Source organism: Ambystoma mexicanum, chromosome 1q (genome assembly GCF_040938575.1).
Source record: "Ambystoma mexicanum isolate Mex_15411 chromosome 1q, UKY_AmexF1_1, whole genome shotgun sequence".
NCBI lineage: Eukaryota > Metazoa > Chordata > Amphibia > Caudata > Ambystomatidae > Ambystoma > Ambystoma mexicanum.
The window spans coordinates 594,036,049-595,145,783 of record NC_090922.1 but is presented as its reverse complement, the minus strand read 5'-3'; the positions used below and the strand labels follow the sequence as shown (position 1 = coordinate 595,145,783).

Genomic DNA, 1,109,735 nt, shown 5'->3' with positions numbered 1-1,109,735 from the left:
TCCTGCGTCGATACGCCGCCCTCGAGGACCTCCTCCGACGGCCGACGTCACTGGATGTTATAAGTAGGACGCACGACACCTGTAGCCTCATTTCCGTTTTTTCCGTGAACATGTTCGCTTCAGGAATCTCGGCGCGTCTCGACTCTCTGGAGTTTCTGTTGCTTTCTCGGTTCTTCGAACCTGTTTGTGAAATATTTCTTTGTGAAGATGTCTACCTCGTCTTCCACACCGCGTCCGGACTTTAAGAAGTGCGGGGACTGTGGGTCCAAGATGTCGGTCACGGACTCGCACAACGCCTGCCTCTGGTGCCTCGGGGAGGCCCATGACATGGATGACTGTGCCGACTGCCAGTCGCTCACGTCGAAAGCCTTGCGGGAGCGCAACAAGAAGTTATCGGTAGGTAAGGTGTTCAAGCCCCGGAAGTCGAGGTCTGCGGGGCTTTCGACGGATGACTCGAGGGGCAACTCTCTGCGTCGGAAGTCCAGTGGGTCTCGGTCCCGGAGTCGGTCTCGCCACTCCTCTGCCTCTTCGAGGCACTCCCGGAAGCGCCGTCATTGGTTGCCTTCCCCGTCCTCATCCGAGGACTCCGCCCGTCGGCGGGTCGCTTACCCCACCAAGCATGCGACACCGGAGGAATGGGCTTCCTTCGGGAAGAAAATGTTGGCGATTCTCGAATCACCGGGCACTGGTCCGTCCGCGCCTCCGAGTGGGGTCGGTCGTGATCAGCCGAGAGACACAGCTCGCACGCCTTCGGGCTCGGGTGGTCATCACGATTCGCGGGAAAGGTCCCGCTCGGACAAGGGGAATCGTACTCGGCATGCTCGGTCCAGGTCCCGGTCCTCGACGCGCTCGAGACCGAGTGAGCCTGTGAAGTCTTCGAGGAAGACATCGGACGCCTGTGGCGCCGAGGTCGTCGACGGACTCTCTCGAGGCTCCACCTCCGAGGAAGTCGTCGACGTCGTCGGCGCCCAGGATGTCGAGGGACACGCTCAGGGCTCCGCCCTCGAGGACTGTGTCGACGCCGTCGATGCTGTCGGCGCCGCATCTGTCGTCGGCGCCGATTCTCTCGACGCCTTTCGGGGCTGTGTCGACGGGGGTACCCCGTGGCTCAGGGGAACCACCTAGAAAGGCTCTGGCCAAGGTAAGCATGGCTTTGGTTCCAGTTCTGTGCCTTCTTACCGCCATCTGGAATTCATTTCAGAGGTGGATGAAGGCTCTGATGATGGCATGGTGCCAGACACGGTGCCTGACGAGATTCTCTCGGGCCATAGCCAGTTTGAGGACCTGAGGCAGTCCCTGCATGGTGCTAGTGGGCTGGAGACCTCTCCGGAGGTGGAGTTTTGTAGGCCTGAGCCTGGCTCTCATGCTGATTCTTCGTACCGGCGCCTTATGTCACGGGTCACCGAGTACTTGGGATGGTCTGCTCCCCCAGGGGAGTTTGTTCAGGATGACCTTACGGATATCCTCGACATTGGTCCACCAACTGACCCTGTACTGCCATTTCATATGGCTCTACAGAGAAGGAGGGCGGCGGCGGCGGCTTGGACTACTCCGGAAAGTCTCCTGGCAGTGATCAAGTCTTTGCTGCGAAAATACCGCCCAGCCAGTAGTGACCCCTGCTACTTGTCCAAGCACCCTACTCCGGAGAGTTTGGTGGTGCAGGCGGCTACGGCCCCGGCAAAGCAGGCGTTGTACCCTACCATCCCTCCTGATGGGGACGACAAGCGTTTTGACGGCTGGGCGAAGTGTTTTCTGCAGGGGGTATGACGCTTCAGGCAGCCAACTCCATTTGTGCCTTGTGTCGTTTCACGCGCACTCTGTGGAACTGTGTTTCCTTGGTGGCTGAACATATTCCCGAAGGGGATGAACGGGATGGTTTCCTTGCCATGGTTCAGGATGGCAAGGATGCTATGTGCGAGGCCATTCAGGCGGGTTTGGACATGGCAGATTGCGTCAGCCGGTCCATGGCGGCGAGCACCGTGATACGCAGGTTTGCGTGGTTGCGGAAGTCGGGGTTTGCTCCTGATGTGCAGGCCCGGCTCCTCAACATGCCCTTTGACGGGGAACATCTTTTTGGCAGCAAGGCTGACTAGAGCCTTGAGAGGTTGCAGAACTCAAAAGCTGCAGCGAAGTCGTTGGGCGCTGCAGTTCGACAACCTCCGCCTTTTCGTCCTAGGGGACAGCAACGGAGGGGAGGTTCCTTTCGTTATTACTCATCCTTTGGTAAAGCGAAAGGAGCTGCCAGTCAAGGGGGCCACCGTAGGAGTGCCAGAGGTGGAAAACAAGGTACTCGAGGTGCCAAGGCTGCTCGGGCTGTTGCCTCTCTGCCCTCAGGCAACGCCGCAGCCGCTTCAGCTCAGTCATGAGGCCATATGTCCCATGGTTCGCCGGTTGGGGGAAGGCTGGCGCAGCATCTTGCAGAGTGGCGCACCATTACTTCAGATGTGTGGGTTCTGGAGATCATAACCCACGGCTACTGTCTTCCTTTCCGGCAGAGGCCTCAAGACAGTCCACTGGGGAATCTCTCTTTCAAGAGTCCGGATCCGCTCCTTGCGCAGGAAATTCAATCCCTGCTGGAGAAAGGCACCATAGAACTGGTGCCTGTAGCGGAGAGGAACAAGGGATGGTATTCCCCTTATTTTTTGATTTCCAAAAAAGACGGGGGATTGAGACCCATCATGGACTTGCGCGGTTTGAACAAGCTCCTCAGGAAGGACCAGTTCAAGATGGTTACTCTTTCTCAAGTCCTCCAGGCCCTTCAACTTCAGGACTGGTTGGTGTCTCTCGACCTCAAGGACGCTTATTTTCATGTGCCGATCCATCCGAAGCACAAGAAGTACCTGAGGTTTGCGGTTGACAACTTGCACTTTCAGTTTCGAGTCCTGACGTTCGGATTGACCTCCGCCTGAGGGTCTTCACCAAGCTCATGGTAGTGGTGGCAGCGCACCTCAGGAAAGGGGGGATTCACGTCTACCCCTACCTGGACGATTGGTTGATCAGGGCGCATTCTCCCGAGCAGGTCCTGGATCATCCGTCAGTCAACTGCCTCTCCCTCCACAAGCTGGGCTTCTCCCTCAACATAAAGAAGTCCCATTTGACACCTACTCGGAGGCTCCAGTACATCAGAGCAGTGCTCGACACATCCCTGGGGCAGTGTTTTCTTCACCAGGTGAGGGCTCATCACATTCAGCAGATGGTGCACAAGTTTCAACTTGCCCAGACTCTCCCAGCGGTCGAGTTCTTGAGACTGCTCAGCCTCATGGCATCCTGCATTCTTCTGGTGCCAGAGGCCAGGTTGCGGATGAGATCTATGCAATGGGCACTCAAGCTCCAGTGGTCTCAGTCCTCCGCAGGATGTCGGACCCTGTTCAGGTGCCGTCTTCGGTCGCCTGGGACCTTCTGTGGTATGCCGACGAAGGCAATCTGATGAGGGGGGCTCCATTTTGGCTGCCCTGGCCGGAGGTGACGATCGTGACGGACGCATCCCTCATGGGTTGGGGAGCTCACGCCAACGAGTTGACAGTCAGCGGTCGTTGGTCTCTCTCGGAGTCCAGACTCCATATCAATCTTTTGGAGCTGAGGGCCGTCAGGCTAGCCCTGAAGGCTTTTCTGCCGACTGTGCAAGCAAAGAATGTCCTGATCCTGACGGACAACACGGTGGCCATGCACTACCTCAACAAAAAGGGGGGGGGGGGGCAGGGTCACTTCCTCTGTGTAGGGAGGCGATGCAGCTCTGGTTCTGGGCAATCCAGCAGGAAGTTTCGATCTCGGCAGTTCATCTGGCAGGAGACGAAAACGAGATGGCGGGCGCTCTGAGCAGGTAGAGAGCGATCTCTCACGAGTGGGAGTTGGCTCAGGGGATTCTCCTGGAGATCTTTGCCCTTTGGGGGACCCCTCAAGTGGATCTCTTCGCCTCCAGTGTCAACCGGAAGTGCGAGAGGTTCTGCTCGCGGGAATTTCCTCCAAACGGAGGAGACGCGTTCATGGTGGAGTGGTCATTCCCACTGCTGTATGCGTTTCATCCAGTCCCTGTTATCCCGCAAGTACTGTGGAGGTTACGGAGGTTCGGTTCCCGGATGATCCTCATTGCTCTGGCGTGGGCCCAGAGGACGTGGTACCTGGACCTTCTTGACTTGTCCATCTGCCCTCCACGTTGTCTTCCCTACCGAGACGATCTGCTCTCACGGGAGGGGGGGGTCAGGTTCTCCATCCAGAGGTCAAGTCCCTCAACCTTCACGCTTGGTTTCTGAAAGGTTGAGGTACAAGGATTGGGACCTCCCTGAAGACATGATGGAGGTGTTGCTTTCGGCCAGAAGGCCCGCAACTAAGTCTCTGTAGCGTTGCTGTTGGGGGAAGTTCTGCGACTGGTGCAGGGTTAAGAATGTGGATCCTTTTGCATGTGAAATTCCCATGGTTCTTTCTTTTTTGCTTTCTTTGGCCCACAGGGGCCTTCACGTGGGTACCATTAAAGGTTACTTGGCGGCGCTGTCCATCTTTAAGCGCTCGTCTGAAGAGTGTTCCTATTTTAAAATTCCTTTAATTTCTCAGTTTCTGAAAGGGCTCATTAATGTGTTCCCTCCGTCACCTTTCCAGGTGCCCGGTTGGGATTTGAATCTTGTTCTCAAGTTTCTGATGGGTGCTCCATTTGAGCCTTTGCATTCATGCCCTTTGAGACTGTTGACTCTGAAAACTGTATTTGCGGTCACTTCCGCTCGCAGAGTGAGTGAGTTACAGGCACTTTCAGTTAAGCCACCCTTCACTGTGTTTCTTAAGGACAGGATTGTCCTTAGAGTTCGTCCTTCTTTTCTTCCGAAGGTGGTGTCGGAATTTCATTTAGGCCAGAAGGTTGTTCTTCCGGCATTTTATCCTCCTCCACATCCTGGTAAGGAAGAGGAGAGGTTCCATAGGCTTGATCCTAGGACAGCGTTAAGCTTTTATATTTCACGCATGTCCCGGGTCAGAGTGGACCATCAGCTCTTTATTGGTTACGCTGGAAAGCGTTTGGGACAGGCTGTGACGAAACAAACTTTGTCTCGCTGGATTATTTTGGCTATCTCTGAGTGTTACCCCTTGGCGGGTAAGGACCCACCGGTCGGCTTATGAGCCTATTCTACCAGGGGTATGGCTGCCTCTACTGCCCTGCAGAGGGGTGTTCCTATTCACAACATCTGTGATGCAGCCACCTGGGCTTTGGTACATATTTTTGTACGTCACTATTCCCTCGATTCCATCCGGGGGCAGGATCTGGCCTTTGGCAAAGGGGTCCTTTACTCTGCAATTTGATTGGGCATGCTAAATTTCTGTTTTCTAAAATTCTTTTTCCCACCTCCTTGGATTGGTACTACTTTGGGAGTCTGTCGTAGATATGGAATACGTCGGAGGACCCAATCCCTTCGAAAAACAAGTTACTCTCTTACCTGTTAAAGTTCTTTCGATGGGATGGTCCGACGAAGTCTTCCATATCGCTCCCTCCCTGCCTTCCCCGCTACAGGATTACTTATGCGATTGCAGCTTACGTTTCCGCAAGACTTTGTGTGTCAGACTGGCAGAAGAGTGGTGGCACACGTTCTGGGGAAAGAACTACAACTGAGGCTACGGGGCTACGGGCGTCCTACTTATAACATCCAGTGACGTTGGCCGTCGGAGGAGGTCCTCGAGGGCGGCGTATCGACGCAGGACACCGAAGACTTTCCGAAGCAGCACAGCTGTGGTGATTACTGTCATAGATATGGAATACATCGTTGGACCATCCCATCGAAAGAACGTTACCAGGTAAGAGAGTAACTTCTTCTTCTTCCTCAATGGGTCTGTTTCCTACTCTGTTCTCTTTTTCTGTCGTCCCTCTTCTCCTTCAATGATACAATGCTTCCTAAGAGAAGGCTGACATCCTAAAACCCAAATCGATGACTTCTCAAAGCCTACCCAGAAGGTATTTGAAGATGGACAGAGACTAATCTTTTAGGTCTTTTGGGGGTTTCAGCAGTTACACCGGGATCCTAAGACTACTCGGGACTGTACATAGAACTGCCCCTCTGGATCACAGTGCAGAAAGGCTCTCTACATCAGCATGGCTGGAGGGAGATTTCGTCCTGGATGGTGGTTGCCAAGTGGTACCAACCTTTTTTTCATCCTTCTCCCCTCTACCCAGAATCTCCTTTCCACAATTAGGGATGAAATATAGAAACTGCTTCACCAAACGCAAACAAGAGGGTTCCTGTCAGGAAATGCTCTACCAGGAATCGTGATAGTGTTTCCAATACATCACCCAAGGCTCTAAAGCACTCCACATACATAGCTCCACACACCTGATCACCCAGACTGTCAGCATTACGGAAAAGGACACCGTTCCTTAATCGCCATGGCGACAAGTGAAGCCTTTCGTTGCATGCAACCAGGCGAGAGCGACGCGCACGTTGCCGAGTCATGTGACACTTGGGTGCGTCACTCAGGGAAATAAAGTCTGCCCTCTGTGAATACTCGGTGCTTCTAGTTGAAGTTCTTGGACCTTCGTGCTCTTGCTTACGTCTGTGGTAACCAGTACTCTTTGACCTCTGCTTCGTTTTCTCGACCTGCCTTGCTCTACGTTTTGTCTAGTTTTATGTCTGATTGTTACCGACCCTTCCTGCTTTACGGACTTCTTTGCTCAAAGCTTTGTCAATTTCACTGCCCGCAAGTTACCGAACTCTGCTGCATAACGGATTCCTTTGCTCTGTGGCAGGATTTTTCTCCTGCCATTGACCATCCGTGTTCCTGCTTACCCTCTCCAGGAAACCTGTGATTTCCTTACGGGGGATTCTGCTCTGCACTGGGACATCACTTGCTGGGATTCCAATCATCAGTACAATACACGGACTAGAGACGCCGACTGTTTGTGCTGCTACTATCTAGGCGTCCTCTTGCTGTTGGGGTAGGCTCATTGGCCTGGATCTGAATTCCGAACTTCTGTCTTCCCAGGATTACTTGGGCGTCCTTGTGACGTCGGGGTAATCTTTGGTGCCTTACTGGATTTCTGGACCTTCATCTGCGAGGATCATACTTTGGTAAAACTGGTCTTGCGTGGGGTTTATTTTTTTGTTCTGTCATTGCCTTAGTCTACTCCTCTTAATGTGGATTTATTTATTCCAGGTCCCCTCCAATTCGTGGGAAGATACCTGGGACGCTTGTCACCCGATCCATTTCATTGCCGGGCCTCTGGCAGCAATTCTCACTTATAAGTGAGGTTGGTTACATCCCTCTCCCTGGATCTGTTGGGACTTTTCACTGAATACCAAGCTGTAACTAATTACCTGTTTTTGCCTCCACAGCCGGCGTGTCATGGGTCTGTGTCCCATCTTCCAACTACTAGATCCTTCTGGTTGTTTTATCGACACAACAGAGGTTTACAATAGTGGGAAGAATTCTTCAGCAACTTAGTGTTCCATCCCTTTGCCTAGTGCTCCTTCTGCACTACATGACCGCATTGGCCGTGATTCTTGACAGTTCCCCCAGGGGATAAAAGCCTGGGATTCTTTCTTCGATTCTTAGTAGCGAAGAGGGGAGGGCTGTGGCCTCTGTAACATCCTGTATTTTTCACTTTACAACTTTGCGTTTCTGCCGAGACACATTCAATCAGATAAACTCAGTATAGCAGGGGGGGACTGGTACTGCACAATGGGTTTACAGGATAGCTACATGCACATTCCTATAGGGGCCCCCATGCTTGTTTTGACATTGCTAAATGGAGAACCTTAATTTTCTGTACAGATTCCTCTCATTTGGGGTCAGCACACTTCAGAGTTTTTTTCTCAATAACTACAAGGACCACACTAGCGTCCGTCAAGCCGAGCAGACAACACGGATGGGAGGATTTTGTCTTCAGGATTAGTTTAAATGAGTGTATTTCCCTAACTGATCTCCTAGGCCCATCAAAAGATTTGATTTGTAATGATCTTTCTAGGCATGTCGTTCAAATGGAAGAAATCGCACACAATCCCTTGTAGGAGGCTCATCTTCATTCGCTTCATGTTAGACACTCAGTGGGGGCAAAGCGTTCCTGCCCCCTTGGAGGATTCAAGCCATTGGTGCCATTTCTTATTAAAGGCTCCTGGAGCTCATGTCATAGAGCATGCTAATAGTGCTTTTGGCACAGCTTCACTTCCGAGATGTACATCTCTATACTGGGTCCATGAAACTCTGCCCCAGTCAGCCTCAGTTCAAGTGTGCTTTTGTTTTCAAAAGAACTCAACTGATGGGCTCAACATCCAGACTTTACTGTGTGGGTTCCCTTTCATACTCCAGATCCTTCGATCTCTCTAACAAGGTGATTTTCTCTTTGAGTGGGGAGAAACACTTGGTCATCTCTGGAGATGTCTTGGACCCGAATGCCATCTTTGTAGCCTAGCCCTTGTGATGTTTGATATATATTCACTGAAAAATACCTTAGTTAAGGTACAGTTAAGTTTGCAGATTTAACGCATCAAAACCCTTGAAAGTCAGCAGTAGTGGGAAGTGTGATGAATACAGTGGAGTCATCACGGATTCCCTGAACAGGGGACAGCAGCCGCTACCTGATCCTGACCCTTGTGGCAGCTAAATGAGGGAGGATCACATGGGAAGAGACGGCCTTTGGGTAGATGCCATGACTTCACTGGATGAGGCATGGTATCCACCATTTGACCATGAAGAAGACCCCCTGATGCCCAATACCCTAATGGCCTATTGCCATGCATCTATACCTCCTTTTAGGGAAAATGGAGAAACTTTTTCCCAAAACCCTTTAGGCCAAACTTCCATATCTGCACTAAAGGGTAAAAGCTACAAGACTGTATTTTCCAGTTCTAATAGTCATCCATGTAGAACTGGCTAATCGTTTGAAATCATTGCAAGTAATTCCCAAAGTAATTTTATCAGTTTACATCAGTGTACTCCATCTCCCACAATTACTGAAGTACTGGGACGAGGCAGGAAAAGGGAATGGTGCAGAGCAGACAGAACCTCAAGCGCAGTGAATGTGCTAGTTTTGAAAATTCACCTGCGCGTGTGACATTTTAAAGATCGAAAAGTAATTGTAAAGAGAGACTGCTACGTCTGCTGCTGCTTGGGCGAAGTTGTTGCGCCTCTCTGAGACTTGGAAGCATGAACTGGTGTGGCAGAGCTGAGGGGCTTGCTGACGGAGGCAAAGGAAAGCTGCGCAAGCAGGAAGTGTGACACACATGCCAGGAGCCAAGGAAAACCTCCTGGGCATTCGGCAACAGGAAAAGGCAGCGTTTCACCTACCGGGACCTGAAGCAAGACAGGCGTGTTGGAGCGGAGCCGCGACAGAAGCCAGAAAGACATGAAAGCAGTCCAGAGTGGGAACAGGGCAGCAAAGCTTGGCCGCGTAAGCGCGAGGGGGACCGAAGACACCACACAGAGCCGGTGAGTTGACCCGAGCAAAGTAGGCACCCTGGGACATTTAGGCAACCATGCCAAATACAAACTGTGAACATTGGAGCTACAGAGAAAGGCTTTAAAGAGACGGATTGTAAATTAAGGAAACGGACTACGAATACAGTCCCCAGCCATATATGAATGTATGGGATACAAATATGGGGAGAACCCAGAACAAGTATTGAATCACTCAGATTTGCAATATCCAAGAAGATATATGTAATTGTGGAAGTGAAAGAGGAACTGTTATCTGTGAATATATGAAGTCCTGGCAGGGGAGCATACCAGGCAGTTGCAAACCTATAGGCAGTCCCAAGAAATAATTTGAACTGTTTGCTGAATGAGAAGGAACTTTTGAAAGAAGGAAATACAAAATTGAGTATCTTTTCAACTAACAGGATTGTTGTGAAAACGACAAAACACAAAGAACTGTTGGCTCTAGAATTATTGGCAATTAGGGAGGAATCCAGGGGAAGGGAATAAACCTCTGGGACCAAGGCTTGCTAATCTTGGTATATTTTGTTTTGTTAGAGTTAATGGCTGTGATTTCAAATCAAGAACTGAACCCCTCCCACACCCCCTGCCCCTGGTAAAAAATACTTTTTTGTTTTGACTGGAAAACTGTGTATTGAAGAGTCGTATATATCAAAAAAGAATCCAAGACAATGGAATCCTCCCTTTTGGAGTTAAAGGTGTTTACTTTGAAAACATGTGTGTGAAATAAACCATCCTGGAAAAGAATCTGATGAAAAAAGCAGCCTCTGGAACCAAGGTTCTTTTACTTTGGTGAACTGTTATGTTGGAGCAGTCTATTTTTTCTTTATGAACTTTTTGCAATCGTCAGCTTAAAGACATTCCCCTTTTCGCTTTATAGTTTGATTTGTAGTGTGAGGGTCAGGATAGATCATTTGAATACAAGGACGGTTTATAATTTTGACATCCTGACGCAGACAGATCATTTGTTTTTGGTTTTAGGTAGGGAAATACTCTTGGAGCAGGGACAGGGAAGCCTTTTGCCAACCTTCTTTGCGTTAGTCTTTAACCCCAAACATGATAACCTTGTGTCTGACTCTCATTTCTGACCCCTCACAGAAGTCATGACCAGCTTAACTTGGAGCGCTCCCATTGATAATCCCATGTGCTCATGGGCTTTACAACAGAAACGCGCAAGAGTTAATGTTAATGTTAAAGGATATTTGTACCGCGCACTATCACCACCGGAGTGGTCCCCTGGCGCTCCGGCGGCTCTGAAAAAAGGAGGGGAGATTGAGTTAGTGGGAGGAAGCAGGAGAAGTGCAAGAGAGCAGTGATGTGCTGTTGGCGGCCTCAGCCCGGTGGGTCCGTTGGCTGGGCCTGGGGTGTTTGCGGCCATTAGTCATGTACTGTTGTGCGAGTCTGTGAATTTTGTTTTGTTATTGCAATGTAGGGAAGTTTGTGCGTTTTGTTTTGCTGTAGGTTTTTGGTTGCGTTTGGTTTGGAGTTTGAGAGGTGTATGCAGAGGGTGAAATTGTTAGTGGAGTTGGTTAGTTGGCATTCCTATCCTGATTTGAGGCGCTGGGCTTGCGTGGTCTCCCCTGATGAGCCTCTGTCCTGATCTGGGTCAGTTTGGCATTCAAGGTCCCTTTCTCATCTGGCCCCCACCTCTATCAGGCTCTCTCATAGCCCCACCTATCCTCCCATCATACTCCTGTCGCCAGTGCACCTGCCAATGTCAACAACTCAGTGTTGTGGTTGTCAATTTCTCGACAGTTTCCACAACACTGTTGTACCTAGTGGTAACTAAGGGGCGGGTAAAGGTGTTGAGTGGGGTTGGCTGGGGTAGTTGACTTGGTCTCCATGCGTGTCCCCTGCGTTACAGTCTGTCCGGAGTCTCCCGTCTGGGTGCCTTGGGGGCTTCACTGTCAGTTGTGGGGTTGTCCGTGTCCTTTCCCATTAAGTCATCCTTCTTCTTTGTTTTGGTTTTCAGTTTGAATCTGGTGTTGAAGAGCCAGATTTTTAGTGATTTTCTGAATTTTAGGTGATCTTCTGTGTTTCTTATTTCTTTTGAGATGTTGTTCCAGGTTTTTGCGGCTAAGTGGTAGAAGGAGGTGCCTCCAAGACTTTTTTTTAAGATATGGTTTATGTTCCAGGCGGATTTCGTTGCTTGATCTGACGGGTATCGTTGGTTTGTAGATTTTCTTTTGTAGGAATTGTGCTCCTTGTCCGCTGATTGCCCTGTGCGTTATGCACATTGTTTTGAAGGTGATGCAATGTTTTACTGGGAGCCAGTGTAGTGTTTTTAGGGCAGGAGTGATGTGGTCTCTTCTGGAAAGTTTGAGGAGTAGTCTTGCTGCTGTATTTTGGATCCGTTGTAGTTTCTTCAGGAGGTATTCTGGTATTCCGAAGTGTGTATGTGTGTGTGTGTGTGTGTATGTATGTATATATATATAAAATTGGGCTATTTCTAGTTTGAGCTTGCTACCACAAGTATTTGGTAAGCATTTAGAAATCTTTATAGTTCTTTTAGAGTTATCGGGGTGGGCCTGCACTGTCCTAGGTGAGTTTGTGACCTCAGACCTAAATCACAGGATTCATTCAATTCCAGATGTCTTGTGTGGAGACTCTAATTGTAAAGAAACAGCCAAAATAACATGCCCTAAGGTCTTTTAACATTGAACACTCCACAATTATATGTCTTAAAGTTTGGCACGTGCCTGGCTCCATACAATAGTGACAAACGAAGTTACGATCTCTATATCGAATAGATAGAATTTTACCTGTGGGCAGGAGTTTTAATCAAAAACGCAAGAATTTGTTTCTGGCTATTGGGCAAGGGAAATGCTCTAGCTAATTTGGGAGAGTCCCAAGTGGTTTATAGCAGAAAACGTAGAAAAAAAAACCTTGAAACCTGTGAGACAGACATAGTATCAAGAGAGATGCAGACTCAAAGATGTTAGTTTCAACACCTTTATTTACTAAGGTTGCTGGGTTGTTGTAATGCCTAACTGGCCCTAACTCTAAAGGGATGGTTCCTCTAACCGATGTTTATAAGGTCCGTCGATGTCTGAAAGTCCAAAACAATGATCCGTTTGTGTCTAAACCTATGCTTGCCCTCGCTCTTTACAAAAAATGTCTTTAAAAAAAAAGAAGAAAAAGGAAAAATAGTGGTTGAACAGAAAATAGAAAACCAAGGTTAGTTTCAGGTGGTCTTCTCGCCAGGTGTAGTTTGGTCAATGTCACAAAAATGAGTTCAATCAAAAAGGGCTGTTCATAAGACCTTCTCCACAGAGAACTTGCAATATTCTCAAATACCTTCAGTGTCTTTGGTTCCTTGGGCTTCCCTTCCCCAAGCTTTACCTTGTCCAAGTTCCAAACACCACGAAACAAATCTAGCACAGTTCCCTTTGAAGCTTCTCAAGGTTCCCTTCCCCAAGCTTCAATCCTTTCAATACTACAAAACAATAAGTCTCCAACTTGGTTAGCCTCTCAGCGTTGCCTTCGTCAAGCTCAGGCCCCTTTCAGTTTTCAACACAATTTCAGTTTTGTCTGGATGTACTTTACTTTTCCTTCAATATAATGAAATAATATGTCTTCCACTTTGTTAGGCCTCTCAGGTTTCCCTTCCCCAAGCTTGGGCTTCTTTTTGCTTTCAAACACAAGTTCAACTTGTCCCCTTCTTGTGTTCCTTAGCTTCTTCCTCGTGCACACTTGCACCTTCCCTTTGCTGTTCCTTTTGTTTCACTGTGCACTCCTGCACTTTCCTTTGCTTTCTTATCGTGCCTCTTGTGCACCTCGCATGCTTTCTCTTCCCTTAAGGTGCATCCTTGCACTTCTCAGTTTCTTTCCCGGGCACGCTTTGCGTCCCTTAAATGCCTTTCTTTCACTTTACTTTTCTTCTGTGCTGCTGGTGCAACTTCCTACTTTCTATTTCTCTTTTTCTGCTCATTTCTCACACTTTCTGACCTTCGTACACTTATCTTTCTGCTGTGTGCTGCTTTAAAACTGTCTTTCTACCGCACAGCTTCAGTCAAAACGCAGGGACCGGGTAGCGTCGCGTCGCCAAGCGGTTCCTCTTGATACACATGGTTGAGGTCAGTGTCTTACCACCTGCCCCACGGAAACCCTTGGGACCGGCACACGTCCCAAGGGAACAAGGCGTTTACTGAACGTCACCAGCAGGATACAGGTTGCCTTACTCCGGCTCCTTGGAGGCACGGCTACCTAGCCACGCTGTAGCCCCTCACAAACACCGGGCCAGTGCCTCGGCACACCATTCTCCTCCAGGCTTTAACCCATGCTCCTCTCTGCTCCTTGGCTTCTCTGGTCCGGACAGCCTCCCCAGTTCGCTCTCCTTGTGAAAAAGCACACCTTTTTATAGTTGAAAAAATAGTCAAGTGGAGTCTGGTGTGAGTGGTCATTGTTCAATGCCTGTCCCTGCCTGACTTTTATTAGTCGGACAACTTGAATTCTTTCTATAGTAGGATTCCCTTACTTTCCCCATTTTGTTTCTATGGGTAATCTTCTCTGCTCTTGGTTGCCTCCGCCTCATTTCAGTATTTGTTGTAAATGGGGGGTGGGGAGAAATGAGGTGAGATTGAAAATACCCCATTAAGGCTGAGGGAGAGTAGGTTGGGTTATTATTGAACCTGGGGGAATACCATGTCTCTCCATTGGGTATCCTCTGCCCAATCCCTTGTGACCCTCCAGTCAGGTGAACCTCCCACGCTTGTTCAGCCCCAGGGTCGGGATCCAAAAGTGATGGCCACCTGAATGGAAGATCCTGAGGTAATAGGTGGGAGAATACAGTCGGGGTTTCTCACAAGCCTCTCAGCCTTTTTATAGTATTAATCCAGTTAATTTCCTTTAACCTTTTGTTGTCCCCCAATGGATTAGAACTCAAATCATCTTGCTGTTTCCCACAAAGGACCAAAGGGTTATCAGTAAACAATTTGAGATCTGCCAAGATACTAGATGCCTTGGCAAGCATTTCTGTAGAAATATCTTTATACGTGGAGTTCTTAAGAGGAAGAAATATCTTGCCCATCGATGAGATTACACTCCATTGGAACCAAACATTGAGTGATGACAACCCAAGTTCGTAATGGATTGAAAACGTTGGAGCAGAAAGAGGGAGATTATGGACCTTTTTTCAAATACTGCTCTCTATTTTGGCCCAAGAAAGTGTTATTGTCAAAGGATCAATTTCTAAGCCATACAAAATCTTGGGAATAACTTTTCCAACATAACATTTCAATAATGGTTTAATGTAGAATTTACAATATTTGACATGCACTTTTTTCATTTGAAAAATCAGTTGGTTGCTTTGAGATGGCAGACGCTTAATGGTGACGTCCCTATTTGATTGTAAAGAACAATAAAAACCCAAATAAATGTTCTCGTAGGGAGCTTCAATCTCATCAATGGCCCATTTGAAATCGACTCTTTTGATCTTCGATTTTATGAATCGGATGACTTGACATTTCGTTTGATTTATGACCAAATTATTCAGCTTTACATAATTGCTTAAAGATGATAGCAGTCGTTGGAGACTGATTGGGGTATTATCAGTTAGGGTGACGTCATCAGCGTAAACTAAAATATGTATCGATTGTCCCATTTTTTGGATTGCATAGCCCCAACTCTTTCATAGCCTCCTTAAGATTAGCTAAGTAAAGATTGAAGATGCAGAGCGCCAAAATACAGCCCTGCCCCAGAACTCTTGTAATTGATATTGGGTTTCGACAAAGTGCCTTTGATATAGAGTCTAATTCTTATTAAGGTTTCATGGTAAATGAGTTCCAATATGGCCTAAAGGGAAGAACGAATTTCCCAATTTCTTAGTTTGCACCATAAGAGTGTGATCCACCATGTTGACCGCTTTTGAAAAATCAATCAGTGCTATGTATAATGAAGCATGAGGTCAATTCTTACTTGCCATTATTTTACCCTTCAGGACCGAAATAATTAAACCACTTAATGTTGTTTCAATATTGTACTTGAAACCAGTTTGGAATTTTGATAATGAACCTCTCTCCAGAGCCCATTTTTCCAGATGTTCTAGTACCATAGATGCAAATATTTTACTATCTTGGTCTAAAAGTGCTATTGGTCTATAGGTCATGGGGTCTGCCTGGTCTCCTTTTTTATAAATGGGGATGTTAATGGATTCCTTCCATGTTTGTGGAATATCATTTTTACTGATAATGTCTTTGAACAAAGAGTGTAATAAAATGGACCATAAGCCTTTATTTGATTGTAATATGGCATTAGAAAGGCCATTGGGACCAGAAGCACTAGAATCAGAAGCTTTAGAGATTAATCGTAAGTTATGCGTATCCTTTTCTATCAATGTTTTTAACATGGACTTGCCATCCTTATGAACCATCCTGTACCTAAGGGATCGGATCCAATGTTTGTAAGCTTCAGTGAGAGTTTGTTTCTTTCTTGCATGTTTCACAACTGATACAATTCCGCCTTAATAATCGAAGTTGCTGGTGCAGTGTTTTCTTTTTCAACCAAACCTCTTTATCAAACCCATGGACGTGAGCTGATTTTAGAAAGCTGAGCGTCTTGGGCATTTCCTTTTCCCAAATGAACTAAGTAAAATTCTCAATTGAACGTGCCAATTTTAAACTAAGTTAGAGGTGGAAACAAATTGCTCTAATTTAGCAACCTTTGAATTGCCTTTTTTTTTAGTAAACTTTTGAATCTGATTGCTGGTAGAATTTGTCAGTAAGTCTATTTGGTCAGAATGTGGACATTTGGGCACATTAAAACCAAACACAGTCACCAACATATTGTGGTCACTCAAACTAGAGTGTTTTACCTGGAAATGATTATAGATATCCAACATGAATTTGGGTAGTATAATGTACATAATAGAGGATTGGAACCCCTTTTTCCAAGTAATAGCATTATGTGGATCCCTATCCAAAGAGCTGTTTACAATATGCAGGTCCCAAACTTGAAACCATTATCTCAATTTCTTTCCATTGCTTTGTAAATTGGGGTTAGATATCTTATGGGTATTCAAACAGTGCATAGTCAATTGCTTGCAAGAAGCATGTAGGGATCAGCATTTAGCAACCCCGTGCCTAGCAAGTCTGATTTATAAAAAAATCTAGGTTGCCCGTGGCCTGGTTCCAATAAAAGTCAACCACCAGTGCTCTCCGAATTTTATCCACACAGGCAATTTCTACTATTACATCTAAGCTACCCGTAATGGTGTTTGGAGAAAAACGTCCAGTTTTATTTTGGAATTTCTTGTCGCTATTAATAGGCCCCCTGATGGCCTTCCACCATTAGATTTATTTGCTAGTTGTTGAGTTACTGTGAAACCATCCAGCCATATGTTAGCCAGGTTTCTTGAAAAAGAATAATATCATAGGTATCAAAGATCTGGTTTTCCCCTTCATTTTGCAGAAAACTGTTGAAACCCTGTGCATTCCAATCCAAACAGCATGTCGTCTATTATCAAAGCCTTTTAGTAAGCTCGTTGTAACCGGCTAGCGCTTTCTTGAAAAAGTTCAAGAACCTGACCCATGAGCAATTATCAGCTGGATTAATTAAGTTATCAGTGGTACCCCAAAAAGGCCCAGCTAACTCCATTTCATCTTTGTTGTTATCAAACTGCCCGCTCCTTCCAACAAAATTGTTTTGATAGTTTTCACTTGCATGCAATATAGATTTAACTTCTTGCCTCTCCGAATACACCAAACAACCACATTTCAGAATTTGTTCCTTTTATACAATATCATTCTTTTAATAAAGGACCATCTCCAATGAACTTCAAATAAATCGGAACATTCTTCAAAGGGAAAGCTAACATAGTCAATGTCACGCGTAGAGATTTTCTCTAAGACCGGTATTTGTCGCAATAACTTCAAAATATTGGTACAATTCAAAGTTACTTTTAAATTAATGACATATTTCAAAATGTTTTGTTCTCAATATTTTTTGTAGTATGTGATCCTTTACCTGCAGTTATAGATGTGTGCCCATGACCACTGTAACTAGTATGTACTGGAGTGTCAGATTCTCTGCCTAAAGAAGTTCCCCCCTTGTGGACCAAACAGCTTTGATCTCGGCCTCCTGGGATGCCATCCATCTGTTTGCTGGTTGGATGCAGCCCCGGGACATATCGAGATCACCAACTGTGTATTGGGAGTCTAAAGAAGTAAACCAGGACCAGAAATGTCTACCTTTTTTTTTAGCATCTGAGTTTGGATACTTGGAAGTATGGATTTCTGCTGGGATCGATTGGGCATATTAATGATAGTAGCCCATCTATTCCTAGCCAGTGTTGGGGGTGATTTTTGTATTGTGCTATCTTGAATTACTATTGCTGGGTTGTGTATACTATTAAAAGCCCCCAAAGTCACAGAAGAAATACCCATATTCAGGTGATTATCCAAAGGTAGACTGATATTTGTCGCAATAACTTCAAAATATTGGTACAATTCAAAGTTACTTTTAAATTAATGACATATTTCAAAATATGTTTTGTTCTCAATATTTTTTGTAGTATGTGATCCTTTACCAGAAGAAATACCCATATTCAGGTGATTATCCAAAGGTAGATCGCCGCTGCTCGCAACAATGATTCTATATTTGCTTGCATTTGAGACAGTTTTGAGTTGAGGCACTATGTGATCGACTAGCCACCTGGGTACAGCTAAGAATCGGGTGGGTGATCGTGCCGTGGACCGCGTGACCGTTTCTACTATAGATGTTCTGCTAATTTTGGTTATCTCACCCTGCCGACATTCATTGTAGAGGAGGGTTGATTACCAGCTTCTGTCTTTGTTAAATCGTGGATACCCCGCGCATACCCCGGGTGCACCCCAGCCAAATCGTGTGGAAACGCAGCACATACCACGGACGCACCCCAGCAAAATTGCGAGACATGCACAAATAGACTGGACGCTGACTCCTCCTGACGGGACAACCACACACCAGCCCACATCACCTGTGAACACACCCCACAGGGAAACCACACCACATGGGATCCCCCATCACCCGTGACCACACCCTGCAGGCAGCCCACACCAAATGGGACCCCCCCACCTGTGACCACACCCCGCAGGCAGCCCACACCACATGGGACGCCCCGCCTCATGTTCCACCCAACACCCGTGATGGCAACCTGCAGGCAGACCTTGTGTCATGGGACAGTCCCCACCCCACTCAGCCTCCACCCATACTGGACACCACCTGCATGCCAGATGATGACATAGTGACACATGTTCACTCCATCGATAGCGTGATCGGGACCTTGCATGCAGTGTAGTGACCCCACCCTTAACGCCCCTACACACAGACCACACAGCAAACAACTAATGTCTGAGAGGGCAACTAGTGGGAAGGGAGGCAAAGGTGGACGAGGTGACCAGGGTGCCTTCCATGCCCTCCACCCAACAGGGTCAGGGAGATGCAATTGCTGCTGACGTCCCCAGCACCCGTGGTCCTTGGGCAGCATTGCCATCAGCTGTCCACACTAGCAAGGGTGAGGAAGGTGCAGGGGCAGCTGCACCAACCACCACCCAGGCTCAGGGTCACCCAGCCAGCCCTGTAGTGGTCCTGGGCCAGACCCGCAGAGACCCAGGGGCGTATGTCCGTGTCTCCAAGGCCAAGAGACGTGTGGACAAAGGTCCAGTCACCAGCACCCAGGTACAGATGCCTGCAAGGCTACCTACAGTCACAGCATCAGTGGGTGATGCCACAGCCCAGTCCACCAGTGTTCCAGCACCTACTGACCGAGTGGTCCCATTCTCTCAGGGTCTGCACAACCTTGCAAGAGGGCAAAGCTTGCAGTAGGCAAACAGGCTTACTCCCAGGCACGGCACAGGTGTCCCGCACGTCGAGGAAGAGGAGCTTTAGTAATGACGAACTCCTGATCCTCGTGGACTACGTGCAGGAACATGAAGACGACATGCTTGTGCGGCCAGGGAACACATGTACGCCTGCCCAGCATATGTCCCACTGGCAGTGTGTTGCCAATCTTATTAATGCCTTGGCCCATGAGAGGTGCTCGGCTTCTGACGCAATGAAGCGTTGGTATGACCTCTGGCACCGAGACAAAGATAAGATGGGTGCCAACTACACCTCTACTCGGTGACTGGAGGTGGGCCATCACAAGAGGACGTAGAACTCGCTCCTCAAGAGGAGATCATAGGTGCTATGATTGATGTGGAGCAGATCCGAGCCGTAGGAGACCTACCAATTTACGAGGAAATGTCTGGTGAGTGGTGATGCGTGTATGTTGCTTGGATGAAGTGAAATGATTGTCTGGCATTTCTGTCTGCATTTACATGACTGCTATGGGTGAACCATGTCATGGTGGACCGATATGTGCTTGTTGTCCTGCACACTGAATGCGCACAATGTATCCATCACTACACCTGCTCACTCCTTCCATGTCACTCTTGGCCCTCTTCCTGCTACAACCTGTGATGGCGGATAGCCTGTGACAATCTTGCACTCCACACTCGCCTTCTCTCCGCACATCTGTGACGTCGCTGAGCGGTCACCCTGCCATCTGCACCTCCTCAGGGGGATTCCTCCTTTCCTCTCATTCCTCCAGTAGCTCACTGTCTCCAGAGGACTGGTCATACCTATAGTGGGGTACTGCAACGGCCTATACCAAGATTTCTGTGCCTCTACTCTCTTCCCTCTGCAAATCATCCTGACCTGGACAATGGGGATTGGCCTTTTGTCTTGGTGCCAGGAATGTTGTCTCCCTACGACTGTGATGATGGCACTGGCTCCCAGTGGCTATGAGTGTTCATTTCCAATCGCTCTGCATTGTCCACAGGGCTTTATGGATCCTGGTGCCGCAGCTCCTTCAACTCCATCTTCCCAATTTGCTTCCTTCTCATGGTATTTGATCATCCCTTTTCTACTCCCTCAGGGTCAGTTACTTCCCATAGCATAGTTGGTGGTTGTCTATTTTCGGCTGGGGCCTCCCTCTGCTACAGCCTCCCTGCCTCAATGGAGGTGAACCTTCTCTGGGTCTGGGGGCACTTATGATGCTTCCTCATGTGTTGTGCTTTCTCTACCTTCTCTCCCCTGCTGGAGTCCTGAATGACTGAGAGAATGCACTAGTCACCTGCCCACACTCTGATCTCCGACGGGCCTCTGAGCCAACAGTTGTACCCATGCAATGCCTCCCTGCCATCCCCCACACTTGGTAGCTGTTTACTGTATCCCTACAACCCTCTAGCAGCAATTGACACCTGATGTCTGCACATACACTTCCACCAGCCTGCCGCATTTTAATTGCTGATTATGTAGTTGTATTAAATTGGTATGCTATTCCCATGTACTGCCCACTCCCACTTCCAACCCCAGGTCTTACCTTCACCATGCCTATTCACTCGCGTGATGTCAATGTGCCTTGCTTGACTCTATTTCACCACCCTTGCATCGTAGCACCGTGTGACACTTGTGTGTATTGAGTTTGTGATTTACATGTCATGTCGCATACATTGTACATGGCTCTGGGACAGTAGTCAGCAAGTTCCATCTCATGCAGTATTACAGATCAGGCATGGCTATGCTGCGTGGCATGTGTTTTCGCATCTGTGATGTTGGTGGATGAACTATGCCAGTCAGGTGCTCATGTGTGTAGCAGGTGCTTTGCACCATGCACTACATGTTATATTTAGCCCTTCCACACACATCCATGGCTGCTTTCATGCTACCCTTCACTTGCATTGACACTGCATAGGTGCGGGAGTTTGTGACATGGCAGGTTGATGTGTTACATGACAACATTGTGATGCCTATGTATGTGGGCTATGGTATTTACATGGTTCTTCTTTTATTTTTGGTCCATGTGCAGGTGATGAGGCACTGGATGCAGAGGAGGAGGACGAGGTGGTGGAGGAGGAACAGGATACTTAGCCGCGACCAACCACCAGTGGAGGATGTGGTGTGGAAGCCCATGAAGATCCACTGGTGCTACAGGCCATTCTGGACCTGACTCAGTGTGGGTCCGCCTCTGAGGAAACCTTTGGCTCTGGTGGTGAATCATATATGGATACCTCTGTGCTGTCGCAGGTTTGTGCATCGACTGTGGGTGCTGGTGCATCCTAAATGCCTGGAGGGGGTGGGACCCCTCACAGGGCGAGTCAGTGTCAGTACGTCCGTCTGTGGTGGTTACGGTTGCAGGTTCACGCTTCACAGTATTGACTCCTGGTCCTGGGGCAGCAGATCAAGGGGGGGTTGCAGCCACAGATGGCGTCATCACATCAAGGGCCGGGTACACTTGGCCTAGGCAGGCGTGGGGTCCGCCAACGCAATGGCCGTGTTTTAGCTGGCGATACTGTGTGGGAGCAGTCCATGTATGCTGTTGCACAACAGCAGCAGGCTTCATACGAGATGTTGGCTCAGGGCATGGATAGGGTGGCCAATTCCATGATACCCCATGCAATACATGTGGAGCACCAGCAGCAGGCATTGCGGTCCACATGTCGCTCACACAGGCTGAACATGGTGGCCAGCAACAGGATCCGACGGGCAGAACTGAGGGCTCTGCACGCATCCTTGGCTGCAGAGGGCTGGGCCAACAGGGAAGACCTGAGGTCAGAGTATAGGTCCCTCAGGATTACACTGACTGCACTCGAGGCATCCAGCATTAGACGGTCAGAACAGCAGATGCAAATGATGACTCGAACCATCACGGAGGAACTGCGTGCATCCCGTGAGGTGTTGCATGGAGACCTCTGGGCCATCATGTTGCAGATGCAAGCATCTCAGTTCCACATGGCCACGGCCATGGAGGACCAGACCAGGGGTATATGTGGTGATCCTCCCTTTCCACTACCACATTCTGATGTAAGACCACAGGGTGGCGACAGCAGCGACAGGTCTCCCACTCCATCAAAGCCGTGTGGCTTATTAACCCATGGAGTATTTTTTTTTATTTTATTTTTTTAACATGCACGCATGGGTGTTGACGTGCACCCTGCATCTATTCCCTCCTGGGTGGGCCCCACCCACCATGGCCTTTTTTTGTTTTGTTTTTTGTCTATTGTGCATTTATGTGACAGTGTGTTGCTTTGTGTGGCATCCGAGGGCATCCACTTTAGGTTCCAGCTGGACCCATAGAGACTTGTCTCGTGTTGGTGTTTGTGTCTTGGGCCCAGACACATATGCCACTCCTGCTTCCCCTTTCCATGGGCTTGCAAGGAGGGCAGCGTGTGAAAGTAACTTACACAGACACATTGGGCTTCCTTTCTATCTGTGGACAGTCTCAAGTCCGGCCTTTGTATACACCCCTAGTGGGATTCATGATTGTATGTCCAGTGCATGGTTGCCATCCCTTTTTGTTTGTACATTGGGATCCATCCTTTGATCATTGTCCATCTTCATGTATTGGCTTGCCTATCTGTATTATTGTTGGCCTTTGGTCTTTATGTGCTTCCCTGCCCACTTTAGTTATCAGGGCCACCCAAAATGATGTAAGGGTGGGATGTGCAAGTTACGACATGTTGAGGCACTTCTGCAATTATGATTGGTCACTGTCACACATATATTCACTATTCTGGCCTGTGTATCTGGTATGTTGTACTGCACAATTAGTGTCACTGTGTACATTGATAGTTTGATGTGTGAGTGTGACTTGTTAATGAACTGGTTCTGATTATTGTTGACCACTTTGTGACAGTGGAGTTGAGTGATGGCCTTTGATATACACTTTTGACATTGCATGCCATGGCCAGGTGTGGCGACCAGGTGACTTGGAGTGTGGGATGGTTTAGGTGACATACCGGCATTTAGAGGTGTACTTTGCCATGGTGTTGGTGACATGCTACATCTTCCATGTGCTACTTTTGTGCACACCAGATTGAGATACTTTTAGTACTAAGGGATGCACACAATGTAGCACTTCCAAAGACACATTCTCCGGGTGTTAAGGTTGGGAACAGATGATTGTTCCTTTGTCATCATTGATTGTCACCTGGAATGTGCCAGGCCTGTATGCACTCTGCAGGGGTTGGTTCTTAGGTGAAAAATTGTGCCACAAGCTGGGTATGGGCAGCCTCGCCACGTGCCCTTTCCCCCTCCCATGTGCAACCGCCGTGCATGTGGTTGGGGATGTGGGGGCACCACCATGTCCACCGGTATGCCACGCTGTGTTGCAACGTTGTGCAGGACACATACTGCCGCAGTGATCCTGTACACTACTGGTGGCGCATATAGTAGCTCACCACCAGAGTGGTCAAGGGAGCGGAAGCGTGACTTTAGCACTCCAAATGTGCACTCCACTATGCCCCTAGTTGCAATTTGGGCTGTGTTGTATCTTACCTGGGGTGGGGTGGTGGGGTTATGTACTGGCGTCATCATGTAGGTGCTCAGAGGGTAGGCACTGTCCCCTGTAGAGGTGAGATGGGTTGTCAGTGTTGCGGTTTTGTCTGTGTGAGACATGCATGCATTTGCAGGACAATTTATACTCCCCAATGAGCCATGTGTTGCCATGCCTCCCAGCTTCCAGGGCCCCGTGCAGGGGTGACATTCTGTATATGAAACTATCATGGGTGGACCCTGGATAGTTGACCTATACAGAGGTAATGATTCCCTTGGTATCACATGCAACCTGCACGTTGATGGAATGCCAGTGCTTGCGATTGCAATAGATGTGCTCTGTGGCCCTAGGTGGACGTATGGACGCATGGGTGCAATCGATGGCACCAAGCACTTTAGGGAAGTGCGCCACTCCGTAAAAGTCCTGGACCAGGGCCTGACTTTCTGCGGTGTTCTGGGCATGTATATGTGCCTGCAGACTGAGGGGCGTGCAGTCATGATTGCCAACACCTGGTGTGGGCAGCATGACTGCGTGGCCTGTGAAATGCCCCAGACTATGGCAGTTGTCCGCTGAAATGACCCAGTGGCCAAAAAATGCAGTACATTGAGCACCTTTTCCAAGGGGCTCAGTGCTTGCGAGCACAGGGTGGGTGATGTGAGGTCATCTTCCTACTGCGTGACCAGGTCTAACATGATATGAGGTGGAAACCTATACCTGCCATAGACCTGGTCATCAGGCATCCCAAAAAGGCTGGTCCTGGTTAAAAAAATGTGTACCCTGGCTATACTCCTCCTCCTGCGATATCCCGTGATCACGGCTGCGAAAAATGGGACATTCGTCGTAGCTGTATACGCGCATTGGTTTTTAGCGTGCACTTTTTATGCATTGTTTTTAATGCGCGGTGACGCTTACGCCTGCTTTCGCTTTTCGACGTGTTTCCGGTTTAGCGCATCTTTTTCTGCGCGACGGTTAGCCCTGTTTGATTCCATGAATACATGTTGTTAGCGCACGTGTGGGCGTTGCAAGTATTTTGCTATGGTACTTTCCACGTAAAGCCCACATTTACACTTGTTCCCCATTTCACGTGTCCTGCCCCCTTTTTAGGTGACTGTGCAAGACGGTATCCGCCTTCACTGGGCATCTCGTGCAAGGCGTTCGTGGTGTTGCAGTGACGTGTTGGACCCATGCAGATTCAGCGCAAGTCTCCGGTAAGCCCCACGCATTGTGTTACATGAATCGACAAACCCCCCACAGAAGCCTCCCTTTTTCTGCGCAAATTAATTCCATGATTCGGGCCCAATGTCTTTACCCTCATGAATGTGCTATTAAAGAGGGAATCCCAAACTCTTGGAAATGTTATGGATCTGCTCAGCAGATCCAAAGATCAGCATTGCATTTCTTTTCTTGCAACACTACACTCATGTAATGTTCAAACATCATCTTTATTATACCTCCAACAGTAATTTTTCAACATGCAACTTAGACTGTGGTCTCTAACACTTTCATGAGATTTTTGGACAAAATAATTATAATCACTAGAGTCAAATGCAAGGTTTGGTTTGACAAACTCCTCTAAAACACTTCAGCATTTTTGTTTTACCAATTGTCTCTTGCTACCGTTACAGGAAAATGTTTCATCTGTTTTTACCTAAAGCTATCCTATCAAAGAAACACACCCATCTCAGGTTCTGTGTTGAGACCCTTCTGGGTCGTGCAATATTGGCAGATGATCCGTGCTTCCAACTGGCGCTGACTCTGTTCTGTCACCTCTCCTTGGTGTGGTTCCTGCTCGTTTTAGTCAAACATATTGGATGTTCTTATCACCTAATTTGTGGTGTTCCTGTCAGTAAACTGATAACTGGAATCTGGGATCATCAGTCCCTAAAGCACTAAGAGGCTCACAAATTCTTACTCTTAGCGCTCGGGTGGTACTCCCTATGAAAATGAGTCTGCATATACATACAATTGCATACACTATGTATTTTGGTCTGCAATTTAGTAAATCTCTGATCTCAAAAGGTTTCTGAACATTGATAACAATAGATTATTTCCCTTACGTGCTTGCATATACTGCACGTTCCACATTTAAAAAAGCCAGACAAATTCCTATGTAACCAAGTCTTCTCTGTCCTAACTGGGCTCAGAAATCAGGGACTAGGTATGGATATTAATGTTGGTGCCAGAGTGTGTACAAAGGTTGGTCCTTTCCTAATGTATTGTTCCATATCTGGGTCTAATTCCAAAATGTGCCAGTGTTTGTGAATATTTTGTACAGAGTGTGACAGTCTTTCAAGTATTTAGTGTTCATCCTCCATTACTCCTTTCCTGGGCATACTCTTGGAAAAGCTGACCATCTCCCAGCTTAATCTACATACTGAATCTGTTGGTTGCCTCTATGAACACCAGTCTGCTTCAGAACTGCCAGAAGCATGGAAACTGCTCTCCTGAACACCCATGAAGACTTGCTCTCTAATCTTGACTCTAATCTTCCTTCTGTCCTCATTCTCCTCAATCTATCCTCTGCTTTTGACACGGTCAACCATGCCATCCTGCTCAATCGCTCTGCGACAACCTTGGTATTACTGATCAGGCCCTGGCCTGGTTGACCTCCTTTCTCACTGACCGACCCTCTAAAGTTCAACTGGGGTCTTCCCTCTCTTCTATCTCTTTCTACTTGTGGTGTTCCTCAGGGGTCTAACCTCTCTCCCTGACTCTTCAACCACTACCTGACACCTCTATTTTCAATGTTATGTGGAGTACTCTCAGCTCTTCTTCAGGCTCCCCTCAGCCACCTCTGCTTCTTCTCTCATACCAGACTGTCTGGCCGCAATTCAGAAATGGTGTGCCGCCAATGATCTCTACCTTATTGCCAGTAAGACACCCACTCCCTCCTTTCCCCTCCCCTCTCTCTCTCTCTCTCTCTCTCTCTCTCTCTCTCTCTCTCTCTCTCTCTCTCTCTCTCTCTCTCTCTCTCTCTCTCTCTCTCTCTCTCTCTCTCTCTCTCTCTCTCTCTCTCTCTCCCCCAACTCTGGGCCCTCTTCATGCTCCTTCCTGTGAGGCTAAGAACCTTGGTGTCATCTGCGACTCCACCCCCTCCTCACATCTCTGACGTCGCTAATAAGTCAAACTATCAGCATGTGCTCTGAGGTATTCTTCCTTTTCTCACTTTCACCCAGAAGCTCACTGTCTCCAGAGCTCTGGTCCTCTCTAGACTGAACTGTTGCAACAGCCTCTTTCTAAATCCTCCTGCCTCTACTCATCGACCTTTACAACTTATTCAGAACAGGACTGTGATAGTTGTCCTTTGCCTCAAGCCCAGGGATCGTATCTCTCCAGCTCTGAAATCTCTTCACTGGTTCCCTGTGGCTGCAAGGATCAAGTTCAAGACCCTCTGCATCGTCCACAAGGCTTTCTGGAGCCTGGGACCGGTCTACCTCCAACTTTCTTTTCCAAAACATCTTCCTTCTCGAGCTCTCTGCCTATCCACCTCCAACTCTGAGGGGCAGACGCTTCTGCAAGCAGAGAGTTGGGGGCAGATCTATCTCCTCGGCTGTGGCCTCCCTCTGGAACAGCCTCCCTGCCTCTCTCAAACTTGAGCAGAACCACCTCTGGTTCAGGAAGCACCTCAAGACCTTCCTTTTGGCTTCCGCTTTCTCTCTTCCGCTCCCCTGCGGATGAACCTGACTTCTCTGTGCACTAGTCATCTGGTAACCCTCTGAACTCTGGCCCAGGCTCCTGCATGTCCAGTTGCCTTTGCACTGCCTCCGGGCTCCCCAGCACTTAAGGGTCTGTATCTGCAACCCTACATTCCCTTCTCTCTGCACTTATGAGACACCCGCTGGCTGCCCTTGGGAGTTAACTGCACTTCCTCTTTCTGCTCCCCCCTGGCACTTCTCCCCTTCTCTCTTCCCTGAACTTGCACGATCTGAATGACACAAGGCCTAGTAAGATCATTATTTTGTCCTCCCTTTGTGTCCCCCTCCTTGTCTTGTCGCGCCTAGAAACACTTGTGTACAGGCGCGTTATAAATGCCACATTATATCATATCATACTACATTGTCAGGTGTACTTCTCTTGGTCTTTGGCTTTAGTAATTCACCCCTCTGGAGTCCCATCCCTTTTCTTTTAGCAACAAACAAATTTTGTTCCTTGTACCCTCTGCAAAAACCTCCTGGTCAAGATGTCGCATTCCTCTTGATAGTCTACCATCTCACTACAATTTCTCCTTTGGTCTTATGAACTCCCCAGTAGAGATGTTTTTGATAATGCTCATCTTGTGACAGCTAGTAGCAGCCAACATGGAATTGACTTCTGTAGGTTTTTTTAAAAATGTTTTTGTTCTTATTCTAGATTCTTTTATGTACAAATGTATATCCAAAAAATGAATTTCTTTAGGATTAGTCTTACAAGTAAATGATACCAAACCCATTCAGATGGCATACACAGTGCGTTTTAATCGCTCTGCCAGATCATAAACACATCATCAATAAAACATGTCTGCAGTTTAATACATGCTGAGAATACCTTATCAACATTTACATGTTTGTCTTCATTATAACTCATAAAGCGATTGGCCAAGGAGGGCGCATATTTTGCCCCCATGGTCAGTCCTCTGGTCTGCCTGTACAAATTGTTAAACATGAATGCATTGTTTTTCAAAGTGAAATGTAACATTTCCTACAACAATACTGAATGCATCAAATAGAATGATGATCTGTTTCCATAGGTAGAATCAATGGTCTTCACAGCTAATTCATGCCTGACAGACGTGTACAGCTCCTTTACATCTAGGTTTACAAAACACAATTCATCAGTCCATTCAAAGTGTTCCAATTTCTCTAACAAATGCATAGTATCCTTCAAATAGGAAGGAACTTTCAACACCTCTATCCCTAGAATGAAATCCATGTATTTCAAAACATTTTCAGTTATCCAAACCATTCCACTCACTATGGGTCTCCCTTCAGGTATTTGATCCAAGTGTTTGTGAACGTTTGGCAGAAAGTAAATGATTGGCAACTTGGGAAATGTAATCGTCCAGAAGTAGTGTTTTTCCTCTTCCGTTAGTAAGCCGGTCCTACCCCATTTGGTAATTGGCTCTACAGCCTCAGTGGTAATTTCTTTACATGGATTGCATGCGAGTTTCTCGTAGCAACCAGGTTCATTAAGATGCGACTCTGCCATCTGTATATAGTCAACCCTATTCATAATAACGATGATCTGCTTGTTTGATAACAATTGATGCATCCCTACTGAGGGTGTTCAATGCTAGTTTCTCAGCAACTGTTAAGTTACTAGATCCTTTGTTATTAGATGTTTTATCCATAAAATCATGAACATCTCTAGTGACTGCTTTCTGAAATTGATCTATTATGTTATCAGATCCACAGACAGGTGTGAACTTTGATTTATCTTCCAATTCATCATCACTTGTTTGGGTTAAATATTGAATTCTTTTTGAATGTCTAGCTCCTCGAAATTCTCACGGTCTTCCAATGACATTAATAGTTTAGTGTTACTGATGTCAAGTATATTTAATTCACTCTCTACCACTTGCTCATGAGGGTCGAGATCCCTGAAAAATGTTTTGTGTGGTGTATTTGCAAGTTCTCGCCCATCTCAGAACACATAAAATCTTGAATGGTTGTAATCTGGGTTTAGAGAGAAACATGGAATGGAGTCAACGTTCCTGGATCTCAAGTCAAGGCTGCTCCGTCACATGGATCATGGAGAATCAACTATGCTGATGCTTCTTAACCTGCCTGCTGCCTTCAACCTGGTTGACCATGCTTTATTGGTCACCAGTTTGGAGGAGGTAGCAGGCTTCGCAACTTCAGCAGCGAAATGGGTGAAATATTTCCTTTATGAACGCCAGTACAGGGTGAGCAGTGCTTTGGCGGATGCCAGATCCAACAAGTTGATTCAGGTAGTACCACAGGGGACCTGCCTATCTCCTATGTTTTATAACATCTTTACAGTCCCCTGCCTTGATTTTTCTTTTTTGTTGTAGAAAATAACATTGAGTGTCATCAGCATAATTAGTAAACTCAATGTGCCATCCCCTTGGCTGGCAACTTTGAGGAAGATGAACTTAACATCAATAGGATTTATGGCCTTATGCAAAGGTGGATGTGCATTAACGGCTTCTCTCTAAACACTAGTAAGATAGAGATGATGTTGGTTGGGACGGAATCCAAAACCTGCAAGATGGAGGTGGATTATGCCCAACTCTGGATCGATGGCTGTGTAATCAAGACAATAAATAAGGTAAAAACCCTTGGGGTTTATCTTGACAGCAACTTGAATATGAAAACTCAAGTAAGCAGCCTGGTCTCCACTGCTTCCTATTATATCAAGTTACTGTCCCATGCGCGTCCCTTTCTCTCTAGAGAGAGTCGAGAATTGCTAGCAAGAACCTTGATGGGATAAAAAATTGAATATTGCGGCAGTCTTCTGACTGGGCTGCCAAAAAGGGAGATCAGTAGACTGCAAGCGGTGCAAAATAATGCGGTCAGAGTCCTCATGGATCGTAAGAAAAATTACCACCAATCGGGTGCCAGGAGAGGCTTACACTGGCTTCCGATCAAAGATAGAATTTGTTTTCGCCTATTGATGATTACTCATAAATGCTTGAAAATCACAGCCCCAATCGATCTTTATCTTAAGGACGAACTGGTGGTCAAATCCAATGCACATAATCTGAGATCCAACAACTCCATTCAATTAAAAATTCCTCCCTGCAGATTTGCACAGTTTAAGAAAGGAGCCTTTTATACAGCAGCCCCTGCAATTTGGAATAGCCTGCCGTTGAGTATCGGAGAGGAGCCTTCAATCTCGCTCTTTAGGAAAAGATTGAAGACTTTCCTTTTTAATTTATATGTCTCCTGCCTCAATAAAACTATGTCAGCAGACTGGGTCTCTCCTGTATTTGTTTCTAGGTCTACCTGTTTGTCTTTGTATTCTAGCGCCCTTAAGCCTCCAGGTCAGTGGCTGCGCTATATAAATCTAATAACATAACATACTAGTATTCTGCACACGTATGGTCTTTTTGCTTGCAAACATTTTCTAGACTCTATGTCGATAAATGATATCCAACAAAAATGAGATGCTAATAATGCTGGAATTTTGTTTTAAACATATTTTTTGTTTGATGGAGAATACTTTAGGAAAACAGTTGGTACGGCTCTGGGTTCTTGCATGGCTTCTACTTATGCAAATCTGTATATGGGATTGTGGGAGGAAACCGCGTGGTTGGAAACATTTTATATATGTCAACCATGTGAGACATTGGTATCGTTTCAATGATGATCTTTTTATCATTGGGCTGGACCTATGAGATTGATATGTGAATATGTTGAATGCCTGAATGACAAGGTGCTGAATCCGAAATTGACTACTAATTCTAAGGAACTGATCTTTTTGGATGTGGAATTTCCTGTAGTTGGAAACAAATTGGTACCTTGTTTAACTTCTTGCTCCATGCCCGTTGTGATCATCCTAAGTTGTTAAAAACAGCATTCCTTTTGGTGAATTTTTGTGGGCCAAGAGAAACTGCTCTAGAGAAGATGATTTTAAAACAGAGGCTAAAAAAATTGAGATTGTTTTATAAAAAAGAGTCTATTCTCGGGATACAGTCGAAAGAGCCTATTAGAAAGCTAGATCTAGGAAGAGATTGGATGTACATAATGTGCAATCTAAGATGGATGAACCTAATACCATTAGATACATTACTAGATATAATGTGCAATCAGGTGCTATGGCTGCGAGAGAATTTTTGACCAAAAACTGGCTGATTGTGTTAAGTGATGATGACTTGAGTAAAGTACTAGCCAGTTCACCCCAAATAATATTTTCCAAAGCCCTGAATCTGAAGGATAAAATCACACTGAGTACGCCCAGAGGACGGGACCATGGCAATTGGCTTTGCAATGTCAAGAAACCTAATGGTTTCTGTAAGTGTAATAAATGCAAGTTGTTCACCCATGCAAAAACCTATGATCAGGGACAATGTTACAAACAAAAGGTATGTAAGATTTAACATGTCATTACTTGCATCACAAAATGTGTGGTATATTTAATAGAATGTCCTTGTGACCTCAAGTGTATACGTTTGACTATAGGACCTTTTGAAAGAAAGAATTTAGCAGCATTACAGAGTGATTAAGAATGATGATGCGAGTTATCCCTTAGCCTTGCATTTTAAAGAATTCCATAATGGTGATGTTTCAATAATGTCCTGCACTGCCTTGGCACATATTAAAGAACATAACGGAAGGGTAAAAGGAACTCAGGGCCAATTAGAAGTGAAATTGATAATACATTTTGGCACAATGAAACCAAAAGGACATAATGCAAACGAGGAGCTACATGTTTTTTTTTTTTTTTTTAAATTAACCTTTTTCTATGTCCTTTGAATAATTGTATATTATAGCGCTTGCCTGATGTCTTTAATGGATGTCTGGCAGACTTGTGGAGTGCTCCAATCCTCCTACACAAGGATCGCATGCAGCACTCTAAATACACACTGCTGAGTTCCCAATGGAAGGGGAGGGATATTTTGTGGTGTTGGGGATGTTGTACCAGGGCGATATGCTGTCCGTAGATATTCACAGCCTCACCTGAAACGAGAATGTGTAAGGAGTTATTTCAGATAGTAGTGTCCCACCCAATCCTGACCATACCTAGTGGAGCTAGACTGATCTTGAAGGTGTGATAGTGATGTATAAAATGAGCAGCCTTCTGGTAACCAGTTACTCCACTGGTATTGTATACTGATTTAAGTCTTAGGGGGTTTGCACTGCTTTGAGTCGATCATGCTTTCTTATTGCTTTAAAATGCTTGCTTGAACGGCTTGCAAGCCGGTCTTTGCTTTCTTCATGCTTTTACTTTAAATTGCTTTCTTGTATTGCTTGAATTCTATCTTTGCTTTTTTGCTGCCTTACATGCTTCGTCGTACCGCTTGTCTGAAATGTTGTCTTGTGCTGCTTGCAGTCTTATCCTTGCTTTCGCTTTAGAATGAGTTCTTGAATTGCTTTCAGTCTTTGTAATGTATATTGTGCTTTCCTTACAGGGGTTTAGATCCACCTGGTGTGCGATCAGATCTGTGAGGTGCTAGCGGCAACCCAGAGTTTACTATCTGCTTGTAGGCTGTAATGCTACTATACGTGCTGTATTCACTGCATTCTTTGCTTTGGTTTTGTCTTTGGATACGATAATGGAGTGCTGGAGCGTGGGCGGCAGACAGCTGTTCACTGGCGTGGTAGGTTCAAGCTTGTAGCGACCACTGTCCAACGGAAGCAGGTGCAGAAATGTTAATATGCACGCAGACACTATGAGGAGCGCAGTGTGTCCCGCTGTATCTGGACGTGGACATAATTGATCGGAGAGATGAACAGGCGCTTGTTGTTCTTGCCAGTTCCCATAATGCAAAGCACGGGCATGGCACAGGGCGGGATTTAAATAGCCCTGGGTCCATGCCTTATAATAATACAATGCTGCATGAGCTTTCCCAGGGTGTCCTAAGTGGTGGCCATCTTTTTTTATTTTATTTATTTGTAATTCACCCAAAAGCTCACAGGCATCAGGGCGCCCATACACACAACACATTGGGTAAGAGACGAGACCACAGAGGAGCGGTCGGTAAAAACATTACTCAAATAAGTAGGTCTTGTTAATAAGTAGGTGTGCGCTGTGTGTTCCTGTGCTCTGCCTCTGCTTTATTGGAGCCAGTGAATTTTTACAGAGTGTCTTTCATTCCCATTGCCAGAAGGCAGCCAGAAGGCAGTGCTTAAAACCTCATTTCCTCATGGAGTGCACGCTGTGTGATCCATGTTCCTGTGGGCACCGAGGCAGGAGGTGGCCTGGAGGTGTTGAGGATCCGCTGAAGTTCATCTTTCTCCAGCGCAGAGGCAAGTTCACCAACGTAGCTGTCCTCCAAAATCACAAGAAGGAATGCTCTATTTTGCTGCTGTTTTGGGCTGTTAATCCCCCCATGTTATGCGTGGCCTGTGCAGTGGTAAATGCTTAGGGTCGACATGGGACCTTATGGGATTGCCCGGCAAAGAATCTAATTCAGCTACTGCTACCCCAATAACCACGGGTGTACAGGAAGCTGCATCTGTCCCCATAAATTCAGAACAGTGCAGTGGAGTTCTACAGGCAATTCAAACTCATTATAATGGCTGTGGTGGTTCACGCTCCTCTGCACCTCTAGGGAAATCTGGTGCAAGGATTAATAATGAAGGTTCTGGTTCCCTTCATCATGCAGACCCGGATGATCTGCGGGACTGCATAGATTCCAATTTAATCTCTGATGTCTCTATTTTAGAACCTGCAATCTCTTCAGAATTGGCAAGAAGGGTCTGCTTTGCTCTTGGGGTCTCTACCCAGCCCCCACAAGGATACTTCAGATGCCCCAATCGTAATTTGGAGGAGGTTCAGTTGTTCTGGTCTGCTCATACTTTTACGCCATTTCCTTTCCATCGGGAGTCTAACTCCCTCCTACATTCTCTTAGCTTCATGAACCACGCTGATGCGCAATGCTTTTCTGACCAACCGGGCCCTGACTTTTCAAACTGTTCTTCACCCATGTCTCGAAGAGCTTCTGCACATCTTCATGATCAGCGAACGTCATTCCTATCGCAAGCTCCTGCCCCCCCAGGGTGACCAGGACGTACCAGCTATTGATGCTTTCTCCTTTCCGGTATTATCTCGGATCCTGGACTCTATGGACAGAGGCCATTATGTAACTCAATTTGAGCTATGGAAGGTTCGCTCTGTAATAAAGGGCCTGGCTGAGAAAGTACATTTTATTAAAGGTTTTGTGACCATGTTGGGTATGTCAGATTCGATCCGAGCAAAATACAGTGTATGCTCTGATCAGAAATGAGTAACCTCTATTTCCTGTCAAACATCTTTCACTGGCCCTGATGATGTGAATGTAATAGGATGTGCCTCGGGCTCCTCATTGGATAACTGCCCTTAGGGTAGTCAGTGGGTGGGATTCTACCGAGCTTGAAAGAGGGGGGCAAGTATCCCCTTGCTCTGTTCAGTTGTGTTGCACCTACTTCCGGTAATAACTCTTCTGAGTTGGCTACTAGTCTTACTTTCAATTGTGATGCCCCTATTTCTGGTATTGACTCCTCTGAGGGGGCTGTAAGTGCCAGTTTGGCCTCTCCAGCATGCTTATCGTCCTCAAGAACAGGGGGTTAAAAAGAAAAAAAAAAGACAAAACATTTTAAAAAGCAAATGCTTGCTCAATACAAATAAAGTTCCATGACATTCTTGCGTTCGATCAAAGCACATACAGAAGTCTTCTCTGAAGACTGCAATGCTTCAGGGTTATGGTATTAAGAAAAAGGTTTTTGCTGGTTCTCTAAATAGTTGTAACCCATTACTAACGTAATTTCTAAAACCTAAAAACATCACTGAACCCTTTAACCTGAGTTTGATCTCTACCTATTCAGCTGGTTAAGAGGGTGATGTAATTGAAGCCGCTGATCAAGTAAATGCTGCCCCCTTGGAGGCGACGTTAGCTATGGTTGGGGGTCTTGAGGAGAGTGGGGTAAAGGTAGCCTCATCTTTCAGCCTTCAGCCTCCATACCTTTATCCCAGCTCACTTAAAACCTTCAGCCTTAGAGGAGAAATTCCCACTTTTTTGTACCATAGAAGATAGGAGATTAGTACTTCAGCCCCCCCACACCCCCAGTCTGGAGTTGCTGAATCTACCCAACATCATGGCCCTGAAGGCCTGATAAAGGCTCCTACTTTTAAACTACCACAGAAGGAAGAGGTAATTGATAGTGAGCTATTGCATGTTATGCCTGAATCTGGGGCGCACTCTGGGGATGATTTGTTTTATCTATACTTGAAACTCACTTTTAGTGTAAAGGACATTTATCCACTTAATCAGCAATGTAGTCTGGCTTTGTTTCAAGATATTCCCACCCTTCATCCATTACATCTAAGGATATTGCCAGAATATTTTTTCTTGACTTCAGACGGGTAGATATAGTAAAAGTGGGCTTTTATTCCAGGTTGATTAAAAATCTAGTGGTATCTCAGTCATTGAATTTGCTAAACTTGGGTTACCAATTGTCTGAAGACTGGGTAGATATATCGCCTCTAACAACTGTAGGCAGAGGTGGTGGGGCCGATAACAAATAGGGGTTCTCGAGGATTGCAAATGTAAAATTGGATGCACCTAGTTTAGCTGGCCCAAATTATTCACATTCTCAGAAACGATTAGTGGCCTATGACTGGTCTCGTATCATAACCTCGCTTCATGAACAAAATTGTGTCCCTATGGGTTCAAATTGAACTAACTTCATCAGGTTCTTATCGTGGAATACACGCAGCTTCAACCGCCTCTGTATTAATGACGTAATTTGGGAAAAATGCGGATTTGGTTTGCCTGCAGGAAACATTTATGTTATTCCATTTGTGGACTGTTTCTTGATTATCCATGAAACCTGCAAGGAAAGGCACAAGTGGTTGACCCTTTGGGGGTCTTATTAGTGCCTGACTGGTTGCACCAGGGTACAATGTTGAAAACTTGTCTCTGGGACGTGCTGATATGTTGGCCATTAAAATCTCCTGGTGGAACCTGGGCAAAAGCTCATGGAAGTTCTTAATAGTGTTGAACATTTATTTTAACCCTGCCGTGACAACTTTGGAGGATATCTTGCTTGCTATTACTAATATTATTGATTCCCATAGCGTTTTTGACAATCGTTGTATGATTATTATGGGTGACTTTAATTCAGAGTGCCTAAATTGTCATTGGTACGAATTGGGCTCTACTCGTCTTCACTCTAGCTTAGCAAGAGCCAGAAGGCTACATTTCCGGTCCCTAGTGGATGCTTGCGATTTGAACATTCTGAATGGCAATGTCAAAGGTGATATGGCACGAAATTATACATGGACAAATGGCCTTAATAGTTCCACTCTGGATTATGTATTTTGTTCTAGCGCCTTATTCTGTTGCTTTGATCATTCTGAGTCTGTTGCCAACAAGTCTAGTGATCACTCCCAATTGTTGTTTTGTTTGAGTGGGGTTTCTGTCTCTGCTCTTGGGACTCATGTAGCAGCCCCAATCGAGGTAAGACCTAGAGATCATGTTATTATTTGGCGTCTTAATATAGCCATGCGCTTTAATAATAGGATCAACCTGGAATTCTGCGATGGTACATTCTCTTTAATTTCGCCTCAGTGGTTTGGTTCTTATCTACAGGTCAAGCTCAGAGTTCTCGCTTCCTTAAAAAGCCTAAATGTGTCTCTGAAAGGTGTTTCCCTTACCCATAAATACAATATAATGGTCAATGTAAGGATGAAACAGCTAAGAAGTTATATTAGGAAGGCTAGGTCATTGGGTGATGTGGGAATACCCACCATCAGAAGATTAAAGCTAGTCTATAGAAATTGGGTGAGGGGTTAGACATGTACTGTTTCAAAGGGATGCTGAACTCATGTTGTCTGCACTTGTTAAGACTCCTTGTTTTTGGAAATTACTAACAGGGGTCCATGTTCAAACCTCCTTTCGGTTACAGCCCATCTCCGGTTCCCGATGGGAGGCCTATTTTAGAGACTTGTATGCAGCTCCACACTTGGCACCTATTAACCCATTGCAAAGCAGCACTATCCCTATTGGGATTCAATCTTGGGAGATTTTGGAAATTGATATCAAGGGTATCCTGCTGGCTATCAAAAAAGCAGAATCCATTAATGCACCTGGGGCGGATGGCCTCTCTAAACTTATCTTAAAGTTTGCTCCACAACTTTGGGCAGCGGTTCTCTGAGTTTTTTCAGAAAATCCTCGCAACTCACCAGTTCCCCCAGACAGGGAGGATGCAATAGTGGTTGTGATTTTCAAGGAGGGAGATGGGTCTGAACCTGTGAACTATCGCCCTATCTCCTTCCTTGATGCCTCCTATAAGATCTTCTTAGGCTTCATACTGCGTGCTATTGAACGATGGGCTGAGGAGTCTGGTAGATATGATCTTAATCAGGCAGGCTTCCGCAAGGAAGTAGGTGCATCTTTGATCTGCTGGCTGATTAGACTTCTGTCTAACCAAGCAGCACGGAATAAATGTACTTTACCTCTGCCCTTCCTGGATATCACAAAGGCCTTTGATGGTGTTGATCGCTCTAGGTTGTGGGCAATGTTGCAGGATTGGGACTGTCCTGAACCTTAGGTTAAAATCTTGGAACTGCTCCATACTGACATCAGACCAAAAGTCAAGCTGGATCAGTGTGGTTCATTTTCAGGTTGGATTCTAGTCGAGCGGGATTTAAGGCAGGCATGTGTGTTGGCACTGTTTTTCTTTAATCTCTACATTTTGGGTATTGGGGCTGCGTTTGCATGCATTGTGTTCAATCCCCCTAGATTGGGTGCCCTAAAGCTGTAATAACTTTTATATGCGGGTGATCTTGTACTGATGGACTGCACCCCAATTTGTCTACAAAGGTATTTAAAAACTGTTGCTGATTATTTTGGGGACCTGAGCTTGGATATTAACGTGCCCAAGTCAAAGATCCTAGTCATGAATCGGCGCAGGTGTCCTGTAGGCAGGCCTAATTTTGTTTGGTACATAAATGATTCCAGAATGGAGGAGGTCACCGAATTTAAATATCTTGGTGTTGTGCTAAGAGCCACAAGGTCTTTGGGTTTAGCGAATCAGGCTCTTAAACTAGAAGCAATTGCAGCAGTGACCAAACTGCAACTATTGAATAGTGTGCAATTTCCGTGAGGAGAGGACACTTTTTTGCCGCTTGCTGCATTTTGATAACGTGCGCTGGGAGTTCTAAGAACTCGCGCATTTCGTTTTTCCCAACTCGCCAGCTCGCTCGCTTCCAGGAGGAGGCGGAGCTCTGTGCCTGTCACGTGACTGCTCACGTGACCTACCCAGGCCCACAAAACAGAGCTCAGCACTGCCGAGCGGCGTGTGCAATTTCCGTGAGGAGAGGACACTTTTTTGCCGCTTGCTGCATTTTGATAACGTGCGCTGGGAGTTCTAAGAACTCGCGCATTTCGTTTTTCCCAACTCGCCAGCTCGCTCGCTTCCAGGAGGAGGCGGAGCTCTGTGCCTGTCACGTGACTGCTCACGTGACCTACCCAGGCCCACAAAACAGAGCTCAGCACACCCTTGCGGCGTTAAGCCCGGCCGCGTAAAGGGCGTCTGCTGTGATTCCTGCTGTTTGGCTGTTTGCTGCTTTACTGCTGTCTGCAACTGTGGGATAAACAATGACCTTGCTATCAGACGGCCCCCAAACCCGGAAAAAATCATCACAGCAACGTTGCGTGACTAACCCTTGGGCCAGGATGAAAGCCATTGTTGGGGCTAAGGTAAGCAAAACCACTGGCCGTGCGCTAATGGCTGCAAATAACTCATCAACACTAAAAAGCCCAATAATTACTGGGGAAATTAAACCTTTAACATCTCCCCCATCATCGACTCTTGATGAACGATGCACCCCTGATGACGGCTTCAACGTATTGCTCCAGCCTTGCGTTCTTTTAGAAGCGCCAGCATTCCAACCTGACAACCAATATTCATCAGGCACTTGTGTTACCAATCTCGAATGCAATCCAACTCCCAATGGTGATCCCTGTGCAAGAGCGTTAGCCAGCAAATCTGACTCAGCTGCATTTCAAGCAGCTAGCACCGACCGGCCGAATTTACCTAGCCTCTCCGCTGCCATTTGGGTGTCTCAGCCTGATGCGAGAGCTCCTCCAACTGAGCGATCAATGAATTCAGTCTTGTTGGCTCCTGTGCCTTTCAGGACTGATAACTTCACAAATGATGTTGACCTCTGGAAAGAAAAAGGTCTTCTTTCAAATGTAGTGACTGATGAAGAACTGCTTAAAATTTCTAATTTAGACCTGGGAAATCCTCTGTTGAATAATTCGAATACCAAACATACTTTGCACATTAATCGACCACTAATGCCCACAAAGGTGCCAACTTTACTTCTTAATGCCAGAAACACTCTGTCACAGGAGAATTTCTCTAGTTACTCTCTGGCCAAGTCAAGTGGCCTACAGACTGGCACGATCAACGCCAAACATGTCTTGAAGCCCCCTGTTCATACTCCATGTCCATCATCTACAACAAATTTAAGTGGCTCTCTAATCAACCCTATTACACTAAAACCAGCAGGTCGAGCTACTTCAGAAGTCGTACTTGAATGCACCGAACCTGAGAACGACAGTGCCTTAGCTTGCTAAGCACCTGATGTTAGGCATCCTTCCATGTCAAGCATAAACGATAAATCCATCGATCTTAATATTCCAAGTACTTCCCAACTCCCAGTACAAAATCTCAATCTATTGCCTATACTTCTTGATCGGAGTGCGATCGCTCGTGCTAGTCGCCTGCAAAGAGTCGCTGAGCTTAAAAGAAAAAGCATATCCACCATACCTCCTCGACATGGAAATCCAACACTGAATGCGAGTACTCCGCATCATATGCAATCTCAATCAAGCGACGAGGTTCATTCAACGAACTTTGTAAAGAAATGTTCCACATTTAATCCGCAGTACAATCTGGATAATTCAACTTGCTCCTCATCACTTCAGGAACTTGAGCCACAACTGCTCGCTATTTCATCTGAAACACTTTCGCAGATCCATAACAATGTGTTGGCCGCCTCGGCGGTTGCTCTAGCACCATTTACAAAAATCTTTGAGTCTCTGATTGGCAAGATAAGTGATCAAGGTGCTGCAATATCCAATCTAACGACAAAAATTGACAAGTTAGAACATTTCTCGAGCTTTCTACAGGATCAAATGACAACTAATGCAGAAATTGCAACGAGATGGCAGGACAGGCTGAGTGATCTAGCTGCTCGGCATCATTGCCAAAATGATGCTTTAATGGAAGGCGTCTTGGACTCTGTAAAATGGATGCGAAAGAATACATCCATTCAAGTATGTGGAGCCCCGGTGTCTCGCGACACATCTTCTGGTTCTAGTCATTCTCCATCGAGAAGCGATTTGGTGACAGTCCTAATGAATCTTCACAGCCTGGTTTACCAACGAGCTTGTTGGCTTCCATGCAGGACGCTCAAGATCCAACTCAGACTGCACAAGGCTCTGTTCCGCAAGTGAGCACCCTTGTACCACACACGATTCAGCTAAAAGGAACTGTATCATTGCAAACCTTAACAACAGTAAATTCTTTCAATATTTTTAAAGGCTCTGCAAAAACAATTGCTACAACGACAGAAAGCAATCAAAAAAATATATCTCCGAAACAAGCCCAGCAATCCAAAAAAAAAAGTATTCCACCGAAACAAATACAACAAAAGGACAAAAAATTCCTAAGAAATATAACAACTCCGAAGAAGACAAGTCTGTTCACCAGACCAGCTCACACAATAACTACTAAGAGAACTGTTGGAAATCCTCCAACAAGTTCAACAGGCACTGTCTTGAGCTTTTCAAAGATTTCGGCGAAACGACGGCGCTTAGCATCTAGCGCTCCTTCTTCTGAACACGGCTCCTTAGACTCTTCAATTGATTTATGCAATTTATCCACCTATTCAGCTGATCCTGAGAATTCCACCATTGTCTCTGTCGAATGTCGAAGAACAAGTCGTTAGAACTATCGAACCCCCTTTGAGGAAAATCCAAGAGGCAAACAATCTTTCGAGGTTACCGCAGGCTAGACCAATCAGTAGTCAACTCTCCTTCGTGACAAAAAAGGCTCCACAGAAAGCACTAAGTTCGAGGTTAAATCCAAAACAAACATTGAATCAGCTGAAAACGCGTTTGCCTCCAACTCAGCGAGCCCCCAGATTCGGAAACACAAAAATACAAGTGGAAACTTCGCCTCCAAAATATTCACTCAGATGGCAACGAAGTTAATTTAAACAGAGGAAATATTCTAAAATTGCTTGCCTGCATTCCACCTTTGCGAGCGATCACATCAGATGACATCAAAATTGTGGAATATGTCTCTGAAATGTCCTCTGATCATGTTTTTCTTCATATAGCTTCTGCAGCAGTAAAGAATATGCTACTTCAAGCAAACAAAGAACTTTTGGTATATGGCTTTGACCTCACCCTCGAGCCATTGGCCTCGAATTCCATTTCATCGACTAAAACAAATTTTGATCACGAGGCAAACCTTGGAGCTGCCAAGCGATCAGCCCTGCGTCAGTCTATGGTCTCATCCCCTGACAACTTAGATGCTGCCACGCATCAGTCTTTCGAAAGAAGAGCTAATAACCTGAAAAGATTTCCACATGGGCCACGCAAATAACAACGATCACAAACTAAACAACAAGAGCTCATTCTATTGTCATGGAATACAAGGGGTTTCACACATTTATTCAACACATTCCAGGAATCTCTGGAGAATGTATTCATATGTTTACAAGAAACGTGGCTACGAGATCCTCCCACAGGTGATGGTTTTTCCATATTAATAAATCCAGCTGGAAAGAACCCCAAAAGCCGGCCTTTTGCAGGATTAATAACTATCTTGAAAATCTGGAATTGGTGGACGTTGGTGACGTCTACGAACCCTAATCCATTCGTGCAAAGCACTTTGATTAGACTATCATTGAGAGCTACGGTTTCTAATCTCTTAATTATCAATGGATATTGGAATCCCGCCATGATTTCATCCTCATCTTTCATTCAGTCAGTATTGAATGAAATTGATCTTACCTTTCTAAAATACGAAAACGTCTCTGTACTCATCTGTGGAGACTTAAACTGCAGCTGGTTTAAGTTTGATCTACTCTCCAAATCAAATGTCCGGCTGCCGGATTCTGAGGTTACTCAGAGAGGCCAACTTTGGGCCAAAGATCTTCTAGATCGCAACTGTCACATGCTGAATGGAGCAATTCAGGGCGACTCTCCCGCAAATCCAACATGGCATAGCATGACTCGGACGAATACACTTGATTATATTTGGGCCTCGTCTGACTTTTTTGAAAAATCCATCTCTCTAAACGTGCAGCCGATGACATCTAGTGATCATGACTTATTGCGATTTGTTTGGTGCAAAGAACATTGGGGCATGCCAGAAAAACACTTAGATCGACTTCAAATAAATGCTGCAGGAAATCGACTGAGAACCAACGGCTCTACGATCGCCCATTTAAGTCATAGCTTAAATGTACTTCAGACAGTAGAGTACACACCGCTTCTGACAGACCAAACTCAGATAACCCTTAATTCAAGAGTCCTTGGGATAATCCCGAAACACTTATATAGTTTAGAAATAGCAGAGGAAAAAAAATCATTAAGGAGGGACCTCAGACAAATCAAAAGAACACAGTGTGATCAGAATTGTAAGGCTTTGGAAGTGAAGAAGCGGTGGCAATCATATAGAAACTGGTTAAGATCACTTCTTGTCATAATCGATCAAGGACGAGCAGAATCCATGTTAAAACTTCTGGTACAGAAAAACACATGTGAAATCTGGGCCATTTTAAATGGAGGTCGCTTGAAATCCTATCCTTCAATTTCTAATGAAATTCCGAGCGGGAAATGGCGTGAATATTTCACTTTATTATATAAAAACTCTGCATTGGAAGTTTCTCTCCCACCGAGTGTGTCAACTTCCAGTTGGGACCTTATACCTTCGTGCGAAGAGATTGAATTTGCAATCGCTAAGCTAAAAAATTCAAGAGCTGCCGGCCCCGATCAAATATCAAATCTGATGCTTAAAAAGCATAAATCACATTGGGCCAAATTCATCCACAAACTATTTCTTCAGATTGCTACTAGCAAGAAGCTGCCCTCTTCCTGGTCCAAGGCAATAGTGGTCCCGATATATAAGAAGGGTTGTCAGGGTGACCCTGCGAACTATCGCCCGATCACCCTTCTCGACACTATTGGCAAGATTTTTGGATCCTTCTTGCGCCAACAGCTGGTTAATTGGGCCATCTCATCTGGTAAATTTGACTCCAGACAATCAGGCTTCACAAAAAATGTCGGCACCGATATGAACCTTATACTCTTGTCATTTCTAAAATTGTCAGCACTGGAAGCGAAAAAAAAAATCTTTTTTGCATTCGTCGACCTTCGACAAGCTTTTGACGCCATCAATCGGACCAAATTATGGGCAAAATTACGCTTGTGGGAGTGCCCAGATCATCTGTTAGATCCCATCATCGCCCTGCACTCTGACACCTCGATCCAAATCAGAGTCAATTCACAAGGCGACCTCACAGATCCAATAAGAACGTTCAAAGGCGTCAAACAAGGCTGTCCACTCGCAGCAGACCTCTTTAAACTCTTTATAGCCGACCTACCAGAGTGGCTAAAGTCTGTCCATTGCTTTCCTCCCAAGCTCAATGGTCACACTGTAAATCATCTGGTCTACGCTGACGACATAGTGCTGGTCGACCAGACTCAAATTGGCCTCCAACATCTTCTCTCCCGCTTGCAAGAGTTTCTATCCGCCAATGAGCTCTGTTTGAATGCAGAGAAAACAAAAATTATCTGCATTGGCCGATCCATGTCAAAGAAAGATAAATCTTTCCGTTGGCATATAGAGCAAAAAGCCCTAGATGTCGTTAAGTCGATCCGCTATCTAGGTGCAATGGTCAATGACTCGCTATGTGAAGCTGCCTGGATAGATGACTTGATAGCTAAAACAAAGATCTTGAGTCTTCAAGCGGCCAAAATCAACTTTGACTATGGGAAATTTTCCATCACGCCTGGTATCATGTTCTACCTCCAAAAAGTAATACCAACAATAACCTTTGGCGGTGAAGCTGCCTTGAACATCGATCATAATGTCTGGAGCCGTTTGGAAGGAAAATTTTGGAGACGTGTCTTGAATCTTCCGAATTACACCTCAATATCAGCACTGAGATATGAGTTAGCTCTGAACTCAATCTACATGACAATCGTCTGGAAATCTTTATCAACTCTACGTAAGATACTACTTGGTTCCTCTATACCCGCATATAACATTCTCAAGCCAAGTAAAGATTCCACGGATAACGTACTGATTCATGCATGGAAGCTTAAGCTAAACTTGATTATGGCTGAAGCAGGCATACTTGAAGAAGAGTTAATCCAGCGCCCACAACACGCGAAGAAGAAGCTAGCAACATGGGATTGGATTACAACGTACAACAGCCGCTCAGCCCTCAAGTCCACCCTTCCTTCCTCCAGAAGCATGGTTAAATTACACTCTCAACCAAAATTTCTCACAGACTGCCCTTCGCGCCATCATAGGGCACAATTTTTGAGGTTACGATTGAATGCTCTAAACACTAATGAGATGCTCTGGATGCGTAAGAACAAAGATACAGTCAACAACAAATGCCGCTTCTGCAAAACATCAGCAGTCGAGTCTCTAAAACATCTGGCAGCAGCATGTCCCATGTTGACTAAACTACGTGAAGTACATTTAAAAGAATTCAAACCATTATCCAATGAGTCAGGCGATTGGTGGGACTATGCTGTGGCAGGGCATAACATCAAGCTGTCCTGTCACTTAATTAACTTTTTTGATGAAGCTTTAAAGTCAGTTCCTATCTGAATGGCATAACTGCGCAATCGGAAACAACCCATTTATATCGGATAGTACTCCGTGAGACCGACTCTCCCAATAGTCTAGCTTGAACTGTAAAATAAGATCTGAGTAATACGAAGGAAGAGTTGGAAAGAAGGAAAGGAAGAAATACTTAACTTTTTTTTTCTCTCTTTTAGATGAAATGTAACAAAAACATGATATAATTTTATCAAGTTGAAGTTTTACAATAAAATTAAAAAAAAATAGGAAATCTGAGCGCTTCTACCTCCTACCAGTGTTGAAAATGTATAACCAAATGTTGGTTCCTAAATTGATATACTGGGCGGAGGAGCAAGAAGATGGGCTACTCTGGTCAAAGCTTGAATCGTTCATCTGGAAACGAGAACTGGCACTTCCCTTAAGCACTCCAATGGCAGCCATATGTCACATTCTGGGTCTTTTTCCACTTGAGCCACTTATTACTTGGTGTAAAATCTTATTAGTGAGAGAAGTATTGTTTCCTCCAGCCATCTCTTTGTATGTGCACCTTTATGCTCTTTGAAAAGTGAGAGAAGTATTGTTTCCTCCAGCCATCTCTTTGTATGTGCACCTTTATGCTCTTTTTAATGCAGGCGATTGTAGCCCCTTGAATTCGTGGATGACAGGTGTCCTATCTACCCTGGAAGTAAATGGCATACCGTTGGAGGATTTGGAATATAGACCTTCCTGTGCTAAGAAGAAACTATTGAAAATGCTTGCATTGAAAATAGATGCTGTCTCGAGATGTATAAAATCTCTTCTCATTTTTATTGGGATATTAAACCATTTAAACAAATACAGAAATGTATGGGATGCTACCTGTCCAAACATTCAAGGGAATTTTGGCTACGTGTAAAGCTTAATCTTCTGTCTACTAATGATGTCTTGGGTGCAAGAAACAGGTTTCCGAAGGAGCAGCGGGTGTGCCGCCTATGTAAGAAGTGCATTGAAACTATAAAGAATATAACCATTGAATGCCCTTTACTCGCTAGCCAGAGGAGCAAAATGTTTGATTTGTATTTTAAAAATAGACCATTGTTTACATGTGAAATGCTATGGTGGAGTTTTCTCTTAGAGCCAAACGATGATGAATTTTGTAAAATGTATAGTGATAGATTATGTGAGATTCTTTTAATATAACAGATTAGGAATTTTATATCCGGCCTTTTCTTCTTTGTTCTGCTCGTTTTTTAATGATTTGTATACTATTTCATATGAATTTGATTGTATGTTTTCTTGGTTGTTTTATGTGTGTAATGTGTGTAAAGTTTCACTTGTTGAAGCTAGGTCACACAATAAATAAATAAAATAAGTAGGTCTTTATTTGTCTCTTGGGATAACTGTTGTGCCTACATAGCGGCTGACCTCTTTACAGGGGATTTCTTTACTGGGAAAGACATGTGTGAAGTCTTGGTCTAGCCTCTCACTACTTGTTGTGCCATAAGGGTCTTTATACCTGTGATCATAACAGCACTCCCCCCTTAAGACACCTCCCAAGGTGTTAGGTCAGGGTTTTCTTTGATTGTCTCTATGGAAACGGGCCACTAGGCGTGGAGCATGCATGTTGTTAGCTCGTTCCCAAGACCTGTATACAACCCCATACCCTTTCCAGTCTATCAAATAGTATAATGTGTTTCTCACACGTTTGGAATCTAAAATGTCCTGTACCTCGTATTCGGGTTCCGTGTTCATGACATGCATTGGTGGTGGATTGGGCCTAGAGTTTCGTCTTCCAGGTTCAACTGGTTTTAGTGGTGATACATGGAAAACAGGATGAATGTGTAGGTTGTAGGCACAGTTTAACTGCTAATGGACTGATTAGGGCTTTGGTGCTATAAGGCCTTATATAACACAGACTAAATGTCTTTGGCCTTTAAACTGAATGTACCTGGTTGCCAACCAAACCTGCTCTCCGATTTGGTATTTGGGGGCTGGGCCTTTTTGGTCTGCAGACTTCTTTTATGTGTTTTTTGCATGTTGCAGGTGGATAGAAGGTTGCTTTATTGTATGATGAATATTGTCTTATAGTGTTGAGACATCTGGCATTTCTAATGTTTTTAATGGATTGTACAACAAAGTTCCAGGGTGTATGCCGTGGAGGAAATGGAAGGGAGTAAAACCAGTAACACTATGTAATGTGTTATTGTAAGTGTATTCGTCTACCCAAAGGAGGTCCACCCAATCCAGATCTGTGTGGGGGAAAAGTGCAATAGAGGAACTGTTCTAATATCTGATTGGTGCTCTCTGTCGGTCAGTTTGTTGGTCATGACTGGGTGACAGCCAGACATCGATTTGAGCCAGGGTACAGCATGTTTTCCAAAAGCATGAACAAATTGACTCCCTCGATCACTACTGTTGGGAATCCATGGAGTCTGACCACTTGCTGTGGGAAGGTTTGAGCTAAAATGGTGGCATTAGGAATCCCTTTCAGAGCCACAAAATGTGCCATCTTTGATAGCCGGTAGCCAACCAGAATGGTGTTAAACCCTCGACACGTTGTTAAATCGGTAATGAAGACTAATGACACTGTATGCCATGAAGCAGTAGGTATCGGCAGCGGCTGGAGTAGCCCTTGGGGAGGGGGGGGTGGTTCTTTCTTGTTTTATGCTGGGCACAAACGTTGCAGGTGTTTACATACAAGGTCACATCTTCTCAAAGTGTAGTCCACCAGAAGTACTGCTGAAGTTTAAGTGTTTTGGTAATTCCAGGGTGTCCTCCCGGAAGAGAATTGTGGTAACTCTTGAGCATTGTGTGAGACACCTGAAGGTGTCTCACACGCTGTCCCCGGAGATCTGTGGTCCAGGTGGCCAGGACACGGCCATCGCTATTGGATCCAGTTCCTGGGGGTGGACCAGTGGGGGAGGACCACCTGAGCGAGGGGTCTTTGGGGAGTGGAAGTGGAACACTGAGGGTTAAGATGCAGTATCCCCTTTCCTGTAACACCTTTTCCCCATCCTACCCTGTAGGATATTTAGAAGCTCTACCCTCCCCTTTTCCAACACAAACACTTTCTTACACGGTAACAGACAACGGACTAACACCAGAGCTGTTTATCTGACCTGTCCCAATAAACGGGTCAGGCAGAGTCCGAAAATTGACAATAATTGCGCACACCTGACGGCCCTTTACCTTCCCCACAGGGATAAAAGGCAGAGCACGAAAGCACACTTAGAGCAAGGCGAACGCACAAGGAGACAGCTACACCAAACAGGCAGTTCAGACGGAGAAGGAAAGCGGTGAGACCTGGAAGGACGACGCAGGGGGAGTTGCCCTTTTCACCTCAGACCTGCAAAGCCTCTGAAAGAGAAATTATAAGGCTGGCAGGTACAGCTGGCGTCTGAAGCAACAGATGTCAATGGTACACAGCGGCCTCCCGCTTTGATAATGCAGGAAAAGAGGCAAGCAGGCTACTGTGGCACTATCCTTTACTCCAGAGAACAAAGAAGCCAGCAAGTTCAGCACAGCTGGTGAGTCAGAGGAAGCTGATAGTAAACCGAACTGTGTTGAGCCCAAGGTTGCAAGTGGCAACATTTTTGATCGCAACGAATCCGAAATACAATGAACTGTGATTGAACTTTAAAGAAAGCCCTGTTGTGGTCCAGGTGTAGAGGGGTCCAGCGCCACGTGGGCACTCATTTGAAAGACTCTGACAGGACCTATTCTTTGAAACTACAAGAACCAGAAGCCCTAGGAAGGGGTGACATGATGCATCAGAGTGGTCCTATAAGGCTTAGGTCAAATCCCTTAAAAAATTGAAAGTAGCCAGAGGAAAGCTTGGGGAAGGGAACCCAACTTTCCGAGAAGATTGTGAACTGTGCAATAAGGCATGTGCAAACTCGACAGAGGGATGCCTGTGAGAAAGCTAGGAGAAGGAAAACCCTGCTTTCTGATGAAAATGAGCAATACATGAACTGTGTTAAAGAAAGGCTGTAGTGACCCCGACAGAGGGAGGCCCAAGTTGCAAGAAAGATCCGAGCCTGGCAGAGGGAGATCCAAGGGGCGAGGCGCAATCGCCCAAGGTACAAGAGTACCAAAGTAACTTTTTGTTTATCTGTTTGTTTCTTTGAATCAGCCAGCCTTCTAAGGCAAGAGACTTTTTGCAAGGGAGACCCAGCCTTACCATCCTGACTTTCATTTTGTGAACACTTCTTTGTTTTCTGGTGAACATTATCCTACACTCTTTGTAATTTCTTAGTAGGGATTGGCAATAGTTGATTTTTTTCTGTTATAGTAAAGGCCCTTTTTATTTGACAAGATTCCCCCAGGACTGCCTTAGTATTATTTGATGGTCGTAGCTTGCTCCCATCTTAGATTTAGGTTTAGATTAGGCATTTATCTCGGCCATTGTAAAGTTCAATAAACACCCTTGAGCTGTGATCACTTGTCTGTCTTTACTGTTGCCACCATGAGTTCCTTACAATTGGGAGTCACATCTGAACTTCAGGAAGGTACATTAGTTCACCGTAGTAGAGTATTCCATCTCTGCTTTATTGCTTTGGATCTTGTGATACCCATTCGTGCAATTGCTCCTGGGTAAAGGCTTGTCGACTTGAGTCTTGTAACTTGGTTTGTTCATCAGGCATGGACTCTACAGCGCCTATGATTTTGTGAGCTTGAATGATTGCCATGGTTCCGGAACTGCAAAGGCCTCTTCTTCCTCCCCTTTGTTGCAACTGACTGGACAACGCGTCCACTTTCCTGTTGCACACTCCTGGCTGGCACATGACCACAAAGTCTAATTCAGCGGGGGAAAAAGCACCCAGCGTAGTTGTCTGATAGACTGGGCCCGAGCCGTCTTGAGGTATTGCACATTTCTGTGCGCTGTGAGTACTGTGATAGGATGTCGGCTCCCAGTAGATGATGCCGCCATTCTTTAAATGCAGCCTTGATAGTCAGAAGTCCTTTTTCAGTAATGACATAATTTCTTTCTGCCGGTGTGAATATTTTCAATTAAAACGTGACTGGATGAAGCTGCCCTGTTTTTGGATTACGTTGAGACAGAACAGGTCCCATGGCAACATTGGTAGTCTATTTTGACCACGCAAGGGAGTTCCGGCTTTAGATGTTGCAGTATAGGGGCTGCAGTGAATCGAGTTTTCAGAATGGAGAATGCTTGCACCGCATCTGTATTCGAGCAAAAGGTCTTGTTCTTACGAAGCAGGGTTGTGATAGGATGGACGATGTTGGAGAAGTCTGGAATATAGCATTGATAAAGGTTTGCAAAACCCAAGAAGCACTGGACTGCTTAACAGGAGTGGGCGACGGCCATTGGAGGATTGCCTCAACATTGTGATTATCCATCCGAATACTTTGTGGTGACAGCATGAAGCCCAGGAACTCCACTTCCGTAACATGGAAAGCACATTTTTGTAGCGTTGCAAATAAAGTATTGGAAAGCAGTGGGGGCGTTGCACAGCCCAAACGGCATCACTTGGTATTCGTACAGACCATATTTAGTGTGCAATGCTGTTTTCCACTCATCTCTTTTTTTTGGCTCGCATTAAATGATATGCCCCACTGAGATATAATTTTGTGTAGATGTTAGCATTCTTTACTTGGTCCAGAAGCACTGGGTATCTGTTCTTCACAGTGATCCGGTTTAGACCCCTGTAGTCTATGCAAGTTTGAAAACATCCCTCCTTCTTAGGCACGAAGAAGAGGGGCGAGGCTGCTGGTGATTTTGATGGCCGTACCAAACAGTTTGTCAAGTACTGGTCCAGGTAAGTACGAAGATGTTTGTTTTCCTGTTCTGTTAAGGCCTCAATAAGGCTGCAAGGAACTTGTGATCCTGGGACCAGATCAATTTGGCAATTTTGGGGTCTGTGCGGAGGTATAATATTCACCTGTTCTTTCTGAAAGATGTCTTGATAATCCACGTACTCGGAGGGCAGCAGAACCCCTATGATGCCCAGAAAAGGACCGGATGGTTTAGCTGGAGCGGTTAGGACGAATCTGCACTGGAACATTCGGATAACATGTCTTTGCACATTCACTAGGAAAGGGTGATGTTCATGCTCTCCAATGTATGCCAGGGTTATGGGTTTCCAGCCAAGGCATGGCTAACATCACCTGGAATTGCGCAGCACTCATAAGGTTGAAGGATACGTTCTTGGTGCCCAGCTTGGCATGTCAGCAAGTCAACGGGCCAGAGCTATGCTGTGTGTCATCGACCGCTACCACATTGTCAGCTACATTCTTTGTATGCACCAGCACACCCATTCTATGAGCCATCACAAGGTCCATATAATTACCCACAGTCCACATAGGCTTCTAAGGTATGCATCCTTTGTGACTGTTTGGGACACATAATCACTACAGGAATAGTGAGATTCAAGACTTGTGCAAACTTTTCTTTGCTTGACAAGTGGGCCTTTACACTTACCGGGCTGTACTGTTTCCTGCCACATCTGCTGGGTTGGTGTCCACTGACCAAACTGTTTTCTGGGGCTGTTTGGCAGTACTATCCCGCAGGATATGGCAAGACCTGCCGCAATACAAACACGGCTGTTGGTGCCTACGCTGTTCTTTCTTCTCAGGTTATTGGCCCTCTCACGCTGCCTAGCTGCATAGTTTCTGGTGCGGAATGTTTGGCGAGGATGGTTCTCTTTTGGTCATATGTATAGAGGACGTGTTTCTGAATGAGACCGATCTGATCTCCTCTCTTGTAAACAGTGGTCCAGTTGAATGACCAAGTCGATATCTGCACAACGGTCTGGTGTGTTCACCACTTGAGCTAACACATCCTTGAGTTCCCCTCCACAAGGAGTACCCTGTCAAGAGCGTGGTCCGCTTGTTCTCAGGCCATTTGGTCTCAGCCACGAGTCTGTTGAAGGTTGAAATAAAGGCTAATCAGTCCTGCGATCCTGGCGGGAGAGACAAATGCTTGTTATAAAGGGGCGTGTCCCGGTCTTTCGAGCAAATAGCTTTTTGAGCTCCCTTTGACACTCTTGGAAGTTGTGCAAACAGAGGGTCATCTCAGTCTACAAATGGGAATGACCAATTAGCCGCATGGCCCCCCAAGTAGAACAGGACGAATGCCACTTTTGTTTGGTCATCCAGAAAGGCTCCCGGTCTACAGAGGAAATGAAGTCTTCATTGATTCATGAAAACTGCATATTTATGGGGATCATCTGTGAATCTTTCTTGCGAGCCAATAGGATGGGGGTGATCACCTGAATAGGTACTGGTGGTGCTATGGGGTGGCATTTGGGGTCCAGGCAATGGTACCTGACCGACGTGTGCCTCCTGTATATCGTCTAGCTAACTCATCAGTTCTATTCCTATTAACCACCAGCTCCCTCCGAAGGGTGTTTATTTCTGTACGGGCCATGTGTACTTCTGCTCCAAGTTCCCCCCAATTTTTTTTGCTGACTGATCCACTTCTTTTTGCTTTTTGTTTAAAATTTCAATTTTATTGGTTTTACAAAAAAGAATTTCAACAGTGTCGTATAAACATTACTTTCAAAGCAAATTGTGAAAAAGGAACCATGTCGTCACATTGACATTATATAACTAGAAATAGGTCAAACTTGGCATATCACTTCTGCAATTCCCCTTGCATGTCCGTAAGCGGGACGAAAAGTGTCCAATTACTCCACATTACAGTCTTTGGTGAAACCTTGGCATAAACATTAAACACAGCATTTTTCGAAAAGCAAAAATCTTTAAGCAGGCACAATCAGCTAATTCAGTGAGTCTCATTAGACATTCATGCACAGTTTGCACACGTGTGATCATGTGATGTATTTAGCACAAAACTCGGACCATTCATTTTCAATGGAGGTACGGTCTCCGTGAAGGGCGGCGGTTAGACTGTCCATTCTGAAAATATTGCGGGCAACATTTATCCATTCTGATTTGGTCAGGAGGGTCGGCCTCTTCCATGTCATCGTGATGCAGGCCCTTGCGGCCAGCAGTAGCCCTAGAACCATTTTGGGAACTTTCATGATTGTCTCATCATCTTCCACTAGACCAAACAAGACCAGCAAAGGGTGTTTTTGTCTCCCCTCTTCTTCCAATTCCTTGATCCAGCTGAGAATTTCATACCAATATTTTTGTACCGCTCCACATCCCCACCACATGTGCCAATAATCTGCCTTCTGCCCGCAGCCCCTCCAACAGTTTGGGCTCACATCCTGGTACATTTTTGCAAGTTTGAGTGGGTCGTATTGCCACCTGTATAAGAGTTTGATTGCATGCAACTTGTATTGGCACGATATGGAGGATTCTGCCGTCTGTCTGCATATTCACAGCCGTGGTTCTTGTGATGGATGTCTTCCCGGGTCGGTTTCCCATCTGGATTTCAAGTTGGTCGAGGCGGCTGTGTTCACCCCTAGCAGTGCAGTATACATAGAGTTTATTAGGCCTCTGGAAATCGTATATGTGTCCAGAATGTTTTCGAAGGGTGTAAGGTCCCTCTGTAATTGTTCCTTCCATATGCGGGTCATAACGCCTTTTAATTTGAGGTACTGAAACACTGACAGCGGGCCTATGGCAAGTGCCTTCTCAAGGTCTTGTATTTTTATGAAGGTTTTGTCCTTCCATAATTGCCCGGCTCTTTCTAGCCCTGCCTCATACCACGACTGGTAGCTCAATAGTTCGGGTATGTCATTGCGGATTCCCGGTACCCTGAGATGTCCCAGCGGGGACGGCCATGATGTAACCCCTTTCTTGCCCTTGTGAGGTTTCCAAATCGCCCAGATGCTCCCTAGGATGGGATGATTTTTAATGCTATTTCGCAATTGAGGGGGTGGAACCCAGAGCCACTCTCCTACAGTGTATGGGCGGAGGTAAAAGTTGTCCAGAGCTATCCACTGGAGGTCTGTCCGCTGTCTCAAATGTGGAATTAGTATTCGTAATTGGGCTGCCTTATAATATAGCTCTAGATCCGGGAGGCCGACTCCCGCATCATCTTTTCTGAGATGCAGGAGGGTTCTGGGGACTCTGGGTTTTTTGTTCTGCCATAGGAATGCCATCAGCGATTTCTTAGTAGCAGTCAAGTAGTTAGTAGGCATTTTGATTGGGAGCATCTGGAAAAGATATACGATTTTGGGGAGTATTACCATTTTGATGGCGTTTAGGCGGCCTAACCATGAGATCGTGAGTTTAGACCATCTCTCCATGTCACTCTGCAGTATCAATAACAAAGGGGTAAGTTAGCCTGATACAGTGTATCGGATTCCCGGGTGACGTTGATGCCCAAATATTTGAGTGTAGTGAGGCTCACCTTCATTCCCAGGGGGGCAAACCTCTCTATTTCGCTGTCTTTGTTTTTTGTCAATTGGGAACAATATTGATTTCTCAGTATTCATTTTGAGACCCGCTAACTGCCCATACTCATTTATTATGTCTAGCGCTGCAGGGACAGAATCAAGGGGATCAGTAAGGTGTAGGAGTATATCATCGGCGTATAGGCCTAATTAATATTCTTTGTCTCCCACTTTGATACCTTTTACCCTATCGTCAAGTCTCAATTTTTGTGCTAAAGGTTCCAGGGATAGGGCAAATAGAATGGCAGATAGCGGACACCCCTGTCTTGTCCCCCTTTCTAATGGGAACCACCTAGAATAGCCGCCATTCATGGACACTGATGTTTGTGGGCATGTGTATAAGGCTTTTATAGCGAGACGTAGTTTTGGTCCTAATCCTATTTCAGCGAGGACCTCTTCTAGGAAGTCCCAGGCGACCCTGACAAATGCCTTTTCGGCATCAAGTGACAGTAGGGTTGGGTCACCTGGGATAGCCTGTGCATCATGTATCAGATCCCTGCCTTCCCATCACAAAGCCAACCTGGTCTGGGTGTATTAATCGAGGTAGGTGGGTTTCCAATCGGGCTGCTATGAGACTTGCATATATTTTAGCATCTATGTTGAGGAGTGATATTGGTCGATAGGAGCTACAGTGTTTCAGATCTCTGCCTTCCTTCGGTATGACAGTGAGTAGGGCCTGAGAAAAGGACGGGGGTGCTCGTCCTGTTTCAAATATGTCGTTAAATAGGGTCGCTAAAAAGGGGGCAAGGAACGTAGAAAATGAGTTATAGAAGCCGGGGGTGAATCCATCCTCTCCCGGGGCCTTTCCTGTTTTTAAGCATTTGATGGCATCCATTACTTCCTCTTCACTGACTGGTATGTCTAGGGATTCAGCTTCTATGGGTGTCAGCGTCAGGAGTTTTACCTTCTTGAGGTAATTTGTGATGGTGCCTGATGGGGGAGGTGGATCATTAGTGTATAAATCTTCATAAAAGAAGGCAAACGCCTCAGGGGAGGTCTCTGTTGTGTTTGCCAATGTGCCGTCTAACCTCTCTATCACATCTATCCATCTCTATGCACTTTGTGTGCGTAGTCTGGCCGCTAGGAGGGCGTCTGCTTTGTCACCCTTCTCATAACATTTTTGTTTTAAGTATTGCAGGGTCTGAGTTACTTTGCCCACTTCCATAATGTTTAGCTCCTCCCTTAGCTCTTTAGCCTCATTAATATACTTTGCCCTTTCAAGTGGGGATGATTGTGCCTGCTTTTCTGCCTCATTCAGCCTCACCCTGATGTTTTTTTCTAGTAGAGTGTGTTCTCTTTTTTTTTGGGCTCCCTCCCTGATGAGGATACCCCTCCACGTGGCTTTCGCTGCCCCCCATATCGAGGTCTTTGCAATCTCACCTGTATCGTTAGCAACAAAGAATTGTTTGATTTCGTTTTCCAGGTCATCCCTGAAAATTGTGTCCAACCATAGTGTTTCATTACATCTCCACTTTGTGGTGCGGGAAGTGAACCCCTCCCATTGAGTCTCTAACATGACCATATTGTGGTCTGACCAGGCGATGGGGCGTATGTTCGCAGTCTGTGTTGTGCGGAGGAGGCCATCGGAAAGAAATAAGTAGTCAATCCGTGTAAGAGTCTCATGTGGGATGGAGCGAAAGGTGAAACCGCTCTCTGTTGGGTGAAGGTGGCACCAGCTGTCGGTGAGGCCATACAGGGAGAGGGTCTGTGTAATGTCAGCTTCTTCTTGTGATTGTGGGGGGTTGAGTACACCAGCTTTGCTTTGCCTATCTAGGGAAGAGTTCATCCAAGTGTTGAAGTCACCCCCAAGGACTATATGACCATGTGCCCTAGTGAATACTTTCTCAGTGATTTTGTGGAGGAATCTTTTCTGTCCCTGGTTGGGGGCGCAGATTGTGGCAAGGGTACTGGGTGTGTTAATAGTTCCTACGACCAGTGCGGCCCTACCTTCATTGTCAACCCATGTGTTCAGGACAGTCATTCGCAGGTTCCTACGGACCAGGATCCCCACACCAGCCTTTTTCACTATTCCAGAGCTCCATAAGGAGAGACCTACACCGCTACATGGGATTGTCCTTTCTTCTACCTTCGTATAACGTGTTTCTTGGAGGAATAGTATGTCAATGTTAGAGCGTTTGAATTCCCTGGCCACCAAGGAGCGTTTCGTGGGGGAGTTTAGGCCCTTCACATTTAGTGTACATATGCGCAATAAGTTCTCAGATTTGGTCGACATTAGAAATGCTCAATGTCTGTTTCGATTAAAAGATGTGCCTGTTTCGATGCTTCTGTTGTTTCGTGAAAGTTTCCGTTAGCCATTGGTTCTCTGATAGCAGGAGGCAATATGGTAAGCTTAACAGTTTCCAGTGAACTTGTCACGTGCATTACGGACATTGCAAGTGAAGGTCTCGCTAGTTTCCCCTGTCCCCTACCCTCCTCCCTCCCCCCAACGTCACTGGGTCGGCCCAGTGATGAGTCTATCCCTCCCACCACCCTTCGCGGCCTCCGATTCGGCTGGGTTGATATCACCCAGTCGCTGTCGGACCACCAGTGGAGACCGCACAACAAGCGGCCTTCTTCATATAACAATAAAACTTAACTCTGAGCCCCCAAATGTAATCACTTATGGTAGGAGGTAAAACACCTCCTGTAGCCCTTATGCAGCATAGCGTCTATTGGGATATCGTGTTCCGGGCATATTTTAGATCTAGTCCATTACCCCCCCTCTTCCCGTTGGTACCTTTATTCACCAGGATCACCTGCCTGTCTTCAGCAGGTAGGTGTTGCTTAGGATTCACGTCTGCCACCGGCCAAACTCCTTTTACATCCGTTTTCAGGTAGTACATCCTAAGGTAGACAACCGGATCTAAGGGAGGGTCAATGTTCCATGTCTGAGGAGGCGTTCATTCTCCTGTATTTTCTGGATCCTTGCACTTTCCTACGGCGAGGGCCTCTGGTACGCCATTCTCCATTTTCGTCCCTCTGTTCGCCCGCGGCTGATCCCTCTGCTTGGGCGCCCAATAGGTCCGTGATACAGTTAGCGATATTTCTTTCAGAAATCAATTTCATCTTTGTGCCATCCCATTCGAACATGAGGGAAAATGGATATCCCCATCAATATCATATCCCCTTGTCTTTAAGGAGTTTGGTGATCGGCAGGCACTTTCTCCTCAAGGCCAATGTGAGGGAAGATATGTCTTGAAAAATGGTGATGTTTGCTTCTCCCATTGCGATCTGTGGCATCAGTCTGGCTTTTTCCAGGATTCTGGCTCTGTCTGCGTAGTTATAGAATCGAGCTAATACTGATCTCGGGCCACCTGGCTTGCCTCCAGCTCTATGAATCCAGTCAATTTTTGGCTCATCCTCCGTGTCGTCTTTAAATAGTTGTTTCAGAATGTCATGTAGAGTTTTTTTTTAGATGGGACTCCGTTTCCCCTTCTGTCTCGGGAACGCCAAAAACTCGAACATTGTTGCAGCATTCTCTATTTTTCAAATCATCAATCTTCAGGCGGATCTCCTCTTGCTTGTTTTCAACCTCTGCGAGGCGCTGGTCTATTTGCATCTCAAGCGTACTCAATGAGGTCTGATTATGCTCGACTTCCTCAAGCCTGTCTTCCATTTTGTCCATTCTATTCGTGATCTTATCAATCTTGTTTCCAATATCCGCTCTCATACTTCTCATCTCGGTGAGCAGGTCAGCGATGTCCGCTTTGGTCGAGGCTGCCTCGGAACCTTTTGAGGCCATGTTCATGCACGCAGGTGACAGGGATGTATCTGGGGCCTGGGAGAACTGGTATTTCGCTAGTTTCTTTTTAACGTTCATAGTGAATGTGACAGTAGAAGTGGGCCTGACTGCCGTTGGTTAGGGCTGCAGCATGTAGATGGGAGGGATAAGCGACGACCGGTGTTACTGTAGGCACTCTCTTTGGCGGAGCTTGTTTTGAGGTCAATGTCAGCTCAGACTAGCATACCTTGACTTCTGGTTTCAAGGATACGTTCCGTGAGTTCAGGCCTTGTGGACAGGGTGACTTCAGATTGATTCCAGAAGGCCGCTGGGGGATTTCGTGAGCCTTTGCCGTGCCCCTTCTGATTGTGTATGTAGTTCCTATGGTGCGGACTGAGTGCCACCGTTACTATGAAAGTTCGTAACTGTAGGTGATTGGAACGGTGAGGAGCAAACCACGTCCGAAGAGGGCACATGCCACAGGATCTGGGGGCCCAAACCTCGGACCTCCAGTTAGTCTATGGGTTCTTGCTGTCTTGTCGGTGATCAGTTCGGTGTGTGCTCCGAAACCTTATCCTCTATGGCATGCATAGTGAGCTTCTTCCTTAGCAGCCCAACCGACCTTATCAGGGGCCTACCAGCGTAGTTCGTGGTCAATCAGCCGGGTGGGCAGGTAGACGCGGGTGAATGTAGCTTTTGACAGGAGGATTTACGATAATAGGCTATTGGGATTTAGCCGTGTGCAAACAGTGAGTCCAGAGCTGATCAGGCCTTTACGCGCATTCAGGGCAGGTTAGGCGCTTGGGTTGGCTGTGTCGGGCTCCTGTGTGTGTTCCTCCGTCGGGAGCAGGGCCCATACGACGCATGAGTACAGATCCGTGCCTCGAAGCGCGGGGCAGTCCAGGTGGCCCAGCGGAGAGTTGATGGGGTCTCACTCTGAGGGAGGCAGTGAACCTGACTGGGGTGCCGAGACGCGGCCTTGTCTGATCGGTCAGCAGACGCTGAAAAAAGTAGTGCCGGATGGCAGCTAATGTGGGTGCTCCTGCCCCGCACCCTCCGGGATGTGGCCGGTCCGGGCACCCGATTCACAGCACTCGGGGAGCTGCGGCTGGGGCTCCGTAGCAGAGCGACGGGGAGTCCATCCTCCGCGGTGGCAGGGCCCTCGAATCAATCTCTGTATCCTTGGCAGTATTGCCTGGGCGGAGAATGTCCCCAGGACAGCAGGCACCTTACCTGCGAGGCTCCAATGGATTACGGGGTCTCCGGAGGCCCATGTGGAGCATTGCGGCAGCCAGCCGTAATCGAGCGGGTATTAACATGCGGCCGTCCAGTCCTCAGGATTGGGTTTGCAGTGGTCCTTTCAAGGGTTGTTCAGCCGTTTCTTTCAGAGGGCTTCAGGAAACTCCTACGGTGTGTGTTCCGAGGCAGGCTGCTCTCGTCACAGTGAGGTGGGGGGTTTTACTGTTAGGCCACGCCGTAGAGGCGTATATGGCTATAGCAGGCCTGCTGCGCGGATTTCCCGCAGGACGTCTTGCGGCGGTATCTCGATCAGGTCTTTTCCCAGGGTGTGCGTATTGGCTTCCAACACCCGAAACTGACGAATTTCCATACAGGGGGAAGGGGGGGGGTCCCGTGGTGGGTGCTCAGTCCACTATGCGGGGCCTTGATGCAGAGCTCACACGGAGAGGCTTGCCATCCGTGCACCCCCTGGTGGCCAGTCCTCGCTGATCCACTTCTTAAGTCTCCATGACGTCAGGGCAAGACTGTTTATGTGGGCTTTGCATTGTGTAACGCTTACCCAATGTCTTTTGGGGATGTCCGGCAGACTTGTGGAATGCTCCAATCCTCCTGCACCGGGATCACGTGCAGTGTTCTCAAGGCACACTGCTGTGTTCCCAATGGAAGGGGTTGGATATTTTGTGGGGTTGGGGGATGTTGCATCAGGGCGATATGCCATCCGTAGATATTCACAGCCTCCCCATAAACGAGAATGTGTAAGGAGTTATTTCGGCTATTAGTGTCCCACCCAACCCTGACACTATCTAGTGGAGCTGGACTCGCCTTGTAGTTGTGATAATGATGTATAGGATGAGCAGCATTCTAGTAACCAGTTACTTCAATGGTAGTGTATACGGCCTTCACTCTTTGGGTGCTCCTTGTATTGCTTGCAGTCTATCTTTGCTTACTTGCTGCCTTAATTGCTTCCTTGTGGTGCTTGCCTTAAATGCTGTCTTGTGCTACTTGCAGTCTTATCCTTGCTTTCTTACTGCTCTAGCTTTAGAATGCTTTCCTGTATTGCTTTCGGTCTTTGTAATGTATGTTGTGCTTTTCTTACAGGATTCTAAAGCCACCTGGTGTGCGATCGGGGCTGTGAGGTCCTAGCAGCAACCCAGATGATTTACCTATAGGCTGTAATGCTACTAAGTGCTGTATTAACACCGTTCTTTGCTTTTGTTTTGTCTTTGGATATGGTAACAGAGTAGCAGAGTATAGGTGGCGAGCAGCTGTTCACAGACCTGGAAAGTTTGGGCTTGGTGCGACCACTGTCCAACTGAGGCGGGGGTGAAATGTTAATATGCGCGCGGTCACTTTGTGAAGAGCACGGTGTGTCCCTCTGATCGTTGGACGTTGGTAGCAGCGTGGACTCCTGCTGGATGGAGCGACTCCCGATGTGACACTGGTGGGGATCAAGTATCTGGACGTGGACAGACTTGATTGGAGAGATGATCAGGTGAGCGTTGTTCCTGCCAGTTCTCTTAACGCAAACCACAGACATGGGCCCAGGGCAGGGTTCAAATAGCCCTGGGTCCATGCCTTATAATCATACAATGCTGCATGAGCTTTCACAGGGTGTCTTAAGTGGCAGCCATCCATCTTGGGAAAACTGCTGTGCTTACACAGCAGTGGCCATTCTTACAGGTGGTTACTTTACTGGGAAAGACATGTGTGAATGCCTTTTCTGCACCATGGTGGTCTAGCCTCTTGCTAATTATTTTTGAGAATTGTTGATACATATCTGAATGCGATATTGTATTGTATTTTGTTATTTATATAGCGCTCTTTCCCCACATGTGTGGCCTCAATGCACTTTTTCTTTGGTTGAACGCCCTTGGTGACCATAGTCAAAGTAGTTAGATATTCTAGGGGATTATTTTAGATGCGTGTGTGCATGTTTGCCATTCTAAAACTTGGGTGGCTGGCAAGGCTTGACTAAGCAGCCCGGTAGAGGTCAGAAACGTGGGTGTGTTCACTTGAGGTTGGAGATAGATTGCTGGTGTTGAGCGAGTCTGTGAGGCCAGTTATACCAGGTTCTTACGGGTGGTGGTTACTGTATGCTAGTGGCAGAGGTGTTGTGGTACGTCCGTTGTTTCAGTCTGGACGTCTGTGTGAAACTAGGCCGGCTGTGCTTAGCCGTAGACATGTTCTGTCGTGCATGAATGTTTGGCCGTGCCTGCGGCATGTGTCCACGCTAGAGGTGTGAGCAATACATACCGTAGGCTGTGAGATTGCTTTTATGTCTGGATCTAGAATTGGAATTCCTGTTGCGATGGGCCTTGGCTTCCTACTGTAGCTGATATCGGCGCTGGAGCCTAGCTTAGAGGATCCTGTATAGTGGGAGAGGCCTATCTACGTACACACAGCCAAAGATTTAAGTATATGGCGAACATAGATCGAGGCTACACCTAGAATTGAGGATTCTGTATAGGGTAAAGAGGCATGGGTGATGCGGGTTAACCGTGGCGGTCAATAGTTAACGAAGTGCGTGTGCTACCAAGGGCCACTTATCTCATTGTTAGATGACTCGTGGGATGGTGGGCCGGGGTGTGGTGAGTGAGGTACGAGTATAACCACAGCAAAGGCTGCTGGCTTAGCTCGGTTTGCTTGTTGGATTGGAATGATGTTGTGGGTGGGTTGTTGGTGGATCGGGTCTGCCACAACGAAAGCTGCTGTCTTATCTGGAGATCTAGTCGGCGTGAAGTGTTGTGCAATATGTGGTGGTGTCAGTTGAAACCGCTGCGACAGCTGCCGGCACCTGAGTTGTGGACAAAAGTGGTAGAGTTTGATAGTGGTGTATTCACAGGGTGCAGTGGCTTAGGAGAGTATTGGGAAGAGCCAGGTTTTAAGGGCCTTGCTGAATTTCAGGTGGTTTTCGATGTTGCAAATGTGTAGGGGGATGGAATTCCAGATGATTGGAGCTTGAACGGAGAAGGAGGAGCCACCAAGTCTTATGGAGCTATGCAGTGGGATCACTAGGCGAAAAAGCTTTGCAATATCTGAGGTACCTGGACGGTTGGTAAGGGATAATTTTCTCTCTAAGGAATTCAGGGCCAGTGTCGTAGATTGAGCGATGGGTGATGCACATGGCTTTGAAGGTGGTGCGTCGAGCAATGGGGAGCCAGTGTGGGACTCTCAGGTAAACAACCCTTCAGAGATAACTCCTAGTAATGCCCAAGGACCTGTACCTCACTCCTGTATGACTTATTGTAATGTAGATACTGAATTCCTAGGCTTTTCTAGCCATCAACATTATGCACCCCCCCCCTTTTCGAGTACTAAGACTAGACGAGGAAGAGGGATGGAGTAATGAGGATGACTATACATGGCAAACCAGCGCTGTGTTCTAGTTGTTAAAACGGAAACAGTTGAGCAAGCCGTGAGAGAGGAATGGAACCTGCAATGGCATGTGACTTGTTCTGGTGCTGTTTGGGACACTGAGGGAAGCAGAGTGCAGAATGCAGTACAGAGGCTGGCGGATATGGCGTGCAGCGAAGACCAACCGGCAGAAGTTTGCTGCTTCCCTATTGTGGGCAGCTGGAGCTGCCGGACACCATAGGAGCCCAAGCGGAAACGAAGCGGGCCAGAAGCGTAGAGAAAGGAGGCGCAATGAGCACTGAAGAAACTGAGAAACACTGGTAAACCCAGGGAGAATGCATGGGTTACCGGGTCACCACCTAGGCCTTTCTTCCTCTATTCAGGATTCTCAAACTTAGGTGTGTTTTTGTCTGGTTTCAAAAATGTGCACTGTATCACTATTTATAATTGCATTGTGAAACCTAGGCCTTTCTTCCTCTATTCAGGATTCTCAAACTTAGGTGTTGTCTCGTCTGCTTGCTCCCTACCCTGTGTCCTTCCCTAGTGTTCTTCCCCTTTCCTCTCCCTCCCACCTTTCTCCTCACCCCTCCTACTCTATGGTGCTCTCTGTCTCTCCTATCTTTTCTAACTGCTTCTCTATCAACTATCCTGTCCTCCTCACTAAATCTGGTAGGAAGAAGATTAAAAAGGATAGCCTGGTCTCCAACCCAGGCCTCCCTATCGCTGACACCTATACCAGTGCCTCCTCTAGGGAAACTCTCACCGACATCCTCTTTGTCGTTCCCTCGCCAGACCTATGGACCCTGCATATGGTCTCTGTCCTGTCTCTCTTCTCTTCCTCGCCTATGAATAGTGGCACCCGGTGGGATGCCCGCCTGGCCTCCTTCCACTCCTCCAAGGTCATCGTTAATGTTTATGGGACTGGCACCGTCCTGGTCCAAGGCCCTCAGGCCAACCTTCTCCTCTTCGATAGACGTTTCCCATGCCTCATCAATTTCCTTTCTTCTACTGCTGTCCCCTCCCCCCACCCTTCCACTGCTTCATCGCCTCCCCCCTGCTACCTCCTCCTTGGCTACCTTGCCCTCTCCTTCCCTTTCTGCCCCCCCCAGGCTCCTTCTACACCTCCGCAGGGTGTACCTCTGATCTGTACCCCCCCGGGAAGTCTTTCAAGGATGCCAACCTTCTCCACATTGCCACTGTTAACTCTCGTCCAGCTGTCAAACACTCCTCTGACATCTGCCGCCTTCTTGAGGAACTTGACCTCGATGTCCTTGGTCTCACCGAGACATGGTTCACGGCCAGCTCTGTCACAAGCTTTGACATGCTCTGCCCTGACAGCTACAAGATCCTCTCCGCACCCAGGTCCAATCGCTTCGGAGGGGGTGTAGCCTTGATTTTCCCCCGAGTGGATTCCTGCCTCCGTCATTCCTACGCAGACCTACTCCTTTTTTGAATGCCTCGTCTGCAGGCTCTCCCTCTCTCCTAGCCATTCCCTTACAGTGGCTACTATCGGCCACCCAGTCAGATCTCCCCCTTCCTCTCTGAGTGGGCGGACCTCTCCTCATCACGACCACTGAACTATTCCTTCTTGGAGACTTCAACATCCACCTGGATGCCTCCTGTCCTCCCTCTGGACTCTTTTGCGATCTCTGCGACTCTCTCTCACTCTCTATTCTCCCCTCTGGCCCGACTCACTCTGCAGGGCACACTCTGGATGTTCTCACCTCATCAGACCTTCCCCTTTCTGCCCCTCTCACCACTCCTCTCTCCTGGAGTGATCACTTTCTCCTTTCCTTCCATCTCTCCCTCTCTACCCCTCAGGCCAAGCCACTTTCATCACTGCCACCCACCTTCTCGGTCATCCGACCCATGAAGTGCGTGTCAATTGAGGCTTTCGCAGCCACTTTCTCACTCCTCCCTCCCCCTTTGGCTGACTCTCACCCTGACTTCGCCCTTTCCATGCTCCACTCTGCTATATCTGATACTCTAGATATTCTTGCCGCTGTCCTGAGAATACGCCAGAAGCCCAAAGCCAAGTGCAACTCCTGGTACGACTCAGACCGTGCCACCCTTAAACACAAGTGCAGGGTGGCCGAGAGGAAATGGCGTGCTTCATGTACATCCTCTGACAAACTGGCCTGCTGCCTCCTCCAAAGGCATTACTGGTTCTCTGTCCTCACCAAGAAGAGAGATCATATCCAAGCCTGCGTCTCTGCGGCATCTAACAACTCGGCTGAACTCAAGTCCAATCTATGAAAGTCTTGTTAAAACAGATCCACGCCTGTTTCTCCAAAACCATCAAGGACCACATTAACTCCCTGGCCGACATCTGCAACCACTCCTTCGCCACTGGAGTCTTCCCATCCCCCCAGAAGCACTCCCTTGTGCACCCTCTTAAGAAACCCACTGCTGACCCCTCCTGCCTGGCCAACTATCGCCGAATCTCCATCACTCCCTTGCTGGGCAAACTCCTAGAAAAGCTGGCCATCTCCCAGCTGAATCTCCACACTGAAACTGTTGGTTGTCTTCATGACCATCAGTATGGCTTTGGAGCTGCCAGAAGCACAGAAACTGCTCTCCTGAGCATCCGTGAAGACCTGCTCTCCAACCTCGATTCTAACACCCCTTGTCTCCTCATCTTGCTTGATCTCTCCTCTGCCTTTGACACCGTCAACCACGCCAGCCTGCTCAAATGCCTCTGTGATAACTTGGGTATCACCGGTCAGGCCCTGGCTTGGCTGACCTCTTTCCTCTCTGACCGACCCTCCCAGGTCCAACTGGGGTCCTTCCTCTCTGGTACCTTTTTCTCTACCTATGGTGTCCCCCAGGGGTCTACCCTCTCTCCCTGGCTCTTCAACCTCTACCTGGCACTTCTTGCCCACCGCATTGCCGCTCTCTGCCCCAACTTTCAGTGCTATGCGGATGACACGCTCCACCTCCTCAGAGGTATTCTTCCTTTCCTCTCCCTCCCACAGAAGCTCACTGTCTCTAGAGTTCTGTTTCTCTCTAGGTTGGACTATTGCAACAGCCTCTTTCTAAATCTGACTGCCTCTACTCTCCGCCCTCTGCAACTCATCCAAAACAGGACTGCAAGACTTGTCCTTGGCCTCAAGCCCAGGGATTGTATCTCCCAGGACTGAAAACTCTGCACTGGCTCCCAGGGGCTGCGAGGATTAAGTTCAACACCCTTTGCATTGTCCACAAGGCCGTCTGGGGCCTCAATATCTTCAACTCTCTCTTCCTAAATATCTTCCTTCTCGAGCTCTTTGCTCATACGCCTCCAACTCCCTCAGGGTCAGTCGCTTCTCCAAGAAACAAGTTGGTGGTAGATCTCTTTCTTCAGCTGGGGCCTCCCTCTGGAACAGCCTCCCTGCCTCCCTAAAACTTGAGGAGAACCATCTCTGGTTCCAGAAGCAACTCAAAACCTTTCTCTTTGCTTCTGCTTTTTCTCCTTCTCTCCCCTGCTGACCTCCTGGTTGAAACAGCAACTGCAGGGCGTGGCCAGCCGAGGACCCTGTCCGATGCCTCCTCAGTAAGCTCTGGGACTCCTTCCCCGTCCCGAGGCCCCTATACCCCCTATAATCCCTTAAATCACCCCCAAATCGGCACCGTAGATGTCGGATAAGTAGAGGAACCTGCTGTGCTCGCGGGAAGGCATGTCGAACCTTACCGGTTGAGCTGTGAGTGGAGAAATGAAAAGCAATGCGGCCAAAAACAAAATGGCGGGTGGGAGTTAGTGGCGGCTCCTGCGGATATGCAATGCAGTCCCCCGCCGTGGACATGGCTACAAGAGAAGCGGGCCAACTGAAGTCTGAGCAGATGAGAGGCAGCGGCTAGTGACAGTGAGCGGGGGACCCCCGATCCATGCTGAAGCGCCCCGCTGAGAGGCCCCTCCCTCCAAGCCTGCGGCCGTCTCCTCTGCAGCACCTCCCACTGAAATACACCTACAGCGGGTAAGGAGACATTGGAGGGCGGCGGGAACACACAAACATGGAAGAAGAGGGAGAAGAAGAGATCCACACTGCTGGGTGGGAACAGAGGCTGGCCCATATCAGTGGGGACCCCAGACACCTGAATGAAGTGCACACGGTGGGGCAGAGGCACCTGCAAGGTGCAAGGCGAGCACTGAGGCCATTCTGGGCTTCTTACTGGGCCCAAAACCACAATCACAACCCAGAGGCACCCTCCCAACACTGTACAGCATTTGGCATGAGCGTGTCGGAGGGGCTATGACACACAGAAGGAACATCCTGCAGGGGCTACCACATGCAAGCTAGCTAAACAATATTGCCCCAGATCCCCAAGCAAATACACCTGATCAGAGTCTGAGACACTGGTGTGGGACCCTGCGGCTGGCAGCAGAAGCAGCAGTAAGGCGAGGAGACACAAAATGTGAAAGCACGGAGTGGGGCTCCAGCGGTTAAAAAAAAAAGGGATTCCCCGTGGGGGAAGAGCAAAGACCCCTCAAAGGAAAAGCAACAGCCTACTTGGCACATCAGGACAAGTAGCCACAAGGGTTGGCAGCGGCAAGGGCTCCCCGGGCACCTGAGGAAGAGGGGATGCCAACCAAGGGTTCCCCTGAGAGTTACATCCCTGGGCGTCAGGACGTGAGGAACTTGAATGACCCTGCAGGCTCCAGGGACCTTAGCGCAACGACACCAGAGGGGCATTATAGACCAGAGGCAGAGACCCAAGGAAAGTCAAAGTATAACCGGCCGCAGACAGCAGAAGGGCCTGGACAGGGGCACCTAATCTTGGGGCAACCAACGAGAATAGTCATCCCCACCTAGTTCAGAAACATGTCCAAGCAAGTCACAAAGTCGAAAAGTCAAGGCTCTGGAGTCATCAAGACCATGATGCAGTCCACAGAGACCCAGAAACGTAACCAACTGCAGGCAACGGTCCAGAGATATTCCCCTCCTCCGGAGGGCTCAAGAGAGCTTGAAGATCCACCGATACGTAGATCAGACCTATTAGCGATGCTGCAAGAGCTCAAAAAGGACATTAAGGATAGTGCCGCTGATTTAGCCAAAACAATTGCAGACCTTAACAAAGGGGTTTTAGCGGTAGAGAAAAGAATTGATGAGGTGGAAACCGTGATGACTGAGCATGGTCATGAACAAGAGGTACTATCCAACAGGGTGTATGAGCTTGAGCAACCAGAGGAACCGGTGTATGAGCAACCTGAGGAACAGGGTGTATGAGCTGGAGCGGGTCCAGAATAAACAAGAGGATACTGAAAACAGGTCCAGGCAAAATAATATTCGGATCTGAGCGATCCCAACATCAGTGATGGACTCCGACCTGCAACAATACGTGACAGACCTGTTTCAGCAAATTCTGGGCGAGAGTAGAGAGATCATGCTAGACCGGACGCATATGGTCTACTTCACATTTCAACTGAACCAAAAGCTGACTCCGGATGTGCTGACTCGTATACACCTATTTCAAATGAAGGAGTACATAATGGGAGCTGCCCGGAAAAAAGAACTGCAAAGCTTCCGAACCACGCCTATCCAGCTATTCCAAGACTTGGCACAAGCAACGCTCGCTAAGAGGAAACGGCTGAGGGTTTTCACAGACTGGCTGAGACCTAGGGATGTGCGATATCGCTGGGGATACCCGACGAGCCTCCGCTTTGAATGGAAGGGCCAAATGTTTACAGCCACGAAAGAGAAGGACATGGAGGAACTCATGAGGGGGGAAGAGGGCAGAGAAAGTAATGACAGAGGAGGAATCTCGCCCCGAAACAGGGGGAAGGAAGGCGGATCTGAGAGGGAGCAATGGAAACCGTCCCGTCCCCGTGAATAAAGAGCCCAAGTCCGCTGATCCCACGAGAATAACAGCATGGAAAGGGGAAAAGAGATACTCTGAGTAATAGGAGGATCTGAAATCGGCGAAGGGGAGCTCAAAACTGGTGCACAAATTGCCGTAGTAGGGGGCAAACATGAAACAATTCAACAATGATAAACCAATGGGGGGGCAGCAGGGGGTGGGGGGGGGTTACCAGATCCCAAATTTTCCAGGTGGATGTTGGTCCCGGTGAGACACTAGCAATACCACTGTGAAAGTTCAATGGAGAGGTTCAAGTTTGGGGGTTAGGGGGGAGGGGAAAGGACATGTAACTTGGAGGGTGACTACAGACGATATATATGTGATAATCAGAAGGGTGGAGGGTCTCGAGCGTATTGAGAAAGGAATGGGGTCAAGGTGTGATAATGGATGATTTAACATTCGTTACATTAAATGTTCAAGGGCTTAATTCCCAAATTAAACGGAAATCCATGTTGAACAGGCTGGGGGATATGCGGGCCTCAGTGATATGGGTGCAGGAAACACACCTGCTTCCAGTAGATGAACATAGGCTAAGGCACAGGGCCTTCCCCATACAATACTTTGCCTCTAGTGGCACAAAAAAGCGGGGAGTAGGCATCCTGCTGGCGAAGGGTATCAACTTCGAGAAACACTTCATAAAAAGAGACCCGGAAGGCCGCTACTTGATACTGGGAGGGAAAATGATGGGTCAGCAAGTTACACTGGTGACGATCTACGCCCCCAATGAAAAACAGGATCGATTATTGTTGGGACTGTTACCCAAAATCGCGCAGTGGGGAGTGGGCAGATCTTGATTAAGGCGACTTTAATAGGGTGATGGATGCTGCAATGGACAAGACCCTTCCGGCCACTCCCAGTGACCACACTTTTAGGCAGGCCTTAGCAAAATTCATTAGGGATCTACATTTAATAGAAACATGGCAATTTCTCCACCCACAAGAGAAAACATACACTCACTATTCAGCGGTACATAGGGGCCACTCCCGGATCGATATGGTTCTCATCTCAGACACACTGGTCCCACAAATCACAGGGCTGGAAATAGGAGTGAGGTGTCCATCAGACCACGCTCCAGTCCTATTGAAGATGGAACCGATTGACCCACAACAACTATCCCGCAAACCATGGAGACTAAATGAGGTGATTTTGAGAGACTTAGCCCTCAGAACGGACATAGAACAGGTCTTGAAGAATTACTTCCAAGAAAATGCTACACCAGAAGTCAACTGGGCCACGATATGGGACATGAGCAAGGCAGTGGTAAGGGGAGAATTCATTGCACACACAACAAACTACATTAAAAGTCAGGAGAGGGTGAGGCGGGACATGGAAGCCAAAGTAGCAAAGGCAGAGGCGAAGTATAAGGACAAAGGCTCACAAAAAGCATGGCGAGAATTGAAAAAAATAAGAGCGGACCTGGAAACCCACCTGGCCGATGACGCTGCACGACTACTGGTGCAAACCAAACAGTTTTATTATATACATGGGGATAAAGCCAACCGGCTCCTCGCAGCCAAACCGAGACAACAGAAACTCAATCAATCGCATAGTCCAACTTAAAAATCAGGAAGGGGACCTGGTGAGGGGAGAGAAGGAAATAGAGGGGGTCATGTATTCATACTATACAGAGAACCTGAAAGGGGAAGACCTAGATATGGAGGCGCAGGTAGTAGTCTAAATCAGATAATCCTGCCGCAAATTAGTGAATCAAACAGGCAAATGCTATAAGCACCCATAAAGGAGGAAGAGGTGGGGGAGGTCACAGGGGCACTGAAGGGACACAAATCCCCGGGTCCAGATGTTCTTAGTAACACATATTACAAAACTTTCAGGGCTCTCCTAGTAGGCCCCTTAACAAAATTGTTCAACTTCATCCGGGACACGGGACGGACCTCTGGGGATATGAACACGGCGACCATAGTGTTACTCCTAAAACCAGATAGGGACCCATTAGAATGTGCGAGCTACCGCCCCATCTCCTTATTAAACGGGGATGCGAAAATCTATTCCTTGGTCTTAGCCCGTAGGTTAGCGAAGGTTCTCCCGGGGATAATCCACCCTGATCAGGCAGGCTTTATAAAGGGGCGGCACACCTATGATAATATCCGCCGAGCCATAGACATGATAGGCTGGGGACGAAGAACAGGGCAGAGGTTCTCGGTACTGGCGCTGGACGCCTCCAGAGCCTTTGATAGCCTGCACTGGGGATTTTTTACAACTGACCCTCGAGAAGTTTGGGTGTGGGCCTGCCTCTACCCGCGTTTTTTTTTTAAAGTTTTTATTACATTTTTCAACAAACAATAAAACCAAACAAACAGTGCATGTTCAACAGTTTCATTACACTTTTTAAATTTCATAACCACTACTCCCACTACCCCACCCCCCCTTGCGAGTCATCACATTGAGTCATCAGATTCCACACCCTTTGGTTCGGTCTCCTCCTCAACAGGTTCAGTCAGGTCATCTAATGACCCAAACAGTCCGGCTATCAGTGATTTCCAGGCCATCATGGACTCATTCTCCTCCTCCCCGCTTGTTGCTGCACGCCTCTTGCCATGCTATGGTTTCGGCTTCTGCCCATTTTTGCAAGTCTTTCCACCACACCTCTATCCTCGGCACATGGCATGACTTCCATCCCATGGCAATCCTTCTCTTAGCAAGCACATAAGCCAGATCCCTTAGTTTGCTTACATGCCTGAGTTTCCGTGGTCTGGGGAACCCCCCCAGCAGGCAGGCCCACACCGTATCCACTACTATCTTGACCCCTCTTCCTTCTAGTTTCTCTTTTACACCCCTCCAGAACCTCTCTATGATCGGGCATGACCAAAACATATGCACCATGCCTGCGTTCTCTTCGTCGCACTTGTGGCATGCTTGCCGACCTGCATTCTCGAACCTCGATATCCTCCAAGGCGTCATATAAGCCCTGTGTGTTATGTAAAGCTGTATCTGTTTCAGCCACGCGTTTCTGGACACCCTCTTATGATACCTTTGCACCCGTTCCCACATCCCATCTCCCATTTGGGCCCCAACCTCCGTTTTCCAGTCCAATCTCAGCTACGTGACCTCCTTCCCCAGTTTAGACATCAACATATCGTACAGCCTGGAGACCTCATGGCCCTCCTCAGCTATATCATATATAACGTTGATGGTGGCGTCCAGTTTTTCCTCCAACACAGTTTCGGGCCACATTCTCTTAATCCTCTGTACCAATCTGTGATACGTAATGTACTGGCCTTCGTGCAACCCAGCCTCCTCCCGCAGCCCCTCAAAGGTAACACAAGAGCCCCCCTGCCAAATATCCCCCATCGCTGCCACCCCAGCCGGCTCCCAGTGGGTCCGGAGTATCAGTCGCAGCTGAGCGTCTGCCCCTGTCAATACAACCAATGGCATCTGTGGCGAGCATGGCGACGGGTTCCCCATCAATTGGGGTGCCCTGCGCCACACCTTCCACCCCAACAGCATCATTTTAGGGCGTCCCGCCATCTCCGCCCTGGGTGCCCACATAACTTCTTTCAAATAAAAGGGTGCACAATCCCACCCAAACAGCCTAAATTCGGAGGTCTCTTCATCAGATAGCCATTTGGCAACATATTGCAACTGGATCGCCACATAGTACGCCTCGTAATTGGGTAGCTTTATTCCCCCTTTGTCATGGAAGTTCTGAAGCTTCCATAACGCCACTCTGTTTCGCGTGCCATGCCACAGAAAGTCCCTACACATGCTATTTAGTTTGGTAAAAAACCCTTTAGGAATCAGATACGGAATATTCCTGAAGTAATGTAGGAGCCTTGGCAGGACCACCATCTTTAGCATTGCTCCCCGCCCCATGATCGCCAAAGGCAGTTTCGCCCAAAACCGCATGCATTTCTCAATTTTTTGGATTGCCACCTCTGTATTACACCTATGCTCCTCCCCCATGGTGTGATATACATCTATCCCCAGGTACCGAAAAGTACTAACCGCCCACGGTACCTGTAAGACCGGTAACCTCTCCGCTGGAACCCCTATACACCCCCCCAACGGGAACAGACTAGACTTCTGGGGGTTCACCGCTATGCCTGATAGCACAGCGTATCTCCCAAGCACTTCCAAAATGTACTGGAGGTACATTTTGGAAGTGCTTGGGAGATACCTCCGGATACCGCACATACAGCAACATGTAGGGAGACCAAATGCTGCTTCCCATTCACCTCAATGCCTAGGGTTTCATATTACTGCCTCAAATAGATCGCGAGAGGCTCCAGGGCCAATATGTAGAGCATAGGGGACCACGGGCATCCTTGTCTAGTACCCCTACTAAGCTGCCACCTCTCTGATATCACAGATCCCGTCTTTACTCTGGCCAGCGGTTCACTATACAAAATCTTCGCCCACCTTACATAGCCAGGCCCTAGCCCATAGTGTTTCAGGGCCACCAGCAGCCACGGCCACTTGACGGAGTCGAAGGCCTTGATCGCATTAAAGGACACGATTGCCATTTCCTCCTCACTTCCGCTGCCAAACTCAATGATCCTCTGAAGTCGCCTATGATTGTTGGTGATGTTTCTATGGGGGATTTACCCCTTTTGATCCGGATGTATTAGCTTACCAATGACCTTTTTCAGTTTATTCGCCAAGACCGCAGTTAATATCTTGCCGTCTTGGTTCAACATTGACACAGGTCTGAAGGAACCACAGCTGCGCCCTGGTTTATTTGGTTTAGGGAGAGGTACTATAACAGCCTCTCTCAGTGAGCAGCGGGCAGGCGGCCCGTCTCGAACGCCCCATTTATCATCTCTAGCAGCGGGGGGGGAGGACCTCTTCTATATATACCTTGTAAAATTCGCTTGGGAGCCCGTCTGTCCCCGGGGTCTTACTAGTAGGCAACTGCCTCACCACCTCCCCCAGTTCTTCCAGGGTAATCAGAGAGTCCAATTCCTCTCTTTCCTCCTCACTTATCTTGGGCAGTCCCATATCCTCAAGCGTTTCTTCTATCATTGCCCGGCTACTTTCCCCGTCTTCCCCTTATAACACTTTATAATAATCCACAAACGCTTGATTAAACCCCTCCTGGGTGTCCTCTACGCTACCATCTTCCCTCTCTATAGTTCTGATTGAGGCTCTGGGGGTCTCGCTCTTATATAACCACGCCAAAAGTCTCCCCGGTTTGTCACCTCCCGCATGCTGTCTCTCTATGTACCTTTTATAATTAAGGTTGCACAACCTCTCCCAGTAATCCGCACATTTTTGCTGCAGCTTAAGTATCAAATCTAGTTTCTCCACTGTATCGTCACTGGCTTTTAAGGCCTCTTCCAATTTTGCTTCCGTCTCCCTCAGTTCAGTTGAAACCCCACCCTGTAGGCCCTTGGATTTCGCCATGGCCGCCCCCCCCCATAACAACTTTAAAGGCCTCCCATAGTGTCCCTGCCGAGTCCACACTCCGAGTATTGGTTTCAAAATAATTTACTATCTCCTCCCGTAAATCTTCTCTAAAGAAGGGGTCTCTCAACACCTCTGCTCGTAGGCGCCATGTCGGGATCCTCACCCTCGGGGGGCAGTATTGCCACACCAGAATCAGGGGCGAGTGGTCCGAGAGGACCCTGGCCCTGTACTGTATGTGCGCAATCTCCACTATCATTTCAGGTGATGCGAAGACAGTCCACCCTTGTTGATAACTGCTGTGGGGCAGAATAATGCAAATATTGCCTTTCCCCAGGGTGCCACACTCTCCATGCATCTTCCATCCCAAAGTCATCAAGCAGTGTCTGTAGCACCCTGGCTGCAGGGGCCGGTCTATCCAATTTCCCGTCCGATCTATCCACCCTCGGGTTCAATACACAGTTTAAGTCCCCTCCCCAGATCACCGCGCTCCCCACACACACGCTCAGGTTCGCACTCAGTGTCCTAATGTACACCGCCGTGTTCTGGTTCGGGGCGTACGTGTTAACAATACTTATCTCCCTATTCTCTACCAATCCCCTCAGCATAACCATCCTCCCCCTCCCGTCTGTCTCAGCCACCAGTTGCAACCGCTGAAACGGGACATGTGGCGCCACCCATATAAGTACTGAAAGGAAGCGCCCCCAATTTCAGCACGATCCTCCCCGCAATGAGAGACAATAAGGGACTCTCCCGTAGTGGGAATAAGGCCAAGACAGAGTGCGGGTGAGCGTAAGTGGGAGTTTATCCAAAGAATAGGGCATGCAAAGAACTCTGCAACCTCCGAGAGCGCTCTGTCTGACAATAGCAAAGACAGGCGTATTTCTAATACAAAAAACGTCATCAGAACCTACACACTATAGGGGGCACAAGTTAATTGGGATTGGGTGGCGTCGACTAACTATAGGTGTTGCTGCAGCGTGGTTGGTCTTGGCGTGAGGACGTCACTGGTCAGCCTCGTGGGTTGGGTTGGGCCTGGCAGGCCAGCTTGAGGTCATCCGAGCGGTGTTGGTATGCTGGGGCAGCCTGTGACAAAGATGAATACCTCTCCTGACTCGTTTGCCCTAGGCCATGCACACTGCAGTTATTCAAGAAACGACATCTAAGTTCATCAATAAATCGCTCGGCAGTTTGTCTTATACAATAAACGCAACGCATGAGGAATGCACCTCTTGAGAGGTCCGGTGATTGTCGGTTAGGGTGAGATTTACCTGTGTCCTATTGACCGGTATTTTAGGTCGAGGGGCTGAGTTTTGGGGCCTGAGCCGACTGGTACATGCCTGTCTGCCGCGTTAGAAGTTATTATATAAATGGGTCTCTGTGTCTTGTCCCAGTGATGGGGGTCGTTCTTGGGGTGGTCTAGGGGGAGGGTTGTGGACTTTACGAGAGGGTGCTGGTAGATCAGTGGATTCAAAACGTGAGTTTATTACCGTGCTGTAAATAACACAGGTGGTGGGCTGTGGCCTTGGGTGCGGTACCGGGGCCTCTGACTCTCTGAAGCGGCTCCAGCTTGGTTGGGGGAGGTGAGGGAGCGCGGCACAGGCCTTAGCTTCCTTATCTGGCAGGCTTGGCAGGGTGGGAGGGAGAATGGCCTTGCATATACTCACAAAGGTTTTTTCCTCGTGCGTTGCTAACTTTTAAACGCAGAACTTTTATAACGTTCCGCCTTATTTTGATGTTATTTAAACACACATATATATTTCCATTTCGTTACACATTTCTTTAATACAGTCGGTCCGAGTACCTTTTCGTTACCTAACATTATATTTACTACATGATGTGATTATTTCATGTACATTAAACGTTACACGAGGTCGTTCTGGGTTATGGCCTACAGAAATTGATGCTCGCTGCTTTAGGTGATTAAGAAAACATATATGAGTAAGTAAAGGCTATACATTTGGTCGACATCTTTCTCTGTGGTTGTAGCAGCACTAGTCCAGACCTAGGGTGGTATCATGTAACGTTACATCTTTATGGTTAATTCACAGTTTACATGATCTGTTTAAACCGAGGTAGTTCGTTAATACCAATACTTGAATTATTTTCTACTTTCTTCAGATAGTGATGCTTCAGCTTTTTTCCCGTCACCCCGGCCTCGCGGACCAGGTCATGCAGGGTGCGATATTACATTGTGGATGAGAATAATGTTACAGTGTTAGCATCTCGGGTTAGCTCATATCCGACTTTCTCATGGGAACGCGCTCGCAGCGGATCTACCAGGGCTACTGCGGCGGCAGAGATGCATGAAAGGTCCTCCAAAGGTGGGGGCCTCGTTACAGTGTGCTGAACTCACGCCATGTTTGCTAAACAAGATGGCTTCTAGGCCTAACTGAATTTGGGTATATGCAGGGAACGGATATGTGTGGGCAATGTCGTCGGCGGGTGACCCCTCCTCCACCTGGGCCCGGGTGGCATGAGGGGACGGCCACCGAGTCATGGTCCTCACCTGGGGAGAAGGCTGCAGGTGAGGAGGGCCTCGCGGCCAGTCCTCCCCTACATTTCCCCCCTTTCGTTACTAAAGTAACGAATTCTTTAGCTCTTCTAATCTTCTACATTCTTGCTCCTCTATCACTGCGTCATCCCATGCAGGTGTTCCTTTTCTAGGCATCCAGGCTCTGCATACCCCCCTCAAGCTCTCACCTCTTCTAGCATACTCATCTGGGGTACATGTTAAATATATACAGTCACCCGTCTCTTCCAAGTCTACCCAGACCTCCTCATACCATTCCAGTTCCACATCTCGGGGTTCTTTGATAGTGGTGTGCCATAGTTTGTCTACTATGTACTTATCACGGCACATAGGCACTAACTGGTATCTGGGAGTGTTATCCGGTCCTGTCTGTACATGTACTTCTTGTGTCGCCTTAATTGTACCACCAGAGTTGCCCATTGTCACCATCATCATCGCACCGTTAGGGACTGCGTTAGCACAACATCGAAGGCCCACCTGGCACAGGCAGAACACCACGAGGAGGACCACCGCAACCGGTATCAATAATTTCATCGTCATTCCAAGCCAGGAGGGAACCCAGGAGAAGATATTGTCGAACCATGAGCTGTCTTTAGCCCCACCTTCCAGCTTCATTTTCTCTCCCAGGTTATGGACTGCTTCAATGACGTGGGACAGGGACCCATTTTCTGCGTCTTCAGAAGGTACGAACGTGCAGCACGCACTTCCTATTTTTCGGCAAACACCTCCATCGATTGCTGTTAGCAGGTCCAGAACATACCTGTTCTGCATGGTCATTAGTCGCAGAGCTCGTAATTCCACCTTTATTATGTTGAATCCTTCTTCAGTGTCATTGGCCAGCTGAATCAGTTCCCACCGTGTGATCTGAAGCCATTTTGCATTTGCTCTTGCTTGGACACTTGAAACCAGTGAGGCAAAAAACGTTTCCACGGAGCTGAACAGGCGATACCTGTCTGGGATCTGTGCCAATAAATCGGATGACGCTTGTGATATATAGTTTGATGCTCGCTTGTTCCGTGATAGCTCCTCTTCTTTCCCTCCGGAGGACAGGACATAGAGGTGTGCTTCTGCAGTGGGAGACGTCTCGTCCTTGTTCATGTTTCCTTGCGTCTTTTTATTTTTGTCGACGTGGCTTTCTGGAATCACCATTAGGGCCGAATGCAAAGTGGCCATTGAGCAGCTGCCACTCCATGCCTGGGGAAGGTGCAAGTAAGCCTGATTCCCGCACACCCAGTATGTGTCCATTAGTGCTGCTGTTCCTTTTTTCATGTCTGGGATGGTGAGAGTTTTGTTACAGTTTTTGTTCGTTCCCATTGCCACTTTTCCTTCTCCCTTGAAACATAGTTCGTTTTGTATTTCACTTTGTAGCTTGAAGGGTTTCTCCATCGCTGTTACCCATGTTAGTTTAGAGATGTGTTCTTTCCATATTGGTAAGCACGTTTTTTCCATCCATCGCAGCTTGTCTGGTTGGACACCTCTCAGTGCTTCCGCTTTGCACAGTACTTCTTCATCTTTCCATTTGTTTTCTGAAAACAGCGTTCCTTGTATTGCAAAGAAAGGTTCTTTAGGACAAACCACTCCAGACGCTTTTGAATAGCACGTTTTGTTGTCCTGTATTATTTTGAAAGAGACATCGTGTGCTTGAAAGGTGTTCTTTATTCTACACAGTGTGAGATGAAGGAGACATTGGGCATCCACAATGGGCAATTCTCTTGGCAACAACACTTTGGGTGTACCTGATGCATGGGGGATGAGCGAACAGACATAGCAGCTTTCATTAGTTGTCTGTTTAGCTGTTGTACTCATATCTGCATACCATTTATTTGCTTGGTGGGGGTGTCGTGGGTCTTCCATCTTGTCTAATCCTAACCCATAATACTCATCATACCCCCTCCTGCTTGTCTCTCTTCTTCGCCTACTTCTCTCCCCCCTCCTATACCTTATAGTTTCGATAGGTGTAAGAATAGGCCCCCCTTTCTCATTCCCTCCCCCCTTTTCCAATTCTTCATATAGGGACTTGTGTTCTGTCATTGTAATTACTTTTCCATTTTCCTCAATAAACAACAAGTCGCTGTTTTGTATCGGGGCGGGAAGGGTAGTGGGGCTGTTATATATTTCAGGTAGGGACATTGTGTCATTTTCCATATCTTTATCTTTTGATCGTGACGGGGCAGCAGTGGGTGGTGCAGTGTAGTAACCCCATACAAGGCGGGATCCATCCCAGATCAAAAAATCACCTTCTTTAATATTCATATTTGTAATTGAATTCGTGCCAGGGGCAAGGGTGGTGTTACTCCCCCCTCCCCCCTCGTTCATCTCAGTAGAGATGAACGCTATGACCCAATGTGTCATTAGGCAGAATATTGAGATGAAGAACACAATAACACACATTGATAAACCGCATTCGTATGAATATGTCAATCTATCTACTAACATTTCTCTAAATCTAACAAATCTATTAGTTGCAGGCTGCCCATCCGATGCCATAGTAAATCCTGTTTGAGACATAAAAGTGCATTAAGTACACGCATGTAAACATTTAGAACGTTGTGAACTTTTTTCGGCAAAGTATGGGAGTGGGTGAAGGAGGGGGTATGTCCACAGACAAGGTGACTTTACAAATATTACTATCAGTACATTATTTCATACATAAAGAGAAAAAGTCGAGAGAGAGAGAGAGAGAGAGAGAGAGAGAGAGAAAAGAAAACTTCTCCAAAACCCTAAAAGGACCAAAAAAACCTTCAAAAGTTGTAAAAAATTATATATATATATGTATATACACATGTTCATTTCAGTACGCATGTCGTGCGCCATTCGTGTTCAGTGTTCAACACTTAATGCACACAAAATTCCCATCATCCATTCTGCACAACTTCATTGTCCGCAGTTGTCTGTGCCTCGTCCTGTACCTCACCTTCCGCGGCGCTATAAGCTCTGCGTACGTCTGTCAAATGCACCCAGTATCGTAGGCCCTTTACCTTTACTGCTGTGGGTGTGCAAAACACTACCTCATAAGGGCCATGGAAACGTGGTGCATTCCACCTTCGCACAAAACTTCTGACATATATAAGGTCACCAGGCATTAGTTGTAATGGTTTTTCAGGCATTGTCTCTGTCTCTGTTGTGTTCCCCTCCTCTCTTGTAGAGGGGGGGGCTAGTTGCTTTGCAATTACGCGCGCTGCCCGTGTCAGTTTTCTCAAGTACTCTGTGAACTCCTCTCCTAATATCGCTGCGCTTCTGTGTGCATCAGAACGTTCACGGAGAGGTGAATGCGCTGTGTGCATTCTCCTTCCCGTGACGATCTCATGCGGGGACAAGTGGTGGTCTTTACTTGGCTGATTTCGTAACTCGAATAAGGCCAAAGGCAGGCAGTACATCCAGGTCTTTTTAAGGGAATAACACAGTTTTGACAATCTGCTTTTTAACAGACCGTTCATCTTTTCCACTACGCCATTACTTTGAGGATGATAAATTGAACATAATTTGTGCTTTATTCCCAATAGGGTAGTCACTTCCTTGAATAGTTCATTAACAAAATGCGTGCCGTTATCTGAGCGAATAACTTCGCAAATCCCCCAGCGCGGGAACACTTCCCGCACTAGGAACTTCGCGGCGCCCTTCGCATCAGGGCGCGCACAGGGGCCTGCCTCCACCCATCTCGAAAATGGACATACAACCACAATCATGTAGCGAGCCCCGTTACATCTTTCTCCCATGTCTACATAATCAATGTGGAGCTCTCTGAATGGGCCATTTGGTTTGGGTATCGTTCCTCTCAGTGTGCGCAATGTCATACCTGAGTTGTAAATCTGACATGTCGTGCATTCTAAAGCCAGTCTTGTGACATGTTCATGGAGGCAAGGTGCAAACCAATCTTCTTGTATCTCTGCCATTATGTGTTGCTTTGCGTTATGTGCGGGAAAGTGTAGTTGTTGAAATGCTATTTCTAACAATGTGACTGGCATTACCGCTTTTCCTGAACTTTTTTGTCGCCATAACAAATCAGTCGGCGATTTGCTGCATCCCCTTTTAGTCCACAGCAATTTTTCTTCTGCACTAGCTCCCTCTTGCAGCTCTATTATTTCCTGTGTGGGCATCATGTTGTATCCTGTGGGGACCTCTTGGCTTGCTGTGTGGTGCAACATGTATTCTCCTACTGCACCTTTCTGTAAATACGAAGCTTCTTTGGCAGCGGCGTCTGCTGCCGCGTTCCCCAAAGATATAAAATCTGTATTTGTGGTGTGGGCTTGGCATTTTACAATGGCCACTGCCGTGGGGTCTTGCAGAGCCTCAATCAGTTCTTTCAATAGTTCTGCATGCTGAACTGGTGTTCCATCTGCTCGTCGGAACCCTCTCCGCCCCCACCGTGCCAACCCGCCGTGTACTGTCGTTGTCATGTATGCTGAGTCGGTATATATTGTCACTGCGCACCCCTTGGCGGCATGCAATGCTTCTATTAGCGCAATTAGTTCTGCTGCTTGGGCTGAATAGTGGGATGGGAGGCGGTGTTGCACTAGTGTCTCGTATTCATCTTCCTCTAATCGTACAACTGCCATACCCACATGTTTCTCTCCTGTCTCCATATCTATTGATGCTGACCCGTCTACGAAATACACCTCTCCCTCGTTCAGGGCATTCTCAAAAATCACTTGATCCTGACCTTCGTCACCTGTGAACGTAGCGCAGTTGTGGTTTTGCATGTCCTCTACGGTGCACGCCTCTGTGATGAATGTGGCTGGGTTCACTGTTTTACATCTTACTATGTGGATGTTTGCGCTGGACAGTATTATTTCATATGCTGTGGCGCGTTGTGTTGTCAATGTGCTCTTTGATCGCTCTAATATTGCAAAGAGTGAGTGTTCCACAAACAGTGTCACAGGACAGCCCATCACTATCGTGGCACTTTTCTCAATCGCGAACGCGGCTGCAGCTAGAGATTGCTCGCACGCGAAATGACCTTGCATTACTGCGTCTAGGGTGCCACTATAGTAAGCCAGTGGTTTGTGCCCTAACGATGTCTTTTGTGTCAATACTGCTGTCATCAGTGTTCCTTTGCAGTGTGAAAATAAGAAGAATTCGCGCCCATAGTCTGGATTTGCCAGTACTGGAGCGCTTGATATCAGCTCTTTTAGTGAGTCAAATGCTGTGTTCATCTCTTCTGTCCATTCTATGTGTTTGTTTTCCTGCTGTGCCTCTTTTAGTGCCTGTAACAAGGGCCTCGTGTATACTGCATAATCCAATATCCATGCTCGGCAATAGTTGCACATACCCAGAAATTTCTGCATCTCTTTTACTGTTTTGGGCTCCCCAACTGCTCTAATCGCCTGTGCCCTGTCTGGTATGATCCGCTTGCCATCCTTTGATATCAGCTGTCCCAAGTATAGGACCTCGGTCAGACAGTATTGTAACTTCCCCTTGTCCACCTTGTACCCTTTATTGGCCAATAATGTCAGGAGTGTTATTGAGTCCTTTCTACACTCTTCCTCAGTTTGTGCACAGATCAATAAATCATCAACGTACTGAATCACGGTGCTTTCTACACACAAATTCCCCAGATCTTCATGTAGTACTCTGTTGAATATGCTTGGGCTCTCGCAATACCCTTGTGGTAGTCTGCAGTGTTCGAACCTCCGCCCCCCTAGTGTAAACGCTGTTAAGTACCTGCTCTCCTCTGCTAAGGGAATCGAGAAAAATGCATTTTTTAAGTCAATAACTGTGAAGTGGGATGCCGTTTTCGGAATGTTGCACAGTATTGTTGATGGGTTCGGGACTAAAGGGAACTCCTTCTGAATCACATCATTGAGTGGGCGTAAATCCTGTATCATCCTCCATGAACCTCCCTTCGCCTTTTTAATCGGGTAAATGCATGTGTTGCATGGGGAGTTTGAGGGCACTATTATTCCTTGTGCTAGCAGTGCATCTAGTGTCTCTCTGATCCCTTCTTCTGCTTCGCGTGACAATGGATATTGTTTTACCCGGGGTATAATTGCTCCCGGTTTCAGTTTTATTACCACAGGCTGAACCTCATGTAATAACCCCACGTCATGGGGGCCATTTGTCCATATGTTAGTGGGTACTAACCTCATGTCGTCATCAAAAAATGCATGTGGTGCTCCTACCACTGCCATTAATTCAACTTGAGTTTTTCTGGCTGTAACTACAATGTCACACGGCATTGCTAGTTCCATCACTATTTCGCCATCTGTCTCAGTGTCTGAAAATAGCTCCTCGTCCGAGAGCTCCCTCAGTGGGATATTTGCATTTGTACACAGTACTGTCCGCCACTCACATCCTTCCATGTCAACGCCAATCACACATATTCTGTTTGCTGACACGTGTACTGCGTGTAAATCCAACGATACCACTGACCCGAGAGCAGTGTCGGGGCTTGCTATGGGGCGGAAGAGGAATTCGGCTGGAATCCTCCAATCCATTCTTTTTAGTTCTGGTACTATGAGAGCCAATGCTCTCATGCCCTCAACAAACATCTCCTCGTTTCTTGGTAACCCTCTGATCTCTTGCATAATTGTGTGGCCGTGTATTACTGCTAATATGCGGAGGGGGCATATGCCTGGCGTCGAACATACGATACCGCTCCCTGTGAATGATATTGTCATGTTTAGTTTGCTTAAGAGATCTCTCCCCAGCAAATTAATGGGAGAGTGTTCATAGTACAGTAAGGGTGCTTTCACTGTTTTACCCCCCACTGTCACATCCAATGCTTCTGTGTAAGGAACTTCAATTACAGCCCCAGAGAACCCCTGCGTCTCTAACGTTCTATTAGATAACGGGAACCGGCCCTCTCTAATGCATGATTTCTCCGCTCCCGAATCCACCATGAATATGAACTGCTTGTCTCCTATCTGCGCTCCTATCAATGGTTCCTCTGATGCATTGTGGGTCGTAGATAGTACTGGACACGCAAGTGCTCTCTGTGGGCTGTCCTATGCGGGGTGTCTCATTGCCCCCCCTTGATCAAAAATGTTCCCCGAAACTACTGACACCCCGCTGTAAGGTGCAGGAGCAGGTGCTCCGTTAGCTACTGTGGCGAAAGTGTTACCTGGCGTGTATTGCATATTGTCATTATTCTGTGGGTGGTTTTGTGTCCTGTACTGATGTCCGTGTAGTTGTGCGTTACTTCTTTGTCCTACATTTTCTGGTTGTTGGTATTGTCCCATGGGGAGGCCGTAGGGGCTTCCTGGGTGGGGGTGACCGTACTGTCCTGTCTCCTGGAACCCGTTGTTTTGTCTGCTCCTGCACTCTCTTGAGTAGTGCCCCCATCTCCCACAATTCCAGCAGCTCCCCTGTGGACCTCTGGGACCCTGCCACCCATTACCTCCCATTCCTCCATACCCTTGTCCTCCTCTTCGGCCCCGGTACCCACCTCTTCCCCCTCTTGGGGCCCACTCTTGCCACATTGGACCTCCGTTCTGCTCCTGCTCAGTCCACTGTCGTTGTCCTTGTCCTGCCCAATTTGCTGCTATTCTTCCTTGTATTGCTATTTGCCCCTCCTCTCCTTCGTCTCCCTCCCTCATGAGTGGGAGTCCTGCTACCGCTGCTGCAACCTTCACTAGTTTTGATTGTACCAACTTTGCCTCGTCTGCCAACCTTTTCTGTGCTACTTCCCTCTCTCTCTCTTTGATCCTTTTGCAATGGTGCACTATTATACTTTGGATCTCTGGCCACCCCTTCGCCTCAACGCCCGCTATCTTATCGAGTGCCTTCTGCACCTCTTTTGGGAGCCCTCTCTTAATGATAAAATAAAATAGAGATGTGGATTGGTGCCAGGGCGTGCCCGTTTCCGCTCTCCACATCTCCTGCACCCGGAGAATGTAATCCATAGCATCCTCCCCGTCATTCATTGTACATTGCATTACTGACTGCAAATCAGGGGTATCTGGGAATGTCTCCCGCAGCGCGTCCCACACCCTTGCTCGTACTGTATTAAAGGAAGCCCCATCATGACGATCATAATCTAACGTCACGGCCGGGAAACCAGCCTTAGCCCATACTCTGTCCGCTTGATCTCCTACTGCGGTTACTAGTAGGCTTTTCACATCGCCTACTGCCAACGGTATGCCGGCGGTATGTTTCTCAAATGCATATATCCACTTGCTCGCCCCTCCTGACAGCTGGGGCAATAATTTCATTAAATTAGCCTTATCCATCTGAGCCCATGGTATATAGTTTGGTCTCCCCCCCCCTCTGTGTATCAATGGAAGTTGTAACTTCCCTTTTGCAGTTGCACCCTCCCTTTCCTTAGTCGCTGCTGACTCCAATGACGCCATCTTCCCCACCCTATTTCTTAGTCGTCCCATCCATTCGTCGTCTATAGTCCCTAGTGAACATGCACCGTCCACTTCCTCGCTTTCCCCTCCCACTGCCATACTCAACCTATCACTGTCATCCAACCCTCCTCTGACATCACATAACAAGTCCTCTCTGATCCCTCTCTCTCGTGATACATCACCAATGCTCCCTTCTACTGCTCCTACCTCTATTATTCGTGTCGGCTCTTCCTCAATCCTGAACAGTATTTCCCCCTTTTTCCATCCTTCCTCAATCTGTCTACCTTCGCTCGACGCTCTAGACGTGCGTCCTGATTGTGTGGGGGCACACGCTGTGCGCTCACATATGTCTTTTATTCTTGAGAGTTCATCCCTTGCCACAGTAAGCCTCGACTCTAAGTCACTCGTTAGCTTCTCTATATCCACCCTCTGTGTGCTTCCCTGGGCGCGCTCTCTGGTGCTTTCGTATGGCGGGGGGGCTGTTGGTCTTTGTGGTGTACCAGTTGTGGGGGGAGGCACATACGTAGGGTCGCTGTATCCTGCTGCGGGGGCTGGTTTAGGTAATATCGGGTACAAACTAATCACCTCCGCAGGTTGTGCTGTACTTAACTGTTCCTTTTCCTCTCTTGGAATCATCAATGGATTATCTGTGGTGGAAGGTAGATCAATATTTGGTGCCGGAGCTTTGGGTGGGGGTACCTCCTCAAACAATCTCCAGAGGTCTAATATCTCCTTCCTATTTTGCCATTGTTTCCCCTTATACTTGAGGCTAATGCATGTTCGTACCATATCAAGAACGCTTTTGTCAAAAGACCCTCCCTCGGGCCAAATCTGGGGCAGACCCTCCCCCTTCAATTCTGTTACCCATTGATCGTGATATTTATTTATTCGTTCAGCGTATCCCGGTAAGCTCTTACAAATATGTGACAAGGGAGTTTCGGCCCCCATCCTCTAAATCACTCTCACAGCCGTGTCCACCTTCTTTACGTTTAGTTAGGTGTCGATCTATGTATGTATACCTTTATGGCACAGACAAGAGCGGACGTCTCAAATATTATCACCCAAGTTTATTCACTGCGCAAATCCTTTCGCACTCACCATAGCTCATCTCCTTCCCATTCCCATACACTCTCATGTCATTCCGCTTACAACTGATCAAGTACTAGTTATGGTCAACACTCTCTGGCGCCACCTCGCGGTCAACCGATCGTCTCCAACACTCACACGGTGCGCGCACCCATCACAATGCCTTTCCACTCACACCTCGTCTTATTTCCTCCCTTTCCTCCCTGGCCAGCTGTCCCTATTTTTCTGCTAAGGTTGCTATGTTCACGTCTGTACGTGCCACTACTTAGTCCCCACTCCTCAAAATGTGCTCCCTATTTTATAGTCCTTCTACAAGTATATTTATCTTATACCCTTTTCGCTTTCTTCCCCTGCCCCGTGGAATGGAAAAAAGAAATAGAGAGAGTAGCAATCACTAAAAAATATTCCCGGTGTCTCCTTTTGCCAGACACCAATAACTTATTTCTTACTTCTTCATATATTCCCAGTACTAGTTTAGATAGCACTATGCGGCGCCGCCTTCCACCCCCTTTCGGAGCTAGGTTTCCGTCACTTCTACCACTTCACTTATTTCTTACTCCTAATGGCCATATGCAAAGAAAAGATAAAGAAAGTTTCAAGACCCGTCTTTAGTAGACCCCCGTTATTCTTCTCCTCTACCTGTCCCCGTTCTCCTGTTCACCGTTTCCCCTCCCTTCCCCTTTACGATCGCTCGCACTCAGTACTCACGTGCCCGTCTTGAACCGATAGTCTCCGAAACTGGGTCCGTCCAGGCGGTGTCACCGGTAACTCAACGGTCAGCCCCTGGCTCCGGCGAGCGGCACTCAAAGGGGATTTTTTTCCAATCGGGATCCCGTACCCTTTCTCATTGAGTGCGCACTTCTTATTGTGCCGGTCACCGTTGGCGGGCGGCCTTCCGGAGCCGGCTCACCGTGCGTATCCCTTCTCGACCGGAGATTCTCGTGCCACAAGGGGGTCGTTAGAAAGGAGTTAGGAAAAATAATTTGGAGATATCACGCTATCGGGGTCACCACTGAAAGGAAGCGCCCCCAATTTCAGCACGATCCTCCCCGCAATGAGAGACAATAAGGGACTCTCCCGTAGTGGGAATAAGGCCAAGACAGAGTGCGGGTGAGCGTAAGTGGGAGTTTATCCAAAGAATAGGGCATGCAAAGAACTCTGCAACCTCCGAGAGCGCTCTGTCTGACAATAGCAAAGACAGGCGTATTTCTAATACAAAAAACGTCATCAGAACCTACACACTATAGGGGGCACAAGTTAATTGGGATTGGGTGGCGTCGACTAACTATAGGTGTTGCTGCAGCGTGGTTGGTCTTGGCGTGAGGACGTCACTGGTCAGCCTCGTGGGTTGGGTTGGGCCTGGCAGGCCAGCTTGAGGTCATCCGAGCGGTGTTGGTATGCTGGGGCAGCCTGTGACAAAGATGAATACCCCTCCTGACTCGTTTGCCCTAGGCCATGCACACTGCAGTTATTCAAGAAACGACATCTAAGTTCATCAATAAATCGCTCGGCAGTTTGTCTTATACAATAAACGCAACGCATGAGGAATGCACCTCTTGAGAGGTCCGGTGATTGTCGGTTAGGGTGAGATTTACCTGTGTCCTATTGACCGGTATTTTAGGTCGAGGGGCTGAGTTTTGGGGCCTGAGCCGACTGGTACATGCCTGTCTGCCGCGTTAGAAGTTATTATATAAATGGGTCTCTGTGTCTTGTCCCAGTGATGGGGGTCGTTCTTGGGGTGGTCTAGGGGGAGGGTTGTGGACTTTACGAGAGGGTGCTGGTAGATCAGTGGATTCAAAACGTGAGTTTATTACCGTGCTGTAAATAACACAGGTGGTGGGCTGTGGCCTTGGGTGCGGTACCGGGGCCTCTGACTCTCTGAAGCGGCTCCAGCTTGGTTGGGGGAGGTGAGGGAGCGCGGCACAGGCCTTAGCTTCCTTATCTGGCAGGCTTGGCAGGGTGGGAGGGAGAATGGCCTTGCATATACTCACAAAGGTTTTTTCCTCGTGCGTTGCTAACTTTTAAACGCAGAACTTTTATAACGTTCCGCCTTATTTTGATGTTATTTAAACACACATATATATTTCCATTTCGTTACACATTTCTTTAATACAGTCGGTCCGAGTACCTTTTCGTTACCTAACATTATATTTACTACATGATGTGATTATTTTATGTACATTAAACGTTACACGAGGTCGTTCTGGGTTATGGCCTACAGAAATTGATGCTCGCTGCTTTAGGTGATTAAGAAAACATATATGAGTAAGTAAAGGCTATACATTTGGTCGACATCTTTCTCTGTGGTTGTAGCAGCACTAGTCCAGACCTAGGGTGGTATCATGTAACGTTACATCTTTATGGTTAATTCACAGTTTACATGATCTGTTTAAACCGAGGTAGTTCGTTAATACCAATACTTGAATTATTTTCTACTTTCTTCAGATAGTGATGCTTCAGCTTTTTTCCCGTCACCCCGGCCTCGCGGACCAGGTCATGCAGGGTGCGATATTACATTGTGGATGAGAATAATGTTACAGTGTTAGCATCTCGGGTTAGCTCATATCCGACTTTCTCATGGGAACGCGCTCGCAGCGGATCTACCAGGGCTACTGCGGCGGCAGAGATGCATGAAAGGTCCTCCAAAGGTGGGGGCCTCGTTACAGTGTGCTGAACTCACGCCATGTTTGCTAAACAAGATGGCTTCTAGGCCTAACTGAATTTGGGTATATGCAGGGAACGGATATGTGTGGGCAATGTCGTCGGCGGGTGACCCCTCCTCCACCTGGGCCCGGGTGGCATGAGGGGACGGCCACCGAGTCATGGTCCTCACCTGGGGAGAAGGCTGCAGGTGAGGAGGGCCTCGCGGCCAGTCCTCCCCTACAGTACTCCTCTTGCGTAGGCCGAGTACGAAGAGCCCACCAACACCCCCTTCCACTTTCCCGCAATCGTGTCCATCTTCTCACGTGTAAGGTGGGTTTCCTGTAGCAATGCAATATCTATTTTCTGTCTACGCAGATACAGCATAACCTTGTTCCTTTTAAATAGCTATTAAGCCCCCGCACATTCCATGTGAGTATTTTAAGGTCCCCCATTGCCTGGTATGATCCCTTTCCCTCCCCCCCCAGGTGCAGTGTAACCTCGAGTTCCATTCCAATCTATATAGGCTCGCATCCCCTTCTAAAACCCTGTTAACCTAAAACACACCGAACTTCCCACTCCCTCTCCCACACGCCTCCCATCCCTTCCCCAACACTCCCCCCCCCCCCCAACTGTTGCCCAGCTCCCTCCCTGGATCTCAGGCTCCCCCGCATCTAGCTCTTTCCGGCTTTCGCCTGTACTCGAAGCTCCGCAGGGTGAGGCTGCCCTAGTGGCCAACCTACTATAACTGCAACTACAATTTGGGGGGTAGGGTACTACCGCCCTGCCGCTCTAATAGCACATGAAAGTACTACACATTGCTATACATTTTAAATATATATAACCGCCACTATATTCAAGTCCATCAAGTCTCTCACAATCCGCAATATGTTATCAAATATCGGCCTCTTACAGCCAGGCCCATCGTTCTCAGCCTTCGCCTAGGCGCCCTTGGGATGTTCGCTCGGCGCCATAGCAAAATGCATACCGTGTCTGAGTCACTTTTCACGTCAATTTTGTGTCTCCTCCGTGTCCTGATCCGGGCAACCCTGCAGATCCAACCACGTTGTCGCTTCTTCCGGAGTGTCAAAAAAATGCATTTTGCCCTTATACACGACCTTCAATTTCGCAGGGTACAGCAGCATATATTTTATCCTAGCCGCCCGCAGCCTCCTTTTGATGGTTACATAGCTGTACCGCTGCCTCTGGACCAGCATAGTGTAATCCGGGTATGCCGTGATAGTGCTCGAGGCCCTCTCGATTGTTCCGCCTTTCCAAAAATACTCCAATATTTTTTCCCGGTCTTTGTAGTTCAGTATTTTGGCAATTATCGCTTGTGGAGGGACCCCGGTCTCAGCTTCCGCATGAGGGCTCTATGTGCACTCTCGACCACAAATCCCTGCGAGGGTGTATCGGCCCCGATTCCTTGTAGGAGTAAGTGCTCGATATAATCAGTCAGGTCTTGGCCCTCCTCGCCTTCCGGCGGACCCACCATGCGAATGTTGTTTCTCCTCGCTCTCCCTTCTGCTTCTTCTGCTCGAGACTCCAAGTTGGCCACCTGTTGCTTGAGGACATGGATCTCTTTTGTATTGTTGGCGCTGGTGTCCATATTAGATTTCACCGCGCCCTCCAGGCTGCTTGTGCGTTCCGCCAGTCCCCTGACATCTTGTCTCAGCAGGGAGACTTCGATGCCCAATGCTTCAATTTTAGCCTCCAGGGAAGTGCGTAGGTCCATCATCGCAACCCCCCAAGATTCCTTCAGCTCCGTAATGGCTTCCAAAATATGACGATTATCAGCCGCTGTCGCGCCCTCAGCCTGTGCCATCAGGCCTTTGGTTGAGGTGGCCGCAGGAGACAGTTGTGCTTTCGCAAAAATGTCCATCGTGGGTTGTTTGTTCTTATTCTTGCCCACGGCCCCTCGCGCCACCATTTTCTGGTTTTCGTTGGGTCTCCCTATCACGATTCAGCGACCAAGTGTCTTCCCACCTGCAATTTCTGCGCTTTACCGACTGTCGCGGTGGTCTCCAGGCAGTCGCAACCTCCACCTCCTTTCACCGCTACTAGTTCAATGCGGAGCGAGCGCTTCTCGTGCTGGTCGTGGTGAGGCCTGCATTTTCACACCTCTGCTGCCCTCGGGCCCCTGCCGTCTGGGCCAGCACCCAAGCTTTCAAGACTCAAGGCCTATGGCCCCCGGGGTTTTTTTATTCCGCCTTCACCTCACCATTGTCGTTCTTTCCCCGTGGCCGCCGCCTCTATTCGTCCTCTTCGGGTACCCTGGTTTCCTTTCTTTTGTTTTCGGCCATCTTGTGTGACAATGGACCGAGCCGCCGCCATCGTTCGTCGAGCAATTCCTCCAGACTCCCGCTTACGATTTTTCTCGCTCTTTACACAATGAGCGAAGCATCCATTCCCGTGTGTGTGTGATCGACTATGGAACCAGTGGCGCACTTTTAAAGGTAGTTTGTACGGATCATCTGTCGGATCCTCCGGAGCTCCACGGGAAGCACGTCCTACTCCATGGCTGCTCAAGCCACGCCCCTCTACCCGCATGTTAATGGCCAATTTCATGCATCCAACTACAAGCCTGATGATCAATGGGCGGCTCACAGATAACATCCCCATCCGGAAGGGCACAAGGCAAGGGTGCCCACTATCACCACTGATTTTCACTATGGCCATGGAGCCACTGGCACAGAGGGCTCGAGATGACCCGAGAATCCAGGGGGTAGAAGTGGGGGCCAGAGGATCCCAAAAGGTAGCTCTCTATTCGGATAACGTCCTCATGTTTCTGAAACACACGGCGCACTCACTCCCAAGGGCCATAGAATTGTTAGAGGAATTTGCAAGGGTCTCGGGGTTCCATATCAACTACCCTAAATCTAAAGCACTGAGAGGACAGAGCGAGTGACAGAATGGGAAAGCCGGTACCTCGAGATGGGGACAGAAATCGGTAAAATACCTGCCAATACAGCTGACCCCCACATATGATACGTTATACGGGGCTAACATTCTTGGCCTATTGAAAGCATTGGCAGCAGATTTGAAGCGCTGGGACATACAGGAGCCATCATGGCTGGCACGAATAACAGCAGTCAAAATTACTCTGCTCCCTAGGTTTCTGTATGTGGTAGGCGCGCTTCCAATACGCATCCCGGGCCCAGCAATTAAAATACTACAAAGGGCGGTGATGTCCTTCATTTTGGGGAAGAAACCAAGAGTTCCCAGGAAGGTATTATTCAGACCACAAGCGCTAGGTGGGTTAGGGGTCCCAAAACTCTGCAGATACTTATGGGCTACACAGATAGCACCTATGCTACAATGGCTGCTTAGAGAAGGCCAGAATCAATGGGCAACCCTCGAGAGTGCAGCAACTAAGACACCCCTGGGAAGCCTTGCCTTTCTTGCAGCACGACACAGAGGAGAAGGGGGTGCATTACTGGAATTAACCAAAGCCACCCTATGGTATTGGGATAAAGCCTTAAGGGTTAGGAAAGTAAAAGTGGGAGGAGGCCCGCTGACTTCCGGTAGCCCATAATCCGGACTTCACTCCAGGAATGTAGGCCGACTTTTGGACACATTGGGGGGGGGGTTACAAACCCTGCTACTGAGGGATCTATATGCTGAGGGGGCGCCCCTGACATTTGAGGATTGTAAGGCCAAGTTTGATATACCGGAAGGTGAACGGTTCCATTATATCCAACTCAGACACTGGATCTCCAATGCGAGGGTCCGGGAAGGAACGACTCGGGACCCAGTAGGGTTGGAGCTAACGATACAAGCAGGCCAACCTGAGAAAGGGGTGTCAACATTGTACTGGTTGATTGGGGCGGTGGACCCAGAAGAAACCCTTATGTACATGCAGAAATGGGAGGCAGATGTGGGGAGATCAATCTCGGGAGAGACCTGGGGCCGCATATGGCATAAAGCCGCTAAAAGCTCCAAATGCACCACAATCAAAGAGGCGGCATACAAACTCTGTCTGCGATGGTACATGACACCATCACGTATGCACTGCATTAAACCAGGGTATCCCATAGCTTGCTGGAGGGAATGCGGACAACCTGGGGATCTAATCCACATGTGGTGGTCCTGCCCGGTGGTAGAGACCTACTGGAAGGAGATGTTGAGCCATATCAAGGAGATAACGGGGGTACAATTTCCTCACGACCCGGTGGTGGTGTTACTGGGGGAAGCAGTTGAAGGGTGTTACGCAAACTCTGGGGCCAGAGCTAACCTTATCACCCACATGCTAAGCGCAGCTAGAATCACCGTGGCGCAATCATGGAAGAATAAACAGGGGCCGGTAGTAGCCATGTGGTGGGTGAGGCTATGGGGTGTGATGGCCATGGAAAAAGTAACAGCAATAGCTCATGGCTCCTACTCGAAATATCAGAACACCTGGATGCCGCTGCATGAGTTCACAGATGATGAACAGATGTATTTTAAACCTAAGTTACTTCGCAAGGTTTCCGTCATTTGACAGTCAGCATGAACCTTGAGCCGCAAGGCGACCTGACCCATGGAACATTCAAGAAAGCCCGAAAAAGATGTAGTACTCCACCCAAATGTTTGGAGGTTTTGTTGGGGGGAGGGCGGGTGTTCTAATAGTTAAAACTCATTAGCAAATGGACCTTTTTAAAAACTGGTTCGAATAAAAGGGGAAGACATGGGCTATGATAATGTTTGTTACTCTATAATGTATGCATGTCTAAGATTATGCTCCTCAAAACTAAATAAAGTTGGTAAAAAAGAAACAGCAACTTCACTGGTTACCTGGCCACCCTCTGATCTCGGGCCCAGGTCCCTCCCACACCAGTCGCACACGCCTGCACTGCCTGCCTGGCAACCCACGCACTCAGAGACTGTTTCTGTATCCCTACAGTCCCACTAGCAGCACTTGATACCTGACGTCTGCACTTCCATGCACTTGCCACCTGCTGGCCATTATTTTTACTTTTGTTATTATTCTATTCCCATGTATTGCACTGTCCCCTCCCCTCCTCCTCACACTTTTCTCCTTCCCCCATCCCATGCACTTGCGCGATCTGAATGACACCTGGCCTAGTAGGATCGCTGTTTGTCCTCCCTTTGTTCCCCCTCCCTTGCCTCGTCGCGCCTTGATACACTTGTGTATAGGAGGGTTATAAATGCCATATCATACCATATACCATGGGGCAAATACTGAGTACTGCACCCAATGCAACATAGCCCAAATGAAGACGACAGTATAATTGATACAAATAAGAACATTGTGAAACGCAGAAGTGAGGGCAATAGAATTGATAAGACACATTGTGAAATGCGTACGTGAAGGCGGTGTAATTTATACAAATGCAACCCTTGTGAAAAGTCTAAGTAAAGACCAGTAGAACTGAGAAATACATTTAAGAAAGCCCAAGTGAAGGCAGTAGAATTAATATAGAAGCGAGCATTGTTGAAAACCAGAGGAAAGACAGTGCAATTGGTACAAAGTTTGTGAAGAGAGGGTCAGTGACTCAATACTGGGAAGTGGTGTTTGTTGATACAAAAGAGACTGAAAAGGGGGTGAAGAGGCCTAGGAGGATAGTGAACCAGACAAACGAAGTCTAGGACTCGCACCCAAGAAAATTGTAACACTCTGGCAGGAGAGTAAACCAGGGATGAAAGAAGAAATGAGAAGTGAAAGGAGAAGTGAGAAGAGACGAAGGAGTTAAAAAAAACATCTTGGAAGCGTGAAACAGTAAGCCGTAAACAAAGGGAAGAGCCATACCCCTTTTTAGGAAGAAGCTCTACAGTACACTAGCAGGAGAGTATACCGGGGAGAGAAGGAGGGCTAAAGGCTCAGGGGTCAAAACCCTTCTGTGGAATTGTAGAACAGTGATAAAATGGAAAAGGGAGAATCCAGATCCATTTAAGGATAATTGTAAATTAAGAGAACTGTGTTTTGAGAAGACTTAAAGGAAGTGCCTTCCTCCTTGTATAAACTGTGATATCGTATTATTTAAAGCCACTAGAAGAAATCTAGGGGAAGGGAAAAACCCCTTTCCTGGTGCAACATTATTTATTTTTTCCTTTCTACACCTTAGAACTTGTTTGGAACTTTAAGCGGAAGCTATAAGTCTATAGCCCATAGTAATCCCCATTTTCACCTTCTATTCAGTTTAGGGTGTAAGGGTCAGTTTAGGGTTTTGGACACAGGACTGAGGACGCGTTATTTGTTTAACATCCTGACACAGACATTCCTTAGTTTTGTTGAGGCAGGGAAGAACCTCATAGAGATGGAGATAGACAGGATTTTCCCAACCTCTCATTATTATTACAATAAATGTTCATAACCAACGCTTAACATGCAACTCTATCAGAGTCTTACTCTTGATCCCTTACACGCCTACATTGGAACTAGTTTGGTTGAACCACAAGTTCATGTGACGTGTTAAATGCTACAGGAAGTGGGTGTTCTGTTTCGTTGATAGTCCGTGAGCTTTCGGAAAAACACATGTATAATTAATTGCCTGATGAAGTCCTGAATTTCTTTTATTTGGTTAATAGCCTTTTTTTCTCTTGTCGATGGATGCATTTGAGCCCCAAATTATGAATTTTTGGCTGTCTATTCAAAAAATTGCACTTCTAGCACTTTAACAGATCGTGTGCACAGGAGTTTTTTATGGAGTCTAGATTAGTGCTGGGAGATTTTGGTGCTTTTTTATGGACCCATTATTTAATACTTATATTGGGGCCGCTTTCACTCCACCCTGAGGCACCCCCACTGCATTTCAATGAGACAGAATAATTTTTGTCGGAAAGCAAGTTTGTTCTGAATTTTATTTTTATATATATATATATATATATATATATATATATATATATATATCGCAGGGTCGCAGTAGTGACCCTGTAGTTATGGTTAAGTTGCTCAACCTATAAGAAGGCTTATAACGTTGATGCCGTTTGACGAATCCTCGCAAAACTTTACAAAAAAAAGTATACCGCCAACTCTGAATTATTTTGCGAAGATTTGTGCAATTTACTCCAGGGGGGCAAAGTTAGATGGGGGTCCCAAAACATTTGAAATCCGGACAGACAAGAATGGAAAAGAATTTTGCTCATGGCTACAGCACAAAACACTGGACGGGTTTACACCAAACTTGTATGAGGAGTGGCAGCCTGGTCCCGAAAGCATGCTTTTTCAAATTTTGTGTTAATCCGACAAGTAGTCAAAAGAAGAACAAGTTACTTCTTACCTGGTAACGTTCTTTCGATGGGATGTTCCTCCGACGTATTCCTTATCTTTGATAGATCATCTCCCAGCTTGCTGGCCTCGGAAAAAAATTTCAGTAGAGGGCGCTGCGCGTCGATGTCCCTCGAGCCGATGTCCCTCGACAGCCTCCGTATCGGCGCCGACGTCATCACGCGTATAAATAGATTCGCGCAGCGTCCGTTGCTCAGTTCCGTTTTGACGTTAACAGTTGTTTTACATGAATTGGTTATTGACCTTGAAGGAGCGTAAGCTGCAACCACAAGGGAAGTATTACTGCGGGGATGGATGGGATGGGCAATAAGGAATACGTCGGAGGAACATCCCATCGAAAGAACGTTACCAGGTAAGAAGTAACTTGTTCTTCGAAGGGATTGTGTCCTCCGACGTATTCCTTATCTTTGATAGACTCCCATAGAAGTGGTGTGTAATTGGAGGTGGGAGTAAAACTCCATGTTTCCTTTTAGGAATGAACAGAATGTAATACGGCTTTGCCAAACCTAGTCTCTTGACTAGAGAAGGGATCCAGGCTGTAAAATCTTGTGAAGGTATGTGCGGACGACCATGTGGCAGCCGCACATATGTCTCGAACCAGAACCCCTCTTTGGAGGGCCGAGGAAGCTGCGATACCCCTGGTTGAATGAGCCCTAAGATTTTGAGGAGGCTCTTTCCCTGCTAGTTTGTAACATTCCAGAATGGCCAAAATAATCCATCTGGAAATGGTTTGTTTTGTTATCGGTAATCCCAATTTGTGTCCTGAGTAACCTACGAACAGTTGGTCTGCTTGCCTAATCCTAACAAGTTTGCTGATGTAAAAGCTTAAAGCCCGCCTTGGGTCCAGCCTATGTAGCCTTTCTTCCTCTTTTCCCGAATGGGGAGGCGGATAGAATGAAGGTAAGGTAATTTTCTGAGTGATGTGGAATTCAGAAACCACCTTTGGGAGGAAATTAGGCTTCACCTGTAGGACAACTTTGTCTTTATGAAAAATTGTATGAGGGGGTTTACAAGATAAAGCTTGTAATTCGCTCACCCTTCTAGCAGATGTTAAAGCCACTAATAAGACAGTTTTAAGGGTGAGAAATCTTAGCGAACAAGAGTGGAGTGGTTCGAAAGGAGTACCCATCAGGACATTTAAGACTAAATTTAAGTCCCATAAAGGAACCTGGAACGGTCTTGGAGGGTAGACATTAGTTAATCCCTTTACAAATTGTATTACTAAGGGTAATTTGAAATAAGATGGCTCCTCTGCAGTGCGCTTGAAGATCGATAGCGCTGCGAGATAGCCCTTGATAGTGCCAACTTGAAGGCCTGAATTTGCCAAGTAGAGTAGAAAGGATAACACCATTGGTGTACCACATGAAAAGGGGTCGATATTCTCTTCTCTACACCAGCTGCAAAATTTGTTCCAATGGCAGGGGTATAAAGACTTTGTTGCTGGCCTTCTGGCCGAAAGCAACACCTCCATGACGTCATCGGGCGGTCCCAATCCTTGTATCGCAAACTTTCAGAAGCCAGGCGTGAAGGTTGAGGGTTCTGATGTCTGGATGGAGAACCTGACCTCCCTTCTGTGAGAGAAGATTCTCCTTGAGTGGAAGACGAATTGGAGGGCAGATGGACATGTCCAGAAGAATGTACCACGTTCGGAATCTTCTCAACCTCCTGATCATTTGAGGAATGACAGGGACTGGTGGAAACGCGTACAGGAGTTGAAACTCCCAGTTCACTACGAACACATCCCCTAGAGCTCCTCTCGGGGAAATTCCCTTGAACAAAACAGATCGCACTTCCTGTTGGTACTGGTGGCGAACAGATCCACTTGAGGGGTTCCCCAAAGGGCGAAGATCTCTTGAAGGACTTCCTGAGCTAGTTCCCACTCGTGGGAGACTGTGCTCTGTCTGCTCAGAGCGTCTGCCGTCAAGTTCTTCTCTCCGGCTAGGTGAACTGCCGATAGAGAGATTCCTTCTTGAATTGCCCACAACTAGAGCTGCATCGCCTCTCTGCACAGTGGCAGTCATCCTACGCCTCCTCTTTTGTTCAGGTAGTGCATGGCCACTGTGTTGTCCGTCATTATCAGGACATTTTTCCCTTGTACAGATGGCAGAAAAGCTTTCAGTGCTAGTCTGATTGCTCTCAGCTCTAACAGGTTGATATGTAGTCTGGACTCCGATGGAGACCAACGACCGCTGATGGTCAAGTCGTTGGTATGGGCTCACCACCCCGGGAGTGAGGCATCTGTGACTACTGTTATCTCCAGCCATGGTTGCCAAAACAGTTCTCCCTTCAAGATGTTTTTCTGGCGGGCCCACCACTGAAGGTCTCGAGCCACCTTGTCCGGAACCTGAAGGTCTGTCATTCTCCCTGAGTTCTCAGTGCCCACTGAAGAGATCTCATTCTCAGGCGAGCCTCTGGCACAAGGAAGATGCAGGATGCCATGAGGCCTGGCAACCTCAAAAAGTCGAAGGCTGGGAGACGTTGGGCATTTTGAAACTTGGTGACCATCTGCAGAATATCTTGAGCCCTCACCTCTGGTGGCGAGGCATTTCCCAGGGAAGTGTCCAGGACCACTTCAATGAACTGGAGTCTCTGTGATGGTATCATCTGTGACTTCTTTAAATTGAGGGAGAAGCCCAGTTTGTGAAGGAAGTGGCAGACATAATCCAGCAGAATCTGAGCTTGTTCCGGAGATACAGCTCTGATCAGCCAATCGTCCAGGTAGGGGTAGACGTGAATCTCTTCCCTCTTTAGACTTGCAGCCACTACCGACATTAGCTTGGTGAAGACCCTCGGGGCGGAGGTCAGCCCAAATGGCAGAACTCCAAATTGATAATGAGAGCCGCCAATTGCGAACCTCAGGTATTTCCTGTGTTTGAGATGGATTGGCACATGGAAATAAGCATCCTGGAGGTCCAGAGATACCAGCCAGTCCTGGAGCTGGAGGGCCTGAAGGATCTAAGAGAGAGTTACCATCGTGAACTTGTCCTTCCTGAGGAACTTGTTCAATTCTCGTAAATCTAGGATAGGCTCAGTCCTCCGTCTTTCTTCGGTATGAGAAAGTTGGGGGAGGACCAGCCCTTGTTCCTCTCCGCTACAGGTAACGGTTCTATGGCACCTTTCTCTAGCAGGTCTACAATTTCCTGCAAGAGGAGCGGATCTGGAACTTTCAGAGAGCTGTTCCCCGGTGGATGACTCTGAGGGATGCGTAGAAAAGGCAGGCAGTAACCTTGGGCAACTGTCTCCAATGCCCAAGCATCTGACGTAATAGCCTGCCATTCCGTCAGATGTTGAGTTAACCTGCCCCCTACTGGTGTCTTGTGAGGAGAGTCCTCAGAGTGGTTTGGAGGCGGCTGATGCAGATGCCGAGGGTAAAGAGGCACCTGCTGCTGCTGTGGCCTTTGTATTTTTACCCCGTCCACCTCGGGTGAATTTTTTCTGACCCCTTTGAACCGGCTGTCCTCTGCCTCTTCCGAATGTGGAATAGAAGCGAAAGGACTTACCTCTCCAAGAGGTTCCTGAGGGGCGATATGGTGTCTGACGGATTGCAGCTCCCAGGGATTTTGCTGCTGCCTTTGATGTTTGGTAAAAAGGCGGCTGACAGTTTAGAGAAACTACAAACAAAGAAGAGCCGACAAAGGGCATATTCAAAAGTCTGCTTTGCACATCTGGAGCAAAACCAGACTTTCGCAACCAAGCAAATCTCCGGATTGTTGTACTTGCCGCCATGGCCCTGCTGATGCTGTCAGCAGAATCGATGCCAGTTTGAAGGGATTCGCGCATAGCGTCTTTCCCATCCTTGATGATGTTTAGGAACGCTTCCCTTTCTTCTCCCTCCATGAGGCAGTCAGCCGCTGATGAAGCACACTCCCAAAGTGTGTGGCTGAACCTTGTGAGCGTACAAGTAGCATTGATGGATTTCAGCACCATGCTACATGCAGAAAATATTTTTTTGGCCATAGAGTCATATCTCTTATCATCCCTGTCCTGTGGAACAGTAGGGTAAGCCGATTTACTGCCTGATGAAGTAGCTGCCTGAACAACCAGACTCCCCGGAGTTGGGTGTTTGGATAAATATTCAGGGTCAGCAGAAGACACCCTATATTTAGCTGATAATGTTTTGTTAACCACCGGGATTACCTCAGGTGTTTCCCAGTTTGCCAATATTCTCCTTTGTAATGCCGCATGAAATGGCACCACAGGATCCTCCTGTGGACCTTTGACCAAGATGTCTGTGAGGTCGTCTTGCTGAAAAGCAGGTGAGGGTGTGGACCACCCCATAAACTCGATTATCCTTGCCATCAAGGTTCTATAAGGGGTTTCAGCATGTTCCCCTGGGTCTGGTCTGGCAAATTCCACTTCTGGGGAAGTGTCCAACCCACTTGCTTCCTGTAAGGATTCTTGGAGATCGTTCAACCTACCTTCCTCAGAGGTAAATTCCTCTGGTACAGGAGTTGCAGATCCCTGCAACTCAAAAGGTCTTTCCTGATCCGAATCTTCCCCTTCTTCATAAATAGATGATAAGACTCTGGAGTGATCAGGTCTTGAAAATGGTATAAATGCCATTTCCAGAGCAGAAGGGGCCAAATTCGTCATGATTGGCTGAGAAAACGTCGACGTCGTCGAAGCGGACGTTAAAGGCTTCGAAGCCATCGAAAAAGGCGTTGAGAAAGGTGGTAGAGGTCTTGATGAACTCGAGAGAATCGGAATTCTACTCAAGGCTGTCGACGACATTCTCGTGATCGAGGCTCTGGGTATGGCGACTGGCTGTGAGGTGGTCGTGGGTTTGTCCTTTCTCGGCGTCGACGTCGAAGACGTCATCGACTTGACTGACCCGTGCGTCGAAGAACCCTTCGATAACGGCGTTGAAGGGATCTTCGACGATGAAGACGCGACTTTGCCTTTACTCAAGGGTTCGTGACGCTCTCGAGTGGCTTCTTTCGCCGGGTGCTGCGACTCGCTGCGTTTTGATTTTTCGGGTCTTTCACCCAGGGTATCACCCTCAGCAGTCTTCGAGGGGGTCGAGGCCGCTTTCTCAAAGAAGCTCAACATTTTTTTCCTGAATTCCTCCCACTCAGCCTGAGAGCTATGTTTTGTGGGGCAGGAGACCCTTTTTGGGGAAACGGAAGAAGACGAGGAAGGGGATCTACAACGTCTCTTTTTTGAATGCTTAGATCTCGAAGCGTGTTGGGAACAGTGAGGAAGCTATCGAGTACGAGTCGGTATTCATAAGGAATAATGAGTATATTTGACTGAAGAACTGAGCAACGATATTCCGAGGCCCCATGAAGCGCGGAAAAACGGAACTGAGCAACGGATGCTGCGCAAGTCTATTTATACGCGTGATGACATCAGCGCCGATACGGAGGCTGTCGAGGGACATCAGCCCGAGGGACATCGACGCGCAGCGCCCTCTACGGAAAAAGTTTTCCAAGGCCAGCAAGCTGGGAGATGATCTATCAAAAATAAGGAATACGTCGGAGGACACAATCCCTTCGAATTAGCTATATCTATTAGCTATATCTGCGTCCGGACGGCCGACTCACCAGAGGCTTTCAGACAGGTCAGAATGGGGGATAAGTGTCTCGGGCACCAGTGAAAAAGTGGCCCATAGTTGCAAATGGCAATTCATTTCTTTTGTGACAGACTGTTTTAGTAGTACGCAAGGGGCTGGGGAGGTTGATGAAATGTGATGCAAATTGTGCATTTTAAAGAATATTTATACAGTAACGGGTCAAAACTACTAGCTGAATGGTGAAGAATCTTATGAAACTGGCCCACTTTGACCCCAAAAACTGGCCCACACTAGCATTTTGTGTTTTTGGTTCAGGAATTGCCCTATAGGCTAGTCCGAGCCTGAACGTACCAAAATGTGACCACAATTGTGGCAACATTACAAATACTGCACCCTTGCACAGAACAAACATCCTGACTATCATTATGCCGACTAAGGAGAGTGGAGGTTGCAGGGTGTCCCACACTCCCCTTAGTCGGTGTAATAGGGGTTGGGAGTTGTGGGGGTGTCCCCTGATTCCATTAGATGGTCGCAGCGGCACCAGTTCTGACTCACGTTGGAGGGAAAAAAATGATGCTGCAGGGATAGAGGAGAGACAGTGGCACACATAGAAGTGTGCTGCCGAAAAATGTTAAGTGTGTAGGGCAGAGGCGGGTACAGTGATCTATGTGATCACTGCGCCGTGCTGTAATGGTAGTCGGCATTTTGAAAGTCGACATTATTGGCGGTCCGTTGATCACATAGATGCATGAAAAAGCAGGGCAGGGGGGAGCCCTGGGCTGGTGTGGCTTGTCCATAATGGGACAGGGGGCGTGGACCAAATGGCCCCCTCACTCATTATGGAGAAGCTGAGGAGCCAGCTCAGTAAAACACTGAGCGCTACCTCAGCTACTTTTTCCAGCTGAGGTAGTGCTGCTGGACTGGCTGAAATGTCAAAGGGGAAACCCTGTTGCCTTTGGCAGTTCAGTTCCCCTGCTGCACATTGCTCAATCAGCCATTCAAGGTTGCGGGTGCTTTGCCACCCTTGCATAGCTCATTGGAAATGCTATCTGGGAAACTGCATGTACGAATGTGCGAGGGGAGCTCCTACACCTCCGTGCACATACAGACAAAGCAGGCTGGAGCAGGACGTTTCAGCACCCACACTCAGACCACTGCATGCAGGAACCTGGAAGCTCTTGCTTCACGATTCCTGTTCATGATGCAGGAGTATGAGTGCTGGGGGGGGGGGACGTCCGGACTGGGGCAGAAGGTAGGGGGGGGGGTCGGGTGTGTGTGTGTATATATATATATATATATATATATATATGACAAGTAGGAGGGGAAGAGTTGTTCAACAAAGGCATTTTTAAAATGCCTGTGTGGCTGTTGTGCACCGCCGAAAATTGCTGCCTGACTGTTGAACACTGCAATAGATCCTGTTCATTAAATCCTGCTAATAAGAGGACCGTAGAACTACGAGTTTTCTATCGGTGGCTGTTGGAACATCCCTACTTCCCTCACTCCAACTTTGGAAGGGTACGGCTCTCCGGAACACAGTAACTCAGCTGTGTGAGCAGTCACGCGCCTGAGGAAAGCAGCTAACACCGGGCGGCGGAGGGGCTACATGCAATGCCAGGACTGCGAACACAGGGGAAATCTGCAAGTGGCTCCACACAGCACTCTCTGGGGGTTCCCTGGGTCACGGGAGCTGCTGCATCTGCTGCACTAACCATCATTTTCGCCTTCCTTCGGCGAAACACCAGAAGGGAGCAACAACGCCCGCAAGCTGGGGGAAGCTTTACGCAGGTATTTGGACTCAATCCCTTGCCCTAAACCACCAGGAGAGCGAGCTTGCAGCACTCTGAGGCCCATGCCAGGCTGCAGATAGCAGAGGCTGGGAACTAAACCAGCACCAAGAAGGGACACGCATTGAGAACCTACCACAGTGCTACAGCACATGAGGCAGAGCACACAATGGCACCAGGAAGGGAGAACCCTGTATGCTGGTAAAGGCGCCACATACGCAAGGCAGAGATATAGCCCAGAAGTATAAAATGAACAATCTCCACAACTCAAAGGGCGCTAGATACACGAGACAAAGACAGAACCACAGCTCCTGCATTGGAAAAGGGCTACAATACGCCAGAGGTATACCCTATCCCCAAAATATGACCAGCGGAGGCCCCATCAATGCATTCACCAACATGCCATGGCCTGATGAAGACGGCCTCCTCCCAAGACCCCCTGTCCCTCCACGAGTGCACAGACACCCACAAAAAAGACCATGGATCCCTATATGGAGGCAATGCAGCTGGGTTTGCGGCGGTGAACACCAAACTAGACGACATAGTCACTATACTATCCTCACTAAGATCAGATCTCCAGAAGGAAAGCAGCCAGTTCACTGCAGTAGAAAACCGGGAGGGGGAACTTGAGGATACAGTCATCATGTATGGAAAAGACATTGAGAATATTAAGAAGGATCTAAAGGCGGTCCATGTAAAATGTGAAGATTTGGAATCCCGATCCTGCCAAAATAACATTAGGGTGGTGGGCATTGCTGAGAAAACCCTCAATGTCCCTATGGAAACATTTCTGGAAGAGACACAGTGAGATATTTTCCCGGATGCAGTTTTTGGCCCAGATCCTAGTGGTGAGAGCGCACAGATCCCTGGCGCCACCAGGGGCTCCAACGCGCACAATCCTCACCAGGCTACTCAACTAACAGGACCAAATCCTCCGGCTGGCGCGCGAAAAAGGTACTCTGCAATACGATTCAGCCAGAATCCACATATACCCAGACTTTTCCACTGGAGTACAGGCTGCCAGGTGTAATTTTGATCAAGTCAAGAAAGCCCTCAGGGAGAGAAAAACTCCATGTCATGTTGTTTCCGGCCAAGCTGAGGGTGCAACATGCTGGCAGAGCCCACTTTTTTTAATCCCCAGAAGATGCTACTCCCTACATTGAACAGAATATCTCGATTCTACCTGGCAATGTGTCATGCACACACGGTCACAAGCATCCACAGGCATTCACCCCAAACCATACTCACAGATACACATAGGCACTCTCCCTAGGTCTACCGTGTCCCGCAATTCAGTGCACCAACAAAAGGGCTCTGTTCCCTCCATCAGGGGAAGGCAGAATGGCCACTGGAGAAGATATTACAGGAAGAACTATTGTCTCTATCAGAATTGACAACTCCTGTGGCGTGCTTACAAAAACAGTACCTTTATAACACAACGCCAGGTGAAGAAACGCTTGTCTCCATTGCAGAAATGAGACGTGGCATCCCATACTTTGCCACGCCCACAGTCAGGCTCTGTGAACTTCTGCACAGCGGATGACTATCCCCGTCACGTCACGCAGGAAACAGGCTCACGTGACACGGGGCGTCACCGCTCCATAAATCAGCCGCGATGCAGCCGAACAGTGCTTTTCAGCTGTTCGATTACGGCGTTTGGCGTTTACATTAGTTCTTGCTACTTTGTTGATCTGGACCTTTTTGATCTCTTGGACTACCTTGCTTGACCCTGGACTGTTTACGGATTGCTTTGGATTACCCATTCCTTGCTCAGACTCGGAACCTATACTTGCTCCCAACTTCTGGTTTCAGCAATATCAGTTACTCAGAACTTGGATCTAACCCTTCAGTTGCTTCCATTGTGCTAATCCAGCGTCAGCCCTCACTTCTCAGTGCTATCCTGCTAATTACCCCACTGAGATTCTCTGCATGGATTTAAGAAACTTTCCACACCTAAGGGCTGAATGCGGATCACTTTGATAACATAGAGGAGCCTTTGATCATCCCTCATAAATAAGACACTAAGGGGCCAATTCATGAAAGAAATGTGCGCCGAAAATCACGGCGCAAGGTGGCGCAAGCGTGAAAAAGCAAGCACACGCGTGCGATTCATGGAAGGCCCTGTGCGTGTTTCCCCCGGGAAATGCGCCAAATCCGTGCGTGGCGCAAACGGGCGCACACGTCATTGCAACATCTAGAACGCCGTGCGCGAAGCGCACGTTAGCGCACTCACCAAAAAGGGGGCAGAACAAGGGGCGTAACGTACAGAATGGGGAACAATGCGTGAAAATAAGGGCGTAACTGGGGATGTACTGCTGGAAAGTACACAGAATGCCCACACGCACGCAAACCACACATATTTATGGAATCGAATAGGGGAAACCCGCGCACGGCCAAAGACACGCACAGGCCTAAACACGTCCGCCACGCGAAGGCAGGCGGTAGCATCCGTGCGCATTACAAAAGTGTGCACAAACGAAAAACACATATATACAGCTATGATGAATGTCCCATTCTGTGGCCCCCTAGGAGAAATGGCGTGTCACGCAATGCACAGGCATCCCATAAAAGCAAGAAAAAGAGATAAGCAACCCCTGTCGCCCACGTGCGTGTAAAAAAAACACACGCAGTACGCTGTGGCAGCCAGGAGCACACAAAATACATACGCAATCAACACGCAGGCTAGTATGCCCGTAAAAAAAGGGGTACGCGACAAACATGGACACCAGCAGTGGGAAAAATAGCATGTGTGACTCACCGTCTGCCTTGCGTGTAGAAGAAGAACGCGTAGCCAACACCCACCCGCTGTGAAGTAATCGCGTGTGATCCCCAACACCTGGAAAACACACGCACCGCTTCCCACAAAAAGCACGTACAGAGTGATGGAAACCCACGTGGGACCTTCAACCCGTGCCAGGGAAACGCCTGGGCGTGTCACGTCACAGACATGCTTAGGCACTAAGGGTCTTTCCTCGAATTACATGCTGACGTGCAGTTTTTTCACGTACCAAATCACTCCATATCAAGCTGGCCACGCGACAACACACGGAAGACGAAGCTCCTGCCCAGAAGGCCATTTTCCTGCCCCCCAGAGCCCCGAGCCTGCTCCCACCTGCTGCTGCCTGCCTGCTGGCCACGTGCCCTGCTATTTGGTGCCTGCATGTCAGCCATCTGCAGGGGTCCAGTTGCTGTGACCACCCCTGCTGGAACAGAAGACTCCTGACTGAAGTTCCATCGCTCCACAGCCCAGCACCAGGACCCAGTTGCCCACACACACCTGCCTCGAGGGTTGCCATGTCGGGGGAAACACCATTGGAGACCACTGAAAACCCCCAGCCAGAGAGGCAGAGGACTACCAGCTTCAGTGCCGCAGAAGTTGGTATCCTGGTGGAGCAAGTCCTGGTGAATTATGATGCCCTCTTTGGAAGTTCACACGCCGTCAATGGAGGACGGAAGAGGATCTGGAAGGACATCGTGGCTGCCATAAACGTGGAGGGGGTGGCAGCCCACGACATGCAACATGTCTGGAAGCGCTGGGAGGACTTCAGGTCCAGGAACCTCAGCAAGGCCCGGCGCCTCTTGAAGGCAAAGCATGCAGAGGGGTGCCGGGTCCGCCTTACCAACTTCCAGATGAGGGTCCTGGAATGCATACACCCAGCGCTCCACCTCCAGGTCCTTCAGAGGCAGACCCATCCGGAGTCTAGCGGTAAGAGTCCATGCGTACTGATTGGACGCAGTGCATGTTGAGGTGTGCCAGGAGTGTGCAGGTTGGACATATGTCTTGAAAGGCCCATGTATGGATGTGTATGTACAGGGACATGAGCCTGCCGCATGTGAGTCCAGTCATGTGTGAGGCACATCAATGGTGTATGTGTTCAAATGCATGATGGCCAAATGCATGTGTAGGTGCACACATGTATACATTTCTATGTATGTGTCATGTACAGGCGTGCTAGCAGTGCTAAGAAACGGCTGCATAGCCCTTTAAGGACGCTGTAACCAGGTGCCTGGAAGTTGGCATGGCAACGCTGGCGTCCTCTCAGCGTTTCCTACGGCCGGCGCCGGAATCCGCGGAACGCTGCCATGTGACCTTTCATATCGGTGCTTCTGATTGAGAATTGGTGGCGCTTCGTACCTTGCGCTTTTTATCCTGTTCCCTTGAACCCCTATTGCAGTACCCTTCCTCCTCCCCATTCCCTCCTGTGTTCCTGATTGCCTCGTTTCCTCGACCCGGACCGTTACCTGGCTTTGATTCTGGACTGCCTTGTTCTTGTATGCCGCCTGTATCGTGCTTCGACCTCGGACTGCTCACAGACCTCTTTGCCTTCGCCCCATTTGTTCTGGTTGCTCTTCGTTTGTCTTCTGGATCATCACTCACCTGGATTGCGTCTGGGTAAATTTTGGGATTGTTGAACTTTGGAACTTTTCGAACTTTTGGATTGTTGAAACTTGGGAACTTTTCGAACTTTTGGATTGTTCAAACTTGAAACTCAAAACTGCCAGGTGTGTATTAGGCGTCCTCGTGCCGGCGGGATAGGTGGTTGGGCTTTTCTTGGATTCTGGATTGGCTTCCCTGCCTTTTCCCACCTGACTCTCCCCGGCGTTGATCAGGACTAAAACACGGTAAGCCATAGTCTCTCATGGGAAGGGGGGTGTTATTGGAATTTGACAAACACGTATTGCATTCTTAATCTGTTGTGTTCGGGTTTGGTCAGAAGGGCGGTTGGTTATACATTCTGTGTTGTGTTAACCGCTCACCTACAGATCCAACGCTTGTCCTCGGCCACTCGTACCACTCTGGCTTCACCGATAACAACTCCTGCGGCACGTGTCTTCGTCTGGGTCTCATCTGGCATCCTTTCTTTCCTCTGATTGATCGCTCTGGCTGTCTATTTCTGGAGCCAGAGGGTTCCATCAGGAGGAAGAACTCATCGGCTACACTACGTGGGCAACTTGCATCTGACATAATCAGAAGCCCCAATATGGATGCCAATGAGACGTTGACCAATATTTTACAATTGGTGGCCGACTTACGCAATGACATGACTGCGGCTCATTCAGCCACGCAGAGACGCATTGATGAGTTGCAAGCAGGGTTTCAACCTCTCGGGGCAGTTGCGCCTCCTTTGGCTAGTGCCTCTGGGGCAGATGCTGGTCCTCCCCAACAGGGTTCTGGACCAGTTTATATGACTGCCCAGTTCCCTTTGGCTCCGCCGGAACGGTTCAATGGAGACCCCAAGACCTATAGGACCTTTTTGAACCAATGTAGACTGCATTTCCTGTGCCGTCCTGCCTCTTTTCCAGATTCCACTACCAAGGCAGCGTTTCTGTTATCCCATTTAGGGGGTACCGCGGCTGCTTGGGCCAATCCGTTGTTGGAAGATGGCAGCCATCTTCTTTACAATTGTGATGCCCTAATTGAGGCTATGAGTCGTGTGTTCGACACACGTTACGCCATACAAGCTACTGATTTGGAACTGCTCGGTCCCCAAAAAGGCAGTTCACCTCTCTTGTCTTATCTAGCAAAGTTCAATCAGCTGGTGGCGGAAACCAGTTGGCCCGAAAAAAAAGGCCTCTCTCTTCTATAAGGGGCTTTCCGACTCCCTAAAAGATACACTGGCCACCGTCCCGGTAATCCCTACAGCTTTTTCGGAATTATTGGATTTGGTTCTCCAAATCGATTCCCGACAAGCAGCACGGAGGGGTGAAAAGAGAACGGCTCCTCCTATTTCTCTCTCCGTTCCCTTACCTGCCGCTGGGTCCACGGAACCCATGCAGATCGGGGCACTTAGAACTCCGTTGTCGGCAGAAGTTAGGGAACACCGGAAGAAGAACGGCTTATGTTTCTACTGCGGAGGATCAGACCACTTACTCCGAGAATGTACCAAGAAACCCACTAAGAAACAGGGAAACGCCAAAACCCGGTGACTGAAGGGGTCCAGATGCCGGGTGGTTCTTCGATAGATCCCACAGTTTACAGCCCTTTTTGTCTGTCTGTTTCCCTGTCGTTCCCCGGTTCTGAGAAATGGGCCGTGATGATGGTCTTGGACTCAGGAGCCACGGCGAACTACGTGGATGCCGCTTATGCCCGGGATTTGGGTCTGCCGGTTGTGCATAAGACATGTCCTGAAGTGGTGAATTCAGTGGATGGCTCTTCCTTGGTCTCTGGGTTAGTGACGGAGCGGACCACTGATCTCACCATGATCACAGACTGCGGTCATCAAGAGGGCATATATTTTGACCTCATTGCGGCACCGCAGTTCAAATTCATTCTTGGCTTACCATGGTTAAAATTGCATAATCCCTCTGTGGATTGGCATTCTGGGGAGGTATGTTTTCTCTCAGAATACTGTGAAAATAAGTGCCTATCAGTTCAGAGACCACCAGTCCAAGTCATGCTCTCGCGGAAACTACCCGTACTGTGGGTGCAGTAGTCAATACTGTCCTTCCTATGGTGTACAGGGAATATCAGGACGTATTCGACGTACGTGGGGCAGAGGTACTGCCGCCACACAGGCCCTATGACTGCCCCGTTGAACTGATTCCTGGAGCCAAGATCCCGTCTGGGTGTATATATTCACTCACCCCTAAGGAGGACGTGATTTTGAAGGAATATATCGATAAATCCTTGAGTACTGGCTTTATTCGTCCTTCCCGTTCACCTGCTGCCTCCCCCATATTCTTTGTCCCTAAGAAGGAGGGGGACCTGCGTCCCTGCATCGATTACCGTGCATTGAATGCCGTCACGATTAGGAATCAATATCCGATACCTCTGATTTCAATCTTATTGGACCAATTGGGTGCAGCTAAGGTGTTCACTAAACTAGATTTGAGGGGGGCCTACAATCTTGTACGGATTCGCGAAGGCGACGAGTGGAAGACTGCCTTCAAAACCAAATATGGACTCTTCGAATACTGCGTTATGCCCTTTGGCCTGTGTAACACTCCAGCAACCTTCCATTACTTTATCAACGATGTATTTCATGACATGCTAGACCAATATGTAGTCGTTTATCTAGACGACATCTTGATCTACTCTCCTTCAGTTGACACTCACATCGTCCATGTCTCTAACGTTTTGCAACGTTTAAGGGAGAACCACTTGTATGCCAAGTTGGACAAATGCAGGTTCCATGAAACTGAGGTGGAGTTCCTAGGCTATGATATTACTAGCCGGGGAGTGCAGATGAGCCAGTCTAAGGTTACCGCGATATTGGAGTGGCCTTGTCCCAGTACCTTGAAGGCCCTGCAATCCTTTCTAGGTTTTGCAAATTTCTATAGGCGGTTTATCCAAGACTTCTCGGCCATTGCCTCTCCACTTACCAAACTAACCAGCACCAAATGCTTGTTTAGATGGAACAAGGACGCTGAACGGGCTTTTGAGACCTTAAAGTCTGCTTTTACCACTGCTCCCGTCCTTCAACATCCGGATCAGTCTTTGCCTTTCATTGTAGAAGCAGATGCATCAGATGTTGCACTGGGAGCCATCTTGTCCCAACATTGCCCAGAGTCCACGGGATTACATCCTGTTGCGTATCACTCCAGAAACCTCACCCCTTATGAGAGGAACTATACGATCACAGAACGGGAATTGTTAGCAATGAAGGACGCCTTTATGGTATGGAGACATCATCTTTTGGGGTCCTCCGAACCGGTTCAAGTGTTCACTGATCACCGAAATATCCATGGGGTTCCTGAACCATCTGAGCTCAAGGGCGCCCTTCTATTACCTAATCAAGTGGTGTGTGGGTGTACCTTGCGCCCCTCTCTGAAGACAAGGATCCAAGAGTGGGTGAGAACCACTCCCTCCGAGATTTCTAGCCTGGGATTGGAGATCATCCATTCATTGCCTTATAAAAAGGGCTATGCAGCCGTTTCTTAGCACTGCTAGCACGCCTGTACATGACAGGATGTACTGTGGCATGGTTGTGGTGTGACACATGGATGCTGGTTCCACCTTCATGTATGTGCACAATGTACATGTGCGTGTATTTGACATGTGTGCCACTGTGATAGACCATGGATGCATGTGACCCCCACATGTAGGAGGCTGATTGGCAGATGTGACAGGGATGCCGATGATTTCACTATGACAGGTGGTAGAGATGTACAGATGCATGTATGTCTGGTGACGTGTGTGCACGTGTTTGGCACTCCCTGTGTTGCATGTGACGTCAGGCTAACCTTTGGATGCTCATGCTGTTGTATGTGTATGTATGGTGCTGCCTGCAGCAACATTCCTGTTAATTTGAGCATGTGTGTGGGTTCAAGTGATATATGTGTTGGGGAGTGTGATGCCATGTGTGAAGTTTGACACTGCCACTCATGTGCAACTGTCATGTGTGTATCAGACCATTGCACAGTGCCCTAATGTCTGTGTTCTGTCTCTCCCTGTCTGCAGCGTCAACTGAGGGCTGAGACGGTGCTTTGGAGCAAAGCGGCAGGGATCTCACCGCCCGCCGGAGACGCAAGGCCCAGCTCCCCTCCCATGTTGTCATCTCGTCAGGGGGTGAGGAGTCTGGTGCCGCATCCGCGGCCGCAGCTGCCGAGGGTAAGTCCAAGAGGTGGAGGTCGGAGGTGGACTCCTCGGCAGCAGAAGGGGCAGCTGAGACCCCACAGGGGCCTATGGAGGAAGATGGCACGGAGTCATCCAGGTTGTTGGGGGGGTTTGGTTGAGGAGGAGGCCGTTGAAGACCCACACACAGGGTCTGGAGGGGGGAGATTCCACTGGTGCTAGTGGTGCAGTCCAGGGGCAGGGACAGGAGGCAGCACAGGCGGCCGCGGTGGTGCCTGTGTGTAATCCTGTAATCCTGTCCCCGATCCTGTGACTGCATCATCCGGCACCAGCAGGGATGCCTTCGTCGAGGGGATGCACGAACAACAACTGGCCTTCCTCTCCCTGCAGAAGTAGCAATCCAGGACCATGTTGAGCCTGTCCTGGCTGGGGTGGCGATGCGTCAACATGGCATTCGGGAAGACGTGCAGGGTTCCCGTGTGGACAATGCACGTTTTTTCGGATGCCTCCTTGACCTCGTCGACCGGGTCACCAGTGCTGGGTTCCTCCTTATGGTGGACCTTCTACCCTGGATTGGGAGTGTCTTCCGTGTGGCAGTGGTTGGGCCGGCAAATAGATGCGGAGCGGCGGCAGGCAGAAGAGGCACGGCTCACTATGGTCAGGGCTGAGAACTCCATGCACAGGGCGTTGAGGCGGGCTGAGTACCTTGAGGCAATTCGCAGGGAGTTGGAGGTGGACATGGCTTTATCCCTGCGAGACCTCGGGGCCAGGGAATAGGGCCACCCCCAGGACGTTGAAGAGGAGTTCGATGATGCCCCGGCCCGGGGACATCAACAAGTGAGTGGTTGGACTTGCCCGCCGACTTTGTAAATAGTTCTGTAGGTGTAAGTTTCCTTTCTATTTTTTTTTCCTTTGGGGCGCAGCCTTTTTGTACATAGTTATTTATTAGGTAGGCTTTTTGGTAGGTTTCCTTTGGATTGTTGGGCTCATGGACCCTGGAATTTTACATTGTTAATAGTTCTGGACTGGATTTGACTTCATTGATTTTTTTTTTTTTACCATGGAGCAATTGTTTTATTTTTTAAACTTTGGATTTAATTGGATTCAGCATTCACATTTTTTCATTCATTTTGGATATCCAGGCTTTTGTTTATCATTTATTTTCTTGTGTGATTTTCATGAGTCAGGGCCTGCTGGCAGGTGCCCATCAATGGTGGGTGGGGGACATGGGCTGTGGCTCACAAGTGCGCTCACGAGTGCATGGTGCCATGTGGGCTGCCTGCAGGGCATGGTGAGGGTTGTAGGGTAGTCCCCTGTGGTGTGGGCTGCCTGCAGGGCATGGGTAGGGGGGAAACCGCACGCCCGGGAGGGTCCACAATGCCAAATCGCATGGGAAACTTCCCATGCACCCCCGAAATACACGTTCCCCGCTCACGCCAGGCCCATCGCGTGTTAAAACTTCCTGCAAAGCCCCAAAATACACGTTCCCCGCTCACCCAAGGCCTATCATGTGTGAAACTTCCCGTGCATCCCCGAAATACACGCAGGCATCCCACTCACCCTCCCCATGCCCCACAGGCAGGCCATCCACCTTGGGCATGCCCCACAGGCAGCCCACACCACAGGGGGTTGCTTTTTCTACACAATTTACCTGGCACGAGCGGGGTACGTGTATTCCGAGGGGTGCGTGGGGAGTTTTACACGCGATAGGCCTGGCGCGAGCGGGGTACGTGTATTCCAGGGAGTACGCAGGGAGTTTTACATGCGATAGGCCTGGCGCGAGCGGGGTACGTGTATTCCGAGGGGTGCGCAGGGAGTTTTAAAAGCCATAGGCCTGGCGCGAGCAGGGTACGTGTATTCCAGGGGGTGCGGTGGGAGTTTTACATGCGATAGGCCTGGCGCGAGCGGGGTACGTGTATTCCGAGGGGTGCGCGGGGAGTTTTACACACGATGGGCCTGGCGCGAGCAGGGTACGTGTATTCTGGGGCGTGCGCTGGGAGTTTTACACGCATTTTTGCTAGCACGAGTGGGTACATGTATTCCGAGGGGTGCGCGGGGAATTTTACATGCGATGGGCCTGGTGCGAGCAGGGTACGTGTATTCTGGGGCGTGCGCGGGGTGTTTTACATGCGTTTTCGTAGTTGGGGGGCTGTATGCTGGTCCACTGGCCTTTGTGCCAAGTACTGGATTTGTGCAATGTTTTTGGTGCACGGGGCGGGGTTGGGGGCGTAACTGGCGCTGCTGCAGGGTCGCTGCGCCACGGCTTCTTATGGATCTGAAAATCCATCAATATGCTGTGCGCCTAAATGGGTTTTGGCGCACGCAGCTGGTGCAGACTGCCGCACGCGCACTGTGTGCCAGCCGCGTGTGCCACTTGTGCGCCGATTTCTTTGAATTACCCCCTAGGTGTCTCTCCACTCTAGGCACAGCGCAAATAATTGTTTGGTCCTTATTGGTACCACAACCCCCACCCCCCTTTCACTGCATAGGTGCTCTAAGAAGGATACTATAAGTAGATTCCTTTAGTCAAGGTACCAGATTTGATATTAGAGTTAAAAAAAATACACACATAATGTAACAAGCAGGCATTTAGATGCGTGCTACTACAGGGGGTATTCTTATCCTTCTGTTTCTCTACCTTTTTTTTCCTCACAGAAAGCGGAGATGTCACCTGGATCACTACACTGATTCAGAGAGGGAGTTAACCCTATGAAAAGCACAAATGGTCCAGAAGAGGATATCAATCGTTATAATCATCGAAACCGGTCGACCCAACTTGGCAGGAGTGTTCTCATGCAGAAGACGATGCTGAACACAATATATGTGCAATAGTTTTTTAGTGCTAGATAGCTATATCAGCTTCTAGGCTTTGTTGCTCACATTGAGGAGCATATTAATGTGACTATCAGAGCTAGGTTTGAGCTGCCAGGACTACCCCAAAGACTGGTGATTAAAACATAGATTGAAACCCCAGATGTGAGGATAAGTCCATGACACTCGGAAAAAGACATAATCATATGGAGTTTTGTCTTTAAATGACATTTCTGTGACCTTAATGTGATATTTTATTTTATTTTATTGTATGAATGTTGGATAGGGAGATTCCTTTCTGCTGTACCTGCTGATGTGTTGGAACTAAGGACTGGGCGTTTGAGATTTCCAGCTTCTGAACAGGAAGTATCCTCTAAAGCATAGATGGAGTGTACAATCGCCCTCCCCTCCCCATAACCACCTCCTCTTTAATCTTGGTCACCCGGTTCCTTAAGCACTCACCTTGGATCCCCAAGATGTTTAGAAGTTCAGGAGAATGTGTAGGTGACTAAGACAGGTTCAGTGAGATGCCATTCCCAGAGCAAGTGGCTGTATTTTAAATACTGGGCATTGAAGTAAAAAGTTCATGCAAGAAATTAAATTTAAATACATTTTTCCTTTGTGTCTCATCTAAGAGTTCAGATCGAGTCAGGTAAACCTATTATCAGCTATCAGGCATACATAGCGGGGAGATCCCCATTGGCCACCCCCACCTCCTGTGGCCAGTGTGTTACAATCACATCACAAAATAACCACAAACAGCTTTGTAAAGTTATTTGGAGGAAACCATGTCACAGTTATTTTTGGAGCAAACATAAAAATGGGATGGTCCCAGCCACATACTAACACATTACATTTAAAAAAGGGTGAACCATGTCTTCCCTGTTTGCCAAAGGCACAAGTGGACTCTGCTTCTTGTAACTCCCAGTCAGACGCTTTTGGGACACTGACAAGAGGTGCTGTTAGCCTAGAGCCCTGGAAGGTGAGTCAGTTCCCGTCGCTGGATATGGCTCGGGCCCAGCCAATCCTGACCCACTACACCCAAAGCCGCAGCATGAAAATCCCCCAATGGCTAGGACCGCCCGACACTCCGCCTGCGACAGAACGAAAATTAGAAACAAAATACTACAACACAATACCATCATACTATACAATTTACAAAAATGATTACTACATCAAGCCTGCACTCATTAAGCAATGCGAACGCCTCACCATGATTACAACACCTATTCTAACTCCATTTGATCGACTTTATTACTTACTCCTTTCTACTAGCAAATTGACACTTTACTTGAAACCTAGGGTGTGGGTGGGGATCAACACACGGCGGGAGCTGCTGGACAAGAGACTGACTCGCAGCAGCCCCCATCTTATATGCGCCCCCCAGGCACCTGCCACCGGAAGTCAGGCCCTGGGGGACGCCTCTTCCGCCTCCACTGTGGAGGAAGAGTAGAGGCTGATCACCCCGGAAGGTGGCAGACAGAGGGGGCAGCCCGCTACTACCAGTCAGACACTTTCGGGACACTTACGAGAGTTAGCCTAAAGCCCTGGAAGGTGAGTCAGTGCATGTCGCTGGATTTGGCCTGGGCCCGGCCAATCCTGAACCGCTACAGCTGAAGCATAAAAATCCTTCAATGGCTAGGACCGCCCCGACAATTCGCCACATTTTGGGGGTGTCTTACGCTGCCCCCAATGCCCCCACACAACTAGGACATACTCACCATACCAATTATTTGCAGCCAGCCCTTCTTAGTGCTACTTGTATAGCTGTCAAGAACACATCCATACCCTTGTCCGACAGGTGAACACCGTCTGTATCAAAATGTGAAGTTAAGGAATTTAAGCAGCATTGTCTCACATAACCCAAGCCTTCTGCTTTTGTGAATTTCTCCACACTTCTGTTAAGACACCTCCTGGACTTTTCTATCCCCGCTGAGGAAATGGCGTCATGCCAGAGCTGTCTTGGTACAACTTCTGACCAGAGAATGTCAGTGCCCGGTAACTCCTGGGCTGCTATGCGCAGGGCCACCTATATCTGGGCCAGCAAGCGACCCTGACCCAACTTGGCCATGTCGTTGCTGTCCAAATGAATTAACATCATCCTTGGCACCTGCCTCCACCGTAGATGCCAATGGATGGCGGGTAGCAAGGAGTGCCACCTCATCCCTGGTGTACCAAGCCATACCACCTTGGTCCCCCCTATATCCTAGGTTGGGGCCAACCGTCCATTGTAAGGCCTTCTTATCAGCACATGTTGTGAATGACAGGCCGATCATCCACACTGCATCATCTGTTGGAAAAAAAAACGAGTGTCATAAATATGCCATTCTTTCCCCTCCTAGCCCTTTTGCCTTTTACAAGCATGGCACCTTGGACACCCGTGGGGGGAGGGCTAGTCAACATGTTAACAATCGCCAGGCGGTGGGCTCATCTGTGGACGCACATAAAGCCGGTAGCGGCCAGATTCCCATCTGCCTACCTTCATTATAGCACGGGGGGACATGCCTTGCTGGAAGGCTGTGGTAGCCACACCTATCCTGAAACTGTGGGTGGACCACCCCTCACCATGTATGCCCAGAACCCCAGGGAACATGGACAACACCTTCTTGAATTGAAATACTGCGAGGGGTGAAGTGTCAGCATGAATTAACAGGTGGCCAGCACCCAGGGCCCTGATCTCCAGAAAGAGCTTGAGGAGGTGAACAGGGCAGCTGTCTTTGAGAGGAGACCCATGCATCTCTATACTAAAGCCATTAACTTTCTGACCAGTTTTGCTTTTTCTCAGTATGATCCGGACCCCCTCGCCCATGCCCTCACTGAACAGGAAAACATCCAATGCAATGGCCCTATCCGATGTGTCATTCCTGGATGCTAAGACCAACTCACTGATCGGAACGGCCCGAAAAAAGCCCATGCAAATGCAAGCCTGAATAGGGACAATTCATATTTATCAAAACATACGCCTGCCAAGGTGGACAGTAACCTTACCATTAAAACAAAATCAATGGGCGTGCTCCCATCTTTTTTTGCTAGGCTCCGAATGGGGCCAGCCCTTCAGGGCGGTGCGCACCAGGAATCCTTTTGTGGGATCTGCTTTAACTTCCATTTTGAAATGCAAGGCCACCGCTGCCAGTGAGATGTAGCCCAGCTTTTAGATTTACCTTCCCTGTGCGCCCATGCCACAATTGCATGTACCTGTTCATCTGTAGTGCGCTCCATTCAGTTTAATGCCACAGTCACACTCATGAACTTACCAATATCTTTGCTGGTATCTAAATCTGACGCCTGTGTGAGCGAACGCTCACCTAACTCACAGAGCGCCCTGTCCACGCTACCAGCTGCCACCACTCCTTCTGGAACTGCGCTCCTTCCAGCCTGGCGGTCGGATGGACCTTCCGAAACTTGGTCCACTGAAATCGAGAAAGAGCATCAGCAGCAATATTTACAGTGCCCGGCACGTGGCCATAAACTCAATGTTACTGTAAAGGCAAACCTCAACCAATTTCCTGAGCAGACTAAGTACCGCCAGGCATGACGCCAACTGTAAATTCATTGCTTGCACAACAGCCTTGTTGTCAGACCAAAAACGTACTCTCTTGTTGCCCAATTCCTTGGGCCACAAAATCAGTGCCACCATAATGGGAAACATTTCCAAATCATTGTTTTTTGTCCTACCCTTCTTGTGCCACTGTTGTGGCCATCGATGGGCACACCACTCTGGCCCCAGGATCACACCAAATCCCTCACTCCCTGCAGCATTTGAATACAACTGTAGCTCAACACTTGTCTCCGAGGGTGTCCTTCAAATCTGCACCCCATTGAAAGTTTCCAAGAATTTGAGCCACATCCTTAAATCCGCCTTAAGGGCTGCACTGGGTCTGATATGGTGTTGCTTTTGGACAACCCCAGCAGTTGCCCTGGCTAGCCTGCGCGCAAAGACCCTGCTCGCCGGATCACTTTGGCAGCGAAATTCAGTTTGCCCAGGTGTTGTTGCATTTTTTCAAGGGTGGTCCTGTCTTTAGCCAAATTGTTAAAGATCTCTGCCACCAACCCTCTGACCTTATCCTTTGGCAACCTGCAAGTCTCATCCACAGTGTCAATCTCAATTCCCAGGAACATTAGGACCCTACATAGACCCTCAGTCTTCTCAGGAGCCAAAGGTGCGCCCATCTCCTTCATGGAAAACTGGAACAAAGACAGCGCAAGGGCGCAGTCTTCAGAGACATCACTGCCTGAAAACAAAGTCATCTAGGTAGTGGATGATGGCACCCCCATGCTCCAACCTGGGTGCTGCCCCCTCCAAAAAGACGCTGAATGTCTTGAAAAATGCACATGACACCGAGCAACCCATGGGCATACATTTATCCACATAAAAACTACCCTCCCAATGGAATCCTAGCAGATGGAAGCTGTCTGGGTGCACTGGCAATAAGCCGAATGCAGATTCAATATCCACCCTTTCCATTAAAGCCCTCCTGCCCATGCCTGCCACTACTACCATGGCCTGATCAAAAGAGGCATAGTGCACAGAACACTGTTCAGGTTCATTTATAGACTCACCCTTGGGGTAGGATAAATGGTTTATAAGTCGGAACTTGCCCGGATCTTTTTTGGGTACTATGCCCAGCAGGGATACAATGAAGTTTGGGAGGGGGAGCATTGGAAAGGACCAGAAATTCTTCCCAACTCCAGTTCCTTAACTATCTTTTCTTAACCTGACATGGCTGATCCATAGCAGAGGGTTTGTTTTTTGCTAACCGGACGGTCAATGGGCCCTCGTAGGTAATGCAGAATCCCTCCATGAAACCCCCAAAAAGCAAATCCCTCTCATGGTGCTTGGGATATTTGTTCAAATGTTCCACTAAAACAGCCAAAATAACAGGGGAGGGGCCCCTTAACCTGCAAACAATTACTGTGTATGCTTGTGCTGGCTGCAGCGGGGGGAAATTTTACATGAGAACAATTACTGTCCTTCTTTGCGCTGGCTCCTACCCCGTGTAGCCCCTTCTCCTTTGATGCATTTAACGAACGAGTGACCCCTGCCACATTTTGCACATTCATGGGGGTACTTGCACTTGGGGCCCCATGTACAGTTGTCCTTGTGAAAGAAACGGCATGTGTTGCCGCCTGGTTTCTGCCCTTCTTGTGCTCTGTTTGTGTTTGAACTGCCAGCTCCCTGCTCGTGCCCCCCGAGTCCCTGGAGGGCCTTGTGAAAGGGGCGGCCATTCTTTCTCTGGTCCTCCTTACCATACCAAGACCTCTTACCTCCTTTGTAAAATTCAGTCCAAACAACGCTGGTCCTTTGTTTGCATCCCATAAAAGAGACCCACCCCTCCATATCATTTTGGTCCCAGGTCATCTCAGGGACCTGGGCCATCTTTTTCCTAAAACCTCTATAATAATCAATTCATCCATCCCGTTGTCCCATATTGCTTAGCCTCACAAACAATTGTCTCCCTATACTTCCACAATGCTGTCCCGTACTCAGGGAACCTTTCCATCCATATATAATGGCCAAAAAAACAAACACTTTCTCCCAGTTAGAAATGTTCTCCTCAGCCTGATATTTTGTCTGCCTCTTCTCCTCTTCTTCCAGTCTAAGAGTAAAATTAGGGCTGGCGTCCTCAACTGACAACAGGCAAAATATGTCAAAATACGTCAAAATACTCCCTCAACCATATACGCTCTTTCATCTGCAGGGCAATGTGCTAAACTAATGAGGACCTGCCAGGAAGCAAGTGGGAGATGGGTAACTGCAGGCTGAGCCGGTCCTATGGATGTCAGGGGCAAGTTAGGTGTGACCACCAATGCACTGCTGCTCCGGTTCAGCGTGGTGACAGTGGTGCAGAATGTAGAAGCAGGTGACCCATCAATTGCTCAGCTTGGTGGGGGTCCAACTGGACCCTCCCAAACTCTCCTTGCCACCTGAGAAGTGGTCGTCTTTGCAGGCAAGCACCCACCTCCCTTGATCATCAACAACATTTCCTCCAAAGCCATGCTAAACCACTCAGTAGCCAGCATAGTACCGACCAGGGGGGCCTGGCCTGCGCCCCCAGGCAGAACTTGCACTGGTGTGTGTGCTGGTGCCACGTCCAGTACACCTGTACCTTGTAGCGTGCCAGTCTCTGTGGCGGGCTGCGCTGGTATTTTGACCACCAAAGGTTGTGGGGGCTCAACCCCCACCAGTCGTGCCCCGGGCACCTGGGCATTTCAAGCGCTTTCTTACACTTAGGCTGGCGCTTCCTTTTGGCGGGTAAAGGCTTCGGGGGGGGATCTCGATTGGAAGTGGGGTGTCCACCAAAGGAGGTGGACAAATCTGCGCCTGGACAATCAAGGGCTGGGCAGGCGTTAGCTGCTCGTCCCGCAATAGCTTCTTTGCCCAGCCCTTCCCTGCGCATTTTCTCTTGAAACAGGGCCCAAAGTGCTCCTTCGTCCTCATCGCTTGAACCAGGGGTGTTGGGGACCTCCTCAATAGTGTGGAACATGTTCTGTGATCCCTCCACAGACATACTGACCTAAAAAAATGAGGGCACAAAACTTAAAATTAGTACACCAAGAGGGACCCTACGGTGCGATATTGCGGCTGTTGGTCCTACTAACCCTGCCCTGTTTTACATGAACAGCAGCCCTTTGTTGTGAACAAAATTCTAGCCTGCACGCCTTACCACTTTCTTCTGTTCCGCAGGAAAGGCTAGAAAATCTGGGTGTACCGCTTTGCTCACTATGATGACCTGTATTGTAGTACAGAAAAACTCATTAGAAAATTGCACTCCTCTCACCATGTTGCACAATCCTGACAAACAGGTCAATCCATGTACTCCTTCCTTTACCCTGCTTGTAACATCACCACTCGCAACAGAAGGCCCACTGGGACCCTTTGTATCTCTGCCCTAAAATGCTACCTAGTCCCTCCACAGTGCTAAATTAATGGTTCCCCTGCTGGGGATCTGAGCCTTTATTACGTGTTAACAATCCTGAGTTAAACGACATTGTGCTAACTCACCAGTGAAAGGTACGTAGAAGGATATTAATGCAAGGGAAAATACTGTACTTCCGTCCGCTTTGTTACTTACATCATGTAATTATGATGACATTTTTAACTACCAATGCAACTCATAACCATCATGGTACGCAGTAAATAAGCTGCCCCCTTTTCGCTGTGGTTCAAAACTGGGCGGGAGGTTTCATTGACAGTTGTGTAGAAGTGCGTTATAAATGCCATATCATAGCATATATCCTGTGGAGAAGGTGATGCCCTAAAGCAGTAATTCCCCCAAAAGGAGTGTGCGTGCCGTTCCATTGGCCCACATAAAGTATGCTGCATCCGCGCTTCAAAGGCCAAAAGTATAACAGCTGGCACTGTGTCCCCATTCTGCCACGCACAGAAACAGCGGTGCGAACGATTTGGAATCACAGCCACATGTCCCAAAGCGATCGGTCACAGGCAAATTCTATGGAAAGTGCCCAATAAGGGAACGAAATGCATGTTATCCTGAACCCAGGTGTACGACCCGGCTGCCCTGATCCTGCCACCGCATATTCCCATGAAAAGAAAGTGTATTTTCAGAGATTCGTACCAACAGTAACAATTTCCCTTTTCCTGTACATAGGCCAACATGAGCATGCCTCATAGTTAATATAATAATTTTGTGTAAATTAATCCTCAACTCTCAAGATGTGCCAAACCGTGATGAAATGGAACGGGGTATACAAACGAAACAAGTGGAGCAGTCCCTTACCATCACAAAAGACACCTTATTTAATTTCGTCACACCCGACTACTGAACTGCATCGTGTGCAGGCCTGAGGCAAGCAAAGAAAACAATCATAAAAATAGCTGCCGCAACTATCCCGCTCCGGTGAATATGAAAAGTGGGATACAAACGAAACGCGTGGTAATCCACGGTACAATGTTGGGAGACAAGCCAGTCAACCAAATGCCTCCAGCAACCCCCCCCCCCCCACGCCAACACAAGATACACATGATCTAATTCGGCCGCACCCACCCACCAAAATGCATTGTGCGCCTTAATGAGTCAAACAAAGAAAAGACACATGAGGCAGCTGGCGCAACCATCCCGCCCAGGGGCATGTGTTGCACAGATGTGAAACATTTTAAATTGCAGACCGGTCATACCCAAACTTTCGCCGCCTGCGCAGCAGTCAGAGTAACAACACACATTACAGGCGGCGACCATGAAAACAGTTTAAACCTGATTAAAACATTATCAGCCAGCACGGTGGCCAGCGAAACAAAAGTTGGCTTTTCCGAGTAAACTCAGAACCCAGCCACGAGTACCTTAAAAACCGCTCCAACTGCGCCCCCTACCCCCACTGAGCCCCAGGCGCTGATCTGCGCCTGCATACTTACCACTCCGTGCAGAAGGGTACCAATGGGAAGACAACCAGGAACTCAGGAACTCTGGATCAACACACGGCTGGGGCTGCTGGACAAGAGACTGACTCACAGCAGCCCCCACCTTATATGTGTCTCCCAGGCACCAGCCACCGAAGTCACTCCCTGTGGGACACCTCTCCCGCCTCCACTGGGGAGGAAGAGTATATGTAGGCTGTCCCTCTAGCACCCCCTACGGGGGCCGTTCCGCCTTTGGAACTTGATTAAAGCGTGCTGTCATTGAGTAAGCATTCTGAGGTACTTGTACATTTGTTCACAAACGCACACAAACGGCTCCCGTCACTATCAGTACTCCCCTTGTTTTGCTGCCGCAAGCTCGAACAGGATGCCACCTTCAGTCAGCCAGGTGTCTGTGCAACAGAGGCCGGCCCAGGAACGCACCCACAGGTGTTCTCTGTAGTTTAGGGAGTCCTCATGTTTCAGTAGGTCTGCCCTCTAGCTAGTTGATCATTGTTGGCAGGGCACCGCCTTGTCACCTATTACAGAGGAGCCGCAACTGGCTACAAATCCTTCTACAGTGTTTCACGGAGAAATGGTGTTCTCGGGCTATTACCCCTCCTTTGTCCCACACACAGCTTGTCTGTGTTGCGGGGAAAGTTGTGACTTTGCTTGTCCACAACAGCATCAGCTGTGAACAGCCTTCCCAGTGCTCTGAGCTAAGACTGGAAGAGCTCTGTGCTTTTTTTCATAGGGTATTTGAAGCACAGAGCAGCACATCAGCTCCACTTGTGGCTCTGTCAAATAGCCTCTTAACATGTCTCTGATTCAGCAGAGCATAAAAACGTTTGTGATTAGAAGTTTCTTGGTGAAAACAAAGCTGTGTGTGGGCCTCAAGGAGGAGTTTTGGGTGATTGGCAATGAGAGTGGTGCATAACCTCTTATGCTGTTTGAAATAATAACTACAAGCAGATGGCCTTATTGTGAACTTAATTTTCTTTCATTGTATTGAAGTCTCAGTATTACAGTTTTCAAACCCAAAGGAGATTGTTTAGGCTCAGGCTACTTTGCATGCCGCCACTAATCTTCCATTCAGGAAGGGGAACATAAATATCTGAAAACGTACTTTGAGTCTCCCTATAAACATAGCAGTCCTTTGGGTTTTGGCCCCATTGTTTCCCTTGGGCAGTTTTATGAAACAAACTCCTAAGTAACTTGCGAAGGGAATAGTTTCTTACCTGTAACTCCATTTCTCCAGCATTGGTATCTTTCATGGATTCACATGCTTTGAATATTCCCCGTCGTCAGGCTGGGAATCCCCGGTACATTATATAGACCCTTTCCCGTAGGAAAACTTTTTCGACGCTTATGCGTCCTATCCACCTCGTTTTGTATCATGCGTGCCCGTGCCGTCAGGACGTCATGATATAAATACAGGCCCCGCCCCCGCGCTCCCTCAGATTTCGGCCCCCAAAGTAGTGGGGGAACCGGTTTGCATGATCAGGGGAGGCAGGTGGGCGCATGTGAATCCATGAAAGATACCAATGCTGGAGAAATGGAGTTACAGGTAAGAAACTATTCCCTTCTCCAGCATTGGATCTTTCATGGATTCACATGCTTTGAATAGATTACATAGCAGTACTACCCCCAAGAGGAGGTGTGCATGCAAACCCCTATACATTCTTCGCAAAAGGCCGTTCCCTAAGATTATGTATACATCAGTAATAGTTTACATAGGGAAAAAACGGACCACATACAGTCATAAATTCCACAGGATGCCACCCCGCAGCCGGGGCTTACCTTACTGGAATAGGTGTCGAAGCACCGCCTGTCCCATCCGGGTGTCTTCGGCATGTTGCTGCGACAGGCAGTAATGGCGGGTAAAGGTGTGTGTAGTCGCCCAGGTAGCCGCCATGCAGATGTCCCCTAGAGGGACTCCGGCCCACAGTGCCGTCGACGATGCCGCTGCTCTAGTTGAATGAGCTCTTGGCCGTCGTAGAAGAGGCTTCCCTGCCTTGGAATGGCAGTACGAGATGGTAGATGACACCCATCTTGAAAGTCCTTGCTTTGAAATGGCTTTTCCTCTAGCACCCAACCCATAGGCCACAAACAGCTGTCTCGTTTCTCTGAACGGTTGCGTACGATGAAGATAAAACTTGAGAGCCCTTTTTACATCCAATGTGTGTAGCATGCGCTCCGCTCCCGAGCATGGCTCCGGAAAAAACGTAGGCAACACGATAGAAGAGTGTTTATGAAACACCGAAGGAGCTTTTGGTATGAACTGTGGGTTAGTGGCTAGGACTACCTTGGTCTTGAAAAATCGTAAGTATGGTGGGTCCACCATTAGAGCCTGAACTTCTGAGATACGTCGGGCTGAAGTGATGGCCACCAGGAAGGCCAATTTCCACGACAGAAACTTCAGAGACGATGATGACATTGGCTCAAACGGAGGTTTCATAAGAGACGTTAAGATCAGATTGAGGCTCCACTCCGGTGGAAATTTCTTCTCTGGAGGGAAACTCCGAAAGAGGCCTTTAAGGAAGTGCTTAATCAGGCGGTCGCTGAACAATGGTGCCGAGTGCCGTCGACGAGTAAACCTGGAAATGGCTGCTAGGTGTACTTTTATTGACGACACCGACAGGCCCATTTGAGCTAATAACAGCAAGTATGGAAGGAGCTGTTCCGGCCTAATCGATTGCGGGGCCAAACCTGGTTGATCCTCACACCATTGACAGAACCTTTTCCATTTGTACGCGTATGAGGCGTTTGTGGAAGGTGCTCTTGCCGCTTGCAGGATACGTCGACAGTCCTCCGGAATCGTTAGCCGACCAAATTCGGCGAAGTCAGGAGCCAGGCCGTCAACTTGAGGCTGTCCGGGTCGTGATGCCAAACGACACCCTCCTGTCGAGACAGAAGGTCGGGGGTCTTCTGGAATCTCATCGGTTCCGCCGCCGCTAAGTGTAGTAGGTCTGAAAACCACACTTGTCTGGCCCAGTATGGGGCCACCAGAATTACCCGACATGGGTACCTGAGGATCCATTGCAACGTCCTCCTGACAAGGGGAAAAGGAGGAAATGCGTACAGGAATTTGTTCGTCCATGGGAATGAGAACGCATCCCCCAGTGAGCCCTGCTGAGGCCATCTGCTTGCGTACTGATGGCATTTCTTGTTGTTCTTCGTTGCAAACAGGTCTATGGAAGGGTGTCCCCATTCCTTGAATACTTGTTGAAGTTGTTGGTCGTTCAGCACCCATTCGTGAACTTCGTTCATTTCTCTGCTGAGGGCATCGGCTTCCACGTTTTTCACTCCTGGTAGGTGAAATGCTAAGATTTGTATGTTGTGTTGAAGGGCCCAATGCCAGATTTTCTGTGCCTCTGTCGATAGGGACCTGGAACGTGTCCCTCCTTGTTTCCTCAAGTAGAACATCGTAGTGGTGTTGTCCGTCATGACACGCACCACCGAGTCCCTCAGTTGCGGAAGAAAAGACTTCAGAGCCCATCGCACTGCTCTCAGTTCTAGCAGGTTGATATGCAGGGAGGACTCCTGCAAAGACCACTGGCCTTGTACCTGTAACATATCCAGATGAGCTCCCCATCCGCTCAGCGATGCATCCGTCACCACCGTCTTTTGGAACTCTGGTTCCAGTAGAGGCATCCCTCTCGTTAGGTGAGTAGACACTTTCCACCAGCCGAGTGCTTGAACTAGTTGTTCGTCGACGACCAGTCTGTCGGACCAGCGACCTCTGCTCTGTGCCCAACGGTCCGCTAGAAATTCCTGGCAAGGCCTCATAAACAGACGGCAGTTGTTTATTAACGGAATGCAGGACGACATGGTCCCTAGCAGGGACATGTACTTGCGCACAGAGACTCTGGTACCGCCGCTCCATTCCGACGCCTTGTTTTGAAGTTTCTGAATTCTTTCGCTGGATGGTTTCACCAGGCTTGTGTGCGTATGAAACTCCGCTCCTAGAAAGACCAAGGTCCTCGAAGGCTCTACTGAGGACTTGTTGAAGTTTATTGCGAAGCCCAGTTCCTGTAAGATGGACATTGTGGCTCGTAGACTGTCTCGTGTTTGTTCCTTGGATGACCCTCTGATTAGCCAGTCGTCTAGATATGGATAGACATGATGACCATCCTTCCTTAAATGGGCCGCTATAGGGGCCAAGCACTTGGTGAACGTCCTGGGGGAGGACTTGAGCCCGAACGGGAGGACCTTGAACTGAAAATGCTTTCTCCCGACGACGAATCTTAAATATCTCCTGTGTCGTGGGCGTATTGGGATGTGAAAATAAGCATCCTGAAGGTCTAGTGAAGAGAGATAGTCCATGGGTTGCACCGATCTGATAACCTCTTGGAGTTTTAGCATTTTGAATTTTTGGCTCTTTAGCCACTTGTTGAGTACCCTCAGGTCGAGAATGGGCCTCCATTTGCCGTTTGGCTTTTTGACAACAAAGAACCTGGAATAAACTCCTTGGCCTTCCTGTGCCACAGGAACTCTCTCTACCGCCCCTTTTCGCAACATAAGCTCCGCCTCTTGTCGTAGGATTTGGAGGTGGGGCTGTGTCGAGAATAAAGGAGGAAGACGCGGAGGCTTGTCTTTGAATTGCAGCGCATGACCCATGCGAATCGTGTCTAGGACCCATCGATCTTTGGTGATGCATTTCCATCGGTCGAAGTGATGAGAGACTCGACCCCCCAGGACGTTCCGAAGGCCGTCATTGGTTGCTGGTTTGCTTGTTCTTCGTTGACGACGGACCTGAGCCTCGCCGCCTGGAGGCTTGATAGTCCCTGCTTCCACGTGCCGACTGGGACGCTCGTCTGAACCCTTGTGAAGAGTACGAGGGCCTGTTAAATCCACGGTCCCTCGAGGCTCCAAAGCGGGAGTTTCCAGAAGCACCTCTGAAAGGGCGAAAAGAGCGAAAATTTCTACCCGTTTGAAGGGCGCCGAGGGACCTAGCAGTATCCGTGTCTTCTTTCATCCCTTTCAGCGCTTCATCAACCTTTTCGCCAAACAGGTGCTCCCCTTCGCATGGCATGTCCAGGACTTTGTACTGTACTTCAGGACGGAAAGTAGTACATTTGAGCCACGCTTGTCGACGAAGCACTACTCCATGGTTGATTTGTTTGAAACCAGACTCTGCTAGGTCCACTGCGATATTAATAGCGTGGTTCGAGGCCTCCTCGCCGTCCCGCACCAGTAACATAGCTGCTTTTCGGTGTTCGTCTGGCAGGTGTTCTAGGATAGGGGCTAATTTGTGCCACATTTCCCTATCATATCGTGACACGATCGCTAAGGAATTGGCTGCTCTTACTGTCGTCGCTCCGACCGAGAGCACCTTCTTTCCAAATGCGTCCTGCCTCCTAGCCTCGCTTTCCGGTGGCGTTGAACATTTTTGCTGGACCCTGGCCTTCCTAGCTGCTGCCGCCGACACCACCGAGTCAGACAAAGGCTGTGATGTTAGACATTTTGGAGTGGACTCCGGAGCTTTAAACTTTTTCTCGATCCGTCCCTTTATGGCTGGTTCCGAGAACGGATGGCGCATCGTTTTGAGACCTTCTTGCCACACGTGGTCAAGGATTGGGATGGCAAATACCGATTTTCTCCTTTGACCCATATGGTCAAAAAGGAAACAGTCTTTCCTCTGCTCCTCAGGAATCAAGCCGAATTCGGAACACGCTTTCCCCATCATTGCATGGAAGGCTCCCACATCATCAGGGGGAGATGGCTGTGTCTGGCTCCTCGTAGACTCCAATTCTACATCCGAATTCCATGTCGGGTCCCTCGACGGTGACAGGGAGATGTCTGACCCAGAGTCATCATGTATAGAGTCGGACTCCGACAACTCACCCTCCTCCTGAGCTCGAGGACGATCTTTTACCGCCTGGGGAGCCGATGGGTGATTCGTCGACGAGCGAGCCGTACAAGTTTGCTCGTCGACGGAAGGTACAGACAGAAGTGACGATGACGTCCCAGGTTGAGGGAACTGGGTATCCAGCCGCTGTAGTAGCTTCTGAAGAGTATTAAGCACATCCAGAGACAAAACTGTCTGGGGGTTCAGCAACGTGGATGATATAGGTACCCTACCCCCGCTCGCACTCGTCGCCGTCGTCGTCGACGTGGAAGGCCGTAAGCCTAAATCCAATGGCTGCAGAACCATGTCACCTTCCCCTTCCGCCGAGCAGGCCGTGTCTGGCTGCAGTAAGACCTCAGGGGGGATCGGGTCATAGACCTCAGGCAGCCAAGCCATAGACTGAGTTTCCGTCGACGAAGGAATCCCAACCGCTGCTGCTTGAACGGTAATAGGCATCGTCAATGACACCGAGGTCGACGAGGAAGTCGTCGTCGTCGAGCCTTTAGACTTCGTTGTCGATTTTGATGCCGACTTCCCGGCTGAAGCTTCTCGACTCACGGAAGACCTGGGACGGTCCCCTGAGGAGGATTTAGACAGCGCCAGCCTCTCCGTCTTAGATGATGAGGAGGAGGAGGGCTTTTTATGAGATGAGGAGGATCCAGCATGTTTCCCCTTATGCTTGTCCTCAGGGCGAATTTCTGCTGGCCGCACCTTCTTCGATGGAGGCTCCGACTTGCTCCTGGAGGCCGTGGAGCCAACTTCCGAAGCCGGGTAGGCACCCGCTCCGTCATTAAGCCAGTCGACCAGCCTTCTTTTACGGTCCTTAAGGGTTTTTTGGGAGAAACCCTGGCATATCTCACATGTATCCGCCGTGTGGTGCGGGTGGAGACAGTAGATACAGTCCATGTGGCCGTCTCCTTCATAAACCTTTTTGAGGCCACAGGTTGCACATGGGCGAAATAACGCCTTTCCAGACATAATTCTCCAGATTTGAACTTCGCTTACGCGAAACAGACAAAAAAACAATCTAGTTATCACTAGTAGTAACACGAAGATCCCACTGCTTTGAAAGACGGTTGAAATCTGAGGGAGCGCGGGGGCGGGGCCTGTATTTATATCATGACGTCCTGACGGCACGGGCACGCATGATACAAAACGAGGTGGATAGGACGCATAAGCGTCGAAAAAGTTTTCCTACGGGAAAGGGTCTATATAATGTACCGGGGATTCCCAGCCTGACGACGGGGAATATTCAAAGCATGTGAATCCATGAAAGATCCAATGCTGGAGAAGGTATTTAGCTGAACTTAAAAGATTTTTACCGGGTCCCTCATAGGGCCCCGGAGTTTTAGAACTAGAATTTTAGAATGGGTCTTTTTTTTTATAGTTTTTCATGGTGGAACTGTTTGAATCCATTACTATGCATACCATCTTTTCAAATCTCTTAAGCTAATTTTACTTGTGGGTATGTTACCTAAAATGGCCACCAGGTAAGGTGTGTTGCCACAGCACTGCTAAGTCCAGGTAAGAGATCTGCTCAATATCTATTGCATATGGCTGCTAATCATTCACTGTGAATGTACGCTGCATGTAGCACTGAATCCCATGATAAATTCCATCCAGCTTTCACATTCGCTACCATATGCAGAAACGTCATTTTAGGAAGCCAAAAGGAGCACTTGCCCCAGGCCCCCAATTTGGAGGGGGGCCCCAAAGGCTGCCTGATCTAAGGAATTCACTTCCCATTGTTCAGCAAACCTATATAGCACAAGTCAGGATATGCTGTGGCCTGAGACCGAGGGTCCGATTCATCAAATTATTTGCCTGGAAAATAGGGCACTTGCGCACCAAACTGTGTCCAAATCCACGCTTGTCGATTCATGGAATCAAATGCGCTGTACTTTTCCTGGACTTGCGTGGAGTTTGTGCAGGCTTGGTACTTCTCTACGAGCCGTGGAGGGCCTTGCACGAGACTCCACGCAGAGCGTGGGCATGGCTTGTCCAGAGGGCTGGGAAGGGGGCAGAACACCAAAAATGCGGAAGAACTTGCTAAAAAAAAAAAAAGGGCGTTCTGAGGGATGGACTGCAGGCAGTCTCTCGCACGCCGACAATTGCGTAGCACAAGATGTATTCATGGATTCAATCACCCAACCTCTCGGCCCGGAAAATGGCCACGCAAGTCCTTCACACGATCCGCCACCCGAAGGCAGGCATAAGTACACTTGCGCATAGGAATCGCAGCATGGAGGTGAGGTTGCATGTCGGATATAGGGGGTGTGTGTACTCAACTGGGGTTTCAATCTAACTTAGGGGTGCGTGTAGGCAGTTTAGCATGGTGCAGGAACGGTTTACCGGGGTTTGGACGCAGTTGTCAGGGTGCCAGTTACAGGGGACCCCACACCGGGTCCCTGAGATGCAGGCCAGCTTGCAGGGGACGCCACGTACTGTTTGACGGGTGCATGTATTCGCTCCCAGCAGAGTGCGCAAAGGTAGCTGTTCCCGGCTGTGTATGCTCTGCGTGTGGGCATGTTGGAGCGTTCCGTCCGCAACTTGTGATTACGGTTACTTTGAGCTGTAAATATCATGAATACGCAGGTTGAGCATTTTACATTCTGCGCGCAGCACGCAGTCCTTGCAGGATTTCTGCACACATTTCCATGAATCAGGCCATGAGGTTCTAAACCCATTACCTGTCTGTTGTTGATCAATTCAACCTGCAATGGTTTCTGTGTTCACTGTGGTATACATAGTTTGTGTGTTCACAATAGCTGTAACGTTCTCACCTTTATGTGGGAGTTATATTGAGCATGTGAAATAGCAACAGTTGAAATGCACATTCATACATTTTAAGTTTCGTGATAGTTCAAAAGTTAGCACAGTGTGTTAAGCACTCACTGCAGGGATCTGTGTTCATATACAGGATTGCAAAAGCAAATTCCTGCAAGGCTGACTCAGCCTTTCGTATGTCTGAAGTTGATAAACCTGCATGCATATGTACCTTGCTTTGTAGTTCAACAGGTGCGATTATCAGTAAAGTTCCTGCACCAGAAAAAGGTTACTACAAAAACGATGAAGGTCTAGAAATTGGTTCCTTCAGATTGGGCATTGTGAAACCTAGGCAGCCACCCTAATGATGAGCATACAAGTATTAGTCCAGCGAGGTGATAAGGTACCATAATGCAAGACTGGGAAACCAAAGTGCAAAACATTCATGTTCCTATCCTCACTTTACCAGTAGACAATACAGTGATCCTGGACAAATCACATCACTTACATTACTGTCTTCTGTGAATAGGTTTGACTTCTCACAAGCTGGTGACATTTTTTTAGCCCATAACCTGAACTTTCTTTTTATGTTGGCCATTTGAATTGAAGATGTTCTAGATAGACAAATGCAGACCCGATATTGCAGGCCCTTGGCAAGCATATTTTAGGGTCTGCTCATTTGACTAAAAAAGCTTTTTTGTACAATTCAGATTATTCCCTGTACGTTTACAAATAATTTCACAAGCCTGTGTTTTGGATGTATTTAAATATTTAAAATACAAAAGAGAAACCAAGATCTAATTTCTTAAATTACTTCAATTAGTATGCTAGTACTTATATACTTCCCATCATGATGGAGCAAATGAAGGTAGAATCATTGCCATTTTGCATTACACACTTCTGTAACATTTTGTTTTTTAAAATGATCATGTTTGGTTATGTGATTTTTGTATTTTCCAAATCAGTTCTATAAAATTGTATCATTTCAGTTAATGGTAAAAACTGGAAAAGAAAGTGTTATAGTGTAGAAATTGCAAAGTGGGCAAATCCCAGCTTCACCTTTTAACAGATGTATGACCCATGGCATATCATTTCGTTTCTTACTGCCTAACCTGTCAAAATTGCCAGTCCCTAAACCTTTCAGAATTGTCACTCTTCATAGTGATTTCGTTCTGAGGGTATGATCTTCAAAAAAGCCTCAGTCATGGTTTTACTGGCTGTAGTGTTGTTTCCTCTATAATATCAGTGAACATTGATATATTTCACACCACAACCATTGTTTCTTTGCTCTCTAATATCAACACTACTTGAAAACCATGTCTCTCTTCTAATCTCAGTCTGTCTGGATATGGACAACATTTTGGCAGTTTATAATGTTCATTCACTATCTATGCTACGGTATGTGTAGCTTTCTCCTTGATTCCAATTGGTCTCCTGTATCCATGCTTGAGCACTTTTGTATTCAGTGCGTCCGCTAATCTGAGTCCTCTGTCTATTCTGGATTACGTGCAACTTTTTTCATACAAGCTGTGCCCTGCATTTATACTATGGCCAGTATACCTTCCATGTGGCCACTACTGATGACAGGTGCCCTGTACCTATGGCAGAACACACGTACCTTCGTGGACTGCTAATGTTGGCCCTGAAATGTTACTTTTTTATTATTCTGATTACAGCAAGAATGAAGAGGGGAAGGGGACTGAAATGGTGTAGTTGTGCTCATTTTGATCGCTGCGAGACATCAAGCTATGGGCTGTGATGGCAACAAGGGGGGCATGACCAAATGGTCAAGCAACCAGTCAGCAGAAAGGTGCAGGAGCAAGGGAAGGTTAGCAGTGGAGAGGAAGAGAGAAAAGTGTGGAAAAGGAAGGTCTTGCAGAGCTTCTGGAACTTAAGGAGATCTGAATCAAGGCAGAGGCCATACAATCCCTGCTTCGAGAGGCGACTCGCCCACAGAGAATTAGAAGTAGACGAGCTGAGGGCTCTAGTAGGAAGGTACATAGGAAGAGAGCCTTGTGCACGATGCAGAGGGTCTGCCACTGGGAGTCAGTGGAGGGATTTCAGGGCCGAGAGATGCTGTCCCTGGGCTTGAGGCCAAGGATAAGTCTTGTGGTCCTTTTCTGGATGAGTAGTAGAGGACAAAGAGTAAAAATAGTAGAGTTTGATTCAGAAAGAGGCTATTGCAGCAGTCCAACCTAGGGAGAACCAGGGCTCGAGACAGATAGCTTCTGGGGATAGGTGAGAAAAGGGAGAATACCTCTAAAAAGATGCAGCTGGAAATGGGCCTTACTGGCAAGGTCTGTGATGTGTGGAGAGAAGGAGAGAGTGGAGTCGAAGATGACCGCAAGGTTTTTACCTCACAAGAGGGTGAGGGCAGATGGCCCTGGGAGGCCAACCAGAGTGAGAGGGGGGGGGAAGCAGGCGCAGGGATCCCAATGAGAAGGATCTCAGTCTTACTGGCATTAAAGGAATAGTGCGTTCAAATATTATTTGCTAAAATGATGGCCAATAGTCTAAAACATAGTTTACACATATTTTGAATGAAAGTTTCTATGTAAACACTTTGAGCAAATGAGGCTCAAAGCGTTTACATGGGAGCATCCATTTTGCGATTTCAGGCAGCCTCCTCAGCTCTGCCCGGGCGGCACTAAACAATCAGCAAAAGCTCCTGACTGGGAGCTTTTGCTTACTGCAGCCAGAGCAGAGCAGAGGAGTCTGCCTTCACTTTAATTTTACGTTTTCGGTGCTCCCCAAGCCCAGGGAAGCATAGAAAACATAAAATGAATGCAAAAAGCCGAGGCGCGTCAATTAAAAATACAACGTTGCTGTATTTGTGATTGCCGTGGTTGGAAAACCACGGAAATCATAAATACAACAACTCTGTTATTCTGACTGCGGCAGCTTTCGCGTGGAGTCTCCTGGGCTCCCCCAACCCTGAGGGAGTACAGGAGACTCCAAGCGAAAGCTGCCACATTCAGAATAACAACATTGTTGTATTTGTAAATACTGCTGCATTTACAAATACAACAACTTTGTATTTCCCACTGCGGCAGCTTTCGCTTTGAGTCTCCTAGACTCCCTCAGGGTTGGGTGAGCCCACGAGACTCCACGCAAAAGCTGCCGCAGTGAGAAGCACTGCAGCATTTCAAAACACACCCGCGTGAGCCCCAAAGTGAAAGCTGGTGCAGGCAGAAACACTTTGGCATGGAAACACAACCACGTTGTTTCTGCCTGCCTTGGTTTTCACTTTGGGTCTCTGGGCTCCCTCAGGGTTGGGGGAGCCCAAGAGACTCCACGCAAAAGCTGCCGCAGTCAGAGACCCAACGTGAAAGCCAAGGCAGGCAGAAACACAACATGGTTGCGTTTCAAAAACGCTGCAGTTTTTCTTTCTAAGTTTCTCGGGCTCGGAGGAGTGCGAGAAACTTAGAAAGAAACCCGAAGCATTTTAAAATACAACAACGTTGTATTTATGTTTGCGGTAGCTTCAGCTTTCCAAGCTGAAGCTATTGCAAACAAATACGTTTTAAAAGCTGCAGTTTTGAAAAAAAATGCAGCTGGTGCTTATTTAAAAAAAAAAAAAAGAAATTAGCATTTACCGAGATGCAGCTTTTCTGCCTGCAGTCTCTGGTCTCCGTCCTCCGGCACCAATTAAGCAAAAGCCACCCAGTGGTAGCTTTTGTTTACTACAGCTGACTGGCTTTTGCTTCATTAGTGCCGCAAGGGCAAGCACAGACGGCATCCATTTCACAAAATGGATGCCTCCTAGTGCTTGCCATTTTAAAGTTTGGGCTTCGTTTGCTCAATACTTTACATAGGGATATTTAAATAAAAAAAAAATTGATATTTTTTGGATTATTGGCCATCTTTTTTGGCAATAATATTTCTGAGCGCACTCTTCCTTTAAGGCAGAGATCAGAGGGGCACCATGCCTGAATAGCAGATAGACAGTCAGGGATGAGCGAGGAGGAGTCTGAGGGTAGCCTGAAAGAGAGCTGCGTGTCATCCACATAACACTGAAAGTTAGAGGGCAAGGTAGAGATCAGGAGGGCCAAAGGGACCAGGTAGACATTGAAAAGCCAGGGGGGGAAGAGGATACAGCCCTGGGAAAGACCACATATGGAGAGAGGGGTGGTGGAGAGTAAGGACCCAAGTTGTACCTGGGAAGGTCGGTCCAAGATGAAAGAGGACAGCCACACCAGAGCCTGATCCGTGATGCCCAGGGTATCACAGAGACGAGTGATCAGGATGTCATGGTCCACCATGTCAAAAGCAGAGGATAGGTCAAGGAGAATGAAGGGAGAGCTAGAGTCAAGGTTAGAGAGCAGATCTTCACAGGTGTTCAGGAGAGCAGTTCCGTGCCTCTGGCTGCTCTGATGCCAGACTGATGGTCATGGAGACAACCGCCAGCTTAGGTGTGGACGGTTAGTGGGGAGATAGCCAACCTCTTCAGGAGTTTGCCCAGGAAAGGACCGATAGAGATCAGGCGATAGTTTCCCAGAATGGAGGGGTCAGCAGGAGACGTTTTTAGTAGGGGGTGCAAAAGGGAGTGTTTGAGAGAAGAGGTGGTGGCAGTGCGGGGTGGGGTGGGCCTTTGCCAAGGGGACAGGAAGCTTCAAGTGAGAAGGGAGTAGTCTGCCAAGGAGAGAGGAGTAGTGAGGATTTCAGAGGGGGATGTCTGAAGAAATGAGAGCATCCAAGGTGTGCCCGTAGAGTGAGTTGGACCAGAGGGTAGAATGGAAAGGGACAGAATCGCATAGGTTGCGTAAGAGCCCAGATGTGTCTGGAGAGTCCAGGTGGATGTTGAGATCCCCAAGGAGGAGACGCTGGGAGGTAGAGGAAAGGAGAGAAGAAGTGAGGTCAGCCCATTCAGAGAGGAAGAGGGTAACCTGGCCAGGTGGCCTGTAGAATGTGACCACAGTCAGAGAGAAGCCAGGAGAGCTAGAGAGCCTGCAGACCAGGCATTCAAAAGAGGAGTAGGTTTGAGTGGGGCTGATGGTGGCAGGAATCCACTTAGGAAAGATCAGGGCCACTCCGCCTCCAGGCCCGTTTGGCCTGGGCTCGAAGAGGATCTTGTAGCCCTCAGGGAGGAGTGGAACTTGTGACAGAGCTGGCCTTAAACCATGTTGTGGAGTACATCTAGGTCCAGGATTTCAAGGAGGTGGCAGATGTCAGAGACGCGTTTGACAGCAAAGTGCGAGTAGCAATGTGGAGCAGGTTGCCACTTTCGAGAGACTTCCGTGAAGGGGTAAAGGGAAGAGAGGTACCCATCGGAAGTGCCAGAGGAGCCTGAGAGGTAAAGGGAGGAGGAGGCAGAGAAGCCAAAGAGGTAGTGGATGGCAAGGGAGCCACAGAGGTGGAGGCCGAGGGTGGCAAGGGAGCCAGAGAGGGGTAGGGCGGAGGTGACTCAGGGGGGGTGGGGGGGCATAAAGGTGGTAGATAGCAGAGGAGCCAGGATGGTAGAGGAAGGAGGTGGAGCAGAGCCAAAGAGGTGGTAGGTTGCAGAGGAGCCAGAATGGTAGAGGCAGGTGGTGGAGGAGCCAGAGAAGTTGTAGCAGGAGAAGGAAGGACGTTGATGAGGCAAGCGAGACGCCTATCAAATAGTAGGAGGTTGGGCCGAGGCCCCTGGAGCATGATGATACCATTTAGCTGGACATTAATGACTCTGGAGGACTGGAAGGAGGCCAAGAGGACCTCCCATCGGGTGCCACCATTAATGGGTGCAGAGGAAGGCGAGAGAAGAGCGACCATATGAAGGGTCCATAGGTCGGGTGAAGGAACGACAAAGAGGATGTCGTGAGAGTCTGTCTGGAGGAAGCACTGACATAGGTGTCAGCGATGGGAAGGCCTGGGTTGGAGACAAGGGTTTCCTTCTTAAACTTCCTCCTACCAGTCTTATGAGAAGAGTATGATATGATGGAAAAACAGAGATGATGGGGGAAATGCCAGCAAGACTGCGGCCAGTAAGATTGAGATCCTCCTCATTAAGACACCCGCTCCCTCCTTTCCTCTTTTTCTCTGGCCGTCAACTCTGGGCCCTCTTCCTGCTCCTTCCCGTGAGGGTAAGAACCTTGGTTTCATCTTAGACTCCACCCTCTCCTTCTATCCTCACATCTCTGACGTCTCTAAGAAGTCAAATTATCAGCGGCACCACCTCAGAGGTATTCTTGCTTTTCTCACTTACCCCCAGAAGCTCAGTCCCCAGAGCACTGGTCCTCTCTAGGCTTGACTATTACAACAGCCTCTTTCTAAATCTGCCTGCCTCTATTCTTCGACCATTACAATTTACCCAGAACACGACTGCGAGACTTGACCTTGGCCTCAAGCCCAGGGATCGTATCTCTCCAGCTCTGAAATCTCTTCACTGGCTCCCCATGGCTGCAATAATCAAGTTCAAGACCCTCTGCATCACCCACAAGGCTTTCTGGGGCATGGGGCCGCTCTACCTCCACCTTTCTCTTCCAAAACATCTTCCTTCTGGAGCTCTCTGCTCATCCAACTCTGAGGGTCAAACACTTCTCCAAGCAGAGTTGGGGACAGATCTCTCTCCTCGGCTGGGGCCTCCTCTGGAACAACCTCTCACCCTCAAACTTGAGCAGAACCACCTCTGGTTCCGGAAGCAACTCAAGGAATTAGGGGTTCAATTATATCAAGAGGGGATTGGTCTTGAATAAGTCTGCTGCTCTTTCTCTGTTCTCTGAAATTGTCAACCTAGTGTAATATCTACCAGAAACACAGAGTGTAGACTTTGTAGATCAAATACACACAGATAGAGTTGTACTTGGATTTGAGTCTTGAATGGTATTTGACCTTATTTTGAAGGAAGCAGAGACTCAGGGGCAGCTTGGGGTTGCCATTAAAATAATGGACACCCCTATGGCTTCACATTTGACAGAGGGCTGTAGGCAATCACAATGATCAACATAGATGTAACACTCCCTCACAACCTTGGGCAGACAAGATTACACCTTGGTCCCTGACAGAACGATTAGGGAGGTGAAAGAATGTCAAGTGGACTGGTCTAGGTTGGATGCAACTTTAAACAAGTTACGAGCCCCAATAATGTACATGTAGCCTCTAGCACCCACAGCTTTTAAACTTGCCTCCTGGAACACAAGAGGTCACAAGCATTTATTCACAAACCCATCTGCCAGCTGTCTATTAAGAACATTCAACCGGATTTGTCTCCAGGAGACTTGGTTGTTGGAAGTTCTAGCAATGGATGGATATAACGAGACCGCACAATTGGTGTGTAAGGGCTTGAGGGGGAGGCCAAAGGGGACGGGGGCCTCATAACCATGTGTAGAACTGATAGTGACTTGAAGTTCACTAAAAAGTACAACCTCAGACCTGGCCTTATGGCCACTGAATGCGAATTCTCTATTAAAATCAATGCCCTTACAACTGCTAATTTGCATGAAGGCATAGAGCAGTTTGATCCATTCCTAGAAGCCCTGTCCACCTGTTCTGTGGACTGGATGGAGTCCCATAAATATGGGCATGTTCGCATCCTGGGCAACTTCAACTCACCTTGTATTGACATTGAGGTAGATGAATATTCATTATCTAAAAAATTTGAATGGAATAATCCAGTCCTTGTAGTAGATTATCAACCTTTGGTTTGAATGGTAGCAAATAGAAACACTGTCTAAACAATATTGGGCTGTATTTCTTGCATGGCACCACCAATGTGGATACAGGGACATATTTAACCTGGCAAGTGGTAATAAGAGCTCTGCCTAGGATTATATTTTCCTTTACAGCTTTCTGATGGCCAAATGCACCAAATGTAAAATCTCACAAAATTCTTGGAGTGAACACAATATTGTGATCTGCTCACTTGATTGGCAGACAGGAAGAAAGCGAGAGAAATATGACAGACATTGGGGTTAACTCTGCTCTAAACAGAATTACATGGAACCAATATAAGATTAACAAGGTGAATGAGAAATGAAGGACGCAGTCGAGTATACCAACTATGATTGGAAACTGCTGACGTTCAAGCATGTGAACTTGACAATTTTCTGCAGAGCACCATTTACACAGGTGTTGAAAAACAAAACAAGTGCAAAAAAAAACAACCCGCTAACAAAAAACTCAAATATGATGAAGAATTGGCAGGGAAAAAGAAGGACATGTGGTTCTTGATACAACAACTTAACCAACAAAATGGGCACAGACTAGTGTATGGAGCAAATTAAGAAAATCAAGCAAAATACAAAAATTGGGTTAAGAATCATCGTGCAATAATGGTCCAGACAGATGCAGAAGAGATGTTGACTTCTCTCCAGAAGAAAGACTCACAATCATTCTAATGAATAATCAAATTAAGGAATCGGGAGAAAACACCATTAATGCCGTCTTGGAAGCAGACTGGATTCAGCATTTTGGAGCCATATATGGGCAGCTAGAAATAGAAAACGCCACTTATAACGTGCATAATGTGGAAGACAAAGGGCTCACGAGCACCATTACTTGATGTGCTGTAGGCCATAAAGAAAGGCAATAACTCGAGAGCTCCTGGTCCGAACAAAACATCCAACAGCTTATTTAAGGGAGCCATATTGGAGTGGGCAGGGATTCCGAAGTTCCTAATTGACAACATCCTGAGGACAGCTACTTACCCACCCACGTAGAGGACAGCGTAGGTCATTCCGGTTTACAAAAAAAAGGAAGTAGCTCTGACGCCAAAAATGACCATCCTATTAGCATATTAGATGCAGACAGTAACATTTTTGCAAGCATCATCTTGCAACATCTAGAAGCCTGGGTACAAAGTAAAAACCTGCTATCCACTTTTCAGACCGGCTTCCGGATAAACCACTGCACAAATCTGAATGGGCATTTGCTGAGCTGTCTTCAGGATCTGGTTAAAAGAGGAACATATTCAGTAATACACCTGGGCTTTTGATACTGTGTCGAGACCAAACACTTTAAGCAAAGATAATGGAAAGGGGGCATTCCTGAGGGTTTTCTAAAAACGATTATGAAGCTGCATGAGTATACCAATGGAAAACTGCCACTAACAGTTTGAGACAGGAGTGCATTCTTGTCTCCTGCTTTTTTTAAACTATATGTTGCAGATGTGGGCCCTACATTGGACAGAGCATATCTCACATCACCCAAAATGGGAAATATTTCCAAAATCTGGGTAGCATATGCTGACGACTTTGTGGTGTTAGATTGCAGTCAAAATGAGGTGTACCGCCTCTTGGCCACCTTCAAGGGCTTGGCGGGAGAAAGCAACCTCAAGATTAATTCTAAAAAAAAAAAACACAATTCATGTCACTTTTAAAGAGCACAAAAGACCAAGTTAAGCTGCTCTGTTAATGGGGTCACCTTAGAAAGAGTCAAGACAGTAATATATCTTGGCTTCACGATTACACGCTCTCCAGACATTTGAGAGCGAAAGAGCAATATTATATTTTTCAACTGCAAATAATTAAGTTTCGCTATTGTAAAATCTCACTTATACCCCTCAGAAATCTTTGAGGGCAAAATTACTCTATGGAACTGAGCTGCTTAAGGAATGGTTCTTGGAATATATTGCTCGCATTGAGGGCATTTTCTGGTGCAAAGTCTTGGGGGTCCCAAATTCTGTGCCTGTGAGCACCATCAGACATGAATTTGGACAATTCTTTGAAGGCAAAAAGCCACTGCCAACCTTTAACACTGTACTCCAAATTCCTCCGCCCACAGAACAATACTTTATATCAAACTCTTGCTGAGGTCATTACTCTAGGCAAAGTTCACACATTGATGGAATTTGCCGGTCATTGTGCGACCTTATTGCAAACATTGGAACTCGGGGAAGGATGACTTGATTATCAACCCTGGACGGATGAAGAAAAAAAACTGATCTAAACTGGTGACCAAATATGGAAACCTTACATGCATATACCAGTTTATCACACCTGCAACATGAACATAGAAGTAGGGGGACCCCTGTCCCCTAATTGGCTACATTTCCTGATGCCAGGACACGGGATGACTATATGCGTGCAACCTACTTCCCACTAAGGTGGTTTTGATTACACAGACGATTGATGGGCACATAGGCTGAGTGCAGATTGTGTAGGACAAAGTGTAAAATGGAAACTGAAGCATTTACTGACAGTACCTCTTCGTTCGCAATGTAAAACGTTCTGTCATTTCCAAAAATACTTGACTCAGTTATCTGTGCAGCTCAAGACTTATTTTGTGAACAATGCATGGAGGGCACTCACACATCTATGCTAGTCTCAGTGACATTCTTCAAATGTTTGAGACTAAATGAGTAGTCATTTTGGCCATACGAACCGCCACTGAATCTTGTCACACTGATCAGGTCATGTTTTTACTTTCAATGCATTCATTTTCATAGAATGAGTATACGGATTATGTTATTATTGCACATTGACATGTACTATATGAAAATTGGCTCTTCTCGTGTGGCTGTGTTTTGCATTTCTCCCCCCCCGCCCCCCATTACATGAATTTTTATTTATTTTCTTTTTAAACAGTTCTTTTGTTAAGGTTGCGTTTTCTTTAACCAATAAACCAATATGAAAAAAAAGAAATCAGTGTTAGCCTGGACGCTAATGCAGTATGTTAAGATACTTATCCTAGCTAGCTATGTTATGTAACAGGGAGGCCCAGCCACCCAAAATCCGTAATATGTGTCTCACTCAATGAGCAGAACACTTGGGGGTTGTCCCAGACTTTCCTGGTGGATATATGGCAACATTACATAGGGTGGAAAGAATCCTTTCATTTGCCCAAATTTGAGGTGCAATGTGTTGGTCCAATTTTCAGGATTCACTGTATCATCTAATGCACACAATAAAACCCAACTCATCCCTAGGCAATGCATCAGACCTACAACCTAAATGCATAGGTCAAGGTTAGAAGTGAAATATTTGGAGGAATCAACGAGTTATGAACCAAGACTGACAGAAAGGAGAGCTCCAGAGAACGAATTGGTCTAGACTGCGCAAACCCCCACCCCTCACAGTTGTATGCAGACAGAGCCCCTCCAGTTTCCTCTCATCTCCTTAAAGAATACAGGTTACTGCCAAGCCCAAACCTGAAGAAAGAAGAAGGGTGGGAGGAGAAAGAGATGCAGTCAGTTGCATAGCCTCAGTTCAAATCTTTCACAGAAATCCGGGACATTAGCATGGACTAGACTTCAACACACTGTTTAGAACTCTCCCTCACAACCTACTCCCCCAACTCCGGTCTCCAAGCCTGATTCTCTGTACCTATGCATGTAGGTGTTTTACATAGCACTTAGTGCAGCCTTGACATTGTTTCATAGGAGTTTGTGAGAAGAGGAGAGTGGGGCACAGCGAGAAAGCTCAGAACAGGAGGGACGAGAATTCCCGGGAAAGCAGGTGCTCAGATGCCAGCCAGGGACTCTGTTCGCTCTCCCCACTTAACTCAAAACAGAAAGACTTAGGTTAACAAAACCATAACAACCCTTGGCTCCCCAGAGGGCTGCACCATTTGGGTTACATTGGACAGAAGGCTATGCCTGATGCGGGTTGAGGACATGTGGAGGATACAGGGCAATGAACACTGCCCCACCACCAGGAATAGACTGTGGCTCTGCAAGTGGGAGATGGGGGAGTAGAAGCACAAGAGAAAGAGTTACTAAATCTGGCACTTGTAAAAGACAGCAGGACGACACAGTAGGTTTAAACCTACCTGACCATTTCTAATGTGTAAACCTAGCCTTGTATAGCTGTGGATCGCCTGGAATTTCTGCACACCATGTACTGTAGGCTGAATGAGTGGTCCATGGCCTTAATAGGAGGAGGATTTTATGGGTTTTGGGACACAAAGAAATCCTGAAGCAAATGGTCAGAGTTCTGTTCTATATCCACTAGCATGAGAAGCAAAAGAGCCCTGAATGCACATATAAAGTTACTCAGCGTAGTGACTACCTTACTCCTAAGTCCATAGTCCCCTTCCCTCTATACTTTTGGGATATTCAGTCTATCAGGACGGGACCAGAGCACTTTGAAGCATCAAAAATCACTTGTTGCTTCTATTTTTACACAGAGCCACCACACGTGACCGTAGCCCCGCCTTCCTGAGCTCCGCCCCACACATCACCCTTCAGTCCTTTTCCATCGCCAAAGTCGGAGGACCATTAACAATATAGAGGATACGTTTTAGAGGGGACGGCAGAAGGGAGTATGGAGGAATGGAGACTATGGACTAAGAGTAAGGTAGTCACTACGGTGAGCAACTTTGTTATACTCCTACGCCCTATACCCTTTCCTCCATACTTTTGGGAGATTCCCAAGCACTGACCAAAGAAACGGGATGATGCAAATGTCCCTTATTGGAACAAGTTCTTAAGAACTGCTTGGTCGAACTCGGCATCAGCCTGGAAGCTCCGGTCAAGACAATAGTGTCCGCAGAAAGCCAAGGGAGAAGCCCAAATAGCAGCCCTGGCTATGGACTCTCAAGGAACATATTTCTGGAAGACAACAGTAGACGCTTTGCCACAGACCTAATGTGCATGAATGCCTCTTGGGGCTGAAGGCCTTGAATTGCATATGCCTCGGAGGTGCATGAATCGATCCAGCGAGAGAGGCACATTTGAAGCCGGTTTCCCCTTTGGGTCACCAAAAGTGACAAGAGTTGTGAGTAACTTCTAAGTTTTCTTGTTCTGTCAAGGAAACCCTTAGAGCTCTTCTGACATCCAGGTTATGTAGACCCCTTTCGCATCCGAAACCGGGTTCGGAAAAAAATCTGGTAGAGATGTGAACAGATTTCTGTGGAACTCAAGACAATTTTTGGAAGGAAAGAAGTAGTGCGAAGCACAAACTTATTCTTGTGAAAGGATAAGAACGGGTGTTTCGACAGAGCTTGAAACTAGTTTATTCTTACTGCAATCAAGAAGGCCACTTTAGAGGAGAGAAACTTTAGCTCCATAGTGGCCACTGGTTCAAACAGCTTGTGAAACAAAACGGTAAGGACAATGTTTCAATCCCATTTAGGGTGAGGAGGCCTGACCGGCAGAAAACCAGCAAAACGCCTCTTGATTACTGGATTTGTCTGAGAAAATGAGCAATTATCTGTAGAAAGATAAACTGCAATAGCTGACAGATTGCACGATAAGACATGGATGCTAGAGGCTGCAAGGTCAGATAATAAGGCAAGAAACAGTCAACAGAAACCATTTACTTTTTGTGCTGTGCTCTTGTAGAAGGGAGTAGTTTCTTACCTGTAACTCCATTTCTCCAGCATTGGTATCTTTCATGGATTCACATGCTTAGAATATTCCCCGTCGTCAGACTGGGAACCCTCGGTACACATATATATAGTCATTTCCAATAGGAAAAACTTCTGCCCTATCCCCGTCTGCGTCCTCTACGGGGCCGCCCACGTACGCCCCGTTGGACGTGATGGTATATAAGCCCCGCCCCCGCGGGTCCCTTCAGATTTCGACCCCTCCAAGATAACGGGGGGAAAACTTGCTTGCATACCAATCTTCCACATTGCAGTCCGGGGAGGCCGGAGGGCGCATGTGAATCCATGAAAGATACCAATGCTGGAGAAATGGAGTTACAGGTAAGAAACTACTCCCTTCTCCAGCATTGGATCTTTCATGGATTCACATGCTTAGAATAGATTGTAAAGCAGTAACATCAAGAAGGAGGTGAGAGTGCAATGTAACTTACAGTCGTAGAGACACCCCCAAACACTACCGTTTACACCATGTATGTAAGCAACAACTTATTATACTGATACGAAACGGATTTTCGCCATACAATGCTATGTCATATGACTCAGTATGCACCCCTTGCGCACATATCTACCCAACCACTTATGTTTAGGTCAATAAACTATGCACCTCCATGTATACACTCAGAAAAACCAGCTGAGGCCAAATAATAATAATAATAGGCAGCATTTTACTTGAAACTTTGGCTTACCTCATTGAAAAAGGTGGCGAAGCACTGCCCTTCCCATTTGTACCTCATCCGCGTGCTGCTTTTCCAGGCAGTAGTGGCGCGTAAACGTGTGCGGAACAGACCATGCCGCCGCCTGGCAGATGTCCGTCAGCGGAATTCCTGCCCATAGAGCCACGGAGGAAGATGTCGATCTCGTGGAATGGGCTCTGGGACGATGTAGTAGAGGTCTCCCGGCCTTGGAATGACACAGGGTAATCGCCGAGGAGACCCAGCGAGCCAGACCTTGTTTGGAGATAGCCTTACCCCTAGCCGAGGGGCCGTAGGCGACGAATAGCTGTCTGGTGGTTCTGATATCTTGCGTTTTTTGTAGGTAAAATTTTAGTGCCCTTTTGACGTCCAGAGTGTGAAGAGCCTTCTCCGCCGTCGACGAAGGAGATGCAAAGAAAGTAGGGAGTACCAGGGTCGAGTGCTTATGATAGACCGACGGTACTTTTGGGATGAATGAAGGGTTAGTTGATAAAATAACTTTGTCCTTAAAGAACCTCAGATATGGAGGGTCTATGACCAATGCCTGTAGTTCCGACATTCTTCTAGCCGAAGTGATGGCAACTAGGAACGCGAGTTTCCAAGATAGAAATTGTAGAGATGAAGAGGACATTGGCTCAAAGGGAGGCTTCATTAAGGCAGCTAGAACCGTGTTCAGACTCCACGACGGTGGGAACCGTTTTTCCGGAGGGAAGGTTCTAAACAGACCCTTCATGAAATGCTTCACTAGCCTGTCACTGAATAGTGGAGGGGACTGTCTTCTTCTGGTAAATCTTGAAACAGCCGCCAGGTGTACTTTGATTGACGATGATGACAGTCCGCTTTCCGCAAGATGAAGAAGATACGGGAGGATTTGCTCCGGAGTTACTTCCAAAGGTTGTATATTTTGTTGTGTTTGACACCATATACAAAACCTTTTCCATTTGCTTGCATATGATTTGTTAGTGGACGGGGCTCTGGCCGCCTGCAGAATCCTTCGGCAATCAGTCGAGACTTTTAGGTTCCCGAACTCCGAGAAGTCAGGAGCCATGCAGTTAAGTTCAGGCTGTCCGGATTGTGGTGCCACACGGTCCCCTCGTCCCTGGACAGGAGGTTCGGTACTTTCCTGAATGGTATCGGCTGATCCAGCGACAGATGAAGGAGGTCTGAGAACCATGGTTGCCTCGGCCAGCGCGGGGCCACTAGGATGACCCGGCAATTGTACCTGTGGATCCCCTGGATCGTCCTCCGTATGAGGGGAAATGGAGGGAAGGCGTAGAGGAACTTGCCTGTCCACGGAAACGAGAACGCTTCCCCCAGGGAGTCTGTTTGGGGCCATCTGCTCGCGAACTGAGCACATTTTCGGTTTCTTTCCGTGGCGAAGAGATCGATCGACGGGGTCCCCCATCTTTCGAAGATTTCCCCGAGTTGAGTGGAGTCCAGCTCCCACTCGTGTATTTGTGACATCGTCCTGCTCAGGGAATCCGCCTGTAAGTTCTTCGCTCCCGGTAGGTGGTATGCTACTAGGGAGATGTGGTGTTTTAAAGCCCAATGCCAGATCTTTTGAGCTTCCTTCGAGAGGGTCCTGGATCTGGTGCCACCCTGTTTTATCAGGTAGAACATAGCTGTCGTATTGTCCGTGAGCACTCTTACTTTTGACCCCTTGATGTGTGGGAGGAAAGATTTCAGGGCCCATCTCACCGCTCTTAGCTCCAGGACGTTGATATGTAGGCGAGATTCGGTCGACGACCACCTGCCTTGGGTTTGGTGACGTGACATGTGTGCTCCCCAGCCCGACAGAGAGGCATCTGTAATGATGGTGTTCTGAAATTCCGGCTCCTGCAAGGGGACCCCTCTGTCCAGGTTGCGCGCCACTTTCCACCATCGGATGGCTTTGATAACTCGTTCGTCGTCGACTATTATCTTGTCCGACCAGCGGCCTGTGGCCTGCTTCCATCTGTCTGATAGGAACTCCTGTAGAGGTCTCATGAACAACCGGCAGTTCGCGACTAGGTGGATGCACGATGCCATGGAGCCGAGGAGAGCCGCATATTTTCTTGCTGACAACCTTCTCTGTAAACGAAGTTGGCTTGTCAGGTGTTTGATTTTCAACAACCTTTCCCGGGATGGTTTCACTAGTCCCGTGTGGGTGTCGAATTGAGCACCTAGGAACTTCAAGCTCTTCGAGGGCTTTAGTGAAGACTTTTCGTAGTTCACTGCAAATCCCAGACGCTGTAGCAGTCGCAAGGTGGTCCATAGGCTGTCGTTGGTCGACGCTGGGGAGGATCCCCTCACGAGCCAGTCGTCGAGGTACGGGTAAACGTGATGCCCTTCCTTCCGCAGCCAGGCTGCTACGGGTGCTAGGCACTTTGTAAAGGTTCTTGGGGAGGACTTCAGGCCGAAAGGGAGCACAGTAAATTGGTAGTGTGTTTGGCCGACTAGGAACCTCAGGAACCTCCTGTGGTGAGTGCGCACCGGAATGTGAAAATACGCATCTTGGAGGTCCAGAGACGCTAGGAAATCGTTCTTTTGGACCGATCTGATTACCTCCTGTAGAGTAAGCATCTTGAACTTTTGACTCAGCAGGGTTTTGTTGAGGTCCCGTAGGTCGAGGATGGGGCGCCACTTCCCGTTTGGTTTCTTTACTACGAAGCAGCGTGAGTAAACCCGTAAGCCTCTCTGTGAGGCAGGTACTAACTCGATGGCGCCTTTTTTTAGCATGAGCGCAACCTCTCGACGCAAGACGCTTAGGTGTGGTTGAGACAGGCATATCGGTGGACGTTTTGGAGGTCTGGATTTGAATCTTAGGGAATGTCCCAGTCTCACCGTGTCCAGAACCCACCGATCTGTCGTAATAGACTCCCATTCCTCGACGCAACTTGACACTCTCCCTCCTAGAACGTCATTGTTGATCTTTTTGTTTTCCCGTCGACGACGAGTAAGTGGGACGTCTTAGAGGCCTGGAAATTTCTGCGTCGGGTCGAGGACTGTGAGGCGCGTCTATAACCTTGGGACGGATATGAAGACCTCCCGAATGCTCTATCCCTGGATCCCGCAAATCGTGCGTTTCCCGTAGCTCCTCTAAAGGGGCGAAAGGAACGAAAGGGCTTACCGCTTTGGAGGGAGCCCAGCGAGCGCGCCGTCTCAGAGTCCTCCTTCATTCCTTTCAAGGCCTCATCCACCTTTTCGCCAAACAGGTGGTCACCTTCGAAAGGCATGTCGACGACCTTATATTGCACCTCGGGTCTAAAGTTGGTGCATTTGAGCCAGGCCTGGCGTCGTAGAACCACTCCATTGTTAATTTGTTTGAACCCCGAGTCTGCCAGGTCCACCGCTATATTGATAGCATGGTTCGAGGCTTCTTCTCCTTCACGAACCAGGGACATAGCTGATTTTCTGTGTTCTTCGGGGAGGTGGTCCAAAATGGGTGCCAGTCTGTGCCACATCTCCCTGTCATACCTGGCCATGATTGCCAGGGAGTTCGCTGCTTTCACTGTTGACGCTCCCACTGACAGGATCTTCTTACCGAAAGCGTCTTGGCGTCTAGCTTCGGAGTCCGGCGGGGTAGAGCACTTATGCTGGGCCTTTGCCTTTCTCGTCGCCGCCGCCGATACCACCGAGTCAGGCGTGGGTTGCGCAGAGAGGCATTTTGGCGTCGAATCTGGAACTTTAAATTTTTTCTCTACGCGGCCTTTGACCGCAGGTTCCGAGAATGGATGCCGCATGGTTTGGACGCCCTCTTTCCATACGTGGTCCAGTATCGGTATCGAAAAAACGGAACGCCTATTCTTGCCCATGTGGTCAAAGAGGAAGCAGTCCTTCTTTTCTTCTTGTTGGGTCAAACCGAACTCCTTGCAGGCTTTTTCCATCATGGAATGGAAGGCCCCTATGTCGTCCGGTGGAGATGGGTGAATGGGACTTTTCGGAGGATCCACCTCCACATCCGAAACCCATGACGGGTCTCTCGACGGCGAGAGGGAGATATTAGAAGCTGACCCCTGTTCAGAGAGGGAGTCCGAGAGCTCACCTTCTTCCTGGACTGTTGGAGCAGTTGGGCCCACGACCGATCTAGTCGGGCGGTGTGAAGGTCCGGGCTCGTCGACGAGGGGAGTCGTCGGAGCAGGCGGGAGCCTTTCGTCCAGGGACTTCAAGAGCGAGTGTAAGGAGGAAAGTACCTCCATGGAGAGAGTAGCCTGGGCGTTTGGAGGCTGGGTGAAAACTTGAGAGCAGGTTGCACCAGAAGGAAATCTGGGCCGTAGCCCCAGGTCTTCCGGGCTCACTATTCTGAAGCCGTCGTCCTCTTTGGAGGTGATCGAAACTGGCTGTTCTTGTAGCAGTGTGTCGGGTAGCCCCATGTCGAACGTTTCTGGCCTCCAGGCCTGGAACTCCGTCGACGAGGGAATCGTCGTCGACGATGAGCCCGTTTGAAAGGCGGGGGACTGTGACGGAGTGGGCACTTGGATCGTCGCCATCGTCGTCGTCGACGGAAGGCCTGCAGGTGGCTTAGGCGGTCCCGCCTTCGCGGAGCTCTCCCTGTGTTTATCCGCCTCTCTACTCGTAGCTGATCTTTTCTGATCGCTCGAGGAGGATTTTGGCCTGTCCTTGTCTTTCTTCGACGAAGAAGAAGAGGAAGATGATTTCTTCGTCGATTCTTTCGATGAGGCCTTAGAGGAATGACTTCGAGGCACGTCCTTCCCCGTAGGCCGTGATTTTTTGGCCGGAGGTTCCGACGGATGTGAGCGTCGGGAGGCTTCTGATGTTTTCGCTGAGGCGATACTGCGCACCGATCCTACCTCCGATTGAGGGTACGCTCCAGCGCCGTCGTTCAGCCACGAGACCAGTCGCCGATTCCGGTCCTTCAGGGTTTTTTGGGAAAACCCCTTGCAGATATCACATTGGTCCGCCGAGTGGTGGGGGTGAAGGCAGTAGATGCAGTCAAGGTGGCCATCCCCTTCATAAACCTTCTTTAGACCGCACGTGGCACACGGGCGGAAAAGAGGCTTACCCGACATTATTGCCAGATTAACTAACAAAACTCGTAGGAGTTGGAAGCGGACCAAACAGACCAACTCGCAGGAGTAAGAAACAATCGATAAGTATTTGAAGAAAATACACAAGGAGATCCCACTATCTTTGGAGACGGTTGAAATCTGAAGGGACCCGCGGGGGCGGGGCTTATATACCATCACGTCCAACGGGGCGTACGTGGGCGGCCCCGTAGAGGACGCAGACGGGGATAGGGCAGAAGTTTTTCCTATTGGAAATGACTATATATATGTGTACCGAGGGTTCCCAGTCTGACGACGGGGAATATTCTAAGCATGTGAATCCATGAAAGATCCAATGCTGGAGAAGGTTTACGTACCTCCTGCAGTATGACCGCGTGGGTTGAACTGACATTTTGTTACTGCCTGAAGGGATCTGTGTCACCAGAGGGATTGTAGGGGCATTGTAATCCATTTTAGTCCTCTCGGCAAAGCCGGTACTAGCAGACGTGGGGCGCTTTCCGGCCCCTTTAGTTTCTGTGAAGAAATAGCTTTAAATGAGGGAACCTCGGCAGGGCCGGTGCTTGAAGACTTGGGTCCCTTGCCCTCCTTTGCCCCCTTCAGCAGGGACCCGGTACAACCACAAGATTGTTGTGGGAAAGCTTGGGGATCACATTACGGTCCTGCTGGTTTCGATTATAGCCCATTTGGGGATCCTCGGGATTAGCCCCAGTACCTTTAGTCACCTTAAGGTAAAGCTCGAGACTAGTCTCAGTACATTTAGACCCAGGCTGGGAAACCTCAGGAATATCCCCGGTTGAAGCATTGTCAGTGAAAATTCGATCCACTCTGTTGAAAGAAGGCTGGAAAGCTTTCAATGCCAGATAAACGGCCAGGAGTTCTAGGTAGTTGATGAGACATTCTGTCCTGGGGGGCTAAGGGCCTTTACAGACCGTACACCACGAGGTGATCCAACATTGCTACCCAACCTAAGAGGGTGGAGTCTATTGTAACCGTAATCTGTGGGAAGGGATCCTGGAAGGAGGTTACCACTGAAAGGTTGCTGGGGGTTGACCACCATTGAAGATCCGCTGTTATGAAGGAGGGTACCAGAATACATTTGGGATCTGGAGCTTGGCACCAGCAGCTCTGCAGCCCGAACTATGTGCGCCTCATCTTCAGTCCTGCAAGAGATAAGGCTAGGACACATGAAGCTATCAGGATCAGGAGTCCCTGGAACCACCATGCTGACCTGAGAGAGGAGTTCAGGAAAAGCAAGCATGTGGTTGATAAATCTGCAATTCTGTCCTCGGCTAAGAAAACTCTGGCATTGACCCCAAAGGTAAGCCCCCTGTACCAGCCGTTGAGAACATTGGTGTAGAAGAGCGTGTCATAATGGCTGCTTCGGACCGCACAGGTTGAAATGCCATTAGTGAGGCCATTGGTCTCTACAGGGGCTTTTGGATCGGTTTTAACCCTTTGACAGGGAACCTCGGCAGAGCCGGTACTAGCAGACCTGAAACACCTTTCAGTCAGTTTGGTTTCTGCTGAAGAAGTAGCCCTCAGTAAGGGAACCTAGGCAGGCCCGGAAGACTTGGGGCCTCTGCCCCCTCAGCAGGACCGGTACGACCAGATTGTTTGTGGTAAAGCTTAGGGGTATGCCCGCTAGCCAGATTTCCCAAATGGAGCTTCTCGATCCCGCTGGTCTTTGAAAGAACCCATGATTGGGGATCCTCTGGGTTTTACCCCGGTACTTTTAGTTACTCGACAGGAAACCTCGAGTCTAGGCTCGGTACGTTTAGTCCCAGACTGAGAAACATCAGGAATCACCACAGTTGAAGCAGCCACAGAAGCGTTGGGCTCAGACTTCGCCCTCAGATGGGGCACCTCAGAGGAGGCACCTCAAAGGAAAATCCAGTGTTTGTGGTCCCATTTGATCTTCTGTGATGGTCTGCCACGCCTCCAGATGAGACGATATACCTCCTCCCACAGGGGTAAAGTGTGACCGATGGAGAACATAATTTGGATGACTTATCAGGGGCGGGACCACCTGTTGCCAAAGAGGAGGATGACCGAGAGAAAAAACAGCCATTTTGTCTTTGCTGCTTGCGCCGAGGTGTGCTCGACACTCCTGGGACCCTCTGAAACCTGAGCAGGACCTTGTATGCATCCGACCTCTGGGTATAGGCTGCTTTAGCTGGGGGTTTGGCAAGGACAACAAAGATTTAGCCGTTTGCGTGCTTGCTTTTGTTTTATTGAGTTCCTCATCGGGGAGGAATGCAACAGCTCTTTACCTTTCGAAGGGAAGATCAAATACTTTATCCTGAACCTCCTTCAAGAACTTTGTAGCATGCAACCACGCTTGGCGGACGAGGTCTACTCCAACCATAAGGCCCCAGATCTAGGCCTCTGCACCAGCCGTTGAGAACGTTTGTGCGAAAGAGCTCATCAAAATGGCCCCCTCAGACCGCATGGGTTAAACCGCCATTTTGTCACTGCCTGAGGTGAACTGTGCCACAGGTATCAGTGAGGACATTGTCACCACAGGGGTTTCAGGAGCTTTAATACATTTTAGCCTTGTGACGGGGAACCTCAGCAGAGCCAGTACTGGCAGATCTAGAGTGCTTTTGAGCTCCTTTGGATTTTGCAGAAGAATTAGCCCTCACTGAGGGAACCTCGGCAGGGCCGGTACTTGAAGACCTTTATGGCCTTTGCTCTCCTCCCTTGCCCCCTCAACAGGATCGGCTCGACCACAAGACTGTGGGAAGGCTTAGGGTCACCTCCCGTAGCCAGAGGCCTCATAGGAGGCCCCTCGATCTTGCTAGTTTTAAATATAGCCCCTAGTTGGGGATCCTCAGGGATTGCCCCGGTGCCCTTAGTCACTGTGCAGGAAACCAAGGCTAGGCTTGGTACATTTAGTTCCAGACTTGGAAACCTTAGGAATAACCCCGGTCAAAACAGCCCCAGAAATGTTTGGCTTAAGTTTAGCCCTCAGATGGGGAACCTCAGATGAATATCCAGTCTCGACAGCCCCTTGACAGGGGGCCCTCTGAGTGAACTCCGGAATATAGGTTAGATCCCTTTCAGGACACCTTAGAGAGAACCCTGGTACCAGAGCCACTTGGGGCCCCTCCCAGAGCCAGAAGACCCCAGGAAAGTGTCCCCTAGCCAGGGGTACCCTAAAAAGGAAGGAACTTACCGGACACTTTTTTTATATCAATGAACTGCTGTAAATGTGGAGGAGGAATCCATTGGAACACCTCCCCACACCCGACGAGCCCATGCTGGAGTGCCCGGACTGAGAGGGAGTTGCAGTAGGAGCAAGAGTCCCACCGATGTCCCGTGCCCAAGCACTCCAGAGAGAATGGGGATCCACCCTCCTGAAACGACATTCACACTTAGAACGGGACACGAATCCCAGACGCTCTGGCATAGACAGAGTGAAGACGACTGTGGAACCGGAGCAGGAAGATGAAGGACAAGGTAACAAAAGAAAATGTCCCTACGATGCAAGAGCACCAGACCCCGACGAGAAAAGGACTGAAGGGTGATGCGTGGGGCAGAGACCAGGAAGGAGGGGCTAAGGTAACGTGTGGTGGGTCTGCGTAAAAATAAAAGGACAAACCGTTCTTTTTGACGCTTCCAAAGTGCTCCGATCCGTTCCGATGGACATAATATCGCATAAGTATGGAGGAAAGGGGACGGGACATATGAGTATGAAGAATAAGAAACAAGGTTGTAGAACCTGGGTGCAGCCCACCTTGGGATTACTGGGTGTATAGCGGAGCATGGTGGGGTGTAGATAACTGACTGGCTGTGAAGGTTTGGTAAAGAGCGGAGGGTTTTTTTTAATTGTTCCAATATCCATGGGGCCTCCCGTCTTGCAGTTTTCAGGTGGTTACACCCCCAACCCCAATAACAGCAATTAGAAGGTGCCAAGCCTGGAATGTTTATGAAGTTGTGCTTTCCCCAGCTCTGCGAAGGGCCATCTAAAGGAGGGGCAGCATGTTAGAGCTAGCAACAGAGAGACAGATATTGACCCAATCCAGATGGTGTTCAAGAGATCATGCACAACTTTTTACAGAAGGGTTTCCTGAATTTCGGGGTATTCTCAGTCCCCTCTCTACTAGGCAAAGAAGGAATCTGCAGTAGGTTTTCAAAATCAACCTGTCATATTCAGGCAAGGAGGTAATATCTGGAGTTAAAGAGTGCACCCTCAGATCTCTCACAGCACATCACTATTCACACTTACAGCATGTAAATAGTATGCCCCACTAATGTATGCTTAGGGCTCTCACAATGCACCTCTGCCACACTTATATCATTTGCTAGTCGAACCAGACACCATCCGAGTTATTGCAGTACATCTCCTTCTACACTTACATGTATATGCTTATGTTACCAGTACACACACAGAGCTCTCAATGCACATGTAGCTACACTTACAGCGCATAATAGTATGATGCACAATAATGATTCAAAAACAAACCAAAAGCCCAACAATAACAAAAACAGCTTTTGGCTGATCACTCTAAAATGTATCCCTAGTGTTTAACATTTTGATATAGATGCATCTGCAAATACAAGCAACATTTCAGAAGGTTTTTCTTCCAAGAAAATATCAAGGGAACTAATGTTAGAGTTGCTCAATAGAGATTTTAGGTTTCTAATGCACACATTAAAACAAATAGGGGCGATTGCAAGTTACAGCCACAATTGGTCATATAAATGCCAACAAGACAGCGGATGTATGACTCCCACCAACACTTCAAATTCGACTTTTAATTCATACACTGCCAATTAATTATGTTCTAATACATCACACACAACCCTTCTACCAGACATTCACTTCAATAATTTGAAAGCGATACTTGGAAAAACTTTAATAGTTTGGGTACAAAAGCAGCTAGATGCAGTTTAGAGACAAAAAACGTGCCGTGCAAGTACAAATGTGTTAAAGTGCCCCTCGAATGAAACAAACACAAAAGCCTACAAACCTACATGAATTGTACATCTTAAATAGCATTTGATGTGTTAAAGATTTTCTGGACATTTGAAAAGTTACTTTGCCTTAATTACTTGAAGGATAATGCCAGATATAAAATCATGGCAGGCAAAATTCACAAGGCTTGCATGCAAGAATGTACAAAACAGCATATTTAACCACAAACGTGTGCCTCTGTGCAAATAAGCAGAAGAAAAAGGGAGGTTCAGGTCTCCAAATCCTGTACACGAGTTGTAGGACAAACAAGGCAATGCAGAATAATCCAATCCTCATGATGAACAAATCTGAGGGCTATAGAGAAAAGGGGTCAAAATACTGTACTGATTCATATTAGAAGTTTCTCAACAGGTTCTTCTTGCACTTCTGACCGAGATCTTCAATGGAGCAGATTTGGCAACCACAATGTAATCGAGCCCTCAAAAAGCAAATTTGCAACCGGATAATAAACTGGAACCTCTGAACTGAAGGACATTTGGAAGTACCTCCTAAGTTAATTACATGGACTGAAACAACTGGACAAAAAAGTGTGAACAACTGCTCAGATCGTCACTGAAGTATTGTGCAGAAGGTGCCGTTGTGCTGCTGCTGCATACCCTAATACTGTATTTGATTAATGGCCAATTCAGTCAGTAATGCCAGCACCCGGGTGAGATGATCACTGCACAGGAACTGGAAAGAAAAAAAAGAAAAGGGAAAAAAAATAAGAAGCTAACCTTGGTTGGAAATGTTTTCAGAGTTTAGGGATCGACTATGCACAAATGTTTGCACTTTACATTGGCATTGTTTGTTGTACTGTGAGTCTATGTCAAAAGACCTAGAATTCACTTTTACATTCATGTCTAATGCAATTATGCAGGAATCCAGGAGCACGTTATGCATCCATATCAGGTGCCATAGAAAAGGGTATTTATGCAACATATTAGGAGAGTAATGCATGTCACATTCTGGGGAGCTATTCAATACATATCACACTTGGATATTACTACAACATATCAGCATGGTCTGGGTTACACAGAGGTTTGGAAAATGTATTTGTTATCAAGAAAAGCATCAACTAAATGGAGAAGTACATTTTCCTGACATAGATGTGGATGCACATTGGGCCTCATTAGGAGTGTTGCGGTAAGGCAACAACGGCGCCGGTAGTGCTACAGGCGTTGTTACCTCGCCGCAACATTCAGAGTTTGCGCGCGGGTGCTGCTCTGGACGCCTGGTCAGACCAGGCGTGCAGAGCGGCACCCGCGACCCGACTAGGATGGTATTAGCGATTACGTTATTAAATGGTACCGCTACTACCATCCTCCCCATTCCCATTGAGCCCTCTGGGGGCTCAAGTGGGAATGGGACGTACCGGGTCCAGGTCCCGCGAATGGGAATTACCGGGCCCTCCAAGGTCGGAATGGCCCAGTAAGTCCCCTTTTGCGGGACCCGGACCCGAGTTTGGAGGTAGCCATGCCCTTAACTTCCAAACTCGTAATGAGGCCCATTTGCCCCCCCCCCCCCATTTACAAAAACATTAAACCGATATGCTGTGGTCTAAATGGCAAATGAGTTAATCTTCTGAGTCAAGCGTTTTTCACCAGAACTTTAGATGGGATTGTTCAGAAACGTACGAGAACGCAAATAGAGCCTTGGTCCGTCAAACAATATAGTGATATCAATTGTTGGCCAAAAAGGTCAGTTTCAGGTTATATTGCAGGACTTCTGAAAAATGTTTACTTCACTTGCCAAAGTCCTATGTTGCTTTTGCATTTGATAGTGTCAACCGAAAGAAAAGTGTTATTCAAAATTATAGTAATTGTGAAAATTCATTGGGCGAGTCTTTCCAGGAAAGCAACCTATGACTGGACTTTTAAAGTTATATTTAAAGTCCATCCTGACAAACATCATTTTTTTTAAATAAATAGCATAATGAATACCACAAAATTCAGTTTTAGACAAAATGAAGAATTACCTGGAGAAAATATAATATTTTTAGAGAGTTCGAAAAACGAAATCTGTATACGGAATGTAAAGTGCAGATGTAAAAACACCAAATTGTATTGTATTTATTTATAATGCGCACCTAACCCAGGGGTAGCCGGGCGCAAAGGCAGCAAGAGGGTTGCAAAACTTAGTTACATACAGTAGGGAGAGGTCCAGCTGCGGTTACAGTGCCGGACGTATCACGCCAAATAGGAAGGGTAGAACATATACACTATAGGTAATATTATATATATATTTACATTCAATGAGGTAACAAGAATGAATAATTCACTGATGGAAACAAAACAGTTCCTTTTTTCTTTCCACATCTTGTTAATCACTTGCAAGCAGCACAAGTGCACAGCAAGTGTGGTCTAAGCTCTATTAAAATTTTAAAAAAGACTAAAATATAAAGAAATAATTTTTAAAAAAATACGCTAAAAATATTGTGCAACAGTACATTTTGCTAGACGGTAACACTTTGAATGCACGCTGCTTGTACAATACTTTGAGCCAGATTTGGTTTTAAAAAGGAGGTCTGGTTAGTTCTTATCACTGAAATTATGCTGGAATAGTTGATCCACAAACTTTTGTAAAACAAAGTGAAATGGCTCTTATGGATGTAAAGAACCACATTTTCAAAAGCACTTTTCCGATTGAGATTTTACTTGAAAGAAAATACTAAAGTATGCCATTACTACCCTAAACAAAAGCATCAATTGAAGATCATGCATTGGATTATTCTTACCATGCCCAATTGATAACATCAGTCATGCAGAAGCAGCCATTCAATGCGGAGGTTGATGACTTCGTATTCTGATACAGCGAGATACAGTAGTTAACATGCAAAAGGAAGGGTGGCAGCTTCAGATGCTTGTCCTACAGTTGTATTTGAATGTCCTATATATGGTACACTGTAACTTCATAACTGTTTAAGCTAAAAGTAATATTTGCTACAGATGAACAATTTATGTGGCACATGTCAATATCTACACAGAATCTATTACAGAATCTATTAGACAAACTATAGAGATCATAGAGACTTGTTAACCACATTTTCGGATGGAACCTAAAAGAGGAACTCTCCTTTAGGTAAATCATTTGATGATTCAAGTGTGATAATGAAACCGTCTGAGAAGGCCAAGCGCAGAGTTATAGACTATGATGCTTACTGTGAACCAATTATGAGTCATCTAAGAGATACAGCCAAATACATCTTACTCCCATACAATCTCACTATAGGGTGTATGGAATTTACTGATAAGATTTTGGATTAAGTTAAAGACAAGGGCTGGATGGCTCTCAATAGAGATTTATTTTAAAGAACAAACATGCAAAACAGTCTATTGTCCACTAAAGAGCCATTCGCATTTTCAAGTCGCTGCCCTTAAAACCGGTTGATGCTGCGGAAGATTCAATTTTTCAACCTTTGGCTGAATAGGTAGACAACTTACATTTTATGCAACACACCCCTTCTCATTTTCAAGACACTACATAGTTTTCAGTCAAATCAATTTTTATAAAGCTCATCTGTTTGGATGCAACATGTTCTTACTGGAATGTACCACATGCAGAAGTTATGGAAGATGTAATGTGCTAGTAACAGGTTGTGCAACTAGTGCTCCACCCTAGTTGGTTCTGTAACTGATTGACACTATTTTGCACTACTTGTGTCACAATGGTGAAAACTACCTCAAATCTACTGCAACAGTTACGGGTTCAAATATCTCCCCCTATTCTGTTAAGATCTCCCCGAACAATGTTTCAAACTGCCCGATGGGAGGTGTTTTGTGGTGTTGATTTATACCACGCTCCGCTACCACCCAAGGGCATTCTCCAGGCGCTGATGGTACAGATTATGTGCTTCGCATTATAAAGGTATCCACTTTTTGTGAAAGTCAGAAAAATCACACAAATTAATATACTCTAGGATCGGCGAATCATCAGTAAATCCTCTGGACACTGGTGCAGATAGTGGTTTCCTGTGGTTTTGGCAAAACATTCTGCAGTGAGTTTACCAAAAGCATTTATTAGGCCGAGAGCTTTCACTAAAGGGTACGATCAGCCCTTTACAGTTTCAAACTGCTTAGGGTTAAACATACATATCTGATTAAATTTGATAGTTTCCTCCTGTCATATAGCAAAGAAGATATTCAACCACCTATGTAAATAAGTCCTCATTGGGCGGCTTCTTTGTAACCCTTAAGTAAGCCTCCTTAAGCTCTGATTTAGCACCTCGATGCCTGCGGGCTGTAGCGCGCTCTACAAATACAAATAAATAAGTAAATAAAATAATTAAGGGGACTAATCAGACCTGTGCCCCTCCCTAAAGGGCATTACGGCACAGATGTACACATTTTTCAGAAAAAAGGAAACATTGTGGCATATATGCTTGATTAAAATAGTTCAAGTTAGCTACTAATGTCCTTATAATATCTCCCAATTTAAAACTCTCACAAAGGGAAGTCCTTCATATACATGGTGTGTGGCGTTTTGGGCCAGTGGTGCTATTGGCCAAGGATATTCGAAATTGACACAGATTTGTCGATCAGACTAATTACAAGTGGTGTATGGGAAAAATACTGTATTTTTAGCATTTTAGTGGGATATCAAAAGTTATGCAGCACATTTGAAAAGGAAACATTTGCGATTTTCTTCAAGAACACCACTTGCTGTAAGTGATCTTAGTGCTCTAAGGGATGATCTGCCTAATGCTGTTCTAAGAATTAACTCTAAAGGAGTCATGTTATGCGGGCAGGTAGGAAAGCACGTCCAAAACCAGCAAACGCAACCGGATAGACTTTTTTTTAAAAAAATTTTAATCAAAATTTTGTTTTTGATGCATACGCATCTTTACAAAATTATAGCATTGTTCATAAAAGTTACATCTGATAACATCTTTACATCTTTGTAAAATGTAGTACATTCAGTTCATTCCCAAAATTATATAAACAACAATATCATAATTCTTTATCAATTCACAGAATTAAAACAGAATTTAAAAAGGGCCAAAAACAGAACGGCAAATTACAGATATCATATATAAAATCATGTAATACTTTTTTTTTTTTTTTGAATTTTTACAAGACATAATGTAAGGCGAAGAAAGTGAACATATAAAAGAAAACTTAGTGATCACCACAAATAAATATATACATACATATATAGATAGATACACACATATATGCATGTATATAGTCTTGACCTAAACACCAAAAGTTGTGACTCAATGGCGAGCAGTCTCTAAGCTCGATGATAGTGCATCCTCAATGATTTTCAATAAGCGTACTGTCGCTAGGATGATAGCATTTGAAGAACCCCACATACAACGTGACCAAACTAATTCTCTTGCAAAACTCGAGTCTGTCAAGTTGAAAGATTTAATCGTTTTCACTCTTTCGGTTTCAAAGAATGGACATACTAGAAAAAGATGTTTTAAAGTTTCGATTGCTTCCAAATTATTGCAAAATCTGCAGCTGATACTGTAAGTATTATTAGCATTTCTCTCCCAATGTTTCCTTCTTGATTTCGTGTGTAATAGGTCTAGACGGAATCGCATATAGAGGGTTCTAGTTTCAGCACAAGGGCAGAGTATCAAGTATGGTAACTTTGGCGATTGCTTGTGATGGAATTTTGCATATTCGGTGAACGATTTGTAGACCGCAATTTGCGAACAGATAACCGCCCAGTCATTCTCGAACAGTCGTTTATGTGCTTTGAGTAATTTAGATGGAAAAGCTTCAGCAGAAATATTTATGCTCGCTAAAATAGAAAGCATACGCTTGTAGAAAGTTCTAATCGATATGGGATAAGCTTCCTGCAACATGATTTTAAAGTCCTCATAAATAGAATTTTCAATCGGAGTGCACAATTTTGCAAAGTTCTTTAAAGTGCGCCAGTCATGACGCACTGCTAAAGAATTCAGCCCTAATTCATGTAGTAATATTGAATTAGGAAGATAATTCGGAAGACCTAATGTGGCCTTCCACAGTTTTGCTTGAAGTTTATTTAGAAAGACTGATAGATCTAAGAGACAAAGATCTAAACTGTACAACATTATTGCTTCAATCTTCTTAGAATAAAATTCAAACAACGGAAGTAGAGAGAATTTACAATACTTATGGAAGATCATTTTCATTTGATTTTGCAAAGGACGTGTTTTTTCTGCGAGTGTAATTTGCCAAAAAATAGCAGAAGAATTATTTGCAAGGTTGTAGCCCAGATAGATAGTCTAACAATTCGAATATGGCAAGAATTCAAGTGCCATCGAAATTTGCGAGGTTTTGTTTTTGAGGAGAGCACGAGAATATTCGATTTTGTAGAATTTATCGTCAAATTGTTATCGCCACAATAATGCTGAAAAATATTCAGTTTGTTTTGTAAACCTGATTGGGTACTGTCAAAAAGAAGCACATCGTCGGCATACGCTAGCCAAGACAGCTGAAGTCTGCCAAGACGAATTGTGTTAGAAAAAGCCGGGTCCCAAAGCTCTTCAATGTCAGATAGATAAAGGTTGAATAGGACTGCTGCGAGATTGCATCCCTGCTTAACTCCAATTGCAGTGGGAATGGGGGCAGTCAAATTGCCCTGACTCGAGATACGTACTCTAAAAGATGTTTTGTCATGTAACAGTGCAATTAGTGCGACTAAATAGGGGGGGAATTGCAGTTGAAGCATTTTGTGCCAGAGCCTACTGCGAATAACGCAGTCGAATGCAGAAGATAAATCCAGGGATGCTATAAAGATTGGACCATGGTTAGGACGAAGCACTTCAGCTTTTAGATGTGCTAGGATTGTGGCATTTAATTGTGTGCCCATATTCTTTCGAAAACCAGTCTGTACTTTGTTTAAAATATGATTCTCAGAGATGTGGGCTTCAACCTCCTTCAATAGGAGGAGAGAGAAGATTTTAGATGCCACGTCCATAAGTGCAATAGGCCTATAATTGAGGGGGTTATTTGTAGGTCCTTTTTTATGTAATGGGATGATAATAGAGCAAACCCACGAGGTCGGAAGATATTTTTGAATAAAGATAGATCGAAAAATCTTCAAAAAAGTATTGGCCCAGAACAGTGGGTCGTCTTTGATTACACAGGGAGGGAGGCCGTCGGGACCTGCACATTTGGAGGTTTTAAGTTTGGAGATAGCAAACAGAATGTCTTCAATAGTCCATGGGCAAGTCATTGGAATGTGGATAACTAGGTCCATAATATCTACCGAAGAGAATCTTGATGGGAGCAGGTATTTCTGTGCATAAAAATTGGACCAAGCAATGCCATCAATCGAAGAATCAAACGAAGGCCTACTGCTTATGTTCACTGTACGCAGTAGTTTCCAAATGTCTCGCGTATTGCGGTTACAGATTAGGCGTACCATGTTTTGGTTACGAGTTAGGTGAAATGCCGATCTGGCCGCTCTTAAATTGGATCTATATTTGCCTAGTAATAACTTCTTACTTACAAGATAATTGTTACAGTGTGTGGAATGGCAGTTTCTTTTAAGAATTCTTAGCTCGTGATTTCTTTCCGATTTTAATTTAGCGATTTTACATGTCAAAATATAATCAGGAGCATTTGATTGCGGCTGTATCAATGCAAGTTCTGCAAGGGCAATTAAATGGTTATGGATCATTTGCAGATTCCATGCAAGGATAATCTGGCAGGAATGTGCCCCTTGATCATGATCAGGCCACCAGTCCCGGTTTACTAAAAATGTTAGACGTCGACAGGTAGAGATATTCCAACGAATAGACAAAAATTGTCTATTGCTTTGAACTAGAGACAGCGGTTGGAGTCTGCTGAAGGACTGGGTTTTAGCAAGAATGATACACTGTAATATGGCATGATCACCGTATGCGGGAAAGAACGAAGTGATAGGACCAATAATGCCCGCTAAACCCTGGGAGACAACCACATAATCAATAGTCGAGCAAGCCGTTCCCCTATGCCAAGTTAGAAAAGTTTGAGGGAGTAAAGGATCTACAATTATTAGATCCCATGACCAAAAAAATTGGGCCCATTTTAATCCATTTGCATGTGCTGTTTTGAAGTGCTGAGAGGCTATATGAGAAGGATAAACTTGTTTAGATGCGAATAAATAAGCATTAAAGTCGCCACAAATCAGCACTTCTGTCGCTGGATAGTTACAAAAAGTTTTTGTTAGTAATTCATTTAAAATATGAATTGCTTCATCAATGGGAAGCTTAGCGGGGTTCCAATAAATGGAGATCAACATCACCTTTTTTGGCCCAGAAATGTCAATGTCAATATTTCTCATTACAAACAATTGAGAGCACAGCTTAGAGTTTATTACAAAGACAAGATCATTATTGAGAAGAATGGAAATGCCTCCAACTGGCCGACCAGTCGGTGGCTGGTGTGCGGTATTATGAATAGCTGTGAATCCATCAAAGCAAAATTCTTTACAGCACATGGTTTCTTGCAAAAATAAAATAGAGGGAAGAGCGTTCAGTTTTCTATTTGTAAACCATGTGAGAAGATTGTTTAAGCCGCAGCAATTCCAGGATTGAACAATAAGCTTGTTACATTATGATGAGAGTGCCGCAGACGTGCTCATTGTTTGTAAGGGCTGCTGAGGAGCGTCCATTTGTGGTTAACGGACGAGACGGCGCCCGTAAGCTGCCCATTTCCAGTGAGTTCTACATTCTATATGGTTCTATGGCTGTATTTATGAAGAGATTGCCGCTGATTCAGCTATGGTGAGTGGCATTGACTTAATCAACTACTTTTATAAAATTACTCTATTACTGAGAGCCTCTGCTGTTAATAATGAAGGCAAACGGGGTGGTAAACTGGCTTGCGTGTGCAAGCATGTTTGCTGAAAAGAGAATTAGAAATCCTCCTGTGAGTGACATTATGCCCCTTAGGGCCCACTGCCCCAAAAAAGACAAACAAGATGCCAATCCGACGGCACAAAGCAAGATCACAGGGTATTTTGGGGCAACACCATCGGCAGGGACTATGGTCCCTGCTCCTTTGCTTAAAATTTCCATTGCAGCAGCGATTGAGAAATCAGTGGTGCTGTCCCCAGCCACTGATAAACATTCCTTGCTCAATTTGTGTCTGGGTCTACAAAAGAACTCACTGGAGAATACGAACAGAATGCTAAATTCTTTTACCATCTATAAGATTATTGTGACAACTGTGGGCGACCCCTGATCTCAAAAGCTTGATTTCTCCATCCATTGCGTTTATCCTATGTACAAATATGGCCAAGGAACAACGCAAATTGAAAGCTATTCTTACCAAGGTGGTGGACGTCATTTTGTTATCATGCAGTGAGCCGTAGGAGCAACTTGAGCCTGGCCAATCTGACGTAGGAATTGTACCAGCCCTCCTGAGCGACGACCTGGTAACAGGAGCATTAGCTCCTTACTCTTTTACCTCTATTCCTTAGTGCACTGGTCAGGCTTTGGAAACTGCCTGCTCTATTATTGACTTAACCTCACAAGGCCCCTATTGCTGTGCACATTTTGCTGTTCATGGCTGCGCGTTGACGGTAGATGGAAATGGGGAATGTGCCCTGAGGCGTGCTAACAAAAAAAAGTGTTTAAGAAAAGTAAGCAGAGAGGCATCTGTCATACGCCTCCAGGAAAATGTCTTCTTCAGAGCACCCACCCAATCAGGGTGGAACAGCCCTAACAATATACTGGGGAGTGGCACGACTCGTCAAGTTGACCTACGTGGGGCCTGTTATGTCCAATGATTTACTTCACGCAGTATGAATTTGTAAGTTTCCTTTATTTCAGATCTTGTCTTCAGCAGCCCCAGACCCTTGCCCATCTCCACAACAGTTTTTTTAGACAACACCCCCCCCCCCCCCACACCCATGTGCAGTCACTAGCCCAGTTCTAGAGCTTCATAATGCACATAATGAAAGGTTGACTAACACTGAATTGATATCATGAGGCATTGCAAGGTCTTGCTTATATCTAACATGAATATTATAACCAGACCCTCCAGGATATTGCGGCACAAAAAAGCAAATTATAAGGCGTCAGAAATGTTCAGACATGTTAGGCAGAATTATATGCAGTACCCCTTGGGAACACCACACACAATTAAGACTACAAGTGACAGCACAAATTCACCTTTGGTACAAGCCTGTACTAAACAGTAAAAGTGGTAGCGATGGCTGAGCAGCCAGACTTATCTCAAGAGTAAGTGAGCAGTATCAAATAGTTACACGAAGGACAGCAATTACTATGATTCAAACAAACACTGACTCAATGTTTTCAAGTAAAAGAATATACATTTATTTACTCTTCAGTTGTATAACGTTTCACTAAAGTAAAGCAGTTTAAAAACCACACCCTTAATACACCACACCACTCCCAATAAGTTCCAGACAAGTTAAGCTCACAAAATGAAGTGGGAGCAAAATGGCACTCTAGCAATTTAAAAGGGAGGATGTTAGGCAGAATCCTGTGCAGTTCCATTAGGGAGCACTACAGAAGATTAAGACTACAGGTATGAGCAATAAATCCCCTTTGGTATCAGTCTGTACCACAAAGATTTAGTTGATAGATGTGGCTAATCAATCAGACTTGTCTCAAGAGGGAGATGAGCAGTATTCAGGGTTTACACAATAGGGCTTCAGTACTATGGTACTGAAAACACTGACCAAAGCTTTGTATTAAAATGAATATATACATCTATTTTACACGCTTCTAGTTCAACACATAAATCACAGTTATTAAAAAGTTAAACTCAGTCAAGAAAAGCGTACACAGCTCCCTAGTTAAATTGTAGACAAGTGAAAACCGAGCAAAACGGCAAAGTGAAAACCAAACACGAATGGCACTCTAGCAATTTCTCATAAGGGAGGGAAAGAACAAGTTATACAGGAATATACTCTTAGGCACCTTAGCAACACTTCCCAATAAGTTTGTGAACAAGTTTTAGGCAAGGCAGTACTTTAGCATGTATAATACTTAAATGGAAACCGAGCAAAATGGCACTTCACAAGTTTTAAAAGTGGGAAGGAAAAGGTGCTTATAAGAGTTAGGTGCACCAACACATTTCTAGGTGAGACGCAATCTAGAGAAGGCAGTTCTCACAGATTCAGCCAGAGTCAATAGGCTTGTGCCAGAGTCAGTGGTACCGGGCAAAGAGCCCAGGAGCAAAATGTTCTTGTAGCTGCAGTCAAGTCTTTGTTAAACGATTCGAAAAGGTGGATGCAGAAGGTGAAAGACAATGTTAGAGGATAGGGGCGGCCAACCCAGCAGGTAGGTAAACGATTTAAAACACCCATAGCGCTACCAAACGAAAAGGGAGGCCTGGCGGAACAAAGTACCTTAAAATGTAGAAGAGGCTCCTGCAGTGGCGGTTGTTCCTGGCAGTTCCTGCAGTTCAGAAGATCCAGCAGAGGAAGAGAGACTCTCGTCGTGGAGGAAGGTTAGAGTTACTGCACTGCCCAGGGATGAAACCAGCCGCGGTGCTGCCAAACAAATAAAAGGTACGCTCCTTTAAATCGCGGTCCGGGTGGACGGGTGTCTGGCTATCCGGTCTCCGAGTGCAGGGTACTGGCGATTCCACCAAGGCAGGTCCTGGAAGGCGATTGGCAAACTGGTTGGCCCCACCAGCTCAAGAGAAGGCTCTTGCAGACGAAGATCTTCTCTCGTGTGGAAAAAAGTGGCGAGATGCTGCAGCAGGGCTTCACTGGTGGTTCAGTTGGTGCAGATGTCTTTAGCTTCTCCCCTCTTCGGCTTCTTAGTTCCAGTGGCGACGTCTTGCTCTTCCAGTCCTCATGACCCTGCTTCTTTTCAAAAAGATCCCCATTCATACAGCCTCTTACTCACACAGTAGAGTGGTCATCCTGGCGGGAGACCCTCCAGCCTATGAGGGTAGAGTGCGACATGGGTTGCTGAGGCAACCCTGTCCAGGGGTCCTACTCCCCCCCCTCCCACACAGTGGTTCCACCCCAGACTCAGTGGCGCCGAAAGGAGGGCTTCTTGGCAGAAGCCCGCCAAAAGGACGAATAAAGGATCCCAGACCTAGGTTAGGAGTTTAGAGAAAGACACGAGAAAGAATTTATATAAAAGTTCTGGCAAATAAAACCTACCAGAGTAAAGTTAATATAAAAATAAACCGGCAGTATGTTAGAGGCTGTCAGTAAATGTGGTAGCCTCGAACAATGGGAAAATCCGATAGGGAAATATTTGCGGTCGAATATTTTTGGTAGCAACCACTGCCACCAGCCAGAAACTTTGAGAGGGACTGTACGGTAACCTCTCGAAAATGAACATAAGGGAAAAACTATTAACCCTTGCCAGTACCTCCATAGTAAGATGGGTTGTACTGGTTTTGTTCCTAAAGATTGACTAGTAAAGTCAATGGTGACTTTACATGCCCGGGGAGACAGTAGTCAGTCCCAGGGTATGGAGTCTATGTCTGGGGGTCGCTATGACACCCCTGTGTCACTGCACGGAGGGTGCTGTGTAACACATGTGGATAAAGATGGTTCCTATGAGGGTGAGAGAAACCCCCATAGACATTAAACACAGAAAAATTACCTAGAACACACATCAAATATGCTTAAGAGTGGGAAAAAGAGTCACTCTCAGCAGGAGAAAAAAACAAACCCTTCAAATCCAGCAAAGCTGCTGGGGGACTCTATAGGTAAGGGAAATTAGCCATAGAATGAGAATTCTCCCTATCAGAGGGAAAGACAAAGTTAATAGAAATTGAACCTCACCAACAGGTAAGTACCAAGGGCAATTGAGCAAGAGGAACTACAGTGATAGAATCAGGTAAAAAAGGCTTAGGGCCAAAGTCACTAGGTCAAAAGTCTTTTGCTCAAGATCACACGGTTTAGGGTAGTTTACGGTAAAGTTTGTGCCACGAGTTCCGGACGGAGTTGGTCAGCAGAACATTAGTTCAAAGAGAAGAGAAGGGCAAGCCCTCGGATTGGAGAAAGGTTTCACACACTTTCATCGCGGCTGAACGAAACGAACAACCGGATTTGCACAGTACCTTAAAACTGAGAGGGAGCTGTAGCTGAGGCGGACGTTCCTGGTAGTTCCTGCAGGCTCACAGTTCCTGAAGCGACTGTCGGACTGAAGAGAAGTAGGAAGACTGGAGGGTCCTGCACTACCCAGGGAAAAAACCAGCAGCAGATCAAAGCAACAAATAAAAGGTGCTCTTCTTAAAACCCAAGCAGGGTCCGACCTTCCTGGCTATCCGGCCCACTGTAGCTCTGTACAGCAAATTCGACCAGAGGAGGGGTCCTGGCTTGAAGTTTGGGCGAACTGGTTGGTCCCACCAGCTCAAGGGAAGAAGATTCCTGGAGGATCCTCTGTCGTCGGATTCTGAAGATTCAGACCTGCAGCAGGGCTTCACCGGGCGGTTCATTCGTTGTAGGGGTCCTCTTCTGTCAACTCCTCGTCGGTTCTTTCGTTCCAGTGGCAACTCTGCCTTTCCAGTCCCCGAGACCTGATTTTTATGCAGTTTTCCCCCATTCATACAGCCTGGCTGTCAATCACACAGCAGCCAAACAAACAGGAGTACAACTTGGGTTACTAAGGGAACCCATGGCAGGGGTCCTAAGACCCCTCCCTCACATCCTGCCTACCCAGACTTTCAGGCGCCTTAAGGAGGGCTTCTGTGCAGAAGCCCGCGAAAAGGCGGTGAACAAAGGAACCAAACCTGGTTTGGTGCGTAGAGTAAAACACGAGAAAGACCTTTACAAAAAGAAATGGCGAATAAACCCAGCTGGAGCCAAAATAAAATATATTTGGTCAAGCGGGTTTATGTTCGAGGCTAATAAAAAAGCCTAAAACAATACAATGGTTATTTAAGATAAACGCGGTATGAAAAATAGGGTAGTTCCCACTGCCACCAGCTAAGTCTTCATGAAAAGGGAGCAAAACAGTGCTCCAAGAGAAACAGACAAAAAGGGATAAGAATTAACCCTTTCCAAAATTCCATGTAAAATGGGGTGTACTAGGTCTGTGGTTTAAAGAGACTACATAAAGTTAATGGCATATTTACATGTTTCTGGGAGACAGTCAGTCCCAGAAAAATGGAGTCAGTGGGAAGTCTGAAAGACAACCCTGTGTCACTACACTGAATGCTGTGTAACACAAAAAAATGATGCCCATGGAGTAGGTGAGGCTCCAGAGCCCAAGATCACACAGTTGGTAAAAACACACAGAGCAAAACACATTTAAGAGTGGGAAAAGGGCTGACAGTCTTACCGGGTGAAAAAATAAACACTAGAAATCCAGCACAGCTGCTGAGGGACTCAGTAGGTAAGGGAAATTAGCCATTTGGGAGAATTCTCCCCAACAAGACAGACAACTGCATTTATTGCGGCTGTGACTTAACTTCTGGGGCACCAGTGGTCCAGGGATGAATATTGACTTCTAAACCATCAATCGGCCCCACACCTCTAGTACAACAGAAGGGATCCGAACAAATTGGAAACACAAGCAAATTATAAACCGCCTTGTCCAATTTTAGGAACGTGGATGGAACGGCAGGCTTACCTCCTCAAGGTTGTGGATGGGAATAGTTTCTTACCTGTAACTCCATTTCTCCAGCATTGGTATCTTTCATGGATTCACATGCTTAGAATATTCCCCGTCGTCAGACTGGGACCCCTCGGTACACATATATAGCCTTTTCCTATAGGAAAACTTCTGACACTTTTGTGTCCTATCTACGTCCTTTTGGGGCCCGCATACGCATGCCCCGTAGGACGTCACGGTATAAAAGCCCCACCCCCGTGGCTCCCTTCAGATTTTGGCCCCTCCAAAGTAGGAAGGGTTAAACCTATCAAGCATATACATTGCATCCCGGGGAGGCTGGCGGGCGCATGTGAATCCATGTAAGATACCATTGCTGGAGAAATGGAGTTACAGGTAAGAAACTATTCCCTTCTCCAGCATTGGATCTTTCATGGATTCACATGTTTAGAATAGATTGTATAGCAGTAAACTGGAAGACGGTGGTGAGAATGCAATGCAACATACACCCACAAAAAATACATAATGCATAGGTACACAAGAAATAAGTTTACCCATAAATCTGTACCTCCATAAAGCATACGGTCACCAACAGGTAGAAGAAAACTCTCCACAGTGTAGAGCTTACCTTATTGAAACAGATGGCGCAGGACTGCTCTTCCCATCTGCACCTCGTCCGCATACTGCCTCGCAAGGCAGTAGTGGCGGGTAAACGTGTGGGGCACCGACCATGCCGCAGCCTGGCATATGTCCGTTAGCGGAATTCCTGCCCATAATGCTGCTGAAGAGGACGTTGATCTTGTAGAATGGGCTCTAGGATGCCCTTGCAGCGGCCTTCCGGCCATGGAGTGGCAAAACGCAATCGTCGACGAGACCCACCAAGCCAGTCCTTGCTTAGAAATTGCATTTCCTCTCGTCGACGGACCATACACGAACAGTTGTCGGGTAGACCTGAGTTCTTGTGTACGATGTAGGTAAAATTTTAGGGCCCTCTTAACGTCCAAGGTATGAAGAGCTTTTTCCGCTGCCGATGGGGTCGCGAAGAAAGTAGGGAGGACAATGGACGAGTGTTTGTGATACACTGTAGGAACTTTCGGAACGAAAGTAGGATTAGTTGCCAGAACCACCTTGTCTTTAAAGAATCTTAGGTATTGAGTGTCTACGACCAACGCTTGCAGTTCCGAGATTCTCCTAGCTGACGTGATGGCAATTAAGAACGCCAACTTCCACGATATGAATTTCATGGCCGAAGTGGCCATAGGCTCAAAGGGTGGTTTCATTAAGCCTGCCAGCACTATGTTGAGACTCCATGTTGGTGGAAAACGTTTTACTGGGGGAAAAGTTCGAAATAAACCCCTCATGAAGTGTTTCACTAACCTGTCGCTGAATAAAGGAGACGACTGTCTCTTCCTCGTGAACCTAGAGATGGCCGCCAGGTGCACCTTTATCGATGTGAAAGATAAACCCCCCCTCTGCCAAGTGAATCAGATAAGGCAGAACTTGCTCCGGAGTCACCTTTAACGGGTGTAGTCCTTGTTGTCCTCGACACCACTCACAGAACCTTCGCCACTTATTGGTGTAAGATTTGTTGGTAGAAGGGGCCCGAGCGGCTTGGAGAATTTTACTAAAATCCGAAAAGTCAGGAGCCAGGCTGTGAGGTTGAGACTGTCCGGGTCGTGATGCCACACCGTACCTTTGTCCCTGGACAGTAGGTTCGGGACCCTCGGAAACGCTATTGGTTGTTCCAGCGTGGTCGGAAAACCACAGTTGCCTTGGCCAGTACGGTGCCACTAGAATTACCCGGCAACTGTACCTGCGTATCCACTGCACCGTCCTCCGTATGAGGGGGAACAGAGGAAAAGCGTAAAGGAACTTGTCTGTCCATGGGAAGGAGAACGCCTCCCCCATGGAACCCTCCTGAGGCCATCTGCTTGCGAATTGCTCACATTTCTTGTTTTCCTTTGTTGCGAAGACGTCCAGTGGGGGGTGACCCCATTTCTCGTTTCCCATTCGTGTATCTGGGCCATCCTTCTGCTGAGGGAATCCGCTTGCGAGTTCCTCACTTCCGGGAGATGGTGAGCCACAATGGATATCTCGTGCTTTAATGCCCAATGCCACACTTTCTGGGCCTCCATGGAAAGGGTCCTGGATCGCGTCCCCCCTTGTTTTCTCAAATAAAACATGGCCGTCGTATTGTCCGTCAGCACTCGTACTCTCGATCCCTTGATGTGTGGTAGGAACGCCTTCAAGGCCCATCGCACTGATCTGAGCTCTAACACGTTGATGTGTAGGAGTGACTCCGTTTGAGACCAACGACCTTGCGTTTGAAGAGTGCCCATGTGAGCTCCCCAGCCGGTTAGAGACGCATCCGTGACTATGGTTAGCTGGAACTCCGGCTCCTGTAGGAGTACACCACTGTTCAGGTTGTGGAAACTCTGCCACCACTGAAGAGTCCGAAGCAGTTTGTCGTCGATGATTATCTTGTCTGACCACAATCCTTGGGCCTGTGTCCACCGCTCCGCCAGGAACTCCTGAACTGGCCTCATGAATAGGCGACAGTTGGCCACCAGATGGATGCAGGATGCCATGGCCCCTAGGACCGAAACGTATTTTCTCACTGAAAGCTTGGCGTTTCGCCGTAGTCGACCCGCCAGTTGATTGAGTTTTGAGATTCTGTCGAGGGAAGGCTTCACTAGCCCCGACTGGGTTTCGAACTGTGCCCCCAGTAACACCAACGTTCAATGGCATCAGCGAGGATTTTGTGAAGTTTATGGCGAATCCCAGCTGTTGTAGAAGCTGCATGGTGGCTTGCAAACTTGTGTTGGTCGAAGCTGGGGAGGATCCCCTTACCAGCCAGTCGTCGAGATGAACAAGTTACTTCTTACCTTGTAACGTTCTTTCGACGGGATGTTCCTCCGACGTATTCCTCATCTTAGATATCTCCTTCCAGCTCTGCTGGCCTCGGAAAATGTTTCTCTAGAGGGCGCTGTGCGTCGACGTCCTTCGAGTCGATGTCCCTCGACAGCCGCCGTATTGACGCCGACGTCATCCTGGCTATAAAGGCCGCGCGCAGCGCCCGTTGCTCAGTTCTGTTTTGTAGCCCACAAATATGCTTTCTGGACTAATCACCCTGAAGGAGTGTAACCTGCAACAACAAGGGAAGTAGAACTGCAGGGATGGATGGGAGGGTCGATGAGGAATACGTCAGAGGAACATCCCGTCGAAAGAACGTTACAAGGTAAGAAGTAACTTGTTCTTCGAAGGGATTGTGTCCTCCGACGTATTCCTCATCTTAGATATGCTCCCATAGCAGTATTCTATTATTGGAGGAGGGAGTACTAACTTCATGCTGTCTTCTATTGATGAATAGAATGCAGTACAGCCCTTCCAAACCTAGTCTCTTGACTGGAGGAGGAATCCAAATTGTAAAATCGTGTAAAGGTATGGACAGACGACCATGTAGCGGCCACACAGATGTCTGAGCCCTAAGGTTTTGAGGGGGCTCTTTTCCTGCCAATTTATAACATTCCAGAATGGCTAGGATGATCCATCTGGAAATGGTCTGCTTAGTTATTGGTAACCCCAGCTTGTGACCTGTGTAACCTACAAACAGCTGGTCTGCCTGTCTTATCCTGGCTAGTCTACTGATGTAAAAACTTAAAGCCCTTCTAGGGTCTAGCCTGTGTAACCTCTCTTCCTCTTTCCCCGGGTGAGGAGGAGGATAGAAAGATGGTAGGGTAATCTTCTGAGTGATATGGAATTCAGAAACCACCTTTGGGAGGAAATTAGGCTTCACTTGCAGGACAACTTTGTCTTTGTGGAAGATAGTGTGAGGGGGTTTACAAGAAAGAGCTTGTAATTCGCTCACCCTTCTAGCAGATGTAAGTGCTATTAATAAAACAGTTTTGAGGGTAAGGAATCTTAACGAAGAAGAATGGAGTGGTTCGAAAGGTGTGCCCATCAGGAAAGTTAGGACTAAGTTTAAATCCCATAGGGGAACTTGGAATGGTCTTGGGGGATAAACATTGGTTAACCCCTTAAGAAATTGTATTACCAAGGGTAACTTGAAATAGGATGGTTCTTCCGCAGTGCGCTTAAAGATGGATAGCGCTGCGAGATAGCCCTTAATGGTGCCAACTTGAAGGCCTGAATTTGCCAAATATAGTAGGAAGGACAAAACCATTGGTGTACCACATGAAAAAGAGTTGATATTCTGTTCTCTACACCAGCTGCAAAATCTGTTCCAACGGCAGCGGTATAAAAGACTTTGTTGCTGGCCTCCTTGCCGAAAGCAACACCTCCATATCATCATCAGGGAGGTCCCAATCCTTGTACCTCAGCCTTTCAGAAGCCAAGCGTGAAGGTTGAGGGTTTTGATGTCTGGATGGAGAACCTGACCTCCCTTCTGTGAGAGTAGGTTCTCTCTGAGTGGAAGTCGAATTGGAGGGCAGATGGACAAGTCTAGAAGGTCCGGGTACCACGTTCTCCTGGCCCAATCCGGGGCAATTAGGATCATGGTTCTCCGGAATCTTCTCAACCTCCTGATCATTTGAGGAATGACAGGGACCGGTGGGAACGCGTACAGAAGCGGAAACTCCCAGTCCACTATGAACGCGTTTCCCAGAGCTCCTCTCGGGGGAAATTCCCTTGAGCAGAACAGGTCGCATTTCCTGTTGAGGCTGGTGGCGAACAGATCTACCTGAGGGGTTCCCCAAAGGGCGAAGATCTCTTGAAGGACTTCCTGAGCTAGCTCCCACTCGTGGGAGACTGTGCTCTGCCTGCTCAGAGCATCCGCCGTCAAGTTCTTCTCTCCGGCTAGGTGAACTGCCGATAGAGAGATTCCTTCTTGGATTGCCCAAAACCAGAGCTGCATCCCCTCTCTGCACAGGGGTAGTGATCCCATGCCTCCTCTTTTGTTGAGGTAGTGCATGGCCACCATGTTGTCCGTCATTATCAGGACGTTCTTCCCTTGTACAGCTGGCAGGAACGCCTTCAGCGCACGTCTGATGGCTCTCAGCTCTAACAGGTTGATTTGTAGTCTGGACTCCGATGGAGACCAAGGACCGCTGATGGTCAAGTCGTTGGCGTGGGCTCCCCACCCCGTGAGTGAGGCATCCGCGACTACTGTTATCTTCGGCCAGGGTTGCCAAAACTGTTCTCCTTTCAGAATGTTCTCCTGACAGGCCCACCACTGAAGGTCTCGAGCTACTCTGTCGGGAACCTGAAGAAGATCTGTCATTCTCCCTGAGAATTGTGACCACTGAGTCCTCAGTGCCCACTGGAGGGATCTCATTCTCAGGCGAGCCTCTGGCACTAGGAAAATGCAGGATGCCATGAGGCCTAGCAACCTCAAAAAGTCGAAGGCTGGGAGACGTTGGGCATGTTGGAACTTGGTAACCATCTGTAGAATATCTTGAGCCCTCACCTCTGGTGGCGAGGCTTTTCTCAGGGAAGTGTCCAGGATCGCTCCTATGAACTGGAGTCTCTGCGATGGTTTGTGACTTCTTTAAATTGAGGGAGAAGCCCAATCTGTGAAGGAAGTGGCACACGTGATCTAGCTGGATCTGAGCTTGTTCCGAAGAAACAGCCCTGATCAACCAATCGTCCAGGTAGGGGTAGACGTGAATCCCTTCCCTCCTTAGACTTGCCGCCACTACCGACATTAACTTGGTGAAGACCCTCGGGGCGGAGGTCAGCCCAAATGGCAGCACTCGAAATTGATAGTGAGAGTTGCCAATTGCGAACCTCAGGTATTTCCTGTGTTTGAGATGGATAGGCACATGGAAATAAGCGTCCTGAAGGTTCAGCGATACCAACCAGTCCTGGAACTGAAGGGCCTGGAGGATCTGAGAAAGAGTGACCATCTTGAATTTGTCTTTCCTGAGGAATTTGTTCAATTCTCGCAAGTCCAAGATGGGTCTCAGTCCTCCGTCTTTCTTCGGAATGAGAAAGTAAGGGGAGTACCAGCCCTTGTTCCTCTCCGCTACAGGTACCAGTTCTATGGCACCTTTCTCTAGCAGGTCTAAAATTTCCTGCAAGAGGAGCGGATTTGGAGCTTTCTGAGAGCTGATCCCCGGTGGATGACTGAGGTATACGTAGGAAAGGTAGGCAGTAACCTTGGGCAACTGTTTCCAATGCCCAAGCATCTGACGTGATAGCCTGCCATACCGCCAGATGTTGAGTCAACCTGCCTCCTACAGGTGTCCTGTGAGGGAAGTCCTCAGAGTGGTTTTGGGGCGGCTGATGCAGATGCTGATGGTAAAGAGGCACCTGCTGTTGCTGCGGCTTTTGAATATCTACCTCGTCCACCTCGGGTAGTTCTTATTTGTCCCCTTTGAGCCGGTCGTCCTCTACCTCTTCCGAATGCGGAGTAGAAGCTAAAGGACTTGCCCCTCGCAGAGGTTCCTGTGGGACGAAAAGGTGTCTGACGGATTGCAGCTCCTAAGGATTTTGCTGCTGCTTTTGAAGTTTGCAGTTTCTCTAAACTGTCATCCGCCTTTTTCCCGAACAAAGAAGAGCCATCAAATGGCATGTTCAAGAGCCTGGCTTGCACATCTGGGGCAAAACCAGACTTACTCAACCAAGCAAATCTCCTGGTTGATGTACTTGCCGCCATTGCTCTGCTGATACTGTCAGCCGAATCAATGCCCGTCTGGAGGGATTCGCACATAGCGTCTTTACCGTCCTGTATAATATTCAGGAACGCATCCCTTTCTTCTCCCTCCGGGATGCGGTCAGCCGCTGTAGAAGCACACTCCCAAAGTGTATGGCTGAATCTAGCAAGTGTGCAAGTATCATTAACAGATTTTAACGCCATGCTACATGCTGAAAAGACTTTCTTTGCCATAGCATCATATTTTTTATCGTCCCTGTCCTGTGGGACGGTAGGATAAGCTGTCTTGACACCGCTAGAGGATGCTGCCTGTACCACCAGACTTTCTGGGGATAGGTGTTTAGACAAAAACTCTGGGTCTGTAGAGGATACCCTGTACTTTGTAGACAGTTTTTTATTTACTGCTGGTACGACATCTGGGGTTTCCCAGTTTGTCATGATCTTCCTCTGAAGAGCTTTATGAAAAGGCACCTTTGTCAAGAATATCCGTGAGGTCATCTTGTTGGAAAGATTGTGAAGGTGCAGACCACCCCATAAACTCTGTGATCCTGGCCATTCAGGCTCTATAGGGGGTTTCAGCATGTTCCCCCGGGTCTGGCCTAGCAAACTCCACCTCAGGGGAGGTGTCTAACCCACTTGCCTCATGTAAGGAATCATGAAGATCCTTTAACCTGCGTTCTTCAGAGGAAAATTCCTCTCTAATTGGGGTTACAGGTCCCTGCAACTCAAATGTGTCTTCCTGTTCAGACAATTCACCCTCTTCCAATATTGAGGACATAGTTCTCAATTGTTCTGAACTCATAAAGGGTGTAAACCCCATTTCCAAGGCTGAGGGTGCCGAACTTGTCATAATCGGCCTCGAAAACGTCGATGTCGACGTCGAAGGCTTCGAGCGTGGCGTCGAAAACAAAGGCGGAGGCCTCGAAGACTTCGATGGAATTGGGATTCTACTCGACAATCTCGAAGTCATCGACGTCGAGGACCTGGGGATAGACACTGGGTGTGTCGTAACCGTGACTTTTCTTGGCGTCAACACCGGTGTCGACGCTGGCGTCGAGTCGACAGACTCGTGTGTCGAAGGTCCCTTCGACAACGGCGTCGAAGACATCGACCTCGACGGAACTTTCGTCGACGGAACCTTCGAGGTCATAGTCCTGCTCGAGGGTTCGTGATGCGCTCGAGAGGTTTCCTTTGCCGGGTACTGCGACTGGCAGCATTTTTGACCTTCGGGTCTTTCGACCAGAGCATCGCTCTCGGCAGTCTTCGAGGCCGCCTTCTCGAAGACGCTCATCATATTTTTGCGGAATTCCTCCCATTCAGCCCGGGAACTATGTTTCGTGGGGCACGGGATTCTCTTTGGCGAAACAGAGGAAGAGGAAGACGGAGAAGGGGATCTTCGACGTCTCCTCTTCGAGTGCTTCGATCTCGAGGAGTGATGAGACCCACTCCGAGATCTGGAGCACGAATGGTGACGAGGAGACGAATGTCTCGACTTTGTCGACGAAGAAGAAGCTTTAAAAGTCTTACCTTTCTCCCGCTTCCCCCTACACTCCTTCAAGGCCTTAGCTGTCATGGACATACAGTCCTCGCACTCTGAACAATGGTGTTCAGCTCCCAAACACCACAGACAAACTCTGTGAGGGTCAGTCAGCGACATCTTTTTCCCACAATCTTGGCATTTTTTGAAGCCGGATCGAGGAGTTGTCGGTTCCGACGAAGAAGCCATTGAGTACTGTATTGAATATCCCGAGGTAAATAGGTTTAACTTGACAAAACTGAGCAACGGTATTCCGAGGCACTGAGTACGCGCGGAAAAACGGAACTGAGCAACGGGCGCTGCGTGCAGCCTTTATAGCCAGGATGACATCGGCGTCGATACGGCGGCTGTCGAGGGACGTCGACTCGAAGGACGTCGACTCGAAGGACGTCGACGCGCAGCGCCCTCTAGAGAGAAAATTTTTCCGAGGCCAGCAGAGCTGGAAGGAGATATCTAAAATGAGGAATACGTCGGAGGACACAATCCCTTCGAAATGGGTATACATGGTGGCCCTGCCTTCTTAGCCAGGCCGCTACTGGGGCCAGGCATTTCGTGAACGTTCTGGGGGAGGTTTTGAGCCCAAAGGGAAGAACCGTGAACTGGTAGTGAGTCCGCCCTATCACAAACCTCAGGAACTTCCTGTGCTTCCGACACATTGGAATATGGAAGTACGCGTCCTGCAAATCCAGGGACGCCAGAAAATCCCCTTCTTGAACGGCTCGGATCACTTCCTGGAGCGTGAGCATTTTGAATTTTAGGCTCTTTAAGGACTTGTTGAGATCGCGCAAGTCTAGAATGCGACGCCATTTTCTGAAGTATCTAGAGTAAACCCCTTGACCTTTCTGTGATGCTGGAACCAATTCTATCGCACCTTTTGCTAACATGAGTGTTACCTCCTGTTGCAGTACCCTCAGATGGGAATGAGCGACGAACGCAGGTGGAATGTGCGGAGGGCTGTGCTTGAATTGTAGAGAATGCCCGTTCCTTATTGTGTCCAGCACCCATTGATCTGTCGTTATTCGTTCCCATTCGTCGACATTGGCTGATACTCTTCCCCCCAGAACGGTGTGTTGCTCGTCATTGCTGATCTTTGTTTTGCTTCTCTCTCGACGACGATGGATAGGATGGCCTCTTCCTGGAGGTCTGGAAGCTCCGGCGTGGGTTTGCTGCTTGAGAAGCACGCCTGTATCCCTCGGAGGGGTACGCCAACCTACTGAAGGATCTGTCTCCTGACGCAGAGAATCTGGAATTACCTGAAGCCCCTCTAAAGGGACGAAAAGACTTGTAGCTTCGGCCACTCTGGAGGGCACCCAATGAACGTGCCGTGTCAGAGTCCTCTTTCATTCCCTTCAGGGCCTCATCTACTTTCTCTCCGAATAGAAGGTCTCCCTCAAAGGGCATATCTAATACTTTGTATTGTACCTCCGGCCTGAAGTAGGTACACTTAAGCCATGACTGTCGTCGTAACACGACCCCATTATTGACTTGCTTGAAGCCCGATTCAGCCAGGTCCACCGCAATGTTTATTGCGTGATTGGAGGCTTCCTCACCCTCTCGGACGAGTAAAATCGCCACCTTCCTATGCTCTTCCGGAAGATGATCCAGCAACGGAGCCAGCCTGTGCCACATTTCTCTGTCGTATCTGGCTATAATAGCCAGAGAGTTTGCAGCCTTTACTGTAGTTGCTCCCACAGATAGCACTTTTTTGCCGAAGGCATCCTGACGTCTTGCCTCGTTTTCAGGCGGAGTCGTGCACGTGTGCTGGGTCTTAGCTTTCCTCGACGCTGCCGCCGACACCACCGATTCAGGTGTTTGTTGGGAGGATAAACACTTGGGGGTAGACTCTGGAGCCTTACATTTTTTTCTCAAGGCGACCTTTTACCGCCGGTTCCGAAAAGGGGTGACGCATTGTCTGCAAACCCTCCTTTCACACATGATCTAGTATGGGTATTGAAAACACGGACCTTCTCTTACCCATGTGGTCGAAAAGAAAACAGTCCTTTTTCTGTTCTTCCTGGGACAAACCGAATTCCTTACATGCCTTCTCCATCACAGAATGGAATGATGCAATATCATCCGGGGGGACGGCTGAGCCGGGCTCCTTGGGGTTTTTAATTCCACCTCTGACTCGCAGGCTGGATCCCTGGAGGGGGATGAGGAGATATCCGACATGGCTCCTCTGTCAGACTCCGAATCTGGCAGCTCACCTTCCTCTTGGGGTGCCTGTGGTGCTGAAACTGGTGTGCGTAAGTGAGTCGGTGGACGGGACGGGCCCGGCTCGTCCACGGGTGACTGTGGCAGGTTTACCTGAGGTAGTCTCTGGTCCAACGACTGTACTAAAGACTGAAGCATGGACAGAATCTCCAACGACAAAACAGATTGAGGATTGAGAAGAGGGGCAGACAGCAGAACTCCGGATCCCCTCGTCGACGACTTGTCAACCACTCGTAGCCCGAGGTCTGCCGGGCCAGCTATTCCCCCGCTCTCGTCCTCTCCCGAGGACAGCAACGCTGCCTGTTCCTGCAGTAAAGTATCCGGAGGGATCGGATCGAAAACTTCAGGCCTCCAGGCTTCCTGTAGAACCTCCGTCGACGAGGCCACCGTCTCTGTCGGCGGGACGGTAGATACCACGTGCGTCAGTGGTAGGGAGGAGACCGATGACTGGACCGCCGTCGACGACGGTGGCTTAGCAGGTCCCGCCTTTTCTGCACTTGGCCTGGTTTTACCCGACTCTCGACTCGTGGTCGATCTATGGTGATCGCCCAAGGAAGATTTCAGCCTTTCCTTGTCATGCTTTTTTGACGAAGATGACCATTTTCTCGACGAAGATTCTTTAGCTGAATGACTCCGAGAGGACTCTTTCTCCGGTCGAGATTTCTTCGCCGGTGGTTCCGACGATACAGCGCGGTGTGATGTTTTTGCCGATTGTGTGGAGCCTACCTCTGAAGGGGGGGGGTATGCCCCTGCTCTATCATTCAACCATGCCACCAGCCGTCAATTTCGGTCTTTGAGGGTCTTTTGAGAAAACCCTTTGCATATGTCACAATTATCAGCCGAATGATGAGGGTGGAGACAGTATACACAATCCATATGTCCATCCCCCTTGTAAACTTTTTTCAAGCCGCACGTCGCGCACGGACGGAACAGCGCCTTTCCCGACATGAAGGAAAAATTCACCTAACCCACACAAGTACACAACCTTGTACAAAATAGTAAGACGACGCGAGGAGATCCCACTACTTTGGAGACGGTTGAAATCTGAAGGGAGCCGCAGGGCTTTTATACCGCAACGTCCTACGGGGCATGCGTATGCGGGCCCCAAAAGGACGTAGATAGGACACAAAAGTGTCAGAAGTTTTCCTATAGGAAAAGGCTATATATGTGTACCGAGGGGTCCCAGTCTGACGACGGGGAATATTCTAAGCATGTGAATCCATGAAAGATCCAATGCTGGAGAATGTTAGTTGCAACACAGTGGAAATACAATTATTAACCAATGATAAAAGGGACTGTCCAGTCAAGGTTGTATACAAATATCCACTTTATTATTATTCAAAAGACACTTCTAGCACACTACAAAATACAACTCACCTTGCAAGCAAAGGAATGCAGTGGAAAGTTTCAAAATGCAAAAGGGATGCACTCTGGATACTGAAAGGAAGGTAGTCGGTAAAGTAATTAATCACAATAGTTCAAGGATACTTTGTTTCAGCACAAAGGGAGCAATGGGTCACAAAATGTCACTAGAGACCTTCGGAGAAGCACCAGAATTACAATGTACCTTGTCTTTGTAGAAGTTCTTGGTGCACGACAGTGTAGAGTCGCTGTCAAGGCACTTGGCAGCTTGTGCGACAGAGCTCAAGATGGGAGACAGCTGCGGGTATCAGGCGGCAGGCAGTTCAGCGAGCGAGGCTGGATTGACGGCTGCAGGCTGGCCTACACGGCGGCTCGGGGTCAGGAATCGTCTCAGTGCTGGTTGGTGTGTCTGGAGCACGGGTCGAGGAATCTTGGATGGCGTGAGCGACTGTGGCGTAGCAGTTAGCGGTGCAGCTGGTTTCAGCTCGTGGGGCTCCACTCGGTCGAGCATGTCCTTTAAGATGGAAGCTGGTTGATGTGCTAGGTCATAAAGACCGCATATGGAAACTAAGGCACAATAACCATATACTAAAGTGACACGTCAGACGCGAGGTTCGTTTTCCAAACAAGTCTGGTTTATTTCAAAGTATTCTTAGTCGGCCGACTGGGTCTCACCGCCTCTCGACGTGTGTTCCCAAACACAGATGCGAGAGAGCGAACAGTGCTCAAGCAGCAATATATATACATTAGACATATCCTTTGCTAAAGCAATTCAACCCGCCCTCATACATGTCATACAGGCTACGGTTCAGTGATTGACAATTATGACACGTTATGATAAGTCTTCATTCAGCCTAAACATAGTTATTTTAGCAAAGGCAGCAGAGACAGCTTTCTGTTATGAGGAACATGGAGCTCTGGCTCAGTAAGGATATCTTGTTCTTAGCAGGGAAACATTCCTTACTAAGTTATCTGTGTGTTTCGGCTCATGAGCCAAGAGTCAGATAGTTCTGAAGCAGAAAATACCACTCTCCGCGAAGGTGCACAGCTAGGAGAATATAATTAATGTTTAACTGCCTTTTACAACAGCGCTTGCAAGACAAGCCGGCACCTGACCTACTGATTAGATGCGGTTTCTACTCAACTTCAAGGACTTAGTGAGAGAGAAAAAAAATGTATTTCTGCACAATTTAACATTCCTGTCTGTGTAAGTGTTTCAGCGTTCAAGCCGTGGCCTCGCACGGTGTGCGAGTTTTAAAGCATAGAATACATTTGCAAAGCGTTTTGACATAAAAGAAAAAAGCAACTGGCTGACATTTCACAAAATGGACACCCTTTGGTTACATTGACGATTCTAGGATTGCAATGTTTGTCACACAATGCGATTGGCTTCTGGCCAACATAATACACATATCATTCAACTATAGAGTTACTTTTCTGGTCTAACAGATGCGTGTCGATGCACCCCTCTTAGCTTCTTCACTAGGCTGGTTGTCCTTTAATGCGAACAGCCCAAAGCTAAGGAGAGTGTTGCATGCAACAGCCTTGTCCTTGGTTTGGTTCAGAGACTATGGCACTTTCCACCTAGGAAACATGCCTGCAGAGCCTAGCAGGGCATGCTGTGTGCTTGCAGGGTACCAGTTCTGGAGCTGCTGGAGGGTCCTCTGGATTCAGTATCCCTCCCTGTTCCCTGGGAGAGGTTTAGGGGAGGGATTTTGCTTCCCTCTTTGGAAATCATGGTCTTCCTTCACTGGCGGAAGCTGCAAGGCAGACTGTACCTTCTGCCAGGATCCAAATTAGTTCTTCTTGTTACTCCTTGCGAAGTCTTCAGATGATCTGCCCAAAAGAGGGGCTCGACTCTTTTAAAGCCTAATGGGCCCCATTGATTGGTGTAGGCTAAGCCTACCTTAATGAAACAATCATGGGTCCCCCACCAACAATGTCCTGTATTCATGAGGTCATACAGAGTGCTTTGCAACAGAAAAGGTAAAGGGGTGAAAACATGTAATACTAAGTCCCACCCCATCTTCCTGTCTGTTGCGGTTTACTGGGTCTGTCTGGTTAATTGAGCTCTCTGTGGCAGTAAGATCCATGTAGTGAGGATCTAACTTGATGGTAAGCTGCCTTTAAGTCAAGAGTCGAAAAAATTACAGCCCCACCAATTCTGACCAACAAATCATCAATTTTAGGAAGAGGAAATCCATCTGGTTTTACACTTTTATTAAGACCTCTGGAGGTGGATGCAAAGCCTCAAACCGGGTTGGGCTTGTACACTGCCACAATTGGACTTATTCATTCAGCCGCATCCGTCTCCTCAATTATGCCCTCATTCATCATCCTTATGAACTCATTTTCTACATCCTCCTTTAATGGCAGTGGTATAGTACGCGCTCTCGCTCTTATTGGTATAGCTCCAGGTCTCAACTTGATCAAATAGACAAATCACTAAAGGCACCCCCCATTCTTTCCGCAAAGACCTCAGGAAACATGTTAAGTGGAAACACGTCAGTCCCCATCACCTGAACAGATTGCACCAATGCTGGAGCCCTCTGCACAACAATCACTTGCAAGGGATCAAGCCTCGCCCCAAGATCACCCTGGGCATCCCAGGATAATACATTCCCTCCTCTGGACGTCACTCTAACCATACCCTGGAGCACTACCTCCACCATATTTGAATTGGGCCCACAATTCTATTATGTTGATGTGAGCATCCCCGTAAGCGTGAACACTCACGCTGGCCTCTTGTAGTTCACAACAATAACATTTTTCCTTTCACATATTTACAAGGGTATTATCTGCCCCGCTATCTATCAGCAGTTTCACTAGAACCACATTAACTGATAGCTCTGCATGTGGTTTCATTAGTTTAGGGGGGACACACACACACACACACACACACACACACACACACTTCCCCATTATCATTTCCTTCATCCTGCCAATAGGCTGTACAATCCAAGAAAGGTCTTGAGTTGCTTCCGGAACCAGATATGGTTCTGCTCAAGTTTCAGGGAGGCTGTTCCAGAGGGAGGCCCCAGCTGAAGAAAGATCTTCCCACAACTTTGCTTGTAAAAGCGACTGACCCTCAAGAGTTGGAAGAGCGAAGAGCTCGAGAAGGCAGACATTTAGAAAGCGAGTTGAAGGTAGTGTGATCCTAGGCCCCAGAAAGCCTTGTGGACAATGCAAACAAAGAGTATTGCACTTGATCCTTGCTGCCACTGGGAGCCAGTTTAGGAATTTCAGAGCTGGAGAGATACGATCTGGTCCTTGGCTTGAGGCCAAGGACAAGTCTTGCAATCCTGTTCTGGATGAGTTGTAGAGGAAGGAGAGTAGAGGCAGGAATATTTAGAAAGAGGCTGTTACAGTAGTCCAGCCTAGAGAGAACCAGAGCTCTGGAGACAGTGAGTTTCTGGGGGAAGTGAGGAAGGGAAGAATGCCTCTGAGGAGGTGCAGCTGGTAGTTTGACTTCTTAGAGACAGAGATGAGGAGTCTAAGATGACTCCAAGGTCCTTAGCCTCACAGTTAAGAGAAGGAAGAGGGCCCAGGATGGGCGACCAGAGTGACAGTAAATGAGGGAGCTGGTGTTCCGATGAGGAGTATGTCGGTCTTACTGGCATTAAAGCAGAGATCATTGGCGGCACACCACTCTTTAATTGCAGGAATGAGAGAAGGAGAGGCGGCTGAGGGGAGAGCCGAGTGTCATCCGCATAGCACTGGAAGTTGAGGGGCGGCTATGTGGTGGGCAAGAGGTGCCAGGTACTGGTTGAACAGCCGGAGAGAAATATTAGACCCCTGGGGAACCCCACAGGTAGAGAGCTAGAGGAGAGCAAGGACCCAAGTTGGACCGGGGAGGCTCGATCAGTGAGATACCAACACTTCTTTATTCTACCCACCAAGCTGACTGAGGTCCAATTATAATCAATCCTAGATTGTGTACTGTGGACGCCTGAGACAAATGTATACCCTTCCCGTTGCCCCCTCCAGGTGTCCGAGACCCAGGGCCTCAAATTTTCCTTTAAGCTGCGAGGAGGCTATTGCTCCCCATACACTACCCTCCCTCGTCGTCCTTTCAGCCCTCTTATCCCAGGCTAAATTGAAGTCCCCCATCAGAATGATATGGCCCTTCGCCGTGTTCTCCAGCACCATCAGAAGGTCCCTCTCTGCATTCCAAATCATACTATATACGTCGCGTGCTCCAGACCGTTCCATGCATTCCTATTCACTCCATGGATCCCAGTCTGTTCCATATATTTAGGTCACACATTCATGCATTCCGGCTTACCGCGTTCGTTTGAGTTCGAGCCGTGCGCTCCAGTTCGCCATGCTTACTCCAGTCATTGTGAGTTAAATGCTCTTTAAGCGTTCTCTGCGTTCCAAACCATACTTTATATGTTGCGCAATTCTTTGTGCTTCAGTCCGTTCCATGCCTCCCTATCCAGTCTTGTTTGCCCCACGCATGCACTCTTGTCTGCCTCAAGCATGTACCCACTCACCCCCTCTACCCACACAAATCCAGCTGGTGCGATTGTTGCATGATAGATGCTTCTTAGCGGTAGGTCTGATGCTGAGGAAATCAGTTGGAATGTTTCGGTCGGGAGGGTGAGTTCTGGCTGTATTAGGCCTGAGGAATGCCTAAGCTAGCCGGAATGTGCTCAGCTAGCCGTGTTTTATTAGGGTGATGATGTGTTTGTGGGGCCATGTTCGTATGTGAACAGCTAGGCCGAACGATGGAACAAGTTACTTACCTGTAACTGTTCTCCAGCATGGGTCTGGCATGGATTCACATGCTCATGAATATTCCCCGTCGTCAGGCTGGGAATCCTCGGTAAAGAAAAAACCAGTATCAGTTTCGTTTCTGATCTGTCTTTCGTAGTAATAACCAATCACTGATCTCTGCGTCATACTGACCACAGCCAATGACTGCCCTCTACCTAAGCCCCTCCTCTGGCAGCCATCTTCAGATTTGGAAGCACGTGAAGTGGCAGTATGACCAAGTGAAGAGCCGCAGAGGGGTAGGCGGGAGGGTTCGCATGTGAATCCATGCCAGACCCATGCTGGAGAACAACAGTTACAGGTAAGTAACTTGTTCCTTCTCCAGCATGGGGTCTGGCATGGATTCACATGCTCATGAATAAAGAATACATAGCAGTACACACATGCACAACCACGGGAGGTGGCAAAGGCTCAACATTAAGCATTACATCAAACTCAACATTAAGCATCTTACCTCCTCACCAGGCTCACCTCAGGCGAACAGGTTGCGCAGCACTGCTTGGCCGACCCTGGACTCCTCCCTGGAATCCCGGTCGACGCAGTAGAATTTCGTGAAGGTGTGCGTCGACCTCCACGTAGCAGCCCTGCATATGTCCAGCAGGGGCACACCAGATAGGAACGCCGTGGTAGCTGCGATCGCTCTGGTGGAATGGGCTCTCGGACGGCCAGGCAGCGGTCGGTTTGCCAACCGGTGACAGTACATGATACAGCCGGAGAGCCATCTGGAAATGGAAGCCTTCGAGAGAGCCTTCCCCTGATTGACAGGTCCAAAGTTCACAAAGAGTTGTGACGTCTTCCGAAAACACTTTGTGCGGTCTACGTAGAACTTCAGCGCTCTAGCCACATCCAGCGAGTGCAAAGTCCTCTCAGCCGGCGACGAAGGCGACGGGAAGAACACAGGCAACATCAAGGGTTCGTTGAGATGGAAGTCCGACGGCACCTTGGGCATGAAGGAGGGGTGCGTCCTGAGCACTACCCTCGTGTCGTGAAAAGTCAAGTACGGGGCCTTGCAGGAAAGGGCCTGGATCTCTCCCACTCGTCGTGCGGAGGTGATGGCCACAAGAAACGCTGTTTTCCACGACAGAAATTTCAACGGAGCCGAGTGCAGAGGCTCGAACGGAGGTCCCATGAGCTTGGTCAGCACCACGTTGAGCTCCCACGCCGGGGCCGGAGCCTTCACCGGCGGGAACGATCTGAACAGTCCCTTCATGAACTCTTCCACCAGACGATGAGACCACAAGGACGTCCGCCCCGTGGTTCTGGTGTATCGGGAGATCGCAGCAAGATGAATCTTGACGGACGCGTGTGCCAGTCCAGCTTTGGCCAGCGTCAGCAGGTACGGCAGTACTTGGGGAGCCGTAATCCGTAGAGGGTTAATCTTCTGTGCGTGGCACCAGACAGAGAACCTCTTCCATTTGTGTCCGTAGCATTTAAGAGTCGAGGACGCCCTGGCCTTTGCAAGAACCTCTCTGCAGTCGGCCGGTATGTCGTATCCTCCAAACTCTAGCGCTGCAGGAGCCAGGCCTGCAAGTTCAGCGATTTCGGGTCGTGGTGGAGGATGGCGCCTCCTTCCCTGGAGAGTAGATCCGCGTCCACCGGCAGCTTGATTGGCGGGGACGCTGACAAGTCCAGAAGGTCCGGGAACCATATCTGCCTCGGCCACGCAGGTGCGACGAGGATCATCCTGCACCGTGACCTCTTGAGCTGGTTGACGAGCCGGATTAGCAGTGGCAAAGGAGGGAACGCGTAGAGGAACAGGCCCTCCCAGGGGAACGAGAAAGCATCGCCCATGCTCCTCGCCTGGGGAAACCTGCTGGCGAACCTCCGGCACTTGGAGTTCGTCGCCGTCGCGAACAGGTCGATCTGGGGTGTGCCCCACCGTCGGAAGAGGCGATCCACTAGATCCTGCCGTAGCTCCCACTCGTGGCACGAGCGCAGCTCCCTGCTGAGTGAGTCGGCGATGGTGTTTTTTATCCCTGCCAGATGAAACGGCACCAGAAATATCCTTTGGGCGATGGCCCAATGCCACAGGTCCTGCGCCTCCTTGGACAGTGCTGGGGACCTGGTTCCGCCCTGTTTCCTGATGTAAAACATGGTGGTGGTGTTGTCGGTGAAGATCCTCACCACCTTGCCCTTGAGGGACGGAAGGAAGGACCTGAGGGCCCAAAACACTGCACGGAGCTCCAGGACGTTGATATGTAGGGATTTCTCCGTCGGGAGCCAAAGGCCTCTTGCGTGCAGATTTTCGGTGTGCGCTCCCCACCCTTCCAGGGAGGCATCCGTGGTCACTGTCTCCTGGTGGGCTGGGGTCTGGAAGTTCAAGCCCGCCGTCAGATGCGCGCGGGTGCCCCACCACCGGATCGCTCGTCGGAAACTCTCGTCGAGTGTGATCCTTTCCTCGAAGCTGCCCGTAGTGTGGATCCAGCGCGCGTCCAGGAACTCCTGCAACGGGCCATCCGGAGCCTGCACATGGGAATGAGGTAAATGCAGGAAGACATCATTCCGAGGAGGGACTTGATGGACCTCACCTTGGCCGCGTCGGCCACCAACATCCGCTGCACCTTGCCCAGGATGGTCCTGGTCCTCTCCTCCGACGGGGAGGCCAGATGGGACACTGTGTTGAGCCTCGCTCCCAGAAACAGAGCGTCTTGCGCGGGTACCAGGTGGGATTTGGCGTAGTTCACGGAGAATCCCAGGTCCGTGAGAAGTTGGACGGTCCTTGCCGTGTGAACCACAGCGAGCTCCCTCGTCTTGGCTCGGATGAGCCAGTCGTCCAGGTAGGGGTAGACGTGGACCCCCTCGCGGCGCAGCTGCGCCGCCACCGGTGCGAGGCACTTGGTGAATACCCTGGGTGCCGACCGTAGTCCGAAGGGGAGGGCTTTGAACTGGTAGTGACGCCCTTGGACCACAAACCTGAGGAATTTTCAGTGCCCCTTTAGGATGGGAATATGGAAGTAGGCATCCTCCAAATCCAACGACGACAGGAAGTCTCCTTCCTCCAGCTGACCCAGGACGTGCTGGAGGGTGACCACCCGGAACTTCTGCGCCTTGATGAACTTGTTCAGACGTCGCAGGTCCAGGATGGGGCGCCATCCCCCCCGTCTTCTTCTTCACGAGGAAGTATCTCGAGTAAACTCCGGAGCCCCGAAGCCTCTTTGGGACGAGTTCGATGGCGCCCTTCCTGAGCATCGCTTTTACCTCCAGGAGAAGTTGAGGGACGTGAAGTTCTTTCCTGGCCACGGGGGGGGGGGGCGCGCGGGCACCTTCTCTGGAACTCGAGCGCGTGGCCCCGGGCCAAGGCGTCCAGCACCCAACGGTCGGTGGAGATGGACTCCCACACGCTGACGAAGCTCGCCAGCCGGCCTCCCACCGGGGTGCTTCGGTGGGGGCCCGACCCCACGGCCGGTTCAATCCTGCTTCGACGAGGCTTTGCCGCCTTGACCTCCTTGGCGACGACGGCGGGGTCCGCCAGACTTGCCTCGTCCTCTGTAGGCCTCCTGAGACGACGAGCGGGCCGCTTGACGGTAGGTGGAGAAACCGCCGCCGGAACCTTTGGAGGCGCCCTTGCCTCCGCTGCTCCGAAAGGGCGTCCGTCGTTGTTGCAGAACTCCCAGGGCCCGGGCCGTCTCAGTGTCCGCTTTAATGGCCTGAAGGGAATCGTCCACTGTTTTCCCAAACATGTTGTTCCCATCGAAGGGCATGTCCAGGACTCTGGTCTGAACGTCTTGACGGAAGTCCGTAGCCTTGAGCCATCCACGCCGCCTAAGGCAAACGCCGTTGCCCAACTGGCGGAACCCAGTGTCGGCGATGTCCGTCGCAACGGTAATGGCGTGGTCCGAAGCCACCTCACCTTCCTGCAGGATCTCCAGGGCCTCTGTCCTCTTGTCGTCCGGCAGGAAGTCCAGCAGGGGAGCCAGTTTGTACCAGAGCTCCCTGTCGTAGCGGGCCACGATAGCCAAGGCGTTGGCCGCTTTAATCGTCGTCGCTGCCGACGAGATGACTCTGCGTCCCATAGCGTCCAATTTCTTTCCCTCACCGTCCGGTGGGGAAGTCGATGTGGAGGCCGCACCTCCCCCCCGCTTTCTTCCTGGCCGCCGCGGAGACGACGGAGTCCGGGGTAGGCTGCGCCCCGAGGCACAGGGGGGCCGTGTCCGGGACCCGGTACTTCTTCTCGTACCGGTCTCTTCTAGCTGGCGTCGTGGAAGGGTTCTTGAGGAGGGTGAGGCCCTCATCCCAAATGTCGTCCAATAGAGGCACTGAGAGGACCGTCTTCCACTTGGCCTCGCGCCGCTGATAAAGGAAACCTTCCTTCTTCTTCTCCTCAGGGCAGAGTTGGAAAAGCTCGGATGCCCTGGTGATCATGGAGTGGAACGATCCAATCTCGTCGGGCGGAGAGGCCCTGGTGGGAGGCGACGACGGTAAATCCTCGTCGTATACCTCGTCGTCCGTACCTGTCGCTGCCGTGTCAGTCCCCGTATCATCCCCTCGGGTGGACGGGGAGGAGGGCTGGACGGGGCGCGACGGCTGAGAAGGAGGTGGAGGGTGGATCCTTCTTTTCTTAGTAGGGGGAACACCCGACGGTCCCGGTTCTGGGTCCCCCGACGGGAGAGGTTCCTCCGTCGGCAACGGTAGTCTCGTCCTTATCTCTGAGCATAAGGACTGTATGGCCAACAAAATGGCCGCCGAGTTGTCTTGCGGTGCTGGCAGAGGGGAATCCGACGGGCGATCAGGGGCTCCGTCGGTACCCTCGACGATGTCGTCGTCACCTGCGTCGGGATCCATCCCGACGGGCCGGTCTTCTTCCACGCCGAAGCCGTGGCTTAAGACCTCGACCAATTCCTCCTCCGAGGTTGAAGCCGAGTCTACAACGACGCCCTGCCCCTCCTTTCTCTTCCCCTCGGGGGATTTCACGGGGGTCCTATCGATGGGCACAAAAGAGGACTCCCTCCGAGGTGGCAGAGAGACTCTGAGCCCCGAGGTCGCCACCACTGGTGTAGCCTGCACAGGCTGAGCCAGGGCCGCCGCGACAGTTTCGATAGAGGGCTTGGCCGGATGGATTAAGGCCTTCGCCACCTTAGGTGCGCTCACCGCCTTATCCTTGAAGGGGGGGGGGGACACCGCCTCGCTCCCCCTCCGCCTTTGAGCTCGACCGGGGCCTCTCCAGGAGCTTCGCTGGGTGCTCGGCCTTCCTCTTACCCGACCCAGAGCGTTGGCTCGTGGTTGATGGTGCCGGGGAGGGTGCGCCCTGCCTGGCGCCCGTAGAGCCCGACCGTTCGGCGCTCCCGGTGCCAGCGGACTCGCGGTGCTTGGCCTTATGTTGGACCCCCGTTGCCGGGGCGTCCTCAAAGGTCTTAGAAGACCGCTCGGATTTCTTCTTCTTCTCGCCGGACAGGCTCTTCCCTTCTAGCCAGTTGGCGAGACGTTGATGGCGGTCCTTCATGGTCCGCTCCGACATGTTGCTGCAAAACGCACAGTCCTTCTCCACGTGCGTCTTGTCCTCATGTAGGCAGTAGAGACAAAAAGAGTGTTCGTCCTCCTTGAAGACGTTCTGCAGCTGGCATCCAGGGCAGACCCTGAACAGCTTTCCGGGCGTCGAGCTTCCCTTCTCCTGGGCCATGACCGGGCCTGAGAAACTTCTGGAGTCCTCCAAAAGTGTAGCTCGACAAATCTTCACCCTTGAGGGGCGCAGACGAATCCGACACGGGTCCCCGTTGATCGGATAGAGAGTCGGTGGAGCTTGAGGCTCTTTTGACCGAAAAAAATGAAGTTTTTGAGAAAAAACGTGAAAAAATAGCACTAACGCTCGAGAGCAATAGCACAAGGATCCCAACACATGAACGTGCGGTAAAAATCTGAAGATGGCTGCCAGAGGAGGGGCTTAGGTAGAGGGCAGTCATTGGCTGTGGTCAGTATGACGCAGAGATCAGTGATTGGTTATTACTACGAAAGACAGATCAGAAACAAAACCGATACTGGTTTTTTCTTTACCGAGGATTCCCAGCCTGACGACGGGGAATATTCATGAGCATGTGAATCCATGCCAGACCCCATGCTGGAGAACATGGTATAGCTGTGTTCTAGTTCAATGATGGTGTATAGGAGAGAGTAAGCATAGTAGTGTGATATGGTGGTTATCAGTAAAGCGCCCTAGACCGGGCACGTGAGCAAGACAATGGGGGTGTACATGGCGGCATACGCATATAAAGTGACAGGGTGGATAGGGGTAAACATGGGATACAGATAAGTATGGGGATGCAGGTATATAGCATAGGACATGCATTACTTACCGTAATAGCATTTCGGATGATTGTTATTGCTTAGATTCACATGCTGTGCATATGGTCCGACATCCAGTGGTAACCGCGGAGTATTGCATCTGGTCTTTCGTGGACCGAAAGGGGATGTCGGCATAGGTGTGTTTGTAACACTATCCCTATCGTGACGTGTAGTGTACCCAAAATCCCTCACACGCCGAGGTCCCTCGGATTGTATTATTTCTGCCATGAGGGAGCCCAAGGCTATTGTGAGTGAGTACATGAAGAAGAGAGAAAGTCTATGTTCCTTCCACCCCGAGCGGGGAGGTAGGGAGGGTGCATGTGAATCCAAGCAGATACAATCATCAGAAATGCCATTATGGTAAGTAATGCATGTCTTCTGATGCTTGTTAATCTGCTTAGAATCATATGCTGTGCATAGACTAGCGATCAGTAACGCAGAGTTGGAGGTGGGTTGTGAGAAGGAACAGTAGAGAAAAGAGGTCTTAGTACTGCTTGTCTCACCTGAGAATCAGACCTAAAAGGAGTGTCTAGGCAATAGTGCTTTGTAAAGGTGTGTACAGAACTCCAGGTTGCCGCTTTGCAAATGGACTCTAGGGGAACATTTGCAATGAATGCTATGGAAGCCCCAGTGCCCAGAGTAGAGTGTGCTCTAGGCTTGCAGGGCAGTTCTCTCTTAGCAAGACTGTAACATAGTGCGATACATTTGACAATCCACCTTGAGATACCCGATTTAGAGACAGGATCCCCCTTCTCTACCAGCTGCCACTGAAACAAAGAATTGTTTAGTCTTCCTTAGTGGTTTAGTTCTTTCCAGGTAAAACATGACTGCCCTGCACACGTCTAGTGTGTGAAGGCTTCTTTCGGCCATGCTAGTGGTATTCTGGAAAAAGGTAGGAAGTTCAATCAATTGGTTCACATGGAACTTCGAGATGAATTTAGGCGCGAATCTGGGATGCATGCGCAGAACTACCTTGTCCCTGTGGACTTTAATAATGGGGTCTAGAACAGAAAGGGCCTGTAGTTCACTAACCCTTCTGATAAAAGTGATAGCAAATAGGAAGGCCGTCTTATACGCAAGGTCTTTTAGACTTGCTTTATGCATTGGCTCAAAGGGAGACCCCATGAGCCTGGTTCAAACCACATTTAGATCCCATCCAGGAGCTGGGTGAGAAACGTGAGGATAAATTCTTTTAACCTCTTCCATAAAGGCCTTAATCACCGGTATCTTCCACCACGACACCTTTTGTTGTGACGTGGTGTATGCTGAAAGAGCAGCCATATGAACCTTCAGGGAATTGAAGACCAACCCTGTGTCCAACAAATGGGTTAGGTATAGCACAATGTGTGTGGGTGAGCAATTAATGGGATTGACGCCCTTGGTATTACAAAAGATAACAAAATGTTTCCAGTTGCTGGCATAGCAATAACGGGTGTTCGGTTTCCTAGCTTCCCGGAGTATGTCCATGCACCTCTGAGGGAGCTGTAGGTGTCCAAACTCTATGACCTCAGGAGCAGGCTGCCAAGTTCAGAGTTTGTGGGCATGGGTGTAGGGTCTCCCCCCTGACATGAGACAACATGTTGTACGGGCAGGGTAGTTTTACTGATGGGGAGAGGGACATTTCCATCAGATGAGCGAACCAGGGTTGGCGGGCCCACGTGGGGGCCACCAGTATCATGGTAACTGGTTCCTGGTGCATCTTGTGCACTATATTGTTCAGAAGGGGAGTCAGGGGGGGGAAGCGTAGACAAATTTCCCTGACCATGTTATCCAGAGACCGTTCCCCTTGGAGCGGTTCTGGGGTTACCTGGAGGCGTAGTCTTGGCATTGGGCGTTCTCCCGAGTTGCGAACAGGTCGATCTCTCCTCAAGAGCAAGGGCGAGGAGCATCTGTTTGGCTGTGGCAATGAGCAGTGACTGAACTTTTCTCCCTTCAAACTACCCCCGTTTCCTGTGATTTTGCTAATCAGTTTGTGGCACCTGGAGGTGCGTGTGCCTTTAATTCCAGCAGTGGGTCAGCCCACATAAGGCCGCCTCCCACGTCTTTGCGGCGTAAGCCTTCAGGAGCAAGGGCGAGGAGCATCTGTTTGGCGAGTGGCATGAGGGCCCGACAGAAAGATGGAGCCTGCTATTCCAGCTTCAAGGACTAGAGCACAACTAAAACGCATTGCTCTGCAAGATGATTACCCTGCAAAGCAGCCTTGTCAACAAGTGAGCCAGTACTTTTCTTGTGGCTCCATAGCTGACATAACGGAGGAGGCAGAGTCTCATTTGGCTGAAGATGTATTTGAAGTGCTCCCTCTGTCTGCCACCTTAGTGCAGACGGAGTGTAACCTACAAGAGAAGCCCATGTCTGTGCAATCATGCTAGTTATCTGATATTGCTACATCACCGCAGACGGAAGGTGAAGAACACGGAGAAGCTGGTCAACTTAATCCTGTGGATTCAGCTGAACTCACCCGTACCGTTGGGGCTGGCGTGGTTCTCCCGGCGGAGGCTGGGGGTGGCTCGCCGAGCTTGCAGTGGCCTGGGGGGTGTGGTGGGGACCTGCAGTTCCGTGATTTCCCGGCTGTGGGAATCCGCTCGTCGCTGCCTGTGGCCTCTGTTGCAGCTGTGGTCGCCCCTGATGATGTTGAGGGGCGGGGCAGTGACGCGGCTGCTGGGAACTCCTAGGAGGAAGCTTTGGTTCGGCAGCATTGGCGTGATGTAAAGGAGGCGCGCCGGGCCAGCCGACCGAGGGGTTCGGCTGTGGCTGTGCTGTCCGCCTCTGCAGCGAGTCCAGGAGTCAACATGGTCGCAGTTGAGACGATCGGAGCATTGGCAGAAGTGAGCGAGGTAAGCGCGAATGCCTTCCCGCTTGGGATCTCTAATACACTTAACACAACAAACCCGTCTATCCCACATCAGCAGGAGAATGTGCACAAAATGATTTCACCAGAAGGCATTTGTAGCCCTACACTTCCGATGGTCCCCAATTCTGACTATCTAACATTTAAGGAAGCAATAAGGTTGCAAGGCGAATGTGTTAGAGGAAGAGGCGACCATCACGCCCATTACAGGCAGAAGAAACTCTTTAGAAGTAGTTTCAACAGTATTACAAAATCTAATCGACTTGAATAAAGAACGTGCTTACAAACAGATGTCCGTGAGCACTCCTGTATTCAACGGGATGTCAAAAATACCTCCGAAAAGGCAGTGCAGTAATGTGACTAACGTCAATCGGGACATTTGGGGGTCTGGTAATTATAAAAGATTAAGAACTGTAGAGGATGTGCCTTCTGATGATTCCTCCCAATCACCAGGTGGAAAGGTGGCTGATTCTCAGAAACGACAGTGCGCCCACAACAAGGTAATCCACGCCATTAATGGGTGTCAACCATCTCATCTCCTGCAGTCTGTAAACAGTGATGATTCTACGGATGATTCTACGTCCAGAGACTCATCGTTGGTAGAGCGATATTTTCCAAAAGTCAGAAGAGAATGGTCTGCTTTTAATAACACTGTACGTGGCGCGACAAGGAAAGTCAGAGGCGGATTACAGACCGCATGTGTACACGTGCCTTCAAATGATCTATTAATAGCTGTGACTTCTGCCATGGCTATCTCTCTGGTACCCTTCACCAAACTTTACGAATCACTAAATGAAAATGTGAAAGATGTCACAACACTTCTGGCCTTAATGAATTCAAAACTTGTACATCTAGAGAGAATGCATAGCTGCCAAAGTTCCAAACAAGACGATGTAACCCAGAATTTACTGGCAGGTCTTGCATCAGCTAATGATGGCAAACACAACGATATGCTTGATAAACAGCTGCTTGCCGAGGTAGCAAAGGAAGCGTTGTCTCTGTTTCGTAAATTCCATGCCGATTCCAAAGGTGGAGAGCCGCTTGGTGTTTTTACTGGATTGCAATTGCCAACGAACGAGCTTTCGAGCGTTGTTTCGCAGTCGCCTAGGAGAGTCACGGCCTCTGAGATCGATTCCTCACTAAAACAACCGGGGCATCTTGCAAACACTGCCACCCTCACTACTGCAGACTCAGAAATTAAGGAGACATGCTGAGACCTGTGCAAATACTGGCGTTTTATGTTGTGAAGATGTCGAGCGAGGGGATACATTGGATACCTCTTTCCACACGGCATTTTTACAAGCCAGAAGTTCAACTAATCTAGCGTTGTTGGACAGCCAAAGAGCGTCTGACTCAACTCTTCATCTACCAGCTGTCGATCAAACCTCTGTCCCTGAAGCGGTAGCTGGGGTCAGTGCAAAGTCAGCAAGTTTGTTTCCAATTTTTGGAGGGACGGATGTTGATCTACAAAAAAGGGTGGAAATCAAAAAGGGAACTGCACCGCAAACTAAAAAAGCAAGAAAATATGCCAGGACGAAAGAGGAGTTTCCAAAGAGGTGCACGGAAATTTCTACGTGACATCAATATGTTACAATTTGTTGACAAAGCGATCACCACCCGTCTGAAATCGAGTGAAGCAACAAAGGAGCCTATAATGGCGCCAGTTGAAGCAACGGCACTTAATTCAAATTCAGCAAGTGATCGCCTAAGTGCAGCGGCCGAGGCTAACCAAGATGAGCTGTTGGAACTATCGGTGTACGAGGATTTTGTTGAGGTGAATGCAGCATCAATGAACCAACCACTTGATGCTTCCGTCATGATAAGAGTTGTCTTTACCCACTAGACAGGTGGAATTCAGCTCTCCTAAGAATGCTGGAGTAGGCCATCCGAATCCTAAAATAACTGGGCTTCAAGAGCACATAAACAAAATAAAAATCACTGCTTTAGAGAAAGGGGGTAGGACCTGTGCTATCATTCCGACTGAAGTTCGTGCCGCCTATGAAAAATTGACACCAGTAAGTCCTGTGTTTGTGACTCTACAAAAAAAAAAAAAGGGACCGTTTAATATTAATCCCTGAAACAAAACATCTGGTGCCCGAGTGTGGGAGTCAGATCCAGACGACCTGTTCAAATCTTGAAGATGAATGCTGTGAACCCAGGGCTATCTTGAAGAAGGATGTTACTTCTATCCCACGGAAAGCAGAGTACCAACATTCTGGTGGCAGGGCAAACCGACAGAAGAGTCATAATAGGCAGGCAACAGCTCGCACCTCAGACTTTACCATGACGATCAAACTAATGTTGGAGAGGCTTGAGTCAGGTGACAAACTGATTCTGAATCGGGCAAACATCTTAAGATTGCTCCATCATGTACCCCGCCTTTGAGCTTTAGGTTCACAAGACTTAAAAATAGTGGAATACCCTGACGAAACTTGCAATGACAAGGTTATATTACACGTTGATTCCAGCATAATTGCAAATGCAATTTTAGAAGCAGGGGAAGATCTTTTGTCTTTGGAGTTCGATACCTACAAAATAATTGATCATCCACAATGGGAAAAATCGGAAGGTGTGGCGGCAATAGGCATGTCTTAGTTACTCAAAACTCCAAATTCAGGCCCGGCGAGCAGTCATTTAAAAATCAAACTGCAAAAGGTCAGTGGTGTCGGAAAGAGATGGTGCCCAAAGCAGGTGCTGCTGATTTAGTAGGTCATTGAATGACGTCGGTTGATCAAGAAGTGGTGCCTAGCATTAACCCAATTGAGAATATCCAAGTCACTGTAAATAGTGTGAAACCAAGCGTCAACGGTGCCATTAACCTAGCAAGTAGCCCGGTGGGTAAAGAAAACATCCAAGACTGGAACTGGCTGGCTACTGCTTTGAATACTAAAACTTCAAGTTAACGCCCAAAGACCAAGGAATCACAGCTCTGCTCATTTGCGTCGTGGGTTCACCCACTTGCTAAATAATGATTGGCTTCTCAATCTCCAATTGGCGTGTCTCAAGAAACATGGATGTTAGAAGCACCAGTTATCTCAGAGTTCGAATGTGCACTGAATCCAGCCATCAGTGCCGAAAAGGGGAGGCCTATAGCTGGCATTCTAACAATGATTAAACTGTCCTCAGGCTATCAGTTATTAAACTCTGAGAATCACACATCATACATCCAAGTCTCTGAGATAGGCAAAATCAATCATGTAGGAAAAGTGTTAGATAAAATCCAGATAATAAACCTGTACTGGAACCATTGTTGGACAGGCTCTTATCCATTCCTCGATTTAGTCACAAAAATCATTGATAACCTTCTCGAAGCAAATAGAGGGGCTTGGATGATCATATGTGGTGACTTAAATATTGACTTCTTTAAGCCACAGTATTCGGCTAAATCACAACTGGCGAAAGTCTGGTCGGAAGATCTGAATGTAAGAGGCTTAACAATGTTAAACGGTTGCACGCAAGGGGACATTCCGGCAAAGGCCACTTGGCAGCATGATGGTCAGTCGTCAATTATTGATTATATATTTATCTCGGATGCAATACACGCCAGGATAAAGTCTATGAAAATCCGGGCAATGGAACATAGGGACCACGATTTGTTAGAGTTGAATTTTCAAAACTCAACAGCAGATCAACCTCGGCAATGGAGAACAAAAGTTCGGGTTGAATCTAATCGTTTAAGAGTGAGGCTGGATGAACACGAGGTGTCGACTCTATGTAACCAATTTAAGAACAGGCCAGAGGAGGTCGAATATGCCTCGTTACTGTTTCAATTTAAAGTAAAGAATATCAGTTTAAAACACTGGTCATTTCATAATAAACATCGCTTCGACTTAATGGTGATGCAACGAAAAAGACTGATGCGAGCCGAAATCCGGAGGAACAACCAAGAAGCAAAGCACGAAATAGCGTCAAAAAATAGAGTAACAAAACAAGCCTACAAAAACTGGCTAAAAAGCCATAAAATTTTGTTACATCAACAAGACGCAGAAGCCATGCTGAAGACCCTAATAACTAAGAATAGTGGCGAGTTTTGGCATGTTATTAATCGCATGGATGCACCACAGGAAGCCCTGCAAGGGTGTCTGGTAACAAAACTTGAGTGGGTGAAGCACTTCACAACATTATACAACAAGAATTTTTTGACACAACCAGTAACAGTGCTTGATCCTACACCATGGGATTTACAATTTCAGAGAGAAGACATATATGAGGTTATCAAGAAAGCCAAAAACTCAAGGGCTCCTGGTCCCGACGTGTTGTCGAATGTTATGATTAAACAGTATCCTGACCTCTGGGCCGATCTTTGCGAGGACTTATTCGCAAGAATAAATATGCTTCGTCAGTCGCCAAGTTCTTGGAAAACAGGGATAATCGTCCCAATCTTCAAGAAAGGCGACAGAACGTCACCTAAAAACTATCGGCCAGTGGCCTTGTTGGATGTCCTAGGCAAGATCTACGCCAAACTACTACAAAAAAAGTTGATCAATTGGGCCCAGTCAGCAAAAAGGGTTGATGAAAGACAAGCAGGTTTTGTTAAAAACGTTGGGTGCTCTCTGAACTTACTTGTCTTAAACTTATTGAAAATGGAAGCACTGCGTACAAATACTAAAATCTATCTTGCCTTTGTGGACGGCGCTTTTGACATGATCGATCGAGAGCTTCTCTGGCAAAAGTTAGGGCGATGGGGCTGCACGGCTGGTTTGCTAGAGGCTATTAAAGAACTCACCAGAGATACATCGATCACTATTCGTTTAGATCAGTCAGGTTCCTTATCTGCACAGATCAAGACACATAAGGGGGACAAACAAGGTTGCCCATTGGCAGCAGCAATTTTCTGTCTTTTTATCTCTGATATCGGTGATGCAATATCTTCAGTGAGGGCATTTCCACCTAAGCTCAACTCAAGTCCAATAAATTGGATGCTGTATGCCGATGATTTGGTCATCTTGGATGTGACCCCAATTGGTTTACAACGTAAACTAGACGCCGTCCAAAAGTATGTGCTCTTAAACAACCTGAAAATCAATGCTGCAAAGAGTGAAATATTGGTGTTTCAGAACTCAAGCGCAACATTGAGATCAATGGAATCAAAATTTGTGTGGAAACTTGGGCGGTATCTTCCACCACGACACCTTTTGTTGTGACGTGGTGTATGCGGAAAGAGCAGCCATATGAACCTTCAGGGAATTGAAGACCAACCCTGTGTCCAACAAATGGGTTAGGTATAGCACAATGTGTGTGGGTGGCTTATTAAAAAGCGTGAAGTATTTGGGTATGACTAAATTCCAGTATCTGCGACGACCCATGGACACGTGAATCAAAGAGGAAATGTGGCCAGTTAGCATGGCAGGGCCTATTGCTACACAGAAAATTCAGTAGATTCTCGTTGCAACCCTTGAGAAATTTCTATGAACACAAAGTGTCGCCTATCTTAACTTACGGAGCGGAAAATGCCTTTGGTTGTTCATCAAATCATTGGGCTTCACTTGAGCATATGTTCTGGACTAAAGCCCCAAGTCTACCAATTGGAATCTCAACAGCATGTATAAGGTATGAATTGGCGCTAATTTCACTTCATGCTCGGATCATCTGGAACCAATTGGCCTCATTTCGAAAATCCAGAGCGCAGGAAAGAATCCTGCAATTTCGTATACTCCACAATGCGTCTTCGAGTGGAACTGATATTGTCACCTTATGGACAAAACGTTGTGAAGAGCTCCTACCTGCATACAACATCACTTTGGACACCTTAAATGTAAATCCCACTGCAACAAAAGTAAAGATCTGGTGCGCAGATTGGGAAGACACGTGTAGTGAACGCTTGGCCGCCAAAGCGATGATATACTCACCTGCAGATGCAAGAGGCTTCAACGTGCTACAAAAATACCTACACTTATTTCCAAGCCCGAAAGCTCGCAGACTTTTTATGCTGTTTCGCTTAAACGCGTTTAAAACCAAAGAGCGATACAGCCATTGGGTGTGTAATGCAGGAGTGAACCTCTCCTGCCGATTCTCCAATAAAGAAGTGGAATCACTTAACATCTTGCGTTTTTCCGGGAGCTAAAAGACATCCGCTCAATTCATCTGAGCCGTTCGAACGATGAGCATCAGTCTGTGAGTGGAGAAGAATGGTGGATGAGAATGTGGAACAGCACTGACATGAAATTAATCCTACCATTAACATCTATTTTGGCTTGAATTGAAGAGAGACTAAACATGGATGCCCAGATTCAGACTGATCAACCCCAAACAAAGCCATGTGGAGTCATAGTCGCTGATTAGGTTGGATGATTATGACAATGGAGGTTGGGAGGGTGGAGTTGTTTGGGGTTTTGTATGTGGGTTGATGGATTTGATTTGTTTGGTGTAAATATTTTAAAGGTTTGAATTTAAACCAATAAAATAAAAAAAAAAAAGAAAAAAAAAAACAGTTCGATCTCTGGTACGCCCCATTCTGCGAAGACGTTGGACACGATGTCTTCGTGCAGACGCCATTCGTATTCTATGGGCAGAGGGACATCTCTGCTTAAGTCTGCCAGAAAATTGAGTTTCCCTGGAACATGTTGGGACAACAGAAACATCTTGTGTTTGAGAGCCCATATCCAAATGTTTTGGGACAGCTTGGATAGCCCTGGAGAGTGAGTGCCGCCCTGTTTGTTCAGGTAATACATGGCTGTGGTGCTGTCTGTTAGAATCAGCACTATCTTCCCTTGTAGTTGCATCTGAAAAGCCTTTAATGCCTTGAACACTGCTAATAGCTCCAATAAGTTTATATGGTTGGACACTACTTGTGGGGACGACACTCCATGCACTGTCTGCTGAAGCAGGTGAGCACCCCAACCCGTGAGAGATGCGTCTGTCTTGAGAGTGGCTTCCACTGCAGGGGTGCTGAAGGTTTTTCACTTCAGAATGTTTTCCCTTGACCACCACTCCAGAGGGAGAACGAGGGCTGCCGAGACAACTACCAGATCTTACCATTGTCCGCTGGCCTGACACCACTGGCTGTTGAGCCACTCTTGCAACGGACGCATGCACAGCCGTGCGTGGGGATCCTAGTATATGCATGATGCCATCTTCCCTAGAAAACACATGGCTTTGGGCACGTCACCTCCCGACTGGCTACATATTGAGGGATCTGAAAAAACATGTTCTGAACCCTCTCGGAGGGGAAAACGAGGCCGTCTTTCGTCCGGATTAGAGCCCCCAGAAATTGTTTTACTTGACTGGGGACTAGACTGGATTTTTTCTTGATGGATAATCCCAGTCTGAACAGAAGGTCTACGGTCCTTTGGGTGTTAAAAAAAAAAAAAAAACATGCGTCGTACGAGTCCCCTGTTATGAGCCAGTCGTCGAGGTAAGGGTAAACTGGGACCAATAGTCTGCGCAGGTGTGCTGCTGGTACTGCCAGTACCTGGGTAAACACCCTTGGCACCGAGACGATGCCGAAGGGGAGTACTTTAAATTGGTAATGCCAGTCCTCTATCATGAACCGTAGATATTTCCTGTGCGCTGGCAACATTGAAATATGAAAGTATGCATCTTTCATGTCCAATGTTGCCATGTAGTCCCCCTGTTTCAACAGTGGGATCACCTCCTGTAGTGTTACCATGCAAAACTTGAGGTTTTATGAATTTGTTCGCTGGCCGCAGATCTAGCACAGGACGCATGGTGAGATCCTTTTTGGGTACAAGGAAGTACACTGAATAAATACCATTGTTTACCTGAAGAATATGGGCGGCTTCTATGGCGTCCTTTCCCAGCAGCGCTTCTACCTCTTGATTCAGGATCTCCAGATGGTCCGGTGAGAGGCGCCATGATCGTGGTGGTCTGAATTGTGGAGGTCGGGCGAATTCCATGCAGTACCCGTGGGAGACCGTCTTTATGACCCACTGGTCTGAAGATATCCCCTCCCAAGCCATAAGGAAAGATGCTAAGTGCCCCCCGACCGGGGTGACATGGGAGGGGACCTGGATCTGATGGTCATTTCTGACCAGAGGCTGCGGCTCCTCTAGGATTGGGGCCTCTACCTCTGGCTTTGCCGCATCGCTGACCCCTTGGTGGGTAGTATGCGGGGCTTCCTGATGTTTGTCCAGCATTAAAGTTTCCCGTGCCATATTTGTTCTTACTTGCTCGGGACTGCCCTCGAAAGGACCAACGAGAATTACCTCCTCTCTGGGGGGTGGGGGGAGAGGTCTTTGAGTAATTTGTTGCAGGGACTTGCTCTTTTTTGGCTGTTTGTAGGACTTCATCGACCGCCTTTCCGAAGAGGTTAGTTTCTTCAATGAGTTTTACTGATGAGAGCGGCCTGTGTCTCAGGCTTAAACCCTGAGGTATGAAGCCAAGCGTGCTTCTTAAATAAGGTTCCCTGAGCCAGAGACCTGCCTGCTGTTTCAGCCGTGCCCAGAGTGTTCTTTATCACATTCTGGTTCACTTGCCTTCCTTCGGCCACAATAGTGAGAAGCTTGGACCTGATGGGCTCTGGGACCTCCTGGAGACCTTCCTGTACTAGGTTCCATTGAGCGTCAGCATAACTCGCCAGCAGCGCAGTGTAATTCGCTATGCGCGTGGTATATGCAGCAGCCGAGGTAACCCGCTTACCCAAGGCATATAACCTCTTGGATTCTCTATCTGGAGGTGCCTCCCCCATAGCAAAGGCTACTCCTGCCCGTTTCCGGGTAGTAGTCACTACCAGGGAATCAGGGGTGGCATGTTCTTTAATGTATTGAGGGTCCGAAGGAGCTGGGCGAAATAACTTTTCTACTCTTGGGTTCACTGCCCGGGTCTGAGCTGGTGACACCAGGGAGGGGGCCAATATTCTTTTAATAGAATTAAGGAGGGTAATGGCCTGGCTAGAGGGGTGTTTCTCCTTAAGAATGTCTTCTACAAAGTCCTGCTCAGGCACCGCCTCTTGAGTAGTGATTTGAAAGTGATCTGCTGCCTTCCTTAACATGGCAATGAAGGCCATTTGGTCGTCTAGAGGTGAGGCCTGGCGAGCCGGAATGGACGGAGGAGAATCCAGGCACAGAACATCAGTGTCCTGATCTTGTTGGGGGAGCGTTCATGGGTCCACCCCGACTTGGTGCGTTTCTTCCAAATTGTCCGTGGCATCTGCATGTTCCTCATTGTAGCCCTGCAGGAAGGAAGGTTCTTCATCTTCACTGTAAATGTCCTGATAAGTAGCCATTTGAATGATGTCTCCATGATGGACGGGGACTGAGGGCTGATCCTCTTGCAATTGTGAAGCAGATTTAAGATTAGGTTCTCCACGAGATCTTTTCAGAGAAGGCTATTCAGAAAAATAAATAATTTTCTCAAGACGATCCATGCACCCTTCAAATTTCTCCCTTGTCCACTTAGAGTAACTAGAAGGGCCTACAGGTGGAAAAAGGTCATCTTCTGCCCCTTGATGCCGAAATTTGTCACTCAGGGTGTTGGAAAGAGGCTCTTGACTGTCCTCGTAGTTATCGCGAGAATCGGGGCACCATGGCGTATCTATAGATTTGTCTGCGGCCTGCCCCCTGTTTTTAGACGGAATAGGAATAAGCCCAACCCCCAAAGTAATTCTAGCGATACTGTGTTCGATTTCCGCCGAATCGGCATGAGATCATGGTTCCGAAAGTCCATCGGTAGATTTACCGCCTACCGCAGCGTTAGAGGGACTAGCGGTAGGTTTTTCGCCTTGAGGCCTAGTTGTAGTTTTTAGGCCTACCGGGCCTTTCGGGACCGTCTGAGCGTCAAAATTCCACGCTTCGACGTGTAAACTTAATTTATGGGTAGAGCCCTGGTTTGATTTGGGATGCCCAGTCGTCAAACGCTGCTGCGGATGCAGGGAAAGCTTTGGATCCGAACTATCCGAGGAAGCCGCTGAAATCTTAGACGGCCCTGCTGGCGCTTTCACCTTTTTCGACGTACCCGTCGAAATAGGTAGAGGGGTTGAGTGTTTAGTGTAATGTCTTTGTACGCCCCTGTTGCCGGGTGTTGTCCCTGAGGCGAGACAAGAGTCAGGCCTTGAAGGGTCAGGGACAGGTGTGGCGGACCTAGAAGTGTCCCCCTTGAGGTCCATCACATCCACAACGGATGTTTGGTCATCGGAGGTGCCCCTGTCACTTTCGCCGGGTGTGGCGGTGGGGTAAGAAGGTTCCACCCCCGACATGCCGTACGCGGCCCATCGCTTTACACTGTGCTCCTTAAGGGTTTTAGGCCGAAGGAGTTTACAAGCTGCACACTGCTTCTTGTCGTGATCTAAGGGGGAGACAGGAGTTGCACGTCCTGTGTTCGTCCCTCCACGGGTATCTGACCCTACACTTAGGGTAGAACCTAAAAGGAGTCCTTTCCATAGCAAAAGGGAAAGGTGACCAGACCTAGAGGTTTAAGAGAGGGAAAGAGGAAAGCCAACAGAAATATGGCCACCCCAACCCGACTCTCCCTACTGTAAAGGCTGGCCAGAGGGCCCGGCCACGTGGATGCTTCAGCCGCCTGATCCTAGGCGCTGAAATCCACCGCCGTAGACAAGTCCTGAGCACACCGTCTCGCAGCAAGGGGGGGGGGGGTTTGGAATTGGAGGTTCCTGGGAGAGGTACTTGGGGACCCAGTGTCGAGGGAAGAAATTGGGAAAAAGATCAAACTTTTTTTGATGAGAATAACTCGGATACGAGTGAAAACACGAGGTGAGATGCACTTAAATCCACTATCAGAGGTGAGCTTATAGCTCAAAAAGCAGGAGAGTTAAGCAGATGAAGGCCTTAGAGGCACAGCTAATTGGGGAAGTGGAGGAAACCCACTAGCAGGCAGTGACCTCCCCAATTAGGAAGAGGATGAGGGCCTATAGAAGTGCAGTGGGACAACTTCAGATACTGAAAACTAAAAAAGGTGAAAGTGCTGTCCTCTTCATGAGACAGAAATACTACGCTAAGGCCAACAAAGCAGACACCCTTCTTGCGAGATTGCTGAGAGAGTCACAAGGTCAGAAAACTATAGTGACAGTGAATGATGAAAAGGGGCATAGACTGAGGAAGACAGGAAATCCAGGAAAGACTAGCGAAATTCTCTAGTGCATTGTACGCCTCCCAGAATCCACAAGCTCAGAAGTAAAGGGAATTCATAGAAAAGATTCAACTTCCCCAGATTTCTAAAGAGGAGCAAGAGATCCTCAACCAGGAAATTACAGCGAAGGAAGGGAGGTCCACAATAGCGGCACTCCCGCTGAACAAAGCCCCAGAGGGCTTCCCAACCCTCTTCTATAAAACTCACACGAACGTACTGACCCTCCACTTGGCGCACCTGTTAAACACATTTAAGTCCACTGGTTCAATTACAACTACAATGGAGGCGAAAGTGGCCTCATCCCGAAGCCCAAGAAAGACCCAGCAGAGTGCATTTTGTATAGGCCCATTGCGCTTATAAATATAGATGCCAAGATCTATACAAAGATATTGGCGAAAAGACTGGAGGGCTTTTTCACCCGGACCAGGCTGGGTTCGTTCTGGGGGGGCAGCTCGGACAACCTTAGGAGGGTGGCTCACCTGATGAAAAACAGGCAAAAGACAGCCACTCCGGCGGTCCTACTGGCCTTGGAGAAGACGTTCGACCGGGTGGAGTGGTCGTTCCTCTTTAGGGTCATGGAGAGAAAGGGGCTGGGGAGTAACTTTCTTATAATGGTCCAAGCTAATTATAGAAATCCGACAATCCGCCTGGCAGTGAATGGGTCGATGTCCAGGCTGGTGAAGTTGAGCCGAGGGACCAAGCAGGGGTGCCCGCTGTCGCCTCTCTGATATGCGATCTACTTGAAACCCCTGCTGCAGTATATTCGGGACGAGGAGGAAATACGGGGGATTCCCTTTGGCGAGGGAGGGGGTGCGGTTCAGCACAAAGTGGTGGCATTCGCTGACGACACGTTGCTGACCCTCTCGAACCTCAACGTCAGTGGAGGCATGTGTAGGGGTACTGAACAGATTCAGAAAAGTGTCAGGACTAAAAATCAACATAGGAAAGTCAGAGCTAATGAACAGCACTCTCGGGAGGGAAGACACAAAGGATCTGAAGGCATCATCCCCATTTCTGTGGAGTCCAGGGGGTATCGGGGTAGGAGATTAGATATTTGGGGGTTAAGATTACTCAGTTTGTGGCAAGGTGGTATGAGGCTAATTTCCCTCCCGCTTTAAAAGCAATTAGGGGGTGGGGTGGAGTATCAGAAATCGAGGAATTGGAGGGTGTCCTGGATGGGTAGGATGGCGGCAGTAAAGATCATCATGTTGCTGAGACTGCTCCTCCAAGCTATCTCAGCTACAGATACCAGGGGCCTTCAAGGATTTGGGAAAGGTAACGAGGGAGTTTGTGTCGGAGAGCAAAAAGGCGAGGATTAGCCGAAAATTACTAGAGGCATCGAAGAAGAGGGGAGGCTTGGCATTTCCAAACTTCCATTTATATTAGGTCGCAGCGCAAATGAGGGTGATTAGGGAATGGTTCCTCCAAGACCAGGGATGGCAATGGACCCGCATGGACAGAGCAGTGGCTCAGCATGATCTTGGGGAAGTTTTGTGGCTCCCACGAAAGAGTAGACCACAATACCTGTAGAAGAGTGATATTACAAAAACCCTAGCGGACACATGGGACAGGGTTGTAAAAGAGAAGGGGATCACGACATACCTCTCACCGTTGACTCCAATATATGATAAGGAGTTTCAACCGGGGAGGGAGGTGGGGGCCTTCGACATATGGAAGACAGGGGGATGCAGGAAGATAAGGGACATGTTTTTGGGGGACAGGATTAAATCATTTCAAGAAGGCAAAATAGACCACGAAACGGGAAGGAGAAAGGCTGCAATACTTTCAGATCAGGTACTGGGTCATGAGCAAAGTATTGAGGGGAGCTGCAACTAGACAGCTTACACAATTTGAGAGGTTCCTCCTAACTAATGATGGCACCAAGGGCCTGATCGCAAGTCTCTACAAAATACTAGAGGGGCGGCCCCGCAAAAGAGGTTGGCTTACGTGGACAGATGGGACCGGAGACTAAGGAGGGTCATAACAAATTCGGAGTGGGAAAACCTGTGGAGGAAAATACCAAAAGTAGCAAAAGCGGCGCAACTACAAGAGGCGCAGTACAAATATCTATACGGGTGGCACTACATGCCTATTTGCCTGAACAGGATGTACCTGGGAGCAGTGCAACAATGTTGGATGGGGTGTGGAGGCGAAGGAACTGCACAACATATCTGGTAGGACTGTCCCATGATCCACCCGTTCTGGAGGGCTATCGAACAGGCTCAGACAAAGGCGTTTGGAGAGGAGACAGGACTGGACCCCAAATTGGTCTTAATGGGCATGATGGAGGAGGGGGCCGAGGAGAGCCAACCGGGGCGGGACAGGGCCATGGTGTTACTTACACTTGCGGCCATGAATCTCATAGCAGAGAATTGGAAAAGCCCCCTGATACCGACAGAACAAGACTGGATTTGGAAAAAATGGGAACTTGTAGCGTTGGAATGGGCCACGTACACTGCGAATAACAAATTGCAACAGTTTGCTGCAGAATGGGGAGAGACTCGCCTTTCTCAAAGGAGACTATATAGCACAATGGTGCCCGCAAAGACTTAAGCTTCTGGAGCTACACTGAACCGGAAGCCGGGGAACCCACCTGGATGCCGACAACCGATGAACTGCCTGAGGGGAGGGAGGAAGGGTGGATGGGGATGTTAACATAGTTGTAAAATCAATAGAGAGGTTTAAAAAAAAAGCAGAGGAAAGATGGAGGAGAATGAGGACAGAAGGAAGGCAAGAACCTAGGTTTGAGAGCAGATCTTTAGGGATGTTCAGGAGAGCAGTTTCTGTGCTTCTGGTCGCTCTGCAGCCAGGCTGATGGTCACGAAGACAACCAACAGATTTAGTGTGAAGGTTGAGCTGGGAGATGGCGAGCTTTTCGAAGAGTTTGCCCAGGAAAGGATTATTGGAGACTGGGCGGTAATTGGCCGGGGGAATGCTTCAGAGGGGAGGGGAATGTTCCAGTGGCGAAAGAGTGATTGCAGAAATTGGCCAAGGCTGAAACGAGGGTGTCAATGTGGTCCTTGATGGTTTTGGAAGAACCTGTTTTGTTGAGACATTAATAGTTCGGACTGGTCTAGAAATGTTGTCAGGGGTGAACAAGTGAAAGGAGGGGAAGAGGAGAGGTGGCCGGGGGGGCCAGGAGAGGAGGCGGAGGATGGAGTGGATGGAGAGGAGGAGAGGGTAGACAGGATGTTCCCGAGTTTTAGTGATGAAATTAGAAGCCATGGCCGTGCAGAGGGCCTGGGAGGCGACAGGATAAGTAGAGACGGCAGCAGGATTGGCCAGCTCCTTGCAGATTCGGCTGAGTTAGATGCCGCAGAGACGCAGGCTTGGTTGCAAGCTCTCTTCTTAGCAAGGACAGAGTCCCTATTGCCTATGGAGAAGGCTTTTTGTCAGAGGGTGTACCGGTTGCCCTCCACTTCTCAGCCACCCTACACTTGCATTTAAGGGTAATTAGGTCTGAGTCGTACCAGGAGTTGCACTTGGATTTGGGCTTCAGGCAGATACTCACGACAGGGGAAAATACATCAAGAGTGTCGGAGATGGTTGGAAAGGGCTCTGTCAGGGTGCGAGTCAGCCAAAGTTACAGAGGCAGGAGAGACAATGGCGGGGAAAGCATCAACTGACACGCTTCATGGGTCAGATGACCGAGAAGGTAGGTGGCATTGCTGGAGAAGGCTTGGCCTGAGGGGTAGAGAGAAAAGGAGAAAATGATCACTCCAGGAGAGGAGTGGTGAGAGGAGGTCATCTGAGGGGATCAGAACATCCAAGATGTGCCCTGCAGAGTGAGTCGGGCCAGAGGGGTGAATAGTGAGTCAGAGGTTGCGAAAGAGTCCAGAAGAGGGACAGGAAGCATCCAAGGAGACGTTTAGAGGTAGAGGCAAGGAGGGAGGAGGCGAGGTCCACCCACCCCGGAGAGGAAAGAGGTTACCTGGCCAGGCGGCCAGTAGATAGTGGCCACAGTGTGAGAGGCCAGGACAGAGAGAGCCTGCAGACCAGGCATTCAAAGTAGGAGTAGTCCTGCACAGGAATGATAGAGGCAGGGATCCACTCCAGGAAGATCAAGGCTAAACCCCCACCGGGATGGTTGGTTCTGGGCGCTAGAGGATCTTGTAGCCATCAGGGAGGAGAGTGTCAAAACGTGATTTATCTGGCCGCGAACCACGTCTCAGTCAGACCAAGAACATCTAGGTCAAGTTCTTCATGGAGACAGAGGAGTGTGACAGCTGAGCGAGAGTTGAGTGGAAATGTGGAGCAGGTTGCCATCTATAAAAGACTTCCGTGGTGGGGTACAGGTCTGGGGTATGCCCTGAAAAAGTGAAGAAAGACAGGATGGGCAGAAAATGGAGGCGGCCGAGGAGCCAGAGAAGCGAAAGAAGGGACAGCAGGAGAAGAAAGGAAGTTGATAAGGTGCGGGAAGTGTCTATCAAAAAGGAGGAGGTTGGCCTGAGGGCCTTGGACTAAGATATGCCATTTGGATAAACATTTATGATCTTCTTGGAGGAGTGGAAGGGGGCGAGGAGGGCCTCCCACCGGGCGCCACCATTAAGGAGCGAAGAGGAAAGAGAGCAGAGAGACCATATGGAGGGTCCATTGGTCTGGAGGGGGAACGACAAAGGATGTCGGTGGAGGAAGCGCTGTAGTTATCAGCGATAGGGATGCCTGGGTTGGAGACCAGGATATCCCTTTTGAACTTCTTCCTCCCAGACTTTGTGAGAAGGACAGGATAGTCAAAAGTAAGCCCTCAGGCAAAAGGGCGAGGTGATTCTGTTTGGCTGTGGTGAGTGGACCTGCAGAGAGAAGCCTCAGACTGCCATTTTCTACCATTGTTCACTTCAAGGTGCGTGTGCCTTTAAGGATCAGCAGTCAGCGGACTAGAAAAGGCCGCCTTGACCGCCCTTTCGGCGCAAGTCCTCAGACGAAAGGGCGAGGTGATCCTGTTGGCTGTGGCGACTGGCGGGGGCGAGGCAAAGTTTACAACATCTGCTTGACCTGCAAACTTATATGATTACTGCTACTACCACGTTCCCTTCCCCGCGGACTCTGGTGCAAACAAAGCGCTGCGCCAGGAATGAGGACGTCATGGTGGGGAGATCTAGACAATCCCAAGCTAGTCGCTATTATTCCTGTGCTTCAGACTCAGAAGAGCTGATTATACAGGTACACCAGTGCAATATTCCAACTTCTAATTTGAAACATTACTCCTCTTGACACTGACAAATGTTTTTCACGAGATGAATATGGATACTACAGGTATTGAAACTACTCAATTTACCATGGGAACTGATGCAGTGTGTTCCGGCTGCTGTTGGAGCCCAGTTTTGGTTTTCAGGGGGGCCAGGGGGGGTGTTCGGATGTTTCCCAGGTCCCGCTCGATGTCTCCGGCAATGGTGGAGCAGCGCCGGACTGTCCGCGGGTCCTGGCATCACGGGTGGCTGCCTTTGTTGGTGTGCGCGGCGAGTCTGTGGCAGCCAGCCCGGGAGAGGCGAGACCCGCATCGGGCGTGTTTGCTGATTCTAACCGCGGATCGGGTGAGCAGCCAGCAGCGTCTGATGACGTGTGCGAGCTGCGCTGTCCGGCCTCGGTCTGCGATTCGCCGGGGGGGGGGGGGGGGGGGTAGCAAGCAGGGCAGTGTCAAGGCTGTTCTATCAACTGGTAGCACGGTCACGTTCACTGCTTGCGGTGAAGGCGATGCCCCATTTGATTCTGGATGTCGGAATACGGCAGTGAGTTCTGCCTCATCGCCGCGGCTCCAAGTGCTTAATTGTAATGACCAGGAGTCTCAAGAGGAAACCTTTGGTATTGCTTCTATTCAGGATTACCCCAATTCATTTAGTAATAACTCATATAGGACTCCTAATGATCCCTCTGGAGTCGTTCGCTCTGCTTCGCTGCAGGGCACCACATTAACAGTTGAAGCAAGTTCAGATCGGAGAAACTCTCTAGAAGTGGTAAAGTATTACCAAACCTGCTTCTAATAGATAAAGCCTGTACACCGAAACAACTTCACGACCCAATTCCAGAAAATGAGTCCTATGCCAGAACGTCTTTTTATAGAGAAATAGCACCAAACTCTCAAAATTTTAACGAGGATATCTGGGCGAGTGTTACATACAAACGCCTGAGATTAAGTGAAGGGCAGTGTAACTTTGAGTCAGCGCAGACCTCCCCATCGACTGTGCTTGACTCACAAAAAAGAACTGAAAGCAACCTGAGTACTCAAGTACAAAATCAACATCGCGCAAGATATACACCATATTTGAGGTCTAGTGTCGAATTTGATCTCAAATGAAACTTCATCAGATTCTTCATTTGTGGATCGTCCATTTCCAAAAGTAAGGACGTCAAATATAGCCATTTTGCAGCACAAACAGCCCATTAAAGACTCAACTCACGGTTTAGGGGTTCCATTGCCTTCATGCGACCATGTGCCATTTAATGAATTGCAAGCACTGCTACCCTCTTCAATGGCTATTTCACTGGTGCCATTTACCAAATTATACAAGTCCATTAATGACAGCACTAAGGACTTAACGACCTTGGTAGCACTAATGAACTCCAAACTGATACATCTGGAAGAGTTGCAGTCTAGACAAAACAACAAACAGGATGAGGTTACTCACAAGTTGACGACACTACTCATCTGTGAATGACCAAAAACGTAAGGACGCCCTTGATAAAAAGCTACTTGCGGAAGTCGCAAAAGAGGCTTTGGCTTTATTCCGAAATAACCACAGAGATGTACCATCAAGACTACAACCTCTCTGTCCAATTGTTCCAGACATAGACCTTCAAGAACCAACTCAGCCTCTTACTGCATGTTCACAGTCGGTAGTCATCGATCTGGGCTTGGATCCTGATGCCTCAAATCTTAACCCTGTTTTGCTTGCAGCCAGTCAGGTACCAAATGATGTTAATAGACCGGTGCAAACGAGCGAGGAAGTACTAACCCTAACCCTGGGGAGCAATAATGAAAAGAGGAAACCATCTGTTGATTGCTCCCCGCTCATGAGCAATGGCTGTATTGCCCTTGATAGTGCAGGCGGCAATGTCTCGCCGGGAAATGTGGCTGAGACCTCTTTTAATAGTGATTTTCTCCATGCAAAAAGTGTCGCCAACCTGGCAAAACACAATGAGCAAGTGGCGGGATCTTCATTACTTCACAATCCTGTGCCAACGACTATTACTGAGGAAGTGGCTGGTGTGGCCGCCAATCTTAAGACCTCAGGAGTGTTTGCCATCTTTAATGGTGGAACTCAAACTCCTCAGAAACCAACGAAACAGATATGGCAGCCCAAACTCCAAACAAAGAAACCTAAAAATCTTCCAGGGCGGAAGAGGATACAAGCATCTGGGGCTTGAAAATTCCTAAGGAACATTAAAGTGATTCAGATTGTAGAGAAGGTGGACACGAGTCACACACGCCCCTTACTGCAGGCGCTCGAAAACAAGACAACAACTGATGTTCCACCAACTAAATTACCTGAGGAGGTAGTCTGTTACACCTTTTCGCCGCTGGTCATTATGGCAGCGCCGGCGATTGTGCAATACCGTTCTGCTTGACTCACCTAACATGGCCGACGACTCATCTGTACTATGAACTATGGAGCTGCCGACGAACGTCTACTGAGCACGCACGAACAAAGTCACGTGACCCCATATACAGACATCAGGAAGTCAAGCAAATGCGTTGCTACTCTCCTACACGGCGCTTCGTAAATTCGCACCTAGACTTTGTGAATTCTATAGTCTGTTACTCTCTCCTCTCGTCAGGAACTTCAATGTTATCCTCTTCTTTCCAATTCCCTCTTTAGACCTCGTCCACTTATTAAAGCGCCAACCCACTTTCTCATTCCATCTTCACTCCCTCTTGCAGGTTTCCCTTCTACCGCTGAAAAGTGAGTTCCCCGAGATTGTATCCATTCTTACCTCTTTCTTCCCAGTCCATTTCTATTTCTTTACTAGCCTCCTTTCTTGCCATCCTACCAGTGATCTGTTTTCAGCTTCTGAGGCAGAGAACAGATTATTTCTTCTTTAAACCAAGAAACCATTTCCCTCCTTCTTGGCAGTAAGTTAAATCTATCACCACCTTCCATCTACAGTCCATTTGCTCTCCCCGCGGAGTACTCACCTATCCTGTCTCTTACATAGGACGGCTCTCATCATCCAGCAGTCTCAACGAGCCCGATTTCCAGGACACAACCGACTGATCAACACCTCCAACGCTTTCGTTCAGGGTTTTTCTTCCCCGCAGGGTTTTCACTGGGAATTGTGTTTCTTCCTCCACCGAACAGTACACGTTGGTGAGGAGGGAACAGGATTTTCCGGGAGATCTTCCTTATCTGCAGAGTTGCACCTTTGAATCCGGCTGACTGCCCAGGTTAGTGTCAATTCTATTGTGGGATACATTTATTCCTGTTTAAAAGTACGTCTGAGCGTAACAAAGTCATACAGATTGATGACGCTGTGCAGGATAGTTCGGACGCCCTCTTGGACTTGTCTGTTTACAACGATTCAGAATGTGACGACAGTGAGAGGACGAGCGCCATGTCTGTCGAGAATAACAAATCAGACGCGTCTAAATCTCCTGAAATCTTGAGAAAAGTTATTCCTACGACGTCTTCTGACAGTACTGGTGAGCAACCTACAACAAGCATGCTTCCTTCCTCTGAAGGGTTGAGGAAGGACAGAGTTGCATGCAACAGTGACAGAAATTGCTCAATAATTGCTGAGAACACTACCGTCATGGCAATTAACTCGGCGCCTTTGAGCCCTGTGTTCCTCACCTAGCAAGAAAAAAAGAGACTCGTTAGGGGGTAATCTATAAAGAACCTCGTCTACTTTCAAGACTAACCCACTGTTATCTGTTGTTGTACGTGCCGAGCATTAAAAGAACCATGTAAATGATTCAATATCATCACCAAAGAATCCAACACAACGGAATAAGGATAAACACTTCATGAAGTCAGTTGATAATTCTAATGAAACACCAGAGACTTATAAAGACAAACCTCATGAAGATAATTTTGTACCCAGGATCTTGCTAGAGAGAATGGACTCCTGCGATAATTTGATCCTGAATCGCACTAAAGCGATAAAACTATTACATTATAGTCCTCATTTACGAGCGTTGAGTTCTCAGGATGTAAAAATCGTATAGAGTTCCCAGACGAAAAGCAGAATGACAGTGATTCTGCATTTAGCCTCAAACATAATTGCAGGAACGATCTTAGAGGCATCCGACGCCTTACTGTCATTGGGATTTGATACCTACAGGATTAAGGAGACCATTTTCAAAAAGCCGAATGAGACTACGACACCTGATCGATCCGCACATACAAGTGATGGTACGTCTCCTTTTCTGTTCTGGAAAGAGCATTCTGATCGCTCAATTATCATCAAGAAGTCAGCTCACATGCAGAACCCGGACTCTCAAACGACATGGAATCTTAAAATCTGGCTCGCTCAAAGTTTCGTTTGCTGATACTCAACCTGAGGTCATGATCAGCAAGATGGATAACATCAGAATGAACATAAACGGTAGAAATAGCCGTGATACTGCCGTGAACATACCTTCAAGTAGCCCCATCATTAGGGATCAAACGGGTAACTGGAACTGGCTTGCAAAATAGCTGAATAATAACAGACGAAGCGAATGCCAGATTGAGGATAGTAATCTGTAATCTACATTTATATCATGGAATACGAGAGGCTTTGTACATTTGCTTAACTCGAATTGGCTGCATGGAATCCACGTTGCTTGCTTGCAAGAAACCTGGATGAGTAACCTACCGCTGGTCTCAGAATTTGAATGTGCACTTAACCCCGCCATCATATTGGAGAAGGGTCGCCCTATGGCGGGTTTGGTAACGCTTGCTAGGCGATCCTCGGGCTACTGCCTACTAAAGTCCACAAACCCTTCACCCTACATTAAAGTGTCTGAGATTGGGAAACTTGACTCCTCAAAGGATTGTTCAGACCTTACACATATAATAAATCTGTATTGGAATCATGAGAGGGCAGGAACATTTTCCTTCATAGACCAAATAACAGTCATTGATGATTTGATAGAATCTACACGACCTTTAAATATAATAATTTGTGGTGACATCAACAGACTACTTTAATCCCTTAAAATCACAAAAAGCAAAATTTGCAAAAAAATGGCTTGAAGAACTAAAAGCATAGGATCTCCTGATGCTAAATGGATGCACCCAAGGAGATATTCCACCCAGTCCAACATGGCGACCAAACATCCACCATGGATTACATCTTTACATCGGACGCCCTCCACTCACAAGTCAAATCTCTAAAAGGTCAAAATGCACAATAGCGATGCGATGCTAAAAATGGAGCTCCTAACGACTATTTACAAGCCAGGCTTAAAGTGGTGAACGCAGGTCAATGTGGAAGCAAGTAGAATCAGATTGCGGTTGGATACAACCGAGGTAGCGTATCTATCTGCACAATCTCATGTGGGAGGCTCGACAGTAGAATATGCACCACTGTTTTCTGAGTTCAAAGCAAAAAATACAGGGCTCAAAAATCAGTCATTTAAAAAGACCCATTGCTTTGACTTAGAGGTTCTGAAGAGAAAGCGTCTGATGCGATCAAAGATCCGTAAAAACAAAATGCTGCCGAGCCAGTTAAGAACAGCCAAAAACCAGCTGGTGCAACAAAATTACAAAAATTGGCTCAAAGGACAAGCATCTTTTGTTACAGCACGACGCAGGGGAGATGTTAATGTGCTTACAAAATAAAAACAGTGGAGCTTTTTGGCGTATTATTAACAACCTTGAAGCATGGCAAATGTCACTCCAAGCCTGTATGGTGACGGAAGCAGAATGGCAGACACATTTTGAGACCCTGATAGTAAACCTAATGTCACCCCAATTCCATCTGCCTTAACTGAATCATCCTGGGACACATCTTCAAAAGAGGACATCATGGGGGATAATGAAAATAAAAAAAAAAAATCAAACAATTCCAGGGCACCCGGACCAGACGGCCAAACAAACTTTACAATCAAACACCATCCTGATCTCTGGGCCGATGTGTGTCTGGAACTGTTTGAAAGGATAAGGTTACAACATCACACACCTATGCCCTGGAAATCTGCTATAATTGTACCCATTTTCAAGAAAGGGAATAGAGCTTGTCCCAAAAACTATCGTCCAGTGGCACGGCGAAATGTTCTTGGTAAAATGTATGCAACAGTGCTACAAAGAAAACTGATTGAATGGTCCACAAAGGCAAACCGGGTAGACATAAAACAAGCTGGGTTTGTTAAAAATGTTGGATGCACTCTGAATCTCCTTATTCTAAACTTGCTGAATATGGAGGCCACACGTACCAACACAAAAGTTTACCTTGCTTTTATCGACTTCTCCCACGCGTTTGATACTATCAACCGAGAAATCCTTTGGAATAAGCTGCGATTATGGGGCTGCCCAGCCGATCTGCTAATGCTATTAAAGATCTACACACGGAAACCTTGATCCAAATCCGATTAGACCAAGCTGGAACGCTGTCCAAGGAGATTAAGACGCATAAGTGGAGTGAAGCAGGGATGTCCATTGGCCGCGGCAATCTTTAGCCTCTTCATATCAGACATTGGTGATGCCATAAATTCTGTGCGATCATTTCTGCCTAAACTCCATATGTGCCATATTAGTTGGTTGCTATATGCAGATGAATTGATTGTATAAGATGTAACACTTATTGGACTTCAGAGAAAGTTGGACGCAGTGCAAAAATGTGACCATGAACCAATTAGATCAATACCTCCAAACGCGAAATCATGGTGTTTAACAACTTGAGAACAGTGCGAACTAAATATGAACATAAAGCTACATGGAAGTTGGGCCAAGAATCCTTGGGCTTGTCAAGTAGTGTAAAATACCTGGGTATGCAGATAAGTTCTAGCATATACGACGGCCCATGGATCATCGAAATTAAGAGGAAATGGCATCAACTTGCCAATCAAGCACTCCTTTTGAATAAAAGATTTGGAAGGTTCTCTTTAATCCCAGTACAAAATTTCTAGCAAAAAAAAAAAGTGTCTCCAATTCTAACGTATGGAGCCGAAAAGCGCTGGGCTGTCCTTATTCCTTGTGGTCCACACAGGAGAACACGTTCTGGTCCAAAGCGTTGCGCTTACCAAAGGGAGTGTCCACGGCATGTATAAGGTACGAAATGGCTTTAACCTCCTAGCATGCTAGAATTTGTTGGAACCTTCTATCTTCATATCGCAAAACACGAACACGTGAGAAAATTCCGCAATTTCAAATCTTATATGACATATCCTCTGATGAAAACATGGTCTCAATGTGGGTTAAACGCTGTGAAGACCTTCTCTTGGAACTTGACATCAATTTGGAAATGCTGCACGACAATCCTAATGCTGCAAAGCTAAAAATCTGGCGTGCCGATTGGGAGGTGACCTGTGCACAAAGAACTGCCAATACCCTGACGGTTGCTGTACCGAGTGAAACAAGGGGTTTCAATGAACTTCAAAATTACATAGGTCTGTTTCCGAGTGCGAATGTAAGGAGAGTGTTCATGCCGTTTAGATTGAACGCCTTTAAAACTAAAGAGCGTCTTAGAGTATGGAAAAGTAACATCCTTAGATACAGCATGCAGATTCTGTTCACGTGACGTGGAGACCCTCAAACATCTGGTACTGTTTTGTGGAAAATTGAGAGATGTGCGATCAATTCATCTGGACCCATGGACTGAGAAACATCCTTTATTGTGTGCCAACGAATGGTGGGAGAAAATGTTTAATGGGATTGATATGAAGCTGATACTCCCATTAACGTCTTGTTTAATAGAGATTGAAAGCGGACACAACTCAACCTTAACGATTGACTTATGAAAAAGACGTAGGAGTCGACCAGGGACCGGCAGGAATGAGAGGACTTAATGAGTTATAATGTGATGGGATTGATGTTTGTAAAAAATAAAAATATTTAAAGGTTTGATTTTAAACCAATAAAAAAAAATAACTGAAAAATTAAAAGAAAAGCATTTGGAAAAGATGGGCGAGAAGAGAGCACCATAGAGGATGCAAGAGAGGGTGCAGGGAAGGGTGATGAGAAGAGTGGCGAGGGCAGGAACACTAGGGGTGGGATACAAGGAGGGGAGCAAGTAGACAACGAAACAACAGAAGAAAAAATAAACAATTGACAATGAAGTTAATGTGGGACCTAGAAGGAGAAGAGGGCACAGCATTTAGTACAAAACCAAACTAACAGAGCAGACGAACAAGGGAACCTAGAAGAAAGAAGTGCACAGCCAGGATGCAGGCAGTACAATGTGAGGGGACCACAAGAAGTAGACTCCAAGTTACTGTACAACCAAGCGAGAGGACCTAGCAGAAAGAGGGAACAAAGAATGCAGGCAATACGGTGTGAACAGTAATCAGGAGAGCAGTCGACAGAGAAGGAAACCTAGAAGAAGAAAGGAGCACAACAGAGCAATACACAAAAGGAAAGGGAAGCGGCTGGGAGGAGGGACTGGGCAGGTGAAGTCACGGGAAAGGGCTTGCAGGGGAGCAAGGATGCATGGCTGGTGTAGGGCTGCAAGGGAGCGCCCGTGATCAAGGGATGCGCTGGAACACATGCAGCCCAAGGGGTGAGCGCCCGCGATCAAGGAATCGAGTGAACCAAGTAATAGATGATGCGTGGAGCCAAGGAGTGAGCGAGTGCACGTGATCAGGGATAGCACAAAAGCCACGTGATCGAGGAATGAGTGGGCGTGTACACAACAAGGTGCAGTACTTCAAGGAAAACGAGGGAACCACGTGATCAAGGTACGTGGGAGGCACGAAGCCCCGGAGGTGAGAGCACACAAAGCAAGGGAACCACGTGATCGAGGGAAGCGCGGGAGAACACGCAGCATAGGGTTCGGAGCGGGCGCATGCGAACAACGACAGGGAGGAAACTGCACGATCAGGGGATGCACAGGAGAAAACGCAGCCTAGCTGGTGATTGCGCGCGATCAGGGATAGAGAGGAAGCAACGTGATCTAGGGATCTGCGGGCGGGGATGCAACCCAAGGGGCAAGCAAGCCACACAATTTCAAGGAAAACAAGGGGAACTTATGATCGCAGGGTGCAGGGGAGGTCAAGCAGCTAGGACGGGACACGTGCAGCAAGCAACCACGCGAGTGAGGGACGTTCAGAAAAGCATGTGAACTGGGATGCAGGTGAGTGCTGAAACGCACACAGCAAAGGGGGCGGAAGCGCGAGTGGACTAGGGGTGAGGGCAGAGGGCTACGTGGAGTGAAGCAAACCAAATTCTGCCCGCAGCACCTTACCTGGTGGCCGTAGACAGGAGAGTGAGGCTGTCTGCACTCTGTCCACGCTGGAACCCCATCACCGCCAAAAAGCTGTGTCACTCAACACAGGCGCCATGTCCTGTGAGGGATTTGCTGCGGATGGTCCGAACTGCAGATTTTAAAGGCTCGGAAGCATGGATATAGCAAACGTGCTACGTGTCATCGGGCAGAGTCTCCTGCGCACCTTCGTCGTTCAGCGCTGAGGCCTGGTCCTGCTAGGGCTTTACAGGGGAGGGTCCGAACCACAGATTTTGTAGGCCCGGAATCGTGGACGTAGTAAAACGTGCTGTAATGCGTGTGCGAGAATGAGCTAAAAACACGGCGCAGGTGCGTGGCCATTTTGGACAATCACTTCCAAACCGCAATGAAAGTGTACAATTCTGTGGGCTCAGTTAGCAGGCATGAATTCTGCCACGGCTGTGATATATTTTGAAGTAAATGAGCTCACTATGGAGGATAGCTGGTGCATTGTTCAAATCGATAATGAGTGATTAGTGGTACTGGGAACGAGCGCGCGGGAGATAACCTACGTGCCATCGGGCAAAGTCTCCTGCGCTGCTCAACACTGAGGCCTTGCCCTGCCCCAGCTTTTATACACCAGATTGCTGTCAAGTGCCTGACCTCGCCTAACTTAACAGGACAGCCTAATGATGGAATGTAGTAGGCTTCTCCCTGCACAGTGTTGTTACTATGGGTAATACTTATAACTCCCGGTCATCTATTCCTCGTCTTAGTACATGTTGGAAATGGGGAGGGAGAGATGAGAAAAGTGAAAATACCCCATAAAGGCTGAGTGAGAGTTGGCAGTTTTGGGTGATGTTTTCCATCTGTCTTTTTTGGGTTTATAGTATATTCTCTGGGTTTCGAGGAAGGAGAGGCAAGGTTAGTGCCAAGTGATGTGAAAGGTTTTGGTCTCGCCATCTTCCCTTTTCGTGAGGGAAGGTCAAGGGGTAAGACTTGGCTGACAATATCGCATTGACAGAGGGAGGAAAGGATGAATTGGGGCATGGAACATGGAATACCATGTCTCGCCTTCGGACGCTCTCCCCGCAGTCCCTAAGGACCCCCAGCCCAGGTGATCCTCCCTCGCTTGTCCGTCCCCAGGGTTGGGATCCAAGAGCGTTGGCCCTTCCCAGGCAACCCGAACAATGGATCCCCAGGGACTACTTGTGATAATGCCCTCTGGTTTCCCACAGTATGGAAGACATTATTAAGACCATGCTCCAGGGTATCCAAGCAATTAATCCACCTGGCTTGCTTGAAGGCCAGGGTTCACGTAGCATTTCAGGCAGTGTCTAATACCCACCAGTATAGCTCATCCGCAGAATGTCTAACCTCAGTCAAAAGAGCCAACAGGTGGGCTGTGGCATTCCTGCACTGAATACACAACCTGTGTTCAGTGATGCATAGGTGTGCAAGCTTAGTAGTCTGGCCTACATAACTCCACATGGACATTGTATGAAGTACACAGCATTGGGTGTCTTGCAATTGATGTGGTTCCTGAGGTACTATTGCCTGCCAGCCATGTCAAAAGAATGACGTTTTTTTAATTTTTTTATTTGCAGACTGAGCATTTGCCACAGGGGATGTGCCCCATAAGTGGTGCTTGCTGCCTTGTTCTCCTTACACTTGGAGTGGACCAGGTGGTCCCCAATGTTCTTTTGAGGCTTGAGGGCAAACAGCGGGATGGGTTCATCGGGGATGTTCAATTAGACCAACATTTCTTAGGTTTTTTGATAGCAAAGGTGTGGGTGCTATTTGTGAGGTCACACACCAACTTGTCCTGCACCTTTTCCTCCTTGGGCTGAAATAGAGTCCCTTGCGGTGTGAACCTGGCTCTCCTTAATGAGTACAAGGTCATTTTCTGGGGATAGCCCCTCACCTAGAGTCTCTTGACAGGTTATTTGCATGTGTCTGGTAACCAGGTGTAAGGGTGCAGTTCCTCTGTAGCTGCAAGAATTAACCTTACAGTAGATTTTCTTTGTGGCTTCTTGGACGGAAGCTGGAGAAATGCAGTAGCGGATTTCTATCCGTCATGTTCTTATATAGCGAAAATACCAGGGTGTCCTGATGGTTTGAATTATGAGATCCAAAAGGCTGATCTCCTGGTTTAGTAAAATTAATATTGGCATGGCATTGGTCGATCCAAATCAGAAATTCACCTAGTATCTCCACTGACCCTGACCAGATGAAAAGGAGTTGGGCAGTTGTCTGGAGAAAGGAATGGTCTGCTTAATGTGATCAATTTGGCAGTGTAGGATGTGGCTGAAGACAGGGCATTGACATGTCTAGACATGGTGAGTTCCGTTTCAGGGAGGACACCTAGGGTCTTGAGGTGTTTCGTCGCTTTCATGGTGGTCCCGATTATGAGGAAAAAGCAGGGTCTAGGTTAAGGCGGGTGAGGGATACCACAATGAGCAGTACAGTTTTGATGTCGTGGAGGCCAAGGTTGTGGGATGCAACCCAGACTTGAATAATACTGTAGAAGTGATTGATGGTATTCGAGTCAGCAGTGCAATTGCCTGTGATGGAAGGATGATTTGCGTGTCATGATTGAACTTACTCTGCTGCGAGTGTTTACTCAATCCCGTGCCAGGGGTTTTGATTTCTTTGGTCAATTCTGATAGTAGAATTTCTAAAACCTTTGCAGCTCCTTCACCTAATTTTGCAAAAATGCTCCAGAATGGTGTAATGCATCATGTGAATGCTGATCGGGCATGAATTATAAAAAATACATTTTGGTAAAAAATTGCTCCATGAATTGTGATACTTCTCAGAAAGCCCAATACAAATCTTGCAATGCTAATAAAAAAAAGGTTGTGAATGTTATATGATCCAACAAAATTTGGATAGATCTTCATGGAAAGTATGTACTGCACAGTTATTTGGCTATACATCAATTTATCAATAAAATATAGCACCTCTAAACACCTCCACCTGCACGCGAACACACCCTTCCCTCCCACTCGTCTCCATGGTGGTTGATCAGGAGATGGACACAAACTTTTTATTAAGTCAAGTCACCAGAAACGTCGGCTGTTCCCATCACGGAGGTGCTTGGACCTATTCTAAAAAGGGAAAGGGGTGCTGGTCAGGATGTCTGTTACAAATAAGGCAGGCCTCCATCCGGAATGGTATTGCCCCCAAATACATTTTTCTTTTTTAAAAAGCTGAATGTGCGTTGCTTGCGCATTCGGTATAGCAGAAAATGTTCAAGCCCAAAATGCCAAACTAATTGAGCGGGTATCCACCGATCCTCTAGTTCAGCATTATGGGCTTTGGGGAGTGGGGGGTATGTCTCCCACGCATACAAGAAATGTAAAGCAGGGGACAAATGAAGACAATCCCAAAAGCTCTAGTTACGAACATGTCTCTACCACTTAGAGAATCACAAACTCAACAAAAATACAGTTCAGTCTAGGCCCGAAGCAAGCGACTTGTTGCACGCTTCTGACCCCCAGTGTTGTAGGCCCCTCTCAAAAGAGGCTCCTTCTTGCCCTGCATAAGGGCTGTGCCAGGAGCTTGATTGAGTTTCTTAGCCTCTCTCTCCTGTATTATTCAACTCTGTCCGAATAAGTACCTCTTTCGCCCTTTGAGGCCTGGTTTCTCTCACCCTGCCTTGTGGTTTCATTTCTTTTTCAGTTTTGAGTCTCTCCTTCCCCACCCTGGAGTCTTGACTTGGGAGACTTGCATTTCTCACCCCACCTTGGGGTTTTATCTCTCGTTCCCCAAACCCAGAGTCTCTAGTCTCACCCCACCTTGGGGTCTCAGGTACTTGTGGTCGCAGTTAGTGTTGCTCCTTTTCATTGAGCCTCTCCAGATCTTGCCACGCCTGGCGTATGTGCTTTGATGTCTGGCCTCACCTTCCAGGAGGGGGTCCCATCCTTCTTGGGTCCCATGGGATTCTCGGTAGCTTCAATGCTGCTTGCCTCTTCATCTCTCTGTGCAAGGGGGTGGGTCATTCCAGCCTCTTCTCGCTCCCAGCAAATGGCCACAAGATGTTTCAACTCATTACACAAATTCAAATCCATGTAGCCAACAAACGTATATGGACTTTATCAGGTGAATCAGGGATATCCGTATCAGGAAATCTCCCATCCCCAGGGGGAGTCACCACCAATGGGATGCCACTTGCCCTGTCCCCTGGGGGTGTTACTCTTAGTGTGCTCACTTCCCTAGTCCCAAAGTTTGTGGATACCCCTTGGGGAAAGGGGACAAATACCCTGGATTCATCAACACACAGTCAAACCCACACTTTATTAGCTTCCTAGGGAAGCGCACAGGTGGCTTACCATAGAATGGCCAAAAGGTGCGATTGTTCCTCTAGCACACGCCTCACAGGGCAGTTTTCTAGCCAATTTGGTGCCCAGGACCAACACTAGAATGCGACCCTCTATGGGACACCCACTGTGACAGATCACTCCCAATCTACACCTCTGCGTCACAGGACACAAACCCTCTTCAATATCTACAAAATCGCTGCTATACAAATGAAGCTGGTTTTATTTCATTGCAATTCAAGTACTTTACAGAGGTAAACAGACAAAGCAAAGGACACAATATTATAAACCGAGATTTGTTTTCATTGTGGTAGATGGCGGACTGCAGTTGGTTAATAATTTGTTCATGGCGCTAGCTGGCAGATTAGCAATCTACATTGTGGGAATAAGCCTCTGGAAGGCAGGTTTCACAGGGTAATGCTGCTGGCATACACTGCGCACATAGGTATCATGATGAAAATGTGCTGCATATTGTCAAATCCGGCATATGTTGTGGGCACGGACAGAATGAAAATGCGCTTTTGCAGTGGCAATACTGGAATATATTGTTGGAACAGGTCTTTTAAATTCTGTTGGTGACTGGCTGCTTTCCCCTACAGAACATTGCACATTGAATAGCTTTCCCCACCACTTTTCCTGAAATGTGTGCTGTAGAATTCATCAGCTGAACCCATTACTTTAAACATTTTCTCAGGCTTGCAAAGGTGACTGAGGGAGGGAAAGGATGGTGACTGAGGAAGAAGGTGGCAAGGGGAAAATACTGATAGTGTGGTAAGTAGTTGTGGAGAGGAGATTAGTAGTGGTGTTGAGTAGTAGAGAGGGGAGAGTAGCATGAGAACGAGTAGGAGAGTGTAACAGAGGGTGAAGAGACAGCAAATAACAAGAGAGACTTTGAAGTTTCAGACTAGTACTAGGAGAGCAGATGGGGTGGAGTTTGAATCCCTGTCGACGCAGTAAGGTGTGCGTGGACCCACATGTAGCAGCCCCGCAGATGTCCAGCACGAGCAAACCAGCCATGAATGCAGTCATCGCAGCGATCGCTCTGGTGGAATGGGCTCTCGGACGGCCGGGCAGCGGTCAGTTTGCCAACCGATGACAGTGTGATACAGCCAAAGAGCCACCTTGAGATGGAAGCCTTGAACAAAGCCTTCACATGGTTCACAGGACCAAAGTTCACGAACAGTTGAGACGTCTTCTTAAAACTCTTTGTACGTGCCGTGCAGAACTTCAGAGCACAAGCAAAATCCAGCGAGTGCAAAGTCCTCTCTGCCGGTGACAAAGGTTTTGGAAAGAACAGAGGCAACACCAAGGGCTCGATGTGGAACTCCGACAGAACCTTTGGCATGAAGGAACGATGCATCCACAGCACCACCTTCGATTTGTGAAAATCGAGATATGGCGGTTTGCAGAATAGGGCCTGGATCTCTCCCACCCTCCTGGCAGATGTGATGGCCTCGAGGAAAGCCAGTTTCCACGAGAGGGACCCGATGCATAGGCTGCAAGGTGTCTCCCACCCCCATGAGCCTCGTCAGTACCACATTGAGTCCCCACACCGAGGCGGGCGCCTTCACCGGTGGGAAAAATCAAAACAGTCCTTTGAGGAAATCCTTGACGAGACCGTGGGACCAAAGAGATCGTCCTGGAGACCTGGTGTAGCAGGAGATAACTGCCAGATGTGGCTTAACAGAGGCGTGCGCCAGCCCCGCCTTGGCCAAGGACAAGTACGGAAAACTCTGTAGGGCTGTGACCCTCCAAGGATTGATCTTCTGTGCCCGGCACCGCGTAGCAAAACACTTCCACTTGTGCCCGTAGCACTGAAGAGTCGACAACGCTCTGGCCCGAGCAAGGACCTCCCTGCAGTCTGCCGACAACACGTACCCTCCGAACTCTAGGGCTGCAGGAGCCAGGCCCTCAGGTTCAGCGACCCTAGATGGTGATGCAGGATTGCACCTCCTCTGGTGAGCAGATCCGCGATCACTGGCAGCTTGACCAGAGGCAACGTTGACAGGCTGAGAAGGTCCATGTACGAAATCTGCCTCGGCCACACCGAGGCTCATCCTGCATCGGCACCATTTGAGTTGATGACTCGCAGCAGGAGAGGCAACTGAGGGAACGTGTACAGGAACAGGCCTTCCCACAGGAAGGAAAACGCGTCCCCCATAATCCTCGGCTGGTGGAACCTGCTGGAGAATTTCTGGCATTTCTAGAATTCATCGCTGTCACAAACAGATCGATTTGGGGTCTGCCCCACTTGAGGAAGAGGTGGTCCACCTGATCCTGTTGAAGTTCCCACTCGTGGCAGGAGCACAGCTCCCTGCTGAGGGAGTCGGTGATGGTGTTCTTTACTCCCGCCAGGTGAAATGGGATGAGGAACATCTCTTTGGCGACGGCCCAGTGCCACAAGTCCTGCGCCTGCCATAGCACTGGGGCTCTGGTGCCCCTCCCTGCTTCCTGATATAGAACATTGTGGTGGGGTTGTCTGTGAAGACACTCCCACTTTGCCCTTGATGGACAGAAGGAACGACTTGAGTGCCCGGAAAACTGCCTGCAGCTCTAGGATACTGATGTGGAGATCCCTCTCTTCTGGCAGCCACAGGCCTCTGGTGTGGCGACGTCAGGCGTGGGCTCCCCAGCCCTGCAGGAAAATGTCCATGGTGACTGTCTCCCGGTATGGGGAGCTCTGGAATCCTGTGCCACCTAACGGGGGAGAAAACCCTGTGTAGCTTGTGAGCGCTGGGTTGAGAGGTCAGGTATGTAGATGACTTGTGTGCATAGAGTAGAGCTGCCAGGGATGCAGTACGTCTTCAGGATTCACCTCCCTTGGTAGAGCCTACCCGTACTGTAACAAAAGGATTATATTGAGTGTCGGGCTGAATATTAGCTAAACGCTTTCAGAAATGGGATGTGTCTTTACCTAGTATACACAGTACATGGTTACAAGGCTGCTGCGAAAGGGAGAGCGAGCTGTAGACTTCCACCAATCTGGCCTGTTGCAAAATGAGAAGAGGACACAGCTCCTTACAGAATACACCAGTAAAGAGATGGCAGAACGGGGTGAAGAGGAGGCAATAAGAACTACCAGAAACGGGAAGTTGTTCCGACCCTACAAGGTAACGTAGGTGCATTGGAGATGTAGCGAAGCCAGGGGTGATGGGTAATGTAATGCGGATGTATCTGCAGTCCCGTCTACAGTATACACAACAAAGATAATAAACGGAATGCAGAAAGGGTACCGTAAAGGGTATGCCATGTTAAACAAACTAAACACCCTCTCCCCAAAGACAAAAATCACAAAAACAATCACACAAAAGAATACCAACCATTCTCCTTCCGAGAGGTGACTGAATCAGAAGTCATAGCGCTCATGAAAGGCATCAAAACCCTCCTCATACAGGGGAGACACCTGCCCGGCGGCCCTGATCAAAGAATGCACAAAACCTCTAGCCCCATTCCTAATGGCTTTCATCAACGCCTCACCATCATCAGGGGGCGTACCGCCTTCCCTCAAGGAATCCTGGGTACGCCCACTCCTAAAACAAAAACTCACTTGACCCAGACCAACCTAACTACAGACCGATAATGACCGTCCCTTTCCTGCTAAAAATATTAGATAAAGCAGCATATCTACAGATACAACACCTTGAAAACAACAACATCCTTGGCAAAAGGCAATCTGGTTTCCGGCCACGCCATGGGACCGAGACAGCCCTATTAGATCTAAAAAATGCAGCTTCAGCAAACCATGGACCAGGGAAAACCCGCCCTGCTCCTGTTCCTTGACCTCTCCACTGCCTTCCACCTTGTGGATCAGAAGCTCCTATGCAAACACCTCAAAAATGCAGCACAATTCTCCCAACAAGCCACCACCCGGGTCACATCCTTCCTTGAAGGTAGGCTCATGAGAGTCTTCTCCGATCAAGACTGCGCATCCCCCCACTCCCATCCATTGCGGAGATCCATAGGGACCATGCACATCACCCACCCTCTACAATATCTTCACCCTCCCCCTCTTTAATGACCTTGATAATCACAACATAGCCTACACAAACTATGCTGATGACACTCAGGTCCTCCTCCCTCTCACTGGCTCAAATGAACAGGATGCAGCTACCCACAACAAGATCTACGCCATCATCCAGGTCTGGATGGCAGCAAATGGTCTCTGTCTCAATGAAGATAAGACAGAAATACTCCTAGTAGGTCCCAAACAAGTCCTTAAACTGGATAGCAAATACTCTGCCTTTAATATAGACAACACGACCGTTAACACTGCAGCTCCGGCAAAAACCCTAGGAGTCTACCTAGATGCCTCACTCTCTATGTCCCGCCAAGTAAATGCAATCGCATCCTCTGCGGCACTATCTACCAAGATCATTAATGCTGTCAAACCTTACCTCTCCCCCAAAAACTGCCTAGCCATTGCAAGAGCCACAGTAGGAGCTAAGCTTGACTACGGCAACGTCCTATTCCTAGGCACATCCTCCAAAATCTTTTTTAAAACTTCAAAAATGACACAAAACAACGCACTAAGGGCAGCCCTCAGCATCCCTAAAAGGGAACACATAAACCAAGCAAGACCAAACTCTCACTGGCTCCCTGTAAAGAAAGCATCCTTTTCAAATCAGTCTCCATCACGCACGCATGCCTATCCCAAACAACCCCACCCATACCTGTCAGAAGCCATCCACAGAGACAGCTCTACCAGACCCAAACGGATCCAACACTGCAACCAACTCCCTGTCCCAACCTACAAAAGACTAAAAGCTGGTGGGTCCAGCTTCGCAGTACTAGCCCCTAAGAACTGGAACGCACTACCACCCGCTCTCAGAAAAGAACCCTCAATCTCCTCCTTCCGGAAAGCTGTCAAAACACAACTCTTCCAATAATGGTATAAGGATGTCTCACCCTACCACTAGACCTGTCTCTACCACCCTGGTTCTAGGAGAATGCTGTAATCCACATACCACTGTAAACGCAATCTGTACCCCCTGCACTAACTTAGCATCCAAGCTGTAATGTATATTGTATACTAAACCACATATGTAAAATTATCACCGGACAGGGACAACAACCTACGAGTTGATTGTAGGCTGATGAATGTAACTGTATCATAAGCACGTATCCATGTAACAGCGCCACGATGCCCCCGGGCTGATGGCGCTTTATAAATCCAAATAAATAAGAACGTAGATGAGAATTTAGGGGAAATACATACTGTTCAATACGATGACCGCTCCACAGACAGAATTCCAGGGATCGGACTTGTGAACAGGGATTTGGTGAGCGAGGAGAGAGTCGCGCCTGGAGCCAAGGAAAACAGGTAGATGTGAGGAATGCACAGAAGACAGAGTTTCATGAAAGATAGAAAGAGGTTAGTAAGCCTAAAGTATGAGGCGAAACTAACGTAGCGCAGCAACATAAAAAGTAGCAACGCACTGCTGCTCCGGACTAGCTTCCAGAAGTACAGCAACTGCCAGAAGGGGTAGGGCTGCTCCTCCTGGTTCCTTCTGGGTGCATGCACCGCTGCCCCGTGGCTCTGACGCCATCCGGCAAGAACCAAAATGCAAGCCCGATACACGGCGGTCACAATGCCCAAGAGACCATCCATGGCGCCGAACCATCACAGAACCCCACTGCCAGCCGGACTGTCCTCTCTGTGCGTTTGACGGCAGCTTCCCATGACTTGGCCGAGATGAGCCAGTCGAGGTACGGGTAAACGTGTATCCCCATAGACACAGATGGTCCGCCACTGGTGCCAGGCACTTCGTAAACACCCTGGGTGCCTACTTCAGTCCGAAGAAGAGGGTCTTGAATTGGTAGTGCCTTCCCTGGACTGTGAAGCGCAGGAACTTCCAATGATTCGCGTGAATGGGGACGTGGAAGTATGCGCCCTCCAGATCCAACAACGTCAACAAGTCTCCTTCCTCCAGTTGGCCGAGCACGTGCTGCAACATGACCATCCTGAATTTTTGGGACTTTGAGGTTTTTGCTGAGACGCTGCAGGTCTAGAATGGACGCTGCAGGTCTAGAATGGGTCTCCAGCCACCAGACTATTTTTTACCAAGAAGTACCTGGAGTAGACTCCGGAGCCCCCGAGTTGCTTTGGAACCAGCTCCATCGTCCCTTTTCTTCTCATGGCCCTACTTCCTGCAGGACCTGAGGGATGTGCTGCCCCTTCCGGGACACCGGAGGTATCCGCAGACACTTCTGCTGGAACTCGAGTGTCCGTGGTCTGCCACCGGGGTGCATGGGTGGGGGGCCAACATCCTGGCCGGTTCAATCCTGCTTCGGGGCCAGTGCGCCGCCTTGGGAGCGACGTTTGCCATCTCTACCAAAAGCCTTGTAATGGCCTCTGTAGGCCTCCTGGGTCATGTACCGGGAGGGTTGACGAGACAAAGAGAATCATCTTGCGAAACCTGATGGTTGTCGACTTCCCCGCCGGAGGCACGGAAGGGCAGCGGTGTTGAATAGTGCCCAGGGCACGGGCCATCTCCATGTCAGTCTTAATGGCCTGCATCAACTAAATTGCCTTCCCAAAGAGGTTATTCCTGTCAAAGGGCATGTCCAGCACCCTTGTCTGGACCTCCTGACGGAAGAAGTTGGTGGCTTTTAGCAAGCCACGACGATGGAGGCAAACACCATTCCCCATCTGCCGGAACCCTGTGTCCGCGACGTCCAGAGCCACTGTGATGGCATGCTCCGATGCCACCTCCCCCTCCTGGATGAAAGTGCCTCGACCAGGTTGTCATCTGGTAGTAACTCCAGAAGCGGGCCATCTTATATCACAGCTCCCTGACATACCGGCCAGGATTGCAAGTGCATTGACAGCCAGACTGTTGATGCTGCTGAGTAGATTACCTTTCTTCCCATGGCATCTAACTTCTTCCCCGTGCTATCCGCTACAGAGGATGAAGACAAGGGGTTAGACTACTTCTTTCTCGCTGCCGCCGAAACCACTGAGTAACATTTTCTCCAGCCGATCCCTCTTAGCCGTATTCCTCATCAAAGCTAGGCCCTCCTCCCAAACGTCATCCAGGAGAGGCACTGCCAAGATGGTCTCCCTCTTAGCCTTGCGCCGTTGCTATAGGAAACCTACCTCCTTGGTGTCTTCTGGCGTCAGCTGGAAGAGTTTGGACACTCTGGCGACCATGGCATGGAATGACCCCACCTCGTCCGGGGGAGAAGCCCTTGGCTGCGGCAAACTGGCCACCGTGGCCATGTCATCCATATCCTTAGTCGTCGTGTCCCTAGGGAGGGGGCATGTGTGGAGGTTGATGCAGCGGCGTAGGGTGCCGCTTCCTCTTTTTTGCCGAAGGCTGGCCCAGGGCCACTTGGGCCGGGGGTGTCATCGGCATCCTTTTCTGAATCTCTTGACAGCAGGGTGTGTAGGGTCGAAAGGATGTCCAGCGAGACATCCATTTAAGGGGTTGGGTGGTAGGCCTACTGGGCCCTGCACCGCCACCGTCCCCCACGTCTTACTGGATCGTGTGTATGGACACCTGGAAGAAATGTCTGCGCCCTAGAATACGGATCAGGCCTCCCCGCCCTTTTCATCCTGAGGGGTCTGTTTCGGGCTTAGGGATGGCATCCTCCTGTTTGGCGTCCTCGCCATCGGCCTCCTGCCTCTGGGGTAGGTATACTCTGGGCACTGCTGGGGCTACCTTGACTGGGCCAGCCCCCTTGGCCTTAAAGAGGGCGGCCACCACCAACTCGATCGTCAACTTCACCTGGGACTTTTCCTTCGACTTAGTCTTCTCTGGCTTTTCCTGCAGATTCGCCAATTTCCTCTTCAAGGAGGAGCTGGAGCGATGGCAGGAGATGGAGGCAGATTGTGAATATGAGTGCGCCCTGCCCATTTCGGGACCCGCTTGCACAACGACCCCGACGGAAACGCACTTGCGGTGCTTGGCCTGGTCTTGGGGCCCCCATGGATGGAGCACCCTCAAAGGACTGAGAAGCTTGCTCCTGGAATAGGCCTGAATGAGGCATGCCCCTGCCTGCCGCATGGGGCTGAGACCTTGGTTCTGGACCACTCCGCCAGCCTACTGTGACGATCCTTCAAAGTTCGGGGAACCAGAGGCAGATTTCACAATCCACTTCTCTGTGATCTGGATGGAGAAAGTAGAGGCACTGGAGGTGTTTGTCCTCTGCAAACACATTCCACAGCTGGAGCAGAGCTTGAAAAGGGAGCTTCACTCTTTCTCTCTTTCTTCTCTTCTGACATGGTCCGGAGTGCGGAGTAGGCCTGATGACCTTCTGGGATCTTAAAATGAAACTTTGACGATTCTTGCCCTTAAGGGCCGATGAAATTCACTGACAAACTTATCCCTGCTTGTCGGCCGAAGGAGCGAAAGAGCACACAGGCTGTTTGACAAAAATAGAACTTTATCCCCAAAAAAATGCTAAAACAGAACAGCTCACTGAGCAAAATACAAGGACATGCCCCAAACAAATGAGAGCAGAGCACACATAGATTGAACTGCATGCAGATGTATTGACAAAAGCAAAATACACCAAATGACAATCAAACATGAGAACGAAAATGAAATGAATGCAAAGAGAAATCAAATCCAAAACGTGAAAATCCATACAGTGGTCCTTGTCCAAAGTTGTTTTCCGTTCCAAACGTAAACCACAAAAACCATTACTCCATGTGAACAAAAAAAATCCAAAAATCAAACAAAGCCCAACTACATACCATGAAAGGATGAAGGGTCCATAATCCCAAAAGTCTAAATAATGCACGAAAAAACACCACAAAAAACAAACTATACACAAAAAATGGAGCGATGTCCATGGACTCCAGAAAAAAGAAAGGAAACCTAACACTAAAGAACTATTTACAATGGCAACGGGCTGGCCCTACGGCTCACTGTTACCCAGTGTTTCGGCCAGGGCATCATCGAACTCGGACTATAGCCCGGAGGCGGGACTGTGCTCCATCCTCGAGGGCTCGCAGGGACGCCACCATGCTCTCCACCAACTCCCTGCGAGTCTCCTCGAGGAACTCTGCCCGCCTCAATGCCCACCGCATGGAGTTCTCTGCCCCGACCATGGGGAGTCGTGCCCCCTCTGCCCGCTGCCGCTCTGCACCTATTTGCCAGCCCATCCGCGGCCACACAGAAGACACACTTTGTCCAGGGTCCTCCTGCCTTTTGGCTGATGCCTGCCCCTGTGATGTAGTTGGCCCAGAGTCCTGACGCCTCCTACGTCGAGCCTGCTGCTGCCTTGATGCCATCTGCCTGTGCCACCACGATTGCCTCCGGGAAGATGGCAAACCCGTGGCCATTGTGCATGTGCCCTGCTCGAAGGTGCCTGCACAACCTCCATTGCCAGGGGTCCTGTTGCTGGGGTGACCACCTCTGCTAAACCTCCGACTCCCGACTGTGGCAGGGATGGGATCTCCACGAGCCTGGCCGCGGTGGCTGGGGCAGGTCCACAGGGGGCTCTGGCGGCATCTGGGCCGGAAGATTGCATTGACGATAGGCGCATAGTGGGTGAAGAGGAGGAGGGGGGTCGCAAGAGCGCCCAGCACATGGAGGAAACCCCCGACAATGAGCCGACCTAGCCAGTTCAGGATAGCACACACCAGTTCGTGATGACGTGCGTGGTCCTGCCAGGAAGCATGCACATCACCACGAATGACGCATCGTGAAACCGACTAGGACGGTCTCAACCCTGTCACGGATTGCCTCGTCCGCAGGTAGAGGAATGTCAGTTGCCGTGGACTCATCCCCTACCTGCAGACGAGCCTGGACTGAGGCATCCCTGCCGGTGCACAGTGATGCAGTCTCAGTTTCAAGGACAGGATTAGGCATAAGCCCCTGTATGGGAGGATTGGTCCAAGAGACCCCCCCCCCTGCATCCTCTCCCCCTTGTGAAGTCCATGGCTCGTCAGGGGTTCCCCCTGCCACCAGGGCCCAGGTGGCGGGTGGACCACTGGCTGAAGACATTGGACAAACATGCGGTATTTAGCTAGGCCCTGGAAACCATTTTGTGAAATCAAAATGACATGAGCCCTGTGCACCACAGCGCGGCCCCCACCCCTGGAGAGTCTCACTTGTCCCTGCAGCCGCAGCTCCCTGGCAGATCCGCTGAGAGCCTGTTCCCACGAACAGACGGACATGAGCTAGTGCTAGATGCAAACACTAACATTTCACCTTCCGCAGTGTATCACTGTTCCCAGTATGACCTGGCCAGCAGGGCTGGGGTGGAAAAGAACTGTAAAATGGTCCCCTGACAAAAGCAGAGCCCCCAAATACTAATGAGCAAACTACCTGTGATGAAACTCTTCTCTCCATGACCTTTGACTAAAAACATGTAACCTCCATGAAGATGGCAGAATGTGTGTTTATATGGCATTCTGGTTGAAGTACCCACATCCCCGTAGCTATGCGCAAATGGTAAAAGTGTCCCGGGGTTTTCATGTTACATGTTTCGCCGAGAAGACTGCACCCCAAGGTCCCATGCCATAACTGAACTAATGCTGCTAGAGTGCAAAGGAAGACAAATACAACCCCATTGGGAGCTCATGTAAATGGTGCACGAAAATGCACAATATGTATGTCCAAGCTCACCATGTGTCACTGCCATCAGTCTCATTAGCCGGTTGTTCCTGCGTGCTCCACCAACCTTACTACTACCTCGCTTACCGCGCATGTATAGAAATGTAACAAAATGTTGTGGTTGTTAAATACTTAGCATATAGGTAACGCATTTGAAATGTCCATTTAAAAGGCACTAACAATGTAGAAAACATAAGCTTTGAAAAGACTCAATGAGTATTGTATATTATATGAATGTTTATGCCTCTTCCACTTAACCTGCAACACACAAGGAAAACACCATTGTGGGCATATCCAAAGCCATTCCCCCTTCCTCCCCATTGAAGCCTGCCAGACGGAAAGCAGAGGCCTGTGCTGCTCTGCTTCACCCCCCCCAATTCGGCTGGAGCCGCTTCAAACATTCACGTTCCCCCGCAGCTCCCAGGGCCGCGGCCTGCCACCTGAATTATTTACAACCCAGCAGTAAACCCCGGCCATAAACGCAGGCCCGAAGGCGCCCTTTCTTAGGCTCCACGACCCACCGGCTCACCCTAGGTTAATGGCCCCTGTAAAATTAGGACACCCAATATTATAGCAACACTGCAGGAACACATTCATAAGGACTTCTAACGGGACATGATAACTCGGACAGCTCGTCCCTTGCCCTGAGACCCAACCTCGCGACCTATGATACCCGGTCAACAGGACAATGGTAACCATGTATTGATGTATCACCAAAAGACCCCACTCTAGGTGCATTCCTCCTGTGTTGCATTAACCTGTAGAATAACCTAGTGGAAGATTTACCGGGGAAGATAATATTGCAATATTGAATGAATGTGGTGTGCGTGGCCTTAGGGCAGAAAGCCAGGAAAGACGTTCATCACTGACACTGGTCACGGCTGGCACAACACCACCGCCCGGATGAACCCAGCTGACCTGCCCAGCCCACGAGGGTAACCAGTGACGTCCACCAACCATGGCAAACCACATCACAGCGGCACCTATAGTTAGTCGTCGCCACCCAATCCCCACGAACTTGTGCCCCCTATAGTATGTAGGTTTTTATGACGTTTTTTGTAAATATATATGCCTGTCTTTGCTATTGTCAGACAGAGCGCTCTCGGAGTTTGCAGAGTCCTTTGCATGCCCTATTCTGATTGATAAACTCCCATTTAAGCTCACCCGCACTTTGTCTTAGCCTTATTCCCATCTTGGGAGAGTCCATTATTGTCTCTCATTGTGGGGAGGATCTTGCTATCTGGGGGACGCTCGCCTTCACCCCTCTGTGGCGACCTGCGCTGCCTCCTGCCCCTGGCCTGCACCACTTGCACCAGTGGCATCACTCCCTCCAGGCCCCATGTGCGGGTCTGATGCAGCCTCCTCCTCAACCACCACCGACCTGGATGCCTCTGCACCGTCTTCCGCACTGTCCTGCCCCTGTGGGGGCTCACCTGCCCCTTTCCGCTGCCGAGGAGGCCACTTCCAACCTCGCCCTCTTGGGCATCCACTCGGCAGCGGGATCTGCGAACGCGGCACCAGTCCCCTCGAACTGGTCCAGTTCGGAGCAGCTCACCACCGCGGTGCTGTTTTTCGCGTTGTCCTGAGCAGGCGAGGTTCTTATTTTTGAAGCCAACATTCAAGTCAATTGCTGTGGGGAAGTATGTGGGTCTTATTCCGCTAGACACTTATTGAAGGAATTGTATTTAGCGGAAAACTTTCCCCGAGGTGGAGCTATAAATATTTCACTCGCTTACTGAACGTTAGTGATAAGACACAGTGGCAAAGCTGCAAAAAGAAAACTTTTTTCAAAATGGACGTTGAAAGCACTGATAAAGCTTTTGAATAAGTCTACTAATCCTGAAGACGTTGACCAATGGTTCTGTAAAACCTGGCCAATTGATGTCAAGTCGAAACTATACAAAAGGAAATCCAATGATGAGAGGAATACTACTAGAATAATCTTGGATATTTGTAGTTGATACATAATGGTGGACTGTCAAAGTAGGAATATTACTACTGCAAAAGTTATTTAGAATGTCTTTATGCAAACCAGATTTGGCTGTGAAGATGAATGGCAGAATGATGTGTTAGTGATATATACATATGAGAAATGTTTACACAAAAATGCGCTATGTGCAGAAACAAACTTTGGTTTATAAAAAATATATTTATTGGAAATGAATTGTTGTCTTATAATTTTTCAAAAATTATGCATTTTATGTAATTGTAACCTTACATGCATCATGGGACATGCCCATCACATGCGCGCACACACACCATCAGACAGTGATGCATCTGCCATGTCTACCTCCTGTCACAGAGCACTCATAGGCAACTGTGCCGCATCAGTCAATCATGCATAGAGATGGACATGTGTCATGCATCCATGGCGATTCCCAGTCACACACTCACCACTCAGACACACGCACATGAATACTGTGCACGTCCATGAAGGTGACATAAGCATCCATGTATCACACCATAAACATGGCAGAGTACAGACACAGACATGCAAACATGTGTGCGTCATCACATGCTGGTGCACATCATGCATTTCAACACAGATATCATTGATGTGGAACACGCTTGAATGGACTCACATGCAGCACCGTCATGTCCATGCACACAGACATCCATACATGGGGCATGCCAGACATACGGCTGAGGTGCACACTCCTGCCACACCTCAACATGCACTATGCTGGACAAGAACACATGGACACTTACCACTCTACTCCGGATGGGTCTGCAACTCAAGGACCTGGTGGTGAAGGGCTGGGTGTATGCGCTCCAGGACCCTCATCTGGATGTTGCTCAACTGGTCCCAGCGCCCCACGTCTCCACCAGCCGCAACGAGGCGCCGGGCCTTGCTGTGGATCCTGGACCTGAAGTCCTCCAGCGCTTCCGGACGCATTGGTAGTCGCGGGATGCCACCACCTGCGTGTTGATGGCATCCACGATGTCCGACCAGATCCCCCTCCGTCCTTTCTTGTCAAGGCAAGGGAATCATAATGCTCCAGGACCTGTTCCACCAGGATGCCAACTTCATTGGAAGTGAAGCTGGCAGCCCTCTGCCTCTCTGACTGGGGGTTGCCACTAGCCCCAGATGGTGTTTGCTCCGACATGCCAACCCCCGAGGCAGGTGTGGGTGGGCAACTGGGTCCTGGGCTGGGCTGTGGAGCGATGGTACAGCAGTCGGAAGTCTACTGTTTCAGCAGAGGTGGTCGCAGCAACAGGACCTCTGGCAATGTCTTCTGTGCAGGCACCAAATTGCAGGGCACGTTGGCAGTAGGCTGGCTGGCAGCAGCAGATAGCACATAGGAGGCTGCTTGGGGCTTTGGGGGGGGTAGGTAAATTGCCTTCTGGGCAGGAGCTTGGTCCTCCGTGTGTAGTCGCGTGGCCCGCTTGATGCAGAGTGACTCCGCACATGAAAAACCAGCAAGCTAGCGTGAAATTCAAGGAAAGGCCCTTAGCATGTAAGTGACGTGACGCACACGGGAGTTGCCTTTGGCACGGGTTAAAGGTCCGCGCGGGACAGCAGTTTGCTGTATGTGCTTTTCATGGAGACCGACGCTTGCGTTTCTTCTTGTGGAGTCACACGTGATAGCTTCACTACGCTTAGAGTTTGTACTTCTTGTTTTGGCGGGGGAGTTGCCTATGCGCACATGTATGTTTTTCTTTTCTACGCAAGGTAGACGGTGCTTATTTTTCCCACTGTGGTTCCCCCTGTGTGTCGCGTACCCAGTTTGAGGTCAGAATAGCCTGCGTGTTCCATGCGTAAGCATTTTTTGTGTCCCTGGGTGCCATGGGAGGTTTATTCCATGCACATGGGCTACCGGGGGTTGCGTGAACATTTGGTTTGTTTGTTTTGAGGTGCCTGAACATTGCGTAACCAGTCTTTTCACCAGGGGTCACAGACAGCATCGCAGGAGCACAGGGATGCGTCTAGCATCATGTACCCCACCCCCTTGACCCCAATTGCCCAGGACAATTATGTGCACCTCCCACTAGCAATAGTCCATATGTGCCATGGTTGGGAGAACACAAAAAGGTAAGGGCGGGAAAGCTGGGCGACCTCCCAGGGCTGGGTGTGGTGGGGCACGTGGCCGGGGTGGCCAGGGAGGCCAAGGTGGACACGGAGGGGGACGTTGCCAGGGTATTCCACAGGGGCAGGATGTGAAGCCACATGCTGGGACAGCCATGGCACCACCCCCAGTGGCTCCAGGAGATGCTGCTGCAGACAGCCCTGACACACATCTGACCCCACAGCCAGTGTCATCTGCTGGCACGGGCCACCAGGCAGTGGACGCTGCAGGAGCAGCTGCAGCAACCACCACCCATGCTCGTGGGTCAGCCAGCGCAGGCTGCCTTGGCACAGGACGACTCCCAGGCAGAGGCCGAGCCACGTGTGTCTAAGGTTGCTGTGAATAAGGCACATGTATCTCGGGCAGTGGTGACATCTGCTGCCCCGAGCAGCCAGGTGGTGGGAGCTGCAGGGGCAGATGCAGCCAACACCACCCCGGAAGTGAGTCTGCCAGCCAGGACTGTGTTGGTCACAACCCTTGGCACTGAGGCAGTTGTGCCGCTGGGTCCTGGCAACAGCACCCAGCAGCCAATGACTCAATTCAGGCCTTCCGCCCTCTTTGGCCAGTCTACCAGCCCCTACTGACCAGAGCGGCTTTAGCCACTCAGGGTCCGCACAACCGGCCAAGAGGAGGAAGTGTGTTTCTGAGCAAGAGGCTGGGACCCCAGACACGGCTCTGGCCTCCAGCACGTCGAGGAAGAAGTCTTTCAATAAGGAGGAAGGGAATAGTTTCTTACCTGTAACTCCATTTCTCCAGCATTGGTATCTTTCATGGATTCACATGCTTCGAATATTCCCCGTCGTCAGGCTGGGAATCCTCGGTAAGTTATATAGACATTTTCCATAGGAACATTTTTGCGTCCTATCTACGTCGTTTTGGGCCGCGCACGCTGGCGCCACTAGGACGTAGGGGTATATAAAGCTCCGCCCCCGCGGCTCCCTCAGATTTCAGCCCCCAAAGTAGTATTGGGGGAGGGGGGATCTCTGGTTTGCATGCTCAGGGGAGGCCGGAGGGCGCATGTGAATCCATGAAAGCTAGCAATGCTGGAGAAATGGAGTTACAGGTAAAAAACTATTCCCTTCTCCAGCATTGGATCTTTCATGGATTCACATGCTTAGAATAGATTGTATAGCAGTATCCCCCAACATTGGAGGCGTGTATGCAAACCAACATCACAACAAGCACAGTGCCCACTTACTATGGCAACCCATTACATTACAGCAAGTTCACTGTACAAGCCTAGTGCCCACTTACTATGGCAACACATTACATTATAGAATGTTCACTGAAAAGACAACACTTTAAGGCATAGTTGCCGAAGGATGTAACCCCACTTGGGGCTTACCTTATTGGAACAGGTGACGTAGTACTGCCCGCCCCATCTGTGCATCTTCAGCATGTTGCTGTGCAAGACAGTAATGTCGGGTAAACGTATGTGGTACCGACCAGGAAGCCGCTTGGCAGATATCCCCCAGCAGAATTCCGGACCACAAAGCCGTCGACGACGATGTAGATCTTGTCGAATGGGCCCTTGGACGCTTTTCTAGCAGCTTTCCGGCCTTGAATGACAATAAGAAATGGCCGAAGACACCCATCTGGATAGTCCCCGTTTTGAAATCGCTTTTCCCCTAGCCGCAGGACCATAAGCTACGAAGAGTTGTCTCGTGTCTCTGAAGCTTTGAGTGCGATGGAGATAAATTTTCAACGCTCTTTTCACGTCCAAAGTATGGAGGGTCTTCTCTGCCACCGAAGACGGTGTTGGAAAGAATGTAGGCAACACTATAGCAGCGTGTTTATGGAACATGGAAGGCACTTTAGGTATGAAATGCGGGTTAGTGGCCAGCACGACTTTATTACTGAAGAACCTCAAATACGGAGGGTCGATCACTAGAGCTTGTATTTCCGACAGGCGACGAGCAGAAGTAATGGCCACCAGGAAAGCCAATTTCCAAGACAAAAATTTTAATGATGTCGATAACATTGGTTCAAAAGGGGGTTTCATCAGGGCTGCCAGGACCAGGTTCAGACTCCAGATCGGAGGAAACTTCTTCTTGGGAGGGAAAGCTCGAAACAACCCTTTAAGGAAGTTAACTAGGCGGTCACTAAACAGTGGAGTGGAATGTCTCTTCCGAGTAAATCTCGAGATGGCAGCTAGATGCACCTTTATGGATGAGTCAGATAACACGTTATTTGCCAGGAGCAACAAGTATGGTAGGAGTTGTTCCGGTGTGATCGCCCGCGGGACCAGACCTGGTTGACCTGCGCACCATATGCAGAACCTTTTCCATTTGTATGTGTATGAAGTGTTCGTGGAAGGTGCCCTTGCGGCTTGCAAAATACGACGGCAGTCCGCTGGAATCGCTAACGCGCCAAACTCGGCGAAATCAGGAGCCAGGCCGTCAGACTGAGGTTGTCCGGGTTGTGATGCCAAACGGTCCCTTTCTCCTGAGACAGAACGTTGGAGATCTTCTGGAACCTCATTGGTTCTGCCGCTGAGAGGTGAAGTAGATCGGAGAACCACACTTGTCTGGCCCAATACGGGGCCACCAGGATCACCCGACAAGGATATCTGTGGATCCATTGCAGAGTCCGACGGATGAGAGGGAATGGGGGGAATGCATACAGAAACTTGCCCGTCCACGGGAAGGAGAACGCGTCCCCTAGCGAGTCTTGTTGTGGCCACCTGCTCGCGTATTGGGAGCATTTCTTGTTGCCTCTCGTCGCAAAGAGATCGAGGGCCGGATGCCCCCATTCCACGAAGACACGGTGCAGTTGCTGACCGTTCAGTTCCCATTCGTGTAGGCAATTCATCTCTCTGCTGAGAGCGTCTGCTTGCACATTTTTCACTCCTGGTAAGTGGAACGCCAACAGATGTAGGTCGTGTTGTAGGGCCCAATGCCAGATCTCCTGGGCCTCCGTCGACAGGCTCCTGGAGCGAGTTCCTCCCTGCTTCCGTAGATAAAACATGGTTGTCGTGTTGTCTGTCATGATTCTCACCACTGAGCCCTTTACCTGTGGCAGAAAGGATTTTAGGGCCCAACGCACCGCCCTCAACTCTAGCAGGTTGATGTGGAGGGACGGCTCTTCCGATGACCAACATCCCTGAACCTGTAAGGAGTCCAGATGCGCTCCCCACCCAGTTAGAGAAGCATCGGTGACCACTGTCTTCTGGACCGCAGGCTCCAGTAAGGGCATTCCCTTTGTTAGGTGTATGGAGATTCTCCACCATTGAAGCGCCTGCGCGAGCTGGCCGTTGATGGTCAACTTGTCCGACCAGCGTCCTCGACTCTGTGCCCATCGATCCGCCAAGAATTCCTGAAGAGGCCTCATGAAGAGGCGACAGTTGTCTATCAAGGGTATGCAGGACGACATGGTACCCAGCAGGGACATGTACCTTCATGCTGACACTCTGGTGTCGACCGCCCATTCCGATGCTTTTTGTTGCAGTCTGAATCCTTTCGAGGGATGGTTTCACCAGTCCCGACTGTGTGTGGAACTCCGCCCCCAAAAAGACCAAGGTCCTTGAAGGCTTTAACGAGGACTTGTCGAAGTTCACTGCGAAGCCCAAACGTTGCAAGAGGGACAGGGTGGCATCCAGGCTTTGTGCCCTCTCTGGAGACAGCCCCCTCACTAGCCAATCGTCCAAATAAGGGTACACATGGTGACCTTCCTTTCTTAACCAGGCTGCTATTGGAGCCAGACATTTGGTGAACGTCCTGGGGGACGATTTTATGCCGAACGGGAGGACCTTGAACTGATAGTGGGTTCGTCCGACGACGAACCGCAGAAATCTTTTGTGCCGTCGACGCATCGGGATATGGAAGTATGCGTCCTGAAGGTCTAGCGACGACAAATAATCTCCGGGTTGTATCGATCGGATCACCTCCTGAAGCGTTAAATTCTTGAGCAGTTTGTTGAGCGCTCGTAGATCCAGAATGGGACGCCATTTTCCATTTGGTTTCTTGACGACAAAGTACCGGGAGTAAACTCCCTGTCCTTTTTCTGCCACCGGGACCAGTTCTATAGCCCCTTTCTGCAGCATAAGCGCCACCTCCTGTAGTAGTATTTGAAGGTGGGGCTGGGCCGAGAACACTGGTGGAATGTGTGGTGGCTTGCCTTTGAACTGTAGAGAATGTCCCAGATGAATCGTGTCCAAAACCCATTGGTCCGTTATGCGCTCCCACTCGTCGATGCAATGAGACACTCGGCACCCCAGGACGCCCTGAAGCAGGTCATTGTTGGCTCTTGGTTCGTTTATCTTTCGTCGACAAAGGGTAGGCCCCCGCAGTCTGGAGGTTTGGTAATCTCTGCCTCTACGAGAAGATTGGGCCGCACGCCTGTAGCCTTGGGACGAGTAGGAGGGTCTGGTGAAACCTCAGTCTCTAGATGAGCCAAACCGGGAGTTACCAGAGGCCCCTCTGAAGGGACGAAAGGAACGAAAATTCCTACCACTCTGGAGGGCTCCGAGTGACCGTGCCGTGTCAGTATCCTCTTTCATGCCCTTCAAGGCCTCATCAACTTTTTCGCCGAACAGTTGTTCCCCTTCACACGGCATATCCAAGACCTTATATTGTACCTCCGGTCTGAACGTAGTGCACTTGAGCCAGGCTCGTCTACGTAGAACTACGCCATTATTGATTTGCTTAAAACCGGACTCGGCTAGGTCGACGGCATGTTCCTCGGGCAAATGCTCCAAGACAAGAGCCAGTCGGTGCCACATTTCCCTGTCATACCTAGACATAATTGCTAAGGAGTTGGCTGCTTTAACTGTAGTCGCGCCGACGGACAGCACCTGCTTGCCGAAAGCGTCCTGTCTCCTGGCCTCGTTGTCTGGAGGGGTCGTGCATTTATGCTGAGACCTGGCCTTTCTAGCCGCCGCCGCAGATACCGACTCCGGCGAAGGTTGAGACGTCAGGCACTTGGGAGTTGATTCCAGAGCCTTGAACTTCTTCCCCAAACAACCTTTCACTGCCGGTTCAGAGAACGGGTGCCGCATGGTCTTCAGGCCCTCTTGCCAGACATGATCCAAAATCGGGATGGCGAATATGGATTTCCTTCTCTTGCCCATATGATCAAAGAGAAAAAAATCCTTTTTCTCCTCTTCCGGGACTAGGCCAAACTCCGAACATGTCTTACTCATCATGGCATGGAATGCACCCACGTCGTCAGGTGGCGATGGCTGTGCCGGGCTTCTCGGAGTTTCCATCTCCGCTTCAGAGTGCCAAGTTGGGTCCCTTGAGGGGGATAGGGAGATGTCCGAACCTGATTCCTCACGGTCAGAGTCCTGTAGTTCTCCTTCTTGCAGGGTAGGGCAATCTTCCGGCGCGTGGCAAGCGGCCGTAATCCTGGTCGACGAGCGAGGAGCCGGGCCCGGCTCGTCGACGAATGGCGTAGACCGTCTCCGTGTTGGGGCCCCAGGCTGGGGTATTTGCGTGTCCAAACGCTGTAAAAGTTTTTGTAGCGTATTTAGCACCTCCAAGGACAGAACCGCCTGGGGGTTCAGTAATGACGAGGTAGTAAGGATGGAACCCACTCCCAAGAGCGACATTGCGCTGGTCGGCTGCAGACCCAGATCGATTGGGCACGCGACCGTGTCGCATTCGTCGGAGGCTGACGAGATGGAGAAAGTGACCTCTAGTTGAAGCAGGGCCTCCGGCGGGACGGGATCGAAAACCTCTGGTTGCCATCCCATTGACGGGACCACCGTCGACGATATGTTTCCTACCGCCGCAGTTTGACATGTGGGAGGAGCCGCCGATGACGCAGGTGTCAACGAGCGGATCGTCGGCGAAGCCAGTGGCGCAGGGCCTTGAGGTGCTCCCGCCGCTTTTGGGGCCGACTTGCTGGCCGCGGCCTCTCGACTCAAGGTAGACTTATGACGGTCTCCTGAGGAGGATTTAGATGGTTCTTTTCTCACCTTTTTAGATGAGGAGGAAGAAGACGACGCCTTGTGTGAAGAGGAGGAGGCCTATGAATGTTTCTCTGAATTTTTTTCCGAGGGTCGTTTTTCGGCAGCGCGTGCCTTCTTCGTCGGGGGTTCCGACTTACTTTTTGAGGCCGTGGAGCCCACCTCTGATGCCGGGTACGCACCCGCTCCGTCATCGAGCCAATCAACCAAGCGTCTTTTTCGATCTTGGAGGGTTTTTGGGAGAAACCCTGACAGATTTCACAAGTGTCCGCCGGGTGGTGAGAGTGAAGGCAGTAAATGCAGTCCATATGACCACCACCTTAAGGCCGCACGTAGCACACGGACGAAACAACGCCTTTCCAGACATTCTCTTAAGAAGAACAAACAGTCGCAGAAGTAGAAAGAACAACCTAACAAAATAGCAGATACGCAAGGTAATCCCACCACTTTGGAAGACGGTTGAAATCTGAGGGAGCCGCGGGGGCAGAGCTATATATACCCCTACGTCCTAGTGGCGCCGGCGTGCGCGGCCAAAAATGACGTAGATAGGACAAAAAAGTGACGGAATTTTTCCTATGGAAAATGTCTATATAACTTACCGAGGATTCCCAGCCTGACGACGGGGAATATTCTAAGCATGTGAATCCATGAAAGATCCAATGCTGGAGAACTAGACTTCCTTTTGGGCTACGTGTCGGCACACAACCACGATATTCTGGTGGGCCCAGGTTGCCATAATACGCCCGCCCAGCGTCAAGTCCACTGGCAGTGCATTGCAGAAAGTGCCATGGGATTTGAGAGGCGCACAACTCATGATTGCTACAAACGTTGGACTGACCTGACGCTGTGCAAAACAAAAGCGGGCCTCTAATAACGCCTTGACTCTGGCGACTGGCAGTGGGCCACCACCAGAGGAGGATGAACTGCAGAGTTCATCGATGAGGGACTAATCCAGGGAGTGGGAGAAATGCCGGATTATGATGCAACATCCGGTGAGTGTTGATGCGTGTGTGTCCAGCCCAATGTGTGTTTTGCTTGTGTGATGTGTTGTGATTGACTGCCAGTTCAGGCTATGTATTCATGAGTGCTATGTGTGACACATGCAATGCTTGACTGATGCATGCCTGTGATGCAGTCTGCATGCAGGCCATGAGCTGCACACGGGGGCAGTTCTCATCACCACACATGAACCCTACTTCCATGCAAGTCACTCGGCAACCTCTCCTGTCCATGTTCAAGTTCACTGACATGTTTGCATATAGCCTGTGGTGGTGTTCAACTCAACACTCGGCCTATGTTGTCACATGACTGACGGCTATGTGAGATCACCTTGCAAGCTGCTCCTCCTCACAGGCATGCTTCCTTGCCTCTCCACCACCCTGCAGCTCAATGTCTCCATGGTACAGGTGATCTCCGTGTTGGACTACTGCAATGGCCTGTTCCCCTTTCCTGTGTACATGCACACTTCCCTCTGCAACCCTGCCAAACCTGTACTGTGGGGTACATTCTTTGTCCTTGATGCAGGGGGTCTCACTTGGACCGTGCAGATGGCACAGGCTCAGAGTTGACATGAGCATTTATTCATGGACCATTGCATTCCCTGCAACCCCCTATGGGTCCGCGGCAGGCTACTCATTGTACTACAGCTCTGGTATTTTATCCCTCTCATGGTATTTGGTCATCCATTTCATGCTCACTCAGGGTCACTTCCTCATCACGCACGTTTAGGGTGTCCTTGTCTGTGTCGTGCACAGGCCTCCCTCTGTTACAGCCACCCTGCCTCTAGGCAACTCGTGTTATGACTTCTGCGTTTATGGGTGTACTACTGATGGTTCCTCATGTGTCCTGCTTTCTGTCCCCCTCTCATCTGCAGTAGTCTGTTGACTGAGATGATGCAATTGACACCTGCCAACACTGCAACTACAGAGTACTCTGGGCATCCATTCAGAGCCATGCACTGCCTCACTGCCATTCGCTGCAGAGGGGGGGAGAGGGGCTGGGAGGGGGGTTCACTGTATCCCTACAACCCAGTGCCAACACTTTGCACATGATGACTGCATTTGCCCTTACACTGGTGTCATGTCACGAGATTGACATCTCTACGTTTTTATTTATGTTGATAGTTGAGGCCGTACACATGTACTGCACTGCATCCACACACTTCTGAGCCATGTTTCAGCCTTCTACATGCCTATTCACTTGTGTGATGTCAAAGTGACCTTGCATGTATGTATCCATGTGCCTCCATTCACTGTATTTCAATGCACGTGCGTTGTTGCATCCTGTCACATGTGTACTTTAAAATATTTATTTTCTTGTAGTGCACGGTGACATGTATTTTATATGCGTCATGGACAGTTCTATTTAACTTACTGCTGTGGCCATTTGGGAATTCAGCCATGGCTATGCTACGTGCCATCTCTTTGTTGCCATCTGTCATTTTTGGCTAAGATCTATGCCTGCCAGAAGGTTGTGTGTGATGCAGGTGATATGCAACATGCAGTACATGTGTGGGCTTCACATTTGACACGCATCCATGTCTGCTTTCAGGGTCCCCTTCCATTTCATTGCCACTGCATGCATGCCAGAGTTTGTGTCGTGTGTGACAAGGCAGATTCATGTGTTGGCTGTCAATATTGTGATGTCTATGTGTGTGGTATGTGCTGCTGACATGTTTGCTCATGTGTTTTTTTATTTTGTTACAGGTGATGAGGCACCGGAAGCAGAGGAGATGGCAGCCAGGGTGGAGGGTTCAGGTAAACAACCATGCACTAGTGGTGGTCGTGGTGTGGTAGGCTGTGAAAATCCATTGGTGCTCCAGGCCATCCTGTCCAGGGCTGCCTCTGGGTAGGACTCTGAGGCTCTCTGACTCTGATATTGAATCGGATGCTCATCAATCCATGCCTTCGACGGTGAGGGATTCTGCAGTGGACGCTGTTCTGTCTGCCACACCTGCAGTGGGAGTAGACCCCTCAAGGGGCCAGTCAGTGTTGGAATGTCCACCTTTGGTGGTTACGGGTGCAGGGTCACGCTCCACACCAGTTGCTCCTGTTCCTGGAGCAGCAGATCAACAGAGGAATGGAGTCTTGAAGCCACAGGCAGTGCCAGCACAGCAAGGACCACGTCTCATTGGGCCCAACAGGTGTGTCCAGCAACGCAGTGTCCGTGCGCCACCGGAGAACACTGGGTCGGAGAATGCCATATGCCATTGCACAGCAACAGGGAGGAACGATTGAGATGTTGGCTCAAGGCATGGAACGTGTGCCCGATTCCATTCTCCTCCCTGATAGGCAAGTGGAGCTCCAGCAGCAGGCAACACAGTCCACGTGCCGCTCCCTCAGGCTGGGCACAGCGGCCTCCAACAGGGCCAGCCAGGCTGAACTGGTGGCTCTGCGCACAGCTATTGCTGCTGAGGCACAGGCCCACAGGGAAGCGCTGAGGGAAAAGAACACCTCCCGCAGAACTACTCTGGCTGCACTCATGAGCCAGGGGACACGGGCAGAACAGAGGATGGAGCAGCTGGAACGCACCATCTCAGCTGAACTCCATGCAAGCCGGGAGGAAGTCTGTGTCACGTGAAGCCTCGCAGGCAGAACTCAGTGCTACACACGAGTCCTTGCAGGAGGAACTCCATGTTTCACATGAGGTACTGCATGGGGACCTCCGTGCCATATCCCTGCAGAACCAGGTTTACCAGGCCCGCATGCATGCTGCCGTGGAGGGGGTTGCTGGGGCTATGCATGGTCAGGCACATGTACCACGCGCACATCCTGATGTACAACCAGAGGGTGACAACGACGAATCCCTCACTCAGGTCGGGCCGTGCAGACCATGAGCCCATGGAGGAATTCTTTTTAATCTCAACATCAACACGTGTGTGTTGAGGTGCACCCTGCACCTCCCCCCTCCTGGGTGGTTACGTGTGACAGTAACTTACACAGAGGCACTGGGCTTCTGTCATATCTGTGGCCAGTCTGAAGTCCAACTTGTGTATACACCCCTAGTGGGGATTCATGACGGTGTCTCCAGTGCATGGTTGGACTGCATTTTGGTGAGTATATTGTTGACTGTACATTATTTCATGTTGCTTATTCATTTATTGCCTTGACTGCATACATTGTTGATGCACTTCATGCTGTATGCGGTCCCATGCCCCCTTTAGCTGTCGAAGCCACTCTCGTGATGGAAGGGGGACATGTGGTGGCTATGTCACATTGAAGCACTTGTGCTATGGTGGTTCGTCACTGTCAGACATGGTCACTGTTGGGTCCTGTGTTCATGATATGTTATGCTGGTAAATTGATAGTGCTGTGTTGGTTTTGCTTATGATGCGTCACAGGATCGGCAATATGTTTCCGTTGCAGATGTGTCCACAACAGAGTTGTTCACATGGAAAATGTATGAAACACTGAAGGTTCATGCATTTCCCATGCTAACATGCATTGAATGGCCCTGCAAACACACCCCCACAACACAATCCCCAACACCACCCCAACATCCCCCCACGCACACACTACTTGCCTTCTGAGACATGCTGTGTCCCTGCTGCACAAGTTCACTTTGACTTTCGTGATCGTGAACTGGCACTGCTGGCTCATTTTTTTGCTTTGTTTCTTTATCCAGCTGCAGTGATTTCCAGGCTGCTAACACCACTCACTGTACGGTGTTGTGTAGTGAGCGTGGTGTTGCGGGGGACATTTTCTTTTTTGGAATTCCCTGAAAAGCATGCCACAAAAGGTTCGAGCTATTCCTGTTCACACCTTTGGTGGCATGCATTTAACTCCTTTACTATAGGTTGGATATTTTTGCTCACTCTTTTCTTGTATGAGTATGTGTCTGAGGGGATTGTCTGTGGCCGGTTTCCATTTGTGACACGGTGCACTTTGTGACAGTTGTGTCGTGTGTTGATTTTTTATTGAAGTTTTCACATTGCATGCCATGGCATGGTGTGTCGCGTGGGTGACATGGGGTTGAGGGAGGTTTAGGTGACATACCAGCATTTGGATGTGCTGTTTTGCATGGGGGGTGGTATCTAGCTTGCATGTGTGCCCTTTGGTCACACGGGATTGTGTTTAAGTGGCTAGGGATGCATACAATGCTGCTATTCCAAGGACACATTCTCAGGGTGTTAAGGTTGTGACAGTTGTCTGTCCCTTTGTCATCATCGATTGTCACCTGGAATGTGCCAGGCCTGTGTGCACTCCGCAGGGGGATGGGGAGTTTAGGTGATAAATGTAGCCACACGCTGGGTACAGGCAGCCTCGCCACGTGCCCCTTCCCCCTCCCATGCGCAGCAGGCGTGCATGTGGTTGGGGATGTGGGGGCACCACCATGTCCACCGGTACGCCCCGCCGGGTTGCAACGTTGTGCAGGACACATGCTGCCACAATGATCCTGCACACTACTGGGGGTGCGTATAGTAGCTGCCCACCAGAGCGGTCAAGGGAGCAGAAACGTGACTTGAGCACTCCGAATGTGCACTCCACTATGCCCGTGGTTACAATATGGGCTGCGTTGCATCTTACCTGGGGTCGGGTGGTGGGGTCCCGTATTGGCGTCAACATGTAGGTGCTCAGAGGGTAGGCACCGTCACCTGGGGAGGTGATAATGGTTGTCATTAGTTGGGTTTGTATATTTGTCTGTGTGTGACATGCATGCATGTGCACATGCATTTGTACTCACCAATCAGCCATGTGTTGCCATGCCTCCCAGCTTCCAGGTCCCGGTGTAGGGCTGACATTCTGAATATTAAACTGTCATGGGTGGACCCGGGAATATGTTGCATAGACAAAGGTGATGATTCCCTTGGCATCGCATACAACCTGCACATTCATGGAATGCCAGTGCTTGCGGTTGCGAAACATGTGCCCTGTGGCACTAGATGGATGTAGGGCCACATGGGTGCAATCAATGGCACCAAGCACTTTGGGAAAGTCTGCCACCCTGTTAAAGTCCAGGACCACGGCCTGCCTTTCTGCGGGTGTTCTGGGCATGTATATGTGCTTGCAGACTGAGGAGGCGTGTAGTCATGATTGCCAAAACCTGGTGTAGGCCTGTGAGACGCCCCCAACTATGGCAGTTGTCCGCTGAAATGACCCAGTGGCCAAAAAAATGCAGGACATTGAGCAGCTTTTCCAAGGGGTTCAGTGCTTGGGAGCACAATGTGGGTGATGTGAAGTCATCCTCCCACTCAGTTACCAGGTCTACGATGATATGAGGTGGAAACCTATACCTGCCATAGACCTGGTCATCAGGCCTCCCAAAAAGGCTGGTCCTGGGTAAAGAAATGCGGGGCCTGGCTATCCTCCTCCTGCGGTGTCCCACAATCACTGCAGCGAGAAATTGGACGTTCATCGTAGCTGTATATGCTTGTTTGCGTGCAATTTTATGCTGCGCAGGGGCGCTTCCGTCTGCTTTCGCATGGCGGACAGGTTTCCGTCTTTGCACGTCTTTTGGCGTGCACGAGTTTGCCCTGTTCAATTCCATGAATACGTGATGTTCACGTGCGTGTGGGCGTTGAAGATTTCGCTGCTGAACTCCCCCCCCCCCCGTAACGCCCACATTTTCGCGTGTTGTTACCCACTCTGCGTGTTCCGCCCATTTTTTAGGTGTGTGCGATGGACGTTGTGCGCCTTCACTGGGAGACTCGCGCACAGGGTTCGGGATGTCGCAGTGACATGTGCACCATGCGTGGATTTGGCGCAGGTCCCAGGTAAGCCACACGTAGTGCCTTCCATGAATCGGGAAACATGCGCTTGCATGCGTTTCGCACGGGTGCGCTTTTCACGCTTGCGCCACCCATTTCGGTGCACATTGATTCCATGAATCACCCCGTAAAACGTTAAAACGTTAGCGCTCCGGGTCACTCAGGACTCACTCTGCCAAATGTTAAACTATTCGAGAGAAGATTAGCAACGAGACTGGTGGTGTGAAGAGTCCTTGCCTTATCCAGCTCCCAAACAGGAATTAATTCAATATATGAATACTGGCCCCAAGGCCATATTATTCAGCAAAACGCATATTAAAAAACACTGTGTTGAAGACTTTATGCATGTATCGGATGCATGGGTAAGGAGAATTATCATTCCCATATACATAAAGGGATCATGTGTTGGAACTGTTTCAATGCCTTACTGAATGTCACAGAAAAATGTCGAAATATAAAAATAATTAGTTGGGTGGAAAAACAACATTTACCGACTGGCAAATTCTTTGCCGCCGTTTAGGCTACTAAGGTGCTTATACGGAACAGACCACTATGCATGGACTATACCGACTTACAATCGCTTTTAAAAGGGTAGATCTCAACATTCTTTGTAAGACATTGTGTGACTGGGACATTCCGGAAGGTATTCCAAGGACGTTCAACATTTTTGTATAAAAGTACATCTAGAAACGTAAGGTAAAATGCAAACAGAGACACCATAGATCATACTAAAAGCACTACGAGTCTCAAACAAGGGTTATTCTGGTCCCTGAAATACTAAAAACGTTACATCCCATTACATCACGGATGTTAAGGATATTCTGTAAGAGTTGGTAGTTTCCTTTGAAACTGGGAGCGTAGCACGTGCACCGGTTGGGCTACACAGACTATTTCATCGGATTGTATCCTACACCTATAGGATTTCATCAAGCATTTGTTAGGTTATCAAATACGCCATTACCCCTTTAGCTACACATACATTTGAGCATATTTTAAAATCAAATAAAGGTAGAATGGCTACTAAGTTTACCTGGTATATTAACATCAGTTTTATTAGGCATTACAACCATAAAAACCAATATACAAAAATGCATACATAATTACAGTTTTAACCATACAAATCATACCATCATTTAAAATAGCCAAAACACAGTTAATACAACATTCATTAATGTAAAATTCACAGCCTTGTCGCAGGAAAGGGTAATTCTATGACAAGACGGAGGCGAGCATTATGCTTTACTTCTTTAATTACTGCTCCCATAGCAATTCAACAAAATCATTTTTATTTTTGTTTTAAACTAGGTAACACTATTTTACACTTCCAGACTTTCTGGAAGCTTCCCATAAACATAGGGGTATCAGTTTGAAAAAGCAATAAAAAATCATCTGGAACTACAAACACCCACAATCCTTTGCATCCTTGTAGTCCTGTTAACACTCCCTTTGCCCAATCAGGGGTGAACCCTGGTCATAAGAGGGACCTCGACTGCCCCCAACTCCTCTTTCTTTGTTGCTGCTCCCAGAGATAAGTACACCCTCAGCATAATGGAGTGTTTGTTCGGTGAGGGCTGGTTGAATTGATTTGTTAAATCGATTTTTTAAGACTGCGTTAGTATCTTTACATTCAAGTACAGCGCTAGCGTTATATAGCAGCAGCCACGATTTGATTTTTTCTGAGAAACGCCTTGTTAGCTTATTTTATCACCGCCGCGGCCCTACGGGCGCGCGTTCATATTGTCAGCTGGTGGAGTCAGGGCCAGAGCCGCCCGAACTAGGCCACCAGCCCCACCTCCTCATACCAGCATACACGGGTGCTAGTCGAGCAGCCCGCCCGCGGTCTCTAGGATCCTGCGGGATCCTTCAACATGCTGGCACGCCCGTCTGTAAGACCCAGCGGGATTCGCCACTCAGGCAAGCACGCCCCACCAGACAACGCGAAGCGCGGGGCTGCGTAGTAAGAGAGAAAAGCACTGAACGGTCGCGGATTCCTAGAGCTCAAGGAAAGAATGCTAAATAGAGTACCTCGCTCTGTGGAAGTCGTGCGTGCATATTTCATTGACATTGCTGGGCATTTATATACGTAAAAATTTTTAAAAAAAGGGAGCTGACATCAGTATTTGGAGAATCTATACATAGAAGTATAGTAATCTCTGAGGTCCCATTACAATACCATCATGCCACAGTTTAAAGAGCCCAGATCCAGATCTACATCACCTGAATGGTCTTCAGAAGAGTGGGTAGAAGAGCCCATCCAGGAGGACCAGGACCTTAGCTTGAGTTTTAAGAAGGTCCTAGGGGATTCACTATACCAGGCAGTCTCGGACAAAGACTTGATCATCTAGAGGCTATGCTAAACAAACAGAGCCGAACAAGACCAATCCAGGAAGAGAAGGGCGCTTAGCCCCGGCGAGGGGACCTCAAGGAGACACCCCAGTTCTGGGGTTGACCAGAAGGGCTGTAAAAAGGCTCGGCAGAGCAGAGACTCTAGGACGCCCCTGAGCAGACCAGAAGAGGTAGGCTTGGTACCTCAAGAGCCAGTTGACTCAGTCAGCAGACTGAAAGAAGCTTTTCTGAAAAGGGCAATAGTGCCAGGCTCTCGACCCCCTGCCCCAGTGGTGTACAATTTAGGGGAGAAAGAGGATGCCGGGTACATTCCAGACGACGAGAGCGGAGATGAGGAGATCTCCCCTCATCAGCCCGGAAACGCAGGATCATATCCCAGACGATGAACCATTGGGAGATAGGTTTGATCCAGAGGCGATAAGGCATCATAGATCAACAAACTGGGTGCCATCAACCAGTTTCACCCAGTATATGACCCTCCACATCAGGAAGGCTCTAGACTGTGAGATAAGGTCAAAGATGCTAGCACAGTGCCCTAGGCCAGAATTGCTGGGCAAAGTCACCGACACTCCAGACCTTGACCCTAAAATGGTCACATTTGTAACAAAAACCTCCAAGGATGTGAGAAAAGGAGTTGACAGAGCATGGCGATGGTGTCAAGATAAGTTACTGGACCTTTACGTCTCCTCGCAAAGATCATGGACTTGGCCGAAAGAGCCATTGACACAGGTACTCCTGTAGATCCACACGTCCTGGCCAGCTGGGCTCAGCGAGCTGTCTGCTCGCTAGGGAACGCGAACTGCACACTCTTCTGAGAGAGGGCGCGGAGTTCTGTTAAAGATAAACAGTAAGTTGAGCGACCTGTCTTCGTATGAAGCTGGCGAGGGGGCAAAAGATATGCTGTTGGGCGATACTTTCGCAAAAGAAATGAACCAATTTGTAGGAACATACTCAGCTCTGGAGAAGGCACAAAGCTCCATCAGGAGAATTTTTCCCAGTCGTGTTTTTTCCGGGACCAGACGCCAGAGAGGTCGAGCGTCCGGTCGCTTCGCCTCCAATAGAAGACCTCAGAATCAAAGGTCTCAGTACTGGGAAAATCATCAGCAAGACAACTTCTTCCCAGCGTGGAGCCGCTTCCCAAGAAACAGAAGAGGGAGAGGAGTTTATAGACAACAAGGCGCTCCAAGTGGTGAGTACTACACCAGTCCCCTCCAGAATTGGAGGCAGGACAGCAGAGTTTTGGCACGCTTGGCGTCTGCTTTCCAACGATGCATGGATTCTACAGACAGTGTTGGGTATGCACCTAGAGTTTGTAGGTACTCCCTCTCAAGCGCATGCGCCAATTCCCATGTTCAAGTCCCAGGAAGAAAGGGCGCAGCACTTCAGCGAGTTACACATCTTAGCAGCCAAAGGAGCTATAGAAAGAGTTGCAGGAGGGCCCAGGCTTGATCAGCAACATGTTTCTAGTGCGCAGAGGGGAAAAGGTCAGGCCCGTGATAAACTTGAAAAGCCTGAACGAATAGGCGGTATACAGGCATTTCAAGATGGAGGGGATTCATCTCCTTCGAGATCTTCTCAGGACGGGAGATTGACTCGTCCGATTAGATCTCAAAGATGCCTGACAGTCCCAATTGCGGAACAAGATCGCAGATATCTGCATTTTCGGTGGGGCACCGAGGTATGGAAGTTCACCCGCCTATCATTCGGACTAGCATCCGCTCCGTGGGCTTTTACCAAACTCATGCGCCCAGTAGCAGCGGCCATCCGCGAAAGAGGAATAAGAATTATTTACCTAGACGATATTTTGATTCTGGGTCAGAGTGCAGCTCAGTTGCGAGTCCAGGCAGAGTGGATATGCACCCTAGTAACATCCCTCGGCTTCACCATCAATTCGGAGAGGTCAGATCTGCGCCCCTCTCAAAGAATAGAATTCCTAGGTTTCGTGATAGAAACCAAGAAGGCAGTTCTGGAGTTGCCAGCGCAGAAGGTGCGGGCGATCCGGAGGGAGCTGAAAGTGGTCATAGCGAAGAAGGTTATTTCGCTTCGCAATCTACCTCGCATAGTGGGTCTGCTAGCAGCCTCGATACAGGCGATCTTTCCGGGCCCCTTACCTTCCAACGGCTAAAAATAATGCACCTCCAGGGAGGGCTCAGCTACCATCAGTATCCTTAGACCAGGAGGCCATGACAGAGCTTCACTGGTGGTTACAGAACATGAACGGCAGAGCGATTTTTGGAGACACTCCAGATCTAATAGTGGAGTCGGACGCCATCAGAGCTCTGGGGAGCGCGCTGCAGGAACCTCCAGACAGGAGGACAATGGTCCCAAGAAGAGCTCAAGCTCCACATCACCTGTCTGGAGCTTTTAGCAGGTTCCTTTGCAGTCAGAGCGTTTACCAGAGACCGGGTCAACTGCTGTGTCCTTCTCAAGATGGACAACATTTCAGCAGTCCGGTAGATCAACAAGCTGGGCGGCACCTCCTCTAGAATGTTAGCAGAATTAGCGAAGGATTTCTGGCATCATTGCCTGCGCCAGAAAATATCAGTATCAGCAGAATACTTACCAGGAGCTCAGAACGTGATAGTGGACTGGAATTCACAATATCTGGTAGACTCCAGCGATTGGAGACTACTCCCATCCATCTTCGACAGCCTACAGCATCGGTGGGGCCCATTGGACCTAGACCTGTTTGCTTCCAGGCTCAACACGCAATTGCCCAAGTTCTACAGCTGGCGGATAGACCCGGAGGCAGCAGGGGCAGACACTTTCCTCCGGCATTTCCCCCATTCATCATGCTGACGAGAGTACTAGCGAAGGTGAGGAGAGATCACGCAGAGCTAGTGCTCGTGGTTCCGATGTGGAAGTCGCAGCCGTGGTTTCCAGTAGTGATGGAACTTTCTATGGATTTCCCGAGAGTGATTCCTCACACAGCGGACCTCCTAGAGAATCCGGACGGTCAGTGTCACCCACTCATAGCGGAGGGCACGTTGACGTTGCTGGCGTGCAGGGTTTCAGGCGACATTGGGAGTTGCCAGGCATTTCGCAGCAGACTATTAGGAGCTCATGGGCACCTTCCACCATTAGGAGCTATGGTTCCGCTTGGGATCGATAGTAGTCGTACTGCGCTACCATCGGTTTTGATCCCGTTTCAGCCCCTTTAGTACACATGCTGAATTTTCTAGCACAGAAGTTTAACGAGGGCTGTGCTTACAGAACACTAGGAGTGTACAGGTCCGCCATTTCAGCAGGCCATGACAAGGTAGAGGGGCACCCGATTGGAGAACACCCCGTTGTGATTAGGCTCCTGAAAGGAGCGAAGCGAAAGAAACCAACAAAAGTACTCAGTGCTGTGGGATGTACGGTCTGCTTCGTTTATTTATAACCTGGCCAGATAAAGATCTTTCTCGTTCCCAATTGTCAGGAAAACTAGCCATGCTCTTATGTCTCATAGCGTGTAGACGAGTCTCTGATGTGAAAGCCTTGGAGATAGACAGGAAGATTTTCTATCCCAATGGGGTAGCGTTCAACGTAGTGAATAGAACGAAGTCAGACTCTGCCGTTATTTCATATCCCTATTCCCAGATAACGCTAAGCTTTGTGTAGCGCAGTACATCAAGGCCTATGAGGCAGCTACAGCAGCTTTGAGGCCTAGGGGAGTGACGCAGTTACTGATTGCGCGTAGGAAACCTTTTCACGCAGTAACAACAGCCACCATAGCGAGATGGGTTAGAGAAGTTATGCAGTGGGCTGGAATAGATTTGGCAAATTTTGGCACACATTCAGCGAGGGGCGCGATGACATCCAGCGCATTTACAGCAGGCGGGTCCTTGCAGGACATTATGAAGTCAGCTGATTGGTCTAATGAGCGTACCTTTAAAACCTTCCATTTTAAGCCTATATCACAAATTGCTAACAGAGTGATTAATGACTTTGAACAAGCATAATGCTCGCCTCCGTCTTGTCATACAATGAAGATTGTCCAGGCTTAACAGCTCAGGCAGTCTTGATTCTATTAAAGACAAGGAGGCGAGCATTTTATCCCACCCGAGGGAGTCATGACGGAGTATGAATTATATTATAATCTTGTGTTGAGTAAAGACCCACCCTTATGATCTCGTCTCCCAATTGATTTCAGGGGAAGACCAGAAGCAAGCACGATTGCTGTTTGTGCTCTCGAATAATGAAGTTGGTATTGAGAGTGTCGCAGCATCCTATCTACACCTGAGTTCAGAGAAAGGAGCAATTGCAGCCTTATCGTCGTTGGTTCACGTTGACTGTTGAATTTAGTCTAGTTTGGTCGTCAGCCAAAGAAAGATGAGTTGGGGGCAGTCAAGGACCCTCTTATGACCAGGGTCAGCCCTGATTGGGCAAAGAGAGTGTTAACAGGACTACAAGGATGCAAAGGATTGTGGGTGTTTGTAGTTACAGATTTTTTTAATTGCTTTTTCAAACTACGATACCCCTCTGTTTATGGGAAACTTCCAGAAAGTCTGGAAGTGTAAAGTAGGGTTACCTATAATCTTTGAAGGTTGTTAGCTTCACAGACTGTGCTCAATCATATGTTTGCCACAATGATGTGGTGTCAATTGTTGCAATTAGAGAATTTAGGAAATTAGACCATTAGTTTGAGACACACCTTGTGAGTTATAAGTAGGGTTCCTGTATTTTGATATTAACCAAAAAGACACATGTATTACTATCATACATCGTATTGACAAAAAATCAAATGAACAGTTGGAAGGGTCATACTTTTCCATCCAATTAATAAAGTATGAATAGAACCTAGTCACTCTTAATTGGCCTATCCAAACATTAAGTTTGTTCTGAAAAGACAGATTTGGACACGCCACATAAGTTTGGTCACGCCACGCCAACACGTGTTTCAACCTTGCTAGGCCGTCTTCAAGGCGTAAGAAATGCTACCAAATAATCCAATAGTCAAATTAAACATTCAATCCTAATTTGCGGAAAAAGTCCGGGTAGAGGACATACACAGCGGGGAAGGTACATTTCCAAGAAAATACATGTATTTGGATGAAGGGGAAACAAAAAAGTAGAAAAAGAGAAAAAGAAAAAAGGATTTTCTATGAGTCATGTGTGAATAGAATGAAAATTTCCATTTATACGATTTGACTAAATTTTTTGAAGTAGTATCAGCACTAATAATTTGATTATACAGTTATTCCAAGCCCTTGGTTTCGAGATTCTTGTTAATAGGCACTATTCCTCAGTTTGATCTCTGCTATCTGTTTATTCTATATGCAGACAACATTAGTGTTTGGTTTGCTTCGACTAAGACTCATGTAAATAGGTAAACATGTCTGGACAAGAGATAACTTGGAGAGCAATAACATATCACTAATGTCATAGAATAAATATGAAACGGTATGTTACCCAGTCCGTAATCCTCTGGTGTTCTGGGACCATGTATTTTCTAATAACGCCTTTTAAAAAACCTCATTGGCAGTGCATAATAGCTGTTTGGCTGTGGTTCTTATGTTTCATCGTAATTGATATTCAGTTTTTCAGCATTGTATATAGGTGCCGTATTCTATAAGGATAGAAAGTAAATATGTTTGTGTTATACGCGTGCGGGTCGCTCAATGTGATTGTATGTGGTAGCTAATTTTATATTCCTGACGTATCGAAGTTTGGAGGCTTACCTAGTTTAAACAAAAAAAATATTATTTTGAATTGCTGTGGGAGCAGTTATTAAAGAACTAAAGCATAATGCTCGCCTCCTTGTCTTTAATAGAATCAAAACTTCCTGAGCTGTTAAGCCTGGACAATCTTCATTGGTGCTTTTGCCAAAAGTTATGCCTGGCTAGGCAGAGTTTTTTTTTTTTTTTAAATGAATCAGCTTGCTTCTCCTCACCTAGGCCCTATGGATGCACTTAAGTTACATAGTAGACAGGGTTAGAGCATCGTTCAGTCTTCGGATGCCCAACCTTCTGAATAACTGATGCAAATACAGCCATCTCAATGTTCCATATCCCCGGCAAAATAACACAAAGTGTGCAATGGATTCAAACATAGACTTGGCAGCAGGCAGAATTGGCGCGGTTCCTGCATTTGGTAGATGGTGCCACGTGTATTGGGTTCAATTTAAACTCCATATAGAGTGCTCTTGTGAATGGGAGGCCAAGCCAGTCCAGATATGCTTCATAGCACTTAGGTAAGTTGCTCCCATGCTCAGCGGTTTACAATCATCCTCCAATTTCATCCTTGCTCTACCGAGAGACAGATCTTTAATTAGTGCTTTACTTTTGCCGTCTATCCTTGTTGGTTGTTCCCACATATACGAGAGATTCAGCACAGCCAACCCTTGTTTCGCATACTTAAACCATGCAAGTGACCTTCCTCCCTCTAATGTAATGTGTGAAAGAGCTTCCGTGCATTTTTACAGTCCCAGGCTCCCCTCATATACTGGCACAATACATTAGTGGTTTGTTAATCACATGATCCATAATAGATTCCAGATCACACTCCACGTATAAAGTGGCATTTCATTTACTCTTGTGTAACATAAGTAATGACTTGAGAAGCTTTCTCTCCGTCAGCCCCAGTGACTTTGTGCTTACACGTCCCCATATTTCTGCTGCATATAATGTGAAAGCTAGGTCTTGTAAATTTCTAAGGCTGGGGTACTGACCCAACCCAGAGAAGCGCAGCAAATCATCTTGTTCCACCACTGTTTCGGTCTAGCCTTATGCATGCTTTTGTCACTTGGGAGGTCCATAGGCCATTCTCAGAGAACCTAATCCCCTAAATACTCGTATGCATCGACCTGCTCTAGTTAGTAAACGCCTATTAAGATGTTAATTTCCATATACCTAGATGTTTTTGGTCCGAAAACCACCACCTTGGTCCTGGCCTTATTTAATTATAAGTGGAGTTATTTGCTTTCAGTTCAGAAGCAATCCAGGGTATGCTTAAGCCCCATTTCCGTGGTTGATAACAAGACCGCATAATCGGCAACAAAGAAGAGACAGTGTGCTCTTGGATCTCAATCTGGTAGGGGAGGGGGGACTTTGGAATTCGCCACTAGCTCCACAAAAACCTCATTTATGTAAATGCAGAAAAGTAAGAGCGCCAAGACACACCCCAGGCGCACACCCTTCTTCACACTTATTGGGTAAATCGTTTCACCTCTCAAGTTCCATCACAGCCGCAGTGTTGCCAGTATACATATTTTTTTATTAACTCCAATAGGTGAATGGTAATACTTTTCTTTCCAAGTACTTGCCACAGCAGTTCTCTGGTTATGCCATCAAAGGCTGTTTGGAGAATGACGAATACTGCATAGAGTTTTGATTTCCCCAGGCTAATATATTAAGATGAAATAAAATGGGAGGCAGAAACTGATTCAGAGGGCTTCTTCCATCCTGAAACCTGGCTTGGAAGAGCTTTAGGATGTCATTCAAAACTACCCAGCTTTGCAGGCGAGCTAGAATTGCCTTTCCCGCCCCATCTAAACGTGCAATGGGGTGTTAATTAGCGGGGCACCCCCATCAATTTTTTATATAAAGGGACTATTTCAGCGTCCCGCCAGGATGTAGGGACAACTTTATATTCTATTGCATGCAAATCCATCCAGAATCTGGTAGGATGCATTCCCCTCATTGCATATATTCTTGATATTGGAGCTAATGGTCAAGTATATACTCCAATACCATGGCCCATTTCACTCTACAGCGTGCAAATCCACTGACGACAATATGTACATTCGTACTTGCTGAACTAGCCCTCCCTCCCTGTCCCCCACGAGGCGACTCTCCCGAGAAACCTCACAGAGCAAGACAGAGGCCTGAATTACCTTGATAGGGTCTTATTACCTTAAGGCTGAAAGTTCTGTTCCAGTAGCACGCAGAAGTTAAAAAAAACAAAAAAAACGAGGAGACATAATGGCCCCTCAAACATGAACTTTGCTGGCTGATCCAGACTTACACATCCATTGACAGCTCTTAGGTTCAACACATGTAATATCTGGGCCAGATCCATAGCATATTTGGGAACCTTTGGTTAATCCGACAAATCCTGTATCCCCCAAATGCTAGATTCTAATCTTTGCATATATCCTCCAATCTCCGTAATGTTATGGATTGAAGGTTTAGATAGCATGCAACCAGAATATGGTTGTCAGTATTGACTCGTACTTCCATACTGTGGATTATATCTTTCACTCAAGGCGCCCAAAGGTGCATTCCCATATTGCCTATTATAGATGTTAAATATCAAGAACTCCCAATTCCCTGTTAACGTGGCAATTAATAACTGGATATCCAGTCTGGCACTTTCCAATCTCTCATTCTAGGCTGGTTTTAACCCAGAAGAACAAGTTACTTTCTTACCTGGTAACGTTCTTTCGATTGGATGGTCCGACGACGTATTCCATATCTATGACATGTAATCACCACAGCTGTGCTGCTTCGGAAACTTTTTTCGGCGTCTGCGTCCTGCGTCGACGCGCCGTCGTCGAGGACCTCCTCCGACGTCATCCGATGTGATAAGTAGGACGCACGACGCCCGTAGCCTCAGTTGTAGTTTTTTCCCCCCAGAACGTGTGACATTAGTCAACTGCCAGTCAGACACCAAGCCTTGCGGAACGTCAACTGCAATCGCAAAAGAAATTCTGCAGCGGGGAAGGTAGGGCGGGAGCGATATGGAATAAGTCGTCGGACCATCCCATCGAAAGAACGTTACCAGGTAAGAAAGTAACTTGTTCTTCGAGGGGATTGGGTCCTCCGACATATTCCATATCTAGGACAGACTCCCAAAGCAGTACCAGAGCAAGGAGGAGGGAAAGAATTTAGAATCAAAATTTAGAGTAGCCAATCAAATAGCAGAGCAAAGGACCGCCTTGCCAAAGGCCAGATCCTGTCCTCGGATGGAATCGAGGGAATAGTGGCGTACAAATGTATGTACTGAAGCCCAGGTGGCTGCATCACAGATGTTGCGAATAGGAACACCCCTCTGCAGGGCAGTAGATGCAGCCATACCCCTGGTAGAATGGGCCCGCAAGCCAGCCGGTGGGTCCTTACCCGCCAAGCGGTAGCACTCCGAGATGGCCAAAACAATCCAGCGAGACAGTCTGTTTCGTCACAGCTTGTCCCAAACGCTTTCCAGCGTAACCAATAAAGAGTTGATCCTCCACTCTGACCCGGGACATGCGTGAAACATAAAAGCTTAAAGCTCTCCTAGGATCAAGCCTATGGAGCCTCTCCTCTTCCTTACCAGGATGCGGAGGAGGATAGAATGCCGGAAGAACAACCTTCTGGGCCAAATGAAATTCCGTCACTACCTTCGGAAGAAAAGAAGGACGAACTTTAAGGACAACCCTGTCCTTGTGAAATACAGTGAAGGGTGGCTTAACTGAAAGTGCCTGTAACTCACTCACTCTGCGAGCGGAAGTAACCGCAACTAAAAACACAGTTTTCAGAGTTAACAGCCTCAAAGGGCAAGAATGTAAAGGCTCAAACGGAGCCCCCATAAGAAACTTAAGAACAAGGTTTAAATCCCAACCGGGCACCAGGAAAGGTGACGGAGGGAACACATTAGTGAGCCCTTTCAGAAACTGTGAAATTAAAGGGATTTTAAAGTAAGAACACTCTTCTGACGAGCGCTTAAAGATGGATAGCGCCGCCAGGTAACCTTTAATGGTACCCACTTGCAAGCCCCTGTGGGCCAAAGAAAGTAAAAAGGACAGAACCATGGGGATGTCACATGCAAAAGGATCCACATCCTGAACTCGGCACCAGTCGCAGAACTTACGCCAACGGCAACGGTACAGAGACTTTGTTGCTGGCCTTCGGGCCGAAAGCAACACCTCCATCACGTCTTCAGGGAGGTCCCAATCCTTATACCTCAACCTTTCAGAAGCCAAGCGTGAAGGTTGAGGGATCTGACCTCTGGATGGAGAACCTGACCCCCCTCCCGTGAGAGCAGATCGTCTCGGTAGGGAAGACGACGCGGAGGGCAGATGGACAAGTCGAGAAGGTCCGGGTACCACGTCCTCCGAACCCACGCCGGAGCAATGACGATCATCCGGGAACCGAACTTCCGTAACCTCCGCAGCACTTGCGGGATGACGGGGACTGGAGGAAACGCGTACAGCAGCGGGAACGACCACTCCACCACGAACGCGTCTCCTAAGGCTCCTTTTGGAGGAAATTCCCGCGAGCAAAACCTTTCGCACTTCCGGTTGACACTGGAGGCGAAGAGATCCACTTGAGGGGTCCCCCAAAGGGCGAAGATCTCCAGGAGAATCTCCTGAGCCAACTCCCACTCGTGAGAGATCGTGCTCTGCCTGCTCAGAGCGTCCGCCGTCACGTTTTCGACTCCGGCCAGATGAACTGCCGAGATCGAAACTTCCTGCTGGATGGCCCAGAACTCGAGCTGCATCGCCTCCCTGCACAGAGGAAGTGACCCTGGCCCCCCCTTTTTGTTGAGGTAGTGCATGGCCACTGTGTTGTCCGTCAGGATCAGGACACTCTTTCCTTGCACAGTCGGCAGAAAAGCCTTCAGGGCTAGCCTGACGGCCCTCAGCTCCAACAGATTGATATGGAGTCTGGACTCCGACGGAGACCAACGACCGCGGACTGTCAGCCCGTTGGCATGAGCTCCCCAACCCGTGAGGGATGCATCCGTCACGATCGTCACCTCCGGCCAGGGAAGCCAAAATGGAGCCCCCTTCATCAAGTTGCCTACGACGGCCCACCACAGAAGGTCCCGGGCGACCGAGGGCGGCACCTGGACCGGGTCCGACATCCTGCCGGAGGACTGCGACCATTGCGTCTTGAGCGCCCACTGCGAAGATCTCATCCGCAGGCGAGCCTCTGGCACCAGAAGAATGCAGGATGCCATGAGGCCGAGCAACCTCAAGAACTCGAACGCTGGGAGCGTCTGGGCATGCTGAAACTTGTGCACCATCTGATGAATGTGAAGAGCCCTCACCTGGGGAGGAAAACACTGCCCCAGGGAAGTGTCGAGCACTGCTCTGATGTACTGGAGCCGCTGTGTTGGCGTCAAATGGGACTTCTTTAAATTGAGGGAGAAGCCCAGCCTGTGAAGGGAGTGGCAGGTGACGGACAGATGATCCAGGACTTGCTCGGGAGAGCTCCCCCTGATCAACCAATCGTCCAGGTAGGGGTAGACGTGAATCCCCCCTTGCCTGAGATTCGCTGCCACCACCACCATGAGCTTGGTGAAAACCCTCGGGCGGAGGTCAATCCGAACGGCAGGACCCGAAACTGAAAGTGCGAGTCGACAACCGCGAACCTCAGGTACTTCTTGTGCTTGGGATGGATCGGCACATGGAAGTAAGCATCCTTGAGGTCGAGTGACACCAACCAGTCCTGAAGCTGAAGGGCCTGGAGGACTTGAGAGAGAGTAACCATCTTGAACTTGTCCTTCCTGAGGAGTTTGTTCAAACCGCGCAAGTCCATGATGGGTCTCAATCCCCCGTCTTTCTTCGAAATCAAAAAATAAGGGGAATACCATCCCTTGTTCCTCTCCGCTACAGGCACCAGTTCTATGGCGCCTTTCTCCAGCAGGGCTTGAATTTCCTGCGCAAGGAGCGGATCCGGACTCTGCAAAGAGAGGTTCCGCGGTGGATTATCGCGAGGCCTGTGCCGAAAGGGAAGACAGTAGCCGTGGGCTATGATCTCCAGAACCCACACATCTGAAGTAATGGCACGCCACTCTACAAGATGCTGCGCCAGCCTTCCCCCAACCGGCGAACCATGGGACATGGCCTCATGACTGAGAGGGAGCGGCCGCAGCGTTACCTGAGGGCAAAGAGGCAACTGCCCGAGCGGCCTTGGCACCACGGGTACCCTGTCGTCCACCTCTGGTACCCCTGCATTGGCCTCTTTGACTGCCAGCTCCTCTCGCTTTACTGAAGGACGAGTAATAGCGAAAGGAACCACCCCTCCACTGCTGTCCCCTAGGACGAAAAGGCAGAGGTTGGCGAACTGCAGCGCCCAACGACTTCGCTGCAGCTTTCGAGGTCTGCAACCTCTCAAGGCTCTCGTCAGCCTTGCTGCCAAAAAGGTGTTCACCGTCAAAGGGCATGTTGAGGAGCCGAGACTGCACATCAGAAGCAAACCCCGACTTCCGCAACCACGCAAACCTGCGTATGACGGTGCTCGCCGCCATGGACCTACTGAACGGACTCACACATGGCATCCTTACCATCCTGGACCATAGCAAGGAAACCATCCCGTTCGTCCCCTTCGGGAATATGTTCAGCCGCTAACGCAACACAGTTCCACAGAGTGTGTGTGAAACGAGACAAGGCACAAATGGAGTTGGCCGCCTGAAGCGCCATACCACCAGAAGAAAACACTTTCTTCGCCCAGCCATCAAAACATTTGTCGTCCCTATCAGGCGGGATGGTAGGGTACGACGCCTGCTTTGCCAGGGCCGTGGCCGCCTGCACCACCAAACTCTCCGGAGTGGGGTGCCTGGTCAAGTAGCAGGGGTCGCTACTGGCTGGACGGTATTTTCGCGACAAGGATCTGCCCACCGCCGGGAGACTCTCCGGAGCAGTCCAAGCCGCCGCCACCCTTCTCTGTAAAGCTATATGGAACGGCAGTACCGGATCAGTTGGGGGACCAACATCAAGGATGTATGTCAGATCATCCTGCACAAACTCCCCTGGGGGAGCAGACCAACCCAAGAACTCAGAAACCCTAGCCATAAGGCGCCGGTACGAGGAATCGGCATGAGAGCCAGGCTCAGGCCTACAAAACTCCACCTCCGGAGAGGTGTCCAGTCCACTGGCATCATGCAGTGACTGTCTCAAATCGTCAAACTGACTATGGCCAGAGACAATGTCATCTGGAACCCGACTAGGAACCAGGCCATCAGAATCCTCATCCGCCTCTGAAATATAGTCCAGGTGGCGAAAAGAAGGCACCCGAGAGTGCTTGCTCTTAACCAGATCCTTCCTAGGGGGTCCACCCGTGCCACGGGGTACCTCCGACACGAAAGGCGTCGAGCGAATCGGCGCCGAGAGAACCGGCATCGGCGTTGAGGAAATCGGCGTCAGATGCAGCGCCTCCAGTATCAGCGGCGTCGACACAGCCCTCGAGGCTGGAGCCCCGAGCGTGTCCCTCGGCGACCTGAGCGTCGATGTCTTCCTCGAAGACCTCACAGGTGCACACGGTCTCGAACGCGTCGAGGACCGGGACCTGGAACGGGTACGTCGAGAACGAGTCTCCTTGTCCGAACGGGACCTCTCCCGTGACTCGTGCCGACCACTCTTGCGAGTGGCGTCTCTCGACCTCTCACGACTGACCCCACTCGGGGGCGCGGACGGCTTAGTACCCTGCGACTCAAGAATCGCCAGCATTTTCTTCCCGAAGGAAGCCCATTCCTCCGGCGTCGCACGGCTGGTGGGGTAAGCGACGTGCCGGGCAGAGTACTCCGAAGAGGACCTGGAAGACGACCAGGGTCGGCGCTTCCGAGAATGCCTCGAAGAGGCTGAGGAGTGGCGAGACCGACTCCTAGAAGGAGACCCACGAGACTTCCGACGATGACGCGGAGAGTCACCCCTCGAATCATCCGTCGAAAGCCCCGCAGACTTCGACTTCCTGGGCTTGGACACCCGACCTACCGACAACTTCTTCTTACGTTCGCGTAAGGCTTTGGACGTGAGCGACTGGCAGTCGATAGTCATCCGTGTCGTGGGCCTCCCCGAGGCACCAGAGGCAGGCGTCGTGCGAGTCCGTCACCGTCATCTTGGACCCACACTCCTCGCACTTCTTGAAACCCGGACGCGGGGTCGAAGACGAAGTAGAAGACATCTTCACACGAAGGATCTTCACAAAACGAACAGGTTCGAAGAACCGAGAAGAACAGAACTCCAAAGAGCCGAGGCGTGAACCGAGAATCACGAAGCAACACGTTCGCGGAAAAAACGGAACTGAGGCTACGGGCGTCGTGCGACCTACTTATCACATCGGATGACGTCAGAGGAGGTCCTCGACGACGGCGCATCGACGCAGGAAAAAGTTTCCGAAGCAGCACAGCTGTGGTGATTACATGTCATAGATATGGAATACGTCGGAGGACCCAATCCCCTCGAATGGTAGAACTCCCCCCTTGCCCTTCATGGCCTTATTTGTAAAAGCGGTATAACCCTGCAGCCGTTTACTTTCCATGGGTCAAGTCTCCCGTAAACACACTTGATCAAATCGTCCAATAAAGGTACACCAGGCAGGGTAATTTACAAACTTTGCCGCAACTGTTATGTTCCATGATAATATTTTACAATTTACTTTGCAGTTAGAACAGTCTACAACTAAATCCTTTGAGAGTCAATTCACGCCTTCCAATGCAATCATTTCTGGGCTGGCCTTGTCCATAGCTGCAGTCTGGATTAATTCATCCGCTGCCTCGTTAACCCAGTCATTAGCTATTTGCGGTCAGAGTACAATCCTAGTCTTGCTTGGTGGATATGACCTGTATTCTATTGATAAAAGACCATCCACCAGGAATTTGCTCTTCAGGATTATTTTAATGTAATCATCTTTCCCACTTTGCATTTTCTCTTCTCTTGGCTTTCTAATGTCAGGGTCTTTCCTATTCGAAGCTCCTTTGGCACCCAACTTCCCTCCCAGTGTTCTAATTTAGACACTAGATGACACAGGTGTCTACCCAGGCACTGCTGCATGCACAGTGGCAGGGTCGGCCTTGTTATTGCCCTGAAACGTACAACATTCAGAGTCCTCTATATCCTCTACCATTTTCCACAAGTCTAACATCTCTATCCGCTTCTGAAGTGGTTTACCCTTATATTTAGCAGTTATTAACCCACTGTGTTCTAATACTTGTTATTAGTACCCTGCTGCGGCCAGTGGCGAGGTATCCTTACACAATGGCAATGAACTTTACATATACTCCAATGGAGTCATTACCTCCATATTGGCAATCGCCATATTAAAAACACCTTTGTTTTGCGTTGCATGCAATTTTATCATAAATGTCACTACCAGTCCTCCGCCCCCACCTCCCTGTCGCCCCCTATCCACATTTCTGCACCCCTCACCCTCGCACCACTTCCACAGGCCCTCGCTCAGCCTCCACCAAATTCACAATCGATCAACACACGAAAAACTAAAAAATGAAGCCAATCCAACCACTTCTCTGCCTCCTTCCCCCACCCAAAATAGATTGGGCACAGGAATCAGAGCGCTCCAATTATACAGAGCTTCTACTTTTATACCCCCTTATCACAATAAAAAGATGGCGCCACTTCTCGGAAAGTATACCACTCTTGTTTTCCTCCTCGTTATCTCAATAAATCTAATCTAAACAAATAAATAAAACTCCCCACGTGGCCACACACGGCCACACACACACACACCCCCCGTTGTCAGTCGCAAGAAGTCTACTTACATCTGCGGGTTCAACCAATCTCCTCGGTCACGGGGTGCCAATAACGGCCTGCACCCTCCTAGGAGCCGTGCCCGCTCCAAAGAGCATACAGGAATTTGTTAAAACTGATCCTGTACACCACTGCGGGTTGCGCTTGGGATAGGTCACTGCAGGTGGGCGCTGCCCCTCCAGAGATGCGGCCTCTTAGCTGGGATCCAGATATGCAGCCTCTTCGCGGGGGTCAGCGGGATCACGTCAGGGTCACCAAAAATGTAGAGAAACCCCTCCACACACCAGAAAAAAAATGCAACCCACTAATGAAAAGGGCCCAGCACACCTCTTGCAAGGAGAAGACATGCATTACTCACCGTAATAGCATTTCTGATGATTGTATCAGCTTAGATTCACATGCTGTGCATATGGTCTGACATCCAGTGGTAACAGCGGAGTATTGCATCTTGTCTTTCGGGGACCGAACGGGGACGTCAGCATAGGCGTGTCTGTAACACTATCCCTATCGTGACGCGTGTAGTACCCAAAATCCCTCACACGCCAAGGTCCCTCCGATTGTATTTTTTCTGCCATGAGGGAGCCCAGGCTATAGTGAGTGAGTACATAAAGACAGAAAGTAGTAAGACGTTTATGTTCCTTCTATCCCGAGCGTGGAGGTAGGGAGGGCGCATGTGAATCTAAGCTGATACAATTATCAGAAATGCTATTATGGTGAGAAATGCATGTCTTCTGATGCTTGTTAATCTGCTTAGAATCACATGCTGTGCATAGACTAGCGAGTAGTACCCGGAGTTGGAGGTGGGCTGAGAAGGAACAGTAGAGAAAATATGTCTTAGTACTGCTTGTCCCACCTGAGAAGCAGACCTAGAATGAGTGTCTAGGCAATACTGTTTTGTAAAGATGTGTACAGAACTCCAGGTTGCCGCTTTGCAAATGGACTCAAGAGGAACATTTGCAATGAATGCCATGGATGCCCCAGTGCCTCGAGTAGAATGTGCTCTAGGCTTGAAGGGCAGTTCGCTCTTCGCAAGGGTGTAACAGTGCGATGCATTTGACAATCCACCTTGAGATAGCTGATTTAGAGACAGGATCCCCTTCTCTACCAGCTGCCACTGAAACGAAGAATTGTTTAGTCTTCCTTAGTGGTTTAGTTCTTTCCAGGTAAAACATGACTGCCCTGCGCACGTCTAGTGTGTGAAGGCTTCTTTCGGCCATGTTAGTAGGGTTCTGGAACAAAGTGGGTAGTTCGATTGACTGGTTCACATGGAACTTCGAAATTACTTTTGGCACAAACCTGGGATGTGTGCGCAGAACTACCTGATCTTTGTGGACTGTAACAAAGGGGTCTAAAACAGAAAGAGCCTGTAGTTCGCTAACCCTTCTGATAGAAGTGATAGCCACTAGGAAGGCTGTTTTATAGGTTAGATCTTTCAGACTTGCTTTATGCATAGGCTTGAAGGGAGCTCCCATGAGCCTGGTCAAAACCATATTCAGATCCCATCCAGGGGCTGGGTGAGAGATGGGAGGATACATCCTCTTAACCCCTTCCATAAATGCTTTAAATCACTGGTATTTTCCACCACAATACTTTTTGCTGTGATGTGGTGTAGGCTGACAGAGCAGCCAGATGAACCTTTAGGAAATTGAAGACAAACCCAGAGTCCAACAGGTGGGTTAGATACAATGTGTGAGGGTGAACATTCGATGGGATTGACACCCTTGGAATTGCACCAGATGACAAAACGTTTCCATTTGCTGGCATACCAATAACTTGTATTAGGCTTTCTCGCTTCCCCGAGTATGTCCATGCATCTCTGAGGGAGTTGCAGGTGTCCAAACTATAATCTCAGGAGCCAGGCTGCTAGGTTCAGAGTTTGTGGGCATAGGTGTAAGGTCTCCCCCCTGTCCTGAGACAACATGTTGTACGGGCAGGGCAGCTTGACGGGTGGGGAGAGAGACATTTCTATCAGCTGCGCGATCCAGGGTTGGCGGGCCCACATGGGAGCCACCAGTATCATGGTAACTGGTTCCTGGTGCATCTTGTGAAATATCCTGTGAGAAGGGGAGTCAGGGGAAACCCGTAGACAAATTTCCCCTACCAAGTTATCCAGAGACCATTCCCCTTGGATCGGTTCTGGGGGTATCTGGAGGCATAGTCTTGGCATTGGGCGTTCTCCTGAGTAGCGAACAGGTCGATCTCTGGAAAACCCCATTCTGCGAAGACGCTGAACACAATGTCTTCGTGCAGCCGCCATTAGTATTCTCCTGGCAGAGAAAAATCTCTGCTGAGAACGTCTGCCAGAAGATTGAGTTCCCCTGGAACATGTTGGGACAACAAAAACATCTTGCGCTTGCGTTTGAGAGCCCATATCCAAAATGTTTTGGGACAGCTTGGATAGCCCTGGAGAGTGAGTGCCCCCTGTTTGTTCAGGTAATACATTGCTGTTAGTTAGGATCAGCACTGTCTTCCCTTGCAGTTGCACCTGAAAGGCTTTCAATGCTTTGAACACCGCTAGTAGCTCCAGTAAGTTTATATAGTTGGACGCTACTTCAGGGGACCACACTCCGTGTGCTGTCTGCTGAAGCAGGTGAGGGGGCCCCCCCACCCCGCGAGAGATGCGTCTGTTGTGAGAGTGGCTTCCACTGCAGGGGTGGTGAAGGTCTTCCCCTTCAAGAGGTTTTCTCTTGACCACCACTGCAGAGAGAGAACGAGGGCTGGCGAGACAACTAACAGATCTTCCCATTGTCCGCTGGCCTGACACCACTGGCTGTTGAGCCACTCTTGCAAGGGACGCATGCGCAGCCGCGCGTGGGGAACCAAGTATATACATGACACCATCATCCCTAGCAAACGCATCGCTTTGCGTACCGTCACCTCCCGACTGACTGCATATTGAGGAATCTTAGAGAGTGTGTTCTGAACCCTCTCGCTGGAGGGGAAGACAAGGCAGTCTTCTGTCCGAATTAGCGCTCCCAGAAATGGTTTTACTTGACTGGGGACTAAGCTGGATTTCTTTTCATTGATTGAAAAACCCAGGCTGAAGAGGAGATCTACTGTTTTTTGGGTGTTCGAAAAACAAGCGTCGAACAAGTCCCCCGTAATGAGCCAGTCGTCGAGGTAAGGGTAAACTGGGACTGATAGTCTGCGCAGGTGTGCTGCTTCCACTGCCAGGACTTTGGTAAACACCCTTGGCGCCAAGGCGATGCTGAAGGCGAGTACTTTGAACTGGTAGTGTTTGTCCTGGATCATGAACCTTAGGTATTTTCTGTGCGCTGGCAACATTGAAATATGAAAGTATGCATTTTTCATATCCAATGTTGCCATGAAGTCCCCCTGTTTCAGCAATGGGATCACCTCCTGCAGTGTTACCATGCAAAACTTCTGGGGTTTTATAAACTTGTTCGCTGGGTGCAGGTCCAGAACAGGACGCATGGTGAGATCCTTTTTGGGTACAAGGAAGTACACTGAATAAATACCCTTGTTTACCTGAAGAATAGGGACGGCTTCTATGGCGTCCTTTCCCAGCAGTGCTTCCACCTCCTGGATCAGGATCTCCAGATGGTCCGGTGAAAGGTGCCGTGAGCGCGGCGGTCTAAACTGTGGAGGTCAGGCGAATTCCACGCAATAACCGTGGGCGACCGTCTTTAAGACCCACTGGTCGGAAGTTATCCCCTCCCATGCCTTGACGAAAGATGTTAATCGCCCCCCAACCGGGGAGACATGGGAGGGGACCAGAGTCTGTGGCTCCTCTGGGATTGGGGCCTCTGCCTCTACCTTTGCCGCGTTTCTGACCCCTTGGGGGGGGTAGTAAGTAGGGCTTCCGGATGCTTGATTCGTGTTGAAGTTACCCGTGCCGTAGTGGTACTGACTGGCACAGGCTTGTCCTCGAAAGGACCGCCGAGATTTATTACCCCTCTGGGAGGAGGGTTTTTGTGTAATCTGGTGCAAAGACCTAATATTCTCATGCTCCTTCTTGGCCATCTCCAACGCTTAATCCACTGCTTTCCCGAAGAGGTTAGTCTCCTCAATGGGTTTATTAATGAGGGAGGCCTGAGTCTCAGGTCTGAAGCCTGATGTACGCAGCCATGCGTGTCTTTTCAGAAGAGTGCCTTGTGCAAGAGACCTGCCTGTTTCTGCAGTGTCCAGGGTGTTCTTCACCACATTCTGGTGAAACATTTTTCCCTACGAAAAAATGGCGAGAAGGTTTGTTCTGGCGGGTTCAGGAACCTCCCGGAGGCCTTCTTGGAGCATCAGCACAGCTTGCTAATAGCGTAGTATTATTAGCAAACCGAATGGTGTATGCAGCTGCTGATGCGACACGTTTGCCCAGGGCATACAACCTTTTAGACTCCTTGTCCGGTGGTGATACTCCCATGGCAAGGGGTACCCCTGAGCTCTTTCGCGTGGTAGTCACTACCAGTGAGTCTGGAATGGCGTGCCCCTTGATATACAGAGGGTCGGTAGGAGAAGGCAGAAAATAATTTTCCGGCTCTCGGGTTCACTGCCCGTGTCAGAGCAGGTATGACCAAAGAGGGAGCTACCCATCTCTTGACAGAGTTAAGGAGGGGGGATGGATTGACTCTCCGGAGTTTACTTTAATAATATCCTCCACGAAATCCTGCTCCGGTACCGCCTCTTGAGTGGCAATTTTGAAGAATTCTGCTGCTTTTTTCAACATGGAGTTGAAAGCCATTTGGTCATCCACAGGGGAGGCCTGGCGAGCCGGGGTGGACGGAGGAGAATCTAGGCATAATATATCAGAGTCCTGATCTTGTTGTGTCCAAGGTTTTCATCTGCCTGCTGGATTTCCTCCCAGTTGTCTGTTGTATCCTGTTGATCCTCCTCATAGTTTGAAAAAAGGAAGCTTCTTCTTCATTATAGATGTGTCTATAAGTATCCATATGGATCACGTCTTCCTGTTGGAAAACCTGAGACTGATCTACTTGAATTTGGGGGTTAGGGTCTACCCGAGCCCTTTTCGGGGCAGATGATCAGAAGAACTGATAATCCGCTCCAGCCGATCCATACAACCCTCAAATTTTTCTGTAGTCCATTTAGAGGACCCAAACGGGCTGGCGGGAAGAGAAGTGACGTTCTCCGCACTTTGGCACATACGGGAACCTCTAAGGGTGTCGGAGAGAGTCTCCTGACTATCTACGTAGAAATCATCAGAATCGGGAATCCAATCCACCGAAATCTTTTACGCGGATTGACCCATAACCTTCGGCAGAACCAGAATAAGGCCCACCGCCGCTGCGATTCTTCCAATGCTACTTTGGATAGTGGCCGAATTGTCGTGAGACAAAGGCTCTGATGATTTGTCGGCAGTAGAAATACTGTCCGTGCCACCAGGAGGCTTAGCGGACAGGTTTCCGGGTAGAGGCCTAGCTGTAGTTTTCGGGCCTACTGAGGCCTTGGAACTTAAAGCGTCGGGCTCCCGACTTTTTTCGACACGTTTAGGTGTAGCGCCCTTGGTTTGTCTAGATTGCCCAGTCGTCATGCGCTGCTGCGAATGCGGGGGAAGGCCTTGGATCAGAGCGATCCAAGGGAACCGGCGAAGACTTCGGCGGCCCCGTTGTCGCTTTCGCCTTATTCGACAAAGGTGTCGAAATTGGTGTAGGGGTTGTGTGCTTAGTGCGATGCGCTTGTACGCCCGTCGCTGGGTGTGGTCCCGGTAGCAAGACCAGAGTCAAGCCTGGAGGGGTCGGGGACGGGCGTGGTGGATCTAGAAGTGTCCGCCTCAAGGTCTATAACATCCGCGTTGGACATTTGGTCATCCGAAGTACCCCTGTCACTTTTGGCTGGTGTGGCGGTGGGTGAGGGAGGGCTCCACGCGTGGCATACCATACGCGGCCCACCGCTTTACACACCGCTCCTTAAGGGTCTTAGGCCGAAGGAGTTTGCACGCCGCACACCGCTTCTTGTCGTGCTCTAGGGGGAGACAGGCGTTACACGTCCTGTGTTCGTCCTTCCAAGGATATCTGACCCTACACTTAGGGCAGAATCTAAAAGGAATCCTTTCCATAGGGAAAGATGACCAGACCGAAAAGGAAAAGAGGGGAAGGAGGAAAGACATACTAAACAATATGGCCACCCCGAGCCAACTCTCCCTGCTGTATAGGTCGGCCAGAGGGTCCAACCACATGGACAATCCTGCCGCCGGATCTTAGGCGCCAAAATCCACAGCCGTAGACTATTCCCCCGTAGTCTTCATCGAAGAGGTTATTGGCGAAGTGACTTAACTGGGAATAAACCGACAATTCGGTAAAGATAAACAATGTCTCTAGTAAGAGCTCCGCTATAGGGCGACCAGTTATCTGGGTGGAAAAAAACAATCTGAGGGACCTCGGCGCGTGAGGGATTTTTTGGGTACTATACACGTCACGATAGGGATAGTGTTACAGACACGCCTATGCTGACGTCCCCTTTCAGTCCCCGAAAGACAAACTGAAATACTCCACTGTTACCACTGGATGTCAGATGATATGCACAGCATGTGATTCTAAGCAGATTAACAAGCATCAGAACAAGGTTTTATTTCCACAAAAATAAAAGGTGTGCCAGCAAAGTACTCTGCTGCCATGGAACGTTCTGGTCAAAATCAGCATGAGCAACACTTTATGAAGGCACACAGCGTCATCAGTGACGTAACTTACATAATGTACATATCCTAATTGCTGGTTGGTGAGACACTATACATAAGCTACCTACATATGCTACCGGCTCCATACGGGATGCCAGGCCACTGAGCCCCTTCTGTCCTTCACATGGGTTCCTCCTTACGCGCCATCAAGCATGAAGCTACAATTGGTCATTATGCAAAGAAAAACAATACATGAACTCTAACCTAATGGGCACCTGGTACTGCAGACCTAACAGTTTTATGATCGTTGGCCTGGGGCTGACTGGTACCCTGGAATGCTGGCAGGGGGTGCCTTGGGACGGAGTCTTCTGGGTGCTGTTACGTAGTGCTGGGACGGTCAGAGGCTCGTGCCCTCCTTGTGGTATCGCTTCTCCCAGAGGGGCTCTCAGCAACCTCAAGGCCTTGCAGGGCAAATTCCTTCTGGGATACTAATACTGGCAACATGAGACAATGAAGGGTCTATGAATCTCTGCAGCTCTGGCCTTTCTCACCAGTGCCCAAGCTACAACCTATTACCGCATGCACACACCCAGTGTGTTGCTCGGGCCTGCTGTCCCAGCTGCAGAGCAACGCTAGGCCTCGATTTTAATATGGCTGCTACTATCCAAGATGGCATTTCATTCCACATGTACTCTAGAGCCGAAACAAGCACCACCCCCTCCCTGCATTATAACCCTAGTCAACACTCCCCTCCCACTGTACCCTACCCGAGCCCCTACTTCATACTTCTAGGCCTCTGCCTCATCCGAAAGCACTTGGGGGTCTGGGACGATCGTCCCTCCATCCCAACAAGGGTAGCGGTTCCTTTGAAAGCGACTAACACATTTGGATGCATTTCACAATCCATTTTGAAACGGCCGACTTTGAGACAGGATCCCTTTCTCTTCCAGTGGCTATGGAAACAAAGAACTGGTCTGTTTTCCATAGTAATTTAGTTTTATTTAGGCAATACATTACAGCTCTTCAGATAACTACTGTATGGAGGCTTATTTCAGCTGATTGTGTAGGGTTTTGGAAAAAAGGCGGATGTTCTATAGACTAACATGGAACTTGGAGAAGAATTTAGGAGAGAAGCGTGGATGTGTGCGTAACACCACGTTGTCCTTGTGAATGGTGACAAATGGATCTTGAACTGAGAACACCTGCAGTTTACTCGCACTCCTTATAGATGTAAAGGCCACAAGAAAATCAGTCTTATAAGTGAGAGACTAAAGGCTGTTTTTTTGCATTGGCTCAAAAGGAGGGTCGATAGGTTTTGCAAGGACTACATTCAAGTCCCACCCGGGAGTTGGATTTGAAAATGTAGAGAATGATCTTTTAAGCCCTGCCATGAAGTAATTAATGACAGGGCCTGTCCACCAAGAAACCTTCCGAGCGACGATTAGGATTCATGCTACGTGATCTACACCAAATGACAAGTGGCCTCATCACGAGTTCGGTGGTATTCCTGGCGGATTATCCGTCAAGTGCTATTTGCGCCAACGCCACGCTGCCTGGGGAAAAGTAGGCCAGATCACGAGTTTGCGTGCACACGCACATGGATATGGCGTTAACACAAATAGCACTTGGCGTATAAATTGGCCAGGAACCCATAAATCTATCGCACATCGAGGCCATCAGCCGTGCCATATGGAATGCGTCGAATAGAATCGAATAATCTGCTCCGCCAGCAGCTGCAGGTTACCAGAGCCATTTCATCACCTAGGCGCCGAACAATGCACAATATTAGCCGCCGCTCACCAGAGAGTCCTAGACTTGGGAAGTGCCTGCGACCATCGTAGTGTCACGACCCTCACTCAAAACCCCCTCTGGCAAACCCATTGGCCAGGTGGAGTCAGGACTCGGGCCTCTAGAGCCTGGCATCCTCTTCAAAAGCACTCATGGGGCCAGTCCTGGCGCCTATGGCGCCAGGCTCATACACCATGAACAACAATGTGTTTGGGAACTACTTTATTGTATTGTCAGCCAACATGGAGGCATCCACATAGCTTGGTTCCTAAGAACCAAGCCATGCGGTCTAGTGTTTTGGGTGCGGCAGGCCTGGAACTACTTTCTCTTCTACTACTTTACCTGGGGTATATAAACCACACCCTGACTGCAGAACATGCTTCGTGTTACTTTGCAGCTTGCTACCTGACGCTCACCATGTCCAGCTATTCCCTCGAACCTCGGAGAAGCAGAACCTGCAAGGAGACAAAAGGATCATCATTAGCAGCAGCATCATCATCTTACCTGCAGTCTTCATCTTTAAACACTCGCAGCTACTGAGAACAGCTTCCTCGAATCTGCACGCCTCCCGGATAGAACGACCTGAAAGAGGAAGATAGAGGCAACATTAAAGAAAGCTGTAGAGACATTTACAAATTAAACACTGCTCAAAATGCTTACCTGGCTGGTCGCCTCTCGGCTGGCACCACTCCGGACATTCCACTCGCGCTGAAGAACACCGCGACCTACAATGAAGGAAAACACAGGTTAGCAAAGGCAAGACTTCGCAGCGCTGCGGATAGCACTTACTTACCGCATCATAACGCTCTTAATGCGCCATCATTTACCAGCGGGGCTAAACCAAGCCAGTTTGCCGCGCTGAAGCTCTGCATACCTAAGGTAGAAAAAAAAGACATTTTAAATAAAGAAAGGCATGCAGGAAAGCAACAAAACTAAAGAACAGCAATAAGACCTACCTGAACAATATCAAACGGGCCGGCGTCAGTGAAGTAACTGGACCATACTCGCCCATGAAAGACAACTCGCCCCTGCAAAGAAGGCAGGACGGAGAGCACGCCTAATTCTACTACAAGAACCTTCCCCGCAGACCACATCAGGGCAAAGCTGAGAAGCATACCAGCGAGTAACCCAGCTGGGTGGCGTCCCTGTGGATGCCAGGTGAGCGTAACAGAACACGAAGCATGTTCTGCAGTTAGGGTGTGGTTTATATAGCCCAGGTAAATTAGTAGTTCCAGGCCTGCCACACCCAAAACACTAGACAGCATAGCTTGGTTCTTAGGAACCAAGCTATGTGGATGCCTCCATGTTGGCTGACAATACAATAAAGTAGTTCCCAAGCACATTGTTGTTCATGGTGTAGGATGCCAGGCTCTAGAGGCCCGAGTCCTGACTCCACCTGGCCAATGGGTTTGCCAGAGGGGGTTTTGGGCGAGGGTTGTGACACAATAATGGACATGGCACAATAGTGGTGGGCCTCGGCCACATGCATCCAACTGCTCTGTTTTGGGGACTTGACTGGGGGGGAGGGAGGATTGGGTGCTGGGAGTTGACTGGGGGGGAAGAGGGATTGTGTGCTGGGAGTTGACTGGGGGGGTTGTGTGCTGGAGTTGACTGGGGGAGGGGGGATTGTGTGCTGGGAGTTCACTGGGGGATTGTAAACCTATAATAAATCACATTCAAAATTCATACGAAGCATGGACAGTCATGATTCTGGTAAAGAGCTCTTTAATGTTAATGTGATATGTGTCAAATGTACCCACCACCTGTATCAAAAATGATTATCTATCAGGGCCCTGTCTGCTGTCTGGCCAACCTCCCACCACTCACCCATCCCTGTGTACATGTGCACCAGCTTCTGGCACATCATCTTCACTCCCATCCCCAGGTGGCTGCACTTCGCATTGGGGGGCAGTGGCGCATTCCTGCAACAGCAAATGTTAAGCAGCATGGCACATGCAAGTACGATTTTGCCCACTTTTTCAGGTGCATACATCAATGCCCCTCCCGTACGGTCTAGGCACCGGAAGCGTACCTTCAGCAGTCCAAATGCCCTCTCCACGCAGATGCGTGTACGTCCATGGGCAATGTTGTATGCCTGCTGAGCTGGAGTGTGTGGATGACGCACATGGGTCATGCGCCATGTGAACCAGGGACATCCAGATTCACCTGCCGGGGAGAATGCAGGTATGAGGACCAGGTAGGTTCAGTGGCCGCACGAGGCACTCAGTGACATTGGCAGCATTATCAAGTTTGTAGTGAAGAGGTCATGCTATCTTATTGCAATGTTTGCATACACCCTTCGCCTTCCGGGTCATGCATGGTCTGCGGTTGCCATGCAGATGTGCATCAATGTATATGTGAGTGCTTATGTGTATCACACTTATGTACTCGATGTGCACTAATCATCATTTGGTCACTTACATTGTGGTGTGTGCTGTGCTAGGGGCAGTGTTGATTCAATTGACTATTTACTGCTGGCACCACCCCTGTGTCTAAATGGAACAGTACTCTGTCCCTTGTCACTGGATGAGGAGACCCTTGTATCTGCTTGTGCATGCATCATGTTGGCCAATGTGTCATTGACATTCCCTTCGGCTGCTTTTGCGTTTGCCGATTGGCACAATTATGTACAGTTCTCCAGGCATGTGATTGGACAATCCGGGATCGGTGTTTCAGCGATTTACATAGTTGTGTTTCAGACTACTCGTATGTGTAGTGCATTTGTGGACAGTCTGGTGGCCAGGGTGGGATGTCTCTGCTGTGTCAGGGTGAGAAGCAATACTGCTACACACACAGGAGGCTTTGTGGTAGTTGGGCTTATATATGTGACTGTGATCAGACATGTCTTCACTATTCAGACTGGGTGTGTTCTGCTGTGTTGCACATGTCCAAGGGTTCTCGTGCAAGGTACATGCATGGGAATGTTGCAGTGCAAGTGCTGCCTAGGTCTCCTGCTGGCATGCATGGATTTCACTGTGCATGTCCACCCTCATCCGATGTAATTTTACATGCATTTCGGACTACATTTGTATCACCCAGCATCCATGTGTTTTGGCCTCAGTGCCTTTCCATGTACGCTGGCAGGGTACTATTGCGCAGGACCATGGCGCCGTGGGTGGATCCTAGATAATGGGCGCAGCAGTGGTTGAAGGTTAGGTCAGGGCTACATGTCATCTGCACATTCATGGAAGGGAAATTCTTACGTTTTCTGTAGGCTGCCCGGGGTGGTACTAGTGCTACATGTGTGCAGTCCAGGGCTGCTATGACGTTCGGGACTTGGGCAATGGCATGGAACTGGCCCTTCAGCTGGTTGACCAGTGCCTGTGTGGCTGGCAATGCGATCACTTACATGGTGCAGCAGTGCATCCAGCGCCTGTCCCAGCACAGCACTGAAGGTGGACTGGGCCATGCTGTACATCATGCCAACAGTGTGTTGGTAGCTGCCAGTCCCCAGGTACTGCAGTACCGACACAAGCTTGACAAGTGGGGGCACAGCAGTGCTGATGGCTACATCAGCCTCGATTGTGTCCAGCAACTGCGTTATGGTTGCCCTGTCCAGCCTGTACTCGGTCACCAGCTGCCCTTCAGTCAGGGCCCAGGGAGTTGGCCTGAGCCTGGGGATGGTTGGCTGCCTTGCTGGTCTCCTCCTCCTCATTCCCAATTCCTCATTTTCCCATGGCCCTGGGCAGGTTGGCAGGCCACCGCAGCTCCAGGCACAGCATGTAGACGTCATCATCAAGGCTCCCAGCTCCAAATGGCAGCATGCTGTTGGGAAGTGTGTTGTGCATGGGTGGGTCCTTTGTAGGCCTCCGATTTGCACTGGTTTCACCTGCGCACTTTTTGATTACTCATGTGTTCTTTTACCTCCAGCATTTGGCTAGGGGTATTTCTGGCAGATTTTCGGCCAGTTTTCTGGCGCTAATAGCGCCTACGCCGGACTCATGATGCCTCTTGTAATGGCGCAAATGGTTATTGGCGCCATTACAGCTGGTGCTATTACAGCCTGCTGTACTTACGCCGGCTGTAATAGCGCCAGCGGTGTTTGTACTTGTGATCTGGCGGAGTGTTATTGGCAGCGCCAATACTGTTACCGCCGTATTTAAGGGTTACCGCCAAAGTCGTGTTGAGGCTCAAAGTGTTTCCATTTATTGAAATAGCAGCTTCTGGTATTAGGTTTACGTGCCTCTTCAAGAATGTGCATACATTTTGAGGCAGATAATTCCCAAACTATGAATTCAGGAGTCAAGCTGCAAAATTCAGTGTTTCAGGACATGGATGCAGTGTTGATCCCTGGTCTTGGGACAGCATGTTGCATGTGAATGGAAGTTTGACTGGAGGACAAATACATCCTCATTCGGTGCGAAAGCCATGTCTGTTGGGCCCACGTTAGAGCCATAAGGATACGTTTCACTTGTTCATGGTGCATCTTGTGGACTATCCTGTGAGGAGAGAAGGGGGAGCAAAGGCAAATCTCTCTGACCAATTCATCAGCAGGTCATTCCTCTTGGAGCTCGTCTGGTGATACCTAGAGGCAAAGTCTGGGCATTGCGCATTCTCCGGTGTTACAAAGAGATCGATATCTAGATGACTCGGTTCAGTGAAGACGTTGTGTAAAATGTTGCCATGCAACTGCCATTCGTGCTCTATGGTTAGTTGCACGTTTCTGCAAAGGCCATTTGCTAGAAGATTGTGTTCCCCCTGGAACATGTTGGGACAGGAGGAACATGTGTCTCAGTACCCAATTCCATATTTTCTGCGCTAGTTTTCACAGACATGGAGAGGGTGTCCGGCCCGGATTGTTTATATAAAACATGGCTGTAATGCGGTCTGCTAGAATGGTCTTACCTTGTAACTGGTCTTGAAAGGCATTTAGAGCGTTGAACACTGCTCGAAGCTCCAACAGGTTGAAGTGCTCGTTTGCTAGTGTCTGTATGATGAAGATATTGTGCTCCCCACACTGATAGGGAAGCATCTGTGGTAAAAGTGGACTCTACTGCTGGTGTGGTAAATGATTTCCCCTTCAGGTGGTTTTCCCTTGACCACCATCGCAGAGACAGAACTAGAGAATCACTAGAACATCCCACTGACCGCTTGGACGAGATCATGGTCTTGTGAGCCAATCCTGCATGGGACGTATGCGCAGGCGAGCGTGAGGCACTAAGTAGATGCAGGAAGCCATCATTCAGAGCAAGTGCATGGTCTTGCGTACGGTTAACTGACGACCGGCAATATATTGTGGAATTTGGACCAGCACGTTTTGGACCCTCTCTGAGGGTAAGACAAGACTGTCTTCTGTCCTAATCAAAGCTCCAAGAAATGGCTTCACTTGAGTGGGCAAGAAACTTTATCTTTTCTCACTGATTGAGAAGCCTAGCTTAAACAGTAGGTTGATGGTATCTTGGGTGTCCTTGAGACATGCTTGAGATGCGTCTCCTGTAATTAGGATACATTGGAAGGATGTTCTGCGAAGAGGGGCTACGACCACTTCTAGAACCTCGGTAAAAATGTTTGGTGCTGAAGCTATGCCGAAGAGAAGCACTCTGAACTGATATGGTTTTCCACTTTGAACCGTAGAAATTTCCTGTGTGTTGGCAACAGTGAAATATAAAAGCATGCATCTTTCATGTCCAATGTCGCCATGCAAGTCCCCTGTCTGCGAAGAGGGATTACTTCCTGCAGTGTAGTCCTGAATTTTTTTTTGTGGCTGTGTATTGCAGATCTAATACAGGGCGCATGGTTAAGCCCTTTTTGGGTACAAGGAAGTACACCGACTAAAAACCCTTGTTTAACTCTAGAAAAGGAACGAGTTCTATGCCTCCTTTCTGAATTAATGTCCCCACCTCTGATTGTAGGATGAGCTGATGTTATTGCGACATCCTGTTTTTTTTCAGCGGCTGGTAACACGGTTTTAAAAGTAATTCCATTGAGTAGCCGTCTGCAACAGTAGTCAGCACCCACTGGTCTGAAATTCAAATCCCATGCGTGGGTGAATGATTAAATGCAACCTCCCACTGAAGATGCATGGGAGGGATGCTTGATGGAAAAGTCACTTGCTGGCAGGGACAAGGGGGCCTCTAGAGGCTACACCTCTACCTCTACCCATGCCTCGTATTAAACCTCGGTGCTGTGAGGTCTGATAGGTAGATTGTGTACCCTGGGGTGTGTACCAGGAAGAGGACCCGGATGAAAACCCTGAATGTGTGGGTCTGGAGAAGGCTTGGGAACAAAAAGTAACGACGGGTGTTAGTCTGCATTGGACATTCAGCTTGTTAGAAATTTGGCTTAAGGTTTTAAGCGTGTCATGTTCCTTCGTTGCAGTCTCTAGAGCCTCATCCACAGCCTTACCAAACAAGACAGATTCCTCAATAGGCTTGTTAATTAGGGTGGCCCGAGTTTCAGGTTTGAAATCAGAATTATGCAGCCAAGAATGCCTCTTTAATGAGGTTCCCTGTGCAAGGACTCTGCCTGCTGTTTCAGCGGAGTCCAGGGTATTTCAAAATATTATGGGTAATTTGCCTACCCTCGTTAATAATGTTCAGTAGTTGAGACTTGGTTGGCTCAGGGACAACTGTTATTTTGAAGCAACTCTCACTGGACATTGCTGTAGCCTGCCAACGTAGTATTGTTGGCAATGCGTACCAAGTAAGCGGCTGAAGTAGTGACCCTCTTACCTAAAGTGTAAAGCTTTTTGCATTCCTTGTCTGAGGTCCCTCATATTGGATAGTGGCACTCCAATACGTTTCCTGGTGGTAGAGACTACCAGCGAGTTCGCTGTTATATGACGCCGAACATAAAGAGGGTCAGTCGGTGAAGCTTCGAATATCTTCACTCGCGGGTTAATTTCACGTGTGAGAAGGGATGGTGCAATTTTCTTATTAGAGTTCAAGAGGGGGATAAGACTGCCTAACATCCCTATTCTCCTTTAATAGTTCCTCTACAAAGTCAGGGTTAAAAATAGTTTCCCCGAGTCTGGATCAGAAAATGCTCTGCTGCCCTTTTAAGCAGATTACGAAAAAGGAGTCGTCAATGGGAGACAAGTCTCTTGACTGCTCTACAGGGTAGTCATCATCGAACATCTTGCTATCTTGAGTGGGAGTTGTTTGCACCTACCACTAGATGTCGGCCTACGCACAGAATGTGATGCTAAGCAGAACTACAAGCCTCAGAAATAAACATTAGGACACATATATCAAACATTCAAAGCATCTTACGTGGAGTTAGATTTGCAGAACGCCAGCTCGTAGCTCGTTGTTCCTGGGTGGTAACTCCTAGTGATTGGTTAATGTTGGGATATCAAAGAGCTGATTTTAGCCAATTTTTACTAGGGCCCTTAAAATTAGGCCAGGGGTACCGAAACACTGTGGTATCCCCATCTTCTGTAGAATTGACAGCATTGAGGATGGCTTGTGCGTGCTTTCTGCGGGGTCAAGTCAGCTTTAAGGCAAGCAACAAACGGTTTCTACTGGTGGCAGACAGTGAACATCAACAAGCAGCAATATCGCTTTGAGCCAAACATGGGACATGCAGTGAAGTGCATATCCTCACGGTTCAAAAACTCAAATGGACCTCAGTGTTTCAACTTGTGCAGTGAGCCGGCTCAACTGGGTCCAACTGCACAATGGTCTTGTAGCAGCAATTGAGTCGAAGATGCCAAATATGTAGGGTATGACGAATCAGTAGCTCAAAGCAGTTTAACAGAATGTCAAACAGCTAGAGAACAGTCAATTCAGCTCAAAAACAGTTTGAAGCAGCCCATGTCTGCGCCTTTTGATACTGCAGTGCTGAGGCACCCTGTCCAGTTGCAGAGGAAGGAACAAGTTACTTACCTGTAACTGTTGTTCTCCAGCATGGGTCTGGCATGGATTCACATGCTCATGAATATTCCCCGTCTTCAGGCTGGGAATCCTCGGTAAAGAAAAAATCAGTATCAGTTTCGTTTCTGATCTGTCTTTCGTAGTAGTAACCAATCACTGATCTCTGCGTCATACTGACCACAGCCAATGACAGCCATCTCCCTAAGCCCCGCCTTTGGCAGCCATCTTCAGATTTGGTAGCACGTGAAGTGGCAGTATGACCAAGTGAAGAGCCGCAGAGGGGTAGGCGGGAGGGTTCGCATGTGAATCCATGCCAGACCCATGCTGGAGAACAACAGTTACAGGTAAGTAACTTGTTCCTTCTCCAGCATGGGGGTCTGGCATGGATTCACATGCTCATGAATATAAGAATACATAGCAGTACACACATGCACAACCACGGGAGGTGGCAACAGGCTCAACATTAAGCAATACAACAACTGAACATTAAGCGTCTCTTACCTCCTCACCAGGCTCACCTTAAGCGAACAGGTCGCGCAGCACTGCTTGGCCGACCTTGGACTCCTCCCTGGAATGCCGATCGACGCAGTAGAATCTTGTGAAGGTGTGCGTCGACCTCCACGTAGCAGCCCTGCAGATGTCCAGCAGGGGCACACCAGATAGGAACGCCGTAGTAGCAGCGATCGCTCTGGTCGAATGGGCTCTCGGACGGCCTGGCAACGGTCGGTTAGCCAACCGGTGGCAGTGCATGATGCAGCCGGAGAGCCATCTGGAAATAGAAGACTTCGAAGGAGCCTTCCCTTGATTCACAGGTCCAAAGTTCACAAACAGCTGTGATGCCCTCCGAAAACTCTGTGCAGTCCACGTAGAACTTCAGCACTTCAGCCACATCCAGCGAGTGCAAAGTCCTCTCGGCCGGCGACAAAGGAGACGGGAAGAAAACAGGTAACACCATGGGCTCGTTAAGATGGAAGTCCGACGGCACCTTGGGCATAAAGGAGGGGTGCGTCCTAAGCACCACCCTTGAGGCATGGAAATTCAAGTACGGTGCATTGCAGGATAGGGCCTGGATCTCTCCCACTCGTCGTGCGGAGGTAATGGCCACCAGGAATGCAGTCTTCCACGAAACAAACTTCATCGGTGCGGAGTGCATCGGCTCGAATGGGGGCCCCCATGAGCCTAGTCAGCACCACGTTAAGTTCCCACGCTGGGGCAGGGGCCTTCACCGGCAGGAACGACCGGAACAGTCCTTTCATAAACTCTTTCACCAGTCGATGGGACCACAGGGACGTCCGTCCTGTGGTTCTGGTATATCTGGAGATCGCCGCCAGATGAATCTTAATGGAGGCATGGGCTAGCCCAGCCTTTGCCAGCGATAGCAGGTACGGCAGCACCTGAGGGGCCGTAATCCGTAGGGGGTTGATCTTCTGTGCTCTGAACCTCTTCCACTTGTGACCGTAGCATTTGAGAGTCGAGGACGCCCTGGCCTTTGCAAGAACCTCTCTGCAGTCGGCCGGTATATCGTACCTTCCAAACTCTAGCGCTGCAGGAGCCAAGCCTGCAGGTTCAGCGACGCCGGGTCGTGGTGTAAGATGGCGCCTCCTTCTCTGGAGAGGAGATCCGCGTACGCCGACAGCTTGATGGATGGGGACGTTGACAAGTCCAGAAGGTCCAGGAACCAGATCTGCCTCGGCCACGCCGGTGCGACGAGGATCATCCTGCACCGGGACCTCTTGAGCTGGCTGATGAGTCGAAGCAGCAACAGCAACGGAGGGAACGCATACAGGTATAGGCCATCCCAGGGGAACGAGAACGCATCGCCCATGCTTCTCGGCTGGGGAAACCTGCTGGCGAACCTCTGGCACTTCGAGTTCTTCGCTGTTGCGAACAGGTCGATTTGGGGTTTGCCCCATCGTCGGAAGAGTTGATCCACCTGATCCTGGCGCAGCTCCCACTCGTGACACGTGCGCAGCTCCCTGCTGAGCGAGTCGGCAATGGTGTTTCTTTCTCCTGCCAGGTGGAAGGGAACCAGGAACATCCCCTGGGCGACCGCCCAGTGCCACAGATCCTGTGCCTCCTTGGATAGGGCTGAGGAACTGGTACCTCCCTGCTTCCGTGTGTAAAACATTGTCGTGGTGTTGTCCGTGAAGATCCGCACCACCTTGCCCTTGAGCGACGGGAGGAACGATTTGAGAGCCCAGAACACGGCTCGGAGTTCCAGGATGTTGATGTGCAGGAGCTTCTCCTCCGGGAGCCAGAGGCCTCTTGCGTGAAGATTTCCGGTGTGGGCGCCCCAACCTTCCAGGGAAGCGTCCGTCGTCACTGTCTCCTGGTACGCCGGCGTCTGAAAGTCCTTGCCCGCCGTGAGGTGCACTGGAACGCCCCACCACTGAATCGCCCGCCGGAACACCTCGTCGAGGGGGACCCTGTCTTCGAAGGTGCCCGTCGCCTGCATCCAACGGGCGTCGAGAAATTCTTGAAGAGGGCGCATCCGTAGTCTGCATAGGCGCACCAGGTATATGCAAGAGGACATCATCCCCAGGAGGGACTTGATGGACCTCACCCTGGCCACGTCCGTGGCTAGCAGGCGCTGCACTTTGCCCAGAATGGTCTTCGTCCGTTCTTCCAACGGTGCCGCCAGGCGCCTCACTGTATCGAGCTTTGCTCCCAGAAACAGGGCCACCTGCGACGGCACCAGGTGGGACTTTGGGTAGTTTATGGCGAATCCCAGGTCTGTGAGTAGCTGGACGGTCCTCGCAGTGTGTTCGACGGCGAGTTCCCTCGTCCTTGAGCGGATGAGCCAGTCGTCCAGGTAGGGGTAGACGTGAATCCCCTGCAGGCGCAGCCGTGCCGCCACAGGTGCTAGGCACTTGGTAAAGACCCTGAGGGCCGACTTCAATCCGAACAGCAGTGCTCTGAATTGGTAGTGGCGTCCCTGGACGACGAACCTGAGGAACATTCAGTGACTTCTGAGGATGGGAACGTGGAAGTATGCATCCTCCAGGTCCAGCGACAATAGGAAGTCGCCTTCCTCCAGCTGTCCCTTCAAACGACGAAGGTCCAGGATGGGGCGCCAGCCGCCCGTCTTCTTCCTGACGAGGAAGTACCTTGAGTACACCCCGGAGCCTCTTCGGGACGGGCTTAATGGCGCCTTTCCTGAGCATCGCCCGTACTTCTAACAGCAGTTGCGGGACGTGATTTTCCTTCCTGGCCACAGGTGGAATGTGAGGGCACTTCTTCAGGAATTCGATAGAGTGTGCTCTTGCCAGGGTATCCAGCACCCAACGATCGGTGGAGATGGACTTCCACACGCCAACGAACTTAGTCAGCCGGCCTCCCACCGGGGTGCTTCGGTGGGGGCCCCCGAGGCCACGGCCGGTTCAGTCCTGCTTGGAGGTGGTGGCCTTGCCGCCCTGGCCACCTTGCCGACGGCGGCGAGGCGCTCCCTGCTTGCCGCGACCCCTGTAGGCCTCCTGAGACGAGGAGTGTGCCGCCTGGCGGTAGGACGACGAGCCACCGCTGGATCCCTTGGAGGCCCCCCAGGTTGCGGGTCCTCCGGCCTGGGCCGTGGTAATCTCGTCCTTATCTCAGAGCAGAAGGACTGGATCGCAGACAAAATGGCCGCCGAACTATCCTGAGGCCTAGGTTCCAGCTGCGCCAGAAGGGAAGGCTGCTCTTCCTCGCCATCGTCGTCTTCCTCGGTTATCTCCCGAGGATCTTCCTTACGGGATCGAACCTTCTCGAATTGGACTTCGAGATTCCTCATGGCCTCGGTCAGTTCCTCCTCCGAGGCGGACTCCGAGCTCGAGGATACTACCGTGCCCCTTCTCGCTTCTTCCATCATGGTGGCATGACGATGGGCTGAAAAGAGGATTCCCTCCTTGGCGGCAGGGAAACTCTAGTCCCGGAGGCAGTCTCCGCTGGCGGGGTCTCTGCAGGCTTGGCCAGAGTCGCCGCGATCACCTCTATAGAGGCCTTTGCCTGCTGGGTAGGGGCCTCCACCACCTTCGGTGCGTTTCGGGCCTTCTCCTTAGGGGGAGGGGCGACGCCTCACTCCCCCTCTCCTGAGATCGGACGGGGCTTCTCCCGAAGCTTACCCGGGGTCTCGGACGTCCTCTTCCCCGAACCGGAGCGCTGGCTCGTGGTTGACGGTGCCGGGGAAGGCGCGCCCTGCCTGGCGACCGAAGAGCCCGACCTTTCGGCGCTCCCGGAGCCAGCGGACTCGCAGCGCATGGCCTGGTGTTGGGCCCCCATCTCCGGGGCGCCCGCACAGGACTTAGAAGCCCGCTCGGACCCTTTCTTCTTCTTCTCACCCGTTGAGCCCTTCTCCAACCAGCTGGCGAGACGGGATCGACGGTCCCTCATGGTCCGCTCCGACAAGTTCTTGCAGAACTGGCAGTCCTTCTCTACATGAGTCTTGTCCCCATGAAGACAGTAGAGGCATCGCGAATGTTCGTCCTCCTTAAACACATTCTGCAGCCCGCATCCAGGGCAGCTGCGAAACAGCTTGGGTCCAGGTGACGAACTTGCGTCCTGGGCCATCTCGAAGTAGGTCGCAAATCTTCTGGAATCCTCCAAAAGGTTGATTCGACAAAATCTTCACCCTTGAGGGGCGTAGGAAAATCCTGCAACCGGTACCCGTTAACGGGAGTAGAAATGGTGGAGCTTGAGGCTCAATTAACCGAAAAATTTGAAAATTCACCTGAAAAAGCGCGAAAACGCAGCAAAAGCTCGAGAGCTAAGCACAAGGACTCCCAACACTTGAAAGTGCGGTAAAAATCTGAAGATGGCTGCCAGAGGCGGGGCTTAGGGAGATGGCAGTCATTGGCTGTGGTCAGTATGACGCAGAGATCAGTGATTGGTTACTACTACGAAAGACAGATCAGAAACGAAACTGATACTGATTTTTTCTTTACCGAGGATTCCCAGCCTGACGACGGGGAATATTCATGAGCATGTGAATCCATGCCAGACCCCATGCTGGAGAAAGGTAAGTTCTTCCGTCTTTCCCAGCCCAAAAAGAACACTTGCAGGTGTGCCAGCTTCAGTAGGCAGAGTCCAGACTACCAGCTTTATAGAAGCACGCAGGCAGGCTTTCCACTAGTTGTAGCAGCAGTAGGGCATGCCAAATGCTCCCATGAAGTGTGTCGGGGGAAGGTCTTGCACCCTCCTTGGAGATACTCATCTTCACCAGCGTACATATTCAGTTTGACGCAGTAGATCACTCCATTCCAAGCCTTCTGTGCAAAGACAATTCTCATTGCTGTAACAAGGGTTTTGCCTTCTGATGTCAGCAACCAGAGTGTCCTGTCTACAGAAAGTTGATAGGGGTCACATTATAGGGGGAAAATATGTGACCAAGGACTTTTAAAGATGGCAGAACCCTTGTCACAAGCCTCATTTCAAAATTCTTTCTACGTTAATACATAAACACTGGCTAAATATCAACAAAAGATCCATACTTCTCAGGACTAAAATGAACAACTTTTAAAAATGATGATTGACCCTAGAGTCAATGCCATGTTGATCCAGTTTTCAAGTTTGAGTCAGATGCATACCTCTTCAAGCAATTGTTTGAAAAGACCGATTTATATACAGCTTTTACCCCTGTCTGTGCTGATTTTATTCAATTTAACACTTCTGTGTTTAAAAATGTTGTTCCAAGATCTACACTCGTAGATAACAAGTTACTTACCCCAGTTAACTTTCTTTCGACTGGATGTTCCTCCCACATATTCCTCATCTTTTGATAACTCAATATCAAGCTTCAACTGCCTCAGAAATAACATTTGTCCGAGGGCACTGTGCGTCGACGCGGTAGACTACGAGGGCCTTCGTCTCGAGGACATCGGAGGTCTATATAGCACACGCAGCGCCGGTTGGCTTCAGATCTGCTTTTTCGTGTCATTCTCAAGTAGAACGAACTACCTACATTAACGCGGATTAGACCATACTGGACTCTGAAGGATCGTAAGCTGCAATAACATGGAAATTCTATGGCGGGGGTAAGCTGGGGGGCGAGGAGGAAAATGTGGGAGGAACATCCAGTCGAAAGAACGTTACCAGGGGCAAGTAACCTGTTCTTCAAATGGATTGTGTCCACCCATGTATTCTTCATCTTTTGATATACTACCAAAGCAGTGTTTGATTTGGAGGCGAGCGTAAGAACTTTGTAATCAGGGATTGTCATGAACGGAATGAAGGACTGCTTTCCCAAAGCTTCCATCCAAGGTGGAATCAAGGCAATAATGCTTTGTTAAAGTGTGAATTGTAGACCAAGTGGCTGACGCACAAATGTTTTTATAGGAACACCTCTTTGCAGAGCAGAAGTAGCCATGTCCCCAGTGGAATAGGTTCTCAATCCTTCTGGGTGAATCTTCCCCGGCCAGCCTATAGCAGTCGCTAATAGTTCAAATAATCCATCTGGACAGTGTTTGTTTGGTTAAAGCTTGGCCCAACTTCTGACCAGTGCATCCTATAAACTGTCCTCCAGACAAAACTTTCACATCCTTGAAATGTAGAAACTCGGAGCCGTACGTGGCTCGAGTCTGATCTTGAGGTGGAGGGTAGAAAGCAGGTAACACCATCTTTTGTCCCAAATGAAAATCTGATATAGTAATGAAGGTTTGACCCTGTCCTCCTGAAATACCGTAAAAGGTAGTTTTGAATGTTAGTAGTCTTAAGGGACATGAATGGAGCGATCTAAATGGTACACATGAGAAATTTTAAAACGAGATTAAAATCCCAAACAGGAACCTGAAAGGGAGATGGAGGGAACACATTAGTGAGTCCCTTTAGAGATAATTGTATCACCAAAAGTTTTTTTTTTTAAATAGAACACTCCCTCAGACGAGTGGTTGAAGAATGAAAGTGCCACCAAATAACTTTTAATGGTCCCAAACTGGCTGCAGAATTTGTTCCAACAGCAATGGTATAAATACTTTGTTGCTGGCCTTCTGGCCAAAAGCAAAATCTCCATTATGTCATCTGCGAGGGCCAAAGCCGTATACCTCAGCCTCTCAGAAACCACGCATGAAGGGAGTGTGTCTTGACCTCTGGATGGAGAACCCTCCTCTTGCGAGAGACGGTCCTCTTTTTATGGAAGATGTATTGGAAGGCAGATGGACATGTCCAGAAGGTCAGGGTACCATGTCCTCCTGGCCCAATTCAGAGCAATTGTTTCGCAAACACTCAACCTCCAGATTACGTGAGGAATGACAGGGACTGGAAGAAACGCATACAGGAGTAAAAACTCAATCCACTATGAAGGAGTCCCCTAGAGCTCCTCTTGTGGGACATTCCCTGGAGCAGAACAGTTCACACTTCCGGTTGACACTGATTGCAAACAGATCCACTTGAGGGGTTCCCCAAAGGGGGAAAATCTCTTGAAGGACTTCCTGAGGTAGTTCCCACTCGTGGGAGACTGCTCGGAGCATCCGCTGCCATTTTCTCCTCTGCGGCTAGGCTAACTGCTGATAGGGAGATCCGGTCTTCAATTACCAGAACCAGAGTTGCACTGCCTCTCTGCACAGTGGTAGTGACCCTACACCACCCCTCTTCTTGAGATAGTACATGGCCACGGTCATCCGTCATTATCAGGACATTGACATTATTTCCCCGTATAGAGGGTAGAAAAGCCTTTAGCGCAAGTCTGATTGTGCTCGGCTCCAAAGGATTGATGTGTAGTTGGGACTCCAGTGAGACCAATGACTGCCGATTGTCAGATTGTTGGTATGGGCTCCCCACCCCGTGAGTGAGGCTTCCATCACTAGTGTGTTCTCCGGCCATGGCTGCCAAAAAAGGTTCTCCCTTTATATGATATTTTATTTATATGCGCTCGTACACAAGTGTTTCAGAGTGCGACAAGGGAGGGGAACAGGGAGAACAAAACGATGGTCAGAATATTGTCCTTGCAGGCCCACCACAAGACATCCTGTGAGACCCTGTTTAGAACCTGAAGTAGGTCTGACATGTTGCCCAAGAATTGAGACCATTGCGTCCTGAGAGCTCATTGAAGGTATCTCATTCTCCGAAGAGCCTCTGGCACCAGGAAAATGCAGGATGCCATGAGGCCAAGCAACATCGAGAAAAGGCCGGGAGATGCTGGGCACTCCGACATTTGAATATCCCCTCCTGAGACTCGCTGCCACCACTGCTATCCATTTGGTGATAACACTCTGGGCGGAGCTGAGCCTGAATGGCAGAACCCGAAACTGATAATGAGAACCGCCAACGGCGAACCTCAGGTACTTTGTGCTTGAGTTGGCACGTGAAAATAAGCATCCTGAAGGTCCAATGACACCATCCAATCCTGGAGCTGGAGGACCTGAAGGATCTGAGAAAGTGTGACCATCTTGATATTGTCCTTCCTGAGGAACTTGTTAAAGTATCTCAAGTCCAAGATGGGTCTCAGTCCTCCGGCCTTCTGGGAGGTGGGTGGTTGGGGGGGGGATGTTCGGGAGGAGCGACGGAATCAGGAAATATGGAGAATACCATTCTGTGTTCCACAGGTACTGGCTCTATAGCACCTGTCTCTAGTAGGGTAAACATTTCCTGCACAAGGAACAGATCTGGAACCTTTAACGAATGGATCTCCGGTGGATGATTTGAGGTCTCTGAATGAAGGGTAGGCAATAACCTTGGGCTATGGTTTGTAAACCCAAGCATCTAAAGTAATACGATGCCATTCTTTCAGATGCTGAGACAGTCTGCCTCCCATTGGGGTGTCGGGAGTCAAGACCTCAGTTTTTGAAGCAGGGCATGAGGTTAAAGACGCTGCTGCTTGGGCAGGCTTTGCACTTCTCTCTCGTCCACCACAAGGGAATCTTCTTTGGCCGCTTTGACCAGCCATTCCTCTTGTGCTTACAACTGAGTAGTAGCAAAGGATCTACCCCTCCAAGACGGTCCACTGGAGTGAAAAGGCTGAGGCTGGCAGATGGCAGCACCCAGAGACTTGGATGCTGCCTTAGAGGTCTGCAGCTTCTCAAGGCTTTGCTCAGCCTTGCTGCCAAAGAGATGAGACCTGTCAAAAGGCATATCAAGGCATTTACACTGCACGTCAAATGCAAATCAAGACTTCCTTAACCACGCAAACCTGTGTATCACAGTGCTCGACACTATCAGCAGAATCCAAACCCAACTGAAGAGACTCACATGGCCTCCTTGCCATCTTTTACAATGGCCAAGAAGCAGTCTCGTTCCACCCCTTCGGGAATGTGTTGAGCCACCATAGACATGCAGTCCCATAGAGTGCAAGTGAATTTCACAAGGGCACCCGCAGAGTTAGCCGATTTGAGAGTTATGCTCCCAGCAGAAAAGTCTTTCCTTGAACAGGTGTCTATACCTTTGTCATCCCGATCTGGTGGGATGGTCGGACAGACAGCCTGCTTGGAGGTAGCGGTTGCTGCACCACCAGACTTTCTTGGGTAGGATGTTTTGACAAGTAGCTGGGGTCACTGCTTGACAACCGATATATCTTTGTCAAATTTGTATTGACTGCCAGACTTGAATCCGGTGCTTTCCAATTAGCACATACTCCCTTTTGTAGAGCAGCATGAAAGGGTAGGATAGGATCCCTTGGAGGACCGTTGACCAGAATATCTGCCAGGTCATCCTATTCAAATGGGAAGGCAAGCCTTCTCCATCCCAGATAATCAACTACCTTGGTCATTAATTGCCTGTAAGAGGCATCTGTGTGCGCACCTGGCCTACCAAAATCCAACTCTGGTGAAGAACCCACTCCATTGGCGGGTACACTTTCATGCAGGTCCTGTAACCAAGATTCTTCTGATATGTAGCTATCAGGGACATTTGGAGTGCCATACTGCAATCCAAAGGGTGCATCATTGTCAGACGGTTCGTTTTCCTCATAAATGGAAGTGAGTAACTTAAAGAAATCCTTCCTAGGCAAAGGAATTAAGATGTTCTGAATGACAGGCAAAAGTGTTTCGATGAAGACATCTTAGACATCGATGGCATTGATGACTTCGACTGGTCTTTGACGGACTTTGGTGGCTCGAAGGATTCCTCAATTACTTAATTGCGTCGAGGCCTCAACAGCTCTCGATGGGAATCTGGCCTTTGTCCCAGGCTCGAGGGTGTGCAGGATTTTGCCAAGCCCTTGCCTTACTGGCTTCAGAAGGCACGGTAGGTGATCGCCAACTTGCGTCGATGGTTTTTGGCTCTCGAAAATGTTAAGCACTTCCTACCTGAATAAATCCCATTCAGCTGGAGTAGAGGCCTTAGAGTGGGGCAAGATATAGTCCTCTCTGGGGATGAGTCGGACGAAGTAGGCGATCTGTGATGCCTTTTCTCAGATTTCCTTGAGTGGTAGGAGCTGTTAAGATAGATTTCTGAACACGGACCAGGTGGGCAGAGGTTAAGGAGGCCAGCCTAGTTTCTCGCAACAGGGTAACCTTCTGGACAAGCCAGACCAATCAAGGTAGCTTGGCAGCGGTCAAGACTAGGTTTCAGGAGGGGCGAGGGTGACTGAAAGACATCAATGAGCACACAGAGTAAACAACACTTACAAAATCACTCCCAGTCAGGTGTAGATATATTAAAAATACATATACATTTATTTCAAGGCCTTTGAGTTTCAACACACAAATCAAAATCACAGTAATACTTATTAAGCCAACGCAATCCTATATAAATACATGTATACAAGACCAATGCGGTCTAAAGGGTTAATGCACGAAATGGGTCCACAACCTAAAAGGGGAAGGAAACAGGCAGTGCAAATAGTCTTTAATCCCTTCTGCAACCAAGACACCGCTAACTAAAATGCAGTTCAATCCCTAAGAAGAGTGGACCCTAATGCTCAAATGTACATGCAATGCAAGCACACACAGCATTTCAAATGGGCAAAACAGGGTCTCTTCAAGGGTTTGTAGCAACTCAGGAAGGTGGTCGAGGCGATGAAGAATAGGTTCCCACTATTCAAGGAGGGTCTCCACTTGAGGGCAGAGTCGATTTCAAGAGTTGGGAATAGTTTGCACTAGCAGTGGAAAGGAAAGGGGCCCCCCAGGGGTCACTTGTGCGTAAAAATGGATGGAGGCACTAGGGGCCACCGGTTATGGTTGCTGTTACTCACCGACCCACGGCACACTCCGGACCAAGCTTCGGCAGTAGAGTCGACTTGGGTTGCAGGTTCAAGTGCGGCAATTTGACGGCTCTGTGGCTTTCAGCAGCGATTTCCTGCTCCTCGTGGATGGATCAGGCCAGTTTCACTGCAAGAGGGTCACAAATGCAGCGTACCTGCAAATTTCGTCACCAAGACTGGGCGACACGGTAACCGTGTATGCTCTGGTTCTGGTGCTCTCGTCTCACTTCAGACCTGGGAACGCCAAGTGTACGAAATTTGGTGTGAAGGTGCCGTGAACACAGAGGTAGCGATATACCAAGTTTCGAGGGCCTCCTCGAAACAGCGGCAGTATCGGGGGAAAGGGTCTGCGTAAGCGGGTCAGCCCATTGGTTGGCCCAGGGACACTTCCGAGAATGCTTACTTGCAGGTTTTCATGAAGGTGCCGAGAATAGTTGGTCCCACTATTCCAATGGGTCGAAGCGTTTTCGCAGACCTTCTAGGATGACCAGATGCAGAGGTGTCCCACGGGACGACAGCAGGCTCAGGGTGCCAAACTTTCCAGCGCGTCACCAGTGCTTCCTCGACTTGGCTTTGTAGTTTCAGGATACTTGGATCCTATCCTTCGTTCAGTGAGAACTCCAGAGATCGACATGGTATGGGTGTTGGGGCCTTCTCTTATCCAGAATCTCCTTTGCGCCAAAACGAAGAGGACCTAATAGGAGATCTGCTCATATACAGGAATACCATACGTGGACCAATCATGTACCACAGTGGTCCCAGTCATTCACAGCACTCCAGACTCTATGGCACCCAGGATGTGTATTGGAACCAGACGTTCCAGCACACATCCTGGAGGCACACACACAAGGCATGCAGAAGCCTGCGAAAGCTTGGCATTTCATGGGCGAATGCATGCCCAAATAAGGACTGACCCGGGTCGGCTCGACCTGGAGAAGGGACAAGATGGCCAAAGGACAGGACAAAACCTTGTGGCATGCCCATTTTGGAGGCAGGCCACCTATTCGTGCCAAACGAGGTTTACCTGGCAGGAAAGGGTTAAAAATATGCGAAATGATAAGCTGTCACCAGCCCTGTGCAAGGCACACCTGCACTTCTCCTAAAAAATCCTTCGAGTGTATCTAGGGCCTTTAGAAATGACTAATAGACCCAAGTGTATTGTACTGGAAGCTACATTGTACACTTGTTACATGTTGCAGAAAAGTTGCAACATTGGAAAGGACTAAGGGAAACAAAGTCTCCCAGTACTGACTGTCCTAAGGGCATGTCAGTTTCCCCATAAAAAGTGAGCGAAAAGCACAGAGGAGTGCAGCAGGAGGCTGGGCTCCTCAAGTAAAGTCAGACTATGGTGTTAAACATCAGCAAACAGTATTACACATAAATGGGAACTCTTTCCTAACAGGAGCCACTCCGTGATCTGGAGTTTTTAGTCTTCTTCCGTAGAGGAAAGTCGTCCCTCACTTCGTCAGAAGGTATTTGACAGTAGTTTAAGGGGATTTTTTTTGGGGGTGGGAGGAAATGCCTAATGTTGGGTTATATGGCATCGTTCAGTGGGTTTTTGTATATGGTAACAGTTTTTACCCAAGGGAAAATGGAGAATAGATGAATCAGTTTCATGGGCAGGAAGGTTTTACTTTTACAATGCACCTTGAAAATGTACTCGGTAAGTTTAGAAACCTCTCAGCCAGTGATCTGGGCATTGTGTCAGAACACCCAGGGCATGCAGCAAGGGGATTCTTTAATATGTTTTGGTAAAACAAAAACAGAAAGCTCACTTTTTTTACCATGGGGGGCAATTAAAGGTAAAAAATAAGGAAGCGCAAGGAGAGCAGACTTGTTTTCAATCAGATAACTGAAGACATTTAAGTACTTTGTTCACCATACATTTCAGACCAGTGGTGGAGCAGAGCATTTGGTGAGGTCAGATCCTATTCCAGCCTTCCTCTCCCATTGTGTAGGACACAAACCCTTCAAATCTTCATCCACATGAAGACCTACACTGCAGTGTGTTACTGCTCCCTCCTACCAGACCATTACAATAGTATTTTAAAAGAATCAGATTGCTACACAGGACCTTAAGCAGAAGGTATGTCCCTCTTCTCAAATGAGCCTTCAGAGTTGAAAAATAAGGTTTACAGATTTAAGTACTTAGTCTACGTTTTATTTATTTTACGCTTCCGGTATCTTTGGAAGGTCTTTGCTTTGAGTGATTTGTAAACTTGTTCGCCACATATGCATTTTGTAATGTAAAGAGCTATTGCACAGCCTTGCTATGTAGTAGCTTACTCCACTGCAACATTTGAGTTAGGTGGAGTTTGCACAACTTTTGCCTAATCAAGATTCACCAATGGTAAATGAGCAGTTTCCCTAAAATGATTCCCGACTGACAACGGTAATCTGACTGAGCTGTCTGCCTCAAAGGAGAGGACTGGTCAAGTACAGCTTACTACCCATTACTAAAAATATACTCTTATGTTAAGGTGTGCATCAGATAATATCTATAATAACGGTAAGCACTTTAAAATAGAAAAGAACATATGGGATACATTACTCACCGTAATTGTATTTCTGGTGCTTCCAACTGCTTAGATTCACATGCTCTGCTTATTCGACATCTAGTGGAAGTCGCAGAGTATAACAAGATTTGTTCCCAAAAATCGAAAACGGACATCGACAGGGCGGGTTAGTGATACTATCCCTAGTGTGAAGTGTACTGGACCCATGGTCCTTCACGTGGCGAGGTCCCTCAGATTGTTTCTGACATGAGGTTGCATGAAGTGTAGCACAAGTACAGATATGATAACGCAGAGACAGTGATAACCCAGAAAACATCTATACGCCTTCAACTCCAGAAGGGCAGATAGAAGCACCATAAATATGATTACGGTGAGTAAGGAACAAGTTACTTACCTGTAACATGTTCTCCAGCATGGGTCTGGCATGTATTCAAATGCTCATGAATAAATAATACGTAGCAGTACAACATTACACAACCACAGGACTTGGCAAGGCTCAACAGAAGCAGTCACCCGTACCTCTGGAACAGGCTCACCTCAAGCGAACGGGTTGCGCAGCACTGCTTCGCCGACTCTGGACTCCTCCCTGGAATCCCTGTCGACGCAATAGAATCTCGTGAAGGTGTGCGTGGACCTCCATGTAGCAGCCCTGCAGATGTCCAGCAGAGGCACACCAGACATGAACACCGTCGCTGCAGCGGTCGCTCTGGTAGAGTGTACTCTCGGACCGCCAGGCAGCGGTCGGTTCGCCAGCCGATGACAGTGCATGATGCGGCCAAAGAGCCACCTGGAGATGGAAGTCTTGGACAAAGCCTTTCCATGTTTCACAGGGCCAAAGTTCACAAACAGTGGAGATGTTTTCCGAAAACTTAGTGCGTGCCACGTAGAACTTCAGGGCACAAGCAGTGTCCGAGTGCAAGGCCCTGTCAGCCGGCGACTATGGCTTCGGAAAAAACACTGGCAATACCAAGTTAAAGGAATTCTGAGAGAACCTTCGGCATAAACGAGGGGTGCATCTGCAGCAACACCATTGCCTCGTCGAAAGTCAGATCAGGCTGTTTGTAGGATAGGGCGTGGATCTTACCTACCCTTCTGGCAGAGGGGATGGCCACAAGGAAAGCAGTCCTCCACGAGAGGAACTTGAGCGGGGAACGATGCATAGGCTCAAAGGCCCCTCTCCCATGAGCCTCGTCAGCACCATGCTGAGTTCTCATGCTGGAGCAGGAGCTTTCCCTGGCGGGAAAAATCAAAACAGTCAATTGAGGAACTCCTTGACGAGATAGTGGGACCAAAGAGAATATTCTTCCTGGAGACCTGGTGCAGCGGGAGATGGCCGCCAGATGCACCTTGATAGAGGCGTGCGTTAGTCCCGCCTTGGCCATGGACAGCAAGTATGGAAGAATCTGCAGGCGCGTGACCCTCAGAGGGGTGATTTTCTGCAACTGGCATCAAGGTGCCAACACTGACCTTGGCAAGGACCTCTCTGCAGTCGGCAGGCAACTTTTTTCCTCCAGACACTAGGGCTGCAGGAGCCAAGCCCTCAGGTTCAGCAATCCCAGGTTGTGATGCAGGATTGCGCCTCCTTCATTGGGGAGTAGATCCACGACCACCGGCAGCTGGACTGGAGGAGAGGCTGACAGGCTGAGAAGGTCTGGGTAAAAAATCTGCCTCAGCCACTCGGTTTGAGTTGATTGATGACTCGCAGCAGGAGACGCGAGGGACGACTTTGCCGCTGTTGCCTCTCCTCTCTCCTGCTGAGAGTAATCCATAGACTCAAACCGAGTGGCTGAGGCAAGGATAATGTGTCCCCCATGCTCCCCGGTTGATGGAATCTGCTGGCAAATTTGTGGCATTTGGAGTTTGCTGCCATCGCAAACAGATCAATCCGGGGCCTGCCCCACTTGATGAAGATGCAGTCCACCTGGTCCTGCCAAAGTTCCCACTCGTGCCAGGAGCGCAACTCACTGCTGAGGGAGTCGGCGATGGTAATCTGGACTCCCGCCAGATGAAAGGGGACGAGGAACATCTCTGTCTGATGGCCCAGAGCCACAAGTCCTGCGCCTCTTTGGAGAGCGCTGGGGATAGAGTGCCCCCCTGCTTCTGATGTAGAACATCGTGGTGGTGTTGTCTGAAGATCCTCACCACCTTGCCCTTCAGAAACAGAAGGAATGACTTGAGGGCCCAGAGCACTGCGCGCAGCTCCAGGATATTGATGTGAAGATCCTTCTCCCCCTGCCACATTCCTCTTGTTGCAGGCGCCCGGTGTGGGCTCCCCAGCACTCCAGGGAAGCATCCGTGGTGACCATTTCTTGGTATGGGGTGTGGGGGCTATGGAACCCTCTGCCCCAGGCGACCTTCGAGTGGGCGCCCCACCACTGAATCGCTCGTCGGAAACTGCGCCGAGCGGGATCTTGTCCACGAAGCTTCCGGACAACTGAATCCAGCATGCATCCAGGACTCCTGGAGGTCGTACCTGTAAACTGCAGAGCCAGATAAGGTAGCTGCAAGACATCATGCCTAGCAGTGACTTGATGGTCCGCACTGTGGCGGTCTACAGTGACAACAGTCGCTGCACTTTTCCCAGAATGGCCGCTAACCTCTCCTCCGAGGGCGATGCTAGGTAGGAGACTATCGAGTCTGGCTCCTAGGAACAGCGCGTTCTGCAATGGTATCAAGCAGGACTTCGGATAATTGATGGAGAACCCCATATCCGTCAGCAGCTGGACAGTGGTCTGTGTGTCAGACCATCCAGGTACGGGTACACGTGTATTCCCCCCCCCGTAGACGCAGATGGGCCGCCACTGGTGTTCATGAACACCCCGGGGGCTGATTTCAGGCACTACGAAGCGTAGGAGCTTTGTTTCCTGTGAATGGGGACGTGGAAGTAGGCGTCCTCCAGATCCAGCAACGTGACTATCCTGAATTTCTGGGACTTGAGGTACTTGTTGAGACTTTTCACGTCTAAAATGGGCCGCCAGCCCCCATTTATAATTTTTTTTATTAAGAAGTATCTGGAGTAGAGGGATGTGTTGCTCCTGCCGGGCCACCGAAGGGATCCGGACAGTTGTGCTGAACCTCCAGGGTATGTCCGTGGTCAAGAGTGTCCAGCACCCATATGTCAGAGCTTGTCCCACTCGCTAACAAATCCGGTCAGCCGGCCTCCAACTGGGTTGCATGGGTGGCAGCCTGACGTCTTGGCCGGTTGTCCTGCTTCTGCACCAGCCTTGAGGGAGACAATGGCACCGACCACCTCCACCGTAGGCCTTGGAACGGCACCTGCAGGCCTCCTGGGCCGTGGACCTGGAGGGTTGACGGTACGACGAGGAGAACCCTTTCGTCGATCTGTCAGACTTTGCTGTGTAGGGGCTAAACGAACAGCAGTGTTGGAGTGCCAAGGGCACAAGCAACCTCTGCATCCGCCTTGATGGCCTGCAGGGACTCATCGACTGCCTTACCAAAGAGGTTATCCCCATCGACGGGCATGTCCAGCACCCTCATCTGGACCTCCTGGTGGAAATTCATAACCTTCAACCAGCCCAGACTATGGAAGCAGATACCGTTGCCCATCTGCCGGAAACCTGTGTAGTGGCGTCCAGCGCCACTGTGATGGCATAATCCGAAGCCACCTCTCCCTGCTGGAAGATAGCGATTGCCTCCGTCTTCTTCTCGTCTGGGAGGAACTCTCGAATCGGGCCCAGCTTGTACCAAAGCTCCCTGTCGTACCAGGCCGGGATCGCCAGTGCGTTGGCAGCCTTAATGGTGGACACCATGATGTACATAACCTTCCTCCCTGTGGCATCCAATTTCTTCCCTTGGTTGTACGTAGGGACTGAAGATGATGAGGAAGGGTTTGGCGATCTCTTTCTTGCAGTCGCCAAAGCCAGTCCAGCAATGGTTTTGACTGCAGACACCTAGAGCGGACACCAGCACCCCGTACTTTTTTTTTACTCCCGTCTATCCAGTTTGTCCGGGACCGTACAATTATTCTTCAAGAGGGCCAGGCCTTCCTCCCACATGTCATCCAGCAGGGGCACCACACTGCCAGGAAGGTGTTCCTCTTGGCCCCTCGTATAAGAAGCCAACCTTAGTTGACTCAGGCGTAAGCTAGAAAAGTTCAGGAGGCATCGGCGACCCTGGAATTAAACTACCCCACCTCATCCGGCGGGGACGCGCTCTGTTGCGGAGATCCGCCTGCCGTGACAATATCGGTCATCACTGTACCCAACCCTGTGTCCACCGGGGGGAGGGCACCTGGCTAGGGTGCCAATATGGGGGCATCGGATGACTTGTCTTTTTAGCCAGAGGCTGATCCAGGGCCGCTGGGACCGGGATCAGTGGCATCCTTTTCGGGATTTCTGACACCAACGTGTGTAGGGTTGAGAGGATGTCCAGGGATACATCTCTCAGCTGAGCTGGTGTGGTCGGAGCACTTGGCCCTGCACAGTCAGCGTCCTCCACGGCCTTGTGGACTGTGTGCAGGGACCCACGGTCCTCGTCGTCCGAGGACAAAACTTCCATAGCCTGGGGTATGGCCTGTGGGTGGCCCAGGACTCCATAGATGCCCTCCCCACCACCCACAACCACGTTTCTGCATCCCGAGGGGTCAGGCCGGGCTCAGAAACGGCAGCCTCTTCTCTGGTGTGCCAGCAGGCTCCGCCACCGGCCCAGCTGAGGCCTCCCGCCTCGGAGGCAGGGATACTATCGGTGCAGTAGAGGCTACCTTCACGGGCTCAGCCCCCTGGGCCATCGAGAGAGCAGTCGCCACCAGCTCAATCGTCGAAGCCACTTGGGCTTTCTTGGGCAAGTTGGCCGCCTCTTCCGTCCTGAGCTTCTCGGGTTTCTCCCGCCGTGTATACGGGTTGGACAATTTACTCTTTGAGGAGGAGCTTGGTCGCTGGCTGGCGAAGGAGGCAGATGGAGGCGTTGATCGTGCCCTGCTACTTGCGGGACCCGCTTGCGTGGCGACCCCGATGGAACCGGACTCGTGGTGCTTGGCCTCGTCTTGGGCTCCCATGGATGGGGCACCCTCAAAGGACTTAGAAGCCCGCTCCTCGGACCAGCCTATCCTGGGTGAGGCATAACCCTGCTTGGGGCATAGGCCTGAGGCCTTGGCGTTTAGCCACGCCACCAGTCTCCTGTGGCGATCTTTCATCGTTTTCTTGGAGAAGCCGAGGCAGATCTCGCACTGTGCTTTGTGGTCCGGATGAAGGCAGTAGAGGCATTGAAGGAGTTTGTCATCTACAAACACATTGCATAGTTTGCATCTGTCATGGCTGGAGGTGTGGAGTAGGCCCGATGGCCTTCCGGAAACTGCAAAGAAACCGATGATCCATGCTTTGAGGGGCACCGAAATTCACTGACAAACGGATCCCCGCTGTCAGCAGATGGAGAGAATAGCACACAGGCTCTTTAGAGAAAAATAGAAACACTGTTGAAAAACAAAAAAAAAAAAACGGTAGAAGTAGCTCACGGAGCAAAACTCGAGGACTCCCCAACACTTGAACGTGCGGTAAAATTTTGAAGATGGCTGCCAAAGGATTGGGCAGTATGACCAAGAGTACAGTGATTGGTTTAGAGGAGAAATAAGTTTGTAAGTGAAAGTGAAACTTTTCTTTTACCGAGGATTCCCAGCCTGACAGGGAATATTCATGAGCATGTAAATCCATGCCAGACCCCATGCTGGAGAATATATCCCTTCTGGAGCTTGTGGATCTGCTTGGATCACATAGATTAGCGAGCAGTATCTGGAAAAGGAGGTGGAAAGTTAGAAGGTACAGCGGCAACATTGTTTTAGGATCACTTGTGCCACCTGTGAATCTGCTTTAGAGTGGGTCAATGCAATAATGCTGTGTGAACGTATGGATGGAACTCCATGTAGCAGCTTTGCAGATGGCGTCTAGGGGGACGTTTGTAATGAAAGCCACGGTAGCTCCTGTACTTCTGGTAGAGTGTGCCCTGCGGGTGAAAGGCAAGACTTTCTTGGATAACCAACAGTCAAAACCCCCAACTCCTCCATCCACATCAGCAACACAAAGGGAAAACACCATTCCAATCACAAAATAGTGGATGATCAAATATCATGGATGCAGGAACACTTTTAAATGCACCATATGCGGAGGAAAAAAATGTATACTGCCACATTTTCCTGAACCACCCACATCCGCATGTCCAAAAGGTAAAAGTCCCACATGTCCACACATGCCCCTCCTGAAAGGAAAAGTTAATTGCCAAACAATGCTGAGGGTCCAATTCATAGTTACACCAAACACATGGGGGAGTCCAACCACGGAGTGAACTCCACTCCCACATGTCCAAAATGTACCCCATAACAAGAATGACACAATGCCCCCAAAAATAAGAACACCCACACGTCTAAGTTCCCTCCTGGAAAGGAAAACATGAGTTAAAAACATGGCAACACTATAAAAAACAACATCAAGAGCACTCAGGGGCTACCACACAAACACTTGCCCAACACTCACAGGCCTCATACTACATCGACCCATGACCAACCCCACTAACAAATAACCCGGAGGCCACAACACCAGCACCACAAACAAAACATTTTACTGGCCTCCCTAGACACCTAATATGACATCATTCTGCAGATAAATTGAGGGTTTCCAACCAAACATAAATCACCCATAGCTCTGGATCCAATTCTCTTAGATTTTCTATGAAGCCACTACACCTCTCGCAAAAGTACTGTCACCATAGTCTACCCACTGAGCAGATGGGACAGTACGCAAGTACAGAACTTGACAGACTCAAGTTCTCTTTGGCTCTTCACTTGGGTCAAATTTAGATTACCCCCAATGACTGCTCCATGATGGCCACCTGCTGCCTCTTGACCCCCTTCATTACTTCTATTACAGTACAGTCCGCCGACACTACCAACAGCCCTCTAGCCGCAGGCGCAGACAAGACATTGGAGGTCACATTGCATTGCACACACTGTACAGTGCATTCCACTGCAGAGCCAGGTTCCAAATGGCACCGCTGCACAGCACCTCCAAGTGCAGATGATGTTTTCACTTCAGCTACAGCAGCAGACCAGGATGCTTCTCTATCATGACCACGTTAACTGCAAACAGCCTCCAAAACGCTGTCTCATGGCACGCTTCCTCCTCTCCTCCACAAAACTAGGAGCCTGCACAGATCCATAGCGAGCACCAGTCTCTCCATTAAGGGCACCCACACTCCTCCTTGTCTTGGACAGCACCCACCTCACTCTGGCAGGCACTGCACCATGTGCCTGACTGCTTCCCTCAGGCACACTCCTGCGCCAACGTGCCCGCAGGATACCAGAGGCCTTCCACCTTCCTCTAGGCTTCCAAACACCAGCTACCTCTATCCTGACGTCAGCAATGGCCTGCAGCTTTACTGGGACCGCACACATCTCAGATCCTCTGGATGACAGTTGTGCCTGCACTCGGACCCGCAGGTCTTAGGACCGGCACCTTGGTCCTCCTGAATGATGGCTGGACTCACGTGGATGGGAAATGGTCAGGCAGTGTCTTCCACTTGCTGCTCCCCCACAGCAGCTCCTGGTCCTGGCAAAAATCCTTGTAACCAGTAAAGTAACCCAGGTGGGGTTATTATTCGAAGTACCATGCAGGACACCAAAGTTATCTGCAAGTTTTATTGGGCCCAGATGTACATATAAGTCCTCAAGTGCACACCAGACTATCCATCTGGAGATGGTGTTGTTAGGGGTTTTGTTTTGTTCACATAGTACAAGACCACCCTGCGTTTGATGGATTTTGAAAGAAGGTAGGTAGTTCTATAGATTGATTTACATGGAACTTTGAAATGTACTTTGGTGAGAACCTAGGATGTGTTCGAAGTACAACCTTGTGTATAATAAAAAGGGGGTCTTGTACGGACAAAGCCTGTAGCTCACCGACGCATATATGGAGGTGATAGTTACTACTTTCACATTCTTGTAAGTAAGATGTTTTAGGCTGTGCTTGCGCATAGGCTCAAAGGGTGGACGTGAGCTTTGAGAACACCAAATTGAGATCCCAATTAGGAGGAGGGTTGGAAATTGGGGGTATAGCTCCTTTACCACTTCCATGAATGCCTTAATGACAGGGACTTTCCACCAGGACACCTTGTTCTGTGAAGTGGTGTAAGCATTCATGGAATTAAATACTAGGCCGGAGTATAGTAGGTAAAGCATGTAGTGTAGAATGTTAGCTGGAGAACATTCTATTGGGTTTAGTGATTGTGATGTGCACCATATCACAAATCTCTTCCACTTATTAAAATATCAGTGCCTGGTGTTGGGTTTTCGTGCCTCTAAGGATAGACATACACCTTTGTGGAAGATGTAAGTTGCCAAACTATGACTTCAGGAGCCAAGATGCCAAGTTCACAGACTGGGCATGGGTGGAGGGTTGCCCCTCTTGTGCTGTGTCAGCATGTTGTATGGGCACGGGAACTTGATTGTGTCACACATCGCCAGTTTGAGCAGGTGGGGAAACCAAAGCGGTCTTGCCCACATAGGAGCAACCAAGATCAGAGTTACTTGTTCCTGGTGCATCTCGTACATGATCTTGCTGTGGAGTGGTGTTTTGGGGGGGGGGGGGGGCAAGAAGGTGGGAATGATTAAGCACATTTCCCTGACCAATTCATCCACAGAGCGTTACCCCTTCGACCCTGGTTGGGAGAAACCTGGACGCAAAGTCTGGGCATTGTGAGTTTAGGCTTGTGGCGAACAAGTCTAGTGGGGGGTGACCCTGCTGTGAGAATATTCTGTCTAGAATATCTGTTGCGTTGCCACTCCTGTTCTTCTGGTAGAGGGTGTTTGCTTAGAGTGTCTGCAAGAGAATTAAGTTCCCTGGAACATGTTGAGATGTTAGGAACATGTTACGCTTGAGGGCACACTGCCATAATTTTTGGGATAGCTTGGACCGACTTTGAGAGTGTGCCTCCTTGCTTGTTCAGATAGAACATGGCTGTGGTGCTGTCCGCGAGGGCCTGCACCGTTTGACCTTTGAGACATCGCTGAGAGGCCTGAATAGCCCCGAGGACTGCCAAGAGTTCTAGGAGGTTAGGTCTTTGGACAGTAGCGTGTGTCCACTGGCCGTGGGCTGTGTGGTAGAGGAAGTGGGCCCCCACCCAGCAAGTGAGAAGTCTAATTAGGATTGCTTGTGCTGGTGGAGCACGAAAAAGGTTTTCCTTTAAAACAGGTTGTCCATGGACCACCAGCGAAGAGCCTGAACCAGGGTTAGCAAAACAACTGCTAGATCGTCCCACTTTCAGCTTGCCGGAGACCACTGTTTCGCTAACCATTCCTGCATTGGATGCATGCGCAGGCAGAACAAAGTAAATGCATGAGGCCATCATCCCGAGCAAGCGCATTGCTTTGCATAGTTATCTGGTGACCGACTTTGTAGTGGGGTACTTGTAACAGCATATTTTGTACCCTCTCGTTCGAGAGGAAAGCCAGCTCCTCCTTTGTGTTTAGGATAGTCCCTAGTAATTGTTTTATTTGGCCAGAGTATAGCCTGAGGTACGTTGAGCACCCTGGCCCCGAAATCTCCTAGAGTTTGGGTAGCCCCAATGGGAATCGGGTTTGTGAACTGTTCAAGGGATTTAATAATGTCGTATTCCTCCTTGGCACGATTAAGGGCGTCTTCTACGGCCTTCACGAATAACACATTTGGCTCCACTGGCATGTTTAAGAGGGTTGCCTGAGTTTCAAGCTTAAAAACCCCCCTAACTCCCGCTGGCCCCCACCCCCCCCGGCTATCTGAGCCAGGCGTGGCGCTTGATGAGCGTCCCTCTGCTATGAAGCGTCCTGTATTATCTGCTGCATCAAGGTTATTCTTTAGGCTGCAGTTTGAGATCTGCTTGCGTTCCGAGATGGTCTTCAGTAATTGTGCCTTTAGTGGTTCTGGGACGGCTTCAATTTGGTGTTCTAGGTCATCCCATTTGTGGCTGCCGTAACTAGCAAACAGCGTAGTGTTAGCGATTCTGATCTGGTATGCTGCAGAGGAGGCAACATTTCTCCCGAAAGTATATATCTTTTTGCTTTCCTTGCCTATTGGGGCTTCTGCCGATGCCAGGGAGTGCCTGTCCCTTTTCTGGTGGTGGTGATCAATAGGGAATCTGGTTTAAGCGGGCCGCTAATATACAGGGAGTCAGTGGGCGCGGGTCTGAATAGTTTGTCTATTCTGGGGTGGATTACCCTCGTGAGACTAGGCGCCAGTAGGGATGGCTGGATGCGTCTTAGGACAGACTGCAGCAGTGGGATAAACTGGGTGGCAGACTTTGTCCCCAGAATACCTTCCATGAAGTCCATGTCGACCTGTGTCTCCCGAGTGTAGATATTAAAATGTTGTGACGCCTTTAGTAGCAGTTCATTGTACTGAAGTTGTCAACAGGTGAATCTGCTACCGGCGGGTCCGGGTGGTCAGGCGACTGACTCACGTAAATGTCGTCGTCACTGGTCTTGGCTATAGAAGTCCCCCTGAAATTCTGGGTCACCTTCGTCGTCATAATAGAAGCCCTGAAAGGGGTCTTGGTATGTCTGAGAGGGTTCTTGGTATGTCTAGGCCTGAGTGCCTAGAGAAGGGGGTGCTAGGCTGTGGCTCAAGACGAGACTTCATGGCAGGGGACTGCTGTGCTGATGCCCCTGGCTGTGAGGCATCTTTAATAATGATCAATTGGTCAGGGTGTCTGTCCATGAAGTCTACGAAACTAGACATTCTCCCTATAATTTTATTGAACTGTTCAGAAGTATATTCACATGAAGTCGAGAAGCCTGATATGGGTGGCCTGGGAGGGAGTTACTTCCTTGTGGTGCATGGCCCCAGAGAGTCTCTCTAAGGGGGTGGAACGGCATAGAAAAAAATGCCTTTTTCGGTGACCTTGCTTTAAGCAGGTAAGCACTGACGTGTTTAATTAGTTCCTACATTTTCTGCATTTTCTTGGGGGACGCCGAAACGCCTTTCGCCACCTGTTTTTCTGCACGCAAAAGGAGGGCCTTTTTATGTGCGGTGTCTGAAACGACTTTCGCTTTTGGGGAACAGTATTTGAGGCGAAAGCGTACACGATGGCCCAGAGGACAGTGAAGAACCTGAGGCTTTGTCCCTGGAAACGGCATGGGCCTCGATGGTACTGCAGAGAGTCGGCATGGGCTATGTTCTTAGTGTCTTTGTGCTTGTGTGCGCCCTGGCCACCTGGTGTCTTCCCCATCAAAGAGCCGCCGGCCTGCTTCTGGAGTCCGCACATGGGGTTTCCGACGGACTCCGCTCGTCTTCAGCGTCACTCATGAGCCCAATACTGCCCTCACTGGAGTCTTCCGTCACGTCGATAGAGGCCCCAGACTGCATGGCGCAAGCAGCCCTGCTTTTAGTCCGCCGATCCTTTAAGCTCTTTGCTGAACAGTTTACAGGATTTACAATTCTTTTCGGGGGGGAACAGTGATTGCACACTCGGTGCATGTCCTTCCATGGGAATTTCCGGTGGCAGGAGGGGCAACATTTAAAAGAGGTTTTGCCCATTATATTTTAAAAAGGGCAGATTGGTGAGAAAAGAAGAAAGTGGATAATAGAATAAGAATTCTGTAAATAGGTCAGTATGAAGAACCTCTGCCCTCTCTCCCTACTATAACAGGCCGAAGCTCAACAAGGCCTGTGAAGGCCGCGTCTGGTCATCGATCAGTCGTCGATGTAGACTAGGTTGTTGTCGAGAGCAGTCAGGTGGTCGCGCGGCAAAGCAAACAAAGTCTATAATTACAACTTTAGCTAATGAAAGGCATCTGCTCAGAAGAGAACTCTGCATTTGCGACCAACTTCGATTGGCAGAAAAAAAAAGCAGCCGAGGGTCCGCGATGCGTGAAGGACCATGGGTACAGTACACGTCACACTAGGAATAGTATTACTAACATGCTCTGTCGACGTCCGTTGAGTTACGAAAACAAATCTTGTAATACTCACTAGATGTCGGACTATGCAAAGCATGTGATTTAAGCAGATCCACAAGCTCCAGAAATGGAGTTACTTACCTCCAACTACATGTCTCCGGCATGGTTTGTTTTCTATAGATTACCAGTGCTTTCAATATTCCTATTCTTTGATCCTTGGTTATAGTTCACCCATGATTTAATGAAAAAGTTAAAAGTGAAGTTGCTACTGCAGTCTATCCAGGCCCTTTTTGTCCGTTTGCATCCCAGCCAATCGGATGTCAAGAGCCTTAGATGCGGTCCCAAGGGCACTTCCTACTCTAACAAGATCATCCCCGCCTCCATCACCATACAATTGATGGGCCCAGTATTCAACTTACTCGTCCGCATCATTAAGGTCTGCCTCACAGAAGGTGTAATTTCAAACACCCGCAAGAGTCTCATATGACACCCCCCCTAAAAAGTAATTCTTTTTTTTTTTTTTAAACCTAGACCCAGATGATCGAGCCAACAACTGGCCCATTACGAACCCCCAGTTCATTGGCAAAATCTTGGCAAAAGTAGCTGCTACACAAAGCCAGATGACACCTCCTCCACGACTATCAGTCAGGTTTCTGCCTCAAGTGTAGCATCGAGGCATCCACCATCCAGATGATAGATGATGCCCTCCAAATCAAGGATAAGGGCGAAACATGCCTCATCGTGCTCCTTGACTTCCTGGCTGCATTAGACACCATCGACCACTGCATCCTCTCCCTCCTCCCTGACAGAATAGGATTCACTGGCACTGTCTAGAATTGGTTTACCTCCTACCTCTCGGGCAAACACCAGGCCGTTCAAGTTGAACATGTTGCGTTCTAGCCTGCGGAGTCCGCCCATGTCCTCATCCTCTCACTCTCAATGCAACTTGAAAACTTTACCCCAGCAATACACTGTTGCATTTTCCATCAGGATTCTGACCACTTCTCTCCCGACCCCCATGAGGGGAAGAAACGAGAACAGTACACTATGGTTCAAGTGTTGCTCGTCTTCAACCAGTGTCCCTTTGTTGTCAAACTTCCCAGATGGCCACCCACCCTTTCAATACTTACCCAATCTGTCTTGGTAATGTAACTCAGAGAAGTCTTTATCGAGATGTGGCATCTACTCCAAGTGGAAAAACTGAATATTGTCGGTCAAGTGGCACAGTGAGTAGAGGGCTCGCTTTGACACCCATGCAGAGCTTGCTAACACAGGATCGAATCCCGGCAGGGCCAAACTCAGCATTTCATCTTTCCGAGGTAGATAAATGAGCACCACACACCGTGGGTAATAAGCAGCGCTCAGATACCTGAGGGTTCGTAGCGCTATATAAATGCGAAATTATTACTATTATTATTGTCATGAGGCAGCATTTTGTCATTCCAGCTCTCCTGGGTTTGCTACCATCTGCTGTATGGGTATTTGTGGAGGGATTGCATCAATCTGCAGTGCGGAACGCATGACAAAAGACTGCCCAGGAGTAACGGAACCGGACCGACGCTGCCAATCATGTTTGGAAGCATGATTTGTTCAGCAAAATGAGTATGCTTTCCTGCGAAGATCTCTCCAGGAACTGTGGAGTGAGGAAATGAGCTCCCAGAAAAACCATGTGCTGTAAAGAGACACGTTGCGATTTGTCAAAGGTTATCAAGAATCCCAGCGATTGATTGCAGAGCATCGTGGTGTCATTCATGGATATTCTGGCATCGTCATTCATCGTTCCCATAATAGCCTGTCAAAATATGAAAGACGTGATGTCCTTTGTTCCTGAGGTGCGCCGCTACTGGAGCAAGGCATTTTGTAAATATTCTGAGCACTGACCACAGGCCAAATGGCAGGAATTTGAACTGGTAATGGGAATTGTGGAACGTGAAAATGAGGCACTTCTGTGACTTGTCGATTGGAATGTGGAAATACACGTCCCACAGGAGAGAAAAGAAAGCTGCAAAAAGGTAATGATTTGGAGGTCCACACCATTTAAAGTTCATGAATTGGTTGAGCACCCTTACAACAAGAGTCTGTCACCATCTTCGGTCTGGCTTTCTGAACAGGAAGTACCTGGACTAAGGCCCTTAGTTGTGTTCAGGTGGCAGTACACTCGAGGGTGCCTTGTGTTTGAAGGAGGCACCCTTTCTACTGCAGACCCCTCCATTGTTGTAGTCGGATCTTTACAGGTGGATTCCTGGGTGGCTTTTTTTTTTTTTTTTCCCAAGAACTCCAAGGTGTGTTTCTCTTTTGATCTACAATGCTCATTAGTCTGGACGCTTTTTTCGCCCACTGATGAGTTCCTCAATCCTCCCTCCTAATGAGGTGTGATGAGGGGATAGGGGTTCCGAGTCAATCAGGCGGTTTTGAAGGTCAGCCTTTCCCTGGGGCAGCACTTGTCAGCCAATTGCTTGGTAATCGCTCTCACCGTTATCACGGATAGTCTCTGCAATATTCCAGTGTGGTACAGTTGGTGGTAGTAAGGCCGGCCCCTTTTCCCGGTTGAGGAAAATCAACCGGTCGCACCCCAAAGGGGGTGATACGATTACCTTTGCTGCAGTAATCCCAGAGAACTTGTCATGTCTGTTGGCTTTTTTATGACCTTGAGCACCTCACCAAATGTTTTCTGGAATATTTTGTAGTCCGGTTCAAAGCGCATATCCAGCAACTTTACTTAGCCATCCAGACAAATCTGTACATCCCAGCCATCCAGGTCCGCACAGTACAGCCCAATTTGCTTAAATCCCGTTTCTGCCATGTCCACCATGATATTAATGGCATGGTTGGTTGCTTCCTCTCCCTCTTAAAATGCTCTGTGCCTCCTGGCACTTTACTCCTGGGAAATGTTCCAAAATCAGCACCATCGCGTGCCACATTTTCCTGTTTTATATAGAAACTATTGCAAAGGTGTTGCAGCTTTAACTGTGATTGCACCCGTAGCTAACACTTTCTTCCTAAAGGCATCTGCCACCTTGCCCTCTTTGATCAGAGGCAATGGACATTAAACAGAGGGTTTGGCTGAGGGTCTTCTCCTTCCTGCACCAATGGAGCTGAGAGATCCTTCCAAAGTGCCCCCTTTCTCCTTACCGCTGTAAGAGCAGGAGGCGATCCTGGTCACCCCATACCCTGGGGTTCTGTGCCTGAGGTAGTGGTAGTAATCATGGGGTCAGTTGGAAGCAGAAACCTTCTGTTGAGACCCAACAAGGTCTCAAGTGACACGTGGGTGTGCATAGTGTAAGTGATTTCAATCAGGCACACACCCAAGTCTCGCCCAGCATGTGGTGCGCAAATGAAACCCTTATTTTTATCTATAAGTTCAATATTCTGAATGATATACCACTCACATCACACCCTTCTCAAAATACCCCCCAGATTACACTGAGCCAGAAATCAGGCTAGTTGTAAAGGTAAATATTTGTTTATATTGTGATTTTAAATTCTAAATAAATAGTTTTAATAGGTAACAACAATCACCAATGGGGTGACATGAACAATGAATAATATCTTTAATGCACTAGGAATCACATAATGAACACAAAAAGAACGCAGCAAAGAAAAGAATACTTTTGGGTTGGTTTGGAACATATAGCACTATGGTTTGAGGTTCCCCCTGCAACACCCCTCAACCCACCAATGGGCAATTTAAATAGATGTGAGGAGAGAGCAGGTACTCCGGAATAACAGACCAAACCCCAAATATCAATCCGACCTTCCCCCTTTAAACACAAGAGAAATACAGATTTGACTTTTCAACTGTCATAATGGCTTTGAAATTGGCTGAGCAAAAACACAATATATGTTCAAAAATGCTTAAATTATTCTAAATTCCTATGGGAGCCACTTTGCTTTGAACAGATGCAGGCAAGCAAAAGCAATGATTTAATCAAAAGAAAACAATTGGAATCTCAAAATCAAAGCGGGAAATAGTTTAAAGCTATTCACATGCGTAAAACATTTGCTAACGGTAAATTCGCAGCAAACCTTTACGTATGCGATTTTTGATATAACAGATCAACCGCACTGTGTGCGTTGTGAATATAGCTGAGGATGTTAGGTACAAGTGGGAGTTGAAATTTCGCTTCGATCTTAAAAACTGAGGGAGTTATGGAGGTTTTAGAGAGGTGTTCTTCGAAAATAAAGACACAAATTTGGTCAAGGACGTCAGTCTAGCATCAGAAAATATGGCTTATGGTTTTACTCAAGGCTAGAGCGTTCAGGCTAGGCAACCAAGTCAGGACGAAGTAAGCTCTGAGACTGATTCATGAATTAGCTCTCTGCGAGTGTGCTGTCAGTAATAGCACTTGGATCCTATCAGCTGTGCTTACCTTTCAGCAGCACTGCGAGCTGCTTGCTCTTGCTGCTCATTTCGTCTCCGTTCCCAGGAGGGGCAGAGCTTCATTTGGTCACGTGAAGGATCACGTGACCCCTCAAGGAAGACTTTTATTGACGGCATATCCACCCTTGTGGCGCTAAGCCCTGGAGGCAGTAAGGGCTGGAGCCGCTGTTTGGCTGTTCGGCTGTAAGTAATCTGGTCTACTGCTACTAACTTTTGGCCTACGTCCTTCTTAAGCTACCAGGGTACGGGGTGGAGAGTCGGACTCTGGCAGCTCCACTAGCCGCCGGGCGTTCCCAACCCTGCAAATGGATATTTTAAATAATTATGCTTTTCAGCGGACGTAATTATAATTATGAGAGGTTGCGAGTTGTTCTCCCCTCTGGTTTTAATTCAAACACATTCCTTTTGGCACAACTACAGTACAGAATGATTTGGTTTTTATATTAGTCTTGATCCCAGCCAATTAAAAAAAAAAAAAAAAAAAAAAGAAACAAACACAAATTTGTGTCTTTGCACCCTAGAGGTTGCGAGCTGATCTCCCCTCAGGGTGTTCTTTTTTCTAATCTAATATATTTCTTTTCTGGTTTCTTTTTTATAATATGCCCGCATTTAGAAGCGGGTTTGAAACTGCTGTGAGTCAAGCTACTAAGATAGTAGAGGACCAATTAGGCTCTCTGACTCATTGTGAGGCGCTCATTAGTATTGACCACATTGAAAATATGGCTGCCTCGATTTTATTGGTTGAGAATATCAATGAAAATTCTAATACTAGAGCTGAAGGGAGCCCGAAGGGATATCCTACCACAGATCCTGCAATTTTGAATGTTGTAGCTTTGACTGAGGTAAATGTGGACATACCAGACATAGAGGATACGGGGGCTAATAGGGACATACCAGACTCCAGACAGGAATTTACAGATGAGGAATGTCGAATTGATACTAAAAGGGTAGTCCGGTATCATGCGTCCACTCCTCTTCAGAAGAGGAATATTACTGGGAAATTACAGGCAGGAGATAATCAATGCTTGGAGTCCGATATGGAAGGGGAAACAACCGTGTGGAACTTTGCAATTCACGCACATTTCGCCGGCAACATTTATCTTTGGGAAGGATAATAAGGATAAGGTGCAATGTGCCCTCGATTCTCCTCAGTCGGGGAGCTCTAAGCAAGCTGGCGGGAGGGACCAATCTAAAGAGACCCCCATTCGTTCTAAGTACAATCTTAACCAGCCCATTGGGGAGAGTGATTTGGATGATTCCTTCTTTATTACGGCAGATGCTACAGGTCATTTGCTGAAAGAAATTGATCTAGAGATACCAGTAGGTAGATTTTTGTCCAAAGACAAGGGGGTGAGGAGCTTATCAGAGGGTGCGCCAATTGATACACTTCACAAAATAGAAACACTCCTATAATGTGGAAACAACAAGAGGGTAGACACCTATCCCCTATTAGACCGATTATAAAGACACTTATACCACCTATATATAGTAAGACCAGCTATACCCAAACTGATAAGGAAAGGGATTACTTACCCATAACTGTAGATAAAGCTACCGACCCTCAGCGAACCATATTGGAAAATCGTGGGGTAGCCGAAGATAAACAGGAGTCTCCTGGTTTGAGAAGGGAGAAGGGAGGAGATTACCTGATACCACTTCTATCCAATTTACACATTAGTTTGAATTTGGCTTTGAAAACCGTGGTGAATCCCAAGAGACTATTGGTTGCTCTATGGTAGGGCAACAAGCGGCTTTTAACCAATTGGTGACTCGTCTGGCTTTCTTAGAGGGTATAGTGGAGGTTAAGAACATTAATGAACAGATTACTAAAGAAAAGAGTCTATTTGAAAAATATAGAGAGGAACAAGATACTAGGTTAATGACCATGGATGCTAAGATTACTACTCTGTTGGAAGTTATGCTTACAGGAGATCGCCCCACCTCGTCAAATATAGTGGTAGAGGATCTAGTCTCCCTGGGAATGGGAGATAATAAAACCAATAATGAAAACTATGGAAAGGAACTGTGCTGTCCAGATAGTCCTTCAGTCCTTCTGGATGCCATAATTATGGCATCAGAAGGGCCTACTCAGGAAAAGGACACGGAAAAGTCCAGCGCTCAGATGCAGGTGAGAGAAATGATAAAAGAGGGGGAATGTTTAAACATTAGTAGTGAGGGTTCAATAATCTTCCAACATACTTCTTCTAAAAAAAGGGCAAAAATGTAAACAAAAGACAAAATACAGAGAGGAAAAATTAGCAGTCCAGGTATTAGAAATAGGTTCTAACATGAATAATGATGTAACAGCTCCAGTAAATAGCTCGGACTACGATATAAATGAGATGCCCCAATCCCCTGTCGGTAGACGAAAAAAAGACAAAAAAGCAGGTTAGGATGCCCAGAAAAAGCAAAAACATGCCTAACATAAAAATTAAAGGCAGAAATGCGAATCTCAAAGGAATTAGAAATATTCTGCTTCAGTAAGAGCCAGATGATAGGGGGAGCCATAAGGCTTCTAATAAGGAAGAGGGTCAGGTTCGGGGGGAGCCTAGTAATAAAGACTCCCTGACCAGGGGGGAAATTAATACTGACCTAAATACGGAGGACAATAATATACTAAAAGTTGGCCTCGAGCGCATACAAACTAAACAAACAAAGATGACAGCTTTTGGCAAAATAATTAGTACTAAACACGCTAGAACATCTGTAGGCACACAACAAATTGGGCACCCTATTATTTCCCAAGAAATTCCAGTAGTAGCATGTCCCAGTATCACCCCCTTACAAGGGCTGATGGTGTTAGCTGAGAAGGGGACTGAATTTACTAGTAATAATACGGGAGATACCCCCCAAGATATATATTTTTCCAAAACCAAAGAACCTCAAGAAAAGGCTGTGTTCAAATCTAGTGCGGATCACATAAAGAACCAATCTATTCCGGCCCAGCCCCCTATAAAGATCTGTACAGGGAAGATACTGGGTTGGATCAATAATAATAAAACAGACTCGCAGGTTTATTTAAATAGAACTTACCTTTTAAGCCTGTTTAAAAAGATTCCCTTATTACGAGCAATAACAACAGATGATATAGACGCCATCTCTCTGCCTAATCATAATAACCATCGTATGGTAAGTTGTTTTCATTCAGCGATGGTAGCAGATATAGTACGTGCTCAAGAAAAGAATCTTAACTCTTTGGGTTATGATCGAATTACTTTAGTAGATGACAAAGAGGTTGATTAAGTTTCTTCAATATAAGGAAACCGATAACAACCAAACCCAACAAACCCACAATTAGGTAATAATAAACTAGAAAACTTTGGTCCAGGGTTGGCATTCATTTCTAGCCTTCTAAATAGTGTCCAGGATTGGTCATGGTTACAGCCAGCACTTAAAACCTTGGAGACATTCAGACAGGATAGTGGGCGTTCCTAACAGCTCTAATATAGATGTGATTTCCTGGAATTCATGCGGGGGAGCACACCTCAACACATTTTTGAATAAAAGGGATAATTATGTGCACCCCCGTATTTATTTTTTTCAGGAAACCATGATGCTGTCTGATATATATATATATATATATAGAAGGTTTCTATACTTTTTCTTCTTTAGCATCGCGTGGACCCTTGGACAGACCTAGTGGTGGTCTGATTATTGCCATTGATCGTAATTTGGGGTTTCACGGGGAGATGATCTTTAGGAGCGATTGGCTTTTGGGTATTATTCTCACTTCGGAGAATAGGGTAGAGCCGATCTTCATGTTGAATCTCTATTGGAACCCGTTAAAAGTGGCTATTGATGAAGTGGAAGATACTTTCAATATGATTCTGGGAGGATGGTTCGAGAAAGGGTTTGGTAATCGTATTATCTTGGGAGGGGACTTTAATTCGGCCTGTGCTGAGGGTTCCACATTAAATGAAAGGGGGTGATTCCTAGATTGCCCCCTCCACATATTAAAAGAGGCATACGGTGGGATAATTATCTCGATCATTGGGACTTGGGTCTTTTAGATCATGCCTGGGATTGGAATTTACCGAAATTTACTTGGAAAAGAGGAAGTAATAATTCTAGAATCGACTTTTTCTATGTTTCAAATAGCTGGAAGCAAGCCTGTGGAAAATTGATACTTATGGAGGTAGAATTGGGTGATCATATTCCCTTATGTTTTTCTCTTTCCATTCCCAATGTGGGTAATTATATCAATCCCACGCTGTGTGGTCTAAAGGCTGGAAATAATGGGAGAAGGGTTGTATGGAATAAGAAAATAATTACGAAATTCAATAACCTGGTTTTGGGTAACCTATCCAGAAGGTTGTCTCATATTACTAGAGGTGAAGATATCGATTTGGGGGATTCTACTATAATACTATATTGTCATGTGTTTATAAAATTAGTAGCACCAGTGATAGGGAGGTCATAAAACCTAGATGAGGGTGGGCGACTCCAGAATTCAAACCTCCAAGCGTAATAAATACAGTGAAATTAAAGCCTTGAAGAAAATGCCCATTCCCTTTTTCGAATTACAGCTTAGAAAGAAAAAAATTATATTGAAACACAAAAATCTGATCAAATCACTGAGAATGGATCAATATCATGAAGCACATCAATTGATGATGCATAATCTTTGTAAGGGCAGAGATGTTAAATTTTGGGCAACTATTAACTCTATGCTCATGCCTGCAAAAGACAAACTTGACTGCCCGATCCAAGCAGAAGTGTGGAGTGCCTTCTATAAGCAAAAGTTTGCTTTACCTGTTGACCTTACAAGGGAACAGGACTTGGATTTAGGTCCCCCCGTGGTGGAAGACTGTGGGTGGGATTTAGAGGACATTAAATGGGCCATTAACAAACTTAAACCTTCTAGAGCACCAGGCCCGGATGGCATTCCCCCCTTCGTCATAAAGACATCCCCTGGAATATGGGCTGATTTGCTCAAACCTATATTTGATGATATTTTCAAATACCATACTATTCCTAAAACCTGGGCCCAGAGTATTATTGTCCCTATATTTAAAAAAGGGGACGTTCTTAATCCCCAGAATTATAGACCTATAGCCCTTTTAGATGCAGCTAGTAAGGTCTTTGGCATTCTACTTTTAAGGGACATCAATAAATTTACTACAAGGAATGCCTGCTTCAGTAAATTTCAGGTTGGCTTTAGAGAAGGTTTGGGAACAGACCTGAACGGAAATATTTTGGCTCATTTAAGAGATACAGTCCATCAAACTAAAATGGGCGAAGTCTATATGGCTTCCTTGGATCTCTCTAACACTTTTGACGGGGTCATTAGAGATAGACTGTGGACCAAAATGTTAGCAATGAATTTTCCACGTAAGACTGTTCAACTCTTGGCTCTATTACATAGAAATACCTCTGTCAGGGTGCGCTTATCTTACGAAGGTTCCCTTTCTGATCCCATAGAGACTGAGGTGGGGGTTAAGCAGGGCTGTTCACTTGCACCCACGCTCTTCAACCTGTACGTCAGCGATGTGGAGGATATGTGGCGGGGTCCTTCCATCGCTCCAGTTAGGATGGGAAGTTTGGTTATTGAGTGGATGGCCTTTGCGGATGATTTCATTCTTTTCGATCGTACCCCACGGGGTCTTCGTAGAAGGATGGATATTTTCGATCAATATGCTATGATGAATTATCTTTCCCCCAATGCATCGAAATCTCGAACGATTGTAATCTCTAAGAAGAGAGTTGTTAAATCTTATGTCTGGAAGATGGGGGACAATCCGGTGGAACAGGTGCAGGCCATAACATACTTAGGCTATAATTTTTCTAACAATTCTAGCCTAAAGAGGTGGAAATTGAGTCTTGCAGAAAAAGCGTCTAAATTAAAGACTCAAATGAAATTTTTGAGGGTTCGAGTATGTAAATTTTCGCTCCTACTCATTAGACGTTTCTACCTTGCTAAATGTGAGCCGGTTCTCTTATATGGTCTGGATATTTGCACCAAGGATATGAGTTCCTATTTAAATGTGGTTCAGGGAAAACTATGGCAGGAAGTAATGGGCCTTTCCATGGCAATCCCTAATGCCATTATCCGGCACGAACTATGTCTAGTCTCACTCAAAGCCAGATATTTGTGGAGACAGCTTTCCTTTTTTAGAAAAATGAATGATCCTCTTATGAATACCCTGTATGAGTTGTTGAATAGGGTGATTAAATCTGGGTCAGTTCAATCAATTAAGGGATTCAGCGACAGAATGAATTCTCTGCTATATATTTTAGGCTCTAGTTTAGACGACTTGGTGCAACGACCCGGCCTAGTTAAGAAACTGTTATTCAAGGCGGATTGGGTGGATACAGTCAATGAAATAGAGTCCTATGCAACTTATAAAGAATATGCTAAATTTGCACATGCAAGGGAATGTATCCCCGTTTATTTACTTAGATTCCCCTGCTATAGGGCGAGAACCACATTTATGCGTTTTAGACTTAACCAGATGCCGACCCTAGAAAGAATTCATTATTGGATACATAAAGAAAAGGTGCTTAATTATATTTTACCTAGCCTTACATGTTGTTTTTGTGGAGAAACTGACATGTTAGAAACTCTCAAGCACCTCGTCTTAACATGTGTCCATTTTGGGTCGAAACAAGCTCTATACCTCACCGATAGATTTGATGAGGATTTAGAAATGTCGAAAAATCTGTTCTGGAGTCGCTGCATGTGGGGTGCTAATATCTCCCTAACTCTCGCTTTGAATTTATTGCTTCAAAATATAACGGAGGAATTGGAAGCCAAAAATAAAGAATTAATTGCGTAGGTACCTATAGGATATAAACGAGTAATGATATTAACAAGGCATATAACTTCTATGTAATTTAATGTTAGGGCTAGGAAGGAATCTTTTAAGAATTTTGTAAAATGCTGATGTCCTAGATGTTTTAGATGAAATTTCTTTCTCCGTTTCTTTTCTTGTATGGTATGATAACCATCTTATATATCAGTGCATTCTTATATGCTTATGTATTGGTTGTATGAAAGGTATAAATGTGTTTTTCATTTGTGTTATATGTTGTATAAGGTTTTATGCAAACTAATAATACAACAATAAAAAATAAATAAAAACTTCAGTAAGAGATCCCCATCACCTTCCTCAGCGGCACCAGTCCAAAGACTCAAAGTGGGTTTTATGATTCAGAGTTACACAAATAAAGATGACTATGGAAATGGCGCTTTAGCAACTAGACAGAATAAGATAGCACTAAAGATTTTGACACGGTTACTGGTTATGAAAGTAGGATAGTTCAGAGATTAGAGAGGAACAAGATGATGCAAGGTATACAATAGTTCTCTAGCGTCCTATTAGGACTCACAATCCACTGGGATTTAACATTTTTGGACAGTCACGGTTCTGGTCAATGGATTGGTTCCATCAAGGAAAGACAGCACATCAGGCGCAGAACTGGATCAGCTAGACCGGTCACCGGAACTGCACAGGATCTGCCCCTTCTTGTTTCTGGGCATTTCAATTCAGTGGGATTGCGAGTTCATCAGGCAAGCATTATGGTAGCAAGCCAGATAGTTTCAGGATGCTTTCTCACACCACAGCACTTCACTGGGTTGTTTTTAAAAAATTTTTATTTGAAACCTCAGCCTGATGAGACCGAATGTGAACACTGGGACTTCAAGCTTTTGTTACAACTTACAACTCCATTAATTCATTAATCACAAGCGTTCCGTGTACAGTTGGTTATATAAAAAGGGGCTACCAGGCCACATGGGCACAGGTCTTTGGACAGTCAACACTTTTTCGTCAAGCCTAATGAGGCCATGAAGTCTACTACAGCACAGCTCAGTTTGATACAGTGCCCGGCACTAGCATAAGACCACCAGTCTCAATTGGTGGCAGCAGCAGGAATACATTTGCCTAAGTGCTGCATCCGTTTTGATACGATCCGCTTGCACTTGGTGAGAAGATGTTCAGATGTTTCAATTTCGCTGTTACAGAAGCAACACAAATTATCGTTTTCTCTGCTTATGTGTCGGCGCCGTAACATCTTTGTTTTTAAGGCGTTTAGGCGAAATCTCAGAAATTGATCACGATGATGACGGGAAGGGCAGTTTGTTAGGTACAAGCTTGGCACATTTAACTTGTGAGCTCCAATTCCTGAATCAAGAGTGGTCGACATTCGTTGGTGATGGTCGTTGTTCTGGATCCAGCACCAAAGTTCAAACTTTCTTTACGACTTGTGGACGCATAATCAGGTCGTTCAAATTTAGTTCAGCGGTGGCGAGAGTTGAGATCATACTCTGCTTCCACTCTAAGAGCTTCGATGTTCTCGGTCCTGGACTCGGACAAAAGATTTGGAAGGCTGGAGCCGCGGGGGCCAAACTCATCTTGAGCAGTGCCATTAATGATTTCCACATTACACAAGTGTATAGTGGGTTCAATGACAGTTCATATCTTATGTGGGTCATCGATATATGAGAGCAGCCTCAAGACACGCCGCCAAAAAATCTCTTCCAGCTTCTGCCAGAACAAGATGTCGATATTCCACCCAGATTCTGAACCAAAGGTGATTGCTGGGATGACCTTTAGAGCGTTGAAAGTTAGAACAGGTGCAAGAGTACATTTGCCGTAGTTTTTATTCAACAGTTGAGCTTGGATGGTGAATTGAATCATTCGGTTTTCCATTTCTAGTTTCCAGTGGTGTTCATGTAGAGAATTGTTGAACGTGATCCCCAGGTATCTGATTGAGTCGACTACTCCTAGATGTTTCCCGCCAGCTCTCCAAGTAAAGGCTTTCTGTTTTCTGGATTCTCGTTGACCAATGATGACAATCTTTGTCTTTTCGATGTTCAAGGCCAAGTCGTTGATGTTCAAATACTCTTGCAGATTTGCTAACTGCAGTTGGAGTCCTATTTGGATACGATCCAAAAGTACTACATCATCGGCATAAACAATGCATCCGATTTCGTTGCGATTTAGTTTTGGAGGAAAACATTGAATGTTTCTTCGAAACTCTGGTAGATCGGAAATGAACAATGTAAATTCTTCAGCTGCCAACGGACACCCTCGTTTCACTCCTTTAATCGTGGGCATTTGCCTAGATAGGACGCCTCGGTTGTTCAGTCTAATGCGGACAACAGTTTGTGAGTGTAAAGCTATTATGGGTTAAACTAGATTACGAGGACAGTTCCAGTTCAGTTTTTGCCACGATTGATACTGTCAAAGGCTCCCCCCGCAGATCAATAAAAGCTAGGTAAAGATGCCAACACCTCTGGTAAATCGAGTTTGTCTGATATCAAAAATGTTTTCGGACACAGACCATCCTGATAACTTTTGGTGCAGAAAAGAGGCGAACATTTTCTCTATGGTGTCACACAGGGCAATCGGGCGATAGTTTGTTGGATCAGCCAGATTGACATTTTTATATATTGGCACAGTGATGCTTCTCGCCAGGAGTCTGGGATAGACGTTGAAGCAGACAATCGCAAAAACAACGATTCAATAAAGGTTGCCCATTGCACCTCATTTTCCTTTAGCATCACATTTGTTATTAGATCTGGGCCTGCGGCATGCAATCTTTTTAGAGCCCGGATTACTACCTTGATATCTTCTTTGTTGATGTGTAGATCCCATGAAGTCGGCTCTAATTTCGGGACTGTTGATGAATCCAAAAGTGGGTTGCTAAAGATGTTTGCAAAGTGCTGTTCCCATTTTCCAGCATCAATTACATTTGACAACGTGGAAGATTAACACACGTTTCCTGTATTCAGAATTGCCCAGATTTCACAGGAGTTCTTTGTTACCAGTTCCTTCATTAAGATCTCAGCTTTGTCTTGCTCGATTATTGATTTTTTGGATTTTCGCCAGTTTCGTTATGCCTGACGGCGCAGGCAGATTTTATTTTGGACAGCCAAGTTGCTGCTGGCCACGTGTCCTGATTTTTTCAAGGCACGAATATCGCGTCTCATGACCGGTTTTGCTTGCAACAATGTCATAGATGATAAATGTTTGTGCATTGTGCTCATTTTGCGGTCCAAACCTTTTACTGTGACAAAAATCATATAATAAAGGGAGCATAGTTCACCGACAAGGCTGTAACATGAAGGAATTTTTGGCTTATTTTCTCGATCTTGGGACCATCAATCTGGAGACGGTTTCCACCCGCGTTGACAGAAATTGGGAGTTTTGTATAATTTGCATTCAGTGGACCATTCCACTATACAAGTTAGACAAAAAAGGTTATGATCACTGGAAGGCATATCAATCGTTACCAAGGTCATCTCGGCTTCAAATAGATTATGAAATACCCACAAATAGCCAATTATTGAATTAGCTTTATGGTTTGACCAGGTTGAATGAGGCGATTGGTCACCTGGTACTTTTCCATTCACCATGTTGCAATTGCGATTACCCAGAGCGAGACTCCACTGCTGCCCCCGTGTAGATAACCCATCGTCTGGTAGCAATTTATAATTTTCGGAGACAGAGTTGTATTTGAACCAGGTGCAATTTAGGTCACCGGCACATATGATTGATAGGTTCCTGTGATTCAAAAAAGCCCTGTCAATGAGTAGTGCGATCGTATTTATGAAGGTCTTTGTACTTATTTTGTTTGGATTCCAATATCCATTTAAAATAAGCAAAGGTTTCCTTGCGGAGCGACTTCCATCAGCTGTTTGTAGCAAGGTTCCTTGAACAAATGGATTCGGATTAAATGAATCCACAAGGCTCCACCACAGATTTATTTTAATCAACATCAATAAACCAGAAGACTGTTGCCCCATAGCATTTTTAATGGCTGGATTTAATAAGGTTACATAGCCATCTCTGATTGGTGGTTAACTTAACCATGTCTCCTGGAGACAGATGAATACTTTTTTCCAGTAGAAGGACACCGTTGTTAAATAAATGGGTGAATCTCCTGGTATATCACGATATAAATTCACGTTTGCATTCAGATAGAGCCGCTAATGGCCAACGCCAATTCGCTGTAACTTGGCGGTTAGTACTTTTTGGCGCGTGAGAAGAATTTTGTCTTGTATAATTCAGGATTGATAATGCTTTGCGTAGGTCAGCACATCTTTGTTCCCGACTTCCTTGAAAGCTGCTCCTTGGACTTGTTATAGGCGTGTTGGACCCAGAACATAATGGTTCAACAGATATGTCAAACCCGAAGACTTACAAGTCCTCTGCGGCATTCAGAATGGTATTCCTGACTGATGCTGAGATTATATGTAATAGGACTTGATTGCAGAATTTCTCAGTGGTGTACTCCACAATTCGAATGTCTTCGGACCTGATTGTACGGAGCGAAGGAATACAAATAAAGAGTTTGATCACGTTACTGCGATTCAAATTTAGGTCGCAATTTCGTGATGCAGATTTTGTAGTCTCAATTTACAGTTCAAGTTACCCGAACCAGAACTTGAACAAGATTGAACTCGTGAGATGTAACAAGGTTGATTGTGTGACTGAAATCTTGTGTGCTTAGGGTTCAATTGTGCAGGCATTCTTGATCCTTGTTCGGACTCCTTCGTCCTGCAATCCCATTTCTTGTCCCACTGTACTTCTGGTTTGGATTTTAACAGAGGCCCAACAGCAGAAGCTTTAGGAATCACATGAGACTGGACAGATGGTTTATCAGTAAGAGCTTCATCTGAGTATGTCGAAAGATCAGAGATCAATCTCAGATCCTGACAACTTGCTCGCAATACTTTCCTGGTCTGATTCGAGGCGTTGTCTTTTGTTTTGCAGGGACCACAATGTTTGTATACTTCGTTATCAAGTCTTCTTCAATGGAAGCACTTTTTTGATCGTGAGAATTTGGCATCTCCGGTCGGGAGATTAAGACTGGCTTAGACAAAGGCATGACGTTTCTGATGTACTTTATTTGCTTCATTTTCTGTTGATTTTTAAGATCTTTCTTTTTTGCTGATGGTACGTCGTGCGACGCCTTTTTAGGTGACTTTTTTGTGCCAGCTTAGAGGCGACCACTATCGATTTTGCAGGACCCTCGAATATATCAAAGGAAACTGATGGTTTCGAGGAAGTGGCACTTGGACTTGGCATTTTGTTGGTTGCGTCGACGTAGGGTTGATGGTGGCATCCTGAAGATCTGCATCCAAATTTATTGTTCCGACCTGATCAACTGGACCAAGGGTGTCTTTATCTGGGACGTCAATCAGACAAAATAGACGTTGGTTGTGATTTTTTAGTTCGATCGTGTGGTATCTTAGGATCTGCCACAAAATTCATTGATTTAGAAGAAGGCATTTTATTGTTGTCGACTACAGACGTTGGTAAAACCTTTGCGGACTCCAAATTTGAGCCCATCATTAAAGTTGAATGGAGCATCCACTTTACTGCTTCGAACAGTCCAGCTGATAGAGTGTAGTTTTGGCAGTGATGACGTGGGGCAAGATCGCTCAGCCGCTCTTGCCATCGCATTGTTAGTTCAGCCTCTTGAGATAACTGGGTTTGTAAAGAATTGGTCACGGACTCGAATTTGTCCATCTTTCATTTAAGGTGACTATTATGGAAGTCTGATCTTCGAAGTCTTCATGCAGCGATTCATACATCTTTATGAACGGTAGCAATGCTGTTGAAGCGGCCAAAACATTGTTGTAGATCTGCATCGCTGCAGCAGACGAAAGGCGATTCATACATCTTTATGAACGGTAGCAATGCTGTTGAAGCGGCCAAAACATTGTTGTAGATCTGCATCGCTGCAGCAGACGAAAGGCTGAGTTTCGATTTCGAACTAGATTTTTCGGCCAAACTTGACTGTGAGATGTTTGCTGACTCAGAATGGAGGTCACTGAGAGCCGAGGTGTTCACAACTGGCGGAGCTGAGGTATCACGCAATGACTGTGCAGCTTCAGTATGTGAGCTCACATTTCTCGGCGTACTAAAAACATCTTTATGATTAAGTTGCACACGTGAATTCGTGTGGGTTGCATTCATACTCGGGCCGCTAAGCCTCGAGAGTTCTCTCCATCAATCGAGGCCACACCAGTTCGAAATCGGTTCAATTTCAGGTTGCGTGGAATGTCACTTACTCGAGCAGATGAGTTTTCCAAGCCAGCATCATTGTGAATTATCAGGATGATCAAGTTCAGTTAAGAGGTTAGAGTGAGTACATAGCTGGGAAAATTTAGAAATGCACAACGGCTCATGAGCCTCTGTGGATTTTGGCTGTGCTAGGTTTAAGGCGCTTATCAGCTTCTTAGGTGGCCTTTTACTTGCACAGCCCTCTGGAATTGGGGAATTGGTTGGTTTTTTTTCCCGCCAGGTCGGTGTGCATTATGATTCATTATGTCGATTTATGGGGCACCGCCGACCACAACTTCATTGTTTGCACAATTGACAACAGATGTTTTTCCTGCAGGAGCATTCAAGCTCTCATTTACGTCCTCTCCTTGCGAAGCTTCCATTAGCTCTGCGTCCGTGCACTCGAAGGGAGAAAAATTCATCTGCCGTTTCAGAGGTGATCAAGTTCTGGTCTGTTTGTCAGGAGTTGTTTGACGGATACAATCCTGACGGGCACAGGTTACACAAGCTAAGTCAGTTAACGTTAGTAAACGTCGCGGTGGCAAATTTTCAGAGTTCGAGTTAGCGTCTTCAGGCGAAGTAATCACTTTGAGCTCTTCTGACACGCTGGAAACCTCTGCTCGAGCGGATTGATTTGGAACTCCGTTTCGCGCTGGGAGATGAATCTGAACTTCTGGATGCGTTGATGCCTGATCAAGCGAGGTATCCCCACAGCCAGGTCAAGGAGATTTGTTTTTTTCTCCCCTTTCGTCTACTGGCTTGGGTGTGGATGTGGATAAGGTGAGGTTACAAGGCTCGTTCCCACTAATGGAGGGGGCAATGAGTCAGACATAAGTTCGGAAGAAATGATTGATTCTTTTAGCAGGCGAGCACGTTTAGCAACGCTTACCTTGGAGGCTTCGGGAACTGAGTCTGCCCTAAGTGCAGTCCACAGGTTTTGCATCCGACGTTGTTAGATGGTTTTTCGTCGTGTGTGCGCCCCCCCCACCCATTTCCTGTTTGCGCGGTCATTACAACCAGATCGCTGTCTGTCGCGGACTGACTCTGCGCAGGACTCCGAAAATGGTTCAGCTACTGCTTGGCTGGTCCTTGGCATCTGGAAGGATGTTGAAAGCTGGATGCTGAATGCTGGATCAGAGTGCTTCGATGGAATTATAAGAGAGCTTCTATGTGTTGTCAGCTGTCTCTATTTATCCTTTCAAATGACATCACAAAAATGGGTGTATGGGCCGGCTTAACTAAACTAGCCCCTGTGGACTGGGATTGGATCAGAGCCTCATCTCCGCCTTGCATCTGGGCGATTGGCTTAAACCCAAGTGATGTCAAGTTTATGGTTTGGTTTTTACAATCCTTAGAAACCTCCCCTAGACACTAGTATCAAAATCGAATTTTGTCCTAAATACATATTTATACATTTGTAACCTCTATGAAAATTACATACAAGGATTACATATATTATGGAGTATCTGTTCCTCAAATTACCACAGCTGTGAGACCTTGTTTCACCTTTTTGCAGCATTTCGTCCATTTCGCCATGAACACATTTTCCAATTTTTCTCAGAATTTCCACAAATATGCATGTTTACCCTAGGAATGTGTGTGCAAAGTTTAACAATTCTAGCATAAACACAGTTCACATAAAACCACATATATTGCCATTTCTGTTCCGAATATGTTACACAATTCCACTACATCTTTAAATGTAAAGCTAAAATTTATACTAACAAATCTGTCCTTTTTATATTTTTCACCATTTCTGATAGCAAGTTATAAGTCTCTAAAGAAATGGTCATTATATATTCTTAGCAGCAAATGGTCATCCTTTTGTCTGTCTCTGGAGCAAGGAGTAGCCCCCACCTTTGCTGGATTTCCTTCTGCAGGCCAGTTTATGACCCTTTCACACGTCCATTTCCTGGCCTGGAGGATCTGCCATTGTTCAGTCTTTGGCTGCAGACAAAAGTCTGTCCTACCCCGCAATCATCATATGTCGGTGATTATCTGCTGAGAGGAAGGCACTCCTCTTGGGTGGAAAAACCTGTTTTTCAACTTCTGGCAGGCCCAGCCAGGCTAATTCATTTATTCTTAGTTTCTGGACTTAAAATCCAGCAGAAAACAAACTTGTTGCATCAGATGACATAGGTAAATTACATTCTTAGATTTAAACCGGTGGAATCAAAAGTAACTGAGATCTGTGTTTCTTTCATCAACAATCCTTTTATATTTGCTAATCCAGCAGGCTTTTAGTTTAGTTTAGATAACTTCTAAAGTCTAATCAGGAGAGCCCAGTGTGCTGCACACAGATTTTTGACAGGAACTGTCATTCACAGGCAATCCAGTTTTGCTGGAAAATGTTTTGCTTTTAAACTTGCAGGACTTGGTACAGTCACAATGCTTCCTTAGGTTAAATGAATTTTAGCGCCATGTCAGATTTTGAATGTTGAGAAGTGTTATGTACAGGCATTTTTGATTTTTACCAGAAAAGTAAATGTCATTATAGGCACATTTTGGAGTTTCCTTTGCAAAGCGCTGCTGCTCCCTCTGCACTCTAGGTTTGCTTGTCATGGAGCCCACTGGCACTTTTTCTGCAGTGTGTGCTCTATTCCACCACCCATGCACCATGGGTGGCAGGTTGTGCAGCCATCTTTCTGTGTTGACAAACGCGGTTTTGGTGCGCACAAAGGTTTTGCCGCCTTTTCTGCTGTTTCTTGCACCATAGATAGGAGAGTGCTGCCGCATAGTATAGCAGAGTGGGTCAATGCATCCCACAATAGTCGAAAGGAATTGCCTTTTTATCGACAGTTTCACCAGCTCTCCTTAAGGCACTGGGGGGTCCCTCTAGAACCATGAATTGCTAGCTAGATGGAGTTCCTGTTTCCAGGTCCCACTAAAGGGATCCTTAAGTGATCACCTTCACTATCGCCTCATGGAGTCGTTCGGGTGCTCCAATGATGGGCCCGGCAACGTCTGAAATCAGTGTCAATATGGGTATTGCAAAACCTTTTTTGATAACACCCCAGAATTGATATGGGTCAAACTGCTTTAGCAGTTCTTATGCTTTGCAATTTTAAGCGTATTTTTGTGCAAGGCGAGTGACCTGTGTCTTTCAAGGTAGAAAACGTCCCACTGTGGTCAACAACAAGGCTGTCAGCTGAGTGGTCTTCCATGGGGGGGGCGGGGAACAGATTGTTCGCCAACAAGGACTCTGGTGCTCCCATCAAGGTTTCAGTCTATTTTTCACTGTCAACAGGAAATGTTCCATTGAATGTTGCTTTGGCCATCTTTGTCGACAATGTGGAGGATGAGAGGGCTCCCTAGGAGTGTTACGCTCACCTGGCTCCCACAGAGGTGTCAATCTGATCTGGACAGCTGCGGTCTCCACCAACGTGACGCGTAGGGCCGAGATGACGGACTGGACTGGCCCACCTAGCTTTGTTTGCTTGGCCCGTAGGAATATTCTTCTGATGGTTTGAAAAGATGAGCTCTCCATCCTGCATTGAGCACAGGGGCGCATTGATAACTAGTTGCTTCAGTGGCTCGAAGGAATTGGTGAGTTCCAGAACAATATTGACTCCGAGATTCCCGGCAAGATGCCTTAAGTATGTAGTTCGTAAGAGTTCAAATGCCTCACTTTCACTCTTGTCCGATTCCTTGCAGGTTGCAGCTTGACCCTAGTGAAGAGTTCCTCGTGGCAACCGGTAATATTCTGGTAAGCATTTGTATTTTCCAACACAGTTCGATAAAATAATGTCAATATGTAACCTGTTGCTTGCTCCCTTATACAGGCGCTGAGAGAAAGTATGAAGTCTTGGGGAATAATACCTCCGGCGGTAAATCAGGTAAGTCTATTGTGGTGAGGAGGGTTCCCCTTGTTAGTCCCTTTGTTTCACCTTGCTGTCCTTTTGTTTGCCCTTAGGGGCCGGGGTTCGGCGAAGATGCAGTGGAAGCTGCGCCGACCCGTGAAGAGGAATAGTACCCCCGGTGGTAAAATCAGGTAAGTCTATGGGGGGGGGGGGTAACTAATATTCCTCTGTGTATTCCCTTGGCTCATCTTGCTGTTCTTGTCTTCTTCTTAGGTGGCGGAGTGCGGAGGAGCCAAAATTGAAGACCTTTGTTGATCTTGCAATCAAAGATTAGCCGAGAGCGACTGTTGTGACTTTCAATGAGAGCAGCATGAAGCTAGGCTACAAGGTAACCCTTTTAATGGCACCTTTTAGACACCAAGGTATTCCCAGAATGATACAGATGAAAGGCTCCAACAGCATGTGAACCATTGACCCCCCCCCCTATGACAATCTGCTTAATCAAGCAGTGAAGCACCCAGCACAAGAAGACGAAGACCAACACCTTTATGTGGATTATTGACACAGAGCTGGAGATTGTGATTCTAGGTATGGGCACGGAGATGTAAAACAAAATCCTCAAAGGGACTTTTTAACCAAGTGCCCCCAACAGACCGGCTGTACAGAGGAGGGAGGGTAGGAACGAGAGGGAGTGGAAGGAAGTGAATGAGGCTCGAGGCAAGAGTGGCATCAAGTACATCCAAGTACAGAATTAGTCCAGTCTTTTTCACCAGATGTTATGGTCTTCTACACTCCATCTTACGACCCATTCCTATGCTAGCACCAACCCTGGTTCGCCCCCTTCCCTAGACTCCCTGCTGGGAACTGAGTGTTACCTGGTGCATCCATGGAAAGGAAAAAAAAATAAAAAAAAAATATATATATATATATATATATATATATATATATATATATATATATAGCCATGGTTGGTTCTAAGCAGTAGCAAAGAGGAGGGATCATCGTTCTGCTTGGTGGATGGAGCATGGGGATGGAATTGTGTCCAGCTCCATTTGCATTTTGCGGTACCTTCATTAGAAGCAAACAATGTCCTGCAAGTATTGACCGGCTGCGCTTTGACACTAAAGCCCTCCATTTTGTGTGGTTTTGCTCTGCATAGGGACTGTACGCCAGTGGTGCTTCCCAAGCAGGTCAAGCCCAAAGGGGAAATTAGGTCTGGCAATCTCAGCAGGAGAGCAGCTTTGAAGAAGCGTTGCAGCAGGAGTAAGATTACTATACCACTGAGAAATCAGCCAGAGAAAATTCATCAGCACCATCACAAGCTTCAGCGGGAAACCTACAGTCCAAAATGACAATTTAAAAAAAAAAAAAAACTAGCATTAAACCGACTTGTAGAGACCTTTTGCGAAGGGGTTAGATGACTTGTGTGGTCCGAAACAACAAGTTACTTCTTACCTGGTAACATTCTTTCGACGTGATTTTCCTCCGACGTATTCCTTATCTTTGATAGACTCCCATAGTGGTATGTAATTGGAGGAGGGAGTGATAGTGTTATGTATCCCTTTAGGGATGGACCGAGTGTAATACGGCATTGCCAAATCTGGTCTCTTGAGCAGTGGAGGAATCCAGATTGTAAAATGTTGTGAATGTATGTGCGGATGACCATGTAGCAGCCGCACATATGTCCCGGACCGGTACCCCTCTCTGGAGAGCCGAAGAAGCTGCAATACCCCAGGTTGAATGAGCCCTGAGGTTTTGGGGTGGCTCTTTCCCAGCTAGTCTAGAACATTCCAGGATGGCCAAGATAATCCACCTGGAGATGGTTTGTTTTGTTATGGGTAGTCCCAACTTGTGACCTGAGTATCCTACAAACAGCTGGTCTGCTTGCCTGATCCTAGCCATTCTGCTGACGTAAAAGCTGAGAGCTTGCCACGGGTCCAGCCTGTGTAGCCTTTCCTCCTCTTTCCCCGGATGGGGAGGAGGGTAGGATGAAGGCAAGGTAATTTTCTGAGTAATATGGAATTCAGAAACCACCTTTGGGAGAAAATTAGGCTTCACCTGGAGGACAACCTTGTCCTTGTGGAAGATTGTATGTGGGGGTTTACAGGAGAGAGCTTGTAGCTCTATCACCCTCCTAGCAGATGTTAGTGCTACAAGTAGGACAGTTTTAAGTGTGAGAAATCTCAATGCGCAAGAGTGAAGTGGCTCGAATGGAGGGCCGATTAAGAAGTTTAAGACTAAATTTAATTCCCATAATGGAACCTGGAATGGTTTTGGAGGGTAAACATTAATCAGACCCTTGAGAAATTGTACCACTAGAGGAATTTTGAAATACGATGGTTCCTCCGCAGTGCGCTTGAAGATAGAAAGCGCTGCGAGATAGCCTTTTACAGTGCCAACTTGAAGGCCTGAGTTTGCCAAGTAGAGTAGAAACGATAACACCGTTGGTGTACCACATGAAAAAGGGTCGATATTCTCTTCCCTACACCAGCTGCAAACAACGGCAGCGGTATAAAGACTTTGTTGCTGGTCTTCTGGCCGAAAGCAACACCTCCATGACGTCATCAGGGAGATCCCAATCCTTGTACCTCAACCTTTCAGAAGCCAAGCGTGAAGGTTGAGGGTTCCGATGTCTGGTTGGAGAACCTGACCTCCCTTCTGCGAGAGAAGATTCTCTTTGAGTGGAAGACGGATTGGAGGACAGATGGACATATCTAGAAGGTCCGGGTACCACGTTCTCCTGGCCCAGTCCGGGGCAATTAGGATCATGGTTTTCCGGAACCTTCTCAACCTCCTGATCATTTGAGGAATAACAGGGACTGGTGGAAACGCGTAGAGGAGTGGAAACTCCCAGTCCACTACGAACGCGTCTCCTAGAGCTCCTCGCGGGGGAAATTCCCTTGAACAGAACAGATCGCACTTCCTGTTGGTGCTTTTGGCGAACAGATCCACCTGAGGGGTTCCCCAAAGGGCGAAGATCTCTTGCAGGACTTCCTGAGCTAGCTCCCATTCGTGGGAGACTGCTCTGCCTGCTCAGAGCGTCCGCTGTCAAATTCTTCTCTCTGGCTAGGTGGACTGCCGATAGAGAGATTCCTTCCCGAATTGCCCAAAACCAGAGCTGCATTGCCTCTCTGCAGTGGCAGTGATCCTACGCCTCCTCTTTTGTTGAGGTAGTGCATGGCCACGGTGTTGTCCGTCATTATCAGGACATTTCTCCCCTGTACTGATGGCAGGAAAGCTTTCAGCGCTAGTCTGATCGCTCTCAGCTCTAATAGGTTGATATGTAGTCTGGACTCCGATGGAGACCAACGACCGCTGATTGTCAAGTCGTTGGCATGGGCTCCCCACCCTGTGAGCGAGGCGTCTGTGACTACTGTCATCTCCGGCCAGGGTTGCCAAAACAGTTCTCCTTTCAAGATGTTCTCTGAATAGGCCCACCATTGAAGGTCGTGGGCTACCTTGTCTGGAATCCGGAGGAGGTCTGACATTCTCCCTGAGAATTGTGACCACTGACTTCTCAGTGCCCACTGAAGAGATCTCATTCTCAGGCGAGCCTCTGGCACAAGGAAGATGCAGGATGCCTTGAGGCCTAGCAACCTCAAAAAGTCGAAGGCTGGGAGACGCTGGGCATTCTGAAACTTGGTGACCATCTGTAGAATATCTTGAGCCCTCACCTCTGGTGGCGAGGCTTTTCCCAGGGAAGTGTCCAGGACCGCTCCAATGAACTGGAGTCTCTGAGATGGTATCATCTGTGACTTCTTTAAATTGAGGGAGAAGCCCAGTCTGAAGGAAGTGGCAGACATAATCTAGCTGGGTCCGGGCCTGTTCCGAAGATACGGCCCTGATCAACCATTCGTCCAGGTAGGGATAGACGTGGATCCCTTCCCTCCTTAGACTCGCCGCCACTACCGACATCAGCTTGGTGAAGACCCTTGGGGCGGAGGTCAGCCCAAATGGCAGAACTCAAATTGAAATTGAGAGTTGCCAATTGCGAACCTCGGGTATTTCCTGTGCTTGAGATGGATTGGCACATGGAAATAAGCATCCTGAAGGTCCAGAGATACCAGCCACTCCTGGAGCTGGAGGGCCTGAAGGATCTGAGAGAGAGTTACCATCTTGAACTTGTCCTTCCTGAGGAACTTGTTCAATTCTCGTAAGTCCAGGATGGGTCTCAGTCCTCCGTCCTTCTTTGGTATGAGAAAGTAGGGGGGTGTACCAGCCCTTGTTCCTGTCCGCTACAGGTACCGGTTCTATGGCACCTTTCTCTAGCAGGTCCATAATTTCCTGCAAGAGCAGCGGATCTGGAACTTTTAGGGAGCTGTTCCCCGGTGGATGACTCTGAGGGATGTGTAGAAAGGGTAGGCAGTAACCTTGGGCAACTGTCTCCAACGCCCAAGCATCTGACGTTATAGGTAATAGGGTAAAGAGGCACCTGCTGCTGCTGCGGTCTTAGTACCTTTGACCCGTCCACCTCGGGTGGATCTTTGGCCTCTTTGAGCCGGCTGTCCTCTGCCTTTTCCAAATGCGGAATAATAGCGAAAGGACTTTCCTCTCCCAGAGGTTCCTGAGGGGCGAAAAGGAGTTTGGCGGATAGCAGCTCCTAAGGATTTTGCTGCTGCTTTAGGAGTCTGTAACTTTTCCAGACTGTCATCAGCCTTTTTTCCGAATAATGAAGAGCCGTCAAAGGGCATATTCAAAAGTCTGGCCTGTACATCTGGAGCAAAGCCAGACTTTCGCAACCACGCATGCCTGCGGATTGTTGTACTAGCCGCCATGGCCCTGCTGATACTGTCAGTGGAATCGATGCCAGTTTGAAGAGACTCGCACATGGCATCTTTGCCATCTTGAATGATGGCAAGGAAGGCTTCCTTCTCCTCTCCATCGGGTATGCAGTCAGCCGCTGATGAAGCACACTCCCATAATGTGTGACTGAACCTGGAGAGCGTACAGGTGACGTTGATGGACTTCAACGCCATACTACAGGCAGAGAAGACTTTCTTTGCCATAGAGTCGTACCTCTTGTCATCCCTGTCCTGTGGGACAGTAGGGTAAGCAGTCCTACTACTGGATGAAGTTGCCGCTTGAACCACCAGGCTCTCTGGGGTCGGGTGCTTTGACAGGTATTCAGGGTCAGCAGCCGCTACAATATACTTTGTCGACAGTCTTTTATTGACTGCTGGGATGACTTCGGGAGTCTCCCAATTGGATGCAATTTTTCTTTGTAGGGCTGCATGGAAGGGGACCACCGGGTCCTCCTGTGGGCTTTTGTCCAATATATCCGTTAGATCATCCTGTTGGAAAACAGGTGAAGGCGCAGACCAACCCATAAACTCAATTATTCTTGCCATCAGGGTTCTATATGGTGTTTCGGCATGTTCCCCTGGGTCTGGCTTTACAAATTCCACTTCTGGGGAAGTGTCAAGTCCACTGGCCTCATGAAGTGAGTCCTGTAGTTCCTTCAGCCTCCTTTCTTCAGAGGTGAAATCCTCTGCAGCAGGCAGTGAGGATCTCTAAACCGAAAGTTTCTTGGTCAGAGTCTTCTCTTTCTTCATAAACTGAAGAAAGAGCAGGGTATTCTGATCTCTGAAATGGGGTAAAGCCCATCTCTAGGGCCGAAGGAGCCAAACTCGTCGTTATTGGATGAGAAAATTTCGAAGTCGTCGACGCCGATGTAACCGGCCTCGAAGGCGCCGAAAATGGCGCCGAAAAAACTGGAAGGGGCCTCGAAGAATTCGAGAGGATCGGGATCCTACTCGAGGGCATCGACGACGGTCTCGGCGTCGTGCCGGAGGCCCTTGAAAACACCGTTGGCGGTGGAGCCTTGGTCCTCTCTTTCATCGGCGTCGAGTCGATCGACCGATGCGCCGAGGAACCCTTCGACAACGGCGTAAATGGCGCCGACCCGTGCGTCGAAGGAATCTTCGACGACTAAGGAACCCTCGACGACAGGGTCGAAGACGGTGCCTTCTTACCCAATGGCTCATGGCGCTCTCGGGTGGAATGTTTCGCCGGGTGCTGCGACTCGCAGCGTTTTGATTTTTTGGGTTTTTCACCCGGGGTATCACCCTCAGCTGTCTTCGAGGGGGTCAAGGCCGCGTTCTCGAAGACGCTTAACATTTTCTTTCTGAACTCCTCCCACTCAGCTTGAGAACTGTGTTTGGTGGGACAGGAATCTCTTTCTGGGGACACCGAAGACGAGGAATGGGACCTTCGACGTCTCTTTTTTGAGTGTCTAGATCTCGACGAATGGTGGGAGCTGCTTCGAGATCTAGAATGCGAGTGTTTGACGGCGAGGAGACGAATGCCTCGACCCGGCCGACGAAACCTTCGAGGAGGATTTGGCTGACTTGCCTCTCTCGGGCTTCCCCTTTCGCTCCTTCAGGGCTTTCGCCGTCATGGACATGCAGTCCTCACACTCCGAACAATGGTGCTCGGACCCCAAGCACCATAAACAGTCCCTGTGTGGATCCATTATTGACATTTTTTTTACCGCAGTCTCAACATTTTTTGAAGCCGGATCGCAGCGTCGTCGGTTCTGATGAAGAAGCCATCGAGAACGATAAGGAATATTCGTCGAAATAGATAAACCTGACTGAACTGAGCAACGACGTTCCGAGGCCCCACAAAGTGGTGGCCGTCGAAGGACATCGACAGACGTCGACGCGCAGCGCCCTCTACAGAAAACATTTCCAAGGCCAGCAAGCTGGAAACGTATATCAAAGATATACGTCGGAGGACACAATCCCTTCGAAGGGACAGTTACTTGTTCCCCCCCACAATCACTCAGGTGGGGTTAGACGATTTCCCCTTAAGAAGAGACATACAAGACCTCCATGGCCTCGAGACCCCAAAAACTCCTGCACAGAATGGTGGCGAGTAGCAATTATATGAATGATCATTGTGGTGAAGGTATCCCTCATCTAAAGGATACATTTTTTGTGCATGTGTACTAAGGGACACAAAGTAAGCTATGCAGTCTAATTTGGTTACCCAGTGATAACAGCAATCAGCAGTCAACTTTTGGGAACTTAAGTCTGGCACTGACAGAGTGCCTTGCTGTATTGAAGCCTCATGGGAGCAGGAGGGTCAAGGTGTTTAACCCACACCCCACTTGGCACTAACTGCCCTCCCCCCTTAAGGGCACATACACACATACCTGCTGCAGTGGTTCAATTGTCTCACACCAGCAACTGACAATTTGAAGCATTCAAGCTAAACCTACTGCCAGCTTCACCACTTATGTTGAGGGCTTGAAGCAACCTGCCCTAAAGCAGTTTGACTTCTAGCCCCACTGTTTGGGAAGTGTTTGGCCAGACTAAGGTTTGCATTTTCGGTTTGGTACTAAAGTTGAACCCAGGTTAGAAGACGATCATGAAGGGCTAGCAGTAAGCCTGACAAAGCCCTTTGAAAGTCAACATTTTCCATTTTCAATTTACTTAATAGGTAGCAGCATAGGTTGCAGGTGGGTTACCTTCAATCCAAGGTGATTAATGCAGCAAGAATAGCAGTGATGGCGATTCTGAACCCAGAGATTGGAGGAAACCAGTTCTAGGGTTGTAGAGGAAATCTGCATTATTAGTAAACTGCTGGCCAACCAATTTTGAGGATGTGCAGCCATGGGGCACACGTCAAAGGATCAGGAAGACCAGACATGGGTGGCTTAAAGAGTGGTCTAAAACCAAAGTACAAGTTACTTACCCCTGGTAACATTCTTTCAACTGGATGTTCCTCCAACGTATTCCTCATTTTTGACATGCAATGTCCATCTTCTTCAATTTTTCGGCAGAGGGTGCTCTGCGTCGATGGCGAGTCGATGTCCCTCGAAGGCCTCCGTCGAGGATGACGTCAACCGATGTTATAAGTAGCACACACGGCGCCCGTTGGCCTCAGTTCTGTTTTTCCATCAAAGTGCATTAGAAACGCCCAGCAACACGGGCAGGACAGTACTCAGTCTTGCGAGAACGAGAGCTGCAATCGCATGGGAAATTCTACAGAGGGGTAGGTTGGGAGGGCGATGAGGAATACGTTGGCGAAACATCCAGTTGGAAGAACGTTACCAGGGGTAAGTAACTTGTTCTTCGAATGGATTGTGTCCTCCAATGTATTCCTCATCTTTGACAAGACTCCCAAAGCAGTATCCACTATAGGAGGAGGGATAAGAATTTAGACATGCCCTACTTTCAGTGGGCAGAATAAAGGACTTTCTTCCCAAAAGCAACATCCCGAGCGTGGGAAGTATCCACCGAATAATGCTTAGCAAACGTGTGGATAGATGACCACGCTGCAGCATCCCAGATGTTCTTAATAGGAACCCCTCTCTGCAGGGCAATCGTGATGGCCATGCCCCTGGTGGAATGGGTATGCAAACCTTCAGGAGGGTCCTTGCCTGCCAGTCTCTAGTATTCGGAAATCGTGAGGATGATCCACCTGGACAAGTCTGTGTCCGGTGTACCCCACAAAGAGCTGGTCGCGAACTCTCAATTTGGACATCCTGGAAATATAAAAGCTCAGCGCTCTCCTAGGGTCCAACCGATGTAGCCTTTCCTCCTGTTTGCTAGGATGCGGAGGAGGATGGAATGGTGGTAGCACGATTTTCTGCCACAGGTGAAAGTCAGACACCACCTTAGGCAAGAATGAGGGTTTCACCCTCAAAACAACCCTGTCCTTGTAGAATAGGGCAAAGGGTGGCTTGGAAGAAAGCACTTGCAACTCACTCACTCTTGTTGTAGATGTAAAAGCAACCAACAGTATAGTCTTGAAGGTCAACAACCTCGAGTGCAAGGGTTCGAAAGGAGCACCCATTAGATATTTCAAAACCAGGTTAAGGTCCCACACCGGAACCTGAAATGCAGAAGGCGGGAACACATTTGTGAGCCCCTTTAGAACCTGATTCACTAGAGGGATCTTAAAATAGGAACATTCCTTTGAAGAGTGCTTAAAAATGGAACGTGCAGCCAGGTCACCCTTAACTGCCCGGGACCCCCCCAAACTCCCTAATGCCTTTTTTGGCGATTTCGGTATGTCGCCATTCAATGCCTTGTAAGTTTGTTACATGAGATATCTCGGCCAAATATGGCCCCTTTTTCCCTACATGTAAGCAGTCGTAATGCCACCAAGGGATCTCCCTTTTTGGTTATTTTCTCTCACACCCTACAGCAAACTAGGATTCCTTGGTGGCGTTACGACTGCCTACATGTGGGTGAAAAAAGGGGCAAATTTTGGCCGAGATATCTCATGAAAAGTAGGCAAAATTCCAAGTTAGGAAGGGGTGATTTGCACAGGTCAGGCAACAACCATGTAGGGAAAAATTCCATAGTTTGGGGAACAATTGTGAAAATGACAGAAAAAAAAGGTCTGTGGTGGACATGGTTGGGATGGTAAGGCAATGGCTTCTGTGAATTTTGAGAAAAGCAATGCTCCGCTACATTCCCAAGACTCTACCAGTTTAGGAAATCACACATTTTTTTTAATGTTTCACAAAACAAGTAATACCACAAGCCAAAAACGGAGCCATGGTACACAGCTTTTTTATGCTTACGGATTGAACAGATGTACTTAGCATGTGAAAGTAAAGAATACAAATGTGGTGAGGAAAGGCACGCATGCATTTTCTGAAAGAGCACAGGGAGACCTTTTGAAAGGTAGGTGACTTGTGCAGGTAACAAAAGTGTATAGTGCCTAAAGCAGTGACTAAATGTAGGTCACATTTGGGAAATGAAAGGGTTGTGTGACAAAGTTCAACAGCAAATGGTCAAAAACGTTACGAAATCCATGCAAACACAACAAACGTCTTTCCGCATTCCCAGAGGTGTCATGACGAAAACGTACCTCACATGTGTGGGTGCACATACCTGGGTGCAAAGGGACAAGGCTAAACCACTGGTAACCCCAAGTCTTTCAGCAGAGCAGATTGAGGAATTTTGCTCTTCTGGACAACCTACAGATTTGGGCCTGGGATGTCGCCACCAAGGAAAACAGGGAACCACAGGCACAAAAAAACCCTCAATTTTCAGACATTTCACTCTGCCCACCCACCGAAACACGCCGTCAACACCACATGTCCTACCTTCCCGTGTTCCCACAGGTGTCCCGACGAAAGAACGGTACCTCACATGTGTGGGTGCACCTACCTGGGCACAAAGGGAAAAGGCTAACCCATTGGTAACCCCAAGCCTTTCAGCAGAGCCGATTTTGCTCATGTGGACAACCTACAAATTTGGGCATAGGGTGTCGAAGCCACCAAGGAAAACAGGGAACCCCATGCACTTCCGAAAAGACACCCGTGGGCACCCCCCTTTCCCATAAAAACATCCATGGTGGTTTAGTGCCCCCCCCCCCGCCACACCCACCCAAAACAAGTTATAATTTTATTTTACTTGTTTTTGTTTTGCCCCTTTCCTAGGGGCAGATGGGCACATTAGTGTGCCCATTTGCCCCCAGGGTGGGGACAACGTACTACCCCTCTCCCTCCCCCCACCCCAAATGGATGGGTGGGCATCTCATGTAGCCCTCCCTGGGGGCAGAAATGTGCCCCCCCATCCTTTTAGGGTGGGGGGACGGGGAGGACCCTTTTATTTGCCCAAAAATTCCTGGTGTCTAGGGCCCCCACCCAAAACAGTTTTTTTTATATACATTTGATTTGTTTGCCCCCTTCCCTGGGGGCAGATCACCCATCTGACCCCATCTGGCCGAAAGCAACACCTCCATCATGTCATCTGGGAGGTCTCAATCCTTGTACCTCAACCTTTCAGAAACCAAGCGTGAAGGTTGAGGGTGTCGACATCTGGATGGAGAACCCGACCCCCCTCTTGCGAGAGAAGATTCTCCCTTTGCGGAAGATTTATTAGAGGACAGATGGACATATCCAGAAGGTCCGGGTACCACGTTCTCCTGGCAAGGAGGATCATGCGGTTCCTGCACCTCCTGAACCTCCTGATGACTCGAGGAATGACGGGGACTGGAGGAAACTCATACAGCAGTGGGAATTTGCAATCCACCATGAACCGCGTCGACTAGAGTTCGTCGGAGGAAATTCACTTGAACAGTAGAGTTTGCACTTCCGGTTGATTCCGATCACAAACAGATCCACTTGAGGGGTTCCCCAAAGGGTGAAGATCTCTTGGAGGACTTCCTGAGCTAGTTCCCACTCGTGAGAGACTGCTCTGCCTGATCAGAGCGTCCGTCACTGTGTTCTCCTCACCGGCCAGGTGTACCGCAGAGAGGTAGATTCCTTCTTGAATAGCCCAATACCAGAGCTGCATTGCCTCTCTGCACAGTGGTAGTGACCCTACGCCTCCCCGCTTGTTGAGGTAGTGCATGGCCACCGTGTTGTCCGTCATTATCAGGACATTCTTTCCCCATACAGACGGCAGAAAAGTCTTCAGCGCTAGTCAGATTGCTAGCAGCTCCAAAAGGTTTATATGTAGCTTGGACTACACCGGAGACCGGTGACGGCTGACAGTCAACTTGTTGGCGTGAGCCCCCCCTACCCCGTGAGAGAGGCATCATCAGTACAGAAATCTCTGGCCATGGTTTCCAAAAGAGTTTGGCTTTCAAAACGTTCTCCTCGCAGACCCACCACAGAAGATCCTGTGAGACTCTGGGCAGAAAGTGAAGCAGTCCGACAACTGTCCCGAGAACTGGGACCATTGCGGGCAGAGAGTCCACTGAAGGGATCTCATGCGCAATCGGGCCTCCAGCACCAGAAAAATGCAGGATGCCATGAGGCCGATCAACCTCAAGAACTCAAAGGCCGGGAGATTCTGGCCAGTCTGGAATTTTGTTACCATCTGAAGGATGTCTTGAGCCCTCACTTGGGTTGCGAGCACTTTCCTAAGGACGTGTCCAAAACAGCCGTGATGTACTGGAGCTGTTGGGAAAGGGGGACTTCTTGAAATTGAGGGAGAAGCCCAGTCTGTGAAGGGAGTGACGGGTAACGCTGAGATGATCCAAGGCTTTTTTGGGAGAACATGCCCTGATCAGACAATTGTCCAGGTAGGGGTAGATGTGAATCCCCTCCTCTCCTGAGATGCGCTGCCACCACCACCACCACCAGTTTGGTCAATACCCTTGGGGCAGAAATCAACCCGAATGGCAGGACTCGAAACTGATAGTGGGAGCCGTCAACAGTGAACCTCTGGTATTTCCTGTGCTTCAGAAGGATCAGCACATGAAAATAAGCATCCTGGAGGTCGAATGACAGCAACCAATCCTGAAGTTGGAGGGCCTGAAGGATCTGAGAAAGAGTGACCATCTGGTCTTTCCTGAGGAACTTGTTCAAGTATCTCGAGTCCAAGATGGGTCTCATTCTCCCGTCCTTTTTGGGAATAAAAAAATCTGGGAAATACCAACCCTTGTTCCCCTCCGCCACAGGCACTCGTTCTATAGCGCCTTTCTCTAGCAGACTTAAAATCTCCTGCACAAGAAGCGGATCCGGAATCCTCAAAGTGAGTTTCCCTGGTGGAGTGGTCTGAGACTTCCTTAGAAAGGGAAAGCAGCAGCCGTGGGTTGTTTCCAGAGCCCACGCATCTGAAGTAATGGCCTGCCATTCTTCGAGATGCTGAGACAATCTGCCCCCCACTGGAGAACTGAGAATTAAGCTTTCAGAGCTGTTTTGAAGCGGCTGCTGCAGCGGCCGATGGAAAAGAGGCTGCTGCTGAAGCGGACTTGGCACCTCTATCTCATCCACCACGAGGGAACTTTCGCTGGCCTCTGACTGGCCCTTCCTCTAGCCCTTCCAAACGAAAAGCAGTAGCGAAACGATCTACCCCTCCACAGTTGTCGAAACGAAAAAGCTGAGGTTGCCAAACAGCGGCCGCTTAAGATTTGGCATCTGCCTTGGAGGTCTGCAACTGCTCAAGGGTCTCAGCAGCCTTGCTGCCAAAAAGATGAGACCTGTCAAAAGGCATATTATGAAGATGAGCCTGCACATCACGTGCAAACCCGGACTTACGCAACCACGCAAACCTGCGTATCATGGTGCTCGTAGTCATGGATCTGCTGGTAATATCTGCAGAATCCAATCCAGACTGGGACTCACATGGCTTCCTTGCTGTCCTAAACAATAGCCAGAAAGCCGCCCTTCTCATGCCCTTCTGGAATATGCTCTGCCGCCATGGAAATGCACTCCCAAAGAGTGTATGAAAATGTTGCAAGCGCACATGTGGAGTTGGCCGATTTTAACGCCATACTCCCTGCCGAAAATACCTTCCGGGCCCATCCATCTACGCGCTTATCGTCCATATCAGGAGGGATGGTAGGGTACGCGGCCTGCTTCGAGGTAGCCGTAGCTGCCTGGACCACCAGACTCTCGGGAGTGGGGTGTTGAGACAGATAGCCGGGGTCACTACTGGAGGGGCGGTATCTGTGTGTAAGAAACTGGTTCACTGCCGGATTTGTCTCCAGGGTCTCCCAATTTTTGGCCACCCTTTTTTGAAGAGCCACATTGAACGGTAATACAGGATCCATAGGCGGACCCTTGTCCAGAATATCTGTAAAATCACCTAGATCATAATGCGCGGGAGGCCTGGACCAGCCCAAGTACTCCACCACCTTAGACATAAGGTGCATATATGAAGAGTCAGCATGCCGAACTCCAACTACGGAAAGTTATCAATACCACTTGCGTTATGTAAAGTGTCACACAGGTCCTGCATCCTGCTCGCCTCTGAAATGCGGCACACAGGTACATTTGGAGTCCCATACTGGAGCCCAAAGGGGGAATCCTCCCCCTCCGAAAGTTCATCTTCTCCAAAAAGTGAAGTGAGGTTCCTAAAAAAATCCTTTTTAGGAAGGGGGACAAAAGACTTTTCTGGCATAGAGCCCAGCGGCTTAAGATGCAGACTTCGAGCCTTCCTTGGCGGGTCCACTGGACCTGAAGGCAAAGCCGGTAAACTAGGCTCCAGCAGCGTTTATATCTTTGGCGCCGAAGGCACCGATGGTTTGAATGGCGCTGAAGACCCAATGGGCACCAACGACGGCGATGGCTTCGAGGATGTCGAAAGACCTTGACGCCGGAGAGCGTGACCTCTCCATCTCAAGACATCCTTCGACACTTTCTCACGAGGTCTCGAGATGTGGATCGCACAGTGAATCCGGGCTCAAGGGCCCCCCGAGTATCAGGCCGAGACTGCTCCTTTGCCGGCTTCCTCAGAAGTTGTGGACAGAGCCCTGCCCCGCTTTTCAAAAAGCCTAAGCATCTCCATCCGGAAAGCTTCCCACTCTGCCGGTGTCAATGTTTTGGTCGGGCATGTCACCCTCTCGGGAGTACCTCGATGAAGAAGGCGACCGGCTGTGCCTTCATTTCGAACGCCTCGACGAGGAGGAGTGGCGGTAACCACTACAGGACTGTGAGCGCTTGGCTTTCTTCTGACTAGGAGAGTCGCCCCTCGAGTCGTCGGTCGAAAGCCCAGCCGGTCGGGTTTTTCGGGGTTTCGATACCTTGCCTACCTTCATCTTCCCCTGTTGTTCTCGCAAGGCCTTCCCAAGTCATGTACTGACACTTCGAACAGGTATCCGTCTTGTGGCCCTCGACCAGGCACCAAAGACATACCTGATGCAGGTCCGTAAGCAATATCTTGGAGCCGCACTCCTTACATTTCTAAAACCCGGAACGAGGAGTCGTCAGGGTAGAAGCCAAAGACATTGTCGTAACTAGGAGATAACAGCAGTACTTCAGAAGTACGAGGCACCCAAGTTTTACGAAGCAAACACATTTGCGGAAAAACAGAACCGAGGGCAACGGGCCCCACGCGTGCTTCTTATAACATCGGATGACGTCATCCTCGATGGAGGCCTTTGAGGGACATCGACTCAATCGACGCAGGGCGCCCTCTGCAGAAAAATTTCCGAAACAGCCGAAGTTCAACATTACATGTCAAATACGAGAAATACGTTGGGAGGACACATTCCATTTGAAATGCTGATCTATAGTGTGTCAAATGAACTGGGGGACGGTAGGTGGAATATCGCCAAGAGGGTAAGTTAAGTTGTATGACCCCATTCACACTTCCGCGTCATATCAGCATTAACTGCCCCTGAGGGCACTTTGACTGAACAGAATTCCAGTGGACATTTTACAGTGTAGTCTGGAGATTGTGAGACCTCAACACTCCGGTATTAAAGTGCCTGTGTAGCAATCAGACAATCCCTGAGGCCTGGCGAATTGCCAAGATCATACCCAACATTACCCTAGCTTTTACCACCCCCTCTCGGATTTATGCCGTTTGGAAGGTATTCAAGAATCTTCTTGCCAGACTCCATGGCTGGCTCTACCAAGGGGATATAGTTGTTGATATCCAGGGGGTGTTTACTGAAGCTCTCGAACAACTAAACAGTCGACCATTGCTTCAAATGACATGTACCAAGGAAAAAAAAGAGGACTGTATGGGGGTTTGTGTATTTGAAGGCTGCCTTTGTACTAGGTTGATCAAGCAAGACAATGGGTCTCCCTGTGTAAAGGTGGGTCTAGATAAGAGGCAAATCTGTTGAGGCATTGCATGGCAGAACTATGGGAGCCTGGCAGAGTGCGTAGAATTTACCAATCACCAAGGGGATAAGAAAGTGTGGTTTGCAAGATCTGACCGTGTAATCTTGCAATGACTGGACACCAACCTAAATGGGGAGCATTAAATTCCTACTTTTGAATGCAAATTATGCACTTGTTCTACCACTGACTGCAAACAGGCTTAGTCTTTTGAAGGAGTCTAAACCAGAGTGACAGTGGTTACAATCCACTCTCGCAAAATTAAGATCATGGTAACTGGATCACCCAGAAAATGAAAAAAATCAGAATGGGCAAGGATGAATTAACAATTGTCCATGGTGCGATTTCCTGAGAATCTGTTTTTCCAGATCAGGATCATTGTTCCACCATGTCTGCAAAAGTGTCATGCAATTTAACAGGACTTTGAGGGGCAGCTTGGTGCTAGCCTCGTTATAGTCCCTGGTGAAAGCAGCCACCAGCTCTCTCAGTGGGGGTGACTGCTGGTGCAAGGCAAACTTAAACATTCTTGGGATGTGAAAAATGTGTTTCTTAAAACCTTGGTTGTCCCTTCCTAGGAGCACCCACCTACCACATAGTTTAAGGCTGGATTGGGGTTTAGACTAATTGAACGTCACCCTGGCCCTAGAGCATTTTATTAGGCCAGTGGATTTACATACCTTATGGTTTACATTGCTCTACTAAATTTAAATCCTCAAATGTGACAAGTGAGTTATCTTGTTTTCGTCACTTGACCTTTTGTAAAGGAATATACATCTGGCACATGCTTTGGAGCACCAGAGTTGCAAACCTGTGCCACTCACAAGATGCACAAAGAATTATTCAGGTATTATGCCTAGAGAGTTTGGTTAGCTCAAGGGACAACAAAACAGAAGGTGCCACACTATAGGGGCAAAAGATGCCCTTTTGTGGACTTCTAGATTGAGCCCATGCAGGCATATACAAATTATTGAAAATGTCACCTTAGTATCCTCTCTCAACAGCAAGATATCCAACTAGCACAGTATCTAAATCAGATAGTCTTTTGCTGCAGGAAGAACTTCACAGACTTTAGTACAGATTCGTTTGCCCAGTATACCAATGGTGAAGAACAAAAGGCTTAAGCCCCTCCTGAAATCAGCTGGTATTCAGGATTGTGGCTGCACCGTGATTGGCAAATAGTACCTATTGTCCTGTAGTGGCTTTTGCAGTAGTCCTTTGACCAAGGCCCTGCCTTGTTTTTGGGGGTTTCTAGTGTGATGTGTGAGGAGTCAGAAATGAAACTCGGAAACAAGTCATGATTTTGGTTAAATACCTTTATTGAAAATAAAAAAGTGTTGGGAAAATGCCACTGTGACCCTGCTCCAAGATAAGTTTCCCTACTTATACCAGAAACTAAGAATGTCCAAAACAAAACTATCTCATGCCCAAAGATCTATTCAGACCCTAAATTCTAAGGTAAAGATGGTACTGTCTTTAGCCTCTGGTGGTTTAGAAAAGTGTTCAAAAGGAAAGAATAAATAGCGTCAACACAACTGTTCAAGGAAAAAAGATCCATGCTCCAGAGGGTGGCTCCTTTCCCCTGGATTCCTGTTTTCTGTCTGATATTTTGAAAAGTAACAATTCCTTGTACCTTTCTTGACCAGCAATAACACTTACAAAAAACTGTCTGGTTTTCTACTTTGGTTTCTTTCAGAATACCCGGTATATTCGCCTGCCTGGAAACTGTTCCTTCTCTCCTGGTGAAGACAATCCCTTTTCTAGTCCTGATATTTCTTCTCAGGACCTCTAACATTTGTAGGTTTCTTGTAATTGTCTGGTATGCTCTTCTGCTAGGGCTTCTGTTCATATGGACCCTCTGCCCTCTCCCAGACTTGCACCTTTACTATGTTTGGTCATGTAGCCGCTTGATATATCACCCTGTCTGGGTTTCCCATATTCATTTGCATACCACTATCAGAGCCAAGCTGGACTACTGCAATGCCATCCTGGCAGGCACCTCAGCCAAAAATCTCAACAGGCTCTAAATCGTGCAGAACAATGCACTCCGTGCAGCACTCAGCATTCCAAAAAGAGTACACATCACTCAAGCTAGGCGAGCTGCTCACTGGCTACCCATTAAGGAACAAGTCAACTTCAAATTCCTAACCATCATGCACAAATGCCCGAGTCACACAACACCATCCTATCTAACTGAAAGCATCAACAGTCACCTCTACCCTTCCTAAAAGAAGTCACCATGCCAACCAACTGCAAGTCCCACTCATCAAAAGAGTTAATGCCGGAGGTCTAGGCTTCCCCCACATAGCACCCAAACTTTGGAACGCACTCCCCAATGAGCCCAGAGCAGAACCGTCCCTCCTCATCTTTGGCAAAACCCTCAAAACCACTGCTCAACTAACTCCTCAGGCTCACCAAGCAGAATCTGTAACTCTCCCCCTCTGCTTTAGAGGTAACCGCTAAGCATTTAATTAACTTTACTGTATTCAATGTAACCACAATGCATATTATGTCCTGGTAACCACTAAACTAAGCTGCTGCATTGTAACCACTAAGCGAAGCTGCTGCCTGTAACCGCTATGCACACCACTTTCCTGTAACCAGCAGGTCTTTCTGTAACAGTGCCACGATGCCCTAGGGCTGCTGTGCGCTCTATAAATGCTAATAAATACCTTTACGGTTTTCACACAGTTAATTTCACCCTTTTAACAATAAGCTCTCTTGGTTTCTTTATTTACAATTGCTTACATTCAGTGTGACCGCCAATACGCCACAGTTTCCCTGCTGTCTCTGGGTGGATTCACCGTTTGTTGGCATTCCAGGTTTCTCCCGCAGTGAGCCAGTGATGGTCTTTCAGTTGGATCCTTCTCAAGATTGCTTCCTCTTGAATTTCCTAGTCTCTCGCACCTTCCACTGGGTTCTCCCGCATTGTTCCAGGCTCTGGTGAGTTAGACGCTGCTTTCTAACACTCGCAACTGCCCAGGAGTCCCATCATTGGCCCCTGGCATTTCCGCAGCGTGTCTTGTTCACATAGCAGCTCATTTCTTCTTGGCTCTCGAGCCCCTAGCTCCACCACACCGGTCTCAGCCTTCCAGTCTCTTGATCTGCACAGAGGTGCGGATCTCTCCTGCCAGCAGCAGACATTGACTCTGCTATTGCCCTTTAAATTTCCCAGGTCACAGGTGTGTATGTGTAACCACTAGAGCGTACCTTGGGCTTGTGGCTGCATTTGCTATGCATTGCTCGGTTCCTCGTCAGAGTATTTTGGCAATTCTTGGAAAGTAAGTCCATTCTTGACAATTTGCACAATAAACCTGGATAGACATTCTCATTGGGAAAGTCAGTCATGGATTCTTGGCATATGGAAGTGGAGAAGGCGTTTTCATAAGTTTGACAAGGCTGACCAGAGTTGCAAGGTTGGCCTATGGGTCTTGGGAAAAGGATTTTACTACTCTTCATAGGAGAATGAGGAGACGTACGATAATAGGCCATTCGGTATGGGAGGGTTATATGGCAAATGGGGATACCACGTCTCACATAAAAACTCAGGTGGAACTCTATCCCGGTTTTTCTAATTTTTAGGTAGGAGGGTTAGAGACCATACACTGTTGGTACTCATGTGTGGAAAGATTTAGCAATCACCAATTCCTACTAGTGTTGGAGAATAGTAAAAAAACATTTTTTTTTAAAGACAAATATATACATTCAATACATTTCCAAAAATACCTTCAATGTGACGCCAATACATTATACATATAAACAGCCAATTCATACACAATATAAAAACACCTTAAAAAGAAAAGATAGGTCCATGTTCCTTCAACTCCATGAGCGGAGGAAGGGTGGGCGCATGTGAATCTAAGCAGATGGAATCATCAGAAATGCTGTTACAGTGAGTAAGGCATGTCTTCTGATGCTTGTGAATCTGCTTAGAATCACATGCATAGACTAGCGAGCAGTACCCAGAGATGCTGGTGGTATGTGTGGAAAAACAGTAGCAAAGGTATGTCTTAGCACCGCTTGTCCCCACCTGAGAATCAGCCGTACATTGTGTATCTAGGAAGTAGTGTTGTGTAAAGGAGTGTACAGAACTCCATGTTACAGCTTTGCAAACGGAAGAGGAACATTTGCAATGAATGCTATGGTATCCCCTGTGCCCAGAGTAGAGTGTGCTCTAGGCGTGAAGGGTAGATATCTCTTGACAAGATAGAAATGCAGTGTGATGCAGTTTACAATCCACTTGGAAATAGCTGATTTAGAGAACGGTCCCCTTCTCCACCAGCTGCCACTGAAACAAAGAACTACAAAGAACTGGTTTTGTTTACTTAGTGACTTTGTCTTTTACAGATAGTAGATAACCGCTCTCCTTACATCCAGTGGGTGTAGGCTTCTTACCGCCATTAGTGGGGCTCTGGAAAAAGGTGGGTAGTTCTATGGACTGGTTTACATGGAACTTTTGAGATAAATTTGGGCCAAAGCATGGGTGTGTGTGCAAAACCACCTTGTTTTTACGAATCGTGATGAATGGGTCCTGAACTGAAAGGGCCTGCAAATCAATAACTATCCTTATAGAGGTGATCTCCACTAGGAAGGTGGTCTTGTGGGTGAGTGCTTTGAGGCTAGCCTTGTGCATTGGTTCAAAGGGAGGCCCCATTAGTCTGGTAAGAACATTCAGCTCCCACCCGGGAGGTGGGTTGGAAAAAGGTGGAAGACGTCTCTTTACCTCTCCCATAAAGGCTTTAATTACAGGAATTTTCCAGCATGAAACCTTGCTCTGGGGCGTGGGGTATACTGAAAGCACGGCTAAGTGGACTTTAAGAGAATTGAAAACCAGTTCTGAATCTAATAGGTAAGTTAGTTAAGGACGATATCTTTAGTTGAGCATTCAAAAGGATTGATGCCCTTGTCATTACACCAGATGAAAAAGCGCTTCCATTTGCTGGAGTAGCAATGCCTGGTGTTAGGTTTCCGTCCCTCAGAGTATGTCCATGCACCTTGGAGGGAGCTGGAGGTGCCCGAACTCGGACCTCAGTAGCCAGGCTGCTAAACTGAGAGCTTAGGGCATGGATGTAGTGTTTCTCCCTGGTCTTGAGACAGCATGTTGTATGGGCACTGCAGATCTGGGAGGGGAGACTGCAATGTCATGGGATGGGAGAACCAAGGCTGGCGGGTCCACATAGGGGTCACTTAAATAATCCTGACTGGCTCTTGGTGCATCTTGTGCACTATTCTGTTGAGCAGGGGAATCGAGGGGTCGGGACGCGTAGACACATTTCCCAGACCATGTTATCCAAAGACTGTTCCCCTTGGACCAGTTCTGAGGATACCTGGATGTGTAATCTGGCCTTTGAGTGTTCTCCAGAGTGGCGAATAAGTCCATCTCTGGGAAGCCTATTCAGCAAAGAAGTGGAGTACAATGTCCTCCTGTAGCTGCCACTCGTGCTCTATGGGTAGGGTGAAGTCTCAGCTGAGTACGCCCCCTAGAAAATTGAGTTCCCCTGGAACATGTGAAAGGAGGAACATTTTGCGTTTGAGAGCCCACTTCCATATGTTCTGGGACAGTTTGGACAGCTCTAGAGTGCGATTGCCCTCTTGTTCGTTTAAATACTACATGGCCGTAGTACTGTCCGTGAGGACTAGAACTGTGTTCGCCTGGGTGTGTCTGGAAGGCCTTCCGAGCCTTGAACACTGCTAGCCGTTCCAACAGGTTCATGTGATTGGATGCTACTGATGGGGACGACACGCCGTGCACCGTCTGGTGAATTAGGTGAGCCGCCCTATCCCCCATCAGAGAGGAGTCTGGCGAGTGGCTTTTACTACGGGGGTGGTGAAGGTTTTCACTTGACCACCACTGCAGAGACTGAACGAGGGCTGCAGAGACAACCACTAGATTGTCCCACTGGCCTGACACCATTGGCTCGAGCGCCACTTGCATGGGGCGCATGCGCAGACTAGCGTGAGGACCTAGGTAGACGCATGAAGCCATCATCCCCAACAGTCGCATGGCTTTGCGTATGGTCAACTGGGATTTGAAACAGCATGTTTTGTACCCTCTTGGAGGGAAAGACGAGGCCGGATTAGAGCCCCCAGAAACTGTTTGACTTGATTGGGGGGTCTACACTGGATTTCTTTCTCGTTGATAGAGAAACCTAGGTTGAAGCGGAGATCTACCGTCTTCTGGGTATTTGTTTGGCATGTTCCGAACAAATTCCCCGTTATGAGCCAGTCGTCGAGGTAAGGATAGATTGGGATGGACTGCCTGCGCAGGTGAGCAACTACTACCGCCAGTACCTTCATGAATACCCGTGGTGCTGAGGCAATGCCAAAGGGGAGAACCTTGAACTGATAATGAGGGTCCTTTATCATAAACCTTGGGTCCTTTCTGTGCACTGGCAACATTGAAATATGAAAGTATGCATCTTTCATGTCCAACGTGGCCATGTAATCCCCTGCTGCAACAGTGGATTACCTCCTGCAGTGTTGTCATCCTGATTTTGAGGTTTGATATACTTGTTCGCCGGTCTAAAACAGAGCACGTGTGAGATCCTTTTTGGGTACAAGGAAGTACACTGAATAAATATCCTTGTTTACCTGGAGAATGGGGGGCGACTTCGAGCAGGACCTGAACTTCTAGCAGGATGCGCAGATGTTCTGGCGACAGGCATCTGCATCTCGGTGGGTGGCATCGGGGACTGGAAACACTTGATACAGTAGCTGTGGGCAACCGTCTGCAGTACCCACAGGTCTGATGTGATTCCCTCCTAGGCAAAGACAAGGGGGAGGGGACCCAAACCGGCAAGCCACCAGGTGGAGGCCGGGGAGCCCCTAGGAGTAGAGTTCCAGCCTCTACCCTTGCCCCTACGAGGGCCACTTTGTTGGTATTGGTGGCTACCAGATTAGCCTTGGCCGAAGGATCAAATTGTATTCTGAGCCGTATTGTCCTTGGGGAGCGGGAAAACGATTGACCATGAAAGGACCGGCGTGGGTTAGAGCTTTCACGTTGGTTGAAGAGTTTAGCCGTGATCTGGCTAAGTGTTCTTTCCTTGCTGTCTCCAGGGCATAATCAACAGCCTTCCCAAAAAGGTTGGAGTCCTCCACTGACTTGTTGATCAGAGGCGCCCGAGTTTCAGGTTTAAAGCCAGAGGCGTGTCTTTTAAGTAAGGTCCCCTTGGCTAGGGTGCGTCCAGCGGACTCGTCCAGTGTGTTCAATATGTTATGAGCGACTTGTCTGTCTTCAGCCACGACCGCCAGCAGGCGTGATTGGGTGGGCTCTAGAACATCTTGGAGACCATCCTGAACTACGCCCCACTGGACATCACTAACTTGCCAGGAGAGGTATTATTTGCGACCCTTGTGGAGTAGGCCGCAGAGGCAGTGACACGTTTAACCAGGGCATAAAGCTTTTTACAGTCTTTGTCCGGAGGGGCACCCGACTCAGACAGTGGGACCCCCACCCTCTTCTGAGCAGTAGTGACCACCCGTGTGAGACAGGGACAGCAAGTAAGGGGCCAGGCCTCTCTAAAGAGTTAAGTAGGAGGAAGGCGTGACTAGTCGGACTTTCTCCTTGAGAATCTCCATGGAGCGGACTCATGTATTGCAATTTGGAAATGATCAGCTGCTCTTCTTAAAATAGCATTAAACATCTGGTCGTCAACAGGTGACAAATCCCTCTGTGAAGGAGAAGGTGGATCTTGGCAGATGACGGGGCTATGCGCTGGTGATAGTCGTCCACCTGATCCCAATCTGAGTCTTGATCAGCCCTGTCTTGTGCAAAAGTATTAAGGTCTTCCTAAGTATTGTCCTGTGCTGGAACCTCTGGGACATCCAACATATCTTCATGTTGTCTCTGTGCAGAGATGGGTAATTTCTGCAGTTTGTAAGGAATGGGGCAGGAGTCCACTTCCCTGGGTCTTTTTGGTGTAATATAACTGTCTGAAAAGTCAATAAAGGGGCTATTTTGTCCATGTATTGCTCACACCTCTCCCTAGTCCATAGGGAAGAGGAAGAAGGGTCTGGAGGTGGAAAAGGTTGCGCAGGAGGGGGTGATTTTCCCAATAAGATCTTAGAAAGATGGGGGGCTTCGGAATACTCCTTGATGAGAGGGGGTGCCCTTGTGCTCTGTGGCGGCCGAAATGATAGCCGCAAGGCTTTCGCAAATTTTCGGTGGTTGTATCGAAGGTCTAGACGCGCCTGAAGGCACAGCCATGGTCAGTGACTCAACCGAGGCCTTGTGCGCCCTTGGACGGTGTGTCAACGACTATATGCTTTTTAGGGTGAATGCCCGTTACAGCGGGATGCCGCAGCATTTGCATGAAGGGTGCCGAACCGGGAGGTTCAGTAGGTGCCGTTGAAATTTCGGCAGCCCTGTTGCGCTCTTCTTCGCCAATTCTGTTGAAGAGGCCTTAGGGGTTGTGTGCTTTTGTACCCATGGTGGGTGGGTGCCCTTGTCGCCGGGGTGTGATCTCTCCATAACAGAGCCAGTAGCCTGTCTGTTGGGGACGGACATGGGAGCCTGCAGGCTCTGCTGAAAGGCCTATGGCTTCCAATTTGGAGCCATGGCAACCGAAGGATTCTTCGTTGTCCAAATGCGACGGCGCCAACGGGGGAAAAAGGCTTTCGGCCTGCATAGCCTAGGCCTCCCAGGTTTTGTCTGCCCGTCTTTCAACGTTTCCGGTCGAAAGAGCTTACAGGCCTTGCATGAGCGCTCGTCATGGTCTCGAGGAAGACGCAGATTGCTACAGCGATGGGTGTTCTTCCAAGGAAACTTACTGTTACACGACAGACAAAATCTAAAGGGGGTGTCCTCTCCACAGCAGACCAAGAAGAGAAAAAGGGGTAAAGGAAATACATTCTTAGAGATTAATAAAACCCAGGGCCCCACTATCCCTACTGTAAGGGCCTGGCAAGAGGGCTGAGACCACGCGGTCGACAGTCGTCGCGCAGTTGTACAAGTCGTCTGTGGCAGGAAACCCACAAGGCAGTCGTCGAGAAGATTAGCCGGGAGAGTAGACCACCATAGGTTGTGGGGACAAAGTTAGCAATATCAAACTCTTGCGAGCTCCACATAGGCAACCCAACTAGGTTGGCAGAAAATCTGAGGGACCTCGACGCGCGAGGGATTTTGGGTACACTACATGTCACGATAGTGTTATAATCACGCCCTTGTCGACGTCCCCTTTCGATCTTCGAAAGAAAGATGCAATACTCCGCGATTTCCACCAGATGTCGGACTATATGGACAGCATGTGATTCTAAGCAGAATCCTCAGAAATATATATATGATCCATTAATCACCGTAATATTACTTCTGGTGCTTGTATCTGCTTAGATTTCACATGCTCCGCAATCTCCAACATCTAGTGATGGTCACAGAGTATTACAAGATTTGTTTTCGAAACTCAAAAACAGACGTCGACAGGGCGTGTTAGTAATACTATTCCTAGTGTGACGTGTACTGTACCCATGTCCTTCATGCGTCGAGGTCCCTCAGATGGTTTTAGACATGAGGTTGCATGAAGTGTAGAGTGAGTATAGATATGATAAAGCAGAAGCCGTGATAACCCAGAAAACATCTATGCGCCTTCTAGTCCGTAAGAGGAGGAAGGGTGGGCGCATGAGAATTTAAGCAGATACAAGCACCAGAAATACAATTACGGTGAGTAATGTGTCCCTTCTGGAGCTTGTGGATCTGCTTAGCCGACATGCGCTGCATAGATTTGCGAGCAGTATCTGAAGGAGATGTGATAGAAGGTACAGCAGCAAAGATGTTTTTAAAAATGTTTTATTTTTTTATGTATGTATATATGATGTGTGTTAAGTCATAATTGTGTTGTGGCTATGGCACTTGTGTGTGTGCCCTGGGGGTGAAAGTAACACTTTCTTGGACAGGGAATAGCAGAGCTGTATGCACTTTGGAGATGGCGTTTTGATATGTGATCGCCTTCTTTACCAGGCGCTATGGAAAGAGAGTTGGTCTGTTTTCCATAGAGGTTTAGTTTTGTTCAAATAGTACAAGACCACCCTCCTTACATCAATTGTATGGAGGTTTCTTTCTGCAGAGTTTGAGGATTTTGAAAGAAGGTAGTAAGTTCCATGAATTAATTAACATGGAACTTTGAGATGAACTTAGTTAAGAACCTAGGATGCGTTCTGAGGACAACCTTGTCCCTGTGTATAGTGAAAAAGGGGTCTTGTACAGACAAAGCTTGTAGCTCACAGACCCGTCGAATTGAGGTGATGCCTCTTGTAAGTTAGATATTTTAGGCAGGCCTTGTGCATCGGCTCAAAGGGTGGACCCATGAGCTTGGAGAACACAACATTTAGATCCCAACCCGGGGGAGGGATGGAAATTGAGGGTATAGCCTCTTTACCGCTTCCATGAATGCCTTAATGATAGGAACTTTCCACCAGGAAACCTTGTTCTGTCAATTGGTGTAAGCTGACAGGGCTGCCAGATGCACTTTGATGGAATTAAGTACTAGGCATGAGTCTAGTAGGTAAAGCATGTAGTGTACAATGTTAGCTGGAGAACATTCTGTTTTTTTAATTGATTAATTTATTCTGCACACAATGGACCCTTAAGCATAATGGCGCATACAGACAAAACAAAAAACGTAACATAAATAACATGAAGAAAAATAACAGAGAAAAAAATAAAGCTAAATGGCATCAACCCAGGCGCTAGAAATACAGGCCATAGAAACTAGAACTATACAGAAATGTTAAAACATAAAGACCAATTGAGCATAAAATCAAGAACTACACAATGAAAAAGTGGGGCCTAAAGTAGATTTACAATTTGAACAACCCCTAGGGATGTATTTGCATAATCTAAGATATGAGGGGCCATTACTAGACCCACAAGTACACCGTCACTAGATTGATGTGAACACCATTTACTAAGCTCAATACTACAGACAATCTTCAGGTCCAGTGTTCCGACCACTCCAGGCCCAGTTCTTTGCCGTAACCAGGCGATTACTTTGTTACTCAATGCTTCTCTGGATTCTTTCCCCTCCACTTTCCCAAAATTAGTTATAAAGTTCCTTTGATTTAGGACGAAAGATTTAATGTCCTTGTTCTCAATATTGGGCATGAATTGCTTCTTTGATTGCAGACTGCGAAAAAATACCCGTTTAGAGATCGACCGAGCTGATTGAGTAGCGAAAATTTGGCCAGGAATAGGAACAGATGGATCATGAGCCTCCCGTAGGGTTTCAACAACCAAGGGAGCGACTGTCACAACAGACTGCCTGTCAGGACAAGGCAGAGGGCATTACACTTGACAACCTTGGTGGACCCCATGCTGGAGAAGGGAGGTTTACAGTTGGTCAGTTCCTTCTGGTTCTTACTGGAAATGCTCCTGCTGGTGACACGATAGTAGGGTGCGCTTGTTAAAATCAGTGAACATCATCAGCCTCTGAAAATCTTCCATATTGAGGCATGCCGCAATATCCAACAGTATCTGTTCCTTAACCCCTTAAGTGCCAAGGATGAGATATCTCGTCCTTGACATTACCTTCATCGTGACAAGGACAATATAGCGCGTCCTTTTTGGCACCACATGGCCTACCTTCCCGCATCCCCACACGTGTCCCGATGAAAATGGTACCACGTGGGTGCACCTACCTGGGACACAAAAGGAAAAGGGTAACCCACTGGTAACCCCAAGCCTTTCTGCATAGCACATTTTGTTCATGTGGGCAACCTACAGATTTGGTCCTAGGGTGTCGAAGCCACCAAGGAAAACTGGTAACCCCATGCATTTCCCAAAAGAGGACACCCGTGGGAATCCATAGAGCTCTAACTTGCCCAATTTGCCCCAGAATTTATTACCCAGAACCCCTGGCAAAGTCAACATTTCGGGGCAGGGGTCATGGGGGAAAACAATTTCCGCACATTTTACTCCGGTCACCCACCGAAACACGCCGCCAACACCACATGGCCTACTGTCCTGCATTCCCACAGATGTCCTGATGAAAACGGTACCTCACATGTGTGGGTGCACCTACCGGGGCGCAAAGGGCGAAGACAAAAACATGGGTAACCCCAACTCTTTTCACACAGCAGGATTGCAAGATTTTGACTCATGTGCACACCATACAGATTTGGGCCTGGGGTGTCCAAGCCACCATGGAAAACTGGGAACACCATGCATTTCTGAAAAGGGGACACCCGTGGGAATGCACAGAGGTCTGACTTGTGCAAAGCTGCCCAGAATGTATTACCTAGAATCGCTGACAAAGTGTATTATTTGGTTGGGAAAAAAACCATAATGTTCACTTTGCCGGAGTTTCTGGGTAATAAATTCTGGGTGGATTTGCGCAAGTCAGACATCTGCAGATTCCCACGGATGTCCTCTTTTCGGAAATGCGTGGGGTTCCCTGTTTTCCTTGGTGGCTTGGACACCCTAGGCCCATATCTGTATGGTGTGCCCGTCTGGGGGGAAAAAAAAATCACGAAATTCAGCTGTCGGAAAAGACTTGTGGTTAGGGGTGTTTCAGGCTATCCCCTTGGTGCCCAGGTAGGTGCACCCACGGTTTTCATTGGGACACGTGTGGGAACTCGGGAAGGTATGGCATTTGGTGTGTTTGCATGGTTTTCATAACGTTTCGACCCATTTGCTGGTGCCCTTTGTCACACAACCCTTTCATTTCCCAAATGTGCCCTACATTTAGTCGCTGCTTTAGGAACCATACACTTCTGTAACCTGCACTAGTCACATACCCTTGAAAAGGTCTGCCTGTGCTCCTTCAAAAAATGTATGCTTGCCATTCCTCAGCACATTGGTTTTCCTGATTTACACATGTACATATTCCTGATACACATTCCTGATGTACATATGTTCAGGCTGTAGCCATAAAACTCTTGTGTACCATGGCACAGTGTTTGGCTTGTGGCATTGCTTGCTTTGTGAAACACTACAAAAAATGTGTGATTTCCTAACTGCAAGAATCGGGGGAATGTAGCGGAGCATTGTATTCTCAAAATGTATAGAAGCCATTGCTGTACCAAGCCAACCATGTCCACCACATACCTTTTTTTCAGATATTTTCCTGCTTTTTCCCCCAAACTATGGCATTTTCCTCTACCTAGTTGTTGCCCCACCTGCACAAATCATCCCCTCCTAAACTTGGAATTTTGTCTACTTCAGAAATGTATGCCTTTGTCCTCCTTTTCGGATTTCCTACGCTTTTCTTCCATTCCGTCCACGCATGTCCAATTGGCAAAACTTGCCAAAATCTCCCACCTCTCACAAAACGGTTGATAACCACATCAAAACATTTTATTTTCGTTTCCACTCAAAATGTTCTTGAAAGGCAGGGAATTGCAGAATTCAGCACAGCAAACCATTTGTTCCTAGCTCTTACAAGGAAAGAACCACAGGCTTCTTTTGTGCATCATTTTATTGACATTTTTTGAAAAAAACACAACCTTTTCACCCTTTTTGGTTATTTTCTCTCACCCCCCCCTCCCCTACAGCAACCTAGGATTCCTGGGTGGCGTTACGACCGCCTACATGTGGGAAAAAAGGGGCCAAATTTGGCCGAGATATCCCATGTAACAAAAAAGTTACAAGGCATTGAATGGCGACATAACGAAATCACCAAAAAAGGCCTTGGCACTGGGGGGAAAACCCATGACACTTAAAGGGTTAAACAGACAGCAGGCCGCTGATGGCTTGGGGTCAACAGCCCCCATATCCATACTTCTTACTGGGACAACCCCCGTTTGATCTGCATTTAAAGAGTGTTGGGAGTCCCCGCGCCCCCGAATGAGCCTCCATCAGAATGTGACTTTCAACAAGATTGTGTTCCTTGTTCAGTAGAGTAGGTCCATTACACCCTCCTTGCTCAATTAGCTACCTTGGGTGAGGCTAGACATACCAGGCCCCGGGGTGGAAGCAATTCTGGCATCCATAATAGTCAAAAGCGGAGTTTCTGAGCTTCTATGTACGATGGCTAGGGCAACAATTAAACACCGGAGGAAAAATTGCCTACCCTTCAACACTGCTGAAGTCGGATAGAGTCCCGAGAGTGTAGCTGCTGCGTGCAGTAGAAAGGCATGTTCTAATCCGGGTACACCGAACCTCTTCCGCCAATGGCCGCGGCGAGGAGATCGTGATGACAACAGTACTGGTATGCTGAGGGATTAGGATTGCGGCTGGGCCTTGTGGATGCAGAGTTTAAGGGCTGCAAGAAAAACGCCAAGCGTTGGTGTTTGGGGGTTATGGGTGGCGCGGGGTGTTTAAGCTCATCCCTAATTGAAGAGAAGAACAAGTTACTTCTTACCTGGTAACGTTCTTTCGACGGGATGTTCCGACGTATTCCTTATCTTTGATAATACGTTTCCAGCTTGCTGGCCTCGGACATTTTTTCTGTAGAGGGCGCTGCGCGTCAACGTCCACCGAGTCGATGTCCCGCAACGGCCACCGTATCGGCGCCGACGTCATCATGCCCATAAATAGCCACGCGCTGCGTCAGTTGCTCAGTTCCGTTTTGTAGCATAAGAAAAGTCATGCCTGAATTGGTTATTGACCTTGAAGGAGCGTAAGCTGCAACCACAAGGGAAGTATCACTGCGGGGATGGTTGGGAGGGGCGATAAGGAATACGTCAGAGGAACATCCCGTCGAAAGAACGTTACCAGGTAAGCAGTAGACTCCCATAGCAGTGGCATGTAATTGGAGGTGGGAGTGAGAAAGTTATGTATCCCTTTAGGGATGGACCAAATGTAATACGGCCTTGCCAAACCTGGTCTCTTGAGCAGTGGAGGAATCTAGATTGTAAAATTTTGTGAATGTATGTGCGGGCGACCATGTGGCAGCCGCACATATGTCCCGGACCGGTACCCCTCTTTGGAGAGCCGAAGAGGCTGCGATACCCCTGGTTGAATGAGCCCTGAGATTTTGGGGTGGCTCTTTCCCTGCCAGTCTATCATTCCAGGATGGCCAAAATAATCCACCTGGAGATGGTTTGTTTTGTTATGGGTAGTCCCAACTTGTGACCCGAGTATCCTACAAACAGTTGGTCTGCTTGCCTGATCCTAGCCATTCTGCTGATGTAAAAGCTGAGAGCTCGCCTTGGGTCCAGCCTATGTAGCCTTTCCTCCTCTTTCCCCGGATGGGGAGGAGGGTAGAATGAAGGTAAGGTAATTTTCTGAGTAATATGAAATTCAGAAACCACCTTTGGGAGGAAATTAGGCTTCACCTGTAGGACAACTTTGTCCTTGTGGAAGATTGTATGTGGGGGTATACAGGAGAGAGCTTGTAGCTCGCTCACCCTCCTAGCAGATGTTAGTGCTACCAATAGGACAGTTTTAAGCGTGAGAAATCTCAGCGCGCAAAAGTGGTTCGAATGGAGTGCCCATTAGGAAGTTTAAGACTAAATTTAAGTCCCATAAGGGAACCTGGAATGGTTTTGGAGGGTAAACATTAGTTAATCCCTTGAGAAATTGTACCACTAGAGGAAGTTTGAAATACAATGGTTCCTCCGCAGTGCGCTTGAAGATAGAAAGCGCTGCGAGATAGCCTTTTACAGTGCCAACTTGAAGGCCTGAGTTTGCCAAGTAGAGTAGAAACGATAACACCGTTGGTGTACCACATGAAAAAGGGTCGATATTCTCTTCCCTACACCAGCTGCAAAATTTGTTCCAACGGCAGCGGTATAAAGACTTTGTTGCCGGTCTTCTGGCCGAAAGCAACACCTCCACGACGTCATCAGGGAGATCCCAATCCTTGTACCTCACCCTTTCAGAAGCCAAGCGTGAAGGTTGAGGGTTCTGGTGTCTGGATGGAGAACCTGACCTCCCTTCTGCGAGAGAAGATTCTCTTTGAGTGGAAGACGGATTGGAGGACAGATGGACATATCTAGAAGGTCCTGGTACCACATTCTCCTGGCCCAGTCCGTGGCAATTAGGATCATGGTTTTCCGGAATCTTCTCAACCTCCTGATCATTTGAGGAATAACAGGGACTGGTGGGAACGCATAGAGGAGTGGAAACTCCCAGTCCACTACGAACGCATCTCCTAGAGCTCCTCTCGGGGGAAATTCCCTTGAACAGAACAGATCGCACATCCTGTTGGTGCTTGTGGCGAACAGATCCACCTGAGGGGTTCCCCAAAGGGCGAAGATCTCTTGAAGGACTTCCTGAGCTAGCTCCCACTCTTGGGAGACTGCTCTGCCTGCTCAGAGCGTCCGCTGTCAAGTTCTTCTCTCCGGCTAGGTGGACTGCTGATAGAGAGATTCCTTCTTGGATTGCCCAAAACCAGAGCTCCATCGCCTCTCTGCACAGTGGCATTGATCCTACGCCTCTTTTGTTGAGGTAGTGCATGGCCACCGTGTTGTCCGTCATTATCAGGACATTTCTCCCCTGTACTGATGGCAGGAAAGCCTTCAGCGCTAGTCTGACCGATCTCAGCTCTAATAGGTTAATGTGTAGTCTGGACTCCGATGGAGACGAACGACCGCTGATGGTCAAGTCGTTGGCATGGGCTCCCCAACCCGTGAGTGAGGCGTCTGGGACTACTGTTATCTCCGGCCATGGTTGCCAAAACAGTTATCCTTTCAAGATGTTCTCTGGATAGGCCTACCATTGAAGGTCGCGAGCCACCTTGTCCGGAAATCTGTCATTCTCCCTGAGAATTGCGACCACTGACTTCTCAGTGCCCACTGAAGAGATCTCATTCTCAGGCGAGCCTCTGGCACAAGGAAGATGCAGGATGCCATGAGGCCTAGCAACCTCAAAAAGTCGAAGGCTGGGAGACATTGGGCATTTTGAAACTTGGTGACCATCTGTAGAATATCTTGAGCCCTCACCTCTGGTGGCGAGGCTTTTCCCAGGGAAGTGTCCAGGACCACTCCAATGAACTGGAGTCTCTGTGATGGTATCATCTGTGACTTCTTTAAATTGAGGGAGAAGCCCAGTCTGTGAAGGAAGTGGCAGACATAATCTAGCTGGGCCTGGGCCTGTTCCGAAGATACAGCCCTGATCAGCCAATCGTCCAGGTAGGGCTAGACGTGGATCCCTTCCCTCCTTAGACTCGCCGCCACTACCGACATCAGCTTGGTGAAGACCCTCGGGGCGGAGGTCAGCCCAAATGGCAGAACTCGAAATTGATAATGAGAGTCGCCAATTGCAAACCTCTGGCATTTCCTGTGTTTGAGATGGATTGGCACATGGAAATAAGCATCCTGAAGATCCAGAGATACCAGCCAGTCCTGGAGCTGGAGGGCCTGAAGGATCAGAGTTCAATTCTCGTAAGTCCAGGATGGGTCTCAGTCCTCCGCCCTTCTTTGGTATGAGAAAGTAGGGGGAAGGGGTGGGTGGGAGTACCAGCCCTTGCTACAGGTACCGGCTCTATGGCACCTTTCTCTAGCAGGTCCATAATTTCCTGCAAGAGGAGCGGATATGGAACTTTTAGAGAGCTGTTTCCCGGTGGATGACTGAGGAATGTGTAGAAAGGGTAGGCAGTAACCTTGGGCAACTGTCTCCAATGCCCAAGCATCTGACGTTATAGCCTGCCATTCCGTCAGATGGTGAGTTAACCTGCCCCCTACAGGTGTATTGCGTGCGAAGGCCTCAGAGTGGTTTGGGGGCGGCTGATGCAGATGCCGAGGGTAAAGAGGCACCTGCTGCTGCTGCGGTCTTAGTACTTTTGACCAGTCCACCTCGGGTGGATCTCCTTTGGCCTCTTTGAGCCAGCTGTCCTCTGCCTTTCCCGAATGCGGAATAATAGCGAAAGGACTTTCCTCTCCCAGAGGTTCCTGAGGGGCGAAAAGGAGTTTGGTGGATAGCAGCTCCTAAGGATTTTGCTGCTGCTTTAGAAGTCTAACTTTTCCAGACTGTCATCAGCCTTTTTCCCGAATAATGAAGAGCCGTCAAAGGGCACATTCAAAAGTCTGGCCTGTACATCTGGAGCAAAGCCCGACTTTCGCAACCACGCATGCCTGCGGATTGTTGTACTTGCCGCCATGGCCCTGCTGATACCGTCAGCGGAATCGATGCCAGTTTGAAGTGATTCGCACATGCCATCTTTAATAATGTTAAGGAAGGCTTCCTTTTCCTCTCCTTTGGGTATGCAGTCAGCCGCTGATGAAGCACACTCCTATAGTGTGTGACTGAACCTGGCGAGCGTACAGGTGGCGTTGATGGACTTCAACGCCATACTACAGGCAGAGAAGACTTTCTTCGCCATAGTCGTACCTCTTGTCATCTCTATCCTGTGGGACAGTAGGATAAGCGGTCCTACTGCTAGATGAAGTTGCTGCTTGAACCACCAGGCTCTCTGGGGTCGGGTGTTTTGATAAGTATTCAGGGTCAGCAGCCGCTACCCTATACTTGGCTGACAATCTTTTATTGACTGCAGGGATAACTTCAGGAGTTTCCCAATTAGATGCAATTTTCCTTTGTAAGGCTGCATGGAAGGGGACCACCGGGTCCTACTGTGGGCCTTTGTCCAATATATCTGTTCGGTCATCCTGTTGAAAAACAGGTGAAGGCGCAGACCAACCCATAAATTCAATAATTCTTGCCATCAGGGTTCTATAGGGTGTTTCGGCATGTTCCCCTGGGTCTGGCTTAACAAATTCCACTTCTGGGGAAGTGTCCAGCCCACTTGCCTCATGTAGTGACTCCTGTAGGTCCTTCAGCCTTCTTTCCTCAGAGGTGAAATCCTCTGAAATAGGCAGTGTGGTCCTCTGTAACCCGAATGCTTCCTGGTCAGAATCTTCCCCCTCTTCATAAATTGAAGATAGTCCAGGGTACTCTGACCTCTGAAATGGTTTAAAACCCATCTATAAGGCAGAAGGAGCCAAACTCGTTATTGGACGAGAAAACGTCGATGTCGTCGACGCCGATGTAACATGCTTCGAAGGCGCCGAGAGCGGCGTTGAAAAAACTGGAAGGGGTCTCGAAGAACTCGAGAGGATCGGGAACCTACTCGAGGGCATCGACGACTGTCTCAGCATCGTGCCGGAGGCCCTTGGAATCACCGTTGGCTGTGGAATGGCCTTGGTCCTCTTTCATTGGCGTCAGCGTTGAGTCGATCGACCGATGCGTCGAGGAACCCTTCGACAACGGCGTCGATGGTGCCGATCCGTGCGTCGAAGGAATCTTCGACGACGACGAAGATGGTGCCTTCTTACCCGATGGCTCATGGCGCTCGGGTGGAATGCTTCGCCGGGTGCTGCGACTCGCAGCGTTTTGATTTTTTGGGTTTTTCACCCGGGGTATCACCCTCAGCTGTCTTCGAGGGGGTCGAGGCTGCGTTCTCGAAGACGCTTAACATTTTCTTTCTGAATTCCTCCCACTCAGCTTGAGAACTGTGTTTAGTGGGACAGGAGACCCTTTCTTGGGACACAGAAGACGAGGAAGGGGACCTTCAATGTCTCTTTTTTGAGTGTCTTGATCTCGACGAATGGTGGGAGCTACTTTGAGATCTAGAATGGGTATGTTTTTGACGGCGAGGAGACGAATGCCTCGACTCAGCCGACGAAACATTTGAGGAAGTTTTGACTGACGTACCTCGCTCGAGCTTCCCCTTGCGCTCCTTCAAGGCTTTCGCCGTCATGGACATGCAGTCCTCACACTCCGAACAATGGTGCTCGGATCCCAAGCACCACAAGCAGATCCTGTGTGGATCCGTTATCAACATTTTTTTACTGCAGTCTCGACATTTCTTGAAGCCGGATCGCGGCGTCGTCGGTTCCGATGAAGAAGCCATCGAGAACGATGAGGTATATTCGAGTAGATATAGTTAGTTATCCTGACTGAACTGAGCAACGATGTTCCGAGGCCCCACGAAGCACGGAAAAACGGAACTGAGCAACGGACGCAGCGTGTGGCTATTTATTGGCATAATTACGTCAGCGCCGATACGGTGGCCGTTGAGGGACATCGACTCGGCGGATGTCGACGCGCAGCGCCCTCTACAGAAAAAATATCCGAGGCCAGCAAGCTGGAAACGTATTATCAAAGATAAGGAATACGTCGGAGGACACAATCCCTTCGAAGGTTTATTTTATGCGCATTTTGTTTGCAAATTTGAGGAGATTCCCTGGTGATCAGCCAGTCATCCAGATAAGGGTATACTGGGGTGGATTTTCTGTGCAGGTGTGCTGGTACTACTGCAAGCATCTTAGTAAATACTCTTGGTGCGGAGGCAATGCCGAAGGGGAGTACTTTGAACTGGTAATGAACTCCCCGCTATCTTACATTTTATGTTCGCAGGGACCATTGAAATATGAAAGTATGCATCTTTCATATCCAATGTTGCCATATATTTCTGTTCCGCCCCCGCTGACCCAGTTTTAGGAGTGGAATTACCTATTGGAGCGTGGTCATGCAAAGGTTTTGGGGTTTGACATTTGTTCACAGGGAGCAGATCTAGTACTGGGAACATTGAAAGGTGTTTCTTTGGACCAAGGAAGTACATTGAATGAATACCCTTGTTTACCTGGTCTGCTGGGACGATCTCCAAGGCGTCCTTCTGCAGCAGTTCCTTTACTTCTTCCTACAGTAGGTTTTCTTCACATGTTGTCATTTTCCTGTCTTGGCGGGCAGTAGGGGGGCTTTTGTACCACACAATACAATACCCGCCTGCCACGGTTGACAACACCCACTAGTCCGACATTATCCGCTCCCAGGCGTGGGTGAAGTGTGAAATTCCGCCTCCTACTGGAGTGGCCTGGGAGAGGACCTGAAATGGCGTTTCATTGTTTGGGAGGGGTGGAGCCTCTTATTTCCTCTCTGAAAATTGGAAGAGGAACCTTCACCTTGCAACTGGCGCCAAGACGAGGACAGTCTACTCTGTGTGTAAACTGAGGAACGTTGAGCACCCAGACGCCGAAATCTCCTAGAGTTTGAGGAGCCCCGTTGAACATAGGGTTTGTCAACAGTCCAACGGATTAGAGCATCATATTTCTCCTTGGCACTCTTAAGGGATTCTTCTACAGCCTTCCTGAACAACACAATTGGCTTCACTGGCATGTTTAAGAGGGTTACCAGAGTCTCTACCTTAAACCCTGACTGAGCCAGGCGTGGCGCTTCCATGATGCATCCTGCATCATCTGCTGCGTCAAAATCATTCTTTAGGATACAGTTTGATATCTACTTGCCTTCTGAGAAGATGTTCAACAATTGTGCCTTTTGTGGTTCTGGGATGGCTTCAATCTGGTGTTCCTGGTCATCCCATTTGTGGCAACCGTAACTAGCTAAATGTGTAGTGTTGTTGGCGATTCTGGTCTGGTATGCTGCAGAGGGAGGCAACCTTTCTCCCAAAAGTATTCTCTTTTTGCTTTCCTTGTATGGCGGGGCCGCTGCCGACGCTAGGGGAGTGCCAGCCCACTTTATGGTGGTGGTGACCGCTAAGGAATCTGGTTTAAACCGACTCCTAACATATAGGGGGTCAGTGGGCGTGGGTCTGAATAGTTTCTCTATTCTGGGGTTGACCGCCCAAGTGAGACCAGGTGCCAGAAGGGTTGGCTGGATGAGTCTTTGGACAGACTGCATGAGCAGGATAAACTGGGTGGCAGACCTCTTGTCCCCCAGAATGTCTTCCACAAAGTCCTCGTCGACCTGTGCCTCCCGAGTGTCAATATTAAGTGCTGTGCCACATTTAGTAGCAGTTCATTGTAATGTAGTTGATTGTCAATGGGCATGGTGGTCTGGTCGACTGGATCACGTAAAAGTCATCACCGTCATAAATTAGTCTTGGTCATGACTATAAAGGTCTTCTTGAGACCCTGGGTTATGGGACCCTGAGGGGTCATCATAGTATAAGTCCTGATAGTGGTCTTGGTAGGTCGAGGTGCCTGGGATACATCGGAGTAACATCCCATCGAAAGAACGTTACCAGGTAAGAAGTAACTTGTTCTTCGAAAGGATTGTGTCCTCCGACATATTCCTTATCTTGATAGACTCCCATAGCAATGGTGCTTTACTGGAGGTGGGAGTAAAATTGCCACGTTTCCCTTCAAGAATGAACAGAGTGCAACACAGCTTTGCCAAATCTAGTCTTTTGGCTAGAGGAGGAATCCAGGTTGTAAAATTTGTGAAGGTATGTGCAGACGACCATGTGGCAGCCGCACATATGTCTCGAATCGGTACCCCTTTTGGAGGGCCGAAGAGGCTGCGATACCCCTGGTTGAACGAGCCCTAAGATTTTGAGAAGGCTCTTTCCCTGCCAGTTTGTAACATTCCAGAATGGCCAAAATAATCCATCTGGAAATGGTCTGTTTTGTAATCGTGTGAGGATGCGCCTCGGCTAGAGCTGCGGCGTACATCCGACACGCCTCGGCTAGAGCCGCGGCGATCCCAATTACACTGGGATCCTTAGTGCCGGGACCTCCCAGCAGGTCCCGCCCATTAACTTGGTTGCGGTGGCTGGAAGGGGAGCCGCTGCCAATAGTTGCGGTGACACTGCGCATGGCTTACCTGCTTTGCAAGCCGGCCCGGATGGGGGTGTGCCATACTCACTGGAGCTCGTAGATGTAGGCGAGTAGGCGATGTAGGCGAGGGGCGACCAGCCCGTCATTGCCGTGCTCCCCGTGACAAGCCTGGGGCTACCCGTAGCGGGAGGAAGGCTCCCAGCATCCGGCCTTGCCCATATTATGCGCGGCCACGGACACGTGACCGGCACAGGTGTCATGCACTACAGCAAGAACGGGAACGGCAGCACGCCGGGATGGCGCCCTTTCAGGGAGGCAGGGGTAATACCTCGAGAGCCAATGGGAAGGGGGCTGGGCTGGACGCTCAATGATTGGTGGGGGCCTGAACCCATCTGCTCCGTTAAAAGCGCGCCAAGCCGTTCTGATGGTTGGTTCTCTTTCCACATGATATGGAGAAGAGAGACGAGGGAGAATCGGAGTGGTGGGCCTATCCGAACACAGAGATAGAACCAAGATGGGACTGCGGCCAACACACTCTGGGAAGCCAAGACACCGGTGAAGGAAACCGGAAGGACTAGTTATCTTATTTGCCCAACTTACCCTACCAAAAGAAAATAAATATTCTTTCAGCATTCGCCTGATTCCCGAGTGTAATTTCTCACATATCGGTACCCAATTTGTGCCCCGAGTAACCTACGAACAGTTGGTCTGCTTGCCTAATCCTAGCAAGTCTGCTAATGTAAAAGCTCAAAGTCCGCCTTGGGTCCAGCCTATGTAGCCTTTCTTCCTCTTTCCCCAGATGGGGAGGGGGATAGAATGAAGGTAAGGTAATCTTCTGAGTCATGTGGAATTCAGAAACCACCTTTGGGAGGAAATTAGGCTTCACTTGTAGGACAACTTTGTCTTTATGAAAAATTGTATTAGGGGGTTTACAAGATAGAGCTTGTAATTCGGTCACCCTCCTAGCAGATGTCAATGCCACTAATAATACAGTTTTAAGGGTGAGAAATCTTAGCGAACAAGAGTGGAGTGGTTCAAAAGGAGTACCCATCAGGAAATTTAAGACTAAATTTCAGGAAATTTAAGACTAAATTTAAGTCCCATAAGGGAACTTGGAATGGTCTTGGAGGATAGACATTGGTTAATCCCTTCAGAAATTGGATTACTAAGGGTAACTTGAAATACGATGTTCCTCTGCAGTGCACTTTAAGATCGATAGCACCGCGAGATAGCCCTGATAGTGCCCACCTGAAGGCTCGAATTTGCCAAATAGAGTAGAAAAGATAACACCGTTGGTGTACCACATGAAAAGGGATCGTTATTCTTTTCTCTACACCAGCTGCAAAATTTGTTCCAATGGCAGCGGTATAAAGTCTTTGTTGCTAGCCTTCTGCCCGAAAGCAACACCTCCATGACGTCATCTGGGAGGTCCCAATCCTTGTATCTCAACCTTTCAGATACCAAGCGTCAAGGTTGAGGGTTCTGATCTCTGGATGGAGAACCTGACCTCCCTTCTATGAGAGAAGATTCTCCTTGAGTGGAAGACGAATTGGAGGGCAGATGGACATGTCCAGAAGGTCCGGGTACCACGTTCTCCTGCCCCAGTCAGGGGCAATTAGGATCATGGTTTCCCGGAACCTTCTCAACCTCCTGATCATTTGATGAATGACAGGGACTGGTGGAAACGCGTACAAAAGTGGAAACTCCCAGTCCACTACGAACGCGTCCCCTAGAGCTCCTCTCGGGGGAAATTCCCTTGAACAAAACTGATCGCACTTCCTGTTGATGCTGGTGGCGAACAGATCCACTTGAGCGGTTCCCCGAAGGGTGAAGATCTGTTGAAGGACTTCCTGAGCTAGTTCCCACTCGTGGGAGACTGCTCTGCCTGCTCAGAGCGTCCGCCGTCAAGTTTTTCTCTCCGACTAAGTGAACTGCCGATAGAGAGATTCCTTCTTGGATTGCCCAAAACCAGAGCTGCATCGCCTCTCTGCACAGAGGCAGTGATCATACACCTCTTTTGTTGAGGTAGTGCATGGCCACGGTGTTGTCCGTCATTTTTCCCTTGTACAGATGGCAGAAAAGCCTTCAGCGCTAGTCTGATTGCTCTCAGCTCTAACAAGCTGATATGTAGTCTGGACACCGATGGAGATCAACTACCGCTGATGGTCAAGTCGTTGGCATGGGCTCCCCACCCCGTGAGTGAGGCATCTTTGACTACCATTATCTCCGGCCATGGTTGCCAAAACAGTTCTCCTTTCACAATGTTCTCCTGACAGGCCCACCACTGAAGGTCTCGAGCCACCTTGTCCGGAACTTGAAGGAGATCTGTCATTCTCCCTGAGAACTGCGACCACTGAGTTCTTAGTGCCCACTGAAGAGATCTCATTCTCAGGCGAGCCTCTGGCACAAGGAAGATGCAGGATGCCATGAGGCCTAGCAACCTCAAAAAGTCGAAGGCTCTGAGACTTTGGGCATTTTGAAACTTGGTGACCATCTGCAGAATATCTTGAGCCCTCGCTTCTGGTGGCGAGGCTTTTCCCAGGGAAGTGTCCAGGACCGCTCCAATGAATTGGAGTCTGTGATGGTAACATCTGTGACTTGTTTAAATTGAGGGAGAAGCCCAGTTTGTGAAGGAAGTGGCAGACATAATCTAGCTTATCTGAGCTTGTTCCGGAGATACAGCTCTGATCAGCCCATTGTCCAGGTAGGGGTAGACTTGAATCCCTTCCCTCCTTAGACTTGCAGCCACTACCGACATTAGCTTGGTGAAGACCCTCGGGGCGGAGGTCAGCCCAAATGGCAGAACTTGAAATTGATAATGAGAGCCGCCAATTGCGAACCTCAGGTATTTCCTGTGTTTGATATGGATTGGCACATGGAAATAAGCATCCTGAAGGTCCAGAGATACCAGCCAGTCCTGGAGGGCCAGAAGGATCTGAGAGAGAGTTACCATCTTGAACTTGTCCTTCCTGAGGAACTTGTTCAATTCTCTTAAGTCCAAGATAGGTCTCAGTCCTCCGTCCTTCTTTGGTATTAGGAAGCAGGGGGTGGGGGGGTAGGGGGGGGGGGGGGGTTTTACCAGCCCTTGTTCCTCTTTGCTACAGGTACCGGTTCTATGGCACCTTTCTCCAGCAGGTCTACCATTTCCTGCAAGAGAAGCAGATCTGGAACTTTCAGAGAGCTGTTCCCCGGTGGATGACTGAGGAATGCGTAGAAAAGGCAGGCAGTAACCTTGGGCAACTGTCTCCAATGCCCAAGCATCTGACGTAATAGCCTGCCATTCCGTCAGATGTTGAGTTAGCCTGCCCCCTACTGGTGTCCTGTGAGGAGAGTCCTCAGAGTGATTTAGAGGCGGCTGATGCAGATGCCTTGGGTAAAGAGGCACCTGCTGCGGCTTTTGTATTTTTACCCCGTCCACCTCGGGTGAATCTTTGACCTCTTTGACCTGACTGTCCTCTGCCTTTTCCGAATGCGGAATAAAAGAGAAAGGACTTACCTCTCCAAGAGGTTCCTGAGGGGCGATATGGCGTTTGACGGATTGCAGCTCCCAGGGATTTTGCTGCTGCTTTGGATGTCTAACTTTTCTAGGCTGTCATCCGACTTCTTACCAAACAAAGAAGAGCCGTCAAAGGGCATATTTAAAAGTCTGGCTTGTACATCTGAAGCAAACCCAGTCGCAACCACGCAAATCTGCGTGTTGTAGTACTTGCTGCCATGGCCCTACTGATACTGTCAGCAGAATCAATGCCAGTTTGAAGGGATTCACACATTGCGTCTTTACCATCCTTAATGATGTTTAGAAACGTTTCCCCTTTCTTCTCCCTCTGGGAGGCAGTCAGGCGCTGATGAAGCACACTCGCAAAGTGTATGGCTGAACCTTGCATAGATTTCAACGCCATGCTACATGCAGAAAAGTCTTTTAGCCATAGAGTTGTATCTTTTGTCATCCCTGTCCTGTGGAACAGTAGGGTATGCCGATCTACTGCCTGATGCAGTTGCTGCTTGAACAACCAGACTCTCTGGAGTTGGATGTTTAGACAAAAATTCAGGGTCAGTAGCAGATACCCTATATTTGGCTGATAACTTCTTGTTAACCGCCGGGATAACCTCAGGAGTTTCCCAGTTAGCCAATATTTTTCTTTGTAATGCAGCGTGAAATTGAACCACAGGATCCTCCTGTGGGCCTTTAACTAAAATGTCAGTAAGGTCATCCTGTTGGAATGCAGGTGAAGTTATAGACCAACCCATGAATTCTATAATCCTTGCCATTAAAATTCTGTAAGGGGTCTCGGCATGTTCTCTATTTCTGGGGAAGTATCTAACCCACTTGCCTCATGTAAGGATTCTCGAAGGTCCTTTAACCTATTTTCCTCAGATGTTAATTCCTATGGTTCAGGTTTTGTAGTTCTCTGCAACCCAAAAGGTCTTTCTTGATCCGAATCCTCCCCTTCTTCATAAATTGAAGACAAATGTCTGAAATAATCAGACCTTGGAAATGGCTTAAATCCCATTTCCAGAGCAGAAGGGGCCAAATTTGTCGTAATTGGTTGAGAAAACGTTGACGCGGACGTTAAAGGCTTCGAAGACACAGAAAAAGGCGTCGAGAAGATTGGAAGAGGCCTCGAAGAGCTCGAGAGGATCGGAATCCTACTCGAGGTTGTCAGTGACATTCTTGAAGTCGTGATAGAGGCCCTGGGTATGACCACTGGCTGTGAGGTAGTGACGGCCGTGGGTTTTTTCTTTTTAGGCGTCGAAGGCGGTGTCGATTCGATCGACCTATGCGTCGATGAGCCCTTCGATAATGGTGTCGATGACGCAGATTTCTGCGTCGAAGGGACTTTCAACAATGGCGTGGATGGCACGGTGCCTTTGCTCGAGGGTTCGTGACGCTCTCGAGAAGTTTCTTTCGCCGGGTGCAACAACTCGCGGCGTTTCTATTTTTCGGGTCTTTCACCCAGGGTATCACCCCCTCAGCTGTCTTCGAGGGGGTCGAGGCCACTTTCTCGAAGACGCTAAGCATCCTTTTACGGAGTTCCTCCCACTCAGCTTGAGAGCTATGTTTTGTGGGGCAGGTGACTCTTTCCGGGGAAACAGAAGAAGACGAGGAAGGGGATCTTCAACGTCTCTTACTCGAATGCTTGGATCTCGAAGAGTGGTGGGAACTGCTTCGAGACCTAGAACGAGAATGTTTCCTGTGTCGGCGAGGAGACTAATGTCTCGACTCTGCCGAGGAAACTTTCGAAGGAGTTTTAACTGTCTTACCTCTCTCAAGCTTCCCCTTACGCTCCTTCAAGGCTTTCGCCGTCATGGACACGCAGTCCTCGCACTCCGAACATTGGTGCTCTGATCCCAGGCACCACAAACAGATCCTGCGAGGATCTGTCAACGACATTTTCTTTCCACAGTCTCGACATTTTTTTGAAGCCGGACCGTGGAGTCGTCGGTTCGGATGAGGAAGCCATCGAGTAAGAGTTGGTATTCGAGGAATAATGAAGAATATATCTGACTAACGAACTGAGCAGCGCGATTCCGAGGTCCAAGAAGCGGAAGCGCGGAAAAACGGAACTGAGCAACAGACGCTGCGCGGGTCTATTTATACGCATGATGACGTCGGCACCGATACGGAGGCTGTTGAGGGACATTGGCTCGAGGGACGTCGACGCGCAGCGCCCTCTACTGAAAAAGAAATTCCGAGGCCAGCAAGCTGGAGATGATCTATCAAGATAAGGAATATGTCGGAGGACACAATCCCTTCGAAATGTCACTTAAGGCCTATGCATTTCAGGTTGAAAACCCTTCCTCAGGGCCTGTGAACTTATAGGTTTATAAATGCCTACTGATTGAATCTCTTAACAATGATAATTGTAACAGTCAAATTAGAACAACCATGAAATTCACAATTAGACAATAAGAAACCATATGGTAGTTTGAAATGGTCACCAAACGGAAACATCATTCAACAATCAAGTGTAAGTAGAAGATACACAAACATTACCAATATCAGCATATGGTTAATGTTTGGATAGTTCATCATCAAAAGAGTTTCATCGATTAAGTTGGGTCATAGGGAAGTTGCAAAAGAAAATAATAAAAGACATATGAACACACTGTCAAAACATAATAAAAGCCTAGATTCTAGCTGCTGTTATTCTTGGTATGAAGAAATGGTCACTGACCTGCTATTCGCATGAAAAAGAAATTCCATTAGAAAGTATCACAGAGCAAAAGCAATCGTCTGTGTCTGGTCTGAAAGTTTAAAAAGAACGTGTCATATGTAGCTGTTTGAAGGTGATATTCGAGGAAAAAATAACTAAAGAAGAGAAAAAAGAAAACTGGAGAGGTTCATTACCTGAATGAATTCAAACGCTGCTGGCCGCAGTTGCGGGTGGCGAGCAGGTAACGACTCGTTCTCGATCTCCGAATGGCTGCACAGTGTTGGGTTGTCTAGGTAGCTGTGACGCCTTCTGTAAGGTCACTGATATAAAGAGGTAGGTAACAGAGCTGGTGTAAACTTAATGCTCGAACTTAATATTCAAAAAGAAACGCGGTAGAAAACGTGTCAATTACCTGAAATGGTGTAAACAATGCGAGCGACGGGCTGCCGTTGAAGTAGATAAGTGCAACGAAACGCAGCAGGACACGCGTCTGTTGTCTGCCTTGCTAAGCTTGTGAAGGCTGCCTTGGAAACGGTAATGACTTACATGTTTGAGCATGCGTGGTAGTATATGTGTGTGTGTGTGTGTGTGTGTGTGAAACGAGACGGACATGTTTGAATGTGGCTGATGAAATGGGTTGTAAATAAGAGAGTGGGTTAAGAATGTAGGTATATTGTGTACGGCTGAAATGTGATGTTATAAAGAAAGGAAATATGAAAAAAGATGCTTTGAAGAATAAAGGTTTGAAAAAAGCAAAAAATAAAACAGAAGAAAAGTGGCAGTATTAGTAAGCAGAAAGGTAACAAGAATAAATAATGGTGACATGTATTCAATCTAAGAACGGTACAAATGATGGATGCTAGAGAAAATAAATAAATAAAAAGAATAAAAATGCATTTAAAAAATGAACAAACAAGTTTACAAAAAACAATTTAAATCCAATTCTTCGTTCATCCCTTCTGGTGTCAGGGACCCAATTTTCTCGATCCATGTTGCTTCTCTCTGGGCTCTAAACTTCTCCATATACATACTCTGGTCTTTGGTGGAAATAACCTCAAGTACTGTAAATCTTAATTGTGCCACCGTGTGGCCATTTTGATTGAAATGTCTTGCCACAGCTGACGTTTGGTTGTTCACTCTAATGCAAGATTTGTGTTCATTGATACGTACACGTTTTTTACGTACAGTCTCCCCAACGTAATACATAGCACATGGACATTTCATTGCATAAATCACATTTTCTGACAGACATGTAGCATGTTGTTTTAATTTAATTTTTTCTCCTGTTCTTGGATGTGATATGTATGGACCTTTGATGATATTATTGCAGTTGCCCCAACTCATACATGGGTATGTGCCTGGAAATTTGTCCACTGTTTTGTGTTTGGATTTTCTGTTTCGTGTATCAACCAGTAAGTCTCGTGGGGTATTGCTCTTTTGATATGCGCACACAGGTGGTTGCGCAAAAAAGTTCTATAGTTCTTTGGTCGTTCTGTAGGATAGTCCATCTTTTTCGAACGCTGCCTCTGATTTTGCAACTCTGAATTTAATACTTAGTAACAAAAACTAATCCAGGTTGTGGTCGTTCTTGTTTTTGCGTTAGTAGTTGAGTGCAGTCTTGTGCATCTGTTTTGATTCTGGCTGTAATGAGATCTGGATATCCTCTTTCTTTCAGTTTCATCTGTAATTAATCCAATTCGAGATTGCATTCCGTTTGATCACTCACAATTCTTTTAATGCGCAGCATCTGTCCAAATGGCAAGTTGCGTAAAATGTTGAGTGGATGGAAACTCAACCTATGGAAAAGATTGTTTCTATCAGTGGGTTTTGAGTAAAGTTTTGTCAATATTCGAGCCTTCAATTGCTGTTTGCACATCCAAATAATGAATGTTAGGGTTCCCTATCTCCATCGTGAATTGCAACCTGTTGTCGATGTTGTTCAGATATAAAAGAAAATTGTTCAATTGGTCTCGACTGCCTGACCATATTCCGAATATATCGTCAATATATCTATACCATTTTTTCAAATGTGGACTCCATTGTGGATTGTTGATGATATGTCTGGTTTCGAAATCAAACGTGAATGTATTCGCATAGGATGGTGCCATAGTAGCTCCCATAGCAGTACCAGTCAATTGTTTGTAATACGTTTCTTTGTACTTGAAACATGAATTCTCAGAGATGAATTTCAAAAGAATCATCAAAAATTCTTGATTGGCTCCTATGGGTCCTGCATCAATAGTAGCTTCTCAACTGCTCTTTGTCCCAAATCTTGTGGGATACTTGTATAAAGACTTGCCACATCGATGGTGAATAAGATGTCATCTGTCGTAAATTCAATGTTCTCTAGGATTTGTAAAAAATGTGTAGTATCCTTCACATAAGTCGGAGTTTGTTGGATAAAGAGGCTGTAAAAATGAATCAATGTAGGTACCCAAAGGTTGCAAAATGCTGTTGGTTGCGGCTATCGGTCTCCCAGGAGGATTATTGAGTTGCTTGTGAATTTTAGGTAGGATATACAGGTGTGGCATCTTTCAACTAATTACAGGACCTCAATAAGTGAAGGGCCATGGGTAAGGTACACGTCACACTAGAGATAGTATTACCAACATACCCTGTTGACGTCCGTTTGAGTTTCGAAAACAAGTCTTTTAGTAATCTGCGTCTTCCACTAGATGTCGGACTATGCAGAGCATGTGATCCAAGCAGATCCAAAATCTCCAGAAACACACACACACACGTCAACTAGCAACATCAAACATTAATTTAGACAATGTGAATAAAGCAGGTTAGTAATTGGTTATATACCTTTCTTCTAATCCACAGAGTGATTTCAGTTAAGGTCAGACAAATTACTTTACATCAACTCTGCATTTATGTTTAGGTAAGTTCAAGAATGGTTTAAGAACAATCATCACAGGTAAGCAATACAAGTAGCAAGAGTTGACAGTCTTTTCCCTAATAAGAAACGAGGTATTCAGTTCAGGTTTTTGGAGGGAAACAAGCAATGCCGAAGCTGAGAGTTTGCAGATTTACTATAGGGAAACCAGCAATGCCCAAATCAATAGGAATACAACAGTTCAGATGCAAATAGGTGGTCGGTCTGTTCAGGAACTTCGGAAAAGCCTTCCTGGAGGAACACAGGCTGTTAAACCTGGGTGACTGTAAATGGGTGCACATAAACAGTGAAAAACAGTGTGCTCCAAAGCCTTAACACAAACAGCTTCAGTCAAGTTTCCGTTAAGCCCCATAGTAGCTTGAGAGTTTAGAAGCGGAAACTGGACGCATGGCTGTAAATCCGGTCTCCTACTCCTTGGTTGTGGTGACGAAAAGAGGGACCCTGGATGGGCTCCTGCAGCAGTATTCAAGTGAGGGACTGGTCAGCACAGAAATCTTCGTACTTTCTGCGTAGGTTCGTGGTTTTGGCACCTTTTTCTCAACACCAGTAGCCAACGATCACTGACAGTTAGAATCTTCTTGGTTTCTCGGCCTTGCACTCTGGTGAGGGGACTCTGAGGAGAGGATTCATGCTTCTGGAAGTCACACAGATGCCATCGAAGTTCCAGCAAGATTCATCAACGGCAAAGCAGTGCACTTCAAGGTGCTCAAGGTACCCCAGGTATTGGGATGCTGTAGCCCTGGAAGGTTGCAGGATGGCTTAAATTGAAGAGTGTCTTGAGGCTTGTTATGCCCACCAGCCCAGTAGGAGGTGGTAGTCCTTGGCGGAGCTTCCCTGTCGATTCAAAAACTGGGTCAGCACAGCAGTGGTACTTCTGCAGGTAGAGATGCTGCAGGCACGTCTGGTCATCTTCTTCCTCGGAGCTTCAGTCCCAGTTATCGACTCTGCCTTCTGTCCCAAAAGCCTCACCTTTTATGTAGGAACCCATTCATTCAGTCCTATGGACCTTAATCAGATGGGATTGGCTGTCCATTCAGGACCGCCAGCTTCCCAGTTCAAACTGGTTCTACTTAAGCATACCTTAAGACAAAGGCCAGAAACGTTTCAGGCTCCTCCCTCACTTCTTGCCTCAGCAGGCACACTGGAATATAGGCAGGCTTCACAAGGGGAGCCCCCCACCACCAAAGGCAAAACACAAAGAGGACCCACCCAGACCTGGATTGATAGAAGGGCCAACAAAGGACACAAATCAAAAAGACTGGAGCCATTTTGTAAAATTTGCCACCCAGGGGTGCTGTACTGCAGCCGTGGAAACAGCCAGTAACAAACACAAAAATTGTAGAGAGGTATCCACTGCCACCAGCTATTTGGGTGTGTGTCACTATAAAAATCAAGTCACAGGAACAGTGGGCGGGGGGGGGGGACTAGGTAGACCCTCAGCACTCCACATAAGGTGGGGTGTGCTGATCCCATAAAAAGAAAAGATAAATGTCTTACTATCCTTGAGAACAGTAGTCCAAGGAAAAAGGTTATCAAGAATAATAAGGGGGGCCCCCAAGGCACTCCCCCACCTCCCCCCATCACACAGGGTGCTGTGTGTTACAATAATTTATTACGGGTGCCTGGAATGAAATGCATGAGGAAAGCATGGCTCCATTAAAAGTAAAAAATACTATAGTGGAAGAAAACATAGGCTTCCCATTTAAGATAAAGAATGAGTTAGTGGTATAAAAAAAAAGAAATCCCACTCAATGCATTTCTTGTATGCAAACACACCAGACTATTGCTTGGACGCTAACAAGGTAGAGCATTCGTTATTTGCGATACTTTAAAATGATGGGAATCGGCACAAGAAATTAAAATTCTCCCTAACAAGGGGCCAGAGTTGACCATGCCAACAGCCCCAAGAGACGAGCAAAAGGATGATACCTTTTGGATTAGCAAGGCAGAGCCAGTTCCAAGGTAGTTACCCCTAAAAGACTTGACTATAGTGACAGTTTGCTTTTGTTTGAATTACAGATGTCGGGTTCTTTTGGGTTACACAAAGTTTGTTTCACAACACTATGGTGCATATACTCTTTCATGGTTCCTATTCTGCTATATGACAACTTGTATGTCAGTTCTGGAAGAGAAGGAGGGGGGAACTGTGGTTCAGTAAGCAGTATTGTTGGATTAAGGACTGCAAGAAGATAGATGTATTATTCTTCACATACTTATTGTTGGCTGGTTTCATATCAGATTTCAAATACGGAATACGAGTCAAGTTGCAACCTTATCTGAATGTGCGATGGGGTTGTAAATTAAACTTTTACGCGGAGTTACAACTTAAAGATATATTTTGGAAGCTATGCAAACACACCAGACTATTGCTTGGACGCTAACAAGGTAGAGCGTTTGTTATTTGCGATACTTTAAAATGATGAGAAGACTTTGAAGAGCAGGTCCACCAACAGACTATTTAGAAGTTTATGAAATACAATCGCATGCAGCTGGCACGGTTTCACCCTCATGACTCACCTTAACTTTCCCATCACAGTGAACTGAAGCCACAGATGTGGAGACTTTTACCAGCTTTGTAGCAGACAGGTGGATTTTGAAGTGACGGAAGAAGTGTGAATACAGACATTTCAAGAACAACTGAACTTCGTCCTCTGTGACCTCGTCTGCATTCTTGTGAATATCATTCCAAAGGGCTCGGGCGTCCTCTGGATGGATGGCATAGGAAATGTCAAGGCTATGTGGCTGAATAGGTACAGAAAATAGGAGTTCAGTGGCCATCGGGCGGCTGTGCACATCATATCCAGTCCACATGGCAGCCATCCACGAGAGGTCACGTGAGCTGATGGCAAAGTCACTAATACAGCAATCAAAGGTCTTTTGGAACCAGCTCCCAACTATTGCAGTGAAAGTATTAGTGCCATTCACCAAAAACAAAGGCAGACAGGTAAACATCTCTGGTAAGAAGTCCAGTATCTCAGGGTCTCCAAATGTACAGCAGAACCAGCCAGTCCATACAATCTTCTCTTCAGACACTGGTACTCCAAACTGAGGTTTGGACGAAAGCTTAAATAAAAAAAAATTAAAAAAAGGTAAAACATTATGGGAATAGATATTGCAAGCGTACATAATTTAACATTTAACTAAGGTGGTTACATTTTATTACTTTTTTTAATGTATGAAGTACCCACACTCTAAAGTGATCTATCCATGAAAGTCAGGTTGGAAATAAGGCATTAAAACAATACTTTAAATAATTACAAAAACGCCACTTCAATTGAGTTAGCATATGATTTCTGTGAAATTGTACTTAGCCAACAAATTCAGCTCAAACCATAGTGAGTTAAACGCCTCAGACATGATGTAAGAACTGGAGCGGTAGGTCCAAGGACTGGCTTTGCAATCTAGAAATGCATTTGTATTCTTAGAAGATTATAAGCAGCTCATGCAAACGACCCATTTCACATGGTCAATTGTCTGGAATGTAACGCTATTAAAAACATGAAGCACACCTTCCTGTGTTTTACAATTTATTCCAGCAAAATAAGTGTTTGATGACAAATATTTTAAAACTTCATCAAAAACCTTTTTGTGGAATACCTTCCATGCTTCCATCGGTCTCTTAATGCCATTTATAATGGCTTTGCTAACAATTTGCAAATGGTCCATCAAGCATCACTCTGTTGTAAATAGGTTTTATGGTCAATCTGCAATGTAGTATCAATCTGATTCTTTTAGCCTACTGTGGAAGAAAATTGCAAAGTTCAATGATGCTATGTAAATCTGGCAAATGAAGCAATTTATCACTGCGTTTTGAAGAAAACCAATATAGCGCTGCTATCATATGCCAGGTTAATGTAACTGCGCTCTCGTCTATGCAGAGATGGGCCTCCATGTTTTCTGCGAAATGCTCACGGCTTGCATCCATTTCCGTTCGGCACACATACACGCAGATTCTTTTATCACATTACTCCTATTTTTTTAAAATTTTAATAAGTATATATTCGAATTTTTAATATACCAGTAATACAAAACACAATGCAGATAACTATGAGGGCTCAGAACATGAAAGAGAACATCGAGATGTTCTTAATATTCACACTAGATATATAAACTATGTTCGACAAGCAATTTGGTCAAAATTAAAGATTATGGAACCAAATACTGGAGGACAAATTGCAACAGAAAGTTCTGCAGATGCAGTAGGCCGAAAGGGGAAGACCGACAAGGAGACAGACAGAATACAAACATGAAAACGAAAGGGAGAGGAGGGAGGGGAGGCATCTGATGACAATATAACAATTATAGTTTCATGAAAATGTGGCATCAGGCATAACCGATAAGTAAATTTGTTAACAAAACAAATAGGAGAGTTGAATATACAGGTAGATGTTCAAGTACCATGCGTAGTTGCATTAAAACAGTCCAGGTAGCTAATGAAGAAAACCATTTAGCATTATACTTAGAAACAGAATTTAGCTAGTTTTACAGGAGTGATGAACGCTCTGAATAAAGAAGAAAACATGGTGTATGATATTAGCTGACACTGAAATATATTTAATTTTAGAAAAGAATGGACCAAGTGCGGTCATCAAAAGTGCAACCATAATCATTTTCCCATCTGAGCCGTACAAGGCAAACCACTGAGGTTGAGGCAAGAATATCATAACATTTAGAGGCTCTGATATCAGAGATCATGATAAACTGCAACAGTCTAGAAGCGTTCGGTGAGAGAACATAATTTGAAAAGTGATGAGTGCATCAAGGCAAGAATTGACTCGACGGTTATAATAATTAAAGTCTGCATTGGAAATGGAGAATTGGCGTTTTTATTGTTGAAAGGAAAGAATAGAGGAGCCATGAACAATTTGTTGAATACATCTAATGCCTTTTTCAACCAGGATCTCCGATTCAAGGCTCGATTATTCATCACAATATCCTTGTTGTGCCATAGCAAAAGGGAGAGGAACTTTTTAGGAGTTTTAGTATGAGAAAAATTTGTAGGGCAAAAATGAAGGCTTTAATGGGATCAGATATAGCCCTAGAGGAATGATTAAATATGTAGATAAGGTCAGTAATTTCAAAGGAATGAACCACGTTTCTCTAATGTACACCTTTGGGGAACATCCGATATTTCTGGGCATGCAAACCAGCATCGGGATTGCCCAAGGAGAAAAGCAGAGTGATATAATTTAAAATCAGAATCTAACACCACCCATGTCGGCAATGGCGATCCTTTTACTTTTCCCAATACCCCAGAGAAAGTTAATTAGAATAGAGTAGATGGATTTAAAAAGGAATAAGGTAGAGGGACAGAAAGGAGCTGCAAATAATATAAAATAGGGAAGAGCATCATTTTGATTGCGTCAAGCCGTCACCACCATGAGAGATAAAGGGGGGGGGGGGACCATCTGGAAGTAAGGTCCTTGAGTTTGTCCAGCAAATTTTGAGTATTGAGTTTGATGGTATCAAATCTAAGTAGAGGGGAAAAAAGGAGGAAGATTGTCCATTGATACAGATTGAGGATTTGGGGATGGGTAGAGCAGTTTAACAAGGGAAATAAAACTTGTCACCACACCCATGCCATTGTAAGGATTGAAACAAAGTCCCAATTGACACGTTGAAAGCTTTTTCTGCCATCTAAAGCAATGGCCGCATAACCTGGTTTATCTTTTGCTGCTAGATGAATGGCATACAGAAGTAGCCTTGCATTAGAGGAGATGTTGCGACCTTTCACATAGCCAACTTGGTCCGATTTAATCAGGGCAGGGAGAGAGGATTCAAATCTGTTAGCTAGAATCTTTGCAAAGATTTTACTTTCAAGATTAATGAGGGAGATGGGCCGATAATTACTGGGAAGTGTTAGGTCCTTATCTGGTTCAGGTTTAGGGAATAGTATGAGTAGGGCTTCAGAGAATGAACCAGGTGAGGATTTTTGAGATATAAAGTAGGAAAATAGAGTTTTAAGTTTGCGTATAAGGGACTGAGATTGACTATCGTAAAATTCAGTGGAGAGACCATCTGGACCAGGGGCTTTTCCCCTGCCCAAACCCTTGATGGCACGGGTGAAGTGTAATATTGTTATCTAAATGGGAAAGATCAGTTTGAAGGTATGAAGATCTGTTAACATTATTGAGAAATGAAACGATATGAGAGATAGAGTTTGTCAGAAGTATATAAATCTTCATAGAATTGTTTAAAACATTCTAGTATCTCATTGGGTTGATTATGTGAGGTGCCTGATGAATCCTTAATGTGGGATATATAAAGTTTTTCTTTTTTAGTTTTCAAGAGGCTAGCGCCTTGCCGGCTTTATTGGATGTTTGGTACATTTTTGTTTTATATTTGAGAATAGTCCCTGCGGCTAGATTAGTAATCTCATTATTAATTTGGCAGTGTAGGGCCATGACCTGGTGAAGATTATTTGAGTTAGGGTTGTGATAATAATGTTTCTCAGCTAGAGTGAGCTGGGAAAAGATAATCCTGATGATTCCTGCGCAATGCTTCACACCCCCCCCCACACCCAAGTAGGCCATATCCTCTTAGTGCAGCCTTAAACGCATCCCAATTATTCGCAACAGAGGTGTCATGGTCTTGGTTGTCAGCATAGAATTGTTGAGCAAATGATTAAACTGATTGAACTGATTAAAGGAACTGTGGATCTTGTAATTAATCAAGAGATTTTTACAAAAAAGTGGAACGAAGTAAGCGACGTAAGTTGCAAGTGAAGTTGGTTGTTTTTAACATTTGTTACTTATTTGTAAATGTCAAAATCAAAGTCTTTCAGGGCAATTTCCGGTGAAGCAGGTTGTTGACAATGTACTCGAGGATTTTTGCTGTTGCAATCTGCCAGCTGGTTCTCCACCAATTAGCCTGTACCACCAAGTCTCCTTTGGTTGTATGTCGTTTTCAGACAACTTGATTAAGTATCTTAGTCTGATCGGGCAAGTTCCTGAACATGAAAGTAACAAATGCCCTACAGTTTTTTTGTTGGGACGTCCTTTCAAGGCAATATCGGCAGTTGGCTGTCAGTGAAAGACCTCGAATATAAAGAATTTCGTTTGTTTCTAGTAGGTTTAACATGGCTCTTAGGATTAGGTCACGCGAAGCTCGGTTTGGAAATTTAAGTTTTGTGGTTCATTTAGTTATGTTGTGTTATGCGGTAGGTGTAGGGTCAATTTGTTTGTTGCCGCCATTTCTGTCTTTGCCCAGTCTAATTCTTTGATTTTTTGTAGCACCCTCACAGGATTCTGAAAAAGCTCTTGGCAAACAATTGCATCCAGTAACAATTAATTTTCCTTTTTCCAGTTTGTTGGTAGCTCACATCGGTTATCTTGCATTTCTTTGTCGATCATTTAGTAAATAGGGTTACTGTCTGTCATTCTGTATTTCCTGTATAGCATTAGGGATTTGCAGCTTACCCGTACAATGAAGTGACAGAAGACTCAGTTCCCGTACGATAGCTGCTCCCGATGTAGAGTTAGGGAGACCTAAAACAGATCTCCAAAAAGGCAGCTTCTAATTTAGGCCAGAAGTCACTCGGAATAGTGGGCATTGCCTCAGCCCCGTACATCACAGAAGGGACGACCTTAATTTTGTACAAATTGATTGTAGGAATTAATGAATATCGACCAAATGTTTTATCAATCACTTTTGCCTGACCAGCCAGCTTTTTGATTTTGCCTTGAGTCGCTTGCATTGCCGTTTCACGTTTGGAGCTGTCCAGTGTGACTTCTACATATTTAAAACTCTGGACTGTCTCTATTTCGGTTTCTGCCAGGAACCATTTGTTGGTGTTTCTTTTTTTTGACAGATTTCTGGAGGATCATTACCTTTGTTTTTTCTTTATTGATCTCAAGGTGTTTTTCTTGAGTGTATGAAAGTAGAGAATTCAGTTGCCATTGTAAGCCAATAGACGTTCGATCAAATAATGTAAGATCATCGGCATACAGGAGCCGCAAGATCGTTTCACCTCCAATTTTTGGTGGAAATGCTTGTACCGTTGCTTCTGTGTTCTGGAAATCACCTATGTAGGCCAGGAAGAGAGATGCTGCTAGTGGGCACCCTTGCTTAACCCCGCGTGTGGTCGGGATCTTGGCTGATAAGTCCCCTTGTCGATTCAAGCAAACTCATTGTTGTTTTGGGGTGAAGCGCTTGTATGGGTGCCAAGATTTCCTTTGGACAGTTCCAATCTAGACGTTTCTTCCAGAGACACTGTCTTTCCACTCGATCAAACGCGTGTGTGAAGTCGATGAATACAACAAAGACAATGACCATATTGTAGATCCTTGCTCTTCAGGGTGCTGAGCATGAGGATGTTGCCTGCGGTCCCAGCGTTTTTTTTTTTAATACGGCTTGAAAATGATCATTACACTTTGCCGATGCTGCCCATATTTGGAATTTTTTCATCAGTAAGTTTCCAAACACTTTCCCAATGGCATCCAGCAATGCTATAGGATGAAAGTTGGAAGGGTCACTCGTATTCCCTTTTTTGTAAATCGGGATCACAATCGCCGACGTCCAGTATGGTGGGAGTGTCTTCGTGCCTGCACATCTTTGAAAAATTATACCGAGTAGAGCTGCCCATTCTGAATGATGAATTTTTAGCTCAAGTTATTTCCATTACATTTCCAACGAGAAGAGATCTTGTTAACATCTTGAAAGACCTGAAGGAGGTACATATAGGGGCATGACCAGAAATAATGATGCTGGAGATCTTACAGAGTCAGCAATGGAACCTGTGAGGGTTTTGGTAGAAAAATGTAGTCTAGGCGTGAGAGCGTGTTGTGAGGGGGCGAGTGAAAAGTATAGTAGATTTGCGTGGGTTGGGCGAGCCTCCAAGAATCGAAAAGAAGAGTTTCAGCTAGGCACCCCAAAAAGGACTTCTGAGATTTGGTGGTTTTCAACACACAGCTGGATTTCCAATCCAGAAACGGGCCATGGAGCTGATTGACATCACCACACATGATTAAATCAGTGAAGGTGTTTTTAAGTATCATTTGTTTGACAAGAGATCCAGAAATTGGGATCAGGTAGAGTAGGACCATAGATGTTAAGAATTGAAACGTGTAGATTCAATCAAGAGTTTAACCCATGCCCATCTTCCATAAATGTCAGCACCCTGGTCCAGGGTTTTGAAAGCTAGTTTCTTACTTATTAATATGGCGACTCCATTTTGCTTGGCAACAGCCGGGCTAGCAATGACTTCTTTAACCCAAGGGATTTAAGTTTCAATGCCTCTTTGCTCGATAAACGTGTTTCCTGGATACAGGCTACAGATGGATTGAATTGATTATGGTGAGATAAAATCTTACTTCTTTTAATAGGATTATTGCAGCCTTTAATGTTCCACGTAACATACTTAAAAATCATTTAAATATTTTGAAAATTATAGAAGAAAAGCCTGAGACCATGATAAGTACCAGGATTCAATATAGTAGAAATGCAATTATGATCACACATTCCCAAGGGAAGGCACATAAGCAGAACACAGGGGGATCAGGAAAAGGGGTGGGTGGGGAGGGTCCGATAGATATATATACACACACACATTAAATAAGGAAGAATATAGAAATCAGACCTGGACACAGGGAAAAATGCGTCAGGTATAGGTTACGCCTGCTGAGTCGTCAAAAGGAAAAAGAACGACCCACAGTGGAAGAAGGACGCTGCAACAGTGCCAGTCCCACCAAATTATGATAAAAGGCTAACAATGGCATCAAGTAAGTTAAAGCAAGCAGGTAAAAGAAGAAAACACTCATGTTATAAAAGAAGTAGAGGCATTAGCAGGAGAGGATGTGTCCATTCCTTTGGCTTTGATGGAGTGTATGAAAGCCCTTAGGTCAGCGGGCTCATCAAACACAGCGGTACAATCTTTGTGTGCGACTTTAAATGAACATGGATGGTATAGCCCATACCGGATATTAAGCTGTTTTAGGGCTGGACGAAAGGATAGAAATATCTTTCTGCTTTGAGCCGTACTTTTGGCAACATCTTGTGAGATGAATAACTTATTACCATGCCAGATGAAGGATTTGCGTTCCTTGGCGGTAGATAGGATGAGCTGAAGCTGGGAGTATTCAAGAAGGTTGAACATCAGTGTTCTGGAGGATGGACGAGAGGTAGTGGAGACAGTTGGTTGATCAATACAATGAGCACGCTGTATATTTCCAAGGGTAGATGAAGTAAGGCTGGTAGACATTTTTGCAAAAATGCGATGGGGTTAATTCCTTCAGAACCCTCCGACAGACCAGAAATTTGAAGATTGGTTCCTTGGCTATGGTTTTCTAAGTCTTTGTTGTGTTTCTGAAGATCTTTGACCGACTTCTCAAGCTGCGCCACTCTGGGCTATACATCCTTTACTAAACCAACTCTTCTTTCCACCTCCTCCATTCTATTTTCAAAGCCTTTCCATCTGTCATCTAATTGTTGTAATTTTAGATGTGTGGTCTCAATGAAAGGTTTAAGTGCTCTAATTTCAGATAGCATGGCTTCAATAGCTGGATCAGAGATGTAGTGGGGGTGGCAAATCACTTTTAGGCCTTTTAAGGTTTGTTGCAGAGATATTGGATTCTTTTGTAGTGGGTACATTTTTTTTTTTTCAAGTGTTTTGCTAGCAGCCATAGTAGCAGCTGTTAGTGGCAGGGTAATATTCAAAGTGGAGACACTAAAATAAGAGTGCTATAGCTTGAAGGTCAGACTGTGCTTATGAAGAAGAGAACGAAAGGCCGAAGTTCAGCAAAATGATGGTAGCACTTCCAACCACAATTGGAGATAACCTTTAAGATAATATAGAAGAACATTCAATTTGGAGAAGACACTTGGTGGTCATCTGTCGAGGTATTATATCTTATAGTTTGCAATTGTTATGTCCATATTATGCCAACTGCCTACCTCCTGTTAATGGAGATCAAATGAAATAGACAGATAAGGAGCAAACATAAGCTGGCGATGAATAATGCAGCACCACCAATCGAGATGTGTTAAGGCACTGAGCCCCAGCGCTTAAATGACTGAATAAACAGTAGCGCTGGTCTGTGTAGACATCAGCAAGAGAGCGCCACGGTCCAATCAAATTAATTGGTAGCCGATAATAGAAGAAGCCGCTTTTTGGGTTAAGCAATTCCACAGCACATCCAGTTGTATGTATGAATTATTGGCATATTTGCACACTATTACGTAATCAAGCAGAGCTCTTTGTAAGTGGTCAGAAAAAACGAAAATGATCGAAAATAGTCTCTTCCATTGGTTAAAGAAGTGAGAGGTAATAAGACGTAAAAAAGAAAGACAATACCATGGGCAATGCTGCATTCCGTCTTGGCGCACCAAAGGAGCCTGCACTGAAGGCGAGCCGCAAACAGCGCTGCTTTTACATGTGTAAAATAGTAAATTGAGAGTTGCATATAAAAAAAAAAATCTCATTCAGATCATTGGTTGTGTAGTTGGCTTACAGCACCAGAGATGGCGTTGCTGTGAAGGAGGAGCTGCAAAGGCCGAGGCCGGCATGCCACTGTGTAGGACGGCGAACGTCTCCTCATGAAAGGCGGTCACATCAGGGAGCAGCTATCGGAGCGATGATGTCAGAGCGCGGAAAAGGCTCCAGAAGGGCGGAACAGCGCTGGAACTTGGCGGTTGCTCGCGGAACGAGCCTGATGTATCTCAGCAGGAAAAAGGTAAGAATGAATGCAAAATAAATCAGATTTGATGCCTACGTGGGACGGAGCAGCGCGGCTACACGGCCATCTTCCTCGGCATTCGACCACGCCCCAACATTACTCCTATTAAGCATGGTTAGCTTATTGGTTTGAAATTGAGCCATTATGGTCTGGTCTTAAGTAGATGGCTATGCTGTCAACTTTAAATAAAGCTGCCATATTTCAATTCGAACTAGACGCTGCTGCTTATCGGGGCGAGGCCTCCTCACCCAACAGCTGAAGGAATGACAGATGTATGGGTTCTTTGAAGTTTGTAAGATTAGCAGGAAGCTGCAGTTAAGCATCAATATGGTCTTGAGCATTAAGCATGCCCCTCTGATAGGACCCAATGCATTCATAAAATTAAAATACCTTCTGTGTTTTGGAGATAGGGCAAGTTCGTTTCGGATTGTTGTGGCAGCCTGTCTTCTTTGAGCTCAGTGTTGCTTTTTTTGCTGCTATGGCGTTTACCAATCTTCCTTTATTGGGTTATTTGCTCAGGAAATATTTTGTCAATTGGTACCATGGCGCTGTTGGATTCATTGGCCTATGCTGAACCCTTAGAACCACGAGACGCATGTTTTTTTTTCAAATGTGTATGACGGCATAACAGCTAGCCCTGTACCTAATGTAATGGAATGAAAAGTAACTAACACCCAAGCACTTGCACCGATGCATACGCGTAGAAGAAAAAACAAATATATATATTGAGAGGAGCTCGAAATTCTTGCACAATGAGATCAGAATTAACAAGATGAAAAAACTTCAGATGCACGATTTGTTGTCAGTCAACCCTCCCGAAACGGACCTTGAATTAAATGTGCGGTCATAGACATACCGTTTGCGATAGAGGTTTTGGCCGCTAAACCTTCACCTTAATCTCTTATCCTAGAAACACAACTTTCAGTTTTTTTTAATTTCCTCAAGTGTGTGTTCCCCAGAGTCAATTTCCATACCCGAACGTGGTCTGAATTGGGCTGATTAATGGGGGGAAATGCTGTTTCATAGTGCCACAAACAGCATGGATAGTGGGATACAGAAAGTTCCAAAACCAAACCGACTAATGGGCGAGGAACGGCACTTGTGCATCACTGCAGAGAGCTGTATTTTAAAGCAGTCACCTTGAGCCGTGTCGACTCCAGCAGGCTCTGAGCGCTGTAATGCAAGGCGCCGTGGAAGAGCAACACAGACTTACCGCAATAAGACATCCTGTGTGTTCCCCATGAGAATGGGTGCAAGCTGACCCAGACAAGCGCTAGTCCCTCAGGGAGTCCAGCTTACTTCAGGGTTGCACAGTCTCCAAAAACATGCATGTTCCTGAACAAAATGGCACCATTTTACGCTTATGGCCCATCAAACCATTTCCTTCAAACAGGCACTTTTGATCTTGACAGTTATTTATTTGCATTTTTTGGTCCACCAACGAGGGGCACTAGAACTAAAAGGTGCGAGGCCACCAGGGGGCGTGATTATGGAAACATCCTAGGTGCGCTGCTTCCAGATCCCTGGGTCTTAAAAGGAAAGATACTCCCCCTCTACCCCCCCCACCATTTATTGCCCCCCGAGCAGGCAATGGCTGGATTCCCCTTGTATGTGAACACACTGGGAATACGGGTGGAAAATCTGGAGTGAAGCAGTTGAGCCGAGTGGAAATATCCCTCAGAACAAGTCAGCAGGAAAGTGGCCCGTACTCTGTGTGCGAGATCCTTGGAGCGGTGTTCGGCCTGCCCCCCCCCCCCCCCGTTAGATTGAGGACAGGAAAGGCCCCCGAAACCAAGTGCTCTGGCCCCCCTGGTCTACAGGGTCACTGACAAGGGTGAGTTACGGAGGAGCCAGAACAGCTAATAAGCCCAATCCTCCGATTTTTGATCAAACGAATGTCGGTTTGCAAAGACTGTTAAAATTATTTGCAGGGTACGCCAGGGATAATGGCCTTACAATTAACCCCAAGAGAACTAAAATACTTGCATTTAGGAAGAACACTGAAGGGACTCTGGTAAAAAAAAAATATAGTCTTGGGGTTGTGTATCTGGGGTTTTATTTTGGGGCTCATAAGGGTATAAAACTAGACTAGACATTCTGCTCCACAAGGCAGCACAGCTACAGTGCCAGATAACGAAAATAGATTTTTGGCAGATTTTCAATCAAACCTGCCATCATGTTTTTCGAAGGGAAAATAGTCCAAGGTGATCTATGGTTTGGAATTCCAAAAGGAAATGGCGAATTCAATATATCAGTTTGAGGGCAAATTGTGGAGAAAGATCCTCTGCGTTCCGAATGTTGTACCACTAAGTACAAACTTGGGTCCATTTAATTAAAAGCACGGGTCGAGTGGCGCATATTAACATTGTTTTCCCAACTAATGGCTCCGCGACCGGATTCCCCCATGTACCAGACCCCAAAGGTAAACCTGACTACCTAGGGCTTTTCCGGAGTAAATGTGAAGCAATTCTCATGAGAATTGGCTCTGACCTGGAGACCCTAATCAGTAACCCCCGAAAGTAAAACTGTCTTTGTTCGACTATGACTGGATAATGACAACAGATGCCTTTCATTCTTGTACATCTGAGCCATCTTGTTCACGAGCACAAACGCTGCAGGAACTCTCTCAGCAATATTAACACAATTTACTAATCGTTACTTTAGGTGGGCTGTTACTTAGGCTACGATGGAATCTGTTCTTGACTAAAGAAATAATGTTCAGGAGAGGGAATATTACAGCTAACGAGATGGGGTGCAGATTTTGTAGTCTAGCACCGGAAACAAAGAATCTGGCAATAGTCACGTAGGAACAAATATATGTTACCTTTATTAAAATACGAAGCGGAATGCATTACCGATTATCTGGAAACAATGTTTAAATAAACAAAATGTACATGAGGGTTTGGCTTTAGCAGGCTTTTTAAAAAGCCTCAATATTCTGTTAATCTAGTTCTGCATAAATTAATGATTTACATTATTATGTTATGTATGTTAGTCTACAAGTTAAAGTTGTAGGATGAAAGAATTTTTAAAAATTTATTTTCAATTTAACTCTCTCTTTTCCTTTAGTACTATTAATTGCTTGTTTGAGGGGGGCGTGGCCTGAGCTCATGGCGTGAGGCTCTGTGCGCCCTGAGCTCCTGCCGAGAACCTACAAGATCCTAAATAACTACGGGAAATAAGTTAACCTGAGTTAAAACAAGCACACCGGTGGATGCGGTGACCGATTCCCCAACCCCAGAGCTAAGTAGCAGTAAAACTCAGTAAAAGGCAGCGGGCTGAGGCGATGAAGTGAACCCCCTACGATTTCAAGATGGCGGACGTGACGCCCTGGCGATGAGATAGGAGCAGCTGAGGGTAGACGGGGACACTAGGCAGACACAGCGATGCAACTGCGGCTGAAAGCAAGGTCCCACAAACAAGTTGGAAAGCACCGGACCCAGCAGAGCGACTATCGGGTCGTCTTGCACACGAAGGCGGACCCAGAAACCAGGAGGGGGAAGCACACGGAACTGGGACTGAGTGTGACAACGCCAGGAGGGTCAGAAGGAGCGCGACAGGACTGCCGGGGAAGCAATGAGGCGTGACCACCGTAGCAGGGACCTGGACATCAGCCCAGAGCCCGCAAGAGGCACAGCGGGAAGAGAGGAGGGAGCACGAGCCGGTCGGCAGCGGCGCACACAGGCTGCCACAAACTGGGCCAGAGACACAGAAAGGAAGGAGGCTGCCTGCAGAGCTGGGCCACGGCGGCAGAAGGAAGGCAACTCACCCCAGACCTGCGAGACAGCGGAGGACAGATCCAGGTACGGTGGTGGGCTACGAAGCTGGGAAGCAGATCGCAGCGATGAACACCATAGACAGCAGCTGAAACGCACTGGGTCTGGGCCTCCGCTGTGGAGGCACGACCCGGACCGTTGGGGCACCCCAAAAAGACACTGATTGGGTTGGGGAAAAGAACCAAGGCCCCCAACACTGCGGCACGCACAGGCAACAATCACACAGGGCTGAACAGGATACACACAGCACGGACAATGCGCTGTGGCTCTGCATTGAAGGGCTGAGACCACTGGAACACGGGCCCAAGGACGCTCGAGCAAGCGACCTGGCAGCAAGGCGATAGTCAGGCCCAAGGTGCCCACATGCGGGAGGGGCAGCAACGCGGACCAGTGGCGCAACGGAAAGAAATAGCATATAAGGACGGGGAGTTGGGCGCACACAGCGACGCTGACTAGGGAAGGTAATCCAGAACCCACAACGCTGCACTACCTGCAACGCTATAACACGGTACTGCACGGGATACACACAGCACTGGCAGAACCTGCTGGGACCCCAAATAAAAGAGCAGATAGCCCTGTAGCTTGCACCAAGGAAGAAGGGGACACAAACAGAAGCTAAAACAGAAGCTTGGCAGAAGGGGCTCTGAACAGATCTGAGAGACCCCCACACGGGAGGGACAACAGTGCAAATCAATAGCGCATTACCATATAGCTTCAGCGGGCGAGGAACACGGTGCTCACAGTGACAGTGATTAGGGTTGGATGAGGTGAAACTTGTCCCGCCACGGCACCAGCAACGCAACAATAACCCAACGCGGCACGAGACGCACGCAACGCAGATAAGACGTGCAGTGACAACACAAGAACTGAGACCCTGAAGCTCGAGGCCAGAATACGAGGAACATAAACGCAAGTGTGCACAAACAGAACACCTCACAGCAAGGCGCTAAATAGACTTGGGGAATCCCGCAAGGGGGAGACAACAGCATAAATCAGAGGCGCGCCCACCACCCCACATATAACCAGGCGACAGCGAAGATCTGCCTACAACAAAAAATAAGAAAGACTACGATCATCGACTCCTTTAACGCCACCAAACTGAAAGGGCAGCTGCGCAGCAACCCAGAAACACAAACGGCACAGCCAAGCAAGGAAGCTATCACTAATGAGGACCAGGTACTGGAAGCAATTTCAGCGCTACGGGCCTTCATAGACACCAAGATAGAGGAGGTTAAATTCGACATGCAGCTGATAAAAAGATTTCCGCAACCTCACAGAAAGGGTCCCAACGGCTGAAACCGAACTTAAAGACGACAGAAACCACCAGAGAACTGGAAAAGCGGCTGACAGAAACTAGAAAAGAGGAATGCAGCATTAGAAGCCCAGGCGGAGGACGTTTAAAGGCGCGCCCGGCGCACCAACATACGCCTGCTGGGAATCCCGGAAGGGATGGAAGGATCCAACCAGACGGACTTCGTGGAAAACTTGATATTACAGGAAAATCGGGGCAGGAACATTGTCACAGGGGTTCACAGTAGAAAGGGCACACAGATCCCTGCAAAAGAGACCGCCACCGGGCTCACACCCTCGCCCCATGATAGCAAAGATACTGAACTTCCACGACAGAGAGACCATCCTGAAATTCTCCAGAGAAGGTGGGGAGATCCGCCGAGACAATGCCAGCATAGCAATATACCCGGACTACACATCTGCAGTGCAAAGGGCAAGGAACTCATTCGTGCCAATTAAGCTCAAACTCAGGAAACTGAACCTCAAGTATATGCTGATGTACCTGTCCAGACTCAAGGTACTCTACAAAAGGACGAGCTCTCTTCTTGGAAACCCCCACGGCAGCTACAATGTGCTTGGAACATAATAACTTGTATGACGGTCAGGAGACGAAGACATGAAGAATGCCGGCCCAGGGAAAGAATGGGGTGCGTGACTCGTCAACAGCAAACCTGCGGGTGGGCGACACAGAATAATGAAGCATCTTATACTGTCACAACGGCAGGAGCGAGGTGGGAGCCTCGAACAGACACATCCCACAAACTGGTAGGTGTCAGCCAGTTGCTGGTGCACCACAGTCCGCACGCTGAAGCCCGGATGGGCCAAGCAGATGCAGGGGAGCTCGAGCGCCACGGTTGGCAAGTAGCAGCGGCGTGCATTTTTTTAGTTCTGGTTTGGAGTTGGGGACGGTTTGTACCCTACATGGAGCAAGGTATGTGTTAGGAAATGTGTGAATGTGGCATTATATAAAAGGAACGGGCGGGGGCTACCAGGGGAGTGATACAATTAGAAAAGCCTGAAAAGTAACTGGAGAACAGGGGGGGGGTCTAGACAGGGGGGGACCACACATTGAAATGGCCAATGAAATCAAAGTACTGACATGGAATGTCTGAGGCCTGGGAACATGCATGCGCAGGAACCAGGTGAAATCCTTTATTAACAGAACGAGGGTGGCCATTGCATTGCTGCAGGAGACCCATCTGACTAAGAAAACGATGGCCACGGTAACGGAACACTGGGATGGGCAATGCTACGGTGCCCCGCTACTCAAAATATGCCAGGAGGGGTGCTCATCTGGATAAGTCCGGCAATCCCATTCAAACTACTGAGCTGGGAGGCAGACCCAAAAGGCAGGTACCTAATAGTAAAAGGATGCATTGAACTGGTGGAAGTCTGCATAATAAATTCATACTTCCCCAACCACGGGATCCCAAAACACCTAGACCAATGCTGAGCGAGTTTCTTCATATGGGGAGGGGACCTCAATTGTGTTGGGAGCTGGATAGGTCTAAACCGACAGCAACCAGAAACTACGCCGTAACAGGGGCCCTCAACACACTAGTAGAAGCCCTGGACCTGGTAGATGTGTGGAGGGAGTTACATCCCACAGACAGAGGTTATTCATACTTCTCATCGCCACACTCCCTGCACATGAGAATTGACTACCTATTTGTGGCCAAGGGCCATCAAGCACAAATAGAATCAGCACAGTACCTAGGCAGGTCAATATCAGATCACTCACCACTGCTGATTGAACTGGAAGACACAGGGGCCTGGATCGCCCATACCACTGTGGCGTATGACACCAGACGCCCTAACAGATCCGGCCTTCACGGAAGAGCTGCATGACAAAATAGAGGAATATGTGGAAAAGAACGTAGGTAGCGTTGAAAGATGGGACACAGTCGGGGAGACAATGAAAGAAGTGGCGAGGGGCGAAGCCATTGCAGGGGGGCATACGGAAACTAAGAGTTGAACTGGAGGAACTGGAGGAGGCAAAAACACAAAGAATCAGAAACAAGGGGGACAAGGGATGAGGAGGCGGAGCTAGCACAGTTACGAGGGGACTGCCATGAAGCATGGGGACGGCTCTCCAAGTTCGATTACTCAATGAGAACTGCAAAAACACATGCCGAGGGTGACCAGCCAGGCAAACTGTTGGCGTGGCTGTATAGGAGGGAGTATCCACAATCTCCAACCACAGAGATCAAAGATATAACGGGAACAATATGTAAAACACAACAGGAAAGCAACAACAATTTCCGGGACTTCTACTCCCACCTCTACCGTCATGACCATCAAGTACCACAAATTGAAATACTAGATACACTGGACGAAATAGGCCTCCCAAAATAGATTAGTCACAACAGGGATCTGTAGAGGCCGAAATCACGGAGGCAATACGTTCACTTGCCTTTAATAAAACGTTGGGCAGTGACGGGCTCCCCCCAGAGTTCTATAAAACATATGAAGCAACCCTGACACCGATGTTGCTTGAGGTTTTCCGGGAGGCATACACCACAGGGGAACTGCCGGAATCCATGAGGGAGACCCTAATCATACCAATACCTAAACCCGGGAAACCAATGGATGAATGCGACTCGTACCGCCCACTAGCGATGCTGAACTATGACGTCAGGATTCTAACCACCACACTAACCAGGTGCCTAAATTGGATAATGGGGGCTTGATACACAGTGACCAAGATGGCTTCATACCAGGGCGCAGCACAGCGTTGAACTTATGCAGACTACAACACATACTCGAGCTAACAGCTGCATCTCAAGAACAGTATGCTATTCTCTCCCTGGACGCCACAAAAGCATTTGACTCAATATATTGAGAATGGCTGGTTTGGATTTGGGGAGGGGTTCATCCGATGGGTGCGAATACTATACACAAACCCAAAGGCCAGGGTCAAAACTGGGAGGATAGTGTCAGCAATCTAGGAAATTAAGAGCGGGACGAGACAGGGATGCCCATTATCCCCAATGCTGTACGTGCTGGGCCTTGAACCCATAGCAATGTACCTCAGGAAGCAACACCTAGATGCTGGCTGGGTTGGGGGAACAGGACACCTGCTGTCACTCTACGCGGACGACGTGCTAATGTACGTGAGAGATCCGCACCTGAATGTGCTGATATTCCTGGACATACTTGACAACTACGCCAAAGTGTCAGGGATCCACTTCAGCAAAACCAAATCTTGCATATTCCCATTAGCAGGGTTGAGAGCGAGCAATGTCAGCGAGTTACCAGTGGTGGGGCTTAACTGGGAGGTGGACTTGTTCAAGTACTTGGGGTGAACATTAGACATACACCGGAACAAATGCACAAACACCACGGCAAAGGTGGTGCAGGGCTTGAAGAAGTCCATAAAATTCTAGTCGAAGCTGCCACTATCACTGTTAGGCAGGATACCCATCACCAAAATGATCATACTCCCAAGGTTCTTGTACTTCTTCAATAACGTGCACTACTATGTTGGGGCATCTTTTTTCCGCTCCTTGGAGGTGCTGCTCCGAGAATTCTTATGGGGCGCTAACCGCCACAGACTCTCACTAGCAATTTTATATCTACCATACGATAAGGGCAGGGTGAAATTGCCAAACCTAGAGATACTACCTAGCAGCTAAGCTCAGCCACGTAGTTAAATGGCTGGCAGACGAGGCCACCTCAGAGACAAACTTACTACAACACCTAGTAGCTCCCATTAAACTAAAAGAAATACTGTGGGTAACACAGGAGGGCCCGGAACACACTCCACTGATAACACTGGGTAGGAAGGTATGGAGGAGCGCGCAAACCTTACTGAAACTAGTAAACCCCTACTCACCATAGGTGCCAATAATAGCCAACACACACAAAGACAGCACAGATATGGCATTGGTAAGAAAATGGGAAGGGAAGGGGATATACACAATTTGACTCAATGCAAGAAAAAGAGGAGCTGCCGAGTGGGCCATTTCTATGGTACCGTAGGGTCCGGAAAACGGCCAAAGAAAGATGGGAGGGCTGGCCAGAAGAACCACAGGCGAACCCACTGCTGACCCGAATGTACAACTTAAACGGCGGCTGGAGGCAGACTTCTCAGCTGTAGAGCATACTGATAGATATACCCAATCCCAAGGGCACAGCACTGAAAGAACAATGGGAGAAAGACCTAGGTGCAAACATAACGGAGAAAGAATGGGAGAGAATACTGAGCTTCCCTAAGGCTGTATCGATGTAACACTCACCTGGTATCCACGGGGACGTCACTCAGCCTGTTCTGACCTCTTACTACCTTGAACCCTTCCCTGGAGGCTATTCGACTGGAGACTGGGCCTGAAACACCGGATTGGTAGAGTTTAACTCCCTATTGTCTGTGTGCTACAACCCCGTCTTCCCCGGGGTCCAACCCTTCCCTTTGATCCACAGCTCACCTTGTTTTCTTGGATAGTGTGCTCTCCGTCTTGCTTTCAGCGCAGGGGCGCGTTTATTGATGCGAGCTCACTGCCTAGTTACTTTACTGGCAAGAGTTCGACAGATAAGTATAATGAGTCTTTTGAGCACTTCTCTAACTTCGTTCCTTTCCTTCCTTGGATGATGGCCGGCGTCCGGGGATGGCGGCGTGCTGCTGAGATGAGTAGCGCTGAAGGTGAGCGAGAGCGCGATGCACCCCTTTCGTATTTGTATTAAACTGAGTTCTTTTTCTGTGTCTTTTAGGTGCCGCGGCGTTTTCAGCGTGGATGCCGGTTATGAAGAACAAATGCAGTGAGTAAGCGCGGTATGCAGCGCCTCTAAATGTTTCCACGCTAACCTGGAGTTCTTTTCCCTCTTGCAGATGGATGAGAAGTTCCGCAGACAGAGTTCCCCCAGAGCGGCTGGGATTCAGGTAAGCGTTTGAAGCTTGTACAGTATTTAAAAATAAGCAAAGATCTGCAGAATGCTTACTAATGCCTTTTTTCTGTTCTTTTCCCTTAGGAAGCGGCGTGCCGGGGTGGGAATGACACCGCCGAAGATGCCCGCAGAACAGAAGGAGCGATGAATGATGGACAGAAGCACAGCAAGGTAAGGCTATTCCTAACGGTGTTCTTGTTCTTGCAGGAGCAGAGCGCAGAAGAAAGATGCAGGCCTACTGGAGACCGATCCGAACACGTTGAGTGTCACGCTGCAGGTGCAGAAAACGCAAAGCATGTTTCTCAGCCTGGGCGTGGCTTAAATAGTCTCTGGGTATTCCAGGTGTCTCTGGGCTGAACCACACCCAAAAGACTAGACCGCACATGCAGTTCTGGGAACCGAAATATGCGGGGGCATCCATCTTGTCCCCATCAATGCACTACAAGTACAATCCCCAATGTTATCCTATGGGAGTGAGTGAGTCTGGTGCCACAAGCGCCAAGTCTGACTCCAAGTGGGTCTTTGGAGGGATGGAGAGGCCCTTGAGGGCCGTGTAGGTGATCGTGGCCTGACTCCAGCCTGACATCTTGGAGGGCTGGGGACATGAGGGGCAGGAATCATGACAATCCAGGAACCAGCATTTTAAACTAATTTTTTTTTTAATTGTAATTTTTAGTTTGAATCAAACTTTTATCACAAACATTTTTTTTTATCAAACCTTTAAGAAAACAAGCATCTTCCAATTACAGTTCACAAAGCCCAGACTTAAGCTTCAGTGTCCAAACAGGCTTCCACAAAGTTTATTACTGAGCACGTCAGATGAGTTGAACTTCCACCCAAGATTCTTAACCAACATTCATCCATGTTGTCATTTATAGGTTCAAATTGGCTTAGGTGGATTGACCTCAGGGTCTTAAGTTCTGGGCATTCCGTTATTAGATGTTTGAGTGATTCTATGTTGGTCTTACAGAATCTGCAGCCGTTGTCATCTGATTTTTCAATAGGACGTGCCACTAACATTTGTTTTGTCTTTACGGCGTTTAGACGCAGTCTCAGGAATCCATTTCGATGACGTTGTGAAGGAAATTTCTGCAAGTATTGAGGCAAATTATCTAATTTGTTCAATTACTAGACTGTGGTTCAGGGCAGACGCAAGATCTTCATATTTGGACAGATTTTGGATCCAGAAACATTGGTTTATCTTTTTCTTTGCTATTTGAGGCTGGTCTAGCAATGTTTCAAGCTTGATGTCACTCGCTTTTAGAACCTCTTCGAGCTTTTGCGTCCAGCTCTTCAGTAGTCCTGTGTATTCCAAGTTATCTCTAGGCGCTAATAACTTGTATGCATGCAGGTTCTGGATTTGCGATTTGCATTTTTCGTAGCATCGCTAGGGATTTCCAGACGACGCAGCCGTATAGTTCTTCTAACGCCAATTCATACCTTATTGCAATGATTGTGAGATATAGTTTGGTAGTCTTAATACCCGCCGCAAAATTCCCTCTAGTTTGGCCCAGATTTTATGGTCCATATTCCATCCTGTTTCTGAGCCATATGTGATTCCTGGGACTACCTTTTGCACATAAAACTGCCGCACTGGAATTAAGCTGAACTTTCCATACAAGGTATGTATTCGAGCTCCTTGTGGAGCGAACGTCTTCATTCGTTGCAGCAGGTTTAGTGCCCAATTATTTTCTCGAATTGACTTGTTTATTAGAACTCCCAGATAGCGTATTTCAGTGACTACTTCAATTTCTTCGTTATCTATTCTCCAATTAAAGTCTTGGTTTCTTTTTCCTTTTGCCGGTCCAAACTTCATTATTTTGGTCTTTTTTACATTGATTCTTAGATCGTTTTTCTCCATGTATTGTTGCAGGCCTAATATTAGTCGCTGTAGCCCTATTTGGGTTTTGTCAAACAAAACCAGGTCGTCTGCATAGGTTATGCACCAGATTTGATGACCATTTATTTTTGGAGAAAAGCGGTGTATTGTTGTTAATGCATCCGGGATGTCAGCAATGAATAGTTTAAACAATACTGCAGCTAGCGGGCAACCTTGTTTCACCCCTCTGTTCGTAGCTATTGCTTCAGTTAATTCACCCTTTCCATTTATCCTTACTCGAATCGATGTTTTGGAGTGGAAGGCCATTATCGGATGTAAAATATTTTCTGGGCATCCCCAGTTTTTGAGTTTTTTTCCATAAAAGATCACGATTGACGGTATCGAAAACCTGTTGCATATCTACAAAGGCAAGAAATAGGTTTGAGCTTTTTGACAAGGCTTCTAGTTTCAGTAGGTTTACTATGGTTAGATTAATCTCCGTCCCGACTCCTCTAGTAAACCCGGTCTGACGGCAATCCATGATTCCTTTGTTGGTTGCCCATGTTGTTAATTTTTGTTGGAGAAACGTAGCCATTATTTTTCCAATTGCATCTTGAAGGGCGATTGGCCGATAATTGACTGGGTCAGACCGATCCCCCTTCTTGAATACTGGCACGACAATCGCCTCAGTCCAGGATGCTGGCAGTGATTATTGGTATGCGATTCTGTCAAACAGTATAGCGATGAAGATGGACCATTCCGCTTTATGCGCTTTTAACATTACGTTGGCGATGCCGTCAGGCCCTGCTGCTCTTGAGTTTTTTAACTTAGAAATTGCATGTTGTATATCTTCCTCGGTTTCTGCAACTTCCCAACGCGTTAGCTCACTATTCGTGTCCGTTAATGGGCTTTGTTGTGGTTGATTAAAGACTCCTGTAAAATGTTGTTGCCAGGCTCCCTCAGAAACTCCATTGGCAAGCAGGTCTGTTTGATTTGCATTGTTATTGTTTAAAATGCGCCAAATCTCTCACGTTATTCGATTGAATCAAAGATAACATCAACTCGCCACGTTCTTGATCTCTTACATAGGCGAACGATTTTTAAAAAAAACGAATACAACTGAACGTGCTGTACCGCACATACATGACCCCGCACAAAATAGCTAGGTTTAAGAAGCGAGTACACCATGTCCTTGGTACAAAGGCGAGGATGCAGACCTGCTAGACATGTTCTGGGGGTGCGTGCATGTGCAAAGCTTCTGGGCACGCATAGAGCGAGCTTGTAGAGCGGCTCAAGTAATGAGGTATGAGTGGACACTGAAAGAATGCCTACCCCAGAATCAATAAACACAAACATGTGGTTAGGTTTATGGACCTGGCATGCATAATAGCCAAGAGAACCATCGCCATGTCTTGGAAAACAGCTGTGGGGCCACCACATGGCAGGTGGCGCAAGGAATTCGAAAGGTGGGCAGAGGCAGAGACCAAGGTGTGGGTGGAGGGAATGAATAGATCGGAACCCGATGGCACTGATAAGTGTGTGGCATGGAAAGCATTGATATGCGACATGTTTCACCCGTCCAATGACAAGCCCCCATGAGTGCATCACCTAAAGCAAGGATCACCTGCAGTGTGCCTAACCAGTCATCCCATAGCACCCAAGTGACATTGCCCAACTGGAGGCATGAGGAGCGAAATGGTTAGGCCTTAGACACTGGAATGCTTGCCCCAACCAAGGTTATAAATAACACATGGCACGTGTAGGAAGTTGCTTGTTAAAGGTTGATTGTTGTTAACTTAAATGCAGGCATGAGAAATGGAAACTGAAAAGCACCATTGTAACTATATAAATGCCAATAAAAACATTTAAAAATAAATTAATTGCTCGTTTGAACTAAGATTATTTCAGTAACGGAAATTTTGATTGAGATCAAGTGGCTATGAATGTGTACATCGTACGTTAATGTATGTGATGAACTTTGTTCTTTTGAACTGTTCTGTATTACCATTTTATTTTTTCTGCAAAAAAACGTAAGTTTAATTTACACCAAATACAATTAAAATAAAATTAAATAAATAAGTCCCCCGACCCCCCCCCCCCCGCTGAAGGAGGGGATCCATCCGTGGCGCCAGAGAGGAGCGGAGGGCCCCTGGGCAAGCTGCCTGGGGCGTGTACCCACCTCGAGGGTCATTAGTGTGGAGATAGCTTGGCAAGGGCTAGGCTCCTTGTGCATTGAAGGGACTGACTGGCCACATGGGAAAGCTCCCATAGGGATAGAGTGGATGTCCCTGCTGCCCCTAGCCTAGCAGTAGGTCCCCACTGAAGGATTGAAACGGGGGCATATACTTGAGCCTGGCGCTGAGAGAGGAGGTGCCCCCCCCCCTTGCTAAACCCCTGGCCAGAACCAGGCATGTGTGCCCAGAAAATGTAGGAGTGGATTGGCCATACAGGCCCTCATAAGGAGCATTCTCATAAGGTGGGGGGGGGGGGGGGGGAGGGAGTGGGAATGAGTTTCACTTTTTGGCATGGTACGCTCCTAGCCAGGGCCAGCTATGCTTAAAGCCCATGCTGGGAAAAATTTAGAATGAAGGGACGAGATACCTGGTAGTGGGAGGGGACCTAATATGTGGGCAGAAGATGTGCAGCTAGATGGGGGGGGAGGCAGACTTCAGGCTTGCTTGGATTAGTACAGCTTGTGGGATGCTTGGCGTTTTTTCACCCCCAAGAGAGGGGATTTACGTTTTTATTCCACGCCCCATGGGACCTTCTACTCTGATAGACTACATATGTCCCGAGGGAGCTTCTAGATGTGGTACTGGGCTCTGGGATTCATCAGATTGCCGTGTCTGACCAGGATATAGTTTCCATGGATCTGTCCTGAACAAATCTAGGGCCTGGGAAATCGATTTGGCGGTCTGAGTCCCTATGGAAGGACTCTGTTTAGGGAAGAGTTGGAGGCGGCAATTCAAGAATACTTCCTTCTGAATGACCCAGGTGAAGTGGAGCAGGGAACGGTTTGGGATGCGGGTAAGGCAACATGGAGGGGCCTTCTTATTAGAGGGGGCACGCAGGAAAAGGAAGCTGACCCTCCTGGAGATTAGGCTGCTCATGGAGATAGTGACCCTGGAAGGACGGATACAAGAAACAGAGGAGAGACTAGGTGACTGGATAGAAGAGGTGAGGGGTAGGAGGGAGGAACTTTGTATACTGGAGGAAGGAAAGCATTTGGAAGCTCCCGTTTCTGAAGCAGAAGTATTGCATGAAGGGGGACAGGGCAGGCGCTCTGCTGGCAGCATGGTTACGCAGCCAACGTGCTGAGAGATGGATGTCTGGGTTGAAGGGACCCGGATTGGGCGGGGCGGGCATAGTAGAGGGTTTTGAGGACCTTTATGAAGGATTATACAAGGGGGAGGTTCAGCCTTCTGGGGATAGGATGGGAACTTATCTGGAGACCATATCCCTCCCGGCACTGACATCAGAGGACGCTGGGGAAATGAACGCCCCCATTACGGGGGTGGGGGAGGGCGGTGGGATTAGATCTTGCAGGCCATATGGAAATTGCACTTGGGTAAAGCACCAGGGGAAGACGTGTAAACCGCAGCTTTTTATAAGGCATTTGCGGGTGTCCTGGTCCCGCACCTAGTCAATTTATTAACATACTGGAGACAGGCACCGAGATAGTTTGTCCGAGCGCTTATTTCGATAATACCCAAAGAGGGCAGAGACCCACGGACTTGTAGCTCGTATCGCCCAATCTCCCTCGTCAACGTGTATGCAAAGCTGTTTACACGAGTTTTGGTGACCAGATTGGATGTCCATATGGCACAGTTGGTGCACTCCGATCAAATGGGCTTTATAAGGGGACGGCAGGGCACAGATATGATGCGTAAATCCCTGCACCCGATCGAAGGGGCCACAGGCGGAGGAGTTAACCCCACGCTCCCGTCAGTCGATGCAGAGAAGGCATTTGACAGAGTGGATTGGGCTTCCTGAAGGTGGCCCTCTAAATTAGAAATAGGGGCCAAGTTCTTGCCGAGTACCATGGCATTGTACTTGGAACCAAAGGCCTGTGTATCTGCAATTGGGAAGAACAGTGGCTTGGACTAGGTTGGGGTACGAGACAGGGTTGTCCCCTTTTACCGTTACTCTTCTCTCGATCCTTGGAGACCCTAGCTCCGAGGTTACGGAATGAACCTCGATTGGAAGGTATTGTCGTGGGGGAAGTGGAATACAAATTGGGTTTGTATGCAGATGATATTCTGTTCCATCTTCGGAATCAGATATCCTCGGTCCCAAGGGTGGTGGAAATAGTTGGAGTATGGAGAGCTCTCAGGGTTTAAAATAAACAAAGGGACGTCCATTCTATTCCCGTTGGATCCGATACGAGACAATGATAGGGGTGGCCTAGCCACGCTGGGTATGAGGATTGAAGGGGATAAACCACGTTACTTGGAGAAACGGTGCGAATTAACGATTTAGTGGTCGGGGTGGTTGAACGCCAGAAAGATGAACTTTCTCCCTAGAATCATGTACTTATTTCAGATGCTCCAGATTCAAATCCCGGACTCATTGATCCGGGAGGTCAAGAGCAGCCTTCTGAGGTTCCTGGTGCAGGGAAAGCCAGGGTGGCATACCCAAAGGACAGAGGGGGCGTTGGGGGCGAGGGGGGAATTGGGGAAGTGAGGGGGGTCCCTGTACATGTAACTATACTACAAAGCTGCTCAACTTGGGGTCCTGGGTCCACATCTGAGGGACCAATGGGATTTTCAGTGCGTGGAGCTAGACAATTTCCATCTTAGTCCCGGGACAGGGCAAGTGGCTACGAGTGCCGGGAGACGAATCCCAAGAAGGATTATGGAACATCCCATTCTAGGGGTTATCTGGAACATCTGGTGGAAGGGGATGGAGATGAAAGGGGTGACATGGCTCTCGCCTCAGCAATTTGTGGGTCCTGGGGATAAGGGATCCGATGCCAAATCTTGACAGATTCCAGACCGGGTTCAAGGTAGACTTAACATTCATATCATTGTTGGATCTTGGAGGTGCTGGGAATAGGGAAACTCAGTGTTCTCATATCTATAGCTCAAGGTGGGGATTACGGCAGACTCCTGGAAGGATAGCGTACAGAGGGAGCCAACACCCTTGGGGAAAGTCTTGGACTCAAAAAGGGAAATTAGAGGATTGGTCTCATCGCTATATGGGGCATTGTTGGACGTGGGCAAGGGAAGCACAGAGGCTCCGTAGGAAATGGCAGGGTGGATTGGGGTGGAAGTGGATGAGCGGTTGTTGGGCCAGATGTGTTGCAGGGCATGAAGCTACTCCATAGGTGGCAATATGACGCAGTGAGACTCTAGGATGTACCCTGAAACAAGTCCTCTTTGCTGGCATGAATGTGGGGAGCAGGCCGACTATTAGCATATATGGTGGGGTTGCTGGAGGGTTCCGATTTATTGGGATGAGGTTCTCAGATGAATTAAGGAGTTGGAAGGGGATCACCGACCGAAGACACCGTTATAGGGGATATTTGTCTGGAAGGTAGTGAGGGGGATTACAGGGGCCTGCCACATCTACCGCATTTTTGGCTGCTTGTGGCCAGGGCGTGCTTGTTAACGCACTGGAAGAGGCTGTTGCTCCCCAGGAAGATGGAATGGTTAAATACAGGGAAAAGCAAATATGTGATGGAGGATCACAGCAGCCATACATGGCAGGGGAGCAAGTGTTGAGATTGAGTGGTGGGGAATTCCGGATCAGGTATATGCCCCCAGAAGTATGAGCCAGAGTTCGAAGGACCGGTTGGGGGACTGTGGGGAGGGGGCCAGGAGTTGTGTGCGGGCACATTTTTTCACTATGTATGAAAGCGGGAGTGGTCGAGGGTGGAGCAGGATGGTATGATAGATTAACCGGAACACTGGGCAGACCTTAATAAGGGCGGCTTACTTGGGTAAATTGGCAGTGATAGAACGAGCTGGGGGGGAGGGCGGAGTTCATGGAGGGCCATTGTTTCAACATGTTTGATACTTGGCTGTATTGTGCTTTGTAAAACTGGTAAATGTTAATAAAGTTTAATTCATTAAAAAAAATAAGTAAGAGGTGCAATAGTGCACCAGGAACAAGGGCTTTCTTCTTCAACTGCTAAGCTGAAGCAACAAAGTCTAAATCTCATGCATTCAAAGATTTGCCACAGAAACTTCAGGAACAGCTAAAGCAGAGCATTGTAACCTGGGAGTCCCTAAAAATGGAAACTGTTAGAACCACCGGTATTCAGTCCTGCAAGGCATACCCCTACCAAAACAAACTCCTGAAGACATTTTGGACTTTTGCAGTCCTGCTATTTTGAACTTTATACCCAATCAGAGACCAGAACATATTTATGCCTCTGCTTCGGCTCAGACTTTGAATTAAGATGAGCAGAGATAACCCGAAGCCCAGACTCAACCCAGAGTGAACTGTCTGCACACAGTCAAATCTACACATATACGATCACTAGCAAACTCCAGGCAATCGTGAAAAGTAAAGCCAATCTCGCACCAATGGCACAGCCGTGTTTCCCCTTAAGTCAGCTGCCAGGAGGAAGAAACTCACTCATCACTGTGCACTCCATGAATCTCAACCAACTTGTTTAACATGGTCCAAAGATTCCTGTGGCGGGTTGGAAGAATGAGTGACACACTGAAGACCAGGGGTAGACTGACCTATAGGGAACTTTGGAGATTTCCCAGTAGGCCTCTGCACCCTGGGCCTCTTTTGTGGGGCATTTCCAAATTCTCATAGGAAAAGCATTGGGCTTGCTGAAAATGTGTCATACGGAGCCACTTTGAACATTATTTCCAGAGCCTCTTTTGGACCCCAGTCCACCCCTGCTCAGGACATGATTCAAAACTTTTATTTAACTTTTAAGTAAAAAGCCTAACTTTACCCATCAGGGAATACCATACCTATCTAAGGAAACTAAAGGTGCTGGTCAGTTGTCAAGTCCAAAGTAAAAATATCATTTGTCTAAACTAACTCTCACTCTACCACTATCTTTAACTAACTTAAATCGGCCAGAGAACGTCTCGTCTTCGGCCTGGTCTTTCCCCTTATCTTCCAATGGGCTTTTTATTTACAGACTGCCCTGTGGGAGAGATTTTGAACAATCAACTTGGATAGCTTGAGATCAATTCTTGTAGTTCAAGAATAGTTTTGGTAGATCATTGGGGAGTAAAACCGAGCAAGATGGCGGAGGGTTAGAGGAGCTCCACTAACAGTCGGTATGTGAAACCGACTTTCATCCAGTTAACGTGCAGTAATTGCCGAAATAAAGGAGATTACACAGACTGGAATGGAAGAGGCAATGACAGGCGAAATCCATAAAAATAAATAAAAACTCACATTGGATACCTAGATAAATGGCACATGAGCAACGGGCACACCGCGCCATGAAGGACAACGGTGCAGAAAAAGGGCGTGAAGAGCAGTACACAGACATCAAACGGCCAGCCGGGCCCCTACGAACAGCAGCATAACAGAACACCACAGCGGGATACTGCCTGCAACAGGGATTGGAAGATTGAGCCGAATGCCTTGAAGCCGAAGGCGACAGGTCCTGCACAACACTAAAAACCTCTAGAGCGGGAGGGCGACCAGGTAGTATCAATGTGACAGCACCAAAGCGAGTGCAGCTCGCCAACACGACGCTGCCCTGAGTCGAACTGCGTGGCTGGAGAGGCTCACAAAGACTACCACAGGGAGGCAACATCCTGTGGCGCGGACATGGAATAGAAGTGGGGACCCTGCCTTCCAAGTAAGTACAGAGCACAGCGAAGGCCCTCCCCCACCCCCCGGCAGCGCTACGAGCTCACAGCCACCGGCCTGGTATAGTGCTCACTGAGGGACACAACCAGCTGCCTCCAGCCTAGTAACACAAAGAGCGCCCAGATCTTGTCCACAATGGTTGGGTCAAATACGGCTGTGCTTGCCCCCCGGGGGACTGCAGAGCTGCAACACAGTGCTCCGCTGGCCAAAAAACACAGGATCCGACACCCAGAGGGGAAAATAACTATTGCAGACAAGGCGCAAAGAGGAGCCCTCATACAACCACGGCCTCGCCTAGGGGGGAAATGAACTGCAGGAATCACTACACCCTCCGGAGGCCAGGCGCATCCCCCAGGAATATGCTCTAAGATACACCCCTTGCCCACAAACAGCTTGTGGAAATTCGATAAGGATAGGAACCCAGGACCCAAGCAACAGATTAGATTCCGGACCATCGCGAGAAGCGGGGCATGGCGACAAGCGCTCGCAAACTGACGGGGGTTGGGGGGAGAAACACCAAAAACAAACCCCGGCACCCCAACAAATACAGAGGAGCCCGAGGGCGGGAGGTCCCATCAGAACGCTTGCGTGGACAAAAAGTGTTCAGAGGCACTGCGGAGGCAACAAAACCAAGCACAAAACAAAGGGCAGACCATCAGTGAGGAAGTCGCACGCAACCACCCAGCGGCTTCCACATACAACTCCGGGGAGAAAATAGGACAGCCAAGGCCCCCCACCCCAAGTGACGGACCAGGCGCAATAAACCTACAATGCAGCATGAGCGTGGCGCCGAACAACACACGCCCTCCTGAAACCAAAATATCTCAGGCCCGGTCTGTGCTTGACCAGAACCATATGCTACACGTAGGCGAGAGCGCAGGAGCCCTTCGCCCTCCCTTCGACTACATAGTAAGACTTTGCAGCTCCTTTGATCTGCTCGTCACATACGGAGGTCCAGAAACTCCCTCTGTTTGGTTTACTGATGAAATGGTGAGCCGGCATAGCAAGTGAAGGCTGCCGTTCTTTGTTCAACCTGCAACGTTCCACAATTTATGTGAAGAATTGAGTGTAATTTGGCTTGGTTACGATTGTTTGAAACAGGCGCCTGATTTTTAAAATGGCCGGCGGCAGTTGAGATCCAGAACGGGGCCGTTTACAGGTTGCTTGGCAACCAGGCCCCGTTTACAGCCATTCTGCTTCGCTGGCTGGCAAACGCCGGCCACAAATCGAGGCCCCGTCTGCGCTCTGTCCGCACAATGGCTGTGCCGGTGCTGCTGTAACTCATTGCATATGTGCATACCACGCTCATGAGGTCTGACCTATTCCGATCGATTCCCGGTACGCGGAGGTTGCAGGGTAAGATGCTGCCTTAAGCTCATAACTAAAAGCACCTCGGTAGGTCCTGTCACACGACTGCATTCGAAAGTGGTCCATCCCGTCTACCCAAGAGACGGTTATTTTGCATATTGAAACACAGTTAACACTCTTTAGAACTGCATCTATCATAATGAATAATGGCGACTAGCACTGGATTAATGACATTTGAAAGTGAAAATAGTTCGCCAGATTTCTCGCATCATTCAATATTTGTTGCTGAAAAGATATTATAATGCTCATGTTTAGTTTGCTTATGCTTAGCTTTAAGAATCACTATCTACATTTTACCAAATGCAATACTGTTTAGCCTGTCATAACGGAGGGCATCGCCTGGCCACAGATTAGCAAGCCCGCGTCTGTCAACAAAGGAGACGGCTTCAAGGCTCTGCACATGCAATAACACCATCTATCGTTCTCCGCTGGGTGTCCCAACATGAACATTAAGCGTGTAAAGCAGGCCACTGTACTGTAATAACCTATTGGATATGCTCATTCAAATATGTCTGAATACATAACCCCCCCATTTTTATTCAGTGACTACGTTTACAATCAGTATTGTTGCCAAAGTTAAAAATGCAGTAACATATGTGGTCTTAATGAAAATCCTGCTCCTCTGTACATTAGCTTAGGGGGCTTGCTTGTGAATACCCTTAGTTGGACTACTTTTGTCCTTGCAATAGGGGTCTCCTTGTGTCACGACTGTTACACCTCCGGCATAGCTAGCTCTTTGCTCTTAACCATGCATCCCATTGCTTTCTTGACTATAAGTCGTCTGATAACCATCCTGTTTGTTAGCCCCCTTACCCTACTTGCAACTAGCATGCATACAGATAACCAGCGCCCTCCCTGTAAATCTGGATTGCTAATTAAGACTTTGATCCAAACCATGTCTTCTGCTAATACACTAACCCTTTGGGTTAAGCCAACTAGCTTCCTGCAACCCCTTAAGATCTTGCCTACCAATATCAGACCAACTAGGTTTCTACTTCAGACTGACTTGCAAGTCAATCACCTGAATTTAGGATCCCCTTCTGTTGGAGCGTAATGTGCCTTAACACCTTACAAGGGTATTCAAGGCTCAGAGGCCAAACCAACACCCAAATTACCAAGCTCAATTATGAAAAGAAATGAAAGGCTGCGCTCCAGACTCCAATATAACTACCTAACGCACACCAGCCGGCTAAACCAACCTAGCCAAGTCCATTCCCAAAGGACTTCCTCATCCAAGATCTACAAAACAACTAAAACTAAAAATAGCAGGCCCAAACTGAAATCTCCCCATCACATATTTCAGCAGATTAAAGGTGCATTAATTAATGCAAGATCCTTGGCAGCTCATGCAGTCAACAAAGCAGAGCTGATCAGGGATTAACAACTAGACTTCCTAGCAATAACAGAAATGTGGCTCCAATCAGCTGCCGGGTCCTCTCTCTTACTTGCTATCCCCGAGAACTACACTATCTTAAGAGTAAATAGAGAATCATCCAGAGGCGGAGGCATTGCCTTTATTGCCAAAGCTAGTCTAGGACTTCAAACAGTGACACATCTTCTGGTCACATCATGCAAATTGTTGACAGTAAACTACCCCTATCCAAATCTCGCACACTAAACGTGCACTTGATTTACAGTCCTCCCGGCTCCATTGGATCGTTCGAGGAAGACATCACTACTATTCTATCTGCCAACACTTATCCTAGCTCTCAAATATTAGTTCTAGGAGACTTTAACCTTGGTCTCAACGACCCTAATGATCAGCATGCCTTGACTCTGACCAACACTCCTACTGAGCTTGGACTCACCCAAAGGGTCAATCAGCCGACGCACATCAAAGGCAGAACCTTAGACTGGGTGGTGGACCTCAATTGCAATACAGGCATTACATCCATTGAACCTTATGCCTGGACGGATCACCGTTTAGTGAACTTCACCATCCAAGATTCCCCGCCCCACACCAGTACCAATTTGCCAACCCCCCCCCCGCTTCTCTTAAGGAAGACACTTAATATTACAGCGGACACGCTAAGGCCTCTTCTCCGCCCGATCTTTAACCCACTACTAGCTACTTCAGATCTAGCTATGAGAATGTGAGGGCTGTGTGTAAGATTGGTGGGGTAGGTGCACATCATCCTCTTGGATGGGGAAGCGCCTGCATGGGTCCGCCCACGCATTCGATAATTGGAAAGAAATAAATACTACAAATTAAACATGACACCTATAATGATATGATTAGTAAAGCCAGTTCCAGTACAAGGGAACACTATCATCCTATAAGGGAACTGGAATCCCGTTGGACACCTGTAAGAGGGATAAAACATGGAGTACAAATATTGCTTTATCCACCAAGATCTCGCTCCTCCAAAATAAAATAGCAGCAAAAAAACTGACCTTCCCTAACTTGGGCATTACTCGGAGCTCCTGATCTAATGCTATGAAACCCGACCAGCAATTCAAATTTGCCCAAGTCTCTATCCAAGAAGTGGAAGATATCATAGCTACGCTTAAGCCTTCGAGATGCCAGGGTGATACTTGCCAGACTCCATAATTAAAGAAGCAGCCAGAGACCCGGCCCCCTTCAATACCACCTTAATCAACGCATCCTTCCAGTCATGTGCCGTGCCTACTAACCTAAAGGATGCTGGGGTCCTACCTCTCAAAGAAGCCTTCCCTCGACCCAAGCATTCCTACGAACTTCACACCCACCACCACAGTCATGTTCCTATTAAAAATACTTGATAAAGCAGCCTACCTCCAGATACAATCATACCTGGAAATCAACAACTTCCTGGGACTTCAGCAATCTGGATTCAGACCTCAACATGGTACGGAAACCGCCCTAATCGACCTTAAGAATCAAATTGAGGAATTACACGACAATGGGAAAACTTGCCCTCCTACTCCTATTCGATTTATCAGCGGCATTTGATATATGATATATGGCATTTATAATGCGCCTATACACAAGTGTTTCAAGGCGCGACGAGGCAAGGGAAGGAACAAGGGAGGACAGACAACAATCTTATTAGGTGTCATTCAGATGGCGCAAGTGCATGAGAAGAGGGGAGAGGAAAGTGCGTGGGGGGAAGGGAGAGGGGAAAGTGCAGTACATGGGAAAGTGGAAAAAATAAGATAAATAAAAACAAATAAAACAGCCAGCTAGCGGCAAGTGCAAGGAAGTACAATCAAAAGTGCTGGTAGGGGGACTGTAGAGATACAGAAAAACGGTCCCCATGTGCAGGGGTTGCCAGGGAGGCAGTGCAGGTGGGCGATTAACGGGGCCTGGGCCAGAGATCAGAATAGGGTGGCCAGGTAACCAGTGGAATTTCAGTCACGAAATTCAGCAGGGGAGGGGAGGAGAGAAAGCAGAAGCAGAGAGGAAGGTTTTGAGGTGCTTCCGGAACCGGAGGTGGTTCTCCTCGAGAACCATCCGTTTGATTTGATGCTCCCAACTAGCCCAACCTCAAGCATGTTCAAAGAGTTGGACACAGCTATCACTAAATTCATATGGCGAGGGAAGAAAGTCTGAACTCGACTTCCCATATTACAAGCAAGTAAAGGCCATGGAGGGCTTGCAGCCCCCTCACTGAAGGCCTACCATCAGGCAGCTCAAATGAGCTGGATAAAGCGATGGCTAAATACAAGCGATGACGCCAGCTGTTCTAGCATGGAAGTGGCCATCATGTCCCCACTCACACGCATACAGATAATTGCCACACTGCTGCTTAAACTCCAGCTGACATTTATAACGCACCCAATCATAGGTTGAACCATCCTACAATGGCACAGACTACGGGCAGCACAAGGGGGCCCCAACCAAAGTCGCACCACCATGTGCCAGTATTCGATCGGTACTAGCCTACGGGCAACAGCAGACGATCCATAGGAACCAGACAACAGAATGGGCAAAAATACAGGTTATGTAGATCACAGAAGATGGGGCATTTATAGGCTTTCGAAAAGCACAACGCCTATTAGGGCTAGGGGAAGGTGACCTGCTCTGCTATCACACCATCCAAGCTACAATACCTGGACACACAACACCACTGTGTTCCGATTCCCTTTTGTCTAATGTCGACGTGGCCAGATCCGCAATCAACTGTCGCCAGGCCTCCACCCCCCCCCCTCTTGGTCAGAGTTTCTGCTAACTGCATCCACACCACCGTTTCTGCATTCGCCCATTTCAGCAGTTCCTTCCACCATGAATGCACCAGAGGCCTTGTCTATGCTTTCCATCCCATCATATTCTGCGTTTCGCTAATATGTATGCCAGATCCTTCAATTTACTCACATGTTTAGCTCTCTTGGGCCTTGTAAAGCCCCCAATAATCAAGCAAGGGGGATCCTATTTGCAGGTAATATCTACCTTTGCTAGTGTTCGAGTCACCTCCTCCCAGAATCTACTAATCTCCATGCAGGCCCAGAACATATGGACTAGGTCTGCCTCAACCTCCCCACACTTCGGACACAATTGTATCGCTGTTTGGCCAATTGTTGGTATTCTATTCCGGGTCAGATATGCTCTATGGGCATTATATACAATTGAATCTGTTGGAGCCTTGTGTTCCTGGACACCCTTTTGTGGTACGACATAGGTCTATCCCACACCACGTCCGACATTGGTACATTCATGTCCGCCTCCCATTGTCTCGCCTGTCCCAACTCCTTCCTCACCTTGGACATTACCAGCTCATATATCCGCGAGACTTTGTGCCCACCTTCTGATGCATCATTATCTCAATCGTCTCATCTGGCTGCAATCGGTCTCCGGCCATCTGTTCCTTACATTCATCAGCAAGTAGGAATATGCGAGGTGCTGCCCGGTGTGCACCCCGGTTTCTCTCATAAATACCTCAAACCCTTTAGGCAAACCCTCCTCCATCAAATCTCCCATCCTAGCCACCCTTTTAGGTTCCCAGTATTTCCGCACATTCAGCCGCAGTTGGTCACTCATCCATTCTAACGCCACTACCAGGATCTGTGGGGGAATATGGTGTGGTGTTCCCCATCAGTTGGCAGGCTCTGCGCCACATTGCACACCCCAAACTCATCAGCCTGCGCACTCAGGTTAAACGAGAGTCGGTTATCCATATGACTTTGTTCAGAAAGAACTGGGTTCTTGTTCTTTGTAACAATCTCGACTCATGGGATTGTTCGCCCAATAGCCATTTAGCCACAAATTGCAACTGGCTAGCCACGAAATACACCTCAAAGTTGAGTAGTTTTATCCCCCCTCCCATGCCCTCCCGAGTTCATAAGAGTTTTGAAGCTTCCAAAGCACCACTCTGCACCTTGAGTTATGCCATATGAAAGTTTCTGCACATACAATGTAGCTTATTGACGAATGACCTCGGTATTGCAGATGGGATATTTAAAAAATAAATAAAAAATAAATAAAAAAAATAAAAAATAAAAAAAGGTAGGAGTCTCTGGAACACTACCATCTTCAGCACTGCTGCCCATCCCATCATGGACAGCAGTAATGTAGCCCAAAAAGTCATGTAGTTTTCAGGTTTTCTATTCAGTTCAGTTAATTGCTCTCACTGTGTTCCGTGTATGTTCCGTTTGAGTCCTGATAAATGTCCGCCCCCAAGTAGCGGAATGTGTTCAATTCCCATTTATTTGGCAGCACCGACAGCATGCGCTATGTCATTCCAATATATCCCCCTAGGGGAAACAGGCTCGACTTCTGTGGATTAATAGTTATGCCTGACAAAGCAGCGTGTCGCTCCATCACGTCTAGAACATATTGCAGATTTGTCTCAGGATGTTGCAAGTAAAGAAGCATATCTTCGTACAATGAGATGAGATTCCTCCCCCGTGCCTGTATTCCTGCATCACCGTACTCGTCCCTCAGAGAAATCGCCAGTGGCTCGAAAGATAAAGAGCATCGGTGACCACGGGCACCCGTCTTGTACTCTTACTTAGCTGCGATTGTTCTGATAGAACTGCGCCCGTCTTGACCCTAGCCACTGGTTCATTGTACAGCAGTCGCACCCCCTTATATGTCGGTCCCATACCAAATCTTTCAAACACCGACAGTAGCCATGGCCATCTAACCGAATCCAACACCTTAATTGCATCCAATGATGCTACCCTGCATTGTCGTGCGTCTCCTTGGGTACATTGTATCACGTGATGCAATCTACGCAAATTAATGGTAATATTTCTCGTCCAGGTGTATAAGTTTGGCTATGATCGGTCTAAGCTACTGCCGTGAGTATCTTCCCATCTTGATTCAATAATGACAGTGGCCTCATAATACGAGCCACAGTCTGTGTGTGGCTTATTCGTTTTCAGAAGGGGGACAATCAACGACTCCCGCAAGGATCCATCAGTATGCCCGTTTCCAAGGATTCGTTAAGCATTTCTAGCAGTGGGGCCAGGATTTCTGTCTTGTATTCATTATAGAATTCACAAGACCATCCACCCCCTGGGGACTTGCCCGTCGGTGGCTCTTTGATCACATGTTCTAGTTCATCTATTATAATGGGGACTTCCAGCTTACCTCGTTCTATACTTAGTTTGGGCAAGTTAATCTCCGACAGTGCCTCCTGTATCTCTTCCATATCACTCTGAAGTTTCTTCATACAATCGCTATAATATTCATAAAAACATTTATTTACTCCTTGCGTTTCGCACAACTCTCCATCCTTTCCCACCACTGCTCTGTCTCCTGTTTGTTCTTGCTTTTGTACAGCCAGGCCAGCAATCGCCCCGGCTTGTGCCCCTCTGCATGTTGTCTCTTGATGTACTGTCTGTAATTTAAATTGCCTAATCTATCACAATGCTTCTGACAGTCTTGTTGTAGGAGGGCCACCTCTTGTGCTTCTTCTAGGGATCTTCCCCCCAGTCTGTGCTATTTCCTCTAACCTGCTTTCCGCCTCCTGCAAATCTCGTAAAATCACTTCCTGTATGCCCTTTGACTTCCATATGGCTGCTCCTTTTACCACTACTTTAAAGGCCTCCCATAGTGTTCCAGTTGAACTCCACTACCCTCGGTATGCTGAAAATATTCCTTCACCTCCCCTCTTAGATGTTCCCGGAATCCAGTATCTCGGAGAACCTCCACCCCAAGTCTCCATGTTGGGATCCTGGCTCTGGGGGCGGGGGCTGGGGGGGGGTGAGCGGGAGCCTGCCACGTGACCACCAAAGGTGCATGGTCTGAGAGGACCCTTGCTTTATATTCGGCTCTTATAAATTCACCCAGTAGTTCTCCACTCGCAAACACATAATCTAACCTTGTGTAGAGATTTGTGGGAGCAGTATAGTGGGAATATAGCCGTCTTGCATATGCATTGTCCTCTACACATCTTCCAACTTAAATGCATGCAGCAACGTGTTTAAGGCTTTCACTGCAGGGGATGGATGAGTAAATTTACCATCCGACCTATCCATTACCGGGTCTAGCCTGCAATTAAAATCTCCTCTCCATATTAGCACCCCATCTCTGTATGGGCCTATCTTGGTATACAAGGACCGGAAATATGCAGCTGTGTGTTACGCTCACCTGGTATCCACGGGGACGCCACCCAGCCCTGGTTGGATGATTTGCACTCTCGAACCCTCTCCCGGTCCCTTGGTAAGGCCTGTGGTTAAAGATGGATCTGCAATATAGGAGAGCTGGATTCAATACCAGATTGTCTATGTTTTCCCACCTTCCTTGGCCTCAACTCCTGCCTCCACCTTGGGCCCTCGCCTCACCTTAATATTCTAAGAGGTGGATTCTCTGTCCTGCTCCTCGTGGCAGGGCCGCGTAGTGGTGGGGGGCGAGCAGCGACCAAGTTACTTCACTGGTGCAAGCCCCCCTGTGGGAATCTAGGCCTGCTGCGACTCCGTAGGTTTGCTGCTTTACAGTCTTTATATGCAGTTGTAATGTTCCTCTTAGTTCGAATAATAATGTCTTGCTTCTTTCCTTTTAGGTATGGAAAGGTATTTTGGTGTTGTCATGCAGTTTGAAGATGAGCACGGGCCGGTAGGCGAAAGCGCGGTGTGCGCGATGCTGCCCGGTGAGTAATGCGCAATGCGCAGTGCTGTTTCGCCTTTTATAGTGTTAACCTGTGTCTTTTCTCTCCTTGCAGGTTGCGATGTTCCTCGCCGAGCGCCGTAATGTTCCAGCAATGATACTGACCAGGAGATGACTACCCAGGTAAGAATTGTGTGGCTTTAAGGCACCACTCCATGTTCCTTGCCCTCTTTTGTCCGTGGGGTTTCCAGTGGGTGCTACTAGTTTTGGTGATGTGTTCACGGTCTTTGGTGCCTTCCCCGAGTACACCGGCTTCAACACCTCCTCTAGGCACCACTCTGTTGTACTTTGCAATTGCTGTGCACTCTGAACTGCCCGGCCAGGTACTCCCCTCCCGTGATTTACTTGTATGCAATTGGCACTCTGCGTTTAGTTGTGGCTGCATTGCACTCCCAACAGGCCTAATGTGTCCTAACAGGGGGTAGGGGGGTCAGTTCCCAGCAATCACCTCCAGGTTCACACCACCCTTGTTGTGGGCTAGCTCTGCATCTCCAGTATCAAGCACCCAGAATAGTCAACCACTGGAATTTCTATTCCTCCATTGATGTGATTGCTGCGGTTCTATCCGTTTGGCCTGTGCCGTTCCTCTCCTGCTGGCATCCGCTCTACTGGGCCTGTATGTGGTAGTTGTAATTAAATGACTCAGTTCCAGCGTTTCGGTCATCTTAGATCATAGCTTCTTTCGAGCTCCATTTTGCAATAGCTTTGCTTGTCTGCCCTGGGTGCCATCTCTCTGCCCCTCTTGCTCTTCTTATGCAGTTTGTTCTATTCCGGGCCGTCTTGCTTGTCTTGCTTATGCGCCGCGCCTCAAAATCTTAACTGTCCTGTGTGGCTCCTACTTTCACTAGGGCCGGGCCTCTGCATTTCCACCTAATACTCTTTATCACGTATCATTATTCGGCTTTGTATTCTTTGCCCACACCCTATGTAAGGCCTTCGTGGCCGTGCTCCACAGCGGGCATTCAGTATATTCCTTGCTTCAATAATATTTAATTCTCATTGCCAGCCTCCACATGCTGTGCGTCGGCCTTTCATCTGCTATGTGAAAGCACTCAGGACTTCTATGATCATGTCAGTTTCCCCTTTTTGGAAGGACTATCTTCACCCTTCCCTTGACGGCTGATGTATGCATCGCACTGGTTCTGCAACAATGTTTACTTCGTAATTGGAGGGATTCCGTTGTGGGCTGTGCGCTTTTCCCTAAACGAAGGCCGCAACATTAGATTGCTTTGATAATGTCAATTCCTTCCGCTCGCTGAGTTTGCGATTGCTATCAGTGCACTTAGGGGCTATACCCGTAATTCCGGAATATTGTATCCGCTCTCGGTGGATCTGCGAAGTTGCGAGCCCTCGGAATTCCTCCACTGCGTTTCTGTTTAACACACTGTTCTCTCCGGTGCGCTCGAATTAATATTGCAGACCTCCCGTTGAAACTTCACCACTGTGCAGTCTGTAATTAGCTTTCCTCTCCGCTACTGCAGCGACCACCGTGGTGGCGGATGCACTGCCGTTGTGGACTCTCCTCTCTGGCTGAACCTTCTTTCGCCAGTCAGGGTCCACCTTTGTTTGGCTGTGGCGCGACTCTTCCTTCTTCGGTGCAGCTGTCGCTCGGCTAATTCCTTTGTTCCCCACCAGCCGCCATCTTGTTTTTTTCAATCGATCCAATACCACAAACTTCTACAGCTCATAGTTCATGTCTGGTGCTGCGATTTTCACCAGAGTTGCGAACATTATATGCAACAAACCTTCATACTTCTGTAGTTTAAAGTTTCCCCGTCACAGCTGCCTCAAGGCAAGATTAAACATCAGGATCTGCAGTAGCACCTCGGGACGACATCCAATTCCATGGCCATGTAGCCACACACCCCCCTCATTACATATACTTAGGTTCGACCTGCTCTAGTCTTCAATTCTTAGGAAATGGGGTTTCTCCCTTCCACCCAGAGAACTAGTTTCCATTCTCTGCTTGTTCCCCATATCTGGGTTGCCTAAACCCTTCTTACAGGTTTCTCAGATCTGCTCTTAACTTGTATCTCTTGGTGTATTGTCTTTAGGACTGGGACAAGTTCCCCTCGTTGTAGAATAACCCTCTCCCCTGGTCAGGTAGTTACTTCCGTACAACCGCAATTACAGTTTGTCTTATTTTCTTTTCCCTAAAAGTGACGAGTTTCTTTGGATGTATAGCAATGTCCTGGTGGCCTCCCGGTACACCTCTGTTGGGGATGGTGGCGGAGCTTGGCTCACTGTGTTGTACTTTCTCATTCCTCTTGCTCGTCTGATTCCTGTTTCTGCATCAGGTTACTGCTGTGCACTTGCGCTGGTGATCGGAAGCTTTCCATGCTTCCCCCAATGGTGGTCAATGTGTCCTTCAGGTGTCTTACACCACGCTGTGTTTGTGGTCACGTAACCACTGGATAGCTCATTCCTCTCCTTCCTCACGATGCCTCTTGCATTTACATACAACAGAACTACAGGGTCTTGTACTGGCCTTCTCTGCCTCAGTGACAATAGCGGTCTCTGCGACTTGCCTCCATCTCTACAAGGCATGATGTCAGAGGGCTTACCCCTGCACACCAGGTTCACCTCCTCCGACTCATCCCTGTTAAATATGTATCTCTTGTTAAAGAGACATCTTCCTTTTCTTTCACAATTGTTTTGCATTGCCTTCCGCCAACAGTAAAAATGCTGCATTATTTGTTCCAACAAGTAGTCCCATCGTTACGGATATGATAGAAGTACAGGGAGTTCCACACAGGACCCGAGTCCAGTCTCTCCTGTTGAGTTCCCACTTGCCTCAACTCCTAGGGAGGGTCTTGCAGAGCAGGCTCACCTCGCTAGATTCATCACATTTCCCAAGATCATGCTAATTTTCAAGAGGAACCCCAGGTCATGGTTATAAACCGACCTTTACTTACCTGAACCAGTGGGTGACATGAATTAGTGGTTGAGAGCTGTAAACCCCGCCCGATACTTTGATGCTATTAAAAATAAAAGGTAACTGGGCAGCGCAAGAACCCCTGCCCCAAGATATAAAAAACGTTTACTGATATAGCGCACTCAATCCTGGATACCTGCCAGAAAAAGATAGATTGGTCAAAGAAATGTCAACAGTCAAAGGTCGAGAATCCTGCAGACTATCTTGAGAAGTAGAAGAAATACTTTAATCAATACTTGGGATCACAAATGAACACTCAATGCCCTGCAAGGGGTTGTCAGTTTGTGATGGGGCTCCAGCCTAATGGAGCAGAATGTATTAAATGAATCCTCATTGGTTGGGAAGTGAAAGCACGCCTCTGGACACTCACCAGAAAATACAGCCCGCTAGGGACAAGGCTCAAGACACACTTGCAAGGATAACAAGTATTTATTTCTACAAAATAGAAGTGCATCAGCTATCATTTTGATGGCACCCTGCTGAAAAAAAAAAATATGACCCCATTTCTGAAAGCGCAATAGCCTTGCCTTTTTGTGATCGATCGAGGGGTGTAAAAATGTTATGGCCGGTGGTCTAGGTGGTGCTGTGGCATGCGGGTCAAGGGTGGTCATAGGATGAAAGCATGGTGAAGCTGTATTTCTTATGTGGGGATCGTTGGGGGTAGGAGGGCCTTGCCATCTGTTCCGTGGGATGGTACTGCAAATAGTCACTCTGTTCCCTTCTCATGACCTTGCAGGGCACATTCTTCCCAGGGCGCGAGAGGCTGTAACTTTTTTGGAGGATTTTCTGGATCTCTGAAACCTGACCTGGGTGGGGGTGGTGTTAGTGCTCATGCAAGGGGTCTAATACTATAACAAAATACTGTGCGCCGCGCTTGGGCCTAAATTCTATGATGGCTGCAGTTTGTCAAGCTGGTGTCCACACCCGCATCTACCATATATCATAGAATTTCCTACTACTCCTCGGAAAAGTTGGCCTTTATGCCCATGATAGTGTGCAGAGGACACAAGTTCCCCAACTAGGAACTTTTTTGTATTGTATTAGTTTTTTCAACCCATATGCCAAGGTTGACCTTTCCTCCTCTGCACCTGAAGTAAAAACACCACAAAATACTAACTTACTAGAAATCAGTACTAATCTATCCTCACAATAGGAGCGCAGAGAAGATCGTTTTAGATGTATGGGTTTCAATTGGGCCATTCCCCCGTACATATCTTTGAACTTCTAAACACCATTTGGAAGCACCATGCGGCAGAGGCGAGTCAAACTCAAGGCCCGAGCCTGTCCAAATAACTTGTCCTCAATTTTTGAAAATGCACTTCCAGCACGCTCGGCGCTTCAGTTGCCCACTTCATGCTTCCTTCCTCTTTCAAGCCCCAATCCTGCCTCCCAGACCACCCACACTCCCTTATGCCACCCCCCCACATATATCATGAACCCTTCCGCCTCCCAGCACACCCACGCTCTCTGATGGCCTCCCCTGCCCATATCATGAACCCTTCCGGGGCAGCCCCTGCGGCTAAGGGCCCCACGGCAAATGGCGGCTCCAACAATGGGAGCTCCAAATAGTGTCAGCAGGGGAAACCAGTGACCAGCCGTCAGCCACAGTCAATGTAGGAGTGGTCAGGGTGAAGGATGGAGCGTTCACTCTGCCCTGGAACCCCTACCATTTGGCAAGCTAAACTACATTGTGTTAACACCGATTGCTAGCCTGCCCGTACCCCCAGAGAATTGCTCAGACTGACCAGACTCATCTAGGAGCCTCCACTCTGTGATGGTACTGTGAATTTTGGCCTGCACCACACTGTTATAGCATTGTTATTGCCAGACTACATCGCACCGCAGACAACTGTTCAATTGCCTGCATCCCTGTGCATTATATTGTGAAACCTACTGCATTGTAAATCTAGGCCTCTCTCCCACTACACACGATTCTCAAATCTAGGGGCAGCCTCCATCCATGTTTAGTATATGGTGAAACCTACTGTATTCGGAAACCTAGGCCTCAATGGTATTGGACTCTCAAATCTAAGCCTCTTTCCTCCGTTACACTGGACAAAGATCGTCATCCCCCCCCTAACCGAACAAATTCACAGCTTACAGTATGTACATCTCACACCACCAGGTGGACCCAGGCCACAGGCACAGCATCCATGCACAATAGAATGCTGCTGTGGCTAAGCACATCCGGTCTAGCATCACATATAGCCGTCCAGACAAACTCCTGACGTACCTCAACACCTCTGCCACTAGCATACAGCAACTACCATCCAAAAGGAACTCTTACAGCTGGCCACACATCTACTCTCAACAATAGCAATCTATCGCAAACCTCAACAGCGCCCACACACGTGCCTGACCTCTCTTCGGGCTGCTTAGTCGAGCCTTGCCAGCCACCCAAGTCCTACACCGGCAACATGCACGCATGCAGCTCCTAAGCTAAAATCCTTCGAATTTTCCATCACACTGGCTACGGCCACCAAGGGTGTTCCAACCAGGAAAAAGTGCATTGAGGCCACACAAGTGGGGAAAGAGCGCTATACAAATAACCAAATACAATACAATTTAGCTTGCAATGCATGCACTAAGGCGTTCGCGAACCCTCTTCTACGTGCACGCCCCCCGTGCTCCCTGGATGTGCTCTCTTATCGTTTCTCATTCAGTATCACCTAGAGGGGTGGGAATACCCCCTCTCCTTCGCAACAGAAGGCAAGAATTTAACTGAACTATTAGCCACACAACATTTTCACGGGTTTATGCTCAATCCATCGATTTCAAATGCATTCCCATCGAAATGCTATCTTTTACATGTAAAAGTGCATTTCCATCGAAACCAGTCCATCGAATTTCTACATGGACAAGTTTAGATGGATAAACAGCATTTAGAGGCATTTTTTTCTAACGTTAAAACGTTACATGGAGCTGTCCAGTGCTTCAAAAGATTTTAGCACTGGCCAGCTTCATGTAACGTTGCATTTTTTTTGTGTGGGTGAGGTCCCCCTTACCCCCACCGCCCCCGCAACTCCCAAAACACCCCCCCAACCCAAACCCTTACCCTAAATCTAAACCTTGCCCTACCCCATACCCTAAAATAAAATCCATTGAATTTCCATCGAATTATATTCAATGAAAAGGCATTTCGATGGAAATGCTTTTCGTTGGATATAATTTGATGGTAATGCATTAGATGAAAATGATTTCGATGGAATGACCAGATACCTTTTCACGACAATGCAGGAAGGCAATAAGAAAACAGAAGCGAAATTCATGGCACTGCAAATACAGCACTTTCAACCCGCTCAGGGAACGGGTCCAGTTGTATAAATTAAGCATTACTGACTTGAGTGACTAACGTAGTCATAGTCCTCTTGCCTCGATCCTGTATGGGCGTCCCTCGGGAGGGACTGGAACAGAACCCTTTTTCACCAGAAAAAAAAACAGTTTCCTTTAAAATGTACAGGCGCGCAGCCCCAGTTGCACACAGTCACTTAACCCCGCCCAACAGCACCACACCTCAGTCCCCTTCAATGCAATGCGCCGTCTATATGATGCTGAACAACCTTGCTGCTCTTTTTTAGGGGGGGTGGGGGGGAAGGATGGTGGGATGTATGGAGAAAAGGGGACTATTGACTAGGAGTACATTACTCTGGTGAGTAACACTCAATTACTCCTACGTCCTGTGCCCTTTCCTCCATCCTGTATGGGCGATTACACCCGATATAACCACCCTGGAGAGCTTACCAATCTAGGCAAAAAGATTACATAGTACTACTTGGCTGAATGCTGCGTCAGTGCTGGCACTGGTATCGAGGTATCAATGTATGCAAAACGCTGATTGTAACCCGGAGAACCACAGCCTTGCAGGCCACCGAGGTGCTAAGAGGATGAGACGCAGCCTTTGGGATTGCCTGATTTTTTTTCAGTACCTTGTGAATGAGCGTTGGGGGGGGGGGGGGGCCATATGCCCACAACTCGTTCCAGGGTATCTGAAGCTCATCCCTGAGGGAGCTGCGGCCCTTCCTGCCCCAGGACGCAAACTACTGATAAGGTCAATTGCTCTCTGTTATAAACAGGTCTGTGGCTGGGTGGCCCCACTTGTTGAACATTTCCTAGAGCACCATCCCATTCAGCTGCTACTCGTAATTTCAGAGCCCAACCGACTGAGCCTGTCCACCTCCAGGTTGGATTCTACCAGCAGATGGACCGCTAAGATCCATCCATCGATCGATCCAGCCATCCATCCCATCTTTTGCATTTTCCCACGCCCAGATGTCCAGGGTCAACCGACAGGAGGGGAATCTGGTCCCCCCCCCCCCCCCCCCCCGCTGGTTAAGGTAGTACAATTGTCAGTTTGAATACACACTGCACTGCCTCCGATTACTGAAAAGAGACTTGAGTGCAAGCCAGATGGCCATCAATTCTAGCCAGTTGATTTGATTTTGATTTTCGGTCAGAGACCATAGCCAATGCACCCCTCCCCTGGAGGGAAGAGTCTGTCAGAGTATGCTGTACTGGAGGCGTTCAAAACGGCCTGCCCACCATGAGGTTCACATTCTGGGCCCACCATCTGAGGTCCTGCTGTAAGTTAGGGGAGGGTACAGAGACCAGCAACTCCCCCCTGCCCCTGTCCGATTACCAGATTCCTGGTCCCAGGAAGCTGCGAAATGCAGCTGCAGCCTCCTTATTCACAGCCTGGTGTACATTCCCAGCAGGTGTTGGTACCACCGCGCCGTCCTTGTTCTGCTGAGGAAGTGAGCAACAACAGCTTTGATTGCTGCCACCTTCTCTTGCACAGGGAATAACTTCTGCATATTCCACAGCAGCACCAAGAACTCGAGTCGAGTACGACAGTGCTGCGATTTCTGGTAGTAAAACCCAGCTCGTAGTGTAGTCATCAGTCTGTCCGCTGAGGAGGTTTCTCTGACTAACCAAAATCCGTATGCGCCAAGCTGGACTGTACTGGGCCAGCCTGCATCCCACTAGGGTGCTGTGAACCTGAAAAGAGCAGTCATTGTTTCTTTGGGTCTGAGGAAGAGGACTGCAAGAAACCCTTGTGAGCAGACTTGTGATGTTGCCGACTACGCTGACTTGGGGAGCTGTCCGGTTGCCTGGCACGGCAGTCCTAAAACCGCCAGAATCCGCTGAAGGATGCCCCCACCCCATCTGTGCGGGACTGGATCCGACTGAAGGCTTTCACTGGCGACTTGGTCAGAATGGCCAGTGATTGGGCCGTCTGTGAACTGCTTTTCTTTTTGTCTAGCTCTTCGTCCGTAGTGGAGTGGAAGAGATCGCCACACTCAAAAGACCAGTCTAGGATTCTATCCTGTACATCCAGGTTGTAGCTGGTGGCCTAAAGCCAGGCTGTCCTCTCCATGTCATGTCTGTCGCCACACAGATTGCCCTACTAGCGGGATCTATGTAGGCCACGGTGGCCTCCATGATAGCTTGTGCCACTATTTTTGCCTCAGCAAGCCCAGCCTTGAAAGAGGCTTGCTTGTCAGCTGGAATGTCGGTAATAAAGTCTGCAATTTCTCTCCACAGTTGGCGACTGGTCGCCAGCAGGATGGCATTGGCCTCTGAGATGCAGGCCTGCATATTAAGTCTTTTTCCATAGGCCTCCAACATTAGTGTTGACGAGGAAGTACTCCAAGAGGAAGCCCGAGGCTTGGCCTTCATAGATGCTGCCGCTATAACTGAGGATAATGGCTGCAGGTGTACTGACAATAGTATAGTGTCGCCCTCCACCTGCCTGAACTTTGCATCCAGCCTTTTGTTCACTGGCTGAGTGTAGTTTGAGCCAGTGCCTCAACATCTTTCTGCAGCGGGATGCCAGACCTGCCCTCTGATTTAATGTTGAGCACTTCCGCCAATAGCCCAGATTCTGGCTTCTCCTTCTGGTGCAGAGGGATGCCCAGGTATTCAGCTAGGCCCGCTATGCTGTCATGGAAAGCCCCTGCTGAGGAAGGCATGTCTTGCTCTTCATCGGTGTCCTGGTGATCCCCACTGCATTAGTCTGGGGCCCTGGGTCCATAGGAGGATGGAGTGCTGTCCTGCCTTTGGGGATCTAGCCTGGCCGCCATCTTGTCTGCAAGCGCCGCCATTCTGTCCAGACCTTATGTGGGAACGTGGCCGACGCAAGCCGGGGATCGGCCCTCATGCTTGCATCGGCTCTGCCCAGCCTTCCATCTCAGGCGCATGCCTGTTGGCCGTCAACCAATGGGGCCGGTTGTGCTGCATGTAGGCGCCCCCTCGGGCCTGTGCCCGGTATAGAGCCTGTGAGCTCCTCAATGGTGGAACTGGTAGGGTCCTTAAAGCCCTCAGCCGTTTAGCCGGTAGCTGCCTCTGTGTCCCTTGTGCAGGTGCGCAAGTCTGACTGACCCCCAACGCCACCAGGCTTCCCCGGGAAGGAGTCGTCTCTGCAAGATGCTTTAGAGAAGAGCATGCGTAGTCTTTATCCTTACATATTTCTTAATGCTCTCCATGGAGTCCTGGAACACAACTTGCTCCACAGAGCGAGCCGGTTTTTGGAGGGACCTGGGCATCAGCGTGGCACGCCGAGCAAGCAGCCTTCCCATCCGTGGTCTTCGCCAAGGCACCGGAGGCAGAGAGTATGCGGATCCGAGGTGGGGGAAGGAACCGTCGCACCTACTGAAGTCGGTCACAGCCAACATGCGCCAGGGACAGACTGGGGCACCAGTGGATTGTGTTCCCAAATTCTGAAAAAATAGACTAAGCTTAGTGAAAAAGCGCATGGAACTACGAGGCTTGAGGCATCACCCAGCAGCGCTACTGAAATTGGCCCATTCCTGTCAACGAAAAGAGGCCAGAGGTGCGACACCAGTGGGCAGGGTGAAGGGAGCCCGCACTCCTGGGGCAGCACGCCTGTAAATTTAAAAGAGAAAGTCATTTTTCTGGTGAAAAAGGGTTCTGTTCCCGTCCCTCTGTGAGGGACGCCCACAGAGTATGCAGGAAAGGGGCCATAGGAGTATGATCAATGTAACTACTGTAAGGAATTTGGGTATTGGAAAACTGAAGCCCATGCGACAAGCCTGTCCAATTCACCTCTCTGACCTTTTCCCCACCTCTGCCACTGAATTTGTTGAACTCACAGTCGGATTGCCAGTGGGCCTGTAAGATTGTTGCCCATTGAGATTGCTTAATCTGTCTGCCCCTTGTGTTGATTGTGCAGTCAGTGGAAAGGAGGTTTCCGGTGTGGTTTATACAAGAGCGTTGCGCTCCTTTAAGGCTACCGAGTTTCACCATGCTCATTCATCTGATGAAGTGATTAAAGCTGGGTGTAATCCTATACCCCATCATATTTGCCTTATGACTGTTACTGTAGGCCCCCCCCCCATTTCTGAAGCTCATGCTTTCCTGCTGAGTCCCAGGCATTGGGGCACGGTTGCAGCCCCCCCCCCGGGGTGAGATCGCTCATGTGGTGATTGGTGGAAATAGGTGATGCTGCTCGGGACTGCTCCTGCGTGGAGAATAGGGGGCGTGAGTATGCCAGCTTGTGCGCCTGATCCCCTTCCATACCCCTTCTCCCAAACCGTGGGATGCGCAGTCCCTGGAAAGCTCACTGGTTGATTAGTTTTGGCGAGCACTCCGTCCTGCTGCTTCTGGCAGGGGGGCTTGTATAATGTGGACAGAGTTCCTTCACTGGTCCCTTGCACGTGGTAGTCCAGTCCTGCTGCGCCTAAGCCACTGCACTTCAGGTAAGTGTTCCTGTTTGCCTGTCTTCCCTCGTCTGTTTTTGTTGTATTGTAAAGTTCGTTGTCGTGCAGGTGATGTTGCCGGCCAGGCAGAAGCTGCAGCGCTCAAGGCGGCAGCCGGAGGGAATGAGGAACGAAGCTGCAGCGGTACAATAGCTGTTAAGTTGTTAACTAGGGGGCGTGCGGGGTTCAAATGCGGCGCGGCCCTAGGACGGATGTTCTAACCTTGTCTTTCTTCTTCTTCACAGAGTCAGAGTTCGTGGATGCGGAGTGCAGTGCTGCAGCGTCTGGATCAAGATCACTGGATGTCAGGAGAGGAGACTGCAGATGAAGCACCGGTTTCCTGGAGGCGAGTATGCAGGAGAACGCCTGGCTTCAAAGGTAAGTGAACTTGTCAAAGCGGCGGTGAGCATCACGTTGCACGCGAGTGCACAGTAACGCAAAGCACCGGCCTTAAGGATGGAGCAGCTTATATAGCAGAGCTTCTGAAGCCACATCCACCAGGTTGAGCCTGCCTGCCACACCTGTTGAGTCAGCACATGAGGATGTTCTCTAGAATAAAGGCTTTCAGCTCCTGGACAGTTCTTAAAGCACTCCTGCACTGAAATAAAGTGTTCCTGCTCACATCTCTTTATGAGCCTGGCGCAGTCCAGCCAGGGCCCCTGTGTTTATGGGTCCCAAAGGGACACACGTGAGTCAAGTGACCCATTGCCCCCATCACTAGATGGTGTGGTTTTTGTGTTCTGGGGCCTGTGGCCATGACAAACATTCATCTTGTCTGAGAAGAATTCTGCTACTAGACACCCATGGGCTAATTCACTTTGGCAGCGAAGAGGTCATCTGACCTCATCTGGCAGCCCCATTCTAAATGGTCAATGTGTGCAAGCTTTATTGTTCCCCTCTGCCCAGGGTGTTAAATGTTGCTCTCTGCGTTTAGCACAAATTGTTAGAAGAGGAGCAAAAACATTACCATCTGCACATCCGGTTACGGAAGGTCCGATTGTAAATGTGCAAATTGACTTTACACAGTTTCCCAACGGTTTGGATTTGGAGTATTGTCTGGTAGCCGTGGACATTTTCTCTGAATGGGTTAAAGCCTATCCCTTCTGAAGGGCAATTGCCATCACTGTGGCCAAGAAATGTACTTCACTTTATACCCAGAATTGGGCTTATTCTAATTCTAGTCAGTGACCGAGGAACCCATTTCACAAGTCAGGTTTTCCAAGAGATCAGGAACGCCATTAACATATCTCAGGGTCCCCCACAGTCCAGAGTTACTGTGGCAGGCCACAACAGACATCTTAAGATCCAGTCTTAAGATTCCAGTAGTGGAGGTGTGCCAAGAGACTGGCCTCAAGAGGCACGAGGCCTTGCCCCTAGTTTTGCTTCACATGCATAATAATCCTCACAGAAAACATGGTCTGTCACCACATGAGGCCCACTATGCGCAGGATAATGAGGATCTCGTGAAATTCAGAATTGCCTGGGACCAGCAAAGCAAACGCTGGAAACCAGGCATACATGAGAGACAGAAAACAGATGCAACTAGAGTCGAAGATTGAGTGGTGGCAGGACAGCGAGATAGTCATGGTGGGCAGGCTGCCCATGCTGACATTACCCGGGGAAAGCCACAGAAAATGGCACAACTCCAGATACCGAGAAGCTGGAAGAAAAAGCGAGTCGTTCCCAAACAGTATAGAAGGCAACAGGGAACACAGGAGGCCAAAAAGCACTCATAGGCTCCAAGAAATAAACAAACAAACTGTCTTAATGAAAGAGAATAGACAGAGGGGACGTTAACCCCAGGTCAAGAGTAAAAGAATGGGATATAACAGAAAGAATATGATGAACTAAAGGCCAAAGAAGCATCCAAGATAAATAAACCACAAGAGACTAGGCCATAAAAAGGTGAACTATAAATATCAAGGAAACAAGAATCTTACAGGAAACTATTTCACCAGCTCATGTAAAGCCCATTAATATTGATTCAAGGTTTCGACAAGTGTCAAAGAAAGCCATTTCTAAAGAGGAAACTAAAGTCCATAATCTCATGAGTGAACTACACAACCTATAAATCCTGAAAGACTATTTAGAAATTGCATATTAAGACTAAGAAGAGACATAACATCTCCGCTGAACGGCCCCCGAACGGATTGACCCAATCTTAGCTTGCTCGCTGCCCGCATCTGTGCTATACATACAGCGGATCCACTGACCAGGTTTCATCCTCGTCGCCTACAAAAGCGGCATTCCGCGGTGGACACGGGGGGGACCTCCGGCCCACTACCATCCCCCACCTACCGGGGCTGGCTTGTGGTCTCCCGCCAGACGCCCTCTCCCAGGCTCAGGAGAAGGTTACATCGCTCATCAAAACGTGAACATCCAAGCAGCCTCATCACACGCAACCCCGACCGAAGCTCCTGTCTAAAGCCCCCCCGCCCCAACCGAAGCCGGGTGATCTGGCTCCTGCCCAGCCAGCCAGGAAAGCTCCGCAGTCTCACTCACCGACGCGGCATAAGCATAGACTTCCCCGGGGCTTCTGCCCAAGGTCTCCGCCTCCCCTGCTTCGGGTGCCAGACTGCCGGAAAGCACACCCAACACACGCCGTCCCAGCTTGCCTCTGAGGCGGCCCCGCACAACCACCTCCAGCAGTGGCCGCTGTAGTCCCCGGGCCTGCTGGCCTTCCGGGCCCAATGGCCATCTCGCCACTCCACGCCGGATACCAAAGCCCCCAGCACAGCAGCAGGGCTGGCCGCCCATGCTCCACCAGCGCCGTCGCATGGACTTCCCACCTCCCACCCTTGCTGCAGACCTCCCCCTCAGATCCCACTGAGTGCACAAACTTTTACTCCAGCTACCGGGGTGGTTCCCCGAACACGCACCCCGCCCCTCTCCGCCCCTGGCCATCTACACCCCGCTGTTGGAGCCCTCTGGCCCACTGGCTCCTGGGGCCCGCCATCCACAGGCCTACAGGGACTGCAAACCCATCCTTCTGCCCAGGCGATCCCTGGGGCACGGACCCCTCTGCCGTGAGTCCCATCCCCGACTGGCTCCCGCACTCACGGGGGGAGATCCGGGGAGCGGCCGCAGCTCCCGGGAAGAGAAAGTGGCTCCCTGGAGCGTCCCCTCCGCCCCCCGGAGGAGCGGGCGGGCCCCAGAGCCACAGTCTCGCACAGCATCATAGCGGCACACCAGCTTCAGCGATAAGAGGTGAGGAGTCGGAGGGGGGAGAGGGGCCTGTCTGGTTCCGGGTGGGCACCTGGAGCTGGCTCACGTGGACACAGAGGCCTAGCCTTCGGGATTATTCAACAGCAGGCCCCTCCGGACTTAATCCTAAAACCAATATACCCCCCCATGACCCCTAAGCTCCCCACCACCGCCTGATTACCACCAAAATACAAATATCAAGTCTCCATAGCCGGCGACAGCCGCAGTGGTAAGCCGAGGTCCACCTCCAGAACTCCATTCAGACACACAAAGCACTCGCGGGAACACCCATACAGCAGTTATCCCAACCAAACCCCGCCACCCACAAAATGTCTGAAAGCGGTAAGTGAGCAAAACAAACTGACATTGCCTCCCTCATGACCAACTCAGTCACTGAAAGGGCCAAGAAAACCGGCATACCGGAGGATTCCAGCAAGAATAGCACCCCTGCAGCAATTGGACCAGACCCCAATCCACCACAAGCGGCAACCAAAGCCGATTTGCAAGACCTACTTGCAGCCCTAACCAGGGAAATCCAAAAAAGCACCGATGAAGTTACCAAGAAAATCAACTCATTGGACAAAAGAGTGGGGGGAGGTAGAACATCGTACCACCGAAATAGAATCCGAGGTCTGTGACCAGAGATTTGAATTGGAACACGACAAAGACAGAATAGCCGCCCTGGAGTCAAGATGCAACACTTGAAGCAAAACAGGAGGATTTGGAACACCAATCACAGAGGAACAACATCAGGGTCCGAGGAATCCCAGCCTTTATCCCAGAAACAGAATTGAAAGCCTACATATCAGATCGCTTTAGATTCATAATCACCCTCCCATACAACTCCCCCGTAGAACTAGACCGGGTACACAGAACAATCCCAAGGAAAGCATCCTCACTCTCTCCAGATGTTTTGACCAGGGTACACTTTTTCCAAATAAAAGAGGACATAATGCAGGAAGCAAGGCAAATGCGACACATCACCTTCCGAGGATCCAGGATATCACTACCAAGACCTAGCGAACTCGACACTCCAGAAACGGAAAACCATGCGACCCCTGACAGTCTGGCTGCAAGATAAGAAAATCCCATATCAATGGGGATTCCCCACTTCAGTAAAATTCAGATGGGAAGGATCACAGAGACAAATACAGTCCATGAAAGAAGCAGAGAAACTCATGGGCCAAAGAAGCACAGAAGGCGACTGAAACCGAAGAAACAACCCGCCCCATCCGGGACAGCTCACCAGGGGGAGCATGGTCCAAAACCAACAGACGGCACAGGCTCAGGGGCCCGCCGAAGAAAGACGGCGACATGGGATGAGCTTCCGGCAATGATCCCGTTCCCCATCAGTTCGTAAGCTCTTCATAAAGGGCCCATCCAAAGCAGGCCACGACTCTACCGGAGCGAAGATATGTAACATTCACCCGCACAGAAACACGGTCAGCAGCAGAGCTTCACCATGTTTCAACTCGGCGGCCCAGTTGGCCTACACCGAGCGTATTGGTGCCACTAGTTCCTCATTGGCAGTAGGATGTCGTTTCTCCTACCAGTTCAACGTTGGGTGGGGGGGAGGGGCAGGGAGGGCAATACGGGACTTCTATGGACATCCCCAAAGATATTGAAATCAAGAATCTCTAGCCTTGTCCTATTGCACTTCAACCAAACAACAACAGAAAGCATATCACCACTTCAATTCAACCGCAAAAGCCACTCCAAGACTCCCAGTCTAGGTTAGGGGAAAGACCCATGAAGTACACTCAACACAACAATGCTGGGGATGGCTGACATGAATGAAATAAGAATCCTCTCCTGGAATATCCAAGGGATGAACTCACCAAGAAAGCGCAGATCAGTTGAACACTGCCTGGGCCATCTATACGGAGACATTGTCCTACTCCAAGAAACACATCTACTATTGGCAGACGAACGGCGCATAAAATTCAAGAGATTCAAGCAAGCTTTCTTCGCTTCATCTGGGTTGAAGAAAAGGGGTGTAGCAATACTACTCGGCAACAAAATCCCACTGTCCAAGGTCACTATAAGGAGAGATCCAGAGGGCCGGTACCTTCGAGGAGCTCCCCATTACGATTGTTAAAATGTACAGCCCCAACACTTCCCAAGATAGCTTTATCACGGAAATCTTCCCGACCATCTCAGCCTTCCGCAAAGGCCATCTGATCATAGGCGGAGATTTCAATTCCATGCCGAATCCGCAGCTAGACAAAACGCTTCCCCCCACAAGCGCAGACTTCACACAGGCCCTAGCCCTAGCTAAACCATTTAGAGAAACAGACTGTAGATGTCTGGAGACTATACAAAGATACCTCACAAGACTACACGCACTACTACAATGTACACAAGGGCTATTCAAGAATAGATTTTCATCCTAATCTCTGGAATCCTATTCCCATGCGTAAACAATGCAGAAATCCACACCTGCATGATCTCCGACCACGCCCCAGTGTCCGTGAACCTAGCAAATTTCAGGCCAAAGAAACCCTATCCAGAGGTATTGGAAACTAAATGACGCCCTCTTACTAGACATTAGCATAAGGGCAGAAGTGGCGGACTCACTATCCAACTACTTCAAGGAAAACACCACTTATTCATCCCCCATCAACATCATCTGGGACGCAATGAAGGCAGTGGTCAGAGGCATACTGATTGGGGCAGGAGCGGAACAGCAAAAAATTTCAAACATAGCTACATCCAAGCTGGAAGAAGCGGTAATCCGACATGAAACACAGCTAAAAGCACGCTATTCTAGAAAATCCGAACAAGCCTTGAGGAAGGCGAAGATTGCCCTGGAAATGCATTGTGCCGACTGGACGGCCAAATCTCTAGCACATACAAAACAGTTCTATTATATTAAAGGGAACAAAGCAAATAGAATACGAGCCCAGAAACTAAGGGCAATCCAAAGCCGAAACAATAGTCTCAAGCGGCGAGGGGAAAATGGAAAGCTGCTTTTCTCCGAGACGGACAAAATCAATGAACTTATGAGATACCATGAATCCATAATGGCCGGTGATCCCACGGACCTAACAGATTTACCAGAATATCTGAGGGCGCTGCCACCCCACAACGCATCTCAACTAGAACACTTGGAAGCCCCCCATCGACGACGGAGAAGTCTTTGAAGCCATAAAAGCCATCAAATCTGCCGCCCCTGACCCGGATGGCCTTTCCGCAAACTTCTACAAAAAACTTGCTAGAGTTTTGGCACCCCAGCTAGCAGCTTTATTTAACTCCTTCCTAACCACAAGAGCAGTTACGAAATCAATGGCAGAATCAATTACAGTCCTACTACACAAACCCGGGAAAGATCCCGAGCTACCCGATGCCTACCGTCCGATATCACTCCCGAATAATGACGGCAAGATTTTCGCCAAAGTATTAGCTAGAAGACTAGGGCCGGTCCTCCCAGGCTTAATCGACCAAGACCAGACGGGGTTTATCCCTGCAAGAGGGACCCACGACAACATCTGGCGAACGATAAATCTAATTGAGTGCGTCCACAAAACAAAGATAGGGATGGCAGTGATTTCACTAGACGCCCACAAAGCCTTTGACCGGGTGGACTGGGGCTATATCCAAGCGCTCCTTCAGCACTTGGCTTCGGCCCCAACTTCACCACATGGGTCATGGCCAACTACCAAATTCCCACCACGCAACTCCGAATTAACGGCACCAGGTCAGGTCACATACAGATCTCAAGGGGCACCAGACAGGGTTGCCCACTATTCACCTTTATGAAAACAGTATATGTTCCACAAACGAAAGCGCTGCCAGCACACTACCGTTATGTATATTTAACATTAAACCTCCTAATACTCCTTCCATAAAATAATTTTCGATTGAAACGTGAATACAATTGGCGTGTTTAATTATATTCCAAGTCCATGATCCAACACCAGATTCATATGCCCAAATGGCAGAGTCGTATGCCAACACGTGTTTCGACCTCCACAGGTCTTTTTCAAGGCAAAACTCTGCTCCACATAAATAATATCCAACGTTTTAACATTTGAATACACGTAATAAATCACTGATAATAAAATCACTATTTAAATACAAGCATCGTAACGGTTACAGAAGATATGGTAATATAACAAGTGGTACTCCTTCCTTGATGATTTTGTAGCATCGAACTCAACACCAACATTTAAGTAGTTCCAGACTTCTGGACTATCAGACGTGAGAATAGGAAGTGCGAGGCGCTATTAATTATTGTTACATCGAATATCATAACAATCACCCACAATTGTTTGATTAAATCTCAAGTTTACTTTTTGTTTTCAATTTTTCATTTTTACAAATAATGAATCTGTGATATCTAATGCGATTAAACTGGTATGAAATTGTTGAAGTTATTCCGTTTAAAGGAGGAGACCTAGAATGTGACTGATTTAAAGGAATATATGTAATGGTTTGGCTTGTCCGGTCACACAATAATCGCTTAGTAATATAATTTCATTGCTCACGGGGTTCTATTGACAAATATGAACTGTCACGTGTCCGACACGGAGTCGCGTGATCATATGTCATGTGACTTTTATGTGCTTTCCTCCAATTTCGAGGCTTCCATTTACACGGAGTCAACCTTTGCACATAATTTCAAGAGGACAGTCACCAGTAAGACTTTTAAACGGGTAATTGGCATAATTGGACAATTTGCAGCATAGCATGCTCATTATCGTTATGGAATACTTATTTGCACAATGGCTGTGATATGATAGCAATACACAATAACTTTGAACCGACTATATACACACATATTTGGCTCTATGGGTGCAGTGGCAAGGCGCTTTTGCGGGTGGCACTGGGCTACAGGCGGTGGCACGCATGACCCAACTGCATGAGCTTTTAGATGTCATTTTGACAGTATATCAGATGATCAAGAATTTTATATTCGAGTTCCCCCTTTTTTCATTTTCAATTTTATTTCTTTTCATGTGCTGTTGATGACATATTGCTGTGTTGTCACACATGACATCTTATATATGGTAATGTATATTTTAATCTGTATGATTTGATGTCGTTTCCAGTTTGTCTGACCATGCTGTTATTTGGTGATACATGTGTATTCAAATGTTAAAACGTTGGATATTATTTATGTGGAGCAGAGTTTTGCCTTGAAAAAGACCTGTGGAGGTCGAAACACGTGTTGGCATACGACTCTGCCATTTGGGCATATGAATCTGGTGTTGGATCATGGACTTTGAATATAATTAAACACGCCAATTGTATTCACGTTTCAATCGAAAATGATTTTATGGAAGGAATATTAGGCGGTTTAATGTTACATATACATAATGGTAGTGTGCTGGCAGCGCATTCGTTTGTGGAACATATACTGTTTTCATTTTATTGCTATATGGGTTGGGGGTGCCCACCTGTTCCCCCAGGATGCTTCAGCTAGTTCTGGTGCTTTTTGAGGAATGATTTTGTTCAAACACACAAGCTTAAGCGCTTACACCATACCTGGCACACCTCGACTCTATTGTTTTTCACTATCACCTTTAGTTTTCGCCCTGTCCATGGAACCCTTCGCCGCCAGAATCAGGCAAAATGAAGGCATAAAGGGGATACAGGTAGGAGACCAAGAATACAAAATCGCGCTTTATGCCGACGACGTGCTATTCACTGGCACAAACCTAGCAACTTCCCTGGGAGCACTATGGAAATAGATCGAGGAGTTTGGGGTCCTATCAGAATTCAAGGTGAACCTGTCCAAATCTTCAGCATTACCCATTAACCTCTCCAACCAGGAAAGTGTCTCCCTCACCCCACTCTCACCAATCCCCTGGTCCAAGGGAGCAATTTAATACCTTGGGGTCCAGATCCCCAAAGACCCAATGCGACTGTACTCGACCAATATCCCACAATTAATCAGCGACCTGCAGAACAACCTCAAAAGGTGGAAGCAGCAGGAAATCTCCTGGTTCAGGCGAATCACCGCCGTCAAAGTGAACCTGATCCCCAGGTGGCTATACTAATACGCAGCACTACCAATACAGATCCCAGGCCCCGCCATAAAGACTCTACAAAAGAAAATACTAGAATTTGTCTGGGGGGAGGGGGGGGGACCCCGAATCAACAAGCGAATCATGCTGAAGGGGAAATCACAAGGGGGGCTGGGAGTCCCTGACTTGGCCAGATACTCCCTTGCCGCTCAATTAGCACACGCATTCTCCTGGGTGCAAGAAGTAGACCCCCCCCGAAATGGCGACAAATCGAAGAGGCCTGGTGCCCGGTTCCACTACCCGATCTCCCACACCTACCACCTATGAAACCTCAGGCAAACAGCGGGCCCCTATCAGCCACAACTGTAACGACCCACTGCTGGAAAAGTGCAGCACGGAAATGGGGAGTACGAAGCGCCCTGGGTCCCATGACCCCCATCTGGAACAACCCTGAATTCTCACCAGGAAATCACCCGAGGGACTTCCAAGCCTGGACAGCAGGGGGCCTGGCGAAAACCAGCAAATTTCTAGAAAAAGGTTTGCCCATCACATTCGAAAGTGCAAAATCAAATTCGCCCATCACATTCGAAAGTGCAAAATCAAATTCGGAGTGGGAGAGCGGGAAAGATTGCGTTACACCCAAATCAGGTACTGGATGTCCCAGAGAAAAACCAGAGAAAAATGCTCCAGAGATCCAACAGCGCTGGAACTTATGCTAACACCAACCAGCAAAAGCAGAATGTCCACGATCTACCGGCTCCTAGACAGGTCAGACCCTACAAAAAAAGAAAGATACATGACAGAATGGGAAAAGGATCTTGGGCGTGAGATAGCGGTAGAAGAATGGGGGAAAATATGGGCTAGATTGCACAAAAGCTCACAATGCATCATGAACAGGACAGGGAAGGGGGTTATAAACTGTGCTACAGATACTTTATCACTCCTACTCAAATCCACAAAGCCAACCCAGAAATTCCTGACACATGCTGGCGCGGTTGCCCGATTCCCGGATCTCTATTCCACCTGCTGTGGTCCTGCCCAAAGGCGGAGGTATACTAGAAGGAAGTCCTAAAACACAAAGACATTTCCGGACTCTCCATTCCCTGGACCCAGGAATTGTCCTCTTAGGCGAAACCGGAGACGGAGCATTCCCGATATCAGGACTAATACCCCGCCTATGTAATCATCTGGCTGCAAAAATCGCGTTGCCCCGACTATGGAAAGATGAAAGTGGCCCCTCGATTGCCCTATGGCGGGCCAAATGCTGGGGCATAGCGCTAGCCAAAAATAAAATCACAGCAATACAAACAGAATCCCTAAATAGAACCTGGAATATTTGGGACCCATTTTTGAATTACGCGGCCAAATTCCCAGCCCTCACTAGGAGCCCCCCACTCACCAGGTGGCTTCAATGTAGCCCACTTTATTGAACCCCAGAGATCCCATAATCACGCCAGTGTCAAGGCGGTCACCTATCCCGGACCAAGATGACTCGTCGAAGATGGCCAGGAGACCAGCACCATTCTCAACCCCAACCTACAAACACTTTGAGAGACACTTACTCATGATTTATCTTATAATTATTGCATTGTTGTGATGAATATATCATTTTGTAAAAACCAATAAAATGTTATATAAAAAAAAAACATGCAGTTCTCACCGCAGTCATTTGAAGAATTAAATATATATCTATAAACACGTGTTGTGTTTGGGGTGGGGGATGTTGGGTGGCAGGGCGAGGTGTGTTAGGGGGTTGGGAGGTTGAAAATCCCCCCATAAAGAAAAGAAGAAATTAAATAATTTAAAAAGAAAAAATCCCTAAAATGTTTAAAATGCAAATGTGTAACGTGTCTGTGGTGAAAATGTGGAACTCAGACCCATTTTCATTGTTGATCCAAATTTTGAGGGTCATGACCAGCATATACTGTACTTAGAGACACTTGGAGAATTGTAGGCCTACCACTCACAATGCCTGCCTCCAAAGGTGCATTCATTACAATACCAGGGTTAAGTGCTTGCATTGTTATTCCAATCTGTGATAATTACTACTGCATTGGTTCTGAGCAATTACAGACGTATTTTAAGGTTTTCTGAAGCTTAAGCTGCATTCAAGTGGTTGTCTAATTTTACATGGGGTCAGTTATGTATGGATGTGAAGTCACTTGCGTCTGAAGTCTTTCATGGTCCTTTGTCATGGTTATAAATGGCGTCAAGCTATTGCCAACGTTTTTAAATATTTTATTGACAGGCACTGAATTGTTGTGGGCCATTTACCAATTCAAACATAAAAGTGAAACTAATGCGCCCTTCTTCACCCAAGACCAATCTAGTTTAGCTTAGGGGTGAGGAGATTCTTTGTGAAATCTGTCTACCGGCACTCGTATTGCACACATCCAATTCTTGGTTCACACATCCTTTAGTAGGCTTGGCATTACCATATTTCACTATGGTAGGCAAGAGGGAATACTGCATTATCTGGTTAGAAGCCTCCACAAATTATAGGCAAACTCTTGAGCACATCAAGGCCATCAGGCATCCACAAATTAACTTCACCTATCACCACAACACTAGCAACTGCCACCATGAAAATGTTGCTGGTCAAGAAGAGAAGATCTTGTTCCTTTTCTCGGTTAAATGTGCACATACACCCTTACTATCACTATCCTTTACACTTAGTTTCCCTACATGTTGAGGGTTAGTATGTTTATTTTGTCTCCATGGCTTTTCCTACTCCATCCTTCAACCCTCGCACCTTGGCCCAGTTCCCTTTATTCTCGACATGGTCTGGTTGCCACCCTAACCAGGTTCACAAATCTCCTCTTCACAGAATGCTTGGCGCTTTAAGACCACCAAGGGGGGGTGGGGCGCGCACAGTATAAATGTCTATCGACGTATCAGACCTGAGTGGAACCCACGTGTTTGTTTGCAAGTTTGAATGTAGTAGCCACGAACGACTGGGTAGTGTGAGGGGTCAGAAATGTGAGGGACAACTTTTGGATGATCTAATAAGCCATTTTATTAAATCTTAAGTTTCAAAAGCCTCACTATCTCTACTCGGACTAGGATTTCCCTGCCTATCAAAACTAAAAGGAAAACGAACACGATATCTGGCCCTCACACTCAAACATCAAAAATACATAAATATATGGCAATTCATAATAACACCAACACTGATGTTTAACGTGTTCCTTGATAACCTGGTTTAAACTCCCCTTCCCCAGGTTTTAAGGTAAAATCAGTTCCAAAGTTCACCAGAATGAAATCAGGAAATCTGGGTTTGTAATACAGTCTTAATTTGGTTCTTGGATCCTTCAATGTCAAAGCAAAGTTCAGTTAACCAAAGTTCAAACAGAAAAGCTTCTCGTGTTGGCATGAACACTTTCCACTTGATTAAATATCAATGTCATTCCTCAACCAAGATTCTTCATCACAACTGCTAGTTGTCCAAGAAGAAATCCCACAGTTCTTTTTTAGATCAAGGTAAACATTTTATATTAAGGTAAACACAACCTCTGGTAAAGGTGATGGTACGGTTAATGGCATCCAGTGATATTACTGGAAATCAAAATAACAGAAAACTTTAACAAAGGAAATACAGATTGTACTTTTTAATTTATGTATGGGCTAGGGTAAGGCGTTAACACTTTGGGGGGGGGGGGGGGGTGTTATAAACAAAGGGACATGGAGGGCTTGGGGACCCCTCAAATAAAAAATGTTGTGAACAAGGTTTTATTGAAAATGTTTTTTTCTTTCGTTAATATTACATGGAACCAGGTTAATTAGACACCGTGCTTTGTTAACACTTAGTACATCTTTCTGGATTACATTATGAATCACAGCTTGTATCTTTGTCAGGATGACGTAACAGCACTTCTACTTTTATCTTAACTCAACATCGAGTAATTTTGACAAGATTTTACCATGAGGGTCTACACTCAGTATTCCGCCATCAATCGTTCTACTAAAGTGTGAAATCTAGTGATAACCCAATACACCACCACAGCTCCAGTATTTTGTAACTTCAACAGTTTTCAGATCGGAAAAGATTCACTTTATGGTATTTCAACACAGTCAAGTAAGCAAGGCACTCTTCCTCTGAATATTCCCTTTTCAGAGGGGCATCCTCTTCGTCACTGGGGGAGTAGGAATCATGGCTTGTTATCAACTTTAAAGTATAATTATAAGTAGCAAGTTTCCCCTTCCCCAAAGTTGCCTTTATCCCTCTGAAATCTGCTAGCCAGGATAATTACCCAGAAGCTTTAGTGGCAATCTTGGGTTCAGGTAATGCTTGTACACAATGCTGGTGCTTTATTTGGTTTACAGTAATGCTTGCACCATTCTTTGTCTTTGGGAAAGTCTGGTTTCAGTCTTAATTGGGGAAACACTTTGTTCGCTCTACACTTCGGCAATGTTTGCTCCTTACAACTTGGAACAACAATGTTTAAAACAGATTCAGAGGTCACTCTTCCTTCCTGAATTGTTATTAGGCACACGCAACCATTCCTTTAGATGCTTTCACAAGATTGAAGTTCCACAACGAAGTTTCACTGTGTTTCTGTCTTACACGAGTGAAAGAAAGTTTGCTTATTGAGCGAGTGCTACAAAGTATTCAATTGTTAAACAATTAATGGTAGGTCTAACGTCACTCTTGCTTATACGCGAGCGAGATACTGTTGCCGGCAGTGCTCTCGCAAGGAATCAGAATGGTGTCAAACTCACTGGCTTCTGTATTCCTTCCTTCCTGTGCTGCAGGACCTCAGGCTTCACTCGGGACCCACATTCTTACTCGGTGAATGAGTCTCTGGTCGGCCATGCAATTAAAGAGACCCTCTCGCTCCAGAGACTCTCAGCTTCACAACTCCTGGCCAGTCTCGGGCACACTTCCTGCTGCACAATCCCTGCAATCGGGTTCACATGGGGGGAAAGCAGTTTTCCTTCGCAACTTCTGCTGCACAACATCTGCACATCAGAGTTTGGGGGAATAGTACCATCTCAGGACAAACAGTTGCAATCTTCGGTTCTTCCACTTCTGTCTGGATTGCCAACACCAAGCTTTCTTCTTCCTGCTTCTACTACTCCTGCATAGACTCCAGCCACAGCTCCATCTAATACCGTACACCTGAGGAGGCCTTTTAAGCCACTCAACTTCCCTCAGGTGTGGGATAATGGCCTGACTGCTGCTACATTTCTTTTCAGCCCTCTTCCTCGTCCCAGTACTCAAGAGGTTAAGGGACAGACAACAAAATTAGATATGTTTGGCAACTCCCTATTTTTAAGGGTATATTTATTTCCCTTAAAAGTATTTAGGGATAAATCAGAGTTCAGTGGTAAAGAGGAAGACCGTTTATTTAAGGCAATATTTATAGATTCCTCTTCACAGTACCTTTGAGAGTAAAGGGGATGTTTCTTTCCTTGGAGTTTTTACAGATATTCTATAGGCTGTGCCAGCATCCACAGATTTAATATGGGGTTCAGATACATCATAACGACACAGGCCATTACGTATTTTGGCAATTTTAAAGGGTTCTCCCCTTTTAAGGATGAATACAGAGTCTCATCCCACTAGGTCTCCTCCCAGGTAATCCTCCCGTAGTACACCACCTCAGGATCAAGAAGCGTCTGCCTTTCCCTGGCCACCTGGGAGGAGACTTTAGGCAGGGTTTTTAGTGAGAGATCCAGAATCAGAAAGTTCTCACCAGTACCAACGCACAAGGACTTTTGCTGCATAACAAAAGACCTCTACAAGTTCGTTGGGACTCCACATACTAGACCTTTAGCTGAAGGACACCAATTGCAAATGTCCGCAGTTAGTACAGGTCCAGTGCCGAAGACAACACCTGCACAAGAGTGTGTAACAATTCACCTTTTCAGTTGACCATCTGTCATTCTGCTTGCCTGCATCACTTTGCAGTTGCCACCAGAACCATTGCTGCCACTGGTGGTTTTTAGGGCTAACTTAAGTTGGAGAGGTGGCCTTCGACCATCATGAAAACAGACCCAAGTGATGGCGTTCCATTACTTAGATGGAGCATTGAGGAAACTGCAACTTTAGGATTGTATCCCACTCACACAAGAGCAGGCCAGACTCTAGCATTCAATCTGGTTGCAAATTTGAAGGCAGCCTCAAGACAACAGATTTAGCATCCAGAGTTCAAGTCTAACATTAGTGTTAGAAGTGGTATGTCACAAACTCGAAAGACTCTCCCTTAAATTTTTACTTACTTTTACCTGCACAACAAACACCTTTGCAGAGGATTGCTCACATACAGATATTGTGAACAGATGACTTAGGTAATGCAGTTTGCGTTAGTGTCTTAGAAACCCCATTGTCATCAACAGTTCTTGATTGCCCAGCCACGTCTACTACAAGGCCAATTAAGGAAAGCTTGCAGTGAAACCCTGCTTCCCAGCTGTGGGGCAGTCTACCTATCATCTGAGTATAGGTAACAGAGAAATAGTAATAACGCCCAAACTGGGTGATCTGCTCCCCACTGTATCCTATCCTGGTTGATTGTAAATCTCTTGCTGCCAATATACCCGCCCTGAAGCTTCCACCCTTAGCTCGCCGATTACTGTTACTCTGCTTCATTCACGGTGTTCTTCCTCCTATGTTTGAAAAGTATTATGTTGCTTCCCAAAGCTCTGTTTGCAATCCATACACCCACAGCTTCCAATGTCCTTATGTCCACAAGCCATGTATCCTGCTGCCCAGTTCCAACCACTTATCCCTCTACAGTTCAATGCAACGCCTAATCCCATTAGAAACCCTACATCTTAACCAATTTCCCAAACAGTACCAAACCACTTTGACCAAATAAAATCTTCATAAAAGTATTCAGTAAAAGGGGTTTTCAACAAAATAGGACATCCCTACTTACTAGCCTATATAATTACAATAGCTTTTTGTTGTTGGTCTTAATAGTAAGTTGTAGTAACAATCCAACTAAACACAGGACCCCATTGTCAAATCTCAGTCACATAACAGTTTTTCAAAAGTCCAAGTAAGTGTTGACCTAGCTCCAAGGAACAGCTAACATTTAAAGATAAGGCATTGTCGCAACAGGATATGTGGTGCTGGACATACTAAGTATTGCCCCCAGGTTCCGGTTCGGATCAGATTACAAAAAACAGGACGCGATTAGAAGGGCAAAAAGGAGTGAGCATTTGGGGCAATAGTTGATATTTAAAAAATAAAAATCACATTACACATTTATATTTTGATACAAACTGGAATCGTGATATCCCAGAGTACATTTCTTGGACTAAGTAAAGCACTCGAATAACAAACACCTAATTTTTAGAGTAATTCATCTAAAACTCACCCAACTATCTCTCATATGAACAGTGCACTGAAAGTCACTTTCCTACTTCCCTTTCTTATAGATGCTTGGCACAAGCGGTCAGCAGTCAGCTTACCTCAATTAGGATTGCTCCTGGATCACGTTCTTGTCCTTTGAGCCCCAAAAGCATGGTTACAGTCACTTTAACATCAAGATCTACATCCACCTCCACAGCTATACCCTTTTGCTTCTCTGCAGCGATGAACACAGCCAGACTCCGAGAATAATCTGTGAGACGCGTGTGAGAGAAACTGTACAATGGAGTCACGCTGTACAGATTCCACTGTTTGCGCATCAGTGAGGCTATTTTTTGAGGATCACCATTTTCCTGGAAAAAGATAAATTACAACAAGCAATTACCAAGATATCAACTACAGGCATGTATTAACTTTTACGGCCCATGGCCAAATCAAACTTCTGCCACCGAACTCTGGTTTGGGGTCCTCTACAATCCTCATTGAATTAAGGCTTTTCTGTGATAATATTGGAAGCCTTGCATTCAGTACCAGTTCTTCATATAACTTTACAGCAATTGCATCAGAGGAATTGGGTTTAATCCCCTGGAACGGCGTTCCCATATAGGTCTTTAGAAGCGTGTGCTGAGTTATAACAAAGACTTAAACTCCTATATGGTAGAGGTATTTGATCAGTATGAAAAATCTTGGAAAAACACAGGCTGACAGCGATTGTTCACAAATTATGTTGATCCAACTGTGGAACATAAGATGGAAGTAGTTGGCAAACATGACCATGTACAAGTACATATATGGGTAACTCTCCGATGTGGCAATAGTGAAACTCCGGCTAAAGTAGAGATAGTAAGGTTAGGTGAACATTCTACAGGAATTTGAAATCAATAAGGAGTTGCTCATGATGGAATACGAAGTTATGGTGCAGGCACATACGAATTGTGTGTGATGCACTATGACTGGAGAAGCAACAAAGTAATAAAATACCTCAAGTTCTTTTAGAGGAACAAAAAAGGTAAGCGCACCCTAGCTTTGTCATTTGTAACACAAGGCTATCCTACTCTTTAGGACAGGCTACCTATGCACAGCTCCCTATTGATATTTTTGATATCTGGCATGGTTCTGAGAATTTGCTTTAAATTAAAAAGACTCGAGATTACAATTTACCATGAATATAGCTTCTCCACACATACATTTCTTGAATGTTGACATTACTCCTATAGAACAGTTTATCACAAACCTAGATTATAAACCGTCTGATAGAAATTGTATATAGCAGACTGTTTCCATCCAGCTGCAATTAAACACCATCTACAATATAGTCAATATGAGACGATTTCTGAGGAAAATGAAATATATGAGCAGTTAGACATCATGGCTAACAGATTTTTGGACAGAGGATATGATAAAACTTGCATTAACCTCACATAAAAGAGGAAGCCCGTTTGACCGATTGTCAAACTTATTTGTGTATCTACATTCTCTAATCAAGACAGGCAAATACAAAAAAAACCTATCAAAAAACATTGGTTCATCATCTCTGAAGACCCTAGCCAAAAACGTTGGTCTATCATCTCTGAAGACCCATCTTTTAAGGATTTATTCCCGAACCTTCAAACTTTTTCCTTCAAATGAAGCCACAATCTAGACAAGAATTAGTGATTGTGGAACGCAGTAATGAAACCTTCCAGGCTACATTGGGTACTACCGAAAAACACCAACTCCATAAGAGGACCATTTATTTTTCATTCATCTACTGGGAAAAAGGTGTTTCTGCATAACTTTGCAACGTGCGACTCACTAGGTGTAAATAATGGTATTAGATGCCCTTGTGGGAAATTCTATGTGGGAAAGCCAAATGGTAAAGAAAAAGTAAAATGGCACGAACATCGATCCAGGATTACACAAAAAAACTACATGCTTCTCTGCCTTCACATCACTGTGTTGGACACAATCATAACATGGCTCAGATGCAAGTATGCATCTCCAAACATAGAAGAGGGGGACATTTGAAAACTTGGTATCTGAAAAGGAGCCGTTCTGGATAGCTTTTCTTGATACCTTAAGTGTTTGAATGACTAATGAAATCACGCATTTTTTGTAAAATCAATTATTGTATCCATTATTGTACAAAGTAAAGGGAGTGCATTTTCAGAGTTTTAGGGAACAGTTAACATGCATGCCTTGGATTACACTCTTACATTAAATCACGTTTTGGATCACCACTATAGACCTCAACATCATCTGAATAATACTAACATTTTGAATTGCAAACGTATGCATTATACTTTGAAAACAATATTATTTGAACTGCACCCATATTCTAAATTGCACCAAATGATATTAACAAAGTATGGATTAACCATTAATATTATTTATTAATACTATTCAGCTAATTTGCTAACCATCATGGGCTTGCTTATAATACTATTACTGTCATGAATACCCCAATACATGCTTTAAGATGGACATTGTGGGACATTGTGCATGGACACGTCTGAGGCGCAAATTTGCAGGAAAACTAATGCTACTTAGTGAAGAGTTGCCTTGCCAATTTTGGATCCTCTGGAATCCATGCGTTCACAGGCTTTTACTCTAAAGACACAGATTGGGACCCTGGAATCCCCGATAAAGGGATTCTACATTAAATTGATGTACAAATGCATTAGTTAAAAGTAGTAATGCCAAACATGGATAACATAGCAAAATGCTATTTTATATACACCTCTTTAATATCTTCCATAGGTTGACCATCTCCAATTTACCATGAGATTCTGGAGAAGAAACGAACAATGTAAAATGGAACCTTTAAATCACATCAGTATTAAAATGAATATCTCCCACAAAAATAAAAATAAATAAAAAGGAGGGCCTGAATCCCATCATGTTCTTTCAGGAAGGTATTGTTACATATACAGGTATCCATCGTTCAGATTTGTGGTGGAGGGGGGGGGGGGTGATTTAGATCATATAAAATTCAGGCCTACTTTCAAATGTATTAAAACATGCTATTTTTTAACCATGTATGCTTCTGATAACGCATTAAGCATCAATAAGTTTAGAAGCTGGTCAGCAGTTTTTATTTTTCCAGAATCCGAGTGGAAACGAAATTGATAATGAATTAAACATTGTCGTGAAAAATCAAGTTATTACTATTTAAAATGTTTCATTGGATGTATGAACATGCTAATTTTAAAACTTTATTAAATAATATGTTATGTCAGTTAAGCATAGGTAGTCTGTCCTAAGAGTAGGATTGCCTCGTGTATCAGGGACACAATACATGCGACTGCATCAGCTAGCAGCCTGCAGGGCACTGTGGTAGGTCAGAGGGAGGAGACATACCAATGGGTGCCATATGCAACAAGGTTTATTATAAAAAAAATAAAGAAAATGCCAAATTTTCCCGATCCTGAGGGTTTACCTACCTAACTGAAATAAAATGAGAACGGGTCATAGGGTTGGAGAGAGAAGTCAAACCAAATGTTGAAGTCTCCTAGTATACTGAGGGATGGATGATGGCTGAAATCAAGTTGCTGAGGGAGTCAGTGAAGTTTGTTATAGTCTGACAGGCCTATATAGGAGTAGGAAACAGAGAGAAGAGCAGGGGAGTAGGGGGGGGGCGGGGTGGTCAACTAATAATGATTTGTATTCAGTGTTACAGGATACATTCTCCCCGGATACAGCAGAGGTTTTGTTTGTGGGTGATGGCTAGTCCGACAATTCTTTGTACCATCAGGGAGTATTGAAACATGGCGATGGGCAGGTGTGGGAGGAGATTAAGGTGGAGCAGCAGGAGGCACGGAGGGGGTATGTGGGAAGCTTGTGGGAGTTCAATGTTTTAGAGGACAGTTCTAAGAGGGCCAGGACTGGGTTAGGAGGGTGGGGGTGGGAAGGACGAGGGCTGTGCATAGTAAGAGGTGGCGCAGGGTGAGATCCTGGGTGGTGCTGAGAAAGTTGAGGGTGAGAGCTCTTAAAGTGAATGATGCTTGTGCAGAAGGAGTGTGGGAGGGGGGTTGACCGTGGAGAGTTGGATAGAGCATTTCACACTGCGCTTAATACGAGTCAGGGAAATTGGTGGTGGCTGTAGGGGGATGGGGGGGGGGGAGAGGTTGAGAAAGTAGGAGAGGGTGTGAGTGTTAGGGGGTGATAGTGCAATTATGGACGGGAGTGTGGTAAATAGGACTGATGTTCTGGAAAGTAGAGTGCCAGCGAGCAACCTCTTCCTGGAGCTGTGAGGGACATAATGGGAGCTGGTGTTAAAGGATATGAGGCGAGGATCGGAAGGTGGGTGTATTTGAGAGCGGTAGAGGGGTAGGATGGGGTGGGAGTGTGTGTGGCACGGAGCGCCATTGGCTAGGTTTTTGGTGCACCAGCATGTAGTTCTGATCTGGGCAGAGTGAGAAATGGGGATGAAGATTTAACCTGAATAACAGGCAGGTGGATTATGAGAGTAGAGTAGGTGGGCAGGTGCTGCAGGCAAGGTGGTGCACACATTCTGAGAAACTGGGATGCTACTAGAATGGGTGGTAAAGGAGCCAGAGAATTCAAGACATCGGCAGTGTGAAACAAGCGCCTAGATTCAAAACTTCGGAAGAGTGTGAGAATGCCATCAGCAGTGTGAGAAGAGAGTGAGAAAAAGGTACCAAGGCGGAGTCATTTCATGTTGTAAAACTAGTAGGTCTGGGAAGCACCAGGAGGTCTAGTGGGGTATTGTGCAGAGGCAAAAAACATTACAACAGTGAGACGTGTGTCAGAAGAGTAATAGAAGTGACAGTGTTTAAATTGAGCAGAGTAATGGCTTTGCTCACCACCCGTGCCACCTTAGCTGGCAATGTTGCAGTGGGTTGGTCTGCTTGGCGGCCAGGGGCAAACAGGAAGCTGCCTATAGTTGTCTGCCCCGTTGTCTGCCAAAATCGAACAAACATTACAGGAGGGGGGTGGGAGAGAACAGTCAAGACACTATGCCCTCTGGTGGTCCAGATGAAACTTTGCACGGAATTGCGGAAATCCTCATCTACAATGCCAACTTCTTCATTGGATCCTTGGCACTATTAATCTTGAGACCAGAGGTGCGGAAAACAATTACATGGCAAGCACCCATAATGTGACTCAATCTCTCCCCATCAGAGACCTCTGGTAGAGCACAAGGAGAATAGCTTCAGGTATTGGGATAGTTGAGAACAGTAGCAGCTGGAGGGCAGGGTTTAGCAGTAGAGCCAGCACGTTTGTCATGTAACAAAACCCTGCTCCCCTCAGTCCCCATTCAGAGACATAGGTAGCACTGTGAGAATCTAGTTCGAGCATATGTGCGATTTAAATGAACAAGCAGTTCTTGCTGCGTGTCGTGGGGGAAACAGCAATATACTCGTTGGGCTACTTCCGTTAGCCTATCTTGCCAATGCACATTGCAAATTGAAGCGACATATCAGGTAGTTGACTGACGACCATGTGCTAAGAATATGTCTTGTGCGTATTATGTTCACTGTGCTCCTTTTTTTGGTAACCATGTATCATGTAATCCTGCCGGTCAATATGCATAAAGATGGCAGAGTTACTGACCAAGGCTTTGCTGCAGTTTTGCTCTCTGTTTAAACACATTCTGAATGAATAATCGTTTGACTGCCATAATAGCGCTGTGTCGGTATCTCATTCTTGGCGTGTGTCCACGAGCAGGCATTATGAATGGATTATTTCCCACAAAATGCCCCCTTCCCCTTCCCCTGTCCCTCAGATGGGACCTTGTCTCAGATAGTGTCAACATCTGAGTCTACCTCCCCCTTCTCCTCACCCAACTCCCCGGAGGTAGATCCTTGAAGGTCAGTCTTCTGGGGTTTCTTCTTCGTCCTTGAACCCTTCCCTTTAGGTGCTCGAACCTTCTTTTCGTGTAGGTAAGGTCTGGCCCCTCCGGAGGCCACCTTGGCAGAGGTTGAGACCTGCCCTAGGGGAACCCCAGAGGGCCAGCCTCTGATCTAGGGAAAAAGCCTGAAGGCAGAAAAAACCCTAGTCCATAGATGGGTTCTGATGATGAGTTAAAGAGATGGCACAGATCTTCAGGTACAATGTCCAAGATACCAGTAATGTGAAACACAATCCGAAGCAAAACTGAAGAGGGATAACTAATAATAGGTACAGAGAAAAAGGAGAGAGCAGGGTGAACAACAAAGGTAAGAAAGAAGGAATAACAAAGAAAGATGTGGAAATTAAGGAATGAAGATAATAAAGGAAGCAGAGAGCAGAATACAAGGAGGAGGCAAGTTAACAGAAAATACTCACAAGAGGAGAAGCAAAAGAAAAGCAATACCACAAAAAACTCAGCGAAAGGCTAGCGGAACACGGCGCAAAAGAGACACCGTGGCCGTCAGCAAGAAGGCCGACTAAACGGCTGAGGCAGGATGCCGAGCGGACAGGGAGGTAAGCAAGGAGTACGGAAGGTTCCGTGAAAGAGGAGCCGGCGCCCACTGCACAGGGCGGTTGGCGAACACGGGTAGCTAGAAGGAAAGGGTGAAAACCAACAGCCGGGAATAAGGAAGGCGGAGTAATAGAAATACGGAAACAAGGAGAATAGATAGAAAAAGAGGAATTCGAACGTAGTACAGACTACTACTGGAGGGCTATAGAAGAAGCAACAACACGGGATGGAAGAACGAGTACACAGGACTCGGAGCGTTGACCGAAACAATAACAGATACAACGTGCCGAGTAGTAGGCGGGGCCTGAATTTAAACGCACCGGCGCCATGTTGGGTGAGGACTAGAAAGTTCATCGAAGTCGAAACTTCCAGCGACTCCAGTATTTCCAGTCCTGGTTCCTGACAGATAGGATCCAGTTGGACAGTGTGCCACGGTTGGGGCATATGCAGTGGACAGCAAAGGATGTGGAGCGCACTGCACAAGGTGGACAGAGGTTTCCTGCAGTCAGAGATTTTGCCCGCCAGCTGATTTCCTCCACACGCTGATCCTCCGTGACTGAGAAACTGCTTGTTGGACAGAGGGAAGCCGGCACAGACAACTGAATTGGGAGAGACCATTCTGGGTGCAGGATGTGATGAGCACGCTATGATGCATTATGGATGAATTATTTGACTTTTATGGACTTCACTCATTCATGGTGCATCACCCTTTCTCAACTCTCATGCTGGATTTCCTTTGCATCTTGTACTCAGGGTGGCCCTGAATCATGCTGTTCTCATCTTCATCTTTTATCCTGGCTTGCAACATTATGTGTTACTACCGACTTCTGCAATTGTATTCACTCTCCCCTCTTGCTTCTCCACTCTTTTGACTGCTAACTCTGTTCTCTCCTCCTTTCCCTTCTCCCCCCCCCCCCCCCATCTCCTCCCCTTACTTTCTTCTATGCACATACTCGATCAGAATTGTCCCTGGACCTAGTATGATAGCAACCACGTCTGTCTCCTCCACCCTCCCCTTACTGGTTTCTTCCTCCCCACCCCCCCTCCAGCACTTTCTGAAATGTGGTCAGGCCTAGTATGATAGTCGCTTGTTTTGTTCCTCCCCTACCTTTCTGCACCCCTCTCCCTTACCTTTTGTTTTTCTACGGCTCTTCCAGAAATGTTGACAGGCCTAGTACGGTAGTCACCTGTCTGTTTCCATTTCCTTCCCACTCTCCCCCTCCCTTCCTTATCTATGTCTTAGCTCTTGCACCATCTGAAATGTCATCAGGCCGAGTACGATAGTTAATTTCACATCCTTACTGTTCATGGCCTGTAAGAATGTCATTGTATTTTCCCTTGTTCCATCCCTTGAAGCGCTTTTGAAACACATTGTGTATAAGCGCTATATAAATAAACTATCATATCATATCATATCATGAAAGCAGTGTGAAATGCTGGGTTTTCTGTGGGAGCATTGTGTTAAATGAGCCATAGAGAAATACACCTTGTTAACACAAGTTGAAACCATGGAAAGTTCATGCTCTAAAATGAGGTGTGTGCTGAAACACAAGGCTGGCTCCAGTGCTCTGGCGCAGAATGTTCCGACTCCCCCAGAATGTACGCCGCAGTGGGAATTGTTAAGGGCTTGGGGTGGTCTTGCGAGGATGGCATAAATACCCTGCCACCAACTCAGAGTTAGTTTCCTGTGCATGGATCTTTTGACCTGCAGAAAATAGAGTACCCAAGAGAAGCATTAGCCGCTAAAGGTGATAAGACATTTGGAAACAGACAATGGAAAGATTATGCTAGACAAAATATACAAGATAAAAACATTTAAAAAATGTAAACCACAACCCGAGAAGGACAACACGCGCACATATGACCATAAAGCAATGGAAACGGATTGGGAAGAGCAAGACCGTGAAGATATGTGAAGGATGTCTATATAGCCAAGGCTTGCCAATCGGCCCAGAAACCTGAATCAGGAGTGACCTTAGAGAAGACAGACCCGTTGTTAGAATGTTTAATGGTTAAAAGTCCTCCCCCCACCACCCTATCAGGTACCTGCTGTAAAGGCGCGCTCCTCGCCACCTCGTGCCCACAGGATTACAGCCCAGGACACGGAAGCCGCGTAAAGGGTAGTTTTGGCATGGATCAAAAAAAGGGGTAGACGGAAAACAAGCCAAAGTATACGTGCCCCAGCAACGAGATGCGCTTCTATTTACAATAGTGCTAGAGCTAACTAGGCCGAGTGTTGTCGTTACATAAAAAGATGAATGAGGACGAAGTGTACCCCCTCCAGAGCGATTATAGACCTATAGTAAGCAATCCAGGAGTTTAAACTTGAATCAGACTCCCGCCCAAAATGTCGGTCAAAATTCCTATTTTGCATCATGTATGCCCCAACAAAGTCCATGGCAACTCAAAGGTTTCCTATGAGAGAAGTGCCTGTGTTTGATACTGATAACCCCACACACCAGGTCCACGTACCCAGGAACAGAAAGGAGTTACTGTATTTTACTAAAGATTACCCAGATATCAGGCAAAATCCTGATCAGTGGTATACCCAGACTGACCACGTCTTAAAGACCGGTCTGCTAACGCTTGGTGATATAGATCAACTGTTCTAATGTATACTCCAGGCAGACATGGCACCAATGCAGCATACAAGACAGTTTAAATCCTGTCATAAAGTGGGGTGAGCCAACCTTGGCAGTGAGTGAAGGGGGGGATGGTGGGGGGGGGGGTTGGGAGTCTAGGGAATTGTCCTAAGAAATAATGGCTCTTCCAGCACTGCTGAGAACTTGTATCAAGCAAGTGGTTCCCCCACAAGGTAAAAATGAATTGGGATAAGCTGACCACTTGCAGGCAGGAAGAAGGGGAGTCTGTTGAAAATGTTTGCACGAAAGGAAGAAGCTTTAACCTTGTTTAGTGAGATAGATATGTTCTGTTCCCATTTTGTTGAAGGGTTGTTACCTCACTTAAGAAATGACATTCAGACATATGAGTCCACCTGGCCAACCCAAAGGGCTGCTCAAATATGGACCATGGCATGGCTAGGTATTATGCAAATGGCCAAGCTAAAGACAAGGGGCGAAAAGGGAAAGAAAATTAGAGTTAAATACAAGAGCATGAATGCAGCAGGCCTTTCCTGAAAGAGCTACGGGAAACATGTGCATGCTGAGGGGGAAAAGGCATGTACAGAGTAAGAGGATAACACACACAATCAGGTGGTGGAACACTAGTGGAAACAGGTTGTCACCATTTTAAAGGCCGAGGATCATTGGATCCGGGAATGTCCGCACCAAGGAGAAGAGGTCCTGGCAGAGCATGGAGTCGCAGCATGTCAAGGGGAGCATATGTAAAAGCCATTAGCGGCATTCAAGCAAATAGTGGGGCACCTGATGGGAATAGCGACCAGAACAATTACTTTGACCGAGGCTAGGGAATATTATGTGGACAAGTATACAGTGAGTGACTATGGAACAGGGCTGCCCAGGAGAGGGAACAGGACGCGTATATCCCTTTAGATCCAAGGGGACCATTTGTTGAAATGGAGGTGCACGACAAGCAGGCTAAACTCCTGCTAGACACCGTTGCCTCCAACATATCGATAAACCACAAAATAGTGCCTTGCATTCTCCTCTCCGGGAATATTTATACATCAGTGGGTTTCGCAAATGAACGTTTTCCAAGTCCAATATCGGAACCAGTGTTAGTCACCATTTATCTCTTGTAAGGCTCCTCTGGTGGTTACAGACAAATGCGCTTTGAATTTGTTGGGCATGGATCTAAAGCACTTGAATTTTAACATTAATTGGTCGCCTGATGGAGTGTATTTGATGGGCTGTGCAGAGTCCTTCTCGAAGTGCTTTGTTGACACCAACGAGTTACCTAAAGCATCAAAATAAATTAACACTGATATTTGGGCCACAACGATGCAGGCTTCATGGTAGTCGACGCTGTGAATAGAATAATTCATTCTTCAATACAATTATTTTAATAAGGGCCATGCATCAACCATGATATCAGGTCTGGTATCCTTAACTCACTAAAACCACAACAGTTTACCACTACTTCACGTGGCCACAGCCACTAAGAACGTATATGCCTACAATTTCACATTTTGATTTCATATTAATTTTCGAACAGAAAATATGAGGCTTCAAAATTGACCGTTTCTTCTGGTCCATTGTTCCATTTTGGCTAGCAGATGCCACCCACCTTCTGGGTAACCTAACATGCAAAGACACAGGCACCGCAGCTCATTAGACATGCTGTCCGACATTCGGTAATATCGGTATTATTAAAAACATTTATTTTGTTAAGATTGACCGACCTTGGTGACAGTTATAGAAAAGTAGATATGAATCCAGGTGGATCAATATGTTAGAATGATTCAGGAAGTCAGTGAGGCTTCCTCTACGTCGAACATTACAGGTTCACCTAATGCAAGGAGTTGCCACAACCACAGATCAACAAACAGTCACTAGGGAAATCAATGCGGATTCCCCCATGCTGAACGGCTTAGTTCCTTAAGTGCAAGGGTTGACATAACGACACAAACAACTTGAGAGGTTTCCTTGCATCATATGCAATATTTGTGGCGACATACCCATTGAGCATGGGATTGAACAATTACTCGCCAAAATTATAATATTACCATGGTAACTCATGTAAACAACATCGGTAGTAGACCCGAGGAGCAGCATGAGAATGCCAGGCGCAACGCAATACCACAGAGGGTAGGCACTTTTCAAACACTAAGTGGGATGTTTTATAACGAAGCACTCATGGACTTAACTTCCTTCTTCCATTATTTCAGCACCTTGACTTGAGAAAAAAAAAAAAGAAAAGTGCTTGAAAGGTGTCGGGAGGCTCTTTTGCTAATAATAAGAAGACTACCATATGACATGCAATCCGTTCCTAAGGTATGCCTATCTCTACATACCTTTTGCATAAAAAGGCTGATCAAGTGCTCCCCTTCCGTTATGTTAATATAAAACTAATTTCTCCAGGCTACCATCTAAGCTTGCTTCAGCAAGACTAAAACACTGTTGACATAGATCCAGTTTGCCCTGAAACTGACAGCTCAGTTAGCTTGTGTTCGCACGTGAACTCTGCAGCTGCCTCCCCTGGGTTTGCCTTGAGCAAACATTATCCATAGATTCAGGAATGTCCGGCCTCTGCTCGCCTTTCCTGTAATGCATACATAACCTCTGGCAGGCCTCTTTGCAATGTGCAGGCTTCAGGTCCCTTCCTGTAACACAAGTCTTTCTGACTTTCTTGCCCCTTCTCCCCATGTATAATTACTATTCATATATAAGACATCTGCATTCTTTTCAGCAATATATGGATAAGTCGTCTGTTTGACATTTGCTCTTTCCTGGAACGCATGTTAAAGGGGAATCTTTGTCAGACATCTGTGCATCATCCTGCAAAATATATGTGCTGCCTTTGTTCGGCATCTGTGCGCTTCAACAGCCCATGTTTAAAATGTGTGCGTCCTTCCTGGAATTCTTGTGAAGCCTGCCTTTGTACCCTTTGCTGAGAAAGCAGTAAAAGTATTTTTGGCAGAAAAGTATAATAAAGTATGTGCATCCTGTTTTTTGACAAGCCATAGGGCCCCATGCTACCATTTGCTATAAAAAGTCCTGAATTTGTAACCTCATCAGCTCACCAAACCGCTCTCCTGGCGGTGTGGTGAAGTCTACCCTTTCGCGAAAGCTCTTGTCCTGACTAAATAAATAATTGTTGAACTCACTTGCTCGTGTTTATTGAAAGGAGACCGCTGCCATTGTAATTATAGCCATTTACAGTTCTGTTACATCGGTTGCCATGTTGTCCCCCTGCAGGTTCCCGCTCAGCGTATCCTGCAATCAGGACATTCTGGGGACAACATTAAGAAAAACATGGATTCTCACAATTTGAACAAGGTACCCGCTCTAACCATCATATTTTCTAAGAATCTCCAACTCCTTCCGGCATTGCGTTGTGCCCTCTGTTCTGAAGGCTCTACTTTTAGAACCCCCCCCTGCACACTTTTCTACTTCAAGGGTAAGTCCAAATCCGGGGAGTCGCTAAACTTTGGGCAGATGTGAACACGTTTAAAGGATCCTAAACCTGAACACTCAAGTTTTCTGATTTTGTCTGCTTCCCCCTAAGGCGTTTTCATATTGCACTGAGGAAGGCTATATTGCTCACCAAACAGTTAGCTCCTGTCATGACCCTTGCCCCTGGCCCTCACTGGCAAGTCAGCCTTCCAGTTAGGGCCAGGTCAAAGGCCTTAAAACCTCATCCAAGACTCTCTTGGAGTCAGTCCTGGCGCCTTTGGCGCCAGGCTCATAACCATCATGAAGACCAACATTAGAATGGGACTATTTACTTGGGACCATTTAACTTGGGGGGGGGGGGGGGGGGGGTTCAGCCAACATGGAGGCACACACATAGCTCAGTTACAAGGAACTGAGCTATGCGGCCTAGTCTTTTGGATGTGGCAGGTTTTGGACCTTTTTACCTGGACTACTTTACCTGAGACCATTTAAACCACACCCAAACAGCAGAACATGCTTTGCGTTATTCTGCTGTGGGCAGCGCAACGCTCACCGTGTCCAGTTCTTTGATGCCAGCTTACCTGAAACCAAGGATCTGCAGAGAGAAAGAACACTACGAAACTTACCTGGAACAGTATCCTGTCTTCAATCCATCGCTGACTTCAGTTCCACTCACCTGAAGGTACGAACTCCATCATCCGGCACCGCATGCATCCTGGAATACCATAACCTGGAAAGAGGAGAAAGAAAGACAGCATTAGTAAGCGTTTACTCACATTTCCCCCCCCCGAATGAAGAAAGCCACGCAATTCTTACCTGGGTAGTCTCCTGGTCAGTATCATTGCGGCGCTCGGCGAGGAACATCGCAACCTGCAAGGAGAGAAAAGACACAGGTTAGCAATATAAAAGGTGAAACAGCGCCGCGCATCGAGCATTACTCACCGGACAACATTGCGCACACCGCGCTTTCGCCTACCGGCCCATGCTCATCTTCAAACTGCATGACAACACCAAAATACCTTTACATACCTAAAAGAAAGAAGCAAGACATTATTATTCGAACTGAGAGGAACACAAGAACTGCATATAAAGACTGTAAAGCAGCAAACCTACGGAGTCGCAGCAGGTCTGGATTGCCACAGTGGGGCTTGCACCAGTGAAGTAACTTGGTCGCTGCTCGCCCCCACATCTACGCGCCCCTCCCACGAGGAGCAGGACGGAGAATCCACCTCTTACAATATTAAGGTGAGGAGAAGGCCCAAGGGGGAGGAAGGAGTTGAGGCCAAAGGAGGTGGGAAAACAAAGACAATCTGGTATTGAATCCAGCTCTCCTATATTGGAGACTCATCTTTAACCAGAAGCCTTACCAAGGGACCGGGAGAGGGTTCGACAGTGCAAATCATCCAACCAGGGCAGGGTGGCGTCCCCGCGGATACCAGGTGAGTGTAGCAGCTCCTTGCCGAAAAGCAGACCCACACATATTATGTACCATGTCCAATAGAGGGATCACAAGTATTTTATCTATGGATCATATAACTTCATGAATGAACTGAAGATTTGCTTTCTTTTTGCATTGTTCCTGTTCAATGAATGAATTGCGGCATTTACTTTTTCTTCCTCATCTACTGCAATGATTAATTGTCCTTTTTTTCAAATTCATTGTCTTTTCTTTTGTATGTTTCTTTGTAACAAGTTATTTTAAGTTTTTTTTGGTACCTTACCAGCATCCTGAACTTGTTTGAATCAAAAAGACAATCTCATAATTACAACTCCACTTTGAAATTGAACAGGACTGTTCTACGAGGTTAAGGATACCAGACACGATATCATGGTTGATACACATCCCTTATTAAATTAATTATATATTGAAGAATGTATCCTATTCATAGCGTGGACTATATATACACCGTTTGCGATTATATTGGACCCCCACCCCGGCTGTCCACAGGGGCACCCCTTATTTGTTAACGCATGGTACTCTAGTCCATTCAAATCAGAGTGAAATCACGGGCGTTACCCAGAGTACCCCAATATAAGATAGCAAAAGAAAGGTTAGAAGGGATCAAACAACTAATACAGGATCCATTAACAAAGGGGATATTAAAAGGAATTAATAGGTAGTCCCTCTAACAGTCCTATTTTACCCATACAGAAGCAAAGTGAAGGAAAGCCAGATTCTCTTACTCAGTGGATACTTCTAATTGATCTCTGCACAATTAAAGATCATAGTTCCTCAGTTCCCTGTGGTCCCCAACATGATCTCCTTTTTACTAGGATTACTCCCTCAGCAGAATATTTTACTGTCATTGATCTTAAAAATCCTTTTTAGCATTTCAGTCCACAGTCAGTAGGTATTGCTTTTAATGTTAAAGGCATTTGTACCGCAGAGTGGTCCCCAGGCGCTCTGGTGGATCTGAAAAGGAGGGTGTGAAAAAAAGGGTGGGTGGGTGGGAATAGGAAAGTAAGAGTTGCGATTTCCTGTTGGCCGCTTCAGTTTCGTTTGCTGAGCTTAATTGCGGTTTTCAGTTCGGTGCAAGTTCACATGTGCTGATGTGCTGGTTTGAGTTGCTAGTCTTTTTAATGGTGAAGTATATGCAGATTGCTGTGCAGAGAAGTGGTTGTGCGAGTTTCTGTATGAGAAGTGTATGCAGAATACAGGTTTTAGATTGCGGGTTTGCCCTTACCCCTTTGCATTTGCGTTTCTGCGCTCAACATCTATGTTATCCTGTGTGATTGGAATTGTTTGGCTGCCAAGTTGGCAAGGACATTGAGGAGTGGCAGTTTTCCTCTGTATTTCTCTAGTGGTATGTGTACCAGGCTGATGTGGGCATGTCTAACCTCCAAACCCCCCCCCCGTGCCCCGGGGTGGACGATGTTAGTCCCTCGCTGCCCATTCCATGTGGGGTCTTTACCTACCCAAGTTTCCTCTGCGGGCTAGCAGTATGTGGACATGGGGAGTGGGGGGGTCAGGGTACCCCCCGCTCTGGGGAAGGTTATGGGTCATGGGTTCCTCCCTGGGATTCTTTTTTCCCGCTGGGTCTATGCTTCCTAGTGGTTTCCTTCTGGTTCTCAAAATGGTACACAATGAGAACACACCTAGATTTGAAAGGCCTGGGTTTCACATCATGGTAAATGTTAAAGAGTATGTATACTGCGCACTAGCATCACCGGGGTGGTCCCATGACGCTCTGGCGGACCTGAAAGGGAAGAGGGTAGGAAGTATGACTGAACTGGAGAAAGACAAGGGAACTAATGTGCTGTTGGCAGTCTCCATTCGGTTTACACTGTTCGCTGAGCTTAGGTGTGCGTTTCGGATGGGAGTCGTCATGAGTTATTGTGCAGGGCTATGTGTGATACATTTTGATTGTTGCAATGTAGTCAAGTGTGTTACGTTTGTTGTGCATTAGAGGTATGGTTGTGTTTAGAGTTTGAGATGTGTATGCAGACTGAGATTTTTTTTTGTAAGGTTGTTTGATGGCATCACTATCTAGATGTGGTACATGTTAAAGAACATTTGTACCACGCACTATCACCACCGGACTGGTCCCTTGGCGCTCTGGCGGATCTGAAACGGAGGGGCGAGTTGGTAGGAGTGAGCCGGAAAAAGTCCAATAGCAGCGACGTGCTGTTGGCAGCTTCAGTTCGGTTAACAACGTTCGCTGAGCTTGGGTGTGCTTTTCAGGTGGTAGGCTTTGTGCAAGTCAACTTTGGATTTGTTGTGGTGTAGTGAAGTATGTGTGGTTGCTGCGCTTTAGAGGTGTGGTTGTGTTTGGTTAGGGTTCGTGAGTTTTATGCAGAAGGGTGAGATTGTTAGTGGGTTGGTTAGTGGCATTGCTATCTATATGCGACACATGCTTCCAAATTCTTTCTAGATGTAGCGCATCAATATCTCCACATTTCTGTCATGGTTCGGCGCAGGCTAATATTCACAATTCTATCTGAATGTGCCACTGGCTTATGATCACAGTTCTTTCGGGAGAGGCCAGCAGTTAGGTATTGGTGCGCAGTGATTGCTGTGCCCCCTTCCTATCTCTACCACACCTACTTTGTCGCTGCTGGTTGACAGCAAGGGAAGCAGGCAGCCAACACTGGCAGACACCAACTGGTGCTGTTCCTGCAGGAGCCGTCCTTTGCCTTGGGGTCCTTCGCTGAGGGGCTGCCTGGTCTGGATGTTGAAATAGGGCTGTAGGCCCAATCAGCAGTCTCATGGGGAAGTAGGGGAGCGTCCATTGGAAGGATGGTGAGGGGGCTGCAAGGGGAGAGCGTGCGCAGTAGCGCTGAGGCACTAAACGGCTGCAAAATTTTGTAAAAACATGTCAGGAAGCAAAGAGGAGAGGGAGGCCCTGAACTTACCTCTGCCTCTGACACATGTTGAAGGGCAATCGTATACTTTCTGTAGAGCACCACAGCGATACACTGAATGTCTGAGTATATATAGCCAAGCTTTAAAAACGCAACTGGACATGTTCACTCCAAACACTCATACAATGCTTTTAAGATATGCTGACAATCTTTTGATAGCAGCCAAAACACCCAATAACAATGCGCAGATTGCAGAGTGCGACTAATGCAGTTCTTAGCACCCCTTGGGCATAAAGTATCTCCCAGTAAATTGCAGTTTTGTAAGACACAGATCACTTATTTGTGACATCTATTGTCAAAAGGGGGGAAAAGACTCCTGCATCCGCAGCGCTTGATGCCATTATGAAAATAGCTGTCCCAACCATGCAGCAAGAAGCCAGGGTTTCTAGGGATGACATCATTCTGTAGGAAGTCGATCCCTAATGTTACCTCCTGGCAAAACTATTGCCAGAACCAACCTCGCGCAACACTCCTACTCCTTTGCTGTGGACTGTTGCTCACCAGGAAAGCTTCAACGCACTAAAATCAGCACTTTTCCAGACTATATGAAACCCTTTACCCGGTTTGTGCATGAAAGCCAAGGCTGTGCATGGTCTGTACTAACGCAACCGCATGGGGGTAAAAACGGGTCATGTGCATATTTTCCACCATTTTGGATCCAGTAGCAAAGGCATTACCAAACTGTGAGGTGCTGCTGCAATATCCATGAAAATAGCAGATGCCATGACATCCTGCCACTCTTTCAGTCCCCCATGCAATAGAAATATTGATGAATAAAACCAAGACCCAACATTTAACGAATGCTAGGCTTACCAAGTATGAATTGACATAATTTGCACCACACATTCCACGTCAGCGTTTAATACCCTGAATTCAGCCACCCTGCTAACCTACCCCTTCTGATGGTTCTGTTGAAATTTAGGATTGTGTAATAACCAATGAAGAGACAAAAGGGACGGGTGGATGGGTCTTTTATTACCAGACTGCACCTTTACGGCAGCGTATACCATTATAACCTCAAAAACAATAGTTGAAACCTGTAGGATTCCTCAGCATTCAGCCCTGGCAGCCAAATGATTGCCCTTACCAGAGCATGCGAACTCCACGCAGGACTTCCAGTAAACATTTACACAGATAGCCAGTGTGCTTTTGGCGTAGCACACAATTTTGGTCGCCTATGGGCTGAAAGAGGGTTCCTGACTTCACATGGCACAAAAATACAACATGGTTTTTTGATCTTGAAATCACTGAATGCCTCGACATTACCAAAGAAATTGGCCATCATTAAATCCAGTGCACACAAAACAATTTTAGATGATATAGGAAAAGGCATTTTTTTTTCCTCGGACTGCCAAAGCAACTCACTTCAGTATCGCTCATGTACGTCTGCCATGGATTAGAGGCATGGAAACAGACTGGGAAATATATAGATGGTGGTTGGCTAGACACAAGATGAGGGGAAAAACCACATATGTATTTATGTTTAATGTTGTCCTATGATCATTGCCAGTCTCATGTCGGAGCAAAGGAAAATGTACAAGTGGCCCACTACAGTGTGGAAGAACACTAAGCTAAGACCAGCCAAAGGTGCCTTTTTTATTATTCTTTTTTAAACTGTTCAGTATGTGCATACGATAACATTGGGAAGAATGAGGGAGCCCCAAAGGGACATCAGCCACCTGAATTTCCCTTTGAAGCATCTTATTAAATTGCATCATTGTCGAAGAAAGAAATGCGTTAGTGAGAGTACGCATGTTTTGCAAATGGGTAGAAGCATTCATCAAGTACTGCTAAAATATTCGTAAAGGAGCATTTACCCAGATTTGGACTGTCTGGCAGGACAATGGTGTGCATTTTGTTAATAGTTGCCATAGAGAAAGGTTTTGGTCAGCAGTTTATTACGACGAACTGCGTGTTTCACAAAAATATATTTATTTTAATAATTTCAGCATAAAATGTTTTATAAAATGGAGAAAAATTCATTACTTTCATCATCACACTCTAGAAATAGAATAGATTCTAACAAAGCACATACATACAATAATTCTTAAAAAACAGATAAGCAGCAAATGTATATCTCTCATTGGTAAATAGATCGGTTTATAGGACAAGTCCTATTAGGACACAGTTTTAGATCATTTACAATCTCTAGGTAATTATGAATAGTCTAGTATTAATTCTAGACTACAGACTCGACATGTTTCAGTCCTCTTGATGGTGGTGGGACTTTCTTCAGGAGTAATCAATAGTGAATTTTTAGAGTAAATGCATTGCTGTTATAAAAATCTTCTTTTAATGAGGCTTTACTCAGTATTAAGAAGGGTAACTGTTGACAAAAAACCAAAAAGAACAAGAATCCGCACTTGTGCTCGTATTCTTTAAACACTATGAATGTGTATGGGCAAATTTCAGCATTAAACCAAATTTACCTGAATTCCCATGTGTAGTAGAGCCCTCTAAGGAAGGCTTTCTTATTAGAAAACTGTCCAACTATTGTGGGCGTTTCTCCTTCCTTCACAAAGACATTGCTGGAACAGTAGAGTGGCCAAGGTACAATCTACGACCAAGCCCTTTCGGCAAGCAACAAGACTGCCAACATTAATGGACTAGGTGTGCAGTAGCACAAAGACACTCCAGTAGCAATTAATCTCAGTTAAACAGGTCATGTTGTAATCTTTTTGCCATTTTGTTCTGCTCCATACACAAGCTATGCCAAACCATGAGCGTATGGCTATTTCACCCCAGAGAGGGTCCATGCATTCTCTATGCTTCCATCACAGAAGGGGGTTAGTATATGCAATACTGTTAGGATTGATTGTGTGGAAGGTGGGTGGTCATTTCTGGATTATGTAGCACCACCCTGGTTTGGAACAGTAATCTATTTCCAAGGCCACTCTGTCTCTGATCCAGCAGTATCATAGGGAGGATTATAGAGAATAATACATTTGTTTCACTGTTACATAGCACACATGAAATCCTCAATAGAACCAACTGTTAATTTCTATGCATTACCCAGCCTATGTTGGCAAAGGCCTCCCGTTGTAGCAGCTCCCTATACCATTCCCCACCTCATGTTATGCACTACATATTGCTGCGTTTAGTAGAGTGCCCCTCCCTTTCGTTAGCATATACGCTAAAATAGGTAGCAGCAAGCACAACTCCCCAAGGATCCCTGTATCAGTACCTTTATGAAAATCTTCTAAAGAGGGTTGGAAGGGCGTCACGATGGCCAATGAAACCTTCCCGCTAACTGACCCGTTCCCTAGAAAATGGCAGGCATGGTCCTTCCTTATGAACATGTCATCATACAGAAACCAAGCCTCTCAACTGCCTTCCCATACACCAAATAAGGAACAATACAGTCATTTAGTGGGTGCATCTTCACTAATGGTACAAAGGATATGGGCTTTAACTATACATTGCACCTACTGGCGAAGGCGTTCAAGGCCCTCCCTATATAGGGGAATCAGTATATTTTATTTGTGCTACCAATGCATATTCTTGGTTACCTTCCAACTGGACAGGGCGGTGCCACATGGGGTTTGTTCTGCCTACTATCCTGGTAAATGAGCCCCAGTTTTCCTTTCTCACGACAAAAGCATTATGTAATACAGGACGATACTGGACCTCAGGTAATGGGAAGATACCCTTAAATAACCTTAAAAGAAATCCATCGCTGTTATGACGCTTCCGTTAACTTCAGATATATACACAGACTGTCACAACTGCTAGAAGTCACTAGAAGTGAAACATCAGATGCTCTTGCTAATATCAGTCGAGTTGAAAGCTGTGCGTCTTGAAGCATTACAAGAAGTGTAGTACTCAATAGGATTATGGCAGAGAAGGGAGAGGTTTGCCAAATTATCTTAAATGTTCTTTCATAACCTACACCTCACCTTCAGTGTGGTATGCTACTAAAAACCTCCAGAGTATTGCGGACCAAGCACACATACCTACAGGCACATTAGAGATTGGTGGATCCTTATGGTCCCCAATGACAACATTTGGGTGCAAGTTGCTATCCATGTTCATGGCATTAGCAATAGTATTTCTTGGTTTAAGAAAACTGCCTTGCTGGAATGTGTCAGACCATAACTGTGCCTCAAACGGGCGTGGCTAAGCAGCCATGCAGTGAGGACGTAGCTCCCGGAGCTCCTGCTAATCCGAAACGATCCGGTGCCTGAAAACGTATGCCACAGCGAGTGCAGCTGCCTGCAAGTAGAACAGCAGGAGCATAAAGGAAGCAGGGATAACTTGGTGCAACCAATAACAAAGAGCAGTAAGGATTGTGGAGAACAAGCCAAATGAAGAATGCAATCGAGCAAGGGACAGAGGAAACAAAATGGCGGATGCCCTGCAGAGAAGACTAAACAGTGATGCGGTCTTCGGAACGTATTGAATAAAAGTGCAGCAGCTATAGTCCACTGTGAAGAGGCGGGATCCGGAGTGCAGTCCAATACGTGTTGGGACGTGCGAGTGCGAAATCAGCTGTAGGACGCTGCGAGTGGCTGAACAGTGGAGGAGGTCGCGATCATCCGATGAGCGGTAAGAGCAGCCGCACACTCGGGTCTGCGGATGATATACTTGGGGGTGCCATTGACGCATTATCGGTCCCGGGAGCGACAGCAGAGCCCTTTTAATAAGCCCCACAGGCAATGAAAGGTCGGATACCGAACTGACATTTAAAGACACGCAATAAGCGGAGTCAGTGAACACACTGCACCTGTCAAAAGCCCACCGGCATCTGGAATTTACATACTGACTGGAGGTCAGAAAGGCCACTGGCAGAAGCCCATGACCCGGCGCCTGTAACAAAGATGCAAATGCTCCTCACTATTAAATATAGCATTAAAAGGGCCTCCCACACCTAAACAAACGCGGCCGTGGAGCAAGAGCCGGCAGGGAAGATATACAAGCCGGCACATAATACATGAAAACAACACTAAGAACAAGGACAGTAGCCAGAGCTTAACGAAAAAGGCCGATTTGTGCAAAATAAGCAAGATAGTGGAGCTGTGTGCCTGGATGCAGACCAGGGAGCGTAAGGTGGTCTGGAAGGTCGCCCACAGCTTTGGAACACACTAAGCAAGTACATTTAAAATTTAAAGACAAGGCGCGAGATGCAAGGTTCAGCCTATGCATAACCTGAAAGAGCCACAGCAAAAAGGGGGAGTAGGCACAAAGCCACCCGCCATTAGTACAAGAGGGACAGACTAACACCACAACGAAGCATTCACTAAAGGGGGTGTGGCTAGATGTCCACGGGATAGGACATGCTTTCCAGTGTCTCCAGTCGATCCTCTCATTGCAGCATCGCAAGGGGGACCCTACGCAGATTGCACTGCGCGCAAGCCCTTGCACAGGAGACAGTGGCGCGGACCACATGGGCAGGCTGATAAGGAGTGATCGGAGCAGGAAAAGGCACGCTATTTTTAGACACTGCTATCTCTCTATATAAGAGAACCAGACTGGGCAAACAAAGGCCCCGCACCTGATAGAGCACACGAAAGACGACAATGGGAGGGGGTCCCACGGAGGCGGGGGGTGCCTCGAGGCACGACATGAGTCACCAGCTGGAACTAAGGCGCACAAAGCCATAAGACTGGCAGGCAAACCACGCCAGCATTAAGGAAAGTTGACTCACTGAAAGCGGAAGCGCGCGTGGAATGGTACCACCTGCAAGTCCTGGACACACGCAGATGCCCAGCCCAACAACCTACACTGTGCTAGAATCAAGTGATTTGGTGGAGCAGGCAATCTAGCTGGTGGACGACGAGAACAATGGAACTTAAGAGCGGCAAAGCGAAAGGAAAACAGTCCACGATGGACACATTCACTAAAGCATTGCACTCCCCGAACACGCCCACAAAGGTGAAAAGGGACAAGCAGGAAATGATGGCCACGCCGCGGAACGATCAACTAATCCTGGATGCCATAACGGAGCTGAAATCCTCATGGGGGGCCCAAGCTGGACACAGCCATAGCGGATCTGAAAGCGGTGCTGGAGTTCAAGATTGGCACGGTAGGGGTGGAGGTCAACCTCCTACGACAGGACGCGAGGGCACTGGCGGAACGCACAAGTGTCCTTGAAAGTGCAGTGAAAGCTAACACAGAGGTCAGCACCGCCAAAGATGTTCACATATTGAAACAGGTGCAAAACTTGGAAACCGAGCGGAGGAGGCAGAAGGAAGGGCAAGACAACAATATTCGCGTGGTGGGGCTGCCTGAAGGAGAAGAGGGCTCGGACCCGGCTAACTACGTGGAAAACATGTTGATCAAGGAGATAGGGTCCGGCAAGCTCTCCCAAGGATTTGCAGTTGAAAGGGCGCATAGAGCCCTGACAAAAAGACCTCAACCAGGAGCTCCTCCCCGGGCAGTTGTTGCCAAGATACTAAACTACAGAGATTGGGAAAAGATGCTGGAATATTTCTGCAAGGGCGGAACAATACATCGAGCATCGGTCACCGTGTACCCAGATTACACCATGCTGGTGCAAAGGCAACGTCTCAGCTACGTGGCAGTAAAAAGACAAAGAGCAGCTGGCTTGAAGTACATGCTCCCGTATCCTGCAAAGCTCAAAATATTACATAAGGGCAAGGCACTCTTCTTTGAAACACCAGAGGAGGCGACAAGCTGGTTAGATGCCCAAGGCTACCCAGAAGGAGCAGACGGACCAGAACGAGGCGAACAGGATAAGTGAACCAGCGCCATATTTTCAAGCGCAATGCTAGATGCAAATGTAGCAGTGATGACTAGAGGGAATGCACGTGGGGAGTTAACAGGATGTACAGACTAGCAATTTTGCACACTCATGTGGACTTGTTGCACTGGAATACATGCAAGCAATGTTGGGCATGGGTTGGAAGTGCACAATAAACTATAGCATTAATATGGGAGATACAGGAGGAGCGAGTCTTACCCCCAGTCGTTAGAGTAGTCGAATCACCAGTAGGGTGGTACACCCCTGCTGTGTTCTGAGTACTGGCAAACAACTGGGAAAGGACTATATGCAGGGTTGCCTGAGATCCAGGGATGGAGCTGGGCATCAGCTGTGGTTGAGGGGAGGTGGGGTGGGGGGGGAGGTAGTTGGGGAGATTGAGTTTAGGTGGGGGTGCGGAAGAGGAGTTGGGGGGGTGCAGTGGAATTACAGTCGGGGTTGGGAGGGAGGGGAGTTAGGGTGTTATTAGTTAGAGAACGAGCCTACACACACATGCCGCGGTGCTTGAAGCGGAAAAGGAGGATCAGAGGAGGGACTGGGTATGGCTGAAACATGGGAGACCTGAAGATAGTGACCTGGAATGTCAGAGGGCTCAACAGCTACTTGAAGAGAAACAAGATCATGATGTACTTAGAGCCCTAATACAAGAAACACACCTCACAAAAGAAAAACTAGAGGTAATAAAAAGGAAATGGAAACGAACCCTCATAGGTGCAACGTACTCGGTTTATGCTAGAGGGGTGGTCACTTGGGTGGCACCACATGTCCCCTTTCAGCTACTACAGTCTATGGCTGAGGAGGACGGTAGCAATACAGGGATTGATAGAAAAAGAGCAATATGCATTGTTAATACATATGCCCCGAACCACGATACAGTGGCCTATTTTAGGACCCTATATAGTAAAATGAGCCCATACCTGGGGGGGTGGGGGGGGGAGGGGGTGCAGTTATTTGGGGCTGCGATTTCTAGTGCACGCTGGACCCAAGGGTGGATAGGTCAGATAGGAAATTCAACACACCCACCCCCGCTGCCACAGCCCTGAGGATCCTACTGGGAGACCTTCGACTAGAGGATATATGGAGGCTACACCACCCACATGATAGACACTATTCACATTACTCAGCAGCACAAAACTTGCACACACGGTTAGACTACTTGTTCGCCTCGCAAGAGATAATGGGGGGAAATAGTGCGATCAGAATATAAAGCGAGGGTCCTTTATGACCACCCGCCATTGGTCTCAACATGGCAATAACTGGCTCCAAGGGCCAAGATCCCTACTTGGCAATTTAAGAGTAGAAGAATTGAAAGATATGGTGTTCAGAGAAGACCTCAGAGGAGAAATCATAGAATACTTTGGAAATATCATGGGGAGTGGAGAGTCGGCTGGAACCCTATGGGAAGCATTTAAGGTGGTGAGAGGAGCAGCTATAGCCAAATCTAGAGGGCTGCAGGGAGGCATACTATTGAGTCTACAGAACACAGGCGAAACTAGAGACAATCCTAGGCAAAGGCGGAACCTCCCAGGAGGATGCTGAAACCATCAACCAATTGCAACAGGAATGTATGGGACACTGGGAGAGATTATGCAATTTAAACTATAAGAAATACGTAGAAAGGCAGCACGCAGGAGGAGAGAAGCCAGGGAGATTGCTAGCATGGCTGTATAAAAGTGAGACCCCCAGACAAACTATCAGAGCGGTACGGGGAGAGAGTGGACAAATATTAGATATTGGAGGGTGTAAATGAAGGGTTCCTTGAATTCTATAAACAATTGTATAGGGATGCAGGAGGTGATGAAGGGAACGAGATAGCGGAAACACTGGAGGGTATCGGTTTACCAAAAGTGCTGAAGAGCGAGAAACCCTAGAAGCCCCAATCACACTGGAAGAGTTAGAGGCGGTGGTCGAGCAACTACCTACCAGTAAGATCCAGGGAGCGGATGGACTCCCCAGCAAATTCTACAAAATGTATAAGAAGGAAGTGTTCCCTCCACTTATGGCAATGTTAACAAATCATTTGAAACAGGAATATTGCCAGAATCCCTTAGAGAAGCGATCATTATTCCACTCCTCGAACCCAATAAGCCAAGCATGGTCGTACAGACCGCTATCTATGCTGAACCAGGACAGCAAGATACTCACGGCTGTGTTGGCAAATAGAAAGAAACAGGTCATAGGCAGACTAACACATCCTGATAAGACCGGATATGTTCCACACAGAAGCATATTCGACAACCTCAGACGACTTCACCATGTGATTGAGCAAACAAAAGGAGTCCCGGGCGACTAAGCTATAGTATCATTTGACGCAGTGAAAGTCTTTGACTCTGTCAAATGGCCTTGGCTGCTTGCAGCCCTAAAAGAATACGTGATGGGATCCGGATACCTGAAGTGGGTGAAATTACTGTACAGCTCACCACTAGCCAGAGTCAGGACGGGAGCGACCATTTCGGAAAGGTGGCAACTCAGCAGGAGCACTAGACCGGGATGCCCATGGTCCCCGATGCTGTACATTCTCGCCCTGGAACCCCTGGCGATATATCTGAGACAACAATATGAGGGAGTGGGGATCTACACAAAGGGTGCCACACTTAATATCGTTATATGCAGATGACATGTTATTATACTTGAGGTACCCGCAGGAAAATCTGCAATATATCCTAGAAGTGATGGAGCGATTTGCATTGCTCTCCGGCATTGTAGTCAATCCTAAAAAGTCGTGTATATTCCCCTTGGGAAGGTACATAGGGGTCCCGCGAGAACAATTACCAGCACTGCCAATACTCTGGGAGACCAGCACCTTCAGATACCTGGGGATTGACATCTACCACACGGTGGAAGCAGAATATACATAGAACACTGAGAAAGCAGTGACAAAAATCGATAATGGCATGAAGTTCTGGACTAGGCTCCCCCTGGTCATGATGGGGAGGGGGCACTGCGGAAGATGGTCGTATTACCCAGGCTACTACACTTTTTTGGGAACATACCATACTTGATACCTAGGCGATTCTTCGTTAAACTTCAAGGCATATGCAGGGGCTTCCTCTGGGCTAGAACCAGGAATAGGATAGCCCTATGGAAACTACAGAACAAATATGATAAGGGGGTATTAAGCTGCCTAACTTTGAGATTTATTATTTGGCCAGTCAACTGCGACACGTGACTAAGTGGTTAGCAGAAGACTCATCAGAATCCAGATTGTTGAAATCCAAATGCGCCCCGGTTTTCTTAAGAATGGATATGCTGCCTAAACAAGAGATAAAAGAGTGCCCAGGGAGGCTAGAGCTAGGATGGAAAATATGGCATAGGGCTTGCCAGACAATAGAGAACCCGACCCTGTGTTCCCCGCAAGTGCCGCTAGTGGCATTGACTGGAGGAGATGCGCAACTGAGGAAAACGATCTGCAGGCATTGGGAGCCGGTGGGAATTGCAACAATGGGAGACATATGGCAAGAGAGAGCAATAAGGAATTTAATGTGCTGGTGGAAGAAACGGGTTTACACCTGGGGCAGTATATTACTTATACCAGACTGGTACGGCGGGTAAGGGAGACATGGTCGGAAATAATGCTAGACGAACAACCTGATACGGCCATTGAAACATTATAGGATGTTGCAGAGGGAGGGCATGAGATTTCCCAAATTTACAAATTACTGATGTCCAGGGTGGGAAGGGAAGTGACCCAGCTGAGGCAGGACTGGGAGGATGAAGCGGGGGAACTGATGATGGATGGGTTGTGGGAGCGGGTTCAAGTGTATCAAAAGTGTCTAGGAACGCTAGGCTACAACAAATACAGCTATATATAACCCACAGAGCATATATGACCCCCCCCCCCCCCCAAAGAATTTCCCGATTCAAAAGCGCAGAATGACAAACATGCCCCAAGTGCAGAGTAGAAAACGCAGGGTTGATACATTTGTTCTGTGCTTGCCCGGAAATTGGGAAGTTCTGGGGAAAAGTAGCCCACTGATTGAACGAGAAAGGGATCCATTTAAACGTGGAATCAGTGTGGGCATGCATGGTGGGAGGATTTCCTAGACCGCGCCAATTGAAACCTGTCAGTTAACTCAAAGATTTGATTTATATACTCGCCAAGCGCAGAATTGCCATGGGGTGGAAAGCATGTAATAGACCTTAAAATAGAGGTCTGTTAGAACGACCTATGTAAATGGACCGAAGCAGAAAGAGTAGTATGGAATGAAGCGGCCAATAGAAGGGGGGGGGGGGGTGAGAAGCGGAAACCCTGACGGCCTAGAAACACCTAGTGGCCACACTGTCGGGGCCCACCCAGGGTGGCCCAAGCGAGGACTCCTCTGAGAACACAGACGAGGAGATCCCTCCAGAGGACAAAAAGACGGAGGGCGGGATAACGGCAAGCAGTAAATACTTAAGATATTATCATAATGCTAAAATGCTATGACATTGCACTGCTGGGGTTGTTTATTGTTGTAAAAACCAATAAAAATTGTTTACATTTTTTTTTTTTTTTAAAATAAACTGTGTCTCAAACGGTTAGCCACTTCTGTTGCAAACACAAATGCTTTCATGATGCACGAAAATGCCATTAAGGCCATAGATATTACTAACTCGGTTTTCCCACTCACTTATGAACATAAGTGAGGGTTTCTTAGTTCCAAAAGGTGGTGCAAGAACTGATGTTCAAAGGGCCGCTTGTGAAATCTAGCTTAAGCAAATGTGCGATTGCTTAACAAGCAGTTCTTTCAGTGTTTCGCAGGGAAAACAGGCATATACTCTGTGGGCTAATTCTGGTGGGACAACCGTATGCTACGTAAAGGTCTTGTGCGGATTACGTTCACTGTGCTCCTTTTTATGGTAACCACGTGTCATGTAATCCTGCTAGTCAATATGTATAGATATGAAAACTGACGAGAGGGCAGAATTACGGACGAAGCCTTTGTTGTCCTTCTGCTCACCGTTTAAATGCATTCTGAATGGATACACCTTTGACTGCCAAAATAGCGCTGTGCCAGTATCTCATTCTTAGTGTGCATCCACAAGCAGGCATCATCAATTGATTTCCCACAGCTGGCAATGAAAAGGATCTCATCTAGGGTCAGAGGTTTCCGGCTTGATGGGAAGGGCCAAGTTGCATTCTCTGCTTGATTGACAAGTGCCCCCATTCCTGAGACAAACAGTGCTCTCACAAAATGGCAAGAAAGAAAGGAATTGCCGGTCACGCCCCTCATCCATGCCCACAAACAGAAATAAAGCTCCCTTGCTTAAGTAATACATGGCCGGAGTACTGTCTGTGAGGACTAGAACTGTCTTCTCCTGGGTTTGGAAAGCCTTCAGGGCATTGAACACGGCTAACAGTTCCAACAAGTTTGTGGTTGGATGCTACTGCTGGGGACCACACACCGTGCGCCGTCTGATGAAAGAGGTGAAGGGGGCCCTCCCCTTCTCCACCCAGACAGAGATGCGTCTGTGGTGAGAGTGGCTTCTACTGCAGGGGGTGGTGAAGGTCTTCCCTTGCAGGTGGTTTTCCCTGAACCACCACTGCAGAGATAGTGGCTGTCTCTAGATCGTCCCATTGTCCGCTGGCCTGACAACATTGGCTCGAGAGCCACTCTTGCACTGGGCGCAGGCGTGCGGGTGGAACAAGGTAGATGCAGGCATGCGGGTGGAACAAGGTAGGAATGCTGGCCTGCTGCATCTAAAAGTTGTATGGCCTCGTGACTGGCTACATAGTGAGAGCTCTGGAACTGCATGTTTTGAACCCTCTCGTTGGAGGGAAAGGCTGTTAGCAGGCAGAGAAGTGAGGCAAGTGATGAATTCCTCATCCTCCGACTTGATAGAAGAGCCTTGGTTTTTCCTGAACTCAGGCCTCCTCGCTTAAAGGAACTCTTTCCTATGATTTTGCCCTTTTGCTGTGAGCAAAAACAGACACAGGGGCTGATCCAAATAAGAGCGGGGAGAACACGCTGCCACGGTACCAGGCTGAAAGAAAATAAAATACAAATCAATAGTTCATAAGAAACAGTTCCAGCCTATGCTTATGTGGGCGTTTATAGCCATCCCCCCGCCCCCCTTCCGGAGTGTTCAAGTATTCTCAAGTATTCTGAATTGGCAGACATCAGACCGTGGACCAAAAAAACAAGTACGTTTTACTTAGGATGTCTAAACAAGCCACATCTCTAAAGTACTGTAGGGAACAGCAGAAAGGGAAAAATAAAGGAACCCCTTACCGGATCTCAAGCAGGGAAGGGACTGAGGTTGTCGGATGATGAAAGATGAAGGAAAAAACAAAATGGAAACAAATAATAAAAAGGGAAGTTTAGTAGCGGAATGGCTGTACCGGGGCGGCACAAGAGACACACTAGTGTCGGGAGGGTGCACCGGCTGCAGAGCGTCCTGAAGGTGCCCAAGATCCAATCTTTTGTAATAACGGCAACAAAAATCCACTTGGAAGTGCTCTGTCAGTCGATATGGAGTTGAAAAGAAAAAGCGTTTGTTGGCCGACTGTCAAGGGTGACAGGAGGGCTTTACGACAGCACTGGAAAAGACTGCTCCGCTTCAATGCCGCTAAGGAAAGGTCTTTGTGGAGGAGGAGCGGTTCGTATTCCGGGGAAGGCAGAAGGAGTCTGAAGCAGGCCAGGGTTCTAACCATTCAGGTCCAGGAAATACAAAAAGAATTTAAGACCGTGGGAGTCCGTTTCAGCAGGCAATGGTCATTATACAGCGGTTCAGGGAGTACAGACGTCAGGCAGAGGAATCGAGTAGGTAGGCAGGTCTGAAGAGCACAGAATAACAAAGGATTCAAGAAATTACGAGCTAATTTCAAACAGAAGCAGCACTCTGGGTTAGTAACGCTTTTAAGTCCTTGGCAGTTCTGGCCACGTGATACAACTTAAGCGGATGAGTCATAGAAATGGACCCTGTGGAATAAAAAGCTGCCGTAGCCAGTCTTCATGGCAACTTCCACCGGCTGATGAACGGGGTAGCGAAGCGCTGTGTTTTCGTATGGAGGAGGGCGCACGGAATTTTGAAGCCTTAATGGGCACACAGACTCATGAGGCCGTAAGATGGGCGTGGGGAGCCTCATCCTGAACCGTAACAAAGACGAGGCCGTCTTTGGACCGAATTGGAGCCCCCAGAAACTGTTTGACTTGGCTGGGGTCCTGTTTCTCTAAGAATTTACAGACACCAATTGTCTTGCACTTATTACTTACTCAAGACAAAAAACTTTGTTATTGATGGTTCAAGGTTTTCCCCTTTTTTTCAGTTTTTTCATTTGTTCATTTCTCTGTATTTGTCAAGTTTTTTGCCACAAATATGTTTGTTTTCTGTTCCTTTCTCAAATGCATTTCTAAAAATGAGAAAATGAATGTATTTTGACGAACGATGTACCTTAAAAAACATCTATACATCTTCTTGTAAAATCAATTGCATAGAAGATGTTGTGCAGTTACTAGCACTAAGTAATCCTTTTTCCCTAAAAAATAAAAAAAGAAAATTAAAAAAATGTTGCAATTCAAGGGCCTCTTTTGCTCATCTTTTTAGAATACCCTCTGACAGCTAGCCAAGTAACAAAGCTGATGTCAAATCCTATTTTGCATGCAAAATAATCACCCTTTACCAAAATGTATAGGTAAAGAGACCTAAAGACAAGTGGCAGGACGCCTCCCTACTCGTTCCATGGGGTCTAGACTGGACTTTTTCTTGTTGATTGAGAACCCTAGCCTGAAGCGATCTTAAGTCTTCTGGGTATTTGTTAGGCATGTTCCGCACGAATCCCCGGTTATTAGCCAGTCGTCGAGTTAAGGATAGACTGGGATGGACTACCTGTGCAGGTGAGCAGCTACTACAGCCAGTACCTTCGTGAACACCTGTGGAGCTGACGCAATGCCGAAGGGAAGAACCTTGAACTGATAGTGGGTGTCTGCTATCATGAACCTTGGGTCCTTGCTGTGCGCGGACAATATTGAAATGTGAAAGTATGCATATTTCATATCCAATGTGGCCATGTAATCTCCCTGTAGCAGCAGTGGAATTAACCTCTGCAGAGTTATTCTGAATTTTTGCGGCTTGACATATTTGTTCGCTGGGCATAGGTCGTATGGTGAGATCCTTTTTTGGGTGCAAGGAAGTACACTGAATACATTAGTTTACCTGCAGCGCCATTTTCCAGAAGGATCTGCACCTCTTGCAGCAGGATTTGCAGGTGTGCTGGTGATACATGTCTGCTCTTCGGTGGGTGGTACAGAGGTGGCCGGTGGAACTCGATGCAGTAACCATGGGTGGCTGTCTAACACCCTCTGGTCTGATGTGATCCCCTCCCATGCGTGAATGAAGACAGCGTCCCCTGACCGGGGGGGGGGGGGCATGGGAGGGGACTCGAACCGGCGGATCAGGTGGAGGGCGGGGAGCCTCTTGGAATAGAGGTCCTGCCTCTACGTTGACCTCTGCTGATACTGGCTGTTACCAGATGAGCCTTCGCCGGAGGACCATGGGGTACTTCCGGAGCCATATTGACCATGGGGAGACCGGAAGAAAAATTGATCACAAAAGAATGGCGAGAATTGGAGCCTCCTCGCTGGTGGAAGGGCTTGGCTGTGATATAGCCTGAGTGATTTCAGCATCTCATGCGCTTTCTTAGTAGTCTCCAGGGCGTAATCTACAGCCTTGCCAATAAGTTGGAGTCTTCGACAGGTTTGTTAATCAGAGAGGCCAGAGTCTCTGGTTTGAAGCCAGAGTTCTTCAGCCAAGCCAAATCCCCTGGGCTAGAGTACGTCCAGCAGTCTCAGCAGCATCTAGAGTGTTCTTTAATGTATTATGCGTCATCCGTCTGCCCTCAGTCACGACCGCCAGCAAGAGTGATCACATGGGCTGTGGGTCCCCTTGAAGGACTTCCTAGAGCAGGCACCATTGGACATCGCTGTAACTAGCAAGGAGAGTCGTATTGTTAGCGATTCTGGTAGAATAGGCTGCAGAAGGAGTAATATGTTTCATCATGTTTTTTGCAAGCTTTATCTGGGGACCTTCCGCTGTGGATAGTGGAACACCTGTCCTTTTTCTAGTAGTTGTAACAAGCAGGGAGTCTGGTGTGGCATGATCTCGTCTATACATAGGGCCAGATGGAGAGGGGCGGAACAATTTCTCAAGCCAAGAGTTGACTGCCCTTGTGAGGGATGGTGACAAAGAAGCTAGGCGTTCATTGAATTAAGTAATAGTGGCTTCTCCTTGAGAATATTTTCGAAAAAGTCAGCATCAGGGGCTGCCTCCTCTGTAGCGATCTACAAATTATCTGCGGCTCTCTTTAGAATGGCCTTAAATAACATTTGGTCATCCACAGGTGAGGACTGCCTTGGTTGAGGTGAAGGTGGATCTAGACACAATGTCCGGGTCAGGGGTATGTGTGGGTGAAAGTCAAAGACCCTGATCGGCTGGCTGTTCCTGATCAGCTGCGTCCTGATCAAAACGATTGTCCTCATAGTTATCTTCCTGTTCTGAGTAATCAAAGACCTCCTCTTGGTGGACTTGTGTAGGAATGGGAAGCTTTTGCAAGGTTTGTGAAACGGGGCAGGAGTCCTCTTCCCTAGGTCTCTTGGGAGTAACACATTCATCTAAGAAATCTATAAATTGGGCCATCTTTTTCATATAATTTTCAAATCTTTGCCTAGTCCACAGGGAAGATGCAGAAGGGTCAGGAGGTGGATAAGGCTGGTCAGAAGGGGGCAGTTTTCCTGATAAAGCCTTTGAGAGATGTTGGGGGCTTCAGAATACTCCTCTTGATGAGAGAGGCTGCCCCGGGTTCTCCAGCTGTCGAAATAGCGCAAGAATCTCACACATTTTTGGCGGCTGAATGCCAGGTCTCGATGCGCTTACCAGTTGAAGACTCCGCCGAAGCCTTAGGTGCCTGCGTGCCATTGGACGGAGTGTTGGCGACCGAGTGTTATTCTGGGGTCGGAGGGGGACACCCTTGTGACAGGAAAGCCCAGTTGCATGCCGTGAAGACAGTTGCGGAGGGCGAGGTTCGGAAGACACTGTCAAAAGTTCAGTGGGCCTGTTGGCATTACACGATTTGACGTGTCCGTCGATAAGGCCTTAGGGGTTGTGCGTTTGGGTTAAGGTGGTGTGTGGGGTTGTAGCTGTGGTGTGAGATCCCCCCCTGGCCTGTACAGCAGTCGCCGAGCAGTAGTGGATGTCCTCAGCGGCAGGAAGTCCACGAGGCAGTAGTCGAATAGAAGTAGTCAGGAGACTGGACGACTGCAGGACAAAGTAACAATATGGAGCAACGTTAACTCTTGCGAGCTCCGCATAAAGCGACCAACTATTTGGCCGGAAAAAAACAATCTGAGGGACCTCGACGCGTGAGGGATTTTGGGTATACTACAAGTCACAGATAGTGTTACTTTTACACCCATGTCGATTTTCGAAAGAAAGATCAACTACTCCGTGATTACCACTAGATGTCAGATACACACACACACACACTGTCAAGATGGATTTCTCAACTCTGACCTGGTCGGCAGAGGTTCAGGAGGCCAGCATAGTTTCTTGGAACAGGGTAACGTTCTGGACAAGCCAGACCAATCAAGGTAGGTTGGCGGCGGTCAAGACTAGATCTCAGGAGAGACGAGGGTGCCTGAAAGACCTCAATGAGCACACAGAATAAAGGACACTTACAAATCACTCCCAGCAAAGTAGTTACATTTTTATTCCAACATTACAAAATACAAACGTCATAAGTGAGCAACACATTTCCTATGCAAATAATGAACAATAAATACAAAACCAATTCAGCAATGAGAAAAATATTACGAAGCCAAGTACAGAAGAAAAAAGTAAAGAAAGAAAGTCAAAAACCCAGAAAGGACAGAGAACCAGGAAACAATTGGTTAGCAAATTAAACCAGCAATGTAGAATTAAAAAAAAAAATAAACCTCCACCCAAACTCTAAACAAAAATTACAAGTATTAATGAACACAGCAAGAGCATATTCCAACTACAGAGACTGAAATTCAACTGTAGACCTCCAGGAACCCGTTCCAAATGTCCCAGAATGTCTCATCTGCATTCTTGTAAATTGCCTTCTCATAAGATTAAACAGTCAATAGTTCATCCACCGATTCATCAATGTTAAGGGAGCTGCTTGATTTCCATAATCTCAATATCATCCTCTTGGCGATCATACTGGCGCGGAGTATCCAAGTTGCCTGCCCAAAAGAGATATCATCAATCTTTAAAACATCCCCAGGAATCAATAAGGAAGCAGAGAGGGGAATCATACAACTCAAAACCAGGCCCAACCTCTCACATATGCACTCCCAGAATTTCTTTTTCTTAGGACAAAACCTTATCAGATGACGGAGGGAACCTCTAGCACCCTTACATTTCCAACAGAGTTCATTGTCCATGAGATGTCTCTTAAACAACCGAACTGGTGTCCAATAAGACCTAAAGAGCAATTTCGTTTGCAATGCTCTAAAACCCCAATCTAGACTTACCAATCGGGTATTTTCACAGCAGCGCTGCCAACAGACATCAATTTCTTCTCCCAACTCCTCTGCCCAGATCACTGGCAGCCTCGAATCTTCCTTCCTGAAAGATTTCAGGAATCCGTACATCGTGGCAGCAGGATGAGCTGCACTTCCACATAACTGCAACACAGACCAGGCAGTATTCGGTTCCAATAAATCATCACCACCAAGACTAGCAGTGACAATACCCTTCAATTTTCTGTACTTAGAATGAACAACCAGCCATATCATGAGTCCGAACAGCTGCGCGTATGGGATCCAACTTCCTCCATCAGTGATATCACGGAGGTACTTTATTCCTGCCAGGAACCATTCCGACCAGAAAAAAAGTCCCTTGGCATTTTAGGGCTGAATTCAGCCAAATGGAGGCATCCATATGCAGGTAGGGGTGGGCCTCCATGCGCTTTGAGAGTTCACACCAACATTCTTGCAGAAAACCAGTCAAAGGATTCGCTCCCTTCGAGTTCATCTTCTTTGATGTCAGCAGAGCTCTGGGTTCCAACTGGGATATGGCGCCACATACCCATTTCACACACTGTGGACATTCATCATTTGGAACAAGGAATTCACAGAGATGATGGGTCGAAAATGAGAGATGGTATTCACTGAAATTGGGTAAATTCATCCCACCTTTCTTCAACGGGAGTTGCAATTTCCATATAGCCAATCTGGATAGCTTCCTGCTCCAAATAAACTGTTGCATAAGTTTGTCTAGTGTTCTGAAAACATGAGCAGGAACCTTGATAGGCAACATAGACAGAAGATAGTTCACCCGAGGAGGCAAGTTCATTTTAATGCAATTAATTTTTCCCCACATGGATAGACGTAAGAGCTCCCACATGTCTATGTCAGACTGTAATTTTTGGATGAGCATCCCAAAGTTCAACGCAGGCAATCTCACCACATCCACACCAATCCAGATACCCAAATACTTGATATGATCACTACATCACCCGAATTGAAAACGTGAAATTGGTGGCTCGGAGGATTACTCAATTGCGACGATGCCTCGACAGCTCTCGATGGCAATCTGGCCTTCGTCCCAGGCTCGAGAGTGTGCACGATTTTGCTCAAGCCCTTGCCTTATTGGCTTCAGAAGGCACTGTAGGTGATCGCCAACTTGCTTCGATGGTTTTTGGCTCCCGAAAATGTTGAGCACTTCCTACCTGAATGAATCCCATTCAGGATGAGTAGAGGCCTTAGAGTGGGGGAAGATATAGTCCTGTCTGGGGAGGAGTCGGACGAAGTAGGCGATCTGTGATGCCTTTGCTTAGATTTGAGGAGCGGTGGGAGCTGTTAAGATAGTTTTCTGAACACTGACCAGGTGGGCAGAGGTTCAGGAGGTCAGCCTAGTTTCTCGGAACAGTGTCACCTTCTGGACAAGCCAGACCAATCAAGGTAGCTTGGCGGCGGTCAAGACTAGGTTTCAGGAGGGGCGAGGGTGACTGAAAGACATCAATGAGCACAGAGTAAAGGACACTTACAAATCACTCCCAGTCAGGTGTAGATATATTAAAAATACAAATACATTCATTTCAAGGCCTTTGAGTTTCAACACACAAATCAAATTACAGTAATACTATTAAGCCAACACAATCCTATCTAAATACATATATGCAAGACCAATGGGGTCTAAAGGGTTAATGTACGAAATGGGTCCACTCTTAAAAGTGGAAGGAAACAGGCAGTGCAAATAGTCTTTAGTCCGTTCTGCATCCAACACACTCCTAACTAAGAGGCAGTCCAATCCCTAAGAGTGGAGCCTAATGCTCAAATGTACATGCAATGCCAGCGCACGCAGTAGTTCAAATGGGCAAAACGGAGTCTCTTCAGGGGTCTGTAGCAACTCATGAAGGTGGGTGAGGTTATGAAGAATAGGTTCCCACTATTCGAAGAGGGTCTCCACTTGAGGGCAGAGTCAATTCCAAGAGTCGGGAATAGTTTGCTAGTTCGCACTAGCAGTGGAAAGGAGAGGGGCCCCCAGGGGCCACTCGTGCGTAAAAGTGGATGGAGGAACTAGGGGCCACCGGTTAGGGTTGCGATTACTCACTGACCCCCGGCGCACTCCGGACCAAACTTTGAAGTGGGCTCGACTGCCGGTTGCAGATTCAAGTGCAGCAATTTGGCGGCTTTCAGTGAAGATACAGCGAGGATTTCCAAACGGGACAGTGGCGATTTCTCTTCTCCTGGTGGATGGATCAGGCCAGTTTCACTGCAGCAGGCTTCAGGGGCAAGAGGGGCACAAATGCAGCGAACCTGCAAAGTTCGTCACCACGGCTGGGCAACACAGTAAATGCGTATACTCCGGTTCTGGTGCACTCGTCTCACTTCAGACCTGGAACACCAAATGTACGAAATTCGTTGTGAGGATGCCTTGAACACAGAGCTAGCGATATACCAAGTTTCGATGGCCTCCTCGAAACGGCGGCGGTATCAGGGCAACAAGTCTGTGTAAACTGGGCAGCCCACTGGCTGGCCCAGGGACACTTCCAAGAAGGCTTACTTGCAGGTTTTGATGAAGGTGCCGAGAATAGTTGGTCCCACTATTCCAATGGGTCGAAGTGTCTTCGCAGACCTTGTAGGACGACCAGATGCAGAGGGGTCCCACGGGACGACAGCGGGCTCTATGTGCCAAACCTTCCAGTGGGTCACCAGCGGTTCCTTGACTCGGCTTCTGAGTTTCAGGATTCTTGGAGCCTATCCTTCGTTCAGTGAGAACTCCAGAGATCGACATGGTATGGGTGTTGGGGCCTTCTCTTATCCAGAATCTCCTTCACACCAAAACGAAGAGCACCCAATGGGAGATCTGCTCACATACAGGCATACCATATGTGGACCAATCACAGAACACAGCGGTCCCAGTCATTCACAGCACTCCAGACTCTCTGGCACCCAGGATGTGTATTGGAACCAGACGTTCCAGCCCACATCCTAGAGGCACACACACAAGGCATGCAGAAGCCCGCAAAAGCTTGCCGTTTTGCGGGAGAATGCATGCCCAAATAAGGACTGATCCGGGTCGGCTCGCCCTGGGGAAGGTGAATGGCCAAGATGGCCAAATGACAGGACAAAACCTTGTGGCATTGCCATTTTGAAGCCAGCCCACCTATTTGTGCCAAACGCGGTAATCTCGGAAAGGGTTAAAAAAATATACGAAATTATAAGCGGACATCAGCCCTGTCCAAGGCACATCTGCACTTCTAAATAAATCCTTCGAGAGTATCTAGGGCTGGAAATGACTAATAGACCCAAGTGTACTGTACAGGAAGGTACATTGTACACTGTTACAGAAAAGTTGCAACATTGGAAAGGACTAAGGGAAACAAAGTCTCCCAGTACTGACTTAAGGGCATGTCCGTTTCCCCTATAAAAAGGGAGTGAAAAGACCAGGAATGCAGAAGGCTGGGCTCCTCTGGTAAAGTCAGACTATGGTGTTAAACAGCAGCAAAAAGTTGGGGTGTACACAACTGGAGGGAAAATTACACATGGAAATCTTTCCTAACACAGACACATTCCCCTCACCATCCCCCCCCCCCATCCCCATGTGGCACAACTTCCCCCTTTTTACTTGGCAATGTTGGTTCTCTTCAGTGATGATTCACTATTGCCCTCTGCTTTGTCAATATTGGTTGGCTTTTATAAATATTGCCCTTCTATGTTGATGGCAATTGTTATGACCTTTTAATAGTTCTGCCAGTTCTTCCATTCCATCTGCATCAACATACCACTCAAAACAAATATCTTAGCCTTTCACCAGTTCCATTTATACAGCATCTACTTTGTCACTTAGTTTTCTTTTCATCAGCAAGGCCCTCACTCCGCTAGCAGGCGATTAGAGCACTCTGGGGTCCCAGCGATCAATTGAACTCACTGGGTCTGGCTTGCGCATCCTCTCGGTCTGCTGCGGATGGGCTCTGCTTCTTCTGCTGTATGCAGACTGGAAAACTGCCTTGCTCGGTTTTGTTTGTGCAGAGTCTTTCAAAATTCGAGCGTTCCTTCTTCCGGAGGCTGTCAGATGCTCGCCTACCACCTGAGCCGGTGCTGCTTTGGGGAGAGCGTTCCCACGTCACGCTGCACAAACTCTGCAAAGAGTTCCCTGAAGGGAGAAAGCCGTAACCATGCACCAAAAGTCTGTGGTCTTAGCATCTTTGCTTCCCTTTAGCGGCAATGTTGTCATGGAGTCACAGCAAGCACTCATCTTTGACTACTGCTACACCCTCACCTGGGGGGCTTTTAATATCTCCCAGCAGGTGTGGGTCATTACCACTGATAGGCTGCAACTTGCAGTCTCATGCCTCTGCGTCCTTCATCCCAGCATTTCTGGCATTATGGGACTTGAAGTACCCTCAAACTTCAGTTCTTTCCTTACTTTTTTCAAAGGATCAGAATAATGTTTTACTGCATGGTCTTGCTCTTTGGGGAATGTATGACTTGCCTTGAACAGGAGAGCTCTTCCCTTTACAATTATGCTTCACCTTGGGAGAATGTTTCCACTTTCCACAATAAGACTGATCAAAACAGTTCTCATTAGAATCAGAGTAACTAGCTTTAGGGAACAACAGCTTCTTGTGGCAATAGGCTATTATAGACTCCGGCATTATTGTCTCCTCTTTAGAAGAAAAAGGCTGCATTGTGTCCAGCAGAGTCCTCCTGGCTAAGACAACCCACAGCATCAGTATGAGGTGGCGGCTGCCTTCCCCTGGACAACTCGGAGGAGGCTGGTCTTTGTGAGGATTCTGCAGGAGTCATCACAGTTTATACTAATCTGGTCTTGATGATGCCCTAACTATTATAGCCCGATACGTTTCAAGGATTTTAATTATAAGAAAGGTCAGACTATAAAAATGTTAGACATGAATTCTCATTTTTTGCCAAAACGTGAGTCCATTTTCAGTTAATTTGGGAGTCTTCTGTTTCACTAAATGCATTCATTAGATCCTTCGTCTACCTTTGTCTTCCCAAAAGTGTTCCTTGGCTACGCTTTTAACAATTGGTTAGAAATTGCAGGCAATCCTAATTTCTTTTTTGCACAATAGTATCAATTAACCCATTCACGGGTGTGCATGCATTTTAAAAGAAGTTAAAGTACTGCAACTTATAAAGCAATGTTACACATGTAACACAACCTGGGCTGTGCAGTTCGTGGATTCAACGACAAGCAGCCAATACACTTAAAGGCTCTCAGCATGCAGTGCAATGATTCGCTAACTCACAATGTCGTAATGGTAAAAATAAATTCCCAGGCATCAGAGGTGGCAATAATCATGGCGGAGGAGTGGGGACCTCCAGTTTAGGCAGAACTAGTGGTTTTTGGTTTCATATGGCGCAAAGATTGGTGAGGACCCACAGAGTGGTGATAAAAAAAATACTTAAGTGAAAATAGTGCTGTGCTGAATTGGCCCACTAAGCAAATCAAAGCAGCAGACTAGTTTAGTTTTAAAAAAGGTGCAAGGTGGAAGTATGTTTAAAGTTGCTTTTTGGCTGCGTGGCAAACAGGAGTACGATGGGTCTGTGAATTAAATATGGTAAACTATTCATAGATAACAGACTATACAATGTTCATGTGCAGAGAAACTGGAGCATGCCGGGATAGAGTGCATATATTAAAAAGTGGGATCATCCATTTCACGTTAACCATTGTGCAAGCCCCTTGGGTTCTTTTGCAAGGGGGGGTTGGGGTGACGAGGGTTCTTTTGAAAGTAGATTTTAGGGAGGAGGCAGCAGAGGGGCATGAACCCCCTTTTGCCATCACACCGTCATTAAAGCAGAATAGTCACACCTGTGTAAACATGAAAATGGACCAAATATGGGTCTGACAAGGTAGGGGAAAGAAGGTTATGTTTAGCAGCCCTACAGCTTCCAACTGAGAATTAGACAGAGCACCTTGTAGCTCACCCGCAAGGACTAGAGTAGTCCCAGGCAAGATTAGGGGAAATGAGTGTGAGAATGTAAAGAAAGCTGGACTGAAAAAAGGGGCGTTCCTCGAATAATGAAGTTGGTCATCATGCTTAGGGGAGGCATGGGTTCTAAGGTACCTGCTGATTGAATGCAACTGCACCCATAATATTTCCACCAGAAAGAAGTGTCCAACTGCTCCTTGATGCAAAGTGAGTTGCTGGTTTGTATGGGTGCTAGGCACTCCATGTTCTGCTTGATAAAAGTGATAATGGATAGCATAACATTTGGTGAAATGGCAAAACCGGGCCATTAAAATATTGGTTATGGTTTGTGTTAACATTTAGGTTTAAAAAGAAATGCTTTGAAAATTATAAAAACTAACCTGATAATATTTGAATAATTACAGAAATAGGTCTAGCAAAGAAAACGGTTATGTGAATACATTTGTACAGGGTCCTCCTGCAATATGTAATGGTGTCTAAATGCTGCAAGAAGCATGGCCCTCAGCAGATCATGCTGGGACAGCAACACATAGTTTAGGTCCTGTATGGACAAGCACCGTTTAGGTCCTGTATGGACAAGCACCTATGTCTAATGCAGAGAAGTTGGAAGCTGAAGAGTGGAGAGGAAAGTAGTATATTGAAGAGGACAGACCATGACAACTAAATGTTTATGGGACTTTATGCTCTGAGGCGAAGTGCTATAAGAGGAATGTAGTGGTAATAAGTGTACGAGCCCATAAGGAGACTGTCTACAGATGAAGGTTTGGCTAGGCTTTACATGCAGTGTACAAACATGACACAAGGACAGCTGGACCAAATGTTTTGTGGGACTCAGCTGTAGGCTACAGGGCACAGTGCTACTTGCAGCACACACGCACAATGAGTTATATGCAGTCATATCCAATAGATATTGAGCAGATCACCTTACCTGGCAGGCATTTTAGGTCACATACCCACAAGTAAAAAACGCTTATGATATTTGAAAAGATGTTAAAACACCTAGCAGAGGATTTGAACAAAAGCCTTCTTACAGTTCCACTATTAATAAACTATTAAAATGACAGGTACATTCTAAAGTTCTATTCTTTGTCATACAACTCCAAGTCCCTAAGTGGGGCCTGGTAAAAGTATTTAAGTACAGCTAAATACTTCCGCAAGTCACAGGAGTTCACGGTTCCCAAAAGCTCACGCATAGGACACAGTGGGACCAAAAGCCATTCTGCTGCGTTCACATGGAGTGAGGTTTTTATCCCACCCTTTCATTCAGCCCGGGACACTTTCTGTGACTCCACCAACCCATATGACATATTGCAACATAGAGACAGTCGATCTGCTTGATAATGACTGAGCCTTTGTCCCCACTCTCCTTACAAGAAGACTGAGATGAGCAGGGGAGCAATATGAAGCAGGGAACTAGAGACGCGCTGTAGTTCGTTGAAACCAGAAGGTAGCGTGGTGTTTAAAAACAGGAAGCATCAATATAGCGAGAGACTCACTGCTACAGACGCAAGTAGGGATAGCGAGAAGCACCCTCCATTGTTGAGTCGGGAACAGGCTGAAGACACTGTTGCGAGAAGCCCAAGCGCCAGATTTGCAGCACAGTCGCCAGGAGAGCGGTCGGAGAAAGTCAGAGGCGTGGCAGAGACTGGAAGCAAGCAAGGCATCTGCCAGACCAGACAGCAGACCATAGAGCGAGTCAGAAGCCCTGAAGGAACCTGTTACTGGTGCGGAGAACCAGTGAGCCCATGCAGGGGGATTGGGACACCAAGGCGGTTAAAAGGGTGTCCACCATGTCAAAAAGAAACAATATATGAAGGTTGGAAAGACCAGAACAAGGAGGTAGGGCTGCCAGGACATTACTGGAGAAAACACAAGTGAATAGGAAGGGGTCTGAGACCCAATGCCATACTGAAAGGAACAATGAATTGGAAAACAGTAGGCATAAAACCATCGAAGATTGTGACAACCTCAGAAATCCTGGTAGGAGTATAGGCATTGAGAATTGAGAGTCTGGGACTCGCACCCAAAGCGTATGAAGTGGAAGCTCAGCCAGGAGTATACCAGGCAACGTGATTGCAAGTCTGGGGCCCACACCTAATCTTAAGAGAATGGAGATAAGGAGAGCAACCTCTTGGGAATTAAGAGAAAAAGAGGGTAAGGGAGCAATAGCAACTGGACAGAAATTGTGTTTGAACTATGAAAGCAACTGCGTGCCCCTTCAGTATAGGGAGGTATGCCCGTTGAGTGCGAGAACATCTAGGGGAAGGGAACCATATCCCCTAGACTGGAGAACTAATGAGAAAAAGAACGGTCTTTGTACAGTTTCTTACCTGTAACTCCATTTCTCCAGCTTTGGTATCTTTCATGGATTCACATGCTGTGAACATTCCCAGTCGTCAAGCTGGGAAAACCCAGGTAACTTTACTATAGTAGTTTTTATACGGAAAAAAACGTTGACACCTAGAGTGTCCCATTGACGTCGTTATGGGTGCTTTAGGCAGCACCAATGCGGCTTACCCTGAGATTTTAATCTCTCCAAAAAAAGATTATGTCCCAAGACGATGTGCGCCTGGTCGGGAGGGGGGGGGGGGGGCTGCATGCAAATCCATGAAATATACCAACGCTGGAGAAATGGAGTTACAGGTAAGAAACTACTCCCTTCTCCAGCATTGGATCTTTCATGGGATCACATGCTGTAATAGATTTTGTAGCAGTAAGAATGCCTCGAGGTGTACATCAGGCAAACAGGACATATAATATATGATCAGAAAAAAGAAAAGGACATAACATTACATCAATAACAGAGGAGTAGAGTCAAAACCCCTGGAAGCTGCAGGGCTTCCCTTACTGGAACAGGCATTGGAGCACTGCCCACCCCACCTGTACGTCCTCAGCATGTTGACGACTCAGACAGTGTCTGGTGAATGTGTGGGGCACTGCCCACGTTGCTGCCTGGCAAATGTCTGATTTGGTATGCCCGCCCATAGGGCCGCTGAACTCTGGGAGCCGACTGCAATGGTTTGTTGGCTTTATTGTGGCAGAAAGATAGTCGCCGCCACCCAGCGTGACATGCCTTGAAATCGGCTGCCCTTTATTGGAGGAGCTGAACGCAAGAGAGTTGTTTGGATGATCTGTACGATTTAGTGCGATGCAGATAGAACTTTAAAGCTCTTGACGTCAAGGGAATGCAAAGCTTTTTCCGCAGGAGTAGATGCGTTAGGGTAAAAAGTTGGTAAGGTGATTGTATTGTTTGTGAAATTTTGATGGAATCTTCAGAATTAAATGTGGGTTTGTAGAGAGAAAAGACTCCTGTCCTTCATAAAGCGCAGATATGGAGGGTCAATGACCAGAGCCTGCAGTTCCAATACCGGTCTGGAGGACGTGATGGCCACTAGGAAGATCACCTTACACGTGAGAAATTTTATGGCAGCTGCCAACATAGACTCAAACGATAGTTTCAGGAGGGCTGCGAGTACAAGGTTGAGGCTCCAAACGGGAGAGAACACTTTTCTTTGGTGGAATAGTCCTGAAAAGACTATTGAGGAAATGCTTAATTAAAAAATAAATAAAAAGTCGCTATAAGTGTTGTACAATCCTTCTCCGCATGAACCTTGATAGACTATATGGCTAGCCCATCTGTTGCCAGAAGCAAAAGATAAGGCAGGAGTTGAGGTGAAGCTCACAATGGCTGTAGGTTAGTCTGGCGAGACCACCAGACAAACTTTTCCACTTATGGGCGTACAATGTGTTAGACTGAGACCTTGCCGCAGCCAGAATGCAGCGACAATCCAGGGGTATGATTAGGTTGCCAAATTCTGATTGGTCAGGAACCATGCAGTTAGGTTGAGGAAGCCTGGGATGTGATGCCACACCATTCCCTGGTTATGAGAGAGGAGATAAGGCTGGGAACTCAGGTGCAGAGGATGGTCCGCCGCCAGGTGAATAAGGTCGAAGAACCAGGTCTGCCTGGGCCAGAACAGGGCCACCAGGACGATTGTGCAGGAAACCTTGCGAATCATCTGAACTCTTTCCTGGGGAAACGGGGGAAATGCGTAGGCAAACATACCTGTCGAAGGAAAAGAGAATGCGTTCCCTATGGAGCTTGGATGAGGGACTCTGCTCGTCGGTGGGTAACAGGTCCAAAGGGGGAATGCCCCAACTTTCGAAGAGCTTTGTCACTTGGGAGCTGTTCAGTGCCATTCGTGCATGAGAAGAGGCCCTGGTGAGGGAATCTGCCTGTATGTGCTGAATTCCTGGTAGGTGGAAGGCCAGGATCTGAATTCTGTGAAAGGATTTGCGAGTGTGTTCCTCCCTGCTTGCGTAGATAAAACATGGTTGTGGTGTTGTCGGTGAGAATCCTTACTACAGAGTCCTGGATGAGGGGAAGGAAAGATTTGAAGGCCAAACGTACCGCCCTCAGCTCTACGATGATATGCAGAGGCCTCTGTTGGGAGACCCATGCGGAGGCCTCCGTTGGAGACCCCAGATCTTTGACTTGAAACTGGTCCAGATGAGCACCCCATCCTGCAAGCGAGGCATCAGTCACGATAGTGTGTAGAAATCCCGATTCCACCAGGGGCATACCCTGTTCTATGTTGAGTGGATGAGTCCACCACTGTAGGGAGTCTGCAAGAGACTGGGCAAGGACCACCCTTGTCCGACCAGGAGCCGTGGATTTGGACTTGGGACCTCTAGGAAACAGGAAATTCCTGTGCTGGGTGCATAAAGAGACAATAATTTGGAATGAGTGGGATGCAGGATGACATGGTGCCGAGGAGGGACATGTACGAGAGGACCCATGACAGATGTTCCTAGTGTAAACGAGCCCACTAGGGACAAGAGTTTTCCTGGTCTCTCTTTCGATGGCTTGACCTGATTGAAATTGCGCTCCCAGAAAGACCAAAGTCTTTGAGGGCGTCAGAAGAATTGAAGTTGATGAAAAATCCTAGACGTTGTAAAAGGAGCATTGTGGTGTTGAGAGATTCCAACGTCTGTTGGCAAGTTGCCCCCCCTGACCAGTCACCCAGGGTATGAGTAAACGTGGTACCCGTTTCTCCAGAGGTACGCTACAGGAGCCAGACACTTGAAAGTCCTGGGAGCGGACTGTAGGCCAAAGGAGAGAACCCGAAACTGCTAATGGCTGTTGCCCACCATGAACCTGAAAGTAAGCATCCTCGAGATCTAGAGACGCCAGAAACTCCTCAGGCTGAACTGCCCTTATGTCTTGCAACGTTAGCATCCCGAATTCTTGATATTTTATGTTCTTGTTGAGCAGCCGCAGGTCTAGAATAGGGTTCCATTTTCTGTTTGGCTTTTTTACTATGAAAAACCTGGAATAAGTTCCCTTTCCTCTTGACGATGAGGGGACCCTCTCTATTGTCCTTTTTTGTAGCATGAGCCGAACCTCGTGATGCAAGATGTGAAGGGGAGGCTGAGATATTTTTAGTGGAGGAATGGGCAGGGTTGTGAACTCCGAGTGGCCGTATTGGATAGCTTCCAGCACCCATCTGTCTGTGGATATTGAACACCACTCGTTGAGGTGGAACGCCACTTTCCCTCCCAGTTTGCTGCCCATGTGGCAGTCATTGTTGGGGCTTGCTTTGATGGCCTCTGTGAAGAGGAGCCCCTCCCCCCTTTTCCTATGGCCTTGGTACTCCTTGTTGCGTTGGGCAGTATGGAAGGCACGCCTGTAGCCTCGGGAGTAGTAGGAAGACCTACTGTATCCCTTATCTTGATGACCTGGAAATCTTGCGTTTCCCCGACATGCCACGAAAGGAGCGAAAAGATCTTCTGCCCTGCAGGGCTGTAAGGGATCTTGCCCCCATCGTGTCCGTTTTAATGGGTTTCAAAGTGTCGATCTTTAACCCCAAAAGATTCCCCCCGCCCCCTCGCAAGGCATGTCCACCACCCTATGTTTAACCTCCTGGCAGAAATCTGTGCAGCGAAGCCAAGCTGGATGCCTGAGAAACACCCAGTTATTGATTTGCTTGAAACTGGTCTCCGCAAGGTCGACCGCAATGTTTATACTGTGGTTCGATGCCTCCTTCCCCTCATGCACCAGAAGCATTGCTTCCTTCCTCTGTTGCTCAGGAAGGTGGTCTAACAGTGGTACTAAGCGGTGCCACATCTCGCGGTCGTACCTCGCCACAACAGCCAACGAGTTGGCTGCCTTCATAGTAGTGGCTCCAATAGTGATGACTATCTTAACTAAAGCATCCAATTTACGGTTCTAATTTTCGGGTGGAGTCGCGCACTTGTGTTGCTTGTGAGCCTTCTACTAGCCGCTGCAGAAACAACCGACTCCGGTGTACGCTGCGATGTCAGGCACTCCAAATGGACTCTGGAGCTTTGAATTTCTTTCCAAGCGGCCCTTGACCGCTGACTCTATAAACGGGTGCTTCATAATACGGAGGCCCTCCTGCCATACGTGATCCAATATAGGGATTGAGAAAAATAGCCTTTCTTCTCCCCCCCACCCCCCATGTGGTCGAACAAGAAGCAGTCCTTTTCCTCCTCTGTGATGAGTCCAAATTCCCAACAGGTTTTAGCCATCATGGCATGGAATGCCCCTAGGTCGTCAGGCAGAGATGGTTGGTCCGGACTACGGACCGTCCTTGTCTGTATGCCAAGTATCCGCCCTCCTTGAGAAGAGGAGACTGTAGAGAGGGTGTCTTGTGGTGCGATGTCTGAGTCATCCAGCTCCCCTTCCTGCTCACTAGGCCGAGGACTAAGCTCTAGGAGATGGGGCAGGAGGTCTAGCAGGAGATAGTCGACTGGAGCACGAGTCTTTATTTCGTGAGGTGTCTGAAGTATCCTTCTGACGAGGAGTAATGAGCAGGGATTACAACAGCGTGAGTGCTTGAGGCATAGGTAGCCTGCCGTCTAATTGCGCCAGGAGAGACTGTAAGGTGGAGAGAACTTGCAGAGAAAGCAATGATGACTGCGGATTAATCAGCGGATATTGAGGGGGAAAGGACCTTATGTCCATTGGACTGGACGGTAGGGAAGGCGATTATGGAATCCACTGTAGGGCAAGAACCGATGGATCGAGACGAGGCGTTTCTGATGGCCCTTCTTTGGGATCAGACTCAAAAACCACCTGCTCGTCGTAGGGTGGTGCTTCAAAATCAGAAGTGATCTCATGCTGAAGTATTTCCTCCGGCATTATGGTCAGAGACTTTCAAACATGGGCTGTTGTGCAGGCACAGTTGTGTGCTTTGACCTCTTGGGAGACGGACGTTCCGTTGGTCCTGCCGAGAGTGTACTGGTTGACGTAGACTCTTTTTTTTATCGTCGACAATGTTTTCGTTGGCGGTATGGTCGTCGACGGTGCTGTAGCCGATGGTATGGTCGTCGACAGGACATCGGTCGACAGGGTCGTAGTCAACGGACTAGTCGACGGTGGAGCGATTGCCAGGAGACGAGTCATAGATGTTGTATTTGTCGCCAGCACCCTCATCGATGAAGACGAAGGCCTGGTGGACGACTTGGATATGTGGCTTGATGAAGACTTGTGGGACGCTGAACAGCGATGCTAGTCAGTGGACTAAGATCCTTTCAGCGACGAGGACGGAGACCTCGATGTGGATTTATTCGAACACTTACGGGGCGAGTTTGCAGATTTCTGCGGGTGAGAGCCCTTCTCCTTAGGGTTGGAAGTGTCATGAGAGGGTGAAGCGTAACACTCAGCACTCGACAGAGGCCCTTTCCTGGATTTATCCTGACTGGATGAAGGCTTAGGCTCACCTGAGAGCCGTTTTAGGCAGCGCTTCTCCCGACCGTGAGCATTGGCACGGTGGGGACTTCTTAGCTAAGTGAGTGGATGCCCTGCCTCCGCGAGACATATAGCCCCCCTCTCGTTCAGCCAACAAATTAGGCACCTGCTCCCGTCCTTGAGTTTTTTTGGGGGAAAACCATGACAGATGTCGCAGTCTTCGATCGAATGATTGGGGCATAAATAAAGGCATTCGGAATGCCGGTGCCCTTCGTTTTTGAGGCTGCAGGTCTCACACATCTTGAACAAAGATTTCTTCGGACCCGAGGATTCCATAAAGAACTGGAAAACACAACTTTCCTAAGAGTGGGAACAGATAAAGCTGAAATAGACATTTTCTTCACACAAAAAGAATTCTCTGCAGAGAACATGAAGTAATCCCATTGGTTTGGAAGACGGTTGAAATCTAAGGGGAAGCTGTGGCGGCGGGGCTATACACTCAACATCCCATTGGTGCTTCCTAAAGCACCCATAACAACGTCGAGAGGACACTCAAGGTGCCAAAAGTTTTCCATAGTAAAACTACTATACTAAAAAGTTAGCAGGGTTTTACCAGCCGACGACGGGGAATGTTCACAGCATGTGAATCCATTTAAGATCTGATGCTGGAGAAAGGAGTATGTCCCTGAGGATTGTGGAACTTTGACTACTTGTTTCTTTTTAGACCTTTTCACTTTGAACTTTGTGTTGAAACTGAAGAGAACCGTGATCGCTCACGAGAGACTATGCACCTTTGTCACTAATAAATTCAGAATGTACAGGTCAGGATTTCAGACACAGGACAGAGAACTTTTACTTTTGTACATTCTGACAATTGTCATATAGGAATGGAAACCCCTCAAGTGATACGTGAGAAGTCTTTTTCCAACCCAAGTCTATAGCAATCCACACAATGCCCCTGTGTCCAAGTCTTAATCCTTACACAAGGTAAAGTAAGTTTTCAGAACAATGTCCGCCATCCTAATTGGAATATTAGCATACAAGTAACCTGAACTTAAATAATCTTTGGGTCTTCAAACTGTAGTATCAAGACTTCAAAGACAGTGAAAGAAAATGCAATGCATGACAATGCCATCTGCCTGTCTGCCTGTAGTCATTGAGTCAAACAGCATCAAGCATTATGCACCTCTCTGACTGCTAATAACCAAACACTGCACCTTATTCACTCTCCAAAGCCCACTTACTACTGCGTTTGCAGCCTATTATTTTTAGTCACAGTTTAAATGCTCGGCTGAATCAAAGAAACACGTTAGCAGGCCCACAAGGGGAACTTTTTTCCTGTGCGTCAAATAACCTATGAAAATAAAGAGAAACAAAGCTCTTCCAATCTAAGCTCACAGCGCTCAGAAGGATGTGAACAGCTGATCCGGTTGTGGACAAGCAAAATCAGGACTCCCTCCTGTCCCTCAATTCCAGATAGGTTGAATTTGTCAAGATAATCATGCAAAATACGGGACTGCTAGTCACTCAGCGACAGGTGCCTTCACAAGCACAAACATGAAAACGAGGAGCTTGGAAGAAGGTTTGAGTGGCAAAGGGCATGCATGCATGCATAGTTTGAGAGGCATGGTTTCAAGAGAGAAACAGATTCCTAAAGGCGCTTTCAAAAATCTTTATTTCTTAAAGGTTTCGGGCTTGGTGTAATACCTAACTGGCCTTGGTTCCCTCATGGTTCTAAGGGCAATCGATGTCTGAAAGTCCAAAATAATAGTCCGTCCGTGTCTAAACCTATACTTGCCCTCACTATACAAAATAGGAAACCAGGGTTGGTTTCAGATGGCCTTTTTTGCCAGGCGTGGTTCTAAGCTCACAAGAAAGAGTTCAAACAGGGTTGCTTGCAAGACCTTTGCCACAGGTCCTTGCAGTCAATTCAAATAGCTTCAATATCTTTGAGTTACCGTCCAAGTTTTACTTTAGTTCCAAATACATCAAAAGAAATCTATCACAGTTCCTTTTGAAATTTCTCGGGGTTCCCTTCCCCACACTTTAATCCTTTCAGCACTATAAAGAAAACAAGTCTCCAACTTCGTTGGGCCTCCTTGGTTCCCTTCTTCAAGCTCAGGCCCCTTCCAGCTTCCAACAAAACATTTCACAGTGCCTTTTAAGTTTCTTAGGATGCTTCTTCCCCCAAGCTCAGGCCCCTCTAGTTCCAAACACAAATTCAGCGGGCCAGGATGTGCCATTTCCTTATTTACACCTTCTTACATACAATCCTCTCATGGGGTGGAATTGGAGGCCTTCTAATATGCCAGGCTCTTTGCTTTTCCTAAGCATGACCACTCTGATCGCTTTGCCACCCTCTTACTCATGCTTTCCTTTGTGCTTTTCATCTTCAGGTGCTTCCTGCACCACTTCCATGTATTCCTTTGTTGTGCACTTGCACTGTCCTTCCTATCATGCCCCTTGCAACTTCTCCACTCTTCTGTGCATACCTGCACTGGTTTCTTTCTTTCTGGGTCGCTCGCACCCCTTCCTTTTATTCTGGACTACTTCTGTGCCACTAATACATATTGGTTTCTTCTTTCTGTACCACTAGCATGCTTGTCCAACTTGCTTCTCGCTCCAACCACCTGCACGCTCCAGAGTTTTACTCTCATGCAAAACACGCCGGGTAGCATAGCGCTGGCAAGCGGTCTCTCCGGGATGCTTTGGGTCGAGGCCAGGGTCTCACCATCTGCTCCTTAGACACCTGTGGGCCTGGCATGCAGCCCAAGGGAACAAGCAATTGCATGGACATCGCCAGCAAGGTCCCATCTGCCTCGCTCCGGCTCTCAGGGGACATGGCTCTGCAGCCACGCTGCAGCCCTCACGCACCAACCAGGCCAACGTCGCAGCATGCCACTCTCCTCCAGATCCTTCTTCCTGCAGCTCCTCCAGCTCACTCATCCATCTGTGTAAAACCACACCTTTTGCAGTGAAAAGAACAGTCATGTGGAGTCAGGTGTAAATGGTCACTTTTAAATGCCAAACTATTAGTGGGACAACTTCTTTCTAGGGTCCGTTACATTTATCCCCCCCCCCCATCCCCATGCTATAACTATGAGTAATCTTTACTCATTTTAGTTGACTCCTTGTCTCAGTATTTGTTGGAAATGGGGATGGGGGTACATGGGGGTGAGATTGGAGACACTGCACAAAAGCAGAGGGGAGTAGGTTGGGGTATTTAATGTCTCACCCTTGGGCATCCTCCTCCCAATCCCTTGTAACCCAACACTCAGGTGATCCTCACTTGTTCCCCCCCCAGGGTCGGGATCCAAAAGCAATGGCCCTTCCCTGCACAACAGAATGGACGATCCCGAGGGGGTAGGTGGGAGAATACCGTCGGGTTCCTGAAAAGATCCATACAGGAGAACAGGAGACAAGCAGAACAGGCAAGAAGCACAGCGAGCAAAAAGCATGGGTCTGAGAGAACACTACAGATTGGACGAATCTGCGAGACGGGCAGAGTGAGAGAAAGTTGGATAGAACTTAAAGTAGAGGGAGGTGTTACTGGAAATACCATCAATGGGAAAATCCAGTGCCTGGAAGGCTAGGTCTCTACCGATATTGAGAAAAAGCCAAAGTGGTGACACAATGGGAAGCAGGTTCCCAGGTGCACCTTACCCAAGTTGACCTCCGGGTCCAATTAGGCAACAGAAAGTGTCTGTCCCTTAGGCCTCTTCCTCCCCCTATTCTAAGGAAAGATCAGCGTCTGGGGAAAAGCCAGAAAAGGGGGAAAGTAAAAAAATAAAAAAAAAAAGAGAAGACTGAAGAACCAGGATACTAAGGAGGGAGCGAACGAACAACAAAGAGGATCCAGGTTGAAGGCTTAGAGAACCAGAAGCAAGGAAGGAGTGAGGAAAATAAGCATATGAAGGCAGATGAAAGCTGAAGCAAGGAAATAAAATCAAGAAAGGAAAGGGACAGAGCGTCAATGCAACGGAAGGAATGCACTTGTGACGCATACAGGATGCTAGCACGCCCCTGGCAGTATGCAGCACTTTCTTGTGACGAAGTGTGTAGAGTACTATTCAGAGAGGTGAATGTGGAGCAGCGTGACCGTCATCTTGGGAGGGGCATTGTCGGTTGCCACAGTAATCCCAAGGACAGGCGAGGACGTAATCTGACAATCCCTCTGAAAAAGATGCAAAGGCACAAATCAGTGGGAACTCAAGACACCGTTTTCAGATCCTTCAGAGTCAATAGTCACTGACTAAAGGTAATAAAGTCTACATTCTCAGAATCATCTGAGAAAGACTGGAGGAGTGCATCCCGACACCCTGGGAATTTAAGTATAAGGTTCAAGACTAGTCGCATACAAAGGAGCACTGACCAGAACTGAAGCCCAAGTTCGAACACCTCCCAAACAAAGGCTGAAATGGGAACTATTGTTTGCTGGGAATTAAAGCATAAGTATCTAGCCAGCCATAAAACAAGAGTAAAAGAACTGGCTAGATGAAGCCAAGAGACCCAGACCACATGACAAACCTTGATTTTAATAAAGATGTTACAAAATACACCTCATCTAAAGGTGGCTTTTAAAAAACTACCACAGGCTAACATGCCTCAGTGTGATGATGGATGATGAAGAGAAGGATCTGATTGGCAGAAAGGGCGTGTAGAAGGACTCACTACATCGAAAAAACAACGACAGCTGGGCTGAGGCCTGAAGTAAATAAGGGGATGTTGCAGAGCCGACTTAATCAAGGGGGGAAAAGAAATTGAGATTACTATGAAAATTAGCATGGAAACGTTACTCTTTCCAGATGGAACTGGAGTATACCATATGGGCGCAAGCAGGGCTTCACTCAGCATTTTGGGATCATCCAAATAGCTTGTTTGTAGGAAAACTGATGAAAATGTTTTAATAAACCAGAGAGACTCCCTTCAGTCTGTTGTGGAAGGGAGGTGCTTTAACAGTACTAGCTAACCAGATGTTGGATTGTAATGCAGCATATTTCCACTATGCTGAAAGGGCAGGCTTACTCTTACGGTAGCTTTATGGATGGTGCTTGATTGTACATTTAGCCAAGATCACACGTGCCAGCTGGGTTGCTGCTGCAAAGATCAAACTACCATGAGCAGGGTTTTATTAGTCCAGCGTACAAAGTTAACATGCATTCTTAACTTGGTTTTCATGAGACAGTAGCACTATATCTTTCCTTCCTACACTTGTCAGTGACGTGGGTTCTTCCTGTACTACAAATATAACACACACTTAGATAAGCATAAAGCCAGAACAAATGCTTAATTGCTTACAATGATCATACTTCATTTGATACATTTTACACCCAAGATCAATTAACAAGCAGCTGACCTCTAGTTGGCTGTGCTGAGGGATTCTCCTTTTTGTGGGGGCCCGATGGAAAGGTGTATTCCTCCATGCAGAGGTCATTCCTCGATGGGGAAATCCAGTGCTCGCAAAATGGACGCCACGTTGGTGGGTGGATGTGCCCCCAGGGGTGGAACCCCCATTTTCAGGGGTCTGCATAGCCTGCATACAGAAAGATGTTCATGTTTGAAAGATAGAAACATAAGCAGACAACAGAAATACAACATGTCCTTACAGACAATTCAATAAATTCCTCAAGTCCAAATAGAGGACTACTGTATTGGACGTAGTATTAAAAGACATTTTTAAAAAAAATAATGATGTCAAAGGCCTAATTTTCCTAAACTAAATGTGGTAAATAATCTGGTTTAGGATGGATTTGGACGTTAACCAAATTTACATGACTGTTTAGGAAACAGACATTTTCAGACAGGGTATTGCCAAAAACAAAGACTAAGGTGGAGCCTGGTGCGGCCGGTTTATACCATCAAAGAATGCTCTATACCACTGCCATTGTGGAAAGGGATGCCAGATAATACACATGCTAAAGGGTCCCTTCTAAACTCTTGTGCAATGGAAAGGCAATTTCACTGTGCAAAAAGAATAAAAACATAGTGAGCACTTCCATGACTATCTACAAACTAATCTTTCATCCTAGGGTGACGAATCCAAGAAGTGTGTCACCTCCCCATCACTCCCCAACTGCCAAAAGGAAGCTACCCTCTTTGGGACTAGGGCAGTGAACCTGCTATGCTGAACACCCCCCCATGTTAAACACATGTGGGTTAACACATGGGGGTTCCATGTGTTAATATCCCCGCAAAAATATGGCGATACAAAAATATGGCCATATTTTTGTGGCGATATTAAGGCATGGAACCTGCAGGGGACACCCCTACATTATTTTAAAAGGGAGCAGGGGGACACCCCTGCTCCCAAAAACCCCAAATATTATCCCCCAACAAAAATATCGCCTATGGCCGTTCCCGACGACCATATATACACACTGCAATATTTTTGTTGGGGATAATATTACGTTATACCCTGTGGGGACAGGGCAAGCAGGATCCCTCTGGAGGTGATTCCCCCTTAGGGGACAGGAAACACCCAGAGAGGGACTTGGGTCACCATCCCTTCCCTCAGATACCAACACCTTAGTGGGGTATATAGGTGTAAAGGGGTATGATTAACCCATGGTGCCTTTAATGGCCAGCATGGCTTTGAACCCAAACTTTATAATAATCCTGGAAAACAGCAGATTGAGGGAAAGACCAGCTTCCTGGCGGTGCGTCTGAACCAAGACTAATCCAAATTAAGTATCCGCAGAGTTCAATAGCGCTGCACCGCAAAATGGGCGTGGTGACGCTTAAAGAAGGAGCACGCCAGATGTGGAGTTGTGCCTGGAGATCTGTACTGGGTAAGCACGGCAATGCTCGGCAGACTAACCACTGGAGTGATTTGGTGTTGATACATGCAGATCAGAAATATATGATTAGGATTTGTGCAATGTACAGCTGCCATTGGCATGACCTCCAGGCACTCAGGCTGATCTGGTAGAGTATGGGTATATTTGGTTAGTTGTGAGGAGAGGGGAAAAAGCAAGATGTAGTGCAGATCGGACGTACGCTGAGCTCTGCGTGCTTGTAACCTTTCTAGGTGTTAAGTACAGGAGACATCAAAGGCCGTGTGTTCAGAGGGGTGGTCTCATGCCTGTAGTGTGGGCATGTTGGCCAGGGGTCGACTATGTTAGCTGTAGGTGCAAGTCTGATGTTTGAATTAGGAGGCGAGTAAGGTGGGGGGGGTTCTTTAGGTTTCCATAGGGCTTTCAAATTATTGCTCTTGCTGTCATTTGCGTTATGGTGAGGAGTTGGCTTTATTGGTGGATGCATGAAGATGTCCTGTGTGGAGGTTCAGCTTTTCTGGGAGACAGGGAAGGCATTCTCTTCACAGTGCCTTGATGTGATGGCTTCCGGTCGTTTAGTTTCACCCAAGTAACATGCAATGTCTTTACAGGAATGATCAATTGATCCTAGTCCTTGGGTTCCGGTACTAAACTTATAGCCTCCACCAGACTAATCTTTGGGCATACACCCTCAGCCAAAATATGGTGCCCAAGTATTCAACACTCTCCACACCAAACGTCCAGCTTCCCTCAAGCTACAAAAAAAACGACCCCAAGTATTCCATCATGCTCCTCTCGAACATGTAGGAATTAAAACATTGTCTTGGAATATTACAATGTTCTTCACATTCTCCAATATCTTCTCCATGACACGTTGGAATACCGCTGAAGTTAAACCAAATGGCATTCTGTAAAAGCTGAGAGTACCGTCAGCTGCAGAAGTGTGATTTCCTGGCACTCAGGGGCCAGGGGTATGTGATGATATGCTGCCGATAGATCAATAACAATGAAGTACTTGGCTTCCCCCAGTATAGCTAATACCTCCGAGATGACAGGCAAAGGGTGAGAATCCACCAAAACGTTACTGAGATAATCTCAGCTTCCTGTTACTCTTGGTAACACATACCACAGGGGACAACCAATCCACGCCCTTCTCTTAATGATCCCTTTCTGCAGCAACGCATCCAGCTCATTACCAAGTTACTCTCTCATATGAGGCACTGGTCACACTGAACTACAGGAACAGCATTTCCTCTGACAAAATGCAATGTTTAAAATCCTTCAACCTTCCTAGGTCATCCGTGAATCCTTTTGGAAGTTCCACAGCCCATTTGTCCTCCAATTCTGCGGTCGTCACTGGCTCGCGCAGATTAACCTGCATACAGAGCCCAAACTCGCCTGTTCATCCCCCAACCAAGCAGGTATGATCCTTTCATAGCCACAAACGTTACCTGAACATTTTCTGCCTTATACTCAATTGATGCCCAGAATGTACGCAGTAGCTCGATCTCCACAACCATTTTGGCTTGATGTCATATTGTGCTAGGTCCTCCTGAAACAATTGTCCAATGCAGATGCACCATCAACTTCCATAGGAAGGACTATGGCAAAATCATCCAGCGGACCACTCCCACATTTGAAACCTTTAACTTCTTGGTTACTTTCATACCCTGTGAGAACTCTTCTGTCGTTCCAAGGGTGGAGTTCTGCTCAGGCAGTTGAACCCGCTGTGTAGCCGACGAGTTCTTTCTGCCAATGTACCTCTCAGGAGTATGCAAGGACTGCCTGAGAAGTCTATTGACCCAAAGATGGATGGACGCCACAGGATCCCACTGGTCTGTAAAGAAAACACAAAGTTAACACCACAAGGTGTACAATGAGTGCATACTGGCAACAAAACTGTTATTAGTTATACTATGTGCCAACAGGAAGATCCCCGATAGTATTCAGGACTCCTGTTCTTGTTCAGAAAAAGGTGTTATCCTGTGAGTAAGGACAACACAACACAATGAATTTAGTGACGTGGATAAACCTAAACAATGGCTACAAAAATGAAAGCAATGCACAGTTCAAAGTACTGGGAGAGTCTTACCAAAAAGGTGTTCATCCGTAGTAAACGTGGAAACTGAAGAATACTCGGGTAGTAGACAATGGATACTGCTCCTAACACCCGCCGGCATGAGGACGCCTAGAGAGTTCCACAAGGCAGTCTCTAGTCCGAGCACGCACAATATTCCAATCGATGGTAGTTGGTTGAGGAGGGAGAGTGCAATCACAGTTCTCGTGGTTCTAGAGGAACGTGGATTCGAAGCGAGGTACTTCGGGAAACAATTCTAAAAGTTCCAAACAGTGAGCAAGAAGTACATAGTCTTGAACGAAACCTGAGTCAGCAACCGTGTGGGCAGAAACAGACAGAATCACAGGACACAGACAGGTTAACAGCGTTCCAACAGTTGGCAACAGGAGTTTTCTTACAAAGGCAAAAGTGCAAGACAAGAGGAAGTCCGTAGAACGTAGCAAGGTCAGGATCAGTAAACAAATAGTAACAAGTATTCAGCATTGCTGCAGAAGCAAATTCAGAAGCAGCGATCCGAACGTAGGCGGGGCATAAGAATGAAAACAGACACGTGACCCGCTGGAACGGGTCCAACATGATCGCACGTGTGATCTCAGGAACTCGAAACGCCCATGTCTCCACGGCAACACCCAACGCTCCCGAAAAGATCTGCAGTGTGTTGAGGCAGTGCTAGGTGATTTGTGCACAAGCCGTTTCCGTGTGTTACAAGGAATGCATGAAACAGGTGCAGAAGAGGGGAAAGCTGCTGAGTCCTGAAACGGAGTTGAAACACCAGAAGTCCTGGGCTGCCGTGAATTCCTGACATGCCGCTTCTTAGGTTTGACGGTGCACACTTTGTTGCCTTGCTTCTCCACTCAAGGTTTTGACATAATAGACCATCTGCTCCAGACTCCTCGTCAACACAACTGCTTGTTCCAAAGTTAGATCCTTGCCAGAAGCTTCTCCTGCACCCTCAGACTGGTAGATGCTCCAACAAGCTGGTCCCAGATCAAGGAATTGGCCAAAGAACCAAATTTGCATGTGCAAGATTCAGGTCAACAACACTGCTACATAACTCCACAGGTTCCATTGGCTCTTGAATCCTTTGGAAAAACGTTTAAGAGTCACATTCTTTTTTGGGTCAAAATGCTCTCAACGCTTCCCAACATTCAGCGGGACTGGGAGTCGGATGCTGCGCCCTTCTGCACCAAGATTGTGGAGCAAAACTGCCTGCTTCCTGGCTGGCGGAAATTTATCACCACCCATTGCAACAAGGTAGGTGTCAAACATCATCCTCCACCTCTCCCACCTAATCAGAGGAGTACCAGGATCTGTTAGGAAAGGAGGAGGCGGATGAATGCCTGCTGCTGCCATTGTTGCGACACAACATTTTTTCTCTTTCAAGCCCTCCTAGCAGCCACAAACTTGAATTACCTCTGCTGCCTAGTTGCCAAATCCAAAAGCATGAAATTCCCTTGGCCGGCCCAAAACTGGAATCCTTTTCTTAGGTCAGTCTGGCAAATCCAAACCTCGTAGCCCTATGCACACCCCCAACCCAAACCCCCTTAAATAAGTAGCCACCACAGCCTCTCACGGGGCCCCAGGCTGTGTTGCCCACGGAAAATGCACAGATCAGCAGCCCACAACGGCTCTCAGCCGAGGTGCACTGCTCTAAGCAGGCTGCAATGGCACACAGGGGGTCCCGCAGATCTGCTCATCTGCCTCACTTTCCTCACCAATGAAAGGATGATGGCACGCACGGATAGAAGTAAGCCTTTATTTCAGACCGGCGGGGTGCAGCCAAGGCACTGCAACATCAACCACACCGGGCCAAATGAACCGAACGTTACAAAACAAATCTGAAATTAGAACCAGAACACCGACATAACAGACTTCTAGACAGAAGGTCAGGGGCAAATAGGCTTTTTCCCCTTAGGATTTATCTTTGCAAGTCAAACTATCCAGGAGTGTCCTTTTCGCTACTTGTTAGGTGCAGTTGAAACTTTCGTTAAGCAGTCGAGAGCCAGGTTTTTAGACCTTTACTAAATTTCAGGTGGTCCTTTAAGGTGTACATATACCTCAGTAATGCATTCCAGTTATCTAATCACCACAGTACAAAAGGCAAAAGTAGGTTGTTTCTGGATCTTAGGTCTGGTTGGTAGGTAGATTGAGATTTTGCTATGAAGGAATTCTGCTCCTTCATCTTCCAAGTGCTCGGAGCAATGCAGAGGGCCTTTAACTGTGTCCTTGTTATTGCCTACAGTGGAGTGCTCCAAGAGCAGGTGTTGTGTGTTCCTCCTGTTGAGTCAGAGCAGAAGTCTAGTTGCTGTGTGATGGATCCCTTGAAGTAATTTTGTGAGATGGTATGGCATACCTATGTAAATGCTATGCGAGTCAATTCTTGAAGGAACCAAGCAGATTATAGTAAATAAACAATTTGAACACGCTGAATAGCGAAGGTTTCCAAGAGTGGACCTGGGACGAGCGCACTGCCAATGGGCTATATTACCCAGATCATGATGGCTACCCCTCTGAGTGAATGATAGGTAGTGCATAATCCACCAGAAAGAGCAAAGATAAGCACTTTGACTGTTGCGTTGACTTGGCTTTCCAGCATGAGTCCGTTGTCCATCAATATGCCTAGGTTCTTGATCACTTCGATGGCTTTGGGAAATTACCAATTTCCAAAGGCCATAAATGTCTGGGTTGAGTATTAGGTAGTTGACCGTTTGACCATTCTTTTATTTGCACAAGGCAGCTGCTGGAGTTTCCGTCTATCATTTTGTATGCAATTTACCGGTCATATGCATAGTTGTAAACAGGGAAGCCGAGAAGATTTTAAGATCCAAGAGGTCATATATATGTTAAAGAGGAGCAGTGAAAGTCCTGCACCCTGGGGAATCCACAGGTAATCGGTTTGACCTGAGGTGAAGCCAGGTGATTTTGACTTTATCATTCATGGTTTAGTATTAAAAAAAAGAAAAATCAAGCCAGGTGACTTTCAATATGTCCATTGGGAACAATATGATCCATTATAGAGTTACTATGGAGTCCGGTTTCTTCAAGCCTTCTAATTAGTCTACTGTGGCGAATCCTGCTGAGATGTTGAGGAATACAAAGTGATGAGGTTGTCATCTGCAATCGAGTAAGTTATTAGACCATACATGCTCCAAGATTCGGTTGTATATATAGGTCTCCAGAATTTAAGCCGGGTATGGTATGTTGGAGATGGGACAAAAGTTCGAAGGGTCTTCCGAGTCTGTTATTTAGACGTATTTTGATGTAGGCGGTCTTAAAAACATTGGAACTATTACGGTTTCGAGCAAGCAGTTAATTTGCCAAAGTAGACTGCTGGTGTTGCCTTGTAAAGGATCTGTTTGTGGATGTTCGGAAGAAGAGGGTGCCAAAGCAAGCTTTGTCAATCTTTGCTAATTGTTTGAAGTCTGATTTGGATAATCGTTTAACACTGTTCAATGCTGGGGCTGCAGACTGAATGTCCTTGAACAGTGATGAATTTAGCTTCCAATTCAGTTCCTTTCATGATGCCTACCCCTGGGCATCCGGATCGAGTCCATCAGCCCCGGGAAGGCATCCAGATACTTATTAAAACCCCAGCAGCCCCCGGCACCAGGCTCATCTTAGAAATCAGTCCTGGCACCATAGGCGCCAGGCTCATAGACATTACTTACCTCATACAGACCATGCTGCAAATGAATCCAAGCCAACGTGAGGCCTGGATGGGACTATTTTATTACAGGGACTATTTTTTTTACTCGGGTGTGGTTCTGGGGAATTCTTACCTGTAACTACTTTGGAGGCTATTTAAACCACGCCCGAACAGCAGCACTCCTTCGCGTTATTCTGCAGCGTAACGCTCACCGTGCCTGCAAGTCAGCATCCAGTCTCCTGCCACACCCGCCTCGAATCCGGAGCTCCTAGAAAAAGGAGCAAGGAGAAAAGGTTAGATCACGGACATTTTAACTCCTTAACTGATTCCGGACCCAGCACGTCTGAGCCTGGAAAGGACATTATTTCAGCACGCGTCACATCACAAGCAGCAGCGCCGCGTCATACTCACCAGTCCACAGCATCTTTCGACTCGTCGCTGCCTCCATCATTTTCTTCGTCGAACTCCAGCACCTGGGGGAAAACAAAAGAAATAACAAGGTGAGCCGAGAGAGCCGACAAATACAATCTCTTTTACCACCATAGGCTTACCTGATTTACCACCGGAGGCATTACCCTTTAATACGCCACATTTTCCTATGCCGTACCTATAAGGGGAGAGAAAACAACAAGTTAAATTCATGCAACTTTTACCGGACAGTGTTGGGTAATACAGACTCTTACCTGAACGCCATCAGCTGCCTCCAGGCAATATTCTTTTGGACCCAGCTGCAATTCAACAAGGGAATGGAACAAGAGTGAACATTGGACATATTGAACTCTTTGAACTTTATAAACGCCGGAGTCAAATATTCCTCCGGAACACCTCCAGTACCTTCAAACGTAACTGGTATCTACGCACCCCTGCATGCCACGCAGGATGGAGAGCTCATCATTTAAAAACATAAGGTGAGGTTACTAAAAGGGGATATCGGAGGCGACTAATGGGGAGAACGAGAACAGGGGGGGGGGGCCATCACTAAAATCCACAGGTGGCCAAATCCCTTTCTCCACTTGCAGGAGAACACTTCTACGGGTCAAGCAGACGAGATTAGGCGGGCCAGTCCAGACAGTCATCTCTGCACTACGCATCACGTTGGTGGAGACCGCAGCTGTCCAGGTCTGATCGACACCCCTGTGGGAACCAGGTGAGCATAACAGTTCCCTTTTGATGGCTTGCTGTACGTTTATTACTTTGCTTTCTGAAGCAGTTGGTGACAATCACATTTTATGGGTAGTTTTAAAGGTACTTTGCTGTAGTAAGCAGGGTTTCTCATATCAGATTTGGTAAAGTTCTAGCCAAACATCTGTGCACAAGTAGGTTTGCATCGAAGGATAGGTATCCCGCAGGGGGACTTCATGAGCCACAGGACGGTTATAAAAGCTGGTGGAAGAGACCTGAGCACGCACTTTTAGTGTGTGTTGGGGAAAATTGTTTAATTGCCATGTGAGAATTGCTTTGCCAAGGATCGCAGTACATGGAGGAAAGTAGAAACCCAAGTGGGTTAGTGAGAGGTACACACAATTGAAAGATGAATGGGTGCTTGAAAATTCATGATCAACATCTGTGCAGTTGATTCTCTTTGGGCATAGATGCGATGGTGGTAAGAACACAAACCCGCTTGAACGCATTAATGAAAACCCAGCACTGGAGTAAACATCACAGATGATCCCGCTTAAGAGTGCATATGCTTGCGTGAATATCTCTGTGTGCTCTCTACCCAGGGTAGGTGTTAGGAGGCCTTTCATAACTACCACTCTGTGGGGGTACTGAGGGGTCAACCTCCTGGATGAGCAAGGGCTTATCCCACTTTGTTTTACCAAACCCACTCTTGCAATCTGTAACAAAACAGATAGCCACGTAACATTGGACCAGACAGATTTACACTAAAACTTGGGTCCAAAAACACATTGATGTAACACTCAGAAATACTATACAGTCCCCCACCACACACATTGGTAGGCGGGTGGGAGGAGGTACACAACACCACAACACTACTATACACTCCAACAGAACAGCAAAGCAATAGTACAAATGGTACCAAGCAAAGTGGGAAGAGAAAACTGGGTTAAACAATGTAAAACCACCACCCGCTTTAGAACTAAAAATCGAAAGCTACTAACCAGCCATAGAGTCACCTGCCACCTAAATTCTATGCATGACTTTTGGCAATTAGAAATGCTGGGCTTTGTCTATTATCAGCCAATGGCTAAAGGCGACTGCAAAGTAAAGATGTTCCAGTGTTCTTGAAGTGTTGAGTGCACAGGCAAGTACCTGGGAAGTTGTTTAAAAGGTCCCCTGCACAAAACCTGTTAAAGTCAACGGGTACGTGGTTTTAAAAGTAAAAGCTCATTTGAGCATAAATAGGTGGGGACACTCCAATCCTCTGGAAGTACCCACAGAGGAAGTCAGGCCAACAATCCACGGCCAGGTAACAGTAGCTCCAGTGAGTAGACTTCACGCCCATGCAATTCCCAAGGTGAAGGCAGCAAAAGTGGTAGATACATTGGGCCTCTTACTCCGATTCTTGAAATAAGCACCTGTAGGTCACCAACACTGTGGGTCACATTGCAGAAGCTCCACACTACCAGTCATTACATCTCGAATACTTTCTCCCCTTTTTTTAAAATTTTTTTTAACATAATTATACCAGTCCTAGAATATGTTGAGATTGCCGATACCAGTCCTAGAATATGTTGAGATTGCTGATAAGGAGGAGGATTTTTTATTTAGAGTAGTTCCTGTCAATGTTTTTTCTGGAGCTGTAATGACTCCAAACCGAGGTATGATATGATAGTTTATTTATATAGCGCCTATACACAATGTGTTCAAAGCGCTTCAAGGTAAGGGAGGGAAAAAGGGAAAATACAATTACATTCTTACGGGCCATGGACAGTAAGGATGTGAAATTAACTATCATACTCGGCCTGACGACATTTCAGATAGTGCAAGAGCTAAGACATAGATAAGGAAGGGAGGGGGAGAGTGGGAAGGAAATGGAAACAGACAGGCGACACACCGTACTAGGCATGACGACATTTCTGGTAGAGCCGGAGAAAACAAAAAGGGGAGGTAGAACATTGCAGAAAGGGAGGGGAGGAACAAAACAAGCGAATATCATACTAGACATGACGATATTTCATATAGTGCTGGAGGGTGGGGGAGAGGAAAAACCAGTAATGGGAGGTTGGAGGAAATAGACGAGGTTGCTATCATATTAGGTCCAGGGACAATTCTGATAGACTAAGTGCATAGAAGAAAGTAAGGGGAGGAGATAGGAAAAGGGCTTGCCAAGTGGTGAAAAAGAGCGGCAGGCAGGAAGGCACTAGGTGGGTGGGGCTTAGGCCAGGTGACCTAGATCCACTTGCACCCGCTCCCCATCTGCAAAGGAAAAGAGGCTGGAGGGCTCCTTAAGTAGGAAAAAGAGCAGCAAGCAGGAAGGCACCAGGTGGGCGGGGCTTGCTAAGTGGTGAAAAAGAGCGGCAAGCAGGAAGGCACCAGGTGGGCGGGGCTTGCTAAGTGGTGAAAAAGAGCGGCAAGCAGGAAGGCACCAGGTGGGTGGGACTTGCTAAGTGGTGAAAAAGAGGTCCAGAGATAGAATGTGTAGTAGTATCGGTTCTGATTGCTGAAGGAGATGTGATGCCAGAGGAGTTTCACCTAAGCTGGACTGACAACCTTTAATTGCAGCCACTGCTCCTCCCACGACAACCACAGTTACAAACATCGTTCACTGCCATTCAGCCACATCATAAAGGCTTAAGAGTTAACATACAAATACGGGAGGGGTAACAAAAAAGAGAAGTGAAGGGAACTGTAATGCTACTGAAGGTAGTGTGTTGCAAAGTGAATGTAAAAGAAAAGGAAAATGGCAGCCATTGGGAGTAACCAGCTCTCCAAAATAAAGGAGTTGAGCAGGTGAGCGATACCATCCAGAGTCCAGAGAGTTCTGCTGGGGGTGTCATGAAATCCATGCCAGGAAAGGTCCAAATATAAAATCTAATAGTAGGTATTATAATGAACCTACCAGGAGCAAACATCTTGGTATACATCCTCCAAGGCCAGGAGGCATAGTACCAGCTTTTTGGACTAGTTTCCCCTATCTGGAGTAACTTTATCATACGAAAATCCATTACAGTGGAGGTGTCACAGTTGCCACTTTTGGGCAAATGCTTAGGTCAGGAATGTCCCTTCGACTTCGCCTAGAGTTGGCCAGACAGCTATGACAGATTGATTGTGATCTGTGAAAATGTACAGCTGTGAGGGGGTGGAGGGCAAGTCTCCAGATACAGTGCAGGAAATCTTGGCAAGATTCACAGGTTGAGCTGTCCTGAAGGGACAATCATGCCTATTCCGAGTCCAGAAGTCCATGCTTTCAGCTGCCATTAATCAGGTAGTAGGAATGGCTGCCATTATTTTAAGTATGTAAGTAGGAAGGTTGATTTGCGTTGGTAGGGAAGGACAGCTCTTGCCAGATGTTGGTTGGAGCACAATGGCAGAAACATTGGGTCGTATAGTACTGCTTAGCCAATAACCCGGTCTTTAAGGATTCCAGGAAGATGGTAGTGCAAATTATATTTGGGGTGGGTACCAGAAGTCTGTTAGGTTAGAAAGTGGAGCCCTTATGCTTTTTTCTGTATCATCTTATTGTCTGTATGTATCGTTCCACGCTTGATCCAAGTGGTCTCAGTTTATTTGCCCCTCACCGCCCCCCAGAGACACTCATCTCTACGGTCCGCTATGTAATGCAAGTCACTTTCTTTACTAGTCACCAAGAGGGCAGTCGTAATGCTGGTACGATGTAGTTTCCCCAATGGTGTTGATATGACACTCATACAATTAAACACTCAGCAAAGAGGCCACACGTATATGCAATAAGACGCGAGTCGTAAAGAAGCTGCAAGACATCTACTCATTGAGCACAAACTGGTGCCTGAACGGAAACCCCGCCCCCATCAAGCACGTGGGCTGCAACCCACAAAACACGACAGAAAGGAGACACAGCTCCTTTGATGCATCATGTCTATCATCCTGGGTGCAAGATTTATTTGTTCTTTTAGGCATGGGCACAATGGTGGATACCTATGGTGTGGGTACTGACGCAGGTTCAATTATGTCTTGTTCCAGCAGGGATTGAATTTCATCCTCCACATGTCTCTGGATATTGAGGGGGGATGCCTCTGAAGTGTTGAGCCGTCGGTCAAATCTGCATACTTATGTGCAGTTTGATTTGTTTGCCCTTGAGCTTGCCCAGACCTAACGACAGAAACATGTTCTGTATCATTACCTTCGGGGTGGTGGTGTATGCAGACATGATCTGGTACATTATATGTAGGAGACCCATCTGAGTATCTGATGGAAGCAGAGTATACTTCCCCCTGGAAACTCCTTTTATGACATATTTGGACCTCTAGATTTTTGTCTTTTTATTGACATCTAGCTGAAAACATGCCTCGACAGTTGAGGTGTGTTGGACCCATATTGGTAGATCAGAGTGTCCTCTTTGCGTAAATCTTGCTTTGTGGTCAGACACTCATGTGTGCTCGTTGATTTCGTTGACCGTGGCACCGGTGTCGATTAGAAACTCACAACTCGTCCATTTACTTGTAGCAATAATGACGGACTATATCCTGCAGCAATGCTATTCCCGATGGCATAGACGTATCCTCTCTTGCAATCTCCGCTGGAGGAAGAAGAGCGAGTCTCGACATCATGGAGATTCAGCTAGGCATCATCTTGTGACGTAGGGGCAGTTTTTGAGTCTTGTCTGCTCCTGTGGCAAGTAGAGTGACCGCTCTGGTCTTCACGCCGTCTGTCTCTGTGGGATGATTCTGTCGAGTCACTGTGGGAGCTAGGCCTGCTGGTGGCGGGAGACCGCCTCGTGCAGGGTCGTGGGCTTTCTCGTCTTGAGCGACGGCCATATTGTCTCCAGGAATCTTTGCTAGCTTCTGCTGATGGAAGAATTTCATGTTTTTTTGCAGACAGATGAAGTGGTTCTCCCCTCCACATTTGCCACAATGATAACCTATTGCCAGGCATGGACCAAAGTGTGGGAATTTATAGCCACATCTGTAGCACTTTTTTGCTCTGCTGTGTCTCCTGGCGTGTGGATGGGGCACACCGTTGCCGCAGATTGTTTTATCTTAATGTTGCAGAGTGACTGTTGCAGGGATAGCACAGAGTCTGCTCCCGCTAATTCTAAGACTTCATCCAGCGTTCTGCTTTTCTGGAGCAATTTCTTTGGGAATTCAGGGGACTCGTAGCCTGCTATTGCTTGTGACTTTGCTTTTTCCAATCGAGTATCATCAGTCACAGTGTTTTGCAAGTTTTCTCAATCTCATCACAAAGGTGTCCATGTTTTCACCCTTCTGTTGAGTGGAGGTGTGGAAAATATGCCTTCCATAATCTAAATTTCTCAACGGTACAAAATAGTTACTGAGGGAGTCAATGACGCCTTGAAATGTGTCTGTATTATTTTCTGGCATCTCAAATACAATGTCTCTTACCACCGGGCCACGTGAATGCATTAGAATTCCTCATAGGTGGCGTTCTTCACGGACCCCTGACGCATCAATATATATAGTTCTTTAAGCCAACTGGCCCATCTGTGCGCCAAACTGCTGGTGTCGGAGATGTCAAAAATGCATGGTTTGCAGCTGTAGTGAGTCAGTGCCACTCTTCTCTGGGCGTAGGGTGGCGTGGAGCTGGATTGTGGGCTTTGTAGACTGCCTAGGACACAGGACGTCATAATGTTCACTTATGCAGAATGAACTGGTTCGAGTTTAGTGTTCCACAGGCACCGTTGGCTCGGTGGCCTTCCTGGCATGTGTTAATCTTGGAGTTCACTGCTGGATGCGAGCTACAGTGCCAGCTTTTGATGTGAGAGATACGTGTGGAACGAAAGGGATTGAATGTGCCATGAAATGATTACCACAATCTTTCCTTCATGCCCGTGAGGCTGGGTCTGAGAGAAGCTTGTTTGTTATGCGTGTAAGCGAAATAACTCTGCGGCAGTATAATTGTATTCTTTCCTGCTTTCAGGCATGCAGAGCCCTGGGCAGCGTGTCTTCTTGGATCGTGAGTCGGCATGGGACTCCGAGCGGTTGCCTCCTCACGATGCATTTACACAAAAAGGCACGCTGTATTCACGACGTTGTCGTTTAAATCAAACACTCCTCGTTGACATGACACTCATACAATTAAACACTCAATGAGGCCACACGTATATGCAATAAGACATGAGTTGTAATGAAGATGCACCACCTTCACTCATTGAGTGCGAACTGGCGCCTAACGGAAACCCCACCCTCAACCACCACGTGGGCTGCAACCCACAAAACAATGATATAAAGGAGACAGCTCCTTTCTAGAACAATAGAAATAGGACGTTACAAATGGTGTCTTAGAATTTTCAGTTGATGTTTCAGAATGCAAAAGTAATAGGCTTTTATAATCAGCTGAAGAGCTTGCCACCTCCAGACGCACCATAGCAGAACAGTGGGTCATGTGTGCAAGGTTAATCCTTGGGCTATAAACCAACTGAACCATTACAATTCTCAATCCACCATAATCTAGGACACACTTGGTAAGTGGTATAAATCTCAAACATGAAACTCCAGTTTCTCCAACTTGTACAAAGGCAAGTGTGGGTTAGGGTATAGGGCAAGTTGAGAGCCCTAGCTAAGCTTTAAAGACGCAATTGGACCTGTTCACTCCAAACACTCAGAGTGCTTTTACAATAGGTTGACTGAACTCAGTATTTGCTTTGTAGCAAGTACACTTTGTTAGGGTAGGGGTCCACACATCAGGGACAGAGTAGGATTTTGAGCCACTTAAAATTAAAGAACCACCTTTCTTGATAACAATTCCGGGGATATATGTTTTCATGGAACCTGGCAATGTCAATCATCTGTGCTGCAGTATGTTTGAGTTAGTTTGTTTACATGCAAAATAATAAAGTGTTTTAATAATTCCGACTTAAACACAGCTCAGCTGATCCCTTAACACCAACCTCAAAAGGCATCCCACCTTGTTGATGCTGCCATCCATGTTCAGTCACCGTGAGAAATATTCTTTCAAAACGTCCACTTGAGGGAATCGAAATTGTCAAGAGCTCCAATCTCCTGCTTGTAGCCTAAACTAATCTTGCTTGTTACTTGGAGCAACTCTTGACTCCCAGGGCAACTGGTGACATCCCGATGTGATATTAACTCAGTTTGCTACGCTCTATTTAAAAAAATAATTTTTTTTTTAAAAAAAACGCATTCGGTTGGAACTATCTTCTAGATGTCGAACGGGTGAAATAGAACAGAAAACAATGATGGTTTGCATTTTTAAGCACGGAGGTGGAAGACACAAAGCTTATGATTACTTGCCCACCCATTGATTGATTTCCCATGTCCAGGCTAATCCCTACGGCCATTCCCGCCCAGTTCCTGTCCCTCCCCAACACACTAATATCATGGGAACTATGAGCGCGATTTATTCAAGCATTGCCATCAAACTTTGCACTCAAAGTGCCTGAGTGGTTCCTTCAAAGCAGTTAGAAGTGAATGACTTGATCTGAGCTGTAACTACACTACTGGCAGAATTAAAAGATTCTAACCAGATCTGTCTCCAGCCACTCATTCATAGGCACTATGCAGATCCTTCACTGAAGTGCTGTTAAAAACAAGATTTGGCAAAACCAAACGTCTAGGGATGTATATAGTGCAAGAGGAGGAGAGCGACAGACACAGGTGGCATTGTTGGTGGATATAAACTTTTATTAGCAGTGAAAAATAAAGAGAAAACCTGCCTTTCCTTAGCTCTAAGAGGGTGTTCCCTGCCACAACTATATAAACACCCGTTTTGGTCAGGAGGTTCATATAAATCATCAATCAACGGACTATCAAAAAAAAAAATATATATATATATATCTCCTACTTCTGTCCCTCATAACTAAAGAGGTAGTGGACCTTCTTGGTCCAGAAGAATGGCTCCCTTCTGGACAGCAGATCACAAGTGGGATCTTTACCTTAGGTTGGAAATGACTACCTTCCTCAGGTCTCAGTACCTTTCTAAGGAACAAAACAAAGTTCTGGTTGTAATGCCAACAAGCAGTAAAGTTCTGAATTAAATTCAAAGGTAACATTCCAGTTATACCTTCAACATTCCTTATTATTGTTGCTGCTTCACTATTGGGTTACTAGAGAATATCTTGCGTCTTGGTTTTCCTCCACCAGGGAGAATGACTCCCTTCCCCTCCCTGGACTGCAGCAGCACATTGTTGAAACACCAGGGGCGGGAATGACTCCCATCCCCGGAACACTGGTTTGATGAGGACTCTTCTGCTGGCCTTCTTTGGCTTTGCTCTCCCAGTTCACAACACTAGAGTGAAGGTGTCCCTTCCCCTGGCATTTCTCAGTTTTGGCAGGCCTGGTTCACTCACCTGCCAGGTACTGCCACAAAGAGGATGACGTGGGAGGAGTCTTCTTTCGTGGTAAATGGTCCGCATGCGATTATCTCCATTTTACATCCAATAGACCCGGTTCACTCTCCTGCAGGGTACTGCCACTAAGAACATTACTTGTTCAGATCTTGTTTGTTAACAGGAATCCCAAACCCTTGGTTCTTCCGTTGTTGCACGCCTTCCATAGCCATTACCAGTCGTGCCAACCACCTGTTCACCTTTATGGTCTCTGCCGGTGTCGTTGAGTGGTACGCGAGGGTCTTCCAACCTCTACTTTGGGTCCCCGGTAACTTTTCTGGCTGCAGCAGTTGCTTCCTTGTAGGTGGTTTGCCTTTTCTTGCCAGCACGGTCCAGGTGCTCTGCTTGCCCGAATCCCTGCTGGAAACTTTTCAGCAAGTTCGCCTAGGTTGAACCGGGTAGAGACGCTTGAACCATCTTGCTTGCGTCCATGTCAACAGCGTTTCTTCCTTCCAAGACAGACAATTTCCTCACTCGTGGTATGGAAGTGAGGGATGATATGGTGGGCCTCATGGAATGAGGAAGTAAAGGGTGTTGTACAGGGAGAAGTGATGACATCTAAGGATTCGTCACAATAGGTATTTGGCAGACACTGCTATTAAATGCCCAGGTACTCACACCCTTTTGCACCTACCATCAATGGCCAGTTAATACCACTGTGGCAGTGCCTAGCAAGTGCCTTCCCCATGCCTACACAAATGCCCAAACTGTCGGCATAGCATACGTTTATTCTTTTTTTATACCGTTTTACTACAATCATTCTGCCAGACTTCAAATCAGGTTACAAGGTCCTGGTTGAAGTTAAAGGCCTTGCAAAAATATGTCTCGCTCTCTAGTACTTTAACACTCTTTGGCCAGTGCCGTTATAAATTATTATGAGCAACAGAATATCCTGAAGTTGAACCAGCACAAGTTCAGGTCTCACTAGAGGAATCAGTTTTGACAGCAGCCACAATGACTTAACATAGTTGGGCTGCACAAAGTTGATATGCACAACAAACTTGAAAAGGCATGCACGAAGGCATGGCTGGTCTAACCTACCCTGACCAGGTCAATACAAATCATGAGTCACCCGCATCAACCAACGCTGTCTCCCGTGCCAGACTAGGATCACAGATGCTTCGGTACTACCTCAGGGGCAGTGGAATGGACACTTCAATATAGGAGACAGAATCAGCCGGATTCCCATTCCGTATACCCAGTTTAACATTAGACCATGTGGAACCTGTCGGACCTGGAGCAGGCATTCACTGGGTTGTATGAACACCAGTGGATCTGCACCTCAGTCGCAAAGTCAGGGTACATGTGGATACACTGGATCTGTAACGCAGCGTTCCATGCTCCCGCACCAGTTGCGGAATTTGCTCCCTATAATTCAGCAGTTTAACAGTGCATGGTGAGCTCCTGGCTTTGGGGTGGCCCCCCCCCCCCCCCCTTGAGCACACGCCGCCAGAGCTGAAAACATTCAGTAGCTCATAGCTCTTTGGCAAAATGTTCCATGGGCCCCGTCACAGCTTTCTCTGGCACCCTCACAATTCGCACATTGTTCAAGGTCATATCACTTAACTTTGATTGCTGCCCTCTCCGCCTTCAGTCTTGCTGCTCCGTCTTGTCCTCCACTTCCCATATCCTGCTTTCAGCCTCTGATGTAGCCACTCTCCCTTATCCAACTTGGCACGTAGGGATCCAATATGTGCCACTATGCCCTCTTACTTTCATTTACTGAAGCAAATGCATTTTGCATGGCGCCCATCAACTAAACACTTCTGTGTTTTGAAACTGTACTTCAAGCCCCCACAAAAAAAATGAACACACCGCTCAAACTATTGGAATTCCTACACAGGTATAATCCATTTGTTTTTAGCGGGTGACAGCCCACTTAAAGTCTATGGAGGGGAGGGCTATGGGGCTTGCCCTGAGTGTGAACTACGTGCAGGTCGGGTGACGAATGCAGGCGAGTTGTGATGACACAAGCATGAAGATTGCTACCATGCTGGATCTAAAGAAAGTGAAGTTCCACAAATACTTTTTTAAATTAAATTGTTTATGGTTTATATCTTAAACCTTACATTTGTTAACACATTGAAATCGATTAAAAATGTACATATATGCAAATCTTAGATGCATTCTTCATCAAGGTGTCAAGCTGAATCCATCGGCAGAAATGGCAAGCCAATAATGGACGATGGTGGTCACCGTTCTTCCGTTATTGCCCGTTAGCATTTGGGACCATCATTCGGAAGCTTCGAGTTCGGTCGGGGCATCTCGACTGAAGGCCAGGAGTTTATGATTAAGGGCTTGACATTCCATAATAATATGATAGATGGTTTCAATTGTCAAATTTTTACAAAATCTGCACGATTGCGCTATGATCTCTCTAGAGGGTAATAGATTCAGTCTAAGTCTAACTAATACATCACAAATTTGACGGTCCGGGAACAGATTAAGATAATGCGGTAGTTGGTTCAAGGATCTTGCTTCGCCATCACACTTTAGATTTAGCTTGTATCGATTTTTGCGATCTTGAATCTGTCCAAATCGAGCCTTCCAAGGTGTTTTGCTTTCTGAGGTCTGTTTATTAGCATATCCATGGAGATATCTTTTTCCATACATATCTTCATGGTTGCTTCTTTCCATTTTGACAACACAGCATTGTTTACCTTTGGGTCTGTAGTTCTCAGTATATTTAATGCCGGTATGTTATCTTCGGTTTTCAAAAAAGATTGAGGGTTTGCCACATAACAATGGAGCGCAGTGATTGCAGACCAAGCTCATATCTTATCCGAGGCATCAGGGTGGATTGGGGAAGGGCTAGGACTTTTCACCAAAAGAGAGCCTCAATTTGTTCCCAGATTGCCTGGTCTAGGTTTATCATGGTTTCTCCACCATAGGCGAGTATAGCAGTTACTTTTTACCTATAAAAGGCTATTGCAGGATTGATAGAAAATTTGCTGTACTTTAAAACCCTGTCTCGCCAGAGACTTAGCTTTCGATTTAAGATGTAGCGACCAGTTTTGTTCGATTACAGATTTAACCATATGCCCAAATACTTGTATATTCAAACCCATTAGAGTTTCTGTAGATGGCAATTACAAAGAAAGCGGAAACAGCATGCTTTCTGAGTTAATGTAATTTTTGTCTTTATGACAATTGCCAGTTCGTTCCTGTCCATGTATTCTTGCATTTTGTTTAAACGCAATCTGCAGGCCGCGTGGAGTTTTCACCAAGATGATGATGTCGATGAGATATGGGACTGCAGTCACATTAAGTTGGAGGATTCATGTGAGGGGTGTAGATGTTTACTTCGAAGTCAGAAGTAAAAATATTAAATAGGGTTGCAGCCAGGGGGCATCCTTCTTTTCATCTGTGCCAAGTTTGTATCAGTTTAGTGACAAGCCCATCAGAGGTCATTCTAACTTGTATTTTTGTGTTCGAGTAGAGTAACTTTATGGGCTCTAGGATGACGCTAGGGCCGCCCCCATTGCTCGAGCTACATCCACCGTAGATCCCGATTTATCTCAAATGCAAGATGCAAGTCCACATAAGCAGCGCATATTTGCGTTTTAACCTTGACTGCTTCGTGTTTGAGCATGTTCACAATCAATAGATTGACACTGGTCCCCACATGTTGAAACTAAACCAGTTTGCCTAACCGCCTGGCGCTGTGCTTGTTTAGACCAAGTAAGTTTACAAAGATTTTTCCTAGGGGGTCTAATAGTGCCAGAGGGCGGTAGTTCGAAGGTTCTTTTGTCAATCCCTGTTTGTAAATCGGAATTAAGGTTGCTACTTGCCATGACAGGAATAGCATTGGTTCGATTAATTAATGCAAAGAAGGCAGCCCAAATTTCAGGATTCTTTCTGGATTACGGCATTCGAAAGGCCATCGGGACCTGGAGTTCTCAAGACATTAAGTTTCTGGATTACGTTTAGAATATCTGTGAGATCCCATGCCACTGACCATCTCTTTTCATTAGGTTGCTGCCTTCTTGGTCATGTGTCTCTTTATATAGTTCTTCGAAGTAGGTTACCCAAGCCAGTTCCTGTACATCAGCCATCATCCTGTCTTTCAATAATGTATTAGGCTTTAGTAAATACCATAAGTGCTGAGTATTATGAGATTTTAATGCACCTCGCATGGATTCCGCATTTTCTTGGCCTCGAGTCATTTTGGCAGTTTTTAACCAATTTTTGTACTTTTGTTTTGCTGCTCGGATCGTGGTAATTTTTAAAGGCAGGAGAATCGTGTTTGGCTTGCTTCAGTTTTTTTTTCATCTTTCTTTTTTGTCAGCAATAGCTTTGTTATAAACATAGTTGGGTGCATGATTTTTAGGCACAGTGGTTAGCTTGAATCGATTGATTATCCATACGTAGTTCATTTTGCTACGTTCTACCATCTCTGTATTTCTGAATGTTTCCGTCAGACTCGGTAGATCATTTTGTGATATCTTGAGGAGATTCATTCCAGTATTCAAAGGTCATAGCTGGGATGTTTATTCTAGCGGGGGTGTCTCATATCGTCTTCCAAGTGTGTGTCAAGATGTAATGATCACTGTGCTGAGTGGGTATTTGTTGATTCCGTAACGCCTTTGGTTATGCCGTTTGAACTATAAATATAGTCAGTAATCGATGGATTTTTGCCCCTTGACCAAGTAGGTGTTGGTGCGGTTGTGTCAGTGGCAAATGCATGTTAAAAAAAAAAATAATAAAAAAAATAAAAATAAAAAAAAAAAACAAAAATCTAATTTTCTGTCGCCCCTCTCAGCTGACCATCTGCGTGCACAATGTTTGAGCCTGTGATCTTCAATAAGTTTCCCCATCTTGACTGTAGAGATGAAAGTTGAAGTCGCCACATCTAATAAATTCCACTCTTGCGTATTTCAGTGTGGTCTTGTCAATGGCAATCACTTTCTCATCTTCATACTTTCTCGGATTCCAGTATATGTTTATAATACTTGTGGATCTTAGGAATTCGAGGATCCACTTTATTACAGTCTGTCTCGGTTATCGAGCGTTGTACTAGTATCGTATTTTGTGTCCAAGCTTCCATGTTGTTATCCTCTATGACTTCGAACAGCAAGCCCAATTTGATCAGGGTTAACAGTCCTGCTGAAGGTCGACCTTTTGCTTTACAGATTGCCGGATTCATATAGGCAGTGTATCCTTCACATATCGTTGGCTCAACTAGCCGTGTCTCTTGTAGACATAGAATATGTGCTTTAATCAAATCTGATAGTGAGAATATGCTCCTGGAACACTGGAACTATTTGGTTAAAGTTGTTGGCTCATGGTTATTGTCTTTCTAGCACACGGGGTTCGCTTTGTGGAGGGGTAGATCGCATATCTCACCAAAATGGGGGTTTGGTATGTTTCAGATCGGTAGTGAGATCAATGATAGTATCTATTGTAGTTGTCTCAGCCCTTATGCTGGTGGCCTTTTGGGGTGTCACTAGCTTGGAAGCTTTTGCAACTGCTGATATCAGAATATAGTGTGATATTTCCTTGATTTGATTGACTTTGAATGTCTGAATGGTTTTTGTCTTCAATTGTTAATTCAAATCCCATTGAGTATCTCTCATGAACAGGATTTAATTAATCTCAGTATTTCGAACATTGCGCAGTCGATCCAGATTTTATCCAGTCTTTGTGGATCTATAAATTAATTTGAGGTATTTTGTTGTCAAGAATCTCAATTTCGGTATGGCCTGCAAGAGGCGTAGTGTATTTGTTCTATTCAGAATATGTTCATCTCATTTGGTTTTTCGTTAGAGCTTCAGCCCATTTTGCTTGTTCCTTTTGAATGGATCTATAAAGTGTGGAAGACTAAGTGGTTCAACTTGGTTTCCAGATTTTTCCTCGGATGGTTCCGTATAGCTGGATTTTCCTTGTCTTTGTCGAGCATGTTTTATACTGTATTGGCTTCCTTCATGGCCAGATTTGTCCAGCATTATTGGAGTAGAAGCGTTACTATGGAAGCTTAGGTCTGAATCTGAAATATCTTCACATGATAAATACATATATATGTAGGATTCTGCCTGTAACTCCTCGTAGCAATCGAGTATTATTAATGAGGACTCATTTATCTGTACGTCGCCTTGATCAGATCGCAAGCTGGTTTCCTTCATGTTGTCTACGGGCTCATCCATAGAGTATGTGGACAGATTCATTAGTGATTCTATGTTACCTTGATTCTCATCAGTAAGTCTCACTGTAGTCTGTAATTATAGTTCTGGGACTCTGCATGTAGTATTTTCGTCATGTAGTGTGGTAATATGCTGCACATTTCACTTTTTTGGCTTCAGGTGCTCGTTTCGACAATTGCGTCCATTTTTCTTTATTGGGGTGTGTGGTTTCTGAGGAACACCCGGGATACTTTTTGTTTTTTAATTTGCTTCTTTGTGCTTTTAGTCTTCGCTTTTGGTATAGATTTCTTGATTTTGTTCAAAAATACTGTAGGTTTGTTTGGCGTTTTTTTTTTCCCCTTTATCTAGGTTTAATCCATTCTGGTGAGTTTGTTTGTTTTTATCTGTCACTAAGGAATATATCAGGCGTTAGGTCAATCAGCAAACCTTTCCCTGTTTCAGTTCCAATTTCACACTGTTTGTGAGGGCATCACGTGACCTTCATTTCCCAGCAATTTTTTTATGCTGGTGAATCTTCATGGCAATTAAGGCTTCCATTAGTTGTGATTTATCCGCTCTTGAATCTTGGACATGAGCACTTCATGGATTTTTTGATTGGTGTAGATAGAGCCTAACAGTGTGGCATGTTCTCTTGCGCCTTCCAAATTAACTTCCTGTAGTTTCATGTATGGAATCATCGTTAGTGACTGCGATCAACATATTCTGTAAGTCGACCATGGTGGTCGGAATGGTGTCTTGGACTTGATCACTTACTTGGCATGAACAGAACTTCAATTTTTTGGGAGGGGCCTTTTGATGTTCAACCATGTTCTCTTCAGACTTGTGTTTGATGCCAAAACATCAGGTTGATCTCAACATGCTCCTTTCGAGGAGCTAGTTCATTGGCCCGTTTCTTGCTTTTTCGGTTCATTTCTTGCAGCTCCATCAGTGCCTCGAGTCGTTCCAGGCGTCTGTTAGTTGTAGGTTTGACTGCCAGGTCGTGGCGTTCTCATCTTGTGTTTCTTTCATAATAGTTTTTCCATTGCTCCTTGGCTTTAGCTTTTTCTTTGTGCGTCAATGGTGTTGGACTGTGCAGGGTTTTGTCTTAAATTTCATTTACTTGTTTAGAGTAGGGTAAAACATGTCTGTTGTCCTGCACTAATTTCAGGACGTGGCGTCTTGTTGTCAAGTGAAGATACTGGCCAATTTTTTTGAAAACTCGGCAGTCATATTCAATATTGTAGATTTAAAGGTCTCCTCCTGTTCACGCATTTGGCCAGATTGGAAGCAGTTAGATTTAGCATCAGACCCGTTTTACACAAGCCAGGTTCACCAACGTCTTTCATGTGGTTTCAGGCTTGAGTTATGGATTACAAAACTTGTTGCAGGCATATCTTTTTGTGCGTGACCGTTTGATCCATTAAGTCCATACATTTCAGAAAGAGTCTTCAGCTGGTTGTATTGAGGAGTTATTTTCTTGTGTTGTCTCGTCAAGGAGCTCCGCGAAACAGTAAGACGGTTGCATCATTGCTTCACTTGCAGGGTATTGAAAAATACATCTGTTAGTGTCAATCCCTTTTAGTTGAAGTATTGGATTGACAGTGTCGTTTATCACAACTAAAATCGATGGGTTTGCACACCCGGTCTCCACCCACTCAAAGTTTTAGCACAACAAAAAGACAGAATACATTTATTCTTCAGTTTACTCCTCAATTCTTGTTCCCTATGCACTTACTAAATGCCCCTACAACATCGCTTCTTATCCCCAAGTCTGTGTGACTAAACCTAGGAATGCGCTGGTGTATCGCCTGCAAAGGTTAGGGGATAGAAGAAAAAAAAATGTTAAAAAAAAAAAAAAGAAAAAGAAAAACTAGCCCCATCTTCTCTCACTACTTTCATGAAATGATATAAAAAGGAGCACACTTCGTTTGGAAGTCAAATGGTTATATGTTTTATTCTTTTTGCTTCCAGTTAGTGTGACTCATCAAACTACTAAAACAGCGAGAGCATATGAGTCAACAACTCTTTATCATATGCCTCTCTATCCTAACTTGTGTTGCTGATTAAAAGGGTTGGTATTCATATTTTTTCTTAACAAGGCCAATAGTGTTTCTACGGGTCGAGTAATCAGCCCAGACTACTAATCATCGACCGGTTTCAGAGGAATTGCACCCGCTTTCTTCAGGACTTTTAAATGTGGCCCATAGGGTCACAAATCGAAAGTTAAAAACACAATCTTCAAATTTGTTGTCTTGTGTTCCGTCAGTCTTTTTTCGGGAGGGCATCTCAATCGTCTTGTCAATATTCTCATTTACAACCCTAGAAGAGGAATACATACAGAAGGGGGACCGTGAGAACGTATCATCTCTCAGGATCCTAATCGTGTGACTTATTGTAAATGGTCCGCTTACCTCGCAGGGTATCCATGGTGTGTCAGGATTGTATGCACCCAGCACAAATCTGCAGGGTTGCATACACTTTCGTTACCTGTTGGTAAATGTGTCTGTTGTTCTACCAAACATCTATCCTACAGGCAGAAGGTATGTTTCTGTGTTGTCTGCAGTGTTCGTCATACTCAGCTGTAAGGGATTTCAATCAGGCACACACCAGGGTCTTGCCTAACAATGTAGTGTGCAATTAAACCCTCATTTATTTTTGTCTACAAGTTCAATATTCTGAATGATATACCACTCATCACACCCTTCTCTAAATACCCCCCAAGTCACACTGAACCAAGCTAATTTGTAAAGGTAAAGATGTATTTAATATTCAATTCACACACATATATCAGCAATCATCTAACGGTGACAATACAATTCAGAATATAAGCAAAGCAATTGAATTCACTTATACTAATGATGCAGCATAGAAAAAAATAACAGTTTTGTTTTGTGCACATATAGCGTTTAGGCTAATATTCCCCCTGCAAAGTTTAGTTTAAATACAATTGAGCAATCCTACACCAATGTGAGTAATCAGCAGGTATTTAGGAATGAAAGCCAATGTCTAGAGCTATAGGCAATCTTCCCTCCCCAAACAAGAGAGAAAACCGTTTTGTAAAATGACACTGACAGATGAGAAATGGCTTGGTGAAATACTGCAAAATGGTCGAAATTGCTTAAATGGAGATAAATTGTAAGGAAAGTAACTCTAAACAAGTCCTAACACACATGAGCCATCATATAAACAATACACCCTTGAGATCAGAATGGGATGGAAAAAGCACTTTGAAATGGGCAAAAGACACATGCAACGGCTAAGATTGCAAATTTGCGGCAAACTTTTACTATGCAATATTGATACGGGTCAAATACACTGTTAGACAATGCTGTTTTTAATTGTGAATGTAGCAAAGGGTAGGGATCAGTGAGTTGAAATTTCGTTCCTATCTTGAAAACTGAAGAAAGGTTTTAGTGAGAGGCGTTTTTGCAAAATAGGCGTGAAAATGAAAACAGAAATTAGATTTAAAAATGACAGATAGGAACCTTCACGGCTACAACCAGCGCAAGCGTGGCCAGCGCAACCATTCACGTGATTGGTCCTCAATTTCTTCTGGGATTTACTTTACGTATTTAAAATCACTAAGGATTTATCATTTTGTAACAGATGAGACAAATCAGCGCAAGAAGGATTCTAACAAGACTATAGTTCTGAATTAACGATGGGATGGGTTGAGATAGGGATAATACCATGCAGATATACTTCGGGTCACTGTTCTTCCCATTTATAAACAGTCCCTTGTGATTAAATTGGTCCGTCAAATGTTATGGTCACAGGGATCGGGTCTACCGGCAGCAGGGCACCTCTGAAGGGATTTGGATCAGTGGCGCGGTTCACGTCAATTTTGGACTGAACCTAAGACTGGATTTGGAAGGGCCCCATCTGGTTACTGGACACGGTAGATAGCAGGATGCATGTTTCAGCAGCAAGCCTTAATGGTAGCAAGCCAAGCTGAATATTCGTTTTAAGTTCTGGAGGTTTGCAATTGGGTCTAGCTAGCAATAGTTTTAGCAATGCTAATTCTGGATTCTGCAAAGAAATCTGGATCTTCAAAGAATTCTGGAGTAAGCTACAAGATGAAAAGTTCTGGAATAAGGTGCTGCGCGGACATCTGGATGGGTGAAGCAGTTTGTCTATGTGTAGTGAAACCCCTATATTTATCCATTAAAAAATGTATGGCATGGGTAAAACTTCAAAAACACACCCCCAGGTCTGTGAGTGGCTACAGACATGTGCTTTGTCTTGGTTGGCAGTCTAAAAAGAGCTGTCATTTTATTACAGGGTTTAGGAACTCCCACCTTGATTTTGACCACAATTTAGCTTTCACATAAATACATTTTTTACAATTATGCCCGCTAATAAAAATCGGACACCTTTATTTCATATTTGATTGTCTACATTAAATTCCCCCGTCCTTGTGCGAGCTGTCTGTTAATATGAAAACCCTTCTCCCCTGGAAGTTGCTATAATGGTTTGCTTCAGCAAGACTACCTCATTGCTTATAGCATCATTTCCCTGTTAAAGCAACTGCCCTCATGTCTGTGTACAAGGCCTAAAGGCTCTAGGTTTCGCCTTGGGGCCTACCGCGCTCACAGAATCAGAAAATTATACTCTCAGCCTGCCTTTCTGTAAAACACACACGTAGCCAGCATCTGTTAAGCCTCATGCATCGCTCGCACGGGAAGTGGCCTTGCAAGTCAGCATGTGTTCACTGACCCTTGGGTATATCTATGAATAATGACTGTTAGCATTTGCACTCTTTTCGAAACATAAGCATAAACCTATCTATATTTGGACTTGCTATTTGCTGAGAATGTGTGTGAAAGGGAAACCTTATCAAGCGCTTGTGCGGCACTCTGGAAAAGATATGTTCTGCCAATATTTAAACAGCCATATATGGAAATTGCTATCACTGCCGCGGCAGGATATGTGTAGTTTGCGAATTCCCCAGTGTCAAATGTGATGAATTGGTTTGTTTTTGCGATCGCGTATGTTAAAGGTTGAACGTGCATCCTGAAGGATGTTTTTGACTTGCTTAGATAAGATATATGAATAATGATCACTTACAATGTCCGGCCTTTGTAAATCTCACCGCAATGTTTGGAATAACAGCCAAAAGTGCTTTGGCAGGAAAATGTATGTATGGAAAGGGGTTGGGCTTGAAGCCAGCCATAAGACTTAATGTATCCGTGTTCCTATAAAAGGCATGCTCTTTGTAATGTTCAGGAGCACACACTGGCAGCATCTCTATGATGTGTTACGTGTCGGCCCTTCCGCGGAAGCTTTTGTCTTGATTGCAATAAACGATTGTTAAACTCACTTAATAGTGTGTTTATTGATGGAGACCTCCGCCTTGTGAATTTTAGCATTTACTATTGGCGTCCCTGGGTGGGCGGTTTCTTGCAGACGCAGTCCATCGCTTTGATGCGTGCCTTCCATCGAGCTCCTGTCTCCGGCGACGACTAACTGGGCCCATATTTCATAGCACGATTGATGCACAACAGCGCGGTCCTCATCTTGAGACAAGAGATCGGGAAGAAGGAGAGGCGACTGCTCTGCCAAGGCCCAGACGAACCAGACAGAGGGGAGGTCTCCCTGGTGCGGTGAGTGAATTGTATCTGCAGAGAATTGTATTGGTGGATGGTAAGCCACAATTGGTATCAGTTTTATGGTACGTATTATTTGATCTTTGGTAAAGGATATTATTAATAATGGGAAACTTATGTGACCGTGATAAAAATGAGAAAGCAATACGTGCACCTGCTATTGGAACCCCATGTTATATTATGTTAACAGAATATGGGTTGGGAGCCACCCAGTTTTGTCCCAATTGGGAACAGTATACCAGAAAGTCTTTAGAGTATCGTTGGCCACCGGAAGTGGGGACCTTTGACCTTAAGGTTATCGAACATCTGGAGTTAGTCCTATTACAGAAGAAAGTCCGGCCAGCTCAGTATGACGCTATTAGACAATGGCGGACGGAAGCGATAAAACAAAAAATGATGACGGAAAGAAAGGCGCGGAAAAATAAAATTGCCCGCCGTACAGAATCACAGAAGGCTTGTGAATTAGACAATATAGAATTCGCAAAGGAGATGGAAAAGGAAGACCGGGAGGGATTGATACAGTACGGTAAAGGGATGTATCCCCTATTACCGGAAAAACAGTCTAAACCCACCAACGAACAAAATGAGAGGGACACTGACGCCCTCTTAAAGTTAAATGTACCTACTTACGTAACTGCCCCAAGCGCCCCGACACAAGGCCCCCCCCCTAGGTATGTTGAAAGAACCATGGATGAAACAACACCTGAAGAGGTAGAATTATCCATACGAACCCCATCTGGGTTCAGTGAAGCAACAGAAGAAAAAACGCGAGCACTAAGTAAAGAACTCTTTATGCATCCCACTCATGATATCGAAAGTAAATTAAAGGAATGTACAAAGAAAGAGTTCAGGGAAACAATGAGGAAATATGGGGACGAGTTACACGCTTGGATAATGACGGAAGGGAACCAATGGCCACAAGATTTAAAAAATAACATTGAGGCAATCGTCACCGAAAGAAGCAGGACAAGTTTATGGGTATTGTTTGAGAAAGTAATGAAAGGAGTAAAAAGGTTACAAGATAGAAAAGAGGAGGAGGCCATAGGACAGTACATGCAAATAGACGGACAAAGGAGAGCGAGAGAGGATGGAATTAGGAGAGCGGGGCCTATCATAACATTATTACTAGATGACAAAAATAAGGAGGTAACAACTTGGATGGGGGTGTTCGAAACACACCCACATATGGTAATAGCAGCCTGTTTAGAAGAACTCTTGACCAGAATAGGGTCGGAGTGCGGAAAGGAGGAAAGGAAAAAGGAAGTTTGCGAGAAAGTGAGAGAATGTAGGAAGGAATTTCCAGTAGATGCCGATTGGGATGACGTTGACGTCCTGACCATGTTCAGACTCCTTAGAGAGATATTAGAGAAATTGTGGCCGAAACCTGACAAATCCATGCCCATGAGGGAGTGTGCCCCAGCAATAAGAATAGACCCGAAAGACGGGGCAAAGGAAATAATAACTAGAACCTATGTGTACGTCCCCTTAACCAGACAAGAACAGATAAGTATAGCCAGGAGTACACCAGACCCTCGAACAAATGCAGCAGGGTTTTATAAGGAATTAAAAGCCCTGTTTAAAATGACATCCTTAACACTACGAGATCTTGACACTATAATGGCGGCGGTAACACCATCAGAGATTTGGGAGCCCTTTCGTAGGAGGGACCACGAGGAAGATGGGATAAAGTGGGCGGATTTCGAGGCTAGAGATGAAAACCGAAACCCAACTGAGATGATGTCAGAAGATGACAAGCGTTTGGGTCAGAGGATCCTTGCAGCCTTAACAAAAGTATTGCCCGAAATTGATATCAATGTAGAAAAATTGGAAGCCGTAGTACAAGGGCCAATAGAGAATGCGGGGGATTATTTCCTGCGTTTTGAAACGGCATATAAGGCTCATTCAGGCCACAATCTTACTGACCCTACGGGACAGAGATACTTTTCAACAGGATTTGTGAAGGGACTTAGGAAGACCATAAAAAGGCCATTAAAACTAGGTCAATGTACGTGGCAAACCAGCAGTCCAGCCCAGATCCTGGACATGGCAAAATATTACGAACGACAAGAAGAAGAGGAGAGTGACAATAGAAAGCAGGCAGACAGAAACTTAAAGAATAAGGTGCTAATGCAACAATTAGTGCAACCGCCTTATAATAAACCAAAGGGCCAGAAACCCCAGGTAAGGAACCCCGCTGGTAACACTGCACAATGGACTCCCCCGCGAATAGACCAATGCTCATTTTGCAAGCAGACGGGACATTGGAAAAACGAGTGTCCCATATTGATGGCGCGGAATGGTCAACCGGCGGGTGGGAGAGGAAGGGGCCGAGGTGGACCCCCCGCGGGACCACCTCAAGGCCAAGGTAGGTTTGTAAACCCCGAAAATAATGTATTCTCAAACGGCGCAGCGCAGCGACAAATGGTTAGAGTGGATGGCAATGGGTTTGTGGAGGACGAACTGAGTGGAATGATGTTTTTTGATAACACAGCAGCAATGAGTTGAAACGCCCCTAGTGAATGCGAGGAGACGGTGTCTGTTCCTATAGACCAAAAGGGACCATATGTTAACTTACAGATAGGACAGCACCCCACCGTTAAATGCTTGGTCGACACCGGGGCAGGTAACAGCTCAGTTGACGCCAAGGCCGTCCCCTCAGTTCCACTATCGGGTGAAAATAAGGTTTCGGTAGGGTTCGGTGGGGAACCCATATGTACTCCAGTGTCCCAGAGAATTGAAACATCTATATGCGGAGTGAAATTGACTAACAAATGGTTACTCACTAACAGGTGCCCCGAGAATCTCCTTGGGTTGGATCTTTTGAAAGCTTTGAATGCGACTATCTATTGTTCCCCAACAGGCGTTCATATGACCATATGTAAATCCAAAATTGGTGGGTGTTATTTGGTTGAACCATTGCCACCAGAGTTACAGGAACTGCCCGCAGAGCTTTGGGCTACTGGTAGTAATGATGTAGGTGTTTTGAACATTACCCCTGTTGTGATCAAGGTAAAACATGGAGTCCCTCTGCCCCGGACCCCTCAATACAGAATATCTCCAGAAGGCGAGGCAGCATTGATTAAGATTGTGCATGACCTAATGCAACTTGGGGTTGTCGAAGAGTGTGATGATAGCCCATGCAACTCTCCGTTGCTTCCCGTGCATAAGAAAGGAGATGAAGTGACTCCGTATCGTTTTATTATTGACCTTAGAAGAATAAACAAGGTAGTAGAGCCCAGGTATCCCGTTGTCCCCAGTGTAACGAGTATTCTCACCATGGTCCCTCCCACGGCCACTTACTTTAGTGTTGTGGATTTAAAGAATGCATTTTTCTCCATTCCCATAGCTGAAGAATCCAGATACCTATTCTCCTTTGTGTTAGCACAACGACAGTACAGATTTTGTCGAGCACCCCAAGGTTACACAGAAAGCCCGGCTATCTTTAGCCAAGCGCTAAAACAACAATTGGATGAAATTCTGTTACCCCCTGGCGTAATGCTCATCCAATATGTGGATGACATCCTCATTTGTGGAGATACCGAATTGTGTTGCAAGGAAGGTACTTTGATTGTGTTGCAGCATTTGGCATACCATGGTCACAAAGTGTCTCTTAAGAAAATGCAGTATGTAATGCCTAAGGTTGATTATTTGGGATATGTCCTCACTGCAGAGGGTCGATCATTGTCACCTGAAAGGGTACGGTTAATACAGGAAATGGCCTATCCCAGTACCTTTAAAGAATTGAGACGATTGTTGGGTATTACCTCATATTGCCGTCATTGGGTCCCAGAATTCTCCCTGATAGCTAAGCCCCTGTTACAATGTTTGAAAACAGAAAAGGATCAGGTACCCTTTACTTGCACACAAGAAATGAGAGAGGCCTGCGACGCTTTAAAAAGCGCCTTGTGCAGTGCCCCAGGGCTTGGGACACCCAATTACGGCAAGCCTTTTACTCTTTTTGTACATGAACAGCAAGGTTGTGCTCTATCTGTATTGACACAGGAACAAAGTGGAAGGCAAAGGCCTTGTGCTTACTTCTCTGGCACTTTGGATAGTGTGGCCGCAGCGCTTCCCCCATGCATGCGCTCAGTTGCTGCCGCAGCGTTAGCACTTAAGCAAAGTGCAGGTTTAGTGTTGGGAACCACTATCATTGTAAGAGTTCCCCATGCAGTAGATGTGTTGCTCAATAGAACTCAGACTCAGCATCTCACGGCAGCCCGGTTAACACAATATGAGTTGACATTGTTTGCACCAAATGTGACTATTATGAGGTGCAATACTTTGAACCCAGCTTCCCTTCTGCCCTTGCCAAGTGGGGAGGGAGATCAAGACATGCATGATTGCCTTATACGCACTGACGAACAGACCCGAGGTAGGGTCGATCTGAGCGACCTTCCCCTAGAAGGAGGGGATGGGATTTTATTTTGTGATGGCTCCTGTTACAAACTGGAAAATGGCGAGACAGTAGCTGGGTACGCAGTAACAACTGAAAGTGAGATTGTCCATATGGAACGCATACCCGAGTTATCAGCGCAAGCTGCAGAATTAAGGGCATTGACAAAAGCTCTAGAACTAAGCAAAGATTTAGCTGTAACCATCTATACGGATTCAGCATATGCACATGGTGTGGCCTTTAATTTTGGCCTGCTGTGGAAAGAGCGAGGGTTTCTCACCTCGCATGGAACAAAAATAAAACATGGCAATTTGATAAATAAGCTATTAGCAGCATTGGCTGAACCCGCACAGGTGGCTATAGTGAAGTGCTCCGCCCATAAAAAGGTGGTAGATTTCGTGGGGCAGGGAAACGATTTAGCAGACCAGGTGGCTAAATATGCCGCGGAACACTGTCAATTGCCTCTTCCAGAGTGTAACATGTTGCAAAGGGATGTGGAAGGGAAGAGGGATGGTGGTGGACTAGAAAATGACCCTGAGGAGGTGGTTAAGGATATTCAAAAGGAAGCGGCAGATTGTGAAATCAAGACATGGACTAAAGACAGTAACAACGAACAAACCTCTAAGGGGGTGTGGTTGGACAGAATTAAAATGAGGTGGTTGCTCCCCGATAGTTATTTGCCTATGGTAGTAGACATGGCCCATGGAAATGCCCACGTCAATGCAAGTGCAATGGAGGATATCGTGAGCAAGGTATGGAAGAACCGGAAAATTGGATCCTATTGCAGGAGGTGGGCAGCACAATGTGCCATTTGCCTCCAGCACAATGTGGGCAAATCAGTAAAGGTACCAGCAGGTCATAGCAGGCTCCCAACACAGCCCTTCGAGGTTGTGTACATGGACTTTATACAGATGGAACCAGTTGCCAAATTAAAATATTGTCTTGTGATGAGGTGTGGGTTCTCCGGTTGGACAGATGCTTACCCCCTGAGAGACAACACTGCCATTTCCACAGCCAAATGTATCCTGAAATATTGGGTGCCCCAGTACACGGTGCCCAGTCTTTTGTACTCTGACAATGGCGTACATTTTACTGGTCAAGTTGTGAAGTATGTCTGCACTGCCCTAGGTATCGATCAGAGATTCCATTCCGTTTACCATCCCAAAAGTGCCGGGATTATAGAACGTTCGAATGCAGTAGTCAAAAACAAACTGGCAAAAATTTGCGCCTCCACGAACCTGAAATGGCCAGATGCCCTTCCTTTAGCATTATTGAGCATGCGGACCACTCCGAAGGGAACACACAAATTGTCCCCTTTCGAGATTGTGATGGGCCGCCCTCCAAGCGTATGGTCCATCCCAAAACCAAAGGTTATTGGAAATATTGAGCAGCCACTGTTGAGAGATTATTGTGCTGAACTCACGCATAAACTGTCTATTATCCATCAACAGGTGAAAGAAGCAGCTCCATCGGCCTTAGAAGGAGAAGGCCACGCCATCAAACCAGGGGATTACGTTTTGGTGAAAAGCTTTGACCGGACCAACTGCTTGCAGGCCCGCTGGAAAGGGCCGTACTTGGTCCTATTGGCAACTCAGACCGCTGTGAAGGTTGCTGGCCACAAGACGTGGATCCATGCCAACCATCTTAAAAGGGCACCACCTCAGATAGACCACCCCCCGACCAAGGACACGGGTCACTTTGCAGCCGAACCTACGGAGGATACTCCAAGGTACAACTTACGTCCTAGGAAACAGCATTGATTGCCTATGTTTGAACTCTGACACCTGGCTGAGAAAAAGGACTTGGTAAAGGGTCGGAACAAGCAAGGACAATTGAACGTACAGACGAAGTGGCCTCAGCAGCCCCTCCTGGGTAAGGAAATAGCCTCACCGACACACAGATGAAACGGCCTCAACTTCCCCTCAAGGGTAGGAAGTAGCCTCAACGAGACGTGTCAAGGAAGGTGCCAGAAGCGGTGACAGCAGAGCGGGTTATACTGTGCAACCCTTGCGACTTAGCGCATAAACGGACGGCACCGTTAGGGTAATTGTTAGGGACTCTCTTGAACATTTCTATGTAAATATATAATATATAATACGTGCGACATTTAACGGCCAAGTTCCGGAACTCAGCTATTGGGGTTAGCCCTGTGCGAGGGAACAAAACAGGTTGTTACAATGGATAACGAGGATGCTGGACAGAGGCGTCCTCGAGTGAATAGGTATGCATGTACCCCAAAGGAGAAACTCATTTTATCACTAGTTTGCATTTTTTTAACAGTAGGCTTTGCAATATTTCTGTGGTACCTTGAGCACCATGATATTTATGCTGCCCGTAATTTGTTGCCTCCCACACCGTTGCCTCCCACGCCAGAACTGGTAACTATTCCTCACATAGATCAGGAGTATCGGAAAGGACACCCCAGAAATAGCATCCTGACATGGATGAATGATACAAACCAAATTCTAAATAAAACCAATTGCTACATATGCACGTATGTTCCCCACAGCCATGAAAGTGGGCCCGAGTGGTATGCAACCCCCGCCACAAATGATACATGTATGCCCCTGAGAAATTTTATCTTGCGTTCCTCTAATAACATTACCCGACCCCGTAACCAGAGGTTCATTTCCCTAACACCTAGTGCCATCCAATATATAAACAGATCTACTGCTTGTCCAAACAGGGAGGAAGAGATGATCCCCCTAACAATATTTAAAAGGAATAATAAAGAAGTGCTACCCCTCCCAATTCATGTGCATAATATAGTACGTAGGGCACCCTTTTGCTATCAGCGAAACAGAGTATATAACGAAAGTATGTTTATTAGACCAAAAGGAGAAGGAGATGGATGGATTCCACCCTCACCTAGGGTGGAACGGGAAGGCATGTTTATGGGCCTACATAACTGTCAATTTATTATAGATCTGAATAATTTTCCTATACCCTTTTATCCCCCTAAAGGGGCAATGTTTATCTGCGGGAAAGAGGCCTTTCTTTGGTTACCCAACTATTGGAAAGGAAGATGTACCGTTGGCTATGTAATGTTAGGATTACATTATAAACCTTTGGAGGCAGCAAGCTTGAAACAGGGACCACAAAGAACAAAGTTAAATATGGGACGCTACAGGCGAAGGAAAAGAGGTGTCATCACTAAAGAGGACACCACGTGGGATGAATTCTTTGATTTCCTAAAGGGTATGGTGATGCCCATGGGGATAATAATGAACTCCAGGAGCATTAGGCACTTGGCTAGATTAGTAGAAAGGGAACTAAACGTGACCGGTGACATACTGACTAACCTCACTAAGGAAGTACAGGCAGTTCGGATGGTCGCACTGCAAAACCGCCTGGTGTTGGACACAATGCTGGCAGAGGTAGGCGGGGCTTGTAAATTAATTGGCACTTCCTGTTGCACATTTATACCTGATTATAGCACCGATATCTTTAAAGGGATCAATGAAATGCATAAAATGGCAGCTCAAATACATTCTGAATTCGGGCCTGGGGATGGGACATCGTGGTTCTGGGACCTATTACGGAGCTGGGGATGGAAGCTCCTCACCCCCCTTCTTATCATAGGTGGATTAATAGCTGCTTGCTGCTGTTGCATTCAGTGCTTTCCCTTATGTGTATCTGTCATAGGAGATTGTTGCAGGAAAATGATGGGGGCGCTGGTACCAAAACCCACTAATGCCATGATCACTAATGAAATAATAAGATTGGAAGAGGCAATAGAAGGATTACAAAAGATTGATATAACTGACAATGAAAACAAAGAGAGGGAAACATTTGAACTACGATGCATAATGTATACGGGACAATTAAATGAACAGAGCGCAACAGTCGCGCTATGCCCAGTGGTGAACAAACAGCCACAACGAGGACCAGTTATAAACCTAAATGCATACTAGAATTGTTCAGATAGTCTTGCTGACGCAAAAGGGTCGTTTTGTTAATATGAAAACCCTTCTCCCCTGGAAGTTGCTATAATGGTTTGCTTCAGCAAGACTACCTCATTGCTTATAGCATCATTTCCCTGTTAAAGCAACTGCCCTCATGTCTGTGTACAAGGCCTAAAGGCTCTAGGTTTCGCCTTGGGGCCTACCGCGCTCACAGAATCAGAAAATTATACTCTCAGCCTGCCTTTCTGTAAAACACACACGTAGCCAGCATCTGTTAAGCCTCATGCATCGCTCGCACGGGAAGTGGCCTTGCAAGTCAGCATGTGTTCACTGACCCTTGGGTATATCTATGAATAATGACTGTTAGCATTTGCACTCTTTTCGAAACATAAGCATAAACCTATCTATATTTGGACTTGCTATTTGCTGAGAATGTGTGTGAAAGGGAAACCTTATCAAGCGCTTGTGCGGCACTCTGGAAAAGATATGTTCTGCCAATATTTAAACAGCCATATATGGAAATTGCTATCACTGCCGCGGCAGGATATGTGTAGTTTGCGAATTCCCCAGTGTCAAATGTGATGAATTGGTTTGTTTTTGCGATCGCGTATGTTAAAGGTTGAACGTGCATCCTGAAGGATGTTTTTGACTTGCTTAGATAAGATATATGAATAATGATCACTTACAATGTCCGGCCTTTGTAAATCTCACCGCAATGTTTGGAATAACAGCCAAAAGTGCTTTGGCAGGAAAATGTATGTATGGAAAGGGGTTGGGCTTGAAGCCAGCCATAAGACTTAATGTATCCGTGTTCCTATAAAAGGCATGCTCTTTGTAATGTTCAGGAGCACACACTGGCAGCATCTCTATGATGTGTTACGTGTCGGCCCTTCCGCGGAAGCTTTTGTCTTGATTGCAATAAACGATTGTTAAACTCACTTAATAGTGTGTTTATTGATGGAGACCTCCGCCTTGTGAATTTTAGCATTTACTTGTCTTTCTCATTCTACGGATTTTTATCCATTTTCACCATAACAGTTTGAATTAATCATTTTTAAATTTGATACACCTCTGGGCGCTGATCAGTGGATCATTTACATACAATTTTAAGCTTGCAACATTAACAGTTTTGCCACAATCAGTGTTTTAGTGTATCTTTGGTTCATTATGTAGTATGAACTCCTACCACATCTTCAACTGTCTAGCATGAGTTCAGATTTATAAGTTTGTATTTTTCACTTGTCTACTTGTTTTGGCTGTCATGTTAAATGTCAAAGTTCTGAGGCAAAAACCAATAATTTCCAGGCAAAATCCAGTCCAGGTTTTTTTTTTCTTACTTCCAAAGTGAGCAAATGGCCAGTCCACTGAAGTTCACTGAGAAACCTCCTCCACATCCTGCCCCTCCTTTAGGAGGATGGGTGTCCAAGCCTTCCTTTGTCCTTGGGTCAGCCAGCAGACAAATGTCTGAAGCTTTCTTTATGCGGGAACCATTAGCATCACTTAAGCCTTCCTATAGCAACTGATATGTGAATCTTCCCGGGCCAGGCACTTTCAGATCAGAATTAAAATGTTGACTCGCTTCAGACTGGGTTCCTATACATTAAAATCTTTTCAGTTCACATATAAAATTCAAGCACAGTTTATAAGGGATTTGGACATTTTAAAAGAATTAGCCCTTCACAAACATAGGCGATTTTTGCAATTTTAATCAGGAAACAAACACTTTTAAACTGTCAGTGTAGCCTGGATTCTTTTGACTGCCTGGAGAATCCATGATTTCAGCACACTTTCCTTTCAATAATTCACTGGGGAAAATAACTGAATTTAGTGCCAAAACAGCACTTTGAAGATTGCCATCAATCTGTATTTAAGGGCATTTTCGGATTTGAGCCCTTCTGTGGCCTTGTTTCCAGTGACAGATAACAGCAGTGATTCCTGTTTTTACACCAACTTTGCCTGTGTGTGTGTGGCAGGGTGTGCAGCTCTTTGGGTGGTTTATGCACCATGCGCAATTTCGCAGATTTAGTGCGCAGTTTTCTTTCCCAATTGGCAAAGGGATGCAGTATGGCGCATTGGTGTGGATAAAACAAATTCCACACGCCAAAGGGTGGGTCTTTGATCTTGAAAAATAATAATGGCCAACTTGGTTGGCGTGTCGATCGGTCCCGCACTGGGAGAAGGGTGTCAATCTTCATGCAACCATATCGTGCTCCTAGTCAAAGTAGAAAGATGCCATGTCAATTGCATGCTAATTTTTTTGCAGACAATAGATCAGAGCTTCTAAATCAACCTCTTTTATGCTAGTACATATATGGCTGTTATGCGGCCATAACGAGTCGTGCTGTGTTGCCTTAACAGTTTATGGATTGCTGCCTTTTCCTCTTCTGTTATTGAGGTTGTTCTACCTCGGTTCGTATCCTGTTGATAACACTGGTCATATAATATATCTGCATACCGTGCTAATCTAAATGATATATTTCTCAAGGAGCCGTTTGAAAAGCGTTCTAGCAATGCACCGAGTGTGCATGTGTTGGCAGTTACCTGTGTAGGACTGCTTACGCAGATATGCTGCAGGTCTCTTACCTAATTTTTCAATCCATCGCGATAAATGTCTGCCGTTTTACTCAAGAGCCCTTACGGCCGCCATGTTGAAATATGCATAATTTGTAGATACGGGCCCATGGCGTCACTGCATTGATGTCGTCAAGTCCGCTTTCTATTGGTAATGTGAACATCGGTCTGAACGTCACAGATTGCTAATATCAATCAAGTGTTTAAGAAAGGCAAGGCGTCTGTAACTACAACTAATATTTGTATGTGTTACATACAAGTGTTTACAATTTTGTTAATATTTGTTGTCATCATGATGGTTCTACGTATCCTATAGGTGTGCATTCCTTAAGATCCAACCTTTTTCAATGGTAAGTTACATTAAGAGCAAGTATGTTTATCTGATTGCTTGAAAAAGAACACCAGCATCTATTCATCATCCATACTAATTGGCTTTTATCCCAGGTCTACTGAGGCAAAATGTTTAATTGGATTAACCTAATATAAATATGCAGTCCAAGACAGAGGTACGCAGTCCCATTGACATACAGTGTTCTGGATTTCTAATCAGTATTTTGGGAGATTTCAGTGCTGTTTTTGGTACATCCATTTGTGCATCACTGGTTTATGCCCATGCTTGAGGTGTTTTGAGATATCTTGCTTATATATTCATAGGTCAGCTATTAATTTCTGCTCCAAAGGCACAGCCTAGTTTATGAAAGTCCTATGGTTGTTACCAATATATGGGTACAGTAGAATATATGTCCATATACGGGGGAAGATTATCCCATAGTGTGTAGCACCATTAAGTGTTTGCCAGCAGAACTCCTCGTTGAGTCCTGTTAAGTGACCTCAGCCTTTCAAGGTCGATAAGGAGTACCGACTTTGGTTTGGTGATAATTGTGATAAATTGGTCAAAAGCACTATATAAATAACCATTTGACCATTAGATTAGATGTAGAATTTAGCATGGAGTCATTGCCTCTCTGCACTGTTGTATCCTAACATTAGGTAGTAATAGCTCCAGAAAATGAGGACTTTCATTAAACATCAAATGACAATTCTGCTATCGAACCTCAAAACACACAATACAATTCATGTTTGCTTTACTATTCAATTGGCTAGGTTGTTGCGATGTCAACATTTCAATATAGTAAAAATAAGGGCGCCTGGCGGAGTCCTGATATACCCAGGGGGGCACATAATAATCAAAAAATCAGGATGTGAGATCCTACAAATCAGCAGGCTATGGTTCTGAACAGAAGAGTTGATTTCAGAAAACCACAAGGATCCAGTCGGCTACCTTTACAGCAACAGATCCCCCGACGACGCACGTTGCATTCACGGCCCGCGACGAGGGACCTTCTTAGGCCCTCCTCTAGCCGACTGGATCCTGACCAAATCGTTACCTCAGGAACCCAAGGCTCCCCCAGTGCATTCCCTGCACCTACCATCCAGCATTTCCCCTGGATGATCCTGTACAGCATCACCACTGCTAACACAGCAGCAGACAAAACGGACTACACCACATTTGGTGCTCATCCTGAAGAAGGCCAATACCATCCAGGCAACAATTCTGCCTTCCTGGCCGAAACACACCCGTGTCGATCCTCAGTGACACAACTGCAAATACCCTTTTTCGTGCATGTCTTGTAGATTATGTTGTGTACACCCCGTGTTTACGGTACCCTGGATCACCCTATGTCCCGGGTGCACTATTGTATAAGTACATGTTCCTCTAACTGTTGTATACCACTGTACCTCAACACAAAAGAGGTAAATACGCAATCTGTATTTCCACCAAATTCAATCACTATTGTCCATTCCTTTTGAGCCTTTCGTGCTTATCGAAAGATATGTAAACTAATTGAACTGTAACACTTGTGGTTTTCTGAAATAAACTCTGTTCAGAACCATAGCCTGCTGATTTATAGGATCTCACATCGTGATTTTTTTGATCATTATAAACATTTCAATATATACAGGAGAGATCCAATGGCCAGACCTTAGAAAAATAATGAAAGGTGTATTCCGTCACAATGCAGAAAGCTGCCGTACAGTAATGTCTTCCATACAGTTTGTGCATGCGTCGGCTGAATGTCACAGATTTTACTCTTGCAAAGGAGAAAAGTCATTTTTAAGCTCTTAAATTACATTTACTCTCAACGTTTAAAAACAGAGAGTAAAATACTTGCAAAATCTTATCTGGGGCACTGCAGACGGTGTATGTCCTATAGCTTTTGGAGTTGTCCATAGGCGTTTCTGGTTGTCCATTTCTGTTTTTTCTTCCCTATGGGTATGAACTAATATGTCACTGATATCTCCTTTTTATTGCAAAAAAGAGGGACGCTCAGTTTGGTCTCCCCATCATTCAGAGATACCATAGTTTCTTGATCTCCTTTTTGATGCGGTTCACCACTGGGGAGTGGTGAAATACCGCTGTTATCTGGTTCTCATCTCTTCTTTTTTGGATGCTGTGTCAGGGTCGTTTCTCTCGCTATATTGCGAGCTCTCTTTCAGGCATGTCGTATGGTTCTTTTTCTGGATAATTCCATTCTCTCCGTTTCCGACGCAAATTATCTGCCCGAGAGTCAAATTCATGCCTTGTAGTACAATTGCGCCTAAACCTAAGAAACTGACCCAAGGGGAGATTTTCTCAGAGTCCTTTGGTGGAAACTAGTGTATTCTAACAGAGAGTTTCTGTCAGTAGGTTTTTGGAATACTGTAGTTGCAACCTTTGGTCCATTGCTGGTCAATTTCAGATCCACGAATGTAGCGGTTTCCTTGCTGAATTCGTAGGTGAATTTTAGAAAGCGATCCAGTTCATAAATTCACATAAATTATTCTCTGTTCCCTCAAAAAATATAAGAATGTCATCGATATAGCGCTGCCAGCTTAAGATGTTCCATATGTATGGGTTTGCTGTATCGTAAATGTAGTGTTACTCAAAATCAGCTACGTATAAGTTCGCTAGCGATGGGGCAAAAGTGCTGATTTGTTTCTCATCGAGCATAAAGTCATTTTTAGTTAGCGCGATATGCATGATGAAATTTATAGGCATTTCTATAGCTCGTAATGGTTTATCAATGACCTTAAGTGTCTCTCTTTGTGGGATTTTTGAATAGAGAGACTATGTCCATGGTCACTATATAGACATTAGGGTGTCGAGATGTAGCAAGACTGCTGTGGTATCTTTGGTGTACATTATTTTTGCTCTTTGGCGAGTAAAAGGGCGCAAGATATAGATATATATGTGCTTTCATGTGTTTTAGGCATGCCTTTTCACCCGAACGGTGAGGCCACTGTTTCCACTTAATTAATCCAGCTGACTGTTATATGGTTCAGGCACAGGCTGTGTCCCGCCTTCCCTGCCAATGCTGCAGGTCACAATCACACTCTCAGGGCGGGCCCACTCTACGCACAGCCCACCGTCTCCCACCGGAGCAGGAAGCGCGACGGAGATTGACGGACAGCGGCTCGGTGGCACAGATGCAGCGGCACTGCAGCAGGGGTTCCGTCAGGTGAGGTGTTCAAGATTGTCAGTCACATTTAGTTAGTATCTTCTTGAAATTCGATTGTCTGCCAGATGGAAATTGAATCGTGGCTCAATGTTCAGAGCTCAAGATCGTGTGGGTCAAAGGATGATTTCCCACAGTCTCCATACGAAATACAGTTAGTATGAAATACACTTCTGGGTTAAACTTACAGAGATCATTTAAATGAAGATAAGTTTAAAAAGGAGGGGGGTTGGGTTTGATTAGAAAACTAAATAAATGTCCACATCAAACACCCTTTTGTAGTCATAATTAGTAGACTTGCTTCTTAATTGCCATCTATAAGTGGCTTTTATCTTGGAGAATGGTAGCTCAAACGGTCCATTAATAGTGTCCTGGGCACAGGCATGCATCAGGTGCATGTCATTGGCTGTACCCTTGTATCCAAGTGCAGATCTAGCTGGGAAGCAGCAGAGCACTGTACATAGGGAACAAAACCAGAGACCTACAGGAATAATGCAGAGGTAGCTGGAATGGGTACAGGAATCATGGGAGGAAGGGTTCCAGAGCACTTGAAAGGCGAGTGGACCAATCATCTCTTCGCTCAAAGACTGCAGCAGAGGGCTGCAAAGCAGACTCTAAACGTCGGTGTGTGGTGGAGGGGGTCAAAGAAGACTGACAATGATTGGAGAGGCGGGACCAACAGTTAGAAAAAAACAGTATTTAGAGGTCTGTCTTCTTTTTGAGGAAGAGACCAAAATGGAGCCACCCCAACTGGCTCTCGAGTTTACACTAAATGGCGACAGACTACAACTGGTTCACATGTAGGAATCAAGGTACTAGACGCATGGTGCAGTTCATCACACCTCAATTCACCATTTTGCTTATCGAATATATGCCCCTCATCTTATCTACCCTTTTCTCTCACACGCCCTAGTCCCAGACCACCAATCTTAAAAACACAGCCCTTTTAAAAACCTGGATCCCCACTGAGGGGGAGATGAGGGGAAGGGAAAGAGGTACAGAAAAATACCGAGAGACACACACACACAGATAAGCAGAGCTATACAGTTTGCCCACATGGTATATAACGTGGTCATCCAGTCTAGGCTTTATTCTTTGCGTACTGGGACGTCGTCTTGCAAAGGAAACAGCAGGACTGGATCATCTACTCATGAATGGAGACAAAATACAATACAGGGGATTAAAATAGAGCAGACAAAGAGCAGACAAAAAGTGGGAGAGCAAGAAGAAAGGGGAGTTTAAGAGAAAAATGAAAGAGGGTGAGAAACTGAATGTGAGGTAGGGACCATACAAGCAACTGAATGAATCAAAAAGCGAGTGAAGAGACAAAATGGACTGGAGGGAGAAGACTGAAGGGGCAGAGCACAGGGTAAAGGGGAAAAACTAAACGTAAAGTCAGGATGGGAGGAAAATTAAAAGGAAGGTAGGACTAAGACAGATGCTACTAAGTAGTAAGGTAATGAAGGCAAAATGCAATAAGGAATATGAAAACAAAAGGGAGTGTGAAAAACCGAGTAAGAGTACAGATTGGACATCTGAAAGAGGAGGGCGTGGGGGAGTGTAACATAACAGGGGTGGGATTGAAAGAACAGAGGGAGTGTGAAGAATTTAGATATTGGAGAAAGCAGGGGAAGGCGAGTGATGAGGACACAGAGGCAGTGCAAATTAAGAATCCAAAACAAAACAGACATGTTCTGAGTGAGCCTCCGCTATATATACTGTGTTCATTTCATAGGTCTATGAATCTTTTAAATTGGAGACATATGCTCCCCCCAATCCACCAACAAAGAAATAATCTGAGACAATTGGTTTGATGAGCCGGTTTCAACACATCTTCAATCCTGTAGCAGAAGGATACTTTTCAATTCTTGTAGAGTTTCACTCCTCGTACATTTTCACCCTCCTAGCAAAGCAAATATCATCTGGACCTCAACAGACCTTTCAAAAGCAGCCAAACTTGCCCTACACTTTAATGTTTAGTTGTAGGCATTGGAGTGGGGGGTGGGTGTCATCTTGGCATCACCCACAACGGACTCGGGAACGAACTTGTCTAAATCTCAATCGTGCACGCTTAGTTTGAACGAACAGTCATTAACGCGCAAAAGCATAATAAGGAGGGGTGGAGCCGGGCAGCCTCGGGAGCAGACAAACGCGATTGGCGGAACGAGGGCCGCTCTAAGACGATTTGTTTCATGGAACTTGTTTTTTCTGTTTTACACTCACAAGTAATACTGTTTTGTTTAATTGCTGCTCGAGAAGTAAAAAAGGAGAGAAAAGCATAATACAAGTCTCCGGTCTTGACATAGAATACATATCCAAACCCTGGGCACACATTATCGAGGGAGAAGATGCCACAGTTCCTACTATTTCGCACCCCAGCCCGACGCATGCTTCGGAATACTTTTTATACCTTTACAACGTGGCTAATTGGTATCTCCGTGCATCCCCGTTTTCACAATTTTATTGGATGAACATTCATCAAAGACACGCACTACATAGTGTAGTTATCACATAAACCAATTGTGAAAAAGATTAAACTCTAGACTTTCTACTACCGAACACATAATGCTGCTTTGCTCTAGAGCGCAGACCAATAAAACGGTAAAGAGCGCTGAAGTGTACATTACTTCTTCAGTCTTACTCTCACCTCGCCTCGGTCCACGTCGTTCCGCCTTTTCCTACTACCAGCTGCGGACATCTCTACTGCTTGCCAAAAAAAATGCACTGGCAACTCGCTGAGTCTGAAACGGCGCACGACGTTCTTCCGCTGGGTTGCGCGCGAGACCTCAATTTAAATACAGGCACGTGCCAAGGAAAGGCGCTATTCGCAAGTATAGTAGCTCATCAGCTCCTCTATTGGGTGACAGGAGTGCCGAGTCTCAGCCCCCGATTTTGATTGGAGGTTGAGGTGTTTGCCCACATCTAACATGGCCGCTCTGAGCACCACTAAAGAACGCTGTGTTAAGAGCATATTTCCTTCTACAAAAGTAAAACAACCAACAAAATGGTATGGCCGCAATGATTTTGTCGATCAATTTGCAGCATAAGTCCTTATTTTTCAAGAAACTACCCCACTGTTCTCTTTTTTAATACCCTATATAATTCATCGTGCTGCTTTCATTAATGTACCATTATAAAATAATAAAAAAGTTCTAGCTCAATAACTTCTTAAAGTGTATGAGACGACAGTGCGCGATTAAACGTACAGTACATATTTTAATTTACGCTGGTTGAACAACATTGGGAACTTTCAGAATATCCACGCTCCCTTTTGCTCATGGTCGCTCCAGTTGTAAGTAGAGGGGGCGGGTACTACTTTGTAGATGAATGGGCCACTACCAGTTTGAGATTGGAGCTCTCTTCCTGGTTTGGTGTTCTTCTGTCTGCGCCTGCTTTACTCTGCTGTCACCGCCAGTGATTGATGTAGTGGAAGTGGTATGCTTTTAGGGGTAAGTGTAGTGGGAATGGAGTTTTTATTTTGCACCGATCTCTTGCAGAGGCATCCTCGGTGGTATGTTTCGTTAGTGTTATGGGGCACGTTATGACTGGGTCACCTCCTGCATGGGGCACGTTATGACTGGGTCACCTCATGCATACTTGCATCTACAGAGACGCAGGAGTTGATGTTCGAACTGCCGCACGGTCGAGATAACTTTATCATGCAGAGCCGTGCGGCGGCGGCCCTTTTAGTCACATAATCACATGGTGTGTGCTAACCACTTGACACTGCACGAGGTAAAAGGGTGGAGGGTGCAGGCATAACATCCCATGCCAAGCATATATTGAACAACATTACATGGTATAAAATTAGATGTAGCAGTGCACACATTTTATATTTATTCTTTGATCATATTTAGGATTGTGCAACACAACAAAAGCACGTACATTTTAATACGTCCAGCCAGTGGGTACTGGGGGCACTTGCACAGATCACATTTTCTTTATTAGTCCAGGAAGATTGTATGCCAATAAAGTGGCAACTTACTGAGTCCAAATTCTGCCTACAGGCAGACCACAGGACCACAGTTTCAGGCAGGCACCTTGAAGTGTGCCACCTCTGTGCAGGAATGCAGCTTGTGTATTTGTCACCCACCCGAGACACACCTTTCATGTTATAATTATGATTATTGGCATCCGTGTTTGAGGTGGTTAATGGGGCTATTCTACCTGTTGATAGCATGTCATCTCTACTCCTAGAGGTTCAAGCTATATGTCCCATATTCCAACATTGTTGTGGCTGTCCTCCATTAAAACCTTCTCCTTGAACGTTTTCAAATCCCCATTGTCGTCCTCTAGGTGCATTCCATCTGCCTCATGGGCAAAAATGATACCCACCTTGATTTGCAGGATACCCTACATTGCTTGTCTGCACTGGCTGTATGCCTTGTGTTACCACACCTTCACCAAATGTCAATACCGCCCCTTCTATAGCACATTTTGACATTTTCTGAACTAACTGTGCTTCCTCTTGCTTTCTACCCTCTGCTTTTTTTTCTTGTTCTTCTCTAGCAACATGTGACAATGATGTACACTAGTCAACTGTATTTCTGGGAAGGGTTTCGCTTCCGTTCTCATCTGTTTCTTCATTTGCCATTGCACTGGCTGGGGCAGTCTTTGACACAAAGGGCCTCATCACGAGTTGGGTAGTATCCGCCGGGATACAGCCGGGGCTAATAGTAGTACCGCCAAACCCTCGGTGCCATTTGCGGCGGATCACGGATTTGGCGTAACTGGAATTCCCCATTCCCCATTGGGCCCATTCAGGAATTCCCCATTGGGCCCAATGGGGAATTTTCAGCGGTATTACCGCACGCTAATTGTGCCGAAAATCAGCAAATTTGCGGCAGATTTACCCCCAGCTCAGAGACGGGGCTAAGTACTACCAATCCCGTGATTTGGCGGTCCCTTAATTGCAGCGATAATAGCGTTACCGCTGCATTTAAGGGTTACTGCCAAACTCTTGATGACCCTGAAAATGTGGTAAAATAATGCTACTGTTTTATCCCACTGTTCTTTTGTCTTGAGCTTCCAGCGCTCCTGAGTCTCTTGAATAAAGGCAGCAGGGTCTTCATTCTGACCCGTTTCTATTGTCATAATCGCACCCATGTCTGATCTGTCGGGATACTGTACTCTAAGCGCTCTCCATACATCTGCTCTACAGTTACTAAATGGCACTCCATGTGTTGTGTTTTGTGCTGTTAGACTCGCATGCCCTGCCTGCTTCCAAATGTCGTCAGGTCACCCCTAGACTGGCCGCTAGTAGGCCTTTTACAGCACCCACTGCTAACGTCATTCATTCTAACTCATGAATCCATTTTCCCGCACCGGTAGTCAAACTAGGCAATTTACATTTCAAATTGTCTTTATCCATTTGTGGCAATGGAATATATTGCAGTCACTCTCCCCGTTTTTCTAATGTTGGAAATTGCATATACCCTCGACCATAATTATACCCACCTAGACTTCTCGTTTTCCAGGTGGGGCTAGTTCCCCCATTCTGTCTTTGTCCTGGCAGCAACCTTAACCTGCCTAAATATGGCGGGATATATCCCCGGCGCTATACGATCGTACTGGTGACCGTTCAGAATATGGTGCTGGTTCTGGTGTTTTCTCCTTAGTGTCTTCTAAATCTGACAATTTTACCCCTTTTTCTTTACTTGGGTCTATCGAAAAAAAAACGCATGCACCCTCTCTTTGTGCCATCTAATTTTTTTCCCTTTTTTCATCTGACATCATTATAGCCCAGCTTGTATGGCCTTCGTCCCTTTCCTCGTCATCCAGATCTAACCCGCTTAATGACAGCGCTTTATGCTCATCTACCAACATGTCACCCAATCTACTTCCTGTTCCTTCTGGTAAAAATCCTTCGATATTCCCTCATCTGCCTATATAAATCGACAATTCTTTTCCCTATACTTTCTGCCTCCTGCTCGTCAGCCCATGTCTGTGTCCTCGGCATTCCCTGCAGCTCCCTACAGGGCTGTTGTGATCCTTTCTCTTCTTGCAATTGTTCTTTTGCTTCAGCTGGCACCATGCTTCTATTAACGAGATATTCTATTTCATCCTTTTGCTCTCTACTACTTTTCATTTCTTCTTCTCATCTCCCTGTTCTCTTCTTCCTCTTGCCTTATTTGCAACCTATGTTCTTTCATTCTCTGGGCTTCATTGCCCTTTCCATCTAACTTCAGTAATATCTGTCCATTAGTTAGCACTACAATCCCTTCCTTGGCTCTGTCCTTCTCCTCCTTTTGTCGCTTAGCTTCCTCCTCCATTTCTTTCTGTCTGCTTCTTCGTTCATCACGCTGTCACACCGCGCGCTCGCTCGCGGGCGCCACTTACCTATCCTGGGGTCCCGGGTCCACGGCCGCAGCGGTCTCCTCCTTCATGGAGGCTGTACCCGCGGTGGCGTCTTTCCCCACGCCGGCCCGGATGGGTTCCGTGGGCGCCGCCATCTTGCGAGGATCTGCGCATGCGCGGATCGTCAGTATCCGACTTCCCGCGCATGCGCAGTGTCGGAACATGCGTTCCAAGCCTCGCTTTGATGCCGGGCTTTAAAAGAGTGCCGCATACACAGGGACAACGCGTCTCAACACGGCCTTTACTGTGTATGCGCTGCTGGAGCCCAGGCGTCCGTGCCTCAGCCTCTCCAGTTCCTTGCTCTACCTTATCCTGCTTTGTTCAGCCTTTCCAGTTCCTTACTCTGCCTTATCCTGCCTAGTCCAGCTTTTCCTCCTTGTCCTCTCCCTGCTCCTTAGTCCTCCTACCCCTTGCTTCCCAGTTCTACCTTGTCCTTGCCTGCCTTCTGGGTTAGGGTAGGGGAGTTCTTGTCTGGGTTCCTGGTTTGCTTCCCTTCTGCTAGGATAGTAGGATTCCCTTGTCTGTTCTGTTTGACCTTGCAGACCTTCCTCCTTTACCTGTCTTGTGCCCTGCCGGTACCTGTGCCTTGCTACCCTCTTGGATGTTCCGGAGTTCAGCTTCCACCATTATCGGTGTCTTCATCAAGCCTTCTCTGCCAGTGGAAACACTGTCCCGACGCCACGTAAATACGGAGAAGTGCCACCCGTGGCGTTGGGAGTTGGTTCAGTGCCATCCTGTCATATATCGTCAGGAGGGTATTGGGCTAATTTCTCGCGTTACTCATTCATCGGCAAGAGATACTCCGACAGACTGGCAACCTCAACTCCACGGTCTCCAGGAAGAAAAGGTAACCAGCGATCTCGTGAAGACTCGTTTAACACACGCTCTTATGATTATCGTGTGCTGCTATCATTTTTCGCTCCTTAATCTTAATTTCTTCCATGCTATCTTCACTATTGTAAGCGGGAGGTGCGTACATTGGATTAACATACCCCGCCGCTGCCTTCAATTCTTTTAAAGGGTACATTCCCAGTTTACCTTCAGCTGTGTATCCTTTTTGGGAGGAGTAAGAGGAGCTGAGGGCGTTGCGTCCTCCTCTTTATGCTTATTAAGCATCCACTCCTCGGGTGGGTCTGCTTTCTCATTTTGATACATCTTCCATAATTCTAAAATGGCTAAAATGGCTAACCTTTTTTTGTAACTTCCTTCCTATGTATGTAGCATACAAATACGTTGTCATCTGTCAACACTTATTTATTTTTTTCTTCCTTTTTTTTTGTTGAAATTTGTATGAAAGATTAAATAAACCACATCACTGTGCTTGCTGCCGCTTACAACCATCATGTCTTTTTACTTAAACGCTACACAAATATCAAAGTCAGTACTACAGTTTGAACATGGCTCAGAAATGAGACAACAACCTAGCAAACGTCCAATCAAAATTGAACTTAATCACAAGTTAAACATGAGAATCAATGTGGAAGTCAGTGGGTCTCCAGGTCTAATATAGATACCTAAAACAATGAGAAGGTTGTCCTCTCGTGAGGTCTGTGATGTGTTCCTGGGTTATCATGCTGGCTCAAATATGTGATAAGGTGGCCCCCAATTCCTGTAGGTACAGCATCATCTCCCCTTTAAGTGCTGCATCTATCTTATTCATTGCGTCAGATACCAAACTCTAGTCCACCACTCCTTAATATCTGAAACAGTCGGACTTCCAGTTCTTTGCTATGACCAGCCTCTATGCTACCAGGAAGTGGGTTATTTAGCTTAAATGTTTTAGCCCCCAATTTACAATGCCCTGCAGGTCTTCATCACCCAATAACACCACTTGGGAGTCTGCTACCAGGTTGGCTCTGGTAAGTATGTTAACCTGGGGCCAGCACCTCCTTTCAGAACACCTAGATAATGGGACATGTCCACCACATATGAAGAGAGGTTCCTGTGGCGCTAGAGCATCTCCAGCATGTGGGGGAGTGTGCTGGGTTCATCTTATTCAATCGTTCTGGGGTAAAATACCATTGGAGCATTCATTTGATGGCATTCTCCTTAAATTGATCCGATTTGGAGCATTTCCCAACCGATGTCTAAATGTTATACCATGCCATATCGTCTGAGCTTACCGATATCCTTCTCCCATTTAACCTTATCTGTGCTGGGGACGGTGAGAGGGGAAAGTAGTTGTTGCATACTTGTGGGCTGCTTTGTCCCAATAGTCGAGCATTGTCTCGGTTGAGGGGAGCCCTCTCCTGTTAAGCTTTCTAGTTTCAGGAGCAAGCCAACAACAGTCATACAGGGGGGCCCTGAGGCTGAATTGTTCAATGTTTAGGATTTTGTAGTGCCGCCCGTCTTTCTAAAAGTGGGGCCAGCTGAGCAGCATATAGATAGCGTTCTATATCGGGTACTGCCAGACCCCCTTTTTCTTTTGCCGCCATCAGCATATGCCTGACCACAGTGGAGAGCTTGTTTGCCTAAATAAACCTAAAGATGTGAGACTCAAGTTCCTTAAGAACCGCCCTTGGTATCCAAATCGGTAATGCCTTAAGTGTACGATAACCGTGGCAGCAAGGTCATTTTAACCGCTGTCAACCTACCCAACCAAGACATTTCTGTTTGAATGGATTGTGTCCTCCACGTATTCCTCATCTTTTGATATCTTCAATATCCAGCTTCAGCTGCTTCGGAAAATATTTTTGGCAGCGGGCGCTGTGTGTCGATATGGTCGACTAGAGGGCCTCCGTCTCAAGGATGATGTCATTGAAGGTATATATAGCACGTGCAGCGGGTTTGGGTCTATTTGACCTAAAACATTTGACCTAATCACATTTGATTGAATTTATTTGACCTTTTTTTGGTCTAAAATGCGGGGGCAGACCCCCCCAACCACTCCACCTCAACTTAATCTATACCCTTACCCACCCCATATATATTTATTTAAATTTGACCGAAATAAAGGTAAGATATTTTTTTTTAGGTCAATTATGCTAATACCCGCACAGCGCCCATTGGCTTCAGTTCCGTTTTACTGAGTAAGCTTTTGCTTCATGAACTATGGCGCTCTTCAGATATTTCTTTGAGAATTATCAAAAAATCTTTGTCTACAGCTCTGACAACCCCGAAGACCGGGTTTAAAAAATGCCAAGACTGCAACGCCGAATGTCACTGACGGACCCGCATCGAGAATGCTTGTGGTGTCCCGGTGTGGAGCACAAGACCTCAGCCTGTCAAATGTCAGTTGATGACTGGAAAAGCTCTGAAGCAGCGTAAAGGGAAATTGTCGGTAGGTAGACTCCCCAAAAAATCCCCTTCGACTACTCTGTCAAAACGTTCTTCTGACAAAGCGAGAGGTGATTCTCCTTGAGGGAAGAATACTAAAAGGTCCAGGTCACTGAGTGGCTCCTGTAGAGACTGGAGGGGGTTGTCTGTACTCCTCCTCTCTATATGGTAGAGGAGAGTCACAGAGGACCCCAGCCAACATTCTCTATTTTTGGTAGCAATGGACGAGCAATCAAGGCCTAGCTTCTCAGGAGGTGATGCAGGCTGGTTCTTAAGTACAGTCTAGTCCCCAAGCTCCCACAAAGGAATGTCTGCACACTGTATTAGTTAAAACACAGTCTTTATATAATTAAGTTTCAAGGTTATATACACAATCACAATAACTGACTTTGTACTCCGTTAATCTACAATGGCAAATATATACAGTTCTAAGTGGTACCACAATTATTATCAAATTTCATTAAAGTGCATCAACTGTACTCTGGTCAAATGTCGCACAAATCAATTAATAAAGGTAACCAACAGTAGACATAGGAGAAAAGCAGTTGGTTAGAACAATTGGCAGAATACTGGCCCCTACCACTAGACACAGCTCTGTGTGGAGACCCCCCCCCCCCAACCTGGGCAACCTGTAAAATAAAGATATACTACAAGCCCAGGCGATATATTGTTCAATGAGTCTTATTCCCTTCTAAAATGGTTCTACCACCCCAATGTACCTGGAATAGCAGAGTTCCTCGAGGAGCCGTCGAGGGATCCTCCTTGAGTGACTCCCTTTAAAGCAGGTCTCACGCCCCTACAGAGACCGTGGTCGCTGTGGCATCGATGGTCCCTTAAATGGATTTCGGCCATCTTTACTACCAAGATGGCTGCCGCTACGTAAGGTGTGGGTCTAGAAGTTGAACTACCCTGCGCTGTGGAGGGACTGCCCTCCTGCTCTGGAGCCGGTTCATCTGTTCCTGCCACCAACGCGCGGATGCGTTGCTACTCTTCTACAACAACGCTTAGTGAGTTTGATTCTAGGATCTTACTGCCTACCTGTTCGTTCTTCTATATTCCTTCTGTTTAACCCTGCCCTTCCATTTTTCTATTACAGACTCGACTTACTCTCCCAACTCCTTTTTGACTCGAACTACCGCTCTAACCCACGCACGTTTCGAGCCGAACCTCACTGAACAGTCCGCTAGTGAGATTCCCTCCCTAGTGTTCGGTACGTGAGACTTAATAGTCAGACTGTCCTTAATACTCCCGGGGGATAGTGAGAGAATCCGAATTGACACTTTGTATTTTTCACCAACTTTAGAAGCTGTGAGACTCAGGGTACAATCCGCATTATTGGGGTTCGATAACAGTTTTCTTCCAGATACGTCCTCGAGACTGATCCCATCAGAGTCTCATCGGAGGATCTCCAATCTAGCTTGATAGGTCGTTACCTCCTTTCATTCAGGTACTTCCTGGCATTTCTCTGATTATACTCTGCCTTCTACTTACCCTTCTCATACTCACCACTCTCTCCTGTCTTTATTCAGACGGCTCCCCACCTGCGGATATTCTGGATACCGGAAACCTCTCCGTCCAGACGACCTCTATCCAGCGGCCGTCGACACAGGGTTTTCTTCCCCAGAGGGTTTCCCTGAGGTCCTTCCCCTCCTCTATCCTTTACTGGAAGGCGGAGGAAAGGTCTCGGGGAGGCACTCATTTCCACCCCCTGTCGGACCTTATTCTGGAATAGGAAGTTATAAGGAGGAAGAGCGATTGGCGTTTCTCTAAGGTAACCGTTCAGTTAAATTCAGATTACTCATGGAAAGTATACATTTTACAGCAGGAGCCACGGATCATCGATGGGCCTCGGAGAAAGTGAACTCTGCGTCGAGAATCCTCGATGGAAGTTCGGCAGCGTCGAGGCAGCAGCTTCGGTCCTGGCGGTGCTCGTCGATGACGAGTCGAAGACGTCCTATAAGGAAGAGGCATGCTGGGCACCTCGATGACGATAGTTCAGGACCGCAAAGAGTTTGGGAAGATCTTTGGCCCAGCAAGAGCGTCGAGTCGTCTGGTGTCTCTACGGTCTTTGGGTGGCGGGAAACCCACCGGCGGATGTTCCTCGGCACGTCGATGGCCTGGCCTTCTCCGGCGGGATAAGGCAGTCTGCGGTGCGGACGAGCGCGTCCAGGAATCAAATGTCTTAATCAATGGAGCGTGCAGCTCTGGTCGTCGATGGTACAGCATCAAGCGGTCCCCGATTCTGGGCAACACGGCTTCGACGGTCCTCCAGCGGTTATAGCAAGCCTGCGAACCCTGGTCGACGACGGTGGATGGAATGTCTGGTGCTTATCTTCGTTCTCCTCGGCGGTCCCCGTCTCCGGTCGGCAGCCTGTCGAGGGTCTGACTTCCAGGGAGCTTCAGCGAAGGTTAGCGGTGCTCAATGATCCCTCGGAGCTCGGGAAGAGGGCGCCTAACTAGGTCCTCTCTTGGATCAGTCTCGACGCCACAGCAGCTTTCAGATTGCGGTGAAGGTAACGGCAGTCAACCTTCTTCTTCGGGCTCGGCTTCGAGATCAAGCATCAGTTTCAACTTCAGCTCCTGAACGAATTCAACAGTATAACTGGGGGCCCTTCACTGCTAGATCTCCCATTCATTCTGCTGGGTCACACTCACGCAACCAATCACTCAGAAGGGCATTTAGCAGTCAGCCAGCCAATCAGGCATACAGTGCATTCAGGCCATTCTCCTCCCTCCCAGACACTCACAACAAGGAATGTGTATTGGGACAAGTACCCAGCCATTCAACACTACACACTGCACTCATACCAGTTTCGGGCAGGGCTGTCTCAGTCATTGTGTTTCATACTAGAAACCAGACATCCACAACAAGAAGTGCATATTGGTCGCACACTCCATTCACCCATGTACCACCCACAGGGTGTACCCACAACATAATCAAGTCTGGCCTGGACTTCACTACAATACCATATGTGGAACTTCCACCCAACAGCCAGTCAGGGGGAAGGGACAGAGTCAGGGCTTCCCAGGTCTTTGGGAAAACAAGGTAACAGGCAATAGAAAGCAAGAGGTCACAGGGGCCATTTTATTTCTATCAGGAATCAACTGATTCCAATGGCAGGGCCTGGGTATCCCAAAGTGGAGGATACTCGGAGCACCTGTCAAATTCAGCATGGAGCTGCCACCAGCCCATACCCTGCTCTGTGGGCCACACATAGGTGCCCAAAAACATACACTAAGGGCACAGGGTTGTACCCCCACCCATGGGTGCCATAAGGGTATCCCATGGGTCTGTACATCAAACCAAAAACAGGAAGAGCTGCGCTGACTGGATCCCACATGGACTCCTGGGCAGTAAACAATACAGAACACAAATGAAAAAGGACTACAGCACAAGGACAGGGAGGCCCTGTCCCTCCAATGCATTTCCATCCTCACAGTTCCCACCACTCCTCGTCGAGGAAATAGAAGAAAAGGCATTACAAATTGTCTACTTCGTCATTCTCGCCCGACTCCTCCCCAGAGAGGACTATATCTCGGGCCACTAAGGCCTCTACTCCGGCTGAATGGGAATCATTCAGGCAGGAAATGCTCAAAACTTTCAAGTGCCAGAAACCCTCAAAGCAAGTGGGCCATGCTCCTACCATGCCTTCAGAAGCCGGTAAGGAAAGAGCTCGAACCAAATCCTGCATGACCTTGAGCCCGGGACAAAGGCCAGATTCCCATCGAGAGCCGTCGAGGCCTGGACCCGATGAAAAGTCATTGAGGAATCGTTCGAGCCATCGAAGTCCATCACAAACAAAGTTCAAGGACAAGTCGATGTCGAAATCATCGACGCCACCGGTGCCATTAACGTCTAAGACGTCTTCATCGAAGACATTGACTCCATGGGCATCTGGCTCGATGCCATCAACAACCTTTGTCAGAAATTCAGAAAACCTTCACTCCTTTACCTAGGAAGGATTTCTTTTAAGTCACTCGCTTCCATTTATGAGGTCAATGAGCCATCTGATGATAATGATGCACCCATTGGATTGCAGTATGATGCTCCAAATGTCCCTGATAACTTCATTTTAGAGGAATCTAGGTTACGGGACCTGCATGAAAATTTACAGACGGCCAGTGGAGTGGACACTTTACCAGAGTTGGATTTTGGAAAGCCAGAATCCGATGAGCATGCAGATGCCTCTTACAGGCAATTAATGAACATGGTAGTTGATTATCTGGGATGGAGCATGCTGGCCCTCACATTTTAAACAGGAGGAACTCGCCGATATCCTGGACAAAGGTCCTCAAAGGGATCCTATCCTACCCTTTCATGTCGCTCTACAGAACAGAGTAAGTGCTAATTGGGAAGCACCGGTATCCAGTCCAGCAGTCAATAAAAATTTGACAAAGAAATACAGACTGTCAAGTACTGACCCCAGCTACTTGTCAAAACATCCTAGCCCAGAAAGTCTGGTGGTGCAAGCATCAACCGCTACCTCCAAGCAGGCTGCTTATCCGACCATCCCACCAGATCGGGATGATCAACGTATAGACGGCTGGTCAAGTAAAGTCTTTTCTGCTGGAAACATGATTCTCCGATCAGCCAACATTACATGTGCCCTTGCGAAATTCACTTACAATTCTATGGGGCTGTGTATCCATGACGGCTGAACATATTCCCAAAGGTGAGGAAAGAGACGTTTTCTTGGCCATTGTAAAAGATGACAAAAAGGCCATGTGTGAGTCTCTTCAGTCGGGTTTGGATTCTGCTGACAGCATCAACAGATACATGGCGGAAAGCACCGTGATACGCAGGTTTGCATGGTAAAGCAAGTCTGGATTTGCACTGGACGTGTAGTCTAGACTCCTTAATATGCCTTTTTGACGAGTCTCATATTAGTGGCAGCAAGGCTGACGAAAGCCTTGAGAAGCAGACATCGAAGGTGGCAGCCAAGTCTCTAGGTGCCGCTATTAGGCATCCTAAGCCTTTTCACTCCAGTGGAACGTCTTGGAGGGATATACCCTTTCGCTGCTACTCAGTTGGAAGAGCGAGAGGAATGGCTTGTCAAAGAGGCCAAAGAAGATTCCCTCGTGGTGGACGAGGGAGAGGTGAAAAGCCCGCCCAAGCAGTGGCATCTTTACCAACAGCCACTGCTTCAGCTGCCTCAAAACCTTTCACAGCCCAGTGGGAGGCAGACTGTCTCAGCATCTGAAAGAATGGCAGGGAATTACTTCAGATGCTTGGGGCATTACAAACCATAGCTCAAGGTTACTGCCTCCCCTTCATTCAGAGACCCCAGAATCATCCACCTGGGAGCTATTCTTTAAAGGTTCCAGATCTGTTCCATGTGCAGGAAATGTTGTCCCTGCTAGAGAAAGGTGCTATAAAACCAGTACCTGTAACGGAGAGGAACAAATGATGGTGTTCTCCATAATTCCTAATCCCCAAGAAGGACGTAGGACTGAGACCCATTTTGGACTTGAGATACTTGAACAAGTTCCTCAGGAAGGACAAGTTTAAGATGCTCACACTTTTTCAGATCCTTCAGGCCCTCCAGCTCCAGGATTGGATGGTGTCATTGGTCCTTCGGGATGCTTATTTTCATGTGCCAATCGATCACGAGCACAGAAAGTACCTGATGTTGGAGGTTCTCATTATCAGTTTAGAGTTCTGCCGTTCTGGCTGACCTCCGCACCGAGGGTTTTCACCAAACTGATGGCGATGGTGGCAGCGAGTCTCAGGAGAGGGGGGGTTCACGTCTACCCCTACCTGGACAATTGGCTGATCAGGGCACGTTCTTCCGAACAAGCCCTGGATCATCTCAGAGTGACCTGCCACTCTCTACACAGGTTGGGCTTCTCCCCCAATTACAAGTCGTCTCACATGATACCATCTCAAAGCTCCAGTTCATTGTGGCGGTACTGGATACATCCTTGGGAAAGACCTCGCCACCCGAGGTGAGGGCTCAAGACATTCTGCAGATGATCACCACATTTCAGAGTGCTCAGCGTCTCCCGGGCTTCGACTTTTTGAGGTTGCTCAGCCTCATGTAATCCTGCATTTTCCTGGTGCCAGAGACTCGTCTGAGAATGAGATCCCTTCAATGGACTCTCAGGACACAATGGTCTCAGTTCTCTGGCAACATTTCAGACCTACTTTAGGTTCCAAACAGGGTCATACAGGATCTCCTGTGGTGGGCCTGCAAGGACAACATTCTGAAGCGAGAACCTTTTTGCTAACCATGGCCGGAGATAACAGTTGTTACGAACGCCTCACTCACAGGGTGGGGAGCCCACGCCAACAGTATGACAATCGGTGCTCGTTAGTCTGCATCAGAGTCCAAACTACATATCAATCTTTTAGAGCATAGGGCAATCAGACATGCGCTAAAGGCTTTTCTGCCCTCTGTATGGGGAACGCATGTCCTGATAAAGCCAGACAACGCAGTGGCCATGTACTACCTGAACAAGAGAGGAGTTGTAGGGTCACTATCACTGTGCAGAGAGGCAATGCAGCAGCTGTGGTACTGGGCAAGTCAAAAAGGAATCTCTCTGTCGGCAGTTCACCTAGCCGGTGAGGAGAGCACAGCGGCGGATGCTCGGAGCAGGCTGAGCAGTCTTCCACGAGTGGGTACTAGCTCAGGAAGTCCTTCAAGATGTGGAACCCCTCAAGTGGATCTGTTCGCTACCAGTGTCAACTGGAAGTGTGAACTGTACTGTTCCAGGGAATTTCCCCCAAGAGGAGCTCTAGGAGATTAGTTCGTAGTAGACTGGAGGTTTCCATTCCTGTATGCGTTTCCTCCAGTCCCCGTCATTCCTCCAGTCATCAGGAGGTTGAGGAAAGTTCAGGAAAGCCGCAATCCTAATTGCCCCGGATTGAGCCAGGAGGACTTGGTACCCGGACCTTCTGGATATGTCCATCTGCCCTCCAATACATTTTCCACCAAGAGAGGACCTTCTCTTGTGAGAGGGGGGTCGGGTTCTCCATCCAGAGGTCAAGACACTCAGCCTTCATTCATGGTTTCTGAAAGGCTGAGGTATAAGGATTGGGACCTCCTGGATGACGTAATGGAGATTTTGCTTTTAGCCAGGCGGCCAGCAACAAAGTCTTTGTACCACTGCCATTGGAACAAATTCTGCAGCTGGTGCAGGGATAAGAATGTGGACACTTTGCTATGCAAAACACCAGAGGTGATATCTTTTCTGCTGCATTTGGCCAATCTGGGGCTCCAGGTTGGGACCAATAAAGGTTATTTGGCAGCGTTTCCCATCTTCAAGCGCTTGTCTGAGGAAGTGTCATATTTTAAAATACCATTGGTAATAGAATTTCTAAAGGGACTCACTAATGTGTTCCCTCCATCTCCTTTTCCGGTTTGGGACCTTAATCTTGTTCTAAAGTTTCTCATGTGTGCACCATTTGAACCGCTCCATTCGTGTCCCTTGAGACTACTAACATTCAAAACCATCTTGTTAGTAGCGCTAACATCAGCCCGTAGGGTGAGTGAGTTGCAGGCACTATCTTCTAAACCACTTTTACGTTCTTTCATAAGGACAAGGTCTTCCTTAGGGTCAAACCTCCATTCCTACCTAAGGTCATATCAGATTTTAATTTGGGACAAAAGATAGTCTTACCTACTTTCTACCCTCCACCTCATCCTGGCAAGAAAGAGGAGAGGCTGCACAGACTCGACCCACGAAGGGCTCTGAGTTTCTACATGGCAAGGACGTCAACGTTTCATCTGTATGACCATCTGTTTATAGGCTACAGTGGTCGTAGGTTGGGATGTGCTATATCCACACAGACCTTGTCCAGATGGATTATTTTATCTATTACTGAATGCTATAGGCCAGCCGGGAAAGATCCTATCTCCAAAACAAATACTGCTTTGGAAGTCTATCAAAAGATGAGGAATACGTGGGAGCACACAATCCATTCGAAGAACAAGTTACTTACCCCAGGTAACGTTCTTTCAACTGGATGTTCCTCCCACGCATTCCTCATCGCCAGTTGGAATTCAAAGGTGTTCATCAGCCGATGAACCGTTTCCTGTGACCGAGATATTAAGTATGGTGGATTTCATATAATTAATCATAAACCCAGAAACCTGCTGAAACCGCTGCAACAAGTGAGACTTGAGAATCTTTCATGTAGAAGAGCAGGTCATCTGTATATAATGCAACTTTATGTTGGTATCCGGCGATGTTTAACCCATGAATTCCTGCAGCTGAACGAACCAGCCTCGCCAGGGGTTCCATGGCATGGCGAACAATAGGGGGGGCAGTGTGCATCCTTGACGGGTACCTCTCTGCAGATTTACAGGGCCTGATAATTCACCATTCAGTTTAATTCGGGTGGACACAATTAGCCAAGACCCTCTTAAGGAAACCAGGACCAAACCCAAACCCTGCCACGCTTTGGGCAGATATACCCAATCCACCCAATGAAGCGCTTTTTCAGCGTCGATTGAGACAACGACCACCTTCTTTTTACATTGTCGGGCCCAGGCAATTGCATCAATTGTTCGATGTATATTGTCAGGTGTTTGACGTCCCGGAACGATCTGTTTGGTCCGTGCCCACTATGTCCGTAAGAACGGTGGCTAATCGTGTAACTAAAACTTTGGAGTAGATGCAAGCATCATAATTGAGGACCGCAAAAGGCCTGTAAGAGGACCATTGTGTGGGATCTTTGCCCGGTTTACCAATCAGTGTTAATGTCAATTCCCCCATGGTGGATGTGATGGTCCCCGTGTCTGCAGAAGAATTAAAAAGGATCACCAACTCGGGGTGAGTACACAAATGCATTTCTTTATAAAAAAAGGACTGTAAAACCGTCTTGGAGAGTGTGAATAGCCTGGGTGATTTCAACTGTTAGGGACAATTCAATCTCTGCTTACTGTCTTCCGCAATCTGAGGAAGATGTGCATCCAAGATAAAATAGTCTTGTTGGGTCCTATTGAGTGTTTCGGCCGTGAATAGTGTTGTATAATACTGTGACAGAATGTGAATTTTAGTGGACTCGTCCTCCTGTAATCCAGCTGCTGCGTTCTTCAAGCGCCTTTTGTGTTCCTATTCTTCCGGGCTTTAAATTGGTATACTAGGATAATGTGAGGACTTATAAGGGGTGCTAAAATAAAAATGCTTCGTTTTGAGCTACTTATGGGAGATATCCGCCCATAGCGCCTTCACTTCTGCCCTCTCCATCTGCAACTGTGTATGTCTTCCTAGAACCATTCCCTTCATATTGGGCTTCCCTCCCTTCAGCTTGTTGTCGTTGAGCAGTTAAGACCTGTTTACACACTGAAGACAGGCTAATAAGCTTGCAGCGTAATGTAGGCTTAAAGGTATCCCACACCGTAGCTATAAGGACCGCCAATTCAGGTTGTCTTGGAAGTACTGTGTAGTAATCTCGGAGCTGGTATCGCAAAACGCAGAGTCTGCGAAAAGAGAGTAATTCAGTTTCCATTAAGTCATTTTCCGAATACCCAGCCCAAACGCATCCAACTGCATGGTGACGGGGAAATTATCTGAAACCAGTGCCAGTTCTATACTGGCAGAGCTAATCCCTTGAAGTATGGATTGAGAGACCGAGTAGTCCATTCTGGAATAACTACGGTGAAAAGTGTGTAAAGTCGCGGGTGTGGGGATGTAAATGTCACCACGCATCTACCAAATGTAGGTCGACCATGGCTTGTCTGAGGGAGATTTTCACCATTTCTGACATGGCAACTAAACCCGATTTATCCACCCCAGCATCCAATACCACGTTGAAATCCCCATCAACCACAAGATCCCCCTGTTGAAACAGGGCTATGTAAGGGAGCACTGAGCATAGAAGACATCATGTTGCTGATTCTGACCATAAATGGAGACCAGCTTCAAATCCCTGCCACCAACCCTCACATGCAACTCCAAATATCCCTGAGGGTCCTAAGGAACATTCATTTTCTCATTGTGGGGACGAGGTGAAAAATTGATGAGGGAACCATTTGGAGCGTAGCATTGGACAGTCCTTTTTCAATAAATTAATCTCTTGGAGTAAGAGCATATCGCCCTTATATCCACCAATATATACAGCACACTCCTCCTTTTCTTTGGAGTGTTCAGTCCCTTGAACATTCAAAGAGACTATTTTCATATCATCCATCTCTGGAGTGTTGCCCAGCATATACGTATCCCAAACTTCAACCGGGACCCTGATGATTTCCAGGCCTTCCCTCATAGGACCATCCTTTGGTGGCCAACCTTCGACTCCAAAAGTCAGCATAGACCATACCACAAAAAGCATGTATAACAGAATAAAAGCCACCTCATGGGGTGATCAACGGGTTGAAAATACCTGAATGAGGGTAAGTGCTCCCAATGCCCTTACACTGTCTATAAACTCTTGCAATACGACATATTGAATTTACATCAAAACCGCCCATAGCGAACCATAGCTACTATAAATTAAACTGCATAATTTGGCCCAACATCTTAAGCGCTACTACACATAGGCCATAAATCAGTCCTTCAGGTATGGCCCTCCGAAATCCTCGCTTCTTTCTCCTCTGTCCATTTGAGAGGCGCTTACGATCCTTCTGTCTGTTCCTTCACAAGCGCGCCGCGGACTAGCCCGCCAGAGGGGCAATCCGGCCCATATCTCCGGGAAGGCATATTTCGCCTGCTGGGATCTTCAGATCCTCAATCGCCGCCTGAAGGATGGTGTATTGGTGTTGAAGCCCATCTAGCTCAAAATGGTATGAAACGGGTATCCCCATCGATATTGAATGCTCTTACTTGCAAGCCACAGGGTTAGCGGTCGCACGCTTTTGAATAGTTCCTTGGGCCTGGTCTTGAAATAATTACAAGGGGTTCCCTCTAAAGAAAATCGATCGCTGTGCTCTGGTTTTCTGAAAAATAAGCTCCTTACTTTTGAAGAAATGTTCTTTTGTCAATACGTCTGGAAGGAGGTTTTGGTGTCGTTGAAAGTTCAAGAAGACGGAGTCCTGTTGAGAAGGAGATCTGCTTCTGTTTCTCCCAGTATGTAGAATGTATCCCTCTAAATCCAGGCCCCCTCACCTCCTTCGGAATCCCTCTGATGCAAATATTATTTCTTATTGAGTGATACTCAACATCTTCTTGTTTCTCATCTGAGGAAGCTCTGTGGGTGTCTAGAGCTGCTACCTTTCGTTCCAGTTGGTCATAGGAATTTGCCTGGTCACAAAACGCTGACGCTAAATCACCTAGTCTAGATTCAGTTTGTTGGACGTTTTGTGCTAGCTCCTGAAAAGAGTACAGAGAAAAATGGTACACCAAATCGTGGGGGACAACAACAAGGCACACTTTGAAGTGATAATAATCAGTAAATAAATTTGATCACAGGTAATTACGTGCTCAAAGCAAAGTCAGAAGTATTATTTAATCCAATCATTAAATCAAAATGTTTTTGCAATAAATCACAATTCATCATCAATATTACATGTATAACACATATAAACCAAATTTCAAAGAAATCAAGATCTGTATCTATAAAGACCATGATACATTTATTTGGAAACTCGGAGACCGTATTTCACAATTTCAACATAAAAACATGTCTTTCATTCTCTGTGACTTAGTCACAACACAGTTTTGCGATGGTGAAGTACAGTATTATTGTACAACGCGTTTCGGGCGGAGCCCTTCATCAGGTACAAAGTGAGTTGCAGTTTCTAAAAACAAAAATACAAATGTTGCTTTTAGTATTTCAAAAGAGCATTCTGAAGTTCATACTCCGTGTGTAATTGTCTTAATGACTGACCTGTGTTTATAAAAGAATGTCCCAAACGTTGGGAAGAATTCATTCTGGTTAAACCAACTTATGCGGAGTAGAGAGATCTGATCCAGAAAGATTCTGATGGAAGAATATATATATGAAATATGATGTTTATCCCCTTCGGCCTGTGGCCGCGTGTGGGGCCCCGTTGCTTTGGAAAAGCGCTGGGTCCCACATCGCGGTCACATAAAGTTTTGTTTTATAACTGTACAATTACATTACTCACCAATATTGGTGAGTCCACCCTGTAGGTTGTGACAGCTGGTGATTCTCAGTGTTCAATCTGACACAGATGGCAGTATGCGCTACGTAGATAACTACTCAAGCCTTGCAGTTTATTTTGTTTCTTATGGGCATTTGTTGGTAATCAATGCCAGAAACCTGTAAATCCGAATGGTCGGATATATAACTCTCTGTAGCCATTACTAATTCATCAACAGCATATTATGTGTCCATTTCTTGCGCTTACCTCCGCTTTGAGGGAAGGACGCGTTCCTGGTATGGACGCAGTCGTACTTCATTCGTTCGTCAGGGCAACCTGAATGCGTAGAATGGTGTGCGCTGTTTCTCATTGGCGAGTAGCTATAAATCCGACTAATCATATGTGCGGTTATAATTAAGTGTAGATTTTTCTGTGGCAAGCTGTATCACAGTTATTAAAGCTGCTTGCCTAAGCGCTGTAGTCCCATAGCGTTCAAAGTGTCAGCGCGTTGTTCCGTGGATCAAATGGTTGTCGGGGAAACCAGAATGCTTCCCGACAGCCATTTTAATGTGCTCCTGGCCAGAGCTAATTTTGCAGAGCACTATCTTGTAATGGGTAATCTCTGTATGTGAGGAATCATATGAAGCTGATGTCACTATTTCTAAAGTCTAAAAGACGATGTTGCTCAAAATTCTTTTTTAGTGTGTTATCCGCTTTAGCTTCTGGTAACCGATGCAGAGAATAGATCCACAAACCTCGTGATTTAAGTAAGCCTTGTTATGAACTCTCCATGGTCATTAGCGGGATGGTGTTCTATTATTTGTTTTTGTTTGCAAACTTGGGGAAGTTAATCTTCATATTGGTGTCACAGGTTGTCAGACTTTAATTGGACATAGTTTATAGGCATTACACTAATAGATCTTAATTGTATATAATAATCCAATGCAAGATGTTGGAGTGTGAGTTGTCTTCCAGATCATAAGTGGCAACTCCTGTCCCAATCTACGTTCATCCCTCTCGGTGACATAGTATCCAATCTGTCAATCCAAAATAATTCTTGTTGAAGTAGTTGTTTGGTAAGATTACCTCCTCTGCGTGACAGTGACATGTTCCAGTATAATGAATACATCTGTGCTATCGAGTGTGATTCCAACATAAAATAAACCACATGGGCATTTGATCCCGTAAATGATGTTTTTCATGTCACATGTGGATGTGTGACATAGTTTGATCTTATGGCCCATATGAGGATGGTTGATGTAATTCCCTTTTGTCAGATTGTTACAATTGTTGAAATTGTTTCATGGAAGCGTCCCTCTGTAGTTTTGATTGATGGTTCTTTTGACTGCAAAGTCTGCTCTTATTCGATGGTCTCTGATATATCTGCTTTTGCTGTATGCAAACAGAGGTGGATTGGGAAACAGCTCTGCTAGTGTGGGATCTAGTATGCCACCCCCTGAATAGATTGAAGCAGATGTGTTATGTCGCCCTTTGCGGCCTGCTGTGCATTTAAATCTGAAGATGAAGAGGGTTCTGAACTTGTCGGACCAACAGCTTAGGGCCTCGGCTGTTGTAGCATCTCTTTGATAGAGGTTGCCAATTTATCTCTGGTTTTCCCCGTCTTCATGGTGAACAAAGGTTCTGGCTGTCCAAACACACAAGCCAAGATGGAGGGTGCACCAGCTATAGCAAGGGGCGTGTTATCCTAGGTGACAAACACAGCGGCGAGAGAGGTGCTCTAGGCAGATCCAGCTCTTCAGTGCAGACTTTCCACCCTTCCATCCAAATGGAGCCTAGAGTTGCCTGCACAGGACGCACCTTCTCCGAGTTATTAAACATGGGTAGTCCGCACACTCGAGGTCGGTAACAATGCCCCGTTATATTTACCCTTTGTGAATGATGCCCCCCCATCCGTTCTCTTAATCATTCCTCTACATCTTTAAATTCACTGGCTGCTACGGCTCAACAATATCCGACATCGACTCCTCCCCAGAGAGGATCTCCTCAGCCAAATAGGGACTTCTGTGACAGATAGGCAGCGAGAAAACACCCACCTATTCGTATGCGAGGTTATCGGGACTTGTTATACGAGGGATCACCTTGTCTCGACAGTGCACCCTGAGGCAGTCTGTCCGTCGAGGCTCTGCCACTCGGGTCATCTACCCCTGCTTACTCTTTGGAACTCGCTCGCCGCTGGCTGGCTGGCAGGCGAGCTTGATGATCCATGCGCCCACCGTCTTCATGCGCCAGACACCACGCCTCCAGGGCACGGGGGAACACCATCAGATTGCAGGTCCGTTGTTGCTGCTACCGCTCCCACGGATGGGAACACCGGGGCCAGGAAGCCTCTCACAGCAGGCGAGCCCTGTTGGTGGCCATACAGGATGCTGCTAGCCATATTCGTAGGCCTCCCAAGCCATTGTGGCGCTGCAGCAGCACCTGGGGACGCAGGAGAGTGTCTGCTGTTCTTTACATAGGTGCTGCCCCCTCATGTTTCATGACGACCATGATGATGCGTTGGAGGCCCGAGCAGGGTGGGCCTCGCTCTCTCGGCCAGAATGCTGCCCATCCTCTAAGTTACAGCGCTAAAAAGGCGGTCCTCCGGTGCCTGAGGGATTCCGACCCCATTACAGCATGTTTCAGTATTCTATCAGCGGGATGATGGGCCTCATTGTCGACATAAAGGTATCTGGGCTGTGGAGCCCACAGGGCTAAGCCGCCATCAGACTCCAGCGAGGTCCAAGCCCCCTGCAAAACTGTTTTTGACTGCAAGCTTTCTTGAGCCCACAGCATGATGTTTTATTAGTTGTTCCCTTCATCTACTCCGCATGATACTACCTAATTTTAGGTGTATACCCTGGTAATGTCCTGCATAGGCGTAAGAGGAACTTGTCCCCCATAATGGCAAGTCAATCTCTACTGCCAGTACTTACCGGGTTCTTAAATCACTTAAAACACAAAAAGTAATTTGGACAAGCACCATCAATCGCCGGCCTTTACCACAAAAGACCAATGTTTTAACCAATTTTAAAATCTGTGATATTGTTTCTCCTTATTTCTTCGTTTTTAATTCTACCGATTCTTTCTAGCCTGTTCTATTATTGCTGCTGTAAGAACCTTTATTTAATTTTCCTTCTTTCTTTTTCTCCATTTTTTTTTTTTATCATTCTCTGATTGACGTCGATCACTTGATCTTAAGGCCTAATTAGTTAATTTTATTACTATCATTTTATACTTCTTAGTTTATACACAATAAATGTGTTACACCGATGTCTTTATAACCCCAAATAAGCATGCCCTTTTCTTTTTTCTGTGATCACCTTCATTTACTTTCCCTTAGTAAATGTATCTCATCTCACGATTTACCCCATTTTGGAGTGAAATACGCATTCTTCTTTAGTGGCACTTGACTCAGGAATCCCTATTACGTAGTCTGCTTAGAGTCTAATGTGTATACTTTGGTCCCCTTGGAACCTGAAATGGATGTATCCATCTCTTTAAAAACAAATCCTTTTAACCATATATTTACACTTATACTATAGCCCCTCCCCTTTATTTGCTACCTTCAATGCTCTACTTAACCAGTGGCTCAACTAGAGTCCCTCAGCATCGACTCTTCCCCAATCGGCCAGTTCGCCTTCAGTCTGCTGGGCACTTGCGGGGACCGGACAGGAATTTCTTCAAAGGGGCACCTGTCGACCGATTTAATTTTTTTGAATTTCTTTTTCACATGTGTGTATTGCACACCACTCTCCACAGGAAGCTCCACGATCTTGTGGCGAATGGAGGATGTCGTTGATCGTCCGAGAGTCTAGATCTGGGCCCAGGTCGACTGGATCAGAACCATTGGTACTGCTACCAAAATTTGCACTAGCACCTCTGGGCGTATCTCATGCACAGAATGGAATTGGCATAATAAATGATCTCAGACCCAAATAACCAGGCAGACTCAAAGAATATAGCAAAGTACTACTTTGTCCGCTCAAATAAACCAGGGAAATCTGGTGATCATGCAAAATGCAGCTCACTCTCGTCTCAGTTTTAGATTACACAAAGACTTTATACTACAATGTATTTCAGCTATGAAGTCATCCTATGTGGCAAACAACAAAACCTATTGAGGGGAGGGATTGGTTAGGGGAATATATGTACTTATATTATGTGTAATGTTAGTAACATCATTGGGTGTCCCTTATCTAGTAGGCACGCCTCAAACTGCCCCTAAAATACATAGAATACTGATTGTAGCAAAATACTAATTGAATTGGCTTTTGCAACATTGTATAGCATGCTGCTTCATAACCACTCATGATTGGTTGGCATAACCTCCCAACCTTGGACATTCGGCTCACTAGCAGCAAGTGAGCAAAGCGAAACCCAGGTGCAGAGAACAATGTCCGACCACAGCGCACTTTGTTCAATTAGCCTACCATCTCTCATCAGTTAGGCCACAAGCCAAGGCTTCTCCTTTATAGTTGACCTTGTCGACTGTTCTCTCTGGGACCTTTAAGGGAGTCCGAGTACACGACTATCTTCGACTGAGGCTTAATGAATAGACCTTGTCTTCTGTTCTTGCACAACGTGTTAAAGAGTGCCCAAATTTGTCAATGTTGTCCTTTTAATTTAGTGCTATTTGATTTAATTGTGGTGGGTGCTATTACTCATTTTGGCCTCTGGAGACTAGGTCGTTCCATCTTGCATATGCTTTTTGTATCCTTTATTGTCCAATACTTGGCACTTGCAGATAGTTTCGGTTCTGCTTAATCTAAGAGAAATGTACCCTTCGTTCATAGCTTATCGGCATGTTTCGGGATGATAACTCGGGGGCAAAACGCGCTCATCTGAGAAGCAAGACGGCGCGAAGCAACACAGTTTGGTTCGATCCCTGGGTCCGCGCTTAGAAACCTCTGGGTATTAAGCATCCTATGAATAACCCATTACAATAACATTACAACTCCCTTTGTACTTTCCAGTTATGTCTTGCGGTGTCATCCTTGGTCTTAGTAAAACAGATATGATAAGATCTTTGTTCTTTGCACAAAGCTGTTTCTGCAGCGTATCCTAGTCTTGCAGTCTCGGTTTGTCTCAGAGGTAGTTTCAACACGATCCGGTGTCCATCTTTCCATCATGGCTGCTCTATTTATGTTATAGTTTCTATTGCCGCAAGCTTCTATAAGTCTCATCTACCCTGCGTTTCTGCATATGTACATTTGTTGAGCTTCATCTCACTCATCTTTTCAACATAGATGATTTATTCATCTCCCTTCACTTGATTACTTTGTTACTCCAATTGCATCTTCATTCTTTAAGTAGCTGCATATCATTTCTGTGCGTCCTTGTGTCTTTCTTTTATGACGTCACTTTACTCGTGTCAGTTTGCACTTACAGCTCTTCTATGTCCAATGGTGTACGTCAACATCCTTCCACTACTTCAGTATTAGTCTACGTTCGATACGGCTGTCTGAGTACATAACGTCTCTCATATCTTTGGTGCTATTTTGTTATGATACTTGACATCACACACAGTGCTTTCTTGCTGTTCTTCCAGTATGCGGGAGGTGAGGGGGCGGGCACTAGAGATGTCACCTTCTCCTCTACAAAGACGTTGGAGTTGCGGTTCCACTGACAGAAAAGCTGCATTCCCCGATGAGCACTGCTGCAAGAGTAAAGGTACACAGCAGATCAGAAGACTCGGCAGCAGGGCACTGAGGTAGCCCACAAGGGGCTGACTCTGAGAATACCCCACCAGTGGGTGAAGGCAACCAGAGAATCCGACAGCCTGAGAGGCCATACAGCTCACGAAGGGTTGATGCTGAGACTGCCCTATGAGGTGGTGAATGTAACCAGAGAAGGCCCACATTGGGTGAAACATATGCACGTGCCCCATTAGGTTGATGTTGGCATACTGTTAAAACTAGATAGTGGGAAGTTTACATTTTTTCACCTTAAATATGCAAAATCCTTTTGTAGTAAACTGGACAAATATTTTCTTTCAAATCCGATTGAATTTGGTGTTTTCATTAGAAATGTAAGACTCTGCGCATATTACCCAACTATGTATGTTTTTAATGCCAACCAGAGAATCGGGCTGACACATGGGGTAATACACAAGGGGGTTAATGCATCACGAAAACCAAACAACCTGAGAGTTCGAATAAACCACGAGGGGCTGAGCCACAGTATACCTCGCGTGATGGTGAACACCATACCATACCATATCCAGAAGATCTGAAAGGCCAGCTAGTCCATGCCGGGCTGATGGATGTGAAAATCCAGAGGAGGTTAAAAGACCAAGGAGGAGTGAACAAGAGACTGAATATAACATCAGAATAATTGGGACTCATCAATATTGTTATTGCAAACAAGGAACAGGTTTAGAGAGCCAGCTACTCCATTGTGGAGATTAACTTTTTCAACTGATAAGAAAGCTTGCCTGGCGGCCCTGGGCAACCTTCTCTAAGAGGAGATGAAGACTTAAAAACCTAACTTTGAACTGTAACAGCAGCTTGAGAGAGATAACCAAAGACCAGGGTTGGGGGGTCCGAAACAAGCCAGCAGAAGCCAAGTAGAATGGAAGCAGACTTACTTGGACAAAGAGTATGCGGCTTAGTTTATTAGTGGTAGGGATAGAGTATAGGATAGACTAGGTGTGGATGGATAACATATTTTTGTGAGACATCCTGACAAGCACCAGTATATTTTTTAAAAAATTATTTTTGTTTAAAGTGGGGGAATCCCATCATTGTATTGTAAGGGTGCAGAAGTATGAGTCTGACACAGAGGTGGCATATTTGTTGGCAAAAACTTCTATTAAAGATGCCACCCACCCCAAGCACCACCCTGCCCCCAACCACCCAATGCTCCATCTTCACCCACCAAACCCTCATTTGCTGCCGAGACAATCGCCATCAACTTAACATCCCCGCCCGAACAACACCCATCCTCACTCGAAGACCTGTGGCTACCCGCTCCCTCTTCCCAGCCACACCACACTGCTCCCAAATCCTACCCTGGGGAACCCCCCCCCCAACCAACACCACCAGTCAGACCAACCACCCCAGACACCTGGAGAAGCACCAACCCACCACACAAACCCTCCTGCCTTCTAATCAATGCCTTCTCTGTGGCCAAGAACAGACACAACAGCTTTGATCTTGTTGCCTCCGATAAACCCGATCTCCTATTCATCACTGAAAGATGGTTCTCGGACAACTTCAGACCAATTGCACGCAAAGCATTCCCACCCGACTATTCACTCATCACCCACAACAGACCCTCTAGAGGAGGCGGCGTAGCCTTCCTACACAAACCACACATTACCGTCATACACTTCGAAACACAACCTTGCACAGCTAACTGCAAATCCCTACAAGTCAAACTCTCCTCCCCGCCATCTTTCCCTGACAGCTTCCTACTCGTATACATGCCCCCCAGATACGACAGACAGTTCGCCAACACCCTATGCGACTAGCTAGCGGCCACTATGGTTACACACCTGGCAGTTACCCTACTGGATGATTTCAACATCTGGTTCGATGCCCGAACAACCCCATTGCTCAACCCCTGGTCGATGGTTTGGAGGCACTCAACCATACCCAGCAAATAACAAGACCCACACGCTGCTGGTCACACCCATTGACACCATCTTTAGCTCAACCAACCTCATTACAACTTCCGCCCCTAGGCCGCTCATCTGGACAGACCAGTCAGCCATCTCTTTCGAGTGGATTGTGTCCTCCAACGTATTCCTCATCTTAGATGTATTCCATCCAGCTTTGCAGCTCTTCGGAAAAACATTTTCGGCAGAGGATGCCGTGCGTCGATGTCGTCGAGTCGATGGTCCCTCGAAGGCCTCCCTCGAGGGTGACGTTGTTGGGTATATAAGTAGCACGCCCGGCGCCCGTTGGCCTCAGTTCTGTTTTTCCGCAGTATACGTTGCTTCAGAGATTCAGCGCGCCTCGAGCTCTGTGAAGACAATAAATATAACGAAATATGTCCTTGTCATCGACGCCGACCACGACCCCGAAATCGGTTTTCAAAAAGTGCAAGTCGTGCGGTTCAAAAATGTCGATCACGGACCCGCACCAAGAGTGTTTGTGGTGCCTCAGAGAAGGCCACGACATGGAGGCCTGTACGAAGTTTCAGGCGATGACGGGGAAGGCCTTGCGAGAAAGGAGAGGAAAACTACAGGTAGGTCGCAAAACCGATCGTAAAGCCTCTAGCGTCGAGTCGAGGTCCCGTGAGGAGAAATTTCCTCGAGGCGAAAGGCATCGATCCAGGTCCCGAAGCGATTCCCATCGCTCGTCGTCTTCGACAAAAAAATCAACGAAACGACGCCACAGGTCTCCCTCCACCTTGTCGTCAGACGAGTCTCCGAAAAGGATGAAATGCCCCACAAAACATTCGTCTCCCGAAGAGTGGGAAGCATTCAGGGTCAAAATGATGGAGGTGTTTGAGAAAGCGAAGCCTCGGTCCGCGCCTTCTTCGGAAGCCGGCCGGCCGGGAGCGTCATCGCTCCGACACTCGCGCGCCCTCGAGCCCGGGTGATCGATAAAGGATGGATAGGGAACCTTCCAGGACGCCGAGCGAAAAACGCTCGAGTCGAGTCGACCGTTCGAGGTCACCGACGCCGTCTGAGATCCATCACACCTCGAAGGGAAAATCTTCGAAGAGCGCCTCGACGCCCTCGAAGCAAACCCCGTCGACGACCACTATGTTGTCGACACCGAAGCCCTCGGCTCCAAAGGCTCCAGCCAAGCCAAGGCAGCCAGAAAAAGGGAAAGATAAGGTTACAAGACCTGTAATATCCTCAGAGCCCTGTAATACACCTCTTCCTCCTCCTGTGCCAGAGGATGTTTTCAAGCCTCTCCCCAGGAAGGAGTTTTTTAAGTCCCTGACCTCAATTTCTGAGGAACAGGAGAGATCTGATAGGAGAATGTACCTTTTGGGCTAGAATATGGCACCCCAAATGTCCCAGAATGCTTGATTTCAGAAGAAAGCAGAATGAAGGTCTTGGTGGAATCATTACACAATGCAAGTGGCATTGAAACATCTCCTGAAAATGACTTTGGCAGACCAGAACCAGGAGAGCATGCCAGTCCATCATGCCGTCAATTAATGACGAAGATAGTATATTACTTAGGATGGGCTAGACCATCAGCCCAATTCATCCAGGATGATTTAACAGATATATTGGACCATGGTCCCACCGAAGACCCAGTACTACCCTTTCATGTAGCCATGCAAAATAGGGTGGCCAAGAATTGGGAAACTCCGGATTCTATTCGTCCGGTAAATAAATACCGCCCGGCCAGTAGTGACCCCGGCTATCTGTCCAAACATCCAACTCCCGAGAGTCTGGTCATACAGGCAGCCACAGCTTCTAACAAACTTGAGTACCCTTCTATCCCTCCAGACAGGGACGATAAGCGTGTGGATGGCTGGGCACGGAAGGTATTTTCAGCTGGGAGTATGGCTTTAAAATCTGCCAACTCCACATGTGCCTTGCCAACATTTTCGTACACTCTGTGGGAGTTCATCGCAATGGCGGTGGAGCACATACCAGAAGGGGAAGAAAGGGAAGGGTTCCTAGCCATCGTTAGAGATGGAAAGGAAGCCATGCAGAAATCCCTTCAATCTGGATTGATCTCTGCGGATAGTGTAAGCAGGTCCATGGGCACTAGCACGGTAATGTGCAGATTTGCGTGGTTACGGAAGTCGGGTTTTGCACCGGACGTACAGAACCGCCTTCTGAACATGCCTTTTGACGGGTCTCACCTTTTTGGCAACAAGGCTGACGAGAGCCTTGAGAGGTTGCAGACCTCAAAAGCAGCTGCCAAATCTTTAGGAGCTGCTATTAGGGAACCTCAGCCTTTTCATGCGCAAGGACAATTGTGGATGGGATGATCCTATCGTTACTACTCCTCATATGGAAAGGCGAGAGGAATGGCCAGTCAAATGGGCCAGAGAAAGGCCACTCGCGGTGGACGAGCAAAGCCAGCTCCAGCGGCAGCCTCTTTGCCATCAGCGGCTGCAACAACCGCCACAAAACCACTTTGAGGACTTGCATCACAAAACACCTGTAGGAGGCAGGCTGTCACAGCATCTGCAAGAATTGCGAGCCATTACTTCAGATGTTTGGGCTCTAGAAATAATAGCCCAAGGCTACTGCCTTCCTTTTCTAACGCAACCTCAATGCAATCCACCAGGGAGACACCCGTTGAAGTTTTCGGACCCGCTCCTACAGCAGGAAGTTCTAACCCTGCTGAAGAAAGGTGCTATAGAACCAGTACCTGCAGCGGAGAAGAACAAGGGATGGTACTCCCCGTATTTTTTGATCCCCAAAAATAATGGAGGACTGAGACCCATCTTGGACTTAAGAAACTTGAACAAGTTCCTCAGGAAGGATAAGTTCAAGATGGTTACCCTTTCTCAGATCCTTCAGGCCCTTCAACTTCAGGACTGGTTGGTGTCATTGGACCTCCAGGATGCTTATTTTCCTGTGCCGATTCATCTCAAGCACAGAAAATACCTGAGGTTCGTAGTTGGCGGCTCACACTATCAGTTTCGAGTCCTGTCATTCGGATTGACCTCCGCCCGAGGGTCTTCACCAAGTTAATGGTAGTGGTGGCAGCGCACCTCAGGAGAGGGGGGGATTCATGTCTACCCCTACCTGGACGATTGGTTGATCAGGGCACGCTCTGCCGAGCAAGCACTGGATCATCTGAAAGTCACCTGCCACTTCCTCCACAGACTGGGCTTCTCCCTAAATTTCAAGAAGTCTCAAATGACACATTCAGTACATAGGAGCTGTGTTAGACACATCCTTGGGAAAGATCTTGCCTCCCAAGTCGAGGGCTCAAGACATTCTTCAGATGGTTTCCAAATTCCAAAATGCCCAAAATCTCCAGGCTTACCACTTTTTAAGGTTGCTCGGCCTCATGGCATCCTGCATCTTCCTGGTGCCAGAGGCACGCTTGAGGATGAGATCCCTTCAATGGGCTCTAAAGACTCAGTGGTCCCAGTTCTCGGGTCAAATAACGGATCTTCCCCAGATTCCGAACAAGGTTCGACAAGATCTTCTATGGTGGACTTGTACAGAGAACATCCTAAAAGGAGAACCTTTTTGGCAACCATGGCCGGAGATCACAGTAGTGACGGACGCCTCACTCATGGGGTGGGGAGCTCATGCCAACGATCTACACATCAACCTTTTAGAGTTGAGGGCAATCAGACTAGCGCTGAAGGCTTTCCTGCCATCTGTCAGGGGAAAGAATGTCCTGATAATGACGGACCACACAGTGGCCATGCATTATCTAAACAAAAGAGGTGGTGTGGGGTCACTACCTCTGTGCAGAGAGGCAATGCAGCTCTGGTATTGGGCAATTCAGGAAGGAATCACTTTAACGGCAATTCATCTAGCCGGGGAGGAGAATATGACGGCAGATGCTCTAAGCAGGCAGAGCAGTGTCCCACGAATGGGAACTAGCTCAGGAAGTCATTCAAGAGATCTTCGCCCTTTGGGGAACCCCTCAAGTAGACCTATTTGCAACCAGTATCAACCGAAAGTGCGAAAGGTATTGCTCAAGGGAATTTCCCCCGAGAGGAGCCCTGGGGGACGCGTTCGTGGTGGAGTGGAATTTCCCACTATTGTATGCGTTCCCTCCGATTCCTGTCATTCCTCAGGTCATCAGGAGGCTGAGACGCTTTGGGAGCCGCATGATCCTAATTGCCCCAGGTTGGGCTAGGAGAACGTGGTACCCGGACCTTCTAGACATGTCCATCTGTCCTCCTGTACGTCTTCCTCAGAGAGAGAACCTTCTCTCTCAAATGGAGGGTCAGGTTCTACATCCAGAGGTCAAAACGCTCAACCTTCATGCTTGGCATCTGAAAGGCTGAGATACAGGGATTTAAACCTTACAGATGATGTTAGGAGGTGTTGCTTTCGGCAAGAAGGCCAGCAACAAAGTCTCTGTACCGTTGGAAAAAGTTTTGCAACTGGTGCAGAGAAAAGAATGTCGATCATTTTCTATGTTCTATTCCGGAAGTACTATCTTTTCTTCTGACCCTAGCACATAGAGGTCTGAATGTTGGAACAATAAAAGGTTACCTTGCGGCGCTTTCCATTTTCAAGCGCTCATCGGAAGAATGCTCCTACTTCAAAATTCCTTTGATAATACAATTCTTAATAGGACTCACTAATGTGTTTCCTCCTCACCCATTTCAAGTACCGATTTGGGATCTCAATTTAGTTCTAAAATTCTTAATGTGTGCTCCTTTTGAGCCTATGCACACGTGTCCATTAAGATTACTAACATGGAAAACTGCCTTCTTAGTTGCTTTAACCTCTGCAAGAAGAGTGAGCGAATTGCAGGCACTGTCTTCTGGGCCATCCTATACTGTGTTCAATAAGGACAGAGTTGTATTGAGGGTTAAACAATCATTTTTACCGAAAGTAGTATCTGATTTTTATTTAAGTCAGAAAATTGTTTTACCCGCATTCTATCCTCCACCCCATCCTACTAAGGAGGAGGAAAGATTACACAGGTTGGATCCAAAAAGAGCTTTAAGCTTTTACATCTCTAGACTTTCCAGACTTAGAGTGGACAACCAGCTGTTTATAGGTTACACAGGAAGGAAACTGGGTCAATCGGTGACAAAACAGACAATTTCACGCTGGAGTGTGCTTTGCATTTCAGAATGCTACAGATTAGCACAAAAAGACCCACCAGAAGGGTTAAGGGCTCATTCCACCAGAGGCATCACCTCTTCGACAGCCCTTCAAAGAGGTGTTCCAATAAGGTCCATTTGTGAAGCAGCAACTTGGTCTTCACTACACACCTTTTCAAAATTCTATAGCCTGGATGCTTCCCAGTATAAGGAACTGAGTTTTGGAAAAGCAGTGCTTTATTCCGCCATCTAAGGGCATTGAAAAATCTAACCCCTCCTCCAGAGAAATTATACATACTGCTTTGGGAGTCTATCTAAGATGAGGAATACGTTGGAGGACACAATCCACTCGAAGAACAAGTTACTTACCAACTGGTAACGTTCTTTCGATTGGATGTTCCTCCAAAGTATTCCTCATTGCCCTCCCAGCCTACCCCTCTGTAGATTTTTCCAGGTTATTGCCAACTCAAATCTCGCAAGGCTGATACCTGTCTGCCGGCACAATCTACACAGTACAAAATCAAAGATAAGAAGGGGAAAAACAGAACTGAGGCCAACGGATGCCGCGCGTGCTACTTATACACCCGATGACGTCACCCTCAACGGAGGCCTTCGAGGGACCATCGACTCGACGACATCGACGCACGGCGCCCCCTGCCGAAAAAACTTCCGAAGAGCAGCAAAGCTGGATGGAATACATCTAAGATGAGGAATTCGTTGGAGGAACATCAAATCCAAAGAACATTACCAGTTGGTAAGTAACTTGTTCTTCTCCCTCTGTACTCCACCTCTGCCTCACAAGGCTTGCTCCATCCCTCCCTCACAGGTAAAGAGCTCGAAGAAGGTCAAAGTAACCCCAGACTAGGCAGATGCCCTGCACCTCGCCCGCCCCTCGCTCCCTGCTCCTGAAGGACCTCTACCCACCGACCCTTTCTTCTGCTGACTCCATGACTCACTTCTTCCTGTCACCCCCACTAGCTCCAACCCAGCCCGCCAAGGCCTGACCCCCCCAAGTGGTTTATCCCTAACCTCAAAGCATTCAAAACCATCTTTTGAATGAAAATGGCAAGCCACCCGAATCCCACAAAACAAATCAGCATACGCCCACATCACTGTAACTACAAATCTGATGTCTGCAAGGCCAAAAAATGTCTACTACAGTAACAATCTCAAACTGCTGCAACAGCAGCAAAGTGCTCCACGGGATCATCTCTGAATTCCTCCATCCTCCTTGCACTGCCGCCCCCAACGCCTCCTCCTAATCTCTCTTCAACTCCCTTTCTGAACGCCTCCACAAAACGGCCCTAGATAGGACGGCTGCCATCCTTGCCAAACTAACCAACCTCACCGCCTGTCCAAAGGTTCAAGAACCCACCCAGATGACCTTGGAGACCCCTTTCCTTTGCTCTTTCAGCCCCATCTCGAATCTGTAGTTTATCAAACTGCTGTCTGACAACTGACTTTCCAGCTCCCCCCCTCGACTCCCTGTCCCGTCGCACTCCTTAAAGAAATCTTCACCTCAACATGTGCGGGGAAACTAGCTAGGTGCATCCTAAATTTCTCCCTCACCTCTGGCCTCTTTCCCGATCCCTTCAAAATCTCACCCATCTAACCCCTTCTAAAGAAACCTTCATTTGACGCACTCCAACTAAGTAATACCAGGCCCATCTCCAACGCCCAATTCTTGGTGAAACTCATCAACTGCGTTGCATATTCCCAGCTCACTTCCTTTGTGGAAACCAACCACCTCCTGGACCCTGCACAATGCAGATACCGTCCTTGCCACAGAACTGAATCCAAATTAATCTCTATCTGGGATGACCTACAATTCACAGCAGGCGGCTGTGCCACCCTTGTTCTTCTTGTCTTCTCTGAGGCCTTTGACATGGTCAACCTTGACAGATTACACTCCCTCGGAATCCGAGACTCCGCTCTCAAATGGATCGCTTTGTTCCTCAAAAATAGGCACCAAATCACTTATCTCCTCCCTTTCTACTCCACTGCATGCCTAGTGATCAATGGAGTTCCCCAAGACGCCTGCCTTTCTCTCCTCCTTTTCAACCTCTATATGACCCCTCTGCCTGCGCTCATCTGCACCCACACCCTCACTTGCTATAACTACGCAGATGACGCACACATTATCCTCCCAATTCCCAGATCAAGCCCCACCCTGACCTTCTCAACCCAGGGAAAACAGAAATCCTGGTATGCGGAAAATCAACCCTATTCCCATAACCATCTCCCGGGCCACCCTCCCTCAGTCATCCCCCTCCGACCGCCTCCTCCTCAGTCAAAAACCTCGGCTACACTATTGACTCAAACCGAACCTTGTCCCAGCACATTAACATTTTGACTTGCATTATACACAAATTCTTAATTGGTATTATCTGTAGTATTCATTCTCACAAACGCGACATTTCTGCAATTTTAAAAGCTCTATTCTATTTTGAATTTTTGGAAATCTTCATTGAAGTCATTACATAGATGTATTTATATTTAAGTGTACAGTTTACACTCCTTATTCAGTCCTGTGTGTCCATGACGCTGATCCATTTTTACCTACAGTGACCAGAGAACATGACCCTAACCAACTATTAGACTCTAAAAGAGTCTTTTTACTGTACCTGTGTAAGGGCTTCAACTAAGATTTCCAGAAATTGAAAACAAAATAGAGCTGTTAAAATTGCAGAATTATTGTGTTTGTAAGAATGAATACTAGGGATAATACCAATTAAGTATTTGCGTATAATACAAGTCAAAACAATGAGCAAACCAATAAGTGCTTCGAAATATTACATACTTTTTCCACAATAGCATGTATAACGCAGGTAATGACAAACCAGTCTTGTTGCAACACAATAATTACTTCAAAGTGTTCTACTTTCAAAATTGGCCGCAAACTAGAATGACATTTGAGTAAAATTATCCAACCAAAATGGCTGCCCCATCCCTGAAACGCATCGTGATGATGTTGCTGTGCAGCAACGCGAATGTGGCAATGCCATTGACAAACATACATATCACCCACAGTCCTCCGGGTGCCGGTCCTGCGTGCCGTTTGGAGGATAGCTAAGTATCATATTCATCCAAATAGGAAAGGACGAAACGCAACTGAATATAGAATTGTTGGAATTCTGACATTAGAATTACTATGTAGAGACCGCAAATAAGTCGTCTCTCACTTTCATTTCCTTTAGATACTACATAGTGCACACATGAAAGAAAATCTTATTTGAAACGTAGATACTCCCATAGATGCACAGAAACGGCAAGTGGTAAGTGACAAGCATAATGCATTAATATAAGAATGTTGCCATTCTAAACATTGCATAGTGAACCACAGAGAAACCCTACATTTCAAGAAGTGATACCGACTGATGATCCACAACAAATTGTAAATTAGGAACACATGTAGCAAATGAGTGAACCGAGAATGACACTCTTATATCTGTAACTTTGATTTGTAAAACTGATGGACCACAGTGTTGAATAGAGGTATTTGAACATATTATTCATTAAAAAAAATATATATATTTTATTTGAATTTGTGAATCGATGAACAAATTATAAGTTTGGAGTTGGCATAAGCATGAAACATTTGAATTAGTGAACTATTTATTATCATTTTTGACTCGGCACAAAAAGAATTGAGAGATCAATATTAATAAAGGCTGTTTTGGAAAAACGATAACATTTGATTTTGACCAAGGACAAAAGGAAATGATTCAAAAATGTTTTGTCTGGCACGGAAACCAACCCTGCAACCTTTCTAAATGTCTTATGAAGTCTGGTTCCCTCTCCTAACAGACTTGATCTGCAAATCCTCTTTCTTCACCTACAACTGTGTCCCATAAGATAACAATAATCAAAAGCAAAGTTCACAAAATGTATCATCAAGTCTGGTTTACTCCCCTGCCAGACTTGATTGTAGTTTTTTTGTTCCAGAAATTGTTTACCAGTGGGCCCTTGCCCCTTTATCGTTATTTCTTCCTACTCACTTTTGTATGGCTCCCAGACCCTTCAGGGGCAGTCCGGGGTCTCCCTGATTTGCTCCGTATCATTTCTCTCATTTCTGTGGGTCCCTGAGCCCTGTTTGCCTTCTCTGACTTTTCTTGGATCTCAGCACCTTGTTCTTGTGCGTCCTTAGACTGCAATGGGTCCGTGACCCTTCTGTATTTTTCTTGTGCAGCTTCCCCAGTTTCATGAGTCCCAGACCCCTCCCTCAGGTTTGCTGTCACTTATGGCCAGGCCTGGTTCACTAACCTGCTAGGCACTGTTTCTCATATGTCCCGAACCTCTTATTCTCCAGGCATGATAGTTCCGAACACCGTCTATGTTCAGCAAGTGTTTGCCAGTGTCCCCTGTTCTCTGAGGTAAGCTTTCTGCCAGCTATTGATTCCTCCAGAGAGGGTCTGCCCTTGTGTACTGTCCTTCTTCCTTTTTTATGATTGTGATTGAGTTGGATTGACTACACCCTGTTTGTTGGTATCGCAGTAGGCTTTTCCTCCTTGCCCAATCTTCTTTGTGTCAGTAGTGTGAAGGCATGAGGAAGTAGACAGAGAAAACTGAGTAAAGCTTGGATTACAAACTTTTATTAAAATAAAAAGAAGGTTGAAAAAGGCCTCACTTGCCCTATGCTAAGGTGGGATTTCCCTACTTAACTGAGTCTAATGATAGCGTGTGTCAGGAAGTCCCAAGCAAATGTCTGTCTGTGTCCAAACCTATTCTTGCCCTCACATCTTCTTGCATATTATTATTATTATTATTATTATTATTATATGATATGTAGGGATGTCTGCATCAAAATGAGAAGTGTTCAAATAAAAGTTCAGAGCTTCTTCCAGCTCTTGGTTGGAACTGGGGTTTCCCCTTCATCAAGATTCAGCATAGTTCACTTTGTCAAAAAGAGGGGTTCCCTTCCCCAAGCTTTCAAGGCTCTCAATGTTCCAAAACAATACAATTCCTTGGGACACTTACCAGCTTTTCTGGCGGAGTTGCCTTTCACCAATTTGACCAATATGACAGAGTTCAGTTCGTTAATATTAGATCACACAAGTTTTCCTTGATCTTCAATCACAAGCTTATAGGTGAGTTATGTGGCTTTTCCTTTAGAGGGGTGTACTCGGTCTAGACCCAGTTGTCGGACCACATGGTCCACCCATTACAGGTCACGCAACCAATACACCTTACGTGCTTCTTTACAGTTACACTGCCACTGTTTCAGCTTCAAAGTGGTATTGGATTTATACTCTTGGCGCTTTCTCAATACTTGTTTTGCCACCATTCACTTGTTATTCTTTCAAATATTCTCAGAGCTTTTGCCACTGCTTACTTTCAATTTACACAGTTCCTTATTTTCTTATTGCACTTGCCAATGCTTGGTTACTTCCGTTTGCACAATTCACAGTTCCTTATAGCAGGAAATTTCATCAACTGCTTTCAATACACTTGGTATTCAATCACACTTGCTTTCTTTCGGTTCAGTATTCAGAAGAAAAGGGTTAATTTCATCCTATTCAGTCACATTGAATAAAGCAGCTTCTAATGCCCAATTTACTCTCCTGCTGGGAATTTGTACCCTGTTCACGGGCGTTTTCACAAGTTCAAAGACTTCTGTTTCCCCGGCCCATTCTCTGCCTTATCAATTTCATCTTATTCACAGTTCGGTATTACCAAAACTCTTTCATTGAGTTTTCTCAGTTTTCAGGTTATCGTATTGTCAACATTTCAAACTGGACCGGCATTCAGATTGCCTAAATGTTCCCTTGCTCACTCGCAAGTGGTCCGACCTCCAGAAACCATGCAGTTCACCCCACAGCGTCCCAGAGTCATTCAGGCTCCTTTGACTCACTGAGTATGCTGTCTGCGTGTGCTGTTCTCCACATCGGCAGGCTCTCTGTGGCTGTCACTGCTCCCTGCTCAGTGCGCTTCTCTTACAGAATCTCGGCTGCCTCGTTTGTTCGGAGAGGGAGTCTCTTCGACTCCAGGAGGTATGCAGGCCAGATCTGCTACCGGAGACCTTTTGAATGCTCTTGCCACAATCTGCTTCCGCTGCAATGACTCTGCAGCTCCTAGGCGCTTCGGGCACACGTCTCCCTGGTCCCATCTCTGGCTTCTCCTGCAAGCGTTTCACAGGCGATCTCATTAGCATCACCTGAGTGGGCCATTTATACCACCCCCTCAGCCCCAGTTGCAGTGTTCCTTTACTGCATAACCGTCTTGGTACTCAGCATCCCTCTTTCTCGTCCCAGTGCCGAGTGGCGCCCTTCTATGTCTGAGTTAATAAAGAGAGGATGTATGACTCTGGATTGACTCTTCCTCGTCTCATTACCTGACCGGTGGTTTTGGGAGAGTGTTTTCTGGAAAACTAGGGAAGAGATTGGTAATACTCTATAATGGCCTGAGGGATATTTGACTCCTTTATAAAAGGGAAATGGGGAATACCATGTCTCACCCAATGTGCCTCATTCCCACTCCCCAAGTGAGCTCCCCCAGGTGATCATCCCTCGTATATCCACCCCCAGGGTCCGGATCGGAAAGCAATGGCCTTTCTCTGGCTACCTGGGAGGAGGATATATTGTGGAAACAAGTGAGAAAACCCACAGATTCCTCATGTTGGTGTGAGAAACCAGAAGGTGTCTCCCCCGCTAATCCCCGGGGATCATTCATCTAGGTCGCCAGGACACAGCCATCGCTTTTGGATCCAGTTCCTGGGGGTGGACCAGTGTGGGAGGATCACCTGGGTGAGGGGTCATTCGGGTAGTGGGAGTTGGACACCTGATAGCGAGACTCAGTACCTCCCAACCCCCCATGTAGCACCTTTATCCCCATCATATTTGGGAACTCCCCTCCTCCCCCCCGCCTTCCCTTCACAAACACTTTCACACAGACAGCTTGCTCTGGGAGAAAACAGACTCGCACCTGAGCATTGTGTTATGCTCACCTGGTATCCACGGGGACGCCACCCAGCCCTGGTTGGATGGTTTGCACTCTTGAACCCTCTCCCGGTCCCTTGGTAAGGCCTCTGGTTAAAGATGGGTCTTAATATTGTAAAAGGTGGATTCTCTGTCCTGCTCCTTGTGGCAGGGGTGCGTAGATGTGGGGGGAGGGCGGCGACCAAGTTTCTTCACTGGTGCAAGCCCCCCTGTGGAAATCCAGGCCTGCTGCGACTCTGTAGGTTTGCTGCTTTACAGTCTTTATATGCAGTTCTTATGTTCCTCTTAGTTCGAATAATAACGTATTGCTTCTTTCCTTTTAGGTATGGAAAGGTATTTTGGTGTTGTCATACAGTGTGAAGATGAGCATGGGCCGGTAGGCGAAAGCGTGGTGTGTGCGATGCTGTCCGGTGAGTAATGCGCGATGCGCTGTGCTGTTTCGCCTTTTATATTGCTAACCTGTGTCTTTTCTCCCCTTGCAGGTTGCGATGTTGGTTACGATGTTCCTCGCTGAGCGCCGTAATGTTCCAGCGATGATACTGACCAGGAGATGACTACCCAGGTAAGAATTGTGTGGCTTTCTTCATTCTGGAGGAAACGTGAGTAAAAGCTTACTAATGCTGTCTGTCTTTCTCCTCTTTCCAGGTTATGGTATTCCAGGATGCATGCGGTGCCGGATGATGGAGTTCGTACCTTCAGGTCAGTGGAACTGAAGTCGGCGATGGATTGAAGACAGGGTACTGTTCCAGGTAAGGTTCGTAGTGTTCTTTCTAACTCTGCAGGTCCTTGGTTTCAGGTAAACTGGCATTAAAGAACTGGACACAGTATGCGTTACGCTGCCCAAAGCAGAATAACGCAAAGCATGTTCTGCTGTTTGGGTGCGGTTTAAATAGTCTCAGGTAAAGTAGTCCAGGTAAAATAGTCCCAGGCCTGCCAGCCCCAAAGTAGTCCCAGGCCTGCCACAACCAAAAGACTAGACCGCATAGCTCAGTTCCTTGTAACTGAGCTATGTGTGTGCCTCCATGCTGGCTGAACCAACCCCCCCCCCCCCAAGTTAAATAATCCCAAGTAAATAGTCCCATTCTAATGTTGGTCTTCATGATGGTTATGAGCCTGGCGCCACAGGCGCCAGGACTGACTCCAAGAGAGTCTTGGATGAGTTTTTAAGGCCTTTGACCTGGCCCTAACTGGAAGGCTGACTTGCCAGTGAGGGCCAGGGGCAAGGGTCATGACACATTGTACCTAACATGTCACACTACTATGGTCCGGCAATTACTGGTAATCGCTCACACCTGACTTCCACTAAGCTAAAAGGCAGAGCACAAGAGCACACTCTGAATGAGGCAAAGCACACGAAGGAACAGTGTTTTCCAGACGGCAGCTGAACGAGGGAAGAAAGACGGCAGACCAAGAAGGGTGTGCAAGGAGGGAGATATCCCCTTGACCTTTCCGGCAAGAAACCGTTATTTTCCATAATCCTTCAGATTAAAAAGAGTACGGCCAGGAAACCAGACTGAATAATCCTGCATTGTGTGTCAGGGATACCCAGGGCCCTCCTGCATGGCTGACAGTCAGGGAGGAGCAGCAGCTGCCGTGGTACTGTCCTTGGCTCCAGGATCAAAGCAGCGCCAGAGAGATCGACACAGCCGTTGAGTTGGGGAGACTGATGCAAGAACGGTCTGTATTGAAGTCAAGGTTGGAAGTGGCAACATTGTATAAAGAGCGCAGGAATGAAGATTGGTAAAGCGTGTAATGAGACGCGAGGAAAGCCTAATTGCTGATGGATGTTTGAACTTCAACAGAGAAAGATACAATACCAGTAACAGACTGGTCCGGCAACTTGAGTGTGCTCAATCATGTCTCTGTGAGGTATCCAGCCAAGAAGTGGCAAAAGCAAAAGTAAAAGATGAGAAATTAAGTAAATCCTGAAGTGGTACTGCAAAGATTTAAGCAAAATCCACTGCACAATCAAAAGTCTTTGATTTTTGATACCAAGACGAAAGCTTAGAAAGTGGGATTGCATGGTTGGAGCCCGAACAAGGGAGATCAATTGTGAATATTGTGCTAAAGGGGTCTGAGCCCGAACAAGGGAGAATAATTGTGAACTTGTGAATGTGGAAATCCCGATAAGAAAGGAACTTTGGTGCCTGTCTGTTATGTCAGGCCCTCTGCAATAAGAGACTGTTATTGAGAGAGAGTCTTTTGCAGAAGAGCCGGATACCTATGCTTTGAACTGTATTCTTGCGGCAGAGAAGCCAGAGTGTGTGCGAAGCTCGAGTGTTCCGCCTTGCCCCGTGCTGAAAACATGGGGAAGGAAAGCCAACTGCTCAACTATCCTGACATATCATTTCTTGAACACTTTTTTATTTTTTTATTTTTTTTAAAGATAATTTTTATTGGTATTTCAATAAACATTGAACATCGGGACTCAACATTGTCCCACCAACACCCCCCCTCACCTAATCCCTCCCTCCCCACCGGTTTCATCGTCTTGCACTGTCTCTGCGACTCTTAGTTGCAATTATCTTTAGGCTGTGAACATATCCAGGATGCGGATGTTGTGGGGGCACCATTGCTGTATGTAATCGCTTTGCAGGAAGTCTATGGCGTCTTCCCAGTCTGTGGCAAACTTTTGTTTATCTCCTTGAAGGTTATATGTGATCCTCTCCATAGCTACATAGGTCCAGATCCTTCTGAGCCATTCTTGTGTGGTTGGAGGGGTCTTTTGTTTCCACTTTTGCACAATGGCTAGCCATGCAGCTATAAGGAAGCCCATAAAGTTCTGTTTTTGTGTCTTTGTAAAGGATTTATCTCGAGGGGCCCACATTCCGCACATCCATACTTCCTCTCCTAGGTTTGCCGCGCCTTCAAAGATTTCCTGGATCTGCGCTTTCACTTCCCTCCAGAATTGTTGTAGTTCTCTGCCGTCCCACCAGGTGTGTCTCCAGCTACCCATTGTGTTACATCCCCTCCAGCATTTCCCTTCCGTTGCAGGGAACATTTTGTGGATCCTCTCCGGAGTGTAGTGCCATTGAATCATCACTTTCGTCCAGGCCTCCCTCGTTTGTACGGTCTGTGTCCATTTCGGGATTATTTGCCAGAGGTATGACCATTGGTCCTTTGTAATTTGTTTCCCTAGGGTTAGTTCCCACTTTTTCATGTATTGCCAGGTGATGTTTTCTCCTTGGGCATTTATAAACTTGTAGAGAGTGGATACAAATTTTGTTTCCCCGGTTTGGCTCATTATATAGTTCTCAAATGGGGTGAGGTCCCTAGTCCATGCCTTTGTTATTCTTGGAGTTGTGAGCCAGTGATGGTGCTGCTCGTACTGGTATCTATCACTTTCCGTAAGGTCCAGCAGTGCCTGGCATTCTGAGAAGGATCTGATCTGATGTCCCTCTATCATATCTCCCACTTTTGTGCAGTGCGCTTCTCGCCATTTCTTAAATGATCCTTTTTCCTGTCCTAGGGGAAGTCTGGATTGTCGAATATTTCCATGGTGGTACTCATGATTTCGCTCAGTTTGATGTTGTGATGTCTGTGTTCGGGTTTCCTCCATAAGAGGAGGCGCAGGTTTGATCTTGCCACTGCTCTGTCCTGTGCCTCCCACATTTTTTCTGAGTTGTCCGTGATCAAGTCATGTAAAACCCACAGTTGTGCCGCCTCGTAATACTTGTTAAGGTGGGGGAGCGCCATTCCTCCGTCTGTTTTATGTGCATTGAGCGCTTGTTCTGAGAGTCTGTGTTTTATTTTGCCATATGTATTTTGTGATGATTTTGGAAAGGGTCTTAAAGAATGCTGGCGGTATTCTGATGGGGAGAGCTTGGAAATAGTATAGCAGTCTGGGTAGTATCGTCATCTTGATGACCGTTATTCTGCCCCACCATGAGATTGAGAGAGGGTTCCATCTGTGTAAATCACTTTTTACGGCTTCTATGATTTTGGGGTAATTTCCTTTGTAGAGGTTTTGGATCTGTGGTGTCAAGGTTACTCCCAAATATTTCACCCCTTCTTCTGCCTTTTGTAATTGAAGGTCTTTAGTTGTCTTGTAGATTCCTTCTTTGTCTCCCGCCAGGGCCATTACTGACGACTTTTGCTTGTTTATTTTCAGCCCCGAGATTTCTCCGTATTCGTCCATCTGCTGTATGAGGAGGGGGAGCGACTTGCTCGGATCTGTTAAGGTCAACAACATGTTGTCCGCATATGCTGCCGTCTTATGTGTGTGCCCTCCCATTTCTATGCCCTTTATGTCCGGGGCCACTCTGATCTTTGCCCGGAGGGGTTATAAAAAGATTGGGTAGAGTAAGGGTGATAGGGGGCATCCCTGTTTTGTTCCACTGCTAATTTTGATGGGGTCCGAGAGTTTGCCGTTGACTGCAATTCTGGCCATCGGTGAATTGTAATTGGCCCGGATCATATCGATAAGGTCCTTTCCAATGCCCATTTTCTGTAGTGTGGCAAAGAGCATTGACCATTCCACCCGGTCGAATGCTTTTTCCGCATCCAATGCTATTATTGCCGCCGGGATTTCCATGATTCCGGTCTTCTCGATGAGGTGAATTATTCGTTTTATGTTGTCATGGGTTTTCCTTTTGGGGATGAAGCCGGATTGTTCTTGGCGGTTTAGTTTGGGGAGCAGGGGTGCTAGTCTGTTGGCTAGGACTTTCGTATAAAGTTTGGCATCGACATTAATTAGGGCGATATGAGCCTGGATTTTCGGGATCTTTTCCGTTCTTGTGGAAGACTAGTATCTTTGCTTCGTTCATGGATGCTGCGATGTGTTGCCTTGAAAGTGTTAAAAAGTGTAGTTAGATAAGGAGTTAATATATCCGAGTATGTTTTATAGAATGCGGCTGTGAAACCGTCCGGTCCCGGAGCTTTATTCTTGGGAAGGTCTCTTATCACCTTCCCCACCTCCTCCGTCGTTATTGGTTGGTCGAGGGCCACTCTTTCTGACGAGGTTACTGTTGGGAGTGTTACCCCCGTCAAAAATGCCGCCTGTGCTTCTTTGCTCGGAGATTGAGACGTGTATAGGTTCTGATAGAAATCTCTGAACAGTTCTTTTATGTCCTTCGTTTGTGTTTTCTTTTGTCCTTGTCCGTCTGTCAGGGTTATCACTGCTTGATCTTGCCGTCTGCCATTCAGTTGTCGTTCCAGTAGCTTGTCCGCTTTGTTTGATTTCATCGCGTACCAGTGTTTTGCATGCATTAGTTGCATTTCGGCTCTCCTAGTCCTTATCAGGTCTAGCTGGCTCTGAATATGTCGGTGCGCCCTCTTCAATTCCTGGAGGGATTTTTGGTCATTTCTGCCCTGGTTTCTTCCAGTTTTACCCACAGCTCATCTTCCCACTTGTGTAGAAGCTTATCTTTTCGAGCTTTTAAGGCTATTAATTGCCCCATTATCACTGCTTTAAAGGCTTCCCACGTGGTGCTCGGGGAGACGTCCTGGGTGTCGTTGTGCTCAAAATATTCCTCTATTTTCTCTCGAATTATTTCTCTTGTAGCTGTGTCCTGTATCATTTCATTAGGGAACGACCATAGCCCTGACTGATTCCACAGTTTGGGAAGGGTGATCCAAAGTGGGGCATGGTCTGATAATGATATTGTACCTTTTTCGATATCTTGAATTTCTCCCACTAGGGATCCCGTGGCCCAGATGTAGTCAATCCTAGAGCTTGTGTCATGAACATGTGAGTGGTATGTATATCCTTCCGAAGATCCTCTGAGTCTTCTCTACACATCTTCTAGCGCCAAGTTCTGCATCGCCTGCCTGAGCGTTGGTGATGGGGCCCCCTGTTGGGAGATCTTTGGATTCGAACAATCTTCTGTTTGGTTCCACGCTAAGTTAAAGTCTCCTGTCAGGATCACCTCTCCCTCTGCAAAATATTCTAGTTTGTTGACAGTTGCTTTGATGAATCCTTCCTGGGCCGTATTTGGAGCGTATAGGGTTGCAATGGTTATTTTACAGTTGTTCAGCTGGATCTTCGCAAATACGTAGCGGCCATCTTTCTGCTAAAGTCTCCTTGATTTGGACCTGCAGGTGGTTGGCGAAAGCTATGAGTACCCCTTTTTTTCCCTTCATCGTTGGATTGAATTATCTGTTTGTAGCCTCTTATTCGGAGTTGGCTCTTTCTCTTCTTCTGTATGTGGGTTTCTTGGAGCGAAATTATGTCAAACTTTTCTCTGTGCAAGAAGTGTTCCGTCTTTTTCCTCTTCACTGGCGTGTTCAGCCCTCTGATGTTATATGATAAGATTTTCAGCCCCATTCTTTTATCTGTTTTAGGAGTTCCTTACTTGGACCATCCAATGGGTTGCCAAGATGCGTGTTCAAACCGGTGCTTGAGAGAGTTCCCCTCCTAACTTCCCCCTGAACTCCCTCCCCTCCCCCCTCCCTTCCTTTCCCCCCAACTTTGACCCTGAGGAGGGCCCTGGGCCGTATGGTTGCTCCGGCGTTGCGCCTTTGCTCCATGCCCACTAACGTCTCAGGGTAATAGTTCGCAAGGATTCCTAAACCTTGCTTGTGGCGCGTATTCCATGGCGGTCCCGTGGCTCTGCCGCGGTTTCTTTTTCAGCACTTGCCCTTGCTGAAGTGTTAGTGACAATGTTGTCTCTCCCTCCTTGCCTGTATTGGAGTGTCTTTCTCTGTGGCTGTCATTCTAATCTGGGTTGCGAGATTGGAGTCTTGTTTTTCTTTTCTCCGTTTGCCAGCCCCTCGGCTGTCTTCGTTGATTTGGGGGTTCCCTAGTTTTTGTGGGGTCTGACTCTTGTTCCTGGCATCCCATGATCTTTAGGCCCTCTTCAAACGTTGTGATTTGGTGTTGTCTTTCATCCCAAGCGAATAGAAGGCCAAAAGGGAATGTCCATTTGTATCAAATTTGTTTTTCGGATAGAATTTTCGTCAGCTGGCTCATTTCTCTTCTCTTTCTGAGCGTAGATTGTGCTAGGTCCTGGAATAGTAGTATTTCCTTTCCGTTCATTCTTATTTGTTCCAGAGTCCTGGCCTTTCTCAATATTTGTTCCTTTTGTGCATTGCATGTCATGGCCACTAGGACGTCTCTGGGGCGGGATCCGGGGGCCCCTGTTCTCCGAGGACCTACTCTGTGTATTCTATCGATATTGATCTCTTCCCTGGAGTCGTCCTCCAATATGTCTTGCAATACCTGTTGTACGGCTACGCGTAGATCTTTATCCTCTACGGTTTCCGGCATGTTTTTGATGCATATGTTTCATCTTCTAGCTCTGTTTTCCAAGTCTTCGCATTGTGTTTCGAGTTCCAGCGCCAAACGTGCAAGGCGGTCCTGTGCTTCAGCTTGTTGGGTTGCCTCCTCGTCCATGTTCTGGACCGTCTTCTCCAGGTTGTCCGTCCTCTCCTCTAGGGATTCAATATCTTTTTTAGTTCCTGTACTGCCTGTTTCAGTTCCCCCTTCATGTTGTCAACTTGTGCCTGTGTTGAGGCGATGAATTGGTCTTGAAACTCCTTAAACCAGGTTTTCATGTCATCCGTGAGGCCGTGAGGCCATTTCCAAATCTTCGTTTCGCTCTGCTATGTCTCTCTCTAAACTTTTCTGTTTGTTTGACAGCTTTCGACCCGTGTTTCCTATTCCCCAGATGTGGGTCAGATCTTGTGCTTCTTTGGCCCCTCCTTTATTTTTCGTTGAAGCCTGTGATCCAAGCCTTGTCCTCGCTTTGGACATGTGTGTATATTCTTTGCCCGCTGCCCTCTCTTGGCGAGATTCTCTCCTTGGGCCTTCCGGGCCCTGGATCTCTGTGTGTTGGGTCGTTCACCCCCCCGCTATGTCTTATGCCTTCTCGGATGTTAGGGTGTGATGTGTCCTGTTTCTTGGGGCTTATTATGGTTCTTGCCCCAGCCTTGGGTCTCGATGTTGGGGGCGTTTTGTTTGTGCCTGGGGGTCTGCCCCTCTGGGGGCGGTCGCAGTCCCCTCCGGTCCGTTGTGCGCTATAGTCCCGGAATGGCTGTGGTCTATCTGATCCACCTTGTGGGGGGGGGGCCTCTATGGTTTCCGAGGGAGTGACCCCTTGTTTTTCTGTGCAGGGGTTTAGGTAGCCTCCGCCTTCACCCCCTGCTTTAGGTGTGGCGTTCTGGGGCAGCGTTGCCGTCTGTGTTTTTTTTTTTGGGGGGGAGGCCCTCCCCGTTTGTCCCTGGATCCCCGCCCCGCCCCGTACCTGTTTTCCAACGTTTTGTTTGGGGCTCCGAGCTCCGCCGGGTTCGGACGACTTCACTGTGTCTGCTGGGCTCCGCCGTCTGCTCCTTGTAACTGCTCTTCCTGATTGATCAGTGGGGCGGGTTCTCGCTCCTGCCCGTATCCTTCTCCCGGTCGGCTTCTCTCTCGTGTGTTTCGCTTATGTCCGGCGCTGTGGCAGCCCCAGGGCCCGCCTTCTCCTCCCTGGCGGCGACTCCGCGGGGCAGGGTCCTCAGCCTGGATTCACTGCTTATTGCTGGGATTCGCTCCGGCGGAGGTCCCGGGTCTCTTCAGGGGTTTGCTCTGCTGCTCCTGGTGTGTTCGCTGGCTCCAGGCTTGAAGCGACTCACTCGGTTGGCGGCGGGCGCTGAGTCCGATTTTGTCGGAGGTTCCGCGCCGGCGGGAAGGCGGAACTAGGCCGGGTCCGGAGCTTCTGCGCGATCGCCTCCGTGGTGCTCGTTCCGGAGACTTTTCGCCCCCTCTTCTCTTTCCTAGGGGGGAGGACTAGTCTTGATAGGCTTGGTACCTGCTTATTTGAACATCTTTATTATCGCGGCCCGAGCTGGGGGACGGAGCTACGCTCACACACGTCTGCCCGGCTTGGCCGCCATCTTGGAATCCCTTAGCAACCCATATTAAGAGCCACTTTTTTCTTTTTGCATGCATTATTGTCCCACACCATTTGTATATTAGAAATAAGGATTGGCAATAGGTTTATTAGTATCGCCTATACTAATAAACCTATTGCCAATCCACTCCACTAGGACTTCTTATTATCATTTGATGGTCGTAGTTTTCTCCCATCCTTAGATTTAGGGTTAGATATGCGTTCAACTAACACATTGAAGTTCAGTAAATACCCTTGAACTGTGATCACTTGTGCCTGTCTTCACTATTTGATACCATGCCTTCCTTGCAGTAGTAAGATGAACTCCAACTGGGTAGGTCTTGCTCTTCCTCATCACAGTATGGTCAAAGTGGATGGGGTCCTATTGCACTATCCTGCAATAAAACATAGACTTGTGGGGAATTCTAGGCGGGCGACTGGGGTGAGAGGAGTATTGGGGCAGAGGAGGCGGAGGAGGAGTTGCATACCATGTTCTTCCAGGGTAGTCTCACTGGTCCCATGGAGGGCTTCCCTCCCCATGAGATCCACCTGCTGAGTGCCACCCCCAGGGTAACTAATGGGTAGGACCCCCCCCCCCCCATGGCCTCAGGGGAAGGGGCTTAGCTCATGGGAGCAGTGACAATACCCTGGGATTCATCACAATGTCCAGAGGGATAGTTGAGGTTGCATTTTTCTTTAATAAAACCTGTAGAACCATGTCTTAATTTTCATTTTTTATGTCTGACTTAGTACAGCAGCCTCTGCCTCACTCAGGATAAAGTAGTTCTCTTACTTGTATGCTGGTATGTTGCATGAGTTGCCTCCTATATTAGACCTGAAAGCGGGTTGCCCATCCTTACTAATGATGTCTTCCCTGAGTACCCACCATCTTGTGCAAGTCCACTGCAAAATGGAGCTGTAATGCATATTATTAATTCTCAAAATCGGGATCCCCAAGATTCCCTTTTCTACTCGTAGGTCAGGCTGAGCATTTTCATTCCTAGTCTTGGGATCTTCCCGCCCCTTACAAGGGATTTCAGGACCCCATCTAATTCCTTAATCTCCTCGGTAAAAGAATGGGTGTTAACTGAGGAAATCTGACAGCTAGAGCAAAATTATCAATATTCTAATGCATATGTGCCCTATAATCGACAGGCAGTGAATTCCAAAACATAACTGGCTGTGTTATATTTTCCATCTACTTAATGACGTATCCCATAACACATCTTCATCTGAGATGCATATAATGTTATCATATCCTCTTGGCTACCCATCGAGTACAGACATGATTTGCCACAGAAAATCTGTAAGCCAGACACACAACCATACTGTTCTGTGGCCTCCAGCATTTGTGGAAAGGTTTTCCTTGGGTCTCTCATATATAGGAGGGTGTCCTGTGTATACAATGAAACCACCTGAGTCTCTGCAGCCAGCCCTATCCCTGTTCCCCAGAAAGCTGTCCGCAAAGTGGCTTCTCTGGCTTAACCAGCAACGTGCGCGAACAATGAAAAGGACGGCAGGGTGCCCCTCTGTGCCTTGTTTAAATACACTGCGTAGTCCTGACCACTGCCTTGGGATCCATATAAAGATGTTTAGTCATTAAACTAGCTCCCTGGCCCAACTAATGTAGCACCAGCAATATAAACTGTCAATTTAGGGAGTTGAACACCTTTTTGGCATTGCGGCTAGCTATTGCTACACCCTCCTGCTTGCCACTCGACTACACCAGTACCACCATCTCCCTACGGAGGCTCATGGAGATGTTGTGACCTGGGACGAATCTGCACTGGTCCTGATGCACTAGCCTGCTGATCACCAGTTTTTAATGTCCTGTCAAGAACCACAATGTATAAACTTCTGTCTGTATTAAGAAGCAATAAAGGCCAATATGACTTGACCTTCCTCTCATCTTTCCCATCTTTCAAAATGACTTTGATGGTAGCTTTTCTCATGTGTGGGATATTTTGACCCACTAAGCTATGCCTCACCACATCATTTTGCTGCATTGGTGCAAGAAACAGCACAAAATGGCCGCGCTGACTCCTATGCGCGCCAAGATCTCGAAATTGCGTGGTTATCGCAACCAGAAAATGGCTGCACTACCCTACCAACCCCATTTCAGGTGGGGTAAAACGGAGTACTCACTGCAGGAATATGCCACATTTTACATGGAGCAAAGGAAAGAAGCAGCATTACTTTGCTGTAAACCCAAAATGCCTCTTTAAAATGTCATCTTTTCAACCTTCAAAGTTCTGTTTGGCACTAAATTCATCAATTCCTCCTGAACCACTATGATCAAAAAGGCCCTGAAGTGCCCAGGATCATTCTTGAATCTCAGAGGAACCGAGCCTCATTTGAATGACAGCCCCTATCAAAAGTATCTTTGGAAGAGCAAACCAGGGACTGTGTTTTCATTTTCCACGGGAAACGCGGCTATTTCTTTGCAACAAGAATCACATGTCCAGAGAAAGACTCTAAACAGATGCATGATACATGTATCCATGCTGCAAACAACTCCAGTACTCAAGGAAAGAAATGGAGCTGCCCAAAGTGTATATTTGCTGCAGATGAAAAACTAATTTAAAGAAATAAGTTAAATGTGCTTTTTCCTGAATGAAGAGCAAAATCACCTATTTAAAGTACATTGTTGTGTAAAGGCATGCTCATTTAGAAATGTAAGAATATTTATTTCTGGTAAAAGTACTCCTATAAACTGTGTTTTGATTCTTAGGTTTCAGGCAAGATTTAAAATGAGAAAATAAAAGCTAAACCCAGGATAAATTGGTAAACTATATAGAAGAAAAAAAACAGCTCTGCCAGTGGTAGCCCAGAGAAAGGGTGACACCTCATAAACTGCTGGCATAGGAAAGGCTAATTGCTAGCTTGGAGGCTTTGAATACCCATGACAATGGGGTTTTCCAAGTTGCATCAGACATTTGTCTCTGCCCCAGGCTGAGACAATAGCAGGCTCAGGCTCTCACCTTTGCAAGTGGGAGGGGCAGGAAACTTCAGTCAAGGGAGAGGCCCCTCATTCTGCTTCAAAGGAATTGACAGTTGCTGGCAGTTGGAGAAAGGAATAAACAAACTGATCAAGTGACATTTGGTGTTAAAAAGCCTATTTGTAACTGAACTTTTAAGACATTTAACTTGGCAGCAACAATGAGGAAAAATATGTTAAGTTGTAGTTTTAAATCTAATTTTATGCCCTTTCTGTGAAGAATTGGTAGGACTCAGTACTGCATAAGGAACAGAAGTTATAAAGAATGATTGATTGCGCAGAAAGTATTAATGTTGCAAACATAACATTGTGTACACATATCCTAGGGGTAATTGCGCATCTATGTACAAAATTGGGAAATGTTAGGCCACATTTTTCAAGGTTAAAATTGCCAAAATGTAGCAGAGAGGCAAAACCAGGTCCCACAGACCTGGGATTTGGATTGAAATGTGACCCACAAAATATGTAACCTGTTTATCTGATTTTCTCAGAGGTTCTAAATGCATAAATATGTATTTGTGGAAAAGTTAGATTTTGGTTCCAGTGGCTAGGGGAGGTTTATGGACATAGTAAAAGTAACACCATAAACATGACATCCTTTTCTGTGACGCATTCAGTGAAGAGCAAGGCAGAAACTATGCTCTTACCCAATTCTAGCCTCATGGGTGTGGACAGTAAGCCTACCCCTGCCATATACTTTAGTGATGTCATTTGGCATGATAAATAAGGGAACCTGACAACACACAGAGACTGAGTCCTGACTTCTTCCTGATTTTCTGTGTGGCGTCCTGTTCCTGATTTCTTCATCTTTGATCCTGATTCCTGATTTTCATTTCAAAACCAAGGCCTATGCATTGCTGACTCCATTTTCAGCTAGGTGAAATTCTAAAAAAATCCCCAAAACCCAAGGGAAGCATCTTGATCCAGTTTACTGGGTTCATGCCTGCAAACTCGGCATCCCACTGGTCTCCAGTCTCCAGTAACCAGAAGTGCAGTCCGGTGACCAGATCTGCCCAGCTGACCCTATCCCGCCAGATGTGCCCTGCTGTCCTTGGTTAGACCCGATCTGTGTGATGACCAGAACCCTTGACAGTCCAAAATCCTAAATTAAAGTGGACTAAGTATTAACAGGAAGCATAGACAACCATAGCATACCTTGCCTTGTTTTGTTCCATCCCATCTCTAAGTCATCCAATCCTTATCCTGATCACTATAATATTATCACAACCATTCTTGAAACCCTACGTTTGCTTTCTTTGCTCTAGTGCTAACTTCTTTAAATAATTTGTCTTGTGAAATCCTAAACCCTTAATTTTCCTTCGGGTAATCGGACTGGGTCCGCCAGGGTGGGCGCGGAGGTGCTGGGGTTGGTTCCGCGATCAACTCTAGTGCTTACTGTGTTTCAATCTGGTAACCTTGCCTGAATGCCCTACTGTAGAGCATAACTATCCTTGTAAAATTTGATTTCGGTTTTCTTTTTCGTGTTTTTATTTTCCAAAAACGCCTCTCATTCAACATTTAATAACTCACTCAATTTAATAGGTAGAGACTTCATTTCAACACTGGAATATACCTAAGACCTGTAGCTACACCCCACTCAAAATATAGTACAGTATATTTTCTTAAAAACCGTTTGGTTAAATTTAGGCGGGAATCCGCATTTCTGCAAAGTTTTACACGTCTGATTTTCACTCTAAATTTTTTCCAACCTTCCATTCAGATTCAAAGTGGTTAATTTTGTTCAAACTATAGCTCATGATTGTTCGCATCTTGTCAATGTTGCTCCCATAGAAATTTGTATTGATTTCAAGAACATTGGCACACATTAATTGTTTGACATAGCCATTTTTTAATGTCATTTTAAAGTGTAAGATTGCAAATCCGTTTTTCACGCTTGTTTGGGGAGGGAATGTTGTATTCACATTCTGTTTATCATTCCTTATTCCTGATTACCTGCTGCTTCCTTATCTCTATTTAGAATTGTTTAGTTGTGGGTTGAGGAATTTTCCAGGGGGAAATCCTAACTTAAATGCTATCTTTCCCAACAAGCCACAAGTGTTCTTTTCTCTGGTGTTTTATATTTTGTGTTGCTTAAAAGTGAATTTAAGTGCATTACATACCTTTCTATCTGTTATTGTCACCACATAGGTGATTGCTGCTCCCTATTCAAAAGTATATGTTTGATTTGAATTTTAAATAAATATTACCTTTACCAACCAGCCTGATTCCTGGTCCATTGTGACTTGGGGTATTTTGAGAAAGGGTGTGATATGAGTGGTATATCACTCAGAATATTGAACCTATAGACATAATAAAATAAGCATTTCAGATGTGTGCTGCATACTAGGCTGAGACCAGGGTGTACCGTCTGACTGAAATACTTAACGCATGCTATCTGAGAGTGTTGTCCACTCTAACCCCTCACTGTAAAGCCAAAGTAATACTGGGACTAGCAAGTCCCCTGAAAGACCTTATCAAATTTCAAGGGAATACCATCAGTGTCCCATACTTTCCCATTGTTAAGGGAGTCAATCCCCGCTTTTGGCTCACCCTCTGTCAGCTGTTCTTTCGGCACTGGCAAACCAGGGTCCTTTTTTGTACTTCATCTTTTCTATGGCCATCTCCGGACCTTGTTTAGCACGTAGCATATTTTTGGGAACAATACCTAGACCTTAAGTATCAACAAGCTTCAAGGAGCCAGGATCAACTTCTAACACCTGACACGCAAGCAACTTGATCCTTGAAAGAATAACAAGGGGGTTCTTCAAGGTTAGCTGAAAAAAGGCAGTTTTAGAAAAGATCTCTCGACATAAGCAATGTCCCTTTTCTGGCTCTGCAGATGGCTTATAATTACAGATATGCATGCTGTTAACGTACGGTACCTGAAGGCCGGCTGATGTTGTGATTGATGTCAGTGACACTATGTTGGGGATGTACCCTTCCACAACAGCCAAGTGACATCACCACAATTCTGTTTTTCAGCCCATGTGGTGACATTTTCTGGCTCCTAGAACTGCACACTGTATGTGTAGCTTGCGGCACAGTGACAGCAGCCTTTTTTTTTCTCTAACAAAACTTAAAGTTGCAAACATGGCCTTGTGTCCATCTCCTGAGTCTGACCCACCACCCTATGCAACACTTGCCTCTTGGATATAAGCAAGTACATCCTATGCAAATGTCTGCCAACCTGTAGGAGTTAAATCTATTCTGAACAAAAATATAAATGCATACATTTCAAGCATGCCTTTATAGATTCATCTCTTATGTGTAAAGATATGCACTTTTGGCAATAAAATAAAATGCCTAAATCTTTTTCCTACTTGCCCCTTGTTCTCTTCTTGGAACTGGTGGAAGAAGTCAGGGAGAGCCTTGTATATAATTATCAACTTCTCCCCATCCCCCTAACATCACAGTGTTTTCACTGTTTCCACTACTACACACATCGTGGGAATCTGAGAAGTTAGGCCATGTGATCTTTATTACAGCTAAAGTGGCAACATATTTTAAAAATGGTACTTTATGTACGTTCCACCAATTAGAAGACTGTGAAATATTAAGGAATTCACCTGAACCCATTAGGTGCTTGATCATGCTAGTAGGCATAGCACATCCAAATCCCCGCCCCCCACACCCATTTTGCCTTCACCCACCCATACAATCATATGGTGAATCTGCACAGCTCAATAGCATTTAACAAATTTGGGTAGGTGGGGGGGGGGCAGAATCGTAGAGTAACTTCAGGGTGGAAAAAGCTATCCGACCTGATATGGTGGCCCCAAAATTACAAGACAAGTAGATTATCCAGGGATTTAAAATTGCATGAGGAAGGGGAGTGTGTTTAACTTGAAAAGTACAATAATCAAGGTAGCACAACTGTTAGGCAGAATCTTGTGCAGTACCCTTAGGGACCACTACACAAGATTAAGACTACAAGTGGCAGTACAATTTCACCTTTGGTACAAGCCTGTACTACACAGAAAAAGTGGTAGCGGTGGCTGAGGAGCCAGACTTATCTCAAGAGCAAATTAGCAATAGTAGAGATTACACAAGGGACTACAATTACTGTGACTCAGGCAAACACTGACTCAAGGTTTCTGGTTAAAAAGTAAAAGTACATTTATTTTTAGACCATCTGTTCACATAACACTTCACTTCTATTAAATTAAAACCACACTTCAAATACACTACACACAACCAATTTCCCTTATGCAGAACAATTTAAGGTAAGTAACTTTGGATTTGACCTGTGTTGTGAAACAAAGATGTTACCGTGGGTTATTACGCAATCACTTTTTGACAGTAATGACAATTCTTCTTGTGGGTACGATTTTCTTTCGTAAGACTGAAATGTTACCGTAGTCAAACACACTTAGCACATGAATTAACACAAGAGAGTTGGGATAAAAATCATAGGCAATACTTGTGTCAAGGCAGATAGAATCAAGAGACACTTTCTAAAACGTAGATCAAAGTCAATAGGCCTACGCCAGTGTCAAATCGGACAGGGCCCTGTTGTCGAGGATCACAAGGTTAGAACAGTTCATAATTCGAGATTGCCAGGAGTACTTAGATATTGTCAAAAGGGAAGCAAAAGTTATAAGAGGGAAGGAAGACAAGGACAAGCCTTGGGTGAGGATAAAGGGTTCACCCCAATTCCTCAAAGCTGGGCACAGTACCTTATTCGTATGAAGACAAGCTGGTGCTACGGCAGTTGTTCCTGGTAGTTCCTGCAGACTCACAGTTCCTGGAGCTTCAGTCGTGGGGACAAGAAGGACGACGTCTGGAGCGATCTGCACTACCCAGGGATGAAGCCAGCAGCAGCAGCGAAGCAACGGTGAATAAAAGGTGCGCTCCTTTAAAACAGGAGAGGCTCTTCAGATGGCTATCCAGACAACTAGAGCTGTGTGCAGCGATTTCGACCAAGAAGAGGATCCTCTGACTGAGGAAGGTGAGCTGGTTGATCCCACCAGGCTCAAGGGAAGGCTACTCCGGACTGGATCTTCTCTTATCCTTGAAGGGTAGATGGCTCAGGACTGCAGCAGGGCTTGACCGGGACTCGGGAGTTGCAGCAGCCGCCTTCTTCTCCGCTTCTCTTCGGTTCTTTGCAGTTCCAGTGGCGACTCTGACTTCCAGCCCAAGAGTCCTGCCTTTTATGCCAAAATCCCCCATTCACACAGCCTGGCTGTCAATCACTCAGCCGGAGGGTTGTCCAGCCCGGACAACCACCTCAGCCAATCGACACAAAGTGCGACTCGGGTCTCCAAGGACACCCTTTGCAGGGGGTGACTAAAGCCCTCCCTCACATTCAGCCCACGTAGACACCAAAGGAGGGCTTCTGGACAGAAGCACTCCAAAGGTAGACGAACAAAGGAGACAAATCTGGTTTGCCGCGCAAAGTAAAACACAAGAAGGACTTTAACAAAAAGAAATGGCGATAAAACCCAACCAGAGCTAAAATAAAAAGTATTTGGTCAAGCGGGTTGAAGTTCGAGGCTAATACAATAGCCTAAAACAGTACCACGTTTATATATTATAATCGCGGTAGAAAAGTTAGGGTAGATACCACTGCCACCAGCCAACTCTTAGTGTTAAGAGAGCAAAATAAAGCTCAGAAAGGCACAGACAAAAAGGGATAGGAACTAACCCTTTCCAATACTCCGTGTAAGATGGGGTGTACTGGGTCTGTAGTTTAAATGACTACATAAAGTCAATGGCAACTTTACCTGTTTCTGGGGGACAATAGTCGGCCCCAGAAAAATGGAGTCAGTGGGAAGGCTCAATGACAACCCTGTGTCACTGCACTGAAGGTGCTGTGTAGCACACACAAAAAGTGGGGCTCATGGAGTGGTGTAGCTCCAGAGCCCAAGATCACACAAACAGTAGAAAGACACATGGCAAAACACATGTAAGAGTGGGAAAAAGGCTCACACTCTTACCAGGTGGAAAAAAAATAAACCCCAGAAATCCAGCAAACCTGCTGAGGGACTCACTAAGTGAGGAAAATTAGTCATAAATGAGAATTCTCCCTAACAACAACCCTCTTTCAATTTGCAATCCTACCCATGAGCGACAATGGCAAAGTTGCCCTTAAGCCAGTAGATTTTGTTAGATTCCCTAATGTTTTTTTGTTTACATTCTTCTTCTACATAACCATATGAACAGCATTGATCCACAGACCCATATATCCTAAAGAAGTGTCGGTGACAAAGTGGAAGTGCAGTAAGATCGGCATCAGAAGAGCCAGGCAATGGATGGAGCGCTGATTTTGACCAGTTAATATTAAAGTTTGACAACAGGCCAAATTGGTCAAACGTCCCAAGCATCAGAAACAATTAATTATATGCTCAATAACGCATCATCTGCATACAATGGATGATTTACTGCATGTCAGCTAACGTGATGCCAAAGCTGGTGAAATCAATCCCAAATTTACATGCCACAGGTTCCATCATTAATATATAGAAGAGGCGACAGTGGACAGACCTCTCTAGTGCCTCGTTATATGCTCACCCGCTCTGATATTTAATAATTTGCATTACCTAGTCACTATTGGTCCATTGTATAGTAATTTCAATCATTGTAGAATACGCAGGCAAAAAGGAGAACATGAATTTCCAGTCCAACTGGTCAAAGGCCTTCTCTGCATCTACACTGACAATGGTGAAATCCCCCTGGTTAAATTTGACCCTGTTGAGGACGAAAACCCTTGTAGATGATAATGTTGTTCCCTCCTAGCAGAAATCCATTCTGGTCATCCATTAACAACTTTAATATAATTTCGGAGGCTCGAACGCCAATATTAAGATCCTTTGTAAAATATTACCCTGGTAATGATTGAAAGTAGCCTGTGTGAGGGGCACATCCCTTCAGAATTACCGGGTTTTAGAAATAACACAATAAGAGCCTCTCATTGATAAGGGCTGGGCTCCTGTTTCTACAGCTTCCTCAAAAACTTCACATACTCTAGGAAACAATAGGTTGGAGGAGGGGGAGAGAGGGAAAGAGGGAGGGAAAGTGAAGTGAAACTCTGCTGGAATTATTTGGACCAGATAATCTTTCTCCTCTCCAAGCTCCTATCAAGGCAAAAACAGAACAGCATACTAAGGAGTCTCATTCATAATGGACAAATTGACATACTATTTATTACAGTTATGCAAACCAATAAACGGACAGCATTTCACTAACCCACCACCCAAGCTAACCCAACACTCCTCCAACCTGGGTATCACCGATCAGGCCCTGGCTTGGCTGACCTCTTTCCTCTTTAATCGACCCTCCCAGGTCCAACTTGAGTCCTTCCTCTCATCTATCTCGATCTCTACTTGTCGTGTTCCCCAGGGGTCTAACCTCTATCCCTGGCTGTTCAACCAATACCTGGCACTTCTTGCACACCGCATTGCTGCTCTGTGCCCCAACTTTCAGTGCTATGTGGATGACACTCCACTCATTTTCAGGCTCCCTTCTGCCACTTCATCTCTATCTCTCATCTCTGTCTGTCTGCTATCAAGGAGTGGTGTGCCACCAATGATCTCTGCCTTAATGCCAGTAAGACTGAGATTCTCCTCATCGGTACACCTGCTCCCTCCTTTCCTTTCACTCTCTGGCTGGCCTCTCTTGGCCCTCTTCCTGCTTCCACCTGTGAGGCTAAAAACCTCAAGGTCATCTTCGTCTCCACACTCTCCTTCTCTCCTCACATTTTGGACGTCTCTAAGAAGTCACACTACCAGCTGCACCTCCTCGGAGGTATTCTTCCTTCCCCCAGAAGCTCACTGTCTCCAGAGCTCTGGTTCTCTCTATGCTGGACTACTGCAACAGCCTCTTTTCTAAATCTGCGTGCTCCTACTCTCTGCCCTCTGCAACTCATCCAGAACAGGACTGCGAAACTTGTCCTTGGCCTCAAACCCAGGGATCATATCTCTCCAGGACTGAAAACTGCACTGGCTCCCAGTGGCTGTGAGGATTAAGTTGTCCCCAGGGGATAGTTCAGCGGCAACGTGTTCGCCTTGGAAGCAAGACGACACGAATCAACACAGGTTTGATCCCAGGGTCCACGCTTGGAAACCTCTGGGTATTTAAGCGTATTATAAATACGCAACTAAGAGGGGAAAAAAAACAATTGCGCAACTAAAAAAAAAAAAAAAAAAAAAAAAAAAAAAGAATTCATGTAATAGCGACTCGATGCCCGCAGGCTGTGTGAGCGCTTTAAAAAAAATAAAAAGTTCAAACCCCTCTGCATTGTCCACAAGGCCTTCTGGTGCCTGGGGCCTCAATATCATCAACTCTCTCTTCCTAAATATCTTCCTTCTCGAGCTCTTCACTCATCCGCCTCCAACTCCCTCAGGGTCAGTCTCTTCTCCAAGCAACGAGTTGGTGGTAGATCTTTCCTCTGCTGGGGCCTCCCTCTGGACCAGCCTCTCAGCCTTTCTGAAACTTGAGGAGAACCATCTCTAGTTCCCAAAGCACCTCAAGACCTTCCTCTTTGCTTCTGCTTTCTCGCCTCTGCTCCCTTGCTGATCTTCTGTTGAAACTGAAACTTCACTGGCTTACCTGGCTACCCTCTGAACTCGGGCCCAGATCCCCTCCCTGCCAGTTACACACCTGCACTGCCACCCTGGCACCCCTGCACTGAGGGATTGTTTCTATATCCCTACAGCCCCCTACCAGCACTAGACACCTGATATCTGCCCTTATCCTTACATTTGCCACCAGCTTGCTGCACTTTTTATTTATTGTCTTATTTATTTTATCTATATTTATTACGGTTATCTTATGCACTGCACTGCTTCCCCTCTTTTCCCCTCCCACTTCTCCCCTCCACCCCATCCCCTGCACTTGCGCAATCTCAATGTCACCTGGCCTAGTAAGATCGGTCTTCCCTCTGTTCCCCCTCCCTTGCCTCATCCCGCCTTGAAACACTTGTATATAGGCGCGTTACAAATGCCACATCATTTCATAACTCTCCTTCCTCTTATATCCCCTTATAGTCTGTCCCGTTGCAATATATGTTACTTCCGTTTGACCTCTCCCGCCCCCCAAAACATGACAATAGTATTCTTTGTATATTTCCAAAGTCTGTCTTCCATTTCCATCCTGTCTCTCCCCATCACGTGTTCCTCTACCTCCAGGTCAGTCGCTCTGGTATGATGATATCCAGTGTCCATCTCCTCAGATGTGGGGCGTAGGGCCACGGCCTTCATATGCCTTTCCTGGAAAGTACAAGGCTCTATTGTTTAAACCAGTACCAGCCGGTGGAATCCAAAAATGGCAGCCCAGTGGCCTTCACCCACTCCCCTGAGAGCTCCTGAAAGCTCTGCCATGGCAGTCCTACAGCGCATGTCCCTTTAGAGAGCCCTCAGGGCAAACGTTACTGCAAGCCAATAAATGTTGATTCCCCTATTCAATGTCCAATAGGGTATAAAAGGAAAATGGAAAACACTTGGGCATATATAAAAGGAGTGACACTTTGGGTATTCATGTATCCTCCCAAGCTCCTCCTCCCACACCATGATTTACCCACATTTATGACCACTCGTTATCGCATGCCTTCATGGTGCCATCATAAGATAAATCCTGTTCGCCCTCCCCTGGGGGCCATCAACGTTCACAGATTCCCCCACCCCCTTTTGCGCTTATGGCTTAACTTATCTAACTATACGTCTTGTTACCCTGCACTAATTCCCAATTCACCTGTTCTTCCTTTGCACAGGGAATTCTATTCTATTCCTCCCTCTGGCTATGCTCCACTCCTGCTTTTCATTTGTGCAGGTAAATCATCTATCACTATAAGCATTACTTTTTACAATGTGCACAATCATCCTCCTGGGTTTGCAACATTTTCTCCAATTCCCTCTGTAGCTTCACCGTTTCCTGCTAGGTGTCTAGCAGGGCTCAGGAGGGGCTACGTTCAGGGGCCGACCGAAGAGGAGGCAAGCTGATGGGTCCCTTTTTGTATCACCACGGTTCCTGATTGGTGACAGCATCTTCTACAACACCAGATTACCCCAGCCAATCTAAGCGAGAATATTGTGAGACATACTGTGGTGGTAATGTAAAGCAGTTCAGACACTTAATGATTTACAGCACACAAAACATCCTCTGCAGTGCATTTTGTGTCCGTATGATGAGCCACTTCAAATGCACGTTTCTCTTTACTAAACACAAATACCTGCAGACCCTTTGTCACATTTGTCACCTTTTACTACTACTTCTTCCTCGAAATCCTGAAATCTGTGTCACTAACTTCGGCCATCCGTTCAAAAACTCAACATACACCTTTACCATTTTTCTCTTTGTAGTGTGGTATGTCAAAAGGAAGAGTCTGACAAAGGGGTGGCATTTCAAATACAACTTTCCTATCACTGTCAGTAAAGGATTTTCCCTACCTAACCAAATATTAACTTGGGTGCTTGTCTTCAGGGTGGTTGGTAAACTAAATAAACGGTCCTCTTTCCAGAGCTAACCTACTCTAAGCCTAACACTAGTCAAAAGATCCAGCAAACAAAAAAAGAACACCCACCAGGAGAATAACTCCCTTCTCTTGGTTGTACTGCTTCAGCCCTAAGAGCAGTTTTCTCATCGTTTCTTTCAACAGTTCTGATGAGCCCTTTGAACTCCTTTCAGGAACTCCTTAGGGATTGGCTCAGTGCCCCACAAATAGTCTTTCTCTGTAAGATATATAGTCCTGGGCTTTCTTTATCTTCTTGTCTCTGCCAACAAATGAGACTACTCCCGGAATATCTCTTGCTCTTTCCACGACTTTCCCAAACACTGTAATGAGGGAGGCCACTCCCTTAACACTCTTGGTTCTTCCCATCTCTCCTGTGATTACTGTGACGAGGGAGATTACTCCTGATGCACTCTTCACTCTTGCCCAAACGCCTGCCGGATCTCATGTAGCTCCCATTACTGTATTGCTGGTGGGGACACATCACTGGTTCTTCCCGGGGTGTTGGTTTCCCTCATCCCAGTTGAACGCTTGCTGTTTCTCTTTCTCCATTCCCCGCTGCACTGCTCAGGCTTCTGGGCTTATCGGTATAGACATTGTTGAAGGACCACCTGGTCCACCTCTTTGAGGTTATGCCATCATTGGCTTCTCTCGAGCTGCTACTCTAGTCAGTTCTCTGTTCGGCTTGTGAGAGTATCGCCAACCCTTCCACGTTGTCCCCTCGACAGAGGACCTACGTCTCCGTCTTACTTTCTTGTTCCCAGGTTTGGATCTCCCAGGACCGACAGGCTTAATGTGTGCTCCGTCAGCGTCCCCTCTCATTGAGTCTTGTTTATTTCCTGTAGATGGGGTCCTCCCCAGCGTGGCGAAAAATTATTTCTTTGTCAATGAAGTACTCTTCATGCCTCCTTGGGGCCACCTCTTCCCAGTACTGTCTAGATGTGGAAAAAGGAGTAGCTTGTATAATTCGTTCAATCTTCCTCTTCTCAGTACTTTTGGGAGATGACGGCTTACTTTATCTGCCTATACTACTTCATGTTTTACTATAATCCTACCTCACCCTGGGATTATTGACATTTTAAGTGAGAAGGTAGGGAGTATTAAAATAACAAACAGTTGTGCTTTCAAGGTGGTTCTCTGTGGGCTGTATGGACTTCATGGCCTCATGGGTAAGAGGGTAAGGGAGTTCCATCACGGAACGGGAGTCCTTCTCCCCATGAGAGGAGTCTCTCCCTGTTTGGTCCTGCTTTCCATTACCTCAAGGGGGGGTTGTTGCATAGCTGGCTCACCTCGCTAGCCTCACATGGAAGAGCTTCCCCCGGGGAAGAAGTGACAAGATCCCATGAATCCTCACAGTAGCCAGCCAGAAAACAGTAAGCTACTTAGTACCTGTATGAACAGGGAAATGCACAGCACACTCCGGAGGTGCCCTTAGTTCTACACAACAACCCTTCTCTCTGAACAACATTCTTCCTACTAAGCTATAGCTAGCTCCTTCACCTTCCCAGCACACTCGGTGTCCAACCAATACTATATGTCCCTCACTTACTTTACTCAAACATTTCAACAGTGGGGGCTGCAAAGGCCATAATTACCTATTTGAATCGGACTAAACCACAAATCTGGGATCAGGGCAGAGATCAAGTATTGGGAGGCATCGTTGGGTGGTTTGACTGCTCATACTTCTTGATGCATCACCCACACCCAGTGCATCTTGCTTACAGTGCCCATAATCGTTTGATTGGCCAGTGTGCTGTCAACGAACACATTTTATCCTCACTGCAACAGCCACTGTACTTCCAGAAATATCTCCCTTGTCATAGACTGGCATCCCAGAGTAATTTTTCAACAGTTTTGGCCAACTATTGTTTCAAACATCTGCTCTGATTGATACTATCTGAGTGTTCAGATAGTCTTGTATTTTTCCACGCGCCATGTCCCGTTGTGTTTTCCTGGCTCTAGAACTCCATCCGGTATGCAGTGATAAAATCGCTGCATAAATGTCACCTGAACAAAAAATCGCTGCAAAAATGCTGTGGTTTGACCCGTTAAAGGTATACCCGGTTGACCATTTAAGGGTTGCGGGGGGGTCCCCTGCATCCTTTACATGGATTGCGATGGCAAAACCACAGCCTTTTTGCCGCAATATTTTGTGTTCACGGCCATTTTTGCCACGATTTTAACAAATGGAACCCTCCATCCATCAGTCCCTGAAGAGCACCTCTGGTAAGTTGATTGAGGGTGCCTATAACATGGATCTAGCCGACACATGCCTCTCTCTCTGCCCCAGATATGAGCATCCTGGCCTTTTCAAGTCTGTCCACTCGACCTTCTAAATTTGTACCTTTTGTGTATACCCCAAGTTGCAAGTGCAGTATAAGCCCCACTCGATATATTAGCCAGTATTGTCCTTTTCTTTCCTTCAAACAACTCCTCTTGCTGTTGGATTCCGGCCACCTTTGTGCAATTATGGTAATGGGTAGTCACCTGAAAGGCAGACGAAGGAACAGTAAACAGAACTGTGGCTACGGAGGCATTTAACAATATATATATTTATAGCCAGACCTATCTAGATTTGACACAGTGTTGTGCCACAGCTGTTGATTATACACCAGAGTATGCTTCATAAATAACCCTAGGTCCATCTCTGGGGACTGTACATTCTGAATCATGGTGCACGTTCGATTGTCTAATTTCCTGAAAACTGGCACTGGGCACCAGTCAATTCGAGCACACTTTTACTGACCTTTTTGATGAATCCTGTGGAGTCATCACGGATTGCCCGGCAAATGTTTCCTCCCATGGGGCCAGGGCACTGCAGCTGCTACTTGAGCCTGACCCTGGGGATGGTACAGTGAGGGAGGATCACATGGGAGAAGATGACTGTCGGGGGAGGGGTGGGTGGTGACCCCATCAGGAGCAACTCAGTATTCTTCCCTTCCTAGAGAAGAAGACCTCATAATTCTTAAATTCCTGATGGCTTGTTGTCACCATAAAAATCCCTTTCACTGTAAAACTCAGAAACCCTTTCCTGCAACTCACTCTAGACAAAATACCATTCATACCTCACACACATAACACCCACCCAACATCTCCTGTTTCTAATGTTTTTCTAAGTAAAAGTCCTAAACGACATCACTTTAGAAATCCTAGTAATTCTATGCACTTCAACTCCCATAAGGCCTCAAGTACTGAGATGAGGAAGAGGCAGGAGGAGTTGATGCAGCTTAAAGAAACACAGTTGAATATGTAGACTAGTTGTTTTGATGACTCACAAGTGCGCAGGGCATTTAAAAATGGTAGCCACACCCGAGAAGAAAGCAGTGCGGGAAAGGACTGTGCTTGTGGAGATTGAAAACGCAGGCACTTCCAGACAGTAGCTTGCAACTGTGAGAGCTACATATCGGCGTGGTGCGATGCCAGGAGAGATTCCGCAAGCACCATTGGAGGACCATTTGAGCAACAGGAGCAGCAGCAGAGCTACCAGAGATACTGTTGGGCCGAGAAGCAGCGGTCTTCGGGCACGGTCGTAGAGAGAAGCCGTCGCGGGAGCGCAGAGCTGCTGGGAACACTCAAGGAAGGTCTGCAGTGCAAAGGAGGCTGTTGCAGCGATGTGCCATGGGTCGGGAACATTGCAAGATCCTGGTGAGTCTGCCCAGAGCCATTGAAGACCCAGGAGAGTACCAACAAGTATGCAAGAAAATGATTGAAACAAGAATATTTGAATACCGACTAAATAAAGCCTAAAGACAGAACTTTAACAAATCCCCATGTATGAGATGTCAATGATGGGGAAAGTTGGAAAAAGTAATGCCTCAAGCAAATAAAGTAGAAACACAGTGAAGTAATACAACTGTGCTATTCTAAAGGACAGTAAAACAGAGAAGTCCTTATGCAAGGAGCACATCAGCCTGTGAACATTTGAGGGGATATGTAAGACCACAGGGGGGATTCCTGCCAGGGGAGTATACCAGGCCATCCACCCAATGTATATGGACGTTATAAGACAATGTGGGAAGATACCTGGCAGGAGAGTACAACAGGGATCTGAAGCGCCCATAAGAGGATTCCTGGCAGGAAAGTATACCAGAAGATTCATTAAATCTGTAATAAGGAAATCTAGTGTGGAAGTTCTTGTTTGAATAAGATCATTTTCTTTGTGAACTCGGTATAAAGAAACCCAGAAGGAGCTAAACATTCTGAACGTATTGTTTGCTCAAGAACTTTCTGAACGGAGTATAAAGAACCAAAGGAACTGTTTAAAAGAGACACTTTTGCCATCCTACCTAAATATCCTGGGGAAGGAAACCACCCTCTGGATCCAAGGATGTCCCCCTGGAAAAGAATGTTTCCGTTTGATTTATATAATTGCTTTTCTTTTTTTTTTTTATTTGCGTTTGGTTCAAATACATGAAATAGTTTTATGTAGAACCTTTACAAGATAAGACATATAAAAAACATCATACAATAAAACCTTTCCAAATTTAGGGAATACAAAATTAGAAAATATAAAATCTTAATATTTTGTATCAAAACCACCATTTACAAAACTTTCAACAAACTTATTTGCGCTCAGTTTATAGTACATAAAAGACCCTCAATGAATTCTCCTCTATGGAGTGTCATTGAGCTCAATTATTGATTAATTCCAATTCCTTTTCAATATGCTTACAATAGCTTACCAATTCATAGATTAATGGTTTGTAGGTTCCCTGCATCATTCTAAACCATAAAGTTTCCAGACAATCATCATATTCAATATTGACAAATTTCATTAGTCTATCAGTTCTTATTTTCTTAAAATGAGGACAGTAAAGGATAAGATGCTTCAATGTTTCAAAAGGTTCACTACATTCATCAAAGCAACATCTAACGCGATCTTTGGTGTGAGACATCTTCCAGTTCTTCGTTCTTTCCCTTGTATACAAAAGATTAAATCTAAATTGAATGTATATCTTTCTGGTATGTTCACAAGGGAACATCGTAATATGCTCATAACGTGGAATGCTCTGCTTAACGTGTAACCCATACTCTTTAAATAACTTATAAGACATAATCTTGTCTATCGTAGAACACCAATCTGTTTCAAAAAGCTTTTTTTTAGCATAGCAGGGACGTTTATATATATATATATATATATATATATCCTCCACAGTGATGTTCACTTCAGACAATACTTGTTGCATTTTCAGATGGTAATTATGAAACGAATTAGGTGTGTGGTTACTTAACATAGAGTTCATGTCCATATACAATGAATTGTTAGGGGGATAGTGTATCTTTACATAGTTAGAAAGCTGCCTCCATTTCCATCGAGTAGAAAGAGACACCAACCCCAATTCGTGTCGGATGATAGCATTTGGAACAGACATAGGTAAGATCATTGCAGATTTCAAATATATGCCCTGTAAGATGTCAAGCTTAGAAGCCATATCACATGAACAAACATCAAGTGCATAAAGAATTACTGTCTCAATTTTTAGTGTCATAAATTCTATTAAAGGAGTTAGTGAAAACTTGCAGTACCGAGTGTATATCTTTTTCAATTGGGACAAAAGTGGTCTAGTCTTGCATTTAATAATTTCGGACCATGAACCAATTGAGATTTTGGCTGATAAATGATACCCTAAGTAAATTGCATAATTGGTACAAGATATTTGTTTACCCATAATTTGCCATTGATAGTTACCTTTTTTAGATTTGACTCCAAATTTCATAATAGCTGTTTTTATTGGATTTGGAGTCAAATTATGAGCTTTTGCAAATTCTTCAAAGAGCAAAAGTTTTATTTGAAGCCCTCCATGATTGGGGTCAAACAAAATAATATCGTCTGCGGAGGCAATCCATTTTAAATGAATGCTCCCCACTTTTACAGAAAACAGGTTCCTATTTTCCCAGTTCGCTCCTAAGTCAGACATATATAGGTTAAAAAGGGTAGCCGTAAGATTGCAAACCTGTTTTAAACCTATCGCTGTCCCAATTGGAGTAGTGGTACCACCATCTGATGTTGTTCTAATTTTATACGATGTATTCGAATGCAATTTAATAATCCAATATAACAAGATTGTAGGAATTCCAAGTTTCGCCATTTTCATCCACAACAAATTACGCACGACATTGTCAAAGGCTGAGCTCATGTCAATCATTGCAATATAAACTGGATTAGAGTTCTTTTCCTTTACTCCTGCGATGACATGTGCCATAATGGCTGCGTTTAATGCAGTACTCCTATTCCTCCTAAAACCAGTTTGATATTTTGAATATAGACCATTTTCTTCAATAAATTTCTCAAGGTCATGTAATAGAAGAATAGCAAAGATTTTAGCCTCCGTATCGATTAGTGAAATTGGTCTATAATTCTCCGGTGAAGCTGGGTCACCTTTTTTGTATATAGGGATTATGTTTGCTGATAGCCATGATAATGGAATATCCCCAGTGTTAATAATGGTTTCAAATTTAGATTTTATAATGACAGCCCATAACTCTGGGTCCGCCTTATAAAGACATGGGGGAAGCCCATCTGGCCCTGCAGCTTTAGAATAAGACAACCGAGAAATTGCCCATATGATGTTGCAGAGATTCCAATTCAACCGTGGGATGGTGGTATACGCCAAATAAACACTTGGAACGTGTCGGAACTCATATTGAATCTGATATTTAGCCGTGATATATGTTTGCCATGTCTGATCGGGAATACAATTAGGCATGGATAGTACAACACATTTATTATCAGAATTTATAGTGCGCCAAATTACACGTGTCATGTGCTGTAATTGCGCGGATAAGTGTACAATTTTCCTCACTGTGTCTTGAAATACGGGCAAATCTCAAATCTTGTTTGTAAGCAGACAGAATTAAGTTCCGCCTTACCTTACTATCTTCACTACCTAAGTAGCTTCTCTTCAGATGTCTCAGTGCCCTATTTTTATCCCTTTTTAGAAGTTTACATGTAGAATTGTATGCATGATTATGTATTACATTGCTTTGTTTTTTACGAAACCTCATAAGAGCTGCATTAACTATTTCAGAATACTGAGTTCCAGATATAGATCCTAAGTTTCCTCCTTCTTGGCGGATCCTCTCCATCTCTATGGATACGTGTTTTACCACCTGATTACACATCCTTTGATTCCACCTGATGGAGTGTAAAGGGCGATTGATTTCCAGCACTTCTAATGCTATATTGGGTTTTAGCGTTTGATATTTCATTTTTAAAATTGTGGAAATTTGTGCATGATCTCCAATCGCTATCTGTCCTATTTCTATAGGAGTCATATACCTTAGATTTTATATATGTATCTCATAATTTACTATCATTGAGTTTTTCTTACCTCGTTCCCATGTTATTTTAAATTTCATATCATTGGATACCAATAAATCCATGTCCCAGTCGGATAGAATTTCCCTAAATTTAGAACCTCTAATTCGAGACAAAGTCGATAGGTTTGTTATATCACTCTCAGTCATAGTTCTACAATCACAATTAAAATCCCCACCCACGATAAATTCACATGCCCGGTAATTACCAGATATGAATTCTAAACACATTTCCAGTTCATCCAACATTTGATCAATTGTTATGTTTGCAGGATTCCAATATAAAGAAATAATCATCAGTGAAGGAAATTCACTTGATGGCATATTAAGATGGATCCCCAATAAACTTGCAGATTCCCATACCAATTTTGAGTGAGCTTTGAGAGATGTATTTACTGCTACCGCTAAACCCCCAGAGGGACGCCCTTGCGAGTGTTTCTGTGCAGGTAAATAAAAGGTTGAATAACTAGCCATCAAAAGAGGTTCAGTATTCATGGATTCCTGCACCATAATTATCATAGGTTGATCATTGAGTGATAATGCACAATGCCATTTCATTAAGTTCACAGATCCACAAGAATTCCCTGAAATTATTTTAAATTCTATGTTCTTAGATAGCTATGTATCGGATAGAGATGTTTTAGGACACATTATAGCCGCAAGCATTGGTTCCAACCTAGGCAAACCTTTTGCCTTGGCTACCGTCTTCACTAGCTCCAATATTTCACCCTCTGAACCTGTCACAGGATTCATGGCAGATATACCGGATTTGAGAGACTTTCCATCGCCCTCGTTGAAGGGTTTCAAAAATTCTATTGCATCATTCTCAGATGAAAAAGTAAAAAGTTTCAATCCCTCATATTTTATTTCCTCACGACTAAACCAGATGAATTTCATTACGGCCTCGGAGGTGGGATAACAAACAGCCCTAAAATTATTTACTATTGCCAGAGAGACCCTTTTGATATCATCAGATTTTACGATTCTCAATTGTGGTATTCTAGAGAACAAGGAAAATATAAATGAACGATTAATTCGTCTATCCGCCAAATTAGAGGAATCACCCTCGAATCCGATAATAAACTGTCTTTCAGCGTCAACTTGCAGGGCTCCATTTAATTTATATTATTTGCTGGAGTTTTAGAAGATATATCTTTCAAAGGATCACTATTAAGAGCATGGGAAAATTGAGTTAAATTTTCGTTTAGATTTTCCAGATGTTTAGTTTTACTCGTGTTTTCAAATAATTCATAATTTCTGTGTAATGGGCCCTTCTCGTTCTTAATTTCAGATAATGATCTACCTAGCGCAGGGCCATGATTAATATATTATTAGGGGAATATAGAGATTCAACCTTGTTAAGTTTACTCATTTTAGGGTCCTCAGACGGGACTGTGAAAGGTACCACAACTACTTCAGTTTTTTTGCCCCTACCGTTTACTACAACTGAGGACATATTTTTTATTTAGAGCATACTCACTATTTACAGTTGTTCCTACGCTTACATCCTTCATTCTATTCGTTTCTACATTCGTACCATGTCCCACAACAAATAGCTCATTTGTACTCAACATTCGATCATTAATAACGGTTTCCCCTAAACTCGCAGGGTGCATACACACTTCACTATAGGATTTCCTTAAGGGTATTTTAGGAGCGACTCTATCGGTAGGATCAGTCTCTTTGATTTCTCCTTTCATTGTACAACTTCTCCCTACTATCGGGAAGTAACTATTTCAAGTGGTTTTCACAGCATCTTTAGTATCAGAATTGCACTTTTTTTAGCACAGATATCATGAGCCTTTAAAGGTACCATACCTACATTTGGCTTAATTGCAATCTTACAATTTGTTGCTTTCTCAGAGACTGGCTCCGCCAAATGTATAATACAGACATCTGTAGATAAAGACCTAATATGCATAACTTCCTTCACTGTCGGGGGGGATAGGGGATCCCTTATCTCTGGTTTCCTCCGATAAATTAATTTTAGATGCAAGTGCGTCTTGACTTTCTTTAGTTAGTTGTTCAAAGTCTATATGCTCATCGTCTGTGATTTCTATAATAGAAGTTGATTTAAGATCTTTAAGATCTTTAGTCATTGTTTTTTTGTGTTCCAAAGCTGCCTTCTTTCTATTAGCACGTGTTTTTACAGCACGCAAGTGCATCCTTTTAGCACGTTGAGACATAAATATTGAGTTTTCCTCGATAGAAGAATTCAAATTTTCCACATTTTGTTGGTGTTCAATTTCTTCAACCAATACAGATGGACTGTCAGGCGTAGTTATGGATGACACCATTTGCAAGAGATGTGTAGTGATAGTGATATTCAATGCCTCCACTGAAGCTATAATCTGTTAAGTCATTTTCACATTTACATGTCACAATATCAGGTGATACTTTAATTGATTGTATAACTTTGCCCCCTTCATGGCAACCAATTTGCATGCATTGCGTGCTTTGATCATGTTTCACCGGAGGGACCACAATGTTTCGTTTATCATTTTTTTTACACTGCATAGACCTCAATGTGTCAACAGGGGTTATAAATCCCTCAATTATATCAATTTTTGAACATAAGTGATACAAGATCGCCTTAGTTTCTTTTAATTCCAAATGTGTGAGTTCATGGCCATATCAAGAAGGTCAAGTATTTTTGTAATTACAGGAAGGGGACTAGTAGATTGATGTTCTGTTTCACATGCATCAATTGTGCCCCCACCATGATAATCTTGTGACAACCTAAAATGGGCTTCAACTTGTTCGTGAGAGAACACTAAGGATTGCGGAGTTGCTTCTAGTGTTCCGTTACCTGTTACTCCATTCAAATGTACACTCTTAGATGATCGAAGCACAAGAGGAGTCATCATGGTGATAGACCGATTAACTTGCGCATCAAGTGCAGCCATTTTCCTCATGGTAGTAACGAAAGGCTCCTCTTTGGAGTTACATGGAACAGATAGTCATGCATTCACTCGGGTTCTCTGTGAAGCACTCCCTTTTCTCCTCTGTTAAGGACGCGTGCGAAACAGCAGGAGAAGCATGAACCTGAGCTAGGTGAGTGGATTGAGTAGTATTATTTGTACCACTGACAAGTTCAGTTTTAGTCCCTGAATCTAGGGTATCCAAATTGGCAAATCATTGTATGAAGTACTGCCTTTACAAACAAGAGAGTCAATATTGTGTGCTGTAAGAGCTTTCATTGTTACCTCAGCACATCGGCCACTTCGCAGGCCATTTGCCATTTTTATATGACTTGACTAATACAAAATAATAATATTCAAAAAAGAGAAACCCACCAACCTCCAGCCCACTAGAGTACAACCAACAGTGATTTTTGTGTCGTTCGTCACTGTACAACAAAATCGCTAGACAGGTAAGAGCAATAATCACCTAGATGATTGACACAACCTGTTGATTGGTATGGCAGGCAACAAAGCATCCTATATCGAGTAATGATACGCCACAGCTGCACAACAGCCGGCGCCCTTTACCCCTGTCGCGCTTAACGCCGCAAGGGTGAATGCGGGTGCGTTTTAAAGTGGATTCTAGTCACGTGATGATTCGCGTGGCCACCAGCAGGCTCCGCCCCCTCCAGGGAACGAAGATCAAACAGCAAGAGTCCTTGTTGATTCGCAGTGCTGTGGTTCACTCAGCAGTCTCCCAAACGTTCGGTATTTGCAAAGATGCTTCTCCTTAAAAACAGAACGCTTTGATTATGAACACTTTTTGACAAACATAACTTTCCCTGCACCCTTAGTTGTTTTTTCCGGTATCTGGTCCTTGCATCGAAAGCAATATCCTCAAAATCCTTTCCATCTAAAAAATTGCATCAAAAATAAACCGCATTGAATGCATGTTTTTTAAAGGTAAAGGGTTTTGTTTCATTTTTATGGGTTTTAAAGGGTAAAAAACAGGGGGTTGGGGAGAACCCCCATTTTTTTTTTAGATGGAATGGTTTGTCAATGGTAATAATTCGATGCAATGACCATAAACCGTTTTTTACTAGTGTGGGGGTCAGATTAGTATGTTTTGGACACAAGGGCAGTTTATAACTTTGACGATGTGACACAGAATGATATTTAGTTTTAATTTCCTAGGTAGGAAAACTCTAGTATAGAGACAGAGAGGTCGTCAACCCTTTTTGTTTTAATAAAGATGTCTGATAATGCAAAAAGTACAACTTTGTGTCCGCCTCTTATTTCTGACCCCTCACATCTTGTACAATTCTTTCTGCCCACTAAATAACACTCCAAACGTATCGGGTGTTCCGTTCCTTTGCCTATTACAACACTGAGATCCTCTAATTTACAATACCCTGGCACCACCGCCCGACGCATAGCCATGGGCAAGTTTACCTGCTTTGGAGCCACAATTTCATTACCACCAAGTTCTATCCGAGCTGTCATCACCGTGATTCTCGTGCAATGTTTGTACCAATAGATGCACTTAGAAATCATTTTATTTCTTCTCTTAGTAAAAAGGACAGAATGACAATAGTACATTAGATCAGAGGCATGCGTGGGCTTTCGGTACAATATAGTCGGCTTTTCTTTAACAATAATAGGTATGTTAGTTGCACTTGTTCCTCTTTCTCTAAGGTTAGGATGAGGCCTCACAGTGAGCTCTTCCAAGTCAGAGTTTAAGACTTTCAAATAGTCTTCATCACTCATCCAATTCGGTAGAGCCTCACAAGGATTTGGTGCTACCCCCCACTGGACATGAGGCTGGCCATGGTATAAATCGCAATCAAACGTCCACCCCACTTTCCTATGCTCCATTTAGATTGCAGGATCCCCCTTGCCCATGTGCACCATCCACAGTTTCTTAGACCATGGCCTGACCATGGCATCAACTGATGTTACAACATTTGTCACATTTTTCATGGCTAAAATAGTTTGCACAATAGTCATGTTGTCCTATAGCTACATAAATGTAAGCCAGTAAAGATAGACAGATCAGCAAAGCAATGCAACAAGAACTACACTGTGAGGGCTAACACCATTTTCAGTGACTCGCATGCACCCATGTTGGGTGCCCCTGAACGTTTACAGCTGAGTTTGAGGTGAGCCACTCCATATACGGCCCCTTCCAACTTGGGACTAGTGCTGTTTTCCTTTGGTGAACCTTTATTAAGACACTGGGCCTCATTACGAGGTTGGAGGTAGCCTTGCTGGCAAGGCTACCTTCAAACTATCATCCGGGCGCGGCACCGGCGAATGGGCAATTACTGGGCTATTCCGGCCCAGCATGACCCGGTAATTGCCCTTTTGCGGGTGCTGGGCCCGGTACATCCCCATTCCCGTTTGAGCCCGATCGGGTTCAATGGGAATGGGGAAGGTGGTAGCACCGGTACCGTTAATAACTGTACCAGTGCTACAGTCCTGTTCTGCTTGCGCGTGCCGGTACGGCCACCAGGTCAGACCTGGTGGCTGCAAGGGCACCCGAGAGCAGAACACGTAGTATGGCGGTAAGGTAGCAACGGTGCCGGTAGCGCTACCGGCACTATTGTTGCCTTACCGCCATACTTGTAATGAGGCCTACTGTCAACGGGCTGCAACAAATGACCTGGAGAGTCTGTTTCCCGTGGCAGAGCAACTTGGACCTGATTGTAGATGAGACTGACAGAAGACATTAATGTCTTGGCATATTCTAACAATCGATCATCTGATAACTGCAAATCATCTGGTACAGTTTTCAGAGGTGGTGCTACAGGCAATCTCATGGGTCTTCCAGACCCATGAGATTGCCTGTAGCACCACCTCTGAAAACTGTACCATAAGGACTCAAACCTGTTTGCTTATTAGGTTACATCTCATACTAAATAAGACCAGGGGGAGGGCTTCTGGCCACTTCATCCACATGTCCTGGCATAGGTTTGGCCAGTTTATTCTTCAAAACCCCATTTCGTCTCTACTGCCCCTGCCGACTGGGGGTGGTGAGAGCAATTGAAATTATGTTGAATCTTTTATGTGGATAGCAGTGTTTTAATGGCGTTTTCACAAAATGGGTTCCCTGATCACTGTTCATACACAAAGGTATTCCAATCTGGGTACAAACTCCCAAATCAATATTTTTGCAACAGTCACTACATCTGCTTTCTTACTGCGGTAGGTCTCCACACACATGGAAAACACATCCACTATTACGAGCGAGTACTGCCACTGGATGTACTTTTGCAGTTGAAGGAAATCCATGTGTAACTCCACAAATGGGCCATAGGGGGTGGGCGCGCCCAAGGTCTGATGGGCACAATATTTTCCCCATGTTTTTTTGTAAACAGATTAAACATCTTTAGCAGTGTTCTTGGGCTATAGTGGTGAACTTGGGTGCAAACCATGAATGTCCCACTAGCATTGTCATTCCATCTCTGCCGACATGTTCCTGTCCATGGTACATCCTGATGAGGTGTGACACTAATATGTTTGGAGGCGCTAATCGACCCTGCTCATCTTGCTACAGAGTGTCTTAACGCAACTGGCAACCCTTTCTGATCCAATTATCCTTTTCATTAGATGGTGCACTCTCTTGTATATGCAGTGTCTTCTAGGGTTTTATGTGGAATCACCTCGTGCACTGTTTGAACTGGCAGAACATGCACATCACGGTCCTCTAGTGTGGCCTTCAATTTGGCAGTTTGATGAGCGAAATCGTTCCCAGAGCTAATACAATTGTCTGCTAACCGCTCGGGCATCATTATGGCATGTAGAAGATGAGATCATGAAGCCTCTGTGCTTCCAGAGCTGGCCAAAGTTGTGGGCTATGCCAAATGCGTATCATGAATCGGTGTAAATATTAAGACTGCTGTTCCACCAAATCCGGCAGGCCGCTGTGAGAGCTACTAATTCCGCCACCTGTGCTGAATGTGGGGCAGTTTTCCACTCTCTTCCACCTCCCCAGGGCCACATACGGCATCCCTTGAGACTACCTACCGGCTCTGGCTTTCTAAAACATGAGCCATCCACAAAATACTTGAGATCTGGGTCAGGCATTGGCACGTCTGAGAGGTCTGTACGAGGCATCACCAGACAGTCATTTAACGGCACAGTCCTGCTCGGTGAAGCCGTGTGGCCCTACCTCCTATGGGGTAGGCAACAGAGATGCAGGATTTAAAGCTGAACATCTAGTCAAAGTAATATTGGACGCTTTTAATGAGAGCATCTCATATTTGCTAGCTCTTGAAACAGACCTATGCTTAGTCTTTATCTTCAATGGTGACATCAAAGGGTGTGGAACAGCCACCTCTAAGGGCAAACCCAACACTATAATCTCAGTTTGTTCCCCCACCAGGGCAGCAGCCGCCACAGATCGTAGATGCAGCAGCATTCCCGCTGCTACCGGTCCAACTCTTTACTATAATAGGCGACGGGTCTATGATGGATCCCATAGTTCTGGGTAAAGACAGCCAGAGCAAACCTAGTCCTTTCTTGACAATACAACATAATTCCTCTCTTATCAGGTAGCCCTAATGCAGGGGCTTTAGCTAACAGTTGTTTAATCTTGTCTCGATGGTGTTCAACCGAGAGTCCTCTTGAAGTGTTTTAACTATTTCCGCAAACTTTGTGATCCATTGCCAGCAGTAACAGAGTGCCCCTAAGAATGCTTGCATTTTCTTGGGTTTTGGGATGTTATTAACAGTCTTTCTGGGAAGTGGATTTCAGCTGATATCCTTTCATAATAGCATGTCCCAGATAATGTACCCTGAGTGCACATAACTGTAACGTCTTCTTTGAGGCCTTATGCCCTTTCTCTGCCAATTCTTTCAACAGTACCTCAGTGTCTTCCTTACAAGCCTCATGTGAATGTGAGACGATTAACAACTCCGCGTACTGTACTAGCACTGACTTCCCTGGCAATTGTATATCATCCAAATCTTTTTTTAGCTGTTGTGAAAAGAAGGTTGGGGACCCTGTTATATCCCTGGGGCAAATGGGTCCAAAGCACAGTAAGCTTCTTATTCCAAAAGGAAAGTACAGAAGATATTTACAATACATTCCATATTTAAGGAATTATCGGGATTAGTGTTTTTGCCAAGGGTAGGAGGAGGGGTTGTGCAAAGTGGGGAAAGTGACTAGAATGTGTAAGGGAGGGAGATGGGGAGAGTGGAGTATCATATTCAATCCTTAGGTTTTTCAAAGTAATAATGGTTTTGTAAGAACAAAATAAAGGAAGGCAAGAGGATAATTTCATCTAATTGAAGGAATACTGTAAAGGTATGTGATTACCAGTTGAGGTGCAAGAATAAGTCATTTATTAGTCCTGGAATAAAGTCGCAAATGTAGCATGAAGGCGCACACTGATCTCTGCACCCAACTGTATGCTATTGAGCTCTCTCTCTCACACACACACACTCTTAGACTATCTTGGCAAATACACCCCAACAATTAAAATGGGGAGTTAAAAATACAAAATAGGAAACAGACCTGAATGTCCCCCTGCTTTTACTCACACAGCTCCATGGACCTGTTTGGATCTATAGACGACGTAGTGCCAGAGGAAGCAAAATTAGAATTACTGTCTGATCTGAACAGATACAAATGTATCTCTTTAATGTCCATGTGTTGCAAAGCAATATTTATTAGAAAATAATGTTTGGGTTTACAGTTAACACATATCTGCTCTCATAGCACACTCCCATTGGGGATGGGCCTTAACTTTTTATTCCCTGAAGTCATTGTATCTCCACCTTTAAAAGTGGGAGTAAAATACTTGCACTTCAAAATCTTACCTGGAACACTGATCTTGCACATTCGGGATAGAAAAACAGGGGATGAGTTCTAAACTCTTAATTTCCCCATGTGGCATTCTAGGGGTTCTGTGAGGTCTTAATGGTTTGGTTGACAAAAATTGCAGGCCTTAATTTCTTCTTACTCCCTCTACCTTGAAGAGGTACCCAGCCTCTACCTTCTTGGTATTCTGCCTAGTAGTCAGAGAACCGCATTTATGTAGAGATACGGGTTGGAGCCAAGATCCCCAGTACTTTACCACAAATCTTCATGGTGCTGCCAACGTAGAGTCTCCAACATTCTGAGCTAAAAGGTTCTCTCTATGCAAGTGGATGGTGGCCAGGAGAGGGTTATCAAGAAAGTGAAAATCAAACGCTGAAGTCCTTTCAAACTCTAACACAGCTGTTTAATTTTTCAGCTACTGAGTTTTCTAGTTTCAAGCCACTAAATGTTTTTTTGCAACTTTATTTCTTATTTTTGTATAAGGAAACCACTTCCTGAGAAAACACAAGTAACCGCACTGTATCACAGTTGCATATCCCCAAAACCCTCTTCCTGCACATCTTCCGATCTGGTGTCCCTGCCCATTTCCCTGACCATCATGCCGAGTAGGAAAACCCACACATCCACTTTGCTTTGTAACTACATTTCATCAGTAACTACACTCGTCGAAAGATGAGTTCTTAGGGGAGTCCATATGTCTTTAGACCTGCTTCTGGCTGGCAGCATAGCTGCACATTGTGGCTCTAACTGTTAGCAGGCTTAACATGCATCTCAGCTGTTGCTTAAATGTAGGAGCTGGGCATTAAATCCGTGTTGTTGCAGTCAGCAACCTTGCCACCACAGAGCACATTCCCAATAGCCTGTGCGCAAGTGTGGGTTAGTTGGGTGAGGACAGAAGACAGTGGAGGACGGCTGAGAGACCAGTGGAGGCAAGAGCGTTTGGAGTGCAGAGGTTGTTGTTAAGGAGGGGGTCTGTGGAGTGTTTGTATGAGAGGGTAGAGTAGGAGTAGTGGCAGAGTGGGTTATTAATAGAAGCAGAGGTAGCAGTAGTAGTTGTTGGGAGTAAAGGTAGTAGGTGGCAGGAGTAGCAGTAGAGTGGTAGTTGGTAGTACAGGGGAGAGCAGGGCACCATATTCCTGGGTTCTGTAGTAGCGAGAAGGGTGTACAGGGCACGATATTGCTGAGAGTGCTTGAGGGTTGAACAGGGGCTAGTAGAGAGTGAGCGGGGCACCTTATCCACGGGTTACATAACCGTGAGTGCGGTGTGCAGGACACCATATCCCAGAGTGTCTCAGAGCAGGGGAATAGGAATAGTAATGGAGGGAGAGTGAGAAGAGTGACATGGAGTGGCAGAAGCAGAGTAGCTATTGGCATTGAGTGAGCTAGAAATTATTATGAGAGGAATAACCAGAAGCGGGAGAGTAGAGTGAGAGGAAGAAGGGAAATGAAACCACTGAGGTAGAGGGATTGTTGGAAGTACAAGCGGTAGTAATAGGATTGGGAAAGGAAGGGTGGAGGTGGAAAGGCAGAGTGAGAGATTGGAGGGACAGTGACGTAGTGCGAGGAGAACAGTTGTTGAGATCAGTACAGCAAAGTGTCAGATGTGAGAGGTTGTGAAAGGAGTGTGAATGAAGCAGGACAAAAGGAGGCACTATTCCCTATTACTGGAGACTAAACAATGATTGGAGAGTGAAAGCTCAAAGTTCCCTAGGGAGTCGGGTAGCCATTGAATTAGGGAAAAACGCCTGTAGCGGTAGAAAGAAGGAGAAAGACAGGGGTTACCGATCTGTAGTGTACTAACAACCTGGTAGAGACATCTGGGGCTAGGAGGTGAGACCCAGGGCCAGGGAAGTTGAGAGAGGAAAGGTCCAGCCCTAGCGCCAATATTCCCATTCCATTCAAGGCATAAAATAAGGGTTCCATGTGATTTTACCAAAAAAAGGTTTCCTCAAAAACATTTTCAACAAAACATAAACAAAGAAAGAATATTGAATTAATGTTGTTCTTTTATTTGGGGAGATGCCCCAAGCCCTCGGTTTCCCTTAAATCTATATATATTTTTTTTTGTTACTTTACATTTTATTCATTATTATATGTTCAGTAAAATCACACTGGATACAATAATAAGCAGTGTTGCATAGCAATTTGCTATGCAATTCTGTAGGTTTGCTAATTAGACACGGGTGTAGCACAGCTATCTATTTAAATTACCCTGTTCCATGAAAGCACAGGTCACCCAGCAGTACTCTTGATTGCCCAGAGGGCTCTCTCTGCCTTCTTTTCACTGTTCACTGCAAGTTCAAAGGGACCTTAAGAGAGAGAGTCCAGCAGTAATAATCTCCTCTTAAAAGTGCCAAAGGGCTGGGTGGGAGTGCTAGCCAAGAAAAGTTCTTTCTTTTTCAAATAATTTCAAACCAGAAGTAATTGTGATGGTACTTTTAAGTTAACTATATCCTGTCTGGCAAAGTCTGGTATGTGTTAATTACATTTTTTAAAGGCCACTCCTACAATCCCATTCCTAATAATTTGTTGTTGTATAATTACAGTTTTCCTGCTGTAAAGCACTGTATTGCCTCCATGTTCTTCAGTAAAGTTTTTAAGTTAGTTTATCTAAATCTCAGTGTCCGTTATATTTCATTTTGTTGTGGAAGGCGCATCATATTGACGAGTGAACATTATTGAAAATGTACATGATCACATGGCCAAATGCTATTGATGGCAATCCTAGATCTGTGACCTGCTGGTTGCATCCATTTGTGCACCTGGTGCTCAGTCCATGAGCTGATCCCAAACTCTTAACATGTTCTATTCCATGTTTTGTGCCAGAAGAGAAAAACAGCCACTCTGACAACTAAGTTCAATAAACACCCTTGGACTTTTCTAAAGAGTCAGCGAGGTTATTTGTAGCGGGCTGCCCTATTGCACAACTAAGATTTCATCTAATCTTGAACCTATTTGCTCCAAATTTATAATGTTGTGGCAGCGTCAGCTTGCGTTCCAGGTTTTTCACCTTGTGACCCATATTAGCCCTAATTTGTTCCCTGAACCGTGCTATGCTCTTGGAGCCTGTCTTGAGTGGTTCCTGCTCTTGTTTCCCTTGTTCCTGGCCTTTCTTATCCTTGGATACTGCCTCCTTTCCCTTCCTCCTTGATTTTCGTTCCTCCTTTTGTTTGGCTTCCAGTTGCTCGTCTTTTCTCTCCCTTTCTCTCTGTGCCTGGGTCCCTTGCCCTGTTAGACTTGTGCTCTGTGTCTCTACCTTATTGGTTTCCCCCTGCCTTTTGTACCTGCTCACAACCTGCTTCAGCTCGTTCAGCATCGATCGCATCCAGACGTCTTCCAGACTTCTTTGTGGACTGATGGGATCCGTCTGCCTTCCATGTCAATGTTTGCAATCTCCCTATGTCACGTTAATCGGGGGAGTGCCGTCCTGTGGCATGGGGAGTTGGTTCAGTACTTTGGCCTGTATTAATTCAGGGAGGTCTTAAGTTCACTTCGCGCTCTACCCTTTCCTCTGTGCCGTCTTCTTCACCCCACCGACAGTCCGGAAGAAGAGGCACGCAGCGCCAGCGCGATGCATTCTATGACAGAGTGAGGCACCTACTTACAAGCCCTGAGATGGAAGCAGTCCAGGAACACTGGGAGGTGCTCCAATCCCTTCACTTGGAAATGTAAACCCTTTGTCAGGAGAATGTCACTTTGCGATAGATGGTGGCCCACAATGCTATGGCTCCACCCCAAGCATAGAGTACCATGGCACATACCGTCCCGATGAAGTTCAACAGAGACCCAAGACTTTTGGCAGAATTCTGTAATCCTGGTTCCCGGCTGACCTAAAAACCCTCCAACAACAAAAGATCCACCAAAGCTACTTGGAGAACAACACCCTCAAGCCCTAACAAGGAAAGGTTTACTATCGCTGCTTCTATTTATAAAGCAGCAATTATTAATACAAAAGAGATCTATAACGTTAGAATTCAGAACACCAAATCTGGAACGAAAGAGTTTTTTTACTATACTAGGAGAACTGGAATCCCCGGCACCACCTACAGAAGTTTGCATCAAAGATGCGGCCTGCTGCGCCAACATATAGAAAGCCCTATCTGACAAAATAGCCTTACTTCAAGCCAAAATCGAGACTAAAAAGAATAGCCTAGCCTTGAGTTCCAACTCTTGTAAATCGCCCGACCCTCAACCTCCCGCATGTCATCCTTTCTACTTCTCTCCAATCACTACAATAGAAGTGGAAAACATCTTCTCTGGTCTAAAACCATCTAGATGCCAGGAAGACTCTTGCCCGGCCTCAGTCATTAAGGAAGAAGCAAAAGTTCTAGCCCCGTTCATCACTGCCTTCATTAACTCATCTTTCGAAAGCTGTTCAGTCCCTAACAACCTCAAAGAGGCTTGGGTTATGCCCCTCCTCAAAAAACCTAATCTTGATCCAAACATACCAACTAATTACAGACCCATTTCGACAGTTCCATTCCTCTTAAAAATACTTGATAGAGCGGCCTATCTACAAATACAAAATCATTTGGTGGACAATGGCCTCCTGGGCTTGCGTCAGTCAGGATTCAGACCCAGGCACTGCACTGAAACTGCCTTCCTGGATTTGAAAATCCAAATGGATGAAGCCAAAGATAAAGGTAATCTGGCTATTCTCCTTCTGCTGGACCTCTCAGCAGCGTTTGATCTGGTTGACCATCAGATTCTTACCAAGCACTTGACTTCAGCCGCATTTTCTCCAAATGCCGCCAGTTGGATCCAATCCTTTCTCTCAAATAAGAAAACAAGGGTCTTTGCACCGACAGCATCCGCTGATCCAGTACCGATCTACTGTGGAGACCCCCAGGGCTCATGTGTATCACCCACGCTGTACAACATTTTTACTAAACTCCTCTTTGATCGTCTTGATAACCTTGGTGTCACATACACAAATTATGCTGATGACACCCAGATACTCATTAGGCTCACTGGCTGCTATGACAAAGACGCAAAAATGCGAAATGACGTTTACCTCGAAATTCAAGCGTGGATGGCTGCACACAGCCTCTGCCTAAACGAAGACAAAACGGAGCCTATGATCATTGGATCTCCAGCCCGTCTAAACAGACTTGATGCACGTTACAAGACCTTCAATATTGATGGGAACCTCATTAAAGTCGCCATTGAAGTCAAAACCTTAGGCGTCTACTTAGACTCCACACTCTCCCTCAAAAAACAAGTTAACATTACAGCCTCAACAAAAGCATATACCAGTAAGTTGATCAACGCTTGCAACCCGTTCTTGTCCACTCCCAGCTGCCTCACGCTCGCCGGGGCTTTGATTTTATCCAAGTTGGATTATTGTAATACCTTATTCCTAGGCTCTATGGAACGCAATATGAACAAATTACAAATTCTTCAGAATAATGACCTTAGGTCTGCTCTAACTATCCCACGCTCCAATCACATCTCTGAATCGAGACAGGACGAACACTGGCTCCCAGTGCGTGACATAATCTCGCTGCGCACGCTAGTCATCATTACTCATAAATGCTTGTCCAAAAAAGCCCCTAAATATCTGGCTGTCAAATTCACCAGGAACCAATCATCTAGACCTCACACTGCCTTAACATCCCCAAGTACAAACTGAAAACTGCAGGTGGGGCCAGCTTCCCTGTGCTAGCCGCAAAGTGCTGGAATTGCCTCCCTGCTGCCATTAGGGCTTAACCCTCGTTTTGGACCTTTAGATCGAAAGGTGAAAGCTTGGCTCTTTGCCCAGCAACAGTGATCTTATCTCTTCCTATATCATCTACTTATTTGTGTGGATTTATTCGCTGCTGTTATAGCCTCGTTGTCTTTGTTCATGATGTTGGTATGTGGACTATCTGTAACCCTTGTAAACAAACCATTTTTTCAACTGTACCTCAGGGTTAGGTGCGCTATACAAATAAACTAAACTAAGTTGCACTTTGTTTCGTCCTTCGAATTTTACCCAGGATACAGCCATGATTGGATGCATACTATGTAATTTAACAGGTAGTGGCCTGGACTGTCCTATTGGGAACTCTGGAGATTGCCTGGTAGGCCTTTGCATCCTGGGCCTCTTTTGTTTGCTATTTCCACATTTTCCCATAGGAAAAGGGTTGGGCTTGCTGAAAATGTGCTTTTCTGGCCTTTCTGGATGCATTTCAGTCCCTAAATCTGGCTTCGGCAGCCCAGAATCAGCTGGTTGACATCAGGCAAGGAGCCAGTGATATTGTCTCTTACCTAAATCGGTTTTGGCAGTTGGTGACGGATTCCCAATGGCAGAAAATCACTTGGAAAACTGTTTCGCCGTGGTTTTAGGGAGGAATATAAAGACAAATTGATGCACATAGCAGAACACAATAACATTTAAGCCCTGGTGGAACACGTTCTTAGAATCAATCATCATCTTTCAGAAAGAAGAGGCGCAAGACGCAGAACCGAAAGAATGCTTCCGATGAACTCCAGCCACCCCGACAGTACCATCAGCCCTGCTGAGCCTGGCCCAGAATCCATGCAATTGGAAGCAGTCCGCGGCCTGCTTTCGGAAGCTGAACGGAAGCAATGGTGCACGCTCCGCCTATTCGTCTATTGTGGAGCTGCATGTCATTATTTGGGATCCTGTTCCCTACGACTACCAAGGAGGTCAGAACACTAGAAGCCTTGTCGTTCAGGAAGAAGGCAACAGCAGGCCCTCATTTGTTTCTAGCCCTTCTTACTGGACCATGTTCCCTTTCTGCTATGCAACCTGTAACTCTCCTGGTATTAAAGTTCTGGATTGCTTGGGCAGACCGGCATGAGGAGACTACGGCTTTACTGGATTGTGGACCTTCAAGGAATCGCATTGATGCAGCTTATGCCACCCAGTCCAGCATGCCTCTGTGCACCAAGGAGACAGCAACATTAGTGGAGGTAATTAATGGGACACTGCTGTCTTCAGGTCCCATTGGTCACACTACTGGGCAGCTCCACCCCTGGACAAATGAACAGGAGGGTATTGGTTTAGACAACAAATCACCTTCATATCCTTTTGTTCTGGGCTTACCCTGGCTGTTTCACAATCCTATCATAAATTGAGAGACCCAGTCATTGTACCAGGTCTGTTGTTCCTCGGAAAAGGCTTTGACCTCGACCGCATCTCTGAGTCCATCCAGTCAGACAATATGCAATGTTTATGTTCCCTGAATATCATTCCTTTGGAGTATAACAACTTTTGCCATGTCTTTGCCGAACCAGAGGCTATTCCGCTTCCTCCACACAGGACCTACGATTGTGCCATAAATCCTGACAAGACAGTTCCTCCTGGAAAATCTGAGATATCATGGAGTCCTTGTGCTCTGCCAGGTTGTTTACCAAACTGGATTTGAGAGGGGCCAATCACCTGGTCTGAATAAAAGAGGGGGGTGAATGGATGGAAGACTGCATTCAAGACACCCATCAGTCATTACGAATATTGAGTGGTGTCGTTTGACCTCTGCAACGCCCCAGCCGTCTTACAGCGTTTTTGCTGATCTGATTGGGTTGACGTTGTGGGTCTATCTCGATGACCTCCTCATTTTCTCGTCCTCCATGAAAGAGCAGGTTCAGCTTGTTAGGGAGGTTTTGCACAGGTTAGCCACCAATCGATTGTATGCGAAGGAGGAGAAGTGCCTTTTTCACCAAGAAAGGAAGGCGTTCCTGGGCTATGTGATTAGCACCACAGGTGTTCAGATGAATCCCTCAAAAGTAAACACTATTGTGTGATGGCAACAACCGCACAATCTCCAGACGCTTCAGCGGTTCGTAGGATTTGATAACTTTTATCAGCACTTGATTCCTCATTTCGTCTGGCCAACAGTCTTCTTATCTCCTCTCACCAGTAACGGACAACCTTTTGTTTGGGATTCCTGCGCTGTGTCATTTGAGCACCTCAAGAGGGCTTTCATGTCAGCACCTGTTGTAGGACATCCCAATCAAGAAGTCCCGTTCATCGTTGAAGCTGATGCCTTCGATTCAGCTATCGCAGCCATTTTGCATACACCGTTCTGTCTCTTGGGGTGGAACAACTTCTGATCCTTATTCTCTTGCTCACTGTGTTCCACAAGGGTCAGTCTTGGGCCTTTCCTCTTTTCTCTTTACACCTCTCCTCTTGCTAAAGTCATTTTTCCCTTTGGTCTATCTCACCACTTCTATGCTGATGACACCCATCTTTTTCTGTCTTTCTCCTTTTTCCTATATTCACACTCCGCTTTCTTCATGTTTAATGGCCATTAAATCATGGATGTCCGCCCAGTATCTTAATCTTAATATAACAAAAACTCAATAATCCTTTTTTTTCCCTTCCTCTACCGCTATTCCCTCTCCTATTATTTCATTCCCTCCTTCTCAGTTCTTCTTTGTATCTACTGCCTGCAATCTTGGAATCTATTTTGACTCTGCTCTATCATTTAAACATCCTATCTCTATCTCTTCTAGAGCCTGCCGCTATCATCTATTTAACATTAAATTCTGCTCCTTTCTAACCTTGATGCAACTAAATTACTCATATCTTGCCTTATCTTTTCATGCCTTTTTTACTGCTCTACTGCACTCTTTGGTCTTCCTTCATCTCGACTTGTTCCTTTCAAATCTGTCTTCAATGCCACTATTCGGGTACTCTTTCATCTGACTTTACATGAATCAATTTCATCTGCTCTCTATACTCTAGGCTGGCTTCCTTTTCACGCACAGCTCAAATTAAATTTTCTATGATATTTAAATCTCTCTTTGGTCTTACTCCTGATTATCTTTCTACACTGGTCTCATTCTTTATTCCTTCTCACTCTTAGCTCTAATACTCAATTTAGACTGACAGTACCAGCTTTACCTTGCGCACAATCACATGTTCGTACACTTGCGCACCTTGCTCCTTGGCGCTGGAATCGTCTTCCTCTTCCCATACATTCTATCACTTCTTATTCTTCCACAAAGCACTGAAATCACATCTGTCTTCTCAAGGCTGATCTCGCGCATTTATTGTCAATTTAATTTAGCTCACATTTGTACTGTTTTTATTAAATTGATATGTAAAGAACCTTGGATTAAGGCGCTATTATAAATGACAAATAAATACAAAATGAGAACCAGGAACCAAGATTGAGCATCCTGTTGCTCACTATTCCTGTAGGTTTTCAAACAGAGAGTGTAACTAGGAGTTGTTGGCAATCAAAGCAGCCTTTTGCGGAATGGCAACGCCATTTCCATTCCGGGGCACCAGTGGTCCATAGATGAATATCTGTTTCAAAACCATCAATAATCCCCATACCTGTAGTACAGCAGAAGGGATCCGAAAAGATTGGAAACATAAGTAAATTATAAACCTTCTTGTCCAATTTTGGTAATGTGGATGGAACGGATGGCTTATCTGCACAAGGTTGTGGATCGTTGGTTAGTTGCAACACAGCGAAAATACAATTATTACCCAATGATAAAAGGGACTGTCCAGTCAAGGTTGTATACAAATATCTACTTCATTATTATTACAACCGACAGTTCTAGCACACTACAAAATACAACCCACCCTGTAAAGGAACACAGAAGACCAACAGTTTTACAAAGGAAATGGATGCACTCTGATACTGACAGGAGGGTAGTCAGTAAAGCAGTCAGTCTTAACTGTTCAAGGTTATTTGGTTTCAGCACCAAGGGAGCAATGAGTCGCAAATGTCACTAGGGGCCTTCGGAGAAGGACCAGGGGGACAGGACCGCAATGTAACTGGTGCTTGAGATGATCTTGATGCTCGACAGCCTTGATGAACCGAGTTCAAGATAGGAGACAGCTGTGGGTATTAGGAGGTAAGTCGTTCGGCAAGCAAGGCTGGATGGATGACTGCAGGCTGGCCTACACGGCGGCTCAGGGACAAGAATCGCCTCTGTGCTGGCTTGTGGATCTTGAACGCAGGTTGAGGCGTCTCGGATGGCTTTAGTGACTGCAGTGTGACAACAGTCAGTGGTGCAGCCCGTCGCGGCACGAGGGCTCAACTAACTCGTAAATGTCCTTCAAAGGTTGATGCTGGTTGATGCTTGTTGTGGCACTCGTCCTAGCTTCTTCGCTGGGCACATATCGTCCCTTAAGGCGGACGGCCCAAAGCTGATGCGAGACTCTCTGGAAGCATGCCGACAGAACCTAGCAGGGGACGCTGTGTGCTGGCTGGGTACCGGTTCTGGAGCTGCTGGATGAGTCCCTTGAGGTTGGTATCTCCCTCTGTTCCCTGGGAGATGTTTGTGGGAGGGATCTTCCTTCCCTCTTGTAAATCCTGGCCTTCCTTCACTGGCAGAAGCTTTAAGGCAGACTGTACATTCAGCCATGGTCCAAATGAGTCCTTCTTCTTACTCTTTTCAAAGTAGTCCGATGATCTGCCAAAGGAGGGGCACAACCCTCCTTTAAAGCCAAATGGGCCCCAGTGATTGGTGCAGGCTAAGCCTACCTTCATTAACCAATCCTGGGTCCCCACCAACAATCTTCTGTTATGTGCAAGGTCATAACCAGAGTGCTTTGCATTAGGAAAGGTAAGGGTTGACAACATGTACTACTAAATCCCACCCATCTTCCTGTCTGTTGTGCATCAAATTGTTTCTGATTAATTGAGCTCTCTGTGGCTCCTGATCAAAGCGCAGGTCTCCCTTGAAGTTTGTGGCAAAAACAGACTTTCTGTCTCCATCAAATCACATACTACTTCCCTCTGAAAGGGGGTCCCTTAAAAGGGTTGCCTACTGTAAACATTTGTCCCAGACATGCCATTCACTGCCTTCATAAAGAGGAGTGGGAGCTAGCTTCAAGTTGAAACATTGTATATCAATGAGGTGGTGTTGTTTTTCCTGCCCTTTCTTTGCTTTGTTACCATGCCTCTTCACACGCCTGCTCCAATTAGCTCTCGTCAGTATGCACTGCCAACACACGAACTAAAATAGGCAGGGTGGATCCATGGGGCCTTTTAAATCTAATTAGGCTGGCCATGGCAGGAGTAAGGTGTTGCCTCCCCCCTTACTGAGTTGCTTCCATGTACTCCTGGCTGTCACATTCCAGCTAAATGTGACAGGGAGGACTGCGCCTGTAGGCTGCGTCCCCCAAGAGTACACATGACTATGTGTTTGTTGTGCTGCCAGCATAGTAAAATGTGTGCGAATTAGCCCCCCACACATTTTCTGATATTGATCTCCCATCATTTCTAACAAAATTTAAAAAATAGCCCAGTCGAACGCACACTCCCCGTGCGGATGGTCAAATTCCTTACAGCCTTTTTCTTCCCCCATTTCGATTTTGTGATAACCTATGTCCCAGGTGCTCGGAACATAAACGCTGATGCCCTTTCACGATCATTGGGGCATGACGTGGTGTCCAATACGGCGAATGCTTACATTTATTTTATTTATTGCATGTGTTACACACCCAAACCCTGAGGTATCATGGCGTAAGTTACATGAGACAGGCTTAACTGGTTACCGGGAGAATTACAGTATATAATTTCGGTATAAGAACTGTGATGCCTCGGTTCAGGCATAGCATGGTTATTGTACAGTACAGGCAGTGTAATTCGAGACATGGCATAGTTATCATGCAGCACATAATCGTTCCCAAACATTTCCTACTTGCAATACGACCTTGTCAGGGCACCATTCTTCGTGACACTCTGGCAGACACTGCCAGATCTTATCTATTGCTGATGTCTGGCATCATTGAACAAGATGGACTCTAGTTCTATTCTAGACACTCGTACGTGCCTACTGCGGTCCTTCATGATGCCCTCTTGCATGGTTTCCATGACTCTCATGTTGGGGTTCATCGTGGAGTGAAGGCCACCCAATTGCATGACAATTCTGGTGGCCTGGATGGGCGAATCAAGTATGTGAATATGTGGACTCTTGCCCCGTCTGTGCCTAGATTAAGACAGTACATTAGAAACCTTTGGGCCTGTTGCAACCCCCTGAAGCATCACCTTTTCCTTGGCACACCATTGCCACTGACTTCATAGTGGAATTGCCTCTGTCTAAAGGATACACTTGCATCATGGTTGTCGTTGACTGCTTCTCCGAGATAGCTCATTTAATTCCGTTTCACAAGATCCCTACGGCAGTCCAGATGACGTGCTTTTCTTCATAAAGTATACCGCCTTCGTGGCTTCCCTGAAAAGATACTGTCTGATCGAGGTGTCCAATTCATCTCATCATTTTGGACGCATTTGTGCAAACATCTGGGCATTCAACGGGCCTGGAGCTCAGGTTGCCATCCCCAGATCAATGGTCCGAGTGAGCGGACCAACCAGACACTTGAAGATTACCTGTGCTGTTATGCAAATTCTACACAGAACTGGTTAGCCCACTTGTATGTCGCAGTAGTGAATTGCAACAACGCTTTGCACACGGCCATCGGTCAAAGTTCATTCATTTGTTCATATGGAATACACTCCAAGGTTTTACCCTTTCGTCAGATGCTGCCTAGTTATGAGGAATTCGACCATCTGCACAGTGGGTTTGCACTCGCCTGGGCTTTTTTGAAATTTTATAAGATATTGAATGATGGTAGAAAAACCTCTGGAAAATGTTTGGGGCTAATCGGCACACATTTTCTTATGCTCTCCGCACAACATAAACATAGGCACGTGTACTATGGGTGGACACAGCCTACAGGCGCAGTCAGTCTTTCCTGTCATATTTAGTTGGGATCTGACAGATGGAGTACACAATGCATCTCAGAAGGGGCAGGGTATAAAAACCTTTCTTCTGCCATGGCCAGCCTAATTAACTATCGAAGGCTCCATGGATCCGCCCCGTCTGTTTACCCTCTGCAGATGGTGGCAGCAAATAACATACTAATAGAGTATACTTCAAACAGGCCCACATGGGGCCTGGCTGCAGAGGCTAAAACAAAGGAGACGGGAAACCCCAACACTCTTTTGATATGCACCGTGTCAACCTGAAGCCAGCTTCCGCCTTTGAGTATCAAAGGCAGTGACCTGTCATGTCTGGGAGTATGTGTTTACAGTAGGCAACTGCGCAGGGGTACCACATTCAGAAGATACGAGTATGTGGATTATTGGAGACAGAAAGTCTGTTCTCGCCGTAGCTACAAGAAAGACCTGCCACTTTAATCGCGAACCACAGAGAGCTTTATTAACCAGAGACGCTGTGATCCATAACGGACAGGAAGAGGGGAGGGCTTAGTATTACATGTTTTCACACCTTTACCTTTTCTGTTGCAAATCACTCTGCTATACCTCATGCATACAGGAGATTGTCGGTGGGGACCCATGATTGGTTCATTAAGGTAGGCTTTTTAGCCTATACCAACTACTGGGGCCCATTTGGCTTTAAAAGAGGGTTGAGCCCCTCTTTTGGGCATATATCGTCTGCAGACTTTGCAAGGAGTAACAAGAAGAACTCAGCGTTGGACCTTGGCTGAAGCCACAGTCTGCCTTACATCTTCCAATGAAGGAAGGCCAGGACATCCAAGAGGGAAGCAAGATCCCTCCCCTAAACATCTCCAAGGGACCAGAGGGAGAGACTGAATCCAGAAGACCCTCCAGCAGCTCCGGAACCGGTACCCAGCCAGCACACAGTGTGCCCTGCTAGTTTCTGTAGCAAGCTTCCTAGGTGGGAAGTGCCAGAGTGTCTATGAACCAAACCAAGGACAAGTGCCTGAAACACTCTCCTCAGCTTTGGGCCTTAAAGGACGACACAAGCCCAGTGAAGAAGCTAGGAGGAGTGCATCGACAAGCATCCACTGACGTTTGCCTTAAAGGGCATTTTTGACTAAGTTGAGCCCCTCAAGCTGCAAACAACTGCGCCACTCACTGTTACGCCGCAGTCACTAACGCTGTCTGAGTCGCCTCAACCAGTGCATCAGACCCGCCGATCAGCACTGAGAAAGCGAATCCTGACCCTGAGCCGCTGTGTAGGCCAGCCTGCAGCCGTCCATCCAGCCTCGCTCGCCGAATTGCCTGCTGCCTGATATCTGCAGCTGTCTCCTGTCTGTAACTTTGTCGCTGATGTGGCAAAGCACCCTGAAACCGACACAACGCTGTTAAGTACCAAGAACTTAAACAAGGTACATTATGGTTCTGTACCCTTGGTCCCCCTTCGAAAGCTAGTGACATTTTACGACCCTTTGTGTGGAAACCAAGTATCCTTGAACTATTGCGATTAATTCTATTTTTGCTTTGTTGCAACTAACCAATGATCCACGACCTTGAGGAGATTATCCTGCTGTTCCGTCCAAGTTACCAAAATTGGACAAGGATGTTTATAATTAGATTGGAAACACAATTGCTTGTGTTTCCAATCTGTTCGGATCCCTTCTGGTGACTGAAGGTGTGGGGCTGATTGAGGGTTTAGAAACAGATATTCATCCTTGGACCACTGGTGCCCTGGAAGTTGATTCATCACACTAGTGCCATACCATCTGCTGTTGACATGATGCTCCAGATTCAAACCCAACATCGTCTGGCCAAGGAGACTTTGGGGGAGGAACAGAGTTGCATGAAGGCCCAGGCTGATAGGCATACTCGGTTGCCAGTCTTCCAGGTTGGGGACATGGTTTGGCTATCCTCCAAACACCTGCCTGTCAGTAATCTACCCACTAAATTGACACCCTGTTATTTTGGGCCATTTAAGATTGTTAATCACTGTCCGGGTAGCTTTTCGTTTACAGCTACCGTCTTCCTGGCACATTCACCCTGTTTTTCATGTTTCTCATCTGAAACCCTACTTACCTGATTCTTATGGACGCTCCTGCTTCCGTCCACCACCTCTTCTTCAACAGGTTGTTCCTGAATTCAATTTGCAAGAAATGTGTGACTTGCGGATCTGACGTGGGGTTCTTCAGCTCCTGATGACTGGAAGGGCTACCCTGCTTGTGATCGCAATTGGGAACCACGTTCACTTGTTCATGCCCCACGTCTGGTACGTGAGTTCTTTCTCTGGCATCCCCGGAACCCGGGGCTCTGGAACTTACTGAGGGGCATCGTTTTAGGCCACTCAACTTTTTGGGTCAGCCTCTCTGGGTCTCAGCTTGGCTGCTTTATCCGCACTGGCGCCTGCCACGGATCGCATCTGTATGGACATCAATGGGCATGGCCATCTTTGATAAGCGGCGCATGTGCGGGCCTCCGTGTTCGGAGCTCTGCGCATGCCCAGTGCTCATGGCGTTGCAGCAGTACCGGCATGCTCTCCAAACCTCTTTTACCCTGTGACCCATATTAGCCCTCATTTGTTGCCGGTTCTCTGTGTCTCAACTGGGTTTGTCCCCTGAACCGTGCTACACTCTTGAGGCCTACCTTGAATGGTTCCTGCTCTTGTTTCCCTTGTTCCTGTCCTTTCTTATCCTTGGGTACTGCCTCCTTTCCCTTCCGCCTTGATTTTCGCTCCTCCCTCTTTTTGACTGCTCTCCCTCTCTCTTCTCTTGTCCTCTCTCTCTCTCTCTCTTGCCCTCTCCCTCGCTTGCCCTTCCTCTCTCTCTTGCCCTCTCTCTCTCTTGCCCTCTCTCTCTCTTGCCCTCTCTCTCTCTCTCTCCCTCCAGACTTCTAAGCGGACTGCTGAGATCCTGTGGGCCATCCTGGTCGGTGCTTACATCACGTTAATCAGGGAAGCGCCATCCCATCGCGTGGGGGTGTTGGTTCAGAACGTTCCCGCTATTCATTTAGGGCGGTCTTGAGTTGACTTCCCGCTCTAGCTTTCGTCTATGCCTTCTCGGCAATCTGGCTTCTTCACCCTAGCAACAGTCCGGAATAAGAGGTATGCTGCGCCAGCGCGACGCCTTGTATGACAATGAGGAACACGTTTGTGAAATTGTGGTAATAAATGGGTCCTGTAACTACTAGAGTCAAATGAGCAGGATGAGTTGTGCTGCAGGTATTGCTCTCGTGGTGTTGCACAATGTCCTTGAAGACAGCTATGCACAAGTACTCTATTAAAGTGTGGGAATTCATATGCTCCTCTAGAGTAGCCTGTGGCCTGCATCATACCTGTAGTTATGGACCCAATCCTACTGTTAGAATCGGCGACTGGTGGTCTCCTACGCATGACCATATCTCGAAATAAAACTTCTAAATCGTAAAGCCATCCAATATGAGAATTAATAGTGTTATTTATGTTATGGTCTGTACGTCTAATTCCATTGACATTATTTTCTGTTTTAGCATAATGGAGTATTTCCTCAAATACAACAGTAAATAAGGCCAGAACTACAAAGGATAGCAGAAATTCCGTGCCAACGACTAATTGTACTTCTACATATGTGTACATAACTATAAAGAAACGTCTCAGACAGACAAACGGAGTAATGAGACCTCTTTTTTTTATTTAATGCATTTCAGTCTTCTGCATTTTATGAAAAATACAAAAATGTCTGGAGTGCAGTCAAATACTATGATGTTGGTTCTGCTGGTATGTACTATGCTTCTAACATTATATCTCATCATTCAGAAATTCAGTGTGGAGCGGATAAGAGTGAATGCTGCATGCAGTCAGACACCTCCATATATCGGCTGACCCTGCTAACATGGCCTGCAAAATGTTTTCTCATCTTGGCTTCGGACTGATTATTCAGAGCTTGTCCAAGACTTCAAGAATGGTGACCTACCGGAAGTTAATCTTGGCACAGAAGAGGAGTTTCTCTTGCAGCACAAGATGGAGGAGGCACTCTGGCTCCCCAGGTGAGGAACAGCCCTTTTGACCCCTTTTGTATCTGTGCATTTCCATCCGGTTTGCTCATTGTTACAGGGGGAAAGTAAAACCGGTGAGAGGGATGGGGTAGAGAGAATTGAAAAAACGTGGATGGGACCAGAGTGGGATTGACCGCTTTAAACAACAGCAAAAAATGAAAATGCATTAAGCTGTAAACGTACAGATGTAAGGGCATGGAACCCTTTGTTTTGAGTGCATAAACTAGTATTGCACGCTAGCCTTTTATTTGGCTTTGTCCTTACACGTTTTGGAAAACATAACTGCTGCCAGAAGTGTCTTGAGGATGTGTTCAGACGTCCCCTTTAACTTCGGAGTTGGAACAGAGTTATTATATTTTTTTTTTGAAAATTTATTTTAGCTATCGGCATTTACAAATAAATCCATAAACTACGATATTAGAGTTCTTAGCGATGGTGTGCAAGTGCACGGCTGTTACAAGAACAGTTCTCCTAGTGTAGTGTAGTTGAGCAACCTAGAACATGTTCTCTGAGGGATAGGGCGGAATGGATGGTTTGCAACCACACATCAGACGACTCGATACATACAAGCCAGTCCAAATGTGCAAACAATAATCCCACTATAATAACAGACCTTGTATCTGGAGGAAAATACTCAACCCGTAGCCAGCCTTGATGTACCATTAAGGTTTAATAAATGTGGGTCACACATTTACAGTAAGCTGACTGTACTTGCAAATGCAAATCTTTATAGTATTTGCATAAAATGGAATCTCTCTCAAGATACAAAAGTAAACTTTTAACCATTGTAAAACAGAAGGTAGTTTTTCAGGGAAATCCTGTTTTAAACAAGCATTTAGCGGAGTGGCTGATCCACAAAGTCCCCCTCACGGAAGTGAGGGCAACAAGAGAGCTAGGCAGCTCGAGAGGGCAAATAGCCCACACCGGTTGAGACACAAAATGCCCCACAAGGGGGTGAATGCAACAAGAAACCCAGACGGTCTGAGAGGCTGCATAGTCCACGCAGTACTGAGAAACCAGGCACCCCAATGAAGGGGTAAGAGCAGTGCAAAGCTGAGAGACTGAGGAGCCAGCACGCCCGTGCCAGGCAAAGAGATAAAATAACCTAGACGAAACTGGAGGAGTGAACGAGAGAGTGAGGCTAAATCTAAATCCAGTTAATACTGTACAAAACAATAGCCGGTTTACAGGGCAGGTTACTCCAATTGAGGAACAAACCTTTTCAATGGCCAGACATTTCGGTGGGGTCTGGAATCCCCTTTTCATGAAAGACAGAAAAGACATAAGATTTATTTCGAACAGTTCCTCCAGGTCGAGGCCTGAAAGCAAAGCCAGAACTTTGCCGTTCAGGCCACAAAGGTGGGGATGTCAGGAACCAGTCACCACAAGCCAAGAAATGTGGGAAGTAAAATTTTCCTAGAAAAGTTTGTTTCCTTTTGTTATGAGTGGTCGGGTTAGATAGTGTTGATTGGGTTTGGATGAAGGACTAAGTTTCGTTTCTGTAAGAAATCCTGACCCGCACCAGTTTCTTTTCTTTTTTAAGCATAAGGAAAACCATCATCTTTGTTGCAGGGATAGGTGAGGCATTTTGTTTCCTTAATAAAACTTCTAAGTTTGAGCCATGTCTTCTTGTCCATCTCCTATATCTAACTCGCCACAGCCCCATCTGAACAACGCAGTCTCTGTTCAAGAGGCAGAATGCAAAGCTAATTACTGCTAATGAGGAAGGATATTGAGGAGGTGGCCGAGAGGTGGTGTAGGGTGAGTAAGCAGAGGTCTCCTTTATCAAGTATTTGTATAGCATCATTGATAACTTGGATGGCGGCAGTCTGTGCTTCAGCGTCCTCGGGGTCAAGTCTTCGTTTCCCCAATGTTGGTAGATGGGTGACATTTTCTTAGCATCTGGGAAGATGCCTTGTGTGAAGGATGGGTTGACAACTTTGAGAAGTGGTGGGAGTGGTTCCCCTGTAGTGCTCTTCACAATGGGGGAGGCAGGATGTCTTCTTTGTAGGTGGTGGGTTTAAAGGGTATGAGAATGTTGGTTACGTTAATTCAATCCTTGATATGTTGTCAGCTGGTATGGGTGGTGCATACTGTGGTGCGTTTTAACTGGTTAATGTGAAACCCTATCATGTTTAACTTGCCTGTAAAGAAGTGTATTGCAGTGGGTTGATAGAATGCTTCAGAACGTGGAAGATCTTTTCCCTTGTTGGCCCAAGTAAGTAGCCCTATGCAAGGCTATGGGTGAAACGTCTACATTCTGAGTCTTGGAGAACAGAGGAGCCTAACGAAGACCCATAAACTGAGGGTGTTCCCACAGAAGTGTTCCAGATGTCAAAGTTGATTCACCACAACAATGAACTGGCAGTTACAGAAAGGTCTGGTGTCAGCACTGTTTAGACTCCACCTGCCCAGACTGCCCTGCTCACGGCTGGCGTCTTCTGTGGCGCCTTTCACAAAGGGTTTCTTGCAGGATTACAATACCCAGAAACCCACATGCAAGCAGAGTGTGTTATCTTTGTGCATCTGCTCTCGCCGGGTGAACGCGCTTCAATACGATTATTAGATAAAGCGTGAGTAATAAATCAGGAGATGAACGCGGAGGTGTTTACAGGTCTTTAATCAAACCAAGACTGACTCCCCGGGCGGTAACCCCGCCTCTCGCATCACGTGGGGCGCAGCCCACTATCAACTGCAGTAAACAGAGGACTGTTCCTCTGAACGCATACTAACAATAGAGGTAGGACATTACATCTCCCCCCTCCTTAACTAAACACTTCAACGGTATTCAATTAACTTCTTCAATCCATCTGATGGGTCTGCGGATGACCCTCTTGGATGGGCTGCGTACCTGGGCTGATTTTGCCGGTGTGCTGTCACTTTCACTGCCACTGTCATCAGCGTCTCTTTCCTCTTCATGATACTCAGAGTCCGTATTTGACGAGTCATCTATCGCTGTTGTTGAGGTGTTGATGGTGTTGTCAGTGGTGTTGAAAGCCTTGAAAAAGGATGAATTTCTGGTGATTGTGCCACTTGGGCTGACGGCAGTTATCATTGACCCTTGGATGTGAGTCACTGTCATGGGGTCTGGCTTGAAAGCAGGCATGTCCTTCGTGACCTGCTTTTGCCGTACTAGTACTTGGTCACCAATGCAAAGAGTGCTGGGTCTGGCGTGTCTTCTGGCATCTGTGTATTTCTTTATCCTGTCCTTACTTTCTTGATCTTTGCTTCTGGCCTTCTTTGTGTGCGTGGACTCATCCTTTGCTCGCACATGGTGTGGAAGTCTTGTTTTGATGACGCGCCCGAACATTAGCATTGATGGGCATTCACCGGTTGAGCTATGCGGTGTGTTCCGATACTCTCGTAGTAAGGTACAGATGGCTTGCATGAACGATCCATTTGTGATGGAGCAGATTTGTAGAGTGCGTTTAAGGTTTCCCATGAAACGTTCCACCATTCCATTTGCCTGTGGCCACAGTGGTGTGACTTTGTGGTGTTGGAAACCTAGATGTTCTGCGAACATGGCAAAGTCATGGCTCGTGAAAGGAGGTCCATTATCGGATTTGACTCTGGATGGGATGCCATAGTCAGCAAACGTTTTGTCCAGCGCGGGTATGACGGATTGTGCACTGGTTGAGTGAATGAGATGTACTTCTGGGAATCGCGACATTTCATCAATGATCACCAGCACGTATTTGCCGTTTGCCAGCGGCCCAAACATATCCACTGCTACCTCGTCCCACACTTGCAGCGGCATCTCCGATGTTTTGAGAGGTTCAGGGAACGTGCGCGGTGCCACTGCCTGACATGCTAGGCATTTTCGTAGTAGTTGTTCTACCCGTTCGTCTATGGATGGGAACCATACCTTTGTTCTGAGTTGCCTCTTGGTCGACACTATTCCTCTGTGTCCTGCATGGGCGATGTCTAGTACCTGACCTTGGAGGGTTTCTGGAATGACTATTCTGTTTTCTTTTAATAGTAGTCCTTCCGGCGATGTGGATAGAGTATGGCGGATAAGTTTGAACGTGCGAAAGTGTAGTTCCTCTTCCGTGGATAAGGAAGATGCCCCTTTTGCTCTGATCTGCCATTGATTCGATTTTAGGCAGGATTGCACTGTCTGGAGCAGTACGTCCTTTTGGGTTGCTTCCAGCAGTTGTGCCGTGGTGATACATTTGGGTAGCGCACTGCTGATCAGGTATCTTAGGTATTGGTTTGCTTTGTGTGATTGGCGCTCATCTTGAGCTGGAAGTGGGTAGCGTGATAAGAAGTCTACGGGATTGTTGTCCTTGCCCGGTCGATGTATTATCTTGAATGAGTACTCTTGTAGCCTCAGACCCCATCTGGCAATTCGTGGTGGCATTCTTGCTGTCGGTTTTCCATAGATGGTGGTGAGAGCTTGGTGGTCTGTGACTATGGTGAATGGTCGTCCATACAGAAATAGATGATAATGCTCGCACGCCCACACTACCGCTAAGCTCTCCTTTTCAGGTTGGGAGTAAGCGCATTCTGTCTTGGAAAGGCTACGGCAGGCATAGGCTACAATTCTCTTTGGCGAGTCAGGTGATGCTCCGCGCCTGGATTGTGCTAGGATTGCTCCTAGTCCCACGGGGCTAGCGTCTACTGTGAGTTCCGTGTCAAAATCAGGGTCGTAATATGCCATGCATGAGGCCGTTGCGATTCTTTTCTTGATTTCTTGGAATGCTTCTTCACATGTATCCGACCACTTGAATTCTTGATGCTTCCCTGTTAGTAGTCGAAGGGGCGTGCTCACTGAGGCGAAATCTTGTATATATCGGGTGCAATAGCTCGCCATTCCCAGGAATGAGCGTACCGCTGAAGCTGATGTGGGTGTGGGAGTCTCAACTAGTGCTTGAACCTTTTCCGGATCTGGTTTCAGGCCATCTTTTGAGAAGATGTGTCCAAAAAATTTGAGAGTGGATTTACTGATTCCGCATTTGTCCGGGTTGAGTGTGAGGTGGGCATTTTCTAACGCCATGCAAACTCTCCTCAGTGTGTCATTATGGCTCTCTTGCGTGGTGCCGAAAATTAAAATGTCGTCGGAGTAATTTAGACAGTTGGGGATGTGTTTTATTACTTGATGGATTTCATTTTGGAAAATTTCGGCAGCCGACGATACCCCAAAACTGAGCCTTTTGTATCTGAACAAACCTAAATGCGTTGAGAAGGTGGTGATATACCTTGAAGTAGGGTGCAGCTCTAGCTGGTGGTATCCCTTATTTAAGTCTAACTTGGAGAACACCTTGGATCCATGCAGTAGGTGCATCATATCGGTCATTCTTGGAGCCAGATGTCGTTCCCGCTCTATGGCTACATTCGGGGCCCTCATGTCTACGCAAATGCGAATGCTGTCCTTGTTGTCTTTTTTCGGCACGGGTACAATGGGAGATACCCAGGGGGTTGGTCCCGATGCTGGCTCTATGATGTCCTGCTGCAATAGTGACTGAATCTCGTCCTCCACGTGTCTTTGTATGTTTAGGGGTATGCCTCTGTAGTGCTGCGCTGTCGGGGTTATTTGAGGATTGATGTGTAGCTTTATTTGTTTGTCCTTTAATTTTCCCAACCCCTTAAACAGGGAGGGAAACATTTGTTTTATCATGTCCTTGGGGCTGGTCGTGTATGCCGACATTAACTGATACATGATTTGAATGAGTCCCATTTGAATTGCAGACTTGAAACTCAAGATGCTGCCGCCTGGTACGTCCCCTTTTATGACATATATTTTAATCTTTTGATTCTTGTCTTTGTACTGACAGTGTGCCATGAACATCCCTTGGCAGTTGAGAGGCTTGTTGGAACCATATGAATATGTTAGTGTGTCTGCTTCCTTCAATGACTTCTTGTAGTTGAGACGTTCATAAGTCTCATCGTTTATGACATTAACTGTTGCCCCCGTGTCAATTAGGAATTCTTTGTTTTGCCCATTTATTTGTAGTAGCAACGTGGGACTGTATTCCGCGGCAATGCTGTTTCCAATGGCATGCACGTATCCCCTTTTCCTGTCCCCACTGGATGAGGATGAGTACGAGTTTCGTCTTCTGAGAGGCGAATTTTCTAGGTGTCTGATTTTCTGTCTGGACGATCTCCTTTGTGAGTCATGCCTGGTGCTAGTATGGCTCGCGTGTTCTCTTCTTTCTTCTCGCCTTCTCCCCTCTCGTGGCGTGTCGCGGGATGAGCTTTGAAGATGGTGTCTGGATACTGTGTTTGACTGTCTCCTGCGAGATCTCGGGCTTTCTCTTGTTGAAGGTCGGTCTAGCCTCCTCGTGTTCCTGTGCATTTCAGTCGGCTGGAAGAAATTTATGTTTCTGCACACAGATTGAAAGTGGTTTTCACCTCCGCACTTGTCACAGTTGTGTCCGATGGCAGGACATGGACCGACATGCGGAAATTTGAAACCGCACCTGTAGCATTTCTTTTGTTCAGTAGGGTGTGATTCTTTCGATGTTCTGATGGGGCATAACGATGCAGTGGAAGCGGACTGTGTGATTTTGATGTTATCAAGTGATTCTGTCTGTTGCATGAGGGCAGCATCAGCTCGTGCTAGTTGTAGTATCTCTTCTAATGTCCTGCTTTTTTGCAATAGTTTCTTTCTGAATTCCTGAGATGCGCAGCCGGCAATGGTTTGGGACTTTATTGCTTCTTCCGTTGAATATCTGTCAAAATCACAATATTTTGCTCTTTTTCTTAGACGCATTACAAAGCTGTCCATATTTTCACTGCTGTCCTGTGTGGAGGTGTGGAAAATATGTCGTTCATAGTCGACATTTCGCAATGGTGCGAAATATGCATTTAGAGCATCAATGATACCTTGAAAAGTGTCTGTGTTAGATTCAGGCATTTCAAAGACGAGAGTGGAGTAGGATTCCTCTAAGTCGGCGCTCCTCCCTTACTCCTGATGCGTCTATGTAGACATGCAGCTCTTTGAGCCATCTGGTCCATCTGGGGGCGAGGCTGCTTGTATCTGACATGTCAAATGGTGGCACAGCTAGTAGTTGAAGTGATTCTGAGCCATAATCCTCTTTATGAGTGGCTTGGCGAGGTGTGGAGCTGGAGGAGGGGCTCAGGGTTCCACTGTCCGGGTTATCATCAGACATGTTTGCTTCCTAATCACTGCCAGTGATGCCTTGTCTGACTGCTATTGACATGCAGTTTTATACTGAAGACTATTGGGAATGAGATTGGTTGTGTGCAGGATATTGTCTTGGTGAGGCACCGTGCTTTTATCAGAAGCACACGCACGTGGTTGGGCCTGTTAGCCTTGCCGTGTGTTTCAAAGCGGGCCGCGTGCTTTGTAGTGCACGCACACGTGGCTGGCCCTTGATGTTAGTGTTGCATCAGAATTCCACGTGCTGGGCCTGAAAACAGTTTTTTAACTGCGTGTCGGGATGCACGTAATGTTGCAGCAGGTCTCCACGTGTATTACGCGGCGCGCGTAACACGTGGGTTGTCGATTTGTACCTGCTCGGGTGAACGCTGGTAATGAGCCGGGCTTCTTGCTTGAGCGGATGCTTGCGCCGCGTGCGTAGTGAACGGCTCCGGTGCTGCAAATCAGGCGGCAGGAGTCCTGGAGTCCGTGACTGACGGCTGGCAGGACCTTCTGGCTCCGGCACCGTTTCAAGAAGACCTCGTCGCCATTGTTATCTTTGTGCATCTGCTCTCGCCGGGTGAACGCGCTTCAATACGATTATTAGATAAAGCGTGAGTAATAAATCAGGAGATGAACGCGGAGGTGTTTACAGGTTTTTAATCAAACCAAGACTGACTCCCCGGGCGGTAACCCCGCCTCTCGCATCACGTGGGGCGCAGCCCACTATCAACTGCAGTAAACAGAGGACTGTTCCTCTGAACGCATACTAACAATAGAGGTAGGACATTACAGAGTGTAATGATGCCATCGCGCTACAACGTTGTGTTCCGGACATAAAATGGAGGCTGCCTTTCCCACGGTGCTGAAACGGCATAAAAAGTGCAGAATACAGAATACAGGCACGGTGCTTCTCAAAAGCAGCTTTTGCTCTGTGAGTAGCTACTTCTGCTCTCCTGGTGTTTTGTGTTTGTGTGTGGGGGGGGGTCTGTCTCTCTGACCTGTTTTCTCACCACTTGGCCTGCTTTTGGATTTTACTTGCTAGACCGTGGTCGCATGTTGGACTTGGATCTTTGGTTTCTTGAACGTGCCTGTTTCACTGGATTGCTTTGGGATTTTCCTTGTTGGATATGGTTGCCTATTGGATTTGGAACTTTCGTTTATGGACTCCGTCTATCTTCTTAGATTTCTGCTGGTACTGCGATTTGGACACCACATTCTGGAACACTGTTACCTGTTACTCCCCCGGCCCCTGCAGCAGAAACCCTGTTGACGCAGTAGAACCTAGTAAACGCGTGCGCCTACCTCATGTCGCTGCCCTGCAAACGCCCAGAAGCAGGATTCCAGACCGGAATGCCATAGTAGCAGCCACAGATCTAATGGAGTGAGCCATGGGTCTGCCAGGGAGAGGCCTGCCAGCTTGTTGATGGCAGAAAAAAATGCAGTATGAAATACATCTGTCAATAGAAGGTTTAGACAGTGCTTTACCAATTCCAGATGGACCACACGTTACAAAAATCTGTGATGTGTGCAGCAAGAATTTGGTGCGCGAGACGTAGCATTTTAAAGCTTGCACTATGTCTAAAATGTGCACCGAGTGCTCTGCCAGGGGTAACCAGCAATCAAAAAAACACAGGACCTGGTCCGATCACGATTTATGCACCCTGGACCTGGACTTGGGCCCCCTCCCAACTCCTGATTGTAGGTGGCGATGCAATGACTTCCTTAGTAGAGACCCAATATTTAAAGAAACCCTCTCTGAAGCCATCAAGGATTTTTTCGAAACCAATGACGCAGACGGGATGTCACAAAACGCGGTTTGGGAAGCTGGGAAGGCCAGAATAAGGGGAATCTTGATATCAGAGGGCGCAACTAAGAAAAGACTCAGGTTGCTCAGAGAGGGAGAGCTAAGAGTAGACCTCACCCGGCTGGAGCGATCCTTGAGAGAACACCCCACTAATAGCGACGACACAGTCATGAAGATAAAAAAGATGAGGGAAGAATTGAATGATATCTGGAACGGCAAGGCACTTGCACAACTGAAATATCGAAAGCAAAAATTATTTAAGAAGCGGGATAAGGCCCACATGATGTTAGCCAACAGACTCCGAAAATAAAGATTAGGCAGAGCAGTATTTAAAATGAATGAAGAGTTTGGCACCCCCCTAACAAATCCGCAAGATATTGTTGACCGCTTTTCCAGATATTACTCGAAACTGTATGCGACTGAGGCTAGCGGTACCCCCTCATTAATTGAAGAATATTTGCCCATCCTCCCTCGCCCGCCTATCTCGGAAGATCACATAGAGATGCTCAATGCGCCAATCACCGCAGTGGAGGTACAGGGAGCCATTTCGGCCCTTAAGGCCGGCTCAGCACCAGGGCAGGACAGATATACGCCAGCCTTTTATAAAAACCAATTCTAATACACTCTCCCCTTTTTCGCCAAACTTTTCAATTCGACTCTAACGTTGGGTCAAGCCCCCAAGTCCTTCACTGTATCTATAATTATTGTCATTCCCAAGGAAGGCAAAGATTCCTCCGAATGTGCATCATACTGGCCAATCTCCCTAATAAATGTGGATTCCAAAATGTACTCCAAAATTCTTGCTACCCGTCTGGCCTTAGTCCTTCCCCAACAAGTACACTCGGATCAAGTGGGATATGTGAGAGGTAGACAGGGAGCAGATAACATCCGAAAGACCCTGGACCTTATGGCCACACTTAAAAAAGCAGGGGACGACCCACTTCTACTATCAGTGGACGCCGAAAAGGCATTTGATCGTGTGGAATGGCCATTCTTGAAAGCAGTCTTAAAATGGGTAGGGCTGGGGGCCACCTGGATACAAGGAGCGAAAGCACTCTACCAATCAGCACACGCAAGAGTCTCCATTAACGGAATCTTCTCAACCTTCCTTAGCCTCACGCGAGGCACAAGGCAAGGGTGCCTGCTCTTTCCCCTCATTTATGCCTGGGTGGTGGAGCCCTTTGCTCAAGCCATTCGATCAAACTCCACAATTAAGGGCATCCTCCGAGGTGGTAAAGAATATAAATTAGCAATGTTTGCCGACGATATCCTCTTGTATCTTACCCAACCACTAGACTCCATTCCCGCCTCATTCCAAGAATTATCACGCTACGGCGCCCTTTCGGGCTTCCGTGCCAATCTCCAGAAAACCATAGCAGTCCCATTGAAAAAGAATGAGGAGCTATTAAACCTCCTTAAAACAAACTGAAGCTTCCAGGTGCAGATAGATTCTGTCGGGTACTTGGGAGTAAATATTACAACCTCTCTCACAAACTTCTTCGAGGCTAACTATACACCCCTGTGGAATACTATACGAAAAGATATAAGCAGATGGCTCAAACTGCCCATGTCTTGGGCGGCGCGACTTACCACCTTTTTGTAGGTTGTACTACATTGATCTCACTTCTTTTCAATGAAGCTCCCTTATTACAATCACACCACCCATACACGTCTGGTAAACCAATGAAAAGCCCAAACCCTGTTACAGTAGGAAACAACCTCTCTCAGAATCCCTGTTTTCATGTTGCCCACCAGTATACTCCCAACCATTCTTCTCTATGTCCCTATGATTATTTTTTCCTGAACACCCAGTCTACCTTCACAAAACACTACTGTTACCACAATCCCCTTTATTCAGTTCATGATCCCTGCTGCTTCATAAACCCTACCAATCCCGTCCCTGTCATTTTCCAAACTCAGTTGAATGTGACCAACAACTACAGTTCCCAAAAACCCTCTTACTAATTTCACAAACCCTACAAAAACCACCCTTCCGCGATCACCAGAAACCACTCTAGTATGAGGGTTATAATCCCATACAACACCTCTTCCTCTCTATATCCCGTAGGCTACTCTAACCCCCCTCTCTTCCAACACAAACACTTTTCTGCACCACGAAAAACAGACTAATTCCAGAGCTGTTCATCTGTTTGTTTTGTTTGTTTTGTTTGGGCATTTATATAGCGCTACAAACCCTCAGGTATCTGAGCGCTGCTTATTTCCCACAGTGTGTGGTGCACATTTATCGACCTCGGAAGGATGAAAGGCTGAGTTGGCCCTGCTGGGATTCGAACCTGCGTCAGCAGGCTCTGCACGATGTCAAAGCGAACGCTCTACTCGCTGTGTTATCTGACCATCTGACGTGGCCTAACCCAAGGGCCAGAAGGAGTCAGGAAATTGACCAGAATCACACACAGCTGACCGTCCTTTCCCCCCAGGGATAATGGGTGGAACACGAGAGCACAGTACCAGCAAGGCAGACCGTGCGACGTGAGCGCTAACTCAGCACGGCACTTGAAGAGGAGGAGAACGACGGAGCATACCGAGAGGGTGACGAGAAGAGAAGCGACTTTGCCCTTTCCGAGCAAGGCCCGTGACCCCTCTGCAGAAAGAATCGTAAGACCGCAAACAATAGCCAGCGTGTGTTGCAGCAGATGTCAACGGTACACAAGAACCTCCTCCGCTGATTACCAAGCCGGGGGGAGATGCTTGTCCCCGTGGTACCAACCTTGACACCAAAGAGAAAAAAAGCCAAGCATTTCATTTCAGCCGGTGAGTCGAGGGGAGAATTGATAAGAAACAGACCTGTTGAACAAAAAGTAGCAAACAGCTAAGCTGAACTTTGAAAGGCTTTAAGCGCTATTGATGGAAATGGGGGGGAAACCCAGCAATAGAGCAGTCTGGCACCACACCGGTGCTCACGCAGGAAGCTCTGGGCCATTATTCGATTGTAAAAACTACCATAACCAGAAGGCCTTTGGGGGAAGAGGGGGGCAAAAAGGGGTCAAAGTGGTCATAGAGGGGTCTTGTAAAATCCTCTGTATACTCGAAAGTCTTTGACCGACAGTTCATTATGAAGTTGAAGTGAAGCCTTTATCGGAATAATTGGGGAAGTGAATCCCGCATTGTAAGAGTCGAATGAGAAAGGTACAATTGACTAGATTGGCAAGAGTGAACCCGAAGGAGGGATGTCCACAGTGAACTGTTTAGCAAAAGTTGGCAAGCGTCAACCTGGCTGAGGGATGACGGCAAGAAGGGGCGAAGCATGATATGATATGATATGATATGGCATTTGTAACGCGCCTATACACAGGTGTTTCAAGGCGCGACGAGGCAGGGAGGGGAGGAACAAGGGGAGACAGACAACGATCCTACTAGGCCAGGTGTCATTCAGATCGCGCAAGTGCAGGGGTGGGGGGAGGGGGAAAAGTGCAAGGGGAAGGGGAGGGGGGAAGTGCAGTACAAGGTAAGTGGCGTAAAGTAATAAATAAATAGGGCCAGCTGGTGGCAAGTGCAAGGTAAGTGCAGAACAAGTGCTGGAAAAGGGGGGGGGGCTGTAGGGATACAGAGACAGTCCCGCAGTGCAGAGGGGTTCCAGGGCATCAGTGCAAGTGGAGAGTGGCTGGGCCCAGGACCGAGGCCGTTAAGAGTGGTCCAGTTGCAGAATCAGTGCAGTTTCAGTGAAGAATATTAGCTGTTCAGCAGGGGAGAGGGAGAGAGAAAGCAGAAGCAAAGAGGAAGGTTTTGAGGTGCTTCCGGAACCGGAGTTGGTTCTCCTCAAGTTTCAGGGAGGCAGGAAGGCTGTTCCAGAGGGAGGCCCCTGCCGCGGAGAGAGATCTACCCCCAGCTCGTTGCTTCGAGAAGCGGCTGACCCTGAGGGAGTTGGAGGCGGATGAGCGAAGGGCTCGGGAAGGAAGATATTTGGGAAGAGAGAGTTGAAGGTATTTAGGACCCAGGCCCCAGAAGGCCTTGTGGACAATGCAGAGGGTTTTGAATTTTATCCTCGCAGCCACTGGGAGCCAGTGTAGAGATTTCAGTCCTGGAGAGATACGGTCCCTGGGCTTGAGGCCAAGGACAAGTCTCGCAGTTCTGTTCTGGATGAGTTGCAGAGGGCGGAGAGAGGAGGCAGGCAGATTAAGATAGAGGCTGTTACAGTAATCCAGCTTCGAGAGAACCAGGGCTCGGGAGACAGTGAGCTTCTGGGGGAAGGAGAGGAAGGGAAGAATACCTCTGAGGAGGTGCAGCTGGTAGTGTGACTTCTTAGCGACGTCAGAAATATGAGGAGAGAAGGAGAGTGTGGAGTCGAAGATGACCCCAAGGTTTTTTGCATTGCAGGTAGGAGCAGGGAGGGGGCCAAGGGAGGCAGGCCAGAGAGCTGCAGGGAAGGGGGGAGTGGGTGTACCGATGAGTAGAATCTCACTCTTACTGGCATTAAGGCAGAGGCCATTGGTGGCACACCATTCCTGGATAGCAGACAGACAGACAGTCAGGGATGAGGGAAGGAGAGGGGGAGGCTGAGGGTAGCCTGAAAATGAGCTGGGTATCGTCCGCATAGCACTGGAAATTAGGGCAGAGAGCGGCGATGCGGTGGGCAAGGAGTGCCAGATACTGGTTGAACAGCCAGGGAGAGAGATTAGATCCCTGGGGGACACCACAGGTGGAGAAAAAGATGTCGGAGAGGAAGGACCCCAGTTGGACCTGGGAGGGTCGATTTGAAAGGAAAGAGGTCAGCCACGCCAGAGCCTGACCAGTGATACCAAGGTTTTCACGGAGACGGTTGAGCAGGATGGCATGGTTGACAGTGTCAAAGGCAGAGGAGAGATCGAGCAGAATGAGAACACACGGAGTGTTGGAATCGAGGTTCAAGAGCAGGTCTTCACGGATGTTCAGGAGAGCAGTTTCCGTGCTTCTGGCAGCTCTGAAACCAGATTGATGGTCGTGAAGACTACCAACAGATTCAGCATGGAGGTTAAGCTGGGAGATGGCCAGTTTCTCCAGGAGCTTGCCCAGGAAGGGAGTGATGGAGATAGGGCGATAGTTAGCCGGGCAGGAGGGGTCGGAAGAGGGTTTCTTGATAAGAGGGTGCACAAGGGAGTGCTTGAGGGGGGAAGGGAAGACTCCAGAGGCGAAGGAGTGGTTGCACAAGTCAGCCAGGGCAGGAGCCAGGGAGTCGATGTGGTCCTTGATAGTTTTGGAGGAACAGGGGTGAACCTGTTTAGACGAGACTTTCATAGATCGGACTTGTCTGGAAACCTCGTCAGCAGAGAAAAGTGGAAAGGCAGAGAAAGAGGGAGGAGGGGTGACTGCAGAAGGGCCAGAGGAAGAGCCGGGAAGGGAGGGAGGGAGGTGAAAGGAGGAGAGCGAGGACAGGATGTCCTGAGTTTTAGAGATGAAGTGAGAGGCCAATGCAGTGCAGAGGGCCTGGGAGGGGACAGGAGAGGTAGAGACTGCAACAGGGTTGGCCAGCTCCTTGCAGATTTTAAAGAGTTCGGCGGAGTTGTTAGATGCCGCAGAGATGCGGGCTTGGATAAGGGCTCTCTTCTTGGTGAGAACGGAGAGCCGGTGCTGCCTTTGGAGCAGGCGGCAGGCCAGTTTGTCAGAGGATGAACATGAAGCACGCCATTTCCTCTCTGCAACCCTGCACTTGCGTTTTAGGGTGGCGAGATCCGAGTCATACCAGGAGTTACATTTGGCTTTGGGCTTCAGGCGGATTCTCATGACGGGGGCAAGGATATCAAGAGTAACAGATATAGCAGAGTGGAGCATGGAGAGGGCTGTGTCAGGGTGGGAGTCAGCCGAAGGGGCAGGGGGGGGCGAGAAGGTAGCAGCGAAAGCCTCAACTGACACACGCTTCATGGGTCGGATGACCGAGAAGGTGGGTGGCAGTGAAGAGGGTGGCTTTCCCTGTGGGGTAGGGAGGGTGAGGTGGGAGGATAGGAGAAAGTGATCACTCCAGGAGAGAGGAGTGGAGAGAGGGACGGAGAGGGGAAGGTCAGAAGAGATCAGAGCATCAAGAGTGTGCCCAGCAGAGTGAGTAGGCCCAGACGGGAGAATAGAGAGTGAGAGAGAGTCGCAGAGGTCACGAAAGAGAGCAGTGGGGGGACTGGAGGCATCAAGGTGGATGTTGAAGTCGCCCAGAAAGAGGAGTTGAGTGGTTGAGGACAGGAGTGAGGAGGAGAGGTCAGCCCACTCAGAGAGGAAGGAGGAAATTTGACCAGGTGGCCGATGGATAGTAGCCACGGTAAGGGAATGGCTAGGAGAGAGAGAGAGTCGGCAGACAAGACATTCAAAAGAGAAGTAGGTCTGCGTAGGAGTGACAGTGGCAGGAATCCACTCAGGGAAGATAAGGGCAACACCACCCCCTGCACGGTTAGGCCTGGGCATGGAGAGGATCTTGTAACCGTCAGGTAGGTCAAAGCTGGTGGCAGAGCTGGCTGTGAACCATGTCTCAGTGAGACAGAGGACGTCGAGGTCCAGTTCCTCAAGAAGGTGACAGATATCAGAGGAGTGCTTGATGGCAGAGCGAGAATTTAGAGTGGCAATGTGGGGAAGGTTGCCCTCCTTGAAGAACTTCCGGGGAGGGGTACAGATCAGAGGTACGCCATGCGGAGGTGTTGAAGAAGGAGGTGAAGAAGGAGCACGAGAGGGGGCAGGGAGGGAGGGTAGAGGCATGGTAGCCAAGGATAGAGGAGGGGGGACAGCAGGAGAGGAGAGGAAGTTGATGAGGTGTGGGAAGTGTCTATCAAAGAGGAGAAGGTTGGCCTGAGGGCCTTGGACCAAGATGGTCCCATTAGCGTAGACATTAATGATGGCCTAAAGAGAATTGTAAGACCAGGGGAAGTGGATTGTCCCCCTTGGCATTTGGATCAGAGCCCGGCAGAGGGAGATCACGAAAGAAAGGCTTGAACCTGATGGAGGGAAGCCGAGGAGTCAGAATCCAAAAGAGGGAGATCCAGAAGTGGAAAGTCATCACCCAAAATACCTTTGGAAGGAAGTGTTTGTTTGCTATGTTGAATACTTCAGGCCTTCGAAGGCAGGAGATTTTTTATTGAAAAGAGACTTCGAAGAACCTAATAGCTGGTACGGAATTGTCGGCTCGTGCTGTGAAAGCTCGAGTGTGTGCTATGCTCAGGCGCTCCACCTTGTCCCGTGCATAAAATGTGGGGGAGACGCCTGGTAATCACATCCTGACTCATTATTTGTGAACATTTCTTTCCTTGTTGAAAACCCTATCCCACACTCTTTCTGTAATTAGTTGTAAGGATTTGGCAATAGTGTGTTTTTTCTTTTTCTTTTTATTTTTAGTATAGGCCTTTTACTTTGACAACACGCCACAAGGACTGCCTTATTTTTCATTTGATGGTCGAAGCTTGCTCCCATCTTATATTTAGCTTTAGGTTGCTCGTCTTTCCCCCCTACATTTACAGTTTAATAAACACCCTTGAACAGTGATCACGTGTGTCTTTCTTTACTGTTGCCACCATGAGTTCCTTACAGGGAACAGAGGATTGCTCTAGGAGGTTTAAGTACCGGAACTGCCTCAGCCTTGCAGGGGCCACTAAGATTGGTTTGCACTGATGCTGCCTGAAGTCGCTTAGGACTCGTCCCACCAGTGGAATCAGCGGGAAAGCATAAAGTTACTCCATCCCCCACCCCCCGCCCCCTTCCATGGGAACGAGAAGGCATCCCCTAAGCTCTCAGGGCGGGGACACATGCTGGTGAGGAACTTGCAACGTTTGTTATGATAGGTGGCAAAACAATCTGTCTGGGGTCCCCGAAAGGCAGAAAACCTGTTGGAGCTGACCCTCTTGTAATTCCCATTCATTACTGGAGCAAAGTTCTCTGCTGAGGGAATCCACCATTGCATTCTGAAGTTCTGGTAGGTGAAGAGGAATGAGGAACGTGTGATATTGTAATGCCCAGTGTTACAGGGACTGGGCTTCCACCGACAGGGAGGGAGATATTGTTCCCCCTTGCTTGAGTATGTGTAACACTGTAGTGGTGTTGTCTGTAAAGATTCACACCACCTTTCCATTGACTCTTGGAAGCAGCGACTTGAGCACCCAAAAGACTGTGCAGAGCTCTAGGAGATTGATATTTAGAGATTTTTCCTCCTTGATGGACCACCAGCATAGTGGTTTTCTGAAGCTTTGGGTCAGCTTGATTTGATCCTGCCAAGTCCCCGAAACCTGCTCCTGGACCTCCAAAAAGTCCTGCAGGGGCTGCATGCCGAGCCTGCAGTGAGGTAGCGGAGGGATACAGGAGGACATCATGCCCAACAAGGACATGTAGCTGCGGACAGATACTGCAGGAGACACCGAAAGGTGTTGTACTTCAGAGAGGAGGGTTAGTACTCTCTTGTTTGATGGGGTCACTTTGCAATATAGCGTGTCGAGATGTGCTCCTAGGTACAGCGCCTGCTGTGAGGGAATGAGACAGGATTTCGCATAGTTGACAGAGAAACCCAGGGGATTGTATTACGCTCACCTGGTCTCTGCAGAGGCGTTGGGGCACGGTTGCAGCCCTCCAAGAGGTGAGGTTGCTCGGGTCCGACTTCACCCTCTGTGCTTATGTGGTAACTGGTGGTGATAGGTGATGCTGCTCGGGACTGCTCCTGCGTGGAGAATACGGGGCGTGAGTATGCCAGCTTGTACGCCTGATCCCCTTCCAGACCCCTTCTCCTGAACCGTGGTACCCGTGGGATGTGCTGTCCCTGGAAAGCTCACTGTTGATTAGTTTTGGAGAGCACTCCGTCCTGTTGCTTCTGGCAGGGGCGCTTGTATGACCTGGACCGAGTTCCTTCACTGGTTCCTTGGACGTGGTAGTCCAGTCCTGCTGCGACTAAGCCACTATACGTCAGGTAAGTGTTCCTGTTTGCCTTTGTCTTTCCTCGTCTGTTTTTGTTGTATTGTAAAGTTCATTGTCTTGTATTGCTGTCCGTTCCACTTTTGATGTTTGCTCTTTTGCTTTCTTCCCTTGCAGGTGATGTTGCCGGCCCGGCAGAAGCTGCGTAGCTCGAGGCGGCAGCCGGAGGGAACGAGGAACGAAGCTGCAGCGGTACAGTAGCTGGTAAGTTGTTAACTAGGGGGCGCACAGGGTTCAAATGCGGTGTGGCCCTAGGACAGATGTTCTAACCTTGTCTTCCTTATTCTTCACAGGGTCCATGTTCGTGGATGCAGAGCGTGGTGCTGCGGCGTCGGGATCAAGATCACTGGATGTCAGGAGATGAGTCTGCAGATGAAGCGATGACGCACTGGTTTCCTGGAGGTGAGTATGCAGGAGAACGCCTGGTTTCAAAGGTAAGTAAACTCGTCCAAGCGGCAGTGAGCGTCACGTTTTACGCGAGTGCACAGTAACGCGAAGCACCGGCCTTAAGGATGGAGCAGCTTATATAGCTGAGCTTCTGAAGCCACGCCCACCAGGTTCAGCCTCCCTGCCACGCCCTGCCACACCTGATGAGTCAGCACATGAGGATGTTCTCTGGAATAAAGGCTTTCAGCTGCTGGAAAGTTCTTGTAAAATAAAAGCACTCCTGCACTGAAATTAAGTGTTCCTGCTCACATCTCTATATGAGCCTGGCGCCATAGGCGCCAGGACTGAGTACCGCCAGGGCCACTGTGTTTATGGGTCCCAAAGGGACATAAGTGAGTCAAGTGACCCATTGCCCCCATCACTAGATGGTGTGGTTGTTGTGTTCTGGGGCCTGTGGCCATGACAGATTGCAGACAGTAAATGGTCATAGCAGTACAGTATGCCAATTTGGCGTACAACGTTGGCCTCACCAACCAGTCGTCAAGATACAGGTAGACATGGGTACCCAACAGGCAGAGATGTGCTACCAATGGGGTGAGGCATTTGGTAAATACCTGTGGGGCAGAACGCAGCCCGAAAGGTAGAGCCTTGAACTGGTAATGTTGACCTGCTACTACAAAACGCAGGTAGCTACAGTGTTTTCGATGAATAGGGATGTGAAAATAGGCATCCTCTAGACCTAGAGATGCCAGGAAATCTGTGTTGCAGCTGTGATTGTACCTACTGACTTGTGAAGGTTTGTGCCTTCAGAAATGTGTTTACACTCCGAGATCTAAAATAGACCTCCAACCCCCTGTTTCCTTTCTTACCATGAAGTATCGGGAGTTCACTCCTTGACCTCAATGTGCACAGAGACTCTTTGTATGGCTCCTTTGGACAGCAGCAACTGGACTTCCTGTTGGACCAGATGGTGGAACCTCTATGCCTTTTTAACTGGAGGGATGTCAGGTGCTCTCTTGATAAACTCCAGTGAATGGCCTTGCCCCATTCGTCCGAGGTGATGTATCTCTGCTCCTGAACAAATTGTGATAGTCTGTCCCACTCGAGTGTTGAAGTGAGAGGGAACGATCCTGGTTGGGTCAGGGCTTCCTGGATTGAGGGGAGCTGCGCCAGCGCTGGTTCCCTCTGTAGGACTGGGATTTATTTCTGTAAGGGCCTGATAAGGCGTAAACTGGTGTCTTGTAGGATGGAGACTGGTAGACTGGGCGGTATTCCTTTGAAGTCCTCGCAAGGGAGATTTTCCAGTATGAAAGGACTGGTGCTTTTTTTGCAAGTCCCTAGGGAACGTATTGTGTCGGTATCCGTTTTGATGGTTTGCAAGGTTTCGTCTACTTTCTTCCCAAACAGATCCACTCTGTTGAAAGGCATGTCGACAACCTTTGTTTGTACCTCGGGTGAAAGTTGGTAGCCTTTGACCATCCTTGTTGACGCAGGACAGCCCGTTTGCTAGTTGCCGAAAAGCTGTGTCTGCAATGACTACAGAGACTGAAATGGCATGGTCGGACGCCGATTCACCCTTGTGAAGGATGGCTAATGCTTCCTGCCTCTTATCTTCCAGAAGGAACTCGAGAATGGGTCTTAAATTAAACCACAATTCTCGATCATACCTGGCGAGAATGGCCATAGCATTAGTCCCCTTTATGGTAGTGGCAGCCGTGGTGATGCTCCTCTTCCTGAAGGCGTCGAGGCGATTACCCCCTTTATCAGGTGGGACTGAGCAGGAGGAAGACTTGTTTGTGGACCGCTTAGGTGCTGCAGCGAACCCTACAGAGTCTGGTGATGGCTGCGTTCACAGGCAGGTGGGCACTGGGTCAGGGACTCTGTACATTTTATCAAACCTCTCCTTCTTGGGGGGGCGCTGATGACAGGTTGGTCATGGTAAGAAGGCCCGCTTCCCATATGTTGTCCCAAAGATGTATAGCTAGGACAGACTTTGTGTTGCTCATGCTTCTGGTAAAGGAGGCCATCCTTATTTTGCTCCTTTGGCACTAGGCCGAGGATCTTGGTGGCCCTACCCATCAATGCATGAAAGGAGCCAATCTCATTAGTAGAGGAATCCCGGGTGGGAACCTCCTCTGTTTCACCATCCACTGAAACTTTCATCAAACTCATCTGATGTGTCCATGCTGTGAGTGGATTGTTGATCATCTTGAGGATCCTCCTCAGATTCTGTCTGACAACTGCAGTGGCCTTTGGAGATGCTGTTCATCCTTTGAGGGGTAAGGGTGGGCGGAAATTCCACTGGACCCTGGCTATGGGTCCAAAAACAGCTGTTGTGGGTGAGGTGCAGATGGATCTGGCAGTCTTTGATGAAGCTTCGACACCAGATCTTTCAGGGTGGCCAGGATGTCCATCGAGACATCTCAATGTAAAACCTGATAGTATGGAGAAGCCTGGTTTGTTATCATTACAGAATAATTACCCATATCATTACCCATTATTAGAGAATCATTACCCATTTAGGGATCCAGTTATCCATCATACAGTCTGATTAGTACTGATTAGTAGTGACATTAAATAGTGACATCACTAGACTATCCACATGATTCTGCCGCTTTGTATGCATTTGCAATTTGCTATAGAATGAGGCCTGTTATATTTGAAGTGCCATGTAGAGACATGTAGACATATGTCAAGATATGTTATGTATTATTTATGCATTGTAGAGACACGCATGGAGTGTGCACTTAGAATATGCATTGAGGCATTATAGATAGTGCCTGGGTTTGCGAGTGAAAGAGTAAACGCTAGACAGAGCATTTAGCTGGCTCTGAAGCTATTCAGAAGCTGTTCGTTGCAAAGAGACTGTTATGATTTAGTGTACAAAGTATGCGTAAACAGTTTGTTTGGCAGACAGATAACATGATCTTTGTCCGAGAGGGAGAAGGCAAGAGAGGCTTTATCAGCCTGGCCTGGTGCTTTGCACACAGAGAGATGGTGGGGGTAGGCAGCGCCATGGAGGGAGAGGCAGGCAGAAGGAGAGAGCGAGTGATTGGAGAAATATGAGGAGATGGTAGGATGGCAGGCAGACAGAAGAAGGCCATGGTATAGATATGTAGAAAATGTCACAATGACCAGAACACGCAGTGATTGAAAAGTACAAGACATGCATCACAGACTTTTAGGCACTGCTCAAATATAGAAATGCTGACAGACAGAAAGAGAGGCATTTTAGCTTAGAGAGAACGAGTGTAACCATGGATATGTATATGTCATTGAACAGAATAATGATGGGTGAGTCTTTGGGAGTTTCTAGTTGTTGGAGATGGAGTTTTGGATGGAGCTGCTCTCTGAGAGATTTAGGGATCGAGAGACGTTTGGATGACTCTGAGATCGAGGGAGCATTGGGGAAGCATTCTGATGAGAGCTGATGGGGATCTGACAGAGAGAGGCCTGGCCCTGACTGACTGGTTGGTTGCAGAGTTAGCGGGAGAGGAGAGACAGAGCGAACACAGAGGAAAAGGGGAGTATTGCTGAATAAGACATGTGCATGGGGAATTAGAACAGACTCTCACACAGAGCTTTGGCTGACATGATAGATGGGGTAATCAGACAGGGTTTGTCTCGAAGAGAGAGTGTGAAGTATGGTGTGGAATGGAGAGGAATTGTGTGGCTATTCGATTGCTTGCATTAGAAGCCTGTAAGGCTTATAGTTATTGCATTGCTGGTAGATTTTCACCAAAAGCATAAAAGATGCAAATTCGAGATTTGCATTATAGTAGTGTTTGCATTATGCATTGCTATGTATTAATACAAGTGTTTCTATTGTTGAATCGATTCATGCGTTTCCTTTGTGTCTTATGTTAGTGTGTCCATAGGAGTAATCCAGGAGTAACACAGTGCGCAAAGGCCCTGAGATATAAGAGCAGCGGGGGCATAGTGATCCACACCCCCCTAGGAGATTGTCTAAGACTGATACATGGTCGCCCACTAGGGGCTAGGCCAAAGGTAGATTTGTGTTACTTTCTCACATCAAGGTGCTGGTTTTGCTGGGATCCTTGCTGGAGCAGGTGCTTGCTTCATGGCATGGTGGCAATTGTACCGGCGCCGCCTTAGCGCCTTAGGAGGGGGCATATGTACCCCTGAGCTGGAAGGGCTGAATTCCCCTACTGAAGAGACCGATAATGGTTCCCCTTTTGGGTCGTCTCCCATGGAGCCAAAAGGTTGAAGGGCAATTTCGAAGGGATTGTGTCCTCCGACATATTCCTCATCTTAGATATATCCTTCCAGCTCTGCTGGCCTCGGAACATTTTTTTCTCCAGAGGGCGCTGCGCGTCGACGTCCCTCGAGTCGACAGCCGCCGTATCGACGCTCGACGTCATCCTGCCTATAAAGGCCACGCGCAGCGTCCGTTGCTCAGTTCCGTTTTTCCGCGCTACTCGGTGCCTCGGAATACCGTTGCTCAGTTCTTAGTCAGATAATACCTATTTACCTCGAGTTATTCGATCCGTACTCGATGGCTTCCTCGTCGGAACCGACAACTCCTCGATCCGGCTTCAAAAAATGTCGAGATTGTGGGAAAAAGATGTCGTTGACCGATCCTCACAGAAATTGTCTGTGGTGCTTGGGAGCCGAACACCATTGTTCGGAGTGCGAAGACTGTATGTCCATGACAGCTAAGGCCCTGAAGGAGCGTAGGGGGAAGCTGGAGAAAGGTAAGACTTTTAAAGCTTCTTCTTCGTCGACGAAGTTGAGACATTCGTCTCCTCGTCACCATTCACGCTCCAGTTCTCGGAGTGGGTCTCATCACTCCTCGAGATCGAAGCACTCGAAGAGGAGACGTCGAAGATCCCCTTCTCCGTCTTCCTCTTCCTCTGTTTCGCCAAAAAGAATCCCTTGCCCCACGAAACATAGTTCCCGGGCTGAATGGGAGGAATTCAGGAAAAATATGATGAGCGTCTTCGAGAAAGCGGCCTCGACCCCCTCGAAGACTGCCGAGAGCGATGCTCTGGTCGAAAGACCCGACAGTCAAAAACGCCGCGAGTCGCAGTACCCGGCGAAAGAAACCTCTCGAGCGCGTCTCGAACCCTCGAGAAGGACTATGACCTCCAAACCTTCCTCGAAGGTTCCGTCGACGCCGTTGACGAAGGTTCCGTCGACGTCGAGGTCGATGTCTTCGACGCCGTTGTCGAAGGGACCTTCGACACACGGGTCTGTCGACTCGACGCCGGCCTCGACACCGGCGTCGACGCCGAGAAAAGTCACGGTGACCACACATCCAGTGACGATCCCCAGGCCCTCGACGTCGATGGCGTCGATATTGTCGAGTAGAATTCCAATTCTGTCGAGGTCCTCGAGGCCTCCACCTCTGTTTTCGACGCCACGCTCGAAGCCTTCGATGTCGGCGTCGACGTTCTCGAGGCCAATAATGACAAGTTCGGCACCCTCTGCCTTGGAAATGGGATTTACTCCCTTTATGAGTTCAGAACAATTGAGAACTATATCCTCAATTTTAGAAGAGGGTGATTTGTCTGAACAAGACACATTTGAGTTACAGGGACCTGTAACCCCAGTTAGAGAGGAATTTTCCTCTGAAGAGCGCAGATTAAAGGATCTTCATGATTCTTTACATGAGGCAAGTGGGTTAGACACTTCCCCTGAGGTGGATTTTGCTAAGCCAGACCCGGGGCATGCTGAAACCCCCTACAGAGCCTTAATGGCCAGGATTACAGAGTTCATGGGGTGGTCTACACCTTCACAATCTTTCCAGCAAGATGACCTCACGGATATTCTTGACAAAGGCCCACAAGAGGATCCAGTGGTGCCCTTTCATAAAGCTCTTCAGAGAAAGATCATGACAAACTGGGAAACCCCAGATGTAATACCAGCAGTAAATAAAAAACTGTCTGCAAAGTACAGGGTATCTTCCACAGACCCAGAGTTCTTGTCTAAACATCCATCCCCAGAAAGTCTGGTGGTACAAGCAGCATCCTCTACCGATGTCAAGACGGCTTATCCTACAGTCCCACAGGACAGGGACGTTAAAAAATATGATGCTATGGCAAAGAAAGTCTTTTCAGCATGTAGCATGGCGTTAAAGTCTGTTTTTTTTTTTTTTTTTAAAAAAGTTTATTGATTTTTCAACACAAACAACAATACAAACCAAACCGTAGTGCAATTAACAATATTACAATAAAGCATTTAATCATTAGTGCGCACTACCTCCCTGATCCCTCCCCCCTCGCGAGCCAGTTTCCATGTCACATTCCGTATCTGCCGCACATGAGCGGGCCTCGTTGTCATCCGACCCTCCCGAAGCCATCCCTGTCCCAAATATGCAAGATATCAAAGTCCTCCATGCCATCAAAGAGGCCAGTTCCTCCTCCCAAGACATACAACTCGCCTCCTGCCACACTGCTGTCTCGGCCTCCGCCCATTTCTGTAGGTCATTCCACCACACCTCAACCCGTGGCTTGCTACATTTTTTCCAGCCCATGGCTATTCTCCGTTTGGCCAGCACATACGCCAAGTCTTTCAGTTTACACACATGTTTCTGCTTCCTAGGTCTGGAAAACCCACCCAGCAGGCATGCCCAGGCGGTGTCTATGGCAAGCGTGACCCCTTTCTCTCCTAGCTTGCGCGCCACCTCCCTCCAGAACCCCTCGATCACTGGGCATGCCCAGAACATATGCGTCATGTCCGCATTTTCTTCGTCGCATTTAGGGCACGCCTGTCTGCCCGCATTCCGGAATTTGGATATCCGCAGTGGGGTCATATACGCTCTGTGCGTGACATATAGCTGTACCTGCTGCAGTCTGGCATTTCGAGATACTTTCCTGTGGTATCTTAGAGCCCGTTCCCACATCCCATCTCCCATCTGGGTCCCCACCTCGCACTCCCATTCCGATCGTAGGCCTGTCAATTCCTTCCCAACCTTCAACATCACCATCTCATACAACCTAGAGATCTCATGTCCCCCTTCCGTCGTGTCGTATATCCCTTCCAGCGTAACCTCCGATTCGTCTGCCAAGGTAAATTCAGGCCATAGTTCCCGAATTTTCCTCCCCAATCTGTGGTATGTTACATATTGGCCTCCATGTAATCCAACCTCCCCGCTAAGTTCCTCAAACGCTCTGATGGCACCCTCCTGCCACACATCACCCAATGTCACCAACCCCACAGATTCCCAATAGGTCCTAATAATCCCCCTCAGCTGTCCGTCTACCCCCGCCAGGGCAACTAGTGGAATCTGCGGAGAACACGGGAGTGGGTCTCCCATCAGTTTGCATGCTCGTCTCCACATCTTCCATCCCAGCCTCACCATCGCCGGGTACTTTCTCGTAACAGTTTCTGGCAACCAAATGACTTCCTTCAGGAAAAATGGGGCACAATCATGCCCGAATAATCTAAGTTCTGGGGTCTCTTCGTCGGAAAGCCATTTGGATACAAACTGTAGTTGGCTCGCTATGTAATAAGCCTCAAAGTTTGGGAGTCTAACTCCCCCTTTTTCATGAGAGTTCTGCAACTTCCAGAGTGCTACCCTGTTTCGAGTGCCATGCCACAGGAACTCTCTGCAAACCCCATTTATTTTAGCAAAAAAACCCTTAGGGATCATATATGGGATGTTACTAAAGTAGTGTAGCAGCCTAGGCAGAACCACCATTTTAATCATTGCTCCACGCCCCATCATCGCCAGGGGCAACTTCTGCCAGAAACTCATGCATGCGCGTATCTTCTCAACAGCCATCTCAGTATTACACTTATGTTCTTTCTCTACCGTGTGGTAGACATCTATTCCCAGGTAACGAAACGTGTTAACTGCCCAGGGCACCTGTAGCACCGGCAGCCTCTCTATGGGGACACCCGTATAGCAGCCCAATGGGAAAATGTTCGACTTCTGGGGGTTGACCGCTATGCCTGACAACCTCGCATATCTCCCCATCACGTCCAGGATATACTGTAAATTCTCCTCCGGATGACTCAGGTACAATAACAAGTCGTCCGCATACAGGGATATCAGATGCTTTTCCCTCCCAATCTCAATACCCACAATGTCGTACTGCTGCCGCAGGTACAGTGCCAGGGGTTCCAGGGCCAGGATATACAGCATCGGGGACCAAGGACACCCCTGTCTAGTGCCTCTGCTGAGTTGCCATCTCTCGGATATGATTGCCCCCGTCCGGACCCTGGCCAGTGGAGCACTATACAGCAGCTCCGCCCATCTAACGTATCTTGGACCCAGTCCGTATTCTCTCAAGGCCGTCAGCAGCCACCCCCAATTAACCGAATCGAAGGCCTTTACAGCATCCAACGACACTATCGCCATTTCCCCGTCGCTAATGGATCCCATCTCTATCACCCGGTGGAGGCGTCTGTGGTTTTGGGTAATATTCCTCCCCGGGACATACCCTGTTTGGTCCGGGTGTACCAGTTTGCCTATCACCCTCCGCAGTCTGTTTGCCAGGACAGCCGTTAGTATCTTGCTGTCCTGATTCAGCATAGATACTGGCCTGTACGACCCACAACTATGCCTGGGTTTATTGGGCTTAGGGAGCGGTACAATGACCGCCTCTCTGAGCGATTCCGGCAACCTCCCCGTCTCGAACGCCTCATTGAGCATATCAAGCATCGGGGGGAGCACTTCCGCTCCAAAGGTTTTGTAAAATTCGCTGGGCAGGCCGTCCGTCCCTGGGGTCTTACTAGTGGGTAGTTGCCGGACAACCGCCTCCAACTCCTCCAATGTTATCGGGGCATCTAATTCCTCTCTTTCATCCGTGCTTATCCTGGGCAGCCCAATATCTTGCAGGGTCTCCAGCATATCCTCCCGGTCACCGCCACCCGGATCCCCGTACAATTCCCTATAGTAATTCACAAATTGTTCGTTTATGCCCTCTTGGGTATCTATCTGCTTCCCATCCTCTCTAGTAATCGTCCTAATCGGGGGTCTCGGGGTTTCTTTCTTATATAGCCATGCCAGGAGACGGCCCGTTTTGTCTCCTCCCGCGTGTTGTCTCTCAATATATTTTTTATAGTTTAGGTTACAGAGCCTCCCCCAATGTTCCGTACACTGTTGTTGCAGTTTAAGCACCAGCTCGTTGTCTATGGGCTCGCTCTTCAACGCCCGTTCCAACTGGCTTTCTGCCCTCTGTAAATCAACCAGGACCCCATTCTGCAAGCCTTTCGATTTGGCAATCGCCACCCCTCGCATCACAACCTTAAAAGCCTCCCACAGAGTTCCCGCCGAATCAACGCTGCCAGTATTGGTATCGAAATAACTAGCTATTTCCTCCCGCATATCTTCCCTGAAAACCTGGTCTTTAAGCGCCTCTGCGCGCAGACGCCACGTCGGGATCCGCGCTCTGGGGCGGCCATATTGCCAACCCACCACCAATGGCGAGTGGTCCGATAGGACCCTCGCTTTATATTCCGCCCTGGACACCTCTGTCAAGACATCCGATGTGGCAAAGATATAATCAAGCCTGGTGTGCAACTGCTGCGGGGCCGAGTAGTGTGAGTACTGTCTCACATTGGGGTGCTTAGTCCTCCACACATCCTCGAGCTCGAAGTCTCGCAGCAGCGTCCGCAGCGCCCGGGCTGCCGGGGCGGGCCTAGTCACTTTATCGTCGGATCTATCCATCCCCGGCTCCAACACACAGTTAAAATCCCCTCCCCAGAACACCGCACTCCCAACACACCAGCTCAGGCTGGCACTCATAGTCCGATAGTACTCTGCCGTGCCCTGGTTCGGGGCATACGTGTTCACTACACACATCTCTTTATTCTCGATTGCCCCTCTTACCATAGCCAGGCGCCCCTCAGTATCCAAGAGTTAAAGTCTGTTAATGCTACTTGCACCCTTGCTAGGTTCAGCCATACACTTTGGGAGTGTGCTTCTACAGCGGCTGACTGCATCCCGGAGGGAGAAGAAAGGGATGCGTTCCTGAATATTATACAGGACGGTAAAGACGCTATGTGCGAATCCCTCCAGACGGGCATTGATTCGGCTGACAGTATCAGCAGAGCAATGGCGGCAAGTACATCAACCAGGAGGTTCGCTTGGTTGAGAAAGTCGGGTTTTGCCCCAGATGTGCAAGCCAGGCTCTTGAACATGCCATTTGATGGCTCTTCTTTGTTCGGGAAAAAGGCGGATGACAGTTTAGAGAAACTGCAAACTTCAAAAGCAGCAGCAAAATCCCTAGGAGCTGCAATCCGTCAGACTCCTTTTCGTCCCACGGGAACCTCTCTGCGAGGGGCAAGTCCGTTCGCTTCTACTCCGCATTCGGAAGAGGTAGAGGACGACCGGCTCAAAGGGGTCAAAGAAGAACTACCCGAGGTGGACGGGGTAGATATTCTAAAGCCGCAGCAACAGCAGGTGCCTCTTTACCATCAGCATCTGCATCAGCCGCCCCAAAACCACTCTGAGGACTCCCCTCACAGGACACCTGTAGGAGGCAGGTTGACTCAACATCTGACGGTATGGCAGGCTATCACGTCAGATGCTTGGGCATTGGAAACAGTCGCCCAAGGTTACTGCCTGCCTTTCCTACGTATACCTCAGAGTCATCCACCGGGGATCAGCTCTCAGAAAGCTCCAGATCCGCTCCTCTTGCAGGAAATTTTGGACCTCCTAGAGAAAGGTGCCATAGAACCGGTACCTGTAGCGGAGAGGAACAAGGGCTGGTATTCCCCTTAATTTCTCATTCCGAAGAAAGACGGAGGACTGAGACCCATCTTGGACTTGCGAGAATTGAACAAATTCCTCAGGAAAGACAAATTCAAGATGGTCACTCTTTCTCAGATCCTCCAGGCCCTTCAGTTTCAGGACTGGTTGGTATCTCTGGACCTTCAGGACGCTTATTTCCATGTGCCTATCCATCTCAAACACAGGAAATACCTGAGGTTCGCAATTGGCAACTCTCACTATCAATTTCGAGTACTGCCATTTGGGCTGACCTCCGCCCCGAGGGTCTTCACCAAGTTAATGTCGGTAGTGGCTGCAAGTCTAAGGAGGGAAGGGATTCACGTCTACCCCTACCTGGACGATTGGCTGATCAGGGCTGTTTCTCCGGAGCAAGCTCAGATCCAGCTAAATCACGTGTGCTACTCCCTTCACAAACTGGGCTTCTCCCTCAATTTAAAGAAGTCTCAAATGATACCATCGCAGAGACTCCAGTTCATAGGAGCGATCCTGGATACTTCCCTGGGAAATGCCTCGCCACCAGAGGTGAGGGCTCAAGATATTCTACAGATGGTTACCAAGTTCCAACATGCCCAACGTCTCCCAGCCTTCGACTTTTTGAGGTTGCTAGGCCTCATGGCATCCTGCATTTTCCTTGTGCCAGAGGCTCGCCTGAGAATGAGATCCCTCCAGTGGGCACTGAGGACTCAGTGGTCACAATTCTCAGGGAGAATGACAGATCTTCTTCAGGTTCCCGGCAGGGTGGCTCGAGACCTTCAGTGGTGGGCCTGTCAGGAGAACATTCTGAAAGGAGAACAGTTTTGGCAACCCTGGCCGGAGATAACAGTAGTCACGGATGCCTCACTCACGGGGTGGGGAGCCCACGCCAACGACTTGACCATCAGCGGTCGTTGGTCTCCATCGGAGTCCAGACTACACATCAACCTGTTAGAGCTGAGAGCCATCAGACTTGCGTTGAAGGCTTTCCTGCCAGCTGTACAAGGGAAGAACGTCCTGATAATGACGGACAACACGGTGGCCATGCACTACCTCAACAAAAGAGGAGGCGTAGGATCACTACCCCTGTGCAGAGAGGCGATGCAGCTCTGGTTTTGGGCAATCCAAGAAGGAATCTCTCTATCGGCAGTTCACCTAGCCGGAGAGAAGAACTTGACAGCGGACGCACTGAGCAGGCAGAACACAGTCTCCCAAGAGTGGGAGCTAGCTCAGGAAGTCCTTCAAGAGATCTTCGCCCTTTGGGGAACCCCTCAGGTAGATCTGTTCGCCACCAGCCTAAACAGGAAATGCGACCTGTTCTGCTCAAGGGAATTTCCTCCGAGAGGAGCTCTGGGAGACGCGTTCATAGTGGACTGGGAGTTTCCGCTTCTGTACGCGTTCCCACCGGTCCCTGTCATTCCTCAAATGATCAGGAGGTTGAGAAGATTCCGGCGAACCATGATCCTAATTGCCCCGGATTGGGCCAGGAGAACGTGGTACCCGGACCTTCTAGACTTGTCCATCTGCCCTCCAATTCGACTTCCGCTCAGAGAGAACCTACTCTCACAGAAGGGAGGTCAGGTTCTCCATCCAGACATCAAAACCCTCAACCTTCACGCTTGGCTTCTGAACGGCTGAGGTACAAGGATTGGGACCTCCCTGATGATGTTATGGAGGTGTTGCTTTCGGCAAGGAGGCCAGCAACAAAGTCTTTATACCGCTGCCGTTGGAACAGATTTTGCAGCTGGTGTAGAGAACAGAATATCGACCCATTTTCATGTGGTACACCAATGGTTTTGTCCTTCCTACTATATTTGGCAAATTCAGGCCTTCAAGTTGGCACCATTAAGGGCTATCTCGCAGCGCTATCTATCTTTAAGCGTACTGCGGAGGAACCATCCTATTTCAAATTACCCTTGGTAATACAGTTTCTAAAGGGGTTAACCAATGTTTATCCCCCAAGACCATTCCAAGTTCCCCTATGGGATTTAAACTTAGTACTAACTTTCCTGATGGGTACACCTTTCGAACCTCTCCATTCTTGTTCGTTAAGATTCCTTACCCTTAAGACTGTTTTATTAATAGCACTTACATCTGCTAGAAGGGTGAGCAAATTACAAGCTCTTTCTTGTAAACCCCCTCATACAATCTTTCACAAAGACAAAGTTGTCCTGCAAGTGAAGCCTAATTTCCTCCCAAAGGTAGTTTCTGAATTCCATATCTCTCAGAAGATTACCCTACCATCTTTCTATCCTCCTCCTCACCCGGGGAAAGAGGAAGAGAGGTTACACAGACTAGACCCTAGGAGGGTTTTAAGTTTTTACATTAGTAGACTAGCCAGGATAAGACAGGCAGACCAGCTGTTTGTAGGTTACGCAGGTCACAAGCTGGAGTTACCAATAACTAAGCAGACCATTTCCAGATGGATCATTCTAGCCATTCTGGAATGTTATAAACTGGCAGGGAAAGAGCCCCCTCAAAACCTTAGGGCTCATTCGACCAGAGGTATTGCAGCTTCATCGGCCCTCAAAAGAGGCGTGCCGATTAAAGATATATGTGCGGCCGCTACATGGTCGTCTGTCCATACCTCTACACGTTTTTACAATCTGGATTCCTCCTCTAGTCAAGAGACTAGGTTTGCAAGGGCTGTACTGCATTCTATTCATCAATAGAAGACAGCGTGAAGTCAGTACTCCCTCCTCCGAATATAGAATACTGCTATGGGAGCCTATCTAAGATGAGGAATACGTCGGAGGACACAATCCCTTCGAAGAACAAGTTACTTCTTACCTTGTAACGTTCTTTCGACGGGATGTTCCTCCGACGTATTCCTCATCGACCCTCCCATCCATCCCCGCAGTTCTACTTCCCTTGTTGTTGCAGCTTACGCTCCTTCAGGGTGATTAGTCTAGTCCAGACAGTAATACTGTGGGCTACAAAACGAAACTGAGCAACGGACGCTGCGCGCGGCCTTTATAGGCAGGATGACATCGAGCGTCGATACGGCGGCTGTCGAAGGACATCGACTCGAGGGACGTCGACGCGCAGCGCCCTCTGGAGAAAAAAAGTTTCCGAGGCCAGCAGAGCTGGAAGGATATATCTAAGATGAGGAATACGTCGGAGGAACATCCCGTCGAAAGAACGTTACAAGGTAAGAAGTAACTTGTTCTTCTGGCTTGTAAGAATAAGTTTACCCTCAGACCTGAGGGATAGGGGACTGCTAAGCTGATGCGCAAACCACAAAATATATACTGGATTGATTCGGTTTAGTATCTAATCAGGTGAGTGTCCTTGCTGCAAGGATTGCCAATCCAGACCCAGGGTCCCCTCATGAGCCCAACACACAGTATCACATCAAGAAAAGGTCTCGGTTTATCCACTGCGCATGGACAAGTATTCAATTCTTTCCAAGTATACAGTCACTTTTGATAAACAATTGTAATTCTATTCTAATTCTTGCGAAGGAGAGATCTCAAACTGTTCAGTTTTCAGATCCTTGTTTAATTTCTATCGGTGATGGTATAATCCTGCCAACACGTGTTCCGACCTTTGAAAACACAGGTCATGTTCAGGTCCAATATATCACCTCTTTTACATTACATTGGTTCACAGCATTCAACATATGGTGTTACACAATTCCAACATGAATTTGCAAATGCAATCAGGAAGAATGTTTTGAATAATATAAATACTGCGTAACAAGTGAATCGGGGATCGTTCCACATCAAGGGGATAAGGTTACATTATCAGGCGTTGACATAGAAGGAAAAAGAAGAAATGTGTACGTCTACGTCCATTACTTGATTACTTGATATCCATTTACTCAGGATTCCCTGTCTTTACCCATTACCTCTGTGAAGTCACAATAAACCACCGTGCCCCTCGTGATTCGTTCTTTTTAAATGTATCCCAAATTAATGTGAGAGTTGAATATTTCCTATATACTCTAATTGGAGCAACCACCTTTAGTGAATTCCTGTCTCTAACGGCCATGTGTCTTTCATGCAGTCCTCATTAACTCCCTTCATATTCTTCATACCATTAATCTTGCTATTCTAGCAGTGGAGAGCTAATGTCTTATCTTTCTCCTATATATTGCTTGTACATGGTACATTAGGACTGATGTCCACAATCAATCAGATGATCTATAATGGAGAATATATGCATATCAATATAATGTTATGTTAATGGTTTTTATATAGCGCACCGTCGCCAACGGAATTGGTCCCCAGGCACTCTGGCGGATCTGCAACCAAGAAGGAGGGCAGGTAGGGTTAGTCGGGTGGAGAGGGAGTATGAGAGTGGGAGAAGTGGTGTGCTGTTGGCGGCTTCAGCTCGTTATACACAGTGTGATGAGCTTTAGTGCAAGTATCGGACCGGGCCACACCTTGTGTGCTGTTGGTGTTGTTTGTGTTGTTTGTATGTTGGTGATGCAGTGTTAGTGTGTGCGGATTGCTAGGTGAGAGATGGTTGTGTGAGTTTGGGTGGGTTGGGTATGAAGAGAGTTGAAAGTAGAGTTAGTGGGTTCTGTAACCTGGTTCCAATTTGATGTGTATTCTGTGGGTAGGGTTGTTACTAATTTCTTATTGGCTGTCTGACTGTAACATGTGATGGTGCGGTGCAGTCCCTGCTGTATTCAATGAGCATTGTATAGATTGATTGGTATGTCTAATTTCTATCTCTCTATTGTGGGAGCTGACGATGGGGGTTCCCTATTACCTTGTTATCTATTGTGACATAGATCTGTTGGCGCTAGGTGTGGTTCAGGGCCAGGGTGCTATTGATGAGTCATTTTAGTACTGCCGTCTTGGTCAGTCTTTGGATTCAGTCATAAGTGTCCTCCTCTCGTGGCTGTCTCTCAGTTAGTCGTTCGGTATGTTGTGGGGTTTCTTCCTTAAAATCCGTTTGTTGGTTGGTGCGTGTGTGATGGCGCGACACATTCCCAGCTGTATCCTAATGAGCTATGTATAATGTTGGGTGTTCCCTATTCTTTGAGGCGCTAATGATGATTCGTCCTAGTCTTTCCGTCTTGGTCTTGCTATGTATTCGGTGTTAAGTTCCTATCATGGCTATCTCTCGGTTAGTTGTTTGTTATGTGTTTTCCTTAGATTCTATTCCCAGTCGATTGCTTATTGTGAATCGGGGTCTGTCTCTTCATTCCTCGTTGTTTCAGTTGTGTGTGCCCCTGTGAGCATTCTTCTAGTTATGAAGTGAAGAGCCAGGTTTTGAGTATTTTCCTGAATAGTAGGTGGTTTCTTGTGTTGCTTATGTTCTTTGGTAGGTTATTCCAAGTATTCTGCGCCTGGTGAGAGAAAGAAGATCCTCCGAGTTTTCTTTTATTGTAGGGTTTTTTATTGTAGGGTTTTGGTTGCAGGCGGATGTTGTTGCTTGATTTGAGCGTTCTTGTTGGTTGATGTAGGCGTAATTTGTCTCAGCGCCTTGTTTGTGTACTGCTCTGTGCGCGATGCACATTGTTTTGGATTTTAAACGTTGTTTAATTGGTAGCCAGTAAGCAATCTGGCTGCCACATTTTGAATGCGCTGTAGCTTTTTTAGAAGTCGTTAAGGCATTCCCAAGTATAGGCTATTGGCGTAATCTACTCTGGACATGATGAGAGCGAGGATGGTGGTTGTTTTGTTGGCGAATGATGGGAACGGCAGGATCTTTTTTGCCGCTCACAGGAGAAAGAAGCATTTCTTGAGTAGAGAGTTTACTTGTGGCTCTAGGGTGAGATTATTGTCCATCAGGACCCCCAGATTTTATACAATTGGTGAAGGTGCTAGGGTTGTTCCGAGTTCCCTTGGCCAAGGGATGAAGTGGTTTTCTCCTCCATTTTCTGTGACAGTCATTATTTCTGTTTTGCCTGGGTTGATTTTGAGGTAGTTAGAGTTCATCCAGTTCACTACATCATGAAGGCAGTTTTCTAGCGTTGAGTTTATTTCTGGAGTGTTTTGTATTTTGAAGATCATTTATGTGTCGTACAAAATGTCATGATTGACACACATGTGAAGATAGCATCCTTTTACCTTCCTAACTGATTGATTTCCACAAATGTGTTAGTTTGTTTCCCTCTTGCTCCTTAATTTCGTTGCGCTCCTCCTGAACCTAAAAATCATGATATAAATGACTAAGTTTGCTGCAAATAAGGTCCTCATTTCATTTGTGGGTCCTTAAAAGGATTATTTATTAAATATAAGAATCCCTCTACTTTGTCCAAATTTCCACTATATGTCCTTAAACAGAAAATAAAGAAAGGATTAAAATCCCACTAGTTTGTCTAAATGCTGGGGACATTGGGAGAAAAAAGAAATTATATAAACTCAAAAGTCTCCCCAAGCCTCCTTTTACCTATATCGCGCTCCTAAAAGCCCTGTCAGTATGTCTGCAGTGGTCTGCTCTGAGCAACCGAGCCGTAGCAGAATATGTCCTTAAATATGGGCTTACTGAAGCTGCGCATGGTGCTTTGCACCTGCACCTTCCTTCTGCGCATGCGTTCACGTGAGACACTGATCTCTCTGAAGTCAGTTTCCGATGCATGTACCAGGGAGGAACACTACTCCCCTGCACATGCACAATCTCGTGCGGGGGACAAACACTAATCCCCTGCGCGAGTATAATGCTAAATTCAACGGGCAGTTAGCCTGCACATGTAACACAATGATCAACGGCTTGTCTAACAACTATCCCTCAATAAATCCTTAACATCCAATTTAAATGGGGAAAATTATACTAGTTATAACTGAGCAACACTGCCCTCTCCATTGTTTTATTAAGAAGTTGCAGTCATTGTCAGCTTTGTGTTCCTATTCCGGCGATATCTTATATGTGCCAATAGGATAGTGAATATTCCCAGGATCTGCACCCTCGGTGCTTATATTGCGACTGCTGCAATATTTAATGTATATTTGTTTATGAAAAAGCACTTATATTGGTTGTGCTCCTGGTATAAACAGTTTCATCACACATTTAATATTTGTCCATGAGGTTTATTCGTTCTTGTGCATATTCACACTTATATTTGCATTAATTTTCATGCAATCTTCATACCATAATTCGAAATTCCAAAATTAACAGTTTTCTCTCAGTTGCATTCATTTTCATGCAGCTCAATTTATTTGCATTATTTTTTTATTCAACTTTCATTCCTTATATTTAAATTTATTTCCCTCAACACATGTTCCCCCACAGTATGTGACCGTGGTTCTTCAGGAGAGATACTAAGGAGAAAGTGTAGAAAAAACAGGGAAAAGATATTTAAATTATGTAAATTTAAAGGATAGGGAGATGATCTGACTAAATTCAAATTTTAGCCATTTTTGTTTAAAATGAAACTGCTATGTTACCTAGGATTCCCAGCCTAGTGACGGAATATTCACAGCATGTGAATCTATGAAAGATCCCACGCTGGAGAAAAGGAAAAATGTGCAGGTGGTAATCAAGGGCTAAGCTTTATGCTGAAGAGCCAAGGGTTTTGTTTCATTTAATTTAAGACTAGGTAATTGCTTTCATTACATAGATGGCCTTGAAGAGATTTTCAAGACCTACGGAATAGGAATTAAATGCTCTACCACCAACTGTGGACTTCATGGGTGCTAATTCATACATTTAGAAACCGTTAAGGTGCACTATGACAGAAAAGATAGTTGTGAAAGGTTCTTTTGATGATTTGAATGGAGGGCTTTGTGTCTGGCAGACGGCCTCGAAGATTACTCCGTGTCTGTGTCGGTGAAGGGCCACCAATCTAGGCAAAATAGGCAGAAACTTACTATGATGAAGCAGAGTCTTTGCTGCACAATTCTCTACACTTTGAATTTTAGAAACCGAGATGACTGGAGTCTTCGTCCTAGACAGATAATATTATCAAAATGGAGTTGAGTAGAATGAACGTATTAATAACTGTAACTATGTGGGGAAATGACTGGTAACAGACTTCAGTCTTTTAAGGAGGAAGAACTGGGTTTTGTTACTTTAGAAATCTACTATTTTAATGGCCAATTGGTAGCCATTGGGATACCCAGAATCCTCTGCACTGTTGTATGAGTAGGGCACAGACTTAACTTCATTAGTGGTGGTTGACCTTTGCAAGGGACCAGGTGAGCAGGACTGCCAGTACTTGTAGTTTTCTGGCTTGATCTTAAAGTAGATGTTATTCATCCAACACTATGGACTATGACAGTCGCATACTGGCTTAATGTCTTTATTACCTGAAACCGTAAAACCATTTTGGCTTGATGTTTGCATAATTCAAAAACTGGCTGCTCTGATGGTTAATGTTCGCTAAAAGTATCATCCACTTAATGAAAAACTGGTACGGGCCTCGACTCCAATGACGAGAGAAAGAGAAGCCAAGCGGTTCATCACAGCCGATGAGTCGCGGTCAGAACCGATCAGAACCGGGGCAGTGTTGATTGAGAATCGCAAAGTGGCAGGTTTGAACCAAGTTCAAGGAATTGTGAATGAACTGTAAAAGTGTTAAGGGGAGACCAACTGAAAAAGGGAAACTGGCACCACGTGGGTGCTAATTCAAGAGACTCTGGTCGATCCCCATCACAGCGAAACTACAGATACTAGAAGGCCATAGGGGGGCCAATGAAATAGGTCAAAGTGGTCATACAAAGGGTCAAGTAAAATCCCTGTACAATCAAAAGACTTTAATCTACAAACTGTGAAAGAAAGGGAACAGAAATCCTGCTAAAGAGAAGAGAAGGGTCCGAGCCCGACTGAGGGAGATCCAGGGATGAAGACATCACCCAGCTATTGGCAGAAGAGGGGTCCGAACCCGTCCGAGGGATATCCAGGGGTGAAGCTGTCACCCAAAATTAAATAATGAATGAACTGAATATGATACGTGAAGGGTCAGTGACCCATCACCCTACGTGAACTGTGGTTAACAATTGAGATGGGTCAACGGCCAGAAGAGGGGGCCCAGGAGTAAACCCATCACTGAGCGAACAATGGAAAAGAGCATTCATTTGTGGAAGGAATTTTTGTTTTTGTTAGTTGAAGAAATCAGGTCCTCGAAGGCAAGAAACGCAAGTAAAACGAGACTTGGCCATCAACGGTCCTGACAGCTGCCATTAGAACTGTTGTCTTGTGCTGGAGAAGCCTGAGACTGCACTGTGCTCCAACATCCCACCTTACCCCGTGCTCAAAATGTGGGCAAGGGAGACCCAGGCTACCGCATCCTGACATATTATTTGGGAACCCTTCTTTCTTTTCTTGAGAATTATCCTGCATGCTTTTTTAGTTGTAAGGTTTGGCAATAGGTTTTTTTAGTATAGGCCCTTTTTATTTAACACAACGCCACTAGGACTGCCTATTTTTCATTTGATGGTTGACGCTTGTTCCCATCTTAGTTTTAGGTTTAGAATAGGCGCTTTTCCAATCTGCATACAGAATTCATTGTTCAATAAACACCCTTGAACTGTGATCACTTGTGTCTATATTACTTGTTGCCACCATGAGTTCCTCACATGAGGGATTGACCTAGATCAAAACTCCTGCGCCCCTACCATCAACCTTCCTTCTAAATTCATTAAGGATGGTAATGGCAACTAATTGTGTACTCTTCCCACATCCTGCTATTTGCCTTCCACCTCCTTGATGTTCTAAACCCCTTTCTGGTATTCTCCCACCTCCACCTGATGTTCTCCACTCAGCACTTTCTCCCCCCATTACCTGAACGCCTCTCCAATTTCTCCAGGCCAACACTCATAAGGGCTGTCCAACTTGCTTCAACAGCCTGCCACGACAACCATTTCCAAACTCCCATACCAGCTGATTGGCACCTGTGATTTTATAGGGCTATGGTCCCCCGGTCCCCTGGCCTGGGACTCCCTTTGACTGCTTGCACCTATGTTGTAGTAAGGTTCGGGAACCATGATTGACTGCACAATGAGGCCTCACAGTGGGGTCTTAATGTTTGGGGGCTGACCCAAGTCTTCATTAGTCCAATCGACAGGCCCAGGCTGATTTCTCTATAAGAATATTTTTTTCACTTATTTGTGTCTGATCTGTGTATGACTTTCTGGGTCCGCAGAATCACCAAGGGAATCTGCGTCATCTGTTGCTTGTCAGCAGTCTGAGTGATAGATGTTATAATCTGTCTACCTCTGCCATAGGACCAGTTCTGCTAAGAATTCATGTCTGCAACCACAGCTCCACATAGCTTTTTGTCCAAACTGTGGTGAAAATGTGTGCCTACTTGCATAGTGCGAGAGCAGCTTTGAGCGAGCCGTGGAGGAAATGTGGGTATGCCTACATGGGCCAAAGATCCTATGAAGTAGGTCCCATGGGAAGCCTCTGGCTGAATCGGCAGCCTCCCAGAGTTATCTGGGAAGATTACATGGAAGATTAGCGTTTGTTTCACAAGTTCTACTACATTCCCTGCAGAATTTCATTACTTGAGCCCCATTGGTAGTGGAGAGATATTGGGTATTTGGGAGCAATGGAGGGTGACCAAGGGGACCCTCCCTATGCTAACCCCAGACTCATCATTTGCTACTTATTGGGAGTTACATGTGCACCCTTGGTCAAGCCCGTTGGAGTCCCCAGAATCAGGCAGGGGGCTTTATCACAGTACATATTCTGACCAACTGACTAATGATCTGCAGAAGTATAGGGATGAGTATAGTGACTGAGCTGCCTACTCTGCCTCACACTACTACTAAACAAGTAGTGATCCAAATCAAAAAGGTGAAACCGGCCCAGTTTGAAAGGTATGCCTCTTTTGGTAATGTGGGCAGAGTGCAGGCTAGATATTTAGGGAGGGTGTGAGCTGATAACAGTAGCAATCCAAACAGCTTTAAACATTATTTTCTTTTGGAGAACTGCACTAATGTAAGTTTCTATAAAAATATACACATTTAATCCAACAATAAAATGCAAACTAATGAGAAAACACTAGAAAAAAACACCCTTGTTAAAGAGACACAGAGAATGCATAGTTTTTTGAAAGGGCTCTTTGGGTAGATGAGATGGAGTGTTCATGCAATAGATTGGCAACAATCTCACTGTTCAAGGATATGTATTTGAAGAACCAGGTAGAAGGGGGTGGAGGGGTTGGCTTAAGCCAATATGTTCCAAAGAGTGAACCGGGAGGGGGGAGAGGGGCAGGGCCTCTTCACAATACTTTTTAAAAAAAAAAATGTATTTATTTTTTTTAATTCTTTTTTTATTCTTGTATTTGGCCGTCAACAGCTTCGGGATGGGCTTCTATGTGCTTTTGCTGCAGTCAAGCCAGCATCGAGACATTAGTTGATGCAATTCCACTGGCAGTCATTGTTGGGTTTTACTTACTCTGGTCTTTCCCTGTTATGTGTGTTTGAGTTTAGAGTGTTCAGTATGGAGTGTTGGCTGTGGAATGTTATTGGGTAAAACTGCTTTCATTCCATAAGAGATCAGTTGGAACTGAAACCTAAGAGCAGGGGGACCGGTGGATGTCTCTCTGGTTAAGAACTTGTCTTGATCATATGATATATGTTCCTGTTGTGTTCTCTGTAACCACAAACCCAGTAAAGCGTCCATATTATCTAAGGCTTTGTGCCAACCTCATAACTTCAAAACATAACAGTCATCATTGAGTCAATTTGAGGGTTTGTTCTCCGATGAGTCGAGTCAGTGTTTGAGACTGGAAGATCATACCTTAAAACAGTTCAGGGCAATCATAGTTGACGGCAAGACAATGGCTCTGCTGGGTCAAGTCATCATTCAAGAATGGCAAGTTCGGTGGCTTCCAGCAGTCTACCTGGCGCTTGAGTCAGTTGCTGCCATGTTGACGAGTCAGTCCACTTCAATGGGTCTAACTGCGTCTGGATGGCTTTAAATGCATGAAGTGTTTTGGAGATGCGTAGAGAGCCATAAGCAGCACTGCGGATCCTGTTGTTACTCGCAGTTTGTAGAGTGCAGTCAGACTGGCTCGAAGATGTCTCGAAGCAATGCAATACTATTCCAAGCTGATCCTGGGTTGCTGGGAGTCACACTCCAAGGGCTCCAGCATACGTTTTCCACTCACACTCCAGAAGGTTCTTAGCTGGCCTCTACATGGGTTCCTTCACCTCCAGTGGGAACTCTCCCCTGGAATGACAATGGGCTGATATTGGGTTACCTATATATGGCTTTCTTCCCGGTTTTGTTGTTGGTTTTAATTAATGACTTTGATTTTATATTTCTCATGGAAATATTTTGTCCTGGAAATGTATCTTTTATGTATGTATTTTATATTGGCCTATCTGTATATGGAATAGTCATACTTGTGTCTTTGTCGCGAAAGATTCACATGAGCAGAAAGTAAACTAATGAAAAATATATATTTCTGAGGCTTGTGGATCTGCTTAGATCGCATGCTCTGCATAGTCCGACATCTAGTGGTAGTCGCAGAGCATTACAAGATTTGTTTTAGAAACTCGGAAATGGACGTCGACAGGGCGTGTTAGTAATACTTTCCCTAGTGTGACGTGTACTGTACCCATGGTCCTTGACGTGTCAAGGTTCCTCAGATTATTTCTTTCCGCCATCGTAGTCGGTTGCAAGTTGCAGAGTTCCTTTCAGGCTGATGCCTTTTGATTATCTAAAGTTTATTCGTAGACTTCTCTTTCTATTCTTTACCGTCCGTCTGTTGAAGCTGCATCATCTACTGCTCAACGGCCCTCGTGGACGGCTTCATCGTTGCCAACGCCGTACTCTATGACCAGACACTGCCTTCACGGGCCTCTTTGGGCCTCGGCCCTTACAGTAGGGAGAGCAGAGGGAGGTTTCGTATAGCTGCATCCATTTAGAGAATGCCTATTCTGCCACCCCATATTCCCTTTTGTCGCCAAACTGCCCTTTCCATTTATTATGGAAAATACCCCCTTTAAATGTTGCCTTTCCTTCCATAGGAAGTTCCTGTGGAAGGATACTCACTCAGTGTGCAACTATTGTCTTCCTAAGGACCATCCAGAAAAGCATTGCAACTCCTGCAAACTTTTCCACCCAGAAAGACAGCCAGACCAAGTGCTGAGTGGTCCATGCCATGCAGGCTGAAGCCTCCATCGATGTGATGGGGGGAATTCAGCGAGGACAGTATTGGCATTCCTAGTGACGCGAAGGCGACCGAGGTTCGTCTGAACCCCTTGGCGAGCCCCCTACTCCACTAAGCAGGCCTGAGGCTATGTGATGGCGACTACACCCAGCGGCCCTAGCGCACACACCTCCAAACACACCAAGCACACAACCTATGGTCAACAGTCAACTAAATCGTCGACTGTCGAAGCCCACGGGTGTCCGCAGAGAAAGCCTCTCAATATTCACTGTCCTCTGGGCCATTGCTTATGCTTTTGCCGCATGACAGGCCTCCGAAACTAGCCTTGAAAGGCTTTGCCTCTTAACACCACTGGCTCTCAGCATACTGGCTCCTCCTCCCCTGCTGATACCCTCACAGAGGCTATGCAACACAAAGACCAGGCACCCTCCCAAATCTCTTCTACCCCCTCAGGTTTCCCAACCTCCACTGAGAGGACCCCTGAACAGTTCACTAGAATTATGAAGAGGATGTCATGCTTTGTTGACGTAATGGACAGGTACCCTGAAGAACTTAGTCCCTTAGAGACACCTCTCAGACAGGGGCTGCTAAACATCAACCCACCTGCCAAAAAAGCATGTTTTCACACCCCGCAGTCCAGCACTTCTGCCCAGGGCCCACCAGCATCCCTCTATCAAAACACCCTCTCAGGACATCTGTTATCGATCCCTCAGGGGCTCAGGACCCCGTCTCTCATGGAGACCAGGGAGATCAATACAGCCAAGATCAGTATGATGATGACGACAATTTTGTTATCCATTCGCCTGACCACCAAGGTCAGCCTGTGGCAGACTCCCCAGTTGATAATCAGCAGCAATACAACGTGCTGCTGCTGAAGGCTGCCCAATACCTCCATATTGACACCCAGTAAGCCCAAGGGGACAAGGACTTTGTGGAGGACATTCTTGGCGACAAGAGATCTGCCACTCAGTTGATTCCACTGTTATAATCCATCCAAAGGCGTATACAGCCTTCCTTACCTACACCAAACCTCACGGGGGCAGAGATTAACCCTTGCATTGAAAAAATATTGAGCCCATTGCCTTCAGACCCCCCTGTACATTAGGGTTCAGCTCAACCCTGACTTACTTGTCACCACAACTAGGAAGAGGGCTGGCACTCCTCTGGCATCAGCTGAAGCCCCGCCAGATAAAGTAAAAACATCTACACTTTCGGGAGGAAAGGCACATCCTCAGCCGCCTATAAAGCAAGAATTGTGAATAACACCAAGGGATGGCCTAGCTAGTTATGGCTGTCGCAATTGGGATGAGATGGACCACTAACTGAGGCATTTCTAGAACCCTTAAAGTCTCAGCTACTGAGCACCATCTCAGAAGGCAAGCAGTTATGTAACTGCATTCTTAAAAACAGCCTTGATGCAGCAGACAATGCGGGTCGCATCATCGCAGAGGGCATACTTATCAAGCGCCATGCCTGGCTTAGACAGTCTGGGTTTACATTGGAAACACAGGCCACCCTGCTTAATATGCCGGTGGAACCCAATGCCCTGTTTGGCAAGGCTGTCAAAGATGCCCTCAAAAGTGCCAAGGAAGAGTATGATACTCTGAAGTCCCTCGGCCAATTAACCAACAAACCCTACGTTCAACGGGGTTCCTCAAACTCCAGGAGGTCTCAGGGACGCAACGCTCTTCTAGATACAATCAGGGCGGCAAGTCTTCGTCATGCGGCCCCTCACAAGGATTGTCTTCCTCTTCTAATTTTCAAAGAGGCCATAAAAGATCCAGACGAAGGGGCAGAAGCTAGTCTGGGCGAGGCTGCACCCGTCCCAAGCAATGACACACTGCTACAAGTACCTTCCCATACCAGTCCAGTAGGAGGTCGCATCTCGCATTTCACCCACGCCTGGGAGGGGATTACGTCAGACAAGTGGGTGTTGTCCACCATAGCAAGCAGGTATTGCATAGAACCTTTACAAAAACCACCAAACCGCCTGCCAAGACACAGAAGGATGACGCCAGAAGAGAGGCGCATACTACTTGAGGAAGTAAAGACTGCTGGAAAAAGACGCCATAGAGATTGTCCCAGAAAATCAGTAGGCAAGGGTATTTATTCAACGTACTTCCTTGTGTCAAAGAAAGACTTATCCATGCGTCCAGTACCAGATCTGCGCCCAGCAAACACATGTCAAACCTCAACGTTTTCGCATGACCATGCTACCAAGAGGTAACCCCCTTCTTAAAAACGGGGGGATTACATGGCAAAATTGGATATGAAAGATGCATACTTTCATATTTCAATGTTCCCAGCGCACAGGAAATACCTGCGATTCCAAATAGTTGGAGTACACTACCAGTTCAAGGTGCTCTCCTTTTGGCATCGCCTCAGCCCCAAGAGTGTTCACGAGTAGTAGCAGCACACCTCCGCAGAGAGTCGATCCCTGTGTACCCTTATCTAGACGACTGGCTAATTACCGGGGAGTCTCCTCAAATTTGCAGACAGAACACCAAAAGAACTATAAATCTTCTTTTCCAATTGGGTTTCTCCATCAACGAGAAAAAGTCAGTCTAGATCCCAGCCAAATAAAACAATTTCTGGGAGCCATCTTAAAAACGGAAGAGGAGCTGGCTTTCCTGTCAAACGAGAGAGTGTAAAACATGCTGTTGCAAGTACCTCATTACAAAGCCGGTCTCCAGATAACTGCATGCAAAGCAATGCGCTTGCTCGGGATGATGGCCTCATGCATACACTTGGTTCCACATGCACGCCTGCGCATGTGCCCAATGCAGGAGTGGTTACCAAAACAATGGTCTTGGGCATTCCAGTCAGTGGGACGATCCAGTGGTTGTTTCACTAACCATGGTACAGGCTCTTCGCCGGTGGTCCAGGGACAACCTGCTTAAAGGAAAACCCTTTCGCATTCCACCACCACAAGCGATCCTAACTACAGATGCCTCACTCACCAGATTGGGGAGCTCACTTCCTCCAACCACGGCCAGTGGACACGCACTACAGTCCAGAAACACATCAATTTCCTCGAACCTCTGCAAGTTCTCAAGGCTCTACAAGCCTTTCAGCAATATCTTTCAGGTCAAACAATGCAGGTCCTCACAGACAGCACCACTGCCATTTTCTACATAAGCAGGGAGTCACACACTCTCCAAGTCTGTCCAGGCTATACCAATAATTATGTAAGTGGGCACTCGAGCGGAACATGTTCCTAACCTGCCAATACGTTCCAGGGGAAGTCAATGCTCTGACGGATACTCCGTAGCAGATACCCTCTACCAGAAGAACACACGTGGCAGCTCAACAGAGATATTCTAGATGGTATCTTCTCCCAATGGGGTCATCCCCCATTAGACTTGTTAGCCAGAAGCCTAAACGCGCAATGGCGAGCTTTTGCGTCCCCTTTTCCCCAACCAGGGTCCAAGGGGAACGCCCTGTGGATGAGCTGGTCAGGGAAATGTCCTTATGCTTTTCCTCTGACACCACTCCTAAGCAGGATGGTGCACAAGATGCATCAGAAGCAAGCTACTCCAAGCCTGGTTGCACCTATGTGGCGAGACAACTTTGGTTTCCACATCTGCTCAAGCTGGCGATGTGCAACCCGATCAAGCTCCCGTGCCCTTACAACATGCTAACACAACACAAGGTGCATCTCTCCATCCTCATTCTCAATCTATGAACTTGGCAGCCTGGCTCCTGAAGTCTTAGAGTTTGGCCATTTAAATCTTCCACAACAGTGTATGGATATCCTAAAAGAGGCACGGAAACCCAACACCAGACACTGCTACTTCAACACGTGGAAGAGGTTTGTGATATGGTGCAGGTCACAATCCATGAAGCCAATTAAATTTTCTCCAGCCAACATTCTACATTACATGCGTTACCTACTAGACTCTGGCCTAGTATTTAACTCCATCATGGTACACCTGGCGGCTTTGTCAGCTTACACCACTTCACAGAATAAGGTGTCCTGGTGGAAAGTCCAGTCATGAAGGCCTTTATGGAAGAGGTAAAGAGGCTATACCCTCCCATTTCTAACCCTCCACCGGGTTGGGATCTTAATGTCATACTCTCCAAACTCATGAGTCCACGCTTTGAACCTATGCACAACGCCAGCCTGAAACACTTGACCAACAAAACTGCATTTCTGGTAGTCATCACCTCTATAAGACGAGTTGGTGAGCTGTCCGTACAAGACCCTTTCTTCATAATCCACAAGGATCAGGTTGTCCTCAGAACACACCCTAGGTTTTCACCTAAATTCATTTAAAAGTTCCATGTGAATCTATCAAACTTCCTACCATCTTTCAAAATCAATCCAACTCGGCTGAAAGAAGCCTCCATACACTATATGTACGGAGGGCGGTCTTGTACTATGTGAACAAAACTAAACCCCCAAGGAAAACAGACCAGCTCTTTGTTTCCATAGCATCTGGTAGTGAAGCCCATCATAGCTCTAAAAACGCCATCTACAGATGGATAGTCAAATGCACACAACTCTGCTATTCCCTAGCCAAAAGAGCTATACCTTTCACTCCCAGGGCTAACTCTACCAGAGATAACAGAGCTACCTTAGCTGTCATTGCAAACGTCCCCCTAAACGCTAGTTGCAAAGTAGCTACATGGAGTTCCATTCATACGCTCACATAGCATTATTGCATTGACACTCACTCTAAAGCCGATTCACAGGTGGGACAAGTGGTACTAAAACATCTATTTGCCGCTGTACCTTCTCACATTGCACCTCCATCTCCAGATACTGCTCACTAATCTATGCAGAGCATGTGATCCAAGCAGATCCACAAACCTCAGAAGGGATAAATTACTCAACGTAATTGTATTTCTGATGCTCGTATCTGCTTAGATTCACATGCGCCCACCCTTCCTCCCCTTCTGGATTTGAAGGCGCATAGATGTTTTCTGGTATATCACTGTTTCTGCTTTATCACATCTGTACTCATGCTACACTTTATGCAACCTCATGTCAGAAACAAACTATCTGAGGGACCTTGACGCGTGAAGGACCATGGGTATGGTACACGTCGCATACTCTCCGACTACCACTAGATGTCGGGCTATGCAGAGCATGTGAATCTCCGATACAAGCATCAGAAAGACCCCAATGTTACCTGGGAATAGTTGGGGGATGGAGCTCTCGTCTGTCTTGAATACCTTTGCCTTCTGTCTTCACCTCCCTGCCAAACGACTTTTGAATAGACTATATCCCCAACAGAGGGCCAGTGAATTATTCTTGTTCTTCTGAGAATCAATAGATGAGTCAAAGGAGTGGAGTCCCACTTCTTATGAAGGTAAAAAACTCCATCTATTTTTTTTAAATCAATAGTTGGTAGTGCTTCTTTTAAGGAGTGTGAGCAGGTCAAGCAATACTGCACATGTTAATGGGAATGTATGTTTCAAAGAAGTGGTTTTATTTAGGTATTTGTCAGGGGAAGGGTTGGGCAAAACTCCTATAGGTTTGAATGGTGCCTCTAGAAATAAGGAAGTTCCTAATGCAAACCAAACCAGGACTGAGTGACCGTTCTTCAAGTGTAAGCCAGTCATTGGGGTCTTTCCAACTAATAAAGTTCAAACCTAGTCTTTTAGGTTGTTGTCCTTCCAGAGACCTCTAACTTACAAAGTTCAGTGGGATGGCCAACGAAAGTTCCAAACTTAAACATATCACGTCCTTAGCCTCAGGGCTGTTCCCAAGCTAAAACACAAATGCTCAAATTCTTGGGCAACAAGAGTTTACAGATCCTGGTCTATAAATGTCATGTCCCGGTTAAATTGGAGACTACCATGGCGTTTGTCCGAGCGCTACCACACACGCAGAGCCCTTTGAGACTACAATTTCCACAACTCCCGCTACTTGTAGTCACGTGACATACGCGCACTACGTTGTTGTGTTTCCTTCATTGTGGACTGTATTTAAATGCCGTTTATTCGGAGATCGGGTACTCCTAAACTGTTGTTAGTTATGAGCTTCTGTTTCCGGACTCCTGTTTAATTATTGACTCCCCGGCGCCCGAACCAAGTCTTTGTCTCTGCCTTGCCCTTGTCTGCCTCCCGACGCCTGCCTCCCTCGATTGCCCCCCTTGGATTATACAAACCCGGCTTACTCATTATTGACCTCCCATTTCTGAATCCTTAGGTTTTGGTGACCTGATAACCCGAACATTTCTGTAAGGGAACTAGCGTGAGGTGAACGCTCGCTTCCCTGGTCATTTAATTTCTTTTTTTTTTTTTGTCCGCTACTATTACTTGGCCAAACACTTTGAACACTTTTTGGAACGCTTTGCTGCTTTACTTTGAACACTTTTTGGAACGCTTTGCTGATTTAACACCGGATTGCTTTGAACACTTTTTGGGACGCTCTGCTGCTTTAACTCAGGATTGCTTTGAACACCTTTTGGGACGCTTTGCTGCTTTAACATCGGTGTTCCTGGAATACTGGCACACCCTTCCTTCACCATACACCCTCCTTGTTTCTGCATTCGATACTAGTAGGTTACTGGTATATTGTCTCTACGGAGCAGGTAAGAGTGGGTAATTGTGGGCGATGTTGGCTGTTTGTTTTCCGGCACTACTTGGCTGCATTTCCTGAACAATTGTTTTGTTCTTTGTCCCTCTAGCTCTGACGATTCTGCTCCTGCCTTTTCACTCAAGCCCCCGGCCTGTCGGGTGTATTGATTCCTGTAGGCTGAGCTCTTGGGGGGGGGGGGGGGGGAGTCTTTGGCACATCACCATAAAGATTTCATATTCCCTGAGTGTAGGTAACTTCCCCAAAAGAGTGGGGAGGTATTATCTGCAACGACTAGAAAGCAATCTCTGAGTTGTGACAGATTTAGGAGCCTTATAATAACGCCTATTGGTTATGGAGACTGCATCAGATCCAATGGCAGCTCTCATGCAGGCTTTTTCTGCTTTACGTACCGATATGGCCTCCGCACATGTGACTTTACATCAACGCATGGATGTATTACAGAGCTTCGTGCAGCCATTACCCCATGATGAGGAATTTGGTGATGCCGCTGCGGCGGCACCTCCTACTGTCCCCCCTCCGGCTGCAGCTCCAGTTGTCATTCCTGGGCCCTTTCCTTTGGCTCCACCCGAACGCTTTTTGGGGGATCCCAAGGCGTATCGGACTTTTGTGAACCAATGTCACCTTCACTTTCTTTGTCGTCCCTTGGCGTTTCGAGACGCTACCACTAAGGCGGCCTTCGTTCTCTCCCATCTAGGTGGCACTGCCGCAGCATAGGCTAATCCTTTGCTGGAAGCTAATGATCCGGCTCTGTATGACTTTGATAGGTTAATCCAAGCCATGAATAGCGTTTTTGATATGCGATACAAAGCACAGACTTGCGGATTTGGAGTTCTTGGCTATTAGTCAAGGCAAGACAGATCTTTTGACTTACCTGGCTCGTTTCAATCAATTAGCGGCTGAGACCACGTGGCCAGAACAGAAGAAAGCGGCTGTTTTCTATAAAGGTTTGTCGGATGACCTAAAAGATGCCCTATCAGTGGTACCCGCCCTTCCGCCTGGTTTTCCCAAATTGCTCGACCTAGTCCTGCAAGTCGATGCTCTGCTTCGGCAAAGGCGCGGTGAACGTCGGTACCCCGATATTCGCACCTCTTCTCGACCAGATGGAACTACTTCTGTTTCCCATGGCGAGGCCGAACACATGCAAATCGGGGCCATCAGGGGTCCATTATCCAAAACTGAACGAGAAAGACGGGCGGTGAATAACCTGTGTTTCTATTGTGGCCAGTCAGGTCATTATATTCGTTTGTGTCCTAAAAGACCCGCCAAGTTGGCGGGAAACGCCAAGACTCGTCCTTAAACCGGGCCTTCCGGACGAGTCGAATGAACCCGGGCTCAGATAACTGTTTTCCGTCTTCACATGTTTACCTTGCTATGTGCTTCAAGGCCCCTGGCATTAAAACCTTTTCCAATCCTGTAATGATAGACTCAGGGGCTAGTGGGAATTATATGGATCTCAAGTTGGCCGAACATTACGGACTACAAGTATTTCCCAAAACGCGACCTGAGGACATTCATGCAGTAGATGGTTCCTGCTTGGTATCTGGACAAGTAACGGAGCAAACCGCTTCACTACAAATGTCCACCGCACAGGGTCATTCGGAATCCATTACCTTTGACCTTATTATGGCCCCTCAGTTCGGCATAATTCAGTCTTTCTTGGCTACAAACTCACAATCCTGTAATTGACTGGGTTGAACAAACAGTGCGGTTCTCTTCCTCTTTTTGCATACAGAAATGCCTTGGATCCCATGATGTAGCAACATTTTCTCCTTGCCTAGCGATGGAGACTAGCGTCCCTTCCGTCAGCGCCATGTCATCTAATTCAGTCTCTGCACTTCCATTGGAATACCGGGAGTTCTCGGATGTGTTTGATAAAGGCCTGTCAGAAAAACTACCCCCACACAGATGTTATGACTGCCCCATTGACCTGATACCTGGGGCAGTAATTCCACATGGTCGTATTTACTCGCTCACTCAGAAGGAAGAGGAACACCTATGGGATTATGTGGACAATGCTGTGCGCTTGGGACACATACGCCCGTCCCGTTCACCCGCGGCCTCTCCAATCTTTTTCGTGCCGAAGAAGTAAGGGGTCTTACGCCCCCTGTGTGGATTATCGGGCCCTCAACAAAGTCACGATTAAAAACCAATATCCGCTGCCGCTCATCACAGAACTCCTCAATAAAATGACCTCCTCTACTATCTCCACCAAGTTGGACTTGCGGGGAGCATACAACTTGGTGAGGATACGAAAGGGAGATGAATGGAAAACTGCATTTAAGACGAAATTTGAGCTCTATTAATATTGTGTAATGCCCTTTGGGCTTTACAATGCCCCAGCGACATTCCAGCATTTTGTAAACGATATCTTCAGAGACTTGCTCGATTGTTACGTCGTAATATATTTGGACGACATCCTGATATATTCAGAATCCTTGTCTCAACATGTACAACATGTGCGATCTGTCCTACTTCGTCTAAGGGAGCATTCCCTCTTTGCAAAACTAGAGAAGTGTGTGTTCCATGCATCTTCTGTGGAGTTCCTGGGGTTTCAGATTTCCCAAAAGGGAGTGCTCATGTGCACCTCCAAGGTCCGGGCAGTATTGGATTGGCCTGTCCCGACCTTGCTAAAAGCTCTCCAATCCATCTTGGGCTTTTCTAATTTCTATAGGCTTTTCATCGCCTCCTTTTCCGAGATAGTAGCCCCATTAACCCGGTTGACCAGTCCGAACGTCCCTTTCCTTTGGGATGGCAAAGCGCAATCCGCATTTCAGAAATTGAAAGAAGCTTTTACCACCGCTCCGGTATTGCAGCACCCTGATCCATCTCTCCCGTTTATTGTGGAAGCTGATGCCTCCGCTGTTGCAGTAGGGGCCATCCTATCACAGGTCTGCCCCGCTACTCAACGCTTACATCCAGTGGCCTTCCATTCTCGGAAACTTACGTCGGCCGAACGTAATTATACGATCATGGAAAGAGAACTACTGGCAATCAAGGTGGCATTTAAGGAGTGGAGACACCGTCTCTTAGGTGCCAGGCACAGAATTACTGTCTATACGGATCATCGAAACCTCCAGGCCTTGTCCCATGCGAAATGTACCAATGCCAGACAGATACGTTGGCATTTGTTTTTCACCATGTTTGATTTCATAGTGACGTATCGCCCTGGTCCATTACATGGAAAGGCAGACGCCTTATCCCGCATTGGTACAGATATGGATACTGTGAAGCAGACTACCCCGGTATTACCCTCAGGGGCTGTTGTATGTGTTTGTTCGGTCTCTCCATCCATCCTAGACGGATTAAGGAGGTGGGCTAGGGATCATGTTCCTGTTCTTGAGGAGATGGGTGCCGAGCTTATCACCGGCCTTCCGTATATTAAGGGTCTACTGTACCTGCCTGACAACCAAACCAGACGGAAGGCTCTCGAATGGTCCCATGATCTCTCGTTAACAGCTCATCCTGGCCAGGACAAAACCTATGATCTTCTACACTGATGGTGCTGGTGGCCTGGTATGAAGAAGGGCGTCGAACAATAAGTCTCTAAGTGTGCCATATGTACACAATGCAAGAGACAGCTGGGTAAACCCGTAGGTCTTCTAATGAGCATGCCAATACCACCGCATCCGTGGCATACGGTTACCCTTGATTTTGTGGTGGAACTCCCTTGTATCGAGGGAATGTCCACCATTCTGGTGGTAGTGGACGTCTTTACCAAGATGGCTCGGTTTATACCATGCTCAGGACTACCTACTGCTTCTACATTAGCCAGCTTGTTTTTTGACCATGTGATACGCTTTTTTGGATTACCTACGGTCCTGATTTCCGACCGAGGTCTCAGTTTACCTCACGTTTCTGGCGTTTTCTCACTTCCTCCTTGGGTATTTATGCCCGCTTGTCTTCGGCCTACCATCCTCAGACGGACGGCCAGACTGAACGTACCAATGGCACCATTGAACAGTTTCTTCGCTGTCTGTGTCTACAGCATCAATCAAACTGGCTCTCGCTTCTAGGTACAGCCGAATTTGCCTACAACAATTCCAGGCACTCGTTGATTGGCTGTTCTCCGTTTTATGCCCTATATGGACTACATCCTAGGATTCTGCCGCCTGTCTTGCCTTCCTTAAAGCAATTCCCCGCAGCTGATGCTGTGAGGGATTCTCTGCTCGCCATCCGTAAATCGGTCTTAACGCATCTGCAAGCTGCGCAACGTCGCACCAAAATGCAAGCTGACAGACAGCGCTCACCAGCTCCTTCGTATTCTTGAGGCGACCGTGTATGGCTCTCTACAAAGCACCTGGCCATTCGGGGTAAAAGGAAACTTTTGCCATGTTTTGTGGGACCTTATACGATCCTAGGGTGCCTCAACCCTGTCACTGTTTGTCTAAACATTCCATCTCATTGGCGGGTGCACCCTGTGTTTCACGTCTCCTTGCTTCGCCCTTTTGTACCCGGCACACGGTTGCCTGCTGTCCCAGCCCCAGTCAATGTCAAAGGAGAGGATGAGGATGAGTATGAGGTATGTGCGATTTTGGACACTCGCCTCTGTCGAGGGGTTCGATCTTACCTGATTGACTGGGTGGGGTACGGTCCAGAGGACAGGTCCTGGGAACCAGCCTCTAATTTGAATGCACCCCGTTTGTTGCGTGCCTTTTGGTTGCAACGCTTACGGAAGCACAGTAGATGTCGTCCTTTGTGGAGGGGTACTGTCACGTCCCGGTTAAATTGGAGACTACCATGGCGTTTGTCCGAGCGCTACCCGACACGCAGAGCCCTTTGAGACTACAATTTCCACAACTCCCGCTACTTGTAGTCACGTGACATACGCACACTACGTTGTTGTGTTTCCTTCATTGTGGACCGTATTTAAATGCTGTCTATTCGGAGATCGGGTGCTCCTAAACTGTTGTTAGTTACGAGCTTCTGTTTCCGGACTCCTGTTTAATTATTGACTCCCCGGCGCCCCAACCAAGTCTTTGTCTCTGCCTTGCCCTTGTCTGCCTCCCGACGCCTGCCTCCCTCGATTGCCCCCCTTGGATTATACGAACCCGGCTTACTCATTATTGACCTCCCATTTCTGAATCCTTAGGTTTTGGTGACCTGATAACCCGAACATTTCTGTAAGGGAACTAGCGTGAGGTGAACGCTCGCTTCCCTGGTCATTTCATTTCTTTTTTTTTTGTCCGCTACTATTACTTGGCCAAACACTTTTTGGAACGCTTTGCTGCTTTACTTTGAACACTTTTTGGAACGCTTTGCTGCTTTAACACCAGATTGCTTTGAACACTTTTTGGGACGCTCTGCTGCTTTAACACCGGATTGCTTTGAACACCTTTTGGGACGCTTTGCTGTTTGAACATTGGATTGCTCCTGGGCACCTTTTCGACGCTTTGCTGCTTTCACACCAGTGTTCCTGGAATACTGGCACACCCTTCCTTCACCATACACCCTCCTTGTTTCTGCATGTGATACTAGTAGGTTACTGGTATATTGTCTCTACGGAGCATGTAAGAGTGGGTAATTGTGGGAGGTGTTGGCTGTTTGTTTTCCGGCACTACTTGGCTGCATTTCTTGAACAATTGTTTTGTTCTTTGTCCCTCTAGCTCTGACGATTCTGCTCCTGCCTTTTCACTCAAGCCCCCGGCCTGTCAGGTGTATTGATTCCTGTAGGCTGAGCTCTTGGAGGGGGGAGTCTTTGGCACATCACCATAAAGATTTCATATTCCCTGAGTGTAGGTAACTTCCCCAAAAGAGTGGGGAGGTATTATCTGCAACGACTAGAAAGCAATCTCTGAGTTGTGGCAATAAAGTCTTCTCCTAGTCTTAAAAACAAATTAAAGTAGTTGCCCATGTTACTCAGTTGGGTCCTCGGCTGGTCTTTCAGCTTTCAACCTCTTCTTTCTGAGCTCTCCTGCTTCTCAGTCTTTTCTTCACTCTTTGCCTTAGCCTTTTATCTTCCAGCTTGAGCAGAACTCTTGGTGAGCGTTCCCTGCTGTGTTGTCTGATTTCTCTCCAATCTCTGGTATTGCGTTTCACCAGATGGGTCCTCTGAACCATAGCCATCAAGATGGATTGTCCACTCCAGACCTTTTGGTTGCAGCACTCGTATTGCCAGGTCCCACGATGACCTGGTTTCCTGACATTTAGTTATTCATATCTCAGCATTCACTCAGGAAAGTCTCAACATCACCTGGTCTTTCTTACTCCTCTGGCAGATTTCAAACCCTGGGGTCAAGGTTCAGATAGTAAACCATACTTTATGGAAATTTGACACCTTGTAGCAGGAATTGACTGCGGACATGCATTCCCGTTCCTGACGTATTTTGGTGTATGTGCACTGTAGAGTTGATCATTTAGCACTGTCAGACTCAACCTTTTATTTTTAATGCTAAGCATTTTCTGAGGACATTAAGCTTTCCTATTAGGACCCTGCTTATAGGAGCAATGTTTCACTCTGCTCTTGCTGCCCAGTTTGTACTGCTATTTAAGGGACCCTTTATTTACTATGCAGTGTGCACTGTGTACACTCACTCCTGCCAGAGCCTCCAACAAATTGCATGCTTTACGAATGAGAGAAATGTTGAAGAGAGAAAAGAAATCCTGAGCGTTACATGAACTAAAACCAAGTAATTTGGCACGCATTCAAGATTAATAAAGTGGGGAAAATAAATGTTTACATTCTAAAAATAAGCAAAGACTGCCAATTTAATGTGATCCTCCTCAAAACCCCTCAACTCCCCCGTCCCCTTCCTGAATGGGAACATGTAATTTAAATGATACCTATATGCCACTGGCTGCATGTTTGATTTCTCTTCAAAGCTTGACTTCGTTTTCTTCTTGCAGACTTGAACAGCTTCGTCAACAGGACACACACCTGTGGAGAGCTGCGCTTGACACACCTAGGCCAGGAAGTGACACTGTATGGGTGGATTCAGTACCAGAGGTCAGTAGAGATGTGTTCGATTGTGTCCCCTGTGGCTCGGATGAGGTTGTGCGATGAGATATCCCATTTACATTGCAAGGTCTCTGCTTTTCCCTCAAAAGAATTCTTCCTCACCCAGCCCAGATTTAGTCTTGGTCCTTTTTGTCACCTGGGTAAGCTTGTCTTCATAAAGCGTTTTAGGCAGTCTTCCTTGATATGAACTCTTACATGTACTGCAGTGGCTGAAAGAGGCTGAGGCTGCCTGGTTGAGGAACTGATAGTTCAGGGTTAGGAGACAGGGTCCATGCTCTTGTCACCCAGGAGTGTGTCCCATAATTAAGGTTCTTGAAAGGGGATTTGTGTCCATCACTTGAGGTACGTCTCTCTGGGCCTGTGGAGTTTGGGTAGTCTGGATGCTACTATCCATTAGGGTTGATTTTGTTTTTCATCTCTAGGCAAAATGTTTCTGCCTGAAGGTTAATACGGGTGGTTGAATGGGAAAACAACGCATCCTTTTTTTTCAGCTTTCATTTTTCATTTCTGTCTGAGTCTTCACTCGAGCATCAAGCCAAATGACAGTGTGTGTTGCGCATATGTGGGTGGCAGAAGACTATGCTCCCTTCATCGGTGGGGTGTGTCCGCTCCACCTGGGCCCCACCACAACACAGCAAATGTTTCAGAATCTCTAATTCAATCCTCAGTTACGGTCTGCTCAAGGTTAATCTAAATCTGTGCAGTGTTTTCCCTCCCACAGCCACCACTCTAATCCTGAAGGGGATTGCAGAAGCAGGAATAGGAAGCAAACATAATATATAGGGGCTGTAAGGCTGCAGAAGTAAACCTCAGACACAATGGTGGCATATTTTTGGGGACAGACTTTTATTTAGGTTTCCCTGCCTCAAAGCAAACTAAGAAAATCGCCAGGATGTCCAAAACAAAAAAGTCTGTCACTGTCATGTCTCCAAAAGCCTACTTCTGTCCCCAACACAAACAACTTAAACCAGCTGTGCCAGGATGGTCTCTTCCTAAAGTAAAATGTTCATGGTAGTTCCAATAAAGAGAAAATATGCCAGTCTCTCAGGCAATCAAAAGTGATTAAATAAACAATGTCCATATGTATAGGACTCCAAGGCTAGGGTTGCGTTCCTTTCCACTAGACTTCTTCTAATTTCATTCCTTTAGGGCTTCTGAGCCCTGTATCCTTTTTAGGTAAATGTCACTCAATAATTTACAAGGATACACTTCTTAGATTCACAGTTCTCGTATCCCACCAACTTGGCACACTTCCCTAACAAGCATAGGATTAGGTCCTTGTCACTTTCTGTGTCCTTGACCCTCTTATTCTCAACTTCTTATATGCGTGCGGGTCCCAAACTCGCAAGGATCTAAACAGCTTGGTTTACTCTCCTGCCAAGCTGTTGTCCTCTCGTGGACTCTCTCATTCTCTTACAGAGTCCCAGACCCTCTTGTTACTTGTTGCTTTAGGTCTTTTGCCTTTCACATCAGTGCAGGTCCCAAACTCTCAATGTAGGATTGTATATGCTTGGTTTACTCTCCTGCCAAGCATACAACTTTCCCTTATGTGACAAACCTGAGGGTATTCTCACTCCTACTCCCCTTGGATCCTCTACTCAGGTGGCCATGGAAAGGCCATTGCTCTTGGATCCTGACCCTGTGGGTGGAGAAGCAAGGGAGGATCATTTGGGTGGAGGGTCCTTGAGGATTGGGAGTGTAATATACTCAGGTGAGACACAGTATTCCTCCCTTCCAAGAAGAACCAAGGACAGTAATGGGTTATTGTCAGACATCTCCCAACGACCAAGAAAAGGGTATGAAAGGCCATTGACTCAAATGTGCCCAAAAGAGAGGGAAATGGGTCAGATATAATTTGGAAAAGACATGGCATCCCCCTTTCCCTACTGACAACCACCCTAACCCTCCCCAACCTTTGTAGGTTATTGTAAGCAAGTTCCCATTCAAATCTTCTCATATAACATTTCCTAAGATTAAGAAGATGCAACTAAGAGTATTGAAGATTACCCCTTTTCACCGCTCTGGTGCTGGGGCAAAGAAGATGCCTGTAAGGAACTATGAGGGGCAGGTATGTCCCTGTAATTGTGGTTAGGCAGAGAGTTCCACACCTGCAGCCTGTCAAGGGGCTGAAGGTGTATAAAGAGAGACCTGCCCAGCTCGGCAGAGCACAACAGGAGAAGCAGCAGGAGACCTGTGAAAGGAGGTAGCTGCCGTTGCCCAGGAGGAAGAACTAGGACGCCGGCAGAAGTTCCATTGAGCTTGTGGGACCCGATGTAAGTGGGCTCTGTGTCCCCCACAAGCCTGGAATCCTCCAGAACAAGCGCGGGCAGCCGGGTCTGAGAAGGAGTCCGAAATGCCGAGGATGCTGTCCGCGTTGGAAGACCAGCATCAAAGACGCTGTGGTGAAGCAGGAAGCACATAGCAAACAAACAAGAGTTCGCAACAGTGGGTTTTCCGACCTCGACTTCAGGAGGCGAAAGGAAGTTGCAGCAAACTACCGGGTGACAGTGGAGAAGACAGGCGAGTGTTGGAGAGGCACCACTAAACCATACGGACCACAAGTGAGTAACTGTCCAGAAGAATACATACTTACCTGCCTATTGAGTATTGAACTGAATGGAAATTCGATATTTGAAAAAGCAATGCATATTGAATACCCAACTAAATGGAAACTAAGCATTGTGATAAATTCAGCACACGTTGAGTATCAAATTTATTTATTGTTTAATCAACATTTGATTTTTACAATATAGTAGTCCGATCATAATTTGTCTAAGTTAGCTTAAATCATTTGTTTCATTTGAGTTTATTGCTTAAATGTTGTTGCAGCTCAATTCCCGACGAGTCGCTGATTTCTGTTCAGCAGATTGTTCACAATGTGTTCCAAAATTTTTGCTGTGGCGATTTGCCAGCTGATTCTGTCTTCACCTATGCGCCTACACCACCAGGTTTCTTCCTCTGGCAGTGTGTCTGTTCCTACCACATGAGACAGGTAGCTTTGTCTTCTTAAACGTGTCCCCGGACAAATCATCAAAAGATGACGAATAGTTTCTTGTGGTTGAGGCAATGTGTCGTGACAGAATCGGCAACTTGGTGATTGTGCGAGACCTCTGATATGCAGAATTTCATTGGTTTCTATTAAGTTTAGGCGTGCTCTTAGTATCAAGTTGCGTGCCCATCTGTTTGGAAATTTCTTTATGTAATTTTGCAATTCGTTCAATTTTTTTGTATTGCAAAGTAGGTGTGAGGTCAGTTTTTGTTTGGCCACTGTTTCAGTCGTCCTTGGCCAGTCTAATTCCTTGATTTTGCGCAGGATTCTGCATGGGTTATGTTTGAGTTCTTCTTCATCTGAGGCAATGGTGTCAAGTAAGAGTTTGTTTTCCTTTTGCCAGTTTGTCAACATCTCACATTTGCCTGTATCCATTTCACGCTTTATCATTTTAAAAATGTCGTTGCTGTCAACCATCCTGCACTTCCTGTAGAGCATTATTGAATTACAACTCACAGTGCACTCAAGAGATTGAAGACTAAATTCCCTCCTTATTGCGACTCCTGATGTAGAATTCGGCAGTTTAAGCACCAGTCTCCAGAAAGAGGCTTCTAATTTGGACCAGAGGTTCTTTGGAATGGTCGGCAAGGCTTCAGTGCCGTATGTCACGGCGGGCACCACCTTCGTTTTGTAGAAATGTATGGTTGGAGTAAACGAAAACTTACCGAATTTTCTATCTATTGCTTTTGCCTGAGCCGCTAGTTTTTTTATCTTTTCGTGGAGAACTGATTGCATAGTGGTTTCGTGTTTGGAACTGTCCAGATGTACTCCTAAGTATTTGAAGTTTTGGACTGTCTCAATTTTTGATTCCCCCAGATGCCATTTTATATCTTCGGTTTTCTTTTAAGTTTTTTGCAGAATCATGATTTTGGTTTTTTCTTTAATCTCAAGGACATTTTCGTCTGTATAGTGTAGGAGACCATTGAGTTGCCGCTGCAGTCCGATTGGTGTCTGATCGAATAATGTTAGATCGTCAGCGTAGAGAAGTCGCCCAATCGTGTTTCCAATTTTTGGGTGGAATGCACAAATCGACCCAGCGGTCTCTTGAAGGTCCCCTATGTAGGCCAGGAATAGAGCTGAGGCCAGTGGGCATCCTTGCTTGACTCCACGTGCGATAGGAATTTCTGCCGATAAGTCTCCTTCTCAACTTAGGCGCACCCTCATCGAAGTGTTGTGATGTAGGGGGCGAATTGGAGCCAAGATATCTTCTGGACAATGCCAATCTTTTAGTTTTTTCCACAGGCGATGTCTTTCGATGCGGTCAAACGATTGAGTGAAATCTACGAACACGACAAAAAGCTGTTGTCTGTGTTGTAAGGCTTTGCTTTTCAAGATGCTGAATATCAATATGTTTCCAGCTGTCACAGCATTTTTCTTAAAGCCTGCTTGCTGGTGATCGTTACAATTTGCTGAAGCGGCCCAGGTTTGAAATTTCCTTAAGAGTAGGGATCTGTAGACCTTTCCCATATCATCAAGCAGGGCTATCGGCCGGAAGTTATGGGGTCTTTTATGTCCCCTTTTTTAAAGATTGGAATTATCATCGATATTGTCCATGTTGTGGGCAAAGATCTCGTGTCTGCACATCGCCGGAAGATTACACTCAGCAAATCAGCCCATTCCTTGGGGTGTGCCTTGAGTTCAAAGTTGCTGATACCGTCGGGTCCAGGGCCCCTGGAGTTTTTCAGCTTTTTGATTACCTCGAAGATGTCTTCTTTATTTTCGAGGTTAATCCAATTTGTGTTGTTATGCTGAAAATCTTCTAAGGATTGGTCACCTATAGCTAACAGACTAATGTCTAGATACATATAGGTCTTGCCCTGACTCTATAAGGACAAGCACCTTTTCTATATGTTTGCGCTTGCACTAGAGAAAAGCGCCTATTAGACATGCTTTTGCCTTACTTCAGTCTATCACCATACCTCACTGCACTAAACCTTTGTAAATGAATCTTATGTTCTCTTTTGCATTTAATTGTTTGTCTTTTCTTTTTGCATTCATACTCCTCAGTCTACAACTAATGTGATGTCTTGATGGAATACAAATAAATGTGAACGACCTACACCTCTGTAAACATTTCGCTGCAGAAGGCCTTTAGGGCTTATGTTCCTAAAAAATGCTACTTGATTGTTCCTGAAAGCATCCAGTTTTCATACCTTGATTAGCCTTGGTGAATATATTTGTTGTAATAAATGTACACCATGTATACATTTTGTGTTTACATGTACGAATGAATGTGCATGGAGCCCCTTTCCCCGTTGGGATCCTTTAGACTTTGACACGAGTTTAGAATAGTGGTGACCTTTGCAAGCACCAATTAATCCCCTTGTGTTTTGAATAATGGCATACAGCATTAAAAGTATGCTTTAACTATTGTCAGGCGGTTACCCCTGTATGTGATATATTGAAAATCTTCTATGTCTTCAGTTATGACGGATTTAAACACTTCAGCAAAATTATTTTCCCAGGTATTCTGGATGATGTTATTTGATATTGAGTTTTCCAGTGGAGCTTCAGTGGCTCTCAAGAGGGACCAGAAGTCTCTCGCCTTGTGCGTGATTAGAGCTTTTGGAATGTCTTCTGCGTCCATCTGATAGTTTGTTTCGATGAGATCTTACCCATGCCTTGTATTCTATTTTCAGGTCTTTGACTTTTGCGTCTTCTTCTGATGTGGATTGTTTTTTTGTTGTTGCTATTCTCGTGGCTCTTCTATATTCGCATCTCCTTTCGACTAGTTCTATTATTGTAAGCATGGTTTTTCTTGGTTCCTGCGGCTTTCTGGCCTGTTTTTGGATGTTTATATGCCGCTAGCAGTGGTTGGTAGTCGACTGCTTTGATTTGTCCCAACTGGGAATTTGCTGTGTATTTTAGTGTCAAGTCCTTGATTGCTGTTGCACTCAGTTTGATCCGAGAACCTTGAACGTTGGCCTCAATTTGAGTGTGTGCTCGAGGGTTCATCTTGCCTGGAATTAGCCAGCATGTCTCCAATAGATTATGGTCACTGGCGGTTGTACGACGGACGTTAAACGAGGCTGTGGCACGTAACAACGGCTGGGAGACAAAAATATAATCAATTGTTGCAACTGAGTCTGCTCGCTCCCAAGTTGGTGTTCTATTTGGTTGTGTGAAGGCGTCGTCAAGGTTGTGCAATTCACGTGATTGAGACAAGTTGAGCCAAGCTTTAACTCGCTGTTCTGCCAGGGAGTACTGGTTTTTTGTTCGGCTTCTTTTCTGAGTTTTACAAACTGCATTTAGGTCACCGCATATCAGTAGGAAGGTCCCCAATAGCGTAGCCATGGACTCGTCAATCAGTTGTTCACACAATGAAATAAATGCTTTCTCACTGATGGCAGCTGGGTTCCAGTAGGTGTTAGCGATTACTGCTGTTTTTAGTGCATTCTTTTTGTTATTTATTTGTTTCCAGATAACGGTCACAGCCAAGATTAACAGATTTGCGATTTAGTGTTGTTTCTATAGATAACCCGCATCCTTTGCGGCATGCAATCATAAGGCCTGAAGTTGGCCGTCCTAGATGTCCTTTGGCTGCTGGGGCCAATATGATTTGGTAACCTTCCATGGTCGGAGGATGTACTAACCAGGTCTCCTGGAGACATATGAAGTCATAGTCTCCAAGGTTTACTTCTCCCGGCATGGTCAAATGGGAGTGACCTTGTGTGCTCCACGAGCATAATTTCACTTTGCGGAATAGTTCTGCTTCTTGTTGAGTCGACGTTGTCTTGTGATCTTTGTTCATGAATAGCTATTTTTTCCGATGCATTGTGAGCGCTTTTGGTAGCCATGCCCAGATTCCCTGTTTATTGTCTGAATTATGGTTCGGTTCTTGCTGGGTTTTGCTGTTCTGTACCGTTTGAATGATGGTTCTTGTTGCTACACTCTGTGTTCTTTTTGTGCTCTTTTCTCTTTTCCCTCGGTTACTATGTGGGATATTAGTTGCATTCATACTTTTTGCCTTTATGGCTTGGTCTTTGATATTTTTTGTACAGTTGTTGTGTTAATGGTTTCTGCGTTGTTATCACACTTTTCCTTAGTGTGTTCTTTTTCGTGTCCTTTTATTGTTTTGGTCCTCTCGTTTTTGTGATAGTCGTTCACAAATTCTGTGTATTTGTCGTTATCTGTATTTATCCTGTTTATCGCTGTCTTTCCTGTGTGACCATCTTCCTTCATTGTATCTTCCAAATTGTAACCAAGACTGTGAATTTCATGTTTGCTGTTGAAGATGAGTTTGTGTATTGTAGATGATCCAATGAGTAAAAGTGTTTCCGCTCTGCGGTGTTCATGCCAAGGTTCGACAATGATCAGATCTTCTGAGTTTACGGCCTTAAATTTAGAAATTTGATGAAATATCGACAGTACTGATCTTCTGTTTAAAATGAGATCATTCTTGTTACTGACTCTCTGTTCCATTCTGAGTGTCCATCTTAGCTCTTTTCTTTTTGCACTTAGTTTGTCGTAGGCCTCTGTTCTTGATCTGTAGTGAACTGTATGTGCAGCTCTCGGTAGTTCTTCTCTAGACCTCTTAGCATTTGTCTCTCGCTGCTGGAAGTCTGTTTTAGCTTGATTCTAATTACTCCGGCTATGATTCTGTATTGGTTAGCCGTTTGCATTTTTGTTCCAAAGTTTCGAAATCTCTTTCGTGGATTACATTTCTTTTTTCTTTCAAGATTGGAGTTGCTTCAATGTCTGATAGATGTGTTTGATCCTTATCTTGTGCTCTTGCATCAGGTGTCATAGTTTGCACTGCTTCATTATCCGACTAGATGCTGACGTTCATTAGTGTGTCATCTATGAGAATCTCTGCTACTGATTTTGGAGAATCGGATCTTGATGTTTTTTCAGCGATTCTCGCTTGGTTTGATTTGATAAACTGATCCTTGGTAGTTGTTGTGCGTATCAAATTAAATACCAATTTACCATTTAAAGCAAACTATACATTGAATACTGAATTTAATTAAGCCATATACGAGAACCTTGAACTCTGAGCTGAAATATGTACTTTAAAACATATGTGGCACAATGAATTAATCCAAATCTGGAACTCTAATATATTAAAGAGTAAGGGAAGCCAAACAGTGAACATTAATGAATAAATGCAGTGTAACAAAGCTACAATCGGGAAAGGGGTGTGTGATACATCGTGTGATACATGGTGGCAGCGCCACAAGGCGACCAAGGAGAAGCCAGTTGAATACAAGATTATACACTAAGCCAAGGGCCCAATAAAAGTAGTCAAGTGTCAGTGGCTTGGTGCTAAGGAGCTAAGTACTGAGTATCCTGTGGGTGAAAGCTGAAGATCCTAGGGCCTTGTTTGCATGACCTGTGATGGGTGGTCTGACAACTGCGCCTAGACCGGAGGACCCCTGAATGGTGAAAGCTAAAGACACCGTAAAACAAGCCAAAGGAAACCACTGCAGAAGAGCTGGCGAGGCACGACCGAAAGAGGGACAGGCTGATCTGGTGTTTGTTTAAGACTTCTAGAAAACTAAAGCAATTATAATTAAAACACAAGTCTTGGGGAAGGAAATCCTGAGACTAAAGGAACTTTAATTGTTGTCTTGGGATTGGGGTCTCAAGAACCCTTGGGATCGGAGTCTGAAGACCCTTCTTGTTTTGAACTGCGTTACTTGAAACTTGGGGAAGGGAAACCTGAAGGACTGGTGTTGAACTATATCATCTTGAACTGGACAAAGGTAAACTTTGAGCCTTTTTCATGGAACTTTCTTGTGTTTGGGGAAGGGGAGCTGAAAGGAAGCTGTGAGCTGGAAGATGCTCAGAACTTTGAGTTAAACACTGCATGTTTTGACTTTGACATCCCTACACATTGGTTAGTTGTAGTTTCTTTTTTTTTTTTAACTTTTTTTTCCTCTGACGGACACATTATAGTTGCAACAATTTATGCACGACACTTTATGTTGCATATATTTTCATACAGCATTCAACTTTTCTGAAAAACAATATGACAACCTTGGTACAGTTTAGGTGATCTCCTCTTGCTTATCTGGGGCACAGCTTAAGGGGTCTGTGTTTAGATACCAGCGCAGCGGGGCCCATATGACTTTAGGTCCGCTTCTCGGTGCGAGACAGAGTGTAAAGTACGTTTCGCATTCGTGTACCTTGACCATGTCGCGGAACCAGGCATGCATGGTGGCGGCTGTCTTCACCTTCCAATGACTCAGTATGTTGCATTTGGCCACAGCAGTTGCAATTGAGAAGTCTACGTGCCTTGATTGGGGGGGGGGGGTCTTTCCTATATCCCCCAGGAGGTACTTCAGAGGTGTGGCCGGTATATGTATTTCGAGGATGTTGCTGACGTATAAAGCCACTTCCTCCCAGGACTGCCTAATGGGTGTACATTTCCAGTACATGAGGAAGGAGTTGGCCTCAGGATGGTTGCATTTGGGGCACAGAGATTGTTTGAAGTGGTCGAATTTTGCTATTTTACTGGGGGTGATGTGTAGGTAGTTCAAAATTTTGAATTGGATCAGCCTGAAGTTGGTGTTGAGAGAAATGGTCTTGGTGTATTGGCAATATCTGGCCCATTGTGTGTCTTCTATTGATATTTCATGGTCCCTCTCCCACTTAGCTTTCATTGTATTCTGTGACGGGGTATGGGCTTGGACCGTGTTGTATATTTTGGAGATATTCCCGCCTAACCCCTCTCGACCCATGATTCCTAATATAAACGGATGGGGGGGGTGGTTCTGTAGGGAACGAGGGCCATTTGTACTTTAGCGCTGCCTTTAGGTGGAGGTATTGCAGGGATACTATGAAACGCTGTCCGAATGTCGAGCGAGCGTCCGCCAGGTTTTGAAATTCTCTGTCGGAGAACAAGTCCCCCAGTATAAGGATCTTCCCCGGGTCCCGATTCCTTTGCGAGGGTGATCCCCGGGTAGTGCCACAGTGGGGAGGAGGCCCAATAAGAAGTTGTGCATCCCACCCTTCGATATATTGCCTCCCACACCCTGGCTGTACAGGCTACCGGGTCAATTCCCCCTCTATTACTGTGATTCTTAGTGAATGTCATTATCGTATGTCCATGGGGGCCGCAGAATGCTTCTCTGCCTGTATATGAGCATATGCCTCAGTGTCCTGGAACCAGTATTTGGCATAGTGAGCTTGTGCCTCATGATAGTATAAGGTGAAATCCGGTGCAGCCAGCCCGCCATGTCGTGCCCCTCACTTAATTTAGACCAGCTCAACCTGACCATGCCCCCTCCCCATACGAAGTTGGATGCCAGTCTTTGGAGTTTATCATAAAACGCTTTGCCTGGCCATAAACCCTCTGCATTGTCAACAAAGCATTCTGGGGCCTGGGGCCTCAATACCTTCAACTCTCTCTTCCTAAATATTTTCCTTCTCAAGCTCTTCGCTCATCTGCCTCCAACTCCCTCGGGGTCAGTCGCTTCTCCAAGCAACGAGTTGGTGGTAGATCTCTTTCTTCGGCTGGGGCCTCCCTCTGGAACAGCCTCCCTACCTCCCTGAAACTTGAGGAGAATCATCTCTGGTTCCAGAAGCACCTCAAAACCTTTCTCTTTGCTTCTGCTTTTTCTCCTCCTCTCCCCTGCTGACTTCCTGGCTGAAACTGAAACTGCACTGGTTACCTGCCCACCATCTGATCTCGGGCCCAGGTCCCCTCCCCCTGCCAGTCGCACACCTGCACTGCCTTCCTGGCAACCCCCGCACTTGGGGACTGTTTCTGTATCCCTAAAGTCCCACTACCAGCACTTGACACCTGTTGTCTGCACTTGCCACCTGCTGGCCGTACTTTTACTTATTATTTATTCTATTATCCCATGTACTGCACTGTCCCCTCTCGCTTCCCCCGCACTTTCACACTTCCCCCTTCCCATGCACTTGCACGATCTGAATGACACCTGGCCTAGTAGGATCGTTGTCTGTCTGCCCTCTGTTTCCCCTCCCTTGCCTCGTCGCGCCTTGAAACACTTGTGTATAGGTGCGTTTTAAATGCCTTATCATATATCATACCATATGGGGATATTGCTAAATAGCTAAAGAACTTTAGGGACCACAACCATCTTGAGCAATGCAATCCGGCCATATAATGATGTTGAAGTTAATTCCAGAGGGTGAGTTTGGTCTCCAATTGTGGGATGTAGGGCCCATAGTTGGTGTTGTATAGCGTGTTCCTGTCGGTAGCAATCACTATGCCTAGGTATCGGGCTGAATTGAGTGACCAATGGAATTGAGCCGTAACATTGATTTCGTGGCTTTTGCGGTCAAGGGGATAATTTTGGATTTCGTTTGGTTAATTTTATATCCCAAGAATGTGGCGAACTCCGTAATATCTTGCATAACCGGAGCTAAATTCTTTTCTGGGTCTGTTATGAACAAGAGGCTGTCATCTGCGTATAGCGAGATGAGTTGGGGAGGGCCCCAGATTTGTATACCCCTATATGAATGTTTGTCTTATATGCGCTGCCATTCCCTCTATCGTGAGGGCAAATATTAGTGGGGACAGGGGACAACCTTGTTGCGTACCTCTTTAACGTAAAAGCGAGGGAGTATGGTTGGTGCTTACTTTAGCTTTGGGATCATTGTAAAAGAGCCTGATATAGCTTAGGAAACCTGGCCCAAACCCCATATGGGCCAAAATGGCATACATGTATCCCCATTAGACTGAGTCAAATGCTTTTTCTGCGTTGAGTGATATCGCCACGGCTGCAACTTTGGGGTCTAGTTGTGATCTTATCACAAAGAGCCTACTCCGGTTCAGGGACGTGGATCTTGTAGGTAGGAATCCTGGTTGGTCGGGGTGTATCAGATTTTTCATTTGTGGGAGTAGCCTATTTGCTATGACTTTCGCATATATTTTGGTGTCCGTATTGATAAGTGAGAGGGGGCGATACGATTTGGGATCTTGTGGTGGTTTGTGTGGTTTAAGGAGGACCGTAATGACCGCCTCTGGCATGGATTCTGGTAGAGAACCGCTCGATAAGGATTCTTCCCATACCTCTAGGAGTTTAGGGTATAGTTCGTCTGGGTAGCTTTTATGGAAGTCAACTGGAAGGCAGTCGAGACCAGGGGCTTTTCCGGCCTTCAGGTCTTTTATCGCGAGGCCAATCTCTTCCAACGTAAGAGGGGTGTCAAGTAGTGCCCTCTCACCCGGCTGTAGTCTGGGGAAGGTGATTGTGGACACATATTGTTTAAGTTCTTGTTCCGATACTTGATCAACATTCTTGTACAGGTCGGAATAGAAGTTCAGGAAGACATTGTTGATCTTGTTGGCCTCTGTGTGGACTGCTCTGTCCGGCCCCATGATGGATGTGATCGGTCTGATCCCGTATTCGGCCTTAATTAACTTAGCCAGTGTCTTGCCTGCTTTCTTTCCCTCGCTGTACCGTCTGGCTTTCGAGCTGTTCTTGCAGAGGTTAAAGGGTTTCGATGCCTCGCATGTTCGCATGGGTATTTTCCAAGGTTCGAAGGGTGCTCGCCGACTGGTTTAGGTAATCTCTTATGGCTTTTAGTGTGCCCGCTGTCCTCGATGGGAGTTGTCCCTGTATCCAGACCTTAAATGTTTCCCATACCGTGGCCACAGAGGAGACACTGCCCATATTGTTTGCAAAGAACTCAATGATGTCTGCTCTCAGGGGTTCTATAATCGTTTCCTCTCTCAGTAGGGCCGGTGGCATGCGCCATACCTGCGGCGCTGGTGTCTCATCGGCCAATTGTAATTCAATGTAAAAACTGGTGAATGATCCGAAAAGGTGCATGTAAGGATGGAGCAGTCCACTACATGCGATACCATTCCCGGTGAGAGTAGCCAATTGTCTGTTTGTGAACTAGATGAGTGTACGGATGATTGGAAAGTGAATTCCCCCAGGGCCGGATGGAGCTCCCTCCAGACATCCACCAGTAGTACATGCCATGCAGTATGGCTGTGGCGGCCTTGCACTGTGGTCTTGGGGTTTTGGATGTTCTGTCTTTCCGGAGGTCTAAAGTCACAGCCCCATAAGATTTTGGCGTCTCCTGGGGGTGATACTTGCAACATGATATCTCCTGGTTCTTTATCCTGCCCCACAGTATCACGTATCGCCCTTCACTGTCTGTTGATGACCTCGCTAACTGAAATCCTGTGCAGTGATGTAGAATTGTTAGCACTCCCCTGGATTGCGAGGAGTACCCTGTGTCTACTCTTAGTGGGCCCCAATCTCGGGCAAATGAATCCCAACCTTTGCAGTGGCATGCATCTCCTGTTAGCAGAGTATGTCGATTCTGTGTCTTCTGACATAAGCCTTTATTTTCCTGGCTTTGATGGGGTTTGCCAGACCTCTGACATTCCAGGATAGAAGGTTTATGCTATTCTTAAGCCCTGATGCCCATGTATGATTAAAAAAAATGGTTGATTGTTCTGCCAGTTATCAGTCTTATGTGTCATTCCTTGTCCAGCCGTCAGTTTTCATTGCTTTGTTCACCCATACCCTGCCCACCTCCCACACCTCCCTCACCATCCCTCCAACTGGACTGTGTACCCCTAGAAACAAGTCTGCAACAGTGGATGGCTTTGTATGGCCATATCAGGCAACTTTAAAACGTGGTGCTCGTGGGAACCGTACCCTCAAGTTGAAGTTGAAGTTGAAGTGGAAGTGGAGTGGGCGACACACCCTGTAGCATTTGTTTTAGTGGATTCCCTTGTATTTTGGGTGGTGCTTCACATGCACTGGCTCTTTGACCGTCATCCGGTGTTCGGGACTTCAGAGATATTTTGTTCAATGTATGACAAGGCTTCTTCAGGTGTTTCGAAGAAGTGGGCTCTGCCTGACTGTTGTAGTCAAAGTTTTGCTGGGAACAGCATAGCGTCATGGTATCTTCTTCTCCCTTAGTATTTCTTTAACATGGTCATATGTGCGTTTGGCGGCCAGTACCCCGAGGGAGAAATCTGGATATATATGAATCCGGTTGGAATCATAAGACAGGGCCCTTTTTTCACACGACAGCCGCAGGATCTGGTGCCTGTCCTGATAATTTAGCAGGCAGGCTATTATAGTGCGTGGAGGAGCACCTTGTTTGGGTGGTGGGGCTAGTGATCTGTGCACTCGCTCTACAAGAAACTGTTGTGAAAACTGTGCTTCTGGAAAAACTGACCGGAGGACTTCCTTTGTGAACTACTCCATCGATACATTCAGAGTTCTTTCCGTCAGGCCCACCACACTGATATTTTTGCGCCACGATCTGGATTCGACATCGTCGCATTTGTCTCATACAGCTTTTAGGTTCTTCTGGATCTCATCTATTGCCTTGCTATGCATGGACGACATTTCTTCCACAGTGCTCATCCTGTCTTCAGCCTCCGAGACTCTGGTGTTTACTTTACGCATGTCTGCCCTTATGGAGGCGATGTTGTTACCAATATCATGTAGTTTGGAGTTAAGCGCTGTGAATCCCGCTTGGGGCGCGGCCATATACGGGTCCATGTTTGTGTCGGATTGGCATGGTGTTTGAGCAGAGTGGATGGCTTCCTGGGAGTCCTCCCTGTTGGCAGCGCTGGTATAGGCATCCATTGGGCCGTTGGTGCCCTTGTGTCCTCTTGTCATGTCCTTTGTGGCAGGGCGGCGTATTCCGCAAGTGCGGGCGCGGAGGCGTTATTTGTAGTGTTTATGGGTCCGGTGAATCTGGAAGGGGCTGGGTTGCGTGGTTTATCACTATTCCTTATAGTAGGCTGGGTGCCAAGCGCTGGTAACCTCTGTTCGGGGATGTGCGCCCGAGCTGTCGCTCACCTGCGGTGCCACCGGAACAGCTGGACTGTGTGTTCCGTCTTCGGCCGGTCTCAGTGTGCGGATGAGCTGCGGCTCATGCGACGCCTGGGAGCTGGACGATTGCTCCCCTGCACCGGCGCCGACACAGGCAGCTGGGGCTGTGATTGTTTTCAAACGTTCCGTCACTACAGTCACTACTGCCCAGCGGGATGCCGTTTTCCTCCGCCTTGTGGTCAGGGTTTGCTGGGTATAGCGGGTTATTGCGGGCTTAGTTATCCCGTTCCGACTGTACCAGTGCACTGGAACCCATCTCTGGGTTGCAGCCCGTGCGGCGCTCGATCAGGAACGTAGCGCTGATTTCCTTAATGTCTGCTTGGCACTCGAAGGGCTGCAATATTTTGGCACGAAGGCCGTTCTGCTGGTGACAGATGCCTTCGCCGCTTTGATTCCTTCTCGGGGGAATGGAGCTGTAGTTGGTGCCTGGAGCTGCGGTTTTCTTCCCAAGTCGCTCCGCATGTGCCCAAGACTATGGTGAACATGTCTGTCTCGTTATCGCATTTATCACGCTACATCCGCAGGATGATTTATAACTGATTTATTGGGTTACGGAGCCCTTGGTCTAGGCATCCGTCTTCGTTGGCGCACAACAGCGCCCCCGGTTAGTTGTAGTTGTGAGGGCAAGGGTAGGTTTTCGACACAGACTTTTAAGTTGAACTCTTTGACTCACACTTTCCTTAGTGTCATTCAGGTAGGGAAATCCCACCTTCGCATACGGCAAGTTAGGCTTTCAACCATCCTGATGTATAAGTTAATTTCTTTGGTTTGAACTTGAAGTCTGTTTTCTGTGTCGTACTTCATTATGCCTTCACACTTGTTTGTTCCTTTTTCACTCAGGGTCCCAGACCCTCTTATTTTTCACTTCTCATATGACTGCAGGTCCCTGACTCGCACTTTGTTGTTGTATCTGTTCGGTTCACACTCCTGCTCAGCATACAATTCCTCTCTCTTGGTTATTTTCGGGGTCCCAGACCCACTTATGGTTTCACTTTCATATGGGTGCAGGTCAGACTCGCAAATGTCCCTTTAGGGTCCCAGGCCGTCTTGCTCCAGTTTCTCTCTTCACCACTTGCTTCCCCGGACCTCCAACGCCTCTCGGGCAAGCTGCGTACCTGTTAGCGTTTGTGTTGTAGATTCCAGCATTTCCCGAGATGATGCGTTGTTCGTCGAGGCTCCGGTAACATTCGGGTAAGTGGCAGGTTCTGCAGACATCTGACTCTGCCCGGCTGCGCAACCTTCCTCGCAGGTGCTTCGCCAGGCCCTGGGGTGCCCAGAGGTTCACCACGGAAGCAGCACGAGGGATCCTTCCAGCTGGGACCAGGTTTGCGTTCTCTCTTTTCTCTGTTCACGGCTTCCTGTTCAGCTTCCTGTCTGCTCGCCTGATAGATGGCTCCCACAGTTCCTCCTCAGAGGATCGTTCTCCCTTTGTATCCCGCTGAGCTCATTTTGAACTCCTACGCTGGTTTGTTGCTTTCATTCTGGCCAATGACATCTCATGAGAAGCTAGACCGCTCATGTTGATTCCTCAAAGTGATCCTCGGACTCTAGTCATCTTCTTTGTAGTACTTCTTTTCAAACTAGATGTAAAATACTTGGTTGATATTTCAGTCTTGTCAAGAATGTTATTTTGACTAATTTGACAACAGAACACATTGCTTCTGGCTAGAGGGGGGGGGGAGGACCTAGTAATGGACAAGGGGTTGGTGGCACTGAAATGGGGGCATACTGCGTTTCCTGGGAATAGTCGTCCCCAATCCCATTAGGAGCTTCCTTCCCCATGTGATCCTCCCTCAGTGCACCACCCCCAGGGGGATTATTGTACTGTGGATGCACCACCCTGGCCCCATGGTGAAGGTCTCCCCCTAGCGGAGAAGGGACGACATCCTCAGATTTGTCACAGGGCACACTGGCAGGAACTCTTTCTGGCTTTACTAAACATTTAGCAAAGAGTGCAGGTTTTCAACCACTTATGTAGTGGGATCTTAAGTCTTAGAACTGGTATTTTATTTACTCTTTTGGCTTGTGCTTCTTGAATCCTCTTAATTTGTTAAATATGGCAGCTGCCCATATAAACGTTGAAGCTCTTCTTTTTCGTTTTGCCTAGTGGGTGGTGATAAAGTTCCACCAATAAGTCACAAATATTGCATTGGAGAACAGCTAAAAGGGAGATGGGATGTGATGAGGAACACACAGCTTGTCGATGTACAGCTATTTACTCAGGTGCGACTTGTCCATAATGGATGAGAGGGTGCAGCCCTGCCAGTGCCCTCACCCATTATGGAGGAGCTGCTGCTTAAACTGTCAAAGGGAAACATGAGTTTGCTTTGACTGTTTCTGTTCCCCAGCCATGCATGACCAATGGACTGTGCAAGGCTTGGGGTGTTTTGACTTTTTGGCCTTGCATGGCCCATTGGGGATGGAAAGCAGGAAATCTTGATTCTCGTGCACGCAGATCTCCACACTCCTCCACCGAATCAGGTGATCGCCTGATTTCGGAGGAGGAGTGTTTAGATCTGCGTGCACCAGAATCAAGATTCCAACACGATAGGGACTTGAGAACCTATACAACGGGAATCAAGATCACTGCATTAGTGGCTAATGAGCGACAGACGGTTGTCTCACCCACCGAGTGCTAAGATGTATGCGCTTCAGAAACCAAATAAAGCATCATAATTCAGCTACCTCTCTGGCGAATGCTGTGAAAAAGAGCCCTCCTTCCGTCAAAATACTGAACATGAACCAACATTGGGGCTCACTTAACCGCCGCCCTTTGACTAGATATGATAACACGCTTTTACCTGTGAAAATCATACCTTTCCCTGGATAATTCAAGTTCTATGGGCAAAATTACTCACACCGTTTTCCGGAAAACCTTTCGAAATATCTCTGGGGTACAAGACAGTATAAGTACCGAATCGAAGAAATCAGTTCGTCCCAAAGAAGGCTTGAAATAGTAATGTGTGAAGTGACACTAGAGATAGTGTCTAATGCAATTTGTAATGGCCGAAACATGTCGACAATCTGAAAAGACCTCTATCGGTTAAGTCTTTGTGAATTAAGATATACTGACCCCTGTATGAATTATATGCTTTTATCTGATACATTGAATTTTTGTACTTTGATGTGTTCTTTGTTTGTTTGATTTGTTAATTTGTTGTGTGTGGATGTAATGAATTATCAATAAATTGAAATCCTTTTATAGTTAATCTAGTGGTATGTTTGGTTCCTGATGATGTTCTCTCAATGTGTGAGATACTGTTGATCTAATATGTTGCCTTTGTAAAAGCACCACCAACCCCACCCTGACCGGTAGTGAGAGGGGTAATCTTTTCTCACCTTTATCTTCTCCCTCTCGAGAAATAGATCCCCCTTTTAAAAAAATTGGGGCTTTACCTAATGACAGGTTTTACTGGCATTAAGGCAGTGGTCATTAGAGGTGCACCATCCATGAATAGCGTATAGGCAGTCAGGAATGGGCGAGGAGGGAGAGGAGGCTAAGGGTAGCTTGAAAGAGAGCTGTGTGTCATCCACGTAATGCTGAACGCTGGTGGGAAAAGTAGAGATCAGGTGGGCCAGCGGGGCCAGATAGACATTGAAGAGCCAGGGAGAGGGTGAGTCCCAGACCCCTTTTCAGCTTTGTAATGTCTCTTCCTGAACCCCTCTGCGTAGCTTTCAACTTGGTCCGCAAGGGTTCCGGTCCTCTGCAGCACTGACGAGCTTCTTCGGCTTCCCCTAAGGTCTCGCGGTCTGCTCTTGGTGGCTCCGCCACATTGGTTTCTCATTGGACGTCTGGTCCTGTCTTGATCACTTGGATACTGCCTTCCTGCCACCGGGTCTCTGTTTCCCCAGCGTTCAGGTAAGTCTTGGCTCTTCTCTGCCTTCTCAGCCAACACCTTCCTGTTCCAGGGATTCGGTCTGCAGCGCGTCCTCTCTGTGCGACTTTGATCTCCAGCTCGATGCTCCTCTGGGGCCGGACTGACACTGAGGAGAGTCCTACTTTTTTTTTTTGTGTTTTTTTGCTGATTGGCTCTCGAGCCTCGGATAGCTAGTATGTTTATATTGGTGCCGCATAGAGCTCTTTCATGCCCTGCTCTTCCTTGTATCAGTACTTTTGTAGTCATCCATACACACTCTTCCCTCACTCTTCCTTGTCACAGCATCATCTACCTAATATACAGGGCTGCTATTTAGGAGGTAACTAGATGAGACGTTGAGGGTGAGGGTGCTTGGGCCCTTCTCATGTTAGGTGAGTGATGTCTGGCGGCATGGTGGTTAACATACCGCGTTCTCCCTAGATAGTCTTCTACACTTACACAGAGGGAGCCCCCCCCCTTGGATCCTCCTGCTGAGTAACACCCAGAGGGGGACTATCAGGTAGTGGCCTCACCTCCCTGGCCCCATGGGAAGGGTCCCCCTCTGGGGAGAAGTGACGATATTGAGGGATTCAGTGCATTGTGTTCTTATATGTGAACACTGGAATATATTGATGCAGCCAATGGCATCGTGAAAATGCATTGGGAAATTCTCTGGTGTCCTGTGACGTCAAAGAGCATATTACTGCAAATACAGCACTACAACCCAACTTCACTAGACTGGCTTTAATTATATTATTGATGAAGCTACTTCATATTTCTGATGTGAAGGCCCATTGTATTGCGATGGACTTGTGTATTTTCCTACTAGGACAAATAATTGAAATAGAATGCGTGTTTGTACCTAAACGTGACCATCTTTCCCTCCCTCCCTCCCTCACTCTGGCTGCTCTCCATCTGCCCCTCCCCTCACAGTCCTGGGAGGCAAAAAACCTGGGTGTCCTCTTCAACTCCTCTCTCTCCTTCTCTCACATCACGGACCTTGCCAAGAAGGCCCACTTTCAGCTGCACCTCCTCTGAGGCATTCTCCCTTTCCTCACCTTTCCCCAGAAACTCAGTGTCTTCAGAGCTCTGGTCCTCTCCAGGCTGGACTACTGCAACAGCCTCTTCCTTAATCTGCCTAACTCCTCCCTTCGCCCCCCCTTCAACTAATCCAGAATAGCACTGCAAGACTTATCCTTGGCCTCAAACCGAGGGACCGTATCTCTACAGCCCTAAAATATCTCCACTGCCTCCCGGTTGCTCACAAGGCTTTCTGAGGCTGGGAAACCCTCTACATCCAACACACTCTCGCTAAATTCATCCCTGCTAGAGCTCTTCGGTCGTCAGGCTCTAACTCTCTGCAGATCAGATGCTTTTCCAAGCAGAGAGCGGGGGTAGATCTCTCTCTCCTCAGCAGGTCGCTGGAATGGCCTCCCTGCACATCTCAGACTTGGGCCTGATCTCCTTAAGTTCCGGAAGCTTCTCAAGACATACTTTTTCTCTTCTTCCTTCCCTCTCCCCCTCCCCTGCTAATGTCCCTGCCTGCTTCTTGACTGGCTGCCTAGTTCCTTCAGAGTCTTACAGGGCACCAGGCACCCCCCATCCAGATTACTCCTGCACTTGGTCTCCCTGCCCCCACCACCCTTGTCAACTGGCACTTGCCCTTCCGGTACCCTCACCCCTCCAGCTCCTGCACTAACCTGGCTGGGCCTGTACACGTGTAGCCCTTGCAGCCCCTTACCTTGCACTTAGCTCGTGGACCTTCCTTCCCCTGCACTCTCTGCTTTCGCCTGGCTCTGTCCATCGGGCCTCCCCTGGTACTCGCTTTTCTCCAGCATGGGGTCTGACATGGATTCACATGCTCATGAATATTCCCAGTCGTCAGGCCGGGAATCCTCATAAAAGTCTGACTGCACTTTGTGTGCCATTGTGATGCCTTTTAGATTTTAGTTTCTACCACGCTCATCATGTGACACAGATGCAGCTAAATATGTAAATATAGGCAGACAAGTGGGCCTGAGGAAGTAATCTTTCCGAAAGGCTCTGTGCAAATTCAGTGTGTCTGCCTTGATCAGACTGACTGTGTGTTGTGTCTTCCGTGTCACTTAAAACACTAAAGACATTTTGAAGTATTTGAATTTTGTAGCAATTTACTCTGTTCATTTGTACACATCGATTGGTGGATTTACCAGGTTGTTGAGCACACAGCACCAAAGACTGTTTCTTTGGCCACACATATGATTCAATTTACTGATGATGCCGTGTTTGGTTGCCTGTGATGCTCCTTTAACTCATATAATTTAGGCTTAAATCAGTGTCTGTGCCCACTCCTCTCTCATAGGTCGTTAAGGTTACTACCAACACTGCAAAACAAAATTAAAGTCAAGTCTACACATTTATTTGTATTCATTGTAATAATTAATTTATTTGTTTATATAACACCGAAAGCCCGCAGGCATCGGGGCGCCACATAGACATTGACTTACACATAACATGTTGACTAAGAGGTACAGGACACGAGACGCTTGGTATGCCAAGATACAGATGTGGACAAGTACTGCTCAGGGTTGTTTAGTTAATTTAAATAGGAAGGTTTTTAATTGCTTTTGGAATCTGAGGAGGTTGGGTTCCACTCTCAGGTTCAGTGGCAGTTTATTCCATTGCTGAGCCGACCGATTAGGGAAGGCGTTGCCTAGCTCATTTGCTTTCCTTTGAAGATTTGTTGTAATAAGCTCTTGAGTCTCGGATCTTAGAGTGCGGGTTGGAATGTAGCCCACGATCTTGGACTTCAGGTAAGCTGGCGCTTTACCATATAGGCACTTGTGTGTGAGTGTCATTGATTTGAAAAGTATACGGTCTTCGACCTTAAGCCAATGCAATTCCTTTCTTCCTTCACTAATATGGTCAGTTTTTGCTTTCTGCTTAATTATCCGAACAGCATGGTTCTGAATATGCTGGATTTTTGTCAGGCATCGTTTACTAGCCCCCAATAGTAGGGCATTGCCATAGTCCAGTCTAGACAGGATCGTCGCTCTGGCTATGGTAGCACATTTTGATTCGTTCAGAACAGGTCTGATGGCTTTTAGCAGTCTTAAGTAGTATAAACAGTTTTTGCTGATGTAGGAGGCTTGAGCATCTGAGCTCAGGGAGGCTTCCAAAGTCATGCCCAGGGTTTTCACGCTAGTCGCTACTTGGATCTGGGATGCTTTTATCATGAAGGATTCGTGTAGCTGGATGGTAGTTTAGCCCTGGCCTGTTTAGACCCGAAAACCATCAACTCGTTTTTTCCCGTTCACACACATCCAGTTATGATCCATCCAATGTTCGATGATATTGTAGAGTTCATTTACCATTTTGTTGTCTTTCACGTGGTCCCCACTCAGTTCCACTACCAGCTGAGTGTCATCAGCATAGTTAGTGAAAAAGGCGTTAATGTTGTCTAACACCTCACACAGGAGGCGTAGATATAAGTTGAAGAGAAGTGGCGAGAGACTAGCTCCCTGGGGGACACCTCAGAAAATGTTGGACTCGCTTGAGAATTTGTCACCCCAGTGTACTCTGGCGATTTGGTCTGCCAAGAATGACGATTGCCACCCTATAGCTTCCCCAGAGCAGTTGGTGATTTTCTCCAGTGCTTCCTGTAGTAGTTGGTGGTCTAATAAATCAAGCGCAGCACTGAGGTCTAGCAGAATCAGCAGACCAGTGTTGCCCCTGTCGATGATACTTAGCATTTTTGTCTGTTGGTCCAGCATCGCTGTTTTGGTGCTGTGTGCAGCCCGGAAACCCAATTGTTGATGTAATATTTCATTGGTCTCTACATATGCTTGCAGTTGCGCAGTTGCGACTTTGTCCATACATTTTAGAATGAAATTACTATTTGTTAAAGGTTTTAAATTCCCTGCCTCTCGTTGGTCTAGGTTGGGCTTTTTTGACCAGTGGGGTGATAGTCACCTTTTGTATATTCTTGGGAACCGTTTGGTCTTGGAATTAGGTATTTACCATTCTTGTAAGTACAGGTGCAAATATGTCAGCATTTTCAAGTATGATTTTCGAAGGAAGTATATTTTCTGCACATGATGAAGGCTTCATCGATGCAAGGGTATTAAACATGTCCGCTGTCATAATTTCTTGAAAACGAAATTTGTGTGGATGATCTGTTTTCTTTTTCATACGTGGTTGTTGGTACTTGGGTTTATTAAGTTGGACGCTCACTATTACTTTTCTTGCTTTAGTGATCTTATTACAGAATGTGACTTGGGTGTTTTCACATTCTGCTTGGGGCGGGACAAAGGCTGGAGTCGGGCGATTCGGGCTTGTCGATAAATTTTAGTATCTCGAACGGGCTTTCTGAATTTGTGTATTAAAGTAGTTCTTTTTAACTTCTACAAGGTTCCTTTTTATAGGACCTCTCGAGTTCCTTCCAGCTGTCCTTGTTGCTAGTGGTTGGTTTTTTCAACCATCTGGCTTCAAGCTGTCTTCTTTCCTTTTTTTGAGCCGCTAAATGTGAGGTATACCCTTTCTGATGGTTGGTATTAGGTCTAACTAGTTTAGGGCGGAGGGGAGCTAATTGGTCAATGAGAGATGTGGTATGTTGTTCATATTTGGATATGATTTTCTCACAAGTGTCATCCTCGCTAAGGTCTGCTAGGATGTTATTAACACAAGACACTAGGTGCGTTCTTTCGATTTTCTTAAAATTTCTACATGTCATTTTCTTGGGTTCATTAGGAGTTTTCTTGAGAGGAGTGGGCAAGGTCAGTGTGAAAGATATTTTGTAGTGGTCAGACCAGATACAGGGAGTGGTTGTATAGTTGTTAGTGGCTAGATTATTCGTGATGTTCCAGTCTAGCTGGTGACCATTGTCCATTGTGGCTTCAGAGTTTTTAACTTGGAAATCAAGATCGATTAGAGATTAAATTCTGACGTAAGAGATGGCGATCTGTAGATGAGGACAAAGTTCACACAGTTTGTGTCAGTAGGGCAATGTTTCAAATGAAGTGTTTCGCGGCATTGGTATGTCAGGGTAGACGGAAACACAAGTAGTGAATCTCGCGTTATCATTGCTACCCCACACCCTTTTCCTGTGTCTTAGTGTGATGTAGCCTGTAGGAACTGCAATGGTGCAGGTGGGACCAGTCAGGTTTTGCAACCATGTTTCGTTGAGACACATATCAAGGTTCTCCTCCAGTATGAAATCATGTACGTTTTGTGCATGTTGGTTTAGGGAGCGCGTGTTTAGAAAACCTACCTTTAGATTTATGTTTGATATGATTTCACTTGGGGTTGTAATACTCTTGTTTGTCTTACGTTTATGTGCCTGTTTCTGGAAGGGTTCATATTTCAGGAGCAAGCAGTGTAGGGTATTGTGAGGATGTATCGTACCCTGTTCCATGACCTGCACAGCATGTTGTTGGATTGCCTCCATACATTGCATGTCATGTAATTGAACCAAAATGTCGCATATACACAATGTGATTCGGGGCGCAACAAGACAAGAGGGTGGGGGAACAGGGAGGACAAAACAGAAACCATCCTAATAGGCCTTGTGACATTCGGATTGTGCAAGTGCAGCAAAAGAAGTCCAGTGGAGAGGGGAAGGTGCGGGAGCGGAGGGGGAGAAGTGAGAAGGAACAAGTTTCTAACCTGTAACTATTGTTCTCCCGCATGGGTCTGGAATGGAGTCACATGCTCATTTATATTTCCTGTTGTCAGGTCGGGAATCCTCAGTAAATGAAAAAACAGTTTCACTTTCACTTACAAACTGTCTTTCTCCTATAAACCAATCACTGAGCTCTGGGGTCATACTACCCCCAGTCATTGACTGCCCTCTCCCCAAGCCCCTTCTCTGGCAGCCATCTTCAGATTTTTACTGCACATTCAAGTGTTGGGAGTCCTCGTGTTTTGCTCCGAGAGCTTTTCTACGTTTTCATGCTTTTTCGTTAAAAAGTTCCTATTTTTGTCAAATAGAGCCTGTGCGCTCTTTCGCTCCTTTGCTTGGAAAGCAGGGATCCGTTTGTCGGCATCTTTCAATGCCCCTCAAGGGCCAGAATCGTCGAGAGTTTCATCGAAGATTCCAGAAGGCCATCGGACCTACGCCGGACCATGTCGGAGAAGGACAGAGGTTCCCTCTTAAAGCTCTGCTCCAGCTGCAGATTAAGGAATGTGTTTGTCGAGGACAAACACTCCCAGTGCCTGTACAGTCTTCATCCGGACCACAAGGAAGTGGATTGTGAAATCTGCCTTTGTTTCTCCAAACGCACCGTCAAGGATCGTCACAGTAGGTTGGCGGTGTGGCTCGACGCCAAGGCCTCTACCCCGTGTGGCAAGCAGGGGCATGCCTCACTCTGGACCGACCGGTCCGATGAGTGGGCTTCTAAGTCCTTTGAGGGGGCTCCATCCGTGGGTGCCCAAGACAACGCCAAGCACTGCAAGTCGGTTTCCGTTGGGGTCGCCGCGCAAGCGGGTCCTGCGACGAGATGGGCGTGCTCATCTTCACCGTCTGCTTCCATCTCCAGTCCTCGCTCCAGCTCTTCCTCGAAGAGGAATTTGGCTAACTCGGGGAAGCTGCGGGAGAAGCCGTAGAAGCCCAAGGCGCAGGGTAAGGTGACCAACCTGCCCCGGTGGTCCAGGTGAAGTCATCCTCGACGAGCGAGCTGATGGCGGCCGCCCTCTCGATGGTGAAAGGGGCTGACCCGGTGCTGGGGACCCGAACGACGCCCAGAGTGGCCCTTCCGCCGAGGCGGGAGGCTTTGGCCAAGCCTGTGGAGAAAACGCCAGAGAAGATGATGCCATCCCTGAGCCCGAGGCTGACCCCTCAGGACGCAAGAAAGGGGTTGGGGTGGAAGCCTCTACCGTGCTCCAGGGCACAGATATTTCTTCTTCAGTCGAAGAGGACCTGGTGTCCGTTCACACGGTCCCGGAGGACGTGGGGGAACAACGACGGCAGAAACTCCCAAGGAGGACGACTGAGAAAACGCCAAGGGGGGACGACAACGGTGGAAATGCCCGCCCTGCCCCCGACAACTCCCAGGGACAAATCTCTGGACATCTTTTCAACTCTCCACATCCTTTCAACTCTCCACATGCTGGTGTCGGAGATCCAGAAGAGGATACCGCCGGCACCAACCCCGGTGGTACCGTTCCCACCCCCGCCAGTGAAGAAGAGAAAACGGCACCCTAACCCGCCTCATCAACTGCCGCACATGCACAGGGACGGACACAGTGACTATGGACACGGATGACTGCAGCGTTTCCCCAACACTGAGGGCTTCTCCCCTGGACGAAGTAGGGTTTTTCCACACCATGGTCGCACGCGCGTCTGAGCTCTTCCAGCTGACACCAGAAGAGACCAAGAAGGAAGGTTCCCTTTACCAGCGCTGTGAGGCCAAGAGGAAGACCATTCTGGCGAAGCCTCTCCTGGACAACATTTGGGATAAGGGCCTGGCGCTGATGAGAAATCCCGGCTCAGCACTGGTGAAAAGAGACAGGCTGGAAAAGAAGTACCCGGTGCCAGAGTTGGCACCCAAGTGCCTGCGGTCACAACCCTCTCCGGACTCAGTGGTTTCAGTGGCTGTGCGGAAGAAGTCTTCAAATCCCTCATCTTCAGCCTCCGTTCCCCTCGAACAGCGAAGGAAAGAAGTTGGACGCTGGGGGTAGGAAGGTGATCTACTCGGCGGCGACGACAGTCAAGGTTGCGAATGCGCTTGCGATCCTGGCCAGATACTACAGGGAGCTGTGGTATAAAATGGGCACGCTGCTGGAATTTCTCCCTGACTACAAATGGGGCGAGGCGCTGGAGATCCTCTAAAAGGGTGAGGTGGCATAGGACCTTGCCATCACCGTGGCCCTGGACATCGCAGACACTGGGTTCCGACAGATGGAAAAACTGTGTCTGCCTCTGTCATTGTGGCTGGTTGAAAGCTACCATCTTTCTGCAGGAAGTTCAGACGAGAGTCCTGGACATGCCTTTCGACGGGGACAATCTCTTTGCGAAGGCTGTCGACGAATCGTTGTAAGCCATTAAGACTAACACTGAGGGGGGCGTGGCCTGGAGTGCGAACGATGAAGCCGCTCCTGTGATGGCCTCCGTACGAGACCCGTGGCAACAAAGCAATTACTGAACTTCGAGTGATCGGTCGGCGGCGACCTTCTATCCATGAGTGAGGCGAACCCCCGAGGCGTCGGCTGTTGCCTGGTGGGGCGACAATATCGCTCCAGGAGATGAGATAACGGCCCGTCTTCCCGGCGCCCCCCACCGCCTGACGGGGCTCCCAAAATGGCGGACATGGAGAAATGTTCCCGCCGTTCCCGAAGCGGTACGCGTTGAGCCTCAGATCGGTTCTTTGAAGGCTGGACCCGATCCGACACGGGCTGACAGCCCCTGCTCCGCGGTGGCTGGGTGGCCCTTCCCTCCTCCCTCCTCCCTGTGCTGAGTTCGTCGGAGGCCCAGAGCGGGGTGGCTTCCACACAGCTCCCCGGGGCCGCAGTGGCTCATGGCCGAGGAATCGAGACTACGCTAGTGAAGTGAGAGACGGCCCCGCGGGGAATCCAGCGATCCCAACCCCCGCGGCGGAGAGCGAGCTGATGCCCACCCGACACAGGGGGGCCCCCGATGCCGCGGTGATGACCTGACCACCCCCAGTCTGGCCTCCTCTGGGGTTCCACAGGGACTGCTGCCTGCCCCACTCTGCCTCACCACCCCACGCCGGAGTCCCAGCACGGATACCGCTGTGAGCGGGAGTCGCTCTCGCCGGCCCCTATATCAACAGGTGCTCCGGCTCCTCCTTCCAGGGGCACCCCGGCCCACTATCATTCTGCTGGCGAGACCCATCGCCATCCTTGGAGTCCCCAGGTGGGATCGGCTAACGGTCGGCTACTCCCCGGCGCCAGTGACCTGCCCGGCGGCCCGGGCCCTGATGAGGTAGGAGAGTGTTTAAGGCCTAACTGGGTGCTGGCTGGCTGCTGCTGCCCAGAAGACCAGGCGGTGTCCCCTGCCCGGGCAGTGATTCTCGGGTACCCTTTTGGCGCCCCCCCTTCCATCTAGTGAATTTCCTGGGGCGCCCCGGCCCACCCCTGCTGTCCACAACTCAGCCCTGTCTGACTCGGGCCACCCACCTCCCTTGAGTGATTCACGTTGGAGGCTTCTATACGGCGGCTCCTTTCTGGCGCCGGGGAGGCCCGGCTTGAGGATCCTCGTCGCTCCTGATAGACTGCCTGTTCTCCTGAATCTCCCCCTCCCCGTAAGTTGCATCCATCTCCCCTGGGATCTTGGCCCCTTGCCTCCTCGGATTGGAGAGCTCCATCTTGCTATCTCTAAGCACTGCGGTCACACCAGTCCGGAGCCCCTCATTTAGGCACATTGTCAAAGCCAACGAAATCAGCCAAATCTTCGGACATCTCCACTATGCTATTGGCGGCGGACAGAGCGAAGAAGCCGGACCCTCCCCCTAAAGTAAACCCACAAAAACCCCCCAGGAGCAAGGAAAATTGGCCACTAAGGAAGACATCCAGGCCTTTATGCAGGACATCAAGGCGGAGTTCAGGTCATGTATGTCAGGGCTCATTGCGCGGATGGACCAGACCGATCAGAGACTGATCGAGGCGGAACAGAGGCTGGGCGAGGTGGAGGACCTGACCCAGAGCCACGACGCCACGAATCCTATACATGAAACGGGAGATCCTGGCACTGAAGAACAAAAATGAAGTGCTGGAGTTCAAGCAAGAGGACCTAGAAAACAGGGCACGACGAAATAACTTGCGCATCCGAGGGGTTCTGATGACCATCCCAGACAAAGTGTTGCCAGAGTACATCGACAATTTCTTTTTTATTTTCATATTTTTTTTTATTTTTTATTGTTGTTTTTCGATACAAATTGATCTTTACAACAATTTAAAATATTTTTTTTACATTATCACATTCCTGTCTTATTAAAATATCATTCTACTCTAAAAGCCAGTTTCAAAGTACCAGCTCCGCTCACATAATGGCTTTTTACACAAGACCTTATTTACATTTAAATACTATTTGTGACAAATATAACTTATACATACCCACACGTTATCACCACCTCCATTTGGATATACCATGTTCAAAAAATTAAAATCAACGATTTCTCATCAGTATCTAAATACTTGTAACACTTTCAAGCATACAACGAGCGCACTGCCACCGCATCATCGACAATTTCTTCCAAGCTCTCCTCCCGAACATGGATAAAACCCAACTTATCCTAGATCGCACTCATAGGCTTCGCCCAAGACGGGGGGTGGATTCAGACGGGCCCCCGGACGTTATTACCAGGGTCCATTTCTACGCTACTAAAGAGGCCATCTCGGCCATCAGCCGCACCAAAGATGAACTTTCGTTCATGAGCTCCCCGCTGCAGATCTTCCAAGACCTCTCGTTAACGACTCTACCGAAAAGAAGAGCCCTTAGACCTCTAACGCTATTCCTACAGAGCCAGCAGATCCGCTACAGATGGCTATTCCCCTCCACTCTCCAATTCTCATTTCGGGGAACCCAGCACAGAATCAGCCACGTAGAGGACGCGGAATCCATCCTACACCCAGGCTCGCCGGAGGCCTCGACCGCTCAGACCCCGCAGCACTCGCCGGAGGGGGCAGAGCAGCTACCCCAGAGAACAGCAGCAACCCTGGTCGAAGTCACAGAGACGCCGAAGGATAAAATGATACATCCCGGACCGGGGGTCATTCGCTGACCGATCCTAAGAGGAAAATAGGAACCAGTAACGCCGCGGGTCCCGAGCGGCCCATACCCCACTCCAAGGAGTATGTCATCAACTCTGCGTGATGGTTGGATCCCAGCCCAGTTGGCTGGGAGCACAGTTACAGAAAAGGCCCGGTTGGACATGGGAACCGCCGAACAGGAAAGATCGGCCTCCCTCAAGAAGACAAGTTTACCCTCCCGTTGGAGGATTCATAAAATTCGACCAATGGAGAACTGCACAGACACCAAGCCCATAGATGTTGCCTGACACCCACCTCCCCTCCCCTCGGACGTCGCCCCAGGAACAGATGGATGACAGCGGATCCTCTCAACCACAACGCAAAGTCAGGTTCCTGACGATCAATGTCAGAGGCTTAAATGCACCACAGAAGAGGAAATCCATGCTGCGACGGCTGCAAAACGAAGAGGCTTCGGTGGTGTTCCTGCAGGAAACCCACCTGATCCCTGCAGATTTCACGAGGCTATCGGGACAGACATTTTCCGTTACAGTTTCTAGCATCGAAAGGTGGGGTGGCGATACTATTTACCAAGGACCTTAGGCCACAAATCTTAGACACCTTGCTCTGCCCTGAAGGCCGTTTTGTAGCGATCAAATGCCGGATCTTCGACCAAATATACTCACTGGTTTCGATTTATGACCCGAACGAAAAACAGGAAGAGTTCTACTCAGCCTTGGCAGAAGCCTTGCCGCCATTCGTTGAGGGCCAGACGATAATAGGAGGTGACTTCAACGGGGCCCCAGATCCAATCAAAGACAAATCCCACCCCCCGACTCGTAAAGACTATAGCATTGCTATGGCCCTCCTCAAATTATTTCGAGCCTTGGACGTGGTGGACACTTGGAGATTACTACACCCTGAGGTCCGTGACTACTCATATGTACACAGAACCTACTCCCGCATCGATCTGCTCTTGGCTACCCCCCAAGCGTTAGCCTATACCGACGATGTAAGCATTGGCCCTAGAATCCTATCGGATCACGCCCCAATCATTTTAACGCTTAGAGCTCATGATCCGGACCCTCTCGCAAAGCGCAAGTGGTCATTGTACGACCCGATTCTGGGAGACATCAAGCTGAGAGATGTAACAGCGAAAGCCAGCAAAGATTTCTTTAAAGAAAATAAGAATGAGGACACCTCTCCGGCCACCACATGGGACGCGATGAAGGCAGTTGTAAGAGGGGTCTTAATCTCGCAAGGGGCGACCTATCATAGACGCCGTCTATGCAAGAGTCGATTACTGTTCTTGCTCTAAGACCAGGAAGAGACCCAAAAGACATCACAGCATATAGACCAATCTCCCTATTGAATCTGGATGCGAACATATATTCGAAAGTCTTGGCAAACCGACTAGCGAAGGTGCTCCCAGACATTATCGACCCAGACCAGACGGGGTTTATAATGAACAGAGCCGCAGTAGATAACATACACAGAGTCATGAACTTAATTGAAATTACACAACGAGACTCACGAAAATTGGCAGTCCTGGCCTTGGATGCGGCCAAGGCCTTCGACAAGGTGGACTGGTCGTTCCTCCGGCTCACCCTGGAGTCCTTCCACTTTGGTCCCACTTTCCAGAAATATATCCTAGCGAACTATCAATCTCTGAAAACCTTGCTCCGAGTCAATGGGCTTCTATCTAACCCGATACCCCTATCATGTGGAACCCGGCAAGGATGTCCCCTATCCCCCTTGCTGTTCGCTTTGTTCATGGAACCCTTGGCCCAACAAATCCACCTTAACCCCAGAATCAAAGGCCCCCAAGTAGGCCCCTCCCAACATAAAATAGCTTTATATGCGGACGACGTAATACTAACCATAACGGACACCGGCCAATCGTTGAGGTCCTCCTTGGCAGAAATTCACGCTTTCGGCAAGGTGTCGGGATTTGCCATAAACTTTACGAAATCAGAAGCCCTAGGGGTGCGAATGGACCCGCACGATAAAACATCTTTCAGAACCCTCTGTTCGATCCAACTGTCAGAAGTGGCGATACCCTATTTGGGTGTCTGGATTCCAGCCCGCCCGGAAGACACTTATCGGACGAACTTTCAGCCGTTATTCAAGACCCTAGAGGAGGACCTAGACTGCTGGCTCCCGCAGGAGATATCGCTGCTAGGCCGCATAACGGCATGTAAAATGAACCTCCTCCCACGACTTCTCTACGCTTGCTCAGCCCTCCCAATTATGATCCCCGACCCCCACTTCAGCGCCTCCAGAGGAAGATTTTGCAGTTCATTTGGAGGGGGAAAAAAGCAAGGATCCCACTGAGAACTATGCTGATCAATTCCAACTTAGGAGGCCTAGGGGTCCCAGATCTCCAGAAGTATCAGATAGCGGCACAATTAGTCCGCACTCAAGCTAGGACTATTAGCTCAAACCGACCACGATGGGCAGAGATTGAGCAGTCCCGCTTACCCCTCCCTCTCCGTTTCCTTCTGCATCTGCCTCCAGCCGCACGGAGAACATGGCCGACCATGCTATCCTCCATCAAGCATACCCTGAAAGCATGGGAATGGACTCGTAAGCACAGGGGTATTCCCCGAGACCTGAGCCCAGCAGCCCCAGTATTTCATAACCCGACATTCTCGCCGGGAGCCCACCCCGCGAACTTTAAGAACTGGATTGCAGGAGGCCTTAGCACTTTGGGTCAGCTCTATGAGGGGGATACACCACTCACCTTTGATCAATGCAAGAGCTCCTTTAGCTTACGGGAAACGGATAGATTTTCATATGCTCAACTGAGACATTGGTGCTCCCATCCATCTACTCGCACTGCAGCGACACGAGACCTGGACCCCACAGAGCTGACAATTGCAGATCCCCCACACCGAGGGCGAATCTCAATGTTCTACAAACTGTTGCAGACAAGCGCCCTAGCGGTCAGGACAACATACATGGCCCAATGGGAAGCGGACCTGGGACACTCAATAGACGACCAGGCGTGGATGGACATTTGGACCCGCACTCGGTCCTCCTCCTATTGTATCACTAACCGAGAGTGCGCCCATAAACTACTTCTAAGATGGTACTCTCCGCCGCTCCGACTGCACCACATTAACCAAGCCTTAGATCCCCGATGTTGGCTCCAATGTGGCCATCCGGGATCATTCATGCATATGTGGTGGTCATGCCCTGTGGTTGCAAACTTCTGGTCTCAATGCATCCTGGCCATTGAGGATGTAACGAAGATAACATTACCCCTGGAGCCAGAACCAATCCTACTAGGAGCCCCGATCTCTGGCATATACCCAACGTCTAGCATAGAGGCTGCCCCCCTAACTCACTTGCTGCTAGACGCTAAAATCACGGTGGCCCGAACGTGGAAATCTCCGGAAGGCCCCCTGATGATCCTATGGTGGCTGAAAATATGGGACATATTCATAGCGGAGAAAATTACGGCGACAAGCAGGGGTCTCCTTCACCGCTTCACAAACATTTGGGCTCCATTAATAGACTACGACAGGAGTTATCCAGCCCTAACATACAAGCCACGCTCGGTGGCAAACGCTCTAGCGGCTGAGTGCACGGACATGGTGCGGCGGGCGGGGGAGCGAGAGCTGGATCTAGACTGAGGGTTAACGGGAGGGGGATTAGCCTAAAGTAAAGGACTAATGGGCTGGACAATTGATGATGAGTTAATAACCTGTAATGTATGATTTTCCTATGTGTCGACCAAAAATAAACATGTTTAAAAAAAAAAGACTGACACAGAGGTGGCCCGTGCCCTTGGCACGCTTCAGCAACTTCGTCCTTCTTTTCGTGCCTCAGGAGGGAAATCCAGGTTGTCAAAGAGTTTTGGCAGGGGATCATCCTTGTACCGCCAGCCTTCTCGCTCTACGACCCAGGAGGCCAACAGGGGTCGTTCCAAGGCTTTCGGAGATGGCCGCTTTCGTCATTGCTCCCAAGGTGGCATGCAGGCCCCGAAGCAAGATTAGACCGGCCAGGACATCTGGCCCCCACCCATACACAACGGTGGGAGGCCAGCTGGGTCGGGCTTCCTCAGCGAGTGGGAAAAGATCTCCACCGACCGATGGGTGCTGGACGCTCTCGCCCATGGCACACTCTAGATTTCCAGCAGACGTTTCTGCGGATACAACCGGTGGCCCGGCAGGAGCAGCTCATCCCTCAGATCCTGCATGAAGTACGGGTCATGATAAAAGGGGCGATAGAGCTGGTTCCAAAGTGACTCTTGGGCTGAGGAGTCTACACCAGATACTTCTTGGTAAAAAAGAAGACTGGGGCCTGGTGGCCCATTCCTGACCTACGGCGTCTTAACAAGTACCTCAAGTCCCAAAAATTCAGGATGGTCACGTAGCAGCATGTGCTCGGCCAACTGGAGGAAAGACTTCCTGACGTTGCTGGATCTGGAGGACGCTTACTTCCACGTCCCCATTCACGAGAAGCATCAGAGGTTCATACGCTTCGTCATACAGGGAAAGCATTACCACTTCAAGGCCCTTCCCTTCGGACTGAAGTCATCACCCAGGGTGTTTGCAAAGTGCCTGGCTCCAGTGGCGGCCCATCTGCATCTACAAGGGATACATGTGTACCCTTACCTCGACGACTGGCTCATCCGTGCCAAGTCAAGGGAAGTGGTCGTTGAACACACAGAAAGGACCGTCCGGCTGCTGACTGATCTGGGGTTCTCTGTGAACTATCCAAAGTCCTGCTTTATACCATTGCAGAACCCTCTGTTCCTGGGGACCAGGCTCAACACATTCTCCTGCCTGGCTGCCCCCCGGAAGAGAGAATAGTGGCCATGCTAGGCAAGGTGCTAGGGCTGTTGGCACTGAAAACCTCCACGGTGCGGACCATCAAGTCGCTGCTCAGCATTATGTAGTTGTGTATTTACCCGATCAGTTTCTGCAGGCTGCGGATGCGATCCCTTCAGGAATTCCTGGACGCTCAGTGAATCCAGGTGTCGGGAAACTTCGCAGACAGGATTGCTCTCGATGAGGAGTTCCGTCTAATGATAAGGTGGTGGGGCGTGCACTCCAACCTCTCCCGGGGCACGGGTTTCCAGAGCCCCCCATACCAGGAGATTGTCACCACAGACGCTTCCCTGGAGGGCTGGGGGGCCCACACCAGACGTCTTCGCGCCAGAGGCCTGTGGCTACCGGAGGAGAGGGATCTCTACATCAATGTTCTGGGCCCTAAAGTTATTCCTTCATCCCTCAAGGTCGTGAGGGTCTTCACGGACAATACCACCATAATGTTCTACATAAGGAAGCAGAGGGGCACCCAATCCCCCAGCGCTCTCCAGAGAGGTGCAGGACTTGTGGCACTGGGCTGTCATCCAGGGGATGTTCCTCTTTCCTTTTCACCTAGCGGAAGTCAAGAACACCATCGCCGACTTCCTCAGCAGGGAGCTGCGCGCTTGCCACAAGTGGAAACTTCGACAGGATCAAGTGGACAGCCTCTTCCTCAAGTGAGGCAGACCCCAGGTCGATCTGTTTTCAATGGCGATGAACTCCAAATGCCAGCAGGTTCCACCAGCTGAGGAGCATGGGGGACGCATTTTCCTTCCCATGGGAAGGCATGTTCCTGTATGCCCCCCCCCCATTGCCTCTCCTGCTGCGAGTCATCAATCAACTGAAGCGGTGCTGATGCAGGATGATCCTCATTGCCCCGGCGTGGCCGAGGCAGATTTGGTACCCGGATCTCCTCAGCCTGTCGGCGTCGCCCCCGGTAAAGCTGCCAGTGGTTGCGGATCTCTTCGCCAAAGAAGGAGGGGCAATCCTACATCACGACCCAGGGTCGCTGAACCTAAAGGCTTGGCTCCTGCAGCCTTAGAGTTCGGAGGGTACGAGCTACCGGCGGACTGCAGGGAGGTCCTTGCCAGGGCCAGAGCATCGACGATTCTGAAGTGTTATGGCACAAGTGCAAACGAATCGCGACGTGGTGCCGGGCACAGAGGATCAACCCTCTGAGGGTCATGGCCCCAGAGATTCTTCCGTACCTGTTGTCCTTGGCAAAGGTGGGGCTGGCGCACGCCTCCATCAAGGTGCATCTGGCAGCTATATCCCGCTACACCAGATCTCCAGGACGGTCTTCTCTTTAGTCCCACCAAGGAGTTCCTCAAAGGACTATTTTGTTTGGTCCTGCTGGTGAAGTCTCCTGCCCCGGTGTGGGAACTCAACATGGTACTGACGAGACTCAAGGGAGCTCCCTTTCGAGCCTATGCATCAGGCCCCTCTCAAGTTCCCATCGTGGAAAACGGCTTTCCTCGCGGGCCATCACCTCTGCCAGGAGGGTAGGTGAGATCCAGGCCCTTACCCACCCCTGCTTCATGCCAAAGGTTCTGTCGGAATTCCACCTCAAAAAGCTTTTGGTGTTGCCTGTGTTTTTCCAAAACCTTTGTCGCCGGCTGAAAGAACTTTGTACTCGCTGGATGTGTGTCGTGTGCTGAAGTTCTATGTGGCACGCACAAACAGTTTCCGGAAGACATCTCAACTATTCGTGAACTTTGGTCCTGTGAACCATGGGAAGGCCTTGTCCAAGGCTTCCATCTCCAGGTGGCTCTCAGGCTGCATCACACACTGTCACTGGTTGGCAAACCGACCGCTGCCCGGCCGTCTGAGAGCCCATTACACCAGAGTGATCGCTGCGACGACGGCGTTCCTATCTAGTGTGCCCCTGCTGGACATCTGCAGGGCTGCTACGTGGAGGTCCACGCACTCCTTCACAAGATTCTACTGCGTCGACAGAGATTACAGAGAGAATCCAGGGTCTGTCAAGCAGTGCTATGCAACCTGTTCGCTTGAAAGTGAGCCTGTTCCGGAGGTAAGAGTATTTGCTTCTGTTGAACCGTGCCACCTCCCATGGTTGTGTAATGTTGTACTGCTATGTATTCTTTATTCATGAGCATGTGAATCCATGCCAGAACCCATGCTGGAGAAGGAACAAGTTACTTACCTGTAACTAAGGTTCTTCAGCATGGGTCTGGCATGGATTCACATGTGAACCCTCCTTCCTGCCCCTCTGCGGCTCTTCTTGGTCATACTGCAACTTTACTTGCTACCAAATCTGAAGATGCCTGCCAGAGGAGGGATTTGGGGAGAGGGCAGTCATTGGCTGGGGGCAGTATGACCCAGAGGTCAGTGATTGGCTTTTAGGAGAAAGACAGTTTGTAAGTGAAAGTGAAACTGTTTTTTGTTTTACCGAGGATTCCCGGCCTGTCGACGGAGAATATTCATGAGCATGTGAATCCATGCTGGAGAACACTAGTTACAGGTTAGTAACTTGTTCCTTCTCACTTCTCACCCAACCCCTTCTCCTCTCCCCTGCACTTTCTTTACTGCACTTTCACGATCCGAATGTCAGAAGGCCTAGTAGGATGGTTTCTGTTTTGCCCCCCCTATTCCCCCACCCTCTTGTCTTGTTGCCCCCCGAAACACATTGTGTCTATGCGCATTATAAATACCCAATGAATAAAAATAAATAAATGTGTTAGCTTGACTTTAATTTTGTTTTGCAGTGTTGGTAATAACCCTAACGACCTATGAGAGAGGACGAGTGGGCACACACACTTATTTAAGCCTATGTATTGCTAAATTATATGAGTTAAAGGAGCATCACAGGCAACCATACACTGCATCATCAGTAAATGTAATCATATGTGTGGCCAAAGAAACAGTATTTGGTGCTGTTTGCTCAACAACCTGGTAATTTAACCAATCGATGTGTACATGTGAACAGAGTAAATAGCTACAAAATTCAAATACTCCCAAATGTCTTTTAGTGTTTTAAGTGACATGGAAGAGACAACACACAGTCAGTCTGATCAAGGCAAACACATTGAATTTGCGCAGGGCCTTTCAGAAAGATGACTTCCTCAGGGCCACTCTGACTGCCTGTATTTACATATCTAGCTGCATCTGGGTCACATGATGGGCGTGGTAGAAACCAAAATCTAAAAGGCATCACAATGCACACAAAGTGCAGTCGGACCGTACGCTTAGGTACGAAGGAATTAACGTTGCAATTTCCAGCGTTTCTAGCAATCTTGATGCAACCTTTTTTTTCTGAACACAATTGATAGTTTTGTTTGTGTGGTCGTGTATGTGCTATCCGGAGGTATCGGGTGGCAATATCCGGAGGTATCTGGTGGGTTTGGTGTGGGCATATGGTTTTTGCATTTGATATCTTGCACACTGAATGGCACTTCTCTCCTCCTGGTTGATGTGCTTTGCTGTTCCTATCTGCATGAGAAGACATCTGGCTGAAGCATAAGGATTCGTAGCGTGTGCATGTGCGTCTGCTCTCTCTTCCCTTTGATCTGCTTTGCCAGCACTGGGAAGTGTTCAAATATAGATCTCCAGGCTGTCTGATCGATGTTAAGTGTTTTGCAATGTGCACCAGCTCTGGGTAGATGGTTGGCATGAGCCGAAAATTGGAAACAAAAGCGTGTTTCTCTTTTCTTTTTTTTTTTTGGAGTCTGTGGGAAATTCCATTTTATCAGAAGTGGAAAATTGATGTTTTTAACCCTGCTTCAACTGTGAAAACATTCATGAAATGTTCCCAAATGTGGCATGCACATTCTTCTGTGCCATAATTTACGGTGGGCGTGTTTGGTGAAGTTACATGTGTGAATTCAAAAATTGGAGTTAAATAATTCCGTTTCATATATGAAGTGTCCAGCGGCCTTTTAACTATGGTATTGCTCGTCAGTATTGGAGTGTGCTTGGTGTACAGTTGAAGTACAATTTTCTTTTAAAATGCCACAGATGGGGCTGGATGCATGTTCAAAAAAAGCTAAGAAGACACTAGCTAGAACAGCTGCACGGGTGCCAATGACTAAAGGTCTCCTCTCTAGCTGGCTTGTGCCTGAAGAAAAAGCTACTAGTCAGGTCGCTGACGAGGACCTTTTGAAAGACTTGGACCCGGAACTCGAACCTAGCTTTCCAGCATGCACTGAGCAACCATCAGCATCTGCACACGAGGGCAATTCACCAGGGCCTGCATTTCCTGAACCTGGGAACGATTCTAATGACATCAATGAGAATCGCACCTGCCTCATTAAGAACTTATATCAGAGCGGTAAAAACACTTGGCTTGCGTGATCTGAGCTATTAGTCAGACTGTACTGCATTCCTCAACTTCGAGTACTGAAATCTGACGATTTCCTGTTTATAGAACCTTTGATAGGTCCCAACTCCAACGTCTCTGCCTTACATTGTACTTTCCTGTCGACAGCGCGGCTGATCAGGAAATACAAAGAGGATCTTAAGGCTGTTGACGTTGATATTGATGTGGACCTAAATGAAATTGATCCTAACATTGGCCCAGATGACATTGTAGCTCTAGTTCCCGTGCCTAATTGTCTCAAGCCAGCTGAAGTGAAAAATCTTGAACTCTCTAAAGTCCAACAGGTTCTAAAATGGCTGATGGAATCCCTCCCGGGGGTCTTACACAATCATTGAGCCTTTTCTTTTCTTTCGTGGAACTGCAGAGGCTTTGCCCACTTACTGATATCGGAGGGTTCCGTCGACCTTTTGGCGAAACACAGCTGTATTTGTCTTCAAGAGACCTGGGCAATGGATCCTCTGCTATGGGACGGATTTGTTGTGTATCAATCTTTTGCAAAACAGGGTGCAAGGGGCCGCCCCTTTGGTGGTCTACTCATTGGGGTGGTTAACACAGTGGTTTCTCGTAGGATTTATTGTCATTTTGAGGATTACCTCATGGCAGTAGAGATTGGGTATGGAGAGGAAAGGTGCTTTTTTAGGTTTCTCCTTGTTAACCTTTACAATCCACCAGGAGCAGTTAATAGAGAATCCCTACAAGGAGCACTCTAGGACCTAATGTCATCTTGGACAACGAAACCTGGCAATGCGGCAGTGGTGGTCGTGGGGGACTTCAACTGCCACATGACAGGCGAGGCTCACACATCATCTAACCCTAATCTCAGTACAACATGTCTAATGACCCATGAGAAAAGGGAGGCTGAGGGGCTGGGCTGGTTACAATTGTGTGCTTTTTGGGATCTTGAGATGATTAATGGCCGCGTGCCTGGTGATAGGCTGGGGAAACATACCTGGACAAATGGGTCAGTTTCCAGCACTTTGGATTATATATTCATGTGCCCCGAAATGCAATGGAAAGTTGCTGATATGAAAGTGATTAATAACAACTGGAGTGACCATGCGATGCTCCAATATTTTCTCCGATTACCAAGTTATACCACTCCCACATTGAATATTGGCAGAATTAACATCAATAGTGCAGGGTCTAGAATTATATGGTCAGAAAAAAAAATTAGATCAGCCACGGAAGACCTCAAACATATTTCCTCTACTAGCTCTCTGGATTTTAACACATGACCGTCAATGCCATTGAAGAATGGATTCTGGCATTCTAGGGAAAACATGCTGTGGCTAAAATGGGCTACATGCTAAGAACAGAGGGCGTCAGTCGCCCCTACAATAAAGGAATTAGAGATGCCAAGAGAGGGCTGAGAGCTGAAATTCGTAGTATTAAGACCTTGAACCTACCAGCAGCCCTTTACTGCAAGAGAGTTAGAAAAGCCAAAAACAGCTACAGAACAAGCGTTAAGCATATTAAAAAGGCTGATAGAAATATTGCCTATCAAAGGCTAGTGCAGACTATCTGCTCTAGGAACTCTCGCAGTATCTGGTCCCTGCTAAATGAGACTAGGGAGAATGGCAAAGACCAATTAGCCAATCCTATTAGTGAGGAGGTCTGGGTACAATTCTTAGAAGGACATAATTCAGGGGAGACTGAGTCTCTTAATACTTTCCTGTATAAAGCCCCCATTTACCCCCCTTTTGAAGTATCCCCTGTGGTTATTCTGAATAAAATAATAGCTCTTAAGTCCTCAAGAGCCCCCAGCCCCAATGGGCTGGCTAATGTAGTAATTATGAATTACCCTGAATTTTGGGCGGAGTTATTCTCCGTACTTTTCGAAAAGATCTTAGCGCAGGGAAGAATCCCACAATCTTGGCAAACAGCAATCCTCATTCCCATTTTCAAAAAGGGCAACCGTGCCGACCCCAATAACTATAGGCTTCTCACCATGCTGGATATAACAGGTAAAGTTTTTGCTTCATTGTTAAGTGAAGTGCAGAAATGGGTAGACGAGGCCAACATACTCAGCAAATTTCAGTGTGGATTTCGGCGGGATTATTCCACCTCACACAATCTCATGATGATGGACATATTTCGCACACGGGCACTCTATAAGGGGCAGCCTCCTCTCTATGCCTTATACATTGACTTCAAGGCTGCTTTTGACTCTATCCCCAGAGATAGACTGTGGTTGAAACTTGAATCAATGGGTTGCCCGGGAGGTCTCTTGTACTATCTGAGACTCCTGCACTAAAACACTACGGCACCAAAACACTACGGCCCGACTTAGGTTAAATCAAGAAGGCAACATGACCAAAAAAGTGTCTCAAAAGAGGGGGGTAAAACAGGGATGTGTCACCGCACCCCTGATTTACAACCTCTATGTATATGACATTCCGGCAGTACTAGGTGAAATTGACAATTGCCCACCGAAAATTGGTGAGGCGCCTTGTACTGTACTAGCATATGCCGATGACTTGGTAGTATTTGATAACACCATTAGTGGGCTGCGGCGCTCCGCTACCACTTTATGGGACTATGCTAGTTCTAATGGTCTGACTATCAACTTAGACAAGACCAAAGTGCTCAGATTCACAGGGAAAAGAGCATCTCGAGTTAACCTGATGGTGGGAAAAACAAATATTCCTTACGCACCCTCCTATTGTTACCTCGGAATTGAAATCGAGCCCAATGGCGATTATCTCTATTGCAGACAAGGACTCAAAATCAGGGCAGCGCAAGTCGCTGCACTGATTGCTGAATTCTTAAACAAGCAGGGCGGCTTCACGCTCTGGGGGACACGGCACCCCTATATACAAGTGTTTACGCCCATGATCACCTATGGCCTTGATGCCCTCCTTTCTTTTGACTTAGCTTGGCTCCAAGTGTAGGAAGGTAAATTTTGGCGTTGGATATTGGGATTGTCCCCAGGAGTGCCTATGGCCTTGATAAGACTAGAATTGGGTCTCCCATCACTAAAAGCAACTGTACTTAAAAGGAGAGCCGGATTCTATCTTAAGATGACTAGTTGTTGCCCAAATCCCCTACTGTCTGTGATACATCAGGAAGTAGTTAAAAAACATACCATTTCACCCCTATTTAAATCAATGGCAAAATTTCTTTCTGACGTAGGTTGGACACACAGAGGGGTAGTTTTTACTAAGGAAGTTCAAAATGCACTCTGGGAAAAGGGTGGACCGCTGGGGTTGGCTTGAGAACTTTGCACACCTGAGTACTCTAAAGAGCTATCAATTTATCAAATACAGACTGTACACCTACATGAAGCCCCAAGCATATTTGAACCTTTGCCCTACAAAAAGACTCAGACGTTTCATCACTTTGTTTAGATTGGAACAACTACCTACTCTAAGGAACTTGGGAGTCATGGAAAATATTCCTGTCCTCGAGCGAATTTGTCGCCTTTGTAAGTCATCCGAATGTTTGGAGACAGCCAAACATCTTCTTAAGGAATGCCAGACATCAACTAGTACAATAGCATTATACCTTGGCGAATTTGTACATGACCCCCAAACCATCTGTGAAATGTCATTTTGGCTATATTGCACAAACACCTGCAACATGCATTTGTTTGTAGCCCTCTATAATATATGGCTAAAAATTGAATCAAAGTTGGGCCCATTGATTTGAATAGTTTAAGAACTGCAATGCGAAGAAAATATAGGCCTTTGTGGGACTTGGTGTTGGCACACCACCAATTTGTATTCAATACATGTTTTTGATGTGAGCAGTTTTGTAAATATGTATATTAACATTCCAAGTGTACAAGCCTGCACAACACCTTGGGTAAAGATAATAACAATATTGCTCATTCTTAAGTTGATAATTGACATATTACTATTTGTTTATTTAAATATTTTCTTTCTCTTTTGCTGAATATTATCTGTTTACTGCTTCTATTGATATTAACGAAAGTGTTTAGTATGTGTAAAGTTTGAATTTTCTTTCAATCTATATCACATTAAAGTATATTATTATTATTTAAAAAGCCACATCAAAAGACTTTTTTTTCTTTAAATGGTCAGATGACACCAATTTTCAAAAGAGTGGGATGGCTTGAGGGAGAGTAAAACTTTGTAGTCAGTTATTGTAACAGGACCCCATTTCTGATTTTTTTTCTCATCTGTTGTAATGGGTAACAAACAAGCATGTAAGTGAACTAATCCGGCAATGGGGGTTGGGTGTCTCCGAAATATGCTATAGCCTCACCTTTTAGAAGATCAAAATGTTATTGAAAATAAATCCTACATTGTGAAACTGTCTAAATACCTCCAACCTTACCTGATCCTCAATCACTTAAGACCTTTATTTTATCAGTTGATGGTCCTTGACTTCGAGCTTCAGGGGCAATGAATCAGTAGTTTGTCATAGGGGCATGCACTAAACGTTCACTGCATTCAAACAGGGTCTTGATCAGGATTTCCTTGCCAGCTGCAGGAATGTGTTATGCATGTATAAATAGTTTGCATGTTTGTCGTTTTCTGCAATTAGTCTTGCATGATTGCTAAAGTGCAAGTCAGGATCTGCCTTTTCATTATTTATTTATTTTGTTTTTCTGGTAAGGCAGGATCAGTTTGTCGTGTTGAGGGATTTCCACGGGCTGACTCAGATTATAATACCGCAAGACGAGGTAAGGGATTGTGAAGGACGGTGGCATAGGAAACGGTTTTCTCTCTCTGGGAGGATGGGAAATGCCCCACCTGCATGCATGACACTTTCACTGAATTGGGAGTTTACATTTCTTACTCATGTGAGCGCTGCGGGAGTCTACACCCAGAAAGTGTTGCTGGTAAGCGCATACAATGGCAAGCAAATGGGTAGGGTTGCGAGGTGTCCTGCCCACCCCCCAATTAGGAGAGGGTTGGTGGGAGAGTGTGTGTTGCAAGGGTCTCCAATGAATGGGGGTCAGGCAGGGTGCGAATTGGTCCCAAAGCAGATGCAGGGTGGAAAAGTACAGGTGGAATAGGAAGTTTGGGGAAGCCGGCATGAGACAGAGTTGAACATCAAGAAATGTAAACACCTAACCCTGAATTGGTGCCTGAAAGTGAAAGTCAACCACCCACAAAAAATAAATCCAGAGTCAAAAGAATATTTTGATGACCGAAAAAAAGAACCCTTGACTGCCAACGCTGTGACCTGCCATTGGGCCTTTCAGAAAGCTTCCTCCCACTTTCTGCTACATGAAGACCAAGTGGCATTGCGCAGTGTCGCCCACCTTCCTCGCCCAAAACGTATGCAAGTTAGCCTGTGGCTGGGCTTTGAATGCCATCTATACTTTTCAACGGAAAGGTGGCTGCTGTGTACACTGCCTGGAGGTCCTCGTGGATGCTGCAACCTCCAACAGAAGGAAGGCTTCAGAACAACATAATAGCGGCTACTGCAAATAACTACTGTTTTTCCAGCTATTGTGTCTCCGTAACTTTCCCCATTGGAGAATCGGAAGGTTTTCAGGTGTGAACATCTATGTGGAGAGGTTTGTAGGTCAAAACATTTTCCTTAATATATTTTGTTTAACGGTACTCCTAACCATTTAAATAATATTGACCAGCAAAAGAGCTGGTTGTGCAAGAGCCCCTTCCAGCCAACTGAGGATGCATTAAAGAATGCCAACAAAAGAAAGGGCTCTAGTTGTAGACTTTAGATTTGTTGAAGTCTCTGACCGTTGTCTGGTCTTAATCCTTACAGATGTGGCGTCTAGAACTGGACACAATATCACTGCGTTGGCCTTGCCAGAGATATTGTCAAATGGTATCGTCTTTTCCCTTCTAGTTGTACCAGCATCAAAGCACACTGACTTTCTCCTGCCTTTTTGGAGTGAAGGTCTGACTTTCCACTTCCCTGCAGACCCCTAAAGGCACACATTGAGATCTTCACCTTACTGAGAATGTTAAGTAGTGTTTGGGGAAAGGTTGAGTTTCAAGTCTATTTTGAGTTAAGTGAATGTGGTGGTCCTTGTATGGCCGTTTGTTGCTCAGGCTGAGAGCTCTCTTTTCATGCCCCTAGGCCACTGCCCGTTTGAAGAAGATGCTGAAGGAGGCTCCTCTGGAGTCAGTGGTACGAGTGGCGGGAACAGTCATTGCCCGGCCTCAGGGGCAGGAGAATCGAGTGAGTTTGTCTCCACCTCATCTTTTATTAGTCGCTTGTATCTATTCATCACCACTGTCTTCCCTTTTCCTCCAATCTTGTCACTATGAACATGCCTCTGATTCTCTTGCTCCAGTATCTCTCCTCTTTTGTTCCATCTTCTTTTCTGTCATACTCCAGTCACCTGTGTAAATATCCCTCTAACTCTTCTTTCAAGGGCATGCCCACGGGTGAAATCGAGGTGCAAGCCAGGGATGCCGCGATACTCAACTCCTCCAAGAAGCTGCCGTTTGAGATCAAAGACTTCACGAAGGTGAGCAGATCCATGGAAAGTGCATGCATGTTCTCTGCTCGCCATCTATTATCTTGTGAAGACTACAGTGTTCAGATTGCTGGGGTTGTAGTACTGGCTCCTGATTCTCCCCTCCCCCCTCCCCCGTATGATTTTCACACAGTTCTCTGCAGGTTCCTATCTGTGCATCCCAGTCCGCCTTACATTATTACGAGTTAAATGAGTTAAAGGTGGATGTGGCCCTTCTGCAAGAAACCTTCTTGGTTGATGCTACTGTGGACCAGCTGATGAAAGGATGGGTTGGCTCTGTCTTTTCATCCTTTTAGTGCACATACTCGAGTGGCGTCTGTAGCTTGTTGAGGAAAGGTCTACCTTTGACTGTTTTATACTCGAACAAGGACAATGAGGGCCGGATAGTCTATGTGACGCTTAAGAGTCAGGATTCTGTTGTTGGGATTTGCAATATCTACACCCCGAATGGCGGAGATGGTTCCGTTTTAGAACACTTGCCCAGTTGCTCCAGAAGATGGGGCAAAACAATATTTGACTAGGCAGTGACTTCAATGAAACTATGGACCCTTATGTAGATCGGAGTGGTGATTCTGGTTCCTGCGTGGGAGGGATCTCAATCCTCTGCATGCTTCGTTAAATGAGTTCGGGTTCGCGGATGTGTGGAGGCTGGCTCATCCTTCAGACAAATGCTACACTTACCAATCAGATTGTCCCAAAGTTTATTCACTCATTGATATGCTCCTAATTCAGGGTCAATGTACTGTAAGGGAGGCATGTTATCAAGTTTGACACTGACACAATAGGTACAATTTGTAAAACCTTTATTGAAGGTTCGGGGTTGGAAAAACTTCTACTTTGCCCTTTAACTAAGATGGGAGTAGTCTCGACCATCAAATGATTAAACAAAACAGTCTTAGTGGAGTCCGTCAAATATAAATGGCCTGTTCTAACAAAAATCAGTGTGCCAAAGAATAGATGTGTCTGACTTAGCTCTCCTGCCTACGTTAGACCACACAGAGTAAGGTGGTCCCTGTAGGCAGGATGACGCACTCTATCTTGGGTTTTAAACACAATAAACAGTTCCAAAACGTGGATCGAGGCCTGTCTGTCCTTCCACATTAACGTCTCTCTTTCCAGACTTCCAAATAATGTTTCAAGAAAAATTTCATATACGTTCCCCTCTCAGGCTCAGACCTCTTCAAAACACAGTTCATGTGGCTCCCCCTCTGTCAGGCTCAGACCGCTTTCGGATGTCGAAGACTTTCGAATGTGGGTGGCTTTGTTTACAGACCTCCGCAGGACTACTTCGACTAAAAGTTCAACTTTCAATCTCCTCTTCTCTAGGAGTTAATTTAGCTTAGTTCGCTTTTGCAGTTCATTTGCTTTATCGTTACAAACAATGCACCTTTCACAGAGCCTTTCGACTGGGTTACTTCCTTTCACCGGACCACTCCGTTACTCAGTATCGCTGATTTCACAGTTGTCCTTGCTTCAAAGTTCATTCACAGGTCTGCCTTTCTTCGCGTCCCATCCATACTTGTGCAGACTTCACTTGCGATATAATGTTGCCACTTCAAGCTTTCTTTAACACACACCGGTCTCTCAGGCCGCTTGTCAACTGAACCTGTGTGCGTTTCTTTCTTGCTTTTAGGATTTCCAATTCACGAGTCAAGGTTAGTACCACAGGCTAAACCTCGCCTCCCCAACACTGCCATTCACCCGGGAGGGTCGCCGGCGTCCTTGAAACACAATGCAGCCTTGTGATGTGGGATCTGGCCTTCTACATGTGTCTTTTGCGGCCTGTCGGAGGCAATGACCTCCAGTAGGGAACTCGTGGGGTTTTCGACCTGCTGCTCTCGTCCCCTGGTCTGTCGTTCTGCTGCAGTAGGTTTGCCGTTGCCCCGGAAGTGCTGCTCGTACTCGTGTTCCGCCTTGCTCAGAGTGCCTCTCTAGGGTGTGCCTTTTATCCGTGTGATATATGATATGGCATTTATAACGTGCCTATACACAAGTTTTTCAAGGCGCGAAAACACAAAGTGTTTTCAAGGCGGTGTGAGGAGAACTAATTGGTATCGGGTGTATGCACTTAAAGTCACGTGCCTGACTTTGCCACACCCGATTAACGGGACATGTCCAGTACGATGTATGAGAGTTAGTCTTGTTACTCTGTCATCCTCTTCCCCGGCCCAGTGTTAGTGTAAAAAAGGGGGTTTAGGAACTCGGAGAATCCTAAAAAATAGTATGGGTTGGATGAACAAAAAAAGGGGGGGGATACCGCATCTCACCATCGTCTGCCTCACCCCCACTCCCTGAAGACCCCTCACCCCGGTGATCCTCCTGCTCTGCCACACCCAGGATCTGGATCCAAAGGCGATGGCCGTGCCCTGGGGCGGGGGGGGGTGGTGGGGAGGAGGAGCAAGAGGAGGAGGAGGAGGAGGAGGAAGAGGAAGAGGAAGAGGAGGAGGAAGAAGAGAGAACCAACGAACCAACCCTGGGGACTAGCGGGTGAGACACCCTCTGGTTTCTCACAGTACTCCAGTTTCTTGATGCAAATGTTGATGTAATTCTTATAGCTGATCATGCATCAGCCTGGGTTGAAGTTTCCATGCCATTTTTGATATCTAAATCCAGATATTAGAAAATGAATACTGCACTGTTGAATAATACTGAAACTGCTGTAGATACAATTATGAAGGAGACAGAATTTATTGTGGCCTCCAAATGGTCCCCGGAGATGAGCGTTGAATCTACTTGGGAGGCTTTTAAGTGTTACATGTGTGTTACATGCAGGGCCTGCTAATTGGTTTCTCCAGCAAAAGGAATAGACGGAGGGAGGAGGAGAAGAGGCCACTCAAAATAAAGATTCAATTGTTAGAAAGGAACTATATGTCAAATCCAATCACATGTGTGAATGATGCCTTGATTCACAAAAAGCATCAAATTAATAAATTGTTGTCTGAGAGCGCAGATAGACTCATTTTCAGGACTAAATGTAACTACTTTGAAGGAGGGGAGAAATGTGATAGATTCAGAAGAGTGAAAGAACTAGAAGTGCCATCAGTGTGCATCTGGGGCAATGACATACGACCCAGTCGTGATTAATAGAGAGTTTCGGGACTACTACTCTGGATTATATTCGTCCAAAGTGAAGCCTGATGCCGCTGACCTGAGGGGATATCTGAAAGGCGGTGGAATGAAGAGCCTGCCGGACTCAACGAGAGCTGTTTTGGATTCAGCTCTCTCTGTGGATGAGTTGATGAGGGCAGTGTGTCATTTGAATAGTGGGAAATGCCTGGAACAGATCGTCTCCTTGCAGAGTTCTATAGGGTAATGCCAAGGGTAGTCTTTGAACTGTTGTTGAAAGTGTTGCATGCATCAAAGCTGAAAGGTGCGCTCCCTCCGACGATGAGACCTGCATCTCTCTGTGTTCTGTTAAAGAAAGGGAAGCCTCCTAGCTCCGTGGTGAGTTGCAGACCCATCAGTCGGATTAACACAGATGACAAGCTATTGGCCCAGGCATTCTCGATGCAAGTGGAAGAAACTTTGATGCATCTTGTAGATCCAAATCAATACGGATTAGTTAAGGGCAGAAATCCATCAACCAACATGCAGAAGTTGATCCTTGCATTACTGGAGAGCAAAACATTGGATTCTGGTGTTGTGCTTTCTCTTGACGCAGAGAAGCCATTTGAACGTATTGAATGGAGCTTCCGTTTTGCACTGCTGGAGAGTTGTGGGTTTGGAACAGAGATAATACAATTGATATCGTTGCTGTATTCGAAACCAATGGCGGCAGTTAATATGAATGGTTTGACCTCTGACAGTTTTGAGCTAGGACATGGCTCAAGATGGGTCTGCCGTCTCTCGCCTCTAGCGCTTCCTGTTGGCGATGGAAACGCTGGCTGTTCATTCGTTCTGACATAGAGATTCAAGGGATTCGATAGATGGACGAACTGCAGAAGGTGTGGCTCTTTGCTGATGATACGCTGATTGTGCTACGGGCCTTGGATTCTTCGCCGCCGGCTTTGATGAGGCAGCTGGAGACCTTGAAATCGTTCTCTGGATATAAAATAAACTGATCCAAATCAGAGGCCATGCCGGCTACCATCTTGTGCACCAGTGCATGTGTCACCAGGTTCGGGTTCCGCTGGTGCCCGGGTAGGATGAGATACTGGATTACTGTCAATTGATGGGGGATAAAATTGACCTACTGGACGATTGACTGAATGTTTTTTGTTCGTTTTTTTAATTTAAATGTTTTAATAATGCGGGGGGATACCCTCCCTCCTCCCACTTCCCCCTGCCTTAACCTATTCCCTTACCCCACCCCACATCTAAATTTAATAAAATGAACCAAAATACCCAACTAATTCGACCCAAAAATTAGGTCAATTTTGAGTAGGTAAATTTGGTATTGGATCAATTTGGGTAATACCGAGATATTTGGGAGTGTGGCTCACAAATGAGGTCCGGCTAATGGATGTGAACATGAGGTGCAAAAAGGCGAAATTGAATTCGGAGCTGGCAAGGTGGTTAGAGCTGAAACTGTCTCTTTGAGTGAAAGTGAATGCCATCAAGATTTCTTCTGCCCCACGCATTGATTAAGTGTTGAGCATGCTGCCGCTGCATGTGAAGAAGAAACGGTTCGAGGACATTGACGGCATGTTGCATTTTTCTGTGGGAGAACAAGCAGCCGTGCCTAAAGCTCTGGAAATTGCAGTTCCCTTGTGAGAAAGGGGGTCTAGGAGTTCCAGATTTCGCAATGTACCACCTGGCATTATCTGCAATCTACTTGCTTACATTCCATGAAGAGTCGCCTAATGGGAAGGTGAGGGCAGAGTCTGGACTGATCGCTCCGCTTGCTCCTGAAGCCGTTCTGACATCTAGGAATATGAGAGGTTATACAACCTCAGCGGCGATGGACTTTTTGTGGAAATCATGGTGTTAGCTAGAAGATTTGACTGGAGGGCAGAATTCTGTACCAGTTGGATCATCCATCTGGTTGAGCATGAGTGCGAATTGATGGGAAGCCTGTTTTTTGGCCTCACTGGTGTTTGTGTGTGGTGCAATTTGTTTGTGAATAAAAAATGGGTCCCTTTTCACATACTGTCTGCGTTGAAGAATCTCCAGGACTGCACTTATGTTGAATATCGGAAATTTAGGCCGGCTCTTGGCGGAGTGGAAGTAGTAGATGATCATGTTCTCAGAACACAGTTAATGAGTCTGAAAGAGAGAGGTCATTGTGCATCGAACATGTATAGGTTTCTGTTGGCCTATAGCAGTGAAATTAGCAGCTCCCTGGTTGGAATTACTTGGCACGGAAATGACAGTGGGGAGGTGGGAGAAACTATGCATGAATGTGGCCTTTATCTCTCTGAGCTTTGGGAAGAGAGTATGTCAAATTAAAATTGTAAACAATGAGTACTGGTCCCCTGTTTAGATGTGTGTGAGAGGGTTGGTTGACTCCGATGCCTGTTGGAGTTGTGGCCACAGGGTGGACTCCTTTGAGCACATGATATGGCAGTGCTCCAAAGTGAGGTAATTCTGGCTGGAAATCACTGAACCTATGAACAGTATGAATTAGTATGAGGGCATCTGGGGGAGGTTTTTGGAACTGGTGCGACGTATTTTGATCTGTGCTCTGTTCACCTGGCCTGTATGTCTGTATTGTTCTATTGTAAATATGTCAATAAATGGGTAATACAAAATGATTTCCCCACACTGATTCTGTAAATGAGATGCCGTATTTAGCAACTGCAGAACAAGAAATGTGCAGATCTAGTACAAATCTGCTTTAAGTCCACAAAAAATTATATCTTTGTATATTGGGCAGAGTAGAATGGGCCTGGAGCTGGGTCAAATGAGGGAACAATTGAGTACACTTCAACATGACCACCAGGTCTCCAGTCATGGGCTTTAGTCCAATTGGACCAAATGAACTGGTTCCAGAACACCAGTCACTAAATGTCTCTTTCGCAACACTGAAACCATTTTCTCTGAATATCTAATTAAATTCAGCTTAGCTGGAGAAATGAGGTGATGTGGTGTAATAGTTTGGATGTCTGAGACCAAAACACTTTGGTTGTAATTGTGGATTGCTCTCTTGTCCGTATTGTGTGAAATTGGAAGATCTTTAAAAAAAAAAAAAAAGGTCTCAAAAAACGGAGTGGGTAACAGTGCACTTAGTATCAGCAAACTCCATCCTGACTGCTCGTCTATAATGATAGATGGCACCCCCAGACCCATCTCCTGTAAAGTCAAAACCTTAGGAGTTCACATTGATTCCAGCCTCACCATGAATAATCATATCAGCGCACTCGCCTCCTCCACAGTATACACTGCAAAACTCATCACGCTTAGCAGACCCCTCCTCTCCACCGATAAATGTTTTACATTAGCCAGAGCCCTCATCCTGACAAAAATAGACTACTGTAACGTCCTACTATTAGGCACCTCAAAAAAAACCTAAACAAACTACAACTCCTCCAAAACAAAGCTCTTAGAGCAGCTTGAGGTATAAACAGAAGAGAACACATATCCCAGCACAGACGGGATGCCCACTGGCTTCCAGTGCAAGCCAGAATTCTCCACAAAACCCTCACCATCACCCACAAATGCATTACAGACCACACCCCCACCTACCTCAGCCAGAGCATTTCCCGCGAAACCTCCACCAGAACACTTAGATCCAGTGCCAACACACATCTCCAGATCCCTCGCTTCACAACCTCCCAAGCAGGTAACACCAGCTTCCCAATAGCAGCTCCCCGCATCTGGAACTCTCTCCCCACCCACCTTAGCAACGAAACCTCCATCCCGAAGTTTAAGAAATTATTAAAAACCTGGCTATTTAACAAATACTAACCGACCTATCCTATTCCACTTGCCCCCTCCACTCATGTAACTCATGCAACTCATGTAACTGTATGTAAGGTAAATGATTTTTGTATCTTGTGCTCTTTTGTTTTGCACATACCCCAGAAGCAACAAAGACACCCTAACATTGTTGTAACTGTATAAGCTCAAACTGATACATGTAACCTATGCCGTGACACCCAAGGGTTTGGGCGTAAAACAAATGCAATAAATAAAATAAATTAAAATAAAAATAAAATATCTATGCAGGGACCCCAGCCCTAGTCTGCTGAGAGGGTCTGATGCTATTGGAGCCCCCACACATTCCCTGTGCTATGGGTGGAATAGCTGGATGGCTTGAAGGTGCTCAACTGAGGGTGGCCTTCAGTTTGTAAGTTCCTAACTGAGCAGCACGCTACACTTTTACATGAGTGTGCTGGAACAGAGGTGAGTGAGATATTTGGAAAGTTCCCACATATACCTTTCGCCAGTCAATCAGCAGTTGGTCCTGCTATTCCACGTCACCCTGAAGTCGGGGTAGTCTCCCCATCTAACAATCTCACAGATTCTGTTTTGTCCTCCAAATCTCCCTGAAAAGAATCATAATTTGAAATGTTTCTGAATTAGACCAGAACATTCTTAATAATGAGCATGTTCTGAGCTCTGTGAATTAGCAAAATAGGGGAGGTCTAAACCTACTCCCCGCCCTACAAGCAACAGAAATCTATGCTCCCAAGTAAGAGAGAGTAGGGGGTAATCCTGTCATTGCAGAGATTTTCGCTTAACCTGCAGGTGTCCCTTTCTAAACCTTGCGAGAAGGCCAGGCATGTTAAGGAGCATGCTGCAGAGATCTGCGTTTAGCCTGCAGGGCACAGAATTTGATCAAAGTAAAAGGATATAGTTCAGCAAGCTGACATTTCTATTTATTAGAAAAACATGGTTGTTAATTTCATCAAAGTGTTTACAGTAAAACATCTGCAGATGGCTGTGGCATTCTCCGGAAAGGTGCCTGTATAATAACATAATCATGAGAACAAGTGGTAAGCCAGTTTGAGGGTGTGAACAAAGTGGGACATAGACCAGTGTTCAAACAAAAACCAACAGTCTCCTGCTGCAGTCTCTGTAGTCTGCAGGTCACGCTTTCTAATCCCTGCGACTCTGCGTTTTCGACTTCCACAGTCTATGATATGAGCACCTTCTAGTTGGGTAAAGATGAATCTTATTGTTAGTGTCATTTGATTTTCTGGCGTTTGCTAAATAAATGTTTAAAATTATGTGCGTAGTTTTTCAGTGAACTTGAGCATAATGACCAGTTTCAATGTGTTTGTGGTGAAGGAAGGAACATTCTGGTAAAGAGCCGTTTAAGATTTGTAAAAAAAAAAAAAAGATCGGGCACCCACTGAGCCGTGTGTGCGGTCGGCCTGCCTGGGGGTCAGACCAGACGGGCCCAACGAGTAAAATCCCAAATCGAGGATAAGGTGCCAACTAGCCGAGCCGATAAGGGTGGTGCGGCCTGAACCGGGCGATGAAGCTGTACCGCGTGATGGCCTGATCCAGGGGCAGGCCCAGGAGAAGTTCTCCCGGGCTGCATATGCCAGGTGCGGCCTGGGTGGTGAAGAGGCGCAGCAGGTGGCTGATGTCTACCATGCCACATCGGGCAGGTAGTTAATTAAAAGTCCTGGTCCAGAGCACAAGACCCACCGAAAAGATATCTGGGGCAGCAGTCATGTAAAGACGGCCCCATGTTGAAGATGGGGCCGCCTGAATTGAGGGCTGTGCAGGAAAGTAGTGGATGGGGCACCAGAAGGAGAAACACAGTACCTGGGCAGACCCCACCCACTGTAAGAAGGGCGGCACCCCGTGGAAGAGTCACTGAAAAGGAGTGACTGTGGCAGCCACCATATCTAAGATGATGTATATTAGATAATATATGTTATTGTTTGTGTGTGTGTATTTAGGTTTACAATTTTGGTTATTAATATGATAGTGCATCTTATTCATTAAATAGGGGAGTAGAGTTTCGTAGGTAATAGTTTAGATTAGGGAGGAGGAATGGATAGGGAGGTGTTGGTGTGTACCCAGGGGTGGGAGGCAAAGGAGAAGTGGCAGCCTGTCAAAGGCTGCCTAGTTCGTGGATCCACACACTGGGGTCGTCTACTGGCCTTTTCTCACAGTGGGTGGTGCCAGGTAGGAAAAGGAGGTCTGTTGCGTTGGTTCCACCGTAAGGGTCCATCTTTGACTCCGCTAAGGGAGAGTAGGCTGACTGGGTAGATCCTTAAGAGGAAAATCATGCCAGGGGAACCGCGAAGGAAGGGTTTAGAGCAGGTAAGGTTATAATGTTTTGATTTATTTTTTTATTTTTTATATAAACAAACATGTTTTAGGGGTCTCCATGGGATCCCTAAAAAATCTACCTTGGTGCATGGGTCACATGTGAAGGGAGAAGGTATGTACTCCGAGCATAAACCTCTTTTAAATTGCAAGTGGTGCAGTGCCCCTTCCCATCTACCTGGGCTGGGAGGTGGGGGTGGTTGGTTCCTATCGGGTCTGCCCCTGCGGTAAAAGGATGTGCTCCTCCTTGTCTGAGCCGGAAAAGATGGAGGGGCTACAAACACTGCCCACAAATGGTTGCTTCATGTCTGTTGGGACACCGTGTTTGCAGTCCTGGGAGTTCCTTTTAGAAAACATTGTAACCTGGTGCTTGCAGTCTTCTACATAAATCGGGAAAATTGGACTAACTTCCAGTTGCTTTGTTCAGTGAAAGCTTAGGACGGGAAGGTCCAGATCTCTGGTCCTCTTATGCCCATAATTTGTTCTTTGTGTCCAGCAGAGCACTACGTTATTTCTTGCTTCAGTGTCCTTTCAGAGTCCCCCACAGACGAGTGCCTACATACCCTTCTTCTGCTTCCCCAAATCATGTCATGCTGCCTTCAGTCCTGTCCTCCACCTGACAGTCCTCTCCTTTTCCCCTAGAAATCAGAGTCTCTGCGGATGCAGCATCGCTACCTGGACTTGCGCAGCCAGCAGCTTCAGCACAACCTACGGCTTAGGTCGCAGATGGTGATGCGGATGAGGGAGTACCTCTGCAACATGCATGGTGAGATTATCCTGTGCCTACTTTTGCCTGTTCCACCTTTCATCTGCACATATCTCTTTACCAACTTTATTTAGGTTTTAGAGCATCATAGACATGTATATATCAATAAACAGTTCATGACAAACGTACATTGTTTTGTTCATGTCAACTCTTTCTTGCCCCATCTTGGGGTTTCAGTACAATTCAATTCCTTTGCTCATATATAGAAATCATATGTAATAACCATCAAACTACCCCCCCCCAAACATATCCCCAACTTATGGGTGAAGAAGTGGGCTATTGCCGTCACATTTTCCATGGCCATCACTCCCCACAACCTCACCCACCAGATGGCTATTATTGGTCCTTCCTTAGTCTTCCATGCTTGTGCTATCGTAATTCTGGCCACACTCAGCATGTGGGTGATAAGTGTGGCTGTAGGCCCTGAGTTTGATTAGCATCCCTCGACCGCCTCTTCCAGGAGTACCACTAGCGGATCGAAGGGAAGCCCCATACAAGTTATTTCGAAGATATGGCTTAAAATCGCATTCCAATAGGTCTCTGCTAGTGGGCAGGACCACCACATGTGAATAAGATCCCCAGGCTGTCCACAATTTCTCCAGCAGGCTGCAGGGTATTCTGGGTTGATGGAATGCATACGTATGGGTGTCATATACCATCGGAGGCAGAGTTTGTATGCTGCTTCCTTAATTGAGGTACATTTAGAGCTCTTGGCAGTTCTATGTCAGATGCTACCCCAAGTTTCCCCAGCGATTGGTCTCCCTAGATCTGTCTCCCACCTTTGCATATATGTGAGGTTCCCTTCAGGAGCCATCTCCCCCATTAGACAATATAATCTAGTTATTCCCTTGTCTGGTTGGCCTTCTTGTACTGTCAGCTCCACTCCTATTGGGCTTCTAGTTGCCCCTTCTTTCACCCTTGCGTTTGAAACCCAGTGCCTAAGCTGAACATAGTGATATCGTTCCCGCTCCGGTATGTTAAACCTGGCCTTATAGTCTTCAAAACGTCAAGGGTGACCCATCTGTATAGAGGTCTTTTAGAACCATATTACTTTGCCTGCCCCCCCCCCCCCTCCCAGGGGTATCTTGGTCGCTGTTCTTTCTAGTGTTACCCACTGGTTTCGATCTTCTCCAGATGTCCATTGTAGCATCGGGGCTACTTGTGCTGCCCATAGGTATCTACGAAATTCTGGGACGCCCCAGTCCCCCCAAGGCTTGTGGTCTAAATAGTACTTTTTTGTGAATTATCGGTTTCTTCCCCCCCAGATAAATGTCATCACTTCTTTTTGTAATGTTTGAATGGCTAGGCCTGGGATTCTTATTGGGAGGGCACCCACTATGTATAGAAATTTAGGAAGTAGGGTCCTTTTAACCGCTAAAATGCATGCCAGCCAGGACAATTCCTGCAATTTCCATCGTTTTAGATCCCTTGCTAGAGTTTTCAGGAGATCCGGAATATTAGCCCTGTATAGTCTGTCAAATCTGGTGGTCCATTGTACCCCAAGGTATTTTACTGCCTTATGTTCCCACTTCAGGGGGTATTGATTCTCCCATTCCGGGAATCGTTCTGCCTTTTCGGTAATATTAAGAGCTTTGGATTTGGAGTAGTTAATATGGAATCCAAAGACCTTTGCAAATTCTTCCAATAATTGTATGGCCGCTGGTAGGGAGTTTGCGGTGTCCGTTAGAAACAGAAGAATATCATCCGCGTAGAGTGCTACTTTTTGAGGACCTACAGTGCCCACTTCAACCCTTTGGATTCCCGGATGGTTACAAACCCTACATGCAAATGGCTCGATAGCCATGGCAAAGATCAGAGGTGACAGTGGACACTCCTGTCTTGTGCCTTTCTGAATGGGGATACTCCCTTTAAGTTTCCCATTGATCATTAGCCTTGTGGATGGGTATGTAAAATTGGCCATTACCATGCGAGTGAAGACTGGTCCGCATCCAAATCTTTCAAGGGTTAGCCGTAGAAAACCCCAGTGTAGGCTATCAAAGGCTCTGGAAGCGTCCAGAGCTGCCACTGAAAATCTCTGACCCGTCCTCCGTCCCCAGTGTATCGTGTCCATGGCTCTGCGAATATTATCATGTGTGCCACCCCTTCACGAAGCCTGCCTGATCTGAATGGATTATCTCCGGGAGTACCACTGCTAATCCCCGGGCCAGTACCATGGAATACATCTTTGCATCCCCGTTTGATAAGGATATCGGGCGATAACTTGCACAATCGGTTGGATCCCTGTCTGGTTTCAACAGTAATATCGTAGTTGCTGGCCACATGTCCCCGGAAACTCGCCCCTTGTCCCTAATGAGGTTAAACAGGTGCGTTAGGGGGCCCTTTAAGATGGTCCTGAATGTTTTATAATATGTGTTACTTAACCTATCTGGGCCCGGGGGTTTGTCCTTTTAGTGCTCCTATTGCCTCCCCCACTTCTTCCTCTGTTATCCCAATAACATTCTCAACATATTGTATTCACAGTATGTCACCGGGTTCCTTACTCACCCAGTTAATTTGGGATCCGGTCCCCCCCCCTTTTTCCTTTTTCTGACGCATGACGGCTGGTATGATTGCTTCTTGTGCACCCAGCTTAGCTTAGGATTGCGTTCCAGATGTAAGTTTCACCCTTTTCCTTGTTGTCATCCCCATTTTCCTAATTTGAAGGGATTGTCCCGGATCTCCAGGTGCTTAGCAGTTGGTCAGGTGGGATCTGTGGGTTTAGGTTCCTTATTACGCCCCCGTGGTCGAGGACGCCCTAGCCTCCATTGGCCTCTTCCGGATCCACTTCTATCTCCTTGTTCCGGGATGTAGATCCCGCCTTGTCGGTGAGGTTGCCTCCTTTGTCCTCCTGCATAAGCTCTGCCATATCTTCCTCCTTGGAGACAGAGAACCTCTGGCCCTTCCATTCGAAGCGAAGGCATGTCTGGTGTCCCCACCAGTATCGCACATCCCTGGTTCTCAACCAATCTGTGACTACCCTCAGTCTTTTCCTCCTGGCAAGTGTAGCTTGGGCTAGGTCTTGAAACAGTTGAATTGGTGTGGAGCGGAATCTGATAGGTTCCTTCTTACGAGCGGCTCGCATAATGTCCTCTTTCAGTTGATACAGGTGTATCCGGGTTAGCACATCGGGAGTCAGATTCTTGTTAAATTGATACGTAGAGTAGATTCTGTGCGTCCGATCTAACACTATTTCTTTGTTCTCTTCTGTGTTCAGGATGTGTCAAAACCGATCCATCACGTATTCTTGTAAGTCAATTAGCGATTTCGGAATTCCACGAATTCGAATGTTATTTCGCCTGGACCTGTTTTCGGCATCTTCTTGTTTATTCTGCACTCGTTCCATTTGTTGTTCCAGCTCATGAACTCTGTTTGCCAGGATGTTGTGTTTGTGGCTCTGCTCTGTTACCACTGTTTCAACCTTGTCGATCCTTTTTTCTACTGCCAAGACTCCCTTAGTGAGATCAGAGATGGACTTGGCTAGGTTATTTGCACTATCTTTAATGTCCTTCTTAAGCTTTTCTAACAGATCTGACTTTCGGATAGGTGAGTCTTCGGGGTTCCCTGCCCCCTCCGGAGGGGGGTATGTACCTGGGCCAGCACCTGCACCTGATTGCGTTTCTGAGTATCTACTGTCTGCAGCAGGGCTTTGATATCGCCAGAGCCCTGGCCTTTGGTTTTCGTTGTTTGTTTGGACATCTTGGTCAATGTGTGGTTTGTCGCTTTAGATTAATTTTGATGAGTTAGGATCGGTGTTGCTCACCACTGTTGCCCCTCAGGTAGGTTTTCCACCACCCACCATTTTGGGGATTCCCTTGTAGGGGCAGGTGTAGCTCTTTATCTATGATATGTTTGTGCTATGGGCTGAGGTTTGTTCTGCACTTCTGGGTTTAGCCTCCAGGGGTCTGCCCTTCTTCTTTCACCCCTTTTTGGGTTGTGTGCCTCAGTTTGTTGTATCGTGGGAGTGTATATTCTTTCTTTCTCTCTCTGTACTGCCACTGCCACCTGTTCCTATTTATGCCTGACTGTTTATGGATTGTTTCGTTGAGTGGATCAGCCACATATAAGCCCCATTACTGATAAGTGGAGGGATAAAGCCATTCAGTGGACATCCGAGCCTAGCACTTTGGCTATTGTTGCTTTCTCTGGTCCCCTGGTACTGCTCCCGGCACGTCCTGGTGTGCTGTTAGGGGTTCATTCTTCTCTCCATTTCATTGGTGTGCTGGGGATTAGAATATAACTACCTTGCGCCGTGTTGGCACACGGCCGCCACTTCGCATCTCAGGCAGCGTTGTCTATCGTTCTGTGTCTCCTTCAGGGTGCAAGCCGCTTTGTTTCTTGCCAGTGTCCAGCCTTTTAATAAACACCCTATATTATGCTGGATGGGTGAGTATTGTACCAGGGTCACATGAAACCCCCAAGTGGATGTCGCGCGGCGTGGTGGTTGTTCTCCCTAATCACTCCGCGTTAGGTTTCATTCCCCCATAACGCCAAGCTTTCCCCGGTTGGGGCTGCCCATCCAGTCCAAATAGAAAGGCCACCCACAGGGTCCCGAGGACAAAGGGATGCTTCATTCCTATGTGTTCCAAGTGTCTATGGGTACGTCAGTTGGCGGCTGCTGTACTGGGCATCCCCTGCAGCACCCAGCCGCTCGAGCCGTTGCGCGCCCCTCAGGCGTCTGTTCCGGCTCTCCCCGCTTTTGGTCTTGAGCGGACCCGCTGTTTAATTCGCCTGGGGCGGCACCGTAGCTACAACCGCGACCCCACTGGGCATTAGCGACCCCACAGCCTCCTTACCCTTTCCCGGGTCGGGAGCTCTCCTCAGGGTTCGATGGTGCGCAGGCGGCACTTGGACGGATCACAGGGGTGTGGGGGCGGGGGAAGGCGGTCACAACGCAGAGCCTCTGTCTCCAATGCGGCATCAAAGTTACATGCTCCGGGCCGAGCGGATTAATGGCGAGTGTCTCTGGCGCCTTTGCAGAATCATGTGGCCCTGTTCGCTTTACATCAAAGCCCTTATTTCAGGTTGTCGCCGAGCCGCAGGCCCGCTCAGTCCCATCTGCCATTTTGACTGCAGGCGTCCGATTTAAGAAATTCGTTTTACTTTGTCCTGTGGGCTCTGATGTACACCTAAGTCACGTCATCTGTTCTCCAGAACTTCCGACACAGGCTGGAGCATTTCAATGAGTCGGGTGCATATTTTAGGGGTATCAGGGGCTTTAGGGGAAGAAAGCACAGAGCTCACCGAGGAGGCATCCGATGGCGTCCTCGGCGGGCCACGCCCCCATCTGCACATATCTCTTATGCCACCTGAATAGTTCCTGCGACCTTGGGTTTACGAGATGTTTAGACTAGACTCACCACCAGCCCAAGTCAGCATCATCTTTGCAGAGGGCTCTCTGGAGTACTAGTCCAAAACATCACAAGAACTGCAGGCTGCAGACCCAGGAAAAGTAGCCAGCGTTCGCGATCATTGAAATAGTGCATTAACAAATAAAAGGATATTAATGATTTGTAAAGAATATTATACAGGAGAAGGAAAATGGTGATTAACTCTATGTAGCAAATAATGGATTTCAGATATGTGGGGTGGTCTTGGTGAGATCTTCAAACTTCTGGAAAGCTCTTAATGTAGCGAGGCCTTCTAAAAGAAGAGCTTCGCTAATGCAGTCGCCCCACCCGATGAGCCATGTATGAAGGTTATGTTATATTCTCATACATGCTAACATTATCCACTCCATTCGGGGGACACTAGTCGAATCCTGGTTTTAACTTTGCATTCTGGGATATGTAGTCCTGGGTTTGTAATGGGGACCTCTAGGACTGCAAGTCCTAGAATGCAAAGTGAAAACCAAGACTGGGCTAGTGTCTCCCAAATGGAATATAATGTTGGCATGCATCTGTTATTGGAACTTATAGTGCAATCCTCTGCATGCTCTCCAGGAGCACTGGTGGATTTGAAGAAAAGGGTTGGGTTAGTGAGGAGGGAAAATGCAAGATAGTTTGCTATTGCGTTGATTCATGCAGACCACATGCATCCTGAGCTCTCTGTGCAAATCTCCTAGGTGCTCTGATTCCAAGAGCATGGAGGGTTTGGTGTCTGGAGGGGGAGCCTTGTGTGTCCGTGGTGCTATGATGCATTGTGTGGGGGTTTGGTATGTTTGTATGTTGCAAGTGCTGTTCAGTTTCCATGTGTGGTGGCTTTGATGGTATGCGTATTGTGTGTTGGAGCATGGGATTGTGTGTTTTTGGGTAGCCATCAGTGGTTAACTACATGGGCAGGTTGGTGAGGCAAGTAGACAGTCTCGAAACCACAAATGGTATAATGCAGATTCTGCTGGATGTCGAATAAATGCAGAAGAATGTGCTGCATTTGGTAGCAGTTCACCACATTGTTTCTATAAGGGCTGCATAAAAAAGCAATGTATGCCACAGGAGTTTAAGTTCATCTCCGTCCACCCTGCCCCATATATAATTGAAAAACAAAATATTAATTGAAAGGGCTTTTGTGAGTATAGAAATGCTCTATCACACACCCTTTTTTTTTTTAACCAACTTTATTTTCATTTTTAACTTAAGACAATGGTTGAGCTTTCGTTACAACATGTGTTAAGAACATTGTTATCAACACGAACCTTTTATTCAACCCCCTTGAACTTTCTTGTAGAGTCTAGTATTGTCTTCATACTTTTCCCCACCTCTCCCCCCCCCCACCCGCCGCTCCTTTTCCTTTTATTAATTGAACCAATCAAAACCATGGTTGTAATCAGAACAATTCCAAGAGGCAACCCCTCGCCATATCTTCTGCTGCCTTTATCTGATATGGATGTTTCTAAGAGCCCGGGGTTTAAAGTATTGATTCTCCCGCTCCCCCGCATAGTCCTGGAGTGGGGCCCATATGGCCAAGAATTTCAGATATGACCCTGATTTTGTGGCGCAGATGTTTTCCATTGCCATAACTCCCCACACTTTCACCCACCACCATGGAGTTGTAGGGCCCTCCACTGTCTTCCATCGTTGGGCCACTGTCATCCTTGCTGCAGCCAGAAGGTGGGTTATGAGGGCCGCTCTGTTTCCTGAGGCTGCATAGTTCCCTTCTGCCACTGCCCCCAGCAGAATGACTTTCGGGGACCATGGTAGGTCTGCGCCCATTATGTCCCTGATCAGGCTCAGTATTTCTTTCCAGAATATTTTTATCCTTGGGCACGACCACCACATATGGAACATGTCTCCTCTTTCTCCACACTGCCGCCAGCGTTCTGGGGGGTACGAGGGGATCATTCTGTGTATTCTACTTGGGGGTAAGTACCAGCGGTAACATAGTTTGTATGCCGATTCTTTAATTGCCGTGGATTTGGATAATTTGTGCGTCCTCCTCCAGATTTGACTCCATTCTTCCTGCGTAATCTCCTCTCCTATGTCCCGTTCCCAATCTTTCATGTACTGGAGGGAGTCGTCTATTTGCGCCTTATCCTGTAGCTTGTATAGTCTAGTGATCCCTTTTTCATGTGTCCCCTCCCGTATTGTTAGTTCTAGGCCTACCGGGGGTCGTAACCCTGCTCTTTTTACCTCTGGGTGTGAGATCTAGTGACGTAATTGAATATATTTGAATCTGTGGTTTTCGACAAGGCCGAATCTATGTTTACATCCTTCGAAGGTGAGTGGGGCGTCGTCCTGATACATATCTTGTAGGGACAATGTGTCTGCTTCGTTCCAGCCTTCCCAGAATCTTTTGTGAAGGCCAGGTGAGAAATCTGGATTATGCGTGATGGGGGATAGTGGGCCCAGACCTAGTTTGACCCCCCTGCTGCAGATAGCCTTATCCCAGCTGTGTAGGGTCGTTTTAGTGGCTGCTAATAGGATACCTCCCATTTCTCTTGCTTTTGTTTTTAGGAATGGTAGTTTACTCAAAGGGATATCCGTCGCAGTCTGTTCTATTTTCCCCCAACCTGGAAGAGGATCTTTACCCGCCCATTTCAATGCTGGTGCTAATTGAGCTGCTAACACGTATTTCCCCATATCTGGGACTCCCAGCCCCCCAAGTAGTGTGGGCCGCATCAGGATCCTTTTTTGGATCCTCAGCTTCTAAAACCCTGGTGTGTTCGGCCTCTTGAAAATGCTCTGGTCTTCATAGTCTTTTGTTATTGGGGGAAAAATAGGTTCAAGTAGCAGCAGTCTGTATATTTCATGCCTTCTTTCACTTGCACAACATATTGAAGTGGTCAAGCTTCTTCTATTTGGCAGTGGGGATCCATAGGAAAGGAAAGACCATGGAACCTTTATCATTATCCAAATATTACCATCCAATGTAAACTTCCTGCATCTCTGGTTTGTGTCTGGGTGGCATTAGAGCTGCGCAGGGCACGTAAAAGCATCCATTGAAGTTGAGATCAGACATGGGGCACAATAAAGTTCAAAGACTAATGTGCAATAAATGATTTTAGGGGCCCCCGAAAAAGGATCCAAAAAGGTGTCTAATGGACCAACTATAAGCTGAAGGGCACACAATTAGATCAAGGCACACAAAATAGGTGAGGGAGAAAGAGATACAGAAACAGATCAGGGACCCAACCTAAGAATTAAGGATTAAATAATTAGGTAGGAGAGAAACAATCTCCGCCCTCTGCAACTAATCCAGAACAGGACTGCAAGACTTATCAAAATCTCTCCACTGGCTCCCGGTGGCTGCAAGGATCAAGTTCAAGACCCTCTGCATCATCCACACAGGTTTATGGGGCACTACATCAACTCTCTCTTGCAAAATACCTTCCTTCTCGAGCCCTTCGCTCAGCTACCTCCAACTCTTTAAGGGTCAGACTATTCTCCAGGCAGAGCGTGGGGGGTAGATCTCTCTCCTCTGCAGGGGCCTCCCTCTGGAATTACCGCCCTGCCCCTCTCAAACTTGAGCCAGACCACCTGAAGTTCCAGAAGCAGCGCTAGACCGTCCCTTTCTCCTCTGCTTTCTCACTCTCCCTCCCCTGCTGACCTACTTGTCTGCTGCACCGACTCGCTGCTTGGCTACCCTCAGAGTCTCACTGGGTACCAGTCTCCCCTGCACTGTCTCTCGGCCTACCATTCACTTGGGAGCTATAACTGTAACCTCTACAGTCCCCTGCCTCCTTGCACTTAACCAGAGCCGCGCTGCTCTGGCTGCACTTACTCGAGCAATGCTGCCCTTATTTCACTTCCTCCTTCCTTCTCCTTAGCACCCCCCCCCTCTTTCCGTTCCCGTGCAATTGCATGATCTGAATGACACAAGGCCTAGTAAAATTGTCTGTCCTGTCCTGCCTCTGTCTTCTTTCGTCTTGTCGCGCCTAGAAACTTGTGCGTTATAAATTACATATCATATCAGTGACATTGAAAGTGAAGATACATAAAAAGAAAAACGAACCACCAACTAATACATAGAAGGCAAAAAGTGTGCAGGGGCAAAAAAATAATTGGGCGTTAAGGTTCACAAAATAGCTCATAAAAAAAAGCGCTAGAAGGAAACCAATGGAAAGGTGTGTTTATTTGCAAAATATTGAGCCCGAAACATTTGTAAAAAATGAAGTTTGACATTTTAATGCACGCTTTTGTTCGTGTCCTTTTCCCACTGGAGGGACGTATTGGATGGGCTGACTGGTATCCCGTTCTTAACAATGCTGTTTTTTGTTCTAGGATTCGTAGATGTGGAAACACCTACGTTGTTCAAGAGAACACCCGGGGTACGTAAAGTCTTCCCAATAACTAGCTCTTACCGGTTCCAGCCGACCATTGCTTCTCGAGGGGACACAGACTTGTAGGTGGCACTGGCCACTTTCGAAATGACAGCAGTGCAGCAATGGAGAGCTCATTGTTAGTGACACGCATTAACCCTTTCTGGAGCACAGAGGACCAGTGTGACTGTCGCACTTCATACTGTTTGCGTGAAGTCCTTGCTCATGGCTGTAAAGCATTATTTTAGTAAATGCTATAGCATGGATATTTGCTGCAGCGATGCTCAGTTTCTTTCTGTGCATTTTTCAGTCATTTATGTTTTATCTTTTTGCCGACTCCCTTCCACTTTTTGCCTGTACTTTTGTACTACTTACACTTCGGCCTTCCCCATGATTCTCGGCCCTGCCTCCCTCAATTCCTCTTCTTTCATCGTTTATTTTTGGTTGCAGGGTGCAAAGGAATTTCTGGTGCCTTCTAGGGAGCCGGGGAAGTTTTACTCACTGCCACAGAGTCCACAGCAGTTTAAGCAACTTCTGATGGTCGGAGGATTAGACAGGTGAGGATTTTTAGCTTGCATGGATAATTTAACCAAGGTTTCGTAGCTGACCCTTTACGACGTAGTCTCTGCACGATATGCATGCTTTTACACGTACTGTTTTTTTAAGTTCATCACTTAAATCGTGGAACCTGGTCGAACATTCGCTAGGCCCACGTTAAAGTGTTTTGTTCCTTTCCATTACTTAAATATGCCAACATCTCGTTAGTCGCATTATTATGGAAGGTGAATCTGATCCTATGAAGGTATAAAGTGGTTATCATGGGTGTAATTTTAGGAGGGGACCTGTTCTACCCCCACCCCCAACTTTCGTGTCCCACCATTTTGTCCTCCTCATTTGGCAGGGACACCTTTCCGTTAGATGCCATGTCCCCCCCCCCCAGCATTTTCAGCAAAGTTACTCCACTGGTGGTTATCCACGTCCATGCTTCTCAGTAGAAGCAATAAGTGATCCGCTGGCGTAGGGTATCGGACTATCTGACAGTGGCTTGTAACCTCCAGCCGGAAGTCTCTCTGCTGTGAGCATTCCCACATGTGTATGCAAGAGGTAACAAGCCCCACATTCCCTCCAGCACAGATGGGATATGCCTTGATGGAACCTTTGCACATTGTCAGGGGTGTAGTGCCATCCATACATGACCTTGCGGTGCGGTTCCGACACTTGGTTGCTAATGCAAGTCTTGACTGTAAAACGCCAAATCTGCGCTCACACAGCATAATCCAAGGACTTCCCCAGATCCTTTTCCCAACCCATCTGTTAGACTCCAAAACCAGTTTCTTGGGTTTAGCCAAAATGTTACATATGGTCCTTGGTGGATAAAGCAATTTCACATGATGCATAGTCCCGCCCTCTTCCTTAAAACCTTTGTCCCAGTTCTCTAGTGTAAGCTTTGGACATCTGTTTATATACAGAGTATTGGGTGAGGCATTGTGCAGGTTTATGATGGCTGTCTCCAAATATGAGCGGCTGCTACAGATTGCTCCGTAAAGAGCCAAGCCTTCTCAGATTTGGTTTTCATCCATTCTCCCATAACCCTAGTTTGGGGAGGCTCTGAAATAGTTGAACAGATTAACGTAGCCCAGACTCCCCAGGTCCTCAAGCTTAAATACGACAGACCTTCCCTCTCTTGGTCTCGTCCCATCGCATAGTAAATCCTTGATGAGTTTTTGCTTGTTTCACCTCTTTCTTTGGGCCGTGAATGTGAAGACCCAGGAAATGATAAAGAAGATGAGACGGGACATTACCAATAGATTTTATGCGCATCCATGACCACCCCACTCTCCCCCCCCACCGATGGCGGTTTTGGCTGATCACTTGGTAGAGTGTCCAATAGTGTAGCTTGTAAATATCACAGAATTTCCCCATCATATAGAATCCTAAATATTGAATGACTGCTTAACCCAGGAAAAAGGTACAGTTGGTTTCAATGTATACACTTCCTGTTTGGTACATTTCAAACTTTTCGGGAATTTAATCTTAAAGCCAGAGCTCCTCCCTCACACCCCTGCTGACCACCTTGTTTCAATTAAAATCCCTGGAATGAGAGGGACTGGTGAGTCACTGTCAAGATAACATCATCCACACAGAGGTCTCGTTAATAGAGCAAAATGCAGGCGTGAGAGGGGAAACTCCTGCTTTAGCACCCCCTCGCCTGCAATCCGGGAAAGGAATCCAAGAGTGTATCTTCGGTAGTTTATAATAATTACTTTGATCTTTGTGGGGCTAAGCTCAAACTTTCCTCAGTGCCTGGGAGAGAAAAAAAACACTCAACATTATCAAAGGCCTTCTCAGCATCCAGGACCAAGAAGGCAGTACTGATGCAGGTCTTGTGTGCTTTGTCAATTATAAGCAAGACTTGAAATCTTATTAAAGGTTCATCTTTGGGAGACAAATCTCAATGGGTCCTGGTCATTTAGTATGGGGAGAATCTACTGCTTTTATCTGTCAATATTCTGGTGAAAGGCTTTGTGTTCATATTCAGCATAATGGGCCTGTAGGATGCGCAATGGGTCTTATCTTTGCTAGGTTTAGGAATCAAGGTATGATGGAATTCTTTCATTGTATCTTTTATTTTCCCTTTGAGGTAAGTCTTTTCGGTGTGGGGGCCATGGACTTCTAGAAAGAAACCGTAACACTGTTTGTCCTTGGGCTTCTGTAGCATTTGAGAGCTTTAACGGCTTCCAGGGGTTCATTTGTAACTGGGCTCTCCAAATCTTTCCTCTTCATGTGCCTGTGAAGGAAGGGTGATCCCATTAAACCATGTATTTTGTACTTTGGGATCTTGGTGCTCAGCTCTGTACAACTTTAGAAAAAAGGACCTGACATTTCAGATTTTCAGTAAAGCTCCCTCTCCTCTGTTCGAATCTTGTGTATGAAGGCCTTGTGGCACTGAAACCACAGCTGGTGAATTTAGTATTGCTCCTGTGTCAGGCTGTGAAATGACCACGCAAATAATGTACTGTCAGACACTAATCTTTCTAGAGCCTCTGATCGGGTTCTCGGTGTGACTGACTACTGTTACTGGCGTTGGCTTCAGCCCGCCAGGAAGATGAAACGACATCCACTGAAGAGCCATGCCCCGTTACTTGCTGGACATCTAAAACTAATAAGAACAGGGTTATAACTTTTCCAGGTATTCTTCAGTACACCTGATCCGAAAGGTAACCCACACACATGTTCCTTACCTAGTACGAAATGCTTGGGGTTGGTCATGGGGTGTCTCTCCGTCAGCTCCTACAGATTTCCGGATTATAGTGCAAAGTCCAGGCGCAGAGTGTACATGAAATAGAATGGCCTGGCACAATAAGGGTTTGGCAAAACATGCTATAGCCTGTGGCAATGATAGGAAGTAGGAAAACCAGATTGATGCAACTAAGAACTAATACAAACACACCTAAATACTTGGAAAATCCTAACCCTGCCCCTAATAATATGACTGGGAAGCAAGGGTGGAAGGAAACCAGATGTGGCAACCATGAACATTGAAGGAATAGAAGTAGTGGCCCACCACTAGCTATCCATTTGGCGCATTGCTCGTAATATTGTCCTGATCTTGGATGATGCTGCCCCACTGTCGAGAACACTGCTTTAATGAGCAATCTCATCTGGGATCTATCACAAGATTATAATCTTCCCATTCTCTTGCAGTACCGAATTATGATCTAGAAAGACTGGCTAAACCCCCTTCTGCAAAATTAGTTCCTAGTGGTTTGATGAATGCCAAGCTTGCCTCTTTAAGCACCACCAGCAGAGAGCAGCTTGAACTCGTCAGTGTCATCAGCAGAGTTTTGAGGGAGCTGCACTGACTTCCTGTCCAAGAAGGACTATTTTAAGAGGCGTACAGCTAGTTAGGCAGGTGTGCAAGTGGTGGTAGTAATGCAGGCAAACTCTGTAGCTCAGGTGTGCTCGCTCCTTCAGTAGCCAGGCTATTTCTAGGCTTGAGACGAAACCGGGCAGAAAGAAGAAACTAGGAAACGGGCCTTCTATTCCTAGTCCAAACCTTCCAGCCATCATCTTTCAGTTTTGCTTGCCACCCGAGTGGGACAGGGAAGCCCAGACCTGGCCACAAAGCTTGCTGAGCTTAGAGACTCAAATTATACCTCACTGACACCCAGTGAGACAAAAACATGTTTGAGGTTTGTGACGACTCACAGGATTGCGTCACTTCACCCCAGTAGGGAGCCCTTCCCTGAGGCTAGGGAGGTGAGGCCCCTAGCCAACTGTCCCCATCGGAGGGGCAGGAAGATTGGGTAGGAAGCGTGACCTCACAAGGAGAGACTCCCTGTGACGGAACTCCGTAAACCCTCTTCCCTTGGGACCAAGTCTCTGTCAAATCCCTGATAACACTACTGTCTGCTATGGTAATGTCTCTTTAGTCTTTGATTCACCAATGAATATAACCCTGACAAAGAGCTCAAGAAACCTGCAGAGTGATAACAGGTTGCCTGACTATACCAATAAGAAGAGTTGGCCCCGAGGAGGCATGAGGATTACAGAAAAACAGTAAAGAAGGACTCAGACTTTATGCTTGTGAGGATCCAGCTCCAGGCAATAAAGAGTGAGGAAGGATGGGCAAATAGAGAGCAGCTAGCATAAAGCCAGCCCAGCCCGGCCCGGGATGTTCGAACCTGGGAACCCAAAGCTGCAAATATGCGGATCACTGGTAGCAGGGACCTCCAGGAACGGTCGGCGGACCTCTGCGGTCAAGGCCAAGCTCCAGACAAGTGGAAGAAGGGAAGGGAAGAGAAGCCAGAAGTGGCGTGACCTTGGGGAGGTGGACCATGTGGTCCTGCAATTATTCCAAAGCTGTGTGTGATGAATCCTGCTGAGTTATAACCGCATCCCAGCCTAAGGTCCCCCCCTCGCCCCATATGGCCAGGGAAAGGCAGGCGGTACCTAATCCTAATCCTGACCCTGGGGGTGGTATAGCGAGGGAGGATCATATGGGAGGAGAAGGCTGTCAAGGGAATGTGGTGGCTCCGTCAGGAGATATGCAGTATTCATCCTCTTCTGGGGATGAGGTTTTCCTAATGTCTAAGTATTTAATGCCATGTTGTCACAGTAGGGCCTTCGCTCCCAGGCTTAGCCTAGGTGCCAAGTATGAGATCTCTTTTTGTAACCATGAATATGACTATAACAGACATGGAGTTAATACAACTACTTTTAGAAATGATGATTCTACATTGTGTTTGGATTATAAATGCAAGAGAAACCCATTACTCCCCTTAAAAACGTCCCTTAAAAGTACATCCTATGATACATCCTATGATTAAATGAAGTAAAATCAACTAAGAATATTTTGGACTTTAAGTCCCATAATGCTCTTAATACTGAGACGAGGAAGAGGAGTCCAGAGTTACCAAATTATAATGCGTGGTCTAGTGGTTGTAATGACCCACACCTGAGCAGTAACTTTAAACATTTTAAGGCCCTTCAGGTGGGGGCCAAGCAAAAGCAGCAGGAGGAACGTTTGTCGGCACCGCCGCTTTGCTGACAGAAGGACCCGGTGTAGAGAACGTTGCAGAGGTCATGGTGCCTGGAAGATGTTGAGGTCATGCAGTGGGAAGCGGTATTGAGGCCAGCTGTCCTGAAGGAGAGAGAAGCAATCCGTTGTGTATCTCGCCTGGTGTGAGGTTTTCACCGGAGTGTGTGTGGAGCAGTTTAAGCTCCATTGACAGACGGCACGTGCAGCAGAAGGCTGACCGGAGCTGTCAACGCGAAGAAGCAGAAGCAGTGAGTGAGAAGGAGACGGCAAGATATACTGATGAGTGGCCCTATCTAGGTGACACCGCGGCTCTCCGAAGTAGACCACTGTGCAAGAAAGCATTTTTTTGAACTCCGAACCTTTAAATTAAAGCAGACTAGGTGCAACTCCCCTATTCAGAGATGTCGAATAGGAGAATATTTTAACCCGCATTGCCAAAGCCAACAAGAGGGGTCCATGTCTTAAAATCGCAGCAAAAATGGCCGTGTATACAAAATATCACTGCAAAAATGCTTTGGTTTTGCCGCCACAATCATGTAAAGGATGCAGGGGACACCCCTGAACCCATTATACCATTTAAGGGGAGTGGGGGACACCCCTGCAACCCTTGCTCCCCTTAAATGGTATAATGGGGTACACCTTTCCCGGGTCAATTTTTGCCGCAATCTTATTTTACCCGTGACATTTTTGCCACAATTTTATTACCTGATACCAACAAGAGGCAATAAAACAACAGAGGGGATACAATTTTCCTAAAGAGGGATATCCAGCAAGGGGACATTATAACCTGCACTGCCCAAGCCAAAGAACAGCAAGGCAATTTGTATGTAGCAGTCCCATGGAAGAAAGTTGTAAATCACATTGCCAACAGCCAATAGCTTGGGTAGAAAGAAATTCGAGACTGCAGGAGAAAAGCCATCCTTGTAGAAAGGATCATGGGGAGAGAACTGTAACCTGCATTGCAGATGGCAAATGGATCCATGTGAGAATCATTATTCTTTTGTACAGCATGTTTGTGGAAGAGGTTGTAGGCCAGTTTTGTTGCGAGTCAAAAGACTTACCCCCTTTAAGCTGTTGTTGGTTCAACTTTCCCCATTGAGGATTTAATGGTGGAAAGTTTGGAACAAGCCTAGCCACAGAGTACGAGTTGTAGTAGTAGGAGTTTTATCCTGGCAGGCGAGTTCAGCAAGAAAGGGACAAGTAGTGGTTAGTCCTGGGAGGCGGGTGGACCAGGAAGATCATTTGGAGTACTGTGAATGTGGTGGAAGGCTGTGGTGGAAACAAAGTGTCAATTCCACCACTGTGTTTGAGTAACTGTTGTATAAGCACCCGGACCATGGTGTTGCTTATGAAGGAGGAGTTTTGATGGACTGTTGTATAATCAACCGGAATAAAGTATAACGTTCTGAATGAACCATCCTGACTAAGGTGCTGCTTATGAAGAAGAAAGGCGATGTAAAAAAGTGTTTGGTGTTCAGAGAAAAGAACATTTACCTTGACTTTCAACTTGATGAATGAAGAAATTGTTATTTTGGTTTACCAAGCAGAAGGCTGTGAAAGCTTTAACATTTGTCTTAAGAGTGAGAAACCTTTTTGAAACTGCTTGAAGTGAGCCAAGTGAAGGACATATTGGATGAAAAGAATTGTGTATTCTGCTTGGAGTGGAATTTGACTAGTGAAAAGAACTTTCCTGAAATTAAACTTTGGTTTGAAACATCCTGAATTGGGGAAGGGGATCCAACCCTGGTCACAAAGATTTGTTTGAATTTGTTTTGTGAAATTAAAACAGCCAAATAATGAATGTATGATTTTGTTGCATGTGTTAGTTTGAAGGACATATATATTTGGACATTAGGTCACTTTCCTTTAGCTTTAGTTTGATAGGTAAGGAACGCCTTGTTGGGTTAGGGAAAGATAGGTGCTTGTATCAACCTGTTGGCATGTGAGGAAACTCCACCTATGTGTCCACCGCCCATGTCGGACTCTTCACACGTGTAACGCAAGTCTCTGCAGAGCCTCAAGAACCGAGCAGGGAGCATAGTAAAGAAAGCACAAAGCAGTGAAGCAACGTGGGCTAGCCCATCACCCCAGAAAGAACCGGCGACGCAGTCCCGACACACAACAGGTAACAGGAGTACCGGGAGATCCGGTAGGGGCTCAGGGCAGCTCCAGAGACAATTGAGCAGCAGGAGGGATCTCTCTTGTCCCAGTAGTAGTACCAAGAGAATCCAGAGTCAAGAAAGCCTTGGGCGTAATCTCCCTCGTCACAATAGTGATACCCCGAGAACCAAGAGTCAAGAAAGCCTTGGGAGTAATCTCCCTTGTTAAAATAGTGATACCCAGAGAACCAAGAAGCCTCTGGAAGAATCTCCCTCATCACAGTAGTGCCATTCAGAGAGTGGAGTGTGCATCAGGAGGAATCTCACTCGTCACAGTGCTCATTTAGTTAAGAATAACGAGGAATTGTAAAGTAAGCTTTCAGAAGCCCTTGGGAAGAAGTAAAGACACTTTTTATTTTTTTTATTTGTGTACAATTGAAACATTTATAATTTTTACAAAATTCGTACAACGTGGGCTTGTAGTTCCTGCAATATTGGGAGTTAATCCTTATTGACCATTGTCCCTTGGTCATTTGCTTAAAACCTTTTTCTGCAGTGTCTGAATAAGGCCATTTCTCTCAAGTTCTTGCTTTACCTTCTAGGTCGAGACTCTGTAAGATCTTTGCAGTTACAATGGCCAAGGCTGTGTTCTCACCACACATCATCCTATTCCACCAGGTCTCTTCCTCGAGTATGTGTGACTCTTGCCAGTGATGTTTCAAATAGGTAATTTTCGCTTTTGCAGTTCCCGGGCATGACAATAAAAGATGTTGCACGTTCTTGACTTGGGTTGTGTCCTTACAGTAACAACACATGTTGCTAGAGGATTGGCTTCTAATGGCTAAGATCCGATTGTTTTTCAGGACGTTTAATCATGTTCTTAGAAATATTGTGCGCAGCACTTTATCTGGAAACTTCTTTAGGTATTTTAGTATCTCGTCCACTTTTTGGGTGTTTATAGGTAGGTGGGCAGTCATTTTGTATTTGTTCGATATGTCCAACTTCTGGATCCAGTCCCAGGTTTTTTATTTTTTTTCTCACTTTGTCCGGTATGTGCTCCAGTTACTCTTGTGAGCTTACAAGGGTAGTGAGTAGATCCAGATTTTTATTGAGCCATGCTGTCAGCATCTGTTTTTTCCTGTTCGCCATTTCTTTATGAATGATTTCCAGAAACTTTGGACGTGGCTTTCTTTGGATTTTCCCAAAGATTAGTAAGCTGTTGAAGGAGTTGAAGATGAAGGTTTTAAGACCTTGCGCCAGAATAGGCCCTCCAGTTTGTTCCAAAGATTAACTGGAAGTTGTGGCATCGCTTCTGCACCATAGGTAATTGCTGGTAAAATCTTGGCTTTGTAGAAGTTAATCACTGTCAATGGTGAGAATTTGCCAAATTTTCTGTCGAGAATCGACGCTTACGTTGCTAGTGTGATGCTTCTAGCATAAAGAGATTCCTGCATTGACATTTCGACTCTGCTTTGATTGATTTTAATTACCAGATAGGTGAAGTTGGTTACTGTTTCCAGACTCTGTGAGTCGATATACCAGTGTAGATTTTTCGACTTTTTAGGAGTTTTCTCTATAATCCTGATCTTAGTTTTATTTCTGTTTATGTGCAGGTCGTTTTTTTTATGTATAACAGGAGGCTGTTTAGCTGACGCTGTAGGCCAATTGCTGTCTGGTCCAGAAGGATGATGTCATCCGCATAGAGGAGCCTTGTGATCTTTGCCTCTCCTATGGTCGACCGGAAGGAGCGAGTGTCATTTTCCATGTCCACTATATGTGTTGTATAATGCTGGCGCCAGGGAACACCCCTGTTTAACCCCTCTGTTGGTCTCTATGGGGTTGGACAAGTGGCCTGCTGCATTAAGTCGCACAAACATGGAAGTGTTTGAGTAAAGTACTATAATGGGTTTCAGGAGAGCGGCTGGGCACTTCGCTTTCGTTAGTTTTGACCATAGCTTCTCTCTATTCATGCGGTCAAATGCCTGGACCAGATCTATGGAGGCGATGAATATTCTGGGGCGCCCTTCCATCACTCTAGCTTTTAGGATAATGATCAACATTATGTTGGCAGTTGTGCCCAAGTTCTTAACAAATCCAGATTGATATGGATCTGCACGATCAGTCTCTTTTACCCAGTCTTGAAATTTATCGAATAGCAAGGATCCAAATAGCTTGCCTATAACATCAAGCAATGCTATTGGACGATAGTTTTTGGGCTCACTTTTGGGGCCTTTCTTGTAGATGGGAACGATGTTTGCAGTTTTCTATGATTCGGGTATGTTTTTCATCACTACACTTCTGCTGATAATCTCTGAGATCAGGATCGCCCATTCCTCCGGATCAGCTTTTAATTGGATGTTATCCCATCAGGGCCTGGAGCTCTATAATTTTTCAAGGTTTTTATCTTCTGCGGGACTGCGGTTTTATCATGGTCAATGTCCCATCCACACTGACTAGATTTTCTGGCAAAGCTTGCTTCAGTTTTAGGGTGCTGGAACAGGTCAGTGAAGTATGATGACCATGCTTGTTCACTAAAGCAGTTTGATATATCGATTTCCGTAGTCAATGTAGTTTCTCTGAGCAGAGTCCAAAAATCTTTGGAGTGTCTACTGCAGACCACACGTAGCATTATCTCTGAGCCTTGTTGGTAGACTTCTACGGAACGTCAATAGCCAGGATTTATAACGGTTTCTTGTTTTTATTGCAAGGGTGTCGTTTTGTATCGACAGACTGGTTTTAGCGCACCTTTTAGCTCACCTCATGCTAGACCTCCTTTTCCTTAGAGTCAGAATTATATGTATGCAGGTGTTGTTTTGATGTTTCACTCTTTCTGGGCCTTTAGGATAAAAACGGAATAAGGAGGAGTTGATAATCCAAATCGAACGTATTGAGGTCTCCCTCCTTTTGGTCGTTCCCACCCTTGTATCTTTTCGTGATTATGCAATCGCTTCCTTCGTTAGCTTCAATCGAGTGCCCTGAGAGCCAATTTCTACCGGAGCCTTCATCATTTGAGGTTTTTCTTTAAATGCCGGCCATGAAGCAACTAAGATGTTATGGTCGCTGTGCTCAGTTTTGACCACTTCAAATGAATCGATGATCGCATAAAGTTCTTTGGAGGCATATATGTGATGAATGGTGCTCTTGTTTCCTTCTCTCTCCCAAGTCGGCTCCGACAGCATGTTTTTCTCGAGATGATGTAGTTCATACAGGTTGCGAGATTCCATGAGGTCAGACCAGGCAGTACCCCTCTTTACTGAGTGTTCCTTGTGTTGGGTTCGACTCCTGGATTCTGTATTTAGTTGAGTGTTCCAGACCCCTCCCATGTTAGGACAACTTGCATTTAAAACCCCACATATTATTGTGTGGTTTATGGTGTATGTTGTTAAGGCTTCTGTCCTGATTGAATCGACAGTGCTCAGGAAACTTTTTCTCGATTGCGCTATGGGATTCCAATAGATGTTTATCAATAATATGAGTTCCACGACATTTGCTTTTGGAGTCTTATTGTTCCATGCTAAGAGGGCCGCTTGTATGAAAGTGGAAGGGACCAGACTTGGTTCAATACTTGGAGGCCCTCCTGAACGGACCGCTATTAAGAGGACAGATGACGGTCGACCTTTGGCATCTTTATATGCTGGTGATAAGGTGATCTCATAGCCATCTAGGCTAGGTGGTGATAATAGCCAGGTTTCTTGCAGGCTTAGTAGATCAAATGAGCCAAGGTCTATATCTCCTGTCTTCATTAAGTGGTTATGGCCTCTGGTGTTCCATGACACTATAGTTAGTTTTTGTTGTGGGCCATTTTCTATGCTGACCTCTAAAGTGTGTTGGTTAGAGATCTTTGGTGGTTGCTATTTTCGAGAATAGCGCGCCAGGGCCGCCGGGATCCATGTCCATCTATTCCGTTCTTTATCGGTTACCTTTTGTGGCTGCGTGTTTGAATTCGCTGAGTTTGTTTTTCTCCGGATTCCCTTCTTTCCATTAGATGTTATGATTGGGCCCTTCGGTTTTCGATTGCGGTCTATGTCTTCTTCAAGGTAGTCTGGTATAGGTGTAAGCCGATTAGATATCTCTGAGTTGCGTCCACAGGTCTTATTGTTATATAAATCAACATTTGATCCTCTTGTTTCTTCTGGAGGATCTCTGTATAGTGTTGGTGAATGCCTTAATTTCGTAAGGCGTGGGCCGCCTGTACTCTGTTTTGAAGCTGACATGCTTCTTTGTTTATGGTTTGAGCTATGGTGGCGTTTTGATCAATTTGTCTCCTCTTTTTACCAAGATTGATCTTCCAGTCCCCTCTCTTTAGCGGTTGTTTCGCGTAAATCAAAACCCATCCTATGGAGTTTCCCAGTGATATGAAGGAGCGTTTTCTTAATCAAAGGAGATGTTGTGTGCAAAAAGATGCTGTTTGGCTTCTTTGAGCAAATTCTATGATGTTTATGTCTTCGATACAGATCGAATCGTCACTCAGGATTTGGTTCAGCAGGCTCATTGTAGTTCTTCTGTTTAAAATTAGCCTGTCTCCGCTGTCTAGTAGTCTTTCCAGTTTCAGGGTCCTTGTCGAACGGCTCTTGTGTGTTCTGTAATTAGCCGTGATTTTGTTTTTAAATTTCTAGATGTGTGCCCGTTCGAAGTTTCTGACAAATGTGTCCTTTGTCTGTGATCTTTGTCTTGGTAATCTTTTCTTTCACGCTGGGAGGAGTCGTTTGGTCTGTCTTTACTTCTGTGCGCTTAGGGTTTGATGTTTTTGTGGGTTCTTTCTGCAAAAGAAGATTCTCCTCGCTTTTTTAAATTCACATGTTGGTGGTTCCTCTCAGCTCCAGAACGGTTCAGCTTCCTTACACTTGTTTCGCTATTGTTATGCGAAGTAATTGCTGTAGGTGGAGCTTTTGTCACCATGACTGGAGAGTTCCTTGGGTCTGATGGAGAGACCATCCCATCAGCATAGGATCCTTTTCTTTTTCTTCCCACTGGTGCTACTAGTTATGATTCAGAATTTTCTATAGAATATTTGCTTATATTTAGCAGGTCAATTGTATTGTCTTGTGACTCTTCATGTATCATTACTGTGTTCTCTTTTGGGGTTGATGGCGAGTCTGCAGCTAGATTCCTTTTTTCGAAGATCGCTGCCAATTTTCTCTTGTTACCAGGCGTCAATGGTTTGTCCTTCTTCTCCGTTTGGTAATTGGAATGTGCCACTTTTGCTTTCTTAAGCGCTGGTGGTCGTGTCACGTTATTATCCTGTAAATGGGTTGAATGTTCAGCTTTTCAGATTCTTTTGAGTATGAAGGCAAGTGATTGTCACTTCGCTTGGTCGGGGTCCTTAGTTTATTGTAGTTCTGCAGTTGGTGGGACCCCTCGGTTCCCCTTCTTCCGTCCCATTTAAAATGGAGTTACCCTTTTTCACTTGTGGTGAAGGTGGGTAACTTGGCCGGACTATCTCCTGTTTCTAGCTGTTTTTGAGTAGTCGTTTAACTGCTTGCAGACTTCTTTTTTGTTTCTGTCAGTTTTTTTTTCATTATTTGTTTGAGTTCCTATGGTTATGGATCTTTCTTTGACCTGGAATACCACTTTGTGAAGGGGTCCTGGTAATGTTTCATTGTACCCTGGTCTCTTCTCTTGGCCTTCCAGGCTTCTGCAGCCATAATGTAACCTTCTAGGTGTATCAGTCTTGTGTGCATAAGTGCTGTCATGGATGTGTGGTCCTTAAGCGTCTCATTCAGAGACTCCTATAGTTTCCCAAAAGGAGCAAAGCAATCGTAACCGCTGACACTATAGCGAAAATGTCCAGTTTTTTACTTGGGGAATTTTTTTCCGTCGTTTTTGAAGTGTCTCTTTCAGGCTTTTCCTTTTGGGGACTAAAGACCAGAGGAGTTAGAGGCAGGAATCGGGAGGAGTTTGCTGTCTTTCCCTCGCAGGATTTTTGCAGGTTTAACTTAGATTGGTGTTTCGGGTCCTTCAAGTTTGTGAGTATGGACTTTTGGCTGGTATTTCGTTTATCTTCTTCCAATCTGCCTTCTCCTGATTCCACCGTCGGGTTGATTTGAACTTCTGGAGTGTGGGCTTGTTTCTCCCCCACTTGGTTCTCAATCAAGGTTTTGTTTTAATTATTGGGTAGGTTTGAGTACACTCCCTTGAGCGGGGACCCCTGCGTCGTCCTCTTGTTCTCTAGGAATGCTTTTGATCCAAGTGGATCTTTACTGAAAATACTGATGTCTGGGGTCTTAAGCTGGCCATGGTGCCATCTCACAGGGGTGGAAGTTGGGCCATGCGGGGCTGGTTCGCCGGTTTTGAATCTCCTAGTAGTGATATCTAGGTATGGCGGTTCTAGTCCTTCCAATATTTCGGCATCAGATATTTCGCAAGGATGAGTGAACGATGCTTTGCCCATTTTGTTGAAGAATTTTCCAATTGGATTACAATTTTGCTGTTTTACGGTGGTTGATTTCTTGAGTAAGCTAGGTTTGTCCATTTTCGATAGTGAAGTCACCTTTTTGGTTGGATTTATTTCTTATTGTAGATGCTGGGATTATTGAAGATAAGGTTGCATTAATTTTAGTCTCTTTGTACTTTTTCTGGACAAGTTCCTCTTTTATTTTTTGGCTCTCCGTTGCTGTAATAATGGAGCCAACTTCAGGCTGTAATGTGGGAACAGTTGCTCTGTTTCTATCTATGGGAGGTCTGTGGACAGTGTCATCAGCCGAGCTCTTAGTGTTTAAAAAGTTCACCTCGTATCCCCCGTTGTGTTCTCTTAGCACGTTAGTCTCATCTAAATCAGGGTCAACTGCATTTCCCGCTGTTGTATTAGTTAAGTAGTTATCATTAGAGTCAGTCAGGTCTAATTGGGGACTTGGCAGATCTCCCCTGGCTGTGACTGGATGAACTGCGCTTTGTATGAGCGTCCACTTGGTCATTTTTAACTGTTGATCGTTCTTGTTGTTTGGCACTTCCTCTATCAATGGGAGAGTTTGAGACTTGATCTCAGCCTTATTGTTACCCATGTTGGTTATGAAGTTGTTTCCCTCGGGATTAAGTAGCAAGCTAGGCTTTAGGCAGGACTTTGGAGTTAATGGCCATTTTGCCTCTCCATCAGTTGTCTCCCCTTCTGGTGTGTTACCAATGTGTTCTCTCTGGGGCCGCTGCCGCGAGCTTGGTGCGCTCGACGTGTATAACGCGTATGCACCGATTGCTTTTCTCTCTCTCCTCCGGCCCTTCCCCGGCCAAGTCTTCTGCGGTCCAGCTCTCCTGCTGTAGCCCGCCGACCGCCAGTCGGTCATGCTCCTTTCCAAGCACACTGCCGGACCCCAGCTACTTCAGACGGAAGACGGACCCCACGGAGGTGAGTAGTTTGTTAGGCGACCGCAGCGGGGGAATGGGAGGGGAATATTTGAGTTGCACAATCTCTGTCACAATCTCACTCCTACCTTCCATGGAGTGTTCAAGGTTGTTGTCAAGTAGTGATTTGCTCCTGGGGCTATTATGCCATGTAGCTGATATCGCCATTACGGGGAGACGAGGCTCCAGGTGAGAGTCCATGGAGTCCGTTGGTGGTTTGATTCATGTTTTGACGTCTTGAATGTGATCCGGTGGTCTTCGCTGATATAGCAGCCGCTCCAGAGATGTTTACCGCACTCTTCTGCCACTGCAGCCATCTCACCCGGGTTTCCAGACTGCACCTCTGCAGCAGCTCCACGGCCCGGGAAGGATTATGAAAGGTCCTTCTTCCAAAGCGATAAACACAGTGAAAAGACTGGTTTCTGCACACAAACAGCGAGTCTAAGCTGCCAGACTTTTGCAGACTTTTGCAGACTACTGCTAAAGAATTTCCCAAGACGGCCCCCAAGGCTGTGCGAAGTGGGCCAGGAGAAGGGAGACATTCTCCTGACCAGACTCGCTTTGTTGACTCAGAAGCTAGTGTGAAGGATTGTTGAAAGAGAGATAGACTGAGCCATTTCACCAGGAGGAGGGAGTCGTTCTCCTGGTATTACTTTCATTTAGTTGCTGAACCCTTTTTTAAATTAGTGGTGGGGTTAAGAGTATATTTTTGGACAGAGGTCAAACACTTTTCATTTAGAAAAACATGCTGATGACGAGCACCCTAGTTGATATTTGTTTAGGCGGGCTAGCCCTTTAGAGATAGGTAGAGGTAGGGTCTTTTCTTTATCTTTTCAAATAAAACATGTTGAAACATGCACCCCTTTGTCCGACTTCATACATCACCTCATCACAGGTTGTAATTCTGACTTGACTGATACATTTGCGGTAAGATATCTGATTTGCAGACGTTCTTTCCCACTGTAATGACTTGGCAGGCTGTAAAATGGTCTGGAGGTTTGCCCAGAGCAATGCCTGTGGTTGTGATTAATTAAAAACCTTCCAGCCACCAACCTTCAGTTTTGCACTTCACTTGAAAAGCCACTGGCTTTGGAACACCAATGCTCTTCGAGTTCAGTCAATACCTTGGTACCACCTAGGCTGCTTGTGTTCCTACATCACATCCTACTCCCTTGGATTCAACATCCCCTGCCACATATTGCAAACCCCTCCCCACCTCATATGTTAGCCTCAATGACACGTTAATGTTAAAGGATATTTGTACCGTGCACTATCACCACCGGAGTGGTCCCTGGCACGTACAATGCTCTGTTGCTTTCTAGGTTTGCGCTACATAAAATCCCACTTAAAAATACAAACTGAAAATGTGTACTCTTTCTTTATATTTCACCCAAGAGGCCACTCCAATGAAGTGTGTGCTTCACAGGATGGGGGCCTAGAGGTCTTCTTTGTAATATCACTGCTGTTGCTTCGGTCTCGGAGGTACCCGGTTGGTGTTGGCTCGTAGCTCCAACGTCCCCCGCTGCGCCCTGACATGCACACAAGAGGTCTGCAAGCAGGTCCAGTCCCGCCTGTTCAGAACCTAGCTCTTCCCTCTTTGTGGGCTCTGCTCGTTTCCCCTGCCTCCAGGTAAGGTTTCCCTCTCTCACATGTCCCAGTTATTTCCCCCACCGCCATGGATGATCCAATGGGTGCGGTTCCCAGGGTCTGCAGGGTAGATGCTTCTGTATTCCAATCTTTAAAGGGTTGGAGACATCTGGGAGCAATATGTGACGAGCCCCGGTTCCTTGCTTATAGTATTATGGGCGAGGGGGGGGGGCAAGGAATCCTCCTTGCACCAGCCGCCTCATCACTTAGTTGGTGGTGGGTCTGGCCCCTTAGGTCTCCCCACCAACCACAAACACACGGGCCAGGCAGGGGACATCTGCACACACGGATAAAGAAGGTAGACCTGCTTTATTAGTATAATGCACCCCACATCTGAGTTGTGGTCAACCAGAAAGTTCAGTAACCAGCTGCCCTTTACTAGAACGCTTAACCACGTTCTGTAATCCAGGAATGAATTGCTTCTCACTGGCAGTAACTGCCCTCTCTTCTGAAACAGTAAAAATATAACCATTTAACGAAAGGGAAGCAAACCTGTATATTGTGATTTGTTAACAAATTCACCATGTCAATGCCCTTAATGAACTAATGATGATCTTCAGATAGACGCTATACATGTAAGCAATTATGATGAATGAGTAATTGTTCAAGACCTAGCCATGGAGGCTTCCTGGAATCCTTCAGGCAAGAGCTGACCGCAGGGTTCGAAATTGGTGGGAGCTATTTATCTCCTGCCTCTATCCTAGAAGAGCCTGGTTAACTTGAAACCAACAGCTACCAGCAGCTACTTTTGGCTCCTTAGGCAGCTTGCGCCTTACAAAAATGCATATGACATATTACTATTTGAAAATGTTATTAAAGAAGAATTGGGACACATCTAATATATGTTTAAACACAACCACATAATGGTCAAACAGTTAAAGTAGTGGCAGCTACTGCCTACAGGGTGGTGCTGACACCCAGGAGATGGTTTTGGCTCCTGCTGATGGAATCTTAATTTCGAACCCCGTGACTGATCACTAAACATGTGAGACCCCCTACATGATTACACATCCGAAAAAGCGCTACCATCCTGCGGTACCACCTTGTTGCCATCCCACAGCCAAATTGATTTCATTCCTGGCTTGTACCACCCAAAATACCTTCAAAATTCATATGAACATTGATTGTTCGTAGTTTATCTTGACGTTAGATGGTCCCCTTCGTTAACATCTTTTCTGCTCCCTAAACTTTATTCGCTTCGTTCTGACACTCGCCAATGTGACACGTTCTGGAGGCCCCTTGAGCGCACACACTAAATCACGTGCACGTCTTAACATTTTAATAATTCTTGTGCATCTGCTGATAAGGTTGCACGGAAGACAATGCTTGTTGCAGATCCCCACTGTTTGGTCGCCTCTTCATCGAACCAGGAAAGGGCGCATCGGTTGTGGAAAGAGCAACCCCTCATCATAGAAGATAATGACGCATCAGTGGCTGCATGTGATGCTTGTCCGTGTGTAGTCCTCGCCTCGGGCCTGCCAGTTCCGAGAACCAAATCAACCCACTAGCAAAGAGTGCATTAATGTTTAAAAGTGACTGCACCCTGCTGTTAAAGAATAGGGACTTAGTTGTCCTCCATATCTCTGTTTGGGTGTTATCTATAGTACTGTGTGCAGAGTGGCTGAGGCAAGGACAGTCTGTGCGTTCGCCCAGGGCCTGCTGTCAGATGGGCCCCATAAGGCACAAGTGTCTGCCTCGACTGCTGTGCAGCTTCCATGTAGGAAGCTTGCGTGAGGCCATGGTGTAGCCTTCCAACCTCCTGTGGCTGTCTAGAAAGAGACCCGTTCCCTGCGGCCCACCAGATGCTGCAGGCCCTTTAATGCCGGCTCATCACTTTCTTTCTTCAAGCAGTGCATTAAAGTGGGGGCGATTTGCAAATGATGGCCCATTTAAGAGACCATTGTTTTGTAGTTTGTTCGTAAAGTTTCTGTGTTAAGAAATGCAAATCAGCATTTTCATTCTGAAAGAACAGACAAAGCACCAGTTAGCTGCATACATCTACTCTCTCCTCCAAGTCAATTACAATGTATGAAACAAAACAGTTTTAAATTGGCTACAATTGTTTTCAGATGTTCATATTTAATGCACCAAAAAGTGTTTATTTTTGGTAGAATGTGATATTTTCATCACATCATATGAACTCATTACATGTTATACGTCTTGAAAATATATTTTCAAGACCCAAAGGCCATTTTCTTGCAGTTTGCTGAATTGCATTCTTGTATTTGTAGTCTCCCAGTGAAAATGGGGGAATAATGCCACAATTGTACACTTTTTGCTTAACATATTTCTGTGTTTATTTATTTATATATACTATGGGTATGTGTACTTTTCAAGTCATCTTTATAAAGCAGAGCATCGTTGAAAGCCAGACGTGGGGTTGATGAGGGGGAATGATGAGAGGGCAAGCGAGTGCTGAATATTTGTCCAGGATGTGGCAAGAGAGATTGCAATCCCTGAGACTGGTACGGTTAGTTATCCCCGATTGTGGCCATGTGCTGTTTTCTGAGGCACAAGTAAAGGATACATGTGGGTGGACAGCATAACTTTTTTCAGAGGGTGGATGCAACCCCCATGGGTGTTTTTTGAGGTCGGCAAGCTTGCTCAAGTATTTGGCTACCAGGATTTCACCTGGGTTGTCATGTTTCTGTAGAGGAGCAGCTGAATGCCTCTGCGGGAAGTCCTGCCCTATTCTGCCTATATGTTGGAAACCGGAAATTGCGACATATGCAACTCCAGTAATGGTATCTATTACACAAAGACCCTTTGAGACAAGGTATCCATTGAGAAAGCCCTATGTGATGTATCCCCGAAGAGATGATGGTCTCCTGAGGGAGGACCCAGAAGAAGTGTGAAGATGTGAAAAGGAGAGACTGTTGGCGTCACAAAAGATGAGCGCAACGCACTCAGAAGGATTGTGGAGTCCGTTGGCAAAGTAAAGAATTAAGAAGACGTTAATGTGCGGAATGTAGATTGCATGTGTGAGAAGCACTGCATAAAATACAAGTCGTTTTATAACTGTACAGATGGTGTAACGCAAGTAGGCTGAGTAATCATAAAGGCTGGTTATAAGTAGTGAATAGATTGAAGGCGGTGTCGCCAATATATATATATATATATTTCTGAGGCTTGTGGAATCTGCTTAGATCACATGCTGTGCATAGGCCGACATCTAGTGGAAGCTGCGGAGTATTACAGTTTGTTTTTCGAAAGTCGAAAATGGGCGTCGACACAGGCGTGCCAGTAATACTATCCCTAGTGTGACGTCCACTGTACCCAAGATCCCTCACGCGTGTAGGATCCTCAGATTGTTTTTTTCCGCCATACTGGTCGGAAGCATCTTGCGGAGTTCCCTGGCCTTAGCCATACTTTTGCTGTTATTATAATTATAATTCTTATTCATTCCCTTCCCCACCCCAACGTCGACCCTCAACCTCGACGACGGCTGGAGAAGTCATCGACCGTCGACTGCTGCACGACGGATCTGGGCCTCGGAAGGCCGCTGGCCTCGGCCCGGGCCTAGTAGGCCGCTGGCCTCGGCCCTTACAAGTAGGGAGAGTGGGGGGTGGTACATACTCTTCACTCTTGATATATAGTTACATTTTATATATTCCTACACTTAGCAGCCCGCTGCCTTAAGGTGCGTATGGAGGGTACCCCTTTTCAATTCTGCCCCAAGTGCAATCGTAAATACCCTTGGGTCGACAGGCACGCCACGTGCAATCTCTGCTTGCCGAGGGATCACCCCGAAGCGAACTGCAGAGCGTGTAGTAGGTTTAAACCTAAGACACTTAAGGACCGTTCGACAAAGCGTTGGGCCCACCACGCCAGGCAGGAGGCCATGGCAGCGGAGGGCGCCTTCAGCGATGGCAGCGACGCCGTACTTTCGGACGGCGAGGGCATTATGGCGTCGAAAGACAGCCGGCGAGCGCAGGTCCCCGACCTCGGAAGGTCGTCCGGCAGGGCGGCTATGGGGAAGACCCCCGGCGACGCAAGCGCTACACACCTAACACACACTAAACACACTAAGACCAACCGGACCTCGACGACGTCGACTTCCCGGAAAGAGGCACAAAAAGAACGGTCCGACTCGGTGTCCTCTGGGCGCTCTCGATCGAGATCACCTCACGACGCAAGGCAATCATCCACTCTTGCCAAGAGTGCCTCGCTACACACATTAACGGAAGTTCGATCGTCGGGAGACGAAGACGACTTCCACCCCCAGGCCGCGCTCCAAGATACCGAGACCGCGGTTAACACCAGTGAGGCCCCTCGCCCGAAGCACACAGATACCTCTCCAGACCCTCGGCGCCAGGCGTCGAAAATCTCTGGGGCCTCCAAGGGACAGGGAAAACATTTTTCCACGCACGGGGAGGGGGGGAAACAGCGGAAAGCACAGCCTTCCACCCCTGTAAAGCCATCCTCTCACCCTAGGCAGACAAGTAAACACAAGTCTACCCTTGAAAAGTCCCATAAATCATCTCCTGCTAAAGTAATACCCTGTTCCAGGGAATGGTCCAGTGAAGACATAGACAGGGTTATGTCTAGGATGTCTTCCTTGGCTGATTTTTATGATAAGAACCCAGAACACTTTCTTTCATATAACCCTCAAGGGGCCACACCCTCAGGCTCCTCCGATCCTATCCCGCTAAGTAAAAAGCCCCGGGTCGAAAGACCTGAACCCTTCGAGGTTCAGCCTTACTCCACTCCATATTCTACTCCACTCCCCAGTTACCAGGGACAAGTTTTCCCTGAAGAGGACCAGGAGTTTGAAATTATGGAAGAACAAACCGGGACAGATTACTATGCAGAGGATGAGGACCTGGAGGAGGGAGAGGATGAGCAGGAAATTTACAGAGTAGATTCCCCAGTACAAAGCGAAGCCCCAGTTACTGACTCTCCAGTTGATAACCAGCCCCTCCTCAACGAGGTTCTCGCTCGAGCAGCGGAACACTTCCACATCGACACCCACGGTGTACAGGAGGAAAGGGACTTCGCGGAGGAGTTTGTAGGAGAGAGAAGACCGGTCGCTCAGACCATCCCTATCCTCAAATCCATCCAACGAAGAATAGATCCTTCCCTGGTGAATCCTAACCTCACCAGAGCTGTCAACCCCAGAATTGAAAAGATTTTCCGGGCAGCCCAGTCTGACCCTCTGTATATAAGGGGACATCTTAAACCAGATTCCCTAGTGGTGACCAACACTAGAAAAAGGGCTGGCACGCCCTTATCTTCATCAGAAGCTCCTCCCGATAAGGAGAGCAAAAAACTTTACGGGTTTGGCAGAAAGGTAGCCTCAACGTCCGCCTACCAAGCAAGGATTGCGAATTCCACCACCCTGTTGGCTAGTTACAATTGCCATCAATGGGAAGAAGTCGCGGTGCTCATTGCCTCTGCTCCAGAACCGTTAAAGGGCCAGCTGGCTCGGATCTCAGCAGAGGGGAGAGCCGTGTCTGGTTGCATTTTAAAAGCAACTTTCGACGCCGCTGACAACGCAGGGAGATTGATAGCAGAAGGTACTGTTATCAAGAGACATGCGTGGTTACGGCAGTCGGGATTCAAGACAGAAACCCAGGCTTCTTTAATAGACAAGCCAGTGGAACCCGACCTATTGTTTGGGAAAGCGTTCGAAGACGCACTTAAAAATGCCAAAGATGAATATGAGACTCTCAAATCCCTTGGCCAGCTTACCAACAAACCCCCTAACCAGAGGGGGAACAATAATTTTCGTCGCCCACGCGGCCAAAATTCACAAAGAGGCAACTATGCCCAGGGACAAGGTACACAATGGAATAACAACCAGCAGTCTACCCAGAGTTACGGCAGGGGTAACAAAAGAGGTCGTGGAAGAGGCAGAGGCAGCCCCAACAAGGGAGATGGCACGCCTCCACCAAAACAGTGACGCTCAGTTCAGGGTCCCTTGCCACGCAACCCCAGTAGGGGGACGCATTTCCACCTTCACCCAGGCTTGGGAAGGGATCACCTCAGACAGATGGGTGCTGTCAACAGTATCCGCAGGATATTGTATAGAACTACTGCAGCGTCCCCGGAATCATCCTCCACGACAAAGAGTGCACTCCCTAGAGCATCAAAAGATCCTTCTTGAGGAGATCGCCATTCTGCTAGAAAAGGACGCGATAGAACTCGTCCCAGGACACCAGGTAAACAAGGGTATCTATTCAACTTACTTCCTTGTGCCAAAGAAAGATTTGACAATGCGCCCAGTATTGGACTTACGGCCTGCCAACAAGTATGTCAAGCCCCAAAAATTCCGTATGACCACGCTACAAGAGGTAATCCCCCTCCTAAAAAAGGGGGATTACATGGCAACCTTGGATATGAAAGATGCTTATTTTCATATTTCCATGCTCCCAGCGCACAGAAAGTACTTGCGCTTCAGGGTGGACAGTCGCCACTACCAATTCAAGGTACTGCCCTTCGGGATAGCTTCAGCACCAAGGGTATTCACCAAGGTACTGGCGGTGGCGGCTGCACACCTACGCAGGGAAGCAATCCCGGTGTACCCTTATCTGGACGACTGGCTCATAACTGGGGAAACCCCAGGAATTTGCAGGTCAAACATTCAAAGGACTATCGACCTCCTCCACGAATTAGGCTTCTCCATCAACGAGAAAAAGTCAAGTCTGGTGCCAAGCACCTCAAAACAGTTTCTAGGAGCTATCCTAGATACTCAGAAAGGATTGACCTTCCCTTCGGAAGAGAGAATTCGGAATATACTTCTGCAAATTCCGCATTATCAGTCAGGTCAACAGATAACAGTACGCAAAGCTATGCGGTTACTGGGCATGATGGCGTCATGCATTTACCTGGTCCCTCACGCGCGTCTGCGCATGCGTCCCATGCAGGAATGGTTGGCGAAACAGTGGTCTCAGGCAAGTGGTCATTGGGACGATCTAGTGGTCGTTTCGCCAACACTCGTACAGAGCCTACACTGGTGGACAAGAGAGAATCTCGCAACGGGGAAACCCTTTTACGATCCCGAAGTACAAGCAGTGGTGACTACAGATGCATGCCTGACTGGGTGGGGAGCTCACCATCTCCACCACACAGCTCAGGGTCTCTGGTCTCACTCAGTAGCCAAGAACCACATCAATATGCTAGAGCTTCTGGCAGTATTCCGAGCGCTAAGGGCGTTCGAGCCCCATCTACTGAACTTGTCGGTGCAGATCAGGACGGACAGCACGACAGCCATGTTCTATCTGAACAAGCAAGGGGGGACTCGTTCGCCAAATCTGTCCAAGCTTGCCCAGAAAATATGGATATGGGCACTCAGACGGAACATCTTCCTGTCATCGCAACATGTTCCAGGGGAGCTCAATTCCCTAGCGGATGCTCTAAGCAGAGACTCCCTCCCAGAAGAACACGAATGGGTCCTTCACAGAGACGTAGTAGAAGATCTCTTCTCTCAGTGGGGTTTCCCCACTATAGACCTATTCGCCACAAGCGAAAACAAACAATGCCCAGGATTTGCATCCAGGTTCCCCCAGCCGGACTCCCAAGGGAATGCCCTGTGGATGAACTGGTCAGGGAAGTTTGCGTACGCTTTTCCACCAACTCCTCATCAGGAAGGTGGTGTACAAGATGAACAAGGAATCGATGACGCTCATCCTAGTTGCTCCCATGTGGGCGAGACAACCATGGTTTCCACACCTACGCAGGATGGCGGTGTGCGAACCCATCAGACTCCCAGCCTGGTACAACCTACTGTCCCAGCAACAGGGTCAAACAGTGCATCAGGAACCCAACTCTATGAACCTAGCAGCATGGCTCCTGAAGTCATAGAGTTTGGACATCTCAAATTACCACAGAGGTGTATGGACATTCTAAAGGAGTCCAGGAAACCAAATACAAGGCACTGTTACTTTGATAAGTGGAAAAGATTCGTTATCTGGTGCCAGAATAAACAAATCAACCCGGTTGATTGCACTCCTTCCAACGTTGTGACATACATGCTCCACCTGCTGGATGCAGGGTTGGTTTTTAACTCGCTGAAAGTACACCTGGCAGCCCTCTCAGCTTACACCACATCCCATAACAAGGTCTCGTGGTGGAAAGTACCAGTGGTTAAAGCCTTCATGGAAGGAGTAAAGAGACTTCACCCTCCTATTTCGAACCCACCGCCAGGATGGGACCTCAACGTGGTGCTAGCTAAGCTCATGGGACCCCCATTCAAACCCATGCATAAAAGTAGTCTCAAACACCTGACTTATAAAACGGCCTTCTTAGTAGCCATTACCTCCATAAGAAGGGTCAGTGAAATTCAGGCTCTGTCAGTGCAGGATCCTTTCTTTACTATCCACAAGGACAAACTGGTTTTACGCACACACCCTAGGTTCTCACCTAAATTCATATCCAAGTTCCATGTAAACCAGTCCATCGAGCTTCCGACTTTCTTCCAGAACCCGCAAAGCTCGGCTGAGGTGAAACTACACACCCTAGATGTGCGTAGGGCGGTCCTATACTATGTAAATAAAACCAGACCGCTAAGGAAAACAGATCAACTGTTTGTCTCCGTAGCTACAGGCAGAGAGGGGGATCGCGTCTCTAAGGGCGCTATCTCGAAGTGGATTATCAACTGTATACAGCTGTGTTACTCTCTTTCTGAAAAGACTCTGCCTTTTACGCCAAGGGCCCACTCTACTAGAGGCATTGGTGCCACTCTGGCTTTCATTGCAAATGTTCCCCTAGACACCATTTGCAAAGCGGCTACTTGGAGCTCTATTCACACTTTTACTCAGCATTACTGCATTGACACTCATTCCAAGACAGATACACAAGTGGGACAAGCGGTTCTAAGACACCTGTTTGCTCATGACCCTTCTCACATCCCACCTCCTTCTTCTGGTACTGCTCGCTAATCTATGCACAGCATGTGATCTAAGCAGATTCCACAAGCCTCAGAAGGGATACATTACTCACCGTAATCGTATTTCTGATGCTTGTATCTGCTTAGATTCACATGCGACCCACCCTTCCTCCCCTCCGAGAGAAGGCGCATGATTGCTTGTAGTCTTACCTTTCTGTCTATCTGCTTGGATTATCTGTACTCACGCTACTCCTCATGCTTCCTCATGTCAGAAAAAATACAATCTGAGGATCCTACACGCGTGAGGGATCTTGGGTACAGTGGACGTCACACTAGGGATAGTATTACTGGCACGCCTGTGTCGACGCCCATTTTCGACTTTCGAAAAACAAACTGTAATACTCCGCAGCTTCCACTAGATGTCGGCCTATGCACAGCATGTGAATCTAAGCAGATACAAGCATCAGAAATACGATTACGGTGAGTAATGTATCCCATATATAATATGTGTATATAGAATCTGGATATTCAATGTCGCAACTTCAGTAAGCTTAACACGTGGAGAAAGGAGGATTGATAGCTGTGTGTGTGTCACAGCAAAGAAATAAGCCGAAACTTGAAGATGGACCAAAGGAAAACTGCTTGGCCTGGTGTCAAAGGCTAAGGCAGCGAAAACTGGTCATCAGTCCTTGAAGAACAGTTAATGTGAAAACTGAGGCATGCCTTGTTAAAGTTATTCAAGACAATTAAATGCTATCAAATGGGTCGATTCACGGTCTCTGGTCACGCGAGTCCAGAATGAAAATGGAAGTGGACATGCAGACCTGAACCTTGATAAGAACATGCTCACATTCCCTTATATTCCCAGAGATGAGAAGCGACTGCAAGGCCAAGTTCAAAGGCAACCTGAATGGCAGACTGCACGAGCGATGAGAGAGATGGGGCTAATTGGGTGGGGAGTTACAGTCAAGTTCACCCACCAGCACCTGGGGTACCATCTTACGTGCTGCTAGAGAATCGAATGTTCTAGAAGGGTACAAGCGTGCCAACCAATTGTAGGAGGCCACATAACAAAGGGCCTTATAGTTTGAGAGCCAATGGTGTATTGTGTTTCTAATAACTGTTGAAGATGACTTGCACTAAGGGAGGGCATAAATTTCCCACCTGTCTATAGAGATTTAATCACAATCCAATACCTTATAGAAAGTATACTTGGATGTTCCCCTTGAGCCGATCGCAATCCTATGTAGGTTATTCTTAGTTTGTCACGTATTTTGAGATCATGCTGTGCGATGTCTGTTGTACTCCATGCTTTAGATAATTGAGACTAAAAACAGAGACCGTTTGCCAACTTCCTGAGTCGTCTTATTGCTTGGTGTGAGAGGTATTCTCCATCCCATTCATCGTATGATGTTACCTCAATTAAAACAACCATAAGGGTTAATTTCCAGTGCAGCCACTTACCCACAAGACACCTACAATTATCATCAAAAGCACATGCTGGTATTGGGATTTTGTTTTCTTGGTAATATTTCACTACATATTGCTGGGTTAAAAAGGTTAGCACCTTTTATGCTTGGCCCACGTATTTAATTAAACATTTTCTCTCAGGTTTTTTTCTGTTCATTACTTTTTTTGAAAGTCCAATGCTCTTTTGTCTGGTGCATTTTCTATTAAGGGGTAAGGTCAAGTCAACCAAATTTGTATCTTTCACTTTTAAGATATGTTCACTTGCTGTGCGTATATTCTTGTGTGCCAGATTTTTATTTTGGTTAAGGGGGCAGAAGTTCCCACACACAGTGAAAGCGCAGGAGCCGTACTCCACCCCATGTCAATACACCACATTTTACAGAACATGTTGCCGTAGGAATAGGAAAGATCTGTTTTACAAGAAGGTCTAAACGTATAACATCCAGGCAACCATCTACCAACCTGCTCAGTTGCCTTTGTAATTTAACAATTTTGGCCTGCTCACCTCCCTCCAATTAAGGTTCAGGGGGTACATTAAAGAGGCTAACTTCTCAGTTTGTAGTGAGCAGCACTTGATAAATGTATTTATGTGCTATTATTTTTGACAGTCAAAACAAATCCTTATTTCCAGCTTCTGAAATAAAAACATAATAATTTGACCAATATGCCCATACATACACACAATAAAAATTAAAACAATTGTGACACTTCTGCAAAAACAGCAGTTATTTTCAGTTTTCAGTTAGCAAAACACAATCGCCATATTTTGCCTTCCACAGAGCGTGTTTGTAAACCAAAGGTTCAAAAGACTTTTTGCAAACAGTAGTTCTATCAATTGCATCTGGGAAGAGATGTGTTCAAGTTCCTGAATTGCAGACTGCACTCACATCCGGCCTTCGCCACTTACCCAAAGTGAGAGCTCCCACAACTTTGATCACACTGCCAAAATTAGAAGTTTGAACATTCAGCTGTCTGCTACTTCAAAAAAAGGTCTCACTCCTGGTATTGCCACAAGGGTTGATATTAACAGCTCATATACTGGACCTCACAGTGTATTTGTCTACTCACTTGCGCATGACAACATGTTTTTAATGTAACTTCCCATGATACTTTGGCAGACTAAATACTCATTCTGTGATATCACTGATGTCGCTATTTAATGCACATTAGGGGCCCCAAACATATCTTGCCGCCCAGGGCCCTGCAAATCCTAGGGCCGGCCGCGAATTTGTAGTAAATGTAATCCCTTTTGTTGTATTGTTTTCTGAGTGGCAGTGGTCGCTTTTTCCAGCATGGACTTGTACACTGTTTCGGCACTGAATAATCCTCATCGCAATGTTTAAAGTGATACGTTGGGTGGTTTGCTGTGAAAGTCCTAAAGTGATCAGGTTTGTCCGTGTGAGCAGAGCTGGTTTCACCCTCAAGCGTTGGCCGATGGAGAACCTTCACGCAGGGGGAGGCTGAATTCAGAGCAGGGAACAGAAAAGGATGTCTCCTTTAACGAAAGGCATCTTGTGCTGTGGCTGAAAACTGCTTGTGTTTCTATTCCAGGTACTTCCAGGTTGCCCGATGCTATCGCGATGAGGGCTCAAAGCCCGACCGGCAGCCAGAATTTACCCAGGTAACCGCACTGCTTCTCTCTTGCCACAGTCATTTATTAGTTTGGGCTATTAGGTGGTGCTTAAGTGCCACCTACAAACAGAGTATTGCATTAAAGTAAAGATAGGGAGGTTTATTTTTATTCAGACGGTTGCCTTGAAAATCAAACCTTTCGCCTCATATACAAACGTATTACATCATCATAACATTTCTCTAATCAATAGGAAGAAATGGCATATGAGGAGGGACACAAAGCTTGTAGGTATTTGGTTATTTGCCCCCACCCATTGACTGCCCATGACCATGCTAATTCCTATAGCCATTCCCGCCCAGTTCTTGAACCTCCTTGCCCAAAACACCTCCTCATGGGAACTCTTTGAGCTCGCTTTTATCAAGCCTTCTCATGAAACTTTGCACTCAAATTTCAAGTACCTGCTAGTGTATTTTCAAAGCAGTGTGCCGAGTGTTAATTACTTAATTGGAGTTGTAAACACACAACTAGTGTAATCCAAATGTCTAAACCAGGCCTGGCTTCATCCACTCGATTTATAGTCCTGTTGTACACAAGCCAAAACTCTTGGCTTTGCCAATATTTGTTGTATATGCTTTAGCCAGGGAGGTGATGTAGTTTTTACTCTTTGCTTCCAGTTTTGTATGTGGCGTTAAATTGCTGGCAGAACTAGAGGCTGGGGTGTGGATAGTTGAATAAAATGACTCCTAGTCCTCCCTGCGGGTCCGAATCCGACCCGGGTCGGTTAATCCTGTTTAGGGGTCATTAACATCTACTGCAGGGTCGGATTGGCCCCTCAGCCTTTCGACCCGTGGCTGGGCCGAAATCGTCCCTGGGAAGTGGGGGCCGGTTTCTGGCCATTCCTGGGCTGGTTTGGAAGAAAAAAAATAATTGAAAAAAAAATCATTTTTTTTTCCCAAAAAGTTTTTCTTCCTTCTTAGGTCGATAAATGAGTATCAACACAGGTTGGGTGATATTGTATGCATATTTGTTCTATAAAAAAGAGCTCAAGCGTAAGTGCTATACAATAACATATTATCATTTGGCCTTGGTTGTCTGCTTGGACTCACAGTAATTTAGTGTACTTAGGAACAATGCTATGTGATGCCACTTCCTGTTTTGTCAAGTGGTGAAAGGTTGTGTTTCATCGCTTCCCAGGATGTCACTTTGGGGTGGGCTCAAATGACATCACTACCGGTGATTTCATCAGTGGTCAAGGGTCTTGAGGCGAGGGGTGGACCACTTTTTTTTGGGTGACCGGGCCTATTTCTTGTCCCAGTCCGATCTTGGCTGACTGTGCAATGGCCATAGATGAATTTGTCGGTCCATCCACTTTCTTCCAACTCCCTCTACTTCTTTTTCCTCCTTGCTGCTCCTCTTTCCTGTCCTGCTTTTTGAAGCTGGTTGTCTTGCCACAATCCTGCTATCTGCACTCATATTTATTTATTTTTTACATTTATAAAGCGCACAAGGCGGCCCTGGTGCATCGTGGCACTGTTTCATTAGTGCTTAGTTAGTTACAAGAGAGAAAACATGACAAGCAATGGGTGTTATACTGAACAGTGCGAAAGAAATAAGACAGTGAACATTACAACATTTACATGTTGTGCACATGTTGTGCAGCTTAATCCTCAAGGTTCCAGGGTTACAAGGGAACCAGCTGAAGCTCACAGTGATCTTATTTTTGCGGTGGGGACTAGTTGAAGAGCTTGGTTTTTAGTGATTTGCGGAAAGCCGCGTAGGAGGTCTCATTCCTGAGTGTTGTGGGCAGGGCATTCCAGTTTTTTGGAGCTAGAAATAGGAAGCTGGAGCCTCCAGCTTTGGCTCTTTTGAAGGTAGGGACATTGATCTGATTGGAGTGGTGGGATTGTTTAAGTCTATAAGAGGTGGCTCAGACTATTTTTTTCTGATGGGTATGGGGAGGGGGCCTTTGAGTGATAGGCACTTGTGTGTAATTGCTAGGGTTTTAAAGAGAATGCGCTCTTTGACTGGGAGCCAGTGAGCAGCATCCCTTCTAGCCTGTGAGATGTGCTCCCTTTTTGGAATGCTCAGCGCAGCTCTGAGGGCATTATTTTGCGTGACCTGTAATTTGTTGAGGTTTTTGGCCGACGTGCCCGCGAACAGGACATTGGAATAATCCAATTTGGCCCCAATGGTAGCTCTGGCTCTGGTGAGGCCGTTTTTGGTCGAAAGGTAAGGTTTGAGCGCATTGATAATTTTGCTAGTGAGTGCTGCTGAGGACGCAATGCCGCTAACTTGGCGCGTCATGGAGAGAGAGGAGTCAGTGTAGACCCCCAGGGTTTTGACTGCTGGTGAAACAGTGATTAGGGTGTTATCTATGTTGAAGGAGCTGTATTGAGAGTGGGGCTCTGGCCACACTCCTTCCTCCTTACCCAGTGACATGGGTGAGTACATGATCCAGTGCAGGTAGTATTCTCTGCATGCTGGGACTTCAATTGGTTTTACCATTTCAAATTCAGGTCCCAAAATGCAAAAGAAACGGCACCTACTCATACATTGCATGGTAAAGCATGCACGCTCTGCTATCACGGCATTAATTTCTTTCGTACTGCTTCCACTCTTGCTGCTGCTCTTCTTTCCCCTCCAACGCCTTCTATTCCCGCCATTCCTTGTCCTGCTTTGCTACTTCTCGGCGGCAGTAGCTTGTCTACTTCTGCGCCTCGCCTCTCTGCTCCATCGTCTGCAACTTCTTCTATACTCCTTCCTTGCTTACTGCCCCTCTTCTTCTGAACCCTACTCTACCTACTCGGCCTGTAATCCCCATTTCCATTGTGTTCCTCTTGTATAGCGCAGCGTTCAACAGAAGGCATCTTGACGCTCACAAAAACGATGAATAGGGGGCAACGAGAATGTAGTTCCACAGAGGACCGCCAAGTTCGAGCCCGGTTCCGCCCCCTCATAGCTCCTGTTCCAGGGAGCGTAGTGTACCTTTCTCTGGCAATAAAGCATTACAGCCGCATGGGTCGTGCTTTGCCCTGCCACTAAATCCCTAAGCAGAAAATACACGGTTAATTCCGTTGTTCTGCAATCTGATTTCTGCATTTATATCCAGCATCATTTAAAATGGATACTGCTCTCAAAATGCTGTGCCATTATGGAAAATGTTAATGACCAGGTGATTATTCCTAGCCAGGGCGGAGAGTTGTGATTCTATTAAGGAGACGGAGGCGGTTGTGCACTTCGGCTTTCATTTATTTTACACAGCAGTAAGAAACGAGTAACACTTTCACAAACATCCCCTCCACCAATCCGATCTTAGTTTCTCTAATCCGTTTTCCAAGTCCTGTTAAAATGGTCCTTTTATCAGTCTCTCCGCACTACACCCCGTCCTCTTTTTGTTATGATCGTCTAGGAACACCACCACCCTAGCATACTGAAAAGTATACAACCGTATTAGAGTACACATATAGTTTTCTATTAGTTCAATAAGCCCTTTTAAGTAGGCAGAACACAGAGAAATTACCTAATGTATGCATACAAATTGTAAATTGTCAGCCACTACCCAATCTGATACTATACTATAGTCCACTAGCTAGTGGTGAGCACATAGCATTGCCCTTTGTCTCTATATGTAATGTTAATAGTATTTTCTATAGCGTGAGGGACCCACAAGTATTACTATTGTGGAGAAAGGGGCAGCAGAAATGAAGACAGAACTAAGGGGCTGATTCATGGCAATGTGTGCAGAAATCCTGTAAGGGCTGTGCGCCGAGAAGGAAACTGTGCGAGCCTGCGCGCAGAATAAAAAATGCACGGCCCGTGTATTCATGGAATTTACTGCGCAAAGTTACCATATTCACAAGTCGCACCCGGGACCACCCCTAGCCCCCGACACGGCCCCACGCAAAGCATAAACAGCCAGAACAGCTACCTTTGCGTGCTCCCTAGAGCTCAAATACATGCACCCTGCGAACAGTGCGTGGGGTCCCCTGCAAGCAGGCCTGCATCTCGGGGACCCTTTGCAGGGTGCCCCATAACTGTTGCCGGCACATCAACAACATGCGTATGAAAATTCGTAACTTGGTTTAAACTTGGAAAATCTGTGTGCAAACCCCCTTAAACTGTTCCTGCACCTCGCTACACTGCGTACACGCAACCCTAAGTTCGATCAGAACCCCAATTGCGTACACACCCCCTGAATCTGACATGCAAACCTGCCACTGCGCTGAGAATCCTATGAACAAGTGTCCTTACGCCTACCTTAGGGTGGTGTAGTGATCGAGGGATTTGCATGGCAACTTCTATGCCGAGAGGCTGCGCGGGTGGATCCATGAATACGTGTCATTTGGCGTAGTTGTGGGCGTGCGAGGGACTGCCTGCGGGCTTTCCCTCGTTACGCCCCCTTTTTCGCATGTTCTTCCCCATTTTCTGGGTTCCATCCCATTCCCAGCCCTCTGCGCAAGCCACCCCCACCCTCTGCATGGTGTCTCGCGCAAGGCGGGCGACGGCTCGCAGAGATATGCCGAGCCTGAGCGAACTCCACGCATGTTCTGGAAAAGTCCTGCGCATTCGATTCAATGCATCGACGAAGGGATTTCGCATGCAGTTTGACTTGCAAGTTCCCTATTTCCCACGCAAATAATTCCACGAATCAGCCCTAAGTTATTACAGTACCCCAGATGCCAAACATAAGTCAGTGACCCTAAACCTCCGTCTTGGACCAAATACTTGAAAAATGCAAACCAGCTCATCATCACAGTGAATGTGGAGAATGGGGGGCAAGGGGCGAAGGGGAAATATATACAATACAGCCAGAGGCCCCTACATACATTTAAGCTGATGGCACAAAGACCTTGCGCTTCAGGGAACAATGGATATAGTATCACTAGAAAAGGTTACATTATAACTAAATCCACATTTGCAACAATAGAATGCACAGGTTCAAGCTAACATTCTAATCTTTGGCTTGGACCCAAACATGATGCAGGAAAGATATACCTGCAGGGGTGGGAAAAGCACCCCCAAGTTCACTTTGCAAGACTATCTGGTCTGTGAAGTGTTCCCCATAGAAGTCAATAGGCAGATCTGCGAGTATGGGGGAAAGTGAGGTATGTCGCAATTCTACCCCACAAGTGCACATTTGGTCGCAAACCAACCAATCCAGTGGATGGCAGAGGAGACTCTAAGGAACAGCTCCAGAAGCAGGTTTGAGAACCAACAGCCCCGACAGGAGGTGCTGCACAACAGGAATTGTCCCCAGTGGAAGTCAATGGGGGGGGGGGAATGCTGGTGGCCTGCCTGTGAAACGCTTTCACAATGGGAACCTGTATCAGGGGTGAGTATCTAGATTAACCCACCAATCCAGGGTCCAGAGATGGGTATTAATTGTGATGGTTCCCAAATAGTTGTTTCAGAAAGCCCCATACAAAAACAAACCCAGTCAAGTACAAGTCTAATTTTCAAGTACGGATGCTGGATCTGAATAGCCAGGCACTTGAGCCTTGGACCAATGACAACCCAGACAATGTAATAGAAGAACAATAGCCCCCACCCTCCTTGAGTGGCACCCTCAAGCCAGAAACAAAAGCAGTGGTGGGGGTGACTCCAGAAAGCCAGGCAAACACAGCAGCTCAACAAAAAAGGCAGTCAACTGCAAAAAAACTGTCCCATGAATAAGACCAAAGTGGAGGTGACCTAGTACAGTCCAGAAGTGTAATTGGGCGAGTCTTGGAGTCTCCGTACCTTTCCAGGCGACTGAAGCTTCCCATGCCAAGGTGGAGCGGCCCAGTTGGATAAATGAGAAGTCTGTGGTAAAAAGGCCCAGATAAAATCCCGGCAGAGGAGGCCCTGGAAGGATGTCCAGCAGCTGAAAATAGAAAGTGGAGATAAGCTCAGGGCAGAGGGTCCAACCACTATGTCTACATCTGTTTCTAAAAATCCAGCAACCAAACAAAAACGGTGTGAACCTTCCAGCAGGTAAGCTACCATACCTGCAAGAAAATAAAGTCAGAATGGAGTGTAGGTTCAGGGTCTCCCCCAGATATACCTACTTAGAGGCCCCAACCACTCTCTTGGGGGGGGGGGTAAAAAACAAAGTGTTAAGCGACCAGCTAATCACCCCAGGCCACCCCACAGAATGTGAAATGGCCAGCCCAGGGCTATGCACTGTCTAAACCAGTTCAAACTACTATAGAGGGTGCATGGCTGGGCAAATAAAGAGCCTGTGTGTGCACACCAGCCATTTTAGGCCTCTCTCATGGATTCCTTGAACAAAGAAGTCCCTAAAACAAAATGGGTGAGGACTTCAAGAAAAGCATTGATAGCACAAATGCTACAAAAAAGGTACATTGGGTTACCAATATGGGAAATCTGCTTGATTCCAGGGTGAGACCAAAACTAAATCATAGCTGCTACCTGCCTACTTCCTAAAACCAATTTAGGGAGTTATAATCACTGAAAGGCAGTGGTCTGCAAACTATGGCTCTTCATATGTTTTGGACTAGGGCCCTCATGACCCCTCACCATTGATTATGTTGGCTAGGGCTCATGCAAAATTTAGTCCATACGATCTAGGGAGTCAAAGTTTGCAGGACACTTGCTGAAAGGAAATGCAGATAGTACATTCGGGTTATGGGGGAGTTATCGGTGAAATTACTTGTTTCTTCCTGCTTTGTGAAATGCATAGAGGGAATGGCAGAAGGGACTGCGTGCCATGGTGTAGAGTCTCCGCCTTCTCTGGAAACCAGTGATGGGCACTGCTGCAAGCAAAGTGGCAGAACGGCAACCGTTTCTCAACCCTGTAGTGTGTGAAACAGAGGAGTGGGAAGTCGGTACTACTAGTGTCTGCTCTTAGACACATTTGTGCGCGTGTATCCTGCCTCCTATAACTGTCCATCCACCTAAGGGGTTCCCGGTACTTCCACCATACTGAAAGAAATCCTTGAACATACACTTTTAAATGACTCGGGGCACTTTTGGAGCAGCATTCTATCATTGTAGAAGTTTTACTAACCCCAAACTGAGACTGTATTTCCTGAAGCTCTAGCATATGCTGTCGCTGCAGGAGGTAGCAAGCAGCCCCTTTGTCCCGTGGCGAGCTTCATGCACAGCCATCTAAAGGCAGCCCTTGTTTCATTGCCCTTGTTTCATTGTCCCCACAATTGTATCTTTAAGGTGGATATTGAGATGTCATTTGTGGACCAGGCCGGGATCCAGCGGCTGATTGAGGGCCTACTGCAGTACTGTTGGCCGGAGGAGAAAGGACCACTGGCCACACCATTCCAGTCCATGACCTACGCTGAAGCGATGGCTAGCTATGGCACCGACAAGCCAGATACACGCTTCGGGATGAAGGTAAGCCCCCCGCCCCCAGGCCCTGGCTGGACATGAACGCCATCATTACTTTTCTTAAGATTTCTATGCGCACCATAACCAGGCTAAATACTCTGTGCATGCAATCGGTTAACATGAATGTATGGCCAAGTTTTAGTAGAAAGCAAGAGAAAGAAAATGTCTCGTTGTGTCATTGTTCCACGAGTGCCCTCTAGGAAGGTTTGTTGTATAGCATCTACTGCAAATTAAATTCTGTGTACGCAATACGGAAAATAACGAGGCTGAGGAAATTGCGATTTGCCCTGGGTCACAATGTGTTCTAGTGAGTAAGTTGGGTTTTGAACCTCGTTCTGTGGTCCGCAGCATAGAACTAAATACACTTTGTACGACCAGCCATCGCACAGTTTATAAGAGCGCAGTGCCACACGCTGCTGTCTTATCAAGCACAGCATATGACTTTTAAGCGAAAAATGCAGCTGTACAGGCTGCTGTTAAATGGTGCAGTGCTGCAAGGCCCCACAACTCGTGCACAAGGGTGTGGCACTGCGCTGATGGAGCTGTGTAGCTTGGCACAGCGTTGTGTCTAGAAGACATTATGCCAATGGCCGCTACTAAGTAGCCCTTTGCATACTACTGATTTCTCAAGTTTGCATTACCACAGGTTATGTAGGTTATGGCGCACGGCACAACTCTGCTCTAATGTTCTTCGTTTTTGAGAGTCGCAAGACGAGGGCCTTCTCCCATTATGATCACGCAACATAGACTTGACTCTGCAGCCATCTGATGCTTCTGCAGTAAGCGAGTATTGCTATGGTTACATCGAACTTTACATAAAACAATGCAAACATGATTTCTTAACTTGTGTTCACATTCATGGACGTGTAACAAATTTGGCAGGCCACTGATCTGACTAAATCCAAATACTTGTTGAGCTCTCATGCCCAAAATGACTGCTAAAAAGCCTGTTTTGGGTCTGGTGCTTCCCGTAGTGGCACACAAAAAGCACTACAAGGCCCCGATTCATGGAATTATTTGCGTGTGAAGCGGTTTGCGTACAATCTTGCTGTGTTTTTGCATTTAGCCTGCAGTCAAATCTTGCTGTGTTTTGCTAACTTGCTGTGCCCTTTGCTTGTATTACGTGCTTTTTCTGTAACCTGCTGGCCCAGTGACTGCATAGTTTTACCTGTTCTACCCTCACCCGCTGTCCCTCCTCCCCTCTGCTCCCTCCCCCACTCTATCTCACCCATGGAGCTTTCTGTTTCTCCTATCGTCTCTAACTGTTTATCCATCGACTATCCTTCCCTTCTCATTATGTCTGGTAGGAAGAAGTTTAAAAAGGATATCTTGGCCTCCAACCCTGGTCTCCCTATCGCTGACATCTATGCTAGCGCTTCCTCCAGACCGACCCTCACTGACATCCTCTTTCTCGTTCCTTCACCAGATCCATGGACCCTTCATATGATCTCTGTGCTCTGTCCTATCTCTTCCTCTCCCATTAATGGTGGCACCTGTTGGGAGGCACTCGTGGCCCCCTTTGACTCCTCTAAGGTCATCATTAATGTCTACCTAAATGGCACCGTCATGGTCCAAGGCCCTCGGCCAATATCCTCCTCTTTGATGGGCGTTTCCCTCGCTTCATCAATTTCCTTTCATCTCCTGCTGTCCCCTCCGCTCCCCCTCCCCCTTGGCTACCTTGCCCTCTCTCCCCTCCTCTTCTCACTGACAACCCCTCAAGCTTCAAACCTACACTGGAAGAGGATATTCTAACCTTGAATAAAAGGCGGGAGCAGGTGGTTAATAAAGAGGGGCAGTGTTGTGACAAGGATATTAGGTCTGAGCTAGCCCAACCCTGGGGAAAAACTGACAACAGGAGCATAAAACTTGAAAGACTGACTGGCAGAGAAGAGCATCTGATATTAAACAGACATAACATTTGACCTTATTGCAGTGTGTACCAAACCTAGAGCAAATATGTTCAGAAGACTTCACAATAATCGAGTTTGTGGACGAATCTCGGTTGGATGCAGTGTATTTGCATATTAAATCAGCTATTGTAAAACTCTGAGGCCAGTACAAGCTTGAGGCTCTTGGCTTTGTTGTCTCACCTGTCAAAGCTCTACATATAGATTTGCAGAAGAGGGAGTGGGAGTTAAGGGAGGGAGGTGTACCTCAGATGGCCCATTGCAATCTAAAAGCTTACAGGTCACTTAGTGTGAAGGGACCCAACGGTTAATGGTCTTTCCATCAAATCTTTCTCATTGAAAGATGTTTCATCGAATTGCCATACATAAAGTGCAAAGTGTTTATGCATCGAAACCCTTTCACCGAATAGGGTTTCGTTATATAAACACTTTACACTTTTTGCATGGAAAGTCAGTGAAACATGTATAACGTTATAACGTTACAGGGAGCTGTCCAGTGCTGAAATCTATTCAATACAGTTGCAATGTATTTCGGCACTGGACAGCTCCCTCTAACGTGTGCAGTGTTTATTTTTTTAATGGGGTTTGGGGGTCCCCCCACCCAAACCCCTTTTCCAAATTTAATCCTTTCCTCGACCCTTTGAATTTCCAACCCAAACTTCCATACAACTATTTTAAAGTTATGTTTGAGTTGGAAATTCAAAGGAAAAAAATTCAGTAAATATGCTTTTTTGATGGAAAAGCATGTCATGAATACATTTCAATGGAAAAACATTCTAACATCTTTATCTTGCACTTCATGCGACAGTCAGCTGGGGGATCAGGCGGGCGGTTTCTGACGTGGTCGATTACGCAACACTCCTGCGACCCTTCGATAAACTAAAAATTCCTTCTGGAAGTATAAGGCCAAGTTATCACCAAAATTACGATCGTGCTCTGGTTGAGATAAGGAGGGAGTTGAGCAGAGCCCTCACATGGGCTGTCAAAGGTATAGGGGACCAGGTCGATTCACTGGAAATGAAACTAAAGATCTTAAAGGAGTATAGGCCTGGGTCCGCTGGCACAGGGCTAAATTATTAAAACAGAATGCTGAGTATATTTTTAGAGCTGTCTGCGGGAAGAACACCCGAGAGCTCTGGAGTCTTGTTAAGAATGAGAACTCTCTTCAATCAGTGCTGCAGACTAACAGTGTCTCAGAGGCTGACTGGATGGCACATTGTAAGAGAATATATAAGGGAAGCAACGATCAAGTAGTGGTGGCCGACAATCCAGTAGCTGAGAGGTGGACTATGTCCTCCGACATTGAAGATATCAGGCTTCAAATTACCAGGGCCGGTTCTTCAAGGGCCACAGGCCCAGACGGACTGACATATGCCATCCTTAAAGATGACCCCAAAGCCTGGGCTCTTTATGAGCACTCTTTTTATACATGTAGAGGAAGGAATCTTGGAAGACGGCAACGCATCATTCCAATGTTCAAGAGGGGCAATCGGGACGATCCTAAAAACTATCGTCCTATTGCCCTTTGGATGTTATTGGGAAGATCTATGAATCATTGCTGCTCTCCCGCTTCACCGAGTGGACTCAATGGGAAAATCACTGCGACAGGTTTCAATCAGGTTTCGTCAGAGTCTTGGGGACCAGACTTAACATTGCTATGCTGTCAGTTGTAAAAGGGGCGTGCTTTGGAAGGCACGGGAAAGTATTACATTGCCTTTGTGGATCTAGTTGGAACTTTTGATAGCATTAATAGATCTAAGCTATGGGGAAAATTGACCAGCTGGAACTGCCCAATAGGCTTGAAGGAACAACTACAATGGCTACACACAGGCTTCTCAATAAAGGTTACATTGAACAAGGAGGGCCTGTTAACAGAGAAAATACACACTTTTAGAGGGATGAAGCAAGGTTGTCTCCTCGCCCCGACTCTATTTAATCTTTTCATTTCTGATATTGGGGACTGCCTATCAAAGACAAAAAGCTTTCCTCTGACTGTTGGAGGTGTAAAACTTGTTACTCTTATGTCCCGTTCCCATTCCTCCATACTGTATGAGCGTCCCTTCCAAGGGATGGGAGACGGAACCTTTTTCACCTGGAAAAAATCTTCTTCCCCTTTAAATTAAGAGGTGCGTGGGGGCGTGGCCCAGGGAGCTTGCGCTTCCCTGACTCCGCCCTCCCGTGCCACACTCCAGTCCCCTTTTCCGCGTCGACTGGAACAGGCCGAATTCACCAGCGATCCTGGGTTTGACTTCGGCCATGTAATTGCACGCGCGGATACTTCTTCTCATTGTCTTTTTTGTCATTCAGGTACTCGGTCCCCAGGCGTCCCGCTCCTCCCCGGCGCATGTCGACTTCTACAGGGTTCAGCAGGTGTCCATCCTGCAACGCGCTCTTCCCAACTTCAGACCCCCACGTCCTCTGCCTACGTTGCCTTGGCCCAGACCACGGTTGGCAATCATGTTTGGCGTGTGACTCGCTGTCCTCGAAGGCGCTGAAGAACAGACTAGCCAGGTGGAGGGAGCTCTTCCAGAAGTCGCCTCCAGAGGATCTCATGAACTTTGTGAAACATCGTCCCAGGTCCAAGGTAGGGCCGATATTTTCCAGCGCACCCCACAAGGGAGACTCCTTCCCAGGGACTCTCCCGCACAGGAGGGCCCGGCCAGGTCCTTCCACCGGCACGTGCACCGAGGCTGCTTCAGTTCGTGGCCTACGGGTCGAGGGCTCCTCGGATCCTCCCAGACGCAGTGTCGAGGGACCGGAAGGTTCTTGTACTGGGTCTACACCTGAGGGGCTATGCCCTTTTACCGGCGCAATGGCCAAGGGGTTACGCCCTAACACCGGCAAGACGTCCGAGGGGCTATGCCCTAATACCGGCAATACGTCTGAGGGGGCGCCTATATGCAGCTCTACCGAACCCCGGGTTGAGGGTGTTACACCTACCGGGCCGAGATCAGAGGAGCAGGGTAGGTCGCCTGATCCACATGAAAGAGTCTTAGATGAGGCCGGACCCAGCGGGCTGGACAACACGTCGCATTCACGTGGAAGGCAGCTTGACAAAATGGCCACCGCACCAGACAGGGGCACCCGTCTGACACCATTCCACGAATTCGGCAAAGAACGAGTTTCAAGGTGGGACTGGTCGCAACCAGGTACGTGGCCTACAGTCTACCCTTCATATGCGCAGGGCAGCTTTCCCATGCGTCCATACGGACCGGGTACGCAGCGGCTCCAGCAGTCCCACGCTACCCTGTCGGTACCCCACTGCCACCTCTTCGGCCAACGAGGAGGTGCTCTTCGATAAATTCCTCGGCCTCATGAGGTCTCCTCAGGTGGGGGTTATCATCAAGGACGCAGTCGGGGAAGTCATCCCTGCCATGCTAGCAGCACCACAGACGCCTCCATCGGGCTCCCTGACCCCGGTGCAGCCACCTCCTCCGGCTCCACAGCGTACTCTGCAACCACCACTGCCTCCTCAGCCCTCCGGATGCGGTCTCTGTACCCCAGCCTCTGGCGCCATCTACCCCTCCTCCACAAGATCCTCTGGATCCGCAGGACACGGACGAGGAGGAGGATCCAGACACGCCATCCTCAGCCAGGGCCTTCCATTAACGTCTTGCTGGCCTGGCGGAGTACCTAGGCCTCCCTCAGCCTGAGGTTGAACAGCCGGCATAGGGGGTTCTGGCTGAAGTCCTCACAAGACGCCCCTCTCCCAACATGGGGATTCCAGTGCAAACCGATGTAGTTTCCCTGGCCAAGAAGGGTTGGCTCAAGCCCCACTCGATACAGCCGGTCAACCGACGACTGGACGCCAAGTACAGGCAGATGGAGGGAGACACACTCCTGTTCTCGACCCATCCTCAGCCACACTCCACGGTGATTACTGCGGCATCACTTTACTCCAAGCCTCAATCGTCCTCAGCCGCCTCCTCTGCGGCGCTGCTAGGCAAGGAGGAGATGATCTTGGAGGCTTGCGGCAAGAAGATCTACTCCAACATCTCCCTGCGCCAGGCCAACACAGATGCCATGCTGGCTGCCGCCAACCAATGGTTATGGTGGGAAATTGCGGACTTCCTCCCAGAACTCCCCTCCCAATGCCAATCACGCTTCAAGGCGGGGCTAGCGGAGGCCAAGCTCATGGCGCACGACCTCATGGAATCCACTGTGGCACATATTGACACCTCGGGCCGAGCCATCTGCATTGCCACGGAAATGAGGGGCACAACCTGGCTCCGGGCGTCGAAATTCAACCCGGCTTTCCAGTCACGCATTCTAGATCTACCGTTCGAGGGGGGGGAGGACCTCTTACACTCCTCTATGGATGAAGAGCTGGACAAGAAGAACAGCTCACAAACGGCAAAATCTTTTTGCATTCTTACAAAGACCACACCCAAACCTTACACCCAATCTCAGCAGCGCTCAGAGAAGGGTTGTCCATATTGAGGGTTCCGCAGCTTCCAGGAACGCAGATCCAGGCAGCCGGACCGCTCGCCGTCTCAAAGCCGGCGCAAACAACAAAAAGGGGGGGGTGGTAATGGCTTTTTTCAGTCCCCCTGCTCAGCCTCGGCCTTCGAGGGAAAGAAGGCATGACACGCCCCTTCGGGTCCACGTGTCTTCAGTGGGGGGCAGGCTTGCTCTCCATGCAAATTTCTGGCGCCAGAATTTCACGCACACCTGGATTCTCTCCGTAGTATCCACGGGGTACGGCCTACCCATCCCAGCCTCTCCTCCCTCCTTCCCTTCACTCCCACAGGTTTGGACAGCAACTCTTTTGGCGGAGATCCGGTCGCTCGTAGAGAGCCAGGCAGTGGAGGAAGTTCCAGCCTCCCAGCGAGGCTTACTCCAGGATTTTTGCCATTCAGAAGAACCAGGCGGGCCTGAGAGTTGTGCTGGACCTTTCCACCCTCAACCTCTCCTTACCCCTGCAAAAGTTTAAGATGGTTACGCCAGCTTTTATAGTGGAGACATTGGACAAGGGAGACTGGATGTGCTCCCTAGACCTGAAGGACGCTTACCTACACGTCCCGATTTGGCAGCCCCATCGTTCTTTCCTATGGTTCAGGATCATGGGCTACCATTTCTAATACAAGGTCTTCCCGTTTGGCCTAAACTCGGCCCCCAGGGTCTTTACCAGATTCATGAACGCGGCAGCGGCCCTCCTCAGAGAGCAGGGTCTTCACAAATATCCATACCTCGACGACTGGCGCGTCAGGGCTACATCTCCAGAGGCGGTCCACAACTCCTCCCATGCCCTTATGAACACACTGCACGACCTGGGCTTCTCTCCCAACCTCAAGAAGTCACAGCTACTCCCTACGCAGACTCTTATGTTCCTGGGGCTCATTTGCTCCGAGAAGGTCGTCCCGACGGAAGACAAGATCTCAGCCATCAAGAGGTCCACCTTCCACTTCCTCTGCAGAGAGGTGACCTCGGCTTGGTGGTATCAACATCTCCTGCGTCGACTGGCGGCGGTGCTGCTAGCCGTCCCGCACACGAGACTAAGGATGAGAAGGATTCCGCTGAACTTCGCAGCCTCATGGAGTCAGGAGCGCAGCTCTCAATCCGAAATGATCAACGTTCCTCCATCTCACCACCCGGACCTAACTTGGTGATCCAGGGACAGCAACCTACGGACGGGCAAGCCCTTCCTGCCACCTTCTCCGCAGGCCACCATCACCACAGGCTCCTCTCTCGAGGGCTGGGGAGCCACCCTGGACAATCTCTCGGTCCACAGCACCTGGACTTGACAGGAGCAGGAATACCACATCAATTGGTTGGAGCTGAACGCCATCTGGGTAGCGCTCAGAGCATTCCTACCACTTCTCAAGGGCAAGGTTGTCCTCATCCAAACAGACAACTCGACCAGCATGTACTATGTCAACAAGCAGGGAGGCACCAGATCCCCTCCTCTGTGCAGACTGGTGATCAGCATGTGGGAATGGGCCTTGGAAAATTAAATTTTCCTCTCAGCAGTCCACCTCCCGGGGGAATCCAAACTGGAAGCAGACCGGCTCAGCAGGCTGGGAACAGACAATTACGAGTGGCAGCTAAACAACCTCGTTATTCAGGAGATTTTCAACAAGTGGGGTCATCCCCAAGTGGATCTCTTTGCCACCTGGCACAACAAGAAGTGCCCCCAGTTTGCATCCTGGCAGGGACAGGTCCCCGGCTCTCTGGGCAACGCATTTCACCTCCAGTGGACCGGCATGAAGGCCTAGGCCTTTCTGCCCACCTCCCTGATCCACAGGGTAATTTGCAAGATCAAGGAGTCGCATTCTGGTGGCCGGCCAGACCATGGTTTCAAAGCTCCTCACCCTCTCGGAAGTGCCTCCAATACACCTCCCGACAGGCCCAGTACACCTTCTGCCACAGCAGGGGGTCAGGATCATCCACCCCGCGCTAGGGAAACTAGCCCTTCACAGCGTGGTACCTGAGCAGGTAGTGCTTCGGCACCTTAGCCTCTCGCAGGCCAATCTGGAAATCACACAGGGTGCTAGGAGCAAAGCCACCAGGGCCCAGTACAAGAGCAAATAGACCAGATTCTGCCACTGGGCAGACTCCAAGGGAATTGACCCCTTGGCCTGCAATTTGGACGACATGCTCTCCTTTTCGGCACAGCTTGCTCATTCGGGCGTACAGGTCGACACCTTCCGTACATACCTCGCAGCCATTGGGGCTTACAGGAACTCGGAGGAAGGCATCTTCTCCTCCTCGAACCCTATCATCAAGAAACATCTGGCTGGTCTCGCCAGGCTCTACCCGCCTGTCAAGAGACCGCACCCGGTGTGTGACCTTAATATAGGCCATTCGAGCCAATGGCGTCTGTGGACATTAGGCTGGTCACCATCAAGACGGCCTTACTAATCGGTCTTACCTTGGCTCGCAGAGTCGGCGAGATTCAGGCGCTGGTCGCCTCTGAACCATATACCACCTTTCACAGGGACAAGGTAGTCATGCGGACGCACCCGGCATTTCTGCCCAAGGTTCCATCGGCATTTCCCTTGAACGAGGAAATAGTCCTTCCTACGTTCTTTCCCGATCCCAAGGACAAAGCACAGAGTGCTGCACTGCCTGGATGTCAGGCGTGCCCTAAAATTCTACTTGGACAGGACCAAGGGCTTCCGCAAGTCGAACGCCCCGTTTGTCACTTTCGGCGGCTCGAGGCCAGGCTATCTGGCCTCTAAGGCTTCCATATCCCGCTGGATGGTCTCTGCCATCAAAGAAGCGTATGAGGGTCAGCACAAGCTGCTCCCAGCCAACATGCATGCCCACGCAGTCCGGGCCAAGGCAACGGCCATCGCATTCCAGCGCCATGTCCCTTGGCAGGTCATAAGCAGGGTGGCCACTTGGGCCTCTCCCTCGGCTTTCTGCAATTATTACTGTTTGGATGCCGGCTCTAGGTCTGATGCGGCTTTCGGACAGGTGGTTCTCAGGAACCTATTTGCTTAAGGAGGGTCTCCTCTCCACCCTGGGGCTACAAGGAAAGGGGATGGGATGTAAGAGTAATTATAAGTTGCTCACCGTAGTGCCTTACGTACTCTTAGTCCATAGTCCCCTTTCCTCCATACGTCCCTCCAACCTCCCCTGTAATAATACTGTGTGTCATTAGGGAATGTTAAATCTATTGTCGACGCGTCAATGGGGAAAGAGGTGTGGCGCCAGAGGGCAGAGTGAGGGCAGCGCATGCTCCCAGGGCCGCTCCCCTGCACGCCTATAAATTTAAAGGGGAAGATTTTTTCTGGTGAAAAAGGTTCCATCTCCCGTCCCTTGGAAGGGACACCCATACAGTATGGAGGAAAGTGGACTATGGACAAAGAGTAAGTTAGTCACTACGGTGAGTAACTTATAATTTAGTTACTGTATGCAGATGACCTTATATTAATCGACCAGACAGCTATTGGTCTGCAACGTTCACTTTCTCACCTGGAAGAATATGTAAAAGAAAATGACCTGCAGATCAATGGCTCGAAGACCAACATTCTGGTATTGGAGAAGCCACAGAGGAAGAAAAACTCCAGGGACAGTCGTGGTGGTTGGGCCCCTCGAGAATTGAACAGGTGCCTGTGTTTAAGTATTACGGTGTTTTAATCACCAAAGTAACCATGGTTGAATCACTAGGGGGGAAGAGCAAAAAATGATAGCCAATCAAACAAAATGTATTAGCAGAAGGTATTGCTGCTTTTCCCTTATTCCAATTGTGTAGTTTTGTAAACTAAAGTGACTCCCTCACTGGTCTATGGGGCAGATGCTACACTCTTTTTCCCAGACAGGATGTGGGCAAAGCTGGAAGGGATATTCTGCAAAAAGTTTGTTATGCCTCCCGAAATCCGTGCCTATCCATATAATACGGCGAGAGTTGGGGTTAATTTCTCTAAAGGCTATGGTCGATTGGGCATGTTTGTCGTTCTTCAGGAAATGCACCCTGGAAGCTACCCCATCTCTTCATGATTTTAAAATGACAAAGGTCGAGCATTACAGCAATGGGTCACAAGTGTAGGGCTTTATTGGACATAGTTGGCTCCTCGGAAGATGAACTGAAAGATAACCTGGAAAAAGTGAAAACAAAAGTCTGGAGAACAGACTGGCTATTAACCGCAGAGGAAGCCAACGGGTTCAAACTATTTATCACCTGAGACACGAAGTGAGGGCATTTGGGTCTTTGCCAAAATATTTACCTAAATTCCCCAATGTTTATTTTACATCTTAATTCAGGAGGATTAGATTGGATAGAATAGCTACGGCTGAGTTACTGTCGCTGAGAAGGAAGCCGAGACCCAGAGTGGTTACTTGTGATTACTATAAAAATCAGGGGGTGGGGGGCAACTTAAAGCACTTATTGTTTTTTTGTCAGGAGTGGACGGCTCTGAGAACAATCTACTTCAAGTCTTTTATGGAGGCACACAGCTCTTTATCGGCGGAAGATTGGTGGTTGCTCTTAATTAGCAGGGAAAACACTTCTTTGGTACTGGCAACAGTTTTGTTTTTAGTTATTTTTAAATCAAATATGAAATAATGAACAAGAGCTATGTGCTGCATTTTGTATTTTAAATTTTAAACTTGTGTTAATGATATGGGATGATTAATTGTGTTAAATGATGTTTGGGTGAAATTGCAAAAAGGTTTGTAATACAAATTTGCTAAATAAAAAAATAAATCCTACAACACACCCTTGGAAAAAACTAATAAAAAAAAAAGAGGTTACGGGGGATCCAAGATGGCCGGCAGGGAGTGAACACGCACTCTCAAGAGCTCCCGCAATGCCCATAAAGGAGGAAAAGAAAAGCATTTAATTGACCCTGCAGGCTCCCAGAAACGAAGCCGTGGCATCTGAGACTTTGTTCTAGCATGTGGTACCCCCAGAGAGAGGAATGGCCAGCCAGCAGCCGTGGACCCTTAGCCCAGCGAAGACTGTTAGCCAGTACCGAGCTGTGAGCCAGGCGAGGGGGCGGAAGTGAGCATAGGAGACAGGGTGAGCACCAGAGCTGTTTTGGCAAAGGCGGAACCGATCCAGAGGCGCCGCAGGTTGGGGGAGGCGAGCGCGCATCCCCTCCCTGAGCTGAAGCACCGGAGGAACCCCAGGCGGCAGAGAGGAGCTGTGGGCCAGGGGAAAACACCTCGTGACATTGGTCCTGAAGAACTGCCCCGGAGCTGCCACCCTTGTGCGCGGCTCTGCAAGCAGGAAGAGAGAGGTGAGGGCAGTGCGCTGGGGGGCAGACCGCTCGGGACACGAGTCGTATGGCATCCCACAGGCAGCCACGCACCTCGGGGGAAAAGGGCAGGCAGTGACCCGTGCTGGGCGAGCCCCCTGCTCCCTCCAGCAATTATAAAAAAAAACGTTTTAAAAACAAGGCCCGCATTTCTGAAGCGGGGAGGGGTGGACCCCGCGAAGTAGAAAGGAAAGAAGCAAGCAGCCCAGTTGAGTACCGGAGAGGGCGTGGTCCATAACAGCAGGGAGGGAAGGCGTTGCCCGCAGAAGAAAAGGACAGGATTTAAAAGCCAGGTGTGGGCTCCATAGTGAATGAAATGCACATTGGCAGAACAAAACTGTCAACCCATGAGCAGGGCCAAGAAGGCTAACAAGAATAAAGGGAGCCACACAGCGTGAGGGCAAGCAGATGCCCAGGAATAAGTGAAGGCAGACTCCAGTAGCACAAGAAGGGAAGAAGAATTTGAGACGGGGCCAGCTGGAGAAGTGTTGGCAAAAGTTCTCTGAGGAGACAATGCTTGCCGCCCAGATAAAACAGCAAGAAGGAGGGAAGCCCCCGAGCGCCATGCAGGAAGAAATGGCCCTTAGCAAGGACGATCTCCTAACCTGCCTGAAAGGGATGGAAGAGGGGCTCACTGCATCCTATCAGGAACAAATGGCCAACCTGAAGGAAGATATATGGGGTCATTACGACAACTGGCTCTAAGGGGTTAACGGCACCGTAAAAGGCTGCAGCGCCGTTAACCCCTTAGCGCCTTACTACGAGGTCCCTTTGCGAGACCTGACCTTAACGGCTGGTCTGAAACAGCCGTTAAAGTAGGGACCCGCAAAGGGACCTCGTGGGTTGCGGTACCGTAATTACCGCCTTTCCCATTCCCATTAAGCCCTATGGGACAAAAATGGGAATGGGGAAGGGCCATGGGGAAATACCGCCCCGCCAACCTTAGAATGGGGCGGTATTTCCCCATTTCACCATGGCGGACACGTTACGATACCGGCACCAACCATGGTGCTAATAGCGCCATGGTTTATCGTAATGAGGCCCATAGAGTTCACTGAGGGAGGTCAGGGAAGAAATCAACTCCCTGGTAAACGGAGTGGATGTGACGGAACAAGGCCTGTCAGAAATGGATAAGGAGGTACAGCAAAACTCAGAACTTCTGGAGCAGATCGCGACAGCCACGCATAACCTAGAAATCCAGGCAGAAGACCTGGAGAATCGCCCCAGATGCTCTAATATCAGAATAGAAGGTCTGGCAGGGTCAATCTCCGACGCAGACCTGAAAACAGTAGTTCAGCAATGCTTCGCAAAACTCATGGCAGATTTGGCCCCTAAGGAGATCCAACTCGATAGCATCCATAGAGTGGGCCCCAAGAGGAGTGGCGAGGGAACCAGGCCCAGGAACGTGTTGGCAGCCCTAGCCTCATACGAAGTTAAAGAGAAGATACTCAGGACAGCCAGGAGCCAATCCAAGATGACGATCAATGGCTAACAGATGAGCCTATCTCAGGACCTGCTGGTCACCACGCTTCAGAAAAGACGGGAGATGGGCCCTGTAACAAGCATCTTAGCGGGTGGAAAAATCCCGTACAAATGGACCTTCCCCTTCGGCTTAAAGTTTGTATGGGAAGGGAAGCAACAGAGAGCCACTACGTGTGCGTAAGGTCTGACGATATTGGGAATGGAGGAGGGAGAGGAAGTGCCCAGGGAATAGAGACGCAGGACACAACAACAACAAAGAAATAGACCTTGGGAATGGGCCACCACACAGGGAAGGAAGTGGTCAAGACTGAAAGGACCCCTGGGAGGAAGAAGAGGGGAATGGCAAAGGAGAATGAGCTCATACACTATACCTCAACACACCAGACAAGGCTCGAGAAACATAGATAACTTAAATGGGGCGCCGGGCTGGGAAGAGGGGGTGCAAAGAGGATAGTACATAAATGTATGCAGGCATGGGCCGAGAAGGAGTGAGGCGCCGCTTGGAATACCCAGATGGTAGATGTAATTAGAAAGGTCCGGGTGGAAATGAGGGCTGGGCTCCACCTGCCAGGGTGGCGTTTTTGGATACCGAGCCCAAACTGTATGGGGGGGAGTGAGGGGAGGGAGGGTGTGGGGTGGTGGGGGGTAGGAGGGGGCAGGGGAGCCGCATAAGCAGAGTTCGATACTACTAGAGGGGAAGGATGTGATAAAGGGCCTAAGACGTAGGAGAAGAAACAAAATCAATGAAACCTCTGTTAATCCTATAGCATGACCTTAGGTGATTGAACACCCCAGTAAAAAAGGAAAAAGGTGACACAAGAAATAAAAAGGGGTGGAGCAGACATAGTAACGTTACAGGAACCACACATTAAGGAAGGGGATGGCCATAAGCTACATATACACCAAATCGCCCAGCTCTATCAGGCGAACATGCAGAATAAGACGACGGGGGTACTTGTGGGATTGAAGGACTCCCTGAAGCCAAAAGTGCTGAAACTGGCAGTGGATTAAAAAAAGAAAAATAAAGAGGGAAAAGAAAGGTGAATCTTTCCCCTTGCAGGGGATTGGAAGCTGTCAGAAGGGTGCAAAGACTCTACAGGCTGGGCATCTACAGGCCTTCCAGCAACTTTCTCTGGTGTTTGGAGCACCATCATCCCCTCTAGTGCCGGGATCACACTTCACCATCAAGTGCCATTGTGTGTACTCTGCCTGATCGCCAGCATGGGGGAGGAAGGAGAGGATGAGGGTGCCCTTGCTCCCATCCCACGCAGAATGCACAGCACACTAGCCCCCATGCCTGAATTTGACACCACAGGCCCACCCTCTAAGCTGGGGCCGAAATGGCTCCTGTGGGTCAAGAAACTGGAAATGTTTTTCAGGGCCTCTAGGGAAGAGGATGACGATGCCAAAATTGCCATCCTGGTGTATTCTGCAGGCACGGAGGTGCACAGAATTTATGACTCCCTCAACATTCCGGTGGTCACGTATGACGCGGTGAAGCAAGCCCTATGAGATCATTTTCTGCCCATGGCCAACCTGGACTTTGATAGATTTGTCATGGGCGTGGAAAGGCAGCATGAAGAGGAATCGCTGGACCAGTTCTGTGCGTGGCTGAGACACCTGGCAACCTCCTGCAGGTGGGTGAATGAGGAGGAGATGGTCCGTAACCAGCTGTTGCAAGGGTGCAGTTCTGGGAAGCTAAGAAGGCAAGTACTGAGAGAGCTTGGTCTGACCCTGCAGCAAATCCTGGACACGGGGAGAGCTTACGAGCTGGCGGAGGCCAGGGGGGCGAAGATGGACGCAGCCACGCACTCTGGCACGGGCGAAGAGGCGTTTGCCATTGGACGCTCTGCCCCAGGGAGGACGAGATGGACACCGAAGAGGGGAGATGGCCCTCCAGTGCCTGGGGCTGCTCAGTCGTGCCCCTACTGTGGATATGACCTGCCACACGTGGGGGAGTGCCCGGCAAAGTCGAGGGTCTGCGGCCGGTGTGACACACCAGGACATTATGCGAGGGTGTGCAGGGCTACCACGCCGGTAGCAGCCTCGAGAGGACCAGCGAGAGTTGGCGGGAGCAACACTCGGAGGGTGAGGGGCGTGTCGGCTGTCGAGCAAGGCATGCAGGACCTGAACATTGCAGAGGAGGAGGAGGAGGAGGAGGAGGAAGAAATCTTCTTCATCTCAAGCATCGCCAAGGGCCCCGGAGGAAGCCGGCAACCGACATGTACGGTAAACATCGGGGAAGTCCCCACCCCAGTCCTCATAGATACGGGGGCGTCGGTTTGTGTGTTAGCAACTGACCATTATGAAGCACTCCCTTGCCCGCCTGAGTTGGTAGAATCCACAGCACGGATATATGCATTTGGAGGTGACACGCCACTCCCCATTCAGGGGATGTTCGTGGCGCCGGTGTCCCACGGGCAGAGCAAGATCAAAGCGAGGATCTTCATCACCAGCGTGAGCCCGCACTCCCTCTTAAGTTGCGCTGCCTCGGAGGCGCTGAACTTGGTGCACTTCACGTTTGCCATATATCACACTGACCTGGAACGCCTGCTCCAGCGTTTTGACATGATCAGCCAAGGCATTCGGAAGCTGAAGGCCGACCCCATACGGCTTCACATCGACGGGTCGGTGAGGCCAACAGCGCTCAAGCATCACCGCATCCCGTTCCATTTGAGGGCGCAGGTGGAGAAGGAGCTACAGACGATGGTCGACTTAGACATCATCGAGAGAGTGGAAGGACCCACCCCTTGGGTCTCGCCAATAGTGGTGGCCCCAAAGCCGAAACAGCCTGGGGCAGTCCGCATCTGCGTGGACATGAGGCTACCCAACCTGGCGATCAAAAGGGAACGTCACCTCACGCCCACCCTGGATGACATTGTCGGCGAGCTGCAGGGGGCGCGAGTGTTCTCTAAACTGGACTTGAGGTCTGGCTACCACCAGCTGGAGCTTCACCCCGAGTCAAGATACAGCCCCTCGTGAGTCGTAAAGGTAGTAATGTATCAGTATAAGAGGCTCAGCTTCGGGGTGTCGTCGGCAGCGGAAGTCTTCCAAAATGCCATCAGGGGAGCCCTGTCGGGACTTAAAGGAGTGATCAACATGTCAGACGACATCCTGGTGTTCGCGAGGTCGGAGGCGGAACACCTAAAGCGCCTGGAAAACACCCTGGAAAGGCTCCGCGGCCTTGGGCTGACTCTCCACAAACAAAAATTTGAGTTTTTGGAAGACCGGCTGGAATTCTTCGGCTTTGTGTTCCACGCCGGGGTCACCCACGGAAGTCAGGAGTTTCCTGGGGATGTTCAACTACTGTGGACAATTTATTCACGACTTGGCCTCCCTGTCGGAACCCTTGCGGGCACTGACCAGAAATGCTGTGGCCTGGAACTGGACCGGGAAGGAACAGAGGGCGTTCACCGCCATCAAGAACGCCCTGTCGGGGCAGGAGACGATGGCCTACTTCAATGCGGACCGGGAGTCGGAGATCATGGTGAAGGCCAGCCCGGTTGGACTGGGGGCGGTTCTCATGCAGGCGGAACCCCAAGGGACCATGCGGCCCATCGCATATGCCAGCAAGGCTCTCACCGAGACCGAGAGGCGCTATTCACAGATCGAGCGCGAGGCCTTGGCTATCCTATGGGGCTGCAAACACTTTTGTATTTACGTTCTGGGGAAGCCCGTAGTGGTCGTGATGGATCACAAGCCCCTGATCCCGATCATGTCCGGAGCATCGTCCAAACCACCACCGCGCATCGAGAGATGGATGCTCTTGCTGATGGAGTACGGGGTCAAGCTGATGTATCGTCCTGGCACGCACAATCCAGCGGATTATTTGTCCTGACACCCGGGCGCTGGGCGGCCCAGGGACTCGGCGGAGGTGGCGGACTGTGTTGAGGCCGTGCACCTGGTGGTGGAGGCGGCGCTGCCTGTCGCCCTAGCGCGCCAGGAGATTGCAGATGAATCGAACGCAGACGATGTGTTGTTCTTGAGGATCAAGGAGGCCGTGTCAAGTGGGGAATGGCGCGAATTGTTGATGAACAATGCCAGAAGGGGCGACGATGCACAAAATGACTTGAGGGCGCTCTGGAAGGTACGTCATGAGCTGTTGGTAGCCGAGGACGGTCTACTGCTGAGGGGGCACCAGATAGTCATCCCGCGCGCTATGGTGGGCAAAGTGCTGCAGTTGGCCCACAAGGGACACCAGGGGAGTGCAAGGATGAAGGCACGTCTCCATTTGAAAGTGTGGTTCCCGGATCTAGAGAGCAGGGTGGACGAATTTGTGCGGGCTTGCATTCCATGCCAGGCAGCGAGTCCGGTGGAGAGAGGGCCGCCCATTCAAGCCATGGAGAGGAGTGAACGCCCGTGGGGGACTGTGCATGCAGACTTCGGGTCCATTGGCCGAGGAATGTACTTTCTGGCGGTGACGTACCAGTGGTCCCGCTATCCCGAGGTGGAGCTGGTTGAGTCCACGGCGAGTGACCACACCATCCTGGCCATGGAGAAAATGTTTGCCACCCATGGTTTCCCTCTGGAGATCTGTTCGGATAACGGATCACCGTTCCAAGGGCAGCAGTTTGCTTGCTACTGTGAGGAAAGGGGGATAAAGCACCGGAAAGATCTTCCGCATATCGCTGAATGGAGGGGAAGACCTACGGTGCAACCTGTTTGACTTTCTGCGGGAGTATCGCACAACCCCACATCAATCTACTGGGGTTGCGCCGGCGGAGGCCCTCTTTAAACGGGTACCCCGAGGACTGTTGCCCGAAGTGGAAGGTCGGTGTCCGGGGGAGATCGACAACAACCGGGTGCGAGCAGAAAGGGCTGCCTGGAACGAGAGTGAGACTGCTCAGCGAAGATTACCGGAGAAGGCGATTGCAGTGGGGGACACCGTGCTGGTGCGAAACAGGAGGCCGGAAGGAAAACTGTCGCTGCCCTGTGAGGCACAGCCGCTGGGGGTGACCCACATCAAAGGGTCTATGATCACTGCGGCCAATGCACAGGGAACCGTCACGAGGAATGTGTCGTTCTTCAAGCGCATAGAGGCGGCGCCAGACCCGCAAGAGAGCGTCATGCAGGAGCCCGAACAGCATGCCGGATCGTCACTGAGGGACGATGGACCGCCCGAGACTCCAGGGACACCAGAGATGCCCATAGCTGAGGCACCCAGGTACCCGAGCAGGGCGGGGCACAAGCCGCCGCAGTGGTTCCAAGACTTTATTATGGACTCTGCCTCGTAACAGGTGTAAGACTGTTAGTTAAAGTTTGAAGTACTGTTGTTAATTGCATAAGTTGTTATGGTTTCTTGTTTGGGGAAAAAGGAGGGATGTTGAGTAGTGACTACGCGGTTGATACGCATGCGCAAGCGGGACCGAGGCTCGCGCGTGCGCAGTTTTGAATAAAGACGGTCCTCCGGCAGTTCAAGCCGGGGACCCGAGCAGAACACACGCGTCCTGCGTGGTTCCTTGTGTGCGTGAGTGCGTGCGAGGGCCGGTGGGGGCCCTGGGCAGCCCCCCCACCATCTAACACTATACACATATTTAACACCACAAACTGCAGCAAACTTGAATAATGCAGTGACAATGCAGCAAATCCGAAGAAATGCACAGGTAGTAGCAGATGGTTCTGTGCAGCCTTCGAAGGCACGGTTTAATGGGGTGCAGTACAGCATGCTGTTACTAGGTGGCGTACAGCCAGGAAGTTCGATTCGCTAGTGTTTTGTGGGCATGGCCTGTGGCGTTACAAATGTTGCCAATTAAGATTTGCAGATTTTGCAGCCGTTTGTATTTACGATGGTGTCAAAAGGTTAGAGCCATACTAATCATTTCTCATTATCGTGCTCTGTGAAGTTCGTGATCTATAGTAGCAGTTTCCTATTTTGGAAAGTACGAGAAAGTGGCCTATTCTGACGCTCGTAACTTTAGGAAATCAGCCTTGCTCTGCTTCTGAGTTCCATCCCTGTTTGGGTCCATTAATCTCCAGCATATGCTTTATCAAGTCTGTTTAGTATGCTTTACTGTAAGTAGATCTTTTATTTATTGTATTTAAATTCATGGCGTTGTTTCAACCAGAAACTGTGTGCATTGGAATCCATAGAGGAGACAATAGGAGTCTCAGGAATCGGGACCTTTCCAATAGATCGAGGGTATCTATGGAATGGCAGCCGGAAGACGAGGCCAGATAATGGGATACCATGACCTGTGACACGGAGTGGGCCTGGTGCCATAATAGTGTAAGTCCTCCTGTTCAGGGCTGCCTAATATGCAGGAGTCTCAGGTTTAATGCTCTTCTCCGGATCTCCAGGGGCGATCTTAAACTCTGGGATTGTCATCATCTGCAATTAATTTAATTCCACTATGCTGCGGTTTTCCCTCCATCAGAGCAGCAGTAATTTAGAGAATGCCAGTGACAGGTTACACACAGAACACTGCTCTGCCAGCACAATCCACATGGCTCTCGCTGGGCCGCCTAAACGCCTAGCACTTTTTTGTAATGTTTAGGTTTTAGAATGAAGGGGGGCTTTCCCCGATTTTTGGTTCAGCAAACTCAAAGCTCTAGATCAATATCAAATTCTGTGCTTTGTCGCCACAAAAAATGTAAACTTGCTCTCATTTTCAGTTATGTGAAATCTGACATTTTCTTGGCACTATTTAACAAGGAGGATGCATGTGTGAACCAATAAACAAGTTATCTTATCAGTGTCTTTTGTTGTGTGTCTTTAAGAGTTGAAAGTATGTTTTCAAACCCCCCAGAACATATTTTAGGACCTCATTACTTTACACTTTGTAATTTGTATTCCTCCATTCAAGATGGGGGTGGGAAGACTAAAATTACTTTTTTGCATATTTCATATCTATTAGCCAAGTTGTGGTTTTTTTTTTAATTTTATTTTTTATTCGTCTTTATTGAAAGTTTTGTAACAACGAACAACATGACTTTCAGGCATACATTTCAACAGTTTTACAAACCCCACTGGAAGCCCTTGCCTTCTGCCTCTTTCTCATAAGAATCAACAATGAACTGCCCATACTCCCCACTTGCTCCCCACCTACCCACCCATCATGGTACCCCAACCTTTTTCTAACCCCCCTTATTCAAATCGTTATTGCCTTAAAACTACTTGAAGCCATAACTATAGGCGCTCGCTCTCCACACTGGGGACCATTATTTTCCTTTTTCCTTAGCGTTGCCTGCCCAGTTTTGCTAGTTCTTGGTATGTAGCGTTCTGTGCCCCTACTTTCATTCTCCCTGCTCCCCCTCACCCAGCTCCTCCTCCGAACGCCAGATATTTATCAGCAAACCCTCCGCACTCCATCTCCAGTGGGCCCGCACAGCCATGCCATCCTACTGTTATCCGTTCCATCACATAGTGGTTCTTTGCAACATTTAACCATTCCTTTTTATCTGGAGTGTGAGGATTTCTGTGGCAAGGCCTGCTCTCGCTGCTCGTAGTTAGCCAAAGTAATCCCAGGCTCCGAAAGTGCTCACCTTCACGCTCCTCCACCCCAAACAAGACTACAGCAGAGATTTGGCTCGGTTGATCCGCTCCACCTCCTTAATCCAACCCAAGAGTTTATCCTAGTAAAACTGCACCCTTGGGTAGCCCAACCACATGTGCCAGTAGTCGGCTTTCATTCCACACGCCCGCCAACAAAGTGGGCTGGTGTCTTGGTACATTTTAGCAAGTCTAACTGGGTCAAGTTGCCACCTTTGTAGAAGCTTGATGCCGTACTGTTTATATTGACTTTATCGAGGTCTTGAGGGCGCACCTACAGAGACGTCCCCATAGAACAGCGTCTATACCCACCTCCCTTTCCCACCTCTCCCTCAGTTTCTCCTTTGATCCCCCTCCCCCCGGATTCTACAAGAGCCCCATACATCGCTGAGATCAATCCCTTCATCTCTGACCCTTGTATCCAGAATTCTTTCAAAGGGGTTCAGGTCCCACTGTATTTGTTTATCCCATGCCTTATCTGTAAGGCCCCGCTTCAGTTGTAGATAAAGGAAGACAGATAATTTCCCTATACCCAACACCTCCTCCAACTCATGTATATCTATGAACTTATCTCCTTTTATTAACTGGCCTACTCTCTCTAAGCCGGCCTCAAACCATGTCTGGAATCTTTCCAGGTTCGGTATCGCGTCTCTTACTCCTGGGACCCATAGATGTCCCAGCAGGGAAGGCCACGTTGTGACCCCCCCCCCCCCCTCATTTTGGCCCCTTTCCTCCAAATGTTCGTTATGGTCCCTAGTATGGGGTGATCTTGAATTCTACGGGGGATTCTGTCTATTTGTACCCATAACCATTCCCCCACTGTAGCAGGTTACAGATGACGGTTGTTCAGTGCAATCGATTGGGTATCTCCCTGGTCCCTGAGATGTGGTATAAGAACCCTAAATTGGGCTGCCTCTTAATACCTTTTTACTTCTGGCAGTCCCACCCCACTTTTCCTCCTTGTGGCGCACAAGCACCTTCCATGCTATCCTGGCCTTCTTTCCCTGCCACAAGAAACTCAGTAGGGAACGCTTCATTTCCCAGAAGAATGAGTCTGGGACGCCAATAGGGAGCATCTGAAATGGATTCAAAAGTCTTGGGAGGACCACCATTTTTATTGCCTTCAGGTGCCTTAGCCGTGACACCATGAGTTTACTCCATTTCACCAGGTCCTGCTCAATCGTGGACTTCAGTGGGGGTGAAATTGGCCTCAGAGAGCTCTCCCAGGTCTTTGGTAAGATTAATGCCCAGGTATCTTAACTTCCCCCCACTCACTGGCATTCCCAAGGGTTCAAATCTTTCTGTCACCGGATCTATCCCTGTCCAGTGGAAAGATAATAGATTTAGATTCATTTATCTTCAGTCCAGTGAGTGCTCCATAAGATTCTATCTGGTGGACTGCCGCCGGTATGGAAGTCAGTGGGGTCACATTTGTTTTTTGTGTGTGCTTATAATTGAAGCAATTTTTTACCAAAAGAATCACATCTTACATAAAATCACACCTTACAAGTTTGCTTCAAAAGAAAGAAATCTGCTTAAGAAATGAAACCCAATTAAGTGGGAATTTTCTCCTCCCGAAAGAACAATCGAAACTGAAAAGAAGAACTTGCTCGTGAACATCATGCAACAAACAAGGACTCAAGGAATTTGACCATGGCAATCACATAGCTTATCCGGTTCCCTGCGATCAGCAATGACCAACATTCCTCCATCTACTGTTTTTGGAAGTCTGAAAAAAGGTGACTAACATGATTAGTGCGTCTCTTCATGAGTGCCGGGCACCTGATGACCCAATGCTTACAGAATCGACAATTGCCACTCTCTGCGACCACGAATGGCTGTGATTTCATTTGTAGGCTGTAGGTTCAGGCGGATCCGCAGGAACTGATCTCTTGACATTTTTGTCCGGAGATTGATTTAAATAGTCGCGAACGGTGTCCAATTTTCGGCATTCCCGTGAAATATGGACAACTGATTGGTAACTACTCGCAGACTCCGAAGTGTTAGTCCAGTCAAGCTCTCTCAACTTCTTCTTGATCCACATTGAATTTTTTAGTAGGACCTTAAGTGCGCCCCTCCAACCTCTTCCAGAGAAGAACACATGTTTCATCTCCACTTCAGCAACATTGAGTTTTGGGATGCCATGAGTTCTTTACATAGCATCTCCAGGATTTCCGGTCGTGCTGCCGAAAAGCATTTCCTGAAAAGATTTCAACTTTTCCACAAAACTATTGATTTCAGAGAAGAAAAGCCCAAATCCCGCTGTATGATCTGAATTGGGGTGGATTTGGGGAGGCCCAGAACTTTCTTCCAAAAAAAGCCTTCTAACTGGGGCCAGGTCGATTCAGGAATGTTCGGCATTGCGTCTGCCCTGGAAGTCATCGTTGGCACAACTTTTGATCTGCAGAAAGTCAAGGCTGGCAAACTGCAAAAACGCCCATACTTTTGGTTTATGGCACGGGCTTGACTGGACAAGGCCAAGGTTGTTGCTCTTAAACGAGTGACAATTGATGCCTCAAACTGTGGTACTGAGCAATACCCCCAGATATTTAAATGAGGTCACCTGCTTAATGAGTTCATCGTCAAGTTTCCAGGAGTAGGCATTCTTGCCTCTGTTATTGTTCCTGAATGCCAAAATCTTGGTCTTGACTTATTTATCTCCAAACCGTTTGAGTCAATAAAGGACTGCAATCTGTTAAATTGCCGATGGAGCCCCACCGGCGTGTGGTCCACCAAGACTGTCGTCTGAATATAGCAGTCTAGGTACTGGGGCTCCCCCCATCTTCGGTGAAAAATTCTGATGTTGGGATCCGAAATCCTTTATGTTGGCGACAAAAAAGTTGAACACTGCTGGATCCAATGGCCAGCCCTGCTTGACTCCCCTGGCTGTCGATATTTCGTCAGATAGAAGACCTGATTTGTGCAGGCGGACTCTAAGCAAGGTAGCTTGGTGCAATGCTTTCATCGTCTCCAAAATGGGCGCTGGGCAACTCCTTGCCTCCAGTTTAGCCCACAACTTCTGGCGATCGATCTGGTCGAAGGCCTGGACCATGCCGACAAAGGCATTTAGATTTTAAGTTTCCCATCGTGGACTCAACCTTTTAATATGTTGAGGATGAAGATGTTCACTGATGTTTCGATGCCCCTAACAAAACTAGTTTGGTGTGGGTCGTTTGCCCCCAAGTCTGCACACCAAGTGCCAAAGTGGTCCACAATGGTCACACTGTACAGATTTCCGATGACGTCCAAGAGGGCGATTGGACGATAGTTTTTTGGGCTCTCCCAGTCCCACCTTTTTAAAGATGGGGACCACGATCACCCTCTTCCAGGAAGCTGGTAGTCGCTGGAGTAATCTGGGGAAAAAAGGATGGGAATAAAGGTTGTCCACTCTGCTGGGTGTTCTTTTAGCATACAGTTAGTTAGGCCATCCGGTCCTGCGGCCCGAGAGTCATTTAGCGGAGTGATGCATTTTAAGATGTCATTAGGGCTCAACGAGGAAACCCAAGGCACCACTCCATTTTGATGTAGAGTGGGTTCACAATGTGAAGCAACATGTAAATTTATATTCTTCCCCTCCAACACATATTCTCTCCACTCTGTTGTCTTCGCTAATCCTCTGCGCGAGGGGTTCCAGTGAGAGTGCGTGCAAGGAAGGGGAGAGAGGACAGCCCGGTCCCTCTTCCCAGGTCGAACCACTGGGAGTATCCCCCATTCATTGCGACACAAGCCTTTGGGGACATGTACTGTGCCATCATACCATAGAGAAAGCCACCCCTTATACCATATTAGACAAGGACTGCTTCCAGAAATTCCCATTCCACCCAGTCAAATGCTTTTTCAGCGTCGACCGAGAGAAGGGCTGAGCCCCCTCCCCCACCATGGTCTTCGTGCATCAAGTGCAAGGTCTTATTGTATCCGCACCCTGTCTACCCAAAACCCACCTGATCTGGATGGATCAAGCATGGCATGTAGTCCTTAAGTAATGTACATTTTGGCATCCAAGTTTAAGAAGGAGATCGGGCGATATGCCTTACATTTCACAGGGTCCCTCTCCTCCTTTGGTATCACTGAAATGAATACCCTTGAGAAAGACTGTGGGGCTTTATCCGTCTGCATCACATTTGTAAAGAGTTCAGCCATGAACGTTGTTAAGACATTGAGAAACGCTTTGTAGAATCCTGCGTTGTAAACGTCATCCCTGGGGCTTTCCCCACAGGCATTCTCTTCTGTTATGGGAGCTTCCAGTATGGCCGCTTCCTCTCCCTTCAATCTGGGAAAGTGAGTATTGGCCAAGTACCCTGCAATCCCTTCCCTGCCTGGAGTACGCTCCGATTTATATAAGGTCTTTCTTGTAGAAGGAGGCAAATACACAGTTAGTGTTAGAACTAGAGGGTGACTATCAAACAGACAAGGAAAAGATTATGGCCTTATACGATCTAATTGACAAGTGGATGTAAGAAAATTGGATGTGCTTAAATAGCAAAAAACAGAGTTAATAATATTCGGCTCTAGCCAAGCAAGAGATAAGCTTGGAATAGAATATGAAGAGTTTGTGGTCAAAGACTCAAGCATTAAGGTAGTCTCCCAAGTAAAAACACTTGGGATGATGATGGAATCCACCCTGGGTACAGAGGCGCAGACCAACTACCTCTACAAAAATAATGCCTACTATATAAGGCTCCTGAGAGCCATCTGCCCGCTGCTAAGCGAGAACAACTCTGCTACGATAGCCAGGGCCATTATACTGTGCGCCTTGATTACAGCAATTCATTACTGCTGGGAGCATCTAAAAAATGCATCAAGAAATGCCAGATAATGGAAAACAATGCAGTCCAGATAGTAAAAGGGATTAATAGAAGAGATCATATGACGGAGGGCAGGAGATCTTTTCATTGGCTCGGGGTTGAGGAGAGAATCCTCTTTAAATCTATGCCTTTGGTGCATAGATGTATATACGAGGTGGCCCCAATGCATCTTAGATCCAAGTTCACCCGATACATCCCTAACAGGACCTTGAGATCACAAGCACTAGGCAAGCTGCAGGTACCACTGGCAAACCGAGCCATGGGTGCCGGGAAATCCTTCCCGGTCCAGGCGGCCCGGCAGTGGAATAATCTTCCTGTGACAATGCGAGTAGAACCGAACTACACAATCTTGAGGAAGAACCTGAAGACTCACCTTTTTAAATAAACTCCCTCTCAAATAGACTTTCTACTAGTACCCTCCTGTCCATCCTGCATCTGGTCCTGTCTCTCTGCGCCCTGATGCCTGCGGGCTATCGGCGCACTACAAATACATAAAATAAATAAATAAAGGCCTCCTGGATCCCCTCTGTGGATGTCTCTGTTGCCTCACGCTCCTTCTATTTCCGCCACCCATCTTTCTGCTCTCTGCCCTCTTAATCTGGCTGCTAGCAGTGCGTCTGCTTTATCCCCTTTTTTGTAAAATTTCTGTTTAAGGAATTGCAGATTCCGTATTATCTTCCCCCTCCTCAAGGAGCCGCAATTCCTTCCATTTACCCCAGGCCTTCTTAATCGCCTCCTTCCTCCCCTCCCCTCCCCCTGTACCTGCGCTCTCTTATCCAGGTTGTATACCTCCTCCTGTAGTCTGTTCTCAATCAGGCCCTGCTCCCTTTTCTTCTGCGCCCCCCCTCTGTAATCAGTACCAACCTCCCACACCATCCTAATGCCCACCTCCCCTGTGTGATTAGCAGTGAAGAATTCCTCGATTTCCTTAGACAGCTCCTGTTGGAATACCGGGTCCTTCCATAGGGACTTGTTGCATCCCCATTTGGTCCCGCCCGGGTTCATGCCCTCCCAGCCCAAGTCCAATGTCACCATATCGTACTTCGACCAAGAGGTCGGGCACATTTCTGCAATAACTGCCTCCTCCCACAGGCATCTTGTAGCATGCACATAATGTATTTTAGTAAATGTTCCTTTGGGTGGTGAGTAGAATGTATATCTCCTCATGTGGGTGGAAGTAGCGCCACATGTCACGCAGCCCATATAATACCAGCATCTCCAGATCTCCCCCTGGCCTGACCTCCCCACTTCCTGGGCTCTATCCTGGATCCCCTGCCTGTCCAAGTTCGCGTCTGCCCATATATTGAAGTCCCCTCCAATGATGTGTCCCGAGCTCTCCACCATTACTTTAGAGAGGATATTATTCAAGAATCTCAGTTGGCCCTGGTTAGGTGCATATACCATGGCAAATGTGAAACGCACCTTTCTAATAGTTCCTGAGACCAACAAGTCCCTCCCCTCCACATCCGACTGCACCTTTGACACCTCCATCTCAATGGCCCTGTTAAGTAAAATGACAACCCCCCACCCCCACCCTCCTTACCTGGCCCGACCCCCAGTATACCTGACCAGCCAGTCCACCAGGAATTCTTCTTTCTTCCCCCCCTATTTGGTCTCCTGGAGAAACATGACGTCCACCTCAACCCTGCGAAATTCCCTTGCAACCAGCGACCTTTTAGTTGGGGGGGAGTGGGGGTTCAGGCCCTTGATGTTAAGTGTCCCAATCCTCAGCCAGCGCCCCTGAGCGCGATCGCTTGTGGGCGCCATCATGTTACCCCATTACGGAACTCTCGCTCTTGCCCTCTGGTGAGCCTCAACCATGTAACTGGGAAATGATGCAAATCTCAATAAGGTCTCTGGTACCAGTCTCCCCCGTGTCCACCCACCTCCCCTCCCCGAAAGGCACTAGGGTATGACCGGACCACCAATTCGACCCCTCAACACAGGTCCCCGCCCTTAAAAACCTTAATATCAGAGCCCCCTCCACCCACATCCTCCTTAGTTTAACACACCCCCTAACCTCTTCCCCTCCGTCTCCCTAGGTGCAATGGCCTCCCAGAGCCAAGCACAAAGCTTTGTCATTTCAAGCCAGTCAAATTCTCATCCACCCGTTCCTCCCTGGTGCCCCCCCAGCCACAACATCATGCTCAATGAGAAAAAAAGATACATCTTCCGTCATTCTGTGTCTGCTGCTGGAGACGTATTCAAAGTCCTAAATATCTGAGATCCTGGCATTCTCCGTCTTTTAGGTCCCTTGGTGCTCCATCGGTTCGGCCCGGTCCCCTGATCCTTGGCCCCATCCGGGCCGCCAGTGTCTAGTAGTAGCTCCCTTGTGGTCGTCCGTATCGCCTCCTCATTGGACACTTTATATTTAGTTCCATCGACTTCAAAGGACACGGGGAATGGGAAACCCATTTGCATCGTATTCCCTTCTCATTCATCCACTTAGTTAGGGGTGAGCACCAGTGTCTCCTTGCAAGCCTTAGTGTGGACACGTCTTGGAAAATATAGCATTGGGCCCTTTGTTTCTCCAGGATCTTCTGCTTGTCCGGGTAGTTATAAAACCGGGCTAGAGCCGATCTGGGGCACCCTACTGGACCTGCAGCCCTGTGGATCCTTTCGATTTTTGACCTCATCTATGCTATCATCCTCAAAAAGGAGTTTGGTGACTTTGTGAAGGGTTCTCCTCAAATCCTTTTCCGTCTCCCCCTCCTTGTCTGGGATCCCAAGAGCCTCAGGTTGTTCCGCCTCTCTCCGTTTTTGAGGTCATCCATTTTAAGCATGACCTTAGCCTCTCTCTTTTCCGTTTCCGACATTCTTATATCCATTTGCCTCTCCATGGCGTCCCGAGAGGATTGTTTATGCTCCACTTCTTCAAGTCTGTCTTCCATCTTGTTGATCCTCTGGGTTATCCTGTTGACCCTTCCTCCGATGTTGGCCTGCATGCTCCTGGTCTCCTCCATCAGTGCCGCTACATCTTTTTTCGTGACTGTCAATTGCTCCCCCTCCAGTCGCCATGGGAAATGGGCACACTGTTTCCCCCTGGTTCTCCCTCCGGGTGTAACCAACGCCATATAGTTTAGATCGCGCTTCCATGTGAACTTCCTCTCCGCCGGGCGTGTTGTCCCTTGTGTTGTGTGGGGGCCCCACTGCAATGGGATGCCCTGCTCCCGGGGGAGTTAGACAGGAGGCCTCTTGAGCCCCATGGGTTGGCCAGCAAGCAAGTGGGACTCTTGTGGGTAGTTTGACGTGGGTTCTGATGCTCCCAAGCAGTCAATACCTCCTACCCTCACTCGTCCCTACACTCACCTCACACTGGTTGCGCTGCGTCTGTCTCCATTGATTTGGGAGAGGCCCACAGTCCCCAGCACATCGTCCATTCTCCTCCTTTTTCCCCCGGGATGTTCCTTTTGCCACCGGGATGGTCCCCCCTTCTTGGGGCCCAGATTCCAGTGAGCCTGGCTTATGCGGTGGAAGTCTGGCTTATGCGGTGGGATGTCAGGGAGGCAGGCACACTGCCCTAAGCAGGGGGCCCTCACCTTAATATAGTCTTCCCCGGTGTCTCAATGTGGCCATGGCCTCGTTGGAACCACTTCCTTTGCACTCCACTGGCCCCAGTAATCTTGTCTGGGTGCTTCCTGTGGGATAGGACCAGGCCGCTTCAGGCACAAGCCCCACAAGTGCTCCTGGACCCTTCCTGGGGGGCTCTCGGGGTGCAGAATTCCACGAGCTAGGTGTGGTTGGTGTGGCGTCTGGCAGGTGGGCACACGCCCCTTTGTAGGGGGCCTTCACCTCCACAAAGTCTCCTCCGGCTTCACCACTTGACCCCCGGGACCCCCGAGCTCACCTCCTCTTCTCTTTAGCAGCACGCGTATTCTTCCCCCGCTGCTTCCGGGGGGAGTGGGGCCAGACCGCCCCAATGGAAAGACCCACAAGGGTCACCCAGTCCGTCAGTCTCCTGGGGGGGGGGCCTGTGCCCCTCTATCCTTTCAGCTCTGAGCGTCCGGGGTGGTGGGCACACACCCCTAAGTGGGGGAGCCACACCTCCCCATGCGCACCTCAGTGTCTTCACTTGGTCCTCCCGGGGGGCCTTCTATTCCACTCCTGTTATTCCTTGCACCCCCCTCCCCATCTGTTCAAGATAGGGCGGTATTAGGCTGTCCCTGGTGGTGGGCCATTCAAGGCTCTCCGGTACCCCAGCTCCCTGGGGCCCTCTGTTCGTTCCTCGTGGGTGGGCTGTTGGGGGGGAGGGGGGAACCAGGCATCGACCTCGCTACTCCCGTTGTAGGCCACGGTCCTCCCTTGGCTTGTCGCTCAGCTTTGCACAGCTCTTCAGGCCGCATCATCCCAGATCGCCAGAGCCTCCCTCTCCCAGTGTCGGGGAGCTCAGCGAGGGGGGGAGGGCAGCGTGATGCTCCTCAGTCACTGGTGGGCCCAGTGCCCCCAGGTTTGAGTGGCGCCGCAGCCTTGTGAGCCGCTGCAGGCCTGCTCTGTTTTGCCCGGGGTTGCCTCCTGCCTTCTCCGGTCTGCGGCCTGCGTGCCAGTTTCTTTTGAAGTTTCACCTGGATATGCCCTGGGTGCTCCCACGGCTATCGCTCCTGCTTTCCACTTGTGGAGGGTTTTCAAGGGGGGGGGCTCTGATCCACTTTAGGCCCAGTGTGTGAGGAGTGGGTTTGGCCCCCTGGTGGCCTCCTGTCAAGTTGATTTTATGATGATTTTTTTATACTGTGCCTATCATTTCTTTTTAATGAAACAGTACTTTTAAAAGCTAAACATTAACACTTACCCATACTTACTTGACCTGAGAAGATATGTGGTCAAGGGCTTGCAGAATGGACTTTAATCTCTGCGTTGCCACTTAACTGTGTGATCCTGTGCAAATAATAGTATCTCACTGTGCGTTATCTGTGGGAGCTCCAGGAAAAAGTTTGTCTGGTTTTTGCACCAATTATATGATCCAAAAATTAAAAGAAAACGGTGTGCAGTTATTAATGAAGAATACTTATGTTTACCCAGAAGGAAATGAAAGATGCTGATGCGAAATTTACAATCACTGCGTTTATTTTTTCAGATTCCTCCTTACTTTGTAAGGTTCATTTGGCATTGGTGTTTGTGTGTACCTATATGTACCAACTTCTATCGGGGCTCACCCACATAGCAGAACATACCCTGATGCCGTATTCAGCTCCACTAATTTGATCTCCCCACCTTCCATCCACCCGATAGTATGGACGGATCACTCTGCTATCCTTTTCTCACTGATTTCCCCATCCTACCCCCCCCTGCTGCCGCCCACCCTCCCTCCTCTGCACCTCCCCCCCCCGTCACCCTCTGGAACAAGGTCATTGTCTCCCTAGACCTAGACTGGGCAACTCGGGGCCTACAAAGCTTAAATAAGGAAAGCCATAAGATCTTTCTGTGGCTGTGTCCTCAACCCCAGCAAAGAACTCCACAGGATCATTGCCGAATTGAAGGCCCTCTGCTCTGTTTTGCCACTCCCTCCCTCCACTCCCAACTGCTCTGCAATGCCGTCAGAGCACCTATTCAATAACGCCATCCAAGGAAACCTAGCCATCAGTTCTAGATTAGCATCCTGCCCTCCCCACCCTCTGTTCCCTCCCCGTTCTCCCCTTTTCCGGCTCCCTCACGCCCTCTCTTCCAGTTCATTATCACCCTTCTCTTACCCAGAATTCCTGAAGCTACTCTACAGCAGTTATCCCTCAGGATCCCTCAGAGACCTGTTCCTCCCCCCCCCTCACCAACCCTTCGCTCCTAAAAAAACAAAAAACTCTCCTCCACTTTCGCAGGCAGCATCGCTAGATTAACAATTAACTCCTCCCTAACAACAGGCATTTTCCCAGCAGTTTTCAAAACCTCACACGTCAAATCTTTACTCAAAAAGCCCTCCTTCGTCCTCCTCCTCCACTCTAACTACCGCCCAATCTCTAACAACCGTTTAATCGCCAAACTCCTATGCATGCTTCCAACCCCTTTCACAGAATCCCATGGCCTCCCTGATCCTGTGTAAGACGGCTTCAGACTTCTCCACAGAACTGAATCATGCCTCGTCTCTGTCTGGGACGACATGAAGGATTCAGAAGCATGTGCTGCCCTCATCCTCCTTGGCCTCCCTGTGCATTCGACACCATCAACCACTCCACCCTCATAGACGGACTCCACTCCCTAGGCATCAGAGACTCTGCCTCAAGTTGTATCTCCTCCTTCCTCTCCAACCGCTCCACAATCACCACCCTCCCTTCTCCTCAGCCCCCTGTCTGTTTCTCATGGATTCCGTCAAGGCCTTTCCCTCTCCTCCTCCTCTTCAAACTCTACCTAAGCCTCCTCCCCACACTCATCTGCTCCCACAACCCTACCTGCTACCATTATGCCTCTGACACTCAGCTCATTTTCAAGATTCCAAACTCCCTCTACTCCCACACCCTGACTCAGTCCCCTGCCTTACTGATATCGACCACTGGATGACGACCAACCACCTCCTCCTCCTTAATCCTGGGAAAACCGAAATCCTGATTTGTGGCATGACTGCCCTGAATTCCTCCAAAACAAACTCTTTCGAAACCATCCCAACAGAACCCTGAGATCCACCTCTGCGCAACTCCTGGTGTCCCCCTGCCCCCTTTGAGCTCCACTAAACTAGGAGGTACATCTTTCTCTGTTCAATCGCCTACTATCTGGAACTCCCTTCCTCTCGACCTCCATCTTCAAGAGGACCGCCTCGCCTTCAGGAAGGCCCTCAAAACCTGGCTCTTCCTCAAACAACCTGATTCCACCCTTACCTGGCCCAGACAAGTCCCATGATGAAAGACCTCGCACTCAGAGACTCGACCAGGTAACCCTTGCTTGGGCAACCAACAGGAAATGGGGGATTCAACCAGGGACCTCTCCATCCTGAGTCTAAGCCTCTTCCTCAAGTAATCCTTCCCAGACATCGAAACCGCTCATCAGCAATGGCAGGTAAGATACAACCCCCACTCTCTTTTCAGTAGTTACATTCAGCATGGAACCACCAAGGTAAACTTGCTGCACTCCTCAAGGTTAGTTTCAACACTGCTACCAGTATTCCAAGCCAGTACAAGTATTGCATGCAGCAATGTAGATTGTGCACTAACCTCTTCTCTCCTTGCACATGGAAACTAGCCGAAAGCACGGCCGCAAACCGCACACACTCGCCCACCACCATACACCTCTCAACACAATTCGCACAACATCTCTGCCATAAGAGTACAGCTGCCGTTCAAGACAAAACTTTGATACGTAGTTGCACACATAAACTCTTTCCCGCTCTCTTACCCCCCTCTAGTCCACCCGTCCATCTGCCAGCTCAGCCTGGGTGGGCAGCAGGGACTTGGCCATCCCTGTTATCCTAAATATGAGCCAATATTCACACATGCATACTATCAACTTCCCAAACTTTTCTCATACCTAGACTCCATTCAACCTACAGCTCATTGGGACCATACTAATGGTGAAAGGCGCTCTACAAATGACTTACTTAATTATACCTGCTTTTTATTAAAACTTGGGCTGTGACAAAATCAGTTTAGAGTACTTGTGGGCAGAGCGAGGTGACACCCACGATAGCATTGCAGATCTGAAGGTTTTTCATTTTCAAATGCAGACAACGTCTGGTCTGATCTAGGACTTTGTACTTTTTTAATTGTGATTAAATCGGTGTTGCCTGGTGGATTGTGTATCTTTGTTTAGATTTTTTGTGTGGTAGATCCAGGGAGTGTGTTCCTGGGTTTTCTCTGGGAAGTGCTAGTCCCAGTCTCTGGCATATTGTGAAGCGGATTTTGGGTCTCTTTTCCAAGAGTGGCTTTTCTTTGATCCCGAAAGACTACTTGATTTCTTTAGATTTGTCTGATTTTCTTTACCACTTTGTTTTGTGTTTCTTTGTTGCACTCATTGATAATATCCTCCAGCCCAACTGCTCTTTAACCTTCTCACAGTGTGGGTGTGTCGTTGGGTGATAAGGTCAGCACTGCACAGGTTGAAGTGTGTTGTTACAAGGTGACCTGTGCAACCATGTGCAACTCCATCTACTGACTGCATGTTACTAGGTGGAGTTGTGCAACGGGTTACCGTATGTTTACAAGCGTGTTTTGCGATACACTGGGAAATAAATGCCAGATAGTCCCACAACCCCTCTGTTATGCTATTTGTGCCAAGGGAATATGTGTCTTGATGCTGCTCTTCAGTGAAACCCAGGGACGACTCGTCCATCATGGGAGCAAGGAACTCTACCCACCCATTTTGGATGCGCCGCCAACCCAGCCCAGTGAAAACACTAAGCGCTTCCTCAGCTGCAGTTTACATTCGGGGGATGTGGGGGGGGGTCCTCCTGTGCGGGCTTGAATGGTCAAAGGAAAACACGGTTTCCCTTTGACAGTTCGTACCCCAACACATATGTCCAATGGGCCATGCAAGGCTGTTAAGAAGAATTTCTGAACTCTGACCTGGAGGGTCAGAGGTTCAGAAGGCCAACCTAGTTTCTTGGAACAGGGCAACCTCTGCACAAGCCAGACCAATCAGAGTAGCTATGGCAGGCGGTCAAGACTAAGGGCCTCATCACAAGTTTGGCGGTAACCCTTAAATCCGGCGGTCACGCTATTACAGCCGGATTTAAGGGTCCGCCAAATCAGGGCTTCAGTGGATTTCTCCCCAGCTCTGAGCTGGGGGGAAATCCGCTGAAAATTCGCGCTATTACCGCCGGCGGGAAATCCGCCGGTGGTAAGAGCGCGAAAATTCCCCATTTAGCTCAATGGGGAATGGGGCATTCCCGAATGGGCTCAGTGGGGAATGGGGAATTCCATTACCGCCAAACCTGTGATCCGGCGCTAATAGCGCTGGGGGGTTTGGCGGTAGGGTTAATACCGCCAGCGGTAATACCACCGGCGTTACTGCCAGACTCGTGATGAGGCCCTAAGTCTCAGGAGGGGTGAGGGTGACTGAAAGACCTCAATGAGCACACAGAGCAAGGACACTTACAAATTACTCCAGACAGGGATTATATTAAAAATATAGACACATTTATTACAAGGCCTTTGTAACATAGACCATAGCAAAGAATCACAGTAACACTAAGTAAACCAACACATCACACTCAATACAATATATATACAAGACCATGGGGGACCAAAGGGGTGACTGCACGAAATATGTCGACAACCTAGATTTGAAGGAAACAGGCAGTGCAGTTAATCTTTAGGCCCAGTTAAACATCAATAATACACCTAACTAAGAGACAGTCCAAGCCCTACGAAGAGAGGAGCCTTGTGCTCAATAGTACATGCACGCCCTTGTTCCAATGGACGGGATAGGGTCTCTTCGAGGGTCTTTAGCAGCTCAGGAAGGTGGATGAGGCGATACAGAACAAGTTCCCACTATTCAAGAAGAACCTCCACTTGAAGGCAGAGGCAGTTCGAGAGTGCGGGATAGAGTCGCTATTTCGCAATAGCTGTGGAAAGGAAAGGGGCCCACAGGGTCCACTTGTACGTAAAAATGGGCTCCTGCACTAGGGGCCACGGATTGGGGTAAGGAGTACTCACCGGTCCCCGACGCAGGCAGACCCAAACTTTGCCAGTTCAGTCCACGTCGCTGGCAGGTTCGAATGCGGCAAAAAGGACGTCTCGGCACCTTTCAGTTCCTGAGATACAGCGATGATTCCCAAATGGGAAAGTGACGATTTCTCCACTCTGGGAGGAGGAATCGGCCCAGTTTCACTGCAGCAGGCTTCAGGGGCAAGCGGGTCACCAATGCAGCAAACTTGCACAGGTCGTTGCCGCGGCAGGGCAACACGGTAACCGCTTTTACTCCGGCCCTGGCACACTCGTCTCACTTCAGACCTGGGAATGCCAAGGGTACCAAATTCGCTGTTAGAGTGCTGTGGACACAGAGCTAGCAGTATACCAAGTTTCGAGGGCCTCCTCGAAACGGCGGCGGTGACAGAGCAAAGCAACTGGGTAAGATGGTCAGTCCACTGGTTGGCTTCCGAGAAAGCTTACTTGCAGGGTTTGATGAAGGTGCCGAGAATAGTTGGTCCCACTAGTCCAATGGGTCGAAGCGTCTTCGCAGACCTTCTAGGACGACCAGATGCAGAGGGGTCCCACGGGACGACAGCGGGCTCAGGTTGCCAAACCTTCCATCGGTTCCTCGACTCAGCTTCGTTTTGCAGGATACTTGGCTCCTATCCTTTGTTCGGTGTGAACTCAGGAGATCGACATGGTAGTGGTGTTTTCAGCCTCCTCTTATCGAAAGTTCCCTTTGCGCCAAAACGGAGAGGACCCAATGGAAGATCTGCTCACAAACACGCACTCCATACATGGACCAATCACGGACCACGGTGGTCCCAGGCATTCATGGTACACCAGACTCTCTGGCATCCAGGATGTGTATTGGAACCAGACATTCCAGCCCACATCCTGGAGGTACACACACAAGGCATGCAGAATCCCGCAAAAACATTGGGATTCGCGGGAAAGTACATGATCAAATAAGGACTGGCCCGGGTCGACTTGACCTGGGGAAGGTGAAGGGGCAAGATGGCCAAAGGACAGGACAAAGAACCTTGTGGCATGGCCATTTTGGAGCCAGGCCACCTATTTGTGCCAAACGCGGTTAACATGGCAGGAAGGGGTTAAAAAGAATGCGAAAAGATAGCTGCCACCAGTCCTGTCCATGACACATCTGCACAGTTCATAAAAAGTCCAGCAAGAGTATCTATGGCCTTTGGAAATGACTATAGACCCAAGTGTGCTATATGGTAAGATACATTGCACACTTGTTACGTTGTTAGGGATAATTCATATTCAATGGCTAATTTCCCTTACCTAGGGAGTCCCCCAGCAGCTTTGCTGGATCTCTGGAGTTTATTTTTCCACTTGGTAAGAGTGTACCCCTTTCTTTCCACTCTTACCTGTGTTTTGCCATGTGTATTTCATCTGTTTTTGTGATTGTGGACTCTGGAGCACACCACTTCAGTAGCCCCCTTCTTTGGTGTGTTACACAGCACTTTCAGTGCAGTGACACAGGGTTGTCTTTTAGACTTCCCACCGACTCCATTTCTGAGGCTGACTACTGTCCCCCAGAAAAGGGTAAAGTTGCCATTAACTTTACTTAGCCATTTAACCACAGATCCAGTACACCCCATCTTACATGGAGTACTGGAAAGGGTTAATTTTTAGCCCTTGTTATCTGTACCTCCCAGAGCATTGTTTTGCTCTTTTAACATTTAGACTTGGCTGGTGGCAGTGGTATCTACCTATAACTTTTCTACCGCGATTATACTATATAAACGTGGTATTGTTTTAGGCTATTATATTAGCCTCGAACTTAAACTCGCTTGACCAAATGCTTTTTTCTTTTGGCTCCGGTTGGGTTTATTCGCCATTTCTTTTTGTTAAAGTCCTTCTTGTGTTTTACTTTGTGCAGCAAACCAGGTTTGCCTCCTTTGTTCACTGTCTTTTGGCGGGCTTCTGCCCAGAAGCCCTCCTCTAGGCGCCTGGGTGTCTAGGTGGGCTGAATGTGAGGGAAGGGTGTAGTCAACCCCTGCACAGGGTATCCTAGGAAACCCAAGTCGCACTTTGCCATGATTGGCTGAGGTTGTTGTCCGGGCCGGATAAACCCCCTGCTGCGTGATTGACAGCCAGGCTGTGTGAATGGGGGATTTTCGCATAGAAGGCAGGACTCTTGGGTTGGAAGTCAGAGTCGCCACTGGAACTACAAGGAACTGAAGAGAAGCGAAGAAGAAGTCGACTGCTGCAACTATCCCGTCCCGGTGAAGCCCTGCTGCAGTCCGGAGCCATCTACCCTTCGACGACCAGAGAAGATCCAGCCCGGAGTCTTCTTCCCTTGAGCTTGGTTGGGATAACCAGCTCATCTTCTACAGCCAGAGGATCTTCTTCGTGGTCAAAATCACTGCACACTTCTGTAGTGGTCCGGATAGCCATCTGAAGAGCCTCTCCTGTTTTTAAGGAGCGCACCTTTTATTTACTGTCTCTGCTGCCGGCTTCAGCTGGTGCAGACCCCTCCAGACGTCCTCCTTCGGATCGAAGCTCCAGGAACCGAGGGTCTGCAGGAAACTACCAGGAACAACTGCCGTGGCGCCAGCTTCTTCCTTGAATAAGGTACTGTGTTCTGCTCGAGGAATTTGTGTGAATCCCTTTTTCTTCGTCTCCAAGGCTTGCCCTTATCTTGCCTCCTTTTTTTAACTTTTGCTTCCTCTGTTGACAATATCTAAGTACTCCTGGCTACGTTGAATCGTGAACTATCCGACTGTGTGATCTTCGACAACAGGAACCCGGTTCCACTTGACACTGGCTCCGGCCTATTGACTTTTGAATTTCTGTCTAAGAGTGTTCTCTGATTCTGTCTGCCTTGACAAAAGTATTGCCTATGATTTTTGCCCCCAACTCTCTCCGGGTGTCTCAGGTGCTAAGTGTGTTTTTGCCCCGGTAACATTTCTTGCCGCGGATACGCGTTTCTTTAGTAAGACCGAACTGTCATTACTGTCAAAAAGTGATCGCAAGTGTATTCCCGGTAACGTCGTTTGTTTCATAACACCGGTCCCCTCAAACAGAGGGTACTAACCTTGAAGTGAATTGGTTAGTTGTAGTATATTTTATGTGTGGTTTTGAATTAATAGAAGTGTCCTGTTTATAACAAATGGTTTAAAAATAAATGTACTTATATTTTTTTACCTGAAACCATGAGTCAGTGTTTGCTCGAGTCACAGTAATTGTGGTCCCTTTGTGTAATCTCTGCTACTGCTCATATACTCTTTAGATAAGACTGGCTGCTCCGCTACTGCTACCACTTTAACATAGTAGTACAGGCTTGTACCAAAGGTAAAACTTGTATTACCACCTGTGGTCTTAATTGTGTGTAGTGGTCCCTAAGGGCACTGCACATGATTCTGCCTAACAGGATGATCTCACCCCAGGCTGAGGTAAGCAGGAGGGTGGAGGGTGGGGAGTGGATGCTGTCTCTCCTTTTACTCCTCGCTGGGATTATTATATGCAGCTGGCCTCCCGGGCTGGTCTTGTGGTTGAATGGCAACCAGTCTTTTCCCCGCTTTGTCAGGCACAGTAGGCATTTGGTTGTTTCTGTCTGGACCACAGCTTCTTGGTGTTGATGTTGGTCGCCATGGGGAAGTGCACTTCCAAGTCTAGGCATGTGGAGCCTCACCGTCCTTTGCCATCCTCTTCCTCTTCTACCTGTTCCCCTCCCCCTCCTAAGAGTATGAGGAGTAGGGTGCCAGAGGACAGGCTCCTGCACATTTTTAAGAAGGCCCTGCTGGAGGAGGGGTATCTAAGTTCATCATAGCAGGGGAGTGTCCACTTCCTCTTGCTCAGACGCCTCTTCCTACAGCCTGAGCGATTCCCCGAGGTCGACTGACTTCAGGGGCAAGTACCTGGAAAAGGAAGCCACAGCAGATGTTCTTCAGGTGTCCCATTAATTGGGGTTTCCGGACTTTTGAGGGAGTGGGTTGATCCGGACAAGTCAGCGGTCCCCCAGGTTCTTTGCCAAGCTGTATCCCTTACAGAGGGAGGAGATGGCCCTGCCGCAGGTGGTCTGGTAGATGACAACATTCCCAGTCTGGTGGGGATGTTGTCCTTGGCCTCAGACGATTCTATTAGGGACCCCACGGATCGTAAAGTGGATGCCACCTTGAGGAAGGCTAATGGAGGGGCTCATTTGGCCTTACGGGCTGCCACTTAGGCCTCTTACACTGCGGAAGCCGCCCTTGGGGGTCTGAAGGTGGCCGGGGAGGGCTCTGATCCTGCCCCCCTTCCACAGGCCTTCAAGACTCGGGTGGAGCTTTTGTCAGACTTGGCGTATGATGGTCCGTGGGTTCCATCGTGGGGGGTCATCGGCACGTTCTTACCAGGGATTGGAAGATGGACGCCTGACAGAAGTCTACTGTCGTGAAAGTTCCCTTTGAAAGGCGGATGCTGTTTGGGGATTCCCTGGAGGACAAGGTCCATAAGGTCTTCAAAGCAGACAAACAGGCTGGCCACCTATGTAGAAAGTCTGCCCCAACCCACAGGAGTTCTGCTGGGGCGGCCCTTCACCAGCAGGCTCGGCCCCGCCCTAGGGGTAAGGCTCGGCCTGTGGCTGGGCAGAAATGGCGCTCTGGTCCGGTCCCCCCCTCGCCAGCAGAAGTCTTGAAGCTAGGCCTGTTGGGGGCTGCCTGACATTCTTTTCGAAGCAATGGTCCCGGCTCTTGGGGGGATGCCTGGGTCAATTGTCTGGTGAGGTGACGGTACAAGTTGGAACTGGTCTCCCCCCCAGCCCCCTGTTCTGTCTGGTCTGATACGGACACCCCTTCCCAGGTGCCCAGTCAAGAGGTTGGCCATGCGGCAGGCACTAAGGGAACTTTGCTCCAAGAGGGTTCTTTGGTGAGTGCCGGGGCAGAAAGACATCTGGGGGTTTGTTCCATTGTGTTCCTGGTGCCCAAACCTTTGGTGTCCTTCTGTCTGACTATAGACCGCAAGGTCTTGAACCGACACATACTGATTCAGAGGTTCTTCAGCGGGTCATTCATCTGGTAAAGGACTCAGATTTTCTGGTTTCCCTGGATCTTCAGGACGCCTACATGCATGTTCCCATTTGGTCTGACCATCGGACGTTTATCAGGTTTGCAGTGGGCAAGGATCATTTCCAGTTCCGGACCTTGCCTTTCCGTCCGAAGTCTGCTTCCCGGGTCTTCACCAAGGTTCTGCCGTTGGTCGTCGCCGCTCTGCACCTCCGGGGGATTTAGGTGCTCCCGTACCTAGATGACTGGCTCCTGAAGGCTCGTTCGAGAGATCTCCTGTTGCAACACCTTGAGTCTACTTGTGCCCTGCTGACCTTGCTGGGGTTTCTCATAAACCGGAAAAAGTCTCATCTGCAGCCCTCGCAGGATTTTCAGTTCATTGGTGCCAGGTTTTGGACTGTGGGCGGGGGGCGTGTTCTTCTTCCCCTTGTCAGGGCGCAGAGACTGCAGGACTGCCTGGTGCATCTTCTGGCTTGGGATTCGGCCCCGGCCAGGGACTTTCTTCGGGCTCTGGGGTACATGGCGGCGTGGGTCTTCCTTGTCCTCTGGGTGAGACTACGCCCCCTCTTGCTCCACAGGTTCTGGAAGGAGTCCTCTCTAGACTTCGAGGCTCCTATCCCTGTGGCCCACTCTTCTCAGGGATCAGCTTCGGTGGTGGCGGCACCTGCCCAATCTCTTGGTGGGGTTCCCGCTTTGTCCGCCCTCTCCGATCATTGTTACCACGGATGCCAGCCTGATGGTGTGGGGGCGGTGGCCCTGGGATGGGAACATTAGGAGAGGAGGACCTAGGGGGACGTGGCCAGGTCCACCAACTGGAGGGAACTCTCTGCGGCCTTCAGGGCTCTGAAGTCCTTTTGCCCGGCTTGGAGGTGCGGGCTGTTCTCCTCTGCTCGGACAATACTGCCACAGTGATGTGTATCAACCGCCAGGGGAGCTTTCAGTCTTTGGGGTCTCTTGCTCATCTCCTCTGTGCTTGGGGGGAGTTTCATCTTCAGTCGCTGTCTGCATGTCAAATCAGGGGCTGGGACAAATTGATGGCGGATCACCTCAGCCGAGTGTTCCCCCTCAGAGGAGTGGGTGCTGTGGCAGGTGGTCTTTCAGAGGATCTGCAGGGTTCTGGGGACTCCTCTGTGGATTTGTTTGCCTCTTCCTCTGTCTGCAAAAGTCTCCCGGTTTTTCCTCACGTTCCCCTCTCCAGGTGTGTGGGCGGGCGTGGGGGGAGGGTGATGCTCTGACCTCCCTGTGGCCGCCAGGCTCCTGTATGCCTCTCCGCCCCTCCTCCTCATTCAGAAGGTGTTACTGCGCATCCGGGACTCTCGGGCAGTGGTGATCTTCGTTGCTCCGCTTTGGCCTCGCAGGTACTGGTTTCCCCTTCTCCTGGACTTGGTTGTGTTGCCTGGACTGTCTGTTTCTGGATTGCCCGCCTGGGATCTCCCACTGGGCCTCGGGCTGTGCTGTCTTCTCCCTTTGAGCCTTTGCCAGAGGTTTCCCTTCAGATCCTTACATTGAAAATGGTTTTCCTGGTGCCTATCACTTCGGCGCGACAGTTGGGGGAGATTGGTGCCCCTGGGAGGCACCCTACATGGTGGTTTCCCCTGATGCATTGTTTCTTAAGTGCCATCTGTCCTTTATTCTGAAGGTGGTTTCTAGGTTTCATGTTGCACAGGAGATTGTTCTTCCTTCCTTCCTTCCCTTCTCGCTCCTCCCCGGAGAAGGTTTGTTGGGCCGCTCTGGATGTGTGGCGGGCAGTTCTGCTCTATTTGGATCACACTAGTGCTTTTTGTTACCTGGGGGTGGGAGTGTTCCCTGGGAGGAAGGTGCCTGTGCCCACCATCAGCCGTTGACTCCGGAATGCAATCTCTTTGGCTTACTCCTCTGTGGGGTCTCCCCTTCCGTCTGGAGTGCAGGGCAGGTCCATGCAGGAGATGGTTGCGTCCTGGGCTGAAGCCCGTGGTGTTCCTATCCAGGATATGTGCACCCCCGCCACCTGGTCTGATCCAAACACTTTCATTAACCACGATCATTCGAATCTTCACCGCTGGGAGGTGGGACCCTTATGGGCAGGGTTTTGAGTGTAGCGCTCTTGTGAAATAAGTTGTTGCTGCTGTCTGGAAAAGTGTATTTCAATAAATTGGTGTTGGTCGGGTTGCATTTCCATTTGCCTTCTGGTGTTTTTCTTTGCGATAGGCCCATTCGAATGGATTGTGTCCTCCCACGTATTCCTCATTTTAGATATATATCCTTACCTTCAGTTTCGCCTCAGAAAATGTTTCCTCTCTCCAGCAGAGGGCGCTCCACTCGAGGCGACGATGTCGATGTCCCTCGGCGGCCTCCATCGAGCACCGACGTCATCAGTTGTATAAAGGCCTCGAGGGCGCCCGTTGGCTTCAGTTCTGTTTTTCCGTTAGCTTTGGTTCGGATCGAGATAAAACGGCACTTCAGTTATAGCGAATTATGTCGTCTTCTTCGAACCCGTTCACTCCGAAAACGGGTTTTAAGAAATGCCAAAGGTGTGGAAGAAAAATGTCGCTCACCGACCCTCACCGCAACTGCCTCTGGTGATCCTCACTCAGAAATGCAAGACCTGTATGAATGTTTACAATCTGCCAGTGGACTAGATACGTCCCCTGAATACGAGTTTGAAAAACCAGATCCAGCAGAACATGCTGATTTGGGTTATAGAAAACCAATGAACAAAGTAACAGAATTTATGGGATGGGGTAGGAACTCACCTGTATAACAGGATGATGATATGACAGATATTTTGTCAGGAGGTCCTCAACCAGATCTCATACTTCCCTTTCATATTGCCTTGCAAAGGAGAGTAAATGCTGCTTGGGAAAAACCTGAATCCATTCCAGCAGTGAATAAAAAATATGTGGCAAAATGCAGACCTTGTAACTCTGATCCAGAGTACTTGAGTAAGCATCCATCTCCTGAGAGCCTGGTAGTTCAGGCAGCCACATCAACAAAGAATGCTGCATACCCTACAATTCCCCCTCATAGGGATGACAAAAAGATCGATGCATGGTCGAAAAAGGTTTTTACATCAGGGAGCATGGCTCTAAAATCCACGAATGTATCTTGCACTCTGGCGAGATTCACTTATACTCTGTGGGAATGCATGTCAGCGGCAGCTCAACACATCCCGGAAGGAGAGGAACGTGATGGTTTCCTGTCCATAATAAAGTATGGCAAGGAGGCTTCGGGGGAATGTCTTCAAGCGGGGTTGGACACAGCTGACAGTATCACCAGGTCCATGGCGTCTAGCGCAGTGCTACGCAGATTTGCGTGGCTAAGGAAGTCCGGTTTTGCACCAGATGTTCAATTTAGACTTCTTAATATGCCATTTGACGGCTCGAGGTTGTTTGGCAGCAAAGCAGATGAAAGTTTGGAGAAGCTGCAGACCTCCAAGGCAGCGGCAAAGTCACTCAGTGCCGCTATAAGACAACCTCAGCAACGCCCCTACACAGGCTCATCTTCCTGGAGGGGTCGTCCCTTTCATTTTTACTCCTCATTTGGGAGAGGAAGGGGACAGGACAGTCAAAGAGGGCAAAGGAAATTTCCTCAGGGGCGAGAAAGAGGTGCTGATGTGGCTGCCTGAACTACCAGGCTCTCAGGAGATGGATGCTTACTCAAGTACTCTGGATCAGAGTTACAAGGTCTGCATTTTGCCACATATTTTTTATTCACTGCTGGAATGGATTCAGGTTTTTCCCAAGCAGCATTTACTCTCCTTTGCAAGGCAATATGAAAGGGAAGTATGAGATCTGGTTGAGGACCTCCTGACAAAATATCTGTCATATCATCATCCTGTTATACAGGTGAGTTCCTACCCCATCCCATAAATTCTGTTACTTTGTTCATTGGTTTTCTATAACCCAAATCAGCATGTTCTGCTGGATCTGGTTTTTCAAACTCGTATTCAGGGGACGTATCTAGTCCACTGGCAGATTGTAAACATTCATACAGGTCTTGCATTTCTGAGTGAGGATCACCAGAGGCAGTTGCGGTGAGGGTCGGTGAGCGACATTTTTCTTCCACACCTTTGGCATTTCTTAAAACCCGTTTTCGGAGTGAACGGGTTCGAAGAAGACGACATAATTCGCTATAACTGAAGTGCCGTTTTATCTCGATCCGAACCAAAGCTAACGGAAAAACAGAACTGAAGCCAACGGGCGCCCTCGAGGCCTTTATACAACTGATGACGTCGGTGCTTGATGGAGGCCGCCGAGGGACATCGACATCGTCGCCTCGAGTGGAGCGCCCTCTGCTGGAGAGAGGAAACATTTTCTGAGGCGAAACTGAAGGTAAGGATATATATCTATGGTGAGGAATACGTGGGAGGAACATCCAATTGAAAGAACGTTACAGTTGGTAAGTAACTTGTTCTTCTCTGTGGAGTTGGCACGCCTCATTAAGTGCTGGGACGAGGAAGAGTGGACTTAATGCCCAGATTACTTACTGGTAATCTTCATTACTCCTAGTCCTTCTCTTCCTCGTCCCAGCATGAGTTTCACGCCTCACCCTTTCCCGTGTTTAATGGGCCTTTTGGGCAGTTTTACATACTGTTGGGTCTCGGGGAAGGCGGGCTGTTATGCCTGAAGGCGGGAGGTGGAGTGGGCAGGGCCTGAAGGATTTAGAAGTAGAAAGAGGGCTCCTGTAACGAGGTGGGACACCTCATTGATAAGTGCCGGGACGAGGAAGAGAAGGACTAGGAGTAATGAAGATTACCAGTAAGTAATCTGGCCATCAGACACCAAACTGTTCACAAGGGTGCAGTAACACAAATGATAGCAGTGTAAGGAGGCGGATTCCTGTGCTCAAATGGATGTTACTTGGTGGTGGTGGCATCTTTCCGAACAAAGTAATACTTTTAAAAAAAAGTTTTTGTATATAGCGCTTTAATCTAAAGCACTTTACATATCTACATAAATTACTATTACCCAATCGAAATTGGAAGTGGGTTTCCGGTCATGCATTGCTGCTAGTTGGAGCTTTGCATAGCATGGTTTTTGTTTTTAAAGGCTGTAGTACTAAAGTTACAGGCCAAACCTTGTGTATAAGGTAGTGCTATGTAGTGAGGCATATAACTTAATTTACAAGAGTGCATTACTGCTGGTTGTTCCTAAGTGGCATGTAGCAAAACAATACAGTGCACTAATGCATTACTGTTCTGATTTAAGGCTTGACAACTGTACATGTTAACCGATTGAGAAATATTGCAACCGTTTTGCATATATTCTCTGATGCTGTCACGGGCAGATTCAGTATTCTGGCGGTTCTTTAGCGGCTTCGTTCAGTTTCTTTTCTTCATCTTCAAGAACTCCTGAAGTTGGTTATCTTTGGCTTCAATAGCAGGGACAGTGTTAGGAAACACGGGTGCCCTTCTATAAGGGTCCATGGTGTCATCAATAATAGACCCGAACTTGATCTGCCGCCAGCTTTTCCCCTTTGAAGTACTTCCATCCTCAGCCTGTTTTTGCCTGCCTATTTGGTTACCTGTTGTCTGTGTTTGCGATTCTCTGCAAGGGTGTCTATCCTGTCCGGTACTCTGCATTACACCATGAGGTTACAATGGCTAAATCCTGTTCTGTGGAAGCCGCCGCTTCTGATATAAATTGTTATTGGATGTCTACTGTTTTGCAATCTGCCTAGTAGTCCTGATCCTAAAGACTGATAGGGAGTCACGGTCTCTTGGAACTTTAATACTTTCTTACAAAACAAAGGGGTTCTAGGCTATTTTAAACAACTTGATATCTATTAACAAGAAGTGTGGTTGAATAACTCCCCTATATCGATGGATATACATGCCATTTAAGGGCTGCAAAAGTCGCCAAACTATTGGCCATTGAAGTGGCTTTTAAAAATAACGTATGTGTCCATATTGCCTACACCTTTTAATTGTGTATTACTGTTTAGTTTAACATGGGAACATCGAATTGGACTTCTTTTGGATGTGTATATCCCCTATGTTCCCGATATAAGTCAAGCACTTAGTTATAGTGGCAAATATTTTATAATGTTGGTGTGAGCTTGTTACTTCGTATGAAGTCATTTTAGTGAGGGGTTTGAATGCAAGATGTCTGGATCTTATAAATAGAGAGGATCCCTCAATGTAATTAAATACGGTTGCTAAGTTATTTTCTCAAAGTCTAATGTGCTAGGCAGTTCATGGGCAGAGCTTTTGCATGACTGCAACCTTGTGATGCTTAATGTACAGGTTAGGGTGGACATCCTGGGATAGTGTGGTCTTGGCATCTTGGTTTGCCTCTATACTCTGGACTGTATTTTTATCTTACGGTACATTTTGACTTGGTATGTGAATGAATTTGTTGACATTGAGGCCAGTGGTCGCCTGTGTACAATAGGTTTTTATCAGCAAAAACTAGTTTCGTAGTTGTAAGGATTGTTGGTAATGTTAAGGTGAACACAGATAGAAATGGAATTGTATGCGCTAGCTTTGAAAAACATTTTTGGGGGAATAAACTCCGTAATTGAGGAGGATTTTTAAATTTTAGGTGAGGTGGAGAGTTAGAAACTTGCTCTCGCATTTTCTGTTTCTTTTACTGGAACGATACTTAAATGGACTTCCACCTTGTTGCCTTGTACTAAGAATTTTGATCCCATCGGTCAGAGGAACTGGGATTGCGTTTCTGAAATCTGCATCCGAGACCGAAAGTGATTTTTGTGAAAAAAGAAAAATAGGAAGACTTAATAGTCTTCTTACCTTGCAGTGCCCTAATATGTAAGCTCGAAATGCCAATTTCGACATAGCTATAGAAATTGGTTAATTGGCTCTTTAAAAAGAAATAATATTTATGCGAATGCGCCTAAAACTCTTGAACACTATCCAACGAATGTCGTTTTTGCAAAAACACTAACCAAAAGAAACTATGCAACATCTTTTGCTGACCTGTAGTGGTACACGGGCAGCCAGAGAGATCTATTTGGGAAAAATCTTGAGGGCAACAAAATCGCTTGACGAAGAAGCGTGGTAGTCTCTTCTGATGAGCGGTGAAAAAACACAGTGGGTCATTGCAGTGACATTATTTATGAAAAATATTGGTCTGGAAAACTTAGACAGTTAATTGGACTTTCTACTGGGAGAAGACCTTTGGAGGAAGGATTATTAAGAATACCTAAAATGGATTTTCTGTTCTTTTCTTTTGTAAAAATTGTAAAACAATGAATACAAATAAAATTAAATAACTATACTTTCACAGAAGTGAGGACAAATTGGAAATTATCAAGTGTCGAGGTTCAAACAAATTTCTAGATTGAGGTGGCCAGTTGCATATATCCCCCAGAAAGTGCACATGATTCCTATAGATGAAGTTACCTGGATAAAGGATCTTACTCACAAATTTGGTCAAGCTTCCACGCTTCAAGACAATGTAACATTAGCAGAAGGAACCTACGGTCGACTGTTGTTTCCAGAGCAGTGTTTAATTAGTGCTACATGTTTTCTGATCCCAAGGTCTGAGGCTTTAATGCTCCTGTGGAGATCGAGGATTTGTGCAACATCTGTAGGGTGCTGGACATAGGGGCAACATATAGCCCAATTGCTTTAAGCACTTGTTTCTGAGCTTTGTCTTCTGGAACCAGCTTGAGAAAGGAGCCATTACATTAGAGTGGAACATTTCAGAATTTAGAAATTATTGAACCTAAAGAGTCATTTAGGGCTGGCCATAGGGATTTGCCAAGCCCAGGGCGATAGATTTGTGGGGGGCCCTAATTTGCATATGTAGGAACATCAGTGACATTACAGTTTGAATAATTGCTTTAATTTTAAGGTGTAAATATATTCGACAATGTTGTTCAAACTTGCAATATTCTTACTTCAGACTTTACAGGCAATGATTTTCCTGTCAAAAGAAGTTAATAACCAAGCAATGCTTATACGTTTTTTCCAAAACATAAGGTGAGCCTCATACCTGTTTTTCCTGCTTTGTCTGCAGGTTCCAAGGATGACAGGGCAGAGACTGGGCTTGGGGCAGACAGTGCAAAGTGTCTCCACTGTAGGCACTGCCTTAAAGTGTGATCGAAATAAAGCCCAAATACTGGTTAGGTCTTGAGGCAGTGAGAGTACACAGTTTCGCAGTACTTCAAATATTAAGAAAATTGGCTCAGGATCAAGGAAGACCTCTCAAATCTCCAGGACAGCACCTCCCTCCCTTCCCACATCCTCAGCATTTTATCGTGACCTATTCACCCACTCCTTTTGCTCCTCCTCACCCCCATATTTGCTTGAAAAGGTAAATCCGGCTGCTATTAATTGTCTGACAAAGACCTGCTTCATACATGATGGGTAGAAAATGTCCGTCGTCTAAATAAAATTGAATAGAATTATTATGACAAGCAGAAGCATGCCACTGCAGTTGTAGAACAAAAGTGGGGGTGGTAAAACACCACTGCCCCTATGAATGTTGGGGGGCAATGGGGCACTGGGTTTGAAATATTACTAAGGACTGTGATAACAGGAGTCATTATTACTGCATGTGTGGTGCAGAATCCGAAGTGGGGGTGGGGGGCGGGTCTGTGTCTGCCCTGCCACAGGATTCAACCTTGCAGAGTGCAGGCTGGCCCCATGACAAGGGTGACCACTTTTAAACAGATGGGGACGCTGCTTTTGAGGTAGCTGGCTGTATGGGTGGGGTGTCCACTGTACTGTTTGGGTGGGCACGCAGGGGGGTATTAAACAAATATATAATTGAACCAAATGGGTTAGTGGTCATTCCCTGTGCATTGAATGTTTGACATGTGCCCATCTGGACCTGGACACTTGGGTTAAGGGCTTTTTTAAAATGTATTTATTTTTATTGAAAAGTCTACAGTTTTAACATGCGTAAAAACTTTTGTTTCAATTCCACAAACATAACTGAAAAGGCTCTTACAAAACCGATAGCTCTTCATGTGAGAAAGAAAAAGTAAGTGAACAAAAGCAAAGATAAAGACGCATCAACCAGTTTGTACATAACATGCGAAGAGTCAATTCTATCCCAGTTCATTTCCTCCAAAACACAAAATAGAGGCTTGAGATCACTGCTCAAAGCGGCCATTTCAGTAGTGTATCTAGATAGTTCACAATTGCACCAACATGTTTAACATTTGCACCAGATGAAATCTTAAGCCACCAAGCGTGTATGTCATTATCTAGAGGAGCAAATCGACTCAGGTGCACAGAACGCAAGGCACTAGTTTTCTCACACTCGATGACTAAGTGTTTCAGCGATTCGACTGCCAAGGAGCAGAAGCGGCATAGATTGTCTTTAGCCAGTTTATCTTTTCTTTGCCAGAGAATTTCCGTAGATTTCAAAATGTTCAGTCGAAACCTGAGGAATTGCTCACGGTAATAGCGAGATGGAGAATGCATTAAATAATGCACCTGGAGATTTAACTTTTTTTGACCAATGCCTAGCCAGTTTGTTGAGGATAGTTTTGCCCGTTTGTCGATGTTGATGATCCAAGCCCAAGATTCAAATTTCTTTTTTGCGTGTTGTGGTCTAGTGAAAAGATCGAACTCGGAGATTCCCGCGGCATCGACCCAGGCTTGTACTCTGAGACGCCAAATGTCTGATAAGGTAACATTATTGTCAGAATAGGTTTTGTTGAATATTCAACAGGCGGGCATTGGATTTTCAACAGACATTTTTCGCATTAATGTGATTGATTTCCAGATCACATGGCTAAACAAGGAGTTCAGTGACAATTCGTCTCGTAGAGATATCATTGAAATACATTGTGGTAGATGGAGAACATAGCGCCAAAAACGCCCTTCTAAAGAGTTCGAAATATGCTCGCTGATGTTCCAGCTGACCTCAGCTCCAAAAGTTAATATAGGAATTATCTTTTTCAAGTAGAACGTCAGAACCGCGGATAAAGAAAATTTACCATAGCTTTTGTTTATTTTTGCCGCTTGGAAGGCAAGACTCATGGTTTTTAGTTTTAGATCCTTCACCCATTGGTGTTCACAGATGGAGTTGTTGAACTGCACGCCCAAATATCGAATAGAGTCTACAGTATCAAGGAACTGGCCACCTACAGCCCACCTAAACGCCTTAGCTTTTTTACGTGAAACAGTGCCAATTGCCACAATTTTTGTTTTTTCTGTGTTAATTGTGAGCTCATTGATCGATAGATACTCATATAAAGAACTGAGCAACCGTTGGAGACCAATTTGAGTTCTATCAATTAGCACTAGATCGTCCACATAGGCAATACAACTTACTGGAACTTGGTTGATCTTTGGAGGAAAACAGTGAACATGACCAAGATGATCCGGTAAATCCACCAAGAATAATTTGAACAAATCCGTGGCAAGGGTGCACCCCTGCTTTACACCCCTTGCCGTTAGAATAGAATCGGACAGTTCACCACTTCTATTTAGGCGTACCCTGATTGAGGGGTTCAAATGAAGAGCCATTATTGGGTCAAGGATCTCTGATGGACAATTCCATTTTCTTAATTTCTTCCAGAGCAGGCCTCTATTTATGCAATCGAAAGCCTGCTTCATGTCAATAAATGCTAGGTAGATGTTATGCCTGGCTTTCTGAGCTTCAAATTTCAGGATTGTGAGAATCAAAAGGTTGACATCGACACCCACACCTTTTGTGAAGCCAGTTTGCCGTACGTCAGGAATACCAGCTAAAAGCGCCCATTGAACAAGCTTCAAGCGCAGCTGAGAGCCAAAGATCTTCCCGATATTATCTAGGAGAGCAATCGGTCGGTAATTATCCAGGCAATCCCAGCTGCCTTTCTTATGGATGGGAAGTATAATGGCTGTTAACCATGACACAGGTAGACATTTTTGCAAGGCAATACTGGCAAATAATCGTCCAATGAAGATGGTCCAGACTGTTAGATTCTCTTTGAGCATCACATTGCTAATCAGGTCAGGGCCAGCGGCACGAGAGTTCTTTAGACTCTTGATTGCTAGTACAATTTAATCGAGCGGGGTGTCAACAGCCCAAGAACCATGACATGCAACCGGGTAACACTCAAAAGGGTTAGGTTAGTTGAACTGGAAAAAACACCAGAGAAGTGTCTGGACCATCTATCACCCAAGATGGTGTTTTGAGGTGTAGTTGAACGGTCAATTGTGCCCATGTTTAATATGTGCCAAATTTCCAGAGTGTTCTTGGTGATTATAAGCTTCATCATCAACTCAGCACGATCTTGTTCAATGATAGCTTTGTGTGAGGTTACCCAATTCCTAAAGATGGCTCTTCTAACTCTCACAGCATCTGATACCATGCTCTTTGGTGAATTCTTTTTTATGAGGCGTAATTCTTGACGCAAAGCTTTTTTTTTTCTTGTGCATGATTAGACTGAACGCATGGTTATGTTGGGTGTGCTTTTGACCCTGAGCCTTAGTGACAATCTGATGGTCAATCAATAGTGAAGGGTAATCAACGCCATGCAATAAGCCGGTAAATCTGTCAGTCATGCAGCTGATCTGCGGGGCATTTATGCGAAGACAATTGCCCCCACTATTAGATTCAACTGGAAGATTGTATACTTGACCAGAACTAGAGGTGTCTAATAGACAGCTAAGTTTCAGGAGCTTATGGTCACTATTGGTCATGTTTTGGATTTGAAGGCTTAAAAGCTTCAACTCAAAGTTCCTTGAGACCCAACAATAATCTATGATGCTGTGCTGGGGCTTGCGGTGCCAAGTTGGCTGGGCAGGAATATCGCCACTGACAGAAGCATTTAACATAACGCAGTCACGCGATTTCATTGTGTCTTGTCCATTACGGCTTTCGTAAATGATGAACACTGTATATGGATTTTTATGTTGTTTTTACTGTTATGTTTGGAGTAAATATTGATTAAAATATGTTTAAGATAACTTTTTGACCGTGGTGGTAGACAGAATTGTATGAAAATTCCACTGTGAGGATAATTTCTGATAAGTAGCCTTCCCCTTGGGTGTGTTGGAGGTGGGTAGCTAGTGGTTAATGTACTCGCTTGTTTGATGTATCCTTCCTCATATACCACAGCCCCCTTTACAAAGAATTGAGGTATCTTGTGTGCTCACAACATTTGTTTACTTGTGATGATGCTGCAAGAACGTTGTTATGTATTTGAATGGCGGCAGCAACTGAGAGGCTTGATTTTGTAGAAGGAGTCGTAGGACAGTCAGCACTCGGACTCGCTCGACGTGATGAATCTCTATGAGGAGTTTACATATTTGAAAGGTTGACTGAGTCAGGAATCGATCGCACTTTCCGGCTTCAGACGATGGAGCAAACTTGCCATTTTGCGAGTTTCCAAGGATTTCTCAGCGGGAGGCGAGAAGACGCTTGCTGGGGCGTGGAAGCAAGTGAAGCAGCCGAGGCAAGTTTCACAATTGGTTGCGACGAAGGTTCTGCGGCAGTTCTGACAGGGGATAACAAAGGCAAATTATAGGGTGCCGGCAGGTTCAAGACTTCTGAGTTGGAGCATGAGTCTGCAGATTTCGAAGCTGCGGTTGCAGGTTCCATTAAGTCGCAAACAGCCCGGGGCTTTTCCGTAGTAATATGAGCAGCTTCGGGAGCTGCGTCGGTCAAACAGTTATTTGAGATCACAGCAGCGCAGCTCAATGCCGGTAAAGTCGAGGAAGACCCAATGAGATCAACTGATTCGGGCTGTGCAACATGCTCGATGACCTGTGAGACACTCATAATCTCGCGTCCGTGATATCGAACAGGGAGAAGTAAATGTCTGGTGAATCCGCATTCACCGGTGAGTCACATGAGACTCGTGGAATCAAGATATGCTCCTGCGCCGACACTGATGCTGGGACAGGGACAAGAGTTGACAGCGACAGCAGCACAGACGGGCGAGCAACCACCGGGGCCTGGGAAGTGTCACTCGCGGCCTCTCAACAGTCAGCAACATTTGAAGGTAGCGGTGCAGCATGGACCAAGGAGCCTGCCAATGCGGGCTGCGAAGGCAGCTGAGACGTGGCTTCAGGCAGCTCAGACAGGGCTGACTCCAAGGAAGTAGCAAGAGTATTTTGAGTCAGAGTGTCAGGCCGATTAATTAACTTCCTCACCTTGCTGCCCAACAAGCCGGCTGAGCCTTTCAGCGGCGCAGCAGTCCATGGATTCAGCATCCGTCGATGCTGGAGAGTCTTGTGGTGGGTCTGAGGTCCAGGGAGGGAGCTAGTCTTCGGGGAATCGGACATTCTGACCACAAGCGCACAGGCGAACTCAGTTAGACTGGGCAGACTGGACTTGCTGCCGGGCTCTGCGCGAGAAAGATGCTTTTAAGCCCCAAAAGCAGAAGCAGTAGAAATAGGACTGAAGGGTCTGGAGGGCTGCAGCAACTCCTCTCACAAGAAACAGAGAACACGGTGGACTGGGCAGACTGGACTGGATTTAAGGGCTTTTCTCTGGGAGTGTTGCCATGGCCTGGCCCGATCCCTTTCTCTCAGATGCGTGTATATGTAAGGGAGGCGCATGCTCTGAATCATGTGGGTTGGGGGTCACCTTTAAAGGACGGGAAGGTTACGCTCTGTTTAAATGGGACAGGTTTTGTTGGGGCAGCCAAAGCCTAGACATAACTGTCACTATGTTTTGAGACAACTGGTCTCGCATTTTTGCTTTTTCATGCCCAGTGTCTTTCACTTGAGGGCATTTAAGAGGGCGCAGCTAGGAGTGGGGAACTCTCCGGTGTCGTTAGCTGCCAGAGAGTCTTGCCAGAGTTACAGGGTGCATCCATTAAAGTGCTGTCAAAAGGGTGTAACTGCAGAGTCTTTTTTTCCGCAAATAAAACCTCAATAAAAGCCTTTCGTGCAGCAGTTACTAAGAAATCCTTTAAGATTCCCGTTCGCATTCGCCATTTGATAAAGTTCGAGCTTGCATCGTACAAATGCAGCTGCAGATCCATAAATGCATGATGTGAAATCCCACGTTCCCTTATATGTGCACTAACAGTCTTGCCAATGAGCCAGTCCGACCATAGTAAATCATCAATCCTAGAATACGAGTCATGAACTGATGAATAGAATGAAAACCTTTTTAAATTTGAATGCGTTCTTTTCCAGATATCCACCATCTCGTACCTCCAAAGTTCAGGGTGGGTGGGATGGAAAAGGGGCACAACGATACCTGCAGTTGAGAAGGTGCAGGTCCAGGCAGCAGGTGCACAGTGGCACAAATCCCCAAGGGCGAGGCAGAGTCGTGCCTACCTCACACTCTGGCCTCCCTTTATGTGGGATTTTTGTGCCGCTGTGCCCCCTGCTGAGCCAGCGAAGCTGCCCTGCGCCTCTCGCTGGCAGAACCAGTTTGTTCTGGGCGCCACCGGTCACTCCGGACCCATGCTCCCCAACCCAGCATCCCCACATTGGGCTGGTCTTTTGCCTTTGAGTGAGGGATGTAAGGAGAAACACGTACTAAATTGAAATGTGGTTTTATCTTGTAGTATTTAAATAACTTGTTTTTTCTCTCCCAAAAGTTAAGCATTTTAATTGCAACTCGGTTGAACTGGAACATGTTTAATGTGAGCATGCATTAGGTATCATGTAAAAGTAAGCAGTTTCTCTATAGGAAAGTGAAAGAATTTCCAATGTTTTATCTTTCCCTTTCGTGTGATAACTAGCATGTTGCAGCAGCAACAACATTGCCTAGAAATTGCATTTGTGTCTCTCGGTCTTCTTCAAATGACAATGTTCAGAAGGCAGTCACCATCGGTAGGTATTGACTGCACTCTATATTTTCTGGTTGGCTGAGAGGAGGCCAATAACGATTTCCATGTGCTAATTTTCAAAAGGGACTGCTTCGCTCAGTGTTCTACATGAGGTAGCTCGAATTTTATTGTGTAAATGGTAATAAAAAAGGCTTGAATTGTCCCACGTCCCTTTAAGACCAGGAAACTCTGCACTGCGTCATCACTCTGGCCTCTCCCCCACGGATGACAGAAAGGAGTCACAAATGGGGGTAACCAGCAGTAAGAGAACGTACAGCCAAAGCGAGCGTTCTCCCGTTGCAGAGCGAGTACTGCGTGCCATTGATGTACCTTTTAATAAATGAGTTCCTTCTTTCATCACAAATCTAGTGGACAATCTCTCTTGTTTGCATCACCTCAATGGTGACAAAGCTGGGGTTTTGAAGGCCTTGTATGCGTCTAGCAGCACCGACCCCTGGGGGGGAAAAAAGCAGGCATAGTGCCTGCAGAACCCAGTGTACACCATCCAGGCCAACATGTAGGGACTCGCACCTGCAACTGCATTTATACAATCTCCAGATGAGCCACGTAATTCCTGGAACCAATGCAGCTCTCGGTTCCTTTCACGCCTTTAAGCAATTGATGGAATGGAATTCAACCATAAAGGAAGTCTGCACTTCTTGGGTATACATTAGGCACAGAAGGTCAATGCCTATTTGCCTTAACAGAATCCAGATGGGGCAGGGTCATGTAGTGAAAAAAGGTGTCTATTTGGGAGTAAATGTATCTCTTAACTACTTTGAAATGTGTAACTGTAACCTGTAAGCTTAAAGTATTCTTGTACACGTGCCCGGATACCTTCGGGTCTGGCCCGCGCTATAAATAAATAAACAAACAAACAAATAAAGGGACTATCAAGTATGGGCCTCCTGAGAGAGTCCAGGAGGTGATGAGTGGTGCAATGAGGCTGAGGAGTGGGCAGGGATGGAATTTGAGGAGAGTAACAAAGGTGTAGAAGACTATGCAAGGTCCTTATGTTTAGGTGCATGTGCGAGGCATAGCTAGGTTAAGGGTAACGTTTCATATGAGAAAAGGAGATGTGTTGTATTTGAGAATTAATATGTGGTTCCTGCTCCATGGTAAGTGTTATTACCTGTCTAGACTGTCTACGTTGAATGTAGGCCAGCCTTGCCGTGTAATAACTTCTCTTTGAACTGTTGGTAGCTTGAATCTATTGGGTTTTTTCATGCTTTACCATACAAAATTGATTGCAAACTTTGTGGCTTTTTACCCATTTGTTCACAGAAAGTTCTGTAAAATGCACACTTTTAACCCAAATTACTAAAATGTTCTTGGGGAGGTGGGGGAGAACCCCCACAACTCCCCCCTCCCCTCCTCCCGTCCCCATTTGGTGCAAGCTCCCTCGCTGCGCTTGGTCGCTCCCGCATCTTGAACCCATACATGTACGACCCTCCAGTTAAAAAAATTCACCTGCTGCCACTGGCCAGAAGTTCTCATAGTACAGGGAAATGGAGCTGATACTCAGGAAGTCGACCACCTTGAACAACAGGGTGCCGCACTGACGAGCCGTGTGCATTGACCGCTGTCTTAGATTAGGTACATTTATAGGCTTACTGCACCAGAAGTGTGCTTTCGTGGCACTGCTAGCCTGGAAATACAAATGAGGAGGAAAGAGGTTACGTAAAAGGCAAGATGAATGTAAAGGTTTGTAATTGCTTTCCGAAAGGGAATGATGAGATGAAGAACAAAGATTCACGTTGCCACTTGGGGTGGGTGGAGACGGATGCAGAAAAAGCCCTGCTGCCATTTTCCTGTGCAGCGAAAGCGAGAAACTGGAGAAGAAAGAGTGGACCAAGCGGGGGACTGACGAGGAGTACCATGTGAATCGCTTAAGACAAAGGGTGGTCCTAAAGCATAGATGCACTGATGAGTACTGCATCTGGCTTAAACAGTACCCTTTGCCAGTCAGTCAACCACTGGTGGATTGCAGAGTAGGGGTTGGGGGGTACATGTTAGAATTTCTTCATACGTGGCACTAAGCGGGCTGCAGCATAAGTGGTAAATGCTAGACCAGATACAGTGAGTTGCTGTATTCCCGTTGGGACTCCGCCAAATCAGTGAAAGCAAATGTACAAGCTGGAACAGACTGAAAAGAAGCCAACTTAAAAAAAGAGAAAGTAGCCATCTGATTAAGCTTAGACGAAAGAGTTGGTCAATTTTAAAACCAGGATTATGGACATGCAGAACTACAGGGCCACAATGCTGACATCCAAATATACGGTTGGCCCTCTCAGAATGAGGTCAGGTGAATTATGATTCAACTATTCATTCATTTTTGTCATTTGTATAGCGCCTTCTCCATAATTATGGTCCCAAAGCACTGTTTGGTTGAACGCCCTTGGAGGGACTTGAGTCCAAATTTGGGAGAACTGAGAGGTGCTATTATGCGCGTTTGCCTTTTGACCATTACAGTTATGTGAGGGTGGCCAAGACCCTGCTAGTCACCCATGTCTGAACTATGTTGTAGGAGGAGCTGGGTGTCATCAGCATATGTGTTAAAAGAAAATCTGGAAGAAAAAGCACTGGGTGAATAAATGGACAAAGTGGGGGGTGAAGGAAGGACCATGTGTGATTACACGATTGAGAGGTTAGCTGAAAGAAGGAAAAGCAACAGCCTGGCATCCATCAGATTGAATCTAAGAGAGTCTGTCTCAAAGAGGACAATGGATTGCAGACGAGCAAGATGGTTGAGCAATATGTGTTCAACGGCATTGAAAGCAGTCTCTTCCCATCCACATCTGCAGAAAGACTGAGGCAATCTGTGACACCTAGACGGATTCTGTGCCCCTGCCAGGGTGAAAGCCTGCCTACATGGGAGGAAGTGGAGTGCGTTTCAATTCAGTCATGCAGTTGGATACGAACCAAAGCCTTCCAACATCGTGATGGGGACAGGTCAGAGGTGGGCCAGAAATTGAAGCACAACAAAGCCTTCAACAATGGAGACATCATGGAAGTTTTGAAACTGTGGGGGACTGATCCAGAGGAGGGAACCGGAGTAGGTAAATCAAGAAGGCTGCTACCAATAGTAACTGTGCCATGTTAAGGAATTCTTATGGGACAAGAGTCAGCTGGAGAACTAGCCTTAGTTGAGCAAACTGGAGCTGGAGGTAAAAAACAGTTTTAAACCGTAAGCAACCTCTTCAAGGAAGGGGCACAAGGGATAGTATCACAAATAGCTACAGCCATATCACACCGCAAGGAGGCATGGCGGTTTAAGAGGTCCAAGTATGGAAACGTGTCGGAAGTCAGCTGAGGAGGATCAGAGAGTACTTTTAAAACATGTATTTTTGTTTGTTGGTGACATTTTCGATCTGCATCAAACAATAGCTTTTTTGTAAGACTATAAAGCTAACTGGTCTATGGCGTTTAGAGCATCCTATTATCCTAGATCCTATGGTAGCCAGTCTGTTCCGCTTAGAAGATCTTCTTGGACGCTCTATAGACTTGAGGGTAGCCTGTCCATAGTGCCTAGAAGAGTCTACGAGTGTAGCTGTTTTTCTTCCCCACAGATGATCGGATGACACAGAGACATCAAAGGTAAGCTCCATCTGAGCTTAAGGTATGTATAAATGCACCACTTCGGTGGACGTCTGCTTCAGGCACGGCTATCCATCCACACACTTTAGAACACTGCTACGACTACAACAAATTCTGTATAGCTGGAAACATAACCACTTCACCCTTACACCAGACCTACCTCAACACCTCTGCCATTAGAATACAACAACAAACTATGACAATTTTCAGCCTAGCGCGTCGCATATCCAGTCTCTTGCACTAACGCTGTGTCGTGATCTCCCTCAGCACCCAGCCACATGGCTGACCTCTTGGGCTGCTTACTGGAGCCTAGCCAGCCCACCTAATACCCAATCTTAGCCAAATGCACAAACTCACTTTAAGCCTTTCTAATAATGTTCCCATACCTGGATTTCAGTGTCAGAGGACATTCCTACCATAAAGCGCTTTGATGCCATACAAAAACGGCAACAATGCTATATAAACAACCACTATAATACAATAAATTGCCTACGGCTGCTTTGTAAGTGTTACATTGAATTTTATAATCTGACCTGGCCTCCACACTACTAGAGGCGGGATGTGCCTTTCAGCTGCCTCAATGAGCCTGTGGGAAGTTGTATTGCTGCCTCAGCCTCACACAGACCTGGTTGCTATGTGCTGTCTCGTGTGCTGATCATACGATGACACCAGCGTCCTTTGAATGCTGGGCCTGTTGCAGAAAAGTAGCTTGATACCGGTGCACAGAGCAAGTTGTACGCGCAGTCATGGGCAGATGGGCCATTTTGTAGGATCTACGTGATCCGACTGCGGCTGATTTTGCCACGGTCGGAAAGTTTGCATGAGTAAGGTGCGAGCTACCAAAAGTTTGCACCTTTCTCATGCGAACACACGTACATACCCACACCCCCACCCACACCAAAAACACACCAAAAACACACCCATGACACAACCCCCACCCACACCCTCAACACACCCTCAACATAAACAAACCCCATTTACCTTCTTCACGCTGGGTCCCTGCGGCACCAGTTCCCTTTCACTTCTGTGATCGGGAACCCGCGCCGCAGGGTCTGTTTCTTTTATTTATTTATTTTTTACGGAAGGCTGCAGGGGTTTCCCCCCCGCAACTCCCACTCACTATACTGTAAAGTATCGTGAGCGGGGGTTGTGAGGGACACACCATACCCCCTGTTTCTTTTTTTTTTTTTTCTTTTTTTCTTTTTTCAATGCTACCACCAAAGGATCGAACTTTTGGTGTTCGAACCTTTGGTGGTAGCATTTTTGGATATAACCAACCATTACACTTGGTAAAACGTACAAATCCCTTTTGTAAGGCTCTTGGCTAATAAACTACTTTCACCATAAGATGGCACCGGCCTCCTTCATTCTACAACTGGCAGCGAGCGAACCTATGCGACCAGGCCCCATCTCCAACCACCCTCAAAATGTCCCCCTTTCCTTCTGCTTCGTTCAAGAGCAGGAAGAGTCTGTCAGTATTTATTTCAATTGCTGTTTTAGCTTGTTGTGTGCAAGCTCTTTTTCAGCCAAGATATATGCTTTTAGTAAATTGTTTTAGCTTGTTGTTTTTCATAAGACAGGATGGAAGCAACAGTTCAAGACCACCCCTCCCTGTTTTGCAACCCATCCCAATAAACCCATTATAGCCTGGAACCACTGGAAAGAAAGCGGAAAGAATTTTGACGCTGAGCACAAGAAGGCGCTGCTGTTGAACTGTCTGGGGTTTGAAGGTCAAAGAGTATTTGAGAATCTTCTGTGCATATTGGAGCAGAGGCTGGTGATGCATGGGATGTTTGAGGCCACAGTGAAACCTCTTGAACAATTTGGCCAGTGCAAAAATGTATTAGAAAGACATCTGTTCTCCTGCAACCAAGGCATTAGTGAAAAGATAAGTACCTACGTAGCTTCCTTACAGGGGACAGCCAAGAATTGCGAATTTGAGGTACTCGGACAGCGTGATCAGATAACTGATTGGGAGATGCACCAATAACAACAAAGTACGGGAAAGATTGGTACTGGTGAAGGACCTCACTTTGGACCAGGCCATATTGATGAAGTGCATGGCCGAGCAATCTGCGGAGTATGCAGAATATTTAGTTAGCAGTGAACACAATGCAGTGAACCAGTTATGCCCTAAATGGAAAAGGCATGTCCTCTGAGCGAATGAAACATTTCAAGAAGTCCCTGAATGCAGAAAAAACTATCCCAAAAGGAGAATCATTTGCTCCATTTGCTGCAACTCCCACAATGTCCTGGGAAATGATTCACCTGTCATACCTGTAGGAAGAGATGACACCAAGAGAGAGTCTATCGATCTGGGCCGATAAGAACATTAGAAGATTAACTTAACATGGTGAAGGAAGACTTAAATGACCCAGCAATTTCTGCCATAGATGGAGGGTTGCAATGTCACTTGGTGTGATGTGTTCATTGATGGCAAGAAAGTGCATATGATAGCTGATTCTGGGTTCAAGTATACTGTGATTGGGGCAGAAGCATTTAGTAAATTAGGGTGGAATCTCCATGGCTTGCAGAGCTCTGACCTAGAACCCAAGACTTATGGTGGGGCAAATATAGAAGTTCTTGGCTCACAAGAAGTTGAAATAGAGTTTAAGGGGCGAAAGACCAGATGAAAGTTGTATGCAACAATATGAGGTGCACCCCTTCTGAGTTGGTCTCACCAGAGAGACCTTAAGGTATGCTTGGATTCCAACTCCCCAGAACCCGGAATGCAACTAGGTGAGAATTTGTAGGATACATTTCCAAGGTTTTAAGCACTGCTTTTGGTTGTCTCAAGGACTTTAAACCTATGGTGTGTGTGCGTGTGTCTGTGTCTGTGTGTGTGTCTGTGTGTCAGTCACACCTCAGGTTATTGAATGTGAGAATCTGGGTAGACTGTCGCACACTACCTCGTATGCAAGAAATGAAAACGCTATTAGAGGGTGCAAAATATTTCTTCACCTTAGATTCATCAAATACTTATTATCAAATCCAACTCCACGAAGAGTCGAAGTAGCCAAGAGCTCCACTCAAGCACTCACCCTAGGAGACCTCAACTTGGGTTACAATGACCCGGAATACCACCACGCCAGCATTATAGCCAACACTCTCACTGAATTAGGCTTCATGCAAAGATGCACGTTACCAACACATTCGAAAGGTAGAACACTCGACTGGGTGGCCGACCACAACTGCCTAGCGAAAATCACAAATATCTCACCTCTAGCCTGGACTGACCACCATTTTATATCATTCATGCTCTCTACTGATAGACCACCACTTCCGCCTACCGTTAAAGCCCCACCCACCCTCACCAGAAACAAGAAAAACATGACAGCAGAAAGACTTATCCCTAATCTACTCCCTACGCTCAATATACTGCCAGACGACCTGGACCCTGAGTCCTTGGTCGAAGAATATAACAAGATTATGGCCACTTCGCTGGACTGTATCGCCCCCCCTTAAACTCAGATCCAGTAAACCAAAAATGCACCTCAACAAATGGTATACTCCATTCCTCAAAAACCTAAGGCAGCAAAAAAGAAGCTGTGAGGCCATTTGGAAAAAATCCCCTTCAGACTCAAACAAACTCAAACTCTCCAAACTAACCATACTGTACAAAAAAGAAATCTACCTGGCCAAACGTACCTCATTTGACTCTCGCATATCCCAAGCCAAATCCAACATGAAAGAACTTTTTTCTATCCTCAAAGAAATATAAACCCCCATAGCACCCCCCGATACTTGCACCAAAGATAAAAGATGGTGCTCAGAAATTCAAAATACCCTAGCAAATAAGATTGTGACTCTTCAAAGTAAAATCTCCAACAAAAGAGCGTCCCTGAATAACACACCTAACTTAAAAATTCATGACAAACCCATGCCCACTGACCTAGCCCGCTTCCAGTTTGCCAAAGTTAATATTTTGGAAGTGGAAAAAAATCATCCTATCTCTGAAACCGTCCAATTGCCAGGGAGACTTATGCCCTGCTCAACTCATCAAAGATGCCGCCCGGGACCTCTCCCCGTTCATCACAAAATTGATCAATGCCTCCTTCGCCACTGGCTCCATCCCTACTAACTTAAAACAATCTTGGGTACTCCCATTATTGAAAAAACCTACTCTCGACCCTGCCATAACCACCAACTACCGACCCATTACAACCGTTCCCTTTCTTCTAAAAATTCTGGACAAGGTTGCTTATGTACAAATACAGAAACACTTGGAAGAACACAACCTCCTAGGATCTAGACAATCTGGGTTCATGCCCCAACACGGGACCGAAACCGCTCTCATTGACTTGAAAGCCCAGATCGATTCGCTCAGAGACAATGGCATGCTGCTTTACTCCTTCTCCTTGACCTATCTGCAGCTTTCGATCTGGTCGATCACTCTGTCCTAGTTTCACATCTCTACACTGCAGCCCACTTCTCAACGGAGGCCATCACGTGGATCACATCCTTTCTTAACGGTAGGACCATGAGGGTCTTCTCTCCCACGGCTGCAGCAGACCCCATACCCATCACCTGCGGTGTCCCTCAGGGCTCCTGCGTCTCGCCCACACTATACAACATATTTACCAAGCCCCTTTTCGATGATCTGGATCATCTCGGTATCACCTACACCAACTATGCAGATGATACTCAGATCCTCCTTCCGCTTTCTGGAGATTATGGAAAGGATTTGGCCTTGTTAAATAGGGTGTACATCATCATCCAGGCATGGATGGCCACTCATGGACTATGCCTGAATGATGATAAAACAGAATTTATCATCCTAGGTACTACACTCAACATAAGGAAACTTGGCCCGGCCTACAATTCCTTTACAATTGACGGTAACATCATTAAAGTCGGACAGGAGGTCAAAACATAGGGATTCTATCTAGACTCCATTTTATCCTTCAAAAGACAAGTGAGCTCCCTTGCATCCTCCACGGCTTATACTTGCAAATTAATCTGTGCAGCTAAACCATTCCTGTCGGACTCCAGCTGCCTGACACTCGCCAGAGCTCTTATTCTGTCTCGCCTTGACTATTGCAACGCCCTATACTTGGGATCTACCAAGGCTACCACCAGTTTACTGCAAACCCTTCAGAACAACGCTCTTAGAGCAGCTCTGGGCATTTCCAGACGGGAACACATTACAAATATTAGCCAACTGGCTTTCAACTAATGACAAAATATTATTAAAACTGCATCACTTACACATAAGTCCCTGAACAATGCCGCCCCAACTTACCTGATCAACAGATTCCACCGACAGACCTCTTTAAGACCTACCAGAACTGCATACAAAAACTGTCTATCTGTTCCCCTCTACAAGCGGGCCACCGTAGGGGGCAACAGCTTCCCAGTAAAAGCTGCTCTGCTGTGGAATTCCTTGCCTCCTTACCTTAGAATTGACATGTCCTACCAAAATTTCTGCTCACTAGTAGTCTCCTGGTTGAAACTCGAGACCCACTAAGTCTTTGATGTGCCCAGCGCCACCCGCACAAACTGTAACCACATGTGCCTCCTGTTTACCTGTTTGTGTGCCTTCCTGCTTACCTGTATATAATGGCCTGCAAGCCTACTTCTGACTTGTATATAACATTGATGTATTTTATTCTTGCATTATGTATATTCTTTGTACTGTAATCAAGTTTCGAAAATTCTTGTAAAGGCTGCGCCCTGATATCCCCGGGTACGCTCGCGCATTATAAATAAAACAAACAAACAAACAAGTACCTAGCATCCTTTATCACCGTTTTTGGGGCTTACAGATTCAAACAAATGCCATTTGGCTGGTTCCATGTGATAATCTCCCTGCAAAAATATTATGACATTATTTCATGGAACATACAGGGGACAACCCCGCAACCCCGAAAACCTTTTTTTTTTTCTTCAAAGGGAGCGTGGAACACCCCAGCTCCCCCTGTCCCTATTTATATGGTCACCTATATAATGTTGCCACAACCTTTTCCCGGTGACATTATGTGCAGTGACTATATATATATATATATATATATATATATATCTGAGGCTTGTGGAATCTGCTTAGATCACATGCTGTGCATAGGCCGACATCTAGTGGAAGCTGCAGAGTATTAGTTTGTTTTTCGAAACTCGAAAAGGGGCGTCGAACTAGGGCGTGCCAGTAATATTATCCCTAGTGGGACGTCCCCTATACCCATGATCCCTCTCGCATGTAGGACCCTCAGATTGTTTTTTTCCGCCATACTAGTCGGACGCATGTTGCGGAGTTCCCTTGGCATTAGCCAATTATACCAAAATTATTGTTAAAAAAACGTCCCCATTCTCTTCCACCCTACGCCGAAGATCAACGTTGGTGAAGATCGAGGAAACCAGCCATCGAGAACTACACAACGGACTTTGGGCCTTGGAAGGCCTCTGGCCTCAGCTCTGTACAAGTAGGGAGAGTGGGGGGTGGTCATACAGGCTTTCCCACATTTATTTCCTACATATAGGAACCCGCTGCCAATTTCAGACATATGGAGAGTAGTCCTTTCAAATTCTGCTCTAACTGTAACAGGAAGTTTCCCTGGGTAGACAAGCACAATACGTGCAATCTGTGTCTCCCACGAGACCATCCGAGACTACCTGTCGAGCTTGCAAGCTCTTCAAGCCGAAAACACTTATGGACCACTCCACTAAACGCTGGGCCCACTATGCCAGGCAACTAGAGGCCGTGGACGCCGAAGGGTCATATAGTGATGGCAGCAACGCCGCCGTATCGGACGGCGAGGGCAGAGGGGTGACTTCAGACACCCACACGCAAGCCCCCAACCCCATAGGACTGGCCGGCGGTACAGTTATGGGGACAACACCCGGTGGCATAAGCGCAACACACACCACTTCCACTAAACACATCAGCCCCGGCCTTGACTCGACACGCGTGTCGAGCGATCGGCAACGGAAGACACTGAGAGATCGGTCCAACGAATCTGTGTCCTCTGGCCGTTCCCGTTCGCGATCGCCTCATGACAAAGACCACCGTCCGCAGTTAGAAAAGGTGTCACACTCCCAATATTCCCAGAGGCCCGATCATCAGAAGACGATTCCGACCTCTATCCTCAGGCAAGGCGCATAGTGTCCACTCCCGAGATTCGACATCCTTCTTCCAAGACCACCTCCAAATCTCGTACCACCTCCGATTCTCGAAACGAGGTGTCGGATACCACCTCCGAATCTCGACACAAGGCGTCGGATCCCTCGGAAGCCCCTAAAACCACTGGGAAACATTCCTCTAGTCATGGGAAGGGGGATAAACAACACAGAAAGCCTTCAGAACACAATGTTCATAAGGAGAAACAAAAGGCCCCTAAATCAGTAGGAAAGTCCAAGGTCCCTGACCCTCCCACTAAAGGTAAAATCATCCCTCCCGCTGCTCAAGATATGGGCATGGAAGAGGAAACAGAAGATGTTGTGGATATCCCTAGCTCCAGAGAATGGAATTCAGCTGACGTAGATAGGGTTATGAGAAGAATGTCATTTTTTACAGACTTCTATGAGACATACCCTAATTATTTTCATAGTTATGCCAACACACCACCTGCCTCTGCCCCTTGGGGGTCCAAGGCCTCTCAACCCCCTGCTAAAAGACTCTGCTCTGATGCCCCGACGCAGGGCTTGGTCACAGACCCTTTGGTCATTGAACCTTACCATCCCGAGTCATATTGTGAGGAAACAGAACCACAAATGGTGGAACACCAGACATGGGTCTCTTATTATGGGGGGGTTAGGGGGGGGGGAGGAGGAGGAGGAGGAGGAGGAGGTAGTACAATCTTGACTCCCCAATTCCTAAAGACCCCCCGGTGAATGACTCACCGGTAGATAATCAACCAATGAGGTACTGGCTAAGGCAGCAGCCCATTTTCATATTGACAAACCAAGGTGTCCAAGAGGACAGGGATTTCGTGGGAGAGATCCTAGGTGACAAAAGAGCCATTACTCAGGCTATCCCTATATTGAAATCTATCCAGCGTAGAATTGACCCCTCGCTGGTAACTCCAAATCTTACTTGTGCTGTTAATCCACAAATTGAAAAATTATTCCGTGCCGCACCCTCCGATCCCCTGTACATTAGGGGTCAATTAAAACCCGACTTCCTGGTAGTAACAACCACCAGAAAGAGGGCAGGTACACCACTTAATTCTTCTGAAGCACCTCCCGATAAAGAGAGCAAAAGACTATTTGCTCTGTGCAGGAAAGTTGCCTCCACTTCTGCCTATCAGGCAGGAATTGCTAACAGTGCCACTCTTTTTGCAAGCTACAATTGCCATCAGTGGGAAGAAGTAGCTGATTCAGTATCATCTGCACCTGAACTACTGAAGAGCCAGTTGGCTCAGCTGGCAGCAGATGGTAGGTCCGTATCAGGATGCATACTGATAACAAACTTGGATGCAGCAGATAATGCTGGAAGACTAATGGCAGAAGTCACTGTAATAAAGCGTCGGGCATGGTTAAGACAGTCAGGGTTCAAACCCGAAACCCAAGCCACTCTTATAGACATGCCGGTAGAGCCGAACTTACTGTTCAGCAAGACAGTGGAGGAAGCCTTAAAAACAGCTAAGGACAAGTACGAGACCCTAAGATCGCTCGGACAACTCACGAATAAACCCTCAGGACAGAGGGGAAACAGTAATTTTCGTCGCTTTTGGGGCCAAAGCTCCCAGAGGGGTTCAAACTACTATCAGAATCAAGGAACTTCATGGGGCAACAATCAGTCATCACAAAGCTTCCCCAGAGGGCAGCGCATAACCCGCATTAGGGTTAGAGGCAGCCCCGCCAGAGGTGGTACGCCACCCAGTAAACAGTGATGTTCCGCTTCGAGTCCCCTCCCATGCATCCCCAGTAGGGGGGCGCATTTCCACCTTCACCCACGCATGGGAGGGGATCACTTCGGACAGATGGGTGCTGTCCACAATGTCCGCAGGATACAGTGTAGAACTACTAGGGCGCCCCCATGACCATCCTCCGAGATAGAAGGTACACTCGTTGGAACACCAGAAAATCCTCCTCGAGGAGATCGCCATTCTGCTTGCAAAGGACACCATAGAACTTGTGGCAGGCAGCCAGGTAAACAGGGGTATTTATTCAACCTACTTCCTTGTGCCAAAAAAAGATTTAACAATGCGCCCAGTATTAGATTTGCGCCCTAAAAACAAGTATGTCAAGCCACAAAAATTCTGCACGACTACACTACAAGAGGTAATCCCCCTAATAAAAAAGGGGATTACATGGCAACATTGGATATGAAAGATGCTTATTTTCATATTCCAATGTTGCCAGCGCACAGAAGATTCTTGCGTTTCAAAATAGACAGCCAGCACTACCAGTTCAAGGTGCTGCCCTTCGGAATAGCCTCGGCTCCATGGGTATTCACCAAGGTACTGGCGGTGGTGGCGGCGCACCTACACAGGGAGGCAATCCCAGTGTACCCTTACCTGGACGACTGGCTCATTACAGGGGAGTCACCCCTAATTTGCAGACTAAACATCCAAAGCACAATCAACCTCCTCTTCCAATTGGGCTTCTCAATCAATGAGAAAAAATCAAGCCTGGTGCCAAAACACCCAAGAGGGGTTGGCCTTTCCATCAGAGGAAAGAATTTGAAATCTGTTGCTGCAAATTCCTCAATATCAGGCCGGTCGCCAAATAAGGGTGCGCAAAGCGATGCATTTGCTAGGCATGATGGCATCTTGCATTTTCCTGGTTCCCCACGCAGGAATGGTTGGCGAAACAGTGGTCTCAAGCAAGTGGTCAGTGGGACGATCTAGTAGTCGTTTCGCCAACACTAGTACAGAGTCTTCGCTGGTGGACAAGAGAGAATCCTTCGAAGGGGAAACGCTTCTACGATCCAGAAATACAGGCCGTTGTCACAACAGACACCTCCCTAGCAGGGTGGGGAGCCCACTACCTTCACCATACAGTTCAGGGTCTCTGATCTCACACAGTGGCTCAGAACCACATCAATCTGCTAGAACTTCTGGCAGTCTTCAGAGCGCTTCGGGCATTCAAACCCCTCCTATCCAACCAGTCAGTGCAGATCCTAACAGACAGCACGACTACAATGTTTTACCTAAACAAACAAGGGGGCACTCGTTCGCCAAATCCGTCCAAGCTTGCCCAGAAAATGTGGAAATGGGCACTCAAACGGAAGATTTACCTATCATCCCAACATGTTCCTGGGGATCTCAACTCACTAGCAGATGCTCTGAGCAGGGATCCCCTCCCAGAAGAACACAAGTGGACACTACACGAAGAAGTCATAGGAGACCTCTTCTCTCAGTGGGGTTTCCCCACTATAGACCTATTCGCCACAAGCGAAAACAGGCAATGCCCAAACTTCGCATCCAGGTTCCCCCAGCCAGGCTCCAAGCGGAACGCCCTATGGATGAATTGGTCAGGGATGTTTGCCTACGCTTTTCCACCAACCCCTCTGTTGAGGAAGGTGGTGAACAAGATCCACAAGGAACCGATGACTCTCATCCTGGTTGCTCCTATGTGGGCAAGACAACCATGGTATCCACACCTATGCAAACTGGTGGTGTGCGACCCCATCAAACTCCCGTGCCAGTACAACCTACTCTCCCAGCACAAGGGGCTAACAGTGCATCCTCAGCCCAACTCGATGAACTTGGCAGCATGGCTCCTGAAGTCATAGAGTTGGGACATCTCAATTTACCCCAGAGATGTATGGATATCTTGAAACAGTCAAGAAAACCTAACACAAGGCACTGTTACTATGACAAATGGAAACGATTCGTTATTTGTTGCCAGAATAAGCAAATCAACCCAGTTGATTGTACTCCTTCTAATGTTGTCACCTATATGGTCCACCTATTGGATGCAGGGTTACTGTTTAACTCACTCAAAGTGCACCTGGCAGCTTTATCAGCCTACACCACTTCCTATAACAAGGTGTCATGGTGGAAAGTGCCAGTTGTCAAAGCATTTATGGAAGGGGTAAAGAGACTCCACCCTCCAATTTCTAACCCACCACCAGGTTGGGACCTTAATGTGGTACTTACTAAGCTCATGGGACCTCCCTTTGAGCCCATGCACAAATCCAGTCTCAAACACCTGACTTATAAAACTGCCTTCTTAGTAGCCATTACCTCCATAAGAAGGGTCAGTGAAATTCAAGCTCTGTCAGTGCAGGATCCTTTCTTTGCTATTCATAAGGATAAACTGGTTTTACGCACTCACCCTAGGTTCTCACCTAAGTTCATTTCCAAATTCCATGTTAACCAGTCTATTGAGCTACCGGCCTTCTTCCAAGAACCCAACAGCTCTGCTGAGGTGAAACTCCACACACTAGATGTGAGGAGGGCGGTCCTCTACTATGTAGACAAGACCAGACCGCTAAGGAAAACAGATCAGCTGTTCGTCTCCATAGCCCCAGGCAGAGAGGGAGATCGCGTCTCTAAGAATGCCATCTCTAAGTGGATAGTCAGATGTATCCAACTTTCAGATAAAACACTGCCTTTTACGCCAAGGGCCCACTCTACAAGAGGTAGTGGAGCCACGCTGGCTTTTATTGCAAATGTACCCCTTGACATCATTTGCAAAGCAGCTACATGGAGCTCTATTCACACCTTTACTCAGCACTACTGCATTGACACTCATTCCAAGACACATACTCAAGTGGGACAAGTGGTTCTAAGACATTTGTTCGCTCATGAACCTTCTCACATCCCACCTCCTCCTTCCTCTAACACTGCTCGCTAATTTATGTACATCATGTGATCTAAGCAGATTCCACAAGCCTCAGAAGGGATACATTACTCACCGTAATCGTATTTCTGATGCTTTTATCTGCTTACATTCACATGTGCCCGCCCTTCCTTCCCTCTGAGAGAAGGCGCTTGGATGCTTGTAGTCTTATCTATCTTATCTGCTTGGATACTCTGTACTCGCGCTACTCCTCATGCTACCTCATGTCAGAAAAAATACAATCTGAGGGTCCTACACGCGTGAGGGATCATGGGTACAGGAGACGTCACACTAGGGATAGTTTTACTGGCACGCCCTGGTTCGACGCCCCCTTTCGAGTTTCGAAGAAAAAAGTGTAATACTCCGCAGCTTCCACTAGATGTCGGCCTATGCACAGCATGTGAATCTAAGCAGATACAAGCATCAGAAATACGATTACGGTGAGTAATGTATCCCATATGGACATTATTACCGGATAGCATTTGGCTTAGGCTCCGCGGCGTATGTTTTTCAAAGGATGAAGAAGAAAGTATTTCAGAATAAGCCCAATGTTAAGTGCCTTCAAGATGACATACTTGTTTGCTAATGACCAAGTCCAAAATGGCCGGTGTCTAGAATCAGTCCTGAGCATCCTAAAGAAGGTAGGGCTTACTCTGAAAAGAGAAAAATGTAAATATTAGAGTATCCGAAATAACATATCCTGGGCATGTAATCCACGGGAAATGCAATCGCCTTTAACACAATTTAGTGGCTGCACTAAAGGATGCAGCAACGCCCCCTAGATATACGGACAGGCTCAGAGCATTTTTGCGAGTGGCTGAATAATATTACAAGTTTGGTTTGTAAAAAAAAATTGTTGCTTTCACATGCTCTCTCCCTAGAGAACTCCTGCAGAAGAATGTCAAGTCTGCATGGACAACAACACATGAAATGACATTTGATGATATTAAACAGCAGATTGCTAAGACCCCTTCATTAAGCATTTACAAACCCCTAGTATCCACTTATCTCACTACCAATGCCAGAAACGTCGGGTTGGGTGCAACCCTCACCCAAATACAAGAAGGGGAGAAAGAAGCAATAGATTTTGCTTCCGGCACTCTAAAAGGGGCAGAGAAGAACTACTCTACTGTGGAAAAAGAACCTTTAGCTTGCAAATGGGTTGCTCTCCACTTTAACATTTTCCTTTGGGGGATTCCCTTCACAATTTGCACAGACCACAAACCCCTTCTTTGGCTTTCTCAGGGAAAGGAAATCTTAATTCTCCCCAGATAAAGAGAAGAGTTTAATTTTGAAATGAATTGCACTCCGATGGTTTCTTTATGTCTAGGCTACACCTGTGCATTTCTGATGTGAAAAATTTCAGACGATGATTCATGGGCAGCTGTGGACCAAATGTTTAGCAAGCCCAATATTTGACGGAAAGCCTATGATGAAGACATAGAACTACAAAATGTATACAAGCGCTTCACTACAAGTCGACTAACGCAGCCAGAGACAGTCAGCATGCAGTTTCAACAAGTTCTTCATGAACTGTGTAGACCGAAGCTTTATATTCAGGAGTGAGAAAATTATCCCACTGAAGAAAATGCATCCACAGATTATACTCTGCCCATCCAGGACATTTGGGGAGAAGTTTAACTAAACACTGAATAGGGGAGTAGTACTGGTTGCCGATGTCTACAGATGTAGACAAGGCGGTCAAGTGGTGTTTGCCATGTGCCGAAGGCGATGACACACATTTCTGCGTGAGGTACTTACACAGCCTGTCCAAATGCCCCTCAGTTCCTTGGTCAAAAATAGCACTTGACATTATGATACCTATAGCGGGCAGGTCCCCTGATGGCAAATTCATCTGCGCCTTGATGGATTACCATTCTAAGGGGCCTCGTGTAATGCAGTCTCCAGATGCCACAGCAAGGTCTGTCACAAAGTTTCTAAGACGTTTTTTTAAAGACGGATTTCCAACCATCCTGCTTACCGATAACGGTGCACACTTCAGATCTGGAGAGTTCAAGGAGTTTCTGGCAACAACTGGAGTGAAGCATGAAATGACTGCTTTGCATTGCCCCAGACTAAATGGAATCCTAATAGAGGTTCAATAGGGTGATCAAGGGAACTCTACACTTAGCCAGTATCGCAGCTCTAGATGCAAAAAATGTAATAAGAGACATGATTTGGGCTTATCGTACCACCCCACACCCCACTCCAGGCAGGCATCCAGCCATTTGTTGCCTTGAGAGGGAGGAAACCAGTGTGCGAGTTGGCTCCTGAGTGGCTGGGTGTGGCAGGTCCTGTAAGTGTTGATTGCGGAGAGTTGCTCAAAAGGGTAGAAGATTGTCAAGCCAGATGTAAACTATGTTTCCAAAACAGGGGTGAACCTGTGGAAGGAAGATAGATTTTGTCAGAATAAGGTACCACAAATCGCATCTAGGGATAGGCCCTCACCTGTCCCCTAAGACTAAAGTGTGTAAAGTTCTAGTATCAGTAGCAATTCATGAAATAGCAATTAATGAAGATGGTAGTAGTTGGAGTCCCGGTCAACTAGTGAGATGCAATGGGAGAGAATGCATAGCAAAATCTGCTGTGAGAGAAGCGATGGAAGAGGATGTTGAATGTGTATGAATCCCTATACCAAGCAATGTAAGGCTGAGTGTGGATGGTATAGATATTTTTCAGACGGTAACCAGTGATGTTAACAGTTGTGACATTGTTCCGAATTCACGCACGCCTGTTGAAGAAAATAACTTGCAGTGATCAGAGTAGCATAACAAGGGAATACACAAAAGTTCTCGTGTACCCAAACGATTGTGCAATACGTCTGCCAAATTTAAATCCTTTGTGGTTGGGAGGTTTGCATAATGGGTTTTGTGGGAAATGTGTATGGGGAAGTTGTACTGCAGCCGTCCTCACTTAGACCCGGTTGCTATGTGTCGTCTCTCACACTCGTCATGCGACGGCCCTGGAGTTCTTTGAGTGGTGGGGCGGTTGCACGACTGGAGCTGTGTACGCAGCAAGCGGTACATGCTGCCATGGGCAGATATGCCCTTTGTAATGTTCTCGTCCAATAAACTCCTTCCACCATAAGATCACCTCAGCATCCTTCATTCTACAACAGCCTTTTCGCCTTCTACAGTGAGGGTGAAAAAAACGGAAGCTTGCTAGTCACTGAGCATCCGGGGGAGACCACATCCAGCTTGCAAAATGAGTGCTTGCAGAAGACATGCCAATAACGGGAGAGATGAAAATATGCGGTTGCAACGCTGGGTAAGTGAGTTCTGAAAAGTTGGAGTCTCCCAGGCAAGAAGGAAGTAAAGCTGAGCCACTAGATTTGGGAACCCAAAGCACCTAGATTCACAGGCCACACGTTTGTCGATGGCAGGTTGTGTAAAACACTACCTGACGGAACTGTAAGCCTATAAATAGCCAGCATTGAACTGTTATTTGTCTGAATGTTGCCTGCTGAGAAAGGGGGTCCCAGAGGAAATACCATTTGGGGATGGTGTTTTTCCAGGTTTGTGCCAGGTTTCAGAGTACGCAGTAATCCCCTTTTCCAAACAACAGTATCCCAGAGAAAGAGCTCGACACCTTAACTAAGGTCCCCCAAGAAGGATACAGGCTCTGCAAAAAAAAGTACTGAATTAAATAGGTGAAACTTTATTACTTTATTTTTATTATTCTTTTAAACTACTCATTCTTCTCTTCGATAGGTCAACGCCCCCCACCCACCCATTGTATTGGATCGTCAACTGCCCTGTGAACTGTTTTTAGTCCGACTGAAGACCACTGACAATTTGTCTATACATTTGTTACTGGTTTATAGGCTCCCGCATTTGTTCGCATGGAGTTTGCAGTTAATTTCTCTCAGCTAGTGCCCACTTTAAACTTGACTTATTCTAATTTAACAGTCCTAGGGTATTTCAATCTCCATCCTAATGACCCCCTCGATCGGGTCGCTGGTAACCTGATTACTAGCCTTGCAGATCTTTCCCTGGGGCTTCAAAACCATCTTCCCCTCATACAAGTGGTAACCTTTTGGACCAGATTTTCTCAGAGGAGTCGCTGGTAGACCGCTTCACCCCGTTCCTGTTATTTGGTCTGACCATTTTTTGGTTTCGTTCATTATTAGGACTTCACTTCCAGCTCCAATAATTTCTCATGGTCTACAGTCTCGTAGGGCCTGACACAAGGTTGACCTGTCAGTTTTTACTAACCGGTTGCTTGAAGCCAACGATGAATTTAGTGGTGAGAGAGCTGACACCTGCACCTCTCTTCTGAAATCACTGGTTAAGGTAGCTGATGGTCTGGCCGCGCTGAAAACATGTTTTGGGAGATCTAAACTCTCAGCCGTCTGGTTTACCTCTGACCTTCGAGAACAGAAACAGGCTTGTCGCCATCTAGAAAGAAAGTGGCGCCGTAACTACCTCAAGGAAGATGGTACCTCTTATAAGCTTGCGGGCTCCACTTATCATAAAATGATTGTTGCTGAAAAAGCCACATTTTATGCCAATTGAATAATTGATGCACCCTGTTCCTCTAGGCAAGTATTTTTGGTGGCTAAGGAACTACCTGCGCCCCCTCCTCTAGGAAGCAGGCTAAATTACCTGATGCAAGTCACAGTGTAATGCTATCGGCCCTTTTTTCTCTGATAAAATTCACTACATCCGCCAAATAATAAGGGACAGCCAATCTGTTGACTGGGTCAGCCAGCCCTTAGTCAGGCTGGCTGACGTAGCAACTGATCCCCATCAGCTTACTAATTTCCTTTTTGAACCGGTAGACAATGAAGTTGTAATGCAAGCATTATATTGGCCTTAAATCAGCCTCACTGCACGATGCAGTTCCCCTTCGGATATTAAAAGCTCTCCCACAAAGGGTGATTGTTTTGTTTACTAAGGCCCTTCAGCATTCCTTTACTAGCAGGACTATTCCTGCTTCTTTGAAGCACGCTTTGGTCGCCTCTCTCTTGAAGAAAGATAATTTAGACCCCCGGGAGGTTGCTAGCTATGGCCCCATCTCCCTCCTTCCGGCTATTATGAAACTGATGGAGGCAGTTATTACTCCTCAGTTTTCTAGATTCTTGGAGAACAATGACTGCCTACACCCTTTCCAGTCCGGTTTCCGTCCAACTATGGGAACGCAGAGGAAGTCGGCCCCCTGTCGGTTTGGTTCCGATCATTCCTTGAGAGTTGGTCTCAGACTCTCTTTTCAGGACTGTTTCTCATCCACTCTGGGGTTGACCTGTGGGGTCCCCCAGGGCTCAGCCCTCTCTCCCCTTGTCTTTAACCTGTATGTCCGACTTTTTGCTAATCTCATTGCTGAGTTAGGAGTCCTTTTCTACACATATGCTGACGACACTACGTTAGTGTTGTTAGGGAGAATTCTCATAAATGGCTGATTTCCCTTACCTAATGAGTCCCTCAGCAGCTTTGCTGGAATTCTAGGATTTATTTTTTACACCTGGTAAGAGTGTGAGCCTTTTTCCCACTCTTACGTGTGTTTTGCTGTGTGTGTTTTCACTTTTCGTGTGATCTTGAGCACTGGAGCCTCACCTACTCCATGGCCTCATATTTTCTTTGTGTTACACAGCACCTTCAGTGCAGTGACATAGGGTTGTCTTTGCAACTTCCCACCGACTCCATTTTTCTGGGGCTGACTACTGTACCCCAGAAAAGGGTAAAGTTGTCATTAACTTTACCTTAGTCACTTTCAACCACAGACCCAGTACGTACACCCAATCTTACATGGAGTATTGGAAAGGGTTAACTCTTATCCCTTTTTGTCTGTGCCTCTTAGAGCATTGTTTCGCTCCCGTGATTATCTTATATAAACGTGGTATTGTTTTAGGCTTTTATATTAGCCTCAAACATAAACCCGCTTGACCAAATACATTTTATTTTGGCTCCGGCTGGGTTTATTCCCCATTTCTTTTTGTTAAAGTCTTTCTCGTGTTTTTCTCTGCGTGCCAAACCGGGGATGACTCCTTTGTTTGCTGTCTTTTCGCGGGCTTCTGCACAGAAGCCCTCCTTAAGGTGCCTGTGAAAGTCTAGGTAGGCAGGATGTGAGGGAGGGATCTTCAGACCCCTGCCATGGGTTCCCTTGGTAACCCAAGTCGCACTCCTGTTTGATTGGCTGAGGGGACTGTCCTTGCCAGGATAGCCACCTTGCTGTGTGATTGACAGCCAGGCTGTATGAATCGGGGAAAACTGCATAAAAAGCAGGTCTCTGGGACTGGAAAGGCAGAGTCGCCACTGGAACGAAAGAACCAACGGGGAACTGGCAGAAGAGGACCCCTACAACGACTGAACCGCCCAGTGAAGCCCTGCTGCAGGTCCAAATCTCGAGAATCTGACAACAGAGAAGATCCTCCAGGAAACTTCTTCCCTTGAGCTGGTGGGACCAACCAGTTAGCCCAAACTACAAGCCAGGACCCCTCCTCTGGTCAAATTCGCTGTACAGAGCTACAGTGGGCCGGATAGCCAGGAAGTTTGGACCCTGCTTGGGTTTTAAGGGGCGCACCTTTTATTTGTTGCTTTACTCTGCTGCTGGTTTCTTCCCTGGGTAGTGCAGGACCCTCCAGTCTTTCTACTTCTTGTCAGTCCGACAGTCGCTTCAGGAAACGTGAGCCTGCAGGAACTACCAGGAACTTCCCGCCTCAGCTACAGCTCCCTCTCCGGAGGTACTGTGCAAATTTGGTTGTCCGTTTCGTTCAAACGCAGCGAAAGTGTTTGAAATCTTTCTCCAATCCGAGGGCTTGTCCTTCTCTTCGAACTAACTTTTGTATTAACCACCCTCGTCTGGAAACCGTGCCACGAACTTTACCGCAAACTACCCTGAACTGTGTGATCTTGAGCAAAAGACTTTTGACCCATTGACTTTGCCCTAAGCCTTTTCCACCTGATTCTTTCTCTGTAGTTGCTCTTGTTCAATTGCCCTGAGGACTTACTGGTTGGTTTGACCGAATTTCTAATAACTTTGTTTTTCCCTCCCTTTTAAATTGCTGGAGTGCCATTTTGCTCCCACTTCATTTTGTGAGCTTAACTTGTCTGGAATTTAAGGGAAGTGGTGTGGTGTATTAAGAGTGTGATTTTTTTTTTTTTTAGACTACTTATAATAGTGTACTGTTATACAACTGAAGAGTGAAATAAATGTATATTCTTTTACTTGAAAACCTTGAGTCAGTGTTTGCCTGAATCATAGTAATTGCTGTCCTTTGTGTAACTATTTCATACTGCTCACTTACTCTTAAGATAACTCTGGCTGCTCCGCTACTGCTACCACTATAACTGTGTAGTACAGGCTTGTACCAAAGGTGAAATTGTACTGTCACTTGTAGTATTAATTGTGTGTGGCGTTCCCAAAGGGTACTGCATATAATTCCTCCTAACAAGTGTTAAGTCTGGACTCCCCTCAAACTGATCCTCCCAGTAAACTTCGGGACTGTTTGGACAAAATCAGTAAATGGATGGCAGGGAATTGGTTAAAATTAAATGGCAGCAACACTGAGATTTTGGTGTTTGTTCCACAGAGTGCGGACAAGCACTGGCATGCCCAATACTGGCCTGACTCTTTTGATCCTTGCCTTGTTGCCTGTTCATAGGGGTGAAGCTACTCCCTGATGGCTCACGAGAAGTGCAGATCTCAGCAATATGTAGCTCAGGGTTTGGGAAGCTTAAAACACTGAGGAAACTTTTCCCTTTGCTCCCACCGTCTTGTCTGACAACGGTGGTTACTTCCACCATTATGGGGTCCTTGGACTATTGTAATGGTATTTATCTGGGGCAACCCAAATACCAAATCCGGCATCTGCAGGTGCTTCAGAACTCAGCAGCCATACTATCGCTATGTGCACCTTTGATGACTCCGTCTTCAGAGCTCTTACACTTCACTGGCTCCCAGTGGCATCAAGAATAGATTTTAAGACGCTCTGCATCACTCATCGTGCTATGCATAATTCTAGACCCGAATACATCAAGAAGATTCAACGTTATTGCCCTACCAGACATTTGCGATCTGCATCCCAGCGGCTTTTGAAAGTCCCTAGGTTCCAACGACCCCGGCTGGGGGGCCAGTCATTTTGAGTCTTGGCGCCCAGACTCTGGAATTCTTTACCTCCCCCACCCCCACGTTACGAGCCATTGAGGAGTATTTATCTTTTCGCAGGGCACTAAAAACGTACCTGTTCTGACTCACCAATGTGTTCATTTATTTTCTGTAGGGGTCTTTTTTTGGTGGATTCACTACCAACCCCACTATGACATGACAAGGCCTAGACGCCTCTCGGCCTTAGTCCGCGCTATACACATTTTTAAATAAATAAATACATTCTACTTTATTATAGTCTGTCACAGAGGAATTATAAGGAGTATGGCAGTGCTATATTGTACAGAATTATCGACAAAAGTGCAGTAAACGAGTAGGGCAAAAGCAGAGATGTTAAACTCCCATTGTCGTTGAAGAGGCAATGCGCTTCACTGTCAGCGTTTCACCTGTTAAGCAGACACCAGTTATGTTCAAATATCTGTTATGTTTACGCTTTACGGGACAGATGCCTCCTGCCATTAACCCTTTCCTTTGCACTTTCTTATCAGATCATGAATGTCAGTGACCTGTTCCGGACAACGGATGTGGGGTTCTTGCAGGAAGTTCTAGCCCGGCCCAACGGCACAGTCCAAGCCATCTGCATCTCTCAAGGAGCTGTAAGTGAGGGCACTGCTGCAGTTTCTTGCTAGGGTAACTGCCAAAGCATTTGGTGCCTGACAGTGCTCGGCATGGGACAAGCGATATGTTTGTTTTGCATATAATTGGAGCAACAATTGGTGAATTCTCACATTGCTACAATGTCCAGTGATGTTTGTTGGAAGCTTCGTCCCATTGGAAAGATGTCAACATGTAGAGGTTGTTCAGCCTTGTAATGCTCGGCCTGGCTCGGACCAGGTGGCTGATACTAGACCAACCCAAGCCTAGCCAGCTTTTCATGCGCCCACCCTAAGTGAAATAATAACACAGCCTTACATTGGGGCTGGTCGAAAGTCAGCATACAAAGCAGGAGGCTTTGCAAACACATAGTCACATTTCTCATTGTAGCTTCCCTTAAATGTAGCAGCAAGCAGAGCTTGGGACGTTGTTGGGGGGTCGGGGAGGGGATAGCCCTCATTTGTGAACAATGACCATCTAAAGCTCCCGCTTTGAGGGTTTTTCACTGATAATGGCCCATTTCCTGCTAACTACTACTGCTGTGTTTATATGCACCATGAGAATTGTGTTGTGCTGCTTACGAGGTCCCCTGCTGTGCTTGACACCTCAACATAGTGGACTCTGGGGGTGAGCAATGTTGCGAGGTCCACAGCAGTCAGCCTCTCTGCTGAGAAGCAGGCCACTAATTCATTTAGACACAACCTGCATAAGATCAGCTGTGTGTGTGTTTTGACTCACGTGACGGATTTGGCTGAAATTTTGCAAACATTTGTCATGGATCCTCCTACCACCACTCTCCCGCCCTCCTCCACCGACTGGACATTTTGGAAAAGATCTGTTAAAAAAAAAAAGCTATTAAGAAAGTAAAAAAATACTGTTTTGGCTAAGTCCCCATTCATTTTCCCATAGAGAAAAAGTTAACATTTTGCTCCAGCGTACAGCCAAAAACGCTGGACGGAATTGGACTAGGTACGAAACAACTTAGCCACGAAGCGTTCAATCGAAGTGAGGTCTGGTGTTTTTCCACCCAGTAGTTCTTAAATATTTGACGTAGAAGAAGGTGCCCCTTCTCCCAAAATTATAGATATTTCTTCCACGGTGCTTTGGAGGAGAGTGGCTTGTCAGAAATGAGAAAGCTGTCCTTTTATTTGATGCTCTCAAACATTTTCAAAATATTTGCAAATATTTGATAATGAAAAGTTGAAAAATCCCTTTTGGAGGAGGAAACATTATTAAATGGCATCAGGATAGAGGTGGGGAGGGGGAAGAGGACACTGTGGTTTGGAGGCTAAGTTCAGAGATCGAATATGTTTGCATATCTAGGGTAATATTTGGGCTATTTTTCATTTTTTTTGTGCATATTTGGGGTTATGGTAGAAATTATGATCTGGCATGAAAGTGCATCACATGTATAATAACAGTGAATATTTTCAAAATATTCAGTTATTTGTAGTCCATTTCTAATATAACCGTGGTTATGGGAAAAACGTTTTTTTTTTAAAGAGTTAAAATATGAGATTAATACAAAAAAGTGTAATTGTACAGTGTTAGGCAGAATCCTGTGCAGTTCCCTTAGGGAGCACTACAGAAGATTAGGACTACAAGTGAGAGCAATAAATCCCCTTTGTTATCAGTCTGTACCACGTTGATTTAGTTGGTATAGTTGGTAGTTGTGGCTGAGCAGTCAGACTTATCTGAAGAGGGAGATGAGCAGTATTCAGGGTTTACACAATAAGCCCACAGTACTATGGCACAAGGAAACACTGACCAAAGCTTTGTATTAAAATGTATATATATATTTATTTTATACACTTCAAGTAAAACACATGTATCACAGTCAGCAAGCAAGTTAAAATAAGTCAAATAAAAATATACACACTCCCTAGTTAAATTGTAGACCAAGTGAACCAGAGTGAAAACTGAACAAATCGGCACAGTGAAAACCACACACAGGGGGTACTCTAGCAATTTCTCACAAGGGAGGGAAAGCACAAGTTATACAGAAATATCTTCTTACACACCCTAGCAACACTTCCCATAAGTTTGTGAACAAGTTTAGGCAAGGCAGTACTTTAGTATAAGGAATACTTAAATGAAAACCGAGCAAAATGGCACTTCACAAGTTTTAAAAAGGGGAAGAAAAAGGTGGTTATAAGAAGCAGGTGCACCAACACAGTTCTAGTTGAGAAGCAATCTAAAGAAGGCAGTTCTAACAAATGTAGCCAGAGTCAAAAGGCATGTCCCAGAGTCAGTGGTACAGGGCAAGGGCCCAGGAGCAAAATGTTCTTGTAGCTGCAGTCAAGTCTTTGGTTAACGATTTGAAAATGCGGTGCAGATGATGAAAAGACAATGTTAAAAGAGAGGGGCGGCCAACCCAACAGGTAGGTAAAGGATTTAAAACACCTTTAGCACTACCACGCAGAAAGGGCGGCCTGGCGGAACAGTGTACCTTTAAAATGAAGAAGTGGCTCCTGCGGTGGCGGTTGTTCCTGGTAGTTCCTGCAGTTCGGGGGATCCAGCAGTGGAAGAGAGGCTCTCATTGTGGAGGAAGGTTCGAGTTACTGCACTACCCAGGGATGAAACCAGCTGCGGTGCTGCCCGACGAATAAAAGGTACGCTCCTTTCAATCGCGGCCTGGGTGGACGGGTGCCTGGCTATCCGGCCTCCGAGTACTGGGTACTGGCGATTCGACCAAGGCAGGTCCAGGAAGGCGATTGGCAAACTGGTTGGCCCCACCAGTTCAAGGGAAGAAGGCTCTTGCAGATGAAGATCTTCTCTCGTTGTGTGGAGAAAAGTAGTGAGACGCTGCAGCAGGGCTTCACCGGTGGTGCAGTTGTTGCAGATGTCTTTGGCTTCTCTCCTCTTCGGCTTCTTAGTTCCCGTGGCGACGTCTTGCTCTTCCAGTCCTCAGGACCCTGCTTTTCTCCAGCATGGGGTCTGGCATGGATTCACATGCTCATGAATATTCCCCGTCGTCAGGCTGGGTATCCTCGGTAAAGAAAAAATCAGTATCAGTTTCGTTTCTGATCTGTCTTTCTTTGTAGTAACCAATCACTGATCTCTGGGTCATACTGCCCCCAGCCAATTACTGCCCTCTCCCTAAGCCCCGCCTCCGGCAGCCATCCTCAGATTTTTACCGCACGCTCAAGTGTTGGGAGTCCTCGTGTTTAGCTCTCGAGTTTTTTTTTTTACTGCGTTTTCACGCTTTTTCAGGAGATTTTCTCATTTTTTAGGTTTCATCGAGCATCAAGCTCCACCGTTTCTACTTCTGATAACGGGGACCCATTTCGGAATTCTTCTACGCCCCTCAAGGGTGAAGTTTTCGTCGAGTTTACACTTGTTCTTGGAGGATTCCGGAAGATCTGCGGCCTACCTCAACGGACATGGCCCAGGACAAGGGAAGCTCGACACCCGGATCCAAGCTGTTCAGGAACTGCCCTGGATGCGGATTATATAATGTTTTCAAGGAGGACGAGCATTCGCGATGTCTCTACTGCCTCCATGGGGACAAGACGCACGTGGAGAAGGACTGTGCGTTCTGCAAGAACCTTTCGGAACAGACCAAACAAGATCGTCGTTCCCGCCTCGCCTCCTGGCTGGAGAAGGGCACAGCAAGTGAGAAGGCGAACAAGAAGGTTGAGCGGGCTTCTAAGTCCTTTGAGGGCACCCCGGCGACGGGGGCCAAACAGAAGGCCAAGCTCCGCGAGTCCGCGGGCTCCGAGAGCGCCGATAGGTCGGGCTCTTCGGTTGCCAAGCAGGGCGCTACTTCCCCGGCACGTTCGACCACGAGCCAGCGCTGGTTCGGGGAAGAAGAAGTCCGAGAGCCCGGGTAGGCCGCTGGAGCGGACCCGGTCGATCTCGAAGGGGGAGCGAGGCGTTGACCCTCCCCTCAAGGCGAAGGCCCAGGACGCACCTAAGGTGGTGAGGGCCATGATCACTGGCTAAGGCCTCTACCGGAGTGGTCTCTGCGACCCTGGCGGAGCCGGCTGAGACTACGCCAATGGAAACGGCCTCTGGGCCCAGAGTATCCCTGCCGCCGCGGAGGGAATCCTCTTTCCAGCCCACCGCTAAGACCCCCGTGAAGCCCCCGGCTGCAAAAGAGGGGGGGGGCGGTGGCCGCTACAGACTCGGAATCAGCCTCTGAGGAGGAACTGGTGGAGACCGAGTGGGGCCGCAATGAAAGGTCCATAGGCCTCAACGAGAGGTTCATAAACCTCAACGAGAGGTTCGAGAAGGTTCGATCCCAGGGGACGGTCCCTGCTGACGTGATTGAAGATGGCGATGAGGAGGACGAACAGGGCCCAGGGGAACGGCCTTCACGTCCGTCGTAGCCATTGCCCGAGCCCCAGGATAGCTCGGCGGCCATTTTGTTGGCAATCCAATCCTTATGTACTGAGATAAGGACGAGATTACCACAGACCCCGATGGAGGATCCAGAACCAGGCCCGTCAGGAAACCCTCCGAACAAGCGGAGAAGAGTCCACCCCTCTCCGCCCTTCGTGCCCGCGAGGCTGGTGGACCCCTCATCCCCCTCGCCGGGAGAGGATACGGCGACGGATACGGCGACGGCGATGACACAGCAGACATCCCGTCGCCACCCCCCCGCGGGCATCCCCAGCCGACGAGGTTGGCTCTTTCCACGCCATGATAACCAGGGCATCCGAGCTCTTCCAGCTTTGCCCTGAAGAACAGAAAAAGGAGGGGGTTTCTGTACCAATGACGAGAGGCTAAGAGGAAGACGGTCCTCGCGGTGCCTTTACTCGACGACATCTGGGACGAGGGGCTTGCCGTCCTCAAGAACCCTGCCACGACACCCGCCAAGAGGGACAGGTACGAGAAGAAGTACCAAGTCCCCGATGCTGCCCCCTTGTGCCTCAGGGCCCAGCCCACGCTGGACTCGCTCGTCTCGGCAGCGGCTAAGAAGAAGGCAGCGGGCGCGGCGTCTTCAACTTCCACTTCCTCGCCGGACAGCGAGGGCAAGAAGTTGGACTCTATGGGGCGACTGGTCATCTCGTCGGCGGCGACGACGATTAAGGCGGCCAATGCCTTAGCGATCGTGGCCCGCTAAGACAGGGAGCTCTGGTTCAAGATAGCTCCCCTGCTAGATTTCCTGCCTGATGATAAAAGGGCCGAGGCCCTTGAAATTCTGCAGGAGGGCAAGGTGGCGTCGGATCACGCCATTACGGTGGCAACGGACATTGCCGATACCGGATTTCGCCAACTGGGCAACAGAGTTTGCCTCCGACGACGAGGATGGCTCAAGGCAACAGACTTTCGCCAGGACGTCCAGACCAGAGTGTTGGACATGCCGTTTGACGGCAACAACCTCTTTGGTAAGGCGGTGGATGAGTCTCTACAGGCCATCAAGACCGACTCGGAGACGGCCTGGGCCCTTGGAGTGCTTCAGCAGCGACGGCCCTTTCGGAGCGCTGGCGGCAGACAGGGTGCCTCCAAAGGATCCAGCGGTGGTTCCTCCTCCTACCGCCAGGCGGCCCCCTCCTCTTCCCAGGAGGCCTAAAGAGGTCGCGGCAAGCAAGGGGGTTCCCGCCGTCGTCACCAAGGAGGCCAAGGCGGCAAGGCCGCGTCCAAGCAAGACTGATCACCGAAGCACCCCAGTGGGAGGCCGACTGACGAAGTTCGTCAGCGTGTGGGAGTCCATCTCCACCGATCGTTGGGTGTTGGACACCCTGGCCAACGGGCACTCACTAGAATTCCTAAAGAAGTGCCCTCGCATTCCTCCCGTGGCCAGGAAGGAGAATCGCGTCCCTCAACTGCTGTTGGAGGTAAAGGCGATGCTCAAGAAAGGTGCCATCGAGCTCGTCCCCAGGAGGCTCCAGGGCTCCGGAGTGTACTCAAGGTACTTCCTCGTCAGGAAGAAGACAGGCGGTTGGCGCCTCATCCTAGACCTGCGTCGGTTAAACGAATACATCAAGGCGCAGAAATTCAGGATGGTCACCCTCCAGCACGTACTGGGACAGCTGGAGGAAGGCGACTTCCTATCGTCGCTGGACCTGGAGGATGCCTACTTCCACTTCCCCATTCTAGAAAGGCACAGGAAGTTCCTCAGGTTCGTGGTTCAAGGATGCCACTACCAATTCAGAGCCCTACCGTTCGGATTAAAGTCGGCACCCAGGGTTTTCACCAAGTGCCTGGCACCAGTGGCGGCGCGGCTGCACCTGCAGGGGATCCACGTATACCCCTACCTGGACGACTGGCTAATCCGGGCAAGGTCAAGGGAACTCGCCGTCAATCATACGGCGAGGACCGTCCGGTTGCTCACGGAGCTGAGGTTCTCCATCAACTACCCCAAATCCCACCTGGTTCTGTCACAAGTAGCACTGTTTTTGGGGGCGAAGCTCGATACAGCGGAGCAATTGGCCTCCCCTTCAGAGGAGAGAACCAAAACCATCCTGGGCAAGGTACGGCAATTGTTAGCCACGGACGTGGCCAGGGTGAGGTCCATCAAGTCCCTTCTCGGGATGATGTCCTCATGCATCTACCTTGTACCCCTTTGCAGACTTCGGATGCGTCCACTACAGGAGTTCCTCGACGCCCGCTGGGTTCAGGCGAGGGGCTGCTTCGAGGACAGGATCCCCCTCGACAAGGAGTTCCGTCGGACGATCCTATGGTGGGGCACCCGGGCTCACCTCACGACGGAAACGGACTTTCAAATCCCAGCGTTTCAGGAGACTGTGACTACGGACGCCTCTCTGGAGGGTTGGGGGGCCAACACCGGAGATCTCCACGCAAGAGGCCTTTGGCTCCCGGAGGAGAGGTCTCTTCACATCAACATCTTGGAGCTCCGTGCAGTGTTCTGGGCGCTCAAGTCGTTCCTCCCGTCCCTCAAGGACAAGGTGGTGAGGATCTTCACTGACAACACCACCACGATGTTCTACTTACGGAAGGAGGGAGGCACCAGATCCCCAGCCCTATCCAAGAAGGCCCAGGATCTGTGGCACAGGGCTGTCACCCAGGGGATGTTTCTGGTTCCCTTCCACCTGGCAGGAAAAAAAAAACACCATCGCCGACTCACTCAGCAGGGAGCTGCGCTCGTGCCACGAGTGGGAACTGCGCCAGGATCAGGTGGATCGACTCTTCCAACGATGGGGCAAACCCCAGATCGACCTGTTCGCGACGGCGACGGACTCCAAGTGCCAGAGGTTCGCCAGCAGGTTCCCACAGCCGAGGAGCATGGGCGATGCTTTCACATTCCCTTGGGACGGCCTGTTTCTATACGCGTTCCCTCCGTTGCCGTTGCTGCTCCGCCTCATCAGCCAGATGCAGGATGATCCTCGTCGCACCGGCGTGGCCGAGGCAGATCTGGTTCCCGGACCTTCTGGACTTGTCAACGTCCCCGCCAGTCAGGCTGCCGGCGGACGCGGATCTTCTCTCCAGAGAAGGAGGCGCCATTCTACACCACGACCCGCAGTCGCTGAACTTGCAGGCCTGGCTTCTGCAGCGCTAGAGTTTGGGGGGGTACGATATCCCGGCTGATTGCAGAGAGGTTCTTGCAAAGGCCAGGGCGTCCTCAACTCTCAAGTGTTACGGTCATAAATGGAAGAGGTTCTCTGTCTGGTGCCGTGCACAGAAGATTAATCCTCTGCGGATTACGGCCCCTCAAGTGCTGCCGTACTTACTGTCGCTGGCCAAAGCTGGAGTGGCTCACGCCTCCATAAAAATACATCTGGCTGCCATCTCCCGATATACCAGGACTACGGGACGGGCGTCCTTGTGGTCTCATCGCCTGGTAAAGGAATTTATGAAAGGACTATTCCGTTCATTCACGCCGGTGAAGGCTCCTGCCCCGGCGTGGGAACTTAATGCGGTGCTGACCAGGCTCATGGGAGCCCCATTTGAGCCTATGCAATCGGCGCCCCTGAAGTTCCTGTCATGGAAGACAGCGTTCCTCGTGGCCATCACCTCTGCACGACGAGTGGGAGAGATTCAGGCCCTATCTTGCAAGTCTCCATACTTGACTTTTCATGACACAAGGGTAGTGCTTAGGACACACCCCTCCTTCATGCCCAAGGTGCCGTCGGACTTCCACCTCAACGAGCCCTTGGTGTTACCAGTTTTCTTCCCGTCGCCTTCGACGCCGGCCGAGAGGACTTTGCACTCGCTGGATGTAGCCAGAGCACTGAAGTTCTACGTGGACCGCACAAGAGTTTTCGGAGGACGTCACGGCTATTCGTGAACTTTGGGTCTGTGAATCAAGGGAAGGCTCTCTCGAAGACTTCCATTTCCAGATGGCTCTCCGGCTGCATCATGCATTGTCACCGGTTGGCAAACCGACCGCTGCCCGGCCGTCCGAGAGCCCATTCGACCAGAGCGATCGCTGCTACAACGGCGTTCCTGTCTGGTGTACCCCTGCTGGACATCTGCAGAGCTGCTACGTGGACGCACACCTTCACAAGATTCTACTGCGTCGATCGGGACTCCAGGGAGGAGTCCAGGGTCGGCCTGGTGAGGAGGTAAGAGGAGGTGAGGAGGTAAGAGATGCTTAATGTTTAGTTGTTGTATTGCTTAATGTTGAGCCTGTTGCCACCTACCGTGGTTGTGCATGTGTATACTGCTATGTATTCTTTTATTCATGAGCATGTGAATCCATGCCAGACCCCATGCTGGAGAAGGAACAAGTTACTTACCTGTAACTGTTGTTCTCCAGCATGAGTCTGGCATGGATTCACATGCAAACCCTCCCACCTACCCCTCTGCGGCTCTTCACTTGGTCATACTGCCACTTGGCGTGCTACCAAATCTGAGGATGGCTGCCGGAGGCGAGGCTTAGGGAGAGGGCAGTCATTGGCTGGGGGCAGTATGACCCAGAGATCAGTGATTGGTTACTACTAAGAAAGACAGATCAGAAACGAAACTGATACTGATTTTTTTTTTACCGAGGATTCCCAGCCTGACGACGGGGAATATTCATGAGCATGTGAATCCATACCAGACCCATGCTGGAGAACAACAGTTACAGGTAAGTAACTTGTTCCTTATGCAAAAAGAGCCCCATTCATACAGCCTAGCTGTCACTCACACAGTGGAGTGGTCATCCTTGGAGGAAGACCCTCCAGCCTATCAGGATAGAGTGCAACATGGGTTGCTGAGGCAACCCTGTCCAGGGGTCCTACTCCCCCCTCCCACACAATGGACCCACCCCAGACTCAGTGGCGCCGAAAGGAGGGTTTCTTGGCGGAAGCCCACCAAAAGGACGAACAAAGGATCCCCGACCTGGGTTAGGAGTTTAGAGAAAGACACGAGAAAGAATTTATATTAAAGTTCTGGCAAATAAAACCTACCAGAGTAAAGTTAATATAAAAATTAACCGGCGGTATGTTAGAGGCTGTCAGAAAATGTTGTAGCCTCGAACAATGGGAAAATCCCATAGGAAAATATTCACGGTCGAATATTTACGGTAGTAACTACTGCCACCAGCCAGAAACTTTAAAGAGAGGGACTGTACGGTACCCTCTCGAAAATGAACACGGGGGAAAAATTAACCCCTTCCAGTACCTCCATAGTAAGATGGGTTGTACTGGTTTTGTTCAGAATGATTGACTAGTAAAGTCAATGGGGACTTTACATGCCCTGGGAGACAGTAGTCAGTCCCAGGGTATGGAGTCTATGTTTGGGGGTCGCTAGGACACCCCTGTGTCAATGCACGGCGGGTGCTGTGTAACACATGTGAATAAAGATGGTTCCTATGGGGTTGAGAAAATCCCACAGACATTAAACACAAAAATAGCCTAGAACACACATAGCACAAAATGCCTAAGAGTGGGAAAAAGAGTCTCACTCTTAGCAGGAGAAAAATACAAACCCTTCAAATCCAGCAAAGCTGCTGGGGGATTCTATAGGTAAGGGAAATTATCCATATAATGAGAATTCTCCCTAACATACAGCTAAAGTGAGGTGTGGGGTAACATGCCAAGGGGTGCAATATGGCCCTGGCCACTGAGCACGAAGGCCGTGCTCACTGGCCCGAGTGCCCTAAAGACATGTATAGTGGCCACTGGCCATCGCCGAAGGCCATGGTTAGTAGTGGGTCGGTAGTGGCCATTGGGCCCAAAAGACATGTATAGTGGCCACGGCTAGTGTGTCCAAAAGAAACCTTTCGGCCGGGACCACTGGTCATGGCTAGTGACCTGGTAGTGTTTTAAAATATACAGTGGGCATGAAAGACATTTCTAGTGGCAATGGCCATAGGCTGTGGCTACCTAGTGGATTCAAATTAAACATATTGGGGGAACATGTACAGTGGGCACAGCCGAAGGCCATGGCTAGCTGCCCGGTAGTGTTTTAAAATATACAGTGGACACTACCAAGCCACTAGCCATGGCCTTTGGCTGTGTTTTAAAATATACAGTGGGAACGAAAGACATTTATAGTGGCAATGCCCAAAGGCTGTGGATGATTCAAACTAAACATATTGGGGGGGAACATGTACAGTGGACACGGCCAAAGGCCATGGCTAGCTGCCCGGTAGTGTTTTAAATATGCAGTGGGGAGACCACCAGGGGGCGCACAGGGCTATGGCTGCCTGATGTGTAGCTCGGTACCCCGTGGAACGGCAAGAGACGATCCAGAGCTGAACCCAAGCAGAAAATTAATAAGTAAAACCATTGTGTGCAGAAGTATCGGGGATTGAATTGATGTGGACACGGGGGGGGGGAGGTGATAGAAATCACAAAACAAGAGGTCCGCCTATCCCCCCACCGGCCTCCGTAAACTGGCGCTCAACTCCTATAGGTGAAGTTCAAAGCCGCGCGGTTCCCCGGTGAGGAACACCAGCAGTGGAGGGGGACAGAGGAGACCTGAAGCTGCTCTCCGTGCCGCTGAGAACTATCACCAACACCTCCCGTCGATGAGTGAGACGTGCTGACATCAACCTCCAGAGGGACGGACATCAGTACCGGGAAGGAAACGAAGAACGCGAAGGAAAGGAGCAGAAAGAGCTTGCGCGCCAAGGCTGGCTCCACGAGGCTCAAGGGAACCCGGATCCGGTGAGGGGGAGCCCGCCCTAGAAAGTGTATGCAGGCGGAGCAGCGCGCTTCAGAAAAGCCCAACTTCAAAGGTGAGAGAAGCGGATAACCCGTGGGGGAGCCAGTACAATAACGAAACCGCGTGGGATATGGTGCACCCGCAGCGTAGAGACACAGGCAGGCATGGGGAGGAGCGGGGCAGGAGGTGCCACTGGGCCAAGGGGGATCCTGAGTAAAGAGGGGCTTGATGAGGCAGACCTGAGAAACTGACCCCCACCCGCCGCAGAAGAAGCCAACAGCTCTGCCCTACTGAGCACCTCTGGAGAGGTAACTCGCAAGCGGTGACCCACCGGACCTTCCTGGGAGACGAAAGCGGCCCAGGCCACAAGTGTGAGAGCGGATGCTGGGGCCCAAGCAGGAGAGTGGGCCTTAGGTGTGAAGTGCCCAGAATCAGGGCCGAGGGGGGATCTCCAGTGACTGGGGAGGCACAAACCTCGGATCACCTACCCACTAGAAGGGCAACTCCCAAACACAAGGAGGACGTGCTTAGAGGGGACACAAGCCTTGAGAGCGAAGGCCATGACCACCCAGGGGGGGCAATAAAATTAGAGACATAAGGAAAGGATTAACGGAGTCGGCTGGACCGGTGGGCTGGGCACACCTGAAGCGCTGGGATCTCACGCGGGAAGTACTGGGTGAGGTGAGACAACTGAGAAGGGCTTGGCCGCCAGGGTGAAGGGGAGAGGCTGAGGAGCAAACCAGCTAGTGCCTCACAAGGAGAATTGAGGCCCCCCTTGTTAGAGAAAAGCGGGATAGTGAACGATAAAGCCACACAGGGTCAAGTCCAGGTGATAGAATAAAGAGATTCCCCCCCTAACACTCTCTGTGGACAGCACCTAGCCCCCAGGAGGGCGAATGCCTACGCAGAACCCACAGAAGCAGAGCAGCTGCCAGAAGAGACATACAGAAAGGAATACGGACTTGATCTGAATAAGAAAGGTCGCCAGGCACAGACTGCAGCCCCTTGGTGTCCGGCACAGCCATCTGAAAACAACTGCCCTGGAGGAGATGAAACATAAAGGGGGCGCCCAGACAGTGGGGGCCATCAGCAAGCTACACCAATACAGAAGAGCATACTGGGGGAGCGGGAAAGCGCGCAGTGCGACAAGGTGACGGTGGCTGCGGCGGCCACTAAGGATGACATTGCGGGGATCTTGGCCGAAATCAAGGAGCTGAAGTCAGACATCCAGACTTCCATCACTGAAATTCGAGGGAAAGTAGAGCAAATAGAAGGTAAAGTGGAAAACCTTGATAACAACCAGCTTAATGTAGATCTCCTGGAGATGAAACTTAGCGCTAGAATGACTAACATTGAAACGGTTGGACAGACATTTTGGGTCACAGGGGAACGAAGAAGGGAGGAGTGGGAATCCTCTTAGGTAAGCGGCTCAGTCTGGAGAATCTGTTAAGCGAACCATCAATGGAAGGCAGACACCTAATAATTCAGGGCGAATGGGAGGCTGCACGGTTCGTGCTTGTAGCGGTATATTCCCCCAATCAAGGTCAGGGCCAGTTCAATGAGGAAGCACTATCCTCCCTTGGGGGCAGCAGAGAAGATCTGGTTATGGTGGGGGGGAGACTTCAATGCCTGGACTGACCCCCAAATGGACAGGCAGCAGATGAAGATGTTGACCGAGAGCGTCCCGAAGGAGGAGGCCAGTAGATTCTGGGCCACTCTGAAGGGCGAGGGGTGAGAGATATATGGCGGTCTTGCAACCCCAGAAAGAGGGGATACACTTTTAAATCAGAGGTGCACAACACCTTCACGAGGATCGATTATCTGTTAATCAACAGTGATAGTGAAACCAGGGTACACAACTGTACAATACGCCCAGTAGCATGGTCCGACCATGATATGGTAATCCCTACCTTAGAAATTGAGGGGATGGGCCGCAGAGAAACCAGGTGGAGAGGTAACGACGCCCTATGGCGGGATAAAATCTATGACCACGAACGGTGCTCAGCAATAGATGAGTACTTCCAAATCAATGATAATGGGATGGTGGATGGTAACACGGTATGGGAGGCGGCCAAAGCGATGTGGAGGTGCCATATCATGAAGGAGAGGGCGAGACGTAAGAGGGAACCTAAAATCCTTGAAGAGAAACTAAGGGGGGAAATCGTAGAATTAGAAGGGAGATTGCATGCCCAAGGGGTGTAACGGGAGGAACACCTAGTTACCCTCAAAAGAAAACAGGAAAACCTGAGAGTCATGGGGATGGGTGAGGTCATTAGAAGGTTAAAGATCTTGAAGCAGACCTTCTACGAAAAGGGGGGATCAGGCGGGCAGAATGTTGACTGCCAGGCTCAGAGCCCAAAGAACAGAAAGAGGGGTGCAAGAGATCCAAACAGAGGAAGGGGAGCTGGTGCGCTCGCCGGGGGAGATAGCAGAGCAGTTTGCCGACTTTTATGGCAGCCTCTACACAACGAGGGTCATAAGGCTATCAGGGAGATGGAGGAATACATAGAGGCTGCAGGCCTGACGCGTATCAGAGACACAGAGCGGCCCTCCTTGGAGGCGGACATTACCTCAGAGGAGGTTAAGGGCCAATAAAGAGGCTGTCTCCCAGGGGAGGATGGATTCACCATGGGTTTCTTCAAACACTTCGCTGGCAGTCTTGCCCCCCACATGGCCACTTTGTTCAACCGCATGAGGGAGTGGGGCTGTGCCCCACCCTCATTCTCAACAGCACATATTATAGTCATCCCCAAGGGAGGAAGGGACCCCACAAGTTGTAAATCATACAGACCGATATCCCTCCGGAAAGCTGACACGCAAATATAGACCAGAGTGCTCGCCACCTGTATGGAGGACATCATTCCCAGCCTGGTGCACCCGGACCAGGTGGGCTTCATAAAGGACAGGCATTGGCTGACGCGATGAGGAAGACCCTGGATATAATGGAACACACTGCAGGAATCGAAGGGAGCCACACCCTCCTCAGCATGGACTCCAAAAAAGCATTTCGACAGGGTGGAGTGGGAGTTTGTTTGGGCTTTGCTGAGGAACATGGACTTTGGCGATATGCTCATAAGAGGGATACAAGCTCTATACAGAAATCCAAAGGGAAGGGTTGTGGTGAACAACAAAACATCAAGGGCGATTGTCTTAACGAGGGGTACCAGGCAGGGGTGTCACCTCTCCCTGCTTTTGTACCTCCTTTCCATCAAACCACTAGTCAATAATATCAGAAAAGAGAGGGAAATCGGAGGAATAACAATAGGAGAAGAGGAGTACAAACTTGCAATGTTTGCGGATGATATCCTCCTGTATCTGTCGAGCCCTCAGTCTGATATACCAAAAGTCTTGCAAACAATTCGAAAATTCGCCCAGTGTGCAGAGCTAAAAGTCAATGTGGCTAAATCGTCGATTTTCCTCTACAAAGCCCTGGAACACCAAGACCACAGGTCCACCACCATGAGCGGGATCCCGATTGTGTATAGCTCTGTCAGATACCGGGGAATTAACATCTCAAGATCCACAGAGGGGCTCTATGAATCCAAACTACCTCCCTTGCTCACAGAAATATCCTAGGACCTTGAGAGATGGCCCAAACTAACAATCTCTTGGCAGGGATGGTTGAGTGCCTTAAAAATGGTGGTGCTCCCTAAGTTGCTATATCAATATCAAATGCTGCACATCGCTATCCCTGGCTTGCACTTCATGGAAATAAAAAGGATGATCCTTAAGTTCCTGTGGCAGGGTAAAAAACAGAGGGTTTTGTACTCCACGCTGACGCAACCAAAAGAAGTGGGGGGAACTGGGTTACCAAACATGTACGCTTACTACAGAGCAGCACAGCTCAGGGCCATAATCCCACATCTGCGAGGGGACAAACAGAAACAGGGGTGAACATCTAAAATCACAGATTGAGACCGGTTTCTCTAGGAGAATGGCTATGGGCCCCAAGGAAATCCTTCCCAAACAGTGTCATTAACCATTTCGCTATGGGGTCTCTGTTGCGTCTGTGGTGGAATAAAGGATTTCACTACGTGGCCATCCCCCAGGAGCTGTATCTGGGCCCCGCCGATCCGGAATGACATTGCAAATCCACAAAGATTTCAGAGTTGGTATGATGCCGGGCTCGAAAGAGTGGGCCAGCTAATAAAGCCACAGGGATGCATGAAAATCCAGGATCTGGAGGCTGGCCTCCAAATAGGGCCTCTGAGGTGTTTAAATTTCTGCAACTAAAGGGAAGCCTAACGGCGGCGAAATCGAAGGAAAGTCTGGTGCGGGAGCTCACCCCATTTGAGAAAATCCTGAGTGAGTCAGCCCACACTAAAGGGCTCATCTCAAATCTGTATGCTGTGCTCCTCAACATGAGAGGGCCCAAAACGGAAGGACTATGGAAAAGATGGGGGGAAAAAGACATGGGCCCACTGATGACAGATGCCCTGTGGTCAAAGATGTGCAGGTCGGCACACAAAATGGCTATCTCTGCCCAATACAAACTTCACAGACTAAAATTGCTACATAGGTGGCAGTTTGACCCCCTAAGACTATCTAGGATGTTTGCTCAGACAATCCCGATGTTCTGGAGAGGGTGTGAAAATCAGGCCGACTATTGGCATATGAAGTGGGCCTGTCCCAAGTCGCAAGCATATTGGAAGGAGGTCCTGGCATGGATCAGGAATATTGAGGGGTTCCCCCAGGAATTGGACCCGATGCTGGTCCTTTTCAGCCTGGAGCGACAGGACGATTGTTGGAAGAGACTGCCCCACATGACTCACTTCCTGTTGCTCGCGGCAAGGGCCTGCATCACTATTAGAGGGAAACTACATACTCTTCCAACAGAAGCCACCTGGGCAAGGAAAGCCATGGACCTGTACGACATGGAAAACATCACTGGGCTCCTTCTGGACATTGCGCTTGGCAGGGAAATGAGTGGGCTCCCTTCCTGGAAGCCTACAGAGATCTAACTCCCAGCTGCCTGGTGGTTGATCCCAAATGATCTTGCATGGGTGACTTAGAGAAATGGTAGATGCTTCCCATCCGAACACTAGGGGGATGGGGTCGGGGGGGGCGGAAGGGAGGGTAGGGTGGAAAAGGGGGAAATGTTTCGGATTGGTTGTTTTTCTTTTTCGATTAATGACCATGTGTTTTATTGACACTGTAGTTTGGTTGAAAAATGCTTAATAAAATCAAATTAAAAAAAAAAAATATATATATATATATATATATATATATATATATATATATATATATATATATATATATATGCGCAGTGGCCATGGCCAAAGGCCGTGCTCACTGACCAGGGCCTACGACCCTGGCTAGTGTGCCCGATAAAGAAATGTATAGTGACAACGGCCAAAAGCCGTTGGCACATAGTGAATTCAAATTGAAAATATTGGAACTTGTACAGTGGACACGGCCAAAGGCCATGGCTACTGGCCCAGTAGTGTTCTAAAATATACAGTGGGCACGGCCGAAGGCTGTGCTCACTAGCCTGGGGCCAAGGCCCTGGTTAGTGGGCCCAAAAGACATGTATAGCAGCCATGGCCAAAGGCCATGGTTACCTAGTCGGTTCAAAAGAAACCTAGTGGGGTAACATGTACAGTGGACGTGGCTGAAGGTAAAACAAAAACAAAAAAAAAACGATGCTATAACAAACCCTTAAAATGCACTGAAAAAACCTTAGTTAAGGTGCAGCCAAGTTGCACAGATTTAACGCATCAAAACCCTTGAAATGCAGCGGATGTAGGAAGTCATGATCAGCTTAACTCGACGTGTTCCCATTGCAAAGCCCATGAGGCACATACATATTATAAGAGAATGACATACAAAATCGGATTATGGGGGATATGGCATTGCGGGGGACATCAACGGGAACGCGTTGAGTTAAACTGGTCCTGACTTCCCACATCCACTGAATTTCATGAATTTGTATGTTATTCGCTACATAAACTGTCATTGGTATTTTGCTGGCTCGGCCTGGATTTGAATCTTGGAGCCAAGCCAGGCCCTCTGCTTTGGCTCTACCCATGCATTTTCTGTCTTCCCCACCTCTGTTCATAGGCACCTGTTGGGCGAGGAGTGTAAGTATACCTGTAAAATTACAAACCTTCCAAACAAAAGGGTAACAAGTAGGACTGAATAAATTAATTGCACTTAATATAGGACACCTTGCAGGCTCCTGAGTCTGATGCTTCTTGTGGCAAATTTTATGAATATCGCTGTATGCAAACCAGTAAAGTTAGCTATCCACAGCCAAACTCTAGGTGCGGCGTGTAAGCAGGCTATGTTATGCTTTCCTCTTTTTTTTTTACTCTTAACCCTACTTGATGCCTCACTGGAAGTGTCAGTCATCCCGTTCTACATTCGCCCCCTTTATCATGGGAATGATGTACAGTCCTGGTCTCTTAAAGAAGCCATGTACATGGAGTTATGACAGTCCCCCTCTGTGAGAAAGGCCAGAGTGTACCCTGATGCCATGTCTTGTTTTTCTGTCTCCCTTTATCTCCCATAGAAGCATCTGAACACCAAAGATATGGAGTCATTGGGGCAGCTGGCACGCAGTGAGTGGAAGCAGGTATGGAAAAGAGATCCCATTTATTTCTGTGGTGTGACTTCTGGCCAGTATCGTGCCAGTGAATCGGTCCTTCGCCAGCCGGAAAATGCATTAGAGCATATGCCCATCAAGGCCATACCTTTCGGTAAAGTAGGCAGCCAAATCTAGGGCTGAAGCTGTGTTTTAACTCTTAGGGGTGCATTTCCCCAAATGGAGTCTTGCAACCCCAGAAAAAACTCCTTAACCCAGATGTGCACATTGTACAGGCAATGTGATTTGGGAGATCAGAGGAGCCACATTGAATATCCAAAGCTGATGTGGCTTTCCATGACCATTTAATGTAAACATGCCTGCTAAATCATAGGGGCATTTAAAATAGAAGTTGAAGATTTGGATAGATTGACTCCTCATATGCACTTATCTGCATAGTACTGAACAGGGTCTGGGTGAAAGCTGGGTTTATAGTCATTCCATCGACAGCCAAAGCATCTAATGCCAGACCATTTAAAAAATAAATTTAAAAAGCCCCCTCACCCTCCTTTTTTTAACCTTTAAAGCTCATTTTTATTAAACTAAACCCTTTACCCTCTAAAGAAATGCATTAGGTGTTTTTTTTTAATGCATTTTTTAGATGGTATGGCTGTCGATGCTTTGGTTGTCGATGCAATGACCGGATACCAGAAGCTGCATTACCAAAGCCAACAGTTTTGGCTTTTGTGTAGGCATCGGATGGGCATTAGCAAGGCACTGCCATTTTGTGTACTACCTGGCCATAAAATGGCAACATTTGGCAAATGGGTTGAGTACCTGGATTTAGGATGTAATTTTCTGGTAAATGTGCACGAACCAAAACCTTTGGCATTGCTAATACTCGTTTTTAACAGGACTTCATTGCCAGGAATGTCTGTGAGGGCACCCATATTGCTTGCAAATCAAGTCGCTGTAGATACAGTTGATTACACCATTTTTATTGCACCAGGAGCTCATGTACTGCTGTTATTAATACATTAACTCTCAGAAGATTGCTTAGAAATAATACTAGCAGGCTCAATACAGCACAAAGTCTGATCTTGCTGCCAGGCTGAGCTAGCTCAAAGAGTTCCCAGGATGGGATTTTTTAGGCATGGTGGGGGACAGTTAGTGGGTGGAAACGGCCGTAGGGAATTGCACGTCCATGGGCAGTCAATTGGTGGGCAAAAAGCCAAACAACCATAAGTGGGTTGTCCATCATCATGAACCCATAGACGTGGGCCCTTTAAAACGAGGTGGCAATACTTCTAGATGGACGGGGATGCAGAATTTACCCAAACATCAATTATCGAAACCAACTCAGGAAGTTGGCAAAACGTTGTTCTGTTTTATTTGCAATTAGGGAGGTTACAACGGACATCATCCGAAGTTCGCTCGAGCTCTCAATACATTTCAGAAAAAACATAACTTTTATAGTCAACATTCGTCATCACTGACGTCACACTACGTGGCCAACTACAAAAACCTATTGGAGGATGTAATAGGCTTACAAGGAACATCTAAGTATACATTCCATACTAATGGGGGTAGTGATTGGGTCTCTAACATCAGGTGGACAACTAAGCCCTCCTCTAGTGCAAGTCATCTTCATAAAATACACAACGATTCATTGGTTACACAAACTATAGGGCTCTTTGATATGTGGCCCTCTACAATTGGTTAGCACGCTTGTACCCTTCTGGAATATTCCACACGCTAGCAGTATGCAGGCTACCAACCCAGGTGCTGGGAGGGTCGGCATGGTCACGCCTCCCCACTTTATTAGCCCAACATTTATCATCACTCTTGCAGTTTGCCATTCAATTAAGGCTTTGAACTTGGCCTTGCAAAAGCTGTCTGTGCCTGAGAATAAAAAGGAGTATGGCATGGTCTTATCTTCTAGTTTCGATGTAGCTCGACCCAATGTCTATTTCCATCTGACCATGTGACTGGAGACCATGTTCTCGAGCTCTTTGCTGCCTATACTACTATTAAATGATGAACTCTTGACTCCCTCAGTGTTTTTCCATTTCACCTCAAACAGAAGTTTGTTTCTTTCTCACGTTCATTGAAACTACTTGATGGACAACCAGGCTTACAGTGGCCTCGACTCTTGGTGCTGAGCCACCCAGTCCTTTCTTGAATTGCTCCTTCGCCATTAGCTGTTTTCCAACTGCGCCACACTGAAAACCTTTCCAATCATGGTGTTTCAAGCCTTGCTAAAGTGCATCGTGGAACATCCAGGTTCTATACATTCCAATGTATATACATTGGCACATCGCTGCAAACCATTCACTACGTAGCCAGCCTTACAATCACTTTGTCTGCTTGCGTTACTGCATCTGTACAACTGTAAAATGACTTTGCATTTTCTTCAGCGTTTCTTTGCATGAGCATCTTCATCTCGAGCCCGAAATGTTGCTCATCCTTGACACCTCCTCTACAGATTTTATAGAATGTTTATGTTCTTCCGTCTTGCGTATCTTTTCAGGTTGCGTCAGTTCTGCTTCACGTGACATCACCAATCTTCTTTCTTGCTCACTCTCCTACTTCTTCCGGAACTTCTTCCAAAAGAACGTTCTTTCTTCGTGCATGCATATATACGTTTTTCTCAATGGATGCCTCGTTTCAAGGATTCTTTGCGGTACAGGCATTCTTACTGCAACTGCATGTGTTGCAATTTCCGGTTCCCAACATATAGGCAAAATGGGGGTGGAGCTTCTGGTAGGGGTACATGGCTCCTCCTCTACAATCACATCCCATCTCCCTCTAATCTATATTCTATTGCAAGAGTTTCTTTTAATAGGTGTCACTTAAGTGCCACGTTATAGCTCAAATTATAAAGTAGGCCAGTGGCGAGATGTGAGAATTTGCCTCAAGTGAAAGAAGGGGGTAGTAGAGAGGTAATGGCACATATTCCCTATACAATGGGGGGGGCGGAGTGTGCATGAGTGGGGTTGGGGGTCTTTTGTGACACTGTAATTGTGACTTTCTCCTCAGGAAATCTTGTCAGTTATCCTGAGAGCTGACGGCAGCTGGAAGACTAGATTGGCAAAACTCTGGACCGAGGAACAGAAGACTGAACTTCTGAAAGCCACTGGGGCCCAGTCTGGCGACACCCTCCTTCTGGCTGCCGGCGAGCATGGGGACGTGGTAAGTGAGGGGCTCGCCCATTTCTGACCGAATAAGGAGTCTCTTTCAAGCCAATGAAATGTTTACATTCAAAACCATGAAAATGGGGTTGATGTAGGATTTGCTGGTAGATGAGGACTGCCAGGTTAGTCCATTGCCCCCCATTTAATGCATAATCACACACCGACGGTACATGGTCTGCAGCTTTACTCTTGGTTGCACATTACAGTCCTCTGTTTCTGCCACAGTGCGTTTTAGATTTATTTCCGTTTTTGGTCTCTGCAATGTCTGCTTTGGTGGCTGGTTTAGCCAAAAAGAAATGCTTGCAAGCACTGGTCCAGCATCTTTTGACTTATTCTAGTAGTAATTTTGCCCCCATTGTACATGCTTGCTTGTTCTACTTAGTGTACGAAAATATTATGTGACTTTTGTATAGCTTGCTGCACATTGCAGTGCAACAGAAGGCCAATAAATAACACTACACATTGTGATTGCAGGCAATGAAAATTGTTGACATAGCTGAAACATTATGTTTAGTGGTTTTGTGTATTGGGTGCAGCGTGCTCTGTGATTTTTAATACATGATGGCTGGGGGAGAACTGTATGTGTGTGGGACTGAGCTAACTAATGTAGGGTTGCTATCCAAAAAGGTTGATAAAGTAACACGTGCAACGCAACTATACATCCCCAGGTGCTCTGTAATGACATGTTACAGTCTTTTTCATTAAATGCATGATTAGTAGATTTTTCAGGTCATACTGTGAAGTATAATGGAAATGTGGTAGACTGAAATTAGTCCAGAGAGTGCTGAGATGCGGCTTGACATGACACGCTGCTGGGTTCCTTCCTCGATTATTGCTGCAGCTGGCGGCCTGAGGTCTACGGTCTGTGCTGTGCGGACCTGCCGTTTTTTGCCTGCCTGGCGTTTTGCCTCCCAGCCGGGGAGCAGCCACGTTACGACATGGTACCCCACGCATACCTGCCTAACCTCCGGGTTTTTATGCTCTTCTCTGGGTCTCCGGGGAAGAGCATGGAGTCGCTGGGTTTATGGCCCTTCAGGACAACACTATATAAATGAGCCGTAAATGATCCGTAAACATTCCTGCATTAGGCATATTGCTGCCGGGGCCCGAACACCATGCACAAATAAACGTTTCTGCAATCTGGCGCATGGTATTTTGCACTGAACGTTACATGACTGTGCCTGAAAATCTAGTGGTATTGTTGTCAAGTTATAGAATTTATGTAAACATGGGCGAGTGCAGAACATTGTGTATACAGTTACAGTCCCTTTTTAAAAAGGGAAAGACATGCATTGCCTGGCGAGGAAGACAACAAAAGACTCATTTGCCAGGTTTTCTTGTTTCGGTTGCAATTGTTAGTTTAGGGAAAAACTGGCCAGTTTTCTTAGCACTTTTTTGTTTCTTGGTAGTCGTGGGTTTTTTTTTTTAATATGTGCGCGTGGATGGTGGGCAGAGCTTGGGTGACTTAATTCTCATGGGTTTTGGTTCTCTAATGTAGGCAGGTATTGGCACGGCAGCATTGTGAACTGGGAAGCTTGCTGGTGAACAGGCGGCGTGCCAGAGGCTCCTGTGCAAGTGGTCTCTTTGAAATGTTGAGCTGATTTGGTGGCGTTTATTCATTGTAAGAGGGGGGTTGGTGTGTGCTTAGCGGCGGCCCACTTGAAGGGCCACCTGAGAGTGAAGCTTTACGATGTAAGGCCTTACTAAGTAAGGACATACGAATAAAGCCTAGTAAGGCTGTGTGCTCCTTGTTCCAGGAGACCGAGTCGGAGGCGCAGGTTGAAGCAGAAGCTGTTCTAACCGCACACTGAGGGAGGTAATTCTAGAAGGTGTGGGGCGTTTGTAAGGTGGAAAGATGGTGAGTTTGCCCCAGTACTTGAAGTAACGATCTTCAAAAAATAAACATTAGATTGTAAACTTGGAGACTTTCAGGGGGAATTGAAAACTTGCCGACTTGGTTTGGACTCCCAAGGTGCTTAGAGAGCGACGTTTTAGGCATAAAAGCTTAAGACAGAAATGCCAGCTTGCAAGCAACATTCACATACAGTTGGTTTGCCTTCACGGGGAGACAGTGCCTCAAGAGGTGTCTCATACAGGTTCTATCTCATCATTAAAGGTTCCCTCTGTGGTTCGAGGCATTCAAGACATTCACCCCTTTCTTCAGAAAAGGGCTTTGTCAGAGCCCTCAGGGCGGGAGAAAAAAGTAATGCTCATAGACCCAGTCGCCCCACCACGTCCCCTCTTTTAGCGTACAGAATTGCCCAGTCGCTCAACTAATCTCCTTTGAGGAAGTATCTGATTCTGCTCTGGTACAGGGGGCGATTCAGATTGTCCCACAGGAGGATACTTTGACAAGAAAGGTGCTGTTCTTGATTTCAGGGTCACTGGAGCAAGGTGGTACAATGCCTTTCTGGCAAGTGGAAATTGACAATTTCAATTCACTGCAACAGATCTTTGAGCTCTCACATTGAAACCGCCCAGGTCCATGGTGAGAAGAACAACATGACATTACATTCACAGCCGGAGGTAAATCTGGGTGGCACTTCAGGGGGCTGTAAGAAAGGCATGGTGTCAACAATAAGACCGACACAAGTGACCACAGTTCAAGGGTGTTAATTGAACTTTAACAAGGGTGTGATAAACGCCTGTCTAATCCTAAATCTACAGATGGGAGCAAGCTACGACCGTCAAATAATAATAATGCAGCCCTAGTGGAGTCTCGTCAAAATAAAAGGGCCTATACTAAAAAAAACTATTGCCAATCCTTACTGCCAAATACAAATAGTGTGGGGTAGTGTTCATGAAAAAGAAAGAAGTTTTTACAAATTGATATGTCAGGATGTTCAGGCTGTTGGCCTCCCTTCCCCATGTTTTCAGCACGGGACAAGGTGGTTCAATCGCGCAAAGCACACACTCTGGCTTCTTTGGCACGAGGATACAGTTCCATTACCAGCATCAGGGCCTTCCGGACCCAAGCCTCTTTGTTGAGCAAAGTCTCTTGATTCAGAGGGCCTGATGTACCAAAACCAAACACAAAGTTCCTTTCCTCTTATAAGTACTCAATTCAGGCGATTCACCCTGGATCCCCTTCAGCCGGGCTCAGATCTTTCCTCTTACACAATGAGTCTCCATCAGCCGGACCAATTTCAGTTCGCATTAAACTATTGAAAACTTTCGAATGTGCTCAGGGTTTAGCTTTACCCGTTGCAGGACCACATCGATCTCAAAATACCCTTTTCACAGTTGCCAACCAGTTGAATACCTAACAGAGACATTTGAATGAGCACCCACGTGGTGCCGGACCACTCTGTCTACGGTATCTTTCTTGGCCTCCAGAGTTCAGTCACTCCTAGTTTTCAATTATATTTGCGTTGTATGTCACAAACGTTTCACACACTGTTCTCTTTAGATTTCTTCATATATGTTGCCGCTTGCAACCTTCGTTCTAACACAGGCTGGTCTGGTATCAGTCTCTCCAACTCACCAGCTCTGCTATCTTTACTGACGCTGCTTTGTTGTAGGAGCCAAGGACAGTACCACGGCGGCAACCGCTCCTCCCCGCCTTGGTTATCGACTTCGAAGAGCCCTAGGTACCTGCGACACGCAATGCAGGTTTCTTTAGCTTTAGTCCCAGGTCTTAGGTCTCTTATTTTCCAAGTTTCACTAAAGTAACGTTAAAAAAAAAGGGCGTTTCCCTCCTTGCAACCCTTTCTGGTCTCACCGTCTTTCTCCTCGTATTAAACTGCCATCTTGGAACTGCTGCTTCCTCATGCGCTTTGCCTTGATCAGATTGTGCTTTCGTGCTCCGCCTTTTATCCGTGTGCAGAAGTGTAATGGAAGTCAGGGGTGTGTAATGATCAGTAATTGCCTGACCTTGCCTGACTATTGTATTGGGACGGATCAGGAAAACAGATCTGGTCTTAGTCAGTTTTCACTCAGGGTGAGCTGTCCATGAGAAAGTGTTTGTGTCAGGAAAGGGCCAGGGCTTGAGTTCCTAAGTATCCTACCTGGTAGGATAGGGAAAAGGTGTTACAGGGAAGGGGATGCAGTGTATCACCATCCAGTGTCCCACTTCCAATCTCCAGAGACCCCTCATCCAGGTGATCCTACCGCACTGGTACACCCTGAGGAACTGGATCCAAAAACGATGGCCCTGCCCTGGCCACCTGGATGACCGGTCCCTGGGACTAGCGGGTGAGACACCTTCTTGTTTCTATGAGGGAGCATCCCCCCCAAGAGATCGGGTTTAATTACGCCAGGGAATTTCTTTCCTCCAGCTACATTCCAGATACTGGCCTCCCCAACACAATAGAGCCTAAATCGTGCCTGCAAAATCTGGATATGACGAATAAGGAAGTGCCAAGGCGTGCTGATGCAGAGGCCAATGCTAATGAGCAAGGGGAATCAGCTTTCAGGTTCCTCGGTGCTCTATGTTGAATTGCCGGTTTCATCTAGAATGTTATATTCCTCAGTCTTTCATTCATCCAACGCCGAGACAATCGTTTGGACTATCTATTTCAGTAACCACTCCACTGGAATCAACTCTGGCAGCAATGAATTCAACCTTTAATGCTCTAGCAAAACTTTACAATGTATTGAATGAAAAGAGCTCGACTCAGTCGACTCTTTTAGCCTTGCTGCGAACAAAGGTGGAGATTCTAGATGGAAAATTGGGAACGGGCAGAGACATCGCCTTGCCCCAGCGTACCTCAATAAGGATCCCCCGCCGAAGACATTAAAGTCGAGATCAAGAACTGGGGGAGGCATCTTTTTGGGGGGAATTGACGAAGGACTGATTAGCTCACCTATATGCAATCATGAGCCTCCAGCAGACACTGGTGAACAAGTCAGGGGGATAAGATCTCCAGGGACATTGGTAGAGCAGAATGGGCTGTCCATTGTCCCCCAGCATACAATGGAAGCACATAAGATTCCTAGCCCGTTGATTTTTCTAATATTTGCAAAAAAGAGAGGACCCACGCAGCTGGTTGGTTACTCAGGCTAAAAAAACAAAAATCGGAAGGACCAGGCTCAAAAAAGTTAATAAACACTTTGACAGCTAAGTGGAGAGTCCAACAGTCAAAACTGACCAGTAAGAAAAGGTCTAGAGGAGGAAGGAAAAAATCGAGAGAAGACCCGGGTACATCACCCAGAGGAAGATCGGGATGACATTTTTCTGATTCAGACTTTGGACACTTCAAGCATATCTCTGGAAAGTGAAATATTAGCCTTTCCCACCCTTTCGGTGGGGAACCAAGCGGAAATGGTGACAAGTTTGCTGCCTATACAAGTGTCAAAGCCTGCGAGGGTATCTTTGAATAACCTTACAAGCCCTCCAGAAGGGGTGAAACGGACCTCACCGAATATGGTTGAAGGGGGGGTCCTGGTCCCGAAGGATTTTCCAGTAAAGTTTACAAATCTGGAGCATAGATGATTAGCTTTGCATCAGGAGCAGTGTTGGCCCACTACTGTTGAAGATCAATTACCGTGCTCACAGGGGGGTCAACAAGAGGACCAAGTTATTAGGTCAAACCACTAATCGGTCCACACAACAGGACGTAGGGCCTTATAGCCAGCAGTCGGCCTACAAGGTTGACCAACATGAATACTAAGAAAGCGGCAGGGTCGGGTGAGGGAGTGGTGAAAGCTAATAACAAGTGGAGTATTCTCCTTCTGGAACTTTTGGTGGACTTTCACAATCCCAGGGCCCTGAACATATTAAATGTCTTAAAATCCTTTTTCATAAAATTCCACGGCTGAGGGCAGTGGAGTCGTGGGACATAGAACGGGTGGAATGTGTGCACAAATTAAATTGGCATAGTGTCTTTTTGTACATCCCATCAAATTTAATAAAGGCCATAATTATGGAGGTGGGCCACTTATTTCGTCCATTTGGATGCATTATTTGTAAGATTAACGAATGGGAGAAACATCAAGTAAGAGGGTTTCCCTCGCCCTGGGGGTAGGACCAGAAGCATGCTCAGCTGCTACATGTTGCACCTCTGAGGAAAACGCGAACGCAGGGTGTCCTTGGCTCTGCCCGTTCCATTGAACATGTTTATACGGTGGAGGAATCTCAGGAGGTAAGAGAGTGGTCTTGATTACCGGGGATCCTGGTAGGGAGACCTGGGCCTGATTAATAAATAATGGGTGCAGCCACAACAGATATTTGGATGGAGTTGTGGAACACAAGGGGTCACTCTCTTGTGTTGCAAGATGGGAATGACAACTTGATTTCCCCAGACATGTTCTGTCTCCAGGAGACGTGGCTCCAGGACGAGGTTATCATGGATGGCTACTCCCTGGTATCAGTTCGAGCTACCAGTGGGAAGTCCGGGAAGACCGCCATCTGGGCTTCTAACCACATGTAAAAAAAGATCTGGGATTGAGGTTAGTACAATGGGCTTCACCTAATGGGTTCTCACAGCTAACAAGATTTACCTGGTTAAAGAACTCGAGGCAAGGCAGATGAATCCTGGGGTATTCTTAATCTGTATTGGAACCCCTTGGGGATACCCATTAAGGAGTTTTTAGAGGGTGTTAACCTTTTACTGGATCTCTGTATGTTGGATCCCTCAATAGAGTAGACTTGAATATCTCCTGTTTGGCTAATGCTGAGTGTGAAAAACAACTAAATGAATGCATGCTTGCTTTTATTAAATACATCGATTTGCTCATGGTGCGAATCTCCAGCCTGAAATTACAAAACATTTTTTTTAAATATATATATTTTTTTAAATGGAGGAAATGGCTAGGGGAGGCTCACTGGGTCGGACTGGAGCAAAACACCGCCTCGGGCACCAGTGAAAAAGTGTCCCACAGTTGCAAATGACAATTCATTCCTATAGTGACAGACTGTTTGAATAGTACCCAAGAGAGTGCTTTTTGTTCAAATGTAAACAAATTGTGATATTTAAGCAATATTTATTCAGCAACAATGGTCAAAACTACTTGCTGCATAGTGAAGTAACTCCTCAAACTGGCCCACTTTGGCCAAAAAGGTGTCCCATTTAGACCAAAAAAACTGGCCCACACTAGCATTTAGCATTTTTGGTTCGGGCATTGCCCTATTGCCAAGTACGAGCATGGCGGCTCATCCTTAATCGGTTGAGGGGGCGTCGACCCAGTGCCCCCCCTCACCCATTATGGAGGAGCCGAGGAGCCAGCCCAGTGAAACACTGAGCTCTCCCTAAACTGCTTTTTCCAGCCGAGGTAGTGCTTCTGGGCTGGCTGAATTGCCACACATGATCACTGAGCCATGCAAGGCTGAGGGGTGTTTTGCTTCGAAAGCCTTGCATAGCTCATTGGAAATGCTGGCTGGGGAACTGCATGTCTGTATGTGCGAAGGGGAGCTCATGCGCCTCCTCGCACCCTGGAGCGGGGTGGAGCAAAGTGCTTGCTGTGTGGATGCTGTGTGAATGTTTGTGTTGGTCCGTGGAGCTGATTTTGGCGAGTGGGGGAAGGAGGATTGTACAACAAGGGCATTTTAAAAATGCCTTTATTGCACAATCCCCTGTCCTACCTGCCAAAATCAGCTCTCCTTCAGTCCTTCTGAAGCACTGTTGAGCCTAGGGGAGAGGGATTTTCTTTTTTTTTACTGGACTTTTATCCTAGATGTCTGGTCAAAAATACCATGCTTTCCCCCTGAGCCCCCCGGCTCCTTGCATACACACATAATCATGTGGATTGCGTTATGCACTGTGGGGCCCAGGGGACAGGGATAGTATCTTTTTACTGGACGTCCATCATAGATGTCCAGTAACAAATATCATGCCTGCCTCCTTTGCCCCCCCCTCCCATGCCAGTTGCAAACTGTTTGGCTTTTTACCCAATTTTTTTTTAAAGTATGCTCTCAAATGCTACATTTTAACCCATTATTTTAAAATAATTCCCAGGGGAGAAAACCACACGAACCCCGTTGATTTATTTGGACTCCCTCGTTACGCTCGGTCGCTATTGCATATCTGGGGAAAATATTTATGCCCCTCCACTTAAAAAATTCACCAGCTGCAACTGGGCTTGGGACTGTGCTGGGAGCAGGGTGGGAGAGCCCAGGGTCTGGGTAGAAGTGGGATGAAGGAGCACAGAGACTGTGATGGGAGCAGGTGGGGGAGCCCAAGCACTATACTGGGAGTAGGGTGCGGTGACGGCGCACGATAGTTCATAGCCATTTGGACTAACTGTCCATTTGGCATTTTTGGGGGGCCCGGCCTGCCCACATTTTGATTGGGGGAAGGGAGGCCAAGCCTAAAATGTTTGAAGACCACTGCTCTAGTGGCATTAAAAAAAAGGAAACCAGGCCACCAGGGGGCGCAGGCGTGATGGCCGCCTGATCGTTCGGCTCCCCTGACGTCCCGAGAGATTTGTGGAGTAAACTGCGATAAAAGGAACGTTATCCTCCTATAAAGGCTGAATCCAGGTGGGGGAACTCCTGGGGACTCCGGAAATACCTTCCCGAGTCTTGGGGGTGCCTGGGTCCCCGACATATTTGACTTGGAGCATCCGCGCTTCCCCTCCACCTCCCAGGCCTGTGCCGCGCACGAGATGAAGCTACGCGGCCGGGCTCCTCCTCTACGCGGATGAGCGCCGCGCCGGGATCAATCTGAGGAATCGACACCCTGTGCCTCTGCCGGCATCACTGCAAGCCCGTGGGAGCCCCTCTGAAACCGGGGCCCTCGTTCGTGGGGGCCTCCCCAGACGAGCCCACCTTCGGCTCCCGCCGCAGCGGTTCTGGACGTTAGTACGCCCCGGGCCTCCACGTCCAGTCCCCGGCCTGCCGCACACACGTCTGTGTATCTCGACCCAGGCCGTCGCTGGAGCGCGCCCAGGCCCCTTCCTCCCCTCGCCCCCCAGGCGTTGGGGAACATCTTCGCGACAATTACCATAAGGACTCCGGCTGCTGCTGCGACACAACTTCTAGAGGCCTACACCGAACAGGCCCGGGCCGACGCGGGAGCGTGCCTGGGCCCCCCTGCGATCTTTGAACACACCCACTGGCCCCACGTCGGAACAACCGTGAGTAGGGGCCGTCGGGGGGGGGGGAGGTTTGGGGCACGACCCACCCGTCCTAACCACCACACCTCATCGGAGTTGGCGCGGAACTGGGGGACCGTCTCCCCGAGCCCCAGGGGGAGACCTCGAGGAATCACGAAGACCTAGAGGGGGAGACACCCCATGAGTTGGAAAGAAACCCTGGCAAGATACCAATTCACTCCCCGAAAACAAGAGATGGAGACCACCAAGCCGCCTACGCCGACCCCCGACATGAACACCATGCAGAGCAATATCCAGACAATCCTAGACGAAATCAGGGGGATGAGAACGGACATGGGTGCCAAGCTGGCCGACCTCACCGCCAAGGTCTCCACGTTGGAGGATAGAATGGAGGGGATAGAGAATAACCAGGCGTCCACCGTCTTCCTGGAGGCTGAGATGGAGGCAAGGTTCAAAGAGATACAGCGGCGCGATAGAGAGCTCTGCTTCAAAGTGGACGATATGGAAAATCGTGAACGGAGATGTAACCTGCGATTCTTCGGCCTGACGGAGGTGGAGGGGGAGACCCAGACCGGACTGGAGGGCAAAGTGCAGGAGATCATTAGGATTGTCTTGGGAACCGACTCCGGAGAAACCATCCTGATCGACAGAGTTCATCGAGTTGGCGGAGGCGCTAGGGGCCCACGCTCCGTGCTTGCGAAGTTCCACTATTACAGAGACAAAGCGAAAATACTTAAAAGAGCTAGAACCCTAAGAGAGATACAATTCGACAACTCCAGGGTGGCAATCTACCAGGACCTGTCCGCCCTCAAGCTACAAATGAGGAAAAAATGCGGTCCGATCACTAGGTGGCTCCAGGAGAAGGGGGTCCGGTACCGCTGGGGACACCCATTCTACCTATCCTTTGAGTGGCAAGGGGAAAACTTTCAGCTCATTACAGAAGAAGACATCCAAAGAGGCAACGACAAACTGATCGGGGTCCCTCCGGGGCCCTCGGGGGAGAACGGCGGACCCGACAGAGGCCCGAGCCGGGCCCCACGAGGCCCTGACCACAGCCAGGGGAAACACAAAGTGAAGGGCACTCGGAAATTCAGAAAAACCAGACACCCCTCGGAGGGACGTGGAGGACCCGCATGATTACGGGACAGAGGAGAAAAGAAAAGGAATGCAGTGCCGATCTGTTGTGGGTCATTCGCTCACTCGCCCCCGGCGGCCGCCGGCAAACTGAGGAGAAGCATTTGTTCCACCTTTGCTGATGCCAAAGCACGCCCGTTGGATCCGAGTGACTGAGAGGGAAGGGGAGAAAGTTAAGAAATGTGATGTTGTTGTGTTGTATTGCATTTGACCGCAGGGTCCTCACTGGCCCCTTCATGTTTGGGGGCGATTTATGTTGTATTGTGATGTTGCCATGGTTGGCGAGGCGTATGCCGAAATTGAGGGCTGAAGGTTTCGGGTCCCACCTGTCTGAAACACGGAGTGGTGGTGTTCTCGGTTGTCGGAGGGTGGCCAGGTGCATCCCCCGAAGCGTTCAAAGACCCCTCCAACTCACATTGGAAGCTAGTTCACGGTTGGACCCAGTCCCTGTGAGACGCACAGCGGGAGTAGAGGGGCCTGGGGGTGGGGGAGGTCTTGTTGAGGGATTGGACTCCGACTAAACCAGTCGAATGTTCCTATGGGTATAATTTGGAGGGTACGATCCACACTATTTATCGCTCGGGGCCCAGGCAGCGGCCCTGGTGGTTCATTGACTAAACCCGATGTATGTCGGGCGATGGGGACGGACGCCTACCAAAATGGGTAAGGGAAATGGGGAACCGGGGACGGGGGGAGAGGGGAAAGAAATAGGGAACGCCACGCCATGGTTCTGGGGTTCAAGCTAACAGATGATAACGGGGGCACTCACTGGGCAAGGATAGCGACGAGCATGGTTGAAGGTCGGATCGGTACACTCAACGTTAAGGGTCTCAACTCGCAGAACAAGCGGTCTCTCATGAGTAACTTATTCCGCAAACAGAAATTACTGGCCCTCTTCCTACAAGAAACCCACTATAGAAGGGGGGCCGAGTCAACGATCAAAGGAAAGGAGATAGGCAGAAACTTCTTGGCCTCGCACAAATCCTCTAAGAAGGAGGGAGTGGGTATCCTATTGGGTAAATCGCTGCATCTCACCGATGTAGAAACGAAAAGGGTCTTTGGAGGCAGATTTCTTGCGATCAAGGGGTTAGCCCAGGGTGCACGAGTCACAATATACGCACCCAACGCCGGCCAAGTCAAGTTTATCCGCAGGGTCCTTGGGGTCATGGACGGGTGGGCTGAGGGAGCCACAACCCTGGGCGGAGACTTCAATCTCATTACAGACCCCCATCTTGACTGGTGGTCGGCCAAAGGGACGGGACCAAGAGCACCCACAAAAGATAATCTCGCCTTGAGGGACCTCCTACAAGAATACTACTGGGCTGATGTATGGCGCAAATGCTGGCAAACCCCTGGGGGTTACACGTTCTTCTCCCCTCCCCACCAAACATACACTAGAATTGACCTGCTGCTGGTCTCAGAGGTGGGAGGGGGAGAGGTTGGAAACCCCACGGTTGAGTCTGTGAGCTGGTCAGATCATGAGCTCCTCGTTATGGAATGGCGGTTGCAAGCCACCATGAAATCACATAGGTGGCGCTGTAACGATACCCTCATGAGGGACCAGGTGTTTAGGGAATTCCTTAGGAACTAAATAAAAGCCTTCTTACTATCGAACGACACAGGGGAGGTCCCAATGGTTTCAGTCTGGGAGGCAGCGAAGGCCACCTTCAGGGGTCTCCTCAGAGGGTTTGAGCAAGAAGCGAGAGAGGGCCCTGATAGAATCCAGACTGCGGGAAGACCTGCGGCCCATGAGGGCACAGCTCACCAAGGGAAACGTAGCCCGCGAAAACCTCCTGAGTGAAATGAGAGAGAAGAGACAGGCTCTGCATACAATCCTGATTGGAGAGGTAGTTAAAAAAATGAGATACACGAAGCAGAGATACTACGAGAGGGGCGACAGGGTTGGAACTCCTCTGGCACATAGGCTGAGGGGAAACAGGGCGGACAGACACATAGAAAAGGTCAAGGACGGGGCGGGTAACACCCAGATAAAAACTGAACACATAGCCGAATCATTCGCGGCCTTTTATAGGGCCCTCTATACCAAACAAGAGGGTGAATCACTGGATGAAATGCGAAAATATCTTGAAGACCACCCCCTAACCAAGCTCACAGACCTAGAGAGAGAGAGACACTGGACAAGGAGATAACGAAGGAGGAGGTGGAAGAGGCCATCAAAAAGCTTAAAATAGGCAAGACCCCAGGGAAGATGGGTACACAGCGGATTTCTATAAACAATTCTATTCTGAACTAACCCAACCACTGACCAAATTATTTAACCAAATCAAAACCTTAGAAACAATTCCACCGACATTCCTGCAGGCCATAATCACAGTTATCCCTAAGCCGGGCAGAGACCCAGCGGAGTGTGGCTCATATAGGCCCATCTCGCTCCTGAACACAGATGCCAAGATCTTCACCAGGATCCTGGCGACACGTCTAGAAAGGTGTCTCCCCCGGCTGATCCATCCCGATCAGGTAGGCTTTGTAGTAAATAGACAAGGAGCGGATAGTATACGCAAAACCCTGCACATATTGCGGACAAGGCATTTGACAGGGTGAGCTGGGCCTTCATGGAGGGGGTTCTGTCGTCCTTGGGGATGGGACCCAGGTGGCGGGGATGGATGACGGCCCTCTACTCCTGCCCTTCCGCTAAAGTGGTGGTCAATGGAAGAGAGTCAGAGTCCTTTCCTTTAGAGAGAGGCACAAGACAGGGATGCCCACTGTCCCCCCTCATATACGCCCTGGTGATGAAACCTTGGGCTATAGCAATCAGGACTAACGATCAGATCCAGGGTGTTAAGATGGGGGAACTGACTAACCATCCCAATCTGTCCCAGAGGTGTTGAACAGTCTGGAGCGATATGGTTCCCTGGCAGGCTACAGGGTCAATGTAGATAAATCAGTGGCGTTCCCGGCAGGCCAGCTCAACGAGACCGAGAAACAATACATCGATAACCTTCCATTTTGTAAACGAACAGAGGGACTCTCTCACCTGGGGATCCAAATTCCATCAGACCTAGGGGATCTCTTCAAAGTAAACTACCCGCCCCTATGGAGGTCGATCAAACACGACCTGGGACGCTGGTCAAAATCCGGCCTCTCATGGATGGCTCGCCTCACCTCCATCAAAATGGTAATCCTCCCCAAATTCTTGTATCTGTTTCAGATGCTGCCAACCCAGATACCAAACCCATTTCTCCTGGAGATCAAGTGGGCCCTTCTCCGTTATCTATGGGCCGGTAAATCCCACATAATTGCTTACGACACTCAAAAGACCCAAAGATGAGGGTGGGGTTGGTTTCCCCGATCTTGACACCCATTATAAGGCGTCACAATTGCGCGTCCTTGTTGACCACTTGATGACTGGCCCAAAGAAACAATGGGTAACATTAGATAACACACTCTTCTTGCCAGTCACATTGGACGAGTGGTTATGGGTCCCCAAGACATGCATTCCAAGAAGGGTTCTGAAACATCCAGTGTTGGGAGTGCTGTGGTCCATTTGGAAGGAAGGGGGTTACCTGAGATGGCTCACAACGTGGCCCTCACCTTTGAGCTGCATCTGGCCTCCGCTACTTTGGGAAGGGATCAACGAACCACTAGCCTTCCAGCAATGGTATGAGGTGGGTCTTTGTAGGGCCGGACAGCTTTGGGTGGATGGGGTGTTTATCTCTCTTGGTGACTTGAAGGGCGCCCTGGGCCTCCCTAACCTCTCCCCCTTTCGATATCTACAGCTCAAGGGTGCCCTTACCGAGAGCAGATGGGGAGACGCACTTAGGCGGGACCTAACCGATTTTGAGAAATTCCTCATAGCACACAAAGGTACCAAGGGGTTGATATCGCGGCTTTATAGCTTCTTGCTGTTCTCTACCCACGGGACCCCCCATCTTCCCAAGTACAATGGGGGAAGGACCTAGGCACCCCCATAACGGAAAAAAGATGGACCAAGATCTGTAGGCATGCACACCCTTCCACAACTGCACCCCAATACCACCACCAGGCCCTGAAGTTGATACACAGATGGCACTACTCCCCACAAAGGATGGCCAGAATGAGAAAAGGTTACGACCCCCACTGCTGGAAATGCCATGTTGAAAAGGGAGACTATGTCCATATGTGGTGGAAGTGCCAGGTGGCACAAACCTATTGGAGTGAGGTCCTGTCATGGATAAGGGGAGTGGACGGAATGGTGTATTGAGGTTGAGGGGGGACCCAAGGTGAAACACGACCACATGTTGCAGGTCATGCTAGTCGCGGCTAGATGCTGCTGGGCCCAAAAATGGAAATCACCCCGACCTCCTGGGTAGGGGGAGTGGGTAGCGAAAACACGGGCAATCTACGATATGGAGTATTTGACCCACCTGATCGATGAATCCAAATCTAACATCGAGGCCCTATGGCTGCCATTTTTTGACAAATACGGGAAAATAGCCTGAGGCACGAGTAACCATCTCAGACAGTTCTCTTGATGGGAACAATACTATCGGGGCAACCCCTTTGGAGTGGGAGGAGATCGATTGTTACAGGAAATGTGACTCTTACATGTTGGACCTTGTTTTTTGAGCACCGTTTCTCTTTCGGAAGCAACCCTACGCTCGCATTGTATCCTCAGATGATGTGCTGGACCCTGTTGTTATCGACCATTAAACCATGGCGTAGGATGGGGGAGGTGTGGGAGGTGGGGGGGGGAGTTGTGACCTCACTTTGATACACATGGATGTTTGCATTATTTTTTGAATTGTGTCATAATTGTAAAATTCTAATAAAACCAAATTTTCAAAAAAAAAAAAAAGGAAAGCAGGCAGAAAATTCGGAGGAGAGTGGCCCAACACGCAAGTGGAGGGTGGAAGGAAGTTAAAAGCCTTAAGCAGAAAATAAACTGTCTACGCGCGCATAAATCACTTATGTTGCAGAGAAAATATTAACAGCCTTAGCAACATGGAATAGTGCTGCAATATGGTCACTGTTAAATTATAAGAATGACAGTAGACCTCAAGAATTACAGGCTAACATGATACCAGAGGAAATCTGGGTCGAGCATTTTCGGGCCCACTTTGCAAGGGTAGGTGAAGATAAGAGCGAGAGGCCCCAACTGAAGTCGAGAAAGGATCCTTGGTTCCTGCCCTTTGACAGAAAGAATATTATAAGAACTATAGCACGATCTTCTTCCTCAAGAGCGCCAAGACCGGATGGACTTTCTAATGTCATGTTGAAAGCTCATCCAGAGCAATGGGCCGATCTACTTAAAACAATGTTTCAGCTCATTCTGAGGGAGGGCAAAGTTCTGCAGTCTTGGAGAAAAAAGGTTGTTATGCCCATTTTGGAAAAGGGTCCACGGGCGGACCCTCAAAATGATCACCCTATATCGCTCCTCAACATCTCTGCAAAAATCTTTGCTCGACTGATTTTGAGTCGTTTGCTGGACTGGATAAGGGACAAAGGAATATTTGATGTTTTTTAGTCAGGCCTTGTGGCAGGTCTAGGCACTTCCATTAATTTGGCTACCCTTGATTTATTAAAACAACAAATAAGGCACATGGGTCAGACTATATTTTTGGCATTTATTGATTATAAATCAGCTTTTGATTCAGTTGGTTGTGCTAAACTCTGGGCGAAATTGGAAAGATGGGGGTTCCCGCCCCATTTACTTGTCTTAAGCAAGGGTCTGTAATTTGAAACCTCCATACAGGTCAGGCTAAATCAGCAAGGGCATATGTCCAAATTGAGACCCACAGTGAGAGGTTTAAAGCAGAGGTGTATCTTAGCCCCTGCTTTTATCTTTATTTGGCCAATATTGGTGCTTATTTGAGAAGGGCCAGGTCATTCCCACCAAAGATAGGAGGCCATGCAGTCCAATGGCTCCTGATTGAGGATTATTGATACTTGGCCATTTCAGTTAACGGCTCCTGGACAAAGATCCCTTACAAGAACGAGTTGAAATTGAAAATGCCCACCTTGGTCTCCGAAGGTCTTTTATTGCATAAAATGTTTGGTAGTTACTCTTATGAGCCATTGCTAACCTTTTATAAATAAAAGGTGGTTCCAACTGTGACGTATGGGGTTAAATGGAAAATGTTTTTGTCAACTTGGGATTGGAATAAATTGGAGGACCAATTCTGGAGTAGGGTCTTGGGACTTCCTCTGGGTATGCCGATACAGATCATACAACATGATTTGGTTTACTTTCCTTATCAGTAATGGTAAAACTGAAGTTTCTGTCATTCTGTAGGAAAATTATGGGCCAAGGCGATTCCATCCTTCCTGTTTTGAATCTTTATTAAATGATTTCTCGTGGGTAGGGGTCTGCTATCAGTCTGGAAGAGGAACTGGCTAACTTGGTTAAATGAGGCAAATAAATCGCTTGAAATGTTTACAAGGAGACAGACTACAGCCAAGCAAAAACTCTGGAGAGCGGATTGGTGCAGAACAATTCAAGAATGTCATGGGTACCAGATCTTTCAGAATTATACTCTGGAATGTAGAGCCCTCCATTCTGTACTAACATATCTAAGTCATTTTCCATCACTGAGAATGAGAATAGGGTTTTTCAAATTGAGACTGAATCTATGGCTGACAAGGGAAATAATGGGTATAAGAGGTAAGGCCCCAATGGAATCCGGGTTGTGTCGGTTCTGTATAGAGACGGATAGAGACGCGAAGATATTTGATCACAATCTGCCCAGAGTTGACTTCAAGAAGACTAGCGTTTTTGCACAAGTAGTTTGAGAATGACACATTTTTTAATGAAGAAAAGGTATGGAGGATGATTTTTATTGGAGAAAGCACCACATTGAGGATAGTAACAATTAGATTGTTTTGAAAATCTTGATATTTGAATTGGACTAAGGAAGGAGTGTGTATATACTGAAGTGTTTTTTAATAGCTTCCTTTTTTGGCACTACTTTTAATCAATTTTCTTTTTAATTGATTCATAGATGATGATAATTGTTGTTTTATTGGAACCAATTTTTTTTTATTGTGTTGAAAGGTTGATAAATTCAACCAAATAAAGAAAAATAAGAAAAGAAATGAGTCCGATAGTTGCAGGAGAATTTGTTGAGCCTTTTTTGGAAGTGTTCCTGGACCACCCAGTGAACTGACCAGCTTGTACGGGACCTTTGCCTTGGAACCGCCATCGTCTCGAGTTTCGACTTGAGACTTTGGGAACCGTAGCTCTTGGTAGAAGGCACTCTCCCGCTGAGTTTCATACACCTAGCATTCCTAGGTCTGGAATTAGGAGAGTCCGCCTGAACCCGAGCCTACGCGGTCACCGTGTCACCCCGCTGTGGTGATGAGCTTCGTGGGTGCCTTGCTGCTGTGCCTCCCTGCCCTCCAGACGAGCTGCAGTGAAACTGGCCTGATCCCTTCACCAGAAGCGGAGAAATTGCCACTGTCCCACTACAGACTGAGGCCCCGGGAACGCAGCCCCTGAAAGCCAGAGATATGCGCAACTGCTTTACTCGAACCTGCAAACTAACTGGACTTGACTGGCAAAGTTTGGTCCGGAGTGCATCAAGGGGCGGTGAGTACTTGCATCACTTACTCGTGGCCCCTGGCACATCCATAGACTTTTATGCATGCGTGTCCCCCAAGGGCCACTCTCCTTTGTTAGGGTTGCCTGTGCTACCATCCTATTCCCGATTCCTGGAAATAGCTGTGCGCCCTTGTGGAGACCCTCCTTAAATCATCGCCTTACCCACCTTCCTGCAACACTACAGTCCTTTGAAGAGACCCCTTGTGTACTTTAACACACAATTGAGTGCTGCCACGCTGAACGTACCTTTGAGCACAAGGCTCCACACTTCATAGGGATTGGACTGCCTATTAGTTAAGGTTGAGACTCTTGAAGAATTGCCTAAAGCATATTTGCACTGACTGACCCTCTTCTGTTAGAGTTTGTGGATCTGCCCTCGTTTAATATTCCTTTAGACCAATAGTTACTGTATATATGTTTCCTAGTATAGTGTTAGAATTGTTAATATTGCTGTGGTTTCACCTTGTGTTTGATTTAAAAGGCCTTTATTAAATGTATATGTATTTTCGATATATACACCTGACTGAGAGTAATTTGTGTTGTCGTTTACTGTGGGTGCTCATTGTGGACTTTCGATCACCCTCACCCCTCCTGAGACCTAGTCTTGACTGCCGCCAATACTACCTTGATTGGTCTGGCTTGCCCAAAAGGTTACCCTGTTTCAAGAAACTAAGCTGGCCTTCTGAACCTCTGCCCACCAGGTCAGAGTTCAGAAATCCATCTTAACAATCCTCTTTTTCTGAAGCACAGCTGTGCTCCTGACAGGGTGAACATGAAACCAATATCTACAAGGCTTCCTCTTCATCTGAAAGAAAGTGCTGTTCTTCAGAAGATAGTGCTATGCATAATGGTACTTCTTCTTCTTTGTAGTTACCGGTTGTATGGCCATGCCGTACAGATATGGAACCACCAAGTAGAGGCTATGATGAGATTACATGCCTGTCGGTAACGTTGCTGTGCTCGAGCAGTAGCCCGATGAGGGAGTACGCCAGAAAATTGGCTGCCTATTATTTTGTCCTGACCGTCCACGATACAATAATGTGAAAGGTAAACTTTCCCTGCGAGACATGCGACAACTAATGATGAGGGGAGCCTGAATCCACTTTGTGGCACATCAGGCCCTTTGCTGCTTTATGGCCGCTGCCCTGACTTCTGTGGCCGATTCGGAGCACTCTGCTGCTGACATTATGCACCATTGAACATCTGCAACAATTCACCAAAGATAGACCTTCTCTGGACAGCGTGGCTTGGTCAACCAAACAACTTCTTCCACTCCACTAGAGAAACTGACCCTGGAGTACAGCAATCCATGCTACTGCATCTCATTAGCAAACGTACTGTAATGGAATCTTACAACCCAGCAGAATTGGGGGAATGGTCACAGGTTTCTACACTACCATTAGAACAGTGTTAATGTCAATTATGAGGGCACAATAGGAATTCTATTGCTCCTTTGCCTCTTTAAGGTAGCATGAGCCAAGAGCAGGTTGTACTCTTCAATGGGATGTGAACCAGGATGGAAACTTCCAAATCAATAGTATGAAAAGTACCAAAATAAAATCAATGGCCAATCCAGGTTATATATTAAACTAACGTGAGAGATTAACTATTAAAACAGTAACAACCCACCCCTGCAGTAAAATGCATAGAGAATGCAGATTTCAGGAGAAAAGGGCACTCTGGTTATTGAAGACAGGTTTGCAGGTAAATAAAAGTCCAACAAGTACACAAGCTCAATTTCCCCTCTTTTAGTCCACCTTGTAACTGGATCAGGGACAAGAAGAGGAAAAGGTTGATAGATTCTCTATTTCATCTATCTAGAATTCACATGGGGCAAACATTTTTTCCAAAGAGTGAGCAAAGTAAAAACACATTTTTAATCAAACTTTTTTTTAACACAGAGATACATGGTGGGTGCTTTCCACAAGGCACCTCACACACTTAAAAAATATTTTTTTGTTAATTAGAAAAACACAGATACTAAATAATCCAGCAAAAACACATTTCTACTAGTGGTGTCTGAAGTTAGTAAAGTGACATTTGTAACAAATCACCTATACAGACTTTTTCAAAGTGTTGGTTGTATTACGAATTTGGGGGAAATATAAATGCACAGCATAAAGTGAGTGCTAATGCTGCAGAAAAAACACATTCATTTCAGTGTCAACGGAATGTCTACATATGTTTCGGCACACAAGATTCATCAACACCTTCCCAGGTGTTCTGCTGTTTTAGTTGTGGCCCTCTTCAGGATGGTGTATTGCTTTTCAGGTTGACATAAAGTTCAGAAAAACAAATCCCCAATCTTTTCACACTTTTTTCCGATACTGTAAGGAATGTAAATGTAAAATTGGTGTTAGTAACTGGTCTAGAAAATTGCAATATTAAAAGCTCTTTTGGAAAGCTCTTGTGTTGGGGCTCTTTTGTTACCCCTTTCCCACCTTTTCACTGACCTTTTTATTCTCTTGTGGTTGGACTAAAGCATGGTTTCTATATCGAAAGAAATGGAAATTCACTTCCTTTTCATCAGTTGCGTTATGCAGCAATCTTTCGTTCAGTTTTGGCAGTTAACAACAAGGTTTTATACGGCCGTCATGCTGTTATTGTTGTTTTCTCTCAGCAGTCGGTTTTTTATTTGCCGCTTTACGAGACCTGTTGGTAAGCATAATCATGTTTGTAATTTAAGAAAAGAGTTTCCTGGTTTGTGGTGTGACATGAATTATGTAACGTGTGTACTGACCTTGTATCTATTAGTCAGCTTGTCTGTAAAGTTGAAGCCGCAAAAAATTAGGCTTCAGAAACCAGACTGTGCACAGCCTTGCAATTCAGCGTGGCTTTTGTCCTTTTATTGTTCGTGTACGTCTCGCCCACTAACTGCAAAAAAAAAGGTGGGAGGGACGTTAGGAAGATTCCTTCCTTTTTCTTCATGGCGTTTTAGCGTTAGTTTTCAGGAGCATCTATCTATTCGTATGCCACCATATGCCCGCTCTAAGGTCAGAAATATTTGATGTTAAAGTTGGATTACCTTTTGGATCGTGGAATCGGACGTCACTCGAGTCGCAGCAGCTCCTCACTGTCAGTGCGTGCAAGCCGATTTCTCTTACGTGGTGTAAGGAGATGTTATTCTTCCAGTCCAAGCTAGCGTGTCACGTGACTGCACGTAAATGCGTCTAGTCCTCATTTTGTTTTTCCTTATGCTTAGTGTGCGTCTAATCCAGGCGGAGTTTGAGTGCATTGGGGATAGCGCTCATAAGTGCAAAAGAAGTAGTTATCGTATCAGCAAACCAAGTGACTGCTTCGTATTTATTGATTCTTGGAGAAACTTGTTATAGAATTTATTAGTTTTGCATCTTTACACGATTCAAATATATATTTCGACGAAGTTTCCATTACAGAAATTAGTTGCTATATGTGCTGGTGTCCCGCTTTGACACATGTAGTTATAAAATGTGTCCATGATCGAGCTTCTATCTGGTCATGGTCACTCATATGTTATTAATGCCAAAATGCCGTGAGTGGTTCTTTATGGAAAGACATCAATGAGGGGTACCATGAATACAGTGCTGCTGGTCCAGATGTCCAAGTGGTGGTATAAGTTATTAAAAAAGCATCACAGTAGATGAATTATTTGTCTGAAAGAAAGTTTCCATGTCTTTCTACCTGCCTCTTAAAAGAAAATACCCCATTCCACTGCTGAATTAAGACCATTTTTCACTGTGTCCAAATCGTAAATCCATTTCTGTTCACATTTTCGAAGTGCCAGATCTCTATCTCCTCCTCTTTTTGACATTTGGACCGTCTGGATAATGAACCAGAAGATTTCACATGGTTTGTGTTTCAAATGCAGATAATGGGCGACCAGAGGTTTATTAGGCATTTGGTTTCTGATATTTGTGCGATGTTCACCTATTCGTGTTTTTATGTGTCTTTTAGTCTTCCCGATGTAGAGGATTTGGCAAGGGCACTGGATCGTGTAAACTACCCATTGTGACGCACAGTGTGTAAATGATTTCAATTGCCAATTTCTTCCTTTTAGATTGACATTTTTCATATTTTTTGTTAATGAACAAACAGAGCAATTGCCACATCTGAAGTGTACTGTCACCGGTGGTAGATCCCAAAGTGTTCTTTGTGTATCCATTGTTTTTGTTGCATGGGGGTACGTATGGACTAAATTGTCCCTCAAGTTTTTCTGTCTTTTGAAGGCGAATCTCGGGGGTGCTGGATTAAAGTCTTCCGTTCTTATAACGTGTCAATTTTTTAACACCAGTTTGCGTAGGTTATGGCTTATCGGGCTAAAGGTCGTAACGCATGTCATCTTTTCTACAGTTGTTTTATTAAGTGGATTCAGACCTGTTTTTCAGTTTCTATTTTTTGCCCTTTTGTTTGACTTTTTTTGACATTTTACAATTAGTCCCTTTCCTGCTCAATCCTGCTAAAACAAAAAATTGGGACTCACCCTTTCTTATACCAACAAGTACACAAGTCTGTCTTTGAGCCATAAAGTGGGGTTTTAAATGTGATTAGGCCAGGCAGACCAAGCAACTGATATGCACCTTCATATCATCTATCAGGGTGTCAACCGCATTGAGCCAGGTTTATGGGTGCTTTCTGATGCTTCGAGTCATGTTTGGGTTGGCGAACTGGCTCAATCGGCTGCAACATTGTGCTGTGATTCAGCAAGCAGCCAGGGTTCATAGCTTCAAACAGTGGGACATGCTGGCGATGTAGAAGTCTGCCTACCTTAAAGGATTTACAGTGTCTCGATGCAAGGAAAGTGGAGATTTCGCTTCATTGTGGAGCTAGCTTGAAAGTAGTGCAGTGCCAGATGCGACAATGCCTTGTGTTTCAAAGAAGCTTGGACAACCTAGCGATGTTCGGATCGGTGTAGCACAAAGGCATGCGAAGGGGAGTGTGTCAAAGGCAGCTCTATTGGGTCTTTGCAGTGACTCAAACGTGTTCAGTGTATCTCGAAATTGCAGAGCCAAAGGCAGCTTCTTTTGGGCCTTGAGGTATTCTGGTGCCCTTCAGCGGGTCCCTGAGCGAGCCTGTGTTCTGCACTTCCCAAACAAGAAGGCTGCCAGGGATACTTGCAGGGTTGACACTCAGCAGAAAGAATCTTGGATATCAGTTTCCAGGTTGCCTTCCAGCAGGTTGCTTTAAATGTTCCCCAGGAGTGATTAGACATGGGAGGGAACTTTGGGCAATCTTTAGTGCAAAAACGTTCCATTGAAATCCTCCTCAAGCTGTTCCAAGATGATGCTAGAAAATGATCTGTAAAGATGCTTCACCCAAGGAAGGGATTTCAAAGAGAATTCAGTTATGGAGGCAGCTCACCCCCTTATATAGTTACTTTGAGTCAGCCTTCAGCCCTTCGCAGCCAGAAAGGTTGCCAGGAGCACTTGCAGCGATTGCCACTTCAGCAGGCGGAGTCCTGGGTACTTGTTCAGGAGCAGTCAAGCTTTTCTCCAGTAGGTTAGTTCAAATATTCCCCAGACGTCTTTAGAGAGAAGGTCTTTGTTACGGTCCGTGTGGCACTGTGGTTTAGGCTGCACAGCTGGGGTTGTCATGGCAACTCTGTGACCGCAGAAGGAGCCAGAAACTAAAACTCCCAGCAGGCAAAGCACACAGAACGCCCTATCTCTGGTGAGACACAGAAGTAAAATGTCACGCTTGTCTGTTTTCTGCTTCTCAATGCTCCTTTGTGGATGCCCATGAGCAGCGTTGGGTGTGAGTCCTCGCCCACTTCCTCTTCTGGTTTTTCTGGACGCCTGCATTTCTTGTTGTATTCCGCCTCTTCACTATTTAGCTTTGTTGTTTTTGGCTAGCCCGGATGCTTCTGGCTTCTGGACTTTGGCCTCTGTATGTATATGGCTCTTTGTTACTCCTCCTTGTTTTGGCATTCTGGTTCTGCTTGATCTAACTGGCTTCTGAGACTGAAATGCTATTGGCTCGGGAAGTGGGGATTTGTTTCAGTTTTTTGTATGCAACGTGGATTGAATCTGGAACTCCTGTGGTAAGAACTCAGCACCCGGATTGTCTCTGGTTGCCATTCGTGCCCATTCTTTAGTTGTGTGTCCTCATGCCGGTCGGGTTAGGTCCAATCGGACTTTTCTTTTTTTTATTTTCCTTTATTAACTGAACATGCTGCTAACGTAGGTGGAAAAGTACTGACAGAGGTTAGCGTGCCAACAAACGGTAGGGGGGCGCGTGATTAAGGGTCCTATTAGTGGTGTAGTCAATGGGACATCATGTATTTAGTGACGCTCATAGTGACCTGTTTAAGGGGAGGGCTTAGTTGCCCCACCTGATGTTAAGAAACCGATCACTTTTCTTCACTCTTAGACTACTATGGATCTTATGCGTCGATGTTCCTTAAGAACATATGCCAATAGCCACTAGGTTTTTGAAGTTTGCCACATAGGATGACATTAGTAAATCAATTACGATTTTTGCCATAAAATAATGCTTTTTTTAAGATGCATTGAGAGACCTTATGCTGAGACGTCTGTTGATGTCAGTTGTACTCCGTTTTTTAGATAATTAATATTAAAACAGCTCCCCTTTTGCCAACTACCTGAGTTATTTGGATTATTGATGTTTGAGTAACTTCTGCATCCCCATCCATCTCAAGGGTATTGCTACCTCGTCTTAAAGGGCTGGGGTGCACCAGTTCAACCGTATGTCGAATTGCCATCTGCGAGTGTGTGAATGCCATAGCTTTTTTGATTTTTAATAAAATAAAATTATGCAAGTAATTGTGCTTCTGAAAGTGAGGTCCTGGATTGGGCCTCTTTACAAATTCAAAATCAAGGAACCACTCTCGGCCTTGATTCAAGCAATGAATCATTTGTGATCTGCACCAAGCCTGTCATCACCTGCGTGTCCTAAACCGCGTCATTCCACATGCTGTTTTAGGACCCTGTTGACTGACTTAAACTTCATGGCGAATAAGTACATCAGGAAGCTCATAGAAGTCTGGTTTATCTCTGCTGAGGAGCCAAAAACAACAGTATGACACTATGAACAGCCCCTCCCCCGGCCCCCACACCCCCCTGGGTCCACTTTTGTGACCATAGTGATTTTTAAGCTCCGATCTCTGCCTTTTTTCTTGTAAGACATTCTTTAACATTAACATCATGCAATTAAGGGCCCTACACAGTGCAATTCTACAATAGTCTGCATTTTCAGTGTGGGTGAGTTTTTTTCCGATCTGTTTTCTTAGTTGAACGCATTCTATTTTTTTTTTTATTCTTTATTAATTTCCAACACATAACAAACCAACAACAGCAACCAACATTACACTGCAACTGGCACTTCGTTTTTAGATTAGCACTCTATCATCTGTCTCCTTGGCGCGTTGGCTTGGCCCTCTCCTTGTCTGTCCATAATGTTCAGCATTTTATTGTCCCCGGCTCCTGCGTTAGACCCCTTGCGACATGACCACAGCCCCTACCAAGTTCCCTCATTCGCATTGTCGCTGGGAGTTCAATCCTCCTCCGGCCCACTAGGGCCTGTCATGTCTTGCCCATCTGTGCCGTTAAACAGGTCCTGTATGAGGGAGTACCCTGCAAGTAGTTTGGCCCCGATCTCCCCTTCTCCCCTCTGCATCGCTCTGCTCCACACTGATGTTTCCGCTTTTGTCCATTTCTTCAGGTCTGCCCACCACGTTTCTACTGATGGCCCTGTGCTCGAGTTCCATGGCATCGCTATGCAGCGTTTCACCAGAATACACATTATGTCTTTCATTTTCGCTATATATGTTATTTGTTTGCCACCTCTCGGGAACAGCCCCAGGAGATAAGATTCTGGCAACCACGCTGGCATTTGTATCCCTCCTGCCTCTGCCCTCATTTTCACTGTGTCCCAAAAGTTAAGTATCACTGGGCAGGACCAGAACATATGTATCATATCCGCCTTTTCTGTTGCACAGCGTGGGCAGCTTTGGGTTTGTTTGTGTCCCAGGTGTGACATTCGCTTGGGTATGAGGTATGCCCTGTGTATGAGGTATAGCTGCATTTGCTTGAATCTCGCATTTCTGAAGACTTTTTTGGCATACTGAAGTGTCCTGCTCCACTCCTCATCACTGAAGGTCCTTTGGAGTTCCTCTTCCCATCTAGCTCTTGCTTGCAGCACCCTCTCATTGTTGCTACTCAGGAGCTGTTCATAAAGTCTGGATATTGTGTGTCCTCCCTCTGACACATGGTACCACACATCCAGTACTCCCTCGCTGTCTCCTTCTCCGGGCAATGTCCTCCCCCTCTTCTTGATCCTCTGTACCATACTTTTGTACAATAGAAATTGTCCGCTGTGTACGCCCTGTTCATCCATTAAGGCCTGTAAATCCACCCACTGTCCATCTTTCCATAGGTCTCCGGTCTGTGCCACTTATTTTCTTCGCCACTGCGTGCGGTAAGTAGTCGGGGATGCTGTGTGGATGTCGACTAGTTCTGCAAGGGGGATTTGTCTAGAGTAGGGATCTCGTGTCGCTTGTATTTTCCACGCTCTACTCCACAGAGTCAGGCCCAGTTGAACTATAGTAGGGAGTAGTTTGGCTGGAGCTTTGTCTATCCATGGAAGTTCCCTCAGGTAGTAGTGTGGTATTGCTGGCTGAAAGAGCATTGTGTCTATGGATGTGTCATCCCGCAGCCTTTTTAGAATGAATTGGAGTTGTCCCGCCAGGTAGTAGCGTTCAAAGTCTGGTAGCCTGAACCCCCATTCATAATCTCTCTGTAGTGTGTTCAGCGCTATCCTGTTCCTCCCCCCGCCTCACAGGAACTCTCTTGCCAGTGTGTGTAGTCGTCTAAAGAAGGGCCTGGGAATGTTGTATGGGATATTAGTAAAGTAGTACAGTAGGCGGGGCAGGAACATCATCTTCAATAGGGCTGCTCTTCCTATCATCCCCAGTGGAAGTGTCTTCCAGAACATCATAGCTTTTTCTATTTTGACTAAGGCCGCCTGTGTGTTAGTTGTGTGTGATGCTGTGGTGTATGTCCACTCCCAAGTAGCAGAAAGTGGTTTTTGTCCATGTGAGTGCTAGTCTCGGTAACTGGTCAGGGGCGGCCTTCCTCAAGCCTGCCAGGGGAAGAGCGAGGATTTCTCCTTGTTAATCGTGAGTCCCGACAGTCTGGCAAATGCCCCCAGTAGGTCTGTCATGTTTTCCCTCGGGTTCCCGACATAGAGGAGTATGTCATCTGCATATATCGACATTAGATGTACCACCCCGTCTATTTCTATTCCCGCGTTCCCGTACTCTTCCCTTGCGTTTTGCCCCTGCCAATCTTCCACCCCTCCGAGATGTGCCTACCCCTTTTCACTCTTGCTCTGGGATCACTGTAAAGGAGCCGGATCCAGCTGAGGTACCTCTCTCCTATCCCAAAATGGGCAGAAGCCAGTCCCAGTTCGCTGAATCAAATGCCTTAATGGCGTCTAGCGACGCCACCGCACAGTCCCCCTGTTCTAGGTTTGTGCTCTCAATAACGTGGTGGTGTCTGCGCAGATTCCATGTCGCGTTTCTCCCTAGTACATATCCCATTTGGTCTGGGTGTACCAGTGTGGATATGACCAGTTCGTCGATTTGCTAGGGCTGCGGTCAGGATTTTGGAGTCATGATTGATCAGGGAGATCGGTCTATAGGAGCCACACTCAAGAGGCGGCTTCCCCGGTTTCAGTATGGGTATGATGACCGATTCTGATAGGCTCTGTGGCAACCTTCCTTCCTCGTATGCCTCCTGAAACACCTCCAGGAGCCGTGGGGCCAAGGTGTCTTTGTATTTCTTATAGAATTCCCTGGGTAACCCACCCGGTCCAGGGGATTTGTCTGTTGGGAGGTCGGCTATTACATCACTCAGCTCATCTAGCGTAAGGGGCGCATCCAATGTCTGCACCTGCTCCTCTGTTAGCCTGGGGAGGGGAATCTCCCTAGGGTATCAGTTGTATCTTCCGCTTTCCTGTTTGCTGGAATACAGTTCTTCATAGAACCGCAAGAACACTCCATTAATCCCATCTTGGGTCCTCATTTCCTCACCCTGCTCATCCCTAATTGCGGTTATTGGTTTGTGCCTGTTCTCTTGTTTGGTGAGTCAGGCTAAGAGCCTGCCAGGCCGGTCTCCTTCAGCGTGTAGTCTCTGTACATACTTCCCATAGTCTAATCTGCCCAGTTTTTCCCAGACTGTGCAACACTGCAGTCGCATCGCTGTGAGTTCCACCGGTTCTTCCCCTTCCCCACCCATGCTTCTGTCTCCTTTTCTATTTCCCCCCAGACCAGCCACAATGGATCCCCCGAGTCCACCCGCCTTCCCTATCGCTACTCCTCTGACCACTACCTTGAAAGTCCCAAACCATGCCAGTGCTGTCCACGCTCCCCGCATTATGGTCAAAATAGTCTCTATCGCCTCTCTAATATGTTCTTGGAAGACCTCATATGTCGGTGCCTCCGCCCTCAGTCTCCAGGTAGGTATGGGGGCCCCTCTGTATGTGTATGCTCATGTTGCTTCCATTGGGGCGTGGTCTGATAGCGTTCTTGCCTTAATATGTATCCCTGTGAATTCACTGAGGGACTCCCTGCCCGTAAATAAGTAGTCTATGCTGGTGTATGTGCCGTGTGGGGGCACTATAGTGTGTGTATCCCCTGGAATTGGCATGTACCTTCCTCCAGACGTCTTCCAGTTCCAGCTGGTCTAGAGTCTTCTGTAGGGCCCTGGCCGGCAGAGCTGGTTTCTTCTGCTTGCTGTCGGATCTGTCCACCAGCAGGTTCAGGGTCCAGTTGAAGTCTCCTGCCCATATGAATGACGCTCCTCTGTAGGGGCTAGCCGAGGTGTAATCGTCTTAAAGAACTCTGTCGCGTCCTGTTTGGGAGCATACGTGTTTATCAGACACACCTCTTTGTTCTCCAACATTCTGTGTACGATCACCATTCTGCCTTCCATGTCCCTCTCTTGTCTTATTAGTTTGAAGGGCACTCCCGGAACTATCCATATCAGAACTTCCCTGGCATAGTTAAGAGTATGTTGAGCTATACATTTGTCTTCCCCATTTCTTAGCTATCTTTATTTGCTTTTCCGCCATCAAATGTGTTTCTTGTAGCATAGCGATGTGTACTTTTTCTCTATTCAGTCAGGCGTAGACCCTTAGTCTCTTGACATAGGCGTTTAGACCCCTGACGTTCCAGGTGGCTATGACTGCTTTTTCTTTACCCATTTGGTTACTTTGTCTTGTGGCCCCTTTGTTCCCATAGGCCTGCCTATCGGCTTGTGTCTGCTGATGGGCATTCTTGTTGTGTCATCCGCTGATTTCTCCTGGATGGGGTGGGACTGACCCTTCCTGTTCGTGTTGTATCTTACTTGTGTAGATCTGTTGCGGGTTTGCTGCCTTGTTGTACTTCCCTGGTAGCCTTCATCAGGATATGTGTCTGGTCGCCTGCCATTTGCACTTAGTTCCTGTTACCTGGTGCTTTCTCCTCCACTTGTGCCTTCACTCCTCCTAACTAACCACTCACTAACTACAACTATTGAACAAATGCTCAGCCACCCTCCCCCTGCTCGTGCCTCGGTGCTTCTCTTGCTGCGTCTACCAAGGTGGGACCGACCTGTGGCAGTGTGATGCCTTAAAACTGACATCCTAACTAACAAAAGTCTTGGGGTTGTGTGTCCCGCCGCCATCCGCGGTAATGGCGAATCTCGTTGCTCTTTTAGTTATATTCCATCTGGCTTGCGTAATATCTATAGTGTCGGAACCATCTTTCCCAGGATAGGCTCACTCCCGCTGGCCCCAGTGTAGATTCTCGTAGTTGTCATTTCTGGGTCTCACCTGCTTGATACCCTGTTGGTCCATCCATGCTTGGGCATCTTCTGTTGTCTCGAAGAAATGCGATTTACCCTCTCGTATCACCTTCAGTTTTGCCGGGTGCAGCAGCATGTAACGTATACCCGCTGCCTTGAGGCGTTCCTTGGTGGGTCTGTATCGTGCACTTTGTCTCTGGACCAGGATAGTATAGTCTGGGTAGAACGTTATTCTGGATATCAATATTATTCTGGAGAGAATGTCAATATTTTATCTCTATCTTTGAAGTTCATAATTCCTGCAATCATTGATCTCAGGGGAGCCCCTGGTTGGGGCCTCCTGGTCTGGGACCTATGGCTTCTCTCCACTGCAAAGCCTTGGGACAGTACTCCCGCCACGATCTCCTGCAGCAGGAGGTTCTCAACAGAATTTGTGGGGTCCTGACCTTCTTCTCCCTCTGGCAGTCCAACGATCTGGATATTATTTCTTCAGGCCCTCCCTTCTGCATCCTCTGCCCACTGTTCCAGAATCTTCACCCATCGGAGCACGTCTGACATGTCGGTACGGGTGGTTGCAATGTCGCTGGTGTTTTGCTGCACCTGTTGTTCCGCCGTACCCACATGGTCTGCCAGGGTCCGTACATCTTGTCGGAGGAGACCTACGTCTACCATTACTGTGTCCATCTTGTTTTCCAGGGACGTCTTTAGGGCCGCTATGGCTGTATCTAGCTAGTTTCCCTCCTCCTGTTGTGCACTGGACGAGGCCATGGCTGCATCCAATGGAGTAGATTGGTCCTTATCTGCCGTCCTGGCAAAAGGTCCCCCCCCCTTTGATTTGCTTGGCATTATTTGCTGTTTAATGTTGCGCCGACCGCTCCCTTCTCCACCCCGCCAGGGAACGCATTCTATTGTTTGTCTGTTTTTTAAATTTTTTTATAACACCTTGATTAAACTTTTTTTTAATTTCGGAACCATTTGACTTTTTGGGTTGCTACTATTATTAGCTCACACCTCCTGAAGATACACCCTGCCCTCGGCCTGTGCTACTACATAAGGCAAAGGATGTATACATTTCGTGCTGTCTGTTCCAACTTTGGGATTACTGCTGGTTTAATAGTAGTGTTGGGCTGTGGAGGGGGATTAGCCACTACTCATTCCTGTACTTCTGGAGAGCAGTAATAATGTGGTCAGTCACACAATCCTCCTTGAAACAGCTGGAAAGGAGCAAGGAATCGGGCCACATGAAACATGTAGATCTCTGAATATACTGATGCCTGAACGTTGGCATAGCGTCTGCCGCAGAGGGCTTCCAAGGCCCAATTTGCTGCTTGCTAAACTGAATTATCAATATGAGTGACATTCTGGTGCCCTTGCAGATGATGAACATTTGTCTAGTCTAAGAGCAGAACTACCAAAAAGGAAGGAATGTGAGTTAAACTTGCATAGAGAAAAGTACACATTCTTCAAAAATCAACAAGAGTTCTTCAGATATAGCTTCATTTTATAAAGGCAGAAGAGCCAATCTGAACAAAAGTGAAAGCTATCAAGGATTCACCACAACTATAATCTGTCCTAGAATTGCGCAGGTATCTCGGCGTGGCCTACTTCTGTGGAAGATTCATGCCAAACCTGGAAACCCCTTCAACAGTGGCTGCTTCTTCTTTAGAATGTAAGGTTGCCACCCCATTGCGTTGGGTGCAGAGATGTATTGAAATGTGAACTAAACGTACATCATCTCTCACCGGCAGCACAGTAGGTCCAGGTTATTTTGTTTGCACGGGTCTGGTCCCACCTCCTATCACTGTTGCTCAAACATTGTATGTGTTTGACCGACAGAAGACCTTTAAGTTGGTTTGGGCTCCCTCGCTATGCCCTGTTGCTCCCGCATATCCCGCATATCCTTGAGAAACATTTATGCCCTTCTAATTAATTAACCAGACACTACTGGGCTCCACTGAGCGAACTGAAGCAATCCCAGTGAAGAAGCCTTTCAGAAGGCCAAGGATATTCTCCTTGCTGATACCATAATGGCCTACATTGACTTCAAGGAGGATACTGAAGGCTGGGGTCCCTGCAGCCTTGGTGCTATCCTTGGACACAAGGACCTACTCTGAGAAGGTTATACAGTTGCATAGACCAGCAGAACATTCACCCACATGGAGCCAATGTACTACTAGATCAATATGGAAGCCATGCAGGAATATGTGGTTCAAGCACTTCCACCTTTACACATACAGACGGAGGTTCAAAGCAGTCACGGATCACCAAACTGCTAGTTCCCCATCTTTCACAGCAATGCTCCCCGGTCGCTGGCCAGGATTGGGAAAGGGATACTTAATTTGCAAGACTGTTACTTCATAACGTACCACCCCAGTGCAGGCTATTCAGAGGAATTCCTGGACTTGCACCAGAGCCTATTCCCAAAGAACTAAGCATGGAATAATTATGAAGGGAATCCGACCAAGACTAATTTATTCGAATATTTCTGAGCAGCCTGAATTAAGGGTAATGCAAGATAATACTCAGTGGGCAACCTCAACGGACATCTGAGCTTTCAGCAGCAATTGGTCCTAAAGCCTCAGTTCTTGAAGAACTGTCAGTCAGACGAGGGCCTACTGCTGCGGAGGACAAGAATTGTGATTCCTGCATTGCTCTCTATAAGGATCATACTGCTCCCCTATGAAAGATACCTATGAATCAAGAGCAAATCTATTCTGAGGGGGCTCTGGTTACTTGAGATGGATCGGCTGGTTGAGGACATGCTTGGCACCTGCAAGAACCTCCACCCATCCACATTCTGGGAAGAAGACATATGCCAGGGGAATAGATCAGCGAAGACCTCTGTTCCTTGCCAAAAGGCAATTGTGAGACAGGCATGGCATCAAGAGAGAGACGGACTGGGAAGTAACAGTTTGAAAACCTTTATTATCAAACTTTGTGGGGTTGATGTAATGCCTACCTGGCCCTAACTCTAAGAGGATTGTTCCCCCAACTGGTGCTTCTAGTTACATATCCAAACCTGCATCTCTGCGGCCTCTAACAACACGGCTGAACTCTTTAAAATTTGCAAGGAGCTGGGCAATCCTACTGCAGTTTCCACCTCTCCTGTTCCCTCCCATGCCCTCTGTACGGCTCTGGCCTCTAATTTCACCATTAAAACTCAGGACATCCTGTCTCGCTTTCCTCTTCCTCTACCTATATCTCGCTCAGGCCTCCTCTGGCCGCCTCTCTCTCCCCTCCTTCCTTTTTCCTCCTCTCTGACAACACCTGACGATATCTCTAGACAAGTCTGATCTATGAAAGTGTCATCCAAACAGGTGCTCCCTTTAACGATTTCTGCAATCACTCTTTCACCACTGGATCTTGCCCCTCGCTCATCAAGCACTCCCCTGTGCACCCCTTCCTAAAAAGTCTTCTGCCGATCCTACTTGTCCGGCAAACTATCACCCGATTTCTATCACTCCTTTCCTGGGAAACTCCTGGGAAAGCTGCCCATCTCCCAGTTTACCCTCCACACTGAATCAGTTGGCTGTTTCCATGACCATCAGTCTGGCTTCAGAGCAGCCAGAGGCACGGAAACTGCTCTCGTAAACACCTGTGAAGATCTGCTCTCTAACCTCAACTCCAGCTCTCCTTCTGTCCTCCTCTTCCTTGACCTTTGCTCTACTTTCGATATGGTCAATCACGCCACCCTGATCAACCGACTCCGTGTGAACCTGGGCATCAGGGATCAGGCCCTGGTGTGGCTGACATCCTTCCTCCCGGACCATCCCTCCCAGGACCAACTTGAGTCCTTTCTCCGCATCATCTCTCTCTCCACATGTGGTTTCCACCAGGGCTCTATCCTCTCACCCTGGCTCCTCAATGTCTATCTGGCCCCTTTGGCCCACCTGATCTCTACCTTCTCTTCTAACTTTCAGTGTTCTGCAGATGACACTCTGCACTCTTTCAGGCTTCCCTCAGCCTCCTCTCCTCCCTCGCTCATTCCTGACTGTCTATCCGCGATTCAGGATTGGTGCGCCTCCAACGATCTTTGCCTTAATGCCAGTAAGACGGAGATTCTTCTCATTGGGACCCCTGCTCCCGCTTTCCCTCTCTCTCTCTGGCCACCCTCCTTCGGCTCTCTACCCTCATATTCCTGTGAGGCAAAAAACCTTGGTGACATCTTCGACTCCACTCTCTCCATCTCTCCTCACATCAAAGACCTTATCAAGAAGGCCCACTTACAGCTGCACCTCTTCAGAAGTATTTTACCTCCCTTGACTTTCCCCCAGAAGCTCACTGTTGCCAGAGCCCTGGTTCTCTCCAGGCTGGACTACTGCAACAGCCTCTTTCGCAATCTGCCTACCTCTACTCTTCGCCCCCGGCATCAAATCCAGTACAGAACTGCAAGACTTATCCTTGGCCTCAAGCCCAGGGACTGTAACTCTCCAGCCCTGAAATCTCTCCACTGGCTCCGGATGGCTGCAAGGATCAAGTTCAAGACCCTCTGCATCATCCAGAAGGCTTTTTGGGGCAGGGGCCTACACCTACTCTCTCTTCCGAAATACCTTCCTTCTGGAGCCCTTCGCTCAGCTACCTCCAACTCTGAGGGTCAGACACTTCTCCAGGCAGAGAGTGGGGGGGGGGGTTGATCTCTCTCCTCTGCAGATTTCCCCCTCTCCGGAACCGCCTCCCTGCCCCTCTCAGATTTGAGCTGGACCACCTGAAATTCCGGATGCAGCTCAAGACCCTCCTTTTCTCCTCTGCCTTCTCTCTCACTCCCTTCCTAACTTTCCTGCTGCTGCGCCGATTGGTTGCTTGCTTCCCTCAGAGTCTCACTGGGTACCAGGCTCCTTCATGACCAGTCTTCCTTTGCACTGCCTCCTGACCTACCATGCACTTGGAGCTGTAACTGTAACCCCTACACCCCCCCCCCCCTCCTTGCACTTATCCAGAGCCATGCTGCCCTGGCTGCACTTACTCAGAGCTATGCTGCCCCTTTATCTTCTCCCTTGCACTTCCCATCTCCTTCCCCCTACATTTCTATTGTCGCACTTGCACGATCCAAATGACACAAGGCCTAGTAGGATCGTTTTTCTTGTCCTTCCTATGTCTTCCCTCCCTTGTCTTGTGGCGCCTAGAAACACGTGTGTACAGGCGCGTTATAAACACCATATCATTCTAAGGGCCGTCGATGTCCGTAAGTCCAAAACCAAAGTTCGTCTGTGTCCAAACCTAGGCTTGCCCTCACTCTTAAGTCAAATGTGATGGGAATCTTCTTAAAGGAAAAATGGAGATTCAAAAAGAAATGTAAACCACAGCTGGTTTCAGTTGGTCTTACCCATAGATCCAGTTCTGTCAGTTCAATTCAACAGGGTTGCCCTTGGAACCTTCCACCTAGGGCTCTTGCAGCAGGTCAATGGAGTTCACAATGTCTCTGGGTCTCTTGGGGGCTCCCTTCCCCAAGCGTTGATCCTTCCAGTCCCCCGCACTCCCCAAAAACCACAGTTCGTAATAGGCCTCTCAGGGTTCCCTTCCCCAAGTCCAAGCCCCTTTTCACAAAGTTCAACAATGACTTTATCAACAATATCTTTAGCAGGCATCTTAGGGTTCTCCTCCCTAAGCATAGGCCCCTCCTCATGAAGTTCAACAAACAAAAAACATAGTTCTTGTTAGGCCTCTCAGGGCTCCCATCCCCAAGGCTAGGCCCCTCTTTATGCAGTTCAACAAACAAAATGTTCCTCTTGTCAGGATGTACCTTTCACTGTAAAGTTCTTTTATGGGGTAGTATCAGAGACTTTCCAGAACGCCAGGTTCGAGGGGATTGGGTCCTCCGATGTATTCCATATCTATGACAGGTAATGTCCACAGCTGTGCTGCTTCGGAAAATCTTTGGCGTCTGCATCCTGCGTCAATGACGTCGATGCGCCGTCCCCGAGGACCTCCTCCGACGGCCGACGTCACCCGATGTAATAAATAGGACGCACGACGCCCATAGCCTCAGTTCTGTTTTTTCCGCGAACGTGTTCGCTTCGTGAATCTCGGTACGCCTCGACTAGTTGGAGTTGCTGTTTTCTTTCTCGGTTCGTTGAGCCTGTTCGCTTGGTGTGAAGACCTGTTCGTGGCGATGTCTTTCTCATCTTCGACCCCGCATCCGGGCTTCAAGAACTGCGGGGACTGTGGGTCCAAGATGTCGGTTACGGACTCGCACGACGCCTGCCTCTGGTGCCTCGGGGAGGCCCACGATATGGACGACTGTGTCGACTGCCAGTCGCTCACTGCGAAGGCCTTGCGGGAACGCAAGAAGAAACTGTCGGTAGGTTGGGTGTCTAAGCCCCGGAAGTCGAGGTCTGCGGGGCTTTCGACCGATGACTCGAGGGGTGACTCTCTGCGTCGTCGTCGGAAGTCCGGTGGGTCTCCTTCCAGGAGTCGGTCTCGCCACTCCTCTGCCTCTTCTAGGCATTCCAGGAAGCGCCGGCATAGGTCGCCTTGCCCGTCCTCTTCCGAGGACTCCGCCCGTCGGCGGGTTGCTTATCCCTCCATGCAAGCGACACCGGAGGAATGGGCTTCCTTCGGGAAGCAGATGCTAGCGATTCTGGAATGGCAGGGCACCGGTACGTCTGCGCCTCCGAGTGGGGTCAGTCGTCACCCGTCGAGAGACACCACCCGTACGCCTTCGGGCTCGGGTGGTCGGCACGGCTCGCGGGAGAGGTCCCGCTCGGACAAGGGTAGCCGTTCTCGCCATGCCCGTTCCAGGTCCCGGTCCTCAACGCGCTCGAGAGCGTGTGATCCTGTGCCGTCTTCGAAGAAGACGTCGACGATTTCTCTCGAGGTTCCGTCTTCGAGGGGGTCGTCGATGCCGTCGGCGCCCAGGTTGTCGACAGACACGCTCGGAGCTCCGGCTTCGAGGACTTTGTCGACGCTGCAGATGCTGGAGGCGTTGCAGCTGACGTCGACGCCTTTTCTGTCGACGGCGACTCGCTCGGCGCCCTCGACGCCTTTCGAGGCGATGGTGTCGGAGGGGCCCCGTGGCACGGGGTTTGCCCCTAAAAAGGCTATGGCTAAGGTCCGGCACTGTTTTGGTCCGCAGAGGTCTTCCTCTCCCCGCCTGGAGTACATTTCAGAGGGTGATGAAGGCTCTGATGGCGGCCTGGTTCCGGTTACGGTTCCAGATGACCTTATCTCGGGCCATAGTCAGTTTGATGACCTGAGGCAGTCACTGCATGATGCCAGTGGACTGGACACCTCTCCGGAGGTGGAGTTTTGTCGCCCTTAGCCTGGCACTCATGCCGATTCGTCATATTGGCGCCTTATGTCTCGGGTTACCGAGTACTTGGGTTGGTCAGCTGCCCCAGGGGAGTTTGTTCAGGATGATCTCACGGACATCCTTGATCTCGGTCCACCCACTGACCCAGTTTTGCCTTTTCAAATGGCTTTGCAGAGAAGGGTGGCGGCGGCTTGGACTGCTCCGGAGAGTCTCCCGGCAGTGGGCAAGTCTTTGTCGCGAAAATACCATCCAGCCAGTAGCGACCCCTGCTACTTGTCTAGGCACCCCACCCCGGAGAGTTTGGTGGAGCAGGCGGCTACGGCCCCGGCAAAGCAGGCGTCGTATCCTACCATCCCTCCGGTTAGGGACGACAAACGTTTTGACGGATGGGCGAAGAAAGTGTTTTCTTCTGGGGGTATGGCGCTTCAGGCGGCCAACTCCATATGTGTGTTGTCTCGTTTCACATACACTCTGTGGAACTGTGTTGCATTAGCGGCTGATCATATTCCCGAAGGGGACGAACGGGATGGTTCCCTTGCTATGGTTCAGGATGGCAAGGATGCCATGTGTGAGGCCGTTCAGTCGGGTTTGGACTTGGCGGATTGTGTCAGCCGGTCCATGGCGGCGAGCACCGTAATGCGCAGGTTTGCATGGTTGAGGAAGTCTGGGTTCGCTCCTGATGTGCAGTCCCGGCTCCTCAACATGCCCTTTGACGGTGAACACCTTTTTGGCAGCAAGGCTGACGAGAGCCTTGAGAGGTTGCAGACCTCCAAAGCTGCAGCGAAGTCTTGGGCGCTGCAGTTCGCCAACCTCTGCCTTTTCGTCCCAGGGGACAGCAATGGAGGGGAGGTTCCTTTCGCTATTACTCGTCCTTCAGTAAAGCGAGAGGAGCTAGCAGTCAAAGAGGCCATCGTAAGAGTGCCAGAGGTGGAAACAAGGGTACTCGAGGTGCCAAGGCTGCTCGGGCAGTTGCCTCTTTGCCCTCAGGCAACGCCGCAGCTGCTACCACTCAGTCATGAGGCCAGGTCCCATGGTTCGCCGGTTGGGGGAAGGCTGGCGCAGCATCTTGTAGAGTGACAAGCCATTACTTCGGATGTGTGGGTTCTGGAGATCATAACCCACGGCTACTGTCTTCCTTTTCGGCAGAGGCCTCACGACAATCCACCAGGGAACCTCTCTTTGAAGAGTCCGGATCCGCTCCTTGCGCAGGAAATTCAAGCCCTGCTGGAGAAAGGCGCCATAGAACTGGTGCCTGTAGCGGAGAGGAACAAGGGATGGTATTCCCCTTATTTTTTGATTTCAAAGAAAGACGGGGGATTGAGACCCATCATGGACTTGCGCGGTTTGAACAAACTCCTCGGGAAGGACAAGTTCAAGATGGTGACGCTTTCTCAAGTCCTCCAGGCCCTTGAACTTCAGGACTGGTTGGTGTCTCTCGACCTCAAGGATGCTTACTTCCATGTGCTGATCCATCCCAAGCACAAGAAGTACCTGAGGTTCGCGGTTGGCGACTTGCACTTTCAGTTTTGCGACTTGCACTTTCAGTTTCGGGTCCTGCCGTTCGGATTGACCTCCGCCCCGAGGGTTTTCACCAAGCTCATGGTGGTGGTGGCAGCGCATCTCAGGAAAGGGGGGATTCACGTCTACCCCTACCTGGACGATTGGTTGATCAGGGGGAGCTCTCCCGAGCAAGTCCTGGATCATCTGTCCATCACCTGCCACTCCCTTCACAGGCTGGGCTTCTCCCTCAATTTAAAGAAGTCCCATTTGACACCAACGCAGTGGCTCCAGTACATCGGAGCAGTGCTCGACACGTCCCTGGGGCAGTGTTTTCCTCCTCAGGTGCGGGCTCTTCACATTCAGCAGATGGTGCACAAGTTTCAGTTTGCCCAGACTCTCCCAGCGTCCGAGTTCTTGAGACTGCTCAGCCTCATGGCATCCTGCATTCTTCTGGTGCCAGAGGCCTATCTGCGGATGAGATCTTTGCAGTGGGCACTCAAGCTCTAGTGGTCTCAGTCCTCCGGGAGGCTGTCGGACCCTGTTCAGGTGCCGCCCTTGGTAGCCCGTGACCTTCTGTGGTGGGTCGTCGAGGGCAATCTGATGAAGGGTTCCCCATTTTGGCTGCCCTGGCCAGAGGTGACGATCGTGACGGACGCATCCCTCACGGGATGGGGAGCTCATGCCAACGAGCTGACAGTCAGCGGTCGTTGGTCTCCGTCGGAGTCCAGACTCCATATCAATCTGCTGGAGCTGAGTGCCGTCAGGCTAGCCCTGAAAGCTTTTCTGCCGACTGTGCGCGGGAAGAGTGTCCTGATTCTGATGGACAACACGGTGGCCATGCACTACCTCAACAAAAAGGGGGGGCAGGGTCACTTCCGCTGTGCAGGCAGGCGATGCAGCTCGTGTTCTGGGCCATCCAGCAGGAAGTTTCGATCTCGGCAGTTCATCTGGCCGGAGACGACAACGAGACGGCGGACGCTCTGAGCAGGCAGAGCACGATCAGGCAGAGCACGATCTCTCACGAGTGGGAGCTGGCTCAGGAGATTCTCCTGGAGATCTTCGCTCTTTGGGGGACCCCTCAAGTGGATCTCTTCGCCTCCAGTGTCAACCGGAAGTGCGAAAGGTTTTGCTCGCGGGAATTTCCTCCAAAAGGAGCCTTAGGAGACGTGTTCGTGATGGAGTGGTCATTCCGACTGCTGTATGCGTTTCCTCCAGTCCCCGTCATCCCGCAAGTGTTGCGGAGGTTACGGAGGTTCGGTTCCCGGATGATCCTCATTGCTCCGGCGTGGGCCCAGAGGACGTGGTACCCGGACCTTCTAGACTTGTCCATCTGCCCTCCACGTCGTCTTCCCTACCGAGACGATCTGCTGTCACGGGAGGGGGGGGTCAGGTTCTCCATCCAGAGGTCAGATCCCTCAATCTTCACGCTTGGCTTCTGAAAGGTTGAGGTATAAGGATTGGGACCTCCCTGAAGACGTGATGGAGGTGTTGCTCTCGGCCAGGCGGCCGGCAACTAAGTCTCTGTACCGTTGCCGTTGGAGAAAGTTCTGCGACTGGTGCAGAGTTCAGAATGTGGATCCTTTTGAATGCGACATTCCCATGGTTTTGTTTTTTTTGCTTTGTTTGGCCTACAGGGGCTTGCAAGTGGGGACCATTAAAGGTTACCTGGCGACGCTGTCCATATTTAAGCGCTCGTCTGAAGAGTGTTCCTATTTTAAGATTCAATTAATTTCAGTTTTTGAAAGGGCTCACTAATGTGTTCCCTCGTCACCTATTTTGGTTCCAGGTTGGGATTTGAACCTTGTTCTTAAGTTTCTTATGGGTGCTCCGTTTGAGCCTTTACATTCTTGCCCTTTGAGGCTGTTGACTCTGAAAACTGTGTTTTTGGTTGCGGTTATGGTCATTCCCACTGCTGTACGCATTTCCTCCAGTCCCCGTCATCCCGCAAGTGTTGCGGAGGTTACGGAGGTTCGGTTCCCGGATGATCCTCATTGCTCCGGCGTGGGCCCGCAGAGTGAGTGAGTTACAGGCACTTTCAGTTAAGCCACCCATCACTGTGTTTCACAAGGACAGGGTTGTCCTTAGAGTTCGTCCTTCTTTTATTCCGAAGGTGGTTTCGGATTTTCATTTGAGCCAGAAGGTTGTTCTTCCGGCGTTCTATCCTCCTCCACATCCTGGTAAGGAAGAGGAGAGGCTCCATAGGCTTGATCCTCAGAGAGCGTTGAGCTTTTATATTTCGCGCATGTCCCGGGTCAGAGTGGACGATCAACTTTTCATTGGTTACGCTGGGAAGCGTTTAGGACAAGCTGTGACGAAACGGACTTTGTCTCGTTGGATTATTTTAGCTATCTCCGAGTGTTACCGCTTGGCGGGTAAGGACCCTCCGGCTGGCTTGCGGGCCCATTCTACCAGAGGAGTGGCTGCGTCTACTGCCCTGCAGAGGGGAGTTCCTATTCGTCACATCTCTGATGCAGCCACCTGGGCTTCAGTACATACTTTTGTACGTCACTGCTCCCTCAATTCCATCAGAGGGCAAGATCTGGCCTTTGGTAAGGCAGTTCTCTATTCCGCAATTTGATTGGGCATGCTAAATTTGTATTCTAAATTCTTTCCCACCTCCTTGCTTGGTACTGCTTTGGGAGTCTGTCATAGATATGGAATACGTCGGAGGACCCAATCCCCTCGAAGAACAAGTTACTTTCTTACCTGGTAACGTTCTTTCGATGGGATGGTCCGACGACGTATTCCATATCGCTCCCGCCCTGCCTTCCCCGCTGCAGAATTTCTTTTGCGATTGCAGCTTGCGTTCCGCAAGGCCTTGTGTGTCTGACTGGCAGAAAACTGGTGGCACACGTTCTGGGAAAAAACTATAACTGAGGCTATGGGCGTCATGCGTCCTACTTATCACATCGGGTGACGTCGGCCGTCGGAGGAGGTCCTCGGGGACGGCGCATCGACGTCATCGAGGCAGGACGCAGATGCCAAAGATTTAACGAAGCAGCACAGCTGTGGACATTACCTGTCATAGATATGGAATACGTCGTCGGACCATCCCATCGAAAGAACGTTACCAGGTAAGAAAGTAACTTGTTCTTCTTGCTCCACCCAGGCGTGACCACTCTGATCTGTAATTCCTCTCCTTATTCTCTGGCACCTCTTCTTCTGTGCCTTTTCCACTTTGCACTTTTCCCTCTTTACTGTGTCTTTTTTCTATTGTGCACACTTGCACCTTCTTTCCACCTTTCCGTGCCTCTTGCACACTTCATTTTCTCATTTAGTTGCTTCTTGCACTCTCTACCTTTATTTCAGGTTGCTTGCACCCTCTTGCTCACTTTTGGGTTGCTTGCGCCGTCTCTTGGCTCTTTCCGCGTCATCAGTGCCCTTGCTCTGTCTCTTTATTTCCACGCCTCTAGCTCTTTTTTCATTTACTCCACTTTGCTTTCTTTCCGCTTAACAGCTCTTGCTTGGTTTCTTTTCCTTATTTTGCTTTGCCTTTCCCTTTTTTTTAACTTTGCTTTGCTTTATCCCGCTTTCGCTCCCCGGGCTCTTCACCTTTTTCTGGCGCTCCAACTCCCGCTACAGCCGTCTGCACGCTACTGAGTTTCTTCTGTCTTATGAAACTCGCCAATAGCACGGTGCTGGCTAGCAGGTCAAAGGGTTCTTGGGTCAATGTGAGGGTCTCACCACCTGCCCCTCGGATACCCCTGAGACCGGCACACGTCCCAAGGGAACAAGCACTGATCTGAAAAAGGCCAACAGACTACCTTCCGTCCCACTCCGGCTTCCTGGAGACACGGCTCCCTCACCACGTTGCAGCCCCTTTCACACACCGGGCCCGCGTTTCGGCATCCCGCACTCACCGGTCCTTCTGGGCTCCTCTTCCTGCAGCCTTTAGCTCCTTGGCTCCTCTGGTCCAATCAACATCCCCAGCTCGCTCTCTGACTCTGACAGAACCACCCTTTTTATATTGCAGGTGAGGTTCAAATGGAGTCAGGTGTGCACAATTGAGGTAATGTGCCTGAGTCTATTAATGGGACAATTCAAATGTGTTAGATGGTAGGGCTCCCTTTGTGTAGGCCTCCCTTTGTATTCCTATGTTGTATCTATGGGTAATCTTCATTGCTCCCTATCATCTCTTCCTCATCCCAGTACTTATTGGAATTGGGGTGGGGGAAAAGCCACAAAATCAATGAGGGTTATTACATGGTGAAGGGTAATAAGGTGGTTGAAATTAGGGGGAACATCCAGCTTGATTTTTATATAACAAGGATATTTCCCTTTCCCCCATATTATCCTTCTTTACTGGCAATGTGGAATGGTTGGACGAATAAGTCCTTTGACTTGAGTTGGGGAAGGATCTGTTGATGTTATAGCCAGACAGATTGTGTTCCTTCTGGTTCCTGTACTTCCCCATCCTTGTCATTGTACTAGAATTGGACTTATCTTGCTTATTCAAGCGAGATAGACCAGAATATCCTATAAAGGCCTCCCTTACCCCCTTTTGTCTTAGTAGGATACTGTATCTCGCCTGAGGGTCTCCCAGATTTATTACCACGGACTCCACTACCCAGGTGATCCTCCCTCACTTGTCCACCCCCAGGGTTGGGATCTAAAAGTGATGGCCCTTCCCTGGCCACCTGAATAGAGGCATTTCAGGGCTAACTTGGGAGAATAACCTCAGGTTTCTCACACAATCCACTTAGTAGTCGTGAACAAGTGTTTCATGTACCTAGAAGTTAAGAAGTATAATAAATACACTGTAGCAATAAAGATGTAATTCCAAAGTTGAAAAATATACTGGCATTCCATGGTAGATTTAGGATAATGCAAACAATGGGGTACCATTTTGGAATTCCATGACTCCCTTTGTCTTGATATGATATGGCATTTTTAACGCACCTATACACAAGTGTATCAAGGCGCGAAACATACTTGCATAACCCCATGCTACCTATTCACTTTTCTAGTGAATGTGTTCAGGGTCCCCAAGAACCTTTCATGGTGCAAACATGATACTTTCTAATGGTTGCTCACTTGGAACAATATTGGGAGTGTACATTCGATTTCTACTACTTCTCTGACTTCCTCCCTTTGATAGCGGAATTCCTTTTGCTTACCTTCTAGTCCCGCCTCTCGCCACCAGTATTCTCCCTTCTGTTCCATTCAAGCACCTCGCCACGTTCACTGTAATGTGTTCCTCTGCATGTTCTCAATCTTCTGGTAGCAGTAAGAGATGGTTGCATTTTCACTTCTGCTCCCTAATAACAGTCCTTTCCTGCAGCTGTAACCTGATCCGCATTAACCCTTTATCACAGACCTGCTTTGATAAACCTCTACCTCCAGAGTCTATTCTAAAAAGTAGTACATTTGACTAGTTTGCAAACTCCTGTCTGGACTGTTTTCTTAGTGTATTGTATTCACCTTTTATAATGGGTTGTTCATCATTCTCCTATATTTTGTGTTGTATTTTTCATCTTTAGATTGTACTTGTGGCATTGCTGTGCTTAATAAACAATAACATGGCGTCCCACCAAAACGGGAACTTATGGTTACTTCAAGAAACCTGTCTGAGATTTGATTTTTCACTTTGTCTATAGGAAATGAAGTAGACTGTTGGAGTGCTATCTTTGCTATTCCTTGCGTTCATTTTACTACACACTTGCACTCATATCAGAGGGTGGTATTCCAACCACAATAGTACACCACTCACACGGTGGGAGCCTTACTTCCTGAATTACTTTGGCCGGTACCAGTAGGACTCCTACCTCCTGAAGTAGTGCAGTATTGCGGGTAGACATCTTTTAAAGGACAGGGTGTGGTTTAATCAAACGTTAATGTAAACATTGAATTCTTCTCATCTCTCTTCTCTTTTTGTTTGCTCTCTCCAAGCTCCTGCTCTTTCTCTCACTTTTCCTTTTTCTTGCTTGCTCCCACTCTTGTGCTCTCCCTGACTTTGTTGTTCTGGCACCCTCTCGTTGTCTCCCTATCTCTTTCCTTCTCATTGTATTATTATTAGGCTATTTATTGTGCACAGATCTAGCAACAGAGTGCTTTAAGCATCATTGGTGGAAGGACATATTGAGGGAAGCAGAGCTAAAATGGAGGGGGAGCTAACCACGAGAAAGGGGGAGGGTGGGCAATTTGGCAGCAAGGGACCTACAAGCAACCAGGGGAGAAAACTGGGGGGAGCAGATCACCCAGTCTCGGGTAGGTTGGGGAGTGGGAGGGTGTGTGGCCCATAAGTGTTTGGGACGAGCCATTCCTTGAACAGGAAGGTCTTGAGCTCCTTACTGAAATACAGAAGCGAGGTGCGAGTCTGGTGTTGACAGGGAGGAGGTTCCAGAGGGTCTTGCTCCTTACTACGCGCTTGCCCTCAATCTAGCTCTTATTTTCCCCCTACTTTTATTGTGCCTTTTTTTCATTTCCCTCTCCCTCTTTTTCTCTCCCTGCTCTCTTTCCTTCTGTCATTTCTCACATGTTTTCAATGCCTGCTTCGCTTGCCCCTTTACCCTCCTTTTCTTTGTTTCTTATCCCTTATCTGCTTTAACTTTTTATTTTTTTCTCTTTATCCCTCTCTCGCCCACAGTGCTCTGCTTTAGGTAATCTGCGCTTGGAGTGTGCCAATCTCCTGGCATCCCGCGGCTTGATGCTTCGTGACCCTTCCGTATTCCGATTCCTCTGGGTGGTAGATTTCCCACTCTTCCTCCCCAAGGAAGATCAGAAGGATGAGCTGGAATCCGCGCATCATCCCTTCACTGCACCTCATCCGAGCGACTCAGACCTCCTCTACTCTGACCCCGGGAAGGTATATGGAAAGAAATGGGCTTCTGTTTTCTGTTTTTCATTACTATTTTTTTAATGTTATATCATTTATTGTATGTTTATATCCTTGTAGCCACCTGTACTTAGATGTACAGTTCTGGGACTGGTGCCATTACCAGTGGGGCTTCAAGAACTACCAGCTTCTGCCATCGGCAGTGCGGTTGAATATCCCATTAACATGCTTTGCCTTAACCTCTTGAGTGCCCTTAGGATGGGTGTATGTGTCCTAATTTACAAAAGGAAATACCGACATCCTGCCATTTAAAGGGTAAAAACAGATGTTCTGGGAAAGAATAATCCACCACTTGTGTAAAAAAGTAAATAAATAAATAAAGGGGAACTTCTACAAACAATCTCAGAGGAACAACGTTTTGCACATTTTCTGAAGTTTCCACAAATATGCTATTATTCAGTATACATATTATTTAAACCGATTTTAAATTCAGATTCAATTTTGACATGTTAATCTTAACCTGGTAATCCCTTACACATCAAGTACAAAAACCGGGCGTTGCTTGTGCACATGATCTTGTCTCATTCATAGATTTCAAAAAATCACTTTACATTACCACACAGTTTTCATTAATTTAGCATTGGCTTGCTATTTAGACTCAGATTTAACTTTATACTGCCAAAAGAACTATAGGCGTGAGACCCTGTGAGGTCAAATGTCTGTAAATGCTGTAAAGTCAGCAGCTGCATCCACTAGGAATCCTTTGAAAGCAGTTTCTACTGGATCCACACATTGCTTGATAGCTTTGATGTCTAAAGCTGGTAACTGTAAGAAACCAAAGGGTGTCTCACCTACTAGTCCCCGGGGGCATGTCTCTCAGGTGGTCAGGGCACATCATCGCCTTTGGATCCAGACTCTGGGAGTGGACCTGTGCGGGAGGATCACCTGGGTGAGGGGTCTTTGGGAGTAGGGGTGAGACATGGTATTCTCCCCTTTCTCCAGCATGAGGTCTGGCCTGGATTCTTCACATGCTCATGAATATTCCCTGTCGTCAGGCCAGGAATCCTTGGTAAAAGAAAAAACAGTTTCACTTTCACTTACGAAATGTATTTCTCCTCTAAACCAATCACTGTCCTCTAGGTCATACTGCCGCAGCCAATGACAGTCCTCTCCCTAAGCCGCTCCTCTCGCAGACATCTTCAGATTTTTACAAACACGTTACAGTGTTGGAAGACCTCTGGTTTAACTCTGTGAGCTACTTATAAATTTGGTCATTTTTCGACAGGAAAAAAGTTCTATTTTTGTCAAAAAACAGCCTGTGTGCTCTTTTCTCCATCTGCCGACAGCGAGGAACTGTTTGTCAGTGAATTTCAAGTGCCCCACAATGGCGACGGTCGTCGAAGTTTCCAGAAGGCCATCAGGCCTACTCTGCACCTCCGGCCATGACAGAGGAGAAGAAAGAAGGAAGGTCCCTTTTCAGGCCCTGCACTAGATGCGGACTACAGAACATGTTAGTAGAAGACAAACACCTCCAATGCCTCTACTGTCTTTACCTGGACCACAAGGCTTCTCCAAGAAAACGATGAAGGGTCGACACAGTAGACTGGTGGCGTAGCTGAATGCCAAGGCCTCTTCCCCGTGCCCCGAGTAGGGTCATGCCTCACTTGGGGACTTGCCAGTCCGAGGAGCGGGCTGCTAAGTCTTTTGAGGGCGTCCCATCCGTGGGGGCCCAATACCAGGCCAAGTACTGCAAGACCGATTCCATCGGGGTCTCTGTGCCAGCGGGTCCCGCGATCGGCAAGGCGCAATCAACATCACTATCCGACTCCATCGCCAGCCAGCGATCGAGCTCCTCCTCAAAAAGGAAATCGCCCAACCCGGCTAACATGCAGGAGAAGCCAGAGAAGCCAAGGGCTGAGTAACTGGCGGCCGACCTGCCCAAGAGAGCCCAGGCAGCGCACGAGAAGTCTTTGTCGATCATTGAGCTGGTGGCGGCTGCTCTCACAAAGGCGAAAGAGGCTGACCCCATGAAGGTAACCCCTACTTGTGCCCAAGGTGTCCCCGCCTCAGAGGCGGGAAGCCTCCACTGTGACGTTGGCAAAGCTGACTGTCATACCGGAGAAGACAATGCTGTCTCTGAGCCTGTCGCCGACCCCTCAGGGTCCAAAAAGGAGGGTAGGGGGAGAAGTCCCAGGCCAGCCCCAGGTGGTGCCCCAGGCCATGGAAGTTTCATCCACGGACGACGAGGACCTGGAGTCCCTACACACTGTCCACAAGGACGTGGGCAACGACGAGGGCATGGGGCCTAGTGTTCTGATCATGCCAGCTCCACTGTGCGATGTATCCCTGGACATCCTATCGACCCTGCACACTTTGGTGTCTGAAATCCAGAAAAGGATGCCGCAGGGCTCAGTTCCTACGGCCCCCAATCAGCCTCTGGCTAAGGAGAGGAAGCATCAGCGGACGCCCCCATATCAGCCTCAACATCTGAATCAGGTGCCCGACCCCCCGGTGGACCTGGACAAGGGGACGCACACAGCCACAGCGATGACAGACGAAGACGAAAATAACGTCACCGCGGGTGGATCTCCGCAGCCGAGGGCATACCCATCGGACGAGGTGGGGTTGTTCCATTCCATGGTCGCCAAAGCTTCCGAGCTTTTCCAGCTTACACCCGAGGAGACCAAGAAGGAGGGTTTCCTGTACCATAGGCACAAGGCCAAAAGAAAGACCATTATGGTGGTACCCCTTCTGGATGACGTGTGGGTGGAGGACCTGGACCTCTTGAAGAACCCCTGCATGTCTCCGGCCAAGCAGATAGTCTGGGGGAGGTGGGAAATGGGTGCCGGAGTCAGCACCCAATTGCCTACAGTCTCAACCATCACCAGACTCTGTGGTTTCGGTGACCGTGAGGAAAAGGTCGTTGAACCCTTCCTCGTCTTCCATCCCTCCGGACAGTGAGGGGAAGAAGTTAGACACCAGGGGGAAGGAAGGTTATGTACACCGCAGCATCAACCATCAAGGCGACCAACGCGCTAGCGATCCTGCCCAGGTACGACATAGAGCAGTGGTACAAGCTGGGCCCAATTCTGGAGTTCCTCCCCGACAAGAGGGTGGAGGCGATTGCGCTCTTCTAGGAGGGGAGAGGTGGCTCCGGACCAGCCATCACGGTGGCGCTGGACATTGCTGAGACAGGTTTCGGGCAAATGGGTAACGGTGTCTGCCTCTGTCGTCAAGGCTGGTTGAAGGCCACACATTTCTGCCAGGAGGTCCAGGTGATGGTACTGGACATGCTGTTTGACGGCGTTAACCTTTTTGGGAAGGTTGTCGACGAATCCCTGCAGGTCATCAAGGCAGATACAGAGACGGCCCGAGCCCTGGGCACGCTCCAGCAACACCGCTCCGTAGGAAAGTCTGACAGATCAACGAAAGGTTTCTCCTTGTACTGCCAGCCCTCCAGGTCGACGACCCAGGAGGCCTACAAAGGGTGTTTCAAGGCCTACGATGGAGGTGGTCAGCGTCGCCGTCACCCATTCAAGGCAGGGAGCCGAAGCAGGTCTGAACCGGCCAGGACATCGGGCACCCACCCTTGCACCACAGCTGATGGGATTCATCAGCGAGTGGAAGAAGATCTTTGCCGAGAGATGGGTGCTGGACACTCTCGCCTATGGACATACCCTGGAGTTTCAGCACAGGTGTCCTCGGATCCCTCCGGTGGCCTGGCAGGAGTAGCACACCCCTCAACTCTTTACGGAGGCATGGGTCATGCTGCAAAAGGGGGCAATAGAGCTGGTTCCACAATGACTCTCGAGCTCCGGAGTCTACTCCAGATACTTTTTGGTCAAAAAGAAAACCGGGGGCTTGTGGCCCATTCTAGAATTGCGGCATCTCAACAAGTACCTCAAGTCCAAAAGATTCAGGAAGGTCACGTTGCAGCACGTGCTTGGCCAACTGATAGGAGACTTCTTGACGTCTCTTGATCTGGATGATGCCTACTTCCACTTCCCTATTCACAAGAAGCACCGAAAGTTCCTACTGTTCGTAGTGCTGGGACGGCATTACCAGTTCAAAGCCCTCCCCTTCGGCCTGTAGTCGGCCCCTAGGGTGTTCATGAAGTGCCTGGCACTGGGGGGGGGGGGTGCCCATCAACTTCTACGGGGGATACATGTGTACCTGTACCTGGATTGGCTCATTCGTGCCAGTTCATGAGAGTTGGCCGTCCGACACATGGAGACCACCATCCAGCTGCTGACGGATCTGGGATTCTCCATCAATTATCCAAAGTCCTGCTTGGCGCCATCGCAGAACGTGCTGTTCCTAGGAGCCAGACTCAATACAATCTCCTACCTAGCGCCGCTCTCGGAGGAGAGGGTAGCGTCCATTCTGGGAAAAGTGCAACGACTGTTGTCACTGAAGACCGCCACGTTACGGACCATCAAGTCGCTTCTCAGCATGATGTCCTGCATCTACCTAATCCGGCTCTGCAGGTTATGGATGAGACCTCTTCAGGAGTTACTGTGCGCTCGCTGGATTTAGGTGTCCGGAAGCTTTACGGACAGGGTCCAGCTCGACAAAGAGTTCCAGTTGGCGATACAGTGGTGGGAGTACACTCTGCCGCCCAGCACACAGGGTTCCAAAGCCCCACCAGGAGACAGTCACCACGGATGTTTCCCTGGAAGGCTGGGGTGCCCACACCGGACGTCTGCATGCCAGAGGCAGAGGAGAAGGATCTTCACATCAATATCTTGGACCTGTGGGCAGTGTTCTGGGCCCTCAAGTCATTCCTTCCGTCTCTGAAGGGCAAGGTGGTGAGGATCTTCACGGACACCACCACCACAAAGTTCTACATCAGGAAGCAGGGCACTTGATCCCCAGCGCTCTCCAAAGAGGTGCAGGATTTGTGGCACTGGGCAGTCGGGCAAGAGATGTTCCTCATCCCCTTTCACCTGCGGTAGTCAAGAACACCATCACTGACTCCCTCAGCAGGGAGTTGCACTCCTGCCACGAGTGGGAACTTCTGCATGACCAGGTGGACCGCATATTCATCAAGTGGGGCAGGCCCTAGATCGATGTATTTGCGATGGCAGCGAACTCCAAATGCCAGAAGTTTGCCAGCAGGTTCCACTAACCGAGAAGCATGGGGGATGCATTCTCCTTCCCATGGGAAGGCCTGTTTCTGTACACGTTCCCGCCATTGCCTCTCCTGCTGCGAGTTATCAATCATCAATACACTGAAACAGTGCTGATGCAGGATGATACTCATTGCCCACGTGGACAAGGCAGATTTGGTACCCGGACCTTCTCAGCCTGTCAGCGTCGCCCCCGGTCAAACTGCTGGTGGTCCCAGATCTTCTCACCAGAGACAGAGGCGCAATCCTGCATCACAACCCAGGATTGCTGAATCTGAGGGCTTGGCTCCTGCTGCTTAGAGTTTGGAGGATACAAGTTGCCAGCAGACTGCAGGGAAGTGCTACCGGCACAAGTGGCAGCGGACTGGCGCACGCCTCTATCAAGGTCCATCTGGCAGCTATCTCCAGCTACACCAGGTCTCCAGGACGATCTTCTCTTTGGTCTCACTGTCTCATCAAGGAGTTCCTCAAAGGACTGTTTTGATCTTTCCTGCCGGTGAAGGCTCCTGCACCGGTGTGGAAACTAAACGTGGTGCTGACTAGGCTCATGGGTACCCCCTTCGAGCCTATGCATCAGCCCCCTCTCAAGTTCCTCTCGTGGAAAACGGCTTTCCTTGTGGCCATCACCTCTGCCAAGAGGGTGGGTGAGATCCAGGCCCTATCCTGCAAACAGCCATATCTGACTTTCCACGAGTCGAGAGTGGTATTGCTGACACACCCCTCTTTCACGATGAAGCTTCCATCGGGATTCCACCTCAACGATCCTTTGGTGTTACCTGTGTCTTTCCCGAAGCCTTAGTCAGTGGCTGAAACGGCCTTGCACTCGGGGGACGTTGCTCACGCCCTGAAGTTCTACGTGGCACGCACAAAGAGTTTTCGGAAGACATCTCAACTGTTCATCAACTTTGGTCCTGTGAACCATGGGAAGGCCTTATCCAAGGCTTCCATCTCAAGGTGGCTCTCCGGCTACATCACGGACTGTCATTGGCTGGCAAACCACCCGCTGCCCGGCTGTCAGGTTGCTTGATTGTCGTGAAGAGTATTGAAACCTCCATCCCCAAGTAGCACAGAGAGAGAATACAAGATTACTCCCTATGCGATCATTGAGGCCACAGGTGGGTAGTTCTTAAAGCTCGGATCCACGGAAAATGTTGAAACCCAAGGCAGCTGTAAAGGAAAACCTTTATTAGCAATCAACTGAGCACAGTACAAGCAAACGAGCAGAATAAAGAGCAGGGCTTACCTGAACTGATGGGTGAGGAAGCCCAGAACCAATGATGGTTGGTAATTCCGTGGAGGGGCACGTGAGCTGGTTTCCCCGATGACAGTAGTGAGAAGAACTGTAGGCTGGGTTAAAACCCAACTTGCCCTCCTGTAACTTGATGAAACAAAAGGACGAAAATCCAAAGTACTTGATAACGTAATGCAGTGAAGGGGGAAAAATGCCAAGTCCAATTCAGGGTAATCCAAGACAGTCCAAAAGGCGTTCCGAGTTCGAGATGATCCAGCAAACAGAGCCAAAGACGTGAGCAAAGCAAATCAGAAAACAGTCCAAGAGTCAAGAGCAGTGAAACACAAGGTATCCAAACGCCGTACAGAGTCCTCCAAAGAACAGCTGTGAAGCACGGACGTGCGGAAGTTCAGCGCTTAAATAGCAGAGGCTTCCGCGTCACCTGATCCGCGAGTGAGATGAACGCGTCACGTGACCCACAGATGTGACACGTGAGCGTTGTTTTGATCTCAATGGTCTCCATGATCACTGAATTGACTTTCTGCAGGCAGCGTCCTGTAGCCGGCGCCTGCGAGCTCCCTCTTGCAGACACCATGGCAGACGCCAGTGAAGGAATGGGGAACCCTTGAGTCTGCATATGTGGCCCTTGGGGTAAACCCGCTTACGTGACACCCGTCCACTGTGAGGGACATGGAGTGGAAACCTGACTGGGGTAACTGGTGTATTGTGAATGTTGCCTGACCTAGATAGAGTGTGAGTATTGTCTGACCTAGATGTTTGTGAAGAAGGGACAGAATGAGGGGACAGCGTGACACCGGCCGTCCGAGAGCCCACTGCACCAGAGTGATTGGTGCGATGACGGCGTTCCTGTGTAGTGTGCTCCTGCTGTACATCTGCATGGCTGCTATCTGGAGGTCCACGCACCCCTTCACAAAGTTCTGCTGCGTCAACAGGGATTCCATAGAGGAGTCCAGAGCCAGCCAAGCAGTGCTATGCAACCTGTCCGCTTGAGGTGAGTCTGTTCCAGAGTAAGAGTATTGCTTCTGTTAAGCCTTACCACCTCCAGTGGTTGTGTAAAGTTGTATGGCTATGTATTCTTTATTAATTCTTGGTCATACTACCACTTTACGTAGTTACCAAATCTGAAGTTTAGGGAGAGGACAGTCATTGGCTGGGGCAGTATGACCCCGAGGACAGTGATTTGTTTAGAGGAGAAATACAGTTTGTAAGTGAAAGTGAAACTGTCTTTCCTTTTACAGAGGATTCCCGGCCTTGCGACGGGGAATATTCATGAGCATGTGAATCCATGCCAGACCCATGCTGGGGAACAATAGTTACAGGTAAGTAACTTGTTCCTTCCCGTATACATGACCCAGCCTATTTGATAGGATTGCCCAATGTCCCTTATCCCAACACAAACACTGGGCCGAGGAAAGTGGGCGACTAAGAATAAAGAGGCTAACCCTTGCATATCACATTGGACATGTCCCGCTAATCGGGTCAGGCACTTGACTTTAGGTGCATACATCTGATAGCAATTAGCTCTCCTCGCACGGATAAAAGACAGAATACAGAGACGCACTCTGAGCAAGGTGGAACACGAGCAAGAGCAGAACTTCTGGGGCAGAGGCAAACCTACTGGAGCAGAGCAACGGACCGAGGGACGATAGCAAAGGGTAGAGAACCCCAAGAGTTCCCTGCAGGAGGTTGTTGCCTCAAAAAGGCTGTGAAAGACACATGGAGAAGGCCACATCCCAGACAAGAAGACTGCATTGTGTTTCAAAGACGCCAGCGACCCTCCCGGGTGAACGGCAGAGTTGGGGAGGCGAGGCCAAGCCTGTGGCATTAACTTTGACTTGTGAATTAAGAACGGCAAAGACAAGAAAGAAATGCACACAGTCGGTGAGTTGACAAGTGATATGAAAGACTGGTGTGTGTTAAGGAAAGATTAAAGTTGCAACAGTCTATCGCACAATTGAAGGCTGCATGCGTGGGGATGAGACGCGAAGGAAGTCAGGCCTTGTAACGCTCACCTGATTCTCGCAGAGGCGCCGGTCTTGACTGGGCGACTACCGTATCTTCAAAGGTGATGTGTAGCACCCGGTTGGCTCTTTGGGCTGGACCTCTGTGCACTGTATGCCTGACGTGTAGAGTAAGATGTCTGCAGATAGAAAATATGGGGTTAATGAACTGGGGTTATTGGGGTGTCCCTATCTCTTTCCTCTTCTCCTCTCCTGTAGACCCCCAAAGGTTAACGCTCTCACCTTAGGTAAGTGAATGCCGAGCTCTCCATCTGCCTCGGGGCAGGGTGCTGTAACCAGTTTCTTCACTGGATAGGTAGCGCAGGCCTCTTGACTTCAGAGGACTGCTGTCCGTCGTTTACTGCACGAACGGTAAGTTTCGAGTCATTCAAATGTCTTTAAAGTCTTTAGTAATGATGTCTCTTGTTTTGCAGGGTTCCGGCGATGGCGGATGACGGGCTGAAGTGAGTTGAAGATGGAGCCCGTGTGATGAATAGAAGCGCCTGGAAGCACGTAAGTAAGCGCTTGTTGCCTGCTTCACTATGCGCTATAACTGTCTTTTTATTTTGCAGGTACGAGTTCGGAGCGGCTGCAGGGTGCCGGAATACCCACTGGATTAGATGTGGAAAGGAGTAATGGCACGTGAGTATTAAAGTTCCCCAATGTCTTTAAACGCACCTTGTTTTGTCTTTCAGATGCGGGATGCAGCGCCGAAGGCCTCCGGAGCGTACGAAGAGTAGGTAAGCCTTTGCCTTTCAGATGCTGGAATGCTAACCTGTTCTTTCTTGTCTTTATAGGTGTTGCTGAAGACTGGATTCAGGATGGTAAGCCTTTGCCTTTCAGATGCCGGAATGCTAACCTGTTCTTTCTTGTCTTTATAGGTGTTGCTGAAGACTGGATTCAGGATGGTAAGCCTTTTTCCTTAGGCCCAGGACCGGATGCAGAAGACACGATGAGCGTTCTGCTGCAGAGGTTGCAGAATAACGCAAAGCAAGATTCATCCACCGGGTGTGGTTTAAATAGCCTCCTGTAGTGCTTAGGTGTCTCCTTCCACAGCCACGCCTAAGTAAGAAAAGAGTTCCTGGTAAGAAAAGAGTTCCTGCCTTCCAGAAGAGTTCCAGTGTTCTGAATCTAGGGAGTGGCTCCAGCCCCACCCAACAGGAAAAGTAGTTCCAAACAGAAGAGGATCAGAGGCTCAACTGGCAGGCAAGTAAGCAGCATGGTCTGCTGAAGGTAAGTCCACCCAAGCATTATGAGCCCGGCGCTTCCAGCGCTGGGACTGGGCATATTTATGAGCCTGGTGCCACTGGCGCCAGGACTGGGTCCAAAAGGTCCCAATTGGGACTGGTTGGCACTCGGAACCTGTGTTATGGATCTGCTTCCAAGGGAGTTGGGAAAACCCTGACCTTTTGGAAGCAGAGATCATGACAGTACCCCCCCTCAAGGCCCCTCCCAAACCGGGCTTCTCCGGGGGTTTTGGCTTGTCAGGAAATGTTCGGTGAAATCTTTTGATTAGGCGAGGAGCGTGGACATATTCAGCAGGTTCCCAGGATCTCTCTTGGGGGCCGTAGCCTTTCCAGTCAATTAGGTAGAATAGTTTAGATTTGGAGATCTTGGAGTCCAGAATGCTTTTGACTTCAAACTCGAGTTCTCCATCCACTAGGATAGGTTTTGGAGATTTGGTTAGTCGGGTTTGAGGTTGCACGGGTTTTAATAGAGAGACGTGGAAGACCGGATGTATCTTCATGTGCGGGGGCAAGTCCAACTTGACCGCTACTGGGTTTACTATGGTAGTGATGGAATAGGGACCAAGGTATCTTGGGTTGAATGTGCGTGGCCCTTTTAGAGATAGATATTTGGTGGATAACCAGACTTGATCCCCTACTTGATAGTGAGGGGCTTCCTTCCGATGTTGATCTGCTCCTTTCTTGTATTGTTCTTTAGTCCTTTGAAGGTGAGAAACAGCTTCCTTAAAGGCTTGGGTGATTGTAGAATGCAGGTAGTCTACTGCTGGTGTTTCAAGATCTTGGAGGGGATCCAACTCCGAGGTTCGAGGGTGACTGCCGTACAAAAGAAAAAACGGGGTTTTCCCAGTTCCCGAATGGACAGAGTTATTGTAGGCATACTCGGCTATCCAAAGGATATCTTTCCAAGTTTTTTCAGTTTGTTGCAGCATGCAGCGTAAATACTGTTCCAGAGTTTGATTGGTCCTCTCGGTTTGTCCGTCGGTCTGAGGGTGGTGACTGGTCGATAGTCTCACATCAATTTGAGCCGACCCACAGCAACTTCGCCAAAAATGAGAAATAAATTGACTACCTCGATCCGAAATTAGAACCGAAGGAAAACCGTGCAGTCGGACGATGTTTTCGAGAAATTCTCGGGCCAGAGTTGCTGCTGTTGGCAAGCCTTTGAGCGGAATGAAATGCGCCATCTTGGAGAATAAGTCCACGATTACTAGAATCGTATTGTATCCGGAGCATGGAGGTAGATCGGTGATGAAGTCCATAGAAAGCGTATGCCAAGGGCGAGGTGGGATGTCAATAGGGCGTAAGAGGCCTGCTGGTCTTTCCTTTTGACTCTTGTTTTGGGCGCATACTCCACAGGGCATTATAAAGTCTCTGATATCTTTTTTCCAAGACGGCCACCAGAAGTAGCGCTTGATCTTTTCTGAGGTCTTGGCTATACCGGGATGACCTTCCATTAAAGAGTCGTGATAACAAGAGATTACTTTTTTCTGTAAATCTGTGCTGGGTAGGTATAATCGTTCTTGGAAATACAATAAGTTGTCCTTTACTGCAAAGTCCTTTCCCTGCAGATGCCAATTCTGTATGTCTGCTGGAGTTACAAGTTGCCTGGCTTTATCCTTAACTTCCTCTATGGATTCTGTGGCGATTACACCCAGAATTCTTTGTTCGGGAATGATTGGTACAGGTTTAGGGTTGACCAAGTGTTCTTCCACTCCCATCCGAGAAAGGGCATCGGCTTTACCGTTCTTTGTACCAGGTCGATAGGTAATTATGAAGTCAAACTCGGCAAAGAATAATGCCCAACGGAGTTGTCTAGAGGATTGGGCTTTTGCGGTCTTCAAATATTGCAGGTTTCGGTGATCCGTAATCACAGTAACGGTGTGTCGGGCCCCCAGCAGATAATGCCGCCAAGCCTTAAAGGCAGACTTGATAGCCAGAAGCCTTAAAGGCAGACTTGATAGCCAGAAGTAATCGTGTAATTGATTTCAGGAGGCGAGAATTTGCGGGACCAAAATGCCACGGGATGCAACTGATTGGTTACCGGGTCCTTTTGTGATAGAACTGCCCCCATGGCAAGGCTTGAAGCATCAGTTTCCACGATGTAGGGGAGTTCGGGGCGAGGGTGTTTTAAGATTGGTGCAGAGATAAATTTAGTCTTCAAATCCTGGAAAGCTTGTTCCGCCTCGGTAGACCATTCAAAACGTTTGTTTTTCTTTAACAAGGCAGTGATGGGCTAGACTATTCGAGAGAATTCGGGGATAAACCTGCGGTAAAAGTTAGCGAAGCCTAACATGCTTTGCACACCTTTTACGGAGGATGGTGATGGCCATTTGAGAACTGCATCGACCTTCTTTGAATCCATACTCACTCCGCCAGGTGATAATATGAATCCCAAGAATTCAACTTCAGTCACGTTGAAAACACATTTTTCCAACTTAGCGAAAAGTTTGTGTTGACGCAATCTTTCGAGGACCATTTTCACGTGTTTCCGATGTTCAGATTCCGATGAAGAATAAACGAGGATGTCGTCAATGTAAACAACAACACATACATCTATGAGCTCTCTGAGGACATCGTTCATAAAATATTGAAAGGCGGCCGGGGCATTGCAAAGTCCGAAGGGCATGACCTGATATTCAAATAGCCCATACTTGGTGCGGAAGGCCGTCTTCCATTCATCGCCCTCTTTTACTCGTACCAAGTGGTAAGCTCCTCTAAGATCCAGCTTTGTATATATGCATGCTTTTCTGACTTGGTCCAGGAGTTCAGGGATCAAAGGTAACGGATATCTATTCTTAACGGTGATCTGGTTCAGGGAGCGATAATCGATACAAGTTCTAAGGTCTCCTTCCTTTTTTGGAACGAAGAACAAAGCTGAAGAAGCAGGGGACTTGGAAGGACGAATAAACCCATTTGCCAGGTATTGATCCAGGTATTGTCGAAGGTGAAGGTTCTCAGGCTCAGTGAGGGCATAAATTCTACTACAAGGAGGAGTAGATCCAGGTATCAGGTCTATCTGGCAGTCATAAGACCTATGAGGAGGTAGAGAGTTAGCCTGATCCTTCCGGAAAACATCTTGGTATTCTAGGTATTCGGGAGGTAACTGGGGAGTCTCTGAAGAAATTGCGGCCAGTGCAACACCAGGTGGAGGGTGACAAGTAGAGACACATTCTGGAAACTGGACCGTTCTTGCTCGCCAATCGATCAGAGGATTGTGTTTCTCTAACCAAGGTATTCCTAGAATAATCTGAAACTGAGGGGCCTTGATCACATCGAACACGATCTTCTCATGGTGTCCATCTTGACTTACTAGCGTCACCTCTTGAGTGGTATGCGTTACTGGCCCGGAGGCTATCTCCGTACCATCCACCGTAGTAATGACGTCCTTTACAGCCTTGGGACAAAGAGTTAGATTCATCCTCAAAACCATTTCATGATCCACATAATTGCCGATGGCACCGCTGTCGACGTAAGCTTCAATTGCATGTAATCGATCCGGATTATCAGGGCTAATGAGGACCATAGGTATCACGAAATGCGAGGTCACGGAACTGGTTTTCACGCTCGGCAAGAGGACCTCTATTCTTGTCGGGCGAGGTCGTTTCCCTGCTCAGAGTTTGTAACTTTGGTAACTGCAGCTCCTACTGCCTTCTTGGCAGGTTTCACCGGACAGTCTCGAAGAAAGTGCCCTGAGTTTCCGCAATATAGGCATAATTGTAACTGTTTCCTCCTTTCCCGCTCCCTTTGTGTTAGAGGACCTTTCAGACCCCCTATTTGCATGGGTTCCCCGGAGTCTACTCCTTTGGAAGGAGTTGGCGGTTTGGAAAATACTCGAGCATCAAACTTGGAATGATCGGCCTTCCTGTTCTGCAGCCTGTGATCTATTTGAACGACCAAGTCTATATAATCCGAACAGTCTTGTGGGGGATTCACTACTTGGGCTAAAACGTCTTTGAGCTCTCCACGTAGACCTCTATAAAACAGCGTAATCCTTTTGTCCTCAGGCCATTGAGTTTCCACTATTAGTCTATTGAAAGATGCAATATAAGCCAAAAGGTCTTGATTACCCTGTCGCAACGAAAGAAGCTCATTGTCCAAGGCCTGCCCCTGTGAATGTCTTGCGAACAGTTTTTCCATACTAAGCTGAAAGGCTTGAAAATCATGGAGAACCGGATCATCTTGATTAACTAGAGGGATCGACCAGTCTGCCGCATTGCCACTAAGGTACGAAAGTACAAAAGCTACTTTTGCTTGATCAGTTGGAAAGGCTGCTGGCCGGCATAAGAAGTGCAACCGGCACTGATTGATAAATACAGCAAACCTCTTTGGGTCACCAGAAAATCGTTCGGGCGGAGCCAGAGGTACATTCCCAGGTAGGTTGATCTGCACTGGATTCATAGAGGATGTTGAAGGAAGATTTGCCCCTGATGCGGGTAACGGGGTCTGTCCGGCTTGTGACTGTAGCACTTGTCTAGCAAGATTGTCTGTTCTCTCCTTGGAAATAATTAGTTCCCTTCTTAGAGCATTCGTTTCCTGACGAGCTGCATGCACTTCTGCCCTTAGTTCCCCAAGTAACCGGGCTAGGGGGTCAGTATCCGAGGTTTCCATAGCGCCTGGGCGAGAGTTTTGCGGTAGGCTTTGCGTTCTGTAACGCTCACCTGATTCTCGCAGAGGCGCCGGTCTTGACTGGGCGACTACCGTATCTTCAAAGGTGATGTGTAGCACCCGGTTGGCTCTTTGGGCTGGACCTCTGTGCACTGTATGCCTGACGTGTAGAGTAAGATGTCTGCAGATAGAAAATATGGGGTTAATGAACTGGGGTTATTGGGGTGTCCCTATCTCTTTCCTCTTCTCCTCTCCTGTAGACCCCCAAAGGTTAACGCTCTCACCTTAGGTAAGTGAATGCCGAGCTCTCCATCTGCCTCGGGGCAGGGTGCTGTAACCAGTTTCTTCACTGGATAGGTAGCGCAGGCCTCTTGACTTCAGAGGACTGCTGTCCGTCGTTTACTGCACGAACGGTAAGTTTCGAGTCATTCAAATGTCTTTAAAGTCTTTAGTAATGATGTCTCTTGTTTTGCAGGGTTCCGGCGATGGCGGATGACGGGCTGAAGTGAGTTGAAGATGGAGCCCGTGTGATGAATAGAAGCGCCTGGAAGCACGTAAGTAAGCGCTTGTTGCCTGCTTCACTATGCGCTATAACTGTCTTTTTATTTTGCAGGTACGAGTTCGGAGCGGCTGCAGGGTGCCGGAATACCCACTGGATTAGATGTGGAAAGGAGTAATGGCACGTGAGTATTAAAGTTCCCCAATGTCTTTAAACGCACCTTGTTTTGTCTTTCAGATGCGGGATGCAGCGCCGAAGGCCTCCGGAGCGTACGAAGAGTAGGTAAGCCTTTGCCTTTCAGATGCTGGAATGCTAACCTGTTCTTTCTTGTCTTTATAGGTGTTGCTGAAGACTGGATTCAGGATGGTAAGCCTTTGCCTTTCAGATGCCGGAATGCTAACCTGTTCTTTCTTGTCTTTATAGGTGTTGCTGAAGACTGGATTCAGGATGGTAAGCCTTTTTCCTTAGGCCCAGGACCGGATGCAGAAGACACGATGAGCATTCTGCTGCAGAGGTTGCAGAATAACGCAAAGCAAGATTCATCCACCGGGTGTGGTTTAAATAGCCTCCTGTAGTGCTTAGATGTCTCCTTCCACAGCCACGCCTAAGTAAGAAAAGAGTTCCTGGTAAGAAAAGAGTTCCTGCCTTCCAGAAGAGTTCCAGTGTTCTGAATCTAGGGAGTGGCTCCAGCCCCACCCAACAGGAAAAGTAGTTCCAAACAGAAGAGGATCAGAGGCTCAACTGGCAGGCAAGTAAGCAGCATGGTCTGCTGAAGGTAAGTCCACCCAAGCATTATGAGCCCGGCGCTTCCAGCGCTGGGACTGGGCATATTTATGAGCCTGGTGCCACTGGCGCCAGGACTGGGTCCAAAAGGTCCCAATTGGGACTGGTTGGCACTCGGAACCTGGGTTATGGATCTGCTTCCAAGGGAGTTGGGAAAACCCTGACCTTTTGGAAGCAGAGATCATGACAGGCCTGTGATGAACTTTGATTTACTGATAACTGTGAAACCAGTGATGCTGAGTAGCGCAGTGGTCCGGCTAAAGGAAGTAGCCCACTCGAAAGTCTCCATGAAAGGTGAAATGCTTTTGTTATGAAGTGAATGAACTATAAAAAGCAAAGTGATCAAAAGTAACCCTGGGAAAAGGGGGGGTGAACATTGAACTTTTGTGCTTATGACATCGAACTGCCCAGACCAAGAGACACTGGGGCAAATAACAAAAAAAGTGTGCGCTCAAGGGAAAGTCGAAGTGGTCCTGCGGAGGTCTACAGTAAAAGCCACGCACATTCGAAAGTCCTCAACATCAGGAAAATGTCAAAGCCCGACAGAGGGAGACCGGAAGTGTGATACCTAAGGGATGTGAATTATGATTGGCGAAGGGAATCCGTGCAAGTGTTGTGCTTTGAAAGGTCCAAACCTGACTGAAGGAGACTGGCGTGAACTTTTTGTTGAACTGTGTTTTGAAAACTGTAAAGTGACTTTAACGTGGAAGGCCAGGCGGGCCACGATCCAGGTTTTGAACTGCCTTTGTTGTGAGAACCTGAGACAGTGTGCGTCATCCTGTCTACGGGGACTGCCTTACTCTCTGCTGTCTAACGTGGGGAGGAGAGCTGACTCAGCCTCACTTATTCCTTATATACATATTCTCCTTTACACACTTTTTGTACAAGAGGTAGGGCACGCATTAGGTTTTGTTAGTATAGGCCATTTTGATTTGACAGGCTCAACTAGGACTGTTTTATTTATTATTTGATGGTATATACTACTGCCATCCTAGTTATAGGGCAAAGGAGTTTTTCCAAACCCCCGAAAATTGAATGAAGGTTTTACAAATTGTGCCTTTTGTGTCAGTGTCATACTTGTGATACCATCCCTCCCTTACATAACCCATACAAAATCCTTCATCAAAAGCCACGCCATAATTTTTTTTATTGTGATATGGTTTACAATAAACCTTACACAAACATCTACAAGATGTTCAAAACATTTAAAAAAATCATGCTTTACAGAAAATTGTTATAAACAAAAACAACCAAAAACCCTGCTTGAATCTCAGAAAACGACACAAGGCAATGATGAACGAAACATTCTCTCCCCACTTGAGCCTGGGACAAAATAAGTTCAGCGAAAAATATGTGCCAATGCAATTAATGTCTTTGTGGAATACTTTATTCCTTATTGAGTGTAACGTCGGACATTCTATGACCCAGTGGCGTACAGTTTCCAGCGGATCTTTAATGTTACAAAAACAAGTCGTCTCCACTTTTACCCATGTCGAGTAAATTCCAAGTTTTAGTCCTTTCTCTAGTGGGAAGCTAATTTCAACCTGAAGAGCATATAAGGGGCACAGTTTATTGTATGGAAAGCAAATCAGATAAAATGGGAGCTGGGCTCTTTTGTGTGGAAATTTCACATATTCTGAGTACAAGGAGTACTTCGACATGGACTCGAGAGTCAACCTACAATCGTATCTAAAATGTTTAAACTTGACCTTGTCTGGACGATGAATTGAATCTTCTTCTGAAGACTCCATACATAGCAATAGATCCTGCATCTTACATCTAAAGCGATCCAATGAACACACAGAGGAGTCATTAATCATTTTGTGCAGATCAATATATAAAGAGTTGTCTGTAGATTGCAAAATGTTTGTGTAATTCAACAGCTGTCTCCATAGATATCAGGCTTTCAATGACACCAGGGCAATTCATGGCGAATAATGGAGTTTGGCCCTGAAAGGGCCAGTCCCATTACCTTTTTCCATAGAATAGAATACCCCCAGGTCTACTGTAGACATACCCAGCCCAAAGAGAAAAATGTGCTCTATTTGCCTCATGTAATAGCAGAGTGCTGGTGAAATCGAAAATGTACACAAGTTGAACATCAAACGTTTCATATGTGCAAAGTATGGAGAAAGCTTTTCCTGTACGGTGTCTTTCCACATAGCACTGGAAAAGGAGTTGGTTACATCCTAAATATCTTAAGGATGTTACACATTCAATTCACTCCTTGCCAATGGACCACCACATGGTTGTTGGTTTTCTTGTGTTAGCAAAGATCACTACTTTTGATTTCTCCCATTGGCCAGTAGATAATTGTTTATGGCATATTGATGGAACAAGTTCAGTTTGCAATGTAGCCCCATGGGAGTCCTATCGAAAAAAATGAGGTAATCTGCAAAAGCAAGCCAATGAAGTCTCAAGTGGCCCAACCTAACTGGAACCATATTGGTCCCCTTCCATAAGTCCTACAGCCCTGAGTGAGACCCAGATCCGAGGGGACTGGCTTGGTCATGGCTCCTTCACGTGTGAGACGGACCTTAAGCGAGGAATTCTCATGCAATAATGTGATAAGTTGTACCAGCTTAAAATGTATGTTATGACTTCAAGATGGCCGCCGACATAAAATAAACGTGTCAACTGCGCTACGGAGCCCCACAGTGAAAAATAACAGATCCACCACCCCGTTCAAAACAGCTGTGGCACGGAAATGCAGGGGAACTCCCTGGGAACGGCTCAGAGCAGCCACAGAGACAATAGGAGAGAGTGATTTACACCAACGGACTGCAGCGGGAGGAGACACGAAGCCGGCAGGAGACATGGGCCAACAGGGAGCCGTCTACTAACCAGCGGTGCTGGAGGCAAAGGGAGGACGAGCGGAGAGCCGCTAACAGCAGAAAGTGGCAGCCTTGAGGCGGAGACAACGGCACGGGAGCGCACCAACTCCGCCGCGCAGCAGGGAAGCCCAAGTGAAGAGGGAAGACTGGCCAGCCGGACCCGAAGGAGAAGGGAGGAGGAGCTGTGCAGGACCTGTGGTCTACTCACGATGAACCCCAGTCCATGTACAACATTGCCACGACCCACGAGGAAGAGGAGTGGTGTGGGGGTCCGTCCCCAGCCCACGCTGTGGGGTGAGGGATTACATCTGTGGCTGGCCGCTCGGGGGGGGCCATAGAGGGTCATGATCTCCATACAAAAGCCAGCAATTGCTACACCCGGCTCCTCGGAGAACATAAGGTTAGGCAGCCGCACTTGGCCCGGAGAGTGGGGGAGCCCCATAGCTCATTGCTGCGCTGGGAGGCCCTGTGGTGCAGAGCGAGGAGCCCTGCCAAACACCCCCTGCTGTGCGTAGTGCTCTGGATCCCCCTGCTGCCATAATAAAGCAGCAGAAGCGTCTCTCAGCTACCGGTGCCGCGCAGGGGCCCGGTGACAGTGTAGGCCTGGATCATGGTCGGTTATAAGTGACTGAATCCAAGACAGGACTAGCATAACCGAGCAGGATCGAGAGTACTGCTCAGAGGGATAGGTCCCTGACATCGGTCAGGTTTACGAAACTGGGGCGGCGGCTCTGTCAGCAGGCCAAGATCCATTCACAGGGGCCCCACCTGCTCCCAGCCAAAGCTCTGCTAATAGGTACACAGGCTAAGCACAAATACAAGCAGTAGAGCCAGGGAGGTCAAGTGAGGAGGACAGGCGGCTCCACCAGAGCGAACGTGAAAGCCATCCGGAGAGGGCAGAATGAGCGCGGAAGCGGCCCGAGAGAGAACCGAGGGTGGAGAGCGGAGAGAGTCGGCAAAAGGGGGAGACAGGTGCCAGATAGGCAAAGGGGAAGACCCGGACCCTTGGGAGGGGACCTCGCCAGCATGACTCTACGGAGGAGTGAGGGGACACGATAAGGTGAGAGGCCCGCTCAGACATTGAGAGAGGGTCCGGGAGAGCAGGCGAGGGTGCCGGGAAGAAGGACGAGAGCCCGGACAGCAGGGAGGCTGAGGGCCCCCTCTCCCCGAGACTCCTCAACAGTGGGAGCGGGAGGCAGGAGACTGGTACGGCGAGTACCGCACCGAGCAACGCACAGAAAGCGGAACGCCCCATAGGGGGCAACATAGAAGGCACAGAGTCAACCCGCGACAACCACAGGAGGCTTGAGAGCACAGGCACCGAACCTCTCAAGAGCGGACGCGCAAGGGCTATCGACAAGGGGGACAAAAGAGGCGGGACCTGAGTTGGGAGGCCTCCTTTAGTGGCGAACATAAGCAGAAAAGGTGCACCCGCCAGAGACTGCCCTAGGGATGAAGGGGCAATAAAGGAATACACAAACAAAAATGGATGCCCAGGCGGTGCAGATACATGGGGGCTTACAAGCAGCGATCTGACCACTGAGGCTAGCAGCCAGGCACCAAAAGTGGGGGACCGCCTAATGACATGGGAAGAGCGCGTACGAGGCCTTGAACAACTTGTAGACATACCAGGGGATACGAGAAATCTGGGGCCCTACCTATCACGATTTGGTGCGTCAGCAGGCCAAGGAGAGGGGCAAGCCACAAGAGAGCAGGACAGACAGAACGCACATCAAAGGCGAGAGAGGTTGTACACATCCCTGACGCAGGCCCTGCTAGGAAGGGGAAGTGAGAGGGGAGTCCTCCCCCACTGCAATCAGGGGATCAAGGTCAAGAGGCATGAAGTAGGGCCGCAAAACACTCGGCAGAGAGCAAGCATAGACATGGCGTCCAAGAACAAGAACAGGCAGAACAAAGGAGGGCAGACACAAGGGGAGTGCCCCGGAACATTACCAACAATGTGGCAGCCCAGAGAAATAAATGAGACTCTTAACAGGCCCCCAAGAAGGGTCAGTAGGTCGAAGCCCCCCAGAAGACGGAGACCCTACCACCCCAATGTTGTGCCAGGACCTCCATGGAGAAATGCTAGCACTACAATCCAACCTGGCCAAGACATTTCAGGAACAAATACAGCTGATTAGGTCCGATGTAAACCAGGCCATGGCTGAGATGAAGCAGGAGGTGGGACAGTTAGAAGAGAGAATGGATCTCCTGGAAAAGGGCTTTCAAGAAGTAGATAAGGAAACAATGGCGAACAGCGAAGCGATTGAAAGGCTAGATACGGCCACAAGAAACCTGGAACTAAGGATGGAGGACATGGAGAACCGGTCCAGAAGAGTCAACATCCGATTTAAATTGTCGGAAACAGTGACAGATAAGGAGCTTAAGGGAAGCTCGCAGGCTATCTTCGCAGAACTACTTGGGGGAAATTACCCCAGATGCAATGAAGCTGGACAGAGCTCACAGGGTAGGTCGGCTCAACCAGGGCCCAAATGCAAGACCAAGGGATGTGCTGGCCGCCTTTGCTAGATCCGGACAGAAGGAAGCAGTACTGAGAACGGCGAGACAGCGAGAGCCAGTGGAATACAATGGGCAAAGAATTGAGCTGTATCAAGACCTGGCTAACCGCACCCTGGTGAAGCGACGCCCAATGAGCCCAATCCTGACAATCCTCAGGAACCCAGGAATCCGGTACAAGTGGACCTTCCCCTTTGGGCTCCTTTACGAATGGGCAGGATCACAAAAATGAATAACCACCCTGCAGGAGGGGGCAGATCTTCTGCACTTGAACTTGAAACAGGTAGAACAAACGGGACGACCGGAGAGGTCGCCGGAAGGGGAACCCCGATTGAGACCTAGACCATGGAAATGGACGACCGTCAGGGAGAACCGAAGGAGTAGACCCCCACTGTGGAGACACCCCGAAAAAGGTGGTGGCGTGGAGACTGATGGGGAAATGAGGGAGGCGGCTGACGGAGGGAAACCCTGAAAAGGTGACGAGATAAGGGGTGGTGGACACTAAGGTACAAACAGGGACAAGGGCAGGGGCGGAGGGGAGCAAACATCAAGTTGGAAAGGGTGAAAGAGACCCGGAGAGGGGGAGGGGAATAGGAGAGAGAGGGGCAGAGCAGGGATGGGGAGGAGAAAAGGCCAAAGGGAGGCATCAAGATAGACCAGGGGAGAATCGGGCGAGAGGGCCAGGAAGGCTTACACACTGGAAAGATCAAGGGAAGGGGGAAGAACTAGGGGATGGGGTGTCTCCAAAATAGCATCTACACAAGGCACAGGGTTAAGATTTATCTTTCAAGTGGTGACATAATGTTAGGGGACTTAATTCCTCCTTAAGGAGGAAAAAGCTGGAAAGGTTTAGAGAAAGGAGAAGATATACTGGGCATGCAAGAGACGCACCTCCTACTCAAAGGCCAGACATGGCTAAGGCTGCGGGGGTTTGAGCAAATTTACCAAGCCTCATAGAAATCTAAGACAGGGGGAGTGGCCCTAGCAATAAGGAATACAGTAAACTTCAGGGAAACTGGCACTGTACGGGACAAGGGAGGCAGGTATATCAGGAACTCCCATACACAATAGCAGTGTAGTGGTACACCTGCCTAATACGGGACAAGAAACTTTCCTAAAGTGTTTTCTGGAGGTACTGTAAGAGAGTGCAAGGGGTCAAGTGCTCCTGATGGGAGACTTTAAACTGGCCTGGGATAGGTCAGGGAAGAGAGAGGCAGGAGGGGCAGGGGGCAGCGTCAGAAGTCCTATGGGACAGAATGGCAGGATTGGGCTTATGGGATGTGTGGCAAGAAACAAAGGGGATGAAGGATATACATTCTTCTCGGGGGTGCATGGCACACAATCTAGGAAAGATTACATATGGGCAACGGCCACCCTCCTGGGAAGAGTCAGGTAGGTCAAGGTTGGGTCGATTGGAATAGTGGACCATAAAATCGTATCCATGTTAATGGACCTAGGGGACAGAAGAAGGGGGGTGTGGGGTTGGAAATACCCGGGAACTCTCATGAGGGACCCAGTAATAAGAGAGGAAATGGCAGGGAAGATGCGAGAATTTCTGGAAATAAACAAAAGAGGGGACACAAGGGATGATACCAGATGGGACGCATTCAAAGCCACAATGCGGGGCGAGCTTGTAGCAGCCAAAGCTCAGAGGGATCGGCAGATGGGAGAACTGGAAAAACAGCTAGAGTGGGAGGTAGAGGCAGCTAGGATAAGGGTGGAGGAGGCGCCTAATGGGTCCTCCCTGAGGGACTATAAAAGGGCACTGAGACAGCTGGGAGTTAGGAGAACCAAGAGGGCAGAAGGGGCATTGCTCTTCGTCAGGCAGAAGTTCTATGCGAAAGCAAATAAGGCAGATTCCCTTCTGGCACGCCGCCTCAGGGGGGCGGTGGCTAAAAACGTGATTACGGCGCTAAAGACAGACTCAGGGGACAGGATAACGAGGGTTGAGGATATCCAAGAAAGCCTAGCTAAATTCTATGAGAAGCTGTACACATCTCAGAACCCCCAGGTCCACACTCAGGAGGACTTCTGGAGCGAGTCAGACTGCATAAAATTAACAGGAAGGACCAGAAATTTCACAACCAAGAAATCGCAGAGGAAGAGGTGAGGAGGGTGATCGCGGGTTTACGCACGGGTAAGGCCCCTGGCCCAGACAGCTACACAGCGGCATTCTATAAAACCTTTGCAACAATACTGGTGCCGCACCTAGCCCACCTCTTCAATTCCTTTAAGGAGACGGGTCGTATAGCCCCCTCCATGGAAGAGGCGAAGATGACACTAATCCGAAAACCCCATAAGGACCCCACGGAACATACATCATACAGACCAAACGCATTAATTAATGTAGATCGAAAATCTATACGAAACTCCTAGCAAACAGGCTAAAGAAGCTACTCCCAGGCCTAATCCCCCAAGATCAGGCAGGGTTTATAGGAGGCAGACAAACGGCGGACAATATAAGAAGAGTCGCTCACTTAATAGAAAAATCACAGAGAACAAACACTCCCGCAGTCCTGCTCTCTGGACGCTGAGAAAGCGCTTGACCGCATGGAGTGGTCCTTCCTATTCCGGGTGATGGGGAGGATGGGGCTGGGAGGTAATTTCCTAAAAATGGTGCAGGCTAACTATCAGGGTCCACTGACACGGGTAACGGTAAACAGGGAGATGTCGCAACCATTTAATCTGGGCAGGGGAACAAAACAGGGCTGCCCCCTATCCCCGTTACTCTACGCTATCTATTTATAGCCCCTCCTACAAGCAATACGAGAGGCAGATGGCATCAAGGGTATCCCTTTTGGAGGGAAACAGCATACAGTCGCTGTGTTTGCCGATGACATGCTGCTTACCCTAACTAACCCACTAGAATCCATTAAGAAAAGTAGATGCATACTGGAAGCATTAGGTGAGGTGTCAGGCCTGCGCATAAACATCGGGATGTCAGAACTGATGAATATCACCCTAGATAAGGGAGAATACAACAAACTAGAAAAGGAGACCCCATTCGTATGGAGGCCAGGGGGAATTAGGTACCTGTGGATTCAGATCACCCCGACACTTAAGGGGTGGTGTGCAGCAAACTATAAGCCTCTACTAGAAGGAATAAAGAGGGATTTCCATAAATGGCGGCCTTTGAGAGTGTCGTGGCTGGGGAGGATAGCCGCAGTTAAGATGGCCATGCTACCACGCATACTATATTTATTTCAAGCTATTCCGCAGACAGTACCGGAAAGATTCTTCAGGGAACTGAATACCCTGATGTAAGAATTCATATGGGAGGGGAAGAGGGCAAGGATCAACAAGTACTTGCTCGAGGCGCCCAGGAGGGAGGGGGGGTTGGCCCTCCCCAACTTTAGGCAGTACTATGAGGCAACCCAACTACGAGTCATCAGGGAGTGGCTACAGGAGGACGAGGGGAAACTATGGGTCGGGATGGACAGGGCAGTGACGAAACACAACCTGGAGGAGGTACTGTGGTTGCAGAAGCAGCATAGGCCAAAATGCATGTATGAAAGCACCAGAACAGGGTTAATGGCAGAGAACTGGGATAGGCTAGCAAAAACGCAGGGAATCACAGCCTTCCCGTGCCCCTTCACACCCATCTTCAATAACGGGGACTTCACACCTGGAATGGTGAGGGGAGCGTTTAGAAAATGGCAGGAGGGAGGATGTAGGAGGGTGCAGGATATGTTTCAAACATTCGGAATTGGAGAGGGGGAAAGGATTAGAAGTGCTCAGCTGCGCCACTGGTTGCTACACCCGACAAATAAGGCAGCGGCCACCAGGAAAAAAACTCCCTTTGAGAAATTTCTCTTGTCCGATGACGGGTCCAAGCAGCTGATCTCCACCTTATATAGGATCCTGGACGATGCGATCCCTAGACAGCAATGGCAGTACATGCAAAGGTGGGAACAGACCCTGGGGAGGGAAATCGACAAGGAGGAGTGGAGGAAACTTTGGGGGAAGATCCACAAACTGGCCAGGGCCTCCCAGTTACAAGAAACATGGTATAACATACTCTTTGGGTAGCACTACACGCCGGCCCGCCTTCACGGGATCTACCCAGGGACAACGACGGGGGAATGCTGGAGAGGTTGTGGTCATGGGGGCACGGCGGAACACATATGGTGGAGGTGCCCTAAAATCGCCCCCTTCTGGGACGAAGTGCAGCTAGCACAAGAGCAGGCATTCGGGAGAGGGGGGATGAGACCTCCGGAGCAGATATTGTTCCCCCTCCTAAAGGAGGGTGAAGCGTTAGGAGAACCCAGTAACAGAGAAAAGGCGAGAGTAATTCTAACCTTGGCAGCAATTACTTTAAATGTGCAGAGATGGAAAAGTGGGAACGGGCCAACGACCCACAACTGGCTACGCAAGGTTTGGGACATAGTAACCTTAGAATGGGCCACATAAGCTATGAATGGGAAAGTACAGAACTTTGCAAAAGACTAGGGAGAAACGCTAGCTTTCCTCAAAGGGGACTATAGAGTGGTGTGGTGCCCTCAGCACCTCAAACTCCTGGACCTCCAATGAGCGCAAAAAACTGGTACAGGTGGAAACAAAAGAAGAAAACATGAAAGGATGCCCCAGGGGGGATGAGAGAGGGGGGAAAGTTGGGGAAATGTTTTTTGTATTTGTTTTGTTTTCTCCTTTTCATGCACTCATGTTGTAAACTCAATAAAAAGAAGTTTAAAAAAAAAAAGGAATGCTACATTTCAGCAATTTTGATCATAAAATAGAGCGCACGGCGCAATCAAAGGCGCAGGACATATCCAAAGAAGCCATGTTAATAGGCCCCATGCCTCCCCGCCCGCAATAAGTAGGCCAAAATTTTGGCGTTCAAAGGAGCGCCCAAATTGTGCCAGAAACCCACTTGAGAATGAGACTGTAGGTCACACTGCTGCATAACTGAATTAAGGTCCCTTAATAGGGGTTTGGCAAACACTTTAATAGAATAGAAAAGGCATTTATAGTGCACATATCCAAAGATCCAAGCAATAAAAATTCATCTGGGCACAGTTGGTATTTAAAGAGATATAGTCAACAGCAGTGGCAAACATTACTGAAAGAGGTATGTTTTGAACTCTTTCTTGAAAGTCTCCAGGAAATCAATTCTCTGTAGAACAAATGGTAGTTTATTCCAAATCTGAGGAACCATACATAAGAAACATCTATTCCCGTAGGTGGTTGATTTCGAAAAAGGATCCATCCGATGACCTCAAGGCTCTGCTTGGTTGGTAAGGAGCAATATTAGTTGAGAGATAGGCCGGTGCCAGGCCATGAATGCATTTAAAGACTAGACACAGTTTCTTAAACACAGTTTGTTGTTGCACTGGAAGCCAATGAATACTCCTACGGTAGTGAGGCATAGATGCCTTCTTAGACAATGAAAAAAGAGATAGATGCCTACTTAGGCAATGAGAAAATGAGTCTTACTGTGGAAATTTGGGTGACCTGAAGTCGTTGGATTTGGAATTTAGGAAAACCCAGGAGAAGAGAATTGCAGTAATCGAGCCTCGAGTTTACAAGTGCTCCAACCACGCTTTCTGTCCATAATGAGGGGCATTCAGGGTTTCGGAAGTTTATAGTAAACTGTTTTTATAGTCTGATTGATCTGTGCATTGCAATTCATGTTTGCTTGCCAAATACAGCCAAGATTCTTGGCTTTTTGTGAGTAGTTCGTCGGAGTATTAAAGAGGGCAGGACAAGGAATTGGCATAAGGCCTCCTAGTCTCTTTTTTTTTTTAGCCAAATACAATCATTTCCATTTTAGACTGATTTAATTGCAGCTTGTTCTCCAACATCCATGTTTTAATTTCCTAGGCAAGTAGTAGAACACGAGCAGTTGTGTCCACAGAGCTGTTTAGCCGCACATAGATTAGTTTGTCACCTGCATAAGAAGGATATTGTAGATTAAATTGAGAAAAGAGGTTCAAAATTGGGCAGATGTGCACAATAAAAAGCAGAGGGGCACAGAGATGATCCATGATGGACTCCCCATTCCACTGGCAACAGGCCAGAAAAAAAAGGGCCCAATTTGACCTGCTGATTACGATCCATCAGAAAGGAGGAGAACTACTCCGGAGCCTCCTCAGATACAGTAGGCAACTGTGGGGAGTCTTGAAAGGAGAATTTTAAAGTCAACAGTATAACAGGCTGCCGATAGATCCAACAAAGCGAGCATGCTAATGTCGCCCGCATCGGCAGCCTTCAAGATGTCATCCCATGCTGGGACAAGAGCTGGCTCTGCCCCATGTCCAGGACTAAACCCTGATTGGTATACGGCCAGAATGCCATGTTCTTCTACACAACTCTGGAGCTGCATTGTCACTATCTACTCTAGAATGTTTGCAGGCCAAAGAAGGCCGGCAATTGGATGATAGTTTGATAAAAATCTTATGGTTCAGAGATGTTATTTTTTAGGAGTGGAGTTAGATATTAATTTTTTAAGGCTCGTGGAACACATCCTTGACTCAATGACACATTAACCAGTGAGTGGACAAGCTTACCTAAGGCTGGTATGTGCCGTTTAACCAAGTATGCTGGAATGGGATCATAAATAAAATGTGTTTGTTTGAGCTTTTCCATAAGTGATGAAACTGTCTTCAAACTAACAGGAGCTAGGGCAAAGGTAGGAGTCAAAACGTTTACACTCAGTTGAGTTTCAACATTAGTAGTACTGTCCTGGCACTGTAAACTCAAATCAATGTTCAAACGAATCTGATTAATTTTTTCTGAAAAATAGGCATTGGGCCTCATTATGAGTGTACCTGCCCTGGCCGCTGTGCCCGAAGGGTGTGACTCTGGCGAGTGCAGCGGTCACGGTAGCAACAGTGCCGGTGCTTCAGTGTCCCCACTCCCATAGAGTCCAACGAGACTTACCAGCACCTGACTTCCCGGGCAGCCGGATTTGATGTCCCCCGTTGGCACTGGGAAGTCAGAAGCTGGTAAAATATTAGGAGGCCGGCAGCAACCTACAGGTGGCACCAGCAGGTTTACCGCTGGACACGTAATGAGGCCCATTAAATTAATTAGCCAATTGTAGCGACGGAGAGAGACTCTGAGTGACACAGGGGGGAGAGACAACCTTCTTAATAGTTGAGAACGAAGTCTTAGACTTGTTTTCAGCTAAAGTGATTTGTTTTGTAAATAGGCAGACTTGGCTTGAAGGATATCCTTTTGTAAGTGAGGAGCCTATTTTGTTGGGTTCCCTTCCAGGTGGACTTCAGTGCCCTTTCCTGAATAATTGTTGACTCACAAGTCACGGTACATTGCCAAGAAACAGATCCGTAGAGGATTGAGAATATTAATCTTCCCAGACTTTACAAAAGATGAAGATAAAGATCTAGCAGAATCTTGGGAACATAATTTGAACCAAAGTTCCAATATGATGTTAGAACTCCTAATAGAACATGCTTCCAGGGAGCATAAACGTACAACAGACCAAATTGAAGAGGTTAAAAAGGAAATACAGGAAGCAAAAGCACTAGAAGTGACCAAAGAGAAAAACTATCAAAAAATGTTCGAGATCTTGAAGGAATACCAAGATGAAATTAAACTCAGAAAGATGAGAAAATTCTTCAGAGATAATAGAGATTATGAGGAGGACAAAGTGTACACTTCTCAGGACAAATACAGACAATTAAGCAAACCTAGTTCGAAAGAAAGCACACCAAATACTTCCCCAGGCAGTTTGGATGCAGATTCTGAAGGAGACCAAGAAAAGGACACATCCAATACAACCGAGACCAAAGAAGGTCAAGGTTTTTTAATCAAATAAGGAGATACAAGAAGGGAACAGATTCACCTATCAAAATCAAAAGCAAGTGCGTTTTTTATTGCCACAACAGGCAACCCAACAACAACCGCCCACAGGAGGAGGGGGAAACATGGAAATAATAGACACAGGAAACCCAGAGGGGTTAGAAGACTTCAGGAGACTAACAAGAGCAAGAGCCAGAGAAGCAGTGAAAAAGAACAAGTGAAAGACTTGGTTTTGAACATATCTAATCATCAACTGAAACCGGAGGAAACATCACTACTAAACAAAGGATTTACTTTTGCACCAACCACAAACTTCAACAACACAAAAGTACATATAGATTTATTCAAATTTGTGAGAAAGTTGAAATTAAAGAAATATTTCGACACTCAAATTAAGGTACACCATACAAAGGAACTACCGGTACAGGAAAATATGATAACTATTGAAGATTTGGCCAATATAAATGCACTTAGATCTTTACAAGAAACAGAAGAAAGACCAATTCATGAGACATTGCATGAGCTTCAAATACAACAAACAAGTCTCTCCGCAAAGGAACTCAAATCCAAATCTAAGTTTACGCCACATCTCATGCCAGATAATTTAGTTGACACCTTTTACAAAACAGTTACAAAGGATCTAAATGACTACAATGATGCTAAATTTTCAAACAGATTCAAATTGAAATATCAATACGATAACCTAACAAGGATGGAAAGAAAAGCCCTTTTTCAACTAAAAAAAAGATCAAAATTTGGTAATCAAAGGAGCTGATAAAGGAGGAAAAATAGTAGTAATGGACAGAGTGGACTATGTAGAAATGGCAATGAACCATTTGAATACACTGCATTGCTATATCAAACTGAAAACGAATCCAAAATTGGAGATACTATTAGAACTGAAAGAAGCGATCACAACGTGGCACAGACAAGGACTCCTCACCGATGATGAAAAACATTTTTTGGAAATCAAACAACCCATATTGCCAACAGTATATTTTTTACCCAAGATACACAAAGAATATGCAAAGATTCCAGAAGGAAGACCCATTCTTAGTGGAATAGGTTGGGCAACCATGAACATGGCACATTACATTGACAACATCTTAAGACCCATGGCGATCAAAACCAAATCCTATTTGAGAGATACCACTGAGACAATCAACAAATTAGCGATGATAGAATGGCAGCAAGGTTATCGGTTGGCCACTTGGGACGTGCGTTCCCTATACACATCAATCAGACACGACACTGCCATAGAGACTATGGATTATACATTTTCAAAGGAAAGTGCATCCAATTACCAATCTGTAAGTATGTTGAAAGAAATGCTCTTATTGACATTACAAAACAACATATTCATTTTCAATGGCCAATTTTTCAAGCAGACACAAGGGGTGGCAATGGGAATAAAATACACCCCAGCCCTTGCCAATCTGACGATGGCAACGTACGAAGATAAACACATTTACACAGACAAAGAATATGAAGCGAAGGTAATATTATGGACGCGGTACATAGATGATGTACTTATCATTTGGAAAGGGGAGGAGGGATCCCTAGAAGAGTTCAGACGGAGAGCAAATCAGAACACAATGGGGATATAATTCACAGGAACTGTTAGCACCAACGAAATAAACTTCTTAGATTTGAAGATTTATGTGTAAAATAACCATCTCAAAACTAAAACCTTCAGGAAAAGCACTGAGGCAAATTCCACCTTATTTTCCACAAGCTGCCATGTTAACTCTGTGATCAGGAATATACCAAAGGGAGAGTTTATCGGAGCTCGGAGAAACTGTTCTGAACAAAGCAGTTTTGAAGACGTATGCAAACTACTGACCAGCAGATTCAAAACAAGAGGCTATGGAAACAAAACAATAGCACAAGCTAGAGATAAGGCCTCCAAAATCAATAGGGCAAGTACCCTTAAGACAACAAGACCCATACAAGAAGAGAGACAAGAAATCAGCTTTATCACTAGTTACTGTGCAGACAATAAAGTATTGAGGAAGATTTTAAGGAAGAACTGGCATTTGTTGCAATTGGACGATAATGTGAGGAAGTACATAGGAGACAATCCCACATTAACCTATAGACGAGCCAAAACCATCAAGAATATTTTAAGCCCTACACTCCTTCCAGAAGAGAAGAAAGAAACCCCAACCACATGGCTCCCGCCACTACCAACAGGGTTTCGGAAATGCGGGACATGTACAATGTGTAAACATGCTCTAAATAATACAGTGATCTTCAAAGACAAACATCACATAACTCACAAGATAGTGGACCAGATTAACTGTAGAAGCAAGTTTGTGGTCTATGCAATAATCTGCTATTGTGAAGAAATGTATATAGGCAGTACCATTAGGGAACTCAGGATAAGAATAAGGGAACACTTATCCAACATCGGAAGTCAAGACACCAACTTACCTCTAGCCCAACATTGGCAAAGAAAACACCAATTAGTCGATAAAAAACAATTGAAATTTATTGGACTTAAAAAAGTGACCCTGGGACCAAGAGGAGGAGACCTTGAAGTTAAATTGAGGCAAGAAGAAGCTAAATTAATCTGCAAATTCCATGCAGTGGAAAGAGGATTGAACTCAGACCATGAGATGGCCTCATTCCTGTAATAACAATTGAAAGAACAATCTTTGTACAAAAAGTTAGCAAGAATGGATCAGAATTTGATTTTTCCATCTGTGATTTTTCATCTGTAATTTCTAACATTTACTTTGACAGATTAATATGTTACCAAAGCATGCTTTATATACCAAGTTTGAACCCCTATTTTTCACTTTTCACAGACAACCTTAAGCTATGTATGCCTCATATCCTTGAGGTGCGCATAAACACATAACAGGTTCTGTACCATTTATAGTCAGTCTTAAGTCTTTGTAACACCAGACACAAGTTAATGAAGAATTCCTCCCTAGGTAAAAACCCCCCAAAAAACGTATATCCACTCTATTCAAGCCACAATATGTTTAGATGGGCATTCCGCTGTAAATTGTTTCAAGGGAACGCGATTCCCACGCTGTACAATCTTGTTTTTCCCAAAATATGGCCGTGACATTAGAAACCATAAAAGGACTACCAGAGATACTCTGACTTCGACTTTGATTTTTGCGTTTTCAACTTTTAAAACCGAAATTGGTAATAACATACAACATGAAACATATATTTGTAATTCAGAAAAATTTGTAGTGTCCGAATATGGCATTTAATTGGACATTTCAAAAAATCGTGATTCGATCCAGACAGCAATTTATAATTGCTTTCAAATTTCCTACATTCATCCAACACATAAGGAAGCCCGTAACAACATATGTAATACCAACAGTTTAACACCAAAAACAAAAGAATTAGACGAACATAGTGAAAACTAAAGTAGGACTTAGCCGACAAGTTTTCATGGCCGCAATAATAACAGTAACACGGCACAGAGCAAACGGGGACTCTTTGAGACGGAACACGCTGACACAGGTAAGCGTGCTGGAGGGGCTCCCGCAGGGGGGCTTATTTCACATAATGCGACCGCACGTGCTAAACACGTGGTGGCACGATAGATAATGTTTATTGTCCAAGAACGATAAATACGAGTGCTAGCGCAACTTTAGCTTCAAGTAACCATGGTAAACACCCGCACACATGGCGTGCAAACACGATTTGGAAGACCATGGTTGATTGATACGAAGATCCGGTCCAATGCTTATTTTCATAATTAAACTTTAACAGATTAGCCAAGTTTACAAGTTTACAACGTTGAGTTCAAAATTAAAGTCACTCGGGAAATTATATTATGATATTCTTTAAACAAGCTATAGCTCGCTCTATTCACTGGTAAAGTGCACTTCACTAATTGTAAAGGAAGGCAGTTCATTAATGGGCCACATGATGTTTCTTTTTAGGGATTTAACCCATGACTATTTAACTCAAACCACCAACACATGAACCTTGAATCAACCTTACTAGGTAAGAAGAAACACACCTCCCTCTTTTTTGGGTCGATTAAGGTTTAAAAAAAAATTCTTTGAAAAATGCAACGGGACATTATTTATTAACTAATTATTTCTTGTCTTTCTTTTTTACGTTCGCTATCATTATCTGTTGCATTTTCTTTCTTTTTGTCAACCACCCCTAACAATCCCACCCTTTCCCCTCCCTCAATGGCCATCCTTTAACATGCATGCATACAATTGTTATGTTCTATTTGGAATGTGTATACAACTATTGCTCATTATCTTTTTCGTTTTTGCAAATGTTAATAATAACTCTGTTAATGCAACTGGATTAGCCCTGATTTGAAAAAGACGCAGACGTCGAAACACGTGTAATCACAAAGGGCACGCCTTGAATCTATGTACAATTAAAAATTAAAAATTCAAAGCTTACAATTTGGAGAATAAGAGGCATTGTTTGGTCTTCCTCTTTTTCTTCTCCACGACAAGGGCGCATGGCACTAGTACAAGTAACATAGTTTGTTGTATTGGCTAGAAGGATGTCTTTCTTATAAGCTTTCAAAGCAGATTTGGCAGCTAGACCATTTTTAGAGGATCATTATACCATGTATTATGTCTTTTCTTTTAACCATTTTAGGATATTGAATAGGGGCAATAACCTCACAATTCTTTTGTAGACCGGCCATAACTGTCCAATAAAGGTCTTCATATTTAAGCTCAGACTGTGCATATTTAAGGTCAGCCAAATGTACACTAGTAATAAGATCAAGCTTTTTCTTTTGACGCAATGGTTGTGGTTTAATAGACACGCTACTAACAGGTGAAATAGCTAGTGTCATGGAGAAAATAACCAAAAAACGGTCTGACCATGACTCCGGGACGGTTTCAAGATGAGGTGTACCCATCTCATCACTTGTAACCACTTTTACTTTGCTGTGCTGCCCTCCTTGATGGTTTTAGAAGCTTCCATCATGTAACTTCTGGGCCAATGTTTATTGAAAAAAACATCCATAAGGAAATGCAAAAAGATTACCAGATGTATGTATACTGCATTTGTGTGTGTTAGGCACGCTTACTTGGAACAATGAGGGGCCTGACTTTCATATTGGTGGATACGTGGGTTGAGTTTCTTAAATGATAGTATGATCTACTGAGGATGTTTATGGGATTAGATGATCCCACTCGGGCCCAATAGTGCAGGGGGCTGGCCCATGGGTAGAGGATGACATTGTGTGGGCGATTACCAAATTGAAGCGTTCGAGGGCCCCAGTGCTGAAGAACGCACCAATCTTGTGGTATGAGCGCCTAAAGCCATGCTACGACCACATCTTTGAGACACAGGATTCACCTGTCTTGGTCCCCAATCTATCATTTTACTTAGCTATAAATAGAGATCCAGCCATTCCATCGAACTGCAGACCCACAGCACTTATTGATGCTACTCGTATAGACTGTTCACTTGTTCAAAATGGCAGTTTTTCTCTTTTATCTAACCTATTGTCTTCCTGCCTCTCTCCAGGTCCGCGGACAGCATTATGACCTTGTGCTAAATGGCAGTGAGGTGGGAGGGGGCTCTATCCGAATCCACAACTCGGAGCTACAGCGCTACGTCCTGGAAAGTGTCCTGAAGGTAAACCTATGCGAAACCCTAACATCTTGCCAACAATGCCAGCGTCTCTAATAATGCTGTGCTAATTTGGCATCTCTAAGAGATGTGATCACAACATTGCCTCCATGAATCGCGTATCCCCATCGTCTACCTAAAAACACTGGTTTACAGGTGCGTTATAAATGACATATTATATCATACCTCCCCTGCCCTTTCCTTTGTTTTCTGAGTGTCATCTGTGCCGAATCCCGAGATGTCGTCACTTCTAACCCGGGGAGAGCCCTTTCCCATGAGGACAAGGTGATGTGGCCCATACCCGATAGTCTCCCTGCGGGTGGTACTCAGCGGGAGGGTGTCATGGGAGGATACCTCCCGTCTGGGGACAAGGGAGAACATCTCGGGAGAACGCGGTATGTTCACCCTGCACTCGTACCCTACGCACTCCCTGAGTCATTATACCCCTCTGTTAACACACACTCCCATGATCCGGCTAGGTACATGTACTTCTGTAATATCTGTTGAAGGTACTGGGATGAAGTAGATCCTAAAGAGCCCTATGGGTTTGCCTGACCCCAGTACTGGGTTAAGGTGGCCCCTAAGAGGAGTAAAGATTGACTTGGAAGCTCTCATTGCATGTGTGGACATTGCGCTAGGGTGGAGTTTCTGAAATAAAAAGGAAAATGAAAAGGGGCTTGGTGTCTTCTCCTTCGACCCGCAACGAACCTAGGGGTTTCAAATCACGCTCAACAAAGAACCAGGCGTAGCGGCCGGCCGAGACCAGCAGCCATGGAGGTCCCGAGGAGGTCACGCAAGAGGCAACCTTCCCGCCCGTCTTTAGGAATTGTGTGGTGGTGCGGCCACAGGAACCGCAGAAACAAGCAGACAATGAGAAGGAACGCTGTTGCTACCATTAGGACACTCGATCCCAGGAAGGACCAGAGAGCTACCGGACCCCAGTAGCAGGTAGTGTTAGGCGGAAACCTGTGCAGTTCCCTCTGGGACCACTGCAAAAGATTTAAGACTACAGGTGTTTGGCAGTAAACCCACTTGGTAGCAGTCTGTACCACACAGATTCACTTGGTAGCTGTGGCTGAGCAGTCAGACTTCCCTCAAGAAGAGTTAGGCAGTACACAGAGTATTCACAATAGGTCAAAAGAGCACAGTAGGACAAGTAAACACTGACCAGGGCTTGGTGTAAAAGAGATATAATTATTTATTTAAAACCACATCTAGAAAAACACACAGGCACTAATAGTAAGCAATTCAAAAACACGGTCACTAAAAGATATACACTCCCCTAGAAGAATATTAGACAAGTCTTAAGCAAAGCCCCACTTATTTTCAGACAGCGGTGAGCGCTTAACGTAGCTGGCAATCTAATAATTCGTTTTTAAAAGGGAGAGAAAAGCAGAGAATAAATTGAAACAGATCCCAACACTTTTTCACGAACATAACAAGAGAGGAAGGCAAAGTAACACCGTGAGTTTAGAGTCAGTAGGCCGGATCCACTTTAAGAGGATCAAAACGAAATGTGTCCAATGTCACACAGTTGCAGTGCACAAAAGTCTTGTAACGGTTCAAAAAGGAGTTGGTGCAAAGAAAGGGACCAGTTAGAAGGTCAAGGCGGCCAGCCCCGTCCAGAAGGTTAAGGGATTATTATTACCTTGTAGCAATCTTTAGAAAGGGAGGCCTGGCGGACACGGTACGGGGAGGAAGACAGGAGTCCGTTGCACTGCCAGGGAAGAAACCAGCCGCAGAGTTCTCAGTTAAAATGAACGGTCCTTTAGTTCGCGGTCCAGTGGTAAGTGGCTATCCGGTTGCCGGGGTGCTTGGCACGGGCAATTCGACCACAAGCCGGTCTAGGGTGCGAAGAGAAGAAGGTAAACTGGTTGTGCCCACCAGTCAGAGGAAGAAGCCTCTCCAGCCGGGAGATCTTCTCTGTCATCGGGAAGTGGTGAGTCGGTTCCGCAGGGCTCCACCGGTGGTGTCGTCGTGGTAGATAGGTTCAGCTTCTCCCTCGTTGGATTCTCAGGTCCTGTGGCGACTTCTGAAGTTCCAGTCCCCAAAGCCCTGCTTTTATGCAGCACACCCCCATTCACTCAGCCTAGCTGTCAATCAGACATGCTAAGTGGTGAGCCAGGCCGGCTCACCACTTGGCCCAATCATACAAGAGTGCGACTTGAGTTACCAAGGTAACTCAGTCCAGGGTGCCTAAACCCCCTCTAATACCCCCTGTGGTACCCAGACAGAGTGGCACCACTTTTGGAGGCTTCTGTGGAGAAGCCCACCAAAAGGTGGAACAAAGGGCTCGACTTGAGTTGGCGTCACAGAAGAGAACACAAACGACATTTTAGAATCGAGTCCTGGCAAAAAATACCAACCGGCGAATTAATATTAAATAAATAAACCAGCGGTATGTTCGAGGCTATGAGAATTAAATAAAGTTGGTAGCCTCGAACAATGGGAAAATCCCATAGGAATATATTCGCGGTCGAATATAAAAAGTACTATCCACTGCCACCAGCCAAAACTCGATCAGGGGGGACGGAGACGTGCCCCCTCGACTAACAGACCCCGGGGCAATCGAATTGCCCCGACCAGTACGTCACCAATATGATTGTTTGTACTGGTGTCTGTTAATAATTTGGGACTAGTAAAGCCAATGGTGACTTTTCATGCCCTGGGAGACAGTAGTCATTCCCAGGGTATGGAATCTATGGTGGGGTGCCACTATGACACCCCTGTGTTACTGCACGGAGGGTGCTGTGTAACACACATAGAAAAAAACACATGAGACCCTATGGAGTAAAGGACCCCATAGCCCATAAAACACATTAGCAGTCAAAGAAACACCATAAATCATGTCCAAGAGTGGGAGAAAAAGAGTCTCACTCTTGGCAGGAGAAAAAGACAAACTCCAGAAATCCAGCAAAGCTGCTGGGGGACTCACTAGGTTAGGAAATTCAGCCTAAAGAGAGAATTCTCCCTAACAGTAGAGGGGTGAGCGGGCGGCCCAATTAGGTACACTGGGCAGGTGGCAAGAAGGCTCTGCAGCAGCAAAGCGCTTTCTCAGCCCAGTGAAGTCACGAAAGCCACTGACCACAAGAGAGGGGTCTTAGGCCCAAAACAAGAAGTGAGCCATCTCGCTCACATCATTACTTGACGGCACCACAAGCCAAGGTAGCCGAGCATAAGGAGGGATCCCCGCCGAGAAGCGAGGCATCGCCCTTGCATCCGTAATTGGTGAAAGAGCGAGCCAAGAGAGCGGAGTATAAAAAGGAGAGAACCAGGGGCTTTGGGACCCAAACCAGGAAGGGAGGTGTCTTCCTAGTGGTCTCTCTTGGCAGGAGAGTGAACCATGTGGGCCGAATCAAACGGCAAAAGAGTCCTCTTCCTTGTCGCAATACTTAGTAAAGGGAAGATACCTAGTGAACCCAAACAAAGAACAGAAGTTAAGAATTGTGTGTTTGAAGCTAAAGTGAGAGAGAGGCCAGGGGAAGGGAGTCATTCCCTCTGGTTGCGTTGAACTGGCAAACTACTAGGAGAAGGGAGGCATTCTCCCAGTAAACCAGGTGGTACAAATTCAGTAAACCAGGTGGTACAAATTCGATTCAAGATACCAGGAGAAGGGAGCCATTCTCCTGGCAGTCAATACGAGAGAAAGGGAGTCATTCCCTCCGGTTGTTTGGAACTTTGCCTTTTTGTGTTGTAACCTGGGAAAGGAAGAGATTCTCTTTATCTGACATGCATAACCGTTCAAAACTTTGCATACAAGTGGGTTTCACACAGGGGAAGGGAGACATTCCCCTGGGTTTGTGAAAACGTGCAACAATAAGACACCTGCAGAGGGGGAGACATTCCAAGCAAAGGGTTAGGTGGAGCACACCTGAATTGACTGAATTTTTGTTTTTCAATGAATACTCAAAGGTCAGGTATTTAGTATTTTTTAGGTGCAGGGGAGGAAAAGTGGCCCTGGCACAGAGCCAACGCAATACAACTGTACAAAGAAAAGAGGATCCGTAGATGGAACCCTCCCGTCCCCTGCACACCTTACAATCCCGTCAATAGACGGTTAAATGATTCGTTAGTGAAAATGTGTTGGTGCATTGTTACTTAGTTTGCAATTTCAAACAGAAATAGCTATTAATATACATTTGATACAGAAATGTGTTTAATAGTAAAACATAAGCAAAGCATATACAAAGCTAATAGGATTTAGCCTCATCACCTCTCTCCTTTATTCCTAATTTACAGTTCAGAGTTTTCATCTGGCTCTGGAAGAAGAGAACATTTTTCTCGAAACGCGGCAGCCATTTTTTAGTTGAACTGTACTTTCTTTGATGTATATGCTTTGCTTATTTTTTTACTATTAAACACATTTCTGTATCAAATTTATATTAATAGCTGTTTCTGTTTGAAATTGCAAACTAAGTAACAATTCCTATTCTTCCCGACGTAGACCAAGGATTGGCCATTACCAAACTAGTGTGCTACATCTTTTCTCAACCCCCCTCGTCCACCTTTTATAACATTAAGGATTTTTCCTTCAAGCAACTAATCCAGTTGATGTTTATTTTGGACAGCAAACTTGAAATCCCTCCTCTAGTCAGTATTTTTATGTGCTCTAGAATTATTACTTGACAGCAACTGTTCACTTTCTAACTGATACATTGTTTATCTGCTGCTTTGTTCTCTCTATCTCTTCTTAATTACTTTTGAAATTTTGTTTTCATTGAAGTCCATTAAAGCACCGCAAGAATTGTACTGCAATGACTTTTTTCTGGATTTCTTTCTTAATTTGTTTGAATGTAAGGATTGGCTCCTCTTATGACAAGGGTAATGTCCTTCCTATGTAAATCATTTATGCCACGTAACTCTAAGACCAATTTTTAGTTTTACTGTGGGTCCTTATGTTTATGCATACCGTCTTTATCCTTTGTTTGCATACTCAAAATGAAATGTACTACCTTAATTGTTATAATATAATTTTATTTTACCTCTACAACATGTAAATAAACACATGAACCTTTTTTGAGATTTGTGATTCATTCCAAACTAGCCTCATAATCTCACCGCATGTGAGCAATATTCAGAATACTTGCATGTTGGGTTCTTGGTGATTGTTACAAACACCAATCTAGCCACATCAGAATATTATAACATACTACACTCAAAATATGTTCAAATTCTAAACCGGCGGCTACCACACCCCCAGTTATACACTGTTGCACCCACACTCCCCGCCTAACCTGAGACTGGTTGATCCGTTCCACCCTATATTTTCCCCTAGCAGCTTGTTGATCCCTTACTGCCAAATTGTCTGCTCTCCACCTGCCCTGTCGACAGCTCCCTACTGCGTAGGATCTCTGCTTCCTTCACTGTCTTCTCTCCCCCCTCCCACCCTTCTGTCTGGTAAAACGCGCCATTGCTTCGAAAGATATTTTCGCGCTCAAATTCCCCAATAATAATAATGGATATATGCAAGATGTATGGGTGCATAAGGAAGGAGGTAAAGCTTGGAATGGATACTTTTTCACTATTGAATTGCACATGCTTAACACATGAGAAATGCTCGTCTGTCAGAAGATACTGTGGTCCTCCTATGACAAAGTATTAACATTTTTAGTCACTGAGTAAGAGGAAAAGTATGCTAAACAAACTTGGAGAAATGAACGCCAATACTGCACCTTTACAAGAGACTCATTTAAAAAAGGAAGGTCCACATTGTACAAAATAAAAATGGTTTCTTCAAAACTGTTTTTCACGCATGCAGGACAGAAGAAATGGACTGTGGCCATACATATTGATCAGAAGTTACGTTCTAGGGGGTACTGAGACAACAAGGGCCGAATAGCAGGTCTTAAACATCATAATGGTAATACAATGCTGACATTAATCTCAGTCCATGGGCCTAATAAAAATGTTAAAAATGAAATTGTTAATCTTTTCCCCAAATTGGCCGAGTTCTGCTACATTACATTAGTTGGTGTGGCTTTAATTGTGATCATTAATCCAAACATAGATGGATCTAAATTAAACACAATGTTAAATTCCACATCCCAGTCTTTAATTGGGGCACATATGGATTTCGGACTTGTTGACTTATGATGACTTCAAGCCGGTCAAGTGGCACAGCGAGTAGAGCGCTCGCTTTGACATCGGTGCAGAGTCTGCTAACGCAGGTTTGAATCCCGGCGGGGCCAAACTCAGCCTTTCATCCTTCCGAGGTCGATAAATGAGCACCACACACCGTGGGTAATAATAAGCAGCGCTCAGATACCTGAGGGTTCGTAGCGCTATATAAATGCCAAATTATTATTAAATTATTATTATTAATGATAGGCCGAAGTTGCACTTTTATTGTATCCACAAGGTTTACTCTTGTATACATATGTTCTTTACCTCACAGACTTGATTACAACATAATAGAAGCTGCAGATGTGGCCGCAGTTTGTTACTGATCATGCTCCAATATTCCTTATTCTGGGTTCATTCCTAGGAGTTGCCTACAAAGGGAAGTCCTGGAAAATAACATTTTGCTGAGGGATCAAGTGGTTATTTCACTAACAGAGTATTTCCAAATTCTTAAGAGAATATTGGTTTTGATCTCACCTACGATGTAACTTGGGAGGCTTTAAAACCTGCCGGGGGCGTTCTTGTTAGCACTGATGCAGCACTGTAGTCTCTTCAATTCCACTTTCAGCAACACATTAAATATTTGTTGTTTCCTCTCAAGTTTACACACAACTGAGAACAAGGAACAATCTTACTTACTCCCTGCAAACAAAAGCTGCTACTGACCTACTTAATACCCTATAACTAAACCAGACTATTTTCACATTCATATATTAATTTATTTTATATATATGTTTTATCCAAAGCACTTTACATAGGAAATATTTACATGCATTATTTATTTTTTAAGTATTATTTTTACCTAATCGAAATTGGACTTATTAAAGTTAACAGGCGCTTAGCATGGAAGCTGCAGGCGATGAGATCTTTGAGCGATTTAAAGATATCCGGGTCATCAGAAATGCCATGCACTTAGGGTTTTCTGGGGGGGGAGAGGATGGAGTAAAACATTTATTAAATCTTCAAAATACTATTACACACTTTTTAAAGCCCAGACTATTAGTACTGTTAGACAAAATATATTTCAAATGGATTGTCTCCTCCCATGTATTCCTCATCTTATGATATTATATCTCTCCAGCTTTGCTGCTGCGGAAAAAGGTCTCTCTCGACAGAAGGCGCTGTATGTGATGTCGTTGCACTGATGTCCCTCAAGGGCCTCCGTTGACGTCATTATAAATAGCACATTCAGAGATTGTTGGCTTTAGTTCTGTTTTTCCAAGCTTACGCTTCGAGTTATTAACGGCGCTCTTCAGTTTTTCGCAAGAAACATTTTTTCATCGACTCCTTCGACACCTAAGTCTGGTTTTGAAAAATGCCCCGACTGCGGATCGAAAATGTCTATTACGGATCCTCACTGTGTCTGCCTCTGGTGTCTGGGCTCCGGGCACTGTACCGACGACTGTGGGTCCTGTCAGGCCATGACAGAGAAAGCTCTCATGGACCGTAGAGGTAAACTGGCAGTGGGGAGGGTGGCTTCAAAGTCTTCGAAGAGAGAAAAAGTCAGGCGAGTCTGGAGACTCTTCCCGGTGTAAAAAAGTAGAAGAGGTCCCGATCGAGTAGTCGATTGAGGCAATCTTCATCGTCTTCCTCAAAAAAGGCAAAGAAGAGACGTCCTAGGTCTGCCTCTTCATCATCTGATTCCTCTACTGAGGTAATCAGATGCCTGACAAAATCTGATTCCCCTAGGAAGTGGGATGCATTTCGGGCAGAGATGATCAGTATTTTCAAGAATGCGGCCTCAACCCCCTCAAAAGAATCACACAAGGGCCCTGCCCCTGTCGCTTCCTTGGACGACAAAGGGAAGTCGAAGACTACTACTGCGAAGCCGAGCATGAAGCCGGCAATACGCAGAGAAAGTTCTCGACCTGACGAGAAGTCGTTGGGAGAATTGACTCGGGAACCGAGTCCTTTGTCGGTACCACCGAAGAAGCACAAAGCGTCAAAGAATTTGAAGACTTTGTCGACTCCATCAGAGTCAGACCTCTCTACGACTAAAGAAATGATGTGTTTCAACAACACCTCTTACTGTTATATCACACTAAATTATTAAATAATCTTGCTACCTACGCTAATACAATTATTTATGTGGCGCGTAAGAGGTGTTGTTGAAACACATTTCTTCATTTGCTAACGGAGTAGAGGAACTCTAGGTCTCCGTTGTTTCACGCACCAATGTGACCCGTCTCTAATTCAAGAAATAGAACCTGGTCGCAGGGACGTGCAAATTGATGTGATCCAAAAGTTCCTCATTCAAATCTCTCTCTACGACTAAGTCGAAGGCAACGGCGAGTAAACCGGCGCCATTTTCAAAGCCGTCTTCGACACTGTCGACGGCCGCTTCGACTTTGTTGCATCCTTTTGGCATACAAGATAAGATTTACAAACCTGTCTCAAAGAGACTTTTTTAAGTCTATGTGCCTCATTACGAGTATGGAGGTAGCCATGCTGCTTTTAGCGGCATGGCTACCCCCATACCGGGTACCAGGTCCGGGTTTCAGAAATAGGGAATTAGTGAGCCATTCTGACCTTGGAGGGGCGAGTAAGTCCCTTTCCTGGAACCCGGACCCGGTGGAGGATGCTAACAGGCCCCTTAATGACGGGCCCATTGTTAGCATCCTGGTCTGCTAGCGGATCCCACTAAGGATGCCTGGTTTTACCAGATGTCCTTAGCAGGACCCGCAAGCAGACCTCGTAATGAGGCGGTTGATGGATAACGGCGCCGGCATCTCTACCGGCGCCGTTAACCCTCTACCGCCATCCTCGTAATGAGGCCCAATGTCTTCGATCTATAAGGAGGAACAACCCTCCGAAGAGGATTCCCTTCATTTTGTGTTGCAATTTGGATCCCAGAATATGCCAGAAGAGCTCATTTCTGAAGAGTCGAAAACGAGACACCTTTGTGATACTCTCCAGTCGGCTAGTGGTCTTGATACCTTGCCTGAACTGGAATTTGTCAGGCCTGACCCTTCTGAGCATGCAGATTCGTCCTATAGAAATTTCATGACTAGGGACACAGAGTATATGGGTTGGAGCAGAGCTTCTCCTACATATGAACAGGATGACATGACTGACATCCAATACCAGGGCCCTCAGAAGGACCCAATTCTGCCCTTCCACAAGGCCATTCAGAGGAAAGTCACTGCAAAATGGGAGGCCCCGGAATCTGGACCTGCAGTTAATAAAAACTTTGCAAGATAGTACAGGCCTTCAAGCAGCGATCCAGAATAACTAACCAAGCACCCCACACCTGAGAGCTTGTTAGTTCAGGCTGCCACATGAACTCCTCTATCCCCCCAGATACAGATGACAAGAAGGTAGATGCCAGGGCACGCAAGGTTTTCACGGCAGGAATATACCAATGTCACTTGTACTCTTTCCAGATTCACTTATATCCTGTGGGACTCTATTGTCATGGCAGCTGATGACATTCCAGAAGCCGAAGAAAGAGGCGGCTTCGTGGCTATAGTTAAGGATGGAAAGGAGGCAATGGGGGAATGTCTCCAGTCAGGTTTGGATACTGCTGACAGCATCAGCAGATCCATGGCTGCTAGCACCATACTACGCAGATTTGCGTGCTTGCTGAAGTCAGGGTTTGCACCGGCCGTGCAAGCTAGACTGCTCCACATGCCCTTAGACAGCTCGAGGTTGTTTAGCAGCAAGGCGGATGAGTCTGGAGAAGTTGCAGACCTCCAAGGTGGCGGCTAAATCCCTTAGCGCCTCCATTCGACAACCTCAGCAACCCTATTCAGGCTCTTCTTCCTGGAGGGGTTGTTCTTTTCGTTTCTATTCCTCAATTGGAAGAGGAAGAGGACAGGCCGGACAAAGGGGACAAAGAAGATTCCCTCGTAGTGTACGAGGAAGGGGTGCTAAATCAGCCCCAGCAGCGTCAACTGTACCTTCAGCTGCTGCTGCAGCCGCCACTCTGAGGCCTTGACCCACAAGACCTTGGTGGGGGGCAGAATTTCTCAGCATCTGAACGAATGACAGGGCATTACTTCAGATGCTTGGGCACTGGAAACAGTAGCCCATTGTTACTGCCTTCCTTTTCAAAAAAGGCCTCAAGATCATCCACTGGGATACAACTCTGTCAAAACTCTGGATCCGCTCCTTGGGCACGAAATGTTTATCCTGCTAGGGAAAGGTGCAATAGAACATGCACCTGTAGCGGAGAGGAACAAGTGTTGGTATTCCCCCAACTTTCTAATTCCGAAGAAGGATGGAGGATTGAGATCCATCTTGGACTTAAGAAACTTGATCAAGTTCCTCAGGAAGGACAAGTTCATGATAGTTATCCTTTCTCAGATCCTTCAGGCTCTCCAACTCCAAGACTGGTTGGTATCATTGGACCTTCAGGATGCTTGCTTTCATGTGCCAATTCATCTCAAGCACAGAGTACCTGAGGTTCACAATTGGCAGTTCTCATTTTCAATTTCGAGTTCTGTGTTTCAGGCTGACCTCTGCCCGAGGGTTTTCACCAAGTTAATGGCGGTTGTGGCAGCGGGTTTCAGGAGAGGGGGGGGTTCAGGTCTACCCCCACTAGACGATTGGCTCATCAGGGATTGTTCACCTAAACAAGCCCTGGAACATCTCGGTATCATCTGCAACTCCCTTCACAGAATGGGCTTCTCCCTCAATTACAAGAAGTCCCTGATGATACCATTCCAAAGACTTCAACTCATTGGAGCAGTCCTGGATACTTCCTCGGGGAAAGCCTCGCCTCCCGAGGTGAGAGCTCAACACATTGAGCAGATGGTAACAAAATTCCAAGATGCCCAGCATCCTCCGGCCTTCGATTTTCTGAGGTTGCTCTGTCTCATGGCATCCTGCATTTTTCTGGTGCCAGAGGCCCGATTGAGAATGAGATCCCTTCAATGGGCTCTCAGGACTCAGTGGTCTCAATTTGCAGGGAATATGTCAGACCAACTGCAAGTCCTGAGCAGGGTTGCTCAGGATCTTCCATGGTGGGCTTACAAGGACAATATTCTCAAGGGAGAATCTTTTTGGCAACCATGGGCGGGATGACGGTAGTGACGGATGCCTCACTCATGGGGTTGGGAGCCCACACCAACGAACTGACAATCAGCGGTCATTGGTCTCCATCTGAGTCCAAACTACATATCAACCTGTTGGAGCTGAGGGCAATCAGGCTAGCACTGAAGGCCTTTCTGCCATCGGTACGGGGAAAGAACGTCCTGATAATGATGGACAAAACAGTGGCTATATACTATCTCAACAGGAGAGGTGGTGTAGGGTCACTACCACTGTGCAGAGAGGCAGTGCAGCTCTGGTTCTGAGAAATACAAGAAGGAATCTCTCTATCGGCAGTTCACCTAGCCGGAGAGCAGAACACAGTGGCGGACACTCTGAGCAGGTAGAGCACAGTCTCCCATGAGTGGGAACTAGCTCAGGAAGTCCTTCAAGAGATCTTCACCCTTTTGGGAACCCCTCAAGTGGATCTGTTCGCGCCCAGTGCCAACCGGAAGTGCAAGCTGTACTGCTCCAGGGAATTTCCCCCAAGAGGAGCTCTAGGAGATGCATTTGTGGTGGACTGGGAGTTTCCACTCTTGTATGCGTTTCCTCCAGTCCCCATCATTCCTCATGTGATCAGGATGTTGAGAAAGTTCAGGAAATCCAAGATCCGGATTGGGCCGGGAGGATGTGATACCCAGACCTTCTGGACTTGTCCATCTGTCCTCCAATACGTCTTCCACAAAGAAAGGATCTTCTCTCGCAAGAGGGAGGTTGGGTTCTCCATCCAGAGGTCAAAACACTCAGCCTTCACGCATGGTTTCTTAGCGGCTGAGATACAAGGATTGGGACCTCCCGGATGACGTAATGGAGATTTTGCTTTTGGCCAGAAGGCCAGCAACCAAATCCTTGTACCAGTGTCGTTGAAATAAATTCAGCAACTGGTGCAGGGATAAGAATGTGAATCCATTCCAATATGGCACACATACGGTGCTTTCTTTCCTGTTGCATTTAACCAATCTGGGGCTCCAGATTGGAACCATAAAGGGATACCTGGCAGCGCTTTCCATTTTTAAGTGCTCCTCAGAAGAGGATTCCTATTTTAAAATCCCCTTGATGGTACAATTTCTAAAGGGACTAACTAATGTATACCCTCCAGTTCTATTTAATGTACCTGTTTGGGACCTAAACCTTACATTAAATTTCTTGACATGTATCCCATTTGAGCCTTTACATTCATGCCCCTTAAGGCTCTTTACATTGAAAACAGTCTTACTTCTCGCAATAACAGCAGCCCGCATGGTGAGTTGCAGGCTCTTTCTTGTAACCCTCCTCATACTGCTTTCTATAAAGATAGTCATCCTCCGGGTAAAACCTTCTTTTCTACCGAAGGTAGTCTTCGACTTCCATTTGTCGCAAAAGATGATGTTGCCAACTTTCTATCCTCCTCCTCATTCAGGTAAGGAAGAGGAGAGATTGCATATATTAGAACCCGAAAAGGGCTCTATGTTTTTACATTTCAAGAATGGCTAAATTTCTCCAGGTTGATCAACTTTTTATTGGGTATACTGGCCCCAAATTGGGCCTGGCAGTCACCAAACAAACAATATCCAGATGGATTATCCTGGCCATTGGCGAATGTTATAGACTTGCGGGTAAGGGCTCGCCGGAAGGCCTAAGGGCTCATTCCACAAGGCGCATGGCAACCTCTGCGGCTCTTCAAAGGGGTGTCCCAATAAATGACATCTTTGCAGCGGCCACTTGGTCGTCCTTTCATACATTTGTCAAACACTACTGCCTTCATTCTACCTCCCGGTCAAGGAGGACTTTTTGCTAAGGCTGTCCTCCATTCGGTCCATGATTAAATTGATTGATATTCCCACCTCCAAATTGTTACTGCTTTGGGAGTCTATCATAAATTGGGGAATACATGGGAGGACACAATCCATTCGAAGAACAAGTTACTTACCCCTGGTAACCTTATTTTTCGATTGGATATTCCTCCCACCTACTCCTCATCGACCCTCCCAGCCTACCCCGCCGTACAATTTATGTATATTGCACTCTACGCTTTCTGAGAGCCTACGGTCTTGGGTACGCCTGGTTAATTCCTCTAAGAAAGGGAAAGGAAAAACAGACCTGAAGCCACCCGGCGCTGCATGCGCTATTTATACTGACAATGACCTTGACGCTCGACAGAGGCCCTCGAGGGACACGGACGTGATGAAATCGCATACAGCACCCTCTGTCAAGAGAACATTTTTTCCAAAGCAGCAAAGCTGGAGGGATATAATATCATAAAATGAGGAATATGTGGGAGGAACATCCAAACGAAAGAACGTTACCTGCGGTAAGTAACTTGCACATCTAGCAAAGTTGCCTTTCCAGGTTCCCCAAGAGAGTAGACCCAGTCATTGAACAGTCCGATCACGCTGGCAGAGGTTTCAATGTCCTAAAGTATCTTCCTAAAAATAAAGTGATTCCCCGCTGTGCCTTTTCGGCTGTATTCTTCCAAATATAGGGGTGTTTCATTGTCCTACTTAATCAAGTTATTCAATTTATTTCTACAACTAGAGAAAGTAAACCTCTCTATCCATGAAGCAGGTATGTTGCGTTTGCCGATTGCAGTTTTAAATTATGGGGCAAAAATATATATTAAAATCCTGCAAATCGCCTAGTACTGCTTCTATTGAAATGAATCCATTGTGATCAAACCACTTTTGGGTGACAGACAGATGGTAATATACGTAGCATAATTAATGCGTTGTTGTAAGTCAGACATAGGAGACAGACAAGAGGACATGTTTGAGCAAGATAGTTTATTAAACAACATTTTTAAAAAACCTACTCTAGGCCCTATTTCTCTAATGAATTCCCTTTGCTAGACAACAACAAACAGGTGCTCATCAGGACGTTTCACAAGAACACAATCTGCTCTGACAAAGCTATGTTAACCTATTTCTGCCACACCACTACAGAAAGAAGGCCTCACAACCCTCCAACCAGTCCCTGTATGCAGCTGCATACCTTCTTTCCAGTGGTGGGACTCAGTACTGAAGTCAGATTATCTGGCCGCTGCGGATCCGCACCCTCAAGTTCTCTTTGGTCTGCACGGTCGGCTATCTGCTTCCCTTCGCCCCATTCGGGACTTCGGCATCTACACAATGGAACGCTAGTACTTATTGTTGCTTCTTCGCTTCCTGCCACAGTGGCCCCTGCCTTGTTGAGGTCTACGCCTTTGTCAAAGTGACAGCATTCCTCGCAGTAACCTGGATCTCCACCCACCACATCCTCTGCTTGGCTCTCCATTTGTCGAAAGGACCACCTCCCCCCTTCCCATGTAACCAACAAACATTGGGGTCTTGTAAGGCAGGTGGGATGGAACCCTGACTTGATATGATATGGCATTTATAACGCGCCTATACACAAGTATTTCAAGGCGCGATGAGGCAAGGGAGGGGAAACAGATGGAGGACAAAGACAACGATCTTACTAGGCTTAGTGACATTGAGATCACGCAAGTGCCAGGAGCAGGGGAGGATGGGCAAGTGCTGTAAAGGGATCAAAACAACAAGTAGTGTGGCCAGCAGGTAGCAATTGTGAGGGTTAAGTGCAGACAGCAGGTGTCCAATATGTGCAGGTAAGGGGACTGTAGGGTTGCAGATACAGACCCAAGTGCAGGGGTAGCCAGGAGGCAGTGCGGATGTGCAACTGGGCCGGCAGGTACCTGGGCCAGAATTCAGAGAATAGCCAGGTGACCAGTGCAGTATCAGACAGGAGATCAGCAGGGGAGAGGACGAGAGAAGGCAAAAGCAAAGAGAAAGGTCTTGAGGTACTTCCGGAACCGAGGGATGGTTCTGCTCACATTTCAAAGAGGCAGGGAGGCACCAGCTGAACAAAAGAGATCTACCCCCAACTCGTTGCTTGGAGAAGCGACTGACCCTGAGGCAGTTGGAGGCGGAGGCGCAAGGAGCTCGAGTAGGAAGATATTTCCAAAGAGAGAGTTGGCGGTATTGCGGTCCCAGACCCCAGAAGGCCTTGTGGACAATGCAGAGGGGCTTGAACTTGATCCTTGCAGCCAATGGAGAGATTTCAGGGCTGGAGAGATACCATCCCTGGGCTTGAGGAAAATGACAAGTCTCGCAGTCCTGTTCTGGATGAGTTGTAGAGGGCGGAGAGTAGAGGCAGGCAGATTTAGAAAGAGGCGGTTGCAGTAGTCCAGCCTAGAGAGAACCAGTGCTCTAGAGACAGTGAGCTTCCGGGGAAGGTGAGGAAAGGAAGAATACCTCTGAGGAGGTGTAGTTGGTAGGTTGACTTATGTCAGGGATGTGAGGAGAGTGTGGAGTCGAAGATGACCCAGTGGTTCTTAGCCTCAAAGGTGGGAGCAGGAAGGGGCCCAAGGGAGGCCGGCCAGAGAGTGACAGTAAAGGAAGGTGCAGGTGTGCCGATGAGGAGAATCTCCATCTTACTGGCATTAAGGCAGAGATCATTGGCAGCACATCACTCCTGGATTGCAGGCAGACAATCTGAGATGAGAGAGGGAGAATAAGTGGTAGAGAGAAGCCTGAAAACGAGCTGAGTGTCATCTGCATAGCATTGAAAGTTGGGGTAGAGAGCAGGAATGAGGTGCCAGGTATTGGTTAAAAAGCCAGGGAGAAAGGTTCGACCCCTGGGGAACACCACAGGTAGAGAGTGAGATTGAGGAGAGGAATGACCAAGTTGGACCTGGGAGGGTCAGTCCGAGAGGAAAGAGGTCAGCCAGGGCCTGACCAGTGATACCCAGGTTATCACAGATGACATTGTTGACCATTTCAAAAGCAGAAGAGAGATCAAATAAGATGAGGACAGAGGGGTGATTAGCATCAAGGTTAGAGAGCAGGTCTTCACGGATGTTCAGGCGAGCAGTTTCCTTCTTCTGGCTGCTCTGAGGCTAGACTGATGGCCCTGGAGACAACCAACAGATTCAGTGTGAAGATTAAGCTGGGAGATGCCCAGCTTTTCCAAGAGTTTGCTCAGGAAGGGAATGATGGAGATCGGGCGATAGTTAGCCGGGCAGGAGGGGTCGGCAGAGGGTTTCTTGAGAAGAGTGTGCACAAGAGAGTGCTTCGGGGGGAAGGGAAGGTTCCAGCGGCGAAAGAGTGATTGCAGAGGTCGGCCAAGGCTTGAGCGAGAGTGTCAATGTTGTCCTTGATGGTTTTGGAAGAACAGGGAAGAACCTGTCTTGACAAGACTTTCATAGATCAGACTTGTCTAGAAACCTTGTCATGGGTGAACGGAGGAAAGGCAGCGAAGGGGGTGTAGGAGAGGAGGCCGCAGGGAGGCCGGAGGTAGAGGAGAGAGTAGCGGGAGAAGGACGAGAGATTTCGAGAGGACGAGAGGGTGGACAGGGTGGACAGGATGTCCTGGGTTTTAGAGATGAAATGAGAAGCCAGGGCCATGCAAAGGGCCTTTGAGGGGACAGGGGAAGTAGGGACTGCAGCAGGATTGGCCAGCTCCTTGCAGATTTTAAAGTGTTCGGCTGAGTTGTTAGAGGCCGCAGAGACGTTGGGATGTGAGCTCTATTCTTAGTGAGGACAGAGAGCCGCTATTGCCTTTGGAGCAGACGGCAGGCCAGTTTGTCAGAGGAGGCACAAGATGCCAACCATTTACTCTCAGCCACCCTACACTTGCGTTTAAGGGTGACAGGGTCTGAGTCATACCAGCAGTTACACTTGGCTTCAGGCTTCAAGCGGATCCTCATGACAGGAGCAAGTACATCTAGAGTATCAGAGAAAGAAGAGTGGAGCATGGAAAGGCCTGTGTCAAGATGTGACTCAGACAGAGGTGGAGGAGGGGGAGAGAAAGTGGCGGCGAAAGCCTCAATTGACACACGCTTCATGGGTTGGATGACCGAGAAGGTGGGTGACAGTGTGGGGGTTGGTTCGGCCTGAAGGGTAGAGGGAGGGAGGGAGGGAATGAGGGAAGGAGGGAGGGAGGGAGCGAGGGAGACAGATGAGGGGAAAAGGAGAAAGTGATCACTCCAGGAGAGAGGAGTGGTGAGTGGGTTAGCGAGGGGGAGGGTCTGAGATCAGAACATGCAGTGTGTGCCCCGCAGAGCGAGTCGGGCCAGAGGGAAGAATAGAAAGAGAGAGGGAGAAGAGAGTCGCAGAGGTCATGAAAGAGTCCAGAGGAGGGAGAGGGAGCATCCAAGTGGATGTTGAAGTCTCCAAGGAGGTGGAGTTGAGTGGTCAAGGCCAGGATGGAGCAGGAGAGGTCTTCCCACTAAGAGGAAGGAGGTGGTCTGACCAGGTAGCCGGTAGATAGTAGCCATGGTGAGAGAATGGCCAGGACAGAGAGAGCCTGCAAACGAGGCATTCGAAAGAGGAGTAGGCTTGCATAGGAAGGGTAGAGGCAGGAATCCACACCGGGAAGATCAAGGCTACACCCCCACTTGAACGGTTAGATCTGGGCACGGAGAGGATCTTGTAGCCATCAGGGAGGAAAGTGTCAAAGCTTGTGACCGAGCTGGCCGTGAACCATCGGTGAGACCAAAGGCATCAAGGTTGAGTTCTTCCAAGAGACGGCAGATGTCAGAGGAGTGTTTGACAGTTGAGTGAGAGTTGAGTGGCAATATGGAGAAGGTTGCTACTCTTGAAAGAAGGGAGGGGTACAAATCAGATGTACTCCCTGCAGAGGTGTAGAAGGAGCCAGAGGGAGGGCAGAAGAGGATCGAGGAGAGGGCAAGGTAGCCAAGAAGGAGGATGAGGACACCAGAGAGGTGGACAAGGGGGAGGCAAGGAGGCTGTAGTAGGGAGAGAAGGGACAGCAGGAGAAGAAAGGAAATTGATGAGGCACGGGAGGCATCTATCAAAGATGAGTAGGTTGGCCTGAGGGCCTTGGACGCAGACCGTGCCATTCAGGTAAACATGAATGATGACCTTAGAGTAGTGGAAGGACCCCAGGAGGGCCTCCCACTGGGTGCTATCATTAATTGGAGAGGAGGAAAAAGGAGAGAGCACAGAGACCATATGAAGAGTGCATAGGTCTGGAGAAGGAATGACAAAGAGGGTGTCGGTGTCTGGAGGAAGCACTGCTATATAGGTATCGGCGATAGGGAGGCCTGGGTTGGAGACCAGGATATCCTTTTTGAACTTCTTCCTACCAAACTTAGTGAGAAGGGCAGGATAGTCAATAGAGAAGCAGTTAGAGAAGATATGAGAAGCAAAGAGCACCATAGAGGAGGTGGGGGAAAGAGGAGAGAGGAAGAGGGGTGGAGGTGAGGCGTGGGAAAGAACGGTAAGTGGGGAGACACTAGGGCCGGACACAAGGGGGGGGGGGTGCAAGCAGACGAGACCGAACGAGACAAGAGCAAGAAGTAAATAATTAAACTGAATGAGACGAAGAGCTCGGAGGAAAGAGCACAGCAGAACACAATGCAGTAAGGTGAACAACAATCACGTTACCAAGGCATCAAGAAACAGAGCAGTCGCCGAAAGAAAACCTAAAAGAGGGAAGAGCACAGCAGAACAACAGAGAGCAATATACAGCAGAACAGAGCAGTAAACGAAAGGAAAACCTAGGAAGGGTATCGTCTAGCATGCTTACCTCCCAAGTACCAAATCGGAGAAGGGACGAATTCCCTGGTTTCGTCACAGCAAATAATATTGGTTGACGGGCTAAAAAGCCCTTCACTTTATTAGCACTAGACGCACACAAAGCTTTTCATTCAAAATTTATTTTGGCATTTAAAATCAATACAACACATGTTACCTTTGTTTTACATCACATTGAATAGGAAGAGTTTCCCCAGCCAATGGAACAACTTGATAAACATTTAATCTATTGTTGGAACACTAACTTCCCCTACCCTCATTTAATAGTCTTATCTTACAGGAAAGATAAAATGATTACCTATCACAGCCCAATCTGACCCCAACCCCTCCCTTGCCGATTCAAAGTATACATTCATCTTCTCTTCGCTCGTAGAACACTAAGGGTACTATAGCATGACATTGTGAAATCTGGGTGGTGCAAGATCTAATCATACTGTACTCCTCACCCGTCGTCTGTATTCCCAATGACAGCCAGCCGCATAACCGAGACCCTCCACCCTTTTTCCATCCATGACTATTCGGAAGCCCTTCCATATGTCTGATTGGTTCTGCTGCAGATGGGCTGAGGCCATTTATACTCCTCCCTTTCATGATGCATCGCCTTGCCATTGGTCCGGCCGATATATTAGGGAGGGAGGGTTCTTCATGATCCATCTAAATGCAAGCCGCCTCTCAGCACGAACTATAGCTAGATTAGTCGATCTGGGGCTTGGAATACTTCGGGTCTGTGCCTAGAATCATTCAATGGGCAACAAGCTGGACCGGTATCCCTCCAAGACCTTCGAGGTCTCCCTCCATCTGCTTCCAGAATACTGAGGACAATCCCATATCAGATGCAGTAACTTATTGGGATGAATCCGATGGTGTCATCACTCCTTTCCCGGCAGTGACCTCTCCCAGGTGACGGCAGCTGCCACCAGAACCTGACCTTGGTGTTGGCTATATGAGAGAGGCTCGCATGGGGGGCAGGAGGGGACAGCCTCCGGGAGAATGTCATGGCACCATTGGATGAGACATTGTATCCCGCTTCTTCTTTTGAGGATACCACATCCAAGCCCAATACCTCCCCTCATCAACCTAGGAAGGGTCCTGAAGACCTTTTCGCAAGCTCTGTATGTAAGCCATCAAAATCGGACGTGTTTTTTAAGACTCATAAAAACACCTCCTCAGACTCTACCTATAAATCATCCAGAGCTGAATTGCCCATAAAGCTCACTGAAAACACTTATCAAGGCTGTACATGCAAGTTGTCAAGAATGGACCTCCATTCCCATAACTACATGAAAACTGTGACGGGGAAGATGAGCAGAGTAATGCAGATCAAAGAAGAACAGGAACACCGGCTGTGCTGTAGTTGTTACGAGTGCATACCTGTAGTCAGGAGATTTAAATGGGCAAAGCAGCTGACTGAGGCATGCTGCTGAAGGGAGAAAGCTGCTCCTCTCACTACAGACTGAGAAACTGTGGGGCTGGAGAGAGTTCTGTGGAGCCGACTCGCTCGAGTACCAGAAAAAAGGAAGCTGGCCATTAGAGGGAACACACTGTGGGGATGCCAGAAGCCAATGGAGGGCACCTGGGCATTTGCAGGTTTTGGAAGGCAGACTTTGCCTTACTGAAGCCCGAAACGAAACAGCAGATCCCAGCAGGAACTTCGAGGGGCAGAGAAGCTGAGAAACTGAGGCAGCAAGAAGGAAGGAAACACTGAATGACCACAACCAGCTTAAAGTGGGAGAAACAGAGTACACCAGCAAGAGCCGGCGAGTACACCCAAAGGAAGCAGGGACACCAGGGCCTATTGGCAGCCATGCCAAACCCAAATAATTGTTAATGAAGCAAGAGAAAGAGCAGGAAAGCATTTCTGTACAAGGGACAACGGAACAAAAGTAAGACAATTTCAAGTTTGTGAGTGCATGCAATACACAAATAGGAGAAGTCCTGGCAGGATAGCATACCAGGCAGATATATTATCAGATAAAGTTTGGAAGTGTGCGCAGAGCCAATATATGAAAATCCCTGGCAGGAGAGTATACCAGGCAGTTGCAAGAGTGTGCATATAAGAAAAGCCCTGGCATCAGAGTATACCAATTGACAAGGGGGGTCCTGGGAGTCTCTCTGCCAGACATTAGTCCTGGTTACGAAAGACTTACCCAAAGTCTTTAGCTCACTATCTTTCACAGAGAAGAAATATCCCAAACATATCAGTCTTTGTCCTGCCCTGGGGCAGTCCAGCACCGAAATGCTAGGCAATTTTCCTCTGAACAAGAGTACCAACAGCATCCCCAGACACGTATTTCGGTCTGGTTGGACCTCATCAGTAGGGAAGAGCTGCGCCTCTCTAAGAATAGTGAGCAAGGGGTCCACGTCTGGATTCCCCTAGTAACTTACGGTGAGACCCAAAGTTACTTAAATATGCAAATTGACAAGGGGGGTCCTGGGAGTCTCTCTGCCAGACATTAGAGCCTGGTATAAGTAATAAATTGGTCTCTATGCACCCCTGTCTCATCCTGCAGCTTCTGGAATCCCAACGCCTCCCCTTCCTGCCATATGTCTCCAAGGGTGGCCAATCGCATGGTTCCCAGTACCTACGGACCGCTTCGAACAATTGGGAGTCGTCCCAGTATAGCACCGCCAGCAGGGCCTGCTGGAAAAGGGGATCTGGGTCACCCACCGTTCTCAATGTCCTGCGCCATACTTCCCAGCCCAGCTTCAATAATCTCCCCACCTTCGCCATTTTAGTTTTGCGCAGCCATACTGTCTCCATCAAAAAGTAAGGAGCCAATTCACCTTGCAAAAGCCTAACTTCTGCCGAGTCTTCGGCAGACAACCACCTAGCCACATACAACTGTCCTGCCATATAATACAGCTCAAAATTCGGTAGGTTTATGCCCCCCTTATCACATGTGTTCTGTAGTTTCCACAGGGCCACCCTATTTCTGGAGTTGCCCCATATGAAGCCCCTGCACATGCCATGAAGTTTCACAAAAAAGCCTTTGGAGATTAGGTACGGGACATTCACAAAAAAGTGCAAGAGTCTGGGCAAGACCACCATTTTGAGTAGAGCTGCTCTCCCCATCATGGCTAGGGGTAATTTAGACCAGAACACCATGCTATTCTTAACTCCCTCCATCGCCTTCTCTGTGTTATGTTTGTGCTCTGTCTCTATATTGTGGTAGATATTTACGCCTAGATACCTGAATGTCACGGTCTGCCAGGGTATCTGCAAGACGGGCAGCCTCTCCAATGGGGTGCTCTTGTACCTTCCCAGAGGGAACAAACTGGACTTTCCGGGGTTCACCGATATGCCCGAGAGGGTGGCGTATCGACCCATCACCTCCAACACATATTGCAGGTTCTCCTCCGGGTAGCGCAAGTAGAGAAGCACATCATCTGCATACAATGATATCAGGTGTGTGCTCCCTGTCGTGCGAATCCCCACCTCCCCGTATTGTTGCCGCAGGCATATTCCCAGTGGCTCTAATGCCAGGATGTATAACATGGGTGACCAGGGGCATCCCTGTCTGGTACCCCTGCTAAGTTGCCGTTTATCTGAGATTGTGGTTCCGGTTTTGACTCTCGCTGTTGGGGTACTGTACAACATCTGGACCCATCTAATATATCCTGCTCCCATCCCGTATCCTTTCAGGGTCGCCTTCAACCACGGCCACCGCACTGAATCAAAAGCTTTCACTGTGTCCAGCGACACGATAGCCAGCTTGCTCGAGTCTCCCTCAGTTTGGTCAATAATATGGTGTAGCCTCCTGTGGTTATCTGTAATATTTCTACCGGGGACATAGCCTGTTTGATCTGGGTGTATCAATTTACCAATTACCCTCTTCAACCTGTTGGCTAGCACTGCCGTGAGTATCTTACTTTCCTGATTGAGCATAGACAAGGGCCTGTAGGATCCGCATTCCACGTCTGGTTTGCCTGGTTTCAGGAGCGGAATGATCACCGCCTCGCGGAGGGACACCGGCAGTTCCCCCGCTCATATGCGTCATTAAACATGGCCAGCAGCGGCTGGAGTAGCTCCTGCTTGCACGTTTTATAAAACTCGCTGGGTAACCCATACGCCCCAGGCGCTTTACATGTGGGCAGGTGTTGGATCACCGCCTCCAGTTCGTCCACGGTGATGGGGTGTCCAGGTCCGCTCGCTCTAGGTCATTCAATGTGGGCAGCCCTATGTCCTCTTATCGTATCCAGTATATCTTGACTCATGTCCTCTCCCGTGTCCTCGTATAATCGTCTGTAATACTTGAGGAACACCTCATTTACCCCTTCCTGGGTATTATGGATTTGACCCTCTGCATCCCTGATCTCTCTGATCACCGAGCGGGGGGTCTCATTCTTGTACAACCAAGCCAATAACCTACCTGGCTTATCCCCTCCAGCATGCAGCCTCTCCGTGTATTTCTTATAGTTCAGTTTGCATAATCTGTCCCAGAGTTCACTACAAGCTAGCTGTAAGTCATTTATTTTAGCCCTGTTCGCACGGGTGGTCCCCTCATTTCGTATCAGGTCCTCAAACTCTCTTTCTGTCTCTTGCAGTTCCCGCTCAATACCCCCTTGGAACCCTTTGGATTTATATATCGCTACTCCGCGCACCACCACCTTGAATGCTTCCCATACTGTTCCCACCGAACTTACACTGCCCGTATTAATTTCAAAGTATTCCTCGATGGCCTCCCTCAAATCCTCTCGGAAGCCCGCATCCTGTAGAGCCTCAGTCCTGAGCCTCCACGTCGGGATCAGTGCCCTGGGGGGTTGATGTCACCACTCTATGACCAAAGGCGAATGGTCGGGCTAACTACCAAATCTCGGGGGTAGGTTGCCACCTTCCCGTCGCTCCTACTACCCATACTATCACGCATGATGTTAATGCTATTCAGTTCCAGCATGCAGTTGATACTCTATATTCCAGTCCAGCCAGAGCACAAGGTCCAAGGGCTACAAATTCACTTAAAACTCCTGTGTTCCCAAAACAAGTCCACCTTCCCACTTATCCCCTTAAAGTTCATGGCACCGACTCCTCACTTGTCACGCTCGAGGCGATCTCAGTCAGCCTCCTGTTCCGGACAGCATGCAGGTCCAACCACGACGCCGCCTCCTCCGGAGTGTCAAAAAAAGCGCCTTGCTCTTATGCAGCACCTTTAGCCTTGCCGGGTACAGAAGCATATATTTGATGCCCGCAGCACGTAGTCTCCACTTGACGGCCACGTAACTATACCTTTGCCTCTGCACCAGCATCGTATAATCTGGGTACGCCGTGATGTTGGTGGATCCTGTCTCAATTGTCCCGCCCTTACGGAAATATTCCAGGATCTTCTGCCTGTCTTTGTAATTCAGGATCCTTGCGATTATTGGCCTCGGCGGAGCTCCAGGTCGTGGCCTCCTCATCAAGGCCCGATGGGCCCGCTCAACAGTAAACCCCTGTGAGAGTTTTTCTGCTCCTATCCCCTGGAGGATTATGTTTTCTACATAGTCCATGGGGTCCAAGCCTTCCTCCCCCTCGGGCAGGCCGACCACACGTATGTTGCTCCTCCTCGCTCTTCCTTCCGCCTCCTCCACTCGGTTTTCAAGGTTGGCGACCTGCTGTTTTAGCACATGGACCTCCTTTGCATTGCTCGTGCTGACCTCCGTGTTGACTTTCACTGTGCTTTCCAGGCCACTTGTTCTCTCCGCCAATGCATGGACATCTTGACGCAGCAGGGTAACTTCGATTCCCACAGCGTCAATTTTATTTTCCAGGGCCGTCCGCAAGTCTGCCATTGCTGTGCCTCATTTGGTGCTCAAATCCGTTATGGCCGCCAGGACCTGACGGTTATCTCCTTCTGCGGCACCATCAGCGGAGGCCGCGCCCGTGCTTTGCGCCGCTGCCGTGGGGGTTCGCTGCGTTTTCGCAAAGACCTCCATTGTGGATTGTTTGGATTTGGCTCTGAGTCCTTTCACAGACATCTCACGATTCTCAATCGTATCTGCTCTCCACACTACGATGCTGATGTGTCGTGCTCTGGTCCCTCAAACGCTAGGACGCTAGTTGCAGCGGGTTACGTTGTGCTGTGGAGCGCGGCAACGTATTCAAATGGGCTGTCTTCTCCCATGTATTCTGCTGCACACAATCATCCATGCGCCATCAACGTACATCAAGGTGCCACACAGAACTCAACAGCTGCTCACCTCCTTTGCAATGGCCTAGTCGCATGTAGGTTGTGCCAGACTGGGGTATGTCCTGGTAATAGTGTGTTACACACTTGCATGTCTCAGCCATGTCAGCTGCCGGGCGCGGCTGCAAATGTCTTTACTCCAATCCGTGGCCATCGCCCGATACAGTGACTGCATCAGAGGGACGGCAGTCTCGTTTCGCTGCCGCGTCCTGCTAGATCCCTTTGTTTTCTGGGAGCGCTGCCATTTTGGTGTTTTCATCCGCGGCCTCTCCCCAGGATACTATGTGTCCATTCGGCTTTTCTTCAGTCTCCCGCGAGCCGCTCATCCACTCACGTTCTTCCCGTCACCTTCCCACACGCTTGTGTGTGTTTTGCTTCCAGATTAAAGTGAAATACATGCGTTTGTTGAACGGATCAGGATGTCGGATCACGGAGCACACAGGGCTCACAGTCTATTCCATGGCTGTCCTAGCCACGCCACCCTACTGACAGACCCTTAGTTTTGGTTATAGGTAGGGAAACACCTCTTGGAACAGGACCAGAGAAGCATTTCCCCACCCCCTTTTATTTTAATAAGTCTTTAACTAAAACCATGACTCCCTTGTATCAGAGTCTCATTCCTGGCTCCTCACATTATCTTATCATCCAGTTTGCCACATGAACCGGAAAATAGCTGTTCAAATAATTGTGTATTTGATCGGTGATATGTAGCATGAGAATCCCATAATTTATCAACATGTAGCTCGCATTTATGGCAACCTTATTCATCCAGAAGGCATAAGGCTCTCAGAAATGTCCTTCCTGCAGATCTTGCCTACCGCCTCCAATTTAGAGGGCCCTACATGGAGATAAATGTTTGTAACCACCTTTGTAGCCCCACCTGCATGCAGCATGTGTGCAAGAAGGGTTCTAGTAGCGTCCGACATAGCTACTTATTCAATAAGGCGGCAACTCAATAAAAGGCCACAAGCAATGGAGGACGATTTCCAACCCCAACTTTATTCTTCTCTGTTCTTCCTTGTAGTACTGTTTCCCCGCCTCACTGCTCCCTACGTCACTTCCTTCCTCCCGCTTTCCCCCTCCCTCATGGTCCCTTTTTTAACAACACTCACTCCAATACATTACTACATGTTCCCCCTCTTTAAACACCAACCCATCTATTCTATTTCCTCAATGAGTCTCATTGGTTTCTATCAAATCATATATCATATAATATATTTTACTCGCGCCGGGCCACTCCTTTCTTCAGGAACCATGATCATCTCATCCTTGCTCTGCATCAGCTAGCTAACAGTCACTTTGGTAGGAGAAATGCCCTCTTTCACTACCATCATCTGCTATAAAAAGTATTCAGGCATCCCCATCATGTTCTTGAAATGGGACGAGTTTCTCGTGATCTCTCTTCCTCCTTCTCTTGTTGGGGTCACCATGGATCATTTATTCTTTATTATCGTCAATGGTTTAGGATGGCAGAGTCATGTCTTTGCTGCATCTTTGTGATGGCTGCATGACCACCTGTTCATCTATGTCAAAATTGGAACCTTTGTGCTCCTTCTGTGGTTGGCATATCATTTCATCTTGCGTTTTGCATCCTTGTCCCTGTCTCACATATCTTGATCTTCTGTGCAATGATCCCTTTCTGCTTGCATGTGTGGCAAAGGGTTCTAATTAGGCAGTCAAACGTCACCTCTGAAGGACACTTTCCCGTAGAGCAGTGTGGCGTGTCAGAGTAGTCTCCCAGTAGTCTGTATAAAACTTGATCTAACCGCTAACCGGTTAGCTGAAATATTTTAAATTACCTCTTGATATTAGCCATTAATCACTCAACCATTTTGTTAGGGAGAATTGTCATAAATATGCTAATTCCCTTCACCTTAGAGACCCCCAGCAACTTTGCTGGATTTTAAGGACTTGATTTTTTACCTAGAAAGAGTGTGAGCCTTTTTTTCCCACTCTTTCATGTATTTTGATGTGTGTTTTACTCTTGTGTTCTTTGATTATGGACTTTTAGATAACTCCATAGGCATCATCTTTTCATGTGTGTTAAACAGCACCCTCATTGCAGTGACACAGGGATGTCTTTAGACTGCCAAAAGGTTTAAATACCTTCTCTGGGATAAACTACTGTTCCCAGAGAATGTAAGGTTAAATTGACTTTACTAGTCTTTTTAAATTCCTAGACCCAGCACACACTATCTTCCTATAGAGTGCTGGAAGGGTTACCTAGTATCCCCTGTGTCTACAAACTCATGTAGCAGTCAAATGCTACCCTTACCTGTCAAAATGGCTGGTGGCAGTGGTTTTACAACGAACTACCATGATTTTTCCCGACCGCGAACACCAGTAGCTAAAAATCGCGGGAGCCATGTTTTTCAAGATGGCGCCTTAACCCCCTTTGTTTAAACAGGTCCCGGTCTGCTTTTTTCGCCATTTCTTTTTGGAAAGGTCCTTCTAGAGTTTGTCTCTGCATGCCAAACCTGGTTTGGTCCCTTTGTTTGTACACCTTTGGTGGGCTTCAGGACTCAAGACCGCCTCTGGCGCTTGAGTGTCTGGAGTAGGCAGGAAGTGAGGGAGGTGCCCGAAACTCCCTGTGCTTAGTGTCCTAGGAGACCCAAATGCACTCTGGCGTGATTGGCTGGCTGACTGTCTGGCAAGGACAGCCACCCTGCTGGGTGAGTGACAGCTAGGCTGGAATGAAAGGGAGAAAACTGTTTAAAAGGTGAGTCTCTTGGACTGGAAAGCAGAGTCGACCACTGGAACGAAGGAACCAAAGACGAGCTGGAAGAGGACGGCTGCTGCAACTCCTGGACCGTTGGTTTGCCCAGTGAAGCCCTGCTGCAGGTCCGAATTGCCAAGTTCATCTCGACAGAGAAGCCCCTGCAAAGACGATTTCTTCCTTTGAGTTGGTGGGACCAATCAACTCGTAAGCCACCTGGATACCATTCTCAGAGCTGGTTAGGATTAACCAGGGGAAAGGACACCAGCTTGTGTGCTTGACTACAGCTAGTCGAACCGAAGATCTTCCATTTGCCAGCTTGTTTGACCAGTCCCCATGCAGTGCAGGAGTCCCCCGATGTCCTCCGTCTTCTCCCCATGACTGAGGCTCCAGAACAGTGAGATCTGCAGGAACTACCAGCAGCCAATGTCTTCAGCTGCATCTTTTCTTCATATTAAGGTACTGTGCCAACCCGATTGAGAGAACTTACCTCGCGCGGTGAAAGTTTGTGAAATTTTCCCAACTTGCAGGCCTAATCAGCTTGTGACCCAACATATGATTATTTTTCGTACAAACTACTTCTGAGAACTTTGGCAAAGACTTTACTGTTTACCACAAGAACTGCTCTTTCCTATCCAAGACACTAGCCCATTGACTTTGGCCTAGGCCTATTGAACTGAATCGAGTCCTCTAGTGAACTGAAACTATGTGCACTGCCTCAGAAAGTATTTGTGATCTATTTCATTAACGTGTGCCTTTGTACTCCTATTTAAAGTGACTGAAATGCCATTTTGCTGTGTAACATCCTTTTACTGCTCACATTCCCTCTTGAGATGAGCTTGGCTGCTCATCTCGCTATCAAAAACTGTGTAGTACAGACTTATACCAAAGGTTGGTTTTGCTTACACCTGTAGTCCTAATTGTATGTGGTGGTCCCAGAGGGTACTGCATGCAATTCTGCCTAACACATTTCATTTGCCTGAGGCCACAGCAGCGTTACTCGGCAGACTGAATTCCATGTAATTTGTGAAGTTCTAGAAATCTTGTCCTGTGAGCGGGGTAATATTATCTGATTTCCCCTTTTGAGGAACCGCATAGGCCGTGGAGATTCTATCAAGCGCTGGGGGGATGTTGGCTGCAGCCATTGATGATCTGATCTGTACTTAACGGGAACCTCGAGTACTCATCCACCACCACCAGAACATATGTTTCCTCATACATCGGTCGAGAAAATCAATCGCAACAATGTCCCACACACCGATTCAGGAAGGGGTGACCTGCACAACGGCTCAGGTTTCATGGCTGACATCCCCACACAACATGTATGGCAACTTTTCAAGACTTCCTCCACTCTTGTATCCAACTGTGGAAACCACACCTCCTGCCAGAGTAATGGTTTCGTAGATGCCACTCCTCTGTGCCATTCATGAGCCAACTCCAGCAGCTGTCATCTAAAGGATAGTGGGACGACCAATTTATTGCTTTTCAGGAGGATCTTGTCCTCTGTTCGGAAATGCTCATTCCTTACATACATAACGATTGCATCTTCCTCCTGTATCTCACTGCTAGCCATTTGCTTGGCATGCTTCCATTTTCCTTGAGGCACGCATTGGCCAGTATTTGAAAAGGCGATATTCCGTTCAGATGCATGTTGCAGTGTGGCCATGTCCAAGCAGGTGGGCGTAGCTTGGACTATTATATAGTTAATGCAGCAGTCCACGATTGGCCTCACACTTTTGGGTGTCAGTGCAGGAAGTCAGCAGGGTTATCTTCATTGCCAGGCCTGTGAGCACGTCATAGTTCTGCATCTGCAGACCCCAACAAGCAGTCCTGGGTGGCATTCAACTTTTCGGGCTCCCATAGAAAGTTAATAGTGCCTGATGATCTGTATAGATGTCTTCCCATAAAGGAACAAATGGAAAAGTTCACATGCCCAAACCACAGCCAACCCTTTTTCTCTGCCTGGGAGTAGGTCTTCTCGTGACGGAGAGGCTCCTGTTGGCATAAGAAACCATTTGTGGTGCAGTGTTTTCGGATCAAATTGTGGCAGGACAGCCCTTAAGCCCATGGGGCTAGCATCAACCGTCAGTTCCGTACATCTATCTGAGTTAAAATAAGCCATGTCTTCCTCTCTGGGTCAGACTTGCTCAGGCACATACGCAGGAAAACTCCACTCTACCCCAATGTAGTGTTCAACACAACTACTTCTTCAATAAGGCAGTAACTCGATAAAATGCCAAAAGCACTGAAGGACGATTTCCAACCCCAACGTTATTCTTCTCCGTTCTTTCTCGTGCTATACTGTTTCCCCACCTGCCGGCTCCCTAAGTGACTCTTCCCCCCCAGGCCCCTTCACTTCATGATACCTTTTCTGATCACGATATGGATAGCCATTCTTTTCCACAGTACATGACGGGTTGTGTGTGAAAGCACCTCTTTACTAATACTTCCACCTCAATACACCTCAGCTTTATTCTGGGTGTTGCTTTTCTGTTGACCGCACTGATTGTACATTTTCAGTGTTTGTTAGGAAAGATTTCTCTTTACTGCACCTTTCCTTCCATCTTTATGGAACCCCCAAACATGTTGCTTTTATTTTTGAATCTGACCTGTCCTTTTTGCAGTGCAGTGAAGCCTTACGCTTCATTACACTGGCTTTTGCTCCTATGTTGTGGGGAAACTGATATGTCCTTCAGGCTGTCAGTACTGGGAAACCTTGTTTCCCTTAGTCGTGTTACTATGTTACTACTTTTGGTTACTTTTGTATCACTTGTGTGTGTGATACATTTTTATCATTGTACAATGCAGCTTACACTGCAGTACAATGGGGTGCATTTTGGTTTTGCCCTAGACTAACACTTAGAGGATTTTTGGTTACTCTAGGTGTGCTAAAAGGATAGGCTGGTGGCAGCAGTGACTTCCCTACTTTTTGGGGATTTTTGTTTTAGCTTTACCACATTTGCTACTAACTGTGGCTACTGGTCAAACATGGCCGTGCCACAAGACTTTTCAACTGTTCTTTTGCCATCTTGTCTTTTAGACTTCTTCCTGGCCTAAGAGGCCAGGAAAATCCTTATAAGGACTTCCAGTGCCTGGGAAAGCAGGGGCTTTTGGCAGGCTACTTGAGGGCTGTGTGTGTTTGCTGGCAGGATGTGGGCTGGGTCTGTCTGACTCCAATCCACAAACTGGATCCAGTGTGTCTGAGCAGTATGCATGAATGTCCGCCCGCCCCACCCCCGCGCGGGTGTTTGTGCGCTAGTCCTGCTTTTGGATAGTGGGAGTTCAGCTCTTACCTGGCTTTTAGGATAAGAAGAGGACCCCTGCACCCATTCTTGAGTGATCCTGGAGGCACCTGAAGGAGCCAAGTATCCCATCCAGCTGTGAGACCTGCAAAGAAACCTGAGACCCGGCTGAAAGAGGCCTGCAAACCAACTTCTGTCCTGGAGGAACCCTGTCTTGCTCTTCATCTTTAGTAGTCCTGCGAAGGAGCTACGACCCTTGGAGTGAAGGGACCTTCCATTCCCGACGTCTGCTCGATGCCCTGCCAAAGGAAGGCTTCAGAAGTGCCCTGGAACGGTCCTGTGGCTGACCAGCTCAGTTTTTGGGCTACCGTGCTGCCGAGTCACCGTACCAAGTCTTGGCCTGAAACTTGGGGGATCCTCAGCTGGCCCTGCAAGACTACCAAATGCCAAATTCCAGCATCCAAGCATCAAGGGGACCCGAGATAGAAGGGAAAGTCGGGCCGCGGCTGCTGAGTCCTTTGGCGTTGTTGTGCACTGTGAACACTATCTGAAAATTGCTTACCTGACCTGAGTCCAGTCCTGAGAGGGGTGCTGCATCGAGACACCAACCGGAGATCAGCTCGAATCTGCAACCCCTGGGAATCAAGGGCTCCAGATTTTGGCAGGAGAAACAATGGCGGACACTCTTCCTGTGTTCTGCCAAGTCTGGGGAAGAATCCAAGTTCGGGGGGTAAGTTACAGAGTTTCTAACCTAACCCTATACTCCCATTATAAGTCTATGGGCTTATAATAAAGCTTATTTCTAACACTTTTGGCTTTGCCATAGCTTGCTTGTGCAAGACATCTGACTGTTGGGTCAACTTTTGGGCATTGGTCTACTTGAACTCTACCCCTAAAACCCTTCACTTGACCCCAGAGACCTACCTGCATTTTTTCCTGCACCCTAAATTCTGTTAAACTGTATCCTGAACTATTGGGCACAAGGCCCCAGGCAACTTAGTCTTAGTTTGGGATCATCTCTGTGGACCTTTTTGTGCATAATACTTTTCTAACCTTTCCTTTGCAGAAGTTTCTGATTTGTATTATGCCCTATAACAAAGTGAATGTATATATGTATTTAGTTTGATAGTGTTGTGTGATAAGTCTACCTGCTTGTCGTCATTTTTCTATAGTGTGTTTTGGCCATAAATAAATAACTGTATTTTTATACATCCTAATTAAGTGTAATCTGTGATTCCCATTGTGTGACCTCATTGTGGACCCTTTACAAGTTCACCCCCTCTGAAGAACTTAGCCGAGACCGTCTGTTACTGCTACCTAAACTGGTTTGGCTACAGCTTCCTACGGTTGTTCCTGTCACAACATAGGTTGGCCTTTTGTACATCTGTCCACCAGTCCAAAGTATAGAAAATCAATCTTAACAGTGTTCCTTTAATTTCTCTTGCGCATGTCCTCGCTCATGCAAGCAGACACTTCATTACTTCTTTTGATCTTTCCCCTTTGGTTTATTTGTGGGAGAATCCTGTACCTGTTCATCCCTCACCCCCCAATCCACCACGCCTCACTCCTCACATCCCCTCTCAGGCCCCCCCACACACTGCCCCTCCCTCCCCCTTCTTCCCCTACTTCATCTCCCCCTCTCTACTCCCTCTCCCCTCTACTCCCTCTCCACCATTCCCTCTCCCCCTTCTCCCTCTCTCTCCCGCTACTCCCTCTACCCCCTCTCTCCTTCTCCGCCCTTCTGCCTCTCTCCCCCTTCTCCCTCTATCCCGCTACTCCCTTCCCCCTTCCCCTACTCCCTCTCCTCTACTCCCTCTTCACCTACTCTATCCCTCCCTCCTACTTCCTCAAAGAACCCCTCTCCTTCCTTGACCCTATGTTGTGTTATTACAGGGAAGACCCCTCTGCCCCACTTTGCTCCCCTGCCCCCAACCCTTATCCCACATGCTTGCCTGTTCTCCTCTGCACCCTTCCCGCAGTGCCCCCACCTCTTTTGCGAATGTCATGCTGCTGACACTTATTCATGTTTTTGCTTATAGCACAAACCTAGCTGAGAGCAGGAGCGCACTTTAAAATAGTGGAGCGCTTGCTCGAGAACACAGTTCCTGTCAGTAGTTTACCCTGGTCAGCTTTTTCCTACAAATTGTTTTCTGTTAAGGGCATCTTTTATAATCTGTTTTTCAGATATCTCTTTTTGACCAGGCCTTTTTACATGTGGTTGTCGGAAGAGCAGAGTCTTCTGACTCGCCTGGTTATCCTCCTTGTCCTCTTCTCTTCACATCCTTAACTAAGCCATATTTCCAAGCTCCAATACCTGTCCTGCTGGCTTCGCTCGGGCGCTCGTCCATTAAGGTATACTTCACCCCTCCCCTGACCCCCAAATCGGCATATATGTCTCCTATCTTATTTATATTCTTACCCGATATGCCATTTCTATTCCCTGCAGCCTGGCACAGTTGTCTGGTGGCTTCCCTAGGATCTGGGTCCTGCTTGCTCAAGTGTACCTCTTTTCAACTTGTTAATCAGCACTGCTGTTCTTACCCCTCCTTGCCCCTCCTGTCCTGGCTCTATATGCACAGAACCCTCCACTGTACTATAGAGTGCAGCAGTACAGTCAAACGGTATCTGTGAAAGTCTGGCACCTGTAGCTTACCTTCCTTAAACACCAGACGCATTGTGCTCCAGACAAGTCTGTGTCTTTCCTTCCCACACTGGTTGATTAATAAGTTAACCTCAACGCATTGGGCATTGGGGATGGACATCATATTTTCAAATGTGTATGTAGAGGTTTGGGCAGAATGACCATTTTGGCCAGAGCAATCGTCCCCTCTGGCTATTGGCAGGGAAATCCATATCTCCAGTTTTCTATTTATTGTTTATTTGTAAAGCACCTATGCACAAAGCCAGTGTTTCAAAGGTGAGGGTTTTTATTTTTTTAGCCGACCTGCCCATGTTCACGTCCAGAATGGTGTTCTAATCCCCAGCAAGTATCAACTCGTCCTTGCATGCCTGGAAGATTTCCTCAAACAACTCTGGTTTCCAACATGGGTCACATAAGTTTATAATCACCAACCTTTGTACCTCAAGAGTATCCTTTATCAGCGTCCATCTATGGTTGCCACTGGACACAACTTTCCCGACTTTTCCTTGCAAGGGCCTGTGAGCACTGGCCCTGAATTTTTGGGGTCGGGTGCTGAAGTTCAAATAGTCGAATGGTGCTGTGTGCCTGCTGTTGCCCATGTTGTGCTGTTTTTTTTTTTTACTCTACCTGCTTCACACAAGCATCACACCCATCATGCTTTCTGTGCTAGACCATCACCGGTAATTGATATTTTAATATTATAGTTTTATTTACTGCTTCATGCGTGAGCCCCCCACCCTTCTAAGCGCTGTAATGTAGCAGTAATACTCGATCTGGCAGGCTGCATTGGTTGGTAGCGGCCCAGGGCCCAAGTTTGCGAGGGTCTTCACAAGGGCCCAGGTGCTGTTACCACCTGATCTGCGGGCCAGATCAGGTATTATTGTTATTAGCTCCCCGGTTTGCCAATCCGGTAACCCATGGTGCTGACAGCAGTGTTTTTGTATGAATTAAAAGGGACGCCTTGCGGCGTCCCGTTCATTCATACAAAATACTTACTCAAGATGGCCACCACAGAACTGGAAGAGGGGCTCCAAGTGGAGCCCCTCCTCCATTTCAATGGTGGCCAGCAAGAACAGGAATGGCAGAGACTGTGGCGAGTTTCCGCCGCTTCTGAAAAAAAGGTACGTGGTGGTGTGAGGGAATGGGAAATGTAACATTAAGGGAAGGGATGGTGGGGGGAAGATGGCAGGGTCGATGAAAAGCAGCCGTCAGGTTGCTCGGAACGTGGGCTTGGATCGGTAGATCCGAGCGAAAATAGTGATATTTACATGTTTATATCAATTATTCAACCAGGTCTGCACAGCATTCAGACTAACGATGTGTGCACAGTGCAGTACAGCACTGTGACTAGATTTCCTGCCTGTTTGTGCAGACTGTTAGAAGAGTAGCCCCATGAGCCAATTAATGATGGAGCCGGGTGGTATGGGAAGGATCCCCGGTCAACTCTCCCTTGGTCCCTATCACGGGGTAGTGGCTATTCACATGGAAGGCACTGTGGTCACACCCTCTTGACCAGTGGCACCAAACACCTCCTTCCCTGCAATTCTGACCTAAAATGAGGTCCATGAGAGGTTTCATTGAGGCCCTGTGGATCATGAACATGCTTGTAGATCTGTGGACCTGCAAATACATGGTTGTGGTCCCAGCACTGTGGAGGAAATGGAATAGGCAAAGGAAACAGCCTTCCCCTCAAAATCTAAGCCCTCCTGTGCAAAGCGCAACTACAGTCTTCTTCCAGGCACAAACGGCTGTCTCTGGATCATCCTGGGTACACAAGAATTCCATTGGCATCTGGAGGTGGCAAGCGTTTGGAGTAGGCAGCATCAGGAAGAGGTGGTGAAGAGTTGGAGGTGGAGGGAGCAGCAAGCAGAACGTGTTTGGAGTGTTGAGGGGGCCTTGGTGCTAGAGAGCAATAGGGGAGACTCCTGACTCCATCTGCCATATCTTGAGAAGTTCAATTACCATCTGAAGTTGGTTGAGGTGACATGGGACCCCTGGTGGGTACACCTAAGAATGTGACCCAAACTTGGGGACTTGTCTAGATAGCCTAGGAATGGGACGTGCAAACACCCTCATAGTATAGTGTAGAGGAGGCATGGCATCACATGAATGACACTGACACCATGGGTACAATTTGTAAAACCTTTATTGAAATTGTTGGGGTTGGAGAAACTCCTACTTTGCCCTGTAACTAAGATGGGAGTAGTCTCGACCATCAAATAATAAATAACGCAGTCCTAGTGGAGTCTGTCAAATCAAAATTCCCCAAAACCTAATGCCTGCCCTATCTCTGTACAAAAAGTGTAAAAAGCAGAAATGTATGCAAAAGGAAAAATCAGTGTTCAAATGAATAAATGTGGTTGAACCAGCGCTCCTCCCCACGTTAGACCTCACAGATTAAGGCTGTCCCTGTAGGCAAGATGACACACTCTGGCTCTGCTTCCAATACAATAAACAGTTCCAAAATGTGGATCGAGGCCTGTCTGTCGTTTAAGTCTCTTTTCTCTATTTCCAAAATGTTTCATACAAAAAGTTCACAAAGGTTCCCCTCTCCCGGGCTCAGACCTCTCACGATAATGTTCAACACAAACTTGCAACGGGGCTCCCTTCCCCAAGCTTATTTCACTTTGAGTCTCCCTCTGTCAGGCTCGGACCACTTTGGGATGCGGAAGACTTTCGAATGAGCGTGGTTTACTTTTTAGACCACTGCAGGACCGCTTCGACTCAAAGTTTACCGCTCAACTTTCACCTTCCCCTTCTCTAGGAGTTAAACTTCTTTATTTAACTTGTTCTGTTCATAAGGTTTATCACTTCAAACAAATTACTTTTCACTGAGACTTTCGAGTGGGCAACTTCCTTTCGCCGGACCACTCAGTTACTTAGTATCGCTGATTTTGCAGCCATCTTTTACTTCAAAGTCCATTCACAGGTCTGCCTTTCCTCACATCTCATCCACACTTGTGCAGCTTTCACTTGCAATATAATGTTGCTACTTCAAACATTAACACGCACCGGTCGCTCAGGTCGCGTGCCAAGTCACCAGCTGAGTGCGTCTCTTTCTTGGTTTTGCGATAACGAATTCATGAGTCAAGATTAGTACCACAGGCTTGGCCTCATCTCGCCAACTCTGCTGTTCACCTGGCAGGGTCACTAGCGTCCTGGAAACACAATGCAGTCTTCACTTGTGGGATCTGGCCTTCTCCACGCGTTTTCCACAGTCTGTCGGAGGCAACGACCTCCGGTAGGGAACTCTTGCGGTTTTCGACCCGCTGCTCTCGCCCCTTGGTCTGTCGCTCTGCTCCAGTAGGTTTGCTTTCGTCCTGGAAGTTCTGCTCCTACTTGTGTTCTTCCTTGCTCAGAGTGTGTCTTTGGGTTCTGCATTTTATTCGTGTGAGGAGAGCCAATTGGTATCGGGTGTATGCACTTTGAGTCAAGTGCTTGACTTTGCCTGACCTAATTAGCGCGACATGTCCAGTACGATGTGTGAAGTTAATGTTGTTAATCTGTCACTCTCTTTCCCGGCCCAGTGTTTCTGTAAAAAGGGGGTGGGGGAGCGGAGTTGGGACCTCTGTGAATCCTAAAAAATAGGATGGGTTGGATAAACAAAATAGGGGGGAATACTGCGTCTCCCCATCGATGGCCTCACCCCCACTCCTCCAAGAACCCTCACCCGGGTGATCCTCTCGCACAGGTCCACCCCGAGGGTCTGGATCTAAAGGCGTTGGCCGTGCCCTGACCACCTGAGAGAGAGAGAGAGATCCCCGGGGACTAGCGGGTGAGACACCCTCTGGTTTCTCAAAATAGGTGACCCAAAAGTAGCACCCTGGAATGAGAGGGTGAGAGACTTGATTTGGTTTATTCCAAGGATTGTTTTCGTTCCGTATTTTGTTTTGTGAATTGTGTGAATTAAAGACTGATAACATACTTCTGGAGTCCTGTTGTTTATTGTGCCTCCAACCCAACTGTGCCACTCCATGACAAGATCCTAACATGTTATCCAAATTTTGGACTAAGGAACAATGGCGCTTTATGACAGGAGCTATATAAAGGTCCTGTTTTTGTGCTACAGTCTTTCATTCTAATGAGCGACCTGCAGAGTACATAGGACTGCCATTCTGGTGAACAGTGAATAAAACGAATGTGACATTTTCAGAAAATGTTTCAGACACTTTTAAAATTGCATGCATTTACGATGCAAAATCTCTGCATTTGCGCGATGATGCTGTTTTTAGGGAACACCCTGCTGAAAAGATATGTTTGTTGATGTAGCTTTACTGTTTCTCCTGCCACAGGAAGACGTTGCCCTGTTGACCCACCTGCTGGAGGCTTTGGCATCTGGAGCACCGCCCCATGGGGGAATTGCCTTAGGTATGTAGATTAAATCTCCCCTTTTTTCTAGAAGTGCACTCCCAAAGGCAAAACACATTGTTGGTCGTTTTGGTCCATTGGTGTAGTCTGTGGCTGGAAACATGAGAACTTGAATCATCAGTGACGGATATGCAGAAGTAAATGGGAAAAGCTTATTCTGTAAAACATCCATCACCAGCCTCTTTATTATGTTTCTTATTAAAGCAAAAAAAAGTCTCTTTATTTTATTCTTTTTGCATTTATTTTGGTACATTGAATACAAAGAGGAAATTGAACTCTGCTGTGTTCTGGTAATACCTCTACAGCACAGAACTCCCCCAACCCACTCAATCAAGGAAAACAAGGATTTGCAGAAGACATAGGTACTGTATGGCAGAGCTCTCTAATTTTGACACCCGTCCAGTTCGGCATTTCTTGGAATTTCTGGGACTTGTACTTTTCCTACATTTCAAATGGGAAAGAAAAAACGAAAAATGCCAGAATTCAAACAGAAAAAAAACAGGACTGTGTGACCTTCTTGTGAATAGCAATGGGGAACTTGAGAGTTCTGTATAAGAGTGCCTTTATTTTGCTTTTCAGGCTCTTTTATGTTTTGTGGTTGGACCCATGAGCCTCTGATTCATATTGCAGGGGACAAGTCCTAGATTCCTAAAGCCCTAAGTGTTAATGGCAATTACTGTATATTGGGCATGCTTTGATGACATCGGGCTGATCTGGGAAAGCTTAGGTCATTAACACTGCAGATGAGCACAACTGCAACTATGACACAGCACTCAGTAAACCCCACAACAACAGCTAATACGTTTCAATTTCTATTATAAAAATATTTCGAATGGAGTGTGTCCTCCCACGTATTCCTCATTTTTGATATTCATATCTCGCCAGCTTTGCTGCTTCGGAAAATAATGCCTCTCGGCATGGGGCGCTGTACTCAATGCCGTGGTGTCGATGTCCCTCGAGGCCTTCCGTCAAGCGTCAACATCATAGTCAGTATAAATAGCTTTTGCAGCGCCCGTTGGCTTCAGGTCTGTTTTTCCAAAAGCTTTCGCTTCGAGTACTAACGGCACGCTTTGTTTTCTTGGACAATGGGCCTCATTACGGGTCGGGCGGTCCCGAGCCCTGCAGGCGGAAGGTGATCTTCCCGCCAGGTCTGACCTGGCAGGTTGAACACCTCCCGCCGAGATGGTGCCGGTGTTTCCACTTCCCCATTCCCATTGAGTCCTATGGGGATTAACACCATTCCGCCTCCATGACTCCCGGGACACCGGGGCTGTAATGCCCTGGTAATTCCGATAGTCACGGAGGCGGAATGGTAATACGAGTCCGGCGGTAAACAGGCGGTTTTACCACCGCGGTTACCGCTGGACTCTTATTGAGGCCCAATGTCTTTATCTACCCCTTCGACCACAAAGTTGGGTTTAAGAAATGCTACGACTGTGGGTCAAAGATGTCTATAAGAGACCCTCACAACGTCTGCCTGTGGTGTCTGGGCTGCGGGCACCAAACCGATGACTGCGGATCCTGTCAGTCCATGACAGAAAAAGCTCTCCGGGAACGCAGAGGTAAACTGGCGGTGGGGAGGGCGGCTTCGAAGTCTTCTTCGAAGAAGGAAAACAAGTACGGGGAGTCTAGAGACTCAACCCATGTAAAAGATCAAAGAGATCCCGGTCGAGGAGTCGATCGAGGCAGTATTCGTCTTCTTCAAAGAAGAGACGCCATAGGTCTTCCTCTTCATCATCTGAGGTAATCAGGTGTCCGACAAGGTCAGATTCCCACATAAATGGGATGCCTTTAGAGTTGAAATGATGCAGATTTTCGAGAATGCGGCCCCGATAGAATCGCGCAAGAGCCATGCCCCCGTCGCTCCTTCGGATGACTCAGGGAAGTCGAAGGCTACTTCAAGGCCGAGCATGAAGCCGGCTATACATCGAGAGAGTACTTGACCCGATGAATAAATCAAGGGCGATTCCAAGTAAATCAGACCCTTTTTCGAAGCCGTCTTCGACACCGTCGACGTAAACTTCGATCCCATTGAAGCCTGTACCAATTCAGGAGAAGGTTTACAAACCTATTCCAAAAAAGGACTTTAAGTCTGTGTCCTCCATATATGAGGAGGAACTGGCCTTTGGTGAGATTTCTCCATTTGGGGTGCAGTTTGTCACTAAAAATGTGCCTGAAGAGCTCATTGATCAGGAATCAAGAATTAAAGACCTTTGTGACTCCCTCCAATCTGCTAGTTGTCTTGACACTTCACCAGAATTGGAGTTTGGCAGGCTTGACCCCTCTGAACATGCAGATTCTCATGAATAGGGTTACGGAATATGTGGGGTGGAGTAGAGCTTCCCCGCTGTATGAGCAGGATGATATGACAGATATCCTAGACCAGGGACAGCAGAAGGATCCAATTCTGCCCTTCAGAAGAGGGTTATGGCTAATTGGGAAGCTCCAGAATCTGGGCCTGCAGTGAACAGAAGCTTCTCTAGGAAATATAGACCCTCTAGTAGCGACACAGACTACCTCACCAAGCACCCTACACCTGTGAGCTTGGTGGTTCAGGCTGCCACATCAACCAGGCAATCTGCTTACCCCTCTATCCTTCCAGATAGAGATGACAAAAAGATAGATGCCTGGGCTCGCAATGTTTTTACATCGGGCAGCATGGCCTTGAAGTCTACCAATGTCACCTGTACTTTAAGATTCTCCATGGCGGCTGATCACATCCCAGAAGACGAAGAAAGAGACGGCTTCCTGGCTTTAGTAAAGTATGGAAAGGAGGCAATGGGGAAATGTCTCCACTCAGGATTGGATAGTGCTGACAGCATCAGCAGATCCATGGCTGCACATACCTTACTGTGCAGATTTGCATGTTTGAGGGAGTCAGGGTTTGCACCGGATGTGCAGGCCAGACTGCTGTACATGCCCTTCAACGGCTCTAGGTTGTTCAGCAGCAAGGTGGATAAGAGTCTGGAGAAGCTGCAGACCTCCAAGGCGGCGGCTAAGTCCCTTAGCACCTCCATTCGATAACTTCAACAGCCCTATTCAGGCTCATCTTCCTGAAGGGCTCGTTCTTTTAGTTTCTGTTCCTCAATCGGTTGAGGAAGAGGACAGGCCGGATCAAGGGGACAAAGAAAATTCCCTCATGGTGGACGAGGAAGGGATGCTAAATCAGCTTTCAGCAGCGGCAACTGTACCCTCAGCCACGACTGCAGCAGCCTCTAAGCCTCTCTGAGGCCTTGACCCACAAGACCCCGGTGGGAGGCAGAATTTCTCAGCATCTGAACAAATGGTGGGGCATTACTTCAGATACTTGGGCATTGGAAACAGTAGCCCAGGGTTACTGCCTTCCTTAAAAAAAAAAAAGGCCTCTGGATCATCCACCTGGATATGACTCTGTCAAAATTCCAGATCCGTTCCTTGTGCAGGAAATGTTAACCCTGCTAGAGAAAGATGCTATAGAACCAGTACCAGTAGCGCAGAGCAACAAGGGTTGGTATTCCCCCTATTTTCTCATTCCCAAAAAGGACAGAGGATTGAGACCCTTCTTGTACTTAAGAAACTTGAACAAGTTCCTCAGGAAGTACAAGTTCAGTTACCCTTTCTCAGATCCTTCAGGCTCTCTAACTCCAAGACTGGTTGGTATCATTGGACCTTCAGGATGCTTACTTTCATGTGCCAATCCATCTCAAGCGCAGAAAGTACCCGAGGTTCGCGGTTGGCGGTTCTCATTATCAATTTCGAGTTCTGCCATTCGGGCTGACCTCCGCCCCAAGGGTTTTCACCAAGTTGATGGCGGTAGTGGCAGCAAGTCTCAGGAGAGGGGGGGATTCACGTCTACCCCTACCTGGACGATTGGCTGATCAGGGCTTGTTCATCCGAGCAAGCCCTGCCACTCCCGTCACAAGCTGGGCTTCTCCCTCACTTTCAAGAAGTCCCACATGATACCATTCCAAAGACTCCAATACATCTGAGCAGTCCTGGACACCTCCTCAGGGAAAGCCTGGCCCCCCCGAGGTGAGAGCTCAACACATTCTGCAGATGGTAACAAAATTCCATAATCCCCAGCATCGTCTGAGTTTCGATTTTCTGAGGTTGCTCGGTCTCATGGCATCCGGCATTTTCTGTGCCAGAGGCCCGGTTGAGAATTAGATCACTTCAGTGGGCTCTCAAGACTCAGTGGTCCAAATTCTCAGGGAATATGTCAGACCTACTGCAAGTTCCGAGCAGAGTGACTAGGACCTTCTATGGTGGGCTTGCAAAGACAACATTCTCAAGGGAAAATCTTTTTGCAACCATGTCCAGAGATAACGTAGTAACGGACGCCTCACTTACGGGGTGGGAAGCCCACACCAACGGACTGACAATCAGCAGCTGTTGGTCTCCATCGGAGTCCAAACTGCACATCAACCTTTTGGAGTTGAGGGCAATCAGACTAGTTCTGAAGGCCTTTCTGCCTTCTGTAAGGGGAAAGAATGTCCCAATAATGACAGACAACACAGTGGCCATGTACTACCTCAACAAGAGAGGAGGTGTAGGGTCACTACCACTGTGCACAGAGGCAATGCAGCTCTGGTTCTGGGCAATACAAGAAGGAATCTCTCTGTCGGCAGTTCACCTAGCCGGTGAGCAGAACATGGCGGCGGATGCTCTGAGCAGGCCGAGCGCAGTGCTCGCCTTGGAAAAAAGACGACACAAAGCAACACATGTACGAGCCCCGGGTCCGCGCTCAGAAACCTCAGAGTATTAAGCGTGTTATAAATACACAACTTAGTCTCCCACGAGTGGGAAGTAGTTCAGGAAGTCCTTCAGGAGATCTTCACCCTTTGGGGAACCCCTCAAGTGGATCTGTTCGCGACCAGAAGTGCGAACTGGATTGCTCAAGGGAATTTCCCCCAAGAGGAGCTCTAGGAGACGTATTCGTGGTGGACTGGGAATTTCCACTCCTATACGCATTTCCTCCAGTCCCAGTCATTCCTCAATTGATCAGGAGGTGTAGAAAGTTTGGGAAATCCATTATCTTAATTGCTCTGGATTGGGCCAGGAGGACGTGGTACCCGGACCTTCTGGACATGTCCATCTCCCCTCCAATATGTCTTCCACAAAGAGAGGATCTTCTCTCGCAAGAGGAAGGTCCGGTTCTCCATCCAGAGGTCAAGACACTCAGCCTTCACGCTTGGTTTCTGAGAGACTGAGATACAAGCATTGGGACCTCCCAGATGACTTAATGGAGATTTTGCTTTCGGCCAGAAGGCCAGAAACTAAATCCTTGTACCGGTGTTGTTGGAATAAATTCAGTAACTGGTGCAAGGACAAGAATGTGGACCCATTCCAATGTAGCACTCCCATGGTGCTTTCTTTTCTGTTCATTTGGCTAATCTGGGGCTCCAGATTGGGACCATAAAGGTATACCTGAAGGCGCTTTCTATTTTTTAGGCACTCCTCTGAAGAGGTTTCCTTTTTTAGGATGCCCTTAATTGTTCAATTTCCAAAGGGGCTTACTAATGTGTATCCCCCAGTCCCATTCAATGTCCCGGCTTGGGATTTAAACCTTGTATTCTCATTTCTAACATGTAACCCTTTCAAGCCTTTACATTGGTGCCTGTTAAGGCTCCTAACTTTGAAAACAGCCCGACCTATTGCATTAACATCAACCTGCAGGGTAAGTGAGTTGCAGGCTCTTTCATGCAAGCCTCCTCATACTATTTTCTATGAGGAGTTGTCCTCAGAGTAAAACCATTATTCCTACCGAAAGTAGTCTCCAACTTCCATCTGTCGCAGAAGGTAACACTACCATCTTTCTACCCTCCTCCTAATTCGGCAAAGAGGAAGAGACGCTACATTGGACTAACCCGCCAAAAGCTGTAAGCTTTTACATTGCAGGAATGGCTAAATTTCTCCACAACTATCAACTTTTTATGAGGTTAACCGGTCCCAAATTGGGCCTGGCAGTCACTAAACAAACCATATCCAGGTTGATCCCACTGGCTTTTGGAGAATGTTATAGACTTGCAGGGAAGGACCCGCCGGAAGGGCTTCAGGCTCATTCCACAAAGGGTATGGCAACCTCTGCGGCTCTCCAAAGCGGGGTCCCAATAAATGACACCTGTTCAGTGGCTACTTCGTCGTTCTTTCACACTTTTGTCAAGCATTCCATTCACTCAAGGAGGACTCTTTGCTAAGGCAGTTCTCCATTCTTTCCGTAACGTTCTTTCGACTGGATGTTCCTCCCACGTATTCCACATACCCCCCCCCGCCTACCCCGCTGTACAATTTACGTGTATTACACTCTGCGTTTCCTGAGAGCTTGCGATCTGGGGTTCGCCTAGTTAGTTCCTCGGTAAAGGGGAACGGGAAAAACAGAACTGAAACCAAGGGGTGCTCCACAAGCTATTTATACTGACGATGTTGACACTCGACGGGAGGCCTTGAGGGACATGGACGCTGCACCATCGAGTACAGCGCCCCCTGCCGAGAGAACATTTATTTTCCGAATCAGCAAAGCTGGTGAGAAATGATTATCAAAGATGAGGAATACGTGGGAGGAACATCCAGTCGAAAGAACGTTACCAGGGGTAAGTAACTTGTTCTTTTGCAAGACAATTGGGGTTCCCAGTCTGGGGGGCGGAGGGGTCCCTGCATCCTTTACCTCAACCTTGAAGTGGGTTCCCACTTCTATATCCCTGGCTCCCTATTGCCCTATTGACTACAGCCAGGGTACCCCTACTATCTAATTCTTTCACTTGCCTTAGGGAGGCCTAGAGGCCATTGTCATGGTCTAAGGGGATGGTCCCTGCATTCTTTATCTCAACCTTGAAGAGTGTTCCCACTTCTATATCCATGGCTCCCTATTGCCCTATTGATTACAGCCAGAGAAGAGGCCATGGCCATGGTCTGGGGGGCGGGAGGTCCCTGCATCTTTTACCTCAACCTTGAAGTGGGTACCCACTTCCACATCCCAGGCTCCCTATTCCCTATTGACTACAGCCAGGGTACCCTACTATCTAATTCTTTCACTTGCCTTAGGGAGCTCTAGAGGTCATGGCCTTATCTTAATGACTCCCTCTGGGACTTCCTATAGGGCCTAACTGGGTGGTCTGGTTGTTCTGATGCCTTTCTTCTAATGCCCATGTCTTTACTTTCTCCTCACTTGCAGGTCTCCTCTCTTCTCTCCCTCATGCTCTTTCCCCTCTGTGTGTCTCACTCTCTCTCCTCTCTCGCTCTAGCTATATTCCATCTCCTGCTCTTATATATTGCTCATTCACTTTCTCCACCCCCTACGTCGTCCTCTTGGCTTACCACTTTTTCTTCCTCTCCCTTCTGGTCTCTGGCCTCCTCCACAACCTCCTTCTACTAGTGCTACCCCTGCATTTCACTTCCCCCTCTCACACCCATTCTCAACACCTCCTTTTCTATTCTCCCTCCACATCTCACTTCAGTCTGCGTCACTCGCATACAACCCAATTGGTACCAACCTCTCAGACTTAACAACTTACTTTCACGCTCTCAGAGCTCTTCCAACAGTCTTATCCAGCTCCTTCTCCGCCTGTTGCACACCCTCGCTGGTCTCTTGGTCCACTTTCACTCCTGTACAACTTTCACTATATACTGAAACTGCTGGCTTTTTATAGCCCTCCTCTTCCTGCTGGAGTTCTATTGGTTCCCAGATTTAGCTGCTCTCCTGGGCCATTCTCTATCTGAGCTATACCCTTGGGGGCCAGTACCTACCCTGGAAGTCTTCAAAAAGCCTCTAGCACAGCCCCTTTTCAGTCTCAATTCTCCTGCAGCCAGTTATGTGGTCAGAAGGGTTATTTGCTTTTGGATGGATTTACTTCTGTCCTGGGCACGTCTCTGTTAAAAAAAGGGCTGGGCCTCTCTTACTCTCGTTCATTCCCTTACCAGTTCTTTTGCTGCTGCCCCACGGCTCGCTTGTAGGCCAGTCTGAGGTTTAGTGGGGTGGATTTTTGGTGACTCATTTTTATTTACAGATTTCTATAACGCATGAACAAGGCACACATGCATCATAATGTTGTGCAGAAAAACATATTTACTATCCAAAACATTAATAACGCATCAGAAACGTCAAATAAAACAAACCTAATACTGTTGTAAAACGTTAAATTACTCAAAAATGCTAATCTAAAATATGTAAAAAGCAGAGTTCCAAAACCATTTCTTTAAAGCTTTGACATTTCTAATAATTTGGCATTCCACCGATAATTACAGAATACACCCTGCTTTTTAAACTTCAGAAAACCAGCCAGTCTTTTCCATAACATTTTCTTGTTTTTGGGCAGTCGGGGGGAGGGGGAGGGGGGGCAGGGGGGGATAGTTTTAATGGATTTCTAAAATATGCCTTAGCTTTAAAACTGTTCTCCCAGAGCTGGCAACCCCTGATCTAACACCCCCTATCACAGTGGTATTCAAACACTTTATACTGAGCCCCCTGTTGAGTTAAAACATTGTTTCCAACCCCTCACACAAACTAGAACTGCTTATATTTTACATTAAAATGAGTCACTGTAATCCCTTTTTTTAAAGTGCCTTGCACCCCCGCCTCCCTTGACATACATCATTCATGCCTAAGCCAATCCCACCCCATACATTCTGGGACAAAACAATATTAAGATCAAATGCAGCCTGTATCTTATTTAAAATAGTACATCAAAGGTGTTACCCTAACTTTATGCTGGAGAAATCGCCCACTATATATATATTTATATATATATATATATATATATATATATATATCTATCACAGGCAGCTTGTTTATAAAAAGACAAATCTGCCTCCTTTTTCTCACTAATGGTCGATGCACACAAACATTAATTTGTATGAATAAAATCTATATATATTCTAGGCAACCTTATACAGTCTACTTCAACTTATTGCCTATTGTTGGCTTCCATATATTCTGAATATTTCAATCAACAGCAGTCAATTTAATATACTTTTGATTTTCTGCAATAGTGACAAGTTTTGACCTCAGAGAAAATCTACATCGTAGACATTGCATTCAATTACTACTTATCATGTATGTGGTATTCTCCTACATACATGGTGCTGTTGGTTTCTAGTGTAGGCATGTATATAAAATGGGAATGTACAGGAGTGTTTCCTGTTCCTGGCACTACAGTCTGTTCACCGTTACTATTGTGGAAGGAGGAGTTATCTTACAAAACCCCCTGGCTACGCGGAGCGTAGCGGAGCGTGCAGGAGTGTGTTTCTTGTGTTCCCTGGGGTCCATGGGCATCTGTGGGTGTGTGACCGGCTGTCGGCGGTCAGTCGATGTGCCTGTGGTGACCTGCAGTGGCGATGTGCTTGACTGCTTTGACCTGAACCCACGGAATCTATACCGTGTGATCGCTGAGAGGACAACTCGAATCTGAGCCCACCGGACCCTCGTTAATGATGAGAACCAGAACACCAGCAAATACGCGCGCCCAAGTCAAATGAGGACTGAATGTAATGCCATACGCCCAAAATTGAAGTAGGCGAGCTACCAGCGAGAAATCGCAAAGAGATGCCAATCTAGAATCGCTCCCCGTCACTCCCCTTACCGTGCCACGCCTCTCAATGGAACGGCCGCTGCCCCTCGGAAATCAGAACTCGAAGAGGGACCGTACTCCATCAACGCGGCCGCCTTTGGAAGATATCGAGGCGGGAGAAGAAGGTGCGAGTATGGGCTAATGTGAGGAGGACGAAGAGGAGGAGGAGGATGTGGAGGGTGGAGGGAAAGGGCCGCCCGCACTAGAGTCGATTGCAGCGCTCATTGAAGAGGCAGCGGCGATGAGTGAACCAAGGAGGGCTAGCACTCAAACTGAAGTGGTGTGCTCTGCGCTTATACATGCACCAACATCAGCTAGCTTCCCGTCCCTCCCGTCCTTTACTATTTCTTCAAAGAGGCCGGAAAGAACGCAAGGAACAGACATGCTAAAACCAAAGGAGCGAGAGACCTTTAGGTTCACACCAGGAAAATCTCACGTTCCTCAAGAATATCAGAAAAAGCAACTGACAAATGTGCCCGATTCAGGCAATGGAGCGCTGAACACAGAGCCGTTGCCCTTTTTAGTGAAATCACCCTGTGGTGCAAAACCTCTTAGCCCTCTAAAGGGTACGCTGGATTCCCCCGAGAATGATCAGGAGGGAGCTAAGATGGCCGCAGAACAGTCTAAAGCACCAACATCACTCACAATGGTAGTAACAGAACTAATGGACTCCGTTGTCCAATCGAAGAAGCCAGAAGAGTCGAGGCAACCAGGTTTTACATTAAAACTACTAGCGTGGCTAAAAGGTGCTGAGATGCATAAACCAGACTTGAAGAAACAAAGAACGGTATCAATGTGTTTAAGGATGGAGGAACAAATCCTTAGGGAGAAGCTGGAGACAAATTGCAGCCAAACACTGATACCAGGAAACGAGAGCCCCAGATCAGTCGGTTTGTCAGAAGGAATAGCTGACGACTGGAGTCACCCTGATGCCTGGAAAGAGAGAACTGCCTCTCAAAATATCATGCAACCTCCCAGGCGCAGGGACTCACTAGGGATCGCGGACCATGTGATAAAAGACCTGGCAGAGCTCAATTATAAACTAATGCACCCGGGGAGGCCTTCCCAATCGACCTCCAGTGGAAGAATAACGCCCTACCCTGAGTGGATGCAAAATGTGGACAGGGGTATTCGTGAAGTGATGAGCCTGGAACGCAACACACCTGTATTTGAGGCCAGGAATGAGGAGATCCTGGCCTCTCAGAAAAGGATTAGATGTGCAGCAAGTTCAGACAAGGAAGTCGGAGGTCCCACCAAACGTTTCAAAGGTTGGGGGAAAGAGGGTGAAGCCGAGAGCAAAGAGGTGGATGAAAATCGAATGCCCAAAAAACTCAGAGAACGCTCAATTAGATCGACCTCCTCTGAGTCAGAGGCAACGATAGCCCCTCAATTTTACGAAAGAAAAATAAACAGAGTCTGCACTCGACACGCCCGAGAGGATCAAGGAGCCCAAATGATACATCTGCCCTCTTGGAGAAGCTAATTGCAAAACTAAGTCCAATCTTGATGTCAGCCACAACGATAGCAGTGGCTCCGCTGATGAAGTTATATGAGAACTTAAATGAGAACTTTAGAGACCAAACAACTTTGATTGCCCTACTCAATTCCAAGATTGTAAAACTGGAGGCGGATTTGATAGAAATGACATCACAGGTTGTGATGACAAGGCGAGGCAATGATATCTCACTGATAGCCCTGAAGGAGTCTCTGAAGAACAGCTCTGAAGATAAGAGACTTTTAGCTGAATTTGTGAGACATGCACTCTCACTACTGCAAAAAGAACGTGATGGCACGGGAGAAAAAGATCAAGAACGACCGTGTAGCAAAAATCACCCACTTTTGGAAACAGTGATTGAGATCGATCCAATTGTAATTCCACGAAGTGTGAGAAGAAACAAACAATTGCCTGAAGAAACGACAGTGACTCACAAAACAAACTCGCATCAGAATTGTTGTTACGAAAAAGATCTAATAATATCTCCAGAGAGCTCGAATAGCCCAATGAAAGAGAATGATCAAAACAAAAGGTCTAAACAAGCTTGTACGATCGAGTCTACTACTCCGAAGACGTTGCCAATAATTGAGGAGGCACTGGATGTTTCCTCAACCACAAAAGAAAAGGAAGTGAGCAATCAGTCGTTAAATGCCTCTACTATCGAACAAGGAGCCTGTGATCCGCAAACAATAATACCAGAAAGTAATTCTGCATCTGCAGTAGAAAAAATGATTGAAGGAGAGTGGTTTGACATCTTTGAAAAGCCCAAATCACAGTTGGGTGTTGCAAAGATTTCCAAGGGCTTGTCCGACGATTCGATACAGAGTAAACAAAAGACATTAAAAAAATCAAAAAACCAGCAAATACAAAACAACAAAAAACCGCAAAGCTCTGCAAACTTCTTCAGAAACATTAAAGCTTTGAATATCACAGTAAATAACAAAGAACATAAAAACAAAAAATAGTGAGGATATAGCAGACCAGGCAACAAATGACAAATCTGGAGAAGTGAGAATGGCGAAACACAACTCCGCCCCGGAGATAATTGTAGATGTTGATGATGAAACTGAGGAGTTAATGAATATGTCAACATACAGTTCACCTGTTGAAGATGCAATAGATGACGAGAATGTGGCAAAGACACAAGGGAGAATTGATAAGAAAATCAAACAGTCCGATCAGGATGTCGACCAAAAACTTCCTCGGACGCCCCCAGGAGAAGGCGCGAAGGAGAGAGGAGATAGTTTGAAAGGAAAAATAGTTTTCATGTGGCCAATAACTCCAAGAAAAGTCCCCTCCCCAAATGGGAGCGAAAAAGACAAGGTTGGAGAATCTCAAATCTTCCGTACACTAGAAGAAAAACGAGTGATAAGCCTACAGAAAACGAAAACCAAGCTTAGCAATCCTATAGAAACACGGAAAACGTTAAGTGAAGAATTCGTGCAAAGCACTGCTAATGTTGAATCTTCAAGTTGAACACCGTGCAAACAACAGAAGAGACTCCTACCAAAAAAATCAAATGAAAGCGACGGCCAGCTGTCCAATCCTTTGACCTTAGCCCGGAATGTCTTACCAACAATCCAACCATACAGAATATTGGTTGCAAGAATGGAGAATAGGAAAAGTGATGCTGCATTGAATAGATACAGCATACTACAACTTTTTCAAACAATTCCTGTGCTGAAATCCATAAAGACCTCGCTAATTGATAGAGTGGAGATTATACCTGACATGAATCAAAAATTCGTGTTATTACACATCAACGACAAGGTCGTGCTAATTATAATGATGTGTGAATGACAACTGCTGGACGCAGGATACCAAATCTACGAGGTAGACAATGCCCTGGAGGCGAAAGAATATGAAAACCAAAAGATCACCAAACCTCCAATAAAAAAGGGAAAGGAATTCCTCACAATTAAATCTCCAATAATGTCAGAGACTAGATGCCCAGGCTAACACCAAGTCAAGTTCTGAAGAAGATGAGGATATAACAACACCCTCAAATGAGGAGATAAGACTAAAGAAAATTAAAATAACAGTGGAAAACACTTTCTGTGAACTCAAACGCATCAATGAGCGAAGAAGTGAAAAGCAATGTGGACGAAAGCAATAACTGGGCTTGGATAGCAAAATCTTTAAATGCCCCAACGAAGAGCTAATGCCAAGATCAAAAGTCAAACTTGATGATAGCCACTTGGAACACGAGAGGCTTTTCACATCTCTTGAGAACGACGCCAGAAATTCCAGCAAATGCCGATTTGATATGCATATAGAAACAAAGGCTCTCAAAAACGCTGTGTGTCGAGGGCTTTGAAACCATATTAAACCCAGCTATCAATAAAAACAAAGGGCGCCCAATGTCAGGTCAATTAATCCTTGTTAAAAGAAATTGCGGGTTAAGAATCAGGTCAGCAGAGTGTATATCCCCTTACCTTCAGGCAGCCTGCATTGAACCAGTAGAGCAAAAAGCGACTGCAATCCCAATTTTCCACCTATTAAACGTGTATTGGAATGCAACACCAAAAACCCATCCAAAAATACGAGGATGACCTCCGGGATGTCATCGACTACATCCTTATAGGAGACCCGAAAGCTCTAGTAATATTTTGTGGCGATCTTAATATGAAATTAATTGAATCTGAACATTCCAAGGCACCAACAAACCATAAAGAGAGGTGTAAAAGTGAAAGATGGCTGGAAGAAATGATAAACGGAAGCCTAACAATGTTGAATGGAGTTACAAAGGGTGATATCCCCGCGAAGCCGACTTGGGAAAGAGGCTCCCAAAACTCCATATTAGATTACATCTTTGCCTCTAAAGCACTATGAAATGAAATTAAGACTGTAAGAGTCAGTAAGACTAACCAAAGCGGCCATAACATCGTTTCGATAGAATGGCACAGGACTAAACCAGCTCAACGTGAACAATGGAAACAACAATTTGCGCTAGAACCTGGTTGTAATAGATTACGTTTAAGAAATGCTGATATTATAGCAGCAACTGAACTATTAAGACCGCAGCAGGTAGAAGGGCCAATAGACCCAATTGAATACCAACAGCTGCTAGAAATATATAAAATCAAAAAGAAGAATGTTCAAAATAGACCTAACTATCAAAGGCACCATTATGATCCAGAGGTCGCTCGAAAAAAAGAGCTAAGGAAATTAATAAGAGAAATAATTGCATAAAAAAAACAGAATGCAAGAGTCTGCTAAAGAAAGCGAAAAATCAATATAACAACTGGTGTAAAGAGCGCAGAGTGATATTGGAACAGCGAGATGCAGAGATAATGTTGACGGCTTTAAATCAAAAGAACTCCAGAGGATTCTGGACAATAATAAATGAGTCGATGAATCCTGAAAAGGCAATGATATCAAACATGGTGACTGAAAAAGAGTGGGAAAGTCACTATACAAAGCTATTTCAAAAAGTGAAACATTCAAGCTTTCAGAATGAACATTCAACAAGACCTTGGGAAATAAAGATTGATCGAGAGGATATTCGGGCTACCATCAAAAAAAGTAGTGCCTCAAGGGCAGCAGGACCGGATGGTCTATCCAACGCCGATTTGAAAGAGAATATTGAGGAGTGGACCGAATTTTGCAATGCTCTATTTCAATTAATAATCAATGAAAGATGGATTCCATTGACCTGGAAATCGGGGATTATTGTACCGATATTCAAGAAAGGAATCCGTAATGACCCCGCAAACTATCAGCCCATAGCCTTACTTGATGTTGTGTGAAAAGTGTTTGCAAGTTTGTTACTTGCTCAACTTACAGTATGGATTAGGCAACAGAAGATTTATGATGAATGCCAATGCGGGTTTATCAAAGGAGTAGGATGCAGCGTAAATCTCTGCATTTTGAATTTGTTGAAAATCGACGCCATCAGAACAGGGAAAAAAGTATATTGAGCGTTTATTGACATGGCAAATGCATTTGATGGCGTTAACAGAGAAACGTTGTGGTCCAAACTCAGAGAGGGGATGTAATGAGAGTCTAATTCAAGCCATTAAAGAACTATACTCTGATACATATATTAAAGTTTGTCTGGATAGCGATGGAAATGTAACAGGACCCATACGAACAGAGAGGGGTGTGAAGCAGGGGTGCCCTCTTGGAGCGACGCTCTTTAACTTCTATATAATGGAAGCTGGAGCAGCCCTTGCAAAAGTGGTGTCATTTCCACCGCTGATAAACGGAGTGCAGATGCACCATATTTTATATGCTGATGACATGGTAATCTTGGATTGTACACCCATTGGCCTAAAAAAGAAAGTTGACAGCTTTAAAAACCTTCACAGAAGAACTAGGATTGGAGAGCAACGTGGCAAAATCTGAAATCCTAGTTCTGGAAAATAAAAGGGGAAGGATGGCAAGCAACCGAAGACTCAGTTGGGCCCTTGGGACGAAAAAATTGAACAAAGTCCCTTATACAAGATATCTAGGAACAATCATTAATTCCAGCATAAATGATGAACCCATGAGGAAAAAACTCCTGAACAATTGCAAACAACTAACAACTCAGGGTGCCATAATACAAAACAAATATGGCAAATTCTCCTGCGTGCCAGTAAAAAGATTTTACAAAAGCAAAGTTACTCCAATTCTAACATATGGAGCGAAGAATATGTTCGGATGTGATGCAAAGATCTGGTCAAGATGTGAAGGCTTTTTTTGGAAAAGAATTCTTCAGATTCCTCAAAGCACGGCGACTGCTTGCGTTTTGTATGAAGTGGGGATCTTCTCACTAAACGCGAGAATAACATGGAACAAGTTACAGCTATTTAGAAAGATCTATGAAGAAGCTAATCTACCACCTTTGAAAATTCTGATGGAGACAAATCCGCGAAGGAAATCAGCTCTAGCCGAATGGAAGCAACAATGTAAAGACATCTTGAGCCAGCTGGGGACAGATGAAACAACACTTTGGTACAGTCCGGATGCAGTAAAAAGAAAGTTGTTAGATCTTGACTGGATTGAAATTGGCGAGAGAAGAACAAAACAAAATTCCATGCAAAATTCTCCCCCAGAAGCCAAAAAATGTGCCATCCTGCCGAAATACTTGACTATTGCATCTTGCAAACGCCTAAGAAGGTTATTTAAAATTTCGATACATCAGCTTCGAAACTAAAGAAATTTTGAGAAATAAACGACAGATCCCACCACGAAATATAATGTGTAGATTCTGTGCGTCTGGAGAAGAAAACTTAAAACATCTTGTGCTTTCATGTGCCGGATTGAAAGATCAACGTGAGATCTGTCTAAAGAGGGAGATGAATCGATATACCAGTCTTTTAATTTGGAAGAATGGTGGAAGCAATTACACATCACCGAGAGTAAATCTTTGCTGATAGCAATGATGCGGTTCTTAGATCAACTTCAAACTTCATTGGAGTCAGTTCCAGCCAATACTGTATGAAAGGATATTTAGCAAATTAAAAAATAAATCTGAAAAGAGACTATTGGACTTCCGTAGTATATCCACATACAATAAGGCGAAAGTACTAGCTAATGTAACGAAAGATAAAAAGTTAATTTAAAATGAGCATTAGCGCAAGTAACTGTGTTGAGTTTCTCATATTTCAAAAGTTTGTATAAACTATCTGAAATAAAGAAAAAATAAATAAAAAAAAATAAAAACAGTGGTGGGTTGCAGTAGGAATCTATTGTATGGATTTAAGGAACTGTGCTTTTGGCGAACACAAATTATTGGCTCAATTAAAAGTAATATGTACATGAAAATATAATTCTCTGGCGGGATATGAACTAACCCCCCAATCCATCTTGACATTTGAATTTTGCTTCATTTAGAGGTGGTTCCTTTCTACATAATATGATTGGAAAGATTGCAATGGTTATGTGCATTGGCATCATTTTCTTGGGAATGGAAGTGGACAGACCAATCTCCTGTACATCCTACTAGAATGCTGTGGCTGTACTAAATTGTGTTCTTATTAAAGAACAAAGATTTACACAGGTGAAGAGTTGAATAATCCTATGTAAACTGTGAAAATATTGTACATCAGTTCAGTTCCAGTGTTAAAATACACAAGTGGGGGGGATTCCCAGATGGCCACCAGGCTGAGAGCAGCACTGTAACTGGTGCGCTCTCGCCTTCTGGCGCCCAACATACTGAAGAAATTATAATTAAGATCTCTCAAGGCGGGGAATCGGAATGGGCTGCAGCAGTGTTTACGCAGCTGTACCCAGTGACAGTGGTTGTTGGCTGCAGGTCGCCGCTGCAAAGCAGGGAAGCACCCCTTGCGCTGTGCGACGAAGGCCATTCAGCCAAGCGACATCAGGCAGCCCCTGGACGGGGACCCAGAGTGGGCCTTGGCATGGAGGAGAGGTGCTGCAGCCGGGGGTAGCTGACACCCAGTGATCAGGCCCCGGCACAGAGGGAGACACTCCTGGACAGGAGCGCAGTCAAGCAAACAAAGCAACCTCAGCCAGGCTGCGGAGGACCCAGAGCAGTCTGCAGCACTATGGACAGAGCGGGGCAGGGAGATGCTCGGAGCGCACAACCGAGACGGCGAGGTGAGAGGATGCCTGGACCTATAAATGTATTTTCAACTAGGCCTAGGGCTGCATATTGTCTGAGGAGCAGCATTTTATTGCAGTTTATTTTTTATTTACTGGTTGTCATTTTTTAAATATAAAGCCAATTTTGTTTTCTCTGAGTCTGACTGATCCACAAGACTGCGAGTCATGTTGAGCTGTTAAGTCATTCCATCAGAGTTTAAGTCTTTGATTGCCAAACTTGTATATATGCTTGATATTTACAAAAGCTTTATTGTTAGGGGGACATTCTTTTATATAAAAAAAGAAGAAAAAATAAAAGTGAACACGTACCAAACCGAGTGTGCTTTAGGTATTTAGTGATTCAGTCATACAACTCGCAAAGACATATATGACAGATATAAAGGTATTTAGTCATTCTTATCAGGGACGTCATTTCACCAAAGTGCCAGGGGTAGTGGAAGTGACATCACATGACCCTTGACCCCCGATGACACCACATGAAGTGATGTCATTTGACCCCACCCCGAAGTGATATCGCGGGAAGCGATGGAACACGACCTTTCACCGGTTGACAAAACAGGAATTGAAATCACATGGCATTGTACACTACAAAAAATATGGTTACGATATTACTATTATGTGATGTACATTTCATACAAGAATGGATTGCCATGTGTATCAATAAGATCAGTGTCCTGCCTACTGTACCTCCCCCAGTGCTGCCCACTGCCTTGCCTAAATACTGTGTCATTGCCTGTATTCATGCCTGCTGTACCTCACCCAGTGCTGCCCATTGCCTTGCCTGATACTGTGTCATTGCCTGTATTCGTGCCTGCTGTACCTCACCCAGTGCTGCCCATTGCCTTGCCTAATACTATCATTGCCTGTATTCATGCCTGCTGTACCTCACCAAGTGTTGCCCACTGCCTTGCCTAATACTGTGTCATTGCCTGTATTCATGCCTGCTGTACCTCACCCAGTGTTGCCCACTGCCTTGCCTAATACTGTCATTGCCTGTATTCATGCCTGCTGTACCTCACCCAGTGTTGCCCACTGCCTTGCCTAATACTGTGTCATTGCCTGTATTCAAGCCTACTGTACCTCACCCAGTGTTGCCCACTGCCTTGCCTAGCACCATGCCCCCTAGCAATGACATTCCACTTAAATGTGCTCTAATCAATGTACGCTACCTGCCAGCTCACACCTTGGATGCACATGATCTCATCACCATGGACAACCTTGATCTGCTGTTTCTATCTGAGACTTGGCTTAAAGATTCCTCTGGCCCTTCCCTATCCCTTGCCATCCCTTCCGGCTACACCATTTTCAGACAAGATCGGGTAGACCAAAGGGGTGGAGGAGTATCTGTTATCGCCAGGGATAAGGCTTGCCCTCAGACAGATCGGAGGTCAGCTGAGTCACAACTCAGACCACCTCCGCCTCAAACTACAGCTCACGCCCAACCATACCATCACGCTCCATGTCGTCTATCGCCCGCCAGGCCTGGCTTCAGATTTCCACGACGCCATCACCCATGCACTCTCTGGCAACCTCAAAAACTCGTCACAAATTCTGCTCGTAGGCGACCTCAATCTTGGCCTATATGACCCTAGGGACACCAATACCATGGCCCTGCAGAAAGCCCTATTCACCCTTGGGTTCTCCCATGCTATCTCGCAGCACACACACGCCAAAGGTCGCACCCTTGATTGGGTGTCACACCACAACTGCTCACTCCTGAACTCCGACATCTCACCCATCCCATGGTTGGACCACCAATGCATCAAATTCGACCTCTCCTCTACTCACTATGGCAAACATCGCCCCTTACCTCGCGGTTCCCACGCTTAAACACCCGTTCCCTAATGACCCGGAAGTCCTAGCGTCCACCTTCAATCAAGTCGTCACTTCAGCAGTGGACGCAGTAGCCCCACTCACCCTCAAAAAGGCAAAGAAAGTTAAGCACTCTAACGCCTGGTTCACTGAGGAGCTCTTAATGCTTCGATCCAAGAAAAGGGCTGCTCTAGCTAACTGGAAAAAACGCTCAAACGATACTACCAAAGCTGTTTTTAAGGCTGTCACCAAAGACTACAAAAGAGCCATCATTCAGGCTAAAGCCTCCTCCTATAACACCAGGATTGAAGGTGCCAAGTCAGGAACTAGGGAAATATTTGCTATCTTCCGAGAACTGGAGTCTCCCGCTCCTCCCCCCTACACACCCCCCGACTATCCTAAAAGATGACATTTGGTGTAACAAAATTCAAAATGCTATGCTAGACAAATTGGAAACCCTTCACACCAAAATCCTAGCCCTGTCCAACCTTCTTGACAACTGTAACAGCACCACTAGGGTTGAAGCCCCCTCCACCCCTGCACCCATGTTCGACTTCAAAGACATGAGCGAACTTGAAGTCACTGCCCTCGTTAACTCCATTAAACCTTCCAATTGCAAGGGCGACGCCTGCCCGCAGAGATCATTAAAGACTGTGCCTCCCCGCTGGTCCCACTCATCACAGCATTCATTAACTCATCCTTCCAGGTTGGACACATTCCAACTGGACTCAAAGAAGCTTGGGTCAGACCACTACTGAAAAGAGCCTCTCTCGACCCTTCAACCCCTGGAAACTACAGGCCCATTACCACGGTGTCCTTCTTGCTCAAAATTCTTGACAAAGCAGCTTACCTGCAAGTCCAAAAATGTATCGAAGACCATCACCTCCTAGGTCTTCGGCAGTCCGGTTTCCGGCCAAGACATGGCACGGAAACAGCTCTGCTCGATCTAAAAAATCAAATGGACGACCTAAGAGACGCGGGCACACCTGCGCTGCTCCTACTCTTCGACCTCTCCGCTGTCTTTGACTTGGTGGACCACAAGACCCTCTGCCATCACCTCTCCACCGCAGACAACTTCTCCCCGAGGGCCTGTGCCTGGATAACCTCCTTCCTGCAGGACAGAGTCATGAAGGTTTTCTCAGAATCCTCATGCGCCAACCCCAGCCTCATCAAGTGTGGGGTACCACAGGGATTGTGCATAGCTCCCACACTCTATAATGTATTCACTAGACCACTATTCAAAATTCTTGACGCACTGGGCATCTCATACACTAATTATGCTCATGATACCCAGGTGCTGAGCCCCCTCTCTGGTGACTATATATATCTGACCTCGAAACCCTCAATACCATTTACGCCACAATCCAATCATGGATGGCATGCCTCAACAACGAGAAAACAGAACTCCTGCTGATTGGGGCCCCCTCCACCTTGAGGAAACTAGATGAACAATACCAATCCTTCACAGTTAATACCATCCCTATCGCTGTTTCCAAAGTCATCAAGCCGTTGGGCGTTTACATTGAACCTGACCTATTCATGAATAGACAGGTCAACGCAATTGCATCCTCTGCAGCGTACCATTCTAAACTCCTCAATGCAGCCAGACCTTACCTTTCCCAACCAAACTGCCTCACCATAGCCAGGGCAATAATTGGGTCGAGGTTGGACTAATGCAGTGCCCTCTTGGTAGGCACCTCCCAAAAAAACTTGGCCAAATTACAACTAGCTCAGAATAATGCCCTCAGGGCCGCAACCGGCATCTCAAGACGTGACCACATCGCTGAAGTCAGGAGGAAGGTCCACTGGCTCCCCGTCAAGGAGAGAATTACATTCAAAACACTCGCCCTGGCGCACAAGTGCCTGCACGGTCGTGCTCCTCCCTACCAAGCTCAAAGAATCGGCTTGCACTCTCCTATTAGGCCCACCAGAGCTGCCTATACCAACAGAATCCTTGTACCTTCCACCCGCAGAGTGAAAGCGGGTGGTACAAGCTTCCCTAACATGGCAGCCACGCTGTGGAACTCCCTTCCCCCCTCCATCAGGGGGATTGACTCCCATGCAACCTTCAGGAAGGCCATCAAAACTAGACTCTTTGTCTAAACAACCTTTGCTATGTATACTGTACCATGATTTTGACAATGTACTGCTTTCTTGCCTAACTGTCTTGAAAATGCCCGCTGGTACCGTAATGAGTCTCTGTTTTCAAGTCTCTGCTGGGGCCGCATTCTTGTAACCCTGAATCAAGCCTCCTTAAGCCTTCTCATAGCGCCTCAATGCCTTAGGGCTGCAGTGCGGTTTACAAATGCAAATAAATAAATAGTGTGTATAGGCCCATATTACGAAATTACCATGACCAAATGATAATGATGTGTTATTATATAGCACTTACTCTTAAGCGCTTTATATAGAAAAAATATACACCCACTATCCCCCAACCTATGTTGGTACTCATTTATCAACCACAGAAGGACGAAAGGCTGAGTTGAGGCGTTTAAGAACGGACTAAATCAGTGACTCACCCCCTGATGTGTGCCTGAAATAAACCTTTCATGAGTCTGGCAATTATTTTCTAGAATTCCAGAAAAAGACATTATTTGGTATTCCTATTCGTTCTGATTTAGGGTCAGTGCTGAAAGTGTTAGTTAGACTTGTGGCATTCGTGTTCTTATTTTTCTTATTTTTTTTAAGGGGCCAGCCACTCAAGAAGTAAAGAGCCACATGGTGCTGGCCACAGCCCAGGAGCTTGCATTACCAAAACAAAATAAACTTTTTTTTTGTTTTTTTTTTTAAGGTCGCAAGGGAGATCACAAAGGTCGCAACTCGACCTCTGGCGACCCCCAAATGACGTCTCTGATTCTCATCTTCCCACAATACTCTTTAATATACAAAACAGCCAAAACCTCATTGTTTTTATTGGTGCCATTTCACATTATCTTTGGAGTTCCTTCCAATGAATACACACATACACTGTATTAAGCAAGCGCTTTTATATTCAAATACACAACGTGCATTTTTTAAACTGTTGCAAAAATTAGGTTTTTCCCTTCAGAAAAGTAAAGATTAAAAATGATGCATCATTTTACAATATTAAACGCATGCCTACGCTTAAGTCAAGCAGAGTTCCCACAGGTGGCACTAAAATGATGTTCGGCAGCAAGCAATAATTTCCCCTCCCTGGCCCACATTTGAGAGGCCCGTGGCCACCCAAAAGGTGCAAGCATGAAATAGATCATAGAGAAGTTAAAATGGCGAAGAGTAAATCTGAATGCTCAAGTACATCAAGAAACCTGAGATACCCAAAACCATAGATGGGTGAGGACAAAAACTGTGTGCCAAAGGTACACACTGTGTCACAGCTGTAAAGGTCTCCCGTAAAGATATCCTTTCAGCCATCTTTACAGAAGCTGCTCAATGCTAGGCAGGCAAATGGCATCCCTGCTGGGTTTATCATGCGTCTTTGATGACATTCTGTGGAACTCTAAGTACTAGCAGAAGCACCAACTGCAAAGTATGTCTCACAATACATAACTGTGAGGTTTATAAGTAATCTTTGCATTAATTATAGTTTAAATACAAGGTAGGACTTTTACTGTGAAGCAGTACTTCAAACGACAGCAGGACACCTATAGCTCTACCTACAAATCTCGAAAGATTCCGGTGTATTGTACATCCCAACCAACTCTGGAGTTAACAAACATTTTTAATTACCTTAAATGCAAATTGGCAAGACCCATACCATAAACCACACCCACAAAGGTAATATTGTGCCCAATCAATTTCTCAATTTTACTCTTGGAGTGTTGGGTATTTTCAACAATTGCACAAACAGCAAAGATGTAAACAGTGTGTACCACTCCATTTGTTAAAAAAAGGTGCCTGCATTAAGCAGGTACGAGGAATGCTGTTGCTTCCCACACATGAATGTTCAGGGATGCCCGTATCCATTGCTCCACCGTGAGAATGCCCAGCCAAAGATTCCTAGAACCTCTCCAACTGTCTTTACTCTACTGACCTCAGTAGGCAGAGTTTTCAAACTTCACTTGTGATTTTGCCATATTTTAATGGCGTTCCAGCCCAAGGGAATGGATGTACATTGGCTGCAGCAGATAACTTGACTTATTTCTATGTTTCCCCCTGCTAACACCAGAGCTGTAACCATATTATATTTCTACTTCTTTGGCGTCTTTACCTTCTGTTCTCTCATTGCCTCCGGCTCAGCTACCCGCCTCATCAGAAGTTCGTAATCTGTCTTTTTCTTGATTAAAATCTTACTTTTAGTCATATTTCACTATGTGCTCGCTCCTGTAGATTTCACCTATATAATATCCTGAAAGCCTGCTTGTTTATGACTTTCAAAGACACAAAGCTATTGGTGTCTGCTTTAATTTTTCATGACTTTTTTATTGTTCTTCTGCACTTTTTGGACTTCCTATTTTTCATTTAGCTCCACTGAAATCTGTATTTCTTGCCTCTATTCGTGTCCTTTGTTAATTGGCTCTTTGTGGTTCTATTTCCTCCTCTCTGGCTCAACTTGAATGGCTTTCTTTTCATAACCGTTTAAAGTTTAATTTTGTATGTCTGGTTTTTAAAGCTCTCTATGGTCTCGCTCCTCCTTACCTTTCTTTACTTGTCTCTTCATCTTCCCTCGTGTTTTCTTTGGTCTGCCTCTCACTACCGTCTCTCCTCCTTGTGCTCAATCTCGTTTTCAGTCTCTTTCTCTTCTTGCACCTTTATATTGGAATTCTCTCTCTCTCTCTCGTTCTCTCTCTCACTATCTCTCTCACTTTCTCTCTCTCTGTTCTATTGCCGTCTATTCATCCTTTTGTGTCTTTCTACGATCCCATCTTTTATCTGGTTAATGAGGACTTTTTACAATTAATGAAATACTTTGTGTTTTAAATATTGACTTAATTTTTGTACTCTTTTTTGATCCTATGTACAGCGCTTCGGTGTAAGGCGCTATATAAAATAAAATACAAATACAAAATACATGAGAAGGGGGTTGAGTTCTTTTTATTCAACATTTTTATAAGATGTACCTGCCTCTACCACTTGCATATATTTTATATGTAAACTCTACAACTGGACAAGTCGGATGTAGAAATTGTTATGTTGCATAATTATAATTAATTCATATTAAAGTCCGGTCTAGGTGCTTCTCATAGAGTGACAGGCAATTTGAGAGAGAAACCAGATATTCGCATTGAAACCAATATTCCACGCTGCAACCTCCTCTCACTTGTGTTCAGTTGGCAGACAGCTTATGTTCTTATCGCTTCCTCTAGAAGATTGTTTTTGGACCTAGCAGAAAGTAGACAATTAGCCATAACTTAAACCTGTAGTGCACTCAACTGTAGAACACACTGCCTTCTCCAAATCCTGAGCAGCAGAGATCTGAAAACACTCGTTCAACTAAAATAACATAGAAGATGACAGGCTTGGATAAATAGAGAGGAAGCAATATGTTCTAATAACTGCAACCTTAAAAACATCCTTATGTCATGGAGCCAAAATGGGAAACAAAATGGTAGTGAAGGGGCGTAGTTTGGACAACGCAGACCGTGTTTGTTCAAGGGGTGGAATCTGGAGAAGGTGCAGAGTCTGGCAGAGGTAGAGTAAAGTTGGGGGTGGGGGATGCATGCACTTATTTGGGCTCTAAATACGCCAATGCCTGGACCCGCCGACCACGCGATGAGCGGGCGGGTGCCAGGCTGCACCTCTTCCCTTGAAGGAGCAATAAATAGAGCCAGAGCGGATTAGTTCCCCCTCCTCCACCCAGTACATAAGGGAATGGGGCCCTGGGGTGCATGGGGCCACACTAGTCTGTGGGGGCCCAAGAGATCATGCTCTAGGCACAGGTCTGGAGAGGGGCACAAATACTGCCCGGAGCATGTGCAGTAGAACAAGTGACATCAGGAGGACTGGTGAGTTGGGGACCCGTGCAGACCCGTAGAGGGCAGAGGGGGAGCCCGCAGCAGGTCAGCCAAGGCCCCAAGACAACAGCAGCCACCAGTCACTCCCCTCATAGGCCGGGCACCTGGTGGCATACCGGGCTGAGAAGAAACAGAGGGGAGAAGTGGATACAGGAGCACGAAGGAGAGTTGCATTTGCCCCATGGAGCACTGGGAAGGCAACTTCCAGAAACTTTGGCGGAGAGAAAGCAAAGTGGGCACAGATAACAAACAAACAGGGTTCCCCACGAGGAAGCAAGCCTGAGGGACCGCCATCCCTGGCAGCGGAGCAGGCAATAACCAAGGAGTCGTTGCTGCAGGAGGTGAAAGGCGATATAGCAAATTTGAAGGAAAGGACTGACATAGCTGAAAATGCCGTGCAAGAAATAACACTCAGAAAATTGACGTCTTGATGGAACAGCTAGCTAGGGTCACGCAAAACCTAGAAATTCAGAGCAAGGGCTTAGAGAACCGCTCGAGAAGATCTAATATGAGAATAAAGGGACTGTCAGAGGGAGTGACAGATAAAGACCTTAGGGAAACGGCACACCAGGTCTTTGCGGACTTTCTGGAACTAGAGAATTGGTCAGAGATGCATCTAGACCAGATCCACCGAGTGGGACCCAAGCAGGGGGAACCAGGCGTCAGACCAAGGGACGTAATGGCAGCGCTGCAGCAGTATGGCCAGAAAGGGCAGATACTGTCAGCCATCAGGAGGACTGGCCCCATAAAGATCAACAGGTTTATGATACAATTATACCAGGATTTGGCGCAGTCTACATTGGTGAAAAGTAGAATGATGGGGCCGGTGGTCAGGGCCTTGATGCGAGCGCAAGTGAAATACAAATGGACCTTCCCTTTTGGACTGTTATTTTACTGGGAATGGAGGCAACATCGCGTCACCACGTGCAAAGATGGATTGAGGATCTTGAAAATGAAAGAGGAGGTGGCCTCGCAAAAGGAGTAGAGAATCACGAGGGAACCCATTAAGAGGGACGTTATGGGGATGGACAATGGTCCTGGCAAAGGGCCAGAAGAAGAGGGCTCCAAGTGGCCTAGAAGGACTTGCGAGACAAGGAGGCATCCCAGAAGGGGTGCCCAAGAACCCAGTGACCAGAAGTATGAGGAGGGACTGTAGAGTCTTTTGAGAGTACCCGCCTGGGTTGGGGAGGATGGGGTGTCAGGTGCTGGGAGGAAAGTGGTGGATTTACTTTATAACTTGGAATCATTCAGATCGGTCGTAGAGGACCTGCACGGCTTACCTCTGGGTTGTTAGAGGCTCAACCCTCATGACCTGGTACTTTAGGGATCGGTATGATGGTTGAGCCTGACCGGAGGATGTTTATGGGGTGGGGAGGTGGGAGGAGGGAGGGACGGGGGAGGGGGGGGCTCAGGGTGTGAGTTGGGGGTGGGAGTGGACATATGGCTCACGGGGAGGATTCAAACCAGGACGGGCACGGATGGTAGGAATACATTCAGACCAACTACACTCAATGTCCGAGGGCTAAACTCCCTGGTTAAATGAAAAAGGGTCGAGCAGTTCTTGGGAAGGGAAAGACCGGATATTGTGGCACTACAGGAGATGCATATCCAAAAAGGGATAAACATAGGTTGAGGATAAGGGATACCCACATATATTACAGTCCAATGCCCAGGGAAATACGGGAGGAGCTGTCATAGCCATCCGGGAGCTGCCAGGTCTGCATATCATAAAATTCTGGTGGGAAGGGCGGGGTCTACACGGTGGGTCGATATTCACATCTAATACAGGGCAGGATGTTTTTTTGCATTCTGTGCTGTCCAAAATCGAAGTTTGAAGGATAGGGTGATTTGTGAGGATTTGCAAGGCAGAATTGGGGATTTCTTTTACATAAATAGGACATGGGACTCACAGGAACACACTGTCTGGGATGCGTTTAAGGCGAACATGTGGTGGCAGTTAATTGCTAAAAAAGCTTTGAGAGATTGTCAATTCCATCATTTCCAATCCTGACTTGAGAGCATAATGGCTAGGATGGAAACGGATAGTGGAACAGCGCTTAGGAAGGAATACCGACAGATTAAGGGCCAATTGGAGGTTTGCAGCAACAGTTTTATATTTTTTTTTTTTTTATTTTTTTTTTTTATTACTTGTACATAATCAACTAGAAACATGATTTTTACAAGGGGTATCAGTTCTTAGTTTCAATAAGTTTCGAAGACCCACACAGGTGCAAAAGCCGGCGATCAGACGGGGCGTTAGAAAGTTGATGTGAAGTCAAGTCAAGGAGGAAATTTTACAGAATAAAAGGGGAAATTCCGCCGATGCCTGGTTCGCCAGTTGAGACCTCATGTCGTGCATCTGTGTGATCATGTTAGTATCCAACAAGCACCTCCGGTAAGGAGTTCGTACTTTGGTTCGCAATTTTGAGAAAAGCCTCCTGAATTATTTTTGCCGTAGCCGTTGCCCAACGGGGTTTTTCACCAGAAATCAAACGGCACCACCATGTGTTTTCTTCAATCAAGGTTGAGTCGTGCCATAGTGGAGAAAGGTAGGCCAGCCGTTCTCGGTTCAGCGAGGGGCAGTTCAGCAAAAGATGGCGTATTGACTCCGTGGAGTCAGGATCGTTACATAGCCTGCAGGTAGTTGTGGAAGTTAAAGATCTTATCCCCAGGATTTCTCTTGTGTGAAGCAGGTTGAGACGTGCTCGCAAAAATATTCCTCGAAGTTTTTTATCTGGGAATTTTGCACAGTATCCTAGGGGCGACTTCAACTTGTTAAATGTTGGCGGAAGGTGTCTTAAGCATTTCGCTGCTACTGCTTTGTCAATGGTGGAAATCCAGTCTTGGTTCTTTAATTTTTCGCTTACCCTTTGGGGGTTCGAAATTAGGTCAAGTTTGGAACATGACACTTCCTCCAGTGTGTATTCTTGCCGACGCACCCAAAGCAGGGCGGCTTTGGAGGACGTGGAGGACAGCTCTTGGCCGATGAAGTTACAGATTGGAAGGCCATCTTTTGTTAAGGTCTTTCTAAACAGGGCAAGCGAGGCCACACTGACAGTCGCGCTTAACGAGAGCAGCCCCAGCTCTCTTCTGACTGCTTCAATGGGTATTGCATTTGGTAAACCCAGAAGTGATTTCCAGATGTATCCCTCTAGCCTTCGCCATAGTTGGTGTGGAATCGTAAACATTGCGTCCATGCCGTACGTTAACGCTGGCACTCTTTTCCCTTTATAGAAGGTAATGGCCGGGGATAGTGAGTATTTGCCAAATTTTCTGTCGATCGCTTTGAGTTGAGAGGTCAAAAGCTTAGTTTTTGTCCAGAGGTGAGCTTGCATTTTCTGTTCCTTGGTTGAACCATCGATGACCACCCCCAGGTATTTGAAGTGGGAAACCACCTCAATTCTGATGTTATTTACTGACCACGATGTGGGTTTTTTGTAAAGACGAGTGGCTTTTGAAAAAATCATGATTTTGGTTTTGGCCTGATTTATTAGTAGGTTGTTGGCTGACATATAGGCTGCAAGGTTATCGAGCTGCCGTTGCAAGCCGATTGGCGTCTGGTCAAACAAAATCATGTCATCAGCGTAGAGGAGTCGAGACAGGACCGTGTTTCCAAGCTTTGGAGGAAAGGAGCGGACAAGCCGCTCGGAGTCTTTATAGTCTCCAAGAAATGCGACAAAAAGGGCTGGGGCCAGTGGGCAACCTTGCTTGACCCCTCTGTTTGCACTAATTTCCCTAGAGAGAGTGCCTTGTCTGTTCAGCCTGACCTTGAGAGTGGTGTTGGTATGCAAGGCCATTAGTGGGTTTAGGACCGATTCTGGGCAATTCCAGTTTTTTAACTTGCCCCATAATTTCCTTCTGTCGACTTTGTCAAAAGCCTGTGAAAGGTCGATAAAAGCAGCATAGACAGGCTGAGAAGTTTCTTTCGTTTTCGCTTTCAGCAGGGATAGTATAAGTATATTCAGTGTAGTGCTCCCGTTCTTTTTAAAGCCCGTTTGAAGAGGGTCACTGCAGGGGGCTGTTTTGACCCATTGTTGAAAGTGGCCTAGGAGGAGAGAAGCAAAGATCTTGCCCATGATGTCCAGCAAGGCTATCGGGCGATAATTACCCGGGGCGTCTCTGGATCCCTGTTTGTAAATGGGAATAATGATGGATGTGCACCACGAGAGTGGGATCTTTCTCGTTTGTCTGCAGTGGCTGAACAAATTAGAAATGAAGATGGACCATTCATGGTGATGTTTTTTTAAGTCTATGTTAGACAGCCCATCCGGGCCTAGCGCTCTGGACGATTTTAGCCTTTTGCTTGCGAGAGATATGTCTGATACGGCTGAAAGATCCACCCATGGGGAGTCTGACATGGTGATACACTGAGTTTTTGCTGCCGATGGACTCGCAAAAAGGTCGGTAAAGAAAGTAACCCAAGCTTGCTCCGGAACAGCATTAATCATGTTTGAAGAGGTTGTCGCTTGCGTATGGTTTATTAGAGACCAAAAATCTGCTGTCTTTTTAGTTGTGAGGACTCGGAGCATAAGTTCAGCGTCCCGCTGGTAGATGCCTGCCCGTCAAGCTCTTAACCATGCTTTATACATTCGAAATTCGTTGGCCCACTTGTTCCATGCTTCGACAGTTTTGACAGCTTTGACTTGTCTTTTTAGCTTTCTCAATGCTGTTTTTTTGAGTGCTATTTGTTTGTCGAAGTGGTGAGTATGGATCTTTTGGACCCAACGTCGAAGGATGCTTATAGGATAGGAGGAGTGGGAGGTAGTTTGGTCTACCAAGAGGCTCCAAGGGTAACTCAACGGTTTGATTTATCGCATACTGAGAGGTGATTGCCCTTATATTTGTGGCAGACAGACGCAGACGCGTTTGTTGTGGGTTGAGCTCCACCTCGGGAAGATAGTTGCCGTTCGAGAGCGCTGTAGAGGCCCAAGAAAGGGACAAAAGGTTATGGTCGCTTGACATTGTTTCCAGCACTTGGAAGTCTTGGACTTCTGTACACAGGGCTGGAGAGGCAAAAATGTAGTCCAAAGTGGCCGACCATTGGCCTCTTTTCCATGTTGGTAAAAGAGGCTGGCCTTCTCTGATCTTGGCGACGTTATATAGGTTCCTAGAGGACATGAGTGTCATCCATACTTCACCTCTTCGTTCGGCTTGCGTGGGTTCCGTGTCCTTCGAAGAGATCTCTTTCGGCTGGTCGCATTTTGCGTTGAGGTCACCACAAATGATGATCCATGGCGTCTCCCATTCGATACAAATGTCATCGATTGTTTCCTCCATAGTTTGGCAAAAGAGAGATGAGGAAGTTCTCTGTGGGTTCCAATAGGTGGTGATCAACGCAAGGGGGGGCGACGGGCTTGATTTAGAAGATGGTTTGGAGGAGTCCGACGGGCTGTTCCATGCCAACAGGACCGCCAGAACCCCATAGGAGTTAGCAGTAGTTTTGAGAATTTTTAAATTTTGGTCCGATCTCACCGCTATTAAGAGACCCCCTGAGGGACGACCCAGAAGACCCTTTACCGCAGGTGATGTCACAATTTCGTAGCCATCCAACACGGGTTTTTCTAGCAGCCATGTTTCCTGGAGGCAAAGGATATCGAACTGTTGTAAGTCAATGCTGTTTTGAGTCGTTAAGTGAGCATGTCCCCTTGTGTTCCAGGAGGCCAGCGTTAAAAGTTTTGAATGTAGGGGGGCGTCGGCTTCCTCTAGTGATTGCTGTTTTGCCTTGTTTGGAGCTAGGGCTTCTTTGATCCAATGCCATGGTCCTGTTGGCCTTGGAGTGGTTTTCGCTGGTGACAAGACAAAAGTTGAATGTCGGTGTTGAGACCTGTTGGCACGACTATCACTTTGAGGTGAGCAGTGTCTCCGGGCATATGCTGGTCTACCCGTGCGTTGTCTATCTTGCTGGTACTGAGACAAGCAACGGGTAGGTGTGGCTTGCCTGTGTTCGTTGTGACAAAGGGACCTTTGAGGTGATGCATCTGCCCAGGCCACTTTCAATGAGGTTCTGTATTGGGAGGAGTAGTCCCGGGAAGGGTCTGCCCGATGTTCATGGGCCTGGTCGAAGGTTGACTTTTTTCTTGATGAAGCATTGAAGTGAGACCTTAGCTTGTCTCTGCGCTCATGGAGGCGTCTAGATGGGCTCTGGTCGTTGGTAGTTTTCTTCTTTGAGTGTGCCCCAAAAGGGGTTGGTTTATCGGCGTAGGTTTTTATTTCTGAGAGGAGGAGCCCCATTGCCTTTAAGTCTTCACCAGCTTGTTTACAGATATCTTGTGTTGCCGAGCTATAGATGTAAAGGTGCGCCTTGGCCTTATTGTCTCTATGGTACGGTTCGACCCGCTGAAAGTGGTCCGATTTCAAATGTTTTAAGGCGGGTACTGACGATGATATTTTTAGCACAGTTCTTCTGTTGAGAATTATGTGTTTATCTTTGCTTGAGATCTGCTCAATTTTGAACAGAGTTATGGTACTAGTCGTCTTAACGTTGGCCGAGTTCAGTTCCGTTGGTTTGGGGGAATTGGATAGCTTTGACGGCCTTGTTTTATCTACCACGCTGTTTTGAACATGGTTAGTGTTCAGTTTGGTCGAAGCGGTTGCAGCAGGCGTGGACAGGTGGTGAGTCTCGAGGTTCCTCCCGGCCGGCTCCCATGTTGAGGTGGATAGGGCATCAGGGAGCGCCTGTAGAGTGGGCAACCGGCGAGAGGTTTGTCCAGCGTCTTGAATAGATGAGAGTGCCATAGGCAAATCGTCCACTTCTTGGGCTGGGGTTGGAGATAAAAGGCTTGAATCGAAAAATTCTTCAGGGGTTTTCGGAGATTGAGCCAGGGCTGTTATAGTTTGAGGCCGTGGCCTGGCCAGATCCAAAGTGTCCATTGAGATAGAGTGGCTAGAGCTTGTTAAGCCGCCTTCTGACGGGTGGTTGCAGGGATGGATCGGCGGGGAGGAGTGACGATCACTTGGCGCTAGTTTTAATGTCTTTTTACCTTGGAGTCTCCGTTGGGTCCGGTCCGGGTTTTGAGCGGGTGTAGGGTGAGAACTGGAAGTGGGCGTTAAGGCCACTGACGTGGGCTTTGGTTTACTCGAAAATATTGGAGCAAGGTCAATGAAGGAGTTAGTATAGGGCGTCTGTGTAAAGCTGTCAGCCCAAGTCTTTTGAGGAAGGATCATCGCCCTTGTTGCAGGTGAGTGTGGTTGCAGCGGGCCCAACGGTATTGGATCTTTTGAGGTGTGAAATATGTCATGTTTCAAGTCGATAGCAGTGATGTAGCCTTCGAGAAAGGTGAGTTTAGACTGGATAGAGGCTAAGATGGCCGTGTTATCTCTTGATGCATCTCCTAATGATTCATAGAGTTTGCAGAAAGGGGCCATTGCGATGGTTATTGCCGACATGATTGTCGTTAAGTCTTTTCTATTGCCCGATGTGTCTTTTTGAGGTGTGGAGGCAGGGTCCAAGAGTGGTCTTTTATTTCTTGGGAAATCTCTGGGTCCTAAAGATGCAAGGTTCGCCAGGGAATGCCTGCGCCTTACTGATCTTCCTTCGAGTTCTACATCGCTTGAATATCTCTCTGTGACAGGGCTCTGGTGTTGGTCGCTGTCATCTTGTATGATAATGCTGGGTGGGGGATCTGCCAGCGAAGCCAGGGGGGGAAGAATGGGTAGGTGCGACTTAGTCCACGATTGCGTGGACTTTACTTTGTGAGAAGAGACAGGCTTGGGCTGTAGTAAGTCTAGAATGCCCGAGAGACCCTGGTTTGCCGAGCAGTCTTTAAGTATTAAGTGAGGAAATGAACTGGGTTCCGGGTTTCTAGAAAGGGGCTTCTCGGCTTGGATATCTGAAGCAGTGATGAGTGGAGCAGAAAGGATCCGCTCGGGGGTCATCGTGACTGGTGTCGGGAGGTCTTGTAGGTTGTCTTTAGGAGTTAAGGTTTGGCTCGGGTCTGTAGGGCAAATGGGTGACTGAGGGCATTCAATAGCCACAATTTTTCTGGTTTTTAGGGCAGGTGCGGCTTCGTCAAGCGCTTCTAAAATTTCCGCGTCAGACAGCTCAGAGTCGGTGGGTAGTTTTCTTTTCCCTTGGATCTTGAAAGTTTAGGATCACCTCTCTTTTTCCGAGACTGGGGTCGGGCCTCACTTAGTGGATGCCTGGTGGATTTTACTGATACAGACGTCAGGGCTTGGTGTTTTTTTTTTTTTTTTGTTGATGCCACCAATTTATTGAGCAATTGTGTCACTGGCACAGGTTTCGTTCTTGTGTTGGCTTGGTTTTTGTGAAGTGGCCTTTTTTTAGATTGGGAGCACAGTTTTTTATGCGAAGCAATGTTCGAAGAGATGGAATCCTCGTCTGAGTCTGTGTCAGTTATTGGTTCCAAGAAAGGGTTCGTTAATGTGTCTTTGGATTTCTTTTGAGACTGAGATTGTGGATCTGAAGGAGGCTTGAGAAGAGGAATCTCAACTGTGGATATATTGTCTTGCAGAGTGCTAAGCCCGATATCGGTTGCTTGTGTGAAATTGACTGAGGTCAGGCCCGGCGCCTTGCGGAGCGCCACTGGGGCCTGAGCGGAAACTGATTGCTTTTTTGGAGTCTCGGGTCCAGCCTTATCCGATAAGTTCCTGGGGTCGTCCGTGGTTATATGGATCATCGCCTCGATGGTTATATTGGACGTGCATGGCTGAGACTCGGAGCGAAGATCAGGCACAGATAACGGCTTGTGGGCCGGAGTCAAGTTGAATGAAATGTCTAATGGTGCCGCCATGTTGTTCAGCTCAGCCGTGTCGGCGGTAAGAGGGCGGGTCGCGTCAGGAGCTGGAATCAGACAGCTGGCCGTCGCTGTGGCGTTAGCTGGTCCGCCTTTATGCACTGTAAGGTGCGTATGGACGATCCGGGACTCAGGTCCAGGGGGGGCGCCCGGCCGCACGGGCTCCATGGGTGCCGGCGGCTGTATCCTAGAAGTTATGGCAGATCCGTCAGTTTGGCTCGACAAAGGGAGAAGGAGATATTCTCGAGGAGTCGAGGCGGGAGACGGCAGCGTGGCGATCGCCGCCAGGGGCCTCGATTGGTGTGAAGAAGTTGGGGCCGAGGCGGCCGATGGTGCGTATAAGTTCTTACGCACTTTGCTTCCGAGTCTGCGCTGATCTGAGTCTTCCTCCATGGTAGGGGGAAGTGGGGAAGAGGGAGGTGGGGGGGGGGAAGGATCACAGTGAGGGTAGGTGGAGGAGAGAAGGAAGGGAGGGAGAGAAGTCACGGAAGGAAGTGATTGGTGGGTAGGAGGTAGGAACGGAGAAGAGAGAGGGAGGGTGAGAGAACAGGAATAGGAAACCGGTAAGGAAAAGGTATAAGGAGGAGGGTAGTTGGTAATTGATAGACTTCGGGGACAGGTTAGTTGTAAAAGTTACCTTGAGGCTCTTAGACCGTCTGGACTCTGGAGCCTTGTCCCGGCGCGAACTGCGCGCGCGCTCCGCGCGCAAGGCAAGCTTTTAAAGGTGATGCTGGGAAAAAGCCTTAAAGGTACAGCAGCGTCAGCAGAAGAACGTTGAAAGCACGTCCTCACTCGTTAGTGACTGGAGCAGACTGGAACTCTGCCCGAACTCCGCGCGCGCTCCGCGCGCAAGGCAAGCTTTTAAAGGTGATGCTGGGAAAAAGCCTTAAAGGTACAGCAGCGTCAGCAGAAGAACGTTGAAAGCACGTCCTCACTCGTTAGTGACTGGAGCAGACTGGAACTCTGCCCGAACTCCGCAACAGTTTTATATCAAGGCCAATCAGGTGGATTGCCTACTAGCGAGGCAGGTCAGGAAGAAAGGGGCATCTAGGATGATACTCAAAATGAATATCGGACAAGTGCCCTGATGCCTATGGGCTTTGGCGCTCAATAAATATATAGATAGATGGGGGGTGAGCTCCTCCTTGAGAGACATTATAAAGGCCTTTATGCAATGTTATTCCACCATATATTCTTCAGACTCCCCATTTGAAGAGGATCAGGGGTCATATCTCTCACACTGTCCATTACAGAAGATTACACTATGGCAAAGGGGGAAGTTGGAGGGTGACATTTCACCTGAGGAAGTGAGGGCAGCGATCCTATCCCTGTTGGTTAATAAGGCTGTAGGGCCAGACGGCTTCCATGCAATTTCTTTTTTTACAAGACATTTAAGGAAGCATTGATCCCAGTGTTGGTGCCTTTTATTAAACTCCTTTGGGATCTCTGGGTGAATCACCCCACTTTGGAGGAGACAAAAGTGGTGCTAGTCCCTAAACCCAATAAGGACAGTACACAATGCGGGTCATACCGCCCCATTGCCCTATTGTAATGTATATACTAGATGTGTATTGAGATCCTGTTTGATCATACTTCACTTCTAAATGTTAAAACATTTTTAGTCTGAAGTATTCTGATGTTATTGATACATCAGCTATGAATTCCTGTTACTAGATCATTAGCCTCTTTGGGGTCACTAGCACTTTAATTTTATATTGTTCTATTTTTATGGTGTGTAATTGTTTTTTGATGGATTATTATGAATAGAATGAATTTGACTATGAAGTATTAATTGACTTTTGGAAGTTCTGTTGTGTACTCTATATTTTTCCTATATTAATATAGACATAAAGTTAGATACTAAAATATTAGCAACTAGACTGGATATGAAACTCCCAAATTGATCGATCCTGATCAGTCAGGATTCATTAGTCTCAGGCAAACAGTCGATAATACTCAACGAGTCTGTCACCTAATAGAGAAAGTCAACCAACCCAAAATCTGTTTCAAGGAATAAAGGCTTCACGCAGCACTAAACAGGGGTGGCTGTTACCTCCGCTCCTGTATGCGATCCATTTGGAGCCGCTGTTAGCACACTTAAGTTTGGGGAAGCACATAAGGGGAATCATCTCCGGGGGCGAAAAGCACAAAGTGTTTTATATTTGTTGAAAATACCAATAAAAAACATATTAAAAAAAATACACAAGTGAAAACGGGGTTTGATTTCCTCAGTTACTAATAAAACAACGATGTGTTTCATGCTGAAAATGCTTTGGTCTTCTATTTTAAATTCCCCCCACCCCATGACTTCCCTTACATCCCACCACCATTCAATGGCCCATCTGGTAAAATAAATTCTGACAATTGATCTCTAATTGCGCCGGATTGTTTCTACTCACTTCTGGGTTTGTCTTTTAAGGCACAGGTTTGACATGTCATCTCACAGCTCCAAGCAATTTTACCCAGGTAGCAATGCAGTCCGGCTTCTGCTTTGCAAATCCTTCCCAGGGAATCTTCTATTTGTGCCAACTCCTACCTCCAGGGTCCTTCTGTAGGAGAGATATCCCATCCTCTGCACTCGAGTGCAGGCTTCTGTGTTTTGCCCTCAGGCTGTCTCTCTCCGCTTCTGCATGGGTCTTGGTTCATTCACCATTGGTGCCATTCTTCAGAGATTGGCATTCCCAGAACAGGGTCAGAAACCAAGCCAGTCACCTTTAAAGGGCCCTGCACATTATGGTATTGCTCAATCCCCATATGTCCAACAAATACTTGGGACTCGAGCTTAAGGGAGATTTGATAACAGCTTATTTGGGTATGACTTGTCCTATAAAGGGGAGTGGATTCACCCCCTGTGAGGTCCTGCTTGCCTTGTCCCCTAGGTGTGTTAAGCATAGCAGGCTCACCTCCCTAATCCCAAAGGGGGTGGCTCCCCCTTGACAAAAAGGGACAAATTCCTTGGATTCGTCCCAACCTGTTCTGCATAGGTAGTGCTAAACCATTCTGGGTCTCGTTCGTTTCGCAGCATGTTAGTGTAGACAAACAAAACGCTAGTTTTTGATGTGGACCCTTCTACCAGGCCCTTGCAACTAATGATCTCACCACTACGGATACCATGCTTAAAAAACAACTTATCTATCTTCTCTCCACTGATCTGTGGTGTCCTGGCAATGTTATCAACTACCATTTCATTTGTAGCATCTGATACTTGCATCCAGAGGGTCTCGATACGTGGACAATACCATGCTAGGGGAAGAAAGTCTGCATTTGGACTTTTACACATTTATTTATGAGAATGATGCCACCATGCTTTCTGTGCCAGTTCACTGATTTATAAGACAATAGTCCTATAGTGTGTCCAGAATGCGACATGTGTTTCCGCCGATGGCCTTCTTCACAGGTGGGCAAGGAGTAAATATTGACTATCCCATCTGGGTTTAAGGGTTGTCAATCATAGTAATTAGTAGAGTCAATAAATTGGTGCACAATCAATGTCCATGGAGTTCAGTTCTTCCCAAAAGCGTTCATTTATTTATTTATTACATTTTTGGAACGCCCAGACCCAGAGATATCACAGCGTTGTTACATTAGAGATACAGTCAATACATAGGCAGAAAACAGAGAACAGAGAGAAGAGCTAATAACCAGAGATCCGAGGCATAAAGGAAGAGTTACTCGTATTTGTCGAATATCCAGGTCTTGACGAGTTTTTTTAAAAGTAGAGAAAGATTGCTTGTTTCTAATAGCTGAAGGGAGGGAGTTCCAGAGGACAGGTGCTGTGTAACGCAGAAGCTCACTCCACCTGCTTTTTTCAGTTTGAGGCAGGGAGTATGCAGTGAAATACTGGAGCTGGATCTTAAGACACGACCATGGGCTGTTTTGGAAATGAACTTGTTGAGGTATTGGGGGGGACGCTGTGAATACAGTGATGGGTGAGGGATGGGGTTTTAAACTCAACCCGAGCTTTAATCGGGTGCCAGTGTACCGCATGTCTTGTAGTTGATATGTGGTCGGTACGCTTCAGGCCATGGGCAGAGCGGAGGGCTTTATTTTGGAGTAGTTGTAATTTTCTTAAATTTGCAGAAGAGGTGCCCAACAGCAGAATGTTACAGTAGTCAAGTCTGGATAAGATTACTGCCCGTGTGAGAGTGAGACAATTGCTAGGGGAGAGGAACTGTCTGCTAAATGAGATAATTCTCACAGTGTAGGCTGTTGAAGAGGCTAAGGTGTTAATATGTCTAGCCATAGATTGGTCAGCGTCAAGGTGTACTCCCAGTATTTTTACAGATGGGTGTGCCATCAATACAGAAGGATGAGAAGGTGGTGTCTGGATGCTTAAGGCAGTGCGGGTGCCTATGATGAGGAGCTCAGTTTTCTCATTTGAGGCAGAGATTGTGAGTGGCCATCCAGTTCTGTATCGTGCTGTAGACCTTATTGATAGTTGTAGAGTCAGCATTGTGGTCACCTGAGAGGGGGCTAAGGATTTGCGTATCGTCAGCAAAATTGGTGTAGGTGAAATCTCTGGGGTCAAGGAAGTTGAAAAGGGGTTTAGTGTATGTATTATAGAGGGTGGCAGAGAGGCAGGAGCCCTGCGGGACTCAGAGGGGTGATGTAATGTGTCTGCCACTGAATCTCATATGAAAACTCTGGAAGTACTGTCGTTGAGGAAAGAATTGATCCATGGAGCGACTTCCTCAGAGAGGTGGAAATGGTTGATGAGATGTTGGCATAGGTGGTTGTGATCAGCCAGGTCAAAGGTCGCTGAAAGATCTAACGAGAGCAGGATTGCTAGTTTTCCAGGGTCATGGATGGAGTCCATTTGGATTTTGAAATCTAATAGGGCTGATTCTGTGCTGTGTTTGGGGCGGAATCCAGATTGCCTTTTGCCGAGCAGTTGGTTAGTTTCCAGGAGTTGTACTTGGATATAGGCAAGACCGTCTAGTAGTTTGAGAAGGAAGGGGACAGTGGTGATGGGGCTGTAATTAGTGGGGGTGGCAATGTCTAGGGATTTTTTTTTAAGAGGGGTGAGACCCAAGCTATTTTTATAGAGGATGGCACAGAACTGAAGGAGAAGGAGGCATTGACAAAGTCTATGATGATGGTAGTGAGTGAGGGCGCACAGAGTTTAACTTTGTGGGCCAGACATGCCTCCCCTTTGCAATTAGAAGGTTTAAGCATCCTGATGGTGTCTTCCACTAGCTTGAGAGAAGGTTAAGAGGGGGGTAGACTTATTGGGGGTCCCAATAGGGAGGTCATGAGAAACAGGCAAGGGTGCTTTGCTGGCTAGTACGGTTTTTCAGCAGAGTCAATTTTATGTGTGAGGGCATTTTGGATAGTGGTACACCAAGCTTATCCGTATGTCTGCCTACAGTAAGAGTGGTGGGATTTCAAGCTCTCTAAGAATAGTAAATCATTCTTTACTATTGGAACTGCTGTTAGGCAATTCGGTCGTTATAGTTGTTAGATTTACAGGTTACGATTGCTTTCTTGTAGTGCCATCCAACTGTGGCGAGCGCCTGGCAGTTTGTGCTCCAAGGCTCGTTTGTCTCTGCGAAGCAGAACCAACTCGTCTGAGAACCAGGGGTTTTTAGTTTTGTTAGGTGCGGAGATCTAGAATTTTAATGGCGCAATCTGGTCAAGGGCATGGAGCAGGCCAGAGTGATGGAGATTAGCCATGTCCTGTGCAGACTGTAGATGAGGTGTAAGGTTCGAGTAAAGTGAGGCAAGGAGGGCGGGTTCGAAATCATTGTGCTTAAGGTTGCGCGTGTTAAGGACAAGAATGGGCTTGAGTGGCAAGGTGCGAGTTTTGGGGGACTTATGTAGTTAGAGATTGAATCGAATTTGGAAGAGGTCAGACCATGCGACTGGATCAACAAACGATTTGGAGATGTTAGCATTGGCAGTGAGTTTCCAATCTAGGATACGCCCTTTTGCATGGGTAGGGGCTGAGATCAGTTGGGAGAAACTTGTGTCACTGAGTGCGATTGCTAGTGCAGCAGCGTTGGCATCATTTAAGCCAAGATTGAGGTCTCCTAAAATAATGCATTTAGTGAGCTGTTTTTGGAGAGGTAAAATGAGTAGTGGAATTTCAGGATCAGGTTGGCTTAGGCCATTGGGTTGCCTATAAATTAGACCCAATTCACTGTGGTTTGAGGGTCAGAGGTAAGATTGAATAGCAGCATTTCGTACCCGGGTAGAAGGGAGGGGGTAGATTCTAAAATGTAAAGAGGATTTGGCAATAAAGGCGACTCCGCCTCCTGTACCATTGTCGGTCAAACATATATATAGTAAAGTCCGGAGGGATGGCCAAAGAGAGCAGGTGGCTCATCATGCATCATGGAGCCAGGACTCACTAATGGCGAGGATGTCCATGTTCAGCTCAAGGACTAGTTTATGAATTTCCACTGCATCTGCTCCAAGTGATCTTGCGTTTATATTGAGCAACTCGATATGCTGGGGTGATGTTACTTGGCTAGTGGGTGGTGCAGAAAGCAGTGTGGTGGCTGATGGGAGTTGTGGTCGGGGGGGGTTGGACCATGGGTTGGTAATGTACTATCCATGGTTAGGAAAGTAGTTAGTAAAGCCAGCAGTTGTTGATCGAAAGTCTGTGTACACGTGCCGAGCCTAGGCATGCTACTGTGTATGCATGGGGGAAGCCGGTGCGAATGGAGGCGCTGTGGAAGGTGTGTGAGGGGTTGGTGGGGATAGGTGTTCTAAATCTGAGTCTGTTTAGGTTTCTGTGCCAAGATGAGCAATAGCCAGTGCATTAATGGCTCCGGGTGGCAGTCGAACTAAGTTGGTGGCTGATGAGTATCGGATAAAAGACAGTGAGTTAAAGGTAGGGATTGCAAAGTGTGGCGGAGAGACCAGGCTGGGGCCATGAATGGGTTTGGTAGGTAGGAGGCCCGGGGGCAGTCCACAAGATGCATCAAAGGGCTCTGGTGGCGCGGGCTGGTGCTTAGGGGTAGACACCAGGCTATCCAAGTCAGAGGGTATGCCAACCCACCTAAGGGCGGGCAAAGAGGGGGAAGTGCGTGGGACGGGGTGTTTGAGAGGATAACTATGGAGGATGGTAGAGAATGTTGCTGTGGTGCTGTTAAGGAGATTTCTCCAAAATGGCTAATTTCCTTTACCTACTGAGTCCCTCAGCAGCTTTGCTGGATTTCTAGGTTTTATTTTTTTCACCTGGTAAGAGTGTGAGCCTTTTTCCCACTCTTACATGTATTTATGCTGTGTGTGTTTTTACCAATTGTGTGATCTTGGGCTCTGGAGCCTCACCTACTCCATGGGCATCATTTTTTTGTGTTACACAGCACCTTCAGTGCAGTGACACAGGGTTGTCTTTCAAACTTCCCACGGACTCCATTTTTTTCTGGGATTGACTGCTGTCTCCCAGAAACATGTAAAGTTGCCATTAACTTTATCTTTATGTAGTCTCTTTAAACCACAGATCCAGTACACCCCATCTTACATGGAGTATTGGATAGGGTTAATTCTTATCCCTTTTTGTCTGTTTCTCTTGGAGCACTGTTTCGCTCCCTTTTCATCAAGACTTGGCTGGTGGCAGTGGTAAGTACCCTATTTTTCATACAGCGGTTATCTTAAATAACCATGGTATTGTTTTAGGCTATTTTATTTGCCTCAAACATAAACCCGCTTGAGCAAATATATTTTATTTTGGCTCCGGCTGGGTTTATTCACCATTTCTTTTTGTAAAAGTGTTTCTCGTGTTTTACTCTGCACGCCAAACCAGGTTTGGTTCCTTTGTTTGCCATCTTTTCGTGGGCTTCTGCACAGAAGCCCTCCTTAAGGCGCCTGAAAGTCTGGGTAGGCAGGATGTGAGGGAGGGGTTTTAGGACCCCTGCTATGGGTTCCCTTGGTAACCCAAGTCGCACTCCTGTTTGATTGGCTGGGTGAATGTCCTTGCCAGGACAGCCACCCTGCTGTGTGATTGACAGCCAGGCTATATGAATGGGGGAAAACTGCATATATAGCAGGTCTCTGGGACTGGAAAGGCAGAGTCGTCACTGGAACGAAAGAACCGACGAGGAACTTGAAGACGAGGACCCCTACAACGACTAAACCGCCCGGTGAAGCCCTGCTGCAGGTCTGAATCTTCAGAATCCAACGACAGAGAGGATCCTCCAGGAATCTTCTTCCCTTGAGCTGGTGGGACCAACCAGTTCGCCCAAACTTCAAGCCAGGACCCCTCCTCTGGTCGAATTCGCTGTACAAAGCTACAGTGGGCCGGATAGCCAGGAAGGTCGGACCCTGCTTGGGTTTTAAGGAGCGCACCTTTTATTAGTTGCTTTGCTCTGCTGCTGTTTTCTTCCCTGGTAGTGCAGGACCCTCCAGTATTCCTACTTCTTGTCAGCCCGACAGTCGCTTCAGGAACCGTGAGCCTGCAGGAACAACCAGGAATGTCCGCCTCAGCTACAGCTCCCTCTCCGTTTTAAGGTACTATGCAAATCTGGTTGTTCGTTTCGTTCAGCCATGGGGAAAGTGTGTGCCATCTTTCTCCAATCCGAGAGCGTGTCCTCTTCTCTTTGAACTAACTTTTCTGCTGACCAACTCCGTCCGGAACTCGTGGCACGAACTTTACCGCGAACTACCCTGAACCGTGTGATCTTGAGCAAAAGATTTTTGACCTAATGACTTTGGCCCTAAGCCTTTTTTTTACCTGATTCTATCACTGTATTTCCTCTTGCTCAATTGCCCTGAGTTCTTACCTGTTGGTATGTTTCAATTTCTATTAACTTTGTCTTTCCCTCCCTTTTAAATTGCTGGAGTGCCATTTTGCTCCCACTTCATTTTGTGAGCTTAACTTGTCTGGAACTTATTGGGAGTGGTGTGGTGTATTAAGAGTGTGATTTTTAAACTGCTTTACTTGGGTGAAATGTTATATAACTGAAGAGTATATAAATGTATATTATTTTACTTGAAAACCTTGAGTCAGTGTTTGTTTGAATCATTGTAATTGCTGTCCTTTGTGTAACTATTTGATACTGCTCACTTACTCTTGAGATAAGTCTCGCTGCTCAGCCATCGCTACCACTTTTACTGTGTAGTACGGGCTTGTACCAAAGGTGAATTTGTATGGTCACTTGTAATCTTAATTGTTTGTGGTGTTCCCAAAGGGTACTGCATATAATTCTGCCTAACAGGTGCGAACAGACTAGTCAAGTGTGAAATTAGAACGTGTGGCATGCGCTTGTGGAATGCATGAGGTAGGTCCAAGCTGGGGTGTGGTATGGAAGGAGTGTGCGTGGGGGGTGGTTGGGAAGTGGCAACATCATTGCTATAGTCGGGAGCAAAGCGGTGCGAGCCGTCCCCATGTGCAGGGGAACAGGGTGGGTTGTTCAAAGCAACGCTGAGTTTAGCAGCGTATGATACCGGAGATGGACCAGCTGGGTTATAGAGGAGATCAGGGCTGCTGGGAGCATTATAAGCATAACAGTCGGGATACCCTTTAGAATGGCAGTTTAGCACGGTAGCTGCATGGGCAAACGGCGAGACATTCAAGCATTGCAATTGACAATCACAGGCACGGTAATCGCGGCGGCAGCGAGTGAACACATTTGGAAAGGCAATGTTAGTACAAAACAAGGGCAACAGTGAGGACGAACGTGGAGTAAGGAAAGGTGCACAGTAACCTGAGCCATCCGTAGACATGGCGCCTGGTAGGGGCGTGTTGCAAGGAGGCAGGCGCACGCAATACATTAGAGCTATGGGGAATGCAAAAAGTACATGGCTCTGATGGCACAACTGAAACGATGTTGCGAGAAGCAAGAATGGGTGGGTTCATCACTGAAAGCAAAGAGCACAGTTTATTGTCATTGTATGTACACATAAACCAGTTTGGCAACCTATCTGGAAAGTAGCAGTGCAGCATTATTAGGGTATGTATGGTCTGATACGTGCAGTTACGTATAGTGTGTGAGTTTGAATCTGTGGTTCATTACTTCTCTGGCTTGTGAACATGCTTGTTTCCATTGCTGGCCCGTAAATGTTGACTTCAAAGCAATCTCCCACCAATTGCGTGCCCACCTTGCGACCATATCTTTAGTGGCTTAAAACGGCACCACTCTCAAAGTATGCAGCCACACTTTCTAGTTGACCGATGCCGATCACTCCGAAAAATTAGCACAGATGCCTCCAAATAGACGTGGAGTGTTATACACCAAAGCATCCAACAGTGGTGGTCTCTATTGCATTGCATGTGGGGTTTTAGAATTTGCAAGGCCTTGTGTGCCATAAAACGTGCACTACTGCCTACTTTGCGTTTGTTTGGACATCGTTGTGAGTGACAACACAGAAAATGACGTCATGGGTAGTGATTGCAGTTTTTGGTAGTCTAGTGCATCATAAGTTAATGACAAAAATTCATAACAAGGTTCAAATAACTTTGATTTTTCTTATGAATGGCCACGTTCCTTATGAAATGAGCAATACAATAGTCTGTTTAAAGTGTGAGTTTGGCTTGCTCCAAAACCGTACACTATAAACTGAATCACTTTACTGACTCAAATGACCTTGGGCAAATCCTTTTCACTTATTGTCCCCGATCTGCTAACATTATAAGTTAAGGAGTGCTGTTGGGATTTGTGCCCAGTTGGCATTATCGGCCTTTAAATGACCCCATGTATTTTGAACCTTTGTTGGTAAAAATTTACGATAAATCAACCAGGCCTAATAACCTCATTGTGCCAAAGTTGAACTCAGAAAGTGTACCTAATAGCGTAACCTGGTCTAGTTCAATTTAGAAAGTGTGCCTAACAGCGTCACTATGGTCTAGTTCAATTTCAGAAAGTGTGCCTAATTGTGTTACTGTGGTCTAGTTCGATTGAAAAGGTGTGCCTAATAACCTCATTGTGCCAAAGTTGAACTCAGAAAGTGTGCCTAATAGCGTAACTGTGGAAAGTGTGAATAATTATCACCCTGTGGTATAATCGACCTTTAAAGTGTGAATAATATCTTCCTATGGTACAAATGAACTTGGAATGGGTGAATAACATCAACCTGTGCTACAACCAGATTGGAAAGTGTCCCCAACTATGGTAAAGGTAACTGGAAAGTCTGAATAATATCTTCCCGGGGTATAGTCGAACTTAGAAGACGAATAATATCGTCACAGCTGAATTAGAAAGCATCTCCTAACTGTGGTATTGGTAAGCTTAGAAAGTGTGAATAATATCATCCTGTAGTACAGTCCAATTCAGAAAAATTGAATAATCTCACCCGGTGGTCCAGTTGAACTTTGAAGGTGTGAATAACCTGGTATAGCTAGGTGGTGTGAGTAATATCATCCTGTGGTATAACTGAACCTTGACAATGTGAATAATATCTTTCTGTGGTATAATTGAACCTAGGAGGTGTGAACAATATCATCCTATGATGCAGCCGAATTAGAAAGTGTGCCTAACTGTGGTATAGGTAAACTTGGAAAGTGCGAATAATATCTTCCTGTTGCACAGCTGAAATTAGAAACTGTCCATATCTGTGGTATAGATAAACTTAGAAAGTGTAAATAACTAACATCCTGTGGTATAGTGGTTTTGTTGAACTTAGAAATTGTTCCTAACCGTCGTATAGGTGGACCTAGAAAGTGTGAATGATTAACATCCTGTGGTATAGTTGAACCTGGAAAGTGTGAACAAAATCATCCTCTAGCAACTGTAACATTGTTCAAACTTAACCACGCCATGAGTCCACCCGACCCACCAAGGTCCGCCGAAAGAGACCTGCTCACGCTCGCCTCCCTTTACTCTCGCCCTACTTCCCTTCCCCCAACTTCCCAAACCATCCCGCCCTCCACCACATCCTCAGCCCACTCCCTATCCAACTCCCAAGACAGGAGAACCAACCCTTCCCAAACCAACCCACCCGCCACCACACTCTCAGCCCAACCTACAAGCCAGAGGAACCATCACATCCCAAGCCATCCCCTATCCAAACACCAAGCCAGAGGAGCTCGACGACGAGCCAACCATCCTAAGACCCCTGCTCCAACATCATACCCGCACCCCCCTCACCCCCAACTAACGGCCCACCCAACTAACATCCCGCCCAGCTTCCCAGACACACCTAGCCCCACAACCACCCCCTTCCTCTCATCAACTCCCCCAAACTTCCTTGTCCGACCCCACTTCTTCCCATCCCTAAAAACTGCACGTCTCGCCCTGGCAAGAACAGTAGCCGCATTCCTTTCTCCCTCCGACCCCCCCTATCCTCTCTCACACACCAACCACAACAAAAACCCTGAAAAGAAAACGTACCTGGTCTCCCTCAATCTCTCATTACTCCTCGCCAATCCTGTCTTGTCCCACCACCTCATTCTCCCAATCTCGATCATCACCACCCCCCCTCCCTCACCCTGCCTGAAACCCCTCTCCCTTGAATTCTCACCTACCACAACTGAAACCCCTAACCCCCTACTGCCGACTTTCAAGTCCCTTGACCCAATTCCAACTAACTTCACACATCCGTCCAACCCCAGCGCCCCAACGCCCACCACCTCGACCGCCCGCCTACTCTTCCCATCGACCACCCCCCTCTCTCACACCGCAATTTCCACGGTCTCCCCTCACCCCCCTCTATACACCCCCCAACACCCCTCCCAGCCACTCCCCCTCGCCTCCCATCTTCCACCTCTGCAACCTCCATATCATCCTCATGCACCGAAGTAAGATGCATCCTGTTTAATGCACGATCTGTAGCAAAAAACAGACACAGCATCTTTGACCTCCTCGCCTCAGACAAACCACACCTAGCCTTTATCACGGAAACCTGGCTCTCCGACGACTTTGCCCCTATCGCCAATGAAGCCTTCCCCCCCAGATTACTCCCTCATCCCACTCAACCGACCCTCCAGAGGAGGAGGAGTAGCAATCGCCTTCAAGTCACACTTCTCTGTCTCAATCATTGACAGCCAGCCTACCATCCCCTCCTGCGAATCGCTTCTAGTCAAACTATCCCTCGCCCCAGCGTTCTCCCACAGCTTCCTACTCATCTACAGACCCCCAGGCTACGACAGACACTTCTCGAGCAACCTCTGTGATTCGACAGCCACCATCCAATTAAACCATCCCATCCTCACTCTTCTAGGAGATTTCAATATCTGGCTTGACATCCCCACCAACCCCATGACCCACTCTCTGATCGACTGCCTAGACGCAATTAACGTCCATACCCACATAAACGGGCCAACTGACTACAAATGCCACACCCTTGACGCCATCTTCAGCTCCCACAACCAGATACACCTATACACCTCCACCCCGATCATCTGGTCTGATCACCTCATTGTCCCGCCCGCTCCTCTCACCCAAACCAGAACCTCCAAATCTACGCAAATGCTGGAAGAAAGAAACTAAAAATCCTTCCCGACCTAGCCGAGACGCTCCTTCAATCTCCTCCCCCTGCCTCCACACGCAATGAGCACTTAACCTTTGACGCTTTTGACTCATGACTCAATACCTCATTAATCCCGCTCACCCCCACCTGCCAAGCATCCGCTCGCCATGACCCTTTTCCAAGATGGTGTACACCAGAACTGAAGACCACAAAACAACTATATAAATCCCTCGAACGCAAATGGCGGAAAGATAAAACCACCCTGAACAGATCCACCTTGGCACGGCACCATCGCCATTACAAAGCCGAAATCCGGAAAGCAAAAAAAAAAAACATTACAACTCTCGAATCCTGAACTGTGAAAACCCCACCAAGGAACTCCACAAAATCATCTCTGAATTCACCAAACCATCATGTGTCACCACCCAATCAGCCCCTTCTCAATCTCTCTGTGACACACTCTCTCTCCACTTCTACACCACTGCTCTCGAAAGAACAAATTCTCTAACCAACAAACTGGCCCTCTTGCACCCACCACACAATCCACCCACCCCACCTGCAAACCCACCGCCTGCAACTCCAACCCACCCGACATTCGACTCTTTCACTCCAATATCAATGGACCAATTTCTCAAACTTCTCTTTGCCCAGCTCTCTGCTAGACCCTTGCCCTGCCTCAACCCTCAAAGAAATATTTGCATCTACCTGTGCAGAAGAATATGTGAGAACCATCATAAACGACTCCCTCTCCTCAGGAAGTTTTCCCTACACGTTCAAAACTGCTCATGTCAAGCCACTTCTAAAAAAAACTTCCCTCGACCCCAAAAACTACTGCCCCATCTCAAACACCAGGTTCCTTGCTAAACTCATCGACCGAACCGCTTACTCCCAACTAAATGCCTTTGTCGAAGCCAACAATCTCCTAGATCCCGTTCAATCAGGTTTCAGACCTCGACACGGAACCAAAACCAGCCTGACCTCAATCTGGGATGACCTTAAAAACACTGCAGACTCTGCGGAATGCACGGCACTAATCCTTCTCAACCTATCTGCAGCCTTCGACACAACCACTCAATCCTCCTCGACCGCCTCCACTCCCTAGGAATCCGTGGAAACGCTCTCAAATGGATAGCATCCTTCCTCAACAATAGGAACCAAATAACCCTACTCTCCTCCTTTGCCTCCGCCGCCCGACCAGACAATACCGGAGTTCCACAAGGAGCATGCCTATCAGCCCTCCTGTTCAACCTCTATATGTCCACCCTCCCACGAATAATCCGCTCGCACAATATCCTGTGCTACAACTACGCCGATGACACCCATCTAATCCTTAAACTCCATAACTCAATATCCAGCACTCTTGCCCAACCTTGCTGCCTGTCTCCTTGACATTGATCACTGGATGACCACAAACCACCTCCTTTTAAATCCCACCAAAACTGAAATCATGGTGTGTGGCAACACCAAACTTCTCCCGCACCCTCTACCCTGGCCATCATCCATGGGCAATTCCCCGACAACCTCATCCTCAGTAGTAAACCTTGTATGCACTCTCGACTCTGACCTTACCCTCCCGGACCAAGTCAACAACGTCTCTAAGTCCTGCCACTACCACCTCAAAACTCGTAGGCGCAGTTTTCCATATCTCTCCTTTCCCAACAGACTTGCCGCAGTCCAATCAATTGTAATGTCAAGACTGGACTATGCCAACCCCCTCTACCTCGGAATCCAAGCATACCACCTGACTAAACTACAAAGAGCACAAAATGCTGCAGCCAAACTGCTACTAGCACTTGGCCCAAGAGATCACATCTCCCCAGCTCTCAAAACTCTCCACTGGCTCCCAGTTGCTCGAAGGGTCACCTTCAAAACCTTATGCATCTCTCACTGAGCAATGCATAAAACCGGACCTCAATACCTTCAGGACAAACTAAAACCTTATCATCCACTGCGCACTCTAAGATCAATCTCTGCCCGCCTCCTGGTAATACCAAAAACCAACACAGTCAGGTTAGGTGGATCTTCATTCTCAGCCTTTGCCCCCACTCTGTGGAACTCACTTCCACCCCACATCCGACTCACCGAAGACCTTGTGTCTTTCCGCAAATTACTGAAAAAACATGGCTCTTCCCTTAAAATCGACTCTTAGCACAAACAGTACAAACAGCCGCAATAAACAGAAACCCAAGGTTGCTGAATCAAAAATAACAATTGTGCACAGAGACCTGACCGAGAAAATGGAAACCCAAAATGGCCGGTATAAATAAAACAGATAAACTGAGTAGAACGAATGAATTGGATTAAACGGATGAAAGGGATGGAGCGGATGAACCAGATGGAACGAATGAAGCGGTTGGAACGGATGAAGCTGGTGGAATGGATGAAACAGACGGAACGGATGAAGCGGATGGAACAGATGAATCAGATAGAGTGAGTGGAACACACGGAGCGGATGGAACACACGGAGCGGATGGAACACACGGAGCGGATGGAGTGGATGAAACGGATGGAGTGGATAGAACAGATGGAGCGGATAGAGTGAGTGGAACGGTTGGAGCGGATGGAACTGATGAAGCAGATGCAATGGATGGAGCGGATGGAACGGATGGAGTGAGTGGAACACATGGAGCGGATTGAATGAACAAGAAGGATGGATCAGATGACACACTAAACAGATGGGTAGGACGAAATCGATCTACAAAATGGATAGACCATTTTATATGATAAGGACTAAATGATGGAATGGATGGAAAGACTAGTAAATTAAATGATGAGCCAGACGAAATGTATGAACAGATAGAGTGAATAAAACGGATAGAATACATGGCACAGATGGAATGCTCGACCTCAAGTGTCTTACTGACGACCACCATATCACAATACCACGCTTACTCTCTCCTATACACCACCACTCAACTAGAACACTGTGATACTATGACACATTCGGTATAGCTGTTCTCATACTAACACCTGCCACATACTCCTCATAACCCTAATTAAACACAGCTAGCTGAGCACACACTGCCAGCTTATGCTTTCTCCTCAGGCCTAACGCAGCCAGAAATCAGTCTGGCTGTCTACCCACCAGAATTAACACATATACCTGACCTCCCAACGACCACACCTACCGCTAAGAAGCAGCTATCATGTACCTGCCACACCGGCTGCCCACATATCCGGTGCACCAACGCACCTTATGACCCTCTCTCTCTCAACTGACTTGAACTACGGTTCCCGAGGGCGTTCAACCTACCAGCGCTTTGAGATGATACCAATGATTCATAAGGCGCTATATAAATGCAAAATAACATAACATAACAAATGTATAAATCCATATAGAAATAAAGTAAGCAAAAAGTCTTTTTTGTTTCCTTATTTGGCATCATACTCCTCATTCTGAATGACTGTATGATGAAAATTGATGCTAAGAAAAGTGTCCTTAAAAAGGATGCAGTATATTATTTAGGGACTCTTCCTTTGTCTTGAGAAAAGACGCAGATTTCGAAAAATATCTTGTGCTGTGTTGGGGCGTTGATGTGCAAAGCCCCCATCAGCACTTATTATCCAAACCTTAACGCAAATGCTTGTGGAGTCTTCTTGTTATTCTGTGGCTGCAGGCCCTGTTTTAAGTTTATGTAAAAAAAACGAGTTTTGCGCTGGCCTTAGGATTGGGGTGTGGCATGCGATGAAGATAGAAATGTATCAATTGTCTTTTTTTATTGGTAGCCTTCATTGGTCATTTGGACAGCTGAATATATGTTTACCATGCATTCTTAAGAGGGCCAAACAATCCCAGTACAACAGTTCCGGGGGTTAATGGGCCTGCTGCAGAGGGTCATGTGGGGCCTACAGGTCTTGCATGGGGATCTTTTTTTCTTTTTTTCTTCTTCAGATCGGTTTATTAGTTTTGCAATAACAACATCCAACTCCAAGTGAGTCTGGAACAAACAGCTCTACAGTGTTCATGAGACGTAACACAAAAACGTTAAAAAACGAAAGGAGGCAGCAGTTGCACAGTCTTGGTCTAAGCACATCATCAAGCATTAAACAAGTATTGAACATATGGCGCCCAGACCTCTGGTGGTCGATCATGTAAAGGGAGAGTAGGAATAAAGGCTATCTCCAAGTCATGACAATATGCCACATCTTTCTGCCAAGCCTGCATGCTAGGCGGGTGGCCCTTCCACCATGACATTGCCACCCTTCTACGGGCCAGTACCAAGAGAAGACCAGTAAGCTTTCGGACAGCCTGTGGCAAGTGTTGTGTACATCTCAACAGCACCACCATAGGATCCAATTCTATTTGTTCACCGACAGTGAGACCCCGGGCAGCACCTCCCCCGACCCCCAGTATCGAGATCTGACCGGACAGACTCAGACCAGTTGCAGAAAATCAGCTGGGCTGGAGCCACATCTGGTGCATGTATCAGGGGTACTCGGGAGGTGTTTATGTAGCTTTGCCAGGGTATGGTAAACCTGGTGCACAAAGTTGAAATTAATCGGCTTAAGCTTAGAATTCAGGGAGACCCTTTGAGTCTGCAACATGGCTGTTAGGCTTAATTGCCTGACTGTTAAAACTGCACGCCTCTTCAGCCCTCTAGCTTATTGCAGACAACATTTCTATATTCTTTTACCTTGTACCCTTGGGATTGAGGAAGGTGTTTAGTTTGGGATACCCAAAAAGATATTTCTTTTGGTAAAGTATGCTCAGATTTTGCAGCCTTAGGGCCCACATCCCTAGATCCATTATGAGGGGTTAGAGACATTAAAATGGCAAGCCATTACCTCTTTAGGTATCTTGGGAAGATTCTTCCTTTCACAGGAAAAATACTGTGTCTCATCCCACAGAATCTCCTCATCACCCTGGGCCCCATCCCCTCCCAGGTGATCCTCCGCAGTACACCACCCCCGGGTGGGATCAGGAAGCGTTTGCCTTCCCCATGCCACCCGGGTGGAGACTTTAGGCAGGTTTTCAGTGAGGGATCCGTAGGATTCTTCACAGTTGTTACAGGATAATGGGAGGCCAGATCTTGCTTCTGGTCAGGGTCAATTCCATGTAAATGAGTGGCTCTTGAGCCGTGGTTGGGATCTCCTCACCATCAGGTGTTTCTGCAGACTCACCCTTCACATCCCCACACTGCTGTCATCACCACAGATCATGTCATCACCGCCAAGTGAGGAATCTTCAGTCAAATCTGCTCCAATGGCTTTAAGATCACCGCAGAGTGGCGATCAAGCCTTCCTTGGCTGTCACCGTGAAGAGTGCAGACACAAAGAGCATGCACAAGCTGCCTGGGATTTATTTTTTTCTATTTTTATGGAGGCCTGTTGGGCATGTTTTCTTTGTCTCTGTCATTTTGTGCAGTGCATTGCCTGGTGGTTTCTATGCTGATTTACTCAAGTGAAGGTCAGGCAGGATGTGTTGGGATTGTGGTAAATTGTGCTCTTCCCAAGAGGTGCCAGTACTCGTTCAATTGTTAGAGTGCTATGTCAGTGTCTGTCTTTTGGTGAACACTGATCCTTGGAGTCTTAAGGGTTCTCAGGAATCTCTTGGCATCACTGTTGGCTTTTGGCCAAAAGGGGATAATGTGCGTGTGTTTCATGTCTAGGGACTCAAGCAACTGGCACAACCTGTTGCCTTGGAACAATGGTCTGTTCTCTGTCTTAATGGAATGTGAGTTGCTAATATTTTCTCCATTTTCGGTATTACAATGGATCTAACCAACAATTTTCACTTCTGGATAACAAGAATGTGCATCTATTGCTGCTCGAGCATACTCTCCACTGGTAATGATCCGAAACTAGCGCAGATGCATTCCCAAGGATGTTGTCCTCTAGGCATTGGTCTGATGGGCCATAAGGGGGGTCCGGTAGCTTGGTTTGGGATGCTAGTTTCATTAGCTGACTCCACTGCTTCTTTGAGACCACGGAGCCACACCTTTTCTAGCAATCGAGCCTTGGTCTTCCTTTGACCTTGTTTACCAATATGGGCCAGCTGGATTATCCTTGACCTAAGGGATGCAGGAGTACAACATGCAAGTCTTTCAGTAGGAAGCCTTCCAAAGTTTGAGAGCTCTGCTCTGATCATGAACAGTGTTTTTCAGTACTTGTTGGATCTCCTTTGTTCAGTGGTGGTGAGCCACCATCTGCAGGTGGCTAGTGCTTGTTTGATGCAGAAGCATTTGTCTCCCTTCAAGGCGACTATTATTTCCTTGACAAAGATGGCCTTCAGTTTGGCAGTCAACACCGCGAAATTCAATGCAGTTGTCGCCAGTGTGCTGTCCTTTTCTTCCTGCACAGCTGCCACTTGCAGGTGGTGTGCGAGAAAGTCCATTGGGTTGCTTGCTTCAGGTCAGTAAGTTATTTGTAACTTGTTTTCCTGCAGCTGCCGGGTCAATCTTTCAATCATGTGGTGTATGAAGTGTGGACCCATTGAATATCGTTACCAATGGTTTGTGGTCCGTGACAGTCACAAAAGTGTTTCTGTATGTGTACGTACACATGCAAGTCCCCCCAACCCCCTCAAACGCTGCCTCCTTGACCTGCGAGTATCTCTATTCTGGTGAGGTAATTGCCACAGGGACAACTTCCCCCTATCTGGGTTCACTGCATCAGTACTGCATTAAATCTGTGGAGGTTAGTATCAACCACCAGTTCTATACGCTGAGTTGGGTCGAAATCAGCCATGGTCCTATCTGTAACTAGAGCATCCTTCATGACTTGGAAGACCTGTGTCTTTGGCGCTTCCCAGGCTCATGATTCCAAAGCTATGGTCCGCCTCCTAAGTGGCTTGGTGATGGAAGCCAGGGCAGGGATGAACCAAACACAATAACTAACCATACCCAGGAAGCTTTGTATTTTAGCTTGGTTCTAAGGGGGTGCAGCAGACTTGATGCCGGCAACCGTGCACAGGTCAGCGCAGATGTATTCTCTGTTAGGACTTATTCAAATAAATCATGCTTTTCCTTACCCGGTTCAAATTTTTTCACTTTTTAACGTGAGTCCATGATTTCGGAGGCAGCATAGAACCTTTTTCAGCCAGCTATGATGCTCAGCTAGGGATTGTGTGAAGATGAGTATGTCTTCGCTGGCATTGCAAACACCCAGGATGCTGGCAATCACTACCCGGATAACGTCCTGAAAAACGTCTACGACAGAAGGTACGCTAGTTGTTATATAGCTGGAATCCTTATGTAGCAGCATTTGATGATAACCTGCACTGAGTTCTAACTTCAAGAAGTGTTGTGCACTTGAATGTCCGCAATGAGATTGTCTAGGGTCAATGTACTCCTAAACAGAAGAATGTACCCTTGCTACTATTTATTTTCATATTTTTTCCTTTTTAAAAAGTTAATTATTATTTTTGAAAGGTTTCCGGATTGCGGAAATCCTAAGGTAAAATCAACCGCTGTTCTTATGTATCCACCCAAATAGTGAAGTTGCTCTGTGTTTCAAAGGACAAATATTACGGTGATGTTTCCAGTGTTTGAGAAATAAGTAAAAGGTAACTAATATAGTTTAGGAAGAATACAAGACAATCACTTTCTACTTCCAAGAAGATCAAAATCATATATTTTAAGAAAAACGGAACACATAATCGGAAGTCAACAAGGTTATAATCTCAACCATGGATAGAACAAAATACAAGTACATCCACATAGTACATTGAAAAGACAACGTTTTTTTGGGGAGAGATTACAGTGTACATAAGTGTTTTAACACAATTATATTCACAGAACAAAAACAAAAAAACACAAAGAACATTGGGTTTAGATTCAATGTACTGTCTTTCGTGCTTCACTGCCCTGTTTGGAGGTGCATGTAGATGCAAATGCACACGTGTCTGGCTGTTTTAGCTTCACTGCTACAATGGATGGTACCCACGGAATTGGCCCTTGGACTTTCTATGAGGTCTGCCTACTTTTTTTTTCAGACGGTCTTCCTCCACCTTGGTTCTTGGGTGGAATGGGATCTCCTTGTACTTCAGGAGGTCCGAGTTCTTCCTCATAAATGCTGTAGGCAAAGAAAACTAGTTCAAAGTACTCATCTGTGCCGGAGCTGCGAAGTGGTATTGTTGGTCGATCTTACTTAAACTGTGCTCACAGTGCCTGCTCAATTGTGTTGAATTTGCGTGCGCAACACACTACTATATTTATACTGTGTATAGATGGGACATGCCCATACAACTGCGTTGGGATGTCCCCTCCACACAAATATGTTCTCACTTCATCGGTGCCTACTGTGAGATGGGGATGCCTCATTGTTTTTACCCTATGTCCCTGTGTCAATAAGGGCTGAAGTGGAGGTACCAGATATTTTGATTCAGTGACTTCTCTCCCATCGCCCCTGGGCAGAGAATAGAAATGCCTCTTGCTCATCATTGGACTAATCGCATTGATCCAGAGTTTGTCAGACTACTTTTCGTATCTTCTGGTGGCGTATTACAGAGCCTCGCGGTGCAGGGTTGTTGGCTGCAGATCTGTATACTTTTGCAAAGTGATTTGGACATCCGCATTTGGAGCATTATACTCCACGCACTGGGCAGAGCCGAATATAGAGTCGGGATATCCATAATAGTCGCAGCTTGCGCTTTGAAACACTTGCGTATAAGTGCATAATAAATCATCAATCAAACAAGCTATGGGGCTGACTGAGCACAGGTATCTTGTTCATATTGTGAGGTGCTTTGCTGGGCCCTCCCTGTTCGTTTCCTGGAAACTTCTTGCACTTCAGCCACCTCCAGGTGCTGAAGCGCAGCCTCAGTTCTATTCAGTGCGCACTTCAGTGTGTTCTTGGGAGCAACCTAACTCAAGAATCTGTTGAAGAGATGGGCCAGATTCATAAAGAATTGGTCTCCATTGTTTGTTCGAATCTCAGCCCTGCATCAGCTGGGCCCCTCATCCATCTATTAAACCAAGTGCAAGTAGATGCAAAATGTCGGAGCCTGGCATGAAAAGCTTTCATGGGTTTGTGCACCTATTCTGATCTGCCACATCTGAAAGCGTTAATCTGCCAAGGCTTCGCAGTGTCATGAATTGTTGGGAGGATGCAGTGTCTTTCGTATTGTGTGCACACTTTTATCTGCATAAAGTAACAGGAATAATTTCTTGGTGTCACAATTGTATTTGATCTTTGAGTAGTACCCCTCTCCAAACGTTCCACCCACAGCAACCACTTTGGGCCTAGAGAGGAGCGAGTCCCGTTACTTCACTCATGGACAGAAGCAGTGGCATGATATGGGCATGTCGAATAGCCGGATTAACAGTTGAAGAAACATGCTTGTTACCTTAATCACTATTCTATCGTCTTCTGCCAGTTGTTGAGGTCTCCTTGACCTGGGAGGCCTTGCGGGTTAAGGGGCTCAGTCTGCGTTGTATGTAGCACGTAAATGATGAGGCTCAAATGAAGTTGGATTGCAGGCAGGCCCACATAGATTGAACTAGTCTTGAGTTGTGAGGAACTTTTCTGTATCGATATCTTTCATTTGTACCTTCGCGACCTAATTTGTACAAGTGTTGCTTGTAGTTATCACTTAATTATTTGTTCTTTTATCTCTTTTTTCCCCCTTATGTAGCTGTTTGTCGCTTGAGTGTAGGCTGATACGGAGACATTGAGTTCCTCTACTCCGTTTGTAAGCTTGAAAGACACACACACATGTGCCTGCACTACTTTGCGCCAATGATAGTTGAAAGAAAAAGTTCTTATTCCAATCAGTTGTTTTTGTCCATTTTTATTCTTATTCTGTTTGAAAATCAGAAGTTTTAGCCCTATTGGATGACACGTGTTTCGGCGTTCATGTTCCGCCTTTTTCAAATCCGGGCTATTTTCAAAAGCAAATACAAAAATACAAAACACCAAAAATAAATTACAGACCTTCTGTTCTTTTAAAAGTTCACCTTAACACAACAAATCCCGTGACTTTTTTGTGCTTAAAATCGACATTTTTGATAGTACAATGCCATTATATGAAACACAGTTCGTGAACAACCCCTATCTCATTTCATGCATCTTGCGTGCTCCTTTATATCTCTGGATATATATTTTGACTTATAAGTTGACACGTGAGGGGGGTGTGTGTGGTAGGGTGAAGGGGGAAGGGTAAATTACGGATGCGGATTGGGGAGGAGATTATGTTTCCTTATTTAATAAATAATTACAAATTATAAGTCATGGGTATGTCTTACCCTTTTTAAGATTCATTTGTCCTGTAAGGTTTAGCCAAGTCCTGGGTTCAATCCCACCTACATGAAAAAAGGACATATTTGTATTTGTTTTATTTTATCTTTTCATCACTGCCTTGCGGTTTTAAATTAAATCGTATTACGAAAATATAATCCATTCAATTCAGTACTTTCCAACTTGAATATTCAACAGAAAACGTGTGTGCACGAGTCTGTAATGTTTTACCATTTTGCCATTTGCTTTCCTAGCTTAATTCAAAAAAGACTTTCACAGAAAACCTATATGCACGAGTCTGTAGTGTTTTATCAATTTTCCATTTACTTTCATGCTTAATTCAAAACGACAAAATCATTTGTTTCTAAAGATGTAAAACCGAGCCCTGATGGCAATTATTTACTTTAAATCCTTTTAGTCCCACGCATCGCGTGTGTCACTATCAGAAACCCTGGTTATGAATGCAGCACGGAATTAAGCGTGTCTGCAGCCAAAGGTGGGCTTCCCACCTAAATCCAGGGCTTACCTGAAAATTATGGAGTTCCTGCCTCAAGCGTCGCAGTCGTTTCTCTCTCGAGGATCCCTGAGTGAAGGCTCTGCCCTTATTTCCCCGTTTGTCCCTCTTCAGTTTTCACACCCTAACGGTGGCGGCCATGTTTTGGGATGCAAAATACACACTTGCTAGGTTACAGATTGTCTTGTGTCCCATAGTACTGTGTTGACTCGTTTTTTCTAAATCGATTTTGACCACAATTTCTTTATCATTGGTCTCTAAAAGGACGGTAGGCACAACGTGTCTTGATATTCTATGAATAACACACCGTATTTGGTTGACAAAATGATTATTTGGTTCATTAGCATTCTGGTGCGAACTTCATTCCGTCGCATTGGATTATGGGTAATGTAGTTTTTGTTGCTAAACGTCACTTTTGGGGCATTTAGTTTTTATACTTTGACAATTAAATTGTCCAATTTAAAATGCATTTTAAGTTTATCACCAAAGTTATTTTCCTGGGTGTAATTTTATTTTGTTTTAAGGTGAGATACTGGTATTATCTATCAGGACATGTTTGGTCTCTATATGGATTGCTTTCTGCCACGGACTTTATATGTCCTTACTGACACCATGCTAAAGCGAAAAAAGGGGGGGGTGTAGTCCCTTTCCTTGCGGCACTAATCCCTATAACATGATTCCTACATGTATAATTTCAAACAAAAGGCATTTGTCAAGATAACGCTTCAATTCTTAAACTTGTACAAGTCCATTCGTTGCCCAGGTACTTTCACATTGCATCATGTGTACATTATGTTCCCAATCATTGTTATTGTAAAGAAAGTGTATCATTTCATTATCTGAATTCAAACCATACTCTACAGTTTGAAAATGGCAAATAAATCTGGCTTCCTCTTGTCTTAGGCGTAGTTCCTGGTTCCCTCCACGTTTGCCCAACTTGACTTTCTTCAATCCCACGAATGTAATGTCTTTTTTGTTGTGTAGTTGGTGGTGGTTCTGCCAGTGCTGCGCCAATGGGAGGTTTTTATCCTGACTCCCAATTGTGGAAAAATGCTCTCTGATTCGTGCTCTGAGCTCCCGGATGGTGCTTCCAATGTAGATAAGATTACAGACACATAGTATTGCGTATATGATGTATTTAGATCTGCAATTGATCTGTTCGTTGATCCGGGTTTTTACCCCATCTTGATTTGAAAAAACATTAGTGTCATTTATTGCATACTGGCACATTGTGCAAAAACCACATTTCCTGAAACCAGACCCTGGTTGAGGTAACCAGGTCTGTGGTCTTATTTTTCTCCTGCTCTGGCAGCATTGACGGACTTAACATAATTTTCAGGGTTTTGGCTCTTCTGTAAACAATCGTTGGGTATTCTTGAATGTATTCTTTAACATGTGGGTCTAATTTCAATAGATACCAATTTCGTTTTAGTACTCTTTTAATCTCCTTGTTAATTGCACAGTACATCGTAATAAATTGAATCTTGTTTTCTGGTTGTATTTGATTCGTTCTTTGTTTCAAGGTAGATTCTCTTGTCATTTTATGTGCTTTCTGCCTTGCCTTGGTAATTGCTTTCTGAGGGTACCCTCTAGCTGAAAAACGTTTTGTCAGTAGATTGCATTCCTTGTCGAAAATTACTGGTTCTGTACAGTTTCTTTTTGCCCGTATAAATTCCCCTTTGGGAATATTCAAAATAACTGGTTGATGATGACAACTGGTTGCAAACAATGTTGAATTGACTTCTGTCTCTTTTCTGTATGTTTTGGTATATAGTTGATTGTTCAGGACATAAATGGTCAAATCCAAAAAGTTTATTTCCGACTGGCTGCTTTGTCCAGTGAACTCTAGCCTATATTGGTTGAGATTGACTTGTCGTAATAGCAAATTTAGTTCTTCTGATGTTCCGTTCCAGACAATTAATACATCATCAATGTATCTTGACAATTTAATCATGTTCTCTTTGAAACCTTGTAGCTGATAAATGTACAAATCCTCGAACATTCCCATCACGAGGTTCGCTAATGCTGGTGCATATTTTACACCCATCGCAAGGCCACGGGCTTGACAATACAATTGGTTATCAAAAATTAAAATATTATTTTCCAAAGTTGCCAAAAGCATCCCTTTCAGCATGCAAACATAGTTAAAATGGGAAGCAGACTGATTCTTGAATGTATAGTCAATTGCATCTAGTGCTACTTGATGTCCAATTGATGTATAAAGTGCTTTTACATCCCAGGTGGCTAACAGATAGGTATCCTGCCAGTCTATTCCTTCCAGTAATTTAATGACAGCAGTTGTGTCTTTTAGGTAAGCTTTCATTTTGCCAGAGCAGGAGGAAATAAGACCACAGACCTGGTTACCTCAACCAGGGTCTGGTTTCAGGAAATGTGGTTTTTGCACAATGTGCCAGTATGCAATAAATGACACTAAATCGAGATGGGGTAAAAACCCAGATCAACGAACAGATCAATTGCAGATCTAAATACGTCATATACGCAATACTATGTGTCTGTAATCTTATCTACATTGGAAGCACCATCCGGGAGCTCAGAACACGAATCAGAGAGCATTTTTCCACAATGGGAGTCAGGATAAAAACCTCCCATTGGCGCAGCACTGGCAGAACCACACCAACTACACAACAAAAAAGACATTAAATTCGTGGGATTGAAGAAAATCAAGTTGGGCAAATGTGGAGGGAACCAGGAACTACGCCTAAAACAAGAGGAAGCCAGACTTATTTGCCATTTTCAAACTGTAGCGTATGGTTTGAATTCAGATAATTAAATGATACACTTTCTTTAAAATAACAATGAGTGGGAACATAATGTACACATGATGCAGTGTGAAAGTACCTGGGCAACCAATATACTTGTACAAGTTTAAGAATTGAAGTGTTATCTTGCCAAATGCCTTTTGTTTGAAATTATACATGTAGGAATCATGTTATACTGATTAGTGCCGCAAGGAAAGGGACTACACCCCCTCCCCCCTTTTTTCGCTTAAGCATGGAGTCAGTAAGGACATATTTCAGTAATGGCAGAAACCAATCCATGTAGAGACCAACCATGTCATGATAGATAATACCAGTATCTCACCTTAAAACAAAATAAAATTACACCCAGGAAAATAACTTTGGTGATAAACTTAAAATGCATTTTAAATTGGACAATTTAATTGTCAAAGTATAAAAACTAAATGCCCCAAAAGTGACGTTTAGCAACAAAAACTACATTACCCATAATCCAATGCGACGGAATGAAGTTCGCACCAGAATGCTAATGAACCAAATAATCATTTTGTCAACCAAATACGGTGTGTCATTAATAGAATATCAAGACACGTTGTGCCTACCGTCCTTTTAAAGACCAATGATAAAGAAATTGTGGTCAAAATCGATTTAGTAAAAACGAGTCAACACAGTACTATGGGACACAAGACAATCTGTAACCTAGCAAGTGTGTATTTTGCATCCCAAAACATGGCCGCCACCGTTAGGGTGTGAAAACTGAAGAGGGACAAACGGGGAAATAAGGGCAGAGCCTTCACTCAGGGACCCTCGAGAGAGAAACGACCGCAACGCTTGAGGCAGGAACTCCATAATTTTCAGGTAAGCCCTGGATTTAGGTGGGAAGCCCACCTTTGGCTGCAGACACGCTTAATTCCGTGCTGCATTCATAACCAGGGTTTCTGATAGTGACACACGCGATGCGTGGGACTAAAAGGATTTAAAAGTAAATAATTGCCATCAGGGCTCGGTTTTACATCTTTAGAAACAAATGATTTTGTCGTTTTGAATTGAGCATGAAAGTGAATGGAAAATTGATAAAACACTACAGACTCGTGCATATACGTTTTCTGTGTAAGTCTTTTTTGAATTAAGCTAGGAAAGCAAATGGCAAAATGGTAAAACATTACAGACTCGTGCACACACGTTTTCTGTTGAATATTCAAGTTGGAAAGTACTGAACTGAAAAGATTATATTTTCGTAATGCGATTTAATTTAAAACCGCAGGGCAGTGATGAAAAGATAAAATAAAACAATTAAATATGTCCTTTTTTCATGTAGGTGGGATTGAACCCAGGACTTGGCTAAACCTTACAGGACAAATGAATCTTAAAAAGGGTAAGACATACCCATGACTTATAATTTGTAATTATTTATTAAATAAGGAAACATACTCTCCTCCTGAATCCGCATCTGTAATTTACCCTTCACCCTACAACACACACCCCCCTCACGTGTCAACTTATAAGTCAAAATATATATCCAGAGATATAAAGGGGCACGGAAGATGCATGAAATGAGATAGGGGTTGTTCACGAACTGTGTTTCATATAATGGCATTGTACTATCAAAAATGTCGATTTTAAGCACAAAAAAGTCACGGGATTTGTTGTGTTAAGGTGAACTTTTAAAAGAACAGAAGGTCTGTAATTTATTTTTGGTGTTTTGTATTTTTGTATTTGCTTTTGAAAATAGCCCGGATTTGAAAAAGGCGGAACATGAACGCCGAAACACGTGTCATCCTATAGGGCTAAAACTTCTGATTTTCAAACAATAAGAATAAAAATGGACAAAAACAACTGATTGGAATAAGAACTTTTTCTTTCAACTATCATTGGCGCAAAGTAGTGCAGGCACATGTGTGTGTGTCTTCCACATAGATTGATGCACAGTGAAATGTTCCCACCTGGGGGATTTCATGTGTTGGGCCGGATTGGCGAGATTGGCACCTGGTACAGCTGCTATGGTGATACTAGTCATACAGTGGTGCAAACAGGGTCGGCCTTAGAAGCCGCATCGCCTCATGCAGCAAATCAAACATTTGGGGGTGGGAGGGTGGCACATTTTTTAATCGGCACGGCAGGCGTCCTGTTATTAAATGCACTAGACTCCCAAGAGCGAAGCACATTTAATTCTAGTTGTGCGCCTGCCACGCCTTCTCCCCACCACGTCAGCTTGGACGGCCGCCCGGTCCACCATGCCCCAAGGCTGGCTCTGGGTGCGAGTGATAATGACTTTACAGCACTCTTCATATGCTTACCCCTTTTCCCCTGAGATCTGGTCTGGGTGAAGAATCCAATGATTTAACTCCCTAACTATATAGAATGCTCATGTGTTCAACTCCCTGAGCCTTACCTGAGAGTGCAGAGTGTGTTCATTCTCTTCCAGTCAGAGGTGCTCCTATGCTGTCCCTTAGCAACTGCCACAAGGCACTGCCTCGCTCTGCATCTTTGTCTAGGGAGGGAAGAGTGCCTTGTGCCCTACACCCCCACTCCAATCCTGACTGCTACTCACACTTTTGGTCCAGGCACACACAATGCGAGCATTTGCATGGCCTGCCACCTCCTCTCTGCGTCATGCCTTAGAGGGGGCAGAAATTGATGAACATGTGCAGTCAGCCTCTCAAATAATTTCCCCTCTACATCTTCACACCGCAAGGACTGGATCTGGGCTTCAAACTGCCCTCCTGGCAATCCCAAAACTCCACAAAAATGAGTACAGAACGTTGTGCCAAATCCCTATGAACACACATTCCGTGCTGCATCAGAGTGGTCGATCACATCCTTTCTGTGTGATGGTGACCTCCCTTGAGGTATAACCCTCACTCTTTCCCCGCCCCTGAACAGTATGGAATGGTTAACAAGTGAAACTGAAATGTGAGAGTCCAGGACAAGTGAGGTGCAGCCAACCGTGCCAAAACCTGACCAGTACTTTGAATAACAAACCTGAGTCTGCACCATCGTGCATGCCCCAGGCTCACAGGATGACTAGGGACTGGGATCATTTTTGACCTAGAGTGAGTTGTAAGCACAGTGCAGTCACACTGACTGAGTAGGCCGGGGTTGGGTGAGAGGGGCTTGCTCCCTGATCTCAAAGGATTAACCCAGGTTGCCCCTCCCCTGGCTCCAGCACTGCCGGAACTGTTTGCTTACTATGTTGACAGTCATTTGTTTCAAAAACTGTACCCCTGTTACTATAATGTGGCCCAGAAGCCACATTATAGTAAGCAATGGCCTGAATTTCCCATACCCATTTCTGCGTGGCTGCGACATTGTCCTAGATATGCATGATCAATTTGATAATCACCAATTCTCAAGTTCTGTAACCAAATAAATCAGTCCATTTAACTGTAGCCCCCCAATTAACGCACACAAAGAAACATTTAAAGCTAAGTTTGTTCATAGTCTTAAACTAAAATTGATTGAGAAGTCTAGAATCACTCTTATTTCATAGAATGGTGCATTCGTGTGAACAGCATTGTAATCCGAACAAAGAATAATTTACCTTTGTCATTTTTTTGTTTTTTCTAGGGCTAGACCGACTGATTTCCCTTGTGGTGGGAGCACCAAGCATCCGCAACGTCATTGCCTTCCCAAAATCCTATCGGGGGCGTGACCTCATGAGTAACGCGCCTGATGTGGTTTCGGCAGAGGACCTAAAGCCGTATCACATCCAGGTGACTTGGCCCAAAGAAATTGGGGAGAAACCTTGAAATTTGGCCTGTAGTATTCCAAGGGGGACAAAAGCGGAAGGTAAACCAAAGGAAGGAGTTCACCGGGCATCACATAGGCATGATTATGAAGGACATGTTTTCTTTGCCTATTGGGATACCTGCCTGATGTGGGCAACATGCATAGTTCTAGACACAAACCTGAAGACTGGATGCAGAGCAGACCATGCTTGATGGAGAGGTTGTGGTCTGACGCTGGGGATGCCCCGTAATCCCATGACACATGGAGCTAGTGTGGTGGTCCAGGATGAGGTCTCGACGCTGAACAGTGTCTCCCGGAAGGGACCCCGTTACTAAAAATCATTGTTACACTTTGGAGAGATGGAAAACCGCACATTAGGTACCTTGATTTGCTAATCATAATTTAAAGCAGCCGACCTAATAAAAATGCAATGCAAAGGTTTAATTAACCATTACATCCACTTTTCACCAGATGATAGATTTTATCCGATAGTTTGATAATCAGAAAACCAATTATCCCTGTACATATTATTAAAAGAGCAGTCAAACAATACAAAGTACAGTCTTGTTCTTGAAGTAGGGGCCGTGATGTGTCAGGAGGCTTTTTAATATATGCAGAAGAAGGAATAAATATTCCGTTCTCATTTTGTATCATTTATATTTTGTTTTTTACTTCACATTTGCATTAGATTTCGGACCGCCAGTCACTCACTAGGAAAGATTCACACCCACAACCTTGTAACTATTCTATTCCTAAAGTGAAATTACTGAGTTGGATTTTTATGCTATTGAGGCACACTAATAGTTACTTCCATCACACACCTCCAAGAAAGAAAATGGTGACACAGCAGTAGTACTCCTACATACTATCCCCTGTGCTCCACACTAATGTGATCTCATCCAGCAGACAGACTGTGGAGTGATGCGCTATTGGCATTCCTTTGAGAAGCAGTGCTTAGGTGCATGTGTGTACACGCCTTCTGGATGGGACCTCCATTGCACAATCTTCTGGCCCCTAACTGCTAGTTTGTTAACGTGTAGTCGGTATGGGAGCACAGTTTGGCAGATGCACTGTTGCACATTAAAGAAGACTTTGTTTGACTTCCAAGTCAGTGCCCCGTAACAGTCCAGAGATCAGCAGGACTAATCAGGATTCATATGGGTTAGCTTGTATTTTTACAGCACAAATGTACCCCCACAGCTTTTAGTGGACTGGAATGTGAATGCAAAAAAATGCTACTGAGCAATTTCTGTTAGCTTTAAGACTGTATTCCATCATGTCATACTCTTTAACCTTGGACATCCACCGCCTGGCTGTCAAATGAGTCACTCAGGCTGGTGTTTCAAGTGTCCTTTGAGCTTTTGATTGGCTTGTCTGTGCACCTTTGTAGCTTGAGTAGAATTTGAGTTTCTCACACAGTCCCTTACACCTGCCGGGGAAGAGCCCTGGGTTGTTGGTCTCACTTCTGCACCTGGGTAAGGAGTCACCAGACTCCAAAGGGCCTGGGTAAGGGGTTTCACAGGCTACTGGTGGCAGGCTCTGCCAGCACAGGTTGTCGTGCAGGCCATTCACAGAGAACCTCTTGACCCTGCCCCTTAGTATACCTGTCTGGTCTCCCCTCCCTGAAAGTATTCATCCTCCCGACAGTGTGCAAGGTTGAGCAAAACTTAATCTCATCGCTTAGGTTCCTGCCACCCTCTTCTTCCACTTGCTCCTCTTGTGGTCTCAATCGTCTTTCGCCATTTCTCTTCTTTCTCTTTATCTCCCTCCTTCTTCTTAAATCGTTCTCTTCCAACCTCCTCCTGCTCAGATGTTTTCTTTTTGTGAATAGGACCAGGAGTCAATTTTAAAACACCTCAAATAACTATTTGAATAAGCGCAATCATACTGATGTACAATATATATATTTCTGATGTTTGTTAATCTGCTTAGAATCACATGCTGTGCATAGGTCCGACATCCAGTGGTCACTGCGGAGTATTGCATTTTGTTTTTCGTAGTCGAGAGCTTGGCGAGGATCGCTGTAGCCGACGCCCAGAAGCGTACGCCGAAAGTCACGTCGAGCGCTACGCACAAGTCGAAGGACACGCCGAAAAAGCCCGAAGGAAGGCAGGGACTACCCCCTTCAGTCGGGGGGTCACCCAGCACACCTGAAGGCTTTTCGGAGGGCGTCGGGACACTTTCCTCAACGCTTTGGGAGAGGTCGAGCCGTTTCCAGCTAGATGACTCTATTTTTCCCCCGCCAGACCGCTCTGGGGTACCCCATGAAACCATGGAAAGACTCCACCTCTGGATGGAAAGGTTTATGAATACCCAGACCTCTCAAACTCCCAAGAGGACTAGAGAAGGGCCTCAGGAGGACCCCAGTGCCAAAAATCCGAGGCTAGTCGATCCCCAGGTGGACACAGCCTCAGACTTCCATAATGTATACGACCTCACTGGGGAGGAACAATACTTGGAGGAGGAGGATGATTTCATGGACGATGAAGAAGGACAGAACCAGGAGGAATGTCTGGAAGACAGGCCAGACATTATAGAAGAAGGCTTCGGAGAAAACACAGAAGAAGGACCTTCGCACCCCTGGCAATCCCCATCAGTATATTCCGACACTGATGTCCTAAACCTAAATCCTCCTGACAATTCACCGGTTAGGAACATGTCTCCAATTGACGATCAGCCCACTTTCAATGCACTGTTGCGCAGAGCAGCAGCACATTTCGAACTGGACACTGGGGAGTTCTCTTCAGAATTAGACTTTGTGGAAAGAGTAATTAAAGAGAAACCCCCGGTCAGCCAGACCATTACCCTCCTAGCTTCAGTGAAGAGAAGAATCATCCCTTCGCTGGCCACTCCCGCATTGATCAGAGGGGTCAATCCGAGAATTGAAAAACTTTTCACTCCTTCTCCCTCAGACCCGCTCTACATTAGGGGACATTCCATTCCGGATTCCCTAGTAGTATCTAATACTAGAAAGAGGGCAGGGGTACCACTTTCCACCAGTGAGGCACCCCCTGACAAGGAGGGCAAAAGGCTATATGCCCTTGCAAAAAGAGTAACTTCCTCGGCTGCCTTCTCAGCAAGAATTGCGAACAACAATTCTTTGCTTGCTAGCTATGCAGACGCGCAGTGGGCCAAACTGCGCAAGGACGCCGAGGAAGCACCGGAGCCTTTACGTACACGCCTACTTTCAACTATTGGCGAAGGAACCCAGGTGAACCAGAGCATTGTAAAAAACTCTCTGGACGCGGCAGAAACAGCGGGACGTTCCCTGGTGCAGGGAATACTCCTAAAACGCCATGTATGGCTGCGCAACTCAGGGTTTAAACCGGAGACACAGGCGTCTTTAATAAATAAACCTGTGGAAGACTCTAACCTCTTCGGGAAAGCGGTGGATGAAGCTCTAGAGATGGCTAAAAAAAGAGTTCGATACGATCAAGACTCTTGACCAAATCTCTAAGCCCACTACCAGACGCGGCTATGGCAACAAACGCTTTTTTCGTGGCCAACGCCAACAACAACAACAAAGTCAGCATCAACAATACCCTGCCACCAATTACCAGACCAATAGTGGGCAGTACAGCCAAAGAGGCCAACGCCGGGGTAAAGGGAGAGGTCGGGGATCCACCCCCAGAGGCTCCCAAGCCCCCAACAACTCCAAGTGACGCGAAGATTCGCGTCCCCTCCCATGCAACACCGGTCGGGGGCCGGATAACATCCTTTCTTCCTGCATGGGAGGAGATAACGTCAGACCGTTGGGTACTTTCCACCGTAGCCCACGGATACTGTATCGAATTCAACAGTTCCCCATCCTACAGACCCCCGAGGGGACGTCGCATGACACCGAAACATCTTGCCATCCTTCTCCAAGAAGTACAACAACTGCTGGAAAAAGGAGCCATAGAGGTCGTGCCTCTATCTCAGGTAACGGAAGGTATTTATTCAGTGTACTTCCTTGTACCCAAAAAGGATCTAACCATGCGCCCTGTATTAGATCTGCGCCCAGCGAACAAGTTTATCAAACCCCAAAAGTTTCGTATGGTAACCTTACAGGAAGTGATCCCACTGCTTTCTCAGGGAGATTACATGACAACATTGGACATGAAAGATGCATACTTTCATATTTTAATGTTGCCAGCGCACAGAAAATACCTCAGGTTCATGATAGAGGGCAAACACTACCAGTTCAAAGTGCTACCCTTCGGCATAGCATCAGCACCAAGGGTATTCACGAAGGTGCTGGCAGAGGCAGCGGCCCACCTGCGCAGGTTGTCCATCCCAGTTTACCCTTACCTCGACGACTGCCTCATAACAGGGGATTCTTACAAAACATGCTTCTCCAATACCCAAAAGACGGTAGACCTTTTGTTCCAATTGGGCTTCTCTATCAACGAAAAGAAGTCCAGTTTAGACCCCAGTCAAATCAAGCAATTCCTAGGGGCTCTAATTCAAACAAAGGACGGCCTCGTCTTCCCCTCCAAAGAGAGGGTCCAAAACATGCTGTTTCAGATCCCTCAATATGTAACCGGTGGAGAGGTGACGGTACGCAAAGCAATGCGCTTGCTAGGAATGATGGCGTTGTGTATTTATTTGGTTCCTCACGCGCGCCTGCGCATGCGCCCAATGCAAGAGTGGCTCAACAGCCAGTGGTGTCAGGCCAGCGGACTATGGGAGGATCTAGTTGTGGTCTCGCAAGCCTTGGTTCTCTCGCTACGGTGGTGGACAAAGGAAAACATGGAAAAAGGGAAACCCTTTGCCACACCCGCGGCGGAAGCCACTCTAACCACAGACGCATCCCTCACAGGATGGGGGGCGCACCTATCCCATCAGACTGCTCACGGAGTGTGGACTCCGAACGTAGCATCCAAACACATAAATCTACTGGAGCTACTAGCTGTGTTCAAGGCGCTAAAAGCCTTCCAGGAACACCTACAAGGCAAAACAGTAATGGTCCTTACAGACAGCACCACAGCCATGTACTACATCAACAAGCAGGGGGGCACCCACTCTCCAGGCCTGTCCAAGCTGGCCCAGAATATATGAAAGTGGGCTCTCAAACAGGACATGTTCCTACTATCACTACATGTACCCGGGGAACTCAATCTGCTGGCAGACAGACTCAGCAGAGATTTCCCCCTGCCCGAAGAGTACGAATGGCGCCTGCACGAAGACATCGTCTTCGACGTCTTCACACAATGGGGATTCCCAGAAATAGACCTGTTCGCAACCCTGGAAAACTCACAATGCCTAAGTTACGCCTCCAGGTACCCCCAGAACCAATCCAAGGGGAACGGTCTGTCGATGCAATGGTCAGGGAAATTTGTTTACGCTTTTCCCCCGACTCCCCTTCTCAACAGGGTGGTGCACAAGATGCACCAGGAACAAGTAACCATGATACTAGTGGCCCCAATGTGGGCCCGTCAACCATGGTTCGCTCACTTGATGGAGATGTCTCTATCTCCCCCAGTGAGACTCCCCTGCCCGTACAACATGCTGTCTCAGGACAAGGGCAGGAGTTTGCATCCATGCCCCCAGAACATGAATTTAGCAGCTTGGCTCCTGAAATCATAGAGTTCGGACATCTACAGCTCCCGCAAAGATGCATGGACATCCTCAGGGAAGCCAGAAAACCTAACACTCGCCACTGCTATTCTAGCAAGTAGAAAAGATTTGTCATCTGGTGCAGGAGTAAAAGCATCAACCCTATTGACTGCTCTCCCACACATGTTGTCCTATACCTGACCCACCTTCTGGATTCAGGTCTAGTGTTTACCTCCATTAAAGTCCACCTAGCGGCACTTTCTGCATACACCACTTCCCAACTCAAGGTGTCGTGGTGGAGGATCCCTGTTATAAAAGCCTTCATGGAGGGAGTAAAGAGAATACACCCCCCGATAGCTGACCCAGCTCCCGGATGGGACCTTAATGTGGTACTTACCAGACTCATGGGCTCTCCATTCGAACCCATGTACAAAGCATCTCTTAAACACCTCACTCTTAAGACTGCTTTTTTAATAGCTATCACCTCCATCAGGAGAGTAAGTGAACTTCAGGCTCTTTCTATTCTAGACCCCTTCGTTACAGTTCACAGAGATAAGGTGGTTCTACGCACTCACCCTAGGTTTGCCCCGAAATTTATTTCTAAATTCCACGTAAACCAATCTATAGAACTACCAACGTTCTTTCAAAATCCTTCCAATTTGGGAGAAAGGACTCTGCACACACTAGATGTACACAGAGCGGTCATGTTCTACATGGAAAGAACCAGACCACTGAGGAAGACTAATCAGTTCTTCGTCTCGGTGGCAGCAGGAAGAGAAGGAGATGCGATTTCAAAGTCCACTATTTCTAGATGGATTGTTCAATGCATCACTCTCTGCTATACTCTTGCTAAGAGAGAACTGCCCTTTAGGCCAAGAGCACACTCTACTCGAGGCACGGGGGCATCCATAGCATTCATTGCAAATGTTCCCCTTGAGTCCATCTGCAAAGCGGCTACCTGGAGTTCTGTGCACACCTTTACAAAACACTACTGTCTAGATGCACACTCTAGATCTGACTCCCAGGTGGGACAGGCAGTATTACGACACCTTTTCTCTACTGTTCCTTCTCATAACCCACCGCCAACTCCGGGTACTGCTCGCTAGTCTATGCACAGCATGTGATTCTAAGCAGATTAACAAACATCAGAAGACAATGCATTACTTACCGTAAAAGCATTTCTGATGGTTGTATCTGCTTAGATTCACATGCGCCCACCCTTCCTTCCCGCTCGGATGGAAGGAACATAGACTTCCTTTATATCTCTCTCTCTTTTCTGTACTCACTCACGTCTAGAAGGCTCCCTCAGGGCAGAAAAATACAAACAGAGGGACCTTGACGCGTGAGGGATTGTGGGTACAACGCACGTCACTATAGGGATAGTGTTTCAGACACGCCTTGTCGACGTCCCTTTTTCGACTACGAAAAACAAAATGCAATACTCCGCAGTGACCACTGGATGTCGGACCTATGCACAGCATGTGAATCTAAGCAGATACAACCATCAGAAATGCTTTTACGGTAAGTAATGCATTGTCATATATCCATATATATATATATTTTTTTTTTTTTTACATTTTTATTTTATTTTACTTGCAATATAATAGTATACATAGTAAAATAACATGTTGTGCTCATCTTGCATAGTTGGTGTAAGGCTCCATATGTGAGCTTGACTTTATACCCCTTTTATAGAAATAGACCTGTTCGCAACCCTGGAAAACTCACAATGCCTAAGTTACGCCTCCAGGTACCCCCAGAACCAATCCAAGGGGAACGGTCTGTCGATGCAATGGTCAGGGAAATTTGTTTACGCTTTTCCCCCGACTCCCCTTCTCAACAGGGTGGTGCACAAGATGCACCAGGAACAAGTAACCATGATACTAGTGGCCCCAATGTGGGCCCGTCAACCATGGTTCGCTCACTTGATGGAGATGTCTCTATCTCCCCCAGTGAGACTCCCCTGCCCGTACAACATGCTGTCTCAGGACAAGGGCAGGAGTTTGCATCCATGCCCCCAGAACATGAATTTAGCAGCTTGGCTCCTGAAATCATAGAGTTCGGACATCTACAGCTCCCGCAAAGATGCATGGACATCCTCAGGGAAGCCAGAAAACCTAACACTCGCCACTGCTATTCTAGCAAGTAGAAAAGATTTGTCATCTGGTGCAGGAGTAAAAGCATCAACCCTATTGACTGCTCTCCCACACATGTTGTCCTATACCTGACCCACCTTCTGGATTCAGGTCTAGTGTTTACCTCCATTAAAGTCCACCTAGCGGCACTTTCTGCATACACCACTTCCCAACTCAAGGTGTCGTGGTGGAGGATCCCTGTTATAAAAGCCTTCATGGAGGGAGTAAAGAGAATACACCCCCCGATAGCTGACCCAGCTCCCGGATGGGACCTTAATGTGGTACTTACCAGACTCATGGGCTCTCCATTCGAACCCATGTACAAAGCATCTCTTAAACACCTCACTCTTAAGACTGCTTTTTTAATAGCTATCACCTCCATCAGGAGAGTAAGTGAACTTCAGGCTCTTTCTATTCTAGACCCCTTCGTTACAGTTCACAGAGATAAGGTGGTTCTACGCACTCACCCTAGGTTTGCCCCGAAATTTATTTCTAAATTCCACGTAAACCAATCTATAGAACTACCAACGTTCTTTCAAAATCCTTCCAATTTGGGAGAAAGGACTCTGCACACACTAGATGTACACAGAGCGGTCATGTTCTACATGGAAAGAACCAGACCACTGAGGAAGACTAATCAGTTCTTCGTCTCGGTGGCAGCAGGAAGAGAAGGAGATGCGATTTCAAAGTCCACTATTTCTAGATGGATTGTTCAATGCATCACTCTCTGCTATACTCTTGCTAAGAGAGAACTGCCCTTTAGGCCAAGAGCACACTCTACTCGAGGCACGGGGGCATCCATAGCATTCATTGCAAATGTTCCCCTTGAGTCCATCTGCAAAGCGGCTACCTGGAGTTCTGTGCACACCTTTACAAAACACTACTGTCTAGATGCACACTCTAGATCTGACTCCCAGGTGGGACAGGCAGTATTACGACACCTTTTCTCTACTGTTCCTTCTCATAACCCACCGCCAACTCCGGGTACTGCTCGCTAGTCTATGCACAGCATGTGATTCTAAGCAGATTAACAAACATCAGAAGACAATGCATTACTTACCGTAAAAGCATTTCTGATGGTTGTATCTGCTTAGATTCACATGCGCCCACCCTTCCTTCCCGCTCGGATGGAAGGAACATAGACTTCCTTTATATCTCTCTCTCTTTTCTGTACTCACTCACGTCTAGAAGGCTCCCTCAGGGCAGAAAAATACAAACAGAGGGACCTTGACGCGTGAGGGATTGTGGGTACAACGCACGTCACTATAGGGATAGTGTTTCAGACACGCCTTGTCGACGTCCCTTTTTCGACTACGAAAAACAAAATGCAATACTCCGCAGTGACCACTGGATGTCGGACCTATGCACAGCATGTGAATCTAAGCAGATACAACCATCAGAAATGCTTTTACGGTAAGTAATGCATTGTCATATATCCATATATATATATATTTTTTTTTTTTTTACATTTTTATTTTATTTTACTTGCAATATAATAGTATACATAGTAAAATAACATGTTGTGCTCATCTTGCATAGTTGGTGTAAGGCTCCATATGTGAGCTTGACTTTATACCCCTTTTATAGAAATAGACCTGTTCGCAACCCTGGAAAACTCACAATGCCTAAGTTACGCCTCCAGGTACCCCCAGAACCAATCCAAGGGGAACGGTCTGTCGATGCAATGGTCAGGGAAATTTGTTTACGCTTTTCCCCCGACTCCCCTTCTCAACAGGGTGGTGCACAAGATGCACCAGGAACAAGTAACCATGATACTAGTGGCCCCAATGTGGGCCCGTCAACCATGGTTCGCTCACTTGATGGAGATGTCTCTATCTCCCCCAGTGAGACTCCCCTGCCCGTACAACATGCTGTCTCAGGACAAGGGCAGGAGTTTGCATCCATGCCCCCAGAACATGAATTTAGCAGCTTGGCTCCTGAAATCATAGAGTTCGGACATCTACAGCTCCCGCAAAGATGCATGGACATCCTCAGGGAAGCCAGAAAACCTAACACTCGCCACTGCTATTCTAGCAAGTAGAAAAGATTTGTCATCTGGTGCAGGAGTAAAAGCATCAACCCTATTGACTGCTCTCCCACACATGTTGTCCTATACCTGACCCACCTTCTGGATTCAGGTCTAGTGTTTACCTCCATTAAAGTCCACCTAGCGGCACTTTCTGCATACACCACTTCCCAACTCAAGGTGTCGTGGTGGAGGATCCCTGTTATAAAAGCCTTCATGGAGGGAGTAAAGAGAATACACCCCCCGATAGCTGACCCAGCTCCCGGATGGGACCTTAATGTGGTACTTACCAGACTCATGGGCTCTCCATTCGAACCCATGTACAAAGCATCTCTTAAACACCTCACTCTTAAGACTGCTTTTTTAATAGCTATCACCTCCATCAGGAGAGTAAGTGAACTTCAGGCTCTTTCTATTCTAGACCCCTTCGTTACAGTTCACAGAGATAAGGTGGTTCTACGCACTCACCCTAGGTTTGCCCCGAAATTTATTTCTAAATTCCACGTAAACCAATCTATAGAACTACCAACGTTCTTTCAAAATCCTTCCAATTTGGGAGAAAGGACTCTGCACACACTAGATGTACACAGAGCGGTCATGTTCTACATGGAAAGAACCAGACCACTGAGGAAGACTAATCAGTTCTTCGTCTCGGTGGCAGCAGGAAGAGAAGGAGATGCGATTTCAAAGTCCACTATTTCTAGATGGATTGTTCAATGCATCACTCTCTGCTATACTCTTGCTAAGAGAGAACTGCCCTTTAGGCCAAGAGCACACTCTACTCGAGGCACGGGGGCATCCATAGCATTCATTGCAAATGTTCCCCTTGAGTCCATCTGCAAAGCGGCTACCTGGAGTTCTGTGCACACCTTTACAAAACACTACTGTCTAGATGCACACTCTAGATCTGACTCCCAGGTGGGACAGGCAGTATTACGACACCTTTTCTCTACTGTTCCTTCTCATAACCCACCGCCAACTCCGGGTACTGCTCGCTAGTCTATGCACAGCATGTGATTCTAAGCAGATTAACAAACATCAGAAGACAATGCATTACTTACCGTAAAAGCATTTCTGATGGTTGTATCTGCTTAGATTCACATGCGCCCACCCTTCCTTCCCGCTCGGATGGAAGGAACATAGACTTCCTTTATATCTCTCTCTCTTTTCTGTACTCACTCACGTCTAGAAGGCTCCCTCAGGGCAGAAAAATACAAACAGAGGGACCTTGACGCGTGAGGGATTGTGGGTACAACGCACGTCACTATAGGGATAGTGTTTCAGACACGCCTTGTCAACGTCCCTTTTTCGACTACGAAAAACAAAATGCAATACTCCGCAGTGACCACTGGATGTCGGACCTATGCACAGCATGTGAATCTAAGCAGATACAACCATCAGAAATGCTTTTACGGTAAGTAATGCATTGTCATATATCCATATATATATATATATATTTTTTTTTTTTACATTTTTATTTTATTTTACTTGCAATATAATAGTATACATAGTAAAATAACATGTTGTGCTCATCTTGCATAGTTGGTGTAAGGCTCCATATGTGAGCTTGACTTTATACCCCAACAACCCCCCTCCCTAGCCCAGCGAATAACTGTTAACGACTGCCCTTCCTCTTCCCGCCTCTATACAACTATATATATATATATGTTTTCTGGTGCGCCAATGGTGGTTGTAAACAGCTCTTTTATGAGTAATATCTAGTCTGCTATGGTGGCTTTTTCTTCCGCCTGGCCCCAATGGGTAGTCCTCTGCCAGACCAAGGTTTCTGCCATTGCCCATTTTGCAAGGTCTTTCCACCAGAGTTCCATGGTCAGCCCGTTTTGAGACGTCAACCCATCGCTATTCTGCGCTTTGCTAGTACATAAGCTAAATCTTTCATGTTTACTATTATGTTAAGCTCTTTTAGGCCGTTTGTACACTCTTAGCAGATAGGCCGAGGGGGAGCGGACATCCAACATTGTATCTGGTTTAGCTAGTTTATTCACTATTGCTTCCCAATACTGTTGTAGTTTAGGGCAGGACCAAAACATATGCAACATCCCTGCCTTCTCTAGCCTGCACTTTGGACAGCGCTGCATCTCTGAATTCTTGAACTTTTAGACCTTTTGGAGTGGTAAATATGCTTTGTGTGTGATAGCTGTAGAGTTGCAGTTTAGCGTTCCTAGTTACATGTTTGTGATATGAGAGTACCCATAACCATGCTGTATCCGTAAATGGTTCCTCCAGGTCCTGTTCCCACGCCTGTCTCACATTTCCCGCTGGGGCCAAGTGTTGGGTGAGAAGCAGCTCGTATATGCGGGACACTGTATGCTCACCCCCTCTGCCACATTGTGTAAGATTCCAACTGTTTCATTTGGGTTAAGCTGTTCGTCAAGTGCGGGCCAGTTTTTTCTTTAAGGGTGCTAAGCAATGTGTTATAGACTATGTATTGGCCTCTGTGTGGTCCTGTCAATGTCATGAAGTCCATTAGTGCACCTACTCGGAACAAGTCGCTGACAGTCACTACTCCGTTGGGTTCCCAGTGTCTACGTATGTACAACCGTCCTTTTTTGTTTGTTTGCTGTTAGTGCCTCCAAGGGAATTGGCGGGGAAAACAAGGCCATTATCCCAAGGGTTTTGCAGGCCCTATGCCATAATTGTTTGCCTACTATTACAAGGTGCAGGAAGTGTTATAGGTGAGTATAAATAATTGGGTGGCGGGCTGTAGAAATGGGGTGTCCTGTGTCGGTTCATCAGATAACCATCCCATAACGAATTGCAATTGACTAGCTAAAAAGTATAGGTAAAAATTGGGCCCCCTGATCCCACCTTCTGCATGTGGGGTTTGGAGTGTAGATATGGCAAGCCTGCATCTTTTATTTGCCATAAAAAAACCTCTGCATGTACAATATTGTAAAGAATTGTTTATGTATGTTATGCGGGACTTTGGTGAAATAGTTCAACAGTCTTGGGAGAATTACCATCTTTAATAATGCTAATCTCCCCATTAACGAAATGGGCAATCGCGTCCAGAGGTCCATAATCTCATCCCCCATCCAGCGCCCGCTGTGTGTTGTGCACGTGTTCTGCATGCGTGTCGTGAAATGTCTATACCTAGATATCTGAACGTTTTTGTTCCAACGGATTGCTAGTGTGGGTAAGGCGTCTACATCTTTACCTCTGCATCCTGCCAGTGGGAACACGCATGATTTTCCCCTTCTAACTGTTATGCCCGAGAGCTCTGCGAATCTGTCTAGTACCTCCAGTATGTATTGTAAGTTCTCTTCTGGTCGTAGTATGTATAACATGTCATCTGCATACATTGATATCAGATGTCGCGCTCTGTGTATCATTATGCCCACTTCCTCGTACTCTTGTCTGAGGAATGCTGCTATTGGTTTGAGGGCTAAAATGAAAAGTATAGGAGACAGAGGGCACCCCTGTCTGGTGCCCCCCTCCAGGACCCATTGTTCTGAGAATTGGTGACCTGTTTTGACCCTTGCTAGTAGCTTACTATATAGCATATGTAGCCACTTGATGTATTTCAGCCCTAAGCCATAACGTTGTATAGTGCTGAATAGCCATGGCAATTTAATTGAGTCAAATGCTTTAACAGCGTCCAGGGAAGCCACCACACAACGGCGCTCCAAGGTATTATTACAGTCTATGATGTGATGGAGTCTACGTAGGTTCACCTTGTGTTTCTTCCTGGTACATAGCCGGTTTGGTCTGGGTGGATGAGATCTGTTATCACGTTTTTGAATCTGTTAGCCAGCAGTGCAGTGAGTTTCTTTTGTCTTGATTAAGTAAGTATTCAAAAGAATGGGTACTCCCAGTTTTTTGATATTGAGGGGTCGACACTATCGTGGTGGGAGACTAATATAGTAACAGAAAAGATGATAGGTCAACTACCCCCTCCTTGAGTCCCTGTGACACTCACAGGCTAAATCCAAGGTAATCCTAATAAATCAAGGATTAATCATACCACAATTTGATCAATTAGAAAAACTATTTCATTTATTTATGTGCATCTTATGCAAAAATATAAAAAGGACTAACATCAGGTCCTACACAACAATAACTAAAATATCAAGTCTGTGCTAGCCACTTACACTCTAAATGGTGTGATAACACCAAACCTTTCATGACACATAAAAACAAAGTGAACAGAAAAAATGTCATGTACACGGGAAATAAGTGAAAAACTGATAACGCAGAAATATTGATGACCAATTAGGAACAGATTCCCTCTTGTATACATATGTCTCTCAGTATTCTTGGGGAGGTGATGGATTGTTAATTTTAATATATCTCTTTCACAACCCCTCGTAATTTCTTCTACAAACCAATCAAAGGTTTCAAAGGGTGTAAACTACACCCTGTCTTTCGTTGAAAGCTAAATGTAGAATTGAGAGAAAGGAAAGAAAAAATGCAGATTCCCTAATGTAAAGTCGACATATGTTTCGGCCTTTGAACTCATACAAAGCACTCTCTCTGTGCTGTTGGTTATGTTGGTACTGGCCGTCTTCAGGACAGGATGACACCGTTATTCAAACAAAGGTAACAAATACTTTCCCCGGTACTTCTATTCTAATCTGCAGGTATTGCAGATTGCTTCAGGACGTTATAGAAGTGATGTCAGTAAAGTTATTCCGAACACCTCTGGCTCCTTGACGGATGCTCACTTGATCAGGTTTATTCTTTCACCATGCCTCTGAGGGCTATCGGAGGGCAGTCATTCTTATGCTGTCTCCACATCCAGCCTTTCAATTAATGGGCTTGAATTAGATAGGCGCGTCTCATAGGAGCCTCGTAGCTGAATGAAAGCACAACACTTGATAAGTAGCTGGTGGATTCTTACACTAAGAGCTGCATTGTGAGACTCTTCTAGGTCCAAGGGTTGTACCTCTGAAGACTCTTTGTACAGAGAGTTACAATATTCAAAGGTTGTGTTTATATCTGCTTGTGTGGTGCATAATGAGCCCTGACTGTCTGTGATAGTGTGCATCATTTTACGATTTAACTGGTTTTTATAAAGCCAGGCAAGCAGCCGCCCAGGCTTGTCTGCTTATGCATGTTAGCTCTCTGTGTATTGTTGCATATCTAAGTTTGCCCTGTCTGTATCAGGGAGGTAGGAATTTGTATATTCCCTGCTTCCATTTCTTGTTTTTCTAATTCTTTCGCTGCTTTGCATAATTCTTTAGTGATGTCCGGCTGTATCCCCCCTGATTTAGTTATGGCTCACCCCTAATCACTACCTTGAACGTTTCCCACAGTGTGCCTCCTCATTTTCAGATGTTCCTAGTCTTTCAGCTTCCTCCCCTCGTTCCCCCAGTTGTGACTCTTGATTTACTTCTCCGTATCGCACTCTCGATGTTTCCACTTGCAGCCATCTCTTACTTTCTCACCCGCCATGCCTCTCTGCGCTCCTTCCCCTCACTCTTTACTCTCTGTTCTCTGCTCCTGCCCGGGCACACCTCCTCTTTTCCTTCAAGTGTTTTTCCTATTTCTTCCCTCCTCGCTGCCACTTGTTTCCTTCTGCAAACTGTAGATGAGGGACCAAATCTGACCCTCATGCCCCCTGCACGACTCTCCACGAAGGCAGAGATATGATAGATGTACCTCACTCCTAGGCCCATCACCGCAATCATCTATGTATCGCAGGTGTGAAAAGCGGTATTGTCTTAGACTAGAATTCAGACCATACCCAATTGATGTGGACGACATGGAAAAGACATCAATCGATCAGGTCGACTGACTGGGAAATCGGATACCCGTGACGTCATCGCTGACATCACAACGTAGCCGCGTTCATAAATGAAGTACATAGTCATCCATTCAAGAAGCTACACAAACCTGCACTAGTTTATTGCATATGGGCACAAAGCACAGGCACAAAGCACATGCTTATGACCCACTTAAGCAGGGGAAGAACACACATACGTATCTCTATATTCATATCTTTTGCCAAAGCTGAAACCGCAAGATGCACAGAATTAATATATTTAGCTTGCACATGCTTACCTGCTACTAACATGGAGAAGCCAAAATGAATACTATAGAAGTTATAGGCCTCTGAAATGAACAAAAAGGCGAGACAGATTGACTGCACAGTCAAGCTGACAGGATCGCTGCAGCTTGAGGTGAGCAGAAACAGGACACCCAAGATAGTGAGCCACCTGCAGAAATACAGGCTAAAATACTCATAATTACAGACAAAAGGGCTTCATTTTGTGGTCTCAACACAAGTGACCCAGACAGAGAAGACTGTTCCCAGAGAACCAGAGAGAAGAAGATACAACTGTTAACTGACTACACTCTTACAGGCTCGGGTGATCAGAGAATAGCAACATTAGAGAACACTTCACGCCTCCATGTTCTTTCTCATTACCTTGAAGAGATGCATTCAGTCTGAGAACTATCTAGGGTCCCAGGGCTGGGAGGACAGAGTCTGCCCAATCCAAATTCACCTTTTACGTGGGGATATAATTTGTTGCAAGGCCAATGGTCTTTCAGCGACCCTGCAACATTGTAGACGGGTGCTAGTAAAGGTGGTCCTAAGAGGAGTCATTGGACATAGCTAACCAATCACAAACTAACCTATACATTCCTTATATACAACAATGTGAATGTCTGTTTCCGTGAGGGAACCTGGATTTGTGACATCAAACCAGAATAACACCGTGTGACACATGCTTAGAATCTGAGAGCTCTAGATGAGCCTTGTTTTTCTGATGTGATCCCAGTTCGGTTTATTTGCTAATAAACAACAGTAACTTTGCCCCATGGCTGAGTCCTCCGTTCTTGTGGCTGGGAGTTTCTAAGAGCCCCAAGTGTACTCTGTGAATAATCGGGATAACTGCTAGAGGAACCTGGCCACCCTATACAAAGTGGTAGCAGAGGAGGTTGCTAGGTTCTTTTGGCAACCAATAACATTCATATGTGCAATAGAACCTGCGGCTTGTTTCGGTACCAACTTATCCTCCCACCCACCACCCCTTACCTCCCCCCACCCGCTTCCCAACTCCCGCAAACTTAACAGGGTTAAGCCCAATGGGTTCACGGCACGAAACATTTCTCAGAATGGCTGGTTTGTGGAATTGTCTCTTTCAGCTATGAATTCGTGAAAACGAAGCCAAACCTTCACATAGTTCTGGTATTTACTCCTTGCTAGCACACACACTTTTTCCATAGCCATAATGCCCCACAGTCAGACCACCACATTGCTAGTATCGGCCCCTGTTCGATTTCCAATTATGTGCCAGCATGATCCGCGATGCCACCAACATGTGGGTGATCAGAGTTACTCTTGCCCCAGTTGCCCCACATAAGGCATCCGCTACTGCCCCCAGCAAGATCACCTTTGGACACATTGGCAACTGTATTCCCATAATTTCTTAAATGTGACCTAGAATTTCTTTCCAAAAACTTCTGGCCTTAGGGAATGTACACCACATGTGTCCCATATCTCCCACATGCCCACATCCACTCCAACACAGTCTTGGAATGTCCGGATTCACCTGGTGTACTCTCAGTGTGGTCATATACCATCTCATGTACATCTTGTATGCCGACTCTTTGATTATGGAGCATCTTGAGCTTTTCTGCGCCCTTCCCCAGATTTGCCCCTATTCTGCTTCCCTTATGGGCATGCCTAAGTCATGTTCCCAACTTCTCATATACAGCAATTTGTTCTCCACTACCCCCCTGTCCAGTAGTCGGTACAATCTCGAAATGCCCTTCCTTCATTTTAAGTTCCAGACCCATTAGGGCTCTATTGGCCACCGCTCTGCACTCTTTGGATGTGATCCAATGCCTAATTTGAATATAGTGGAATTTCAGGAAGGGAGAATTTAGTTTTGCATGCCTCGAACTGCATAAGAGCCCCATCCTGGAAGAAGTCTTTTAGTGTTAAGGTGGTGCCCCCCTCCCAGTTTGCCGAAAACCCTGGGGCTAATCCTGGAGAGAATTCACTATTGTGACTCAATGGGGTAAGGGACCCCTTCCCAGGACTGAGCTTTCTTGCCCACAGTGCTTTATCCCAGTAACAAAGAGTGCTTCTTGTGGAGGTTAGCAGGCATACCCCAGCTTCTCTTGCTTTAGCCTTTAAAAACCGTAAATACCCCAGTGGAATGCTCGTAATCTGTTGTTACTGCTCGCACTCCCCTCTCTCAGCTTCCTCTGAGGACCGGTGCAGCATAGTTGCTAGTTGGGCTGCCATGAGGTAACGGGACATCCCCTCTCCCCCAGATGAATTGCGATATCTCTTTCTGTAGCCGTGTTATGAGTTGGGGGGGGGGGGGGGGGTGTCCATAACGGCAGCGCACTCACCACATATAAATATCTGGGAAGAAGAGTCATTTTGACAGCCGTTATTCTTGCGAACCAGGAGAATTCCTGCAGGATCCATCTTTTTAGGTCCTCACTATGGCTTCTCATGAGATCTGGGTTATTGCCATCGAAGATCCACTTACTTGTGTGGATCAACTTCACCCCCCGATATTCCAAGTGCTCCCTTTCCCACACCAATGGGTAAGACACGCTCGACCTGAGACCTCCAATTGGTCTTCTGAGATGTTGAGTGCCCTAGACTTCGCAAAATTAACCCGGAAGCTGGAGACCACAGCAAAGTTTCCCATGAGATCCAACACTCTTGGCACCGGGCTCCCTGTGTCTCTCAAGAACATTAGCACATCATCAGCGTATAATGCCACTTTATGTTCTGACCCCTTCACTAGCACTCCCTTTATTGTATTGTTGGGTCCGCCCTAATCTTGTGCGCCAGCGGCTCCAGGGCCATGGTAAAAACTAAAGGGGGGAGTGAGCATACTTGTCTAGTGCCCCTACGAATGGGTATAGACTCTGAACTCTTCCCATTCATATAGAATTTCTGAAAATTAGCCAAAATCATCCGTGTGAAGGTTTTTCCACACCCCAAGTTTTCCAGCTTAAGTTTAAGGTAGTTCCAGTCCATGCTATCGAATGCTCTTGTGGCATCCAAAGCTAATACTGAGAATTTCTGGTCAATCCTTTCCCCCCATTCTATCACGTTCACTTCCCTGCAATTATTGTTCTGAGTGTGACTGCCCATTATAAAACCTGCCTGGTCCGGGTGAATCATTTTTGGGTAAAATCTTCATTAGTCTAAGGGAGATAATTTTCAAGTATATTTTGGCGTCGCTGTTGAGCAAAGAGATTGGGCGGTAGCTAGAGCACAGGGTGGGGTCCCTTTTGGGCTTTAATAGTAGAATGGTCGTGGAGGGTCCCATGTCTCCTGACGCCTTCCCGGCGTCCCTTATGAGGTGGGGCCTGTTAAGATAGGTTGACATTTTTTATAATATTCGTTCCCGAACCCATCTGGACCCTAAGCTTTATTCCCCGCCAACATACTTATTGCCCTCCCTGTCTTTTCCTCAGTGAAGGGCGCCTCCAATGACCTCCTATCTTCCTCTGTCAGTTTCAGCATATTAAGGCCCTCCAGGAATTTCTTTTGATCCTCCTCTTTGAATCCCTCCCCTGCTAAGGCTTTAGAGTAGAAATCGTACATGATCTCCTGCTTTTCCTCCTCTCCCCTTTTTAATTTTCCCTCTCCATTCTTTAGTTGTGAAATATAGTTTGTCGCCTGTTGCTTTCTAAGTTTCGCTGCTAGGAATCTGTTTACCCTGTGCCTTTGATATAATATGTTTGTTTGGTCTGGATCATTAATTGCACTGATCTCTCCATCAGATGTGCTTCTAGTTTAGCTCTAACCTTCATCAGGTCCCTCCATGCCCTCTCTGGCCCGGTCTCCTTCTGTAGTCCTTCCGCTTCTTTGACCTCCTTCTCTAGTGCCAGTCTCACGCTCACTTTCCCTTTCATATATGCCGCAGTTTGCGCTATAAATGACCCCCTCATGAGCACCTTACTCTCATCCCACACCACTCCCCAATTCACTCCTTCTGTGTCATTTTCCTTAAAAAAAAGTATCATGGTGTCTTCTTTATGCGCCCTCACCACTGGATCTCTCAGAATGAAGGGGTTCAGCTGCCATGGTTTCTGCCCTTCTGGTGATCCAATCAAAGGTTCCAGATGCAGAACCACCGGAGCATGGTCTGAGAGAAACTTCGCCCTGATTTCTATGTCCGTTACCTAGGGTATAACGTGTCCAAGACCAGGATCATGTCAATACAGGAGAACCCCCTGTGAACCGCCGAATAGTGGGTGTATTCCCTTGCTTGAGGTTGGAAGAAGGGCCAGGTTTCTATGAGATGTAGTTCCCTAAGGAATTGTGCTAGCACCAATCTATTTCTGTCATCTGCCTGTGTTGGTGGGAGAGTTCTGTCCATGTGTGGGTCCATCACGCAATTAAAATACCCTCCTATTATTACCTTCTGTTAGGCAGAATCCTGTGCAGTTCCCTTAGGGAGCACTACAGAAGATTAAGACTACAGGTATATGCAAGAAATCCCCTTTGGTATCCGTCTGTACCACAAAGATTTAGTTGGTAGCTGTGACTAAGCAGTCAGACGTATCTCAAGAGGGAGATGAGCAGTATTCAGGGTTTACACAATAGGACTACAATACTATGGAGCAAGGAAACACTGACCAAAGCTTTGCATCAAAAAGAATATATATATATTTATTTTAGACACTCTGATGTTCACACACAAATCACTAGTATTAAAGCAAGTTAAAACAGTCAAGAAAAGTATACACAACTCCCTGTTTAAATTGTAGACAAGTTTGAGCCAGAGTGAAAACTGAGCAAAATGGCACAGTGCAAACCAAGCAGAAATGGCACTCTAACAATTTCTCAAGAGGAAGGGAAAGGACAAGTTATACAGGCTTAGACTCTTTAACACCCCAGCAGCACTTCCCAAGTGGATTGTGAACAGGTTGGGCAAGGCAGTACTTTAGCATATGCAATACTGAGGTGAAAACCGAGCAAATTGGCACTTCACAAGTTTACAGAAGGGAAGGAAAAAGGTGGCTATAAGAATTAGGTGCACCAACACATTTCTAGGTCAGAAGCAATCTAGAGAAGGCAGTTGTAACAGATTTAGCCAGAGTCAATAGGCCTGTGCCAGAGTCAGTGATACAAGGCAATGTGCCCAGGATCAAACTGTTCTATTAGCTGCAGTCAGGTCTTTGTTTAACGATTCGAAAAGGCGGTTGCAGAAGGTAAAAGACAATGTTAGATGATAGGGGCGTCCAACCCAGTAGTTAAGTAAAGAATTTAAAACACCGTTAGCAATACCCAACGAAACGGGAGGCCTGGCGGAACAATGTACCTTAAAAGTGGAAGAGGCTCCTGCGGTGGCGGTAGTTCCTGGCAGTTCCTGCTGTTCGGGAGATCCAGCAGAGGAAGAGAGGCTCTCGTCGTGGAGGAAGGTTCGGGTTACTGCACTGCCCAGGGATGAAACCAGCCGCGGTGCTTAAACTAATAAAAGATACGCTCCTTTAAATCGCGGCCATGGTGGACGGGTGCCTGGCTATCCGGTCTCCGAGTGCAGGGCACTGGCGATTCGACCAAGGCAGGTCCTGGAAGGCGATTGGCGAACAGGTTGGCCCCGCCAGCTCAAGGGAAGAAGACTCTTGCAGAGGAAGATCTTCTCAAGTCGTTGAAGAAAAGTGGTGAGGATCTGCAGCAGGGCTTCCCCGGTGGTTCAGTCGTTGCAGATGTCTTCAGCTTCTCTCCCCTTCGGTTTCTTAGTTCCAGTGGCGACGTCTTGTCCTCCAGTCCTCAGGACCCTGCTTTTATGCAGCAAGACCCCCATTCATACAGCCTAGTTGTCACTCACACTCTGCCCTCATAGGCGGGAGAACCCCCAAGCCTATCAGGGCAGAGTGCGACTTGGGTTGCGTAGGCAACCCTGTCCAGGGTGCCTATTCCCCCTCCCACACATCCTTTCTACCCCAGACTCAGTGGCGCCGAGAGGATGGCTTCTGTGCAGAAGCCCGCCAAAAGGACGAACAAAGGATCCCCGACCTGGGTTAGGATTATTGAGAAAGACACGAGAAAGAAATATTATTAAAGTTCTGGCAATAAAAACCTACCGGAGTAAAGTTAATATTAAAATAAACCGGCGGTATGTTAGAGGCTGTCAGTAAAAGTGGTAGCCTCGAACAATGGGAAAATCCCATTGGGAAATATTTGCGGTCGAATATTTACGGTAGTAACCACTGCCACCAGCCAGAAACTTTTGAGAGAGGGACTGTACGGTACCCCCTCGAAAATGAACGTTGGGGAAAAACTATTAACCCTTCCCAGTACTTCCATAGTAAGATGGATTGTACTGATTTAGTTCATAAGTATTGACTAGTAAAGTCAATGGGGACTTTACATGCCCTGGGAGACAGTCGTCAGTCCCAGGGTTTGGAGTCTATGAGCGGGGTTCGCTACGACACCCCTGTGGTACGGCACGGAGGGTGCTGTGTGCCACACATGTTAAAAAGATGATTCCTATGGGGGTAAGAAAAAACCCATAGACCATAAGCACACAAGATAGTCTAAACACACACTAGCAAACTGTCTAAGAGTGGGAAAAAAGGGTCTCGCTCTTAGCAGGAGAAAAAAAATAAACCCTTCAAATCCAGCAAAGCTGCTGGGGCACTCGATAGGTAAGGGAAATTAGCCTTAGAAGAGAATTCTCCATAACACCTTCCCCACACATCAACCTGAAATGTTCCACCACACCTTAGCTAGGAAGTGTTCCTGTTGCTCGTTCGGGCCATAAATGCTCACCAACGTCACCAATTGGCCTCTTCGTGATCCCCCACCACCAAATATCTCCCCTCTTGGTCTTTGTGTACAAAATGTTTGACAAATGCTGTGTCTTTTGCTATTAGAATCGCCACACCCCTTTTCTTCCTAACACTGGAGGCGCAGAATTGTTTAGAGAAGAATTTGTTTGACCTGTGTCTCCTCTTTCTGCAGTAGGTGAGTTTCCTGTAGCCAGGCCACTGTGGTGTGCAACTCCATCAAGCATCGCAGAATAGAATGCCTTTTAATTGGGGAATTAAGTCCTTGGACGTTCAGGGACACCATGTGCACGTCAGTTGTCGTCCTATTCCTGTTCGACACCCTTTTAAAAACTCAACCTTCACCCCCTTCCCTAGGATACCGGTTTTTGTTTCATATACCACCAATTTCCCCCCCCTTCCCACCTGCAATATGTGAGAAGTGTCCCTCCCCGTTCCCCCAACAACCCCAAAACCATGTTTTCATTGACCACTGGGTATTTTCACCACCCCGGATGATGAGGGCTTGTCCGATCCCGCAATCCATCCCTCCCCTCTCCCTGCCCCTGTTTCTAGTAAACCCTTTCTAACATTTCATTGATTAGTCCCTATCTTTTTAAGAGCCGCATTACCCCTTGGCCCCCTTCTTAACAGCGCTGTCCAATGCTTGCACCAGAACGATTCTCACATTGACTCACCCCCCCCCCCCCACCCCCAGGAAGTCTTATGTCTGGTTTTCCCCTTTGGCTGAGGCTGTGCTGATTTCCACCGTTCCTTTCTTCCTGACAGCAGGGCTGCTTCTTCTTCCCCCTGGCCCCCATTTGGTTCAGTGGACCGTCCCTTCTCCCCTTCCTCCATGATAGAGGCCCTTTCTTCTTCCTTGGAGATCAAAAATTGCTGACCTCACCACTCGAATCGTAGGGCACATGGAAAACTCCAGCGGTATTGGATTTTGTTAGATCGGAGCCAATCAGGCTTACCACTTTTAGCCTTTTGTGTTTGACCGCGTCACCTGCACCAAGTCTTGGAAGAGTCAGTGGTGCATCTCTAAACTTCACAGGCTCCTGCTTGCGTGCCTCCTTCATAATTTCTTCTTTCACTTGGTACAAGTGTACCCTAGACAAAAACGTCCTGTATGAGGTTCCTGCTCAGTTGCCATGACAAGTACACACAGTGGGTGCGATCCAGCACTATTTCTCGCTCTCCCTCTGCGCCCAGGATGGATTGGAACAGGCCTCTTACATATTCCTCTAAGTCCCTGTCTGCTATTGCTCTCCTGAACCCCCCTAATTCTTATGTTCCGCCTTGATCTGTTTTCTGTCTTCCTGTTTGTCCAGGATGTTCTGCATCTGTTTTTCCATGGCCTCCACCCGTTGCGCCAGGACTTCATGGTCATGCCTCTGCTCGCATGTAACAGTCTCCAGCTCTTCCACTCTCCTTTCCACTGCCAGGACATTCTTATTAATTTCTGAAATGGCCTTTGTTAAGTCCACTGTGCTCTCCCTAGTGTCCTTTTTTAGTTCCTTGAGCATGGCTTGCAGGTCGGATCTCCTGAGCGGGGGATCTTCCTCTTCTTGAAGGGCAGCCAGTGGAGTATGGATTTGCGCGCTCGTTTGCTGTTGCACCCGCTTTGGGGTTTCAGCACCCATCATGAGCGCTTTGATATCCCCCGACTGTGGGCCCTTCAGTTCTGCTGAGCCTTTGTTGCCCATGTTTTCGTGTTGGATGTGCTCTAGCCTTATTTCATCACCCCTGGGACTCTAGAATTAGATTAGCTGTGGAGGAGGGGCATCGCCACGCTCGCCTCCTTTCCAACACCTGTACTGCACACTTTTCGTTGACCAAGAGTCCATGCAAGCTCAATCCCATTGTAGCAATGAGATTTCTTTCTTAGCACCACCGAGAGGGATGATTGGCCTTTAAGCTTGTGCCCATACGGAGAAGCACCTCTCCCCCACACCAGCCGCCTCCATGTTCTTCCGCCATCCTGTTGCTCCTGCCTTTTGTGACCCCAGACCGTTTGGGAGGTTCATTCCCTGCGGGGGCACCAGTTCAGTGCCTTATTTCACCCCGAGGGGCCCAGGTGAGTCCTTTGCCTTCCCGCTTTCTCCCACCTGTATTCGCTATTATGGGGCTTCACCTTCTCCTTTCGAATTGTCGGATTGTGCCATGGAGCCTTCTCCGCTCCTCCTCCTTCTCTCTCCCTCTCCCTGCATCTGCCCTGTGCTGTGTGGGCTCACCTCTAGGGGGTCCACGCTGCCTCTCTCCCAACCAATGATTCCGAACCACACCTTAAAGGATAGTTCCAGGACTTTTTTTTTATTGTCCGTACGGTTCGGCCATGTGTTTTTAAGCATAAATCGGTAGATCGTAGAAAACTTTCCTATGGACCATACCCGACTTTTCGTCCATTAACGCACTCGAAATCAGCCGCCATTTTCTGATAATCCTCTCACTTGCCGCATCGCCCTGGCTCACCTGCTTTTGCGGCACTAAATCAAATCCCCCGCCCCTGAGCCTGACATCAGCAGACGCGTACCGCCCATTTCCCAACGCCAAAGCACGTTTTGTGTCAACAATCGCTGCGCCTCAGCTAATGACGTGTCGCCTTGGAAATGGCAGGACGCCTCTTTCCTCAATAAGTATAAACACACCGTTTCACAACACACAGCAGCAGATTTTCGATTCCATTATTCTCTCTGTGTTACTTTGAGTATTCTGTGACTCGTTTCTGTGCTCTGGTCAGCTACCTTCGCCACTTCTAGGCCTTGTGAACACCTGTACCATCTCTGTAAATTATTTTACTTTCTTTACCACACAATGGCTACAATAATGCCGTATATGTACGAGCCCGAGTACACCGAGGAAGAACTACTGGAAAGGCAAGCACGCGAAAACGATGGGGATTCGGACGGCAGTTGGGAGGACCAGTCAACGGATGAAGAGCCTGGACCATGTCGCATGGACGGCGTCTCCACCTGGTGCACGTGCAATCGGTGCGAGCTAATGCCAACTGAGGAGGAGAACTGCTGCTGCCGTGAAAATTCCGGGTGCTTGGCCTACATTTCGGAAGGCGAGCCAAGTCCGCAATGCATCACCGAGCTGCCAGAGTTCAGGGAAGCCTGCCTCTCACGGACCGTGTTGAGGATGATGATGGTGCTTATGCACGAACTTCGCGGCACTGTTCGTCCGCGTAATCCGAGTAACGAGTAAGTATACTCTGGTTTTGATGTCAGTGATGCCACTACTATGTCATGGTCGTCTCCCACATATAAAATTACATCTACATATCATTCGAATGCATGTAAATTGGGTCCATATTGTGCATTTTCTAGATAGAATTTTTTTCAAAGCAGAATGATAAGAAAGTTTTGTCATTTTAATACAGTTTACATCTTTCATTTTCACAGGTGGTACAGGCTGGTGGCCTATCGTTGCTTCACTTGGTGGCTTCACGGGAGGCTCGGACACCGCGTTCGGAGAGTAATACCTGCCTGTGCGGTACTTGCCATTAGACAACATTTCCCAAGCGACAGTGGACAATACCGCGGATTTTCCCTGGATGTGCTGCAACCGGAACTTTACAATGTGTAATGTTTATTATTTATGTTCAATTGAAATTAAGATCTAAAATAAAACCCAACATATATTTTAACAATGGTTGTTTTCATTTTTTAAATGAATCTAGTGTGTCTCCATTGAATAGTCTTCCTGTGCCTTGTCTTGTCACACCACATGTCTCCGGCCAGCATCCTCCCTCACGCTGGCCGCCCACCTTCAATCCACATAACCTTTGCACCCATATATTCTCCTGGGAGGGTGAGGTATTTATAAAGTCACCCCCCTGCCTTCCATGTACTAGATCCTGCAGCCTGCCTCTTACATGCAGTTATATGGCCTTTCCTTGGTGAGGCCCTGCGGCAAACGAGTCTTGTCTGCACGACCACCGCCCCAATCCACCCCCCGCCCTATCAAAGGCAGTTCGCACCGGGGTACTTGTGCTGGCAAGTGGAGCTGTCAGGGAGCGATAAAGGCCAAGAGGTGCCAAAGACCATGTACACTTCAAAGTGGTCTATAGAGCATGGGTTGTTGTTCCCATGTCTACCTCCAGACCCCGTGTCTCCTGCCAAGCATCCCCCCTCACGCTGGACCGCCCCCTGCAATCCACATAAGTGTGTCTCCATTCACGAGTCTTCCTGTGTCTTGTCTGCACGACCAGCGCCCCAATCCACCCCCTGCCCTATCAAAGGCAGTTCGCACCGGGGTACTTGTGCTGCCAAGTGGAGCTGTCAGGGAGCGATAAAGGCCAAGAGGTGCCAAAGACCATGTACACTTCAAAGTGGTCTATAGAGCATGGGTTGTTGTTCCCATGTCTACCTCCAGACCCTGTGTCTCCTGCCAAGCATCCCCCTTCACGCTGGACGGCCCCCTGCAATCCGCATAATGCCACGACATATAGACGTCATTCATTCACAAACACACCCCTGTTTCGAATTCTTTATAACCCACTTCATATTTCTAATGAGCACTTCTTTGCGCTTTGCTAGTCAACCCGTGAAGGTGCTGGTTATCTGCTCTTCGTCTCTGTGAACTTCCGTGACCACTCCGAGGAAACTCCTCAGTTTGCAACCGGTGAACTGCTCCCTGTTGTACGACAAGAAAGTACTCTGATCCCTGCATCTAACTGTTTGTTCGTCAAGGTAAGGCCATGTACCATAATCATTTTGCGTCCAATTTCTTTTTGTTCAAGACAGTACATGCAAGGAACTAGTCACATGTTCTGAGTTTACATTGGTATTCATAGAGAATTGTTGATCTTTACTTTTCAGAACTTTCCACAATGCCTGCCTGTTCCATTGGCGGTTGCCCTTCGAAGACCCATAATAAATCTGAAGGTACTATAATGCATGTTTTCCCTAAGACAATAGATCAGATAAGAGAATGGGTCCGATATTGCGGATATCCACCCTCTGAGCTTGAAAGTAGAGTCCTAGAAGTCTTTGCGGACAAGAGGGGTGATCGATACCGCATCTGCAGCAGGCACTTTAGCTCAGACATGTACTCCACATCATTGCTAATAAAGAAGAACACACCGCGAGCGAGGCGAAAATTGCTCTCAAACGCTATTCCCACTCTATTCGTCCACATCCCTCCACTGGTGAGTCAAGTTTACGTATTTATCTCTCGGCCTTGCGGTAGTGTGTAGCATTAGCTAACAATAATTTCCCCATTTATGTATCCACTCAATATGAAGGCGGAAGATTCTCCATCCGTGTCGTTATTGCAGTCATCAGCCACTTCAAGCGCCTATCGGGTAATCTTACTTGGCTATTCTGCCACTGACTTTTTTTAGGCATGTAAATCAATAGTTTTAATTTATCGTGTAATTATTTTACCTAATGGTACACCCTTGTACTCGTCCTCTAGTCTTTGTTTTCAGTTATAATTATTGTTATCCAAAATAATGCAAGTACTGTCTTTCAGGGAGATGCTGAGGAGTCCAACGTATTGACGACAACCGTTGATGTCACTCAGATGCTCGAGGTACGTTTCCGGACAGTTCCATCGATGGAGATCATCAGATCTTGCATTCTTGTAGCGTGATTGTTACACACAATGTTTCTTTCGTTTTTAGCCATTGATATGTCCTTCTGTCGTCGCCCTCCTATGTGTCTTCTTTTTTCAATATTGTGTTCATTACTAATGAAAGTCCTACGTTTCAGGGAGTCGATGGAGCATTAGTCCAAGAAGAAGGGGGAGCATGCAGTTACGGGTCGGCGCAACAGCTTGCAGAAGTGTGCACCGCAGTTACATCGTCCCTTGATGTTCTTATGCATTTCGAGGTATGGATACTGACAGTTCGATCAAGCGAAATCATATGACGTGATTACATCCGCTATACTTCCTTCTTTATTAACGCAAGTACTATGTTTCAGGGAGATGACGGACCTTCTTCTACAAGAACATCACCCCTAGTAGTTGATGCAGATCTCTGGGTGGTGACACTTCCAACGATCGAGCAAATCGAATCATATTTACATATCCATTATTTATTTTAGACAACTGATCATTTGTGCAGGTCTATTTAGATGAGCCGTTGACGCCTGCACAAAGTTTCTGTTCTTTTTATCAAAATAGAAAACCATACTAATGCAATTACTGTGTTTCAGGGAGTCACTGAAGCATCATCTTCAATAATATCATCAATGGAAGTCTATGAGGAGCCCGAGGTATGGATCTTGACAGTTCCATCTAACTAGATCAACAATGCGTGAATAATTGTCGTTTGAATGTTCTACACAAAGCGTTCATTCGTGTTTTGCTATTGAGATGTACGTGGGTATTGGTCCCCAAGTACATTTTGTGTTTTCGATATTATTATACATACTAATGAAAGTTCTATGTTTCAGGGAGTCGATGGAGCGTCAGTGCGTGATGGATGTGCTTATCATGAAAATATAGTCGTTGCAGCGCAAGAGGAAGTGGAGACATGCACACACGAGTTGGAGCAACAGCGTCCTGATGTTGAAGTTCGAGGCAAGAAAGTTTTAAAGAAAAGAAAGCAAAAGAAGGTTAGTGTCCTGGTCACTATATTATGTTGTTTTTCACTGTTAATAGTTCAATACTGTAAGTTGTGTTTAAACTGAACATCCCTTTTCCAATCTGTCCTCTAGTTGCGAGTGGGTGTACGAACTAGATCTACACAGACAGTGAAGCGAACGAGAGATGTTGCTTGTCAAACCTTTTGGCAGGGACTTGAGACTGGAGATGCATCGTGCCAATGGGAAGAATATGAAGTGATTGACAACGGAGCTATACCACATCCAGCCATTGATAGTGAATGTCCTCCTGGTAGTTCGGATGCAGTCGGAGATCAGTTCACAGAATCCACACCCGCAAAAACTAAGACCGCGAGAAAGTTGAAGAAATTGTCTTATTCACCCATCGCCGGAGAAGGAACAGATGTTGCAATGGAAGAGAATGAAGTGGACGACAATGAAACACCATCAATATCACTGAACATAGCGGAAGACGATATCATAGATTCTACCTTTCATGTGAGTGACATGTCCTCAACGTTACAGGCCGAACCAGCTGGGATGCAGATTGACAGTATAAGGAAAGAGGCCAAATTCATTGTATTCGATAGTTGTTTGATTGATATTATTATTCGGATGAAATGTGGGCATTCGGTTGGTAGGGAAGTATGTGGGGAGCCATTGATTAATGTGACTCGTGCAATTCGAGGCACTAACCTTAAAATACATGCCACCTGTACAAAATATCCTTTCTCATGGTCTGCACAACCCATGCTGGGGCAACTGCCAGCAGGCAATCTACTTTGTGCAGCGGCTGCACTTTTTAGTGGTTCAAGTTTTAAAAAGTTAGAGTCTTTCAGTTTGTGGGAATCCATTTCATTGCGAAAACTCAGTTCTACAAATACCAAACCGATTATCTATTTCCAGCCATTAGCGAAGCTTGGAGAATGGAAAAAATGTCTATTGATAGTACATTCGCGGGCAAACGGTTCAGGCTAGCCGGTGATGGACAGTGCGACAGCCCAGGATTTTCAGCCAAGTACTGCACCTACCACTTTCAGGACATGGAAAGTAAGAAAATTGTGAGTTCGGTGGTCGTGCAGGTGTCACAAAGTACATCCTCAGTGGCCATGGAGAAAGTTGGCTTTGTAGCATCATTGCAAGAACTACAATCGCGGGGAATGGTGATCGACCTGATAGCCACGGACAGACACGTTTCAATTGGCAAGACAATGAGAGAAGAGTACAAAAATATAAATCACCAATTTGACGTTTGGCATCTTGCAAAAACAATCAATAAAAAAATGTCTGCTGCAGGTAAAAAAAAAGAAACGCAAGGTATTTCACAGTGGTCCAAGTCAATCAGCAACCATCTTTGGTGGAGCTCAAAAACATGTGGAGGGTCGTTGGAAATTTTACTGGAAAAATGGCGGTCAGTAATGCTACACTGTACAAACGTTCACCGTTGGAACACAAACCAACATTTCCACAATTGTGAACATGGCCATTTGTCCACAGAGGAGGCACGGAAGAAGAAGTGGTTGATTCCTTCATCACCCACTCACAAAGCCATTGAAAAGATTGTATTTGATAAAACTATAACAAGAGATTTGAGGGGACTCACGGAATTCTGCCACACAGGAGATTTGGAGGTGTTCCACAATATGTGCCTAAAGTACAGGCCAAAACGATTGCATTTTGGCATGCAGGGCATGATAAATCGGACTCTTCTAGCGGTCTTGGCACATAACCATAATGTTGGACGTCAACAAAGTAGGACGACCGGAACTTTAGGGACGCTTCGCTACAATAAGGCCTTCACTAAAAGAAGTAAACAATGGGTGATCAAACCAGTGTTTGAGGATATGCAATATGAGTTTATTGAGAGACTTATTGTTGACGTCCTAGATAGGCACATAAATGGAGTTGTGAACGAACCTGTGCAGGGGACAACTGCATTGCCACCCAACATTGCCTCTGTTCCATGTCCACCTAAAGAAGAGCTCATTGAGAAATACACATCACGGTTTAAATGATTGTAATTTGATTGTCTGTTCTCTCGAGTCTCCTCATGTCGCAGGCCCATTGAATATGTGTATCTATGTAATGTGTAAATTAAAGTGATTGCTCAGTGTACATGCAATGTGTCTATCCAACCTTGTTCATCTGCGCATTAAATTAAACCAAACAGTATTATAAATCATTTTTCAAAAAATATAGAATGTCTCCGTATTTATGGTTCTCTGGGGCTGCAAAGCACGCAGACAAAATGCAAAAATGGAGTGTAAATTTCAAGTCCTGTGAGATGGCCTTACACTGAATGTAGCTAACTAGGAATGTGTGCTCGTTCAAAGTGAAGGTCAGCTGCTTTGATTTTTTGCTCGGGTGCCGGAATGGCCCACGACTCAGTATAAGGTTGTATTGTTATTTGACCTTGACAGGCCGGGACCATCCCGAAAGACTTCTTTTTGGGGGTGTGGGGCAATAACGTAAGAAACGATAATGAAGCCATTTCATGTTCGTTCATTAGAAGAAATAACGTCGGCATAGAAGGAGTGGTATTTCGGGGCTGCCCTACGCACAGACACAATGGAAAATGCAAATATAATGTAAGTAACTCTTTAGATAAGTTTATACCGCAATTTAATTACTATACAGTAGCTTTAAAGACGGGTTAAGTTGTACTTGTTCGTTCTATGTGGCATATTGTTTTGTACCGCCACTATCTTGAGGAGAACCATCTCCTTTTACGGAAGCACCTAAAAACCTTCCTCTTTGCTTCTGCTTTCTCTCTCCCTCTCCCCTGCTACAACTGGTCCACTGTCTGCGACCTCGGTCCTGGGCCCTTCCACTCTCCACCTGCACTGCCTCCCTGTCAACCCCTGCACTGGGGGACTGTCTCAGTATCCTACAGCCACCCCTTGATGTATAATACCCAGTTGCACTGTCCTAGCTATGAAATAATTTCCCGACCTAATATATAAAATGAATAATTTTAATAAAGATCTGATGGTGAGACTAATTTCATTTTTTATGTTTTTCAAACAGGTACATCATGCATTACTGCATGTGTCACGAGTACCAGACACCGGCGGATGGTTTTTTTAACCGCCAGTTGCTTCTCCGCGTGAACAACGTTACCACCCTGACCATTTTATGGGACGATCGCCAAGTACAAGTATGCCCTTACGCGGTACTAACGGCTAGATGCAACATACAGACCGTTGTGGTGGCCTAGTGCCTCGTTGTTGGAACAGCCATGCGATTATCAGTGCGACCGAAGAGCTTATTTTATCGTAAACCAACACCCTGTGTACTGCACACGAACATCGCTTGCCTCAAGACGAACTATTTTGGATCGAGAGCAAAGAAAAATGGAAATCCCAGAATATTCTCTAAACATTTGATGTCGAATAAATGTACTTTGCCAAATGTACAATCTTGCCGTTTGCTTTTAAACCACAGTTTCATATTCCGAATTGTGGCGCTGTATTGTGAGATGATCTAAGACCCTGTGTACAGCAAAGGAACATCGCGTGCCTCAAAACGAACTTTTTGGAACGTGAGCA

The 1,109,735-nt window shown here is 47.3% G+C and overlaps 2 protein-coding genes across 7 annotated transcripts; one reads left to right on the top strand and one right to left on the bottom strand.

Moving 5' to 3' along the window:
- Positions 1-155,146: 155,146 nt before the first annotated feature.
- CENPL (centromere protein L) lies at positions 155,147-547,065 on the bottom strand. 4 transcript variants are annotated; one of them, XM_069641112.1, is made up of 6 exons: positions 546,918-547,065; positions 501,574-501,750; positions 447,677-447,928; positions 382,326-382,871; positions 157,997-158,064; positions 155,147-155,952 (listed from the first exon to the last, which is right to left on the bottom strand). In XM_069641112.1, exons 1-6 carry the CDS (start codon positions 546,966-546,968, stop codon positions 155,910-155,912), a joined length of 1,137 nt encoding a protein of 378 aa, XP_069497213.1. In that variant the 5' UTR covers positions 546,969-547,065; the 3' UTR covers positions 155,147-155,909. The 4 variants fall into 4 exon arrangements, with proteins under 4 accessions (XP_069497213.1, XP_069497214.1, XP_069497216.1 ...); XM_069641113.1 differs by lacking the exon at positions 157,997-158,064; XM_069641114.1 differs by lacking the exon at positions 501,574-501,750 and having other exon boundaries at positions 155,765-155,952; positions 546,918-547,056.
- Positions 547,066-547,581: 516 nt separating this feature from the next.
- DARS2 (aspartyl-tRNA synthetase 2, mitochondrial) lies at positions 547,582-1,077,764 on the top strand. Of its 3 annotated transcripts, none has more exons than XM_069641110.1 (18): positions 547,582-547,719; positions 640,230-640,459; positions 695,719-695,818; positions 738,937-739,003; positions 740,377-740,478; positions 740,675-740,770; positions 750,590-750,713; positions 760,370-760,416; positions 760,858-760,964; positions 788,879-788,948; positions 796,071-796,250; positions 874,774-874,881; positions 892,392-892,454; positions 895,443-895,595; positions 940,378-940,596; positions 974,678-974,788; positions 1,012,518-1,012,593; positions 1,077,047-1,077,764. In XM_069641110.1, exons 2-18 carry the CDS (start codon positions 640,258-640,260, stop codon positions 1,077,226-1,077,228), a joined length of 2,007 nt encoding a protein of 668 aa, XP_069497211.1. In that variant the 5' UTR covers positions 547,582-547,719; positions 640,230-640,257; the 3' UTR covers positions 1,077,229-1,077,764. The 3 variants fall into 3 exon arrangements, with proteins under 3 accessions (XP_069497211.1, XP_069497210.1, XP_069497212.1); XM_069641109.1 differs by lacking the exon at positions 547,582-547,719 and adding an exon at positions 581,757-581,834 and having other exon boundaries at positions 1,077,047-1,077,362; XM_069641111.1 differs by lacking the exon at positions 547,582-547,719 and having other exon boundaries at positions 640,288-640,459; positions 738,941-739,003; positions 1,077,047-1,077,362.
- Positions 1,077,765-1,109,735: the final 31,971 nt, after the last annotated feature.

Excerpts from the sequence above, each read along its gene's own strand:
- CENPL (XM_069641112.1), bottom strand. The coding sequence starts at position 546,968 with ATGTCCGCAGCTGGTAGTAGGAAAAGGCGGAACGACGTGGACCGAGGC. Across the intron at positions 447,929-501,573 it reads CTCAGCACAGCCAACTAGAG|GAAAATGGTGATCCTCAAAA; the intron begins GTCAGCTGCTTG and ends ATCTTTTTCCAG. Across the intron at positions 155,953-157,996 it reads GATGTTATCAATTGGGCATG|TTCCTGTGCAGTGATCATCT; the intron begins GTAAGAATAATC and ends TTTTCTTTCCAG.
- DARS2 (XM_069641110.1), top strand. The coding sequence starts at position 640,258 with ATGCTGCATGCAGTCAGACACCTCCATATATCGGCTGACCCTGCTAAC. Across the intron at positions 739,004-740,376 it reads TTATAATACCGCAAGACGAG|GCCACTGCCCGTTTGAAGAA; the intron begins GTAAGGGATTGT and ends TCATGCCCCTAG. Across the intron at positions 1,012,594-1,077,046 it reads CCATGGGGGAATTGCCTTAG|GGCTAGACCGACTGATTTCC; the intron begins GTATGTAGATTA and ends TGTTTTTTCTAG.